General features: G+C 46.7%; 5 protein-coding genes and 6 pseudogenes across 7 annotated transcripts; 7 read left to right on the top strand and 4 right to left on the bottom strand.

Moving 5' to 3' along the window:
• Positions 1 to 74,337: 74,337 nt before the first annotated feature.
• Positions 74,338 to 137,596, top strand: FDX1 (ferredoxin 1). Its single transcript, XM_063951589.1, has 4 exons — positions 74,338 to 74,520; positions 110,475 to 110,599; positions 133,869 to 133,998; positions 136,621 to 137,596. Exons 1-4 carry the CDS (start codon positions 74,390 to 74,392, stop codon positions 136,733 to 136,735), a joined length of 501 nt encoding a protein of 166 aa, XP_063807659.1. The 5' UTR covers positions 74,338 to 74,389; the 3' UTR covers positions 136,736 to 137,596.
• A 252,122-nt stretch (positions 137,597 to 389,718) lies between these two features.
• On the top strand, positions 389,719 to 399,480 carry LOC135001512 (sarcolipin-like). Its single transcript, XM_063951587.1, has 2 exons — positions 389,719 to 389,829; positions 398,872 to 399,480. Exon 2 carries the CDS (start codon positions 398,966 to 398,968, stop codon positions 399,059 to 399,061), a length of 96 nt encoding a protein of 31 aa, XP_063807657.1. The 5' UTR covers positions 389,719 to 389,829; positions 398,872 to 398,965; the 3' UTR covers positions 399,062 to 399,480.
• Positions 399,481 to 419,141: 19,661 nt separating this feature from the next.
• Positions 419,142 to 498,957, top strand: LOC135001496 (sarcolipin). The gene is made up of 2 exons (XM_063951586.1): positions 419,142 to 419,495; positions 498,326 to 498,957. Exon 2 carries the CDS (start codon positions 498,438 to 498,440, stop codon positions 498,531 to 498,533), a length of 96 nt encoding a protein of 31 aa, XP_063807656.1. The 5' UTR covers positions 419,142 to 419,495; positions 498,326 to 498,437; the 3' UTR covers positions 498,534 to 498,957.
• Positions 498,958 to 525,440: 26,483 nt separating this feature from the next.
• LOC135054329 (5S ribosomal RNA) lies at positions 525,441 to 525,560 on the bottom strand (annotated as a pseudogene).
• A 160-nt stretch (positions 525,561 to 525,720) lies between these two features.
• LOC135051925 (5S ribosomal RNA) lies at positions 525,721 to 525,840 on the bottom strand (annotated as a pseudogene).
• A 1,222-nt stretch (positions 525,841 to 527,062) lies between these two features.
• LOC135051924 (5S ribosomal RNA) lies at positions 527,063 to 527,182 on the top strand (annotated as a pseudogene).
• A 160-nt stretch (positions 527,183 to 527,342) lies between these two features.
• Positions 527,343 to 527,462, top strand: LOC135054328 (5S ribosomal RNA; annotated as a pseudogene).
• Positions 527,463 to 543,120: 15,658 nt separating this feature from the next.
• LOC135051412 (5S ribosomal RNA) lies at positions 543,121 to 543,239 on the top strand (annotated as a pseudogene).
• A 54,603-nt stretch (positions 543,240 to 597,842) lies between these two features.
• Positions 597,843 to 894,129, bottom strand: ELMOD1 (ELMO domain containing 1). 3 transcript variants are annotated; one of them, XM_063951582.1, is made up of 12 exons: positions 893,951 to 894,128; positions 818,073 to 818,161; positions 692,077 to 692,222; positions 684,208 to 684,236; positions 680,623 to 680,720; positions 673,843 to 673,972; positions 671,487 to 671,620; positions 669,775 to 669,843; positions 660,690 to 660,713; positions 635,484 to 635,534; positions 613,850 to 613,983; positions 597,843 to 601,825 (listed from the first exon to the last, which is right to left on the bottom strand). In XM_063951582.1, exons 2-12 carry the CDS (start codon positions 818,087 to 818,089, stop codon positions 601,653 to 601,655), a joined length of 1,005 nt encoding a protein of 334 aa, XP_063807652.1. In that variant the 5' UTR covers positions 818,090 to 818,161; positions 893,951 to 894,128; the 3' UTR covers positions 597,843 to 601,652. The 3 variants fall into 3 exon arrangements, with proteins under 3 accessions (XP_063807652.1, XP_063807653.1, XP_063807654.1); XM_063951583.1 differs by lacking the exon at positions 893,951 to 894,128 and adding an exon at positions 740,223 to 740,290 and having other exon boundaries at positions 818,073 to 818,158; XM_063951584.1 differs by lacking the exon at positions 660,690 to 660,713 and having other exon boundaries at positions 893,951 to 894,129.
• On the top strand, positions 893,741 to 1,118,946 carry LOC135001480 (hydroperoxide isomerase ALOXE3-like). Its single transcript, XM_063951585.1, has 15 exons — positions 893,741 to 893,894; positions 904,081 to 904,257; positions 919,637 to 919,841; positions 954,869 to 954,950; positions 957,516 to 957,638; positions 1,027,627 to 1,027,730; positions 1,029,828 to 1,030,000; positions 1,030,694 to 1,030,840; positions 1,062,409 to 1,062,612; positions 1,064,460 to 1,064,546; positions 1,064,691 to 1,064,860; positions 1,065,180 to 1,065,301; positions 1,085,868 to 1,085,968; positions 1,112,000 to 1,112,164; positions 1,117,051 to 1,118,946. Exons 2-15 carry the CDS (start codon positions 904,111 to 904,113, stop codon positions 1,117,228 to 1,117,230), a joined length of 2,010 nt encoding a protein of 669 aa, XP_063807655.1. The 5' UTR covers positions 893,741 to 893,894; positions 904,081 to 904,110; the 3' UTR covers positions 1,117,231 to 1,118,946.
• LOC135051651 (5S ribosomal RNA) lies at positions 927,350 to 927,467 on the bottom strand (annotated as a pseudogene).
• Positions 1,118,947 to 1,153,433: the final 34,487 nt, after the last annotated feature.

Genomic DNA, 1,153,433 nt, shown 5'->3' with positions numbered 1-1,153,433 from the left:
TAATACTTTGGGATCAAAATTACCCCCAAATTCTATGATTTAAGCTGTTTTTTAGGGTTTTTTGAAAAAAACACCCGAATCCAAAACACACCCGAATCCGACAAAAATAATTCGGTGAGGTTTTGCCAAAACGCGTTCGAACCCAAAACACGGCCGCGGAACCGAACCCAAAACCAAAACACAAAACCCGAAAAATTTCAGGCGCTCATCTCTACTAAAAACTGCTATCGATCGAACAACTCAGAATGACCACCTATGCCAGGCTGGTATCCATCAACAGAATATCTGTAATTTGGTACTACTACTACTACTACTACTACTACTACTACTACTACTATACTACTACTACTACTGCTACTACTACTACTACTACTACTACTAATAAATTATATCTCACAAACTGACTCACATTTAAACACTTTTGCACACTGTACAATTCTATAGTTAGACATCCAATTATTGCCTTGTACACCAAGCCCACTCCAAGATTATAAATCTTAGAAAGCACTAGTCTTTGCGTGTACTAATCTACAATAATATGCTAAATGAGATTAAATAATGAAAAGTGTATTTCTCTAGAGAATAAAACCTTTGTGCAGGCAAATTCGATCATTTACTGCTGTTGGAAACAGACTGCTACTTAGAATATGTATGTATAGTAATCCTCAGTTACAGAGATGAGCGCTGCATACATAGTTATAGCATTCAGGTAATATATTTACAAATGGACATAAAGTGATCTTTATTAGCTGAATGTTACACTGTGTATGTGTATTTCTAATAGAATTTGACAGCAGATAAAAACCACTTGACCCGTTTAGTCTGCCCCTTTTTTAAGTATATGGATTCCTCAAAACCTATTTGATCTTTAGTTCTTTGCAAGATTATCCTTATGTCTATTTCATGCATGTTTAAATACTTTATTAGCCTCTACCAACTCTGACAATATTCTAGATGAGGTCATACCAATGACCTATACAGTGTCTTTCTTTCTTTCTTTCTTTCTTTCTTTCTTTCTTTCTTTCTTTCTTTCTTTCTTTCTTTCTTTCTTTCTTTCTTTCTTTCTTTCTTTCTTTCTTTCTTCTTCCTATGCAACCAAGCTGGCTTTAAGGGTGTCATTCCAAGTTGATCGTAGCTGTGTTAAATTTAGCACAGCTACGATCATCTTCCCTGATATGCGGGGGGACGCCCAACACAGGGCTAGTCCGCCCTGCATGTCAGTGCGCCCCCCCCGCACAAATACAAAAGCATCGCACAGCAGCGATGCTTTTGTATTTGTGGAGTAACTCCCGGCCAGTTGATCGTCTCTGCCACTGGCCGCAGCGTCCCACCCCCCCAACGGTCCGGCCACGCCTGTGTTGGCCGGACCGCGCCCCCTAAACAGCGGCTTAACGCCGCCGTCCAGTCCCCTTCCGCCCTGCGACCGCCTCTGCCTGTCAATCAGGCAGAGGCGATCGCTACTGAACGACAGCCTTTGGCCGTCCGGCATGCACCGGCGCACTGTGGCGCCGGTGCATGCGCAATTCCGACCCGACCGCTGCTCTGCGATAAACTGCAGCGAGCGATCGGGTCAGAATGACCCCCCAAGTGCATGATTTTGCAAACTGTAGTTGCCATGCTCTTGACCATTCCTCTGGTGGTCCATAGGTTCTCAAACTCAGTCCTCAGGACCCTAAACAGCTAATTAGCTTCACCTGTGGATTTTTTAAACTATCTCAGTGAGTAATGAATACACCTGAGCACCTGTGAGGTGACCTGGAAAACGTGAATTGTTTGGGGTCCTGAGGACCGAGTTTGACAACCAATGCTCTAGTCTACCTAGATCCTCAATCATTTGTTATACCCCTCCTGGTGTGTCTACCCTGTTGCATAACTTTGTATCATCTGCAAAAAGGCATACCTTCCCTTCAATACCATTTGCAATGTCACCAATAAAGATAATAAAAAGCACTGGTCCAAGTACAGATCCCTGGTAACATTTCCCTTCTGTGAATGCACTCCATTTACTACAACTCTCCATTTCTATCCTGCAGCCAAGATCTTATCCATTCAATAATCTTAGAATACAATCCCAAGTGCAATGTGGCAGTGGTTGAACTTGTGGTGCAAAAATATAGTTCCCCGCCCTTCCCCCTCCATCACAACCAAACCCAAGTTTCCAATATGCCACACAGCTGTGGGTGACAGGGATAGTCAAATGTTGACATAGAGAGCGATCGCACCCCTGCACAGCGAATTCCCCCACCCCCTGTAGGCGGCGACTACCTGATCGCAGAGATGCAAAAATCGCACCCTAGTGATCAGGTCTGAATTACCCCCTTAATTGGACTGGCACCTATGTTAGTGCTGACATTGTGAATATTGACATTCTGTATGTCGATATTCAGACCATTCCGACATTATGCTGAGAACATTCTGAATGTCATCAATATGACTGCATACCATTTACCATGGCCTCTTATTACTCTTTGATATTAAATTGCATACATGCTACTACAGAAGTAATGCAAAATATAATAAGATTTTACTCACCGGTAAATCTATTTCTCGTAGTCCGTAGTGGATGCTGGGAACTCTGTAAGGACCATGGGGAATAGACGGGCTCCGCAGGAGACTGGGCACTCTAAAAGAAAGATTAGGTACTATCTGGTGTGCACTGGCTCCTCCCTCTATGCCCCTCCTCCAGACCTCAGTTAGGACACTGTGCCCGGAAGAGCTGACACGATAAGGAAGGATTTTGAATCCCGGGTAAGACTCATACCAGCCACACCAATCACACCGTATAACTCGTGATACTATACCCAGTTAACAGTATGAAATATAACTGAGCCTCTCAACAGATGGCTCAACAATAACCCTTTAGTTAGGCAATAACTATATACAAGTATTGCAGACAATCCGCACTTGGGATGGGCGCCCAGCATCCACTACGGACTACGAGAAATAGATTTACCGGTGAGTAAAATCTTATTTTCTCTGACGTCCTAGTGGATGCTGGGAACTCCGTAAGGACCATGGGGATTATACCAAAGCTCCCAAAGGGGCGGGAGAGTGCGGATGACTCTGCAGCACCGAATGAGAGAACTCAAGGTCCTCCTCAGCCAGGGTATCAAATTTGTAAAATTTAGCAAACGTGTTTGCCCCTGACCAAGTTGCAGCTCGGCAATTTTGTAAAGCCGAGACCCCTCGGGCAGCCGCCCAAGATGAGCCCACTTTCCTTGTGGAATGGGCTTTTACTGATTTAGGATGCGGCAATCCAGCCGCAGAATGCGCCAGCTGAATTGTGCTACAAATCCAGCGAGCAATAGTCTGCTTAGAAGCAGGAGCACCTAGTTTGTTGGGTGCATACAGGATAAAAAGCGAGTCAGTTTTCCTGACTCCAGCCGTCCTGGAAACATAAATTTTCAAGGCCCTGACTACGTCCAGTAACTTGGAATCTTCCAAGTCCCTAGTAGCCGCAGGCACTACAATAGGTTGGTTCAAGTGAAAAGCTGATACCACCTTAGGGAGAAACTGGGGACGAGACCTCAATTCTGCCCTATCCATATGGAAAATCAGATAAGGGCTTTTACATGACAAAGCCGCCAATTCTGACACACGCCTGGCCGAAGCCAAGGCCAATAACATTACCACTTTTCCACGTGAGATATTTCAAATCCACAGTTTTAAGTGGCTCAAACCAATGTGATTTCAGGAAACTCAACACCACGTTGAAATCCCAAGGTGCCATAGGAGGCACAAAAGGGGGCTGAACATGTAGCACTCCCTTTACAAATGTCTGAACTTCAGGCAGTGAAGCAAGTTCTTTCTGGAAGAAAATTGACAGAGCCGAAATCTGGACCTTAATGGAACCCAATTTTAGGCCCATAGTCACTCCCGACTGTAGGAAGTGTAGAAAACGACCCAGCTGAAATTCCTCAGTAGGGGCCTTCCTGGCCTCACATCACGCAACATATTTTCGCCAAATACGGTGATAATGGTTTGCGGTTACTTCTTTCCTAGCTTTTATCAGCGTAGGAATTACTTCCTCCGGAATGCCCTTTTCCTTTAGGATCCGGAATTCAACCGCCATGCCGTCAACGCAGCCGCGGTAAGTCTTGGAACAGACAGGGCCCCTGCTGTAGCAGATCCTGTCTGAGCGGTAGAGGCCATGGGTCCTCTGATATCATTTCTTGAAGTTCTGGGTACCAAGCTCTTCTTGGCCAATCCGGAACCACGAGTATCGTTCTTACTCCTCGCCTTCTTATTATTCTCAGTACCTTTGGTATGAGAGGCAGAGGAGGGAACACATAAACCGACTGGTACACCCACGGTGTCACTAGAGCGTCCACAGCTATCGCCTGAGGGTCCCTTGACCTGGCGCAATATCTCTTTAGCTTTTTGTTGAGGCGGGACGCCATCATGTCCACCTGTGGCCTTTCCCAACGGTTTACCAACAGTTGGAAGACTTCTGGATGAAGTCCCCACTCTCCCGGGTGTAGGTCGCGTCTACTGAGGAAGTCTGCTTCCCAGTTGTCCACTCCCGGAATGAACACTGCTGACAGTGCTAAGACGTGATTTTCCGCCCATCGGAGAATCCTTGTGGCTTCTGCCATCGCCATCCTGCTTCTTGTGCCGCCCTGTCGGTTTACATGGGCGACTGCCGTGATGTTGTCTGATTGGATCAGTACCGGCTGGTTTTGAAGCAGGGGCCTTGCCTGACTTAGGGCATTGTAAATGGCCCTCAGTTCCAGAATATTTATGTGTAGGGACGACTCCTGACTTGACCAAAGTCCTTGGAAATTTCTTCCCTGTGTGACTGCCCCTCAGCCTCGAAGGCTGGCATCCGTGGTCACCAGGACCCAGTCCTGTATGCCGAATCTGTGGCCCTCTAGAAGAAGAGCACTCTGCAGCCACCACAGCAGAGACACCCTGGTCCTTGGAGACAGGGTTATCAGCCGATGCATCTGAAGATGCGATCCCGACCACTTGTCCAAGAGGTCCCACTGAAAGGTTCTTGCATGGAACCTGCCGAATGGAATTGCTTCGTATGGAACTACCATTTTTCCGAGGATTCGTGTGCAGTGATGCACCGATACCTGTTTTGGTTTCAGGCGGTCTCTGAATAGAGATGACAGCTCCTTGGCTTTCTCCTGCGGGAGAAACACTTTTTTCTGTTCTGTGTCCAGAACCATCCCCAGGAACAGTAGGCATGTGGAAGGAACCAGCTGTGGAATGTTTAGAATCCATCCGTGCTGTTGTAGCACTTCCCGAGATAGTGCTACTCCGACCAACAACTGCTCCTTGGACCTCGCCCTTATAAGGAGAACGTCCAAGTACGGGATAATTAAAACTCCCTTTTTTCGAAGGAGTATCATCATTTCTGCCATTACCTTGGTAAACACCCTCGGTGCCGTGGACAGTCCAAACGGCAGTGTCTGGAATTGGTAATGGCATTCCTGTACCACAAATCTGAGGTACTCCTGGTGAGGATGGTAAATGGGGACATGCAGGTAAGCATCCTTGATGTCCAGGGATACCATGTAATCCCCCTCATCCAGGCTTGCAATAACCGCCCTGAGCGATTCCATCTTGAACTTGAATTTTTTTTATGTATGTGTTCAAGGATTTCAAATTTAAAATGGGTCTCACCGAACCGTCCGGTTTCGGTACCACAAACAGTGTGGAATAGTAACCCCCTCCTTGTTGAAGTAGGGGCACCTTGACTATCACCTGCTGGGAATACAGCTTGTGAATTGCCTCTAGCACAGCCTCCCTGCCCGAGGGAGTTGTCGGCAAGGCAGATTTGAGGAAAACGGCGGGGGGGGGGGAGACATCTCGAATTCCAGCTTGTACCCCTGAGATACTACTTGAAGGATCCAGGGATCCTGTGAGCGAGCCCACTGATCGCTGAAATTTTTGAGGCGGCCCCCCACCGTACTTGGCTACGCCTGTGGAGCCCCCGCGTCATGCGGTGGGCTCAGAGGAAGCGGGGGAAGAATTTTGATTCTGGGAACTGGCTGACTGGAGCAGCTTTTTCCCTCTTCCCTTGTCTCTGTGCAGAAAGGAAGCGCCTTTGACCCGCTTGCTTTTCAGAAGCCGAAAGGACTGTACCTGATAATACAGTGCTTTCTTAGGCTGTGAGGAAACCTGAGGTAAAAATTTTTCTTCCCAGCTGTTGCTGTGGATACGAGGTCCCAGAGACCATCCCCAAACAATTCCTCACCCTTATAAGGCAGATCTATGTGCCTTTTAAAGTCAGCATCACCTGTCCAGTGTCGGGTCTCTAATACCCTCCTGACATAATGAACATTACATTAATTCTGGATGCCAGCCGGTAAAATATCCCTCTGTGCATCCTTCATATATAAGACGACGTCTTTAATATGCTCTTATGTTAGCAAACTAGTATCCCTGTTTGACAGGGTCAAGACCACGCTGCAGCAGCAATATCTGCAGGTCTCAGTCTAGTACCTGAGTGTGTAAATACAGACTTCAGGATAGCCTCCTGCTTTTTATCAACAGGTACCTTCAAAGTGGCCGTATCCTAAGACGGCAGTGCCACCTTTTTTGACAAACGTGTGAGCGCCTTATCCACCCTAGGGGATATCTCCCAGCGTAACTTATCCTCTGGCGGGAAAGGGTACGCCAACAGTAACTTTTTAGAAATTACCAGTTTCTTATCGGGGGAACCCACGCTTTTTCACACACTTCATTCACTCATCTGATGGGGGAACAAAACACTGCCAGCTTTTTCTCCCCAAACATAAAACCCTTTTTTAGTGGTACTTGGGTTAATGTCAGAAATGTGTAACACATTTTTTATTGCCGGGATCAAGTCACGGATGTTCCTAGTGGATTGTGTATATGTCTCAACCTCGTCGACACTGGAGTCAGACTCCGTGTCGACATCTGTGTCTGCCATCTGAGGGAGCGGGCGTTTTTGAGCCCCTGATGGCCTTTGAGACGCCTGGGCAGGCGCGGGCTGAAAAGCCGGCTGTCCCATAGCTGTTACGTCATCCAGCCTTTTATGTAAGGAGTTGACACTGTCGGTTAATACCTTCCACCTATCCATCCACTCTGGTGTCGGCCCCACAGGGGGCGACATCACATTTATCGGCATCTGCTCCGTCACCACATAAGCCTCCTCATCAAAACATGTCGACACAGCCGTACCGACACACCGCACACACACAGGGAATGCTCTGACTGAGGACAGGACCCCACAAAGCCCTTTGGGGAGACAGAGAGAGAGTATGCCAGCACACACCAGAGCGCTATATAATGTGGGGATTAACACTATAACTGAGTGAATTTTCCCCAATAGCTGCTTGTATATACAATATTGCACCTAAATTTAGTGCCCCCCCTCTCTTTTTAACCCTTTGTGCCTGAAAACTACAGGGGAGAGCCTGGGGAGCTGTCTTCCAGCTGCACTATGAAGAGAAAATGGCGCCAGTGTGCTGAGGGAGATAGCTCCGCCCCTTTTTCGCAGACTTTTCTCCCGCTTTTTTATGGATTCTGGCAGGGGTATTTATCACATATATAGCCTCTGGGGCTATATATTGTGATTATTTTGCCAGCCAAGGTGTTTATATTGCCCTCAGGCCCCCCCCCAGCGCCCTGCACCCATCAGTGACCGGAGTGTGAGGTGTACATGAGGAGCAATGGCGCACAGCTGCAGTGCTGTGCGCTACCTTGGTGAAGACTGAAGTCTTCTGCCGCCGATTTTCCGGACCATCTTCATGCTTCTGGCTCTGTAAGGGGGACGGCGGCGCGGCTCCGGGAACGAACACCAAGGACGGGTCCTGCGGTCGATCCCTCTGGAGCTAATGGTGTCCAGTAGCCTAAGAAGCCCAAGCTAGCTGCAAGCAGGTAGGTTCGCTTCTTCTCCCCTTAGTCCCTCGTTGCAGTGAGCCTGTTGCCAGCAGGTCTCACTGTAAAATAAAAAACCTAAAATATACTTTCTTTCTAGGAGCTCAGGAGAGCCCCTAGTGTGCATCCAGCTCGGCCGGGCACAGAAATCTAACTGGGGTCTGGAGGAGGGGCATAGAGGGAGGAGCCAGTGCACACCAGATAGTACCTAATCTTTCTTTTAGAGTGCCCAGTCTCCTGCGGAGCCCGTCTATTCCCCATGGTCCTTACGGAGTTCCCAGCATCCACTAGGACGTCAGAGAAATATCATTACATTGGATCACTGATGCGGTCTCTGGAATGTAACCAAACTGTTACAAATAAACTGAACAACAAATAACGACTCCATACTAATTTGTTTAAACAAAACTGTTTTGCGTAAACATCATAAATTGCTTCTCTAAATTCACCCCTACAAGTTTAAATAGGTATGGCAGTCCACTGAATAAGTCCTCAGTACATCCTCGAAGCCAGCGGCTGAAAAACCCTGACTTACGAGTAGTGCACAAGTGTTCCGCAACACAATTGGTTCCGGGCACAAGCTGGACCCACCTTCCAGCCACCGCGGCGCATACATATACTGGCAGTGGCATGTGCAGTGTATATACACTGCCTGCATTGGATGCCACGACTGCAATGGCAGCCATGCTTGCACAGCTGGAACACACAGCTGGGCAATAAGGCGCCACACAAGTGAGGAGAACCAGCGCACAGGAGCCTACCAAAGTGGATTAATGTGCCTCAATGTGCAAAGCTTTGGGGAATATGTGTGCCCCATGTGTTGTATGTGAGGATATGTGCAATATGGGTCATTGAGTGCGTTAGTGAATGTTTCTCTGCCCACAGTCCTTGGTAAGGGATGTAGTTAAAATGCCGCCGGACAAGATCCCGGCGGTTGGAATACCGACACCGGAATGACGAACGGCGGCATAATGCCGGCATCGCAATCCCGACGGAGCTCGGGATCCCGGCGTCAAAATACAGACGCCTGGAATCCCGAACATTCTGTTAGCAGGACGCGCTTGTGTCCTGCCATGGGGGGTGGGAGGTTAGGTTTAGGCAGTAGAAGGGGTGTTAGTGTTAGGGTACTGGGACGGGAAGGGGATGGTTACGTATCAGGGAGGGGGGATTAGGGTTAGGCACTTACAAGGGGAGGTTAGGGTTAGGCACCAAGTGGGGAGGGATAGGTTTAGGCAGTGGGGATGGTTAGGGTTAGGCACCCACAAGGAAGAGTTAGGGTAGGGGGCAGGGAAGGGTTAGGGTACTTTCTGGGGGGATTGGCGGGATTTTGATGGTTGGGATGCCACTGTCGGTAATGTGACCGCCGGCATACCGCCCTTCGGTATATCATACCAAATCCCTTGGTAAGGATGGTTCCTAATTAAGATATGAAATGTGTTTTACAAATCAGCTATTTAATTTATAGATTAGGGACCCTTCATATCAGTAACTGGGAACAGTTTATCCAGTGATTGATGATGCTCAACAGCAGCCAAGCCTCCACCCCCAGAGGGTTAACCCTAGCCACTATTCCCGGAGGGTTATTCCTTAGCCTGCACCCCTGGAGGGTTAGGGTAGAGGACAAGGGAGAGTAAAAATGCTTAGCCCCTCCGATGTCAGGATCTGCAATGTCGGAATGATGGTATCGGTCATGTGACAGCCGCCATCCCTACCGCCAGGATGCCATACCGAACCCAATTAAGGTATTACTGGTAATTGGGCAGATTTTTTTTTTTGGATCCTTCAGGGTTCTCTCTTTCACCATGGACAGAAGGAACCCCTGTAACTGCAGACAGATGTGGTGAGACAGTAAATGATTACGTCTGCAATTACTTGTAATTACTAACCTGTTACATCACTTTTTTATGATAAAACATCTCCTTAAAAAACACCTATGCTGTGCCTTGGCCATTGCAGCCTCTTGTTCAGTGTGCCATGAGGGGAAAAAAGGTTGAAAGCACTGCTCTAAGCTCAGTCATTTCAAATATAAAAAGGCCAGTACATATTTAAATGGTGGAACTTCAGTTTAATCTATAGAATGTTAATTCGCAGACCTAAAGGAGCTTTATATGGCATTATCTTCCTCACAAGACTGTAATGCATGGATATTTATGTTGCTTAGATTATTGGATGTATGTTATTACCCTATTTTCTTGGCAACCACCAATGTGGGTCTTATTTAGCGTTTGATACATTTGGCTCCTAGAATGTATAATAGGCCTAATTCAGAGTTGATTGCAGCAGCAAATTTGTTAGCAGTTGGGCAAAACCACGAGGGTTATTCCGAGTTGATCGTAGCCCTGCAAAATTTTGCAGGGCTACGAACATGACAATAGACATGCGGGGGGACGCCCAGCACAGGGATATCCCGCCCCGCATGTTAGTGCCGCCCCCCTCCCCCCCCCCGCAGAAGTGCAAAAGCATCACACAGAGGCGATGCTTTTGCACTTTAGGAGTAGCTCCCGGCCAGCGCAGCTTTAGCGTGCTGGCCGGGAGCTACTCGTCGCTCCCTGGCCCGCGGGGGCTGCATGTGACGTCACGCAGCCGCTGCGGCCCCCCCCCCCCCACACGGTCCGGCCACGCCTGCTTTGGCCGGACCACGCCTCCATAACGGCGTGGTGCCGCCCCCTCCCGCTCACCGACCGCCTCTGCCTGTCAATTAGGCAGAGGCGATCGCAGGGAAACGATGGCCTTCGGCCGTCCGGCATGCGCCGGCGCACTGTGACGCCGGCGCATGTTCAATTCTGACCCGATTGCTGCGCTGCGATAAACTGCAGCGAGCGATCGGGTCGGAATTACCCCCCACGTGCACTGCAGGTGGGGCATATATAACATGTGCAGAGAGAGATAGATTTGGGTGTGGTGTATTCAAACTGAAATCTAAATTGCAGTGTAAAAATAAAGCAGCCAGTATTTACCCTGCACAGAAACAAAATGCTAACAAGTTTGCTGCTGCGATCAACTCTGAATTACCCCCAATATGTATAAAAATTGTCACAAACACATACGTGTACAGTATGAGTCATGCATATCTCCATATACAGGGTGATTCAAAAGTCGCAGCACACCCTTTTGTTTCAAAAACTGTGCAGGAAATGGGAAAATTGAATACTCCAGTAAGGTATTGGTGAGGTGGGCTATCTTTTGGGGTATGTACCGAACATGGGCATCATCTTGAAATCGGCCATCTTGAATTTAAGTCAGTTTTCCCATTTCCTGCACAGTTTTTGAAACAATAAGGTGTTCTGCGACTTTGACAAGTGTGTACTGCGACTTTTGAATCACCCTGTACAATTCCTCTTTTATCTTTGAAATTACTTTTTAATATGAAGCACTAAATACTCATTTACAAAACTCAGAAAGATGGGAACTTTGACAAATAATAAAAAGACACTCTCACACCAGCTACAAAAGGGGAACAGAGTATAAAAGGACAAGACGGAGAACTGCCACACATCCTTGAGGAAGTTCACACAGAGGGCCTAATTAAGATTTCTATGTAAACCCCATGGTTTACGTACAAATACATTGGTGTGGGGTCTGTACAGGCGTAAGACCTGTACTGTGCAGACTGGGTCTTGCGATAACGTTCACAGCGTTTGGAGGGCAGCACCTGGCACCCTTCTTCAAATTAGAGGGCGTTTCATCTAGAGATGAGCGCCTGAAATTTTTCGGGTTTTGTGTTTTGGTTTTGGGTTCGGTTCCGCGGCCGTGTTTTGGGTTCGAACGCGTTTTGGCAAAACCTCACCGAATTTTTTTTGTCGGATTCGGGTGTGTTTTGGATTCGGGTGTTTTTTTCAAAAAACACTAAAAAACAGCTTAAATCATAGAATTTGGGGGTCATTTTGATCCCAAAGTATTATTAACCTCAAAAACCATAATTTACACTCATTTTCAGTCTATTCTGAATACCTCACACCTCACAATATTATTTTTAGTCCTAAAATTTGCACCGAGGTCGCTGTGTGAGTAAGATAAGCGACCCTAGTGGCCGACACAAACACCGGGCCCATCTAGGAGTGGCACTGCAGTGTCACGCAGGATGTCCCTTCCAAAAAACCCTCCCCAAACAGCACATGACGCAAAGAAAAAAAGAGGCGCAATGAGGTAGCTGTGTGAGTAAGATTAGCGACCCTAGTGGCCGACACAAACACCGGGCCCATCTAGGAGTGGCACTGCAGTGTCACGCAGGATGGCCCTTCCAAAAAACCCTCCCCAAACAGCACATGACGCAAAGAAAAAAAGAGGCGCAATGAGGTAGCTGTGTGAGTAAGATTAGCGACCCTAGTGGCCGACACAAACACCGGGCCCATCTAGGAGTGGCACTGCAGTGTCACGCAGGATGTCCCTTCCAAAAAACCCTCCCCAAACAGCACATGACGCAAAGAAAAAAAGAGGCGCAATGAGGTAGCTGTGTGAGTAAGATTAGCGACCCTAGTGGCCGACACAAACACCGGGCCCATCTAGGAGTGGCACTGCAGTGTCACGCAGGATGTCCCTTCCAAAAAACCCTCCCCAAACAGCACATGAGGCAAAGAAAAAAAGAGGCGCAATGAGGTAGCTGACTGTGTGAGTAAGATTAGCGACCCTAGTGGCCGACACAAACACCGGGCCCATTTAGGAGTGGCACTGCAGTGTCACGCAGGATGTCCCTTCCAAAAAACCCTCCCCAATCAGCACATGATGCAAAGAAAAAGAAAAGAAAAAAGAGGTGCAAGATGGAATTGTCCTTGGGCCCTCCCACCCACCCTTATGTTGTATAAACAAAACAGGACATGCACACTTTAACCAACCCATCATTTCAGTGACAGGGTCTGCCACACGACTGTGACTGATATGACGGGTTGGTTTGGACCCCCCCCAAAAAAGAAGCAATTAATCTCTCCTTGCACAAACTGGCTCTACAGAGGCAAGATGTCCACCTCATCATCACCCTCCGATATATCACCGTGTACATCCCCCTCCTCACAGATTATCAATTCGTCCCCACTGGAATCCACCATCTCAGCTCCCTGTGTACTTTGTGGAGGCAATTGCTGCTGGTCAATGTCTCCGCGGAGGAATTGATTATAATTCATTTTAATGAACATCATCTTCTCCACATTTTCTGGATGTAACCTCGTACGCCGATTGCTGACAAGGTGAGCGGCGGCACTAAACACTCTTTCGGAGTACACACTTGTGGGAGGGCAACTTAGGTAGAATAAAGCCAGTTTGTGCAAGGGCCTCCAAATTGCCTCTTTTTCCTGCCAGTATAAGTACGGACTGTGTGACGTGCCTACTTGGATGCGGTCACTCATATAATCCTCCACCATTCTATCAATGTTGAGAGAATCATATGCAGTGACAGTAGACGACATGTCCGTAATCGTTGTCAGGTCCTTCAGTCCGGACCAGATGTCAGCATCAGCAGTCGCTCCAGACTGCCCTGCATCACCGCCAGCGGGTGGGCTCGGAATTCTGAGCCTTTTCCTCGCACCCCCAGTTGCGGGAGAATGTGAAGGAGGAGATGTTGACAGGTCGCGTTCCGCTTGACTTGACAATTTTGTCACCAGCAGGTCTTTCAACCCCAGCAGACTTGTGTCTGCCGGAAAGAGAGATCCAAGGTAGGCTTTAAATCTAGGATCGAGCACGGTGGCCAAAATGTAGTGCTCTGATTTCAACAGATTGACCACCCGTGAATCCTTGTTAAGCGAATTAAGGGCTCCATCCACAAGTCCCACATGCCTAGCGGAATCGCTCCGTGTTAGCTCCTCCTTCAATGTCTCCAGCTTCTTCTGCAAAAGCCTGATGAGGGGAATGACCTGACTCAGGCTGGCAGTGTCTGAACTGACTTCACGTGTGGCAAGTTCAAAGGGCATCAGAACCTTGCACAACGTTGAAATCATTCTCCACTGCGCCTGAGACAGGTGCATTCCACCTACTATATCGTGCTCAATTGTATAGGCTTGAATGGCCTTTTGCTGCTCCTCCAACCTCTGAAGCATATAGAGGGTTGAATTCCACCTCGTTACCACTTCTTGCTTCAGATGATGGCAGGGCAGGTTCAGTAGTTTTTGGTGGTGCTCCAGTCTTCTGTACGTGGTGCCTGTACGCCGAAAGTGTCCCGCAATTCTTCTGGCCACCGACAGCATCTCTTGCACGCCCCTGTCGTTTTTTAAAAAATTCTGCACCACCAAATTCAAGGTATGTGCAAAACATGGGACGTGCTGGAATTTGCCCATATTTAATGCACACACAATATTGCTGGCGTTGTCCGATGCCACAAATCCACAGGAGAGTCCAATTGGGGTAAGCCATTCCGCGATGATCTTCCTCAGTTGCCGTAAGAGGTTTTCAGCTGTGTGCGTATTCTGGAAAGCGGTGATACAAAGCGTAGCCTGCCTAGGAAAGAGTTGGCGTTTGCGAGATGCTGCTACTGGTGCCGCCGCTGCTGCTCTTGCGGCGGGAGTCCATACATCTACCCAGTGGGCTGTCACAGTCATATAGTCCTGACCCTGCCCTGCTCCACTTGTCCACATGTCCGTGGTTAAGTGGACATTGGGTACAACTGCATTTTTTAGGACACTGGTGAGTCTTTTTCTGACGTCCGTGTACATTTTCGGTATCGCCTGCCTAGAGAAGTGGAACCTAGATGGTATTTGGTAACGGGGGCACACTGCCTCAATAAATTGTCTAGTTCCCTGTGAACTAACGGCGGATACCGGACGCACGTCTAACACCAACATAGTTGTCAAGGCCTCAGTTATCCGCTTTGCAGCAGGATGACTGCTGTGATATTTCATCTTCCTCGCAAAGGACTGTTGAACAGTCAATTGCTTACTGGAAGTAGTACAAGTGGGCTTACGACTTCCCCTCTGGGATGACCATCGACTCCCAGCAGCAACAACAGCAGCGCCAGCAGCAGTAGGCGTTACACGCAAGGATGCATCGGAGGAATCCCAGGCAGGAGAGGAATCGTCAGAATTGCCAGTGACATGGCCTGCAGGACTATTGGCATTCCTGGGGAAGGAGGAAATTGACACTGAGGGAGTTGGTGGGGTGGTTTGCGTGAGCTTGGTTACAAGAGGAAGGGATTTACTGGTCAGTGGACTGCTTCCGCTGTCACCCAAAGTTTTTGAACTTGTCACTGACTTATTATGAATGCGCTGCAGGTGACGTATAAGGGAGGATGTTCCGAGGTGGTTAACGTCCTTACCCCTACTTATTACAGCTTGACAAAGGGAACACACGGCTTGACACCTGTTGTCCGCATTTCTGGTGAAATACCTCCACACCGAAGAGCTGATTTTTTTGGTATTTTCACCTGGCATGTCAACGGCCATATTCCTCCCACGGACAACAGGTGTCTCCCCGGGTGCCTGACTTAAACAAACCACCTCACCATCAGAATCCTCCTGGTCAATTTCCTCCCCAGCGCCAGCAACACCCATATCCTCCTCATCCTGGTGTACTTCAACACTGACATCTTCAATCTGACTATCAGGAACTGGACTGCGGGTGCTCCTTCCAGCACTTGCAGGGGGCGTGCAAATGGTGGAAGGCGCATGCTCTTCACGTCCAGTGTTGGGAAGGTCAGGCATCGCAACCGACACAATTGGACTCTCCTTGTGGATTTGGGATTTCGAAGAATGCACAGTTCTTTGCTGTGCTGCTTTTGCCAGCTTGAGTCTTTTCATTTTTCTAGCGAGAGGCTGAGTGCTTCCATCCTCATGTGAAGCTGAACCACTAGCCATGAACATAGGCCAGGGCCTCAGCCGTTCCTTGCCACTCCGTGTCGTAAATGGCATATTGGCAAGTTTACGCTTCTCCTCCGACAATTTTATTTTAGGTTTTGGAGTCCTTTTTTTTCTGATATTTGGTGTTTTGGATTTGACATGCTCTGTACTATGACATTGGGCATCGGCCTTGGCAGACGACGTTGCTGGCATTTCATCGTCTCGGCCATGACTAGTGGCAGCAGCTTCAGCACGAGGTGGAAGTGGATCTTGATCTTTCCCTAATTTTGGAACCTCAACATTTTTGTTCTCCATATTTTAATAGGCACAACTAAAAGGCACCTCAGGTAAACAATGGAGATGGATACTAGTATACAATTATGGACTGCCTGACGAGTGCAGACACAGAGGTAGCCACAGCCGTGAACTACCGTACTGTACTGTGTCTGCTGCTAATATAGACTGGTTGATAAAGAGATGTCTATGTAACTATGTATGTATAAAGAAGAAAGAAAAAAAAACCACGGTTAGGTGGTATACAATTATGGACGGACTGCCTGCCGAGTGCAGACACAGAGGTAGCCACAGCCGTGAACTACCGTACTGTACTGTGTCTGCTGCTAATATAGACTGGTTGATAAAGAGATGTCTATGTAACTATGTATGTATAAAGAAGAAAGAAAAAAAAACCACGGTTAGGTGGTAAACAATTATGGACGGACTGCCTGCCGAGTGCCGACACAGAGGTAGCCACAGCCGTGAACTACCGTACTGTACTGTGTCTGCTGCTAATATAGACTGGTTGATAAAGAGATGTCGTAGTAGTATGTATGTATAAAGAAGAAAAAAAAACCACGGTTAGGTGGTATATACAATTATGGACGGGCTGCCGAGTGCCGACACAGAGGTAGCCACAGCCGTGAACTACCGCACTGTACTGTGTCTGCTGCTAATATATAGACTGGTTGATAAAGAGATAGTATACTCGTAACTAGTATGTATGTATAAAGAAAGAAAAAAAAACCACGGTTAGGTGGTATATACAATTATGGACGGGCTGCCGAGTGCCGACACAGAGGTAGCCACAGCCGTGAACTACCGCACTGTACTGTGTCTGCTGCTAATATAGACTGGTTGATAAAGAGATAGTATACTCGTAACTAGTATGTATGTATAAAGAAAGAAAAAAAAACCACGGTTAGGTGGTATATACAATTATGGACGGGCTGCCGAGTGCCGACACAGAGGTAGCCACAGCCGTGAACTACCGCAATGTACTGTGTCTGCTGCTAATATATAGACTGGTTGATAAAGAGATAGTATACTCGTAACTAGTATGTATGTATAAAGAAAGAAAAAAAAACCACGGTTAGGTGGTATATACAATTATGGACGGGCTGCCGAGTGCCGACACAGAGGTAGCCACAGCCGTGAACTACCGCACTGTACTGTGTCTGCTGCTAATATATAGACTGGTTGATAAAGAGATAGTATACTCGTAACTAGTATGTATGTATAAAGAAAGAAAAAAACCCACGGTTAGGTGGTATATACAATTATGGACGGGCTGCCGAGTGCCGACACAGAGGTAGCCACAGCCGTGAACTACCGCACTGTACTGTGTCTGCTGCTAATATAGACTGGTTGATAAAGAGATAGTATACTCGTAACTAGTATGTATGTATAAAGAAAGAAAAAAAAACCACGGTTAGGTGGTATATACAATTATGGACGGGCTGCCGAGTGCCGACACAGAGGTAGCCACAGCCGTGAACTACCGCACTGTACTGTGTCTGCTGCTAATATATAGACTGGTTGATAAAGAGATAGTATACTCGTAACTAGTATGTATGTATAAAGAAAGAAAAAAAAACCACGGTTAGGTGGTATATACAATTATGGACGGGCTGCCGAGTGCCGACACAGAGGTAGCCACAGCCGTGAACTACCGCACTGTACTGTGTCTGCTGCTAATATATAGACTGGTTGATAAAGAGATAGTATACTCGTAACTAGTATGTATGTATAAAGAAAGAAAAAAAAACCACGGTTAGGTGGTATATACAATTATGGACGGGCTGCCGAGTGCCGACACAGAGGTAGCCACAGCCGTGAACTACCGCACTGTACTGTGTCTGCTGCTAATATAGACTGGTTGATAAAGAGATAGTATACTCGTAACTAGTATGTATGTATAAAGAAAGAAAAAAAAACCACGGTTAGGTGGTATATACAATTATGGACGGGCTGCCGAGTGCCGACACAGAGGTAGCCACAGCCGTGAACTACCGCACTGTACTGTGTCTGCTGCTAATATAGACTGGTTGATAAAGAGATAGTATACTCGTAACTAGTATGACTATAAAGAAAGAAAAAAAAACCACGGTTAGGTGGTATATACAATTATGGACGGGCTGCCGAGTGCCGACACAGAGGTAGCCACAGCCGTGAACTACCGCACTGTACTGTGTCTGCTGCTAATATAGACTGGTTGATAAAGAGATAGTATACTACTAATATTATATATACTGGTGGTCAGGTCACTGGTCACTAGTCACACTGGCAGTGGCACTCCTGCAGCAAAAGTGTGCACTGTTTAATTTTAATATAATATTATGTACTCCTGGCTCCTGCTATAACCTATAACTGGCACTGCAGTGCTCCCCAGTCTCCCCCACAATTATAAGCTGTGTGAGCTGAGCACAGTCAGATATATATATACATTGATGCAGCACACTGGGCTGAGCAGTGCACACAGATATGGTATGTGACTGAGTCACTGTGTGTATCGTTTTTTTCAGGCAGAGAACGGATATATTAAATAAAACAAACAACTGCACTGTCTGGTGGTCACTGTGGTCGTCAGTCACTAAACTCTGCACTCTCTTCTACAGTATCACAGCCTCAGGTCAATCTCTCTCTCTCTCTCTCAACCCTAATCTAAATGGAGAGGACGCCAGCCACGTCCTCTCCCTATCAATCTCAATGCACGTGTGAAAATGGCGGCGACGCGCGGCTCCTTATATAGAATCCGAGTCTCGCGAGAATCCGACAGCGTCATGATGACGTTCGGGCGCGCTCGGGTTAACCGAGCAAGGCGGGAGGATCCGAGTCTGCTCGGACCCGTGAAAAAAACATGAAGTTCGTGCGGGTTCGGATTCAGAGAAACCGAACCCGCTCATCTCTAGTTTCATCTCCTTTTTGTAGGCATGACAAGTCCAGGACATGGGTGTCCGGATCTGCCGGTCAGCCTGAGTAAGCTTCAGTTTGCACAGGCTGACTGCTGCCTGTTAACATCGCAAATCATGACCGATGGTCGCGATGATGATTCATCGGTCTGCCCTCAGACAGAACACTTGGATCCTGCAAATGCAAGGAGGAGGCATCTTTGTCCTACAGACACCTCCTGCTGAATTTCAATTTTAACAGCATGGAATTGCCTTGCAGCTGTGCAGTTTTTACGAAACATGAATTACTGTAGGCCCAGAAGGCCGTGTAATTAAAATTAAAATGCAGCAGGATGCATCTGTAGGAGAACGGGTCTTGCGCCCTCAGTCTCATGACCACAGGATTTGTACGTAAACCGTCGGGTTTACGTACAAATCTGAATTAGGCCCAGAAGACCACCAATAGCAAGGAGTGTGAAGTACCCAGAGAGCCCGCCTTAGGCAACATACCCAAGACCATTTTTCTCAGCTGTAAGTATGCGCACAATGGGAGCTGGTGACCGCAGGTGACATCTCAGAGCGCGAACCCCTTTCCAGATTTAGGACATCGTGGCTGCAACTCCAGATTTGGAGTCCCTCCCTTCCCAGCACTGCATCTCTCCAAAAGAGAAGAAATCAAGGAACAGTAGGAGGTGCATGCGACGTCCATTCTAGGCTATAATCTCACAAAATAAGACTCTCACCATCCAATGGAGAAGTATAATAGGTACTGTAGTAAAATCCACATTCCACCATCTACTATATACAGCATGTTCAGCATGAGGAAAACTTGTGGATATTTATAGCATCCAAGAACTTCCATACAATGTTATGTATTTTATTTTTAACTACAGTATCAGGGGTATTTAATTAGTGTTGATAACGGACTTTTCGCTCGAAAAACCGGACTTTTCCCGCAAAATGCAATCATAGCTTATTCAATTTTCCGGGACAATTTATCGGTGATCATTTTTTCACAAATTTCACTTCACCTACTCAAAAGTTCAAAGGTCAAAAGTTGGGAAAACTCGCTATTTTAAGGAAAAATGTTTGGATATGGGGGGTAATTCTGAGTTGATCGCAGCAGGAATTTTGTTAGCAGTTGGGCAAAACCATGTGCACTGCAGGGGAGGCAGATATAACATCAGCAGAAAGAGTTAGATTTGGGTGGGTTATTTTGTTTCTGTGCAGGGTAAATACTGGCTGCTTTATTTTTACACTGCAATTTAGATTGCAGATTGAACACACCACACCCAAATCTAACTCTCTCTGCACATGTTAAATCTGCCTCCCCTGCAGCGCACATGGGCCCTCATTCCGAGTTGTTCGCTCGTTAGTGGTTTTCGCAACGGAGCGATTTGTCGCAAACTGCGCATGCACAATGTTCGCAGTGCGTCTGCGCCAAGTAAATTTGCCAAAAAGTTAGGTATTTTACTCACGGCTTAACAAAGAAATTTCTTCGTTCTGGTGATCGGAGTGTGATTGACAGGAAGTGGGTGTTTCTGGGCGGAAACTGGCCGTTTTATGGGTGTGTGCGGAAAAACGCTGCTGTTTCTGGGAAAAACGCGGGAGTGGCAGAAGAAACGGGGGAGTGTCTGGGCGAACGCTGGGTGTGTTTGTGACGTCAAACCAGGAACGAAACTGACTGAACTGATCGCAGTGGCAGAGTAAGTCCCGAGCTACTCAGAAACTGCAAAGAAATTTCTATTCGCAATTATGCAAATCTTTCGTTCGCAATTCTGCAAAGCTAAGATTCACTCCTAGTAGGCGGCGGCTTAGCGTGTGCAAAGCTGCTAAAAGCAGCTAGCGAGCGAACAACTCGGAATGAGGGCCGTGGGGCCTAATTCCGAGTTGATCGCAGCACAAATTTGTTAGCAGTTGGGCAAAACCATGTGCACTGCAGGGGCAAGTGGGGCAGGGATGTGCAGTCAGGGGAGGCAGTGCCTCCCCTGTCATTACTGATTAAGATAATACAAAGAAGATGCATATGACACATATTCTGTGTCAGAGGCGGATTGGCCATAGGGTTTACAGGGAAGATTCCTGGTGGGCCGACGCACCCGTGGGGCCTGTTTTGTTTGAGGACATGTGATCCTATTTATAGACATAATGAATAAGATGCAAAATAATTTGCATATATAAAAATTTCTTTGCCACTTAGCCTGTGATTGCAGATGATCTAGTGTATGCTCTCTCTGCCTGCTTGGCTGACATATAAGATTGAGTGAATAGTGATTGGGATATGCGGTTGGTGTAATAAGCAAGAAAATATCTTTCTAAAGAATTATATAGTTTCCAAAGGCGTATCATATAATGTGCTCATAATAAGTCTTAGGGGGAGGGTGCTGCTGCCATGGCACATGGCTAGACCTTACACCTCTGGTGCTGCCCATGTGGGGCCACTAGTACAAATTTTTCCAGGGCCACTTTTTGTTCCCAATCCGCCCCTGTTCTGTGTCATATGTATCCTCTTAATATTATTCTTATCATTGCTCCCCTCCTTATGTGTTTGGGAGGCACCGATCATGGTGCCTCCCGTTGTCTCTGGGGAAATGTATGGGAGCAGGGGGGCGGGCACGGGCGGGGACTAGCCATGGGCAGTAAAAGCCCATTGAAAATATATGGGAAAGCGGCACCATTAGAGGTGCCGCTTTCATACAGGGACGTGCTTTCAACCTATGAAAGCACGTCCCTGTCAGTGAGGCCACAGTGATTGGCCAGCGGATCCGTCACTGGATCCGCTGTCAATCACTGTGTGGGCGACGCTGGCGGAGGAGGTGCGGGCGGCTGGATGCGGCGGTGGTGCAGGCGGCGGGATGCGGCGGTGGTGCGGGGGGCGGGATGCGGCGGTGGTGCGGGCGGCGGTGGAGCGGGCGGCGGGTCGCGGCGGCGGTGCGGGCGGCGGAGGTTTACCTTTAGCCTGCAGAGTTTGGCAGCGGAGCGGTACCAGTTTCAAAAATGGCGCCTCAGCGGCATTTTTGAAATTCAAGATGGCCGCCGCGAGCCAATCACGGCTCGCCGCATCATCGCCCCGCCCCCTCCGGCTGACTTATATAAGTCAGCGCGAGGCAGAGGAGCGTCAGTCCGACGGCAGAGGAGGAGCTGTGAAGAGCTCCTGAAGAAAGAAGACGCCGGAAGTCCTGGATGGGCGGCGGCTATGCAAAAGAGCTTAGCAGCCGCCGCCCACCAGGTGAAGACGCTGGAAGCCCTGGGGAGGTGGCGCCCCCCCAGGTGAAGACGCAGGAAGCCCTGGGAAGGCGGCGGCCACGCAAAAGAGCTTAAAGGCCGCCGCCACCAGGTGAAGATCCAGTTTAATAAAACTTATTTTTAAGACCGTGTGGTGTTTTATTTTAATATTTTCTTTGCAGGTGGACTACAGGTGCCAGCGGGCCCTTTATGTCCGGGCATGCTGGCACTTGTGGTTCTCCAAGTGCCAGCATGCTGGGGCAGGCTTGCTGGGACCTGTAGGCCAGCTGTAAAGAACAATATTACTATTCTTTGCAGGTGGACTACAGGTGCCAGCGGGCCCTTTATGTCCGGGCATGCTGGCACTTGTGGTTCTCCAAGTGCCAGCATGCTGGGGCAGGCTTGCTGGGACCTGTAGGCCACCTGTAAAGAACAATATTAACACACAATGAACCCCGCACCCACCGCCACCAGGGGTGCGGGGCATAGCACTGGGCTATCAGCCCAGTGCTGGTTATTGCTCGGGAGGGGGGACCCCATTTTTATTTTTTGGGGTTCCGACTTTCTGAGGAATTCCAACCCTGGGCTGACTGGCTGGGGGGATGATTAATGTTATGGCAGGGGGACCCCACACTGAGTGTCTCCCCTGCTATGGCATTATTCCCCCTGGCTGGTTCTGCCTAGTGCTGGTTTTATTGATGTATCGGGGGACCACACTTTTTTTTTTCTCGGGGGGACTTGTTAGCTGCCAGTGCCTCCCCAACCAGTGACCTCACCGCACGTCACTGGAGTGGGTGGGGGGGCAGATATAACATGTACAGAGATAGTTAGATTTGGGTGGGGTGTGTTCAATCTGCAATCTAATTTGCAGTGTAAAAATAAAGCAGCCAGTATTTACCCTGCACAGAAACAAAATAACCCACCCAAATCTAACTCTCTCTGCACATGTTATATCTGCCTCCCCTGCAGTGCACATGGTTTTGCCCAATTGCTAAAAAAATTCCTGCTGCGATCAACTTGGAATTACCCCCATGGTTTTGCCCAACTGCTAACAAACTTGCTGCTGCGATCAACTTGGAATTACCCCCATGGTTTTGTCCAACTGCTAACAAAGTTCCTGCTGCGATCAACTTGGAATTACCCCCCAGGTACAGAACCCCTGGGACACCCCTCTTAATGACTAATTAGGTACGTTGAAATTTTTAATTATTTTTAATTGGACATGTCATTTTTGGAGTGAAAAAGTACAAAGTGATGGAAATTGGGGTTCAAGGTATGAGTGGGACAGGTGTTTTTAGGCTTGCAGGTGGGAGTAATCGGTCTGTTTCCACTTTTTTTTAAAAAGTACCCTAAAATGACCCAAATATATACTTATACCAATTTTCATGTACTCCAAATTTAATGAGAGCATTTATTTTGCACAAAAAAACTTGCTTTCGAATTTGCGGATAATTGAATACCCCACTTAGTATGATATCTAACGGTTGATACTGAAGCAGTTTCTGAACCCTTAAGGTGTATACACATGGTGCGATTTTGGCTATCTTCGATTTTGACTACTGTATGTGTTATGGACTATGCGATAATGACTATGGGGTCATTCAGATCTGATCGCTGCTGTGCGTTTTCGCATAGTGGGTGATCAGATCTGAATTGTGCATGCGTCTGAGCCGCAATGCGCGCGCACGTCGGACGGCTACAACGGGCAACGGCGGTCAGCGATGGGATGGTGCGAAGGATCCATTCGCACGGGTGTTCCCAAGGTGATTGACAGGAAGAGGCTGTTTGTGGGTGGCAACTGACCGTTTTCAGGGAGTGTCCGGAAAAACGCAGGCGGGCTCCAGCGTTTTCAGGGAGGGTTTCTGACGTCAGCTCTGACCCCGATCAGCAGGATTTAATCGCAGCACTGGAAGAGTAAGTCCTGGGCTGCGCAGAGACCGCACAAACTGATTTTGAGCAGCTCTGCTACACATTAGAACGCACACTTGCACAGCAAATTTACACTCCCCCTGTAGGCGGTGACTATTTGATCGCAGGACTGCAATAAACGCAGCCCAGCGATCAGATCTGAATTAGGCCCTATGTGTGCTTGTGATATTGGCTATGTGCGATTTTGACTAAGTGCCAATTTTGACTATAGTACTAGATAGTCAAATTTGACTTGCCTGCACAGTCTATCTAACCTTGTGATACCGACCCCGCGGGAGTGCGCATTGGGATCGAATCGGTGTCACACGCTGGCTAACACCTTGCGATTTGCACTAACTTTCCTTGCGATTTTGACTATATATATAGTCAAATCACAAGGTAATATCTCACCGTCTGAGATATTTAGTCTCACAGTGTGAGAGTTAACTCTTTGGTGGTTTTTATTGTTTAGTGTATTATTCATTTACTGTTGTTTGATAAAAGTAGTTTAATATGGACTCATACAAGGGGCACTAAAAGCATTTCTAAATCTGTTTATACAACAGTTGTTGTTTTTATTCATGTAAAAATAAACACATTAAAAATATATAAAAATACCGATCCATCTCATTACTGAGTCGATATCTGAGCCCAGGTGCACCCATTCCAGTCTACAAACCCTAGTGATTAAAGAAGAATCGCTAGCACCACAAAGCAGAACTATCCCTTCTTACACAAATAGTAAGGAGTGCACATGTGCTCACATTTCTCAAATACCCCAACTCAAAACACAGGGGGCCTGATTTTGGTTTGTTATCAAAGCAAAAAAAACATACAACTGGCCTGGACAAAACCATGCTGCATTGCAGAAGGGGTAGATGTAACATGTGCAGAGAGAGTTAGATTTGGGTGGGGGTGTGCTCAAACTGAAATCTAAATTGCAGTGTAAAAATAAAGCAGTCTAACATTTGTGGGCTACATGCAAAAGCAGACAGTATTTACCTTGCACAGAAACAACATAATCCACCCAAATGTAACTCTCTCTGCACATGTTACATCTGCCCCACCTGCAGTGCATCAAGGTTTTGCCCAGTTGTGTGATTTTTTTGTTTTACTTACAATCCTGTATCAGGCCCAGTATTCCTATATCAAATGGATAAGGGCATATACTTGCTCTCAGAGCCGGCCCTAACCAATATAATGCCCTAGGCAAGATTTTGGCTGGTGCCCCCTAGCACCAATGCTGGTTCTGCCTCTGACCTTGCACCTCTTTCCCAGCACCATCACCCCTCACCCATAGTAGTACTTGTACCCCCTATATTTTAAATAGGAACAGTTCGCACATTTGACGCACAGCCCAAAAAGGGGCATCTTCTTGCTGGGAAGGGGCATGGCCACACAATAGTAACCCCAATTCCAATTACGCCACACAGTACTGCAACTTTATTCACATTTTATCTTGCGATAGTGTCCATAATTCATATTACATCCCACAGTAGTATCACTTTACCTTATAAACGCTACTCCTCACAGTAGAGCCCCTTATTCACATTACATCACACTGAATTGCTCCTTATTCACATTACACCACACCTTATTGCTCTTTATTCACATTAGATGACACAGTAGTGCCCTTTCTATATGCAACACCACATAGTAGAGCACCTTATACACATAATGCCACATATTAGTAATGCATTTATACACAGGGCCGGCGCCACCATTAGGCAGCTTTAGGTAGCTGCCTATGGGCGGCAGCACTTGAAAGGCGGCGCTGGGTGCAGCCAAAAAAAAATAAAAAATTTGGGATGTCAGGCAACCGCTACGGCGCTACCCGTTAACACGGTGTCAGATAAGCTATTACAGCCTCCCCCTCTTGCGCCGGAGAAAACAAAGCTGCTCGAGCCGGGGGGGGGGGGAGAGGAGGAGGAAGAGGAGGGGTTCGGCGGTACCTTCACCCGACGTGGAGAGGGCTTCCCCACCCCCGCCCTCCGTACGCCTCCCTCCGCCTGTCCTCACCTCGGAACTCAGTAGCAGTGCAGGGAGGGACAGCCAATCGCTGCGCCATACATTGCCTCCTGGCAGCGTCCGGCGTCTGCTCTCCCTGGCCTGCACCTGTGTCCTCCGTGCAGCCGGGATTGAGCCATACCCTCTTACACCGTGACCGCCGTGGTGTGGGACGTTTAGGTTAGGTGTAGGCTGTGGGGGGAGGGTTAGGCAATAGGCACACCTGCGGAGGTTTTGGCTGCAGGAAGGGGGTGGTTAGGGTTAGGAGTAAGCTATATATATATATTTTTTTTACAATCAGCCCGGCACTCCGTTTTAGATGTTGATTGGCCCCGGTGCCCTCAGTGTGGAAGATAGTATATTGAATTGACACTGCGGCACTCAGAGTCGTTTTAAAACGAGCAAAGTATAGTCAAAAAAATGTACATCACATAGTCCAACATTTCGGGATGCCTAACCCCTTTGTCAAGGTGTGAAAAAGGAGTTAGACACCCCAAAACGTTGGACTATGTGATGTAAATTTTTTTGACTACACTTTGCTCGTTTTAAACGACTCTGACTGCCACAGTATCAATTCTGTTCTATATATATATATATATATATATATATATTACAGTGCCTGAAGTGGGCCGGTATACTATGGTTTGGTATACCGGTACTCCTTTGAACACTGTCCCCCGCCGCAGCAAGCTGACCGCGGCACTACTATTTAAAATCTGCCGCAGACCGGCAGCCAATCAGTAGCAGCAGCTCCTGATTGGCTGCTGGTCCGCGGCAGATTTGAAATAGTACAGTGCTCGGCACCCGGCCCTGAGCCCTGACAAGTGCGGCTGCAAGGTTCAGCTCCTCCCGCATGCAGCATGATTAGGCGAAGGCTCCGGCTCCTGCCCTCCTGACAGCTCCGCTGCCCGGCTTTCTCTTTCTTTGATAACAACTCCGGTGGCTGGCTCCCGCTCCACAGCACAGCTGCCTGGCTTCCGTATGCTGACACCCCCGGCAACTGGTGAGCAGAGGGTAACTGATGGAGGAGAGTGTCAGGGTAGGGACAGTGTATGTGTGTTAATGTGGCTGTGTGTGTAAATATATATATGCATGTGTGTATACTGTATGTGGCTGTGAGTATGTAGATATGTGGCTATGTGTGTGGCATAAAGTGAATTTCGTCTCATACTGTGTGCTATAATGTGATTTTCGGCTCATACCGTGTGCTATAATGAGATTTTTGGCTCATACTGTGTGCTATAAAGTGAATTTCGGCTCGTACTGTGTGCTATAAAGTGAATTTCGGCTCATACTGTGTGCTATATTGTGAATTTCGGCTCATACTGTGTGCTATAATGTGATTTTCGGCTCATACCGTGTGCTATAATGTGATTTTCGGCTCATACAGTGTGCTATAATGTGATTTTCGGCTCATACCGTGTACTATAATGTGATTTTCGGCTCATACCGTGTACTATAATGTGATTTTCGGCTCATACCGTGTACTATAATGTGATTTTCGGCTCATACCGTGTGCTGTAAAGTGAATTTCGGCTCATACCGTGTGCTATAATGTGAATTTCGGCTCATACTGTGTGCTATAAAGTGAATTTCGGCTCATACTGTGTGCTATATTGTGAATTTCGGCTCGTACTGTGTGCTATATTGTGAATTTCGGCTCATACTGTGTGCTATATTGTGAATTTCGGCTCATACTGGGTGCTATAATGTGATTTTTGGCTCAAAGTGTGTGGTATAATGTGAAAGGGGCACCAGTACTAGAAAGTATAAGGGGGGGGGGGGGGCTGCTGACTACTTGCCTAGGGTGCTGAGAAACCTTGCACCGGCCCTGTTTATACACAATTCCACACAGTAATGCCCCCTTACACATATGAGACACATTAATGTCCTTATAAACATAATGCACCTTACACATTATGACAACCTTTATTAATGCCGTTTTACACATAATGTCCCTTACACATAAGCCGCACATTATTAATGCCCTTTTACACATAATGACACACATAGTGCCCTCTACACATTTGCTGCACATTATTAGTGCCCCTATACACATAATGACACACATACAGTAGTACCCTGTTACACATATGCCGCACATTATTAATGCCCTTATACACATAATGACACAATAGTGGCCCTTTACACATATGTTGCACATTATTAATGCATTTTTACATGACACACATAATGCTCCTTACACATATTCTGAACACTACTGCACAACCAACCCACTCACATGCACACAGCACTCACACTTCCACTAACACTGTGACCTCTGCCTCTGCTTGGATACAAATTGTGTCCTCACAAATCTTGCATCAATGCTAACGTCGGGCACCTTTTTTTTTAATGAAAATGCATCTTATTTGCATTGCTATGTGGTTAGGATGCACAAGCAGCTTCTGCTGATTAAACTGATATGCAGCATGTCTATATACTGTGTGAGACTGTGGCTGTATCTTCATATGAAATGCTACATACAGAATATAGGCATGCAGCATATCATTTTAATCAGCAGAAGCTGATGATGCCCCTAGGCATATCAAATGGTTTGCCTATGCCTATGGCCGGCTCTGCTTGCTCTCAATGTTCACATATAAATTCACCTTGATAATGTAATTTTACTCTATTCATGCACGATATAATGTATTTAAGTGTCAGAGAGAAACATACTTACCTACCCTCCTGGAACTGCCGGGAGGCTCCCAAAAATCGGGTGGTGTTCCCTCGGTCACCAACACCAGAGCGCAAGTGGGTGGTCTGAGATGGACCCAATGACGCGATTTGCACAGTATTGCATCATCGTAGCTCCACCCCCAGCTATGCAATACCTGTTTTCTAGGCACTGTATAGTGGGGGCATGGCTACGATGATGCGTTTGTGCCACCACACCCCCTTGAATAGCCCACCTTCCCTCTGACCACACCCCCTATGCACCGACCAGGCTGCCCCCTCCCGGAGTAGAGAGAATAGTGACAAATGTGAAACGTGAAAGTCACATTTTAGTGCAAAAGAGACTTGGGTTCATAATTTTATGGATTCTCACCACTAATTCTGAATAGAGCAATAAACAAAATGAGATTTGTTAAGATCGTTTAACTTACAGGGAAAAAGCAGTACCTTATTACACTAGGGTTCGGGCCGCTGCGGCCGCTAAGCATACGCTAATGACCTTTACGATGTATATGCACGTTGTGTAAACACTCCGACACGCTGAATCGCACAATGCAGCGACACGTGTGGCTGGATACACCTTATAACCCAAACAAGAATGTAATGTGACACCAGTAGTTAAATGTTATGTTGTGGTCCAACGCATCAACAGTATTTACTAAAAGGATACACACAGAGATACAACAATATTACAGAGAAAGAGCTACAACCAATAGTACATATGTTTGTTTGCCAGTGCTTCCCAGATCCGGTCCTCAGTCAGACTTAGCAAGATGACCTTCAGAGAATAGACTGAGGCCGGCCAGGAGGCCTTTCTTTTATACAATGGGTCCAAAACACAATACAAAAGGAACTGTAAGCTCTTCTTTCATAGGTCAAGGGGCAGGTCATTTACAGTACATGAGGGGTCATAGGTTGGTTTGAATAGGTGGGCGATGCTTGGTCCAGGTGTACTTGCAGAGGTCCGCCACTGGGTTCCCACAGAATATCACGAATACAGTAATTACAGTAGGTTATGAATATTGTATTCCTGCGCATATCTATGCACAGGAGCATGCTATAATCTGCAAACTGCGATCGGAATGTAGCCCTTGAAATACTGTACATCTGGATACCAAACACTAAGTCCTAACCTAGTTCTGTCCCCTCACATCCTGTAAAGCTGGATATCTCTGTTGTTCTATTTCCTAAGTAAATGTAACTTGCTGGTGTGGTGTGTGTAGACTATGTGTAAATTATGCACTATGTGGATGAAATATTGAGTATGTCTTTGTGGCTCTTCTATGCGATTGCGTATGCTACCGTATATTTACTCATACCACACGCTAAAACACAAAGCCCGTGAGCCTACGTACGCAGCGTGCGTGTATGCGCGCGCACGGCAGAACACGTGCACGCACAGAGATCACTCTGTGTGGGGTTTGTACGTGTGTATGCGGTTTTTAATATTTTTTACTTCGACAGATTATTCAGTGCTGTAACAGGGCGGCACTGCACCCTGTATCGGCCACGCCCCCTGATTTAGTGATGTCATGATGTCACCTGTGCCGGAACTTAGTACAGCATTTCTCAGGGCATCCTCAGGCTGTACAGGCTGCACTGTGTATGCCTGTAGTGTCCTTAGCAGGGACGTGCGATGAGTTAATGGCTCGGAGGCACTGGCTAGCACCAGAGCCAGATTTACACACAATATATGAGCCAAAGGGTACATCTGGGCATTATACACAGGTGCAGCAGTATAAACTCCTGGAAATTTGGTGAGTTTTGATCAGAGATGTGCAGAAAAGAGGCACTGCAGTGCATAGACTTTTTACTCCAGAGTTTTGGCTATAAAAATTAGAATAATGCAATGAAGATATTTTAATACTTTATACAGTCAAAACTCTGGCGCAAACATTAGTATGAGAAGAATGGCTCTGCCTCACCTGCCTCACCCCGCTGCACGTCACTACAGCAGTGATACTTGCCGTTATAGCAGCAATACAAGCCAGAAGTGACGGTGCTGCTCCCAGAGTCCTGTGCTTTGTGGGAGAGCACCACTCACACACCCTTAGTTACAGCCCTGAGATTATCAAATATAAACTCTATAATCTGAATTGTAAGAACGCTGTTAATATTGCATTGAATTGTCAATTACTATTGAAAAATCATGACTAGACACTTTCTAAGAACTTAGAGGTTGTATCAGTGTGCAAATTTTTGTTTGGGCCCCTCCTTCCGAAAACATGGTAGTAAGTTAGTAACATCTGTGCATGAGGTGGAGGCAGGGTCTAAGTGTGAGGTATTGACACTGTTGCATTTTGTTTCCAGCGCGGTGAGACCTAGTCGCACTAGTATACTGCTTACAAAACTAGCTGGCATATTTATCAATATGCCAGGTGTTTTCACACCCTTTTCACTCTATGGCCCCCATTTATCAACGAGTTTTCCTGCTGGAAACTCGTTTTCTGTGATAATTAGGGTCATTTTCTATTTATTATGCAATGATAGCACTGTTTTTAAACAGGGCTATCTGTTCAGCGTCCACCCATTACAGTTGCATGTGTATGTGTATTTAACAATGAGTGCTATTTGTAAAATAGCGCTCGTTTACCTTATTGGAACTCGTCTGCCTCCACCTGCTGCTTAAATAGCGCTGCGGCGGGGTTTGCCCAGCGCTGCTTCCCTGTCTCCGAAAGTAAGCCCAGAATGCCTTGCGGGTGCCGTGTTTCTATGGAAACGTCCTCCCAATGCAGTTCCCAAATGGCCGCAGCATACGGAAGTCTCGACTGCGCATGTTCCAGGAAAGAAGACACAATGCACATGCGCAGGCTTCTGAAGAATAAAGAAAATCTTCATTCATCAGCGCTGTTTGGGCTTGAAAAATAGCGCTGCCGGGTGTTTTAACGTTACCGCTCGCCAGCGACAGCTTCAGTGCTGAATACAAGTAAAAAGCGCGGCGAGCGGTAACGTTAATTAATTTCCCTGATAAATGGGGGCCTATTTTACTATCACCTAAATGTACTAATGGGCAATTGGAGGTGAATTCACAAAATTCTCCTCAAAGCCCTTAAATGCACATTTTTGTAGTAACCAGCTTTCATTTCCCATCACCTGGGTGAAAATCGGACATCTGAGTAACCCTCGGGTTACTCAGGATGTCTGGTGAAATCACACTGCCAGGGCCCGGAGGTACTGCAAGTGGGGGAGGGTCGGGTAATGCTTCTCCTCCTGGAAGCAGCTAAGCTGCTGTCCTCCCTTTGGCAGTGGCTCTCCTGGAAACTCGCACAGCAGCTGAGCAGCCCGTCACTATTGTTAGCACCGGTGTCCCAATGCGTCGCATTACAGGGAAGAAGATGCACTCAATAAACTACAGCTCCCAGCAGGCCTTAGCGCCGGTATGCTTTGGTGCTAACAATAGTGACTGGCTGACAGAACTGACTGACTCGCTGAATCAATGTAAAAGGTGAGAGTGCTGTGCAGTGTCAGTGACACTGTACACCCACTGCACTGCACAGCACTGTGACCTTTTACATTGATTCAGCGTCCAGACATTACCCTCCGCGATATCACCCACTCTCTCCGTTACATTAGCCATCTCGGGGCTTCAAGGCCGGCAGCCCAGGTGCTGTGTTGCGGAGTCAGGGCCTCTGGGCATCTGAGCGCGGCTGTGGCGGGGAGGCACTTCTGTGACATCACGTGCAGAAGGCTCCGGGGCTCAGAGAGTATGCGGCGCAGGGAGGCTTATGGAAGCCTTCCGCTTTCATACACGTCTATGCTGATGGCTGCAGCAGCTTTTGTTCCACCTGCGCCGCGGCTGGGGAGTGGGGATTGTTGATGGCGGAGGGGGCAGGCGGACTGGCAGCAGGACATAGGACACTGCAGTGAAAGGATTTCCCCCTCCCCATCTACAGCGCAGAGACTTGCTGCAGATGCAGTGGCGTACCCTCCAACTGTACCTTTTTGGCAGGTACAGGGCCTTTTTTTTATGGCATGTACCAATTTTTGGCTCTCCAAACTTCCATTGAAAGTAACGGAGAAGGGGCATGGCCACGCCACTGTACCCATGGTCATGCCCCCTTTTTCGAATTTGGTCTGATTTTTATGTGTAAATTACTGGAGGGTATGTTGCTGCAGATGCAGTGGGCCTATTTTGTAGTGTGGACCTGGAGCTGTAGCTCCATCAGCCCCATGTCACAATCCTGACTGTAGGTTTTATATTTGGTGACTTACCCCTGCCATCTGTCCTGGATCCTGTGTCTTTTTCACTCACGGAGTTAAACAGCTTGTCAGCACTGAGTTTTCCTGAGTTCTCTGCCTGAGAGGTAATAGTTAATTAGCTCCACCTGTGGTGATCTCCTGTGTGAGGCTGAATTCAGTAATCTGAAGTTCAGGCTTCAGTGTTCTCTCGGCCTGCTAGGCCTCGCTGCACTTCACAGCCTCCTCTAGAGTAGTCACATGACAGTGACTTCACCTGACCCAGAGTTGTCCAATCCTCTGCCAGCCTGAGACTCTCTACATCACCTAATCCTGCCCACCAATCATCAAGGACCAGGAAGTATAAATCAGGAGGCTGAGTTGGAATCTGGGCCAGTTCCTTGTGTCACATACAGCCTTGTGTGGGTCTTAAGCTGAGCTCCCTAAAGGTAACCTTTGTACCTAAGTTCCTGTGGAAACTCTGTTCCCTTGTTACCGTTTGGTTTATTTGTGTGTTGCCATTTGATTTCACCATTTCCCTGAGTCTCAATGTAAAGGTACAGCTGCAATGTTTCGTCTTAAAGGCACAGTACTGAATTCCGTGTTCTCCACTGAAAACCACAGCTGTCGTGTTTCAGTTTTACTACTGTTGTAGTTGGGTTCTCCAGGGCTCAGCACCTCAGTGCCTCAGCATCTCCGTGCCTCAGTGCCTCAGCACCTCCGTGCTTCCAGCACCTCCGTGCATCAGTACCTCCGTGCCTCAGTACCTCCGTGCTTCCAGCATCTCTGTGCCTCAGTACCTCCGTGCCTCAGCACCTCCGTGCTTCCAGCACCTCAGTATCTCCGTGACTCAGCATCTCAGTGCCTCAGCATCTCCGTGCCTCAGTGCCTCAGCACCTCCGTGCTTCCAGCACCTCCGTGCCTCAGTACCTCCGTGCCTCAGTACCTCCGTGCCTCAGCACCTCCGTGCTTTTAGCACCTCAGCATCTCCGTGACTCAGCATCTCCGTGCCTCAGCACCTCAGTGCCTCAGCATCTCCGTGCCTCAGTGCCTCAGCACCTCCGTGCTTCCAGCACCTCCGTGCATCAGTACCTCCGTGCCTCCGTACCTCCGTGCCACAGCACCTCCGTGCCACAGCACCTCCGTGCCTCAGTACCTCCGTGCCTCAGCATCTCCGTGCTTCCAGCACCGCCGTGCCTCAGCACCCCTACGCACCCCAGTGTCTCTATGCACCCCAGTGCCTCCACGCACCTCAGTGCCTCCACGTACCTCAGTGCCTCCACGCACCTCAGTGTCTCCAAGCACCTCAGTGTCTCCAAGCACCTCAGTGTCTCCAAGCACCTCAGTGTCTCCAAGCACCTCAGTGTCCGCAAGCACCTCAGTGTCCGCAAGCACCTCAGTGTCCGCAAGCACCTCAGTGTCTCCAAGCACCCCGTGCCCTTTAGCACAATTATACCTGGTATTCTTCACTGATTCATCAGTGCCTTTCCAGTTCTGTCTTTCAGGAGACCTTCAGCATGCCTCCTGTCTGCCGACCTAATCCTGCATGAGGAGAACCTAGATTCGGCCATCTCTGCTGCGGTTCCTCTTCCCAGTCACCGGAGGAAGCCCAGAGTCCACAACAGTCCCAAACCAGGTCAGTGGTAGTATTCATATAATCCTCCAGTCGCCCGCACAGACTTCACTAACACCGGGTTCACAAAACCTTAGTCATGACAGTAGGAACTGGCCACATGGACCCGGCCGAAAGTGTTTGTCTGACGCATGACCTCCTAAGCAATATTGCAGGACGCTTGGAAGGTCTGGAGTCGACTCAGCATCGATTGGCACAGTGTCTGCAGCGGAATTCGTCCTCCAGAGATTCTATGACCTTCTGCTCTAAGACTCCTGACCAACTGCAGATTTTCTACCAGATGTTACTACAGTTACAAGAACTTTTGCCTAGTATTCTCTCTGTGATGCCTGATCTCCTCAGGAATACTACCAACGTTGTTGATCCTGTTTTGTCCCATCCAGTTAATAGAGTCTCTTCCTCTGCGCAAGGGAAAGTTTTTCATCAGAGCTATCCACGGCCCAAGCTCTCTGAAGCTGAACGTCAGCGGCGTAAGGAGCTACATCTCTGTCTTTACTGTGGAAATTCTGGTCATTTTGTTAAAGACTGCATTCTTCGCAAGCCAGGTAATAGTGACAAATCTCAGTATCATAGTGCTCATGACTATAAGTCATCCACAGTATCCGATCCTTCTGCTGCTGACGGGGGTATCAAGAAGGCTACTCTTCTGAGAGAGACTCAAATTTATGACTGGGGTCCGGTGGTTAAAAGACCTTATCCCAAGTTGGGTGTCCAGAGAAGAATGTTCAAGCCATTTACAGTCACAGAGGAGTCCGTGTCCACAGCCCCAGGAGGGGCGTCTTCAGAGCGTCCAGCCCCAGGAGGGGCGTCTTCAGAGCGTCCAGCCCCAGTGAGGGGTTCAGAGCGCCCAGCCCCAGAGAGTCTTCAGAGTGCTGCCCAGCCAGTGAGTCTTCAGAGTGCTGCCCAGCCAGTGAGTCTTCAGAGTGCTGCCCAGCCAGTGAGTCTTCAGAGTGCTGCCCAGCCAGTGAGTCTTCAGAGTGCTGCCCAGCCAGAGAGTCTACAGAGTGCTGCCCAGCCAGAGAGTCTACAGAGTGCTGCCCAGCCAGAGATTCTACAGAGTGCTGCCCAGCCAGAGATTCTACAGAGTGCTGCCCAGCCAGAGATTCTACAGAGTGCTGCCCAGCCAGAGATTCTACAGAGTGCTGCCCAGCCAGAGATTCTACAGAGTGCTGCCCAGCCAGAGATTCTACAGAGTGCTGCCCAGCCAGAGATTCTACAGAGTGCTGCCCAGCCAGAGATTCTACAGAGTGCTGCCCAGCCAGAGATTCTACAGAGTGCTGCCCAGCCAGAGATTCTACAGAGTGCTGCCCAGCCCCGTGAAGAGGGGGCTCTTGCCTCAGCCCAGCCCCGTGAAGAGGGGGCTCTTGCCTCAGCCCAGCCCCGTGAAGAGGGGGCTCTTGCCTCAGCCCAGCCCCGTGAAGTGGGGGCTCTTGCCTCAGCCCAGCCCTGTGAAGAAAGGGCTCAGCCCGTCCCGGTTCCAGCCGGTCCAGCAATACTCCAGGCCCTGCCTGGTCAGTCCGTCCTGGTTCCAGACGGTCCAGCAATACTCCAGGCTCCGCCTGGTCAGTCCGTCCCGGTTCCAGCCGGTCCAGCAATACTCCAGGTTCCGCCTGGTCAGTCCGTCCCGGTTCCAGACGGTCCAGCAATACTCCAGGCTCCGCCTGGTCAGTCCGTCCCGGTTCCAGCCGGTCCAGCAATACTCCAGGTTCCGCCTGGTCAGTCCGTCCCGGTTACAGCCGGTCCAGCAATACTCCAGGACCAGCCTGGTCCGTCTCCTTTGGCTCCAGCCAATTCAAGTATCCTCGGATCCAATCCAGTCCTACTCGTCCAGCCAAAGCTTTCTTCAGTTTCATCCTCTAAGCTTTCGTCTGATGGTTTTCCACCTATTTACTTTGATGGAGATTTATTGCAATATGCCGCTCTGGTTGAACAATTTCTCTCTCGGATGGAGTCTGATCCTTCAGGTGCAGTAACTCCTTCCAACGTTACTCGATATCTGTTCCTGGCATTCAGAGGAAGAGCTTTGGAGTGGGCCAACATGCTCTTTGAGAGTAATGATCCTGTGTTCCATGACTTACAGACTTTCAGTAACGCTGTAGTTAAAGAATTTAGTCCTAAACCTTTGGAATCTGCATCAACGAAGGTCCTAAATTCTTCTGTATGAATTTCTCAAGTTCCTCTAAGATTCAAGATGGGTGTCCGGAGTCCACCCTTGAAGAGGGGGATACTGTCACAATCCTGACTGTAGGTTTTATATTTGGTGACTTACCCCTGCCATCTGTCCTGGATCCTGTGTCTTTTTCACTCACGGAGTTAAACAGCTTGTCAGCACTGAGTTTTCCTGAGTTCTCTGCCTGAGAGGTAATAGTTAATTAGCTCCACCTGTGGTGATCTCCTGTGTGAGGCTGAATTCAGTAATCTGAAGTTCAGGCTTCAGTGTTCTCTCGGCCTGCTAGGCCTCGCTGCACTTCACAGCCTCCTCTAGAGTAGTCACATGACAGTGACTTCACCTGACCCAGAGTTGTCCAATCCTCTGCCAGCCTGAGACTCTCTACATCACCTAATCCTGCCCACCAATCATCAAGGACCAGGAAGTATAAATCAGGAGGCTGAGTTGGAATCTGGGCCAGTTCCTTGTGTCACATACAGCCTTGTGTGGGTCTTAAGCTGAGCTCCCTAAAGGTAACCTTTGTACCTAAGTTCCTGTGGAAACTCTGTTCCCTTGTTACCGTTTGGTTTATTTGTGTGTTGCCATTTGATTTCACCATTTCCCTGAGTCTCAATGTAAAGGTACAGCTGCAATGTTTCGTCTTAAAGGCACAGTACTGAATTCCGTGTTCTCCACTGAAAACCACAGCTGTCGTGTTTCAGTTTTACTACTGTTGTAGTTGGGTTCTCCAGGGCTCAGCACCTCAGTGCCTCAGCATCTCCGTGCCTCAGTGCCTCAGCACCTCCGTGCTTCCAGCACCTCCGTGCATCAGTACCTCCGTGCCTCAGTACCTCCGTGCTTCCAGCATCTCTGTGCCTCAGTACCTCCGTGCCTCAGCACCTCTGTGCTTCCAGCACCTCAGTATCTCCGTGACTCAGCATCTCCGTGCCTCAGCACCTCAGTGCCTCAGCATCTCCGTGCCTCAGTGCCTCAGCACCTCCGTGCTTCCAGCACCTCCGTGCATCAGTACCTCCGTGCCTCAGTACCTCCGTGCCTCAGCACCTCCGTGCTTCCAGCACCTCAGCATCTCCGTGACTCAGCATCTCCGTGCCTCAGCACCTCAGTGCCTCAGCATCTCCGTGCCTCAGTGCCTCAGCACCTCCGTGCTTCCAGCACCTCCGTGCATCAGTACCTCCGTGCCTCCGTGCCACAGCACCTCCGTGCCTCAGTACCTCCGTGCCTCAGCATCTCCGTGCTTCCAGCACCTCCGTGCCTCAGCACCCCTACGCACCCCAGTGTCTCTACGCACCCCAGTGCCTCCACGCACCTCAGTGCCTCCACGTACCTCAGTGCCTCCACGCACCTCAGTGTCTCCACGCACCTCAGTGTCTCCAAGCACCTCAGTGTCTCCAAGCACCTCAGTGTCTCCAAGCACCTCAGTGTCCGCAAGCACCTCAGTGTCCGCAAGCACCTCAGTGTCCGCAAGCACCTCAGTGTCTCCAAGCACCCCGTGCCCTTTAGCACAATTATACCTGGTATTCTTCACTGATTCATCAGTGCCTTTCCAGTTCTGTCTTTCAGGAGACCTTCAGCATGCCTCCTGTCTGCCGACCTAATCCTGCATGAGGAGAACCTAGATTCGGCCATCTCTGCTGCGGTTCCTCTTCCCAGTCACCGGAGGAAGCCCAGAGTCCACAACAGTCCCAAACCAGGTCAGTGGTAGTATTCATATAATCCTCCAGTCGCCCGCACAGACTTCACTAACACCGGGTTCACAAAACCTTAGTCATGACACCCCATTGTTAATCCTGCTCTGGGAACACACAGCAGCCAAAGGGCAGAGCCTCCCATTTGATGTAACCTGTGTGGGAGGGCGTTTCTAACCCAATCAGCTGTGGACTGGCTGTGATAGACCTGCTGCTTACCCAATGAGAGCACCTAGCCAAGGCCCATCGTTATCCACACAGTCACAGAGTGACAGTTCTTGGCTATTATATAGGAGATAACAACAAAATGAAAAACGGTACTTGTCGTTCTACTTGTAAAAATATTTAATGTAAGTATCTATTGATTCAAAAGGAACACTGCTACAATTACGTATTTCCTTATTATTTGTACCAATGTGTCATCATACACCTGTTGTACAATGGGAGAAAGCATAGTTGCCCACCTTCCTGGATCCTGCAGGAGAGTCCCATTTGAAGCTCTTATCTCCCACTGCCCTGCTTTATAAATCAAATCTCACAATTATCTGGGTTCATCACTGCAGCCAGGGTCCCACAAAGGAATTTCTGGGCAAGTGCGGTGATTTGCTGCAGTCTCTAACATGACTTCTGTCCAGGCTCATCAGCCTCCGCTGTTGACTCTAAAGGCCCCCATCCACTAGGCTGACTTGTCTGAGCTGCATGTAGCATCTGATTTCTCTTGAACTCTACCGGCTGCTTCCTGGTTATCGGATCAGACCTTGGCTTTAAATTTTCACTAGCTTAAGTAAAACCTTGTAGGACCCCCGTCAGTAGAGAATATAGCATGCCTGACCCATGTGATCTGTGTCTTATATCTCAGCATGCTGAGGATGCTGCTAGTGTGTGTGAGCTGTGGAATTTTTATTAGTAATCTTTAGTTAAACATACAAAAAGGCAATACAATAAAGTTGTATTATTAAAGTAATAATTCCCACAAGGTCAAATTGCATTTGTAATTTGTTGCATAGGCATCACATTTATCATGTGTATTGTGCTGAGTGAGAAGAAAATAAACATCACAGTGAATAGATGCAAATAAGAAATCCAGTACTGCAGACAGCAATGTTAGTACCAATAGTTAAAAAATTTGATACAGAAATTGTCGTAGTCAAAAATATTACATAAAAAGAACATACAAACTCTACACACATATAAGTCGCTATACTTGCAAATACGCGCAGCGAGCACAGCAAAATATGGTAACACACGCATTTACACGGACATGCCACAGAGATGGATTCGACACTTATTTCATGCAGTACATAATTATAATAATATCAAGCGCCAGACATCATGATGATTTAAAATTATATAATGAAGTAATGTCATGTATGTGTAGTATTTGAACGAAACCAGATACACCTGTCATATTAGGTATTTAAGCAACCAGATTAATGTGTAGATTCATTTGATACTTGTTATTAAGTTGTAGGACATTGCAACAAATAGTTATGATTAAATGTATGAAAGGTAAAATCACTTTTATTAGAACAATAGATATTCCAAACAGGTAGTGGACAGGAAGCTCAGGCCAGCCCCTTTGGATGTCTTCAAGGCTGAACCTGTGGAGCATATACAAATAGACTAATGACTCATCATGAATGAGAAAGTCCCCTCCCCCAAAAACTAGATGACACATTGCTGATCACACAGGAGGCAGTTGCTGTTTTGTATCAGACGATGGAGTGCCTGCATGATTTTACAGAGAGAGAGAGTGATATGGAGAGACAAATTTATATGAGAAAGGAATGGTATTGTATGCTGTAGCTGTAACTGTAACTATGTATTAACTGCTTACTGTATACTGTACATTGTAATATATTGAATCCATATCCTTTTAATAACAAATATATACATCAATGAGCTTTGGAACTCAGATAATGAGTGGGTGTATTGTTTTCTCTTATGGGATGCAGTGTTTTGCTATGTATAGCGCACATTCATGGCACATGGTAATAAGAGGTGCAGGCGTTTACAATATATATTAGTGCGGGCATTTTAAATATTTTTAAGGAAACAATTTGGCATTTACAGATGAGGGCTCTTACGGGATATTATGGTCTTAATGATGCACTGTACATTACAAATGCGGCTGTGATCGACCGGCTCCGATGGAAGCATCGCGACGCTGATGAAAATAACATCCACGTGTATTGTTGTGATATCAGTAAGCCAATGATATGAAATTTCAAGGGACAATGCGTTTCTCATAATATTTAAAATGCTAAAATTTATTTTTATTGTTGCAAAACAAAGTTCAAATAAGTCATATTGTGTTTGATTCAGATTGGATTGTTTATCTGTTAAGTAGGTTTAAAAGTACATTTAAAAGTTGCTGCATAGCCTTGATATAGTTTTTTTTTTAAACTCAGGCCTAAAACAACTTCTGGTGCTTGTATAATGTGTGATTTCTTTGTGACAAAGGAAGCCGCATGGTCTGTCCTCCATTTTGGACTAACCACATGGCCTGTCCACCATTTTGTGTAAACCTCATGGATGTGGAAGGGGGAGGAGCAGTGGCCATTTTAGGAAGGTCATTTTCTAAGTAGCTGATTTTCAGTCTGCTCAGAACAATCAGTTTCCTTGGTCACATCAAGCACCATTTATGAGTTACCAATGCATTTATTTAACCCAAGCCATAGTCAATTCCAAATAGTTTCAATTGGGCCTAGTGAGAGTAAATGGTGAGATAAATGCTTGGCTTGGTGTAAGAAATTGCACACAAAAAAAAGAAAAGAAAAAAATACTTTTTTTTCCTTCTTCTTTCCCAGGATTTAGTTAACTCTCTGTTTGCTATAGGATAGCCATTGAAATGCAAATTAACCCGTGTAAATGCTTTTTCTTAGCAGTGAAAAGCAAATAGCTTTGATATGCAAATTAGAAGCACTGAATGGGTAAATGAGTCACATAGAAGGCTAGTGAATGATATATATATATATATATATATATATAATATTATTATAATTATGTGTATATTTATATCAGTGTATGTTCTGCAAGATAGCTATCCAATCTGAATCATATCATTTAAATTATAGATTATTGCAGTCGTTATAGATCTGTGTGAAATCGGATACATTTGTTGCTATATAGGTAAATTTGAAATAACAGTATTTTAAGGAAGTGTAAAGACACAAACGCAGGTCTGCATAAAAGTTTATACAGAACAAGTTGTGTCTAGTGGGCAATAGTAATTAGTATTGTTCACATTTATAGAGCTGTGTAATTTGTTTTATCGCGGACGCAGGGTTTTGTACACGTGTCTCGGACAAAGTACAGGACTGCGCACGCAGCGTAAGAGACACGCACGGTTGCGTGTTTATGCAAAGTGCGTAAGAGTGCAGGCGCTAAGTACAAATTACACAATAGTGTCGTCTATTTCAAAGGTGGGACAGTAGCCAGGCTACAATAGCACAAAACTACCCGGTTTCTAAAGCAGATTAGTATAAAACTTTAGTTTAAACTGTATTGCCTCTGGGGGGTAAAGCTGCCAATCTTAATGAATTAAAATTTTCTGTACAGAAAAACAAAGTGTATTTGAGTGAGCAAACGTAGTAGTGAGTGGCTTTGAACCCCGGAATTCGGGATCCCATTGTTCGGTACACCAAGTGAGTGGAGGCTTGGTGGCGTGAGGTGGCTGACTCACGTTAGTATAGGATTTGGAATACGTAAGTCGTGAAGAGACTTACACAGGAGCATGGTAGGGAATTGTGAATTGTGAACTGTGTGACCCATGTAGTTTTTTTTAATACGCTCCGGCTGAGGTTTTTCGCAGCTTGTGATTCAATTCCAGTGGTCGTACGGCGGATAGGTAACAAGTACCTATACGCTGTGCGATTGGACCGCACGTTTGTGAGTGCGATATATAGATACCCCTTTTATGAGCTTTTGCGTAAAATAGCGGTATCATTAGCGCTGTATACCGCATACGCAAGCGTGATTTGTGTATAAAAAGTGCATAGGGAGTTTTCGCTGGTCTTTTTCAGGAAAATCTCCAATGACAGATACTTTACTGGAAAGGGTAAGTTAGTCCTAAAAACTTCCAGTAAATATAGGTCAATAGGGGCCCTAAGTTGGGTACATTGCCTTCGCTATCAACAGTGTATGGTAGTACTGGCCAACGTGGGCGAGAGTGGGTGAAAGCGCTCGGAGAACTTTCACCGTCACCTTATATTGAGTATTTTGGTGTTTGTGGGAAAAGGCCCACAATTATGGGAGCCAGTTGCTCAACTAAGGGACGTTTAGCCAGGGTTCAGGCCCAAGAGCCGCGGCCCAAGGGGTTAGCGAGTTTTATTATGTGTGGGAAATATGGTCCACATGCTGAAGTTTATTGTGACAAATGGGTACGTATGACTGACAAAGATAGGGTACCATTCCCTAAGGTGAGCAGCTTTGAACCAGAGGTATTGCAGAACTTAAGGATAAGAATATGTCTGATAAAATCCCAAAAATCATAGGGTCAGACATACAAAGTGTTTAAACCTGTGGCAGTAAGAGGGGTTGGTGAGTTTGATCCTAAGGTACTGCAGGTGGTATGTCTAACAAAAGTCATATAAGACAAGAATGGAAATATAAGAACTGTTTGAACTTGTAGCAACAATAAACAAGTAGGAAGAAAAAAAGAAAATGCAAGTACACCGCCTTTTGTAGATGTGGAAGCAGTTACGGCCAGCATACAAACTATAGAAATTAATAAAAATATCAAAAATATGACTGTAACCTATATATGTACTAATGAATGTTGAAGTTTTATTTAGGAGGAGTAGGTGACCTGATTGTTTTTAGCCATTTCTTATTCACCCAGAGGAGTATCCAACCGGTAAAAGAAGAGCAGTAGCCTGTGGGGGAAGTGGCTGAGACCAGTGGAACAGGTAAGTATGGTATAATTCGTGTACATATATAGTAAACCCCCCCCCAAAAAAATTAAAAAATCAAGAAAGTAACGTCAGAAATGGAGAAAAAAACCTGTCCGCACATTAGTATTTGTCAGTAGGAAAGTGGACAGAGACAAGGTAACCCCCGGGTATTTCTTTCAGTTACCATATAAGAAGTATTCATTCCTAGTAATGCCCCTAGTCAAGATGAGCTCGGAAATGTTTGTTGGACCATGTACATACCCTTAATATGGGATGAGAAGGATTGAATGAATACTTCGCATGACCTAGAAGCTTGTTAAACTTTTTTTTTTGTCTTTTGCAGTAATAGAAAACTCTCCATCTGGATAAGACCACTGGTAAACACTAATTCGGCAAATGGGAGGTGGCTGTCTCTGTGCAAATGGACGGGCTCAATAAGGCATTGAGTGTCAGGGTGCAGACTTCTTTGCAAAATTGGAAAGGGGTCACAGTAGTTAATCTTAGAAAGTGTGCTATTGAACATCACAAGAATAGTGCTAGGCGCAGAGAACAACAGGTGGAGAGGTTGAGGACGGTAAGTATACTGGCACATACAGGAAAGACTTATCAGTCCAAACCCCAGATCCCTAATGGTCAATAAATATGTTACACTTGTAGGAAGGAAGGGCATTTTGCCAGAGATTGTAGGAGTAGTAGGACACATAGTCAATATAGACCCCCTAGACAGAAAACACAAGCCACATTATTAAACACATAGACGGGACCAAGGGCCATATAGTAAAGAATCATAAGCCATATAGAAAACACAGATTCGGCGAATGGAAAGAACAAAATAAATGCAACATTACCCTTTGACAAAACTTACTGGGGTTAAGATGGGGCCTCTAAACTTTTGCTTCTTTTTCCTAGCAGAAATGGCCCCTGATTAACTTAATTTTGTTAGATATGATATACATATACTGTGCTCCCGCTCAGGAAGTACAAAGTATGTTAGACACCCACGAAGACTAATGTCGCATTCTACTGTTCTAGATGCATGTCCATCACAGGTAGAGGAAATTATCTCACAGATACCGGGTTCCCTATGAACTTAGGATGGACAGGACACTGGATTGATGGCTGGGATAGTCCCAATAGCGATACGACAAGCACAGAAATTTTTTTAAGGGGAGTAGACCAAGTAGAGAATCACTTCCCCGTAGTGCCCTATCCAGTTGTCAATTTTTTATAAAATCTTCTTCACCTCTACAAACACATCTGTCACCAACCTCTATTCTGTTTCTCTACAGTTTCCTCTTCATCTTTTGCATTCACACAGGGTGGTACAATACATGGACCCAATTACAGTTCAAACTCCACATGCCTAGGTCCTTCAGAGTTCTGCCCAAACCCAGTATATCTCAACAGCACGATAACACCAGTATTACTGCAGTGTGCCTTGTCATGCACAAAGGGTGGAGAATGGGAATACTGGTGAAGGGAAATTTTGTATAGACACTGATATGCCTGTTGGTGAATGGCAAACCTGACATTTTCTATTTCATTTTCTTCTTCTTTCTCTCCTCTAGAGATGTTTTTTTTTTTAGTTATGCTCATGGTACTCTACATTGCAAACACACGATAGTAAATTAAAATGAAAAATGTGTGTTCCCTACAGGAAAAGGCAGTCTGGAGGACAAAGGGGTATGGCCAGGAGTCCTCAGGACTGTGGACAGGTGGACACGGTAAGCCAGTAGCCCCCAGAGCATACCTTCCAAGTCTAGCTGAGGTGGCACAAGGTCTGACTCATCTAGGCAAAGAGGGTATGTGCAGGCTGATGAGAGCCTACTGGTGTGCGCCAGGATTCTATTCTCATGCAGGTAAGAGAGCAATGACCTGTCTTGCTTGCTTGAGGAAGAATATTCCTTTAGGAATTCTTGTTATGTATTGGTGTGCACTGATGTTTTCTCAAACTGGGTAGAGGCATTTCCTGCTGCCACGGATGCTGCTGTGTTTACCGCAAAGAAAAATTGCGCAGAAATGTGTGTGTAGATAATGGTACCCCTAGAAGTAGGAGCAAAGCTTGAAATTGTACTATTGTGATCATAGATACTGCCACTAGTATTATGTAGCATCGGAACCACTACCAGATCTTCACTCAACGAATCACCCTCTTCGAAATTTGTTTTTGTTTTTGTTTTGGTATTTGTGTTTTTTTTGGGTTGTTTTTGGAAGACAACCTCATGTCATGATTGATCCGCACAATGATCAGAAATACACCAATGAGGTGACAGTAGAGTACCTTATTGAGATGAGCCAGCATTTGAGAACTTGACAAAAGAACTTGAAACTGTTGATTGCTGGTATGCCAAATACTAACTGTCTTGATTGTGAACCAAGAGACTGTGTGATTGTTCTTACATTCAGGTTGCCTAATAGACAGGTGGGAAGGACCATACCAAGTTTTGTTTACAGCACTATCCCAGTTAAAGTAGCCGAGAGAGATACTTGGGTCCACGATTCCCATTGCAGGGAAGCCGGTAGTCCGGAAGGAACTCGTAAATGGAGTGAGATCGCAAAAGTATCACCAGAGACTCTGTTCCGTGAAGACTGAGAGACGGCACTGTTGAACACTACCTGAGCGTACTAAAGGATTGCAGAAAGACCAGTCATTGTAATTGATTTGTTATGAACAACAGTTGTTTTGTTCTATTTCTCTTTTCTCTCTTTCCCGCTGACAAACATTTTTTTTCAGGATATTCTATTTTTGCAAGGTTTTTGTATGAGGAGTCGAGTGTGGGACTGGAACTGGTTCTGGAGGAAGGAGTGATTTCCTTATAGGATCCCAGGATTAGCCGATCAGTTGTTGGTTTTTTTTAAACATTAAATTTTTATTGAAGAGTTTACACACAGAAATGGAGTACAGAAAAAAGAGGTAAGGGAAACACAGGGGAAGTCCGGAATGGTTATCATATGCAAAATACAAACAGCGCACAGTCGGATGAATATACAATTGGCTACATTAGGCGTTCAGATACAAGAGAAGTAGAAAGCACTGAGAAAAGACATGGAAGAAGAAAAAACAATAAGGACTAAAATACAATAAACTTAGAGAATACCTGATAGCACAACATTCTTGAAAAGGTCAATCTAGGTGGGGTAAAGCACAGACACATCAATTGGAGAGCTATAAACGGTTAGCCTACCATCTCTACTCCTATAGTCGGACCATCCTAACCATTTCAGGTGGATAGAGTTAGCCGAGGAAGAGTATTTAGCCTCCGCTGTTTCGAAAATGAAATGTTTGTGGATCTTATTTTGAATAGACGCTAAGGTAGGAATATTCTCAGACTTCCACAATTGTGCTATAGCAGCTTTAGTGGCTATCAAGATATGTCCCAAGACGTAGCGATCACCTGCGGAGAGGCGATCAACGTATAAATGGAATAGCGCTAGAGCTGGGTCCAGAGGGATGTTGAGCCCTAACACTATGCTAGCCATATTTAAAACTTCTCTCCAAAGTGGTTGTATATGAGGGCATGCCCAGAAGATATGAAAGATATCCCCCGTAGAGCCGCATTTCCTCCAACATGATTTAGATTGTGAAGGCCAGATCCTGTGTTGTCTTTCAGGGGTGAAGTAGGCCCTCTGTATAAGCTTGTAGAACATTTCGGAGTGGTTAACACATTTGGAGACTTTAAAACAAGAACTAAATATACTGTCCCAATCTGCATCAACAAAGGACCTATTCAAATCTCTTTCCCATAAAGTCTGAGCTTTTAATTTTATCTGGGGGCCGTTAGTCAATTGAAATTGGTACCACCACGTAATCCTATATTTATGCGAGGACGACGCCAATCGGTTTATAATATAAGCCGGAAGAGAAGGTTTGTGGAGATGTGAGGGAGTAAATGAGTGTAACCAACTTCTCACCTGCAGGTTTTTAAAAAAATCTTGAGTCCAAATCCCAAATCTCTCTTGCAATTGAGAAAAGGACATCAAGACGTCTCCTACAAATAAATCGCCCACAGTGGAAAGCCCCTTCTGAATCCACTCCTCTAAGGAGACATTAGGAATCGATGACATAAAAGCAGATAACGACAGGCAGGGGGCCGGTAAATTAATCTCTTCCGAAGAGAGCACTAGTTTATGCAATGAATCTAGGGTCGTTTTAATAGACTTGCAGGATCCGGCCCTACTCCGAGCAGCAGACAGTAGTAGCCAAAACAAGTCAGGGAGAGAAACAGCGTCTAAGCATGAAGCTTCCAGGATAACCCAAGGTTTCAGACTCGAGGTGTCGAACCAGTCTCTAGACTGACTCATCAGACATGCAACATGGTATTTTTCTATATCTGGGAAAGCTACCCCACCAGACAGTTTGGGCAGAATAAGAGTTTTTTTTGCAATTTTCGGTCTAGAGCCTCCCCACACATATCTGATCAGGACCTGATTAAATTTATTATAGAAGAGTTTGGGAAGGGGCCTTGGTATGGCGCGAAACAGGTACATTAATTTCGGCAACAGGACCATCTTGGCAGCAGCAATCCTACCCAACCAAGACACTTCCTGTAGCATCCACTCCCCAGTCAGCTCCGTAAATGCTTTTAATAACGGGGCATAATCACACTCAATCAAATTATCTTCTCTGGTTAAATTAATCCCTAGATATCTCAAAGAGTAGGACTTCCAGGCATATTTGTACGAATCCTTCAATCCAGAGACCACAGTCGGAGATATATTGAGCGGGAGGGCTTCAGTTTTGTTTGTATTTAATTTATAAAAGGAAACATCTGAATAACTTTGAAGGACGTCATGAAGAACTGACAAGGAAGCCTCAGGGTCAGAAAGACATAGCAGAATATCGTCCGCAAATAAGCTAATTTTATGGGAAATGCCCCCTATAACCGGGACTCTAATCGAGTCCCGGGATCTAATGCAAGCAGCCAAGGGTTTTATCGCCAATGCAAAAATAAGAGGAGATAGCGGACAGCCCTGTCGCGTGCCATTAGAAATATTGAAGGGTGAAGAAAGGCATCCGTTAACAAAGACCCGCGCACTGGGTGTGGAATATAGAGCCAGGATAGAGTCTAAGATCCTTCCAGAGAAGCCAAATTTGTCCAGAGTTAATCTCATAAATTCCCAGTTCAATCTATCGAATGCCTTTTCGGCGTCTAGAGACAAAACTAGGAGGGGTTCTCTTCTACTGGCAGAGTGTTCAATAACATTAATCACCCTACACGTATTATCCGGGGCCTGTCAGTTTAAGATGAAGCCCACTTGATCAGGGTTGATAAGGGAAGGGAGAAGGGGACTGATACGGTTAGCAATTAATTTGGCATAAATTTTTAGATCCGTATTTAATAAAGCAATTGGTCTAAAATTTTGGACTGAGGTAGGGCTTTTTCCCGGTTTGGGAATGGTGATGATTTGAGCTTCCAGCATCTCTTTGGGGAAGTGGCCAGCTTCTGAGGCTTCATTAAACACTGACAAGAGCACCGGGGCCAAGTTCTCCTTAAAGGATTTATAGAAACCAGAAGGGTAACCATCAGGTCCCGGGGCCCTATCTGCTTGAAGGGAGTCAATAGCCTTTTCGACTTTGGTTAAAGTCCAAGGCGCACTGAGTGAGCTACAAGACTCCGACGACAGCGAGGGGAGAGGAAAGTTACTCAGAAAATTTTGAACATCTGTGCCTGTAGGTTGAAAAGTAGCAGAATCCCCCTTCAAGTTGTATAATTTAGAGTAATAGGATGCAAAGACATTTGCATTTTCGTCAGGATCGTAGACTCTCTTGCCCCTATCTGAGTGGACAATATGTATTTTTTCTTTCGCCTTCTTACCCCTCAGCTTCCTCGCCAGTAGTCTACCAGCTCTGTTGCCATAAACATAAAATTTTTGGTTCAGTCTATGTAGGTTGCGTTGGACCTCCGCTAGTTAGAAAACATTTACCGCCTCCCTTGCTTCTTTCAATGACTTAAGGAGGGCTTTATCGTGTGGATGTGCCTTGTGAGAACTCTCCAGGGAAGCGACTGTGAGCTCAGCTTGTTCAAATTTCTTACGATAAGCCCTTTTAAGCTTAGCCGCAGTTTGAATCGCCGTACCTCGTGTTACTGCTTTGAGGGCGCACCAGAATGTGAAGATAGATGTCTCCTGAGGAGAGTTCTCAGAAAGATAATAATCCAAGGTGGTTTGAATCGCCTGCGTGGTCTCTGGCTGAAGGAGACTGAGTTTACCCAAGCGCCAGGGGGCCGGGGTAACCTTTCTACTTTTTATGTCCCATTCGATGTATAGTGGGGAGTGATCCGACCAGGACATGGGGAGAATGGAGATTTTACGGATGGACTGTAGAGTCCACTTGTCTGCTAATGCTAGATCTATTCTAGAATATGATTTATGCACCGGGGAGAAAAACGTGTAATCTCTGTCTATTGGGTGTTTAATGCGCCAGAGGTCTAAAAGATCATATTCCGCCAGTAACTGGCTAAAGCCCTTTGCATTCCTATGGAGCTGACTGGAGAGCGAGGGCCGCTTGCTAGAGTTATCAACTAAAGGGTCCAGGGTCAAGTTAAAGTCCCCCATTAGGAGTAAAGCGCCCTTAGCCAATTGTTGCACCTTAGCGCAAAGTTTCCTGCAAAATGCTAGTTGCTTGGTGTTAGGAGCGTAGCAAGAAACTAATGTCACCTCTTTATTTTCAAGAGTGCCAACCAGAATTAGAATTCTCCCCTCAGGGTCGCAGTATTGCGAAGTGAGGGAAAACTCGCAGTGTTGAGATATTAAGATTGCTACCCCCGCCTTCTTTGCTGGCCCGTTGGCCAGATAGCAGTGGGGGAATCTCCCATTAGTAAACCTTGGAGGGGCTGATTTAATAAAGTGAGTCTCTTGGACGGCTATGATTTGAGCTTTAAGTTTATGGAAATAGTTAAGTGCTAATCTCCTCTTGTGTGGGGAATTAAGACCCTTTGCATTTATAGAAACAATGTTAACCATATTGTAAAACTGTCGGGATTGCATAACTATCGATAACCAACTGGCAAGTAGAAAGTGTGTGTAACGTTTCCGGACAAAAAGAGAGGAAAAGGGAAAGAAAGGACAAAAAAGATGAAGGATAACAGAAAAAAGAAACAGAACAATAACCCCTCGCGGGGGCACATTTGGATGGCTAACCATGGCGACTCAGAGTTCAACTGTGGGGGGTAGTGGTCAATCTGCCCGCACCCGCACCAAAATTAAACAAAATGTAGTTCCTTAGCCCTCCATCTCTGGTCCCCCGACAGCCACCGGGATTAAAGGAAACACGGGTAGAGTTCCCAGCCGACAAAGAAATGTGGGTGGCAGTCGGGGCAGCAGAGACAGGCAGCAAACAGTAAATCGGCAGAGAGAAGGCATCACTGAAAAACATTCTAATAACACGCAGATATCACATAGACACCCTCATCGAACAGTTGCTAAGGAACTGGTGCAACTTAAGAAGTACGACACTACAAACCGATCAGAAGACATGAAATCAATGCAAGTGTAGTAAATCAAACAATACTCAAAGTTCTGCAGCCGAAGAGGCCCAGTCCCGCTGAAGGCCCCGCTCGGGAGAGGTGTGTGTAGAAGAGCTTGCAGAGTTCCATGATGCTAGGATCTTTTTACCCTCCTCGACATTCGTTATGACAACAGTAGAACCCTCTTGAGAAATAAGCAACTTAGTGGGATAGCCCCATCTGTATAGAATGTTCTCTTTACGTAGCACTGATGTGATGGGGTAAAGAGAGCGCCGTTTTGCTAAATTAGCAGGGGACAGGTCTCCGAAGATCTGAAGTGAGCCCAAAGCCTCCGATGCAGTATCCGAGGGTCTAGCAGCTTTCAAGATCGCCTCCTTCACGTGGAAATAGTGTAACCTCATCAGGACATCCCGGGGGACACCATCAGGAGCGTTCCTGGCTTTAGGGAGCCTATGGATACGGTCAAGTAGAAAGTCAACTGAGCGGAACGAAGGAAGGAGTTTGCTGAAGAGGTCAACTGCAAAATCTTTTAAAGCGCCATTAGCGACAGCTTCCGGGACACCACGTAGCTTTATATTGTTATGTCTCGATCTGTCCTCAATATCCAAGAGTTTGTCCCTGAGCGCCGTGACCTAATTTTGGAGCAGATCATGAGAAGAGATCAGGTCGTTGTGCGACGACACCACTTCACCCATTTTTGTTTCTAGGTGATCGGTGCGGCCACCTATCTCGTCAATAGATCTCTGACATTCCTTCATAGTCGCTCTGAATTCTGCCGCGACTTCATCCTTAAATTGTGTTAAGAGATATTTCATAGCACCCACCGTAAGCGAGTCACCGTCATCGATGGAGCTGGGGTGTGTAGTGGCAGGGGCGGACATGACTCTAGATGGCGAGGGCACCGGGACAGCAGGTTTAGAGGCACCACCCCGTGCATCTTTTGCTTTAACGGCCTGAGGAGAAGGTTTGAAGAACGCCACCTGGGAGACAGTTTTAGCGGCCTTATATTTCTTGGGAGGCATGGCAGCGCTGAATGACAAAGGTAAAGGAACGGGAGGCACAAGGCTTCTGAGATATCAATCGAGGAGGGATCCACGCAAAGTCGACTTGTCATATCATGTCATAGGAGCATTCGGGTGTAGGCAGAGTAATCTCAGAGCGGTCACTTCATAATATCTTGGTTATTCAACCATGAGGACATCGCGGCCGATCGTCTCGGCAGGTGCCGGGATATCTGCGGTCCTACAAATTCTGCAGAGCAATATGTATTGTATATCCAGCACACTATGTGAGAAATGTATGTTATTACATCCAGAGGCCACTAGATGGGGCAGTTGCAATAGAAAATAATAGTGCCAAGTAAAAGGCTGTTTCTCCCCACTCAAAAATGCACCAATCCCACTGCAGGGGCCCCAGGGTCAGGAGCAGGGAAGGGACAATGCAAGAGGGCCACCAGACTTGAATACTCCCCAACCCAGAGACCCCCACAGCCGCAAATGCACCCTGCTACCTCAGAGCCAGCACACCAGGGGAGTTAAATATGGCCGCCGAGTCACACTGGCCGTCTGTACAGCCTCCGTCTCCCGCTGTCCTGCGTCCCTCCGATCTTCCACCACAGGAGGGTGTCCGCTCCGGAGGTCCGGGGGGGCCTCCCGGGTGGTCCGGAGGTTATTTGCGGGGTCTGCGCCGCTCCCCGGCGCCGCGCTCCCGCCATGGAGCTCAAGACGCGGGCGCCGGGAGTACGCGAGTCCCCGGCTTCGGCCTGTGTGGAGGCCGCAACCTGCAAGAGCGGTGAAAACCGCTCCCCGGCTCTGCAGCACACACCACAGGGTACAGGGGACACACAGGGAGGGACAGGGAGCCCCCAGAAAAAAAATCCAGGGGGTGAGTACCCTGATTTATTGAAGTTTATAGCACTGGAGAGAGGAGAGCAGCAGAGACACGTCTGCTCTCTTCTCCAGCCAAGCCACGCCCCCAGCCGATCAGTTTTTCCCCCCCCAATATATATTTTATTGAGGTTTACAAAATACAAGAAATGATAGCAGGAGAACACATAAGACCCCGCCATTATACAAAACAAATTGAGTCATATAGTAACTAATCACAAGGGTGGTGGGGCCTAGAGGAGGACCTCACATTTTCCATTTTCTAACATAAAACATCAAAATTATTATAAACAACAGATTTACATTGGTTAAAAAAGAGCTCTTCTTACAAAAGTATCAAACGTAGATCCGGTATAAAAGCGGAACAAGAACATAAACAGTGTAACATACTAATGTGTTCATCCCGTCGGGGAACACAGAAACCAAAAACAATAAACTAATATATAAAAAATAAAGATAAAAATTAAAATAAATAAAAAACAAAAACAAAATAGTATAGTACCTGCCTAGACCAGGGGACCACCGACCCATCCATGGAGACATCATCAGAGCTGAAGGAAGTATATAGGAGAAGGAGAGCCATAGAAAAGAAATAGAAATAGAGGAGGGAGGCACAGAAAGCTAAGACGGGCTTCAGAGATTAATGCAATAAGGAGAAGAGGGAAGGAGGAGAAGAAAAGAAATGAGGAGGGGAGAAGGATCAGGCGGTAGTAGGAGAGAGAGGAATTGGAGGATTGTCAGCTAGTAGCTGCTGGACATACCATGTGGTGCAATAAAAACTCTGTTGAATGGCAAGTTTTGTTACATTGGGCAATCAGTATTTCCTTATTGAGAGATGTTTCCAGCCAATCCATTGTAAACAGAAAGAGTAGACTGGAGGTCACCAGTGGCAATGTGGGGGGGGGGGGGTATCAGAGATCCACTACTGGAGTATGGCTTTCCTGCCTACCGCTGACAGAATCATCACTACTTTCGTGTCCTGAGAGGGAATATCGGGTTGATCAAGGACATGGCCGAAGAGAGCCCAAGAGGCAGTACATTGAAAGTACAAACCCAACTCGGAGATACCATAGTCCCTCACCTCGGCCCAGAAAGCTTGAACGGAGGGGCAATGCCAAAAGCAATGCATAAGATCAGCTAATGGTGCAGAGCACTTTTTGCAATCAGCCGAGTCAGATAAGCCCATCAAAGAGCTCCTCTTTGGAGAGATATAGGCTCTATGTAGAATTTTATAAGACATTTCCTGATATAGGCTAGCCGGGATAAGTTTCAATGAAGCATGGAAACTGTCCATTATGGCATCAGGGGACATTGAAGGAATTTGAGAGGACCATGTCTGAACTTGAGCGAGATCAGTAGTGGGTATATGTTCTGTGCGTATGCGGGCATAAATGGTCGAAATGGAATACATCCCAGAACACAGGAGCGTATCTAGAGAATTAATAAAATCTGATGGATGAAGATGAGAGAGGACCGATTGCACATAGTGTGAGGCCTGAAAGAATTGAAATGTGTGGTGGGGATTGATATTATATTTGGTTAGCACTTCAGCAAAGGAGAGTATCTTTTTCCTAGCATCAATAAGATCACCAACCTGTGTAATCCCAGCCGTATGCCAATCAGTGAAAGGAAAGGAGGCCTGACCTCTCTGGAATTGTAGGTTACCAACCAGAGGGAGAAATAAAGAGTAGGTGCGTTGTAGCTTTAGAGACTTTCTAGATAGTCGCCATGCCGCAATGGTAGGGGTTAAGAGTAGATTATCAAGATGAGGGGGCAACAATTCGGATCTATTTGCGTGGAGAAGAAAGCCAAGAGATAGGGGGGCACAAAGTTGGGAATCAATCAACGAGTCGGTAAAGATTGACGTACCTCTAAGCCAGTCCATAGCAAAGCGAAGAAGGCATGCTCTATTATATTGCTCTATGTCAGGCAGATTCATTCCCCCATTCTGTACCGTCTGGGATAACTTAAAGAAGCTTATTCTGGGTCGTTTATCGGCCCAGATAAATTTAGAAATAGATGAATTAAGGGAGGATAAATCAGATTTTAAGAGCAGAACTGGAACCATCTGGAGGACATAGAGCAATCTAGGGTAACTAGCCATGTTAACAAGGTTGCAGCGTCCCATTAGATTAAGGGGTAGTTTTTGCCAAAGCGCTAGTTCAGTCTGAATTTTAGCGAGAATAGGGCGAATGTTATCAGAGTAAATACGAGTTGGATCGGAGGGGAGAAGGACCCCAAGATAAGTGATATGAGTGGGAGCCCTGCGAAACGGGAAAGGAGTATCCCAACCTGTGGTGACCTGAGCAGATAAGGCCAAGGCTTCCGATTTGTCATAATTAATGCCAAAACCGGCAAAGGAGGAGAAATTTTCAATAATGTTTTGTAGTGCCGAAATAGATTGTCTCGGGTTAGAGGTAAAAAGGAGAATATCATCAGCAAATGCCATCAGTTTCACCTACCTATTGCCTATCCTAATACCCCGGAAGGTGGAGGCACTGAGGATATATCGTAAGAAGGGTTCCAGAGCCAAATTAAAGAGAAGGGGGGAGAGAGGGCAGCCCTGCCTAGTGCCTCTTTCGAGAATAAAAGGGGACGAGGGAACATTATTGACTACCACCTGTGCAGAGGGGTCGTTATAAAGGGAATTGACAAAGCAGCGGAAGTTCTCACCAAATTGCTGATGAATCAAAACCCTTGTTAAGTGAGGCCAAGCGATCTTGTCAAAAGCCTTTTCCGCATCAAGGTTTATCAGGACGTTATCCGTGACGTTGTGAGAGCGTGAGTGAATAATGGCCGCTAAGGCGGTTCTAATACCCTGTACAGATTGTCGGATTTTAATAAAGCCCATCTGCGCGGGCAATATAATGCGGGAGAGGCAGGGCTGTAATCTGTTGGCCATCAATTTTGTGAGAATTTTGAAATCCTGATTGAGCAAGGAAATCGGCCTGTAAAAGCTGGGCAGGGAAGGGTCTTTGCCAGGTTTTGCCAGAACTATTATAGTTGCTTCATTGAATCTAAGTGGCGTGGTCTTGGAGGTGAGAATGTGGTTATAAAGAGATGTGAGCGTGGGAGCTAGTTCGTCTCGGAGCATCTTATAAAATTCCGCGCCAAAGCCATCAGGACCCGGGCTTTTATTATTAGGTAAAGTTTTGATGATTTCAACAACCTTCTCAACCGTGACCGGACATTCTAGAGAGTCTCTCTCCTCTTGGGTTAGGACTGGGAGGGCAGCCAGTTCCAGAAAGGAGCAATTGGCTTCCGGGTCATAAGGGCCTCTGGTGTATAGAGATTGATAAAAGCTCCTGAATTCGGTACATATAGTTTCGGGGTCAGTGGTTAATGTGCCCGAGCTATTGATGGCGTTAACCCATGTGCGGGATTTAGGGCCCTTGATGAGATTGGCCAGCAGTTTACCTGACTTATTACCCCACCTGTGAAATCTGTTACGTTGGTAGTCGTAGGACAATTGGGCTGGTTCCGTGAGGAATGTGTCATATATAAGTTTAGCAGAGAGATAAGCCTCTTTATGTGCAGGGGTGTCGTGTTGGGTGTATTGCCTGTATGCGGAAGTGAGAGTAGTGCTTAAGGTTTGCAATTGGAAAGAAAACTTCTTCCGTTTAGAATGAGTGTAGGATATAATGTGGCCTCGTAGGACGGCCTTGGCCGTGCCCCAAAATATTGGCGAATCTAGGGTCTGATCACTATTATCCAGAACGTAATTGAGCCAGGACTGTATAAGGTGGAGAAGAAAGTCAGCAGATTGGCGTAAATATGCAGGGAAGCGCCACCTAGGGACACTACGGGAGGGTAGAGTTAGACGGATGTGGAGAGAAACCGGGACATGATCGGATATAATAATATTCTCAATGGAGGTGTGAGAAACCTTGGGGAGGAGGTCAGTGACAGTAAAAATGTAGTCTATTCGAGAGTAAGAGGAGTGAGGGTGGGAAAAGAAAGAGAAATCTTTCTGGGTGGGATGAAGGATACGCCAGGGATCCAAAAGGTCTAATTGAGTGCAGAAGGAGGAAAGCAGCTGAGCAGATGATGTTTGAGTGGCGGAACTTACCCCAGATCTGTCCATTGATGGGTCGATTACCAAATTGAAATCCCCACGACAATCAGGTTTTGACAATCCCAGTTAAAGAGAGTCGTTAAAAGATCTGCAAAAAAGGAGTCAGGTGAAACATTAGGTGCATAAACATTGAGAAGGGTATAGACACTATTGTTAATATTTACGTCCAGGAGCAGGAATCTACCCTCGGGGTCACAAAGTTTCCTGATTACAGAATATTGGAGATTGGCGTGAAATAGTACCGCTACCTCCCTAGATTTAGAATGATATGGAGATGAGATACATTCTCCAATCCAAGGGGCACGCAAGGTGTGTTTAGGGTCATCTAGCCAATGCGTCTCTTGGAGAAAGACAATATGTGGAGACATGCGTTTCAGGTGAGATATCACCTTTTTCCTTTTGACCGGGTGATTAAGACCCTCCACATTCCAGGAGACAATGTGGAGTGACGTAATATTTGGGTCACCGTCTACATGAGATAAAGGGTGGGTGTCAGAGGACATATCAACCCACCCCTACTGGGAAAAACATAAGCGACAAAATGTAGAGAATAAGATAGGGTCCCATCCCGTCCCAGCGAGCGGGGGGGGGGGAGGGGACTCCCCCAATGGAGTGAAGGGGTCCCAGCCCAGGCAAACACAACTAACAAAATACAAAAACTGCAACACGACCATTAAGGAAACACAAAGAAAAAGGGAAAAAAAAGAGAAGGGAGACACAAATCGAGAGTGTGCGATAGACACACTCAGGGCAATTTGCATGTGAGACCCAAGTGTAGGCTTGGGTGGCAGAGAGTCACCAGCAGGCAAAGTCAAATCTCGCTCAAGTGTTGGTTAAAGAGAAATGCCGTCGGGCCTCCTCGGGATCATCAAAGAACCGCGGTCTGCCATCTTCAAAGACTCTAAGACGAGCTGGGTAGAGTAAGGAGAATCTAATCTTTGCCTCAAAGAGATGTGTGCAGACAGGGGCAAACTCCCTGTGCTTCGCGGCCACCAAAGCAGAGAAGTCCTGAAAAATGAGGAGACGGTCACCGTTGACTGAGAGATTAACAGACTTGCGGTAATGATCAAGGAGTCTTGACTTGTCAGTATAGTTCAGGATTCTCATTATAACTGGGCGAGGGCGCCCAGAGGAGGTTTTGCGTTCAGGCCCTAGCCTATGGGCTCTTTCAATGACAAGAGGGACTCTTTTCAGATCCATGGCTAGTTGTTCCGGAATGCCTGTCGACAGGAGATCTAGGAGCTTGGGGCCTTTTATCGACTCTGGGATGCCTATGACCCTCAGATTATTACACTTACTGCGATTTTCGAGGTCATCTAGCTTCTCCGAGAGGTCAGAGATCTCTTGTTGCTTGGCTTGTAAGGAACGTTGCGCTTCCTCTAAGTTGTCTTACAGAGTCGAGATCCTTTGCTCCGCTTCATCAAGGCAGGTGGAATGTTGGTTGAGCAGGGTTGAGGAGGACTCTATGGCTTCTTTGATGCCCGCCAGCTTCTCATCAAGGAGTGGTCCCAAGACCGCTAGCTAGTCCTTATGTTTCATTTTAGGTTGCTTCACAAGTGGTCGTGATTTGCGGGAACGCTGAGATAGTGAGCGTGTAGTCGAGTGGTCAGAATCAGAGGAGTCGCCACAGGGAGTGTCCTCACAAGATTGCTGAGTAGTGCCTGTGGACATTACGGGCAGGGGTATCAGGAACTTTTCCATGCAGGGGTATCTTACGGAAAGGGGCGGCCCCAAAGCGCAGAGAACCCGAGTAGTAAAGGGTGTAGCGGGTCTCACATACGTAGATTCAGAATAACCACATTTCAGTTACGACACTCAGAGAGTGGGAGAGGTATGGAAGTCCCTTAGCCAGGGCCAGAGATGGTATCTGAAATAGAGACGCAATCCAAGGCAGTGACGCGTGCTGAGCCACCGTAGTACCTGGCAGAAATCTCCAAGGCAGATAGCCGTACAGAAGAGGGCGGAGAGGACGACAATCAGAATGTGTAGTAGAGGGCCAACAGGAGCCGGGGCCCGCCCCCAGGCCAGACTGGCGCGGAGGAGATGGAACACTATCCGGAGGCCAGTAATATAGGTGCGATGGTATTCCACCGTTTAACAAGTAGGCCCAGTCATATAATACAGCGGCTTCTCCCCTTTCCCCTATATCACAGTGGAGAACAGTGATGGAGTGGCTGCCAGACTGGGCAGCATGTGAGGCAAAGAGGCTTTATTAGGCTGCATCAGCAAGGCCCCTACATCAAACGGGGCTTAAACAGGCTGGACGGAGCAGTCCCTCTGTGAGGGTAAGAGGAGCACTGTCCCCTTCGTCCAGATCCGCCCAGCGGCTTTGCGTCCCGGCCCCGGCAGCAGGGCACGTGATCCGGCCGTCTCCGTGCCGCTCCCCGGCCAGGCCGCGGCACGGCTCCAGGAGGCGATAGGCGGCTCAGTAAGAGGAGGCTGTGTGGGGTCACTCAGGGACATCTGGAGGGGGGAAGATGATCTTCTTTGCGAAGTCGCGGCACGTCCGGAAGTCTGGCGGGGCCGCGTCCAAATCGAGGCCCCGGCTTCAGAGGGAGGTCCAGGCCGCAATCCGCTGGAGCCTCCACGGCGCTCCCCGATTCCGCGGACCTGGTCAGGCAGCAGCAAGGGTGTGTAGAGGGGACTTGGGGGGACTATATGTGGCGGAGGAGCGGGCCGAAGCAGGCCAGGAGGGCAGGAATGGTGTTGATCAAGCAGGAGCTCAGGATGACTGCAACTGCTCTCCTCCGGTGCCAGGCCCCGCCCCGCCGATCAGTTTGTTAAAGTCAGAGAAAAATCAAAGGTCTAGTAGTTATGGAGTTAAGAGGTAATCAGGAACATTCAGACAATGGCTATTCACACATTGCAGATAAAGAGCTCATTAATATATGTGGAAGAAAGGTTTATGAGTGGCTCTCCCTGAACTCCAAAGGTTTATGTTATTTAGGAAGGACACTACTTATAACCCTTGTTCAATTATTAAACAGACCTAGCATACGTTCCAGAAATGGAAACAATGTTCAGAAAATGATAGGAATATGTAGATCATGAAAATTTTATATGTCACTTTTACGATTTGTTTGTGTCTTCTTCATCTACCCAGCAGAACCTCAATCGAATCCAAACATCAGTGTACAAAGATGTAGGTACATGTATGTGTGAAATGTTCGTCGCAAATCAGACATTATAGGCCAAAGCACTGTCCCAGCATACTCTATAGGTTGAATGTTGTCCCACACCCAACCAGTGGTCCCTTGACCGCCGAGTGCATATAGAGGATGTCTCGTCCTCCCCCCTCTCTTCCCCAAATGTAGTCAAGTGTCTGATTTGCGAAATGAATACATACTTGTGTCTAGGTCACCGATTATTGTATGAAATATTTTTTTTCCTTATGTTAACTGATGCACAATGCGCATTGCTTTTTAGCCTAGAGGGACAGAGGGGCTAGGATAGAGGTAACAGGACCAGAACACAGGGGCTAGGACAGAGGTGACAGGACCAGAACAGAGAGGCTAGGACAGAGGTGACAGGGACATGCCCGAGGTGACAGGACCAGGACTGAGGGGAGAGGGACAGGACAGAGGGGCCAAAATGGTAGGGACCGGGGCAGGACAGAGGGGACAGAACAGAGGGGTAACAATGGCAGGACAGAGGCATGTCCGTGTAAATGCGTGTGTTACCATATTTTGCTGCGCTCGCTGCGCGTATTTGCAAGTATAGCGACTTATATATGTGTAGAGTTTGTATGTTCTTTTTATGTAATATTTTTTACTTCGACAGTCCACCCTTTGGCAGTTATTGTCAAAAATATTACATAAAAAGAACATACAAACTCTACACATATATAAGTCGCTATACTTGCAAATACGCGCAGCGAGCACAGCAAAATATGGTAACACACGCATTTACACGGACATGCCACAGAGATGGATTTGACACTTATTTCATGCAGTACATAATTATAATAATATCAAGTGTCAGACATCATGATGATTTAAAATTATATAATGAAGTAATGTCATGTATGTGTATTATTTGAACGAAGCCAGATACACCTGTCATATTTGGTATTTAAGCAACCAGATTAATGTGTAGATTCATTTGATACTTGTTATTAAGTTGTAGGACATTGCAACAAATAGTTATGATTAAATGTATGAAAGGTAAAATCACTTTTATTAGAACAATAGATATTCCAAACAGGTAATGAACAGGAAGCTCAGGCCAGCCCCTTTGGATGTCTTCAAGGCTGAACCTGTGGAGCATATACAAATAGACTAGTGACTCATCATGAATGAGAAAGTCCCCTCCCCCAAAAACTAGGTAACACATTGCTGATCACACAGGAGGCAGTTGCTGTTTTGTATCAGACGATGATGGAGTGCCTGCATGATTTTACAGAGAGAGAGAGAGAGTGATATGGAGAAACGAATTTATATGAGAAAGGAATGGTATTGTATGCTGTAGCTGTAACTGTAACTGTATGTATTAACTGCTTACTGTATGAGTTGTAACCATGAAACTATATGTATACTGTACATTGTAATATATTGAATCCATATCCTTTTAATAACAAATATATACATCAATGAGCTTTGGAACTCAGATAATGAGTGGGTGTATTGTTTTCTCTTATGGGATGCAGTATTTTGCTATGTATAGCGCACATTCATGGCACATGGTAATAAGAGGTGCAGGCGTTTACAATATATATTAGAGCGGGCATTTTAAATATTTTTAAGGAAACAATTTGGCATTTACAAAATATTTTGCAACAAGCAATAAAGTGTAAATATGCCCATAAGTGGAACTAGACACGCCCTTTGGGTGGGGCATGACATGCCTCCTCAATAGCCAGAACTTTGTGGGCCCCAGTGCCAGATTAAGGTCCGCATGGGCCTGGAGCTGAAATTTATGAAGGGCCTATTTTGTGCCACCGCAGGGTGTGTAACCAGTTTTGTGGGTTTGTGTGGTCTACACATAGGGGCCCTCATTCCGAATTCATCGCTCGCTAGCTACTTTTAGCAGCCGTGCAAACACATTGTCGCTGCCCACGGTGGAGTGTATTTTCGCTTTGCAAGTGTGTGAACGCCTGTGCAGCCGAGCTCTGCAAAAACATTTTCTGCAGTTTCAGAGTAGATCTGAACTTACTCAGCCCTTGCAATCACTTCAGTCTTTTTGGTGCCGGAATTGACGTCACACACCCGCCCTCCAAACATTCGGACCTGCCTGCGTTTTCCCTACCACTCCCAGAAAATGGTCAGTTGACACCCATAAACACCTTCTTTCTGTCAATCTCCTTGCGATCGGCTGTGCGAATGAATTCTTTGTTAAATCCATAGCTCAGCAATGATCCGCATTGTACACGTACAACGCGAGTGCACATTGCAGTGCATACGCATGCGCAGTAGAGACCTGATTGCAGCGCAGCGAAAATCGGCAGCGTGCAATCAACTCGTCATGACCCCCAGGGTGTGGCTTGCATCATTTATTTAGCAAACAGCAGTAAGCTTAGCTTACTGCTCTTTGTAACTGTATCGCTTACGCCATCTATAGATGACAAAACCCTTTCTAGCTTCAGTTAAGCCTTCCAGACTTTGCTGAGTCCCTTCCAGTCAAAGCACAATGCGCATTGCTTTTTAGCCTAGAGGGACAGGACAGGACAGGACAGAGGTGACTCACCAGGACTGTGACAGGGGCAGGAAAGAAGGGAGAGGGACAGAACAGAGGTGACATGGACGAGACTAGGACAGAGGTGACAGGACCAGAACAGAGGGGCTAGGATAGAGGTGACAGGACCAGAACACAGGGGCTAGGACAGAGGTGACAGGACCAGAACACAGGGGCTAGGACAGAGGTGACAGGACCAGAACAGAGAGGCTAGGACAGAGGTGACAGGGACATGCCCGAGGTGACAGGACCAGGACTGAGGGGAGAAGGACAGGACAGAGGGGCCAAAATGGTAGGGACCGGGGCAGGACAGAGGGGACAGAACAGAGGGGTAACAATGGCAGGACAGAGGTGGCAGGGGTAGGCCAGAGGGGACAGAAAAGAGAGGTGATAATGACAGGATAGAGGTCCTCGCTATCTCCTTCCTTTTCCCACTCCTGCACCTCACTCCCTGCTTTTCCCACTCCTGCACCTCACTCGCTCCTTCCTTCTCTCACCCCTGCACCTCACACCCTCCTTCCGTCTCTCACCCCTGCACCTCACACACTCCTTCCTTCTTTCACCCCTGCACCACACACCCTCCTTCTTTCTCTCACCCCTGCGCCTCACTATCTCCTTCCATCTCTTGTCCCTGTACCTCACTCCCTCCTTTCTATCTCTCTCCACTGAATCTCACTCCCTCCTTCTCTGGTCCCTGTACCTCATTCCCTCTTCTATCTCTCACCTCTGCAGTGCACCACACTCCCTCCCTCCTTTTCTCACCCCTGTACGTGCTACTTCCTTACACCTCTCACCCCTGCACCTCACTCTCTTCCTCCTTCTCTGGCCCCTGTACCTCATTCCCTCTTTCCATCTCTTATCCCTGCACTGCACCTCACTCCCTCCTTCCTCCTCATACCCTAGCACCTCGCTCACTCTTTCATCTCATACCCCGCCACCTCACTTTCCCTCTCTTGCCCATGTACCTCACTCCCTCCTTCCATCTCTCACCCCTGCACTGCACCTCACTCCCTCCTTGCTTCCTTCTCTTGCTCATGCACCTCCCTTCTCATACCCCTGCACCTCACTCCAGAGGCGTAACTGTGGGAGGCAACGGAGTTGGCTGCCGCCAGGCTCCTGCTCCGTAGGGGGGCACCTATCCTCCCGTTCTGTGTTCATTGACACCATCCACTAGTCCCTGCGTCTTACAAGTCACACCCTCTTTATTATAGATGCACATTTAAAAGTGTCATACCCAGGATTAGAACCCGTGACCTATTACACTGTAAACAGGCACCTACAGTAACTGATGGAGCTATTTGCTCCTCTATAGGAAGCATGAGAATTCTAACTATATGAAGTTACTTCTCTGACAATTATACGTAACTTCATATAGGGGGCCATTCCGAGTTGTTCGTTCGCTAGCAGTTTTTAGCAGCCGTGCAAATGTTGCCGCCCACCGGGGAGTGTATTTTTGCTTTGCAGAAGTGCGAATGCTTGTGCAGCAGAGCGCCTGCAAAAACATTTTGTGCAAAACAAGACCAACCCTGGACTTACTCTTCGTGTGCGTTGATTCTAACGTTGGAGGGTTGGCTTTTGAAGTCACACACCCGCCCAACATTCGCCCAGCCACGCCTGCGTTTTCCCTGGCATGCCTGCATTTTCCCTGGCATGCCTGCGTTTTTCTAAGCACTCCATGAAAACGGTCAGTTGACACCCAGAAACGCCCCCGAACAGCAGGACAGCAGGGTGTATGGAGGAGGTGTTGGAGGGGGTGCAGGACCTCGGATGGCTTTCGGTGCAGGCAGTAACAGGATTTTTTTTTCCTGTACATGCTGCCAGCCTCCAGTGGATCCATGGGCCTATTTTCACTGTGGGGGCTGGATCTGCAGCTCCATCTGCCTCATTGTTAATCCGGCTCTGGTGGGCCCCAAAGCAACATTTTGAAGGGGCCCCCGTCCCAATGCTTCTAGAGAGACAGTTCTCTGCAGAAGCTGTTATTGTTGTGTCCTATAATAGTGCCTTAGTTCATTTTCTGAACCATAGTAGAGCCTTATTTAATGTTATGCCCCATAGTAGTGCCCTAGTTTCTTTTATGAATCTCCCTAGTGCTTAAGTTCACCCTATGTCACATTTCAGAGCCACCAGTACACATTATGATATATAGTGCTCCCCGTTCATATTGTGCCTCATTACAGTGCCCCAGTTCATATTATATAACATTAAAATGCCCTCCAGTTCATTTTATACCACACTACAATGAGCAAATCCAGGGGCATACCTAGATATAATGCATGCCCCAAGAAAAAAGTTTTAGACACATGTAACCTTGACAGGGAAGGTGGCCCCTCACAGCTCTGGGTACCATAGCAGCTGCACTGCCTGCACCTATGGTAGCTACGCCCTTGTATCTGCATCCTATCGCATTTTGAGATTAAGATGCATTGTCGCAGGAAATTTTTTTTAAAAGGCACTCAGTGCTACTGTATCAAGCTTATTTTGATAAAAGTGCTGGCTAGCACTGAAATGTTTATGTAAAGAAAATGTGGTATTAATGTTTTTTCTATTAGTCCGGAGTGCCGCCGATCCATGCAAGTGTGTATGTATATATATATATATATATATATATATATATATATTGTGACAAGAACACTGGGATAGTGTTTGAGGGCAGGTATGTTTGTCCCAGGTTCTTGTCTTACCTGTATTAGAAAAATGAAAACGGCTAGGAATATGTTTTGTTTTGTTAGAACCTTTTCAGTTTGTTGGAAAAGCTGGGTAAGGGCCCTGAAAGAGAGATGGGGCAAGTTCCAGACATTGGGCCCAGTTCGGGTCTTTGGCCTCACAGAAGGCTAATCAGGCTTTCAGCTGTGTAAGGGTGTTATAGAGCTGCTGGCCTGATTAGGGTGTGCAGACTGCCTGGGAAGACTGCAGGATCTCTGTGAGAGAAACATGCTTCCTGATACAAGTGAGCTATACAGTGTACTGGAGAACTCTGTGTTTTTTTGTTTAGTGATAGTTAGGAACATCTTGTGTTTAGTTAGTGCCGGACAGGCAAGGTATTTTCTTTTGCTGTTTGTTTTATTTTCTGTATAATAAAACTGGCTGGGGCCAGTTGTACCGGAAACTGGACTTGTGTGGTTCCTCAGCTGCTGCAGGCTGCCATTTATCCCAGGAAACGGCACCTTGTACCCTTACAGTGTTACAACTTGGTGGAGAATGCGAGCACTCCGTTCTGCGCATAAGTGAAAGCAGCAGCTTTGTGAGGCCTGCAGAAAACGGTGGTTTATGCAGATACAGCCCAGTGTGAAGTTACTGAGACTCGCCCTGAGGATTTGATATATGTCCTGGGTGAAAGCAGCTACAAAGCCGCCTGAAAAGTCTGTCGACATGGAGGAACTGCTCAAAGCCTTGCTGCAAGCTACAGCGGCTCAGCAGGAGGCCAACAGACAGCAGCAGGTGGCAATGGAGGAAAATTGGAGACTACAGCGAGAGGCCTTAACAGAAGTGATGCAGAGCCTTGCAGCCCGGATTGGAGATATGGCCGTCAGTGCTCCGACCAGCTCTAGTTCTATACGGGCCAGTCACTTCCTGCAGAAAATGACAGAGGCTGATGATGTGGAGGCCTACTTGACCACGTTTGAAAGGACTGCCGAGTGTGAGAACTGGCCGAAAGCACAGTGGGCCAGTCTGCTGGCACCTTTTCTGTCAGGTGAGCCCCAAAAAGCGTACTTTGATTTAAGCCCTGCTGAGGCTCGGGACTATGATAAACTAAAGACTGAGATCCTGACCCGCCTGGGAGTCACGCTGTCAGTACGAGCACAACGGGTGCACCGTTGGGTGTACGCCATGGAGAAGCCTCCTCGCTCTCAGATGCACGACCTTATTCAGCTAACAAAAAAATGGTTACAACCAGAGACATTAACTGGTCCCCAGATGGTTGAAAGAGTCGTCATGGACCGCTACTTGAGATCTTTGCCCATGGTCCTGCGCAAGTGGGTGAGCCATGGGAACCCGGGTACTGCTGACCAATTAGTGGACGTGGTAGAGAGGTATTTGGCAGCAGAGGAACTACTGATGACCACCCAGCAACCCATAGATCCTCGACAGCGCCCTTCAGTAAAGACTGGTAAGACTGTTCCGTGGGAAAACGTTGCTGGGCGGTTAAGAGAACGCAAGGCTGGAGAGACTGTAAATACTGGCCCTGGAGACAGGCCAATGGGGCTAGAACGGTCTATGCTGCCCAAACGGGTTGATAATCGTGTGATTAAATGTTTTTGGTGTGGTATGCCAGGTCATGTTGTTGCCAATTGCCCAGTCACGCAAGAACCCATGCAATGTGATGCTGCCTTTGAATGTCGCAGAATGTCTTTCTTTGCTAGGTTAGCCTGTACTGTGGTACCTTCACCTGAGCTGGAAAAACAAATGTGTGATGTGTTCTTAGAAGGTAACCGGGTAGAGGCCTTGCTAGATTCAGGAAGTTTAGTTACCCTCGTGAAAGCTGGGTTAGTGAACCCCTTAAATGTCCAGCAAATACCTATTGGGGTAACTTGCATACATGGGGATACCCAACATTATGTCACTGCTGAAGTGAATATAGAAACTTGTTGTGGGTCAGCAATTGTTAAAGTAGGACTGGTCCCCACCTTGGTGCATGAGGCCATAATAGGGAGGGATTTTCCTCATTTTTGGAAACTGTGGGAATCACGGTTATCAACAGATGTGAGAAGTAAAGAGCCAGTTGATAATACCGGTGATTTTATGGATGTACGTGTGTCTTCGGAACTTTCTGACCCTTTGCCTTTTGCTAGTTTGGCTGGGGAAGTGACAGATGGGGAGTCCAGTGAGGACCCTCTTGCTGGGAACAGAGACATAGTAGTTAGAACTGAAAGCGTGCCTGACCTGGAGGTAAAGAAGGATCTGTTTGCGTCTGAACAGTTAAAGGATCCTACCTTAATAAAGGCTAGAGAGAATGTTAAGGTTGTTAATGGGGAACCTGTGGTACCAGGTGACAGGGTTACGTATCCCCACATGGCCATCTGTAATGAGCTCTTGTACCACATTGTCAAAAGGGGTGAGGATGTGGTGGAACAGCTGGTAGTTCCCCAGCCTTATCGGAGAACGGTACTAGATTTAGCTCATAGTCACGTTACCGCAGGACATTTAGGGGCAGAAAAAAACACTGAAAGAGTTTTACAAAGGTTCTTTTGGCCAGGGGTTTATAAAGAAGTGTCTGAATATTGTTCTTCCTGTCCTGAATGCCAGTATCATGCCCCTAGACCCCATTTCAGGAGCCCACTTGTTCCCATGCCTATTATAGAGGTCCCGTTTGACAGAATAGCCATGGATTTCGTGGGGCCCTTGTTAAAGTCTGCTCGGGGCCACCAGTATATCCTGGTAATTATGGACTATGCCACTCGATATCCTGAGGCTGTCCCTTTACGCACTATTACAACCAAGGCGATAGCTAGGGAGCTGGTGCAGGTTTTTAGTAGAGTGGGAATACCAAAAGAAATTTTGACTGACCAAGGTACTCCATTTATGTCAAGGATCATGAAAGAATTGTGCAAATTATTTAAGGTCACTCACCTCAGGACGTCCATCTACCATCCCCAAACTGACGGGTTGGTGGAAAGGTTTAATAAAACATTAAAAAGTATGTTAAAAAAGGTTGTTGAGAGAGATGGGAAAAACTAGGATTGTTTGTTGCCCTACTTGTTAATGGCCATCAGAGAAGTTCCTCAGTCCTCTACTGGGTTTTCTCCATTTGATTTGTTGTATGGTAGACACCCCAGAGGGCTGTTGGACATTGCCGAAGAGACGTGGGAAGGACAGCCCACTCCTTATAGAAGCGTTATTGAACATGTAACACAAATGCAGGATAGGATTGCAGCCGTGGTACCTGTTGTCAGAGAGCACATGGAACAGGCCCAAAGTGCTCAACAGAGGGTCTATAACCGGAGTGCCAAGATACGGGAATTTGCTCCTGGAGATAGAGTTCTTGTTTTGGTACCCACTGTGGAAAGCAAATTCCTAGCTAAATGGCAGAGTCCATTTGAGATTAGGGAAAAAGTGAATGAGGTTAATTACAAAGTATACCAGCCGGGAAAGAGAAAACCCGAACAAATCTACCATGTTAACTTAATCAAACCCTGAAAAGATAGGTTGTCTCTGTCAGCGGAGCCTTGCCCTTCGGTGTCTTCACCTCGGTTGCTTCCCGCAGTGAAGGTGTCAGAGACATTATCAGCTGATCAGAACAATCAGGTTAAAGAATTTCTCATCCAAAATAGGGAGATATTTTCAGAGCTGCCTGGCCGAACGACCATAATAAAACATGACATTGTCACAGAACCAGGGGTCAGGGTTCATTTAAAGCCATATAGGATTCCTGAAGCTCAGCGAGAAGCTGTTTCTAAAGAAGTTAAAACCATGTTAGAACTTGGAGTCATAGAGGAATCTAACAGTGAGTGGTCCAGTCCCATAGTGCTCATCCCGAAGCCCGACGGTAGCATACGCTTCTGTAATGACTTTCGTAAGTTAAATGAGGTGTCCAAGTTTGACGCATACCCCATGCCCCGTGTGGATGAGCTTATAGAAAGGCTGGGAACAGCCAGGTTTCTCATCACGTTGGACCTGACCAAAGGTTACTGGCAAATACCTTTATCTGATTGCGCAAAAGAAAAACAGCCTTTTCGGTTCCGGAGGGGCTGTACCAGTATAAGATGTTACCCTTTGGGTTGCATGGGGCTCCAGCAACCTTTCAACGGGCGATGGATAAAATTTTGAGGCCCCATAGAAAATATGCAGCTGCCTATTTGGATGATGTGGTAATTCACAGTACAGACTGGGGGTCCCATTTGGTTAAAGTACAAGCAGTACTGGACTCAATCAGAGAGGCAGGGTTAACTGCTAACCCAAAAAAGTGCTGCCACGCAATGGAGGAGGTCAAATACTTGGGCTTCACCATAGGCAGAGGTCTGATTAGGCCCCAATTGAATAAAATTGATGCTATTCAAAACTGGCCTCGTCCAGTGAATAAAAAACAGGTAAGGGCTTTTTTGGGATTAACTGGGTACTATAGATGGTTTATTCCCAATTTTGCGACCACAGCGGTGCCGTTGTCAGACCTTACCAAAGGGAAGCAGTCAAATATAGTGAAATGGAACCCTGATGCAGAAAAAGAGTTCCAAGCGGTAAAAGTGGCTTTGTGTTCACAACCGGTGTTGATAACACCAGATTTTTCAAAAGAATTTGTGGTACAGACATTGCCCCTCAGAGGTAGGGATAGGCGCTGTGCTGTCCCAAACCAGAGATGGGGACGAACACCCTATCATTTATTTGAGTATGAAACTCAATGAGCATGAAAAAAGGTATGCCATTGTGGAAAAGGAGGCTTTGGCCATTAAGTGGGCACTAGATACCTTGAGATATTACCTCTTGGGTAGACAATTCAGACTAGTGATGGATCATGCCCCTTTAAAATGGATGTATGTAAATAGAGGCAAGAATGCTCGTGTAACTAGATGGTTTCTAGCGTTGCAGGATTTTAAGTTTACTGTCGAACATAGACCGGGTACACAATTGGCCAACGCAGATGCATTGTCCTGCATCTTCTGTTTGGGGGCTACAAGTGTTCCGGCCCCTAGGTCGAAACAGGGGAGGGGGATATGGGACAAGAACACTGGGATAGTGTTTGAGGGCAGGTATGTTTGTCCCAGGTTCTTGTCTTACATGTATTAGAAAAATGAAAACTGCTAGGAATATGTTTTGTTTTGTTAGAACCTTTTCAGTTTGTTGGAAAAGCTGGGCAAGGGCCCTGAAAGAGAGATGGGGCAAGTTCCAGACATTGGGCCCAGTTCGGGTCTTTGGCTTCACAGAAGGCTAATCAGGCTTTCAGCTGTGTAAGAGTGTTATAGAGCTGCTGGCCTGATTAGGGTGTGCAGACTGCCTGGGAAGACTGCAGGATCTCTGTGAGAGAAACACGCTTCCTGATACAAGTGAGCTATACAGTGTACTGGAGAACTCTGTGTTTTTTTGTTTAGTGATAGTTAGGAACATCTTGTGTTTAGTTAGTGACGGACAGGCAAGGTATTTTCTTTTGCTGTTTGTTTTATTTTCTGTATAATAAAACTGGCTGGGGCCAGTTGTACCGGAAACTGTACTTGTGTGGTTCCTCAGCTGCTGCAGGCTGCCATTTATCCCAGGAAACGGCACCTTGTACCCTTACAGTGTTACAATATATATATATATATATATATATATATATAGAATCACTACTAGAGAGAGTATATAATAGGAACAGGGAGTCTCCAAGGGACCCCAACACATTGTGTCACATGCCAGTAGCACCAACTTATTAGGGCTATTATTAGTTAAGGACAGGGCATATGGTGACACCGGTGGCTTCCCCACACAGTGGGCGGTGGTTGGAACACATCCAAAGAGGAGCTCCAGCCCGCAGCCACTCCCTCTGGTGTCCTGCGATACCACCCGTCCATGATAACTAGCGTTCACCCATGGGACCTGTAAAGGCGAAAAGTCCAGGGTGAGTGAAGGCAGAGGGATGTCGTCCGTGGCGGCAGCTCCAGCGCCACGATGGCAACGCAAGAACCGGACGGACCGAGTGACAGGGATGGGGGGTGTTGGGGGTGTGCCTGTAAATTGTTTTTTTGACCTTCATTTGTGGGTGGCAGGAGTGTATGATTTAAAGGCAGTAGGTACGGCAGCACTGTTTTTTATGCTCCTGAGCCTCGGGGCCCCCCTGAACGTCGGGGCCTGGTACGGGTGTTCCCTTTGACCCCCCCTGTCGCCGGGCCTGCATACAGTAATTAAAAAAAAAAAAAATGCCATAGTGGCTTTTTTAATATTATATTAAAATGGCTGTCATCAAATGAGAGCTTATAACCAATAAAAGAAAATAATAAAATTAGGCAAGGAAATGGGGGGCCATTACTGTTGTGCCTAGGGGCGCCCTCACCCCTAAATCCACCCCTGGCCAGAACACCACCTCAGGATGGCTATATAACAAGCTTCTTTAACTTTGACTGCTGCTAGTGAGACATTACATCTTCATTTTATTCTCCAACTGCAACCTACGTGTTGCCACACTAAGTCTTGATGCCCTAGGCTGCTGCCTAATGGCTGACCAGGCACTGAGTGTCCAAAGTTCAGTTAGGGCAGCAAATGTAGTTCATGTAGGGTAGCAATTATGCTCATATGTGCCCAGTGGTGCAAGTAGAAAAAATGTCTTACGGGTACTGTGTGTGCGCGCGCGCACAAAAAATGTGTGTGACCAAATGTCACATGGGGCGTGGCCAATGAAAATGGGGGCGTGATACACATATGGGGGAGGGGCAGATACACGTATGACCCCAATAGTGCCAGATACACGTTGCCCCACAGTGCCAGATATACATTGCCCCACAGTGCCAGATATACATTGCCCCACAGTGCCAGATACACATTGCCCCACAGTGGCAGATAAACATTGCCCCACAGTGACAGATATACATTGCCCCCCAGTGCCAGATACAGAAATGCCCCCACAGTGCCAGATATGCCCCCAATGCCAGATACAGAAATGCCCCAGTGCCAGATACACAAGTATGCCCCCATTGCCAGATATGCCCTCAGTGTCAGATATGCCCCAGTGCCAGATACACATGTCTCCGCAGTGCCAGATATGCCCCCAGTGCCAGATACACATGACCTTCCAGTGCCAGATATCCCCCCAGGGCCAGATATCCCTCAGTGCCAGGTATACATGCCCCCCCAGTGCCAGATATCCCCCAGTGCCAGGTACACAAGTCCCCCAGTGCCAGATATGCTCCCAGTGCCAGGTATACATGCCCCCCAGTGCCAGATATCCCCCAGTGCCAGGTATACATGCCCCCCCCAGTGCCAGATATCCCCCAGTGCCAGGTACACAAGTCCCCCAGTGCCAGATATGCTCCCAGTGCCAGGTATACATGCCCCCCCAGTGCCAGATATCCCCCAGTGCCAGGTATACATGCCCCCCCAGTGCCAGATATGCTCCCTGTGCCAGGTATGCATGCCCCCCCAGTGCCAGATATGCTCCCAGTGCCAGGTATACATGCCCCCCCCAGTGCCAGATATCCCCCAGTGCCAGGTATACATGCCCCCCCCCCCCAGTGCCAGATATCCCCCGGTGTCAGGTATACATGCCCCCCCGCTCACCGCTGCCGTCCTGTCTGTGTGAGGGGAGGAGAGCGCAGCCTGCCAGATATCCCCCGGTGTCAGGTATACATGCCCCCCCCCCCCCCCCCGCTCACCGCTGCTGCTGCCGTCCTGTCTGTGTGAGGGGAGGAGAGCGCAGCCTGCCAGATATCCCCCAGTGTCAGGTATACATGCCCCCCCGCTCACTGCTGCCGCTGCCGTCCTGTCTGTGTGAGGGGAGGAGAGCGCAGCCTGCCAGATATCCCCCAGTGTCAGGTATACATGCCCCCCCGCTCACTGCTGCCGCTGCCGTCCTGTCTGTGTGAGGGGAGGAGAGCGCAGCCTGCCAGATATCCCCGGTGTCAGGTATACATGCCCCCCCCTGCTCACTGCTGCCGCTGCCGTCCTGTCTGTGTGACGGGAGGAGAGCGCAGCCTGCGCCTCTCCTTCCCCTCAGTCTCCGGCGGGTGTCTCAGTTTAATTCAGCGCCGATCCGTGAGCCAATCAGAGCGCACCCACAGCTAAATTCTTAAGGCTAAGCCGTACCCACCCGTTCCTGCCCACTTGCACCACTGTATGTGCCTGTTAAGCTGGCCATACACTAGGGGGGTAATTCAGACCTAATCGTAGAAGCAAATTTGTTAGCAGTTGGGCAAAAACATGTGCACTGCAGGGGAGACAATTATAACATGTGCAGAAAAAATTAGATTTCGGTGGGTTATTTTGTTTCTGTGCAGGGTAAATACTGGCTGCTTTATTGTTACACTGCCATTTAGATTTCAGTTTGAACACACCACACCCAAATCTAACTCTCTCTGCACATGTTATATCTGTCCCCCCTGCAGTGCACATGGTTTTGTCTATCTGCTAACAAATTTGCTGGTACGATCAGGTCTGAATTAGGCTCTAGGACAATATGGTGTACGATTGTATGATTTCAACGTGTCGTTGGATACATCGTGCATGTTTTGGGTACGATTACAATGTAATGCACAGTCCCGCTGGTCGAATGTTGCATCCTCTGATCATACGTGCAGCCCATATTATCCGTTGTAATCGTATGCACATCGTACCATGTTTAATGCACATAGGATGCATCGTTCGATGGATTGTTCGATCAGCATAATTTTGAGTGGCATTTTTTTTCAAGGTGATCGTGTGCTTTTTGTGAGGCATACGATTGCTTGATAGTTGTATGCTTCATCGTATGCACAACGTGGTTCCAAAAAAAAAACCCCAAATCATGTGTCCAGAGCTCCCAGGGGAATTGAAGGGAAATTGTGACAGGAATCGGATGCTGGTCATCCTAGTGTATGGCCAACATTAGGAGATGTGTCTTTAGCACTCGCCATAAGGACAGTGCAATTGGACACTGAGGATGATGACGACTTGTAGGAAACTAGGCGTATATTGTATAGTGTGTACTTTTACTATCTCCATTTCATAAAAACTCTGCATAGTCCCAATAGTATCTATAATTTTCTGTGTTGCTCATTATTTTATATGTCCTATATAGTGTATGTATATACTGTGTGTATGAATATTTAATTCTGCGCCCACTCCAGACCTTAGCCGATCAATACATAGACGTAGAACATATAAGAAGGCTTTAAAACTTTAAGTGACAATATGCAGAGCGTTGGTGGAAGAAAATACACTGTGTCACAGACAGAATCAGACCCAAGAGTGTGACAGCAATCTAGTATAATATAATACATTGTACTGTGTGTGTAGTATATTACATGCACTCAGGCAGGTGAGCTGGGCGACCCCTAGCGGCGGCAGCGGGATACAGCTGAAGAGGACACTTACACAAGCAGCTCCTACTGTAATACGTGCAGGCAGGTGAGAACCTGAGCGACCCCTAGCGGCGGCCGCGGGATACGGTGTAGCAGCAGCAGCAGCAGCAGAGGAGGAGCCCCTGTGTGTGTATATGTAGAACGCTGTCACGGAAGACTGGTTCCGGGTGCACTGTGCGGATATGGCAGCGGCAGCCAGGCTCCTAGCGGCTTCTCGTTGCCTTCTAACGAGGACCGGGATTACGGGCGTGCGCCGTCCGCTACTCTGCCCTCCGAGGGGCCGCCTAGAACCCGGTGCGGCGCGTCTCTACAGGTACAGTAGACACTGCATGTAGGGCTGCATAGTACACCTCTGTCCTCCACTGTGTGACCCTGACAGTGTGTGCTCCTCAAACCTGCTCTCCAGCCAGGCTAGGGGACTACAGGTCCCAGCAAGCACTTCCCGTCCTTTCACTGCAGCTGGTGCTTAACAGGCAGACGTTCTGGGACTTGTAGTACCACAACAGCTGGAGAGCTACGTAAAGTGTGTATGTGCGTAGAGAGATATATATATATATATATATATATATATATATATATATATATATATGAGAGAGAGAGAGAGATCCTATCTATCTATCTATCTATCTATCTATCTATCTATCTATCTATCTCCTTGCCTCAGACTAAAAGTGACAGGAGGGTTAAAGCTCCTGTCACTCATGCACGGGTGAGCTGTCAGATGGCATGTTTTCCAGTTTATCCAGTTTTGTTTTCTTGCATGCAGCCATGCTGCGGGTTCTCTCCCCAAATCCGGGCCGGACTGCCCACCTGGGTCAATGGCCTGATGGGCCCTGTGTTGTTGGCCTGATGGGACGGTCTGGCCACTCAGCGACAAAGGGGCTGGCCGAGCAGCTCCGCCTCCTGGCACTCTGCTTGGCTAACATAGACAGGGGTTTGTCATGCAGCTCCGCCTCCTGGTGCTCTGCTTGGCCCCCTGGCATGGAGAGATCGGGGCATGCTGTGAGGCCAGGCCCCCTTGACTCGTGGCACACCCACGTGAGCTGTGACTATGCCCCTTCTTTTGTGCACATCGTTCAGCCCCAGTCCGTCACTGCCCCAAATTCAATATTGCTCAAATGGATAATGTGATAGTTTTGTCCCTTTAAGTGTTAACATGACTGTACTGTATGTTGGCTGTAAGGGCCTGATTCAGAGATGTACGCAAACCTGAGTTTTATGCGGGTTGAGAGATTGGAGATCTGCGCAGTCGTCCGATGGTTTTGTTACCGCGATCGCAGAGAGGATTTATTCTCCAAGTGATTGATAGTCGGGGCCTGTGTGGAGGAGGGAACTGGAAGTAGCGCTATACAGACAGGCGTGCCGCGACCACTTTGGGGGCGTGTTTGAGATTGTGATCCCATGTGCAGCTGCAATGTCTCCAGCATCTTGCTTCCTACACCTATACTGCGCGGTCGTAGAGCTACCCAGAACTTCAGTAATCACGTGATCTGCGGCCAACTCACATCTTTGTATCCGAGTGGCTGGTGGCTGTCTCGGTACAAATCCGAGCGGCTGCGACACTAGCATATTTTGGCACAGTTGCTGCATTTGCGTACTGTACGAATCTGAATCGGGCTCTGAGCCATACTTGCCTACCTGACCCTCTCCATGAGGGAGAAAATGCTCTGTTCCTGGACTTTCCTGGTAATGTATGATTGCCATCACCTGTGGTGAGCTAGTTAATTGATAAGAAAGGTGTTTCACCACAGGTGATGGCAATCATACATTACCAGGAAAGTCCAGGAACAGAGCATTTTCTCCCTCATGGAGAGGGTCAGGTAGGCAAGTATGCTCTAAGCCAGGCATGTCCAAACTGCGGCCCTCCAGCTCATGAGAAACTACATATCCCAGCATGCCCTGACACAGTTTTGCTGTCAGAGAATGCTAAAGCTGTGTCAGGGCATGCTGGGATGTGTAGTTTCTCAACAGCTGGAGGGCCGCAGTTTGGACGTGCCTGCTCTAAGCACGTGTGGTGTGTATGTATGTGTGTGTGTATGTATGTATGTATATGTGTGTGTGTGTGTGTGTGTGTATGTGTATATATATATATGTAAATATTATGCATGTACTCAGATTTGCTGATGTCGCAGCAGTACCACTGACCACAGTACACAGATCTTGGTGCTATACACAGGTTACATGGGCACTTTTTGCTACCTGCCCACTTTTATTGTAGGTAATTCTCCCGATATTGCATAAGAAATGTGTCTGCTTATTTCATGAGATGGCCGCCGTGAAGCGCACTGTATTACAGTAGTGTAACGGGGGATGTTTCTATGTCCTAGGACTTCCTGGATTTCTTTCTGCAGCTGCTCATTGTGATGAGTAAAGGATGGTGCTCTGCGCTTTCCCTGCACTGGTCATTGTTCTCCCAGGTCTCCCCTTCCCTGGGGATGTAGTCAGCATACCGACGCCGGGATCCTGACCGCCGGAATGCCGGCAGGGGGCCCAGGGCTATTCTCACTCGTGGTTGTCCACAGAACCTGTGGCGAGTGCAGTGAGCCCGCAAGGGGCTTTGTTGCGCTCGCTCCCAAGCCGGTATTCTGGCGGTCGGGATCCTGGATCGCATACCCAACGCGTTCTCTGTACACCCCACTGCTCAGTCACTCCGGAAATCTGTATGTCACTCATGAAACTTGTTGATACACATAATAAGCCTGAGCACCATACTGTGGTTAAGGTTCTAAGTAATCCGCAATATGTGCTAGGGGCGATATGTGTGCACCAAACTGCGAGTGCCGTATGGTCGGCTTCTCCTGAATAGTGGTTGCTGCAAGGATGCTTCAGCGTTTTCATGGAGTTTCCATTACAGATTTGAAAGACTTACTATATTAGAACAGCATAATTAAACAGATGGCAATGAGGTTATTAACAATTCAACTTTAGGTTACTAATGAATGTCTGACAGCGCAACTATTTGACGTAACTGGTTACTGGGTATTTATATAGCGCACACATATTCCGCAGCGCTTTTACAGAGAATACTTCAGTCCCTGCCCCAGTGTATCTTATCATCTATGATCCCTATCGCATGTACACACTAGGGGTGATTTTGTCAGAAGCCAATTCACCTACCAGTAACCTTTTTTTTGTTTGTTTCTGTGAGGAAAGGAAACTGGAGAACATTAAGGAAATACAAACATATAGGGAACATACAAACTCCACACAGATGAACCATGACAGGAATAGAACTCATGATGTCAGTGCTGTGAGTAATGCTAGCCACTATGCTACTGGGCTGCCCATCTCTCGACATCTTTAAACAATATACCTTAAATATTGTTTTTATAATTAACTAAATATGTCCGTCATGCTGTCTTTCATCTCTTTTACATTTACAGCACTGAGTTAAAAGGGACGTGCTACTCTATCTAAAGCCGGGTACACACTGGGCGATTTCAGCCTAAAAAACAATATATTTGTTCATCGCCGGCATTTAATTATCGCCCAGTGTGTACCTGGCTTAAGACTTACCATACACCTAAAGATTTATTTCTCTATCGTCCTAGTGGATGCTGGGGTTCCTGAAAGGACCATGGGGGAATAGCGGCTCCGCAGGAGACAGGGCACAAAAAGTAAAGCTTTACGATCAGGTGGTGTGTACTGGCTCCTCCCCCTATGACCCTCCTCCAAGCCTCAGTTAGATTTTTGTGCCCGGCCGAGAAGGGTGCAATCTAGGTGGCTCTCCTAAAGAGCTGCTTAGAAAAGTTTAGCTTAGGTTTTTTATTTTACAGTGAGTCCTGCTGGCAACAGGATCACTGCAACGAGGGACTTAGGGGAGAAGAAGTGAACTCACCTGCGTGCAGGATGGATTGGCTTCTTGGCTACTGGACATCAGCTCCAGAGGGACGATCACAGGTACAGCCTGGATGGATCACAGGTACAGCCGCCGGCCCCCTTGCAGATGCTGAAGTAAGAAGAGGTCCAGAATCGGCGGCAGAAGACTCCTCAGTCTTCTAAAGGTAGCGCACAGCACTGCAGCTGTGCGCCATTTTCCTCTCAGCACACTTCACACGGCAGTCACTGAGGGTGCAGGGCGCTGGGAGGGGGGCGCCCTGGGAGGCAAATGAAAACCTATTTTGGCTAAAAATACCTCACATATAGCCTCCGGAGGCTATATGGAGATATTTAACCCCTGACCGAATCCGTTAAGAGCGGGAGACGAGGCCGCCGAAAAAGGGGCGGGGCCTATCTCCTCAGCACACAGCGCCATTTTCCCTCACAGAAAGGCTGGAGGGAAGGCTCCCAGGCTCTCCCCTGCACTGCACTACAGAAACAGGGTTAAAACAGAGAGGGGGGGCACTAATTTGGCGTTAGAAATATATAATAAAGATGCTATAAGGGAAAACACTTATATAAGGTTGTCCCTATATAATTATAGCGTTTTTGGTGTGTGCTGGCAAACTCTCCCTCTGTCTCTCCAAAGGGCTAGTGGGTCCTGTCCTCTATCAGAGCATTCCCTGTGTGTGTGCTGTGTGTCGGTACGTGTGTGTCGACATGTATGAGGACGATGTTGGTGAGGAGGCGGAGCAATTGCCTGTAATGGTGATGTCACTCTCTAGGGAGTCGACACCGGAATGGATGGCTTATTTAGGGAATTACGTGATAATGTCAACACGCTGCAAGGTCGGTTGACGACATGAGACGGCCGACAAACAATTAGTACCGGTCCAGACGTCTCCAAAACACCGTCAGGGGTTTTAAAACGCCCGTTTACTTTAGTCGGTCGACACAGACACAGACAGGGACACTGAATCCAGTGTCGACGGTGAATAAACAAACGTATTCCTTATTAGGGCCACACGTTAAAGGCAATGAAGGAGGTGTTACATATTTCTGATACTACAAGTACCACAAAAGAGGGTATTATGTGGGATGTGAAAAAACTACCGTAGTTTTTCCTGAATCAGATAAATTAAATAAAGTGTGTGATGATGCGTGGGTTCCCCCCGATAGAAAATTAGGGGCGGTATACCCTTTCCCGCCAGAAGTTAGGGCGCGTTGGGAAACACCCCTTAGGGTGGCTAAGGCGCTCACACGCTTATCAAAACAAGTGGCGGTACCGTCTATAGATAGGGCCGTCCTCAAGGACCAGCTGACAGGAGGCTGGAAAATATCATAAAAAGTATATACACACATACTGGTGTTATACTGCGACCAGCGATCGCCTCAGCCTGGATGTGCAGAGCTGGGGTGGCTTGGTCGGATTCCCTGACTAAAAATATTGATACCCTTGACAGGGACAGTATTTTATTGACTATAGAGCATTTAAAGGATGCATTTCTATATATGCGAGATGCACAGAGGGATATTTGCACTCTGGCATCAAGAGTAAATGCGATGTCCATATCTGCCAGAAGATGTTATGGACACGACAGTGGTCAGGTGATGCAGATTCCAAACGGCACAAAGGTGTATTGCCGTATAAAGGAAGAGGAGTTATTTGGGGTCGGTCCATCGGACCTGGTGGCCACGGCAACTGCTGGAAAATCCACCGTTTTTACCCTAAGTCACATCTCTGCAGAAAAAGACACCGTCTTTTCAGCCTCAGTCCTTTCGTCCCTATAAGATCATATCTGCCCAGGGATAGAGGAAAGGGAAGAAGACTGCAGCAGGCAGCCCATTCCCAGGAACAGAAGCGTTCCACCGCTTCTGACAAGTTCTCAGCATGGCGCTGAGACCGTACAGGACCCCTGGATCCTACAAGTAGTATCCCAGGGGTACAGATTGGAATGTCGAGACGTTTCCCCTTCGCAGGCTCCTGAAGTCTGCTTTACCAAGGTCTCCCTCCGACAAGGAGGCAGTATGGGAAAAAATTCACAAGCTGTATTCCCAGCAGGTGATAATTAAATTACCTCTCCTACTACAAGAAAAGGGGTATTATTCCACACTATATTGTGGTACTGAAGCCAGAAGGCTAGGTGAGACTTATTCTAAAATTTTTTTGAACACTTACAAAGGTTCAAATCAAGATGGAGTCACTCAGAGCAGTGATAACGAACCAGGAAGAAGGGGACTATATAGTGTCCCGGGACATCAGGGATGCTTACCTCTATGTCCCAAATTTGCCCTTCTCACTAAGGGTACCTCAGGTTCGTGGTGCAGAACTGTCACTATCAGTTTCAGACGCTGCCGTTTGGATTGTCCACGGCACCCCGGGTCTTTACCAAGGTAATGGCCGAAATGATGATTCTTCTTCGAAGAAAAGGCGTCTTAATTATCCCTTACTTGGACGATCTCCTGATAAGGGCATAGTCCAGGGAACAGTTGGAAGTCGGAGTAGCACTATCTCGGATACTGCTACAACAGCACGGGTGGATTCTAAATATTCCAAAATCGCAGCTGATCCCGACGACACGTCTGCTGTGCCTAGGGATGATTCTGGACACAGTCCAGAAAAAGGTGTTTCTCCCGGAAGAGAAAGCCAGGGAGTTATCCGAGCTAGTCAGGAACCTCCTAAAAACAGTGCATCATTGCACAAGGGTCCTGGTAAAAATGGTGGCTTCCTACGAAGCAATTCCATTCGGCAGATTTCACGCAAGAACTTTTCAGTGGGATCTGCTGGACAAATGGTCCGGATCGCATCTTCAGATGCATCAGCGGATAACCCTATATCCAAGGACAAGGGTGTCTCTCCTGTGGTGGTTATAGAGTGCTCATCTTCTAGAGGGCCGCAGATTCGGCATTCAGGATTGGATGCTGGTGACCACGGAGCCCAGCCCGAGAGGCTGGGGAGCAGTCACACAAGGAAAAAATTTCCAGGGAGTGTGATCAAGTCTGGAGACTTTTCTCCACATAAATATACTGGAGCTAAGGGTAAATTTATAATGCTCTAAGCTTAGCAAGACCTCTGCTTCAAGGTCAGCCGGTATTGATCCAGTGGGAAAAACATCACGGCAGTCGCCCACGTAAACAGACAGGGCGACACAAGAAGCAGGAGGGCAATGGCAAAAACTGCAAGGACTTTTCGCTGGGCGGAGAATCATGTGATAGCACTGTCAGCAGTGTTTCATCCCGGGAATGGAAACTGGGAAGCAGACTTCCTCAGCAGGCACGACCTCCACCCGGGAGAGTGGAAACTTCATCGGGAAGTTTTTTCCACATGATTGTAAACCGTTGGGAAATACCAAAGGTGGACATGATGGCGTCCCGTCTGAACAAAAAACGGGACAGGTATTGCGCCAGGTCAAGAGACCCTCAGGCAATAGCTGTGGACGTTCTGGTAACACCGTGGGTGTACCAGTCGGTGTATGTGTTCCCTCCTCTGCTTCTCATACCTAAGGTGCTGAGAATTATAAGACGTAGAGGAGTAAGAACTATACTCATGGCTCCGGATTGGCCAAGAAGGACTTGGTACCCGGAACTTCAAGAGATGCTTACAGAGGTCTTATGGCCTCTGCTGCTAAGAAGGGATTTGCTTCAGCAAGTACCATGTCTGTTCCAAGACTTACCGCAGCTGCGTTTGTCGGCATGGCGGTGGAACGCCGGATCCTAAGGGAAAAAGGCATTCCGGAAGAGGTCATTCCTACCCTGGTCAAAGCCAGAAAGGAGGTGACCGCACAACATTATCACCACATGTGGCGAAAATATGTTGCGTGGTGTGAGGCCAGGATGGCCCCACAAAGAAATTTCAACTCGGTCGTTTCCTGCATTTCCTGCAAACAGGAGTGTCTATGGGCCGCAAATTGGGGTCCATTAAGGTTCAAATTTCGGCCCTGTCGATTTTCTTCCAGAAAGAATTGGCTTCAGTTCCTGAAGTCCAGAAGTTTGTCAAGGGAGTATTGCATATACAACCCCCTTTTGTGCCTCCAGTGGCACTGTGGGATCTCAACGTAGTTCTGGGATTCCTCAAATCACATTGGTTTAAAACCAGTCAAATCTGTGGATTTGAAGCATCTCACATGAAAAGTGACTATGCTCTTGGCCCTGGCCTGGACCAGGCGAGTGTCAAATTGGTGGTTTTTTCTCAAAAAAGCCCATATCTGTTTGTCCATTCGGACAGGGCAGAGCTGCGGACTCGTCCCCAGTTCTCTCCCTAAGGTGGTGTCAGTGTTTCACCTGAACCAGCTTATTGTGGTGCCTTGCACCTACTAGGGACTTGGAGGACTCCAAGTTGCTAGATGTTGTCAGGGCCCTGAAAATATGTTCCAGGACGGCTGGAGTCAGGAAAACTGACTTGCTGTTATCCTGTATGCACCCAACAAACTGGGTGCTCTTGCTTCTAAGCAGACTATTGCTAGTTGGATGTGTAATACAATTCAGCTTGCACATTCTGTGGCAGGCCTGCCACAGCCAAAATATGTAAATGCCCATTCCACAAGGAAGGTGGGCTCATCTTGGGCGGCTGCCCGAGGGGTCTCGGCTTTACAACTTTGCCGAGCGGTTATTTAGTCAGGGGCAAACACGTTTGTAAAATCCTACAAATTTGATACCCTGGCTAAGGAGGACCTGGAGTTCTCTCATTCGGTGCTGCAGAGTCATCCGCACTCTCCCGCCCGTTTGGGAGCTTTGGTATTATCCCCATGGTCCTTTCAGGAACCCCAGCATCCACTAGGACGATAGAGAAAATAAGAATTTACTTACCGATAATTCTATTTCTCGGAGTCCGTAGTGGATGCTGGGCGCCCATCCCAAGTGCGGATTGTCTGCAATACTTGTACATAGTTACAAAAATCGGGTTATTATTGTTGTGAGCCATCTTTTCAGAGGCTCCGCTGTTATCATACTGTTAACTGGGTTCAGATCACAGGTTGTACAGTGTGATTGGTGTGGCTGGTATGAGTCTTACCCGGGATTCAAAATCCTTCCTTATTGTGTACGCTCGTCCGGGCACAGTACCTAACTGAGGCTTGGAGGAGGGTCATAGGGGGAGGAGCCAGTACACACCACCTGATCGTAAAGCTTTACTTTTTGTGCCCTGTCTCCTGCGGAGCCGCTATTCCCCCATGGTCCTTTCAGGAACCCCAGCATCCACTACGGACTCCGAGAAATAGAATTATCGGTAAGTAAATTCTTATTTTTCCAATCTGGCTGGTTGAAGCTAATATCTGGTAATGTATGATGCAGTTGATAATTGACAATATGCTCCAAAATGCCGGATAACTTACAAAAATGGTCGTTCTGACAAAACTGATTAAATCAAACGGGTTTAACCAATTTATCTGATTGACCATTTTTGTCAGTTTTCTGGCATTTCGGAGCAATTAGTCAATTGCTCCCATACATTACCAGATTTTCATTTCAGCAAGCCAGATAACTTTAGGTGTATGGAGCTTTAGAGCGACTCTGCAGAAAAGTAAAAATATGTGCAATACCTCTTATATATCAAATGATGCTGGTCGCACCCAGGAGCTTCCCGGGTGTGACCCGCCTCAGGCCTCTCTCTGCGCTGTTTTCCAACCTGGCATATTGCCGTGTTGGTGACGTTGCCGTGACGCAGCGGGGGCAGCGCCTGGCGATCACATGATTGCCAAGTGCCGGCTGTCCATACACTGTGAACGGAGGTTGGGTCGTATCGGCCCAGCTTCCCATTTACACAGCACAGCTTGCCAGGTTGAACCCGCTTTTGACCCTGCAAGCTACCCGAGTTGGAATACCGGGTCACTAGACCTGGATTATTCCAACTGGGCCCTTTTACACCGCACAGCAACACTGGTTATGCGCGTTCATGTGCAATAACCCGTGTTATATGCTGGTTGGTGTAAAAGGGGTATAAGTGATGGGGCAGGCTAACTGACTGAATCTTTATTTTTATTTTTTTACCCTATATTGGTTGATGGATTTTCCTTGTACCTCAGAGGGTTGCGAGCAGATATCTGCGATAAGTGCAGCTGGTTGTGCAAACAGTTACATGGCTCCTGTGCAGTTTAGCTGCATTGAATTGAATCGCTCCCACTGAGATCTGTGTTTGTATATAGTCTTAATTTTAGCACCCTGCACATGTCACAAACCTGTGTAGTTCCTCTTACCTGCCTGGAGTGTGGCTCTCTGCTCTGGTGCTTCTAGCTCACTCTGGTCTGTATTGCAGCACTGAGATAAAGACCAGGGTGTGCTAGAAGCACCACAGCCGAGAGGGATACCCCAGGCAGGAAAGAGTAACTGCTCAGGTTGTGAGAAGTGCAGGGTGGTAGAAAGAACACTGTGTAGCATATTGATTGTGTTTGGTTGTAGTATGCATGCTGAAAAGGAACTTTGGGACCCAGTTATCAACGAGTTTTTGCTATTTAAAACTTATTGTTTATGATAAATGGTGCTCCAGCCAATCAGCTCCCAACTGGCATATGTTTCCAAAATGACAGTTGTGAGCTGATTGGCTGGAGCACCATTTATCACACACAACAGGGTATATTTACTAAAGTGCTGAATTTTTTTTAGAAGTGGAGTTGCACAAAGCAACCAATCCTTTATCTAGCACCTTCTAGAAATAATAGCTAAAATCTGATTGGTTGCAATGGGCAACATCTTCACTTCTAAAAACCAGCACTTTAGTAAAGATACCCCAACGAGTTTTAAATAGCTTTGATAAATGGGCCCCATAAATTGCTATTTAAAGGAAATTGGCACTTCTAACTTTTTCTGAAACTGATTTCTCTATGATTTTAGGATGGCGAAGGACCGCATAGGGGGTTAAACAGCTGGTAATGTCATATCCATTGGTATCAATGTTTGGTTGGGGTTCCTGGCGTGTGAACAGAGTCCTCAGTGACTTTTTTTTTTTTTTTTTCCACATTCTTTGCATCTCATTTGTGTGTAACTTTTTTTCCCAGTGTTACACAATACGGGGTAATCTTGCTATGTGATAGGTGTTTTATTGAGGGATTAGCAGTCATGCAAGGTGTTAGCTGGCACAAACTTTTCAATGTGGATATAACTGAAACGTGCAATCAGGTCATTCCGACCTGATTGCACGCCGTTTTGTGCAGCGATCGGGTCACTATTGCGCATGCCTATGCACCGCAATGCGCAGGCACGTCGTACTGGTACAAAGCGTATTGTTGCTGTGCGATGGATTAAACAAAGAATCTATTCGCACAGCCGATCGCAAGGAGATTGACAGGAAGAGGGTGTTTATGGGTGTAAACTGACCGTTTTATGGGAGTGTTCGGAAAAACGCAGGCGTGTCCATGCGTTTGCAGGGCGGGTGTCTGACGTCCATTCCGGGCCTGGACAAGCTGAAGTGATCGCAGCGGCTGAGTAAGTTCAGACCTACTCAGAAACTGCACAAATTGTTTTTGTACCGTTCGCACACTTGCACAGCTAATATACACTCCCCTGTGGGCGGCGACTATGCGTTCGCATGGCTGCTAAAAAGAGCGAGCGATCGACTCTGAATAACCCCCAAGGTATTTCTAACTTCAGAATGAAGACTGCTTTGCTCGGTTAATTTCTGTTCTATGTTGTCTGGGAACTGTCAGATTTTCATTTTAAAATGTACAACTGGTTTCTAGCTGCTCCCCTTTATTGTTGCTGAGTAAATGTACAGTAGGAGCCTGTGGTATACTGTTAACTTGTGACTGCTAGGAGACTTGCCAGGAACGCAGTGTGACTGGGACTGCAGGCAATGGGGCAGATGTATTAAGCCTGGAGAAGTGATAAAGCAGTGATAAGTGCAAGGTGATAACGCACCAGCCAATCAGCTCCAATATGTAAATTTACAGTTAGGAACTGATTGGCTGGTGCGTTATCAACTTGCACTTATCACTGCTTTATCACTTCTCCAGGCTTAATACATCTGCCCCATGCATAGGTTACGTATTGTCCTCACCAGCACAAGGTTGAAGACGTTCAGACCACAAATCACTGACCGCATTATATTCTCCTTGGGGGTGATTCAATTAGCATCGTGGGGAAGTACTTCCCAGGTTAAAGCTATTCAATTGACTGCATCGCACCCGCACTTTAGAAATGCACTCTACTGCGAGTAATGCCTGGGGCTTAGTCGTAGCAAACTGCATCTCTTGGGTTTAATGGCAGGCGTGATGTGGATGCCAAATGTGGTAAGCCTGTAACTAGCCCCTAGTCAACATGAATTTCTACTCTCACACTTGGTAGGGTGCGAGCAGAAAGCAGCTGGTCGCAGGCTTACCGTGAAAGCTATCGACTAGCTGTGGGCGCTTAACATCCCCCCCCCCCTCCTCCTCCTCCTTCCAATGCTAATTGAATCACCCCCCATGGTGAGCATATTTCAGTTGTGGCTGCACTGGAATGGTGTACAGGGCTCTGGAGTAACACTGTTTCTGAAGTGACAAATTGCGCCTCACCGTCCTGCAGTCTGATGAAGGATGATCTGGGTTTGGTGGATGTTAGGAGGGGTGTAGTACTGCTGACCGGTGGTCAGGAGACCGCCGGTCAGCTTACCGACGCCGGGATCCTGGCAGCATACTGACGCCGGGATCCCGGCGGGGAGGGGCGAGTGCAGCAAGCCCCTTGCGGGCTCGCTGCGCTCGCCACGCTGCGGGCTCGGTGGCGACCTGCGGTCGCCACGGGTTCTATTCCCACTCTATGGTTGTCGTGGACACCCACGAGTGGAAATAGTCCCTGTTGGTCGGCATGCCGACCATCGGGATAGATACCCGTCGGGCTGGTGGAGGAGGTCATGTGACTGTCGGTCAGCTGACCGGCGGTCACATGAATACCACCCATTAGGAAAATGAGTTCTGCCTGACTGTGTGCTGCCAGCTATAAAGTTCAGTGGATAAGGAATAATGATTTGGGGATGTTTTTTATGGTTCTGGGTTGGGCCCCTTTGCTTCTTTAAGAAGGGGTGTAGATTAAAAGGTCGACCAGTGTCCATATAGACAGTTAATAGGTCAATACCAGATGGGCAACATGGTAAAAAAATGGTTGATGTCAAAAGGTTGACTTTTTTTTTTTTGGTAACCCTAACCCTCCTGCTGGTGCCTAACTCTAACCGCCCCCTTCTGCAGACTAACTCTAATCCTCTGCCGAATGTCCCTACGGCAGCCTAATCCTAACCCTTACCCAAGTGTCTAAACCTAATCCTAAAAATCATAAAAAAACATGTGTCAACCTTTTTGGTGTTGGCCTTTTGACCCTGTCGACGTATTAACTGTCTATTTACTGTCTTTCTTCCATCGGGATCCGTACTATGCATAGACACTAGACAGTCAGTCGGTCGACACCATATGGACGACAGGTTGAATAGTTGACATGGTAATGGTCGACACCACATAGTCATCAAAAGTTTTTGTTTTTGTTTTTAGTTTTTTTTTTTTTTACATGTGTTTCAACTTTTTCAACTTGTTTGGTTTACCATCCAAGTGGACTACGATTGGGAAAAGTAACCTTGCCCGAAGCGTGGCGAGTCTGCAAAGGTCTTCTTTGCTACTAATTGGGGTCACAGGTGATGGGAAAAAAATAAATTACACACCAAAAAACCATACAAAACTTGAGGCGACCTTGTCGATCTATTGACTGTCTAATAACTGTAGATGTTCTATACCGGGATGCCAGGTGTCATGATCCCAACAGTGGGATCCCGTCTGCCAGAATGCCGGCAGCGTGGTGAGCGCTAGAAAGCCCCTTGCGGGCACCCACAGGTGGGGAATAGCCTGGGTTGCCGGTATTGCGGTGGTATTTCACCCCCTGACGGGATTCTGACGGGGGTATTGTGACCACCAGTGTCCCGACTGGTGGTATTTAAACTGCTTCCCTCTATACCACAGCCCTTCCACCCAGGTACCATTGAAAAGAAACCTTAATCCTACAGCGTAGAATGATATTTTGGAGAATTGTGTGCTTCTAACGTTCTGGCAACAGTTTGGGGAAATTTCTTTCCTGTTTCAACATAACAATGGCCCATGCACAAAGGCCCTCATTCCGAGATGATCGTAGCTGTGCTAAATTTAGCACAGCTACGATCATTCACACTGATGTGCGGGGGGACGCCCAGCACAGGGCTAGTCTGCCCCGCATGTCAGTGCCGCCCCCCCCACCCGCAGAAGTGCAAAGGCATTACACAGCGGTGATGCCTTTGCACTTCAAGAGTAGCTCCCGACCAGTGCAGCTTTAGCGTGCTGGCCAGGAGCTACTCATCGCTCCCCGGCCCGCGGCGGCTGCTGCGTATGACGGCACGCAGCCGCTGCGGGCCGCTCCCCGCATGGTCCGGCCACGCCTGCGTTGGCCGGACCGCGCACATGAAACGGCGGCCAAACACCGCCGTTCGCCCCCTCCCGCCCAGCGACCGCCTCTGCCTGTCAATCGGGCAGAGGCGATCGCAGCCCAGCTACGGCCTTCGGCCATTTGGCATGCCCCGGCGCACTATGGCGCTGGCGCATGCGCAGTGGGTACCCGGCTGCGATTGAAAAGCAGCGAGCGAACGGGTCAGAATGACCCCCAAAGTGAGGTCCATCAAAAAATGTCCGTGTTCATTATGGAAGAACATGGCCTGCACAGAGCCCAGTCCTCTGTCCCATCTAAAACCTTTGGGATGAATCGCCATGCTGATTATAAGCCAGGCCGTACCACGCAACATCAGTACTCTACCTCTCGCTAATTCCCTGCAGCCATGTTCTAGTGCAGTGGTGGCCAACCCGCGGCTCTCAAGCCGCATGCAGCTCTTTCATCTGCCGCATGCGGCTCAGCCGGCTCCTGGCCACCGCTGCCTGGCACACACACTTGTCTTGTCTCCGGCGGCAGTGTCTCCAATTCAGCACCGGTCCGTGAGTCAATCAGAGCTCGCGGACAGGCAGCTGAGGCTCCTGATTGGCTGCCGGACCGCGAGCTTTGATTGGCTCACGGACTAGCGCCTAATTGAAGAGATACCGCCACCGGAGAATGAGGGGCAGGAGAAGCGCGTGCTGCGCTCTCCTCCCCTCACAAAACAGCAGCAGCGCGGTGAGCAGCATGGGGGGACATGTATATCTGGCAGTGGGGACATATATGGCACTGGGGGCATAGCTGGCTCTGGGGACATATCTGGCACTGTGGGGACATGCATAGCTGGCACTGGGGGGGGGGGCATAACTGGCACTGAGGGCATAGCTGGCACTGTGGGGACATGTGTATCTGGCATTGGAGGCATAGCTGGCACGGGGGGGACATGCATATCTGGCACTGTGGGGCATATGTGTACTTGGCACTGTGGGGCAAATGTGTACTTGGCACTGTGTGTTATATGTGTATCTGGCACTGGGGGCATATATGTATCTGGCACTGGGGGCATATATGTATCTGGCACTGTGGGGACATATGTTTCTGGCAGTGTGGAGGCACCCATATATTGGCATTTTTAATATGTATGTGGCACTGTACTGGGGCATTATATGTATGTGGCACTGTACAACATGACTAAAAATAGGGTTATGACACGAGGTCATACTCCTACAAACGTCATACCGAAAGGTGTGCGCACAAAAATGGGGTGTGGCTTTGTGACAACTAGGCCACCCCCCATTTTTGCACGCGCACCTTCGGTGCACACATGGTAGTTGCTCTTGCCCTTGACTACAGATCTTTTCTGGCTCTTTGCCTCTGACTGGTTGGCCACCCCTGTTCTAGTGGAAATCCTTCTCAGAAGAGTGGAATCTCTTACAGCAGCAAAGAGGGGGGGCCAGCGCTCTATAGTAATTCTCATGGTTTTGGAGAGAGTTGCTCAGTAATAAAAGTAAAGTTTCCTTTTCATTTTCTGATGAGTCTGCAATTTTTCTTCTAAAGTTACTATTTTGCTAGTATGAAGAGTGTTAGAGCATGCTTCTGCTGCACTGTAGGTACTATTGAGTGTGCATAATCTTATGAGTAATCACCGTACGTACATCAGTGTCACTGGTTCTCCAGTAAAGGGGTTATGATTCCTGTGACATCTAGGTGTCTGGTTATAACTCCACCACTCTGCAGCTTTATATCCATATTTTATCTGTCTCTGGATGATGTAAGATAGAGAAGGTCTAGTTCTAACTAGTTAACAATGCCACGGTGTAACAATGACATATATTTATTCTCTTGTAAACAATTATTTATGATTCAAACATATATAAAAAATAAAAAAAATACTGTGCACAGTAAAAAAGTTACAATACAGGTTGAGTATCACATATCCAAATATTCCGAAATACGGAATATTCCAAAATACAGACTTTTTTGAGTAAGAGTGAGATAGTGAAACCTTTGTTTTCTGATGGCTCAATATACACAAACTTTGTTTAATACACAAAGTTATTAAAAATATTGTATTAAATGACCTTCAGGGTGTGTATATAAGGTGTATATGAAACCTAAATGAATTGTGTGAATGTAGACACACTTTGTTTAATGCACAAAGTTATAAAAAATATTGTCTAAAATTACCTTCAGGCTGTGTTTATAAGGTGTATATGTAACTTAAATGCATTCTGTGCTTAGACTTGGGTCTCATCGCCATGATATCTCCTTATGGTATGCAATTATTCCAAAATACGGAAAAATCCCATATCCAAAATACCTCTGGTCCCAAGCATTTTGGATAAGGGAGACTCAACCTGTAGTAGGAATCTTGCTGGGATACTATGTATACACTTCAGTAAAACAATGTAACGTTTTGGCTGTGGATTCTTCAAACAACCGTCATATGTGAGTTAATTGCTACTGCGGACTAGCTGCCTACACATCTGAAGACAGTGCTAACGCTTGCTTTCGGTTAATCAATCCATCCCGCTCTGTTAAACACATTCCAGAGGAAAGCGGCGACTGCATCAGGAGGGAGTGTAGTATACACAGCGGTCTTACCTTCACTGCGGCCCGGCCATGAACACCGTACAACGCTGACGGCTAACCGCACTAAGTTCATCCTAGCAATTGTCCTCTGGAGAGTACGGTGACGACATTGGAGGTACACTCAGCTGGTAGCGGCTTCTCACCTACTACGCGGCCCGGCTACCATTATCGTGGGATGCCACAGGTATTTCAGTCCGCCATCTCTCCTGCTGTTTATCCCCAATTGGGTGAGATTTGAAATTGCCCTCACTGCCAAGGCAGCATCAACGTTTATATTGTATCATTCTCATAGACTAAGCAAGTGGTGCCATTTACCAATATTTATTTGGTTTTTGACTTGCAAGTTCTTTTTTACAACAGCAGTAACAATACCATAGCTCTTTGGGGATGCTGAGTTTTTGAGCACATATGGGGTAAAATTTACTATTCTGGACTTCCATATGATGGTTGTTTGAAGAATCCACGGCCAAAACGTTACATTGTTTTATTGAAGTGCATACATAGTATCACAGCAAGATTCCTACTATTGTAACTTTTTTACTGTGCACAGTATTTTATGTATTTTTTTTTTGTTATATATATATATATATGTTTGAATCCTTAATTGTTTACAAGAGAATAAATATATGGAATTGTTACTCCGTGGCATTGTTAATTATTATGCACAGGTGACCGCCAAACGCAGTTGGTATAATCTGGTATAATATAAGGATTGTTTCTTCTTTTCTCTAACGTCCTAGTGGATGCTGGGGACTCCGTAAGGACCATGGGGAATAGACGGGCTCCGCAGGAGATATGGCACCTCAAGAAAGCTTTGGATTCTGGGTGTGCACTGGCTCCTCCTCTATGTCCCTCCTCCAGACCTCAGTTGGATCCTGTGCCCAGAGGATGAAGGGTGCACTGCAGGGAGCTCTCTTGAGTTCTTTGCTACAGAAAGCATTTTTGTTTTGGATTTTTACTTTTTTACAGGGAGCACTGCTGGCAACAGGCTCCCTGCATCGAGGGACTGAGGAGAGAGGGGCAGACCTACTTAACCGATAGGATCTGCTGCCTCGGCTACTGAACACCATTGGCTTCAGAGGGGGTGAACACAGGTTCGTCCTGGGCGTCCACCCCCGGAGCCGCGCCGCCGTTCTCCTCACAGAGCCAGAAGAGCAGAAGCAAGAAGACGTCTCAGGCGGCAGAAGCCTTCAGCTTCACAGAGGTAACGCACAGCACTGCAGCTGTGCGTCATTGCTCCACATCACCTCACACACTCCGGTCACTGTATGGGTGCAGGGCGCAGGGGGGGGGGGGGGGGGCACCTGAGCAGCAATAGTAACACCTCTTGGATGGCAAATAGGTATATACATGTACAGCTGGGCACTGTACATGTATATAATTGAGCCCCCGCCATTTTTTCACGATTTTGAGCGGGATAGAAGCCCGCCGCTGAGGGGGCGGGGCTTCTCCCTCAGCACTCACCAGCGCCATTTCTCTCTCCACAGAACGCTGAGAGGAAGCTCCCCGGACTCTCCCCTGCTTACACACGGTGAAGGGGGTTTAAAAAAAGAGGGGGGGGTCACATAATTGGCGGATACAATATAATACAGCGCTGCTGGGGAAAAACATTCTGTGTTGGTCTCCAGGTTGTTGCGCTGGGGTGTGTGCTGGCATACTCTCTCTCTGTCTCTCCAAAGGGCCTTTCAGGGGATACTGTCTTCAGGAAAAGTTTCCCTGGGTGTGTGCAGTGTGTCGGTACGGGTGTGTCGACATGTTTGAGGAAGGCTTGCTAAATGTGGAGGGGGAGTGCTTGAATGTCAGGTTGCCGTCTGCAACGCCGACACCGGACTGGGTGGATATGCTAAATGTCTTGAATGCAAATGTAAATCTTCTGCATAAAAGATTAGACAAGGCTGAAGCTAGGGATCAGTCAGGTAGCCAGCCCGTGCCTGTCCCTGGGGAGCCAGGACCTTCAGGGTCTCAAAAGCGCCCCATATCCCAGGTCGCTGACACAGATACTGACTCTAGTGCCGACTATGAGGATGCAAAATTACAGCCGAAGGTGGCAAAAGGTATTAGGTACATGATTATTGCCATAAAGGAGGTTTTGCATATCACGGAGGAACCCCCTGTCCCTGACACGAGGGTTCACATGTATAAAGGGAAAAGGCCTGAGGTCACGTTTCCGTCCTCATTTGAGCTAAGCGAATTATGCGAAAAGGCTTGGGAATCTCCAGATCGGAGACTACAGGTTCCCAAAAGGATTCTCATGGCGTATCCCTTTCCACAGAAGGATCGGATACGATGGGAATCTGCGCCTAAAGTAGACAAGGCGCTGACACGCTTATCCAAGAAGGTGGCACTGCCCTCTCCGGATACAGCTTCCCTCAAGGATCCTGCTGATCGCAAGCAGGAAATCACCCTGAAGCACATTTACACACATTCAGGAACTATAGTTAGGCCGGCCATGGCGTCAGCCTGGCTTTGTAGTGCTGTCGTGGCATGGGCAGACTCCTTATCTACGGAGATTGACACCCTAGATGGGGATACCATCCAAATGACCATGGAGCATATCAGAGATGCTGCCTTGTATATGAGGGATGCTCAGAGAGACATTTGTTTACTAAGCTAAGGAATAAACGCTATGTCTATTTCTGCTAGGCGGCTCTTGTGGACCCGACAGTGGACGGGAGACGCTGACTCGAAGCGGCATATGGAGTCATTGCCGTACAAGGGGGAGGAATTGTTTGGAGAAGGCCTCTTGGACCTAGTCTCTACTGCTACAGCCAGTAAATCAAATTTTTTACCTTATGTTCCCCCGCAGCAGTCTAAGAAGGTACCGCATTATCAAATGCAGTCCTTTTCGTTCCGATAAAAACAAGAAGGTACGAGGATCGTCCTTCGATGCCAGGGGTAAAGGCAAGGGAAAACTGCTGCACTCAGCTAGTTCCCAGGAGCAGAGGTCCTCCCCTGCTTCCGCAAAGTCCACAGCATGACGCTGGGGCTTTCCGGGGGGGGGTCAGATCAAGTGGGGGCACGTCTTCATCTTTCAGCCTCGTCTGGGTTCAATCACAGGTGGATTCCTGGGCAATAGAGATTGTTTCCCAGGGATACAGACTGGAATTCGAAGACATGCCCCATTGGCGGTTTTTCAAATCGGCTCTGCCAGCTTTCCCGTCAGAGAGGGAGCTAGTGTTAGCGGCAATTCACAAGTTGTATATTCAACAGGTTATAATCAAGGTTCCTCATCTCCAGCAAGGAGAGGGTTATTATTCATCCCTGTTTGTGGTACCGAAACCGGACGGTTCGGTCAGACCCATCCTAAATCTAAAATCCCTGAACCTGTACTTGAAGAGGTTCAAGATGGAATCGCTCAGAATGGTCATCGCCAGCCTGGAGGGAGGGGATTGGATGGTGTCCCTGGACATAGAGGATGCGTACCTTCATGTTCCGATTTTCCCCCCTCACCAGGCGTGTCTGAGATTTGCAGTACAGGATTGTCACTACCAATTTCAGACGTTGCCGTTTGGTCTTTCCACGGCCCCGAGAATTTTCACCAAGGTAATGGCGGAAATGATGGTGCTCCTGTGCAAGCAGGGAGTCACAATTATCCCGTACTTGGACGATCTCCTTATAGAGGCGAGATCTCGGGAGAAGTTGCTGGACAGCGTGTCTGTCCATGAAGAAGTTGCGGAGGCACGGTTGGATTCTCAATTTACCGAAATCCCAGCTAGTACCTGCAACGCGTCTGACCTTTTTGGGCCTGATTCTAGACACAAACCAAAAAAGAGTTTTTCTTCCGGTGGAGAAGGCTCAGGAGCTCATAGCCCTGGTCAGGAACCTTTTAAAGCCAAAAAAGGTTTCTGTGCATCATTGCACAAAAGTTCTGGGGAAGATGGTGGCTTCATACGAGGCCATCCCCTTCGGCAGGTTCCATGCGAGGATCTTCCAATGGGACCTATTGGACAAATGGTCCGGGTCCCATCTACATTTGCAGAAACGGATCACCCTGTCTCCCAGGGCCAGGGTATCTCTCCTGTGGTGGCTGCAGAGTGCTCACCTCCTAGAGGGTCGCAGGTTCGGCATTCAGGACTGGATCCTGGTGACCACGGACGCGAGCCTCCGAGGTTGGGGAGCTGTCGCACTGGGAAGAAATTTCCAAGGTCTCTGGTCAAGCCTAGAGACTTGTCTCCACATCAGTGTCCTGGAGTTAAGGGCCATTTACAATGCCCTACGCCAGGCGGAGGAATGGCTTCAGAACAAACCGGTTCTGATTCAGTCGGACAATGTCACCGCAGTGGCTCATGTAAACCGCCAGGGCGGCACAAGGAGCAGAGTGGCCATGGCAGAGGCGTCCAGGATTCTGCGCTGGGCGGAAGGTCATGTAAGCGCGCTATCAGCAGTGTTCATCCCGGGGGTGGACAACTGGGAGGCGGACTTCCTCAGCAGGCACGACCTGCATCCGGGAGAGTGGGGACTTCATCAAGAAGTCTTCACACAGATCGTGGATCAGTGGGAACTGCCTCAAATAGACATGATGGCATCCCATCTCAACAAAAAGCTAAAGAGGTATTGCGCCAGGTCAAGAGACCCTCAGGCGGTAGCGGTAGACGCTCTGGTGACACCATGGGTGTTCAGATTGGGTCTATGTGTTTCCTCCTCTGCCTCTCATACCCAAGGTGTTGAGATTGATAAGACTAAGAAGGGTCAGAGCAATTCTCATTGTTCCAGTTTGGCCAAGGAGGACTTGGTATCCGGATCTGCAAGAGTTGCTCACAGAAGATCCGTGGCCTCTTCCTCTAAGGCAGGACCTGCTGCAGCAGGGGCCCTGTCTGTTCTGAGACTTACCGCGGCTGCGTTTCACGGCATGGCGGTTGAACGCCGGATCCTAGCGGAAAAAGGGATTCCGGAGGAGATCATTCCTACCCTGATCAAGGCTAGGAAGGATGTGACATCGAAACATTATCACCGTATTTGGCGGAAATATGTTTCTTGGTGTGAGGCCAGATCTGCTCCTACGGAGGAGTTCCATTTGGGCCGTTTGCTTCACTTCCTTCAAACGGGAGTGAATTTGGGCCTAAAATTAGGGTCCATAAAGGTCCAAATTTCGGCCTTATCCATTTTCTTTCAAAGAGAATTGGCTTCTCTTCCTGAAGTACAGACTTTTGTGAAGGGCGTGCTGCATATTCAGCCTCCCTTTGTGCCTCCGGTGGCGCCTTGGGATCTTAACGTGGTATTCAGTTTCCTCAAGTCACCTTGGTTTGAACCACTCAAAACAGTGGAGTTGAAATACCTCACTTGGAAAGTGGTCATTTTGTTGGCCTTAGCTTCTGCAAGGCGTGTTTCGGAATTAGCGGCTTTATCATATAAAAGCCCATACCTGATTTTTCACGTGGATAGGGCAGAGTTGAGGACTCGGCCTCAATTTCTGCCCAAGGTGGTCTCATCTTTTCATATGAACCAACCTATTGTCGCGCCTGTGGCTACACGGGACTTGGAGGATTCTGAGTCCCTGGATGTGGTCAGGGCTTTGAAGATTTATGTGACCGGAACAGCTAGGATCAGGAAGACGGAAGCTCTGTTTGTTCTGTATGCGGCCAACAAGGTTGGCGCTCCTGCTTCAATGCAGACTATTGCTCGCTGGATCTGTAACACGATTCAGCAGGCGCATTTTACGGCAGGATTGCCATTACTTAAATCGGTAAAGGCCCATTCCACTAGGAAGGTGGGCTCTTCTTGGGCGGCTGCCCGAGGGGTCTCTGCATTACAGCTTTGCCGAGCGGCTACTTGGTCAGGTTCCAACACTTTTGCGAAGTTCTTTAAGTTTGATACCCTGGCTGAGGAGGACATTGTGTTTGCACAATCGGTGCTGCAAAGTCATCTGCACTCTCCCGCCCGTTTGGGAGCTTTGGTATAATCACCATGGTCCTTACGGAGTCCCCAGCAGCCACTAGGACGTTAGAGAAAATAAGATTTTACTTACCGGTAAATCTATTTCTCGTAGTCCGTAGTGGATGCTGGGCGCCCGTCCCAAGTGCGGACTTCTTCTGCAAGACTTGTATATAGTTATTGCTTCAATAAGGGTTCTATTATAGTTGGTCGGTCTTGAACCGAGGCTATGTTAATTGTTCATACTGTTAACTGGGTAGTTTATCACAATTTATACGGTGTGGCTGGTATGAATCTCGCCCTTAGATTACAAAAATCCTTTCCTCGTACTGTTCATATCCTCTGGGCACAGTTTCTCTAACTGAGGTCTGGAGGAGGGACATAGAGGGAGGAGCCAGTGCACACCCAGAATCCAAAGCTTTCTTAAGGTGCCCTATCTCCTGCGGAGCCCGTCTATTCCCCATGGTCCTTACGGAGTCCCCAGCATCCACTACGGACTACGAGAAATAGATTTACCGGTAAGTAAAATCTTATATTTTTTTTTTTTTTTTTAAAAACCTGCAGGCTTTTTTTTCCAATGGGGATCACAGTTGTATGATATGAATTAGTAATTATTTTTCTCTGACGTCCTAGTGGATGCTGGGGACTCCGTCAGGACCATGGGGAATAGCGGCTCCGCAGGAGACAGGGCACAAAATTTAAAAGTTTGACCACTAGGTGGTGTGTACTGGCTCCTCCCCCCATGACCCTCCTCCAAGCCTCAGTTAGGTTTTTGTGCCCGTCCGAGCAGGGTGCAATCTAGGTGGCTCTCATAAAGAGCTGCTTAGAGTAAAAGTTTTGATAGTTTTATTATTTTCAGTGAGTCCTGCTGGCAACAGGCTCACTGCAACGAGGGACCTAGGGGAGAAGAAGTGAACTCACCTGCGTGCAGGATGGATTTGCTTCTTAGGCTACTGGACACTAGCTCCAGAGGGACGATCACAGGTACAGCCTGGATGGGTCACCGGAGCCGCGCCGCCGACCCCCTTGCAGATGCCGAAGTAAGAAGAGGTCCAGAAACCGGCGGCTGAAGGCTTTTCAGTCTTCATGAGGTAGCGCACAGCACTGCAGCTGTGCGCCATTGCGCTCAGGCACACTTCACACCGGCGGTCACTGAGGGTGCAGGGCGCTGGGGGGGGCGCCCTGGGCAGCAATGTTAATACCTTTCTGGCTAAAAAGAATACATCACATATAGTCCATGAGGCTATATGGATGTATTTCACCCCTGCCAGGTCTCAGAAAAACCGGGAGAAGAGCCCGCCGGAATAGGGGGCGGGGCCTATCTCCTCAGCACACAGCGCCATTTTCCTACACAGCTCCGCTGCTAGGAAGGCTCCCAGGCTCTCCCCTGCACTGCACTACAGAAACGGGGTAAAAAACAGAGAGGGGGGGCATTTTTTGGCGATATTATATATATATTTAAGCAGCTATAAGGAAACAACACTTATATAAGGTTGTTCCTATATAATTATAGCGCTTTGGTGTGTGCTGGCAAACTCTCCCTCTGTCTCCCCAAAGGGCTAGTGGGGTCCTGTCTTCTATCAGAGCATTCCCTGTGTGTCTGCTGTGTGTCGGTACGTGTGTGTCGACATGTATGAGGACGATGTTGGAGTGGAGGCGGAGCAATTGCCGGTAATGGTGAGGTCACCCCCTAGGGAGTCGACACCGGAATGGATGGCTTTGTTTATGGAATTACGTGATAATGTCAGCACGCTGCAAAAGTCGGTTGACGACATGAGACGACCGGCAAACCAGTTAGTACCTGTACAGGCGTCTCAAACACCGTCAGGGGCTGTAAAACGCCCTTTGCCTCAGTCGGTCGACACAGACCCAGACACGGACACCGAATCTAGTGTCGACGGTGAAGAAACGAACGTATTTTCCAGTAGGGCCACACGTTATATGATCACGGCAATGAAGGAGGCTTTGCATATCTCTGATACTGCAAGTACCACAAACAGGGGTATTATGTGGGGTCTGAAAAAACTACCTGTAGTTTTTCCTGAATCAGAGGAATTGAATGACGTGTGTGATGAAGCGTGGGTTACCCCTGATAAAAAACTGCTAATTTCAAAGAAGTTATTGGCGTTATACCCTTTCCCGCCAGAGGTTAGGGCGCGCTGGGAAACACCCCCTAGGGTGGACAAGGCGCTCACACGTTTATCCAAACAAGTGGCGTTACCGTCTCCTGATACGGCCGCCCTCAAGGATCCAGCTGATAGGAGGCTGGAAAATACTCTAAAAAGTATATACACACATACTGGTATTATACTGCGACCAGCAATCGCCTCAGCCTGGATGTGCAGTGCTGGGGTGGCTTGGTCGGATTCCCTGACTGAAAATATTGATACCCTGGATAGGGACAGTATTTTATTGACTATAGAGCAATTAAAGGATGCATTCCTTTATATGCGAGATGCACAGAGGGATATCTGCACTCTGGCATCAAGAGTAAGTGCGATGTCCATATCTGCCAGAAGAAGTCTATGGACACGACAGTGGTCAGGCGATGCGGATTCCAATATTTGCCCCGAGGCAAAGGAAAGGGTAAGAGACTGCAGCAAGCAGCCCCTTCCCAGGAGCAGAAGTCCTCCCCGGCTTCTGCAAAGGCCTCAGCCTTTGGGACCTTACAAGCGGACTCAGGGGCGGTGGGGGGTCGCCTCAAGAATTTCAGCGCACAGTGGGCTCACTCGCAGGTGGACCCCTGGATCCTGCAGGTAGTATCTCAGGGTTACAGGTTGGAATTCGAGAAGTCTCCCCCTCGCCGGTTCCTAAAATCTGCTTTGCCAACGTCTCCCTCAGACAGGGCGACGGTATTGGAAGCCATTCACAAGCTGTATTCTCAGCAGGTGATCATCAAGGTACCCCTTCTACAACAGGGAAAGGGGTATTACTCCACGCTATTTGTGGTACCGAAGCCGGACGGCTCGGTAAGACCTATTCTAAATCTGAAATCTCTGAACCTGTACATACAAAAATTCAAGTTCAAGATGGAGTCACTCAGAGCAGTGATAGCGAATCTGGAAGAAGGGGATTTTATGGTGTCCTTGGACATCAAGGATGCTTACCTGCATGTCCCAATTTGCCCTTCACACCAAGGGTACCTCAGGTTCGTGGTACAAAACTGTCATTATCAGTTTCAGACGCTGCCGTTTGGATTGTCCACGGCACCCAGGGTCTTTACCAAGGTAATGGCCGAAATGATGATCCTTCTTCGAAGAGAAGGCGTATTAATTATCCCTTACTTGGACGATCTCCTGATAAGGGCAAGATCCAGAGAACAGCTGGAGGTCGGAGTAGCACTAACTCAAGTAGTGCTCCAACAGCACGGGTGGATTCTGAATTTTCCAAAATCCCAACTGATCCCGACGACACGTCTGCTGTTCCTAGGGATGATTCTGGACACTGTTCAGAAAAAGGTATTTCTTCCGGAGGAGAAAGCCAGGGAGTTATCCGAACTCGTCAGGAACCTCCTAAAACCAGGGACAGTGTCTGTGCATCAATGCACAAGAGTCCTGGGAAAAATGGTGGCTTCTTACGAAGCGATTCCATTCGGCAGATTCCATGCACGAATTTTTCAGTGGGATCTGCTAGACAAATGGTCCGGATCGCATCTGCAGATGCATCAGCGGATAAAATTGTCGACAAGGACAAGGGTCTCTCTGCTATGGTGGTTGCAGAGTGCTCATCTGTTAGAGGGCCGCAGATTCGGCATACAGAACTGGGTCCTAGTGACCACGGATGCCAGCCTGGGAGGCTGGGGAGCGGTCACACAAGGAAGAAACTTCCAGGGCGTGTGGTCAAGCCTGGAAACGTCTCTCACATAAATATACTGGAACTAAGAGCAATCTACAATGCTCTAAGCCTGGCAAAACCTCTGCTTCAGGGTCAGCCGGTGTTGATCCAGTCGGACAACATCACGGCAGTCGCCCACGTAAACAGACAGGGCGGCACAAGAAGCAGGAGGGCAATGGCAGAAGCTGCAAGGATTCTTCGCTGGGCGGAAAATCATGTGATAGCACTGTCAGCAGTGTTCATCCCGGGAGTGGACAACTGGGAAGCAGACTTCCTCAGCAGACACGATCTTCACCCGGGAGAGTGGGGACTTCATCCAGAAGTCTTCCACATGATTGTAGTCCATTGGGAAAGACCAATGGTGGACATGATGGCGTCCCGCCTCAACAAAAAACTGGACAGGTATTGCGCCAGGTCAAGAGACCCTCAGGCAATAGCTGTGGACGCTCTGGTAACACCATGGGTGTACCAGTCAGTGTATGTGTTCCCTCCTCTGCCTCTCATACCCAAGGTACTGAGAATTATACGGCAAAGGGGAGTAAGAACGATACTAGTGGCTCCGGACTGGCCAAGAAGGACTTGGTACCCGGAACTTCAGGAGATGCTCACGGAAGATCCGTGGCCTCTACCTCTAAGAAGGGATCTGCTTCAGCAGGGACCGTGTCTGTTCCAAGACTTACCGCAGCTGCGTTTGACGGCATGGCGGTTGAACGCCGGATCCTAAGGGTAAAAGGCATTCCGGAAGAGGTCATCCCTACCCTGGTCAAAGCCAGGAAGGAGGTGACTGCACAACATTATCACCGCATTTGGAGAAAATATGTTGCATGGTGTGAGGCCAGGAAGGCCCCGACAGGAATTTCAACTGGGTCGATTCCTACATTTCCTGCAAACAGGATTATCTATGGGCCTCAAATTAGGGTCCATTAAGGTTCAAATTTCGGCCCTGTCGATTTTCTTCCAGAAAGAATTGGCTTCAGTTCCTGAAGTCCAGACTTTTGTAAAAGGAGTACTACATATACAGCCCCCGGTTGTGCCCCCAGTGGCACCGTGGGATCTCAATGTAGTTTTGGATTTTCTCAAATCCCATTGGTTTGAGCCACTCAAATCGGTAGATTTGAAATCTTACATGGAAAGTAACCATGCTACTGGCCCTGGCTTCAGCCAGGAGAGTGTCGGAATTGGCGGCTTTATCGTATAAAAGCCCATATCTGATTTTCCATTCGGACAGGGCAGAATTGAGGACGCGTCCTCATTTTCTGCCTAAGGTGGTATCAGCGTTTCACCTGAACCAGCCTATTGTGGTGCCTGCGGCTACTAGCGATTTGGAGGATTCCAAGTTGCTGGACGTTGTCAGAGCATTGAAAATATATATTTCAAGGACGGCTGGAGTCAGAAAATCTGACTCGCTGTTTATACTGTATGCACCCAACAAGCTAGGTGCTCCTGCTTCTAAGCAGACGATTGCTCGTTGGATTTGTAGCACAATTCAACTGGCACATTCTGTGGCAGGCCTGCCACAGCCTAAATCTGTCAATGCCCACTCCACAAGGAAGGTGGGCTCATCTTGGGCGGCTGCCCGAGGGGTCTCGGCATTACAACTCTGCCGAGCAGCTACGTGGTCAGGGGAGAACACGTTTGTAAAATTCTACAAATTTGATACCCTGGCTAAGGAGGACCTGGAGTTCTCTCATTCGGTGCTGCAGAGTCATCCGCACTCTCCCGCCCGTTTGGGAGCTTTGGTATAATCCCCATGGTCCTGACGGAGTCCCAGCATCCACTAGGACGTCAGAGAAAATAAGAATTTACTCACCGGTAATTCTATTTCTCGTAGTCCGTAGTGGATGCTGGGCGCCCATCCCAAGTGCGGATTGTCTGCAATACTTGTACATAGTTATTGTTACAAAAAAATCGGGTTGTTTATTGTTGTGAGCCATCTTTTCAGAGGCTCCTACGTTATCATACTGTTAACTGGGTTCAGATCACAAGTTGTACGGTGTGATTGGTGTGGCTGGAATGAGTCTTAAGCCCAGTACTCACGGGCCGATCAAGGAGAGATGCGTGCTGAGCGAACCGCTCAGCACACATCTCTCCTGCCGCTCAGCACAGCGCGATCTGTGCTGAGCGTGCGGGGGGAGACGGGGGGGCCGCTCACTTCACCCAGCGGGTGAAGTGAGCGACCCGCTAGATTGGCCTGCATGCAGGCCAATCTAGCAGCGGCGATAGCGATGTGCGGGGCCGCGCATCGCTATCGCCGAGGGGGCTACACACGGAGCGATCCTGCCGATATTCTAAGCAATCTAGTCAGATTGCTTAGAATATCGCTCCGTGAGTACCCCCCTTTACCCGGGATTCAAAATCCTTCCTTATTGTGTACGCTCGTCCGGGCACAGTATCCTAACTGAGGCTTGGAGGAGGGTCATGGGGGGAGGAGCCAATACACACCACCTAGTGGTCAAACTTTTACATTTTGTGCCCTGTCTCCTGCGGAGCCGCTATTCCCCATGGTCCTGACGGAGTCCCCAGCATCCACTACGGACTACGAGAAATAGAATTACCGGTGAGTAAATTCTTATTATTACACATGAATGGTTGTTTGGACATCAGCGCCTAGGTATATATACATACTAGGTCTTAGTAGGTCTGAATTAATTTTTGTCGGGGACAGCAGCAAATCCATTGTGTTTTTTCACGTTTGTTTTTAAGCAGATCTGGTAGGTCACATAGTAACCTACTGCATGACCTGCAGAGATAAGATAGCTTTGCTGCTTGTACTTTGTGACACGTGTCACTATCTCCCACAGAGGAGGTTATCCTCTGCCTACACAATAAGCACTGTACAAGATATTATTATTCCGCTACATTTATATTGTGTGAGTGTCTGGGATAGGCTAATAAGTCCACACTTGTCTTATAAGGGTATAGTCCCTGTCCTTTACTCTTATTGGGAATATGTTCATCGGGGGCAGATTCAGTTGTTTCAACCACATTGTCAAGGTCAACAGACAGAATGCCAACCGCAGTGTTATGGTTCGGCTGCGAATAGGGTTAGTTAAGATGTGTATATACAACCGCATGGTCTACATGCCGGCTGTCAACATTCTGACAGTTGAAACAATTATCTTGCCGACTTTGACCATGATGACATTCTGATGTTAACTTTTTGTACCACACCCTCTTATTGTTAGCTTGTTACATACTTTTAGAGAGAAACCTGTAATGCAAACGCTCCACCGCCAGGCATATATAGTCTTCTGTCTATGCCCGGCCCCTGCTGGCACCAGGTAGCTGATTAATCAGATTACAGCTATTGCTATTTGTGTAATTCATTCGGATGAGGAAAGTAAAGGCTACAAAATAAGAAACCCTCACGTGGATATGCCTATGAATAGACTTACCATACTACCCCTTTAAATGAATTACTGCTGACTTCAAGCCTGTATTTCACCTGCTTTTAAGCAGCCACATAACCTGTGTACTTCATGAGTGTCCTGGTTTAAAGGCATAGTATGGTAAGCCTAACTATGTAACAGACATCAGGAGAGTCTTACGTAAAAAAAAAAAAAAAAAAGTAAAACAGAATCTTGGGGAACAAAGATAAATAAAATATATTTTATTTACTTACCAAAATCAAATAAAATATTTGCCTTGTTAAAAGTGCCTTATTAAACATTGTTATGTTATTGCGTGCTATTAATTTGAATTAATATGTAAAGGTCTGTAAGATGCAAATTGACCACTATAAAACATTTTTTCTCTAGCGTCCTAGAGGATGCTGGGGACTCTGTAAGGACCATGGGGGATAGACGGGCTCCGCAGGAGACATGGGCACTTTAAGAAAGACTTTAACTCTGGGTGTGCACTGGCTCCTACCTCTATGCCCCTCCTCCAGACCTCAGTTTGATACTGTGCCCAGAAGAGATGGGTGCACTGCAGGGAGCTCTCCTGAGTTTCCTGCTAAGAAAGTATTTTAATTAGGTTTTTTATTTTCAGGGAGCACTGCTGGCAACAGACTCCCTGCATCGTGGGACTGAGAGGAGAGAAACAGCCCTACTTCTCTGAGTTTCACGGTCCTGTTTCTTAGGCTACTGGACACCATTAGCTCCAGAGGGAATCGGAACACAGGTCTCACCCTGGAGTTCGTCCCAGAGCCGCGCCGCCGTCCTCCTTGCAGAGCCAGAAGATAGAAGCTGGGTGAGTATGAGAAGAAAGAAGGCTTCAAAGGCGGCAGAAGACTTTGTGATCTTCACTGAGGTAATGCACAGCACTGCAGCTGTGCGCCATTGCTACCATACACCTCACACACTCCGGTCACTGTAAGGGTGCAGGGCGCAGGGGGTGCGCCCTGGGCAGCAATATAAACCTCTATTATGGCATAAACACATATATACATGTACAGCTGGGCACTGTACATGTATAAAAAGAGCCCCCGCCATGTTTTTGAATAAATTGAGCGGGACAGAATCCCGCCGCCGAGGGGGCGGGCTTCTCCCTCAGCACTCGCCAGCGCCATTTTTCTCCACCGCACAGCGCTGAGAGGAAGCTCCCTGGACTCTCCCCTGCTTACTGAGGTGACAGTGGGTTTTTCAAGAGGGGGCGGCACATAATTGGCGAAAAACAAGTTATTTCAGCGCTACTGGGGAAACATTCTGTGTTTTGCCTGGGTTATATAGCGCTGGGGTGTGTGCTGGCATTCTCTCTCTCTCTCTCTCTCTCTCTCTCTCTCTCTCTCTCTCTCTCTCTCTCTCTCTCTCTCTCTCTCTCTCTCTCTCTCTCTCTCTCTCTCTCTCTCTCTCTCTCTCTCCAAAGGGCCTGGTGGGGAACTGTCTTCAGATAAGAGCTTCCCTGTGTGTGTGGGGTGTGTCGGTATGCGTGTGTCGACATGTATGAAGTGGAAGGCTCACTTAAGGAGGAGGGGGAGTCGATGAATGTCAGATCTCCGTTGGCAGCGCCGACACCGGACTGGATGGAGATGTGGAATGTCTTGAGTGCTATTGTTAATTTATTACACAAGAGATTAGACAAGGCTGAGGCTAGGGAACAGTCGGGTAGTTAGACCATGCCTGTCCCTGTGTCCCCGGGACCTTCCGGGTCTCAGAAACGCACATTGTCCCAAATAATGGACACAGATACCGACACGGATTCAGACTCCAGTGTCGACTATGAGGAGGCAAAATTACAGCCAAAAGTGGCTAAGGGCATTCGATATATGATTATAGCAATAAAAGAGGTTTTGCATATCACGGAGGAACCCCCTGTCCCTGACAAGAGGGTGCACATGTATAAAGAGAAAAAGCCTGAGGTCACTTTTCCATCCTTGTATGAGCTGAGCGAGCTGTGCGAAAAGGCTTGGGAATCTCCAGACAAGAAGCTGCAGATTCCCAAAAGGATTTTTATGGCGTATCCTTTCCCGCAGACGGATAGGATACGATGGGAGTCTTCTCCTAAAGTGGACAAGGCTTTAACACGTTTATCAAAAAAGATAGCGCTGCCATCACAAGATACGGCTACCCTCAAGGATGCTGCTGATCGCAGACAGGAGGTTACCATGAAGTCCATTTACACACATTCAGGTACAATTCTTAGACCGGCAATGGCGTCGGCCTGGGTTTGTAGTGCTGTCGCAGCATGGACAGACTCCTTATCTACGGAAATTGAGACCCTAGATAAGGATACCATTTTAATGACCCTAGGACATATAAAAGATGCTGCGTTATATATGAGGGATGCTCAGAGACATTTGTTTGCGAAGTTCCAGAATAAACACTGTCTGTTTCTGCTAGGCGAGTCTTATGGACCCGGCAGTGGACGGGTGATGCCGACTCAAAGAGGCATATGGAGTCTTTGCCTTACAAAGGTGAGGAGTTATTTGGAGAAGGCCTCTCGGACCTCGTCTCCACAGCTACGGCAGGTAAATCGAATTTTTTGCCTTATGTTCCCTCACAGCCTAAGAAAGCGCCTCATTATCAAATGCAGTCCTTTCGTTTGAATAAAAGCAAAAGAGTACGAGGATCGTCCTTTCTTGCCAGAGGTAAGAGCAGAGGAAAAAAGCTGCACACAGCTAGTTCCCAGGAACAGAAGTCCTCCCCTGCCTCTGCAAAATCCACCGCATGATGCTGGGGCTTCCCTGGGGGAGTCTGCTCAAGTGGGGGCACGTCTTCGACTTTTCAGCCACATCTGGGTTCATTCACAGGTGGATCCCTGGGCAATAGAAATTGTTTCTCAGGGATACAAGCTGGAATTCGAAGAGGTGCCTCCTCGCCGGTTTTTCAAATCTGCTCTACCTGCGGCTCCCTCAGAGAGGGAGTTAGTGTTGAATGCAATACAAAAATTGTATCTTCAACAAGTAGTGGTCAAGGTTCCTCTACTGCAGCAAGGAAAGGGGTATTACTCAACCCTGTTTGTGGTTTCCGAAACCGGACGGTTCGGTCAGACCCATTTTGAATTTAAAATCCCTGAACTTATACTTGAAAAAGTTCAAGTTCAAGATGGAATCGCTCAGGGCGGTCATCGCCAGCCTGGAAGGGGGGGATTTTATGGTCTCCCTGGACATAAAGGATGCATACCTTCATGTTCCAATATTTCCTCCTCATCAGGTGTTCCTGAGATTTGCTGTACAGGATTGTCATTACCAATTTCAGACGTTGCCGTTTGGGCTTTCAACGGCCCTGAGGATTTTCACCAAGGTAATGGCGGAAATGATGGTGCTCCTGCGCAAGCGAGGGGTCACAATTATCCCGTACTTGGATGATCTCCTCATAAAAGCGAGATCTCGGGAGAAGTTACTGGACAGCGTGTCTCTGTCTTTGAAGGTGTTACAGCAATACGGCTGGATTCTCAATATTCCGAAGTCACAGTTGGTTCCTTCGACGCGTCTGACCTTCTTGGGCTTGATTTTGGACAAAGACCAGAAGAAGGTTTTTCTTCCAGTGAAAAAAGCTCAGGAGCTCATGACTCTGGTCAGGAATCTATTGAAGCCAAAACAGGTGTCAGTGCATTACTGCACTCGAGTCCTGGGGAAAATGGTGGCATCGTACAAAGCCATTCCCTTCGGCAGGTTCCATGCAAGGACCTTCCAATGGGACCTACTGGACAAGTGGTCCGGGTCACATCTGCAAATGCATCAGAGGATCACTCTGTCCCCCAGAGCCAGGGTGTGTCTCCTGTGGTGGCTGCAGAGTGGTCACCTCCTAGAGGGTCGCAGGTTCGGCATTCAGGACTGGATCCTGGTGACCACAGATGCAAGTCTCTGAGGTTGGGGAGCAGACACACAGGGAAGAAATTTCTAAGGTCTTTGGTCGAGTCTAGAGACTTGTCTCTACATCAACATCCTGGAGTTGAGGGCCATATACAACGCCCTACGTCAATCGGAGGCATTACTTCGCGACAAACCAGTTCTGATTCAGTCTGACAATGTCACCGCAGTAGCTCATATAAACCGCCAAGGCGGCACAAGGAGCAGGCAATGGCGGAAGCCACTAGGATCCTTCGCTGGGCGGAACATCATGTAAGCGCACTGTCAGCGGTGATCATTCCGGGAGTGGACAACTGGGAAGCTGACTTCCTCAGCAGACACGACCTGCATCCGGGAGAGTGGGGACTTCATCAGGAAGTCTTCGCGCAGATCGCAAATCGGTGGGGACTTCCCCAAATAGACATGATGGCGTCCCGTCTCAACACAAAGTTAAAAAGTTATTGCACCAGGTCAAGAGATCCTCAGGCGATAGCTGTGGACGCCCTGGTGACACCGTGGGTGTTTCGGTCGGTTTATGTGTTTCCTCCTCTTCCTCTCATACCCAAGGTGTTGAGAATAATAAGACAGAGAAGAGTGAGAACAATCCTCATTGTTCCAGATTGGCCACGAAGGACTTGGTATCCAGATCTACAGGAATTGCTCACAGAAGATCCGTGGCCTCTTCCTCTAAGACAGGACCTGCTGCAGCAGGGGCCCTGTCTGTTGCAAGACTTACCGCGGCTGCGTTTGACGGCATGGCGGTTGAACGCCGGATCCTAGCAACAACAAAAAAAGGTATTCCGGATGAGGTCATTCCTACGCTAATCAAGGCTAGGAAGGACGTGACATCGAAACATTATCACCGAATATGGACAAAATATGTTTCTTGGTGTGAGGTCAGGAATGCTCCTATGGAGGAATTCCATCTGGGTAGTCTCCTTCACTTCCTGCAAACTGGAGTGAATTTGGGCCTAAAATTAGGCTCCATAAAAGTTCAGATTTCGGCCTTATCCATTTTCTTTCAAAAGGAATTGGCCTCTCTACCTGAAGTACAGACTTTTTGTAAAGGGAGTACTGCATATTCAGCCTCCTTTTGTACCTCCGGTGGCGCCTTGGGACCTTAACGTGGTGTTAAGTTTCCTTAAGTCACATTGGTTTGAACCACTCAAAACGGTGGAGTTAAAATATCTCACTTTGAAGGTGGTCATGTTGCTAGCCTTGGCTTCGGCTAGGCGAGTCTCGGAATTGCCGGCTTTATCACATAAAAGCCCCTATCTGGTTTTTCATGTGGATAGGGCGGAATTGCGGACTCGTCCTCAATTCCTACCTAAAGTGGTTTCATCCTTTCATATGAATCAACCTATTGTTGTGCCTGTGGCTACGCGTGACTTGAAGGATTCCGAGTCCCTGGATGTGGTCAGGGCTTTGAAAATTTACGTGGCCAGAACGGCTAGAGTCAGAAAAACAGAAGCACTATTTGTCCTGTATGCAGCCAACAAGGTTGGCGCTCCTGCTTCAAAGCAGACTATTGCTCGCTGGATCTGTAACACGATTCAGCAGGCGCATTCTGCGGCAGGATTGCCGTTACCAAGATCGGTTAGGGCCCATTCCACTAGGAAGATGGGCTCTTCTTGGGCGGCTGCCCGAGGGGTCTCTGCACTACAGCTGTGCCGAGCTGCTACTTGGTCGGGGTCAAACACCTTTGCAAAGTTCTATAAGTTTGATACCCTGGATGAGGAGGACATCCTGTTTGCTCAATCGGTGCTGCAGAGTCATCTGCACTCTCCCGCCCGTTTGGGAGCTTTGGTATAATCCCCATGGTCCTTACGGAGTCCCCAGCATCCTCTAGGACGTTAGAGAAAATAAGATTTTAAACCTACCGGTAAACCTTTTTCTCGTAGTCCGTAGAGTATGCTGGGCGCCCGTCCCAAGTGTGGACTACTTCTGCATGACTTGTATATAGTTATTGCTTACAAAAGGGTTGTGTTATAGTTTCGTCGATTTTGGACCGATGATATGTTGGTTTTCATACTGTTAACTAGATAGTATATCACAAGTTATACGGTGTGATTGGTGTGGCTGGTATGAATCTTGCCCTTGGATTAACAAAAATCCTTTCCTCGTGCTGTCCATCTCCTCTGGGCACAGTTTCTCTAACTGAGGTCTGGAGGAGGGGCATAGAGGGAGGAGCCAGTGCACCCCAGAGTCAGTCTTTCTTAAAGTGCCCATGTCTCCTGCGGAGCCCGTCTATCCCCCATGGTCCTTACGGAGTCCCCAGCATCCTCTACGGACTACGAGAAAAAGATTTACCGGTAGGTTTAAAATCTTATTATATATCATATTTTCATGGTGATAACATTATTTAAAACCCGGTGGTGAGTATCACTTTACAATGATTTTAAGAAGGATATTTTACACTTCTTTAGGAAGAGATGTTTGTGAACTCTACTTTCTGCAATAGACAAAACACTGTATGTAATACAGGCCATCCTGTGTTTTCTAATATGGTTCCCCCATCTGGGCAAATAAGGAATGTGAAACCTTACTGTACTTTTATGTTCTTGTTTCATCTATTGCAGCTCAGAAGACAGAGTTACAGTAAAGTTTATAAATCGGGATGGAGACACCATTGTAGCAGAGGGGAAAGTTGGAGAGTCTCTTCTGGATCTGGTTGTAGAAAAGAATTTGGACATTGATGGCTTTGGTGAGTATGTTGGTCTTGTCAGTACATTTAAAGTCTCAAAAAAATCTACGATGGACCGGGGCAATTCCTCGGTCCCTGGGTCTAGGGAGGTCAATCCCGTGCCGTTTTTTCAATACCAGGACTCGGGATTGAAAAACGGTCAATCCCTGGATTCCTGGGATACTCGAGATTGGCTAAAGTTAAAAATAATAATAATAAAATGTACCTTCCTCATGTCTGGCTGTCGGCGGGCGCGGCAGGCAGGGAGCATGGGCGGCAGGAGGCGAGTGCGGTCATTCCAGACCGGTGGTGAGGCTTGCACTGCACTGTGTTGCGTGGCGTAACCTCTAACACCATGTCACGCTGCGCAGGCGCACAGCCGAGGGCAGGGGGAGCCGGGCTGCGTCTGAGCCGTATCCTGAACCGGCTCAGACACTGCCCAGCATTCGAAAAAAGCATTGGCCCGAATCCTAGGATTCCATCCTAGTCAGTTTTAGGCCAAAGTCCCAGGATCCCGCCAATCCCGATTCCGGAATTGCCCACCATTCCTGGGTCCAACGAAAAATTCAACATGTTGATTTTCCGATCCCGACTGAAAAACTGTCTGGAATGGCAAATCGGGAAACTTTAACATGCAGAATTTCCCCATTTCCCAGATGACTCTGATCATCAATGATCAGCAGATCAAATTGGGGAATGTTGGCGCAGAAGTATGGGGCCCTTTACTGTTCTTATATGTTGAAACATTAACAAATGCTTTGTGTAAGTAACTTTTTTCATACCTTTAGAAGTGAAGGGATGATATATCTGTACTTTCTGTCTTAACTTTACCGATGGAAATGTAAGGAAGAATAATGGCAGATAACTTCTCAAATAACCTTAGTGCTGACGTGTTCCTTATATCCTTCTTATACACTTGGCAGTGTTGCCAGGTGTTACTCTCTGCTTTATGGGCCACTGAAGCATCTGACAACAGAGTTTCCATATTGGATTAGACTGATTTTTGTCAAATATTTAGCAGCTTTCCTGGAGGTAAAACTTACAACTGTCTCCAGTGTGACTATAGAGGTTCTGTAAATACCAAGAAGCTCCGGGCTCTACAAGCTTGTTTATTTAAGATAAAATGGGGTTTCTGAAGAGCAGACTGAATGTTATTCTCATATAATGTCCTGTTTGGAATTACGTGAGACGGATCATATGGAACATATTTCATTCTCCATGTTTACATATTTCATTCTCCATTTTTAGTACCAGGATGTGAAGCTGTACTATTCGACTTCCCACCTAGTGCACGTTTCGGCTACCTTAGTTCTTCCTAGAGCTGCAGTCTGGGTAGATGTAGAAATCAAATTCTTTGCCTTTGTCTCTCTCTTCCATATGGGTCTTTCCTAGACCAAAACATCAACCTTGCTGTTACGGATTCTCTGATACTAATAGGTATATTTACTAAAGGTAGATTGTCAATAAAAAAAATAAAAAAATCAGAGGCTGAGACACATTTACAACAGATATTTTTTTTATTTTTATACACGTACTAGGTGAGGAGAGGTAAATGGCTGGGGAGGCACTGGCTAGTACCAGGGCCAGATTTACTCACCATATATAAGCCCGAGGGTTCATGTGGGTATATACAGGTGCAGCAGTATATACAGCTAGAAATTTGAGTATTGATCAACGATGTGCTGACAAGGTAGGCAGGGGGAGGGGAGGGGGGCACTGCCCCACCTGTCATTGACTTTTTACTCCAGAGTTTTGACTATACAGTGAGTACAATAATACTAATACTAAACTTCTAATATATTCTTTGTATTTTTTTATGTAATTTATATAATCAAAATTCTGGGGTATGACGGGAAAGGATCTGCCTCGCCTCACCGCACGTCACTGACATACATTCCAGCACCTTGTGGTCTGGCACCTCTTGTAATCCCGATATACAGTATTTCCCAGTTTAGTTCACTGGGAGGTGCTGTGTAAATTAAACACTTAACTGAGTAATATTTATGAAAGTATGTCCAATGAAGTTTTCTTAAAAAAAAAAAAAAAAAGCATTGGTACAAATATCAGTGGTCTGAACGTTGCGACCATCGTGACTTCAGTTTCCTGGCACATGATCCTCCGGCAGCATGATAGGCATTGGGGGGGGGGGGGGGGGGGGGAGGGGGGGGGGGAAATCGCTCTGAAGCACCAGTTGCAGAAAGCTTCTCTTCCTGCAGCCGCACTCTGGGCTTTCTTTTTCGGGGTCCATAGTCTCTACATGGTTAACCGTGGGGTATGCTTGATTGAGTCCAGGATTCAGGCACCGAACAGCAAAGATTTGAGGCTCCCAGGATGCACTGGGTCCCCCTCCACTCATACCCCGCTCAGGCTCTTCAGTTTTTGCTTGGTGGCAGCAGGAGTTGGTCACTGTTTAACAATGGGGCTGCATGCTGCAGTCCATGCTTTTCCATTTTTAACTTTTATTTTTACTTTTACAATGAGCAAGCAGCGCATGGTAGTCCTTTGGACGCCAGTGCTGCTGCTCCATCACCCCCACCAGTGCCACAACGCCAGCCATGGCTTGGGGATTTCGGCGGGACCCGACAGCCTTCTACTAGCAGGGGCACACAGGGCACCCCGGACTGCAAACTGGACTCATTGGGGACCGATAAGGCAGATTACCTCTTGCGGGTCCCACGATTACAGGAGTCCTATACCGGCAGTCCCTGGAGACGAAACGGCGGTGCTGACGTGGACCCAGACCATGGCACGCCTTGGCACTCCATTAGACCATCAGGGCTTACATAACTGGTGCTGTGAGAGCTTTAATATAGGCCAGGGAACCTGTGGTGGATGTCGACGAGGGAAGGCAGCACTGCTTCAGCGACCCCTCCCCCAGCCCAGGTCGCCATTCCGCTGAGGTCTTCCTGCCCTGGGCTGCTCCTCCTTTGCCCTACTTCCTCAGAGATGCTGGGCAGCCATTACAGAAGCTCTGCAGGTCTCCGGGAACGCTGGTTTTGGTCTCCCTGTGTACCTCTCCTTGGAGTCGGGTTATACACAGCGCTGCTTCCTACCAGCTTTAATCTAATAGCTGCATAGTTGATATTAATGCCCACTGCAGTTAAATTGTATTTTCTGCATTGTATGTAACTTATGCTAATTCTGCTTTTTGTGCTTTTCTCTCTGTGCATTATATTACTTTCCTTGTACCTTTCTTTCTACAGTAACCCTTAGATGCTGGTGTTGACAGGGTTTACTTTGCCCACATTACAAGTTATTTTATTTGTGCAGGCTTATTGTCATATACTGATTTCAGTTACACACTGCACATTACCATATTGTGAGTGTGTGTGTGTACTCTAGATGCCTTGCTAGACATAACTGCAAGGAAACAGGCTGGGGCTCCTACTCTAGTGTCATGTAAGACCTATTACACTGAGGTTTTACCTCAGGATCTATTACAAGACGGTCAGTGCATCTCTTGCTTTGTATACTTCGGCTAATCAGCACCCTCAGTACCAGCACAGGAGCCTCCATTGGCCTCATTTTCTAACATGCTGGCTAAAATGGCTGACCATATTGCAGCCCTGGCTGTGGGTCTCCCACAGCAATTGCAGCCTGTTTATCAGCCTATTACAGTCCCACCTGTCCCTCCTTCCTGGTTGGACATGTTTTCTAACTCTGTACAGAGTCTGGCAGCTTCATTTGCTGAAGTTCGTAACCTATTACATGGTCAGGTAAAACTACCTACACCTACTGCCACCAAGCATACTATGCCATCTTCACAGACTACACCGCGCTCAGATTCTGAGGAATCTTTTGCTGCGACAGATCATGCTGATTTCTCTGATGCAGACTCCCCCTCTGGGGAGGCAGAGGTACAGTCCAAATTTAGGGCTTAATTCAGATCTGATCGCTGTTATGCGAAATCGCAAGGTGGCCGATTATCGAACAAATGCGCATGCATATGGATCGTAATATGCAGGCGCCAGGCTAATCTGCGAAAAAATCCTGCGTCTTTTTTTCATCTGTAACTGCCCGTTTTCTGAGAGTGTCTGGAGAAATACAGGCATGCCCAAGTGTTTTCAGGGAGGGTGTGTGACGTCGGCTCCGTCCCCGATCAGCCTATTTGTATCGCACTGTAGGATTAAGTCCTGGGCTACGCACAGTCTGCACAGACTGGAAAAATCATTAGATGGTGAGTAAGTTGCGAATGGATTTGCAGCTGACCGGGGTTTGCAAATCTCTTTGCACGGTGTACGCAGACATTCACAGGGCGGTTTTTCACTCTGTAAGGGCGGTGACTATATGGTTGCAGACCTCTGCAAATTCGCAGGGTGCGATCTGGTCTGAATTAGGCCCTTAATGTGGCAGCGATGAAATTCTCACTCCAGCTTGAGGATACAGAACCAGCCCCCAAATCTAAAGATCCTCTGTGAAGACGCCAGAAAGTGGCTGAATTTCAATCTGACCATTTCTCTGATGCTGTGAATGAGGCATGGAAAACTCTTAGCAAGAATTGTTTACTGTACCTAAAAGGCTAAACTCCTTTTATCCATTACCCATGGCTGATTGTGCTAAATGGGAAAATCCACCTACTGTGGACTCTCATGTGACACGTTGAATCAAGGACATAAGGACATACCTGATAGGCAATTGGACACGTGTCTCAAATCTTTATATTCATTTACAGGCGCCGCAGCCAGATCTGCTACGGCCTGGGTGGCTAAAGCCATTGAAAACTGGGCTGATGCCCTTGAACAGTTTCCAAGCAGAGGCAACCAAAGAACTGTAATTAATTGCCAAAATCAGAGTTGCCGCCTATTACATTGGAGAGGCGGCTCTGGATACAGCTCTACTGTCCTCTAAAGCTTTCGCTGCTTCTGTAGTAGCATGCTGCATTGTTTGGCTTCGTTCCTGGATGGCAGACTCTGACGCTAAGAAAAGCCTGGAAGCACTTCCATACACAGGCTAATTTTCTTTTTGGACCAGAATTGTACAAGATTGTAAATAACCTGGCAACTTCTAAAACAACTTGCCTACCCTCAGCCTCCTCTACGTGGCCTCGGACTCCATCCTTTCCCCATAAGGGCAAGGCTAGAGGCCAGACCTTCCCTAGACAATCTCACCCCATAAAGGCTTCTAAGCCCAAACCCAAACAGGCCTGGGCAGCTGGATGCCCAACTACGAAATCAGTAGACAAACTCTCTGCCTGACGGGGCGGGCCTCCCCCTGGGGAACCCCAGGGTGGGAGGCAGACTTCTTCAGTTCACCCATGTGTGGTATTGGATCACAACGAACGCCTGGGTTCAAGAAATGGCCTCTCACAGGTACGCTCTCTCCTTCCTGAAGTGTCCTCCCAGACTATATTTTCCTACCAGTCCACCAGCAGACCTCATCAAGACCAAGGCGCTGAAGACAGTTATTCACTCCTTACTACTATCAGGCATGATTATTCCTGTCCCTGTGTCTCAACAGGGCCAAGGGTTCTATTCTACACTTTTTTTGGTTCATAAACCCAATGGGTCTCATCGTCCCATCCCCAATCTAAAATGACTGAACAAATAACTCAAAGTGCCCAGGTTTGGAATGGAAACTCTTCATTCCATTGTCCTGGCCATATTGCCTGTGGATTTTATGGTATCCCTGGATATACAGGATGCTTACCTCCATGTACCTATAGCTGCCGGTCATCAACAATACCTCCGATTTGCTGTCCTCCGTCAGCAAATTCCAGTTCCAGGCCCTACCCTTTGGCCTTTTTACAGCTCTTAGGGTGTTCACCAAACTCATGGAGGTGATGGCTGCTCATCTTCGCAGAGAGGGAATCTGGATACTCCCTTACCTGGAGGACTTCCTCCTTCTTGCACATTCTCCAGAGGTCGATGTGACAATGTCATTCTTTCAGAGTCGCTGATGGCTGATCAACTGGGCCATGTCCTCTCTCATCCCGTCTCAGCGGATGCTCCATCTCTGAGCTCTGCTGGATGCTCACATGCAACACATCTTTCTTCCTCTGGACAAGATTGCAGCACTACAGTTGCGCATTCATAACCTACTCCACACTTGTAGAGTCTGTTTTCACTCAGCCTGGACAAGGGTCACCCGTTCTGGATTCCACACTGGGTGGTTCTGACCATGGATGCCAGCCTCTGTGAGTGGGGAGTGGTCATGGGCAGTCACTTCTTTCAGGGCCGCTGGTCCCCAACAGAAAGGTATCTTCCGATCCACGTCCTGGAACTTTGGGCAGTTTACCGAGCCCTTCAGATGGCTCAGGACCTTCTTCACGGTTCTCCCATGTAAGTACGGTCAGATAACACCTTGGCAGTGCCTTACAGATGGAGCCTAGCTCATCTAGCCTTCTCTGCTGCGCCTAGGTGCACCAAGGTTGTGGAGGTGCGGGATGTGGTGCCCCTTGATTGGCAGAGCTGGATGGCTTTAGAGTGGCATACCCTTACATTAACACTTATCACCTACTAATTTCTTCATCACTATTTCTTATTTCTCTGACGTCCTAGTGGATGCTGGGAACTCCGTAAGGACCATGGGGAATAGCGGCTCCGCAGGAGACTGGGCACAACTAAAGAAAGCTTTAGGTCACCTGGTGTGCACTGGCTCCTCCCACTATGACCCTCCTCCAAGCCTCAGTTAGTTAGATTTTGTGCCCGGCCGAGGTTGGATGCACACTAGGGGCTCTCCTGAGCCCTTAGAAAGAAAGTATAGATTTAGGTTTTTTATTTTCAGTGAGACCTGCTGGCAACAGGCTCACTGCAGCGAGGGACTAAGGGGAGAAGAAGCGAACTCGCCTGCTTGCAGCCGGATTGGGCTTCTTAGGCTACTGGACACCATTAGCTCCAGAGGGATCGACCGCAGGCCCAGTCCTTGGTGTTCGGTCCCGGAGCCGCGCCGCCATCCCCCTTACAGAGCCAGAAGCAAGAAGAGGTCCAGAAAATCGGCGGCAGAAGACATCAGTCTTCACCAAGGTAGCGCACAGCACTGCAGCTGTGCGCCATTGCTCCTCATGTACACCTCACACTCCGGTCACTGAGGGTGCAGGGCGCTGGGGGGGGGGGCGCCCTGAGTAGCAATATTAACACCTTGGCTGGCAAAAATACCACAATATATAGCCCCAGAGGCTATATATGTGGTAAATACCCCTGCCAGAATCCAGAAAAAAGCGGGAGAAAAGTCCGCGAAAAAGGGGCGGAGCTATCTCCCTCAGACACACTGGCGCCATTTTCTCTTCACAGTGCAGCTGGAAGAAAGCTCCCCAGGCTCTCCCCTGTAGTTTTCAGGCTCAAAGGGTTAAAAAGAGGGGGAGCACTAAATTTAGGCGCAATATTATATATACAAGCAGCTATTGGGGAAATTTCACTCAGTTATAGTGTTAATCCCCACATTATATAGCGCTCTGGTGTGTGCTGGCATACTCTCTCTCTGTCTCCCCAAAGGGCTTTGTGGGGTCCTGTCCTCAGTCAGAGCATTCCCTGTGTGTGTGCGGTGTGTCTGTACAGCTGTGTCGACATGTTTAATGAGGAGGCTTATATGGTGACGGAGCAGATGCCGATAAATGTGATGTCGCCCCCTGTGGGGCCGACACCAGAGTGGATGGTTAGGTGAAAGGATAAAAGGGTGGATGACGTAACAGCTGTGGGACAGCCGGCTTCTCAGTCCGCGCCTGCCCAGGCGTCTCAAAGGCCATCAGGGGCTCAAAAAAACACAAAAAACGCCCGCTCACTCAGATGGCAGACACAGACGTCAACACGGAGTCTGACTCCAGTGTCGACAAGGTTGAGACATATACACAATCCACTAGGAACATCCGTGACTTAATCCCGGCAATAAAAAATGTGTTACACATTTCTGACATTAACCCAAGTACCACTAAAAAAGGGTTTTATGTTTGGGGAGAAAAAGCAGGCAGTGTTTTGTTCCCCCATCAGATGAATGAATGAAGTGTGTGAAAAGCGTGGTTTCCCCCCCGATAAGAAACTGGTAATTTCTAAAAAGTTACTGATGGCGTACCCTTTCCCGCCAGAGGATAAGTTACGCTGGGAGATATCCCCTAGGGTGGATAAGGCGCTCACACGGTTGTCAAAAAAGGTGGCACTGCTGTGTTAGGAACGGCCACTTTGAAGGTACCTGTTGATAAAAAGCAGGAGGCTATCCTGAAGTCTGTATTTACACACTCAGGTACTAGACTGAGACCTGCAGATCGTGCTGCTGCAGCGTGGTCGGTGACCCTGTCACACATGAGAACATATTAAAGACGTCGTCTTATATATGAGGGATGCACAGAGGGATATTTTGCCGGCTGGCATCCAAAATGAATGTAATGACCATTCTGTCAGGAGGGTATTAGAGACCTGTCACTGGACAGGTGATGCTGACTTTAAAAGGCGCATAGAGACTCTGCCTTATAAGGGTGAGGAATTATTTGGGGATGGTCTCTGGGACCTCGTATCCATTACCTCAGGTTTCCTCACAGACTAAGAAAGCACTGTATTATCAGGTACAGTCCTTTCGGCTTCAGAAAAGCAAGCGGGTCAAAGGCGCTTCCTTTCTGTACAGAGACATGGGGAGAGGGAAAAAGCTGCACCAGTCAGCCTGTTCCCAGAATCAAAATTCTTCTCTCGCTTCCTCTGAGTCCACAGCATGACGCGGGGGCTCCACAGGTGTAGCCAGGTACGGTGGGGGGCCGTCTCAAAAAAATTTCAGCGATCAGTGGGCTCGCTCACAGGTGGATCCCTGTTTCATTCAAGTAGTATTTCAGGGGTACAAGCTGGAATTAGAGATGTCTCCCCCCCGCCGTTTCCTCAAATATGCCTTGCCGACAACTCCCTCAGGCAGGGAGGCTGCGCTAGAGGCAATTAATAAGCTGTATTCCCAGCAGGTAATACTCAAGGTGCCCCTACTTCAACAAGGACGGGGTTACTATTCCACACGGTTTGGAGTACCGAAACCGCATGGTTCGGTGTGACCCATTTTATATTTAAAATCCTTGAACACATACATAAAAAATTCAAGTTCAAGATGGAATCGCTCAGGGCGGTTATTGCAAGCCTGGACGAGGGGGATTACATGGGATCCCGGGACATCAAGGATGCTTACCTGCATGTCCCCATTTACCATCCTCGCCAGGAGTACCTCAGATTTGTGGTACAGGATTACCATTACCAAGTCCAGACACTGCCGTTTGGACTGTACATGGCACCGAGGGTGTTTACCAAGGTAATGGCCAAAATGATGATACTCCTTCGAAAAAAGGGAGTTTTAATTATCCCGTACTTGGACAATATCCTTATAAGGGCAAGGTCCGAGGAGCAGTTGCTAGTCGGGGTAGCACTATTTTGGAAAGTGCTAAAACAGCACGGTTGGATTCTAAACAGTCCAAAGTCACAGCTGGTTCCTACGACACGTCTACTGTTCCTGGGGATGGTTCTGGACACAGAACAGAAATAAGTGTTTCTCCCGGAGGAGAAAGCCAAGGAACTGTCATCTCTAGTCGGAGACCTCCTGAAGCAAAAACAGGTATCTGTGCATCATTGCACGCGAGTCCTGGGAAAAAAAATGGTAGCTTCCTACGAAGCAATCCCATTCGGCAGGTTCCATGCAAGAGGGCCGCAGGTTCGGCATACAGGACTAGGTCCTAGTGACCATGGATGCCAGCCTTTGAGGCTGGGGGGCAGTCACACAGGGAAAAAACTTCCAGGGACTTTGGTCAAGTCAAGTGACTTCCCTACACATAAATATTCTGGAACTGAGGGCCATTTACAATGCCCTGAGTCAGGCAAGGCCTCTGCTTCAAAACCAGCCGGTACTGATCCAATCAGACAACATCACGGCAGTCGCCCATGTAAACCAACGGGGCGGCACAAGAAGCAGGATGGCGATGGCAGAAGCCACAAGGATTCTCCGATGGGCGGAAAATCATGTGTTAACACTGTCAGCAGTGTTCATTCCCGGAGTGGACGACTGGGAAGCAGATCTTCTCAGCGGACACGACCTCCACCCGGGAGAGTGGGGATTTCATCCAGAAGTCTTCCAAAGGATTGTACACCATTGGGAAAGGCCACAGGTGGACATGATGGCGTCCCGCCTCAACAAAAAGCTATAAAAGATATTGCGCCAGGTCAAAGGACCCTCAGGCGATAGCTGTGGACGCTCTGGTAACACCGTGGGTGTACCAGTCGGTTTGTGTTCCTCCCTCTGCCTCTCATACAAAAGGTACTGAGAATAATAGGAAGGCGAGGAGTAAGAACGATACTCGTGGTTCCGGATTGGCCAAGAAGAGCTTGGTACCCAGAACTTCAAGAAATTATATCAGAGGACCCATGGCCTCTGCCGCTCAGACAGGACCTGCGGCAGCAGGGGCCCTGTCTGTTCCAAGACTTACCGCGGCTACGTTTTGACGGCATGGCGGTTGAACGCCGGATCCTAAAGGAAAAGGGCATTCCGGAGGAAGTCATTCCTACGCTGATTCAAGCCAGGAAAGATGTAACTGCAAAACATTATCACCGCATATGGCGAAAATATGTTGCTTGGTGTGAGGCCAAAAAGGCCCCAACAGAGGAATTTCAACTAGGTCGATTTCTGCATTTCCTACAAGCAGGAGTGTCTATGGGCCTAAAATTAGGCTCCATTAAGGTACAGATCTCGGCTCTGTCGATTTTCTTCCAAAAAGAACTAGCTTCAGTACCTGAAGTTCAGACATTGTAAAAGGAGTGCTGCATATTCAGCCCCCGGTTGTGCCTCCAGTGGCACCTTGGGTTCTCAACGTGGTGTTGAGTTTTCTTAAAATCACATTGGTGTGAGCCACTAAAAACCGTGGATCTAAAATATCTCACGCGGAAAGTGGTCATGTTATTGGCCTTGGCTTCGGCCAGGCGTGTATCAGAATTGGCGGCTTTGTCATATAAAAGTCCTTATCTAATTTTCCATATGGATAGGGCAGAATTGAGGACTCGTCCCCAGTTTCTCCCTAAGGTGATATCAGCTTTTCACTTGAACCAACTATTGTAGTGCCTGCGGCTACTAGGGACTTGGAGGATTCCAAGTTACTGGACGTAGTCAGGGCCTTGAAAAATTATGTTTCCAGGACGGCTAGAGTCAGGAGAACTGACTCGCTGTTTATCCTGTATGCACCCAGCAAACTGGGTGCTCCTGCTTCTAAGCAGACTATTGCTCGCTGGATTTGTAGCACAATTCAGCTGGCGCATTCTGCGGCTGGACTACCGCAGCCAAAATCTGTAAAAGCCCATTCCACAAGGAAGGTGGGATCATCTTGGGCAGCTGCCCGAGGGGTCTCGGCTTTCCAACTTTGCCGAGCTGCAACTTTGGTCAGGGGCAAACACGTTTGCTAAATTCTACAAAATTGATACCCTGGCTGAGGAGGACCTGGAGTTCTCTCATTCGGTGCTGCAGAGTCATCCGCACTCTCCCGCCCGTTTGGGAGCTTTGGTATAATCCCCATGGTCCTTACGGAGTTCCCAGCATCCACTAGGACGTCAGAGAAAATAAGATTTTACTCACCGGTAATTCTCGTAGTCCGTAGTGGATGCTGGGCGCCCATCCCAAGTGCGGATTGTCTGCAATACTTGTATATAGTTATTGCCTAACTAAAGGGTTATTGTTGAGCCATCTGAGAGGCTCAGTTATATTCATACTGTTAACTGGGTATAGTATCACGAGTTATACGGTGTGATTGGTGTGGCTGGTATGAGTCTTACCCGGGATTCAAAATCCTTTCTTATTATGTCAGCTCGTCCGGGCACAGTGTCCTAACTGAGGCTTGGAGGAGGGTCATAGTGGGAGGAGCCAGTGCACACCAGGTGACCTAAAGCTTTCTTTAGTTGTGCCCAGTCTCCTGCGGAGCCGCTATTCCCCATGGTCCTTACGGAGTTCCCAGCATCCACTACGGACTACGAGAAATAGATTTACCGGTGAGTAAAATCTTATTTTTAATTGCATCTGATTTTTGTATCACTTTTTCTATAGCTTCGGCTTCTTAAACACTAATCTATTAATATTCTAGTTTTTTCATTGGTATGCTGCCCTGGGCTGTCTGGCTTATGCTGATTTTTTTTTTTTTTTTTTTTTGGGGGGGTGCCATGCCCTGCACCTAGATATAGCGCTAGAGACCCCCAATATATATATGCAGAGAGGCCTTGACGCGGCTTGGGGGCTTACACATACATTTGCGCAGATATATGTAACCGAGATCTCTGAATTCTAAGATATTGTATGGGATTTAAATCTGGTTACTGCTATCATTCAGGGTGCTGGGGGAAACAAAACACCTTGGCAGTGCCTTACAGATGGAGCCTAGCTCATCTAGCCTTCTCTGCTGCGCCTAGGTGCACCAAGGTTTATTAGCATAAGCCTTTCATCTATTGTTCTCAGCTGCAATATAATACAGAGAGAATAATACAACCAGGGATTAAGTCCGACCGTACTGGCTCAGTTAATCCTATTAAAGGGATAGATCAGCAGGGCTCCATCTGTATGTTAATTGGCAGGGGGCCATGCACAGTTCCGCCACAATGCAGGAAGTAGCACAGATTCTTGCCTGGGTGGAACGGCACCTTCTTGCCATCTCCGCGATCTTCATCCCGGGGGTCCTCAACTGGGAAGCACACTTCCTCAGTCGCCAGGTTGTTCACGCCAGAGAGTGGTCTCTACACTCAGACATCGTTCAGCTTCTGGTGACCAAATGTAATCTTCCGGACGTGGACCTCATGGCCTCCAGACACAACCGCAAAGTACTCGTGTACAGGTCCAGGACAAGGGATCCGGACGCTCTAACAATCCCGTGGCCCTTTCATCTGGCTTATCTCTTCCCTCCAGTATCTCTCCTTCCCAGAATGCTACGCAAATCTAAAGAGGAGGGTGGCACAACCATCCTAGTGGCTCATGCCTGGCCCAGGCGCCACTGGTTCAGAGATCTTCAGTGTCTCTCCATAGACACGCCCTTCCCGCTTCCACTTCGACCAGACCTTTTGTCACAAGGTCCCTGTCTACATCCAGACCTAGCTTGCTACTCTTTGACTGCGTGGCTCTTGAGTCATCCATGCTAAGGAATAAAGGATTTTCCAGTGCAGTTATTCAAACCATGCTAGATGCTCTGAAACTGGCATCGGCTTGCATATATTACCGTATATGGCACTCTTACTCTGTGGTGTGCTCATCACCACTATGATCCTCTAGTGTTTCGGATATCTAGATTCCTAGCATTTCTACAGGCGTGCCTTGACATGGGTCTCCACCTTGCATCTCTTAAAGTTCAAGTTTCTGCTCTGTCCGTCTGGTTTCAGAAAAGACTTGCTCCCTTGCCAGATGTCTGTTCCTTCTTTCAGGGCTTACTCCGGATTCAACATCCCTTTGTCCCTCCAGTGGCTCCTTTTGGATTTGTCCTTGGTTCTTTGGACCTTGTAACAGCCTCCCTTTGAACCATTTGATACTGCTGACTTCAAAAGGTTGACCACAAAGACACTCTCCCTCTTGGCCATCGCCTCAGCCCACAGAGTATCTGACTTGGGGGCACTCTCCTGCAGTCCCCCCTTTTTTAATTTTCAGAATGATGGGGCTGTCTTTAGGACTAAGCAGGGATACCTCCACAAGGTAGTATCCAAGTTCCATATCAACAAGGAAATTGTAGTACAGGCCTTCCATGGCCTTTCACCTGAGGAAGCTTTGTTGGATGTGATCCATGCTCTGAGAGTCTATGTGGACTGTACCAGTTCCATTAGGAAAAAAGATTAGTGGTTGTGGATTCCACAAGCGTGGCTGGCCAGCTAATAAACAAACTTTGGCTCATTGGCTCCGCTTCACCATCTCACAGGCTTACACGCAAGCTGATCTTCCAGTTCCAAATACAGTACTCACTCTTTGGGACCTTCATGGGCAGCTCACCATGGCTTGCCTGCTGAACAACTATGCAAGGCTGCTACTTGTTCCTCTGCCCACACGTTTCTTAGGTTCTATGCCTTTGATACGTTTGCCTCTCAGGATGCATCCTTTGGCTGCAATGTCCTCATTTCAGCTTAGTAGTGTTCACTTCCATATTAGGGCGATTCTCCATGATGCACGGGACAGCTACGCAAATTCAAACAACATACTTCTACAAAATATCAAGATTTCAGTGGGTCTTAAGTTCTAGGGTTAGACATTGCTACTAAGCAATTAAGTTTTCATTTAACCATTTCTTAGACCATTTTAAAAGGAAAAAAAAATTAAAAGGGAGTGATGCACAGGACTTTATATTCACTTTCTGGAGAATCACCCATTACACCCATGGAACATCCCCAAGGTTAACCCTGTGGAGACTATGGACCCTGAAGAAGAAAATAAGAGTTATGGTAAAACTTACCCTAATTAACTCTTATTCTTTGAGGTCCATAGGATCCACAGATCGCCCACCCTGATGCACCTAGCTTCAATGGGTTACTCTTCTGGGTCACCAGTTCCCTTCTCCTACAAGTGAGCGTGTATTTCCTATATGTACCATTCTTCATTCTCTCCTCTCCAGCTCCTGCTTTGGACTTGTTAACTAAAACTGAAGAGCTTGAGCTGTGGGCAGGGTATGAGGAGAGAGGGACCCAGTGCATCCTGGGAGGCTCAAAGCTTTGCTGTTCAGTGCCTGAATCCTGGTCTCCACCAAGCATACCCCAAGGTTAACCCTGTGGATCCTATGGACCTCGAAGAAAAAGTTAACAAAGGTACATTTTACCATAACTCTTATTTTCTGACAGGACGCATCAGATGAAAAGAAAAAGTGGACAGCGATAAAGTAACAGCCAACCAGCTCTTGACAGGCTGTGTGTTAGAGAAATGACAGTTAGGAGCTGGTTGGCTGATACTTTCGCTCTCATTTCATGACTCTCCAAGGCTTAGTACATTTCCCCCTTTGTGCTTTGTGACATGATGCATTTTCCTGCTTCATAGCCATTAGACTAGGATGGGGAGACTGTGGCTATAAAGGGGGGAACACGGTGAGCAACTCTGTCTGGTAGGATGTGGCATTTAAATTTTGCTCCATTGGTATTAAGGGGCCAAATGTATGCTAAGAAAACACTACCCACTCCATTGCCACATTGAACCATTGAGGCAACATCGATTCACGTCTTCCTGTTACAGATATTTTCACATACACCTCTTAAAGAGGTGTACTATATCTTTACATTTAGGGAGGTGTATTCATGGTGTAAAGGACACAGTGTGATTACTGATTAGTAAAAAAAATAAAAATAAAATAATAATAGAGAGAGAGAGAGATATATATATATATATATATATATATATATATATATATATATATATATATATATATAATATATATATATAATTTTTTTTTTTTTTTTTTATTATCTCAAACACTGAGCAACATCCCCAAACAGGTCATTTCAACTTTAAACTTGTCATTTATTTTGTACAGTCTGGACATGGCTACTAATAACAAATGCACAGACAAAATTCTTAAAGCTATGTGTGCAAATGCTAGGGGCTTAGGAGACAAAATTCCAGAGCTAATTGCGATAATGACAAGGGATAACCTGGATTTTGTGGCAATTAGAGTCATGGTGCAATGATAATCATGACTGTGACATAGCTATACCAGGATACAATTTATTTAGGAAGGATAGAATAGGAAGAATAGGAGGAGGGGTAGCAATATATGTGAAAAAAAGCATAAATGCTACTTTAATACAAAATATTGAAGACAAAACTGAGGCCCTTTGGGTCACCATAGAAACCGGGGAGAAGGATGTTATTCGCATTGGGGTGATCTATAGACCACCAGGCCAGGGGCATGATTTGGACAGGAACCTATTGTTGGACATCACTAATATGGCTTTAAAGGGAGAAGTCATAATCATGGGAGACTTTAATTTACCTGATGAAAATTGGGAGGGGTCTTTTGCAAGTTCAGCTACAAGTGGCAAATTTCTACATTCCTTACAGGGAGCATCTCTCAAGCAATTGGTGATGGAGCCCACTCGCAAAGATTCAATATTTAGATTTAATTCTTACAAATGGTGATAGGATATCCGACATATATGTGGGTGAGCACCTGGGATCCAGTGATCATCAAGCAGTATGGTTTAGTATAAAGACAGGATCCAACTCCTGTCACACAAAAACAAAGGTGTTGGATTTTAGAAATGCTGATTTTGCAAAAATGGGGAGATGTTTAAGTGATTCATTGGCGGACTGGTGGAACTTGGAAGGAGTGCAGGAGAGGTGGGAAAAACTGAAAAGTGCAATACGAAGTGCAACTGATCTTTGTATCAAAAGGGTTAGGAAAAGCACCAGGAAAAGGAAGCCAGTGTGGTTCACAAAAGAAGTATCAACTAGTGTGAAAGCAAAAAAGATGGCTTTTAGGAAATACAAACAGACTCAAAATAATAATAACAAAGAGGTGTATCTTGACAGACGGAAGGATGCTAAGAAAGTGATCAGACGTGCAAAGGCAGAAGCTGAGGAAAAAATGGCCCAGTCAGTAGATAAAGGGGGCAAAACTTTTTTTAAGTATGTAAGTGAAAGGAGAAAATCAAATGGAGGAATAATAAGACTTAAGACAGAGTGAGCGTTTGGTGGAGGGTGACAAGGCAATAGCAGATCACCTAAATAATTATTTTTGCTCAGTATTTACTACAGAAGAAGGGATTGGGGCCACAGTTAAGTTGCAAGGACATTCATAAAAATAAGGTAGTTGAAAGGACATTTACAGAGGAGAAGGTCCTAACAGAACTTTCACAACTAAAAGTGGATAAATCAATGGGACCAGATGGGATACACCCAAGGATACTCAAAGAGCTAAAAGATGTGCTGGTTACACCGTTAACAGAATTATTTAACCAGTCACTAAATACAGGTGCTATTCCAGAGGACTGGAAAAGAGCAAATGTAGTTCCACTGCACAAAAGTGGAAGCAAGGAAGAAGCAAGTAACTACAGACCAGTAAGCCTTACATCAGTAGTGGGGAAAGTAATGGAAAAACTATTAAAAGAAAGAGTTGTGGAATATCTTAAAACAGGATCCAAAACAGCATGGATTTACTGGTGGTAGATCATGCCAAACAAATCTTATTGACTTTTTTGACTCTGTGACAAAAATAATAGATCAAGGGGGAGCTGTAGATGTAGCATATCTAGACTTTAGTAAGACATTTGACACTGTCCCACATCGCAGACTGCTAAATAAACTTGAAAGCGTGGGGGTGGATTATAAAACGGTTAAATGGATAAGAACCTGGTTGCAGGATAGGAAACAGACAGTTGTAGTTAATGGAGTGCAATCTATGGAGGGAAATGTTACCAGTGAAGTACCCCAGGGATCTGTACTTGGTCCAGTTCTCTTTAATATCTTTGTTGGTGACATTGCAGATGGTATTCAAGGGAAGGTATGCCTTTTTGCAGATGATTCAAAGATATGCAACAGGGTAGACACACCGGGAGGGGTAAAACAAATGATTGATGACCTAGGTAGGCTTGAGAATGGTCAAGAACGTGGCAACTACAGTTTAATGCTAAAAAATGCAAAATCATGCACTTGGGTCTCAAAAACCCAAAGGCTAAATATAGTATCAAGGGTACTATAATGGAAACTACTGAGGAGGAAAGGGATTTAGGAGTCACTATTTCAAGTGACTTGAAGGCAGGAAAGCAATGCAACAAAGCAATGAGAAAGGCAAGTCAGATGCTTGGTTGCATAGGGAGAGGAATCAGTAGTAAGAAAAAAGTGATAATGCCACTGTATAGGTCATTGGTGCGGCCCCATCTGGAATACTGTGTCCAGTTCTGGAGACCATATCTCCAGAAGGATATAAATACATTAGAGAGTGTACAAAGAAGGGCAACTAAAATGGTGCATGGCCTACATCACAAAACGTACCCGGAAAGGCTAAAAGATCTTAACATGTATAGTTTGGAGGAGAGAAGGGAAAGGGGGGACATGATAGAAACTTTCAAATATATCAAGGGTCTTAACAAAGTTCAGGAGGGAAACATTCTTCAAAGGAAGAGAAATATTAGAACTCGAGGACATACACTGAAACTGGAGGGGGGGGGGGGGGAGGTTCAGGGGAAATTTAAGGAAAAATGACTTCACAGAAAGGGTAGTGGTTAAGTGGAATAGTCTCCCATCAGAGGTGGTAGAGGCTAAGACTGTAGAGCAATTTAAACATGCTTGGGATAGGCATATGAATATCCTTACAAAGAATTAAGGTTCAAAAAGGGTTGAGATTACCTAAAGGATAAAAAAAAATGGGCAGACTAGATGGGCCAAGTGGTTCTTATCTGCCGTCAAATTCTGTGTTTAAAGAGTTACGATGCAAAATTCAGGAAAAAGCACACTTGTGCTTCCCTTTTGCCCACTGCGAAAATAGTAATAGTAATGGGAAATAGTAGGCAGTAATTGGGAGCTGGCACTTTAAAATTCTAACACTGTGGCTAGCTCCTCCCCTACTATCTCCCCTCCAAGCCAGTCTACGTAAAACTGTGCCCGAGGAGAGCTGGAATAAACCAACCTTAAGGTAGAGGAGGTTAATGACGCCCTGTAAACCAGGATAACACAAACTAAACCTGGAACAGAACTTAACAAAAAGCGGGTTAACCTGAACTCAACAAGCAGGCACCTAGTGATCTGCAAACCTTAAAGCAAAAAACATGGAGGAAACAGCGCTGGGCGGGCATCCAGTGGCCCCTGTGGAATCGGAGAAAGGGATTTATCGGTAAGTACCAAAATCCTGATTTCTCCTTCATCCACTAGGGGCCACTGGAGCGTAGTTACAATGGGGACGTCCCAGAGCTCCCAAAACGGGTGGGAGAGCGCTGAGAGTCCTGCAAAACCGCTAGGCCAAACTGTGATGCAGAGGCCGCAAAAGTGTCAAACTTATAGAATTTGACAAACGTATGTCGGCCCGACCAAGTAGCCGCCCGACATAAAGTAGTCATGGAGACCCCAAGGGCAGACACCCACGAAGGTCCCACAACGCGCATAGAGTGCGCTGAATTGGAAAACAGAGGCTCCCGAGCAACCGCAAATAAGACTGTCTGATGGTCAGATGTATCCAACGGCCCAGCTTATGCTGGGACCCCGGCTATTTAGTACGGGAGCATCGTACAGAACAAAGAAGAAAACACTTCGTCGAATAGCCGAAGACCTCTGTAGAGAGAGTCGGCGAGCCCTGACAACATTCAAAGAGGGCCGAAAACACCATTGTCAGATTTATATGAAAAACTGACATCCCCCCTGGAAGAAACGACCGCTGAGTCTGAAGCTCAGCCGTAACCCCAGTCGAAAAGTGGGAGTTGCCAATAGAGTACTCCCTGAAAGAGTGCCCGACCTTACGGCCGCCAGGCTAATTTCTTTTGGAAGAAAACCGAAAGAGCAGAGACCTAAAATTCAGGTCAACGTAGTTTGAAGCGCAGCCGAGTAAACCACCCAGAGAGAACCAAAGATGACAGCTGAATGGTAAATCAAAAGGGGAAAACCCCTGTTATCCACACTATGCCCCTTAAAGTTTCCCAAAGTGGCAAAAGCGAGAAGAGGTAACAGACTTCCGAAATCGGGGCCCAGTAGGCATAACCGAACTAGGGAACTTCTCCCTTCTGAGGTCTCGTGAACAGCCACGCAGTTAAACGAAACCAGTGTAAGATTGAACAAAGAAAAAAGGACCCTGTTGAAGTAGGCAGAAAAAGGGAAAAAAGGCAAAAAACAGAGGTCTGCTATAAGTGGCCAGCGCCAAGCATCATTATGCTTAATCTGCTACTTTATACTAAATCTATTGCAGTAACCGTACTAATCCTAAACACCTAGTAATGTATAAGCAAATTTGTATGCGAAGATGCAAAATTCAAGAGAAAGTACACAAGCACGGGAATTGCTACCTGTAGCAGAGCTGCATTGTTGCATTAGGTTCCTCGCTCCGTATGGTGTCTTAGTTACGCTTGTTAAGACAGGCATACCGTACGTACATTATGCAATTTTTTGGCATGATGAGCAGATTATTGGTGGATCGGGCCAGTTAATTGCAGTTGTGTATGGCTGCGACCGGTCAGCTGTGAATGGGTGGTTAGGCATGAAAAACCTTCTATCATGCCCCGACTGATCAATGATTGTTTGGATGCATTTGGCAGCGTATGCACTGCAGCAGCCAACCACGTGACATTTGACCCCTTCCTTCCTCATGGAGGTACAGGGAAAGGTTTCCTCCCCACAGGAGGAACGCAGATATCATGTGCTGTACACTGTGACGTATCTCTGTGTATGGCTGTGATATCTGTTAGGTTTTGGGGCTGTCAGATAAAATGTGTGTCAGCCTGACAGACCTTTTATCTGACAGTGTATACCCAGCATCGCTGGTTCTTCTGATCTTTCTTAATGTAACCGTGTATTGATAACAGTATAAAGAGAAGATAGAAAAGTAACGGTGGCAGGAACGAGGGCTGGCAAGTCAGCACCAGTCTATCTGGCTCTGTAACCCTACACTCCAGCAGAATACGACCGCATTCTCATTATTCTGAGTAGCCCTGGGACAACCGCAGTTGCCAGTGGTACTCTGATTCTGCGTATGCATTGCAATTTTGCGATTGCATCGTGGGCGTCTCTTACCTTTCTGGGCGTCTTTTCACATGCGATTTTTAGCAGAAGCAGGATTGAGAATTTCAATTTCTGTCTCAATAGCGATCCGAGCTGAATGAGGTCCTATATGTGTGATTATTATATAATCCCAGCTCTTCAGAATAAGACTTTCCCTTCCTGAGCTAGCCACTAATTATATTGAACTATTGGACGTGACCCCTGTTTGTAGACTGTTACTCTTCTCATTAAATTTCAAATGACTTATGGAGGAATAAGATTTGGGTCAATTGGTATTAATGGAAAATCCTAAACCTGAAACAACTGGAGTATTATTGTTGGCTAAAGCTATCCGACATAATCTGTGTAATAATACCTTGCTGAGAGTTGTAATCTTGTAAAAACAGAAGTAGTGCTTAAATCTTATTACATTATATTATGTCTTGTATGAAGCCAAGCTTTCACTTGCTATGAACAACTTCTCTACTTGCCCACTTCACTGTGTAGAAGGTTTGATACATGTCCCCCGGCCCCAATGTCTCTTCAAGTCCGAGGGGTAAATTTCTGCTGTGATTTTGGATTTACCTGTTGGCAGAGAAAGGGGAGGAAATAATCGTTCCTCTTTAATTAAGCTGTATTGCAGTGGTTCTCGGCCCTCCTGTTTTCCCAGCAGGTCGTATTGTGAGGATTTGTCTGTGGAAGCAGGCAGGGTAATTACTGACCCAACAACAAAGATTCTCACCTGTGCATAAATAAAGACATCTACACACCATGACCCGTTCATGATACTTGAAGCCTGGAGTTGAGATTTACTGCTGTAGCGGCCAGACTCCGTAAGACCCAGTAAAGGCTTTTACCCTCCTGCTTTGTGCACAGCATTTCAGTTTAGGGTTCAGTTGACCTATACAGTAGGTAAAACACGGGGACATGCAGTCAGGGGAGGCAGTGCCTCCCCTGTCATAATCATTCAAATAATACAAAGAAAATACTTGACACACATTCTGTGTCATAAGTATATGCGTTAGGCTTTATATTATTTTAATAATTCTTAGTGTCTAAAATATTAGTTTTAAACCCGCTGTCAGTGCAAAGGGCATGAAGCGGGGAGGCGGGACCAAGAATTGGGCAGTAAAAGCCCATTAAAAAATGCAGCTGAAGCAGCACTTTGTAGAAGTGCCTCTTTGGCAGGGGCGTGCTTTCAACCCATATCACGCACCTGTCGCTAAGACTGACCAGCAGCGGCGGAGCGGAAAGCTGCCGGCTGCCCCTGTCGGCCCGGAATCAGCAGAGCGGGAGGGGAGCTGCGAGTCCCAGAGTCCTCCTCTCTGTCCCGCCTCTGCAAGGGAGTGTGAGCGCTGTCTTAGCCACACACCTTCCCCTTGTCCCTCCGTCCCAGAGTCCTGCCGCCGCCGTTCCTAAGTCATCCCCCCTACTCAGCCCCTGAGACCAGCTTCCTGCTGCCGCCGGCTGTCTCCCGCTGCCACTCTAAGGGGCTTCGGAGCATCGCCGCCGATGCCAGCACCAGGAACCGAGAGTGTCTGCTTCCTGTGGATGGTGGATCGTGGCACCCCCCTACCCTAAGGCGAGTACCAACAACACGCGCGCGCACACACACACGACTGTGCTGATGTAATGTGTAAAAAAAAAAAAAGGTTGCTCTGTTACTGTAATGTGTAACAAGGGGGACGCTGTCTGCCATAATGTGTAACAAGGGGGACGCTGTCTGCCATAATGTGTAACAAGGGGGACGCTGTTTGCCATAATGTGCAAAAAGGGGACGCTGTCTGCTGTAATGTGTAACAAGGGGGACGCTGTTTGCCGTAATGTGTAAAAAGGAAACCTCTGCCGTAATGTGTAAAAAGGAAACCTCTGCCGTAATGTGTAAAAAGGGGACTCTGCTGTAATGTGTAAAAAGGGGACTCTGCTGTAATGTGTAAAAAGGGGGACGCTGTCTGCCGTAATGTGTAAAAAGGGGATGCGGTCTGCCGTAATGTGTAAAAAGGGCACGCTGTCTGCTGTAATATGTAAAAAGGGCACGCTGTCTGCCGTTATGTGTAAAAAGGGCACGCTGTCTGCCGTTATGTGTAAAAAGGGGTACCTAACTCTGATCTCAATGCCCCAACTATTTCAACTCAAGGGCTAAAACACATATTTGCAAAAAATAAATGAATGTTTAAATAAAAAAAAATAGAAGTAGGCACTGCCGGCCTACTTCCATGACATCACAAGTGGCGGTAAGGTTCATCGCCGGACTTTGCGGATCATTATGGCTGCAGTGCCTCACCAGCCAATGACCTCACCGCACGCCACTGGTAAAACGTGACCAGCTGCTGTGTCTGCTATGTTGGACTTTTTGTTGCTTGGGGTTCTTTGTTTCTCTATGTCCAAGGACAAGTACCCAACAGTGTATTGTCACAACGGAAGAATTAAGTTGTGTGGACTTGTTTTGGTCCCTGTGGTTTTGCAGTGTGTGCCCTCACCACTGAGTTCCTCTCCTTTGTAAAACGCATGTCTCTTGGAAATCTTCCGGACTTTCATGTTTGTATTCCTCTAGGGAAGATCATACAGAGGAAGGAAGATGCTCACTGTCGGTGCCACAACTACTGTATAGGTGTCAGGTTGCTGACCTGAAGGGACATTGCATTTTGGCTTCCGTTGTTGTTGTTGTTGTTTTTGTTTTTCCCCTTGGCATTATGAAAATATTTCACAGCTCTGTATTTTCCCTCACTAGGTGCGTGTGAAGGGACACTGGCCTGCTCTACCTGTCACCTCATTTTCGAGGATCATATATTTCAACAGCTGGAACAAGTCACTGACGAGGAGATGGACATGCTGGATCTGGCTTACGGCCTCACTGAAACGTAACGTCTCTCCCCTGCATTGGGGCATTTACAATGGTTGTTCGCTAACCTGTCAGATTAGCGTTGTAAATTGCATGGCTGCCTACACGCAGAAGAATATTGGTCACCGTGTGCAGTCACTGGGTACAAACGTACCTCCGGCCCTTATAATATCACATTGGTTTACTGCCCGAACTGGTGGTTGAATAAATGTTTGATAGATGGGAGTATGAATGTTCCCTGCTGTTTAAAGGCTAGTTCTAGGATCACAAATATCTCAGATTAAGGGGCCAATCAACTCTCAACTGTCATAGTTCAAAGACCTGACCGTTAGGAGCTGATTGGCTGTAGCACCATTTATCTTACGCAACAAGTTTTTTTTACTCATTGATTTATTTTACCTCAGTGATACTTAATTCAGTGATATTTATTTTACCTCGGTGATCTTTACAGTACTTGCAGTCCCCAGCGTTTAAAATTAGGTGGTTAATACATATCTGAGCTGCTGATACTCTATCTTCTTAGCAGGTACTGGGTAACGAGCAGCGCCATATTTGCATGCCCTTCATGCCTTCTCAGGCACTGAAATTATTGTGTCAGTTGGCAAGGATCAGCAGCGCTGACTTAGGGGCCTGTTAATCAATCTGTATTAGCTAATAAAACTTGTTGCGGATGATAAATAGCGCTCCAGCCAATCCGCTCCTAACTGTCATTTGTCATGGCAGTTCGGAGCTGATTGGCTGGAGTGCCATTTATCATATGCAATGACTTTTAAATGGCTAGAACTCATTGATAAATAGGCCCCTTAATACCTCAGTCAATTTGACTTAACCACCTGTACTCAAGCATGGATATCCTTAAAAACCTTGACTGTAATGGCGGAGTTTGGGTAAACTCTGGCATGAACTAATGAAATGTATAGGTCACAGGTCACATATGTTACCAGTCTAGCACTTCAAATATTGTTACGATAAAGACAGACGAACCATGGCATGACTAACGTGCTAAGGCCTGCTTTGCCAAACTAGGGTAGTTGGGATCCGGTCTTGAGGTCGACATTAAGTAGGTTGACACTGTCTAGGTCACGCCTGGCCAACCAGTGGCTCTCCAGATGTTGTGAAACTACACATCCCAGCATGCCCTGCCACAGTTTTAGCATTCCCTAATGGCAAAACTGTGGCAAAGCATGATGGGATTTGTAGTTTTACAACAGCTGGAGAGCCACAGGTTGGCCAGGCCTGGTCTAGGTCGACCACTATTGGTTGACAGTAAGTAGGTCGACATGGACTCTAGGTCAACATGACACACGGTCGACATGAGTTTTTCACTTTTTTTCTTTTTCATTTTTCGAACTATTTCATATTTTACTATCCACGTGGACTACAATTGGGAACGGTAACTTGTCCGAACCATGGCGAGTGAACACTGTGCACTAATCGGGGTTCCCAGTCACTGTACGGAGAAAACTACACCAAAAACAGTAAAAAAAAACAAAAAACCCAAAACCTCATGTCGACCTAGAAACCATGTCGACCTACTTACTGTTGACAGATAGTGGTCGACCTAAGTCTAATCTACCTCACCCGTATAGTTAAAGGGTTCTCAGGTGAAGGACATCAACCATACACTTGCGGTAGGATCTTAATGAAAGGTTAAATGTCATTTTTTAGGAGGCTACTGTCCGTAAAGATTCTGTATTATGTCCTTGTGTTCCTCTGTCAGGAGATACTAGCGGGCTGTAATATTTCAGGTCTTTAATTTGGAAAAATTATTAGGCGTGTGTCAGTGATGTTGTATCAGTTTGAGAACTATAGCTGCCTGCACGGAGCCTTTCTTACTGCGTGTGTCCTGTCTAGGACAAAACGCTACCAGTGCCATATACATTCTCTCTGGGAGGTGAGCAATAGCATAAATAAGAGTAAAACAAACATTACATATTCCTCTAACACACTGTTCTACAGAACAAAAGACCCGCATGCGTGATTGATGTGGGTGCCTATTTGGTGGTGGGGGGTTGGGCCTGGACTGTATACCTTAACAAAATATAAGTAGAGGTGCTACCATGCTGAGACTTGTAGTGCCAGTCACAGGGGAAAAAAATCCAGGTGCACTCTCCAAACATTGCTAATCAGAATAATTGTAATACATTTTGCAATTTAACATTGAATAAAAATTAGGTTCTTTGCGTAATTTTGGGCAAAAGTATGGGCCTACCCACCGCATTCAAGTGACCTCATCAGTTAGGTCCCTAACATTCTAAGGCGGTATTCAATTCTTTTCACCCCCTTCCACACACGTTCTGTTTCTGCTGATGGGTGTGGTATAATTATTACAGCTCGCTACCCCCGCGCTAGTGAGGACACCCAACCCGTTACGCAGCTAACCTGATTACTATGGGCGCGATATGCGCAATAACAGGGACAACTTTAGAAAGGAGAGAGGGCGGTATTTTAAAAGGTATATCACGCCCAAAAGGTTCAAGTCCAGGGTGTGGGACACCCCCAGGCCGGCCCAATCAAACCGTCCCAAGGCAACACATTAGTGAGAGATAGAAAGTAAGGTGTTCGATAAGTAAAAAGCAGCTGCTATGTGTAAATGTGGGTGTCTAAGCAGCATACTTTCGTTTTTTTTTTCCCATCGTAGGTCGAGATTGGGCTGCCAGATTTGCCTGCGGCCGTTTATGAACGGAATGATCGTGAAAGTCCCGGAGGCTGTTGCAGATGTCCGACAAGCGATGGATATGGGGAAAAACTCTTGAAAAAAGCCAAATATCTAGCTGCCTATTAACATTTTTTAATTTTCTTTTATATAGTAATTAATTCTATGTAGCCAATTATTTTTATGCTATAGGGCACCAGCTGATGAAGTGTATTTTTAAATTTACCTTGAAGTATATTTTTGTTATCTGGTCAATTATGGCTTTGTTTTTTTTTTCTTTTCTTTTTTTTTACGAAACCAAAATCTTTTAGACAAACCTATTTTTACATTGTGTACATAAGCTCCACCAGTCATACGTTAACTGTTGGTTCCTTGGCTAAATTGCATGATCTCCTCAGTTACTTACTGTTGAGGGTGACGTTCTTCTATAGCAAATGTTGCTGGAGATACAGTATGCGTCTCAAATCCGGAGACGCTTGTGATAGATTTCCATGGGAAAAATGTCAAGGCAAAGTACGGTGGATGAGATTTATCAAACCTTCTAAAGTGGACAAGATGAGGTGTTCCCGATAGCAACCAGTCAGATCACAAAACAATGTAGCTACCACAGCTGTAAGCTGTACGGCCGAGCACAAGAGAAGTGTACGTTATAGGTTGCTTGTCACTTGGCACAATATTTATAAGTAATTTCACATTTCGGGGATATTGTATTAAACCTTGGAGAAAGATAAAGCACCGACCAATCAGCTCCAAACTGTCATTTGAAAGGCTGTGTTTGAAAAATGTCAGAAGCTGATTGGTTAGTAGTTTCTTTGTCTCTTTCCAAGCTCTGATACATCTCCCCTTGTGACTTTAAATGTATTTAATAACTATAAACACTACACCAGTGCAGAGTATTGGAATATGATACTGGACTGCCTTTAGAATTGTCAATCCATAAAATAAATTGTTTTCAATAGAACCATGAGTGGGTTTTTGGTCTTCATTTTGAAGAAATGTTTCTGTGTTTGGGAGGGGAGTCCTGGGATAAAGTTGAAGCTTTTATCGGAATTATTAGCACTGGACAACATAAACTACCCTGTAATGTGAAATATAAACTGCTCCAGTGTTTCCTTAATTGAACAGTCACAGGTGCTATATAATAGCACTTTTGTATATAGATTCAAAGTCTCATTCGTAGACAGATATACACGTGTTGCATATAAAATTACTCTGCACAGTCTCCTGGTGCATCTTAGTGCATCACATTGCAACAAAGATGCTTTTTTGAAAAATACCCCCAACACCAGCAGAGTCTAATGGGACATGGCGTGCCAAGAGTCTGTCTGATGTGTCTTCATACATCATTGATGCAGTCGCGTCTGTACTATACACCACTTGTATGTGAATGTGGGTGGCCCACCTCGCACAGTGGACAGCAAGTGTCCTATACATGCAGCTGACCATAGTGCAACAAATGACAAATTCTTGAATTAGATGCATAATTATATATACAAATACATTGTGTCTATCCTAGCGTTGGAGGATAAAATGTTCAATCTTCGTCTTATTACACCATAGATTTTACACTTTGCCAGAAAACTTATGGGAAACCAACATAGCAAGCAATCATTGCAACCCTCCCGTAAAGGGTCCGGTATATAATACCGGCAGTCAGGAGACCGACACTCGAATCCCGCCAGATGGAATCCTGGCGGTGGGTACAGCAAATCCGCTCGCCACACTATTATATTCCCCTTTGGGTGGGAACTAGGGACTTTGGTCGGCATTCCGACCGGTAGCATTTTGCCGGCAGTCTGGATTGTGGCGTCTGTCTCCTAACTGCCGGGATCCCCACAGCCGGTAAATTAACTGCATCCCCCTGTAAAGTGCAGATCTCGGAATTGTGCTGGTTGTTGTGTTCCCAAGGTCCCTTTCTTTTCTTTTTCTCATACATCCTAAAGAATGCTGGGGATGCTCCAAGAACCATGGGGTATAGACGGGATCCGCAGGAGACATGGGCACACTAGAAGACTTTGAATGGGTGTGAACTGGCTCCTCCCTCTATGCCCCTCCTCCAGACTCCAGTTAGATTCTGTGCCCAGCGAGACTGGATGCACACTGAGGAGCTCTCCTGAGTTTCTCAGAATAAGACTTTAGGTTTTTTATTTTCAGGGAGACCTGCTGGCTACAGGCTCCCTGCATCATGGGAGTGAGGGGAGAGAAGCAGACCTACTTCTTAAGAGTTCAAGGGCTCTGCTTCTTAGGCTACTGGACACCATTAGCTCCAGAGGGTTCGATCACTACGGTACGCCTAGCTGCTTGTTCCCGGAGCCGCGCCGTCACCCCCCTCACAAAGCCAGAAGATAAAAGCCTGGTGAGTATGAGAAGATCAGAAGACTTCAGTGACGGCAGAAGACTGCTTGAGGTACCGCGCAGTGCGCCATGCTCCCACACTGATCACGGCACTGCAGGGCGCAGGGGGGGCGCCCTGGGCAGCATGGGGGGCCGCAAATACCACTGGCATGCAATATAACAGTACCCAGGCACTTGTTAAGGGACCCCCGCCAGTATAAAGAATTTTGAGCGGTACTGAAGCGCGCCATGTCGGGGGCGGGGCTTAGTCGCATTGCTCTCACCAGCGCCATTTCTCTCTTCACAGAAGGCTGCAGAGATGCTGGCCCTGATCCTCCACACTGCTGTGCAAGTAACAGGGTGCAAAACGGGGGGGGGGGGGGACTAGTTATTGGTGAATTATATTGTTTGATTAAAGCGCTAGCTAGTATTGTCACTGACTTCAGAACCGGGATAGGTGCTGGGTGTGAGCTGGCTGAACTCTGTCTTTCGAACAGGCTCTGCTATGGGTCTGTCCCCTATAGCCCAGTGTGTTTGTGGCTGTCGGTACGTGTGTGTCGACATGTCGGAGGCTGCATGCTCTTCCCAGAAGGAGGCTGGCGTGGGGACTGACAGTTGTGTGAGAGTGACAGTGTCTGCACTGCCGACGGATGATTGGGTCAAATGTGACTAAGTTGGCTAAGAGGTTTGATAAATCTGAGTCTAAGAACCAGACATGGAGGAAATCCATGGAAGATGCTTTGTCACAGGTCCAGACCCCTTTGGGGTCGCAGAAACGTGCATTTGCCCAAATAGCAGATACGGATACCGACACGGACTCTAATTCCAGTGTCGACTGTAGTGATGCCAGATTACATCCAAAACTGGCTAAGAGTATTCAGTACATGATTGTGGCGATAAAATATGTTTTACATATCACTGAGGACCCTGCTGTTCCTGATACAAGGGTCTGTATGTTTAAAGGCAAGAAACCTGAGGTAACGTTTCCTCCCTCTCATGAACTGAATGCACTTTTTGAAAAAGCTTGGGAAAATCCCGACAAAAAGATACATGTTCCCAAAAGAATTCCAATGGCATATCCGTTTCCCTCTGGGGACAGGGACAGCTGGGAGTCAATCCCCACGGTAGACAAAGCTTTGTCGCGTCTGTCCAAAAAGGTAGTGCTTCCGTCCCCTGACACGGCAGCCCTGAAGGATCCTGTGGATCGTAAGCAGGAAAATACCCTGAAATCCATTTATGTCACTACAGGGTCGCTACTCAGGCCCGCTGTTGCTGCGGCATGGGTGAGTAGCGCTATTGAAAAGTGGGCAGATAACTTGTCATCTGAGGTAGATCCCCTAGACAGGGATAGTGTGCTTTTGACCTTGGGTCATATCAAGGACGCGGCAGCGTATTTAAAAGATGCGGTAAGGCATATTGGCCTTTTGGGATCAAGGGCCAATGCCATGGCAGTCTGCTAGGAGAGCATTGTGGATTCATCAATGGAATGCTGATGCTGATTCTAAGAAGGCGATGGAGTCTTTACCGTTTAATGGTAAGGTCCTGTTTGGTGACTGCCTCACTAACCTGTCTCTACAGCTACCGCGGGTAAGTCATCTTTTTTACCTTATGTTCCTGCACAGCAGAAGAAATCGCCTCACTATCAGATGCAGTCCTTTCTGCCCAACAAATTCAAAAAGGGACGTGGGTCCTCCTTCCTTGCTGCGAGGGGGAGAGGAAGGGGAAAAAGGTCACAGGCTGTGGCTAGTTCCCAGGAGCAGAAGTCCTCTCCGACTTCTATCAAGTCCACCGCATGACGCTGGGGCTCCTCTGCGGGAGTCCGCTCCGGTGGGGGCACGTCTCAAACTCTTCAGTCAGGTCTGGATGCACTCGGACCTGGATCCTTGGATAGTAGAAATAGTAACCCAAGGGTCCAAGCTAGAGTTTCAAGACGTGCCCCCTCACCGATTTTTCAAATCTGCCTTGCCAGCTTCTCTTCCAGAAAGGGAGATAGTAAGCGCTGCGATACTAAAGTTGTGTCAAAATCAAGTGATTGTCACGGTACCCCCGTCTCAATGGGGGGGAAGGTTTTTATTCAAGCCTGTTCGTGGTCCCGAAGCCGGATGGCTCAGTCAGACCGATTCTAAATCTGAAATGCCTCAATTTCTTTCTAAAAAGATTCAAGTTCAAGATGGAGTCTCTATGAGCAGTGATCTCCAGTGTGGAGAAGGGGGATTTTATGGTGTCGGTCGACAGAAAAGATGCCTACTTACATGTCCCCATATATCCTCCACATCAGGCTTACCTGAGATTTGCTGTGCAGGATTGTCATTACCAATTTCAGACATTGCCGTTTGGTCTGTCCACGGCCCCGAGGATTTTCACCAAAGTAATGGCGGAAATGATGGTTCTTCTGCGCAGGCAGGGAATCACAATTATCCCGTACTTGGACGATCTCCTCATAAAGGCGAGGTCCAAGGAGAAATTGTTGAAGAATGTTGCTCTTTCGATGACTATTCTGCAACAACACGGTTGGCTCCTAAATTTGCCAAGATCACAGTTGGATCCAACGACACGGCTGTCGTTCCTGGGTATGAGTCTGGATACAGAATTACTGAGAGTTTTACTTCCAGTGGAAAAAGCTTCGGAAATAGCGAACATGGTAAAACGGATTCTAAAACTGGCAAAGGTGTCCGTTCTTCACTGCACTCGGTTGCTGGGGAAGTTGGTGGCGGCCTACGAGGCCATTCCGTATGGCAGGTTCCATGCCAGGGTGTTTCAGTGGAACCTGCTGGACCAGTGGTCCGGGTCTCACCTGGACATGCACCAGAAAATTATTCTATCTCCCAGGACAAGAATTTCCCTTCTGTGGTGGCTGCACAGTTCTCGCCTTCTGGAGGGACGCAGGTTCGGGATTCAGGATTGGATCCTGGTGACCACGGATGCAAGCCTCCGAGGCTGGGGAGCAGTCACACAGGGAAGAAACTTTCAGGGAAAGTGGTTCCCTCCACTTCCACTCATTCCAAGGGTGATAAAAATTATAAGAAGAACAAGGGTTCCGGCGATCCTCATTGTTCCGGATTGGCCAAAAAGGGCCTGGTATCCAGATCTTTAGGAGTTGCTCATAGAAGATCCCTGGCCTCTTCCTCTTCGGGAGGACCTGTTGCAACAGGGGCCGTGCGTGTATCGGGACTTTCAGTGGCAGCGTTTGACGGCGTGGCGGTTGAACGTCAAATCCTAGCCCGAAAGGGTATTCCCAGTGAAGTCATTCCTACACTTCTTCTGGCTAGAATAGAAGTAACGGCAAAGCATTACCACAGTCTTTGGAGAAAATATGTGTCTTGGTGTGAATCCAAGAAGTCTCCTACGGAAGAATTTCACCTGGGGCGGTTGCTCCATTTCCTACAAGCAGGTGTGGATGCGGGCTTAAAGTTAGGCTCTATTAAGGTACAGATTTCGGCCTTATCGATATTTTTTCAAAAAGAATTGGCCTCCCTTCCGGAAGTTCAGACCTTCGTGAAGGGCGTGCTACACATCCAACCTCCCTTTGTGCCCCCAGTGGCACCATGGGATCTTGATGTGGTGTTGCAATTTTTGCAATCACATTGGTTTGAACCTTTGCGCAAGGTTGAGTTAAAATTCCTTACTTGGAAAGTGGTCATGTTGTTGGCCTTGGCGTCTGCAAGGCGAGTATCTGAGTTGGCGGCTTTATCTCACAAAAGCCCCTATTTGATTTTCCATGCTGATAGAGCGGAGTTGAGAACTCCTCAGCAATTTCTGCCAAAAGTGGTTTCATCATTTCATGTTAACCAGCCAATTGTGGTGCCAGTGGCTACTGACGCCTTGGCAGAGTCAAAGTCTCTCGATGTGGTCAGAGCTTTGAAGATTTATGTTGCCAGAACGGCGCAGATTAGGAAAACAGAGGCTCTGTTTGTCCTGTGGGCTCCCAACAAGATTGGGGCTCCTGCTTCTAAGCAGACTATTGCGCGCTGGATTTGTAATACGATTCAGCAGGCTCATTCTACGGCAGGATTGCCGTTACCGAAATCTGTGAAAGCCCATTCTACCAGAAAGGTGGGCTCATCCTGGGCGGCTGCCCGGGGAGTCTCTGCGTTACAACTTTGCCGAGCTGCTACTTGGTCGGGTTCAAACACCTTTGCAAAGTTTGACAAAACAAGAGGTCCTCCTCAGCCAGGGTATCAAACTTGTAAATCGGTGCTGCAGAGTCATCCGCACTCTCCCGCCCGTTCTAGAGCTTTGGTATAAACCGCATGGTTCTTGAAGTATCCCCAGCATCCTCTAGGACGTATGAGAAAATAGGATTTTAATACCTACCGGTAAATCCTTTTCTCTTAGTCCGTAGAGGATGCTGGGCGCCCGTCCCAGTGCGGGCTGTATCTGCAGTTTGTTGTAGTTAAGCTCATGTTGCGTTGAGAGTAGTCACTCTGTGAGTGTTGGTCATGCCGTTGCATGCGGTTTTTGTTGAATGCCATGTTGTACGGCGTGTTAGTGGTGTGAGCTGGTATGTATCCCACCTTAGTTTAAAGTAATTAAATAAATCCTTCCCTTTTGAAATGTCAGTGTCATATCACTGCCGCGGCCGCCGGGCTTGTCCCTCCGAGGCTGCTGGCTGCCCGGACGGTCGTCTCCCCGCTGGCAGCCTCTGCCTTCCGGCGCCCGTAGCGAGGACGTCGCGGGTGCGCCCGACGCTCACTGGGGACGGGTAATGTCATCAGCGCCTCCAATCGGGTGCTGGCGGGAAGTACAAATTCAGCATTTCCGTGCCTCCAGCACCTCCGTGCCTCAGCACTTCCGTGCCTCCAAGCACCTCAGCGCCTTCAAAACACCTCAGTACCTCTTGCATTTCAGTGCCTCTAGCACCACAACACCGCTCACAGCGAGCTTTTGGTACTCTCCATCAATTTATCAGCACCTTTACAAGTCTTGTCTTTCAGGAGTCCTTTAAGCGCCCACCCGTACCTTCTGCCTACCGTCCGAATCCTGCATGAGGAAGACCTACATCCGGCCTTCTCTTCTGCGACCCAGTAGTGGTTCCTTTTCCCGGTCACCGGAAGAAACCCCGAGTCCACAACACTTCCAAACCAGGTCAGTGATAGTCAGTCTCCCTGGGCACAGTTCCTATAACGAGTCTGGAGGAGGGACATAGAGGGAGGAGCCAGTTCACACCCATTCAAAGTCTTATAGTGTGCCCATGTCTCCTGTGGATCCCGTCTATATCCCATGGTTCTTGAAGCATCCCCAGCATCCTCTACGGACTAAGAGAAAATGATTTACTGGTAGATATTAAAATCCTATTTTTTTTCCCCTCTGCCTTTGAAGACTGATGGGGAGATGAACTAAGCCTTGGAGAGTGATATATACGTTATGGTAAGAACTTACCGTTGATAACGGTATTTCTCCTATGTCCACAGGTTTCCACAGGATAACATTGCGATATGCTGGAGCGACAGTGGATTGGCACCAAACGATCATGAGCTTTCTGGCCTCCCAGGATGCACCGGGCTCGTCCATATAATCCCGCCCACCGACTCGGTCAAATCAGTTGTTTACAAAGCATTTAGGCAGGAGCATTATGTAGAACCCTATTCAGGTGAGAAGAACACACATGTACACCCTTCCACACAAGAGGGAAGAGGTTAGTGAGTATAAAGATTCTCAAATCCGGTGCGTCAGGGTGGGATCCCTGTAGAAACCTGTGGACATAGGTGAAATACCGTTATCAACAGTAAGTTCTTACCATAACGTATATTTCTCCAGCAGGGTCCACAGGATAACAATGGGACTTCCCAAAGCAAATGTTTAGTGGTGGGGACGCTCCTGATTAGACAGGAGAACCTTTCGCCTGAATTCAGCGTCATGAGAGGCAAAAGTATCCAAGGCATCATGTCTAAGGAACGTGTTAACGGAAGACCATGTGGCTGCCTTACATATCTGTTCTGCTGAAGCACCATGTTGTGCTGCCCATGAAGGACCTACCTTACGTGTAGAGTGAGCAGAGACATTAGCCAGAACAGGGAAATCAGCTTGAGAGTATGCTTCTGAAATCATCATTCGAAGCCATCTTGCTAGCGTCTGTTTAGTAGCAGGCCATCCCCTCTTGTGAAATCCGTAGAGAATGAAGAGAGAATCTGTCTTTCTGATGGCACTGGTACGATCCACGTAGATTCTTAATGCACGGACTACGTCCAGCGACGCTTCTCCCACAGAAAGTCCCGATACCTGAAAAGCCGGGACTACAATTTCTTAGTTAAGGTGAAACTTTGAGACCACCTTTGGAAGATAACCAGACTTAGTTCTGAGAACTGCTTTATCTGGATAGAAAATCAGAAAACGAGACTTACACAACAGTGCTCCTATATCTGATACTCTTCTAGCTGATGCCATAGTCAGTAGAAAGAGTACTTTAGCTGTTAACCATTTAAGATCCACTTTCTTAAGTGGCTCAATCGGAGCCTCTTGAAGGGCTTTGAGGACCAGTCTTAAATCCCAAGGTACTGCAGGAGGAACAAAAGGTGGTTGAATGCGCAGCATTCCCTGGAAAAAAGTACGCACATCTTGTAAAGTAGCCATTTTCTTTTGAAACCATACAGTCAATGCTGAAACTTGAACTCTCAAGGAAGCCACCTTCAAACCCTTATCCATTCCTGCCTGAAGGAAATCTAAGATTCTGGATACTCTGAAAGATCTTGGATCCATATTTCTCTTATGTCCTAGAGGATGCTGGGGACTCCGTAAGGACCACGGGGTATAGACGGGCTCCGCAGGAGACATGGGCACTCTAAAGACTTTAGAATGGGTGTGCACTGGCTCCTCCCTCTATGCCCCTCCTCCAGACCTCAGTTAGATCCTGTGCCCAGAGGAGACTGGGTGCACTGCAGGGGAGCTCTCCTGAGTTTCTCTGAAAAATACTTTTTGTTAGGTTTTTTATTTTCAGGGAGCACTACTGGCAACAGGCTCCCTGCATCGTGGGACTGAGGGGAGAGAAGCAGACCTACTTGAATGACAGGCTCTGGTTCTTAGGCTACTGGACACCATTAGCGCCGCTGTCCTCCTCACAGAGCCGGAAGATAGAAGCAGGGTGAGTATTAAGAAGAAAAGATGACTTCACAGGCGGCAGAAGACTTCAGATCTTCACTGAGGTAATGCTGTACACCATTGCTCTTACACAGACACACACAGCGGGCACTGTAAGGGTGCAGGGCGCAGGGGGGGGCTCCCTGGGCAGCAATAAAGACCTCTAGGGACACAGGCATATAAAGTAGATACTGCGGAGGCAGTATATTAATAAACCCCCACCAGTTTAAATAATTTGAGCGGGACCGAATCCTGCCGGTGAGGGGGTGGGGCTTGGTCCTCCAGCACTAACCAGCGCCATTTTCTCCACAGCACACTGCAGAGAAGCTAGCTCCCCGGACTCTCCCCTGCTGAACAAGGTTACAGAGGGCAAAAAAGAGGGGGGGGCACATTTCATTGGCGCAGTGAGTGTATTTATATTTTTATATAAAAGCGCTGTACTAACTGGGATTTTATTCCAGTGTCAGGCAGCGCTGGGTGTGTGCTGGCATACTCTGTCTCTCCAAAGGGCCTTATTGGGGGACTGTCTCCATATAGATATATCCCTGAGTGTGTGGGAGTGTCGGTACGTGTGTGTCGACATGTCTGAAGCGGAAGGCTCATCTAAGGAGGAGGTGGAGCAGATGATTGTGGTGTCTCCGTCGGCAACACCGACACCTGATTGGTTAGATATGTGGAATGTTTTACATGCAAATGTGGCTTTATTACATAAGAGATTGGACAAAGCAGAGTCCAGAGATGAAACAGGGAGTCAATCAATGGCTTTGACTGTGTCACAAGGCCCTTCAGGGTCTCAGAAACGTCCCCTGTCCCAAGTTGCAGACACTGATACCGACACGCATTCTGACTCCAGTGTCGACTATGATGATGCGAGGTTACACCCAAGGGTGGCCAAAAGTATTCATTATATGATTATTGCAATAAAATATGTTTTACATATCGCAGATGACCCCTCTGTCCCTGACACGTGGGTGTGCATGTTTAAGGAAAAGAAACCTGAGGTAACCTTTCCCCCATCTCATGAGCTGAACGCGTTATTTGAAAAAGCTTGGGAAACTCCAGACAAAAAACTGCAGATTCCTAAGAGGATTCTTATGGCGTATCCTTTCCCTGCACAGGACAGGGTACGATGGGAATCCTCGCCCACGGTGGACAAGGCTTTAACGCGCTTGTCCAAGAAGGTGGCGTTACCGTCTCCAGACACGGCGGCCCTCAAGGATCCTGCTGATCGCAGACAGGAAACTACCTTAAAATCAATTTATTCACATACGGGTGCCTTGCTCAGACCGGCAATAGCATCGGCTTGGGTTTGTAGTGCGGTAGCAGCTTGGACAGATACCTTGTCAGCTGACATTGATACCCTAATTAGGGATACCATTTTATTGACCTTAGGTCACATTAAAGATGCAGTCTTATATATGAGAGACGCTCAGAGAGACGTTGGGCTACTAGGTTCAAGAGCCAACGCCATGGTGATTTCTGCTAGGCGAGCCCTGTGGACCTGCCAATGGATGGGTGATGACGACTCAAAGAGGCATATGGAAGTTTTGCCTTACAAGGGTGAGGTGTTATTTGGGGAAGGTCTCACGGACCTGGTTTCCACAGCTACCGTGACACCACAATATCAGATGCAGTCCTGTCGGTCTCATAAATACAGAAGAGGTTGGGGCTCTTCCTTCCTCGCCAGAGGTAAGGGTAAAGGGAAAAGAATGCCTGCCATGGCTAGTTCCCAGGAGCAGAAGTCCTCCCCGGCTTCTACTAAATCCTCCTCATGACGCTGGGGCGCCACTGGGGGAGTCCGTGCCGATGGGGGCACGTCTTTGACTCTTCATGCCCTGACGAAGCAGCCTTCTGTGAAATGTGCGTAGGCGTTTACAGAGGCTGTTACGAGATTAGAACCGCTGTAGATTAATGTGCATGATTGTACCAAGTATAGTGTTACACCAATTCTATGTGGACCACCTTAGTGTCACTGTGTGGTAGTGAGCGGGCTACGGCGGTACGAACGCCGGAGGGAGAACGAGCCGCACACTGCTCACAGCAGCAGGGTGGCCACACGTGGTCAGCTACTTACAATCACCAACAAGCGGCGGATAGCACACAGACGGCTGCGGTTCACATGCAGCAGGATCTAATCAATAGCCGCTTCTAAGCTTGTTACACAGTGTACAATATCATTTGTCTAGATACATTTGTGTCAAAGGGGAGTTGTATGTGATTCATAATAGAGACAGGAGGCAAGTAGGCACAGTAGGAGGTATAGAGGCAACATATTTAAAACAATAAGAGTGTGCCCATGATTAAAACCTAGTAAAGGCCAATAGGCACAAGTGAAATTCAGGGATCTGTAAATCTTTCCTTACTGGTGCCATTAACCTACTAAAACGCAGGCTATTAGGAAACAATGAATTGTACCTATAAAGGACTCTCCTATTTTTGGGACACAATAGTAACAGACAAACACTGAAAATGAATACAGGCAATCAGTCAGCACCAGACTAATCAGCACTAAGAGTCAGAGACGGGGTGCTGGAAAGCATACGGATTAGTTAGAACATAAAGAACATGGGTGCGATTTCTGGTTAAATTCTGTTTAAATAAAGTAGCATGTAGAATGATAATACAGAATGTTGATAACACATTACCTGACCTCTGTAATATGTAACGAATTGAAGAACAGAAGCAACTAATAGGATACTTTATTACAGACTGTCACTAGGATACATTATGAAATGAGTATAATTTAAATGTTACAACCTTTTTCTTCTATTTGTATCAATACAATCTAAAAAGCAAGATAGTTGAATATATCTAGTTCTTCAACTTATGTGAATCAATTTAACTACAGAAAGTAACACTTAGAGGACAGAAAGGATAATACATAATACTACAGCGGTGGGCTATATAGCCTTTATATAGGGAATTCCCTAGATTCGTAACAGTCTCTGTTTTTAAATAATAAAAGATTTGTTTTAAACACTTTTTCTTTTCTATCATCACACTATCTTTTTTAATATTTCATATTGGCTCATCAATAATTTTTGCATGAGTATATACTAATAAAAGTTAAGTTTTAAATTTAATTGTGAGGTTCTCAGTGCACCCAGAATAGAGCTTTTGCTTTTTCTGTGTGTTTGTGACTCTTCAGCCACGTCTGGGTTCAGTCAGCCGTGGATCCTTGGGCGATGGAAATTGTATCCCAGGGCTACAAGCTATAATTCGAAGAGGTGCCTCCGCGCCGATTTTTCAAATCGGCTTTACCAGCTTCTCCCCCAGAAAGGGAGATAGTTTTAGCTGCAATTCAAAAGCTGTGTCAACAGCAAGTTTGTCAAGGTTCCCCTAGTTCAACAGGGGAAGGGTTACTATTCAACCCTGTTTGTGGTTCCGAAACCGGATGGCTCGATCAGACCCATTCTAAATCTAAAATCTCTAAACCTGTTGTTATGCACACCAGTGCCTGCAGGAAAGTACTGGTGTCAGAACTGTTATGCACTCCAGTGCCTGCAGGAATGTACTGGTGTTTGAACTGTTATGCAAAACAAATGGACTCACAGACAGACTGGGGAATATGACATAACGTACACAGAAGGTGATAGGGTAACAAAATACACACAAGGTGAACAGAGAAGCCCAGAGGCTAAGGAACTGGGTATCTCCCTTGTATTAGAACTGCTCAGATGGGAAAAGCAAGATGTTGTGTTTTAATACGTAGAGAACCCGAAATGCTGTTGCTAAGGGCAACAGCAAAACCCTAAAGGGTTACCAACGGGTGTGGCAGTAAACTCCTTGGTCAGAGATGGAATGATAGACACAAGGAGAGTCTCCACAATCCTAATTCTCACTTGCAGTGCACAGGTTCAACTTACTGCCACTAAACTGACCCCTGACACCTAGCACAGTGAGACAGGATTAGACAGGCAAGTCTTAGAATACAGCCGCAAACTTGCTAAGTTCACAGAGTAGTAACAGAACCCCAGCAAGCTAAACGACTGACTCCAGTCTTACTGCTAGGTCTGGATTGGCAGAGTGTAATACCAAATCCCCAGGCCTATTTGCAGTAAGCAACAAACAAATACAAAGCTACACAATACTGGTTAACTTTCAGGAACTGACTAACCAACAAAGATTCAGCAGCATCTGCTTACCCTGAGAAGAGGCCTTATAAAGCAGGTGCTGTCCACGCCCCACTCAGACCTCACAGACTGTGAGCACAAAAACCAGCACCGGATCCCCTGCCGTGCACAGAGCCTATAACCACTGCACAGCAAAAGACCCGAACTGGAGTATCAGCTGCGCTCAGGTTACTCCGCTAGCACTTGTCTCCCGGTTGCCATGACGACGTGGCAGCACAGGGCAGGAGACCCTAACAGTACCCCCCCTCTGACGAGGGGTCAAAGAACCCCTACCACCGGGTTTATCGGGGAACTGCGAGAAGAAAGAGCGTATCAGTCTGGGGGCATGAAGATCACAACTGCGCACCCACGACTGCTCCTCCGGGCCATACCCCTTCCAGTGCACCAAAAATGACAGCCGACCCGAACCACCTTGGAGTCAAGAATCCTTTCAACAACAAACTCCCTCTGGCCACGTATCCGAAGAGGGGAAGGTCTTCCACTGGAAGAAGATTTACTAATCGCCCGTTTTAAAAGGGAACAATGAAATGTTTTATTGATACCCAAAGAACGGGGCAGATCTAACTGAAATGCCACCGGATTGATAACCCTGGTGATCTTATAAGGGCCGATGAACCGGGGCCCTAACTTATGAGATGGCTGTCTCAACTTCAAATTCTTGGTAGACAACCAGACGAAGTCTCCTAATTTGAAGCTGCAGGGTCTTTTCCGCTTATCAAAAACCCTTTTGGTCACTAATGACACAGACACAAGGGCTTTCTTCACTTTCCGCCAAATACCTCTAAGGACCGAAACCACAGAGGAACCACCAGGCGTGGAGTCCAGGGGGTCAAAAGAATTGGCCTTAGGATGATGCCCATACACACAAAGGAAGGGAGAGATCCCTGTAGCAGAGTGAGCCGCGTTGTTATAGGCAAACTCCGCCATGGACAGATGAGCAACTCAGTCAGTCTGACACTTGGAGACAACACCTGAGGAACTGCTCCAAGGACTGGTTCACCCTTTCAGTCTGCCCATTAGACTGCGGATGGTAGCCTGACGACAAGCTGACAGAAATCTGGAGATCGGAACAAAATGCCCTCCAGAATTTGGCCACAAACTGGGATCCGCGGTCAGAGACCACATCAAGTGGCAACCCGTGGAGACGCACAACATGCAGCATAAATAATTCAGACAGGCGTCTGGCCGATGGCAGCCCAACCAGTGGAACGAAGTGCGCCATCTTCGAAAACCTGTCAACGACAACCCAGATGGCTGTCATCCCCGAGGATTTGGGCAAGTCCACCACAAAATCCATTGAAATGTGGGTCCATGGCTTAGATGGGATAGAGAGTGGATGTAATGGGCCAACAGGAACCCCTCTAGGAGTCTTATTTCGGGCACAGATGTCACATGCCCGAACCCACTGATCCACATCCTTAGCCACCGAGGGCCACCACACCGCCCTAGATAGCAACTCCCGAGTTCTGGCAATACCCGGGTGACCTGCCGACTTCTTGGCATGGAATTCCAGGAACACTCGCTGTCTTAACCTAGGAGGCACAAACAAAAGACCTACCGGAAGGTCTGGAGGAGCCTGCTCCTGTGCTCTAAGGACTAATGATAAGAGGTCCTGGGTAATGCCCACTTTAATACATGATGGGGAAACAATGGGCAACGGCTCCTCGGTGGTCTCCTGGATTGGAGCAAAACTCCGCGAGAGCGCATCAGCCTTGATGTTTTTTGACCCAGGGCGATATGTTATCAAAAAATTAAAGCGAGCAAAAAACAAAGCCCATCGTGCCTGCCCGGCATTGAGACGCTTTGCTGACTCTAAATATGCCAGATTCTTATGGTCAGTGATAATTGAGACCACAAACTTAGCCCCCTCAAGCCAGTGTCTCCACTCCTCGAGTGCATCCTTAATAGCCAACAATTCCCGGTTACCCACGTCATAATTCATCTCGGCAGGCGAAAATTTACGGGAAAAGTAAGCACAGGGATGAAGGCGATTATCAGACACTCCCATCTGAGAAAGCACTGCCCCAATACCCATCTCAGAGGCATCCACCTCCACCACAAAAGGACGCTCTGGATCTGGGTGTCGCAGCACCTTGGCCAAAACAAATGCCCTTTTGAGACGGGCAAAAGCCGCTTTAGCCTCACAAGACCAGTGAGCAACATCCGCCCCTTTCTTAGTGAGTGCCACCAAGGGCGCCACTATAGACGAAAATCCAGCGATAAATCGTCTATAAAAATTCGCAAAGCCCAGGAAACGCTGAAGCGCCTTCAAACTAGTGGGCTGCACCCAATCCAGGACTGCCTGTACCTTGGAACCCTCCATTTGGAAACCTTCTGGGGAGATAATATATCCTAGAAATGCGATTTGCTGAACTTCAAATTCGCACTTCTCCAGCTTCGCCCCAAGCCGGTGGTCTCTGAGTTTCTGGAGGACTAAGCGTACATGCTTCCGATGTTCCTCCAGGGAATGGGAGAAGATTAGGATGTCATCTAAGTATACAACTAAGAATCTATCCAAATATTCCCTGAGCACATCATTCATGAAATCCTGGAAGACTGCCGGGGCATTACAGAGCCCAAAAGGCATCACCAAATATTCATAATGCCCTGAGTGGGTATTAAAGGCAGTCTTCCATTCATCCCCCTCTCTTATTCAGATTAGATTGTACGCACCGCGTAGGTCAATCTTAGAAAAAATGGTGGCAGTACGAAGCTGGTCAAACAAGACCGAAATGAGAGGCAGTGGGTATGAGTTTTTAATCGTGATACGGTTCAATTCCCTGAAGTCGATGCAGGGTCGCAACGAACCGTCCTTTTTACCCACGAAGAAGAACCCCGACCCAACTGGAGACTGTGAAGGTCTGATAAATCCCTTAGCCAAGTTCTCCTGAATGTACTCTGCCATAGCCTGAGTCTCAGGACGTGACAGGGAGTACAACCTGCTCTTGGGAAGCTTAGCATTTGGCAACAAATCAATGGCACAGTCATAGGGGCGATGGGGAGGTAGTACCTCTGCAACTTTTTTGGAGAACACGTCCGCAAAATCTGCATAACACCCTGGCAATCCTGGCAAACTTAGCTGCGAGAGCCTGACTGGAAGGCTCAAGCAACTCCTGAAACAATCAGTACCCCAACTAAGAATCTCCCCAGAGACCCAGTCAAATTGAGGATTGTGGGCCCTTAACCAGGGTAACCCCAACACCAATGGGGCAAAAGTACAGACAGTCACATAAAAGGACAATTTTTCAGAGTGTGTGGCTCCAATAAACAAAGAAATCTGGCTAGTGCAAGAGGTAATTTTACCTTGGGATAATGGTTCCCCGTTTAACCCACAAATCTCAATTTCCGATGCCAAGGGTACTAAGGGAACAGAGTGTTTCAGGGCGAATTGGTGGTCCATAAAAACCCCGTCGGCCCCACTGTCCACAAAGGCCTCAGTCTTGACAGTTTGACCGAGGATCTTCAAGGTCACCGGAATGATAAAAGTCTTCTTGGGAAATTCTGACTTCTGGCCTGACAGGATATTTCCCATCACCCTCAGGCCCTGAAGTTTTCCGGCTTTTCTGGGCATGATACTACCACATGACCTTTATTCCCACAGTACAAACACAACCCCTGCTGTCTCCTCCGCGTCTTCTCACGCGAGGAGAGGCGGGTAGCCCCAATCTGCATAGGCTCCTCGGAAAATTCCTCAGAGTCTGAGGTTCCCTTGGGAAGGAAGGAAATCTCAGTCTCCCTTTCAAGCCTACGCTCTCTCAGCCGTCTATCCACCCGGATGGATAACTGCATGAGCTGATCCAAGCTATCAGGCAAGGGATATTGTACCAGTTGGTCCTTTATCTGGTTAGAAAGACCTCTTCGGTACTGGTGTCTCAGGGCTGGGTCATTCCACTGGGTATCATGGGCCAACCTCCGAAACTCCGTACAGTAAACCTCAACTGGCCTTCGCCCTTGCTTAAGGATCGAAATCTGAGCCTCGGCTGAGGCCGTCTTGTCAGGGTCATCATACAACATGCCCAGTGCCGTAAAAAAAGCATCAACACTTTTAAGCGACGGACAGTCAGGCTGCAGCCCATATGCCCAGACCTGTGGATCTCCTTGTAGCAAGGAAATCACTATGCCCACCCGCTGAATCTCCGACCCAGAAGACTGAGGCCTAAGCCGGAAGTATAGCTTGCAGCTCTCCTTGAAACAAAAGAACTGCGAGCGATCTCCAGAAAATGATCCGGGAGATTTACTTTCGGCTCCTTAACCCCTGCAGGTGCTGCTGCTGCGGGAGCTCCGCCAGCAGCCTGGGAGGTGTGCATTTTAATGGACAAATCATTAAATTGTCGAGTCAGGACCTGCACCTGATCGACCACCTGTTGCAACGTATTTTGAGGGGTATGCTCCATATTCCCACAAAATTTCAACAGGAGTATTAGGCTGCTGAATATGTTATGCACACCAGTGCCTGCAGGAAAGTACTGGTGTCAGAACTGTTATGCACTCCAGTGCCTGCAGGAATGTACTGGTGTTTGAACTGTTATGCAAAACAAATGGACTCACAGACAGACTGGGGAATATGACATAACGTACACAGAAGGTGATAGGGTAACAAAATACACACAAGGTGAACAGAGAAGCCCAGAGGCTAAGGAACTGGGTATCTCCCTTGTATTAGAACTGCTCAGATGGGAAAAGCAAGATGTTGTGTTTTAATACGTAGAGAACCCGAAATGCTGTTGCTAAGGGCAACAGCAAAACCCTAAAGGGTTACCAACGGGTGTGGCAGTAAACTCCTTGGTCAGAGATGGAATGATAGACACAAGGAGAGTCTCCACAATTCTAATTCTCACTTGCAGTGCACAGGTTCAGCTTACTGCCACTAAACTGACCCCTGACACCTAGCACAGTGAGACAGGATTAGACAGGCAAGTCTTAGAATACAGCCGCAAACTTGCTAAGTTCACAGAGTAGTAACAGAACCCCAGCAAGCTAAACGACTGACTCCAGTCTTACTGCTAGGTCTGGATTGGCAGAGTGTAATACCAAATCCCCAGGCCTATTTGCAGTAAGCAACAAACAAATACAAAGCTACACAATACTGGTTAACTTTCAGGAACTGACTAACCAACAAAGATTCAGCAGCATCTGCTTACCCTGAGAAGAGGCCTTATAAAGCAGGTGCTGTCCACGCCCCACTCAGACCTCACAGACTGTGAGCACAAAAACCAGCACCGGATCCCCTGCCGTGCACAGAGCCTATAACCACTGCACAGCAAAAGACCCGAACCGGAGTATCAGCTGCGCTCAGGTTACTCCGCTAGCACTTGTCTCCCGGTTGCCATGACGACGTGGCAGCACAGGGCAGGAGACCCTAACACCTGTACTTGCAAATGTTCAAATTCAAGATGGAATCACTCCGGGCAGTTATCTCCAGCCTGGAATGGGGGGGGGGGGGGGGCATTTTATGGTGTCTCTGGACATAAAGGATGCATACCTTCATGTTCCCATATATCCCCCTCATCAGGCGTACCTGAGATTCGCTGTACAGGGCTGTCATTACCAGTTTCAGACGTTGCCGTTTGGGCTTTCCACGGCCCCGAGGATTTTCACCAAGGTAATGGCTGAGATGATGGTGCTCCTGCGCAGGCAGGGAGTCACAATTATCCCATACTTGGACGATCTCCTGATAAAAGCGAGATCGAGAGAACTGTTGCTGAAAAGCGTGTTGCTCTCCCGGAGAGTGCTCCAGCAGCATGGCTGGTTTCTCAATCTACCAAAGTCACAGTTGGTTCCAACGACTCGGCTATCGTTCTTAGGCATGATTCTGGACACAGAACATAAGAGGGTTTTTCTCCCGATGGAAAAAGCCCAGGAACTCCAGAACATGGTCAGAGACCTGTTAAAACCGAACAGAGTGTCAGTTCATCAATGCACTCGAGTAACGGGAAAAATTGTGGCGACCTACGAGGCGATCCCTTTCGGCAGGTTTCATGCGAGGACTTTTCAATGGGACCTTCTGGACAAGTGGTCCGGGTCCCATCTTCAAATTCATCAGAAGATAAGCCTGTCTCCCAGGGCCAGGGTGTCTCTCCTGTGGTGGCTGCAGAGTGCTCGCCTTCTAGAGGGTCGCAGGTTTGGCATTCAGGACTGGGTTCTGGTGACCACGGACGCGAGCCTCCGAGGATGGGGAGCAGTCACACAAGGAAGAAATTTTCAGGGACTATGGTCGAGCCAGGAGGCTTGTCTACACATCAACATTCTAGAATTAAGGGCCATATACAATGGCCTACGACAAGCGGAGAATCTTCTTCGCGACCTACCGGTTCTGATTCAATCAGACAATGTCACAGCCGTGGCTCATGTAAACCGCCAAGGCGGGACAAGGAGCAGAGTGGCAATGGCGGAAGCCACCAGGATTCGTCACTGGGCGGAAAATCACGTAAGCACTCTGTCAGCAGTCTTCATTCCGGGAGTGGACAACTGGGAAGCAGACACGATCTCCATCCAGGAGAGTGGGGACTTCATCAAGAAGTTTTTGCAGAGATAACAAGTCGTTGGGGACTTCCTCAAATCGACATGATGGTGTCACGCCTCAACAAGAAGCTTCGGAGATATTGTGCCAGGTCAAGGGACCCTCAGGCAGTAGCGGTAGACACCCTAGTGACACCTCGGGTGTTTCAGTAGGTCTATGTGTTCCCTCCTCTTCCTCTTATCTCAAAAATATTGAGAATCATAAGACGAAAAAGAGTTCGGACAATACTCATTGTTCCAGATTGGCCTCGAAGGGCCTGGTATTCAGATCTTCAGGGGATGCTCACAGAAGATCCATGGCCTCTTCCTCTCAGGGAGGACCTGTTGCAGCAGGGGCCCTGCGTATTCCAAGACTTACCGCGTTTACGTTTGACGGCATGGCGGTTGAACACCAAATTCTAGCTGGGAAAGGTATTCCGGAGGAAGTCATCCCTACTCTGATAAAGGCTAGGAAGGAGGTGACGGCGAAACATTATCACCGTATCTGGAGGAAGTATGTATCTTGGTGTGAAGCCAAGAATGCTCCTACGGAAGATTTCCACTTGGGCCGTTTTCTCCACTTTCTACAGACAGGAGTGGGCCTGAAGTTAGGGCCGAAATCTGTACCTTAATGGAGCCTATCTATATTCTTTCAGAAGGAATTGGCTTCTCTCCCAGAAGTCCAGACTTTTGTAAAGGGAGTGCTGCACATCCAGCCTCCTTTTGTGCCCCCAGTGGCACCTTGGGACCTTATCGTGGTGTTACAGTTCCTAAAATCTCACTGGTTTGAACCTCTTCAAACAGTTGAATTAAAATTTCTCACTTGGAAGATGGTCATGTTGTTGGCCTTGGCATCTGCAAGGCGGGTGTCCGAATTGGCGGCTTTGTCTCACAAAAGCCCCTATCTGATTTTCCATGTGGATAGAGCAGAGTTGAGGACGCGTCCTCAATTTTTGCCTAAGGTGGTTTCATCGTTTCATATGAACCAACCTATTGTGGTGCCGGTGGCTACGGGGGACTTGGAGGATTCCAAGTTCCCCGATTGTGGTCAGAGCCTTGCAAATTTACGTAGCCAGGACGGCTCGGATTAGGAAAACAGAGGCATTGTTTGTCCTGTATGCGGCCAACAAGGTTGGCGCTCCTGCTTCTAAGCAGACTATTGCTCGCTGGATCTGTAACATGATTCAGCAGGCTCATTCTACGGCTGGATTGCCGTTACCAAATTCGGTAAAAGCCCCTTCCACTAGGAAGGTGGGCTCTTCTTGGGCGGCTGCCCGAGGCGTCTCGGCGTTACAGCTTTGCCGAGCAGCTACTTGGTCGGGTTCAAACACCTTTGCAAAATTCTACAAGTTTGATACCCTGGCTGATGAGGACCTCATGTTTGCTCAATCGGTGTTGCAGAGTCATCCGCACTCTCCCGCCCGGTTTGGAGCTTTGGTATAATCCCCATGGTCCTTACGGTGTCCCCCAGCATCCTCTAGGACGTAAGAGAAAATAAGATTTTAAACCTACCGGTAAATCTTTTTCTCCTAGTCCGTAGAGGATTCTGGGAGCCCGTCCCAGTGCGGACATATTTCTACAAGGCTTGTATATATACTGCTCAAAAAAATAAAGGGAACACTAAAATAACACATCCTAGATCTGAATGAATGAAATATTCTTATGAAATACTTTGTTCTTTACATAGTTGAATGTGCTGACAACAAAATCACACAAAAATTATCAATGGAAATCAAATTTATTAACCCATGGAGGTCTGGATTTGGAGTCACCCTCAAAATTAAAGTGGAAAAACACACTACAGGCTGATCCAACATGGGGTATAGACGGGCTCCGCAGGAGACATGGGCACTATAAAGACTTTAGAATGGGTGTGCACTGGCTCCTCCCTCTATGCCCCTCCTCCAGACCTCAGTTAGAGAAACTGTGCCCAGAGGAGACGGACAATATGAGGAAAGGATTTTTGTCAATCTAAGGGCAAGATTCATACCAGCCCACACCATTCACACCGTATAACCTGGAATATACGCAACCAGTTAACAGTATGAACAAAACAGCATCAGCCAAAGACTGATCTTAACTGTAACATAATCCTTATGTAAGCAACAACTACACTGCTCAAAAAAATAAAGGGAACACTAAAATAACACATCCTAGATCTGAATGAATGAAATATTCTTATGAAATACTTTGTTCTTTACATAGTTGAATGTGCTGACAACAAAATCACACAAAAATGATCAATGGAAATCAAATTTATTAACCCATGGAGGTCTGGATTTGGAATCACCCTCAAAATTAAAGTGGAAAAACACACTACAGGCTGATCCAACTTTAATGTAATGTCCTTAAAACAAGTCAAAATGAGGCTCAGTAGTGTGTGTGTGGACTCCACGTGCCTGTATGACCTCCCTACAACCCACACAAGTGGCTCAGGTAGTGCAGCTCATCCAGGATGGCACATCAATGCGAGCTGTGGCAGGAAGGTTTGCTGTGTCTGTCAGCGTAGTGTCCAGAGCATGGAGGCGCTACCAGGAGACAGGCCAGTACATCAGGAGACGTGGAGGATGCCGTAGGAGGGCAACAACCCAGCAGCAGGCCCGCTACCTCTGCCTTTGTGCAAGGAGGAACAGGAGGAGCACTGCCAGAGCCCTGCACAATGACCTCCAGCAAGCCACAAATGTGCATGTGTATACTCAAATGATCAGAAACAGACTCCATGAGGGTGGTATAAGGGCCCGACGCCCACAGGTGGGGGTTGTGCTTACAGCCCAACACCGTGCAGGACGTTTGGCATTTGCCAGAGAACACCAAGATTGGCAAATTTGCCACTGGCGCCCTGTGCTCTTCACAGATGAAAGCAGGTTCTCACTGAGCACATATGACAGACGTGACTGAGTCTGGAGACGCCAAGGAGAACATTCTGCTGCCTGCAACATCCTCCAGCATGACCGGTTTGGCAGTGGGTAAGTAATGGTGTGGGGTGGCATTTCTTTGGGGGGCTGCACAGCCCTCCATGTGCTCGCCAGTGGTAGCCTGACTGCCATTAGGTACCGAGATGAGATCCTCAGACCCCTTGTGAGACCATATGCTGGTGCGGTTGGCCCTGGGTTCCTCCTAATGCAAGACAATGCTAGACCTCATGTGGCTGGAGTGTCAGCAGTTCCTGCAAGACGAAGGCATTGATGCTATGGACTGGCCCGCCCGTTCCCCAGACCTGAATCCAATTGAGCACATCTGGGACATCATGTCTCGCTCCATCCACCAACCCATATGTTGCACCACAGACTGTCCAGGAGTTGGCGGATGCTTTAGTCCAGGTCTGGGAGAGATCCCTCAGGAGACCATCCGCCACCTCATCAGGAGCATGCCCAGGCGATGTAGGGAGGTCATACAGGCACGTGGAGACCACACACACTACTGAGCCTCATTTTGACTTGTTTTAAGGACATTACATCAAAGTTGGATCAGCCTGTAGTGTGTTTTTCCACTTTAATTTTGAGGGTGACTCCAAATCCAGACCTCCATGGGTTAATAAATTTGATTTCCATTGATAATTTTTGTGTGATTTTGTTGTCAGCACATTCAACTATGTAAAGAACAAAGTATTTCATAAGAATATTTCATTCATTCAGATCTAGGATGTGTTATTTTAGTGTTCCCATTTTTTTGAGCAGTGTAGTTGTTGCTTACATAAGGATTATGTTACAGTTAAGATCAGTCTTTGGCTGATGCTGTTTTGTTCATACTGTTAACTGGTTGCGTATATTCCAGGTTATACGGTGTGAATGGGGTGGGCTGGTATGAATCTTGCCCTTAGATTGACAAAAATCCTTTCCTCATATTGTCCGTCTCCTCTGGGCACAGTTTCTCTAACTGAGGTCTGGAGGAGGGGCATAGAGGGAGGAGCCAGTGCACACCCATTCTAAAGTCTTTATAGTGCCCATGTCTCCTGCGGAGCCCGTCTATACCCCATGGTCCTTACGGAGTCCAAAGCATCCTCTACGGACTAGGAGAAAAAGATTTACCGGTAGGTTTAAAATCTTATTTTCTTTCACTGCACCAATGAATGTAGGCTTGCCATATTCGGTGATAAATGCGAGCAGAGGAGGGTTTCCTTGCTCTAAGCATTGTTTGAATTACCTGTTGTGAAAAACCTCTTGACTTCAGGATCGAGGTTTCAACAGCCACGCCGCCAAAGACAACCGATTCAGATGCCTGTGATAACAGGGACCCTTCATTAGTAGATCAGGACGTTGAGGGAGCAGAATTGGAGAATCCATCGACATCCTCTGCAGATCTATGTACCAATGCCTTCTTGGTAAAGCTGGAGCTATTAGAATCACGGTCCCCTTTGCTTGTTTTATTTTCCTCACCACCCTGGGATGGTTGGAGGAAACGTATAAGCCAGATGAACTTCCCATTTCACTGACAGAGCGTCCACAAAGATCGCTTCGGGGTCTTTTGTTCTTGACCCGTATACCAGAACTTTGTTGTTCAGATGGGATGCCATGAGATCTATCTCTGGCAACCCCCATTTATCTACTAGAGTCTGAAATACTTCCGGGTGTAGAACCCATTCGGTTGCCTGAATGGTGTGTCGACTGAGAAAGTCTGCTTCCCAGTTTAGGACTCCTGGGACGTACACTGCGGACAATGCTGGAAGATGGAGTTCTGCCCACTTTAGTATGTGACTTACCTGCTTCATTGCTCTTTGGCTGCGAGTTCCTCCCTGATGGTTGAGGTACGCTACTGCTGTTGCATTGTCCGAGCGGATCTGGACTGGTTTTCCTTGAAGAGTGTCCTTTGCCTGAATCCGTGCCATTTATATGGCCCGGAGTTCCAACAGGTTTATTGGCAGGCTACTTTCTTCTGTGGTCCATTGTCCCTGGAATCATGATTTCTCGGACACTGCTCCCCAGCCCTGAAGACTGGCATCCGTTGTCAGGATCCTCCCAATCTATATCCAAAAGGGTCTCCCCTTGTCTAGATGGGATGTCTGTAGCCACCAGGCTAACAATCTTCTTACCTTTACTGGAAGTACCATCATTTGTTTCTTTATTGTCTGATGTACTCCATTCCATTTGCTCAGAATCCAATGTTGTAAAGGTCTTGAGTGGAATTGTGCATATTCCACCATGTCGAATGTTGACACCATCAATCCCATCACTCGCATTGCCGTGTGAACTGATATTGTTTGACTGTGCAACAATTCCTGAATCATTAACTGCACCTTGGATATCTTTTCCACAGGTAAAAATATTTTCTGCAGACTTGAATCCAATACAGCCGCTAAGTGAATCATCCGTTGTGACGGAATCAGAGACGACTTTGCCCAATTTATGAGCCATCTGTGCAACTGTAGACAAGTTATTGTCTGTTGGAGATGGCCCAAGAGCAATTCCTGGGATTGTGCCAGGATTAAAAGATCGTCAAGGTATGGAAAGATTCTTATCCTCTGCTCGTGGAGATAAGCTGCCATAACCACCATGATCTTGGTAAATACTCAGGGGGCTGTGGCTAACCCAAAGGGTAATGCCTGGAATTGAAAATGTTGCTGGAGGATAGCGAACCTGAGGTAACACTGATGGGACAATGCTATTGGCACATGCAGGTAAGCATCTTGTATATCCAGAGATACCATGTAATCCCCTGGTTCCATGGCCAAAACTATGGAAGTTAATGTCTCCATGTGGCACCGTGGGACCCAAATGTATTTGTTTAACATTTTGAGTTGGGAACGGGCTGAAACAACCCATTCGGCTTCTGGACCAAAAAAAGGTTGGAGTAAAAACCCTGCCCCTGTTGTGCCGGGGGTACTGGAATAATTACCTCGGACTGAAGCAATTTCTGAACTGCTTCTTGCAGGGCCCTGGTCTTTGTCTTTGTGAGACGGGCTGGTACAAAAAAACCTTTTGAGGCGGCTGCTTCTTGAAAGGGAAAACATAACCCAGAGCTACCACTTCTTGCAACCAAGTGTCTGTTGTCGACTGCTGCCATATGTGTGCAAACTGAAGAAGACGGCCCTCTACCTTGGAGTCCCCCAAGTGGAGGCCCGCACCATCAGGCTGATGGTTTCTGTTCTGGTTTGGAAGCTGGCCCTCTAGTGGCCCACTGCTTCCTTGCTTTACCAGACTTATTGTACTGGGTTTGTTTTGATTCATTTTTACCTGTTGTTTTACCCTGCCACTGAAATGGACGAAATAACGAGCCCTTCGGTTTAGGATTATAGCTGGCAGGAAACCTGACTTTCTTGGATTCAGCTTCTGACTCAAGAATATCTGTCAATTCCTTGCCAAAAAGGATGTTCCCAACAAAAGGTAAAGCTTCCAGAACCTTTTTGGATTCTGAATCAGCTTTCCATGTACGTAGCCAAATTTCTCTGCGAGCAGCTACCGTTAAGACTGATGCTTTAGAAGCAATCGTACCCATATCCATTGCTACTTCTTCTAGGAATAGCGCAGCCTGTTTCATATGGGCTATATGGGACTTCTGCTCCCTAGTAGGTGCTGAGAGCCCATTTTCCAATTCTTCAGCACATTCAACAACCGCTTTTGCCATCCAGGCTGAGGCCATAGTAGGCCTTATGACTGCCCCTAACAGAGAAAATATGTTTTTCAAAAAACCATCCACTTTTCTGTCTGTGACATCATTTAATGACGTAGATGGCAAGGGTAAAATACATTTTCGCACTAGTCGAATGACGTGCGTATCTACCTTAGGAGGCACTTCTCTTTTTAAATAGTCCCCAGTTGGAAAAGGGTAGTAAGAATCCCATTTTTTAAATTTATTCTATATCTCCTATTGGGTGTAGCTTAAGGTTCCTCCATGATTTCCGTCAGTTTCTCTGACCCTGGAAACTCAACCCTGTTTTGGGACGTTTAAACACAGGTGCTTTAGTTTTAACTGTTGGCTCAGCTGAATCTTCTAGAGACAGAATAGCCTTCATTGCTCCAATTAATTCAGCTATATCTTCTGAGCTGAAACCCTCCATTTGTTCTTCATATGCTGAAGTAGAGTATATGGAGTCATCATCTGTTACATCATCCTGTGTAGCCTGTGCATTTGATGATATATTTACCCTTGGTTTATCAGCTTGTTGACTTGTAGAAGCTCTTGGGGCTATACCATAAGATGGGAGCTGCATGTATGGGTTAATAGTGTACCCTATTCCTGCGGTTGGAGCTGCAGGGACCAACCTGTCAGCTATACTAGATAGAGTTTGTGCAAATATGGCCCAAAGTGGATCTATTTGTTGTTGAACAGGGATCTGCCTTGTAATCTGCTGGAACGAAAAACAATTTGTACATAATCCCTCATTTGCCAAAGATTGAGTTATTAACCCCACCTTGCAAGATAAACCTGTTTTGAGTGTTGGTGTTACTGTTAATGTAACCTCGTCACTTTTGCCGCTCTTAGACATGATAAACAATCAGCTTTTCCACAGTACTATACAATCTGTGACTGAAAACACTTTATATGCATAAAAGTGACATCAATCTGACCCCAACCCAAGCACCAGCATTGAGGTTCAGAAAAAACACTGACAAACATATATAAAGTCAGTAATCACACTAGCAGTCAGCCACATGTTATATATTAGTCATACTGTATGAGCATGTTATCAACTACAAACACATTTCAAGTATGTAGGCGTAATTTACTGTTTTCTGTATTATACAGTTATTTCAATGTATTCAGACGCAATTGCGGAGAAAATCTCAGTATTGTACAAAACTCATGCAATAGGCACTAAACGTAACTATTCATACTACAACAGTAGATAGAAATTTAGTGCTGTATAACCCTTACTCGGTAGAGTGGGATACAGGGAGACTCGCCCCACCTCCAGGATCGATCAATATGTTTAGCAACCGCTGAGTGGATCCAGACGCTACTAGTGTACACTGCCGCTGCAGTAACTTTTAGTGGACACAGACGCTCAGTGAACATTAGTGCATGCAGACGTCATGTCTGCGACCCAGTCTCTTAGCGGTAAACCTTAGTGTATACAGACGCAGCGGCCTATGCTGCGACCGAGTACCCTCGTGGTAGCGTCTGAGACGGAAGTGAGGCAATCAGTTCATGGCGGGAGATGCACGTAAACTGGTCATGAACTGGGGGGAGGGGCGACCAGGAGAGCGTCTGACTCCCCACTGCTGACATCAACCCTAGGGATCGCAGCCTCAAACTAATCCTGGCGCCTTATCCCTAAAGCCTAGCGCTAGAGCACCCGTGGTGGTGGCACGCCAGCTACTGTTTGGTAGTCTACTCCCAAAACAGTGCGGCTGTGTCCATATTCCCCTTCTAAGTGGAACCGGTGCCTTACCTTCTCCCCGTGCTCCGGCCACAGCCTGGTAACGTCTGCTGGACCTGCTAGCATCATCCGACACAGACGCCCGTCGAGACAGCACTTGTACCGTGGGTAAGCTTTGTTGCGACCCGGCGGAGAGTTGTTGGAGCGACTCTTTCCAATATGCGTGTAAGACGCTGTTAGGAAAGATCACTCAAAACATAGTAAGACTATAAAAATAAATGAAATAAAGCTCAGAGCTGCCAAAACACAGCAGCCCTGTGACCATGGTCCGGCTCCTGCCGCACCAAACAATAAACTGATTTGACTGAGTCGGTGGGCGGGATTATATGGACGAGCCCGGTGCATCCCGGGAGGCCCGAAAGCTCGTGATCGTTTGGTGCCAATCCGCTGTCGCTCCTGCATATCCCAATGTTATCCTGTGGATAACCTGTGGACCCTGCCGGAGAAAAAGTACCAGCCAATCAGTGTGTTTAAAAATAAATAACAGGAGCTGATTGGTTGCCAGTTTCTCTCTACATAGCCTCCTTAAACTTGCAGTTGGCTTCTCGTGACTGACCTCCTTAACTAGCTCCATTTATGACGGAAGATCTGATCTTGACAGATGCATAGTTGTAATGTAGTCTCTCCGTTTCATGAGTAATATGACTGCGCACTGAGGAATGTTGCTTCTAGTCTTACCTCTCATTTGGTGCTTTTACAATATTTTTTTTTTTTTTCAGAATTGCCTTGAATTCTGTTTTGAGCCTTCTTTTACGGAAATAACTAATCGCACGTGGGACCTTCTTTAGCAGGTGTGTTAATTGTAATTGTACGCAGATGGTCTCAAATCATTTAACGGAAGACAAACTAATGCACAAGGAATTATTTAGTTATATATATTTAACTCTTTATTTTGCCAAGTCTGGATTACAAACAATACAAAAGACTGTAGCGCACAGTAGACCATAGATTTTACAGTAGTAATTGCAGTCTGAACAAATATAAAACAAAGAAAAGAAAGTGTCCTAGCAAAAAAATTTAATCTGAAACTTACAGCAGCCTTAGTGGTGGGGAGGTTATGGGTAGTAAGGGGTGGGGGGTAGAACCACATAATAACTATAATGAGTAACATTGGAGAAGAGACAAGTGTAGTTTAAGTAAAATTTCGATCTGAGAAAGGTACGGCTTGGGTGATAACCTTGTGCAATCCCCAGAAAGGACGGAGCTGAGAGTGAGCAAATCCTTCTCTGAGAAACCATGGAGCCCAAACCTGGTTGAAGAGGTGGAACTTGTCATGAAGATATGAAGATAGCAGGTGATTTGTTTCATAGCTGCAATGTGCCAAATATAGGGCCTGATTCAGATCTGATGGCTGCTGTGCGTTTTCACGCAGCGGGCAATCAGATCTGAACTGCGTATGCACCGCAATGCGCCGGCACATTGCACAACAGCAACAGGCATTGGAGCCTAGCGACGGGATGGTGCGAAAATTCCATTCGCATGTGCGTTGGCAAGGTGATTGACAGGAGGAAGCCGTTTGTGGGTGTCAACTGACCGTTTTCCGGGAGTGTCCGGAAAAACGCAGGCGGGCTCAGGCATTTGTCTGACGTCCGCCTCCGGCCCGATCAGCAGGAAACAATCGCACGGGAAGAGTAAGTTCTGGGCTGCGCAGAGACTGTACAAAATCAGTTTGTGCATCTCTGCTACACATGCGATCGCACACTCGCACAGAGATTTAACCCTCCCCCTGTAGGCGGCGACTATCTGATCAAAGGACAGCAAAAAACGCAGCGCATCGATCAGATCTGAATGACCCCCATAGTTTGAGGTCTAAGGAACTGGGTTTTTCAAATCCCTGATCACAACATTTTTTGCTATAGCCAGTATCTGAGATCCCAGTGTCTTGGAAGGCTTACTTAAGTCTTGACGAGGGTAGAATAGCAGGAAGGTCCAGGGGTCACTAGAAATTGGAGACCCCATCATACCATTTAAAACATTAAGGGCAATTTCCCAGTAAGGTACAATTACAGGACAGGACAACCAGGTGTGGAGGAATGTACCTCTATCGCCACAATCTCTCTAGCAACATGTGGAGGCACCAGGGAACATCTAACCCCAATTTGTCAAGGGTGTAATATCAATGCTAATATATTTTGTAGTATATTTCCTTGATTCTTATAGAGATGGAACTTTTCACCATCTCTGACCTCCCCTCATTCCATGCCTCCTCATCTGGTGGGGATTCAATCTTTCCCACACTGATTCATGAAGTGAGGATATGATCCCCTTCTGCATTGGGCGATGGCAGCACAGGAGCTCAAAGGGCCCCAGGGGAGGGAAGAGAGGACAGGACTGTCATATTTGGAGAAACTCAAAAGGTTCCAAGGTGTTAGACAAGAGTTTGTACTGCAGGTGGTGGAGAGAGAGCCATCTACCCCTCCAAGGAAATTTGATTGGCTATTGAAGGCCTGTACATATCCATTCAGAAAACCATATGCATGACAGTCCGGGATGGAAGTTGTGGTTGCCCCAAATAGAAGTCAGTGGGGAGTTTGGCCTTATGTGAATACAGGTTCTATATCTTTACATTAAACTATAGTGATGGAGGTTAGGAGGAGACTAGCGGTCTTTCTTTTTCATCCACTAGGGGTCACTGGAGTACTCTTGGGATATGGACGGTTCCACAGGAACTAGGCACTGAATAGTTAAAATTTGACTATACCTCCCCTCCATATCCCAGAGTACCTCTGTGTTTTTTCGGTGCTCACCGAGCAACTAGGCTTGTGGAAGTTGGTCCACAATTATTGATTTTTTTATACTTTTTGTTTGAAGCCACATCCCTTTCCCCCTTCCAGGAAGGCGTGGGTCTGGGATAGTGAAAGCTGCTGAAGCAGCTGTGGGTGTCGGACCTCTCTAGAAGAGCTCCCTCACTACCACGTGCAGGACTCCTGCAGTAAAAGGCTGACAGTGCTTACAGAGAAGCCCCGTCATTGCCCTCACCACAGGGTCCAGGTGTGTTGATAGGGGCGGTCAGCTCATGCTGCCGCCCCGCTGTGTGAGATTACTGTGTGTGTATGTGCCCCCCACCGCTGCCCTCAGCCGCCCGCCGCCTCTTCCAGCACCGCTGTGTAAGTGCCTCTCTTGCTGCTCTGAGCCACGCCGGTCTTTTGATTTTGCATAGGCTGCTCCACGGCTCTATGCGGCACGTTCACCTGCTCCAATGCGCTTCCGGAAGGCGCAGTGTCATAGCCCGGTCTCCGTGTACAGAGAGCGGTACACGGAGCACGGGGGAGAGGGGGGAGACACACTTAATATCGAGTGTGTATGGTATTAGCCTAGCACAGGGCCAGCAGCGCTGCATGAATAGGTTTTTAAACCTTTGTAACAGGAATGTGCATATAAGCATATAAAGAATTATAAATCTGCTACATAAGTTATAAGTCTGCACTTTTGTGATATACTGTGAGCATGGGGACATATTAACCATGCTTCCTGTTTTTCCTGTTTTCTTTTCCAGAATTCCTGTATTACATCTCTCCACCATTGGGCGCAGGGGTGTTAGGGGGAATTTGGGATCAGGCATATTGCTGGCACACTTGGCCAGAGATATAGAGACACCTTAGTGCTATTTACTGAGTCGCGCAAGTTGTTTGTCTTTGTATTTTGTATTGTCTGTTTGCATAATGAGTAAAACACCAGCAAAGTCCAAAAAGCAGTTTTTCTGCCATGTCTGTAAGGGTGTATTACCTGATGGATTTACCACATGTTAAGTATGTTTTGTAAATTCAGAAACAAATACAATTTCTGCTCCGGTTTCAAATCCAATTTCAACCTTGGACCCGCCATGGGCTATATTAGCAGATGTCTTAGCTGGATTGCAATCCGAGTTAGCCGCCTCTCGGCAGGAGCGAGAGGCGGCAAGATCTGAATCTATGGTGAGTCCGCTAGAACTACCAGAGGGGTCTCAGCCTTACCAAAGGTCCAGATCCTCTTTGACTAAGGGGGATAAGTTTCATTTTTCTTATAAACTACCGGTTTCTACTATGTTACTGTCTGATGATTCTTCGCCAGACCTCACTGTACAAGATGTGGTTGAGGAGGGCGAAGTAGACCAGCAGTCAGATGGTGACGATTTCGACAGCCCGGGCATTGATAATCTCATCAGAGCGGTGCGTCAGTCTCTGAATTTTACAGAGACTGAGGAGCCTCTGACAAATGATGAGGTCGTTTTTACTAAATGACAGAGAACTCCAATATGTTTCCCTGTTTCAGAATCTCTTAATAAAATGTTACTAGAAACAAGGAAGAATCCGGATAAACGGTTTTCTGTACCTCACAGATTTAGGTCTAGTTATCAGTTTCCAGAGTCTATGACAGCTACATGGGAGAGTCTGCCGTTGGTGGATTCATCTGTGTCTAAACTTACAAAGAAATTGACCATACCAGTACCAGCTGCAACTACACTCAAGGACCCTTCAGACCGTAAAATAGAAGTTATGCTAAAGTCCATGTATACAGGAGTGCTGCTTAGACCTGGGTTGAGTGGCATTTGGGTAACTAAGGCTCTAATGGTATGGATAACAGAACTCAGATCTGCCTTAACTGATGATCATCTTATACTTCTCGCTGATCAAATCTGGGAAGCGGCTGACTATTTATGTACAGCTTCTACTGACGTCTGTCAGCTCACTTCTCACCTTTCATCATCGCTAGTCACAGCACGACGTGCGCTCTGGCTACGTTCCTGGCGAGCGGAGACAGAGGTCAAAAAAGGAATAGAAGCGTTACCTTACGAGGGCGAGAAGTTATTCGGTCCTGAATTGGACAAATGGATTTATGAGGCCACGGGAGGAAAGTCGGTTTTCTTACCATTTCCTCCAACAGTTCCTAGAAAAAGGTATTCTGGACCGGCGTTCAAATCCTTTTACACCTCAGTCCTTTCACGGGCGTGGCAGGGGAACGGCCACACCAGGTAGACGAGGTCGGGGACGTCGTTTCCAACGAACCAATACCACTCGTCAGGATACTAAAGTCACCGGTAAGCCAGTGGCATGACGGGCTCCCAGCCCATCTCAGATCTCCTATTGTGGGAGCACGTCTTCAGTCATTCCAGTTGGCGTGGCTTCAGACGTCCACAGATGGGTGGATCCGTAATTTAGTTTTAACAGGTTACAAAATAGAGTTCGACTGTCTCCCGCCAATGCGGTTTTTCAGGACTGGACTGCCTCTGTCGGATGGCAAGAGGGCGATTCTGCAGACTGCCATTCAGTCTCTGCTGGACGCAGCAGTTTTGATTCCGGTTCCTGTGCACCAACAGGGTCAGGGTTATTAATCCAGTCTGTTTGTGGTACCGAAGCCGGATGGCTCGGTCAGGCCAATATTGAACTTAAGGGGCCTCAATCAGTACGTCACTTACTACAGATTCAAGATGGAATCTCTACGGTCAGTAATTGCAGGTCTAGAGCCACAGGAATTTATGATTGCGCTGGATCTCAAGGATGCGTACTTACACATTCCGATTTGGCCTCCTCATCAAAGGTTTTTGCGGTTTGCAATACGACAGAACCATTACCAGTTTCAGGCTCTACCATTTGGCCTCTCGTCAGCGCCTCGTGATGTCTGTGATGATAGCTCATCTCAGATCCCTAGGAGTGATAATAGTTCCGTACTTGGACGACTTACTCATCAAAGCTCCGTCTCAACAAATCCTCCTTCAACAGGCATTGCTGACATACAATGTACTGGTTCACCACGGTTGGATTGTCAACTTCAAGAAATCACATCTAGTTCCGTCTCAACGACTTCAATTCCTAGGTATGGTTCTCGATACGGTAGATCAAAGAATTTACCTACCCGAACAGAAAGTACAGGTCATTCGTCATCTGGTACAATTAGTGCTCAAGCCACGCACGGTTTCGGTTCATTTGTGCATTCGCCTCTTAGGCACAATGGTGGCGGCTTTCGAAGCGCTTCAGTTCGGAAGACTTCACTCACGTCCTTTTCAACTGGATGTGCTCGCACAGTGGTTGGGCTCGCATTTACAGATTCACCACAGGGTGAGGTTGTCTCCAAGGACCAGAGTGTCTCTACTCTGGTGGCTCAAAGTACAGAATCTAACCGCAGGGAAATGGTTCGGCGCCTGGAATTGGATAATTCTCACGGCAGACGCAAGTCTCAGAGGTTGGGGAGCTGTAGTTCAAAATTTTCAGCTCCAGGGTCTCTGGGCGGATCACGAAAGATTGCTGTCTATAAATGTCCTGGAACTCCGGGCAATTTACAATGCATTGCGATAAGCAGTGCACATGCTGCAGGCTCAGGCTGTTCAGGTGCAGTCCGACAATGCGACGGCGTTCGCATACATCAACAAACAAGGCGGAACGAGAAGCCGCATGGCAATGCGGGAAGTAGCTCGAATCCTCAATTGGGCCGAATATCACCAAGTGATATTGTCGGCAGTGTTCATTCCGGAAGTGGACAACTGGGAGGCGGATTATCTCAGTCGTCGGGATTTTCATCCAGGAGAATGGGCATTAAATCCAGAAGTGTTTCACATGCTGGTCCAGAAGTGGGGTTACCCGCAGGTGGACCTGATGGCATCTCGCCACAATCATCAAACGCCCCAGTATGTGTCCAGAACGAGAGATCCAAAGGTGGTGGCGGTGGATGCTCTCACAGTCGCGTGGCCGTACAGCCTCATGTATCTGTTTCCACCGTTTCCGCTGCTCCCTCTGTTGCTAAAACGGATCAAGAGAGAGTCCGTCACAGTTATACTAGTGGCGCCTCATTGGCCTCAGAGAGCTTGGTTCTCGGATCTGCGCGGATTACTCGCAGACGATCCTTGGCCGCTCCCACTATGTCCGGATCTGTTACAACAGGGTCCGTTCCTTTACCCCGATTTAGCGCGGCTGCGTTTGACGGGCTGGCTGTTGAGACCGCCCTCTTAAGAAGAGAGGGCATTCCAGAATCAGTCATTCCAACCATGTTACGAGCTAGGAAGCCGGTTACGGCAGCTCATTATTACAGAATTTGGCGTGCCTATATAGGTTGGTGTGAAGCTCGGAAGTTTCCGACATCTTCTTTCAAGTTATCCCGTCTTTTGTTATTTCTACAGATGGGGTTAGATGGAGGTCTACGTTTATCCACACTAAAAGTGCAGATATCTGCGTTGTCACTTTATTTCCAAAGAAGATTGGCTCTATTGCCGTCGGTACACACCTTTTATGCAGGTTGTCCTCAGAGTACAGCCTCCATTCACTCCACCTACTGCGCCATGGGACTTGAATCTGGTTTTACATTTCTTACAGTCTTTTCATTTTGAACCCTTACAACAAGTGGATATTAAGTTTCTCACTTGGAAAACAATTTTTCTCCTAGCCTTGGCTTCGGCAAGGCGCGTTTCAGATTTGGGTGCCTTGTCTTGCAAGCCACCATATTTGGTGTTTCATGATGACAGGGCGGAACTTCGGACGAATCCCGCTTTCCTACCAAAAGTAGTGTCATCTTTTCACATCAACCAACCAGTAGTAGTTCCTGTGTTAACAGGACATTCTGAAACTCTGGATGTGGTACGCGCATTACGCGTGTTTGTATCCCGAACGTCTACAGTTCGTAAGACTCCGCAGGAGACAGGGCACAAAATAAAAGCTTAAGGATCAGGTGGTGTGCACTGGCTCCTCCCCCTATGACCCTCCTCCAAGCCTCAGTTAGGATACTGTGCCCGGACGAGCGTACATAATAAGGAAGGATATTGAATCCCGGGTAAGACTCATACCAGCCACACCAATCACACCGTACAACTTGTGATCTGAACCCAGTTAACAGTATGATAAACGCAAAGGAGCCTCTGAAAAGATGGCTCACAACAAGAGGGGTTGGCCAGCCTCTAAGCAGACCTTATCCAGATGGATAAAACTGACCATACGTCAGGCTTATGTTCAGGCTAGGTTACAGCCGCCTACATCGGTAACAGCTCATTCCACACGTTCTGTGGGAACTTCATGGGCAGCTGGTCGTGGAGCTTCTACGACACAGCTTTGCCATGCGGCTACATGGTCGTCAGTGCACACGTTTGTGCGCTTTTATAAGTTTGATACTTTTGCGGCATCAGCATCTAGCTTTGGCCGTTTAGTGTTACAGGTGCCAAATAGCTCTCCCGCCCACGGGGGAAACTTTGGTACGTCCCAAGAGTACTCCAGTGACCCCTAGTGGATGAAAAAGAAAATAGGATTTTGGTACTTACCAGGTAAATCCTTTTCTTTGAATCCATAGGGGGCACTGGACGCCCACCCAGAGCAGTTGTTTACCTGGTTGTGGTAAGTGCAGGGAATATTATGGTAACACACTCTTACCGACTGTTTCAAATTAGAAATTCTATCGGGTTGGTGTCAACTGTTAGTTGTCAGTTTCGTTTTGTGTCAACTTTATTGTTGTCCGTTTTTGGTTATATGTATTTCTCCATTGTCAACCTCTATCGCTCCAGTTCGGCTCAGTAAAAAAACACTGAGGCACTCTGGGATATGGAGGGGAGGTATAGTCAAATTTTAACTATTCAGTGCCTAGTTCCTGTGGAACCGTCCATATCCCAAGAGTACTCCAGTGCCCCCTATGGATTCAAAGAAAAGGATTTACCTGGTAAGTACCAAAATCCTATTATTTCTCCAGCGTAGGAAAGACAGACAGAAAATAGATGGTCTATGTAGGAAGGCGTCAATGTTGAGCCTGGATTTTGCCACTGGTGAGACAACTGAAGCCACAATTTGTGTGAAGTGAGCCGCTATGTATACAATCACACAATGTAGTAGGTAAAGTGCTACTTCTGCTGGGGTTGTATTAAAGCCAACGGTTGTCAACTCAAGGTTGGTCAAGCTCTATCAAACCTTAAGAGATTTAAAAAAAAAAAAAAAAAAAAAAGGACACACATTCTGTATAGTATCTGCTGAACCCAATTAGAATGTATCCGAGGTCCTACTCACAAAAGTATCTTTCTACACTGCATATCAGAGGCCTTCATCGATAAATGAAGATAAAATATATGGTAAACAATTTATTAACATACAAGTAATAAAAAAGACATGTTCCACCATGGGCTGGTAGTACTTGCCAGATATCAGATGACATTGGAGACCTGGTCCCTGATGTATTATATTGGACCCCCTCCCCGGGCATAAATAAGTAGATCCAAGAAGGGTTTTTAGGCCCACTAAGTCCTGGCTGTAGTCACCAACCCTGTCCAGCAATGCGTTTCTACTGCTTGCAGTCTTTTTAAGTTGTATATGTAATACCCAGGGTATTAAAGCTTTATAACGGTTAAAACTGTTTACAGTATATGCCATGGTTGACTTAGTGGACGTAGACATAGACACTGGGCCTGATTCAAGTTTGTTAGCAAAGCAAAAAAGTACACAACTGGGCAAAACCACGCTGCACTGCAGGTGGGGCAGATGTAATGAGCGAAGAGTTTTAGATTTGGGAGGGTTATATTGCTTTTGTGCAGGGTAAATACTGTCTGCTTCTGCATGTAGACCACAAATGTTAGACAGCTTTATTTTTACACTGCAATTTAGATTTCAGTTTGAACACGCCTCACCCAAATCTAACTCGCTCTTCATATGTTACATCTGCCCCGCCTGCAGTGCAGCATGGTTTTGCCCAGTTGTGTGCTTTTTTGCTTTGCTAACAAACCTGAAACAGACCCACAAACCATATTTATAAGCTATTAAACCATACATACTGTATAAACATATAAAACACATGGTAAAAAAAAAAAAAAGACCACGGCGATTCCATGACGTGTTCCACCTAGTAGAATGCATGAATTCTGGATTCCAGACTTTCATTATCTCGCTTGTTTCACTGAGATAATGTGCCATAAAATCTATGACTGATAGGGGGTGGTTGTGTTGTGTATAAACAATAAAACCAGAAGCTTGTGCCTAGGGGGATTCTGGCTCGCGGGCCGCTAGTCCATGTACCTACCCCCTTGCTGATGTCACTTCTAGATATAGCCATTTCCGGTTCTTGTAGGTATTCCTGAAAGTGTTCTGAACAAATTCATATTCACCAGGGACGTATTCAAAAAATTTGACATAATACATTGAAAAATAGAAATATAATGAATAAAAATATAGTAACTTAAAGGTGCATTAGGAGGAAGATACAGGTGAGAAATCTGTCTAAAAAAAAAGGCATACAAATACAGAATGGCATCCAGAAAAAAGAAAAATCTATATATTAAAATTATTACAGAAGATACTCGATTATAACCATACAGGAGAATCCAATAAATAAGAGACGAAATTATAAAATAATAACCTTTTTGTGATCACAGATTTCTCATGTACCTCTGTGTGAGCTCATTTACGTTAAACCTGTCAGCTGTTTCCTTAGTGGTAATTCAGGAGCTGTGTTGGTGACGGTCTCACCTTTAAAAGCCATGAGTTAATTGGCAGTAAACCTGGAAGCATATTTTCCGTCTGACTCTGATGTGATAGCAGTTGCCAGGTTCTCGTAAATGTGGGTGGTATAGTAGGACTTGCAGTGAAATGGGGTCCCTTGATGTTGCGCTGCAAGCTTAAATGCATTGATCAATCCATGAACCAAAACCCCATTGTTTATGTATTCAGGTGAGTGCATACTAGCAGAAAGCTGTGACCTGAATGTGTGGGGGGGCAACCCTGATAACATTTCACTGTTTTATTCGGGTGGAGGTGATAAGGAATATACTTTAAAGACAAAGAGCGGGATGCAGCAAGCTGAAAAATGCGAAAGTGCCCTTTCCGGAGGTTTGGCCGGGTACCGCATATGTACCAAGCCCCGGATGGCATTGTCCTATAGAGCCCTGTGGGCCTCTAATGCACTGCCCCTTCTGAGAGGGATCCAACCAGATCCCTTAAAGCACCCCCCGCGGCGTGTGCATCACTAGATGCATGCTCAGATGGACTCCAGGGTCATAAGCCTGGAAGTCAACACATCGCAGAGGACAGCTCTTGTGCGAGAGCCTTCCTTCGTGATTTTATTCATGCACACGGCATTCGTAAACACCGCTATACATGCAGAGAGTGGCGGGATGTAATGCGGTGATTGCTGCATCCCGCCCAAAGACTGAACACTTTCACATTTGAACATTATTTATTATGTAACAGATTACACGATTGGTTGTGTTTATTTCTCTCTGTCATGTTACCAATGTACTCTTCATGAAAGAGGGGAGTAGTTGTTTGCTGTCTATTAATTCAAAGCACCATTATACCTGCCACTTCTATTTGGTATATAGGGAAACGTCTTGAAAGATTTGAAGTGTGGAACCAGAAAAAAACACCAGACTGGGCTTTGCGGGTCTCATGCCTCCTTGGCAGTGTAATAATGCATCCTTAAGATAACGTCCTGAGGGTGAGACACCGTCCTGTGATTGCGGTTTGAGGGTGCGACAGGGAAATGGGATACAGCTCGGCGTAGTGACAATCTCTTCCACATGCCCGTCCACTTGATCGGGTCTCTCAACTAAGATGTTAACCAAGATTTGAGTAAAAGGACAATAATTTTAACTTCAGTGTGAGTGGCTGATTGCGCCTCTTGAAGAAATTAACAAAAGTATTTTCTAGTAATGGGGCTATGATCGTCATCAGACTCAGAATGTGTAGGCAATTCAGAAGGTTTTTCTGTAATAGGCTTCATACGGTAGCTGCAAGAGATTGTATAATGCAGTATCTGGGCATTTTCCCTTTAGGCATAGCAGTAGGTGAAAGGAGGATGTGAGTTTAGAGAAAGGCCGGTAAGAATCTGGGGTTTCCCTGACTCAGGTGCAATGGGGAAATGTAGGGAAAAGATTAAGACATATTGTAGGATTGACTCCATGCGATGTGCAGAATAAAATGGGAAACACTCACTGCCAGTAGCGCACGCAGGGGGGGTTTCTGAGTACCCAGAAAACTCCCCTGACGCACTAAATAATTTTTTCAGAGACGGAGACAACCTTGTCTCCGTCTCTGCACCAGCCGCGCACCCTCACCCCAGTGCTGCTGCCCGGCCACCGCAGTGCTGGGCGGTGCAGAAACTCTCCCTGTCAGTTTTGTACACGTGGCGTGCTGCCCGGCCACCGCCGGTTCAGCTGTCGGCGCTTTCGCGTCAGGTGGCTTTCATTTCCATTCCACCTGACGCGGAAGTGCTGACAGCTGAACCGGCGGTGGCCGGGCAGCACGTCGCGGGTACTGCGCTGACAGTGAGGAAGAGTTTCTGCACCACCCAGCACTGCGAGCAGTCAACTACGTCTGAAGTATGGGGGAAAGGGGGGCTGCGTGTATGCCCTGTGCGTTTTAAAACTGCTTTGTTTTTTTTCTTGGACAAACTTGTTTATATATATATATATATATATATATATATATGCACTGCTCAAAAAAATAAAAGGAACACTAACATAACACATCCTAGTTCTCAATGAATGAAATATTTTTATTAAATACTTTGTTCTTTACATAGTTGAATGTGCTGACAACAAAATCACAAAAACTATCAATGGAAATCAAATTTATTAACCCATGGAGGTCTGGATTTGGAGTCACACTCAAAATTAAAGTGGAAAAACACACTACAGGCTGATCCAACTTTGATGTAATGTCCTTAAAACAAGTCAAAATGAGGCTCAGTAGTGTGTGTGTGTGGCCTCCATGTGCCTGTGTGACCTCCCTACAACGCCTGGGCATGCTCCTGATGAGGTGGCGGATGGTCTCCTGAGGGATCTCCTCCCAGACCTGGACTAAAGCATCCGCCAACTCCTGGACAGTCTGTGATGGAGCGAGACATGATGTCCCAGATGTGCTCAATTGGATTCAGGCCTGGGGAACGGGCGGGCCAGTCCATAGCATCAATGCCTTCGTCTTGCAGGAACTGCTGACACACTCCAGCCACATGAGGTCTAGCATTGTCTTGCATTAGGAGGACCCAGGGCCAACCGCACCAGCATATGGTCTCACAAGGGGTCTGAGGATCTCATCTCGGTACCTAATGGCAGTCAGGCTACCTCTGGCAAGCACATGGAGGGCTGTGCGGCCCACCCAAAGAAATGCCACCCCACACCATTACTGACCCACTGCCAAACCGGTCATGCTGGAGGATGTTGCAGGCAGCAGAACGTTCTCCTTGGCGTCTCCAGACTCTGTCACGTCTGTCACATGTGCTTAGTGAGAACCTGCTTTCATCTGTGAAGAGCATAGGGCGCCAGTGGCGAATTTGCCAATCTTGGTGTTCTCTGGCAAATGCCAAACGTCCTGCACGGTGTTGGGCGGTAAGCACAACCCCCACCTGTGGACGTTCGGCCCTCATACCACCCTCATGGAGTCTGTTTCTGATCGTTTGAGTAGACACATGCACATTTGTGGCTTGCTGGAGGTCATTTTGCAGGGCTCTGGCAGTGCTCCTCCTGTTCCTCCTTGCACAAAGGTGGAGGTAGCGGTCCTGCTGCTGGGTTGTTGCCCTCCTACGGCCTCCTCCACGTCTCCTGATGTACTGGCCTGTCTCCTTGTAGCGCCTCCATGCTCTGGACACTATGCTGACAGACACAGCAAACCTTCATGCCACAGCTCGCATTGATGTGCCATCCTGGATGAGCTGCACTGTCTGAGCCACTTGTGTGGGTTGTAGACTCCGTCTCATGCAACCACTAGAGTGAAAGCACCGGCAGCTTTCAAAAGTGACCAAAACATCAGCCAGAAAGCATAGGAGCTGAGAAGTGGTCTGTGGTCACCACCTGCAGAACAACTCCTTTATTGGGGGTGTTTTGCTAATTGCCTATAATTTCCACCTGTTGTCTATTCCATTTGCACAACAGCATCTGAAATTGATTGTCAATCAGTGTTGCTTCCTAAGTGGACAGTTTGATTTCACAGAAGTGTGATTGACTTGGAGTTACATTGTGTTGTTTAAGTGCTCCCTTTATTTTTTTGAGCAGTGTGTATGTGTATATATAATATATATATATATATAGTCTTATAATCACAAAGGCAGCACTCGCGAGACTTCAAATCAGGTGAACAAACGGTGCAAATTTTATCCATATAGTCATTATATGGATTCAATTTGCACCGTTTTTTTCACTAGATTTGAAGTCTCGTGAGTGCCGTCTGTGATTATAAGACTACATAGACAGACTGCACAATCTGCCAGGAGGGCACCAGAGTGGCTTACGGCATAGCCGTATTCATATGGAGTGCTGGGCCCAGCTTTATATATATATATATATATATATATATATATATATACTATGTGTAACTAGATCGATATATAGATATTTATACGGAAACATCCCCTCTGACTGCAGGCTATATGAAAATTGGGTACAATGAAAACTGAGCACAGTTCCAAAATTGGCCACAGCAGGGCAGCAGAGTATAAGTAATCATCTGTGAGTCAGGCATAGACTGGTAACTCATGTCTAGACAGGCATAGAGAAGGCCACAGGGGGGCAGCAGGCCCCAGACCTTAATTATACAATATGAAGGTGATGGCTGGCACTTCTAACAACACCACTACCCTGCAGCTCAGGAAACAGTTACTGAGAGATGCTAAAATAAACTGGGGCTACCTTTATAGCCAAAGGGTGATGAAAATATCAAATATTGAAAATGGTTTTGAACGCTTCCCTTTCTTTTTGTGTGGATGAACAATCATAATGTATAAAATAGTGGAATACATAATGTCATATACAAAAAAACATGAGACTTATGAATAAAATAAATCACATATCACATATATACTGTAGTAGCTGGTATGATAATTAACCATAAAAATATTTCACACAGCAGATGTAAACACCTAAGAAGGATGGTGTAATGGTTAGCATTACTGCCTCACAGCATTGAGGTCATGGGTTTGATTTCCACCATGGCCCTAACTGTGTGGAGTTTGTATATTCTCCCCGTACTTGTGTGGGTTTCCTCCAAGTGCTCTGGTTTCCTCCCACATTCCAAAAATATGAAAAAAAACCCTGATAGGTTAATTGGCTCCCAACAAAATTAACCCTAGTGTGAATGTGTGTGCGTGTACATGTCATAGGGAATATAGATTGTAAGCTCCATTGATGTGAATGGTCAAATATTCTCTGTAAAGCACTGCGGAATATGTGTGCGCTATATAAATAACTGGTAATAAATAGTAATAAATAATAAAATAAGAAGGCACAACTGATAAATTGACAATGGGTCAGGTAAGACTGAACATTAAATCCCTCAACGCCATTCAAAAGGTAACAGCTCAATTTACCCCAGAAGGCATGTGAACTAAAAGCTGTAGCATATAGACACAAACAGCTATGGGTCTGTGAAAGATAATGGGGCTAATTCAGACCTGATCGCTAGGCTGCGTTTTCGTACAGCCTGCATATGCACCGCAATGTGCAGGCGCATCGCACGGGTACAAAGCGGATCAACGCTCAGCGATGGGTTTGTGCGAATGATCCATTTACACGGGCCTTCGCAAGGAGATTGACAGGATGAGGGAGTTTGTGGGTGGCTACTGACCGTTTTCTGGGAGTGGTTGGAAAAATGCAGGCGTGCTCAAGCGTTTGCAGGGAGGGTTCCTGACGTCAATTGCGGTCCCGGACAGGCTGAAGTGTTCGCAGTGGCTGAGTAAGTCCTGGGCTACTCAGAGACTGCACAATATCTGTTACACAAGCTAAAATACACTCCCCTATGGGCGGCGACTATGCGAATGCAGGACTGCAAAAAAACCCTAGCAAGCGAACAGGTCTGAATTAGGCCTTATGTCCATGAATAGAATGCCAGTTTTCAATGGAAAATGGCCCCGCCAGGGTTTTTACATCATTAGAACCCACCCCTGTTGCAAATGCTGTAAATCATCCGTCTGTGGTCAGCAGACGCTGCTAAAATGACACAATTTACTGAAGGACAAACAGTGTGTTCACGAACTTCACAGATTGAGAGATTCTACTGGGTATATTTACTAAAGTGCGGTTTTATAGAAGCAGAATTGCCTACCTTGTTGCCCCCTCCTCCGGTAGGCGCATGGGGGGCATGGCCGGTAGCAAGGTGGGCTGTCCAGGGGTGTGGCTGACAGAAGATGGGCAGTCTGGGGTCGTGGTGTCATGATCGCGTCATCATGGCTCCGCCACCCGCTATACAGTGCTGATAAAACAGGCAATTTATAGTGGGGAGGCGGAGCTACAATGACATGACCGCCCACTTGTTCTCTGATGTGGGCAGGCTGAGGGGGGCTGCTAGGAAAAGCAGGAGACTTACGCACTTTTCCGTTGGGGCCAGGAGGGCCACCCGATTTTCGTGAACCTCCCGGCCATTCTGGGAGGGTAGGCAAGTATGGTAGAAGTGGAGATGTTGCCCATACCAACCAATGAGACTCTATGTATAATAATTTATCTAGCATCTTCTAGAACAGTGGTTCTCAAAGTCGGTCCTCAGGACCCCACACAGTGCATGTTTTGCAGGTAACCCAGCAGGTGCACAGGTGTATTAATTAATCACTGACACATTTTAAAAGGTCCACAGGTGGAGCTAATTATGTCACTTGTGATTCTGTGAGGAGACCTGCAAAACATGCACCGTGTGGGGTCCCGAGGACCGAGTTTGAGAACCTGTGTTCTAGAAGATAATAGCTAAAAACTGATTGGTTACTATGATCAACATCTCCACTTCTAAAAACCAGCACTTTAGTAAATATACACCTAAGGGCGTTCATGAGTGCTATGTCCGAGTCTGACATTTCTGATTCTGACATTGTAATCCTAGAGAAGCCTCCTTACACCCTTTCTGAAAAAATAAAAATAATGATAGATTAGACATAGAAAGTGAAGATGCTACTTTGGAAGTGCAACAGGATGAGGGGGATAATAATGTATCTGACACTAATGAGGGTGTTGATGATGAATGTGTTGGACGAGAAGCATTTGATAAAATTCAGGAGCCACGAGTTACAGCAGCTCTTTCCACTGATAAGAAGCGCTTTGTCATGCCTAGGCAAAAGACCACAAAAGCCATCTTTTCCATGTGGATTTTGTTTACCCAAATCCTGACATTTGTCAAGGCATCTGTGCCATTTGAAGTGCCAAAGTGAGTAGAGGTAGGGATGTTCACCATCTAAGTACAGATATAACCACGCTCATTGTGGCTACATCTGTGGTGTACAGGTAATCTTGGCTCGGCTAGGCGCGCCAGCACCAAGCCATGCTGAGCTGCATTTTTAGCTGGTCCATTCATTCTGATGTGCATCCGGTCGTGCCTAATAAGGCGTGACTTCGCTGAGATGTAGCTACGATGAGTGTCGCTACATCTGTGCCTCCTCCATGTTATGCAATTTGCATTTGCAGTGAGTTCTTTCAAATTACTTATCTAAATCTGGAAAATCATATATAATAACCAGCAGCATGGCTAGGCACTAGCACTTGCAATCTTCACCACCAACACCTTCATAATCTATCTCCTCATCAGCAATCAGAGGTAGTCCTGCATCCAATTATTAAAGGCAAACTGACTCCTCTCCTATCCAGGATTCCCAAGTAGAATCCTTGCGCAATAGGGCAGCTGTTGCTGGGGGTAAATCTTCAACACAGAAGAGGACCAAAAAGACTAGTAGTTTCAAACAACAGTTGACTGAAACAATCATTTGCAAGATGAACCAAGTATGACATCAACCATCCTGGCGCACAGCGGATCACTGAAGCCATAACGGCTATGTTAGCATTAGATCTGTATCCAATATCCGCCATCAATGCATCTGGTTTTAGCTGATTAGTTGAAGACATGTGGCCACACTACCAACTTCCATCTCAATTCTGTTTTATCAGAACAGCAATTCCTCACCTGTACCAGGACATTAAACAAAAAGATATTCTTTTAGTTTGCTAGGTAGGGGCCTTAAGACTGCACACCTATAGCTGCCAGTAATGTGAGGTGCTACCTACTGAGACTTGTAGTTCTACAGAGAAAAGGGGGGATGTTGTAGGTGCACTGTCTCTAGCATTACTGATATCTCACAGCTTGGCATATAATAAATAGTGGAGTTTGGTTATGTATTGATCAATGCATGTAGCTTATTTATTGAAGTTATTCTTTGCCTAGAGAATGCCAGTGTACCCACTATCCACTTAACTACAGATATGTGGACAAGTGGAACTGGTCAAACTAAAGATTACATGACTGTGACAGCCCACCGGGTGGGTGAATCGCCTTCAGCAGCACCAGCAGTATGTAACAGAAAACACCAGCTCATTCACAGGCAGGCTACTCTCTGTGTTACTGGTCATCCCCATAATGAAGCTACTGGAAAAACAGCTAAGAAAACAAACTGAAGGTGGAGCTAATCTAATCCATTCTGCTATGTATGTTTGAATTGTAGATCAAGTTCTTTGTTCGCTTTGCCAGAACACAATAGTTTGTAACATCTTTCAAATGGATCACTACATTTTGGCAACAAAGCTAGATCCTAGGCTTAAGTCCTACAAGATGTGTTTCTTACCAACTAACTCCAAATCTAAGAGATGCAAAGAGCTCCTTGCGAACAAGTTGCTAGCTCAAGTGGCAAATGACAAAGACGTCTCCTTCTTCAGCTTCTCCAGAAAAATATTGACACTGAAAATCTAGACTCTCATACGGTCAACACCAAAATGTTGACTAACATAGATGTTGACATGGTGAAAATGTAGACAACCAAAAGTTTGATATGGACATGAGGTCGGCAGTGAAATGTAAATGTAATCATCACGGCCCCTTCATCCACAACATAATCCGTGAAATACTGCATCCTGTCACTGAGGCGTGACATGATATGCAGAGCCACCCCACCCCTGCCCCCGCCCACCTAATCCTTCCTCTCCCTGGAATTCCCGGAGCTCAGCCTTCCAAAGTATGTCAGTATGTATTGATCACCCCTGGGCTCAGGGGACAAAGATATATATTAACAAGGAAATATAAATAAACAATAAGGAAATACTTTACACATGAGCATTTACAGTAACCCATTAATGTAGCAAGTGTCCGACTTACTTTACGCAAGACCTACCATAAATAGGAGGCCAGTCGCACAGGGAACAGAGGACACTAGATAAAAGCTTTTCATTTGGCATAAGATGCAATAGTAATTGAATGAACAATTTAATATAACAGGGATTTAAGAAAAGAGAAAGAAACCATTAGCTTTTAGTTATTTTCGGAAACATGACCTTTTCTCATTACTGGAGCAGTGTGTGGTGTGAGCAGACGACAAGGCGGCTGATAACAATTCTGCTGCAGGGAACCCAGAGATTACAGATTAGAGCACTGTTTTATGATTTATACCATATGAGAAAGCATTCCTTGTTAACCCAAACATTCCTGTAGTTATTCACTTTACTATATTTAATACCCCTTTCAGACATAATTCTCTGGGTCAGACCCAGGACACAGAGCACGGGTTGAAGCGGGTATACCCACTTTCACACATGGATCGTGACCTGGGTTCTTCACGGGTGTTCCACCTTCACACCAGATCTGGGTCTTCCAGGTACCTGGGTCTTTCAGTATTCAATGGGCGCTTGGAGATGATCTCCAAGTGCTACTGTCCCTGGCCAAACAATTTCTTTGAGGTGTGACCCGGGTCGTTAAGACCTTGGTGGCACATTTCAGAACTAAGACAGGTTGTCTACCTGGATTGCAAGTCTCGGAAAGAGCAAGATCGTGCATCTGGGACTGTCAGCCCGAGTAGACCCTTTCAGACATAAACCGGACTCGTGTCCATGGATGTTCACATGCAAAACCCCAGGTTTTAGGCTTATGTCTGAAAGGGTCAACTCAGGTTGACAGTCCCAGGTCCACAACTTTGCTCTTCCTGAAATTATTACTGATTCTGAAAATGATCACATCTGAAATTATCCTATAACTATTTATATGGGAAATCAAAAAGTGATTGTGTACCAGCAAACTTGTATTCCCTCTTTTGAAAAGGACATACAGTACTGGGCCTTAGGGGGGAATTCAGATCAGATCTGATTGAAGATTAACTAAATTTAGCACAGGGCTAGTAAGCCCCACATGTCAGGCCCTAACCCCCCCCCCCCCCTCCCCCTGCACAGGTGCAAAAGCACAAAAGCATCACACGGCGGCAGTGCTTTTGTACCTGGCGAGTAGCTCCCTGCCAGCACAGCTCCTGTGCGCTGGCAGGTCACTACTCGCCGTGTCCCGGGTCTCAGCCGCTGCGTGTGAGGTCACACAACCACCACGGCCCTCCCCCCCAACGGTCCGGACACGCTTCTGTAGTCCGGACCGTGCCCTGCCACCAGCATTCTAACGCCGTTGGCACGCCCCCTCCCGCCCCGCGACCGCCTTTGCCTGTCAATCAGGCAGAGGCGATCGCAGCCTTGAGATGCTTTTAGCATCTCACTGGGCTCCCGGGGTGCGCACACGCAGTGTGGCCGCTGCGCGTGCACACTCCACAAAAGGATTCAGACTGCGACCGCTGCCGCTGCAGTGATCCAGTCTGAATTAGCCCCTTAGTCTCATGCTTCTGTGGCCAGTGCTTCCTAAAGCTGCAGCATTGTACTTACCTTTCTTATGCTAATGCCAAAATCGGCTGAACTGTGTCGCAAACCTCTGTGTCTGATAGTGCAAGCTTACCCACCCCTCCCACTGTTCTAGTGTCATCATTAGTATAGGCACATCCACCAATCCCATGCTAGCTGCAAGCTACACGTCAGGAACAGCATCCCTTTCCCAAACGCATGACTCAGTTGTACATACACACCGTTGACACTCCCATCAGAAATAGCAGTGCTGTGTGACTTGATACTCGCTGCCCAGTTGCCGCCCAGTAATTCCTATTTCACAGAACACTCCACACAATGATGGTCATTCCGAGTTGTTCGCTCGCTAGCAGTTTTTAGCAGTCGTGCAAACGCTATGCCGCCTCCCACTGGGAGTGTATTTTAGCTTAGCAGAAGTGCAAACGAAAGGATCGCAGAGCGGCTACAAAAAAATGTTGTGCAGTTTCAGAGTAGCTTTAGACCTACTCAGCGCTTGTGATCACTTCAGACTGTGCAGTTCCTGTTTTTACATCACGAACACGCCCTGCGTTCGCCCAGCCACGCCTGCGTTTTTCCGAACACTCCCTGAAAATGGTCAGTTGACACCCAGAAATGCCCTCTTCCTGTCAATCACTTTGCGGCCAGCAGTGCGAGTGAAAAGCTTCGCTAGACTTTGTGTGAAACGACATCGTTCGTTGTAATAGTATGACGCGCGTGCGCATTGTGCCGCATACGCATGCGCAGAAGTGCCATTTTTTTTTTAATTGTTTATTTAATTTTCAAGTTATATAGGGTTACATTAGCCCCCCACAACACGTGGGGAGAGCACATCCGTAAAACAACATTATACCTAAAGCAGAGATATAATCGAAAAACAAAGATCATGGGGTTCCCATAATAAAAAAAACATCACGATGATAATAAAAGAAATAGAGATAAAATATACACAGAGAGCGACCAAAGCACTCCGATTAAATAGGAACCAAAAAAAAAACAATCTCGTGGCTGTAACAGTAGAGAGAAGAAGGATAAAGAGCAAGCAAGAAAAGAGAAAAGAAGAGAGGGGAAAGGCGAGGAAAGTATAGAGTAGGAAGAGAAGAGACATAGTCGGAGGGACCGCCGGTGCGCCTCTTTATACAGCAAATACCGCTCGGAGCGCTAGTGTAAAATAGAAGGTAATACTTAAGGTACACGAAAAGGTAATATTAAGGATGGTCACATACCTACTCGATAGGTTACGAGACTACCAAATCACAGTAGGAGTGCCGCGGAACCCACAGGGGAGCGTATTCTATGTGCTGGAGCTTGAGAGTTGAACCATAATTCCCAAATCAAGAGAAACTGGAAAGATCTATTATGAAGGTATGCAGTGATTTTTTCCATGCTTGCGAAGTACCATATTTTCTCAATGACCCGCTTAATAGGGGGGGGCTCACTCTGTTTCCAATGGACGGCAATTGAGTAGCGAGCAGCATTTAAAATCTGTGTCAGTAATTTACCGGTATTTGGAGGTGTGTTAATAATGGGAAGGCCCAGCAGAAAAGACCATGGGTCTTTAGATATCTGGGTCTGGAGCACTGTACTTATCAGGTGTGCGACTGAGTGCCAAAATAACATGATCTTGGGACACGTCCACTAGATGTGGAGGAAAGAGCCATGACCGCCGCAGCCTCTCCAGCACGCGGGCGAAGAGGAAGGGAACATCTTGTGGAGTCTAGAGGGGACAAAGTACCACCTATATAATTTTTTGCCTCATCGCTGCACAGCGAACGAAAGCAGCTAGCGATCAACTCGGAATGACCACCAAGATGTAGCACGTATGCACTTACTTGAGACTTCAAACATTTTGTGATTCAGACCCATGTGCAGTTAACTTGAAAACAGGAGATGTGCTCATTTTCACAGATGCTTCCCACTCAGTGGGCAGGGTGCAGTATCCTGAAAAATGCAGTCAAAACTCAGAAAACTGCCATTTTCAGAGTTTTGCCACATTCACAATATGCATAAAAGTGGCCCGCAGCAGATAATCAGAGACATCCGCTGCAGCCCGTCGGCACTGCAGTCCACATAGAATGCTATGGAGGCATGCATCAAGATCCGGAAATTGACATTTTCCAGAGCTTATTCCCGATAAGCAATGCCATCTGTATATAGCATTGCCTATATTGCAGGGGCGGATTTAGGGGTAAGGGCACCCCTAGGCACAACAGTAATGCCCCCCTTCCTTAATTGTATTATTTTCATTGATTGGTTATAAGCTCTCATTTGATGATAGCCAATTTATTGGAATATGCCCTACCCGTTTACACTCCATTCAAGATGGCATATGTGCCTCACATGCCTCATGGGAAATTCGCCGCTGCTATAGAAGCCTGTGGTCTTCTTTCTGCAGTTGTCCCCTCAGAGGGATCTAAGGATAGTATGGAAAGGATAATCACAGTTGGACACATTTATTGGAGGTGTAGGTCAAGTATGCTGAAATGTTTCCAGTGGTGTGCAGGGTGCCATAACTTACTGTGCACTTGTTAGAGAGTGGGAGAGTCCATCTTTATCCTTTATGAGCACCAAGGCACCGGACAGTGTTTTCATTAGTTAGTTATCTTTTTCAATATTGAACTATTGCGTAGTGATTTGGTAAATGTGATATGTCGGCATGGTACATAAAGGTCCCACCGGGGTGATGTAGCAGTAAGGACCCGTACTTAGGGGGTAATTCCAAGTTGATCGCAGCAGGAAATTTTTTAGCAGTTGGGCAAAACCATGTGCACTGCAGGTGTGGCAGATATAACATTTGCAGAGAGAGTTAGATTTGGGTGGGTTATTTTATTTCTGTGCAGGGTGAATACTGGCTGCTTTATTTTTACACTGCAAATTAGATTGCAGATTGACACACCACACCCAAATCTAACTCTCTCTGCACATGTTATAGCTGCCCCCCCTGCAGTGCACATGGTTTTGCCCAATTGCTAACAGAATTCCTGCTGTGATCAACTTGGAATTACCCCCTTAGAGACTTGACTAACCATTAGTATAAAGGTCTGTTTATTTTCCTTTTATTTTATGGTGCCAAATTGGCAAAATATCTAATTCTATTAGCAGCCCTGCCTCCGCTGTGATGTACTGTATCCAGTGCTATTCACGCGCCAATTGGAGCTCTTGAACTGTCAGCCAATCAGGAACGATTAGCTGCCGGTCCGCGGAAGATTTGACAATACTGGCGGTCATAGGAGCCGCACCAAAGACCGCCGATCACAGCCTACTCACTCGCGCCGCCACCCACAGCCTTCTTCGCGTCGCAGATGCCCACAGCCGCCTCCTCTGAACCACTGCGGCCCAGGGACTCCTCATCCTCCGCACCGCCGACCACAGCCTCCTCTGCACCGCTGCTGCTCATTAGGTAATATCTTACCTTGCTGCCTTTCTATCTCCCTAGTCCCTACTGTATGTCCTTGCTGTCCTTCTCTTTGTCACTCTCCCTGTCCCTGCTGTCCCTCTCCCTGTTTCTGTGTCCCTGCTGTCACTTTCCCTGTCCCTCTGTCACTCTCCCTGTCCCTATGTCCCTGCTGTCATTGTCCCTGTCCTATGTCACTGTCCCTATGTGCCTGCTGTCACTCTCCCTGTCCCTGAATTTTGTCTCATTCAGTGGGGTATATTTACTAAAATTCGTATTTTCCCGACTGAGGTTAAAGATCTAACACGAATGACATCGAAAGTGTAAATTTGCAACTTTTTGAATTTATTACGACTAATTTACTAAGCTGTCGTATTTTTCTATTTCGTGTTTTGCCATGTCGATGTCATTCGTAGTTTTGTAAGGTAGAATGCGGCCGATTTAGTGGTTTTGCGGCCGTGTTATGAGTTTTTTTTACGACTGCATCGTATTTTAGTCACGGCAGTGTTTGTCCGTTCACGGCCGCGTTTTTTTCCTAAGTTTCGTTTTTGTCACTCGTCCGTGATTGGTTTGATTCGTGATGGAGGAGTGTCTGTGCACATTACTATAAAAACGCCCCAAACCGTCCGCACCTCGTGGGTTTAGCTAGTGGAGAGAAGAGAGGAAGGTGTGTTAGGAGTTGGTGAGTTTTGTGGAGTTTGTGGAGGATTTGTAGCGGATTTTTGCAATTGTTGAGTGCTGTACTGTGTGTGTAAGTAGTCTTGTCATACTTGTTGTGTAGTTTTTTCAAAGTTTGTCTACTTTTTTGTCCTTGTTTTTTTTTCCAAGTCTATTGTCATTGTTTGTGTGTGTGTGTGTGTGTGTGTGTGTGTGTGTGTGTGTGTGTGTGTGTGTGTGTGTGTGTGTGTGTGTGTTGGGTGTGTAGTGGTAGTGGAGGAGTGTGTTTTCTGTTTTTCTTTCTCTGTTATTTGTAGTTTGTCCTGATTATGTCCCAGTCAGAGGTCAGTGTGTTGGAGGAGGTGAGTGAGGTGGAGGAGGTGAGTGAGGTGGAGGAGGTGAGTGAGGTGGAGGAGGTGAGTGACGTGGAGGAGGTTAGTGAGGTGGAGGGGGTTAGTGAGGAGGAGGGGGTGACTGCTGCTGCGTTCTCCAGTGATAGTGATGGTGTTGTGGCTCCGCAGCCACGCACCACTACAAAGACTGGGCGCAATGTGAAATTCAGCTATTCAGAAAATATGGCTTTGGTGCGGAAGCTGATGAGGCATCATCGGCAGTTGTTTGGCCATGATGCTGCCAAGGTGTCCACACGTAGGAAGTCTGTTCTGTGGGGGAAGGTCATTGCGGCTGTGAATAGTGAGGGTGTGGTGAGGCGGACCGAGGACACGTGTCGCAAGCGCTTTTATGACCTAAAGCGCCGTGTCAAGGCAAAGATGGCCAAGGAGGCGAAATCAGCCCGCCAAACCGGGGGTGGACACCCCTTCTGTGCATCTTATCGGGATTGGGAGGAGCCTGTGCGTTCACTTATTCCACCCGAAGTGGTTGGTGCGACTCATGTCCGGGATTCTGACCGGCCAAGGCAGGATGGTGAGTTATTTTTATTAATTTAAAAGTGTAAACATCTGTGTGTTATCCTTTTGTTGTTTGTAATTTCATCAAGCTAATTGTGATTGTCAGTTTGTTAATTGTTACAATGTGTTGGTGATGTCGTGCAGGCCTGGGCAACCTGTGGCTCTACAGGTGTTGGCAAACTACAAGTCCCATCATGCATTGCCTCAGTTTTGTTATTAGTGAATGCTACATCTGTTGCAGTGCATGCTGGTATGTGTAGTTTTACTACATCTTGAGAGGCCCAGGTTGTTGTGTTAATATTAATTTTTTTAAATTGTTTTTTTTTTGTTTGTTGTTTTAATCTGGTTGCCTTGGCCCTTTCCTTCCATTTGATATCAGTACTAAATCTTTCCAGGTGTCCTTAAAAGAAGTGTGTTGAATATGTTGTTTGCATGCTTTTAAAAAAAATAGATTTCTTTGGATTTATGTTTATTGTGTGTTGTTGTGTGTTGTCCTTTGTTTTTGTGTGTTTTTTTTATTGCATATTTTTAAATTTTAAAACATTTTTCTGCAGATATTTGAGCCTAGTGTTGTATTTGTTGAATGAAAATTGGTACCTTAGCGTGCAAAATTGTGGTTGTGTCAAGCTATGTTTTAAAAAAACAAAAACATTATAATATTGTGCATTATTTGGCTTTGTGTATGGATTAATTAGTGAAATTGTGTCTTATTTAAAGTATACACACACAATGAAGTCACCCATAAAAGCTTAAGCATCGATTAGTTTACGTATCATCAGGTTCCAGATGTTTACATCACAATAAGGAATTTCAGAAATCAATGATAAATAAAAGTATGTTCATAAGGTAATTCTTCATATTTCTACAGTACGCAAGAGAAGCAGCACAGCCAGGCCACAGCCAACACTGCCAAGTGATGCAGATGGTGGGAATGCAGGTAAGAATTCACTGTAATCACATATTCAGCAAACACATAGAAGCACAAAATGTTAATGTTTCTCTTATCACATAGGTTCTTCTTCTGCAAACCCCCCTCCACTAAGGCGCCCATCACAGGGCTCGGTGAGTGTGCCTAGGAGGCCAACCAAGAGACGTCGTCTTGAGGCTGAGTCTGCTGCTCCATCATCACCACCCCAACGGCGCATCTCCGCAGTGTTGTCCCTGCCACCGCAAGCAATTTTGGCGAGTCCACAAAGCGAGGATCCACAATCACCTCAGCTGTCTGGTGAGTAAACATAAAAGATAATTGTCACAAAAAAATAAAACAGTGTGGTCTATGAATTAACCTGGATAAGGCATAATGATTTTCAAAAACACTAATATGTGCAAGGTGATCAAGGCAGAATTAAAAAAAAACCTAACAGTAAATATTCTGAACGTCCCTGTTTGGCTTGTGCCTTTATCACCTTGCACATATCACTGGTTTTTCAAATCCTTAGGTCTTCTCCAGGTTAATTCATCTGCACCACTGTTTGTGTACTGGCAAAATTATTATATTTGTGTTAATTCTTATTCCAGGCAATAATCACAAACAACAAGCACATGGTATTTTTGACATTTTTGTGGTTACATTTTCAGATGTGACGTTGCCCATAGCAACCATTTAATTGTCCAGAAATTTAAACAAGAAACAGCAACATAAATGTAATCTATAAGCCAATTGTTTGCCATGGCCAACATCACCATTTCTAAACATAGGCCACCTTAAGACATTTACATGGTTATTTATTTAAAAAATGTGTGCTTTATTTATTTGGAGTAATTTTCACACACAACACTGACTGCCTTGATCAATTTATGAGTGTGTACCAAAACACATTTAATGTATTGTGTGTGTTTAACAAAAGGAAGGGTCATACACAATCTGTAAATGCATTAATTTAAAATGGCGAAAGTTCTTCGTGTTTGCAAATTCATTATGGCTTAGAGTCCGACAATTCCCTAATTCATTTTTCAATTGAGTATGGAAAGTTAGAAGGCACATATGTGTTTCAAAAGGTAAGATTCCTAGGTAATTTTAGGCCACAATCTCTGTTACATTTTCAACATGAATATTATTAAGTAAGCCATGTTTTGGTCAAGCAAAGAAATATTATAAAAACTAAATAGTGGCTGTTATCAACCCCATACAGAACCACCCATCATGGTCGAGGACGCACAGCAGGAAAGTGACCAGCAGCCTACCTACACACTACACCTGCAGCCCATCGATCCTACCCAGCCAACCACGCAGCAGGACATAACACAAACACCCCAAACATCCCATAGCCCACAATTGAGGCCAACACCACCCCAGCAACAAATGGCCCCTGAGTTTTGGAGCAGTTAGGCCACACAACAGGCACAACATTATGCCTGCCTGAACACCCACGCCCAATACCTTGCCAGTCTGCACCATCATCTTCCTCGCCTCAGTCGGAACTCAGGCAGACTGATAGTTCAGGTTGGCAGAATTGCCAATTCAATGGAGCAGATGAGGGCAGACAACAGTCAAATGCAAGCCAATTTACTCAGAATCATCGATGAACAACAGCGGCAGCAACAAGCCCTCATAAAAATAATACAACACAACCAACTGGTCAACGAAAACCTATCCAGAATTATTGCCAGCAACACTGCCACAAATACCCAACTGACTGCAAGCATACACAACCTCAGCCAAAGCATTAATGTGTTGGCATCCCAACAAATCAGCTCAAGCTCCGGAACTACTACACCAAGCCAGACCCCAGTTACCTCCCCTGTTAGACGCTCCAGCAGAACACGGGCCAACGAACCAGGTCAATCCTCTGCACCCAGCACACACAAAAAAAAATAATGAAGGATGCAGCAAATGGTTGTAACAAAATAAAGTTTTTGGAATTGTTACCCAAAAAATGCCGGTGTCCAAGCAAATCAATTAAAAACACGCAATATGTGTATGGTTTAATGTGCTAATGAGTGACACTGTAAGTTATTCAAATTACAGTATAACTGTAAAGAACAGTATAAATAACAAACACTAACGCAACACAAAAAACATTCACACCTACAATACATTTAATAAAAGTGGTTAGGCAAGGTTATTTAGAACTAAATAATACTTACCGTTAAAATAACGCTGAATCACTTCTTGCCTTACCTGCCTCCCTACATCTGTACTCACACTGTCACCAGATGTTTCTAACTCACCTACTTGCTGGCTGTTTTCTTCATCACCAACATGTGGCAGATGTTGGCTCAAACACATGTTATGAAGAAAACAGCAGCAGAACACAATCCTAGTCACCTTTGAGGGACTATACAACAAAAGCCCAGCAGATTTATCCAGACACCGAAACCTAGATTTCAGCACCCCAAAACATCTTTCTATCACATTCCACGTAGACTTATGTGCATGATTGTAATTGTGTTCAGCAGGAGAATCAGGTTGGGACAATGGAGTAAGGAGCCAAGAGTAGCAGCCATAACCACCATCACCTGAAATACAGATATAGCCAACATTAGGACATGTGTTTTATGAAAAAACACATACAAAAAACAGGAGTTTGAAGTTACCACACATACACACAACACACTTGGAACATATCCAGCAGCCAGCCATCAGGCATTTGTCCGTCCTCAAACTTATCGAAGAGTGATGACTGACTGAGGATGAAGGAGTCATGGCAGCCGCCAGGGTAACCTGCAACCACACTCATAATTTTGAGATTTGCATCACAAACCACATGGACATTAGTGGATTGGCGAAAATGTCTATTGGTGAAAACATATTGCCTGCCCTTAGGTGGTCTCAGCTCAACGTGTGTGCAATCTATGGCACCCAGCACATTGGGCATGCCAGCAAGCTCATAGAAAGCTACCCTGACTGCATGCCACTGCGACTCCTGGGTAGGGAAGCAGATAGAGGCATCTATATGGGGTTCCAAGACATCCAAAACCTGAGTGGACATTACAAAATATAAGGTGAGTGTCATGATCTGTAATCAATACAATACTGTGTTATAAGACATAACAGAAGCAACACTTAGACATAGACGTGTATGTATGTTTCAACTCACCTGATTTAAATATTTGGAAAAGGTGGGCTGGGAGATACCAATTACGTCGCCTGTCACAGCCTGGAAGCTCCCAGTAGCCATAAAGTGCAACACAGCCAGGAGTTTGTGCAGGCCTGAGACAGAGCGAGAGCGTGCTGTCTCAGGGTCTAGGTCCAGTTTGACAAGGTCATACAGACGGAAAATGTTGTTTCTATTTAGCCGAAACATCTGTTTGACCCTATCATCAGACAATGCGTTTAAGTTTAAACGACCCCTAAAAAAACGATGCCTGCGCAGCCTCCGCGGCACCTGTACAACCTGCTGACCATGTTCACTTACCTGGCCCTGATTTCTTGTAGACTCATGGAGCAGTCTCAGGTATCCCCCAGCAAACAGAAAATCTGTAGTACACACAGCAGCAGCCATTTCAGAGTGAGAGTTGCTCAAAATGTGCCTGGGACCCTTTTATAGGGCCAAACATTCAGGTGTGACTAATGGATAATTGAATACACATGTAAACACGCTTATCAAAAGCAGGTCTACTTTTTTTTAGGACTTTTTTACGATTTGTATTTTTTCACGACCGCAAATGCATTTTCACGGTACACATTACAAATACGAATGGTTAGTAAATGACCGTGAACCATACCTAAACAGCCGCGTTTGACCGAAGGTGTATTCATTCGTAATTTTTTACTAGAACTTCCAAAAAAATACGAATGCTCTCATCACTGCCGTAATTTGAGTTTAGTAAATTCCCGAGATGACACTTTGAAGAAAAAACACCTTCTCGGTCAAAATCGGGATCTTAGTAAATATACCGCAGTGTGTCAAAATGTGAATTTTGTCTCATTCTGTGTGATTTGTGACTCATACTGTGTGGCATACTGTGACTTGTGGCCGGAGGTGTAGCTAGGGTTTTAGGAGCCCAGGGCAAGATGGAAAATGGCGCACTTGGTGAAAAATGGGCATGGCCACACACCAGAAGGGGTGTGTCCACGCACCAGAAGGGGTGTGGCCACTGAAAATTGCCCACAGTGCCAGTTACATGCCCCACAGTGCCAGATACATTGCCCCACAGTGCCAGATACATGCCCCACAGTGCCAGTTATAAAGCCCCACAGTGCCGGATACATGCCCCACAGTGCCGGATACATGCCCCACAGTGCCAGTTACGTTGCCCCACAGTGCCAGTTACGTTGCCCCACAGTGCCAGTTACATGCCAAACTGTGCCAGATACGTGCCCCACTGTGCCAGATACGTGCCCCACTGTGCCAGATACATGCCCCACTGTGCCAGTTACATGCCCCACTGTGCTCCCCCCCCCCCCGGTCACTCACCGCTTGTGGCTCGCCTCTCATATGCGAGGGGAGGAGTGCGCAGCGCCTCTCCTTCCCCTCACCGCTCCAGGTAACCTGGGGCCGTGTGGCGCCGGTTTGCTAGCCAATCAGAGCTCGCGGACCGGCAGCCGATCAGGAGCCGGTCCGCAAGCTCTGATTGGCTAACGCCGCCAGAGACCAGACACACGTAGCGCTGCTGGCAGCGCTGCTAGTGCTGGCAGCGACAGTGAGGGGAGGGAGAGACGCTGCGCTCTCCTTCCCTCACATTTCGGCGTGATGGGGGCGAGTGGGGCATGATGCCCTGGCCGCCGCCGGCGCCCCCCTCTCCTGGGCCTGCCAAGGCGCCCAGGGCACGTGCCCCACTCACCCTACCCTAGTTCCGCCTCTGCTTGTGGCTCATACTGTGTGGTATAATGTGACTTGTGGCTCATACTGTGTGGCATAATGTGACTTGTGGCTCATACTGTGTGGCTTAATGTGACTTGTGGCTCATACTGTGTGGCATAATGTGAATTTCAGCTCATTCCGTGCGGTGTTATGTGAATTTTGTCTCATTCATTGTGAATTTCGGCTTATGCTATGTGGGTTAATGTGAATTTCGGCTCAGACCATGTGGCATATGTGAATTTCGGCTCATACTGTGCGGCATATGTGAATTTCGGCTCATACTGTGCGGCATATGTCAATTTCGTCTCATACTGTGCGGCATATGTGATTTTCGGCACATACTGTGGCATATGTGAATTTCGGCTCATACTGTGTGGCATATGTGAATTTCGGCACATACTGTGGTATATGTGAATTTCGGCACATACTGTGGCATATGTTAATTTTGTCTCATACTGTGGCATATGTTAATTTTGTCTCATACTGTGTGGCATATGTGAATTTCGGCTCATACTGTGTGGCATATGTGAATTTCGGCTCATACTGTGTGGCATATGTGAATTTTGTCTCATACTGTGTGGCATATGTGAATTTCGGCTCATACTGTGTGGCATATGTGAATTTTGGCTCATACTGTGTGGCATATGTGAATTTCGGCTCATACTGTGTGGCATATGTGAATTTCGGCTCATACTGTGTGGCATATGTGAATTTCGGCTCATACTGTGTGGCATATGTGAATTTCGGCTCATACTGTGTGGCATATGTGAACTTCGGCTCATACTATGTCACGTAATGTGAATTTTGGCTCATTCCATGTGGCATTATGTGAAAGTTGCACCAGTACTAGATAGTATAAGGGGTCCTACTATTGTGGTGAATAAAGTGTATAAGGGACACGCGGCCTTTTGAGTGGCCACGGCCCCTTTTCTGGAGCGCGCGTGCCTTCGGCGCACGTATAGTTACAGCCTTTAATTTTCCATACCCCCACTTCAAAATTTCCACTTTAGCTTTAGTTATGCCAGTGATTGTACAGTAGGAGGCAGTCTCTCATCATGGTATGCCAGTGTTCAGCCACCAAGTGGAGGGTGGTCGGCACTGGGCAGGATGGACTAAGTAAGCAGTGCCCACCTAGCTATTATACATTCAAAAGTTCATTGGATAAAGAGATTTAAAGTGTACATCGAATTGCGTTGTGGATGGCAAGATGTGCTTGTATCTGAACACACAGATAGTGCTAATTCATCAGTGTTTTTTGCTGCAAGCCCAGAACGGAACACAGGGTTTCATGGGCTGGTTATGGCTGTTGTGTATGTGAAGTCTGAGCATGGGACATCACAGAGATTGCTCAGTCCATCTCCAGCCTATAAAATGCACTAAATCAGTACTGGCTTATTTAGTTGCATCAAGTGTCCGAGTCCAGGATACAAGGGAGACCTGTTGGATCACCAGCAGCTGCAATCAATCTGAAATGTAACCCATACCCTTTAGTACGTGGGGCACATTCCTGTTCTACCTGATTGATGCAAGACAGAAATGGCAGATTAAACGACACATCAGTCACCAATACCCATATGGTGTGTGGGGGAGACAGGTGTCTCTGATGTATAGGTCAATCCATAAATACCTCCCCAACTATTTATAAAAAGGTGGTATAAAATGGACTTTGTACCCGCCCAAGCCTCTCTCTGTTACCCTGGGCAGTGTGACTGCAGAATAGTGACTGGTACATACACTGCTGGCCAGAAAGCACTTTGCAATAGAAATAATGAACTGGGAAAAGTTTACACTGGAAATGGGTAATTCATTCCTCACGATTTTGAGTTGCAGCTGAAGAGAGCAAATGAGTCTAGAAATCCTCCTGATACGCAGCAAATGTGCTGAATTAATGCCACCCAATGCAGAAATGGGCAACTCTGTCCCTGATTACAAAGCAACAGTGAACACTTCTGTGATGACATTATTTCCTGCGGGGGCTGGTTCTGCAGCATGATAACTCTTTTTATTATTTACTGCCAGTAAAGGGATTATTTAGCAGCAGACAGCATTAATTAGTGTGGAAGGGAAGGGATGCCCATTGAAATGATGGGAAACAACTAGCATGGGTGGTATTCATGTGACCGCCGGTCAGCTGACCGACAGTCACATGACCTCCTCCACCATCCCAACGGCTCGCTATCCCTATGGTCGGCATGCCGACCAACAGGGACTATTTCCACTCGTGGGTGTCCACGACACCCATAGAGTGGGAATAGAACCCGTGGCGACCGCAGGTCGCCACCGAGCCCGAAGTGTGGCGAGCGCAGCGATCCCGACGTCGGTATGCTGCCGGGATCCCGGCGTCGCTAAGCCGACCGGCGGTCTCCTGCCCGCCGGTCAGCCGTACTACACCCACTAGCATACCTCCCAAACCAGAGGCGGAACTAGCGCCAGTGCAGGCAGTGCCTTGCACTGGGGCCCGCCTCTGTCAAGGGGCCCAAAGCCAGAGCGGCATGTAATGAGTCAAACTGACTCATTACATGCCGCCTGGCTGCCGCTGTGTGCCGCCGCCGAGGAGAGGATGCGCACCGGCTATGGGGGGGGGGGGGGGAGGGGAGGAGGAGGAGGGGGGGTGGAGGAGGGAGCCGCAGCAGCGCTATGTCATTGGTAGAAGCGCTGCTGCCCCTCTCCTTTACCATAGGCTGCCCTCCGCTGCTGTGAATGCTGGGATGCGCATCCCAGCATTCACAGCGGCGGAGGGCAGCCTATGGTAAAGGAGAGGGCCAGAAGCAGCAGCACTTCTACCAATGACATAGCGCTGCTGCGGCTCCCTCCTCCACCCCACCTCCTCCTTCTTCTCCCCTGCCATAAGCTGCAAGACGAGCCTGAGCCAGCGGAAACGGTAAGTATACCTATTCTATCTATCTATCTATCTACCTATCTATCTATCTATCTATCTATCTATCTATCTATCTATCTATCTATCTATCTATGTATCTATGTATCTGTCTATCTATCTGTCTATCTATCTATCCTGTTTGCCATAATGTGTAAAAAATGGGACGCTGTCTGCCGTAATGTGTAATAAATGGGACGCTGTCTGCCGTAATATGCAAAAAATTGGGACGCTGTCTGCCGTAATATGCAAAAAATGGTACGCTGTCTGCCGTAATGTGCAAAAAATGGGACGCTGTCTGCCGTAATGTGCAAAAAATGGGACGCTCTCTGCCGTAATGTGCAAAAAATGGAACGCTGTCTGCCGTAATGTGTAAAAATGGGACGCTGTCTGCTGTAATGTGTAAAAAAGGAACGCTGTCTGCCGTAATGTGTAAAAAGGGGACGCTGTCTGCCGTAATGTGCAAAAAATGGGACGCTGTTGCCGTAATGTGCAAAAAATGGGAGGCTGTCTGCCGTAATGTGTAATAAATGGAACGTTGTCTGCCGTAATGTGCAAAAAATGGGACGCTGTCTGCCGTAATGTGTAATAAATGGGACGCTGTCTGCCGTAATGTGTTAAAAGGGGACGCTGTCTGCCGTAATGTGTAAAAAAGGGGACGCTGTCTGTCGTAATGTGTAAAAAGGGCACGCTGTCTGCCGTAATGTGTTAAAAGGGGACGCTGTCTGCCGTAATGTGTAAAAAAGGGGACGCTGTCTGTCGTAATGTGTAAAAAGGGCACGCTGTCTGCCGTAATGTGTAAAAAGGGGACACTGTCTGCCGTAATGTGTAAAAAGGGGGACGCTGTCTGCCGTAATGTGTAAAAAAGGGGAAGCTGTCCGCCGTAATGTGTAAAAGGGTCTCTACATGGTGTAGTGGTATTACCGTCCGGTGTAATTTGAATAATGGAGACTACTGTGCACCGTTATATGAATTGGTATTATTTTGTGGCCACACCCCTTCCCCACGAAGCCACGACCCTATTTTTTTTGCGCGCCTGAGGCGCACACTGCCCCTGTTTTACATAGAGGAGCGGGGCTCCGATGCCGTTTCTTGCACACAGCACTAAAATGACTATATACGGCACTGTTGCTAGGTATCCATTTCCCTGGCCCTGAGCAGGTCCCCCTCACCAGATCCTCTCCAGGGTTGAGGCGGTGGACTTAGATGAGGGGGGGGGCCCCAAAGCATTTTGTCGCACATGGGCCCACCGCTCGCTAGTTCCGCCACTTTCCCAAACATCCCAATTTTCGCGGAACAGTCCCAAAAAAACAGGACTGTCCCGCTGTCCCACACGCGGGCCACAGTTTCCTGCGGTGGGGGGGGCAGTTGTGAGGCTCCTGCATTCGCTGCTCAGTGGTGAATAGAAGCATCTATTCAGTGGAGACAGGCATGCCCCCTCAGTGACGTAAATGGGGAGTGGCTTGCAATCGTGGGCCCTCCCACGAAGCCACACACACACACTTCTCCATAGGCCACACCCCCTTTTCGACCGGCGCACGCAGATGTTCCTCATTGCGCCAAGCAGAAGTTGGGAGGTATGCAGCTAGTGATGGTTTATCACGGATGGTCAGTAGGTTTCCCATGGATGGTGGAGATCAGATGGTTCTCAGCCATCGATGGCACAGGGTCCCGCAATGTTGTTGTTTTTTTGCTTACCCTTGGTACCGGGACATGGAGCTTTCGGGCCTGATTCAGAGATGTGCGCAAACCCGATGGTTCAGTATCCCGACATCAGCATCCCAAGCGGTAGAATACCGGCAGGGGGACGAGTGCAATGAAGTCCCTTGTGGGCTCGGTGGCGAGCTATGCTCACCACAGGTTCTATTCTCCCACTATGGGTGTCGTGGACACCCATAGAGGGCGAATCACCGACCTCGCGGGTATTTCGGTGGCGGTGTGGTGGCTCTTCCGGGATCCCAGCATTGGTATTGTGACAGCCGGGATCCCGCCGAGCGGTATGCTAACCGCATGCCGTGTCTAGCGCCACCCACCCTTGCAGGTCACTTATACAATATAGTCTGGTGGTACCGTATCATTCCATCTCAGAGACTGTACTCTGAAGCCCCTGCAAAGTGTCCTTTCTGTGGCTCCCCACGCAAGTCTCCTTCTTACTCTGACGCTGAGTCTTCGCTGGGGGAACATGGGAGCTGGCTAGAATGTGTTCTTATTTACCTGTTGTATCACTATTTGCAGACTTTTAAATAGAGATGAGCGGGTTCGGTTTCTCTGAATCCGAACCCGCCAGAACTTCATGGTTTTTTTCACGGGTCCGAGCAGACTCGGATCTTCCCGCCTTGCTCGGTTAACCCGAGCGCGCCCGAACGTCATCATGACGCTGTCGGATTCTCGCGAGGCTCGGATTCTATCGCGAGACTCGGATTCTATATAAGGAGCCGCGCGTCGCCGCCATTTTCACACGTGCATTGAGATTGATAGGGAGAGGACGTGGCTGGCGTCCTCTCCATTTAGATTATAAGAGACTGAGAGAGATTTACTGGAGCTGACTAGGAGGAGTACTGTTACTGTAGAAGTGTAGAGACTGAGTGGAGAGAGTTTACTAGTGAGGACAGTGCAGTTTACTTTATAATCCGTTCTCTGCCTGAAAAAAGCGATACACAGCACACAGTGACTCAGTCACATACCATATCTGTGTGCACTGCTCAGGCTCAGGCCAGTGTGCTGCATCATCTATTATCTATATATAATATTATATATATCTGTCTGACTGCTCAGCTCACACAGCTTATAATTGTGGGGGAGACTGGGGAGCACTACTGCAGTGCCAGTTATAGGTTATAGCAGGAGCCAGGAGTACATATTATATTAAAATTAAACAGTGCACACTTTTGCTGCAGGAGTGCCACTGCCAGTGTGACTGACCAGTGACCTGACCACACTGACCACCAGTATAGTTAGTAGTATACTTATATTGTGATTGCCTGAAAAAGTTAAACACTCGTCGTGTGACTTCACTTGTGTGTTTTTTTTTTTTTTATTCTATAAAAATAAAACTCATTCTGCTGACAGACAGTGTCCAGCAGGTCCGTCATTATATAATATATAATATATACCTGTCCGGCTGCAGTAGTGATATATATATATTTTTTATATCATTTATCATCCAGTCGCAGCAGACACAGTACGGTAGTTCACGGCTGTGGCTACCTCTGTGTCTCTGCACTCGGCAGGCAGTCCGTCCATAATTGTAATACCACCTAACCGTGGATTTTTTTCATTCTTCTTTATACATACATAGTTACATAGACATCTTCTCTTTATCAACCAGTCTATATTAGCTGCAGACACAGTACAGTACGGTAGTTCACGGCTGTGGCTACCTCTGTGTCTGCACTCGGCAGGCAGTCCGTCCATAATTGTATACCACCTAACCGTGTTTTTTTTTCATTCTTCTTTATACATACATAGTTACATAGACATCTTCTCTTTATCAACCAGTCTATATTAGCTGCAGACACAGTACAGTACGGTAGTTCACGGCTGTGGCTACCTCTGTGTCTGCACTCGGCAGGCAGTCCGTCCATAATTGTATACCACCTAACCGTGGATTTTTTTCAGTCTTCTTTATACATACATAGTTACATAGACATCTTCTCTTTATCAACCAGTCTATATTAGCTGCAGACACAGTACAGTACGGTAGTTCACGGCTGTGGCTACCTCTGTGTCTGCAGTCGGCAGGCAGTCCATAATTGTATACTAGTATCCATCTCCATTGTTTACCTGAGGTGCCTTTTAGTTGTGCCTATTAAAATATGGAGAACAAAAATGTTGAGGTTCCAAAATTAGGGAAAGATCAAGATCCACTTCCACCTCGTGCTGAAGCTGCTGCCACTAGTCATGGCCGAGACGATGAAATGCCAGCAACGTCGTCTGCCAAGGCCGATGCCCAATGTCATAGTACAGAGCATGTCAAATCCAAAACACCAAATATCAGAAAAATAAGGACTCCAAAACCTAAAATAAAATTGTCGGAGGAGAAGCGTAAACTTGCCAATATGCCATTTACCACACGGAGTGGCAAGGAACGGCTGAGGCCCTGGCCTATGTTCATGGCTAGTGGTTCAGCTTCACATGAGGATGGAAGCACTCAGCCTCTCGCTAGAAAAATGAAAAGACTCAAGCTGGCAAAAGCAGCACAGCAAAGAACTGTGCATTCTTCGAAATCCCAAATCCACAAGGAGAGTCCAATTGTGTCGGTTGCGATGCCTGACCTTCCCAACACTGGACGTGAAGAGCATGCGCCTTCCACCATTTGCACGCCCCCTGCAAGTGCTGGAAGGAGCACCCGCAGTCCAGTTCCTGATAGTCAGATTGAAGATGTCAGTGTTGAAGTACACCAGGATGAGGAGGATATGGGTGTTGCTGGCGCTGGGGAGGAAATTGACCAGGAGGATTCTGATGGTGAGGTGGTTTGTTTAAGTCAGGCACCCGGGGAGACACCTGTTGTCCGTGGGAGGAATATGGCCGTTGACATGCCAGGTGAAAATACCAAAAAAATCAGCTCTTCGGTGTGGAGGTATTTCACCAGAAATGCGGACAACAGGTGTCAAGCCGTGTGTTCCCTTTGTCAAGCTGTAATAAGTAGGGGTAAGGACGTTAACCACCTCGGAACATCCTCCCTTATACGTCACCTGCAGCGCATTCATAATAAGTCAGTGACAAGTTCAAAAACTTTGGGTGACAGCGGAAGCAGTCCACTGACCAGTAAATCCCTTCCTCTTGTAACCAAGCTCACGCAAACCACCCCACCAACTCCCTCAGTGTCAATTTCCTCCTTCCCCAGGAATGCCAATAGTCCTGCAGGCCATGTCACTGGCAATTCTGACGAGTCCTCTCCTGCCTGGGATTCCTCCGATGCATCCTTGCGTGTAACGCCTACTGCTGCTGGCGCTGCTGTTGTTGCCGCTGGGAGTCGATGGTCATCCCAGAGGGGAAGTCGTAAGCCCACTTGTACTACTTCCAGTAAGCAATTGACTGTTCAACAGTCCTTTGCGAGGAAGATGAAATATCACAGCAGTCATCCTACTGCAAAGCGGATAACTGAGGCCTTGACAACTATGTTGGTGTTAGACGTGCGTCCGGTATCCGCCGTTAGTTCACAGGGAACTAGACAATTTATTGAGGCAGTGTGCCCCCGTTACCAAATACCATCTAGGTTCCACTTCTCTAGGCAGGCGATACCGAGAATGTACACGGACGTCAGAAAAAGACTCACCAGTGTCCTAAAAAATGCAGTTGTACCCAATGTCCACTTAACCACGGACATGTGGACAAGTGGAGCAGGGCAGGGTCAGGACTATATGACTGTGACAGCCCACTGGGTAGATGTATGGACTCCCGCCGCAAGAACAGCAGCGGCGGCACCAGTAGCAGCATCTCGCAAACGCCAACTCTTTCCTAGGCAGGCTACGCTTTGTATCACCGCTTTCCAGAATACGCACACAGCTGAAAACCTCTTACGGCAACTGAGGAAGATCATCGCGGAATGGCTTACCCCAATTGGACTCTCCTGTGGATTTGTGGCATCGGACAACGCCAGCAATATTGTGTGTGCATTAAATATGGGCAAATTCCAGCACGTCCCATGTTTTGCACATACCTTGAATTTGGTGGTGCAGAATTTTTAAAAAAACGACAGGGGCGTGCAAGAGATGCTGTCGGTGGCCAGAAGAATTGCGGGACACTTTCGGCGTACAGGCACCACGTACAGAAGACTGGAGCACCACCAAAAACTACTGAACCTGCCCTGCCATCATCTGAAGCAAGAAGTGGTAACGAGGTGGAATTCAACCCTCTATATGCTTCAGAGGTTGGAGGAGCAGCAAAAGGCCATTCAAGCCTATACAATTGAGCACGATATAGGAGGTGGAATGCACCTGTCTCAAGTGCAGTGGAGAATAATTTCAACGTTGTGCAAGGTTCTGATGCCCTTTGAACTTGCCACACGTGAAGTCAGTTCAGACACTGCCAGCCTGAGTCAGGTCATTCCCCTCATCAGGCTTTTGCAGAAGAAGCTGGAGGCATTGAAGAAGGAGCTAAAAGGGAGCGATTCCGCTAGGCATGTGGGACTTGTGGATGCAGCCCTTAATTCGCTTAACAAGGATTCACGGTTGGTCAATCTGTTGAAATCAGAGCACTACATTTTGGCCACCGTGCTCGATCCTAGATTTAAAGCCTACCTTGGATCTCTCTTTCCGGCAGACACAAGTCTGCTGGGGTTGAAAGACCTGCTGGTGACAAAATTGTCAAGTCAAGCGGAACGCGACCTGTCAACATCTCCTCCTTCACATTCTCCCGCAACTGGGGGTGCGAGGAAAAGGCTCAGAATTCCGAGCCCACCCGCTGGCGGTGATGCAGGGCAGTCTGGAGCGACTGCTGATGCTGACATCTGGTCCGGACTGAAGGACCTGACAACGATTACGGACATGTCGTCTACTGTCACTGCATATGATTCTCTCAACATTGATAGAATGGTGGAGGATTATATGAGTGACTGCATCCAAGTAGGCACGTCACACAGTCCGTACTTATACTGGCAGGAAAAAGAGGCAATTTGGAGGCCCTTGCACAAACTGGCTTTATTCTACCTAAGTTGCCCTCCCACAAGTGTGTACTCCGAAAGAGTGTTTAGTGCCGCCGCTCACCTTGTCAGCAATCGGCGTACGAGGTTACATCCAGAAAATGTGGAGAAGATGATGTTCATTAAAATGAATTATAATCAATTCCTCCGCGGAGACATTGACCAGCAGCAATTGCCTCCACAAAGTACACAGGGAGCTGAGATGGTGGATTCCAGTGGGGACGAATTGATAATCTGTGAGGAGGGGGATGTACACGGTGATATATCGGAGGGTGAAGATGAGGTGGACATCTTGCCTCTGTAGAGCCAGTTTGTGCAAGGAGAGATTAATTGCTTCTTTTTTGGGGGGGGTCCAAACCAACCCGTCATATCAGTCACAGTCGTGTGGCAGACCCTGTCACTGAAATGATGGGTTGGTTAAAGTGTGCATGTCCTGTTTTGTTTATACAACATAAGGGTGGGTGGGAGGGCCCAAGGACAATTCCATCTTGCACCTCTTTTTTCTTTTCTTTTTCTTTGCATCATGTGCTGATTGGGGAGGGTTTTTTGGAAGGGACATCCTGCGTGACACTGCAGTGCCACTCCTAGATGGGCCCGGTGTTTGTGTCGGCCACTAGGGTCGCTAATCTTACTCACACAGTCAGCTACCTCATTGCGCCTCTTTTTTTCTTTGCGTCATGTGCTGTTTGGGGAGGGTTTTTTGGAAGGGACATCCTGCGTGACACTGCAGTGCCACTCCTAGATGGGCCCGGTGTTTGTGTCGGCCACTAGGGTCGCTAATCTTACTCACACAGCTACCTCATTGCGCCTCTTTTTTTCTTTGCGTCATGTGCTGTTTGGGGAGGGTTTTTTGGAAGGGACATCCTGCGTGACACTGCAGTGCCACTCCTAGATGGGCCCGGTGTTTGTGTCGGCCACTAGGGTCGCTAATCTTACTCACACAGCTACCTCATTGCGCCTCTTTTTTTCTTTGCGTCATGTGCTGTTTGGGGAGGGTTTTTTGGAAGGGCCATCCTGCGTGACACTGCAGTGCCACTCCTAGATGGGCCCGGTGTTTGTGTCGGCCACTAGGGTCGCTAATCTTACTCACACAGCTACCTCATTGCGCCTCTTTTTTTCTTTGCGTCATGTGCTGTTTGGGGAGGGTTTTTTGGAAGGGACATCCTGCGTGACACTGCAGTGCCACTCCTAGATGGGCCCGGTGTTTGTGTCGGCCACTAGGGTCGCTTATCTTACTCACACAGCGACCTCGGTGCAAATTTTAGGACTAAAAATAATATTGTGAGGTGTGAGGTATTCAGAATAGACTGAAAATGAGTGTAAATTATGGTTTTTGAGGTTAATAATACTCTGGGATCAAAATTACCCCCAAATTCTATGATTTAAGCTGTTTTTTAGTGTTTTTTGAAAAAAACACCCGAATCCAAAACACACCCGAATCCGACAAAAAAAATTCGGTGAGGTTTTGCCAAAACGCGTTCGAACCCAAAACACGGCCGCGGAACCGAACCCAAAACCAAAACACAAAACCCGAAAAATTTCAGGCGCTCATCTCTACTTTTAAAATGACGTAGCTCATTTGAAAGAAACATATTTGTTTACATAATTGTGTCTTGCAGAGCAAGCGGAGAGAGCAATCCTTCACTATATGGGTGCTGTAATATCTCACACAAACTCTTCTGAAAGTAATTTAGGGGCAGATGTATTAACCTGGAGAAGGCATAATGAAGTGATAAACCAGTGATATGTACAAGGTGATAAAGGCACCAGCCAATCAGCTCCAATATGTAAATTAACAGTTAGGATCTGATTGGCTGGTGCCTTTATCACCTTACACATATCACTGGTTTATCACTTCCTTATGCCTTCTCCAGGTTAATACATCTGCCCCTTAATTTCTTACCTGTATGTTTCAATGTGTAACAAGTCCACCTACAGAATACAGAGTAATAGAGAGGATGAGGCCCATGTGCAGGATCCATCTGGGCCCCCTCCTCTCTAGCCGGGAGTGCTGTAGCTCTAGGCACTAGTGTTCCCTAGCGCTGTCCCAGAGTCTAGAGAGCATGTGCCTATCTCGGGTAAATGGCACGGCGGCCATCTTCCCAGTGACTTTCCTACTGCGCATGCGTGAAACACTGGGAAAATGGTGCAGCGCCATTTTCCCAATGATTTCTGCAGCACTGCTGCTGCGCCGCAGGACTTTGGAGGGTAAGTATTAATAATAATGGGTGCAACGGGGGCCCGTGTGCACCGCACACACTGAACCTATTATAAATACGACACGACAGAATTGAGTGACCTATCCACAAATATAAATTCAGTTAGTAAGCAGCACATGACAAGGACATCTGCAGCTATTCTAATTAATTATTTGAACTGAAAACTAGGTTCAAAATAACACACTGATTCCAGTTACACACCATGTTGTCCTGAGGAAGTGTGGAGGTTTCATGTGAAACGCGTTGAAAAACCTGATGTTTCTAACCAGCCACAAGTGGTCTTTATCTTTGTTCATCTTGACAGGACTAAAAATAAATACATAAATATACACAAGAATAATGAAAAATTACTTATTTGTAATACAAGTCTTGTTCTTACTTAAGTCATGAAGTCCCTGATATATGCTCATACTGGGTAGAGAGAGAGGCAAAGTGGGGATTTGAGATGTTAGCCATTCACCAAAATGACCCTGTCCAATTATAGTGTAGCCAAGTGTACACAGGCAGATAGTGTAGATGTAGAAACACACAAACACAGATATTCACAGACACATGGACTCAGGATCAGATTAGCTTTGGGGTGGATGGGACTACAGGCTCAGGCTTCCACATAAATGTAGGCCCACCATCATGACAGCATGATGATGAACAGAAGCCCAGCTGGCCACAAATCATAGGTATCATACATATTGTATTTATATTTTCTTCATAAAATGCAGCATCTTTTACTTTTATGGATTCAGATAAATATTTTTTTTGGGGGGTGAGGGGGGTATTTACCAAATTTTGGGGAGAGATAAAGTTGAGAGATATAAAGTACCAGTACATCAACTCCTGTCATTTTTCAAACAAAGGGGTTAATGTACTAAGGCAGTGGTTTTTAAAATCGGTCCTCAGGACCCCAAACAGCTGACGTTTTCCAGGTCACGCAGCAGGTGCTCAGCTGTAGTCATTAGTTACTCACCGACATGTTTTTAAAAGATCCACAGATGGAGCTAATTATTTCACTTGTGACTCTGTGGGCAGACTTGTCCTGAGGACTGAGTTTGAGAACCCATGTACTAAGGTAATGATTTTCAACCTTTTTCAACTCGCGACACACCGAACAAGACTTTAATATTGCCAAGGCATACCATAAGTCCCCCACAGGGAAAAAACACACACACATTGGCCCCCGCGGGGAAAAAACACACACTTTGCCCATTACTGTAATTAAACACACTGGCCCCCACAGTAATACAAGCACATTAGTCCCCATCGTAATAAAAATTGGCCACAACAGTAATTAAATAAATTGGCATGCTTGACCTATGAGTCACGCCGTGTCGCCATAGGTCACAGGCTTGGCCGCGCAAGAGCACAGGCGTTGCCTGAGCCCTAGACTCTGATGCTTGTAGCCAGGCAGCGCATCTCAGGTTGAACATCAGACAACGCTGTCAGCACACTAGTGTGCAATGGCACAGTGGTTGGGAACTACTGTACTAAGTGAAGAAAAGGTGAGGAAATGCTATAGGCAGAGAATATCCCTGTATATACCGCTTCCCAGTATGTAATAAATGTATTTTCTCTTCAGCCTACTAGCACTTCAATACTGTGCTGCACCTGGGTCACTAGCGCTGCCATAGGTAGCTATGACAGTGCTAAGTGTCCCAGGTGTTACCAAGAGGAGAGGCCATCATTGGGTGTCTTCTCCAGCGCTGGTATCGCCTCCTTCAGCTACAGTTACTTGCTTCTCCTAACTGGAGAAGCATGAAGTGAGCTCTGTCACTTTGGTCGTCTGTCAAAAAGTTTGCTGAATAAAGAAAACCTATGAAGACAGGGTGCGTCCAGTCTCTGCTCTGCTGCCTACACCGGGCGAGGGGGTGGCTTAACGTTCACTCTCCTCAGCAGGTCTATTATTGTTAACAATCGCAGCAGCCGACTCCTGCTTTGCAGCAGTAGCAGGTGAAGCAGGAGCGGCTTGTACATCGCAGTAAGTGCCCAGTTAGTACATGGATCCCAAAGCCAGTAAAATGCTAGTAAGATGCTGATTGGTTGATACTTTACCTCCCTGCACATTATCTCTCTCCAAAGTTTGATACATCTTCCTCTGTGGGTATACATGCCCACATGGCACCACTGGCCACACCCACACAGCACTGGTAACATGCAGTGGCGCTGAGAGGTGGGGCGGGTACTCTTAACCAAGACCTGTTGGGGGGCCGCGTCCCGCTGCCTCCAGGGCCGTCTTTTCGTATGGGCTCAATGGGCTCTTGCCCAAGGGCCCCAGGAGTCTAAGGGCCCAAGGCTGGTAGCTGAGGGTCCCCTCTTTCCAGGGGTACCAGATATTTGAAAATCAGCCCTGGGGAACCAGAGATATCTGACTTCGAAGCAGTGGTCCCCATCCAAGACTGTTAATTGCTCTTCCCAGCCAGATATCTGTCTGACTTATAGCTTTTCTGCGGGGACTCTCCAAAATATGGGACTCCTTACCTTTCAGTGGACACTGGCAGCTTGACTCTACTATGCCCAGAACCGGAGATATAAGCCTTCAAGCAGCTGGTCCCTGCTCCAGCTCCACACATCTGGTTTTCAATTTTATATTTTCACCGGTAGATTGCTCTGGATACTGAACTCTGATCCCCAAGTCCCCAGTACCTCCTGAAAGGTAGGACTCTCTAGTTTTTTATCACATTCAAATCTAAGAAATCTTTTTCCAGGAACTGGAGATATCTGCAGTCAAGCAAGCTGACCCCCCACCGGAAAAATGTGAATATTAAGCCCACTCCACTATCCACCCCTCCCCGGCGTATTACACCTCCCCCCCCTTCCTCCTCTACCACCCTGGAAGTGATGTACCAGGGCCCATTCATTCAGCCCAATGCCTCTTCTACAGTTTAGTGTTCTCTCTCCCACCCCATCTTCCACCATATGTGCAATAAAGGAGTAATTAGCAGAAACTACTGCTCCAGGTCCTACTTGCTGAGCGGAAGATAGAACACCCACTACCGCTCTATGATAGCACCCCACACACCTGCCGCTGGAGTATGGGTAGGGGGCCCAGTGCATTGCTGTGCCCAGGGGCCTACACTGCTGATAAGGCGGCCCTGGCTGCCTCCCCTTCCCCATTGCATGCAGAAGAAAGAGAGAGGACTGAATGCTGCTGCACCAACCTCTCTACCCAGCCCAGCACACGGCATGTGCATTTTTGGTGCGTGCTTCGGGGCTGCACATGAGGCATCTCTTAGATTTTCTAAGGAGGGGGTCTGGTCACATCTCCCCATGTTGGTCACGCCCGCCCCCTCCAAGTACCAGGGCCTGACAGCTGTCAGAGCCCCTGGTTACACCTCCTTAATTTCTCACAATTGGTCCTTGATCATTTTCAGTAACAGGCCCTTTTGGCCCTTAATCCAGCCATGCATAGACAGAGAGTCAGACAGATGCAGACTTATGTCATGTGTGCAGTACAAATTGGATAGAAGACTATGCAATGACTTCATAAATGGCTGGACAGTGCAAGAAATTTTCTTGTAGTTCCAATCTATTTTTAATTCTGTACATTATTCTCATTGACAACCCTAGAGAATAAATATAATATTATAACGATATAACAAAACCTGTCCCCATTTATAGGGAGCAGCAGCTATTTTTCTTTGTAGTATAGAAGTCACTGCAGATATGCGGGAGATCAATCTACTTGTTGGGGAGTCCGGGATACCTCCCAATATTCCTGGAGCCTCCCGGATATGCATTTATGGTTTTTAATAGTTACTACACTATGATTGACTATTGTTTTCACACACAAGAAAAGGTATTCATTAAATCTATATTCTTACTGCATCATTAAATGCTAGGGAGTAACTGGCCTAAAAAGAGCTTTGATTGGTCCCTAGTGCCACGTCCTTAATTTCCAGATATGGGGAGAGCTATGAGAAGCACTGGCTCAGACATTCTCATTTAGCATCAATAAATGCCAAAGTATGACTGTGAGGAAGTATGATCCATGTCTGCATCTGGCAGGCATTCAGAGAAGATATATGAGCTGGCAGGAGGCATGTAACATGCAGGAAAGTAGATGGTGTGCATACTGTGCCTCCCACAATCTCTGACATGCCCATATCTCCTATACACTCACATCTCTCACATGCCCATATTTCTTGTGCCGCGTTCTTCCATAATAAATTTAACTGCATTTTACAATCCTGTTAAATTGAGTATGCTGGAGAGTGTGATCACCATGAGGACTCACATGGAATGTTTCCTATGCGTGTTACAAGGAAATTCAGCCCACTTCTATGAAATGGTCAGTCTGGGCTGGTTATTGTAGTACAATTGAATAATAATATATGACTTTATTTAATAATCACAATATTGCAATGGTTGAATGAATATAAGATAAAGATATAAACATAGATACAGCACATCTTCAGGGGTTGGGATTGAAATGACGGAGGTTGGGATGCCGACAGAATACCGACGGCAGCATCCCGATGATCATATGCCGCGGTCTTCCCCCACTGGTCCTCTAACCCTCCCTTCTAGCAGCCTAAACCTAACCTCCCCCCCAGCCTAACCCTAACCCTACCAGGTGGTGCCTAAACCTGACTCTCTCCTCCCAGCAGACTAAACCTACCCCCCTTGCAGCCCAACCCTCTCCCCGCAGCCCTAGCTAACCTCCCCTCCCCACAGCCTAAACCTAACCTCAACCCGCAGCCTAACCTTAATCCTCCAACCTGCACCCTAAACCTAACCCCCTTCCCCGCAGTCTAACCCTCCCACTGCAGCATAAACCTAACACCCCCCCGCACATTTTACATCTCCGGCGGCACGGCGGATGCGCGTTTGGAATCCCGGCGGTTGGGATTTTGGTGCCGGGCTGGTAATCCTATGCGGGATGCCGGTGTCTGGATTGTGACATCGGAATTCTGACTGTTGGGATCCTGAGCACCTGGAAAACACACGTAATGGTTCCAAAACCTTCCCTAAAACCACATTACATAAAATGATTCATTATTTTAGAAGACTTCAATTTAAATCATATACACTAACGTATGTTTAAGCACTGCCACTCATTTATTGAACTTTTTTTGGGGACCATTAGAACACTAGATTTCTCACAAAAACAAAAATCTCAACTGTTGGAGCAAATGGGAATACATCAGAGTTTCTATATCAATGGATTAGCATCACCTCAGGATTCTGATAACAGTAAAAACGTTTATGTGTGAATTATTCTTTGAAAGTATAAAGGTTTTACTTTTTTTTAAAGAAATGTTATGTTTACAAACAAAAAAGATAAATGTAATAAAGTCAAATTGAAAGCTCCAAAATCATTCACGTACATATCAGTTAACTATTTGTGCTCCAGGCCGCAGTGAAATTGCAGAAATAACTGTTAAAATCAGCCTTACAGGGAACATTGGGAGATTAATGATATATATTGTGCTTTGTGGGCCCAAATTCACACCTGATCACTGCTGTGCGTTATCGCAATGCACACGCACATTGCCAAACAGCGACAGGATGGTGCGAAAATTTCGAACGCATGGGCGTTCGCAAGATGTTTGACAGAAAGCAGACTTTTAAGGGGTGGTAACTGGCCATTTTCTGGGAGTGTCAGGAAAAAACAGGCGTTCCCAAGCGTTTTCAAGGCGGGTGTGTGACGTCAGCTCCGGACCGATCAGCCTGGAGGAGTAAGTATTGAGCTACGCACAGACTCCGCACACTGCACAGAATGGGGAAAACATTAGATGGGGAGTGTGATGCGAACGGTTTTGCAGCTGCCCGCCGACTGAGGGAAATTTCCGCACAATGTACACATGCAATCGCACACTTGCACGGGCGAATATACACTCCTCCTGGGCGGCGACTATCTGATCGCGGGACAGTGTAATTTGCAGCCCAGCAATCCGTTCTGAATTAGTCTCCTGATACTGCATTGGAACTTTTACATTTTATATACATTTGTTTTATATTTACATACATAGGTCTTACAAGATGTGTCTTCATATTGGATCACAGTTTCATTTAGGGTTATTCTGTCGTACAGAAACTGCCAAGTTCATATGGAAACTGTCCTTGATCGTGCTGTCATTTTACCTATTCATTTTCTAAATGAATCAGTGAAGCTAAAGGTAATTGTTGAAGCCAAAGAACACTTTTATCATTCATGTCTTCCTTCATGCCAGATTATTGCAAATTGCAAAACATTAGAGCGGACAACACCAGCAGAACATTGGGGGTCATTCCGAGTTGTTCGCTCGTTATTTTTTTCTCGCAACGGAGCGATTAGTCGCTAATGCGCATGCGCAATGTCCGCAGTGCGACTGCGCCAAGTAAATTTGCTATGCAGTTAGGTATTTTACTCACGGCATTACGAGGTTTTTTCTTCGTTCTGGTGATCGTATTGTGATTGACAGGAAGTGGGTGTTTCTGGGCGGAAACTGGCCGTTTTATGGGTGTGTGCGAAAAAACGCTACAGTTTCTGGGAAAAACGCGGGAGTGGCTGGAGAAATGGGGGAGTGTCTGGGCGAACGCTGGGTGTGTTTGTGACGTCAAACCAGGAACGAAACTGACTGAACTGATCGCAGTTGCCGAGTAAGTGTGGAGCTACTCAGAAACTGCTAAGAAATTTCTATTCGCAATTCTGCTAATCTTTCGTTCGCAATTTTGATAAGCTAAGATTCACTCCCAGTAGGCGGCGGCTTAGCGTGTGCAAAGCTGCTAAAAGCAGCTTGCGAGCGAACAACTCGGAATGACCCCCATTGTGTCCTGTGTAAATGTGACCTGTTGATTATACAAATGAATGAGCCTGGACTAAATGTAATAATCCTAAACATTCATTACCTAGTTCAGCTTAGGTTACTGTAAATAGCAAATAAGTGGGAAGAATATGAGCAGTACACTGTATTCCAGGTGAATGGACCACGTTGGGCTATGTTAAATCACTCAGTGTTACTAGTTGGTACAGTTTTCAATCAATAATTTCTTATCTAGTGTCTCCATATTTTCTTTCCATAGTGTCTTGCTGCCTTCCCTTACTTTCACATTTCTCTTAAGCAACTATTCTCCTTGGGGCCAAAGTTGACCAAGCTGACCATGTGGCTTAAGTTTTGGTTAAATATTCTATTACGGGTCTGATAAACATTTACTTATCCTTTCAGTTTGCAGGGCTCTCTCATACAATGGTTCCATCTACAGAATTACTTAAAATCATTTATTCTTGGAATCAGGACTGGCTCCAGGCCTACTAGCACCCTGAGCAAGAAATTTTGAAGCGCCCCCCCCTCAATGGCCTTGGAACTTTATATTATGATATAAAACTAAGACAGGGGTCCCTGCACTCTCACAAACCACAGCCAGCTACTAGGGTGCCAATCAAAGTCAGAACCCCCTAAGGGGTGTGACCCAAAGTACAATACAGTATTTTCCACAGCCGTGGAAAGAATAGCACTCTCTAGATTTAATCAACCAAGTGAATGATATTTAATGTAAAGGTCAATCTCACAGTTCCATAAGGCGATTTCCTCCTCCAACGTTTCGGTCCACACCAGGACCTTTGTCAAGGAGTTAACAGCTCAGTCAGATGGTCAGCATAACATCACAGATCAGCAGTGCAAAATAACTGGAACCAGGTGAGATTGACCTTTACATTAAATATCGTTCACTTGGTTGATTAAATCTAGAGAGTGCTATTCTTTCCACGGCTGTGGAAAATACTGTATGATATTAAACTATATATATATATATATATATATATATATATATTCAATGCCCCCTACACACAATTAGCAGCCTTACACCTACACAGTAGTGCTCCTTACACATAATGTCCCCAGTAGTGTCAGATATACATAATGTTCCAGTATAGTGCCAGATACACATAATGACCCCAGTAGAGAGCCAGATACATATAATGACCCCAGTAGAGTGCCAGATATACATAATGACCCCAGTACAGTGCCAGATACACATAATGACCCCCAGTAGAGTGCCAGATACACACAATGACCCCAGTAGAGTGCCAGATACACATAATGACCCCCAGTAGAGTGCCAGATACACACAATGACCCCAGTAGAGTGCCAGATACGCATAATGACCCCAGTAGAGTGTCAGATACACATAATGACCCCAGTAGAGTGACAGATACACATGATGACCCCAGTACAGTGCCAGATATGCATAATGACCCCAGTAGAGTGCCAGATACACATATGTCCCAATAGTGCCAGATAAACATAATGATCCCAGTAGTGTATTCCTAGATACACATACGCCTCCAGTTATGCCAGATAAAAATATGTCCCCAACAGTGCCAGATACACAAACAGTATGCCCCCAATAGTGCCAGATATACATATGCCCCCAGCAGTGCCAGATACACATACAGTATGCCCCCAGTAGTGCCAGATACACATATGCCGCCAGCAGTGCCAGATACACATGCAGTATGCCCCCAATAGTGCCAGATACACATATGCCCGCAGCAGTGCTAGATACACATATGCCCCCAGCAGTGCCAGATACACATACTGTATGCCCACAATAGTGCAGTGTCAGATACACATATGCCCCCAATAGTGCAGTGCAAGATACACATATGCCCCCAATAGTGCAGTGCAAGATACACATATGCCCCCACAGTGCCAGGTACACACATGCCCCCATATTGCCAGGTACACACATGCCCCCACAGTGCCAGGTACACACATGCCCCCATAGTTCTGCTCACCACTGCTGCTGCTTGCTGTCTTGCTTGGCTGGCTGCTCCAGCTGCTCCCACTGCTGCAGTGTCTGAGGGGAGGAGAGCGCAGCGCGCGCCTCACCTGCCCTTCAGTCCGGTCTCAGGCGGCCCCAGATAAGTCAATTCAGATGCCGGTCCAATCAAAGCTCACAGTCCGCAGCCATTCAGGAGCCTTCACTGCCGGTTTGCGAGTTCTTATTGGCACACGAACCAGTGCCTGATTTGAAAGGGCAGAGGGCTAATGGCCGCCCTTAGGAGTCTGGCACCCAGCCCGGCCGCTCCTAAGGAACGTGCCTCGAGCCAGCCCTGCTTGGAATGAGTGTGGTACAACAAAAACTAGGATGTTGATTTACTGCTGACTTAGAGCTAAGATCATCATGTTAAACTCATTAAGGTTGGTAGTTTTAGCACATAAGGAGTAAATAAGGAGTAAATTGCATTAATCATGGCAAGAAGTTAAATTAAAAACTTAGGGGCCTATTTATCACCATCCGCATCTTGGATGCTGATGTCATGTGATAAAATTGTCCAAACTCGCACTGCGATAATTGATTACATCGCAGGCATATATCAATTATCGCATGCGGTCAAGCTCTGTCCCTGCCATGCCTCTTCGCAGCATCATCGGGGTATTTTTCACAAAAAATATCCCGATGTCCTGCTGTGCATGCATCGCCCCCGCCGACATCGCTGCTACCACCGCCGCCCAGTCGACCCCACCCCCCTTCGCGACTACCCCCGCGCGCCTCGGATTCCCCCCCAGCAGGATAATATACTTGCCTGTCCAGGTGGCCGGTCCGCACTGCTTCTGCTGGGAGCTTTGCAGCATCACCGGGTTCACATTGCAGCATATGGGTGACCTGGCGCCCAGCAGCACTCAGCAGAGCAGCGGACACCAGCTCCCTGGACAGGTGAGTATATTTTGTTTTGTTTTTGTACTTTTTTATTTTCTTTACACTTTGATCAGCTTGTGTGTCCACTGTAACCGGGTCCCGCTCAGCTTTCTCTGCCAGGGGCAGAGAAAGCAGGGCAAATGCCTCCCTATTGCAGTGATGCCCTGTGATCTCACCAGCCTGAGCTGGCAAGATTATCACAGGGCACACTTCGGCATTTTTTCACATTTTTTTTTTGTAAATCTGGTCAGATCGCATTTCCCAACCTGGACCTTTCACATTGTACCTCCACCCAGGTCGACCTGGCAATATACCAGGTTATTTTGGCGATGTGAAAGAGGTATTAATCTTCAAAAGAATGGTAACTTCTAAATTGTGAAACTATTCCTGTGTTCCTTACAATCTAGCGGAAAGCTGCATTGAGCATTCAGCTTACAATCATTAGGTATCTGAGCACTCTGGTTGGCGTTCTACCGTGACAACACCGCAGCTTGAGGATAACCAGCTACTATTATTTAGAGATGTGCAGCTGTCACTTTTCGTGTTTTGGTTTTGGTTCTAATTCCACTTTCGTGTTTTGGTTTTGGCTTGGTTTTGCCAAAACCACCCTTTCGTGTTTTGGTTTTGGTTTTGGATCTGGATGATTTAAAAAAAACAACATAAAAACAGCTAAAATCACCGAAATTTTGGGGTAATTTTGCTCCTACGGTATTATTAACCTCAATAACATTCATTTCCACTAATTTCCAGTCTATTGTGAACACCTCACACCTCACAATATTGTTTTTAGGCCTAAAAGTTGCATCGAGGTGGCTGTATGACTAAGCTAAGCGACACAAGTGTGCGGCACAAACACCTGGCCCATCTAGGAGTTGCACTGCAGTTGAAGACAAGATGGCACTATTCAAAAACTAGGCCCCAAACAACACCTCATGCAAAGATGTAGAAGAGGTGCAATGAGGTAGCTGTATGACTAAGCCAAGCGACACAAACAATTGGTCCATCTAGGAGTGGCACTGCAGTGGCAGACAGGAGGGCAGATATAAAAAAAGGCCCCAAACAGCACATGATGCAAAGAAGAAAAAGAGGTGCACCGAGGCTGCTGTATGACTAAGCCAAGCAACACAAGTGTGCAGCACAAACACCTTGCCCATCTAGGAGTGGCACTGCAGTGTCAGACAGGATGGCACTTTTCAAAAACTAGGCCCCAAACAGCACCTCATGCAAAGATGTAGAAGAGGTGCAATGAGGTAGCTGTATGACTAAGCCAAGTGACACAAACAATTGGCCCATCTAGTAGTGGCACTGCAGTGGCAGACAGGAGGGTAGATATAAAAAAAAGGCCCCAAACAGCACATGATGCAAAGAAGAAAAAAAGGTGCACCGAGGTTGCTGTATGACTAAGCTAAGCGACACAACCACCTGGCCCAGTGGCGTAACTAGAAATTTTCCTCCCCCAAGCCAAAAAATTCTTCGGCCCCCCCCCCCCCCATAATTGGCACTAGGAAAGGGACAAACATGTGCGCGCCGAAGGCGTGCGGCGCCAAAAGGGGCGTGGTTTTGTTTAAATGGGCGCGGCTTCGCATAAAGAGGCGTGGCATTGCAGGAATGGACTACCTTATACCCCAGTTTTGCAACCTGCACGCCCAGACGTTAGCCACCACAGGAAAGAAAAATAATCCTGATTCATGCCCCTTCCATTATTTGTCATTTTTCCTCCTTATAGTAATGCCCAGTATACATTATGCCACATACTGCAAAGGCCCTCAGACATTATGCCACACACAATAATGCACATGACACAATATGCACACACCGTAATGCCCCCGACACATTATGCCACACACCGTAATGTCTATGACACATTATGACAGGAATCGCAATGCCCGTTATACATTATGCTAGACACTGCAATGCCCCTGATACATTATAGCACATACCACAATGCCCATGATATAGTATACCACACACCGCAATGTCCGTGATACATTATGACACACACCGCAATGTCCGTGATACATTATGACACACACTGCAATGAACCTGAGACATTATACCACATACCACAATGCCCATGATATAGTATACCACACACCGCAATGTCCGTGATACATTATGACACACACCGCAATGCCCGTTATACATTATGCCACACTGCAATGACCCTGAGACATTATACCACATACCACAATGCCCGTGATATAGTATACAGACACCGTAATGCCTGACACATTATGCCACACACCGCAATGCCCATTATACATTATGCCACACACTGCAATGACCCTGAGACATTATACCACATACCACAATGCCCGTGATCTAGTATACCATACACCGTAATGCCTGTGACACATACCGCAATGCCCGTTATACCCTATGCCACACTGCAATGCCCCTGAGACATTATACCACATACCACAATGCCCGTGATATAGTTTGCCACACACCGTAATGCCTGTGACACATTCTGACACACACCGCAATGTCCGTGATACATTATGCCACACACCGTAATGCCCATTACACATTAAGTCCTACATTAAGGCTTCTAATTACTTTTAAATTACCTGCTCGTTGCCAGGGGTTTCATGCTCTTGGATCCATACACGGTGCCAGGGGTTTTCATGCTCAGGGTGTCATGCTCGTTGCCAGGTGTTTCATGCACTCGGTGTTCATGTACTGGGTGTCATGCTCATTGCTAGGGGGTAGTGCTTGTTGCTAGGGCTGTGCTCCCAGTGCCACATATGTCCTCAGTGCCAGATATTCCCCCACGGTGCCAGGTACTCACATGCCCCCAGTGCCAAATACAGCCTCTCCCCCCAGTGCCACATATGCCCCCAGTGCCAGATATTCCCCCACAATGCCAGGTGCTCACGTGCCCCCAGTGCCAAATATAGCCCCCCATGTGCCAGGTACACATACAGTGCCATATATGCCCCCTCAGTGCCCCCCAGTGCCATATATGCCCCCTCAGTGCCTCCCCAGTGCCATATATGCCCCCTCAGTGCCCCCCAGTGCCATATATGCCCCCTCAGTACCCCCCAGTGCCATATATGCCCCCTCAGTGCCCCCCCAGTGCCATATATGCCCCCTCAGTGCCCCACCAGTGCCATATATGCCCCCTCAGTGCCATATATGCCCCCTCAGTGCCATATATGCCCCCTCAGTGCCCCCCAGTGCCATCTATGCCCCCTCAGTGCCCCCCAGTGCCATATATGCCCTCAGTGCTCCCCAGTGCCATATATGCCCCCTCAGTGCCCCCCGCAGTGCCATATATGCCCCCTCAGTGCCATATATGACCCCTCTGTGCCCCCCCAGTGCCATATATGCCCCCTCAGTGCCCCCAGTGCCATATATGCCCCCTCAGTGCCATATATGCCCCTCAGTGCCACCCCAGTGCCATATATGCCCCCTCAGTGCCCCCCCCCCTGTTCCATATATGCCCCCTCAGTGCCCCCCCAGTGCCATATATGCATACCTCCCGCAGTGTCCCGTGATGGGGGGGGCAGTTGGGAGTCTCCTACAGTCACTGCTCTGCATAGCAGAGCAGTAGTGAATAGACGCTGTGCGCATGCGCACAGCGTCTATTCAGCGCAGACAGTGGGAGAGAGGGCATGCCAGCAGCTCACAGAGCGCTGGGCATTCTCCCTCAGTGACGAAACGGGTCCTCCGCGAAGCCACGCCCCCATTTCATAGGACACGCCCCCGACACGCCGGAGACTCAGAGGGACACAGGAGAGGCGCACGCTGTGCCCTCCGTGTCCCTACTTCACAGCGGGGGGCTAGTGACAACAGATTGACATGCGGACGTTCGTCCGCATGTCAATCTGCTCTAAATCAGTGGCGGCGCCCCCGCAGCCCCTCGCCCCCAAGCCACCGCGAGGGCTGCGGGGGCAGTAGTTACGCCACTGACCTGGCCCATCTAGTAGTGTCACGCAGTGGCTGAATGTTGAGAGTGGGCCGCAATTGTTCGGCAATTCTGCAATTAGTGGATTTATACAGCAGTACCCCAGGACTAATACAGCAGTACCCCTGGACTCATACGGCAGTGTCAGACAGGATGGCACTTCTCAAAAACTAGGCTCCAAACAGCACCTCATGCAAAGATGTCGAAGAGGTGCAATGAGGTAGCTGTTTGACTAAGCCAAGCGACACAAACAATTCCCACTGGAATTATACGTTAAAATCACTGGAATTATACAGCCTGAGCTGGCAAGATTATCACAGGGCACACTTCGGCATTTTTTCACATTTTTTTTTAGTAAATCTGGTCAGATCGCATTTCCCATTATAAGTATGGGGAATGTGATGTGGCTTACTAAAAAAGGTGAATTAAAGGGTTTGGAGCAGTTTTTCATGAAAACTACTCCAAATGCCCTTTAATACATTTAGGTGATACTAAAATAATGTGAAAAGGGTTTGAAAACACCCTTTTTCACATTATTTTAGTAAAAATAATGTTAATAAATAGACCTCTTAGATTTACATAGTAACATAGTTTCTGAGATTGCAAAAAGACAATACAGTATGTCCATCGAGGTCAACCTATTTGTGGTCTCCTACACTGTATTATTTTTAGGACTAATATTATCTGTTGTGTATATCGGCCGTTCTGTTTATTCCTCTCTTTTTTCAACTATAGTGCATGATCTACCCACCATAACCCTGTACATCCTTATCCAATAGGAATTTATCTAGTTCATTCTTAAAAGTAATGACCGAGTCCGCCATTACTACTCTCTCAGGCAGGGAATTCCAAATACGTATTGTCAATACTGTGAAGAAACCTTTTCGTCTCTGTGTGCGAAATCTCCTCTCCTCTAACCTAAGCGGATGTCCACGTGCCCTTTGTGTTGATCTTAACAAAAACAAATCCTCCGCAAGCTCTGTGTATTGTCCCCTTATATATTTGTAAATGTTAATCATGTCCCCTCTTAATCTCCTCTTTTTCAGTGTGAACATGCCTAGACTATCAAGCCTTTTCTCTTATTCTAGCGTCTCCATCCCCTTAATCAATTTGGTCGCCGGTCTCTGAACCTTTTCTAGATATCCTTTTTGTAGTATGGTGCACAAAACTGAGCACAGTATTCGAGATGTGGCCCCACTATGGATTTATATAATGGGAGTATAACACACTCATCACTTGCATCAATTCCATGCTCTATGCATGCTAATAGCTTGTTTGCCTTCTTTGCTGCAATTCTACTTTGGGCATACCTCCTAACTTTTTCAAAGTCTAAAGAGGGACCTTGGCACACGCAAAAAGGGGGCATGGCCTATACAAAAGGGGGCATGACCTCGTGGCAGATCCGCAATCATGAGTCACACCCCCTTTTACCGTCACTGAGATGAGATCATCTCCATGTCACCTCCTCCATAGTGTGAATGGGTCCCTGTTCGGATCGACCCAGGAAACCTGTTCACACCGCACCTGACACGTGAATAACCTGTGTAAAACCCTCTATTATTGGGGGTAATTCCAAGTTGATCGCAGCAGGAAATTTTTTAGCAGTTGGGCAAAACCATGTGCACTGCAGGGGAGGCAGATATAACATTTGCAGAGAGAGTTAGATTTGGGTGTGGTGAGTTCAATCTGCAATCTAATTTGCAGTGTAATAATAAAGCAGCCAGTATTTACCCTGCACAGAAATAAAATAACCCACCCAAATCTAACTCTCTCTGCAAATGTTATATCTGCCCCCCTGCAGTGCACATGGTTTTGCCAAACTGCTAAAAAATTTCCTGCTGCGATCAACTTGGAATTACCCCCATTATCGGGTTGAAATGCCGGGTTGCTTGACCCGGGATATTCCAACCTGGACCTTTCACATTGTACCTCCACCCAGGTCGACCTGGCAATATACCAGGTTATTTTGGCGATGTGAAAGAGGTATTAATCTTCAAAAGAATGGTGACTTCTAAATTGTGAAAATATTCCTGTGTTCCTTACAATCTAGCGGAAAGCTGCATTGAGCATTCAGCTTACAATCATTAGGTATCTGAGCACTCTGGTTGGCGTTCTACCGTGACAACACCGCAGCTTGAGGATAACCAGCTACTATTATTTAGAGATGTGCAGCTGGCACTTTTCGTGTTTGGTTTTGGTTCTAATTCCACTTTCGTGTTTTGGTTTTGGCTTGGTTTTGCCAAAACCACCCTTTTGTGTTTTGGTTTTGGTTTTGGATCTGGATGATTTTTAAAAAACAACAACATAAAAACAGCTAAAATCACTGAAATGTTGGGGTAATTTTGCTCCTACGGTATTATTAACCTCAATAACATTCATTTCCACTAATTTCCAGTCTATTGTGAACACCTCACACCTCACAATATTGTTTTTAGGCCTAAAAGTTGCATCGAGGTGGCTGTATGACTAAGCTAAGCGACACAAGTGTGCGGCACAAATACCTGGCCCATCTAAGAGTTGCACTGCAGTTGAAGACAAGATGGCACTATTCAAAAACTAGGCCCCAAACAACACCTCATGCAAAGATGTAGAAGAGGTGCAATGAGGTAGCTGTATGACTAAGCCAAGTGACACAAACAATTGGCCCATCTAGGAGTGGCACTGCAGTGGCAGACAGGAGGGCAGATATAAAAAAAAGGCTCCAAACAGCACATGATGCAAAGAAGAAAAAGAGGTGCACTGAGGCTGCTGTATGACTAAGCCAAGCAACACAAGTGTGCAGCACAAACACCTTGCCCATCTAGGAGTGGCACTGCAGTGTCAGACAGGATGGCACTTTTCAAAAACTAGGCCCCAAACAGCACCTCATGCAAAGATGTAGAAGAGGTGCACCGAGGTTGCTGTATGACTAAGCTAAGCGACACAACCACCTGGACCATCTAGTAGTGTCACGCAGTGGCTGAATGTCGAGAGTGGGCCGCAATTGTTCGGCAATTCTGCAATTGGTGGATTTATACGGCAGTACCCCAGGACTAATACAGCAGTACCCCTGGACTCATACGGCAGTGTCAGACAGGATGGCACTTCTCAAAAACTAGGCTCCAAACAGCACCTCATGCAAAGATGTCGAAGAGGTGCAATGAGGTAGCTGTTTGACTAAGCCAAGCGACACAAACAATTCCCACTGGAATTATACGTTAAAATCACTGGAATTATACATCAAAATCACTGGAATTAAATGGCAAAATCACTGGAATTATACGTCCAAATCATTGGAATTAAATGGCAGTACCACTGGACATATACGGAAGTGTCAGACAGGATGGCACTTTAAAAAATAGTCCCCAAACAGCACACGATGATAAGAAGAAAAAAGGTGCAAGATGGAATTGTCCTTGGGCCCTCCCACCCACCCTTATGTTGTATAAACAGGACATGCACACTTTAACGAACCCATTATTTCAGCGACAGGGTCTGCCACACGACTGTGACTGAAATGACTGGTTCGTTTGGGCCCCCACCAAAAAAAGAAGCAATCAATCTCTCCTTGCACAAACTGGCTCTACAGAGGCAAGATGTCCACCTCATCCTCTGATTCCTCACCCCTTTCACTGTGTACATCCTCCTCCTCACATAGTATTAATTCGTCCCCACTGGAATCCACCATCACAGGTCCCTGTGTACTTTCTGTAGGCAATTGCTGGTAAAGGTCTTCCCGGAGGAATTTATAATTCATTTTGATGAACATCATCTTCTCCACATTTTGTGGAAGTAACCTCCTATGCCGATCGCTGACAAGATGACCGGCTGCACTAAACACTCTTTCGGAGTACACACTGGAGGAGGGGCAACTTAGGTAAAATAAATCCAGTTTGTGAAAGGGCCTCCAAATTGCCTCTTTTTCCTGCCAGTATACATACGGACTGTCTGACATGCCTACTTGGATGCTGTCACTCATATTATCCTCCATCATTCTTTCAATGGTGACAGAATCATATGCAGCTCCAGTAAACATGTCAGTAATCGTTGGCAGGTCCTTCAGTCTGGACCAGATGTCAGCACTCGTCCCTGACTGCCCTGCATCACCACCAGCGGGTGGGCTAGGAAATCTTATCCTTTTCCTTGCAGCCCCAGTGGCGGGAGAAATTGAAGGAGGAGCTGTTGACGGGTCACGTTCCGCTTGAGTTGACAATTTACTCACCAGCAGGTCTTTGCACCTCTGCAGACTTGTGTCTGCTGGAAAGAGAGATACAAAGTAGGCTTTAAACCTAGGATCGAGCATGGTGGTGTTACGTTCCTGATGCTCAGAACTGGAGAGATGTTTGTGTAGAGTCCAGAGCACCAGGACGTGACGCTGAAATTAGGGATGGTACGGGAATAGCCCCTAGCACCCTACCTCCGTTGTTTTACCCATGTGGTCAGTTCACGCCTGAGTGACTATGGTTTCTTGGGCCCATGGCAGCCGCGTTTGAAGGGCGGATTAGGTCTGCCCAACTCCGATGCCCCCAGGTCTTAGAGTGAGACAAGGCGTGAACCGAGACAGGATAATAACAAGGGGACCTCTAACTAAAGCAAATAGAAGCTAGAGGCTACTAACTACCCTAAAACTAAATATATGTGCGGCACGCCGCCAAAGGAAAAGAACAACAAAAGATACCACTGTCCACTCCCCCACACGGCACCGCCGAGTTCCGGGGAGGACAGTGAAAAGCGGAAACCTCCGCAAAAACCACCAATACAAAAGTAAAACAAGGACTAAGCGGCCTAGGCCGCAACATGCGGCAGAAGCCGCTACTCACAAAACCGGGAGAGAACCCCAACAAGCGAGAACCCCCAGATGACCGCAACAGGTTCACTTGGACAGGAAGGATTCCCAGGACCGGCTTCAGAACTCCAGAACTCAGGAGCACAGGGAGCAGGATCGACCAGATACAGCTGACCAGGAACAGATGTTGCAAGGCAGGAACAGCATACAGGAAGCTATCACCGGCGAGGCTGCAGTGTGCTGGCTCCCATAAAAAGACCCTGCTGGCCAATGACAGGAGGGCCAGCAAGACCAGCCCCCAGACCCTAATTACTAGTTGCCGTGCAGCTGCCCTGCTGCACGAGCAACTAATCAATCCTATCTGGCAACGGGGAACGCGGTCCGCCAATGGCGTCCCCGTTGCTATGGACCCAGCGGCTGAGGACGCCCGGCGTCCTAGCGTTGCCAGGGACCCGGCGGCTACAGTACGCACGGTGTCCTGGCGTTGCTAGGCGCCGGGCGGGCAGGGAGGGAGGTGCGGTGGCCGTTAGCGTCGCTCGGAAGCAGACCGAGCGGTGCCGCGGACCGCGGCACCTAACAGTACCCCCCCCCCCTTGAGGAGGGGTTAAAGAACCCCTAAAGCCGGGTTTCTGAGGAAATTCCTGAAAGAATAATCTCTTAAGTTTAGGGGCATGTAAATCGTTATCCAGGATCCAAGACCTTTCTTCCGGGCCATAGCCTTTCCAGTGAACCAAAAAATAAAGCCGGCCCCGAGAAACTTAAAACCTTCTCCACCAAGAACTCTTGTTGCCCCTGAACATCCACCGTAGGTCTACCCTGGGAAGTCTTCCGAGGGAATCTCCTGGAAGAAAAATACTGCTTCAGAAGGGAACAGTGAAAAGTATTGCCAATTTTGAGTGATTTAGGCAAGCGTAGCCGAAAAGCAACTGGGTTGACCTTCTTAACCATAAGGAACGGTCCAATAAATTTGGGTCCCAATCTAGCCGAGGGTTGTCGGAGCTTGATGTTGCGGGTTGACAACCACACCTTATCACCTTAAAAGTGCATGGGCGTCGGAACCTATCAGAAATTTTTTTTTCTCGGAAGGCAGCATTCTTAAAGGCAAAGTGCACCTTTTTCCAAATCATTCTGAGATGGGAAGTTAAGGTCAACGAGGAGACTGGAAAATGAGGGTAAAAAGAATTGGCTCTAGGATGAAAGCCCAAGACCGAAAAGAATGGAGACTCCTTGGTGGAAGAATGACAAGAGTTATTATATGCAAACTCGGCCAAAGGAAGAAATTCAGACCAATCATTCTGAAGTTTGGCCAAATATAGCTGTAAATACTGTTTTAACGACTGATTAACACGTTCAGTCTGTCCGTTAGACTGTGGATGGTACCCAGATGTTAAAGAGAGTTTCATATTTAATGAGGCACAAAAACGTTTCCAGAAACGGGCGATGAATTGCGGTCCCCGATCATAGACAATATCCCTGGGTAAACCATGGAGCCTGAACACATGGCGGAGAAATAAAACTGCCAACCCTTGAGCAGAGGGTAATCGGGGGAGAGCAATGAAGTGGGCCATCTTACTAAAACGGTCTACTACCACCCAAATGACTCGAAATCCAGTTGAAAGAGGAAGGTCCACCACGAAATCCATGGATATATGTGACCATGGCCTGAGAGGAACGGTTAAAGGTATGAGTTGCCCGACCGGCAACGATCGAGATACCTTGTACTGAGCACAAACCTGACAGGAACGGACAAATTCCCTTACATCTTTAGAAAGATTAGGCCACCACACTAAGCGAGAGATTAACTCCAAGGTCTTAGTGATACCCGGATGACCAGAAACCTTATTATCATGAAACTCAGCTAGAACAGTGCCTCTCAGAAATTCAGGGACGAAGAGACGATCTGCAGGAGTGACTTTGGGAGCCTGCTGCTGAAGCTGGACTAGCTGTGTAAATAAATCCTGTGTGAGGCCAGCCCGGATGACAGACGATGGGACTATGGGGGTAGTAGCCGGGTGGTTATTGTGAACCGGAAGAAAACAACGTGACAGGGCATCGGCTTTTGTATTCTTGGAACCGGGCCTGAAGGTGATAATAAACCTGAAACGAGTAAAAAACAGTGCCCAACGTGCCTGTCGAGCATTAAGCCGTTTAGCTGACTCAATATACTGCTGGTTCTTGTGGTCAGTAAACACCGTAATGGTATGCCTTGCTCCTTCCAGCCAGTGCCTCCACTCCTCAAAACCCCATTTAACTGCCAACAATTCTCGATTACCAACATCATAGTTGGATTCTGCGGAGGAGAATTTTCTGGACATGAAGGCACATGGGTGTAATTCCTGAGACTCCGGGACTTCCTGAGAAAGGATAGCCCCCACTCCAACCTCTGAGGCATCTACCTCGACAATAAAGGGGAGATCCGGGTTAGGGTGTCTGAGTACTGGAGCTGAGACAAAGGCCTGCTTTAAGGCCAGAAAGGCAGACTTGGCTTCAGGCGACCAATTGGAAGGATCCGCTCCTTTTTTAGTCAATGCCACAATAGGAGCAACCAAATCTGAGAAGGTATGAATAAAACGCCTATAGTAATTTGCAAACCCTAAAAAGCGCTGAATTGCTTTTAAGTTCGTGGGTTGTGCCCAATTTAGGATGGCCTGGAGTTTTTTTGGTTCCATGAAAAACCCCTTAGAAGAAATAATATACCCCAGGAAGGACACTTCTGTGATGTGGAAATCACATTTCTCCAGTTTGGCGTATAAATGATTTTCCCGTAACTTCTGAAGGACCAGTCGCACATGGGTAATATGTTGTTCAAAAGACTCAGAGTAAATCAAAATGTCGTCTAAATAAATGACTACGAACTTTCCTAGAAAGTCGCGAAGGACGTCGTTAATGAGATCTTGAAATACAGCAGGAGCATTAGACAGCCCAAACGGCATCACCAGGTATTCATAATGTCCCGACTGTGTGCTGAAAGCCGTCTTCCACTCATCCCCAGATTTTATTCGGATGAGATTGTAAGCCCCTCTAAGATCGATCTTGGAAAAGATAACGGTAGTCCGGAGCTGATCAAACAGTACTGAAATCAGTGGCAAGGGGTAGGTGTTTTTAACAGAAATTTTATTCAGAGCCCGATAATCAATACATGGTCTGAGCGACCCATCTTTTATCTCAACAAAAAAGAACCCTGCACTCAATGGAGATTTCGAGGGCCTAATGAAGCCTTTTTTTTAGGCTCTCCTGTACATAATCATTCATTGCCGTAGTTTCCGGCCCAGACAGGGCATATAGTCTCCCCTTAGGCAAAGAGGCACCGGGAACTAAGTCGATAGCGCAGTCATAGGACCGATGAGGAGGCAGAATATCCGCATTACCCTTGGAGAAAACGTCGGCAAAGTCCTGATATTCCAAAGGAATAAGTTCTGGGGTGACTGCCGCAACCCGGACTGGACGGGAAATACATTCCTTAACACAAAAGGAACCCCATCGGGAAATCTCCCCAGACCGCCAATCTATGGTGGGATTATGAAAGGCAAGCCAGGGGTGACCCAAAACTACGGGGACAGCCGGACAATGGGTAAGGTAAAATTCGATTTTCTCCGAATGTAGGGCCCCCACTGTCAGTTGTACTGGAGGTGTGCGGTGAGTGATTACCCCATTAGAAAGCGGACCACCATCCAAGCCGTGCATGGTGATACGTTTATCCAAAGGTATCTGTGGAATGCCCAAAGCCTGAGCCCAACCAAGATCCATGAAATTTCCCACAGCTCCACTGTCGACGAAGGCCGACACCAACGAACTGAGGCTACCAAAGGAAATTTGTACAGGAACTAATAAGGAATCATTAGAGGAGATCAACTGCAGACCCAAGTGAACCCCCTCACAATTCACTGGGTCAGAGCGTTTCCCTGCTTATTCGGGCAATTACGTGCGATATGTCCCTTGCCACCACAATACAAGCAAAGACCAGAATTTAGCCTTCTGGTTCTTTCCTCTGGGGACAGCCGGGAGAGACCCATTTGCATGGGCTCCTCGACGTCCTCAGGGAAAGTATACACACATGGACTAAGCCTGAAACTAGCTCCTCTTTCAGCCCTCCGCTCCCGGAGACGACGATCAATTTTAATAGCAAGCTCCATGAGTTTGTCTAAAGTCTCTGGAGCGGGGTACTGCAGGAGACTGTCTTTAATAACTTCAGACAAACCGAGGCGAAACTGACTGCGCAGGGCCGGGTCATTCCAGCCACAGTCGTTCGACCAACGGCGAAACTCGGTACAATATGCCTTTGCTGGATTTTTCCCTTGCTTAAGTGCACGCAAGTGGCTCTCAGCCGACGCTTCTCTATCAGGGTCATCGTACAAAAGGCCTAGAGACTTAAAAAAGGCATCTACAGATAGCAAGGCAACATCATCGGCTTTTAGCCCAAAAGCCCAGGTTTGCGGATCGCCTTGTAGTAAAGACAGCACAATCCCGACCCGTTGAGACTCGGTACCAGAGGATCGGGGCCTTAAATGAAAATAAAGCTTACAAGCTTCCTTGAAATTAAAAAAATCCTTTCGGTTACCTGAAAAACGGTCAGGAAGGTGCATCTTTGGTTCTGGAATCATACTCGGGGAGGCTCGCAAAAGATCTTCCTGCGATCTCACCCGAAGAGTAAGATCCTGAACCATCTGAGTTAGTTCCTGAATCTGGTTGGCCAAAAGCTTGCTGGGATTCGGTCCTAATACTGCCGGATTCATGAGGCCGAATTTCAAGGCCCACCAAAAACAAATAACTCTTAATATTATTCTTTTTTTTTTTTTCTGGCCGGTGATAATGTTACGTTCCTGATGCTCAGAACTGGAGAGATGTTTGTGTAGAGAGTCCAGAGCACCAGGACGTGACGCTGAAATAAGGGATGGTACGGGAATAGCCCCTAGCACCCTACCTCCGTTGTTTTACCCGTGTGGTCAGTTCACGCCTGAGTGACTATGGTTTCTTGGGCCCACGGCAGCCACGTTTGAAGGGCGGATTAGGTCTACCCAACTCCGATGCCCCCAGGTCTTAGAGTGAGACAAGGCGTGAACCGAGACAGGATAATAACAAGGGGACCTCTAACTAAAGCAAACAGAAGCAAGGGGCTACTAACTACCCTAAATCTAAATATATATGCGGCACGCCGCCAAAGGAAGAGAACAACAAAAGATACCACTGTCCACTCCCCCACACGGCACCGCCGAGTTCCGGGGAGGACAGTGAAAAGCGGAAACCTCCGCAAAAACCACCAATACAAAAGTAAAACAAGGACTAAGCGGCCTAGGCCGCAACATGCGGCAGAAGCCGCTACTCGCAAAACCGGGAGAGAACCCCAACAAGCGAGAACCCCCAGATGACCGCAACAGGTTCACTTGGACAGGAAGGATTCCCAGGACCGGCTTCAGAACTCCAGAACTCAGGAGCACAGGGAGCAGGATCGACCAGATACAGCTGACCAGGAACAGACGTTGCAAGGCAGGAACAGCATACAGGAAGCTATCACCGGCGAGGCTGCAGTGTGCTGGCTCCCATAAAAAGACCCTGCTGGCCAATGACAGGAGGGCCAGCAAGACCAGCCCCCAGACCCTAATTACTAGTTGCCGTGCAGCTGCCCTGCTGCACGAGCAACTAATCAATCCTATCTGGCAACGGGGAACGCGGTCCGCCAATGGCGTTCCCGTTGCTATGGACCCAGCGGCTGAGGACGCCCGGCGTCCTAGCGTTTCCAGGGACCCGGCGGCTACAGTATGCACGGCATCCTGGCATTGCTAGGCGCCGGGCGGGCAGGGAGGGAGGTGCGGCGGCCGTGAGCGTCGTTCGGAAGCAGACCGAGCGGCGCCGCGGACCGCGGCACCTAACAGGTGGCCAAAATGTAGTGCTCTGGTTTCAACAGATTGACCACCCTTGAATCCTGGCAAAGCGAATGAAGGGCTCCATCCACAAGTCCTACATACTTTGCGGAATCGCTCCGTCTTAGCTCTTCCTTCAATTTCTCCAGCTGCTTCTGCAAAAACCTGATGAGGCGAATCACCTGACTCAAGCTGGCAGTGTCTGAACTGACTTCACGTGTGGCAAGTTCGAAGGGTTGGAGAACCTTGCACAAGACAGAAATTATTCTCCACTGTGCTTGGGTCAGGTGCATTCCCCCTCCTTTGCCTATATCGTAGGTGGATGTATAGGTTTTAATGGCCTATTGCTGCTCCTCCATCCTCTGAAGCATATAGAGTGTTGAATTCCACCTTGTTACCACCTCTTGCTTCAGTTGATGGCAGGGCAGGTTCAGGAGTGTTTGCTGTCGCTTCAGTCTTCGGCATGCAGTAGCAGAATGTCGAAAGTGGCCCGCAATTTTTCGGGCCACCGACCGCATCTCCTGTACAGCCCTGTCATTTTTAAAAAAATTCTGCACCACCAAATTAATTGTATGTGCAAAACATGGGACGTGCTGGAATTTGCCCAGATGTAATGCACGCACAATATTGGTGGCGTTGTCCGATATCACAAATCCCCAGGAGAGTCTAATTGGGGTAAGCTATTCTGCGATGATATCCCTCCGTTTCCGTAAGAGGTTGTCAGCTGTGTGCCTCTTACGGAAAGCTGTGATACATAGCGTAGCCTGCCTAGGAATGAGTTGGCGTTTGCGAGATGCTGCTACTGTTGGCGCTGCTGTTGTTGCTGCGGGAGGCCATACATCTACCCAGTGGGCTGTCACAGTCATATAGTCCTTAGTCTGCCCTGTTCCACTTGTCCACATGTCTGTGGTTAAGTGGACATTGGATACAACCGCATTTTGTAGGACACTGGTGACTCTTTTTCTGACGTCTTTGTACATTCTCGGTATAGCCTGCCTAGTGAAGTGGAAACTAGATGGGATTTGGTACCGGGACATAATACCTCCATTAATTGTTTAAATCCCACTGCACTAATGGCGGATACCGGACGTACGTCTAACACCAACATAAGTGTCAAGGCCTCAGTTATCCGCTTTGCAACAGGATGACTGCTGTGATATTTCATCTTCCTCACAAAGGACTGTTGGACAGTCATTTGCTTACTGGAAGTAGTACAAGTGGTCTTCCGACTTCCCCTCTGGGATGATGATCGACTCCCAGCAGCAACAACAGCAGTGTCGGCAGCAACAGCAGCAGTAAGCGTACCACTGAAGGTTCCTCCCGAGGAATCCTGGTTAGAAGAGGACTCCTCAGTCCTGGCAGTGACATGGTCTGCAGGACTACTGACGTTCATGGCTGAGAAGGAAGTTGACGTTGAGGGAGTTGGTGGTGTGGCTTGCAGGAGCTTGGGTACAGGAGGAAGAAGGGATTTAGGTGTCAGTGGACTGCTTACGCTCTTACCCAAAGTTTCACAACTTGACACTGACTTCTGATGAATGCGCTGCAGGTGATGTATGAGGGAGGATGTTTCTAGGTGGTTAACATCCTTAATCCTATTTATTACAGATTGACAGAGGCAACACACGGCTTGACACCTGTTGTCCGGATTTGTGGAGAAATAATTCCACACCGAAGAGGTGGCTTTTTTGGTAGTTTGCCCAGGCATCACTATGTGCTTCTTCATCCCATGGAAAACAGGTGTCTCCCTCGGTGACTGACTTAAACAAACCACATCACCATCAGAATCCTCATTTTCAACTTCCTCCTCAGCGCCAGCAACACCCATATTCTCATCCTGGTGTACTTCAACAGTGACATCTTCAATTTCAATATCAGGAACTGGACTGTGGGTGCTCCTTCCAGCACTTTCAGGGGGCATGCAAGTGGTAGAAGGAGCCACCTCTTTCCATCCAGTGTTGGGAAGGTCAGGCATCGCAACCGCCGACACACTTGGACTCTCCTTGGGGATTTGTGATACCATCTCAGAACGCACAGTTCTTTGCTGTGCTTTTTCCAGCTTAACTCTTTTAATTTTTCTAGCGGGAGGATGAGGGCTTCCATCGTCATGTGAAGCTGAACCACTAGTCATGAACATAGGCCAGGGCCTTAGCCGTTCCTTGCCACTCCGTGTCGTAAATGGCATATTGGCAAGTTTACGTTTCTCCTCAGACCATTTACATCTCTTTTTTTGTGTCTTTTTACTGAACTTTGGCTTTTTGGATTTTACATGCCCTCTACTATCACATTGGGCATTGGCCTTGGCAGGCGACGTTGATGGCATTTCATCGTTTATGTCATGGCTAGTGGCAACAGCTTCAGCATTAGGAGGAAGTGGTTCTTGATCTTTCCCAATTTTATCCTCCAAATTTTTGTTCTCCATTATTTTTCTGGAGTTATATAACACAATATGCGGCACAGGAATGACTGATGGCTGATGCACAGGACACTACCACTGGTCTCATGCAGGACAACACAGCAACACTGTAAGGGACTTCTTGTTGTTATTATTATTATTATAATACTGTAGCAGTTGACATATAGCAGCAGCGTATACCACTGTGACTGCCTGGTCACTGGAATGACTGATGGCTGATGCACAGGACACTACCACTGGTCTGACGCAGGACAACACAGATATTTATACAGCAGCACTGGGCATATGGCAGCAGATGACACCACCACTGTGAATGGTCACTGGACTGACTGATGCACAGGACACTAGCACTGGTCTGATGCAGGACAACACAGATAATTATATAGCAGCACTGGGCATATGGCAGCAGATGATGCCACCAGTGTGAATGATCACTGGACTGACTGATGCCCAGGACACTACCTCTGGACTGATGCAGGACAACACAGCAACACTGTAAGGGACTTATTATACAGCAGCACTGGACATATGGCAGCAGAGGACACCACCACTGTTACTGGACTGATGCAGCACAATACACCACCACTGAACTGATGCAGCACAACACAGCACCCTATACAGCAGCACTGGACATATGGCAGCAGAGGACACAAGCACTGTGACTGGACAGATTCAGCACAAGACATGGACACTTAGGACACTGAGAGAACGTAGACACGTCCTCTCTCTACATTCTCCAATGCCGGAGTGAAAATGGCGGGGATGCGCGGCTCCTTTTACTGAATTCAAACCCTGCGAGAATCCGACAGCGTGATGATGACGTTTTACCTCGTTCTGGTTTCCGAGTCAGGCAGGAAAACCCGAGCCTGACTCGGATCCGGGCTCGAATGGTAAAGTTCTCAGAGAACCGAACCCGCTCATCCCTACTATTATTCAGTGTATCTCTTTCAAACTTCCAACAGGCAATTTTATTATAGGGGAATATTTTTCTTCCTGTAGGATGAGACTCGGTTAACTAAATTCAGTAGATGGAACAGTGTTTAAGGAACCAAACATTGGGAGGGAGGGTGGCATGTCTGAGCGAAATGGTGAGGCAGCAGGACAGAGCAACAGGAGGTCAGAACAGTAGAGAAGGGCTGGGACCTGACATAATGGATGGTGAGACAGGGCAGATCATGGGTTGGAGACTGAGGTGACCCGGCATATGTTGGGTCAATGTACTAGTTTTCCATGGCTATAAAAGGCCTAGTTGGGTGTGGCTCACACGCCAGCCCATGTGTAGGTGCTACTCTCTATCTGACGACAGGCTGCTAGCTGAAATGTTTTCACCAACATATGAACAGCTGCGGATGCGCAATACATGGCTGCCTGAGTGTGCATCCGCAAACCCCCAGCTTCTATGGAGTGCATTGTGAAAAAGTCCATAGAAACTGGGTAGGGCTGACGATCAGGTAGGGAGTTGCTTCCTACAGGAAGCCAGCTCTCTGCTAATCACAGCCCAGTCCGGTGGTTCCAAAGGGAGGAAACACCTCCCAATGGGACTGCCTGTCCTGTGGATGATTGGCAGGTAGGACTTCCAATAGGAAGTCTCTGCCGGTCACAGTGAAGCCACTGAGCCAGTGCAGACACACAGACTGCAACTACTGAAGTGGTGGATTTTACTGGGGGGCTGCAGTCCTGTTAATGAATTTAAATGCAATACAATGGTATGTTGACCATATATGCCAGTGTAGGGTCTTGCAGAGAATTGGGAAACCTTGGCAATGGGCTGTAAGCTGAAATGTTTTGATGAAAATATGAACAAAATCCCCATGTTTTTATTTGCTAGATGCACACGGATTTACAGTATATTATTGTTAGTGCCAATAGGAAAAATCTTTCTGTCTTATTATCAAACTAGCTGTCCTACCCGTTCTTCGCACAGGAGTTTCTGATTTTCACGGTTGTACATATAAATGAGTGTTAATAACTTGGTAAATCTATAGAGATGTAAATATGAGATGTCTTTATGTAAGTAAATATTAATCCATGGTTCTTGGCGTTACCCTAGGAGCAACCGTAGCAGATACGGTAAAAAGTGACATGACCATTTTTGTAGTTTATTAAATTCTACACACTGGAGGTGCAATCCAAATTTTGATCTGATTGCCCGTTTGGGTGTTATCGTTCACGCAATGCAAGCCACGTATTGGTATTGACATCATTATGTCAACCCCCTTTTCATCTCCTTAGGGGAGGTTTATTAAAATTCTTATTACGTAGTTTTCATTAGAGATGAGCGGGTTCAGTTTGTCTAGATACGAACCCCCCCGAACTTCACCTATTTTACACGGTTACGATGCAGCCTCGGATCTTCCCGCCTTGCTCGGTTAACCCGAGCGCGGCCGAATGTCATCATCCCGCTGTCGTATTCTCGCGAGATTCGTATTGCATATAAAGAGCCGCGCGTCGCTGCCATTTTCACTCGTGCATTGGAGATGATAGCGATAGTTTCTGTGTTCAGTGTGCTGCAAATATCTGTGCTCAGTGTGCTGCAAATATCTGTGCTCAGTGAGCTGCAAATATCTGTGCTCAGTGTGCTGCAAATATCTATGTTCTCTGCCTGAAAACGCTCCATATCTGTGCTGCATTGTAGTATATAGTAGGAGGACAGTGCAGAATTTTGCTGACCACCAGTATATATACAGCAGTACGGTACAGTAGTCCATTGCTCTACCTCTGTGTCATCAAGTATACTATCCATCCATATCTGTGCTGCATTGTAGTATATAGTAGGAGGACAGTGCAGAATTTTGCTGACCACCAGTATATATATAGCAGTACGGTACAGTAGTCCATTGCTCTACCTCTGTGTTGTCAAGTATACTATCAATCCATATCTGTGCTGCATTGTAGTTGTGCGCAGTATATAGTAGGAGGACAGTGCAGAATTTTGCTGACCACCAGTATATATATAGCGGTACGGTACAGTAGTCCATTGCTCTACCTCTGTGTCGTCAAGTATACTATCCATCCATATCTGTGCTGCATTGTAGTTGTGCGCAGTATATAGTAGGAGGACAGTGCAGAATTTTGCTGACCACCAGTATATATATATAGCGGTACGGTACAGTAGTCCCTTGCTCTACCTCTGTGTCGTCAAGTATACTATCCATCCATATCTGTGCTGCATTGTAGTATATAGTAGGAGGACAGTGCAGAATTTTGCTGACCACCAGTATATATATAGCAGTACGGTACAGTAGTCCATTGCTCTACCTCTGTGTCGTCAAGTATACTATCCATCCATATCTGTGCTGCATTGTAGTATATAGTAGGAGGACAGTGCAGAATTTTGCTGTCCACCAGTATATATATAGCAGTACGGTACAGTAGTCCATTGCTCTACCTCTGTGTCGTCAAGTATACTATCCATCCATATCTGTGCTGCATTGTAGTATATAGTAGGAGGACAGTGCAGAATTTTGCTGACCACCAGTATATATATACAGCAGTACGGTACAGTAGTCCATTGCTCTACCTCTCTGTCGTCAAGTATACTATCCATCCATATCTGTGCTGCATTGTAGTTGTGCGCAGTATATAGTAGGAGGACAGTGCAGAATTTTGCTGACCACCAGTATATATATATATATAGCAGTACGGTACAGAAGGCCATTGCTATTGATATATTACTGGCATATAATTCCACACATTAAAAGATGGAGAACAAAAATGTGGAGGGTAAAATAGGGAAAGATCAAGATCCACTTCCACCTCGTGCTGAAGCTGCTGCCACTAGTCATGGCCGAGACGATGAAATGCCATCAACGTCGTCTGCCAAGGCCAATGCCCAATGTGATAGTAGAGGGCATGTAAAATCCAAAAAGCCAAAGTTCAGTAAAAAGACCCAAAAAAAGAAATGTAAATGGTCTGAGGAGAAACGTAAACTTGCCAATATGCCATTTACGACACGGAGTGGCAAGGAACGGCCCTGGCCGCGCTTCTGCATATTTGAGAGCGAAGAGTGCAACTTTTGCCATCTGTAGCCCACAGGATGCAATGGCTAACGGAAGATGGCATTAGCAATAGCTACCAGAGTAAATATGGGTTTCAGCAGCCACAATAGAAAGTTATGGAGGCTATTTTTGCAATTGAAAATGAGGGATTACAGCAGATATGCGGTACCCAGTAGATACATTCATTGGATCCTTATTATTTGTGTGTACCCCCCGAAAATATATGTGATATATTTATATATTGCAAATATTCTTTGAGAAATATTCCCCAAGGTGAGATCATTCTCTGTAAAAGTAATATGTGGCCTCTTTGTAAGACCAAAGGCTAATTGTTAGGCCCCATAAAATGTCATTTGCTCAGTCAATTATTAGTAGGTTCTGGCAAGTCCAGTGCATGGAATTCATGACCAGTATTCTTAAACAAACAGCTAAGTCCTTTGACAAGGTCTGGGAACACTGGCTACCCTTCTTTAATGCCCATTCACTTACTTACCATAGCTGTCAAATTGTTGGCCTGTATGTTCCTATACTATTGTTTTACAGTCCAGCCATGTACTGTGTTGATCTTTAATAAACATATATTACTATATATATATACAGTGGGGCAAAAAAGTATTTTGACAGACACCGATTGTCCAAGTTTATTCTTGCGGAAAATAAATATTTGGACAGTCAAAAAGTTTAACTCAATACTTTGTAATATAACCTCGGTTGGCAATTACAGAGGTCAAACATTTCCTGTAGTTCTTGACCAGGTTTGCACACACTGTAGCAGGTATTTTGGCCCACTCTTCCATGAAGATATTCTCTAGATCTGTCATGCTTTGGGGCTGTCGCCGGGTAACACGGACTTTCAACTCCCTCCACAGATTTTCTATTGGGTTGAGGTCTGGACACTGGCTAGGCCACTCCAGGACCTTGAAATGCTTTCTACAGAGCCACTCCTTAGTTTCCTGGGAGGTGTGTTTGGGGTCATTGTCATGCTGGAAGACCCAGCCACATTCCATCTTCGATGCTCTTACTGAGGGAAGGAGGTTTTTGCCCAAAATCTCATGATACATGGCCCCATTCATCCTCTCCTTAATACGGATCAGTCGTCCTGTCCCCTTCTCAGAAAATCAGCCCCAAAGCATGATGTTTCCACCCCCATGCTTCATAGTGGGTATGGTGTTCTTTGGATGCTATTCATCATTCTTCTCCCTCCAAACACGGCGAGTGGAGTTTATACCGAAAAGTTCGATTTTGCTCTCATCTGACCACATTACATTCTCCCAATCCTCCTCTGGATCATCCAGATGGTCACTGGCAAACTTTAGATGGGCCTGGACATGTGCTGGCTTAAGCAGGGGGACCTATCGGGCGCTGCAGGATTTCAATACATGATGACGTAGTGTGTTGCTAATGGTAACCTTTGTGACTGTGGTCCCAGCTCTCTTGAGGTCATTGACCAGTTCCCCCCGTTTAGTTCTGGGCTGATTTCTCACCGTTCTCAAGATCATTGATACCCCACGAGGTGTTGCATGGAGCTCCAGGTCGAGGGAGATTGTCAGTGATCTTGTATTTCTTCCATTTTTTTATAATTGCGCCAACAGTTTATCTCTTCTCACCAAGTTGCTTGCCTATTGTCAAGTACTGTAGCTTATCCCAGCCTTGTGCAGCTCTACAATTTTGTCCTTGGTGTCCTTAGACAGCTCTCTGGTCTTGGCCATGGTGTAGAGGTAGCAGTCTGACTGTTTGAGGGTGTGGACAGGTGTCTTTTATACAGATAACCAGTTCAAACAGGTGCCATTAATACAGGTAACGAGTGGAGGATAGAAGAGCTTCTTAAAGAAGAAGTAACAGGTCTGTGAGGGCCAGAAATCTTGCTGCTTGGTAGGTGTCCAAATATTTATTTTCCACAAGAATATACAAGTTAATTGTTTTAAAAAATGATACAATGTGATTTCCTTTTTTTTATTTTATCAGATTCCGTCTCTCACAGTTGAAGTGTACCTATGATGGAAATTACAGACCTCTCTCAACTTTTTAAGTGAGTCAACTTGCACAATCGGTGGCTGTCCAAATGCTTTTTTGCCCCACCGTGTGTGTGTGTGTGTGTATATATATATATATATATATATATATATATATACAAATATAAAATAATTAAATATATATATGCGTATATATATATATATATATATATATATACACACTGCTCAAAAAAATAAAGGGAACACTAAAATAACACATCCTAGATCTGAATGAATGAAATATTCTTATTACATACTTTGTTCTTTACATAGTTGAATGTGCTGACAACAAAATCACACAAAAAATTATCAATGGAAATCAAATTTATTAACCCATGGATTTGGAGTCACACTCAAAATAAAAGTGGAAAAACACTCTACAGGCTGATCCAACTTTGATGTAATGTCCTTAAAACAAGTCAAAATGAGGCTCAGTAGTGTGTGTGGCCTCCACGTGCCTGTATGACCTCCCTACAATGCCTGGGCATGCTCCTGATGAGGTGGCAGATGGTCTCCTGAGGGATCTCCTCCCAGACCTGGACTAAAGCATCCGCCAACTCCTGGACAGTCTGTGGTGCAACGTGGCGTTGGTGGATGGAGCGAGACATGATGTCCCAGATGTGCTCAATTGAATTCAGGTCTGGGGAACGGGCGGGCCAGTCCATAGCATCAATGCCTTCGTCTTGCAGGAACTGCTGACACACTCCAGCCACATGAGGTCTAGCATTGTCTTGCATTAGGAGGAACCCAGGGCCAACTGCACCAGCATATGGTCTCACAAGGGGTCTGAGGATCTCATCTTGGTACCTAATGGCAGTCAGGCTACCTCTGGCGAGCACATGGAGGGCTGTGCGGCCCCCCAAAGAAATGCCACCCAACACCATTACTGACCCACTGCCAAACCGATCATGCTGGAGGATGTTGCAGGAAGCAGAACGTTCTCCTTGCCGTCTCCAGACTCTGTCACGTCTGTCACATGTGCTCAGTGAGTACCTGCTTTCATCTGTGAAGAGCACAGGACGCCAGTGGCGAATTTAGCAATCTTGGTGTTCTCTGGCAAATGCCAAACATCCTGCATGGTGTTGGGCTGTAAGCACAACCCCCACCTGTGGACGTCGGGCCCTCATACCACCCTCATGGATTCTGTTTGTGATCGTTTGAGTAGACACATGCACATTTGTGGCTTGCTGGAGGTCATTTTGCAGGGCTCTGGCAGTGCTCCTCCTGTTCCTCCTTGCACAAAGGCGGAGGTAGCGGTTCTGCTGCTGGGTTGTTGCCCTCCTACGGCCTCCTCCACATCTCCTGATGTACTGGCCTGTCTCCTGGTAGTGCCTCCATGCTCTGGACACTATGCTGACAGACACAGCAAACCTTCTTGCCACAGGTCGCATTGATGTGTCATCCTTGATGAGCTGTACTACATGGAGCCACATGTGTGGGTTGTAGACTCCGTCTCATGCAACCACTAGAGTGAAAGCACCGCCAGCTTTCAAAAGTGACCAAAACATTAGCCAGAAAGCATAGGAGCTGAGAAGTGGGCTGTGGTCACCACCTGCAGAACAACTCCTTTATTGGGGGTGTCTTGCTAATTGCCTATAATTTCCACCTGTTGTCTATTCTATTTGCACAACAGCATGTGAAATTGATTGTCAATCAGTGTTGCTTCCTAAGTGGTGTCAAAGTCAGAAAAATATCATGCTACACGTTGCCATATATTCACCTCATGCGCGTGCCTGCTGCACGTGCACATTCTCTCCCGTGCGTGCGGATACTCGCAGCCGCGTGATGGCGCCTCGGCCATGCGCTCGAGCGCGTGGTATGTGCATTTACGGTAGAGTTTGTGTGCGTCTAGCGGGCGACTCAATCGTTAAATAATAACACCAAATAGTATGTTTTATAGATAATGTTCCCCTTAATAATGACTGTAAGTTGGTTTAATGTAAATGGTCGCTGGACAGAGGAATTCCTCTTTGTATGGTACGAAGGGTCAGACAGGGTTTGAACAGCTGTGTCTGGTACCTAACTAAAGAACATTTTATTAGAAACAATCCGGTGCTGGTTAGGTAAAGATTAATTCGCTCCTGCGTATAGATATGGCCATTAGTATTTTCTGGACATTTACTATATTTGCGATTCATTACCCATGCGGCGGGAATCTTCAGATTCCCTCCCACCTGAGCAGTTTGATATAGTCACAGCCCACCTGTTCAAACTAACCTATGACCTTTTGTTATGATGCAAGGAGACATTCCTGTGTCCAATGAACAATGAGATTACAGGTCCCTTTGTAGTATACTGTACTCAGTGTATATAAGATCAGCCAGCCTGGGCAGCTCTCTCACTCTCCACAAACGGTTTTCATCTTGACTAACTCGGAGCTGGTACCAGAAAGCTGCGCAGCGATCATTCCCAGTGTGTGTAAGTAATTCTCTGCAAACCAACTTATTCTCTGTTTGTATTGGCCATTCCCTCTCTCTGTTATAGTATAGGATTGTGACGCTATTGTATATTTCTGTCTAGATATTCTGTTAGAATTATATGTTAGCTTGTAGTGTATGACTTGTAACTGTTTCCCATTTTCAATATAACTAAAAGCTTGTTAGTAAAGGTGTTGGAACCTTAGCACGGTATCATGTGTTCATTACATTGCAGTGGGTAATAGGAGCGTCTCGATCGCTCAAACAGCTTTAGTATAAACAAGGTTAAGCAACCCGGACTGGACGGGAAATACATTCCTTAACACAAAAGGAACCCCATCGGGAAATCTCCCCAGACCGCCAATCTATGGTGGGATTATGAAAGGCAAGCCAGGGGTGACCCAAAACTACGGGGACAGCCGGACAATGGGTAAGGTAAAATTCGATTTTCTCCGAATGTAGGGCCCCCACTGTCAGTTGTACTGGAGGTGTGCTGTGAGTGATTACCCCATTAGAAAGCGGACCACCATCCAAGCCGTGCATGGTGATACGTTTATCCAAAGGTATCTGTGGAATGCCCAAAGCCTGAGCCCAACCAAGATCCATGAAATTTCCCGCAGCTCCACTGTCGACGAAGGCCGACACCAACGAACTGAGGCTACCAAAGGAAATTTGTACAGGAACTAATAAGGAATCATTAGAGGAGATCAACTGCAGACCCAAGTGAACCCCCTCACAATTCACTGGGTCAGAGCGTTTCCCTGCTTATTCGGGCAATTACGTGCGATATGTCCCTTGCCACCACAATACAAGCAAAGACCAGAATTTAGCCTTCTGGTTCTTTCCTCTGGGGACAGCCGGGAGAGACCCATTTGCATGGGCTCCTCGACGTCCTCAGGGAAAGTATACACACATGGACTAAGCCTGAAACTAGCTCCTCTTTCAGCCCTCCGCTCCCGGAGACGACGATCAATTTTAATAGCAAGCTCCATGAGTTTGTCTAAAGTCTCTGGAGCGGGGTACTGCAGGAGACTGTCTTTAATAACTTCAGACAAACCGAGGCGAAACTGACTGCGCAGGGCCGGGTCATTCCAGCCACAGTCGTTCGACCAACGGCGAAACTCGGTACAATATGCCTTTGCTGGATTTTTCCCTTGCTTAAGTGCACGCAAGTGGCTCTCAGCCGACGCTTCTCTATCAGGGTCATCGTACAAAAGGCCTAGAGACTTAAAAAAGGCATCTACAGATAGCAAGGCAACATCATCGGCTTTTAGCCCAAAAGACCAGGTTTGCGGATCGCCTTGCAGTAAAGACATCACAATCCCGACCCGTTGAGACTCGGTACCAGAGGATCGGGGCCTTAAATGAAAATAAAGCTTACAAGCTTCCTTGAAATTAAAAAAATCCTTTCGGTTACCTGAAAAACGGTCAGGAAGGTGCATCTTTGGTTCTGGAATCATACTCGGGGAGGCTCGCAAAAGATCTTCCTGCGATCTCACCCGAAGAGTAAGATCCTGAACCATCTGAGTTAGTTCCTGAATCTGGTTGGCCAAAAGCTGGCTGGGATTCGGTCCTAATACTGCCGGATTCATGAGGCCGAATTTCAAGGCCCACCAAAAACAAATAACTCTTAATATTATTTTTTTTTTTTTGTTTGTTTTTCTGGCCGGTGATAAGAATGTTACGTTCCTGATGCTCAGAACTGGAGAGATGTTTGTGTAGAGAGTCCAGAGCACCAGGACGTGACGCTGAAATAAGGGATGGTACGGGAATAGCCCCTAGCACCCTACCTCCGTTGTTTTACCCGTGTGGTCAGTTCATGCCTGAGTGACTATGGTTTCTTGGGCCCACGGCAGCCACGTTTGAAGGGCGGATTAGGTCTGCCCAACTCCGATGCCCCCAGGTCTTAGAGTGAGACAAGGCGTGAACCGAGACAGGATAATAACAAGGGGACCTCTAACTAAAGCAAACAGAAGCAAGGGGCTACTAACTACCCTAAATCTAAATATATGTGCGGCACGCCGCCAAAGGAAGAGAACAACAAAAGATACCACTGTCCACTCCCCCACACGGCACCGCCGAGTTCCGGGGAGGACAGTGAAAAGCGGAAACCTCCGCAAAAACCACCAATACAAAAGTAAAACAAGGACTAAGCGGCCTAGGCCGCAACATGCGGCAGAAGCCGCTACTCGCAAAACCGGGAGAGAACCCCAACAAGCGAGAACCCCCAGATGACCGCAACAGGTTCACTTGGACAGGAAGGATTCCCAGGACCGGCTTCAGAACTCCAGAACTCAGGAGCACAGGGAGCAGGATCGACCAGATACAGCTGACCAGGAACAGACGTTGCAAGGCAGGAACAGCATACAGGAAGCTATCACCGGCGAGGCTGCAGTGTGCTGGCTCCCATAAAAAGACCCTGCTGGCCAATGACAGGAGGGCCAGCAAGACCAGCCCCCAGACCCTAATTACTAGTTGCCGTGCAGCTGCCCTGCTGCACGAGCAACTAATCAATCCTATCTGGCAACGGGGAACGCGGTCCGCCAATGGCGTCCCCGTTGCTATGGACCCAGCGGCTGAGGACGCCCGGCGTCCTAGCGTTTCCAGGGACCCGGCGGCTACAGTACGTACGGCATCCTGGCATTGCTAGGTGCCGGGCGGGCAGGGAGGGAGGTGCGGCGGCCGTGAGCGTCGTTCGGAAGCAGACCGAGCGGCGCCGCGGACCGCGGCACCTAACAGGTGGCCAAAATGTAGTGCTCTGGTTTCAACAGATTGACCACCCTTGAATCCTGGCAAAGCGAATGAAGGGCTCCATCCACAAGTCCTACATACTTTGCGGAATCGCTCCGTCTTAGCTCTTCCTTCAATTTCTCCAGCTGCTTCTGCAAAAACCTGATGAGGCGAATCACCTGACTCAAGCTGGCAGTGTCTGAACTGACTTCACGTGTGGCAAGTTCGAAGGGTTGGAGAACCTTGCACAAGACAGAAATTATTCTCCACTGTGCTTGGGTCAGGTGCATTCCCCCTCCTTTGCCTATATCGTAGGTGGATGTATAGGTTTTAATGGCCTATTGCTGCTCCTCCATCCTCTGAAGCATATAGAGTGTTGAATACCACCTTGTTACCACCTCTTGCTTCAGTTGATGGCAGGGCAGGTTCAGGAGTGTTTGCTGTCGCTTCAGTCTTCGGCATGCAGTAGCAGAATGTCGAAAGTGGCCCGCAATTTTTCGGGCCACCGACAGCATCTCCTGTACAGCCCTGTCATTTTTAAAAAAATTCTGCACCACCAAATTAATTGTATGTGCAAAACATGGGACGTGCTGGAATTTGCCCAGATGTAATGCACGCACAATATTGGTGGCGTTGTCCGATATCACAAATCCCCAGGAGAGTCTAATTGGGGTAAGCTATTCTGCGATGATATCCCTCCGTTTCCGTAAGAGGTTGTCAGCTGTGTGCCTCTTACGGAAAGCTGTGATACATAGCGTAGCCTGCCTAGGAATGAGTTGGCGTTTGCGAGATGCTGCTACTGTTGGCGCTGCTGTTGTTGCTGCGGGAGGCCATACATCTACCCAGTGGGCTGTCACAGTCATATAGTCCTTAGTCTGCCCTGTTCCACTTGTCCACATGTCTGTGGTTAAGTGGACATTGGATACAACCGCATTTTGTAGGACACTGGTGACTCTTTTTCTGACGTCTTTGTACATTCTCGGTATAGCCTGCCTAGTGAAGTGGAAACTAGATGGGATTTGGTACCGGGACATAATACCTCCATTAATTGTTTAAATCCCACTGCACTAATGGCGGATACCGGACGTACGTCTAACACCAACATAAGTGTCAAGGCCTCAGTTATCCGCTTTGCAACAGGATGACTGCTGTGATATTTCATCTTCCTCACAAAGGACTGTTGGACAGTCATTTGCTTACTGGAAGTAGTACAAGTGGTCTTCCGACTTCCCCTCTGGGATGATGATCGACTCCCAGCAGCAACAACAGCAGTGTCGGCAGCAACAGCAGCAGTAAGCGTACCACTGAAGGTTCCTCCCGAGGAATCCTGGTTAGAAGAGGACTCCTCAGTCCTGGCAGTGACATGGTCTGCAGGACTACTGACGTTCATGGCTGAGAAGGAAGTTGACGTTGAGGGAGTTGGTGGTGTGGCTTGCAGGAGCTTGGGTACAGGAGGAAGAAGGGATTTAGGTGTCAGTGGACTGCTTACGCTCTTACCCAAAGTTTCACAACTTGACACTGACTTCTGATGAATGCGCTGCAGGTGATGTATGAGGGAGGATGTTTCTAGGTGGTTAACATCCTTAATCCTATTTATTACAGATTGACAGAGGCAACACACGGCTTGACACCTGTTGTCCGGATTTGTGGAGAAATAATTCCACACCGAAGAGGTGGCTTTTTTGGTAGTTTGCCCAGGCATCACTATGTGCTTCTTCATCCCATGGAAAACAGGTGTCTCCCTCGGTGACTGACTTAAACAAACCACATCACCATCAGAATCCTCATTTTCAACTTCCTCCTCAGCGCCAGCAACACCCATATTCTCATCCTGGTGTACTTCAACAGTGACATCTTCAATTTCAATATCAGGAACTGGACTGTGGGTGCTCCTTCCAGCACTTTCAGGGGGCATGCAAGTGGTAGAAGGAGCCACCTCTTTCCATCCAGTGTTGGGAAGGTCAGGCATCGCAACCGCCGACACACTTGGACTCTCCTTGGGGATTTGTGATACCATCTCAGAACGCACAGTTCTTTGCTGTGCTTTTTCCAGCTTAACTCTTTTAATTTTTCTAGCGGGAGGATGAGGGCTTCCATCGTCATGTGAAGCTGAACCACTAGTCATGAACATAGGCCAGGGCCTTAGCCGTTCCTTGCCACTCCGTGTCGTAAATGGCATATTGGCAAGTTACGTTTCTCCTCAGACCATTTACATTTCTTTTTTTGGGTCTTTTTACTGAACTTTGGCTTTTTGGATTTTACATGCCCTCTACTATCACATTGGGCATTGGCCTTGGCAGGCGACGTTGATGGCATTTCATCGTTTATGTCATGGCTAGTGGCAACAGCTTCAGCATTAGGAGGAAGTGGTTCTTGATCTTTCCCAATTTTATCCTCCAAATTTTTGTTCTCCATTATTTTTCTGGAGTTATATAACACAATATGCGGCACAGGAATGACTGATGGCTGATGCACAGGACACTACCACTGGTCTCATGCAGGACAACACAGCAACACTGTAAGGGACTTCTTGTTGTTATTATTATTATTATAATACTGTAGCAGTTGACATATAGCAGCAGCGTATACCACTGTGACTGCCTGGTCACTGGAATGACTGATGGCTGATGCACAGGACACTACCACTGGTCTGACGCAGGACAACACAGATATTTATACAGCAGCACTGGGCATATGGCAGCAGATGACACCACCACTGTGAATGGTCACTGGACTGACTGATGCACAGGACACTAGCACTGGTCTGATGCAGGACAACACAGATAATTATATAGCAGCACTGGGCATATGGCAGCAGATGATGCCACCAGTGTGAATGATCACTGGACTGACTGATGCCCAGGACACTACCTCTGGACTGATGCAGGACAACACAGCAACACTGTAAGGGACTTATTATACAGCAGCACTGGACATATGGCAGCAGAGGACACCACCACTGTTACTGGACTGATGCAGCACAATACACCACCACTGAACTGATGCAGCACAACACAGCACCCTATACAGCAGCACTGGACATATGGCAGCAGAGGACACAAGCACTGTGACTGGACAGATTCAGCACAAGACATGGACACTTAGGACACTGAGAGAACGTAGACACGTCCTCTCTCTACATTCTCCAATGCCGGAGTGAAAATGGCGGGGATGCGCGGCTCCTTTTACTGAATTCAAACCCTGCGAGAATCCGACAGCGTGATGATGACGTTTTACCTCGTTCTGGTTTCCGAGTCAGGCAGGAAAACCCGAGCCTGACTCGGATCCGGGCTCGAATGGTAAAGTTCTCAGAGAACCGAACCCGCTCATCCCTACTATTATTCAGTGTATCTCTTTCAAACTTCCAACAGGCAATTTTATTATAGGGGAATATTTTTCTTCCTGTAGGATGAGACTCAGTTAACTAAATTCAGTAGATGGAACAGTGTTTAAGGAACCAAACATTGGGAGGGAGGGTGGCATGTCTGAGCGAAATGGTGAGGCAGCAGGACAGAGCAACAGGAGGTCAGAACAGTAGAGAAGGGCTGGGACCTGACATAATGGATGGTGAGACAGGGCAGATCATGGGTTGGAGACTGAGGTGACCCGGCATATGTTGGGTCAATGTACTAGTTTTCCATGGCTATAAAAGGCCTAGTTGGGTGTGGCTCACACGCCAGCCCTTGTGTAGGTGCTACTCTCTATCTGACGACAGGCTGCTAGCTGAAATGTTTTCACCAACATATGAACAGCTGCGGATGCGCAATACATGGCTGCCTGAGTGTGCATCCGCAAACCCCCAGCTTCTATGGAGTGCATTGTGAAAAAGTCCATAGAAACTGGGTAGGGCTGACGATCAGGTAGGGAGTTGCTTCCTACAGGAAGCCAGCTCTCTGCTAATCACAGCCCAGTCCGGTGGTTCCAAAGGGAGGAAACACCTCCCAATGGGACTGCCTGTCCTGTGGATGATTGGCAGGTAGGACTTCCAATAGGAAGTCTCTGCCGGTCACAGTGAAGCCACTGAGCCAGTGCAGACACACAGACTGCAACTACTGAAGTGGTGGATTTTACTGGGGGGCTGCAGTCCTGTTAATGAATTTAAATGCAATACAATGGTATGTTGACCATATATGCCAGTGTAGGGTCTTGCAGAGAATTGGGAAACCTTGGCAACGGGCTGTAAGCTGAAATGTTTTGATGAAAATATGAACAAAATCCCCATGTTTTTATTTGCTAGATGCACACGGATTTACAGTATATTATTGTTAGTGCCAATAGGAAAAATCTTTCTGTCTTATTATCAAACTAGCTGTCCTACCCGTTCTTCGCACAGGAGTTTCTGATTTTCACGGTTGTACATATAAATGAGTGTTAATAACTTGGTAAATCTATAGAGATGTAAATATGAGATGTCTTTATGTAAGTAAATAATAATCCATGGTTCTTGGCGTTACCCTAGGAGCAACCGTAGCAGATACGGTAAAAAGTGACATGACCATTTTTGTAGTTTATTAAATTCTACACACTGGAGGTGCAATCCAAATTTTGATCTGATTGCCCGTTTGGGTGTTATCGTTCACGCAATGCAAGCCACGTATTGGTATTGACATCATTATGTCAACCCCCTTTTCATCTCCTTAGGGGAGGTTTATTAAAATTCTTATTACGTAGTTTTCATTAGAGATGAGCGGGTTCGGTTTGTCTAGATACGAACCCCCCCGAACTTCACCTATTTTACACGGTTACGATGCAGCCTCGGATCTTCCCGCCTTGCTCGGTTAACCCGAGCGCGGCCGAATGTCATCATCCCACTGTCGTATTCTCGCGAGATTCGTATTGCATATAAAGAGCCGCGCGTCGCCGCCATTTTCACTCGTGCATTGGAGATGATAGCGATAGTTTCTGTGTTCAGTGTGCTGCAAATATCTGTGCTCAGTGTGCTGCAAATATCTGTGCTCAGTGAGCTGCAAATATCTGTGCTCAGTGTGCTGCAAATATCTATGTTCTCTGCCTGAAAACGCTCCATATCTGTGCTGCATTGTAGTATATAGTAGGAGGACAGTGCAGAATTTTGCAGACCACCAGTATATATACAGCAGTACGGTACAGTAGTCCATTGCTCTACCTCTGTGTCATCAAGTATACTATCCATCCATATCTGTGCTGCATTGTAGTATATAGTAGGAGGACAATGCAGAATTTTGCTGACCACCAGTATATATATAGCAGTACGGTACAGTAGTCCATTGCTCTACCTCTGTGTTGTCAAGTATACTATCAATCCATATCTGTGCTGCATTGTAGTTGTGCGCAGTATATAGTAGGAGGACAGTGCAGAATTTTGCTGACCACCAGTATATATATATAGCAGTACGGTACAGTAGTCCATTGCTCTACCTCTGTGTTGTCAAGTATACTATCAATCCATATCTGTGCTGCATTGTAGTTGTGCGCAGTATATAGTAGGAGGACAGTGCAGAATTTTGCTGACCACCAGTATATATATAGCGGTACGGTACAGTAGTCCATTGCTCTACCTCTGTGTCGTCAAGTATACTATCCATCCATATCTGTGCTGCATTGTAGTTGTGCGCAGTATATAGTAGGAGGACAGTGCAGAATTTTGCTGACCACCAGTATATATATATAGCGGTACGGTACAGTAGTCCCTTGCTCTACCTCTGTGTCGTCAAGTATACTATCCATCCATATCTGTGCTGCATTGTAGTATATAGTAGGAGGACAGTGCAGAATTTTGCTGACCACCAGTATATATATAGCAGTACGGTACAGTAGTCCATTGCTCTACCTCTGTGTCGTCAAGTATACTATCCATCCATATCTGTGCTGCATTGTAGTATATAGTAGGAGGACAGTGCAGAATTTTGCTGTCCACCAGTATATATATAGCAGTACGGTACAGTAGTCCATTGCTCTACCTCTGTGTCGTCAAGTATACTATCCATCCATATCTGTGCTGCATTGTAGTATATAGTAGGAGGACAGTGCAGAATTTTGCTGACCACCAGTATATATATACAGCAGTACGGTACAGTAGTCCATTGCTCTACCTCTCTGTCGTCAAGTATACTATCCATCCATATCTGTGCTGCATTGTAGTTGTGCGCAGTATATAGTAGGAGGACAGTGCAGAATTTTGCTGACCACCAGTATATATATATATATATAGCAGTACGGTACAGAAGGCCATTGCTATTGATATATTACTGGCATATAATTCCACACATTAAAAGATGGAGAACAAAAATGTGGAGGGTAAAATAGGGAAAGATCAAGATCCACTTCCACCTCGTGCTGAAGCTGCTGCCACTAGTCATGGCCGAGACGATGAAATGCCATCAACGTCGTCTGCCAAGGCCAATGCCCAATGTGATAGTAGAGGGCATGTAAAATCCAAAAAGCCAAAGTTCAGTAAAAAGACCCAAAAAAAGAAATGTAAATGGTCTGAGGAGAAACGTAAACTTGCCAATATGCCATTTACGACACGGAGTGGCAAGGAACGGCCCTGGCCGCGCTTCTGCATATTTGAGAGCGAAGAGTGCAACTTTTGCCATCTGTAGCCCACAGGATGCAATGGCTAACGGAAGATGGCATTAGCAATAGCTACCAGAGTAAATATGGGTTTCAGCAGCCACAATAGAAAGTTATGGAGGCTATTTTTGCAATTGAAAATGAGGGATTACAGCAGATATGCGGTACCCAGTAGATACATTCATTGGATCCTTATTATTTGTGTGTACCCCCCGAAAATATATGTGATATATTTATATATTGCAAATATTCTTTGAGAAATATTCCCCAAGGTGAGATCATTCTCTGTAAAAGTAATATGTGGCCTCTTTGTAAGACCAAAGGCTAATTGTTAGGCCCCATAAAATGTCATTTGCTCAGTCAATTATTAGTAGGTTCTGGCAAGTCCAGTGCATGGAATTCATGACCAGTATTCTTAAACAAACAGCTAAGTCCTTTGACAAGGTCTGGGAACACTGGCTACCCTTCTTTAATGCCCATTCACTTACTTACCATAGCTGTCAAATTGTTGGCCTGTATGTTCCTATACTATTGTTTTACAGTCCAGCCATGTACTGTGTTGATCTTTAATAAACATATATTACTATATATATATACAGTGGGGCAAAAAAGTATTTTGACAGACACCGATTGTGCAAGTTTATTCTTGCGGAAAATAAATATTTGGACAGTCAAAAAGTTTAACTCAATACTTTGTAATATAACCTCGGTTGGCAATTACAGAGGTCAAACATTTCCTGTAGTTCTTGACCAGGTTTGCACACACTGTAGCAGGTATTTTGGCCCACTCTTCCATGAAGATATTCTCTAGATCTGTCATGCTTTGGGGCTGTCGCCGGGTAACACGGACTTTCAACTCCCTCCACAGATTTTCTATTGGGTTGAGGTCTGGACACTGGCTAGGCCACTCCAGGACCTTGAAATGCTTTCTACGGAGCCACTCCTTAGTTTCCTGGGAGGTGTGTTTGGGGTCATTGTCATGCTGGAAGACCCAGCCACATTCCATCTTCAATGCTCTTACTGAGGGAAGGAGGTTTTTGCCCAAAATCTCATGATACATGGCCCCATTCATCCTCTCCTTAATACGGATCAGTCGTCCTGTCCCCTTCTCAGAAAATCAGCCCCAAAGCATGATGTTTCCACCCCCATGCTTCATAGTGGGTATGGTGTTCTTTGGATGCTATTCATCATTCTTCTCCCTCCAAACACGGCGAGTGGAGTTTATACCGAAAAGTTCGATTTTGCTCTCATCTGACCACATTACATTCTCCCAATCCTCCTCTGGATCATCCAGATGGTCACTGGCAAACTTTAGATGGGCCTGGACATGTGCTGGCTTAAGCAGGGGGACCTATCGGGCGCTGCAGGATTTCAATACATGATGACGTAGTGTGTTGCTAATGGTAACCTTTGTGACTGTGGTCCCAGCTCTCTTGAGGTCATTGACCAGTTCCCCCCGTTTAGTTCTGGGCTGATTTCTCACCGTTCTCAAGATCATTGATACCCCACGAGGTGTTGCATGGAGCTCCAGGTCGAGGGAGATTGTCAGTGATCTTGTATTTCTTCCATTTTTTAATAATTGCGCCAACAGTTGATCTCTTCTCACCAAGTTGCTTGCCTATTGTCAAGTACTGTAGCTTATCCCAGCCTTGTGCAGCTCTACAATTTTGTCCTTGGTGTCCTTAGACAGCTCTCTGGTCTTGGCCATGGTGTAGAGGTAGCAGTCTGACTGTTTGAGGGTGTGGACAGGTGTCTTTTATACAGATAACCAGTTCAAACAGGTGCCATTAATACAGGTAACGAGTGGAGGATAGAAGAGCTTCTTAAAGAAGAAGTAACAGGTCTGTGAGGGCCAGAAATCTTGCTGCTTGGTAGGTGTCCAAATATTTATTTTCCACAAGAATATACAAGTTAATTGTTTAAAAAAATGATACAATGTGATTTCCTTTTTTTTATTTTATCAGATTCCGTCTCTCACAGTTGAAGTGTACCTATGATGGAAATTACAGACCTCTCTCAACTTTTTAAGTGAGTCAACTTGCACAATCGGTGGCTGTCCAAATGCTTTTTTGCCCCACCGTGTGTGTGTGTGTGTGTGTGTGTGTGTGTGTGTGTGTGTGTGTGTGTGTGTATATATATATATATATATATATATATATATAAAAATATAAAATAATTAAATATATATATGCGTATATATATATATATATATATATATATATATATATATATATATATATATATATATATATATACACACTGCTCAAAAAAATAAAGGGAACACTAAAATAACACATCCTAGATCTGAATGAATGAAATATTCTTATTACATACTTTGTTCTTTACATAGTTGAATGTGCTGACAACAAAATCACACAAAAAATTATCAATGGAAATCAAATTTATTAACCCATGGATTTGGAGTCACACTCAAAATAAAAGTGGAAAAACACTCTACAGGCTGATCCAACTTTGATGTAATGTCCTTAAAACAAGTCAAAATGAGGCTCAGTAGTGTGTGTGGCCTCCACGTGCCTGTATGACCTCCCTACAATGCCTGGGCATGCTCCTGATGAGGTGGCAGATGGTCTCCTGAGGGATCTCCTCCCAGACCTGGACTAAAGCATCCGCCAACTCCTGGACAGTCTGTGGTGCAACGTGGCGTTGGTGGATGGAGCGAGACATGATGTCCCAGATGTGCTCAATTGAATTCAGGTCTGGGGAACGGGCGGGCCAGTCCATAGCATCAATGCCTTCGTCTTGCAGGAACTGCTGACACACTCCAGCCACATGAGGTCTAGCATTGTCTTGCATTAGGAGGAACCCAGGGCCAACTGCACCAGCATATGGTCTCACAAGGGGTCTGAGGATCTCATCTTGGTACCTAATGGCAGTCAGGCTACCTCTGGCGAGCACATGGAGGGCTGTGCGGCCCCCCAAAGAAATGCCACCCCACACCATTACTGACCCACTGCCAAACCGATCATGCTGGAGGATGTTGCAGGAAGCAGAACGTTCTCCTTGCCGTCTCCAGACTCTGTCACGTCTGTCACATGTGCTCAGTGAGAACCTGCTTTCATCTGTGAAGAGCACAGGACGCCAGTGGCGAATTTAGCAATCTTGGTGTTCTCTGGCAAATGCCAAACATCCTGCATGGTGTTGGGCTGTAAGCACAACCCCCACCTGTGGACGTCGGGCCCTCATACCACCCTCATGGAGTCTGTTTGTGATCGTTTGAGTAGACACATGCACATTTGTGGCTTGCTGGAGGTCATTTTGCAGGGCTCTGGCAGTGCTCCTCCTGTTCCTCCTTGCACAAAGGCGGAGGTAGCGGTTCTGCTGCTGGGTTGTTGCCCTCCTACGGCCTCCTCCACATCTCCTGATGTACTGGCCTGTCTCCTGGTAGCGCCTCCATGCTCTGGACACTATGCTGACAGACACAGCAAACCTTCTTGCCACAGGTCGCATTGATGTGCCATCCTTGATGAGCTGTACTACATGGAGCCACATGTGTGGGTTGTAGACTCCGTCTCATGCAACCACTAGAGTGAAAGCACCGCCAGCTTTCAAAAGTGACCAAAACATTAGCCAGAAAGCATAGGAGCTGAGAAGTGGGCTGTGGTCACCACCTGCAGAACAACTCCTTTATTGGGGGTGTCTTGCTAATTGCCTATAATTTCCACCTGTTGTCTATTCTATTTGCACAACAGCATGTGAAATTGATTGTCAATCAGTGTTGCTTCCTAAGTGGTGTCAAAGTCAGAAAAATATCATGCTACACGTTGCCATATATTCACCTCATGCGCGTGCCTGCTGCACGTGCACATTCTCTCCCGTGCGTGCGGATACTCGCAGCCGCGTGATGGCGCCTCGGCCATGCGCTCGAGCGCGTGGTATGTGCATTTACGGTAGAGTTTGTGTGCGTCTAGCGGGCGACTCAATCGTTAAATAATAACACCAAATAGTATGTTTTATAGATAATGTTCCCCTTAATAATGACTGTAAGTTGGTTTAATGTAAATGGTCGCTGGACAGAGGAATTCCTCTTTGTATGGTACGAAGGGTCAGACAGGGTTTGAACAGCTGTGTCTGGTACCTAACTAAAGAACATTTTATTAGAAACAATCCGGTGCTGGTTAGGTAAAGATTAATCGCTCCTGCGTATAGATATGGCCATTAGTATTTTCTGGACATTTACTATATTTGCGATTCATTACCCATGCGGCGGGAATCTTCAGATTCCCTCCCACCTGAGCAGTTTGATATAGTCACAGCCCACCTGTTCAAACTAACCTATGACCTTTTGTTATGATGCAAGGAGACATTCCTGTGTCCAATGAACAATGAGATTACAGGTCCCTTTGTAGTATACTGTACTCAGTGTATATAAGATCAGCCAGCCTGGGCAGCTCTCTCACTCTCCACAAACGGTTTTCATCTTGACTAACTCGGAGCTGGTACCAGAAAGCTGCGCAGCGATCATTCCCAGTGTGTGTAAGTAATTCTCTGCAAACCAACTTATTCTCTGTTTGTATTGGCCATTCCCTCTCTCTGTTATAGTATAGGATTGTGACGCTATTGTATATTTCTGTCTAGATATTCTGTTAGAATTATATGTTAGCTTGTAGTGTATGACTTGTAACTGTTTCCCCTTTTCAATATAACTAAAAGCTTGTTAGTAAAGGTGTTGGAACCTTAGCACGGTATCGTGTGTTCATTACATTGCAGTGGGTAATAGGAGCGTCTCGATCGCTCAAACAGCTTTAGTATTAACAAGGTTAAGCAGCGTTATATCGCTACAGTGTTTCAGTACAAGGTTTACAGTATAAGAGTATCCTTTCTGTGTGTTACATTCAAGGTTTACTGATTGTCATCTTGTGAGCGTCTGCGCCGCTCGTGATCTCCTCGTGGTCTCGAGCATCCGCTACGCTGGTTGCGTAGCATTACGGTAGTCGCCCGCCTATAGCGTGCTCGACACCATGCATTAAGCTGTGAGCGAATGTGCCGCATGTGCGTCTCGATCACGGCCGAGCGTATGCTACGCTAAGTGCGTACCCTTACGGTACCCCATACGCCGATTGCGTACTGAGTCTCTTACCCATTATTGTGAATATTATATGATAAATAGTTAGCTTTATCAATTGAGGGCTCGTCCGTCCTCCACATATCCGCACTAACGAAAACAAACGTTATCTGTCAGCAAGGGCGGGAAGGCAGTATCCCTTCGTATTGGGATACAGTAGTGCTGGCTAGATAAGCGTCTGTTTCGCTACGTTGAAGGAGTGCTGGTGGAATCCGGAACCGGAGGTAACAACAATACGCTAGTGTCTTTTAAAACTGTTTATTTCTGTTTCTTTTCATTTGTGTATTTTCACATATCACTTTCCTGGTTGCCATTTCACAATTGATAACGTGCTGAGAAAGATTTGTTGCTATTGGTAGTTAAAGAGTAAATATAATACGTTAAGGAGTAATTTGTAATACACGCGCACGGCTTGCCTAAGATACAAGGAAGTTTGGTGTGGTGTTCAGTAGATGATTACAGTTAAAGATCATCTACATTGATATAAACGTGTTAAATTGTATTTCTGTGGATATACCTGGCTGGCGTACACGTGTCTCTAACAAAGGGCGGGACTAGTGTACGCGACGCAAGGGCCGACGCACGGAGCGTATATTACGAACGGAGCGTCTGGGTATGCCCACATAAAACAAATCACACAATAGTATTGTTTTAATTAGGCAATAAGGAGGCAACGCGATAATAGCGCAAATCGATCTCAAGTGTCCAAAATTTTAAGCTAATAGATCCTTCTCTAGTTGTAACTCCTCGGGATTAGCCTGCGATACTGAATGAAAGGGATTTCTGCGCAGAAACGAAAGTAAAGAGTACATGAGGTGAAAGAGTGTGTATACATATATATAAGTTTCTAATTTTTGGGGTTGAACCAAAGGAAATCATCGAGTTCTCGTGAAGGTACATACGTGTAAGTGACTGCATGGTGGCTTGGGAGGCATCCCTTGTTAAACATTAAAAAAAGAGCATTAGAGTATAGCGGACCAGGAGGTCTACTGTAGCACAGACCAGGAGGTCCAGACAGACCAGGAGGTCCAGGTACAGCAGACTAAGAAGTCCGCTATAGATAAAGAGTAAAAGAGCACAACACCAGAAAGGGTTGGTGCGGTACCCATATAGGCCATTAAGCTCAGGCTGAAGGAATTCGCAGCCACAATTTTCGATTCCACTGGTCGCTCCGCACATAAGATTAGTTGCTTATGTGCAGAACGATTGTACCGCACGTAATTGTGTGCATTAGTCAGTAACTTGACCCAGTACCATTTGCGTACGCTAGAGGGGTCATAAACGCTATTTGTACATTCTAACGTGATTTGTGTAATTTTTTTATTTTAAGGGAAGTTCGCTGGTCACTTGGGAACTATCCAACAACCAATAGTTACTGGAAAGGGTTAAGTGCTCTTCGGATCACACCCACATGTTCCAGTAAATAGAGGTTCAGGCAGGGGCCCTAGGTCGAGTACGCCAGCGCTAGAGCAGTGTGTGGGCGTATTGGTCGACGTGGGCAAGTGAGTGGAGTACTCGGTAAACTTCCACCGCCGGCCTACCCCGGACATCTTGGTTTTTGTAAGGGTTCGCTGAAGACCCTGATTTGAAGGTCAGAGGTAGTGAAAGCAACACCTGCAAAGGGGGCCAGTTGTTCAGGTAGGGGGAGATCAACCTCGGTTCGGGTTGATTTAGTAAACCGACCAATCGGGTCGGCAAGGTATGTAATGTGTGAGAAATACGGTTCACACACAGAAGTTTTGTGCGATGAATGGGAAAGAATGACTGTGCACGATGGGGAAAAGTTCCCACGGGTAGGCAGTTTTAGTCCCGAGGTGTTACAGAATCTAAGGAGAAGGATATGTCTCATTAAATCTGCAAAGAGACGGATCAAACATTATGATTATTTACAGTTATGGCAACAGGAAGGTGAAATACAAAGAGGATTGGCTCAAGCGGGTGGATCTAACCCTATCAGAAAACTGATAGCCACCGCGCCACCACCACCATACATAACGGGAGAGAAGGTGGTTGCAGAGAATGGCACACTGGTGAATGATAAACATGCACTTAGTAACTGTATAAATGTTAAGCCTAATGTAACCAAGATTGTTGATGCTAATGTACAACTATTAACCCATGCAAGTTGCACCCCATGTTAAACTTCCCTCAGGATCACCAGCAAGAAAGTGAGCCCAGCACGATGTCGGCACCTTTTCCAGCAGCCATCACACAAGACATCCAGGTGGACGCGACCAATTCGGTAAAGGCAATAATCAAACCCCCTAACGGAGGGTCAGGTGAGGTCGTGTCCACAGGTACGTACGGTGTTATATATCACGCACAAACAAATGTACCTCATATTGAAGAACCAACACAAGATGATGTAATTGAATTTAGTCCTGTCAGGGTGATCACAGTCCCCAATGGGCAGACTGACGCTCAGGGAATCATTCCCGTCAAGGACAGTGCAATGCGCCGTCCCTGGTCCCGGACAGAATTGAGGTCAATTATGTCTGAATTCCCTGATCCTAGGAAAGATCTAGTTGCATGTCAGAGATTTATTAAAGAACTAGGAAACTCCACAGAACCCACCAACAAAGATTGGCGGACAGTGCTGAGGGCATGTTTGCCCTCCAGTGTTGACCCTGCGAAATTTATTGCTGATTGTAAATTAGACACAGAGGTACCTTGTACGGAGGAACACAATCAAGAATGTATTAAGCAGATCAACCGACAGTTAGGAGTATATTTCCCAGCCATTGTCGAGTGGAACAAAATCTTCTCCATAAGACAAAACGAAGGGGAAAGTACTTCTAATTATTTCCAACGGGCATTGCAGGACATGACTAGGTATACAGGTATAGAAAACATCGAAACAAGTGCACCGCACAGAGAAGTAGCAGTATTTGTGTTAATGGATGGTTTAAAGGAAGTGTTGAGAGCAAGGATACAGACCACCAATCCATACTGGAAAAATAACTCGGTGACTGCATTAAGGAACTCCGCTGTTGGGCATGAGCAAAACATCATCAAGCACAGGGAAACAAAGAAGCCCCAGATCCCTGTGGGTAAGTCAAAGGTGAAAAGGTGTTATAATTGCCAGAAAGAAGGTCATTTTGCAAGAGATTGTAGATCAAAAAGTAGACAAAAGTCATATCAACCCCCTAGACAAAGATATGAGCAAAGTTATGGCACACCAAATTGTAATCAGGGATCGCATAAGAAGAAGTTTGGGCCGCACCCATAAGATGCAGTCAGGAGAGGTGATCATTAGGACTGATAGTAAGCCTGAGGTTACAGTTAATGATATTGGGAGGTCAGTTCCTTGAAGGCACAGGAACGGCCGGGAGAACGTTGTAAATTTATCTGTAAATGTTTTTTTTTGTCCCCATCTCTGATGTTCATCGGCAGAACTCAAACATCACATAGCTATTTGGTCCTTGCAGAAGTCTACCAAACCCCAGTGTGACCTACCGACATCGGTGTGTCCTGGCCAGGCACAAAAGGGTGAAGTGTGGGAATACTGGTGGGGAGAGGACTGCGCAAGGATATCGGTGGATGTGTTGGTGTGACAGCCTGATGGTGAACGGAAGATCTGACAATGTTTTTTTTTTGTTTGTTGTTTAATGTAAAATGTGATGAATTGTTCTCTCTCTCATTTGTTTTTTTTTCCTTTTCTCTCTTCTCTTCTTTCTCATGTTTTAAAGATGGTATGTCACACATCAGTTAGACAAATGGTAATGCAAGATTTTTGCTCCTTACAGGGAGATCGCTGATTTGGAAGGAATATTGTATCACCGGAGTGTCCGTTTGGAAGACTGAGAGACAGCACCTTTGAGATGACAGCAGAGCAAGAAGAACAACAAGACTAGAGGACATAAGACATCATAACATTTTTCTTTCCCCTCAAAGTATTTTTTTGTACCCCCATTACAAATTTCTCTTTCTCCTCCTGTAAGATGGACTCGCCCCAAGAGACTGCAGTCCGTGTTTTCCTGTTGACCATGATGTTGACCAGAGCAGTCTGTTTCGGTGAGAGTACCAGTGAGGTCGAGAAAGGATCCAGAATGGGTTTCTGATGACTGAGACGGAGGTGTAAATTTCCAATAGCAACACAATCACCAAGCAAAGGCGAGTACCAGAAAACGATCTAGCAGCCATGTTATTTGTAGACATTGTGAAGGATTGTTAGCTGAAGAGAACTGCATCTGTAGGCATTTTGACAATATAGTTGAGGATGGGTGTATCAAGAAATGTCAATCCAGTTTTAATATCCATATGGACCGGCATCCATTGAGTGACTATCACTCCTTGGTGGGTAAAGTGTTAAATCAGACAGACTGTTTGGTATGCTCTCAAGTACCTCAAGGCCATAGCAAATCAGGACTAGTACCATGCCCTTTAACTGTAGGAGAGGTGCTTGAGCTAAGTGGTGGGAGGCCGGTGGACAAGAGGTTTAATATCGCTAGTCCTCCTAGTTTGAAGCTCCACCAATACCATGTGGATAGGTCCTTAGTGTGCTTTAACATTTCCAATCCCCGAAAGCCGGGAAATTGGGAAGTGTCATGGAGTAACCAAACCATGACATTTTCACACAGAGCCGACAGAATGCCCATAGACACAGAACTTATACGCCAGATAGCCGACCATAGGAAATTCTTTCGGTATAGGTACACCTTAGGAAGTAGGATCATGCGAGTTGGAGAAGTATCACCAGGATACTGTGCACAGATCGTACAAACTGATACGTGTACTAAACAGATGGGAGAATTAGGGTTAGGAGATTTCACATGGAAAATTTGTAACATGGTAATGTCATACTCCGTCCCATATGTTCTCCCCGATGATGCATATTTCATATGCGGGAGGAAGGCGTATAAGTGGCTTGCCCCAAACTCAGAGGGATTGTGCTATATTGGAAAAGTACTGCCTGAAGTAATGACTGTAACCCATAATAAAATGAAGGATATTCACCGCAGTGCCCAAGCTCCTTATACTCACACTCATTACGAGCACATCGTTAAACGGCACCTGATAGAGAGAACAGAGCATCCGGCCTCTGACCTGATCCATGAATCCACCGGGATTCAATTCCTAATCGCGTTAGATATCACTCGCACCGCCAGAGGAGTGATAAATTACAAATATATATCTGCGCTTGCAAATTTATTAGACAATATCACCGAAATGTATGACGACACATTCAGGTACACTGGGAAAGCGTTACAAGCCTACAAAACAGAACTGGTTCAGCATAGGATGATTCTCAATTACCTCACAGCTGTGACAGGCGGGTATTGTGTTACCCTGGCAACTCAATATGGAATCAAGTGCTGCACGTACATTACAAACAGCACGGAGGACCCAGCCGAGGTCATAGACCAAAAGATGGATGACATTTTACAATTAAAGTGGGAGTTTCGAAGGAAACACAATCTCACACTCGCTGCTGTGGGTAATGAGCTGACCAGTTGGGTGTCATGGTTGAACCCACGAAATTGGTTCTCGGGCTTAGGAGAATGGGCCCAAGGTATTATTATGGATGTAGGGAAATTTCTTTTGTGTATTCTGGGAGTCGCCATATTGGTTGGCCTGATATTTAGATGCGTTCGGGTTTTAGCGAAGCGTAAAAGTAATACCAGGGTGATGAGTCTAAGGAGCGAGGACACTGTACTAACAACAACTAATTTGATGTATGACCCAACGATAGAGACAATGTTGTGATGAAAATGTGATTCCACGGTCCGTTTCTTTCACCCGTTTCTCCTTTGTTTTCCTCCAAGGTACAAAGACATCCGCTTGGAAGAAGAATTTGACAACCTCTTTTATACAGACCATTGATGGACAATGCCATAGACCCCCATTTTCCCTAGTGACTTTAACTTTCACGATAGCCCAAAACTTTAAAGATTGTAAGTCTATGGACATTGAGAAAGCTTTTTTGCTCACCGTTTATCGCAAAAGCATCAAGAGACTACAGTCAACATGTACATCGAGACAAGACATCAGACAAGACCTCAATCGGCAAATGTATATTAAACTCACATAGTTTATGACTGCATTTACCATAACTGCTTCTTATCTTCATTTCTACAATCTTCAGGTAATGACACACATAGTCAATAGGGAATATAGGCACAGATATCTGCACTCACATATCCCCCCCAATCATGTATCATCAACTAAAATGTGCTCCCCCATTTTGTTACAACAAAAAGCCGAAAAGAGCTCGGTAAAGTTTGACAGCCCATCCACAGACCCGTAATACGGGATAAGAAGGAATTCAAATGTATACTTTGCAATACCTCGAAGCTTAATTTAAAACACGTACGGCACGATGATACATGACCCCTCAAACATGGATTCATACACACATGCTTCTACTACCTCACTAGGTCATACCTTTTTCCCACCTTCCTCTCTTCTCCCTTACCCAATCATAGAAATGTATTTATACATGACATATATTTTTCTTTTTTTAGACTGTTTTAGGAAGTGGCAGTTATTGATGACTGCCAAAGGGTGGACTGTCAAAGTCAGAAAAATATCATGCTACACGTTGCCATATATTCACCTCATGCGCGTGCCTGCTGCACGTGCACATTTTCTCCCATGCGTGCGGATACTCGCAGCCGCGTGATGGCGCCTCGGCCATGCGCTCGAGCGCGTTGTATGTGCATTTACGGTAGAGTTTGTGTGCGTCTAGCGGGCGACTCAATCGTTAAATAATAACACCAAATAGTATGTTTTATAGATAATGTTCCCCTTAATAATGACTGTAAGTTGGTTTAATGTAAATGGTCGCTGGACAGAGGAATTCCTCTTTGTATGGTACGAAGGGTCAGACAGGGTTTGAACAGCTGTGTCTGGTACCTAACTAAAGAACATTTTATTAGAAACAATCCGGTGCTGGTTAGGTAAAGATTAATCGCTCCTGCGTATAGATATGGCCATTAGTATTTTCTGGACATTTACTATATTTGCGATTCATTACCCATGCGGCGGGAATCTTCAGATTCCCTCCCACCTGAGCAGTTTGATATAGTCACAGCCCACCTGTTCAAACTAACCTATGACCTTTTGTTATGATGCGAGGAGACATTCCTGTGTCCAATGAACAATGAGATTATAGGTCCCTTTGTAGTATACTGTACTCAGTGTATATAAGATCAGCCAGCCTGGGCAGCTCTCTCACTCTCCACAAACGGTTTTCATCTTGACTAACTCGGAGCTGGTACCAGAAAGCTGCGCAGCGATCATTCCCAGTGTGTGTAAGTAATTCTCTGCAAAACAACTTATTCTCTGTTTGTATTGGCCATTCCCTCTCTCTGTTATAGTATAGGATTGTGACGCTATTGTATATTTCTGTCTAGATATTCTGTTAGAATTATATGTTAGCTTGTAGTGTATGACTTGTAACTGTTTCCCCTTTTCAATATAACTAAAAGCTTGTTAGTAAAGGTGTTGGAACCTTAGCACGGTATCGTGTGTTCATTACATTGCAGTGGGTAATAGGAGCGTCTCGATCGCTCAAACAGCTTTAGTATTAACAAGGTTAAGCAGCGTTATATCGCTACAGTGTTTCAGTACAAGGTTTACAGTATAAGAGTATCCTTTCTGTGTGTTACATTCAAGGTTTACTGATTGTCGTCTTGTGAGCGTCTGCGCCGCTCGTGATCTCCTCGTGGTCTCGAGCGTCCGCTACGCTGGTAGCGTAGCATTACGGTAGTCGCCCGCCTATAGCGTGCTCGACACCACGCATTAAGCTGTGAGCGAGCGTGCCGCATGTGCGTCTCGATCACGGCCGAGCGTATGCTACGCTAAGTGCGTACCCTTACGGTACCCCATACGCCGATTGCGTACTGAGTCTCTTACCCATTATTGTGAATATTATATGATAAATAGTTAGCTTTATCAGTGGACAGTTTGATTTCACAGAAGTGTGATTAACTTGGAGTTACATTGTGTTGTTTAAGTGTTCCCTTTATTTTTTTGAGCAGTGTGTATATTGTAACACTGTAGGGGTGCAAGGTACCTTTTCCTGGGGAATATGGCAGCACGCAGCAGCTGAGGAACAACACAAGTCCAGTTTCTGGTACAACTGACCCCGGCCAGTTTTATTGAAACAGAAAATAAAACAAACCCCAAAATAAAAATACCTTGCCTGTCCGGCACTAACTAAACATAAGATGTTCCTAACTGTCACTAAACAAAACACAGAGTTCTTCAGTACATACTGTATAGCTTACTTGCATCAGAAAGCGTGTCTCTCACACACAGATCCTGCAGCCTTCCCAGGCAGTCTGCCCATACTAATCAGGTTAGAAGCACTATATCACTCTTACACAGCTGAAACCCTGATTAGCCCTCTGTGAGGCCAAAGACCCGAACTGGGCCCAATGTCTAGAACTCGCCTTATCTCTCTCTCAGAGCCTTTACCCAGCTTTTACAGCAAACTGAAAAGGTTCAGACAAAACAAAAAGCATTTTTCCTAGAAGTTAACATTTTCTAAAACATGTAAGACAAGAACCTGGGACAAATATACCTGCCCTCAAACACTATCCCAGTGTTCTTGTCACATATCCCCCTCCCCTGTTTCGACCTAGGGGCCGGAACACTTGTAGCCCCCAAACAGAAGATGCGAGACAATGCATCTGCGTTGGCCAATTGTGTTCCCGGTCTATGTTCGACAGTAAACTTAAAGTCCTGCAACGCTAGAAACCATCTAGTTACACGAGCATTCTTGCCTCTATTTACATACATCCATTTTAAAGGGGCATGGTCTGTCACTAGTCTGAATTGTCTACCCAAGAGGTAATATCTCAAGGTATCTAGTGCCCACTTAATGGCCAAAGCCTCCTTTTCCACAATGGCATACCTTTTTTCATGCTCATTGAGTTTCCTACTCAAATAAATGATAGGGTGTTCGTCCCCATCTCTGGTTTGGGACAGCACAGCACCTATCCCTACCTCTGAGGCATCTGTCTGTACCACAAATTCTTTTGAAAAATCTGGTGTTATCAACACCGGTTGTGAACACAAAGCCACTTTTAACGCTTGGAACGCCTTTTCTGCATCAGGGTTCCATTTCACCACATTTGACTGCTTCCCTTTGGTAAGGTCTGACAACGGCACCGCTGTGGTCGCAAAATTAGGAATAAACCGTCTATAGTACCCAGTAATTCCCAAAAAAGCCCTTACCTGTTTTTTATTCACTGGACGAGGCCAGTTTTGAATAGCATCAACTTTATTCAATTGGGGCCTAATCAGACCTCTGCCTATGGTGAAGCCCAAGTATTTGACCTCCTCCATTGCGAGGCAGCACTTCTTTGGGTTAGCAGTTAACCCTGCCTCTCTGATTGAGTCCAGTACTGCTTGTACTTTAACCAAATGTGACCCCCAGTCTGTACTGTGAATTACCACATCATCCAAATAGGCAGCTGCATATTTTCTATGGGGCCTCAAAATTTTATCCATCGCCCGTTGAAAGGTTGCTGGAGCCCCATGCAACCCAAAGGGTAACATCTTATACTGGTACAGCCCCTCCGGAACCGAAAAGGCTGTTTTTTCTTTGGCGCTATCAGATAAAGGTATTTGCCAGTAACCTTTGGTCAGGTCCAATGTGGTGAGAAACCTGGCTGTTCCCAGCCTTTCTACAAGCTCATCCACACGGGGCATGGGGTATGCGTCAAACTTGGACACCTCATTTAACTTACGAAAGTCATTACAGAAGCGTATGCTGCCGTCGGGCTTCGGGATGAGCACTATGGGACTGGACCACTCACTGTTAGACTCCTCTATGACTCCAAGTTCTAACATGGTTTTAACTTCCTTAGAAATAGCTTCTCGCTGAGCTTCAGGAATCCTATATGGCTTTAAATGAACCCTGACCCCTGGTTCTGTGACAATGTCATGTTTTATTATGGTCGTTCGGCCAGGCAGCTCTGAAAATACCTCCCTATTTTGGATGAGAAATTCTTTAACCTGATTGTTCTGATCAGCTGATAATGTCTCTGACACCTTCACTGCGGGAAGCAACCGGGGTGAAGACACCGAAGGGCAAGGCTCCGCTGACAGAGACAACCTATCTTTCCAGGGTTTGATTAAGTTAACATGGTAGATCTGTTCGGGTTTTCTCTTTCCCGGCTGGTATACTTTGTAATTAACCTCATTCACTTTTTCCCTAATCTCAAATGGACCCTGCCATTTAGCTAGGAATTTGCTTTCCACAGTGGGTACCAAAACAAGAACTCTATCTCCAGGAGCAAATTCCTGTATCTTGGCACTTCGGTTATAGACCCTCTGTTGAGCACTTTGGGCCTGTTCCATGTGCTCTCTGACAACAGGTACCACGGCTGCAATCCTATCCTGCATTTGTGTTACATGCTCAATAACGCTTCTATAAGGAGTGGGCTGTCCTTCCCACGTCTCTTTGGCAACATCCAACAGCCCTCTGGGGTGTCTACCATACAACAAATCAAATGGAGAAAACCCCGTAGAGGACTGAGGAACTTCTCTGATGGCCATTAACAAGTAGGGCAACAAACAATCCCAGTTTTTCCCATCTCTCTCAACAACCTTTTTTAACATACTTTTTAATGTTTTATTAAACCTTTCCACCAACCCGTCAGTTTGGGGATGGTAGATGGACGTCCTGAGGTGAGTGACCTTAAATAACTTGCACAATTCTTTCATGATCCTTGACATAAATGGAGTACCTTGGTCAGTCAAAATTTCTTTTGGTATTCCCACTCTACTAAATACCTGCACCAGCTCCCTAGCTATCGCCTTGGTTGTGATAGTGCGTAAAGGGACAGCCTCAGGATATCGAGTGGCATAGTCCATAATTACCAGGATATACTGATGGCCCCGAGCAGACTTTAACAAGGGCCCCACGAGATCCATGGCTATTCTGTCAAACGGGACCTCTATAATAGGCATGGGAACTAGTGGGCTCCTGAAATGGGGTCTAGGGGCATGATACTGGCATTCAGGACAGGAAGAACAATATTCAGACACTTCTTTATAAACCCCTGGCCAAAAGAACCTTTGTAAAACTCTTTCAGTGGTTTTTTCTGCCCCTAAATGTCCTGCGGTAACGTGACTATGAGCTAAATCTAGTACCGTTCTCCGATAAGGCTGGGGAACTACCAGCTGTTCCACCACATCCTCACCCCTTTTGACAATGTGGTACAAGAGCTCATTACAGATGGCCATGTGGGGATACGTAACCCTGTCACCTGGTACCACAGGTTCCCCATTAACAATCTTAACATTCTCTCTAGCCTTTATTAAGGTAGGATCCTTTAACTGTTCAGACGCAAACAGATCCTTCTTTACCTCCAGGTCAGGCACGCTTTCAGTTCTAACTACTATGTCTCTGTTCCCGGCAAGAGGGTCCTCACTGGACTCCCCATCTGTCACTTCCCCAGCCAAACTAGCAAAAGGCAAAGGGCCAGAAAGTTCCGAAGACCCACGTACATCCAAAAAATCACCGGTATTATCAACTGGCTTTTTACTTCTCACATCTGTTGATAACCGTGATTCCCACAGTTTCCAAAAATGAGGAAAATCCCTCCCTATTATGGCCTCATGCACCAAGGTAGGGACCAGTCCCACTTTAACCATTGCTGACCCACAACAAGTTTCTATATTCACCTCAGCAGTGGCATAATATTGGGTATCCCCATGTATGCAAGTTACCCCAATAGGTATTTGCTGGACCTTTAAGGGGTTCACTAACCCAGCTTTCACGAGGGTAACTAAACTTCCTGAATCTAGCAAGGCCTCTACCCGGTTACCTTCTAAGAACACATCACACATTTGTTTTTCCAGCTCAGGTGAAGGTACCACAGTACAGGCTAACCTAGCAAAGAAAGACATTCTGCGACATTCAAAGGCAGCATCACATTGCATGGGTTCTTGCGTGACTGGGCAATTGGCAATAACATGACCTGGCATACCACACCTAAAACATTTAACCACACGATTATCAACCCATTTGGGCAGCATAGACCGTTCTAGCCCCATTGGCCTGTTTCCAGGGCCAGTGTTTACAGTCTCTCCAGCCTTGCGTTCTCTTAACCGCCCAGCAACGTTTTCCCACGGAACAGTCTTACCAGTCTTTACTGAAGGGCGCTGTCGAGGATCTATGGGTTGCTGGGTGGTCATCAGTAGTTCCTCTGCTGCCAAATACCTCTCTACCATGTCCACTAATTGGTCAGCAGTACCCGGGTTTCCATGGCTCACCCACTTGCGCAGGACCATGGGCAAAGATCTCAAGTAGCGGTCCATGACGACTCTTTCCACCATCTGGGGACCAGTTAATGTCTCTGGCTGCAGCCATTTTTTTGTTAGCTGAATAAGGTCGTGCATCTGGGAGCGCGGAGGCTTCTCCATGGCGTACAGCCAACGGTGCACCCGTTGCGCTCGTACTGACAGCGTGACTCCCAGGCGGGTCAGGATCTCAGTCTTTAGTTTATCATAGTCCCGAGCCTCAGCAGGGCTTAAATCAAAGTAAGCTTTTTGGGGCTCACCTGACAGGAAAGGTGCCAGCAGACTGGCCCACTGTGCTTTCGGCCAGTTCTCACGCTCGGCAGTCCTTTCAAACGTGGTCAGATAGGCCTCCACATCATCAGCCTCTGTCATTTTCTGCAGGAAGTGACTGGCTCGTATAGAACTAGAGCTGGTTGGAGCACTGACGGCCACATCTCCAACCCGAGCTGCAAGTCTCTGCACCACTTCTGCTAAGGCCTCTCTATCCTGACGCTGTAGTCTCCAATTTTCCTCCATTGCCACCTGCTGCTGTCGGTTGGCCTCCTGCTGAGCCGCTGTAGCTTGCAGCAAGGCTTTAAGCAGATCCTCCATGTCAACAGATTTTTCAGGCGGCTTTGCAGCTGCTTTCACCCAGGACATATATCAAACCCTCAGGGGTGAGTCTCAGTAACTTCACACTGGGCTGTATCTGCATAAACCACCGTTTTCTGCAGGCCTCACAAAGCTGCTGCTTTCACTTATGCGCAGAACGGCCTGCTCGCATTCTCCACCAAGTTGTAACACTGTAGGGGTGCAAGGTACCTTTTCCTGGGGAATATGGCAGCACGCAGCAGCTGAGGAACAACACAAGTCCAGTTTCTGGTACAACTGACCCCGGCCAGTTTTATTGAAACAGAAAATAAAACAAACCCCAAAATAAAAATACCTTGCCTGTCCGGCACTAACTAAACATAAGATGTTCCTAACTGTCACTAAACAAAACACAGAGTTCTTCAGTACATACTGTATAGCTTACTTGCATCAGAAAGCGTGTCTCTCACACACAGATCCTGCAGCCTTCCCAGGCAGTCTGCCCATACTAATCAGGTTAGAAGCACTATATCACTCTTACACAGCTGAAACCCTGATTAGCCCTCTGTGAGGCCAAAGACCCGAACTGGGCCCAATGTCTAGAACTCGCCTTATCTCTCTCTCAGAGCCTTTACCCAGCTTTTACAGCAAACTGAAAAGGTTCTGACAAAACAAAAAGCATTTTTCCTAGAAGTTAACATTTTCTAAAACATGTAAGACAAGAACCTGGGACAAATATACCTGCCCTCAAACACTATCCCAGTGTTCTTGTCACAATATATATATATATATATATATATATATATGAATAATAATAAAATTATTATTAATTGCTTATTATTGATGAAGAACATAGATTGAAAGGGTGTGGTATTGAAAGTCGACAGTAACTAGGTCGACAGTCTAGGTCGACCACTATTGGTCGACAGTAACTAGGTCGACAGGGTGTCTAGGTTGACAGGGTCTTTAGGTCGACATGTTCTAGGTCGACAGGTCAAAAGGTCGACATGAGTTTTTAATGTTATTTTGGTGTCGTTTTCTTCGTAGAGTGACCGGGAACCCCAATTAGTGCACCGCGTCCCCTCGCATGGCTCGCTTCGCTCGCCATGCTTCGGGCATGGTGCCTTCGCTCCGCTACCGCTTCGCTCGGCACAGATTACCGTTCCAATCGTAGTCCACGTGGATCGTTAAGTATGAAAAGGTTAAAAAGAAGAAAAAAATTGTGAAAAACTCATGTCGACCTTTTGACCTGTCGACCTAGAACATGTCGACCTAAAGACCCTGTCGACCTAGACACCCTGTCGACCTAGTTACTGTCGACCAATAGTGGTCGACCTAGACATTGTCGACCTAGTTACTGTCGACTTTCAATCCGGATCCCGATTGGAAACCTTTCCAGACACTAAACTCAATCCATGCCTGGGGACTGTAACTGCTAACCATAATGATAGGGAAAAGTGAAAGAACATTTTTGGAGATAGCCGAGATAGGATATCAGTAGCTATAGAAAATCAAGGATCATAACAACAGGTCAAGTGCCATAGCTAGCATAAACATCTCAATTTCAGGGACCGGGTCAAAAGTTGGAGTCAACATAGAAGTCAAAAGTCAAAATGCAAAACAAGTATTGAGTTTCACAGCTACTACATAAACAACAAACCCAGGCGGTATGTAAAGTAAGATCTGTGTATGTCAACATTTATCATCTTACGCGGTTTCTTTTACTGTTCCTTAAAATCAGTATGAACAGATTTAAAGGTGGAAGGGGAGTCACCTCCTAGATGAACTCTAAATAGCTATGTTAAAATAAAGTTGCACTATATTTGAGTGCAGTATGCAAATATAAGCAATATTGTTGCTGCATATAGTATATACTTACACAAAAAATGTCACTGACCCCTAAAAATTTAATTTGCACCCTTTAAATTGCAAGGTTTTTCCAGGTACCAATATGAGATCCCGTGCAGAATCTTTAATTTGCACGTAGTTATTATGTAGAAAGTTAATATGTATACATATAAGTCCCCTAATATAATTAGGTGTAACATATCTGGTTGGTGATTCTCCCTAGAGTCAGAATACAGTACCACAAACAGGGGCGGTACTAGGGTGTTCGGCGCCCCCCCCTGCAAACTATAAATTTGCGCCCTCCCATACTTTACAGAGGGACGGCACACAAAGAAGAAGGGTGTGTGCTCTCACAAGGATGTGGCGTGGCCACACAATAGTATCCCCATTTCAAATTATTCCACACAGTAGCATAATCTTATTCACATTACACCGCATGCAGTAGTGCCGCTTATACGCATAGTGCCCCCAGTAGTAGCGCAACTGACACGCATAGTGCCCCCAGTAATAACGCAGATAACACGCATAGTGCTCCGAGGAGTAGCACTGCTTATATGCATAGTGCCCCAGTAGGAGTGCCACCGACATGCATAGTGTCCCCAGTAGTAACGCTGCTTATACACAGTGCCCCCAGTAGTTGTGCTGCTTATACACAGTGTCCCCAGTAGTTGTGCTGCTTATACACAGTGCCCCCAGTAATTGTGCCCGTGGCGGAACTAGTGAGTGGTGGGCCCAGGTGCATCAAAATGCTTTGGGCCCTCCTCATCCCGTCCAAGTCCACCCCCTCGCCCCTGGAGAGGATATGGTGAGGGAGACCTGCTCAGGGCCAGGGAAATGGATACCTAGCAACAGTGCCGTAACTAGACATCTTAGCACTGTGTGCAAGAAACGGCACTGGAGCCCCCTCCCTCTATATAAAACAGGGGCATTGCGCGCCGTAGGCGCGCGCAAAAAATATAGGGACATGGTTTCATGGGGAAGGGGTGTGGCCACAAAATAATACAATTCATATAACGGTGCACAGTAGACTACATTATTCAAATTACGCTGCACAGTAGCGCCACTACACCAGGTAGAGCCCCTTTTACACCTTACGGCGGACAGATTCCCCTTTTTGAAAATACAATGAGAGGATAGATCAAAGGCGATAACAAATTGAATTTAAGATAATACGTCACATATTAGGGTGTCCTTTCAGATGTTCACTCTTTCGATTGTCTCATGATATCCAATTGTCAAACATGAAAAAAAGAAAGATGGTACACATGCATGGGTGGTATTGCTTAAAGCACTGATTTGAACACCCTCTAAGTGTCCAGAAAAGAAAAGCCTATGGTGCCGGGCCCAATTTGCTAGTAGATGAGGATAGTATCTCGCCACCACTCTTCCGATTTTTAAGGACGTACCGAAACTCACATCAGACTAAATGAGAATAAGTGTGTAAAGGTATCTTTAGAACTCTATATCCCACGTGATCAAAAACAGGAAGAAAGCTGCTCTAGAAAGCGTACCCCACTCACTTGGGAGGGGGATTAATTCCACATATAAAGGTATCTTTCAAGCCGGGTTCAGGAATAGCAACCGCAGTAGTTCAAAAAAGATTTTATTAAAAGTCCATAAAACAACAATAAATTGCTTTTCTATGTGGTTTCCACTCTCTGGTCTGTACAAAACATGCAGGTCAGGAATCACAGACAAAAACTGATGCAATCCGGATTTACACCAGTACAGTCATGTTGGACATACTCCAAAAGTGGTGTCCCATAAAAAACAAAATAATTGAATAAAAATGATGAAAAACTCACTACCTGGTTTCACCAACGACGTTTCGACCTCCTGGGTCTTTTTCAAGGTGCATATCCAGGTAGTGATTGAATCAATATTTATGCTCCCAAACAGGAAATGATGATTGTCGCAATGCATGATGGGTACAACGTTTTTGCAAGCTTTCAATTAATTAAAAGAAAAGAATGTAATAACCTAATACATCTATTTGGTATAAAACATGCTTATGAGGTCCTTCAAACTGTTTAAGTACAAATGGTGATGGTGAGAGTAGAGATTGCAAAACGGAACCGCCATGGCAAACGCCATGCGTTCCATTTTGCGTTTCACCTAACCGGAAGTGGAGAGCCGTGCGTGTCACGCTGCGTTCCACTGAAACGGAAGTTGTTCCGCGGTTCTTCCGCGATCGTTTGCGGAGAAACAAACTAAAAGGCTGTTCTTAAAATGTAAAGAAGTCTTTGTTTTCATATGGCACCGCCTTATTATTAACCTTAAAGAGGGGAAATCTAGACAACAAAGGGCTGGGAACCGCAATAACAGACTTACAGCATTCAATCATATACTTCACCTCACCGGAAGTGCGGCGCCATGCGTTTCAAAATGCGTTCCACATCTAGGAAGTGGATTAGCAAAGTTGTCTTCTGCCAAGAAATTATTACTTTTAAATAAAGGTCTATATTCATGTTAAAATAAATGGGAGAGAAGGGAATTACCTTGCACAATACATTAAATAACCCTAGACATGGATTATGAAAAACTTGTATTTATATTTATAGGGAGGATTTCTTCTTAATCCAGTAAATGTAATGTAGATTCTAGAAAATTAGTTTAACCATTGTTGGTAACTCTATTTTAGAGAAACCATTTGAGTTCGAAATCTGAGTTCAAACCTAAGGGAATCAGGGTGTTCAATTTAAACATCCAGTGCATTTCTGCTTTAGCTAAATTCCCTTCAATATCCCTATCTCTCCAGTTCGACCTCACTTGCTGAATTCCAAGGAAAAAGGATATTTTTGACGTGGAGCATTTATGTATTTTTAAAAAATGCTCTGATAGGGTGTGTGTAGTTACGCCTTTTTTAATGTTACGTAGATGTTCGGCTACACGGGTTTTTAATGCTCTACCTGTGCGTCCTACATACAGTAGACCGCATTCACATTTGATCAGATACACTACATTCGTTGTGTGACACGTTATAAAGTCATGAATTTCATACTTCTTATCATTTACTGTGAAAGAGGTGATTTTAGATGTTTCAGATGGTATAGTTCTACAGGGTAGGCAGGTTCCACACCTGTGAAATCCTTTTGTACGTATGGGATTAAATGATTCAAAAGGAAGAGCACTTCTAACTAAATGATTTTTTAAGTTATTGCTCTTTCTGTAGATGAACCTAGGTTTCTCTGGGATTATCTCCTTCAAAATTGGATCTCTTAACAGGAGATGCCAATGGTTCTTGATGATGTTTTCTTGTTTTTTATAATCAGCCCCAAAACCTGATATAAAGGCCCATTCGGAAGTGCTGTTTGCAGTTTTCGATTTATCCTGGTTTTTCTGAAAGAGTTGTTTCCGGTCTATTATGGATACCTCAGCTTCAGCTCTCTCTACCGTTTCCTTCTTATATCCTTTAGATAGGAATTTTCTTTTCATAATTTCTTTTTGTTCTTCATAGTTTTGATGTTCACTACAGTTTCTTTTCAGTCTGAGGAACTGTCCCTTTGGAATCCCTTTTAACCAAAGGGGGTGGTGTTGGCTTGAGAAGGGAATTAGACCATTACAATCAGTGGGTTTATTATAACCTTTGGTATGTATTGAATTCTCCTTGATGTAAATGGTGAGGTCCAAAAAATTAATCTGTTCTTGACTAATGGTGAATGTGAGTTTGATATTTAACTCATTGGAATTCAAGTTGGTGCAGAATGTGTCTAGATCGTGACGATCTCCCCTCCATACGAAGACGATGTCATCGATGTAGCGGTGCCATGTCACCAAGTTCGCGCCAGCCAGTGTGTTTTTCCATACTGCATCGGCCTCCCACCAGGACATAAAGAGGTTTGCGTAGCTTGGCGCGAACTTGGTCCCCATGGCTGTGCCCACCTTCTGAAGGAAGTAGTCCCCATTGAAAAAGAAATAATTATTCTCCAAAATGAATTGGATGCTCTCCAAAATAAATTCAATTTTATCTGGAGCCATATTCGATCTCTCTAGGTGCCACTTTATAGCCCTTAGACCGTCTTGATGGTTGATGATTGTATAGAGAGAGGTAACATCAGCCGTTATCATGAAGAAACCATTTTCCCATTTTATCATATCCAATCTTTGGATAGTGTCTGTGGTGTCTTTCAGATGTGATTTTCCTTGTATTACCAACGGTTGGAGAAAATGGTCAATCATTTCTGACAGATTGGTAGTCAGACTTCCTGATCCTGAGATTATAGGGCGTCCCGGAGGATTTTCAGGGTTTTTGTGGATTTTCGGAAGGGTGTAAATAGTGGGCGTTTTAGGATGTTCGATGTTAAGAAAACCATACTCCTTTTTGGTTAAAATACCTTTCTCTAGGTACTTAGTGATGAGTTTGACATAGTTGTTTTTGATCCTGATAGACGGATCTGATTTTAATTTCTGATAAGTACCATTATGGTTGAGCTGTGAAGTTATTTCCCTGATGTAATCTTCCTTATCCTGTATAGTAATTCCCCCACCCTTATCGCAGGGTTTAATTACGATATTGGTGTCATCTTTCAATGATCTAATCGCCATTCTTTCTTTCCTCGTTATATTTTGGGAATGGTTGTATTTTTTGTTGTTATTCCGGGTAGATTTAATTTTACGTACATCTTCTATGACCGATTTCGTGAAACTTTCCACCATACAACCCTTTACATGTGAAGGGAAGAAGGTGGATTTTTTCTTAAAAGGGGTTGATTCTTCAACCTCCTCTATATTTACCTCAGGTTTGTTGATGGAGAAAAACTTTTTGAGGGTTAGCTTTCTCGAGAACTTGTGTATATCTATGTGCGTGTTGAAAGAATTTGTTTCCGATGTAGGGGCAAATTTAAGACCCTTCTGTAGAACTTTCTCTTCATCTTCTGTGAGGACCCTCGAACTTAAATTGAATATTTTTACTGGATCAATATTATTTGTCCGGACGATGGAATTGGGTGTTTTATCATTATTGATGTTATTCTTTTTCCTCCTTTTCTTTTTTCCACCCCTCTTGCCTCTTTTTCTTTGGTTTAATATCTTGTGTTCCTTGGGTAGTCTCGATGTCCTAAAAAAGATCCTCTGCCTTCTCTATAGTTGTTAAAGGGTTCAAATCTGTTATAAGTATTCACTGTAGCTCTGCTGTCCCAGTCATGATTTCTGTAGTCCCTTCTAAAGGTTCTCTTTGGATAAATCCAATCATTACGGGTGAAATGTTCCCTGCTCCTTTGGTCTGATGAAAAACGTCCTATTGGTTGCCTTCATGACTTTATAACGTGTCACACAACGAATGTAGTGTATCTGATCAAATGTGAATGCGGTCTACTGTATGTAGGACGCACAGGTAGAGCATTAAAAACCCGTGTAGCCGAACATCTACGTAACATTAAAAAAGGCGTAACTACACACACCCTATCAGAGCATTTTTTAAAAATACATAAATGCTCCACGTCAAAAATATCCTTTTTCCTTGGAATTCAGCAAGTGAGGTCGAACTGGAGAGATAGGGATATTGAAGGGAATTTAGCTAAAGCAGAAATGCACTGGATGTTTAAATTGAACACCCTGATTCCCTTAGGTTTGAACTCAGATTTCGAACTCAAATGGTTTCTCTAAAATAGAGTTACCAACAATGGTTAAACTAATTTTCTAGAATCTACATTACATTTACTGGATTAAGAAGAAATCCTCCCTATAAATATAAATACAAGTTTTTCATAATCCATGTCTAGGGTTATTTAATGTATTGTGCAAGGTAATTCCCTTCTCTCCCATTTATTTTAACATGAATATAGACCTTTATTTAAAAGTAATAATTTCTTGGCAGAAGACAACTTTGCTAATCCACTTACTAGATGTGGAACGCATTTTGAAACGCATGGCGCCGCACTTCCGGTGAGGTGAAGTATATGATTGAATGCTGGAAGTCTGTTATTGCGGTTCCCAGCCCTTTGTTGTCTAGATTTCTCCCCTTTAAGGTTAATAATAAGGCGGTGCCATATGAAAACAAAGACTTCTTTACATTTTAAGAACAGCCTTTTAGTTTGTTTCTCCGCAAACGATCGCGGAAGAACCGCGGAACAACTTCCGGTTCAGTGGAACGCAGCGTGACACGCACGGCTCTCCACTTCCGGTTAGGAGAAACGCAAAATGGAACGCATGGCGTTTGCCATGGCGGTTCCGTTTTGCAATCTCTACTCTCACCATCACCATTTGTACTTAAACAGTTTGAAGGACCTCATAAGCATGTTTTATACCAAATAGATGTATTAGGTTATTACATTCTTTTCTTTTAATTAATTGAAAGCTTGCAAAAACGTTGTACCCATCATGCATTGCGACAATCATCATTTCCTGTTTGGGAGCATAAATATTGATTCAATCACTACCTGGATATGCACCTTGAAAAAGACCCAGGAGGTCGAAACGTCGTTGGTGAAACCAGGTAGTGAGTTTTTCATCATTTTTATTCAATTATTTTGTTTTTTATGGGACACCACTTTTGGAGTATGTCCAACATGACTGTACTGGTGTAAATCCGGATTGCATCAGTTTTTGTCTGTGATTCCTGACCTGCATGTTTTGTACAGACCAGAGAGTGGAAACCACATAGAAAAGCAATTTATTGTTGTTTTATGGACTTTTAATAAAATCTTTTTTGAACTACTGCGGTTGCTATTCCTGAACCCGGCTTGAAAGATACCTTTTATATGTGGAATTAATCCCCCTCCCAAGTGAGTGGGGTACGCTTTCTAGAGCAGCTTTCTTCCTGTTTTTGATCACGTGGGATATAGAGTTCTAAAGATACCTTTACACACTTATTCTCATTTAGTCTGATGTGAGTTTCGGTACGTCCTTAAAAATCGGGAGAGTGATGGCGAGATACTATCCTCATCTACTAGCAAATTGGGCCCGGCACCATAGGCTTTTCTTTTCTGGACACTTAGAGGGTGTTCAAATCAGTGCTTTAAGCAATACCACCCATGCATGTGTACCATCTTTCTTTTTTCATGTTTGACAACTGGATATCATGAGACAATCGAAAGAGTGAACATCTGAAAGGACACCCTAATATGTGACGTATTATCTTAAATTCAATTTGTTATCGCCTTTGATCTATCCTCTCATTGTATTTTAATTTATTGTTGTTTGACCTGTTATTTGGACAGATCGGTTGAGGATTTAGATTGGGTTGACAACTCTTTGCGCCAGGAATTCACACTGCTGTATTTTTATTGTATTGTAGATTCCCCTTTTTACACATTACGGCAGACAGCGTCCCCTTTTTACACATTACGACAGACAGCGTCCCCTTTTTACACATTACGTCAGACAGCGTCCCATTTTTACACATTATGGCAGACAGCGTCCCCTGTTTACACATTACGGCAGAGAGCGTCCCCTTTTTACACATTACGTCAGAGTCCCCTTTTTTACACATTATGGCAGACAGTCCACCTTTTTACACATTACGGCAGACAGCGTCCCCTTTTTTTTTTACACATTACGGCAGACAGTATCCCCTTTTTTACACATTACAGCAGCCAGTGTCCCCTTTTTTATACATTACAGCAGACAGTATCCCCTTTTTTACACATTACAGCAACCAGCGTCCCCTTTTTTACACATTACAGCAGCCAGTCCCCCTTTTTCCACATTACGGCAGACAGCGTCACCTTTTTTACACATTACGGCAGACAGCGTCCCCTTTTTACACATTACGGCAGACAGCGTCCCCTTTTTACACATTAAGGCAGACAGCGTCCTTTTTTTACACATTACAGCAGACAGCGTCCCCTTTTTACACATTACGGCAGACAGCGTCCCCTTTTTTACACATTACGGCAGACAATGTCCCCTTTTATACACATTACAGCAGACAGCGTCCCCTTTTTACACATTACGGCAGACAGCGTCCTCTTTTTACACATTATGGCAGACAGCGTCCCCTTGTTTACACATTACGGCAGACAGCGTCCCCTTTTTTACACATTACGGCAGACAGTATCCCCTGTTTAAACATTACGGCAGACAGCGTCCCCTGTTTACACATTACGGCAGACAGCATAGTGACCCCAGCAGTTGTGCTGCTTATACACAGTACTCCCAGAAGTAGCTCCACTTAGACATACAGTATAGTGCCCCTAGTAATACTTACACACACACACACACACTTTCTCGCACTCTCTCTTTCCCTCCACTTACCTAAATCTGGCTGGCCGGATCAGGAGCAGCTTCCTCTCCCTCTTCAACACAGCAGCCTGGTCCCTGTAGCTCCGCCCCTCGAACCCATGTAACTCAGCCCCCTCCATTCATATTAGCCACGCCCCTTTTGTCATCCACAAAAAAAACACTGTGACTGCTCTGCTGCTGCTTTGACAGGGAGTGGGGGGACAGACTCTTTAGGCTGCCGGCGCCGCTGCCTGTATCTGTAGTAGTGTGACAAGAGCAGCGGCAGCTGGCAGCAGCAGGGGAACTCAGCACAGGGATGCAGAGCAGGAAGAGCGCCTCTACACCCTGGCGCCTACCTGCACTGCATCCCTTTGCTGAGCGGGCAGCGCCGGGCCTGACCACAAACAATAGGAGAGAAATGAAGACTGGGTCTTCTTTTCTCTCCTTAGTAGCTATGTACAATAGCGCTTAACAAAATATGTATAATATAATTAGAATACCAGATGGAATGATTAAAAAATATATTTTAATATAAATAAATATATCAGTTCAAAAATTAGTTAGCAATTTCAAATTAATCCATGAATTGATACATTACTTTATATTAAAATATGTTTTTAACCATTCAATCTGGTTTTATAATTATACTATCGTTTCTCCGTGGCTTCGTTTGTGTGGATTTCTGTTATTGCTCAGCAGAACTAATTTTACAAAGAGAATAGTGCCATCTAATATTGTGATGTCCATTTTATATTGTGCACATTGGGGCTAATTCAGGTTGGATCGCAAAGAGCGATCCAACCAGAATTTTTACGATTGCCCCGCTGGCGCATGTGCAAGGCCCGCATGTGGAGTTGCGGCTTCAAAATTGAGGGGGAGGCAGTCAAACCGTCACGGAGGCGTGATTAGGGCAGCTGCGTGATGTCACACGCAACTGATGCGATCACAAAAATGCCCACGGGCCTCCTGCGCCGGCAGGAGGCATCCTTACATTTAGCGATCACACTGCGATGGGTGGCCCCCCAGCATGCAATTAAAAGGTGACAATGCTGATTTTTATACAGGAATGAAAAGCTATACCTTAAACACACTTTAAATACACTTCAACATGAAGCCGCTACGGCCGCTATACTTAATGCACAACCTGCGTACTTTTTACACCATTAGCGTACTGAGTCCCGTACCGTGTACGGACTTTGCGTACAAACGCTGCGCAGACGGTACAAAGTACACTCAGCGCGTACACACCCAGAGATACACCGCGAACCCTTAACAGCTATGTATGCGATAGTAATACACTTTAAACCTTAGCAGGGAAAGGAAAACACGACACCAGATTGTAGTTAAACTACTGGGTTCTGACACCACAGCGTATTATTACTGAAAGGGGGTTACAATGACAAAGCAATACAATACAAAAGAATAATGGCTACAGTCAATGTTACATACTTGTTTGGATTTCGCCGCGCTACCCAGTCTAGTCCTCCGTCATCTAGATAGATAACTTTGTGAGTCTTGTCTGACCAGGCCTGCAGCAGGCATCTTTTATACAATCTTCCAAAACTTAACACAATGGACACTGTAATCTCTTTGTCCATTGGACACAGGGATGGTCATTTACAGTACAGGAGAGGTCATAGGTCGGTTTGAATAGGTGGGCGATGTCTGTTCAAGATGCACTTGTGGGTGGTTTCCTCTGGGTTCCCGCCGCATACTTAATGTACAGTAAATACAGTTTATATCTATATTCTGCTCCTGCACATAACTATTCGCAGGAACATGCAATCTTCTTCAAACCAACACCGGAATATTACCCTTACAATACCCTACAGCTGGATACCAAACACCACCTTATAACCTTGTTCTGTCCCCTCCTATCCTGTAAAGGTGAATCCCTTTGTTCTGTTACCATTTAAACTGTAGTAACTTACTGATGTGGTGCAGGGAAACTATGTGTACATTGTGCACTATTTGGATTAAATATGTAATGTGTTTTGATAGCTTTCCATGCGTTCACAAACTCTACCGTAAATACCCATACCACGCGGTAATGCGCAGGACCGCGGGAGCGACCATACGCAAATTGCGGATATGTGCACGCACGGCAGAACAAGTACATGCGCGGAGACCATCTGTGTGTAGTTTGTACGTGATGTGTGTACTGCAATATTTTTCGACTTTGACAGTCCACCCTTTGGCAGTCACCAATAACTGCCACTATCTAATCACTAAACAGAAAAATATCTACACAATATCTACAGAAGTTTAAACGGTCGGGGGAGAGTAATAGGTGAGAAATATATAACCTAGTGGGATAGTAAGAAGCATGTATGTATGAATCCATGTCTGAGGGGCATGTATCATCGTGCCGTATATGTAATAAGCTTCGAGGTATTGCGAAGTATACATTAAATCCTTCTCATCCCGTATCAAGGGTCTGTAAATGGGCCAACAAACACTACCGAGCTCTTTTCAGCTTCTTGTTCCAACAAATGGGGTGCACATTTAGTTGATGATACATGGAAGGGGAAATATATGTGAGTGCTGGTATATGTGGATATCACCTGTCGACTATGTGTGCCATTAACTGGAGGTTGCAGAGATGAAGATAAGACACATATATAAAATACATTCATATAAATATTTTGGGTAGGGCTGAAGTTTTTTTCGGATGGATGTATCTGGACAGAGGGGGAAACAAAAGAAAAACGGGTGAAAGAAACAGGCCATGAAATTCATTTGCAATCCTTATCATAACACTGTCTCTATGGATGGGTCATAAATTAAATCTGCTGCTATAACAGCACCCTCACTCCTTAGACTTATCAGGGTTGTGCCGTGCTTGCGCCGCATTAGAATTCGAACACACCTAAATATCGAACCAATAATTATGACGAATCCCAGGATACAAAGGAGAAACTTCCCCACACTCATAATGACATTCTGAGCCCACTCTCCTAAACCTGAGAACCATGTGCGTGGGTTCAACCATGAGACCCAGCCGCTCGGTTCATTACTCACAGTCGCTAAGGTAAGGTTGTGCTTCCTCCTGAACTCCCACTTCAACTGCAAGATATCGTCCATCTTTTGATCGATGATCTCCGTGGGGTCGTCAGTGCTGTTTGTAATATACGTACAGCACTTCACACCATATTGAGTTGCCAGAGTAACACAGTACCCACCAGTCACGGCTGTGACATAATTAAGGACCATTCTGTGCTAAATCAGTTCCTTTTTGTAAGATTGTAACTCCCTTCCCGTATACCTGAAGGTGTCGTCATACATCTCAGTGATATTATCTATCAAGTTCGCTAGCGCATGGATATATCTATAATTTATAGTTCCTCTGGCAGTACGGGTGATGTCTAATGCGAGAAGGAACTGAATCCCGGTGGATTCGTGGATCAAATCAGAGGCTGCGTGCTCTGCCCTATCTATAAGGTGTCTCTTGATGATGTGTTCATAGTGAGTATGAGTATAAGGAGCCTGAGCACTGCGGTGAACGTCTTTCATCTTATCATGGGTTATGGTCATGACCTCTGGCAGTACTCTCCCAATATAACACAATCCCTCTGAGCTCGGGGCAAGCCACTTGTACGCCTTCCTCCCACATATGAAATAGGCATCATCTGGGAGAACATAGGGGACAAAATATAACATTACCATATTACATATTTTCCAAGTAAAGAAACCAATCCCTAGTTCTCCCATCTGCTCAGTACAAGTATCGGGCTGGATGATATGAGCACAATACCCTGGCGATACTTTTTCAACCCACATGATCTTGCTTCCACGAGTATACCTATACCGGAAATACCTCCCACTTTTGGCTATTTGGCGTACAAGTTTAGAGTCTATGGGTATGCTATCAGCTCTGTGTGAAAAGGTCATTGTCTGGTTATTCCACGTCACTTCCCAATTTCCCGGTTTTTGGTAATTGGAAATATTAAAACACAATAAGGACCTGTCGACATGATACTGGTGGAGCTTCAAACTAGGGGGCCTAGAGATGTTGAATTTCTTGTCCACCGGTCTCCCACCCCGTAATTCGAGTACCTCATCTATTGCTAAAGGGTATGGTACTAATCCTGACTTGCTCTGACCTTGAGGTACCTGTGAGCACACCCAGCATTCTGTGGTTTAAGACCTTACCCACTAGTGAGTGGTAATCACTCAACGGACGACGGTCCATGTCGATATTAAGGTTGGACTGACATCTCTGGATGCACCCATCCTCGACTATATTCTCACAATTCCTACAAATACAATATTCATCAGACAATAACCCCTCACAGTGCCTCCGAGTTCCCTGACTACCAGAGCGCTTACTGATGCCAGCCTTTACTAAAGTGATGTGCTGATCCTGAGATCCTACAAATTCATACTTGCCATCAGTACCCATTCCAGATCCCTGCTCGACCTCTCTGGGACCCTCACCAAAACAAACTGTCCTTATCAAAACCAGAATTACTAACAGAACCCGAAACGCAGTCTCTTGTGATCGATCCATTTCGTTAGGGGAAAGGAGGAAAATAAGAAGTAGAAAAGAAAGGAAAAAAATGCAGGGGGAGGTGAAAAAAGAAAGTGGTACGACAACCGTTCTAGGTCTTGTTACTCTCTGTGCTCAGATGCCTTTCAACAGTCCTGCCTCTCAACTTTCCCGGAACAGACACTCCAGTGATACGAGATTCTCTATACTCTGCTCTTTGTCACGAGTTCTCTCCGGGTCAGCGACCTTCTTGCAGTGGGATGAGTGGACCCAAGTCTCTCTTTCGGCGACCTTCAATGCTCTCATGCTGGTTAACAAGACTTGGTATGGTCCTTCCCACCTGTCTATGAGGCAACCTGAGCGTAAGAAATTTCGAATCATCACATAATCCCCAGGCTCAATGTCATGACAATTACTGTTCGGTAGGTCAGGAATCACCAGCTTTAAATTTCTTTGTTGATTTCTCAGCTGCTGGCTCATCCCAACCAAATATTTCACAGTCACTTTATTATTACATTTCAAATCATCCTGGGGTCTATCATTACATGAGGTTGTCGACCAAAAAGAATTTCGAAGGGTGATAGGTTAAGGGGAGACCTGGGAGTGGTTCTGATGCTGTACAAAACTAGTGGCAAAGCTTCTGGCCACGGCAATCCAGTTTCAGCCATTAATTTGCTCAGCTTGTTCTTAATAGTGCTGTTCACTCTCTCCACCTTTGCACTCGCCTGTGGATGGTACGGAGTATGCAGCTTGCTATTAATTCCCATCAGTTTGCACATGACCTGAAAGACTTCACCTGTAAATTGGGTACCCCTGTCACTTTCAATTATTCTAGGGATACCATATCTACACACAAATTCCTGCCCAATTTTCTTTGCAGTGAACGTAGCAGTATTTGTGGCAGCAGGGAACGCTTCTACCCAGTTGGAAAATACATCAATACAAACTAACACATTTTAAATTCCTACAGGGTGGTAACTGTATGAAATCGATTTGTATTACCTGAAAAGGTCCGTCTGTCAGAGGGATATGGGATGGCTCTGTTGGTATTGACTTTTTAATATTCTTCCTCAAGCAAGTAAAGCATGTCATTGCTCTCTTACCTGCATGAGAAGAGAATCCTGGCGCACACCAGTAGGCTCTTACCAGCTTTCACATACCCTCTTTGCCCAGATGAGTCAGACCGTGTGCTGCCTCAGCTAAGCTTGGAAGATATGTTCTGGGGGCCACCGGCTTACCTTGTCCACCTGTCCACAGTCCTGAGGATTCCTGGCCATACCCCTTTGACCTCCAGACCGCCTTTTCCTGTAAAGAACACAAATCTTGAATTTTAATTAATTGTTGTGTGTTGATCGTGTTAAATGTCATCAGTGATGTGATGTTCGTTTGTATGGGGGTGCTGGCTGCTGACTTAGCAGCTTCGTCTGCCCGGCTGTTATCAAGTGAAATTGGGTCTTGGTTGTAAGTATGTGCTTTGCACTTGATAACAGCCACTCTGTCTGTTTCCTGTATTGCTGTTAGAAGCCTTTTTATGTGGGACGCATGCAGTACAGGTGTGCCAGCTGCCGTCATGAAATTTCTGAGGCGCCATAGGGCCCCGAAATCATGCGCTACTCCAAAGGCGTACCAGGAATCTGTGTATATATTAGCTGACTTACCCTTGGCCTATTCACACGCTCTGGTTAGGGCGACCAACTCAGCAACTTGTGCTGAGTGCGGTGGGCCCAGGGGTTCAGTTTCTATGATACCTCTGTCGTCTACAACTGCATATCCAGTACACAAGTCTCCCGATTCTGTCTGTCTGTGGCAACTACCGTCAGTGTAGAAGGTAAAGTCCACTCCTTCCAGTGGGTTGTCACTAATGTCAGGTCTCGCAGTGAAAGTTTGGTTCAGGTAATCCATACAATCATGCGTATCGGTGTCTGCACTAAATCCTCCTTCACCATTATTCTCATCCTCCACCCTTTGTGCCTGTCCAGGCACACTTGGCAAGTAAGTTGCAGGATTTAGTGAGCTGCATCTCTTAATGGTGATGTTTACCGGGGCCATCAGTGATAATTCCCACTTTGTAAACCAAGCAGATGAGACATGTCTGGTTTGGGCTGAGTTCAGTAAGGCTGATACTGCATGAGGTGTATGAATGGTCAGGTCATGTCCTAACACTACATCCTCGCTTTTACTTACCAGCAAAGCTATCGCTGCAACACTTCGCAAGCAAGTGGGGATAGACCGCGCTACAGTGTCCAACTGTGCACTGTAGTATGCTACCGGTCTGTTGGCATCACCATGTCTCTGAGTTAAAACGCCTGCCGCGCACCCTGCACTTTCTGTACCGTACAATTCAAAGGGCTTCTCATAATCTGGCATACCTAATGCAGGTGCCTGTGATAGGCACTGTTTGAGTCTCTCAAATGCCAATTCGGACTCATCTGTGTGCGAGACCCATTCTGGTTTGTTTGAAGAGACCATTTCTTGCAAAGGTAAAGCCAGTATAGAGAACCCTGGAATCCAGTTTCGACAGTACCCACACATTCCAAGGAAAGTGCGGATCTGTTGCTGCGTTTGTGGCAGAGTCATGTCGCGAATCGCCTGTATTCTATCAGCAGTGAGGTGTCTAAGTCCTTGAGTCAAGCAATGCCCCAAATATTTTACCCTGGTCTTGCACAACTGCAACTTATCCTTTGAAACCTTGTGTCCCGTTTGGGAAAGATGAAACAGAAGCTGTTTCGTGTCTTTCAAGGACGATTCGAGTGAGTCAGAACACAACAATAAGTCATCGACATACTGTATTAGCACTGATCCACTCTCAGGTTGAAAGGATTGTAAACAGTCATGCAAGGCCTGATAGAAAATACTCGGGCTGTCAATGAAACCTTGGGGGAGACGAGTCCAGGTGTACTGTACTCCCCTGTATGTAAAGGCAAAAAGGTACTGGCTGTCAGGGTGAAGAGGGACAGAAAAGAAAGCAGAACAGAGGTCAACGACAGGGAAAAATTTTGCAGTAGAGGGAATTTGCATGAGGATGACAGCTGGATTGGGCACTACGGGGAATTGGCTCTCAACTATCTTGTTTATCCCCCTAAGATCCTGCACTAGCCTGTAACCCCTCCCCCCACTCTTTTTCACAGGGAAGATGGGACTATTGGCGGTGCTGGACGTCCTGACTAGGATGCCCTGCTGTAGCAGCCACTCTATGAGAGGGTACACTCCTAATTCTACCTCTGGCTTCAGAGGATACTGAGGGATTTTTGGAGCTATCCTACCATCTTTTACTTGTACTACTACTGGAGCTACATTTGCCATCAATCCAGTGTCTTGTCCATCTTTGGTCCAAAGGGAACCCGGTATTTGTGAGATAATTTCCTCTACCTTTGATGGACACTTGTCTATAACAGCAGAATGCGACATTAGCCTCTAGGGGGTGTCATATATCTTGCACTTCTTGAGCGTGGTTCTCAGGTATATCCAAGAAGACACCCTGAGGAGTACAATATATGACACACCGCATTTTACACAATAGGTCTCTGCCGAGTAGATTAGTCGGAGCCAATGCAGCCAGCAGGAAAGAATGTTTGGTTTGCAAGGGCCCTATCGTAATCTCTGCAGGTCTACTCAAAGGGTATTGTTGCACAGTTCCTGTTACTCCCATTGCCGAAATTGTTTTACCCGTGGTCTTTATACCTGATGTGGAATTCAACACTGACCTGGCCGCCCCTGTATCTACAAGGAAAGGTAATGGTACACCAGCTACATCAACCGTTACCTCAGGTTCACTACCAAGGCTAGCAATCAACTTCACTGGCTGCAGACTACAGGTGTGGCCCAACCCCTATTGTGTGTTGAGACCCTCCCGCAGCGCATTGGCAGCTACAATATGTGAGGGGGGTAGCTGAGACTTTAGTACCTCTTTGTTTCCCCTGCATGTGGCTCTTAATTTCTCCTAAGTGGTCCCTGATCCCAATTATGTGCATTGTAGTGTGGTTCATATCCTGGTCTAGGGGGTCGGTATACATTATGTGTACCTTTATTCCTACATTCCCTTGAGTAATGTCCTACCTTTTGACAAGTATAGCATGTTATTACACGTGACTTACCATCAGGGGTCTGGGGTTTCGGCTGATATGGCTTTGTTGTAAGTGCGTCTATACTTACTGTCATCAGCTTTCCCCCCTGTGACTCCCTGTGCTTACTGATATTCCTATCGTGCGCGATAGCGGACTCTCTCAATGCAGCCACCGAGATACCTCTCCAGTTTGGTAGAGAGGTCTGCACTCTTGTTCTCAGTGCCTCCTTCAACCCATCCATTAATACAGTAACAGCTACTTCCCTGTGATGTGCATTGTCTTTAATGTCCTCGATCCCAGTGTATCTAGCCATTTCTTGCAGTGCTTGATGGAAATATTTGGATGCCATTTCACCTTCTTTTTTTCTTATGGAGAAAATTTTATTCCATTTGACAACAGTAGGGAAATACACTCCTAGTTGCAGATTGATTTGCCGTACATTCTCCTGATTGTATTCATCAGTGAGAGGTACTTCTGCATCTAACTTACTGTCTGCTATAAATTTCGTGATGTCAATATTTGAGGGTAAACACACTCGTAGCACTGTTCGCCAATCTTTATTTGTAGGCTCATGGGCGTTACCTAACTCTTTAATGAATCTCTGGCATCCGTCTAGATCTTTCCTGGGATCGGGAAATTCAGACATAATTGACCTTAACTCTGCCCGGGACCAGGGACAATGCATGGCAGTGTTCCTGATGGGAGTTACTCCCTGATTGTCAGTTTTCCCGTTGGGGACTGCAATTACCCTGACAGGATTTAATTCAATTACATCCTTCTGGTTTGATTCTACAATGTGGGGAGCTATTGTCTTTGCATAATGTATGGTACCATACTTACCTGTGGACACAACCTCACTTATCCCTCCACTAGTGGGCCTTGCTACAACTCTTCATGGTTGGGCCGTGCCCACCTGAGTGTCCTGTATGGTGGCTGCTAGAGTGCCGATATCGTGCTGGGCTCATCTTCCTGCTCGCAGTCCTGGGGAAAATTGAAAACGGGATACAACTGGCAAGGGTTAGCGTTAGTACATTTATCAATTACTTTCCTATCCTGTACCAATGTACCATTGTCTGTAGCCACTTTCTCCCCCACAATATATGGTGGTGGTGGTGCGGTCGCCATTGTTTTCCCGCTAGGTTTGGAACCTGCTGCGCAAGCTAATTTCCTTTGCACATCCCCCTCCTGTTGCAATAAATTTAAACAATCTGTATGTCTAATATTTTGTTTTCTGGATTTTATCAGATATATCCTTATCCTTAAGTTCTGCAATACCTCTGGTTCAAAGCTGCCCACTTTAGGGAATGGTACCCTATCTTTGTCAGTCATACGTACCCATTCGGACAAAAAGTCTTCAGTGTGTGAACCACATTTTCCACACATAACAAACCTCGCTGACCCCTTGGGCCGCGGCTCTTCAACCTGACCCTGGCTACAAAAGGTCCACCGCTTGTGCAATTGGATCCCATTGCGGACTTTTTCCCTTTTTACGCAATCCCCAATGCACAATATGAATAGACGGTGAAAGTTCTTAGAGCGCTTTCACCCACTCCTCCACTGAGTACCACGACTCACTCCAATAGTGACCACCGCGTACCCAGCGAGGTCCCTATCTGGTTTCCATTTACTGGAAGTGTTAGGAGTGACTTACCTATTCCAGTGAATATACACCGCTGGAGATTTTCCTGAGAGAGACCAGCGAAAACTCCCTATACACTTATACACAAATCACGCTGCGTATGCTCTACACAGCACTACTGATACTGCAGTTCTACGCAAAAACTCGTAAAAGGGGTATCAAGTTGTGCTGTATATATCGCACCCACAAACGCGCAGTCCAATCGCACAGCGTATAGGTACTTGTTACCTATCTGCCGTACGACCACGGGTCGATGTACAAACTGCTACCTTCAGCTCGGAGCGTAATACAAAAACCTTTTTACTTCAATACTTCTCAATACTATGCACTATCACGCTCCTCTGCAAATCACCTCACGATTTGCATATTAAACCTTATACTAACGTGAGTCAGCCGCCTCACGCCACCAAGCCTCCACTTACTTGATGTACCACACGACGGGATCCCGAATTCCCTGGGTTCAAATATCCACTCACTCCTACGTTTGCTCACTCAAATACACTTTGTTTTTCTGTACAGAAAATTTTAATTCATTCAGATAGGCAGCTTTACCCCCAGAGGCAATAGAGTTTTAAACAAAAGTTTTATACTAATCTGCTTTAGAAACCGGTCAGTTTTGTGCTATTGCAGCGTGGCTACTGTCCCACCTTTTAGCTAAACGACACTATTGTGTAATTTGTACTTAGCGCCCATACTCTTACGCACTTTGCGTAAACACGCGACCGTGCGTGTCTTTTACGCTGCGTGCGCAGTCCTGTACTTTGTCCGAGACACGTGTACGAAACCGTACATCAGCAATAAAACAAATCCCACACCTTCTATGAATGTGAGCAATACTAACTATAATCGCTCACTTAACACAACACACAGTTTCTTTCTGTATAAACCTTTACAACCAGGCCAGACTGCATTTGTGCTTTACACTTACTTCCTTAAACATTTATTTTAGTTTTAACTATATAGCAACAAATGTATCCCGATTCACACAGATCTAAATGAATCTAGCAATCTGAGTTTTATGTCAACAATGTGAGAGGGTATACAAAGAGTATGGGTGCCTTTTGTTGTGTACGCTTTTGGCGCCAAAAAACAAATTCACAGATTTTTAAATAGCTTTTTTTCCTGTTTACTTTACGGGTTCTACCAGCATCTCTACAAACCATACAGAGCAGACGTAATCTAATCAGCACACAAGTAGGGTTTTTTGTGTATCCACCGACCAAGAAAAGGTTACGTAGGATACTTTCTGTCCGCCCTTTTGCTGATAGATTAAATCTGCTGTGACCTGTTAGGCAGTGAGTATGTGGAAAACCGGACAGAGCCCCCAATTGACAATGCTGATTTTTATACAGGAATGAAAAGCTATACCTAAAAACACACTTTAAATACACTTCAACATGGAGCCGCTGCGGGCGCTATATTTAATGCACAACCTGCGTACTTTTTACACCATTAGCGTACTGAGTCCCGTACCGTGTACGAACTTTGCGTACAAACGCAGCGCAGATGGTACAAAGTACACTCAGCGCGTACACACCCAGAGATACACCGCGAACCCTTAACAACTATGCATGCGATAGTAATACACTTTAAACCTTAGCAGGGAAAGGAAAACACGACACCAGATTGTAGTTAAACTACTGGGTTCCGACACCACAGCGTGTTATTACTGAAAGGGGGTTACAATGACAAAGCAATACAATACAAAAGAATAATGGCTACAGTCAATGTTACATACTTGTTTGGATTTCGCCGCGCTACCCAGTCTAGTCCTCCGTCATCTAGATAGATAACTTTGTGAGTCTTGTCTGACCAGGCCTGCAGCAGGCATATTTTATACAATCTTCCAAAACTTAACACAATGGACACTGTAATCTCTTTGTCCATTGGACACAGGGATGGTCATTTACAGTACAGGAGAGGTCATAGGTCGGTTTGAATAGGTGGGCGATGTCTGTTCAAGATGCACTTGTGGGTGGTCTCCTCTGGGTTCCCGCCGCATACTTAATGTACAGTAAATACAGTTTATATCTATATTCTGCTCCTGCACATAACTATTCGCATGAACATGCGATCTTCTTCAAACCAACACCGGAATATTACCCTTACAATACCCTACAGCTGGATACCAAACACCACCTTATAACCTTGTTCTGTCCCCTCCTATCCTGTAAAGGTGAATCCCTTTGTTCTGTTACCATTTAAACTGTTGTAACTTACTGATGTGGTGCAGGGAGACTATGTGTACATTGTGCACTATTTGGATTAAATATGTAATGTGTTTTGATAGCTTTCCATGCGTTCACAAACTCTACCGTAAATACCCATACCACGCGCCAATGCGCAGGACCGCGGGAGCGACCATACGCAAATTGCGGATATGTGCACGCACGGCAGAACAAGTACACGCGCGGAGACCATCTGTGTGTAGTTTGTACGTGATGTGTTTACTGCAATATTTTTTTACTTTGACAAAGGTTTGCAAATTCTGCTACTTAGCAGAATTTGCAATCCTTGCTGAATCAGGTCCATTGATCACAAAATTTCTTTGTACACAGTATTTGCTGTTTTTTTCTTTAGGGATTAACAGCAAAAGATGGTTGGGGATACTAACTAGTGAGCAAGCCACGCAAAGCTGCCATGGGAGAATCAGCTGGTCCTGAGATCTACACCTGCAGCATTGAGCGTTTGCCTCAGGTGTCAAGCGTCTGGTTTTTCTTTTATTGCTCGTCCTCTCCCTGATGTCACATTGAGATCATACATACCTTGGTTTCTTACTAGGGGGGTCATTCTGAGTTGATCGCTAGCTACATTTGTTCGCAGCGCAGCGGTCAGGCTAAAAAACGGCAGTTCTGCGCATGTGTGGCGCAATGCGCACACGTGATGTACGGGCACAACGAACGATGCAGTTTTGCACAGGGTCTAGCAATGCATTTCAGTCGCACTAGTTGCCGCAGAGTGATTGACATGAAGTGGGCGTTTCTGGGTGGCAACTGACCGTTTTCAGGGAGTGTTCGGAAAAATGCAGGCATGCCAGGGAAAACGCAGGCGTGGCTGGGCGGGTGTGTGACATCAAATCCGGAACTGAATAGTCTGAAGTGATCGCAAGCGCTGAGAAGGTTTTGAGCTACTCTGAAACGACACACATTTTTTTTGCAGGCGCTCTGCGATAAAAACGTTTGCACTTCTGCTAAGCTAAAATACACTCCCAGTGGACGGCGGCATAGTGTTTGCACGGCTGCTAAAAACTGCTAGTGAGCGATCAACTCGGAATGACCCCCTTGGTCACTAAGCTATACAATAGTGAAAACGGGATCCAAATTCATCCTGCTGTTTTTGTGTGATGCTGGAACGAACAGACAGATAGGCAAAAATTTTGAATGTTTTTCTCATCTTCATTAATTATAAACAGTCCCTAGAAGTATGTTTTTCTCACAGACGCAACCCTTACAGTTTTATTATATGTACAGATTATACATTGTTTGTTAAGCGCTGTTTAATATATCTACTCTATTTTCTCTTTTCTTGACAGTTGCTAAGGAAATACAGCCTTGTGTAGCACCCGAACAGACGCCTTCATTCAGCAAACATCGGATATGCTAAGCTGCTTGCAGTAGTTTTGCATATGCGAGCCTTAGTAATGCAAATGCTGGAGGAGGTGCGTAGAACACTGTATGGCACTGTATGGAGGGGTGAGGCTAAATGATGTGCATTTGCATCATTTAGCCCCGCCCCTCCAATGGACCATCAAATCGCAACACTTTGGGGGCATGGTTTAATGCTGTGACAGTCTGCACCCCAAACTGGTAAACTGTGTCTCCTAACCGTGACTTAAAAGTCTACAACTCTCTGAAATTCTAGAGTCTCCCGGACAGTCAGGGAGGGTGGGCAAGTGTACTATCATTTAGGAATTTAGCGCATAATTGGCAAGTTTATTTATCACAATTGTGAAGTGCAACGGAATATGCTGACGCTATGTAAATAAATGTTAATAATAATAACAATAATAATAATAATAATAATAATAATAATCTTTACTTCGGGAGTTCTAAGAGGGGAGATGCAGGTTACAAGTGCTGGGGACCGGATGACTCAACATCATCATGACCCCAACCCCCACATCGGAGAGAGGGGGCGTGCCCACAATATATAATGTAATTAGCAAGAAACACGTCATTGTTAAAAAAATAAAAATAAAAAATCCTCAACTTTGATCGATTCCAGGGCTGAAGATTTGCACGTCATACTGTACTGTATCTGGTCAGTAAAATGCTGCAGGGAAGTAATCCTGGAAACAGCTGCTACCTCTGATAGGTGGCACACAGCCTAGAATGTGCTATTCTTAGAGTAAGAAAATAGAAGTGGGTCAGGTTACACCCAACTTGTCATCATAATCTCCTTTAAAATCAAAATGAACTGGCTGAAGGTTAGACAGGACCCTGGTAATATATACATCTAGGTGGTTTTACAGTGCATAGCTCTTAGCATCTACTCATGTAATCTACTAAACTAACATGCCAATTACTTTCCCAGAATGTACCAGGAATGGTATCCATACAGCTATGAGCAATTATATTGGGGGTCATTCCGAGTTGTTAGCTCGCTAGCTGTTTTTAGCAGCCGTGCAAACGCTATGCCGCCGCCCACTGGGAGTGTATTTTAGCTTAGCAGAAGTGCGAACGAAAGGATCGCAGAGCGGCTGCAAAATAATTTTGTGCAGTTTCAGAGTAGCTTCAGACATACTCAGCGCTTGCGATCACTTCAGACTGTTCAGTTCCGGTTTTGATGTCGCACACCCGCCCTGCGTTTTTCCAGCTACACCTGCGTTTTTTCGAACACTCCTTGAAAACGGTCAGTTGACACCCAGAAACGCCCTCTTCATGTCAATCACTCTGCGGCAGCCAGTGCGACTGAAAAGCGTTGCTAGACCTTGTGTGAAAGTAGTTCGGCTGTTGTGAAAGTACGTCGCGCATGCGCAGAAGTGCCGCTTTTTTGCCTGAACGCTGCGCTGCGACCGAAAACAGCTAGCGGTCAACTCGGAATGACCCCCATAGTCACCTATTTTCTACAAATAAGGGTCATATTCTTCTACATACTTTGGTATTCTGAACAAAGGTTTTCTCTGTAATATAAAGCTTCATATATAATAAAATCTGCAAAAACACAAAATGATCTCAGTATTTCTACATACAGTAACTGACATTAAGTAGATTAGTGGGATACGGTCGTTGGGTCGACACAGCTTAGGTCGACAGTTATTAGGTGGACCACTGAAGGTCGACATGCATTAGGTCGACATGGGCATTAGGTCGACATGTACTAGGCCAACAGGTCAAAAGGTCGACATGAGTTTTTTTCACTTTTTTAAATTTTTTGGGGATTTTTCCATACTTGACGATCCATGTGGACTACGATTGGAACAATACGTACTAAAACATATTTTGCACTTATCACAATTTGCACATTAAAGCAGCAAAGAATGGAAGGGTGTCCCAAGAAAGGGGTGTTCCCTCACCCTCAAATGAATTTAGGAAAACGTTTTGGTATGGGGCACCTCTATTAAAGCTTCTATCATCTGGTGTCGGACCGCATGACATTATTACACAATAACCTTACAATTGACTGTGAACTAACTTAACTTATCTAGAAGTAAATGACACAGAGAAATAACGACACAGACCACTGAAATGCCATTAAAATCGGTCAACCGTTATTTATTATGATATATTTAAACTAAGTATGGTGGCAATAAGAAAGAACGGCCAGACCAACAGTGACCTTACGACTTATTGCTGCTACGCATGTCTACGACATGACTTCTTTATCTCATTGGCTTACGCCAATAAGTGCTGAGTTTCCAACTCTCTCCCCAATACACCATAATAGGGCCGGCCAGACAGCCGAGCCCCAATGACCCCCGGTAAGGAGGGCCAGAGTATACGATGTATTGGGCAAAGAGCGCACCCACAAACAGCTGCGCAATAGCCACTGTAACTGCCGTTCTTTCCCGCCACACACCGGCCTGTAAGGAGCCGGTGCCGCCACCATGCCCTGACTAACAATAACTAACTAAAACTGACCTATAAAGAACTAGGGAACTACCTTCCAACCTAAACAAATGCCCTCATCGACAAAAAGAGACGCCATCAGGTCCACTGAAATGGGCGTCCTAATAACGGGTAAGGGGCGGGGCGGGGAGGGGAACGACCTGTCCCGAAGTGAAAACCTGCAAAACCTGCCGCAGAGGGCGCAGGCCAATAGCACCCTCTGGGATCTCAGGAGAAAAGCAGGGCAAAATCCAACGGGACCCCACCGTACAAACGGTGACGAGTGGCTAAAAAAGGCTACAGGTCAAGTCCAGTCGAGGAGAGACGAAAAGACGGGCCAACGAGTCAGAGCCAAGGTACTCCCGCAGCCCGCCAAAAATGTAGCGGATGGCGAGGGCCCCCCAACACCGACCCGCCGGCACGCCATCCCGTAGGCCCACGAGTGAACTGAAAAGAAACCAAGGAGAACAAGAAAAATTTGAGGCAAACCAGAAGAAGGCCTGCCGTAAACTGGACAATTGAATCACCTGACATAGCACTTGTAGGCATTGGATTTCCATCGACCAAACGCTTTAATCTCAGTCTCAGAAAAACCCAATGAGGCGGCTGTTGTCGCAGCACTAATACGAAAGGAATGTGTACCATAAAGTGATGGCGACAATCCCAACGCAAGGATGCATTGCTTAAATACCCACCGGAATTGGTATAACGTCAAAGGTGACCCATCAAGGTGGACAAGCCACGCTCCGCCACCACGTGGCCGGGAGTCACCATACACGCGTGCCAAGGTTACGGAGCAGATGCTAGTGTTGGGGCAGGCGGGCAAGGTAATCCAATGACCACGCCCCAACTGATCCGTTTTAGAATGGCTTAATTTGCAAATTAACGCATCCGACAGCCACACATGGGACTCAAGCAAAGGAGGGGCCGCGGACTTGGAGGGGGCCACCAATTCGCCTATCCGAAAGGCTCCGTAAAAAGCCATAGCAAAGGCAAGCCGGAAAAGCAACACCTCATACTGAGAATCGCAAACGGATGGTAAGACCTCCATCAGGCGACACAGCAGCGCAACCGATATAGGACGCCTGTTGTCCACAGACACCGGGGTGCCACGAGCCCAGCCCTGCAAACAGCGTCTCACCAAAAAGCTTTTAGTTAAATCATGGCTACCCTGTAAGCGCAGAAAAAAGGAGATACCTGCCAGCATCTGGCTGACAACAGCGCGCGACCTCCCCGCTTTGTACAGACGCCAAACAAAAGCCAACAGTAGTCGAAAGGAAGGCTTACCTTCGTTTCACCTGTACGCAATGAATGCCTCTCATCGATGGAACGCCGCCCGATATTTCACCAGCGTGGCTGGAGCCACCGACTGACTGGCCAAAGCAGTTATCCCAGCCATATAACCTGCCAGCAATGAGAAGCGCATATGTCACCCGTAAGCGCTGCAGCAGGGGCCAACGCGCGAAACCGAGCCCACTGTTGTCTGGAGAGAGCATCGGCAATGCTGTTGTCAACCCCTGGGACGTGCCGCGCAACTAAGTGAACATTCAGACGCAAACAGAGCAAGACCAGGCGGGCCAACAAGCGAAGAACTGGAAGCGAGAAAGATCGCTGCCCATTGATCGCCTGAACCACGCCCAGATTGTCACACCAGAAGACTACGTGCTGGTCTTTGATCCGCTCCCCCCACAGCTCCAATGCAACGACAATGGGAAACAGTTCCAGCAACAAAAGGTTGCGGGTTAAGCCCTGCCGGAACCAGGAGACCGGCCACGGGGCAGCGGACCAAGCACCATCGAGGTACGCACCGTATCCCCAGGAACCCGACGCGTCGGTGAACAACTGGATACCTGGGCTGTGGACCGCATCAGACAGCCAAATGGCTACGCCATTAAACTCATGCAGAAAGACATCCCAAACTCACAGGTCCCTGCACTTCTCGGATGACAATCTAATGAAGTGATGCGGCTTACGAGCGGCAGACGTCGCCCGCTCCAATTTGCGACAAAAAATTCTACCCATGGGAATGACCCTGCATGCAAAATTGAAAAGACCGAGAAGGGATTGGCACTGGCGCAAGGTAACCTTGCCCCCTGCCAATGCCCGCTCAATACACACACGCAGCTTGGCAACTTTGTCTAAGGGCAATCACCAGCATCCCGCCTCAGTATCCAGTTCGATGCCTAGATACGAGAGGCGGGTGCAAGGACCCTCACATTTATCCGGAGCGATTGGTACCCCGAACTCGGAAAAAAGTGCTTTCAAGGAGAAGAGCAGCCGAGCACACCTGTCCGAGCCACAAGGCCCGATGCACAGGAAATCGTCCAGATAATGTGCGACTTCCGGTTCCCCCGTCCCAGCGCAAACGCACCAATGGAGAAATGAACTAAATGCCTCGAAAAAAGCACAGGAGACTGAGCAACCCATGGGTAGGCATTTGTCGATGTAAAAAACGTCATCCAGCCTAAAGCCCATGAAACGAAACGAATCAGGTTGCAATGGCAAAAGTCGAAATGCAGATTCCACATCAACTTTACCCAATAACACATGGGGGCCCGCTGCCCGGAGTAATTTCAAAGCGTCATCAAACGATTGATACGTAACCGAGGATAGCGCCTCGGGGATCGCATCGTTAACAGACGCGCCATGGGGGTAAGACAGGTGCTGGATTAGCAGAAATTTGCCAGGAGTTTTCTTAGGGACCACTCCAACTGGGGATAAAACCAAATTCGGCAAAGGGGGTGCCGCAAAGGGGCCGGCCATGCGTCCCAGCTGCACTTCCTTGGCCACTTTACCTTGCAGAACGAGGGGAAGCTCTCTGGCCGAGCGCAATTTCCGAGGAGCTGGATAAGGGACCTCGCCGCTAATGGGGAGGCAAAATCCCTCGGTAAAACCTTGCAGCAAAAATTGGGTCTGAGGGCGAAGTGGGTACCAAGTAAGCCATTTGCGCATGGTGTCCAGCCGGACAGGGGAGGGGGCTTTATTTAGCACTAGTAACGCCGATGGATCTGCCACCTGGACCCGCACCGGCAGGCTTGGGACATTCCTTAGCGGGGTGGGAGGCTCCGCAGCGCAGGCAGCTGTGCCGGAAGCGACATTTGGACCCAGATCCGCAATTGGCGTTGTTAAAGGCAAAAAAACGACCTTTGGACCCTCGTCCGGCGGTGGCCCGAAAGGAGCCCCTAGTGGACGTGTTAACGGGCTGGGCCATAGAGGCTTCCGGAAGCTCGAGGGAGCCCTCCGTAACCTCAAGCCATACTTCCACATCTTTGACACCGAAAGCCAGGAAATGGAGACCGTGCTGTTTACGCCTGAACTCGGTGTTGTACCGAAGCCAGGCAAGAGGCCTGTTAGAGAGGAATAGACCATGAATCATGTGCAGGTAGAGCACGATGTTCATGGCCTCTTCCGGGCAAGTCTCCAGGTAAAAGGCTGCAAATGTATAGAACCCCTTGAGCCAGTTAACATAGGACCGATATGCGTCCTCACCTATCCCGCTCTTTTTCTTGACCGCCACCAAAGCCTTGCGGGACTTGGATGTTAATGCGAAGACATCCACGTAAGACCCGCTATTGATACGATCCCGTATGCGTGGGCGGAGACCCCGCATAACCTTGGTATACGGGCAACGCACGACGTCGCTGGGGCTGCCCTCTTCCGGACTGCTGCTACTGCTACCATGCCTCCGGCGGCGCGATCGCTTACTGCGCTTGTGGGAACACCCGTGCCTATGGCGTTTACCCTTGGCAACCTTCGCCTGATCTTTGCCCCTGGCAGTCCCGGCCCCGGCACCCTGCTGACCCAAAACGCCATTACCATTAGCCTCACCGGACGGGGATGCCTGGGAGGCCCGTCTCGTGGCAGCCGATGCAGAAGACTGGTCGCTGTCGCTGGAATCACTCTCCGGCATATCCACCGGATCTGCAACAGGAGAGGGAACAGAAAGTGCCAGCGAAGAGCTTGGCAAGTGGTTAAGTGCAGGCGCCTGCGCACCGGGCCCAGTGGAAATAAGCGGCTGCTGACCTGCCGCAGAAGGGGGAGAGGCGCATAACGACGTCAGCTGAGCGACCAGTGGGTGAGTGCAGACCGCAAGTCACCGAACTGGCCCGCCGAGCCACTTGAAGATGACCGAGCCGTCAACAGGGGAGTAAGAATCCCTATAACCGATACCAGCAGTGCAGAAACAGACGCCGTGTCCCCGTCTGCAGGAGCGGCCACTGTAGCAGGAGCAATAGGGAGGACCCCGCTGCTGTTCGCAGGTGTGGCGGCGGCCAAAGGCCCCGCAGCACCAGCCGGATGCGCAGTACCTGAAGCTGTGCTTCTAGTCCTGCACCCAGTGCCCACCCGGGACCGGGCAACAACCGTGAGGGGGCTGCCGACCGGACGAGGGGCACCTAATGCAGGGCGAGCATACAACAATGCGGTCTCCCCCAGGCTGGGCGCAGCAGCACCGCGCCTATCGGCACGCTGTGCCCAGGGGCCGCGTGGCAAGAAGAGCGCACGTGCCGCTGCCGGATGCCCCCCGCGATCCCGTATGGGCCTATCAGCGGGAATGGGTTGAACAGTAGTGGGGGGGGACGAGCCCCTGGAGGCTCACAAATTATTCCCCCCAGTGGACCCGCTTTGCCCCCCACCTGTGGCCAGTGTCCGGGTGGTGCTGCGTGTGCCTCTGCACCTGGAGGCTGTCGCAGCACCCCCAGGGGTAGTATCACCCTGTGTCCGGCCGCACGCCCCCCTCCACCGTACCGTCCCGCGTGCCCTGCGCGGCTGAGGGGGCTGGGGAGGAAGAAGCGCCGCGTGTAGCAGCGATCCGCCGGAGCCCACGTGAGCGCGTCGCGGGACCTCCGGCGGAAGTAGCCGCCAGGGGAAGCATCCGCGGGAGCGGCCGTGGCAGCAGTTAGCAGTGCAGGGCTGAGGGACTGGCGGTGGCCCAGCGCGGAAGATACCACTGACGCCGCACCAGACCCTGGGACTAGGAAGCGAGCAGGGGGGTGCGCCCGTCTGCGTGGGCTAGCGGCCATGAGGAGAAGAATGAAGAAAGGGGGATAGTGAGGGAATAAAAGAAAGAAGAGATAATAAAGAGGCTAAAGAATAGATAGGAATAAGTGAAAGAATGAAGATGAGTGGAGAAAAAGGATTTTGGAGATAAGTAATTAATTAAAAGAGCAACTCACAGGAGCAGAGGTCCTTCTGCTGGAAAATCCTGAGAGAAAGAGGCCGAAAGCATATCCTGTCTCACACAAAATGTCTGCTAGCTCCTCCCTACACTCCCACTATTCTAATTAAGACCAACCCCCCCAAGCCTATTAACTGTTAAGTAACCTAAACATTGTGTAAAGCCCATGCAATCCTAACAGCCTAGAATTTTACGCTCGCTTGCGCTATTCGCATGCGCTCTTCATTCTGTGTGTGTATCTTCACAATGGAATACCTTGCAGGTATTATACATGGAAAACGTCCAGAGTAAATATATAAAAAAAAGGAAGAAAAACAATCTAATGCAGTATGTTCATCACATATATCTTATATGCATAAAAATTGTTCATCACCAAAATAAAATCCAATATGTATATTTAAAAACAAATTGCATTTAATAACAAAGATTAAAAATAGGAAAGCTCCATTAATTTCATAAATGGATATTTGACATTCAATGATGAACAATCCAGGTTTTTATGAAGGTGGCTTCCTACCAGAAATCGGACAAGAGAAGTGCTCTTAAAAAAGCTGTATAGATGTTAAAGTCCCCGGGGAAGAGTCAGCCCCTATAATGGGCCCCCGTCTTTGTCCACGTCTGGTCAGTCTGCCGTTGTTATCTCCTTCCTTTAGTCAACGCGTTTCAATCAGTATGCTGATCTTTTTCAAGGCATGTCCTGTTCCATTCCCTTCTGGGATCTTTATACCCCCACAAATTGACCCTCCTAATTTCTGGGAGGAGCCACTTCCATTTACAAAATAAGTAATTTACATGTACAGATATTCATAAATGTATCCCTATTTTCACATTGTGTTGTATAATACTATGTACCCTAACATATATCAGAGAAAATCGCCATCATTTACTATGTAAAACTTGAAATTATTAAAAAAAATATTAACTTCCCAAACAGGAAGTGATAGGTGTCCCATGTTAATAGTACCCATGTCCCCATATGTTAGTTCCGTTTCTCCGGATATGTGCTATTTTACTCTAGCACATCCGGTCACATGACATCACAGCGTCCGATCACATGATCACATCCTCCGGACCGCTCTATTTGCAGTCACTTCCTGGATTGACCACGTGATCGGCGCTGGCCAGCGTCCTCTCTCCGTCATTTCCCCTCCAGATAGATTCATACGGAGACACGCTCGGTAACCATGGAAACCCTGACCCTCCGCATCAGGGATTCCGAAACAGCCATATTAGATCTGGGCACAATAAACTTTTTCCAATACATAGTATAAGCTCTAATACAGACATGGGAAACATATTTTACTTCTCTATTCCTCTATTGTAGATTTCTTATCTTCTTCATCAGTTTAATGTCCATAAATAAAAATGCAAATCACTCCATTCTTCTATTCACCATAGTTCTTTGCTCGGTATTCCACTGGATCTTCTCCAATAAACTATAGTAATAAAAAGGAATTTATATATATATTTAATTTATCATTAATCATACATGATGGAATCAAGTCTCATTAGCACGCTCCCATATATTATACAGACATCTTTTTATTCAACCTAAAAACCATTTAACCTCGAAGTCTTTATTCAAACCCCAAGGAATTAAGGTTTTTAATGAATATATGTATTGCATCTCGGTTTTCGCTAGTCTCGTAGCTATGTTATTACACCACCAGTTACCCTTAATTTGTTTCAAAGCTCCAAATGTTACTAGTTCCTTAATATTTTGACTATGTACTTCTTTAAAATGAGATAAAAGAGCATGTGTTTCTACTCCATTTTTCTTTCTTCCTTTTTTTAAAATATATTTACTCTGGACATGTTCCATGTATAATACCTACGATTGGAACAGTAACCTGTGCTGAGCAAAGCGGTAGCGGAGTGAGGAACCTTGCCCGAAGCATGGCGAGCGAAGTGAGCCATGTGAGGGGACGCGGTGCAATAATTGGGGTTCCCCGTCACTACGAAGAAAACGACACCAAAAACAGTCCAAAACCTCATGTCGACCTTTTGACCTGTCGACCTAGTACATGGTGACCTAATTTCCATGTCGACCTAGTGCATGTCGACCTAATGCCTATGTCGACCTTCAGTGTCGACCTAATGACTGTCGAACTAAGTTGGGTCGACCCAACGACCCATACCCAGATTAGCAGTGCTCCTCATAATGAAACATCTTCTGATTATGTCTATGGGGCGCACGGGTGTGGTTCGTTGGGTCGACAGTAACTAGGTCGACAGTTATTAGGTCGACACCTGATATAGGTCAACAAAGCCATTAGGTCGACATGGAAAAGGTCGACATGAGGTTGTTGTTATTTTGGGGGGGGTGTCATTTTCTTCATAAAGTGCACCGTCTCCCCTCGCAAGTTCGGGCAAGGTGCCTCGCTCCACTACCGTTGCGCTCGGCACAGGTTACTATTCCCAATCGAAGTCCACGTGGATCGTAAATTATGAAAAAGTAAATAAAATGAAAAAAAAAAATGTTAAAAACTAATGTCGCCCTTTTTATGTCGACCTTTGCCATGTCGACCTAGTGACCATGTCGACCTAAAGACCATGTTGACCTAATGCATGTCGACTAATAGTGGCCGACCTAAGTGTTGTTGACCTAAAGACAGGATACCGGGGCGCATGTGCAGCAATCTCCCCACCAAATACTGTACCTGCAGCTGAAGAACATATTTTGGATTATATATTTGGAAAGATGGCGCATACGCAGAAGATTGCAAAGGCACCCGCACAGTGAGCCCGATTCATGCTGCAAGGAAGCGTCTGTGCAATTCAGTCTAATTAAAATTGGAATGCAGCAGGAGGAGTCTGTAGGAGATAGATTTCTCCGGTTAGCATTAGCGACAATACAAGTGCCCAGAATCACCATCACGATCATCGGTCGCGATTCGTGATAGGTACAGGCACCAGCCAGCCTGCGTTATCTGAAGCTTACTCAGGCTGCCCAAGGGATCTGGACCATACTTACCTACATTTACTTTCTCCTCTCCGGGAGATACTCGGAGAGGAGAAGCAGGTGGGCGGTGACAGAGACGGGGATGAGCCAATAATGCCATTAGGCCCGCCCACTACACACGCAAATATCGCGATTGGACGGTATTTGCATATGGGTGGAGCTTCGATGACGCGATTACCATATATTCGCGTCATCAATCCCCGCCCCGTCCGCGATTTGTCACTATTTAGCTACCCATTCTGCCCACTTACATAGGAAGTGGGCAGAATGCGGGAGGGGTGCCTACTCTTCCGGGGCTGCGGGGGACTACCTGAGAAACCGGGTGTATCCCGCAGAATCCGGGAGAGTAGGCAAGTATGATCTGGACACCAGGGTCCAGGAAGTTTTCATCCGACAACACAGACCCTGGTACATAATACCTAATACCCTGGTACAGACCTATGGTACATAATACAGTTCCATAGTATTATGATGATCAGAAGTTTAGGCAAAAAATAGTATTCCTTCTTTTCATACTGTACTGTAGATGTTCACCTTTATTATTGTTTTAAAACAATAGCATGGATGACCATAATTTTCCGAGTCACGTTTAGCATAATACAAATCAAGGAGAGCATGTGGTGAATTATATACTATGAGTGACTACCTTAAGCACTGTAACTGGGAGGTAAGCAGGATAGGGAAGAAAAGAAGGAAAATGGGATGGAAGTAATAACTACAGGAAACGTATAATGAGATGCGTTGGTATAAGAAGTTTCGGGTATGGAAGTGGGTGTGAGCACCGCATGTTACAAGGTCAGCTCTAGGTACTATTCAACATAACAGGCCATGCCCTAAGTGATTAGCATCAAACAGGGTTGTGCCTTTCTTTAAAAATCAAGGAACATTTAAAATTCAATGGGCTGGATTCAATTCACTGACAGTTGAATAGTGCTGGGAATTAGCTCCCGGTGCTATTCAATACAGCGACAAGTGACCTTCAATTGTCGGGAATTCTTCTCTCACTCACGGGGGATGAGAGAAGAAATCCGTCAAAAGTGCTGGGGCGCAGCTGGTGCGAGGCTGATTCTGTCAGGAATCAGCATTGCGGCAGGGAATTAACAATTCAACCTGTTAAATCCGGGAGAAGGGGCCTTCGCCGAGTTAACTTGAGCTGAATTGAATAGCGACGGGAGCTAACTCCCGGCGCTATTCAACTGTCAGTGAATTGAATCGACCCCATTGAAGCTACTTGATGGGTATGTTTATAACTGAGGTCATCTGATGGATGTCACTGTAAAACAGGATCAGAGGGAATTGCCCATAAATAGAAAATATCGCTTTGTAAGCAGAATCTATAGTATATGAAGGGAGCCTTTCCTGCATTCAATTGGGATTCTGCTAAAACAAAGTGACACGCACATTTGTGCTTAGTATGGTATTTCTGCGATGACTGACCACCGATTCTTAGCGCCGTTTGTAACAATGGATCCTACTCAGATGTTTAAAGATATGAAGGACATATTTAACAACTTTCTCATATTAAGCTGGGCATACACTATACAATAATCTGCCAGATCTGGCTGGTTGGAATGAAAATCTGGTAATGGATGAGAGCAAATGACAATCGACCATTTGATCCCAAACACAGGAAAATGAACAAAACTTGCATACCTCCCAACATAACCCTCTCCAGGAGGGACACAATGCTCTTCTTCTGGACTTTTCCCTTTCTCTATGATTGCCATCACCTGTGTTGAACAGGTAAATGGATAAGAAAGGTGTTTCAGCACAGGTGTTGGCAATCATAATTTAAGAGGGAAGTCCAGGAGCAGAGCATTGTGTCCCTCCTGGAGAGGGTCATGTTGGGAGGTATGAACCTGTAGTTGAGACAAATCCACATACAGCATACTGTACATATCCATTTTTCCTAACAGTAAAGAAATGTCCCAGCGCTGGGCAATGAGTATCAATTTACCAGATGGGTAAAATCAAAATAAGGCAATAGAAAATATCAAGATTTTGTCATTGAAACACCAAAAAATCATAGAGCAGTGAGTGACAGGAGCCTCCCAACTGCCCCCCCCTCACAGCGGGACACTGCGGCCTGCGGCTGGGACAGCCCCCAAAAAACGTGACTGTCCTGCGATGATCGGTACGGTTGGGAAGTATGGGTCCTGTGCGTGCACAAGTATCCCCCCTCCCCCCATCGGAGATGTACACAGACCATGTAATTTGCATACATCTCTGAATGTGGCCCTATGGTATTACAAGGATGTGCAATGCTGGGCAATTTCCTGCAGTATGCAAATCACCACCTGACTGAAGAGACCCAGGAGGCAGAATCAGAGAAACCACAGCAGCTTCTTGCATGTGGTATGTTTTGTAGAAACATTAGAAAATCATTAGTAGTAGTAGTAGTAGTAGTAGTAGTAGTAGTAGTAGTAGTAGTAGTAGCAGTAGTAGTAGTAGTAGTAGTAGTAGTATAGTAGTAGTATAGTAGTAGTAGTAGTAGTAGTAGTAGTAGTAGTAGTAGTAGTAGTAGTAGTAGTAGTAGTATAGTAGTAGTATAGTAGTAGTAGTAGTAGTAGTAGTAGTAGTAGTAGTAGTAGTATAGTAGTAGTAGTAGTAGTAGTAGTAGTAGTATAGTAGTAGTATAGTAGTAGTAGTAGTAGTAGTAGTAGTAGTAGTAGTAGTAGTAGTAGTATAGTAGTAGTATAGTAGTAGTAGTAGTAGTAGTAGTAGTAGTAGTAGTATAGTAGTAGTAGTAGTAGTAGTAGTAGTAGTAGTAGTAGTAGTAGCAGTAGTAGTAGTAGTAGTAGTAGTAGTATAGTAGTAGTATAGTAGTAGTAGTAGTAGTAGTAGTAGTAGTAGTAGTAGTAGTAGTAGTAGTAGTATAGTAGTAGTATAGTAGTAGTAGTAGTAGTAGTAGTAGTAGTAGTAGTGGTAGTGGTAGTGGTAGTAGTAGTCGCTTTGGAATGGAACTGACAAATATTACAGACTCCACACTACTAAAAATCACCCAACAAGGTTTTAAAGTCAATTTTTAAAATAAACTGTTATAGGCCCTACACACTGGCCGATCCGCCGCCGAGCTGCCCGACGGCGGATACGGCCGACGGGCGACCCGGCGGCGGGGGTGCAGTGATGGGGGGAGTGAAGTTTCTTCACTCCCCCCGTCACCCGGCTGCATTGAAGTGCAGGCAAATATGGACGAGATCGTCCATATTGGCCTGCATTTACAGCCGACGGGGGACCAGCGATGAACAAGCGTTCATATCGTGCAGTCATGTCGGTCATTGTGTAGGGCCCTTTAGTAATATGCCATTTAGACCCTGAAACATGATGTTGATGTCGACCTATTTAGATTGATTTTTAAAAACAATCCTACATTTTTTTGTAGTAAATGCCCCTTTATGTTTAATGTCTAAGGCAGTGATTTTTCAACCTTTTTTTACTCGCGGCACACCGAACAATATTTTAAAATTGCCAAGGCACACCATCAGTTCACCCACAGAAAAAAACAAAAAACACACATTGGACCTCACATTAAAAAAAGAATCCACACATACATTTGCCTACACCGTCAAAACAATCACATTTCTCCCCACATAAATCCTATTGCTCCCCACATGAATTATTCACATTGTTCCCCCCATAAATCCATAAATCCTTTTGCTCCCCACAGGAGAAATAACATAACAAATATTAGCCCCTTCTTGTCAGCTGTCCTCCTCCCTGTCCCTCAGTGGCGGGGGTTGTTCATAGTGGAGTGCTGCAAATACTGAGCAGCGGGTGGTCAGGCATGTGTGGATGTGGGTGGGCAAGGAAAGCTGTGGATGCAAGCGGAAACTGGAAGATATGTATACAGGCAGGTGGGCTGGCTGGGTGGTGAGACGCGGCGGCCGTGACCTATGATATCACACTGCCGCGTCATCAAGGCATAGGTCACAGCTGGAGTATGACTGATCCTCTAAAAAGATCCCGGGCCAACCGTTCATTATGAAGGTACAGGAAGCTGATCTGTCTCCGCGGCACACCTTGCAACTGGTCGTGGCACACTAGTTTGCCACGGCACACTGGTTGAAAAAGCCTGGTCTAAGGTTTGCACTTACAGTACTTAGGGGCCCACTTATTGTTTATCTCTGATTTCTGCTGCATTACCCTGCAGATGCATCCAGGGGATACTTAATATTTGCTGTTATGGGTGTTTTCAGGGAAAAATCTGGTGTAACCCACAGAGGCAATGGAAGCACTGAGCAGATACACATATGCCCCCATAGTGCCAGATATGCCATTGTGGTGCCAGATATGCCCCCCACAGTGCCAGATATACCCGCACAGTGCCAGATACACATATGCCCTCACAGTGCCAGATACACATATGCCCCCACGGTGCCAGATCTGTCCGCACAGTGCCAGATACACATACGCCAGATATGCCCACACAGTGCCAGATACACATATGCCCCCATAGTGCCAGATATGCCCCCACGTTTGTAGATATGCCCCCACAGTGCCAGATACACATATGCCCCCACAGTGCCAGATATGCCCCCACCTATAGTGGTCGACCTAAACATTGTCGACCAAGACACTGTCGATCTAATGATCCACACCCCAATGCTATAGAGATTTAATGCACCTGTGTATATGAACCAAGGAGATTCCAACTGGGAATGTGGGGATATAAGGATTTGTTGAAGCAAAAGGAAAACTACTCTGAGGAAGCACCCAAGTGTGCGAAACGCATTAGAGTTTTACCCTTATTCCCAGGAAGGATTTTCCAAGCTGCAGCAATCACCTGTGCCCTGTGCTGACACCTGCTCCCAGCCAGGGGTGTATCTAGGGGTCTGTGCGCCTCTGGCAAATTAAGGAACTGGCGCCCCCTACCTCCCCCACCCAGGGACACAGAGGGGGGAGTTACAGATAGGCTGAGGTCAGGGACACTGAGGGAGAATTACAGGGAGGATACGGGTAGGGACACTGAGAGGGAATTACAGGAGTGTGCAGGCAGGGACACTCAGGGGGAGTTACGGGGAGGGTACGGGCAGGGACACGGAGGTGGAATTACAGGAGGGTGTGGGCAGGGACACTGAGGGGGGAGTCACAGGAAGGCTGAGGTCAGGGACACTAAGGGGGAATTACAGGGAGCGTTCGGGTAGGGAAAATGAGAGGGAGGGGCTACAGGGAGGCTTAGGTCAAGGACGCTGAGGAGCAATTACAGGGAGGGAAGGGGCACAGAGAGGGAATTACAGGAGTGTGCGGGCAGGGACACTGAGGGGGGAGTCACAGGGAGGCTGAGGTCAGGAACACTGAGGGAGAATTACAGGGAGGGTGCAGACAGGGACACTGAGGAGGAATTACGGGGAGGGTGCGGGCAGGGACACTGAGATGGAATTACTAGGTGGGTGCGGGCAGGGAGACTGAGGGGGAATTATGAGGAGTGTGCAGGCAGGGACACTGAGGGGGAATTACAGGGAGGGTGCGGGCAGGGATACTGAGGGGGAATTACGGGAAGGGTGTGGGCAGGGACAATGAGAGGGAATTACAGGAGTGTATGGCCAGGGTGATTGAGAGGGCAGCTACAGGGGTGGTGCGAGTAGGGACACTGAGGGGGAATTACAAGGAGGGTGCGGACAGGGACACCGAGGGGATATATGCACACATACATACAGTTAAGAACCCCTCTCTAGGTGTGATGGTACTACATGTCCCAGCAAATCTAGTTGACAAGGTGTGCTGGGAATTGTAGTCTCAACACAGCTGGACAGTCACTGGTCTAGATACCTCTCCATACAGAGCTCTTTGTAACCTGTAATCCATACTGCCAGGAAAGACCGCAGAAAATGTACAGGTATGCTCATGCTGCACTGCTGACTGGTGCTGATAGTAGTGGTTGGTGTTTGGTGACAGACCCCGTAGGACCAATGAGAAGGGGAGCGGATGAGGAAGAGGAGGTGCCTCGCCCCTCCCCATACCTGAAAGTGTGCCGCTCCCCGGCTATATTCGCCATCAATGTGACTGTAGTCACAGAGGTTGTCAGAGTGCAATACGCGTCTGAGAGTCCAGCAGTGGATGAGCACTGCTAAGGGATGTACTCAGTGAGTACTATGTCATTCTACACCCTGGCGCGGGTGGCACTGCTGGGCGGCGCCCCCCCTTGGCTGGTGCCCCTGGCAAGTGCCATCCTGGCCAATAGGAAGATACACCCCTGCTCCCAGCTTCAACTACCACGGCAACACTTGCAACGCTGCACGCTAGAGGCGCCCACCATGGACAGGTCATTCAAGTGGGAGCAGTCAGCGAGCCAGGGACGTGGGGAGGCGCATGCGGTTCTAATACAGGAGAGATCTCCGGAGGCTGGTGCACACAGCCGGAAGACACGTCCATCCTACCAACGGCGTTACAGCACCATTCTATGAGTACTCACCTGGTTACATCATCTCCTGCTGGAAGGTAACTAATCCCTGTAAGGGAACATCGCTGCATGAATTGTTTACCTCCAGCCGTAATCAACTGAGAACGGTGAGCTCAGTGAGTCAGTGAGCAAAGAAGGTGATCCCGTAATGAACTGAGGCAACTGCTATTCTGACATTTAAAACTGCATTTATGTTGGATTTCAGCAGATACAATGGCCCTCATTCCGAGTTGTTCGCTCGCAAGCTGCTTTTAGCAGCATTGCACATGCTAAGCCACCGCCTACTGGGAGTGAATCTTAGCTTAGCAAAATTGCGAACGAAAGATTCTCTAAATTGCGAATAGAAATTTCTTTGCAGTTTCTGAGTAGCTCGACACTTACTCTGCCACTGCGATCAGTTCGGTCAGTTTCGTTCCTGGTTTGACGTCACAAACACACCCAGCGTTCACCCAGACACTCCCCCGTTTCTCCAGATACTCCCGCGTTTTTCCCAGAAACGGCAGCGTTTTTTCACACACTCCCATAAAACGGTCAGTTTCTGCCCAGAAACACCCACTTCCTGTCAATCACACTATGATCACCAGAACGAAGAAAAATCCTCGTAATGCCGTGAGTAAAATACCAAACTTCTTAGCAAATTTACTTGGCGCAGCCGCAGTGCGAACATTGCGCTTGCGCAGTTTGCGGAAAATCGCTGCGATGTGATGAAAAAGAACGAGCGAACAACTCGGAATGAGGGCCAATGTTGCTTTTTTTAAAATGCCACAGTGATACAATTAAGGACACTCAGTTTTTCATTGTGTCATATTTATACGACAAATGTCACGTGACTACTTTTATATATATATATATATATATATATATATATATATATATATATATATACATTTAGCATTGGATGCCGTCAATTAATCCATTTTAAATTAGAGATGAGCGGGTTCGGTTCTCCGAGAACCGAATCCCCCCGACCTCCACTTTTTTTACATGGGTCTGAGGCAGGCTCGGTTGTTCCCGCCTGACTCGGAAAACCCGAACGAGGCAAAACGTAATTATCCCGCTGTTGGATTCTCGCGATATTCGGATTTCGGATTCCATATAAAGAGCCGTGCGTCACCGCCATTTTCACTCGTGCATTGTAGAGGGTACAGAGAGGACGTGGCTACATTCTCTCAGTGGCAAATCTCAATATCAGTGCTCAGTATCAGTGCTTATTGCTGCTCAGTAATACTAGTACAGTGTCTCTCTTGTGCTGCATCTTGCTGCTGTAGGGTGCTGTGGTAGTAGTGTCCTGTGACTGTGTATCGTTCATCATCATTCCAGTCACAGTGGTATCTGGGGGGTGACAATTCCAGAGTGCATTGTGCTGCTCAGTAATACTAGTACAGTGTCTTGTGCTGCATCGGGCTGCTCAGTGTCAGTTCTCTGTAGTATCATCAGTGCTCAGTATCATCAGTGCTCAGTATGATCAGTGCTCAGTATCACTGCTCATTGTCTTCTGGTGCTCAGTAATACTACATTATTAATACTATTACAGTGTCTTGTGCTAATCGTGCTGCTCAGTGTCAGTTCTCCGTAGTATCGTCAGTGCTCAGTATCATCAGTGCTCAGTATCAGCAGTGCTCAGTATCACTGCTCATTGTCTTGTGGTGCTCAGTAATACTAGTACAGTGTCTCTCTTGTGCTGCATCTTGCTGCTGTAGGGTGCTGTGGTAGTAGTGTCCTGTGACTGTGTATCGTTCATCATCATTCCAGTCACAGTGGTATCTGGGGGGTGACAATTCCAGAGTGCTTTTGTGCTGCTCAGTAATACTAGTACACAGGGCCGGCAACAGAAATCTTGGGGCCCGGTACACCAATATCTCTCGGGCCCCTGCAACCCCCTTTGACACCCCCCACCCCTTTTTAAAGCAGAGGGTGGCTTTAATATATATATATATATATATATATATATATATATATATATATATATATATATATAAAGGCAGCTTATCAGGTCACTAGATATGACATCAAGGAGGTATGATAAGAGATATAATATATATATATATATATATATATATATATATATATATTTATTACCGAACAGCGTGCACTCTCCTTCCTGTGTGTCAACTTGCCGCGGTTGACACACTCACTGTATAGAATACATATAGGCGATGTGCGCCACTCTGCGGTCTATTCAATACTTCATCACGGAGCCAGCATAGCAATGTTTCAGGCTTTATTAGCCCATCTTGAGGTATGTACTGCCTGAAGACGGGCTAATAATGCCTGAAACGTTGCTATGCTGGGGTCGGGATGAATTATTGAATAGACTGCAGAGTGCCGCACATCGCATATAATATATATATATATATATATATATACACACACACACACACAGATCCCCAGATTGGTGGCACATTAGACTCATACAAGAAGCTCAATACAGCATCTTGATTCGCGTTCCTGAACACAGCGGGGGCAATCATATATGGGACTGCTTTGAATGCCGGAATTTTGACTGTGTGGGGTATATTTACTAAGATTCGTAATTTCCGAAAATAGGTCAAAGTTCAATCACGAATGACATCGACAGTGTAAAACTGCAACTTTTTGAATTGATTACGATGGATTTACTAAGCTGTCGTATTCGTATTTTTCTTTGCTTCCGATGTCGATGTCATTCGTTTTTTTTTACCTATTTTTACGGCAGTGATTAGCAAAACACTGCCGTTTTTTTTTACAATCAATCTCGGCCGGATCTGTGTGATCCGTGCTGGGGTTCTTATTTTTTTTTTTTTTTAATTAAACAATGTAAAATCCCCAAAAAAAATGCGTGGGGTCCCCCCTCCTAAGCATAACCAGCCTCGGGCTCTTTGAGCCGATCCTGGTTGCAGAAATATGGGGAAAAAATTGACAGGGGTTCCCCCATATTTAAGCAACCAGCATCGGGCTCTGCGCCTGGTCCTGGTTTCAAAAATACGGGGGACAAAAAGAGTAGGGGTCCCCCGTATTTTTAAAACCAGCACCGGGCTCCACTAGCTGGACAGATAATGCCACAGCCGGGGGTCACTTTTATACAGTGCCCTGCGGCCGTGGCATCAAAAATCCAACTAGTCACCCCTGGCCGGGGTACCCTGGGGGAGTGGGGACCCCTTCAATCAAGGGGTCCCCCCCCCCCAGCCACCCAAGGGCCAGGGGTGAAGCCCGAGGCTGCCCCCCCCCATCCAATGGGCTGCGGATGGGGAGGCTGATAGCCATTTGTGATAATGAAAAGATATTGTTTTTAGTAGCAGTACTACAAGTCCCAGCAAGCCTCCCCCGCATGCTGGTACTTGGAGAACCACAAGTACCAGCATGCGGCGGAAAAACGGGCCCGCTGGTACCTGTAGTACTACCACTAAAAAAATACCCAAAAAAACACAAGACACACACACCGTGAAAGTATAATTTTATTACATACATACACACATACATACATACTTACCTTATGTTCTCACGCAGATCGGTCCTCTTCTCCAGTAGAATCCAAGGGCTACCTGTTGAAGAAATTCTACTCACCAGATCCATGGGTCCAGGCTCCTCGGCAAATCCAGGGTTAATCCACGTACTTGAATAAATAAAAAAAAACGGTGTCCCGACCACGAACTGAAAGGGGATCCATGTTTGCACATGGGTCACCTTCCCACGAATGCCAGAAACCCACTTTGACTTCTGTCTAAGTGGGTTTCTTCAGCCAATCAGGGAGTGCCACGTTGTAGCACTCTCCTGATCAGCTGTGTGCTGCTGTCCTCACTGACAGGCAGCACGCGGCAGTGTTACAATGTAGCGCCTATGCGCTACATTGTAACCAATGATGGGAACTTTCTGCCCTGCGGTTGACCTAAAGTGACGTCACCGCTGAGCAGAAAGTTCCCAGCATTGGTTACAATGGAGCGCATAGGCGCTACATTGTAACACTGCCGTGTGCCGCCTGTCAGTGAGGACAGCAGCACACAGCTGATCAGGAGAGTGCTACAACGTGGCACTCCCTGATTGGCTGAAGAAACCCACTTAGACAGAAGTCAAAGTGGGTTTCTGGCATTCGTGGGAAGGTGACCCATGTGCAAACATGGGTCCCCTTTCAGTTCGTGGTCGGGACACCGTTTTTTTTTTTTATTCAAGTACGTGGATTAACCCTGGATTTGCCGAGGAGCCTGGACCCATGGATCTGGTGAGTAGAATTTCTTCAACAGGTAGCCCTTGGATTCTACTGGAGAAGAGGACCGACCTGCGTGAGAACATAAGGTAAGTATGTATGTATGTGTGTATGTATGTAATAAAATTATACTTTCACGGTGTGTGTGTCTTGTGTTTTTTTGGGTATTTTTTTAGTGGTAGTACTACAGGTACAAGCGGGCCCGTTTTTCCGCCGCATGCTGGTACTTGTGGTTCTCCAAGTACCAGCATGCGGGGGAGGCTTGCTGGGACTTGTAGTACTGCTACTAAAAACAATATCTTTTATTTTACAACAAAGGCTATCAGCCCTCCCATCCGCAGCCCATTGGATGGGGGGGGACAGCCTCGGGCTTCACCCCTGGCCCTTGGGTGGCTGGGGGGGGGACCCCTTGATTGAAGGGGTTCCCACTCCCCCAGGGTACCCCGGCCAGGGGTGACTAGTTGGATTTTTGATGCCACGGCCGCAGGGCGCTGTATAAAAGTGACCCCCGGCTGTGGCATTATCTGTCCAGCTAGTGGAGCCCGGTGCTGGTTTTAAAAATACGGGGGACCCCTACTCTTTTTGTCCCCCGTATTTTTGGGACCAGGACCAGGCGCAGAGCCCGATGCTGGTTGCTTAAATATGGGGGAACCCCTGTCATTTTTTTCCCCATATTTCTGCAACCAGGATCGGCTCAAAGAGCCCGAGGCTGTTTATGCTTAGGAGGGGGGACCCCACGCAATTTTTTTGGCAAAAATAAGCACTTTCCCACCCCTTCCCACTGATATACATGCACGGATCTCATGGATCCCTGCATGCATCTCAAATCACGGAAAAAAAAAGCAGGTCTGTTTTTTTTTAGGACTTTTTTACGAGTTGTAATTTTTCACGGCAGTGTTTTGTGTTTTTTTGCTTTGCACTTCTTAGTAAATGACCGAGATTCATATCTAAACAGGCGTAATTTGACCGATGGTGTATTCATTCGTAATTTTTTACCTGAACTAGCAAAAAATTACGAATGCCCTCATCACTGCCGTGATTAGTGTTTAGTAAATGACCGAGATTAACCGAGATGACACTTTGAAGAAAAAACGGCATCTCGGTCAAAATCGGGAGCTTAGTAAATATACCCCTGTGTGTGTGTGTGTATATATATATATATATATATATATATATATATATATATGTGTGTGTATATATATATATATATATATATATACACACACGTGATTGAAAGTTCAGAGTAATTATTTCTGAGTTTTATTTTACTACAATATCGATAATGATCACACTGATTGTGTGATCATCTGTGTAAACATCCAGGCAAACCTACCACAGTGAGGGACTTGGACAGCGGCTGTGGGCTGCGGGCTGCTGTTGTGTGGAGCCTCTGACACAGCATGCCCAGCGAGCAGCAATTTTCCTGCTTGGCTGTGGCTATCTGGCTCTTCGGAAGGGACCACAGGGAAAGGCTGGCGTCGGCAACCCGGCAGATCGTTATGCGCTTCACACCCGGCTAAGCGCATACTTGCCTACTTTTGAAAAAGCATTTCAGGGAGATTGTGAAATTAACACCTATAAGCGCGGACATGTACTGCTGCATCTGAGAGGCGTGTTATGAAAATGACTTACTTCAATACGTAAATGAGCCCCAAAGTTAGTATACTGTATACACATATACTGTAAGTGGCCATGAGAAACCTTATTTAAAATGAATGTAGCCATAGTGATCATTGTGCCTTATAACCAATACAGGGAAATGGCGCTGATAATCCCATTTGCATGTATATATCTCTAATTTATCGTTTTCCCAAGAATGTAACAGCTATATAATGGGGGTAAGGTAAAATCAGGGAGATTGCTGGTCTATTCAGGGAGTGAGGGAGATTGCTGCTTTTTCAGGGAGTCTCCTGCAGAATGAGGGAGGGTAGGCAACTCTGGCTAAGCGTCATGCGCAATACACAGCGTGAACTGGTCTAGACCAAGTGACAGGGTAACTGGGGGGGGACGTGGCGGGGTTTGGCGTGGCCTGGTAATTGTTTTTTTTGTCATTTGTTGGTAGCTAGAGTTTAGTATTTAAAAAGCATTATTAGGTGCTGCTGTCCATTTTTTCTGCCCCATATCTTTGGGGCCCCCTAGACCTCGGGGCCCGGTACTGGTGTCCCCTTTGACCCCCCCTGTCGCCGGGCCTGCTAGTACAGTGTCTTGTGCTGCATCGTGCTGCTCAGTGTCAGTTCTCTGTAGTATCCTCAGTGCTCAGTATAATCAGTGCTCAGTATCATCAGTGCTCAGTATCAGTGCTCAGTATCAGTGCTCAGTATCATCAGTGCTCAGTATCAGTGCTCAGTATCATCAGTGCTCAGTATCAGTGCTCAGTATAATCAGTGCTCAGTATCAGTGCTCAGTATCATCAGTGCTTAGTATCAGTGCTCAGTATCATCAGTGCTCAGTATCATCAGTGCTCAGTATAAGTGCTCAGTATCATCAGTGCTCAGTATCTTCAGTGCTCAGTATCAGTGCTCAGTAACATCAGTGCTCAGTATCATCAGTGCTCAGTATAATCAGTGCTCAGTATCAGTGCTCAGTATCAGTGCTCAGTATCATCAGTGCTCAGTATCAGTGCTCAGTATCATCACTGCTCAGTATCATCAGTGCTCAGTATTATCAGTGCTCAGTATAATCAGTGCCCAGTATCAGTGCTCAGTATCATCAGTGCTCAGTATCATCAGTGCTCAGTATCAGTGCTCAGTATCATCAGTGCTCAGTAATACTACATTACTAATACTAGTACAGTGTCTTGTGCTGCATCTTGCTGCTGTAGGGTGCTGTGGTAGTGTCCTGTCACTGTGCATAGGTCATCATCATTCCAGTCACAGTGGTATCTGGTATCTATCTAGTGGTATCTAATTCCAGACATTACTGCCGTCTAATTCCAGATGTATTACTGGCATATAATTCCACACATTCAAAAATGGAGAGCAAAAATTTGGAGGGTAAAATAGGGAAAGATCAAGATCCACTTCCACCTAGTGCTGAAGCTGCTGCCTCTAGTCATGGCAGAGATGATGAAATGCCATCAACGTCGTCTGCCAAGGTCGATGCCCAATGTCATAGTAGAGAGCATGTAAAATCCAAAAAGCAAAAGTTCAGTAAAATGACCCAAAAATCTAAATTAAAATCATGTGAGGAGAAGCGTAAATTTGCCAATATGCCGTTTACGACACGGAGTGGCAAGGAACGGCTAAGGCCCTCTCCTATGTCCCTCATGACTAGTGGTTCAGCTTCACATGACGATGGAAGCACTCATCCTCCCGCTAGAAAAATTAAAAGAGTTAAGCTGGCAAAAGCACAGCAAAGAACTGTGCGTTCTTCTAAATCTCAAATCCCCAAGGAGAGTCCAATTGTGTCGGAACGATGCCTGACCTTCCCAACACTGGACGGGAAGAGGTGGCTCCTTCCACCATTTGCACGTCCCCTGCAAGTGCTGGAAGGAGCACCCACAGTCCAGTTCCTGAAATTCAAATTGAAGATGTCACTGTTGAAGTACACCAGGATGAGGATATTGGTGTTGCTGGCACTGAGGAGGAAATTGACGAGGAGGATTCTGATAGTGAGGTGGTTTGTTTAAGTCAGGCACCCGGGGAGACACCTGTTGTCCGTGGGATGAATAAGGCCATTGACATGCCTGGTCAAAATACAAAAAAAAAATCACCTCTTCGGTGTGGAATTATTTCAACAGAAATGCGGACAACAGGTGTCAAGCCGTGTGTTGCCTTTGTCAAGCTGTAATAAGTAGGGGTAAGGACGTTTACAAACTAGGAACATCCTCCCTTATACATCACCTGGAGCGCATTCATCAGAAGTAATTGACAAGTTCAAAAACTTTGGGTGACAGCGGAAGCAGTCCACTGACAACTAAATCCCTTCTTCCTCTTGTACCCAAGCTCCTGCAAACCACACCACCAACTCCCTCAGTGTCAATTTCCTCCTTAGACAGGAACGCCAATAGTCCTGCAGGCCATGTCACTGGCAAGTCTGATGAGTCCTCTCCTAACTGGGATTCCTCCGATGGATCCTTGAGTGGAACGCCTACTACTGCTGTTGCTGCTGTTGTTGCTGCTGGGAGTCAATCATCATTCCAGAGGGGAAGTCGGAAGACCACTTGTACTACTTCCAGTAAGCAACTGACTGTCCAACAGTCCTTTGCGATGAAGATGAAATATCACAGCAGTCATCCTGTTGCAAAGCAGATAACTCAGGCCTTGACAACTATGTTGGTGTTAGACGTGCATCCGGTATCCACCGTTAGTTCACAGGGACTTAGAGAATTGCTTGAGGTAATGTGCCCCCTGTACCAAATACCATCTAGGTTCCACTTCTCTAGGCAGGCGATACCGAGAATGTACACAGACAAAGTTTCCTCAGTGTCCTAAAAAATGCAGTTCTACCCACTGTCCACTTAACCACGGACATGTGGACAAGTGGAGCAGGGCAGACTAAGGACTATATGACTGTGACAGCCCACTGGGTAGATGTATTGCCTCCCGCAGCAAGAACAGCGGCGGCACCAGTAGTAGCATCTCGCAAACGCCAACTCGTTCCTAGGCAGGCTACGCTTTGTATCACCGCTTTCCATAAGAGGCACACAGCTGACAACCTCTTACGGAAACTGAGGAACATCATCGCAGAATGGCTTACCCCAATTGGACTCTCCTGGGGATTTGTGATATCGGACAATGCCACCAATATTGTGCGTGCAATACATGTGGGCAAATTCCAGCACGTCCCATGTTTTGCACATACAATTAATTTGGTGGTGCAGAATTTTTTGAAAAACGACAGGGGCATGCAGGAGATGCTGTCGGTGGCCCGAAAAATTGCGGGCCACTTTCGACATTCAGCCACCATATGCCGAAGACTGGAGCGCCAGCAAACACTCATGAACATGCCCTGCCATCAGCTGAAACAAGAGGTGGTAATGAGGTGGAATTCAACACTCTATATGCTTCAGAGGATGGAGGCGCAGCAAAAGGCCATTCAAGCCTATACAGCTACCTAAGTTACAGGCAAAGGAGGGGGATTGTGCCTGACTCAAGCGCAGTGGAGAATGATTTCCATGTTGTGCAAGGTTCTCCAACCCTTTGAACTTGCCACACGTGAAGTCAGTTCAGACACTGCCAGCCTAAGTCAGGTCATTCCCCTCATCAGGCTTTTGCAGAAGCAGCTGGAGAGATTGAAGGAGGAGCTAAAACAGAGCGATTCTGCTAGGCACGTGGTACTTGTGGGTGGGGCCCTTCATTCACTTAACCAGGATTCACGGGTGGTCAATCTGTTGAAATCAGAGCACGACATTTTGGCCACCGTGCTCGATCCTAGGTTTAAAGCCTATGTTGTATCTCTCTTTCCGGCAGACACAAGTCTGCAGATGTTCAAAAACCTGCTGGTGAGACAATTGTCAAGTCAAGCGGAACGTGACCCGCCAACAGCTCCTCCTTCATTTTATACCGCCACTGGAGCTGCCAGGAAAAGGATAACATTTCCAAAACCACCCACTGGCAGTGATGCAGGGCAGTCAGGAGCAAGTGCTGACATCTGGTCCGGACTGCAGGACCTGCCAACTATTACTGACATGTCGTCTACTGTCACTGCATATGATTCTGTCGCCATTGAAAGAATGGTGGAGGATTATATGAGTGACAGCATCACTGTAGGCATGTCAGACAGTCCGTACGTATACTGGCAGGAAAAAGAGGAAATTTGGAGGCCCTTGCACAAACTGGCTTTATTTTATCTAAGTTGCCCCCCCCTCCAGTGTGTACTCCAAAAGAGTGTTTAGTGCAGCCGGTCACCTTGTCAGCGATCGGCGTAGGAGGTTACTTCCACAAAATGTGGAGAAGATGATGTTCATCAAAATGAATGATAAATTCCTCCATGGAGACATTTACCAGCAATTGCCTCCAGAAAGTACACAGGGACCTGTGATGGTGGATTCCAGTGGGGACGAATTAATACTCTGTGAGAAGGAGGATGTACACAGTGAAAGGGGTGAGGAATCGGAGGCTGAGGATGAGGTCGACATCTTGCCTCTGTAGAGCCAGTTTGTGCAAGGAGAGATTGATTGCTTCTTTTTTGGTGGGGGCCCATACCAACCAGTCATTTCAGCCACAGTCGTGTGGCAGACCCTGTTGCTGAAATGGAAGACAGAAAGAAATACTGGCGCCGGCTGGACCCTGTTGCTGAAATGATTGGTTTGTTAAAGTGTGCATGTCCTGTTTTTACAACATAAGGGTGGGTGGGAGGGCCCAAGGACAATTCCATCTTGCACCTCTTTTTTTATTTATCTTTGCATCATGTGCTGTTTGGAGACTATTTTTTTAAGTGCCATCCTGTCTGACACTGCAGTGCCACTCCTAGATGGGCCAGGTGTTTGTGCCGCCCATTGGGTCGCTTAGCTTAGTTATCTAGCGACCTCGGTGCAAATTTTAGGACATAAAAGAATATTGTGAGGTGTGAGGTATTCAGAATAGACTGGAAATGAGTGGAAATTATGGTTATTGAGGTTAATAATACTATAGGATCAAAATTACCCCCAAATTCTATGATTTAAGCTGTTTTTGAGGGTTTTTTTGAAAAAAACACCCAAATCCAAAACGCATCCGAATCCGACAAAAATCCGAAAGGGTGGTTTTGCCAAAACGCGTCCGAATCCAAAACACGACCGCGGAACCGAATCCAAAACCAAAACACAAAACACGAAAAATGCCCGCTGCACATCTCCATTTTAAATGATATTAAATGTTTGTTAATTCATTTATGTGCAAGTTTTCCTGATAGAGCGATATAAAGATATTTAAACTAACTAGTAAAGTGTGTGTACAGGTCGAGTATCCCTTATCCAAAATTCTAAATCCCACATTTTTGCTTCCCCTACTGACAAAATGAGATATATATTATATATTATGTGTATATATTGATATATTATGTAGATAATATATAATATAATATATATAGATATGTGTCATTATCTCAGTAGGGGACCCAAAATTGTGGGATATTGAATTTTGGATAAGGGATAATCAACCTGTATTCGTTCATTCATGCACCTGAATTTTCATTAGCACATTAGGTCATTAGTAAAATTATAAATCCTTTATCGCACTTGCCGCCATGACTCCTTTTCACAATACTGCTTTCCCTAATTATTTTAACTTGCAGTAACATTGGCTGATATTAATTTTCTATTTATTTATTGAACACTAATGAAATGCTTCAACACTGCTGCAAATGGAAAATAATACCGCTTTCACATCTCAAGCGCGGGTTGCACACGGGAACTGTACACGGGTGCTTCCCAGGTGCGACCCGCATGTGACCCCTTTCAGACTGGCAATGTGACCTGGCAATATGCCCGGTCGGGTTGCCATCGGGAACGGGGATGGAGGCGCCATTGGCATCATTGGGGGCGGGGGCGGAGCTTGGAGATGAGATCATCTCCATGCCACTTCCTCCATACTGTGAATGGGTCCCGGGTCGCATCGGCCTGGGTAACCGTTCACAGCGTACCTGACCTGACAATAACCCTGCAATAACCCTGCTTTACTCCCGGGTTGAAATCAGTAGCGGCTCTTGCAACGGGCAAGCAGGACTTTTTCCCGGGGCGCCGTTGTCCCCGGGGTGCCACCACGGTGGCAATAGCCGCTACTAACTAGGATGTCGGCGACGGTGGTTAGGGAAAGGTTCTCTCCGCGTAGGGAAATAAGACACGCAGTGAGGTAGCGTCTAGTTTCCCTTCGCGGAGAGGACCCTTCTGTGCGGCACTATGGGAGAGACGTCATAACGTCTCTCCCATAGATCAGAGGAGTGGCGGTGGAGACGGAGTGCAGTGGTCGGGAAGAAGGAACGGGGCTGGTAAGTATTTTTTATTTTTTTACTAGGGGCACAGCTACTGGTGGGCACACTAAGGGGAGCACAACTACTGGGGCCACAACTAATGGGGGCACAGATGCAGGGGCACAACTACTGGGGGCACAGCTGCGGGGGGCACAACAGCTGCAGGGGCACAACTACTGCAGGGGGCACAACTAGTGCAGGGGGCACAACTAATGCAGGGGGCAAAGTTCTACAGGGGCAAAACAACAGGGAACAAAACTGACCACGCCCCTTTCCTATGAAGCCACGCCCCCATTTTTTGTGCCCCTGCGACGTGCACTACACCTGTTTCACCGTCGGGGGCGCCGAAGGAAACTTTCGCCCTGGGCGCCACAAGGTCTAGAACCGGCCCTGGTTGAAATACCGGGTCAGGCAACCTGGGAATTCAGGACTTGCCCCTTTCACACCGCACATCGACTTGCGTCGACCCGGCAATATACCGGGTTATTTGTGTGGTGTGAAAGGGTTATAAGTGGGAAAAGTAAAAAACAGTTTGTTTTTTAAGCACTGTGGGAGATACAGGTTTGCATGTATGCTACATATAGTAGTTGGAAGTCTTCCTTTGGATACAAGTAACTGAAGTGTTTACATGCTGAAGTGTTTACCGGTTACTTGATTCAAAGGCTACATTCAGCCTCTTGATCTGAATCCCAGGAGGAATTTTTTGACAATCAGCAATGTTATATATATAGACCAAAGTCTGTGGATATGTAAGGGATGGGCAGGAAATGCTGGAACGGCTGTAGTGAAATGTTAGAACATCTATCTGATGCCAGACATTTCAGTATCAACATGAGAAATACCCCCTACATTATCCAATAGTTACAATATGGTGTCATCCTCATAGGGAGTACGGTAACTGGCAATTAAAAAATAATTCAGTAAAATAAAAATAAAATATTCTACACGCTCTTAAGCTGGTCATACAATAGGACAATATCGGGTACGAATACACGATTTTGATACCTTGATCGCTGCATCGTGTGCACATCGTGTATTGTTTGGGTACAATTACGATGTGATGCGGGTCCAATGTTGCATCCTCTCATCATACGTGCAGTCCAAATTATTCGTCGTAATCGTGTGCACATTGTACCATGTTTTATGCACATACAATGCAACGTTCGATGGATCGATCAGCGTAATTTGAGAGTATGCTTTTTGTGAGGAATACGATGGATCGAGAGGTGATCCATCATATGGGGCGCACGATGGGTCGTAAGATCGTATGCATATCGTGTGTCAAAAAGAGACCAAATCATGTGTCCAGGACTGCCAGGGAGCTCCCGGGGAGTTCAAGGGAAATCGTGTGACGACTTGCATTGAATGCTGGTGGTCCTAATGTATGGCCAGCATTACTTACATTTGGGCTAACGGCAGTTTACCCCAAAGGCCTTGATGATCATCCAGCTCTGCAGTACTCACTATTAAACTTCTTAAACACTTGCCTGGCATGGTTGCATTATTTGTGACCATGCCAGGCAATGTGTTATCTGATCTGGTCATCAACGATGGGGTCTGAGGAGCCACTGTCGCTTGTTGGCTGCTGCCTGGTACTATGAAGCATTTTTTTTCTTAATTGAGTAACGCCGTGCCACACCTCTAATGGAAGGGCCATGGCATGAAAAGGAGCAGCCACCCAAAAGACACCAAAGAAGGTAGGTGTCTATGGGCTGCAGCCAGAGGGATGTGAGGTTACTGGAAAGACAGAAAGGGGCTGGCTGGAGAGACATAGTAGCATAGTAATTGAGGTTGAATAGAGGCAATATGCCCATTGTGTTCAACCTGTATTCTGTATTAAGTTGAGTTGGTTATAATATACCCGCTGAAGTAATGTTTTATGACTAGTTAACAACTATAAATCATGTTACACCCGGATTATTAACGTCAATATTCTAAATGTTATAACCTTGCATATCCTTTTCTATCCTTTTTTAAATGCATTTACAGAGTCCGCCATTACCACCTTCCCTGGCAAGGAATTCCAAATCCTTATTGCCCTAAATGCATTTACAGAGTCCGCCATTACCACCTTCCCTGGCAAGGAATTCCAAATCCTTATTGCCCTAACAGTGAAGAACCCTTTCCTCCGTTGCATACGGAACTTTCTCTCCTCCAGTCTCAGCGAGTGACCTCGTGTCTTATACAGAGTTCTTTTAATAAATAATTCCTCTGATAATTCTTTATAATGCCCCTTTACATATTTGAAGACATTAATAATGTCTCCTCTTAGACGCCTCTTTTCCAGTGTATACATATACAACCTAGTAAGCCTTTCCTCGTAATCCAGTCCCTCTAGCCCTTTAATCAATTTAGTAGCTCACCTTTGAACCCTTTTCGAGTTCACCGATATCTTTTTTTATACAGTGGTGCCCAAAACTGAAGACAATATTCTATGTGCGGACGTACCAATGATTTGTACAGCGGCAGGATTACATCCTCGTCCCTTGTCTCAATTCCCCGTTTTATGCACGCTAGCACCTTACTTGCCTTCTTTACTGCGCTTTGACATTGTGTACAGTTATTAGCACACATTTACGTCCCTGATCTCCCTCTGCCTTCTTGGGCTAGCGTGTGGCACTGGTAATATTTCGGAGAATATTACCTTAGATGTCCTTTCTTTTAGTTTCTGGCCTAAGTCCCTATAATCTTTCTTAAGGACATCCCACCTACCGCTAACTTTGTCGTTGGTGCCAATGTGCACAAAGACTGCCGGGTCATTCCCAGCCCCTCCCAACAATCTATCTACCCGGTCCGCGATGTGCCGTACCCAAGCACCCGGGAGACAACAGACCATACGGCGATCACGATCCCGGTAGCAGATTGCCCTATCTGCCTTCCTGATGATTGAATCCCCTACCAACCACCATCTGCCTTGGTGCCTCGCTAACTTTCATCCAATCTGAGCCAGAGGGACAACTCCTCCGGTAGCTAGAGGGAACAGTCTCCTCCGGCTCCGACATTTCCTCGCTATCATCCACCGAATCTTCATCCAATCGGGCAAATTTGTTTGGGTTTGATAGTTCAGAGATGTCGTGCCTCCCCCCCTTATTCTTCCTTCTAACAGTGACCCAGCTGGCTACCTGATTATCCTCGTTCCATCTAAACTTTGCTCGAGATTATAAACATCCCTCAGTCGTGTAACGGTCTGTTCTAGATCAGTTACCTGGGCTTCCAGGGCAACCATTCGCACACATCTCGTGCATATGTATTCGCACTGGGTCGGATGCTCCAGGTGTGCATATATCTTGCACGACACAACTCTCAATCACGGCCCCTCCCATTGTTTGAAAACTCAACTCCCTATCACCTTCCGAAGAACAATGCAAAACAATACAAAACTATGCAATACGATATTGACTATGACTTAGCTGTGAAGAGAATCAATATTCACAACACAGCAGAAATAGCCAATTCAATCACATACACAATAAAGTAGATAATCAATACTTATCTGAGAGGACCCTCTCATGCATCACCGATACTATACCACTGTCTCTCCCCTCTCTTCTGTCACACGCCAGTCACTAGGAGGCCGCCATCTTGCTGATGCTGACCTTCAAGCGGTGCAGGACGGGAGCGTGTAGTAAGCGCATGGGAGCTGGCTGGAGAGACAGAAGGAGGATGGAAAGACAGAAGGAAGCTGGAATAACAGAAGTGGGATGGCTGTAGGAGGCAGAACGAGGCTGGAGAGACAGAAGAAAGCAAGAGAGACAGAAGAGGGCTTGTGCACGCTGTGTATACGCCAGCTGTACAGTTGCAGGAAAACAATTTTACATTTTTTTGAGGGGGTGTGGCTATGCCTCCCCAGATTTGGCCACGCTCCCCTAAGTACTCAGGCCTGTGGCTCCTGTCAACATCTGTTATACACCTACAGAATAAAATTTATGCTGGTGGTTGAAATATTAAACACTAAAGGCACATTGTACCGCAGTACCAGAATAAAGCTGCAGAGCAAATACGGCCACAGAACCACCAGGTTATTGAATGGTAACATAGTGGTAATAATGAATTCAATAATGAATCAATATATGGCCAGATGGTTCCAAACATTTCTGAAGCTTTAGCTAATGTAGCTCTAGTTGTTCTGGCATCACTAAGATCTTCCTCGATCAGATTTAGACAGACAGCATAACCATCTCTACTTCCCAATAATCAGATGTGATGATCTGAAAAATGGTAGTGGAAATTGGTAAAACTGTAACACAAACAACAGTAGAATACAATTACAATGTGAAACTAACATAATGCAATGCAAACACAACACATAACAAGACTGGCTGAAATAATAAGATAGGTGTAAACTCTTACCATAGATGCTATGTTGAGGGGAGGATATATATGTTCATCTCTGGTTGTGGGAAGTGAAAATGGGTGCCTCAAGTTTCTTATACCCAGAATGCCCTGAAAAGCGTACGAAGGAAGCTTTTGGGTTTCAAAATGAAGCTGCTCCTGATATAACCACTGGATTAGTCTGATAACATGAATGACTGTGAACCCAGAAATGAGATTGCTATAACTAATATATATACTGAAAGGCATGACATTAGCATTGCATCTGCTATGTACCAGTGTTACTAGTTAATGCCAAAGGTGCAATAAAGGCTGTTACATGTGACTGCCTCAGCCAATAAGAATCAACCTGACTCTAATTGGCTATTGTTGCCACACATGACAGCCAAAGAGAACAGCCGCCATTTCAGCACAGCAAGCCAGAATCAGTCTGCTTATAATTTGCTGCTGCACATCAACTGCTGCAGCAGAGAGCAGCTGTTGAGTGTCCACATCGCAATTGGCACTGTGGACACCCCTGGTGTATGGGGATGATGCAGAATTGGTATTAAAATTGGTGTAAATGTCACCTTAAAAGGCATGCACGCAATAAAGTATTATTTTTGCCTACATGCAGAGTTTGAGTTGTGATCAAAATATGTTCTAGTTGGTAATAGCAGCACATGTGCCCACTTCACCCTAAGTATATGCTGCAGACCCACATGCACCCGTGTTACAAATAATTTCCTTTGCATGCAACATATTATATGCTAGGTACAGTATCCTTGTCTTGCGTACATTAAAAAAGTAATAATAATGCTTAAAAATGTTCTGTGCTGAACAACGAAGAAAGGACCACTCAATGTAAGGAGAGTATTTGCAAACAGCCAATAGCAAATACCTGCCTGTTGTATGATGACTCCTCATCATACATCTGCACCTGCCCTTATCCATCAGCAAGTTATGCGGCTTCCCAGGTAAATCTCCATCTCTTTTCAGGCCTACAGATGATTGCATTTGTGTGAACACCCCCCTTACCTGTACTTGCTCCACATCTACCTTCCCCCTGTCGTGTCCATCCATGAGCAAGCCAATGGAGACAGGTACAAGTGGCTGAATGTCGGATATTCACTCGCACACCGGTGGTCATTCCGAGTTGATCGCTCGCTGCCGTTTTTCGCAGCGATCAAGTGAAAAAACGGCAATTCTGCGCATGCGCATGGTACGCAGCGCGCATGCGCTAAGTACTTTCACACAAAACTTTGCAGTTTTACCCAAGCTCGAACAACGTTTTTCAGTCACTCGAATTATCGTAGTGTGATTGACAGGAAGTGGGTATTTCTGGGCGGCAACTCTGCGTTTTCAGGGAGTGTGCTAAAAAAGGCAGGCATGCCAGGCAAAAACGCAGGAGTGGCTGGAGAAACGGGGGAGTGGCTGGCCGAACGCAGGGCGTGTTTGTGACGTCAAACCAGGAACTAAACAGACTGCAGTCATCGCAAGATAGGAGTAGGTCTGGAGCTACTCAGAAACGGCATGACATTTTTTTTCACGCGCAATTCTGCTAATCTTTCGTTCGCACTTCTGGTAAGCTAAGATACACTCCCAGAGGGCGGTGGCCTAGCGTGTGCACTGCTGCTAAAAGCAGCTAGCGAGCGAACAACTCGGAATGAGGGCCACTGTTCTGGGCGTACACCTATATGTGTGATACATGCTTGTGTGTCTCTTAGGGCAGTTGTATCAAACCTTCTAAAGAAGATAAGGTGGAGGCCTGCGCATGCGTCTCTAGTGTTCAGACCGGCTACGGGACTCGGGAGAGGAGGGGACCTACGCCCGGACACCAGAAAGGTAAGTATATAGAAGAAATAAGTGCAGTGTGTGCGGTGTGGGCCCCCTCTGGACCAAGGGGCCGTGTGCACCGCTCACACTGCACCCATTATAGATACGCCAGTGGGCATATTCCTGAATCCCATCCGTTTCCTAGGGAAGTGGGCAGGATGAAGAGACAATGGGGGTCATTCCAAGTTGACCGCTCGCTAGCAACTTTTTGCAGCGCTGCGATCAGATAGTCGCCACCTATGGGGGAGTGTACTTTAGCTTTGCAAGTGTGCGAACGCTTTTGCAGCCGACGGCACATAAAAGTTTTTTGCATTTTCTGAGTAGCTCTGGACTCACTCAGCCGCTGCGATCACTTCAGTCTTTTTGGTCCTGGAATTGACATCAGACACCCGCCCTGCAAACTCTTGGACACGCCTGCGTTTTTCCAAACACTCCCAGAAAACGGCCAACAAACGCCCTCTTTCTGTCAATCACCTTGCGATCGGCTGTGCGAATGGATTCTTTGTTAAATCCATCACCCAGCACCGATCCTCTTTGTACCCGTACGACGCGCCTGCGCAATGCGGTGCATACGCATGCGCAGTGTTGCCGAGATTTAACCTGATCGCAGTGCTGCAAAACGTTGCTAGCGAGTGATCAACTTGGAATGACCCCCCACTATGGGGATTGGTGGGGGTCCTACATGATGCAAATTGTGTAATTTTAACCCTACCCCTTCCTTGCAGACCTCACAGCATTTTGTTGTGTTGGGGGGTGGGGCCTAAAGACATGGAGAGCCCGATCCTGTCCTCAAAGCTGTCAGCTGCATCTTCTTTCAGGGCTTCTCCCGGAGAGGAAATTAATAAGTGGGAAAGTACGCACTATCCATGAAGATAGTTGCTGCGGTAAGTGTTTTATTATGTCAGGAGAAGAAATAAACTATAATTTTTAGTGCTGTTGACTGACTACAGAGATCAGAGAGATTAGCAATTCAACACTGTCTAAAATAAGAGCACATCTGACAACACAGAATTACTTTTGCTTTCTCTCTTTCCACAGATTTCAGCATGTCATCTGCAGGGCTCTGATGTGTTTCTGTTTTCCTGTGACAGTGGAACTCTACCCCAGAACATTTCCTACCATAACATTTAAGATCGGGTTTAGCAGAATCCGAAATGAAGTTATTATTGGATATAATGTGCGTAGGCATGGATAGACGGGGGATGGGAAATGCCCCCGGCAAAATGGGGGCGTAGTCATGGATAAAGGGGTGTGCCACTCAGAATGCTGTCACAAGGAAGCTACTAACTGCATACAAAGTGGCAGTTGCAGGCTCCGACACGCCCCAGAAATGGTCGTAACATGCCTTATTTTTTATGAAACCCCCACTTACCTCCCAAACACACTCACTAGGGGGGCAATTCAGACCTGATCGCTGGGCAGCAATTTTTGCAGCCCTCCGATCAGATAGTCACTGCCCACTGGGGGATTGTATTTTAGCTGTGCAAGTGTGCGAAAGCATATGTAGCAGAGCTGCACAAACTGATTTTGTGAAGTCTCTGCGCAGCCCAGGACTTACTCAGCCGCTGCGATCACTTCAGGCTGTCCGGGACCGGAGTTGACGTCAGACACCCTCCCTTCCAACGCTTGGACATGCCTGCGTTTTTCCAAACTCCCTGAAAACGGTCAGTTGCCACCCACAAACGCCCTCTTCCTGTCAGTCACCTTGCGATCACCCGTGCAATTGATTTTCTTTGTACCATCCCGTTGCTGTGGTCCGTCGCTCCTGCGCATTGCGGTGCATACGCCTGCGCAGTTCGGACCTGATCATAGGCTGCAAGAAAACGCAGCCTAGCGATCAGGTCTGAATTACGCCCTAGGTGTGATCCCTCTGATACAGGCTTCCCTTCACCATGTGCACGACTTGCACAGAACTTTTGATATACACCCACCACAATCCCATGACACGCCCACAAGTCTGGGTGATCTCATTGTCACCGCCCAGTATATACCTCAAAACGCCCTATGTCACAGCAAGACAGATACGGGCAAGTTGCCTCCGAATCAGAGTAGGATGACATACCTAAAGATACATCTGCAAATGCGCTCTTTGCAAATCGTCCCATTTGCGTGTTAGAATCAGTCCTCATTGCGACTTGTGAATGTCAACAGTTGACATGTTGGCCCATGTTGACATTATAAATGTCGACATCCTGAACATTGATATTTTATTCCATGACCCACAGAAAAGATCTGGGATATATTGGAATAAATATAGCAATATTTGACGTTGCTGCGCACTAGAAAAGTGACCCTAGATACTGCTAAGAGTTTCATGGTTAAGGGGCCTATATAACAGGGTGTTACATGGTTATTGGGGGGATAACTACAAATATTAATTATCACCTGAATGGAACAAGGAGAGACCACAGCAGATATCGCCACAAAATATACCCGGAAAGGGCTCTTCCGGATGCCATCCAGGCAATGGTTCTGCACAAGCCTTGTCACTGCTGACCGCGTATACACACTAGGGATGAGCGGGTTCGGTTCCTCGGAATCCGAACCCGCCCGAACTTCATGTTTTTTTACACGGGGCCGAGCGACTCGGATCTTCTCGCCTTGCTCGGTTAACCCGAGCGCACCCGAACGTCATCATCCCGCTGTCGGATTCTCGCGAGGCTCGGATTCTATCGCGAGACTCGGATTCTATATAAGGAGCCGCGCGTCGCCGCCATTTTCACACGTGCATTGAGATTCATAGGGAGAGGACGTGGCTGGCGTCCTCTCCGTTTATAGAGAAGAGAGTGAGACAGTAGAGAGAGACACAGTAGTAATTTTGGGGAGCATTAGGAGGAGTACTAGTTACTTGCTGAAGTGATAGATAGTGTGACTGTATATTATCTGACTTGTGGGGGAGACACTGACAGGGGGGAGCAGTTAGAGTCTGAGAGCAGGACTCAGGAGTACATATAACGTACAGTGCACACTTTTGCTGCCAGAGTGCCACACTGCCATTGTGACCACACTGACCACCAGTATAATATATATTGTGATTGTCTGCTTAGGAGTACTACTTGCAAGTTGCTGATAGTGTGACCAGTGACCTGACCACCAGTCACCACCAGTTTAATATATATATATATATATATATATATATATATATATATAATTGTATATAATATATATATAATATTGTATACCACCTACCCGTGGTTTTTTTTTTTCTTTCTTCTTTATACATACTACTATAGTAGCTTACTGTAGCAGTCTGCGGTGCTGCTGAGCTGACTGTGTCCAGCAGGTCCGTCATCAGTCATTACATAATGAATATATATACCTGTCCGGCTGTAGTACTAGTGATATTATATATATATATATTGATTTAATCTCATTATCATCCAGTCTATATTAGCAGCAGACACAGTACGGTAGTCCACGGCTGTAGCTACCTCTGTGTCGGCAGTCGCTTGTCCATCCATAATTGTATACCACCTACCCGTGTTTTTTTTTTCTTTCTTCTTTATACATACTACTATAGTAGCTTACTGTAGCAGTCTGCGGTGCTGCTGAGCTGACAGTGTCCAGCAGGTCCGTCATCAGTCATTACATAATAAATATATATACCTGTCCGGCTGCAGTACTAGTGATATTATATATATATATATATATATATTGATTTCATCTCCTTATCATCCAGTCTATATTAGCAGCAGACACAGTACGGTAGACCACGGCTGTAGCTACCTCTGTGTCGGCAGTCGCTCGTCCATCCATAATTGTATACCACCTACCCGTGGTTTTTTTTTTTTCTTTCTTCTTTATACATACTACTATAGTAGCTTACTGTAGCAGTCTGCGGTGCTGCTGAGCTGACAGTGTCCAGCAGGTCCGTCATCAGTCATTACATAATAAATATATCTACCTGTCCGGCTGCAGTACTAGTGTGATATAATATATATTGATTTCATCTCATTATCATCCAGTCTATATTAGCAGCAGACACAGTACGGTAGTCCACGGCTGTAGCTACCTCTGTGTCGGCAGTCGCTCGTCCATCCATAATTGTATACCACCTACCCGTGTTTTTTTTTTCTTTCTTTCTTCTTTATACATACTACTATAGTAGCTTACTGTAGCAGTCTGCGGTGCTGCTGAGCTGACAGTGTCCAGCAGGTCCGTCATCAGTCATTACATAATAAATATATATACCTGTCCGGCTGCAGTACTAGTGATATTATATATATATATATATTGATTTCATCTCATTATCATCCAGTCTATGGCCCTCATTCCGAGTTGTTCGCTCGTTCTTTTTCATCGCATCGCAGTGAAAATCCGCTTAGTACGCATGTGCAATGTTCGCACTGCGACTGCGCCAAGTAACTTTACTATGAAGAAAGTATTTTTACTCACGGCTTTTTCTTCGCTCCGGCGATCGTAATGTGATTGACAGGAAATGGGTGTTACTGGGCGGAAACACGGCGTTTCAGGGGCGTGTGGCTGAAAACGCTACCGTTTCCGGAAAAAACGCAGGAGTGGCCGGGGAAACGGTGGGAGTGCCTGGGCGAACGCTGGGTGTGTTTGTGACGTCAACCAGGAACGACAAGCACTGAACTGATCGCACAGGCAGAGTAAGTCTGGAGCTACTCTGAAACTGCTAAGTAGTTAGTAATCGCAATATTGCGAATACATCGGTCGCAATTTTAAGAAGCTAAGATTCACTCCCAGTAGGCGGCGGCTTAGCGTGTGTAACTCTGCTAAATTCGCCTTGCGACCGATCAACTCGGAATGAGGGCCTATATTAGCAGCAGACACAGTACGGTAGTTCACGGCTGTAGCTACCTCTGTGTCGGCAGTCGCTCGTCCATCCATAATTGTATACCACCTACCCGTGGTTTTTTTTTTCTTTCTTCTTTATACATACTACTATAGTAGCTTACTGTAGCAGTCTGCGGTTCTGCTGAGCTGACAGTGTCCAGCAGGTCCGTCATCAGTCATTACATAATAAATATATCTACCTGTCCGGCTGCAGTACTAGTGTGATATAATATATATTGATTTCATCTCATTATCATCCAGTCTATATTAGAAGCAGACACAGTACGGTAGTCCACGGCTGTAGCTACCTCTGTGTCGGCAGTCGCTCGTCCATCCATAATTGTATACCACCTACCCGTGGTTTTTTTTTTCTTTCTTCTTTATACATACTACTATAGTAGCTTACTGTAGCAGTCTGCGGTGCTGCTGAGCTGACAGTGTCCAGCAGGTCCGTCATCAGTCATTACATAATAAATATATATACCTGTCCGGCTGCAGTACTAGTGATATTATATATATATATATATATATATATATATTGATTTCATCTCATTATCATCCAGTCTATATTAGCAGCAGACACAGTACGGTAGTCCACGGCTGTAGCTACCTCTGTGTCGGCAGTCGCTCGTCCATCCATAAGTATACTAGTATCCATCCATCTCCATTGTTTACCTGAGGTGCCTTTTAGTTGTGCCTATTAAAATATGGAGAACAAAAATGTTGAGGTTCCAAAATTAGGGAAAGATCAAGATCCACTTCCACCTCGTGCTGAAGCTGCTGCCACTAGTCATGGCCGAGACGATGAAATGCCAGCAACGTCGTCTGCCAAGGCCGATGCCCAATGTCATAGTACAGAGCATGTAAAATCCAAAACACCAAATATCAGTAAAAAAAGGACTCCAAAATCTAAAATAAAATTGTCGGAGGAGAAGCGTAAACTTGCCAATATGCCATTTACCACACGGAGTGGCAAGGAACGGCTGAGGCCCTGGCCTATGTTCATGGCTAGTGGTTCAGCTTCACATGAGGATGGAAGCACTCAGCCTCTCGCTAGAAAACTGAAAAGACTCAAGCTGGCAAAAGCACCGCAAAGAACTGTGCGTTCTTCGAAATCCCAAATCCACAAGGAGAGTCCAATTGTGTCGGTTGCGATGCCTGACCTTCCCAACACTGGACGTGAAGAGCATGCGCCTTCCACCATTTGCACGCCCCCTGCAAGTGCTGGAAGGAGCACCCGCAGTCCAGTTCCTGATAGTCAGATTGAAGATGTCAGTGTTGAAGTACACCAGGATGAGGAGGATATGGGTGTTGCTGGCGCTGGGGAGGAAATTGACAAGGAGGATTCTGATGGTGAGGTGGTTTGTTTAAGTCAGGCACCCGGGGAGACACCTGTTGTCCGTGGGAGGAATAGGGCCGTTGACATGCCTGGTGAAAATACCAAAAAAATCAGCTCTTCGGTGTGGAAGTATTTCACCAGAAATGCGGACAACATTTGTCAAGCCGTGTGTTGCCTTTGTCAAGCTGTAATAAGTAGGGGTAAGGACGTTAACCACCTCGGAACATCCTCCCTTATACGTCACCTGCAGCGCATTCATAATAAGTCAGTGACAAGTTCAAAAACTTTGGGCGACAGCGGAAGCAGTCCACTGACCAGTAAATCCCTTCCTCTTGTAACCAAGCTCACGCAAACCACCCCACCAACTCCCTCAGTGTCAATTTCCTCCTTCCCCAGGAATGCCAATAGTCCTGCATGCCATGTCACTGGCAATTCTGACGAGTCCTCTCCTGCCTGGGATTCCTCCGATGCATCCTTGCGTGTAACGCCTACTGCTGCTGGCGCTGCTGTTGTTGCTGCTGGGAGTCGATGGTCATCCCAGAGGGGAAGTCGTAAGCCCACTTTTACTACTTCCACCAAGCAATTGACTGTCCAACAGTCCTTTGCGAGGAAGATGAAATATCACAGCAGTCATCCTGTTGCAAAGCGGATAACTGAGGCCTTGACAACTATGTTGGTGTTAGACGTGCGTCCGGTATCCGCCGTTAGTTCACAGGGAACTAGACAATTTCTTGAGGCAGTGTGCCCCCGTTACCAAATACCATCTAGGTTCCACTTCTCTAGGCAGGCGATACCGAGAATGTACACGGACGTCAGAAAAAGACTCACCAGTGTCCTAAAAAATGCAGTTGTACCCAATGTCCACTTAACCACGGACATGTGGACAAGTGGAGCAGGGCAGGGTCAGGACTATATGACTGTGACAGCCCACTGGGTAGATGTATGGACTCCCGCCGCAAGAACAGCAGCGGCGGCACCAGTAGCAGCATCTCGCAAACGCCAACTCTTTCCTAGGCAGGCTACGCTTTGTATCACCGGTTTCCAGAATACGCACACAGCTGAAAACCTCTTACGGCAACTGAGGAAGATCATCGCGGAATGGCTTACCCCAATTGGACTCTCCTGTGGATTTGTGGCATCGGACAACGCCAGCAATATTGTGTGTGCATTAAATATGGGCAAATTCCAGCACGTCCCATGTTTTGCACATACCTTGAATTTGGTGGTGCAGAATTTTTTAAAAAACGACAGGGGCGTGCAAGAGATGCTGTCGGTGGCCAGAAGAATTGCGGGACACTTTCGGCGTACAGGCACCACGTACAGAAGACTGGAGCACCACCAAAAACGCCTGAACCTGCCCTGCCATCATCTGAAGCAAGAAGTGGTAACGAGGTGGAATTCAACCCTCTATATGCTTCAGAGGTTGGAGGAGCAGCAAAAGGCCATTCAAGCCTATACAATTGAGCACGATATAGGAGGTGGAATGTACCTGTCTCAAGCGCAGTGGAGAATGATTTCAACGTTGTGCAAGGTTCTGCAACCTTTTGAACTTGCCACACGTGAAGTCAGTTCAGACACTGCCAGCCTGAGTCAGGTCATTCCCCTCATCAGGCTTTTGCAGAAGAAGCTGGAGGCATTGAAGGAGGGGCTAAAAGGGAGCGATTCCGCTAGGCATGTGGGACTTGTGGATGGAGCCCTTAATTCGCTTAACAAGGATTCACGGGTGGTCAATCTGTTGAAATCAGAGCACTACATTTTGGCCACCGTGCTCGATCCTAGATTTAAAACCTACCTTGGATCTCTCTTTCCGGCAGACACAAGTCTGCTGGGGTTCAAAGACCTGCTGGTGACAAAATTGTCAAGTCAAGCGGAACGCGACCTGTCAACATCTCCTCCTTCACATTCTCCCGCAACTGGGGGTGCGAGGAAAAGGCTCAGAATTCCGAGCCCACCCGCTGGCGGTGATGCAGGGCAGTCTGGAGCGACTGCTGATGCTGACATCTGGTCCGGACTGAAGGACCTGACAACGATTACGGACATGTCGTCTACTGTCACTGCATATGATTTTCTCACCATTGAAAGAATGGTGGAGGATTATATGAGTGACCGCATCCAAGTAGGCACGTCAGACAGTCCGTACTTATACTGGCAGGAAAAAGAGGCAATTTGGAGGCTCTTGCACAAACTGGCTTTATTCTACCTAAGTTGCCCTCCCACAAGTGTGTACTCCGAAAGAGTGTTTAGTGCCGCCGCTCACCTTGTCAGCAATCTGCGTACGAGGTTACTTCCAGAAAATGTGGAGAAGATGATGTTCATTAAAATGAATTATAATCAATTCCTCCGTGGAGACATTGACCAGCAGCAATTGCCTCCACAAAGTACACAGGGAGCTGAGATGGTGGATTCCAGTGGGGACGAATTGATAATCTGTGAGGAGCGGGATGTACACGGTGATATATCGGAGGATGATGATGAGGTGGACATCTTGCCTCTGTAGAGCCAGTTTGTGCAAGGAGAGATTAATTGCTTCTTTTTCGGTGGGGGTCCAAACCAACCCGTCATTTCAGTCACAGTCGTGTGGCAGACCATGTCACTGAAATGATGGGTTGGTTAAAGTGTGCATGTCCTGTTTATACAACATAAGGGTGGGTGGGAGGGCCCAAGGACAATTCCATCTTGCACCTCTTTTTTCTTTCATTTTTATTTGCGTCATGTGCTGTTTGGGGAGTGTTTTTTGGAAGGGCCATCCTGCGTGACACTGCAGTGCCACTCCTAGATGGGCCAGGTGTTTGTGTCGGCCACTAGGGTCGCTTAGCTTACTCACACAGCTACCTCATTGCGCCTCTTTTTTTCTTCTTTGCATCATGTGCTGTTTGGGGAGTGTTTTTTGGAAGGGCCATCCTGCGTGACACTGCAGTGCCACTCCTAGATGGGCCAGGTGTTTGTGTCGGCCACTAGGGTCGCTTAGCTTACTCACACAGCTACCTCATTGCGCCTCTTTTTTTCTTCTTTGCGTCATGTGCTGTTTGGGGAGTGTTTTTTGGAAGGGCCATCCTGCGTGACACTGCAGTGCCACTCCTAGATGGGCCAGGTGTTTGTGTCGGCCACTAGGGTCGCTTAGCTTAGTCATCCAGCGACCTCGGTGCAAATTTTAGGACTAAAAATAATATTGTGAGGTGTGAGGTATTCAGAATAGACTGAAAATGAGTGGAAATTATGGTTTTTGAGGTTAATAATACTTTGGGATCAAAATGACACCCAAATTCTATGATTTAAGCTGTTTTTTAGGGTTTTTTGAAAAAAACACCCGAATCCAAAACACACCCGAATCCGACAAAAAAAATTCGGTGAGGTTTTGCCAAAACGCGGTCGAACCCAAAACACGGCCGCGGAACCGAACCCAAAACCAAAACACAAAACCCGAAAAATTTCAAGTGCACATCCCTAATACACACTTGTGGATGCGGGTTACTAGTACAGAAGTGAAGTGACCGCTAATGCAATCTCTTCACTTCTAACATCTCACAGGGATGGGCTCCTGTCAGAACCCCTGCCACTGGATGTGATTGATGATACATTCGGCCAGCACATTATTCCTTATTGCTGCAAATAGCGGCAATAAATGACAATTATCAGGTCTGAAGCCCGATTATTGCTACATATGTCCCTAAATGTGACAGATTTACCTCCTCTAGGGAGCTGGTGATACCACTTCTGAACAGAGAGGGAGAGATAACCGTTCCAGGCTCCAAGTCCCTTATAATAAAAATACAGTCAACTTTTAAGCTTTCTAAATGTTATCTCTAGAGTTACATAGAGGGACACTGGAGAAGTTGCTGGGTCTATATTAAGAATTGATGACAGCAACAGGTGTCTGTATACTAATGGGTTCTATGACTGGTCTGTTTTCAGGTGGGAAGAAAAGAAAACAGACTTCTCACAGATGCTGCTTGAGCTACACGTACTAAAGACCCTTTCATGCAGGAACTATTTCATTTATAGATTCCTTACAGGTCTGATATAGATCCAAAGTACCAGGTACCTTCCAGGGGGACTTCTTGGGCCTGATTCTATGTTGCACGCAATGCCGATATCCATGCAAATGGTCTTTCAACTGCACATGCGTCTAATTAGTTAAAAAGTCGTATAGTACATGCATCCCATGGTGTACAGTATATGCACAGACGGATTCAGTATGATATCCTGGCTGGCGGGATGCCAGCAGTCAGAATACCGACGCCGGCATCCCGATAGTGTAAATCCCGACTGAGAGGAGGCAATACTGTTCCCCCCTCTCCCCTAATCCTAATCACCCCTTTCCACAGCCTCACCCAAACCTCCCCATCGGTGGTGCCTAGCCTTCATCCCCCCACCCCTCAGCCTATCTCTAACCCCTCCCAACCTAACCCCCCCATTCCTGGTGGCGCCTAAACCAAACCCCCCATCCCTAACCCGCCCGCTATACTTCTGGTTGGGATTCCGCTGTCGGTCTCCTGACTCTGCCTGGATTCCAGAGTCAACATTCTGACTGTTGTCGGGATTCCGGCATCGAACCCTGACAGCCTGTATCTTAACTGCGTCTCAAGCAGAAGAGTGGTTGAGACAAGCTGGCTCAGAAATGTATTGTGTGTTCCTGGGCGCTGACTGGGAGACGGCTATTCAGACGCACAAAGATGATCCATCTTATGGGTGAGTTATGGGAGTGTCGCAGGGCTGTGGCAGAACTGGTTGCAGACACAGATGCTTAACCTTTTACATTGGAGTAATTGTGGACAGAGAAGGAGACTCTTTGGGTTGGGGCACGCTTAGTTCAGTTAAATAATTAAAACATTTTATAATATACGTTGAAATAGTTCACAGAACGTCACTTTCTCAAAACATATGACAGAGACATGCAATTAGTACTGTGTACAACAACTATACGTTCAGCAAAAAAACAAACAACAAAGAGACTTATGTATACATATACTTTGTAATTACACTTGGTAAATTCACAGAATTATCGATACAACTTGTACCAGTAATACAATAACAGTTAGTAAAGCTCAAAATTTAATTTAGGGAAAATAATAGTAATAAATAAATACATTATATATATATATATATATATATATATACACACACAGTTGTGCTCATAAGTTTACATACCCTAGCAGAATTTGTGATTTTCTGGCCATTTGTCAAAGAATATGAATGATAACTCACAAACTTTTCTTTCACTCATGGTGGTTAGTGGTTGGGTGAAGCCATTTATTGTCAAACAACTGTGTTTACTCTTTTTAAATAATAATGAACACAGAAACTACCCAAATGACCCTGATCAAAAGTTTACATACCCTGGAGATTTTGACCTGATAACATGCACACAAGTTGACACAAACGGGTTTGAATGGCTACTAAAGGTAACCATCCTCACCTGTGATCTGTTTGCTTGTAATCAGTGTGTGTGTATAAAAGGTCAGTGAGTTTCTGGACTCCTGAAAGACCCTTGCATCTTTCATCCAGTGCTTCACTGATGTGTTTGGATTCTGAGTCATGGGGAAAGCAAAAGAATTGTCAAAGGATCTGCGGGAAAAGGTAATTGAACTGTATAAAACAGGAAAGGGATATAAAAACATGTCCAAGCAATTGAGAATGCCAATCAGCAGTGTTCAAACTCTAATTATGAAGTGGAAAATGAGGGATTCTGTGGAAACCAAATCACGGTCAGGTAGACCAACAAAAATGTCAGCAACAACTGCCAGAAAAATTGTTTGGGATGCAAAGAAAAATCCACAAATAACTTCAGCTGAAATACAGGACTCTCTGAAAAAAAAGTGGTGTGGTTGTTTCAAGATGCACAATAAGGAGGCATTTGAAGAAAAATGGGCTGCATGGTCGAGTCGCCAGAAGAAAGCCATTACTATGCAAATGCCACAAAGCATCCCGCTTACAATACTCCAAACAGCACAGAGACCAGCCTCAAAACTTCTGGAACAAAGTCATATGGAGTGATGAGACCAAAATTGAACTTTTTGGCCACAACCATAAACTTACATTTGGAGAGGAGTCAACAAGACCTATGATGAAAGGTACACCATTCCTACTGTGAAACATGGAGGTGGATCGCTGATGTTTTGGGGATGTGTGAGCTACAAAGGCACTGGAAACTTGGTCAAAATTCATGGCAAGATAAATGCAGCATGTTATCAGAAAATACTGGAGGAAAATTTGCACTCATCAGCCCGGAAGCTGCGCATGGGACGTACTTGGACGTTCCAACATGACAATGATCCAAAACACAAGGCCAAGTCAACCTGTCATTGGCTATAGCAGAATAAAGTGAAGGTTCTGGAGTGGCCATCTCAGTCTCCTGACCTCAATATCATTGAGCCACTCTGGGGAGATCTCAAACGTGCAGTTCATGCAAGACAGCCCAAGAATTTACAGGAACTGGAGGCTTTTTGCCAAGAAGAATGGGCAGCTTTACCATCTGAGAAAATAAAAAGCCTCATCCACAACTACCACAAAAGACTTCAAGCTGTCATTGATGTTAAAGGGGGCAATACACGGTATTAAGAACTGGGGTATGTAAACTTTTGATCAGGGTCATTTGGGTAGTTTCTGTTGTCATTATGATTTAAAAAGAGTAAACACAGTTGTTTGACAATAAATGGCTTCACCCAACCACTAACCATGAGTGAAAGAACAGTCTGTGAGTTCTCATTCATATCCTCTGACAAATGGCCAGAAAATCACTAATTCTGCTAGGGTATGTAAACTTATGAGCACAACTGTATATATATATAGTGTATGTATCAGCCAGTGATGTTAGTGATGAGCAAGAGTGGGCGATAAATATGTCCTGTCAATCACTTATTGTCCAAGGCTGTTTTTTATTGTGAAAGGTTACCAAAAGAGATTGATATTGCAAAACCTATTAGCTTTTCTAATATGCACAAGACATTATTGGTGCTTACGTGTTTAGGCAAAATATCTAATTTGGGCCTATTTCTTATAGACACTGCATGTATTTTACCTTCCAAAAGTAATTCATATATTAAGATACACAATAATCATGAGTCAATGTTCAACATGCTGTCATGAGTCAATCGCAAATGTTCAAGTATGGAAATATCATGCATACGTATATACAATTCTTATATTCATTTGCGGGGTTAGCAGAAATGGACAAAGACGTCCGACTGGCTCATGTGATTTACCCCCACTTCTACTATCCTTGTGTGTGTCCAGATGGACAGTGACCAGGAGGATGAGAGCGTGGATGGATAGCGCAGGTATGAAAGAAGGTACAGTAAAAATAGAGGGATCTGCTGTTATGCAGTAGCTGAAATCCACCCCCCTAACCAGCGCAGGGGAGCGGACAGAAGCACCACACAATGAGTGTCCCTGATGAGTGTTAAGTGGCTTGTAGAAAGCCCAAAGTATTAGGAGAAAGATGTGTACCGGTCAGCCTACTCCAAATGATCTCATTAGCATAAAATGTAATAGGCAAATGGTAAATACAATTAAAGTTTAATACTTATCAAACTGCTGATGTTTCCAGAAATGGGTCCTGTGCACTAGGATCTTAAGTGTCCATAGGAGGCGTGTTTCGCCTTGTGCGGCTTGTTCACCATTTTAAAGTATATTAATAAAAATTACAATTATTTAACTGAACTAAGCGTGCCTCAACCTAAAGAGTCTTCTTCTCTGTCCACAATTACTTATGTAAACACTTTGACTCTTGGGAGCACCACCAACAAAGTTATTCGTGAAATTTATATGACTAAAGGTAACACTGTAATGTTGGTTAACCATATCATTAATAAACAATTGGATTTACTCTGAGAATATATCTGTGCGGCATCAACTCCAAAATCCATTTTACATTGGAGGCCTTACTTTGATATAGCGTCAGCACCTTACATGTGCAAATTTTGATGGTGGGCGACCACTGGTAGTGTCGAAGAACGTACACAGTGGGCATCTCAGTCCTTGCACAGTCAGCCGCACATTAGTAGACCAGAGGAAGGCTTGCACATTCAGACGCACTCTAGTACAGCAGAGGAAGGGCTTATACTATACAGTGCATCCGGTAAGTATTCACAGCGCTTCACTTTTTTCCACATTTTGTTATGTTACAGCCTTATTCCAAAATGGAATAAATTCATTTTTCCCCTCAAAATTCTACACACAATACCCCATAATGACAACATAAAAAAAGTTTTTTTTTGAGATTTTTGCAAATTTATTAAAAATAAAAAACTAAGAAATCACATGTACGTAAGTATTCACAGCCTTTGCTTAATACTTTGTTGATGCACTTTTGGAAACAATTACAACCTCAAGTCATTTTGAATATGATGCCACAAGCTTGGCACACCTATCTTTGGGCAGTTTCGCCCATTCCTCTTTGCAGCACCTCTCAAGCTCCATCAGCTTGGATGGGAAGCATCGGTGCACAACCATTTTCAGATCTCTCCAGAGATGTTAAATTGGATTCAAGTCTGGGCTCTGGCTGGGCCACTCAAGGACATTCACAGAGTTGTCCTGAAGCCACTCCTTTGATATCCTGGCTGTGTGCTTAGGAACGTTGTTCTGCTGAAAGATGAACCGTTGCCCCAGTCTGAGGTCAAGAGCGCTCTGGACAAGGTTTTCATCCACGTCGTCATTATGAGGTATTGTGTGTAGAATTTTGAGGGGAAAAATGAATTTATTCCATTTTGGAATAAGGCTGTAACATAACAAAATGTGGAAAAAGTGAAGTGCTGTGAATACTTTCCGGATGCACTGTAATTAGCATACATTCACAAATATGGCTACGGCAAAAACCGCTAACATAGTCGCAGGAGCATACATCTCAAAATCAGCCCCCAGTATTTATGTCCATAATAATTTACAACAAACGTAACACCCCGGGGGTGGCAGGTGTCTATGTGGTTGGAAAAGGTAACACAGGTGTTAGGTAGCTATGTGATGGACCCTTTCCTAAAATGTTGTTCCCCGTACCTTGGGGGTAATTCCAAGTTGATCGCAGCAGGAGATTTTTTAGCAGTTGGGCAAAACCATGTGCACTGCAGGTGTGGCAGATATAACATTTGCAGAGAGAGTTAGATTTGGGTGGGTTATTTTATTTCTGTGCAGGGTATATACTGGCTGCTTTATTTTTACACTGCAAATTAGATTGCAGATTGAACACACCACACCCAAATCTAACTCTCTCTGCACCTGTTATATCTGCCTCCCCTGCAGTGCACATGGTTTTGCCCAGTTGCTAACAGAATTCCTGCTGCGATCAACTTGGAATTACCCCCCTTGTTCCTTGTATGTGGTTCAGAGAGGTAGGACAGATTGATATGCACACAGGGCCTAATTCAGACCTGATCGCGAGGCTGCGTTTTCGTACAGCGGGCAATCAGGTCTGAACTGTGCATGTGTATGCACCGCAATGCGCAGGCGCGTTACACGGGTACAAAGCGGTTCGCCACTCAGTGATGGGTTTGTGCGAAGGATCCATTCACACGGGTGATCGCAAGGAGATTGACAGGAAGAAGGCGTTTGTGGGTGTCAACTGGCCGTTTTCTGGGAGTGTTTAGAAAAACGCAGGCGTGTCCAAGCGTTTGCAGGGCGGGTGTCTGACGTCATTTCTGGTCCTGAACAGGCTGAAGCGATCGCAGCGGCTTAGTAAGTCCTGGGCTACTCAGAGACTGCACAAAATCTGTGTGTACAGCTCTGCTACACATGCGTTCGCACACTTGCACAGCTAAAATACACTCCCCTGTAGGCAGTGACTGTCTGATCGCAGTAGTGCAAAAATCGCCTGCTAGCAATCATGTCTGAATTAGGCCCATAGCGAGTTCGATGACAGCAATCTCCGTCAGGAAGTTTCTTTTATTGTGCTGAAAAGAATTCTGGATGAAAGGTGATTAATGGATACACGGCAACAATTAAACAATCACAATATAACAATTAAAGAGGACAGCTGTAATGAAGAATAAAATCCCTTTAGATGTCATCCACAACCCAAGACTGGACCGCAAGGGTGGCGGAGTGGCAATCTGCTTCAAAAAAGAACTTAAACTTAGGGTCCACCCTATTGAAATTACTCACTCACTCGAGTGCATTACTCCCCGGAGTTTGACAGGATTAGGTTTCAGAGTACTACTCATTTACCGGCCCCCTGGAGATGGAAAGATGGGGCTCATTCCGAGTTGATCGCTAGCTGAAAATGTTCGCTGCGCAGCGATGATGCAAAAAAAAAGGCACTTCTGCGCATGCGTATGCGGCACAATGCGCACGCGCGATGTACTTTCACAACAGCCGAAGTAGTTTCACACAAGGTCTAGCGAAGATTTTCAGTCGCACTGCTGGCCACAGAGTGATTGACAGGAAGTGGGCGTTTCTGGGTGTCAACTGACCATTTTCAGGGAGGATTATTATTATTATTATTATTATTATTATGGAAATCAGGTTTTTACCTACAGCTCACAATACACTGGGACAGTCAATAATTCAAGAATTCAAGCAGAATAATCACAGATGTATGCATATTCCGAACAATAATATGACAAGAAAAAGACAATGAAGAAGATGATTGAGAATTGAATTGGAATGAAGAACAATCAATATTTCCCTAAATTTCCCTAAATAAATTGTCAAAATCTTCATTGGCAATATATGTTGGAGCTCAGGGATCCTACAGTGTTGCAATGAGGCTGTGGTACAACTGTACTTGTCGCACAAGGGATGGAGATCCTACAGTGCCACAGTGTTGCAATGGGGCTGTGGTGTAATAGCACTTTTAAAAAGAAATATTGATCCTGAGTATAAGTTAGGGAATGTGACTGTACTCCAATGTTGCACAAGGATGTACTGTAGGTAGCGAAGGTGTCTTGGAATTTCTAACAAGCGACTGTCTCTGTGGTAGTTATCTCTTTAGACAAATGGCTCAGTCTTTACTCTCCAAAATGACTCGATGTCCCTTTAATAATCATCAAAACGAATGAGCGTCTGTATAACAATTGTCCCAACTGTCACACGCCATAGGTGGCGTTCACCGCGCTTACCCCTGCGTACCTGCTGGTCTGTGTTGCGGCCTCCACCTTCGGTGGTCCACGGGCTCCGGCGCCTGGCTGGCGCGGCCCCCGGCGGTTCCCTGGGGCAGGGGCGCCGCCATGACACCCAGCATCACGTGGGCGGGGAGCAGGTGACGTCATCAGACTGTTCCGCCAATCCAGCGGAGGCGGGAGATTCAAAGGCAGATGCCGGGCAGCGCCTCGGCGCCTGAGTATCGTCTTTTCCCCTGAAGTGGATGCCAGTGCTTCTGTCCTTGGCGGATCTCTCTGCAGCATACCCCAGTGTCTCCGGCATTTCCTGGTGTCAGTTGTTGCACAGCTTCCAGCGTTCCCAGCCGCTGCTGGGTTCCACTGCGCTCTAGTCACCAGTGCTTCTTTGAGTCAGCGTGAGCTGCAGGTTAAACGTTGCTCTCAAGTTATACAAGTCCTCAGTGTCCTTAACCCTCGCTCTCAAGTTATACAAGTCCTCAGTGTCTTTAACCCTCGCTCTCCAGTTATACAAATCCTCAGTGTCTTTAACCACCGCTCTCAAGTTCTTCAAATCATCAGTGTCTTTAACCACCGCTCTCAAGTTCTTCAAATCATCAGTGTCTTTAACCACCGCTCTCAAGTTCTTCAAATCATCAGTGTCTTTAACCACCACTCTCAAGTTCTTCAAATCATCAGTGTCTTTAACCACCGCTCTCAAGTTCTTCAAATTATCAGAGTCTTAACCACCGCTCTCAAGTTCTTCAAATCATCAGTGTCTTTTAACCACCACTCTCAAGTTCTTCAGTCACCAGTGTCTTTTGCCATCACTCACAAGTACTTCCTGCACATTTCTCCATACGCTCCTTCTCTGTTATGTGACATTGTGTTGCTCTCTTCCTGCCACAAAGTCCTTTAATATTTTCACCAAGCTTTACTGTCAGAGTCCTGTATGAGGAAGACCTATATTAAGCCATCCCTGTTCCGACCCAACTGTGGTTCCTCTCCCCTACCATCGGGAGAACCCCCGAGTTCACAACACCCCCAACCTAGGTCAGTGACAGTATAGTCAGGCCTCATGGGCCCGGGGGATCGGAGCCCAGAGGCAAGTACCATCCAGGACTTGATTTCTCGAGTACAAAGTCAGGAAGCAGCACAGGGCCAGGTGATGCATTATCTCCAGGAATTATCTGGCCGGCTGGATCAAATTCAGACTTCTCTGGCTTCAGTAGTACCGGCCCCAGCTCCAGTACCCGCTCCAGTGGTTGTCTCTAGTAATATTCCATCCTCCTCTGGAACCAGGTCACGCCTTCAGCTCCCTACTCCTTCTCGCTATAATGGGAATCCAAAGAATTGCCGTGGTTTTCTCAATCAGTGCGAGGTACATTTTGAACTGCTTTCACATAACTTCCCTACTGATCGGTCCAAGGTGGCATACATTATTTCTTTGCTCGAGGGTTCAGCGTTGGATTGGGTGTCTCCGTTATGGGAGCGATCTGATCCATTGGTTTCTAGTTACACCAATTTCATTACATCATTCCGGAGGATCTTTGATGAGCTCGGCAGGACAACTGCTGCCTCTGCAGACTTGCTTCGTGTCCGACAAGGCTCTCGTTCAGTGGGACAGTATGTGATTAATTTTCAGACCATAGCCTCAGAACTGCGCTGGAATAATGGTGCCCTTCGGGCTGCCTTTTGGAACGGGCTCTCCGATCGTCTAAAGGACAAGTTGGTCACTAGAGATTTGCCGGATTCTTTAGAACAGTTGATCTCGCTCTGTGTAAAGCTGGATCTTCGCATGCAGGAACGAGGTGGCGAACGTAGTCGGTCAGATCGATCAAGGGTCCAATCTCTTCCGTCTAAGCAAACGTTTATTCCAAGTCCTGATGAACCCATGCAGATTAATCGATCCCGGCTGTCCCCAGAAGAACGTCAGCGTCATCGTGAGGGTAGACTCTGCCTCTACTGTGGAGCCGCGGATCACTTTCTCAAGTTTTGCAAGTCTCGCCTGGGAAACGGGCAGTCCTAGCTTGTTCCGGAGGAGTCGAGCTAGGAGTTTCTTCTAAACCTTCTCCGCCAGTGGACTATTTACTCTCCGTGTCTCTGTTCTCCGAGTCAATAGCCAAACCCGTTAAGGCTCTGCTGGACTCAGGGGCTGCAGGGAATTTTATTTCCCTTTCCTGTGCCCAGGATCTGGGTTGTCAGCTACGGTCGGTCGAACGACCTATTACGTTGTCTGCTATCAATGGTACCCAAATTTCTAACGGTCTGATTTCAAGTTGTACAGTACCAATCAAACTGCAAGTGGGAGCTTTGCATCAAGAACACCTAGAGTTCCTAGTGATTCAGGAAATGCCCCACGATCTGGTTCTTGGCCTTCCTTGGCTTAAACTTCACAACCCTCACGTTGACTGGAGTTCGACACAAATAATATCTTGGAGTTCTTTTTGTCATTCAAATTGTCTCACCCCAGTCTATCCGCTCCGTGTATCTTCCAGGTCAGATGAAGGGCTCATTCCGGAGGCCTATCGGGAGTTTTCTGACGTGTTCTCGGAGCAAGCGGCCGATCAGCTACCACCGCATAGACCCTGGGACTGCCCCATTGAGCTCATTCCAGGGAAAATGCCACCTCGGGGTCGCACTTATCCCTTATCATTGCCTGAGACCCAAGCTATGTCGGACAATATCAAGTCTAATCTACAGAAAGGATTCATCCGCCCCTCTACTTCTCCGGCGGGGGCGGGTTTCTTTTTTGTGAAGAAGAAGGACGGAGGGCTGAGACCATGTATTGACTATCGTGGTCTAAATTATGTCACCATTAAGAATAAGTATCCTTTGCCGCTCATTACGGAGCTTTTTGATAGAGTTCGCGGAGCCCGCGTTTTCACTAGAGATGAGCGGGTTCGGTTTCTCTGAATCCGAACCCGCCGAACTTCAGCTTTTTTTTACACGGGGCCGAGCAGGCTCGGATCCTCCCGCCTTGCTCGGTTAACCCGAGCGCGCCCGAACGTCATCATCCCGCTGTCGGATTCTCGCGAGGCTCGGATTCTATCGCGAGACTCGGATTCTATATAAGGAGCCGCGCGTCGCCGCCATTTTTCACACGTGCATTGAGATTGATAGGGAGAGGACGTGGCTGGCGTCCTCTCCGTTTAGAGTGACTAATAGTACTAGAGAGAGAGAGACACAAATTTTGGGGAGCATAATATAGGAGGAGTACTATTTGCTGCTGATAGTGTGACCAGTGGCAGTGACCAGTGCCACCAGTTTAATGAATCCGTTCTCTGCCTGAAAAAAAACGATACACAGTGTGACACAGTCACACATACCATATCTGTGCTCAGCCCAGTGTGCTGCATCATATACTGTATATCATTATCTGACTGCAGAGTGCTCACTGCTCACACAGCTTAATTGTGGGGGAGACTGGGGAGCAGTTATAGCAGGAGTACATATTTTAAGTACAGTGCACACTTTTGCTGCCAGAGTGCCACTGCCAGTGTGACTGACCAGTGACCACTGACCACCAGTATTGTGATTGTCTGCTGACCACCAGTATATTGTGATTGTCTGCCTGAAAAAGTTAAACACTCGTCGTGTGGTGTTTTTATAAACGCATTCTGCAGACAGTGTCCAGCAGGTCCGTCATTACATAATATATACCTGTCCGGCTGCAGTACTAGTGTGATATATATATATATATATATATTTTAATTTTATCTCATTATCATCCAGTCTATATTAGCAGCAGACACAGTACGGTAGTCCACGGCTGTAGCTACCTCTGTGTCGGCAGTCGCTCGTCCATCCATAATTGTATACCACCTACCCGTGGTTTATTTTTTTTTCTATCTTCTTGATACTAGTAGCTTACTTTAGGAGTCTGCAGTGCTGACAGACAGTGTCCAGCAGGTCCGTCATTACATAATATATACCTGTCCGGCTGCAGTACTAGTGTGATATATATATATATATATAAATTTTATCTCATTATCATCCAGTCTATATTAGCAGCAGACACAGTACGGTAGTCCACGGCTGTAGCTACCTCTGTGTCGGCAGTCGCTCGTCCATCCATAATTGTATACCACCTACCCGTGGTTTATTTTTTTTTCTATCTTCTTGATACTAGTAGCTTACTTTAGGAGTCTGCAGTGCTGACAGACAGTGTCCAGCAGGTCCGTCATTACATAATATATACCTGTCCGGCTGCAGTACTAGTGTGATATATATATATATATATTTTAATTTTATCTCATTATCATCCAGTCTATATTAGCAGCAGACACAGTACGGTAGTCCACGGCTGTAGCTACCTCTGTGTCGGCAGTCGCTCGTCCATCCATAATTGTATACCACCTACCCGTGGTTTATTTTTTTTTTCTATCCTCTTGATACTAGTAGCTTACTTTAGGAGTCTGCAGTGCTGACAGACAGTGTCCAGCAGGTCCGTCATTACATAATATATACCTGTCCGGCTGCAGTACTAGTGTGATATATATATATATATATATATATTTTTTAATTTTATCTCATTATCATCCAGTCTATATTAGCAGCAGACACAGTACGGTAGTCCACGGCTGTAGCTACCTCTGTGTCGGCAGTCGCTCGTCCATCCATAATTGTATACCACCTACCCGTGGTTTATTTTTTTTTCTATCTTCTTGATACTAGTAGCTTACTTTAGGAGTCTGCAGTGCTGAGTCTGACAGACAGTGTCCATCAGGTCCGTCATTACATAATATATACCTGTCCGGCTGCAGTACTAGTGTGATATATATATATATTTTAATTTTATCTCATTATCATCCAGTCTATATTAGCAGCAGACACAGTACGGTAGTCCACGGCTGTAGCTACCTCTGTGTCGGCAGTCGCTCGTCCATCCATAATTGTATACCACCTACCCGTGGTTTATTTTTTTTTTCTATCTTCTTGATACTAGTAGCTTACTTTAGGAGTCTGCAGTGCTGACAGACAGTGTCCAGCAGGTCCGTCATTACATAATATATACCTGTCCGGCTGCAGTACTAGTGTGATATATATATATATATTTTAATTTTATCTCATTATCATCCAGTCTATATTAGCAGCAGACACAGTACGGTAGTCCACGGCTGTAGCTACCTCTGTCTCGGCAGTCGCTCGTCCATCCATAAGTATACTAGTATCCATCCATCTCCATTGTTTACCTGAGGTGCCTTTTAGTTGTGCCTATTAAAATATGGAGAACAAAAATGTTGAGGTTCCAAAATTAGGGAAAGATCAAGATCGACTTCCACCTCGTGCTGAAGCTGCTGCCACTAGTCATGGCCGAGACGATGAAATGCCAACAACGTCGTCTGCCAAGGCCGATGCCCAATGTCATAGTACAGAGCATGTAAAATCCAAAACACCAAATATCAGTAAAAAAAGGACTCAAAAATCTAAAATAAAATTGTCGGAGGAGAAGCGTAAACTTGCCAATATGCCATTTACCACACGGAGTGGCAAGGAACGGCTGAGGCCCTGGCCTATGTTCATGGCTAGTGGTTCAGCTTCACATTAAGATGGAAGCACTCAGCCTCTCGCTAGAAAAATGAAAAGACTCAAGCTGGCAAAAGCACCGCAAAGAACTGTGCGTTCTTCGAAATCCCAAATCCACAAGGAGAGTCCAATTGTGTCGGTTGCGATGCCTGACCTTCCCAACACTGGACGTGAAGAGCATGCGCCTTCCACCATTTGCACGCCCCCTGCAAGTGCTGGAAGGAGCACCCGCAGTCCAGTTCCTGATAGTCAGATTGAAGATGTCAGTGTTGAAGTACACCAGGATGAGGAGGATATGGGTGTTGCTGGCGCTGGGGAGGAAATTGACCAGGAGGATTCTGATGGTGAGGTGGTTTGTTTAAGTCAGGCACCCGGGGAGACACCTGTTGTCCGTGGGAGGAATATGGCCGTTGACATGCCTGGTGAAAATACCAAAAAAATCAGCTCTTCGGTGTGGAAGTATTTCAACAGAAATGCGGACAACATTTGTCAAGCCGTGTGTTGCCTTTGTCAAGCTGTAATAAGTAGGGGTAAGGACGTTAACCACCTCGGAACATCCTCCCTTATACGTCACCTGCAGCGCATTCATAATAAGTCAGTGACAAGTTCAAAAACTTTGGGCGACAGCGGAAGCAGTCCACTGACCAGTAAATCCCTTCCTCTTGTAACCAAGCTCACGCAAACCACCCCACCAACTCCCTCAGTGTCAATTTCCTCCTTCCCCAGGAATGCCAATAGTCCTGCAGGCCATGTCACTGGCAATTCTGACGAGTCCTCTCCTGCCTGGGATTCCTCCGATTCATCCTTGCGTGTAACGCCTACTGCTGCTGGCGCTGCTGTTGTTGCTGCTGGGAGTCGATGGTCATCCCAGAGGGGAAGTCGTAAGCCCACTTTTACTACTTCCACCAAGCAATTGACTGTCCAACAGTCCTTTGCGAGGAAGATGAAATATCACAGCAGTCATCCTGTTGCAAAGCGGATAACTGAGGCCTTGACAACTATGTTGGTGTTAGACGTGCGTCCGGTATCCGACGTTAGTTCACAGGGAACTAGACAATTTCTTGAGGTAGTGTGCCCCCGTTACCAAATACCATCTAGGTTCCACTTCTCTAGGCAGGCGATACCGAGAATGTACACGGACGTCAGAAAAAGACTCACCAGTGTCCTAAAAAATGCAGTTGTACCCAATGTCCACTTAACCACGGACATGTGGACAAGTGGAGCAGGGCAGGGTCAGGACTATATGACTGTGACAGCCCACTGGGTAGATGTATGGACTCCCGCCGCAAGAACAGCAGCGGCGGCACCAGTAGCAGCATCTCGCAAACGCCAACTCTTTCCTAGGCAGGCTACGCTTTGTATCACCGGTTTCCAGAATACGCACACAGCTAAAAACCTCTTACGGCAACTGAGGAAGATCATCGCGGAATGGCTTACCCCAATTGGACTCTCCTGTGGATTTGTGGCATCGGACAACGCCAGCAATATTGTGTGTGCATTAAATATGGGCAAATTCCAGCACGTCCCATGTTTTGCACATACCTTGAATTTGGTGGTGCAGAATTTTTTTAAAAACGACAGGGGCGTGCAAGAGATGCTGTCGGTGGCCAGAAGAATTGCGGGACACTTTCGGCGTACAGGCACCATGTACAGAAGACTGGAGCAACACCAAAAACGCCTGAACCTGCCCTGCCATCATCTGAAGCAAGAAGTGGTAACGAGGTGGAATTCAACCCTATATATGCTTCAGAGGTTGGAGGAGCAGCAAAAGGCCATTCAAGCCTATACAATTCAGCACGATATAGGAGGTGGAATGCACCTGTCTCAAGCGCAGTGGAGAATGATTTCAATGTTGTGCAAGGTTCTGCTGCCCTTTGAACTTGCCACACGTGAAGTCAGTTCAGACACTGCCAGCCTGAGTCAGGTCATTCCCCTCATCAGGCTTTTGCAGAAGAAGCTGGAGACATTGAAGGAGGAGCTAACACGGAGCGATTCCGCTAGGCATGTGGGACTTGTGGATGGAGCCCTTAATTCGCTTAACAAGGATTCACAGGTGGTCAATCTGTTGAAATCAGATCACTACATTTTGGCCACCGTGCTCGATCCTAGATTTAAAACCTACCTTGGATCTCTCTTTCCGGCAGACACAAGTCTGCTGGGGTTCAAAGACCTGCTGGTGACAAAATTGTCAAGTCAAGCGGAACGCGACCTGTCAACATCTCCTCCTTCACATTCTCCCGCAACTGGGGGTGCGAGGAAAAGGCTCAGAATTCCGAGCCCACCCGCTGGCGGTGATGCAGGGCAGTCTGGAGCGACTGCTGATGCTGACATCTGGTCCGGACTGAAGGACCTGACAACGATTACGGACATGTCGTCTACTGTCACTGCATATGATTCTCTCCCCATTGAAAGAATGGTGGAGGATTATATGAGTGACCGCATCCAAGTAGGCACGTCAGACAGTCCGTACTTATACTGGCAGGAAAAAGAGGCAATTTGGAGGCCCTTGCACAAACTGGCTTTATTCTACCTAAGTTGCCCTCCCACAAGTGTGTACTCCGAAAGAGTGTTTAGTGCCGCCGCTCACCTTGTCAGCAATCGGCGTACGAGGTTACTTCCAGAAAATGTGGAGAAGATGATGTTCATTAAAATGAATTATAATCAATTCCTCCGTGGAGACATTGACCAGCAGCAATTGCCTCCACAAAGTACACAGGGAGCTGAGATGGTGGATTCCAGTGGGGACGAATTGATAATCTGTGAGGAGGGGGATGTACACGGTGATATATCGGAGGATGATGATGAGGTGGACATCTTGCCTCTGTAGAGCCAGTTTGTGCAAGGAGAGATTAATTGCTTCTTTTTTGGTGGGGGTCCAAACCAACCCGTCATTTCAGTCACAGTCGTGTGGCAGACCCTGTCACTGAAATGATGGGTTGGTTAAAGTGTGCATGTCCTGTTTATACAACATAAGGTTGGGTGGGAGGGCCCAAGGACAATTCCATCTTGCACCTCTTTTTTCTTTAATTTTTCTTTGCGTCATGTGCTGTTTGAGGAGTATTTTTTGGAAGGGCCATCCTGCGTGACACTGCAGTGCCACTCCTAGATGGGCCAGGTGTTTGTGTCGGCCACTAGGGTCGCTTATCTTACTCACACAGCTACCTCATTGCGCCTCTTTTTTTCTTTGCGTCATGTGCTGTTTGGGGAGTGTTTTTTGGAAGGGCCATCCTGCGTGACACTGCAGTGCCACTCCTAGATGGGCCAGGTGTTTGTGTCGGCCACTAGGGTCGCTTATCTTACTCACACAGCTACCTTATTGCGCCTCTTTTTTTCTTTGCGTCATGTGCTGTTTGGGGAGTGTTTTTTGGAAGGGCCATCCTGCGTGACACTGCAGTGCCACTCCTAGATGGGCCAGGTGTTTGTGTCGGCCACTAGGGTCGCTTAGCTTAGTCATCCAGCGACCTCGGTGCAAATTTTAGGACTAAAAATAATATTGTGAGGTGTGAGGTATTCAGAATAGACTGAAAATGAGTGGAAATTATGGTTTTTGAGGTTAATAATACTTTGGGATCAAAATGACCCCCAAATTCTATGATTTAAGCTGTTTTTTTAGTGTTTTTTGAAAAAAACACCCGAATCCAAAACACACCCGAATCCGACAAAAAAAATTTGGTGAGGTTTTGCCAAAACGCGGTCGAACCCAAAACACGGCCACGGAACCGAACCCAAAACCAAAACACAAAACCCGAAAAATTTCAAGTGCACATCTCTAGTTTTCACCAAGCTTGATTTAAGGGGAGCTTATAATCCGACAGGGGGACAAATGGAAGACGGCCTTCAATACCAGGGACGGGCATTACGAGTATCTGGTAATGCCGTTTGGCCTCAGCAACGCCCCTGCCGTCTTCCAGGGATTCATTAACGAAGTCTTTCGGGATATGCTATACCTAAGTGTAGTGGTATATTCGGATGACATTCTGATATTTTCTAAAAATCTCACAGAGCACAGAATACAGGTCAAAGAGGTACTTCTTCGATTGCGAGATAATCATCTTTATGGCAAGATTTCCAAATGTACTTTTGAGGTTCCTTCTATTCCATTTCTTGGTTACATCATTTCGGGCACGGAGCTTCGTATGGATCCAGAGAAACTCACTGTCATTTGGGACTGGACTCAGCCTCTTTCCTTGAAAGCGGTACAACGATTTCTGGGCTTTGCAAATACCTACCGGAAATTCATAAAGGGATTCTCTACCATCGTGGCACCTATTACTACCCTAACCAAGAAGGGTTCTGACCCAAGTCATTGGTCCTCCGAAGCTGTGGCAGCATTCGCTCAGTTAAAGGCAGCCTTTATGTCCACTCCAGTCCTTCAACAACCAAATTTTTCAAAACCATTCTTCTTGGAGGTTGATGCTTCTTCGGTAGGCGTAGGTGCCGTGCTTTCGCAGTACGCTCCAGATGGGAAGTTACATCCATGTGGTTTCCATTCTCGCAAATTCTCTCCTGCGGAACAGAATTACACCATTGGAGACAAAGAGCTTTTGGCAATAGAATCTGCCTTGGAGGAATGGAGATACAGATATGTCCTGCTATAACGTTGCTGCGTACCGCATAGCGGGCGCCATGCAACTCGCGCCAGCTCCTTGCGCTATAACTCCCGTTATAAGATGCGTTGTAAATGTGACGTCACGTTATAATTGTAACATGCATTCTACTTTCTGTCCACCAGATGTCGTTTTTCCTAAACTCTATGGCGAATGCCTCAAATAGCCAACGGACCCTTCGTAGCGCTACCTGCTGATTGGCTGACGGGTTCGAATCCTAGCGGGACCAGAATTATTTATTTTTTTGGGAAAAGTCAGAAAAAAAAATGCGTGGGGTCCCCCCTCCAAAGCATAACCAGTTTCGGGCTCTTCGAGCCGGTCCTGGTTCTAAAAATCCGGGGGAAAAATGGACAGGGGATCCCCCCTATTTTTAAAACCAGAACCGGGCTCTGCGCCTGGTGCTGGTGCAAAAAATACGGGGGACAAAAAGAGTAGGGGTCCCCCGTATTTTTTACACCAGCATCGGGCTCCACTAGCTGGACAGATAATGCCACAGCCGGGGTCACTTTTATACAGTGCCCTGCGGCCGTGGCATTAAATATCCAACTAGTCACCCCTGGCCGGGGTACCCTGGGGGAGTGGGGACCCCTTCAATCAAAGGGTCCCCCCCAGCCACCCAAGGGCCAGGGGTGAAGCCCGAGGCTGTCCCCCCCATCCAAGGGCTGCGGATGGGAGGCTGATAGCCTTGAGAAAAATGACAGAATATTGTTTTTTTCCAGTAGTAAAGAAAAACGGGCCCGCTGGTACCTGTAGTTCTACTGGAAAAAAAATATCCAAATAAAAACAGGAGACACACACCGTGACAGTAAAACTTTATTTCACACATGTCGACACACATACATACTTACCTATGTTGACCCGCCGACCGGCACGTCTCGTCTCCGACGATCCGGGGTACCTGTGAAAAAAATTAGGCTCACCTGATCCAGGGTCCGGGAGATAATCCACGTACTTGGCAAAAAAATAAAACGACAAACCCGTGCCAGCGGACTGAAAGGGGTCCCATGTTGACACATGGGACCCCTTTCTCCGAATGCCGGGACCCCACGTGACTCCTGTCACTGAGGTCCCTTCAGCCAATCAGGAAGCGCTACTTCGTGGCGCTCACCTGATTGGCTGTCTCGCGTCTGAGGTCAGACAGCGCATCGCAAAGCCTCTCCATTACTTTCAATGGTAGGAACTTTCCGGGCAGCGGTGAGGTCACCCGCGGTCAGCGGCTGACCGCGGGTAACCCCACCGCTGACCGGAAAGTTCCCACCATTGAAACTAATGGAGGGAGTTGTGCGATGCGCTTCTGTCACTTCAGAGGCGCATACAGCCAATCAGTAGAGTGCAAGGACGTTGCGCTCGCTGATTGGCTGAAGAGACACTTCTGTGACAGCAGTCATGGGGGTGTCTTTGCATTCGAGGAAAGGGGTCCCATGTGTAAACATGGGACCCCTTTCAGTCCGCTGGCACGGGTAATTGCGTTTTTTTTTTTTTACAAGTCCGTGGATTATACTCTGGACCCTGGATCAGGTGAGTATAATTTTATTCACAGGTACCCCGGATTCTACAGTGACGAGGGAGACGTGGCAGTCGGCGGGTCAACATAGGTAAGTATGTATGTGTCGGCAGGTGTGAAATAAAGTTTTACTGTCACGGTGTGTGTCTCCTGTTTTTATTTGGGTATTTTGTTTTCAGTAGAACTACAGGTACCAGCGGGCCCGTTTTTCTCCCGCATGCTGGTACTTGTGGTTCTCCAAGTACCAGCTTGCGGGGGAGGCTTGCTGGGACTTGTAGTACTACTGGAAAAAACAATATTCTGTCATTTTTCTCAAGGCTATCAGCCTCCCATCCGCAGCCCTTGGATGGGGGGGACAGCCTCGGGCTTCACCCCTGGCCCTTGGGTGGCTGGGGGGGGGACCCCTTGATTGAAGGGGTCCCCACTCCCCCAGGGTACCCCGGCCAGAGGTGACTAGTTGGATATTTAATGCCACGACCGCAAGGCACGTATAAAAGTGACCCCCGGCTGTGGCATTATCTGTCCAGCTAGTGGAGCCCGATGCTGGTGTAAAAAATACGGGGGACCCCTACTCTTTTTGTCCCCCATATTTTTTGCACCAGCACCAGGCGCAGAGCCAGGTGCTGGTTTTAAAAATACGGGGGATCCCCTGTCCGTTTTCCCCCCGGATTTTTAGAACCAGGACCGGCTCGAAGAGCCCGAGGCTGGTTATGCTTTGGAGGGGGGACCCCACGCCATTTTTTTTCGGGTTTTTCCCATTCCATTTAAAAAAAAAAAAAATCTTTTTAAAAATATATAAATAATATTTGTGCCTCCAAAAAAGACAAACCAAGTACCTAATCCCTTCTAATATAAATATGGTTTGTACACAGACACCGGACAAAATCCGTTAATAGTACACTACATCAAAACACATCATATATTTACCTGGAGTACCAACTCATAACATGGTCAGCAGTGGCATAATGGTTACAGTGTCTGCTTGCAATGCGTGTATCCTGTGTTCGAATCCTGTTGAGACCGGAATTTTTTTTTTTCTGGTGAATTTATTTTTATATATTTTTTTTAAATAAATACACTTGTTTGGTCTGTTTTTTTCTTTCCCGCTGGGCTCCATTATGTTTTGTACACAGACACCGGATAAAATCCGTTATGGGTATACCACATTGCAGGCAGTGGGGAAGCAAATTCAGTTTGCACGCATTGTGGGCTACAGATTCAATCCACGGTTTGTGGACTGCATCCGGCGTCTTACTGTACATCAGGCAAAAATGGCAGGGAGACGCTACGTTAGAGGGGAGCTTCTGATCCTGCTTAGGTGGCGGGACCGGCCATTTACTACGAACTCGGAGAAGCGGCGGGCTTACAATAAAGCCCGCCTTGAGATCCGAGCAAAATATGGCCAGTCCTGCAGCCTCAGGTCACTCCAGAGGAAGTGGAGTGATCTGGTCACCAGGGAGCCCAGGAAACTGGAATTACTGCGGCTGTCCCTGAGGAGTAAGTACAGTCCAGTACTGCACATTATTACTACTGTATTTAAGTAATGTCCTAGAGGATGCTGGGGTCCATTTAGTACCATGGGGTATAGACAGGTCTGTAGGAGCCATCGGCACTAAATGACTTTAAACGTGTGGGCTGGCCCCTCCCTCTATGCCCCTCCTCCAGACGTCAGTTTAGAAATTGTGCCCGGAGGAATCTGTTTGGATGGGCGACCATGTTAAGGTCGACAGTCATTAGGTCATTAGGTCGACCACTATTGGTCGACAGTGACATGGTCGACATGGACTCATGGTTGACACATGAAAATGGTCGACATGACAGGTCAGCATATGAAAGGTCTCCAGTGATGAATACTCACCACTCTTCTGACTTCTGGCTCTGTTAGGGGGTGGCGGCAGTGCTGCGGGAGTGAGCACTGGCCAGGCTTGGGCTATGTTCAGTACCCTCAGGAGCTAATGGTGTCCTGTCAGCGGAAGCAGAGCCATGGAACTTAATGAGAAGTTGGTTCCTACTTCATACCTCCCAACTTTCTTATGTTCTAAGGAGGGACACATGCGTGGCGAACCCGCGTGCTCCTGAAAAGGGGATAGGGCCTATGAAAATGGGCGTGGCTTCGCGGATGCCCCGCAATTGCTAGCCACGCTAAGCAGGGCAGCGAGATCTTGCATGCAGGCCAATCTAGCACCAGCGATAGCGATGCGCAGAGCTGCGCATCGCTATCGCAGTGGGAGGTACACACGGAGCGATCATGCGTAAAATCTAAGCAATCTAGTCAAATCTAAGTGATCGCTCCGTGAGTACCCCCCTTAAGTCCCACAAAGCAGGGAGACTTGCCAGCAGCATCCTCTAGTATGTTAGAGAAATACAGGCGTTCCGAAACATACAGTATCTGAGTGAGCCTAATAATGAGTATACTGTGAGATACTGTATGACATACTGTACAGTATGCTGTATCCGAAGTGGTGCATTCATGAACAAACTCCATATGCAGTAACCTTTTTGGTTGCTTTAAGAAATATCCTTCACAATATGGCTATCCCTGCCCCCCAGTCAAAACCTGTTTCTGTAGACACTAGTGTTCAATTAGCAGCAATTGAATGTATATTCAGATTAAAGTGGATTAACTAGTGTCTGCAGAAATGGTGTTTGACTGGGGGGAGGGACAGCCATACAATACTGTATAGCAGTGATTTTCAACCTTTTTTTAGTCACGGCACACCGAATAATATTTTAAAATTCACAGGGCACACCATCAGTTCCCCACAGAAAAAAAAACAAAAAACACACATTGGCCCTCACAGTAAAGAAAAATCCACACATACATTGGCCTACACAGTTGCTCCCCACATAAATCATGTTGCTCACACATAAATCAATCACATTTCTCCCCACATAAATCGTATTGCTCCCCACATTAATTATTCACATTGTTCCCCCCATAAATCCATATAAATCCTTATTCTCCCCACATAAATCTTATTGTTCCCCACAGGAGAAATAAAATAACAAATATTAGCCCCTACCGGTCAGCTGTCCTCCTCCCTGTCCCTCGGTTGCGGGCGTTCATAGTGGAGTGCTGCAAATACTGAGCAGGGGGCGGTTGGGCAGGTGTGGATGTGGGTTGGCAAGGAAAGCTGTGTATGCAGGCGGGAACTGGAAGATGTGTAAGCAGGCAAGTGGGCTGGCTGGGTGGTAGACGCGGCAGCAGTGACCTATGATATCACACCACCGCGTCTTCAAGTCATAGGTCACGGCCGGAGCATGACTGATCCTCTAAAAAGAGCCCGGGCCAACAGTTCACTCTGAAGGTGCAGGACACTGCTCTGGCTCCGCGGCACACCTTGCAACTGGTCGCAGCACACTAGTGTGCCACGGCACACTGGTTGAAAAAGCCTGCTGTATAGTATACTGTAAATGACATTTCTTAGCAAACAGAAAGCCCTCCTTGTGATACATTTCTCTGTGAGTGAAAAATTGCACCAGCAAATCAGCTCATACAGTAACTGTCAATTTTCAAAAACAGTCTGTACCATGACAGTTAGGAGCTGATTGGCAATGGCTGAAACATTACTTACCGAGTAACAATGCAGTGGTACTGATCATCAGGGCAGCGGGCGGCAGTGGAGCATAAACCGAGAGGAGCAGCTGCAGCAGTTTATCACTGCTGCTGGGCTGCCCCTGTCACCCCAGGATCAGAGTTGGCAGCAGGTGTTGTGGCAGCCTGGAAGGTGTGCATGGCTTATTACACCTGCATTAAAATAAATGTTGCCAGCATGAGGGGTATCAAATGCAAAAAGGATATACAGCATATTCTCTTGCATACTGTATATCAGTGTGCCTAAGTTCACGGCTCCCTTATATTATAAATTATCATATGTCACTTCAAATGCTGCCATAATATCTAAAATGGGGAGCTCTGCCTGCCGTAATATCTAAAAGGGGACTCCACCTGCCGTAATGTCTAAAAGGGGGCTCCGCCTGCCATACTGTGTAAAAGGGGGCTCCACCTACATACTGTACTGTAGGGGTGTCCCTTATTCATGTTATGACACACATTAGTGCCCCTCATACACAAAGCCCACAGCAGTAGCACCCCTAATACACATAATGCCCACAGCAGTACCGCCCCTTATACAATGCCCACAGTAGTATTGCCCCTTATGCTATGGCCACTGTACTGTTAGTGCCCCTTATGTACAGTAGAGCCCATAAAAGAAATGCCCCCAGCAGTAGTGCCCTTTATGTCCCCAGGAGTGCCCCTTATGTCCCGCTTATAAAGTGACTCCTATGCAATGCCCGTAAATCTCAAAAATAAAAATAGACGCTTGCAGGGGTGATCAAATATTTATTGTCACTGTAATAGGCACTGGAACTTGGCCGGTACCTGTTTTATGGGAAAAAAAATAAATGACTGTAAATACTGTACTGTACCAGGCCCCCAAGGAACCCTATAAAGCACAGGAGCAGGGAAAGGCTAAAGGGGAAGCTGAGGCACAGTGGGAGGTGTAGGATAAGAGGCACAGGGTGGGGAATAAGGTTTAGAAACAGTGGTGAAATGAGCCTTAACTTAACAAAAATGTCTTACCAGGACGAGGCGGGTCCGCAAATGCCGGCGGCGGAGGAATTGGTCCAGGGGTGCCTGTATTAAACACATTGGCCACAGCATTACCATTGTCCCCAGCAGTAATCAAACAAAAGCATTCATACCCTCATGGTTTACTGTACATTTCACAAGGTGCAAATCGCACCTGGGGCCTAATTCAGATCAGATCGTAGATGTGCTAAATTTAGCACATCTATGATCAGTTTCACAGACACTGGTAAATCTCAAAAATAAAAAAAAAGACGCTTGCAGGGGTGATCAAGAACCAATTCAAATATTTATTGTCACTGTAATAGGCAAAATCAGTGCTGGGGTCTTCCAATCATAAATTACAGTACAGTATTTACTGTTACAGCATTCAGTATGTGCAGTAATGTACTGTACCCAGGGCGTCAGCAGCGGATAAGATGGCGAAGGGCCCAGCAGCAGATAAGGTGGCGAAGGGCTCGGCACCACTCTTTCACTGCCATAGCAGTACAGTATTTGGGCCAGGCCCGGCGCTAGCCGCTCAGCAAGAGATGCAGTGCAGGTAGGCGCCGGGTAGGAGAGGCGCCTTCACTGCTCTGCATATCTGAAGCGCCGTCCTGTCCCCCCTGCTGCTGCTGCGCCTGCCCTGTCACACTGACAGGCAGCCGCAGCAGCGCCGGCAGCATGACTCCCTCTCCTCTGTCCCCTGTGACAGGGAGAGGAGTGTTTTCGGTCTGACGAAAGGGGGCGGAGCTACACGGATTAAGAGGCGGAGCTACACGGACCAAGGGGGCGGAGCTACACGGACCAGGCTAGCAGACTGTAGAAGATCTGGCCAGCAAGATTGTGGTTGTAAGGGTATGTAAAGAGTGTGAGAGAGAAAGTGTGTGTGTGTGTGTGTGTGTGTGTGTTTGTTTGTATTTAAAAAGTGGACGCTGTCTGCCGTAATGTGTAAAAAGGGGGGCGCTGTCCGCCGTAATGTGTAAAAAGGGCAGCGCTGTCCGCCGTAATGTGTAAAAAGGGGACTCTGTCCGCCGTAATGTGTAAAAAGGGGAGCGCTGTCCGCCGTAATGTGTAAAAAGAGGAGCGCTGTCCGCCGTAATGTGTAAAAAGGGGGACGCTGTCTGCCGTAATGTGTAAAAAGCGGAATCTGTCGGCCGTAATGTGTAAAAGGGGCTCTACCTGGTGTAGTGGCGCTACTGTGCGGCATAGTTTGAATAATGGAGACTACTATAATATGTAATATGAATTGGTATTATTTTGTGGCCACACCCCTTCCCCGCAAAGCCATGCCCCTATATTTTTTGTGCGCGCCTGCGGCGCGCACTGCCCCTACTTTACATACAGGTGTGGGGGGGGGGGGGTGCCGATTCCCTCTCTTGCACACAGCGGTAAAATGTCTAGTTACGGCACTGTCTGTGTGCAGGGCCGTAACTAGCGCTGCACAGAGTGAGTGTGGGCAGAGAGTTCACATCCATAGGCTTACACGGATCTCCTGCAGCTCAGGGGCCAGGAGGCCATGGTAACCCCCCCCCCCCCCCCCGGCCCTACATGTAAAGTATGGGAGGGCACAAATTTATATTTTGCAGGAGGGCGCCGAACACCCTAGCACCGGCCCTGATTTGGGCAATCAGAAGTGAATCCTGTCCCTCACCACATACAGTAATTGAACCTTAAGGATGACATACAGTACTGTACAAGCACATTTTACTTTTGTTTATTTATTTGTTTCTAAATTTCTCAATAAGAAACTTTTGGCCTAGGGGTGCCGTGACTCAAAAACGTTTGGGAACCACTGGTATAAAGAGTACCCAATAAAGAGAGTACAAGACTTACTGCTTGTGGCGCTGGTCCCCGCTATGGCAGTGAAAGAGTGGTGCCGAGCCCTTCGCCACCTTATCTGCTGCTGGGCCCTTCGCCATCTTATCCGCTGCTGACGCCCTGGGTACAGTACATTACTGCACATACTGAATGCTGTAACAGTAAATACTGTACTGTAATTTATGATTGGAAGACCCCAGCACTGATTTTGCCTATTACAGTGACAATAAATATTTGAATTGGTTCTTGATCACCCCTGCAAGCGTCTATTTTTATTTTTGAGATTTACCAGTGTCTGTGAAACTGATCATAGATGTGCTAAATTTAGCACATCTACGATCTGATCTGAATTAGGCCCCAGGTGCGATTTGCACCTTGTGAAATGTACAGTAAACCATGAGGGTATGAATGCTTTTTTTGATTACTGCTGGGGACAAAATGTAATGCTGTGGCCAATGTGTTTAATACAGGCACCCCTGGACCAATTCCTCCGCCGCCGGCATTTGCGGACCCGCCTCGTCCTGGTAAGACATTTTTGTTAAGTTAAGGCTCATTTCACCACTGTTTCTAAACCTTATTCCCCACCCTGTGCCTCTTATCCTACACCTCCCACTGTGCCTCAGCTTCCCCTTTAGCCTTTCCCTGCTCCTGTGGCTGAGCCTCCCCATGTCTCTGCTGTGGACCATCATGATGTCACGTAAACTGTGCTTTATAGGGTTCCTTGGGGGCCTGGTACAGTACAGTATTTACAGTCATTTATTTTTTTCCCCATAAAACAGGTACCGGCCAAGTTCCAGTGCCTATTACAGTGACAATAAATATTTGATCACCCCTGCAAGCGTCTATTTTTATTTTTGAGATTTACGGGCATTGCATAGGAGTCACTTTATAAGCGGGACATAAGGGGCACTCCTGGGGACATAAAGGGCACTACTACTGGGGGCATTTCTTTTATGGGCTCTACTGTACATAAGGGGCACTAACAGTACAGTGGCCATAGCATAAGGGGCAATACTACTGTGGGCATTGTATAAGGGGCGGTACTGCTGTGGGCATTATGTGTATTAGGGGTGCTACTGCTGTGGGCTTTGTGTATGAGGGGCACTAATGTGTGTCATAACATGAATAAGGGACACCCCTACAGTACAGTATGTAGGTGGAGCCCCCTTTTACACAGTATGGCAGGCGGAGCCCCCTTTTAGACATTACGGCAGGTGGAGTCCCCTTTTAGATATTACGGCAGGCAGAGCTCCCCCTTTTAGATATTATGGCAGCATTTGAAGTGACATATGATAATTTATAATATAAGGGAGCCGTGAACTTAGGCACACTGATATACAGTATGCAAGAGAATATGCTGTATATCCTTTTTGCATTTGATACCCCTCATGCTGGCAACATTTATTTTAATGCAGGTGTAATAAGCCATGCACACCTTCCAGGCTGCCACAACACCTGCTGCCAACTCTGATCCTGGGGTGACAGGGGCAGCCCAGCAGCAGTGATAAACTGCTGCAGCTGCTCCTCTCGGTTTATGCTCCACTGCCGCCCGCTGCCCTGATGATCAGTACCACTGCATTGTTACTCGGTAAGTAATGTTTCAGCCATTGCCAATCAGCTCCTAACTGTCATGGTACAGACTGTTTTTGAAAATTGACAGTTACTGTATGAGCTGATTTGCTGGTGCAATTTTTCACTCACAGAGAAATGTATCACAAGGAGGGCTTTCTGTTTGCTAAGAAATGTCATTTACAGTATACTATACAGCAGGCTTTTTCAACCAGTGTGCCGTGGCACACTAGTGTGCCGCGACCAGTTGCAAGGTGTGCCGCGGAGCCAGAGCAGTGTCCTGCACCTTCAGAGTGAACTGTTGGCCCGGGCTCTTTTTAGAGGATCAGTCATGCTCCGGCCGTGACCTATGACTTGAAGACGCGGCGGTGTGATATCATAGGTCACTGCTGCCGCGTCTACCACCCAGCCAGCCCACTTGCCTGCTTACACATCTTCCAGTTCCCGCCTGCATACACAGCTTTCCTTGCCAACCCACATCCACACCTGCCCAACCGCCCCCTGCTCAGTATTTGCAGCACTCCACTATGAACGCCCGCAACCGAGGGACAGGGAGGAGGACAGCTGACCGGTAGGGGCTAATATTTGTTATTTTATTTCTCCTGTGGGGAACAATAAGATTTATGTGGGGAGAATAAGGATTTATATGGATTTATGGGGGGAACAATGTGAATAATTAATGTGGGGAGCAATACGATTTATGTGGGGAGAAATGTGATTGATTTATGTGTGAGCAACATGATTTATGTGGGGAGCAACTGTGTAGGCCAATGTATGTGTGGATTTTTCTTTACTGTGAGGGCCAATGTGTGTTTTTTGTTTTTTTTTCTGTGGGGAACTGATGGTGTGCCCTGTGAATTTTAAAATATTATTCGGTGTGCCGTGACTAAAAAAAGGTTGAAAATCACTGCTATACAGTATTGTATGGCTGTCCCTCCCCCCAGTCAAACACCATTTCTGCAGACACTAGTTAATCCACTTTAATCTGAATACACATTCAATTGCTGCTAATTGAACACTAGTGTCTACAGAAACAGGTTTTGACTGGGGGGCAGGGATAGCCATATTGTGAAGGATATTTCTTAAAGCAACCAAAAAGGTTACTGCATATGGAGTTTGTTCATGAATGCACCACTTCGGATACAGCATACTGTACAGTATGTCATACAGTATCTCACAGTATATTCATTATTAGGCTCACTCAGATACTGTATGTTTCGGAACGCCTGTATTTCTCTAACATCCTAGAGGATGCTGCTGGCAAGTCTCCCTGCTTTGTGGGACTTAAGGGGGGTACTCACGGAGCGATCACTTAGATTTGACTAGATTGCTTAGATTTTACGCATGATCGCTCCGTGTGTACCTCCCACTGCGATAGCGATGCGCAGCTCTGCGCATCGCTATCGCTGGTGGTAGATTGGCCTGCATGCTAGATCTCGCTGCCCTGCTTAGCGTGGCTAGCAATTGTGGGGCATCCGCGAAGCCACGCCCCTTTTCATAGGCCCTATCCCCTTTTCGGGAGCACGCGGGTTCGCCACGCATGTGTCCCTCCTTAGAACATAAGAAAGTTGGGAGGTATGAAGTAGGAACCAACTTCTCATTAAGTTCCATGGCTCTGCTTCTGCTGACAGGACACCATTAGCTCCTGAGGGTACTGAACATAGCCCAAGCCTGGCCAGTGCTCACTCCCGCAGCACTGCCGCCACCCCCTAACAGAGCCAGAAGTCAGAAGAGTGGTGAGTATTCATCACTGGAGACCTTTCATATGCTGACCTGTCATGTCGACCATTTTCATGTGTCAACCATGAGTCCATGTCGACCATGTCACTGTCGACCAATAGTGGTCGACCTATTGACCTAATGACTGTCGACCTTAACATGGTCGCCCATCCAAACAGATTCCTCCGGGCACAATTTCTAAACTGACGTCTGGAGGAGGGGCATAGAGGGAGGGGCCAGCCCACACGTTTAAAGTCATTTAGTGCCGATGGCTCCTACAGACCTGTCTATACCCCATGGTACTAAATGGACCCCAGCATCCTCTAGGACATTACTTAAATACAGTAGTAATAATGTGCAGTACTGGACTGTACTTACTCCTCAGGGACAGCCGCAGTAATTCCAGTTTCCTGGGCTCCCTGGTGACCAGATCACTCCACTTCCTCTGGAGTGACCTGAGGCTGCAGGACTGGCCATATTTTGCTCGGATCTCAAGGCAGGCTTTATTGTAAGCCCGCCGCTTCTCCGAGTTCGTAGTAAATGGCCGGTCCCGCCACCTAAGCAGGATCAGAAGCTCCCCTCTAACGTAGCGTCTCCCTGCCATTTTTGCCTGATGTACAGTAAGACGCCGGATGCAGTCCACAAACCGTGGATTGAATCTGTAGCCCACAATGCGTGCAAACTGAATTTGCTTCCCCACTGCCTGCAATGTGGTATACCCATAACGGATTTTATCCGGTGTCTGTGTACAAAACATAATGGAGCCCAGCGGGAAAGAAAAAAACAGACCAAACAAGTGTATTTATTTAAAAAAAATATATAAAAATAAATTCACCAGAAAAAAAAAAAATTCCGGTCTCAACAGGATTTGAACACGGGATACACGCATTGCAAGCAGACACTGTAACCATTATGCCACTGCTGACCATGTTATGAGTTGGTACTCCAGGTAAATATATGATGTATTTTGATGTGGTGTACTATTAACGGATTTTGTCCGGTGTCTGTGTACAAACCATATTTATATTAGAAGGGATTAGGTACTTGGTTTGTCTTTTTTGGAGGCATAAGTATTATTTATATATTTTTAAAAAGATTTTTATTTTTTATTTTTTTAAATGGAATGGGAAAAACCCGAAAAAAAATGGCGTGGGGTCCCCCCTCCAAAGCATAACCAGCCTCGGGCTCTTCGAGCCGGTCCTGGTTCTAAAAATCCGGGGGGAAAACGGACAGGGGATCCCCCGTATTTTTAAAACCAGCACCGGGCTCTGCGCCTGGTGCTGGTGCAAAAAATACGGGGGACAAAAAGAGTAGGGGTCCCCCGTATTTTTTACACCAGCATCGGGCTTCACTAGCTGGACAGATAATGCCACAGCCGGGGGTCACTTTTATACAGTGCCCTGCGGCCGTGGCATTAAATATCTAACTAGTCACCTCTGGCCGGGGTACCCTGGGGGAGTGGGGACCCCTTCAATCAAGGGGCCCCCCCCAGCCACCCAAGGGCCAGGGGTGAAGCCCGAGGCTGTCCCCCCCATCCAAGGGCTGCGGATGGGAGGCTGATAGCCTTGAGAAAAATGACAGAATATTGTTTTTTCCAGTAGTACTACAAGTCCCAGCAAGCCTCCCCCGCAAGCTGGTACTTGGAGAACCACAAGTACCAGCATGCGGGAGAAAAATGGGCCCGCTTGTACCTGTAGTTCTACTGGAAAAAAAATACCCAAATAAAAACAGGAGACACACACCGTGACAGTAAAACTTTATTTCACACCTGCCGACACATACATACTTACCTATGTTGACCCGCCGACTGCCACGTCTCCCTCGTCACTGTAGAATCCGGGGTACCTGTGAATAAAATTATACTCACCTGATCCAGGGTCCAGAGTATAATCCACGGACTTGTAAAAAAAAAAAAAAACGCAATTACCCGTGCCAGCGGACTGAAAGGGGTCCCATGTTTACACATGGGACCCCTTTCCTCGAATGCAAAGACACCCCCATGACTGCTGTCACAGAAGTGTCTCTTCAGCCAATCAGCGAGCGCAACGTCCTTGCACTCTGCTGATTGGCTGTATGCGCCTCTGAAGTGACAGAAGCGCATCGCACAACTCCCTCCATTAGTTTCAATGGTGGGAACTTTCCGGTCAGCGGTGGGGTTACCCGCGGTCAGCCGCTGACCGCGGGTGACCTCACCGCTGCCCGGAAAGTTCCCACCATTGAAAGTAATGGAGAGGCTTTGCGATGTGCTGTCTGACCTCAGACGCGAGACAGCCAATCAGGTGAGCGCCACGAAGTAGCGCTTCCTGATTGGCTGAAGGGACCTCAGTGACAGGAGTCACGTGGGGTCCCGGCATTCGGAGAAAGGGGTCCCATGTGTCAACATGGGACCCCTTTCAGTCCGCTGGCACGGGTTTGTCGTTTTATTTTTTTGCCAAGTACGTGGATTATCTCCCGGACCCTGGATCAGGTGAGCCTAATTTTTTTCACAGGTACCCCGGATCGTCGGAGACGAGACGTGCCGGTCGGCGGGTCAACATAGGTAAGTATGTATGTGTGTCGACATGTGTGAAATAAAGTTTTACTGTCACGGTGTGTGTCTCCTGTTTTTATTTGGATATTTTTTTTCCAGTAGAACTACAGGTACCAGCGGGCCCGTTTTTCTCCCGCATGCTGGTACTTGTGGTTCTCCAAGTACCAGCTTGCGGGGGAGGCTTGCTGGGACTTGTAGTACTACTGGAAAAAACAATATTCTGTCATTTTTCTCAAGGCTATCAGCCTCCCATCCGCAGCCCTTGGATGGGGGGGACAGCCTCGGGCTTCACCCCTGGCCCTTGGGTGGCTGGGGGGGGGACCCCTTGATTGAAGGGGTCCCCACTCCCCCAGGGTACCCCGGCCAGGGGTGACTAGTTGGATATTTAATGCCACGGCCGCAGGGCACTGTATAAAAGTGACCCCCGGCTGTGGCATTATCTGTCCAGCTAGTGGAGCCCGATGCTGGTGTAAAAAATACGGGGGACCCCTACTCTTTTTGTCCCCCGTATTTTTTGCACCAGCACCAGGCGCAGAGCCCGGTGCTGGTTTTAAAAATACGGGGAATCCCCTGTCCGTTTTTCCCCCGGATTTTTAGAACCAGGACCGGCTCGAAGAGCCCGAGGCTGGTTATGCTTTGAAGGGGGGACCCCACGCCATTTTTTTTTTCAATAAAAAATGACATTAAATAAATTCTCAAAAAAAAATAAATTCTAGTCTCAACAGGATTCAAACACGGGATGCACGCATTGCAAGCAGACACTGTAACCATTATGCCACTGCTGACGACGATATGAGCCGGCTCACCAGGTAAATATATGATGTGTTCTACTCTTAGTGAACGCGCGGCACCGTGCTTAACATGGAGCATTCGCCACCTAGCGGTGAAAATGTGTATTACATGGCGTGGGACACAACGCACGCCATAACATTATTACAACTCGCGATTCAGGACCTTAATAGCGCGCTATGAGCAACGGTGTATGAGGATACATCTGTATCTTTTGGAAGGTGCTAAACACCTAATTCCAATTTTCACTGATCATAAGAATTTGCTGTACCTCAAGACGGCCCAGTGCTTGAATCCCCGTCAAGCTAGATGGGCGCTCTTCTTTACCCGGTTCTCGTTTGTCATTAAGCACCGGGCTGGGACTTTTAACACCAAGGCTGATGCTTTATCCCGTTCCTTAACAGCTTCGGATGAGGAGAATTCCATTGAGAAGGCTTTGATTCTCAGTCCAGTTTCTATGTCAGCGGCTCCCACCGATTTGGGTCCTCCTCCTGGGAGAATGTCTGTGCCAGCTAAATTTCGACCAAGGTTGTTGCAGTGGGCTCATGTTTCCAAGTTTTCCGGTCATCCTGGAGTTCAAAAGATGTGGGAGTTTCTACGAAGGTCTTACTGGTGGGACACTATCAAGAAGGATATTCAAGATTATGTCAACTCATGTCCTCAGTGTGCTCAGCACAAAATTCCTTGTTTGCCTCCTGCAGGGTTATTGCATCCACTGGCCATTCCTCAGAGGCCTTGGACCCATATCTCTATGGACTTTGTCACCGAATTGCCCCTCTCCAAAGGTCACAATACTGTCTGGGTAATTATAGACCGTTTCTCTAAGATGGCACATTTTGTACTTTTGACTGGGTTACCATCAGCTCCCAAGTTGGCTTTGTTATTTATCCGAGAACATTTCCGCCTGCACGGCTTACCTCAGGAAATCGTCTCTGACCGGGGGGTACAATTCACTGCAAGATTCTGGAGAGCTCTCTGTACGGCCTTACAAATAAAACTCAAGTTTTCATCCGCTTACCATCCACAAACAAATGGGCAAACTGAACGCGTCAATCAAGATTTAGAGACTTTTCTCTGTGTTTATCTTTCTCCTTCGCAAGATGATTGGGTGGAACTGTTGCCATGGGCCGAGTTTGCCCATAATCATCTGTACCACTCTTCGACTGGTGAGTCCCCATTTTTCATTAATTATGGGTTCCATCCTCAAGTTCCTGAATTACCCATTTGTACTCCGGAGGATGTTCCTGCTGCAGCCTCTACTCTTCGGCACTTCAGCCAAATTTGGAGTCAAGTTCATGCTAATCTCAAGAGAGTTTCCGGCCGCTATAAGTTCTTTGCGGATAGGAAGCGACGAGCAGCTCCCCAATACAAGGTTGGTGACAGGGTATGGCTTTCCACCCGCAACCTCAGGTTAAGGGTGCCCACTATGAAGTTCGCCCCAAAGTTTATTGGTCCTTACCCCGTGTTACAAGTCCTGAACCCGGTCGTCTGCAAATTAGGATTGCCTTCCCACCTCCGGATACCAAACTCCTTTCATGTCTCTCTCCTTCGCCCCCTTGTTTTAAACCGGGTCCATTCAAAGTCCCCGAGGCCAACCTCTGCAGAGTCTGAAGCTGGAACGGACTTTGAAATCAAAGCTATTCTTGACTCTCGTTATCGTCACAAGAATCTACAGTATTTGGTGAAGTAGAAAGGTTTTGGCTCCGAGGAGAGGAGCTGGGATAAGGCTACTGAAGCTATGGCTCCCCGACTGGTGCGGATTTTCCATTCCAGACATCCATCAAAACCTGGAAAGTGTCCGGGGGCCACTCCTGGAGGAGGGGGTACTGTCACACGCCATAGGCGGCGTTCACCGCGCTTACCCCTGTGTACCTGCTGGTCTGTGTTGCGGCCTCCACCTTCGGTGGTCCACGGGCTCCGGCGCCTGGCTGGCGCGGCCCCCGGCGGTTCCCCGGGGCAGGGGCCCTGCCATGACACCCGGCAACACGTGGGCGGGGAGCAGGTGACGTCATCAGACTGTTCCGCCAATCCAGCGGAGGTGGGAGATTCAAAGGCAGACGCCGGGCAGCGCCTCGGCGCCTGAGTATCGTCTTTTCCCCTGAAGTGGATGCCAGTGCTTCTGTCCTCGGCGGATCTCTCTGCAGCATACCCCAGTGTCTCCGGCATTTCCAGGTGTCAGTTGTTGCACAGCTTCCAGCGTTCCCAGCCGCTGCTGGGTTCCACTGCGCTCTAGTCACCAGTGCTTCTTGGAGTCAGCGTGAGCTGCAGGTTAAACGTCGCTCTCAAGTTATACAAGTCCTCAGTGTCCTTAACCCTCGCTCTCAAGTTATACAAGTCCTCAGTGTCTTTAACCCTCGCTCTCCAGTTATACAAATCCTCAGTGTCTTTAACCACCGCTCTCAAGTTCTTCAAATCATCAGTGTCTTTAACCACCGCTCTCAAGTTCTTCAAATCATCAGTGTCTTTAACCACCGCTCTCAAGTTCTTCAAATCATCAGTGTCTTTAACCACCGCTCTCTTGTTCTTCAAATTATCAGAGTCTTAACCACCGCTCTCAAGTTCTTCAAATCATCAGTGTCTTTTAACCACCGCTCTCAAGTTCTTCAGTCACCAGTGTCTTTTGCCATCACTCACAAGTACTTCCTGCACATTTCTCCATACGCTCCTTCTCTGTTATGTGACATTGTGTTGCTCTCTTCCTGCAATAAAGTCCTTTAATATTTTCACCAAGCTTTACTGTCAGAGTCCTGTATGAGGAAGACCTATATTAAGCCATCCCTGTTCTGACCCAACTGTGGTTCCTCTCCCCTACCATCGGGAGAACCCCCGAGTTCACAACACCCCCAACCTAGGTCAGTGACACCAACAAATAATGTCTTGTACTTTCTGCACTATGTTTGAACAGGGAATACGCTGCGTGGTTCTTACTCATGGGCCTGTCAGCACTACTTTTTCATGCGGTCATGAGCTGTGTGTGTGTGATAACAGACAATAGGCTTTAGCACTCTCCCTCCCTATGTCTGCTCCAACGACAGTCTCTGTTACTCACTCAAAACCTTTCAGGTTATTCCGCACCTTCACTGGTCTCTGTCAGCCGTTCAGCTCTCTTCAAGATGGCCACGGCGTCCGCACCTTTGCACAGGCCAGGCGGTATCTGGTTACAGGCTGCAACGTCTAATGCCCGCTCTCCCTGTTTTATTCACCAACTGTAAGCACCCCGCTGCCTTAGCTCTGCAGTGCTGCTCTCCACCAGCCTGCATTACCATCCAGCTCTCACCATACAGCTGTCCTGCACCTCTCCTCGATACGCGCCTGCTCCTCACAATGGCTTCTCTCCAACTCTCCTGTTCACGCCTTCTTTTTATCATAGGCTCTGCTTGCTCTCTGCTCACCATCCAATCCGATGCTACCACCTCACATGACATGTGACTGGCTCTGGTTAACTCCTGCTGTGCCAGCAATCATGCTCCCAGGTTTGCAGCCACTGTCTACACAATTTAAAGAGGCACACACAATTTTTGCGGGGTACCACACAAATAGTGTATTATTCCATATAATATCTGAATTTTCCTAATGAGGCCTGAGGAAATGCCATCAGAACACCCCCAACACCACATCGCAACCCCCTGGATGCCCGTCGCCTGGTTATCACTATGCGATCACATCCTTCTGGTATGCGATCACATGGTAAAGGGTCGTGCACGAGTACTGTATCCAATGCACTTGGGCAGACTTATGGATGTGGCCTCTGTGTGCGCTCTAAGTACTGTTAGTATTCCTCATTATAATAATCAGGAGTTCATTCCCAGCCTCAGGGGTAGGTCTGTAGTTATTGTGTTTACGGCAGTAACTTGACCATTATAAAATAGTCACATGTTGCTGGTTATAGCGTTCGGCTTGCCTGTTTTTACTCTTTTAAACTTGCCTGTGTCTCATTATACTGCGCCTGGCGCAAAATGAAGAGTGCGCCCAGTGTTGGAAGAAGCAGCAAAATAAGACTGCTGGTTGTATACAAGTAGAAGTAATGTGTATTAGTTATATCTTTGCTCTATAAGGTGCTGTGCAAACTTGTTATGCCCTATAAAGAAATGCTAATAATATAATTAGTAAACATAGCTTAGAATATCAGTTTTTGCAGCTTGTTGCAGAACTTCTTGAAGCATTTACATGCATCCTCCCTGCCGCTGGCACTGTATGCAGAGGATAGAAACAGATACACAATCCATTCTGCAAGTTGAAAAAGTCAAATGTATACTTGCCAACATTTATTTCAGTCAATGGGCGGAATTCAAATGATTCCTCCCCCTCCCTCCGGTGATCGAGCCCGCCAGCAGCTATGAAGATGTAACTGCCGGCAGGCGCGACATCAGCATTTCAACTCGCTTCCCCCGGGGGTGGCGTGCTGAAGTGCGCAAAGTGACACGTTTACCGCGTCGCGTACAATAGTTTAGTTGGGTTTAGCCATTTTACGCTGCTAAACCCGACTGCTATGGGCGCGATCCGCATGAAAATAGGGGACATTTGTACATTGTCCCCTGCGATCTCCCGTCACTGTAGACTGAAGATCGGGGGCGATAACATTTGAATTCCCCCCCCAATGAGTTAATTATATCCAGGGACATTTTACTGCTGACCAGATGCTTCTCAGCATGTCACTTATGGTCCTGTCTGGAGGTATCTTGGTGCATTACAAATAGAGATGTGTGCAGAGTCAGACCCCAGTGTTTTGATTGTTGTTCTAACTCATCATTGTGTTTTGGCTTTGGTTTTGGTTAAACGCCCTCAAGTCTTTTTGTTCGTATGCGCTTCTTTGTTCTGTAAAAAAAAGAATCAATAATCATTGAAAAAAATTATAAAAATCTGTAAAAACAGCTAAAATCATGTAATTTTTGCACTTCAAAACCTTGAAATTTCGGTAGATACAAAACGGGAGTTGGGGGCTAATTCAGACCTGTTCGCTGGGCTATGTTTTTTGCTGCCCTGCCATCAGATAGTCGCCGCCTACAGGGGTAGGGTATATGGTGTGTATAGGTGTGCGTCCACTTTTGTAGGAGACCTGCACTGCCCAGGACTTACTCAGCCACCGCGATTATTTCATGCTGATCGGGACCAGAGCTGACGTCAGACATCCTCCCCTTAAATTCCTGTTCCCGCCTGCGTTTTTCTGGACACTCCTGTAAAACGGTCAGTTGCCACCCATAAACGGCCTCTTCCTGTCAAAGTTCTTGCGAACGCCCGTGCAACTGGATCCTTCACACCATCCCTTCGCAGGGCGCCGATACCCATAGCAGCGGCCCATCGCTCCGGCGCAGTGCAGCTCACACGCATGCGCAGTTCTGATCTGATCGTAAGCTGTGTGAAAACGCACAGCAGCGATCAGGTCTGAATTACTCCCTTGGTACGGATTGGATCTCTTTGGGAGATCCGAACAGGGTTTTGGTTTGGTTCAAATCCACAAAATTTGGGTGAATTCGGATTTCTTGGGAACTGAACTGGACATTACAATGCCCAAAATATAATTTTTACTCCTTGCGGTGATTGTTGTGTGTTTTTGAGTGTTTTGTGTGTGTCAAATACTCCACCCCAAATCAATACAAATATAAGTGTAACCTATTTTTTTTTTTTTTGGTGTGGAGTTCTGTGAGTTAATATATAACAAAAATGATACTTACTGTGGATGTGCTGTGTGCTGGATCCAGGTGTTGCGTGCAGTTGAAGCAGTTCCACGCCGCCCTCCACTTACTAGTCCAAGAGACATAAGGGTAAATTTACTAAGGTGGGAGAGTTTTAGATCTGGTTATGTTGCCCATAGCAACCAATCATATGGTATGCGGTTAAAATTAGAGATGAGCGCCTGAAATTTTTCGGGTTTTGTGTTTTGGTTTTGGGTTCGGTTCCGCGGCCGTGTTTTGGGTTCGACCGCGTTTTGGCAAAACCTCACCAAATTTTTTTTGTCGGATTCGGGTGTGTTTTGGATTCGGGTGTTTTTTTAAAAAAACACTAAAAAACAGCTTAAATCATAGAATTTGGGGGTCATTTTGATCCCATATTATTATTAACCTCAAAAACCATAATTTCCACTCATTTTCAGTCTATTCTGAATACCTCACACCTCACAATATTATTTTTAGTCCTAAAATTTGCACCAAGGTCGCTGGATGACTAAGCTAAGCGACACTAGTGGCCGACACAAACACCGGGCCCATCTAGGAGTGGCACTGCAGTGTCACGCAGGATGTCCCTTCCAAAAAACCCTCCCCAATCAGCACATGACGCAAAGAAAAAAAGAGGCGCAATGAGGTAGCTGACTGTGTGAGTAAGATAAGCGACCCTAGTGGCCGACACAAACACCGGGCCCATTTAGGAGTGGCACTGCAGTGTCACGCAGGATGTCCCTTCCAAAAAACCCTCCCCAATCAGCACATGACGCAAAGAAAAAAAGAGGCGCAATGAGGTAGCTGACTGTGTGAGTAAGATTAGCGACCCTAGTGGCCGACACAAACACCGGGCCCATTTAGGAGTGGCACTGCAGTGTCACGCAGGATGTCCCTTCCAAAAAACCCTCCCCAATCAGCACATAACGCAAAGAAAAAAAGAGGCGCAATGAGGTAGCTGACTGTGTGAGTAAGATTAGCGACCCTAGTGGCCGACACAAACACCGGGCCCATTTAGGAGTGGCACTGCAGTGTCACGCAGGATGTCCCTTCCAAAAAACCCTCCCCAATCAGCACATGACGCAAAGAAAAAAAGAGGCGCAATGAGGTAGCTGACTGTGTGAGTAAGATTAGCGACCCTAGTGGCCGACACAAACACCGGGCCCATTTAGGAGTGGCACTGCAGTGTCACGCAGGATGTCCCTTCCAAAAAACCCTCCCCAATCAGCACATGACGCAAAGAAAAAAAGAGGCGCAATGAGGTAGCTGACTGTGTGAGTAAGATTAGCGACCCTAGTGGCCGACACAAACACCGGGCCCATTTAGGAGTGGCACTGCAGTGTCACGCAGGATGTCCCTTCCAAAAAACCCTCCCCAATCAGCACATGACGCAAAGAAAAAAGAGGCGCAATGAGGTAGCTGACTGTGTGAGTAAGATTAGCGACCCTAGTGGCCGACACAAACACCGGGCCCATTTAGGAGTGGCACTGCAGTGTCACGCAGGATGTCCCTTCCAAAAAACCCTCCCCAATCAGCACATGACGCAAAGAAAAAAAGAGGCGCAATGAGGTAGCTGACTGTGTGAGTAAGATTAGCGACCCTAGTGGCCGACACAAACACCGGGCCCATTTAGGAGTGGCACTGCAGTGTCACGCAGGATGTCCCTTCCAAAAAACCCTCCCCAAACAGCACATGACGCAAAGAAAAATAAAAGAAAAAAGAGGTGCAAGATGGAATTGTCCTTGGGCCCTCCCACCCACCCTTATGTTGTATAAACAAAACAGGACATGCACACTTTAACCAACCCATCATTTCAGTGACAGGGTCTGCCACACGACTGTGACTGATATGACGGGTTGGTTTGGACCCCCCCCAAAAAAGAAGCAATTAATCTCTCCTTGCACAAACTGGCTCTACAGAGGCAAGATGTCCACCTCATCATCACCCTCCGATATATCACCGTGTACATCCCCCTCCTCACAGATTATCAATTCGTCCCCACTGGAATCCACCATCTCAGCTCCCTGTGTACTTTGTGGAGGCAATTGCTGCTGGTCAATGTCTCCGCGGAGGAATTGATTATAATTCATTTTAATGAACATCATCTTCTCCACATTTTCTGGATGTAACCTCGTACACCGATTGCTGACAAGGTGAGCGGCGGCACTAAACACTCTTTCGGAGTACACACTTGTGGGAGAGCAACTTAGGTAGAATAAAGCCAGTTTGTGCAAGGGCCTCCAAATTGCCTCTTTTTCCTGCCAGTATAAGTATGGACTGTGTGACGTGCCTACTTGGATGCGGTCACTCATATAATCCTCCACCATTCTTTCAATGGTGAGAGAATCATATGCAGTGACAGTAGACGACATGTCCGTAATCGTTGTCAGGTCCTTCAGTCCGGACCAGATGTCAGCATCAGCAGTCGCTCCAGACTGCCCTGCATCACCGCCAGCGGGTGGGCTCGGAATTCTGAGCCTTTTCCTCGCACCCCCAGTTGCGGGAGAATGTGAAGGAGGAGATGTTGACAGGTCGCGTTCCGCTTGACTTGACAATTTTCTCACCAGCAGGTCTTTCAACCCCAGCAGACTTGTGTCTGCCGGAAAGAGAGATCCAAGGTAGGCTTTAAATCTAGGATCGAGCACGGTGGCCAAAATGTAGTGCTCTGATTTCAACAGATTGACCACCCGTGAATCCTTGTTAAGCGAATTAAGGGCTCCATCCACAAGTCCCACATGCCTAGCGGAATCGCTCCGTGTTAGCTCCTCCTTCAATGTCTCCAGCTTCTTCTGCAAAAGCCTGATGAGGGGAATGACCTGACTCAGGCTGGCAGTGTCTGAACTGACTTCACGTGTGGCAAGTTCAAAGGGCATCAGAACCTTGCACAACGTTGAAATCATTCTCCACTGCGCTTGAGACAGGTGCATTCCACCTCCTATATCGTGCTCAATTGTATAGGCTTGAATGGCCTTTTGCTGCTCCTCCAACCTCTGAAGCATATAGAGGGTTGAATTCCACCTCGTTACCACTTCTTGCTTCAGATGATGGCAGGGCAGGTTCAGTAGTTTTTGGTGGTGCTCCAGTCTTCTGTACGTGGTGCCTGTACGCCGAAAGTGTCCCGCAATTTTTCTGGCCACCGACAGCATCTCTTGCACGCCCCTGTCGTTTTTTAAATAATTCTGCACCACCAAATTCAAGGTATGTGCAAAACATGGGACGTGCTGGAATTTGCCCATATTTAATGCACACACAATATTGCTGGCGTTGTCCGATGCCACAAATTCACAGGAGAGTCCAATTGGGGTAAGCCATTCCGCGATGATCTTCCTCAGTTGCCGTAAGAGGTTTTCAGCTGTGTGCGTATTCTGGAAACCGGTGATACAAAGCGTAGCCTGCCTAGGAAAGAGTTGGCGTTTGCGAGATGCTGCTACTGGTGCCGCCGCTGCTGTTCTTGCGGCGGGAGTCCATACATCTACCCAGTGGGCTGTCACAGTCATATAGTCCTGACCCTGCCCTGCTCCACTTGTCCACATGTCCGTGGTTAAGTGGACATTGGGTACAACTGCATTTTTTAGGACACTGGTGAGTCTTTTTCTGAGGTCCGTCTACATTCTCGGTATCGCCTGCCTAGAGAAGTGGAACCTAGATGGTATTTGGTAACGGGGGCACACTGCCTCAATAAATTGTCTAGTTCCCTGTGAACTAACGGCGGATACCGGACGCACGTCTAACACCAACATAGTTGTCAAGGCCTCAGTTATCCGCTTTGCAGCAGGATGACTGCTGTGATATTTCATCTTCCTCGCAAAGGACTGTTGAACAGTCAATTGCTTACTGGAAGTAGTACAAGTGGGCTTACGACTTCCCCTCTGGGATGACCATCGACTCCCAGCAGCAACAACAGCAGCGCCAGCAGCAGAAGGCGTTACACGCAAGGATGCATCGGAGGAATCCCAGGCAGGAGAGGACTCGTCAGAATTGCCAGTGACATTGCCTGCAGGACTATTGGCATTCCTGGGGAAGGAGGAAATTGACACTGAGGGAGTTGGTGGGGTGGTTTGCGTGAGCTTGGTTACAAGAGGAAGGGATTTACTGGTCAGTGGACTGCTTCCGCTGTCACCCAAAGTTTTTGAACTTGTCACTGACTTATTATGAATGCGCTGCAGGTGACGTATAAGGGAGGATGTTCCGAGGTGGTTAACGTCCTTACCCCTACTTATTACAGCTTGACAAAGGGAACACACGGCTTGACACCTGTTGTCCGCATTTCTGTTGAAATAGTTCCACACCGAAGAGCTGATTTTTTTGGTATTTTCACCAGGCATGTCAACGGCCATATTCCTCCCACGGACAACAGGTGTCTCCCCGGGTGCCTGACTTAAACAAACCACCTCACCATCAGAATCCTCCTGGTCAATTTCCTCCCCAGCGCCAGCAACACCCATATCCTCCTCATCCTGGTGTACTTCAACACTGACATCTTCAATCTGACTATCAGGAACTGGACTGCGGGTGCTCCTTCCAGCACTTGCAGGGGGCGTGCAAATGGTGGAAGGCGCATGCTCTTCACGTCCAGTGTTGGGAAGGTCAGGCATCGCAACCGACACAATTGGACTCTCCTTGTGGATTTGGGATTTCGAAGAACGCACAGTTCTTTGCGGTGCTACTGCTTTTGCCAGCTTGAGTCTTTTCATTTTTCTAGCGAGAGGCTGAGTGCCTCCATCCTCATGTGAAGCTGAACCACTAGCCATGAACATAGGCCAGGGCCTCAGCCGTTCCTTGCCACTCCGTGTGGTAAATGGCATATTGGCAAGTTTACGCTTCTCCTCCGACAATTTTATTTTAGGTTTTGGAGTCCTTTTTTTACTGATATTTGGTGTTTTGGATTTGACATGCTCTGTACTATGACATTGGGCATCGGCCTTGGCAGACGACGTTGCTGGCATTTCATCGTCTCGGCCATGACTAGTGGCAGCAGCTTCAGCACGAGGTGGAAGTGGATCTTGATCTTTCCCTAATTTTGGAACCTCAACATTTTTGTTCTCCATATTTTAATAGGCACAACTAAAAGGCACCTCAGGTAAACAATGGAGATGGATGGATACTAGTATACAATTATGGACGGACTGCCGAGTGCCGACACAGAGGTAGCTACAGCCGTGAACTACCGTACTGTGTCTGCTGCTAATATAGACTGGTTGATAAAGAGATGTCGTAGTATGTATGTATGAAGAAGAAAGAAAAAAAAACCACGGGTAGGTGATATACAATTATGGACGGACTGCCGAGTGCCGACACAGAGGTAGCCACAGCCGTGAACTACCGTACTGTACTGTGTCTGCTGCTAATATAGACTGGTTGATAAAGAGATGTCGTAGTATGTATGTATAAAGAAGAAAGAAAAAAAAACCACGGTTAGGTGGTATACAATTATGGACGGACTGCAGAGTGCCGACACAGAGGTAGCCACAGCCGTGAACTACCGTACTGTACTGTGTCTGCTGCTAATATAGACTGGTTGATAAAGAGATGTAGTAGTATGTATGTATAAAGAAGAAAGAAAAAAAAACCACGGGTAGGTGGTATACAATTATGGATGGACTGCCGAGTGCCGACACAGAGGTAGCTACAGCCGTGAACTACCGTACTGTGTCTGCTGCGACTGGATGATAAATAATGATATAAAAAATATATATATATCACTACTGCAGCCGGACAGGTATATATATTATATAATGACGGACCTGCTGGACACTGTCTGTCAGCAGAATGAGTTTTTTATAGAATAAAAAAAAAAACATCACACAAGTGAAGTCACACGACGAGTGTTTAACTTTTTCAGGCAATCACAATATAGTATACTACTAACTATACTGGTGGTCAGTGTGGTCAGGTCACTGGTCAGTCACACTGGCAGTGGCACTCCTGCAGCAAAAGTGTGCACTGTTTAATTTTAATATAATATGTACTCCTGGCTCCTGCTATAACCTATAACTGGCACTGCAGTGCTCCCCAGTCTCCCCCACAATTATAAGCTGTGTGAGCTGAGCACAGTCAGATATATAATATATACATAGATGATGCAGCACACTGGGCTGAGCAGTGCACACAGATATGGTATGTGACTGTCTTGTACTCCTGGCTCCTGCTATAACCTATAACTGGCACTGCAGTGCTCCCCAGTCTCCCCCACAATTATAAGCTGTGTGAGCTGAGCACAGTCAGATATATAATATATACATAGATGATGCAGGCATGCAGCACACTGGGCTGAGCAGTGCACACAGATATGGTATGTGACTGAGTCACTGTGTGTACCGTTTTTTTCAGGCAGAGAACGGATATATTAAATAAAACAACTGCACTGCTGGTGGTCACTGTGGTCAGTCACTAAACTCTGCACTCTCTTCTACAGTATCAGCCTCAGGTCAATCTCTCTCTCTCTCTCCTAATCTAAATGGAGAGGACGCCAGCCACGTCCTCTCCCTATCAATCTCAATGCACGTGTGAAAATGGCGGCGACGCGCGGCTCCTTATATAGAATCCGAGTCTCGCGAGAATCCGACAGCGTCATGATGACGTTCGGGCGCGCTCGGGTTAACCGAGCAAGGCGGGAAGATCCGAGTCGCTCGGACCCGTGAAAAAAAACATGAAGTTCGTGCGGGTTCGGATTCAGAGAAACCGAACCCGCTCATCTCTAGTTAAAATACCACCTGTCGGGATCCCAGCGGTTGCAATACCGACGCCGTAATCCTGACAGGGATACTATCCCGCCGGCGAAATACCACTGAGGTATGTGATTCTCCCTCTGTGTGTGTCCATTACACCCATAGAGGGAGAATAGAACCTGTGGCGAGCAAAGTGAGACAGCTCGCTCGCCCCCGCTGCCGGCATTCTGGCGCCCGGGTTTCCGATGTCGGTATAGTGACATTCGGCACCCTGTACACCGGGATCCCATACCTATCCAAATCATATTCTACTTAACATTTAGCTAGCTTCTAGAAGATAATAGATAGAATCTGATTGGTTGCTATGGGCAACATCACCAGTTGTAAATACTCCCACCTTAGTAAATTTACGCAATTGTGTACAGCAGAAATCGATTTCCCTGTGAAGATTCTGTTTGCGAGAGAGGAACAAAGCTGGATCGGGTGTGGATTAACAGATAAACAGTGAAAAGGTCTATAGAAAATAGGTCGACACTATACGGTCGAAAGTCAATAGATCGACAGGGTAAAAAGGTTGACAAGCGCGCGTTTGCAGCGCTTTGGGCGCAGTGGCTCGCTCCATAAGATTACTAAAAGTAATAGTTTGAGACATGGATAGTAAATTCAGCACAAGTTGTAAAAGCATGAAAAAAAATGTGTCGATAATTGTCATTTTGACCTTATGAACCTGTAACCTAATGTACCTCTCGACCTATGGTACTGTCTACCTTTTACATGTTGACCTTATGACCCTGTTGACTTTTTGTACCTGTTGACCATAAGGTGTCGACCTATTGACTGTAGACCTTTTGACTATCTATCATCCACCACCCAGCTGGATCATCAATTAGACAACCTCAGTTCATGCCTTGGGCACAGCGGGCAATGACGGTCCCAGATTGCTCTAACCAGTTTTTTATGTTATTTTTGTCCATGACCAATATCCTACCTAGGGCTCCATGGGGTTTTCTCATCCTCTGAAGAGGAGCATGGTGGTCAACTGTTACAGCAACCCACAGGTTCCAGTTATCCCCACATATACAATGAGCACAATTTGCCCTGAAAATTAACAATAACATTTCAGGTTGAGTCATTCTTTGATGTAGAAACTAGAGATGTGCGGCGGGCACTTTTCGTGTTTTGGTTTAGGTTCTAATTCCCCGCTCGTGTTTTGGTTTTGGATTGGTTTGAGATCTGGATGATTTTTGTAAAAAACATAAAAATGGCTAAAATCACAGAATTTGGGGGTATTGTTGACCTCAACAACATTCATTTCCACTAATTTCCAGTCTATTCTGAACACCTCACACTACACAATATTGTTTTTAGGCCAAAAGGTTGCTCCGAGGTGGCTGTATTACTAAGCTAAGCAACACAAGTGTGCGGTACAAACACCTGGCCCATCTAGGAGTGGCATTGCAGTGGCAGACAGGATGGCACTTAAAAAACTAGGCCCCAAACAGCACCTCATGCAAAGAAGAAAAAGAGGTACAATGAGGTTGCTGTATGACTAAGTTAAGTGACACAAGTGTGCGGCACAACACCTGGCCCATCTAGGAGTGGCACTGCAGTGGCAGACAGGAGGGCAGATATAAAAAAGGCCCCAAACAGCACATCATGCAAAGATGAAAAAGAGGTGCAATGAGGTAGCTGTATGACTAAGCTAAGCGACACAAACAATTGGCCCATCTAGTAGTGGCACTGCAGTGTCAGACAGGAGGGCAGATATTAAAAAAAAGGCACCAAACAGCTCATCATGCAAAAATGAAAAAGACGTGCAATGAGGTAGCTGTATGACTAAGCTAAGCGACACAAACAATTGGCCCATCTAGGAGTGGCATTGCAATGTCAGACAGGATGGCACTTAAAAAAAAAATGGTACCCAAACAGCACATCATGCCAAGAAGTAAAAGAGGTGCTATGAAGTTGCTGTATGACTAAGCTAAGCGACACAAGTGTGCGGCACAAACACCTGGCCCATCTAGGAGTGGCACTGCAGTTGCAGACAAGGATGGCAGATATAAAAAAGGCCCCAAACAGCACATCATGCAAAGATGTAAAAGAGGTGCAATGAGGTAGCTGTATGACTAAGCTAAGCGACACAAACAATTGGCCCATCTAGAAGTGGCATTGCAGTGTCAGACAGGATGGCACTTAAAAAAAATGGTACCCAAACAGCACATCATGCCAAGAAGTAAAAGAGGGCAATGAGGTAGCTGTATAACTAAATTAAGCGACACAAGTGTGCGGCACAAACACCTGTCCCATCTAGGGTTGGCACTGCAGTCCCACTGCACTAATGGCGGATATCAGACGCACGTCTAACACCAGCATAGTTGTTATGGCCTCAATAATCCGCTTTGCAACAGAATATATATATATATATATATATATACATACATACGGCAGTATCACTGGAATTATATGGCAGTACCACTGGACATATTTGGCAGGATCTCTGGAATTATACGACAGGATCACTGGAATTATACGGCAGGATCACTGGATTTATACGGCAGTACTGCTGGACATATACGGCAGTATCAATGGACATATATACGGCAGTATCACTGGACATATATGGCAGTATCACTGGACTGGATTTATACGCCAGTACCACTGGAATTATACGGCAGGATCACTGGAATAATAAAGCAGGATCACTGGATTTATACGGCAGTACCGCTTGACATATAAGGCAGTATCAATGGACATATACAGCAGTATCACTGGACTGGATTTATATGCCAGTACAGTGGCGGATCTTGCCACGGGCAAGCAGGACTTTTGCCCGGGGCGCCGCCTTCCGGAGGGCGCCGGCGCCATCCGGAGGGCGCCGCACCATGGCAAGATCCTCCACTGTCAGTGTGCGCCCCAGCAGTGTCCCCCCGCTGTGCCCCCCCTCCCGCTGTGAGAAGGGAACCAGACGCTATGCGTCTGGTTTCCCTTCGTGGCGCTGGTCCTCCCCCGCTCTGAAGGGAATCAGACGCTAAGCGTCTAGTTTCCCTTCATGGAGAGGACCTTTGGTGTGCGGTGCGCGATGACGTCATCGCGCACCGCACAGCATTGTGGCATAGACGCTAGGGGTCATAATTGACCTCTAGCGCTTATGCTGTGCTATGGGAGAGACGTCATGACTGACGTCTCTCCCATAGATCCGAGGAGAAGAGCGGCGCCGGTCTGCAGGGTCTGGAAACAGGAGCGGGGTACAGTAAGTATAATTTTTTTTTTCTTTCTTTTTCCAGCAGCGCTACAAATAGGGGGCGTGACTGGCCACGCCCCCATGTTAAGCCACGCCCCTAAATTTTGCCCGGGGCGCCGAAAGGGCAAGAACCGGCCCTGTGCCAGTACCACTGGAATTATACGGCAGGATCACTGGATTTATACTGCAGTACTGCTGGACATATACGGCAGTATCAATGGACATATACAGCAGTATCACTGGACATATATAGGGCAGTACCACTGGACATATATGGCAGCACCGGGACACCACTACTGGACTGATGCAGAGCACCACTGCAATGGACTGGACTTATAAAGCAGCACTGGACATATGGCAGCAGAGGACACCACCACTGTGACTGGACTGATGCAGCACAATACACCACCATTGAACTGATGCAGCACAACACAGCACCACTGGACTGGACTTATACAGCAGCACTGGACATATGGCAGCAGAGGACACCACCACTGTAACTGGACTGATGCAGCACAATACAACACCATTGAACTGATGCAGCACAACACAGCAGCACTGGACTGGACTTATAAAGCAGCACTGGACATATAGCAGCAGAGGACACCACCACTGTGACTGGACTGATGCAGCACAAGACACCACCATTGAACTGATGCAGCACAACACAGCACCACTGGACTGGACTTATACAGCAGCACTGGACATATGGCAGCAGAGGACACCACCACTGTGACTGGGCTGATGCAGCACAAGACACCACCACTGGACTGATGCAGCACAACACAGCACCACTGGACTGGACTTATACAGCAGCACTGGACATATGGCAGCAGAGGACACAACCAATATGACTGGACTGATGCAGCACAAGACACTAAACACTGAACTGATGCAGCACAACACAGCACCACTGGACTCATGCAGCACAACACAGCACCACTGGACTGGACTTTACAGCGGCACTGGACATATGGCAGCAGAGGACACAACCAATGTGACTGGACTGATGCAGCACAAGACACTAAACACTGAACTGATGCAGCACAACACAGCACCACTGGACTGGATTTATACAGCAGCACTGGACATATGGCAGCAGAGGACACCACCACTGTGACTGGGCTGATGCAGCACAAGACACCACCACTGGACTGATGCAGTACAACACAGCACCACTGGACTGATGCAGCACAACACAGCACCACTGGACTGGACTTATACAGCAGCATTGGACATATGGCAGCAGAGGACACAACCACTGTGACTGGGCTGATGCAGCACAAGACACTAACACTGAACTGATGCAGGACACTGAGCACTGAGGACGGAGACATGGCCTCTCTCTACACTCCCCAATGCCAGAGTGAAAATGGCGGCGACGCGCGGCTCCTTATATGGAATCCAAACCCAGCGAGAACCCGACAGCGGGATGATGACGTTTTGCCTCGGAAAACCTGAGCCTGGCTCGGATCCGAGCTCGGGTTGAACCGAACTCGCTCATCTCTAGTAGAAACTCAGAAAATAAGAAAAGGAATTGAGAATTGCTTTCAGTATACAGAATACTGGCATTTGGTGAGAGTGGCAAATTAGGGATGTGTACAGATATAGGGGGTAAATGTATTAAAAATCTAAGTATCGTGTATAGTCGAATTAGAATTCTTGTGTGAGTTTAGAAATTCTGAGATTTACTAAAGCCAAACACAGGTGTAAAAACTCGATCTAAATAGAAATAAATGTGCAAACACGCTGATAGACGTCAAAAGACCATCAAACAGACTCCCAGGTACTTTCCACAGACCAGAATAGAAGAATCAAATAGATCTGCCTATGAGCAGCCTAAGCTGAAGTCTGGGGCTATCCCCTGCACCCCTGGGCGGTGGGTCAGAGGATGATTGTGTAAAAATATAATAAAATATTGTCTATTATAGTGGAACTACAGGTACCGGCAATCCTACCCCGCATGCTGGCACTTGGAGAACCACTGAAGCAGCGCTACTGGCAGCAGAGTGCCGTTCCAGACTTGCACACCCCTCCCTATGGCTCTGACCTGTGTAGACAGTGTGCTGCAACATGTGTAATCGCTGCCCCCTGGACGCAATCTCTTCCTCTCCTGTCACACCTTGGTCTGCAGCTGTGTTTGGCATACAGTATGTACAAGAATATTTTCTGCATCTCTTAATAATGTGTAGGCCCCCTGGACCTCCTTCCTCAACCAGCCTTGACAGTTGGTCCACACCTGGGCTTGTGGGCTTCTGTTTATTAGTTGCTCTTTAATGTTGCTCATCTTAGTCCTAATGTTGCTCATCTTAGTCCTCAGCCACGTTGTCTCCCCACCATCAGTGCATTGTGAGACTTGCAGCCATTTCTGATTTACGTTACAGCGGTGCATTGTAATTTTCTTTTACTCTGTGGTTATTACTGCTTTACTGTAACCTTTACTTATGCTCCTGATGCTCTCAATAAACTGTATTTGCAAATGTACTGTAGTAACCCATATATACCATTCAGATATTTTTTTTTATTGTCTAACTTTCAATATATTGATCCAAAGCCATGTGCTGAGGTTGCTATGGGTTACTGCATACTAGCACCTCTTTGCAGTTTGTTAGTAAATATATTGCACCAATGTGGATTCATGTTGGGATCACAGGTACACATCTCCAAGGCGCAGTTCTAAATATAACCGGAAAGGCTGTGAGTGCTTTCTGGATTATTCCATGCACAATATTTAGAAGCTGTGTTATCGTGGGTTAGTATCAGTTTCCTAATGGAACCTGGCCACAGTCCCTAACATGCTCGGAAAGGGCAGAACCCTTGTGCACAACACAGGGGAGAATTTTAAAAGGCCACATGACCTAATTATTGGATATCTGAAGGACAGCTTACTAATTGTGTGACAAAAGAATAGGGGGATCTACAGTAACATTAGTAGGCGGAGTGGGCACGTCTGCGCATTTATAAGGATTACGGCTAGGACAAGCCATTACAGTTCCTCTCCAGACAGATATACTACAAGAATACTCTGTACTCTGCCTACCAATAGCTTCCAAGTCGTACAGTATAGAACTGCAGTGATCAATTTTTTATTCCACTACAATATAGAAGTCATTAAGTAAAACACAATATATTTTTGTACAGCCATCTATCCAGACACAGTTCAAGCCATATATATACAGAAAGCATGACCTCATCAGAATTTATGTCACTTCATTTGATGCTCCCCACCCTCCTGCTACTTTAGTTTCAACACCGACGGTTGGGAATCACTCTGCTCTGGGAGGTGTAAAGAGCCGGGAAGGGATTGGTAGCATACATTACCCTAGGTTGCAGCATTCTGTGCCATTAGTCCAGGTAATCTAGTGGTTTCCCTTTTTTTTTTTAACAAATGAACTGAATGCAACATTTCTGTAGTTTTAACATGCATCCTATGTTATATGTTATAGTGTTCTCTATACTAAGTACGGTATGTAAAGCATGACTGGTGTTGTCTGATTCCATTATAATGAGCCACTGCGAATGTTTGTTTCTTTTTTCTCAGCTGTTAAGTATTTTGAAGTAGAAGCACGGATATATAGTACTGTATCTACTATTATACCAGCATTAATATTACAATATATAAAATAAAATATAATATACTAGTATTATTGTTATTATTTATTTATTTGTTTATTTTATTTGTTTATTTATTCTTAGCAATTTCTTCTGCCAAGACACTTTGAACATACTGTACATCATGTACTAATGCACAAAGTATATCTGTCCATTGGTGTAAACTTACCTGGGTAGCATTAAATAGAATTAGCCAAAATAAATGGATTTTGTTGTTGTTGTAATTATTAGATCTCTGAAATTGACTCATTTATATTTGCTTGTAGAGCACCAACGCTTTCAATTCTCTTTGTGTAGCTAATATAACGCATATCATATAAGTTAGCATCACTGAAAGGGGGGGCAGGGAACAATAATGTTTAATTCTGTACAGCCAGGTGTAGGCACACAGGACTGTACTGGTATCCGGACTCCAGGTCGACAGCACAAATGTCGACACACCTTAGGTCGCCGCCAATTGGTCGACACACCTTAGGTCGACATGGACAAAAGGTCGACAGGAACAAGGTCGACATGGAAAAAGGTCGACATGAGGTTTTCACGATTTTTTTCTTTTTTTGAACCTTTTCATACTTAACGATCCACGTGGACTACGATTGGAACGGTAAAGTGTGCCGAGCGAAGCGGTAGCGGAGTGAAGGCACCATGCCCGAAGCATGGCGAGCGAAGCGAGCCATGCGAGGGGACGCGGTGCACTAATTGGGGTTCCCGGTCACTCTACGAAGAAAACGACACCAAAAAAACATAAATAACTCATGTCGACCTTTTTCAATGTCGACCTTGTTCCTGTCGACCTTTTGTCCATGTCGACCTTTTGTCCATGTCGACCCAAGGCGTGTCGACCAATTGGCGTCGACCTAAGGTGTGTCGACCTTTGTGCTGTCGACCCTCAGTCCCAGACCCGACTGTACTACAGGGGATGTGATGTGAAATACTCCTGCCATTTGGATCTGTGCTGTATCCTTGGCTTGTGGCACATCAGCTGTAAGCTATGTATCTTTATCAGGAGCCATGTAAGGCGCACACCTGTCTCTTATATGTGTTACATTTTAAAAGGATGTTCCAGGTTCTATTTCACTGGCCTAACAATAGACCACATGCCATACAAACTATGCAAAGGCAAAATAAGCCGGGAAAACTATACATACAGTAGTCCAGTAATACTATCATTTATCACTACAGGGGATAAAGGAGATCACGGACAAAGCGAGAGCACTGTGGTTCTAGAAGGAACACTTTCATTTATTGTCTACAAGGATAACATACAGTATAGGGGGATATTTATCAAAGACTGGAGAGAGATAAAATGGAAAATACTAACCAAATAGGTCCACAATGTCATTTTTCAAACACTGTAAGATGTCAGTGAGACGCTGAGTGGTGCCTGGGTTAGTACTTTATCTTTCTCCAAGGTTTGTTACACCTACCCCATTATATTCTGCCACATCAGATGTACAACAAACACTACAAGTGCAACATAAAACGTTTCACCTGTTGCTTCTTTAACAACATACTGTATATCTTTACAAAGTCCACAATGTTTCTCTGCCACAGGACAGTGGGTGTGGTATGGAAGGTCGACCACACTTAGGTCAACAGTGTCTAGGTTGACCAGTATTGGTCGACAGTAACTAGGTTGACAAGGATTCTAGGTCGACTGGGTTTCTAGGTCGACATGTTCTAAGTCAACAGGTCAAAAGGTCGACATGAGTTTTTGAATTTTTCTTGTGTTGTTTTCTCTGTACAGTGACCGGGAACCCCAATTAGTGCACCGCGTCCCCTCGCATGCTTCAGACAAGGTTACTATTCCCAGTCGTAGTCCACATGGATCGTTAAGTATGAAAAAGTTCAAAAAAAGTTGAAAAACTCATATCAACCTTTTGACCTGTCAACCTAGAAACCCTGTCGACCAATAGTGGTCGACCTAGACATTATCGACCTAAGTGTGGTCGACCTAGAGACCGGATACACAGGACAGTAGGGCAGATAAGAAAACACTGGATACATGTGTTGATATCACAGACAAGACAATACTATATGATACAGTAGGTAAACAGTACTTCCTATTGTATGTCATGTCACTGAAAATGTACTTGCCTACTCTTGAAAAAGCATTTCAAGGAGATTGTGAAAGTAAAGGTTTGTACATACAGTGAGATTTATAGTCAAGATTGCAAGGAAAGTTAGTGCAAATTGCACTGTGTTAAGCAGATAGACTGTGCAGGCAAGTCAATCTTGACTATCTAGTGTACTATCTAGTACAAAGTATAGTCAAAATTGGCACTTAGTCAAAATCGCACCTAGTCAAAATTGAAGGTACAGATAGTCAAAATCGGTGGTTCTGGGCTCTAGGGGAGTTAAAAGGAAATCACATATAGAAGATAGCCAACCTTAACACCTATCAGCGCAAACGTGTACTGCTACATCTGAGAGGTATGTCATAAAAATTACTTACATCCAAATGTACAGTAAATGAGCAACAAAGCAGTTAGTAAGATCTACGTGTTGATGAAAAGACATTGGTACTTTTCAGGGCTTGCTCGTGTATTGTGTTTTACAGTACAAGTGGTACCATATATGTGGCCATGAGAATCCTTATTTAATAAAAATGTGTGTAGCCATAGGGATCATTGTGCCTTATAACCACTGCAGGGAAATAGCACTGGTGATCTCATTTGAATGTATATATCTCTGATTTGTTTTAACCCCCCAAGAATGTAATGGTTACATAATGTGGGTAAGGTGCAATCAGGGAGATTTCTAGAATCTTCGGGGAGTCAGGGAGATTGTTACTATTTCAGGGAGTTTCCTTAACAATCAGGGGAGTTGGCAAGTACTGTACAGTATGTTGAAAAAGCGTCTATATGCCACACATTTGTAGTTAATTCCAAATGTTATGTATGTATTTTTTTTTTATAACATGGGTGTTGATCTGATACTTTTAATATATGTTTTTTGCACTCTAGTTAAAATCTTGTAATGCTAATAATCCTAGTAATGTAAGAAATGGGACCTGCAGTATATATAGGCACCTTATGACTTACGTTGCATCAATTTCAACATTACCTGCAGAGTGACAAGTGTCATTGTACTGTGTACTGTATTAGAGTTCTGTGTGGCTGCTCTGTAAGTACATATGTACATTATTATCAGGGGTATATCTTCCTATTAGCCAGGATGGCACTTGCCAGGGGCTCTGGCCAAGGAGGGGGGGGGGGGGGGGGCGCCCGGCAGTGCCGCCAGAGCCAGGGGGTTGAATGACATAGTAGTTCTCACTGAGTACATCCGTTAGCAGTGCTCATCCGCTGCCGGACTCTCAGAAGCGTATTGCACTCTCACACTCTCTGTGACTACAGTCACAATTATGGTGAATATAGCCGGGGAGAGGGGCACTACCAGGTATGGGGAGGGGCGAGGCACCTCCTCTTCCTCATCCGCTCCCCTTCTCATTGGTCCCACGCGGTCTGTCACCAAACACCAGCCACTACAATCAGCACCAGTCAGTGGTACCGTAGCTGCACTGCATGGTCTATCCTGGTAGTCTGGATCACAGGTTACAAAGAGCTCTGTATGGAGAGGTATCTAGACCAGTGACTGCCTATCCAGCTATGTTGAGACTACAAGTCCCAGCACACCTTGTCAACTAAAGTTGCTGGGACATGTAGTGCCATCACACCTAGAGATGGGTTTTTAACTGTATGTATGTGTGCATATATCCCCTTGGTGTCCCTGCCTGCACCCTACTTGTAATTCCCCCCAGTGTCCCTGACTGCACTATCCCTGTAACTGCCCCCTCAGTGACCCTGCCCATACACTCCTGTAATTCCCTCTCATTGTCCCTGCCCGCACCCTTCCCATAATTACTCCTCAGTATCTCTGCCCGCACCTTCTCCGTAATTCCCTCTCAGTGTCCCTACCCGCACACTTCTCGTAATTCCCCCTCAGTCTCCCTGCCTGCACCCTCCCCGTAATTCCATCTCAGTGTCCCTGCCCGCACCCTCCTCATAATTCCTCCTCAGTGTCCCTGCCCGCACCCTCCTCGTAATTCCTACTCAGTGTCCCTGCCTGCACCCTCCCTGTAATTTTCCCTCAGTGTTCCTGACCTCAGCCTCCCTGTGACTCCCCCCTCAGTGTCCCTGCCCGCACACTCAGTGTTGGTCTGGGGCATGAAGGGCCCACCGGGGGAATGCTGCTGTAGGGGCCCATGCTTAAAGGTGTAGCCAGGTTCCACTGGGGGCATGGCCAGCCACCACAGAGGTTTGGCTAACCATTACATGTTCTGTGCACCTTGGTAAATATATCATAAACCAAATTATTGTGAAGTATAATGTATAATGCATAAATCCAGTGCACTAGGATAGTCTGGAACTTGATCCCTAGAGGAGGAGGAGGGCCCACAGGCAATAGGGCCCACCGGTGGTTTCCCCTGTTCCCTGGTGGGCCAGTTCGACCCTGCGCACACTCCTCTAATTCCCTCTTAGTGTCCCTTCCCGCACCCTCCCTGTAATTGTCCCTTAGTGTCCTTGACCTCAGCCTCCCTGTAGCCCCTCCCTCTCGCTTTCCATACCTGACCCCTCCCTGTAATTCCCCCTTAGTGTCCCTGACCCTCAGCCTCCCTGTGACTCCCCCCTCAGTGTCCCTGCCCACACCCTCCCGTAATTCCACCTCAGTGTCCCTGCCCGTACCCTCCCCGTAATTCCCCCTCAGTGTCCCTGCCTGCACACTCCTGTAGATCCCCCTCAGTGTCCCTGACCTCAGCCTCCCTCTAAGCCCTCCACCTCATTGTCCCTACCCGCACCATCCCTGTAATTCTCCCTCAGTGTCCCTGACCTCAGCCTATCTGTCACTAACCCCTCCGTGTCCCTGGGTGGGGGAGGTGGGAGGGCGCCAGTTCCTTACTTTGCCAGGGGCGCTCAGACCCTTAGATACACCCCTTATTATTATACTATACTATAAGGAAGCTTTTAGAACATGTTTTAAACATTTGTTTTAAAATGAGAGATGAACGTATAAGATTTTATTGTTGCTTTTACTTGGAATTTGTTACGTAAATTCCCCTTATGGCACTGATTCCTAGTTGGGCGAATGTACTAGCATACTACACCATGGAAAGAAATCAGTGACTGCACATATCAGTACAGGTGGAGATGATAAGCGTGGACAGATTGATATGTCTGTTGACGGATCGCTCTTTATGTGATATGGGCATTTCTGGGGTATTACCGGGCAGTGACCATGCGTATGCACAAAACTGTTCCGTCTAGTGGAGACAGAGATGGGAAGGCTGTTTGAGATGGGTCTGAAGCAGAGGATGGAAAAGCAGAGGGCGGGATGGCATTTCACATGCAGACGCAGGGATGTTCAGCATACACGGATGGATTCTCATATTAAAGGTTGGGTATGGCTTACCGGCGTCTGGGATCCTGACGTCAGCATCCCGACGCCAGGATCCTGGCCCAGAATGGCGCGGGGTGTGTGTGAGCGCAATGAAGCCCCTTGCGGGCTTGCTGCGCTCGCCATGCTGCAGGCTCGGTAGTGAGCGCTCTACAGGTGTCGTGGCCATGTCGTGGAATAGTCCCTGTTAGCTGGCATGCCGACTGTCGGGATCTTTGGCGTGCGGGATGAAGGGATCGGTAATGCGACCGCCGGTCACATAGCTACATCCCTTTTGAACTTAAGCTATAGGACATATATTTGGGTAATTCGTGGATGATTCACCTTTATAAGAAAGTTCTGTAGCTGCGTGTTCATCTCATGTACCGTACAGTAGTAACACGCTCCTCAGCACTGTGTTCATGGTGTCTGCTGTAAATAGTTATCAGACACTGTAAGACATTGCATGATAGATTCCTCCAGGTCTATGGTAGCTGGAGGCTTATAAGGAAACTCTGTCTGTCTCCTGCTAACCCCACAGCGATGCCAGCTAATGCTGGAGATGTCTGGGATTTCCACCAGATACTGTAGCAAGTGTGAGTCAACGCAGCAGAGAAGCAACTGGAGCTGATCTTTATACAGTGTGTACTAACACAGGACACTTCCTCAGGGTTACACTGTCAGGTTTCCGCCAGTCCTGTATAATCACAGTTTTCTATTTTTTTTCCCAATGGCTAAATATTTGCAGATAAATTCCGGGCTCTTGATGTATTACAGATCAATCATCACTTCTATCAACAGTCAGGGGTCACTGTCTTAGTTTACACATAAGATTTGTCTTGGTTATGTAGCTTTGGCTTTAAGGACGATGTGCTAATCTGTTACACTGCTGAAAAGTGACTATGCACACATTCTATACATCTGGGATCATTCATGTCTGGAGAGGAACGAGAAGCGGAATACATGTAGTGTTTATGGAACATGGATTCAACTTGTTTAAAACTTTAAAAATATATATATTCTCATTAAGGACAATATGTTACAGAGTTATGACCATTAGACAAACTGTTCTGTAATCCCATATGTACAGTATATCTGTATCAGGGCAGTAATTAGGGATGGCCATCGACCATCGATGATTCAAAATCATTGATGGTCTATGACCGATGTTGCATACTTTTACCATCGATGGGGGAGAATCAGATGGTTTCCCTCCATCGATGGCTAGTCCTAAACGAATATTTTTTTGACATTTTTTTACACGATGCCGGGACACGGAGCATAGCTCCGCCCTGACACCCGCGAAGCCACGCCCTCGGGCTTTGATTGGCCTGCAGGCCTTTCACAGAAATAACAGGAATGGCCATCGATGAGAGAAACCATCGTTGGTCTACTATAGCATAGTTAGTGACCATCGATGGCCACTCTCAGTTTTGCCATCGATGGTGAACACACCAATGCCCATTCCTAGCGGTTAGTACTGGCTGGACAGGATGGCACTTGGCAGAGGTGCCAGTCGAGGGGGTGTTGCCGCTTGGCTAAGCCACCCACAAATTTTAACCCTTAGGGGCCCGCATCTGCTAAATGCTAGGACAGGCTTTCTGCAAATTACTTCCAGCATGTTGTTGTGCAAGACGCCGCATGATGTTGTGCAAGACGCCGCAACACAACTGGGGAAGTCCTTTACTTAACGAGGGGCTACTAGTGTTATATCACTACTCATGCGACAAAGCCGCACCGCACTCTCACAGCAAATGATTAGCATTTGTGGGTGCATGGAGCATTTATTTGCAAAGTGAGTGACAGGTAGTCGGCATTTGGAGGAGATGATGAAGAGGTGGCTAGAAAAGCGCAGATGTATCGGGACTATTTTCTGGGCATTCCCTAGTCAGCCTAGTCATCTGCATCTGGAGATGCCCCGGCGCCTTAAGAGAGCCGCTCTGTCTGAGAGAGCCCAGCTCATCGGTTTGATGCTCTGACTAGTGTGTGCCCAATGATCCCAATGCTGGCAGTGGGCACCTATGTGCACAAGACGGCGGCTGAGTCATTAGCATATTTACCCATGTCCGCTACGAGCAAAGGCCCTCATTCCGAGTTGATTGCAGCAAGCAACTTTTTGCTGCTGGTGCGATCAACTAATCTCCGCCTATGGGGGGAGTGTATTATAGCATAGCAGGGCTGCGTTCGCTTGTGCAGCCCTGCTATACTAAAAAAGTTTCACTCAAAACAAGAACAGCCCTAGACCTACTTACCCTGTGCGACGGATCCAGCGATGCTGGGGCTGGCTTTGACGTCAGACATCCGCCCTCCGTTCACCTGGACATGCCTGTGTTTTACTTACCACTCCCCGAAAACAGCAGCAAACGGTAAGTTGACGCCCCGGAACGCCTTCTTGCTGTCCATCTTCTTGCAGTCGCCACTGTGACCGCTTTCTTTTCTGTCAGCGTTGTTGCCCGGCGACAGCAACAATGCGTGTGCGCAATGCGCACGCCGCGCATGCGCATTCCAGACGCATTTGCACCGCAGCAAAGAACCGCTGCGTGTGAACGGGTCGGAATGACCCCCAATATCTCAGCTACACATGCACCTCTGCATCAAGCCCATGGTGTCACGAGGATGATGAAATTGATAGAGAAGTTACATTTTGGTACTGTAGCTAAAGCTTTTTCACCACCAAATAAAGAGCATTTCCAAGTGTGTTCACAGTGCAATCACAAAAGGGCATTTAATAGTGAAAATTTCACAAATGGCCTTCATGCTAAGTTTGCAAATGGGCCTGATAAAAATGTAAATTGCCCATATTATCAGGAGCTTAATTAAAGTCCAAGAGGTTCTCAAATCATGGGCCTGCACGTAGCTTCAGGTCTCCATTCATAATCACTCAGTAAAACTTTCAGAATCCTTTCGTATTCACTGCAGATCCCTTATTAATATCCCCAGCAAACCTTATACTCCAAGAATTGCCATAAATGGCAGGAACATATGCCCAACGTCTATTAGAAATACAAGACAGCAGGGAGGTCTTGGTTCACAAGAAGCACTGTCTGGCCAAAAGCTTCCCATAATGGGGTATGCATTTCTAAAAATATTGTGAGGTACAAAAGAGACTGTTGTGACTGGCTGGAATGGATAGAGCAAAAATAAAGAAAATAAGTAACTGTGGAATAAAAGACAAACATGATTAATAGTGTGTGGCCTTCTCAGCATCCAGAACTTGCCAGTTGATAAGGTAGCTCTCAACATCAGACAGTGGTGGCAGCTGTCCCGAGGGCTGAATGACTACTTGCGAGAATGCAGCCTTTTAAATTATTAAAAACTTTTGCTATCACCGAAGTGTGAACCAATATACAGTAGTAATGATGAATAAATCACCATATAGTCACAAAGGTCCTCTTGTTCCTCTCTCTCCAGGGTACTGAACTGTGGTGAAGACCTTGTGTGGCTTTCCTCTGTGACCTCTGGCTTCCTCTTGGTCTGCTCCTCAGCCCTCTGACCGTACTTGAAGATGGAACGATCTACACAAGAGCTCTTCCTCAACTTCATGATCGTGTTGATCACTGTGCTGTTGATGTGGCTTCTTGTCAAGTCCTACGTGGAATAAAAAGACTGGACGATGTTTCTTGGATGCACCTCTGATGAATGTTTTAAGCCCCTTCAGTGCTAAAGGGAGGTCGGCTAGAGCCTTTCTCAGCACTGAAGGGGCCGAGCAATCAAGCCAATGGCACTTGTACAGTTCCTATAACATCCATGCTCCCATACATTGCTTAACCGCTGCCTAATTATTTGTAACTGAAGTTTACGTCTTAATTCAGCAAATTTTTGTCTCTTCAAAACACAATATGATATCCATACCTCTGTTAACGACTGACAGCGGTAATTGTGTAATACCTGTGAAGTTCTTTATGTACAGTGCTTTCTCCACTTGAATCTACAACACAAAGCTAGTCTTAACTACCAGGCTACCAGCTCAGTCTGGGATGCAATAAGTTTTCCGCAAAAATAAAAGAGAATTTTAAACAATTTATGTGCGTTTTTTCAGTAGCAGATGAAGATCTGGTGGGTTGGAAAGTTACCATATATTACCATATTCTATATATTCATGAGAATGTAACCTCTCTATTTACTAGTAAATAGTGAATAGACAGGTTACATTGAGCTAGGAGTCCCAAAATAAGCATTATATTATTATTATCATCATCAATATATTATTAGCAAAAGGATGACTTTTATGAGTGTATATATTTCTATGATGCCGTTGTCTGAGCAGGGCACATCATATACCAAATTACAGGTCTTGGTCCATAGAATTGCATAAATATTGACGTTGTAATTGGTTGCTTCATTTTAGAGTTATAATATGTGGCAAAACAACAGTCCGCGTGCAATTTATAATGCATCACCATTGTTCTCTGGTACAGTTGGTGAACTGTCCCTGTGCACCTGCTGGGTAACCTGGAACATTTGACCTTCTGGGTGGTTTGGAAACTGTGACAGTTATTTGCAGTCACCCACTTAGCAGTTTTTATTTTTAATTTGACACCTAAGGGGGTGAAAAGGGGTAAAATGTTCCCCCCAGCAAACCTTCACCCAATTGAAACCGGGCACATCGGCTAGTTATTATTATTATTATTATTATTATTTTTAATATTAATTAACTCAAGGAGGATAGTGTTGAAATCTATGGATTATTATGATTAATATCTTTAAATTAGGACAAATAATTAGGAAAAATAATTTCATTACTCTTGCTTTTTATAGGAGGGGAGATGTATCAAACCTTGGTGAGAGATAAAGTGGAGAAGTTGCCAATCAGCTTCTGTCATTTAACTAACACAGTCTTTGAAATGGCAGTTGGTTATGGGCAACCGCTCCATTTTATCTCTCTCAAAGGTTTGATACATCTCTCCCAAGATGTGGTGCATTAAGTGACTTGAAAGCCATGAACATTTAGTGGTGAGGATGGAGTTTGCTCATCTTTGATTTTTTTTACGATACCCTATTTTGGTAAAACTATTCTTCCGGGGAGATGTTTCAAACTTTCTAAAGAGGACAAGTGGAGAAGTTTTCCATAGCTTCCAATCATCTTCTAGATATCATTGATCTAGTTCATTCTAGAATCTGATAGGTTGCTATGTCCAACTTCTCCATCTATCCTCTTTAGAAGGTTTGATAGATCTCCTCATTGGAACTCTAATTAAGAATCATCTCTAAGGGATAGGCTGAACTTGCACATAGCGTACTTGCCCTACCTGCAATCTGCTTGCAAATTTGGCTCTACTGGCACATAAGGCCAAATATAGATAATATATCTAACTCTTAGTATAGGTGCAAAGTTTGCACTTACAGCTAAGTCTATTATGAGGAGAGGGATCAGGTCAAGATACAGGCGTTGGAGATGCCTGACAGTTGGAATGCCGAAGCCAGAATGCCGTCACTGGGTGGAATGCTGACGCCGGAATCCCAACATCGATCAAAATGCCGGTGTCGGAATGTACGTAGGTATGCCAGGGCTCCTTAGTTCACCGGGTTGGGGGATTGTATAGGTTTAGGCCGCAGGGGGGGAGGTTAGGTTTAGGCTGTAAGCAGGGGAGGTTACGGCTAGGCACCACCAGGAAGGGCCAGCGACAGGGGGGTCAAAGGGGACAACCGTACCAGGCTCCAAGGGTCAGAGGGGCCCCAAGGATACGCCACTTAGTGTCTGGCAGGGATGTGAGCCGTCTTGTCCAAATAGGAGAGCGAGCTGTAAGCAGTGTGGATGCAGCCTCAGAGTGACAGGAGCCTCTCATACACAGTGACTGTGCGGCCGCTCTTCTGGGTCCAGCTCTGTTGCAGGCAGTTACAGGACATGCAGCAGCTCCGCTGACCAGGATTCCCATGCCTTGGGCCTGTCTCTTCTGGTAAGGTGTGAGGGCAACATGGTACCTGCTGTACGGTGTTCGGGTCTGGATACTGGGGAGTGCAGCGCAGGTGAGTCACTCCCCGGGGTAAGAGTGGCTTAGTGAGGGGATACATGGCTTTGGGATGGGGTGAGGGAGCTAGGAATGCATCATGGAGTCACTGGGGAGAGACAGTCTATGGGGTGTGTGGGGGAGGAAGGAGAGATATGCATATTTATATTTTATACTAGGTGCTTCATCGCGCCCTACGGGCGCTCTTTACGCCGTCGCAAGGGGCTATGCCCCCTTAACCCTTGCATACCTTTCTGGGGTTCAATATTTGTATTATATGGAGTATTACCTGCATTTCTTTGTTAGTGGTTAAATATTGCACAATGAAAGGGCGTGCGATGGTGAAGGAGGCGCAGCCCCTTGCAACGGCGTGAACAGCACCTGCAGGGCACGATGTACAGAATGTAGCGGGTGCGGGGGGGACTGCGGATGGGGGAGCGTGTCTGTAGATGCTGCGGATGGAGGGGGGGCGGAAGCGGGGGGAAGGGGGGCCCGGATGGGGAAGGGTCAGGAGGTGCTGCGGGTGCGGGAGGGGCAGAGGAGTGGGGGCTGCAGATGGGGGAGGGGTCCGGAGGCACTGTAGGTGGGGGAGTGGCAGGGGTGCCACAGGTGGGAGAGGGGCAGGTGCGGGGATGTTGCGGATGGATGAAGGGTTCCGTAGGTGCTGTGGGATGGGAAGGGGTGGGGGTGCCAGGGGTGGGGTAGGGGGTCTGGAGGCACCGTGGGTAGGGGAGGGGCAGGTACGGGTGGTGTGGCGGATTGGACAGGGTGTCCGGAGGCGCGTCAGGTGCGGGGGTGCCATGGGTGGGGGAGGGGTGGGGGAGGGGGAGACTGCAGATGCTGTGGGTGGAGGGTGGCAGGTGTGGGGGGAGACATATATGGAGGGTGGATGGTGGAGTGGGTCTGGAGGTGCTATGGGTGGTGGAGGGGCATAGGAGTGGGAGCCACGGGTGGTGTAGGGGGTCTGGAGGCACAGCGTGTGGGGGAGGGGTGGAGTGCTGCATGTGGTGGAGGGGAAGGTGCGGAGGTGTGGTGCATTGAGGGGGGTCTGGAGGCGCTGCGGGTACTGTACCTGCCAAAAAGGTAGTTGGAGGGCATGCAGTAACATGGCCAGGACAGGAGTGACAGGGTCAGAACAGGAGTGACGGGGCCAGGACAGGGGTGACAGTGTCAGAACAGGGGTGACGGGGCCAGGACAGGGGTGACGGGGCCAGGACAGAGGTGACGGGGCCAGGACAGGGGTGAAGGGGCAAGGACAGGGGTGACGGGGCCAGGACAGGGGCGACGGGGCTAGGACAGAAATGACAGGGACAGGATAGGGGTGACAGGGCCAGAGTAGGGGCGGCAGGACCAGGACAGGGGTGACAGGGCCAGCATAAGGGTGAAAGGGCCAGGATAAGGGTGACAGGGCAAGGCCAGGGGTGACAGACAGATGTGTCTTACCGGAGTCACTGCTGCTGGCTGCTGCTGTTCCACTCCAACCTGTTGGGATCTGCTGCTGATGGAGACTTGGCATGGCTGACTCTCTCAGGCTGGAGTCCTGCTTCCTCTGCCCGTCAGCATCCCTCCCCCCTCTCAGTCACACACCGCAGACCTCGCGCAGCTGGCAGGCACTGTGGTAAGGGGAGACTGGGAGTGACTGGTTAGCCCCCAGGAGATGCTACGACTGGAGGGAGGAGGTGGTCATAGCATGCACGCGGCGCGGACCTCGCGGCTGCCGGGCACTGTGGTAAGGGGAGACTGGGAGTGACTGGTTAGCTCCCAGGAGATGCTGCGGCTGGAGGGAGGAGGGGGTCGGAGCCTGCAAGCAGCTCGGACTTCTGCAGCGCTACCCACTGGCTAAAGTGTGTGAAGGAGCTGGGCGCACCTCACTGCGTGCGGCAGCGCTGCAGCTAGCGGTGGGGTTTCCGGGGCTGGAGATAACAGAGGCAGTACGGAAACTGCACAGCGGCAGGTGCCCTACAAAACTGCAGCTAAGAAGCGTGGAGTGTGCTAGAAAGTGACGCTCCTCCGCGCCAGACAGACCCTGCTGAGTATGCTGATGTGGGGGGTCAAGCACACAGTGAGCCGGTACCCGTCTGTCTGTACGGCATACCCCCTCACACACACCCATACCTCCCAACTGTCCCGGGGTTCCGGCAGCAGAGCCTGATTAAGGGGGGGGGGGGGGGCCAGGGGGTACGTACCATGGGCCCCACAGTTTTAGGGGCCCCCCCAGCTGGAGTAGCTCTGTCCCAGCTCAGAAGCTCCCCCGTCCTGCCAGCAACAGCGGCAGCATTGAGCTACAGTCAGCACATGCTGCTGCGTGTTGGTTGGTCTGTGGTCTTGCAGGGAGGCAGCAGTCTCCCTGCTTTCTTCTGCCTGTGCGGGTGTGTAGGGGGGAGCGACCGACCACCTCCTCTGGATTTAGCCCTAGCTGAGGGGCGAAAATTCCATTTAAAAAAAAAAAAAATCCCGGAATTTGCATAAGGGGCGTGGCCCCGCGGGCCCGATTAGGCCACGCCCCCAACCCCACAGCAGGCACAGCAATGAGATAGGGCTCCCCTGTCTCAAGTGCCCTGGGCCCCCCGGACTCATAATCCGCCCCTGGAGGCATGCCAGCAGCTCACAGAGCGCTGGGCATGCCCCCTCACTGACGAAAACGGGGGCCCTCCCGTGAAGCCACACCCCCTTTTGTTTGTCACGCCCCCTTTTCGCCATGTGTGTGTCCCTCCTTCTGCCTGAAGAAAGCTGGGAGGTATGCACCCCTGTCTGCCTGAAGAAAGCTGGGAGATATGCACCCCTGCCTGTGCCATGCCCATACTATCTGCTTCTGCTCCTAGTCTCCTATAGATTTGCCCAGATTTGTGACTCATTTGACTAACTCCGCCCAGTGTTGTGACTCCGCCCAGCGTTAGCAAATGAGTCACAAAGTCACAGATCTGGGCTATTATATAGGAGATGTGTATAGATAGATAAATAAATATATTTATTTAAGTTTTTTATATAGTGCAGCAAATTCCATTGCACTTTAATATATACAGTATATATAATGTGAGGGGGCCCCAGAGATATCACTGTACCGGGCCCCAAGATTTCTGTTGCCGGCCCTGTCACCAGGTAAGGTTAGGGTCAGGCTGCCGGAGGTGGGAGGGTTAGGTTTAGGCTGCAGGAAGGGGGAGTTAGGTTTAGGCACCAATGAATGGTTAGGATCAGGCTGCGGGAAGGGAGGGTGAGGGGGAAGAACAGGAGGGTTATCATACTTACGTTCCAGGTGTCAAGATTCTGCTCGTTGGGATGCCTCTCTGTATTCAATTTCTGACCGCTGGCTTCCCAAGCAACGGGATCCCGATACCATCCCATAGGGAACATCGAGACTTGGAAAGAGATACAGTGAGGATGTTGCTCAAAGCAAGACATCAGCTATGTCATACTGAGCTAGATAAATGTTAATTATAAGCTGATTGATTCATTTGGGCTTGTCTCCACTTTATCTTTCTCCAGGGCTTGATAAATCTCCCCTTTTTGTGAGTTTGTCTTTGTTAATTAACAAGACCAAAATCCCGGTGAACAGGAACAGCCGGTGGGAAACATAAAACCAGATTCCAGACATGACTTAGGCAGCAGAAGAGAATCAGTGGTATATTAGTGGTGACCTTTCCATCTGAAATATGTCTTGCTATTCACCCTAAGTACACGGAAAGGATGTGTGCACTTATGTGGGGTATTCACAGAGGTAGGAATGCTCCAAAATATAAAAGCTAATTATATATAGATCACAGAGCACCAGATAACAACCAGGACAAATGCTCAAATACCACTTCCCTTTATGCTACTGTATAACAAGCGTCCCTTACTGCAAAGGAAGTGAAATTGTTTTACTTGTAGTTGTAATGATAAACAAGCTGCACATCCAATATAACTCTGATCCAAGACCCTGCTTATATTGGCAGTATGGTATCTCATTGCTAAATATACTGCCAATGCCAAAGTATCAAAGGCAAAGCCGCTTCCATCGCTCTTGCTAAAAAGCCGTATCAGCTGTCATTGAACATGGCATTGCATGGCAGGGTGGTCACACAATAATATGATATATTTACAACTCTCCACTTACTGGGGGTCATTCAGGTGCGGTTGGATTTGCTATCACTGCTGCTTCCATGTACATACAGCAAGAGACGTCTATTACATGCAGACGCCTCCTGCTGCACTAGAGATCCGAGCTGGTCCTAGAACGCAGCATCAGATCGAAGCACTCACCATCTTGCATTTTACAGCACCCATGGTGCTGTGCAAGCCGCCCGTTGCAGAGGCCAGACAGTCTTTGTCCTACAACGGAGATTCCTGGCCTCTTACCACCCCCTAAACCGCAGCAACATCGCCGGCCCCTCCCTGTCCCCGGTATGGCATCAGGCTATCAATCAATGACAGTCTGATGCCAGGCTGCGCACGTGCAGAACGGGTCCTGCACATGCGCAAAGTATGGAAAATCGGTATTTAGTGCTGATGGTCTCAGGTGTAACCGCACCTGAATAACTCCCACAATCAGAATAAAATACAATGTATATTATTTTCATTATTATTGTGGAAGTGAGAAATCTTTGAGAGAGATAAAGTTGAGAGGTTACTCACAGCAAACAACCAGATTCCAAGGGCTAGATGTACTAAAATCATAGCTGATGGTTACTGACGGACATCGACAGTGTTTAAATATGTACAGTACCACTTATTGTCCGGCAGGGTTCAGCTGCAATTGAAACTTGACAGCAATGCCAGTCAGTTTTTGCAGCTCCAAATGGCATTGGTTTTGATATTTATGATCATAACTGATGGCAAGCCCCCCCAAACAGAAGCACTGACAGACCACTATGATCTGTACAGGCTTCATTAAGTTAAAAAGCAAAGAAAGAGTAGAAAAAAAAATGCATGGGGTCCCACCCAAATTAGTAAACAGCCCGGCTATGGAAAAAGGGGGGAAATTGTGTGGGGGTTCTAATTTCCTATAACCAGCACAGGATTGAGCCAACCAGGGCACAGGGTTGAATGGGATTACAGGGGAAATCGCCGGTGGGTCCCACTGCGTGAGGGCCCACCCCTTTTTAGTGGTCAGGTTCCAGGCTGTGGACTTGAATTATGTATGGTTAATCTAATGGAAGTTATAGTACTTGGTAGTGCAGGACCATGGATGACCATGGGTGCTTGGTTCTCTTTTATAGAAACTACATCAAGAGTCACCATCCTGCCAATCAAAGTAGGTCATCGTGACACACCCCTCCTACCCCCTCCTCATGTTGGCTGTGGGCTTTAACATATTGAACACAGTTCCTGCCAGTGATTGGAATGGCATGATAGCTCTGCATTCATTCACTAACCTACAATTAAGTTATCCCAATGGTAAGTGCTTTTATACAATGGTATGTATTTCGCATTTACTAGACATAATTTCTCATTGATTTTTAGACACTGATCAGTCAGTACCGGGGCCCCCTATCACATGCACATATATAGACAGGATCACCATCATAATAGTGACACTAATTATAATAATAATTATCCAAGACTCTGTGGTGGTTAGCCACACACCCCTCTGATGGCTGGTCACACCCCTTAAGAATGGGCTGTCACTACATTCCCCTGGTGGGCCGACACTATAGCAGGGGCATCCACAGCACGGAGTCTTCCTGCCATAATGTCATCAACCCCAAACTGGTCAGCGCAGGCCTGGAAGCTCCTCGGGAAGTTGGGTATCCCCAGGCCTAGGCTGAAAGCCTGGGACTATTTCCTGCACCCCTGGGCAGTGGGTGTAGGGATAATGGTTAAAGTTTAGAGACTAATGTTGTTTTTTTTACAGGCAGACTACAATCCCCAGCAAGCCAGCCCAGGTATGCCGTCACTTGTGAAACAAGCACCAGCACGGCCAGATATTAAGCGCCCTCTGGCACCGGTACTCCACCTGTAAATAAAATATTAAAAGATGTTTCAATAGCAGCAGCTATTATCATCAGGGACAATACAGGAAAATAGAAATGAACAATAAATACCGCCACCGACAATTAACAATAAACTGCTGCTATTGAAATGTCGGATTAAGGAAGGCGTTTACACTGAACACTGAGTCTCTGAGAGCAACCCTCAATTTGTATCTACAAAGGCAAAGGAGCAATTTACGTTTTTTTCCTGAGTAACCGTCTGGGATTTGCTATATATAGAGAATAATATGGCACATATATTGACCATCCCTCCTACTTACTAATCCTGCATTTGCCCCCTGGCAGGGGGGAAACAGAGGTATTAATAGCACCAGCAAACCAAGGTGACAAGAGAAGACTTAACCTATTGCTTACCACCTGGCTTCCTAAATTCATTGGGGCTTTCGCATAAATCTCATGGACAGAACAACATGTGGCTTTCATCAGAGATTACTATGAGGACACATGAGTGCTGCATGTCCTGTACACTGGTTACTAAGATGGCACAGACTAATATTTCCATTTTGGTCATGATTGCATCTGTGGCATATGGTCGCCCCTGTCGCCCGGAGGCATGATAAACGTTGGTGCCCCCCAATATATATATATATATATATATATATATATATATATACACTGCTCAAAAAAATAAAGGGAACACTAAATTAACACATCCTAGATCTGAATGAATGAAATATTCTTATTAAATACTTTGTTCTGTGCATAGTTGAATGTGCTAACAACAAAATCACACAAAAATTATCAATGGAAATCAAATTTATTAACCCATGGAGGTCTGGATATGGAGTCACCCTCAAAATTAAAGTGGAAAAACACACTACAGGCTGATCCAACTTTGATGTAATGTCCTTAAAACAAGTCAAAATGAGGCTCAGTAAGGGGCTCATTTGCGCTCGCCACACTGACGGTAAGCCGGCGGTCGGGCTCCCGGCGCCGGTATGCTGGTTGCCGGAAGTCCGACCGCCGGCATATCGTAGTGAACCCCTCCGCAGCAGTTGGTCATTTTATACTGTTCCTCTCCCAGAGTGCAACTACACTTATCCACTCACGGCTCAACTATTGCAATTTTCTCCTCACTGGCCTCCCACCTCGCTCCCCTCTCATCTGATCTTAACGCTGCAGCTAGACTTACCTTCCTCTCCCGCCACTCCCCATCTGCCACTCCCCTTTGACAAAATCTGAACTGGCTTCCATTCCCCTACAGAATCCTTTTCAAACTCCTCACCTGCACATACAAGTCCATCTTTAACTCCACTGCTCCCTACATTTCGACTGGCATCCCGCAGCTGCGGCGATCTCGGATGCCATTACATCCCGCCGATTGGGTGTACACACCCACCGATCGACTCACGATATATCAGCCATTCACTCGAACAGCCGATATATATCGCCCAGTGTACCCAGTCTAAGTCAACCGCAATACACAATACAAATGTTACCTAAAGTATATTATGAATGATAATCCTCAATTATGTCCTCAATTATTTTAGCCACAGTATCTCGTCTTATATTTGTTTAATTGCACCACTTAGGTCATACAGGAAAGGTACATGTTCCATATGCATCCCATCCATCTGTATTATGCTTAGACATGTGCAGGGGATACCAACGTTGGTCCAAGTGACAAGCCCTACTAATGGACCCATGAGTTGATGATCTGGCTCCCATGGTAGGGAATGTGGAGGAAGCTAGCTGTGATGATTTGGAAGCTTTGTCATATAACTGTTTCCTCTACTGAACCTTGTAGTAGACTCTGCTACATAACAAGTCATAAGGACCAGTGATGGCGATGATACAGTGGTACTTGAGAGGGGATTGGGTAAAAACTAGAATGATCTGTACCCGAAACACCAGACGCCCAAAACACTAGGGATGTGCACTTGAAATTTTTCGGGTTTTGTGTTTTGGTTTTGGGTTCGGTTCCGCGGCCGTGTTTTGGGTTCGAACGCGTTTTGGCAAAACCTCACCGAATTTTTTTTGTCGGATTCAGGTGTGTTTTGGATTTGGGTGTTTTTTTCAAAAAACCCTAAAAAACAGCTTAAATCATAGAATTTGGGGGTCATTTTGATCCCAAAGTATTATTAACCTCAAAAACCATAATTTCCACTCATTTTCAGTCTATTCTTAACACCTCACACCTCACAATAATATTTTTAGTCCTAAAATTTGCACCGAGGTCGCTGGATGACTAAGCTAAGCGACCCAAGTGGCCGACACAAACACCTGGCCCATCTAGGAGTGGCACTGCAGTGTCACGCAGGATGTCCCTTCCAAAAAACCCTCCCCAAACAGCACATGACGCAAAGAAAAAAAGAGGCGCAATGAGGTAGCTGTGTGACTAAGCTCAACGACCCAAGTGGCCGACACAAACACCTGGCCCATCTAGGAGTGGCACTGCAGTGTCACGCAGGATGGCCCTTCCAAAAAACACTCCCCAAACAGCACATGACGCAAAGAAAAAAAGAGGCGCAATGAGGTAGCTGTGTGACTAAGCTCAACGACCCAAGTGGCCGACACAAACACCTGGCCCATCTAGGAGTGGCACTGCAGTGTCATGCAGGATGGCCCTTCAAAAAACACTCCCCAAACAGCACATGACGCAAAGAAAAAAACAGGCGCAATGAGGTAGCTGTGTGACTAAGCTCAGCGACCCAAGTGGCCGACACAAACACCTGGCCCATCTAGGAGTGGCACTGCAGTGTCACGCAGGATGGCCCTTCCAAAAAACACTCCCCAAACAGCACATGATGCAAAGAAAAAAAGAGGCGCAATGAGGTAGCTGTGTGACTAAGCTCAACGACCCAAGTGGCCGACACAAACACCTGGCCCATCTAGGAGTGGCACTGCAGTGTCACGCAGGATGGCCCTTCCAAAAAACACCCCCCAAACAGCACATGACGCAAAGAAAAAAAGAGGCGCAATGAGGTAGCTGTGTGAGTAAGCTAAGCGACCCTAGTGGCCGACACAAACACCTGGCCCATCTAGGAGTGGCACTGCAGTGTCACGCAGGCTGGCCCTTCAAAAAACTACTCCCCAAACAGCACATGACGCAAAGAAAAAAAGAGGCGCAATGAGGTAGCTGTGTGAGTAAGCTAAGCGACCCTAGTGGCCGACACAAACACCTGGCCCATCTAGGAGTGTCACTGCAGTGTCACGCAGGATGGCCCTTCAAAAAACACTCCCCAAACAGCACATGACGCAAAGAAGAAAAAAAAGAGGCGCAATGAGGTAGCTGTGTGAGTAAGCTAAGCGACCCTAGTGGCCGACACAAACACCGGGCCCATCTAGGAGTGGCACTGCAGTGTCACGCAGGATGGCCCTTCAAAAAAAATACTCCCCAAACAGCACATGACGCAAAGAAAAATTAAAGAAAAAAGAGGTGCAAGATGGAATTGTCCTTGGGCCCTCCCACCCACCCTTATGTTGTATAAACAGGACATGCACACTTTAACCAACCCATCATTTCAGTGACAGGGTCTGCCACACGTCTGTGACTGAAATGACGGGTTGGTTTGGACCCCCACCAAAAAAGAAGAAATTAATCTCTCCTTGCACAAACTGGCTCTACAGAGGCAAGATGTCCACCTCATCATCATCCTCCGATATATCACCGTGTACATCCCCCTCCTCACAGATTATCAATTCGTCCCCACTGGAATCCACCATCTCAGCTCCCTGTGTACTTTGTGGAGGCAATTGCTGCTGGTCAATGTCTCCACGGAGGAATTGATTATAATTCATTTTAATGAACATCATCTTCTCCACATTTTCTGGAAGTAACCTCGTACGCCGATTGCTGACAAGGTGAGCGGCGGCACTAAACACTCTTTCGGAGTACACACTTGTGGGAGGGCAACTTAGGTAGAATAAAGCCAGTTTGTGCAAGGGCCTCCAAATTGCCTCTTTTTCCTGCCAGTATAAGTACGGACTGTCTGACGTGCCTACTTGGATGCGGTCACTCATATAATCCTCCACCATTCTTTCAATGGGGAGAGAATCATATGCAGTGCCAGTAGACGACATGTCCGTAATCGTTGGCAGGTCCTTCAGTCCGGACCAGATGTCAGCATCAGCAGTCGCTCCAGACTGCCCTGCATCACCGCCAGCGGGTGGGCTCGGAATTCTGAGCCTTTTCCTCGCACCCCCAGTTGCGGGAGAATGTGAAGGAGGAGATGTTGACAGGTCGCGTTCCGCTTGACTTGACAATTTTCTCACCAGCAGGTCTTTGAACCCCAGCAGACTTGTGTCTGCCGGAAAGAGAGATCCAAGGTAGGTTTTAAATCTAGGATCGAGCACGGTGGCCAAAATGTAGTGCTCTGATTTCAACAGATTGACCACCCGTGAATCCTTGTTAAGCGAATTAAGGGCTCCATCCACAAGTCCCACATGCCTAGCGGAATCGCTCTGTGTTAGCTCCTCCTTCAATGTCTCCAGCTTCTTCTGCAAAAGCCTGATGAGGGGAATGACCTGACTCAGGCTGGCAGTGTCTGAACTGACTTCACGTGTGGCAAGTTCACAAGGTTGCAGAACCTTGCACAACGTTGAAATCATTCTCCACTGCGCTTGAGACAGGTGCATTCCACCTCCTATATCGTGCTCAGTTGTATAGGCTTGAATGGCCTTTTGCTGCTCCTCCAACCTCTGAAGCATATAGAGGGTTAAATTCCACCTCGTTACCACTTCTTGCTTCAGATGATGGCAGGGCAGGTTCAGGCGTTTTTGGTGTTGCTCCAGTCTTCTGTACGTGGTGCCTGTACGCCGAAAGTGTCCCGCAATTCTTCTGGCCACCGACAGCATCTCTTGCACGCCCCTCTCGTTTTTTAAATAATTCTGCACCACCAAATTCAAGGTATGTGCAAAACATGGGACGTGCTGGAATTTGCCCAGATTTAATGCACACACAATATTGCTGGCGTTGTCCGATGCCACAAATCCACAGGAGAGTCCAATTGGGGTAAGCCATTCCGCGATGATCTTCCTCAGTTGCCATAAGAGGTTTTCAGCTGTGTGCGTATTCTGGAAACCGGTGATACAAAGCGTAGCCTGCCTAGGAAAGAGTTGACGTTTGCGAGATGCTGCTACTGGTGCCGCCGCTGCTGTTCTTGCGGCGGGAGTCCATACATCTACCCAGTGGGCTGTCACAGTCATATAGTCCTGACCCTGCCCTGCTCCACTTGTCCACACGTCCGTGGTTAAGTGGACATTGGGTACAACTGCATTTTTTGGGACACTGGTGAGTCTTTTTCTGAGGTCTGTGTACATTTTCGGTATCGCCTGCCTAGAGAAATGGAACCTAGATGGTATTTGGTATCGGGGACACAGTACCTCCAACAAGTCTCTAGTTGCCTCTGCAGTAATGATGGATACCGGAACCACGTTTCTCACCACCCAGGATGCCAAGGCCTCAGTTATCCGCTTTGCAGCAGGATGACTGCTGTGATATTTCATCTTCCTCGCAAAGGACTGTTGGACAGTCAATTGCTTGGTGGAAGTAGTAAAAGTGGTCTTACGAGTACGACTTCCCCTCTGGGATGACCATCGACTCCCAGCAGCAACAACAGCAGCGCCAGCAGCAGTAGGCGTTACACGCAAGGATGCATCGGAGGAATCCCAGGCAGGAGAGGACTCGTCATAATTGCCAGTGACATGGCCTGCAGGACTATTGGCATTCCTGGGGAAGGAGGAAATGGACACTGAGGGAGTTGGTGGGGTGGTTTGCGTGAGCTTGGTTACAAGAGGAAGGGATTTACTGGTCAGTGGACTGCTTCCGCTGTCGCCCAAAGTTTTTGAACTTGTCACTGACTTATTATGAATGCGCTGCAGGTGACGTATAAGGGAGGATGTTCCGAGGTGGTTAACGTCCTTACCCCTACTTATTACAGCTTGACAAAGGCAACACACGGCTTGACAAATGTTGTCCGCATTTCTGTTGAAATACTTCCACACCGAAGAGCTGATTTTTTTGGTATTTTCACCAGGCATGTCAATGGCCATATTCCTCCCACGGACAACAGGTGTCTCCCCGGGTACCTGACTTAAACAAACCACCTCACCATCAGAATCCTCCTGGTCAATTTCCTCCCCAGCGCCAGCAACACCCATATCCTCCTCATCCTGGTGTACTTCAACACTGACATCTTCAATCTGACTATCAGGAACTGGACTGCGGGTGCTCCTTCCAGCACTTGCAGGGGGCGTGCAAATGGTGGAAGGCGCATGCTCTTCACGTCCAGTGTTGGGAAGGTCAGGCATCGCAACCGACACAATTGGACTCTCCTTGTGGATTTGGGATTTCGAAGAACGCACAGTTCTTTGCTGTGCTTTTGCCAGCTTGAGTCTTTTCATTTTTCTAGCGAGAGGCTGAGTGCTTCCATCCTCATGTGAAGCTGAACCACTAGCCATGAACATAGGCCAGGGCCTCAGCCGTTCCTTGCCACTCCGTGTGGTAAATGGCATATTGGCAAGTTTACGCTTTTCCTCCGACAATTTTATTTTAGATTTTTGAGTCCTTTTTTTACTGATATTTGGTGTTTTGGATTTTACATGCTCTGTACTATGACATTGGGCATCGGCCTTGGCAGACGACGTTGATGGAATTTCATCGTCTCGGCCATGACTAGTGGCAGCAGCTTCAGCACGAGGTGGAAGTGGATCTTGATCTTTCCCTATTTTTGGAACCTCAACATTTTTGTTCTCCATATTTTAATAGGCACAACTAAAAGGCACCTCAGGTAAACAATGGAGATGGATGGATACTAGTATACTTATGGATGACGAGCGACTGCCGACACAGAGGTAGCTACAGCCGTGGACTACCGTACTGTGTCTGCTGCTAATATAGACTGGATGATAATGAGATAAAATTAAAATATATATATATCACACTAGTACTGCAGCCGGACAGGTATATATTATGTAATGACGGACCTGCTGGACACTGTCTGTCAGCACTGCAGACTCCTAAAGTAAGCTACTAGTATCAAGAAGATAGAAAAAAAAAAAAACACGGGTAGGTGGTATACAATTATGGATGGACGAGCGACTGCCGACACAGAGGTAGCTACAGCCGTGGACTACCGTACTGTGTCTGCTGCTAATATAGACTGGATGATAATGAGATAAAATTAAAATATATATATATATCACACTAGTACTGCAGCCGGACAGGTATATATTATGTAATGACGGACCTGCTGGACACTGTCTGTCAGCACTGCAGACTCCTAAAGTAAGCTACTAGTATCAAGAAGATAGAAAAAAAAAAAAAAAACCACGGGTAGGTGGTATACAATTATGGATGGACGAGCGACTGCCGACACAGAGGTAGCTACAGCCGTGGACTACCGTACTGTGTCTGCTGCTAATATAGACTGGATGATAATGAGATAAAATTAAAATATATATATATATCACACTAGTACTGCAGCCGGACAGGTATATATTATGTAATGACGGACCTGCTGGACACTGTCTGTCAGCACTGCAGACTCCTAAAGTAAGCTACTAGTATCAAGAAGATAGAAAAAAAAAAAAAAACACGGGTAGGTGGTATACAATTATGGATGGACGAGCGACTGCCGACACAGAGGTAGCTACAGCCGTGGACTACCGTACTGTGTCTGCTGCTAATATAGACTGGATGATAATGAGATAAAATTAAAATATATATATATATATCACACTAGTACTGCAGCCGGACAGGTATATATTATGTAATGACGGACCTGCTGGACACTGTCTGTCAGCACTGCAGACTCCTAAAGTAAGCTACTAGTATCAAGAAGATAGGGAAAAAAAAACCACGGGTAGGTGGTATACAATTATGGATGGACGAGCGACTGCCGACACAGAGGTAGCTACAGCCGTGGACTACCGTACTGTGTCTGCTGCTAATATAGACTGGATGATAATGAGATAAAATTAAAATATATATATATATCACACTAGTACTGCAGCCGGACAGGTATATATTATGTAATGACGGACCTGCTGGACACTGTCTGTCAGCACTGCAGACTCCTAAAGTAAGCTACTAGTATCAAGAAGATAGAAAAAAAAAACCCCATGGGTAGGTGGTATACAATTATGGATGGACGAGCGACTGCCGACACAGAGGTAGCTACAGCCGTGGTCTACCGTACTGTGTCTGCTGCTAATATAGACTGGATGATAATGAGATAAAATTAAAATATATATATATATATCACACTAGTACTGCAGCCGGACAGGTATATATTATGTAATGACGGACCTGCTGGACACTGTCTGTCAGCACTGCAGACTCCTAAAGTAAGCTACTAGTATCAAGAAGATAGAAAAAAAAAAAAACCACGGGTAGGTGGTATACAATTATGGATGGACGAGCGACTGCCGACACAGAGGTAGCTACAGCCGTGGACTACCGTACTGTGTCTGCTGCTAATATAGACTGGATGATAATGAGATAAAATTAAAATATATATATATATCACACTAGTACTGCAGCCGGACAGGTATATATTATGTAATGACGGACCTGCTGGACACTGTCTGTCAGCACTGCAGACTCCTAAAGTAAGCTACTAGTATCAAGAAGATAGAAAAAAAAAAACCACGGGTAGGTGGTATACAATTATGGATGGACGAGCGACTGCCGACACAGAGGTAGCTACAGCCGTGGACTACCGTACTGTGTCTGCTGCTAATATAGACTGGATGATAATGAGATAAAATTAAAATATATATATATATATCACACTAGTACTGCAGCCGGACAGGTATATATTATGTAATGACGGACCTGCTGGACACTGTCTGTCAGCACTGCAGACTCCTAAAGTAAGCTACTAGTATCAAGAAGATAGGAAAAAAAAACCACGGGTAGGTGGTATACAATTATGGATGGACGAGCGACTGCCGACACAGAGGTAGCTACAGCCGTGGACTACCGTACTGTGTCTGCTGCTAATATAGACTGGATGATAATGAGATAAAATTAAAATATATATATATATCACACTAGTACTGCAGCCGGACAGGTATATATTATGTAATGACGGACCTGCTGGACACTGTCTGTCAGCACTGCAGACTCCTAAAGTAAGCTACTAGTATCAAGAAGATAGAAAAAAAAAAAAACCCCACGGGTAGGTGGTATACAATTATGGATGGACGAGCGACTGCCGACACAGAGGTAGCTACAGCCGTGGTCTACCGTACTGTGTCTGCTGCTAATATAGACTGGATGATAATGAGATAAAATTAAAATATATATATATATCACACTAGTACTGCAGCCGGACAGGTATATATTATGTAATGACGGACCTGCTGGACACTGTCTGTCAGCACTGCAGACTCCTAAAGTAAGCTACTAGTATCAAGAAGATAGAAAAAAAAAAAAACCACGGGTAGGTGGTATACAATTATGGATGGACGAGCGACTGCCGACACAGAGGTAGCTACAGCCGTGGACTACCGTACTGTGTCTGCTGCTAATATAGACTGGATGATAATGAGATAAAATTAAAATATATATATATATCACACTAGTACTGCAGCCGGACAGGTATATATTATGTAATGACGGACCTGCTGGACACTGTCTGTCAGCACTGCAGACTCCTAAAGTAAGCTACTAGTATCAAGAAGATAGAAAAAAAAAATAAACCACGGGTAGGTGGTATACAATTATGGATGGACGAGCGACTGCCGACACAGAGGTAGCTACAGCCGTGGACTACCGTACTGTGTCTGCTGCTAATATAGACTGGATGATAATGAGATAAAATTAAAATATATATATATATATCACACTAGTACTGCAGCCGGACAGGTATATATTATGTAATGACGGACCTGCTGGACACTGTCTGCAGAATGCGTTTATAAAAACACCACACGACGAGTGTTTAACTTTTTCAGGCAGACAATCACAATATACTGGTGGTCAGCAGACAATCACAATATACTGGTGGTCAGTGGTCACTGGTCAGTCACACTGGCAGTGGCACTCTGGCAGTAAAAGTGTGCACTGTACTTAAAATATGTACTCCTGCTATAACTGCTCCCCAGTCTCCCCCACAATTAAGCTGTGTGAGCAGTGAGCACTCAGCACAGTCAGATAATGATATACAGTATTACATATGATGCAGCACACTGGGCTGAGCACAGATATGGTATGTGACTGTGTCACACTGTGTATCGTTTTTTTTCAGGCAGAGAACGGATTAATTAAACTGGTGGTGGTCACTGGTCACTGGTCACACTATCAGCAAGTAGTACTCCGTCCTAAGCAGACAATCACAATATACTGGTGGTCAGTGTGGTCACTGGTCAGTCACACTGGCAGTGTGGCACTCTGGCAGCAAAAGTGTGCACTGTACTTAAAATATATTATTTATGTACTCCTGCTCTAACTGCTCCCCAGTCTCCCCCACAATTAAGCTGTGTGAGCAGTGAGCACTCAGCACAGTCAGATATACAGTATTACATATGATGATGCAGCACACTGAGGCTGAGCACAGATATGGTATGTGACTGTGTCACACTGTGTATAATTTTTTTTCAGGCAGAGAACGGATTAATTAAACTGGTGGTCAATGGTCACTGGTCACACTATCAGCAAGTAGTAGTACTCCAGTCCTAATATGCTCCCCAAAATTAGTAAATAGTGTCTCTAACTCTCTACTCTCTTCTCTATAAACGGAGAGGACGCCAGCCACGTCCTCTCCCTATCAATCTCAATGCACGTGTGAAAATGGCGGCGACGCGCGGCTCCTTATATAGAATCCGAGTCTCGCGATAGAATCCGAGCCTCGCGAGAATCCGACAGCGGGATGATGACGTTCGGGCGCGCTCGGGTTAACCGAGCAAGGCGGGAAGATCCGAGTCTGCCTCGGACCCGTGTAAAAAGGCTGAAGTTCGGGGGGGTTCGGATTCCGAGGAACCGAACCCGCTCATCACTACAAAACACCAGACCAGATCCTTGCAGAAAACTTCTGCCATTCTGGAGCTTGTAGTTCTCATCCCCATCCAGGTGGTGTCTGTGACAGCTAGGAGGGGGAGATTACAGCCTCCCTGTATGGTCCGGACCATTTCGGTTTTACCCCATCCCCGAACCATACAAGAAGGCTGTTTTCACTCCCTCCGCACCTCCCTGGCTACAGCTGTTACAGACACCCCCTGGAACGGACACCGCCTGGACAGGGATGAGCACTACAAGCTCCAGAATGGCACAGTTTGCTGCAGGAAGCCGGTCTGGTGCAGCATTTCCGGGGTCTGGACAGTTGCATTTTTTACCTAATCCCTTTGAAAGTGCTTCTACAATCCAGTCCTCAGGGCAGACTAACAGTGCATGTTTTCCAGATCTCCTTTCTGGAGCACAGGTGTATTCTTTACTGACTGCCAGCTTTTAAAAGATTCACAGATTATACTAATTATTTCACTTGTGATTCTATGAGGAGCCCTGGAAAACATGCACTGCTAATGCTAATGTGTGCCGAGGACTGGATTTCAGAAGCACTGCTCTACACAGTCACTATGCACTGCTGGGCTGATTATCTTAATGAAAGCCCATCCATGATCCATCACTGAGGGCAACTGCCCTCCTGCCCCCCTGATGTGCCTGCTATGACAGTACGGATTATCAAGTATAAGAAGTTCACAGAGGGAAAGCCTCAATTACTACATGACACGTGGTCAGGTGACATTGGTAACATGAAGCCCTGATCCACTATAAATATGAACTGGACAGCATGCCTTCCATTCAGATCTATAAAACTTGATCATATATTTTATTTGACAATAGCAGAGACGAATGGCTTGACGACACATACGCAGGGGTACAGGAGTAACGCACTGACAGCTGCTGCTTTACTGCCAATTAAAAATAGTGTTTGAAGTACAGGTCCACTAAATAACATGGTATGAGCTGTGGATTACTTCTTGTGCAGCTGCGTGCCCAAATGCTCTGCAATATTAATATTCTCTATGTGACATCACTCCCAATGAACTCCTCCCTCCAACTATTTCAGTCCGAACACAAGGGTTAAAATTCCAGAGGACAGAGATTATTTTTCCCCAAGAGGAACAATACAGATAACAGGTCTCCAGCACTCTTCCCAAAGCTGGACATCAGGTAATACATGCATCTTGCTCTATCCTCTCAGCTGTTTGTACAGTAAGCGTCCAGATTTATTTTTACAGTCTTGTATTAGTTCAGTTCAGGCTCCAAGAGCTCATCCACCTTTTCATAGAAGAACATTACCAGGTGATGCATGCAACATGAGTCCAGGGCAAGTGTGGATATGCAGAAAAGGATTCTGGGTAGTACCTCTGATGAAACTTTTGTATGAAGTTGGATTTAGGATAATTATACAAATGTAACCACATACATCTTTGCTATATCCCGCCATGTATGGCACGGTTTTGCATGCCATAGACTCAGAGATTTAGCCATGCCTTGTGATTTTTCTTAATTTGCTTCTTTAATATGTTACTTTATACATATTCTATTATGGAAAACAAGAGCATGCACACAGCCATTCAAGTTTTTTTCTTCTTTTTAATTGATATAGTTGTATACATAGTATTCAATAGATAGGAGCTGAAATTACAATTTGTCTCTTTCTCAGACCTTCCCAAAAAGTGGATTGCTTTAAATCAGTGTGAATGTTCTCTTTTTTTTTTTTATTGTGGCGCCATTTTATTATAATATTACAGACTTATCTCTTTGTGGTGGATATGGATCAAAACTTGGAGAGGGACAAAGTGGAGAGAGATAAAATACCACCCAATCTGCTCCTGTCATTTTTGCAAACAAAGACTGTAAAATGGCAGTTAGGAGCTGATTGGCTGATACTTTTTCTTTCTCCACTTTATCTCTCTACAGCTGTGATAATGATACATCTCCACCTGCATATTTAATAGGCTTCATAGACTATGGACAGAAATTGAGAATAATTTCTTTTAAATATACCAGCACACAATGATGGTTAAAGTCAGACACAAAAGTATAATCCTTTAATAAGACGTTGGGCACTTCAAGTAGAATTAAAATATATGGTTATGTGCCTTATACTAACATTGTCCTTGGCTGTAGAACCAACCAGCTGCTGAAGTAAAAGTCTCAGCATCACAGAATATAGTGGAAGTAGTAGTACGTCAATCACTGCAGCATTTTCTGTCTACCATCAAAGGGAGGCGCGTTTTGGTATTTTATCATAGGATGGTGGATGCCTCAGGATTCATTTGCAACCAACAGACAGAGATCTGATCCTTCTCTTAGTCTTGCTTTGATGTTGGCACTATGTTCATGTCTTTCAATACTGCCAGTGACTTAAAGTTTGAGGCACGCCACTTGAACTCATCCATCCGTTGTCGGATCTCTACAACTGAGGCTCTAAACTACAAGTGTCTCATGCAGAGCCAGAGGGCACAGTTACAGATGATTTACTCCGCTGCTTGAAAAAAGAAAGTTAAAAACTAATGATGCCTGTTTGTGGGTTTTGCTTCCCATGGCAAATGAACTTACTTGGGCTGTGCGGAACATCTTACCATCTCATTTGTATACTTTACTAATGCACTTATTTATCAATGAGTGTAAATTGCACCAGCCAATCCTCTCCTAACTGTCATTTTTCTAACACAGCCTGTGACATGGCAGTTAGGAGCGGATAGGCTGGTGCAATTTATCACTCACGGTGAAATGTATCACTCATTGATAAATAAGGGCATTAGGTGGACATGTACTAAGCAGTGATAAAAGTGGAGAAGTGAGCCAGTGGAGAAGTTGCCCATGGCAACCAATCAGCATTGACGTAACATTTATAATTTGCATACTATAAACATATACAGAGCAGCTGATTGGTTGCCATGGGCAACTTCTCCTCTGGCTCACTTCTCCACTTTTATCACTGCTTAGTACATGTCCCCCTTAGACTGTTATAGTTATAATTGTATAACATTTCCATATTAGGGGTTTATTCATGAAGCAGTGAAAAGAGTGGAGAAGTGAGCCACTGGAGAAGTTGCCCATGGCAACCAATCAGCTTCTCTGTATAATTTTATAGTATGCAAATTATAAATGTTACTTCAGTGCTGATTGGCTCTTCTCCACTGGCTCACTTCTCCACAGTTTTCATTGCTTCATGAATAGACCCCTAAATGTTAATAGTGTTCACTAACTGCTGTATAGAGGTAAAGGGGATATGTTTAATTTATGGGCTGTAGGTATCCCGGCAGTCAGGATATTACCGACGCGGGAATCCCGACAGCCGACAATGCCGCCAGCCGGAATCCCGACGCACCAGGGCAATTTCTACTTATGGGTGTCCACAACACCCATAGAGTGGGAATAGATCCTGTGGTGCGTCATCGAGCCACCAAGTCTGCAGCGTGGCAAGTGCAACGATTCCGCCAGGGGACTCATAGCCTTTTCACCCCGCTGCTGGCATTCTGACGGGCGTGATTGCCGCTGTCGGGATATTGACAGTCGGCATCCCGCCTGCCGGTAAAACTTACTGAATCCAGGTAAAGCACACTTCTTATTTCAGCCACGCTCTGTTAAATACTTTTATAGTTTTCAGAAACTCAGTCTTACAATTTAGGAAAAGTGGTAACAATTAATATTTTGCCCTCTTACTTACATGACCTGTTCTTAACACAGCTCAGTTCCTGCATATAATTTCTTCCTGGACTACATTGCTGTCTTTCCTTCATTCCTGCAGTGTTAATTGTAGCTCTGTGACGGTACCAGAGATCATTTTTACATTTCACTGCACGAGTACTATTAGGGGAAAAAGTGTTTGGTACTTTCTGCTGTATTGTTCCTTCGTAAATACTAAATATGTTGTTCAGTGATTACAGTTTTTTTTTTTTTTTTTACTATATTACATCAACATGGTTATCCTGTGGGCATGCCCTGTTACTGTATATGCATATATCCTATTTATACATTGTGCATTGTACATGTCATTTAAAAGTTGCATGTAACAGATAAGTATAAAGTTACTGTACATGCTTATTCCATAACTGGCTCTGCAATATTGATGTATGTAATAAAATCAGTGGCACTGGCACTTTGGAGTCAAATCCAACCAAAGTGTGGCTTGTGTGATGTACTGTTAGCGCGTTTTGTTCCTCTTACTTAAATGTACTAAATTTGTTCCCACAGTTCAGAACGTACTGGTACTATATACTGTATCAAATTACGGGCCCCAGTGAGTATACATGTGGCAGGGAAATTACATTGGTGGGCTAAGGTTGCGTACATAAGATTTGTAAAAATAATGTGATCACTAAGTGTGACCTTTCCATTATTCCTAAAGGATTACCACATAGACAAGTGTTGACTGTGACTGTTTACAAAGGCTTGCCACCTAACAGGGCTAGAATTCCATCCCTTCTTGTAGCTGGTGTCTCCTCACAGCTGTCTAACTCTGTCCAACAATTATTATGATACACTAATTAATGAGATAAATAGATTAATGAGATACACAGATAACTGAGATATACATTAATGAGATACACAGATTAATGAGATACACAGATTACTGAGATACACAGATTACTGAGATACACAGATTACTGAGATACACAGATTACTGAGATACACAGATTACTGAGATGCACAAATTAATGCGATGCATATATTAATGAGATACACAGATAACTGAGATACACATATTACTGAGATACACAGATTACTGAGATACACCGATTACTGAGATACACAGATTACTGAGATACACAGATTACTGAGATGCACAAATTAATGCGATGCATATATTAATGAGATACACAGATAACTGAGATACACATATTACTGAGATACACAGATTACTGAGATACACAGATTACTGAGATACACAGATTACTGGGATGCACAAATTAATGCGATGCATATATTAATGAGATACAGAGATAACTGAGATACACATTACTGAGATACACAGATTACTGAGATATACACATTACTGAGATACACATATTACTGAGATATACACATTACTGAGATACACATATTACTGAGATATACATATTACTGAGATACACATATTACTGAGATACACAGATTACTGATATATACAGATTACGGAGATATACATTAATGAGATACACAGATAACTGAGATATACATTAATGAGATACACAGGTTACTGAGATATACATATTACTGATATACACAGATTACTGAGATGCACATATTACTGATATATACAGATTACTGAGATATACATTAATGAGATACACATATTACTGAGATACACAGATTACTGAGATACACAGATTACTGATATACACATATTACTGAGATACACAGATTACTGAGATACACAGATTACTGATATACACATATTACTGAGATACACATATTACTGATATACACAGATTACTGAGATACACAGATTACTGATATATACAGATTACGGAGATATACATTAATGAGATACACAGATAACTGAGATATACATTAATGAGATACACAGATTAATGAGATACACAGATTACTGAGATACACATATTACTGAGATACACAGATTACTGAGATACACAGGTTACTGAGATACACATATTACTGAGATACACAGATTACTGATATACACATATTACTGAGATACACATTAATTAGATACACAGATAACTGAGATATACATTAATGAGATACACAGATTACTGATATATACAGATTACTGAGATGCACAGATTACTGAGATATACATTAATGAGATACCTAGATTACTGAGATACACATATTACCGAGATACACAGATTGAGATACACAGATTACTGAGATACACATATTAATGATATACACAGATTACTGAGATACACAGATTACTGAGATGCACATATTACTGAGATGCACAGATTACTGAGATACACATATTACTGAGATGCACATATTAATGAAATACACATATTACTGAGATACACAGATTACTGAGATACAGAAATTACTGAGATACGCATATTAATGATATACACAGATTACTGAGATACACATATTACTGAGATACGCATATTAATGATATACACAGATTACTGAGATACACATTAATGAGATACACAGATTATTGAGATACACATATGAATAAAATACACAGATTACTGAGATACACATTAATGAGATACACAGATTATTGAGATACACATATTAATAAAATACACAGATTACTGAGATACACATATTACTGATACACAGATTACTGAGATATACACGAAATAATGAAATACTGTGCACAGATGCCACAAGGCTCTCATTAATAGACTCTGAGGAACAGATGTACTAAACCTTGGCGAGAGATAAAGTGGACAGAGATAAAGGGGTAAATCTACTATATTATCTATCGTTATAATGGAGAAGTGGTATCAGCGCACGTTATGTGCACTGAGGCCGCTTCTTCCCAATGTGTTACTGCGGAGGTGTGAACGCTATGCGCCCCAGTCTATATCGACGCTACTATCTAAGGGTGTGTACACACGGTGAGATCCTTGCTATGCCCGATTTTCACTTGCGATTTCCCTTGAACTCCCTGGAGCCCAGATAGCACAGATTATGACTAAGTTTTCTTGAGATATGGACTATGTGTGCTTACGATTTTGGCTTATGTGAGATGTCATTGACATGTGAGATGAACTAGATAGTACACCGATCTAGCAAGGATTGACTTGCCTGCACAGTCTATCTTTTCTTGCGATGCCGACCTGGCGGGACTGCGCATCGGGATCGCAAGGTGACTTTCACCTTGCGATCTGCACTAACTTTTCTTGCGATTTTGACTATATAGTCAAAATCGAAAGAAAATATCTCACTGTGTGTACACACCCTAAGAGATATCACACCGATGTGCAGGGTAATGTATGAACGGTCAGTTGCACTGACTGTTCTGGCTGCAGCTATCGATTTCGGCAGCTGCAGATATTCTTGGCTGTGGCAGCTGCCGGCTCTGGCCTGCATGTGAGATCTCGCGATAGCAGCGAGATCTCGCACATGTACACTGGAGCCGGCCGGGACAGGGAGACACAGCGTGTCAGCCATGAGCTGAGGCGCTGTGTGCTCGGTGGACTTCACTGGAGGAGAGAGTTTTCACTCCCCCCGCTTCAGCAGACAAGATGTTAATGTTCTAGTTCGGAGAATAGGGGTGTGGCTTCATACAGGGGGTGTGGTCAGTTACGCCCCTTGTCGAGTTGTGCCCCCAATTGTGCCCCCTGTAGCGTAGCGCCGCTTGCACACACACACACACACACACAAAAAAAATACTTACAATCCCCGCTCCTGACCGCTGCAGACCTCCGCCGGCGCAGGTCCTCTCCTCGGATCTATGGGAGAGACGTCATGACATCTCTCCCATAGCACAGCATACACAGACACTAAAGGTCATACACAGACCCCTAGCGTCTGTCAGTCCCACAATGCTGTGCGGTGCGCGATGACGTCATTGCGTACCGCACAGCAAAGGTCCTCTCCACGAAGGGAAACTAGACGCGTAGCGTCTAGTTCCCTTCACAGCGGGGGACCAGCGGGACAAACAGCGGGACACAGCGGGGGGCACAGCAGCGGATCTTGCCATGGTGCGGCGCCCTCCGGATGGCGCCGGCGGCCTCCGGAAGGCGGCGCCCCGGGCAAAAGTCCTGCCTGCCCGTGGCAAGATCCGCTACTGTTGGCGATGTTCCTTCCTGCTTCACTTCGGTAATTAGGCGAAGCAGGAAGTGCTATAGCAGCATGATCCATACTGCTATAATACACCTCCCCCAATGTACCAGGCCAGCCAACCAGCTCCTAACTGCCACGTTACAGACTGTGGGGCAGATGTATTAACCTGGAGAAGGCATAAAGAAGTGATAAACCAGTGGTAAGTGCAAGGCATACCTCCCAACGCTCCCGATTTTCGCGGGACAGTCCCGTTTTTTTGGGACTATCCTGCTGTCCTACCCGTGGGCAGCAATGTCCCACAGTGGGGGGGCAGTTGGGAGGATCCTGTCACTCGCTGCTCTGCTTAATATTGGGACTGGGGGTATCCCAGCAGCTCACAGAGCGCCATGCTGGAGTCCCGCTGCCTTCAACCACAAAGATGGGAGGTATGCGTGAGGTGATAACTCACCAGCTAATCATTATGGACTTGAGAAATTACAGTTCAGAGTTGACTGGCTTTTGCGTTATCACCTTGCACTTATCACTGCTTTATAACCTCTTTATCCCTTTCCAGGCTTAATACATCTGCCTTAATGTTTGAAAAATAACAGTTCGGAGCTGGTTGGTTGGTACTTTATCTCAGTCCACTTTATCTCTCTCCAAGGCTTAGTACATAGACCCCCTAAAGGGGGTAAATATAGCAATATAGCATCCCCCATACATTCATCCTGGGGTTTCTTACATTTTGCGGGTATTCCCAGAAAATTTATGTTTTGGGGTGATTTCTGTCAAATATGCCCTTATATAATGGATGGACATAATTTCAACACAATTATTATAATACATAAACAGTATTAATAATTAACATACTTTGCTTATGGCCACTAACAGCCCAATATACTCTGCTTATGGCCAGTACTGGATTTTACCTATGGGCTGCAGGACTACAGCCCGTGACTGCACTGGCTTCACAGTGACTTCCTATTGGAACTCCTACCTGTCAGTCACAGAAACTACAGCCAGTCCCATTGGGAGGTGTTTCCTCCCTCTGGGACTGCCAGATTGGGCTGCGATAAGCATAGAGCTGGCTTCCTGTAGGAAGCCACTCCCTGTATTTTGTCCAGCCCCAACCTGGCTTATATGGGCTGCAGCCGATGCAGTCCATAGAAGCTAGGGGGTTTGCGCATGCTCATTCTCACCGTAGCATCTGCGCATGCACTGGTAACAACACCTGCCAGATCCAATGCATATGTGCCAGGACCCGGGGCTAGCTGTCTTCTCTCTTCTCTGGGCACAGGGGTAGCAGCAACCACCCTACTAAAAGTAAGTAGGAGTCGCAGATGCTTATGGACACTAACAACCCAATATACTTTGTTTATGGCTACTAACAGCCTCCAGTACTTTGCTTGTGGCCACTAACAGCCTCCAATACTTTGCTTATGGCCACTAACAGCCTCCAGTACATTGCTTATGGCCACTAACAGCCTCCAGTACATTGCTTATGTCAACTAACAGCCCTCTATACTTTGCTTATGGCCACTAACAGCCAGAGGCATAACTACTGCCCCCGCAGCCACAGCGGTCGATTGGAGGCACTGCCCGCCGCCACTATTGATTGCTGCTGTTTTGGGAAGGAGCGGGAGGGCACAGGGCGCGCCTCTCCTGTGTGTCCCTCCTGGTTCTCCTGCGGTAGCGGTGTGTCTGTTAAATGAAGTGCCGGTTCGTGAGCTCTGATTGGCTCACGAACCAGCACTTCATTTGACAGACACGCCGCTGGAGACACAGGAGGGATACACAGGAGAGGCGCACGCTGTGACCTCCCGCTCCTTCCCAAAACAGCAGCGGGGGAGCCCAGGGACTCTGGAGGGTGTTACCTGGCACAGCAGAGGCATATTTGGCACTGGGGGGGTATATGTGTACCTGGCACTGGGGAGGCATATTTGGCACTGGGAGTATATGTGTAGCTGGCACTGGGAGGGGGGGGCATATTTGGCACTGGGGGTATATGTGTACATGGCACTGGGGGCATATTTGGCACTGGGGGTATACAGTATGTGTACCTGGCACTGGGGGGGGGGGCATATTTGGCACTGGAGGTATATGTGTACCTGGCACTGGGGGGGCATATTTGGCACTGAGGATATATGTGTACCTGGCACTGGGGGAGCATATTTGGCACTGGGGGTATGTGTGTAGCTGGCACTGGGGAGCATATGGGTCACTGGGGGCATATGTGTATCTGGCACTGTGGGGTTATATCTGGTACTGGGGCATATGTGGCACTGGGAGCACAGCCCTAGCAACAATCATTACCTCCTGGTTACAAGCACAACACCCAGCTCATGAAATCCCTGGCAACATGCATTACCCCCTAGCAACGAGCATGACACCCAGTGAATGAAACCCCTGGCAACGAATATTACGCCCTGGCAACAAGCTTGAAACCCAGCACATGATACCTCTGGCAACAAGCATAACAACTACCGCATGTAACCCCTGGCAATGAGCATGACATTCTGAGCATGAAAACACCTGGCACCGTGCATGGAACCAAGAGCATAAAACCCCTGGCAACGAACAGGTAATTTAAAAGAAATTAGAAGCCTTACTGTAGGACTTAATGTGTAATGGGCATTGCGGTATGTGTCACAGGCATTACGGTGTGTGGTATACTATATCACGGGCATTGTGGTATGTGGTATAATGTCTCAGGGGCATTGTAGTGTATGGCATAATGTATAACGGGCATTGCGGTGTGTGGCATAGGGTATAACGGGCATTGCGGTGTGTGGCATAGGGTATAATGGGCATTGCGGTATGTGTCACAGGCATTACGGTGTGTGGTATACTATATCACGGGCATTGTGGTGGTATGTGGTATAATGTATCACGGACATTACAGCGTGTGGCATAATGTATCACGGACATTGCGGTGTGTGTCATGATGTGTCACAGGCATTGTATGTGCTATAAAGTATCAGGGGCATTGCAGTGTGTAGCATAATGTATTACGGACATTGCGATGCATGTCATAATGTGTCACAGGCATTACGGTGTGTGGCATAATGTGTCGGGGGCATTACGGTGTGTGGCATATTGTGTCATGGGCATTATTGTGTGTGGCATAATGTCTAAGGGCCATTGCAGTATGTGGCATAATGTATGCTGGGCATTACTATACGGATGAAAAATGACACATAATGTAAGGGGCATGAATCAGGATTATTTTTTTTCCTGTGGTGGCCAACGTCTGGGCGTGCAGGTATATACTGGGGTATAAGGTAGAGATGAGCGGGTTCGGTTTCTTTGAATCCGAACCCGCACGAACTTCACTTTTTTTTTCACGGGTCCGAGCGACTCGGATCTTCCCGCCTTGCTCGGTTAACCCGAGCGCGCCCGAACGTCATCATGACGCTGTCGGATTCTCGCGAGACTCGGATTCTATATAAGGAGCCGCGCGTCGCCGCCATTTTCACACGTGCATTGAGATTGATAGGGAGAGGACGTGGCTGGCGTCCTCTCCATTTAGATTAGATTTAGAAGAGAGAGAGAGAGATTGCTGTGATACTGTAGATTAGAAGAGAGTGCAGACAGAGTTTAGTGACTGACGACCACAGTGACCAGTGACCACCAGAGACAGTGCAGTTGTTTGTTTTATTTAATATATCCGTTCTCTGCCTGAAAAAAACGATACACAGTCACACAGTGACTCAGTCTGTGTGCACTGCTCAGCCCAGTGTGCTGCACATCAATGTATTGTATATAAAGCTTATAATTGTGGGGGAGACTGGGGAGCACTGCAGGTTGTTATAGCAGGAGCCAGGAGTACATGATAAATAATATTATATTAAAATTAAACAGTGCACACTTTTGCTGCAGGAGTGCCACTGCCAGTGTGACTAGTGGTGACCAGTGCCTGACCACCAGTATATTAGTAGTATTGTATACTATCTCTTTATCAACCAGTCTATATTAGCAGCAGACACAGTACAGTGCGGTAGTTCACGGCTGTGGCTACCTCTGTGTCGGCACTCGGCAGGCAGTCCGTCCATCCATAATTGTATTATAATATATACCACCTAACCGTGGTTTTTTTTTCATTCTTTATACCGTCGTCATACTAGTTGTTACGAGTATACTACTATCTCTTTATCAACCAGTGTACAGTGCGGTAGTTCACGGCTGTGGCTACCTCTGTGTCGGCACTCGGCAGGCAGTCCGTCCAACCATAATTGTATTATATACCACCTAACCGTGGTTTTTTTTTCATTCTTTATACCGTCGTCATACTAGTTGTTACGAGTATACTACTATCTCTTTATCAACCAGTGTACAGTGCGGTAGTTCACGGCTGTGGCTACCTCTGTGTCGGCACTCGGCAGGCAGTCCGTCCATCCATAATTGTATTATAATATATACCACCTAACCGTGGTTTTTTTTTCATTCTTTATACCGTCGTCATACTAGTTGTTACGAGTATACTACTATCTCTTTATCAACCAGTGTACAGTGCGGTAGTTCACGGCTGTGGCTACCTCTGTGTCGGCACTCGGCAGGCAGTCCGTCCAACCATAATTGTATTATAATATATACCACCTAACCGTGGTTTTTTTTTCATTCTTTATACCGTCGTCATACTAGTTGTTACGAGTATACTACTATCTCTTTATCAACCAGTGTACAGTGCGGTAGTTCACGGCTGTGGCTACCTCTGTGTCGGCACTCGGCAGGCAGTCCGTCCAACCATAATTGTATTATATACCACCTAACCGTGGTTTTTTTTTCATTCTTTATACCGTCGTCATACTAGTTGTTACGAGTATACTACTATCTCTTTATCAACCAGTGTACAGTGCGGTAGTTCACGGCTGTGGCTACCTCTGTGTCGGCACTCGGCAGGCAGTCCGTCCAACCATAATTGTATTATATACCACCTAACCGTGGTTTTTTTTCATTCTTTATACCGTCGTCATACTAGTTGTTACGAGTATACTACTATCTCTTTATCAACCAGTGTACAGTGCGGTAGTTCACGGCTGTGGCTACCTCTGTGTCGGCACTCGGCAGGCAGTCCGTCCATCCATAATTGTATTATAATATATACCACCTAACCGTGGTTTTTTTTTCATTCTTTATACCGTCGTCATACTAGTTGTTACGAGTATACTACTATCTCTTTATCAACCAGTGTACAGTGCGGTAGTTCACGGCTGTGGCTACCTCTGTGTCGGCACTCGGCAGGCAGTCCGTCCAACCATAATTGTATTATAATATATACCACCTAACCGTGGTTTTTTTTTCATTCTTTATACCGTCGTCATACTAGTTGTTACGAGTATACTACTATCTCTTTATCAACCAGTGTACAGTGCGGTAGTTCACGGCTGTGGCTACCTCTGTGTCGGCACTCGGCAGGCAGTCCGTCCATCCATAATTGTATTATATACCACCTAACCGTGGTTTTTTTATACCACCTAACCGTGGCAGTCCGTCCATAATTGTATACTAGTATCCAATCCATCCATCTCCATTGTTTACCTGAGGTGCCTTTTAGTTCTGCCTATAAAATATGGAGAACAAAAAAGTTGAGGTTCCAAAATTAGGGAAAGATCAAGATCCACTTCCACCTCGTGCTGAAGCTGCTGCCACTAGTCATGGCCGAGACGATGAAATGCCAGCAACGTCGTCTGCCAAGGCCGATGCCCAATGTCATAGTACAGAGCATGTCAAATCCAAAACACCAAATATCAGAAAAAAAAGGACTCCAAAACCTAAAATAAAATTGTCGGAGGAGAAGCGTAAACTTGCCAATATGCCATTTACCACACGGAGTGGCAAGGAACGGCTCAGGCCCTGGCCTATGTTCATGGCTAGTGGTTCAGCTTCACATGAGGATGGAAGCACTCAGCCTCTCGCTAGAAAACTGAAAAGACTCAAGCTGGCAAAAGCACCGCAAAGAACTGTGCGTTCTTTGAAATCCCAAATCCACAAGGAGAGTCCAATTGTGTCGGTTGCGATGCCTGACCTTCCCAACACTGGACGTGAAGAGCATGCGCCTTCCACCATTTGCACGCCCCCTGCAAGTGCTGGAAGGAGCACCCGCAGTCCAGTTCCTGATAGTCAGATTGAAGATGTCAGTGTTGAAGTACACCAGGATGAGGAGGATATGGGTGTTGCTGGCGCTGGGGAGGAAATTGACCAGGAGGATTCTGATGGTGAGGTGGTTTGTTTAAGTCAGGCACCCGGGGAGACACCTGTTGTCCGTGGGAGGAATATGGCCGTTGACATGCCAGGTGAAAATACCAAAAAAATCAGCTCTTCGGTGTGGAGGTATTTCACCAGAAATGCGGACAACAGGTGTCAAGCCGTGTGTTCCCTTTGTCAAGCTGTAATAAGTAGGGGTAAGGACGTTAACCACCTCGGAACATCCTCCCTTATACGTCACCTGCAGCGCATTCATAATAAGTCAGTGACAAGTTCAAAAACTTTGGGTGACAGCGGAAGCAGTCCACTGACCAGTAAATCCCTTCCTCTTGTAACCAAGCTCACGCAAACCACCCCACCAACTCCCTCAGTGTCAATTTCCTCCTTCCCCAGGAATGCCAATAGTCCTGCAGGCCATGTCACTGGCAAGTCTGACGAGTCCTCTCCTGCCTGGGATTCCTCCGATGCATCCTTGCGTGTAACGCCTACTGCTGCTGGCGCTGCTGTTGTTGCCGCTGGGAGTCGATGGTCATCCCAGAGGGGAAGTCGTAAGCCCACTTGTACTACTTCCAGTAAGCAATTGACTGTTCAACAGTCCTTTGCGAGGAAGATGAAATATCACAGCAGTCATCCTACTGCAAAGCGGATAACTGAGTCCTTGACAACTATGTTGGTGTTAGACGTGCGTCCGGTATCCGCCGTTAGTTCACAGGGAACTAGACAATTTATTGAGGCAGTGTGCCCCCGTTACCAAATACCATCTAGGTTCCACTTCTCTAGGCAGGCGATACCGAGAATGTACACGGACGTCAGAAAAAGACTCACCAGTCTCCTAAAAAATGCAGTTGTACCCAATGTCCACTTAACCACGGACATGTGGACAAGTGGAGCAGGGCAGGGTCAGGACTATATGACTGTGACAGCCCACTGGGTAGATGTATGGACTCCCGCCGCAAGAACAGCAGCGGCGGCACCAGTAGCAGCATCTCGCAAACGCCAACTCTTTCCTAGGCAGGCTACGCTTTGTATCACCGCTTTCCAGAATACGCACACAGCTGAAAACCTCTTACGGCAACTGAGGAAGATCATCGCGGAATGGCTTACCCCAATTGGACTCTCCTGTGGATTTGTGGCATCGGACAACGCCAGCAATATTGTGTGTGCATTAAATATGGGCAAATTCCAGCACGTCCCATGTTTTGCACATACCTTGAATTTGGTGGTGCAGAATTTTTTTAAAAACGACAGGGGCGTGCAAGAGATGCTGTCGGTGGCCAGAAAAATTGCGGGACACTTTCGGCGTACAGGCACCACGTACAGAAGACTGGAGCACCACCAAAAACTACTGAACCTGCCCTGCCATCATCTGAAGCAAGAAGTGGTAACGAGGTGGAATTCAACCCTCTATATGCTTCAGAGGTTGGAGGAGCAGCAAAAGGCCATTCAAGCCTATACAATTGAGCACGATATAGGAGATGGAATGCACCTGTCTCAAGTGCAGTGGAGAATGATTTCAACGTTGTGCAAGGTTCTGATGCCCTTTGAACTTGCCACACGTGAAGTCAGTTCAGACACTGCCAGCCTGAGTCAGGTCATTCCCCTCATCAGGCTTTTGCAGAAGAAGCTGGAGGCATTGAAGAAGGAGCTAAAAGGGAGCGATTCCGCTAGGCATGTGGGACTTGTGGATGCAGCCCTTAATTCGCTTAACAAGGATTCACGGGTGGTCAATCTGTTGAAATCAGAGCACTACATTTTGGCCACCGTGCTCGATCCTAGATTTAAAGCCTACCTTGGATCTCTCTTTCCGGCAGACACAGGTCTGCTGGGGTTGAAAGACCTGCTGGTGACAAAATTGTCAAGTCAAGCGGAACGCGACCTGTCAACATCTCCTCCTTCACATTCTCCCGCAACTGGGGGTGCGAGGAAAAGGCTCAGAATTCCGAGCCCACCCGCTGGCGGTGATGCAGGGCAGTCTGGAGCGACTGCTGATGCTGACATCTGGTCCGGACTGAAGGACCTGACAACGATTACGGACATGTCGTCTACTGTCACTGCATATGATTCTCTCAACATTGATAGAATGGTGGAGGATTATATGAGTGACCGCATCCAAGTAGGCACGTCACACAGTCCGTACTTATACTGGCAGGAAAAAGAGGCAATTTGGAGGCCCTTGCACAAACTGGCTTTATTCTACCTAAGTTGCCCTCCCACAAGTGTGTACTCCGAAAGAGTGTTTAGTGCCGCCGCTCACCTTGTCAGCAATCGGCGTACGAGGTTACATCCAGAAAATGTGGAGAAGATGATGTTCATTAAAATGAATTATAATCAATTCCTCCGCGGAGACATTGACCAGCAGCAATTGCCTCCACAAAGTACACAGGGAGCTGAGATGGTGGATTCCAGTGGGGACGAATTGATAATCTGTGAGGAGGGGGATGTACACGGTGATATATCGGAGGGTGAAGATGAGGTGGACATCTTGCCTCTGTAGAGCCAGTTTGTGCAAGGAAAGATTAATTGCTTCTTTTTTTGGGGGGGTCCAAACCAACCCGTCATATCAGTCACAGTCGTGTGGCAGACCCTGTCACTGAAATGATGGGTTGGTTAAAGTGTGCATGTCCTGTTTTGTTTATACAACATAAGGGTGGGTGGGAGGGCCCAAGGATAATTCCATCTTGCACCTCTTTTTTCTTTTCTTTTTCTTTGCATCATGTGCTGATTGGGGAGGGTTTTTTGGAAGGGACATCCTGCGTGACACTGCAGTGCCACTCCTAGATGGGCCCGGTGTTTGTGTCGGCCACTAGGGTCGCTAATCTTACTCACACAGCTACCTCATTGCGCCTCTTTTTTTCTTTGCGTCATGTGCTGTTTGGGGAGGGTTTTTTGGAAGGGACATCCTGCGTGACACTGCAGTGCCACTCCTAGATGTGCCCGGTGTTTGTGTCGGCCACTAGGGTCGCTAATCTTACTCACACAGCTACCTCATTGCGCCTCTTTTTTTCTTTGCGTCATGTGCTGTTTGGGGAGGGTTTTTTGGAAGGGACATCCTGCGTGACACTGCAGTGCCACTCCTAGATGTGCCCGGTGTTTGTGTCGGCCACTAGGGTCGCTAATCTTACTCACACAGTCAGCTACCTCATTGCGCCTCTTTTTTTCTTTGCGTCATGTGCTGTTTGGGGAGGGTTTTTTGGAAGGGCCATCCTGCGTGACACTGCAGTGCCACTCCTAGATGGGCCCGGTGTTTGTGTCGGCCACTAGGGTCGCTAATCTTACTCACACAGCTACCTCATTGCGCCTCTTTTTTTCTTTGCGTCATGTGCTGTTTGGGGAGGGTTTTTTGGAAGGGCCATCCTGCGTGACACTGCAGTGCCACTCCTAGATGGGCCAGGTGTTTGTGTCGGCCACTAGGGTCGCTAATCTTACTCACACAGCTACCTCATTGCGCCTCTTTTTTTCTTTGCGTCATGTGCTGTTTGGGGAGGGTTTTTTGGAAGGGACATCCTGCGTGACACTGCAGTGCCACTCCTAGATGGGCCCGGTGTTTGTGTCGGCCACTAGGGTCGCTTATCTTACTCACACAGCGACCTCGGTGCAAATTTTAGGACTAAAAATAATATTGTGAGGTGTGAGGTATTCAGAATAGACTGAAAATGAGTGTAAATTATGGTTTTTGAGGTTAATAATACTTTGGGATCAAAATGACCCCCAAATTCTATGATTTAAGCTGTTTTTTAGTGTTTTTGGAAAAAAACACCCGAATCCAAAACACACCCGAATCCGACAAAAATAATTCGGTGAGGTTTTGCCAAAACGCGTTCGAACCCAAAACACGGCCGCGGAACCGAACCCAAAACCAAAACACAAAACCCGAAAAATTTCAGGCGCTCATCTCTAGTATAAGGTAGTCTTTTCCTGCAATACCATGCCCCTTTATGCAAAGCCACGCCCATTTCAGCAAGGCCATGCCCCTTTTGCATTGCGAGTCTTAGGCACGCACAGATTCATCACTTTACTAGTGGCAAATATGGGGGGCGCAGAGAATGTTTTGGCTTGGGGTAGAAAAAATTCTAGTTACACCACTGCTATCAGCCCTCTATATTTTACTTATGGCCATTAACAACATACTATACTTTGCTTTTGGACACTAACAGCATACTTGCCTACTCTCCCGGAATGGCCGGGAGGCTCCCGAAAATCGGGTGACCCTCCCGGCCCCCCGGAAGAGCAGGCAAGTCTCCCGGAATCAGGGGTCCCCCTGCCCATCCGCCCACTTAGTGTGTAAAGTGGGCGGTCCGGGCAGTTGATGACGCAATTCTTGCTGAATCGCGTCATCATAGCCACGCCCCCTGCAGTGTAATGCCGGGGATCGCGGCATTACAGAGCGGGGGCGTGGCTTAAAGGATGTGCCACCGAAACTCCGCCCCCATCCCACCCCTGCTCCACCCCCGTCCCGCCTCCGGTCCACCTCCTCCCCACGTCACAGCCCTCCCCTGCCCCCTTGCTGAGCCGACCTGGCTGCCCTCTCCCGCAGAGAGCAGCCAGAATGTCGGCAAGTATGACTAACAGCCCTCTCTGTATTTTGCTTAAGGCCTCTTATACTTGGTTTATGGCCACTAATAGTCCTCTATACTTTGTTTATTGCAACTAACAGCCTCCTATACTTTGCTTATGACCACTAACAGCCTCTTATACTTTGATTATAGCCACGTAAAACCTCCTATGCTTTGCCTATGGCCACTACCAACCTTCTACACTGCCCTGCTACCTTCTTTGGCACTTTCTAGAGTTCAGAATAATTTCACCACTCTTGCACTTCACATTGGGCCTTATTCAGATTTGCTAGTAAGGCAATAACAAAAACAAAAAACAAGTAACTTTTGGCCTAATTCATACCTAATCGCAGCAGCAAATTGGTTAGCAAATGGGCAAAACCATGTGCACTGCAGGGGGAGGGGGGGGGGGCAGATATAACATGTGCAGAGAGAGAGTTAGATTTGGGTGGGGTGTGTTCAAACTGAAATCTAAATAACAGTATAAAAATAAGGCAGCCAATATTTACCCTGCACAGAAACAAAATAACCCACCCAAATCTAACTCTCTCTGCACATGTTATATCTGCCTCCCCTGCAGTGCACATAGTTTTGCCAATTAGCTAACAAATTTGCCGCTGCGATCAGGTTTCTGAATTATGCACTTTGTGTCTGGAACAAACTATGGGGGTCATTCCAACCCGATCGCTCGCTGCAGTTTATCGCAGCGCAGCGATCAGGTCGGAACTGTGCATGCGCCGGTGCCGCAGTGCACCGATGCATGCCGGACGGCCGAATGCCGACATTCCCTAGCGATCGCCTCTGCCTGATTGACAGGCAGAGGCAGTCGCTGGGAGAGAGGGGGCGGCACGGCAGTGTTTGGGGGGCGTGGTCCGGGAAACGCAGGGGCGGCTGGACCGCGCAGGGGGGAGGGCCACGGCGGCTGCGTGATGTCACACGCAGCTGCTGCGACCAGGGGCAGCGACGAGCGACTCCCGGCCAGGCGCAGGAGCAGCGCTGGCCGGGAGTTACTCAACAAGTACAAAAGTATCGCCACTGTTCAGTGCTTTTGTACTTGTGCGGAGGGGGGGGGGGGGGGCGGACAGACATGCGGGGCGGGCTAGCCCTGTGCTGGGCTTCCCCCCGCATGTCTGGGAACATGTTCTTAGCTGTGCTAAATTTAGCACAGCTACGATCACCTCGGAATGACCCCCTATATTGCTATGTAACGGGAGCAAATACATTTATATTTTTTCTGTGTATGGTAAATACTGGCTGCATGTAGCTCACAAATGTTAGACAGCTTCATTTTTACACTGCAATTTACATTTCAGTTTGAACACACCCCACTCAAATCTTAATCTCTCTGCACATGTTACACCTGCCTCACCTGCAGTGCACAAGGTTTTGCACAGTTGATTTCTTTTTTGCTTTGCTTGCACATCAGAATCAGGCTAGAGATGACCATCAGTATGTTTTCCATCGATGGTTTCCATCAATGGATAACATGACAAGACTCATCAAGGGTATACAACTATACAGCCACCGGAGCACCTAGGATATGCGAGCTCCGGTGGCTGCCACTGCACTAGCCTTGCTGCTCCATGTGATTCAAGAGGAGTCAGGACATAGGACTCCACAGCTGCTCCTGCTCTTTCTGCACTGCTGACCTCGTAGGAGACCAGTAGCTGCCCGGCCCTGCCCACCTCCTGGAATGCACCATCACACACTCTCCTCTATAGTGGTGGCTTATGGGAAATGTAATTCAACAAGCACCGGAGAGCCGCAGGTTGTTACTGCCCTATCTGCTGGCTTGAGCTCACTGTCTGCAGATCCATGGATTCTATCGATTACTCAGTAAGCATAAAAAAAAAAAAAAACATCCTGTTGGGGAATCATTTGGGTCTCCACGATAGATGATAAAACTAATTACCATTGACCATAGGCAATCGATGGTTTCTACTCATCGATGGTTGATGGCCAACCCTAAATCAGGCGATATCTGTGGATTATTTACACTGGACTTCACAGTGCAAAACTCGAGGCTAACTGCATATATAAACTACATGGTATGTGGAATAAGAATTATATAATGTCTGTTATCAGTTGTAGGCACAATAGAGGTATACTAGAACATCACAATTACTCTCAGTGGGGTATATTTACTAACATTCGTAATTCTCCCGATTTGGTGGGAGAATAATCACGAATGACATCGAAAGTGTAAAACTGCAACTTTTTGAATTTATTACGACGAATTTACTAAGCTGCCGTATTCTGCATTTTCGGGTTTTCCGATGTCGATGTCATTCGTGTTTTTTTTTTTGTTTTTTTACGGCAGTGATTAGCAAAACACTGCCGACTTTTTCTAAATGAATCTCGGCCGGATTTGTGTGATCCGTGCTGGGGTTCTTTTTTTTTTTTTTTTAAATAAGCACTGTAAAACTGTTAAAAAAAAATGGCGTGGGGTCCCCCCTCCTAAGCATAACCAGCCTCGGGCTCTTTGAGCCGATCCTGGTTGCAGAAATATGGGAAAAAAAATGACAGGGGTTCCCCCATATTTAAGCAACCAGCATCGGGCTCTGCGCCTGGTCCTGGTTCCAAAAATACGGGGGACAAAAAGCGTAGGGGTCCCCCGTATTTTTAAAACCAGCACCGGGCTCCACTAGCTGGACAGATAATGCCACAGCCGGGGGTCACTTTTATACAGTGCCCTGCGGCCGTGGCATCAAATATCCAACTAGTCACCCCTGGCCGGGGTACCCTGGGGGAGTGGGGACCCCTTCAATCAAGGGGTCGTCCCCCCCAGCCACCCAAGGGCCAGGGGTGAAGCCCGAGGCTGTCCCCCCCCATCCAATGGGCTGCGGATGGGGGGCTGATAGCCTTTTTGTAAAAGTGATTGATATTGTTTTTAGTAGCAGTACTACAAGGCCCAGCAAGCCTCCCCCGCATGCTGGTACTTGGAGAACCACAAGTACCAGCATGCGGCGGAAAAACGGGCCCGCTGGTACCTGTAGTACTACTACTAAAAAAATACCCAAAAAAAGACAATACACACACACCTTGAAAGTAAAGTTTTATTACATGCATCCACACAAACATACATACATACTTACCTTATGTTCACACGAGGGTCGGTCCTCTTCTCCAGTAGAATCCATGGGGTACCTGTTGAATAAATTATACTCACCAGATCCAGGGTACCAGGCTCCTCGGATAATCCTTTTGTAATCCACGTACTTGATTAAAAAAAAAAACGGAGACCCGAGCCACGCACTGAAAGGGGACCCATGTTTTCACATGGGTCCCCTTTCCCCGAATGCCAGAAACCCACTCTGACTGATGTCTAAGTGGGTTTCTTCAGCCAATCAGGGAGCGCCACGTTGTAGCACCCTCCTGATCGGCTGTGTGCTCCTGTACTGTCTGACAGGCGGCACGCGGCAGTGTTACAATGTAGCGCCTATGCGCTCCATTGTAACCAATGGTGGGAACTTTGTGGTCAGCGGTGAGGTCACATTCGGTCAACCGCTGTGCAGAAAGTTCCCACCATTGGTTACAATGGAGCGCATAGGCGCTACATTGTAACACTGCCGTGTGCCGCCTGTCAGACAGTACAGGAGCACACAGCCGATCAGGAGGGTGCTACAACGTGGCGCTCCCTGATTGGCTGAAGAAACCCACTTAGACATCAGTCAGAGTGGGTTTCTGGCATTCGGGGAAAGGGGACCCATGTGAAAACATGGGTCCCCTTTCAGTGTGTGGCTCGGGTCTCCGTTTTTTTTTTTAATCAAGTACGTGGATTACAAAAGGATTATCCGAGGAGCCTGGTACCCTGGATCTGGTGAGTAGAATTTATTCAACAGGTACCCCATGGATTCTACTGGAGAAGAGGACCGACCCTCGTGTGAACATAAGGTAAGTATGTATGTATGTTTGTGTGGATGCATGTAATAAAACTTTACTTTCAAGGTGTGTCTGTATTGTTTTTTTTTGGGTATTTTTTTAGTAGTAGTACTACAGGTACCAGCGGGCCCGTTTTTCCGCCGCATGCTGGTACTTGTGGTTCTCCAAGTACCAGCATGCGGGGGAGGCTTGCTGGGCCTTGTAGTACTGCTACTAAAAACAATATCAATCACTTTTACAAAAAGGCTATCAGCCCCCCATCCGCAGCCCATTGGATGGCGGGGACAGCCTCGGGCTTCACCCCTGGCCCTTGGGTGGCTGGGGGGGGGACCCCTTGATTGAAGGGGTCCCCACTCCCCCAGGGTACCCCGGCCACGGGTGACTAGTTGGATATTTGATGCCACGGCCGCAGGGCACGGTATAAAAGTGACCCCCGGCTGTGGCATTATCTGTCCAGCTAGTGGAGCCCGGTGCTGGTTTTAAAAATACGGGGGACCCCTACGCTTTTTGTCCCCCGTATTTTTGGAACCAGGACCAGGTGCAGAGCCCGATGCTGGTTGCTTAAATATGGGGGAACCCCTGTCCATTTTTTTCCCATATTTCTGCAACCAGGATCGGCTCAAAGAGCCCGAGGCTGGTTATGCTTAGGAGGGGGGACCCCACGCAATTTTTTTACACAAAATTAACACTTTCCCACCCCTTCCCACTGATATACATGCACGGATCTCATGGATCCGTGCATGCCTATCCAAACACGGCTCAAAAAAGCAGGTCTGTTTTTTTTTTAGCACTTTTTAACGATTTGTATTTTTTCACGGCAGTGTTTGTTTTTTTTTTGCTTTGCACTTCTTAGTAAATTACCGAGATTCATACTTAAACAGCCGCGTTTTGACCGATGGTGTATTCATTCGTATTTTTTTTGTTGGACTTCAAAAAAAATACGAATGCCCTCATCACTGCCGAGATTTGAGTTTAGTAAATTCCCGAGATGACACTTTGAAGAAAAAACGGCATCTCGGTCAAAATCGGGACCTTAGTAAATATACCCCAGTGTTCTGTTTTTGTTAGTTGTAGGCAGAGCTAGGTTTCATGGTGTCTAGTGATGTGCACCGGAAATTTTTCAGGTTTTGTGTTTTGGTTTTGGGTTCGGTTCCGCGGCCGTGTTTTGGGTTTGAACGCGTTTTGGCAAAACCTCACCGAATTTTTTTTGTCGGATTCGGGTGTTTTTTTCAAAAAACCCTAAAAAACAGCTTAAATCATAGAATTTGGGGGTCATTTTGATCCCATAGTATTATTAACCTCAATAACCATAATTTCCACTCATTTCCAGTCTATTCTGAACACCTCACACCTCACAATATTATTTTTAGTCCTAAAATTTGCACCGAGGTCGCTGGATGGCTAAGCTAAGCGACACAAGTGGCCGACACAAACACCTGGCCCATCTAGGAGTGGCACTGCAGTGTCAGGCAGGATGGCCCTTCAAAAAAATACTCCCCAAACAGCACATGACGCAAAGAAAAAAAGAGGCGCAATGAGGTAGCTGTGTGACTAAGCTCAGCGACCCTAGTGGCCGACACAAACACCTGGCCCATCTAAGAGTGGCACTGCAGTGTCACGCAGGATGGCCCTTCAAAAAAATAGTCCCCAAACAGCACATGACGCAAAGAAAAAAAGAGGCGCAATGAGGTAGCTGTGTGACTAAGCTAAGCGACCCTAGTGGCCGACACAAACACCTGGCCCATCTAGGAGTGGCACTGCAGTGTCAGGCAGGATGGCCCTTCAAAAAAATACTCCCCAAACAGCACATGACGCAAAGAAAAAAAGAGGCGCAATGAGGTAGCTGTGTGACTAAGCTCAGCGACCCAAGTGGCCGACACAAACACCTGGCCCATCTAGGAGTGGCACTGCAGTGTCAGACAGGATGGCCCTTCAAAAAAATACTCCCCAAACAGCACATGACGCAAAGAAAAAAAGAGGCGCAATGAGGTAGCTGTGTGACTAAGCTAAGCGACCCTAGTGGCCGACACAAACACCTGGCCCATCTAGGAGTGGCACTGCAGTGTCACGCAGGATGGCCCTTCAAAAAAATACTCCCCAAACAGCACATGACGCAAAGAAAAAAAGAGGCGCAATGAGGTAGCTGTGTGACTAAGCTAAGCGACCCTAGTGGCCGACACAAACACCTGGCCCATCAAGGAGTGGCACTGCAGTGTCACGCAGGATGGCCCTTCAAAAAAATACTCCCCAAACAGCACATGACGCAAAGAAAAAAAGAGGCGCAATGAGGTAGCTGTGTGACTAAGATAAGCGACCCTAGTGGCCGACACAAACACCTGGCCCATCTAGGAGTGTCACTGCAGTGTCACGCAGGATTGCCCTTCAAAAAAATACTCCCCAAACAGCACATGACGCAAAGAAAAAAAGAGGCGCAATGAGGTAGCTGTGTGACTAAGCTAAGCGACCCTAGTGGCCGACACAAACACCTGGCCCATCTAGGAGTGGCACTGCAGTGACACTCCAGCGCCAGCAACACCCATATCCTCATCCTGGTGTACTTCAACACTGACATCTTCAATTTGACTATCAGGAACTGGACTGCGGGTGCTCCTTCCAGCACTTGCAGGGGGCGTGCAAATGGTGGAAGGCGCAAGCTCTTCCCGTCCAGTGTTGGGAAGGTCAGGCATCGCAACCGACACAATTGGACTCTCCTTGGGGATTTGTGATTTCGAAGAACGCACAGTTCTTTGCTGTGCTTTTGCCAGCTTAAGTCTTTTCTTTTTTATAGCGAGAGGATGAGTGCTTCCATCCTCATGTGAAGCTGAACCACTAGCCATGAACATAGGCCAGGGCCTCAGCCGTTCCTTGCCACTCCGTGTCGTAAATGGCATATTGGCAAGTTTACGCTTCTCCTCAGACGCTTTTAATTTTGATTTTTGGGTCATTTTTTTACTGATCTTTTGTGTTTTGGATTTTACATGCTCTGTACTATGACATTGGGCATCGGCCTTGGCAGACGACGTTGATGGCATTTCATCGTCTCGGCCATGACTAGTGGCAGCAGCTTCAGCACGAGGTGGAAGTGGATCTTGATCTTTCCCTATTTTTTTAACCTCCACATTTTTGTTCTCCATATTTTAATGCGCACAACTAAAAGCCACCACAGCTATACAATGTAGATGGATGGATAGTATAGTATTATATTACTTATGGATGACGAGTGCACTGACGACACAGAGGTAGGTACAGCCGTGGCCTACCGTACTGCTATATATATATATATATAATATACTGTATAATAATAATAACGGACCTGGTGGACACTGTCAGCAGAATGCTAAACTAGTATGAAGAAAAAAAACCCCACCACAGGTTATATACAATGTAGATGGATGGATAGTATAGTATTATATTACTTATGGACGACGAGTGCACTAACGACACAGAGGTAGGTACAGCCGTGGCCTACCGTACTGCTATATATATATATATATATAATATACTGTATAATAATAATAACGGACCTGGTGGACACTGTCAGCAGACTGCTAAACTAGTATGAAGAAAAAAAAAGCCACCACAGGTATACAATGTAGATGGATGGATACTATAGTATAGTATTATATTACTTATGGACGACGAGTGCACTGACGACACAGAGGTAGGTACAGCCGTGGCCTACTGTACTGCTATATATATATATATATATATATATATATATATAATATACTGTATAATAATAATAACGGACCTGGTGGACACTGTCAGCAGACTGCTAAACTAGTATGAAGAAGAAAAAAAACCACCACAGGTTATATACAATGTAGATAGATGGATAGTATAGTATTATATTACTTATGGACGACGAGTGCACTGACGACACAGAGGTAGGTACAGCCGTGGCCTACCGTACTGCTATATATATATATATATATATATAAAGTCCATGGCAGCCGGCACTCCGCAGTAAATGGAACAACTTCTCTCCGTGCCAGATAAACAGCAGTTACACAATGTCCAAAAGTAACGGCACTGGAGACTGTCAGCGAATATAAATGCTGTATTTAGCAGGTAAACGAACGTTTCGGAGTATAGACTCCGTCCTCAGTACCACATACAATCAAATTACAAAACAAATACAAACATTTAAATACCTGTACATTGCCACGTTGTCCTCGCCGCCGCACGCCAGGTCCTCTCTTCCGGTCCTCACCTCACACTTCCCTGTTTCCGCTGACGTCACCGTTGCCATAGTCACGCACAGCGTGCGTGTCATCAGCCCCGCCGCCCGGAACAACAGGGGGATGGATATGGTTCGGCTATAGGAAATCCTGTGTGACGCGTAACCAAGGGCAACAGTGGCTGAAAAGATAAACAGAATAAACAGAAAAAACAAAGTAAAATAAACAGACAAATATTACAGTATACATAAACAAGATACACAAATATTAAAAAACTCAGAAAGCAGCATCCGAAAACATACTGGCCAGAGGTGCCTATATGGGGGGAATTTCATCAACATGCTCCGATGTACACACCCTAACTGGCACACTTTAAATGTATAAACTAGCTGAATATACATAATATCTACTATAGTGTAGAGGCTATAGCGCATTCCAATTAATTTTATCATTAAGCCCACCTGGGGCAAACGTATTAAGGCGCATAATCCATCTGGACTCCCTTTCCAAAAGAGCCCCAGCTCTGTCCCCTCCTCTAAGTGACAGAGGGATATGGTCTATTCCAAAGTATCTCAAATCGTCAAGAGTATGCCCTGCCAACTTAAAGTGGCGGGCCACTGGTTGGTCAATGGACTTGCCTTCCAGGGTTAGCTTGATGGCAGATCTATGTGCCGCCATTCTCTCACTCAATTTACGTGTGGTTTGACCGACGTAAAAAAGGCCGCACGGGCAAACCACAACGTAAACAACAAAGGAAGTGCTACATGTAATCACATGTCTAATGGAATACATTTTGTCTATATGTGGGTGTTTAAACTCCTTACATACTACCATGTATCGACATGTTGCACATTTAGGGCATCTATAACACCCTGGCGCCTTATAGTGCACATTAGGAATGGCGCTGCCACCCATCCCTGTAATATCCGATTTCACTAAACGGTCTCTGAGATTACCACCACGCCTAAACGCTATTATAGGCCTGGTATCCTTCAACACTGGTAGATCTGGATCCGAGGCTACAATAGGCCACAGGGCCTTAGATGCTCTGCGGACTATGGGACTTGCCGCAGAATAATCACAAGCCCAAGGCAAGATGTTCCTATTGCTCTTGGATCCAGATTGCAGTAAATCTGCTCTATTCATATGTAAGATCCGCTGTTTTTGTTCTTCTAATAGAGTCCTATTGTAGCCTCGGCACACGAATTTAGCAATCATCTCATCAAGTAGCCTAGGTACTTCTGCACTCTCACTAGTAATGCGCACTGCCCGCATCATTTGAGATGCAGGTAGCCCCCTCTTCAAGGGCTCTGGATGGTGACTGGAGGCTAAAAGGAGTGTGTTAGGGGACGCCAAGCCATTAATCTCTGACGCCAAGTGGGTTGGAGGACAGGAAGCCTTTGAGTCTCTTATGTCAGAGATTAATGGCTTGGCGTCCCCTATCAAGTTCACTTACACTTGTAGTAGTTGTGAAATTAACTATCTTGACCTCAAAATTAGAGTCCAGAATGGTAGGATTCAGACAGAGATTTACTCCAAACCGACAGACAGGAACACACTCCTTTTAGCCTCCAGTCACCATCCAGAGCCCTTGAAGAGGGGGCTACCTGCATCTCAAATGATGCGGGCAGTGCGCATTACTAGTGAGAGTGCAGAAGTACCTAGGCTACTTGATGAGATGATTGCTAAATTCGTGTGCCGAGGCTACAATAGGACTCTATTAGAAGAACAAAAACAGCGGATCTTACATATGAATAGAGCAGATTTACTGCAATCTGGATCCAAGAGCAATAGGAACATCTTGCCTTGGGCTTGTGATTATTCTGCGGCAAGTCCCATAGTCCGCAGAGCATCTAAGGCCCTGTGGCCTATTGTAGCCTCGGATCCAGATCTACCAGTGTTGAAGGATACCAGGCCTATAATAGCGTTTAGGCGTGGTGGTAATCTCAGAGACCGTTTAGTGAAATCGGATATTACAGGGATGGGTGGCAGCGCCATTCCTAATGTGCACTATAAGGCGCCAGGGTGTTATAGATGCCCTAAATGTGCAACATGTCGATACATGGTAGTATGTAAGGAGTTTAAACACCCACATATAGACAAAATGTATTCCATTAGACATGTGATTACATGTAGCACTTCCTTTGTTGTTTACGTTGTGGTTTGCCCGTGCGGCCTTTTTTACGTCGGTCAAACCACACGTAAATTGAGTGAGAGAATGGCGGCACATAGATCTGCCATCAAGCTAACCCTGGAAGGCAAGTCCATTGACCAACCAGTGGCCCGCCACTTTAAGTTGGCAGGGCATACTCTTGACGATTTGAGATACTTTGGAATAGACCATATCCCTCTGTCACTTAGAGGAGGGGACAGAGCTGGGGCTCTTTTGGAAAGGGAGTCCAGATGGATTATGCGCCTTAATACGTTTGCCCCAGGTGGGCTTAATGATAAAATTAATTGGAATGCGCTATAGCCTCTACACTATAGTAGATATTATGTATATTCAGCTAGTTTATACATTTAAAGTGTGCCAGTTAGGGTGTGTACATCGGAGCATGTTGATGAAATTCCCCCCATATAGGCACCTCTGGCCAGTATGTTTTCGGATGCTGCTTTCTGAGTTTTTTAATATTTGTGTATCTTGTTTATGTATACTGTAATATTTGTCTGTTTATTTTACTTTGTTTTTTCTGTTTATTCTGTTTATCTTTTCAGCCACTGTTGCCCTTGGTTACGCGTCACACAGGATTTCCTATAGCCGAACCATATCCATCCCCCTGTTGTTCCGGGCGGCGGGGCTGATGACACGCACGCTGTGCGTGACTATGGCAACGGTGACGTCAGCGGAAACAGGGAAGTGTGAGGTGAGGACCGGAAGAGAGGACCTGGCGTGCGGCGGCGAGGACAACGTGGCAATGTACAGGTATTTAAATGTTTGTATTTGTTTTGTAATTTGATTGTATGTGGTACTGAGGACGGAGTCTATACTCCGAAACGTTCGTTTACCTGCTAAATACAGCATTTATATTCGCTGACAGTCTCCAGTGCCGTTACTTTTGGACATTATATATATATATACATATATATAATATACTGTATAATAATAATAACGGACCTGGTGGACACTGTCAGCAGACTGCTAAACTAGTATGAAGAAAAAAAAAGCCACCACAGGTATACAATGTAGATGGATGGATACTATAGTATAGTATTATATTACTTATGGACGACGAGTGCACTGATGACACAGAGGTAGGTACAGCCGTGGCCTACCGTACTGCTATATATATATATATATATATATAATATACTGTATAATAATAATAACGGACCTGGTGGACACTGTCAGCAGACTGCTAAACTAGTATGAAGAAAAAAAAACCCACCACAGGTTATATACAATGTAGATGGATGGATTAGTATAGTATTATATTACTTATGGACGACGAGTGCACTGACGACACAGAGGTAGGTACAGCCGTGGCCTACCGTACTGCTATATATATATATATATATATATATATACATATACTGCTTCGGATCGGCACTCACCCTTCCTTAGGTATTAATGCCTCGGTGCCTTCTGGTAACAATAATGTATCCAACGGTTCCTAGCAAGCAGCGGCACTCAAGGACTGACTCAAGCGTAATTCAAAGGTGAACAGTGTTTTAATCCATATCACAAAACAAATAAATCCATCCAACGTTTCGGGGCGCAAGCACCCCTTCTTCAAGGAAAGCAAGTGAGAAGTGAGGGAGTGAGAAAAATGATTACCTTTATATGAGGTGAAATCCCGTCTGCGGGAGGTGCGGCAATCAATCAGGGGAAGACGCTACCACGCTTCCCTGTGTGCACTGAGGTGACGTCATCAATCTGTGCCGATCACATGGTCCGGCGTCGCAGCGTGGAACCTCCGTATTCCCCTGGCAACCACTTACGCCAACGCTGACCTCACTGGCAGCTGTTCTTGTAACCAAGGCAACCCAGAGTACTACGGGTAATCCAGTCACGGCGGTTCCAGTGTCGGCACTGTAAACATATAAAATAGTGAAGTGACTTAGTGATTTGAGATCAATGTGCAAAACAGCATAATTTAATAGTAACTTATGTCATCAAATAGTAAAATGCTCCGGGTATATACTAAAATGCTCCGGGTATATATTGACATCGCAAAGCATGCAGCCCCGAAACGTTGGATGGATTTATTTGTTTTGTGATATGGATTAAAACACTGTTCACCTTTGAATTACGCTTGAGTCAGTCCTTGAGTGCCGCTGCTTGCTAGGAACCGTTGGATATATATATATATATATATATAATATACTGTATAATAATAATAACGGACCTGGTGGACACTGTCAGCAGACTGCTAAACTAGTATGAAGAAAAAAAAAGCCACCACAGGTATACAATGTAGATGGATGGATACTATAGTATAGTATTATATTACTTATGGACGACGAGTGCACTGACGACACAGAGGTAGGTACAGCCGTGGCCTACCGTACTGCTATATATATATATATATATATATATATATACTATACTGTATAATAATAATAACGGACCTGGTGGACACTGTCAGCAGACTGCTAAACTAGTATGAAGGAAAAAAAAGCCACCACAGGTATACAATGTAGATGGATGGATACTATAGTATAGTATTATATTACTTATGGACGACGAGTGCACTGACGACACAGAGGTAGGTACAGCCGTGGCCTACCGTACTGCTATATATATATATATATATATATATATAATATACTGTATAATAATAATAACGGACCTGGTGGACACTGTCAGCAGACTGCTAAACTAGTATGAAGAAAAAAAAAACCACCACAGGTTATATACAATGTAGATGGATGGATTAGTATAGTATTATATTACTTATGGACGACGAGTGCACTGACGACACAGAGGTAGGTACAGCCATGGCCTACCGTACTGCTATATATATATATATATATATATATATAATATACTGTATAATAATAATAACGGACCTGGTGGACACTGTCAGCAGACTGCTAAACTAGTATGAAGAAAAAAAAAGCCACCACAGGTATACAATGTAGATGGATGGATACTATAGTATAGTATTATATTACTTATGGACGACGAGTGCACTGACGACACAGAGGTAGGTACAGCCGTGGCCTACCGTACTGCTATATATATATATATATATATATATAATATACTGTATAATAATAATAACGGACCTGGTGGACACTGTCAGCAGACTGCTAAACTAGTATGAAGAAAAAAAAAGCCACCACAGGTATACAATGTAGATGGATGGATACTATAGTATAGTATTATATTACTTATGGACGACGAGTGCACTGACGACACAGAGGTAGGTACAGCCGTGGCCTACCGTACTGCTATATATATATATATAATATACTGTATAATAATAATAACGGACCTGGTGGACACTGTCAGCAGACTGCTAAACTAGTATGAAGAAAAAAAACCACCACAGGTTATATACAATGTAGATGGATGGATAGTATAGTATTATATTACTTATGGACGACGAGTGCACTGACGACACAGAGGTAGGTACAGCCGTGGCCTACCGTACTGCTATATATATATATATATATATAATATACTGTATAATAATAATAACGGACCTGGTGGACACTGTCAGCAGACTGCTAAACTAGTATGAAGAAAAAAAAAACCACCACAGGTTATATACAATGTAGATGGATGGATAGTATAGTATTATATTACTTATGGACGACGAGTGCACTGACGACACAGAGGTAGGTACAGCCGTGGCCTACCGTACTGCTATATATATATATATATAAAATATACTGTATAATAATAATAACGGACCTGGTGGACACTGTCAGCAGACTGCTAAACTAGTATGAAGAAAAAAAAAGCAACCACAGGAGTATTTTTCAGGCAGACAAACGTATACTGGTGGTCACTGTCAGCAAAACTGTGCACTGTACTCCTGCTATAACTGCTCCCCAGTTCCCACAATTAGGCAGTGTGAGCAGTGCACTCAGCACAGATATATGCAGCAGTGCAGCACACTGAGTGAGCACAGATATTGTGGAGCTTTTTTTTCAGGCAGAGAAACAACGGATTAAACTCACTGGTGGTATAATCAAAACCCTGCACTGTACTCCAACAGCTGCTCCCCGTCCCCAATCCTCCCCACAATTATAACTAAGTCACTCAGTCTTTTCTACTATAACGGAGAGGACGCCAGCCACTTCCTCTCCCTATCAATCTCAATGCACGTGTGAAAATGGCGGCGACGCGCGGCTCCTTATATAGAATCCGAATCTCGCGAGAATCCGACAGCGGGATGATGACGTTCGGCCGCGCTCGGGTTAACCGAGCAAGGCGGGAGGATCCGAGTCGCTCGGACCCGTGAAAAAAAAGGTGAAGTTCGGGCGGGTTCGGATCCCAAGGATCCGAACCCGCTCATCACTAATGGTGTCTGGAGCAAAAGTATATTTTGGTGCCACCCTGTACTGAATCGGGCCTGGCCAACATGTGGTGGCAGGTTACATTTGAAAAAAAATAAAAAAATAAAATCCCAAATTGGTTACAGGGCCGGTTCTAGACCTTTTGGAGTTCAGGGCGAAAGTTTCCTTTGGGCGCACACCAAAAATGTAGGGGCATGGCTTCATAGGGAAGGGACGTGGCCACAGAATAGTACCAATTCACATTTCACTGCACAGTAGTGTCCATTATTCACATTACACCACAAAGTAGTGTCTGTTATTCACATTACATTAGTACCCCTTATACACGTCACGATACACAGTAGAGCCCCTTATACACATTACACCACAAGTAGAGCCCCTTATACATGTTACGCCAGAGTAGAGCCACTTATACACATTCAGCCGCAGTAGAGCTGCTTAAGGGCCCGATCCAGACCTAAACGCTGCGGTGTGTTTTCGCACGGCGGGCTGATTATCAAACTACTGCACATGCATATACACTGCAATGTGCATGTGCGACGGACAGCAGCGACAGGATGGTGCGAAAATTTAGATCGCTCTGGCGTTTGCAAGGTGATTGACAGGAAGCGGACGTTTGTGGGTAGTAACTGGCCGTTTTCTTGGGAGTGTCTAGAAAAACGCAGGCATTCCCAAGCGTTTTCAGGGCAGGTGTGGGACGTCATCTCCGGCCCCGATCAGCCTGATTTCTTCGCACAGAAGTAGTAAGTATTGAGCTACGCACAGACTGCATATACTGCACAGAATGGGAAAAACATTCGATGGTGAGTGTGATGCGAACGATTTTGCAGCTGTCTACTGGATGAGGAGAATTTTCACACAGTGTACACATGCATTCGCACACTTGCACGGGGCGAATGTTCAATCCCACTGGGAGGTGACTATCTGATCGCAGGACAGTGTAATTTTCAGCACAGCGATCAGGTCTGAATTAGGCCCATTATACATTATGCCACAGTAGAGCCGCTTATATACGTTATGCCACAGTAGAGCTGCATTTATACGTTACACCATAGTAGAGCCGCTTATACATGGTACACCACAGTAAAGTCGTTTATACATGTTATGCCACAGTAGAGCCGCTTTTACACGTTACACCATGGTTAAGCCCCTAATACATGTTACGCCACAGTAGAGCCACTTATACACATTCAGTCACAGTAGAGCTGCTTATATACATTATGCCACAGTAGAGCCGCTTAAACACATTACACCAGGGAAGAGCCACTTATACAAGTTACACCAGAGTAGAGCTGCTTATACAAGTTACACCAGAGTAGAGCCACTTATACACATTACACAAAAGTAGAGCAGTTTATACACATTATGCCAAAGTAGAGTCGCTTATACATGTTATACCATGGTAAAGCACCTTATAACATATTATGCAATGGTAGAGCCCCTTATACACATTACACTATGGTAAAGCCGCTATGTAAGTAGCTGTATTTAATTCTTCACTTGTTTATTTCAAATAAATTAAAAACAATATATATGCCCTGACTGACCATACCTCACGATCCAATCCCTCAATAAAAATAATGCCCCAAATGTGAACCCCCACAGATCTGATAACCCCCCAATCTCTCAATGAAAACAATGCCCCAAAACTGAACACCCCAGACCTGATAATCTCCCAAAGCCTCAAAGAAAATAAGGTAACACATGTGACACCCCCCACAGAGTGTGGATTATAAGATCTACACTGAAATGGTCTACAGTCAATAGGGTCAAAAGGTAGACAGGGTCAAAGGGTCGACATAGAATAGGAAGACAGTAGAAAGGTCGACAGGGTCAAAAAGTCAACATGGAAATGGTTGACACAAAAAAGGTAGACACTTTTTTTTTTTTTGGGGGGGGGGGGGGGGTTGCCACAAACAAGCCCCATGAGTGTACCGCGTCCCCTCGCACTATGTAGTCCATGTGGGTGGCATGAAAAAGTTGAAGAAAAAGATTTTTTTTTAAACTTGCATCGACCATGTGTGTTGACCATTGTCATGTCGACCTTTTGACTATGCCAACCTTTTCACCCTGTCTACCTTTTACATGTTGACCTTTTGACCTTGTCGGAATAATGCATGTTCACATTTGTGGTCGACCTATTGACTGTAGACCTTTTTAGTGTAGATCTATAGACTGGAGACCCATCACAATTATTCTCAGTGTTCTGTTGGCAGTTGTATGCACAATAGAGGTATATTACTAGCACAGCACAGTTACTCTCAGTGTTACTGTCAGCAGTATGCACAATAGAGTTATACTAGCAGCACGGCACAATTACTCTCAGTGTTCTATTACTGTCAGCTGTATGCAGGGGTTAAAGTGAGCCGGACGGGGCGGAACTGCATTCGTCAGTTCCACTTGGAGACGGAACGCCGTTCCGCCTCCTCCGGCTCACCTAACCCGATGTGTGCTGGCGCCGCAGGGAGATGCGTGGCGCTCGCTGTGATTGTGTTATCAGCGGCGCCAGGCTCTCCCTGCACAGCTGACGGCCGGAGCCCACTACTGAGCTCCTGCTTCCGGCTCCTGGCTCAGTGCACGCTATGAAGAGAGACGTCATGACGTTTCATAGTGCTTGGGAGCGGAGTGAAGCAGACGCCAGGAGGATAACAGCAGGAGCGGTGATTGGTAAGTATGTTTTTTTTTTTTTTTTTTAAACGTGTGACTACTAATGGGGGCATAAATACAGGGGGGTTAAACTACAGGGGCTAACTACAAGGGTGCAAGCTACTGGGGGCATTACTACTTGGGGCAAATTACTGGGGGCAAATTACATGGGGCAAATCTACAGGGGCGCATTACTACTGAGGGTATAACTACAGGGGCATTACTACTGGGAGCATAACTACGGGGGCTAAACTACTGGGGGCATTACTACTTGGGGCAAGCTACTGGGGGCATTACTACTGGGGGCAAACTACATGAGGCAAACCTACAGGGGTGCATTACTACTGAGGGCATAACTACAGGGGCACATTACTAGTGGGGGCATAACTACAGGGGCGCATTACTACTGGGGGTATAACTACAGGGGCATTACTACTAAGGGCATAACTACAGGGACTAAACTACTGGGGGCATTACTACTTGGGGCATTACTACTGGGGGCATTACTACTTGGCGCAAACTATGGGGGCAAACTACATGGGGCTAAACTACAGGGGCGTATTACTACTGGGGGCATTACTACTTGGGGAAAACTACATGGGGCTAAACTACATGGGCTAAACGACTGGGGGCATTACTACAGGCAACATTACTACTGGGGGCAATACTACACAGGGGCATTACCATTAAGGGCATTACTAATGGGGGCACTACTAATGAGGGCATTATAAAGGGGGGAACTTCATAAGGGGCATCACTCCTGGGGACATAAGGGGCACTACTACTGGGGGCACTGCATAAGGGGCACCACTACTATGGGCTCTATATAAGAGCACTACCACTGTGGGCACTACCAGTACAGTGGACATTGCATAAGGAGCACTACTACTGCCTGGACCCCGGCACTCGGACCTCCCCTCTTCTTTTATCTACTTCCCCTTTTGCCCACGATCTTGTTTCTTCCTTTTCCTGTCTCTATTCTTCCTGTTCTCTCACTCCCCTGTGCTGGTTGGCCACACCATAGACCTAGAGGACTCTTTCTTTTCTTGCACTATCTCTGTCGTCTCACCTAAAAAAAAGGATTTACTCACTTGATTATTGTTATTTCTTTGTTGTGTACATTTTAGTATTATATTGTTTTTCTATGCCTATGAAACACACCGTTTATGTGTATTACTGTAAATCAACCAATAGAACTTAAAAAAAAAAAAAAGGAGCACTACTACTGTGGGCATTGTAAAAGGGGCGCTACTGCTGTGGGCATTGTGTATTACGGGGTGCTACTTCTGTCGGCATTATGTGTATTGGGGGTGCTACTACTGTGGGCTATTACTATTCTGTGACCACGCCCCTTTCTTTTGTAGACCACGCCCCCTTTTGGGGCGCTCGCCTACGGCGCTCGCAATACCTTTATTGCATGGGTGCCGGGGTGGGGGTGAGTTCCACCACCTCTCTACAACCACTTTAAGCACTGGCTGTATGCACAATAGAGTTATACTAGCACGGCACAATTAGTCTCAGTGTTCTGTTACTGAGTGTCAGCTGTATGCACAATCATGGGCGTATCCAGAACTTTGTGGGCCCCATAGCAACATTTTGAAGTGGCCCCCATCCCAATGCTTCTAGAGAGACACTTCTCTGCAGCAGTTGTTAATTTTATGCCCTATAATAGTTCCCTACTTCATTTTCTGAACCATAGTAGAGCCTTATTTAATGTTATGCCCCATAGTAGTGCCCCAGTTTCTTTTATGAATCTCACTAGTGCTTATGTTCACCCTATGTCACATTTCAGAGCCACCAGTACACATTATGCAGCACAGTACCCCCAGTTCACATTATGATACAGTATATAGTGCTCCCCGTTCATATTGTGCCTCATTACAGTGCCCCGCTTCATATTATATAACATTAAAATGCCCTCCAGTTCATTTTATACCACACTACAATGATCAGGTCCAGGGACATACCTAGATATATTGCAGGCCCCAAAGAAAAGTTTGAAAGAACCCCTACATACCACCCAATGGCATAAAATGTATATAACACATGTAACAGTGACAGGGAAGGTGGGCCCCTCTCAGCTCTGGTCCCCATAGCAGCTGCCAGTGCCGTAACTAGACATTTTAGTGCTGTGTGCAAGAAACAGCATCGGCTCCCCCCCAAATATAGAACAGGGCCAATGTGCGCGTGACTTCATGGAGAAGGGGGGTGGCAACATGGCTCCCTTTTACACAGTACGGCAGGCAGGGCTCCCTTTTACACAGTACGGCAGGTAGAGTCCCCTTTTACACATTAGGCAGGTGGAGTCTCCCTTTTACATAGTACAGCAGTCAGAGTCCCCTTTTACACTCTAGGCAGGTAGAGACTCCTTTTACACAGTATGGCACATAGAGTCCCCTTTTACACAGTACAGCACGTAGAGTCTCCCTTTTACACAGTACGGCAGGTAGAGTCCCATTCAGAGGCGTAAGTAAGGCAGGGCGAGTGGGGCACGTGCCCTGGGCGCCTTGGCAGGCCCAGCAAAGGGGGGCGGCGGCCAGGGCATCATGCCCACCCGCCCCCGTCCCGCTGCAACGTGAGGGGAGGAGAGCACAGCGCCTCTCCTGCCCCTCAATGTGCTCAGTGTGTGTCTGTCTGGTCTCCGGCAGCATTAGCCAATCAGAGCTTGCGGACCGGCTCCTGATTGGCTGCTGGTCCACGAGCTCTGATTGGCTAATGAACCGGCGCCACATTTAAGATAGCCGCCACCGGAGACCGGACTTCATGAAGCGTTGAGGGGCAGAAGAGGTGCTGCGCTGCGCTCTCCTCCCCTCACATAGCAGAGGGCAGCGGTGACGGGAATCGGGATCCTGACTGAAGTAAGCGGCGGCGGTCTTGTATCTGGCACTGTATCTGGCACTGTGGATTTGACACTGTGGGGCAATATGTATCTGGCACTGTGGGGCAATGTATATCTGGCACTGTGGGGCACTGTGTATCTGGCACTGTGGGGCACTGTATCTGGCACTGTGGGGCACTGTATCTGGCACTTTGGGGCACTGTATCTGGCACTGTGGGGCATTGTGTATCTGACACTGTGGTTACTGTATCTGGCACTGTGGGGCACTGTATCTGGCACTGTGGGGCATTGTATCTGGCACTGTGGGGCATTGTATCTGGCACTGTGGGGCAATATGTATCTGGCACTGTGTATCTGGCACTGTGGGGCACTGTGTATCTGGCACTGTGGGGCACTGTGTATCTGGCACTGTGGGGCACTGTCACTGTGGGGCAATATGTATCTGTCACTGTGGGGCACTGTGTATCTGGCACTGTGGGGCATTTGTGTATCTGGCACTGTGTAAAAAGGGGACTCTGCATGCGTACTGGGCAAAAATTGAATGAAGGTGTGCTGAGAGATGACACAAGGGGTAGGTGATAGTATACTGAGAGGCGAAACAGAGGGTAGGTGATAGTCATGTTGGCACACCTCATTTTCAGTGGCCACACCCCTTCTTGTGCATTTTTTTTTTTGGGGGGGGGCGCCACTCTTCATCTTGCCCTGGGCTCCAAAAACCCTAGTTACGCCTCTGGTCCCATTTTACACATTACAGCAGGCAGAGTCCCCCTGTTACACAGTACAGCAGATAGAGTCCCTTTTTACACATAAGGCAGGCAGAGCCCCCTCTTTTTTTACACATTAGGCAGCAGAGTCCCCCTTTTTTTTACACATTAGGAGTGTGTGTGTCATCTGTTGGGGCAATGCAGTATACAACCAGACGCGGACACTCAGTTTCAGGCGCTCCCTCTTCAGTGCTGAGGCAGGTCTCACTGGTGGCATCATTACAGGCAGCAGCGGCTCATTCACGGCTGCAGGCGGCTGAAGGAGCGCTCCCTCTTCAGTGCTGAGGAGGGTCTCACTGGCGGCATCATTACAGGCAGCAGCGGCTCATTCACGGCTGCAGGCGGCTGAAGGAGCGCTCCCTCTCCAGTGCTGAGGAGGGTCTCACTGGCGGGTTCATTACAGGCAGCGGTGGCTCATTCACGGCTGCAGGCGGCTGAAAGAGCGCTCCCTCTCCAGTGCTGAGGAGGGTCTCACTGGCGGGATCATTACAGGCAGCGGTGGCTCATTCACGGCTGCGTGCGGCTGAAGGAGCGCTCCCTCTCCAGTGCTGAGGCAGGTCTCACTGGCGGCATCTTTACAGGCAGCAGCGGCTCATTCACGGCTGCAGGCGGCTGAAGGAGCGCTCCCTCTCCAGTGCTGAGGAGGGTCTCACTGGCGGGTTCATTACAGGCAGCGGCGGCTCATTCACGGCTGCAGGCGGCTGAAGGAGCGCTCCCTCTCCAGTGCTGAGGAGGGTCTCACTGGTGGCATCATTACAGGCAGCAGCGGCTCATTCACGGCTGCAGGCGGCTGAAGGAGCGCTCCCTCTCCAGTGCTGAGGAGGGTCTCACTGGCGGGTTCATTACAGGCAGCGGCGGCTCATTCACGGCTGCAGGCGGCTGAAGGAGCGCTCCATCTCCAGTGCTGAGGGTCTCACTGGCGGGATCATTACAGGCAGCGGCGGCTCTTTCATGGCTGCAGGCGGCTGAATGAGCGCTCCCTCTCCAGTGCTGAGGAGGGTCTCACTGGCGGGATCATCACAGGCAGCGGTGGCTCATTCACGGCTGCAGGCGGCTGAAGGAGCGCTCCCTCTTCAGAGCTGAGGAGGGTCTCACTGGCGGCATCATTACAGGCAGCAGCGGCTCATTCACGGCTGCAGGCGGCTGAAGGAGCGCTCCCTCTTCAGTGCTGAGGAGGGTCTCACTGGCGGCATCATTACAGGCAGCAGCGGCTCATTCACGGCTGCAGGCGGCTGAAGGAGCGCTCCCTCTCCAGTGCTGAGGAGGGTCTCACTGGCGGGTTCATTACAGGCAGCGGCGGCTCATTCACGGCTGCAGGTGGCTGAAGGAGCGCTCCCTCTCCAGTGCTGAGGAGGGTCTCACTGGCGGGATCATTACAGGCAGCGGCGGCTCATTCATGGCTGCAGGCGGCTGAATAAGCGCTCCCTCTCCAGTGCTGAGGAGGGTCTCACTGGCGGGATCATTACAGGCAGCGGCGGCTCATTCACGGCTGCAGGCGGCTGAAGGAGCGCTCCCTCTCCAGTGCTTAGGAGGGTCTCACTGGCGGGTTCATTACAGGCAGCGGCGGCTCATTCACGGCTGCAGGCGGCTGAAGGAGCGCTCCCTCTCCAGTGCTGAGGAGGGTCTCACTGGCGGGATCATTACAGGCAGCGGTGGCTCATTCATGGCTGCAGGCAGCTGAAGGAGCGCTCCCTCTCCATTTCTGAGGCGGCAGCTTGGCTCACCTCACAGGCGGTTTACTACACGGCAGGCAGTGTATTGTCATATGACGCCTGCGGCACTGCTCCCCATCCCTGACAGAGGAACTGGCAGTGGCTGGAAACAGGCGCCTGCAGACAGAGGAAATCTCACTCCTTCCTCAGTGAATAAAACGTCCCACCGTGAGGGTGTGCTGCCAGATGGTGCGCCTTTAGTGCAGTTGTGCTGTGGGCAAGGCACCATCGGCACACAACTAGTTACAGCCCTGGCAGCTGCACTTCCTGCACCTATGGTAGCTACGCCCTTATGTAGACTGTGCAATTAGCAAAACATGGCAGTAAAGCATACAAGGGTAAAATCAAAAGCAACTAAGAGGAGCCCCAGTTCCCCAGCTTACACAGTAAGGAATATGGTCTTACTCTGTAATTTGCTTTTTTCCACTTTTTTCCTTTATAACAATGTTACAGTGATCTGAGGAGAAAATAACGAGAGGGTCGTGTTACAGTATGAAATAATTTATAAAATATTATCTGACAGTAAAAAAATAAAGTTATATTAATTGTCTGACACTCAGAAGATGATAAACTCATATTATGAGTTGCATAAAATATTTATATGAAGCCTACATGGATCACTGACACCTCAGGAGTGATGTGATAACTTTGGGCTGTGGTAAGGGTTCCAATCACACAGACTTTGTTTCAGTGCAAAATAGACAAATGCAAGTGCTATGAGACCACCTAAACACGTTACTAAAATTCTAAATAACTAGAGTGGAGATAATATACAGGTTTAATCTAATTTTCACTTAAAAACCAATATCGTAAATAAAAAAAAAATGCTGAACGAGTGCTGGATGTGATCTGCAGTACAGAACCACTGACCTGCTTCATAGGACTGGACCAATGACTGACCTGCAGCAGAGTCCTGAGAGCAGCGGCACATGACTGGACCAATGACTGACCTGCAGCAGAGTCCTGAGAGCAGCGGCACATGACTGGACCAATGACTGACCTGCAGCAGAGTCCTGAGAGCAGCGGCACATGACTGGACCAATGACTGACCTGCAGCAGAGTCCTGAGAGCAGCGGCACATGACTGGACCAAGTGTGAGAGGTGCGGTTGGACTGCGGTGCGTGTGGTGGTGCCTGCTGCCGTGCAGGTGTAGACTCGGTACTCACCAGGCGCCGCTCTCTCTCACCTTCAGGTACCGGAACCTTCAACGGACCTGGAATTCTTCAGTCGGATCCGGACACGGCGATTCCCTCTCGGAGCTGACCGACGACCTAGCTGAGGAGAGAAGGGTTTACATTAAAGGGGGTATCGACCCTTCTTCCACTGGAACAGGGGATACCCCAGGGGTGGCCGTGACCTTCACCGGCTGGGTGAATGGTCATCACCGGCACAAAGCCTCAGCTACCCAGCTTTCACACACTCGCGCTTTCGCACGTAGTGTGATGAAAGGGATTCTCACGTCCGTGAGCAATCCTAACTCCGGCGCTCGGGGACAAACAAGGGACAGACGTACACGGATGCTACTCACCGTCACAAGTCTTGCACTCCGATCTTCTCCACTTACAGGTCCCTGTAAGGAGGCAAAGAGAAACAGCCGTGCAGGGCCTAACTCTGACCTAGTGTCACACCCTATACTATCTACAACAGCAGAGCCCTCAAACTAGCTCTGTGGGTGTGGTGCAACACAACTATGCACAACTTACACAACACATACACTTTGCCCTGCACGGTAACAACATATATCACACTATCGGAGTTACAACATAAAACGGTGCTGTCCCTTTATCTACCCGACTCAGCACACCCAGTAGTGGGGACCGCACAGCTCACCCACCTACCGTACTCTCAGGGTGGCCTGAGCCTAACGCCCAGTGTCACCTTTACTCACCTCGGGGAAAACACTGCTTCGATGGGCCTAGCGCCCCCTAACTGTCCACAGGCCGGAGGCCTGACTTTGCCCACGGGCCTAGCGTCCGCCTACCTTGCTGCCCGTTGGGTGACCTGGGCCTTGTGCCCAAGGTCACCTTATCGTACCTATTTGGCCAAAATCCACTAGGGCCTAATGCCCTCTAATGCCCCCACAGGCCTAGTGCCTGACCGTGCCCCTCGGGCCTAATGCCCGCCTAACTGCGCCCACAGGCCGGTGGCCTGACTATACTTATGGGCCTAGTGCCCAACCTGCGCCCAGGCCTAGTGCCTGCCTATGTGCCCCCACGGGCCGAGAGGCCCGACCAAATGCCCACGGGCCGGGAGGGCCCGACTACATGCCCACAGGCCGGGAGGGCCTGACTGTGCCCACGGGCCTATTGCCCGAACACCCGGTGGTCTAGGGAGGGGCGGGTACAGGGGCGCCTGATAAGGGCCTACCTGACCCGCTGGGAGAGGCACCCCTCCGGCGCTGCTCTTCTTCAATCTTCGGCCGCTGGCCCGTCCTGGCCAGCGGCGCCGCCGTCGTCGTCGCGCCGCGTCCAGCCGCCGCTGGACATCTTCTTTCTTCGCGCTCTTCTGCGCGCCCGCTCTCGTCCACTCCCGCCCGTGTCTTCTGCCGCTCTTCGGCGCGGCCTCCCCTTCAGGCTCCCGCCCGGCGTCTGACGTCAGACGCCGGGGGCGGGGCCTATGACGCGGCGAGCGCCGATTGGCTCGCCGCGCCTGTTCCTGATTGGCCGGCGCCCCGCGAGCCGTGATTGGCTCGCGGACGGCGCCGGATTCAAAAAGCCGCGGGCGGCGCTTCTCATTGGCGGCCCCAGCGGCGCCAAGTTTAAAGCGCCACCGCGCCGCTCTCCGCCGCCGACAGCCTGGTGCAGGGAAACATCCGATCCCTGCACCAGGCACCCGCCGCCGCACACTCCGCGCTGGGGACAGACAAGCTGCCCCAGCGCTGTCCCCAGCTAGGGACCACAACATGGATGTGCCCACAGGGCACATCCTTACATTTCCCCCCCCTTTTTCCTTTGTAGTCCCTACAAAGTTCCTCACGACTTCCATTGTCCGCGGGTCAGGGAATTCAGAGGTCCCTCCGGCGAAGGTACATTCGGGGGCCCAGCCTGGACCAGCTGTGACCCCACATCCTTCCTCCTCCAGCTCCGGGTTCCTCTTACGTCCTGACCTCCATCGGCGGATCCTCTGGGGGAGTGGCATCTCCTCACGGTCGCTTGACGTTGGCCACCAAGGGGAATCTTCCTCCACGGGGACAACAGTCACCCACTCTTGGCCTCCGATACCGTCTGTGGCTTCGTCCCTGTCGTCCGGGTGTGGTATCGACCACCACCCAACAGCGGAATCCTCCGGGGCATCCGTTTCCTCCCGGGCAACAGCCACCACATGTCGCATTTCCTCGTGGGGCATCTCCAAAGGTCCTATCTCTTCCTCTGGAACGGGTCCTCCCACGGCATCGCAGTCCTGTCCCCGTACGTCGGTCCATTTCGGCACTCCTGGCAGGTATTCTTGCTCCAGGACTATCTCCTCCTCTTTCCGGAGGGCATTCAACTGGGAGCATGACTCCACCCGATCCTGCCAGTCACTCTCGTCGGCGCTTCCGATGCCAGAGTCGTCCTCCATCTGTTCTGGGAGGGATTCGTCGGCGGACAGCTCACCGTAGTCCGAGTCCTCCTCCGATATCTGGACTGGGGTATTACTTTCCTCCTCAGCGTACTTCTTCGCTTCCGCTGGCACCTCTGCTTCCTCAGCGTACTCTTGCGCTTCCGCTGGCATCGTTACTTCCTCAGCGTACTCCTTCGCTTCCGCTGGCATCGTTACTTCCTCAGCGTACTCCTTTGCTTCCGCTGGCATTTCTTGGTACCCAGGACACTCCTGTTCCGCACGTCCTGGTCGTGGACGGTTCCATCGCGGGGAGATTCCGGACGTCTCAGTCACTGGGTCTTCACGCTTTTCTTCGCAGCGTGGCCTCTTCACCTCCCAGTCGTCCACCTCCGCCTCATGCGGGAAAGGATTCTGCCTTACTGGGGTCACTTTCTTGGGACAGAGTAGGTCCTCGGCATCTTCCCAAGGGCACTCACTGGCCGCATGTCCTGGTCGCCGACACTTCCAACAAGGGAGGGCCACTGCCACCTTCTCCAAGACGGGTTCCTGGTCCACCTCCTTCACTGGGGAATCTTCACCCGTTGGTTCCGGCTCAGAGGAAATGGGCACCTGCGAATTAACTTCAAGCAAGGCCTTCCGCTCCATTTCCCTGGTTTCCTCCTCCCATCTCTGGGCGCGACCATCTGCAATCATCCGGTCTTCATTCCACGGACAATCGGGAAGCGCATGCCCTCTCGCCTCGCAGAGCGCACACACAGGCTCTGCAGCCACCCGGTCCCAAAGCTGCTGACGAGATTCCGTCAGCTGCTTCACCGTGGCCTCGTAGTCCATCCTGTCTTCCGTCCATGGACATTCCAGGAGCCGATGTCGGGGATCTCCACAGCTTTCACACCGGGAATCAACCTCGTCTTCGCTCAACTCTTCGTCCCAGGGACAACTGTTGTGCTCATGCCCGTAGTTTCCGCAGAGCAAATACCAGGACTCCTTCGCTTGGCCCTTCTGACGTCTTCGGTCCGCTTCCTGGACCACCTTCTTTGGGGACGTCTCTCGCCAAGTACACTCGTCGGCAAAGTGACCTGTTTGCCGACATTTCTTGCAGGGCGTCACAGCGGCCTTCTTGCGCCCCTTCTCCCGGCGCTCTTCTTTTCCACGCTGGACCGACCGCTGCACCATCTTCAGGATGTCTGTCCCAGACACCGTCACCCAGTCGCTCTGGTCCGCACACATCCGAGGGTGAGTCTTCTCCGGAGCCGTCCGCAGGGAGGTCTTCTTGGTGGCGTTCCACATCGTGTCCGTGATCCGGTCTCTTTGATCCTGCCGACTACGCCAAGTGTGAGAGGTGCGGTTGGACTGCGGTGCGTGTGGTGGTGCCTGCTGCCGTGCAGGTGTAGACTCGGTACTCACCAGGCGCCGCTCTCTCTCACCTTCAGGTACCGGAACCTTCAACGGACCTGGAATTCTTCAGTCGGATCCGGACACGGCGATTCCCTCTCGGAGCTGACCGACGACCTAGCTGAGGAGAGAAGGGTTTACATTAAAGGGGGTATCGACCCTTCTTCCACTGGAACAGGGGATACCCCAGGGGTGGCCGTGACCTTCACCGGCTGGGTGAATGGTCATCACCGGCACAAAGCCTCAGCTACCCAGCTTTCACACACTCGCGCTTTCGCACGTAGTGTGATGAAAGGGATTCTCACGTCCGTGAGCAATCCTAACTCCGGCGCTCGGGGACAAACAAGGGACAGACGTACACGGATGCTACTCACCGTCACAAGTCTTGCACTCCGATCTTCTCCACTTACAGGTCCCTGTAAGGAGGCAAAGAGAAACAGCCGTGCAGGGCCTAACTCTGACCTAGTGTCACACCCTATACTATCTACAACAGCAGAGCCCTCAAACTAGCTCTGTGGGTGTGGTGCAACACAACTATGCACAACTTACACAACACATACACTTTGCCCTGCACGGTAACAACATATATCACACTATCGGAGTTACAACATAAAACGGTGCTGTCCCTTTATCTACCCGACTCAGCACACCCAGTAGTGGGGACCGCACAGCTCACCCACCTACCGTACTCTCAGGGTGGCCTGAGCCTAACGCCCAGTGTCACCTTTACTCACCTCGGGGAAAACACTGCTTCGATGGGCCTAGCGCCCCCTAACTGTCCACAGGCCGGAGGCCTGACTTTGCCCACGGGCCTAGCGCCCGCCTACCTTGCTGCCCGTTGGGTGACCTGGGCCTTGTGCCCAAGGTCACCTTATCGTACCTATTTGGCCAAAATCCACTAGGGCCTAATGCCCTCTAATGCCCCCACAGGCCTAGTGCCTGACCGTGCCCCTCGGGCCTAATGCCCGCCTAACTGCGCCCACAGGCCGGTGGCCTGACTATACTTATGGGCCTAGTGCCCAACCTGCGCCCAGGCCTAGTGCCTGCCTATGTGCCCCCACGGGCCGAGAGGCCCGACCAAATGCCCACGGGCCGGGAGGGCCCGACTACATGCCCACAGGCCGGGAGGGCCTGACTGTGCCCACGGGCCTATTGCCCGAACACCCGGTGGTCTAGGGAGGGGCGGGTACAGGGGCGCCTGATAAGGGCCTACCTGACCCGCTGGGAGAGGCACCAGGGGGGAGCTTCGGCAGCCCTTTGCTTCCCACCCCTGGTGACCCCTCCGGCGCTGCTCTTCTTCAATCTTCGGCCGCTGGCCCGTCCTGGCCAGCGGCGCCGCCGTCGTCGTCGCGCCGCGTCCAGCCGCCGCTGGACATCTTCTTTCTTCGCGCTCTTCTGCGCGCCCGCTCTCGTCCACTCCCGCCCGTGTCTTCTGCCGCTCTTCGGCGCGGCCTCCCCTTCAGGCTCCCGCCCGGCGTCTGACGTCAGACGCCGGGGGCGGGGCCTATGACGCGGCGAGCGCCGATTGGCTCGCCGCGCCTGTTCCTGATTGGCCAGCGCCCCGCGAGCCGTGATTGGCTCGCGGACGGCGCCGGATTCAAAAAGCCGTGGGCGGCGCTTCTCATTGGCGGCCCCAGCGGCGCCAAGTTTAAAGCGCCGCCGCGCCGCTCTCCGCCGCCGACAGCCTGGTGCAGGGAAACATCCGATCCCTGCACCAGGCACCCGCCGCCGCACACTCCGCGCTGGGGACAGACAAGCTGCCCCAGCGCTGTCCCCAGCTAGGGACCACAACATGGATGTGCCCACAGGGCACATCCTTACACAATGACTGACCTGCAGCAGAGTCCTGAGAGCAGCGGCACATGACTGGACCAATGACTGACCTGCAGCAGAGTCCTGAGAGCAGCGGCACATGACTGGACCAAGAAAGAAGATGGCGCTAAAGTCCTGGAAGAGCAGAGGGCTTATTGCAAAATGAGCTTCGTACAAACATCTATTCCCTAAGTTAGCGATTCCCAAAGTGAGCTGCAGGGGCGCCTGGGTTGGTTGCCCAGGACGTATTCAAATTATTTATGGCAAATGTAATAGGTAAAACCAGTGCTGGTGGATTCCATCATAACATATGTGGACAAACAAGCAAATTCTGTCCCTCGCCACATAACTGATCCTAAGGATGATCTTTAATCACAATTTAATTAAATTAATGTTTTTCTGATATTCACGTTAATAAAATTTTGATGTAGAGGTGCCGTGAAGAAAACTCTGTTAATCTATGGTGCTGTGACTCAAAATTATTTGGGAACCACATGTAGTGGGAAACATGTTTCTGTTTGTGAATTCGGTTGCCAGTATTACACTATGGGCCCGATTCAGTAAGGATTGCAAATTCTGATAATTAGCAGAGTTTGCAATCCTTGTGAACGCATGCCGAGGGCCGCCCATTGCAGGGCAAGACCGCGCAGCATGCTGACTGCCGCCCCCCCCCCCCCCGCCCTCAATCAAACACAAATTTCGATCGCATCGCAATTTCTGCTTGATAGCAGAAATTAAGCTGCACCGGCAGGAGGCCCGCCGCCATCTTTCTGATGACGTCACACGCAGCCGCGCGATCACACCCACGCCCCCTGTTTCCATGAGGCCCCCCCCCCATTTGGCCCCCTCCGCTCCCGCAACTCTCCGTCTCCGCCTAGGAAACGGACCGTTGACAGGTAGAGGCAATCGCATTTTCTGCGGCCCCTTTCTGAAAATGCGGGCACATGCGGAGGAAGGGCGCTGCACATTTGCCCCTCATCTTTTTTGTAATTTTTGCGGTTGGATCGCGTTCTGTGATCCAACCTGAGTCAGTCCCTATGTTTGTGTATTTGTTTTGTTTCCTCTGAGGCACTGAATAACAACTGATACAGAGTGAACTCCAATGAGGAATATTCTATGATATTTAAAGGAATCTGTATTCTACGCATTTGTGTGTGTGCGCTTTTTGTGTGGTGGATCTCTCTTTAAAAACAGTTTCTTGCGTCTGGGTGTCACTCTTTCCACTGTGACGATTAGCAGCCTCTTTGCGAACCTGCGGTATTCACCCTTTGTGGTTGCAATATCAAACATTAGTAAGTATACCCCTGGTAGGACAATTCTGTTGTGCTTGGCACTTCCTGTTGGCCGTCGGCAGTGCCGTTTCTTGCGGCGGGCGAGCCGTGCAACCGCACGGGGCGCCCGCCGCGGCACTTCTTCAGTACTTTGAAACCCCCTTCTCCCTCCTCCCGAGTGCCCAGCTCGGGGGGCGGGGTTTCGCGGAATGACGCGTTTGCGTCGTGATGTCACGACGCAATCGCGTCATTCCGCGAAACCCCGGCCCCCGAGCTGGGCACTCAGGAGGAGGGAGAAGGGGGAGCCGCGCAGACGAGGAGGGAGAGGAGGCTGAAGAGCGGCGAGAACCGCTTCAAATGTAAGTCAGCCCCTCTCCCTCTCTCTCCCTCCCTCCCCACCACCTGCCGTAATATGTAAAATGGGGACTCTTGCCTGCCATAATGTGTAAAATGGGAACCTGTCTGCCGGAATGTGTAAAATGGGGACACCTGTCTGCCGCAATGTGTAAAATGGGGACACTTGCCTGTCGTACTGTGTAAAATGGGGGCACGTGCCTGCCGCAATGTGTAAAATGGGGACCCTTTTACTGCCGCAATGTGTAAAATGGGGGCACGTGCCTGCCGCAATGTGTAAAATGGGGACACTTTTTCCTGCCGCAATGTGTAAAATGGGGGCACGTGCCTGCCTTACTGTGTAAAATGGGGTAGCGTGCCTGCTGTAATGTGTAAAATGAGGACATTTTTTTTTTTTTATATCCTGTGGTGGCCGTGTTGATGAGATCAGATGAGGCCACGCCCATCTTAACAAAGCCATGCCCATTTTAACGAGGCCACGCCCCCTTACCGGGAGCATGCTTTTCCTCTTTATATCTATGGGGGGGGGGGGGCGCATTTTTAAATCTCGCACTGGGAGCCAAATTGGCTAGAAACGGCCCTGGCCGTCGGGAGTCTGACGTATTTTTTTTTTCTTGCTCCTCCCGAAGCTGCAAGAAAAAATGCTTCTGCCGTGGCTAGTGGGCGTCTGAGCAGAGCAACAATTGAATTGCTCCGTCACAATGGATGTCCGTAAAAAAAGCAATCACATTTGTTATCTTTTTTCCTCCCAGTCTGTATATGTAAAGCTTTTCTTTTTTATTCCCCCTAAAGAAAAAAATATTTATATGCAAAGATCTGTGCATCTGTTTTTTGTTTTCTTTTTGTATGCGCATCAGGACAGAGCAATCTGAAACGTGTGGGAGGAGCCGGTTTATTGAGAATATAATATCAGGTGGTCACATCCAGGAGCTTTAGGCGTTGCCTGCCTGTGTCTGATTATGCTGAGAATGAATCTGTTTAGTCACATAAGTATCTTGAAATTGCTTCATTCTGTTCTTCGGATCTGTCTTGTGCATTCCCCGAGAACGGTTACTGCACAGGGGACCGCGCTGACTGACAGAAGGTGAAGGCTCAGTTGTAAAACCTGTAGAATATAAACTGACCTTTATCCAGATGTGCACAGCCAAGATAGCCAAGCGCTGCTCATTAGTAGGGATGGCAAGTAAAATACTCCAGGATGCATGTTCTAGTCCTAGTCACAGCATTTGCTATAGGGGATCATAGGAAATGTAGTTCATCCCCGATAGTGGAAATATTATAAATTAAAGTTGCACATTTTTTTTTCTTTTTTCTAGTTGTGTAATTTATATAATAATAATTATGGGTGTAAGGAAAATGCTACAGTATTCATAGAATGTCCATTTTTGTCTTTGTCCTCTATTTCTTCACCTCCTCCCAAACCCTCTCAGTCCATGTGATTGTCTCCTCATTATACAATGGCTGCTGGATGTGTCCTAGTGACAGGAGTGGGTGTAATATTATTAGGAGCTCCTCACACCTAATAATGTAAAACCCACTCCTGCCACAAGGGCACAGCCAGCAGCTGGTGGATAAATAATGAATGAAGACAAAGGGTATAAATCCATGTGCACATATATCCTGTATCATCAACAACCAATCCTCTTACAGATAGATATATAGGAATACTATTTATATAGTAACCTGTATAGATAATTGCCATAGGCATACAAATAATAGCACCTTCATGGATAGGCGCCAGTGGCGTGCGGTGAGGTCAGTGGCTGGTGAGGCACTGCAGCCATAATGTCCGCCGAATCCTGCCGATGACCCCTACCACCGCCGAGCCAATGCCCGCTACTGCCTCTGAGCCGGTACCCGCTGCCACCGCCAAAGGCTTACAAACTCGCCCACAATCAACTGACTCAGCCCTCTGCCACTAATTTCTATCTCAGTCCGATGCCGCCAATGCCCGCTGCCTGCTCATCATACTTGTAGTGTAGTGTACTTGTAGTGTAGTGTACATTTTTATAGTGTACATTTTTATAGAAAAAATAAATAAAATTAGTGTTTGGGACTGGGAAGGGAGTGGGAGGAGGACATGAATGCAATTTTGTTGTCCAGGGCTTCCATTAACTTAATGGAGAAGGGTCTGAATGGGTTAAAAAAAAATGCGTGGGGTCCCCCCTCCTAATTATAACCAGCCTCGGGCTCTTTGAGCCAGTCCTGGTTGTTTAAATACTGGGGAAAAAATTGGACAGGGGTTCCCCGTATTTAGACAACCAGCACCGGGCTCTTAGTCCGGTCCTGGTTCCAAAAATACGGGGGACAAAAGATGTAGGGGTCCCCCGTATTTTTAAAACCAGCACCGGGCTCCACTAGCCAGGGACATAATGCCACAGCCGGGGGACACATTTATGTAGGTCCCTGCGGCCGTGGCATTACCCCCCCAACTAGTCACCTCTGGCCGGGGTTCCCTGGAGGAGTGGGGACCCCTTAAATCAAGGGGTCCCCCCCTCCAGGCACCCAAGGGCCAGGGGTGAAGCCCGAGGCTGTCCCCAGCACCCCTGGGCGGTGGGTGCCAGGCTGATAGCCATGTGTGTAAAAAAAGAATATTGTTTTTTGTTGTGGAACTACAAGGCCCAGCAAGCCTCCCCCGCTTGCTGGTACTTGGAGAATCTCAAGTACCAGCAGGCGGGGAAATAACGGGCTCGCTGGTACCTGTAGTTCTACAACAACAAAAAAATACCCAAATAAAAACACAAACACACACACCGTGACAGTAAAATTTTATTAATACACACTTACACACTCACACATACTTACCTACATCCCACGCCGGTCACGTCCACTTGTCCAGTAGAATCCAATAGGGCCGATACCTGTAAAAATGAGAGAGATTACTTACCTACATCCCACGCCGGTCACGTCCACTTGTCCAGTAGAATCCAAAGGGGTACCTGTAAAAATGAACATTATGCTTACATATATATCCACAGGAGGGGGAAAGGAGAGAGAGAGAGAGAGAGAGAGAGAGAGAGAGAGAGAGAGAGAGAAAACGAACACACACAACACACAGAACTAACCTGCTGCTGCTGGAGCCGGCGGAGGAGGACAGCCGCACAAGCCGCTGCTGGCTGTCAGGTGATCGGGAGCCGGGAGGACGGAGCCAGACGGGGGAGGACGGGGGGGAGAGCTGCACACTCCTCAGGACCGCCGCCGCCGCTGGCAAGGTGAGCGGGAGCCGGAGCAGGAGGACGGGAAGGGGGGAAACCGCAGACACACTGGCCACCGCTACTCCCGCCTATCATTCACGCCGGGACCCGCCGCCTGCAGCGCCGCATGTGGGTGATTGGACAAGCGGATCCAGCCCTGGATCCGCTGTCCAATCACAGGTGCCTCGCTGACATGTGGGTGGTGTCCCTGTCAGCGAGGCACTTGGAACAGTGCCGCTTTCCCCATGTTTTTTCATGGGCTTTTACAGCCCAGTGATAGGCTCCGCCCCCCGCACTGTCCCGTTCCCATTATCCACGGGAGGCACCTGCTGTCAGTGCCTCCCAAACTGCTTTAAAGCAGTAAAATGAGTAGGATTCAATAAAGAAGATACTTATGACACAGAATATGTGTCATAAGTATCTTCTTTTTATTATTTTAATAATCACAGGGGAGGCACTGCCTCCCCTGCCTCCCCTGACTGCACGTCCCTGATAGGCGCAGGCTAGTAATTACAGTATGGATCCACGCATGTGAGTGAGCAGATAGCAGAGCAGTCAGCCTGACCACAGGGTTATGTGAGGGTCACAAGCATGGGACACAAGATGAAGAGGACGCTGTCCGTGAGAGCTTACAGCAGTAGCCCGAGGTTTTTCCTCCGATTCTGTTTAATTGGTCGCATCCTGTGTGACCAGGTCAGATAAAGCACTTGCTGGTGTGGTTGCATCTGATGCGCCCATGCCAGGCAAGTGGTTAATTAGAGGTATCTGAGGTAGTGCCATAAACAGTGTTTTGTCCTTATATGAGGTTATCTCTGAAATATACTACAGGAGTAAAAAACAACGTAACAGCAGTGGAAGTTGGGTTCATAGAAAGCCTTACATAGCTAAAGATAAATAGGGGAACCCCGCAGTAAAAATCTATACATATATAACTGTAAGGGTTGTGTCTACATAGAATATTGTTTTGGGAATTATAATTCTAGGGACTGTTTCTGTACTATCGAGATGACTGGGTTATGCAAAGATAATGGGTGCGTGGTCTGGGAAAACTCTGCAGAGTCTCTTAATGCCTAGAGGGACGGGTAATCCTTCAGCCATTGGTCCCAAGAGGTTTCCTTCCTCTGAGGGGGTGTTTCCTCTCCTCAGTGCTGAAAGATGACTAATTCTTAATGAGTCATGAGGCTTCCGCCATCTTGTTCCTTTTATATGACAAGTTTTTAAGAATTCGGGACCAGTCTTGGTCCAGTATTCCCTATTTTTCAATGCAGAGTAAATAATAATAATAATAATAATAATAATTTACAAAATAAGACAAAAAAGAAGACAGAAGGGATGACTGGCTTATGCAAAGTTAGTGGGTGGGTGGTCTGGGAAAACTCAGGCAGTCCTTCAGCCATGGGTCCCCAGAGGTTTCCTCCACAAGGCGGTTTTTCCTCTCCTTAGTGCTGAAGGATGACTCTTCGTGAGTTATGAGTCTTCCACCATCTTGTTCCTCTTATAGGACACATTTGTAAGATTTCCCTATTTTTTTAATGCAGACTTAATAATAATAATAATAATAATAATAATAATAATAATAAAAATAAGAACACAAAGAAGAAGTAAAAGAAGAAGAAAAAAAAGGCTACATTGAACTTGAAATAAAAATGGACATTATTAAATATATTTTGCTTGAAGTTTTCTTTGTTTATCAATAAATCCTCTGAAAAGGTGAAGAGATGATACATATTTGGGGAGACAAAAATATTAGGAGAGTTCAGAACCATGCATCGATTATTCTGCACAAGGGAGTACCAGACGAGGCAGCCATGTTGGGCACACTACATAGTATACACTCAGGGGCGTAGCTAGAACTTTGTGGTCCCTATAGCAACATTTTGAGGTGGCCCCCATCCCAATGCTTCTAGAGAGACACTTCTCTGCAGCAGTTGTTAATTTTATGCCCTATAATAGTTAGAGTGCCCTAGTTCATTTTCTGAACCATAGTAGAGCCTTATTTAATGTTATGCCCCATAGTAGTGCACTAGTTTCTTTTATGAATCTCACTAGTGCTTAAGTTCACCCTGTGTCACATTTCAGAGCCACCAGTACACATTACGCAGCACAGTACCCCCAGTTCACATTATGATACAGTATATAGTGCTCCCCATTCATATTGTGCCTCATTACAGGGCCCCGGTTCATATTATATAACATTAGAATGCCCTCCAGTTCATTTTATACTCCACTACAATGAGCAAGTCCAGGGACATACCTAGATATATTTCAGTCCCCAAGGAAAAGTTTGAAAGGACCCCTACGGACCCCCAATGGCATAAAATGTATATAACACATGTAACTGTGACAGGGAAGGTGGGCCCCTCTCAGCTCTGGTCCCCATAGCAACTGCACTGCCTGCACCTATGGTAGCTACGCCCTTGTGCACAATAGAGTTATACTAGCAGCACATCACAATTACTCTCAGTGTTCTGTCACTGCATCTGTATGCAGAATAGAGTTATACTAGCACAGCACAATTACTCTCAGTGTTCTGTCACTGCATCAGTATGCAGAATAGAGTTATACTAGCACGGCACAATTACTCTCAGTGTTCTGTCACTGCATCTGTATGCACAATAGAGTTATACTAGTACGGCACAATTACTCTCAGTGTTCTGTCACTGCATCTGTGTATGCACAATAGAGTTATACTAGCACAGCACAATTACTCTCAGTGTTCTGTCACTGCATCTGTATGCAGAATAGAGTTATACTAGCACGGCACAATTACTCTCAGTGTTCTGTCACTGCATCTGTATGCACAATAGAGTTATACTAGCACGGCACAATTACTCTCAGTGTTCTGTCACTGCATCTGTGTATGCACAATAGAGTTATACTAGCACAGCACAATTACTCTCAGTGTTCTGTCACTGTCATCTGAATGCACAATAGAGTTATACTAGCATGGCACAATTACTCTCAGTGTTCTGTTACTGTCAGCAGTATGCATAATAGAGTTATACTAGCACGGCACAATTACTCTCAGTGTTCTGTCACTGCATCTGTGTGCAGAATAGAGTTATACTAGCACGGCACAATTACTTTCAGTGTTCTGTTACTGTCATCTGTATGCACAATAGAGTTATACTAGCACGGCACAATTACTCTCAGTGTTCTGTCACTGCATCTGTATGCACAATAGAGTTATACTAGCACAGCACAATTACTCTCAGTGTTCTGTCACTGCATCTGTATGCAGAATAGAGTTATACTAGCACAGCACAATTACTGTCAGTGTTCTGTCACTGCATCTGTATGCAGAATAGAGTTATACTAGCACAGCACAATTACTCTCAGTGTTCTGTCACTGCATCTGTATGCAGAATAGAGTTATACTAGCACAGCACAATTACTCTCAGTGTTCTGTCACTGGATCTGTATGCAGAATAGAGTTATACTAGCACAGCACAATTACTCTCAGTGTTCTGTCACTGCATCTGTATGCACAATAGAGTTATACTAGCACAGCACAATTACTCTCAGTGGCCCTCATTCCGAGTTGTTCGCTCGCAAGCTGCTTTTAGCAGCTTTGCACACGCTATGCCGCCGCCTACTGGGAGTGAATCTTAGCTCATCAAAATTGCGAACGAAAGATTCGCAATATTGCGAAAAGACTTCTCTGTGCAGTTTCTGAGTAGCTCGAGACTTACTCTTCCAGTGCGATCAGTTCAGTGCTTGTCGTTCCTGGTTTGACGTCACAAACACACCCAGCGTTCGCCCAGACACTCCTCCGTTTCTCCAGCCACTCCCGCGTTTTTCCCAGAAACGGTAGCATTTTTTCACACACTCCCATAAAACGGCCAGTTTCTGCCCAGAAACACCCACTTCCTGTCAATCACATTACGATCACCAGAACGAAGAAAATACCTCGTAATGCCGTGAGTAAAATTCCTAACTGCATAGCAAATTTACTTGGCGCAGTCGCACTGCGGACATTGCGCATGCGCAAAAGCGACTAATCGCTCCGTTGCGAGAAAAAAATAACGAGCGAACAACTCGGAATGACCCCCAGTGTTCTGTCACTGCATCTGTATGCACAATAGAGTTATACTAGCACAGCACAATTACTCTCAGTGTTCTGTCACTGCATCTGTATGCAGAATAGAGTTATACTAGCACGGCACAATTACTCTCAGTGTTCTGTCACTGCATCTGTATGCACAATAGAGTTATACTAGTACGGCACAATTACTCTCAGTGTTCTGTCACTGCATCTGTGTATGCACAATAGAGTTATACTAGCACAGCACAATTACTCTCAGTGTTCTGTCACTGCATCTGTATGCAGAATAGAGTTATACTAGCACGGCACAATTACTCTCAGTGTTCTGTCACTGCATCTGTATGCACAATAGAGTTATACTAGCACGGCACAATTACTCTCAGTGTTCTGTCACTGCATCTGTGTATGCACAATAGAGTTATACTAGCACAGCACAATTACTCTCAGTGTTCTGTCACTGTCATCTGTATGCACAATAGAGTTATACTAGCATGGCACAATTACTCTCAGTGTTCTGTTACTGTCAGCAGTATGCAGAATAGAGTTATACTAGCACGGCACAATTACTCTCAGTGTTCTGTCACTGCATCTGTATGCACAATAGAGTTATACTAGCACAGCACAATTGCTCTCAGTGTTCTGTCACTGCATCTGTATGCACAATAGAGTTATACTAGCACAGCACAATTACTCTCAGTGTTCTGTTACTGTTAGATTTAGGCCCAATAGAGTTATACTAGCATGGCACAATTACTCTCAGTGTTCTGTTACTGTCAGCAGTCTGCATAATAGAGTTATACTAGCACAGCACAATTACTCTCAGTGTTCTGTCACTGTCATCTGTGTGCACAATACAGTTATACTAGCATAGCACAATTACTCTCAGTGTTCTGTCACTGCATCTGTATGCACAATAAAGTTATACTAGCACGGCACAATTACTCTCAGTGTTCTGTCACTGCATCTGTATGCACAATAGAGTTATACTAGCACAGCACAATTACTCTCAGTGTTCTGTTACTGTTAGATTTAGGAACAATAGAGTTATACTAGCACGGCACAATTACTCTCAGTGTTCTGTTACTGTCAGCAGTATGCATAATAGAGTTATACTAGCACGGCACAATTACTCTCAGTGTTCTGTCACTGCATCTGTATGCACAATACAGTTATACTAGCATGCAGGGGTGTATCTAGGGGTCCGAGTGCCCCTGGCAAAGTAAGGGGCTGGCGCCCCCCCTACACACATTTGGAATAAGGTGCGAGTATTAGAAATGGGGCATGGTCTTGTGGGGGAAGGGTGTGGACACAATAGTACTTCCAATTCAAATTATGCCACACAGTAGTGTCCCTCATTCACATTACACCGCACAGTAGTGTCTCGTATTCACGTTACACCGTCCCTCCCCCTAACCCTTACCCACCTTTCCCTCAGCCTAACCTTAACCTGCCCCCCCCCCCCCAAGAGCCTCTTCAGTGGTGCCTAACCCTAACCCACCCTTCCTAATCTCCCTCCCTGAAGCCTAACCCTAACCCTCCCAGCTAACCCTAACCCTCCCACGTGGCTTGCCAGTGGAGACTTTGGCACCAACTCGATCCGGATTTTGGCATTCTGCATCGCTATCTATGTTGGGATGCCAGCAACAGAATTCCGAGCAGTTTCGGGATGCTGGCGTTCGCTTTCCGACCGCTGGGATGCCAAACACCGACATCTTGACTGCATCCCGAATGAAATGCTAATGAGCTGCAGTGAGATGAGCCTCAAATGGACCCAGCCATTAACCAAACACCATTATTTGGATGGTAGAAGTGCTTCCTGTTAGAAAAAACATCAGGGTGCCATTACTTCCAAGATAAAATGATCAATTATACAATTAACTGATATACATTTCCTTGAACTTGGCCTTGAAATAGGTAAGATATGTATTTTCTTTATTACACTCAACAAGTTAAAGTTTTCGCTTACTTACTACTGACTTACATCTAACATGCATGAAAATCGTGTAGTTTTCCAGGTACTACAGTCCCTTCTCCCAAACACTGACACTATTTTATTATCTTCAGCAACAAATAGATCTATAGCACTGTGCTATATAACAATTGCTGTGTACCTGGTGAGAGTCTGTTACTGCCGGTGCGGCGCCGGTGTCCTTCAGCACCGTACTGCACTAGTGATCAGACTAGTGTCGAGCAGCACTGCACTTGTAATCAGACTCAAAATAAACTACAGTTCCCAGCAGCCCTTGCTACTGGGAGCTCCCAGAAACAAGGGCTGCTGGGAGGTGTAGTTTATTTTGAGTCTAATTACAAGTGCAGTGCTGCCAGATACTGGCACCACTCCAGCAGTAACACTCTCACCAGGTGCAGTCTGACAGTACTGCTTTTCTACCCTTTGGCCGCAGGTGGCACAGCCAGGCGGCGCCCCCTCCTTGCCTAGCGCCCCTGGCGAGTGCCATCCTGGCCAATAGGTAGATACAACCCTGCTAGCATGGCACAATTACTCTCAGTGTTCTGTTACTGTCAGCAGTATGCATAATAGAGTTATACTGGCACGGCACAATTACTCTCAGTGTTCTGTCACTGCATCTGTGTATGCACAATACAGTTATACTAGCACAGCACAATTACTCTCAGTGTTCTGTCACTGCATCTGTATGCAGAATAGAGTTATACTAGCACGGCACAATTACTCTCAGTGTTCTGTCACTGCATCTGTATGCAGAATAGAGTTATACTAGCACGGAACAATTACTCTCAGTGTTCTGTCACTGCATCTGTATGCACAATAGAGTTATACGAGCACAGCACAATTACTCTCAGTGTTCTGTCACTGCATCTGTATGCACAATAGAGTTATACTAGCACGGCACAATTACTCTCAGTGTTCTGTCACTGCATCTGTATGCACAATAGAGTTATACTAGCACGGCACAATTACTCTCAGTGTTCTGTCACTGCATCTGTATGCACAATAGAGTTATACTAGCACAGCACAATTACTCTCAGTGTTCTGTTACTGTTAGATTTAGGCACAATAGAGTTATACTAGCATGGCACAATTACTCTCAGTGTTCTGTCACTGTCATCTGTGTGCACAATACAGTTATACTAGCACAGCACAATTACTCTCAGTGTTCTGTCACTGCATCTGTATGCACAATAGAGTTATACTAGCACGGCACAATTACTCTCAGTGTTCTGTCACTGCATCTGTATGCACAATAGAGTTATACTAGCACAGCACAATTACTCTCAGTGTTCTGTTACTGTTAGATTTAGGCACAATAGAGTTATACTAGCATGGCACAATTACTCTCAGTGTTCTGTTACTGTCAGCAGTATGCATAATAGAGTTATACTAGCACGGCACAATTACTCTCAGTGTTCTGTCACTGCATCTGTATGCACAATACAGTTATACTAGCATGGCACAATTACTCTCAGTGTTCTGTTACTGTCAGCAGTATGCACAATAGAGTTATACTGGCACGGCACAATTACTCTCAGTGTTCTGTCACTGCATCTGTGTATGCACAATAGAGTTATACTAGCACAGCACAATTACTCTCAGTGTTCTGTCACTGCATCTGTATGCAGAATAGAATTATACTAGCACGGCACAATTACTCTCAGTGTTCTGTCACTGCATCTGTATGCAGAATAGAGTTATACTAGCACGGCACAATTACTCTCAGTGTTCTGTCACTGCATCTGTATGCACAATAGAGTTATACTAGCACAGCACAATTACTCTCAGTGTTCTGTCACTGCATCTGTATGCACAATAGAGTTATACTAGCACAGCACAATTACTCTCAGTGTTCTGTCACTGCATCTGTATGCAGAATAGAGTTATACTAGCACGGCACAATTACTCTCAGTGTTCTGTCACTGCATCTGTATGCACAATAGAGTTATACTAGCACGGCACAATTACTCTCAGTGTTCTGTCACTGCATCTGTATGCACAATAGAGTTATACTAGCACAGCACAATTACTCTCAGTGTTCTGTCACTGCATCTGTATGCAGAATAGAGTTATACTAGCACGGCACAATTACTCTCAGTGTTCTGTCACTGCATTTGTATGCAGAATAGAGTTATACTAGCACGGCACAATTACTCTCAGTGTTCTGTCACTGCATCTGTATGCACAATAGAGTTATACTAGCACAGCACAATTACTCTCAGTGTTCTGTCACTGCATCTGTATGCACAATAGAGTTATACTAGCACAGCACAATTACTCTCAGTGTTCTGTCACTGCATCTGTATGCAGAATAGAGTTATACTAGCACGGCACAATTACTCTCAGTGTTCTGTCACTGCATCTGTATGCACAATAGAGTTATACTAGCACGGCACAATTACTCTCAGTGTTCTGTCACTGCATCTGTGTATGCACAATAGAGTTATACTAGCACAGCACAATTACTCTCAGTGTTCTGTTACGGTTAGATTTAGGCACAATAGAGTTATACTAGCACAGCACAATTACTCTCAGTGTTCTGTCACTGTCATCTGTGTGCACAATACAGTTATACTAGCATGGCACAATTACTCTCAGTGTTCTGTTACTGTCAGCAGTATGCATAATAGAGTTATACTAGCATGGCACAATTACTCTCAGTGTTCTGTCACTGTCATCTGTGTGCACAATACAGTTATACTAGCACAGCACAATTACTCTCAGTGTTCTGTCACTGCATCTGTATGCACAATACAGTTATACTAGCATGGCACAATTACTCTCAGTGTTCTGTTACTGTCAGCAGTATGCACAATAGAGTTATACTGGCACGGCACAATTACTCTCAGTGTTCTGTCACTGCATCTGTGTATGCACAATAGAGTTATACTAGCACAGCACAATTACTCTCAGTGTTCTGTCACTGCATCTGTATGCAGAATAGAGTTATACTAGCACGGCACAATTACTCTCAGTGTTCTGTCACTGCATCTGTATGCAGAATAGAGTTATACTAGCACGGCACAATTACTCTCAGTGTTCTGTCACTGCATCTGTATGCACAATAGAGTTATACTAGCACAGCACAATTACTCTCAGTGTTCTGTCACTGCATCTGTATGCACAATAGAGTTATACTAGCACAGCACAATTACTCTCAGTGTTCTGTCACTGCATCTGTATGCAGAATAGAGTTATACTAGCACGGCACAATTACTCTCAGTGTTCTGTCACTGCATCTGTATGCACAATAGAGTTATACTAGCACGGCACAATTACTCTCAGTGTTCTGTCACTGCATCTGTATGCACAATAGAGTTATACTAGCACAGCACAATTACTCTCAGTGTTCTGTCACTGCATCTGTATGCAGAATAGAGTTATACTAGCACGGCACAATTACTCTCAGTGTTCTGTCACTGCATCTGTATGCACAATAGAGTTATACTAGCACAGCACAATTACTCTCAGTGTTCTGTCACTGCATCTGTATGCACAATAGAGTTATACTAGCACAGCACAATTACTCTCAGTGTTCTGTCACTGCATCTGTATGCAGAATAGAGTTATACTAGCACGGCACAATTACTCTCAGTGTTCTGTCACTGCATCTGTATGCACAATAGAGTTATACTAGCACGGCACAATTACTCTCAGTGTTCTGTCACTGCATCTGTGTATGCACAATAGAGTTATACTAGCACAGCACAATTACTCTCAGTGTTCTGTTACGGTTAGATTTAGGCACAATAGAGTTATACTAGCACAGCACAATTACTCTCAGTGTTCTGTCACTGTCATCTGTGTGCACAATACAGTTATACTAGCATGGCACAATTACTCTCAGTGTTCTGTTACTGTCAGCAGTATGCATAATAGAGTTATACTAGCACGGCACAATTACTCTGTGTTCTGTTACTGCATCTGTATGCATAATAGAGTTATACTAGCACGGCACAATTACGCTCAGTGTTCTGTTACTGTCATCTGTGTGCACAATACAGTTATACTAGCACAGCACAATTACTCTCAGTGTTCTGTCACTGCATCTGTATGCACAATACAGTTATACTAGCATGGCACAATTACTCTCAGTGTTCTGTTACTGTCAGCAGTATGCACAATAGAGTTATACTGGCACGGCACAATTACTCTCAGTGTTCTGTCACTGCATCTGTGTATGCACAATAGAGTTATACTAGCACAGCACAATTACTCTCAGTGTTCTGTCACTGCATCTGTATGCAGAATAGAGTTATACTAGCACGGCACAATTACTCTCAGTGTTCTGTCACTGCATCTGTATGCAGAATAGAGTTATACTAGCACGGCACAATTACTCTCAGTGTTCTGTCACTGCATCTGTATGCACAATAGAGTTATACTAGCACAGCACAATTACTCTCAGTGTTCTGTCACTGCATCTGTATGCACAATAGAGTTATACTAGCACGGCACAATTACTCTCAGTGTTCTGTCACTGCATCTGTATGCAGAATAGAGTTATACTAGCACGGCACAATTACTCTCAGTGTTCTGTCACTGCATCTGTATGCACAATAGAGTTATACTAGCACGGCACAATTACTCTCAGTGTTCTGTCACTGCATCTGTATGCACAATAGAGTTATACTAGCACAGCACAATTACTCTCAGTGTTCTGTCACTGCATCTGTATGCAGAATAGAGTTATACTAGCACGGCACAATTACTCTCAGTGTTCTGTCACTGCATCTGTATGCAGAATAGAGTTATACTAGCACGGCACAATTACTCTCAGTGTTCTGTCACTGCATCTGTATGCAGAATAGAGTTATACTAGCACGGCACAATTACTCTCAGTGTTCTGTCACTGCATCTGTATGCACAATAGAGTTATACTAGCACAGCACAATTACTCTCAGTGTTCTGTCACTGCATCTGTATGCAGAATAGAGTTATACTAGCACGGCACAATTACTCTCAGTGTTCTGTCACTGCATCTGTATGCACAATAGAGTTATACTAGCACGGCACAATTACTCTCAGTGTTCTGTCACTGCATCTGTGTATGCACAATAGAGTTATACTAGCACAGCACAATTACTCTCAGTGTTCTGTTACGGTTAGATTTAGGCACAATAGAGTTATACTAGCACAGCACAATTACTCTCAGTGTTCTGTCACTGTCATCTGTGTGCACAATACAGTTATACTAGCACAGCACAATTACTCTCAGTGTTCTGTCACTGCATCTGTATGCACAATAGAGTTATACTAGCACGGCACAATTACTCTCAGTGTTCTGTCACTGCATCTGTATGCAGAATAGAGTTATACTAGCACAGCACAATTACTCTCAGTGTTCTGTCACTGCATCTGTATGCAGAATAGAGTTATACTAGCATGGCACAATTACTCTCAGTGTTCTGTTACTGTCAGCAGTATGCATAATAGAGTTATACTAGCACGGCACAATTACTCTGTGTTCTGTTACTGTTAGATGTATGCATAATAGAGTTATACTAGCACGGCACAATTACGCTCAGTGTTCTGTTACTGTCAGCAGTATGCATAATAGAGTTATACTAGCATGGCACAATTACTCTCAGTGTTCTGTCACTGTTATCTGTGTGCACAATAGAGTTATACTAGCACAGCACAATTACTCTCAGTGTTCTGTCACTGTCATCTGTGTGCACAATACAGTTATACTAGCATGGCACAATTACTCTCAGTGTTCTGTTACTGTCAGCAGTATGCATAATAGAGTTATACTAGCACGGCACAATTACTCTGTGTTCTGTTACTGTTAGATGTATGCATAATAGAGTTATACTAGCACGGCACAATTACTCTCAGTGTTCTGTTACTGTCAGCAGTGTGCACAATAGAGTTATACTAGCATGGCACAATTACTCTCAGTGTTCTGTCACTGTCATCTGTGTGCACAATAGAGTTATACTAGCATGGCACAATTACTCTCAGTGTTCTGTTACTGTCAGCAGTATGCATAATAGAGTTATACTGGCACGGCACAATTACTCTCAGTGTTCTGTTACTGTCAGCAGTATGCATAATAGAGTTATACTGGCACGGCACAATTACTCTCAGTGTTCTGTTACTGTTAGATGTATGCACAATAGAGTTATTCTATGCACAATTACTCTCAGTGTTCTGTTGGCAGTTGTATGCACAATAGAGGTATACTGCTAGCAGTGCACGGCACAGTTACTCTCAGTGTTCTGTTACTGTCAGCTGTATGCACAATAGAGTTCCCAACACACCTGGAAGAGTGGGCTCCCCTCCCACATTCCGCTCACTTCCTAGTGAAGTGGGCAGAATAGGGAGATAGATACCGTTAATATGCAGTCCGACGGAGGGGGCAGGGCCTAGTGACAAAATTCTATTGTAATCATGGCATTTTAGCCCCACCCCCTATTCAAATTTTTAACGATCGCTGCATTTTACTGTGAGGGTGGGGCCTGAAGATGCGACTAGTCCAGCCCCGCCCCATCACCGACCACCTGTTCCTCCTCTCCGGCTTCTCATGGAGAGGAAATTAATAGAGGGGGTAATTCAGAGTTGATCTCAGCAGCAAATTTGTTAGCAGTTGGGCAAAACCATGTGCACTGCAGGGGGGCAGCTATACTGTAACATTTACAAAGAGAGTTAGATTTGGGTGGGTTATATTGTTTCTGTGCAGGGTAAATACTGTCTGCTTTATTGTTACACTGCAATTTAGATTTCAGTTTGAACATACACCACCCAAATCTAACTCTCTCACGTTATATCTGCCCCCCCCCTGCAGTGCACATGGACCCTCATTCCGAGTTGATTGCACCAAGCAACTGTTTGCTGCTGGTGCAATCAACTAATCTCTGCCTATGGGGGAGTGTATTTTAACATAGCAGGGCTGCGATCGCTTGTGCAGTCCTGCTATGCTAAAAAAGTTTCACACAAAACAAGACCAGCCCTAGAGCTGCTTACCCTGTGCGACGGATCCAGCGATGCAGGACCCGGCTTTGACGTCAGACATCCGCCCTCCGTTCGCCTGGACATGCCTGCGTTTTTCTTACCACTCCCCAAAAACGACTTGAAACGGTGAGTATCCGCCCCGGAACACCTCCCGCCTGTCCATCTTCTTGCAATCGCCGCTGCGATCACATTTGTCTGACACGCGTGCGCAATGCGTCCGCTGCGCATGCGCATTTCTGACCCGTTCGCACCACAGCGAAGAACCGCTGCATGCGAACGAGTCGGAATGACCCCCATGGTTTTGCCCAACTGCTAACAAATTTGCTGCTGCGATCAACTCTGAATTAGGCCCAGTGTCAGTAGGTATGCACAATGGCTCTGAGCTGGCCCTGTACTAAGGGGTCTATGTACTAAGCCTTAGGGAGAGATAAAGTGGATGGAGATAAAGGGCCTAATTCAGACCTGATCGTAGCAGCAAATTTGTTAGCAGATGGGCAAAACCATGGGGGTCATTCCGAGTTGTTCGCTCGCTAACAGGTTTTAGCAGCATTGCACACGCTAGGCCGCCGCCCTCTGGGAGTATATCTTAGCATAGCAGAATAGCGAATAGAAAATTCTTAGCAGTTTCTGAGTAGCTCGAGACCTACTCCTAGACTGCGATCAGCTCAGCCCGTTTCGTTCCTGGTTTGACGTCACAAACACGCCCTGCGTTTGGCCAGCCACTCCCCCGTTTCTCCAGACACTCCCGCGTTTTATCCTGGCACGCCTGCGTTTTTCCACACACTCCCAGAAAGCGGTCAGTTTCCGCCCAGAAACACCCACTTCCTGTCAATCACACTCCGATCACTTCAACGATGAAAAATCTTCGTTCCGACGTGAGTAAATCTACTAAGTTTTGAGCTAAAATACTTAGCGCATGCGCGCTGCGTACCATGCGCATGCGCATTTTCGCCTTAATCGCTCCGTTGCGAAAATCGGCAATGAGCGAACAACTCGGAATGACCCCCCATGTGCACTGCAGGTGGGGCAGATGTAACATGTGCAGAGAGTTAGATTTAGGTGGGTTATATTGTTTCTGTGCAGGGTAAATACTGGCTGCTTTATTTTTACACTGCAATTTAGATTTCAGTTTTAACACATCCTACCCAAATCCAAAGGGGGTTACTGACGGGAGAGATGTGTGCTGAGCGATCTTAACACAGACCGCTCAGCATACATCTCTCCCGACACTCAGCACTGCGCGATTTGCTGAGCGAGGGGGGCGGGCGGGCTCAATCTAGCACCGGCGAAAGCGATCTATCGCTGGGGGGCATACACACGGCAGATCCGTGCTTAAAATCTAAGCAATCTAGTCAGAATTCTTCGATTTTAAACACGGATCTCTCAGTGTGTACCCCCCTTAACACTCTCTGCATATGTTACATCTGCCCCCTCCCCCCTGCAGTGCACATGGTTTTGCCCATCAGCTAACAAATTTGCTGCTGTGATTAGGTCTGAATTAGGCCCATAGTACAATTCTGTAATTTTTCAAGCACAGCCTGTGACATGGCAGCTAGTAGCTGGTTGGCTGGCACTTTATCTTCATCTACTTTATCTCTATCCAAGGGTTAGTAAATAGGGTATCCGTTCAGAAGGTCGACAATGTTAAGGTCGACACTCATTAGGTCGACCACTAATGGTCGACATTGACATAGTCAACATGGACAAATGGGCAGCACATGAAAATGGTCGACATATGAAAAGGTCAACATAAGCTTTTCACATTTTTTTTCTTTTTTGGAACTTTTTCATACTTTATGATCCACACGGACTACGATTGGGAACGGTAACCTGTGCCGAGTGCAGCGCTAGCAGAGAGAGGCTCCTTGCCCGAAGCATGGCGAGCGAAGCGAGCCATGCGAGGACGCGGTACACTAATTGGGGTTCCCCATCACTTTACGCAGAGAACGACACCAAAAAGAGTAAAAAAACTCATGTCGACCTTTTCATGTGTCAACCTTATATGTGTCGACCATTTGTCCATGTCAACCATGTCATTGTCGACCAATAGTGGTCGACCTAATGAGTGTCGACCTTAACATTGTCGACCATTCATACCGGAACCAGTAAATAGACCCCAAAGTCACTATAGTTAGCAGTGCTGCCTCTCAGCTCTGGCATGGTGGCACAGTGACTTGTACTATTGGAAACGTGGGTCTGCAATCCAGCAAAGTGCTGCCTGATTGGTGTAAGTATATTCTCTTGTTTGTGTTGGTTTCCTCCCACAGCCTGATAACATACAAATTAGTCATGCTTACCTACTTCCTGGCAACTCTCTCCGGGAGAGAGCAGCCAGGTCGACTCAGTGGAGCGGCGGGGCAGGACAATGATGAGAAGAGGGGGCAGGCGGAACAGGGTGGGGCGGAGGCGGTATGAGGGTGGGGTTACATCGGCACAGCATTTAAGCCACACCCCCACTATGCATTGCCGATATAACCGGCATTACACAGCAGGGGGCGTGACTATGATAAAGCGATTCAACAAGAATCGCGTCATCGACTATCTGGATCGCCCACTTTACTCTCAAAGTGGGTGGCCGGGCAGGGGGGAACATTAAAACCGGGAGACTTGTCTGCTCTTCCGGGGGGCCGGGAGGGTCACCCGATTTTCAGGAGCCTCTCGGCCATGCCGGGAGAGTAGGCAAGTATGAACTTAGTTAATTAGCATCCAATTGAATTATTCCTAATGTTTATGTGTACGTTTGTGCGGCTGTGGTGGGGATATTAGACTGCAGGCTTCACTGGGGCAGGGGCTGATGCAAATAAATAAACTAGAGATGTGCACTTGAAATTTTTCGGGTTTTGTGTTTTGGTTTTGGGTTCGGTTCCGCGGCCGTGTTTTGGGTTCGACCGCGTTTTGGCAAAACCTCACCGAATTTTTTTTGTCGGATTCGGGTGTGTTTTGGATTCGGGTGTTTTTTTCAAAAAACACTAAAAAACAGCTTAAATCATAGAATTTGGGGGTCATTTTGATCCCAAAGTATTATTAACCTCAAACACCATAATTTCCACTCATTTTCAGTCTATTCTGAATACCTCACACCTCACAATATTATTTTTAGTCCTAAAATTTGCACCGAGGTCGCTGGATGACTAAGCTAAGCGACCCTAGTGGCCGACACAAACACCGGGCCCATCTAGGAGTGGCACTGCAGTGTCACGCAGGATGGCCCTTCCAAAAACACTCCCCAAACAGCACATGACGCAAAGAAAAAAAGAGGCGCAATGAGGTAGCTGTGTGAGTAAGATAAGCAACCCTAGTGGCCGACACAAACACCGGGCCCATCTAGGAGTGGCACTGCAGTGTCACGCAGGATGGCCCTTCCAAAAAACACTCCCCAAACAGCACATGACGCAAAGAAAAAAAGAGGCGCAATGAGGTAGCTGTGTGAGTAAGATAAGCGACCCTAGTGGCCGACACAAACACCGGGCCCATCTAGGAGTGGCACTGCAGTGTCACGCAGGATGGCCCTTCCAAAAAACACTCCCCAAACATCACATGACGCAAAGAAAAAAAGAGGCGCAATGAGGTAGCTGTGTGAGTAAGATAAGCGACCCTAGTTGCCGACACAAACACCTGGCCCATCTAGGAGTGGCACTGCAGTGTCACGCAGGATGGCCCTTCCAAAAAACACTCCCCAAACAGCACATGACGCAAAGAAAAAAAGAGGCGCAATGAGGTAGCTGTGTGAGTAAGATAAGCGACCCTAGTCGCTGACACAAACACCGGGCCCATCTAGGAGTGGCACTGCAGTGTCACGCAGGATGGCCCTTCCAAAAAACACTCCCCAAACAGCACATGACGCAAAGAAAAAAAGAGGCGCAATGAGGTAGCTGTGTGAGTAAGATAAGCGACCCTAGTGGCCGACACAAACACCGGGCCCATCTAGGAGTGGCACTGCAGTGTCACGCAGGATGGCCCTTCCAAAAAACACCCCCCAAACAGCACATGACGCAAAGAAAAAAAGAGGCGCAATGAGGTAGCTGTGTGAGTAAGATAAGCGACCCTAGTGGCCGACACAAACACCGGGCCCATCTAGGAGTGGCAGTGCAGTGTCACGCAGGATGGCCCTTCCAAAAAACACTCCCCAAACAGCACATGACGCAAAGAAAAAAAGAGGCGCAATGAGGTAGCTGTGTGAGTAAGATAAGCGACCCTAGTGGCCGACACAAACACCGGGCCCATCTAGGAGTGGCAGTGCAGTGTCACGCAGGATGGCCCTTCCAAAAAACACTCCCCAAACAGCACATGACGCAAAGAAAAAAAGAGGCGCAATGAGGTAGCTGTGTGAGTAAGATAAGCGACCCTAGTGGCCGACACAAACACCGGGCCCATCTAGGAGTGGCACTGCAGTGTCACGCAGGATGGCCCTTCCAAAAAACACTCTCCAAACAGCACATGACGCAAAGAAAAAAAGAGGCGCAATGAGGTAGCTGTGTGAGTAAGATAAGCGACCCTAGTGGCCGACACAAACACCGGGCCCATCTAGGAGTGGCACTGCAGTGTCACGCAGGATGGCCCTTCCAAAAAACACTCCCCAAACAGCACATGACGCAAAGAAAAAAAGAGGCGCAATGAGGTAGCTGTGTGAGTAAGATAAGCGACCCTAGTGGCCGACACAAACACCGGGCCCATCTAGGAGTGGCACTGCAGTGTCACGCAGGATGGCCCTTCCAAAAAACACTCCCCAAACAGCACATGACGCAAAGAAAAAAAGAGGCGCAATGAGGTAGCTGTGTGAGTAAGATAAGCGACCCTAGTGGCCGACACAAACACCGGGCCCATCTAGGAGTGGCACTGCAGTGTCACGCAGGATGGCCCTTCCAAAAAACACTCCCCAAACAGCACATGACGCAAAGAAAAATTAAAGAAAAAAGAGGTGCAAGATGGAATTGTCCTTGGGCCCTCCCACCCACCCTTATGTTGTATAAACAGGACATGCACACTTTAACCAACCCATCATTTCAGTGACAGGGTCTGCCACACGACTGTGACTGAAATGACGGGTTGGTTTGGACCCCCACCAAAAAAGAAGCAATTAATCTCTCCTTGCACAAACTGGCTCTACAGAGGCAAGATGTCCACCTCATCATCATCCTCCGATATATCACCGTGTACATCCCCCTCCTCACAGATTATCAATTCGTCCCCACTGGAATCCACCATCTCAGCTCCCTGTGTACTTTGTGGAGGCAATTGCTGCTGGTCAATGTCTCCACGGAGGAATTGATTATAATTCATTTTAATGAACATCATCTTCTCCACATTTTCTGGAAGTAACCTCGTACGCCGATTGCTGACAAGGTGAGCGGCGGCACTAAACACTCTTTCGGAGTACACACTTGTGGGAGGGCAACTTAGGTAGAATAAAGCCAGTTTGTGCAAGGGCCTCCAAATTGCCTCTTTTTCCTGCCAGTATAAGTACGGACTGTGTGACGTGCCTACTTGGATGCGGTCACTCATATAATCCTCCACCATTCTTTCAATGGGGAGAGAATCATATGCAGTGACAGTAGACGACATGTCCGTAATCGTTGACAGGTCCTTCAGTCCGGACCAGATGTCAGCATCAGCAGTCGCTCCAGACTGCCCTGCATCACCGCCAGCGGGTGGGCTCGGAATTCTGAGCCTTTTCCTCGCACCCCCAGTTGCGGGAGAATGTGAAGGAGGAGATGTTGACAGGTCGCGTTCCGCTTGACTTGACAATTTTCTCACCAGCAGGTCTTTGAACCCCAGCAGACTTGTGTCTGCCGGAAAGAGAGATCCAAGGTAGGTTTTAAATCTAGGATCGAGCACGGTGGCCAAAATGTAGTGCTCTGATTTCAACAGATTGACCACCCGTGAATCCTTGTTAAGCAAATTAAGGGCTCCATCCACAAGTCCCACATGCCTAGCGGAATCGCTCCGTGTTAGCTCCTCCTTCAATGTCTCCAGCTTCTTCTGCAAAAGCCTGATGAGGGGAATGACCTGACTCAGGCTGGCAGTGTCTGAACTGACTTCACGTGTGGCAAGTTCAAAGGGCAGCAGAACCTTGCACAACGTTGAAATCATTCTCCACTGCGCTTGAGACAGGTGCATTCCACCTCCTATATCGTGCTCAATTGTATAGGCTTGAATGGCCTTTTGCTGCTCCTCCAACCTCTGAAGCATATATAGGGTTGAATTCCACCTCGTTACCACTTCTTGCTTCAGATGATGGCAGGGCAGGTTCAGGCGTTTTTGGTGTTGCTCCAGTCTTCTGTACGTGGTGCCTGTACTCCGAAAGTGTCCCGCAATTCTTCTGGCCACCGACAGCATCTCTTGCACGCCCCTCTCGTTTTTTTAAAAATTCTGCACCACCAAATTCAAGGTATGTGCAAAACATGGGACGTGCTGGAATTTGCCCATATTTAATGCACACACAATATTGCTGGCGTTGTCCGATGCCACAAATCCACAGGAGAGTCCAATTGGGGTAAGCCATTCCGCGATGATCTTCCTCAGTTGCCGTAAGAGGTTTTCAGCTGTGTGCGTATTCTGGAAACCGGTGATACAAAGCGTAGCCTGCCTAGGAAAGAGTTGGCGTTTGCGAGATGCTGCTACTGGTGCCGCCGCTGCAGTTCTTGCGGCGGGAGTCCATACATCTACCCAGTGGGCTGTCACAGTCATATAGTCCTGACCCTGCCCTGCTCCACTTGTCCACATGTCCGTGGTTAAGAGGACATTGGGTACAGCTGCATTTTTTAGGACACTGGTGACTCTTTTTCTGAGGTCTGTGTACATTTTCGGTATCGCCTGCCTAGAGAAATGGAACCTAGATGGTATTTGGTACCGGGGACACAGTACCTCCAACAAGTCTCTAGTTGGCTCTGCAGTAATGATGGATACCGGAACCACGTTTCTCACCACCCAGGATGCCAAGGCCTCAGTTATCCGCTTTGCAGCAGGATGACTGCTGTGATATTTCATCTTCCTCGCAAAGGACTGTTGGACAGTCAATTGCTTGGTGGAAGTAGTAAAAGTGGTCTTACGATTTCCCCTCTGGGATGACCATCGACTCCCAGCAGCAACAACAGCAGTGCCAGCAGCAGTAGGCGTTACACGCAAGGATGCATCGGAGGAATCCCAGGCAGGAGAGGAATCGTCAGAATTGCCAGTGACATGGCCTGCAGGACTATTGGCATTCCTGGGGAAGGAGGAAATTGACACTGAGGGAGTTGGTGGGGTGGTTTGCGTGAGCTTGGTTACAAGAGGAAGGGATTTTTACTGGTCAGTGGACTGCTTCCGCTGTCGCCCAAAGTTTTTGAACTTGTCACTGACTTATTATGAATGCGCTGCAGGTGACGTATAAGGGAGGATGTTCCGAGGTGGTTAACGTCCTTACCCCTACTTATTACAGCTTGACAAAGGCAACACACGGCTTGACAAATGTTGTCCGCATTTCTGTTGAAATACTTCCACACCGAAGAGCTGATTTTTTTGGTATTTTCACCAGGCATGTCAACAGCCATATTCCTCCCACGGACAACAGGTGTCTCCCTGGGTGCCTGACTTAAACAAACCACCTCACCATCAGAATCCTCCTTTTCAATTTCCTCCCCAGCGCCAGCAACACCCATATCCTCCTCATCCTGGTGTACTTCAACACTGACATCTTCAATCTGACTATCAGGAACTGGACTGCGGGTGCTCCTTCCAGCACTTGCAGGGGGCGTGCAAATGGTGGAAGGCGCATGCTGTTCACGTCCAGTGTTGGGAAGGTCAGGCATCGCAACCGACACAATTGGACTCTCCTTGTGGATTTGGGATTTCGAAGAACACACAGTTCTTTGCGGTGCTTTTGCCAGCTTGAGTCTTTTAATTTTTCTAGCGAGAGGCTGAGTGCTTCCATCCTCATGTGAAGCTGAACCACTAGCCATGAACATAGGCCAGGGCCTCAGCCGTTCCTTGCCACTCCGTGTGGTAAATGGCATATTGGCAAGTTTACGCTTCTCCTCCGACAATTTTATTTTAGATTTTGGAGTCCTTTTTTTACTGATATTTGGTGTTTTGGATTTTACATGCTCTGTACTATGACATTGGGCATCGGCCTTGGCAGACGACGTTGCTGGCATTTCATCGTCTCTGCCATGACTAGTGGCAGCAGCTTCAGCACGAGGTGGAAGTGGATCTTGATCTTTCCCTAATTTTGGAACCTCAACATTTTTGTTCTCCATATTTTAATAGGCACAACTAAAAGGCACCTCAGGTAAACAATGGAGATGGATGGATACTAGTATACTTATGGATGGACGAGCGACTGCCGACACAGAGGTAGCTACAGCCGTGGACTACCATACTGTGTCTGCTGCTAATATAGACTGGATGATAATGAGATGAAATCAATATATATATATATAATATCACACTAGTACTGCAGCCGGACAGGTAGATATATTTATTATGTAATGACTGATGACGGACCTGCTGGACACTGTCAGCTCAGCAGCACCGCAGACTGCTACAGTAAGCTACTATAGTAGTATGTATAAAGAAGAAAGAAAAAAAAAAAACCACGGGTAGGTGGTATACAATTATGGATGGACGAGCGACTGCCGACACAGAGGTAGCTACAGCCGTGGACTACCGTACTGTGTCTGCTGCTAATATAGACTGGATGATAATGAGATGAATCAATATATATATATATATAATATCACACTAGTACTGCAGCCGGACAGGTAGATATATTTATTATGTAATGACTGATGACGGACCTGCTGGACACTGTCAGCTCAGCAGCACCGCAGACTGCTACAGTAAGCTACTATAGTAGTATGTATAAAGAAGAAAGAAAAAAAAAAACCACGGGTAGGTGGTATACAATTATGGATGGACGAGCGACTGCCGACACAGAGGTAGCTACAGCCGTGGACTACCGTACTGTGTCTGCTGCTAATATAGACTGGATGATAATGAGATGAAATCAATATATATATATACATATAATATCACACTAGTACTGCAGCCGGACAGGTATATATATTTATTATGTAATGACTGATGACGGACCTGCTGGACACTGTCAGCTCAGCAGCACCACAGACTGCTACAGTAAGCTACTATAGTAGTATGTATAAAGAAGAAAGAAAAAAAAAAAAACACGGGTAGGTGGTATACAATTATGGATGGACGAGCGACTGCCGACACAGAGGTAGCTACAGCCGTGGACTACCGTACTGTGTCTGCTGCTAATATAGACTGGATGATAATGAGATGAAATCAATATATATATATATATATAATATCACACTAGTACTGCAGCCGGACAGGTAGATATATTTATTATGTAATGACTGATGACGGACCTGCTGGACACTGTCAGCTCAGCAGCACCGCAGACTGCTACAGTAAGCTACTATAGTAGTATGTATAAAGAAGAAAGAAAAAAAACCACGGGTAGGTGGTATACAATTATGGATGGACGAGCGACTGCCGACACAGAGGTAGCTACAGCCGTGGACTACCGTACTGTGTCTGCTGCTAATATAGACTGGATGATAATGAGATGAAATCAATATATATATATAATATCACACTAGTACTGCAGCCGGACAGGTAGATATATTTATTATGTAATGACTGATGACGGACCTGCTGGACACTGTCAGCTCAGCAGCACCGCAGACTGCTACAGTAAGCTACTATAGTAGTATGTATAAAGAAGAAAGAAAAAAAAAAACCACAGGTAGGTGGTATACAATTATGGATGGACGAGCGACTGCCGACACAGAGGTAGCTACAGCCGTGGACTACCGTACTGTGTCTGCTGCTAATATAGACTGGATGATAATGAGATGAAATCAATATATATATATATATATATATATATATATATAATATCACTAGTACTGCAGCCGGACAGGTATATATATTTATTATGTAATGACTGATGACGGACCTGCTGGACACTGTCAGCTCAGCAGCACCACAGACTGCTACAGTAAGCTACTATAGTAGTATGTATAAAGAAGAAAGAAAAAGAAAAAAACCACGGGTAGGTGGAATACAATATTATATATATATTATATACAATTATATATATATATATATATATATATTAAACTGGTGGTGATTATTAAACTGGTGGTCAGGTCACTGGTCACACTATCAGCAACTTGCAAGTAGTACTCCTAAGCAGACAATCACAATATATATTATACTGGTGGTCAGTGTGGTCACAATGGCAGTGTGGCACTCTGGCAGCAAAAGTGTGCACTGTACGTTATATGTACTCCTGAGTCCTGCTCTCAGACTCTAACTGCTCCCCACTGTCAGTGTCTCCCCCACAAGTCAGATATACATTATACAGTCACACTATCTATCTATCACTTCAGCAAGTAGTAGTACTCCTCCTAATGCTCCCCAAAATTACTACTGTGTCTCTCTCTACTCTAGTCTCACTCTCTTCTCTAAAACGGAGAGGACGCCAGCCACGTCCTCTCCCTATGAATCTCAATGCACGTGTGAAAATGGCGGCGACGCGCGGCTCCCTATATAGAATCCGAGTCTCGCGATAGAATCCGAGCCTCGCGAGAATCCGACAGCGGGATGATGACGTTCGGGCGAGCTCGGGTTAACCGAGCAAGGCGGGAAGATCCGAGTCGCTCGGCCCCGTGTAAAAAAAAATGAAGTTCGGGCGGGTTCGGATTCCGAGGAACCGAACCCGCTCATCTCTAAAATAAACCTCCCGATTCTACAGCAGGCATTCCCAACCATGGTACTCGAGGCCCACTTACAGTCCAGGCTTTAGCGATATCCAGGCGATGGTTAAATCAAAATAACTGTGGTATTAATTGTCACCTATGCTCAAGCATGGACATCACAAAAACCTTAACTGTGTGCCTTGAGGACCACGTTTGGGAATACCCATTCCACAGTGTTGTACAGTACGTCTTTTATGAAGAATAACAGGGCCTGGTTTTGAGGTGCATGCAATGGTCATAGAGTTGAGTGATTTGATGCTACTGCATGCTTGCAAAAAGACCTAAAAACCCGTACAATACATTCTTTACACTGTGCGTACGCACAGAGGCGCAGTTACGATGGAGAGACAAGGTATAAGAAATGTATTGGAAATGTGCTGAATGTTCCTGCATGGTGACTGGGAGGTGGCTATTTAGGGGTGCGGAGATAATCCACCTTATGGGCATGTTATGGGAGTGTTGCAAGCATGACGTTTGCACAGTGTTGGACTGGGTCATGTAGGGCCCACCGGGGGGATGCAGTGGTAGGGGCTCATGTTTAGGGGTGTGGCCAGTCCACAGAGGGGGTGTGGCCTGCCACCTCACTGGTTTGACTAACCATTAGAGAGTCCAATGTCTGGGCCCCTTCATAAATATATATAGTAAATTCAGCTACTGCATGCATAATAATGTACCAGATTAATAACACATTAATAACATCGATGCACTGTAGAAAATACACCATAGTCCAGTATAAGGTAACAAATGTATAATGTATAACTTAAATGCACAGTCTGGAACCTGATCCTTAGAGCAGAAGGTGGGGCCCCAGGTAGCGGGGCCCACCGGTGGTTTCCCCTGCACCCCTGTGGGCCAGTCCAAGCATGACGTTTGCATACACAGGCGCTTAATCACTCACATTGGAGGCCATACTCAGATGTACAATCTGCAACTACCATAGGGCTGGTGCAAGTTTAGATGCTGCGACCATGGTTGCATCTATAGACGCACCAAGCGGTATGACAGCATCCATAGATGCCCAAAGTGGTCATCTCAGTCCTTGCATATTGGGAAGCGCACTGGTACACCAAGGGAAGGGCTGATACTAGCATTAGCACACAGTGGTACACATGACTACTGCAAAAGACACTAAAGTGGTCACAGCAGCGCACAACTCAGAATCAGCCCTATAATGTCTGTGTATCAGTACGCTGTCCTGCAAGGACCCCATTGATAGATGATCTTGTGTTATCGCTGTTCTCTTGCTAATCCCTAACAGTAAAACACTTGTGCGAGCACACATAAAGCTCATCTAGATGTATACCGTATGTATGTAACTCCTTCACAAACTTTCGCCGGCAGCCATAGTATTCTACTTAGCTACAGTACCCTGCAGAAAACCCCACACACCAGAAATAGCTTATACCTGCTGCTACAGCTGTGCAAGGATGTTCTAAAGTTGGAGCATAAAGTGTTGGCAAGAGTGTATACTGTTGCCAAAGGTTATGTAAATGTTCCACCTCATGCTCTTATGCTTAAATACTGAGTAACTTGATTTGATGTGGTGACGGTTCTGACCAGGTAATCAGATCTCCTTGGAATTTTCTCATGAATGTCAGGTTGTGTTGTGCAGCTGCTGTGTATCAGGAGAAGCACTGTCCACACTGAGTCTGGATATAAATTCTCCTGGCTTAGTGGTGAGTGAAGGACTCATCATCCCATCATTTTCTTCTTACTCACTGTCCTAGAAGCAGATTGACTAAACTACACTAAAATTATACAGGTTGAGTATCCCATATCCAAAATGCTTGGGACCAGATGTATTTTGGATATCGGATTTTTCCGTATTTTGGAATAATTGTATACCATAATGAGATATCATGGCGATGGGACCTAAAGGGCGCCATACACTAGAATGATTATGCCCGATTTCAGACCAATTCAGGCATTCGGGCCGATATATTGGGTGAAATCGGGCATTTTGGCTGTGTATCCGATCCAATCTGATGTGCGGCCCCGTGAAGGTTGGATCGCCCCCCCTAGATCGTTAGTGCTGCACTCGTGATATGTCGGTTTCTGTAGGCATGGCTGGGATCGCATACGATATATCGCATGCAAAATGTACCAATCGTATGGAATTGTATTGAACCACTCCCGGGAGAGTTCAAGGGAAATCGGCTCAGCCTCAGACATAACGTTGTAGTGTATGGGGCCCTTTAAACTAAGCACAGAATGCATTTATGATTCATATACACCTTATACACACAGCCTGAATATAATTTTAGACAATATTTTTAATAACTGTTCATTAGATTAGCTGAAGGCTGCATAAGCCTGAGGCCATATAAGAGCCTAATTTTTTGTGACTGGTTGTCTATGACTAAGCAGTTGCTAGGTAGTTTTTTGGTTTCATTGGGTTTTTTCCTATAGGATTGTTGGGCTGTCCATCAAGGTTTTAGGGGGTGTGGGTTTAGGACAGTATATAATCCCTGTCATGTGCCTCAGACTTCCTCTTGCCATTTTGGAATGCCTTCCCGCCTGCCCTGACAATTTTTTCCTGCGTTCTTGTCCTTCTTCGGTTGGCTCTTGACAGCCAGATTGGCGGGAAGTCGCTACCAACCAGCGGTCAGATAGGCATAAGTGGTCATTGTGGGGCACGCTTCTTAGAAAGGCGGCAAATGTGTCCTTACCTTGCGCGTTGACATTTAGACATTCCCCTGCGGGAACAGGCATTTTCCAGAGATAAGAGTGGTTAGTCCTGCACAATGCGGGTTATGCAGGTAGGAGGCGGTGTTGTGGTTTAGTCCCCTCCTCAGTTTTTGTGTTTCAATCTAAATGACTGGAGCTGGTGTCTGGTAGCGACTTTTCCTTTGCCATCCTCCAATATAAAATCAATTCAATTACAATTATAGTTTAACGAACAGGTCAGCGATTAATAAATATCGTCTGACCTTTAACTACAGCTAACCGTGTCCGTGTCGTTATTTTAGTGCGTCGTTATTTTAGTGGTAAGCTAGCTTAAAGAAGTGTTTATGTTAATCGCAAAAAAAATTATGGGCGCCTTAAACAAAGTTTGTGTACACACACACATCATTTATGTTTCATATACACCTTGTGCACACAACCTGAAGGTCGTTTAATACAATATTTTGAATAACTTTGTGAATGAAGTACATATATTTTTTCTGCTTTTATACTGCACCAGCAGCCTACATTTAGGGGGGAATTAAAATGTTTGAAAAGTCGGTTGGGTGTCTGTTTTTACTGTCTTTTAGATAGGAAAAAACAGACACCAAACTGACTTTTCAAACAATTGAATATCCCCTTAGTTACAGGGCAACTGGACTTTATGATTATGGACTATGAATATTGTATAAAACTATGGGGTTAATGTATCAAGCATTGAAAAGAGTGGAGAAGTGGATCAGCGCGTACCTATCATTTTATAGGGTGTACTTGAGAAATGCTTCCTCAAAGCTGATTGATTGCTATGGGCAACTTCTCCACGGGTCCACTACTTGATACATTAACCCCTATATGAGTAATGGAATTAGGGGCCCACTTATCAATGAGTGATAAAACTTGTTGTGAATGATAACACTTGCATTTGATAAATTATGCTTTAAGCAATCAGTTCCCAACTGTCATTTTTTAAACATATGACAGTTAGGAGCTGATTGGCTGGAGCACCGTTTATCATACGCAACAAGTTTTATCATACACAATGAGTTTTATCACTAATTGATAAATGAGCCCCTTAGTCTACTTACTTAGTGTATATGTTTAACTTCTTTGATTCTGTTATAGTTACAGGACAAGCTGAGTTACCAGTGAGCCCATCTGTGACCATCACAAGAGTCAACTTCGGTTATTTTCTCTTCCCGGTGAAACACCCACCAAGCCTCAAATCTTCTTCAGAATGGAGCGTTCAACCCAGGAGCTGTTCCTCAACTTTATGATTGTCCTGATCACCGTCCTGCTCATGTGGGTTCTTGTGAAGTCGTACCAAAGCTAACACTAGCCCAAAAAGTCATGGAAAACAAGTGCAATTGCCTCTCCAGAAATATGTGAGAACCATCTGGAACTTTGTGTGTACGATTGTTCCACATCAATGTGCGTTCTGTGTTCTGCCACCAAGCTCCTAGTGTCCACCACCACCACCACCATCAAATTAGGTCAATGTCAGATGTCCGTTCACCTGCCCGTTGGCTTGAAGCCAGAATGTACTGCCCTAGCCCAGCACTGAGATTGATCAGCTGGCTATGATGAGCACATATGAGGGAGAATTAAACACAGAGGAAATGTTTAGTCTACTGGAGGAAGAGGATAGAAAAGTGTCAAATTCTGTCTTTATGTTTTGATTAAAAAGAGAAATGGAAAATTTGAAATCTGCGTTTTCCATCCCAATAAATGTTCCCACCACATGTTAATACAATAAACCTAGTCATATTTTCTATTAATACACGATACATGCAATGGCAAAGAGAAGTAACCTGTGTAATTATAGGTTCCCTGTTTTCTGGTGTAGGTGATGCTTGGGTGTTAGGCTTGTCGCCTTAGGATCCTGTGGGTGAAGATTAAAGAACTGGTGTCCCCGCCTGCGCAGTTTTAGTATTAGTGAATAAGGGCCTGATTCAGAGATTCAGAGATGGAAGCATTAGCACAGCCCTGCGTCTAAGTAAGCTAGTGACCAAGGATGCAGTCGCTGGCTTCAGCACACCCAGGAAACGGGGCTGACATGCCCCCATTATCTACAATGCTGCCTGTCGCTGCCCGTAAATGTTGCCAGCATATTAATCATGCTGCAGCATTCGGGGTACTGTGTGCGACATCGAAGCCCCGGATCTACACATGCTGAGTGCGTCTTCTGCATATGAACATGAACACATCGGAAAACATCGGCGATTGGTTTAACTGCTATGTGTATCGCTCTCTCTCTCTCCTAACATTGATAAATCTCCCCCTTTATCTCTATCCCAGGTTGTATATCTAAGAACATTTCAGCATGTTTGCCTGCCCTGCACAAGAACATTTATGGACTAGAATCAGATCCATTCCCCTGGATGTGAAAAAAATATCTTCTACAGTACCTAAATGATAGTCTAGGGGGGGAGATGTATCAAACCTTGGAGAGAGAGATATTGGAAAGAGATAAAGCACCATCCAATCAGATCCTAATTTCCATGATACAGGCGGAGTTTGAAAAATGATAGAAGCTGATTGGTTGGTAATTTATCTCTCGACAAGCTTGTCCTCCTATGTATGAGATTCCTTGCACACTCCTCAGGTCTTCACTCCACACTTATGCTTCTGGGGGCCTCATCCGAAACACTGGCCACATCAGGGTGCACGCCTGTCCTAATTTCTGGAAAGTCGAAGTGTTCCTAGTTGTGCAGAACAACCTCAACAGGTGCAAAAGTGTAACTTCACATCAAAGTCCACCCTCCGACCACTTTAGAACCACTCCGTTAATTGAAGTTAACTTGTATGCTTTTCTCATAATATTGCTCACTTTAGCCCTATCACTTTTTTTCTGTTTGAACCTTTTTATTACATTCCACGGAGTCAGGGGCGCAGGGAGAGGAGGGCAGAGTGTACAGATAACACATGCCTGGGGAACCAAAGCCAGTTAGGGAGGCAAAGTAAGAACCCTCACGTATTCTGTGTAGGTCGTGTTCATGCAGCCCCTCTTGGCCATGTCCCTCTCTCGCACTAGGGTCCAGAAGATGTCTCGGCAACCCGGTATCTGGACTCTTGGTCAATACCAATTAGGTCGACAACAATTAGGTCGACACCCATTGGTCAACAGTGGATAGGTCGACACTAGTAATAGGTCGACACAGCCATTAGGTCAACATGAACAAGGTCGACGTGCAAAATGGTCGACATGAGTTTTTCAAATTTTTGGGGCGGACTTTTCCATACTTTACTATCCACGTGGACTACTATTGGGAACAGTAACCTGCCAGCAGTTCGCTCGCCATGCAAGGGGACGCGGTGCGCGTCCCCTTGCATGGCGAGCGAACTGCTGGCAGGTTACTAATTGGGGTTCCCGGTCACTTGACAGAGAAGACAACACAAAAAAGCACATTAAAAACTCATGTCGACCTTTTTTTCACGTCGACCTTGTTCATGTCGACCTAATGGCTGTGTCGACATATTTCTAGTGTCAACCTAGCCACTGTCGACAAATGGGTGTCGACCTAATGGGTGTCAACCCTGCGCTCCTGCCCTGACTGAGCATAAAAATATGCTTCTCCACTATGTAGCAACATTGAAGGTGCAAAATGTTTTTCCTTTAAAAGTATAGAGTGAGACCCAAAGACCACAAGCTCTGAGCTGGTGCAAAATTTAAAGTCTTTCCTCAAAGGACAGAATGCTCATAAAGATGGAGTTCCTCAGAGTCTGAGGCTCTGCTACTTCTAGCATCAGCTCTGCCCTGTAGCTCTGCATTCATAAATCGCTTATAAGAGTTATCTGTCTGTTGTTATCTGGCCTTAGATAACTATTATCAGAGATATGCTGCAAAGATTCAGCAGGGCCATGTATCAGATTCAACCTGCCCTAACATTACCCGTTGCAGAATTTAAACAAAAAAGTTAAAAACTATGGCTAAAAGGGTTCCGTTATGAATGGTCGACAATGTTAAGGTCGACAGTTATTAGGTCGGCCACTATTGGTCGACATTGACATGGTCGACATGGACAAATAGTCGACATGTGCAAATGGCCGGCACGTGAAAGGCCGGCACATGAAAAGGTCGACAGGGAGCAAAGGTCAACAGATAAAAGGTAGGCAGTGCTTAAGGTCAAAAGGAACAATAAGGTTGACAAAAAAACAAAAATAAGGGCAACACCATAAGACTTAGATATGATTTGTCCCAGGCTCGACCAAACAATGCTAGACCAGCCTTTATGAATGGTAAGGTCCTGAAGATGGCAATTGTCTTCCTCCCAGACCTCCTGTTTATGCGTTTTGATACCCAAGTTTAGTCCTTCTTCCTTTCATATCTGACCAACAAGCTTAGACCTTTTTATGCCCATGGATACTACTATATCTGAAAGGAAGATCTATCTCAGGGGTAGATAACCTGTGGCACTCCAGCCTCAGTGGAACTATACATCCCAGCCTGCTTTGCCACAGTTTTGCTGTTAGAGCATGAAAATACTGTTGCAGGGCATGCTGGGAGGTGTATAGGGAAAAATATAGAAAAAAATGGAATAAAGAAATAGTTAATTGTAACAATAAGCTTTATTGTTTAATGTACAGAAATTATTCGATATAAACATCAACGGTGGGTCATACAAGGAAGAGTAGGGAGCAAATAGCACTCAGTAAGCCTTTACTGATTAAATAGGTGGAAAGACAGGATCAGAGTCACCTGAGGGAAAAATTGAGAAGGGGTAAAACTGTGCACTGATGACAGGAATAGTGCCAGAAGGAGAACAAAGGGAGAAAGACCTGTCCGTGAGGGCTTACAGTGTATGTGGGAGGGGAGTTACCAGAAGAATGAGCTGTGGGAAATGGATGGAGGGCAGTTAGAGATGCTGATTAGGGAGATATAAGGGTTGTATGAAGAGGTGAGTATTGAGGGCTCATTTAAAGGGGAACAGTATGATTTGCCGGTGCTTGGGATCCTGGCGCTCATAATACCGACGCCTGTATCCCGACTGTTAATAAGCTGTCAAGGGGTGAGTAAAGGGTATTCCCCCCTCTCCCCAATCCCTAACCCTCCCTCCCTGCAGTGCAACCCAAAGCCCTCCCCACGCAGCCTAACCCTAACCCACTCCCATAGGTTCCTAAACCTAACCCTCCCATCTCCGCTGCCTAAACATAACCCCCTCCTTCTGCAGCCTAGCAATAACCCTCAGAGGGGGGTGCCTAACCCTAACCCCCCCTCCCTGCAGCCTAAACTTAACCTCTCCCCCCTCTTACCTGACACGTGGCCCCCGGGGGCTCCTCGTTCGGGATCCCAGCTGTCGGTATTCCGGCACCGGGATGTTGTACTCTTCTGGATGCAGGTGTCGGCATTTAGAAGGGGGTCGGTATTCCGGCATCAGTATTCTGACTGCCGGGATACCGACAGCCGGGATCCTGACTGCTTCCCGTTTGAAGTAGTGAAGGCTTGCAGAGTCTGATAGAGAAAGGGAGTGAGTTCCAGAGCAAAGGGGCAGCACAGAAGAAATCTTGGATGCAGGAGTGAGTGGAGGTTATGAGAACGGGAGTGAGGCAGCGGAGGAGCGGGGAGGAACGGGAGGGACGTGTGGATAGAAATGAGGTTCGACATGTAGGAGGGAGTGGAGGAGGGCTTTATAAGTAAGGGGGGAAGGCGGAAACAGAGAAGTGACAGAGATAAATGACTAACCCTTTGACGTTTAGGGCAAAACTGTAAAAAAATGATAAATCTTCCCCTGTGCGCAGCATTTGTAGAGTTCAAATATGCATTTCAGTCAAACTGTGAATGACGTCATCCTCCTTTCTCAGCTATGTAAATTCATCTTGCTGCAGGGATATCATATTACACATTCCTTAGTTTGCAACACGACGATTCGGAATTACTATGCTGTATCAATAATGGCTTATCATCTGCAAAGCAAATAATTGCTATAATGAGCAGCTAAAGGTTCCATCTCAAAGTAAGTCGGGCATGTCTGCTCATGTAATTAAGAGCTTTCTCTGACGTCCTAGTGGATGCTGGGACTCCGTCAGGACCATGGGGAATAGCGGCTCCGCAGGAGACAGGGCACAAAATTTAAAAGTTTGACCACTAGGTGGTGTGTACTGGCTCCTCCCCCTTTGAGCCTCCTCCAAGCCTCAGTTAGGTTTTTGTGCCCATCCGAGCAGGGTGCAATCTAGGTGGCTCTCATAAAGAGCTGCTTAGAGTAAAAGTTTTGATAGGTTTCTTATTTTCAGTGAGTCCTGCTGGCAACAGGCTCACTGCAACGAGGGACCTAGGGGAGAAGGAGTGAACTCACCTGCGTGCAGGATGGATTTGCTTCTTAGGCTACTGGACACTAGCTCCAGAGGGACGATCACAGGTACAGCCTGGATGGGTCACCGGAGCCGCGCCGCCGACCCCCTTGCAGATGCCGAAGTAAGAAGAGGTCCAGAAACCGGCGGCTGAAGGCTTTTCAGTCTTCATGAGGTAGCGCACAGCACTGCAGCTGTGCGCCATTGCGCTCAGGCACACTTCACACCAGCGGTCACGGAGGGTGCAGGGCGCTGGGGGGGGGCGCCCTGGGCAGCAATGAGATTACCTTTCTGGCTAAAAAGAATACATCACATATAGTCCCTGAGGCTATATGGATGTATTTCACCCCTGCCAGGTCTCAGAAAAACCGGGAGAAGAGCCCGCCGGAATAGGGGGCGGGGCCTATCTCCTCAGCACACAGCGCCATTTTCCTACACAGCTCCGCTGCTAGGAAGGCTCCCAGGCTCTCCCCTGCACTGCACTACAGAAACAGGGTAAAAAACAGAGAGGGGGGGCATTTTTTGGCGATATTAAATTTATTTAAGCAGCTATAAGGAAACAACACTTATATAAGGTTGTTCCTATATAATTATAGCGCTTTGGTGTGTGCTGGCAAACTCTCCCTCTGTCTCCCCAAAGGGCTAGTGGGGTCCTGTCTTCTATCAGAGCATTCCCTGTGTGTCTGCTGTGTGTCGGTACGTGTGTGTCGACATGTATGAGGACGATGTTGGTGTGGAGGCGGAGCAATTGCCGGTAATGGTGATGTCACCCCCTAGGGAGTCGACACCGGAATGGATGGCTTTATTTATGGAATTACGTGATAATGTCAGCACGCTGCAAAAGTCGGTTGACGACATGAGACGGCCGACAAACCAATTAGCACTAGTGATGAGCGCCGGAAATTTTTCGGGTTTTGTGTTTTGGTTTTGGGTTCGGTTCCGCGGCCGTGTTTTGGGTTCGACCGCGTTTTGGCAAAACCTCACCGGGTTTTTTTTGTCGGATTCGGGTGTGTTTTGGATTCGGGTGTTTTTTTCAAAAAACACTAAAAAACAGCTTAAATCATAGAATTTGGGGGTAATTTTAATCCCAAAGTATTATTAACCTCAAAAAACATAATTTCCACTCATTTTCAGCCTATTCTGAACACCTCACACCTCACAATATTATTTTTAGTCCTAAAATTTGCACCGAGGTCGCTGTGTGAGTAAGATAAGCGACCCTAGTGGCCGACACAAACACCGTGCCCATCTAGGAGTGGCACTGCAGTGTCACGCAGGATGTCCCTTCCAAAAAACCCTCCCCAAACAGCACATGACGCAAAGAAAAAAAGAGGCACAATGAGGTAGCTGACTGTGTGTGTGAGAAAGATAAGCGACCCTAGTGGCCGACACAAACACCGTGCCCATCTAGGAGTGGCACTGCAGTGTCACGCAGGATGTCCCTTCCAAAAAACCCTCCCCAAACAGCACATGACGCAAAGAAAAAAAGAGGCACAATGAGGTAGCTGACTGTGTGTGTGAGAAAGATAAGCGACCCTAGTGGCCGACACAAACACCGGGCCCATCTAGGAGTGGCACTGCAGTGTCACGCAGGATGTCCCTTCCAAAAAACCCTCCCCAAACAGCACATGACGCAAAGAAAAAAAGAGGCGCAATGAGGTAGCTGACTGTGTGAGAAAGATAAGCGACCCTAGTGGCCGACACAAACACCGGGCCCATCTAGGAGTGGCACTGCAGTGTCACGCAGGATGTCCCTTCCAAAAAACCCTCCCCAAACAGCACATGACGCAAAGAAAAAAAGAGGCACAATGAGGTAGCTGACTGTGTGTGTGAGAAAGATAAGCGACCCTAGTGGCCGACACAAACACCGGGCCCATCTAGGAGTGGCACTGCAGTGTCACGCAGGATGTCCCTTCCAAAAAACCCTCCCCAAACAGCACATGACGCAAAGAAAAAAAGAGGCACAATGAGGTAGCTGACTGTGTGTGTGAGAAAGATAAGCGACCCTAGTGGCCGACACAAACACCGTGCCCATCTAGGAGTGGCACTGCAGTGTCACGCAGGATGTCCCTTCCAAAAAACCCTCCCCAAACAGCACATGACGCAAAGAAAAAAAGAGGCACAATGAGGTAGCTGACTGTGTGTGTGAGAAAGATAAGCGACCCTAGTGGCCGACACAAACACCGGGCCCATCTAGGAGTGGCACTGCAGTGTCACGCAGGATGTCCCTTCCAAAAAACCCTCCCCAAACAGCACATGACGCAAAGAAAAAAAGAGGCGCAATGAGGTAGCTGACTGTGTGAGAAAGATAAGCGACCCTAGTGGCCGACACAAACACCGGGCCCATCTAGGAGTGGCACTGCAGTGTCACGCAGGATGTCCCTTCCAAAAAACCCTCCCCAAACAGCACATGACGCAAAGAAAAATAAAAGAAAAAAGAGGTGCAAGATGGAATTGTCCTTGGGCCCTTCCCACCCACCCTTATGTTGTAACTATAAACAAAACAGGACATGCACACTTTAACCAACCCATCATTTCAGTGACAGGGTCTGCCACACGACTGTGACTGAAATGACGGGTTGGTTTGGACCCCCACCCAAAAAGAAGCAATTAATCTCTCCTTGCACAAACTGGCTCTACAGAGGCAAGATGTCCACCTCATCATCATCCTCCGATATATCACCGTGTACATCCCCCTCCTCACAGATTATCAATTCGTCCCCACTGGAATCCACCATGTCAGCTCCCTGTGTACTTTGTGGAGGCAATTGCTGCTGGTCAATGTCTCCGCGGAGGAATTGATTATAATTCATTTTAATGAACATCATCTTCTCCACATTTTCTGGATGTAACCTCGTACGCCGATTGCTGACAAGGTGAGCGGCGGCACTAAACACTCTTTCGGAGTACACACTTGTGGGAGGGCAACTTAGGTAGAATAAAGCCAGTTTGTGCAAGGGCCTCCAAATTGCCTCTTTTTCCTGCCAGTATAAGTACGGACTGTGTGACGTGCCTACTTGGATGCGGTCACTCATATAATCCTCCACCATTCTATCAATGGTGATAGAATCATATGCAGTGACAGTAGACGACATGTCCGTAATGGTTGTCAGGTCCTTCAGTCCGGACCAGATGTCAGCATCAGCAGTCGCTCCAGACTGCCCTGCATCACCGCCAGCGGGTGGGCTCGGAATTCTGAGCCTTTTCCTCGCACCCCCAGTTGCGGGAGAATGTGAAGGAGGAGATGTTGACAGGTCGCGTTCCGCTTGACTTGACAATTTTCTCACCAGCAGGTCTTTTAAACCCAGCAGACTTGTGTGCGCCGGAAAGAGAGATCCAAGGTAGGTTTTAAATCTAGGATCGAGCACGGTGGCCAAAATGTAGTGCTCTGATTTCAACAGATTGACCACCCGTGAATCCTTGTTAAGCGAATTAAGGGCTCCATCCACAAGTCCCACATGCCTAGCGGAATCGCTCTGTCTTAGCTCCTCCTTCAATGTCTCCAGCTTCTTCTGCAAAAGCCTGATGAGGGGAATGACCTGACTCAGGCTGGCAGTGTCTGAACTGACTTCACGTGTGGCAAGTTCAAAGGGCATCAGAACTTTGCACAACGTTGAAATCATTCTCCACTGCGCTTGAGACAGGTGCATTCCACCTCCTATATCGTGGTCAGTTGTATAGGCTTGAATGGCCTTTTGCTGCTCCTCCAACCTCTGAAGCATATAGAGGGTTGAATTCCACCTCGTTACCACCTCCTGCTTCAGATGATGGCAGGGCAGGTTCAGGCGTTTTTGGTGGTGCTCCAGTCTTCTGTACGTGCTGCCTGTACGCCGAAAGTGTCCCGCAATTTTTCTGGCCACCGCCAGCATCTCTTGCACGCCCCTGTCGTTTTTTAAAAAATTCTGCACCACCAAATTCAAGGTATGTGCAAAACATGGGACGTGCTGGAATTTGCCCAGATGTAATGCACGCACAATATTGCTGGCGTTGTCCGATGCCACAAATCCACAGGAGAGTCCAATTGGGGTAAGCCATTCCGCGATGATCTTCCTCAGTTGCCGTAAGAGGTTTTCAGCTGTGTGCGTATTCTGGAAACCGGTGATACAAAGCGTAGCCTGCCTAGGAACGAGTTGGCGTTTGCGAGATGCTGCTACTGGTGCCGCCGCTGCTGTTCTTGCGGCGGGAGTCCATACATCTACCCAGTGGGCTGTCACAGTCATATAGTCCTGACCCTGCCCTGCTCCACTTGTCCACATGTCCGTGGTTAAGTGGACATTGGGTACAGCTGCATTTTTTAGGACACTGGTGACTCTTTTTCTGAGGTCTGTGTACATTTTCGGTATCGCAACCCTAGAGAAATGGAACCTAGATGGTATTTGGTACCGGGGACACAGTACCTCCAACAAGTCTCTAGTTGGCTCTGCAGTAATGATGGATACCGGAACCACGTTTCTCACCACCCAGGATGTCAAGGCCTCAGTTATCCGCTTTGCAGTAGGATGACTGCTGTGATATTTAATCTTCCTCGCAAATGACTGTTGGACAGTCAATTGCTTGGTGGAAGTAGTAAAAGTGGTCTTACGACTTCCCCTCTGGGATGACCATCGACTCCCAGCAGCAACAACAGCAGCGCCAGCAGCAGTAGGCGTTACACGCAAGGATGCATCGGAGGAATCCCAGGCAGGAGAGGACTCGTCAGAATTGCCAGTGACATGGCCTGCAGGACTATTGGCATTCCTGGGGAAGGAGGAAATTGACACTGAGGGAGTTGGTGGGGTGGTTTGCGTGAGCTTGGTTACAAGAGGAAGGGATTTACTGGTCAGTGGAGTGCTTCCGCTGTCACCCAAAGTTTTTGAACTTGTCACTGACTTATTATGAATGCGCTGCAGGTGACGTATAAGGGAGGATGTTCCGAGGTGGTTAACGTCCTTACCCCTACTTATTACAGCTTGACAAAGGGAGCACACGGCTTGACACCTGTTGTCCGCATTTCTGGTGAAATACCTCCACACCGAAGAGCTGATTTTTTTGGTATTTTCTCCTGGCATGTCAACGGCCATATTCCTCCCACGGACAACAGGTGTCTCCCCGGGTGCCTGACTTAAACAAACCACCTCACCATCAGAATCCTCCTGGTCAATTTCCTCCCCAGCGCCAGCAACACCCATATCCTCCGCATCCTGGTGGACTTCAACACTGACATCTTCAATCTCACTATCAGGAACTGGACTGCGGGTGCTCCTTCCAGCACTTGCAGGGGGCGTGCAAATGGTGGAAGGCGCATGCTCTTCACATCCAGTGTTGGGAAGGTCAGGCATCGCAACCGACACAATTGGACTCTCCTTGTGGATTTGGGATTTCGAAGAACGCACAGTTCTTTGCTGTGCTTTTGCCAGCTTGAGTCGTTTCATTTTTCTAGCGAGAGGCTGAGTGCTTCCATCCTCATGTGAAGCTGAACCACTAGCCATGAACATAGGCCAGGGCCTCAGCCGTTCCTTGCCACTCCGTGTGGTAAATGGCATATTGGCAAGTTTACGCTTCTCCTCCGACAATTTTATTTTAGGTTTTGGAGTCTTTTTTTTTCTGATATTTGGTGTTTTGGATTTGACATGCTCTGTACTATGACATTGGGCATCGGCCTTGGCAGACGACGTTGCTGGCATTTCATCGTCTCGGCCATGACTAGTGGCAGCAGCTTCAGCACGAGGTGGAAGTGGATCTTGATCTTTCCCTAATTTTGGAACCTCAACTTTTTTGTTCTCCATATTTTATAGGCAGAACTAAAAGGCACCTCAGGTAAACAATGGAGATGGATGGATTGGATACTAGTATACTATATATACAATTATGGACGGACTGCCACGGTTAGGTGGTATAAAAAAACCACGGTATAAAAAAACCACGGCATAAAAAAACCACGGTATAAAAAAACCACGGTATAAAAACCACGGTATAAAAAAACCACGGTATAAAAAAACCACGGTATAAAAAAACCACGGTATAAAAAAACCGCACTGTACACTGGTTGATAAAGAGATAGTAGTATACTCGTAACAATTAGGATGACACTATGACGGTATAAAGAATGAAAAAAAAACCACGGTTAGGTGGTAGGTATATAATAATAAATAATACAATTCTGGTCGGACGGACTGCCTGCCGTGTGCCGACACAGAGGTAGCCACAGCCGTGAACTACCGCACTGTACACTGGTTGATAAAGAGATAGTAGTATACTCGTAACAATTAGGATGACACTATGACGGTATAAAGAATGAAAAAAAAACCACGGTTAGGTGGTAGGTATATAATAATAAATAATACAATTCTGGTCGGACGGACTGCCTGCCGTGTGCCGACACAGAGGTAGCCACAGCCGTGAACTACCGCACTGTACACTGGTTGATAAAGAGATAGTAGTATACTCGTAACAATTAGGATGACACTATGACGGTATAAAGAATGAAAAAAAAACCACGGTTAGGTGGTAGGTATATAATAATAAATAATACAATTCTGGTCGGACGGACTGCCTGCCGTGTGCCGACACAGAGGTAGCCACAGCCGTGAACTACCGCACTGTACACTGGTTGATAAAGAGATAGTAGTATACTCGTAACAATTAGGATGACACTATGACGGTATAAAGAATGAAAAAAAAACCACGGTTAGGTGGTAGGTATATAATAATAAATAATACAATTCTGGTCGGACGGACTGCCTGCCGTGTGCCGACACAGAGGTAGCCACAGCCGTGAACTACCGCACTGTACACTGGTTGATAAAGAGATAGTAGTATACTCGTAACAATTAGGATGACACTATGACGGTATAAAGAATGAAAAAAAAACCACGGTTAGGTGGTAGGTATATAATAATAAATAATACAATTCTGGTCGGACGGACTGCCTGCCGTGTGCCGACACAGAGGTAGCCACAGCCGTGAACTACCGCACTGTACACTGGTTGATAAAGAGATAGTAGTATACTCGTAACAATTAGGATGACACTATGACGGTATAAAGAATGAAAAAAAAACCACGGTTAGGTGGTAGGTATATAATAATAAATAATACAATTCTGGTCGGACGGACTGCCTGCCGTGTGCCGACACAGAGGTAGCCACAGCCGTGAACTACCGCACTGTACACTGGTTGATAAAGAGATAGTAGTATACTCGTAACAATTAGGATGACACTATGACGGTATAAAGAATGAAAAAAAAACCACGGTTAGGTGGTAGGTATATAATAATAAATAATACAATTCTGGTCGGACGGACTGCCTGCCGTGTGCCGACACAGAGGTAGCCACAGCCGTGAACTACCGCACTGTACACTGGTTGATAAAGAGATAGTAGTATACTCGTAACAATTAGGATGACACTGACGGTATAAAGAATGAAAAAAAAACCACGGTTAGGTGGTAGGTATATAATAATAAATAATACAATTCTGGTCGGACGGACTGCCTGCCGTGTGCCGACACAGAGGTAGCCACAGCCGTGAACTACCGCACTGTACACTGGTTGATAAAGAGATAGTAGTATACTCGTAACAATTAGGATGACACTATGACGGTATAAAGAATGAAAAAAAAACCACGGTTAGGTGGTAGGTATATAATAATAAATAATACAATTCTGGTCGGACGGACTGCCTGCCGTGTGCCGACACAGAGGTAGCCACAGCCGTGAACTACCGCACTGTACACTGGTTGATAAAGAGATAGTAGTATACTCGTAACAATTAGGATGACACTATGACGGTATAAAGAATGAAAAAAAAACCACGGTTAGGTGGTAGGTATATAATAATAAATAATACAATTCTGGTCGGACGGACTGCCTGCCGTGTGCCGACACAGAGGTAGCCACAGCCGTGAACTACCGCACTGTACACTGGTTGATAAAGAGATAGTAGTATACTCGTAACAATTAGGATGACACTATGACGGTATAAAGAATGAAAAAAAAACCACGGTTAGGTGGTAGGTATATAATAATAAATAATACAATTCTGGTCGGACGGACTGCCTGCCGTGTGCCGACACAGAGGTAGCCACAGCCGTGAACTACCGCACTGTACTGTGTCTGCTGCTAATATAGACTGGTTGATATTTAAAGAGATATTAGTAGTATACAACAATACTATACTGGTGGTCAGGCACTGGTCACCACTCCTGCAGCAAAAGTGTGCACTGTTAATTAATATAATTGTACTCCTGGCTCCTGCTAACAACCTGCAGTGCTCCCCAGTCTCCCCCACAATTAATTATAAGCTTTTAATTTATACATTGATGACTGTGCAGCACACTGGGCTGAGCTGAGTGCACACAGACTGAGTCACACTGTGTGACTGACTGTGCTGTGTATCGTTTTTTTTTTCAGGCAGAGAACGGATATAGCAGAGAGAAGTGAACGGATATATTATATTAAATAAAAGTTAACTAGCAACTGCACTGGTCACTGACTGTGGTAAACTAACTCTGTCTGCGACTCTGCACAATCTCTCTCTATCTAATCTATCTATCTCTATTCTAATGGAGAGGACGCCAGACACGTCCTCTCCCTATCAATCTCAATGCACGAGTGAAAATGGCGGCGACGCGCGGCTCCTTATATAGAATCCGAGTCTCGCGAGAATCCGACAGCGTCATGATGACGTTCGGGCGCGCTCGGGTTAACCGAGCAAGGCGGGAAGATCCGAGTCGCTCGGACCCGTGGAAAAAAAAGTGAAGTTCGTGCGGGTTCGGATTCAAAGAAACCGAACCCGCTCATCTCTAATTAGCACCTGTACAGGCGTCTCAAACACCGTCAGGGGCTGTAAAACGCCCTTTGCCTCAGTCGGTCGACACAGACCCAGACACGGACACCGAATCTAGTGTCGACGGTGAAGAAACGAACGTATTTTCCAGTAGGGCCACACGTTATATGATCACGGCAATGAAGGAGGCTTTGCATATCTCTGATACTGCAAGTACCACAAAAAGGGGTATTATGTGGGGTCTGAAAAAACTACCTGTAGTTTTTCCTGAATCAGAGGAATTGAATGACGTGTGTGATGAAGCGTGGGTTACCCCTGATAAAAAACTGCTAATTTCAAAGAAGTTATTGGCATTATACCCTTTCCCGCCAGAGGTTAGGGCGCGCTGGAAAACACCCCCTAGGGTGGACAAGGCGCTCACACGTTTATCCAAACAAGTGGCGTTACCGTCTCCTGATACGGCCGCCCTCAAGGATCCAGCTGATAGGAGGCTGGAAAATACTCTAAAAAGTATATACACACATACTGGTGTTATACTGCGACCAGCAATCGCCTCAGCCTGGATGTGCAGTGCTGGGGTGGCTTGGTCGGAGTCCCTGACTGAAAATATTGATACCCTGGATAGGGACAGTATTTTATTGACTATAGAGCAATTAAAGGATGCATTCCTTTATATGCGAGATGCACAGAGAGATATCTGCACTCTGGCATCAAGAGTAAGTGCGATGTCCATATCTGCCAGAAGAAGTCTATGGACACGACAGTGGTCAGGCGATGCGGATTCCAAACGGCATATGGAAGTATTACCGTATAAAGGGGAGGAATTATTTGGGGTCGGTCTATCGAAATTGGTAGCCACGGCAACAGCCGGGAAGTCCACCTTTTTACCTCAAGTCCCCTCCCAACAGAAAAAGACGCAGTCTTTTCAGCCGCAGTGCTTTCGTTCCTATAAGAACAAGCGAGCAAAAGGACATTCATATTTGCCCCGAGGCAAAGGAAAGGGTAAGAGACTGCACCAAGCAGCCCCTTCCCAGGAGCAGAAGTCCTCCCCGGCTTCTGCAAAGGCCTCAGCATGACGCTGGGACCTTACAAGCGGACTCAGGGGCGGTGGGGGGTCGCCTCAAGAATTTCAGCGCACAGTGGGCTCACTCGCAGGTGGACCCCTGGATCCTGCAGGTAGTATCTCAGGGTTACAGGTTGGAATTCGAGAAGTCTCCCCCTTGCCGGTTCCTAAAGTCTGCTTTGCCAACGTCTCCCTCCGACAGGGCGACGGTATTGGAAGCCATTCACAAGCTGTATTCTCAGCAGGTGATAGTCAAGGTACCCCTTCTACAACAGGGAAAGGGGTATTACTCCACGCTATTTGTGGTACCGAAGCCGGACGGCTCGGTAAGACCTATTTTAAATCTGAAATCTCTGAACCTGTACATACAAAAATTCAAGTTCAAGATGGAGTCACTCAGAGCAGTGATAGCGAATCTGGAAGAAGGGGATTTTATGGTGTCCTTGGACATCAAGGATGCTTACCTTCATGTCCAAATTTGCCCTTCACACCAAGGGTTCCTCAGGTTCGTGGTACAAAACTGTCATTATCAGTTTCAGACGCTGCCGTTTGGATTGTCCACGGCACCCAGGGTCTTTACCAAGGTGATGGCCGAAATGATGATCCTTCTTCGAAGAGAAGGCGTATTAATTATCCCTTACTTGGACGATCTCCTGATAAGGGCAAGATCCAGAGAACAGCTGGAGGTCGGAGTAGCACTAACTCAAGTAGTGCTCCAACAGCACGGGTGGATTCTGAATGCACAAGAGTCCTGGGAAAAATGGTGGCTTCTTACGAAGCGATTCCATTCGGCAGATTCCATGCACGAATTTTTCAGTGGGATCTGCTAGACAAATGGTCCGGATCGCATCTGCAGATGCATCAGCGGATAAAATTGTCGACAAGGACAAGGGTCTCTCTGCTATGGTGGTTGCAGAGTGCTCATCTGTTGGAGGGCCGCAGATTCGGCATACAGAACTGGGTCCTAGTGACCACGGATGCCAGCCTGAGAGGCTGGGGAGCGGTCACACAAGGAAGAAACTTCCAGGGCGTGTGGTCAAGCCTGGAAACGTCTCTTCACATAAATATACTGGAACTAAGAGCAATCTACAATGCTCTAAGCCTGGCAAAACCTCTGCTTCAGGGTCAGCCGGTGTTGATCCAGTCGGACAACATCACGGCAGTCGCCCACGTAAACAGACAGGGCGGCACAAGAAGCAGGAGGGCAATGGCAGAAGCTGCAAGGATTCTTCGCTGGGCGGAAAATCATGTGATAGCACTGTCGGCAGTGTTCATTCCGGGAGTGGACAACTGGGAAGCAGACTTCCTCAGCAGACACGATCTTCACCCGGGAGAGTGGGGACTTCATCCAGAAGTCTTCCACATGATTGTGGTCCATTGGGAAAGACCAATGGTGGACATGATGGCGTCCCACCGCAACAAAAAACTGGACAGGTATTGTGCCAGGTCAAGAGATCCTCAGGCAATAGCTGTGGACGCTCTGGTAACACCATGGGTGTACCAGTCAGTGTATGTGTTCCCTCCTCTGCCTCTCATACCCAAGGTACTGAGAATTATACGGCAAAGGGGAGTAAGAACGATACTAGTGGCTCCGGACTGGCCAAGAAGGACTTGGTACCCGGAACTTCAGGAGATGCTCACGGAAGATCCGTGACCTCTACCTCTAAGAAGGGATCTGCTTCAGCAGGGACCGTGTCTATTCCAAGACTTACCGCGGCTGTGTTTGACGGCATGGCGGTTGAACGCCGGATCCTAAAGGAAAAAGGCATTCCGGAAGAGGTCATCCCTACCCTGGTCAAAGCCAGGAAGGAGGTGACTGCACAACATTATCACCGCATTTGGAGAAAATATGTTGCATGGTGTGAGGCCAGGAAGGCCCCGACAGAGGAATTTCAACTGGGTCGATTCCTACATTTCCTGCAAACAGGATTATCTATGGGCCTCAAATTAGGGTCCATTAAGGTTCAAATTTCGGCCCTGTCGATTTTCTTCCAGAAAGAATTGGCTTCAGTTCCTGAAGTCCAGACTTTTGTAAAAGGAGTACTACATATACAGCCCCCGGTTGTGCCCCCAGTGGCACCGTGGGATCTCAATGTAGTTTTGGATTTTCTCAAATCCCATTGGTTTGAGCCACTCAAATCGGTAGATTTGAAATATCTTACATGGAAAGTAACCATGCTACTGGCTCTGGCTTCAGCCAGGAGAGTGTCAGAATTGGCGGCTTTGTCGTATAAAAGCCCATATCTGATTTTCCATTCGGACAGGGCAGAATTGAGGATGCGTCCTCATTTTCTGCCTAAGGTGGTATCAGCGTTTCACCTGAACCAGCCTATTGTGGTGCCTGCGGCTACTAGCGATTTGGAGGATTCCAAGTTGCTGGACGTTGTCAGAGCATTGAAAATATATATTTCAAGGACGGCTGGAGTCAGAAAATCTGACTCGCTGTTTATACTATATGCACCCAACAAGATGGGTGCTCCTGCTTCTAAGCAGACAATTGCTCGTTGGATTTGTAGCACAATTCAACTGGCACATTCTGTGGCAGGCCTGCCACAGCCTAAATCTGTCAATGCCCACTCCACAAGGAAGGTGGGCTCATCTTGGGCGGCTGCCCGAGGGGTCTCGGCATTACAACTCTGCCGAGCAGCTACGTGGTCAGGGGAGAACACGTTTGTAAAATTCTACAAATTTGATACCCTGGCTAAGGAGGACCTGGAGTTCTCTCATTCGGTGCTGCAGAGTCATCCGCACTCTCCCGCCCGTTTGGGAGCTTTGGTATAATCCCCATGGTCCTGACGGAGTCCCAGCATCCACTAGGACGTCAGAGAAAATAAGATTTTACTTACCGATAAATCTATTTCTCATAGTCCGTAGTGGATGCTGGGCGCCCATCCCAAGTGCGGATTGTCTGCAATACTTGTACATAGTTATTGTTACAAAAAAATCGGGTTGTTTATTGTTGTGAGCCATCTTTTCAGAGGCTCCTACGTTATCATACTGTTAACTGGGTTCAGATCACAAGTTGTACGGTGTGATTGGTGTGGCTGGTATGAGTCTTACCCGGGATTCAAAATCCTTCCTTATTGTGTACGCTCGTCCGGGCACAGTATCCTAACTGAGGCTTGGAGGAGGGTCATAGGGGGAGGAGCCAGTACACACCACCTAGTGGTCAAACTTTTAAATTTTGTGCCCTGTCTGCTGCGGAGCCGCTATTCCCCATGGTCCTGACGGAGTCCCAGCATCCACTACGGACTATGAGAAATAGATTTATCGGTAAGTAAAATCTTATTTTTACAAACATGCTATTTCCTTTTCTCATATTACCAAAGACAAATAAATGAAATAATTGCATTATATTTCATAGAACTGCTTTAAAATGGAGAATCTACATGAAGGCCACAGACAGGCCACAATGAGAAATGCAGGGCTGTGGTAAGAAGGGGTGTGGTATGAAGGAGATGTGGCCAAAATGGGCCTAATTCAGCATGGATCGCAACTGAGATTTTTCACAGTTTGGTCGATTATTTAAAGACTGCGCATGTGCTGTATATGGAATGCGCATGTCCCAGAGCCGCATTGCGATTGCCGTGTTCCCAAAAATTAAAGTGAAGCGATCGCACAGTGATTGACAGAAAGTGGGCATTTAGGGGTGGTAACATGGCGTTTTGTGGAAGTGGTGGCAAAAATGCAGGAGTGTCATGGCCGCAGGTGGGTCTCTGACGCCATTTGCGATCACTTGTGTGCAACAGCATGTGTAGAGTTGTGGATGCTCTGGCTTGGCGCAGATAGAATTTACCCATTCCATGTTCCCAAATTCACAGATTAATATAGTGTTATCATTCTGAACAGTTTCGGACTAGGGCATGAAGGATCCACCGGCGCAATACAGTGGTAGGGGACAATGCGTAAGGGGTGTGGTTATCTACCAGAGGGTGTGGCCAGCCATCACAGATGCTTGGCTAACCATTGGGCAAATCTTGCTGTAGCTTCAATATAAATTAAATGAACCAAGCACACGTTTATCAATGGTTCTGCTCTACTAGGTAACTGACCCTCTAATGAAGTAACAATGTATAATTCAAGAGCACAGCGTGAAGCCTGATACCTAGAGGAGGAAGTGGGGGGCCTCAGGCAGTATGTCTCACCAGAGATTACCCCTGTGCCCCTGTGAGACAGTCAGTGGTGCTGGGGGGGCAGGTATTAATTACCTGGGCCGGGCTTTTGGAAGGTGCGGCAGGGACTCGGCTCTGCACCTAGGGTTGCCACCTCATGCATCCCCTCCCCCCTTCTTACCTGTCAGTCAAATAGCAGCCTTTCCCTTGTCTTACAGATGCTGCTGTGTGTTTGGCTGCGGTGAGTCCAGGGAGGCTGCTGCCACTGTCAGCAGTCTCCTCTGCCTGCAGGCAGGTGTAATGATTGCATTGATTGCACCCCCCCATCCTGGATCTGACCTTGGCTGAGGGGTACATGGCGTTGCCTGTTGCCAGTCGGTGCCACGTCATGCTGCGTTAAAAGTAGTTTACACGGTTATTTTTTATTAAGGTGGCGTGGCCACACCTTGTGATTAGGCTGAAGTTTTGCCAAGGGTGCAGAGAAACCTTGTACCGGCTCTGTTATCACCACTCAGTTCCCACCCCGAAACTCCAATCCAGCCAAATACTGTCCAACTCAGAAAATAATAGACATATGCATATACTGGGCGGCATCTGCATATGTGCTATATGCAAAACCTCGCCGTGTGCATCCATTAATAGAGATCTCTGCGACTATATATGGGGGTCCACCAGGGTCAGACTGGGGCTGCTCTTCGGCCCTGGCATTTGTGTGCGCGTACGTGAAAGGGGGTGCACAGAAACTGTTCACGGGTGTGCAGCGAGCCAGGGGGCGTGGGATTGTGGGACGCCCCCATATTTCTTTGAAGGGGGCAGTTCAGGAGGGGGGAAGACAGTGCTCATGGGGCATGCTGCGAGTCAGGGGGGCAAGGACTAGTTGCACGCCCCCATATTTCTTAAAAACAGACAGGGCAGGCGGGGGGAAGCCAAATTGAGAGACAGAAACTGCATTGCGTGTGGCTTTCACGGTGCTCTTTGTGCCGTCCCAGCCCACCAGACCATCGGCACTTCTGACATATGTCAGAAGTGCCAGATGGGCAGTCAGTCCGGCCCTGGGATCCACTGTAACACATACTTGCCGACTTTTGGGCTGCTCTCTCCGGGAGAGAGCAGCCGGTTGGCTCAGCAGGGCAGGCGGGCAGTGTGGTGACGTGCTGAGGGGGCGGGCCAGAGGCGGAACGGGGGCAGACCAGAGGCGGAATGGAGGCGGAACGGGGGCGTGGCTGCTGGACATGTCATGTAAGCCACGCCCCCGCTGTGTAATGCCGCTATAACCGGCATTATACAGCAGGGGGCGTGGCTATGATGACGCGATTCAACAAGAATCGCGTCATCGCCTTCCCGGACCGCCCACTTTACTCGCTAAGTGGGCGGCCGGGCAGGGGGTGACCCCTGAAATCGGGAGACTTGCCTGCTCTTCCGGGGGGCCGGGAGGGTCACCTGAATTTCGGGAGCCTTCCGCCCATTCCGGGAGGGTAGGCAAGTATGCTGTAACAGTATAACACACAATGGCCCTCATTCCGAGTTGTTCGCTCGCAAGCTGCTTTTAGCAGCATTGCACACGCTAAGCCGCCGCCTACTGGGAGTGAATCTTAGCTTATCAAAATTGCGAACGAAAGGTTCTCAAAATTTCGAAAAGACTTCTCTGTGCAGTTTCTGAGTAGCTCGAGACTTACTCTTCCAGTGCGATCAGTTCAGTGCTTGTCGTTCCTGGTTTGACGTCACAAACACACCCAGCGTTCGCCCAGACACTCCTCCGTTTCTCCAGCCACTCCCGCGTTTTTCCCAGAAACGGTAGCGTTTTTTCACACACTCCCATAAAACGGCCAGTTTCCGCCCAGAAACACCCACTTCCTGTCAATCACACTCCGATATCCAGAACGAAGAAAAAACCTTGTAATGCCATGAGTAAAATACCTAACTGCATAGCAAATTTACTTGGCGCAGTCGCAGTGCGAACATTGCGCATGCGCAGTTAGCGGAAAATCGCTGCGATGCAAAGAAAATTACCGAGCGAACAACTCGGAATGACCACCAATGTGCTTAATTGCACCAACTTTAGAAAACTGAGCCGCTTCATTTATTTTTTAATATTAGCAACTAGGCAGCAGTTAAAGCCTAAAACAGCCTAATTATAAATTACAGATATTATTGTACATGGATCGTTTTTCCCCTTCATAACACTGTTTCATTTATATAAATGTGAGTCTTTTCCAACAATAAATCTTGCTGAGAACAAAGGACTGCATAAGAGAGCAGACACTACTGACAGAGGGCCTAGGCCCTCATTCCGAGTTGTTCGCTCGCAAGGCGAATGTAGCAGAGTTACACACGCTAAGCCGCCGCCTACTGGGAGTGAATCTTAGCTTCTTAAAATTGCGACCGACGTACGCGCAATATTGCGATTACAAACGAGTTAGCAGTTTCTGAGTAGCTCCAGACTTACTCTGCCTGTGCGATCATTTCAGTGCTTGTCGTTCCTGGTTGACGTCACAAACACACCCAGCGTTCGCCCAGGCACTCCCACCGTTTCACCGGCCACTCCTGCGTTTTTTCCGGAAACGGTAGCGTTTTCAGCCACACGCCCCTGAAACGCCGTGTTTCCGCCCAGTAACACCCATTTCCTGTCAATCACATTACGATCGCCAGAGCGAAGAAAAAGCCGTGAGTAAAAATACTTTCATCATAGTAAAGTTACTTGGCGCAGTCGCAGTGCGAACATTGCGCATGCGTACTAAGCGGATTTTCACTGCGATGCGATGAAAAATACCGAGCGAACAACTCGGAATGAGGGCCCTAATTCAGTAAGGATTGCTAAACATACAATACATGCATTGGGCCCATACTGGTACCCCTGGGCTGTGAGTGCTAGAGTAATTCTAATACACATTGTGCTCCCTTATAAAAGGATTAATGTTGTTATGTGCCCTTAAAATAGATTTAAAAATAAAAATAAAATAGTTTTCCTTACAAAACAAAAAAATAATAAAATATAATAATAAAATAATAAAATATTACCCCCTTATGATCAAAATCATAAATCAGTGTTGGTGTATTCATAAATGAAAAAAAATAAGATTTTACTTACCGGTAAATCTATTTCTCGTAGTCCGTAGTGGATGCTGGGGACTCCGTAAGGACCATGGGGAATAGACGGGCTCCGCAGGAGACATGGGCACTTTAAGAAAGAATTTCGATTCTGGTGTGCTCTGGCTCCTCCCTCTATGTCCCTCCTCCAGACCTCAGTTAGAGAAACTGTGCCCGGAAGAGCTGACAGTACAAGGAAAGGATTTTGTGAATCCAGGGTAAGACTCATACCAGCCACACCAATCACACCGTATAACTTGTGATAACTTTACCCAGTTAACAGTATGAACAATCACAGAGCATCAGATAAACTCTGATGCAACTATAACATAACCCTTATTTAAGCAATAACTATATACAAGCATTGCAGAAGAAGTCCGCACTTGGGACGGGCGCCCAGCATCCACTACGGACTACGAGAAATAGATTTACCGGTAAGTAAAATCTTATTTTCTCTAACGTCCTAGTGGATGCTGGGGACTCCGTAAGGACCATGGGGATTATACCAAAGCTCCCAAACGGGCGGGAGAGTGCGGATGACTCTGCAGCACCGAATGAGCAAACACAAGGTCCTCCTCAGCCAGGGTATCAAACTTGTAGAACTTTGCAAAGGTGTTTGAACCTGACCAAGTAGCCGCTCGGCAAAGCTGTAATGCCGAGACCCCTCGGGCAGCCGCCCAAGAAGAGCCCACCTTCCTTGTGGAATGAGCCTTAACTGATTTAGGCAGCGGCAACCCAGCCGCAGAATGAGCCTGCTGAATCGTGTTACAGATCCAGCGAGCAATAGTTTGCTTTGAAGCAGGGGCACCAATCTTGTTGGAAGCATACAGGAAAAACAAAGATTCTGTTTTCCTGACCTTAGCCGTTCTGGCTACATACTGTAAACCTTCAAAGCCCCGACTACATCCAGTGACTCGGAATCCTCCAAGTCAGTAGTAGCCACAGGCACCACAATAGGTTGGTTTATATGAAAGGATGAAACCACTTTCGGCAGAAATTGTGGGCGGGTCCGCAATTCTGTTCTATCCGCATGGAAAACCAGATAAGGGCTTTTATGTGACAAAGCCGCCAATTCTGACACACGCCTAGCCGAAGCCAAGGCTAATAGCATGACCACCTTCCACGTAAGATATTTTACTTCCACCGTTTTGAGTGGTTCAAACCAGTGTGATTTCAGGAAACTCAACACCACGTTAAGATCCCAAGGTGCCACTGGAGGCACAAAAGGGGGCTGAATATGCAGCACTCCCTTTACAAACGTCTGAACTTCAGGCAGAGTAGCCAGTTCTTTTTGAAAGAAAATGGATAAGGCCGAAATCTGAACCTTAATGGAACCCAATTTAAGGCCCAAAGTCACTCCCGACTGTAGGAAGTGAAGGAAAAGGCCCAGCTGGAATTCCTCCGTAGGGGCATTCCTGGCCTCACACCAAGCCACATATTTTCGCCATATACGGTGATAATGTTGAGCCGTCACATCCTTCCTAGCCTCTATCAGCGTAGGAATGACCTCATCCGGAATGCCTTTTTCTGCTAGGATCCGGCGTTCAACCGCCATGCCGTCAAATGCAGTCGCGGTAAGTCTTGGAACAGACAGGGCCCCTGTTGCACAAGTCCTGTCCTAGAGGCAGAGGCCACGGGTCCTCTGTGAGCATTTCTTGCAGATCTGGATACCAAGTCCTTCTTGGCCAATCCGGAACAAAGAGTATTGTTCTCACTCCTCTTTTGCTTATGATTCTCAGCACCTTGGGTATGAGAGGAAGAGGAGGAAATACATAGACCGACGGGAACACCCACGGTGTCACCAGTGCGTCCACAGCTATCGCCTGAGGGTCTCTTGACCTGGCGCAATATCTCTTTCCAAGTGGGAGTGCTCCCAACAAAGGTCACTTTTTTCCTGCTTCCTTTCCTCTTACCACATACGTATTGGACCTATGGGAGCACCATCGACAATCACCGCTAATTTCTACTTATAGAAATTTTCTTATTGGTAGATGGTGATAAATTCCAGAACCACTTTCTGGTTGGTCGGTTATCTTGGAAACCTCTTGAAAAATTTAGAACATTAAAAATTACACATCACTTAGTCCTGTGCGGCATCCTTAATCCAATTCCTTACTGCCTGGCGCAATATCTCTGCAGCTTTTTGTTGAGGCGGGATGCCATCATGTCCACCTGTGGCAGTTCCCACCGACTTGCAATCTGCATAAAGACTTCTTGATGAAGTCCCCACTCTCCCGGGTGGAGGTCGTGCCTGCTGAGGAAGTCTGCTTCCCAGTTGTCCACTCCCGGAATGAACACTGCTGACAGTGCGCTTACGTGATTCTCCGCCCAGCGAAGAATTCTGGTGGCTTCCACCATCGCCACGCTGCTCCTTGTGCCGCCTTGGCGGTTTACATGAGCCACTGCGGTGATATTGTCTGACTGAATCAGAACCGGTTGGTCGCGAAGCAGGGACTCCGCTTGACGTAGGGCGTTGTATATGGCCCTTAGTTCCAGGATGTTGATGTGAAGGCAAGTCTCCTGACTTGACCACAGCCCTTGGAAATTTCTTCCCTTTGTGACTGCCCCCCACCCTCGGAGGCTTGCATCCGTGGTCACCAGGACCCAGTCCTGAATGCCGAATCTGCGACCTTCGAGAAGGTGAGCACTCTGCAGCCACCACAAGAGAGACACCCTGGCCCTGGGGGATAGGGTGATTAACCGATGCATCTGAAGATGTGATCCGGACCACTTGTCCAGTAAGTCCCATTGGAAGGTCCTCGCATGGAACCTGCCGAAGGGAATGGCCTCGTATGATGCCACCATCCTTCCCAGGACTCGAGTGCAGTGATGCACTGACACCAGTTATGGTTTTAATAGATTCCTGACCAGTGTCACGAGCTCCTGAGCTCTCTCTATCGGGAGATAAACCCTTTTCTGGTCTGTGTCTAGGATCATGCCTAGGAGAGGCAGATGAGCTGTAGGAACCAACTCCGACTTTGGAATATATAGAATCCAGCCGTGTTGCCGTTACACTTCCAGAGAAAGTGATACGCTGTTCAGCAACTGCTCTCTTGATCTCGCTTTTATGAGGAGATCGTCCAAGTACGTGATAATAGTGACACCTTGCTTCCGCAGGAGCACCATCATTTCCGTCATTACCTTGGTGAATATTCTCGGGGCCGTGGAGAGACCAAACGGCAACGTCTGAAATTGGTAATGACAATCCCGTACCGCAATTCTGAGGTACGCCTGATGAGGTGGATAAATGGGGACATGAAGGTATGCATCCTTTATGTCCAGAGTCACCATAAAATCTCCCCCTTTCAGGCTTGCAATGACCGCTCTTAGCGATTCCATCTTGAACTTGAACCTTTTCAGGTATATGTTCAGGGATTTTAAATTCAATATGGGTCTGACCGAACCGTCTGGTTTCGGGACTACAACATGGTCGAATAATAACCCCCTCCTTGTTGAAGGAGGGGAACCTTGACCACCACCTGTTGAAGATACAATTTGTGAATTGCAGTTAACACTGTTGCCCTCTCGTGGGGGGAAGCCGGCAGGGCCGTCGGTGAGGGGGCATCTTCTCAAAGTCCAGCTTGTATCCCTGAGACACAATATCTATTGCCCAGGGATCTAACAGGGAGTGAACCCACTTGTGGCTGAACTTACGAAGGCGTGCCCCCACCGGGGGTAGCTCCGCCTGTGGAGCCCCAGCGACATGCGGTGGATTTTGTAGAGGCCGGGGAGGACTTCTGTTCCTGGGAACTAGCTGTGTTGTGCAGCTTCTTTCCTCTGCCCCCGCCTCTGGCAAGAAAGGACGCACCTCGGACTTTCTTGTTTCTTTGTTCGAAAGGCTGCATTTGATAATGTCGTGCTTTCCTAGGCTGTGCAGGAATATAAGGCAAAATATCAGAATTACCAGCTATAGCTGTGGAGACCAGGTCCGAGAACCCTTCTCCACACAATCCTCAGCCTTCCATATGCCTCTTAAGTCGGCATCATCTGTCCATTGCATATTCTACAGGACACGTCAAGCAGAAATCGACATAGCTTTGACTCTAGGACCCAGTATACTCATGTCTCTTTGGGCATGTTTTATATATATATATATATATATATATATATATATCTCTTAAGACAGCATCTTTAATATATATATCTCTCTCTCTATATATATATATACAAACACTCACTTCCTCCAAAATAGAAAAAAGAATTTAGACCAGCACTCACGTTTGATGGATGAAAAAAAGGGTTTTTTTTATTCCTGACAAGCCATCTGGAAATACCCACTGCTACAATCCGCCCAACAGCTGTTTCAACGCTTTCTGGTTTTCATCAGGGGCAATAGTCACTCTGTCCGGAGTCCTTTTAAAGGGCAGAGAGAGCGCCGAGGGTTTTGAAACTGGAAGTCCGTCATCGGGAGGCAGCGCGTCATAGCCGCTGTCCGATTGGCCAATTCCGCACACGTGGGTTGCGTTGCCATAATACACAAACCCGGCTTTCTCCTTAGTAACCCGCTCCGGCAGCGTGACGTAGGTGTAGTTCAGGCAGATCGATATTCAGCGTACAGTGGCAGACAGGTGTAGTTGCTGCTGTCTATGTCTCCAGCCATAGGTTAGTCCGTGGAGTAATTAACCCCACAGTGCGCCAACAGTATGGAGATATGACAGTCCAGAAAAGAGAACAATAGTAAATGTCAATAAATTAAGGTGAACAAACTGTGTTAGCTTGCACAGCAAGGGTGTACCCAGGGGATATAATGTCTCAATCACTATATGCAGTACAATGCCAAGGACTAATGAAACACAACAGTAAATGGTCACAATTATTGAGATAATGTGGATGCGGGCAGCCAACGTGAGAGACAATAATAATTATAATTGCCGTGCAGTATCAAGAGCATAAACAGAGCGTCACCTGTGGGTCAAGAATTGTCCCTTAGTACAATACCCAATATTCCCATGTTGTCTCCATACATGGTACTAATTGGGCCCAACACTGCTTAATTACCAAGTTCGGATGGGATCGGATGGTTTCCAGTGTGGTATGGTTGTATCAGACAGAAGTGTCCCTATGCAATAATACACAGTGTGACAGTGCCATCCCTCGCCTCTCAATCATAACATATCTTGTGTGGTGATATGTAAGGATGGACACCACCAATAATGCCAGTGTCTGGGAGACAGTGGGGAGGGGTGGGGAAGGTACACCAAGTTCCTTGATACAACACCCAGTATTCCCACCTTGTCTCCAAGTGTGGTACTGACTAGGCCCATCACTGCTTAATTGCCAAGATCAGACGGGATCGGATGGGATCCAGTGTGGTATGGTAGTATCAATCTCCATGGTATGTAGGATAGGAGTGCAAGGAAGTGCAGGACAATCAGGGATTAGCAGGTGACAATTGATGAGGACATGTCATTGATGATATAACATGACACACGGCGGTGTCTCAGAAAAATAAACCAAAAAGATTAGACTCTATACAGTGATGTACAGAGTCAGAGGAAGCATCCTAGGCGGAATTCTTCATTGAGCCCATTGGGGGCCAATGTTTGTAATCTATCAATCCATTGATGTTCTCTCTGTAGTAGAATTTTGTTGCGATCACCACCCCTTTGGAGCGGTGGGATTTGGTCCAAAATGCAACACTTGAGTTGGTTGATAGTGTGTTTTGCTTCCCTAAAGTGTCTGGCCACAGGTAAATTTGCAAAGTCACCTGAGACCCCCCCTAGGGTGATGCTCTTTTTGATTGTGGAACGATGTTGGCTTAAGCGCTCTTTTAGCATTCTGCTAGTCTTTCCAACATAAAGCAGGTTGCACGGACATTTCAACACATAGACCACAAATTTACTGTTGCAGTCAAGCCTTTGTTTAATGGTGTAAGAGAAAAAAGAATACTCCTTCTCACTGGTTGACTACCAAAACAGGGGTTTACAAATGTACAGGCTGTCCAAACTGTCCTTTCTTGCTACTTGGCAATCGGTTTATTAACCCTCAGGATAACAAGACTTACACCATTAAACAAAGGCTTGACTGCAACAGTAAATTTGTGGTCTATGTGTTGAAATGTCCGTGCAACCTGCTTTATGTTGGAAAGACTAGCAGAATGCTAAAAGAGCGCTTAAGCCAACATCGTTCCACAATCAAAAAGAGCATCACCCTAGGGGGGGTCTCAGGTGACTTTGCAAATTTACCTGTGGCCAGACACTTTAGGGAAACAAAACACACTATCAACCAACTCAAGTGTTGCATTTTGGACCAAATCCCACCGCTCCAAAGGGGTGGTGATCGCAACAAAATTCTACTACAGAGAGAACATCAATGGATTGATAGATTACAAACATTGGCCCCCAATGGGCTCAATGAAGAATTCCGCCTAGGATGCTTCCTCTGACTCTGTACATCACTGTATAGAGTCTAATCTTTTTGGTTTATTTTTCTGAGACACCGCCGTGTGTCATGTTATATCATCAATGACATGTCCTCATCAATTGTCACCTGCTAATCCCTGATTGTCCTGCACTTCCTTGCACTCCTATCCTACATACCATGGAGATTGATACTACCATACCACACTGGATCCCATCCGATCCCGTCTGATCTTGGCAATTAAGCAGTGATGGGCCTAGTCAGTACCACACTTGGAGACAAGGTGGGAATACTGGGTGTTGTATCAAGGAACTTGGTGTACCTTCCCCACCCCTCCCCACTGTCTCCCAGACACTGGCATTATTGGTGGTGTCCATCCTTACATATCACCACACAGGATATGTTATGATTGAGAGGCGAGGGATGGCACTGTCACACTGTGTATTATTGCATAGGGACACTTCTGTCTGATACAACCATACCACACTGGAAACCATCCGATCCCATCCGAACTTGGTAATTAAGCAGTGTTGGGCCCAATTAGTACCATGTATGGAGACAACATGGGAATATTGGGTATTGTACTAAGGGACAATTCTTGACCCACAGGTGACGCTCTGTTTATGCTCTTGATACTGCACGGCAATTATAATTATTATTGTCTCTCACGTTGGCTGCCCGCATCCACATTATCTCAATAATTGTGACCATTTACTGTTGTGTTTCATTAGTCCTTGGCATTGTACTGCATATAGTGATTGAGACATTATATCCCCTGGGTACACCCTTGCTGTGCAAGCTAACACAGTTTGTTCACCTTAATTTATTGACATTTACTATTGTTCTCTTTTCTGGACTGTCATATCTCCATACTGTTGGCGCACTGTGGGGTTAATTACTCCACGGACTAACCTATGGCTGGAGACATAGACAGCAGCAACTACACCTGTCTGCCACTGTACGCTGAATATCGATCTGCCTGAACTACACCTACGTCACGCTGCCGGAGCGGGTTACTAAGGAGAAAGCCGGGTTTGTGTATTATGGCAACGCAACCCACGTGTGCGGAATTGGCCAATCGGATAGCGGCTATGACGCGCTGCCTCCCGATGACGGACTTCCGGTTTCAAAACCCTCGGCGCTCTCTCTGCCCTTTAAAAGGACTCCGGACAGAGTGACTATTGCCCCTGATAAAAACCAGAAAGCGTTGAAACAGCTGTTGGGCGGATTGTAGCAGTGGGTATTTCCAGATGGCTTGTCAGGAATAAAAAAAAACCTTTTTTTCATCCATCAAACGTGAGTGCTGGTCTAAATTCTTTTTTCTATTTTGGAGGAAGTGAGTGTTTGTATCAATTACCAGGACCCTGCACCTGAACTTATCGTTACTGACATAGAGTGCTGTCATTTTTGTTATATTCTATATATATATATATATATATATATATATATACATACTAGGGTCTCAATCTCTGCTGATAAGGTACCTGTCCACGCTGCCACAGCGCTATAAACCCATGCCGACGCAATCGCCGGTCTGAGTAGTGTACCAGAATGTGCACGCTATCTGCAGGATCCCTGAGAATAGTTGTTACGTCAGGGCTACCTTTTGGGCAAACGTGACACCCTAGGGGAAGATTCACATCATATCCTGGCCCTAGTGGGGAAAGGATACTGGCTGAGAATTCTTTGTGGGAAGCTGCAGTCTCTTGTCTGGAGATTCCCGCTCTTTTTCATCCTGAGAGGAGGGAAATTTACCTCAGCTTTCTTCCCCTTAAACATGTGTACCCCTGTGTCAGGGACAGATGAGTCATCAGTGATTTGCAAATCATCTTTTATTACAATAATCATATATTGAATACTTTTCTGCCATTTTGGCTGTAACTTTGCATTATCGTAGTCGACACTGGAGTCAAACTCTGTGTCGATATCAGTGTCTATTACTTTGTATAGTGAGCATTGAGAGACTCTGAAGGTCTCTGCGACATAGGGACAGACATGGGTAGATTTCCTGTCTGTTCTCTAATCTTTTGTGCAATAAATTCACCTTAGCACTTAATTATACATATCCAAACAGGTGTCGGCGTTGTCGACGGAGACACCCTCTCACACACATATTTGCTCCATCTCCTCCTTAGGGGAGCCTTTTACCTCAGACATGTCGACACACACGTACCGAGACACCACACACTCAGGGAATGCTCATCTGAAGACAATTCCCCCATAAGGCCCTTTGGAGAGACAGAGAGAGAGTATGCCAGCACACCCCAGCGCTATTAACCCAGGAATAACACAGTAACTTAATGTTAACCCAGTAGCTGCTGTTTATATTGATTTTTGCGCCTAATTATGTGCCCCCCCTCTCTTTTTACCCTCTTCTACCGTGTAACTGCAGGGGAGAGACTGGGGAGCTTCCTCTCAGTGGTGCTGTGGAGAAAAAACATGGCGCTGGTGAGTGCTGAGGAAGAAGCCCCGCCCCCCTCCCGCTTTCATGTACAATTTTGGCGGGGGCTCATACATATATACAGTGCCCAACTGTATATTATGCAAACTTTTGCCAAAGAGGTCCCCCCCCCTGCGCCCTGCACCCTTACAGTGACCGGAGTATGTGGGTGTAGTGTGGGAGCAATGGCGCACAGCTGCAGTGCTGTGCGCTACCTCATATGAAGACTGGAGTCTTCTGCCGCCGATTTCGAAGTCTTCTTGCTTCTTTCACCCGGCTTCTGTCTTCCGGATCTGCGAGGGGGACGGCGGCACGGCTCCGGGATCGGACGACAAAGGGTGAGATCCTGTGTACGATCCCTCTGGAGCTAATGGTGTCCAGTAGCCTAAGGGGTCTATTTACTAAGCCTTGGATGGAGATAAAGTGGACCGTGATAAAGTCCCAGCCAATCAGCTCATAACTGCCATGTAACAGGCTGGGTTTGAAAAATGACAGGAGCTGATTGGCTGGTACTTTATCTCCGTCCACTTTATCTCCATCCAAGGCATAGTAAATAGACCCCAAAGAAGCAGGACCTATCTTCAGAGAGTAGGGCTGCTTCTCTCCCCTCAGTCCCACGATGCAGGGAGTCTGTTGCCAGCAGAGCTCCCTGAAAATAAAAAACCTAACAAGATACTTTCTTATAGCAAGCTCAGGAGAGCTCACTAAGTAGCACCCAGCTCGTCCGGGAAGATTCAAAACTGAGGTCTGGAGGAGGGACATAGAGGGAGGAGCCAGAGCACACCAGAATCTAAATTCTTTCTTAAAGTGCCCATGTCTCCTGCGGAGCCCGTATATTCCCCATGGTCCTTACGGAGTCCCCAGCATCCACTAGGACGTTAGAGAAAAGTAGTGACATTTTTTTTTTCAAAATAAGAGAAAGAAAAAGAACCATATAAAAACAAATGAAAACAATTTTCCCAAACTAGCGCCATCTTCTTCACACCCTCTCAGGGGCGCTTTAAGAGAGGAGGAGGCCCGTGTTCAGACTCCTCCGTTCGGGCCCCCTCCTCTCTGCCAGCAGTGCTAAGAGTCTGACCACTAGAGCGCTAAGACCCTACTGCGGATGCGCAGATCTCTGGAAAAATGGTGCGGCGGCCATTTTCCCAGTGATTTTTGTACTGTGCATGCGCAGAACTCCGTGAAAATGGCCACTGCACCATTTTCACTGTGTTTTATCACCACCGCGAACGTCAGCGCGGGACTCCGTAGGGCTCAGTATTTAGAAAATGGGTGCAGCGTGTGCAGTGAGGGCCCCCTCTGGACTCAGGGGCCCGTGTGCACCGCACTCACTGCACCCATTATAGATACGTCAGTGCACCCTCTATACCTTACCATTTGCATTTTCTGAACTAAACTGGGATAGGTCCAAGAGTGAATTGAAGAGGCAGCAATCAGAGTTAGTGAAGCACCATAATATCTCCTAAACTCTTCTATGCAATTTTCCCAAACTGACAGTTTGCCAAAGCCATTCGTTTTCTCAAATCTGATGTTACTGTACACTTGTTATTTGACATAAACAATGTGCAGTAATTGTCATTATATTATTTTTCGACTGTGACCACTAGATGGCACAATGCTCAGTAAGTCTACTGTGACATATATTGAGCAGCTGATGGTAAAATGATGGAAGATGTAAGAGTTTATTCACAGTTTCCCAAGCAATCATACCATGGATTATTTATTTTCTTCTGCTTGTATGATTCCTGCCAGAACACAATGCTTTATGGAGAAAGATGGCAGCACTGCAGTCAGGTAAAGGCAAGCTAATGGGAAAAGGAAAAAACCTCAGACATTTCACATGCAGCTTGCTCCACAGAGGCCAGACAAAGGGGGTCATTCAGATCTGGTTGCTGCTGTGCGTTTTTGCACAGCGGACAATCAGGTACTAACTGCGCATGCGTATGCACCACAATGCGCACACGCGTCGGACGGCAACATTATTGGTCAGCAATGGGATGGTGTGAAAATTCAATTCGCACGGGCATTCGCAAGGTCATTGATAGGAGGTAGCTGTTCGTGGGTGGCAACTGACCGTTTACTGGGAGTGTTCGGAAAAACGTAGGCGTGCCCAAGTGTTTTTCAGGGAGGGTTCTGACGTCAGCTCCGGCCCCGCGATAAGCCTGTTGTGATCGCCAGGGCTGCCATCAGAAATGATAGGGCCCGGGACTGACCCTCACAAGGCAGGGCCCCCCCCACCATCCGATCCCCCCCACCGTCCGATCCCCCCCCCTTCCCTGCATTCCCCAAACTACCTTTTGAGGGGATCTTGGTGGTTGTAGTGTGGATCAGGGGACCAGGTCAGCTGCCTGCCTGCGCATCAGCAGGCAGCCACGGAGAGAGAGCCGCAGTCATATTCTTCATACAGAGCCGGCCGTGAGCCAATCGGAGCTCACGGTCCGGCAGACAATCAGGAGCTGCCATTCACTCACCCCGGGCCCGGGATTGGAGTACCCGCCGTCCCGCCTTGATGGCGGCCCTGGTCAGGGCCGGATTAACAATGGGGCGGATGGAGCTGCAGCTCCAGGCCGCCCCATCAAAATAGGCCCTGAGTGTCTGCTAGGCTGCTGTACACAGGAATAGTTTTCTTTCCTATTACAGCAGCAGTCTACTAAAACAGCAAATCCCCCTCCCCCGCTTTTCTCGCCCGGGGTTGAAAAGCCGGGCTTAAATCATTTTGCTAACGGTGGCGCAGCGGAAGGCTTCACCAGCCCTCCCTGCGCCGCACAGTACCTGCCTCTCCAGCGCGGCAGCGTCATGACGGGACATCAAATCCTGCCGTTGTACATGACAACTAGCGCCGCGCCGCCGCTCCACCGCGTAACTGCTGAGCAAGTGACACTGTGCAGCAACCAGCTCTGGTCCGTGAAGGCAGCTCTGACATTGGCTGTGACTGAGCTACCCGGATTCATCGGTGAGAGGCTGCAACTACTGCTGATCAGAGAAGAGATGTCAGTGTTCTGCAGTGCCTCAGTAAAAGGTATTAACTGCCACTGACCAGTGCCAGATTAAGGTCCACATGGGCCTGGAGCTGAAATTTGTGAAGGGCCTATTGTGTGCCACCATAGTGGGTGTGATCAGCGCTGCGGGGGTGTTGTGACAATGAGGTATGGTCGGCATAGAGGGTGTGGTGTGTGCCATGGGGTGTGACTATCACCTACCTTCAAAAGCCTCAATCCCCCCCCTCCTTGCCCATTCTGAATTAAACATATAACACTAACAATAGCAGTTTCAGCATATTTTAAGATAAGTTTACATATATTTTTATCTCTTGTATGTTTGCTATTTGCATTTTATATTTATATTGTAGATATTATTAAATAAAACTGTATTTATAAAAATCTAAAAAAATGATTGGAGTTGTATATGTATTTGTGGAACTCGCCGTAGCTCCTAATTCCAACTAGCATAGTATTTTATTAGATATGCAGTGTTTAAAACGGGTTGGGGTGGGGTGTCCGGCGGTTGGGATCCAGCCGATTAGCATACCGACTCCGGGATCCCAGCTGCCAGAATGCCAGCAGGGGGGCAAGCACAATGAAGCCCCTTGCGGGCTCGCTGCAGGCCCAGTGGCTCACTACGCTCGCTACAGAGGCGTGGAATCCTGAACGTTCTTTTAGCGGGATGCGCTCACGTCCTGCTGTGGGGGATGGAAGGTTAGGTTTAGACATTAGAATGGGGTTAGCGTGTAGAGACAGGAAGGAGATGGTTAGGTACCGGGGAGGGAGGGTTTAGGCATTTACAAGGGGAGTTTAGGGCTAATCACCAAGCGGGGAGGGTTAGGTTTAGGCAGCGGGGAAGGGAGGGTTAGGCACCACCGGGGGGAGGGTTAGCATAGGGGGCAGGAGAGAGGGTTAGGGTACTTTCTGGAGCCCTGTCTGGATTCTGATGGTCCGGATACCGCTGTTGGTATTATGACCACTAGCATCATGTCTATCGGTATATCATACTGAATCCCTTGGGAACTTTCACTTATCAAATCTCTTTTGTGTATGTGGCTGATAACCACATATAAACACTTGTTCCTTGCGGCCACTCAAGTAACAGATGTGAGGAGTGGAAACTATTTTTTTATATACTTTAGTTATTTATATATATTTTCTATCGCTTTTGACTAGATTATTATTGATACCTGTACACTTACTTCTCCACTTGTGTGTGTGTATGTATATATATATATATATATATATATATATATATATATACATATATATAGAAAGCAGCGGTCAGGCTCGGCACTCCTTGCAGGGAGAGATTACTTGCTGTGGTGCCATCTCAGGATGTATGACCGTAATAAAGGCTGTACTTTTACTTTATCAGTCTGCTGAGTGCCTCTTGCTTCCAAGGCCATATATATATATATAATATATATATACTATATATACATACACACATTATTGCATTATTAGGAGCGGAAGACAAGCCGCCAGTTTTAGTATGGGAGCAAGGGGTTCTGGACGGAACTGTGACGAGGAATGGGTCGGGAAGATTTGCGAAGGTGCTGTGCAGGACTACGATGTTGGGAGGGAGTCGAAAAAAGAGCTGCTGCGGGAGAGGGCTCATAGCCGAACCTGAAGGTGTGTGTGTGTGTGTGGGGGGGGGGGGGGGGGGGGGGGGGGGGCTATGGAGGAGAGGGAGTGGTGCCAGACAGCAGAGGTGGAGATTGTTAAACGTGTGTGTGTGTGTGTGTGTGTGTGTGTGTGGGTGGGTGTATATATTTATATATTTACAAGGTGGCACTCTGGAGACTCATAAATAGGTGCAAACAACTGTGCAATTTAATTCATTCAGTCAATGTTTCAGGGTTCAGGGACCCTGTCATCAGGATAACGACAGGGTCCCTGAACCCCGAAACGTTGACCGAATGAATTAAATTGCACTGTTTGCACCTATTTACGAGTCTCGAGTGCCACCTTGTAAACACATTACATAGACAGTCAGACTAGACTATATATATAAATATATATATATATATATATATATATTATATACACATATATATAGCAAAGCAAACAGTGGCACTCAGAGGCTTTTGAAGTCTGATCTTCAGACAGTGGCAGTTAATACCTTTTACTGAGGCACTGCAGAACACTGACATCTCTTCTCTGATCAGCAGTAGTTGCAGCCTCTCACCGAAGAATCCGGGTAGCTCAGTCACAGCCAATGTCAGAGCTGCCTTCACGGACCAGAGCTGGTTGCTGCACAGTGTCACTTGCTCAGCAGTTACGCGGTGGAGCGGCGGCACGGCGCTAGTTGTCATGTACAACGGCAGGATTTGATGTCCCGTCATGACGCTGCCGCGCTAGAGAGGCAGGTACTGTGCGGGGTGAAGTCTTCCGCTGCGCCGCCGTTAGCAAAATGATTTAAGCCCGGCTTTTCAACTCCGGGCGAGAAAAGCGGGGGAGGGGGATTTGCTGTTTTAGTAGACTGCTGCTGTAACAGGAAAGAAAACTATTCCTGTGTACAGCAGCCTAGCAGACACTCAGGGCCTATTTTGATGGGGCGGCCTGGAGCTGCAGCTCCATCCGCCCCATTGTTAATCCGGCCCTGCCACTGACTGAAGATCAGACTTCAAAAGCCTCTGAGTGCCACTGTTTGCTTTGCTATATATTGTTTTGTCCAGCATTTGGTGTTGTTGCTGCTTGAAGAAAGGGCTATTGCCCTGAAACAGCTGTCGCTTTTCAATACACATCGTTTCTGAATTCATTGCCTCCAGTGCCGTTATTCTTGGAGTAGTGCATTGACATTTTGAACGTCGCACGGAGGCTGGTTGGGATATTTAACCCTGTGAGTGCCGACTGCATTGTATGTATATATATATATATATATATATATAGTCTAGGCTGAGTAATGTGTTTACAAGGTGGCACTCTGGAGACTCGTAAATAGGTGCAAACAGTGCAATTTAATTCATTCGGTCAACGTTTCGGGGTTCAGGGACCCTGTCGTTATCCAGATGACAGGGTCCCTGAACCCCGAAACATTGACTGAATGAATTAAATTGCACAGTTGTTTGCACCTATTTATGAGTCTCCAGAGTGCCACCTTGAAAATATATAAATATATATACACACATACACACACACACACACACACACACACGTTTAACAATCTCCACCCCTGCTGTCTGGCACCACTCCCTCTCCACCATAGCCCCCCCCCCCCCCCCACACACACCTTCAGGTGCGGCTATGAGCCCTCTCCCGCAGCAGCTCTTCTTTCGACTCCCCCAACATCGTAGTCCTGCACAGCCTTCGCAAATCTTCCCGACCCATTCCTCGTCACAGATCCGTCCAGGACCCCTTGCTCCCATACTAAAACTGGCAGCTTGTCTTCCTCTCCTAATAATGCAATAATGTGTGTGTATAATATATATATATATATATATATATATATATATACATACATACACACACACAAGTTGAGAAGTAAGTGTACAGGTATCAATAATAATCTAGTCAAAATCGATAGAAAATATATATAAATAACTAAAGTATATAAAAAAAATAGTTTCACACTCCTCACATCTGTTACTTGAGTGGCCGCAAGGAACAAGTGTTTATATGTGGTTATTAGCCACATACAATAAAGATTTGATAAGTGAAAGTTCCCAAGGGATTCAGTATGATATACCGATAGACATGATGCTAGTGGTCATAATACCAACAGCGGTATCCGGACCATCAGAATCCCGACAGGGCTCCAGAAAGTACCCTAACCCTCTCCTGCCCCCTATGCTAACCCTCCCCCGGTGGTGCCTAACCCTCCCTTCCCCGCTGCCTAAACCTAACCCTCCCCGCTTGGTGATTAGCCCTAAACTCCCCTTGTAAATGCCTAACCCTCCCTCCCCGGTACCTAACCATCTCCTTCCTGTCTCTACACGCTAACCCCATTCTAATGTCTAAACCTAACCTTCCATCCCCCACAGCAGGACGTGAGCGCATCCCGCTAAAAGAACGTTCAGGATTCCATGCGTCTGTAGCGAGCGTAGTGAGCCACTGGGCCTGCAGCGAGCCCGCAAGGGGCTTCAATGTGCTTGCCCCCCTGCTGGCATTCTGGCAGCTGGGATCCCGGAGTCGGTAAGCTAATCGGCTGGATCCCAACCGCCGTAAACACCCCACCCCAACCCGTTTTAACACTGCATATCTAATAAAATACTATGCTAGTTGGAATTAGGAGCTACGGCGAGTTCCACAAATACATATACAACTCCAATCATTTTTTAGATTTTTATAAATACAGTTTTATTTAATAATATCTACAATATAAAATATAAAATGCAAATAGCAAACATACAAGAGATAAAATATATGTAAACTTATCTTAAAATATGCTGAAACTGCTATTGTTAGTGTTACATGTTTAATTCAGAATGGGCAAGGAGGGGGGGATTGAGGCTTTTGAAGGTAGGTGATAGTCACACCCCATGGCACACACCACACCCTCTATGCCGACCATACCTCATTGTCACAACACCCCCGCAGCGCTGATCACACCCACTATGGTGGCACACAATAGGCCCTTCACAAATTTCAGCTCCAGGCCCATGTGGACCTTAATCTGGCACTGGCCCTGGTGATCGCACTGAAGGAGTAAGTCCTGGGCTGCGCAGAGACTGCACAAAGTGTATTTTAGCAGCTCGGCATACACATAGCATCGCACACTTGCACGGCGAATATACACTCCCCCTGGAGGCGGCGACTATCTGAATGCAGGACTGCAAAATTAGCAGCCCAGCGATCAGGTCTGAATCACCCCCAATGATTTAAAATCAGGCACCAGATTAGCTGCTCTGCTATAAACTAGCTGACAGCCTGATCTCAAACACTTGCTGGGCTGGGTCTCTGCGGAGCAAGTTTCGTGATCTCTTTTAGAAGATTGCATTGATATGACCTGCTTTATGAAAATGTTCATATAAAGAATTATCAATGGAAATATAGGACTTTTTATTGTATGTATTGTACACTCTATGTATTGCTATTGTCAATTGGAATACAAATAGTTTGAAAGAGGGAGAGAAGCTGAAGGAAAACTTGCAGGCAGTTACATTTCCCCACTATGGGGCTGATTCAGACCTGATTGGTGCTGTGCGTTTGTCTGCAATTTACCATTAGTACATCCCGCCATAAATCTTGTTTTTACACTGATAGGTGAATCTACTACGGTATGCATTAAAATGACCTCACTCTGTCCAAATACTCCTTGTGGTTTGTCCAAACTTCTGCAACACTGCAGTGCTGCCATCTCTCTCCATAAAGCAGAGTGCTTTGGCAGGAATCAGGCAGGAAGAGGAAAATGATAATCCATGGGAAACTGTAAATACACTCTCACACCATCATTTCACCATCAGCTGCTCCATAAATGTCAGAGAAGACTTACAGAGCATTGTGCCATCTAGTGGTCACAGTCCAAAAGCAGTTAAAATTATTGCACTTCTCTCAAATATGAAATGTATCTAGATATTATATATTATATATTATGTTTAAATATTTACATTTGTATATATGAAACCCCCTATAAAACACAGTTCTGTATAAAGAATATTTTAATACTTCGCAACACTCCCTGCACCGTTGGAACTTACAATCAAAGAGGTCTATTTACTAAGCCTTGGAGAGAAATAAAGTGGGGAGAAATATAGTACCAGCCAATAAGCTCCTAACTGCCATTTTTCAAACACAGCCTGTAACATGGCAGTTTGAAGCTGATTGGTTGGTACTTTATCTTTCCCCAAGGCTAGTAAATTGAACCCAAAATGATCTACCACACAAGCACTCACTAGGATAGGTGCTGGAATGGGCTGGGGGTGGGGTGGGGGGGGGAGTAGCAAGGGGACAGTTCGTCCCCATGAAATATTTGAGAGGTGCCAATCAATGTACTGGTTTACGGGGCGCAGCATGGCCGCCATCTAGAGATACCATTGGTAGTATCAGGATGAAGATAATTCCCTATCTGGCTGCTTCTCCTCCTCCCTCGCCACAGCCGTCCTCTGCCCTGCACCTAGCTCCAGTCTCTACAGTGTGTGGCTATTTACTGTGGGCTGTCCCCTCCTCTGGGACCAGGCCTGCACCCTTATCACCTCCCACTTCACATGTTCCCAGGGGCGTAGCGAGGCGAGGGCGGTGCCAGTGGAGCTTGAGCCCCAGGCGCCTGCTCCGATAAAGGCGCCGCAGCCAGAGTCCCGCTGACTGGTCATCAGCGCTGGATGCGGCGCTGCCAGTAATAAACGAGCCCCATTGCTGCTGGAGTCCGGGGGAGGAGCAATGCTTCCTGTTCCGCCGGCCTGCCAGATACAAATATGGCCACGCTGGTCCTGGTCCCGAGGCCGACGGAGGGCTGCTGTGCATGCTTAGCAGCAGCAGCTCCTCATCACATGGCCCTTTGCGGAGTCTGATTAGACTCCGAGCAGTCAGCTCTGCCAGCAACCACACTCCTTCCTACCGCCCCCCCCTCCCCCCATCCTCCACACACACACACACACACACACACACACACACACGCGGTAAAGCAGCAGCAAGTGCAGGGGAGGACCGACGAGCCACAGAGGTATATTTATATTTTAAAGATTAAGTATATTAAAATGAAAAACAAATGTTTTTAAATAATAAAAAAGTGTGTCTGTATATATATATATGGTGCAGGGGGATGAGGTATTTGCAAGCGACCAAAGGTGTCTAATCAATAATGTAAGTACCAGGTGCTATAAAAACATAAAATTTAATTTCCCCCTTTTTTATCTTTTATCCTGTATATTTTATAATTTATACCTTATTTTTCGTGTTTTTATGTACTTTTTTATGAATTTTGGCATATGTGTTTTTGACTTTTTTAGCTTTTGCCTTTGTTTTTTCTTTTTTCTTTTTATACAATGTTTCTTGACTAGGCTGTTTTTGAATACTATTATTATCTCACATATTACCCCTTTATAGTGCTGTGTCTTTTGAAATTAAATTTTATGTTTTTATAGCACCTGGTTCTTACATTAATGATTAGACACCTTTGGTCGCTTGCAAATACCTCATCCCCCTGCACCATTTTTTAACCTATAGGCATATATACCAGTGCCTTTATACGTTTTTGAGGTTTTTAAGCTGACGCCCTAAATGTTTTGAAGGGAGTGTCCACCAGGCTATGTTCTGTTAATTATTCCAGAACATCTTTTTCCCATACTGTCGTATATACCTTAGATACTACATCTGTGGCGCTGCTAGCTTCTTTTATACACATCTTTGTCTTTGGTATCATTGCTTCCAGCTGCCTGGAGTGAACCAGTATTGAACGCAGTATGTTTGGAATAAACGAACGCACTAATAAAAGGAGTAATCTTTGCCAAAAGATTTTCAATGAGACTATTATCCCCGAAATTGAACCCACCACTAACGATCTGGATAACATGTTTTGGAATATTGAGAGATTGTTAACCAAGGAAGTCAAAGCATGGTGGGACATCAGGGGTTTAGAACATTATGTCAGTGTTAACAGGGTCCCGAGGGGCTTAAGGATTACGAAACAGCCCACTTTTGGAAAGGATAACCAAGAATTTATACAAGAATGGGACAAGACCTTACATAACTGTTCAATAAATCTCATGAAATTATTAATCACGGAGAAAAAACGCATTATCTCGGACCTAGAAGTTGAGATCAAAGAGGCTGAGAATAAAATGGAAGTACATAAAGACAAAGAGGATTTCAGGATAAACGAAAAGGTTTTGAATAAAAAGCTGGATCGTATAGAAGATGAGGTCATCAGAAACAAAGAAAGGAAATTCGCTAGAGACAGACACGACTATGAAAACAGCATGGTAAAGAATTTGAGCCGTTTCTCTGGAGGAGGACAGCCGGCTCCCAAAGAAAGAAGGGAGTATTGGAAAACTGTCCCTAGAAAACCCAGAGGCCCTAGAACCACCACTAAGGAGGCCCAGGAATTTCACAATATCAAAACCAACAATAGATTTTCAGCATTACAGAGACTTGACTCCAATATTGAGGAGCCTTTTTTATCACCAGGTACGAACCACCACCCCCGAGACACAACGAAGACACCTGCAAGAACGAAAAATACATCACCTCGCAAAAGAAGATTCGAAGACGAAGAGGATGCCGTGGGGTAGGAGGGAAAAGACTATACAAAAGACGAAATCTCGTCTAGAACCACCTACACCAAAGGGCATCTTCAATCTTTCCAGGCACACCTTGACGAATCATGAGACTACACTTCTCAACAAAGGCCTCTCATTCGCACCTACGAAGGGCATGAATAAGTTCGATGTCTTCATCGATTTGAACAAATTCATAAGGAAAATCACTCTCAAACGCCATTTCCTAAAAAAAGAGGATGCGGTGATACAAAATTACGAACAATCAAAATCTGGCTTGAAACCCACCTCTAAATTTTACCCTTTGGAATCAAAGGGTCACAATGTGGGTCTTTTTTACGAGCTAGTTAAGAAGGATTTGTGTGATGCTAATATTCCATCTATAAAGGAGAAGAACCTCTCCAACAGGGAGACGGAAGCTATTAAACATCTACAAGAAAATAAAAACATTGTTGTAAAACCTGCTGATAAAGGGGGGGTTTGTTATTATGGACAGAGAAGCCTATGTCACAGAAGCACTCAGACTGCTAGGCGATCGGTGCTCATATGTCCCATTGCCTAGTGACCCCAAGGAACCATTTGTGGAAGATTTGAGACAAATGCTCTTAAAGGCCTTCAGAAAGGAGGTACTCACGAAGGATAAATACCAGTATCTCTTAAATTCCAACCCCACTACCCCCATTTTTTACTTTCTCCCAAAAGTACATAAGTCTTTGGATAACCCCCCTGGTAGGCCCATAGTGGCAGGCATTGATTCTTTGACCTCACACCTGTCAGAATATGTGGACATATTCCTGAGGAAATATGTGATGGAACTGCCGGCTTTTCTTAAGGATACCACATCGGTCCTGAACCTTTTGGAACCATTACAATGGAAGGACACCTACAAGTGGGCCACAATTGATGTGCAATCTTTATATACCTGCATAGAGCATGAGAAGGGTATTGAGGCATGTAACAACTTTTTATCTTCAGACCCTCAAATTACAGAAGATCACAGATGTTTTTATGTGAGCTCATGAATTTTATACTTAAACACAATTATTTTACATTTTTAGATGGGTTTTATCTCCAAATATGTGGAACAGCCATGGGCACAATTTTTGCACCCAGCTTTGCCAATTTATTTATGGGACAATGGGAAAATGAATACATTTTTACCAACCACCCATACCAACAAAACATAATTTTTTACAAACGCTATATAGATGATATTATATTAATATGGGAGGGAGACCAGCTGAGCTTTAGAGAATTTTTAACCTATATTTCGGACAACACCATGAACCTCAAGTTTACGGCCAATGAGAATACTGAACGGATTGAATTCCTGGACCTTGTTTTAACACACTCAGGGGAGGAAATCATCACAAGCAATTACATAAAGAAGATGGACATGAACAGCTATGTTCACTACAGCAGTAACCACCATCAACAATGGAAGGACAACATCCCCCTCTCCCAATTCAATAGAATAGCACGGAATTGTAAGAAGACAGAGGAAAGAGATCAACAACTTGAAGTGTACAAAGGAAGATTCAAGGAAAAGGGGTACCCGACCCGACTCCTAGAAGAAGCTACTATCAAGACTAGAGCCATAGAAAGAAGGGATCTTCTAAAGTACAAACCCAAGGACACCAAGGAGGAAACAGTCAAGTTCATTACTACGTACAGCAGACATGAGAACCTCATTAAGGATGTCCTCAAGAAACATTGGAGCATATTGCTTATGGACCCAATACTGAAAAACTACCTCACTAAGGAGCCAAAAATGGTTTTTCGTAAATCTCGGAGTCTAAAAGACCTAATAGCCCCAAGTATGTTGAGGAATCCAGAAGTCGGAAGCATTATGCCTAAATGTGTAGGGAGCTTCAAATGTGGTCGGTGCAATATCTGTAGATACCTCCATCCGAATAGGAAATCATTCCACAATACTAAAACTCAAAAGGAATATCGGATTAAACAATTCATCAATTGCAATACCACATCGGTGATATACCTTCTGGAGTGTCCGTGTAAAACAAAATACATTGGGAAAACCAAGAGACCCCTTAAAATACGCATCCAGGAACACGTCAGGAATATCAAGAACAAAGTCCTCACCCATGCAGTATCCAAACACTTCCACCTTTGCCACAACTCGGATCCAGAGACGCTAACATACAAAGGCATTGAACTGGTAGCGCTAGGAGACAGAGGAGGAGACCTTTCGAATCTTCTTTCCAGGAGGGAGATGTATTGGATATACGAACTTAATACGCTTCATCCGGATGGCTTCAACGAAGGATATGAGATAGCACCTTTCCTGTGATGTAAGCTATTCCTACCCTCAAGGTTTACTCCTGCCTCCCTTAACCTTTTATCCGAATGAACACCATACTAACCACTTTCTATTTTGGCCGACCTTAGAAGTTGATCAGCATCTCGACCTGGTCAGTACCTGGATGGGAGACCCCCAGGGAATACCAGTTGCGCAGTGAACATGTTGAGAACTGCCTTAATTGTTAGGGCACTAATACGCTTAAACTCATTTTCTCTCTCACTAGTAGTTTGTATACTTCTCAGTCTACTCTGCTATATTTCCCTTATTACAACCCTCTTGGGTTTCCTTGGTAAGTCCTAGTGACATCCATTGTATTGAGAGACCCCGTCTCTAACCCAGCCCTAAACATTACAACCATACCTCCTTGGGGACGGCCAATACCGTCCGATCTTGGAAGCTAAGCAAGGCTGGGCCCGGTCAGTACTAGGATGGGAGACCACCTTGGGAGACCGGGTGTTGTAAACCCGGAGGCGCCTGGGGAACAGATCGGGATATCCCAGAAAATAATGGATGATGTCTTGTCCATAGCACACATGGACCTACTTCACCACGCTTACTTAAGCACTACTCACTGTTCTCACGTTCTCTCAAAATATATTTTTTCTATCTGTTCTATTTCTATTTTTTCTATGTAGTCCCATACGGTTCATTATTTATATAAATTCCATATCTATGTCCCTAGTGGTACTATCCATCTAATTATTATCAGTCTGCATCTTTTTTGCCGTTTTTATTTTAGTCTACTTTGTTATGTAACTTATACAACTGGTTTACCATCCCTATTTTGTTTATTTCGTTCTTCTTTTCATATACCCCCCGGGGAGCCGTATCACCAACATGCAAATCACCCCAAAGGCTCACGGACGCATCCATAACCTTTGCAGTGTGCACTAGAACAAAGTATCACACAGACCGCAGCTTTTGTATCTACCCGCGGCAGGACTGTGACTCTATGTCCGTTTAGATAACCAAAAAGATGGCCGCCACTCTCGAAAATGACAGCAAATGGACATCTCCACCGCATTGTGCCCAACCGGCGCATGCGCAGAATGGATTCAATGCCGTCGGAAGCGGGGCGGACGTGGGTCGGACGTGGGGCAGAAGTGACGATCCACACAGTCCGGACCGGAAGTTGACGGACTTAGCCGTTTTTTATGTTTTTCTAGTACTAGCATGTCCAGTTTCGACTAAGGAACACATTAGCAGTTTTCTCTATTGCACTATTTTCATGTGTACTTGTTTATACATGCGCTTTGAATATACGTTAACATTACACCAATTAACAAACAGGAAGTGATGTCAACAGTACATCCCCCAGTTATGAGGTATAAATATGTTCTGTCTCTAGCCTTTCACTACCCCTTGATGAAGTCCATGAGGGACGAAACGCGTTGGGTGCTACTCTGATTTTACCTCAACCTCTGAAGTTAAGCTACCTCTCCCCCTTTTTTATCTTTTATCCTGTATATTTTATAATTTATACCTTATTTTTCGTGTTTTTATGTACTTTTTTATGAATTTTGGCATATGTGTTTTTGACTTTTTTAGCTTTTGCCTTTGTTTTTTCTTTTTTCTTTTTATACAATGTTTCTTGACTAAGCTGTTTTTGAATACTATTATTATCTCACATATTACCCCTTTATAGTGCTGTGTCTTTTGAAATTAAATTTTATGTTTTTATAGCACCTGGTTCTTACATTATTGATTAGACACCTTTGGTCGCTTGCAAATACCTCATCCCCCTGCACCATTTTTTAACTTATAGGCATATATACCAGTGCCTTTATACGTTTTTGAGGTTTTTAAGCTGACACCCTAAATGTTTTGAAGGGAGTGTCCACCAGGCTATGTTCTGTTAATTATTCCAGAACATCTTTTTCCCATACTGTCGTATATACCTTAGATACTACATCTGTGGCGCTGCTAGCTTCTTTTATACATATATATATTTATATATATATATATATATATATATATATATACATACACATGTGCGTTTATATGTGTGTTTGTAAACAAACATATATATATATATATATACTGCTCAAAAAAATAAGGGGAACACTAAAATAACACATCCTAGATCTGAATGAATGAAATATTCTTATTAAATACTTTGTTCTTTACATAGTTGAATGTGCTGACAACAAAATCACACAAAAATTATCAATGGAAATCAAATTTATTAACCCATGGAGGTCTGGATTTGGAGTCATACTCAAAATTAAAGTGGAAAAACACACTACAGGCTGATCCAACTTTGATGTAATGTCCTTAAAACAAGTAAAAATGAGGCTCAGTAGTGTGTGTGGCCTCCACGTGCCTGTATGACCTCTCTACAACGCATGGGCATGCTCCTGATGAGGTGGCGGATGGTCTCCTGAGGGATCTCCTCCCAGACCTGGAATAAAGCATCCGCCAACTCCTGGACAGTCTGTGGTGCAACATGATGTCCCAGATGTGCTCAATTGGATTCAGGTCTGGGAAACGGGCGGGCCAGTCCATAGCATCAATGCCTTCGTCTTGCAGGAACTGCTGACACACTCCAGCCACATGAGGTCTAGCATTGTCTTGCATTAGGAGGAACCCAGGGCCAACCGCACCAGCATATGGTTTCACAAGGGTTCTGAGGATGTCATCTCGTACCTAATGGCAGTCAGGCTACCTCCGGTGAGCACATGAGGGCCGTGCGGCCCCCCAAAGAAATGCCACCCCACACCATTACTGACCCACTGCCAAACCGGTCATGCTGGAGGATGTTGCAGGCAGCAGAACGTTCTCCTTGGCATCTCCAGACTCTGTCACGTCTGTCACATGTGCTCAGTGAGAACCTGCTTTCATCTGTGAAGAGCACAGGGGGCCAGTGGCGAATTTGCCAATCTTGGTGTTCTTTGGCAAATGCCAAACGTCCTGCACGGTGTTGGGCTGTAAGCACAACCCCCACCTGTGTACATCAGGCCCTCATACCACCCTCATGGAGTCTGTTTCTGATCATTTGAGTAGACACATGCACATTTGTGGCTTGCTGGAAGTCATTTTGCAGGGCTCTGGCAGTGCTCCTGCTGTTCCTCCTTCAACAAAGGCGGAGGTAGCAGTCCTGCTGCTGGGTTGTTGCCCTCCTACGACCTCCTCCACGTCTCCTGATGTACTGGCCTGTCTCTTGGTAGCGCCTCCATGCTCTGGACACTACGCTGACAGACACAGCAAACCTTCTTGCCACAGCTCGCATTGATGTGCCATCCTGGATGAGCTGCACTACCTGAGCCACTTGTGTGGGTTGTAGACTCTGTCTCATGCTACCACTAAAGTGAAAGCACCGCCAGCTTTCAAAAGTGACCAAAACATCAGCCAGAAAGCATAGGAGCTGAGAAGTGGTCTGTGGTCACCACCTGAAGAACAACTCCTTTATTGGGGGTGTCTTGCTAATTGCCTATAATTCCCGCCTGTTGTCTATTCCATTTGAACAACAGCATGTGAAATTGATTGTCAATCAGTGTTGCTTCCTAAGTGGACAGTTTGATTTCACAGAAGTGTGATTGACTTAGAGTTGCAGTGTGTTGTTTAAGTGTTCCCTTTATTTTTTTGAGCAGTATATATATATATATATATATATATATATACATACATACATACAGGGGCGGATTGGCCATAGGGCTCACCAGGAAGATTCCTGGTAGGCCAACGTGTCTGTGGGGCCTGTTTTGCTATGACAGGCATCCCACCGCACTCCGTACACTGCATTGTCCCCATTTATTCTGTTATTCCATCTCTGCAGTACAGCAACTCTGCCATCTAGTGCTGCTGCCATGGTTAGACGGTATGTTATACCACTTTTGCTGCTCATATTACAGGGCCCCTTGTCTGCAGCAAAAGACACAAGGAAGGCAATTGCATACAATCAGGCCCTATGAGGAGGGACCCCAACCCCCTCACCAGACCTCACCCCTTCATCTGGGCTGCTTCCATACATTTCCCAGGCTGGTTTTCCATCCCAATCCACCCCTGTGTGTGTGTGTGTATATATATATATATATATATATATATGTATAGATGTGTCCACATACATCTTTGCTATATCCCGCCATGTATGGCACGTTTTTGCATGCCGTAGACTCAGAGATTTAGCCATGCCTTGTGATTTTTCTTAATTTGCTTCTTTAATATGTTACTTTATACATATTCTATTATGGCAAACAAAAAATTTAAAATTCATCCACTCGCTACACGTGAAAAACAGCTTAGCCGTGTTTTGAATGTTGTGCCAAATTGGTAAAAAAGCAAAGATGTAAGTGAACACATCTATATATAATTACTAGAAACTCTACTTACATTAGGCAATTAGCTCCGGTGCCCTCTGAAGTAATCTAATATCCAATAATGGCAGCGGCACTCGGGGACTTATTGCAAAAAAATCCTTTGTATTGGGACATGTCGAAGTTAAAAATATTACATATAGAGAACATACAGACTCCACACATTATGAGTCGCTATACTTGCGAATACGCACAGCGCGCACAGCAATATATGGTAACATACGCATTTACACAGACATGCCACAAAGATAGATTCAACACATAATGCATACAGCACATAAATTTAAACATATCAAGCACCAGACATCATAAGGTTTCAAATTATATAATGGAGTAACTTCATGTATGTGTATTATCGGAGCGGAGTAAGATGGACATGTCGTGCTAGGTTTCAAAGTAACCAGATTAATGTGTAGATTCATTTGATCCCTGTGATTAGGTTGTAGCACATTGCCATGAGTAGATATGATTAAATGTATGAAAGCTAAAGTCACTCTTATTAGAACAATGAACTTCCTGGAAGACAGCATGTTTGTAGCTTGGTACCGGTGGCTATCTCCTGTAATTACACCATCAAGGCTGGACGTTGCTTGCATATGAACTGACCAATGACTCATCATGAATGAGAAAGTTCCCTTCCCTATACCAATAACAAGAGATCTGTGCACGCCCCCAACAGACTCAGTGTATAGCTGATCACACACAAAGAGCCGGCTGCCCTGTTTGTCCCAGACGCTGATCGAGATGGGTTTCTGCCGATACTCTGCTGTGAGCATGGAGGGGGAGCGTAGGGAGCATTGAGGGAGATGGTAATTGTATTGTTGGCTGTGTCTGTAATGAATTAGTTTGTAATAACTGCTTAGTGTGTAAATTGTAACCATGTAACTATATATATACTGTACATTGTGATATATTGAATACATATCCTTTTAATAACAAATATATACATCAATGAGCTTTGGAACTCAGATAATGTGTGGGTGTATTGTTTTCTCTTATGGGATGTAGTGTTTTGCGATGTATAGCGCACATTCATAGCACATGGTAATAAGATGTGCAGGCGTCCACAGTATATATTAGAGCTGGCATTTTAAATATTTGTTAGAAAGTAATTTGAGATGAACAGATGGGGGCTGCGTCCACGATATTACGTTCTTAATGATTGCACTGTTCAAACGCCGCTGTGGTCTACCAGCTAACGATGGACGCATCGCAACATGCTGCCAAATCACTTCCGTTTGTTTTGTTGTGTTATCAGTAAGGCGCTGATATTAAATTCAAGGGAGAGTGTGTTTCTCACAATATTTAAAATGCTACAGCGTATTTTTATTAGAAACACAGAATTAAAAGGACTGCGCTTGTCGCTGCCTGATACATTTTGGTTTTCTAGCATATTTTTATTGTTGAAAAAACAAAGTTCAAATAAGTCATATTGTGTTTGATTCAGATTGGATTGTTTATCTGTTAAGTAAATTTAAAGAACATTTAAAAGTTGCTGCATAGCCATAATATAGCTTTGTTAGCATGCTGAGAAAATTCGTATACTTTTAATACCCAGGCCTAAAGTAACTTTTGGTGCCTGTATAGATTGTGATTTCTTTGTGACAAAAGAGCAGCATGGTCTGTCCTCCATTTTGGGCTAGCCACATGGCCTGTCCACCATCTTGTTCAATCCACATGGATGTGAAATGGGGAGGAGGTGTGGCCATTTTAAGAAGGTCACTTTCTAAATAGCTGACTTTCAGTCTAGTTAAAACAATCAGTTTCCTTTGTCACAAAGAAACAATACATATCTACAAATCCAGCACCATTTATAAGTTACCAATGAATTTATTTAACCCATGCCATAGTCAATTACAAATAGTTTCAATTGGGCCTAGTGAGAGTAAATGGTGAGATAGGTGAATGCTTTTTTTTTTTTTTTTTTTTCCTATCTGTGTGTAATTCCCTTACATCAAGTGGGGGAGTTGCACACAGATAGAAAGGGAAAAGAGAGGGTTTTTTTCCTTTCTTTTTCTTCCAAGACTTGTTGACTCTGTTTGCTAAGGTAGGATAGCCATTGAAATGTTGATTAACTTGTGTAACTACTTTCTTGTACAAGCAAGGCAAATATCTTTGATATGCAAATCATAGAGGCTCTGATAGAATACAGTCATTCAGCGTGCCCACGAATACATATGAAGGTGTTTCATAGAAGTGCAGTATATAGTGTATATATATATATATATATATATATATATATATATGTGTGTGTGTATATATATATATATATAATATTATTATAATTATGTGTATATTTATATCAGTGTATGTTCTGCAAGATAATAAAAGATAACCAGCGCTACTAAAAAAATGGTTGCTAGACGGTGTACATAAAAATTCAACAGCTTTTAATTAATAATGGAGAGAGAATAATGTCCATTTGGGTGTCCTTCAGGTGCTGATATGGAGTCCACAATAAAGATGAACAGGATACTTCTTAGCTCAACGCGATTCCCTGGGTTGTTATACCCCAGCTTCCTCGGGAAGCTACTGAGGAAGCTGGGGTACAACAACCAAGGGAAACGCGTTGAGCTAAGAAGTATCCTGTTCATCTTTATTGCGGACTCCATATCAGCACCTGAAGGACACCCAAATGGACATTATTCTCTCTCCAACAGAAAGCTCCCATTAATTTCTGCACAGACTGTGGACACCCTAGGGCATTTTTCCATCTGGACATTGCTATATGCTCACATATTGGGGACTGCATTACATTGGGCAACGCCAGCCACCTTTGTGCCTATAGGAGGAATCTGGAGAAGGTCCTAAGTCCGTATGGTGAATATACTTTGGAGTCAGATATGCAATGAAAAGTTATTAATAACTGATACCTGCATACCTATTTTATTCTAATTCATATTATTAATTAAAAGCTGTTTAATTTTTATGTACACCGTCTAGCAACAATTTTTTTAGTAGTGCTAGTTATCTTTTATTGTACTGTTCTACGTACTTATTGTACTAAACAGGGGTCTCACAAACCCCTGACTTTTTCCAGCTGCTTTAAACAGACAGTAAGCACACACACACAATTTTTCTTCTTTTTTATGTTCTGCAAGATAGCTATCCAATCTGAATCATAGCATTTAAATTATAGATTGCAGTCATTATAGATCTGTGTGAAATCGGATACATTTATTTGATATATATATTTGAATTAGTGTGTTAAGGGAGTAATTATAAAAACATGAAACGCAATTCTGGCCTACTCGTTTAGGTTTATACGGAACAATTGTGTGCCGCGTTAGTGAGTAATAGTAGTTTTTATTGCTCACATTTATCGAGATAGTGTGGTTTATTAAATTGTGAACGCACGTTTGTAAACGTGGTACAGTATGTGAGGACAGCGTACAGAGGCGCACACGTGGCGTAAGGTTGCACACGTGGCGTAGAGGCATGCACGGTCGCGTGTTTACGCAAGGTTGCGTAGAGTTGCAGGCGCAAGATATAACTACACGATAGCTGTTCAATTTAAGGTGGGATTATATTAAATACTGTAGCACATAACTATCTGATTTCAAAAGCAGGTTACCTTGATATTTTGTTTAAACTATACTAGCTCTGGGGTAAAGTAGCCAATCAAAGGGAGTGATATTTTTCTGTACAGAAAAAGAATAAAAACTGTGTAATTGAGTGAGTGAAAGTAGGAGTGAACAGTTGTCGAACCCCGGAAGTCGGGCTCCAGTGGTGACACTGAGAAAACAGAGGCTCGGTGGCGTGAGGCGGCTGACTTACGTTAATACATAAACAGAGAAATACGCAAGTCGTGTGGAGATTTGCAGAGGATCGTGACTTAGAATTGTGAATATAGAATTGTGAATTGAAGTAAAGGTTTTGTGTTACGCTCCGGCTGAGGAGCGCAGCTTGTGGATTCGACTCCAGTGGTCGTAGGGCGGATAGGTAACAAGTACCTGTATGCTGTGCGATTGGACCGCGCGTTTGTGTGTGTGATACATGGCGCAATTTGATACCCTATTCCGAGCTTTTGCGTAAACCGCGGTATCATTAGCGCCGTGTAGAGCATACGCAAGCATGATTTGTGTATAGCAAAAAGGGCAGTTTTCGCTGGTCTCTCTCAGGAAAATTTTCAATGGTAGATATTCACTGGAAAAGGTAAGTTAATCCTAAAACTTCCAGTGAATAGGAAACCACTGGGTACGCGGTGGTCACTATTGGAGTGAGTAGTGGTACATCAGCGGAGTAGGAGTAAGTGGAAAGCGCTCGGAAGACTTTCACCGTCACCTTGATTGTGCAGTTGGGGATTGCGTTAGCAAGCAAAAAGTCCGCGATGGGATCCAATTGCACAAGAGAGGGGCGTCTGGTAGCCAGGGTCCAGGCTGGAGAATTGCGGCCCAGGGGGTCAGCTCGGTTTATTATGTGTGAGAAATATGGTCCACACATGGAGGCTTTTTGCAATGAATGGGTGCGTATGACTGCTGATGATAGGGCATCATTCTCTAGGGTTGGTGAGTTTGATCCTGCGGTATTGCAGGTAGTATGTCTAACCAAAGTCATATAAGACAAGAAAGGAAATATAAGAACTGTTTGAACTTGTAGCAACAATAAACAAGTAGAAAAAAAAGTGAAAGCAAGTACACCGCCATATGTAGATGTGGAAGCAGTTATGGCCATACAAACTATAGAAAATAATAAAAATATGAAAAATATGTATGTAATCTATATATGTACTAATGAATGTTGAAGTTTTATTTAGGAGGAAAAAACCTGACTAGTTTCAGCCATTTCTCATGCACTCAGAGGAGTATCCAACTGGTAAAAGAAGAGCAGTAGCCTGCAGGGGAAGTGGCTGAGACCAGTGGAACTGGTAAGTATGGAGTCATTCGTGTACATATATAGTAAAACCCAAAAATAAAAATCAAGAAAGTAACGTCAGAAATGGAGAAAAACCTGTCCACACATTAGTATTTGCCAGTAGGAAAGCGGACAGAGATAGGGTAACCCCAGGGTATTTATTTTAGTTACCATAAAAGAAGTATTCATTCCTAGTAATGCCCCTAGTCAAGATAAGCTCGGAAGTGTTTGTTGGACCATGTACAGACCCTTAATACGGGATGAGAAGGATTGAATGAATACTTCGCATGACCTAGAAGCCTGTTGATTTTTTTTTTGTCTGTTGCAGTACTAGAAAATTCTACGTCTGGATAAGATCACTGGTAAACACTAATTCGGCAAATGGGAGGAACGAAAGAAGTGCAACATTAACCTTTGACAAAAACCTGCTGAAGTTACGAATGGGCCTCTACGATGCTAAACCCTTTCCTTTCCTTCTTTTTCCTAACAGCAGTGGCCCCTGACTAACTTAATCGACAAAGATTTTGTTAAATGTGAAATACATATATTGTACTCCCGCTCAGGAAGTACAAGGTATGTTAGATACCCTCAAAGACTAATGTTGCATTCCACTGTTCTAGATTCATGTCCATCACAGGTAGAGGAAATTATCTCACAGATACCGGGTTCCCTATGAACTTAGGATGGACAGGACACTGGATTGATGGCAAATGTAGCCCCAGTAGTAGTACAAATAAAAGGTGGTAGGATAGCTCCAAAAATCCCTCAGTACCCTCTGAAGCCAGAGGTGGAATTAGGAGTATACCCCGTCATAGAACGGCTGCTACAGCAGGGCATCCTAGCCAGGACATCCAGCACAGCCAATAGTCCCATCTTCCTTGTGAAAAAGAGTGGGGGGAGGGGCTACAGGCTAGTGCAGGATCTAACGGGGATAAACAAGATAGTTGAGAATCAATTCCCCATAGTGCCCAATCCTGTTGTCATTTTAATAAAATCCCCTCCACCTCTACATCTGTCACCAACCTCTATTCTGTTTCTTCACAGTTTCCTCTTCATCTTTTGCGTTCACACAGGGTGGTACAATACATGGACCAGATTACAGTTCAAACACTACATGCCTAATTGGTCCTTCAGAGTTCTGCCCGAACCCAGTATATCTCACCAGCACAATGACACCAGTATTACTGCAGTGTGCCTTGTCATGCACAAAGGGTGGAGGAAGGATGAGAATACTGGTGAAGGGAAATTTTGTATAGACACTGATATGCCCATTGGTGAACGCAGACCTGATATTTTCTTCTTCTTTCTCTCCTCCAAAGATGCTTTTTTTCCCCGTTTTTTTTTTGAGTTATGCTCATGGTACTCTACATTGCAAACACACAACAGTTAAATTAAGATACAAATTTGTGTTCCCTACTAGAAAATGAGGTCTGGAAGTCGAAGGGGTTTGGTTAGGAGCCCCCAGGACTCTGGAGAGATGGACAAGGTAAGCCAGTGGCCCCCAGGACGTATCTCCCAAGCCTAGCTGAGGCGGCATATGGTCTGACTCACCTAGGGTAAGGAAGATATGTGCAAATTGGTAAGAGCTTACTGGCGTGTACCAGGGTTCTCTTCTCAGGCAAGCAGGAAAGCAATGACCTGTCTTACTTGCATGAGGAAGAACATTTGGTAAGGTAGTACTAACAGAGCCATCCCATATCCCTCCTGCAGATGGACCTTTTCAGGTAATACAAATTGACTTCGTACAGTAAACACCCTTTAGGAGTTATTGTTATGTATTGGTGTGCACTGATGTTTTCTCAAACTGGGTAGAGGCATTTCCTGCCGCCACGGATGCTGCTGTGTTTACCGCAAAGAAAATTGTGCAGTAATTTGTGTGTAGATATGGTACACCTAGGAGTAGGAGCAAAGCTTGAAATTGCACTATTGTGGTCATAGACACTGCCACTAGTATTATGTAGCATCAGAACCAGTCCCAGATCTTCACTTAACGAATCACCCTCTTCGAAATTTTTGTTTTTGTTTAGTTTTTTTTTTTTTTTGGAAGACAACCTCATGTCATGATTGATCCACAAAATGATCAGAAATACACCAATGAGGTGACAGTACAGTACCTTATCGAGATGAGCCAGCATTTGAGAACTTGACAAAAAAACTTGAAACTGTTGATTCCTGGTATGCCAAATACTAACTGTCTTGATTGTGAACCAAGAGACTGTTCTTACGCTCAGGTTGCCTAAAAGACAGGTGGGAAGGACCATACCAAGTTTTGTTGACAGCACTATCCCAGTGAAAGTAGCCGAGAGAGAGACTTGGGTCCACGATTCCCATTGCAGAAAAGTCGGTAGTCCGGAAGGAACTCGTAAATGGAGTGAGATCGCAAAAGTATCACCAGAGAGTCTGTTCTGTGAAGACTGAGAGGTGGCACTGTTGAACACTACCTGAGCTTGCTAAAGGATTACAGAAAGACCAGTCATTGTAATTGATTTGCTATGGACAAGATTTGTTTTGTTCTATTTTTTTTTTTCCCGCTGACAAACATTTTTTTTCAGGACATTACATTTTTGTGAGGTTTTTCATGAGGAGTCGAGTGTGGGACTGGAACTGGTTCTGGAGGAAGGAGTGATTTCCTTATAGGATCCCAGGATTAGCCTATCAGTTTGTTAAAGCCAGAGACAAATCAAAGGTCTAGTAATTACGGAGTTCGGAGGTAACGTGATAGGCTATTGTCTGAGGAATACTGTATTTTGTAGTTATTGTGACCCCATATTTGAAGATGAGTGCATCCAGAGATGTCAGTCTAGCAATAAGGCTGCATTTGACAGACACCCATTGAGTGATTACCACTCACTAGTGGGTAAGGTCTTAAACCAAACGGAATGTTGGATGTGCTCACAGGTACCTCTAAGACGAAATGATGCAGGATTAGTGCCATATTTTTTTTTGAGTTAGCTAAGGTACTTGAATTACATGGAAGGGGGAGGGGACCGGTGGACAAAGAATATGATATAACTAGACCCCCTAGTCTTAAGATCCACCAGTACCATAGATAAATCCTTGGTATGTTTAAATCTCACCAATTTCAGGAAATCAGGAAATTGGGAGGTAATCAGGAACAATCAGACAATGGCTATTCACACATTGCAGATAAAGAGCTCATTAATATATGTGGAAGAAAGGTTTATGAGTGGTGCTCCCCGAACTCCGAAGGTTTATGTTATCTAGGAAGGACACTACTTATAACCCTTGTTCAATGATGAAACAGACCTAGCATACGTTCCAGAAATGGAAACAATGTTCAGGGAATGATAGGAATGTATATCATGAAAATTTTATATGTCACTTTCACGATTTGTTTGTGTTTTCTCCCTCTACCCAGCAGAACCTCAATCGAATCTGAACATCAGTGTACAAAGACGTAGGTACATGTATGTGTGAAATGTTCATTCATATCAGACATCATAGGCCATAGCACTGTCCCAGCTTACTGTATAGGTTGAATGTTGTCCCACACCCAACCAGTGATCCCATGACCGCCGAGTGCATATAGAGGATGTCTCGTCCTCCTCCCTGTCTTCCCCAAATATAGTCAAGTGTCTGATTTGTGAAATTAATACATACGTGTGACTAGGTCACCGATTATTGTTTGAAATATTTTTTTCTTATGTTAATAATTTATGGCAGTTATTGTTTACTGCCAAAGGGTGGACTGTCGAAGTCAAAAATATTACATAGAGAGAACATACAGACTCCACACATTATGAGTCGCTATGCTTGCAAATATGCACAGCGCACACAGCAATATATGATAACATACGCATTTACACAGAAATGCCACAAAGATAGATTCAACACATAATGCATATAGCACATAAATTTAAACATATCAAGCACCAGACATCATAAGGTTTCAAATTATATAATGGAGTAACATCATGTATGTGTATTATTGGAGCAGAGCAAGATGGACATATCGTGCTTGGTATCAAAGTAACCAGATTAATGTGTAGATTCATTTGGTGCCTGTGATTAGGTTGTAGCACATTGCCATGAGTAGACATGATTAAATGTATGAAAGCTAAAGTCACTCTTATTAGAACAATGAACTTGTTTGTGTTAGGGTCTCCTGCTCTGTGCTTCCACGTCGTCATGGCAACCGGGAGACAAGTGCTAGCGGAGTAACCTGAGCATAGCTGATACTCCGGTTCGGGTCTTTTGCTGTGCAGTGGTTACAGGCTCTGTGCACTGCAGGGGATCCGGTGCTGGTTTTTGTGCTCACAGTCTGTGAGGTCTGAGTGGGGCGTGGACAGCACCTGCTATATAAACCCTCTTCTCAGGTTAGACAGATGCTGCTGAATCTTTGTTGGTTAGTCAGTTCCTGAAAGCTAGCTAGTACTGTGTAAACTTTGTATTTGTTTGTTGCTTACTGCAAATAGGCCTTGGGATTTGGTATTACACTCTTCCAATCCAGACCTAGCAGTAAGACTGGAGTCAGTCGTTTAACCTGCTGGGGTTCTTTTGCTACTCTGTGAACCTAGCAAGTTTGCGGCTGTATTCTCAGACTTGCCTGCCAAAATCCTTTCTCACTGTGCAAGGTGTTCAGGTGTCAGTTTAGTGGCAGTAAGCTGAACCAGTGCACTGCAAGTGAGGACTAGGATTGTGGAGACTCTCCTTGTGTCTATTATTCCATCTCTGACCAAGGAGTTTACTGCCACACCCGTTGGTAACCCTTTAGGGTTTTGCTGTTGCCCTTAGCAACAGCATTTCGGGTTCTCTACGTATTAAATCACTACATCTCGCTTCTTTCCATCTGAGCATTCCTAATACTAGGGAGACACCCAATTTCTTAGCCTTTGGGCTTCTCTGTTCACTTTGTGTTTATTTTGTTACCCTATCACCTTCTGTGTATGTAATGTCATATTCCCCAGTCTGTCTGTGAGTTCATTTGTTTTGCATCCCTCACCATTCAGACACCAGTACATTCCTGCTGGCACTGGTGTGCATAACATATTCAGCAGCCAAATACTCCTGTTGAAATTTTGTGGGAATATGGAGCATACCCCTCAAAATACTTTGCAACAGGTGGTCGATCAGGTGCAGGTCCTGACTCGACAATTTAATGATTTGTCCATTAAAATGCACACCTCGCAGGCCGCTGGCGGAGCTCCCGCAGCAGCAGTACCTTCGGGGGTTAAGGAGCCGAAAGTAAATCTCCCGGATCGTTTTTCTGGAGATCGCTCGCAGTTCTTTTGTTTCAAGGAGAGCTGCAAGCTATATTTCCAGCTTAGGCCTCAGTCTTCTGGGTCGGAAATTCAGCGGGTGGGCATAGTGATTTCCTTGCTACAAGGAGACCCACAGGTCTGGGCATATGGGTTGCAGCCTGACTGTCCGTCGCTTAAAAGTGTTGATGCTTTTTTTATGGCACTGGGCATGTTGTATGATGACCCTGACAAAACGGCCTCAGCCGAGGCTCAGATTTCGATCCTTAAGCAAGGGCGAAGGCCAGTTGAGGTTTATTGTACGGAGTTTCGGAGGTTGGCCCATGATACCCAGTGAAATGACCCAGCCCTGAGACACCAGTACCGAAGAGGTCTTTCTAACCAGTTAAAAGACCAACTGGTACAATATCCCTTGCCTGATAGCTTGGATCAGCTCATGCAGTTATCCATTCGGGTGGATAAACGGCTGAGAGAGCGCAGGCTTGAAAGGGAGACCGAGGTTTCCTTCTTTCCCAAGGGAACCTCAGACTCTGAGGAATTTTCCGAGGAGCCTATGCAGATTGGGGCTACCCGCCTCTCCTCGCGTGAGAAGACGCGGAGGAGACAGCAGGGGTTATGTTTGTACTGTGGGAATAAAGGTCATGTGGTAGTATCATGCCCAGAAAAGCCGGAAAACTTCAGGGCCTGAGGGTGATGGGAAATATCCTGTCAGGTCAGAAGTCGGAATTTCCCAAGAAGACTTTTATCATTCCGGTGACCTTGAAGATCCTCGGTCAAACTGTCAAGACTGAGGCCTTTGTGGACAGTGGGGCCGACGGGATTTTTATGGACCGCCAATTCGCCCTGAAACACTCTGTTCCCTTAGTACCCTTGGCATCGGAAATTGAGATTTGTGGGTTAAACGGGGAACCATTATCCCAGGGTAAAATTACCTCTTGCACTAGCCAGATTTCTTTGTTTATTGGAGCCACACACTCTGAAAAATTGTCCTTTTATGTGACTGTCTGTACTTTTGCCCCATTGGTGTTGGGGTTACCCTGGTTAAGGGCCCACAATCCTCAATTTGACTGGGTCTCTGGGGAGATTCTTAGTTGGGGTACTGATTGTTTCAGGAGTTGCTTGAGCCTTCCAGTCAGGCTTTCGCAGCTAAGTTTGCCAGGATTGCCAGGATGTTATGCAGATTTTGCGGACGTGTTCTCCAAAAGAGTTGCAGAGGTACTACCTCCCCATCGCCCCTATGACTGTGCCATTGATTTGTTGCCGAATGCTAAGCTTCCCAAGAGCAGGTTGTACTCCCTGTCACGTCCTGAGACTCAGGCTATGGCAGAGTACATTCAGGAGAACTTGGCTAAGGGCTTTATCAGACCTTCACAGTCTCCAGTTGGGTCGGGGTTCTTCTTCGTGGGTAAAAAGGACGGTTCGTTGCGACCCTGCATCGACTTCAGGGAATTGAACCGTATCACGATTAAAAACTCATACCCACTGCCTCTCATTTCGGTCTTGTTTGACCAGCTTCGTACTGCCACCATTTTTTCTAAGATCGACCTACGCGGTGCATACAATCTAATCCGAATAAGAGAGGGGGATGAATGGAAGACTGCCTTTAATACCCACTCAGGGCATTATGAATATTTGGTGATGCCTTTTGGGCTCTGTAATGCCCCGGCAGTCTTCCAGGACTTCATGAACGATGTGCTCAGGGAATATTTGGATAGATTCTTAGTTGTATACTTAGATGACATCCTAATCTTCTCCCATTCCCTGGAGGAACATCGGAAGCATGTACGCTTAGTCCTCCAGAAACTCAGAGACCACCGGCTTGGGGCGAAGCTGGAGAAGTGCGAATTTGAAGTTCAGCAAATCGCATTTCTAGGATATATTATCTCCCCAGAAGGTTTCCAAATGGAGGGTTCCAAGGTACAGGCAGTCCTGGATTGGGTGCAGCCCACTAGTTTGAAGGCGCTTCAGCGTTTTCTGGGCTTTGCGAATTTTTATAGACGATTTATCGCTGGATTTTTGTCTATAGTGGCGCCCTTGGTGGCACTCACTAAGAAAGGGGTGGATGTTGCTCACTGGTCTTGTGAGGCCAAAGCGGCTTTTGCCCGTCTCAAAAGGGCATTTGTCTCGGCCAAGGTGCTGCGACACCCAGATCCAGAGCGTCCTTTTGTGGTGGAGGTGGATGCCTCTGAGATGGGTATTGGGGCAGTGCTCTCTCAGATGGGGGTGTCTGATAATCGCCTTCATCCCTGTGCTTACTTTTCCCGTAAATTTTCGCCTGCCGAGATGAATTATGACGTGGGTAACCGGGAATTGTTGGCTATTAAGGATGCACTCGAGGAGTGGAGACACTGGCTTGAGGGGGCTAAGTTTGTGGTCTCAATTCTCACCGACCATAAGAATTTGGCATATTTAGAGTCAGCGAAGCGCCTCAATGCCAGGCAGGCACGATGGGCTTTGTTTTTTGCTCGCTTTAATTTTTTGATAACATATCGCCCTGGGTCAAAAAACATCAAGGCTGATGCGCCCTCGCGGAGTTTTGCTCCAATCCAGGAGACTACCGAGGAGCCATTGCCCATTGTGTCCCCATCATGTATTAAAGTGGGCATTACCCAGGACCTCTTGTCATTAGTCCTTAGAGCACAGGAGCAGGTTCCTCCAGACCTTCCGGTAGGTCTTTTGTTTGTGCCTCCTAGGTTAAGACAGCGAGTGTTCCTGGAATTCCATGCCAAGAAGTCGGCAGGTCACCCGGGTATTGCCAGAACTCGGGAGTTGCTATCTAGGGCGGTGTGGTGGCCCTCGGTGGCTAGGGATGTGGATCAGTGGGTTCGGGCATGTGACATCTGTGCCCGAAATAAGACTCCTAGAGGGGTTCCTGTTGGCCCATTACATCCACTCTCTATTCCATCTAAGCCATGGACCCACATTTCAATGGATTTTGTGGTGGACTTGCCCAAATCCTCGGGGATGACAGCCATCTGGGTTGTCGTTGACAGGTTTTCGAAGATGGTGCACTTCGTTCCATTGGTTGGGCTGCCATCGGCCAGACGCCTGTCTGAATTATTTATGCTGCATGTTGTGCGCCTCCACGGGTTGTCACTTGATGTGGTCTCTGACCGCGGATCTCAGTTTGTGGCCAAATTCTGGAGGGCATTTTGTTCCGATCTCCAGATTTCTGTCAGCTTGTCGTCAGGCTACCATCCGCAGTCTAATGGGCAGACTGAAAGGGTGAACCAGTCCTTGGAGCAGTTCCTCAGGTCTTATGTCTCCAAGTGTCAGACTGACTGGGTGGCTCATCTGTCCATGGCGGAGTTTGCCTATAACAACGCGGCTCACTCTGCTACAGGGATCTCTCCCTTCCTTTGTGTGTATGGGCATCATCCTAAGGCCAATTCTTTTGACCCCCTGGACTCCACGCCTGGTGGTTCCTCTGTGGTTTCGGTCCTTAGAGGTATGTGGAGGAAAGTGAAGAAAGCCCTTGTGTCTGTGTCATCAGTGACCAAAAGGGTTTTTGATAAGCGGAAAAGACCCTGCAGCTTCAAATTAGGAGACTTCGTCTAGTTGTCTACCAAGAATTTGAAGTTGAGACAGCCATCTCATAAGTTAGGCCCCTGGTTCATCTGTCCTTATAAGATCACTAGGGTTATCAATCCGGTGGCATTTCAGTTAGATCTACCCCGTTCTTTGGGTATCAATAAAACATTTCATTGTTCCCTTTTAAAACGGGCGATTAGTAATCCTTCTTCCAGTGGAAGACCTTCCCCTCTTCTGATACGTGGCCAGAGGGAGTTTGTTGTTGAAAGGATTCTTGACTCCAAGATGGTTCGGGGTCGGCTGTCATTTTTGGTGCACTGGAAGGGGTATGGCCCGGAGGAGCGGTCGTGGGTGCGCAGTTGTGATCTTCATGCCCCCAGACTGTTACGCTCTTTCTTCTCGCAGTTCCCCGATAAACCCGGTGGTAGGGGTTCTTTGACCCCTCGTCAGAGGGGGGGTACTGTTAGGGTCTCCTGCTCTGTGCTTCCACGTCATCATGGCAACCGGGAGACAAGTGCTAGCGGAGTAACCTGAGCATAGCTCATACTCCGGTTCGGGTCTTTTGCTGTGCAGTGGTTACAGGCTCTGTGCACGGCAGGGGATCCGGTGCTGGTTTTTGTGCTCACAGTCTGTGAGGTCTGAGTGGGGCGTGGACAGCACCTGCTATATAAACCCTCTTCTCAGGTTAGGCAGATGCTGCTGAATCTTTGTTGGTTAGTCAGTTCCTGAAAGCTAGCTAGTACTGTGTAAACTTTGTATTTGTTTGTTGCTTACTGCAAATAGGCCTTGGGATTTGGTATTACACTTTGCCAATCCAGACTTAGCAGTAAGACTGGAGTCAGTCGTTTAACCTGCTGGGGTTCTTTTGCTACTCTGTGAACCTAGCAAGTTTGCGGCTGTATTCTCAGACTTGCCTGCCAAAATCCTTTCTCACTGTGCAAGGTGTTCAGGTGTCAGTTTAGTGGCAGTAAGCTGAACCAGTGCACTGCAAGTGAGGACTAGGATTGTGGAGACTCTCCTTGTGTCTATTATTCCATCTCTGACCAAGGAGTTTACTGCCACACCCGTTGGTAACCCTTTAGGGTTTTGCTGTTGCCCTTAGCAACAGCATTTCGGGTTCTCTACGTATTAAATCACTACATCTCGCTTCTTTCCATCTGAGCATTCCTAATACTAGGGAGACACCCAGTTTCTTAGCCTTTGGGCTTCTCTGTTCACTTTGTGTTTATTTTGTTACCCTATCACCTTCTGTGTATGTAATGTCATATTCCCCAGTCTGTCTGTGAGTTCATTTGTTTTGCATCCCTCACCATTCAGACACCAGTACATTCCTGCTGGCACTGGTGTGCATAACAGTTTGCAGCTTGGTACCAGTGGCTATCTCCTGTAATTACACCATCAAGGCTGGACGTTGCTTGCATATAAACTGACCAATGACTCATCATGAATGAGAAAGTTCCCTCCCCTAGACCAATAACAAGAGATCTGTGCACGCCCCCAACAGACTCAGTGTATAGCTGATCACACACACAGAGCTGGCTGCCCTGTTTGTCCCAGACGCTGATCGAGATGGGTTGCTGCCGATACTCTGCTGTGAGCATGGAGGGGGAGCGTAGTGAGCATTGAGGGAGATGGTAATTGTATTGCTGGTCATGTCTGTAATGAATTAGTTTGTAATAACTGCTTACTGTGTAAATTGTAACCATGTAACTATATATATACTGTACATTATGATATATTGAATACATATCCTTTTAATAACAAATATATACATCAATGAGCTTTGGAACTCAGATAATGTGTGGGTGTATTGCTTTCTCTTATGGGATGTAGTGTTTTGCGATGTATAGTGCACATTCAAGACCCACTTCTTCACCAAACCCAGCCAAATCTTATCCTAACCCACTGTTCCACGCTCTCTATGTACCCCATCTGTGTCACCCCTGTCTGTCTACCCCTCCCCTTTAGAATGAAAGCTCTCACGAACAGGGCCCTCTTCCCTCATGTGCTTATCCTTTTTCTTACTTTAATAATCTTCAACTGCACCAAATCCAGCAGTATTCTGCCACCTGATACTTATTCCAGTGTCATCTGCTGATGTAACTATGTTTATTCACCCTGTACTTGTCCTATACTGTCATCAACTGTAAGTTGCTGTTTTCCTGTTTGATTATTTGTTTATGTACCCTGAAATTGGGCGCTGCGGAACCCTTGTGGCACCATATAAATAAAGGATAATAATAATAATAACATTCATAGCACATGGTAATAAGATGCGCAGGCGTCCACAGTATATATTAGAGCTGGCATTTTAAATATTTGTTAGAAAGTAATTTGACTTGAACAGACACATAAAACAAATGTTTTGGAGGCCACAGCCCATTTGTTCACACCTTGACAAAGGGGCTGTGGGCCCCAAAATGTTGGTTTTATGTGACCCAATACAAAGGATTTTTTCACAATAAGTCTCAGAGTGCCAATGCCATTTTGGGTATTATATATAATCACCACAGTCTGGCACTCATTTGCTTATGATAAAGCACATACAGTATGTGTACATACTAACACCTACCCAAGTAGAAATGCCCGGGTAGCGATCGCGGCTAAACACAGGTTCAACCGGTGTCACAGCGCAGTGGGCTCTACGTGGGAAAATGTGAATGGGCTCTACTGTCTGGTGTAATGTGAATAAGGGACACAGCAGTGTAGCATAATTTAACCCCACATGGACACTTGGGGGGGTAGCACGCATGTGCTCCAGGCACCATGGCTACACGCTGCACCTCTGCATGTTCCTCCACTCTACTCCATCAGCTCCCCCTTCATTATTTCTCTGTTTGCCTCGCAGCATCCCCTAGATAGATAGATAGATAGATAGAGAGAGATTATGTATAGAAATGTAGGTAGATACAGTATGCAGATAGATAGATATATATATATATATATATATACAGTGGTGTAGAAAGCACTTCTACCTTAAATATGAAATAATTCCAATAAAAGTAAAACACAAAATATACTGTATAAGTAAAGTGTATAAGTGTATAAGTAAAGTTCATATAACACTCCCAATTATGGAGGTGACCAATAAAGTCCTCAAGTATGCTAATATTTCACAAGCCAAAGTAGAATGTCCAAAACATAGTTGAACCCGGCGCCTTCAGTGTACTGTAGAACAATCAATCCTTAACACTTAACTATCCTTAACTTCTCATAGCAGTGTCTTTCATCCCGTTCCTCCACTCACCGGTACTCGTGGGTACGTTGGATCATGAGTATGGAGAAAGGAATAAAAGTTGTTTCTTGTTAATTATAAATAAATAAACAACATGACTTGTTCTCTCATGAAAAAACAAAAGGATGCAGAAAAGTGATGGCTCCTAAACATTTAGAGCTCACCAAGAGACACCCAATGTGAGACAGAATGTGCCAACAAACCCAATAAGCCCAAAAGTATGAGGGGCCGTTCAAGTCAATATTACAGCTCCCTGTATATGACGTATGGCGAGCTGGAGCTCGCCATACGTCGTATCCAGCTCACCATACGTTGTATCCAGTTTCGCCATACGCCATATCCAGCTTGCCATATACCGTATCCAGCTCGCCATATCTCGTATCCAGCTCGCCATACGTCATATACAGGGAGCCGTAAAATTGATTTGAACGGCCCCTCTTACAAAAGCACAGGAATAAAAACAACACAGTTGGTAACAGTAAATAAAAATTAATATATGTACCCTTTTGGAGATGCAACAAATTGCTCGATGGGTATTATTATTGTTCTGTATGTGCTTCTGAGGCCTTTTGAACCTACACCTTAAATTAAAAAGAACTCCCAAGAGAGAAAAAATACTGATAGTGTAATAAGTTTAAAACATGTACTGTATTACAGACAAACAAATGAATAAGTAATGGACTCATACAACTTAAAAATAAAACATATGCTTATCTGATTGCTTAATCGCACGGAGGAGTACAGTGCTCTCAACGTGTTTTGGTCCTTTGTGACAACAGTCTGGACGTCATCAGGAGATATCCTGTATTTTTTCCCTCTGGGGAGTTCTTTCTAATTTAAGGTGGAGTAATAGTCCTCAGAAGCACAAACAGGACAATAACAATACAGAACAACAAGGGTATAGCTGCAATAGGTACAGGAAGTGCAGCTGCTATGGGGCCCAGAGCTTATAGGGATCCATCTTCCCTGTACCAGTTACATGTGTTATATACATTTTATGCCATTGGGTGGTATGTAGGGGTCCTTTCAAACTTTTCCTTGGGGACTGCAATATATGTAGGTATGTCCCTGCACTTGCTCATTGTAGTGGGGTATAAAATAAACTGCAGGGCATTTTAATGTTATATAATATAAACCGAGGGCACTATAATGAGGCACAATATAAACAGGGAGCACTATATACTGTATCATTATGTGAACTGGGGGTACTGTGCGGCATAATGTGTACTGGTGGCTCTGAAATGTGACATAGGGTGAACTTCAGCACTAGTGAGATTCATAAAAAAAACTAGGGCACTACTATGGGGCATAACATTAAATAAGGCTCTACTATGGTTCAGAAAATGAACCTGGGAACTATTATAGGGCATAAAATTAACAACTGCTGCAGAGAAGTGTTTCTCTAGAAGCACTGGGATGGGGGCCACCTCAAAATGTTGCTATGAGGCCCCCAAAGTTCTGGCTATGCCCCTGAGTGTACACTATGTAGTGTGCCCAACATGGCTGCCTCATCTGGTACTCTCTTGTGCAGAATAATCGATGCATGGTTCTGAACTCTCCTAATATTTTTGTCTCCCCAAATATGTATCATCTCTTCACCTTTTCAGAGGATTTATTGATAAACAAAGAAAACTTCAATCAAAACATATTTAAAAATGTCCATTTTTATTTCAAGTTAAATGTAGCCTGTTTTGTTATTAGTAGTAGAGTTTTCCCAGACCACCCACCCACTAACTTTGCATTACCCAGTCATCCCTTCTGTCTTCTTTTTTGTCTTCTTTTTATTATTATTATTATTATTTACTCTGCATTGAAGGATTACCTGTCCCTCTAGGCATTAAGAGACTGCAGAGTTTTACCAGACCACCCACCCACTATTTTTGCATAACCCAGTCATCCCTTTTGTCTTATTTTTTTGAATTATTATTATTTACTCTGCATTGAAAAATAGGGAATTCCGGACCAAGATTGGCCCAGAATTCTTAAAAACTTGTCCTATAAGAGGAACAAGATGGCAGAAGCCTCATGACTCATGAAGAGTTAGTCATCATTCAGCACGGAGGAGAGGAAACACCCCCTCAGAGGGAGGAAACCTCTGGGGACCCATGGCTGAAGGATTACCCATCCCTCTAGGCATTAAGAGACTCTGTAGAGTTTTCCCAGACCACCCACCCACTATTTTTGCATAACCCAGTCATCCCTTCTGTCTTGTTTTTTTCAATTATTATTATTTACTCTGCATTAAAAATAGGGAATTCCGGACCAAGATTGGTCCAGAATTCTTAAAAACTTGTTCTATAAGAGGAACAAGATGGCGGAAGCCTCATGACTCCCTTCTGACTTATTTGTTTAAATTATTATTATTTACTCTGCATTGAAAAATAGGGAATTCCAGACCAAGATTGGTCCAGAATTCTTAAAAATGTGTCCTATTAAGGGGAGCAAGATGGCGGAAGCCTCATGACTCACGAAGAGTCATCCTTCAACACTAAGAGAGGAAAAAAAACCCTTGTGGAGGAAACCTCTGGTAAACCCACGGCTGAAGGACTGCCTGTCCCTCTAGGCATTAAGAGACTCTGCAGATTTTGCCCAGATAATCCACCCACTTACATACCCAGTCATCACTTCTGTCTTCTTCTTCTTCGTGTTCTTCTTCTATTTTAAATAATGAATTTATTATTATTATTACGGACCCAGGGGGCCGTGTGCACCGCACACACTGCACCCATTATAGAAACGCCAATGCCAAGGAGATGTCATAGGTGCAGCCGCACAAAAAGGATTAATTAGGTACATTATAGGCCCATCTAGACAGCACTCTTCAAATATCTCCAACGACCCAGTTGCAGCCGCTTGTGGTTGTTAAGTAACGGCACTGTCCCAGCAGGTGTGAGATTTTGTTTTATTCCAATACTATGCTGTCCCAGAGGTTATAAGTCATATATTAGTAGTCATGCTAAAAGTCTGTGGAAGCTTCGAACTAAGCTGCCTTTAACTTTGTCCAGTCACTAACCTTATGCAGGTATCTTCTTCTGCCGGCAAGCTGTCCTGTGTCAGGCCTCTGCAGGTAATGGCAAGAGACAGCAATAGCAAAGCCTTGGTATATGCAGTTGCCATTATGACATCACAGCATGACTCACACAGCCCACCAGGCCGGCCAAGACTGGTTATTTCTGGTTTGAGGCCCCTGTTGTCTTTGTTATGAGCCACGGCTGTGGCTCATTCCTGTTTTGCAGTTTTGTTCTGTATTTCATGTTATACTTCTGTTTATGTTCCCCGTGGGTGTCATGGGGTGCTCGGAGCTCACCCTTAAGGAGGGGATACTGTTATGAACCACAGGTAGTGGTTCATTCCTATTTTATGTTTATTTAGTTGTCTTGCATGCCAGGATTTCCCATTGCTCTGTTTTGGATTACTCTTGTCTGCTGCCGCTGGTGAGTCTGTGCAATTGCAGCTTGTTCCCATGTGTTCAGCCTCATCTGGCTGCTGATTGCATCTTGTCAGCTTAGTCGTGCAGCAGGCCAGCTGCAAGAGATAATTAATTAGGCCTCTCTGATATATGCTGGCTCACTGCAGTTAGCAGATGCTGATGATATTCCTTGGTTTGCAGTCTGCTTTAAGTTTGAGCTGGTTCCTGTCAGTCCCTGTGTGGATTCCTGTGTCAGTCCCTGTGTGGATTCCTGTGTCAGTCCCTGTGTTGATTCCTGTGTCAGTCCCTGTGTCTGATCCCGTGTCCTACCCTGAGTTCCAGTGGATTCTGCCTGTCCTCCAGTTCTGAAAGTCGGTGTCGGCAGCTTCCTGTTTGCCTATGTCAGTTGCAGAAAGTATCCAGTCCTGCTCAAGCCGGTTGTTCCTGTCCTCAGTGGTCCTGTACTCAGAGATTTGTCATCTTTTCCTGGAGTCTGACTGAGCACCTTTAACATCCTGTGGTGTTCGTGAGTCACGGCGCAGCCGTGTGTTGCGGCTTGTCCGCTTACTGTTTATTATTTAGTATATTTGTGTCCTGGAGCTTTTGCGGAGGATTCCGCTCTCCCTGATCCACTCTGGTATCCAGCGGTGCTGGATAGGAGTAACGGATCAGTGGATCTTTGGTTGTCCTTTTCCCTGGCGGCTAGTCCGCACATACCTTTTGATTTAGTTAGTTAGCTTGTAACCCCTGGCCTGGTTGCTTAGTCAGAGGGCCCCTTGTTATCACCCTGTCTCGGATTTCCCTTTGTCTCCCATTAAGACCTGAGGGGGCATCGGGGTTGGGCAGACATAATCCGCCCTTCGAACGCGGCTGCCATGGGCTCAAGCAACCATAGTCTCGCAGGGGATTTCTGATAACACGGGCGAGACAACGGAGTTAGGGCGCCAGGGGTTACTAGGCTTTCCTGCTCCCACAACCAGCATATCTTCCCAGTACTCTGACCTCAGCCATACGATCTCCTCTGGTCTGGAGTACGGGAATCATAACAGTCTTTTGCATGACTGACCTTAGGGAAGTGTGATTTCACTTATTGTTTAAAACTATTACACTCACATCAGACTATAATTACCAGCATTTGCCCGCAACTTCGAACGCGTGAATGTCTGTTATTGCTCAGTGTAAATAATTTTACAAAGACAGTAGTGCAACTTAATATTGTGGAGAATATTTTACAATGTACACATTGATCACAACATTTCATTGTATACAATGTTTGCAGTTTTCCTTCAGGGACTAACACAAAAAGATTCTTGGGGCTACTAATACATGAGCAAGCCAATATAAAGCTGCCCATGGGGGTAGCAGCTGGTCCTAAGATCTACGCCTGCAGGCCTGAGTGGTTGCCCCTGTGACTTGTTGGTTGTCATAGCGAATCAAATGCTTACAGGAAACTGCAGGCTTGGATAGAAAATAAAAGTTGCTGGGGATTAGGGGTATACGTGGTATAAACACAGTCTCGTCTGCACCACATCCCGTTAGAATCTCTGACTCAATTAGTTCCTCTGCAGAGCAGTCACTTTACATCGGGTTCTGTTGCATAACTTGGGCAGAGTCAAGTTCCGCAGAAGCATGGCCGGAACCCCAACTTTCAGTGCAGCGCTGTACGCTGGAAGTCCGGCTGCACTAAGCGAGTTAAAAAATTTCACACATACTGTATAGTCATTTTTTGGAGGAGCCTGCACACTTCACGCGACGAATGTATAGCGTCTGGCTTTTCCTTTATTTCTCCTCTCCCTGATGTCACATCGAGATCATACAGTACATACCTCAGATTCTTTCTAGGTCACTGAGCTATACAGTAATGAAAACGTCATCTAAATTCATACAGTAATGTTTTTTTCATCTCGATAGTCCAGAAACAGTCCCTAGAAGTATAATTCCCAACAAATATTCTATGTACAGACACATCCCTTACAGTTATTATATGTATAGATTTTTACTGCGGGGTTCCCCTATTTATCTTTGGCTATGTAAGGCTTTCTATGAACCCAACTTCCACTGTTGTTACGTTGTTTTTTACTCCTGTAGTATATATCAGAGATAACCTCATATAAGGACAAAACACTGTTTATGGCACTACCTCAGATACCTCTAATTAACCACTTGCCTGGCATGGGCGCATCAGATGCAACCACACCAGCAAGTGCTTTATCTGACCTGCTCACAGGATGCAACCAGTCAATTATACAGCGTCGGAGGAAAAACCTTGGGCTGCTGCTGTAAGCTCTCACGGACAGCGTCCTCTTCATCCTGTGTCCCATGCTTGTGACCCTCACATAACCCTGTGGTCAGGCTGACTGCTCTGCTATCTGCTCACTCACATGCGTGGATCCATACTGTAATTACTAGCCTGCGCCTATCCATGAAGGTGCTATTATTTGTATGCCTATGGCAGTTATCTATACAGGTTACTATATAAATAGTATTCCTATATATCTATCTGTAAGAGGATTGGTTGTTGATGATACAGGATATATGTGCACATGGATTTATACTAGAGATGAGCGGGTTCGGTTCCTCGGAATCCGAACCCGCCCGAACTTCAGGTTTTTTTACACGGGTCCGAGCGACTCGGATCTTCCCGCCTTGCTCGGTTAACCCGAGCGCGCCCGAACGTCATCATCCCGCTGTCGGATTCTCGCGAGGCTCGGATTCTATCGCGAGACTCGGATTCTATATAAGGAGCCGCGCGTCGCCGCCATTTTCACACGTGCATTGAGATTGATAGGGAGAGGACGTGGCTGGCGTCCTCTCCGTTTATAGAGAAGAGAGTGAGACTAGAGTAGAGAGAGACACAGTATTTACTTTAGTAATTTTGGGGAGCATTAGGAGGAGTACTACTACTTGCTGAAGTGATAGTGTGACTGTATATCTGACTTGTGGGGGAGACAGTGGGGAGCAGTTAGAGTCTGAGAGCAGGAGTACATATTTTAACGTACAGTGCACACTTTTGCTGCCAGAGTGCCACACTGCCATTGTGACCACACTGACCACCAGTATATATTGTGATTGTCTGCTTAGGAGTACTACTTGCAAGTTGCTGATAGTGTGACCAGTGACCTGACCACCAGTTTAATTAATCACCACCAGTTTAATATATATATATATATATATATATATATATATATATATATAATTGTATATAATATATATATAATTGTATACCACCTACCCGTGTTTTTTTTTTTTTTTTCTTCTTGATACATACTACTATAGTAGCTTACTGTAGCAGTCTGCGGTGCTGCTGAGCTGACAGTGTCCAGCAGGTCCGTCATCAGTCATTACATAATAAATATATATACCTGTCCGGCTGCAGTACTAGTGATATTATATATATATATATATATATATATATTAATTTCATCTCATTATCATCCAGTCTATATTAGCAGCAGACACAGTACGGTAGTCCACGGCTGTAGCTACCTCTGTGTCGGCAGTCGCTCGTCCATCCATAATTGTATACCACCTACCCGTGTTTTTTTTTTTTTCTTTCTTCTTGATACATACTACTATAGTAGCTTACTGTAGCAGTCTGCGGTGCTGCTGAGCTGACAGTGTCCAGCAGGTCCGTCATCAGTCATTACATAATAAATATATATACCTGTCCGGCTGCAGTACTAGTGATATTATATATATATATATATATATATATATAATTTCATCTCATTATCATCCAGTCTATATTAGCAGCAGACACAGTATGGTAGTCTACGGCTGTAGCTACCTCTGTGTCGGCAGTCGCTCGTCCATCCATAATTGTATACCACCTACCCGTGTTTTTTTTTTTTCTTTCTTCTTGATACATACTACTATAGTAGCTTACTGTAGCAGTCTGCGGTGCTGCTGAGCTGACAGTGTCCAGCAGGTCCGTCATCAGTCATTACATAATAAATATATATACCTGTCCGGCTGCAGTACTAGTGATATTATATATATATATATATATATATTAATTTCATCTCATTATCATCCAGTCTATATTAGCAGCAGACACAGTACGGTAGTCCATGGCTGTAGCTACCTCTGTGTCGGCAGTCGCTCGTCCATCCATAATTGTATACCACCTACCCGTGTTTTTTTTTTTTCTTTCTTCTTGATACATACTACTATAGTAGCTTACTGTAGCAGTCTGCGGTGCTGCTGAGCTGACAGTGTCCAGCAGGTCCGTCATCAGTCATTACATAATAAATATATATACCTGTCCGGCTGCAGTACTAGTGATATTATATATATATATATTAATTTCATCTCATTATCATCCAGTCTATATTAGCAGCAGACACAGTACGGTAGTCCACGGCTGTAGCTACCTCTGTGTCGGCAGTCGCTCGTCCATCCATAATTGTATACCACCTACCCGTGTTTTTTTTTTTTCTTTCTTCTTGATACAAACTACTATAGTAGCTTACTGTAGCAGTCTGTGGTGCTGCTGAGCTGACAGTGTCCAGCAGGTCCGTCATCAGTCATTACATAATAAATATATATACCTGTCCGGCTGCAGTACTAGTGATATTACATATATATATATTAATTTCATCTCATTATCATCCAGTCTATATTAGCAGCAGACACAGTACGGTAGTCCACGGCTGTAGCTACCTCAGTGTCGGCAGTCGCTCGTCCATCCATAATTGTATACCACCTACCCGTGTTTTTTTTCTTTTCTTTCTTTCTTCTTGATACATACTACTATAGTAGCTTACTGTAGCAGTCTGCGGTGCTGCTGAGCTGACAGTGTCCAGCAGGTCCGTCATCAGTCATTACATAATAAATATATATACCTGTCCGGCTGCAGTACTAGTGATATTATATATATATATATATATATATTAATTTCATCTCATTATCATCCAGTCTATATTAGCAGCAGACACAGTACGGTAGTCCACGGCTGTAGCTACCTCTGTGTCGGCAGTCGCTCGTCCATCCATAAGTATACTAGTATCCATCCATCTCCATTGTTTACCTGAGGTGCCTTTTAGTTGTGCCTATTAAAATATGGAGAACAAAAATGTTGAGGTTCCAAAATTAGGGAAAGATCAAGATCCACTTCCACCTCGTGCTGAAGCTGCTGCCACTAGTCATGGCCGAGACGATGAAATGCCAGCAACGTCGTCTGCCAAGGCCGATGCCCAATGTCATAGTACAGAGCATGTAAAATCCAAAACACCAAATATCAGTAAAAAAAGGACTCCAAAATCTAAAATAAAATTGTCGGAGGAGAAGCGTAAACTTGCCAATATGCCATTTACCACACGGAGTGGCAAGGAACGGCTGAGGCCCTGGCCTATGTTCATGGCTAGTGGTTCAGCTTCACATGAGGATGGAAGCACTCAGCCTCTCGCTAGAAAAATGAAAAGACTCAAGCTGGCAAAAGCACCGCAAAGAACTGTGCGTTCTTCGAAATCCCAAATCCACAAGGAGAGTCCAATTGTGTCGGTTGCGATGCCTGACCTTCCCAACACTGGACGTGAAGAGCATGCGCCTTCCACCATTTGCACGCCCCCTGCAAGTGCTGGAAGGAGCACCCGCAGTCCAGTTCCTGATAGTCAGATTGAAGTGGTCAGTGTTGAAGTACACCAGGATGAGGAGGATATGGGTGTTGCTGGCGCTGGGGAGGAAATTGACAAGGAGGATTCTGATGGTGAGGTGGTTTGTTTAAGTCAGGCACCAGGGGAGAAACCTGTTGTCCGTGGGAGGAATATGGCCGTTGACATGCCTGGTGAAAATACCAAAAAAATCAGCTCTTCGGTGTGGAAGTATTTCAACAGAAATGCGGACAACATTTGTCAAGCCGTGTGTTGCCTTTGTCAAGCTGTAATAAGTAGGGGTAAGGACGTTAACCACCTCGGAACATCCTCCCTTATACGTCACCTGCAGCGCATTCATAATAAGTCAGTGACAAGTTCAAAAACTTTGGGCGACAGCGGAAGCAGTCCACTGACCAGTAAATCCCTTCCTCTTGTAACCAAGCTCACGCAAACCACCCCACCAACTCCCTCAGTGTCAATTTCCTCCTTCCCCAGGAATGCCAATAGTCCTGCAGGCCATGTCACTGGCAATTCTGACGAGTCCTCTCCTGCCTGGGATTCCTCCGATGCATCCTTGCGTGTAACGCCTACTGCTGCTGGCGCTGCTGTTGTTGCTGCTGGGAGTCGATGGTCATCCCAGAGGGGAAGTCGTAAGCCCACTTTTACTACTTCCACCAAGCAATTGACTGTCCAACAGTCCTTTGCGAGGAAGATGAAATATCACAGCAGTCATCCTGTTGCAAAGCGGATAACTGAGGCCTTGACAACTATGTTGGTGTTAGACGTGCGTCCGGTATCCGCCTTTAGTTCACAGGGAACTAGACAATTTCTTGAGGTAGTGTGCCCCCGTTACCAAATACCATCTAGGTTCCACTTCTCTAGGCAGGCGATACCGAGAATGTACACGGACGTCAGAAAAAGACTCACCAGTGTCCTAAAAAATGCAGTTGTACCCAATGTCCACTTAACCACGGACATGTGGACAAGTGGAGCAGGGCAGGGTCAGGACTATATGACTGTGACAGCCCACTGGGTAGATGTATGGACTCCCGCCGCAAGAACAGCAGCGGCGGCACCAGTAGCAGCATCTCGCAAACGCCAACTCTTTCCAAGGCAGGCTACGTTTTGTATCACCGGTTTCCAGAATACGCACACAGCTGAAAACCTCTTACGGCAACTGAGGAAGATCATCGCGGAATGGCTTACCCCAATTGGACTCTCCTGTGGATTTGTGGCATCGGACAACGCCAGCGATATTGTGTGTGCATTAAATATGGGCAAATTCCAGCACGTCCCATGTTTTGCACATACCTTGAATTTGGTGGTGCAGAATTTTTTAAAAAACGACAGGGGCGTGCAAGAGATGCTGTCGGTGGCCAGAAGAATTGCGGGACACTTTCGGCGTACAGGCACCACGTACAGAAGACTGGAGCACCACCAAAAACGCCTGAACCTGCCCTGCCATCATCTGAAGCAAGAAGTGGTAACGAGGTGGAATTCAACCCTATATATGCTTCAGAGGTTGGAGGAGCAGCAAAAGGCCATTCAAGCCTATACAATTGAGCACGATATAGGAGGTGGAATGTACCTGTCTCAAGCGCAGTGGAGAATGATTTCAACGTTGTGCAAGGTGCTGCAACCTTTTGAACTTGCCACACGTGAAGTCAGTTCAGACACTGCCAGCCTGAGTCAGGTCATTCCCCTCATCAGGCTTTTGCAGAATAAGCTGGAGGCATTGAAGGAGGAGCTAAAAGGGAGCGATTCCGCTAGGCATGTGGGACTTGTGGATGGAGCCCTTAATTCGCTTAACAAGGATTCACGGGTGGTCAATCTGTTGAAATCAGAGCACTACATTTTGGCCACCGTGCTCGATCCTAGATTTAAAACCTACCTTGGATCTCTCTTTCCGGCAGACACAAGTCTGCTGGGGTTCAAAGACCTGCTGGTGACAAAATTGTCAAGTCAAGCGGAACGCGACCTGTCAACATCTCCTCCTTCACATTCTCCCGCAACTGGGGGTGCGAGGAAAAGGCTCAGAATTCCGAGCCCACCCGCTGGCGGTGATGCAGGGCAGTCTGGAGCGACTGCTGATGCTGACATCTGGTCCGGACTGAAGGACCTGACAACGATTACGGACATGTCGTCTACTGTCACTGCATATGATTCTCTCACCATTGAAAGAATGGTGGAGGATTATATGAGTGACCGCATCCAAGTAGGCACGTCAGACAGTCCGTACTTATACTGGCAGGAAAAAGAGGCAATTTGGAGGCCCTTGCACAAACTGGCTTTATTCTACCTAAGTTGCCCTCCCACAAGTGTGTACTCCGAAAGAGTGTTTAGTGCCGCCGCTCACCTTGTCAGCAATCGGCGTACGAGGTTACTTCCAGAAAATGTGGAGAAGATGATGTTCATTAAAATGAATTATAATCAATTCCTCCGTGGAGACATTGACCAGCAGCAATTGCCTCCACAAAGTACACAGGGAGCTGAGATGGTGGATTCCAGTGGGGACGAATTGATAATCTGTGAGGAGCGGGATGTACACGGTGATATATCGGAGGATGATGATGAGGTGGACATCTTGCCTCTGTAGAGCCAGTTTGTGCAAGGAGAGATTAATTGCTTCTTTTTCGGTGGGGGTCCAAACCAACCCGTCATTTCAGTCACAGTCGTGTGGCAGACCCTGTCACTGAAATGATGGGTTGGTTAAAGTGTGCATGTCCTGTTTATACAACATAAGGGTGGGTGGGAGGGCCCAAGGACAATTCCATCTTGCACCTCTTTTTTCTTTCATTTTTATTTGCGTCATGTGCTGTTTGGGGAGTGTTTTTTGGAAGGTGGGCCAGGTGTTTGTGTCGGCCACTAGGGTCGCTTATCTTACTCACACAGCTACCTCATTGCGCCTCTTTTTTTATTTGCGTCATGTGCTGTTTGGGGAGTGTTTTTTGGAAGGGCCATCCTGCGTGACACTGCAGTGCCACTCCTAGATGGGCCAGGTGTTTGTGTCGGCCACTAGGGTCGCTTAGCTTACTCACACAGCTACCTCATTGCGCCTCTTTTTTTCTTCTTTGCGTCATGTGCTGTTTGGGGAGTGTTTTTTGGAAGGGCCATCCTGTGTGACACTGCAGTGCCACTCCTAGATGGGCCAGGTGTTTGTGTCGGCCACTAGGGTCGCTTATCTTACTCACACAGCTACCTCATTGCGCCTCTTTTTTTCTTTGCGTCATGTGCTGTTTGGGGAGTGTTTTTTGGAAGGGCCATCCTGCGTGACACTGCAGTGCCACTCCTAGATGGGCCAGGTGTTTGTGTCGGCCACTAGGGTCGCTTATCTTACTCACACAGCTACCTCATTGCGCCTCTTTTTTTATTTGCGTCATGTGCTGTTTGGGGAGTGTTTTTTGGAAGGGCCATCCTGCGTGACACTGCAGTGCCACTCCTAGATGGGCCAGGTGTTTGTGTCGGCCACTAGGGTCGCTTAGCTTACTCACACAGCTACCTCATTGCGCCTCTTTTTTTCTTCTTTGCGTCATGTGCTGTTTGGGGAGTGTTTTTTGGAAGGGCCATCCTGCGTGACACTGCAGTGCCACTCCTAGATGGGCCAGGTGTTTGTGTCGGCCACTAGGGTCGCTTATCTTACTCACACAGCTACCTCATTGCGCCTCTTTTTTTCTTTGCGTCATGTGCTGTTTGGGGAGTGTTTTTTGGAAGGGCCATCCTGCGTGACACTGCAGTGCCACTCCTAGATGGGCCAGGTGTTTGTGTCGGCCACTAGGGTCGCTTATCTTACTCACACAGCTACCTCATTGCGCCTCTTTTTTTCTTTGCGTCATGTGCTGTTTGGGGAGTGTTTTTTGGAAGGGCCATCCTGCATGACACTGCAGTGCCACTCCTAGATGGGCCAGGTGTTTGTGTCGGCCACTAGGGTCGCTTATCTTACTCACACAGCTACCTCATTGCGCCTCTTTTTTTATTTGCGTCATGTGCTGTTTGGGGAGTGTTTTTTGGAAGGGCCATCCTGCGTGACACTGCAGTGCCACTCCTAGATGGGCCAGGTGTTTGTGTCGGCCACTAGGGTCGCTTAGCTTACTCACACAGCTACCTCATTGCGCCTCTTTTTTTCTTCTTTGCGTCATGTGCTGTTTGGGGAGTGTTTTTTGGAAGGGCCATCCTGCGTGACACTGCAGTGCCACTCCTAGATGGGCCAGGTGTTTGTGTCGGCCACTAGGGTCGCTTATCTTACTCACACAGCTACCTCATTGCGCCTCTTTTTTTCTTTGCGTCATGTGCTGTTTGGGGAGTGTTTTTTGGAAGGGCCATCCTGCGTGACACTGCAGTGCCACTCCTAGATGGACCAGGTGTTTGTGACGGCCACTAGGGTCGCTTATCTTACTCACACAGCTACCTCATTGCGCCTCTTTTTTTATTTGCGTCATGTGCTGTTTGGGGAATGTTTTTTGGAAGGGCCATCCTGCGTGACACTGCAGTGCCACTCCTAGATGGGCCAGGTGTTTGTGTCGGCCACTAGGGTCGCTTAGCTTACTCACACAGCTACCTCATTGCGCCTCTTTTTTTCTTTGCGTCATGTGCTGTTTGGGGAGTGTTTTTTGGAAGGGCCATCCTGCGTGACACTGCAGTGCCACTCCTAGATGGGCCAGGTGTTTGTGTCGGCCACTAGGGTCGCTTATCTTACTCACACAGCTACCTCATTGCGCCTCTTTTTTTCTTTGCGTCATGTGCTGTTTGGGGAGTGTTTTTTGGAAGGGCCATCCTGCGTGACACTGCAGTGCCACTCCTAGATGGGCCAGGTGTTTGTGTCGGCCACTAGGGTCGCTTAGCTTACTCACACAGCTACCTCATTGCGCCTCTTTTTTTCTTTGCGTCATGTGCTGTTTGGGGAGTGTTTTTTGGAAGGGCCATCCTGCGTGACACTGCAGTGCCACTCCTAGATGGGCCAGGTGTTTGTGTCGGCCACTAGGGTCGCTTAGCTTACTCACACAGCTACCTCATTGCGCCTCTTTTTTTCTTTGCGTCATGTGCTGTTTGGGGAGTGTTTTTTGGAAGGGCCATCCTGCGTGACACTGCAGTGCCACTCCTAGATGGGCCAGGTGTTTGTGTCGGCCACTAGGGTCGCTTATCTTACTCACACAGCTACCTCATTGCGCCTCTTTTTTTCTTTGCGTCATGTGCTGTTTGGGGAGTGTTTTTTGGAAGGGCCATCCTGCGTGACACTGCAGTGCCACTCCTAGATGGGCCAGGTGTTTGTGTCGGCCACTAGGGTCGCTTATCTTACTCACACAGCTACCTCATTGCGCCTCTTTTTTTCTTTGCGTCATGTGCTGTTTGGGGAGTGTTTTTTGGAAGGGCCATCCTGCGTGACACTGCAGTGCCACTCCTAGATGGGCCAGGTGTTTGTGTCGGCCACTAGGGTCGCTTAGCTTAGTCATCCAGCGACCTCGGTGCAAATTTTAGGACTAAAAATAATATTGTGAGGTGTGAGGTATTCAGAATAGACTGAAAATGAGTGGAAATTATGGTTTTTGAGGTTAATAATACTTTGGGGTCAAAATGACCCCCAAATTCTATGATTTAAGCTGTTTTTTAGTGTTTTTTGAAAAAAACAGTGACACCCGAATCCAAAACACACCTGAATCCGACAAAAAAAATTCGGTGAGGTTTTGCCAAAACGCGGTCGAACCCAAAACACGGCCGCGGAACCGAACCCAAAACCAAAACACAAAACCCGAAAAATTTCAAGTGCACATCTCTAATTTATACCCTTTGAAGTATATTCAATTGAAGTCGAAACCTGCCGTCTGTCGAAAAGATGGCAGTTTTCGACTTTTTAAGGTCGAATCCTGATTCGACCTATTCAATATATCCCTAAATTTTTTGACAAGTCGATGAATTTGACTTGGCGAAAAGCACGTGGATCGGTGGAATAGCTGCCGATCAGGGGCGGATCCAGAACAAAATGACAGGGGGGGCACCACAGACAGCCGGCTAGTACAGAAAGGGGCGACGCATCATGTTTGTGGGGGGGGGGGTCAAGCTGCCCCCCCCCCCCCCGTTCCTACGCCTATGCCCTCTGTCCCCCGTCCTGTTTTCAGCATCTACCTGTCCCCTGACGTTCACCCACCTCACAGCAGCAAAGCCTGCTTTCTTCTCCCGGCTCCCCTGTCAGGCTGTGGCAGTGTCGCATCCTAATTACAGCAGATGTGCGACGTTGCCGGGACTGGTGCTGCTGTAAGGGACACGGAGGCAATGCACGCTAACACAGCTGACTACGCACCCTGTTACTGTATGGTATCAGTGGCAAACGCAGGATTTTCATGGGGGGGGGGGGGGTCCGTACGTGTGTGTGTTTGTAATTGAGCAGCCAGCACACTGCACAAGCTGTGTGTGTGCGTGTGTATATATATATATATATATATATAAACAAACAAAATTGAATCGGCACTCTCTCCTATCATGGATTATTGCCCTGGTGCCATCCGGAACAATCCAATACTTAACACATCCAGCAGCGGCGGCACTCACGGGTCTTACTCACAGTCAATAAAGTGCAAAAAGTGCTTTTATTTCATCACTTTGTGTCCGACGTTTCGGGGCCACAACGCCCCTTTTTCGAGGTGATATATCACCTCGAAAAAGGGGCGTTGTGGCCCCGAAACGTTGGACACAAAGTGATGAAATAAAAGCACTTTTTGTACTTTATTGACTGTGAGTCAGACCCGTGAGTGCCGCCGCTGCTGATTGTGTTAAGTATATATATACACACAGAACATCTGTACATAGACATACACACACATACTGTACACAGCATACATGCGTACACAGTTTACATGCACACATCATACACACACACACACACACACACACACACACACACACAGTATACATGCACACAGTATACATACATACATACTAACACGGTATACATGCAAACATACATACATAGTATGCATGCACATACATAGTATACGTGCACACAGCATACTATACATACACACGCTGCACATACATATACACAGTATATATGCACACAGCATACATACACACTATACATGCACACAGCATACTGTACATACCTACACACACACACAGCATATATGCACACACAGTACACATGCATACAGCATATATACATAGTTACACACACACACACTATACATTTACATAGCAATACACACACTCATTAACAGTAAACAGAACCCCTCCTCACCTTACACTACAGTGGGAGCCGAAAACAGCAGCCACTGCCTCACGTAGCTCTGTCTCATGGCCCCTTGAACTGCCTGAGAGGAGCTGCGCTTCCGCTGCAGCTCCCCCTACAGGCAGCCACCAGCAGCAGCAGCAGCCAGGTTCTCACTGTCATTCGGACAGTGTAAGCAGCTTAACAAGCTTCTCCTCGTTAAAAAAAAAATGACAGGGGGGGCACGTGCCTGGGTGACCCCCCCCCCCCCCCCTGGATCCGCCACTGCTGTCGATCCACGTGCTTGTGTCGAAAACGGGGCCAAAACCGACCATCTCAGTCCGACATCAAAAGATACCCCTTCTGCCCCCTCAGTCCAACGCAGCAGGGAGACTGTTGCCAGCAGTTCTCCCTGAAAATAAAAAACCTAACATAAGTATTTTCAGAGAAACTCAGTAGTGCTCCCCTGGAGTGCATCCAGTCTGCCTGGGCACAGTTCCTATAACTGAGGTCTGGAGGAGGGGCATAGGGGGAAGAGCCAATTAACACTCCAGTGGTAGCACTGCTTATACATTACGCCCCCAGTAGTAGTGCCTCTTACACATAACGCTCCCAGAAGTGCAGCTTACACATAACGCTCCAGTAGTTGCGCTGCTTATACATAACACCACAGTAGTAGCGCAACTTATACATAATGCTCCAGTAGTAGTGGTGCTTATACATAATACCCCCAGTACTAGCACCGCTTACACATAATGACCCCAATAGTAGTACCGCTTACACATAACATCTTAGTAGTAGCACAGCTTACACATAATGCTCCAGTAGTAGCGCTGCTTACACATAACGCCCCCAGTAGTAGCACCGCTTACATATAACGACCCCAATAGTAATACCGCTTACACATAACGCCCCAATAGTAGCAGTTTATGCATGACACCCCAGTAGTAGCACCGCATACGAATAACATCTTCAGTAGTAGTGCTGCTTACTCATAACGCTCACAGTAGTAGCACAGCTTACGCATAACGCCCACAGTAGTACAGCTTACGCATATGGCCCCAGTAGTAGCGCAACTTGCACATAATGCTCTGTAGTAGTGCTGCTTACACATAACGCCCCAGTAGTAGCGCTGCTTACACATAACGCCCCAGTAACATAGACTTTGACGGCAGATAAGAACCATTTGGTCATCTAGTCTGCCTTTTTTTTTTACCTTTTTTTTTTAATCTCAAACCTTATTTCATCCTTATTTCTTTGTAAGGATATCCTTATGTCTATCCCATGCATGTTTAAATTGCTCTCCTATCTTAGCCTCTACCACCTTTGATGGGAGGCTATTCCACTTGTCCACTACCCTTTCTGTGAAGTAATTTTTCCTCAAATTTCCCCTGAACCTCCCCCCTCCAGTCTCAGTGCATATCCTCGTATCCTATTGCTTCTCTTCATTTGAAGAATGCTTCCCTCCTGGACTTTGTTAAAACCCTTGATATATTTGAAAGTTTCTATCACGTCCCCCCTTTCCTTTCTCTGCCCCAAACTATACATAGAGATTTTTTTTAGTCTTTCTGGGTATGTTTTGTGATGTAGGCCATGCACTATTTTAGTTGCCCCTCTTTGTACAGTCTCTAATGTATTAATGTCCTTTTGAAGATATGGCCTCGAGAATTGAACACAGTATTCTAGATGAGGCCGTACCAATGACCTATACAGTGGCATTATTACTTCTTTCTTATTGCTGTTGATTCCTCTCCCAATGCAGCCAATCATCAGACTAGCCTTCCTCATTGCTTTGTTACATTGCTTACCTGTCTTTAAGTCATCTGAAATAGTGACTCCTAGATCCCTTTTCTCCTCAGTAGTTTCCAGTATAGTGCCATTAATACTATATTTAGCCTTAGGATTTTTGAGACCCACGTGCTTGATTTCGCATTTTTTGGCATTAAACTGTAATTGCCCCAGTAGTAGCGCAGCTTACAAATAACGCCCCAGTAGTAGCGCAGATTACACATAACACCCCAGTAGTAGCACAGCTTACACATAACACCCCAGTAGTAGCGCAGCTTACAAATAACGCCCCAGTAGTAGCGCAGATTACACATAACACCCCAGTAGTAGCGCAGCTTCCACATAACGCCCCAGTAGTAGCGCAGCTTACACATAATGCCCCAGTAGTAGCGCAGCTTACACATAATGCCCCAGTAGTAGCGCAGCTTACACATAACGCCCCAGTAGTAGCGCAGCTTACACATAATGCCCCAGTAGTAGCGCAGCTTACACGTAACTCCCCAGTAGTAGTGCAGCTTACATATAACGCCCCAGTAGTAGCGCAGCTTACACATAACGCCCCAGTAGTAGCGCAGCTTACACATAACGCCCCAGTAGTAGCGCAGCTTACACATAACTCCCCCAGTAGTAGCGCAGCTTACACATAACGCCCCAGTAGTAGCGCAGCTTACACATAACGCCCCAGTAGTAGCGCAGCTTACACGTAACTCCCCCAGTAGTAGCGCAGCTTACACATAACGCCCCAGTAGTAGCGCAGCTTACACATAACGCCCCAGTAGTAGCGCAGCTTACACGTAACTCCCCCAGTAGTAGCGCAGCTTACACATAACGCCCCAGTAGTAGCGCAGCTTACACATCTCCCACAAAAGTGGAACTTATTCACATTTTGCCCCCCCACCCCGGCCCCGACACACACACATACATACGTATACACACACACACACACACACACACACACACACACACATATACACTTTCTCTCCACTTACCTATTACTGGCCGAATCTGAAGCAGCACTTCCTCCTCTCTCTGTAGCAGTCTGCTGGTCCAGAGTAGCCCTGGCCCTCCATCCATGTAGCTCCGCCCCTATGTCCATGTAGCTCCGCCGCCTTTTCATTGCCCAACATGGCCGCTGTCACCAGGGGGAGGAGAGTAGCCTTCATGCTGCCGGCACCACTGTCTGTCATACAGCGTAACAGGCACAGCAGCCGGCAGCAGGGGGACAGGGCCGTGCAGCAGCAGGGAGGAGAGCACCCCTCCTGCTCAGCGTCTACCTGCTGTGCTGAGCGGGTGGTGCCGGACCTGCCCCCAGCTACCTTCTTTATTCACTTTTTCAGCAGCTGAACACAGATGACATCTGCATGTATAGGAACACAGCTGAGTACAGTGGTTGCAATATCAAAATGACATGTCTAACTAAATGACAAATAGATCATGCACTATAAGGATGTCATGTGATTGAGTCAGCTTAGCACCAACTTAACGGCAAGTCAAATTCTACATATCAGAAATCTGTTTTGTATTATGGCGCTTTTTTAATTGTGAATATCGATTTAGCTCTTATAAAATACAATAGATAGGTACTAGGTACAGGTACATATAAGCTGCCAAGCTATCCTGTCTGGATATTAACATCTAGGAAAAATACGTTATGAATAAAACATGCAGGGTATGAGAGGGTGAGAAAAGTATATTGAGTAAGTAACTATACTTCTAGGCGATATAACAAAGAGCAGGGCTGGGTGGCATGTATAAATGCTATGTCTACTGCTTTTAGCCATGTCGGCTAGGATAGTGTTGTCCAGAGACAGATTACTTGTGGGAACAGAAATGGGTTTTCATTGCTCACAGCTGATGTTATTGGATAAAATGCGCGCAGGTTCAGCAGCCCATGAAATGTGTTGTGTACACAATCACCAGGCACCCAGAATAACAAGCTCCCAGTATCATGCACTTACATTACAGGCAGAGATGAGAGAGTGCTGGAATACAAATGCCCAAAGTGAAATAAACACTTATGGATAAAACAATGCTGATAAACAGAACGCTTGAAGCTGGATCCTTGAAATGCATTGTGAATTAGCTAACATGGTAAGAAAACTAGGACATACTATTGAAGACATTTCTGAAAACCTGTGCATTAATAACTGTACAAGGATGGACTGCATCCATAAAAACTAGTGCTGGTTATTTCATAAAATACAAGTGAATGCAATGTCATTAGTTGCTATGGGTTACAGTTACTCTAAACCAGTATTAATATATCATATGTATTGCCAAGAATGTAAGACAAATTACTGCATGTATAATTGAGATAGTGTACATATAGTATACAATGGGGGAGATTCAATTATTTTCACCCCTTTTCACACCCATTCTGTTTCTGCCCTCAGGGGCGTGGTATCATTATTTCAGCTTGCTACCTCCGGAGTATGGAGGCACCCAACCCTTTACACAGCTAAACCTGATCACTATGGGCGCAATATGCGCAATAACGGAGATCATTTTAGAAGGAAATTGGGCGTGATATGTCATTTGAATCTCACCCAGTATGTCCTATACAGTATATGGGGTTTTGCAGGGGAAAGTAATAGCATAAGCCAAAGTGAACACCATAGAATAAAAAGGTGTTGTCCTATTTGTACTCCTCATCTCAGTGATGGGGACCTGTGTACATAGTCAATGCATTTATCGTATTCGCAGTTGCCCAGTTTATAAGCCTGTCCATGAACCATTAATCCCATCAACAGGCTCGGACTGGCCCACAGGGGTACAGGGGAAACCACCGGTAGGTCACACTGCCTAGGGGGCCCTCCTCCTCCTCCTCTAGGGATCAGGTTCTAGACTGTGCACTTGAATTATATATTATACATAATATGTTACCTTATACTGCACAGAATTATGATGTATTCTCTACAGTACATTGCTGTCATTAATCTGGCGCATTATCATGCATGCACTAGCATTAATTACTATATAAATTATCAAGGAGTCCAGACCAGGTACTCTATAATGGTTAGCCAAACCTCTGTGGTGGCTGGCCACACCCCCTTTGGAGGTTGGCCACACCTCTAATCATGGGCCCCTAACACTGCATACCCCCGGTGGCTCCAGTCCGACACTGCCCATCAATAATACTATATAAAAGCAATGACATTTGCACTGCTGTCCCTACAGAATGTCACTTAATAAAAGAGTCAGTGCTGACATATGCATTCTAAGGGCCCATTTATCAATTACTATTCCACAGTCTGAGGCCCTCTGCAATGAAGGAGCCTACAGCCAGTGGCATTATAATGAATCCCAATGACTCACTATAGTTGGTTCATAGTAACAATGTTATTTTAAATGTTGATAGTCTATTTACTGATATATTTTGTGTCCAATTGAAAAAGTTCTAATAATTTATCTTTCATTATCTCAGTTTCTTCTAAACATAGCATGACACCTTCATCCACTCGTCTCTTCAATTAATAAATACGACGTTAAGTGTGCTATTTTCTGATCTAATTATAAATGCATTTTGTATAAATCTATACATATAATAAAACTGTAAGGGTTGTGTCTGTACATAGCAATTGTTTTTGAGAAAGATACTTCTAGGGACTGTTTATGAACTATGGAGACAAAAACAAAATCAGAATTTTTGTCTGTCTGTTCATTCCGGCATCACACAAAAACTACTGTATGTATTTGGAACGCGTTTTCACTTTTGTATAGCTTAGTAACCTAGAAATAAACTGAGGTATGTATCATCTCGATGTGACATCAGGGAAAGGAGCAATAAAGGAAAAAACAGACACTTTACATTCGAAGCGTGAAGTGTGCAGGCTCCTCAAGTCCAAAATTACTATATATATATATATATATATATATATAAAAGTATATAAATACGTACAATATATACATATATTGCACATCCTGAATAATGCTCAGGGCTGCAGGCATAAATATTAGCACCAGCTGCTTCTCCAATGGGCAGCTCTACCTGGCTTGCTCACGAGTTAGTAGCCCCAAGCATCTGTGTGTGGTAATCCTTGAAGGAAAAACTGCAAATATTGTTTGCAAAAAAATGTTGTGTTCAATGTGCACAATAGAAAATCTACATCACAATATTAGATGGCACTACTGTCTTTGTAAAATTAGTTCCGCTAAGCAATAACAGACATCCACACAAGCGAAGCCGCGGTCACATGCTAGTTACTACATAAAATACATAGCTCACCAACCCAGGACACCCCTGCAAGTGCCCGAAGCACCCCAGGGAGCCACGCCACCCAGTTTCTGGAACCACTGCACTAGCCACTATGTGTGGTGCCCATTCCGCACACACCTAGTTACGGGACCTGCCCTAAGTTGTTGAACATAGTTGCACAGTCACATCCAAGAGTGGGCAGACCGCAACATTTGAAACAGCCACCATTTTATGTTTAGGGATCTTTCACACATTTACACCTGATGCCCTTTCACAGGAACATTTTACTTCCGAGTACATAAAGCTAATTAGATCCTATGAAATGGAGTTAGCGGAATGAATCATTCAGTAAAAGGAGGTGGAGGAGATGTAGCACACCCTGGAAAGAGATAAAGCGGAGAGAGATAAAGTATGTGACAATTTTACTCTGTGTAAACTGTGATCCGTTCATCTGACAAAGCACATTGCACAAAAATCTATGCTCTCAAATTCTTCCATTTCATACAAAGCACAATGGAACACACGCAGGAAAATAGGTTTGTGCGAATGAGCCTTTAACACTTGTCCAGATAAGAATTCAAGGACAGCACCAAAGTGCTAGAACGCCAACTTTCCTCCCCAAAAACACTGCTTCCTCCCAAAAACACTGCTTCAATTCTGCAGCATTGAAAAAAATAAGATTTTACTCACCGGTAAATCTATTTCTCGTAGTCCGTAGTGGATGCTGGGACTCCGTAAGGACCATGGGGATTAGCGGTTCCGCAGGAGACTGGGCACAACTAAAGAAAGCTTTAGGACTACCTGGTGTGCACTGGCTCCTCCCTCTAAGACCCTCCTCCAGACCTCAGGTAGGATACTGTGCCCGGAAGAGCTGACACAATAAGGAAGGATTTTGAATCCCGGGTAAGACTCATACCAGCCACACCAATCACACCGTATAACTCATGATACTATACCCAGTTAACAGTATGAAATGTAACTGAGCCTCTCAACAGATGGCTCAACAATAACCCTTTAGTTAGGCAATAACTATAAACAAGTATTGCAGACAATCCGCACTTGGGATGGGCGCCCAGCATCCACTACGGACTACGAGAAATAGATTTACCGGTGAGTAAAATCTTATTTTCTCTGACGTCCTAAGTGGATGCTGGGACTCCGTAAGGACCATGGGGATTATACCAAAGCTCCCAAACGGGCGGGAGAGTGCGGATGACTCTGCAGCACCAAATGAGCAAACTCTAGGTCCTCCTCAGCCAGGGTATCAAACTTGTAGACTCTTACAAAAATGTTTTAACCCGACCAAGTAACAGCTCGGCAAAGTTGTAAAGCCGAGACCCCTCGGGCAGCCGCCCAAGAAGAGCCCACTTTCCTCGTGGAATGGGCTTTTACAGATTTAGGGTGCGGCAGTCCAGCCGCAGAACGTGCAAGTTGAATCGTGCTACAGATCCAGCGAGCAATCGTCTGCTTAGAAGCAGGAGCACCCAGCTTGTTGGGTGCATACAGGAGAAATAGCGAGTCAGTTTTCCTGACTCCAGCTGTCCTGGAAACATATACTTTTTAGGGCCCTGACTACGTCCAGTAACTTGGAATCCTCCAAGTCCCAAGTAGCCGCAGGCACCACAATAGGTTGGTTCACATGAAAAACTGATACCACCTTAGGAAGGAATTGGGAACGAGTCCTCAATTCCGCCTTATCCATATAAAATACAGATAAGGGCTTTTGTATGACAAAGCCGCCATTTCTGATACACGCCTTGCCGACGCCAAGGCCCACAGAATGACCACTTTCCACGTGAGGTATTATAGCTCCACGGATTTAAGTGGCTCAACCCAATGCGACTTCAGGAAATCCAACACCACGTTGAGATCCCACGGTGCCACTGGAGGCACAAACGGGGGCTGACTATGCAGCACTCCCTTAACAAAAGTCTGAACTTCAGGCAGTGAAGCCAGTTCAATTTTGGAAGAAAATTGATAGAGCTGAAATCTGGACCTTAATGGAACCCAATTTTAGGCCCATAGTCACCTCTGACTGTAGGAAGTGCAGAAATCGACCTAGCTGAAATTCCTCCTTTGGGGCCTTCCTGGCCTCACAGTACGCAACATATTTCCGCCATATGCGGTGATAATGGTTTGCGTTCACTTCTTTCCTAGCTTTAAATAGCGTAGGGATAACTTCCTCCGGAATGCCCTTTTCCTTCAGGATCCGGCGTTCAACCGCCATGCCGTCAACGCAGCCGCGGTACGTCTTGGTACAGACAGGCCCCCTGCTGCAGCATGTCCTGTCTGAGCGGCAGAGGCCATGGGTCCTCTGAGATCATTTCTTGGAGTTCTGGTTACCAAGCTCTTCTTGGCCAACCCGGAACAATGAGTATAGTTCTTACTCCTCTCCTTCTTATTATTCTCATTACCCTGGGTAAGAGAGGCAGAGAAGGGAACACATACACCGACTGGTACACCCATGGTGTTACCAGAGCGTCCACAGCTATCGCCTGAGGGCAATATCTTTGTAGCTTTTTGTTGAGGCGGGACGCCATCATGTCCACCTGTGGCCTTTCCCAACGGTGTACAATCATTTGGAAAACTTCTGGATGAAGTCCCCACTCTCCCGGGTGGAGGTCGTGTCTTCTGAGAAAGTCTGCTTCCCAGTTGTCCACTCCGGGAATGAACACTGCTGACAGTGCTAACACGTGATTTTCCGCCCATCGGAGAATCCTTGTGGCTTCTGCCATCGCCATCCTGCTTCTTGTGCCGCCCTGTCGGTTTACATGAGCGACCGCCGTGATGTTGTCTGACTGGATCAGCACCGGCCGGTGTTGAAGCAGGGGTCTAGCCTGACTTAAGGCATTGTAAATGGCCCTCAGTTCCAGAATATTTATGTGTAGGGAAGTCTCCTGACTTTTCCATAGCCTTGGAAGTTCCTTCCCTGTGTGACTGCCCCCCAGCCTCGAAGGCTGGCATCCGTGGTCACCAGGACCCAGTCCTGTATGCCGAATCTGCGGCCCCCTAGAAGATGAGCACTCTGCAGCCACCACAACAGCGACACCCTGACCCTTGGAGACAGGGTTATCCGCCGATGCATCTGAAGATGCGACCCGGACCACTTGTCCAACAGATCCCACTGGAAAATCCTTGCATGGGACCTGGCGAATGGAATTTCTTCGTAAGAAGCTACCATCTTTCCCAGGGCTCGCGTGCATTGATGCACCGACACCTGTATACGTATTAGGAGGTCTCTGTCTAGAGACAACAACTCCTTGGACTTCTCCTCCGGGAGAAACCCTTTTTTTCCTGTTCTGTGTCAAGAACCATACCCAGGAACAGTAGACGCGTCGTAGGAACCAGCTGCGACTTTGGAATATTCAGAATCCAGCCGTGCTGTTGTAGCACTTCCCGAGATAGTGCTACTCCGACGAACAACTGCTCCCTGGACCTCGCCTTTATAAGGAGATCGTCCAAGTACAGGATAATTATTTCGGCCATTACCTTGGTAAATACCTCGGTGCCGGGGACAGACCAACGGCAACGTCTGGAATTGGGAATGACAATCCTGTACCACAATATTGAGGTACTCCTGGTGAAGAGGGTAAATAGGGACATGCAGGTAATCATCCTTGATGTCCAGCGATACCATGAAATTCTCCAGGCTTGCAATAATCGCCCTGAGCGATTCCATTTTGAACTTGAACCTTCGTATATAAGTGTTCAAGGCTTTCAATTTTAGAATGGGTCTCACCGAACCGTCTGGTTTCGGTACCACAACATTTTGGGATAGTAACCCCGGCCTTGTTGAAGGAGGGGTACCTTGATTTCACCTGCTGGAAGTACAGCTTGTGAATTGCCGCCAGTACTACCTTTCTCCGAGGGCAGCAGGCAAGGCTGATGTGAGGTAACGGCGAGGGGGAGTCGCCTCGAACTCCAGCCTGTATCCCTGTGATACTATTTGCAGAACCTAGAGATCCACCTGTGGGCAAGCCCACTGGTCCCTGAAGTTCCCGAGACGCGCCCCTACCGCACCTGTCTACACCTGTGGAGCCCCAGCGTCATGCGGTGGACTCAGAGAAAGCAGGGGAAGATTTTTGATACTGGGAACTGGCTGCTGGTGCAGCTTTTTTCCTTCTTCCCTTGTCTCTGTGCAGAAAGGAAGCGCCTTTGACCCGCTTGCTTTTCTGAAGCCGAAAGGACTGTACCTGAAAATACGGTGCTTTCTTAGGCTGTGAGGAAACTTGAGGTAAAAATTTTTTTTTTCTTCCCAGCTGTTGCTGTGGATACGAGGTCCCAGAGACCATCCCCAAACAATTCCTCACCCTTATAAGGCAGAATCTCCATGTGCCTTTTACAGGCAGCATCACCTGTCCACTGCCGGGTTTCTAATACCCTCCTGGCAGAATGGACATTGCATTAATTCTGGATGCCAGCCGGCAAATATCCCTCTGTGCATCCTATATATAACATCCTATATATAAGACAACGTCTTAAATATGCTCAATGTTAGCAAAATATTATCCCTGTCTTAGCGTATTATATTATCTGACAGGATATCAGACCACGCTGCAGCAGCACTATTTATGCTGAGGCAAATGCAGGTTTCAGTATATAACCTGAGTGTGTAAATACAGACTTCGATCCTGCCTCCTGCTTTTTATCAGCAGGTTCCTTCAAGGTGGCCGTATCCTAAGACGGCAGTGCCACCTTTTGACTAACGTGTGAGCGCCTTATCCACCCTAAGGGATATCTCCCAACGTGACCTATCCTCTGGCGGGAAAGGGTACGCCATCAGTAACTTTTTAGAAATTACCAGTTTCTTATCGGGGGAAACCACACTTCTTTACACACTTCATTCATTCATCTGATGGGGGAACAAAACACTGGCTGCTTTTTCTCCCCAAACATAAAACCCCTTTTATGTGGTACTTGGGTTCATGTCAGAAAATGCGTAACACATTTTTCATTGCCGAGATCATGTAACGGATGTTCCTAGTGGATTGTGTATATGTCTCAACCTCGTCGACACTGGAGTCAGACTCTGTGTCGACATCTGTGTCTGCCATCTGAGGTAACGGGCGTTTTTTGAGCCCCTGATGGCCTTTGAGACGCCTGGGCAGGCGCGGGCTGAGAAGCCGGCTGTCCCACAGCTGTTACGTCATCCAGCCTTTTATGTAAGGAGTTGACACTGTCGGTTAATACCTTCCACCTATCCATCCACTCTGGTGTCGGCCCCACAGGGGGCGACATCCCATTTATCGGCCTCTGCTCCGCCTCCACGTAACCTTCCTCATCCAACATGTCGACACAGCCGTACCGACACACCGCACACATACAGAGAATGCTCTGACTGAGGACAGGACCCCACAAAGTCCTTTGGGGAGACCGAGAGAGAGTATGCCAGCACACACCAGAGCGCTATATAATGCAGGGATTAACACTATAACTGAGTGATTTTTCCCCAAATAGCTGCTTGTATACATATATTGCGCCTAAATTTAGTGCCCCCCCTCTCTTTTTAACCCTTTGAGCCTGAAAACTACAGGGGAGAGCCTGGGGAGCTGTCTTCCAGCTGCACTGTGAAGAGAAAATGGCGCCAGTGTGCTAAGGGAGAAGCCCCGCCCCTTTTTCGGCAGACTTTCTCCCGCTTTTTCTGGAATACTGGCAGGGGTAATTTTACATCTATATAGCCTCTAGGACTATATATGATGTAGATTTGCCAGCCAAGGTGTCATATATTGCCCTCAGGGCGCCCCCCCAGCGCCCTGCACCCATCAGTGACCGGAGTGTGAGGTGTACATGAGGAGCAATGGCGCACAGCTGCAGTGCTGTGCGCTACCTTGGTGAAGACCGAAGTCTTCTGCCGCCGATTTTCCGGACTCTTCATGCTTCTGGCTCTGTAAGGGGGACGGCGGCGCGCAGAGCCGGCCTTAGCTATAGGCAGGCTAGGCATTTGCCTAGGGCATTCAAGCATGTCTAGGGGCATCCAAGCATGTCCCTGCAGCATCTCATGCTGAGAGGGACAGTCCGCAAACTAACTGTTACTTTCCAAATATATTCAATCAGTACTTGTATACACTGCTGTTTACATTTGTCAAAAAAAATGCACACTGTGCCTTAAACTTCCTCTGACATGCTTGAATGCCCCTGACTTGTGAGACCTTAGACAGACAGCAGAAGCCCAGTAAATGCAATTCCTGGACCTGTGACATTTTTACTGACTATATAAGGTTATTACTGGATGGCTTCTTATGATAACACGTGTATTTTGGAAGACTGCTTCACAGAAACCTGACATCACCTATACTGCTTGTGCACATGGGGGAGGGGGACCCTGCCATCCTGTGTGTGTCCCTTATCCCTGTGCAAACCCCAGGTGTCTGCAGGGACATAACATGGGCAGTGTTCTCCCCACACTTTATTTCCTAGTCAGTCCATACCGTAAAATTCCCCTGCCATCTAGCACTGTAACGTGGTCAGTAAGTTGCGTTGTGCTATTTCCAGTGCTTAAAGTGGTCCTGGAGAGGTGGTGGAACTCACCCATCATCGCCAGCTTACACCCCCCCCCCCCCCCATGTCCTCCAAACCCCCTTCCCCATGTGCTAGGTGGGGAGCTACCCTGAAATGGTGTCTTGCCACTGCCGGATTTGCAACCAACTAGGGTTGGTGTGTAGAACACATATAAGAAATGTTGCACTTAATATCTTGAAAAAAATGTAGTTATATAGGTACTAAAATACACACTAGCAACACAAATAATTTCAGCATAAGAACATGGGGGGTAATTCCAAGTTGATCGCAGCAGGAAATTTTTTAGCAGTTGGGCAAAACCATGTGCACTGCAGGGGGGAGCAGATATAACATTTGCAGAGAGAGTTAGATTTGGGTGGGTTATTTTGTTTCTGTGCAGGGTAAATACTGGCTGCTTTATTTTCACACTGCAATTTAGATTTCAGTTTGAACACACCACACCCAAATCTATCTCTCTCTGCACATGTTATATCTGCCTCCCCTGCAGTGCACATGGTTTTGCCCAATTGCTATCAAAAATCCTGCTGCGATCAACTTGGAATTACCCCCATGGTGTTAAACATCAATACACATGGAATGAATACCATGTGCACATGTAAACACACTGTTGTGTATAGGAAATTGAAAGTGAATAGCCGGGGGCCTGGGGGCCGCTTAGGCCCCCAGAAGCTGTAGGGGCTATGATAGTGTGTTATACATTCTAGATGCTTTTTAACACCCCTTTCACCAGCTGCGATTACAATATTAGGTCTCTTAAAAAGAAAAAGAAAAATTCTATGCCACGCAATTATTTTTCTGCCACCCGTTTCTGTTTTTTTAATTGGGTATCCAAGTCTTCGTCACTTAATGTTTTTTTTTTTTGGCAACCCCTACTGTATGTATACCCTGTGTTTGGGTCTTTTCTTACCTGTTTGGTGGTTTCTTTGCATCGGGGGAGTCTCCCTGTGCAGACAATGTCTTGAGATGGTATTCAGTAAAGTATACATATAGGAGATGTGTCCCGGAAGCCACCTGTTTGCATAGGAATAGTATTGTCATCTTAATATAATAAAGGTTTAACTAAATATTGTTTGGGGCAGGGTAAAGGTGAACTTCCCTGAACAAACATGCTGGAGACACCATCCTCCTACAGCTTTCCCCTGCGTTTCCCCAGAGCCATCCCTGCGTCTCTCCAGCACTATCCCTCCGTGTATCTACCCCAGCGCCATCCCTGCCTCCCTGCGTTTCTCCAGCACTATCCCTCCCTGTATCTACCCCAGCGCCATCCCTGCGTCTCTCCAGCACCATCCCTCCCTACCCCAGAGCCATCCCTGCCTCCCTGCGTTTCTCCAGCACTATCCCTCCCTGTATCTACCCCAGCACCATCCCTGCCTCCCTGTGTCTCTTCAGCACCATCCCTCCCTGTATCTACCCAGCACCATCCCTGCCTCTCTCCAGCACCATCTCTCCCTGTATCTACCCAGCGCCATCCCTGCCTCCCTGCCTCTCTCCAGCACCATCTCTCCCTGTATCTACCCCAGCGCCATCCCTGCCTCCCTGCCTCTCTCCAGCACCATCTCTCCCTGTATCTACCCAGCGCCATCCCTGCCTCCCTGCCTCTCTCCAGCACCATCTCTCCCTGTATCTACCCAGCGCCATCCCTGCCTCCCTGCCTCTCTCCAGCACCATCTCTCCCTGTATCTACCCAGCGCCATCCCTGCCTCCCTGCCTCTCTCCAGCACCATCTCTCCCTGTATCTACCCAGCGCCATCCCTGCCTCCCTGTGTCTCTTCAGCACCATCCCTCCCTGTATCTACCCAGCGCCATCCCTGCCTCTCTCCAGCACCATCTCTCCCTGTATCTACCCAGCGCCATCCCTGCCTCCCTGCGTCTCTCCAGCACCATCTCTCCCTGTATCTACCCAGCGCCATCCCTGCCTCCCTGCCTCTCTCCAGCACCATCTCTCCCTGTATCTACCCAGCGCCATCCCTGCCTCCCTGTGTCTCTTCAGCACCATCCCTCCCTGTATCTACCCAGCGCCATCCCTGCCTCCCTGCCTCTCTCCAGCACCATCTCTCCCTGTATCTACCCAGCGCCATCCCTGCCTCCCTGCGTCTCTCCAGCACCATCTCTCCCTGTATCTACCCAGCGCCATCCCTGCCTCCCTGCGTCTCTCCAGCACCATCTCTCCTGTATCTACCCAGCGCCATCCCTGCCTCCCTGCGTCTCTCCAGCACCATCTCTCCCTGTATCTACCCAGCGCCATCCCTGCCTCCCTGCGTCTCTCCAGCACCATCTCTCCCTGTATCTACCCAGCGCCATCCCTGCCTCCCTGCGTCTCTCCAGCACCATCTCTCCCTTTGTCTCTTCAACGCCATCCCTCCCTGTATCTACCCAGCACCATCCCTGCTTCACTCCAGCACTTTCCCTCCCTCTGCCTATTCATCACCATCCCTCCCTGTATCTACCCAGCACCATCCCCGCCTCCCTGCGTCTCTCCAGCATCTTCCCTCCCTCTGTCTCTTCACCGCCATCCCTCCCTGTATCTACCGAGCGCCATCCCCGCGTCTCTCCAGCACCTTCCCTCCCTGTCTCTACAATACCATCCCTCCCTTTATCTACCTAGCGCCATCCCTGAGTCTCTCCAGCACCATCCCTCCCTCTGTCTCTTCACCGCCATCCCTCCCTGTATCTACCAAGCGCCATCCCCGCCTCCCTGCGTCTCTCCAGCACCTTCCCTCCCCCTGTCTCATTAATGCCATCCATTCCTGTATCTACCCAGCGCCATCCCTGCCTTCATCTCTCCAGCGCCATCCCATTAATTACACCCCAAAGCACCCACACCCTCATTTATTAATTACACCCCAAAGCACCCACATTCCACATTCATTAATAACACCCCAGAGCACCCACACCATCATTCATTAATAAAAAACCCAGAGCACCCACACCCACATTCACTAATTACACCCCTAGCAATTCTCAATGACTAGTAACAACAACCCCCCCCCAAAAAAAAAAAAACAACAACAACCCAAACCTCAATACTTTTTAGACATATGTGATATAAATAGCCCCCCCCCTCCACACACACACACCTCCTCCAGCATTCACCCACTGTTGCTAACCTGTGGGCTGCTGTGTGCACCTCCCACAGCCAACAACAGAGTGGGCTCAGCTGCATGTAAGGTAGGGCTGGCCGAGTACTCCTATCTGTGTGCCCGCTCCTAATCTGTGCAGCGACAGCATGCTTACCGCCTTGTAAGTCCAGCAACATGGATCCAGCTTCGACCCCAGCAGCAGCTCCTCTGCTGCTCTCTGTGCGGCGTGTGTGGCGCAGCGCAGGGAACGAGGCAGACGTCCCTCCATGATGTCACCGCGTCTCATTCCCAGCCTGCCATCGGATGGGGGAGGCGGGCCATGTCACTGTAGTGCCGCCCGCCTCCCTCGTCTATTTAAATATGCAGCGCGGCGCATCACCAGCAGTAGCTGTTCGGGTATAAGCAGGGGAAGGTGGGCTGGCGGAGGCGGAACGGTTCCGCCTCCAGAAGGAGGTGACGGAACGCAGTTCCGCCCCGTTCCGGCCCACTTTAACCCCTGGCTATTTCTATATGAAACATCAGTGCAGCGTGACTTTTGGACACATCAGACTGGAGGGCAGAGCATTTAGCTCCCACAGTATAAAGTAAAGTGCATGCAGTTAACGGGAGTAACAGACACCAGCAAACACACTGAATAGTGAAGAGAATGGACAGTTTCTACATGTTTGATACTGATCTTTTTGTATAACCAGCAAGTGTGGCAGTATCTGTGGCAGTATATGTGTATTATGGGCATTACTAATGTGGGGCATATGTGTAAGGTGCATTACTGTGTGGCATTATGTGTATTATGGGCATTACTAATGTGGGGCATATGTGTAAGGTTCCTTTACTGTGTGGAATTATATGTATTATGGTCATTACTGTGTGGCATTGTGCAGAGTTGAACTGGCCCACAGGGTAACCCCCCGGTGGGCCCCACTACCTGAGCGTTGCAGGTACAGATGCAGAACTAGCGGCGGAGCTAGGGGGCACCAGACAAAATTTTGCCTAGGGCATCAAATTGGCTAGGGCCGGCTCTGGCGGCGCGGCTCCGGGAACGAACACCAAGGTCGGGTCCTGCGGTCGATCCCTCTGGAGCTAATGGTGTCCAGTAGCCTAAGAAGCCCAAACTACCACCTGTTAGGTAGGTTCGCTTCTTCTCCCCTTAGTCCCTCGCTGCAGTGAGTCTGTTGCCAGCAGATCTCACTGTAAAATAAAAAACCTAAATATACTTTCTTTCTAGGAGCTCAGGAGAGCCCCTAGTGTGCATCCAGCTCAGCCGGGCACAAGAATCTAACTGAGGTCTGGAGGAGGGTCTTAGTGGGAGGAGCCAGTGCACACCAGGTAGTCCTAAAGCTTTCTTTAGTTGTGCCCAGTCTCCTGCGGATCCGCTAATCCCCATGGTCCTTACGGAGTCCCAGCATCCACTTAGGACGTCAGAGAAAAAGGACGGAAGAGATGTTCTGACTCCTGCCTAATTCGGGACACTTGGGAAATACCCCTAGAACTGCCTGACCAATATACTCAAGGCAAAACATGTTCCTGAGATATTTCTCTTTTTATTAACATTAGCCCAACTGGATGACTTCACAGTGTTCACAGTGTGTAGGTAAGGGTGTGGTTCATAGCATCGACAGGTTCTAGGTCGACAATGTTTCAGTCGACGACTATAGGTTGACAGGCACTAGGTCGACAGGGGTTCTAGGTCAACATGGACTAGGTCGACAGTTCAAAAGGTCGACAGGAGTTTTTCATATTTTTTTGGTGTCGTTTTCTCCGTACAGTGACCGGGAAGTCGAATTAGTGCACCGTGTCCCCTTGCATGGCGGCTTCGGGCAAGGTGCCTCGCTCCGCTACCGCTTCGCTCGGCACAGATTACCGTTCCAATCGTAGTCCACGTGGATCGTGAAGTATGAAAAAGTTAAAAAAAGGAAAAAAAATGCAAAAGTCATGTCGACATTTTGCCCTGTCGACCTAGAACATGTCGACCTAGGAACCATGTCGACCTAGTGACTGTCGACCAATAGTGGTCGACCTAAACATTGTCGACCTAGACAGTGTCGACCTTCAGACTGGATCCCATAGGTAACAGGTCACTTGATATAATTGTGGTGTAAATATGCAATTTATGCATGAACAAAAATCGCCTGAGACTTTTTTTTTCCTGGAATGTCATGAAATTTTATTCAAGTGATTTCACAATCAGAAGCCTGAAATTCAAAAAATGAATTCTAGTAAATGAGATTACACACTGCAGAATGACGGCATATTCAAAAGTGACGCAACATTCAGTAAAAAAGCATGACTATGAGTAAAACCCAACCAGTTCTCTAAGTCAAGGAGACCTCAGCATTGTCAGTCCCTGTCTGTTTAGGTCATAGTTTAATATTTCTAGTTCCATACAGTGTGGTATCATGATTATTAAAACAGTTCAATATTATCTGGTTAATACATACCTCCTAACATGGGGGGTAATTCCAAGTTGATCGCAGCAGGAAATTTTTTAGCAGTTGGGCAAAACCATGTGCACTGCAGGGGAGGCAGATATAACATTTGCAGAGAGAGTTAGATTTGGGTGGGTTATTTTGTTTCTGTGCAGGGTAAATACTGGCTGCTTTACGTTTACACTGCAATTTAGATTGCAGATTGAACTCACCACACCCAAATCTATCTCTCTCTGCACATGTTATATCTGCCACCCCTGCAGTGCTCATGGTTTTGCCCAACTGCTAAAAAATTTCCTGCTGCGATCAACTTGGAATTACCCCCATGATTCCATACCAGGAGGGACAAAATGCTCTGTTCCTGAACTTCCCTATTCATTTATGATTGGCGCCACCTTTGGTGAAACATCTTTCTTATTAATGCACTAGTTCAACACAGGTGTGGGCAATAATAAAGAGGGAAGTGCAGGAACAGAACATTGTGTCCCTCTTGGAATGGGTCATGTTGGGAGATATGTTAATATTATAGAAAGAATGATCTTCGCATACGTGATGCCTCTGACCTTCTGACTTTTATACTAACGAACGGTAAAGTCACGTTGTCCCATTCATGTACAGTAGTGTGGCCTTTTTGTGACAACGATATAGCATTAGAAAAGAGCGTACGGGGTTTCATAAAATGGTGCTACGGGCACCAATATGGTGTTACCCATAGCAACTAATACCATACATCCTTCCAACAGTCCCACTTTTGAAGGATAGCCTCTAAATTGTCGGAACCCAAAATGGGCATAGCCTTTCTAGATGTGGATGTGGCTTAAGTAAAATGGGGTCATGGTCGGTTAGGTTGGAGATATATAAATCATGTTTTCCTATTTATAAAATATTGCAAAGTATGCAACTGTTTGCTTTAGTTTTCAAAAACAGCACTAAAAAATAAAAAAATGGGTTACAGCAAATTTGAATATTTTGTTAATTTTATTTTTTATTAATCAGATCATTTAACCCAGACAGAAATACAGTTTTGGTTATTCCAGCTATAACCAATCTGTAAAGTGGAGATTGCCTTCTTTCTACTCAACAGTTTCTCCCCATTTATTTTGCATGCATTGGGGCAAAGCCCCGATCCCCCTGACGGCCAGTGCTGGGATCAGGAATATTAAACATGTTTAAAAATCTTTTTTAACATGTTTAGTTTTCCAGATGGCTGTCAATCGGCAGTGCTAGTGGGTTGGGGAATCAGGGCATCACAGGCGGTAATGTATGGGGGCCATAAGTTGTTTCCAAAAATGTTGTCCATCCTGAACCATCAAAATGACAGATGTTCTGTGAAGATGGCAAGCAATGAGGCCCAAAATAGTGTTGACAATTCTCACAGACATGAATGAGCCTCCGTGACTTTACTCTTCCGCCAGCAGAAAATCGGCCAGCAGTAAATATCTTTCTACAATATTTAATAGACTGTTATTTCCACTGCAGTATTGATTTTAGACAGGTTCTGAAAGGACTTTGGAGGAGATTTGCTAAAGTTTGGAGAAAGATAAATTGGCAGTTTCTGTCATTTTACAAGCTGGGTTTGAAAAATGACAGATCGGAGCTGATTGGTTGGTATTTTATCTCTATCCAGTTTGTCTTTCTACAAGCTTTTATAAGTCTCCCTTTTTATTCTGCACAGCACAGATATATATCTCAATCAGCGTACCTTGCAACATAACTCCCAAATAAATGAGTTCTAAATACTGACTTTAATTACAATATTCTTGCAGAGGGAATATTCTGCAGCGTTCAAAAATAGGATAAATATTTGTCTGAAATATGCAAATATCCAGTAGTAGTCAATTATCCGTACAAATGTTTGTTTGTAAAATATATATCTTGCTTTGCATCAAAGTTTACGAACGAAGAATTTGTTCTCTGATAAAATAGATTATTCATTCAGAAAAGGGTCAGGTACATATTACACGAGTAACATATTGTGATATGGCATTACATATTGCTACAGTCTTTAGCTCTGATTGGTCACATTTTTTATTTGCTATTTGCAGTATTAATAAATAATTTTTTATAATTCTGTTTTTAGAAATCTAAAAATCTGTAATTTTTAAAAACTATACCAAATAAATGATAGCTAGAAGCTGGTTTGCGGTGGGCAACGTCTTTATTTAATTCAAAGGGCTGGTACACCTCCCCTAATTGGTGCCAGCTTCAGACACAGACGAGCAGCAGCTGGCAGTTGGGCCTCCATGTTAGTGAAGGGTGGTAGTGTGGCGCTGGGCTTTGCTGTCACAGCCCTATGCCAAACTCCCAGTGTGTTGAGGGTGGGGAAGAGGGCGTGTAATAGAACGCCCACAGGGATTCTACCTGCCTTGTATAAAGCCACCATTTCCATTGGTTAAACATGACTTGGTTACCTTAACTGGTGGCTAAATTTAAACGATAGTGTGGGGACATTTTGGATTTTAGTACATTCCAGTTCTCTGTGTGTAAAGCTTTTTTTGTTATATTAGCCAATGTGTGACACAAATGGGTCTCGTTTGTACTATAAAATTACTCTGAGCACGAGTTCCATTGCCTCATTAAGTTTACAGGAGTACCAGCCTGCAGACTATGTCTTTGCCTTCAGTATCCTATTTCCCACTCTTCCTTTCAATGCGAAATGTGATTCCTCACAGAGAACAAAAGGCATTATTTGCTATCTTGGTTTACGGCAGGATTATTTCTAGAAAGGGGGATTATATAGAAACAGTCAAAAGTAGCCTCCAACAACTATTGGAAGTACTGTAGGTGCAGTGCGCTATAATCATTTTTGACCATCAGCTTGTCCAATTTAGGGTTACGGGTAGGTACGGCTATCATCATCATCCAAGGATGAGCTTAACGGTTCCCCAATTTATAAATCACACGCAAGTTCCTTTATAATCTCTAAAAAAAATGATGAGTTTAGTGCTTTAATACTTAGGACCTCTATGTATTTGTGTGTGTGTGTGTATGTATATATATATATATATATATATATATATACATACATACATACATACATAGAGTATATGACACACCAAAAAGCTATATCCAGACTGGTTCATTGCACTGAAGCAATGTATATACAGTATACTGGTTTAAGACCTTTCAATCATGTAAACGTAGCATCTGGCCAGTAGAAATATTAGGGATCATAAAATGCTTATAGTACAAGGCTTGGCTTGCTCGGACACCAACCAGAACTTGACAAATACAGTACAACTCTGCAATGCTTAACTATGAGAAAAAAAATAATATCTAAAAAAATAGAAAACTCTTATGTCAGATGAAAATATAACACTGCGTATTCGCAATATGCGCAACCATCGAATGAGGAAATCCCAGTGGCGCGTGAAAGCCAGGGGATTTGTTTTATAATAAAAACAGAGATGAGTACTTTACCAAAAAAGCATGCATACAATCGCTGTGGTCATACAGCACGGCCATCATGAGCATGAACACAATAGTGAGGCAGTGATGTGGAATGGTAGAATGCAGGTGACTACACGTTGACCAGGCTTTCCGAGGCTGCAAAGTGGGGACACAGCGCCATGTCCGTCTTCTGGAGCTGCTTCAAGATACGCTTGTGAAACTTGTTGCGCACGCGATTAAACTCCATTATGTCCACGGGATCTTCTTCAATCCAAAATTTATGAAACTCGTGCATGAGGAAGCCTGAGAAGAAACAATTTCAATTAATACATTTTCTCACGATTGATATTCCAGTACATTATGCATCATGTGTTCTCTACAAGATTGTAAGATCATCTGTATCTTCTGTTTCATGTCATTGTAAATTACGTATTTATATAATGATCACCTTAATGTACCGCAATGCAAAAAATGTTGGCATATTATAAATATGGAGTGGTCAAAGCAATATGGATCCCCAGGAAACTAATATAGAATGGCCAACCCATTGAGATTCCTAGGAAAGCTAATGTGGAGTAACCATCCCATTGAAAGTCACTGGGGAGCTGATGTGGAGTGACCAGTCCATTCTGGATCACCAGGAATGCAAATGTGGAGTGACCAGCCCAATTAGGATAACTAAGGAGCTAATGTGGAGTGACCAGTCCATTCTGGATCACCAGGAATGCAAATGTGGAGTGACCAGCCCAATTAGGATAACTAAGGAGCTAATGTGGAGTGAAGAGCCCATTGAGAATCAGTAGAGGTCTAATATGAAGCGACCAACCCATTATGGATCCCCATAGAGCTAATATGGAGAGACTAGCCCATAGAACAAACAGCTTATCAAAATATTAAGGAAAATTTACTATTTTAGGCAAATGAAAAAGCATTTCTTCATTCAAAAAGCATCATTGAGGTTGCTTTTGCAATGGCATGCAGTTTCCACTATAACAAGGAGACCATGAGCATAGGTTGTCCCAATCTAAAGCTGGTCAAATGCAGGGCTGGAACGTCTATGGGGGATGTGCTTTACTAAAACCAAAAGATTTTGTCACCCCAGTGATCACAATATAGTTGACAGGGACCTTAAGAACCCAACCCATTATATTATAACCATGCACACAAAAATCCAACATATGATCATTTAAATATCATATGAATAAAATACTCCCCAAAATCACTGCCCACCACATTAAAAAATAAATTATATTTTCTCCTTTCAATTATTTACAGTCCCAATGGAACCCTTCCCCAAAACCCCCCAAAAATACATATTAAATAACTGACCCTTACTAAATACTGTAATCAAAGTAGGGGAACCACTGTGACGGTAGGTGTGCAATTAACTCAAGAGAGAATGAAATTTGATAATAATGAGCCACATTGGTGATTTTTGATCAATATACATTTGAATATACAGCATCAAAATTTGCTTTTGACTCGACCACCGTGCAGTATATTTTGTAATAGCTAAGTTGTTCATTCAAAATCAAAGTTGAAACTGTCAGCTCGCGTTCACAGCTCACAATTAAAAATATTTAAATAAACTGTAATACAGGGTATATGGATTTTTCTGACTGTTCAAGCTTTATACTATTTTTAACATTTCTTTCATTCAAATAGCAAACATTACTCTGCTAGATATCCAATTATCCTGGGAAAAAATATCAAAAATATTACACATTTAGAGGTCTATTTATGAATTTAAAATAAAAAACCTATCCTCGGCGAAAACATCTGTTTAAGATCTTTTAAGTAATGTTTAAGTAATCTTTTAAATATGACATTTTACTTTTTAATTTTGCATATTTTGTTTTATTTATTATTTTTTTCCTAGTTTTTTTTTCAGTGTACTGTGCCTGTGTGAGTCATCAAATTCCATTTCCCCTATGAGCATGCTTCTTTTTTTCAATAGTTAGCCTCATTTATGTCTTCAATTAATCATTACAATGAGGGGAGCTTATTATGTGTTTCATTTTAGTTTTTTTTGTAAAACTGGGAAAGTGTAGAAACGTGCTTCTCTGGTTGGCCCTTTTGAGCTCTGTAAATCAGAACCTGACATTTTTAGAGACCTGTGCAATTAACTGATCACTGCCCTACCAGTTTTTTCATTCTGATCCTGCCTTAGAGGTGAGAAAGTACTTTTTATACTATATTAAAAAGAAAATCCCACTGCTGCAACTTCACATAGGGGCAGATTTATCAAATCTTGGAGTATCAACCAATCAGGTTCCGTTATTTTACAGGCTGTGCTAGAAAAAAGATATAAGCAACTTCTCCCCCCATATTCATACAACTTAAAACCCATTTTAACTAAATATCTGTGATAAAAAAATATTACAACACAAACCAGACTCTGGGGCCGAAACGCGTCCGCAGCTCCAATATCACTCTTTCCTTGCATTTATACAGCACCTTGTATAGTCCACGTTTAAATGGCCACAGGGTAACATAGGGCCTAATTCAGACCTGATCGCTCCTCTGCGAATTTGCAGAGGTTTGCGCCGGATAGTCGCCACCCAGAGTGAAAAACCGCCCCGTGCAAGTCTGCGTACGCCGTGCAAAAAGCTTTACATATGTCAGTCAGCTGCAAATCCGTTTGCAACTCACTCACCATCTAATGTTTTTTCCTGTCTGTGCAGTCTGTATGTAGCCCTGGACTTACTCCTACAGTGCGATAGAAACAGGCTGATCGGGCTGGAGCTGACGTCACACACCCTCCCTGAAAACGCTTGGACACATCTGCGTATTTCCTGACACTCCCGGAAAACGGCCAGTTACCGTCCACAAACACCCACTTCCTGTCAATCAACTTGCATTTGCCTAGCAATCAAAATCGATGCAAGATTTTTTCGCAGCTTGGCTCGCGACTGCGCATTACAATCCGTACACTTGTGCAGTTGTTCGATAATCGACTGCTGTGCATTTTTGCACAATAGCGATCAGGTCTGAATTAGGCCTATAATTTGATAGATGTTGCTGCTCAGATGGAGCACAAGTATCTTTCTGCTGCGGGGTACACTGGGCTCCACAAGGAATGGACAATGGGGTGTAGAGTAGGATCTTGATCCGAGGCAGCAACAGGCTAAAAGTTTTGACCTTCTTCCCAGAATGCATAGCGCCGCCTCCTATATCACCCCGCCTCCCTGCACAGGATCTCAGTTTTGTAGTTGGTGCTGCAGTAACAGAGGGGCTGCTCCAGGCAGCCCTAAGAAGAGCTTTTTTTCTGAGGAAAAAAGTGAAGACTTCAATGGCAGCAGCAGTGTTACATGTCAGTGGACATTCACGGATGCAGCTCCGGCTCTCCCCAGCGGTGCTGTACACTCCCGAGCCCTGGTTGCCGGGTAACTAAAGCAGGAGGCTCTGGTTTTCTTCTTGTCAGGCACACAAGACGGAGGCTCTCCGGGATCGCGTGGCCGCGCTTCGGGAGGTGGTAAGTGGGTCCCGCTTGCGGGACCCAGTCTTTATCGCGATCCGGCGCGGTCAGTGGGAGGCGGGCCACACGCGCTGGCGGTGGACACTGTGGCAGTACAGGCGATCCCACTAGATCACCAGGGCGTGGGACAGGTCAGGTTTTCTCTATAAACCGTTTTATTAGAGCCCGCAGTACCCAGTGGTTTTGCCAGCAGGGGGATAGAGCTTGGACCTGAAGCCCCAGCCCCAGGGCGCCATTTTCTGCAAATGCTCCCGCCCTGGAGCTGCATATCTGTCTCTCCCTCACTCCCTGGCAGTGTCTGCGGCACCATTATCCCTCAGCTAACTGTTCCTGGGACTGCTTGGGCAAATCCTCCTATGTAAAGCCGCCTGGTTGTCAGTGCTGTGACTTTACATGACACTTAAGTATTCTACCTGCCTTTTTTAGTCAGTGTTAGTTAAGAAAGAGTGCACTTAGTCAGGGTTTCCTGTGATATGGGTTTTCCCTGTGATATACATCCAGTTCTTACTGTGTACTGTTCTATCTATTGTTATATAGCTGTGTAAGCTAGTCCAGTGCAGTATTATTGTTAGTAATAACCTCTGCATTGTACAGACTGTGACTATTTGTGTGTGCATTTGATAGATGAGTGGTGTCCATTTCGTGTCTTTCACTCAACCTGCTATCCCTATATTCTATAACCTGAGGGGGCTTGGTGCGTCAGGTTTTATCTAATATAGGATTTTCACAAAGATATACTGTATTACGTATTTTTCTCTGTAATTTAGTCACCATATCTCTCCTTTATCTCTGCTGGTGCTGACTACACTGTGCAGGGGTTTGGGCTAGAGGTATTGTGCTGCTGACAAATTGTACTGTGTTACCTGATACTGCAAGTTACTGTATATCATGTCTGCTTCTGAGGGTAACGGTTCTGGGGCTGAACACACTGCCGGTGTTGCTGAAGCCGCAGATACCTATGAGGAGAATATAGCAGCTTTGGGCTCTGGTTCTGGGGGCTCCTTGCCCCCCAGTGGGACGGTGGCAAAGGGGGCAAATAATGACCCGCCGTGGGCCGCTTTTTCCACGCTTCTGCATACGCTAGTTCATAAACTAACACCCCCTATGGGACCCCCAATGCCGGTGCAACCGTTTGTGGTCTCTGCAGCTAACCCGCCGTGGGCGGACGATTTATCTGCTCAAATAAAGAAGTTGAACCAGTCCCTGACTACTAAAAAGTCTGACCGTCGCCTGCCTACGTCCAAGGGGTCTCCTCACAATCCACTGCTGTCACTGACACCTCGTCGGACGACCACAGGTTCTGACTCAGACACGGCTGATGGGGAGAGTGGTTCACATGTGGATGTTCCTGATCTTTTGGAGGCTATTAAGTTAATTTTACAGATTACGGATGATCCCGGGCCATCCGTTCCTCCTAAGAAACCAGATAGGTTCAAGCGTCAGAAGGTGATTAAACAAGTTCTACCTCACTCTGACCACCTAATTGATATACGTCAGGAACCCTGGGAAAACCCGGGTACAAAGTTTGTGCCTCAAAAGAAGATGCTGGCTCACTATCCCCTTGCGCCGGAGCTGTCTAAGAATTGTGAAACGCCTCCTCCAGTGGACTCACATGTGGCTATGATGGTGGTTTCCTCAGCTCTACCGGTCACCACCGTCGCGTCTAAAAGAGCCTATGGATAAAAGTGTGGAGGGTTGTCTGAAAGCGATTTACACCCTCACGGGTGCTGCACAAAGGCCCACTATTGCAGCTACTTGGGCTGCAGAGGCCATTGAAGCATGGGTCTTGGAGTTAGAAGCTGAAATCTTCTCTGACCATGCTAGACAATGCTTGTCTTATATTGTCACAGCTTCTCGTTATATTAAAGAGGCGGCTTCTGATGCCGGTATCCTGGCAGCCAAGGCCTCTACTACGTCAGTCCTGGCTCGCCGGATATTGTGGCTGAGATCCTGGTCTGTGGATCTGGACTCTAGAAAAACCCTGGAGGTACTCCCTTTTAAAGGGAGATATTCTGTTTGGGGAGGATTTAAATAAGATTGTGGCTGACTTGGCTACTGCCAAAACTGTCTGTCTGCCAAGTACCGCTCCTTCTGTGTCGAAGGCTAAAGGTACTTCCTTTCGCCCCTTTCGTCCTTCAGGTAAAGCAAAAGGTCAGGCGTACAACAAGCAGGCCCGCACTTCCAAACCTGGTAAGCCTAAGCCCAAAAGAGCCTGGGCGGCCCGTCAGCCAGCTTCCAAGACAGATAAGCCTGCCGCATGATGGGGCGGGCCTCCCTCTGGGGGTTCCCAGGGTGGGGGGCCGGCTTCTAGGGTATACCCAGGAATGGTTGAAAACCACTTCAGATGCCTGGGTACGGGAAGTCGTCACTCGAGGTTACGCCATAGCCTTCAAAAACCGACCCCCTCATCGATTTTGCCAGACAGATGTCCCGTTGGACAAGACAAAGGCAAACACTCTACATTCGGTGGTACAGACCCTCCTGGATACAGGAGTCGTAGTACAGGTGCCTCTTGCGCAGAGGGGCCGGGGGAACTATTCTCCGCTGTTTCTAGTCCCGAAACCGAATGGGTCTTCCCGGCCCATTCTCAACCTCAAGGCATTGAACAGGTTTGTGAAGGTTTCCAAGTTCCGGATGGAAACCCTTCGCTCTATGGTTCTGGCCTTGGAACCTGGGGACTTCATGGTCTCCCTGGATATACAGGATGCTTACCTGCATATTCCTATAGCAGTCTCTCATCAGCAATACCTGAGATTTGCGATTGGCAACTGCCATTACCAGTTTCGGGCGTTACCTTTTGGTTTAACAACGGCTTTACAAAAGTCATGGCGGTGATGACGGTGGTACTCCGCCGTCAAGGGGTCAGGATACTGCCGTATTTGGACGACTTGGTAATCCTGGCAAATTCCCCAGAACTTCTCCTGCGTCATGTAGATGTGACAGTCCGGTTTCTGCAAGCCCACGGGTGGCTCATCAACTGGAAGAAGTCATCTCTGATCCCTGCTCAGAGCATGGTGCATCTGGAAGCACTATTGGACACTCACAACCAGCGGTTGTTCCTGTCTCAGGAGAAAGTCCTGAAACTTCAGGACAGGATTCGTTGCTTCCTATCTCGTCCGCAAGTGTCGATACATTCGGCGATGCAGGTGCTGGGCCTCATGGTGTCAGCATTCGACATGGTGGAGTACGCTCAATTTCCCTCTCGCCCTCTCCAGAGGCTGATTCTAGCCAAATGGGACGGCCTGCCTCACCGGATCAGGTCTCAAATGATCTCATTGACTCCGGAGGTCCGTCTGTCGCTGCTCTGGTGGCTCCGGGACTAACAACTGTGCAGGGGCCGTCCATTCTGGATATCCGACTGGGTCCTGTTGACGACAGATGCCAGTCTAAGAGGTTGGGGCACGGTGCTGGAGCAACACTCCCTTCAGGGGCGGTGGACCAAGGAGGAGTCCCTCCTCTCGATCAATATTCTGGAGTTGCTGGCGGTCTTCAATGCCTTGAACCTAGCCCAGCATTTAATTCAGAACCGTCCTGTTCAAGTACAGTCGGACAACGCCACCACAGTGGCTTACATAAATCATCAAGGCGGCACTCTAAGCCACCTAGCAATGAAGGAAGTCTCACGGATTCTACAGTGGGCAGAACGCCATCTACCAGCCATATCGGCAATATTCATTCCGGGAGTCCTGAATTGGGAAGCGGACTTTCTCAGTCGGTAGGACGTGCATGCCGGCGAGTGGGACCTCCATGCAGAAGTGTTTCAACTCCTAGTGGAAAGGTGGGGCCTTCCAGACGTAGATCTGATGGCGTCTCGACACAATCACAAGGTTCCGGTCTTCGGAGCAAGGACGAGGGATCCTCAAGCAGCATTCATGGATGCGCTGGCGGTACCGTGGAGGTTTCGGATGCCGTACGTGTTCCCTCCGGGGTCACTCCTGCCCAGGGTAATTCGGAAGTTCAAGCAAGAAAAAGGAATTCTGCTTCTCATAGCTCCAGCGTGGCCCAGATGGCACTGGTTCTCAGACCTGCAAGGCCTATCGTCAGCGCGTCCAATTCTACTTCCACAACGCCCAGACCTCCTCGTTCAGGGCCCCTGTGTCTACCTGGACCTAGCCCGGCTGTCTTTGACGGTGTGACTCTTGAAGCTTCCATCTTCAGGGCTACAGGGTTTTCTGAGGCGGTCATTCAAACTATGTTGCGGTCCCGGAAACCGGCTTCGGCTCGGATTTACTATAGGGTCTGGCATTCTTACTTTGTTTGGTGCACATCTAACGATTATGACGCTTCCAAGTTTAGTATAGCCAAGTTGCTGGCTTTTCTTCAGCAGGGCCTGGACTTAGGCCTGCGTCTGGCCTCCCTCAAGGTTCAACTATCTGCCTTGTCGGTGTGGTTTCAGAGAAAAATTGCAACCTTACCTGATGTGCATACCTTTACTCGGGGCGTGTTGCGTATCCAACCTCCCTATGTCCCGCCTGTGGCTCCTTGGGACTTGTCGGTGGTTTTGGAGGCGTTACAAGAGTCTCAGTTTGAACCTCTTGGTTCAGCTGACCTTAAGTGGCTTTCCCTTAAGGTGGTGTTTCTGCTGGCTATTGCTTCAGCTAGAAGAGTGTCGGATTTGGGTGCCTTGTCCTGTAGTTCCCCATATCTGATATTTCACCATGACCGGGCGGTTCTTAGGACTCGTCCCGGCTATCTACCAAGGGTGGTTTCTTCGTTCCACCTTAATCAGGAGATTGTAGTCCCGGCACTTGTTTCTCCTGATCTGTCTCCCAAAGAGCGGTCTTTGGATGTGGTACGGGCTCTCCGTGTCTATGTGAAGAGAACTGCTCCTATTAGGAAATCTGATTTTCTTTTTGTTGTGTTTGGGTTTCACAAACGGGGCTGGCCTGCTCACAAGCAAACTCTGGCCAGATGGATTAGAATGGTGATTGCACATGCTTATGTGAAGGCTGGTCTCTCTGCTCCTGATCACATTAAGGCCCATTCTACTCGGTCTGTTGGACCATCTTGGGCGGCCCAACGTGGTGCGACCCTTGAACAATTGTGCAAGGCGGCTACGTGGTCCTCTGTGAACACGTTCCTAAGGTTCTATGCCTTCGATACTGCCGCTTCCCAGGATGCTTCCTTTGGACGCCGGGTTCTTGTGCCCACTACAGTGCGTCCCCTCCCATAAGGAACTGCTTTAGGACATCCCCATTGTCCATTCCTTGTGGAGCCCAGTGTACCCCGCAGCAGAAAATGAGTTTTATGGTAAGAACTTACCTTTGTTAAAACTCTTTCTGCGAGGTACACTGGGCTCCACAAGGCGCCCACCCTGACGCACTTAGCTTCTTTGGGTTGGTATGGCATTAGCCGCTGACACGTCTCCTGTCGTGAGAATGCGTTGTTGTGGCTACTAACCGTTGTCGTCTCTTTTCCTGCTACTGCATTGGACTGGTTAACTAAAAACTGAGATCCCGTGCAGGGAGGCGGGGTGATGTAGGAGGCTGCGCTATGCATTCTGGGAAGAAGGTCAAAGCTTTTAGCCTGTTGGTGCCTCGGATCAAGATCCTACTCTACACCCCATTGTCCATTCCTTGTGGAGCCCAGTGTACCTCGCAGAAAGAGTTTTAACAAAGGTAAGTTCTACCATAAAACTCGTTTTATAGTGCAGAACATAAGCTGCCGGTTAGAGATACTTCAGATGAACACTAACAATCTCGATAAGACTGTTTTACTGCTGCTTTCTCAATCAAACTTACTGTGCTTGACGTGTGGATTGCTGTAGCTGCTTATCCTGAATGGCTATGGGGAATCTCAAAATCCATAATAAAGATTGGACTAGGGATATTATTATCCTAAATATGGCTATCTGGAGTATAATCCCAGATACAGCCTGGTACAAACATATAAGTGATTAGGAAACAGTGATTAGTTAACTGAAGTTTTATTTATGATATCTGAATAATTGAATGTTTTTATTTTTTAAGCCTTTTCATCAGATAGCGATTTATGTAATGGTACTGGGGAGATGCATCACGCCACGAAGAGAGAAAGTGGATAAGGCTTGATATAAATACAGCTTGATATAGGCTGTATTTATTTATGAGGTGCAGCTAATCTGAAGTAACAGCTGTGGGGTATACACGGTGCCGGCCAGTGAACCCTTGTGCTCTGTGCGGCTGCATATGTCGCATGCCCCTAGTTACAGCCCTGGACATATTTATTGGGTGACCAACATACACATTGCAATTTAAAGGTGCCTGCCCTTGCGTATTTATTGTGATGTGACCCAAAAATATACCTCTGCTGGCACTTTCTAGTGATTTCAGTAACAGTTTTGGGTGAGTGTGGTTGTTCAGCTATCGAGAAGGTGGTTGGGTAGGTACTAAGGAGGACATTTACTAAGCAGTGATAAGAGCAGAGAAGTGAGCCAGTGGAGAAGTTGCCCCAACCACCAATCAGCAGCTCTGTATCATTTTATAGTATGCAAATTATTATATGTTACGTCAGTGCTGATTGGTTGCCATGGGCAACTTCTCCACTGGCTCACTTCTCCGCTCTTATCACTGCGTAGTAAATGTCCCCTTAATTACCCAGACTTGTCTGGGGGTCCTGGCTCATACAGATGTGTCCGGACTCAAATATCTTCAAATTGCGCCACATAGCCCCCTTTGGTGTGCAACAAAGAAACATCTAAGCTGTGTCATGCGTCCCGTCATTCTTCAGAATGTGTGTCTGTTTGGCACTGCTAATGTGATACAGCAGACAGTATGCACACCACTAGTGGATTTTCCCGCTGTAGCAGTGCGGATATGGACAACAATATGGCTAAACAGGCAAGAAACCGGGGGCCGATAAGACTGAGCCTGGCTCGCAAGACTGTGCAAAGTTACACTGCCACGATAGTGAGAAGCGCACCTATTCCATGCCCTCAGTATACTACAATTTGCTTGTGCGCGCTGCCAGGCTGCCAAGTCCAAAACTAGCTATCCGTAGCGTGATGTCTAATTTGCACCATACGGCTTACGCCATGCGTCTCATGAATAAGGACACGTCTGTAGTATTTTCAACACAAGTTTTTATGCTCCTGTGTTTGGCCATACCCTATCCAGCACCTGGGCTTGTCAGTAGTCTCGGCAGCCTTGGATTCAGCCAAGAATATCAGTACTCTGTTCCATTATTTTTGCAAAAGACTACAGGTACTATCAGGCCGTAACTAATGGTGTGCGAGCGCTGCCGCCATACAGAGTGCAGAGCCCAGTCGGCAGCACTGCTGATGCCCGACAGTCACTGCGGCTGGCTAACAGAGATGCCTGGAATTTCAGCTGCAGCGCCGCCCAGTGGCTCTGTAGGATGCTACTGACGTGTACACTACAGCCCTTAAAGCATTCTGTGGATGCTCCGGGCATTATTATTACATTTTATTTATAAGGCGCCACTAGTGTTTTGCAGCGCTGTACAAAGGACAGTACAGGGAGACAAAACTTAACATTACAGTAAATAAATAACAAAAATAGAGTACAGGTAACAAAGAGCACCACAATTCTCAAAACCTAATACAGCTTATATGTAAGTAGTGAGCGAGTGATCAATGCACCACTAGGAGTTGGTGGCCAAAGATAGAGATGAGTCTTTACCAGCAGGAGAAAAAGCGGGTAAAGATGGTTGCTGAGTGGGAGAGGGCTGCGAGTGAAATGTGTCGAGAAGAGGGTTTTGACAACAAGAGGAAAGAGGGCCCTGCTCTGAGGAGCTAACAAGCTAGTAGGAAGGGGCAACAGACAGATAACATGAGGTGCAAGCAAATGGGAGGTAGCCTAATGGCAGGGCGTAAGCAAAGCAGAGTTGATCAAGGCATGAGGCAGGGGGATGGAGGAGCAGTCTCAGGACTACGTTATGCATCGGGAGGGTATGCTTTGATGAATAGAATAGGTGGGTTTTCAGTGCCCGTTTGAAGCTTTGCAAGGTCGGGGAGAGTCTAATGGAGCGGGGGAGCGCATTCCACTGAAGGGGTGCAGCACCGGCAAAATCTTGAACTCGAGCATGGGAAGCAGTGACCAGGGCAGAGGAGAGGCGACGGTCATTAGCCGACAGTAGGGGCGTAAGGGAGATGAGGTTGGAGATGTAGGGAGCAGTGGAATTAGAGATGGCCTTGTATGTGAGGGTGAGGAGTTTGTAGTGGATTCTGTAGTGGAATGGGAGCCAGTGCAGATTTTGGCGAAGGGGTGTGTCAGATGTGGAGAGGCGGGAAAGGAAGATAAGCTTAGCTGCGGAGTTGGGGACAGATTGGAAGGGAGCAAGATGGGAGCAAGTAATGCCAGTGAGGAGAATATTGCAGTAGCCGAGCCTTGAGATGGGCATTGCTGTAATTCCCAGTAATGGGGGCCCCACTCCCTCTATATGACATCATGAAGCCATGTACTGTACTCAGGGGGGCGTGGCTGGCACAAGGCGCCGAGACACCCAGTTACGGTGCAGAAGTTTACTTTATAATCTTTACAGTATCACTAAACACTGTCCGTCTTTCTATCTATTCCCTATGACTTCCTCATAAAGCCATAATATCATCATAAAGCAGCCTGCAGAAGGCAGAAGTAACACAATGGAGTTCATAGCCATTTGGGACAGATCAGACAAGTTTACAGGTTACATTGCAATGTGTTACTTTGAGCAACCTCACTAAGGATTATTACACCACAGGAGACCAGACACTGCTGTACTGGAAAGTCTGGTAGACTGAAACATAAATAATGAATGATAACAATCAACATGTTTGAAAATAGAAGCAATGAGATATTTGCCAATATGTTCCTACATAATAAAGCTATATGGTCATTAAAGGCATATGACAGTGTGCAGTGAAAACTTACAGAATGTTTGCTGGAAATGATGCAAGGATGGAGCTTCCGGGGCTACGTTGTACAGATGGGTCTTCAGGGCTCCACTTATCAACAGGTTGTAGGCCAGATCGGTGATGTTAATCCCAACAATGGCAAAAGAGTAACTGTAAGACAAGAAAGACAAGAAAGGATTAAGGGGCCTATTTATCACCAAGGATGCGGATCTGAGGAGATAAAAATCGCCCCAAAATCCGCACTGTGATAACTGATTACATCGCATGGATGTATCAATTATCGCTAGTGATGAGCGGGTTCAGTTTCTCGGAAACCGAACCCCCCCGGACTTCACCCTTTTTACACGGGTCCGAGCCATACTCGGATTCTCCCGTATGGCTCGGGTAACCCGAGCGCGCCCGAACGTCATCATCCCGCTGTCGGATTCTCGCGAGATTCGGATTCTATATAAGCAGCCGCGCGTCGCCGCCATTTTCACTCGTGCATTGCAAATGTTAGGGAGAGGACGTGGCTGGCGTCCTCTCCGTTATTGTTGAATTTGATTGTGCATTATTGCTTAATTCATTGTGGGGAGGACTAGGGAGCAGCTGTATAATATAGGAGGAGTACAGTGCAGAGTTTTGCTGATCAGTGACCACCAGTATACGTTGTCTGCCTGAAAAAAACGATCCATATCTGTGCTCAGTGTGCTGCATATATCCGTGCTCACAGTGCTTAATTGTGGGGACTGGGGAGCAGCTGTATTATATAGCAGGAGTACAGTGCAGAGTTTTGCTGACAGTGACCACCAGTATACATTGTCTGCCTGAAAAACACTCCATATCTGTGCTCAGTGTGCTGCTTTATTTTAATGTGGGGACTGGGGACCACCAGTATAATTAATATTATATAGGAGGAGTACAGTGCAGAGTTTTGCTGACAGTGACCACCATTATACGTTGTCTGCCTGAAAAACACTCCATATCTGTGCTCAGTGTGCTGCTTTATTGTGGGGACTGGGGAGTCGGGACCACCAGTATAATATTATATAGGAGGAGTACAGTGCAGAGTTTTGCTGACACAGTGACCACCAGTATACTATATATAGCAGTACGGTACGGAAGGCCACTGCTGTACCTACCTCTGTGTCGTCATTAAGTATACTATCCATCTACATTCTATACCTGTGGTGCATTTTAGTTTTGCAGTTTGCTGACACAGTGACCACCAGTATACTATATATAGCAGTACGGTACGGAAGGCCACTGCTGTACCTACCTCTGTGTCGTCATTAAGTATACTATCCATCTACATTCTATACCTGTGGTGCATTTTAGTTTTGCTGTTTGCTGACACAGTGACCACCAGTATACTATATATAGCAGTACGGTACGGAAGGCCACTGCTGTACCTACCTCTGTGTCATCATTAAGTATACTATCCATCTACATTCTATACCTGTGGTGCATTTTATTTTTTTAGTTTGCTGACACAGTGACCACCAGTATACTATATATAGCAGTACGGTACGGAAGGCCACTGCTGTACCTACCTCTGTGTCGTCATTAAGTATACTATCCATCTACATTCTATACCTGTGGTGCATTTTAGTTTTGCAGTTTGCTGACACAGTGACCACCAGTATACTATATATAGCAGTACAGTACGGAAGGCCACTGCTGTACCTACGTCTGTGTCGTCATTAAGTATACTATCCATCTACATTCTATACCTGTGGTGCATTTTAGTTGTGCGCAGTATATATAGTAGTAGGCCATTGCTATTGATACTGGCATATAATTCCACACATTAAAATATGGAGAACAAAAATGTGGAGGTTAAAATAGGGAAAGATCAAGATCCACTTCTACCTCGTGCTGAAGCTGCTGCCACTAGTCATGGCCGAGACGATGAAATGCCATCAACGTCGTCTGCCAAGGCCGATGCCCAATGTCATAGTAGAGAGCATGTAAAATCCAAAAAACAAAAGTTCAGTAAAATGACCCAAAAATCAAAATTAAAAGCGTCTGAGGAGAAGCGTAAACTTGCCAATGTCACGATCCGGGTATCTGGACGCCATTACTTGCCTTTTAGATGCCTTCTGAAGCTGGCTCAGCGTTCCAGGGCCGGATCTCATCTGTGTTACTGATGTCCACACTCTGCATATCCCTCCTGTCACTCTGAGACGCTGTCACAGCGGCGCCATGTTTGAATCTAGTGTGGCGTCTCCCGTCCTCCGCGGCCTCCGCTCCTGTGTTCCAATATGCAGGTTGTCAGAGTGGTGCCCCATGCCTGCCGCGGTCTCCGCTGTCATCCATGTGTCTCAGTGTGCAGTTGTCAGTTTGGCGTCTCCTGTCCTCCGCGGCCATTACTGCTATGTTTCCACATGGTTTCCCAAACCAACTTTCCCTCCAGTACTAACATGGGCGCAGCCATGTTTGTTCCAGTCACATGCTCAATCTCCACCAATCTGCTGCACTGTGAATCTGCATGATTGGCCAGCCAATGCCTGCCCTGCAGCAGGTATAAGTATCCTGTGCCTGAACCAGGAAATGGTCAGTGCTTTGAATGTCAAACCTTGTTCCAGTCTCTCTCTCCTGTGGTTGTTTCTCCAGGTTCCAGCTCCTGTCTCCAGCATCCACTACGAGACCCGCACCTGCCTTCCATCCTACGGTGCAGCCTGACTCTGCAGCCCTCCGTGGCTATTCCAGCTTCCAGCTATTAACCCATCTGCTTCCAGCGGTCAGCTTCCAGCAGTATCCAGTTTCTTTAAAGTGCCGGTGTTATTCCAGCGGATCCCTACTTACCAGCAGTATCCACTACCACCGGTAATCTCTTTTCAACTCTTCTGTTTCCACGCTCCCTAGCATCTTACAGTATCCTCTCCGTGTCTTCATCACCTGGCTGGTTCCATCCAGCATCCACTCTGTATCTTCATCACCTGGCTGATTGCATTCAGCATCCACTCCGTGTCTCTACCACCTGGCTGGTTCCATCTAGTGTCTACAACAGTCTGTTCAAGTTACCAACTACATCTATACTTCTACTGGCATGTTCCTCGGCTATCTTCACTACTACAGCCAGGCCTGGTAAGGTTATTCCATCAAAGGACTTTAACATCTGTTCCTCAACCTACCAGTGCTCTGTGATACCTCCCATGGTTATAGTGATCCAGGAACTGTATTATTTGCCACTGCTTTTATCAACTGTGAATATTGTTGTTCAACACGGAGTCTGTTAATAAAGCTTTTATTGACTTTTAACCTGGTTGTCATGGTCACACCTTCGGGTAATCCTTCTACACTTACATGTCCAGGGGTCTGATTAAACCTCCCAAGTTTAATTTCATTTCAGCCCCTACAACTGAGGCTTCCTCCTGTCAGCCTAAACCCTCAGTTGTGACAGCCAATATGCCATTTACGACACGGAGTGGCAAGGAATGGCTGAGGCCCTGGCCTATGTTCATGGCTAGTGGTTCAGCTTCACATGAGGATGGAAGCACTCATCCTCTCGCTAGAAAAATGAAAAGACTTAAGCTGGCAAAAGCACAGCAAAGAACTGTGCGTTCTTCTAAATCACAAATACCCAAGGAGAGTCCAATTGTGTCGGTTGCGATGCCTGACCTTCCCAACACTGGACGGGAAGAGCTTGCGCCTTCCACCATTTGCACGCCCCCTGCAAGTGCTGGAAGGAGCACCCGCAGTCCAGTTCCTGATAGTCAAATTGAAGTACACCAGGATGGTGTACACACTGTTGAAGTACACCAGGATGAAGATATGGGTGGAGGAGGAAATTGACAAGGAGGATTCTGATGGTGAGGTGGTTTGTTTAAGTCAGGCACCCGGGGAGACACCTGTTGTCCGTGAGATGAATAAGGCCATTGACATGCCTGGTCAATAAACAAAAAAAAATCACCTCTTCGGTGTGGAATTATTTTAACAGAAATGCGGACAACAGGTGTCAAGCCGTGTGTTGCCTTTGTCAAGCTGTAATAAGTAGGGGTAAGGACGTTAACCACCTAGGAACATCCTCCCTTATACGTCACCTGGAGCGCATTCATCAGAAGTCATTGACAAGTTCAAAATCTTTGGGTGACAGCGGAAGCAGTCCACTGACCACTAAATCCCTTCCTCTTGTAACCAAGCTCCTGCAAACCACACCACCAACTCCCTCAGTGTCACTTTCCTCCTTACCCAGGAAAGCCAATAGTTCTGCAGGCCATGTCACAGGCAAGTCTGACAAGTCCTCTCCTGCCTGGGATTCCTCCGATGCATCCTTGAGTGTAACGCCTACTACTGCTGGCGCTGCTGTTGTAGCTGCTGGGAGTCGATCGTCATCACAGAAGGGAAGTCGGAAGACCACTTGTACTACTTCCACCAAGCAATTGACTGTCCAACAGTCCTTTGTGAGGAAGATGAAATATCACAGCAGTCATCCTGCTGCAAAGCAGATAACTCAGGCCTTGGCAGCATGGGCGGTGAGAAACGTGGTTCCGGTATCCACTGTTAATTCAGAGGCAACTAGAGACTTGATTGAGGTACTGTGTCCCCGGTACCAAATACCATCTAGGTTCCATTTCTCTAGGCAGGCGATACCGAAAATGTTCAACAGTCCTTTGCGAGGAAGATGAAATATCACAGCAGTCATCCTGCTGCAAAGCGGATAACTGAGGCCTTGACAACTATGTTGGTGTTAGACGTGCGTCCGGTATCCGCCGTTAGTTCACAGGGAACTAGACAATTTATTGAGGCAGTGTGCCCCCGTTACCAAATACCATCTAGGTTCCACTTCTCTAGGCAGGCGATACCGAGAATGTACACGGACGTCAGAAAAAGACTCACCAGTGTCCTAAAAAATGCAGTTGTACCCAATGTCCACTTAACCACGGACATGTGGACAAGTGGACAAGTGGAGCAGGGCAGACTCAGGACTATATGACTGTGACAGCCCACTGGGTAGATGTATTGCCTCCCGCAGCAAGAACAGCAGCGGCGGGACCAGTAGCAGCATCTCGCAAACGCCAACTCGTTCCTAGGCAGGCTACGCTTTGTATCACCGCTTTCCAGAAGAGGCACACAGCTGACAACCTCTTACGGAAACTGAGGAAGATCATCACAGAATGGCTTACCCCAATTGGACTCTCCTGGGGATTTGTGACATCGGACAACGCCAGCAATATTGTGCGTGCATTACATCTGGGCAAATTCCAGCACGTCCCATGTTTTGCACATATATTGAAATTTGGTGGTGCAGAATTATTTAAAAAACGACAGGGGCGTGCAAGAGATGCCGTCGGTGGCCCGAAGAATTGCGGGCCACTTTCGGCATTCATCCACCGCGTACAGAAGACTGGAGCACCACCAAACAATCCTGAACCTGCCCTGCCATCATCTGAAGCAAGAGGTGGTAACGAGGTGGAATTCAACCCTCTATATGCTTCAGAGGATGGAGGAGCAGCAAAAGGCCATTCAAGCCTATACATCTGGCCACGATATAGGCAAAGGAGGGGGAATGCACCTGACTCAAGCGCAGTGGAGAATGATTTCAACGTTGTGCAAGGTTCTGCAACCCTTTGAACTTGCCACACGTGAAGTCAGTTCAGACACTGCCAGCCTGAGTCAGGTCATTCCCCTCATCAGGCTTTTGCAGAAGAAGCTGGAGACATTGCGATTCCGCTAGGCATGTGGGACTTGTGGATGGAGCCCTTAATTCGCTTAACCAGGATTCACGGGTGGTCAATCTGTTGAAATCAGAGCACTACATTTTGGCCACCGTGCTCGATCCTAGATTTAAAACCTACGTTGTATCTCTCTTTCCGGCAGACACAAGTCTGCAGAGGTTCAAGGACCTGCTGGTGAGAAAATTGTCAAGTCAAGCGGAACGTGACCCGTCAACATCTCCTCCTTCACATTCTCCCGCAACTGGGGGTGCGAGGAAAAGGCTAAGAATTCCGAGCCCACCCGTTGGCGGTGATGCAGGGCAGTCTGGAGCGAGTGCTGACATCTGGTCCGGACTGAAGGACCTGCCAACGATTACTGACATGTCGTCTACTGTCACTTCATATGATTCTCTCACCATTGAAAGAATGGTGGAGGATTATATGAGTGACCGCATCCAAGTAGGCACGTCAGACAGTCCGTACGTATACTGGCAGGAAAAAGAGGCAATTCGGAGGACCTTGCACAAACTGGCTTTATTCTACCTAAGTTGCCCTCCCTCCAGTATGTACTCCGAAAGAGTGTTTAGTGCAGCCGCTCACCTTGTCAGCAATCGGCGTACGAGGTTACTTCCAGAAAATGTGGAGAAGATGATGTTCATCAAAATGAATTATAATCAATTCCTCCGTGGAGACATTCACCAGCAGCAATTGCCTCCACAAAGTACACAGGGACCTGAGATGGTGGATTCCAGTGGGGACGAATTAATAATCTGTGAGGAGGGGGATGTACACAGTGAAAGGGGTGAGGAATCAGAGGATGATGATGAGGTGGACATCTTGCCTCTGTAGAGCCAGTTTGTGCAAGGAGAGATTGATTGCTTCTTTTTTTGGTGGGGGCCCAAACCAACCAGTCATTTCAGTCACAGTCGTGTGGCAGACCCTGTCGCTGAAATGATGGGTTGGTTAAAGTGTGCATGTCCTGTTTATACAACATAAGGGTGGGTGGGAGGGCCCAAGGACAATTCCATCTTGCACCTCTTTTTTCTTTCATTTTTCTTTGCATCATGTGCTGTTTGGGGACAATTTTTTTGAAGTGCCATCCTGCCTGACACTGCAGTGCCACTCCTAGATGGGCCAGGTCTTTGTGTCGCTTAGCTTAGTCACACAGCGACCTTGGTGCGCCTCTTTTTTTCTTTGCATCATGTGCTGTTTGGGGACAATTTTTTTGAAGTGCCATCATGCCTGACACTGCAGTGCCACTCCTAGATGGGCCAGGTGTTTGTGTCGGCCACTTGTGTCGCTTAGCTTAGCCATCCAGCGACCTCGGTGCAAATTTTAGGACTAAAAATAATATTGTGAGGTGTGAGGTGTTCAGAATAGACTGGAAATGAGTGGAAATTATGGTTATTGAGGTTAATAATACTATGGGATCAAAATGACCACCAAATTCTATGATTTAAGCTGTTTTTTAGGGTTTTTTGGAAAAAAAACACCCGAATCCAAAACACACCCGAATCCGACAAAAATTTTTCGGTGAGGTTTTGCCAAAACGCGTCCGAATCCAAAACACGGCCGCGGAACCGAATCCAAAACCAAAACACAAAACCCGAAAAATGTCCGGTGTACATCACTAATTACCGCATACAGGGACAGAGCTTGCCGGGTCACACTGCCAGATCCCTGCACAGCTTTCTCTGCCAGGGAACAGAGAAAGTTGGTCAAAAGGCAGCTTATCGCTGTGCTGCCCTCAGCTGTAGCTGGCAAAATTACCACAGGGCTCACTGCGATTTTTTTTCACATTATGTTTTTAGTAAATTCGGCACAGATTGCATTTCCCATTACAGGTTGAGTATCCCTTATCCGAAATGCTTGGGACCAGAAGTATTTTGGATATTGGATTTTTCCGTATTTTGGAATAATTGCATACCATAATGAGATATCATGGTGATGGGACCTAAATCTAAGCACAGAATGCATTTATGTTTCATATACACCTTATACACACAGCCTGAAGGTCATTTTAGCCAATATTTTTAATAACTTTGTGCATTAAACAAAGTGTGTGTACATTCACACAATTCATTTATGTTTCATATACACCTTATACACACAGCCTGAAGGTCATTTAATACAATATTTTTAATAACTGTGTGTATTAAACAAAGTTTGTGTACATTGAGCCATCAGAAAACAAAGGTTTCACTATCTCACTCAAAAAATTCCATATTTCGGAATATTTGGAAATGGGATACTCAACCTGTATAAGTATGGGAAATGTGATGTGAGTTAATAAAAAAAAAAAGTGAATTAAAGGGTTTAGAGCCGTTTTTCATGAAAACAGCTCCAAAAGCCCTTTAATACATTGAAGTGATACTAAAATAAAGTGAAAAAGGTGTGAAAGCACCCTTTTTCACATATTTTTAGTAAAAATAATGTTACTAATAGGCCCCTAAGTCCGTGAATAATGTGGCAGGCATTACAGAAAGTGTTCCACCTCACTGATACACAATATTGTAAAACTATATAATAAATAAGCCAAATGCAAATTGCAAAGAGCTTTAAGAATAAGCAAAACGAGCTTCCAAATGCTCTGTAAAAAAAACAAAAAGGAACCTGTAAACTTAAAAGTAAAAAAAATATTTAGCACTGCTAATGCGATAAAAGCACAAAGTATGCATACCCTGCTTCCAAGAAATCTGCTATAAAAATATATCTTATTTTCTGTAAAAAATAGCAATTGTTTTTTTCTAACGATATTCCCGGTTAATATTGGAGAGAAAGAGAATACTCTCTTTACTGGGGCTTTCTTCTTAAATTGTAATTTTAAAACATTATATTATTTTATTGGTTTGCATTAAAAAGCAATCATCCTCAGTGCTTAATGAAAAACAACACTACTCATAAACAGCATAACATCAAGGTATATACATATATAGCGAGAAAGTGCAAAACACCGTATAACAGGTCTGGCCAAACCAGTCCTCGAGATCTACCAACAGTTCACATTTTCCAGACCACCTAGCTGGTGCACAGGTGTAGTCATTACTAATTAAGATGTGCTGCATTCATTCCTAACTGACAATTCTACAGATCTCCAGGAGGCCTGGAAAACATGAACTGTTGGTAGATCTCGAGGACCGGTTTGGCCAGCCCTGCCGTATAAGATGCAGGTTATAATACAAATGTGTCAAAATGCTAAATACAAAATTGCAAAAATATAAAAACTCAAGTGTGTGTCAGCCGATGTTGTGGGTGATTTTCCATGACGGATAGGGGAAAATCCTGTAAATCACAGTATATCATGACTACTACTGAAAACATGAATCAAATAATAATACACAGTTATGCTAGTTATAAATAGTGTTGCGTTTCGGTTAGTGGGGAGGATGATTGCTTTTTAATGCATACCAATAACATAATACAGGTTGAGTATCCTATATCCAAATATTCTGAAATACAGAATATTCCGAAATACGGAATTTTTTGAGTGAGAGTGAGATAATGAAACCTTTGTTTTCTGATGGCTCAATGTACACAAACTTTGTTTAATACACAAAATTATTCAAAATATTGTATTAAATGACCTTCAGGCTCTTTGTATAAGGTGTATATGAAACATAAATGAATTGTGTGTATGTACACAAATGTTGTATAATGCAAAAATAAGAATTTACTCACCGGTAATTCTATTTCTCGTAGTCCGTAGTGGATGCTGGGAACTCCGTAAGGACCATGGGGAATAGCGGGCTCCGCAGGAGACTGGGCACTCTAAAAGAAAGATTAGGTACTCTCTGGTGTGCACTGGCTCCTCCCTCTATGCCCCTCCTCCAGACCTCAGTTAGGGAAACTGTGCCCGGAAGAGCTGACACAATAAGGAAAGGATTTGGAATCCCGGGTAAGACTCATACCAGCCACACCAATCACACCGTACAACTCGTGATACTATACCCAGTTAACAGTATGAATAACAACTGAGCCTCACGAAAAGATGGCTCAAAACAATAACCCTTTAGTTAGGCAATAACTATATACAAGTATTGCAGACAATCCGCACTTGGGATGGGCGCCCAGCATCCACTACGGACTACGAGAAATAGAATTACCGGTGAGTAAATTCTTATTTTCTCTGACGTCCTAGTGGATGCTGGGAACTCCGTAAGGACCATGGGGATTATACCAAAGCTCCCAAACGGGCGGGAGAGTGCGGATGACTCTGCAGCACCGAATGAGCAAACTCAAGGTCCTCCTCAGCCAGGGTATCAAACTTGTAGAATTTTGCAAATGTGTTTGAACCCGACCAAGTAGCAGCTCGGCAAAGCTGTAAAGCCGAGACCCCTCGGGCAGCCGCCCAAGAAGAGCCCACCTTCCTCGTGGAATGGGCTTTTACTGATTTAGGATGCGGCAGTCCAGCCGCAGAATGTGCAAGTTGAATCGTGCTATAGATCCAGCGAGCAATAGTCTGCTTTGAAGCAGGAGCACCCAGCTTGTTGGGTGCATACAGGATAAATAGCGAGTCAGTTTTCCTGACTCTTGCCATCCTGGAAACATAGATTTTCAGGGCCCTGACTACGTCCAGCAACTTGGAATCCTCCAAGTCCCGAGTAGCCGCAGGCACCACAATAGGGTGGTTCAAATGAAACGCTGATACCACCGTAGGAAGAAATTGGGAACGAGTCCTCAATTCCGCCCTATCCATATGAAAAATCAGATAAGGGCTTTTACATGAGAAAGCCGCCAATTCTGATACACGCCTGGCCGAAGCTAAGGCCAACAGCATGACCACTTTCCGCGTGAGATATTTTTGCTCCACGGTTTTAAGTGGCTCAACCAATGCGACTTTAGGAAATCCAACACCACGTTGAGATCCCAAGGTGCCACTGGCACAAAAGGGGGCTGAATATGCAGCACTCCTTTTAACAAAAGTCAGAATTTCAGGCAGTGAAGCCAGTTCTTTTTGTTAGAAAATCGACAGAGCCAAAATCTGGACCTTAATGGAACCCAATTTTAGGCCCATAGTCACCCCTGACTGTAGGAAGTGCAGAAATCGACCCAGCTGAAATTCCTCCGTTGGGGCCTTCCAGGCCTCACACCAAGCAACATATTTCCGCCATATGCGGTGATAATGTTTTGCGGTCACATCCTTCCTAGCTTTAATCAGCGTAGGAATGACTTCCTCCGGAATGCCCTTTTCCTTTAGGATCCGGTGTTCAACCGCCATGCCGTCAAACGCAGCCGCGGTAAGTCTTCTAACAGACAGGGCCCCTGCAGTATCAGGTCCTGTCTAAGCGGCAGAGGCCAAGGGTCCTCTGAGATCATTTCTTGAAGTTCTGGGTACCAAGCTCTTCTTGGCCAATCCGGAACAATGAGTATAGTTCTTACTCCTCTCCTTCTTATTATTCTCAGTACCTTGGGTACGAGAGGAAGAGGAGGGAAAACATAAACCGACTGGTACACCCACGGTGTCACTAGAGCGTTCACAGCTATCGCCTGAGGGTCCCTTGACCTGGCGCAATATCTTTTTAGCTTTTTTGGTGAGGCGGGACACCATCATGTCCACCTGTGGCCGTTCCCAACGGTTCACAATCTGCGTGAAGACTTCTGGATGAAGTCCCCACTCTCCCGGGTGGAGGTCGTGCCTGCTGAGGAAGTCTGCTTCCCAGCCGTCCACTCCCGGAATGAACACTGCTGACAGTGCTATCACGTGATTCTCCGCCATCAAAGAATCCCTGTGGCTTCTGCCATTGCTACCCTGCTTCTTGTGCCGCCCTGGCGGTTTACATGGGCGACCGCTGTGATGTTGTCTGACTGAATCAGAACCGGTTGTTTTTGAAGCAGGGGTTCTGCTTGACTCAGGGCGTTGTAAATGTCCCTTAGTTCCAGAATATTTATGTGTAGTGAAGTTTCCTGACTTGACCATTGTCCTTGGAAGTTTCTTCCCTGGGTGATTGCCCCCCAACCTCGGAGGCTTGCATCCGTGGTCACCAGGACCCAGTCCTGTATGCCGAATCTGCGGCCTTCGAGCAGATGAGCACTCTGCAGCCACCACAGCAGAGACACCCTGGCCCTCGGGGACAGGGTAATTAAACGATGCATCTGGAGATGCGATCCGGACCACTTGTCCAACAGATCCCACTGGAAGATCCTTGCATGGAATCTGCCGAAGGGACTTGCTTTGTAAGAAGCTACCATCTTTCCCAGGACTCGCGTGCAGTGATGCACCAACACCTGCTTTGGTTTCAGGAGGTCCCTGACCAGAGATGATAATTCCTGGGCCTTCTCCTCCGGGAGAAATTCTTCTGTTCTGTGTCCAGAATCATGCCCAAGAACAGCAGACGCGTCGCAGGAATCAGCTGCGACTTTGGGATATTCAGAATCCAGCCGTGCTGATGCAGCACTTCCTAAGATAGTGCCACGCCGACTAGCAACTGCTCCTTGGACCTCGCCTTTATAAGGAGATCGTCCAAGTACGGAATAATCATGACTCCCTTCTTTCGGAGGAGCATCATCATTTCGGCCATTATCTTGGTAAATACCCACGGTGCCGTGGACAGACCAGACGGCAACGTCTGGAATTGGTAATGACAGTCCTGTACCACAACCTTGAGGTACTTTGAACTTGAACTTTTTTATATAAATGTTCAAGGATTTTAAATTTAGAATGGGTCTCACCGAACCGTCTGGTTTCGGTACCACAACATTGTGGAATAGTAACCCTGTCCCTGTTGAAGGAGGGGTACCTTGATTATCACCTGCTGAAGATACAGCTTGTGAATTGCCGCCAGTACTACCTCCCTTTCTCTGAGGTCAGCAGGCAAGGCTGATTTGAGGTAACGGCGAGGGGGAGTCGCCTCGAACTCCAGCTTGTATCCCTGTGATACTACTTGCAGAACCCAGGGATCCATCTGTGAGCGAGCCCACTGGTCGCTGAAGTTCCGGAGACGCGCCCCCACTGCACCTGGCTCAGCCTGTGGAGCCCCAGCGTCATGCGGTGGACTTAGAGGAAGCGGGGGAAGATTTTTGATCCTGGGAACTGGCTGTCTGGTGCAGCCTTTTTCCTTCTTCCCTTGCCTCTGGCAGAAAGGAAGCGCCTTTGACCCGCTTGCTTTTCTGAGGCCGAAAGGACTGTACCTGATAATACGGTGCTTTCTTAGGCTGTGAGGGAACCTGAGGTAAAAATTTTGACTTCCCAGCTGTTGCTGTGGATACGAGGTCCGAGAGACCATCCCCAAACAATTCCTCACCCTTATAAGGCAGAATCTCCATGTGCCTTTTAGAATCAGCATCACCTGTCCACTGCCGGGTCCATAATACTCTCCTGGCAGAAACGGACATTGCATTAATTCTGGATGCCAGCCGGCAAATATCCCTCTGTGCATCCCTCATATATAAGACGACGTCTTTAATATGCTTTATGGTTAGCAAAATAGTATCCCTGTCGAGGGTAACACTATTATCTGACAGGGTATCAGACCACGCTGCAGCAGCACTACACCTCCATGTTGAGGCAATTGCAGGTCACAGTATAGTACCTGAGTGTGTATATACAGACTTCAGGATTTCCTCCTGCTTTCTATCAGCAGGCTCCTTCAAGGTGGCCGTATCCTGAGACGGCAGTGCCACCTTTTTTGACAAACGTGTGAGCGCCTTATCCACCCTAGGGGATATCTCCCAACGTGACCTATCCGCTGGCGGGAAAGGGTACGCCATCAGTAACTTTTTAGAAATTACCAGTTTCTTATCGGGGGAAACCCACGCTTCTTCACACACTTCATTCAATTCATCTGATGGGGGAACAAAACACTGGCTGCTTTTTCTCCCCAAACATAAAACCCCTTTTTAGTGGTACTTGGGTTAATGTCAGAAATGTGGAACACATTTTTTATTGCCGAAATCATGCAACGGATGCCCCTAGTGGATTTTGTATATGTCTCAACCTCGTCGACACTGGAGTCAGACTCCGTGTCGACATCTGTGTCTGCCATCTGAGGTAGCGGGCGTTTTCGAGCCCCTGATGGCCTTTGAGACGCCTGGGCAGGCGCGGGCTGAGAAGCCGGCTGTCCCATGGCTGTTACGTCATCCAGCCTTTTATGTAAGGAGTTGACACTGTCGGTTAATACCTTCCACATATCCACCCACTCTGGTGTCGGCCCCGCAGGGGGTGACATCACATTTATCGGCACCTGCTCCGCCTCCACATAAGCCTCCTCATCAAACAAGTCGACACAGCCGTATCGACACACCGCACACACACAGGGAATGCTCTGACTGAGGACAGGACCCCACAAAGTCCTTTGGGGAGACAGAGAGATATGCCAGCACACACCACAGCGCTATTTAATCAGGGATTTACACTAATAGAAAGTGATTTATCCCTATAGCTGCTTTTTTTATATACAGTTTGCGCCTAAATTTAGTGCCCCCGCTCTCTTTTTAACCCTTTGAGCCTGGAAACTGCAGGGGAGAGCCTGGGGAGCTGTCTTCCAGCTGCACTGTGAAGAGAAAATGGCGCCAGTGTGCTGAGGGAGATAGCCCCGCCCCTTTTTCGGCGGACTTCTCCCGCTCTTATAATTGTATTATGGCAGGGGATTTTTACACATATATAGCTTATTAGGCTATATTATGTGTTGTTTGCCAAAGTTAAGGTACTCTAATTGCAGCCCAGGGCGCCCCCCCCCAGCGCCATGCACCCATCAGTGACCGGAGTATGTGGTGTGCTGTGGGAGCAATGGCGCACAGCTGCAGTGCTGTGCGCTACCTTAATGAAGACCGAAGTCTTCAGCCGCCGATTTCCAGGACGTTCTTCTTGCTTCTGGCTCTGTAAGGGGGACGGTGGCGCGGCTCCGGGACCAGACGATCGAGGCTGGGCCTGTGTTCGATCCCTCTGGAGCTAATGGTGTCCAGTAGCCTAAGAAGCCCAAGCTAGCTGCAAGCAGGTAGGTTCGCTTCTTCTCCCCTTAGTCCCTCGTAGCAGTGAGTCTGTTGCCAGCAGATCTCACTGAAAATAAAACACCTAACAAATACTTTCTTTACTAGGAGCTACAGAGAGCCCCTAGTGTGCAACCAGCTCGGGCCGGGCACAGATTCTAACTGAGGTCTGGAGGAGGGGCATAGAGGGAGGAGCCAGTGCACACCAGATAGTACCTAATCTTTCTTTTAGAGTGCCCAGTCTCCTGCGGAGCCCGCTATTCCCCATGGTCCTTACGGAGTTCCCAGCATCCACTAGGACGTCAGAGAAAAGTTATTAAACATATTGGCTAAAATGACCTTCAGGTTGTGTGTATAAGGTGTATATGAAACATAAATGCATTATGTGCTTAGACTTGGGTCCCATCACCATGATATCTCATTATGGTATGCAGTTATTCCAAAATACGGAAAAATCCCATATCCAAAATACTTCTGGTCCCAAGCATTTTGGATATGGGATACTCAACCTGTATGTTTTAAAATGACGATATAAGAACAGTGCTCCAGAAAAAAACGTCTTCTCTTTCTCTCCATTACTTGCAATTCTGTCTGACTCTTGGGAGCACCACCAACTCAGTGACGCCATGAAATAAATTCTGTATTATAATGTGCTCTACGTTGGTTTGATATATTGTAATATATATTAAGGTCTCTGAGACCAGGTCTGTGCGGGGGATGCAGTTCATTTGCCGACTGTCAGGATCCAGACAACCAACAATGCCGACAGCCAGAATCCCATCCCACAGGGACTATTTCCACTCGTAGGTGTCCACAACTGAGTCAACAGTGTGGCAAGTGCAGTGAGCGTGCAAGGGGACACTTTGCGCTCGCCCCGCTGCCGGCATACTGGCGGCCGGGATGCTGTTGTTGGTATACTGGCCCTCATTCCGAGTTGTTCGCTCGCTAGCTGCTTTTAGCAGCAGTGCAAATGCTAAGCCGCCGCCCTCTGGGAGTGTATCTTAGCTTAGCAGAAGTGCGAACGAAAGGATCGCAGATCTGCTACAAAAAAAGATTGTGCAGTTTCAGAGCAGCTGGAGACTTACTCCTAGCTAGCGATCACTTCAGACTATTTAGTTCCTGTTTTGACGTCACAAACACGCCCTGCGTTCAGCCAACCACGCCTACGTTTCCCCAGCCACTCCTGCGTTTTTATCCGACACGCCTGCGTTTTTTCACACACTCCCCGAAAACGGTCAGTTTCCTCCCAGAAACACCCACTTCCTGTCAATCACTCTGTGGCCAGCAGTGCGACTGAAAAGCGTCGCTAGACCTTGTGTAAAACTACATCGGCTTTTGTGAAAGTACGACGTGCGTGCGCAGTGCGCCCCATACGCATGCACAGAATTGCCAATTTTTGGATTGATCGCTGCGCTGCGAACAACGGCAGCTAGCGATCAACTCGGAATGAGGGCCACTGACGGCCGCCATCTCGCTCACCGGTAAATCATACTGATCCCCTGTGCGGAATCTCCCCTTCCCCACTATAAATATTCCCTGTTAATCCACGGACCACAATAATTGGAACTATTTTTGCACTTCAATGTCCCTTTACAATTATTATTAATTTTAAACTTTAAAAGAGAAATCCCACATGGACTTGTATGCATGCATTTGTACGTTAGCAGGGAAAGGGAAAGGGATACTACTGCACTAGCATATTATAGAAAAGTTCCAAATTAGAACAAAGGAAACCCCTAGTTATATTCTATATCAGATATTTGAATTGTATAGGGAGTGCTGCCACTGAATATATTGTTGCCAATATATAGTTATACACAAAAAGAAACAGAGAAGGATTGGACTTGAAGTGGCGCACTTAAACATTAAATTGATACATAAATTATAACTTTTATTAGAGTATATTTGTTAAAAAGACCTGTAGCTGTGAAATATTAAAACCAAAAACATATAAATTGACAAAACAAAGTGTGATATGTGTAAATAAAAACACACACTGTGCTAACTGTGTAGTGCTACACATATATAATATATTATAGGTACTATGACCCTTGAATCAAATTATATGTGTTGTTAGGCTGAGTGCCCAATGGCGCTTTGAAGTCACTGATCAGTTGTACTAGATAGGCTTACTGAGGGTACTGTAAAGTGCAATATTCCAATAGAAAGCTCCCCCTCAGTTTGGGCGCTGTGACCCCTCACTTATGTGCAATCATACGCTTGTACAGCTATAAGTCAGTGTTTATCCTCACTAGTGATCTCAATGTAATTGGCTGTTCTCAATCAATTTACAGCAGGTAATATCTGAAGTCAGTATCACTTTAAGTGAATAATCTGTTTGGGCACTATGACCCCTCACTTATATGCATATTGTATTCATATGCTTATACAGCTATGAATCAGTGTTTCTCCTCACTAGTGATCTCAATGTAATTGGCTGTTCTTAATCAATTTACAGCAGGTAATATCTGGAGTCAGTATCACTTTAAGTCAGGGGTTCTCAAACTCAGTCCTCAGGACCCCACACAGTGCATGTTTTGCAGGTAACCCAAAAAGTGCACAGGTGTATTAATTACTCACAGACACATTTTAAAAGGTCCGCAGGTGGAGCTAATTATTTCACTTGTGATTCTGTGAGGAGACCTGCAAAACATGCACTGTGTGGGGTCCTGAGGACCGAGTTTGAGAACCTGTGCTTTAAGTGAATAATCTGTTTGGGCGCTATGACCCCTCACTTATATGCATTCATATGCTTATACAGCTATGAATCCATGTTTCTCCTCACTAGTGATCTCAATGTAATTGGCTGTTCATTAATCAATTTACAGCAGGTAATACCTGAAGTCAGTGTCACTTTAAGTGAATGATAATTGATGTTCGCTTATATGCTTATACAGCTATAGATCAGTGCTTCTCCCCACTAGTGATCTCAATATAATTAGATGCTCTCAGTCGATTTACAGCAGGTAATTAATAAAGTCAATATCACTTTAAGTGAGTAATCACAATGTTCATTAGTTATATTGTTAATGAGAGACACTGTAATGTCCAAGAATGCATATAAACTGACAGTTTTCCAAACTATTCACTACTATTATAGTGGAATATAGATCATAGCTGTGAGGCACAGGGTTTAGTGAGCTGTTTGAGTATTGCACTAATGCCGTACACTGGAACACTCCATCAGCTGTTAATAGCAGTATATCCTAACTAGCTGTTTTGTAATTATCAGCTGTGTGATGGAAACCTATATATCAAATAAACAGCATTTAACCTGAGTAGCACATAAACATTGCTAGATAATTGTTCTATATTTGTAAAGTAACAAGCAGTGCTGTAGAGATGTCTCAGCTGCTACATTAAGCAGTGTATCTTAGTCTTGCTACAATGTTGCTAGTACATGCAGCTTGCTGAGTCATATGTGGTTAAATAATCCTCTCAGTGCAGGAAAGCTTGTGAGCTCCATCAGTGTCATGAGGCTTCACAATAGCCAGCTCAGCTTTAGTATAGATCTCGCTCTATTCCTAACAACACAATACATTTAGCACATTGTTATTATACACAGCAGCACAGTGTGACTCGCCGACACGTGTTTCACAGTTAAGTTTTTTCAGGGCTAACCAGAATGCCTCCAATAGCCCTAATTTAACAGTACAGATACACCAATCGCGGGGCAGATTCCCGGTCACATGACTGGGCCATCCAATCACGTCGCGTCTCCTGTTAATGGGATTTGGACTGTGCTCAGTCTAATCATGTGACACCTATTAACCCATCAGAGAGCCCAAATTACGTGCACCAGAGATAGACATAATGTTAAATCTGTGTCTCTGATTCTGGGCTACGGTTCAAGCATATTCAAGTTTATCTCTCATACTGGAAACACAGAGTATCTCTTTAATATTACTCTCAGGAACCTATTATTATGATTCCGTTGGATCTAACTAGTCAGATGACTTGAACCGTAGCCCAGAATCAGACACACAGATTTAACATTATGTCTATCTCTGGTGCACGTAATTTGGGCTCTCTGATGGGTTAATAGGTGTCACATGATTAGACTGAGCACAGTCCAAATCCCATTAACAGGAGACGCAACGTGATTGGATGGCCCAGTCATGTGACCGGGAATCTGCCCCGCGATTGGTGTATCTGTACTGTTAAATTAGGGCTATTGGAGGCATTTTGGTTAGCCCTGAAAAAACTTAACTGTGAAACACGTGTCGGCGAGTCACACTGTGCTGCTGTGTATAATAACAATGTGCTAAATGTATTGTGTTGTTAGGAATAGAGCGAGATCTATACTAAAGCTGAGCTGGCTATTGTGAAGCCTCATGACACTGATGGAGCTCACAAGCTTTCCTGCACTGAGAGGATTATTTACCACATATGACTCAGCAAGCTGCATGTACTAGCAACATTGTAGCAAGACTAAGATACACTGCTTAATGTAGCAGCTGAGACATCTCTACAGCACTGCTTGTTACTTTACAAGTATAGAACAATTATCTAGCAATGTTTATGTGCTACTCAGGTTAAATGCTGTTTATTTGATATATAGGTTTCCATCACACAGCTGATAATTACAAAACAGCTAGTTAGGATATACTGCTATTAACAGCTGATGGAGTGTTCCAGTGTACGGCATTAGTGCAATACTCAAACAGCTCACTAAACCCTGTGCCTCACAGCTATGATCTCTATTCCACTATAATAGTAGTGAATATTGTGGAAAACTGTCAGTTTATATGCATTCTTGGACATTACAGTGTCTCTCATTAACAATATCACTAATGAACATTGTGATTACTCACTTAAAGTGATATTGACTTTATTAATTACCTGCTGTAAATCGACTGAGAACAGCTAATTATATTGAGATCACTAGTGGGGAGAAGCACTGATCTATAGCTGTATAAGCATATAAGCGAACATCAATTATCATTCACTTAAAGTGACACTGACTTCAGGTATTACCTGCTGTAAATTGATTAAGAACAGCCAATTACATTGAGATCACTAGTGAGGAGAAACATGGATTCATAGCTGTATAAGCATATGAATGCATATAAGTGAGGGGTCATAGCGCCCAAACAGATTATTCACTTAAAGTGATACTGACTCCAGATATTACCTGCTGTAAATTGATTGAGAACAGCTAATTACATTGAGATCACTAGTGAGGATAAACACTGACTCATAGCTGTACAAGCATATGATTGCACATAAGTGAGGGGTCACAGCGCCCAAACTGAGGGGGAGCTTTCTATTGGAATATTGCACTTTATAGTACCCTCAGTAAGCCTATCTAGTACAACTGATCAGTGACTTCAAAGCGCCATTGGGCACTCAGCCTAACAACACATATAATTTGATTCAAGGGTCATAGTACCTATAATATATTATATATGTGTAGCACTACACAGTTAGCACAGTGTGTGTTTTTATTCACACATATCACACTTGGTTTTGTCAATTTATATGTTTTTGGTTTTAATATTTCACAGCTACAGGTCTTTTTAACAAATATACTCTAATAAAAGTTATAATTTATGTATCAATTTAATGTTTAAGTGCGCCACTTCAAGTCCAATCCTTCTCTTTTTCTTTTTGTGCATATGCATGCATTTGGTCTGTCATTATCTGTTTTAACTTTGTAAGCTTTACAGTATCAGTCCCCTATGGCTTCATGTACGACAATCCATGTGGCTTTGCAGTTTCATCATTTTTAATTAATAATGACTGAGATGCAAGAAAAGCTTTTTCTAAACTATGCTCCAAAAAAATCATGATCTCCTTTACAAAATTCTTCTGGAGGGCAGAAGAGTATGGGGGCCAGTCATATGTACAAATCACAGCTGTTAAAATGTTATGTGATAGTAGAGAGGGTGGATGTTACAGTGTACAGAACAGACTGAGCTCAGAGGGGTGTTCCAAAGCCTCTCTGTTCAATACATTAAGTCACTGTGGTTTCAATGGTATTCATATGACACTGCAAACCATCGAAAATGATAATTATTAGCAGCCTGTAGAAAGAAACAAAGGACAAATACAATACCAATTTTCTTCTTATATCCTGCCACAATTATTTATTTTTAAAACAACACATCTAGGGGTATATTTAAAAGTCGATTTGGGGCAATGCTGATCGATTTTTTTTTTTGTCGCTGTTGGGCCAATTTTTGATCGATTTTGTGCTTCAGGGACTAAATCACACATTTACTAACAGATGGTTTTTGACATCCTTTTAGAAAAAATAGGTAAAAAATCATCTGTTAGTAAATGTGGGATTTAGGGTTATATTTACTAAAAATTGTTCTGGTTCGATGTTTGGTCAATTTTGTATTTCAGGGTCTAAATTCAACATTTACTAACAGATGATTTAAAAAATTTTTTTTGAAACAGTCAAAAATCATCTGTTAGTAAATATGTGATTTAGGGGGGACATTTACTAAGCAGTGATAAGAGCGGAGAAGTGAGCCAATGGAGAGGTTGCCCCATCAACCAATCAGCAGCTCTGTGTCATTTTATAGTATGCAAATTATAGATGTTACTTCAGTGCTGATTGGTTGCCATGGGCAACTTCTCCACTGGCTCACTTCTCCGCTCTTATCACTGCTTAGTAAATGTTCCCCTTAGACCCTTGAACACAAAATCGATCAAAAATTAACCAAAATAGACTTTTACTAAATATATCCCCTAATGTTTTCTTGGGATTGCCACTTTAATGAGGCTAGACTAAGCAGTGTTTAAGTAGTGGTTTAAAGAGATAGTTGAAAGGAAAATTAAGTTTTCTCTTTTACCATCATGAGCTTTTCCACTAGGAATTGCAATTCTGCAAAAATAAACCATTTTCTGGGAGCAATTCCAAACATGGGAATATGGGTGTGAGTGCAAATCTATAAATGTTCTACTCTAGGGCCGGAAGACATTTATACACATTTGTGCAAATAGAAAAATGTTTGCTAACAATCTTTACAATCTACATTTAAATCTATAACAAATTTGACAGTACAGTTAATGAGTCTCCTAAACTTTGCAAAGGAAACTGATAAACAATAGCCGAGCATTCTGTTATAAACATACCCGATCGCCTTGTCAAACTTTTTCATCTCCCATTCCATTTTACTGATTTTACTGGAAAGAGACAAATTGAACAAATAGTAAACACACAAGCCAACAAAGAATTAAAAAATAAATAAAAAATCCTCAGTGGCATAAATGTTATTATACATATACAGTAACTAGCACCTAGGGGGTTTTATCTTCCCATCTGCCCTGCCTTTTCTGTGAGTGAATTACCCCAGCCGTGGACTGTCAGGCATCTCAGAATCTCTAGTAACCTTCTACCATCCATTGTACCCATCTGTCGCAGTGGGCGGAGCCTATCCGGCTCCCACTGCACATGGCGGATGCGGGACAGCCATTCACAACTATATTATAGATACTCTTCGCAGTAAATTGATGCAAACACCGAAAACAAATGTTTTTGTTTATTTTTAAGACTAATTACATTCTTTGCAGTGAAAAACAATTAAAATTTAGTAGTCGCGAGTGTGTACCCAAAGGGCAAATACTGCATCTAGAATTAGGTGCTAACAAGCCGGGGCATAACTAGCCATTTGCAGCCTCCATAGTAAAAATAAGGAGCCAACACACATGAAGCAAATAATTTCTCATCTCAACTGTCAGACGGGAGCTCCTTTTACTGATCTGTCCGCTCATATGGGGGAGATGGAAAGACTAAAAGTGGAAAAGTTGCTCAAAACAACCAATGAGCTTCTGTCATTTATCTAGCACAGTTAGAAGCTGACTGACATAAGCTGATCATCTCACTCCAGGGCTTCATACATCCCCCTTATCAACCAACAGGAAGCAGCTAACATTATTAATCAATCACACACCTCCCTTTGATCACAATGACATCAGCTAGGCCCCAATGACAAGAGAGAGCAGCAGTAATCCAGATAAGGTGAGAAAGTCTCCTCAGCCCCATGCTACTGTATGGGGCTTTGACAGCAGGTATGTTGCCATAGCATCAACCTCCTACCATGGTACCTTTGCCACTAATTTCAAACTGGGACAATGTTGTATGTTGCATCCTAAACCTGTAGTATTACAATATTTTCTCGATTACAAATATTACCAACCCCTCTTCCCCCTCCTCCCCATGAATTTAGAGATAAAGGTACACCAGAGCAGTAGTGGTGAGTGGGGGGTTTCATTTGTAATGAATTATGTGACATTTGGTTTATGGGTTTTACAGCATTCTTTCCAAGTTGCACTACAGGTACCAGCAGGCTCTCAATTTCAGGGAATGCTTACAAGTGTGACTTGTGTAACAAGAGCCAGCACACCCTGGTAGCCATGTAGCCATAAGTATGCTGGCACACTTAGGGTTCTATTCATTAAGCAGTGAAAAGAGTAGAGAAGTGATCCAGTGGGGAAGTTGCCCATGGCAACCAATCAGCATTGAAGTAACATTTATAATTTGCATACTCTACGGAGCAGATGATTGGTTGCCATGGGGAACTTCTCCACAGGCTCACTTCTCCACTCTTTGCACTGCTTCATGAATAGACCCCTTAAGTACTACAAGTGCCAGCATACCCAAACACTTTATGGTGGCTAGGACATGGGATAGTAGAGCAACATTTAAAAATACTACAGTATGTATTTAAATGTACAATTGAACCTACACAATCCCCACCAGGAGTGTGAGACTAGCCCAATGGCTTTCAGCACAGGATTAGTTTTTGCTAGGGTTGACCCACCCCTTTCCTCCCCAAGGAATACAGCTTGCTGCAGGTTTCCCTGCTATAGTGGCATCAGCCCTTGGCTGTGAATAAGAAGCAGCTTGTGTTCTGCACCTTGGACGCAGACGGGCATCCTTCTAAGTCTGGTCCTCATACTGTTGTACCCCATCAAGACAGAAGTGGAGCAGTCTCCATTGTCCACTAAGGCAGTATCACCACATTTGGACCAGATTGGGGGATTGATATTGGAAAAAAAGCCTCTGTGGCTCTTCAGAAGTATTTCTGATAAGTAGAAACATTGGGAACTTACTTGCTTTTTTTAAGATTTAAAATTATTTCCCATGTTTATATTTTTTATATTTTTTGTGGTATCAACTTCCATTAATTCTCAGGATAAATTTAGTGTTGTGATGTACTTAGCTATATGATAAAAAAATAAGAATTTACTCACCGGTAATTCTATTTCTCGTAGTCCGTAGTGGATGCTGGGTACTCCGTAAGGACCATGGGGTATAGACGGGCTCCGCAGGAGACTGGGCACTCTTAAAAGAAAGATTAGGTACTATATCTGGTGTGCACTGGCTCCTCCCTCTATGCCCCTCCTCCAGACCTCAGTTAGGGAAACTGTGCCCGGAAGAGCTGACATTACTAGGAAAGGATTTGGAATCCAGGGTAAGACTCATACCAGCCACACCAATCACACCGTACAACTCGTGATAACTATACCCAGTTAACAGTATGAACAATAACTGAGCCTCTCTCAACAGATGGCTCATACAATAACCCTTTAGTTAAGCAATAACTATATACATGTATTGCAGAGAGTCCGCACTTGGGACGGGCTCCCAGCATCCACTACGGACTACGAGAAATAGAATTACCGGTGAGTAAATTCTTATTTTCTCTGACGTCCTAGTGGATGCTGGGTACTCCGTAAGGACCATGGGGATTATACCAAAGCTCCCAAACGGGCGGGAGAGTGCGGATGACTCTGCAGCACCGCATGAGCAAACTCAAGGTCCTCCTCAGCCAGGGTATCAAACTTGTAGAATTTTGCAAAAGTGTTTGAACCCGACCAAGTAGCAGCTCGGCAAAGTTGTAAAGCCGAGACCCCTCGGGCAGCCGCCCAAGAAGAGCCCACCTTCCTCGTGGAATGGGCTTTTACTAATTTAGGATGCGGCAGTCCAGCCGCAGAATGTGCAAGCTGAATCGTGCTACAGATCCAGCGAGCAATAGTCTGCTTTGAAGCAGGAGCACCCAGCTTGTTGGGTGCATGCAGGATAAATAGCGAGTAAGATTTTCTGAATCTAGCCGTCCTGGAAACATAAAGTTTCAGGGCCCGGACTACGTCCAGCAACTTGGAATCCTCCAAGTCCCTAGTAGCCGTAGGCACCACAATAGGTTGGTTCAAATGAAACGATGATAGCACCTTAGGGAGAAATTGGGGACGAGTCCTCCATTCTGCCCTTTCCATATGGAAGATCAGATATGGGCTTTTACATGACAAAGCCGCCAATTCTGACACACGCCTAGTCCAAGCTAAGGCCAAAAGCATGACCACTTTCCACGTGAGATATTTTAGCTCCATGGTCTTAAGTGGCTCAAACCAGTGGGATTTTAGGAATCCAACACACGTTAAGATCCCAAGGTGCCACTGGAGGCACAAAAGGGGCTGAATATGCAGCACCCCTGTAACAACGTCCGAACTTCAGGCAGTGAAGCCAGTTCTTTTTGAGAGAAAAGGGGATAGGGCCGAAATCTTGGCCTTTATGGATCCTAATTTTAGGCCCATAGTCACTCCTGACTGTAGGAAGTGCAGGAATCGACCCCCCTGGAATTCCTCTGTAGGGCCTTCCCAGCCACCCACAAAGCAACCTATTTTCGCCATATACAGTGAAAAAGTCTTGCTGTCACGTCTTTCCTAGCCTTTATCAGCGTAGGAATAACTGCAACCGGAATGCCCTTTTCCGCTAGGATCCGGCGTTCAACCGCCATGCCGTCCAACGCAGCCGCGGTAAGTCTTGGATCAGACAGGGTCCCTGTTGCAACATGTCCTGACTGAGAGGCAGAGGCCATGGGTCCTCTGAGAGCATTTCTTGCAGTTCCGGGTACCGAGTCCTTCTTGGCCAATCCGGAGCAAAGAATATTGTTCACACTCCTCCGTTTATTACAATTCTCAGCCCTTGGGTCTGAGAGGAAGAGGAGGGAATATATAGACCGACTGGAACACCCACGGTGTTACTAGTGCGACCACAGCTATCGCCTGAGAGTCCCTTGACCAAGCGTAAAACCTTTTTTATCTTTTTATTGAGGTGGGACGCCATGTAGTCCACCTGAGGCAGTTTCCATCAATTTGCAAAACTGCGTGAAGACTTCCTGATGAAGTCACCACTTTCCCGGGTGGAGGTCGTGTCCACTCCCGGAATGAACACTGCTGACAGTGCGCTTACTTGATTCTCCGCCCAGCGAAGAATTCTGGTGGCTTCTACCCTCGCCACCCTGCTCCTTGTGCCGCCCTGGCAGTTTACATGAGCCCCTGCGGTCTGACTGGATCAGAACCGGTTGGTCGCGAAGCAGGAACTCCGCTTGACTTAGGGCGTTGTATATGGCCCTTAGTTCCAGGATATTGATGTGAAGGCAAGTCTGTTGGCTTGACCACAACCTTGGAATTTTCTTCCCTGTGTAACTGCCCCCCACCCTCGGAGGCTTGCATCCGTGGTCACCAGGACCCAGTCCTGAATGCCGAATCTGTGGCCCTCGAGAAGGTGAGCACTCCGCAGCCACCACAGGAGAGACACCCTGGCCCTGGGGGATAGGGTGATTAACCGATGCATCTGAAGATGTGATCCGGACCACTTGTCCAGTAAGTTCCATTGTCCTTGCATGGAACCAGCCGAAGGGGATGGCCTCGTATGATGCCATCATCCTTCCCAGGACTCGAGTGCAGTGATGCACCGACACCTGTTTTGGTTTTCAATGGATTCCTGACCAGTGTTATGAGCTCCTGAGCTCTCTCTATCGGGAGATAAACCCTCTTCTGGTCTGTGTCTAGGATCATGCCTAGGCGAGGCAGATGAGCTGTAGGAACCAACTGCGACTTCGGAATATATAGAATCCAGTCGTGTTGCCGTTTCACTTCCAGAGAAGGTGATACGCTGTCCAGCAACTGCTCTCTTGATCTCGCTTTTATGAGGAGATCATCCAAGTATGTGATAATAGTGACACCTTGCTTCCGCAGGAGCACCATCATATCCGCCATTACCTTGGTGAAATTGGTAATGACAATCCCGTACCGCAATTCTGAGGTACGCCTGATGAGGTGGATAAATGGGGACACGAAGGTATGCATCCCTTATGTCCCGATTCATTTCAGGCTTGCAATGACCGCTCTTCGCGATTCCATCTTAAACCTGAACCTTTTCAGGTATATGTTCAGGGATTTTAATACAATATGGGTCTAACCGAACCATCTGGTTTCGGGATTATAACATGGTCGAATAATAACACCCTCTTGTTGAAGGAGGGGACCCTTGACCACCACCTGTTGAAGATACAATTTACGAATTGCAGTTAACACTGGCTCCCTCTCTTGGGGGGAAGCCCGCTGGGTCCTCGGTGAGGGGGCATCTTCTCACAGTCCAGCCTGTATCCCTGCGATACAATTTCTATTGCCCAGGGATCTAACAGGGAGTGAACCCACTTGTGGCTGAACTTACGAAGGCGTGTCCCCACCGGGCCTAGCTCCGCCTGTGGAGCCCCAGCGACATGCAGTGGATTTTTGTAGAGGCCGGGGAGGACTTCTGTTCCTGGGGACTAGCTGTGTTGTACAGCTTCTTTCCTCTGCCCCCGGCTCTGACAAGAAAGGACGCACCTCAGACTTTCTTGTTTCTTTATTCGAAAAGCTGCATTTAATAATGTTGTGCTTTCCTAGGCTGTGCAGGAATATAAGGCAAAATATCAGAATTACCAGCTATAGCTGTGGAGACCAGGCCCAAGAACCTTTCTCCACACAATCCTCAGCCTTCCATATGCCTCTTAAGTCGGCATCATCTGTCCAATGTATATTCTACAGGACACATCAAGCAGAAATCGACATAGCTTTTGTCTCTAGGACCCAGTATACTCATGTCCCTTTGGGCATGCTTTATAATTATATATCTATCACTTAAGACAGCATCTTAAAATATTTATATGCATACTAGGGTCTCAATCTCTGCTGATAAGGTACCTGTCCACGCTGCCACAGCGCTATAAACCCATGCCGACACAATCGCCGGTCTGGGTAGTATACTAGAATGTGCACACTATCTGCAGGATCCCTGAGAATAGCTAGTGCAAACAGGACACCCAAAGGGAAGATTCTCAACACATCCTGGCCCTAGTGGGGAAAGGATACAGCCTTAGAATTCTCTTGTGGGAAGCTGCCGTCTCTTGTCTGGAGATTCCCGCTCTTTTTCCTCATGAGAGGAGGGAAATTTACCTCAGCATTCTTCCCCTTAACATGTGTACTCTCGTGTCAGGGACAGATGAGTCATCAGTGATATGCAAATCATCTTTTATTCCAATAATCATATATTGAATATCTTTTAGCCCTCTTGGCTGTAACTTTGCATTATCGCAGTCGACAGTGGAGTTAAACTCTGTGTCGATACTTTGTTATTTTGGATAGTGAACATAGAGAGACTCTGAAGGACTCTGTGACATAGGGACAGACCAGGGTAGATTTCCTTTCTGTTCCCTAACCTTTTGTGCAATGATTTTACCTCAGCACTTACACATATCCAAACAGGTGTCGGCGTTGTCGACGGAGACACCCTCCCACACACATATCCGCTCTATCACCTCCTTAGAGGAGCCTTTTACCTCAGACATGTCGACACACGCGTACCGACACACCACACACACAGGGGATGCTCTATTTGAAGACAGTTCCCCCACCAGGCCCTTTGGAGAGACAGAGAGAGAGTATGCCAGCACACCACAGCGCTATATAATACAGGGATGTACACTATACTGAGTTATTTTTCCCCTATAGCAGCTTATATACACAGTTTTGCGCCTAAATTTATGTGCCCCCCCTCTCTTTTTTACCCTTTGTGTACCAGGATACTGCAGGGGAGAGCCTGGGGAGCTTCCTTCCAGCTGAGCTGTGAAGAGAAAATGGCGCCGGTGTGCTGAGGAAGAAGGCCCGGCCCCCTCAGCGGCGGGCTTCTGTCCTTTTATGTACTTTAATGGCGGGGGTTAATGCACATATACAGTTTATCAGACTGTATTATGTGCTTTTCGCCAAGTAAGGTAATCTAATTGCTGCCCAGGGCGCCCCCCCAGCGCCCTGCACCCATCAGTGACCGGAGTGTGTGGTGTGCTAAGGGAGCAATGGCGCACAGCTGCAGTGCTGTGCGCTACCTTAATGAAGACCGGAGTCTTCAGCCGCCGATTTTCAACTTCTCTTCGTTCTTCTGGCTCTGCAAGGGGGACGACGGCGCGGCTCCGGGACCGGACGACCGAGGACTGGGCCTGTGTTCGATCCCTCTGGAGCTAATGGTGTCCAGTAGCCTTAGAAGCCCAAGCTAGCTGCAAGCAGGTAGGTTCGCTTCTCTCCCCTCAGTCCCACGTAGCAGTGAGTCTGTTGCCAGCAGATCTCACTGAAAATAAAAAACCTAACAAATACTTTCTTTTCTAGGAAGCTCAGGAGATCCCCTAGGGTGCATCCAGCTCTGGCCGGGCACAGATACTAACTGAGGTCTGGAGGAGGGGCATAGAGGGAGGAGCCAGTGCACACCAGATATAGTACCTAATCTTTCTTTTAAGAGTGCCCAGTCTCCTGCGGAGCCCGTCTATACCCCATGGTCCTTACGGAGTACCCAGCATCCACTAGGACGTCAGAGAAAGACTATTAAATAAAAATACCATAGTACAGTAAATGACCAAATTACTTTAGCATTTTATGATCATTTAATTGTTGACATGATAGATCTGTGCAGTCATACGTAACACACAGATTTAATTTCCTACTTTCCGGAAAAGACTTTGAGACAAGTGCTCCTGCAGTGACCCACTTCTCTTATTTGCTGGTTGCTAACAAAAGCAGCGTCTTAGACAGACTAATGGCTTATAATTATTACTACTTTTATGCAATGTACCGAACATGATCTGTGGGTGGATGGCCTGACATTTTCTATCATTATAAAAAGCACTTCTATGTCAAGTAATGCTTAATATAGACCCATCTTTTCTAAGATATTGTTGACTGCAGTGATGTAAACGAGGGTGGAGAAGATTAGCTTACAGGGAAACGCCAACTAAAACATAAACTTTAATTCCACTTTCATATTAGCGGTTTCTATTAATTATATTCGGCACATGTACACACATTAGTCAATACAATAAGGTACCAGAGATCTATTCATTCATAAGATCAAGTGATGCCTGCCTCGTGGTGGAGCAATGCTCCAACTCTGTCCTGTGTTACCATCTCTGCAGCAAGGACGTGCAGTCATTAATGAGCAAAATAATACAAAGAAGATTCTTATGACACGTAAGTATCTTCTTTATTATTTTACTCATCATTACAGTGTGAATAATTAGTTTGGGAGGCACCGATCGTGTTGCCTCCCGTAGTGATTGAGAAAAGATATGGGAGCAGGGGGCGGGCGCGGGCGGGGCCTAGCAATGGGCAGGAAAAGCCCATTGAAATTGCATGGGAAAGCGGCACCATTAGAGGTGCCGCTTTCCTACAGGGACGTGCTTTCAACCTATGAAAGCACGCCCCTGTGAGTGAGGCCACAGTGATTGGCCAGCGGATCCGTCACTGGATCCGCTGTCAATCACTGTGTGGGCGTCGGTGGCGGCGGAGGTGCGGGCGGCGGAGGTGCGGGATGCGGCGGACCGGGCGGCGGAGGTGCTGGCGGTGTGAGATGCGGGCGGCGGGACGCGGCAGTACGGACAGTTCAGCAGAGTTTGACAGCGGAAGCTGTACCCATTTCAAAAATGGCGCCTCAGTGTCATTTTTGAAATTCAAGATGGCCGCCGCGAGCCAATCATGGCTCGCCGCGTCATCGCCCCGCCCCCTCCGCTGACTTATATAAGTCAGCGCGAGGCAGCGGCTGTCAGTCCGACGGCGGAGGAGGAGCTGAGAAGAGCTCCTGAAGACCGAAGACACCGTGGAAGTCCTGGATGGGCGGCGGCTATGCAATAGAGCTTAGCAGCCGCCGCCCACCAGGTGAAGACGCTGGAAGTCCTGGGAAGGCGGCGGCCATGCAAAAGATGTTAAAGGCCGCCACCTCCCAGGTGAAGACGCCGGAGGAAGACGCAGGAAGCCCTGGGGAGGTGGCATCCCCCCCAGGTGAAGATGCCAGAAGCCCTGGGAAGGCGGCGGCCACGCAAAAGAGCTTAAAGGCCGCCGCCCCCAGGTGAAGACCCTGTTTAATAAAGGTTTTATTAAAGTACGTGTAGTGTGTTTTTTTAAATATTTTCTTTACAGGTGGACTACAGGTGCCAGCGGGCCCTTTATGTTCAGGCATGCTGGCACTTGTGGTTCTCCAAGTGCCAGCATGCTGGGGCAGGCTTGCTGGGACCTGTAGGCCACCTGTAAAGAACAATATTACTATTTTTTACAGGTGGACTACAGGTGCCAGTGGGCCATTTATGTCCGGGCATGCTGGTACTTGTGGTTCTCCAAGTGCCAGCATGCTGGGGCTGGCTTGCTGGGACCTGTAGGCCACCTGTAAAGAACAGTATTAGCATACAATGAACCCCGCACCCACCGCCACCAGGGGTGCGGGGCATAGCACTGGGCTATCAGCCCAGTGCTGGTTATTGCTCGGGAGGGGGGACCCCATTTTCATTTTTTGGGGGCCCCACTTTCCGAGGAATACCAGCCCTGGGCTGACTGGTTTGGGGGGTGTTTAATGGCATGGCAGGGGGACCCCACACTGAGTGTCTCCCCTGCTATGGCATTACCCCCCCTAGCTGGTTCTGCCTGGTGCTGGTTTTAGCGGTGTGGGGGGACTGCACTTTTTTTTTTCCCGAGGGGGGGGGGGGGGTTGGTTTAGCTGCAGTGCCTCCCCAGCCCCTGACCTCACCGCACGTCACAGCTCTGCAGGTGTTCAGTCCGGAGTCCAAGAGTCTATCACCAGTACTGCAGATGTTTCTACGCTACAGACTGTTCGGGGATATAGGGGTCTATTCATGAAGCAGTGAAAGGAGTGGAGAAACAGATCAGTGGAGAAGTTGCCCATGGCAACCAATCAACATATTCCTTACATTTTATAGAATGTACTTGATAAAGGCTTCCTTTAAAGCTGATTGGTTGCCACTCTTCTGGTCCTTTTCTCCACTCTTTTCATTGTTTCATGAATAGACCCCATTATGGACAAAATGTATCAAACTTTCTAGAAAGGAGTATATGGACAAGTGTTTAAGTTATCCATAGAAATTAATCAGCTTCTATCTATCATTTATCACATACAGTCTATAAAATGATAAGTAGAATCAGATTGGTTGCTATGGGCAACTTCACTTCTCTCACCCAATATCACAAGGGAGAGACAGCCTTTACTGCTGCAGTTGGATGCATGGTTGAAATGGACTACGTGAGTTGTAGGTTACAGCCATAACATTACAGAAATACACTGGGATTTACAAAAGCGCCTGCTACAGGGGTCACATTAATAACACAATATATAGGTACCGGTACATTTACAGTATCTGGCAAAATAATAACTTAATTAGAGGTATTCAGTAATGAGAGAATCATCCATTTAAATGTAGTTTTTGGTGAATGTTCCCCCCAAAATCCAACTTTACAGTGCTATTTTCCCTTCCGCTTAGCACCTGCATGTTTTAAACAAGAAATGGTTTTAAGAACTCTGCCCCTTAAACTTTCTATTTATACAAATGAAAACTTCACAGGAAGTAGAGAGAGGGGCATCAGTGGCAGAGCTAGGGCCATGAGCTTGAACCTGTACAGGGCACAATATGCAACGCCAGGCCACCAGCCAACGCGGGACTCCAGAGACAGCAGAGAGGTAAGTATAACTATATATGGGTGTGGCCCTCCTGGACCCAGAAGCCCATTGTACACCCATACCCATTATAGATACGCTATTCACCCTAGTATGTGTGAAAGCTTTAATGGGAAAGGTACATATGAGATATATATATATATATATATATATATATATATATGTGTATTTTTATATATATATATATATATATATATATATATATAGAGAGAGAGAGAGAGAGAGAGAGAGAGAGAGAGAGAGAGAGAGAGAGAGATTTATGGTAGACTAACCATAGTTAAATCTCTCTCTGCGAGGTACACTGGATTCCACAGGAAATATATTGGGGGTGTAGAGTTGGATCCAAGGCACCAACAGGCTAAAGCTAGAGGAGGCACTGCACCGCCTCCTCTATAACCCCGCCTTCGGGCACTGGAGCTCAGTTTCGTTAACCAGTCCAATGTAGTAGCAGGTAAAAGAGATGGCAGATGTTAGTCACATAGAACCACATTCTCACGACAGGAGAAGGGACCAGCGGCTAATGCCATACAAACCCAAAGAAGCTAAGTGCATCAGGGTGGGTGCCCTGTGGAATCCAGTGTACCTCGCAGAAAGATTTGACTATGGTAAGTCTACCATAAATCTCCTTTTCTGCAGTGGAGTACACTGGGATTCCACAGGGAATACATCAGGGATGTCCTAAAGCAGTTCCTCATGGGAGGGGACGCACTGTAGCGGGCACAAGAACCCGGCGTCCAAAGGAAGCATCCTGGGAGGCGTAAGTATCAAAGGAATAGAACCTAATGAACGTGTTCACTGAGGACCACATAGCTGCCTTGCACAATTAGTCAGCGGACGCGCCTCGGCGGGCCGCCCAAGAAGGTACAACAGACCGAACAGAATGAGCTTTGATAGCAGTAGGAGCTAGGAGTCCAGCCTGCGCATAGGCTTGTGCAATCACCATTCTAATCCATGCTTATTCGCAGGCCAGCCACGTTTGTGAAAACCAAAAAGTACAAAAAGGGTATCTGACCTCCTGATAGAGGCAGTCCTCTCCACATAAATACGGAGAGCCCGTACCACATCCGAAGACCGCTCTTTGGAGGACAAACCAGAAGAGAAAAAAGCCGGAACCACAATCTCTTGGTTGAGATGGAAAGATCACACCACCTTAGGGAGATAACCGGGGCGAGGTCTTAGAACCGCCCGGTCACGGTGAAAAATTAGAAAGGGTGGACGACAGACCAAAGCGCCTAAGTCCGACACCCTCCTAGTAGAGGCAATAGCTAACAGAAAAAAAACCTTAAGCGTAAGGCATTAAAGGTCCACAGACTCAAGAGGTTCAAATGGAGACTCTTGTAGGGCATTCAAAACAACAGACAGATCCCATATGGCCACAGGAGGGACATAGGGAGGCTGAATCCGTAAAACACCCTGAGTGAAAGTATGAACATCTGGAATAGATGCAATTTTCCTCTGAAACCGCACCGACAAGGCAGATATATGAAACTTGAGGGAGGCCAGACGAAGGCCTAAGTCTAGGCCTTGTTGCAGAAAAGTCAAAAGTCTGGAAGCTCTGAAAGTATATGCATCATAATTCTTAGCAGCACACCAGGTGAAGTAAGAATTCCAGACCCTGTGATAAATCCGAGCTGAAGCCGGATTACGGGCTTTTAACATAGTTCGGATGACCGCCTCAGAGAATCCTTTAGCTCTCAGGAGTGATGCTTCAAGAGCCACGCCATCAAAGCAGCCTGGCCAGGTCCGGGTAGACACAAGGTCCCTGAACGAGGAGGTCTGGGCGTTGAGGAAGTAGAAAGGACGCTCAATCGATAGACTCTGCAGGTCTGAGAACCAATGCCATCTGGGCCACGCTGGAGTGACTAGAAGTAGTATTCCTCCTTCTTGCTTGAACTTTCATAGTACTCTGGGCAGGAGTGACACCGGAGGGAACACGTATGGCAATCGAAAGTTCCATGAAATTGCCAGTGCGTCCATGAACACTGCTTGCGGATCCCTTGTACTTGACCTGAAGACCAGAACCTTGTGATTGTGTCGAGACGCCATCAGATCTACATCTGATAGGCCCCATTTGTCAACTAGGAGTTGAAAGACTTCCGGATGAAGACTTTACTCTCCGGCGTGAACGTCCTGATGACTGAAGAAATCCGCTTCCCAGTTCAGGACACCTGGGATGAATACTGCCGATATTGCTGGCAGACGGCGTTCCGCCCAACGGATGATTTTTGATACTTCCATCATTGCCATGCGGCTTCGGGTGCCATCTTGATGATTTATGTACGCCACTGTGGTGGTGTCTGATTGTACTTGAATAGGCCTGTTCTCTACCAGAGGCAAGGCAAGCATCAGTGCACTGAACACTGCCCGCAATTCCAGAATGTTTATTGGGAGGAGAGATTCCTCCCTTGTCCACCGACCCTGGAGAGAGTGTTGCTCCAACATCGCGCACCAACCTCGCAGACTGGCGTTCATTGTCAGGAGGACCCAGTTGGAGATCCAGAAGGGACGGCCCCTGCTCAACTGTTGGTCCTGTAGCCACCAGCTCAGTGACAGACGAACCTGCAGAGTCGAGGAGATCATTTGAGACCTGATCTGATGAGGCAGGCCGTCCCACTTGGAAAGGATTAACCTCTGCAGAGGGCGGGAATGAAATTGAGCATACTCCACCATGTCGAAAGATGACACCATGAGGCTTATTACTTGCATCGCCGAGTGAATCGACACTCTTGGGCGAGAGAGGAAGTATCTGATCCTGTCCTGAAATTTCAGGACTTTCTCTGGAGACAGAAACAATCTCTGGCTGTGTGTGTCCAGCATTGCCACCAGGCGCACCATGCTTCGAGCAGGGACCAGCGAGGACTTTTTCCAGTTTATGAGCCACCCGTGGGCTTGTAGGAATTGGACTGTCAGTTCCAGGTGACTGAGGAGAACCTCTTGGGAGTTTGCCAGGATCAGCAAGTCGTCCAGATACAGCAGGATCCTGATTCCCTGATGGCGCAGAAAGGGCTGTCATCATGGCCATGACCTTGGTGAAGATCCGAAGGGCCATGGCCAGTCCAAATGGCAGAGCCTGGAATTGATAATGTAGTTTGCCAATAGCAAGCCGCAGATATTGCTGATGCGATATGGCAATAGGTATATGCAGGTAAGCATCCTGTATGTCCAGGGATACCATATAGTCTTCGGGTTCCATGGCCAGTACAATAGAGTGCAGAGTCTCCATACGGAATTTGGACACTCTCACAAATTTGTTCAATGATTTAAGGTTGAGTATAGGCCGGAAGGACCCATTTAACTTTGGAACTAGAAACAGGGTCGAATAGTATCCCCTGCTTCTCTGGGACAGAGGTACTGGCACTACCACTCCTGTGTCTAGGAGGGATTACACAACCAAGTGTAGAGCTTGCGCTTTCAATGGATCCAAAGGGATAACCGTTGAGCAGAACTGGGGAGGGGGACGTTTCTAGAAAGAGATTACGTACCCGTGAAAGACAGCTTCCCGCACCCAGGCAGCCGAAGTGGTCTTTAACCAGGGCTGGGCGAACTGCAGATAGTCGGACTCCCACCCTGGGGTCCCCAAGGGGGAGGCCGCCCCGTCATGCAGCAGGCTTGTCTTGTTTGGAAGCAGGCTGACGGGCGGCCCAAGATTGTTTAGGTTTGGGCTTAGTGGATTTGGAAATACGAGCCTGTCTCGGGTACGCCTGACCCTTTGCCTTCCCTGGAGGTCGAAAGGAACGAAAAGTGGTACTCTTTGCCTTCGGTGCAGAAGGATTAGTATTTGGGAGAAACGCAGTCTTAGCAGTTGCCAAGTCAGTAACAATCTTATTCAGATCCTCCTCGAAAAGAATGTCTCCCTTAAAAGGGAGCACCTCCAAGGTCTTTTTGGAGTCTAGGTCGACCTTCCAGGACCTCAAACACAGATTTCGGCGAGCCAGTATAGACATAGTGGACGCCTTGGCTGCCATTACACCTGCCTCGGAGGCCGTCTCCTGAATATAGTGAGAGGCTGTGGTAATATGACACAGATACTGTCTGGCAGTGTCAGAAATATCCTGAGGCAGTTCATCCTCAATTGCCTGAACCCATGCTTCAATTCCTTTTGCGGCCCAGGAGGCTGCTACTGTGGGTCTATGTACAGCACTGGTAAGAGAGTGAATAGACTTCAGGCATCCCTCCACACGCTTATCTGTTGGTTCCTTCAGTGAAGTGACAGTGGTGACAGGCAGAGAAGATGACACCACAAGACGGGCGACATGAGAGTCCACCGGCGGTGGAGTTTCCCACTTGCTACTCAACTCCGCAGGGATAGGATAACGAGCTAGCATCCTTTTAGACAGGGAAAATTTATTTCTTGGAGACGACCAGGATTCCTGACGTATGTCAATTAAATGGTTAGAATGTGGTAAGACTACTTTAGTAACCTTCTGACGTTTGAACTTAATCAGGTTTCTTAGACGCAGGAGTGGGATCGATCTCATCATCAATTTGGAGAATCAGCTTAATAGCCTCCATTAGGTCAGGAACATCAACCTGGGTTGTTGAGTCCTCATCAGAAGCATCTATATCAGTGTCTGACGGATCAGTATATTCCCAATCCTCATCAGAAGAATTATCCGAAATATTAGTAGATTGTGAGGCAGAAATGGCCCGCTTAGATGACCCCTTGACCCCAGAGGGGCGTGGGGTAGACTTTTGTCTAACCAAAGATTGATTTAATTGTTGTAACTGGGTAGACAGAGTGTCCGCCCAGGGCGGATTAACTACAGGGACAATATGTGGCTGCAATGGCACAGGAGGTTCCACAGGGCCGTAAGACGTGTCACAAGCATATTCAGCATACTTGAGAACACTGCCCAAGGTGGATCCTGATTGGCCACAGGTGCTGTGGGCTGACTGGGAGATGTATGGCACCCAGTGCCTGAACCATCAGCTAAAACTTGCCCCTCAGGTAAATCCTTGGCGCCAGCACTGCATGATGCAGAAGTGTCCACGGATTTCCTGCCCTGTGTGGCAGACATTATAGGGAATGTAGCCTTAAAGCGTGACAGTACAATATAGCCAGACAAACACAATAACTGCAAATAACCCACTGATTTATGTGAAAGTAAATACAGGGCACAAACAGAGGATAAAAGCAGTATGCTGTAACTGAAATACACAGTAAAAAAACAAAACAGTATAGACTGTGCAGCACTAAATATATATGAGACCCTGACGCACGAGCCCGCCAGGGTACAGAATATACTGATAGCAGGAAGTGTGATACACGAGAATGAAATATACACAGCAGCTACAGGCACACTTAGTCACAGGTACAATGCAGAAGTTATTACAGATAAACAATAAAACTGCACTGGACTAGTAAAACTACATATAGATATGTATGTATATAGATATAACAATGCACAGTAGATACTGGATGTATATCACAGAATACATGTACTAAATATTCAGGTAGCAGAACACTTGTTCTTAACTAACACTGTCTAAAATGACATGTAGAATACTTAAGCGCCTGTAAATGCACAGCGCTGATGAGACAGGCGGCTTTACAGAGGAGACAGTGCCCTGCAGTTCCTGGAGATCAGCTCAGCTACTTGTGTAAAGATGGCGCCAAAATCTCTGTCAGGGAGTGAGGGAGAGTGGAATGTAGCTGCAGGGCGGGAACACCAGCAGTAGATGGCGCCCGGAGCTGGGGGAGGGGCTACAGGTCAGCGCCTTATCCCCTATCCCGTCCCCTGGGAACGCGATGGACCGCGATTCACTGGCGGGTCCCACCTGGGGGACCCTCTTACCTCCTCCCTGATGTGCAGCCACGCGATCCAGGAGAGAGTCAGCGGTGGTGTGCCTGAAGACCGGTGCGCCATCGCTGCAAGTACTCGGGAACCCGGTCGCGGGAGTATGCAGCGCTGCTGGGGAGGTGGTAGAGCTGCAGCACAGAATGTCAGAATTACATAAACAGTGCTGCGGCCCATGAAGTCTTCTTAAAAAAGCTCTTTTCAGGGCTGCCTAGCACAGCCCCACCTGTTTGTGACCTGATTTGCAGGCACCAACTAGCAAACTCAGCTCCAGCGCCCGGAGGCGGAGTTATAGAGGAGATAGTGCAGTGCATCCTGGGAACAGTCAAAGCTTTAGCCTGTTGGTACCTTGGATCAAGATCCAACTCTACACCCCTGATGTATTCCCTGTGGAATCCCAGTGTACCCCACTGCAGAAATATATCCTATCAATCTCCTTGCAATCGCCCGTGCAAATGGATTCTTGGCACAAACCCATCGCTGAGTGGTGATCCGCTTTGTACCCGTATGACGCGCCTGCTCATTGCGGGGCATACGCATGCGCAGTTTAGACCTGATCGCAGGCTGTACGAAAACGCAGCCTAGCGATCAGGTCTGAATTAGGCCCTATGGCTGGTGGTAAGTTTCACTGGGATTATTTAACAAGCATCGCAGCAGTAAGAAAGGCAATAGATGTTCTGTCATCGGGGTATAGTATATGTAGCCGGCGGTCGGGCTCCCGGCGACCAGCATACCGGCACCGGAATCCCGACCGCCGGCATACCGACAGCTGGGCGAGCGCAAATGAGCCCCTTGCGGGCTATCTATTCTCCCTCCAGGGGGGTCGTGGACCCCCAAGAGGGAGAAAAGCTGCCGGTATGCCGGCGGTCGGGATTCCGGCGCCGGTATGCTGGTTGTCGGGAGCCCGGCCGCCGGCAACCTGAAGACCACCCCTGTCATTGGCATGACAGGGATGGCAGTAACAGAGGATCTTAATAATTAATAGACCCCGCAATCACAAATAACATAGATATTTAATTTAACCAAATGATAAATCATTTTATTTTTTTTACATTTTCGGATGGACTCTGATGACTTAGTTTAAAATAATACTTTAGTTAAAAAAAAATAAGAATTTACTCACCGGTAATTCTATTTCTCGTAGTCCGTAGTGGATGCTGGGAACTCCGTAAGGACCATGGGGAATAGACGGGCTCCGCAGGAGACTGGGCACTCTAAAAGAAGGATTAGGTACTATCTGGTGTGCACTGGCTCCTCCCTCTATGCCCCTCCTCCAGACCACAGTTAGGGAAACTGTGCCCGGAAGAGCTGACACTACAAGTAAAGGATTTGGAATCCAGGGTAAGACTCATACCAGCCACACCAATTACACTGTACAACTTGTGATAAACTTACCCAGTTAACAGTATGAACAACAACTGAGCCTCCGTTCACAGATGGCTCCAACAATAACCCTTTAGTGAAGCAATAACTATATACACGTATTGCAGAGAGTCCGCACTTGGGATGGGCGCCAAGCATCCACTACGGACTACGAGAAATAGAATTACTGGTGAGTAAATTCTTATTTTCTCTGACGTCCTAGTGGATGCTGGGACTCCGTAAGGACCATGGGGATTATACCAAAGCTCCCAAACGGGCAGGAGAGTGCGGATGACTCTGCAGCACCGAATGGGCAAACTCAAGGTCCTCCTCAGCCAGGGTATCAAACTTGTAGAATTTTGCAAATGTGTTTGAACCCGACCAAGTAGCAGCTCGGCAAAGCTGTAATGCCGAGACCCCTCGGGCAGCCGCCCAAGAAGAGCCCACCTTCCTTGTGGAATGGGCCTTCACCGATTTTGGATGCGGCAATCCAGCCGCAGAATGAGCCTGCTGAATCGTGCTACAGATCCAGCGAGCAATAGTTTGCTTTGAAGCAGGAGCACCCAGCTTGTTGGGTGCATGCAGGATAAATAGCGAGTCAGTTTTTCTGACTCCAGCCGTCCTGGAAACATTAATTTTCAAAGCCCGGACTACGTCCAGCAACTTGGAATCCTCCAAGTCCCGAGTAGCCGCAGGCACCACAATAGGTTGGTTCAAATGAAACGCTGATACCACCTTTGGGAGAAATTGGGGACGAGTCCTCAATTCTGCCCTGTCCATATGGAAGATCAGATATGGGCTTTTACATGACAAAGCCGCCAATTCTGACACACGCCTAGCCGAAGCTAAGGCCAACAGCATGACCACCTTCCACGTGAGATACTTTAGCTCCACGGTCTTAAGTGGCTCAAACCAGTGTGATTTCAGGAAATCCAACACAACGTTAAGATCCCAAGGTGCCACTGGAGGCACAAAAGGGGGCTGAATATGCAGCACTCCCTTAACAAACGTCTGAACTTCAGGCAGTGAAGCCAGTTCTTTTTGAAAGAAAATAGATAGGGCCGAAATCTGGACCTTTATGGATCCTAATTTTAGGCCCATAGACACTCCTGACTGTAGGAAATGCAGGAATCGACCCAGCTGGAATTCCTCTGTAGGGGCCTTCCTGGCCTCACACCAAGCAACATATTTTCGCCATATTCGGTGATAATGTTTTGCTGTCACGTCTTTCCTAGCCTTTATCAGCGTAGGAATAACTTCATCTGGAATGCCCTTTTCCGCTAGGATCCGGCGTTCAACCGCCATGCCGTCAAACGCAGCCGCGGTAAGTCTTGGCACAGACAGGGCCCCTGTTGTAACAGGTCCTGTCTGAGAGGCAGAGGTCATGGGTCCTCTGAGATCATTTCTTGTAGTTCTGGGTACCAAGTTCTTCTTGGCCAATCCGGAGCGATGAGTATAGTTCTTACTCCTCTCTTTCTTACTATCCTCAGTACCTTGGGTATGAGAGGAAGAGGAGGGAACACATAAACCGACTGGTACACCCACGGTGTCACTAGTGCGTCCACAGCTATCGCCTGAGGGTCCCTTGACCTGGCGCAATATTTTTTTAGCTTTTTGTTGAGGCGGGACGCCATCATGTCCACCTGTGGCAGTTCCCAGTGATTTACAATCTGTGTGAAGACTTCTTGATGAAGTCCCCACTCTCCCGGGTGGAGGTCGTGCCTGCTGAGGAAGTCTGCTTCCCAGTTGTCCACTCCCGGAATGAACACTGCTGACAGTGCTAGCACGTGATTCTCCGCCCATCGAAGAATCCTTGTGGCTTCTGCCATTGCCATCCTGCTTCTTGTGCCGCCCTGGCGGTTTACATGGGCGACCGCCGTGATGTTGTCTGACTGAATCAGTACAGGTTGGTTTTGAAGCAGGGGCTCTGCTTGACTCAGGGCGTTGTAAATGGCCCTTAGTTCCAGTATATTTATGTGTAGTGAAGTCTCCAGACTTGACCACTGTCCTTGGAAGTTTCTTCCCTGAGTGACTGCCCCCCATCCTCGGAGGCTTGCATCGTGGTCACCAGGACCCAGTCCTGTATGCCGAACCTGCGGCCCTCGAGAAGATGAGCACTCTGCAGCCACCACAGCAGAGACACCCTGGCCCTTGGGGACAGGATGATCAACCGATGCATCTGAAGATGCGATCCGGACTATTTGTCCAACAGATCCCACTGAAAGATCCTTGCATGGAACCTGCCGAAGGGAAATGCTTCGTAAGAAGCCACCATCTTTCCCAGTACTCGCGTGCAGTGATGCACCGATACCTGTTTTGGTTTCAGGAGGTCCCTGACCAGAGATGACAATTCCTGGGCCTTCTCCACCGGGAGAAACACCTTCTTCTGTTCTGTGTCCAGAATCATGCCCAGGAAAAGCAGACGCGTCGCAGGAATCAGCTGCGACTTTGGGATATTCAGAATCCAGCCGTGCTGTTGTAACACTTCCTGAGAGAGTGCTACGCTGACCAACAACTGCTCTCTGGACCTCGCCTTTATGAGGAGATCGTCCAAGTACGGGATAATTACAACTCCCTTCTTCCGAATGAGTATCATCATTTCGGCCATTACCTTGGTAAATATTCTCGGTGCCGTGGAGAGACCAAACGGCAACGTCTGGAATTGGTAATGACAGTCTTGTACCACAAACCTGAGGTATTCCTGGTGAGGTGGGTAAATGGGGACATGCAAGTAAGTATACTTGATGTCCAGCGACACCATAAAATCCCCCTCTTCCAGGCTTGCAATAACCGCCCTGAGCGATTCCATTTTGAACTTGAACTTCTTTATATAAGTGTTCAAGGATTTTAAATTCAGGATGGGTCTCACCGAACCGTCCGGTTTCGGTACCACAAACATTGTGGAATAGTAACCCCTGCCCTGTTGAAGGAGGGGGACCTTGATTATCACATGCTGGAGGTACAGCTTGTGAATTGCCGCCAGTACTACCTCCCTTTCCCTGGGAGCAGCTGGCAAGGCTGATTTGAGGTAACGGCGAGGGGGAGTCGCCTCGAACTCCAGCTTGTATCCCTGAGATACAATTTGTACAGCCCAGAGATCCACTTGTGAGCGAACCCACTGGTTGCTGAAGTTTCGGAGACGTGCCCCCACCGCACCTGGCTCCGCCTGTGGAGCCCCAACGTCATGCGGTGGACTTAGTGGAAGCAGGGGAGGATTTTTGTTCCTGGGAACTGGCTGCCTGGTGCAGTTTCTTTCCTCTACCCTTGCCTCTGGCCAGAAAGGATGCTCCTCTGACCCGCTTGCCTTTCTGAGGCCGAAAGGACTGCATTTGATAATACGGTGCTTTCTTAGGCTGTGAGGGAACCTGAGGTAAAAAAGTCGACTTCCCAGCAGTTGCTGTGGATACGAGGTCCGAGAGACCGTCCCCAAACAATTCCTCACCCTTATAAGGCAAAACCTCCATGTGTTTTTTAGAATCAGCATCACCTGTCCACTGCCGAGTCCATAATACTCTCCTGGCAGAAATGGACATTGCATTAATTCTAGATGCCAGCAGGCAAATGTCCCTCTGTGCATCCCGCATATATAAGACGACGTCTTTTATATGTTCGATGGTTAGCAAAATAGTATCCCTGTCGAGGGAATCAATGTTGTCTGACAGGGTATCAGTCCATGCTGCTGCTGCAGCACTACACATCCAGGCTGAAGCAATAGCAGGTCTCAGTAGAGTACCAGAGTGTGTATACACAGACTTCAGGATAGCTTCCTGCTTTCTATCCGCAGGATCCTTTAGGGCGGCCGTATCCTGAGACGGCAGTGCCACCCTTTTAGATAAGCGTGTTAGCGCCTTGTCCACCCTAGGGGATGTTTCCCAACGTAACCTATCCGTTGGCGGGAAAGGGTACGCCATCAGTAACCTCTTAGAAATTACTAGTTTCTTATCAGGGGAACTCCACGCTTCTTCACACAACTCATTTAATTCATCAGATGGGGGAAAAGTCACTGGCTGCTTTTTCTCCCCAAACATAATACCCCTCTTGGTGGTAACCGGGTTAATATCAGAAATGTGCAATACATCTTTCATTGCAGTAATCATGCATCGGATGGCTTTTGTAGACTGTACATTTGTCTCATCCTCATCTACACTGGAGTCAGACTCCGTGTCGACATCTGTGTCTACCATCAGAGCTAGCGGGCGTTTATGAGCCCCTGACGGCTTCTGAGTCGCCTGGGCAGGCGCGGGCTGAGACCCCGGCTGTCCCAAGGCTGCTGCGTCATCGAACCTTTTATGTAAGGAGTTGACACTGTCGGTTAAGACCTTCCACATATCCATCCAATCAGGTGTCGGCCCCGTCGGGGGCGACACCACACTTATCTGCCTCTGCTCCGCCTCCACGTAACCCTCCTCATCAAACATGTCGACACAGCCGTACCGACACACCGCACACACACAGGGAATGCTCAGACTGAGGACAGGACCCCACAAAGTCCTTTGGGGAGACAGAGAGAGAGTATGCCAGCACACACCACAGCGCTATATAACACAGGGATGTACACTATAATAAGTGATTTTTCCCAATAGCTGCTTACTTATCTTATTTGCGCCTAAATTTAAGTGCCCCCCTCTCTTTTTTACCCTTATTGCATCCAGATACTGCAGGGGAGAGCCTGGGGAGCTGCTTCCAGCGGAACTGTGAAGGGAAAATGGCGCTGGTGTGCTGAGGAAGAGGGCCCCGCCCCCTCAGCGGCGGTCTTCTGTCCCCCGTTTTGTGAGACTTAATGGCGGGGGTTTGCACACATATACAGTGACAGACTGTATTATGTGTATAATTTGTGCCAAAAGGTATTATAATTGCTGCCCAGGGCGCCCCTCCCCAGCGCCCTGCACCCTACAGTGACCGGAGTGTGTGGTGTGCTGTGGGAGCAATGGCGCACAGCTGCAGTGCTGTGCGCTACCTTAATGAAGACAGGAGTCTTCAGCCGCCGTTTTCGTCGTTTCTTCTGTCTTCTGGCTCTGCAAGGGGGACGGCGGCGCGGCTCCGGGAACGGACGATCGAGGACAGGCCCTGTTTTCGAACCCTCTGGAGCTAATGGTGTCCAGTAGCCTAAGAAGCACAAGCTAGCTGCAAGCAGGTAGGTTTGCTTCTCTCCCCTCAGTCCCACGTAGCAGTGAGTCTGTTGCCAGCAGATCTCACTGAAAATAAAAAACGTAACAAATACTTTCTTTTCTACAAGCTCAGGAGAGCCCACTAGGTGCATCCAGCTCTGGCCGGGCATAGATTCTAACTGAGGTCTGGAGGAGGGGCATAGAGGGAGGAGCCAGTGCACACCAGATAGTACCTAATCTTTCTTTTAGAGTGCCCAGTCTCCTGCGGAGCCCGTCTATTCCCCATGGTCCTTACGGAGTTCCCAGCATCCACTAGGACGTCAGAGAAATAATAATTATTATTCAATGAGTGCATGTTACATTTCCATTTATGTTTTAATAACAAATCATGTACAGAAACAACACTGCATAATTACAACACCACAATACTGTACGTAACACAAACACAGAACATATGATTGTAAAGCGCACAAGAAAAGATGCAATCCTGCCCAGAAATAATATTCTTCATGCAATAAGTCCACTTTCACAGTCTCACAGATAAATTTGCAAATAATATGAGCAGAAATATATTACTGCATTAATTTCTACTTTAAAACATATGTATTTGGGTAAAGTGGAGTCTTTATGGGGTATATGCAATTGCGGTCGAATTCCCGAAAATGTCGAAAAACTGGACTTTTTCACCAAAAAAAAAATTCGACAATGCAATACAGTACTTTTCGTCAAAAAAACAGACTTTTCAAATTCGACTTTTTGAAATTCGAGATTTGACAAATTCGACATTTCTGCAATGGTACAAATGCGGGTTTTCGACAAAAGTATATTCAATTGAAGAATGTAAATTCGACAACAGTGCTCTTTGACAGTAAATTCGTCATTTTCAATCCGCCTCACTTTGCTGGCGGAATGTAATAAAACATTTTAAAAACATGTTTTTTTTGTGGTTTTTTTTATTGCTAATAGCATATCTATTTATATTAGAAGGAATTAGGTACTTGGTTTGTCTATTTAGGAGGCACAAGTATTATTTATATATTTTTTAAAATATATATATATTTTTTTTATGGAATGGGTTAAAAACCCGAAAAAAAATAGCGTGGGGTCCCCCCTCCTAAGCATAACCAGCCTCGGGCTCTTTGAGCCGGTCCTGGTTGCCAAAATATGGGGAAAAAAATGACAGGGGATCCCCCGTATTTTAACAACCAGCACCGGGCTCTGCGCCTGGTCCTGGTGCAAAAAATACAGGGGACAAAAAGAGTAGGGGTCCCCCGTATTTTTTGTACCAGCACCGGGCTCCACTAGCTGGACAGATAATGCCACAGCCGGGGGACACTTTTATACCGCTCCCTGCGGCCGTGGCATTAAATACCCAACTAGTCACCCCTGGCCGGGGTACCCTGGAGGAGTGGGGACCCCTTCAATCAAGGGGTCCCCCCCCAGCCACCTAAGGGCCAGGGGTGAAGCCCGAGGCTGTCCCCCCCATCCAAGGGCTGCGGATGGGGGGCTGATAGCCTTGAGTAAAATGAAAGAATATTGGTTTTTTGCAGAACTACATGTCCCAGCAAGCCTCCCCCGCAAGCTGGTACTTGGAGAACCACAAGTACCAGCATGCGGGGGGGGGGGGGACGGGCCCGCTGGTACCTGTAGTTCTACTGCAAAAAAAATACCCAAATAAAAACAGGAGCGGTATAAAAGTGTCCCCCGGCTGTGGCATTATCTGTCCAGCTAGTGGAGCCCGGTGCTGGTACAAAAAATACGGGGGACCCCTACTCTTTTTGTCCCCCGTATTTTTTGCACCAGGACCAGGCGCAGAGCCCGGTGCTGGTTGTTAAAATACGGGGGATCCCCTGTCATTTCCCCCCCCGTATTTTGGCAACCAGGACCGGCTCAAAGAGCCCGAGGCTGGTTATGCTTAGGAGGGGGGACCCCACACAATTTTTTTTCGGGTTTTTTACCGTTTTTTGTACCATCTAAAAAGTCGATTCAAAATCTGTCAATTGGTCCGTTTTTTGACAGCGGGACTGTCTAATCTGTTTTTTATTGAATATGTCGAATTCCGGCACCCGCCGGCCGGAATTCGACGGTCGAATTGTGTCGAATTTAAAAATGGGCGAAAAATTGCCGCAATTCGCCCGGAATTGCATATACCCCTAAATGTCTTACATCGATTACTGGCTGAATCGGAATGCATCTTTATATACAAAATTAAAAAATAAATGCGAATGGGGAAAAGAAATACCTGAAGTCCTCTTTACTGACATCCCTTTAATTGCGGAACATTTAAGAAAAACAAAAGAAAAACCAAAATAATTTGTAAAGCAAATATGTACTACATAAAGATATACTATGTAAGCACAGCTACTTAGGGTCTAGGGGGTCATTCCGAATTGATTGGTCGCTAGCAGTTTTTAGCAGCCGTGCAAACGTTATGCCGCCGCCCACTGGGGAGTGTATTTTAGCTTAGCAGAAGTGCGAACGCTTGTACAGCGGAGCTATGCAAAAAATTTTATGGCAGTTTCGGAGTAGCTCTGAACCTACTCAGCGCTTGCGATCACTTCAGCCTATTCGTGTCCACATTTGACGTCATACACCCGCCCAGCCACACCTGCGTTTTTTCAGAAACGCCTGCGTTTTTGCAAACACTCCCTGAAAACGGTCAGTTCACACCCAGAAACGCCCCCTTCCTGTCAATCTTCTTGCGGCAGTCAGTGCGATTGAAAACTTCGCTAGAACCTGTTCACAACCACAATGGGCTTTGTACCCGTACGACGCGCGTGCGCATTGCGGCCCATACGCATGCGCAGAAATGCTGATTTTTAGCTTGATCGCTGCGCTGCGAACGGCAGCTAGTGATCAACTCGGAATGACCCCCCTAATTCAGATCTGATTGCAGCAGCAAATGTGTTAGTTAATGGGCAAAACCATGGGGGTAATTCCGAGTTGTTCGCTCGCTAGCTGCTTTTAGCAGCATTGCACACGCTAGGCCGCCGCCCTCTGGGAGTGTATCTTAGCTTAGCAGAATAGCGAACAAAAAATTAGCAAAACTGCTACTAAATAATTCTTAGCAGTTTCTGAGTAGATCCAGACCTACTCACAGATTGCGATCAGCTCAGTCCGTTTACTTCCTGGTTTGACGTCACAAACACGCCCTGCGTTCGGCCAGCTACTCCCCCGTTTCTCCAGACACTCCCGCATTTTTCCCTGACACGCCTGCGTTTTTTTGCAAACGCCAGGAAAACGCTGAGTTTCCGCCCAGAAACGCCCCTTTCCTGTCAATCATTTACCGAACAGCAGTGCGACTGAAAAGCGCCGCAGAAGCGACAGCAAAACTGCTACGTTTTATGTTAAATAACTAAGCGCATGCGCATTTTGCAACAAATCGCAGCATTGCGAAAATCGGCAACGAGCGAACAACTCGGAATGACCCCCCATGTGCACTGCAGGTGGGGCAGATTATAACATGTGCAGATAGAGTTAGATTTGGGTGTGGTGTGTTCAAACTGAAATCTAAATTGCAGTGTAAAAATAAAGCAGTCAGTATTTACCCTGCACAGAAACAAAATAACCCACCCAAATCTAACTCTCTCTGCACATGTTATATCTGCCTCACCGGCAGTGCACATGGTATTGCCCATTTGCTAACAAATTTGCTGCTACAATCAGATCTGATTTACCCCCTTAATGTCAGCATAAAAGAATAGCTTGGAGTAGGATATAAAAAAATAAGAATTTACTTACCGATAATTCTATTTCTCGGAGTCCGTAGTGGATGCTGGGGTTCCTGAAAGGACCATGGGGAATAGCGGCTCCGCAGGAGACAGGGCACAAAAAGTAAAGCTTTAGGATCAGGTGGTGTGCACTGGCTCCTCCCCCTATGACCCTCCTCCAAGCCTCAGTTAGGATACTGTGCCCGGACGAGCGTACACAATAAGGAAGGATTTTGAATCCCGGGTAAGACTCATACCAGCCACACCAATCACACTGTACAACCTGTGATCTGAACCCAGTTAACAGTATGATAACAGCGGAGCCTCTGAAAAGATGGCTCACAACAATTATAACCCGATTTTTGTAACTATGTACAAGTATTGCAGATAATCCGCACTTGGGATGGGCGCCCAGCATCCACTACGGACTCCGAGAAATAGAATTATCGGTAAGTAAATTCTTATTTTCTCTATCGTCCTAGTGGATGCTGGGGTTCCTGAAAGGACCATGGGGATAATACCAAAGCTCCCAAACGGGCGGGAGAGTGCGGATGACTCTGCAGCACCGAATGAGAGAACTCCAGGTCCTCCTTAGCCAGGGTATCAAATTTGTAGGATTTTACCAACGTGTTTGCCCCTGACTAAATAGCCGCTCGGCAAAGTTGTAAAGCCGAGACCCCTCGGGCAGCCGCCCAAGATAAGCCCACCTTCCTTGTGGAATGGGCATTTACATATTTTGGCTGTGGCAGGCCTGCCACAGAATGTGCAAGCTGAATTGTATTACACATCCAACTAGCAATAGTCTGCTTAGAAGCAAGAGCACCCAGTTTGTTGGGTGCATACAGGATAACAGCAAGTCAGTTTTCCTGACTCCAGCCGTCCTGGAACCTATATTTACAGGGCCCTGACAACATCTAGCAACCTGGAGTCCTCCAAGTCCCTAGTAGGCGCAAGGCACCAAAATAAGCTGGTTCAGGTGAAACACTGACACCACCTTAGGGAGAGAACTGGGGACGAGTCCGCAGCTCTGCCCTGTCCAAATGGACAACCAGATATGGGCTTTTTTGAGAAAAAAAACCACCAATTTGACACTCGCCTGGTCCAGGCCAGGGCCAAGAGCATGGTCACTTTTCATGTGAGATGCTTCAAATCCACAGATTTGACTGGTTTTAAACCAATGTGATTTGAGGAATCCCAGAACTACGTTGAGATCCCACAGTGCCACTGGAGGCACAAAAGGGGGTTGTATATGCAATACTCCCTTGACAAACTTCTGGACTTCAGGAACTGAAGCCACTTCTTTCTGGAAGAAAATCGACAGGGCCGAAATTTGAACCTTAATGGACCCCAATTTGAGGCCCATAGACACTCCTGTTTGCAGGAAATGCAGGAATCGACCGAGTTGAAATTTCTTCGTGGGGCCTTTCTGGCCTCACACCACGCAACATATTTTTGCCACATGTGGTGATAATGTTGTGCGGTCACCTCCTTTCTGGCTTTGACCAGGGTAGGAATGACCTCTTCCGGAATGCCTTTTTCCCTTAGGATCCGGCGTTCCACCGCCATGCCGTCAAACGCAGCTGCGGTAAGTCTTGGAACAGACATGGTACTTGCTGAAACAAGTCCCTTCTTAGCGGCAGAGGCCATAAGTCCTCTGTGAGCATCTCTTGAAGTTCCGGGTACCAAGTCCTTCTTGGCCAATCCGGAGCCATGAGTATAGTTCTTACTCCTCTACGTCTTATAAGTCTCAGTACCTTAGGTATGAGAAGCAGAGGATGGAACACATACACCGACTGGTACATCCATAGTGTTACCAGAACGTCCACAGCTATTGCCTGAGGGTCTCTTAACCTGGCGCAATACCTGTCCCGTTTTTTGTTCAGACGGGACGCCATCATGTCCACCTTTGGTATTTCCCAACGGTTTACAATCATGTGGAAAACTTCCCGATGAAGTTTCCACTCTGCCGGGTGGAGGTCGTGCCTGCTGAGGAAGTCTGCTTCCCAGTTTCCATTCCCGGAATGAAACACTGCTGACAGTGCTATCACATGATTTTCCGCCCAGCGAAAAGTCCTTGCAGTTTTTGCCATTGCCCTCCTGCTTCTTGTGCCGCACCGTCTATTTACGTGGGCGACTGCCGTGATGTTTTTCCCACTGGATCAATACCGGCTGACCTTGAAGCAGAGGTCTTGCTAAGCTTAGAGTATTATAAATTTACCCTTAGCTCCAGTATATTTATGTGGAGAAAAGTCTCCAGACTTGATCACACTCCCTGGAAATTTTTTCCTTGTGTGACTGCTCCCCAGCCTCTCGGGCTGGCCTCCGTGGTCACCAGCATCCAATCCTGAATGCCGAATCTGCGGCCCTCTAGAAGATGAGCACTCTGTAACCACCACAGGAGAGACACCCTTGTCCTTGGATATAGGGTTATCCGCTGATGCATCTGAAGATGCGATCCGGACCATTTGTCCAGCAGATCCCACTGAAAAATTCTTGCGTGAAATCTGCCGAATGGAATTGCTTCGTAGGAAGTCACCATCTTTACCAGGACCCTTGTGCAATGATGCACTGATTTTAGGAGGTTCCTGACTAGCTCGGATAACTCCCTGGCTTTCTCTTCCGGGAGAAACACCTTTTTCTGGACTGTGTCCAGAATCATCCCTAGGCACAGCAGACTTGTCGTCGGGATCAGCTGCGATTTTGGAATATTTAGAATCCACCCGTGCTGTTGTAGCAGTATCCGAGATAGTGCTACTCCGACCTCCAACTGTTCCCTGGACTTTGCCCTTATCAGGAGATCGTCCAAGTAAGGGATAATTAAGACGCCTTTTCTTCGAAGAAGAATCATCATTTCGGCCATTACCTTGGTAAAGACCCGGGGTGCCGTGGACAATCCAAACGGCAGCGTCTGAAACTGATAGTGACAGTTCTGTACCACGAACCTGAGGTACCCTTAGTGAGAAGGGCAAATTTTGGACATGGAGGTAAGCATCCCTGATGTCTCGGGACACTATATAGTCCCCTTCTTCCTGGTTCGTTATCACTGCTCTGAGTGACTCCATCTTGATTTGAACCTTTGTAAGTGTTCAAATTTTTTTAGATTTAGAATAGGTCTCACCTAGCCTTCTGGCTTCAGTACCACAATATAATGTGGAATAATACCCCTTTTCTTGTTGTAGGAGGGGTAATTTGATTATCACCTGCTGGGAATACAGCTTGTGAATTGTTTCCCATACTGCCTCCTTGTCGGAGGGAGACTTTGGTAAACCAGACTTCAGGAGCCTGCGAAGGGGAAACGTCTCGACATTCCAATCTGTACCCCTGGGATACTACATGTAGGATCCAGGGGTCCTGTACGGTCCCAGCGTCATGCTGAGAGCTTGGCAGAAGCGGTGGAACGCTTCTGTTCCTGGGAATGGGCTGCCTGCTGCAGTCTTCTTCCCTTTCCTCTATCCCTGGGCAGATATGACTCTTATAGGGACGAAAGGACTGAGGCTGAAAAGACGGTGTCTTTTTCTGCAGAGATGTGACTTAGGGTAAAAACGGTGGATTTTCCAGCAGTTGCCGTGGCCACCAGGTCCGATGGACCGACCCCAAATAACTCCTCTTCCTTTATACGGCAATACACCTTTGTGCCGTTTGGAATCTGCATCACCTGACCACTGTCGTGTCCATAAACATCTTCTGGCAGATATGGACATCACACTTACTCTTGATGCCAGAGTGCAAATATCCCTCTGTGCATCTCGCATATATAGAAAATGCATCCTTAAAATGCTCTATAGTCAATAAAATACTGTCCCTGTCAAGGGTATCAATATTTTTAGTCAGGGAATCCGACCAAGCCACCCCAGCTCTGCACATCCAGGCTGAGGCGATCGCTGGTCGCAGTATAACACCAGTATGTGTGTATATACTTTTTATGATATTTTCCAGCCTCCTGTCAGCTGGCTCCTTGAGGACGGCCCTATCTATAGACGGTACCGCCACTTGTTTTGATAAGCGTGTGAGCGCCTTATCCACCCTAAGGGGTGTTTCCCAACGCGCCCTAACTTCTGGCGGGAAAGGGTATACCGCCCATAATTTTCTATCGGGGGGAACCCACGCATCATCACACACTTCATTTAATTTATCTGATTCAGGAAAAACTACGGTAGTTTTTTCACATCCCACATAATACCCTCTTTTGTGGTACTTGTAGTATCAGAAATATGTAACACCTCCTTCATTGCCCTTAACGTGTGGCCCTAATAAGGAATACGTTTGTTTATTCACCGTCGACACTGGATTCAGTGTCCGTGTCTGTGTCTGTGTCGACCGACTAAAGTAAACGGGCGTTTTAAAACCCCTGACGGTGTTTCTGAGACGTCTGGACCGGTACTAATTGTTTGTCGGCCGTCTCATGTCGTCAACCGACCTTGCAGCGTGTTGACATTATCACGTAATTCCCTAAATAAGCCATCCATTCCGGTGTCGACTCCCTAGAGAGTGACATCACCATTACAGGCAATTGCTCCGCCTCCTCCCAACATCGTCCTCATACATGTCGACACACACGTACCGACACACAGCACACACACAGGGAATGCTCTGATAGAGGACAGGACCCACTAGCCCTTTGGAGAGACAGAGGGAGAGTTTGTCAGCACACACCAAAAACGCTATAATTATATAGGGACAACCTTATATAAGTGTTTTCCCTTATAGCATCTTTTATATATTTCTAACGCCAAATTAGTGCCCCCCCTCTCTGTTTTAACCCTGTTTCTGTAGTGCAGTGCAGGGGAGAGCCTGGGAGCCTTCCCTCCAGCCTTTCTGTGAGGGAAAATGGCGCTGTGTGCTGAGGAGATAGGCCCCGCCCCTTTTTCGGCGGGCTCGTCTCCCGCTCTTTAATGGATTCTGGCAGGGGTTAAATATCTCCATATAGCCCCCGGAGGCTATATGTGAGGTATTTTTAGCCAAAAAAGGTTTTCATTTGCCTCCCAGGGCGCCCCCCTCCCAGCGCCCTGCACCCTCAGTGACTGCCGTGTGAAGTGTGCTGAGAGGAAATGGCGCACAGCTGCAGTGCTGTGCGCTACCTTAAGAAGACTGAGGAGTCTTCTGCCGCCGATTCTGGACCTCTTCTCGTTTCAGCATCTGCAAGGGGGCCGGCGGCGAGGCTCCGGTGACCATCCAGGCTGTACCTGTGATCGTCCCTCTGGAGCTAATGTCCAGTAGCCAAAGAAGCCAATCCATCCTGCACGCAGGTGAGTTCACTTCTTCTCCCCTAAGTCCCTCGTTGCAGTGATCCTGTTGCCAGCAGGACTCACTGTAAAATAAAAAACCTAAGCTAAACTTTTCTAAGCAGCTCTTTAGGAGAGCCACCTAGATTGCACCCTTCTCGGCCGGGCACAAAAATCTAACTGAGGCTTGGAGGAGGGTCATAGGGGGAGGAGCCAGTGCACACCACCTGATCCTAAAGCTTTACTTTTTGTGCCCTGTCTCCTGCGGAGCCGCTATTCCCCATGGTCCTTTCAGGAACCCCAGCATCCACTAGGACGATAGAGAAATATACTGTAGGGAAGCACCGCTACAGTATATAATGTATTCAGTTCAACAGACCGCATAATGTTGGGAGTGTATATCTTGATGGCATTCATAATGTCGACACTGCCAATACATTAATCATGTCGACACTGATGAAATGTTGACATGTTGTCAATGTCGAAAGGGAGTTTTCAGGCAAACCCTAACTCCAACCCCAATGCTAACCCTAATATTGACATTTTCACTATGTCGACATGTCATGTGTCAGCATTTTGAAGACGTTGATATTTAAACCATGCTGAAAGAATATTCCACATTATGGGGCCTATTTATCAGAGTGTTAAAACTCATTGTGAATAATAAAACTCATTGCGTATGATAGATGGTGCTCCAGCCAATCAGCTCCTAATGGTCATGTGTTCAGCTCATGTCATGTGTTGGAAAAATGACAGTTGGGAGCTGATTGGCTGGAACACCATTTATCATACGCAATGAGTTTTCTCATTCACAATGAGTTTTATCACTCACTGATAAATGGGCCCCTAATGTGCATACAAATAAAATCATTAAACCAAACTGTACTAATTTAGACATTAATTAAAAAAAAAAAAATAGTCCACCTTTTGAAAATGCTGCCAAACTCGCTTACCACATTCTGTCATGTTGCATTTAGGGTGGTACCTCTTCCCCCCATCCATTACCCAAATTCTGGTACTACACGGAGTTGACAATGGGGCATTAAAATAAGTGTTTCAATAAGATCCCACCTCCCAGTTGCTCACTGGATAAGTCGAGCGTAACATGTGCTTAAATATTAATATGCAAAGTACCTTAACTAAGACCCCAGAAGACATTTTAACTGTGGCTGTATATAGTGTTTTAGAGATGTATTTATCAACCTCTGAAATAATATTTGCTATTTTTAATAGAGTGTAAAAATAATTTACACGTCCCATGGAAAAACGAAACGGATCCCTTGAAATAATTCAAACCTCAATGCAGTTGTTTGTTAATGCCTGGTCTCAGGAGGTGTCATTTATCAGTTTAGTTTTAAGTGGAATTGTAAGTTGACACTATGGTAAAGGTGTAGCCTATCACTGGGAGTAAGCACAGCCAGTTATAATGAGTAGTGTCATGAAAACTTATTCAGTGGGCGGAATTGAAATCCTATGCAGCCACTAGATGGCGCCCAATCAGAGCTATTCAATTCTAGCTCCGTTCTTACGCGATGGCTGGTGGCGTCTGCATTCCAGCTCACCAGAATGATGATGTGCAAAGGTTTGCAATGCCGTCATAAAGCCAAACATGTCAGTATGTCAAGAAAGCCCCAAACTTTTTGGAGGTCCCTTCCAAATATCCATGCGATATTAATAAGTATTGTTATACATCAACTTTTATGTATAATTTCAGATGAACACTCAAGCAGCTGCCTTGTGCTCATTTTAGTTTAACTTATTCTATGGTGGAATATGCTCCTTAATACTGATTATAAAATAAGTTGCGAAACCTCATGGAGGTCAAACCAATATTAGGCTGAAGCCCATTAATTCACTGCACACTGGTTGCATCATTTGGGTAAACTAAAATATACATGTTTAGGCTAAAACAATACTCTAACACAGCATATCAATGACATGAATCTAGTAACATATGCCACAGTGATTCATGAAAATGCCTCCACTGTTCCTCAGTAATGACCGTGCTTCCTAGTCAGTTGAACAGATAGCTACCTTGGGAACCGCTGAGGTCACTTTGGGCCCTTTGTATGCACTGCATTGGCAAAGCCTGCCTAGAGCGGTGTGAATGTGCAGATCCCACCCCTAGGCTGTGCCAAGGAAGCTACTGTTCCACGCTTTAGCCCAAAACAATACAGCTCATATGGGGCCATGAACGGTAGATGGGGCCCTAAGATTGTCACTCCTTAGCTCCCCTGTTCCTAGTAAATAGACAGGCTGCATTTTCATAATGTTTGGTCCAGGCTACAACATGGCCGCCGCCACATATTAATATTAGCTATAGAGATAAGATTGCAGAGTCAACTGTAGAGCAATGATTCCGTGACATACAGTAACACACATTCTTCATTGTTACCTGCACTTCGGCTGAAGGGAATCGGACAATATCTGAAGAGCAGAAGTAGTGTCTTTCTCTGCAAAGTATCTACACAGAATAGCAGACAAATAAAATCACTGCGGCTTGGTTTTGATTAAGTGCATAGCGTAATGGATCATAGAGTTAAAAGTAACATTTGTCGTCACATTTAATTTTATTAACAAAAAGGAACACACACTGTTAAAGTAAAATATTCAATATTTAATGTGGACTTTATTGCAAATACACAGTTATAACAATGGAAATAAGGTAAACCCTACTGTAAAGTAATAACGGGATGCAGTCAAAATGCTGTCTGTCGGGATCCCCACTCACTCACCCCTCAGTCACCAGTCTGTCTTTTCCTCATTCAGATCACGGCGTCAGTATTACCACCGCCGGGATCCCGTAAACTGGCATATCATACTGATTCCGTAATAACAATGGGAATTATTTACAACCCTACTGTAACGTTATAACAATGGGAACATTGGTGCAGATGTATTAACCTGGAGAAGGCATAAGGAAGTGATAAACCAGTGATAAAGCAGTGTTAAGTGCAAGGTGATAATGCACCAGCCAATCAATTAACATATGGGAGCTGATTGGCTGCTGTGTTTATCACCTTGAATTTATGACTGGTTTATCACTTCCTTATGCCTTCTCTAGGTTAATACATCTGCCCCAATGTACTGTACGGTAAATTTGAGCCATATTAGCAAAAAATCAAGATAATATGGAGTCAGAAAGCCAATGGTTGAGTGAAAAGTGATGGGGGTGGGCGTTATGTGTAGGCTTATATACTTTATATATATTATTTTTTTATAATATACATACAGAAAAGTCTAGTCAATATAGAAGCTAGGGATGTCCACATTGCTCGTTCATAAATATCTACAAAAATCCAGGCAAGTATAGAATTTTAAATAAATCTACCTTCCCCATGACTATCAATGGGAGACCTTCACCCGAACATTACAGGAGGCACTTCGCGGCCATTGCCGAAAATTCAGTCTATCCTTAAATGTTTGAATTGTACACCCATCAGAGTGAGAAACTATGGGGGTCATTCCGAGTTGATCGCTAGTGAAAAATGTTTGCAGCGCAGCAATTAAGTGGAATAGCGGCACTTCTGCGCATGCGGCGCAGTGCGCACGCGCGACATACTTTCACAACGGGCGATGTACTGTATTTTTACACAAGGTCTAGCGACACTTTTCAGTCGCAATGGCAGCCGCAGAGTGATTGACAAGAAAGGGGCGTTTCTGGGTGTCAACTGACCGTTTTCAGGGAGTGATCCAAAAAACGTAGGAGTGCCAGGAAAAATGCAGGCGTGGCTGGCCGAACGCAGTTTGTGACGTCAAATCCGGAACTGAATGGTCTGCAGTGATTGCAAGCGCTGAGTAGGTCTAGAGCTACTCTGAAACTGCACAATTTTTTTTTGTAGCCGCTCTGCGATCCTTTCGTTCGCACTTCTGCTAAGCTAAGATACACTCCCAGAGGGCGGTGGCTTAGCGTTTGCACGGCTGCTAAAAACAGCTAGCGAGCGATCAACTCGGAATGACCCCCTATATTTTGTGATATAAGGTATGTTACGTGTGCAACTAAAGAAATGACAGCAGGAGGTCTCTTTGAACTTGTTCTCAACATATATATATATATATATATATATATATGATACAATGCAATTTCATAGCATTATATATACTTACGCCAAATTGTATAGTCCCAGGAGACCCATTCCTCTAAAATCTGTTTTTGGGTCATCGCCTTGGAAACCAATTTCACACCACTGCTTAGAGACCCGTGCTTCCAACGGAACACTAGGTTTCAGCATTTTCCACAGCTGTAAATTAGAAACGAATCTAATCACAGGATGTTTATGCTTTAACATCAATTGCAATAAAATCTTCCATCCAAAGAATGGCAAGCAACGAATAACTAATACATGGCTAAATAAATATCGATAAAAATAATAAACAAACAAAAAATAAACAAAAGACTTTAAAAGAAAAAGTGAAATATATATATAGTTGTATTGGGTAACTGCCCGGGCAAATTACAACAAATAATGTATAATATCCACAATAAAGAACCTATACATTGGAGCAATAGTTTTCACGTAATGTCATTTAGCTACACACAATCAGGTGAAGCAGCGGAACACGGCGTGCTGTTCAAGGTGACGCTGCGCGTTTGTAAGATTTATTTGACTACTTTTGTGCTCATTAAAACACTTATGCAGACCAAGATGGAGGATCTTTTGTTGTGTGCAGAATATTGATGTACAATGGTAGACGGGGCAGTCTATAGATGTTGTTAGCTAGGAACACAGTATGAACAATGATATGGTAGAAATACTACGAAAATAGTAAAATAATCTGGTGACCAAGCAGGATTTTATTATAGGCAGACCCGCAGCCTGTTAATAATTAAAAAAAAAAAAAAAAAAAAGAAGTTGATATTGCGCCAAAACAGTGAAAGCAGTGAGACTTATTTGTGCTGTTCTAGATCATCATTGGGCACATCTATCCACCAGTGCACCCTAACAAATTATAGTGTCTGGCCAGCAGAGGTGCTGTTGAAACTTTAAGCAGCTGCTGCCTACTGAACCAGTGGGGCGAGGGATGGAGATCCCCACCAAAACACTGATTGGCAAGGAGAAGGTCTTTAACGTAACTTCACTTAATTGGAAAACTGCAAGTAAGTCATCTTATAGATAGATCTTTTCCACTTAAATCCTGGGTCTGACCTGAGATTAGGAACACAGTTCCAAACCGGGTCAGACCTGGGACTGATCCCTTTCCAGGTACACTGCACACAGGTGCAGTAGCGCCGGGAGTCTCTCAGCAGTTGTAGAAACTCTGACTCCACCCCCTTAAGTCACTGTCCCTGCCCCGTATATATGTGTCAGAACTGCAGAAAGCATCGTCTTTGCCGTGGATCTCCCCATGCCGTAAACGGGAGCTGCGTCAGGAGATCCGGCTTACCTGCTTACACTGCCCTTAATCCGGATCCTTCCCCGGACCAACCCTGCAAGCTTGCTGGGTTGGATTCCCAGGTTACTGGACCTGGATTAACCCTTTTCCACTAAATTGTGACCTGTGTTATCACGGCAATAACCGGGGTGTTAGCGGCAGTGGCAAAGGGTTATTACAGAACAACTATAACCAAGATTTTTTTTTTGTGTTTTATATATGATTAAATATAACAGTACCACATTTACATCACTTGGAACAAAGTGACACATCTGACATCATGTATAGACATGTGATACCTGCTCTTTAGTACTTTGGTAAGTCTAAATTTAACAATGTACATATGAAAGGTTATAGCAGGATAGAAATGCAACATTTGGTTGTGTTCCTCCCTTCTGGACAACTAAGGTTCCCGGAAATGTCCCTCCCATGTAACAAATATGGACATATCCCTCTACCTGAAGCTGGCAGATGATACCCAGAGCTATGCCATGTGTACCCAATCAGCATGGTCAGATAATGACTCTCACAGTCAGGCCACATTCTTCACCGGATTCTCAGAATAGGAATGACTTTGATGTTGCCCAAGACACCAACTGGTCCATTGGTATCAGTGCCCTTCCCCATTGTGCATTTACGTCTCTTACTGAACCTATCTTCTTTCCAATACTCCCTTTGATGGCACCAAATGCTTCGGTTTTCTGCCACCCTGATTCTTATTTCAGTGCTGTTTCCCGACCCAGCTATGTTTATATACCCTCAACTTGTCCTATATTGTATTGAATTGTAAGTCTCTGCCTTCACGTTTTGCTTATTTGATTACTCTGTAATTGGGCGCTGCGGTACCCATGTGGCTCCATATAAATAAATATTATTAATAATAATAATAATAATAATAATTGCCATTAGATGCTCTCTACATAGAGCCACATTCCATGGCAGATCATCAAAACAAACCACTATAATTAAAACTAATTAAGATCGTTTAATTAAATAGACAACAATTATAATAAAATTTTACACATTATTTAAAAAATACATTATAACAATTTTCTTTAAATCGAGCCACACCCCCTCCCCGCCCCCTCACCTTGATCAGCATCTCTTCGTGTTGAGGGTTATCGGAATCATACGCCTCCCGGCGCAGTTTCTCCACCTCCAGGGTCAGGTTCCTGTACCCAATAATCTGCAGAAGGCAAGCTTGAAGGGACACTGCCAACCTATGGAAACAAAAACATTACTTCCAGCGCTGATGGATACAGCGTACCTCCTGGGACTACAAAACTGTGAGGTTATAATGGAAGCTAGCCCAGGAGCTTGCACTCAGTGTGGTGGACAGAAACACCGCCACCCCCACCCCTCGGGTGCTTAAAAGAATTAGACAACTTGTCAGTCACTGGGGCTCAAATGTATTAAGCATCAGCTCCTAACTGTCATATAACACAATGCGTTTGAAAAATTACAGTTAGGAGCTGATTGTTGGTACTTTATCACTCGTTCTAACTATTCACTTTATTACTTTTTAAGGCTTAGTGGGGTAATGCAATTAGCTCTGATCATTTTGGAGCTAATGAACTCTCCCCACTGAGTATTCAATTAGGGCCATTTTCAACCGTTTTGAAGGCATTTTCGCCAATGCCTTTTCACCTTGTTCTTTAAGTGAGAGGCATTGGAAAAAAATGCCTCAAAATCAGTGAAAATGGCCTGTGTTTTCGATGGAACACCTGTGGATTTGCCAATCCACATGTTTTCCGCCCCTGCCGCATTTTTTTTGCCTAGGTGAAAATCCAGCCCCGCTATTGCATAGAGCGAATCCCCATTTGCCCTAAAAATAGCAAAAAGCTCAGTTTTTTCACCTAGGCAAAAAATAATGGGGCTAATTGCATACCCTCCATAATATACATCTGGGCCTGGGTTCTGAAAATAAGCATACACTGGCTGTATGTGCACTGCAAAGGGCTGCTAGCAGAGTGAAGGGTTGGGAATAAGTATCGGCATAGATATTTGATATTTTTAAGTTATCAATATCTCAGTGCAAAACAAACTTTAGTTGATGCGATTCACATAATATAGTGTGCAAATTCACACTGACATTAGGATATATCTTTCTCAGCTGCTTCTGCCATGCCAGATCACTACTGCATCTCTTTAGGGCTGTCCTGAGATTCTTTGGGGTATATGCAATTGCGGTCGAATTGCTGCAAATGTCGAAAAACGGGGCATTTTCGACACAAAAAATATATTCGACATTGCAATACAGTACTTTTCGACAAAAAAAATGACTTTTCAGATTCGACTTTTTGAAATTCGACAGTTGACAAATTCAACATGTCTGCAATGGTAAAAATGCGGCTTTTCGACAAAAGTATATTCAATTGAAAAATGTCGATTCGACAACAGTGCTTTTCGACAGTAAATTCGTCAATTTCATTCCGCCTCACTTTGCTGGCGGAATCTAATAAAAAAAATTTAAAACATGTTTTTTTTGGTGTTTTTTTTTTATTGCTAATAGCATATCTATTTATATTAGAAGGGATTAGGTACTTGGTTTGTCTATTAGGATTTACAAATATTATTTATATATTTTTTTAAATAATATTTTTTTTTTAACTGATTAAAATTGAGAGAGCATGGTTTTCAGTGGGAAGGGGTGGGAATGGGATAAAATTCTGGAAAAAAAATGCGTGGGGTCCCCCCTCCTAAGCATAACCAGCCTCGGGCTCTTTGAGCCGGTCCTGGTTGTAAAAATACGGGGGGAAAATTGACTGGGGATCCCCCGTATTTTTACAACCAGCACCAGGCTCTGCGTCCGGTCCTGGTGCAAAAAATACGGGGGACAAAAAGCGTAGGGATCCCCCGTATTTTTTGAACCAGCACCGGGCTCCGATAGAGATAATGCCACAGCCGGGGGACACTTTTATACCGGTCCCTGCGGCCGTGGCATTAAATCTCCAACTAGTCACCCCTGGCCGGGGTACCCTGGAGGAGTAGGGACCCCTTAAATCAAGGGGTCCCCCCCTCCAGCCACCCAAGGGCCAGGGGTGAAGGCCGAGGCTGTCCCCCCCATCCATGGGCTGCGGATGGGGGGCTGATAGCCTTGTGTAAAATCAAAGAATATTGTTTTTTGCAGAAGACCTACAAGTCACAGCAAGCCTTCCCGCAAGCTGGTACTTGGAGAACCACAAGTACCAGCATGCGGGGGTAAAACAGGCCCGCTGGTACCTGTAATTCTTCTGCAAAAAAAATACCCAAATAAAAACAGGACACGCACACCTTGAAAGTAAAACTGTATTACATACATGCCGACACACACATACTTACCTATGTTGATACGCCGACTCTGGCCACGTCTCCAAGTAGAATCCGGGGTACCTGAAAATAAAATGATGCTCACCTAAATCCAGTGTGTCCTGCTGACCGTGAGTAACCTCACCGCTGACCGCAAAGTTCCCACCATTGAAGATAATGGAGGGGCTGTGCGATGCGCTGTCTGACGGCTCAGACGCGCATAGGCAATCAGGAGAGTGCCACGACGTGGCGCTCCCCGATTGCCTGAAGGGACCCTCTGTGACAGGAGTCACGGGGGGTCTCAGCATTCGGGGAAAGGGGTCCCATGTGTAAACATGGGACCCCTTTCAGTTCGAGGATCGGGTATGCGGTTTGTTTTTTTGCCAAGTACGTGGATTATAAAAAAAAAAAGAACAGGACACACTGGATTTAGGAGAGTATAATTTTATTTTCAGGTACCCCGGATTCTTTGGCAAAAAACAATATTCTTTGATTTTACACAAGGCTATCAGCCCCCCATCCGCAGCCCTTGGATGTGGGGGACAGCCTCGGACTTCACCCCTGGCCCTTGGGTGGCTGGAGGGGGGGGACCCCTTGATTTAAGGGGTCCCCACTCCTCCAGGGTACCCCGGCCAGGGGTGACTAGTTGGGTATTTAATGCCACGGCCGCAGGGACCGGTATAAAAGTGTCCCCCGGCTGTGGCATTATCTCCACAGCTAGTGGAGCCCGGTGCTGGTTCAAAAAATACGTGGGACCCCTACGCTTTTTGTCCCCCGTATTTTTTGCACTAGGACCGGACGAAGAGCCCGGTGCTGGTTCTAAAAATACGGGGGATCCCCTGTCCAAGCCCGAGGCTGGTTATGCTTAGGAGGGGGGACCCCATGCAATTTTTTTCTGTGTTTTTTAACCATTTTTGCGCAGTCGAAAAAGTCAAATCCAGGACGCACATATCCGTCAATTGGTCCGTTTTTCAACAGCGGGACTTTTTTTATTGAATATGTCGAATTCCGGCACCCGCCGGCCGGAATTCGACGGTCGAGTTGTGTTGAATTAAAAAAACGGGCGAAAAAAAGCCGTAATTTGCCCGGAATTGCATATACCCCTTTGTGTGGCTGAGAGCATCTTCAAAGCAGCAGAATAGACAAATCATATTCTGAGTGTCTCTTCTCTGTCATCAGGAGAAGCCCAGCACACAGCCCAGGGAGGAGAATACTCTGTAGCTGCCTTGTCCGTCTGGGAATAAGGGTGTGCACTGTCAGTGTGTCTGGCTGTCAGTCTGACTTCCAGTAGTGTCAGTATGTCTGTTATCTGAGCCTGTCATCCAGCACTATCAGTGTGTCTCTCTGTCCTGTGAATCTGTCTCTCAGCACTGTCACTGTGTCTGTCCCTCACTCTGGTCTGTGTGCCCTGCAGTCTGGAGGGCAGTGTTGAGGTTGAGGGGACACCAGCTCCAAACACTGACATGTGTCTTCACATAACTTCACATCTCAATCCCCCACCACACCTCATCCGTGTCTTTCTCATCGCTGTCCCTCTTCCCTCCCATATCCTACCCGTTTGTCTCTTTCATTCATCTCTGCACACCACTTTCTCTTTCTTCCCTGTCCTACCCCCGGTCTTTCAGCTCTGTTCCCCCTCAACCATCGTGCTGTTTCACCTCTTTCCTCCTCCTCATCTTTCATCTATATGTACCTCCAGGGCTGCCAAGAGAAATTCTGGGCCCTGGTACAACAACTTTCTGGGTCCCCGTGATTCCACCCCCCCCCCCCCCATAGGGGGTGTGATCACAGCATGCTTGGGACATGACCACACCTCTTTGGGGGCGTGTCTAGCACAAGAGAAGCACCCACTCACAGGAGCATGGCATGCCTCCCAGCCAGGGCAGTAGAGAGCCTGGCTGGTCCCAGGTACTTTTCAGGGGACATGGGCCCAGGGCCGTCTTTCCGTATGGGCTCAATGGGCTCTTGCCCAAGGGCCCCAGGAGTATAAGGGCCCTAGGCTGATAGCTGAGGGTCCCCTCTTTCCAGGGGTACCAGATTTTTGAAAATCGGGCCTGGGGAACCAGAGATATCCGACTTCAAAGCAGTGGTCTCCATCCAAGCCTGTTAATTGCTCTACCCAGCCAGATATCTCAGATTCTGTTTGACTTACAGTTTTTCTGATGATATACTCCAAAAGCTGGGACTCTCCCCTTTCGGTGAACACTGGTAGTGTGTCTCTACTATGCCCAGAACCAGAGATATTAGCCTTCCAGCAGCTGGTCCTGCTCCAGCTCCACACGCCTGGTATGCAATTTTATATTTTCGTTGGTGGAATGCTCTGGTTCCTGAACTCTGATCCCCAAGTCCCCAGTATCTCCTGAAAGGTGTCCCCAGTACCTCCTGAAAGGTGTCCACAGTACCTCCTGAAAGGTGTCCACAGTACACACACACACACACACACACACACACACACACACACACTCTCACACACTTCCGGAGGTTCTCAATGATAGAAAACGTGCACTGCATATTTTACTTCATGAAAATTATGATGTTTCGGAATTGCACACCCCATCTTCGGGAAGCATACCCCATCTTCGGGAAGCATACTTTTTTTTGTATGCTTCCTGAAGACAGGGTGTACAATCCCAGAAGCGTTGTAATTAGAGATGAGCGGGTTCGGTTCCTCTGAATCCGAACCCGCCCGAACTTCAGGTTTTTTTACACGGGTCCGAGCAGGCTCGGATCTTCCCGCCTTGCTCGGCTAACCCGAGCGCGCCCGAACGTCATCATCACGCTGTCGGATTCTCGCGAGGCTCGGATTCTATCGCGAGACTCGGATTCTATATAAGGAGCCGCGCGTCGCCGCCATTTTCACACGTGCATTGAGAGTCATAGGGAGAGGACGTGGCTGGCGTCCTCTCCGTTTAGAGAAGAGAGAGACACAGTATTTTGGGGAGCATTAATAGGAGGAGTACTACTATACTGTATACTACTATACTACTTGCTGAAGTGATATTTATAGATTAGATAGTGTGACTGTAAGTGTATTATCTGACTTGTGGGGGAGACACTGACAGTGGGGAGCAGTTAGAGTCTGAGAGCAGGACTCAGGAGTACATATAACGTACAGTGCACACTTTTGCTGCCAGAGTCAGTGCCACACTGCCATTGTTGTGACCACACTGACCACCAGTATAATAATATATTTTGTGATTGTCTGCTTAGGCCTCGGAGTACTAGTTGCAAGTTGCAACGTGACCTGAAGTGACCACCAGTTTAATAATCAATCACCACCAGTTTAATATATATATATATATATATATATATATATAATTGTATATAATATATATATATATATAATATTGTATACCACCTACCCGTGGTTTTTTTTTTTTTTCATTCTTCTTTATACATACTACTATAGTAGCTTACTGTAGCAGTCTGCGGTGCTGTGCTGACCTGACAGTGTCCAGCAGGTCCGTCATCAGTCATTACATAATAAATATATATAGTACCTGTCCGGCTGCAGTACTAGTGATATTATATTGATTTCATCTCATTATCTTATTTATCTATTCTATATGTAGATAGACAGATAGATAGATAGATAGATAGATAGATAGATAGATAGATAGATAGATAGACTCAAACCTTCATCTCACCTCAAGGTAGTATTGAGCTCTAGAGAGAACCGGTTCTCTCCTTTAGGGCCATAGTTACACCATAAATACTATTTAATTATTACATATTAACCTAACTTTAGGTTGAATGTTGCCATTGATACTACCTTGTATGAAGACAGTGTAAAATAGAAATAAAAGTATGGAAAGGATATTGTTTGGTTCTTTGGCTATTATAAATACTGTAAGTGCCTTAGGGATCTATTTACTAAGCCTTGAATGGAGATAAAGGGGACGAAGATAAAGTACCAGCCAATCAGCTCCTAACTAACATGTCATAGGCTGGGTTTGAAAGATAGTTAGGAGCTGGTTGGCTGGTACTTTATCTCCGTGCACTTTATCTCCATCTAAGTCTTAGTAAATAGACCCCTTAATTCATAATGCGGTGATTCAGGTGTGGTTGGAGGGAGCATTGCTGCTGCTTACTTGGGAACAGCAGCGATGCACAGATAGGGTAATGTGGCAGGAGGTGTCTGGTATAAGTAGAGGCCTCTTGCATGCATGTGTGATCCAGTGCTGCGACACCATCTGAGTAACCATGAGGTTATGCAAAGTAGCCACCGCAGATCCGTTACTGAGGCCAGTAAATCTGGCACCACTGCCTCCACCACCTCTGCCTCTTTCATCTCTGCCCACTCTGACCCCCCATCCCGAAGGTAAGGGTGGTTGTGGAAAGGCAATCATTGGGGACCCTTGAGTTGTATAACAGGCAGCCAGTGAGAGCTGTGGGAGAAGAGAGGGGGTAGAGACTCCTTGCAGCTCTTTCAGTCTGCTTTATGCAGACAATAGAAGCATTATATAATAGATATAATATTACAAAGTGTGTGTTACTTATGAGTAGAATAATTGAACTACATGTTTTTCCCATAGCACTGCATATATAACAGATCAATGCAGTATACAGAAAGGCTGCTTACTGTGGATTGGTGTCTAGATTGACTTTTTTCAGCGTAAGGATGTCTTCTACGGTTTTTTCAATTGCATCAGGATGTACACCCACTGCACTCTGCAAGAGCTGAAACAGAAAACAATGACATGGAGACATTTGTAAATATTAAGCTTTTTTTTTTTTTGCACCTAGAAAAACACTTCTCCACCAAAGAAGGCACAAGGACGAGCTGGAGCAAAATTGAAGTTCTTTTGCAGAGTCCATCAGTGCAAGAAACACCCCAGAAAATGTGCCCAATTTATCTCTTTATCTGATTTCAACAGTCCAGGTCTCCTAAATGAAGTCTCTTCTGCACTTCTCCTCAAAAATAGGTGCACCAGTGCACATGATCAAAGCATGAATAAGACTAAATGGGGAAACATACAGGTGTGAGTCCAAATAAAAAACAAACAAGCACATAAAACAGGTTAGGGTAATCCAGGATAGAACTACGTTGCCTAATGGATGATCCATCTCCATACCTACTTCTTAATGTTTGCTAGTTCACAGCATTGAGGCGGGTCTGAGTTTTGTTTCTATACTCACAGTATGTGACAGACTGCGAGTTGGAGGGTGGAAGTTTATCTGAAGTGTAAGTGTGCTGTGCAATGCTTTTGTACTTATGCAAGGGGCAGGGCCTGACATGCGGGGTGGACTAGCCCTGTGCTGGTTGTCCCCCCCCCCCCGCATGTCAGGGAAGCTGATCGTAGATGTGCTAAATTTAGTACATCTACGATCAGGTTTGAATCACCCCCATAGAGTACACAGAGCTCAGAGGGGCATTCCAAAGACTCTCTGCTAACTACATCATGTTCCATGACACTGGATGTGCTACAGCAGTCCTCACACTATACAGAATTGTAATTCAATACTTGTAGCCTGAATAACCAAACAAGGAAAATGGTAAATAGCTACATTCTTCTTATAGCCATTAATTTTCTGAAATAAACTTTTTTTTTTATAACACGGCATTGTTGCTGTAATACCGGTTCAGCCCCCAATCAGCTGTATTTATAATGTCATAATAAAACAAAACAACAAATACAAAGACAAGTAAGAAAATGAACTTAATAAATCCAAATGCACTGATACATAATAACCAAGAAAAAAAAAAAAAACAGTCTCAATTCATTTTGTATACTGTTACTGATGAATGAAAGCTGTTGCTGAGAGAACCCCAGGATCTATTCCAGAAACATTGCTCCAGTTTCTCTAAGCCACTTCACAATGTCACCAGAGGATAAGCTGCTTTCCCGGGCTGTAAGGGTGTTAGAAAACTAATCTTAAAGGCTAACCACAGTCTCTACACAAGCAGCTTGCATGTAACCATGTGGTCTATTGTTAGAAAGAAACAAAAAGGTTTTTTGTTCTTTAATACATTCATAGCTCTAATACAGATGCAATACACTGCTGCAGAATAGGGATTTGGGGAATGATTAAATTGCAGGTAGAGCCATACGAGTCACACAGATAAGATTTTACTTTTAAACTAAATAAATAGATTTTATGATACACATGCAAATCGGGAAATGATAGAAAATATTTTTGGAAAAGAAAACATGGTAAAGATGAACCAAGGTGGATCGAACGGCAAGGTGAAAAAGATGGCAATTCATGCTGTCCACAGCAACAACAACAACAGTACAATAAATGTACAATAATACCCCTTTCAGGCATAGGGGGTATTCAATTAGTGCAGTTTTTTTGACTAGTTGAAAAAATTGCACTTTTCGCCCGTTTCTAGGTTGAATGTACATTCGTCCTATCCAATACCCATACCGTTTTTATCGACTGGTCGAATAATCAGGCACGGGCAAAAACCACGTAGATCGGCAAGTTTGCCGCCGATACACGCGTTTGTCAAATTTGCAGGCGTTTTTGCCCGTTTTTAGGTCTGTTTTCGCCCATGCCGATTCAACAACAAAAAAAGGCATGGGCGAAAATGGATCCAAAAACAGGTGAAAATGCCCGCTTCTGAATACTCATAGGTCGAATTAGTGCCGAATTTCCAACTGTCGGAAAATTCGGCACTAATTGAATATCCCCCAGTAGCGAAAACCTGGGAATTTGCCAGGACATGGTGAGTAGACCCTGGTCCTGCTAATGTCTGAAAGGATCAGACCTGGGTTGACAGTCCCAGGTCCGTGAATCAGGTTTTTAGACCCAGGTTGTGCCGAGTAGGAGGTGACTGGTTGTATGGGGCTTCTACTGATGACCTTTATCAGCGAGAAGTGATATGGACTCATCTGTGGACAGCGTAGACCCAGGCAACACCACATTAGATGCGACAGCGGAGACCACAGTCCCAGGCAGAGTCCCAGCCAGAAAAGCTGGGGTTACATAGCAACAGTTAGTTTACCTGTATTTAATGACACAAAATAAGTTGGGGGACCCTGTATAACATTTTTATTACAAGGATACTTTCCCCTAACTTACCTTTATTCCCAAAACTCTTCTTACATTGAGTAGTCATGTAGTTTGTATCTCTAACATATCACATTTAGCAAACACAAATCTGCGAGGGATAATAAATATGTGTCTGTAGATTACATCGCCCAAAATGTAGGGGCTGCCAGATTCCTTAATTAAAAATCCAAGACAGGCAATGTTACCCACAAAAACATTTCATCTTCAAAGAGAAGCATTAAATAGGTATTGTCAGAGGTGGATTTTAGGGGTGAGGGCATGATATGTAAAAGGGATAATGTATCAAGCCTCAGAGAGAGAGAGAGAGAGAGAGATAAAGTAGAGCAGTTGCTCAAAGCAACCAAAGACTGTGCTAGATAAATGACAATTAGAAGCTTGGGAAACTTCCCACCTTAATCTCTCTCCAAGGCTTGATACAGCTCACCCAAAATGTCATATGGCAATTGTAGAAGTTTGTGTTATTGCGCCAGGGGAACCTGACTGCACAAGGTACCAAAATAACATTCAGTTACATCCGACTTAGGAGAAGGGCTGGTGGGATGCTTTCAGCGGTTATGTGACTGATGCCAGAATCCCAGACACCACTGAGGAGACGGGCGTCGGACAGCCATCATCCCAAAGGTGAGTATTGGGGTTCAGAGTTATGTTTAGGCATTAGAGTGGGTGGTTAGCCCTAGATGCCACCACCGAGGTTAAGGGTAGCGGACAGGGAGGAAATAGAAATACTTACCCCCATCTTCAGTGTCAGGATGCAGCGGTCGGTCATGTGACCTCGGCATCCTGTTCGTCGGCATTTAGTATGTATTCCCGGCTGGTGACCTTCAGTCAGCCCCCAATTCCCCAGTCCAGAATCCTGTCTGTTCTCAGAGGTGGAGGCTCTCATTTGAAATCATGGACAATTGTCATCTAACATCTGTGTTTTGGATACTGGGGTAAAAACTCCTTACAATGGCCTATTGAAACTGCTGTTATTTCATGTGACACCTCATTCCCATTACTGTTTGGGATAAATAACAAATTACAGTTACCTAAGCCTGAAGCTAAAACCTTTTAAAAATACCACCTGCTTTATGGAGATACAGATTGTAGGCTTTGCCAGGGGGTCAGTGGGTAAACGTATACGAAGGACCCCAAAAGGAAATATTACCTTGCTTTTGGATGACTTCAAAGATGACTCTACAATACACAAGGAAAAAAACAAATCAGTCAAGGGTATATATTAAAATCCTACAACAAACACCCGCATAAGACAACTGGAAATATAATATGAAGCATAAGATTAGTGGATTGTTTAGAACAGGACAGCACTTTTTGTAGTAAATCATTTCCCAAAGCTGCAGGGAAAGGTTATTTCTCATTTGTACTATATACAAATCTCTCCTGCTCATTTGCATAGAATTCCAGTGCGGAAAAAAAAATATTTAGTCTAATGCAAAAATATCAGACAGCATAGATTGGAATAGATATTCTGAATTCCTTTAATTGTGGCTAATGCCTTTAAATTGTCATTGGGTGGTAAATGACAGCGAATGGTCCTTTATCCTCAGACTCAAATGCTACAATAGACTAATGCTTGCTCCCCGTCCTCATGGTGCCTTATTGCCGAGCATTAGAACCGGTTAAGAAGATTTCTGAACTCTCTCTGCAACATTAGCCACGATGTATTGAAAAGAAGTATAACAACTGAAATATATATACATATATATATATATTTTACAGGGGCTCTTCACTCGCTATATTAACTAACAATGATAAACAGTGGAGTTTTAGTTTATGTATTGATCAATACATTTAAGCCTGCAGCCCCCGGCAAGGGGCCCCTCGTGCTGCAGTTCCTACTCTATTGCCAAAAATAATTATTACCTATCTCATCTATTTAAGCAAAGTTGCTGTGACTTTAGACCAGATAGCATACCCACAGTCTAACACTAATGTGATAGCTATTTTCATAATAATTATTTTGAGCAATAGAGTAGGTCCATTTTTAGTAGAGATGAGCGGGTTCGGTTTCTCTGAATCCGAACCCGCCCGAACTTCATGTTTTTTTACACGGGTCCGAGCGACTCGGATCTTCCCGCCTTGCTCGGTTAACCCGAGCGCGCCCGAACGTCATCATCACGCTGTCGGATTCTCGCGAGGCTCGGATTCTATCGCGAGACTCGGATTCTATATAAGGAGCCGCGCGTCGCGGCCATTTTCACACGTGCATTGAGATTGATAGGGAGAGGACGTGGCTGGCGTCCTCTCCGTTTAGAAATTAAAATAGATAGGAGAGTGAGAGTGAGACACTTCATTTACTTACTGGAGCTTAGGAGGAGTTATACTAGTGACTGATGACCACTGACCAGTGACCTGACCACCAGTGCAGTTTTATAATTTATTATTATTTAATAATCCGTTCTGTTCTTGTTCTCTGCCTGAAAAAAACGATACACAGTGACTCAGTCACACTCACATACCATATCTGTGCTCAGCCCAGTGTGCTGCATCATCTATGTATAATATCTGACTGTGCTCACACAGCTTAATTGTGGGGGAGACTGGGGAGCAGTTATAGGTTATAGCAGGAGCCAGGAGTACATATTAAACAGTGCACACTTTTGCTGCCAGAGTGCCACTGCCAGTGTGACTGACCACTGACCACTGTGACCAGTGACCTGACCACACTGACCACCAGTATAGTATATTGTGATTGAATGTCTGCCTGAAAAAGTACACTCGTCGTGTGACTTGTGTGGTGTTTTTTTATTCTATAAAAATTAAAAAACTCATTCTGCTGACAGACAGTGTCCAGCAGGTCCGTCATTATATAATATATACCTGTCCGGCTGCAGTAGTGATATATATATATTTTTTATATCATTATTTATCATCCAGTCTATACTAGCAGCAGACACAGTACGGTAGTTCACGGCTGTAGCTACCTCTGTTTCGGCACTCGGCAGTCCATCCATAATTGTATACCACCTACCCGTGGTTTTTTTTTTCTTTCTTCTTTATACATACTACATCTCATTATCATCCAGTCTATATTAGCAGCAGACACAGTACAGTACGGTAGTCCACGGCTGTAGCTATCTCTGTGTCGGCACTCGGCAGTCCATCCATAATTGTATACCACCTACCCGTGGTTTTTTTTTTCTTCTTTATACATACTACATCTCATTATCATCCAGTCTATATTAGCAGCAGACACAGTACAGTACGGTAGTCCACGGCTGTAGCTACCTCTGTGTCGGCACTCGGCAGTCCATCCATAATTGTATACCACCTACCCGTGGTTTTTTTTTTCTTTCTTCTTTATACATACTACATCTCATTATCATCCAGTCTATATTAGCAGCAGACACAGTACAGTACGGTAGTCCACGGCTGTAGCTACCTCTGTGTCGGCACTCGGCAGTCCATCCATAATTGTATACCACCTACCCGTGGTTTTTTTTTTCTTTCTTCTTTATACATACTACATCTCATTATCATCCAGTCTATATTAGCAGCAGACACAGTACAGTACGGTAGTCCACGGCTGTAGCTACCTCTGTGTCGGCACTCGGCAGTCCATCCATAATTGTATACCACCTACCCGTGTTTTTTTTTTCTTTCTTCTTTATACATACTACATCTCATTATCATCCAGTGTATATTAGCAGCAGACACAGTACAGTACGGTAGTCCACGGCTGTAGCTATCTCTGTGTCGGCACTCGGCAGTCCATCCATAATTGTATACCACCTACCCGTGGTTTTTTTTTCCTTTCTTCTTTATACATACTACATCTCATTATCATCCAGTCTATATTAGCAGCAGACACAGTACAGTACGGTAGTCCACGGCTGTAGCTACCTCTGTGTCGGCACTCGGCAGTCCATCCATAATTGTATACCACCTACCCGTGGTTTTTTTTTTCTTTCTTCTTTATACATACTACATCTCATTATCATCCAGTCTATATTAGCAGCAGACACAGTACAGTACGGTAGTCCACGGCTGTAGCTACCTCTGTGTCGGCACTCGGCAGTCCATCCATAATTGTATACTAGTATCCATCCATCTCCATTGTTTACCTGAGGTGCCTTTTAGTTGTGCCTATTAAAATATGGAGAACAAAAATGTTGAGGTTCCAAAATTAGGGAAAGATCAAGATCCACTTCCACCTCGTGCTGAAGCTGCTGCCACTAGTCATGGCCGAGACGATGAAATGCCAGCAACGTCGTCTGCCAAGGCCGATGCCCAATGTCATAGTACAGAGCATGTCAAATCCAAAACACCAAATATCAGTAAAAAAAGGACTCCAAAACCTAAAATAAAATTGTCGGAGGAGAAGCGTAAACTTGCCAATATGCCATTTACCACACGGAGTGGCAAGGAACGGCTGAGGCCCTGGCCTATGTTCATGGCTAGTGGTTCAGCTTCACATGAGGATGGAAGCACTCAGCCTCTCGCTAGAAAACTGAAAAGACTCAAGCTGGCAAAAGCACCGCAAAGAACTGTGCGTTCTTCGAAATCCCAAATCCACAAGGAGAGTCCAATTGTGTCGGTTGCGATGCCTGACCTTCCCAACACTGGACGTGAAGAGCATGCGCCTTCCACCATTTGCACGCCCCCTGCAAGTGCTGGAAGGAGCACCCGCAGTCCAGTTCCTGATAGTCAGATTGAAGATGTCAGTGTTGAAGTACACCAGGATGAGGAGGATATGGGTGTTGCTGGCGCTGGGGAGGAAATTGACCAGGAGGATTCTGATGGTGAGGTGGTTTGTTTAAGTCAGGCACCCGGGGAGACACCTGTTGTCCGTGGGAGGAATATGGCCGTTGACATGCCTGGTGAAAATACCAAAAAAATCAGCTCTTCAGTGTGGAGGTATTTCAACAGAAAAGCGGACAACAGGTGTCAAGCCGTGTGTTGCCTTTGTCAAGCTGTAATAAGTAGGGGTAAGGACGTTAACCACCTCGGAACATCCTCCCTTATACGTCACCTGCAGCGCATTCATAATAAGTCAGTGACAAGTTCAAAAACTTTGGGCGACAGCGGAAGCAGTCCACTGACCAGTAAATCCCTTCCTCTTGTAACCAAGCTCACGCAAACCACCCCACCAGCTCCCTCAGTGTCAACTTCCTCCTTCCCCAGGAATGCCAATAGTCCTGCAGGCCATGTCACTGGCAATTCTGACGAGTCCTCTCCTGCCTGGGATTCCTCCGATGCATCCTTGCGTGTAACGCCTACTGCTGCTGGCGCTGCTGTTGTTGCTGCTGGGAGACGATGGTCATCCCAGAGGGGAAGTCGTAAGCCCACTTGTACTACTTCCAGTAAGCAATTGACTGTTCAACAGTCCTTTGCGAGGAAGATGAAATATCACAGCAGTCATCCTGCTGCAAAGCGGATAACTGAGGCCTTGACAACTATGTTGGTGTTAGACGTGCGTCCGGTATCCGCCGTTAGTTCACAGGGAACTAGACAATTTATTGAGGCAGTGTGCCCCCGTTACCAAATACCATCTAGGTTCCACTTCTCTAGGCAGGCGATACCGAGAATGTACACGGACGTCAGAAAAAGACTCACCAGTGTCCTAAAAAATGCAGTTGTACCCAATGTCCACTTAACCACGGACATGTGGACAAGTGGAGCAGGGCAGGGTCAGGACTATATGACTGTGACAGCCCACTGGGTAGATGTATGGACTCCCGCCGCAAGAACAGCAGCGGCGGCACCAGTAGCAGCATCTCGCAAACGCCAACTCTTTCCTAGGCAGGCTACGCTTTGTATCACCGGTTTCCAGAATACGCACACAGCTGAAAACCTCTTACGGCAACTGAGGAAGATCATCGCGGAATGGCTTACCCCAATTGGACTCTCCTGTGGATTTGTGGCATCGGACAACGCCAGCAATATTGTGTGTGCATTAAATATGGGCAAATTCCAGCACGTCCCATGTTTTGCACATACCTTGAATTTGGTGGTGCAGAATTTTTTAAAAAACGACAGGGGCGTGCAAGAGATGCTGTCGGTGGCCAGAAGAATTGCGGGACACTTTCGGCGTACAGGCACCACGTACAGAAGACTGGAGCACCACCAAAAACTACTGAACCTGCCCTGCCATCATCTGAAGCAAGAAGTGGTAACGAGGTGGAATTCAACCCTCTATATGCTTCAGAGGTTGGAGGAGCAGCAAAAGGCCATTCAAGCCTATACAATTGAGCACGATATAGGAGGTGGAATGCACCTGTCTCAAGCGCAGTGGAGAATGATTTCAACGTTGTGCAAGGTTCTGATGCCCTTTGAACTTGCCACACGTGAAGTCAGTTCAGACACTGCCAGCCTGAGTCAGGTCATTCCCCTCATCAGGCTTTTGCAGAAGAAGCTGGAGACATTGAAGGAGGAGCTAACACGGAGCGATTCCGCTAGGCATGTGGGACTTGTGGATGGAGCCCTTAATTCGCTTAACAAGGATTCACGGGTGGTCAATCTGTTGAAATCAGAGCACTACATTTTGGCCACCGTGCTCGATCCTAGATTTAAAGCCTACCTTGGATCTCTCTTTCCGGCAGACACAAGTCTGCTGGGGTTGAAAGACCTGCTGGTGAGAAAATTGTCAAGTCAAGCGGAACGCGACCTGTCAACATCTCCTCCTTCACATTCTCCCGCAACTGGGGGTGCGAGGAAAAGGCTCAGAATTCCGAGCCCACCCGCTGGCGGTGATGCAGGGCAGTCTGGAGCGACTGCTGATGCTGACATCTGGTCCGGACTGAAGGACCTGACAACGATTACGGATACGGACATGTCGTCTACTGGCACTGCATATGATTCTCTCCCCATTGAAAGAATGGTGGAGGATTATATGAGTGACCGCATCCAAGTAGGCACGTCAGACAGTCCATACTTATACTGGCAGGAAAAAGAGGCAATTTGGAGGCCCTTGCACAAACTGGCTTTATTCTACCTAAGTTGCCCTCCCACAAGTGTGTACTCCGAAAGAGTGTTTAGTGCCGCCGCTCACCTTGTCAGCAATCGGCGTACGAGGTTACATCCAGAAAATGTGGAGAAGATGATGTTCATTAAAATGAATTATAATCAATTCCTCCGCGGAGACATTGACCAGCAGCAATTGCCTCCACAAAGTACACAGGGAGCTGAGATGGTGGATTCCAGTGGGGACGAATTGATAATCTGTGAGGAGGGGGATGTACACGGTGATATATCGGAGGATGATGATGAGGTGGACATCTTGCCTCTGTAGAGCCAGTTTGTGCAAGGAGAGATTAATTGCTTCTTTTTTGGTGGGGGTCCAAACCAACCCGTCATATCAGTCACAGTCGTGTGGTAGACCCTGTCACTGAAATGATGGGTTGGTTAAAGTGTGCATGTCCTGTTTATACAACATAAGGGTGGGTGGGAGGGCCCAAGGACAATTCCATCTTGCACCTCTTTTTTCTTTAATTTTTCTTTGCGTCATGTGCTGTTTGGGGAGGGTTTTTTGGAAGGGACATCCTGCGTGACACTGCAGTGACACTCCTAGATGGGCCCGGTGTTTGTGTCGGCCACTAGGGTCGCTTATCTTACTCACACAGCTACCTCATTGCGCCTCTTTTTTTCTTTGCGTCATGTGCTGTTTGGGGAGGGTTTTTTGGAAGGGACATCCTGCGTGACACTGCAGTGACACTCCTAGATGGGCCCGGTGTTTGTGTCGGCCACTAGGGTCGCTTATCTTACTCACACAGCTACCTCATTGCGCCTCATTTTTTCTTTGCGTCATGTGCTGTTTGGGGAGGGTTTTTTGGAAGGGACATCCTGCGTGACACTGCAGTGACACTCCTAGATGGGCCCGGTGTTTGTGTCGGCCACTAGGGTCGCTTATCTTACTCACACAGCTACCTCATTGCGCCTCTTTTTTTCTTTGCGTCATGTGCTGTTTGGGGAGGGTTTTTTGGAAGGGACATCCTGCGTGACACTGCAGTGACACTCCTAGATGGGCCCGGTGTTTGTGTCGGCCACTAGGGTCGCTTATCTTACTCACACAGCTACCTCATTGCGCCTCTTTTTTTCTTTGCGTCATGTGCTGTTTGGGGAGGGTTTTTTGGAAGGGACATCCTGCGTGACACTGCAGTGCCACTCCTAGATGGGCCAGGTGTTTGTGTCGGCCACTAGGGTCGCTTAGCTTAGTCATCCAGCGACCTCGGTGCAAATTTTAGGACTAAAAATAATATTGTGAGGTGTGAGGTATTCAGAATAGACTGAAAATGAGTGGAAATGATGGTTTTTGAGGTTAATAATACTTTGGGATCAAAATGACCCCCAAATTCTATGATTTAAGCTGTTTTTTAGTTTTTTTGGAAAAAAACACCCGAATCCAAAACACACCCGAATCCGACAAAAAATATTCGGTTAGGTTTTGCCAAAACGCGGTCGAACCCAAAACACGGCCGCGGAACCGAACCCAAAACCAAAACACAAAACCCGAAAAATTTCCGGCGCTCATCTCTAATTTTTAGTTCCAAATCCGCCCCTGGTCTCAGACACAACTACGGCAAAAGACACAAGGAAGGCAGCAACTACATAAAATCAGTCCCTATGAGGAGGGATCCCCCCTCCATCAACAGACCTCACCCCCTCATTGGACTACACCCACATTAGGGCTGCTTTCATAAATTTCCCGGGCTGGTTTTTTATCCCAATCCACCCCTAGCCGGTACTTCAACTCTGTTGACTTTATCTCCTTCCAATACTTAGTAAATAGACCCATAAGAACCTAGTTTACACCGCACCATTCACTGGGTCCTTCCTGGGTTCGACCCTGGTAGCTACTAGGGTCAAATTCCTGAGTAACCCGACCCAGGTTATTTTTCTCAAACCCTTTCCCACCAAACTTGGACCCGGTTTGCCCCGGGATTATGGGAAAGAGGAACAATGGCATCTTCCTGTATAGTTAGTCCTACAGACTTATTAAAGGAAAAAAAAAAAACATTATAGCAAATGATAAACATAAAACCAGGGTACTGAAATGAATGCGGGGGCTATTAGGTACCTATTTTTAATGTCCGCCCGGCGCCAGGCTTGTTCTTGCAGCAGATTCTCTGCAACTCGCAGCGTCCAGTCAGCTTCCTCAAAATAAACTTTAGGCAACGCCACAGACAAATGCAGTAGAAGTACAGCCACACCTGAACCACCATTCTGTAGATAACAAAGAAATGCAAACAGGGAAATGCAATTAAGATTAGATAAACTGAGATAAAAAACAATCTCTGTAAAGGGGGGTACACACAGGGAGATGTGTGCTGAGCGATCTATCACAGACCGCTCAGCACACATTCCTCCCCCAACTCAGCACAGCGCGATGTGTGCTGAGCGAGGAGGGGGCCACTCATTTCAACCAGCGGTGAAATGAGCGATCTACTGGATTTGGCATGCATGCATGCCAAATCTAGAGCCGGCGACGTAACACTAGTGTTACGTCGCCGGCACCCCTACACATCGCTGTCGCCGGCACCCCTACATACGGTGCGATGTGTTATTAATTTATTAATTTCTAAGCAATCTAGTCAGATTGCTTAGAAAGTAAGTGAACATCGCTCCGTGTGTACCCCCCCCCCCTTAAGAGTGATCCGATAACTTCACTGTATTTATTGGTGGTTAGTATATTCAAAAAGGCATCTTAAGCAGTATTGATTAGAGAGGGTTCAGCTATACATTACCAAGAATCATTAGTACAGTCAATTCCAGAGAGTTGTCAATAAGTGTATATATATACACATATACATATATATACACTGCTCAAAAAAATAAAGGGAACACTAAAATAACACGTCCTAGATCTGAATGAATGAAATATTCTTATTAAATACTTTGTTCTTTACATAGTTGAATGTGCTGACAACAAAATTACACAAAAATGATCAATGGAAATCAAATTTATTAACCCATGGAGGTCTGGATTTGGAGTCACCCTCAAAATTAAAGTGGAAAAACACACTACAGGCTGATCCAACTTTGATGTAATGTCCTTAAAACAAGTCAAAATGAGGCTCAGTAGTGTGTGTGGCCTCCTCGTGCCTGTATGACCTCCCTACAACGCCTGGGCATGCTCCTGATGAGGTGGCAGATGGTCTCCTGAGGGATCTCCTCCCAGACCTGTACTAAAGCATCCGCCAACTCCTGGACAGTCTGTGGTGCATGGTGGATGGAGCGAGACATGATGTCCCAGATGTGCTCAATTGGATTCAGGTCTGGGGAATGGGCGGGCCAGTCCATAGCATCAATGCCTTCGTCTTGCAGGAACTGCTGACACACTCCAGCCACATGAGGTCTAGCATTGTCTTGCATTAGGAGGAACCCAGGGCCAACTGCACCAGCATATGGTCTCACAAGGGGTCTGAGGATCTCATCTCGGTACCTAATGGCAGTCAGGCTACCTCTGGCGAGCACATGGAGGGCTGTGCTGAATATCCTTACAAAGAATTAAGGTTAAAAAAGGGTTGAGATTGCCTAAAGGATAAAATAAAAAAGGGGCAGACTAGATGGGCCAAGTGATAAAATAAAAAAGGGGCAGACTAGATGGGCCAAGTGGTTCTTATCTGCCGTCAAATTCTATGTTTCTATGTGCGGCCCCCCAGAGAAATGCCACCCCACACCATTACTGACCCACTGCCAAACCGGTCATGCTGGAGGATGTTGCAGGCAGCAGAACGTTCTCCTTGGCGTCTCCAGACTCTGTCACATCTGTCACATGTGCTCAGTGAGAACATGCTTTCATCTGTGAAGAGCACAGAGCGCCAGTGGGGAATTTGCCAATCTTGGTGTTTTCTGGCAAATGCCAAACGTCCTGCACGGTGTTGGGATGTAAGCACAACCCCCACCTGTGTAAGTCGGGCCCTCATACCACCCTCATGGAGTCTGTTTCTGATCGTTTGAGTAGACACATGCACATTTGTGGCTTGCTGGAGGTCATTTTGCAGGGCTCTGGCAGTGCTCCTCCTGTTCCTCCTTGCACAAAGGCGGCGGTAGCGGTCCTGCTGCTGGGTTGTTGCCCTCCTACGGCCTCCTCCACATCTCCAGATGTACTGGCCTGTCTCCTGGTATCGCCTCCATGCTCTGGACACTACGCTGACAGACACAGCAAACCTTCTTGCCACAGCTCGCATTGATGTGCCATCCTGGATGAGCTGCACTTCCTGAGCCACTTGTGTGGGTTGTAGGGAGGTTATACAGGCACGTGGAGGCCGCACACACTACTGAGCCTCATTTTGACTTGTTTTAAGGACATTACATCAAAGTTGGATCAGCCTGTAGTGTGTTTTTCCACTTTAATTTTGAGGGTGACTCCAAATCCAGACCTCCATGGGTTAATAAATTTGTTTTCCATTGATAATTTTTGTGTGATTTTGTTCTCCGCACATTCAACTATGTAAAGAACAAAGTATTTAATAAGAATATTTCATTCATTCAGATCTAGGATGTGTTATTTTAGTGTTCCCTTTATTTTTTTGAGCAGTGTATATATATATACACACATAAATATTTGTATGTAGGTGAACTCAGCACTATAGCGTTCATCTTGCGACCATGTTAATTGGCTTCACACACATGACGAACACACATTCATACACCACACACATACACAGTGCCGTAACTAGACATTTTAGCGCTGTGTGCAAGAAACAGCACTGGCACTCCCCCACCTTATGTAAAATAGGGTCAGTGCGCGCTGTAGGCGCGCGCAAAAAATATAGGGGCGTGGCTTCATGGGGAAGCGGTGTGGCCACAAAATAATACCAATTCATATTACGGTGCACAGTAGTCTCCATTATTCAAATTACGTGCACAGTAGCGCCACTACACCAGGTAGAGCCCCTTTTACAGATTACGGCAGACAGCATCCCCTTTTTACACTTTACGGCAGACAGCGTCCCCTTTTTACATATTATGGCAGCCAGTCCCTATTTTTACACATTACGGCAGCCAGTCCCCCTTTTTACACATTATGGCAGACAGCGTCCCTTTTTTACACAGTACGGCAGACAGCGTCCCCCTTTTTACACGTTTCGGCAGAGCGTCCCCCTTTTTACACATTACGGCAGACAGCGTCCCCATTTACATAGTACGGCAGACAGTGTCTCCCTTTTTACACGTTTCGGCAGACAGCGTCCCCATTTTACATAGTACGGCAGACAGCGTCCCCCTTTTTACACGTTTCGGCAGACAGCGTCCCCTTTTTACACAGTATGGCAGACAGCGTCCCCCTTTTTACACATTACGACAGATCGCGTCCCCCTTTTTACACATTATGGCAGACAGCATCCCCTTTTACACAGTACGTCAGACAGCGTCCCCTTTTTACACATAACGGCAGACAGAGTCCCCTTTTTACACAGTACGGCAGACAGCGTCCCCTTTTTACACATAACGGCAGACAGCGTTCCCCTTTTTACACATTACGGCAGACAGCGTCCCCTTTTTACACATTACGGCAGATAGCGTCCCCCTTTTTACACAGTACGGCAGACAGCGTCCCCTTTTTACACAGTACGGCAGACAATGTCCCCCTTTTTACACGTTTCGGCAGAGCGTCCCCGTTTTTAAACATTACGGCAGACAGCGTACCCATTTTACATAGTACGGCAGACAGCGTCCCCCTTTTTACACGTTTCGGCAGACAGCGTCCCCTTTTTACACAGTATGGCAGACAGCGTCCCCTTTTTACACATTATGACAGACAGCGTCCCCCTTTTTACATATTACGGCAGACAGTGTCCCCTTTTTACACATTACGGCAGACAGAGTCCCCTTTTTACACAGTACGGCAGATAGCGTGCCCCTTTTCACATGTTTCGGCAGACAGCGTCCTCTTTTTACACATTATGGCAGACAGCGTCCCCCTTTTTACACATTATGGCAGACAGCGTCCTCTTTTTACACAGTACGGCAGACAGCGTCCCCTTTTTACACAGTACGGCAGACAGCGTCCCCTTTTTACACATTACGGCAGACAGTGTCCCCTTTTTACACATTACGGCAGACAGTGTCCCCTTTTTACACATTACGGCAGACAGTGTCCCCTTTTTACACATTACGGCAGACAGAGTCCCCTTTTTACACATTAGAGCAGACAGAGTCCCCTTTTTACACAGTACGGCAGACAGAGACCCCCTTTTTACACGTTTCGGCAGAGCGTCCCCCTTTTCACACATTACGGCAGATAGCGTCCCCCTTTTTACACAGTATGGCAGACAGCGTCCCCTTTCTACACATAACGGCAGACAGCGTCCCCCTTTTAACACAATACAGCAGACAGCGTCCCCTTTTTACACATTACGGCAGACAGCGTCCCCCTTTTTACACATTACGGCAGACAGCGTCCTCTTTTTACACAGTACGGCAGATAGCGTGCCCCTTTTTACACAGTACGGCAGACAGCGTCCCCTTTTTGCACATTACGGCAGTGTCCCCTTTTTACACATTACGGCAGACAGCGTTCCCTTTTTACACAGTACGGCAGACAGCGTCCCCTTTTACACATTACGGCAGACAGCAGACACCTTTTTACATATTACAGCAGCCAGCGTCCCCCTTTTTACACATTACGGCAGGATAGATAGATAGACAGACTGACAGACAGACAGACAGAATAGTTCATACTTACCATCTCTCCGCTGGCTCAGGCAGTCAGGCTCCTCGGTGCTTGCAGCTCCAGAGGCAGGGGAGAAGGAGGAGGGAGGGGGACTCGGGAGCCGCAGCAGCGCAGTATAATTGCTGGCAGCGCCGCATGCAGCTGTCCCTCTCCTTCCGCATTGGCTGTCCACCGCCACTGTGAATGTTGGGATGAGGGAAGCGCATCCCAGCATTCACAGCAGCGCTGGCCAGCCAATGTGGAAGGAGAGGGACAGCTGCAGCAGCGCCGCTACCAATTACATAGCACTGCTGTGGCTCCGGAGTCCCCCTCCCTCCTCCTCCTCCTCCCCTGCACCCAGAGCTGCTCCTCTCCTCCTCTGGCGCACACAGCACAGGCGGCTTGTAATGAGTAAATTTGACTCATTACAAGCCGCTGACTTGGAATTCTGGCAGTTGCGCCCTCAGGGCGACTGCGCTGTGTGCCAGGCACACCTGGCACACACGTAGTTATGGCTCTGCACATACACATCTATCTACAGTACATCTATCATGTTAATTGGCCATGCAACACATACAGTACACACACACACACACACACACATACTGTACTGTATATAATATAGAGTCCAATTTCATGGAGATGCCTTGTCAGTAGATAATTCTTTGCAGCAATTATTGTTTAATCATAAACATAATATTGTACAATTAATCAGCTTTCAATACATCAACGTTTCGATTTATCCACTGAATTGTTATCAAGACAAGCATCCAGACAAACCCATAAAAGTTAACCATAAGTTAGGACACATTAATAAACACCTCCAACCGTCATCACATAAGCCAAGGATCCATAGATCCTGTTTGCGGAACATCCAGTGAAAACCAATAATAGGTAGTATGTATCCATGGTGGTGGTGTTGTGTATGTATGTATGTATGTATGTGTATGTATATACATACATACATACATATATACATACATACATACACACACACACACATATATATATATACACACACACACACACACACACACACACACACACACACATATACACACCACACACGTCACACACACATCTATATACTGTATATATTATCTATCTATAAAATCATTGGTTTGTATGTATGTTTGCAATAAAGTTGAGAACTACTGAACAGACTTTGAATGGGTTTTCACCGATTTGATCCTTTAGATCCATTGAGTAACAAAGGCAATGAATCATCTTGCTGTCATGTTAAATGGCTAATTAGCAAATAATATAATGCATGCAACGAATTGTCTCTGTCGCCGTGCCACAGAGCTGGTATTGCAGGGTTCAGAGTCACACGGGTAGTGGAGAAGGGGGGGGGGGGGGGGGGAAAGCAGAGGCACACATGGGTAATGGAGCACAAAAAAGTGGGGCATCCCCTTTCATTTAGGAAAATGTAAATTTTATTTTATTCAATGTAAAACAATGTGCAAAGGTACGTGTCGGTACGGGTGGGCTACTGTCAGGTTAAAGATTGCGTGAGGTGCAACAGAGAAAACTAATACCTTATGCCTGTCACCCGCATGCCCCCCACCCCCACCCATTCCCCTTAGTACCAGCTTGCATCTTTGCACACTGTTGCTTCACTTGGCTGCATCAATAGCACTCACGGTCGCACAGGCACTGTGTGCGCAGGCTCCTTATGCGTCAGACATGTCCATTAAGAATTTTCATATTATGACATCTTCACACTTTTGTCAAGGTATCTGTTAAAATAAATATTCCTTAAATACATAACTAGAACAACTCGAATAAAATGTATACTCACTCGGCACTGACATGTAGGCACTTCTAGTAGTAAGTAAAAGGCAAAACAATGGCATGGGGCTTTTAAAACAGATTCGGATTAAGGAGGGGGGTACACAGCGGCCTCCATCACTTAAATACGGCTACAGTGCAGAACAGTACTGCACTCACAGCTGAAGAAAAGGGATTGAGTGGCCTGTCACTGCACTAGCTGAGCAGCTTGTCTCTCCCTGCTTGCCCTACCAGTGACTGAGAGCTGATGTGACGAAAGGTGGCACCGGGAGGTTGGGCTTACTGTCGGCGGTGCCAGGAGGAGGGGCTTAATGTCAGGAGCACCGGTAGGCGAGGCTTAAATCCGGACAGGGCTTAAACCCAGCGCAGCCACGTCCTATACAGTCCATATGATTTTTTTTTTTTTTACTCATGTTATGTATTTACAGTATTTGCTCATTCACCCTTGAACATTAGTTTCTTATCTCTCCCTTTATCTTAATCTGTTTCGCCTCTCTATCGCCTATTCACCCTAATATTTATCCCTATGTCCTCTAACTCTACCTCACAGTAGGTATTTGGGGGCAGGAACAGGGCTCATCTCAGAAAATGGAGGCGTATCGTCTCCATATCTGGGACATGCTGAAGCCAGCAACTGCATCCTCACTGTCTGTTGAGTAGTCCTCACAATAGAGTCATTCCTCAAGAAGTGGAACAAAAGAAAATCTGAGAAGACCAGTAAACTTCATTTCAAGTTAAATGATCACATTTAGTAAGTACTGTACTCAGGGCCATCTTAACAGCAGTGTAGGCCCCTGGGCACAGCAGTGTACTGGGCCCCCTACCCATCCTCCAGCGGTAGGGGTGGGGGGTGCTATCAGCAGCAGCTTTGATGTCCCGTGGGCTGTAGGGGATGTTCTATATTCCGCTCAGCATGTAGGACCTGGAGCAGTAATTTCTGATAATTACTCCTTTACTGCACAGATGGTGGAAGATGGGGTGGGAGGGAGAACACTAAACTGTAGAAGAGGCATTGGGATGAATGAAGGGGCCCCGGTACATAACTTCCAGGGTGGTAGGGGGGGTGTAATACACAGGGATGGGGTGGATAGTGGAGTGGGCTTAATATTCATAATTTTCCAGTGACTACAGATATCTCCAGTTCCTGGATATAGATTTCTTAGTTTTGAATGCGATAAAAAAAGACTAGAGAGTCCCACCTTTCAGGAGGTTCTGGAGACTTAGGATCAGAGTCCGGGACCCAGAGCAATCCACCAGTAAAAATATAAAACTGCAAACCAGATGTGTGGAGCTGGAGCAGGGACCAGCTGCTTGAAGACTTGTATCTCCGGTTCTGTAGGCATAGTAGAGACAAGCTGCCAGTGTCCACTAACAGAGAGGAGTCCCATCTTTTGGAGAATATCCTCAGAAAAACTCTAAGTCAGACAGAACCCGAGATATCTGGCTGGGAAGAGCAATTAACAGTCTTGGATTGGGACCACTGCTTCGAAGTCAGATATCTCCGGTTCCCCAGGGCCGATTTTCAAAAATCTGGTACCCCTGGAAAGAGGGGACCCTCAGCTATCAGCTTAGGGCCCTTAGACTCCTGGGGCCCTTGGGCAAGAGCCCATTGAGCCCATACGAAAAGACGGCCCTGACTGTACTTACTAACTTGCATTGGCAACCATACCAAGCCTGCAGTATAAAAGTCCTTATCTTAGAGGATATCCAGCTTTCATAAGGTATAAACACAAAGCTATTATATTTTTTAAAATGGAAAATATAAAGTAACATCGAAAAACAGAGTGAGACAGCAGAAAATGACTGTCAGGACCATCTAATTTAAACCTTCCAGTGCCTATTGTTTTAGTTTTTATATTTGAGCTGTGTGGCATCATTTTTATGTGATTTCCTTAGTTACTGTATACTCCTTTCACAAAGAGCCGTGAACCCAAGTTGTGCCAAAGCAAGCAAGCGCCGCCAGTGTATAGGCTCGTGTGAAAGGGTCAACCTAGGTGGTGCATCCTGGGTGCATCTCAGGTCGCAACCAAGGTTATTCCTGGTCTGGGTCAGCTAAAAATAAAAGGAAGACCTGGGTCATACTTAAAAGGCAGCTGATTTGTTGGCTCAAGAGCGCTTGGAGACGGCGTAATCGGCAAGCATCCTGTAAGAGTGGTGATGACCTGGGTCCTTGCGATAATGTGAAAGGGTAAGTACTGTATATCTGAAGCCCTGGTTCCGACTTGTATTCAGTATCCCAGGTCGGCATAGGGGGTCTCCGGTCTCTAGGTCGACAACACTTAGGTCGACAGCTTCTAGGTCAATCACTATTGGTCGACAATAACTAGGTCGACAGGGTTTCTAGGTTGTCAGGGTCTCTATGTCGACAGGTCAAAAGGTCGACATGAGTTTTTTTTTTAAAAACAATCTTTTTTTAAACTTTTTCATACTATACGATCCACATCAACTACGATTGGGAATGGTAACCTGTGCTGAGCGCAGCGGGAGCAGAGCGAGGCACCTTGCCCGAAGCTGCGAGGGGCACGGTGCAGTAATTGGGGTTCCCGGTCACTGTACGGTGAAAAAGACACCCCAAAAAATCTTACGTCAACCTTTTGACCTGTCGACCTAGACCATGTCGACCTAGAGACCCTGTCAACCTAGAATCCCTGTCGACCTAGTTACTGTCAACCTAGACACCTTCAATACCACACCCGGAAAATGGTCAGTGTGGAAGGGCTATAATAAGTCCATACAGTAGCCTGTTTTACCCGATAAATAGCAAATGATTATTTAAGATGTTGACAACTTATTTGTTTGTTTTAACCACTTGCCTGGCATGGTCGCATCAGATGCAATTACACCAGCAAGTGCCTTAACTGTCTGGTTACACAGGATGCGACCAGTCAGATAAACAGCGGCTGCAGGGAAGAGTTACTTCCCGCAGCTCCAGCTCTCAGGCGGAACGTTAGGTCCCTCTGCCTCCCTGCACCCTCTCCCAGTGTGTGCCGTGCTGCCTATCACTGCTAATCGGTCAGCATGGCAGGACCAACCACCCGGCAGCTGCAGACAATAGCAACTGCTGGGGAAGTGTAAATGAACCCTCCCAGCCACGCCAGATCACCAGTTCTGTGGTTAAAGATCCTAAAGAGATATTCTCGTTATTTGTGGCATTTGAGGAGGGGTTATTAGTAATAGTTAAATGAAGATATTAGATCATACTTGCCTACTCTCCTAAAGTTGCAGGAGAATCACGATTTTTTGGCCAGTCACCCGCACCCACGAAAGAGTTTCCAGATCTCACAAATCCCGCCCGCTTCCTAGTGAAGTGAGCAGGATGAGGACATCATATAAGAAATTCCTAAGCCGTACAGAGGGGATGGGGCTAAAGGATGCAAATTCACATCTTTTAGTCCCTCCTCTCCCAGTGGACCTGCAAATCACTGCATTTTTTTTTTTTTGGGGGGGGGGGGGCTACAGATTGTGCAGCTGGCCCTGCCCCCTGCAATGGCGAGCACAAAGTCTCCTCTACGTGTCTTTCCCGGAGTGGAGATTTTAAATGTAGGCAAGTATACTGTACAATAGATTATAAAGGAATAACACAAAGCGTATGTTCATGTGGCACCGATGACTTAACATTACCCATGGTCAACAGTAGTGTAGTTGTGAAGTTTCATCATTGCCATCCATTTGTTATACAGGAAGTGTTTGTTGCCCAGGAAGTGACTCTGCAGTCATTGTTCATTGTGACTGCAGCTAGTAAAGACACACTTCTGAAGCTCCCCAAAGTCCTGCTGTGATTTGCACACAGACCACTTTATAAGTATTCATTTGTCAGTGGTCAAGATTTTACATATAACTGTATTACATACATACAGTTGTGCTCATAAGTTTACATACCCTAGCAGAATTTGTGATTTTCTGGCCATTTGTCAGAGAATATGAATGATAACTCACAACTTTTCTTTCACTCATGGTTAGTGGTTGGGTGAAGCCATTTATTGTCAAACAACTATGTTTACTCTTTTTAAATCATAATGACATCAAAAACTACCCAAATTACCCTGATCAAAAGTTTACATACCCTGGAGATTTTGGCCTGATAACATGCACACAAGTTGACATAAACGGGTTTGAATGGCTACTAAAGGTAACCATCCTCACCTGTGATCTGTTTGCTTGTAATCAGTGTGTGTGTATAAAAGGTCAGTGAGTTTCTGGACTCCTGAAAGACCCTTGCATCTTTCATCCAGTGCTGCACTGATGTGTCTGGATTCTGAGTCATGGGGAAAGCAAAATAATTGTCAAAGGATCTGCGGGAAAAGATAATTGAACTGTATAATACAGGAAAGGGATATAAAAAGATATCCAAGCAATTAGGAATGCCAATCAGCAGTGTTCAAACTCTAATTAAGAAGTGGAAAATGAGGGATTCTGTGGAAACCAAATCACGGTCAGGTAGACCAACAAAAATTTCAGCCACAACTGCCAGGAAAATTGTTCGGGATGCAAAGAAAAATCCACAAATAACTTCAGCTGAAATACAGGACTCTCTGAAAAAAAAGTGGTGTGGTTGTTTCAAGATGCACAATAAGGAGGCATTTGAAGAAAAATGGGCTGCATGGTTGAGTCGCCAGAAGAAAGCCATTACTACGCAAATGCCACAAAGCATCTTGCTAACAATATTCCAAACAGCACAGAGACAAGCTTCAAAACTTCTGGAACAGTCATTTGGAGTGATGAGACCAAAATTTAACTTTTTTGCCACAACCATAAACGTTACATTTGGAGAGGAGTCAACAAGGCCTATGATGAAAGGTACACCATTCCTTCTGTGAAACACGGAGGTGGATCGATGATGTTTTGGGGATGTGTGCGCTACAAAGGCACTGGAAACTTGGTCAAAACTGATGGCAAGATGAATGCAGCATGTTATCAGAAAATACTGGAGGAAAATTTGCACTCATCAGCCCGGAAGCTGCGCATGGGACGTACTTGGACGTTCCAACATGACAATGATCCAAAACACAAGGCCAAGTCGACCTGTCATTGGCTACAGCAGAATAAAGTGAAGGTTCTGGAGTGGCCATCTCAGTCTCCTGACCTCAATATCATTGAGCCACTCTGGGGAGATTTCAAATGTGCAGTTCATGCAAGACAGCCCAAGAATTTACAGGAACTGGAGGCTTTTTGCCAAGAAGAATGGGCAGCTTTACCATCTGAGAAAATAAAGAGCCTCATCCAAAACTACCACAAAAGACTTCAAGCTGTCATTGATGTTAAAGGGGGCAATACACGGTATTAAGAACTGGGGTATGTAAACTTTTGATCAGGGTCATTTGGGTAGTTTCTGTTGTCATTATGATTTAAACAGAGTAAACACAGTTGTTTGACAATAAATGGCTTCACCCAACCACTTACCATGAGTGAAAGAACAGTCTGTGAGTTATCACTCATATTCTCTGACAAATGGCCAGAAAATCACAAATTCTGCTAGGGTATGTAAACTTATGAGCACAACTGTATGTATATATATATATATATATATATATATCTTAGCTTTAGCTTGTGTTGGAGTCTACAGAGTTCTTCATCGGTCACCATGCAGGAAAACTTGTGTAACGAGAAACTAATGGATCTTTTATATAATAGGCTTAACATACAGTATTTACTATGGTAACCTAAATCTGTTTCTAAACTTGGAACTCTGCAATTGTAATATCTGGAAGTAAAGCATGTACACTGACCTGTTTCATACACTGCACTTTCAGGCATCCTCTCTTAAGCTGCCTCCAGCATGTTCTCATTCTCAAACATTTCATCAGCAGATTAAGATGTAAACCTTAAAACAATCTGAATCTGATGTTCAGAGGTCACTGCTGATCTCAGCCAAGAGTCATTAAAAAATGTATCATCTTTTTCTGTGCACTCAACAGCAAAGCAGCGAGCTTCGGTATTAATAAATAATGCTGGTACAAGAGGTAGCTAAAAACATAAGTATGAAAAAAAAAACTCATACAAGGGGGCAATCTGTGGTCAATGGAAATGTACAGAGATCTGTGGAGAGGGCCAGCAAGAAAATAAAAGCTCATAATCTCAAACTCAAGTGAAATACACAAAATGTCATTATAAATCATTGCAGCAAACTAGTCGCCAAGGGTAAGGCTTAGGTGTTTGTTTATTTATGACACAGCGCCTGTTTTTTTTATTTACGATATAGTGTCTTTTGCTCAAACCGAGCCAGCTTTATTTATACATCACAGGTTTATAAGCAATGCAATCTCCAATCTTTATCTCAATAGATCTGTTTAGGAGCCAAGAAAACAGAGGACTGTGCCACCCCAATCCAGCGGTCTATCGCTGTGCTTCACTATCCTACTGAGCATCCGCTTGCTTGCGTATTCAAAGAAACTCTTTCAAGTAACTAGGGGTGCCCAATGCATGGGCATGGCACTGGGTGAAACTGCCACTGCCCAATGGACCTGCATGTGGATTGCAGGGTGCTTACAGCCAGTAGTATTTCTACAGAGATGCCTTAGACCTCTACTTCCAAGAGCCACAGCCCTGCCCTGTAATAGCAAATGCTGCACCTAAGGGAAGTATAACGTTATCTATATAATAAAATAAACTGCTGACAGAAATGATGTCATAATTGTGGAAAATAAGAATTTACTTACCGATAATTCTATTTCTCGTAGTCCGTAGTGGATGCTTGGAACTCCGTAAGGACCATGGGGAATAGCGGCTCCGCAGGAGACTGGGCACAAAAAGAAAGCTTTAGGACTACCTGGTGTGCACTGGCTCCTCCCCCTATGACCCTCCTCCAAGCCTCAGTTAGGATACTGTGCCCGGACGAGCGTACACAATAAGGAAGGATTTTGAATCCCGGGTAAGACTCATACCAGCCACACCAATCACACCGTACAACTTGTGATATGAAACCCAGTTAACAGCATGATAACAGAGGAGCCTCTGAATAGATGGCTCACAACAAGAACCCGATTAGTTAACAATAACTATGTACAAGTATTGCAGACAATCCGCACTTGGGATGGGCGCCCAGCATCCACTACGGACACGAGAAATAGAATTATCGGTAAGTAAATTCTTATTTTCTCTGACGTCCTAGTGGATGCTGGGAACTCCGTAAGGACCATGGGGATTATACCAAAGCTCCCAAACGGGCGGGAGAGTGCGGATGACTCTGCAGCACCGAATGAGAGAACTCCAGGTCCTCCTCAGCCAGGGTATCAAATTCATAGAATTTTGCAAACGTGTTTGCCCCTGACCAAGTAGCTGCTCGGCAAAGTTGTAAAGCCGAGACTCCTCGGGCAGCCGCCCAAGATGAGCCCACCGTCCTTGTGGAATGGGCTTTTATTGATTTAGGCTGCGGTAATCCTACCGCAGAATGCGCCAGCTGAATAGTGCTACAAATCCAGCGCGCAATAGACTGCTTAGAAGCAGGAGCACCCAGCTTGTTGGGTGCCATCAGGATAAACAGCGAGTCAGTTTTCCTGACTCCAGCCGTCCAGGAAAAATAAAATTTTCAGGGCCCTGACTACGTCCAGCAACTTGGAATCCTCCAAGTCCCCAGTAGCCGCAGGCACCACAATAGGTTGGTTCAAGTGAAAACCTGAGACCACCTTCGGGAGAAACTGAGGACGAGTCCTCAACTCTGCCCAATCCATATAGAAAATCAGATAAAGCCTTTTACATGACAAAGCCGCCAATTCTGACACACGCCTGGCCAAGGCCAAGGCCAAGGCCAACAGCATGACCACTTTCCACGCGAGATACTTTAGCTCCATGGTTTTAAGTGGCTCAACCCATGCGACTTTAGGAAATCCAACACCGCGTTGAGATCCAAAAAGTGTCACAGGAGGCACAAAAGGAGGATGAATATGTAGTACTCCTTTAACCAAAGTCTGAACTTCAGCCAGTGAAGCCAGTTCTTTCTGGAAGAAAATCGACAGAGCCAAAATCTGGACCTTGATGGACCCCAATTTGAGGCCAAAACGTCACCCCTGCTTGCAGGAAGTGCAGGAATCGACATAGTTGAAATTCCTCCGTCGGGGCCTTCATGGCCTCCCACCAAGCAACAACTTTTCGCCAAACGCGGCGATAATGTCTTGCGGTGACATCCTTCCTGGCTATGATCAGGGTAGGGATGACTTCCTTCGGAATACCCTTTTCCTTTAGGATCCGGTGTTCTACCGCCATGCCGTCAAACGCAGCCGCGGTAAGTCTTGGAACAGACAGGGTCCCTGCTGCAGCAGGTCTTGTCTGAGCGGCAGAGGCCAAGGGTCCTCTGCCAGCATCTCTTGAAGTTCCGGGTACCAAGCTCTTCATGGCCAATCCGGAACCCCGAGTATGGTTTTCACTCCTCGCCTTCTTATTATTCTCAGTACCTTGGGTATGAGAGGTAGAGGAGGAGACACATAAACCGACTGGTACACCCACGGTGTCACTAGAGCATCCCCAGCGATCGCCTGAGGGTCCCTTGACCTGGCGCAATATCTTTTCAACTTCTTGTTGAGGCGGGACGCCATCATGTCCACCCGTGGTCATTCCCAACGGTTTACCCACATTTGGAAAACTTCTGGATGAAGTCCCCATTCTCCTGTGTGTAGGTCGCCCATCGGAGAATCCTTGTGGCTTCTGCCATCGCCATCCTGCTTCTTGTGCCGCCCTGTCTGTTTACATGGGCGACCGCCGTGATGTCGTCTGATTGGATCAGTACCGGCTGGTTCTAAAGCAGGGGCCTTGCTTGGCTTAGGGCATTGTAAATGGCCCTTAGCTGCAGAATATTTATGTGAAGCGAAATCTCCTTGGAAATTTCTTCCCTGTGTGACTGCACCCCAGCCCCGAAGGCTGGCATCCGTGGTCACCAGGACCCAGTCCTGTATTCCGAATCTGCGGCCCTCTAGTAGATGAGCCCTCTGCAGCCACCACAGCAGCGACACCCCGTTTCTTGCTGACAGGGTTATCCGCTGTTGTATCTGTAGATGGGACCCGGACCATTAGTCCCACAGGTCCCACTGGAACGTCCTTGCGTGGAGTCTTCCGAATGGAATTATGCTTCGTACGAAGCTACCAGTTTTCCCAGGACTCGTGTGCATTTCTGCGTTCAGAAACATTCCCAGGAACAGAAGACGTGTCGTCGGGACCAGCTGTGACTTTGGAATATTGAGAATCCAGTCGTGCTGTTGTAGCACTTCCCGAGAGAGTGCTACCCCCACTACCAACTGTTCTTTGGACCTCGCCTTTATCAGGAGATCGTCCAAGTACGGGATAATAAAAACTTCCTTCTTGCGAAGGAGTATCGTCACTTCGGCCATTACCTAGGTAAAGACCTTCGGTGCCGTGGACAACTCCAACGGCCGCGTCTGGAACTGATAGTGACAGTCCTGTACCACATATCTGAGGTACTCCTGGTGAGGGGGGTAAATGGGGACATGCAGGTACGCATCCTTGATGTCCAGGGAGACCCTGTAATCCCCCTCGTCCAGGCTCGTAATAACCGCCCTGAGCGATTCCATCTTGAACTTGAATCTTCTGATATAAAAGTTCAAGTATTTTAATTTCAAGATGGGTCTCACCGAACCGTTTCGGTACCACAACCACTGTGGAATAGTAACCCCTTCCTTGCTGAAGGAGGGGCACCTTGACAATCACTTGTTGTGATTATAGTGTTGAATATCCACCAACACCGTCTTCCTGGCAGAGGGAGGTGCCGGTAAGGCAGATTTTAGGAAACGGCGGGGGGAAGAACGTCTCGAACTCCAGCCTGTACCCCTGAGATACTACTTGAAGGACCCAGGGATCCATGTGAGAGAGCCCACTGTCCGCTGAAATATCTGAGACGGGCCCCCACCGTACCCGGGTCCGCCTGAGCAGCCCCAGCACCATGCTGTGGACCTACCGGACGCAGGGAGGACTTCTACTCTTGGGAACTAGCTGTGTGTTGCAGCTTTTTCCTCTACATTTGCCTCTCGGCAGAAAGGATGAGCCTCTAGCCCTCTTGCTTTTCTGGGGCCGAAAGGACTGTACTTGATGATACGGTGCTTTCTTTTTTTTTTTTTTTTTTTTTGTGGGGTAGCCTGTGGCAAAAAAAAATCGATTTCCCAGCAGTAGCTGTGGAAACGAGGTCTGAAAAACTATCCCCAAACAGTTTTACCCCCTTATAGGGCAACTTCCATGTGCCGATTCGAGTCGGCATCGCCTGACCATTGCCAAGTCCATAACCCCCGTCTGGCGGCAATGGACCTAGCGCTTATTTTTGATGCCAGCCGGCAAATATCCCTCTGTGCATCACGCATGTATAAGACCACGTCTTTTATATGCTCTATTTTCAGCAAAATATTGTCCCTATCCATAGTTATTTTCCGACAGGGAATCTGACCACGCAGCGGGAGCACTGCACATCCATGCCGAAGCAACGGCTGGTCGCAATATAATGCCCTAGTGTGTGACCATATCTTATAGGGTAACCTCCTGCTTTCTATCAGCAGGTTCCTTCAGGGCGGCCGTATCCGGAGACGGTAGTGCCACCTTTTCTGATAAGCGTGTAAGCGCTGTATCTACCCTATGGGGTGTTTCCCCGCGTGACCTATCCTCTGGCGGGAAAGGGTACGCTGCCAATAACCGTTGTAGAAATTATCAATTTCTTACCGGGGGAAGACCACTCTTCCTCACACACCTCATTTAATTTCTCAGAAGCAGGAAAAACTACTAATAGTTTTCTCTCACCAAACACAATACCCTTTTATGTGGTACCTGGGGTATAATCATAAATGTGTAATACATTTTTCATTGCCTCAATCCTGTAACGGGTGGACCTATTTGGAGGGTATACCAGTCTCATCGATGTCGACACTGGAGTCAGTATCCGTGTCGACATCTGTGTCTGTTATCTGAGGTAGCGGGCGATTTTAGAGCCCCCCATGACATTTGAGACGCTGGAACAGGCACAAGCTGAGTAGCCGGCTGTTCCGTGTCGTCGACCTTTTATGTAAGGAGTTGACACTTTCACGTAATCCTTCCATAAGTTCAACCACACCGGTGTCGACCCCGCAGGGGGTGACAACATATTTACAGGCATTCGCTCCGCCTCCACCTCATTATCCTCCACATACCTGTCGACACAGCCGTACCGACACACAGCACACACACAGGGAATGCTCTGATAGAGGACAGGACCCCACAAAGCCCTTTGGGGAGACAGAGGGAGAGTATGCCAGCACACACCAGGGCGCTATATATCACAGGGATAGCACCTATAAAAAAGTGTTTTCCCTTATAGCTGCATATATATTGTATACTGCGCCTAAATTGTGCCCCCCCTCTCTTTTTAACCCTTTCTGTAGTGTATTAACTGCAGGGGAGAGCCAGGGAGCTTCCCTCCAACGGAGCTGTGATGGAAAAATGGCGCCAGTGTGCTGAAGGAGATAGCTCCGCCCCTTTTTCGCGGACTTTTCTCCCGCATTTTTATGGATTCTGGCAGGGGTTAATGTAAATCCATATAGCCCTGGGGGTTATATGTGATGTATTTTTGCCAGCCAAGGTGTTAATATTGCTGCTCAGGGCGCCCCCCCCCCCAGCGCCCTGCACCCATCAGTGACCGCAGTGTGAGGTGTGCATGAGGAGCAATGGCGCACAGCTGCAGTGCTGTGCGCTACCTTGATGAAGACTGATGTCTTCTGCCGCCGATTTTCCGGACCTCTTCTTGCTTCTGGCTCTGTAAGGGGGCCGGCGGCGCGGCTCTGGGACCGGACTCCGAGGCTGGGCCTGTGTTCGATCCCTCTGGAGCTAATGGTGTCCAGTAGCCTAAGAAGCCCAAGCTGGCTGCAAGCAGGCAGGTTCGCTTCTTCTCCCCTTAGTCCCTCGATGCAGTGAGCCTGTTGCCAGCAGGTCTCACTGAAAATAAAAAACCTAAAACTAACTTTTATCTAAGAAGCTCAGGAGAGCCCCCTAGATTGCACCCTGCTCGGTCGGGCACAAAAATCTAACTGAGGCTTGGAGGAGGGTCATAGGGGAAGGAGCCAGTGCACACCAGGTAGTCCTAAAGCTTTACTTTTGTGCCCAGTCTCCTGCGGAGCCGCTATTCCCCATGGTCCTTACGGAGTTCCCAGCATCCACTAGGACGTCAGAGAAATATCGGAATGCAGTGACAGTTGGTAAGTTAAGGCTGTAAGTACATGGCTCTGACTGTACTTTACTTTCATGCTAAACTATCCTGATAGGCAGATACTGTAGATGTCCCACGGTCTGCCAATCACCGATACCCATCAGCTCACACAAGCCGCCGCTTCATCTGGATATACTATTCACAGTTTGACATTGCAGACAGCCTTATATAGGTATGCAGTTATATTCCCGACTGTCGGGATACCGATGGTCGAAATCCCAATGCCAAAATCCCGACAGCCATTGGAATCCCGACCACCGGCCACAAACACTACTTGGGTGGTGGTCCACGCCACCACCTGATGGGGAATAGAACCTTGTAGCCCGCGAGGGGACACGCTGCGTGCAAGGTAAGGATTCCGGCTGTCGGTATTCCGGTGTCCATATATTCCCGTCAGTCAGGAAATCATACTGACCCCCCAGATATACATCATTAGCCGGCACTCCTACTCCGGAGACTGCAGAGTACATATCTATGCTCCAGGAGATAGAGCTCCCTTCAGCCATAATGCCAGCCCCTGCAGCACAAGCCCGGTCTGCAGTCAACATCTCTGTCTAGCTGACATCACACTCTGGAGGTTTGAGCACAGACTACTCCATCTATTGAAGTCACTTTATTGTTCTGTGGAATCTATACTATCGAGTATTGACACATACTCCTGGGTACATAGCCAGAATAAGGTTGGGGCGCAGGGCACACTGTATCCCGGGCCCCCCTCTGTCAGGGGAGCCCCTGGCCAAAACACACTGACATCACTAGCTCTTCCTCTTGTGCAGCAGCAGAACCAGGCAGCCAGAATGTGAGCAGGACAGTATGCAGTGCAGGCAGAGACACAGGAGTACAGGTTGAGTATCCCTTATCCAAAATGCTTGGGACCAGAGGTATTTTGGATATGGGATTTTTCCGTATTTTGGAATAATTGCATATCATAGTGAGATATCATGGTGATGGGACCTAAGTCTAAGCACAGAATGCATTTATATTTCATATACACCTTATACACACAGCCTGAAGGTAATTTTAGCCACTATTTTTGGTAACTTTGTGCACTGAACAAAGTGTATCTACATTCACACAATTCATTTATGTTTCATATACACCTTATACACACAGCCTGAAGGTAATTTTAGCCACTATTTTTGGTAACTTTGTGCACTGAACAAAGTGTATCTACATTCACACAATTCATTTATGTTTCATATACACCTTATACACACAGCCTGAAGGTCATTTAATACAATATTCTTAATAACTTTGTGTATTAAACAAAGTTTGTGTACATTGACCATCAAAAAACAAAGGTTTCACTATCTCACTCTCACGCAAAAAAGTCCGTATTTCGGAATATTCCGTATTTCGGAATATTTGGATATGGGATACTCAACCTGTATCAGGTTTCATAAGCTACCAACCGAGCTTCCCGACCAGAGGAGAGAGCTATGGGGGTAATTCCAAGTTGATCGCAGCAGGAAATTTTTTAGCAGTTGGGCAAAACCATGGGGGGTAATTCCAAGTTGATCGCAGCAGGAAATTTTTTTAGCAGTTGGGCAAAACCATGTGCACTGCAGGGGGAGCAGATATAACATGTGCAGAGAGAGTTAGATTTGGGTAGGTTATTTTATTTTTGTGCAGGGTAAATACTGGCTGCTTTATTTTTACACTGCAACACCCAAATCTAAGTCTCTCTGCACATGTTATATCTGCTCCCCCTGCAGTGCACATGGTTTTGCCCAACTGCTAAAAAATTTCCTGCTGCGATCAACTTGGAATTACCCCCCATGAGCACTGCAGGGGGGGCAGATATAACATGTGCAGAGAGAGATAGATTTGGGTGTGGTGAGTTCAATCTGCAATCTAAATTGCAGTGTAAAGATAAAGCAGCCAGTATTTACCCTGCACAGAAACAAAATAACCCACCCAAATCTAACTCTCTCTGCAAATGTTATATCTGCCCACCCTGCAGTGCACATGGTTTTGCCAAACTGCTAAAAAATTTCCTGCTGCGATCAACTTGGAATTACCCCCTATATTTGTCTATGTGTATTATAAGGTTGTTTTTGTTCCACTACAAGAAAACTTTATGAAATAGTTGTCTCTAAATTAGGTGGAGCTATAAACACTACCCAGGCATTATTAAACTATTTTAAATCTAAAAATATTACATTTAAATTTAATATACACGATCCATACCTCTCAACAGGACCCAAAAGGCTCTCTACCTGGACTTCCCTTTTAATTTATGATTGCAATCACCTCTGTTGCAATACCTTTCTTATCAATTAACCACTTAACTGACGATTTATTTCGCCGAAAACCGCTACGAAATTGTCAGGGTTTTTTATGAGTGAATTAAGTGAAGAACATGACTTTAACCCTATCCCAGATGATTTTAGTTAAAAAACAAACGAGTTTTATGATAAGAACTTACCTTTGTTAAAACTCTTTCTGCGAGGTACACTGGGCTCCACAAGGATTGGACAATGGGGTGTAGAGTAGGATCTTGATCTGAGGAACCAACAGGCTCAAAGCTTTGACTGATCCCAGAATGCACAGCGCCACCTCCTATATCACCCCGCCTCCCAGCACAGGAGCTCAGTTTTTAGTTAACCAGCCCAATGCTGTAGCAGGAAAAGAGACGATAACAGTTAGTAGCCACATACACCACACTCTCACGACAAGAGAGTGTCAGCGGCTAATGCCATACCAACCCAAAGAAGCTAAGTGCATCAGGGTGGGCGCCTTGTGGAGCCCAGTGTACCTTGCAGAAAGAGTTTTAACAAAGGTAAGTTCTTACCATAAAACTCGTTTTCTGCTATGGGGTACACTGGGCTCCACAAGGATTGGACAATGGGGATGTCCTAAAGCAGTTCCTTATGGGAGGGGACGCACTGTAGCGGGCACAAGAACCCGGCGTCCAAAGGAAGCATCCTGGGAAGCGGCAGGCATAGAACCTTATGAACGTGTTCCCGGAAGACCACGTAGCCGCCTTGCACAATTGTTCAAGGGTCGCACCACGTTGGGCCGCCCAAGAAGGTCCAACAGACCGAGTAGAATGGGCCTTAATGTGAACAGGAGAAGAGAGACCAGCCTTCACATAGGCATGTGCAATCACCATTCTAATCCATCTGTTCAGGGTCTGCTTGTGAGCAGGCCAGCCACGTTTGTGAAATCCAAACAAAACAAAGAGAGAATCAGATTTTCGGATAGAAGCAGTTCTCTTCACATAGATACGGAGAGCCCGTACCACATCCAAAGACCGCTCTTTGGGAGACAAATCAGGAGAGACAAAGGCCGGAACCACAATCTCCTGATTAAGGTGAAACGAAGAAACCACCTTAGGTAAATATCCGGGACGAGTCCTAAGAACCGCCCGATCACGGTGAAAAATCAGATATGGGGAACTACAAGACTAGGCACCCAGATCCGACACTCTTCTAGCAGAGGCAATAGCCAACAAGAACACCACCTTAAGGGAAAGCCACTTAAGGTCAGCTGAACCAAGGGGTTCAAACGGAGGCTCCTGCAACGCCTCCAAAACCACCGACAAGTCCCAAGGAGCCACAGGCGGGACATAGGGAGGTTGGATACGCAACACACCCTGAGTGAAAGTATGAACATCAGGCAAAGTCGCAATTTTTCTCTGAAACCACACCGACAAGGCAGAAATATGAACCTTTAGGGAGGCCAGACGCAGGCCCAACTCTAGGCCTTGCTGCAGAAAAGCCAAAAGCTTGGCTGTACTAAACTTGGAAGCGTCATAATTGTTAGATGCGCACCAAACAAAGTAGGAATGCCAGACCCTATGGTAAATCCGAGCAGAAGCCGGTTTCCGGGCCCGCAACATAGTTTGAATGACCTCTTCAGAAAAACCCTTAGCACTCAAGACGGAAGCTTCAAGAGCCACGCCGTCAAAGACAGCCGGGCTAGGTCCTGGTAGACACAGGGGCCCTGAACGAGGAGGTCTGGGCGTTGTGGAAGTAGAATTGGACGCTCTGACGATAGGCCCTGCAGGTCTGAGAACCAGTGCCGTCTGGGCCATGCTGGAGCTATGAGAAGCAGATTTCCTTTTTCTTGCTTGAACTTCCGAATTACCCTGGGCAGAAGTGACACCGGACGGAACACGTACGGCAGCCGAAAAACCACGGCACCGCCAGCGCATCCACGAATGCTGCTTGAGGATCCCTTGTCCTTGCTCCGAAGACCGGAACCTTGTGATTGTGTCGAGACGCCATCAGATCCACGTCTGGAAGACCCCACTTTTCCACGAGGAGTTAAAACACTTCTGGATGGAGGCCCCACTCGCCGGCATGCACGTCCTGACGACTGAGAAAGTCCGCTTCCCAATTCAGGACTCCCGGAATGAATATTGACGATATGGCCGGTAGATGGCGTTCCCCAACGTAGAATCCATGAGACTTCCTTCATTGCCAAACGACTTTGAGTGCCGCCTTGATGATTTATGTAAGCCACTGTCGTGGCGTTGTCCGACTGTACTTGAACAGGATGATTCTGAATTAAATGCTGGGCCAGGTTCAACTAATTGAAGACCGCCTGCAATTCCAGAATGTTGATCGAGAGGAGAGATTCCTCCTTGGTTCACCGACCCTGAAGGGAGTGTTGCACCAGCACCGCGCCCCAACCTCTTAGACTGGCATCTGTCGTCAACAGGACCCAGTTGGATATCCAGAAGGGACGACCCCTGCACAATTGTTGGTCCCGGAGCCACCAGTGTAGCAACAGACGGACCTCTGGAGTCAAGAAGATCATTTGAGATCTGATCCGGTGAGGCAGGCCGTCCCACTTGGCTAGAATCAGCCTCTGGAGGGGGTGAGAATGGAATTGAGCATACTCCACCATGTCGAATGCTGATACCATTAGGCTCAGCACCTGCATTGCCAAATGTATCGACACTTGCGGACGAGAAAGGAAGCAACGAATCCTGTCCTGAATCTTCAGGACTTTCTCCTGAGACAAGAACAACCTCTGGTTGTGAGTGTCCAACAACGCTCCCAGGTGCACCATGCTCTGAGCAGGGACCAGGGAGGATTTTTTCCCAGTTGATGAGCCACCCGTGGGCTTGTAGAAACCGGACCGTCATATCCAGATGACGCAGGAGAAGATCTGGGGAATTTGCCAGGATTAACAGGTCGTCCAGATACGGCAGTATCCTGACCCCTTGACGGCGGAGTACCACCGTCATCACCGCCATAACTTTCGTGAAGACTCGCGGAGCCGTTGTTAAACCAAAAGGTAACGCCCGAAACTGGTAATGTAGGTTGCCAATAGCGAACCTCAGGTATTGTTGATGTGACACTGCTATAGGAATATGCAGGTAAGCATCCTGTATGTCCAGGGAGACCATGTAGTCCCCAGGTTCCAAGGCCAGAACTATAGAGCGAAGGGTTTCCATACGGAACTTGGAAACCTTCACAAACCTGTTCAATGCCTTGAGGTTGAGAATGGGCCGGGAGGACCCATTCGGTTTCGGGACTAGAAACAGCAGAGAATAGTACCCCCTGCCCCTCTGAGCAAGAGGCACCTGTATGACGACTCCTGTATCCAGAAGGGTCTGTACCACCGAGTGTAGAGCTTTTGCCTTTATCTGGTCCAAAGGTACATCTGTCTGGCAAAATCGATGAGGGGGTCGGTATTTGAAGGCTATGGCGTAACCTCGAGTGACGACTTCCCGTACCCAGGCATCTGAAGTGGTCTTCAACCATTCCTGGGTATACCCTAGAAGCCGGCCCCCCACCCTGGGATCCCCGAGGGGGAGGCCCGCCCCATCATGCGGCAGGCTTATCGGTCTTGGCAGCTGGCTGACGGGCAGCCCAGGCTCTTTTGGGCTTCGGCTTACCAGGTTTGGAAGTGCGGGCCTGCTTATGATACGCCTGACCTTTTGCTTTACCTGAAGGACGAAAGGGGCGAAAGGACGTACCTTTAGCCTTTGACACAGAAGGATCGATATTAGGCAGACAGGCAGTTTTGGCAGTAGCCAAGTCAGCCACAATCTTATTTAAGTCCTCCCCAAACAGAATATCTCCCTTGAAAGGGAGTACCTCCAGGGTTTTTCTAGAGTCCAGATCCACAGACCAGGATCTCAGCCACAATATCCGGCGAGCCAGGACTGACGTAGTAGAGGCCTTGGCTGCTAGGATACCGGCATCAGAAGCCGCCTCTTTAATATATCGAGAAGCTGTGACAATATATGACAAGAATTGTCTAGCATGGTCAGAAGAGATTTCAGCTTCTAACTCCAAAGGCCCATGCTTCAATAGCCTCTGCAGCCCATGTAGCTGCAATAGTGGGCCTTTGTGCAGCACCCGTGAGGGTGTAAATCGCTTTCAGACAACACTCCACACGTTTATCCGTAGGCTCTTTTAGAGACGTGACGGTAGTGACAGGTAGAGCTGAGGAAACCACCATCCTAGCCACATGTGAGTCCACTGAAGGAGGCGTTTACCAATTTTTAGACAGCTCTGGCGTGAGGGGATAGCGAGCCAGGATCTTCTTTTGAGGCACAAACTTCGTACCCGGGTTTTCCCAGGGTTCCTGACGTATATCCACTAGGTGGTCAGAGCGAGGCAAAACTTGCTTAACCACCTTCTGACGCTTGAACCTATCTGGTTTCTTAGGAGGGACGGATGGCTCGGGATCATACGTAATCTGCAGAATTAACTTAAAAGCCTCCAAATGATCAGGAACATCCACATGTGAACTACCCTCCCCATCAGCCGTATCTGAGTCAGAACCTGAGGGGTCGGTATATGTGCCATCTTCATCAGACGAGGTGTCAGTGACAGCAGTGGATTGTGAGGACCTCTTGGACTTAGGCGAGTGTTGGTCAGACTTTTTAGTAGTCAAGGACTGGTTCAACTTCTTTAATTGAGCAGATAAATCGTCCGCCCACGGCGGGTTAGCTGCAGGGACCACATACGGTTGTACCGGCATTGGGGGTCCCATAGGGGGAGTTCGTTTATGAACTAGCGTATGCAGAAGCGTGGAAAAAGCGGCCCACGGTGGGTCAGTATGTGCCTCCGTTGCCACAGTCCCACTGGGGGGCAAGGAGTCCCCAGAACCAGAGCCCATAGCTGCTATATCCTCCTCATATGGCCCCATGGCGTCAGCAACACCGGCAGTGTGTTCAGCCCCAGAACCGTTATCCTCAGAAGCAGACATGATATAACTTGCAGTATGAGGTTAACACAGTACAATTATCAGCAGCACTATACCTCTAAACCCAAACCCCTGCGCAGTGTAGTCAGCACTAGCAGAGATAAAGGAGAGATATGGTGACTAAATCACAGATAAAAATATGTAATACAGTATATCTTTGTGAAAATAAGAATTTACTTACCGATAATTCTATTTCTCGGAGTCCGTAGTGGATGCTGGGGTTCCTGAAAGGACCATGGGGAATAGCGGCTCCGCAGGAGACAGGGCACAAAAAGTAAATCTTTAGGATCAGGTGGTGTGCACTGGCTCCTCCCCCTATGACCCTCCTCCAAGCCTCAGTTAGGTACTGTGCCCGGACGAGCGTACACAATAAGGAAGGATTTATGAATCCCGGGTAAGACTCATACCAGCCACACCAATCACACTGTACAACCTGTGATCTGAACCCAGTTAACAGTATGATAACAGCGGAGCCTCTGAAAAGATGGCTCACAACAATAATAACCCGATTTTTGTAACTATGTACAAGTAATGCAGATAATCCGCACTTGGGATGGGCGCCCAGCATCCACTACGGACTCCGAGAAATAGAATTATCGGTAAGTAAATTCTTATTTTCTCTATCGTCCTAGTGGATGCTGGGGTTCCTGAAAGGACCATGGGGATTATACCAAAGCTCCCAAACGGGCGGGAGAGTGCGGATGACTCTGCAGCACCGAATGAGAGAACTCCAGGTCCTCCTTAGCCAGGGTATCAAATTTGTAGGATTTTACAAACGTGTTTGCCCCTGACTAAATAGCCGCTCGGCAAAGTTGTAAAGCCGAGACCCCTCGGGCAGCCGCCCAAGATGAGCCCACCTTCCTTGTGGAATGGGCATTTACATATTTTGGCTGTGGCAGGCCTGCCACAGAATGTGCAAGCTGAATTGTATTACACATCCAACTAGCAAAAGTCTGCTTAAAAGCAAGAGCACCCAGTTTGTTGGGTGCATACAGGATAACAGCAAGTCAGTTTTCCTGACTCCAGCCGTCCTGGAACCTATATTTTCAGGGCCCTGACCACATCTAGCAACTTGGAGTCCTCCAAGTCCCTAGTAGGCGCAAGACACCACAATAAGCTGGTTCAGGTGAAACACTGACACCACCTTAGGGAGAGAACTGGGGACGAGTCCGCAGCTCTGCCCTGTCCGAATGGACAAACAGATATGGGCTTTTTTGAGAAAAAAACCACCAATTTGACACTCGCCTGGTCCAGGCCAGGTCCAAGAGCATGTTCACTTTTCATGTGAGATGCTTCAAATCCACAGATTTGACTGGTTTTAAACCAATGTGTTTTGAGGAATCCCAGAACTACGTTGAGATCCCACAGTGCCACTGGAGGCACAAAAGGGGGTTGTATATGCAATACTCCCTTGACAAACTTCTGGACTTCAGGAACTGAAGCCAATTCTTTCTGGAAGAAAAATCGACAGGGCCGAAATTTGAACCTTAATGGACCCCAATTTGAGGCCCATAGACACTCCTGTTTGCAAGAAATGCAGGAATCGACCGAGTTGAAATTTCTTCGTGGGGCCTTCCTGGCCTCACACCACGCAACATATTTTCGCCACATGTGGTGATAATGTTGTGCGGTCACCTCCTTTCTGGCTTTGACCAGGGTAGGAATGACCTCTTCCTGAATGCCTTTTCCCTTAGGATCCGGCGTTCCACCGCCATGCCGTCAAACGCAGCTGCGGTAAGTCTTGGAACAGACATGGTACTTGCTGAAACAAGTCCCTTCTTAGCGGCAGAGGCCATAAGTCCTCTGTGAGCATCTCTTGAAGTTCCGGGTACCAAGTCCTTCTTGGCCAATCCGGAGCCATGAGTATAGTTCTTACTCCTCTACGTCTTATAATTCTCAGTACCTTAGGTATGAAAAGCAGAGGATGGAACACATACACCGACTGGTACACCCACGGTGTTACCAGAACGTCCACAGCTATTGCCTGAGGGTCTCTTAACCTGGCGCAATACCTGTCCCGTTTTTTGTTCAGACGGGACGCCATCATGTCCACCTTTGGTAATTCCCAACGGTTTACAATTATGTGGAAAACTTCCCCATGAAGTTCCCACTCTGCCGGGTGGAGGTCGTGCCTACTGAGGAAGTCTGCTTCCCAGTTTCCATTCCCGGAATGAAACACTGCTGACAGTGCTATCACATGATTTTCCGCCCAGCGAAAAGTCCTTTCAGTTTTTGCCACTGCCCTCCTGCTTCTTGTGCCGCCCTGTCTATTTACGTGGGCGACTGCCGTGATGTTTTATCCCACTGGATCAATACCGGCTGACCTTGAAGCAGAGGTCTTGCTAAGCTTAGAGCATTATAAATTTACCCTTAGCTATATTTATGTGGAGAAAAATCTCCAGACTTGATCACACTCCCTGGAAATTTTTTCCTTGTGTGACTGCTCCCCAGCCTCTCGGGCTGGCCTCCGTGGTCACCAACATCCAAAACTGAATGCCGAATCTGCGGCCCTCTAGAAGATGAGCACTCTGTAACCACCACAGGAGAGACACCCTTGTCCTTGGATATAGGGTTATCCGCTGATGCATCTGAAGATGCGATCCGGACCATTTGTCCAGCAGATCCCACTGAAAAGTTCTTGCATGAAATCTGCCGACTGGAATTACTTCGAAGGAAGTCACCATTTTTTTTTACCATGGCCCTTGTGCAATGATGCACTGATTTTAGGAGGTTCCTGACTAGCTCGGATAACTCCCTGGCTTTCTCTTCCGGGAGAAACACCTTTTTCTGGACTGTGTCCAGAATCATCCCTAAGCACAGGAGACTTGTTGTCGGGATCAGCTGCGATTTTGGAATCTTTAGAATCCACCCCTGCTGTTGTAACAGTATCCGAGATAGTGCTACTCCGACCTCCAACTGTTCCCTGGACTTTGCCCTTATCAGGAGATCGTCCAAGTAAGGGATAATTAAGTAGAGATGAGCGGGTTCGGTTTCTCTGAAACCGAACCCGCACGAACTTCATGTTTTTTTCACGGGTCCGAGCAGACTCGGATTCTCCCGCCTTGCTCGGTTAACCCGAGCGCGCCCGAACGTCATCATGACGCTGTCGGATTCTCGCGAGACTCGGATTCTATATAAGGAGCCGCGCGTCGCCGCCATTTTCACACGTGCATTGAGATTGATAGGGAGAGGACGTGGCTGGCGTCCTCTCCATTAGAAATTAGATTAGAAGAGAGAGAGAGATTGTGCAGAGTCAGACAGAGTTTACCACAGTGACCAGTGCAGTTGTTGTTAGTTAACTTTTATTTATTTTAATATAATATATCCGTTCTCTGCTATATCCGTTCTCTGCCTGAAAAAAAACGATACACAGCAGCAGCCAGTCACACAGTGTGACTCAGTCTGTGTGCACTCAGCTCAGCCCAGTGTGCTGCACATCAATGTATAAAAGGCAAAGCTTATAATAATTGTGGGGGAGACTGGGGAGCACTGCAGGTTGTTATAGCAGGAGCCCCCAGGAGTACATAATATTATATTAATTTAAAATTAAACAGTGCACACTTTTGCTGCAGGAGTGCCACTGCCAGTGTGACTAGTGGTGACCAGTGCCTGACCACCAGTATAGTAGTATATTGTTGTATGTATTGTATACTATCTCTTTATCAACCAGTCTATATTAGCAGCAGACACAGTACAGTGCGGTAGTTCACGGCTGTGGCTACCTCTGTGTCGGCAGTCGGAACTCGGCAGGCAGTCCGTCCATCCATAATTGTATTACAATATATACCACCTAACCGTGGTATTTTTTTTTCTTTCTTTATACCGTCGTCATAGTGTCATACTAGTTGTTACGAGTATACTACTATCTCTTTATCAACCAGTGTACAGTGCGGTAGTTCACGGCTGTGGCTACCTCTGTGTCGGCAGTCGGCAGGCAGTCCGTCCATCCATAATTGTATTATTATTATAATATATACCACCTAACCGTGGTTTTTTTTCCATTCTTTATACCGTCATAGTGTCATACTAGTTGTTACGAGTATACTACTATCTCTTTATCAACCAGTGTACAGTGCGGTAGTTCACGGCTGTGGCTACCTCTGTGTCGGCAGTCGGCAGGCAGTCCGTCCATCCATAATTGTATTATTATTATAATATATACCACCTAACTGTGGTATTTTTTTTTCTTTCTTTATACCGTCGTCATAGTGTCATACTAGTTGTTACGAGTATACTACTATCTCTTTATCAACCAGTGTACAGTGCGGTAGTTCACGGCTGTGGCTACCTCTGTGTCGGCAGTCGGAACTCGGCAGGCAGTCCGTCCATCCATAATTGTATTACAATATATACCACCTAACCGTGGTATTTTTTTTTCTTTCTTTATACCGTCGTCATAGTGTCATACTAGTTGTTACGAGTATACTACTATCTCTTTATCAACCAGTGTACAGTGCGGTAGTTCACGGCTGTGGCTACCTCTGTGTCGGCAGTCGGCAGGCAGTCCGTCCATCCATAATTGTATTATTATTATAATATATACCACCTAACCGTGGTTTTTTTTTCATTCTTTATACCGTCGTCATAGTGTCATACTAGTTGTTACGAGTATACTACTATCTCTTTATCAACCAGTGTACAGTGCGGTAGTTCACGGCTGTGGCTACCTCTGTGTCGGCAGTCGGCAGGCAGTCCGTCCATCCATAATTGTATTATTATTATAATATATACCACCTAACCGTGGTTTTTTTTTCATTCTTTATACCGTCGTCATAGTGTCATACTAGTTGTTACGAGTATACTACTATCTCTTTATCAACCAGTGTACAGTGCGGTAGTTCACGGCTGTGGCTACCTCTGTGTCGGCAGTCGGCAGGCAGTCCGTCCATCCATAATTGTATTATTATTATAATATATACCACCTAACCGTGGTTTTTTTTTCATTCTTTATACCGTCGTCATAGTGTCATACTAGTTGTTACGAGTATACTACTATCTCTTTATCAACCAGTGTACAGTGCGGTAGTTCACGGCTGTGGCTACCTCTGTGTCGGAACTCGGCAGGCAGTCCGTCCATCCATAATTGTATTATATACCACCTAACCGTGGTTTTTTTATACCACCTAACCGTGGCAGTCCGTCCATAATTGTATACTAGTATCCAATCCATCCATCTCCATTGTTTACCTGAGGTGCCTTTTAGTTCTGCCTATAAAATATGGAGAACAAAAAAGTTGAGGTTCCAAAATTAGGGAAAGATCAAGATCCACTTCCACCTCGTGCTGAAGCTGCTGCCACTAGTCATGGCCGAGACGATGAAATGCCAGCAACGTCGTCTGCCAAGGCCGATGCCCAATGTCATAGTACAGAGCATGTCAAATCCAAAACACCAAATATCAGAAAAAAAAGGACTCCAAAACCTAAAATAAAATTGTCGGAGGAGAAGCGTAAACTTGCCAATATGCCATTTACCACACGGAGTGGCAAGGAACGGCTGAGGCCCTGGCCTATGTTCATGGCTAGTGGTTCAGCTTCACATGAGGATGGAAGCACTCAGCCTCTCGCTAGAAAAATGAAAAGACTCAAGCTGGCAAAAGCAGCACAGCAAAGAACTGTGCATTCTTCGAAATCCCAAATCCGAATTCCGAGCCCACCCGCTGGCGGTGATGCAGGGCAGTCTGGAGCGACTGCTGATGCTGACATCTGGTCCGGACTGAAGGACCTGACAACCATTACGGACATGTCGTCTACTGTCACTGCATATGATTCTCTCACCATTGATAGAATGGTGGAGGATTATATGAGTGACCGCATCCAAGTAGGCACGTCACACAGTCCGTACTTATACTGGCAGGAAAAAGAGGCAATTTGGAGGCCCTTGCACAAACTGGCTTTATTCTACCTAAGTTGCCCTCCCACAAGTGTGTACTCCGAAAGAGTGTTTAGTGCCGCCGCTCACCTTGTCAGCAATCGGCGTACGAGGTTACATCCAGAAAATGTGGAGAAGATGATGTTCATTAAAATGAATTATAATCAATTCCTCCGCGGAGACATTGACCAGCAGCAATTGCCTCCACAAAGTACACAGGGAGCTGACATGGTGGATTCCAGTGGGGACGAATTGATAATCTGTGAGGAGGGGGATGTACACGGTGATATATCGGAGGATGATGATGAGGTGGACATCTTGCCTCTGTAGAGCCAGTTTGTGCAAGGAGAGATTAATTGCTTCTTTTTTGGTGGGGGTCCAAACCAACCCGTCATTTCAGTCACAGTCGTGTGGCAGACCCTGTCACTGAAATGATGGGTTGGTTAAAGTGTGCATGTCCTGTTTTGTTTATACAACATAAGGGTGGGTGGGAAGGGCCCAAGGACAATTCCATCTTGCACCTCTTTTTTCTTTTATTTTTCTTTGCGTCATGTGCTGTTTGGGGAGGGTTTTTTGGAAGGGACATCCTGCGTGACACTTCAGTGCCACTCCTAGATGGGCCAGGTGTTTGTGTCGGCCACTAGGGTCGCTAATCTTACTCACACAGCTACCTCATTGCGCCTCTTTTTTTCTTTGCGTCATGTGCTGTTTGGGGAGGGTTTTTTGGAAGGGACATCCTGCGTGACACTGCAGTGCCACTCCTAGATGGGCCCGGTGTTTGTGTCGGCCACTAGGGTCGCTTATCTTTCTCACACAGTCAGCTACCTCATTGCGCCTCTTTTTTTCTTTGCGTCATGTGCTGTTTGGGGAGGGTTTTTTGGAAGGGACATCCTGCGTGACACTGCAGTGCCACTCCTAGATGGGCCAGGTGTTTGTGTCGGCCACTAGGGTCGCTAATCTTACTCACACAGCTACCTCATTGCGCCTCTTTTTTTCTTTGCGTCATGTGCTGTTTGGGGAGGGTTTTTTGGAAGGGACATCCTGCGTGACACTGCAGTGCCACTCCTAGATGGGCCCGGTGTTTGTGTCGGCCACTAGGGTCGCTTATCTTTCTCACACAGTCAGCTACCTCATTGCGCCTCTTTTTTTCTTTGCGTCATGTGCTGTTTGGGGAGGGTTTTTTGGAAGGGACATCCTGCGTGACACTGCAGTGCCACTCCTAGATGGGCCAGGTGTTTGTGTCGGCCACTAGGGTCGCTAATCTTACTCACACAGCTACCTCATTGCGCCTCTTTTTTTCTTTGCGTCATGTGCTGTTTGGGGAGGGTTTTTTGGAAGGGACATCCTGCGTGACACTGCAGTGCCACTCCTAGATGGGCCCGGTGTTTGTGTCGGCCACTAGGGTCGCTTATCTTTCTCACACAGTCAGCTACCTCATTGCGCCTCTTTTTTTCTTTGCGTCATGTGCTGTTTGGGGAGGGTTTTTTGGAAGGGACATCCTGCGTGACACTGCAGTGCCACTCCTAGATGGGCCCGGTGTTTGTGTCGGCCACTAGGGTCGCTAATCTTACTCACACAGCTACCTCATTGCGCCTCTTTTTTTCTTTGCGTCATGTGCTGTTTGGGGAGGGTTTTTTGGAAGGGACATCCTGCGTGACACTGCAGTGCCACTCCTAGATGGGCCCGGTGTTTGTGTCGGCCACTAGGGTCGCTGAGCTTAGTCATCCAGCGACCTCGGTGCAAATTTTAGGACTAAAAATAATATTGTGAGGTGTAAGGTGTTCAGAATAGACTGAAAATGAGTGTTAATTATGGTTATTGAGGTTAATAATACTATGGGATCAAAATGACCCCCAAATTCAATGTTTTAAGATGTTTTTTAGGGTTTTTTGAAAAAACCACCCGAATCCAAAACACACCCGAATCCGACAAAAAAAATTCGGTGAGGTTTTGCCAAAACGCGGTCGAACCCAAAACACGGCCGCGGAACCGAACCCAAAACCAAAACACAAAACCCGAAAAATTTCAGGCGCTCATCTCTATAATTAAGACGCCTTTTCTTCGAAGAAGAACCATCATTTCGGCCATTACCTTGGTAAAGACCCGGGGTGCCGTAGACAATCCAAACGGCAGCGTCTGAAACTGATAGTGACAGTTCTGTACCACGAACCTGAGGTACCCTTAGTGATAAGGGCAAATTTGGGACATGGAGGTAAGCATCCCTGATGTCTCGGGACACCAGATAGTCCCCTTCTTCCCGGTTCGTTATCACTGCTCTGAGTGACTCCATCTTGATTTGAACCTTTGTAAGTGTTCAAATTTTTTTAGATTTAGAATAGGTCTCACCTAGCCTTCTGGCTTCAGTACCACAATATAGTGTGGAATAATACCCCTTTTCTTGTTGTAGGAGGGGTAATTTAATTATCACCTGCTGGGAATACAGCTCGTGATTTTTTTCCCATACTGCCTCCTTGTCGGAGGGAGACCTTGGTAAAGCAGCCTTCAGGAGCCTGCGCAGGGGAAAAGTCTCGACATTCCAAACTGTACCCCTGGGATACTACTTGTAGGATCCAGGGGTCCTGTACGGTCTCAGCGTCATGCTGAGAGCTTGTCAGAAGCGGTGGAACGCTTCTGTTCCTGGGAATGGGCTGCCTGCTGCAGTCTTCTTCCCTTTCCTCTATCCCTGGGCAGATATGACTCTTATAGGGACGAAAGGACTGAAGCTGAAAAGACGGTGTCTTTTTCTGCAGAGATGTGACTTAGGGTAAAAACGGTGGATTTTCCAGCAGTTGCCGTGGCCACCAGGTCCGATGGACCGACCCCAAATAACTCCTCTTCCTTTATACGGCAATACACCTTTGTGCCGTTTGGAATCTGCATCACCTGACCACTGTCGTGTCCATAAACATCTTCTGGCAGATATGGACATCGCACTTACTCTTGATGCCAGAGTGCAAATATCCCTCTGTGCATCTCGCATATATAGAAATACATCCTTTAAATGCTCTATAGTCAATAAAATACTGTCCCTGTCAAGGGTATCAATATTTTTAGTCAGGGAATCCGACCAAGCCACCCCAGCTCTGCACATCCAGGCTGAGGCGATCGCTGGTCGCAGTATAACACCAGTATGTGTGTATATACTTTTTATGATATTTTTCCAGCCTCCTGTCAGCTGGCTCCTTGAGGACGGCCCTATCTATAGACGGTACCGCCACTTGTTCTGATAAGCGTGTGAGCGCCTTATCCACCCTAAGGGGTGTTTCCCAACGCGCCCTAACTTCTGGCGGGAAAGGGTATACCGCCCATATTTTCTATCGGGGGGAACCCACGCATCATCACACACTTCATTTAATTTATCTGATTCAGGAAAAACTACGGTAGTTTTTTCACATCCCACATAATACCCTCTTTTGTGGTACTTGTAGTATCAGAAATATGTAACACCTCCTTCATTGCCTTTAACGTGTGGCCCTAATAAGGAATACGTTTGTTTATTCACCGTCGACACTGGATTCAGTGTCCGTGTCTGTGTCTGTGTCGACCGACTAAAGTAAACGGGCGTTTTAAAACCCCTGACGGTGTTTCTGAGAAACCATTATATGTTTAAAGTTCCCTATACATGTGTAAGTGGGTTACGCTCCATGTCTATTTAAATATTCATTAGAGATACCCTACATACTACATTGAAAATAGTGGAACTTCCTACACATTGGCTGTTTTTTATTTTCCACATGTGATCGACATTTTTGAGACTACATTAGAGACTTCTAATCGAGATCTCCGAGGAGAGACCCAAAGATACCTTTATAGGAGTTATCAAGCCCTTTAAATCGTGAGTTGGGGTACGCGATCAGTGGATTACTTCTATTGCTGAAAGAGTGAAAGATACCTTTATATGTTTGTCATCAGCACACAGAGTGTGAGTGTTGGGGTACGCATCATCCGCCTTCTCCAGAAAACTGTTATAAGGCCTCCCCTAGTTTGATTGAGACTCTATTATACTATTCCGGAGGCTTCATAAATAGAAAAAGAAATTGACCCCAAAAAAAGAAACTTTGAGGTGGTCTATATTCGAATCGTATAACATCAGTGGGGCACAATTTTTGTTATCCATTTCACGACACTGTACGAATGAAAACATATCTTGATTGTATGTACTACACATTGGTTTGTTCTCGCCATTTTTTGTCTTTTATGATATCAACATTCGAGAAACTCCATATTGTATTGAACTAAATTGAAGATTTTACTCAGAAGAATAGAACCTATCTTCTGGCCCAAAAAGGAACGTTATGGTGATATCTTGCTTTAGCGCTTGTGGTGTATGACAGTGTTTCTAATTTCTGGTTTGTGTAGCTTACACAGCTATATAACAATAGATATAACAGTACACAGTAAGAACTGGATGTATATCACAGGGTAATTGTACTATAAAACCCTGACTAAATGCACTCTTTCCTAACTATCACTGTCTAAAAAGGCAGGTAGAATACTTAAGTGTCATGTAAAGTCACAGCGCTGACAACCAGGCGGCTTTACATAGGAGGATTTGCCCAAGCAGTCCCAGGAACAGTGAGCTGAGGGATAATGGCGCCGCAGACACTGACAGAGAGTGAGGAAAAGACAGATATGCAGCTCCAAGGCGGGAACACTTGCTAGAAATGGCGCCCTGGGCTGGGGCAGGGGCTTCAGGTCTAAGCCTTATCCCCTCTGCTGGCAAAACCACCGGGTACTGTGGGCGATATAAGAATTGGTTTATAGAGAAAACCTGACCTGCGCCCATGCCCTGGTGATCTAGTGGGATCGCCTGTACTGCCACAGTGTCCACCGCCAGCGCGCGTGGCCCGCCTCCCACTGACTGCGCCGGATCGCGATAAAGACCGGGTCCCGCAAGCGGGACCCACTTACCACCTCCCGAAGCGTGGCCACACGATCCTGGAGAGCCCCAGCCGTGTGTGTCTAACGTGAAGAAAACCGGAGCCTCCGCTGTAGGTACCCGGCAACCAGGGCTCGGGAGTGTACAGCGCCGCTGTGGAGAGCTGGAGCTGCAGCAGTGAATGTCACAAAACATTTACCACCGCTGCTGCCCTTAAAGTCTTCACTTTTTACCTCATAAAAAGCTTTTCTTAGGGCTGCTTAGAGCAGCCCCTCCGTTCGGTGCCTGCTTACTGCAGCACCAACTAACAAACTGAGCTCCTGTGCTGGGAGGCGGGGTGATATAGGAGGCGGCGCTGTGCATTCTGGGAACAGTCAAAGCTTTGAGCCTGTTGGTGCCTCGGATCAATATCCTACTCTACACCCCATTGTCCAATCCTTGTGGTGCCCAGTGTACCCTGCAGCAGAAAAGGGAAATCCCCCCCACAAACATCGAAACATCGATCGGGAACATTGCGACCATCGGAACATCGGGAACATTGCAGGGGGCGTCTGGGGGTGGCCAAGGAGGGTTCATTTACTCTCCCCAGCGGCTGCCATTGTCTGCAGCCGCTGGAGGGGGGAATCCTGCCGTGCTGACCGATCAGCAGTGATCGGCAGCACGGCAGACACAGGGGGAAAGTGCAAGGAGGCAGAGGGATCTTCCGGTCCCTCTGACAGCAGCAGCGGAGGGAAGTTTATCTTCCCTGGTGCTGCTAACACTATCTGGTCAGATAGAGCACTAGCAGGCATGGCCGCGCCAGGCAAGTGGTTAAATAGTTCAGTACACGTGACACCAATCATATATTAAGAACAGAATTCCAGGTAGAGAGCATTTTGTCCCTCCTGGAATGTGTCATGTAGGGAGATATACACAATACACCCCCATTTCCCCGGGCCGCCTGTTTTAAGTGCCCCGGGCCTCCCAAGGCTTAATCCGGCCCTACCTGGGTAGGACAGCTAGTCCTGGAATCTACCCTGGACTTCAGTTCTGTCTAGTTCCAAAGGTGGGGCGAAAGCATCAGAGGAGAGTGTGAGGTGGAGAGAAAGAGAGGAGGTGGAGTGGAGAATAATAGAACATAAAATAAAAGCCAGGCAACTCCAGGGTTTGCAGGTAGTTTGATATTAGCTCTATGAACTTCCTGAAAACTAATTTTGGTTGATTTATTATTTAAACCAATAATCTGCAAATCATTACTACAAATATGGGAAACATGTAAATATTAGTTCCTGGATCGTACAATGTTTTCAATTTCTGTAACAAAACGAATATTTGCATCTCTGAGAACAATATGAAAACAGCTAAACATCTAGGTTTGTTATCCATATTGTCCAATAACAGAAATCATCTGTCTTTTTTCACTTCATAGTACATTATTCCTTTTAACGTGTGGAAATTACCACGGTTATGAGTCTTAGGAGTTTGTAAAATAACAAATATGACGTTATGAACTTTGGTTCATATTAGGGTGGCCAATCCTGGGATCGGCGGGATCCCAGGGATTTAGACCTAAAATTGGCCGGGATTTAATAGTGGGATTGTAGTTTCCAAACCCGAGGATTTCGGGATTAGTAAAGTTTGCTTGTTTTTTCAATGCCAGACAGTGTTGAGCGTCCTCAGGACGTGCGCACGTGAAGTCAGAGGTCACACTGTGCAGTCTGCCGCCAGCCGCCTGCGCTGCCCAGATCGCACCCTCGACGCCCACCGCCTGCAGCAAGTAAACCCGCCCGCACTCCCAGAGGATGGTGAGTAGTTCTGTGGGCTGGACGGGTCCGGGAAGGGAGTGGAGCGCACTGAAGATTTTAATTTTACAATATTCAACCCAATCCCGGGTATCCCAGGATTAATCATTTTTCAATCCCGATGCCCGGAATTGAAAAAAAAAGCACAGGATTGGCCTCCCTAGTTCATAGAGAGGTTTCTGACATAACCACCTTCCCACATCCAGAGCCATCATCACTTATCTCATGTTGAAGGTTTCTGCTCTTTCCCGATACCCAGGGGCAGATGCAGGATTTCCGGAGGAGGGGGGGGTTTCCAAATGTGATTGTTGCCAGCCCATGAAGAATGCATAATTAGCATGTATTATTAATTATTATTATAAATAGGATTTTAGTACCTACCGGTAAATCCTTTTCTCCTAGTCCGTAGAGGATGCTGGGGACTCCAAAAGGTCCATGGGGTATAGACAGGATCCGCAGGAGCTTGGGCACACTGAAAAGACAAACTGGGTGTATACTGGCTCCTCCCTCTATGCCCCTCCTCCAGACCTCAGTTATAGGAACTGTGCCCAGGAGAGACGGACATTTCGAGGAAAGGATTTTTGTTTAAAGTAAGGGCTACAACATACCAGCCCACACCACAAACATACCGTACAACTGGAGTAACAGTAAACCAGATAACAGTATGAATTAACAACAGCAACAAGCTGAAACCAATAAATACACAACCCGTGTATAAACTAATTTAACCAGTAAGAATACACTGCAAGCAACAGTCCGCACTGGGATGGGCGCCCAGCATCCTCTACGGACTAGGAGAAAAGGATTTACCGGTAGGTACTAAAATCCTATTTTCTCTTATGTCCTAGAGGATGCTGGGGACTCCAAAAGGACCATGGGGTCTATACCAAAGCTCCAACACGGGCGGGAGAGTGCGGACGACTCTGCAGCACCGATTGAGCAAACATGAGGTCCTCCTCAGCTAGGGTATCAAACTTGTAAAACTTAGCAAAAGTGTTTGAACCCGACCAGGTAGCTGCTCGGCAAAGCTGAATTGCCGAGACCCCTCGGGCAGCCGCCCAAGATGAGCCCACTTTCCTGGTAGAGTGGGCCTTTACTGACTTCGGCACCGGTAGGCCAACCGAAGAATGAGGTTGCTGAATCGTACTACAAATCCAGCGTCCAATAGTCTGTTTCAAAGCAGGATGACCAATCTTGTTGGAAGCATACAGGACAAACAGCGCCTCTGTCTTTCTGGCAACAGCCGTTCTGGCGACGTAGATTTTTAAAGCTCTCACAACATCCAGAGACTTTGGAACTGCCACAGCATCCGTAGCCACGGGTACCACAATAGGTTGGTTAATGTGAAACAAAGAAACCACCTTCGGCAGAAACTGTTGACGAGTCCTTAATTCTGCTCTATCCGAATGGAAAATCAAGTATGGACTCTTATGTGATAAGGCCGCCAACTCTGACACTCGCCTGGCAGACACCACAGCCAACAGCATGACTACCTTCCAAGTGAGAAACTTTAACTCAACCTTACGCAAAGGTTCAAACCAGGAAGACATAAGAAACTGCAAGACCACCTCAAGATCCCATGGTGCCACAGGGGGCACAAACGGAGGATGTATATTTATCATTCCTTTCACAAAAGTCTGAACCTCTGGGAGGACAGCCAATTATTTTTGAAAGAAAATAGATAAAGCCGAAATCTGCACTTTGATGGAGCCTAATTTCAAGCCTGCATCGACGCCTGCCTGTAAAAAAATGGAGAAACCGACCTAGGTGGAATTCTTCCGCAGGAGCTGTTTTAGTCTCACACCACGAAACGTACTTTCTCCAAATACGGTGATAATGTTTCGCCGTAACCTCCATCCTAGCCTTAAGGAGAGTGGGAATGACCTCCCCGGGAATACCTTTTCGAGCTAAGATTTGGTGCTCAACTTCCATGCCGTCAAACGCAGCCGCGGTAAGTCTGGAAACACGCATGGTCCCTGCAATAACAGGTCCTCTCTTAGAGGAAGCGGCCAAGGATCTTCCACAGGTAATTCCTGATGATCCGGATACCAGGCCCTTCTTGGCCAATCTGGAACGACGAGAATCACCTGAACCCTTGCTCGTCGAATGATTCCCAGTACCTTTGGAATGAGAGGAAGTGGAGGGAACACATACACCGACTGGAACACCCACGGAGTCACCAGGGCGTCCACTGCACTGGCTTGGGGGTCCCTTGAGCTGGAACAATACCTCGGAAGCTTCTTGTTGAGGCGAGACGCCATCATGTCTATCAGTGGAATTCCCCAACGCTTCGTCACTTCTGCAAATACCTCTTGGTGAAGAGCCCACTCTCCCTGATGGAGATCGTGTCTGCTGAGGAAATCTGCTTCCCAGTTGTCCACTCCCGGAAGGAAGACTGCTGACAGGGCGCTCACGTGTTGTTCCGCCCAGCGAAGGATTCTTGTGGCCTCTGCCATAGCCGCCCTGCTCCTTGTTCCGCCTTGATGGTTTATATGCACCACCGCTGTTATGTTGTCCGACTGTACGAGGACAGGTCGACCCTGAAGTAGGCTTCTTGCTTGTAGCAGGCCGTTGTAAATGGCTCTTAACTCGAGAACATTTATGTTGAGACAAGCTTCCTGGAGCGACCATTTCCCCTGGAAATTTCTTCCTTGGGTGACTGCGCCCCAGCCTCGGAGACTTGCATCTGTTGTCAGTAGTACCCACTCCTGGATACCGAACCGGCGCCCTCCTAGGAGGTGAGAACTTTGTAGCCACCACAGGAGATAAATCCTGGCCTTGGGAGATAAACTTATCTTCCGGTGCATGTGCAGGTGAGACCCGGACAATTTTCTCAGCAGGTCCCACTGAAACACCCGGGCATGAAACCTGCCAAATGGAATGGCTTCGTACGCTGCAACCATTTCCCCCAGAACCCGAGTACAGTGATGAATCGACACACTTGTCGGCCTCAGAAGTTCCCTGACCATCGTCTGCAGTTCCAGATCTTTTTCTTCAGGAAGAAACACTCTCCGTAACTCCGTGGCCAGTATCATGCCCAGAAAAAGCATCTGAGTGGTCGGAATCAACTGAGATTTTGGCAAATTTAGCACCCAACCGTGCTGTCGCAGAACCGACAGTGACAATTCACACTTCTCAGCAACCGTTCCTTGGACCTCGCCTTTATCAGATCATCGTCCAAGTACGGGATAATTGTAACCCCTTGCTTGCGAAGGAGAACCATAATTTCTGCCATGACCTTGGTGAAAATCCTCGGGGCCGTGGAAAGCCCAAACAGCAACATCTGAAATTGGTAATGAGAATCCTATATCGCAAACCTGAGGAAGGCTTGATGCGGAGGATATATCGGGACGTGTAAGTAGGCATCCTTTATGTCGACTGACGCCATAAAATCCCCCCCTTCTAGGCTGGAAATCACAGCTCGAAGAGATTCCATCTTGAACTTGAAAACTTTGGATTGAGGGATTTTAGGTTCAGAATCGGTCTGACCGAACCATCCGGTTTCGGTACAACAAAGAGGCTCGAGTAGAACCCCTCCCCCCGTTGGGACGGGGGAAAAGGAAACAATGACCCTCTGTTGACACAACTTTTGTATTGCTGCCATCACCACCTCCCTGTCCGGAAGAGACACTGGTAAGGCCAAAATGAAAAACCGGTGAGGGGGCACCTCCTGAAACTCCAGCTTGTATCCCTGAGATACTATCTCTAGGACCCAAGGATCCAGGCCTGATTGAACCCAGACCTGACTGAAGATCCGCAGACGGCCCCCCACCGGTCTGGACTCCCCCAGGGAAGCCCCAGCGTCATGCGGTGGACTTGGTAGAGGCAGGGGAGGACTTTTGGTCATGGGCGCCTGACACTGCAGGCGACTTCCTTCCCCTTCCTCTACCCTTTGAAGTGAGGAAGGATGAACCTTTTCCACGCCTGTATTTATTTGGACGAAAGGACTGCATCTGCTGATGTGGTGCCTTTTTCTGTTGTGTGTGAAGAAAAGTCGCGGTAGAGACCAGGTCAGCCAAGCCGTCCCCATACAAGACATTACCTTTGAAGGGTAGAGCTTCCATAGCTCTCTTGGAGTCGGCATCAGCATTCCATTGATGGATCCACAACGCCCTCCTGGCCGAGATCGCCATGGCATTGGCTCTTGATTATTCAAAAGAACATTATCTTTATCAAGGGTATCCATATCAGCAGCTAAATTCTCAGTCCATTTAGCAATAGCACTACTCACCCATACCGACGCCACAGCAGGTCTGAGCAATGCAGCCGTATTAGCGAAAATGGACTTCAGAGACGTCTCCAGCTTGCGATCCGCCGGATCCTTGAGAGCTGCCGTGTCAGGAGACGGAAGCGCCACCTTCTTAGACAAACGAGATAGAGCTTTGTCAACATTTGGAGACGCCTCCCATTTTCCCCTGTCATCAGAGGGGAAAGGATACGCCATGTAAATTCTCTTGGGAATCTGCACCTCTTGTCCGGCGACTCCCAAGCCTTTTCACAAAGAGTATTCATTTCATGAGAGGGGGGAAACTTCACCTCAGGTTTTTTCCCTTTGAACAAACAAATCCTTGTTTCCTGCACCGCAGGTTCATCAGAAATGTGTAAAACATCTTTTATAGCCACAATCATGTACTGAATACTCTTAACTAACCGTGGATGTAAAGCAGCCTCACTGAAATCGACCTCGGAGTCAGAATCCCTGTCGGTATGAGTATATACCACTTGGGTAAACGGCCGCTTTTGCGACCCCGATGGGGTCTGCACCTGAGACAAAGCATCCTCCATGGATTTCCTCCACACCTGTGTCTGCGACTCCGATTTATCTAACCTTTTTGACAAAGAGGCCACATTTGTATTAAGTGTACTTAACAATGTGAGTAAATCAGGTGTCGGCAGCGCCGTCAGAGCCAATTCCAGACCCACATCTGCTCCCCCAGCAGCCTCCTCCGGGGAATAATATTCAGTCTCAGACATGCCGACCCTGAGTATCGACACACCGACACACACACACAATGCCTCAGCTAGGGGACAGGCCCACAAGGAAGCCCGGATAGAGAAACACGGAGGGAGTATGCCAGCTCACACCCCAGCACCCATATATCCCACCAAAGAATATATGTAAATAACGCTGCTTCAAGGACAATAATTATGCACCACAAAACTGTGCTTCCCCCCCCCCCCCCCGATTAGCTCCCCGTAACTTGTAGTGGAGCTTTGGAGGTCCCGCGTCAGCGTCTCATGCCGCGTGTATCAGGGAAAATGGCGCTGGTGAGCCGTGCAGCTAAGCTCCGCCCCTTCCCGGCGCGCTTCAGCCCGCTAAAATTTTAAAATTGAAAATGCCGGCTGGGGTATGAAAAACAGTGCAGAAGCACCGAAAAGCCTTCTGCCGGCTTCCCAGACCTCAGTAACTGCTGCCCAGGGCGCCACCCCCCCAGCGCCCTGCACCCTGTGAGTGCCGTTGGTGAAGTGTGTGGGAGCATGGAGCGCAGCGCTACCGCTGCGCTGTACCTTGTTACTGAAGTCTTCTGCCGTCATTTAAGTCTTCTGCCTTCTGCATACTCACCCGGCTTCTTTCTTCTGGCTTTTGTGAGGGGGGTGACGGCGCGGCTTCGGGAACAAGCAGCTAGGCGCACCAAGTGATCGAACCCTCTGGAGCTAATGGTGTCCAGTAGCCTAAGAAGTAGAGCCCTTAAACTAAGTAGAAATAGGTCTAACTTCTCTCCCCTCAGTCCCACGATGCAGGGAGCCTGTAGCCAGAAGGTCTCCCTGAAAATAAAAAACCTAACAAAAGTATTTTCTAGAGAAACTCAGGAGAGCTCCCCTAGTGAGTGTCCAGTCAGTCCTGGGCACAAAGTCTAACTGAGGTCTGGAGGAGGGGCATAGAGGGAGGAGCCAGTTCACACCCAGTTTAAGTCTTTTCAGTGTGCCCAAGCTCCTGCGGATCCCGTCTATACCCCATGGTCCTTTTGGAGTCCCCAGCATCCTCTAGGACGTAAGAGAAATTAGCATGTAACAAGCTATAGTCTGCCTAAACAAAGTGCAGTGTATGTAATATACAGTAGTATATGAGACATAGGATGTCCCAATGACCATGGTAAGCCACTTACCAGATTCTCTCTCTGGTGCGATGACTGATCCCTCAGATCCACAGATAGACAGCAGACTTGGTAGGCAAATCTGCTGCTACCGGGCACGTGCAGCAGCTTCATTTAGCCTTTTACACTGCATGTAGTGGCCGTGGGCCAGGCTGTAGGAAGGAGGGTTTCCAGGCAACAGGAAATCCGCCCTGTGTTTGCCTATGACACCAGTCATATGCAGCCATTTCTTCATTACCAAAATCACGAGTGGACAGGTCGTTGCCTCCCCACACATCCCCATTACTTTTAAATGATCTGATTGGCTATATTATATACATCCAATGGATCTGATTAGCTAAGCTGTGAACATTCCAATGATCAGACTGGCTATCCTGTGTACGTGCAATTGATCAGGCTGGCTATGCTTTGTGCATTGCATTGATCAGATTGGCTATGATGTGTACATTACAGTGATCAGATTTGCTATGCTGTGTACATTCAATTGATATGATTGGCTATGCTGCGAACACTCCAATGATCAGATTGGCCACACTGTGTAGTTAATTGATGCAATTGGCTATGCTGTGTACAGTCCAGTGATCAGATTGGCTATGTTGTGTACAGTTCAGTGAACAGACTGGCTATGTTGTGTATATTCCATTGACCTGATTGGCTATGTTGTGTACATTCCAACATTTCAGTGATGAGATTGGCTATTCGCAGAACATTCCAGTGATGAGATTGGCTATTCTCAGAACATTCCAGCGATGAGATTGGCTATTCTCAGAACATTCCAGTGATGAGATTGGCTATTCTCAGAACATTCCAGCGATGAGATTGGCTATTCTCAGAACATTCCAGTGATGAGGTGGCTATTCTCAGAACATTCCAGTGATGAGATTGGCTATTCTCTGAACATTCCACTGATCAGATTAGCTATGCGGTGTACATTCCAATGATCAGATTGACTATATTGTGAACATTCCAATTATAAGATTTGCTATGCCCTGAACAATCAGATGATATGGATTGGCTAAACTGTGAAAATACCGATGATTTCATTGTCTGTGCGGTGAATAATCCAATGAGCGAATATACAGTGCAAGGAGACACACCGAAAGATGATGTTTGGTCAGAAGTTTCAACATATTATGTATTTTCTTTATACTATTAATTATATAACTTTTACCTGTAAATATCTACTGTCAAAAATGCAATATTTGTAACACAAATTCTCCACCATCGCCTTAAATGGCTTGAAAATGATCAGAAACTAAAGGATTCAAATACAAATATCATACGTGTATATATATGTGCATACTGTATATAAAGTTTCGAGAAAGAACCGATGATATTTGAAAAAGGGGTTTAGTTTGAATCCTTTTGGTAATCTGGAGAAAATGGAACCTTATTTGTAAGGAATACAGCAGGACGCCACTTATCCGGGATTACAAAAGACAGCAGTGTGCACATAAAGTAGTTAGTTAGGAAGAGAATATGTAATTTGGAATACTTTATATTACTGTTACGCACACTTTAAAATGTCTTTCTAATATGGAATAGAAATTTTACAATTAAATCTTCCTGTAAGAATAATTAAGTAGGAAGATAAAAATTATAAAGTATGAATCAGTTAGGATGGAATTTTCTTTAACTTGTATTACGGAAAAGAAGATTAGCAAAGATCAGGGGGGATTTATTGGTTGCTACTGTATGTGCAAATTGTCCACTTTACAATGGTGGTCATTCCGAGTTGATCGCTCGCTAGCACTTTTTAGCAGCCGTGCAAACGCTATGCCGCCTCCCACTGGGAGTGTATTTTAGCTTAGCAGAAGTGCGAACGAAAGGATCGCAGAGCGGCTACAAAGTTTTTTTGTGCAGTTTTAGAGTAGCTCAAAACCTACTCAGCACTTGCGATCACTTCAGACTGTTCAGTTCCTGTTTTGACGTCACAAACACGCCCAGCCACGCCTGCGTTTTTCCTGGTACGCCTGCGTTTTTTCGAACACTTCCTGAAAACGGTCAGTTGACACCAAAAAACGCCCTCTTCCTGTCAATCACTCTGAGGCATCCAGTGCGACTGAAAAGCATCGCTAGACCTTGTGTAAAATGACATCGTTCGTTGTAATAGTACATTGCGCCGCATGCGCAGAAGTGCCATTTTTTGGCCTAATCGCTGCACAGCGAACGAATGCAGCTAGCGATCAACTCGGAATGACCACCAATATCTATCTCCAAGGGGTATATTTACTAACAGTCGTTTTTGGTTCTATTTAAAATCGACCAGAATAGAACCAACATCCCCACAAATTCAACTACAGTAGCTCATTTACTAAAAGTCGATTTTGAGTTCCTTTTAAAAATTGCTTTGTGATGTGAGCCCTATTTTGAAGTTCTAAAAGTGTTTTCATAAAAAATCAACATAAAAGTGATAACATTGATCAAAAATCGATCTAAAGTCGACCCAAAATAGACAAAAAACATTTCTATTGGTCAAAACAGGTCACATGCACTGTATTACCCACAAACACCTTCATTCCTGGCCTAATTTGCATTTTTACTTTTTTTTTTTTAAATCATTGCTGTGCCTTTCAATGTCATGAGTTATGCAGCCAGAGTGCCCCACATGCTTCTCTACCGTGTTTTTTCCATCATATTAAGGTTTCAGACAATTCTACATGAGAAAAAAAATAAAAAATCAAATAGAACTATTGCTGGTGGCTCTATTGAAAATTATGATTTTGGGTTGATTTTAGGTTGATTTTTAAATTGACTATTATTAAATATGGGTTAGGAATTGAACTCTATGTTAAAGTATAGAAGGTTCTATTATAGTTCAATTTGAGTATAAAGTTCTATATGGGTCGATTTTGACTTTAGTAAATAGTTACATTCAAAATTGACTGAAAATCGACTGAAACACACAATCGACGGTTAGTAGATATACCCCCAAGGCTTGATACATCTCCTCTCAGGTCTGACTGCTTGTAATAATCACTGCTCATAGGGAGGCCAATCCGGACCTTTTTTTCAATACTGGGTATCGCGATTGAAAAATATAAACAGAATGAGACTGCGCTTCTCACTTTCCAAAGTGTGAAGCGCAGTCTCATTCTGTTTATATTGTTCTTTTCGTGGAGGGGATTGGGATCATCCCTTCGAGATCAGCTGCTCTCACTTTGGTGAGTGATAGCGCCAGGTGCAATTTTGTATTTTACTTTTCATTTTTTGGGGATGAAAAATGGTCAATCCCGGGATTCCCGGGATTGGGTTGAAGATTTTAAAATTTAAATCTACAGTGATTTCCCCCCTCCCCCGAACCTACCCGGTCCACCGCTGCCCACACAAATACCATCCTAGACAGGAGGGTTCACTGGCACAGGCTGCGGACGGCGATGTGCGGTCCGTGCGGGGCGGGCGGCTAGCATCAGACTGCGCAACGTGACCTCTGACATCATGTCACGCTGTACAGTACGCACAGCTGGGGGCTGGAGGAACCTGGGAGGAGGGAGCCAGGCAGCGTCTAAGCTTGCTAGAGAGGTTCAACGCTGCCGGGCACAGAAAAACAACAGTGGACTGGCTATTCCCAAAATCGCCGGGATTGGAAATTCCAATACCAGGATTGAACCCCGGCCAATTTTTGCCTTAAATCCCAGGATCCCGCCGATCCTGGGATTGGCCACAATACTGCTCAGATCTATCACTACAAATGCAATAAGTAACACATACTGTACACACTTACAAAACACAGGAACAATCTGTAAGCGGCTTAGCATTGGAATACTAGTTGTTAGTGACAGGAACAGGAGAGGGTCTTACTACCTACAGTTACCTGTAAGTTATTGAACTTTTTCTCTTGGTCTATAGTTGTTTGCATCAAAAATGCATGGATTCAGCACTCTATGGAAAGAAACCATAATGTAATCATGCTTTATTTATTCTATACTATAATGTTTGGTATGCTATGTTAGATGAACACGTTTATCAAGCCTTGGAAAGTGATAAACAGCGAGGTGATAAGTTACCAGCCAATCACCTCTTAACTGCTATGTTGCAGGCTGGGTTTGAAAAATGACAGTTAGGAGCTGATTGGCTGCTACTCTATCACCGTGCTAATTATCACTCTCCAAGGTTTGATACATCTGGGCCTCAGGGTGTTTTGTTTGAAGTCTGTGACCAATGAGAGAACACTCTGCGCATTAATCTAACTTCATGAGCTGCCACTGGTCCCTCCATTCATACCGTAGCTCATGTTTGTTTGTTTTTTTAGTAGTACTGTACCCCAATAATAGTAGCAATAAAGCCAATACACATTATTATTTTAAGTCATTTAAAGGTCTCTCCATATGAAAATACTGCATTATAACTGAGTTTATACCATGTATCAAGGCAACTGTATTACTAAAACAATGCAAGTTTTCTTTCTTGTGTGTTCACTGAACGCTGAACATTGAATGCAGAACACTTCAGAGCCACCTGCTGCAAATGTTCCGAAAATTGTTACTCACAAGGGGAATTCAGAGAGAATATAAAAGTTCAAATCCTGAATGTAATCTAAGCAAATCCGTGTATTTACATGCTGTGCAAACATTGAAGTCTAACAACGTGATTTTTGCAAATAATTGAATATTTAGAAAGGAAACACACACAATCAGACAAGAACAAAAAGCACACAACAAAACCTCAGTGTGCGCAATTCTTACTAGTTCTGACATGAAAATGTATTTATTGTTACGCTTTTGTGAGGAGGTTCTCTGTATTGAATCCTCTAATATGACCTTTGACAGGAAACGACTTCATCATTATTCCACACTTAACAAGTATGCTCCATGTTGTTTAAATGAGAACTGTGTAATCATCGTTATTAATTGCATACCAATCAACTATCCCTAGGGACTGTGGGGATATGTGTCACGCTCACTGCCGCGTGAAGTTCTGCGCGCAGTAAAACGTCCTGGTGGTTTTAAAGTTGACCTTGAACTTCAGTAAGGTTACATACATCTAAGGCACAGTTTCTCAAACTCGGTCCTCAGGACCCCACACGGTTCATGTTTTGCAGGTCACCTGTACATTTTTTAAATACACAGTGCAGCTGCTGGGAGACATGGAAAATGTGAACCGTGTGGGGTCCTGAGGACCGAGTTTGAGAACCACTGATCTAAGGTGATGCGATACATTCAATATTCAGGCCGTCGGGATCGGGAAACAAGGAACATTAGGATTAGGCTGCAGGGGGAGCGAGGTTAGGCTGCAGACAGGGGTGTTAGGGTTACAGTAGGTACCACCGGGTTGTTGGGGTTTAGGTACTAAGGGGGGAGGATTAGGTTTAGGAACTTACCGGGGAGGTAAGGGTTAGGCTGTGGTCACGAAGGGTTAGGGTTAAGGGGTTAGGGGGTGAGTTAGAATGCATAACTCCCCCCTGACGGAATCTTCATCATAGGGTTGACAGCGTCGGAATTCTGAGCGCCGGCATCCTGTGCGCCAGGATATTCTACCCAACCCAATGTGACAAGTCCTTGACTGCAGCATATGTCCACACACTCTTTGCCAAGGTGAGTCTGGTTTGCAAATGTCAAGTGCTGGAAAGGATAGCAATAGTAATGACACTATCACAATATATTTTTATATCTAAATAATGTCCATATACAGAGTCTTCACAGAAATGAAATACTTTTTCAGGCTAAATTGCAGTTTTTTGTGCATTTTGGGAATCTGCATCTTTTTTTCTGACTCAAGAGGCTCTGCAACCAGTGGCAGAGACAGGGACTGTAATGGGTGTGGAATTGCAGGAAGTGGGCATGAATGTGACTGCAATGTGCAGGCGAAACAAAAGTACAGTAAGGGCGTGGCATGGGTGTGTATTTACAAATGGTGACTAACATGACTGTCATAAAAACGCAACCTCACAAAGGCATAGTAAAATTTATAATTGGTGCACAGTGTGCGGTGCAGCAAATGGAGGGTCCAAACCACAGTCCCTGAGCCCAGAGTACTTATCGTGTACCGGCAAGCCGGACCCTCCTCATCCACGGTGCCATCTTCCCAGTGCAAGTGCAGGAAAATGGTGAAAGCGAAGACTCATTGTGCAGATGATGCAACAGCGGAGGAGGGACCCACTTGCCGGCACAGTGTAATATACAGGGCTGGACGGGCTCCGTGGCACATGGGAACCCCTCAAGCTTTAATACAGAGGCCTGAAGTGATCTGATTAGTGTCAGTTCAGACCCTGATGTAGATGTAAATATTGATAATGATGACTGCAAAGCTGCTAATTATGACAGCGTCTGATTGCTCACAAGTGTGACAAACACACTAATTTAATTAAAGTTAGTAAAGCACCAGGAGCAATGTGTAAAGGTAATTCTACACTGCACAAACTCAGAGGATATGGGTCATTAGGTCGACCACACTTAGGTCGACAGTCATTAGGTCGACAACTATTGGTCAACATGCATTATGCCAACATGGTCACTAGGTCGACATGGAAAAAGGTTGAAATGCGTTTATCACATTTTTTTCTCTCTTTCATTTTTTGGACTTTTTCATACTTGACGATCCACATGGACTACAATTGGGAATGGTAACCTTGCCCGAAGCATGGCGAGCGAAGCGTGCCATGTGAGGGGACACGGTGCACTAACTGGGGTTCCCCGTCACTTTCCAAAGAACACGACACCCAAAAAAAAATAAAAAACGCATGTCGACCTCTTTCCATGTCGACCTAGTGAACATGTCGACCTAATGCATGTCAATCAATAGTGGTCAACCTAATGACTGTCGACCTAAGTGTGGTCAGCCTAACGACCCATACCCTTTCAGAGATTGCAGTTGCAATCCAGCCAGATACAAGAGAGATTTGCAGCTCATGTTCTGCAGATGTGGCCGACTCAAGGGCTGCACACACGTACCGATGTGTAAAGAGATGTGTGCTGAGCGATCCAGCACTCAACGCTCAGAACACATCTCTCCCCCGCTCCGCACACAGCGCGCGGGGGCGGGGGGGGGGGGGGGAGGAGAAAGCTCACATCACCCAGTGAAGTGAAGGTTAAGTGAGCAATCTAACTAGATGTGTGCTTAATTTCTAAGCAATCTAGTGAGATTGCTTAGATATTAAGCATACATCTCTTCTTGTGTATGCCCCTTCAGTATAGGCTGCAAAGATGTGATGTTTTGAAGAAAGAAAAAAAACAAACACAAATTGAGATTAAGGGGTGTATTTAATTGCTGTCGGAAGCTGCCGTTTTGTCGGAAAGACGGCAGCTTCCGTCAGATTTCCGGTCAGAAGGGGTTCTGACCTATTCAATATAGGATGTTTTTTCTGACAAGTCGGGAATTCCCGACTTGTTGAAAAACACGTAGATCGGCAGAAAAGCGCTGATCCACGTGCTTCTGTCAGAAATGGGGCCAAATCCGACAGGTTTTGGCCCCATTTCCGACAATTTCAATCCGACTGTTAAAAAAGTCGGACTGAGGTGAGGAGACAGGGGAGCGGGACGAGAGAGGGAGGGAGTGCTTACAGGCGGGGGCAGCTGGAGCCGAGGTCAGTGGAATACACGGCTCCTCTCTGACGTCTCCCCGACCAGGCACCTCTCTCCCAGCAGCGCTCCCCGGCCGGCACTGAGTGGCTCCTTCCAGCAGCTCCATGTGAGCTCACACACGGGGAGGTGCTGACAGCAACAGCACAGATGGGAGGGAACGGCCAAATTCGACAGTCGGATTTGGCCATTCATTGAATAGCCTTTGTCGGATCCTTTCTGACAAATGCATGTCGGAATGCAGAGGCAGAACTCTGGGAGGCAACAGAGTCATCTGCCGCCGGGCTCCTGCTCTGAAGGGGGGCAACCCTCCTCCCATTCTGTGACACCACTGAATTAAGTTAATTGATAGCTGCCGCTGTCTTTTCAGTGGCCGACTTCCACACTGGTCCCTGCACCTTACAAATCACACCCTGTTTTATTATACTGTAGATACATATTTTACAAGTATCACACCCAGGATTAGAAACCACAACCTATTACACTGGTAGCAGACACCTTACTGATGAAACTATTTGCTCCTGTATAGGAAATATGAGAATTTTAACTATATGAAGATACTTCTCTGACAATTACACGTAACTTCATATAGTTAGAATTATCATGCTTCCTCTACAGGAGCAAATAACTCCATCAGTAAAGTGACTGCTGTTAGTGTAACAGGTCATGGGTTCTAATCCTGGGTATGACTGCAGTGGCGGATCCAGGGGGGGGGGGGCACCCAGGCACATGCCCCCCCTGTCATTTAGGATCACTATAGCTGCAAGGAACGCTATGGTGTACACGCCGGCAGGAGGCCCAGCAGGGCTACACTAGCAGCGCGTTACGTCCGTCTCTCCCCGCAGCAGCAAGATCAGGAGGCGGTCACTGTGGAGACAGGACACTGCTGGGCAGCGCTATAGTTACCGGCATCACACCCGTCAGCTCCCTGTGCCGGGCACACCCTGCTGTTACTGCTGCCGGGACGGCCGGATTCAGCTTCCCCGCTCCCGGGGATTGTTCCTGGAGTTATCGCCGCCCCCCCCCCCCCCCCGCTCTTTGCTGCACGGTCACTCCCCGCTCACATCCTCCCAGTCTGTGGCTGCTGCACACGGGGAGCCGGGGTGACTGCTTGCCACATGCCGGCCACTGGAGTCCGGGGCATGACAGGAGGCTGCGGCAATGGCCAATGTCAGGGTAGCTCTGCGGGTGCGACCGCTCTGCAAACGGTGAGTGCCGGGAACAGGAGGACCAGCAGTACATGTACATGCCACTTACCTACATGCTACATGCCACTACTGCCCTACATGCCAAGTGCCACTTACTACTGCCCTACATGCCACTTACCTATATGCTGCATGCCACTTACTACTGCTTTACATGCCGTTTACCACTTACCTACATGCTACATGCCACTTACCACATCCCTACATGCCACTTATCGCTATACCTGCCAACTTTTTGCAACATATCTACATGACACTTACCACTTCCCTAAAGGGTACATGACGACACACTTGCATACTAAATAATATTTATCACATACTTACTGTACATGCTACATGACACTTACCACATCCCTACAGGGTACATGAGCGGGGCCTTATCACATACCCACATCAATGGTAGTGCATATACTAATTTGTATCCGCTGTTCTTCTATCAGGACACCTACAGTGCAGTAGGTTTTGTGGCACTACATTGCATTTACAAAGGAGCAGAAGTGTATACAGGTAGAGGGGAGGAGTTGGGCACATTTGGGTACAGTGAAGGTGTTTATTGATGCACATATTGTGGGTCCCTTTTTATTAGAAATTTGCTCAGACTGGATCTTTGGTAATATGGGGAGAAATGTCACAGGGGAGGGGGGATCTTCTGTGCTTGGGGAAGATGCTCTATCTGGGGGTAGGGGGGGGGGGGTCTTCTGTCCTTTGAGGTATATAATGGTGTTAGAGAAGCTGTGATGTGATGTAGTGCATTGAAGTGGGGGAGTGCTGTGAGGTAGGCATTGATGGGCGGGTAGGGGTGCTCTGCCCAGTCCTGGTTACAGACTCTCTCACCCTGTCACCCACAACATCTGCCCCACAGATACTCACCCCGTCCCCCACCAGACCAGTCCCCGCACACTCAACCCGTCCCCCACCACACCTGTCCCTGTCCCCCACCACACCTTTCCCTGTCCCCCACCAAACCTGTCATTGCACACTCACCCTGTCACCCCCCAGACTTGTACTCCATACCCCCAGCGTGATGAAACAAGGTTGTGGCTTGTGAGTACGGAATTCCCTGTGAGGCCACACCCACCATCCCAGGAGTTCGCACAAAGACCAACCCCCCCCACCCCATGCCCGCCCGCCTGCCTTTCCCTATCGTGGTGCCCCCCCTGTCATTTTGTTCTGGATCCGCCTCTGTATGACTGCTAAGAAATGTGTGATTTAAAATAAAAGACAATTAAATGTATAAATACAGTATATAATTTTTTTTCAGAACACTCCATACACACACACAAACACACACACACACACACACACACACACACACACACACACACACACACACACACTTATCTTAATATAGAAAATAGGGGGGGCACCAATAATTATCTTGCCTCCGGGCGGATGTGACGAACTTACGCCACTGTCGGAATGGTTACGACTTTAATTAAATATACCCCTAAGTTTTAGACTGTCTCTGAATAAGGCTCTTAGGGGGTTATTCAGGTTTGTTAGCAAAGCAAAAAAGCACACAACTAGGCAATACCATGCTGCACTGCAGGTGGGGCAGATATAACATGTACAGGGAGATTTAGATTTGGGTGGGTTATATTGTTTCTGTGCAGGGTAAATAAACCTCCTAATGATACTCTGTGGACCCCTTCATTCAAAGTAAAGCATTCATTACCTCTAATACCAAGAAATAATGACACGGAGACTTGAATTTGGCAGAAAAATTGCTAGCTATTTATTGTACCCTAACCATTATCAAACCTGTAAATTGAAAATTTTGTTAACATGCCGATTCAGCCGGCATATGGTGGCAGAAAAAAGCACGGCTCTATTGAACTGACGCTAACCTTAAAAACATTAAAATTCAAAACTATCCTAATTTAAATACAAACTATAAAATCGGTAATAGGTGCCCAACTCAACCCCCACGGTGACTACCCACCCTGATGGGTGGCTGCCGCTGCCCCCGGACGGGTGGTCGAGCGGCCTTAAAAGTCGATGGAGGTGAGTGCACCTAAACCACACCAAACTGTAAATCACTACAGCTAACAAGACAAACTACAACCTGCCGTTCTTTTCCGCCAATAAAATAGCCAACGATAAAACCAGCCAACAATTCAACGCCAAGGCACTCCGTGCCAGAACCTCTACCAACAGGGCGGAAGGGCGGGAAGGCAATTCAGCAGCAAGAGAGACCAAGCTGGCCTAGCATTCCCTATATATATTAACCCTCCCCCTTTTCCAAAGGCTGTACTTTCCTCGCAGCTAGGTCCACCCCTCACAGGATGTTTAACTCTTTCCATTCCTATGCAGTCATTTCTCTCTCCTAAACCTCCTAATGATACTCTGTGGACCCCTTCTTTCAAAGTAAAGCATTCATTACCTCTAATACCAAGAAATAATGACACGGAGACTTGAATTTGGCAGAAAAATTGCTAGCTATTTATTGTACCCTAACCATTAGCAAACCTGTAAATTGAAAATTTTGTTAACATGCCGATTCAGCCGGCATATGGTGGCAGAAAAAAGAAGGGCTCTATTGAACTGACGCTAACCTTAAAAACGTTAAAATTCAAAACTATCCTAATTTAAATACAAACTATAAAATCGGTAATAGGTGCCCAACTCAACTCACACGGTGACTACCCACCCTGATGGGTGCCTGCCGCTGCCCCCGGACGAGTGGTCGAGCGGCCTTAAAAGTCGATGGAGGTGAGTGCACCTAAACCACACCAAACTGTAAATCACTACAGCTAACAAGACAAACTACAACCTGCCGTTCTTTTCCGCCAACAGCGAAAGACTCCTCCCCAGAGTCTTCGCACCGCCACCATAAACTCAACCTAACTCCTGCAACACTAGAAACAGATCCTCCAGGAAAAGCATCATCCCCTCATTGGACAGATGCACACCATCAGGCCGAAAAAGGTGACTGTCTCGGAACCGAATCCTAGGGTGGCGAACCACTTTGCCTCCGTGGGACAACACCCACTTCGCCACCGCCCCATTCACCTTCTGCCTGGCCTCGTCAATCAGGCGACCGTCCGCCACACCTCGCCAACTCAACCTTGGCACCATCATTGAGAACACCAAGACACAATTGGTCCATGCTGCGGCCATACTGGCCAGATCCTTTATCATGGCCCACCGCAGCTCCAAAGATGTCCTCTTCCCCAGGTCGTTGCCACCTAAATGGACAACCAGCACCCTAGGGACTCCATGCTCGCTGGCCTGACTGACTAGTCTACTCTTCAGATCTTTCCACATCATCCCCCGCCAACCAAGCCAACGAACACCATGAGCCCTAGGAAACATCTGTGCCCCCTCCGAGGCCAAAAACCTGGCTGCCCAATACACAGAAGAGTGGCCAACCACCAAGATAGCCAAGTCATCTTCTACCCAACCTGAAGAGAAGGAAAGGGGTAAAAATTGGTTACTAAGTATCTATAGCAGTGTTATTAAACGCATTAACCTGAAGGATCTGCCAAAAGAAAAAATTGGGTTTTCGTTTATTGCAGAAGTCACGGCCTAGCCGATCTGCACAAGCTTCCAGCCAATTTGAAGCAGAACATGAACACACAATGGGAAGATCAAAATTAAAATAAGAAAATAAACGGTGTAGGGTGGGGGGGTATAAAATGGGAAAAACATGTAAGAACTCAGCTGGAGGTGAAAGCGTAAAAACCTGCTGAGGGACTTTGATTAGAACTGATCAGCCGAATTGTGGATTAGAATTCAGTCCGTCAAGTCAGGCAAAAAATCGCAAAAGAACTCCAGACCCCCGCTGCCAGCAGCGGCGAGTGGCTAATCCCTGAGTAGGATAAAACGGGGAGACAAACAGACGCACAACACAAGAACGTACTGAACTGTAACAACATGACTTATAACAACTACAACTAAGCAAAACCCCATGCAAGCAAACAGCTCATGCAACGGGGCGAATATATCATCTGTAACTTGACGACTTCCATCGCCCCACCGCCTGGATTTCAGCCACGGAAAACCCTGCCGACGCAGCCGACGTCGCAGCCCCGATGCGGAAAGAATGCGTCCCGAAAGCAGCGGGTGGAAGGCCCAAGCTCGCCAGACAGCGACCCAGCATCCAACGAAACTGATATTTTCGTCACTGGCAGACCGTCATAATGAAGCAACCACGACCCCCGACCATCGGGCCGTACTGCCGCATATTGAACTGCCAACCTCACTGGGCAAATGCTCTCCTCGAATGCCGGAACCAAGGTGACCCATCGACCTCTACCTACTTGGTCCGTCTTAGAGCGACGCAATCTGCACAGCAAGGACCTCTCACCCACCACCACGTCCTCGAGAAGCATGCGCGAATCTGCTCGCTTAGAAGGCGCCACCAGCTCTGAAACCCGAAAGGCACCGTGATAAGCCATTGAGAACGCCAAACTGAACAGCAGCGACCCTCCAGTCCGGCCCGATCACCTGCCAGACATAACCGGGACATTGAAAACCTTGCTCATTGGCCTCGGGTGCCAACAAACAAAACCTCTCCCACTGACCTCGTGACAATGCGTCGGCAATTCCGTTCTCCAGCCCAAGCACATGCTGCGCGCGGAACCACACATTCCTATGCAAGCATGTCAACAGCAACTGCCCCAGCACCCTCAGGACAACCAGCGACTTCGCCCTTTGGTTATTTATCGCATGCACCACGCCCAGATTGTCACATCTAAACAAGATGCTGCGATGCGCCAGACGATCGCCCCAAACCTCCAGCGCCACCATAATGGGGAAAAGCTCCAGCAGCAAAAGGTCCTTAGTTAAACCCTCGTGATGCCATTCCGCCGGCCACGAGGCCGCGCACCAAGATCCCTCCAGATAGCAACCGAACCCAGAGGAACCCGCCGCGTCGGTAAACAGCTGCAGCCCAGCGCTGTCGACTGTTGGGGCTTGCCATATACACACCCCATTGAAGTCCTCCAGGAACGAGGCCCATACGGCCAAATCCCTCTGAATCTCGAAGGACAAGCGCACGAAATGATGCGGTCTGGCACACCCCGCAGTCGCCCTTTCCAGCTTCCGGCAAAAAACCCTGCCCATCGGGATTACCCAACAAGCAAAGTTCAAAATGCCCAGCAAGGACTGCGCCTGCCGCAGAGTGACTTTGCGCGACCTTTCCGAACCGGCAGATAGCCTCGCGGAGCTTTGCAACCTTGTCCGGAGGCAGTCGACACGATCCCGCCACCGTGTCGATTTCTATCCCCAAAAATGACAAACAGGAGACCGGCCCCTCTGTTTTATCCTCGGCCACGGGAACGCCGAAGTGAAAAAACAGAGCTCGGATGCTGAACAGCAAGTCGCCGCACCGTGGTGAATTTGCCGGACCCACACACAGGAAGTCATCGAGGTAATGGGCGACCCCGTGACCCCCTGACGAAGACTCCACGCACCAATGCAGGAATGTGCTAAACCGTTCGAAAAACGAGCAGGACACGGAACATCCCATCGGCAAACACTTGTCGTTGAAATACTCCGATCCAATCCGAAAACCCATAAAACGGAATGAGTCCGGATGCAACGGCAGCAATCGAAATGCGGATTCCACATCTATCTTAGCCATAAGGGCCCCAGGCCCGTAACTACGGACCAGCTCTAGCGCCTCGTCAAACGCCTGATACACCACCGAGCAATGAGCCGGCGGTATCGCGACGTTGACCGACGACCCCGACGGGTAAGAAAGATGTTGAATGAGCCTTAAAGCACCTGGAGTCTTCTTGGGAACCACCCCCACTGGGGAGATGACCAAGTCATCCACCGGGGGTGAGTTAAACGGTCCCTCCATCCTACCCAGCCTAACCTCCTTATCCACTTTCTCCAGCAGAACCAACGGCAAGGCACGAGCAGACTGGAGATTCCGTTGGGCCCGGACCGAAACCTTGCTCGCAACAGGCAAGCGAAAACCAAAACGAAAACCGTAAAACAAAAACTGCGCGTCCGCCCTATTAGGATACCACTCCAACCACTTGCCCATTGTATCCAAATTAATTGGCGTTGGAGCTCTGCGGAGCGCTCCCGCTTGCGCCAGGTCTTGGGTAATTTTGCTTACCCCGGGCACCCTGGCGACTGCCTTTAAAGCAGGTAGAGGCTGGGTGGGAGCCGCCACATTGCAAGCACAAATGTCGAAACCGACACTGCTTGCCGAAGGAACAGGACGCATTGTTAAACGCGAAGCACTTCCCTTTTGCGATGGCCTGCCCCCCTCTGCGGACGGCCGACCTACCTGTCTTGCCCGATCCACCGTCCGCACCGGTCCCATGGGCGGACGACCCTGCGCGGTGCCCGTCCGCCCCCGGAATCCGGGGCTCCCTAGCCTGTTGAAAAGCCCGGGTGACTTGGAGCCAGACTTCGACGTCCTTGCAACCGAAGTCTATCACCTGTAGGCAGTCCTGCTTTTCCCGGAATTTCTCGTCGTACATCCGCCATTTGATGCCCAACGATGTGCGCTGCATGTCGTGGATTAAATGCAGGTATCTAATGACGTTCATATGCTCGTCCGGCCTATCTTCCAGGTAACAAGCCGCGAAGACACAAAAACCGGCCAGCCAGTTATCGAAGGTACGGAAAGCCTCGGCCCCGATGCCCTTCTTTGCTGACGCCGACTTATAGTCCTTTTTTGCGTCCTTCGTCAAGACGAACATATCAACGTAATCCCCCCTGCATATCTTCCTACGGCATCTGTCCCTCAGTCCCCGCATCACGGCAGTGTAATCGCAGTGGACTACCCCAGGCAAGTCGCGGCGCTTCTTGGCCCTGCGAGCGTCCTCGCTAAGCCACTTCCGTCTCTTCCGTCTCTCCTGCTGACCCGCCGCCCTCTTGGCGTATTTCTTCGCGCGCTTCTTCGCCCTAGTCGTACTACTGACTTTGGACGCCGGTGACGACAGAGAAGAAGAAGAGGAAGAGCTGCGAGAACTAGAGCGCGTGCTGGAGCCCGACCCCGATTGTTCCACCTCACCTGATGCCGTCGACTGCTCGGACACGGAATCCTCCGGTGTGGCAAATGCGACATCCTCATCCTCGGTCTCCGCCATCTCAACTTCTCCGCGATCACCTGAAGAAGAAGACGGAGCAAAGGACCCAGACAACAATCGCGCCCCTGGGCGTAGGCGTCCCCGCTTCGCTCTCTCGTTCTTCCCGCATGGCACGATAATCCAGCTGCGCCGCGGCCGCCCCCAGCTCCCGGCAGGCGCGAGCAACACGTTGCGCCGCCGACACCGACCGCGGACCGGACCCGCCTGCTACTGCGTGCGAGCCGGTACGCCTTGCCGCCCCCGGGGACGCGGCAGCGGCCAGCGGGCCCAATGCCACCACCACAGTGGACAGGGCCGACGCCAGCTCCCCAGTGGGGTCCTGACCACCCCAAAATTCGTTGCCGTCCTGCGCGGGCTCCCCTGCCGATGCCGGCGTGCGCCTTCCCGCCCGACAGGTGCCGACGGGGGGCCCGACGCCCGGGGCCCAGACAGGCCCGGTGGGGAACCGGCAGCGCCCCTGACCACCAGCGGTCCTGTCCCCCACCAGTCGCTGTTCTCCCCTTGCGCTTGCCTCACGGTGCCAGCGCTGCCCCCTCTACCAAAACCCCCGCGCGCACCCTCCCCCCGCAGGTCGGAGCTCCCCCCGCCCGCTGGGAGGGCGCCGCGGCGTGACTCTCCTCTGCCCTTTGCATTATAACCAACGCTGTCTCCCCCACTGCCTCTCCCCCTCCCCCGCTCCCCGCCGGACTCCGGCTGCAAGGCAGTGAGCCGGGGAGACAGGGAGACGCACGGCGACGCCTGTGGAGAGCGTGGGCGCACCCCGTGCACGTGGCCCGCCTCTTCCCGCCACCAAGCCCCCGGCCGTGCCGTCTTGGGATGCTGACGGACAAGACCCCGCGACGGGCCACGTCCGCCCTGTTACCGCCCCCAGTCCCCACGGCCCCCCTCGCCTGGCACCGCTTCGCGGCCGCGACGAGGGGGAAGAGACCGGGGACGATTCTGGCCCCATCGACGGCCGGCCCTCGTGGCGCGCATGCGCGCGCCCGGCACAGAGGTTTCCACCGCTGTACCCGGAGGGGAGGGCCGATGCCCGTCCACCTCCGGGCATTCTGACTGCACCCCCCGCCCTCCCCGCCCGGCCGGCAAAACCGGCATGGCCCCAAGCGGCCAGGACGAGCGTGTCCGCCTCGCCCCGTCCATACCGGCGCCCTTGAAGGCCCCAGAGGACGGGAAGCCGTCCACAGGGCCAGCCAGCCCGTCCTCGGGCCCAGCCCCACCGCCTGATGAGCGGTAACGGGCTGGGGTCCCGGCGGAACGGCGAGGGCGAGATGAAGCCATTACAAAAGCAGTGGTTGATGTAGAAGTGGCTATTAGAAATCACTAAAGGAACAGTACACAGGCCAATTAGAGGGGAGACTCTGCTATGCAGCACTCACCCAGGCAAAGGCAATTCAGCAGCAAGAGAGGCCAAGCTGGCCTAGCATTCCCTATATATATTAACCCTCCCCCTTTTCCAAAGGCTGTACTTTCCTCACAGCTAGGTCCACCCCTCACAGGATGTTTAACTCTTTCCATTCCTATGCAGTCATTTCTCTCTCCTACTGGCTGCCTAATTTATACACTACAATTTAGATTTCAGTTTACCAGCATATAAAAGAGTGGCCATTTTGAGCATGACATCCCAGTACATAAGTGTTCCACAGTGGTGGAATATTCACTAGAGATGAGCGGGTTCGGTTCCTCGGAATCCGAACCCCCCGAACTTCAGCCTTTTTACACGGGTCCGAGGCAGACTCGGATCTTCCCGCCTTGCTCGGCTAACCCGAGCGCGCCCGAACGTCATCATCCCGCTGTCGGATTCTCGCAAGGCTCGTATTCTATCGCGAGACTCGGATTCTATATAAGGAGCCGCGCGTCGCCGCCATTTTCACACGTGCATTGAGATTGATAGGGAGAGGACGTGGCTGGCGTCCTCTCCGTTTAGATAGAGAGTGAGACACTTGATTTACTAGTAATTTAATTTTAGTAATTTTGGGGAGCATTAGGAGTACTCAGAGAGTGCAGAGTTTTGCTGATAGTTATACTAGTGACCACCAGTTTTATTTATTATTTAAAATCCGTTCTCTGCCTGAAAAAAAATGATACACAGTCACATACCATATCTGCGCTCAGCCTCAGTGTGCTGCATGATAATATCATCTATGTATATCTGACTGTGCTGAGTGCTCACTGCTCACACAGCTTAATTGTGGGGGAGACTGGGGAGCAGTTATAGCAGGAGTACATAACAGTGCACACTTTTGCTGCCAGTGTGACTGACCAGTGACCACCAGTATATTGTCTGCCTGAAAAAGTTAAACACTCGTGTGGTGTTTTTTTTTTTTATTCTATAAACGCATTCTGCTGACAGACAGTGTCCAGCAGGTCCGTCATTCATTATATTATAATATATACCTGCAGTAGTGATATATATATTTTTTATATCATTATCATCCAGTCTATACTAGCAGACGCAGTACGGTAGTCCACGGCTGTAGCTACCTCTGTGTCGGCAGTGCTCGTCCATAATTGTATACCTACCTGTGGTGGGGTTTTTTTTTTCTATCTTCTTCATACTAGTAGTTTAGGAGTCTGCTGCTGACAGTGTCCAGCAGGTCCGTCATTATATAATATATACCTGTCCTGCAGTAGTGATATATATATATTTTTTATATCATTACCATCCAGTCTATACTAGCAGACGCAGTACGGTAGTCCACGGCTGTAGCTACCTCTGTGTCGGCAGTGCTCGTCCATAATTGTATACCTACCTGTGGTGGTTTTTTTTTTTTTCTATCTTCTTCATACTAGTAGTTTAGGAGTCTGCTGCTGACAGTGTCCAGCAGGTCCGTCATTATATAATATATACCTGTCCTGCAGTAGTGATATATATATATTTTTATATCATTATCATCCAGTCTATACTAGCAGACGCAGTACGGTAGTCCACGGCTGTAGCTACCTCTGTGTCGGCAGTGCTCGTCCATAATTGTATACCTACCTGTGGTGGGTTTTTTTTTTCTATCTTCTTCATACTAGTAGTTTAGGAGTCTGCTGCTGACAGTGTCCAGCAGGTCCGTCATTATATAATATATACCTGTCCTGCAGTAGTGATATATATATATTTTTTATATCATTATCATCCAGTCTATACTAGCAGACGCAGTACGGTAGTCCACGGCTGTAGCTACCTCTGTGTCGGCAGTGCTCGTCCATAATTGTATACCTACCTGTGGTGGGTTTTTTTTTTCTATCTTCTTCATACTAGTAGTTTAGGAGTCTGCTGCTGACAGTGTCCAGCTGGTCCGTCATTATATAATATATACCTGTCCTGCAGTAGTGATATATATATATTTTTTATATCATTATCATCCAGTCTATACTAGCAGACGCAGTACGGTAGTCCACGGCTGTAGCTACCTCTGTGTCGGCAGTGCTCGTCCATAATTGTATACCTACCTGTGGTGGTTTTTTTTTCTTCTATCTTCTTCATACTAGTAGTTTAGGAGTCTGCTGCTGACAGTGTCCAGCAGGTCCGTCATTATATAATATATACCTGTCCTGCAGTAGTAATATATATATATTTTTTATATCATTATCATCCAGTCTATACTAGCAGACGCAGTACGGTAGTCCACGGCTGTAGCTACCTCTGTGTCGGCAGTGCTCGTCCATAATTGTATACCTACCTGTGGTGGTTTTTTTTTTCTATCTTCTTCATACTAGTAGTTTAGGAGTCTGCTGCTGACAGTGTCCAGCAGGTCCGTCATTATATAATATATACCTGTCCTGCAGTAGTGATATATATATATTTTTTATATCATTATCATCCAGTCTATACTAGCAGACGCAGTACGGTAGTCCACGGCTGTAGCTACCTCTGTGTCGGCAGTGCTCGTCCATAATTGTATACCTACCTGTGGTGGGTTTTTTTTTTCTATCTTCTTCATACTAGTAGTTTAGGAGTCTGCTGCTGACAGTGTCCAGCAGGTCCGTCATTATATAATATATACCTGTCCTGCAGTAGTGATATATATATATTTTTTATATCATTATCATCCAGTCTATACTAGCAGACGCAATACGGTAGTCCACGGCTGTAGCTACCTCTGTGTCGGCAGTCACTCATCATCCATAAGTATACTAGTATCTATCCATCTCCATTGTTTACCTGAGGTGTCTTTTAGTTGTGCCTATTAAAATATGGAGAACAAAAATGTTGAGGTTCCAAAAATAGGGAAAGATCAAGATCGACTTCCACCTCGTGCTGAAGCTGCTGCCACTAGTCATGGCCGAGACGATGAAATGCCATCAACGTCGTCTGCCAAGGCCGATGCCCAATGTCATAGTACAGAGCATGTAAAATCCAAAACACCAAATATCAGTAAAAAAAGGACTCAAAAATCTAAAATAAAATCGTCGGAGGAGAAGCGTAAACTTGCCAATATGCCATTTACCACACGGAGTGGCAAGGAACGGCTGAGGCCCTGGCCTATGTTCATGGCTAGTGGTTCAGCTTCACATGAGGATGGAAGCACTCAGCCTCTCGCTAGAAAAATGAAAAGACTTAAGCTGGCAAAAGCACAGCAAAGAACTGTGGGTTCTTCGAAATCACAAATCCACAAGGAGAGTCCAATTGTGTCGGTTGCGATGCCTGACCTTCCCAACACTGGACGTGAAGAGCATGCGCCTTCCACCATTTGCATGCCCCCTGCAAGTGCTGGAAGGAGCACCCGCAGTCCAGTTCCTGATAGTCAGATTGAAGATGTCAGTGTTGAAGTACACCAGGATGAGGAGGATATGGGTGTTGCTGGCACTGGGGAGGAAATTGACCAGGAGGATTCTGATGGTGAGGTGGTTTGTTTAAGTCAGGCACCCGGGGAGACACCTGTTGTCCGTGGGAGGAATATGGCCATTGACATGCCTGGTGAAAATACAAAAAAAAATCAGCTCTTCGGTGTGGAAGTATTTCAACAGAAATGCGGACAACATTTGTCAAGCCGTGTGTTGCCTTTGTCAAGCTGTAATAAGCAGGGGTAAGGACGTTAACCACCTCGGAACATCCTCCCTTATACGTCACCTGCAGCGCATTCATCATAAGTCAGTGACAAGTTCAAAAACTTTGGGCGACAGCGGAAGCAGTCCACTGACCAGTAAATCCCTTCCTCTTGTAACCAAGCTCACGCAAACCACCCCACCAACTCCCTCTGTGTCAATTTCCTCCTTCCCCAGGAATGCCAATAGTCCTGCAGGCCATGTCACTGGCAATTCTGACGAGTCCTCTCCTGCCTGGGATTCCTCCGATGCATCCTTGCGTGTAACGCCTACTGCTGCTGGCGCTGCTGTTGTTGCTGCTGGGAGTCGATGGTCATCCCAGAGGGGAAGTCGTAAGACCACTTTTACTACTTCCACCAATCAATTGACTGTCCAACAGTCCTTTGCGAGGAAGATGAAATATCACAGCAGTCATCCTGCTGCAAAGCGGATAACTGAGGCCTTGGCATCCTGGGCGGTGAGAAACGTGGTTCCGGTATCCATCATTACTGCAGAGCCAACTATAGACTTGTTTGAGGTACTGTGTCCCCGGTACCAAATACCATCTAGGTTCCATTTCTCTAGGCAGGCGATACCGAAAATGTACACAGACCTCAGAAAAAGACTCACCAGTGTCCTAAAAAATGCAGTTGTACCCAATGTCCACTTAACCACGGACATGTGGACAAGTGGAGCAGGGCAGACTGAGGACTATATGACTGTGACAGCCCACTGGGTAGATGTATGGACTCCCGCCGCAAGAACAGCAGCGGCGGCACCAGTAGCAGCATCTCGCAAACGCCAACTCTTTCCTAGGCAGGCTACGCTTTGTATCACCGCTTTCCAGAATACGCACACAGCTAAAAACCTCTTACGGCAACTGAGGAAGATCATCGCAGAATGGCTTACCCCAATTGGACTCTCCTGTGGATTTGTGGCATCGGACAACGCCAGCAATATTGTGTGTGCATTAAATATGGGCAAATTCCAGCACGTCCCATGTTTTGCACATACCTTGAATTTGGTGGTGCAGAATTATTTAAAAAACGAGAGGGGCGTGCAAGAGATGCTGTCGGTGGCCAGAAGAATTGCGGGACACTTTCGGCGTACAGGCACCACGTACAGAAGACTGGAGCAACACCAAAAACGCCTGAACCTGCCCTGCCATCATCTGAAGCAAGAAGTGGTAACGAGGTGGAATTCAACCCTCTATATGCTTCAGAGGTTGGAGGAGCAGCAAAAGGCCATTCAAGCCTATACAACTGAGCACGATATAGGAGGTGGAATGCACCCGTCTCAAGCGCAGTGGAGAATGATTTCAACGTTGTGCAAGGTTCTGCAACCTTTTGAACTTGCCACACGTGAAGTCAGTTCAGACACTGCCAGCCTGAGTCAGGTCATTCCCCTCATCAGGCTTTTGCAGAAGAAGCTGGAGACATTGAAGGAGGAGCTAACACAGAGCGATTCCACTAGGCATGTGGGACTTGTGGATGGAGCCCTTAATTCGCTTAACAAGGATTCACGGGTGGTCAATCTGTTGAAATCAGAGCACTACATTTTGGCCACCGTGCTCGATCCTAGATTTAAAACCTACCTTGGATCTCTCTTTCCGGCAGACACAAGTCTGCAGGGGTTCAAAGAACTGCTGGTGAGAAAATTGTCAAGTCAAGCGGAACGCGACCTGTCAACATCTCCTCCTTCACATTCTCCCGCAACTGGGGGTGCGAGGAAAAGGCTCAGAATTCCGAGCCCACCCGCTGGCGGTGATGCAGGGCAGTCTGGAGCGACTGCTGATGCTGACATCTGGTCCGGACTGAAGGACCTGACAACGATTACGGACATGTCGTCTACTGTCACTGCATATGATTCTCTCCCCATTGAAAGAATGGTGGAGGATTATATGAGTGACCGCATCCAAGTAGGCACGTCAGACAGTCCGTACGTATACTGGCAGGAAAAAGAGGCAATTTGGAGGCCCTTGCACAAACTGGCTTTATTCTACCTAAGTTGCCCTCCCACAAGTGTGTACTCCGAAAGAGTGTTTAGTGCCGCCGCTCACCTTGTCAGCAATCGGCGTACGAGGTTACTTCCAGAAAATGTGGAGAAGATGATGTTCATTAAAATGAATTATAATCAATTCCTCCATGGAGACATTCACCAGCAGCAATTACCTCCACAAAGTACACAGGGAGCTGTGATGGTGGATTCCAGTGGGGACGAATTGATAATCTGTGAGGAGGGGGATGTACACGGTGATGAATCGGAGGATGATGATGAGGTGGACATCTTGCCTCTGTAGAGCCAGTTTGTGCAAGGAGAGATTAATTGCTTCTTTTTTGGTGGGGGTCCAAACCAACCCGTCATTTCAGTCACAGTCGTGTGGCAGACCCTGTCACTGAAATGATGGGTTGGTTAAAGTGTGCATGTCCTGTTTATACAACATAAGGGTGGGTGGGAGGGCCCAAGGACAATTCCATCTTGCACCTCTTTTTTCTTTCATTTTTCTTTGCGTTATGTGCTGTTTGGGGAGTGTTTTTTGGAAGGGCCAGCCTGCGTGACACTGCAGTGCCACTCCTAGATGGGCCAGGTGTTTGTGTCGGCCACTAGGGTCGCTTAGCTTACTCACACAGCTACCTCATTGCGCCTCTTTTTTTCTTTGCGTCATATGCTGTTTGGGGAGTATTTTTTGGAAGGGCCATCCTGCCTGACACTGCAGTGCCACTCCTAGATGGGCCAGGTGTTTGTGTCGGCCACTAGGGTCGCTGAGCTTAGTCACACAGCTACCTCATTGCGCCTCTTTTTTTTCTTCTTTGCGTCATGTGCTGTTTGGGGAGTATTTTTTGGAAGGGCCGTCCTGCCTGACACTGCAGTGCCACTCCTAGATGGGCCAGGTGTTTGTGTCGGCCACTTGGGTCGCTGAGCTTAGTTATCCAGCGACCTCGGTGCAAATTTTAGGACTAAAAATAATATTGTGAGGTGTTCAGAATAGACTGAAAATGAGTGGAAATTATGGTTATTGAGGTTAATAATACTTTGGGATCAAAATGACCCCCAAATTCTATGATTTAAGCTGTTTTTTAGGGTTTTTTTGAAAAAAACACCCGAATCCAAAACACACCCGAATCAGACAAAAAAAATTCGGTGAGGTTTTGCCAAAACGCGTTCGAACCCAAAACACGGCCGCGGAACCGAACCCAAAAACCAAAACACAAAACCCGAAAAATTTCCGGTGCACATCTCTAATATTCACCTAATAAAAATAAGCTGCTTGTTTAGGTGACACACATTCGTAATCCTGCAGGATGTTGTGATATTTCCCTTGTTGCACACTAGACACATGGATTCAGTGGGGGAAATATGATAAATTACATCCGAATTTCCAATGTGTATACACTGTAAGTCTTGCACAGCTAAGCAATGTGTAGTACAAACACTACACAGTGGAACGTATAATAAATCACAGGTAATTAGAAATACAAGAATTTTATAAGAACGCTGGGTTTGCTCTCATGTGGCAGTTGGTAGAAGGAATAATTTACTAAAGTATAACAATACAAAATGTTACAAAATTAACAAAGGAAACAATTACTAAAGTAGTATAGGAAAACAATTAATAAGGACACTGCTACTGTATGTATATGACAGTCAAGTTTGAAGTTAATAAAGATAAAGAAAAATCCCAGCATCTACAGTAATTATTACATTTTATTTAGACCATATATATATATATATATATATATATAAATTCTATATGCTGCCATACAGTATACAATATATTTACATAAATAAGTAATTAAAAGGTGAAGAGTATCCTGTCCATAAAGGCATATAAGCTAATGGACGGTATGCAGTTATAATGCCAGCTATCGGGATCCCGGCATTTTGAGCACAACGCTGGAATCCCAACAGTTGATATATCAGAATCAGAATCAGCTTTATTGGCCAGGTATACTTGCGTATACTAGGAATTTGTCTTCGGTTTGCTATACAACAGCCAAGTAGGTAACAGGTAAGCAGGTGTGTGTGTGGGGGGGAGGGGCAAGTGAAGTTACACAGATAGGTATACCGTAGGGACACAAGTTAGTTACATGTACGTCTAGTCAGTCAATGTTCAGGAGTTCAGCAGGCGGACCGCTTGGGCAAAGAAACTTTTGAGGCTTCTGGTGGATCTGGCGGGGACAGCCCTGTAACGCCTGCCTGAAGGAAGCAAGTTAAACATGCTGTGGCCGGGGTGTAGCTGGTCTTTTACTATCTTCATTGCCCGCTTTTTAGCTCTGGACAAGTACAGGTCCTGGACTGAGGGAAGGTAGGCCCCGATGATCTTCTCTGCGGTTCTGACCACCTTTTGGAGCCTGCATCTGTCCCTCGCGCTGGCGGAGCTGTACCATACGAGTATCGAGGAGCACAGTACCGACTCCACAATCGCGGAGTAGAAGAGGAGCAGAAGCTTCTGTGGGATGTTGAACTTCCTTAGTTGCCTGAGGAAGAACAACCTCTGCTGCGCTTTCCCAACAGTGGCGTCAGCGTTGGACCCCCATTTAAGGTCCCTGGAGATTGTGGTCCCTAGAAACTTGAAGGAGTCCACTAGCGATACCACACTGTCAGCAATCGTTAGCGGAGGTGCACTAGATGACTTCTTCCTGAAGTCCACTATCATCTCGACAGTTTTGAGGTGGTTGAGCTCAAGGTTGTTGTGGATGCACCACTGGGCCAGCCAGTCTACTTCCCGTCTATAGGCCGATTCGTCCCCATCCTTGATGAGGCCGATGACGGTGGTGTCATCGGCGAATTTGATGATCCTTACTGATTGCGCCTCTGAGGTACAGTCATTTCTGTACAGGGAGAAGAGCAGGGGTGAGAGGACACAGCCCTGAGGGGCCCCTGTACTAATGGACCGCGCTTGAGAGGTGAATTCCCCCGCTTTCACCACCTGTGTCCTATCTGTCAGGAAGTCTATTATCCAGGAACAGGTAGCTTCTGGGACCCCTAGGCGAAGTAATTTGGGGTGGAGGATGCTGGGGACGATTGTATTGAAGGCCGAGCTGAAATCGACAAACAGGACCCTCGCGTAGGTACCGGGAATGTCTAGGTGCTGTAGAATGTAGTGCAGGCCCAGGTTGACTGCATCCTCGACACACCGATTCGAGCGATAGGCGAACTGCAGGGGGTCCAGTTGGGGGCCAGTCACAGTTTTCAGGTGATTCAAAACCAGACGCTCGAACGTTTTCATGACCACAGACGTCAGTGCTATCGGCCTGTAGTCGTTCAGGTTCGTGATAGTGGGTTTCTTGGGGACCGGGACTATAGTAGACCTTTTGAGGCAGGAAGGGAGTTTCTGTAGCTCCAGCGATTTATTGAAGATCTTGGTGAATATGGGGGCGAGCGGACCCGCACATGCTCTTAGGGCAGATGGTGACACTTCGTCAGGACCCGGAGCTTTCCTGGTTTTGGCCCTTTTGAACAATGCCTCCACCTCTTCTTGGGTGACTTGCAGTGCCTGGGGTTGGCCGTCGGTGTTCGGGGCATCGTAGAGGTGATTGTTTGGGTTGCAGGGGACTTCTTTTGCGAACCTGCAATAAAAGTGGTTCAGTTCATCTGCAAGGTCTTGGTGCATGGCGGTGGACTTTGATGTTTTCCTATAGTTGGTTATGGATTGCATTCCTTTCCATACAGATACGGGGTCATTGGTGGAGAGATCGTTTGTCAGCTTGTCCGAGAACCACTTTTTTGCTAGCCTGATTCCTTTAGTCAGAGAGTTCCTAGTACGGTTGTATAGTGCTATGTCACCGCTGCTATAGGCCTGCTCTTTGGCTCGACGAAGTTGCCTGAGCTGGGCATTGAACCAGGGCTTGTTGTTGTTGTAAATGCGGTAAGTCTTGGTAGGTACACACATGTCCTCACAGTAGCTGATGTAGGATGTGACAGTGTCTGTCAAGTCATTCAGGTCGGTTGCCGAGGCTTCATTCCGTGCAGTCAAAGCAGGCCTGGAGCTTCATCTTGGCCTCATTGGTCCATTTCTTAACAGTCTTAACGACAGGCTTAACTGCTCTCAGCTTCTGTGTATAGGTAGGGAGTAGGTGGACGAGGCAGTGGTCAGATAGGCCGAGTGCAGCATGCGGGATAGACCGGAAGGCAGACTTGAGGGTAGTGTAGCAGTGATCAAGGGTGCGCCCTTCTCTAGTGGGACACGTGACTTGTTGTTTGTACTTAGGTAGCTCCTTGCTCAGGTTAGTTCTGTTGAAGTCACCCAGTACTATAAGCAGAGAGTCTGGGTGTTTTTGTTCTATGTCGGATATACATATTACCTGGACAGATACTAAAATGCAATAATGGCAGTAGTTAATGGACTATGGATACATTGTGCTGGTATAAAGGATCTATCTCATAACCACATTCATAGTAATTACTACTAAACCTTAATTAACAACATTTAAAATAAAAAATATGATCTCATAGAGGGAAGTGCATGCAATATAATGTTACCAGGAATTGTATTGTGCAGTTGTCAATGTTGAAAATTAAACTCCACCAACTCAATGCGCTTGGATTTTGCTCTATTCAAAAATACTTCACCATTACATAAAAATACATGTTGAGTATCCCATATCCAAATATTCCGAAATATGGAATTTTTTGAGTGAGAGTGAGATAGTGAAACCTTTGTTTTCTGATGGTTCAATGTACACAAACTTTCTTAATACACAAAGTTATTAAATAAAAATATTGTATTAAATGACCTTCAGGCTGTGTGTATAAGGTGTTTATGAAACATAAATGAATTGTGTGAATGTAGACACACTTTGTTTAATGCAAAAAGTTATTAAAAATATTGGCTAAAATGGCCTTCAGGCTGTGTGTATAAGGTGTATATGAAACATAAATACATTCTGTGCTTAGACTTAGGTCCCATCACCATGATATCTCATTATGGTATGCAATTACTCCAAAATACGGAAAAATCCGATATCCAAAATACTTCTGGTCCCAAGCATTTTGGATAAGGAATACTCAACCTGTAGTAGAATGCAAAGGCGCAAAAGCGTTGCAGAATAAAAATAACTTTATATTAACAGATCAAGTAAATAAATTTAGACACAGTTAATAAAAAATACACATAATAATACATTCACTTAAAACAATAGATAACTGTGCTGTCTTACAGGGTCACGTCACCAACCTTAAATTAGAGATACAAGACATATACTACAGAAAACATCTGAGATGCAATGGACAAGGGGGTGGAGTTTTCTCACTCTTTGGGCGAGATTAAATTGTTATCACACCGGCATCCACTGGACGGCGGACAAACAAAGCTATTCAATTGTAGCTCCGTGGGTGGCGAGCTGAAATGCGTGAATAGTGTTCCGTTTGGGCTCTCAAATGGCCCTTTTTTCGCAATCGCGCCCAGCACTTAGCTGCTTTACACTGCTAAACCCGTCCTCTATGGGCATGATTGAATATCGCCCCCACGATCTCCGGTCATTTTAGACAGGAGATCGGTTGCGATAATCAATTGAATACCACCCTTGATGTTCAGGCATTTCAGTGACGTGCGGTGAGGTCACAGGTTGGGGAGGCACTGACAGCTAACAAGCCCCCCCCCCCCCCCCCCGAAAAAAAAAAAAAAGTGTGGTCCCCCAACACATCAGGAAAACCAGCACTACGCAGAACCAGCCAGGGGGAGTAATGCCATAGCAGGGGAGACACTCAGTGTGGGGTCCCCCTGCCATAACATTAATCTGCCCCCCAGCCAGTCAGCCCAGGGTTGGAATTCCTCGGAAAGTGGGAACCCCAAAAAATAAAAATGGGGTCCCCCCTCCCGAGCAATAACCAGCACTGGGCTGATAGCCCAGTGCTATGCCCCGCACCCCTGGTGGCGGTGGGTGCGGGGTTCATTGTGTGTTAATATTGTTCTTTACAGGTGGCCTACAGGTCCCAGCAAGCCTGCCCCAGCATGCTGGCATTTGGAGAACCACAAGCGCCAGCATGCCCGGACATAAAGGGCCTGCTGGCACCTGTAGTCCACCTGCAAAGAATAGTAATATTGTTCTTTACAGGTAGCCTACAGGTCCCAGCAAGCCTGCCCCAGCATGCTGGCACTTGGAGAACCATAAGTGCCAGCATGCCCGGACATAAAGGGCCCGCTGGCACCTGTAGTCCACCTGTAAAGAAAATATTAAAATAAAACTCCACACGTCTTGAAAAGAAGCTTTATTAATCTGGGTCTTCACCTGGGGGGCGGCGGCCTTTAAGCTCTTTTGCGTGGCCGCCGCCTTCCCAGGGCTTCCGGCGTCTTCACCTGGGGGGCGCCACCCCCCCAGGGCTTCCAGCGTCTTCACCTGGTGGGCGGCGGCTGCTAAGCTCTTTTGCATAGCCGCCGCCCAGCCAGGACTTCCGGCCGTCTTCTTTCTTCAGGAGCTCTTCACTGCTCCTCCTCCGCCGTCGGACTGACTCTCCTCCGCCTCGCGCTGACTTATATAAGTCAGCCGGGGGGCGGGGCGATGACGCGGCGAGCCGTGATTGGCTCGCGGCGGCCATCTTGAATTTCAAAAATGACGCTGAGGCGCCATTTTTGAAACTGGAACCGCTCCGCTGCCAAACTCTGCAGGATCAAGGTAATTTTCCGCCGCCGCAACCCGCCGCCTGCTCCACCGCCGCCCGAACCACCGCCGCATCCTGCCGCCCGGACCATCGCCGCATCCAGCCGCCCGCACCTCCTCCGCCAGCGTCGCCCACACAGTGATTGACAGCGGATCCAGTGACGGATCCGCTGGCCAATCACTGTGGCCTCACTGACAGGGACGTGCTTTCATAGGTTGAAAGCACGTCCCTGTAGGAAAGCGGCACCACTAATGGTGCCGCTTTCCCATATATTTTCAATGGGCTTTTACAGCCCATGGCTAGTCCCCGCCCGTGCCCGCCCCCCGCTCCCCATACTTTCCCCAGTGACAACGGGAGGCACCACGATCGGTGCCTCCCAAGCACATAAAGAGAGGAGCAATGTAAAGAATAATATTAAGAAGATACATATGACACAGAATATGTGTCATATGCATCTTCTTTGTATTATCTTAATCATTAATGACAGGGGAGGCACTGCCTCCCCTGCCTCCCCTGACTGCACGTCCCTGAGGCATTTTAAGGAAACTGCACTGCTTATTTAAGGGGCTATTTACTAAGACTTAGATGGAGATAAAGTGCATGGAGATAAAGTACCAGCCAACCAACTCCTAACTGGCACTTTTCAAACCAAACCTGTGACATGGTATTTAGGAGCGGATTGGCTGGTACTTTATCTCCATCCAAGGCTTAGTAAATAGACCCCATTCATCTCTAAAATGGGTAGGATGTTAGGTCACTTCAAAAGGAGGGGATACCCAGATAACCTACTTGAAGAGGCACAAACATTTGCAGGATCTACTTTATCTTTGGGTGGGGTGGGGTTAGATTTGGGTGGGGTGTGTACAAACTGAAATCTAAACTGCAGTGTCAAAATAAAGCTGTCTAACATTTGTGGGCTACATGCAAAAGCAGCGAGTATTTACCCTGCAGAGAAACAATATAACCCACCTAAATCTAACTCTCTCTGCACGTTACATCCTCCCCATCTGCAGTGCAGCATGGTATTGCCTAGTTGTGTGCTATTTTTACCTTGCTAACAAACCTGAATCAGGTCCTTAGTTTGTTGGTAGTGTTGGTGTGAGCTTATGAGTAGAAAATTATGCTTTTTAAATATGAGCAAACTAACCTGATAAGATGTACACACAAATGTAACAAGACACTTGTTAGCCCCCTACCAAACATTTATAAGGGCCCCAAGAACATGATGTACCAACACCTGCTAACCACCGACCAGCCCACCCCTGAACTAAAACAACCTCAGTTTGATAAATATGATAAATTGAGGATCCTGTATGAACGTGGGAGGCTAAAAAGCAGAGATCTCATTCAGGGGCAGATTTATTAAGCTCGGTGAAGTGATAAATTGGAAGGTGATAAAGTACCAGCCAGTCAGCTCCTAACTGACATTTCTCTGACGTCCTAGTGGATGCTGGGACTCCGTAAGGACCATGGGGATATAGCGGCTCCGCAGGAGACAGGGCACAATAATAAAAGCTTTAGGATCAGGTGGTGTGCACTGGCTCCTCCCCCTATGACCCTCCTCCAAGCCTCAGTTAGATTTTTGTGCCCGACGAGAAGGGTGCAATCTAGGTGGCTCTCCTGAGCTGCTTAGAATAAAAGTTTAAGTTAGGTTTTTTATTTTCAGTGAGTCCTGCTGGCAACAGGCTCACTGCTACGAGGGACTTAGGGGAGAGAAGTAAACTCACCTGCATGCAGGATGGATTTGCTTCTTAGGCTACTGGACACCATTAGCTCCAGAGGGATCGAACACAGGCCCAGCCATGGAGTCCGGTCCCGGAGCCGTGCCGCCGACCCCCCTTGCAGATGCCGAAGTTGAAGAGGTCCAGAGGTCCAGAAACAGGCGGCAGAAGACTTTCAGTCTTCATAAGGTAGCGCACAGCACTGCAGCTGTGCGCCATTGTTGTCAGCACACTTCACCAACAGTCACCAACTGTCACTGAGGGTGCAGGGCGCTGGGGGGGGCGCCCTGGGCAGCAATGTATAATACCTTTTTATGGCTAAAATACATCACATATAGCCCTTGAGGCTATATGGATGTATTTAACCCCTGCCAGATCTCACAAACTCCGGGAGAAGAGCCCGCCGAAAAGGGGGCGGGGCCTATTCTCCTCAGCACACGGCGCCATTTTCCTGCTCAGCTCTGCTGTGAGGAAGGCTCCCAGGCTCTCCCCTGCACTGCACTACAGAAACAGGGTTAAAACAGAGAGGGGGGGCACTTATTTGGCGATATGATTACATATATAAAAATGCTATAAGGGAAAACACTTGTATAAGGGGTTGTCCCTGTATAATTATAGCGTTTTTGGTGTGTGCTGGCAAACTCTCCCTCTGTCTCCCCAAAGGGCTAGTGGGGTCCTGTCCTCTATCAGAGCATTCCCTGTGTGTGTGATGTGTGTCGGTACGTGTGTGTCGACATGTAGGAGGACGATGTTGGTGAGGAGGCGGAGCAAATTGCCTGTATTGGTGATGTCACTCTCTAGGGAGTCGACACTGGAATGGATGGCTTATTTAGGAATTACGTGATAATGTCAACACGCTGCAAGGTCGGTTGACGACATGAGACGGCCGGCAAACAAATTAGTACCTGTCCAGGCGTCTCAGACACCGTCAGGGGCTTGTAAAAACGCCCATTTACCTCAGTCGGTCGACACAGACACAGACACGGACACTGACTCCAGTGTCGACGGTGAAGAAACAAACGTATTTTCCTTTAGGGCCACACGTTTCATGTTAAGGGCAATGAAGGAGGTGTTACATATTTCTGATACTACAAGTACCACAAATAAGGGTATTATGTAGGGTGTGAATAAACTACTTGTAGTTTTTCCTGAATCAGATAAATTAAATGAAGTGTGTGATGATACGTGGGTTTCCTCCGATAGAAAATTATTGGCGGTATACCCTTTCCCGCCAGAAGTTAGGGCGAGTTGGGAAACACACCTTAGGGTGGATAAGGCGCTCACACGCTTATAAAAACAAGGGGCGTTACCGTCTCCAGATACGGCAGCCCTCAAGGAGCCAGCTGATAGGAAGCTGAAAAATATCCTAAAAGTATATACACACATACTGGTGTTATACTACGACCAGCAATCGCCTCAGCCTGGATGTGCAGCGCTGAGGGGGCTTGGTCGGATTTCCTGACTGAAAATATTGATACCCTTGACAGGGACAAGATTTTATTGACTATAGATGCATTTCTATATATGCGAGATGCGCAGAGGGATATTTGCATTCTGGCATCAAGAGTAAATGTGATGTCCATATCTGCCAGACGAAGACACGACAGTGGTCAGGTGATGCAGATTCCAGACGGCACATGGAAGTATTGCCGTATAAAGGGGCGGTCCATCGGACCTGGTGGCCATGGCAACAGCTGAAAAATCCACCTTTTGTTACCCCAAGTCACATCTCAGCAGAAAAGGACACAGTCTTTTCAGTCTCAGTCCTTTCGTCCCCATAAGGGCAGGCGGGCAAAAGGGCCAGTCATATCTGCCCAGGGGTAGAGGAAAGGGAAGAAGACTGCAGCAGGCAGCCCATTCCCAGGAACAGAAGCCCTCCACAGCTTCTGCCAAGTCCGCAGCATGACGCTGGGGCCGTATAAGCGGACTCAGGTGCGGTAGGGGGTCATCTCAAGAGTTTCAGCACGCAGGGGGCTCACTCACAAGTGGACTCCTGGATCCTACACGTAGTATCCCAGGTGTACATTGGAAATTCGAGACGTCTCCCCCTCACAAGTTCCTGAAGTCTGCTTTACCAACGTCTCCCTCCGACAGGAAGGCAGTATTGGGAACAATTCACAGGCTGTATTCCCAGCAGGTGAAAATCAAAGTACCCCTTCTACAACAAGGGAAGGGGTATTATTCCACACTATATTGTGGTACTGAAGCCAGACGGCTCGGTGAGATCTGAAATATTTGAACACTTACATACAAGCGTTCAAATCAAGATGGAGTCACTCAGAGTAGTGATAGCGAACCAGGAAGAAGGGGACGATATGGTGTCACTGGATATCAGGGACGCTTACCTACATGTCCAAATTTGCCTTCTCACCAAGGGTACCTCAGGTTCGTGGTACAGAACTGTCACTATCAGTTCAGACGCTGCCGTTTGGATTGTCCACGGCACCCCGGGTCTTTACCAAGGTAATGGCCGAAATGATGATTCTTCTTAAAAGAAATATGGACGCTTTCCTGATAAGGGCAAGGTCCAGAGAACAGTTGGAGGTCGGAGTAGCACTATCTTAAGTAGTTCTACGACAGCACGAGTGGATTCTAAATATTCCAAAATCGCAGTTTTTTCCGACGACACGTCTACTGTTCCTAGGGATGATTCTGGACACAGTCCAGAAAAGGATGTTTTCTCCCGGAGAAGAAAGCCAGGGAGTTATCCGAGCTAGTCAGGAACCTCCTAAAACCAGGAAAAGTATCAGTGCATCATTGCACAAGGATCCTGTGAAAAATGGTGGTTTCTTACAAAGCGATCCCATTCGGTAGATTTCACGCAAGAACCTTTCCGTGGGATCTGCTGGAAAAATGGTCCGGATCGCATCTTCAGATGCATCAGCGGATAACCCTGTCTCCAAGGACAAGGGTGTTTCTTCTGCGGTGGCTGCAGAGTGCTCATCTATGAAAGGGCCGCAGATTCGGCATTCAGGACTGGGTCCTGGTGACCACGGATGCCAGCCTGAGTGGCTGGGGAGCAGTCACACAAGGAAAAAATTTCCAGAGAGTGTGATCAAGTCTGGAGACTTCTCTCCACATAAATATACTGGAGCTAAGGGCAATTTACAATGCTCTAAGCTTAGCAAGACCTCTGCTTCAAGGTCAGCCGGTATTGATCCAGTGGGACAACATCACGGCAGTCGCCCACGTAAACAGACAGGGCGGCACAAGAAGCAGGAGGGAAATGGCAGAAACTACAAGGATTCTTCGCTGGGCGAAAAATCATGTGATAACACTCTCAGCAGTGTTCATTCCGGGAGTGGAAAACTGGGAAGCAGACTTCCTCAGCAGGCATGACCTCCACCCGGGAGAGTGGGGACTTCATCGGGAAGTCTTCCACATGATTGTAAACCGTTGGGAAAAACCAAAGGTGGACATGATGGCGTCCCGCCTGAAAAAAAAAAAAAAACTAGACAGATATTGCGCCAGGTCAAGGGACCCTCAGGCAATAGCGGTGGACGCTCTGGTAACACTGTGGGTGTACCAGTCAGAGTATGTGTTCCCTCCTATGCCTCTCATACCAAAAGTACTGAGAATCATAAGAGGGAGATGAGTAAGAACGATACTCGTGGTTCCGGATTGGCCAAGAAGGACTTGGTACCCGAAACTTCAAGAGATGTTCACGGAAGACCCGTGGCCTCTACCTTTAAGAAAGGACCTGCTCCAGCAGAGGCCTTGTCTGTTCCAAGACTTACCGCGGCCGCGTTTGACGGCATGGCGGTTGAACGCCGGATCCTGAAAGGGCATTCCAGATGAAGTCATCCCTACCCTGGTCGAAGACAGGAAGGATGTAACCGCAAAACATTTTCACCGCATTTGGTGAAGATATGTTGCGTGGTGTGAGGCCAAGAAGGCCCCTACAGAGGAATTCCAACTGGGTCGTTTTCCTACATTTCCTGAAAACAGGACTGTCTATGGGCCTAAAATTAGGGTCCATTAAGGTTAAAATTTCGGCCCTGTCGAATTTCTTCCAGAAAGAACTGGCTTTAGTGCCTGACGTTCAGATGTTGGTAAAAGGGGTACTGCATATACAGCCTCCTTTTGTGCCCCAGTGGCACCTTGGGATCTCAATGTTGTTTTGAGTTTCCTAAAGTCACATTGGTTTGAACCACTCACCACTGTGGACTTAAAATATCTCACATGGAAGGTGACGATGCTATTAGCCCTGGCTTCAGCCAGGCGTGTGTCAGAATTGGCGGCTTTATCATATATAAAGCCCTTACTTAATTTTTCATTCTGACAGGGCAGAATTGAGGACTCGTCCTCAATTTCTCCTTAAGGTGTTTTCTGTTTTTCACATGAACCAACCTATTGTGGTACCTGCGGGTACTAGGGACTTGGAGGACTCCAAGTTACTTGACGTTGTCAGGGCCCTGAAAAATATGTTTCCAGGACGGCTGGAGTCAGAAAATCTGACTCGCTGTTTAGCCTGTATGCACCCATCAAGATGGGTGCTCCTGCTTCTAAGCAGACGATTGCTCGCTGGATTTGTAATACAATTCAGTTTACGCATTCTGTGGCAGGCCTGCCACAGCCAAAATCTGTAAAAGCCCATTCCAAAAGGAAGGGGGCTCATCTTGGGCGACTGCCCGAGGGGTCTCGGCTTTACAACTTTGCCGAGCAGTTACTTGGTCAGGGGCAAACACGTTTGCTAAATTCTACAAATTTGATACCCTGGCTGAGGAGGACATGGAGTTCTCTCATTCGGTGCTGCAGGGTCATCCGCACTCTCCCGCCCGTTTGGGAGCTTTGGTATAATCCCCATGGTCCTTACGGAGTCCCAGCATCCACTAGGACGTCAGAGAAAATAAGATTTTACTTACCGATAAATCTATTTCTCGTAGTCCGTAGTGGATGCTGGGCGCCCATCCCAAGTGCGGATTGTCTGCAATACTTGTACATAGTTATTGTTACAAAAATCGGGTTATTCTTGTTGTGAGCCGTCTTTTCAGAGGCTCCTTCGTTGTTATCATACTGTTAACTGGGTTCAGATCACAGGTTGTACGGTGTGATTGGTGTGGCTGGTATGAGTCTTACCCGGGATTCAATATCCTTCCTTATTATGCACGCTCGTCCGGGCACAGTATCCTAACTGAGGCTTGGAGGAGGGTCATAGGGGGAGGAGCCAGTGCACACCACCTGATCCTAAAGCTTTTATTATTGTGCCCTGTCTCCTGCGGAGCCGCTATATCCCCATGGTCCTTACGGAGTCCCAGCATCCACTACGGACTACGAGAAATAGATTTATCGGTAAGTAAAATCTTATTTTTTCAAACCCAGCCAGTGACATGGAAGTTAGGATCTGACTGGCTGGTCCTTTATCACCTTCCACGTTATCACTTCACCGAGCTTAATAAATCTGCCCCTCAATTCTTAATCCATTCGATAACAGTACACCAACATACATGTCCTCCCTGTCTCAAAATATCTCACCCATTGACCTCTATGTTCTAAGATCTGTGTCTCTCATCCACACTCATTACATTCTCTCAGTTCCGTTAACAGGACTTTTTCTCCAGGCTATAATGCCCTCTGTGGAATTGCTTCCTTCGTACAAAACTTTCCCTAGCATCCAAACCTTCACGAGTTTCCTGGAAATTCACTTCCTTTTACAAACTTATCAAATTCCTGAGCCATCTTCATAATCTCCCATTGCTATTGTACACGATTATCACCACACTACATATGTCACTTACATTATATTCTTCTTCTTCCACATTCAATAAATCCTCTGATCGGATCACATAACACAAATAGCTCTTATTTTTTCCATGGCTATCTGGCTGAACCTACAGTATATGAAATAAGGGGCACTTCATAAATTATATGAAACTTTAATTTTCCTGCACATTGTATCATCAGGGCCCACTTATTGTTGCATCTGCTAATACCAGCGGTGATTTCAACTCTCTTGGACAAGGGGTCCTGCCCATGCTGCAGAAGACAGCCCCAGGCCCCAAGCCTGCACAATGAGTCTGGCAGACACATGCCTACTAGCAGCGATGGGATCTGCGCATAGGCACAAATATTGCCTACCAGGGACTGCATCAGCTCTGCTAGTATTAGGCTTCTTCTTGGACAAAAATTCAACTTAAGGTGGGTACACACTGATAGATGTATCTGCCGATCAATTGATCGGCAGATATATCCATGGACGGATCTGGCAGTGTGCTGTGCATACACACTGCCCGATCCGTCGGGGACTGACGTCATGAACTGGGCGGGCATGTACACCCGCCCGCCCAGTTCAGCTGTCAATTACTGCCGGCTGCCGCAGCATGTGTACGACGTACACACACAGCGACGCACCAATATACCGGTAGATATATTGGGCGTCGGCTGTGCTGCGGGGCCGACGCGATATGTCTGTGAACGACGGAGTTCACAGATATATCGCCCGTGCACACTGGCCGACGGAACCACGATATATCGGCCTTTCAAGAGAACGGGCGATATATCGGCCAGTGTGTACCCACCTATAGTCACAATGCAATGTGATAGGACGCACCAGGACACTGTGCTGATACGTATATCTACGTGCAACTGAGCTGCTGAATCTGTATACAAAGTACACATCAGCGCCCTTTGCTTTTATCCATGATAAGTTAGGTTTTGCTTCAAATACATACTCAGTCGCACACAGATATACAAATTAATATAAAAAAAAGTCTTATGCGTCCTAGTCACATCGTGTTGAGACTAAAAGGCATTTTCAGCAAAAGAAGATGCCCAACACTAGCAGAGTTGCATGGGACCTGTCAGCTCAATTGCGCCAGCTAACTCACACTGCATGGCATATTGAGGCTAGATGTACAAGGACACATCTGTAGGAAGTCATATGGCATTTGTCCTGGGGCCAGCAAGAAGGTTTGCTGGTCACTGACCAAGCCATTGTTCAAAGTGATCTATGAAATGCACACTAGGTGGTCTTCTGTTTGTTGGTGGCCAGCAGGTTTGGGGGAAAAAAAAGGTTCCTGTACATTTGCGGAAGTTATATGCTGATCTTATTACTGTTTAAAGTTTAAACTACATCAATACTTTCAGTCTGAATGGTAGATATATCAAAAAAAGGATACAGTTGATCAATTCTTTTCAGAAGTAGGCTATTTTTTATTTTGTGATTATGTGTTCTAGTCCTAGAGGTCTCAAACCACTCCCCACTGTCCATTAGCGACAATGTTAAATGTGCGAATGCACAGTACATGCACCTAGCTGATTGTTTAAGGGACCCAGGACGGACTTACCCCCTGTGGTACTGTGTGTTAGAATGGGATAAAAAGAGGGCCTGGAGGGTTTAGGTACGAAATACAGGCAGTCAGATTCCTAACAGTTATGAGACCGACAAAGGGATCTCGATGGCCAGAATCCCAACATATCCTGGTAAATATTTTTACCCCACCCCTATCCCTAACCTCCCCCTCCTGCAGCTTAACCTTATCTACTCTGCCCTTGCAGCCTAACCCTAATTTCCCCCACTCCAATAGCCTAATCCCAACCACTATACTTACTACGGGATGTGTGAGGATTCTGGCTGCCGGGATCCCACTGCTGGTCTTCTGACTGTCGGGATCCCAACTGCCAGGATTTTGACTGCTTCCCCCTGTGAGCCATGAATACAGATCCTCTGAACATCAAGAACTGGACATCTGTGATTTCCCAAAGCACCTTCAGCAAGGGGAACTGTCTTTTTTTCAAGGCACTGAGCAATAAACATCTCACCTTTAAGAAGCCTGCAACCTGCCTGTTTCCTGTGACCACACTAATAGCGCAAAATGCTATTTAGTTTTCTGGCTTTTCTGGATTGTGGCCAGTGTCTCCAAGCTGAAACAGTCTGCCAGCTACCAGGGCACACTGGTCCATATTTATGGACCTGTGGGAATGATCAGACACTAAACACAAAGTGTTGCTGCAGCGTGTTCACACATACCCAGAAGTAATCGGTTCCAGAGTGCTGGTGGTAGGAGCCTGGGAGAAATAGTTCCAGGTGCAAGTGGGGGAGCCAGGGTGGAACAAGTGGCTGCAGGCGCTGGTGGTTGTAGGATATTGGTCACGCAAGTGAGTTACCCACCCAATACGCAGCAGGTGGAGTCAGTAACAGGCATTTAGTGAAGGCATCCCTAGGTGTGGTGAAGTAAGGCCACTTAGATTACTCAAGGACGAGAAACCACCCTCTATTCTATCAGTGACAAAAATCTCTTGCCTTGCAGAGAGTGGTCATCCGGTCGCCACCCCGCTGGACAGATAATGGTCATAATGAAGCACATAAATAATATTAGAAATAATGAAATACCTGATTAGAAAATGAGACTATAGTCAAATGAAACCTCTATTATCACACAAATGAGTCATTACTAAGGCTGTGAATTTCACCTCCTGGTGTTATATCGTTTTCTTCAGTAAGTTTAGGTACCAGGCAACTGTTCAGAACTGCTATATAACATTGTAACATTGGCTTCACACTGTATTAATTAAATTTGTAATCTAAATATGTCAAATTCTAGAAAATAAAAAAGCTGCTTTGAACTCGTAGCATAAGGTATCGGATATGCTCAGCATTGCTAAAGAACCCAGTCATTTTTAATTATGTTCCTAGAAGTGATGAGTATGTTTGAAATTAGTTTTAGTGCACAGGCAAACACACTTAGGTGTTCCGTCTATGCAACCCACATTTGCTTTTCCTTTTTAAAGTATTCCATTACGCACTTTTGTAATTTTGTATATGGAGGATGATGGTGTAAAAATCATTGGACGGCATAAGACAGCCGGTCGCAAGATGTCATGAGCAAGCTCATGGACCTACTTCTTGCATTATTCATCTTTTCCTCAGTGTTCTTCTTCCTTTTATTTTAACTAGGAAGCAGATGGGACAACCCATATCTAAGAGTCACAAATCCACCCCAAAATACCCAGGACAAAAACACATAGGGGGTCATTCCGAGTTGTTCGCTCGCAAGCTGCTTTTAGCAGCTTTGCACATGCTAAGCCGCCGCCTACTGGGAGTGAATCTTAGCTTATCAAAATTGCGAACGAAAGATTAGCAAAATAGCGAATAGACACTTCTTAGCATTTTCTGAGTAGCTCCACACTTACTCGGCATCTGCGATCAGTTCAGTGCTTGTCGTTCCTGGTTTGACGTCACAAACACACCCAGCGTTCGCCCAGACACTCCTCCGTTTCTCCAGCCACTCCCGCGTTTTTCCCAGAAACTGTAGCGTTTTTTCGCACACACCCATAAAACGGCCTGTTTCCGCCCAGAAACACCCACTTCCTGTCAATCACATTACGATCACCAGAACGAAGAAAAAACCTCGTAATGCCGTGAGTAAAATACCTAACTGCATAGCAAATTTACTTGGCGCAGTCGCACTGCGGACATTGCGCATGCGCATTAGCGACTAATCGCTCCGTTGCGAGAAAAAAATACAGAGCGAACAACTCGGAATGACCCCCGTACTTCAAAAAGATTTTATTATTCTCAATAGTCTTTCTACCCTCAAAAATACAATAAAGATTTAATATGATCCTCCTGGGTATAATCTCTTGACATCTTATATTACACTTATGAAAATACTCTTCTCTACTTTAGCCCTTTATTAAATTGTGAAACTCCTGGATAGGTCTCTATCAGTCCCCGAACTTTTCTGTAACTTTATAATGGCAGACCACAGATAATATTTATATGTATATTATATATTTATATATATATATATATATATATATATATATATATATATATATATATACACACACACACACACACACACACACACATATATATATATATATATATATATATACCAGGATTGCTTCAACTTCTTTATGATGGTGTCCCAGCTATAATACTCTACACTGTCAAGTATGATATTCTTCTATTCCTACAGACTCTTTAAAACTGTACTGTTAGGTATGGCCTTTGTTCACACTCCCTCTGCCGATACAGCCCTAGACTTTGCCACCAATTTTATCTGCAAAACATACATGATCCCTCAAGAAATTGTCTCCATCCAGGCCTCATCCAATCTAAATCATGCATGATCTGCTCGCCAACGAGTTTAAGGGTCAAATCTACTTGCTCAATCTCCATTACCTTTCTGCCGCTTCCAACAGTGGACCTCCTGCACATTCTTTACTCAATTGGCATTCATGACGCCGTTCTCATCTGGTTCACTTCCTGCCTGTTCAACCCCTCCTTTTTTTCTACTTCTGGCTCCTCCTTCCCATCTATTCATAGGGATCCCTAAAAGCTCTATACTTGGCCTGCTGCACTTCTTAAAATAAAGTATACCACTTCCCTTGGTGAACTAATCAACAAATCTGAATTTTGCTCATAGGTTGCATAGGTTATTATAATTGTTCTGCTTGTCAGTTCTTAGTTTTTACAGTGTGCAACAGCAATTTCTTTCTTTTTTATGTGTGGAACTACAAGTCTCACCTACGTAGCACCTCTTATTTTGTTTAGAACTAGGGTGTGCAGTCCCCTCCCCCCATATACCCTATATTGTGCATATGTGTGTACACTTGAGCATGTGTGTACAATTGTTCAGCTCAGACTAGCACGCCTCCCACCTGCCATTGTTTTTAATTAGTATTAGGGTTCTAACATTCACAGTCTGCATACTGGAATGGCACTATGAAGGTAAGTCCTCGATAAATTGATATACTACGTTAGTATTAGGGTTTGGAGCGTGGGGCCCCACGGGTTGGTGTGGCTGGGCTGCTATGGAACATCATTATTATAACACTTATATAACACCTTTTCGTATTTAAACTGTCTTTATTTATGTAAGTTTTTTAACACTTTTATTGCTGCCACTTGCCTATCTATAAATACAAATGCAAAAACATTGCACTGACTGACATCACTAATTCTCTTACTTCCCAATATGTTAGGAAGCTTAAATTTAATATACAGCGTGGCTCCATCTGAATATATTCTTCAGGTGGGAAATAGGAAAACTACGTAATTAGAATTTTAATAAACCACCCCTGAGGGGATGAAAAGGGGGTTGAAATAATACAGATGCGTGGCTTGCGCTGCGTGAACAATAACGCCCAAATGGACAAACTTGCCTGCGAAGTATGGGTAGAACAGCTAGTGTAACAATAAAGGCATCTATGCCGACTATTAATGCAACATTTATTAACATTTGCACTGCTACTTCTCTCTTGTGTGATGCCCTGGGGCGGTTGGACTGAGCTGGCCTGGGGGTCCCCTTGTTCTAAACCTGAACCCTAGGAATGTTAGGAACTAACCTGATGAGATCACCTGGCCATGCTAGGTGGGCCCATATTTTTTGTCCAAAAAAATGATGCTAAAAATCTAAATTTTATTCTATACTAAGGTTACTATCAGTGGCGATGGCTTCTACCTTTTGTGGGCAGCGGGGTTGCTGCTGCCCATGCCAGAGAGGAAGAAGTGAGAGACGGTGCCCAGCCAGCTAGGTCCCTGCACCTGAGCAATGGAGCGGACAGGCGTTGGGACCTGCGCATGCGCATAAGCAAAGTTTGGGTGTGCATGCGCAAACCCTCCAGCTTTAATGGACTGCATCGGCAGCAGCCCATAGAAGCCAGGTAGGGCTGATGCTGAGTCAGAGAGTGGCTTCCTACCGGAAGCCAGCTCTCTGCTAATCACAGCCCGGTCTGGCAGTCCCAGAGGGAGGAAACACCTCCCAATGGGACTGCCTGTCCTGCAGGCGACTGGCAGATCTTTGAATAGGAAGTCAAATGAAGATGAAGTGTCAACACTCTTCTCATCCTGCTTCTCTACTACCTCACATGTGAGGGTATAGATTCACGAGGAAAGTAAATCTCTCTCCTGTGCTCATCCCAACCTTAAATAACATCTGTAATGTCTCTCTCTCTCTCTCTCTCTCTCTCTCTCTCTCTCTCTCTCTCTCTCTACTGGCATCTATCCTTCACTGTTCAAGAATGCACTGATTACTCCCATTCTGAAAAAAAAAATCTGCCCTGTCTCTCAAACTACCATCCCACCTCTCAGCAACCATGTCTCTCCAAGCTACTTGAGAGACTTGCCTACACTCGCCTCACACACTTTCTTAAATCACACAACTTATTTAACCCTCTTCAGTCATGCTTTCGTTCCCAACACTCCACAGAGACAGCACTGACTAAAGTAGTGAATGATCTAGTCACTGCGAAGTCCAAAGGCCATTACTCACTTCTTATTCTTCTAGATCTCTCTGCTGCCTTTGACACTGTTGACCATCCTCTTCTCATACAAACACTACAATCCCTAGGTCTTCAAGACACAGTCCTCTCTTGGTTCCTATCCTTCCTATATAATTGCTCCTTCAGTGTTCGCTTCTCTGAATCCACCTCCTCTTCGCTACCCCTTTCAGTTGGAGTACCGCAGGGCTCAGTCTTAGGTCCTCTGCTTTTTTCAATCTACTGTATACCTCATCTCTTGGTAAAGTAATAAGCTCTTTTGGATTTCAGTATCATCTGTACGCAGATGACACTCAAATTTACCTATCCTGCCCAGATTTGTCACCATATGTATTGGTCAGGGTCACTGAATGCCTTTCTGCTGTTTCATGTTGGATGTCATTTCTAGTGATGAGCGGGTTCGGTTTCCGAGAAACCGAAGCCACCCGAGCTTTACCTTTTTTACACGGGTCCGAGCAGACTCGGATCCTCCCGCCTTGCTCGGCTAACCCGAGTGCGCCCGAACGTCATCATCCCGCTGTCGGATTCTCGCGAGATTCGGATTCTATATAAGCAGCCGCGCGTCGCCGCCATTTTCCACACGTGCATTGAGATTGATAGAGAGAGGACGTGGCTGGCGTCCTTTCCGTTTATATACTAGTTATATACTACACAGTTGATCTGATTGCTCAGCTTATTGTGGGGAGGATCGGGGAGCAGCTGTTAGGAGGAGTACAGTGCAGAGTTTTGCTAATAGTGACCACCAGTTTTTTATCCGTTCTCTGCCTGAAAAAAACGCTCCATACCATATCTGTGCTCAGTGTGCAGTGCTGCATGATATATCTGTGCTGAGTGCTCACACTGCTTAATTGTGGGGACTGGGGAGCAGCTATAGCAGGAGTACAGTGCACAGTTTTGCTGACAGTGACCACCAGTATACGTTTGTCTGCCTGAAAAACACTCCTGTGGTGTCTTTTTTTTTATACTATAAACGCAGTCTGCTGACAGTGTCCACCAGGTCCATTATACTGTATATAGCAGTACGGTAGGCCACTGCTGTACCTACCTCTGTGTCGTCACTCGTCGTCCATAAGTATACTAAGTATCCATCCATCTATATACCTGTGGTGTCTTTTTTTCTTTATACTTTAAACGCAGTCTGCTGACAGTGTCCACCAGGTCCATTATACTGTATATAGCAGTACGGTAGGCCACTGCTGTACCTACCTCTGTGTCGTCACTCGTCGTCCATAAGTATACTAAGTATCCATCCATCTACATTGTATACCTGTGGTGTCTTTTTTTCTTTATACTAAGTATAAACGCAGTCTGCTGACAGTGTCCACCAGGTCCATTATACTGTATATAGCAGTACGGTAGGCCACTGCTGTACCTACCTCTGTGTCGTCACTCGTCGTCCATAAGTATACTAGTATCCATCCATCTACATTGTATACCTGTGGTGCCTTTTAGTTGTGCGCATTAAAATATGGAGAACAAAAATGTGGAGGTTAAAAAAATAGGGAAATATCAAGATCCACTTCCACCTCGTGCTGAACCTGCTGCCACTAGTCATGGCCGAGACGATGAAATGTCATCAACGTCGTCTGCCAAGGCCGATGCCCAATGTCATAGTACAGAGCATGTAAAATCCAAAACACAAAAGATCAGTAAAATGACCCAAAAATCAAAATTAAAAGCATCTGAGGAGAAGCGTAAACTTGCCAATATGCCATTTACGACACGGAGTGGCAATGAACGGCTGAGGACCTGGCCTATGTTCATGGCTAGTGGTTCAGCTTCACATGAGGATGGAAGCACTCATCCTCTCGCTAGAAAAAAGAAAAGACTTAAGCTGGCAAAAGCACAGCAAAGAACTGTGCGTTCTTTGAAATCACAAATCCCCAAGGAGAGTCCAATTGTGTCGGTTGCGATGCCTGACCTTCCCAACACTGGACGGGAAGAGCTTGCGCCTTCCACCATTTGCACGCCCCCTGCAAGTGCTGGAAGGAGCACCCGCAGTCCAGTTACTGATAGTCAAATTGAAGATGTCAGTGTTGAAGAACACCAGGATGAGGATATGGGTGTTGCTGGCGCTGGGGAGGAAATTGACAAGGAGGATTCTGATGGTGAGGTGGTTTGTTTAAGTCAGGCACCCGGGGAGACGCCTGTTGTCCGTGGGAGGAATATAGCCATTGACATGCCTGGTTAAAATACAAAAAAAAAATCAGCTCTTCGGTGTGGAATTATTTCAACACAAATGCGGACAACAGGTGTCAAGCCGTGTGTTGCCTTTGTCAAGCTGTAATAAGTAGGGGTAAGGACGTTAACCACCTCGGAACATCCTCCCTTATATGTCACCTGCAGCGCATTCATCATAAGTCAGTGACAAGTTCAAAAACTTTGGGCGACAGCGGAAGCAGTCCACTGACCACTAAATCCCTTCCTCTGGTAACCAAGCTCCTGCAAACCACACCACCAACTCCCTCAGTGTCAATTTCCTCCTTACCCAGGAAAGCCAATAGTCCTGCAGGCCATGTCACTGGCAAGTCTGACGAGTCCTCTCCTGCCTGGGATTCCTCCGATGCATCCTTGAGTGTAACGCCTACTGCTGCTGGCGCTGCTGTTGTTGCTGCTGGGAGTCGATCGTCATCCCAGAGGGGAAGTCGGAAGACCACTTGTACTACTTCCAGTAAGCAATTGACTGTCCAACAGTCCTTTGCGAGGAAGATGAAATATCACAGCAGTCATCCTGCTGCAAAGCGCATAACTGAGGCCTTGGCAGCCTGGGCGGTGAGAAACGTGGTTCCGGTATCCATCGTTAATTCAGAGCCAACTATAGACTTGATTGAGGTACTGTGTCCCCGGTACCAAATACCATCTAGGTTCCATTTCTCTAGGCAGGCGATACCGAAAATGTACACAGACCTCAGAAAAAGACTCACCAGTGTCCTAAAAAATGCAGTTGTACCCAATGTCCACTTAACCACGGACATGTGGACAAGTGGAGCAGGGCAGACTCAGGACTATATGACTGTGACAGCCCACTGGGTAGATGTATTGCCTCCCGCTGCAAGAACAGCAGCGGCGGCACCAGTAGCAGCTTCTCGCAAACGCCAAATCATTCCTAGGCAGGCATCTACATCTATGACACGAAGTCAGTGACAAGTTCAAAAACTTTGGGCGACAGCGGAAGCAGTCCACTGACCAGTAAATCCCTTCCTCTTGTAACCAAGCTCCTGCAAACCACACCACCAACTCCCTCAGTGTCAATTTCCTCCTTACCCAGGAAAGCCGATAGTCCTGCAGGCCATGTCACTGACAAGTCTGACGAGTCCTCTCCTGCCTGGGATTCCTCCGATGCATCCTTGAGTGTAACGCTTACTGCTGCTGGCGCTGCTGTTGTTGCTGCTGGGAGTCGATCGTCATCCCAGAGGGAAAGTCGGAAGACCACTTGTACTACTTCCAGTAAGCAATTGACTGTCCAACAGTCCTTTGCGAGGAAGATGAAATATCACAGCAGTCATCCTGCTGCAAAGCGCATAACTGAGGCCTTGGCAGCCTGGGCGGTGAGAAACGTGGTTCCGGTATCCATCGTTAATTCAGAGCCAACTATAGACTTGATTGAGGTACTGTGTCCCCGGTACCAAATACCATCTAGGTTCCATTTCTCTAGGCAGGCGATACCGAAAATGTACACAGACCTCAGAAAAAGACTCACCAGTGTCCTAAAAAATGCAGTTGTACCCAATGTCCACTTAACCACGGACATGTGGACAAGTGGAGCAGGGCAGACTCAGGACTATATGACTGTGACAGCCCACTGGGTAGATGTATTGCCTCCCGCTGCTAGAACAGCAGCGGCGGCACCAGTAGCAGCATCTCGCAAACGCCAAATCGTTCCTAGGCAGGCTACGCTTTGTATCACCGCTTTCCAGAATACGCACACAGCTGAAAACCTCTTACGGCACCTGAGGAAGATCATCGCAGAATGGCTTACCCCAATTGGACTCTCCTGGGGATTTGTGACATCGGACAAGGCCAGCAATATTGTGCGTGCATTACATCTGGGCAAATTCCAGCACGTCCCATGTTTTGCACATACCTTGAATTTGGTGGTGCAGAATTATTTAAAAAACGACAGGGGCGTGCAAGAGATGCTGTCGGTGGCCCGAAGAATTGCGGGCCACTTTCGGCGTTCAGGCACCGCGTACAGAAGACTGGAGCACCACCAAACACACCTGAACCTGCCCTGCCATCATCTGAAGCAGGAGGTGGTAACGAGGTGGAATTCAACCCTCTATATGCTTCAGAGGATGGAGGAGCAGCAAAAGGCCATTCAAGCCTATACATCTGGCCACGATATAGGCAAAGGAGGTGGAATGCACCTGTCTCAAGCGCAGTGGAGAATGATTTCAACGTTGTGCAAGGTTCTGCAACCCTTTGAACTTGCCACACGTGAAGTCAGTTCAGACACTGCCAGCCTGAGTCAGGTCATTCCCCTCATCAGGCTTTTGCAGAAGAAGCTGGAGACATTGAAGGAGGAGCTAAAACAGAGGGATTCCGCTAGGCATTTGGGACTTGTGGATGGAGCCCTTCATTCGCTTAACCATGATTCACGGGTGGTCAATCTGTTGAAATCAGAGCACTACATTTTGGCCACCGTGCTCGATCCTAGATTTAAAATCTACGTTGTATCTCTCTTTCCAGCAGACACAAGTCTGCAGGGGTTCAAAGACCTGCTGGTGAGAAAATTGTCAAGTCAAGCGGAACGTGACCCGTCAACAGCTCCTCCTTCACATTCTCCCGCAACTGGGGGTGCGAGGAAAAGGCTAAGAATTCCGAGCCCACCCGCTGGCGGTGATGCAGGGCAGTCTGGAGCGAGTGCTGACATCTGGTCCGGACTGAAGGACCTGACAACGATTACTGACATGTCGTCTACTGTCACTGCATATGATTCTCTCACCATTGAAAGAATGGTGGAGGATTATATGAGTGACCGCATCCAAGTAGGCACGTCAGACAGTCCGTACGTATACTGGCAGGAAAAAGAGGCAATTTGGAGGCCCTTGCAGAAACTGGCTTTATTCTACCTAAGTTGCCCTCCCTCCAGTGTGTACTCCGAAAGAGTGTTTAGTGCAGCCGCTCACATTGTCAGCAATCGGCGTACGAGGTTACTTTCAGAAAATGTGGAGAAGATGATGTTCATTAAATTAATTATAATCAATTCCTCCGTGGAGACATTCACCAGCAGCAATTGCCTCCAGAAAGTACACGGGGACCTGAGATGGTGGATTCCAGTGGGGACGAATTAATAATCTGTGAGGAGGGGGATGTACACAGTGAAAGGGGTGATGAATCGGACGATGAGGAGGAGGTGGACATCTTGCCTCTGTAGAGCCAGTTTGTGCAAGGAGAGATTTATTGCTTCTTTTTTGGTGGGGGCCCAAACCAACCAGTCATTTCAGTCACAGTCGTGTGGCAGACCCCGTCACTGAAATGATGGGTTCGTTAAAGTGTGCATGTCCTGTTTATAAGACATAAGGGTGGGTGGGAGGGCCAAAGGACAATTCCATCTTGCACCTCTTTTTTCTTTCATTTTTCTTTGCATCATGTGCTGTTTGGGGAGTATTTTTTTGAAGTGCCATCCTGTCTGACACTGCAGTGCCACTCCTAGATGGGCCAGATGTTTGTGTCGGCCACTTGGGTCGCTTATCTGAGTCACACAGCTACCTCATTGCGCCTCTTTTTTTCTTTGCATCATGTGCTGTTTGGGGAGTATTTTTTTGAAGGGCCATCCTGCGTGACACTGCAGTGCCACTCCTAGATGGGCCAGATGTTTGTGTCGGCCACTTGGGTCGCTTATCTGAGTCACACAGCTACCTCATTGCGCCTCTTTTTTTCTTTGCATCATGTGCTGTTTGGGGAGTATTTTTTTGAAGGGCCATCCTGCGTGACACTGCAGTGCCACTCCTAGATGGGCGAGGTGTTTGTGTCGGCCACTTGGGTTGCTTAGCTTAGTCACACAGCTACCTCATTGCACCTCTTTTTTTCTTTGCATCATGTGCTGTTTGGGGACAATTTTTTTGAAGGGCCATCCTGTCTGACACTGCAGTGCCACTCCTAGATGGGCCAGGTGTTTGTGTCGGCCACTTGGGTCGCTTAGCTTAGTCACACAGCTACCTCATTGCGCATCTTTTTTTCTTTGCATCATGTGCTGTTTGGGGACAATTTTTTTGAAGGGCCATCCTGTCTGACACTGCAGTGCCACTCCTAGATGGGCCAGGTGTTTGTGTCGGCCACTTGGGTCGCTTAGCTTAGCCATCCAGCGACCTCGGTGCAAATTTTAGGACTAAAAATAATATTGTGAGATGTGAGGTGTTCAGAATAGACTGAAAATGAGTGGAAATTATGGTTATTGAGGTTAATAATACTATGGGATCAAAATGACCCCCAAATTCTATGATTTAAGCTGTTTTTTAGGGTTTTTTGAAAAAAAAACACCCAAATCCAAAAAAAACCCGAATCCGACAAAAAAATTTCGGTGAGGTTTTGCCAAAACGCGTCCGAACCCAAAACACGGCCGCGGAACTGAACCCAAAACCCGAAAAATTTCCGGTGCACATCACTAGTCATTTCGCCACCTCAGACTTAATATTTCCAAAACAGAGTTACTTATATTTCCACCGGCCAATAGTAGTTACCAACCTGATATCTCTATCACTGTTGAGAACTCAACAATCAATCCTAACCCACAAGCTCGCTGCCTAGGTGTCATCCTTGACTCAGAACTGCCCTTTGCTCCCCACATTCAATCTGTCTCAATATCAGGTTACATGCATCTAAAAAACATATCTAAAATACAATCATACCTTACACAAGACACTGCAAAAACTCTAATCCAAGCTCTCATTATCTCCCTCATTGATTATTGCAATAGTCTTCTTACTGAAGAAAACGAAATACAGGAACTGCGCAAACCAATCTGATGTGGATATTTATTTTCACATAAAATTACTTTCTACACACATACATACAATACTTGATACCGGCCAGCATCACATAAAATATTAATACATAAAACCAATTAGTAAATAAATAAGCTTAATAATATCTAATATTAAATAACATTCAACTCCAATTCGGGAAGATAATATATTTTATACCCTTAGCACCTATATTCTGAATGAGCCGTTCGTATTTCTCTTTTATATATATAACATGCAATAGTGGTAATAGCGCTATAATCAATTAGACAAGAGTGGATTGTCCAGCGTTTTTGATTAGTGGCATGCAAACATGCAAAAGTTTCACTCTCCAGACGTTAGTATTTCAACAAAGCATGCATTAATGCAGATCCTTATTACCAGATGAAACTTTCCTTTCTTCTCAGGTTAATAGCAACCACAACTGTTCATCAATTAGAAACACTTTTTTCTATAAAAAGGCTCCTGCCGTTTAGCTAAGCAGATCATGCGTGATTGTAGCCTTTTATATAGCAGTTCATAGCATTCATATGATCAAAGGTATAATACTGTGCCTGTGCAGTGTCCTTCAGCAAACCCCTCCCGGCTGATTTAGCCTTATCTGGAGCCTCCGGGTATTTTCAAAGTGCACTCTCCTCCCCAAAAAACAATGGGGTTTTCACACCTGTGGCCGGCCGGCCGGCTCGCTGATGTCTTTGCTGCTGAATCCTGTATAGGGAATAGTGACAGGAGCGTTTTCCCGCCTTTGATTACGTCGGCGGCTTCCTCAGTAATATTAGATATTATTAAGCTTATTTATTTAATAATTGGTTTTATGTATTAATATTTTATGTGATGCTGGCCGGTATCAAGTATTGTATGTATGTGTGTAGAAAGTAATTTTATGTGAAAATAAATATCCACATCAGATTGATTTGCGCAGTTCCTGTATTTCGTTTTCTTTAGTTACTATATTAAGGGTTAAAACCAAAAACCCTTGGGGATTGCAGCATCCATCTGTAATCAAATCACAGCGCCAGGAGTTTGTGGCTTTGTATAGTCTTCTTACTGGTCTTACTAAGAAGAGACTCTCACCACTACAATCCATTCTGAATGCAGCTGCAAGGCTAATCTTCCTTGCTAGACGGTCATCGTCTGCAGATCTGCTCTGTCAGTCCCTCCATTGGTTACCTGTATTATATTGTATTCAATTTAAAATACTTTTACTCACACATAAGGTCATTAACCTTACTACACCAATGTACATCTCTTTGCTCATCTCCAAATGTCTCCCAACCTGACCTCTCCGCTCTTCACAAGATCTACATCTCTCATCCACACTCAGTTGCTCTCATGCACGATTTCAGGACTTTCTTCGGGCTGCACCCACTCTGTGGAATGCCCTAACACGTACAATAAAACTCTCCCTAGTCTCCAAACATTCCCAGAAAACTCACCTCTTCAGGCTAGCTTATCACATTCCAGAACCGCTCACTCAACCTTCATAAGCTTTCCTTCTGATTATATCCCCACTGTACAGTCCGCACATATCCTCCACATATTTTCTCTTTCTTCACTTTCCTTTCTTTCTGACCAGGGTTCATCATCGCTGTGATGTGATATCATGCAACCCACTTAGAAGCTTTGCAATCCAGTGGACAAATATTCAATAGATAGTGCCTTTCCTTGTGTATCAATGCCTATTTCCCTATAGATTGTAAGGTTGCGAGCAGGGCCTTCCTACCTCTATGACGGTTTGTTTATTACCCAGTTTTGTTTTATTATTGTATCCAATTGTAAAGTGAAACAGAATTTGCTGCGCTATAAAAGAAACTGTTAATAAATAAATAAATAAATAAACAAACAAAGTCACTGCCAGTCACAGTGAAGCCAATGGGTTAGTGCAGTCACACAGACTGCTTCTGGCTCAGCTGAGCTCACTGAAGTGGCGTATTTTGTTGGGGGGCTGCAGTCCTGCAGCCTACAGGTAAAATCCACCATTGGTTACTGTAATTGTTCTGATTTGTGGTTCTTAATTTTGAGTGTGTGCACTGGCATTTTCTTTCTTTTTTTCTGTGGTCAACTAATCAACGCCTCTGGACTTCCGTGCCATCCCTACACTGACGACACCCAAATCTATCTCTCCTCATGAAACCTCTCTCCTTATCATCGCTCTCATGTTCAACTGTCTCTCTGCTGCTTTCTTGTGGAAGTCCCAAAGTAAATTTAAGCTCAACATGCCTAAAATACATCACCTTCACTCCCTGTAGAGGTTCCAAACACCATCTGCTTTCTATGGTCAACATTATGATCACCTCAGTTCCTTATGTCTGTTGGCTGAGTGTAATCTTTGACTGGTTCATCTTCTCACTCACTAGCAAAAATCCCTTTCCCAAAATTATTACTTCCACCTGGAAATATTGGCAGATCAGACCTTTCCTCACGCATGGTGCTACCAAAGCTAAACTACTCAATATCATCCACATTGATTCTAGCAACCTCCTCCAGTCTAGCATCCTTCTCGTCCACCTCTCTTAACTTCCCACATCAATCTATCCTCTACATTGTAGCAGAACTGATATTTCTGTCAGTCTTTCTGAGGTAGGGTCCATAAAATATACTTAAATCCTGTTTGTAAAGGTTTCGTTTTGACAGATATAGCAGCCTCCTCAACCTCTAAATTGACAGCATGTACAGTATGTGAACACATTTTTACTGTGCTTGGCCTAAGCTGAAATGCCTCTTTCATCCTCTTTCCGCTTCTTCACAGGTAAGGAGCAGTATATCAGAGATATAAAATTATTGTAATAATACCATGAGATTACACATTTTCCTGTGCATCAAGAAGGGAGGCATAAAAAGATGGCAATATGCTCTCCCTTCTGCAACAGGTTGCTCTGTTAAGAGGGAGATGGTTCTCTATTACAGCAGAGGATGACAACCTTGGTTTTCAGGAAATCACAATATGGATTAGGTGAATCTTTAGGTGCCAGACTAATTATGTCACAATATCTAAAATTACATCAATCTTGCCTTTTTCACTAGTGTCATACATGCCTACTGTACATTATCCATCTATCCTCCGGTTCAGCCTACCGGGGAGGTCCAGGGGGCAAAAAGTGGGGAAGCAAGACAATGTGGTCGAGTCATCATTTTCCATCCCACACTCGGCAATGTGGCATCAAACAATGTGAAGTCAGGGTCACGACAATACGTTTTGCAATGAATTGCACCATCAAGGCCTTAATATCTTAATAGGGAAGTGAACTGGATTGAAGAGGCCAGCCAACTCTATGCAAATGAGAACTCTCCCAGACATTCCAGTAGCATAGGCAACTATGGGCCTTAATCAAACAAAACCATGTGCAGTGCAGGTGGGACAGAAGTAACGGGATCAGCATGAGTTCCCGGCGCTCGAAATACCGAAGTCGGGATCTAGATTTTGAAGAAGCAGACAGGTGTAAGTGAGGGGTGTTCTCCCCTATCCCCAATCCCCTAACCCTCTCTACCCGCAGCCTAACCCTAACCTCCCCCCCGAGGCGCCTAAACCTAACTCTGTGTCCCCGCTGCCTAAACCTACCCCCCCCCCCCCCCGCAGACTAAGCCTAACCCTCCGAGGGGGGTGCCTAACCCACCCCCGCCTCCCTGCTGCCTAACCCCAATCCTCCCCACCTGCAACCTAAACCTAACCCCCCCCATTCAGAATAGGGTCGGTATTCCAGCGTCTGTATTCTGACTGATGGGATACCGACAGCTGGGATCCTGACTGCTTCCCGATGTAACATGTGCAGAGAGAATTAGATTTGAGTGGGGTGTGTTAAACTGAAATCTAAATTGAGGTGTAAAAATAGCCAGTATTCACCATGCACAGAAACAATATAACCCGTACATACACATGGAGAGATTTTGTCTATGAGAGATTTTGGCTGAGCGTTTTCCCTTGAACTGGCAGTAGGAGATTTTGACTAACTTTACTAGCGATTTTGGCTAACTATGTAAGCGATTTTGGCTATGGGCGATTTTGGCTAACTCTTTTAAGCAAGGGGATGCTTTTTCTTTTCCAGCGACCTAGCCAAGATGACTTGCCTGCACAGTTTATTTTTAGCAGCGATAGCGACCTGGCGGAGACGCGCATCGCTATCGCTGGCTGTGTACACACACAGCGATATACACTAACTTTCTGAGCGATTTTGACTATATAGTCAAAATCGCTCAGCTATATCGCTCCGTGTGTATGGACCTTTACGGGCTGTACTGCCGGGAGATTTTCCCAGAGATGTGTGCTGAGTGGTCTAGGAGAAACGGACACTGGGGGCGTCTCATTTCACCCCAGTGGTGAAATGTGCGACCTGCTAGATTGTGTCTGCATGTGTAGGCCAATCTGTCGCCGGCACCCCTAAACACGGAGCAATGTTCAGCTAATTTCTAAGCAATCTAGTCAGTCTAGTCTCTATGTGTACCCCTCTTTACTCTCTCTGCACGTTATATATGAACCCCCCCCAATCCCCCCCCCCCCCCCCGCCGTGCACATGGTTTTTACCATTAGAGAAAGATTTTGCTTTTGCGATCAGGTCTGAACTGCAGTAGGCCCTATGCTAGCAAGTACCATATCTCATTAGGGTGTGGAGTTAAAACTTAAAGCAAGATTTGGTGCCAGGAGGTAATTTATGAACCTCAGCTGAGGAATCTGATTCCTACGCACCTGCCTCTTTGTTCTCATTCACTGTATTAGAGCCCACTGAATTTATACAGGCTGAGTAGAGAGTGATTCAGCCAGCTAAACTTCTCCACTGTGTTCAGATTACACCTACACTTTCATTATTTAAAACTCTGTAACCGTATTGCTGTAAACATTTATTTTCAGCATCTTGTGTGGATCTGCCCTTGGCAGTTTGGATAAGTTTCATCTTTTTTCCCTCTCTCTCTCTCTCTGTCTCTCTCTTTCTCTCCAGCACGAAGCTCTCACCTCCGGAATCTGCAAGAAAATCTCCATAGCAACATAGAGTTCATGTCCCCTACATCAGATACATCACACCGGCAGGCGCTTTGCAGCGAGGGCTGTGCTGCATGCATGCATATTAACATCATCTTCACACTCCATCACAAACACATTATCATCCCCAAGAAGCAGTCACATATTGCACCAAGACTTATTTTAATCAATACACTGTGTGCAAATCGGTGTTGCATTGTCTGGAAACATTAATTTGCTCATTTGGCTCATTTTGCAATGTTACATGTGATGCCCTTCATAATGTATGCCTGTAGACTGCTGCCTAGTTATACATCTTTGAAATTAAACTGTCATCCAGGTATAACACTGCAACAATTATCATGTATGCTAATGTGCAATTCTTCCAGTTAACCTGCAGAAAATAACAATGGGCCTAGGTCATCGCTGCCCACAGGGGGAGGGGGGATTCACTGTGCAGGGCTGCAAACGCTTGTGCGGAAAGCTGCACAAACAAAAAGTTTGTGCTGTCTCTGCACAGCTCAGGACTTACTCACCCGCTCCGATGATCCTTGCTGGAGCTGACGTCAGGAACCCTCCCTGGAAACGGCCGGGCACGCCTGCGTTTTCCTCAACACTCCCAGAAAACGGTGAGTTGACACCCCGGGATGACCTCTTCCTGTCAATATTCTTGCGTTCGCCGCTTTCTTCATTGTTTTCGTCGCCGGCCAGCGGCGCGCCTGCGCATTGCAGCCCTCATGTATACGCTGTTCAGACCTGATCGCACGGCTGCAAAACACTTCAGCGTGCGATTAGGTCTGAATGTCTTCATTCCTTTCCCAAAGGTTATAACTACAGGCTCATTCACACATACGCCCCTGGAAAATGGGTAAAACAGAATGACCAATTAATGCACTTTAGTCAGTGTTTGGCTGGGGTATGAAGGGCCCACTGGCGGAATGCAGTGCTAGGGGCCCATACTTAGGGGTGTGACCAGTCAACAAAGGGGGTGTGGCCAGCCTCCACATAGGCTTGAAATGCACAATAGTCTTGTGTAGTGTAATGCAACATATCTACCATGTATAATACAAGTGCACAGTCTGGAACCTGATCCCTAGAGGAGGGGGAGGGCCCCTCAGGCAGTGGGGCCCACCTGTGGTTTCCCCTGTACCCCTGTGGGCCAGTCCGACCCTGACTTTAGTGTGTTTGCCCACTGCGCTTCTACCAATACAATCAACTGAAAATAACGTTCTAGAATGTGGAGCTACAGATGAGCCCATAACAGACCGCTCATACTGTACTATTGGAAATGTGCTTTTCTGGCACTGGCAGATGAAAACACCATTAAGGGTGGATAAATGTACAGAGCTAATAAATCTTTAAAATTAGCTTTCATTAATCTCATGAAAAGAAAGGTGATAATGAAATGCAGATATACTGGGTGTAAATATATGCAGCAACACACTGTAGCTGCAGAAGCTTGCACCAGATATTATTCTAGATGGCTTTTAATGGAAGAGAGAGCAATTGTGCTGGTCTTCATCATGTTTAATAATATGCCTGGGAACTCCAACCATCGCAAATGCAATCACCATCATCATCATATGCAGCAGTGGATACTTAAATATTGGATCAATTCAGAAAGCAGCAGTCCCCGCAATCCCTAACATTGCTTTCAAAGTAGCCGTGTTACATAGCGGTGCCGTGCTGCCTGACTACACATGTGTGACCTGAGTTCAAGCATGTGCATGGTCGCTGGGCACTCTTCTTAGCAATCCCGGACCTCCTTCCCCTAGGAAGCAGCGGGGCTCCAGGAATCAATGCTATCTGTAGATGGAGTTGGTTCCTGCAGGCAAAGAGATTGCTGAATACTAGCTCCTATCAATAAATGGGTCTGTTACTTAAAACATGCAGATACTAGCATTTCCGCATTGGTAACGGGCCCATTAAGAATTATAAATAGTTCCCCCATGTGAGATGCCGCTGCCATATACTACCTATGTAAACGAATGCAACTAGACTGTTGTACCCACTGAAACGCATAAGTTGCTCTATTCAGCCCCATACACTAGAACAGAGGTTCTCAAACTCGGTCCTCGTGGGCCCACACAGTGCATGTTTTGCAGGTAACCCAGCAGGTGCACAGGTGTATTAATTACTCACTAATACATTTTAAAAGGTCCACAGGTGGAGCTAATTATTTCACTTGCGATTCTGTGAGGAGTTCTGCAAAACATGCACTGTGTGGGCCCACGAGGACCGAGTTTGAGAACCTCTGCACTAGAACGATATGTCTAGAGGCTGAAGTCGGGCCGATTTCCCTTGAACTCTCCGGGAGGTTCCCGGGAGTGTTTACATACGATTCCAAACGATTTGGTACAATGTGACTTTTTGGAGCATGCTATAATATCACATAGGATATGTCAAGCGCCTACATATCGCATGGGATGTATAGCATGCATTCACAGGTTCCATCAGATACATCTGGGTGCTTCAAACTTCCTACTATAGATCACAAGCGATATATCGCGAGCACAAAAACCACTGTTCGATTCCATACAATTCCACCTGATCACGAGAAATGAAGAGTGCAGCACCAACAACCTGGAGGAGTCGACCAGACACTCACGGGGCCACGCATTGGATTGGATCAGATTGGATACACAGCAAATATGCACGTATTCACCCTATATATAGTCCCGAGTGACCAAATTGAGCTGAAATTGAGCAAAATCGTTCTAGTGTATGGGGCCCTTAAGAGAGAACATCCCTATCACCGCATATTGATAAATCGGCGCCTTATCATTTATTTGCAGTTGCCTTAGAGCAAAGACCATTTTGCCATACAAATGATCCATGGTTTACAGAGTTAAGAAGTCGCTTGGCTCTTCAGTCTCAGACTGGAAGTGTAAAGTATTCCTTCACATCTCAGAAGAATAAAAGTCCAGGATTTAATGTGACGATTCCACTCTCCACTATATTAGCATTACTTTGCAATTCCCCTGCTTTTCGTTTTAACCTTGCATCTCTTTTCTCATAACATAACAGGCACATATCTCTGCTCTAATTTCATATGAGCTGCTCTTTTCACCTCACACAACCTCCTCTCGTGCTGCTCTCACATAAACCATCACCTTTCACTCACGTCACAAAGATGCATGACTGAGCAGTCCTAAAAGATCAGCAGCCCTCTGTAATGCCAAGTCATCAGTATCGAAAAAACAAACTACAAGGTGCATGAATTGCAAACTCACTTTACATTTTAATCTGTACCCATCGCAGGCTGACAGCGAACAAGGCGTTTGTTAAGTGAAACAACTGTTCAACGGAATGAGTGCCAATCCTTACATCCATAACAACAATGAATAATAACATTTATGTGCAAGCATGGTTCCTGTAAAAAGAAACTGAAGAGGTGAGTAATTGAAGTAATCACCTAGCAGTGTGAGCTGCAACGGAAAAAACTGAATGTGATAGGCACCACATGACTAAAGGCGCCTTGTGTCCCAGTATGCAGAAGAAAATCCGCCTCCTGTGGCGCCATCTCCTTGATTTGCTTCATGCTGCCGTTATATCAACTCGCTGCTGCGGATTCTGTAAACAAAATATATGTGGTTCTATTGGATGTACAGTAATCACCCATGATTACACTGGATACAATTGCATTGGCTCTGCATATTAGCAGGGCTTTCTCACCCATGATAAATTAGAGTGAACGTTAACTACCAGCAAAGAAGGGATAATGTAGGGAGATTGGAGAAATTTGGGAAGTGGTGAAGAATTTGGAAAAAATAAGAATTTACTCACCGGTAATTCTATTTCTCGTAGTCCATAGTGGATGCTGGGAACTCCGTATGGACCATGGGGAATAGCGGGCTCCGAAGGAGACTGGGCACTCTAAGAAAGAATTAGGACTTCCTGGTGTGCACTGGCTCCTCCCTCTATGCCCCTCCTCCAGACCTCAGTTAGGGAAACTGTGCCCGGAAGAGCTGACACAATAAGGAAAGGATTTGGAATCCCGGGTAAGACTCATACCAGCCACACCAATCACACCGTACAACTCGTGATACTATACCCAGTGAACAGTATGAACAACAACTGAGCCTCTTGAATAGATGGCTCCAAACAATAACCCTTTAGTTAGGCAATAACTATATACAAGTATTGCAGACAATCCGCACTTGGGATGGGCGCCCAGCATCCACTACGGACTACGAGAAATAGAATTACCGGTGAGTAAATTCTTATTTTCTCTGACGTCCTAGTGGATGCTGGGAACTCCGTAAGGACCATGGGGATTATACCAAAGCTCCCAAACGGGCGGGAGAGTGCGGATGACTCTGCAGCACCGAATGAGCAAACTCAAGGTCCTCCTCAGCCAGGGTATCAAACTTGTAGAATTTTGCAAACGTGTTTGAACCCGACCAAGTAGCAGCTCGGCAAAGTTGTAAAGCCGAGACCCCTCGGGCAGCCGCCCAAGAAGAGCCCACCTTCCTCGTGGAATGGGCTTTTACAGATTTAGGATGCGGCAGTCCAGCCGCCGAATGTGCAAGTTGAATCGTGCTACAGATCCAGCGAGCAATAGTCTGCTTTGAAGCAGGAGCACCCAGCTTGTTGGGTGCATACAGGATAAATAGCGAGTCAGTTTTTCTGACTCTAGCCGTCCTGGAAACATATATTTTCAGGGCCCTGACTACGTTCAGCAACTTGGAATCCTCCAAGTCCCGAGTAGCCGCAGGCACCACAATAGGTTGGTTCACATGAAAAGCTGATACCACCTTAGGAAGGAATTGGGAACGAGTCCTCAATTCCGCCCTATCCATATGAAAAATCAGATAAGGGCTTTTACATGACAAAGCCGCCAATTCTGATACACGCCTGGCCGACGCCAAGGCCAACAGCATGACCACCTTCCACGTGAGGTACTTTATCTCCACGGTTTTAAGTGGCTCAAACCAATGCGACTTTAGGAAATCCAACACCACGTTGAGATCCCAAGGTGCCACTGGGGGCACAAAAGGGGGCTGAATATGCAGCACTCCCTTTACAAAAGTCTGAACTTCAGGCAGTGAAGCCAGTTCTTTTTTGGAAGAAAATCGACAGAGCCGAAATCTGGACCTTAATGGAACCCAATTTTAGGCCCATAGTCACCCCCGACTGTAGGAAGTGCAGAAATCGACCTAGCAGAAATTCCTCCGTTGGGGCCTTCCTGGCCTCACACCAAGCAACATATTTCCGCCATATGCGGTGATAATGTTTTGCGGTCACATCTTTCCTAGCTTTAATCAGTGTAGGAATGACTTCCTCCGGAATGCCCTTTTCTTTTAGGATCCGGTGTTCAACCGCCATGCCCTCAAACGCAGCCGCGGTAAGTCTTGGAACAGACAGGGCCCCTGCTGCAGCAGGTCCTGTCTGAGCGGCAGAGGCCATGGGTCCTCTGAGATCATTTCTTGAAGTTCTGGGTACCAAGCTCTTCTTGGCCAATCCGGAACCACGAGTATAGTTCTTACTCCTCTCCTTCTTATTATTCTCAGTACCTTGGGTATGAGAGGTAGAGGAGGGAACACATAAACCGACTGGTACACCCACGGTGTCACTAGAGCGTCCACAGCTATCGCCTGAGGGTCCCTTGACCTGGCGCAATATCTTTTTAGTTTTTTGTTGAGGCGGGAAGCCATCATGTCCACCTGTGGCCTTTCCCAACGGTTTACAATCATTTTGAAGACTTCTGGATGAAGTCCCCACTCTCCCGGGTGGAGGTCGTGTCTGCTGAGGAAGTCTGCTTCCCAGTTGTCCACTCCCGGAATGAACACTGCTGACAGTGCTATCACGTGATTTTCCGCCCATCGGAGAATCCTTGTGGCTTCTGCCATCGCCAACCTGCTTCTTGTGCCGCCCTGTCGGTTTACATGGGCTACCGCCGTGATGTTGTCTGACTGGATCAGCACCGGCTGGTGTTGAAGCAGGGGTCTTGCCTGACTTAGGGCATTGTAAATGGCCCTTAGTTCCAGAATATTTATGTGTAGGGAAGTCTCCTGGCTTGACCCTAGTCCTTGGAAGTTTCTTCCCTGTGTGACTGCCCCCCAGCATCGAAGGCTGGCATCCGTGGTCACCAGGACCCAGTCCTGTATGCCAAATCTGCGGCCCTCTAGAAGATGAGCCCTCTGCAGCCACCACAGCAGAGACACCCTGGTCCTTGGAGACAGGGTTATCAGCCGATGCATCTGAAGATGCGATCCGGACCACTTGTCCAACAGATCCCACTGAAAGATCCTTGCATGGAACCTGCCAAATGGAATTGCTTCGTAGGAAGCTACCATCTTTCCCAGGACTCGCGTGCAGTGATGCACCGACACCGGTTTTGGTTTCAGGAGGTCTCTGACTAGAGATGACAACTCCTTGGCTTTCTCCTCCGGGAGAAACACTTTTTTCTGGTCTGTGTCTAGAACCATCCCCAGGAACAGTAGACGCGTTGTAGGAACCAGCTGCGACTTTGGAATATTCAGAATCCAGCCGTGCTGTTGTAGCACTTCCCGAGATAGTGCTATGCCGACCAACAACTGCTCCCTGGACCTCGCCTTTATAAGGAGATCGTCCAAGTACGGGATAATTAAAACTCCCTTTTTCCGAAGGAGTATCATCATTTCGGCCATTACCTTGGTAAATACCCTCAGTGCCGTGGACAGACCAAACGGCAACGTCTGGAATTGGTAATGACAGTCCTGTACCACAAATCTGAGGTACTCCTGGTGAGGAGGGTAAATGGGGACATGCAGGTAAGCATCCTTGATGTCCAGTGATACCATGTAATCCCCTTCGTCCAGGCTTGCAATAACCGCCCTGAGCGATTCCATTTTGAACTTGAACCTTCTTATATAAGTGTTCAAGGATTTCAAATTTAAAATGGGTCTCACCGAACCGTCCGGTTTCGGTACCACAAACATTGTGGAATAGTAACCCCGTCCTTGTTGAAGGAGGGGTACCTTGATTATCACCTGCTGAGAATACAGCTTGTGAATCGCCTCCAGCACTGCCTCCCTGTCTGGGGGAGCTGTTGGCAAGGCTGATTTGAGGAAACGGCGAGGGGGAGACGTCTCGAATTCCAGCTTGTACCTCTGAGATACCACTTGTAGAATCCAGGGATCCACCCGTGAGCGAGCCCACTGGTCGCTGAAGTTCCGGAGACGGGCCCCCACCGCACCTGGCTCCGCCTGTGGAGCCCCAGCGTCATGCGGTGGACTTAGAGGAAGCGGGAGAGGACTTTTGTTCTTGGGAAGTGGCTGTATGGTGCAGCTTTTTCCCTCTACCTCTGCCTCTGGGCAGAAAGGACGCGCCTTTAACCCGCTTGCCTTTCTGGGGCCGAAAGGACTGTACCTGATAATACGGTGCTTTCTTTGGCTGTGAGGGAACATGGGGTAAAAATGTCGACTTCCCAGCTGTTGCTGTGGAAACGAGGTCCGAGAGACCGTCCCCAAACAATTCCTCACCTTTGTAAGGCAAAACCTCCATGTGCCTTGTAGAATCTGCATCACCTGTCCACTGCCGAGTCCACAATCCTCTCCTGGCAGAAATGGACATTGCATTAATTCTAGATGCCAGCCGGCAAATATCCCTCTGTGCATCTCTCATGTATAAGACTGCGTCTTTAATATGCTCTATGGTTAGCAATATAGTGTCCCTGTCGAGGGTATCAATGTTATCAGACAGGGAATCTGACCACGCAGCAGCAGCACTGCACATCCATGCTGAAGCAATAGCCGGTCTCAGTATAATACCTGAGTGTGTATATACAGACTTCAGGATAGCCTCCTGCTTTCTATCCGCAGGCTCCTTTAAGGCGGCCGTATCCTGAGACGGTAGTGCCACCTTCTTTGACAAGCGTGTGAGCGCTTTATCCACCCTAGGGGATGTCTCCCAACGTATCCTGTCCTCTGGCGGGAAAGGGTACACCATTAGCAACTTTTTAGAAATCACTAATTTCTTATCGGGGGAAACCCACGCTTCTTCACACACTTCATTCAACTCATCAGATGGGGGAAAAAACCACTGGTTGCTTTTTCTCCCCAAACATAATACCCTTTTTTGTGGTACCTGGGTTAATGTCAGAAATGTGCAACACATTTTTCATTGCCGTAATCATGTAACGGGTGGCTCTGTTGGAATGTACACTAGTCTCATCGTCGTCGACACTGGAGTCAGTATCCGTGTCGACATCTGTGTCAGCCATCTGAGGTAGTGGGCGTTTTTGAGCCCCTGATGGCTTTTTAGACGCCTGGGCAGGCACGGGCTGAGAAGCCGGCTGTCCCACATCTGCTATGTCGTCAAACCTTTTAAGTAAGGAGTTGACACTGTCGCGTAATTCCTTCCACATATCCGTCCACTCAGGTGTCGACCCCGCAGGGGGTGACATCACATTTATCGGCACCTGCTCCGCCTCCACATAAGCCTCCTCATCAAACATGTCGACACAGCCGTACCGACACACCGCACACACACAGGGAATGCTCTGACTGAGGACAGGACCCCACAAAGTCCTTTAGGGAGACAGAGAGAGAGAGTATGCCAGCACACACCACAGCGCTATATAATGCAGGGAGTTACACTACACAAGTGATTTACCCTATAGCCGCTATATATATATATATATATATATATATATATATTATTTGCGCCTAAATTTAGTGCTTCCCTCTCTTTTTTACCCTATTGAGCCTGGAAACTGCAGGGGAGAGCCTGGGGAGCGTCCTTCCAGCGGAGCTGTGAGAAGAAATGGCGCCAGTGTGCTGAGGGAGATAGCCCCGCCCCTTTTTCGGCGGACTTCTCCCGCTTTTATAATAATAATGTGGCAGGGGTATTTTACACATTTATAGCTTATTAGGCTATATTACGTGTGATTAGCCACTTTAAGGTACTCTAATTGCTGCCCAGGGCGCCCCCCCCCCCCAGCGCCCTGCACCCATCAGTGACCGGAGTATGTGGTGTGCACAGGGAGCAATGGCGCACAGCTGCAGTGCTGTGCGCTACCTTAATGAAGACCGGAGTCTTCAGCCGCCGATTTCCGTGAAGATCTTCATGCTTCTGGCTCTGCAAGGGGGACGGCGGCGCGGCTCCGGGACCGGACGACCGAGGCTGGGCCTGTGTTCGATCCCTCTGGAGCTAATGGTGTCCAGTAGCCTAGAAGCCCAAGCTAGCTGCAAGCAGGTAGGTTCGCTTCTCTCCCCTAAGTCCCTCGTTGCAGTGAGTCTGTTGCCAGCAGATCTCACTGAAAATAAAAAACCTAATAAATACTTTCTTTACTAGAAGCTCAGGAGAGCCCCTAGTGTGCAACCAGCTCGAGCCGGGCACAGATTCTAACTGAGGTCTGGAGCAGGGGCATAGAGGGAGGAGCCAGTGCACACCAGGTAGTCCTAATTCTTTCTTAGAGTGCCCAGTCTCCTTCGGAGCCCGCTATTCCCCATGGTCCTTACGGAGTTCCCAGCATCCACTAGGACGTCAGAGAAATAAACTAGTAAATACCAGTTGTGTAAAAGTCCAGTATCTGTGGAATATGGTCTGAATGCTGAGTAAAGTCACTATATAATGTGTAGTGCAGGGGTTCCCAACATTGGCCATCAAGGCACACTAACATGCCAGATTTTAGGGATATCCATGCTTGAGCACAGATGGTTAAATAAATACTGAGGTACTAATTAAGTCACCTGTGCAAGAATATGGCTATCCTTAACACCTGGACTGTTAATGTGCATTGTGGACGGTGGTTGGGAACCCTTGGTGTACAGCAAGTTAAAATGGGCTTATGATGGTTGCAAACTGCAGCTTGCGTATGAAATACCTCACTCTGCGAGGCAGGTTTTCTATTCTTTATGAAACGAAATAGAGGAGATGGCGCCAAGGTAATTATATCAACGCCCTACCTAAAAACGGACCCTTACAGTACTCTCCGGATAAATTACGTCAGATAACAAATACTAACATAAAAATTTATTAAAACAACATATAAACCCGACACAAATGTTCATAAGTATACAGAGTTGATACATTTACATTTGTCGCACAATTTGAACAATCAGTTTGTAGTGATGAGAAAAAAGCGTAGATATATCACTACGATTTCCTCCTTCTCCTTATTGTAGATTCGGAGGTAACATCAGATAATAGATAGATAAATAACCCAACGCGTTTCGTCTTGTTCCAAGACTTCATCAGGGGTAAAATCTCTTCATTTCAGAACATATTGTCAGCACATAAAAGGTCATTCAAAGATGTATGAACAACGTTTCAATATTTCAATGGGACTTGATTGATACAGCGAGGACCATACCTCATATATCATTAGCTTGAGTCTGACATTCAGATATTCGAGGTCGCTGGATGACTAAGCTAAGCGACCCTAGTGGCCGACACAAACACCTGGCCCATCTAGGAGTGGCACTGCAGTGTCACGCAGGATGGCCCTTCCAAAAAACACTCCCCAAACAGCACATGACGCAAAGAATAAAAGAGGCGCAATGAGGTAGCTGTGTGAGTAAGATAAGCGACCCTAGTGGCCGACACAAACACCTGGCCCATCTAGGAGTGGCACTGCAGTGTCACGCAGGATGGCCCTTCCAAAAAACACTCCCCAAACAGCACATGACGCAAAGAAAAAAAGAGGCGCAATGAGGTAGCTGTGTGAGTAAGATAAGCGACCCTAGTGGCCGACACAAACACCTGGCCCATCTAGGAGTGGCACTGCAGTGTCACGCAGGATGGCCCTTCCAAAAAACACTCCCCAAACAGCACATGATGCAAAGAAAAAAAGAGGCGCAATGAGGTAGCTGTGTGAGTAAGATAAGCGACCCTAGTGGCCGACACAAACACCTGGCCCATCTAGGAGTGGCACTGCAGTGTCACGCAGGATGGCCCTTCCAAAAAACACTCCCCAAACAGCACATGACGCAAAGAAAAAAAGAGGCGCAATGAGGTAGCTGTGTGAGTAAGATAAGCGACCCTAGTGGCCGACACAAACACCTGGCCCATCTAGGAGTGGCACTGCAGTGTCACGCAGGATGGCCCTTCCAAAAAACACTCCCCAAACAGCACATGACGCAAAGAAAAAAAGAGGCGCAATGAGGTAGCTGTGTGAGTAAGATAAGCGACCCTAGTGGCCGACACAAACACCTGGCCCATCTAGGAGTGGCACTGCAGTGTCACGCAGGATGGCCCTTCCAAAAAACACTCCCCAAACAGCACATGACGCAAAGAAAAAAAGAGGCGCAATGAGGTAGCTGTGTGAGTAAGATAAGCGACCCTAGTGGCCGACACAAACACCTGGCCCATCTAGGAGTGGCACTGCAGTGTCACGCAGGATGGCCCTTCCAAAAAACACTCCCCAAACAGCACATGACGCAAAGAAAAAAAGAGGCGCAATGAGGTAGCTGTGTGAGTAAGATAAGCGACCCTAGTGGCCGACACAAACACCTGGCCCATCTAGGAGTGGCACTGCAGTGTCACGCAGGATGGCCCTTCCAAAAAACACTCCCCAAACAGCACATGACGCAAAGAAGAAAAAAAGAAAAAGGAGGTGCAAGATGGAATTGTCCTTGGGCCCTCCCACCCACCCTTATGTTGTATAAACAGGACATGCACACTTTAACCAACCCATCATTTCAGTGACAGGGTCTGCCACACGACTGTAATTGCTGCTGGTCAATGTCTCCACGGAGGAATTGATTATAATTCATTTTAATGAGCATCTTCTCCACATTTTCTGGATGTAACCTCGTACGCCGATTGCTGACAAGGTGAGCGGCGGCACTAAACACTCTTTCGGAGTACACACTTGTGGGAGGGCAACTTAGGTAGAATAAAGCCAGTTTGTGCAAGGGCCTCCAAATTGCCTCTTTTTCCTGCCAGTATAAGTACGGACTGTGTGACGTGCCTACTTGGATGCGGTCACTCATATAATCCTCCACCATTCTTTCAATGGGGAGAGAATCATATGCAGTGACAGTAGACGACATGTCCGTAATCGTTGTCAGGTCCTTCAGTCCGGACCAGATGTCAGCATCAGCAGTCGCTCCAGACTGCCCTGCATCACCGCCAGCGGGTGGGCTCGGAATTCTGAGCCTTTTCCTCGCACCCCCAGTTGCGGGAGAATGTGAAGGAGGAGATGTTGACAGGTCGCGTTCCGCTTGACTTGACAATTTTCTCACCAGCAGGTCTTTGAACCCCAGCAGACTTGTGTCTGCCGGAAAGAGAGATCCAAGGTAGGTTTTAAATCTAGGATCGAGCACGGTGGCCAAAATGTAGTGCTCTGATTTCAACAGATTGACCACCCGTGAATCCTTGTTAAGCGAATTAAGGGCTCCATCCACAAGTCCCACATGCCTAGCGGAATCGCTCCGTGTTAGCTCCTCCTTCAATGTCTCCAGCTTCTTCTGCAAAAGCCTGATGAGGGGAATGACCTGACTCAGGCTGGCAGTGTCTGAACTGACTTCACGTGTGGCAAGTTCAAAGGGCAGCAGAACCTTGCACAACGTTGAAATCATTCTCCACTGCGCTTGAGACAGGTGCATTCCACCTCCTATATCGTGCTGAATTGTATAGGCTTGAATGGCCTTTTGCTGCTCCTCCAACCTCTGAAGCATATATAGGGTTGAATTCCACCTCGTTACCACTTCTTGCTTCAGATGATGGCAGGGCAGGTTCAGGCGTTTTTGGTGTTGCTCCAGTCTTCTGTACGTGGTGCCTGTACGCCGAAAGTGTCCCGCAATTCTTCTGGCCACAGACAGCATCTCTTGCACGCCCCTGTCGTTTTTTTAAAAATTCTGCACCACCAAATTCAAGGTATGTGCAAAACATGGGACGTGCTGGAATTTGCCCATATTTAATGCACACACAATATTGCTGGCGTTGTCCGATGCCACAAATCCACAGGAGAGTCCAATTGGGGTAAGCCATTCCGCGATGATCTTCCTCAGTTGCCGTAAGAGGTTTTCAGCTGTGTGCGTATTCTGGAAACCGGTGATACAAAGCGTAGCCTGCCTAGGAAAGAGTTGGCGTTTGCGAGATGCTGCTACTGGTGCCGCCGCTGCTGTTCTTGCAGCGGGAGTCCATACATCTACCCAGTGGGCTGTCACAGTCATATAGTCCTGACCCTGCCCTGTTCCACTTGTCCGTGGTTAAGTGGACATTGGGTACAACTGCATTTTTTAGGACACTGGTGAGTCTTTTTCTGACGTCCGTGTACATTCTCGGTATCGCCTGCCTAGAGAAGTGGAACCTAGATGGTATTTGGTAACGGGGGCACACTACCTCAAGAAATTGTCTAGTTCCCTGTGAACTAACGGCGGATACCGGACGCACGTCTAACACCAACATAGTTGTCAAGGCCTCAGTTATCCGCTTTGCAGCAGGATGACTGCTGTGATATTTCATCTTCCTCGCAAAGGACTGTTGGACAGTCAATTGCTTGGTGGAAGTAGTAAAAGTGGTCTTACGATTTCCCCTCTGGGATGACCATCGACTCCCAGCAGCAACAACAGCAGCGCCAGCAGCAGTAGGCGTTACACGCAAGGATGCATCGGAGGAATCCCAGGCAGGAGAGGAATCGTCAGAATTGCCAGTGACATGGCCTGCAGGACTATTGGCATTCCTGGGGAAGGAGGAAATTGACACTGAGGGAGTTGGTGGGGTGGTTTGCGTGAGCTTGGTTACAAGAGGAAGGGATTTACTGGTCAGTGGACTGCTTCCGCTGTCGCCCAAAGTTTTTGAACTTGTCACTGACTTATTATGAATGCGCTGCAGGTGACGTATAAGGGAGGATGTTCCGAGGTGGTTAACGTCCTTACCCCTACTTATTACAGCTTGACAAAGGCAACACACGGCTTGACAAATGTTGTCCGCATTTCTGTTGAAATACTTCCACACCGAAGAGCTGATTTTTTTGGTATTTTCACCAGGCATGTCAACGGCCATATTCCTCCCACGGACGACAGGTGTCTCCCCGGGTGCCTGACTTAAACAAACCACCTCACCATCAGAATCCTCCTTGTCAATTTCCTCCCCAGCGCCAGCAACACCCATATCCTCCTCATCCTGGTGTACTTCAACACTGACATCTTCAATCTGACTATCAGGAACTGGACTGCAGGTGCTCCTTCCAGCACTTGCAGGGGGCGTGCAAATGGTGGAAGGCGCATGCTCTTCACGTCCAGTGTTGGGAAGGTCAGGCATCGCAACCGACACAATTGGACTCTCCTTGTGGATTTGGGATTTCGAAGAACGCACAGTTCTTTGCGGTGCTTTTGCCAGCTTGAGTCTTTTCATTTTTCTAGCGAGAGGCTGAGTGCTTCCATCCTCATGTGAAGCTGAACCACTAGCCATGAACATAGGCCAGGGCCTCAGCCGTTCCTTGCCACTCCGTGTGGTAAATGGCATATTGGCAAGTTTACGCTTCTCCTCCGACAATTTTATTTTAGATTTTGGAGTCCTTTTTTTACTGATATTTGGTGTTTTGTATTTTACATGCTCTGTACTATGACATTGGGCATCGGCCTTGGCAGACGACGTTGCTGGCATTTCATCGTCTCGGCCATGACTAGTGGCAGCAGCTTCAGCACGAGGTGGAAGTGGATCTTGATCTTTCCCTAATTTTGGAACCTCAACATTTTTGTTCTCCATATTTTAATAGGCACAACTAAAAGGCACCTCAGGTAAACAATGGAGATGGATGGATACTAGTATACTTATGGATGGACGAGCGACTGCCGACACAGAGGTAGCTACAGCCGTGGACTACCGTACTGTTTCTGCTGCTAATATAGACTGGATGATAATGAGATGAAATTAATATATATATATATATATATAATATCACTAGTACTGCAGCCGGACAGGTATATATATTTATTATGTAATGACTGATGACGGACCTGCTGGACACTGTCAGCTCAGCAGCACCGCAGACTGCTACAGTAAGCTACTATAGTAGTATGTATCAAGAAGAAAGAAAAAAAAAAAAAACACAGGTAGGTGGTATACAATTATGGATGGACGAGCGACTGCCGACACAGAGGTAGCTACAGCCGTGGACTACCGTACTGTGTCTGCTGCTAATATAGACTGGATGATAATGAGATGAAATTAATATATATATATAATATCACTAGTACTGCAGCCGGACAGGTATATATATTTATTATGTAATGACTGATGACGGACCTGCTGGACACTGTCAGCTCAGCAGCACCGCAGACTGCTACAGTAAGCTACTATAGTAGTATGTATCAAGAAGAAAGAAAAAAAAAACCACGGGTAGGTGGTATACAATTATGGATGGACGAGCGACTGCCGACACAGAGGTAGCTACAGCCGTGGACTACCGTACTGTGTCTGCTGCTAATATAGACTGGATGATAATGAGATGAAATTAATATATATATATATATATATATATATATATATATATATAATATCACTAGTACTGCAGCCGGACAGGTATATATATTTATTATGTAATGACTGATCACGGACCTGCTGGACACTGTCAGCTCAGCAGGACCGCAGACTGCTACAGTAAGCTACTATAGTAGTATGTATCAAGAAGAAAGAAAAAAAAAAAACCACGGGTAGGTGGTATACAATTATGGATGGACGAGCGACTGCCGACACAGAGGTAGCTACAGCCGTGGACTACCGTACTGTGTCTGCTGCTAATATAGACTGGATGATAATGAGATGAAATTAATATATATATATATATATAATATCACTAGTACTGCAGCCGGACAGGTATATATATTTATTATGTAATGACTGATGACGGACCTGCTGGACACTGTCAGCTCAGCAGCACCGCAGACTGCTACAGTAAGCTACTATAGTAGTATGTATCAAGTAGAAAGAAAAAAAAAAAAACACGGGTAGGTGGTATACAATTATATATATATTATATACAATTTTATATATATATATATATATATTAAACTGGTGGTGATTAATTAAACTGGTGGTCAGGTCACTGGTCACACTATCAGCAACTTGCAAGTAGTACTCCTAAGCAGACAATCACAATATATACTGGTGGTCAGTGTGGTCACAATGGCAGTGTGGCACTCTGGCAGCAAAAGTGTGCACTGTACGTTAAAATATGTACTCCTGCTCTCAGACTCTAACTGCTCCCCACTGTCTCCCCCACAAGTCAGATATACAGTCACACTATCACTTCAGCAAGTAGTAGTACTCCTCCTAATGCTCCCCAAAATTACTAAAGTAAATACTGTGTCTCTCTCTACTCTAGTCTCACTCTCTTCTCTATAAACGGAGAGGACGCCAGCCACGTCCTCTCCCTATCAATCTCAATGCACGTGTGAAAATGGCGGCGACGCGCGGCTCCTTATATAGAATCCGAGTCTCGCGATAGAATCCGAGCCTCGCGAGAATCCGACAGCGGGATGATGACGTTCGGGCGCGCTCGGGTTAACCGAGCAAGGCGGGAAGATCCCAGTCGCTCGGCCCCGTGTAAAAAAACCTGAAGTTCGGGCGGGTTCGGATTCCGAGGAACCGAACCCGCTCATCTCTAATACATAGGCAAATAGGCTATATAGATAGAGTTACTGATGATAAAAGTACCGCAGGATGTAATTATTGAGACCAGTACAGACCGCTGGATTGTGTGCGGAGACATCAGCAGCTGCACCAGGTTAAGGCTCCGTCCACGTCCCGCCCTCCGACGCCAGCCATCGGACAGATGGCGGAATCCCGCGCTGTCATTGGCCGCTGCGGCTAGCTGCTAGCAGTGCTAGGCTTCACTCCTGCTGGCTTTCACGCATGGCGCCGCTGCCGGACACTGGGATGCCACGCCGTCCCCTCATACTGCGCCCCTCCCGCTACCCGGACTCATCCCCCGTCCCCGCTGTATGGAGGGAGCTGGGGATGCTCTGGAGCACGCACACCAAACTGCTCCTCTGCCCCTGCGTGCTCCAGAGCGGTATCAGGCACAACCTCTGCCTACTCGCCCTGACCTACAGCAGCAAATATATACCCAGCCGCTACGTGTGGACACCGGAGCGGGGCCAGCAGCAGTAGCAGGCGGTTGGAGCCTGAGGACAAGGGGGACACCCAGCGCATAGATCCAGAGGCTGGAGTGGCTGCAGAGGTGCATAACCCGTCACATTCTGGGTAACCCACCTCCCCACTATCTCAAACTGTATATGCACTACTGTATTCTGCCTATGTATAACAAATATACTATACCTACCTCCATCCCACCCACAGCACACCCACACCCACCCCTACATCACCCACAGTGCCTCTGAAACCCATCCACCATCCACCGCACCCCCGCCCCTCTCCCACCCACGTAACCCCAGCCCCTCACCGGCCTGCCATCCCACCGGACCCCCAACACCACCCACAGCACACCCGCCCCTACCACACCCGCAACACCTCTCCGTAGCTTCTCCCTAACACACTGCATCGCACGGGTGCAAAGCAGATCTCTGCCATGGGTTTGAGCCAAGAATACATTTGCACGATACTCAGGTTACAGGGGAGCAGCCCCTTCCGACGGTGTGAAGAGCGCCCGTAGGGCGCGATGAATCACCTAGTGTATTAAAATATCTCATTATGTTAAAACAGCGTGTGAGGAGAGATGGACGCAGATCTTGTTGCGTATTCAGCCATCTGCGTCCATCTCTGAATATATATATCCCTATATATTTATCATCAAATAGCAGCTACATTAACTGACTCTGACTATAGCTACAGTACTCCCACTAAAACCACACAAACAGCCTATAATGATATCAGACATTGGGGTCTATTTACTAAACCTTAGATGGAGATAATGTGGACGGAGATAAAGTACCAACCAATCAGCTCCCAACTGTCATTTTTCAAACCCAGGCTGTGACATGGCAGTTAGGAGCTGATTGACTAGTACATTGGTGGTCATTGCGAGTTGTTCGCTCGTTGCCGATTTTCGCTATGCTGCGATTTGTTGCTAACTGCGCATGCGCATGGTACACAGAGCGCATGCGTTAAGTTATTTTACACAAAACTTAGTAGATTTACAGGTGTTCGTGCTTTTCAGTCGCAATGCTGATCGGTGAGTGATTGACAGGAAAGGGGCGTTTCTGGGTGGTAACTGAGCGTTTTCCAGGAGTGTGCTAAAAAACGCAGGCGTGTCATGTAAAAACGCGGGAGTGTCTGGAGAAACGGGGGAGTGGCTGGCCAAACGCAGGGCGTGTTTGTGACGTCAAACCAGAAACTAAACGGACTGAGCTGATCGGAATCTAGGAGTAGGTCTGAAGCTACTCAGAAACTGCAAGAAAATATTTAGTAGCAGTTCTGCTAATCTTTCGTTTGCTATTCTGCTAAGCTAAAGGGGGGTTCACACGGAGAGATCCGTGCTTAAAATCTAAGCAATCTTGCTAGATTGCTTAGATTTTAAGCACGGATCTGCCGTGTGTATGCCCTCCAGCGATAGCGATGCGCGGCCCCGCACATCGCTATCGCCGATGCTAGATTGAGCTGCATGCAGGCTCAATCTAGCGGGTCGCTCACTTCACCGTTGTGTGAAGTGAGCGGCCCCCCCGTCGGCTTTCCCCCTCGCTCAGCACATCGCGCTGTGCTGAGCGGGGAGAGAGATGTGTGCTGAGCGGTCTGTGTTAAGATCGCTCAGCACACATCTCTCCCGTGTGTACCCCCCTTAAGATACACTCCCAGAGGGCGGCGGCCTAGCATGTGCAATGCTGCTAAAAGCAGCTAGCGAGCTAACAACTCTGAATGACCACCATTATCTCCGTCCACATTATCTCCATACAAGGTTTAGTAAATATACCCCATTGAGAGATACATTGTGTGATAATAGAACAGTTCAGATACTTTAATGGTGGGTACACATGGTACAATGTGTCACTGAAAGACACCGTGCCAAGCTGGGGGCGGCATCGGCAGTGGAGAACGGCGACACTTGGGGGGTACCAAGGGCCATGCTGCATTCGGCAGCATGACGTCGCTAATGTCAGCCCCAGATCTTCTTGAAAGTTCAAAAGATCTGAGGCTGTTGCCAGCGACCCGCGGGTGCGCGCCTCGCCATCGGTATCAGTCACACACATGTGCAAAATGTGTCGTTCTGATTGATCGGGAACGCCCACATCGTGGCTCTAATCGTTCTGTGTACCCACCTTAAGAGTTTGTGTATGAATACGTCACACAAGAACCAACTGCAATAACTGTTACCCCTTATGCAAACCGAAGAACACTAATAGGCATATGGCCTTAGTGGAATATACTGTAAGAGCAGCAAGATCATTTGTGAAAGAGAATAGCCATTGTGCTCTCATGAGGGTAAATTTACTAAGATAGGAGTTCTGTTTAAGATGGGATGTTGCCCATAGCAACCAATCAGATTCTACTTCTCAATTATCTAGCACCTTCTAGAAGATAATACCTGGTATCTGATTGGTTGCTATGGGCAACATCCCATCTTAAATAGAACTCCCATCTTAGTAAATTTACCCCATTGAATTAATTTAAAAATGACAAATAGACTACAGTTAATATTGGACAATTTTATTATTCACACTTTTCTCTTCTTTTTCATTGTCCTTTATTTTATATTTCACTGTTTTAACAGTTAAATAATGAGTTAATTTTATACATACCAATAACGCGATAAACTTTTAATAAAAACTGTCTGAGACCCTGTGCACCCTGGTAAACTACTTACTTTCTTCTATTATGTAAGTGCTTGTAGAGGGTTATGCTTTCCTTGGGTGGCGGAGAGCCATTTCCACTCTAATAAGGAACTGGAGCTATATGGTATGTCAGAACTGGTGGAAATCAGGCATCACCCAATAGTTTTATGGCATACGTTTTGCACTGCCTAGTTGTACTTTGCCAGAGAAGTGTATTTTTAGGTTATTTAAAAATGGTCGTAGGTTGCACTTTAGGTATCATGTATACTTCTTCACAGTGTGCCCCAAAGTTATTCCACCTCTCTGCAAACGCAGGTGTCCTAGTGCAAAATAATGTGATAATACATACAAGCGCCCAATGAAGGGACCAACTGTAGTTCAGAGTCCTTCCACAAATGATTTTCAATGTTTATGTAACAAAGAAAAAAGTGCATATAGTGATGTACCGTTAAAACATTTAATATACAATCACATAAAACATACAGCAGTAAAACAATTAGTGCATGGAATCCAAAATGCAGAGAGTGTCCAAAGTGCGTAATTACCAGCAGCAAGTTTTTATCCTGCTGGATGCCTTGATAAAGACCCGCAAAGGGTAGAAACGCGTTGGATTTTTATATCCAAGGGGAGACCAAGTGTGACAGTCTGCAGAACAGCTGAATGAGGAAGTGACAGCCGCAGTTGCCGTGGAACATAAACCCTCATGCTTGTAAAAACTTGCTGCTCGTAATTACGCACTTTGGACACTCTCTGCACTTTGGATTCCATGCACTAATTGTTTTACTGCTGTATGTTTTATGTGATTGTATATTAAATGTTTTAACGGTACATCACTATATGCACTTTTTTCTTTGTTACATAAACATTGAAAATCATTTGTGGAAGGACTCTGAACTACAGTTGGTCCCTTCATTGGGCGCTTGTATGTATTATCACATTATTTTGCAGTTTGCTTGAGAATATTCTCTGGGTGGAGGTACACATGAGAGTTACCTCTGTGTGATTGGTACAATAACTAGCTGCCTATTCCTGAGCGCACTGAAAATTATCTATCCTCTTGTTTTCCATATATCGCAGGTGTCCTAGTATCTCTAGAGTAGGTATACCCCATGAAAAGTCCTACCAAGCAGCAATTATAAGTCATCACACATGGAATGAAGAGCACTAGCTTATTTAATAGAGCAAAGGAAAACATATTCTTTCATATTCACAATGTAGAAAACGTGCACAATTCAGGGATCACCAGTTTCGGAGCTGTGTAAGTTTACTGAATGTCTAGATTATTTATATGCTAGAATACTCGCCTACTCTGCTGGTATTCCCAGGAGTCTCCAAATTTCAAAACGTCTGGCAGATTCAGCTACACTCCTAGGTTCTGCTTCACTGTCTTCTGAAGTGGACAAGGTGGGGTAGTGATGATGAAATTCAATGCAAGTCTTGCCGCCATGATCCCTCCTCCTGCAAATTACTTAACAGCACAGTGGAGGGCAGGGCGACGATTATGTAAAGTGTGTCATCACCTCCCCCTTCCCCGTTCTTGGCCCCTGTTCTTATCATCCACGTCCAAAAAGTAAGCAAGGATGACTTACATTGGCATTTAACAATCACAGTCCTCAAGACACACTAACAGTCCAGATTTTAAGTATGGCCATACTTGAGCACAGCTGACTTAATTAGAGCCTTTTGCTTTAACCATCCGCACACTAGCACAGACTGTTAGTGTGCCTTGAGGACCAAGGTTGGGAATCACTGACTTATGTCCTACTTCAGCTAACCATTTTTAACGGGATGTAGTTACATTGCCGGCAGTCGGGATCCCAGTGGTCAGGATACCGACGGCGGAATCCCGACCACTGACAATGTTGCCAGCCGGAATCTCAGCTAACAGGGGCTATTCCCACTCTTGGGTATCCACATCACCCATAGAGTGGAAATAGAACCTGTGGCGAAGAGCCACCAAGCCCACAGCATGGCGAGCAGAGCGAGCCTGCAAGGGGCTTTGTTACTCTCACCCACCTGCCGGCATTCTAGTGGCTGGGATCCCAGCGTTGGTATGCTGACTGCCGGTATCTCGGCCTCAAACATCCCATACCCAATGCTTTTTAACTATGACATCTTCTATATGTATTTTTAAATGGTCCTTTGGCACTCGAAACTTGTGTTATGGACTAATAAGCTAGTGCCAGACATTCAGTGATTTAAAACATAGAAAGGAGCAGTACATTTTACTTTCCATTAGGCTACACAGGGTTTCAAAACTTAATTAATAACCCACTTCCCTCTCCCCTTATCTGTATACTCTTATTTTATTTCCCCCACAATGAACACGGTATTATTTGGAAGATTCTGATGAAAGAACACCCTTCGTACTAACCTCATCCATTCTCTCCAATGAATTTTGCAAGGTTCTGAGCACGAAGTTCCGACCAAGCATTCAAAGATCAGTATTAGGACCAGTAATGCTGCCCCACCTTCACCTATATACGCATATTTCAGACACTGGAGAAGCATACAGTATCTGATATAGATCAATAGAATCCTATTGGGTAGAACCAGGACTGCATATCAGTCCTGATGTTTTGATTGTCATCAGGAGTGGGTGAAGGTGCAAACAAATGATGGCTTCACCATGCACCACCTCCTGACCTGCACTGAGGAGCTTACGATGACAGTAGGAGACATTGGGAGAGAGGAATTTATATCGGGAGAATTACTCAACACTGTTGTTGATGTCTCCTGTAGTCACTTCTTCTGATGTCGCCCTATGAAGGACCAGCAGCTGTGACACAAGGACACCCCTCTCACATATCTACCTCTCAATTTCTGCAGCCGGAGAGCCGTGGCAGGAACATTCCTGGGAAGAACATGGAAATCAACCTAAGGGAAGCTTAGGTGCAAAAGTACAACTTTACTAACAGGTCATTGAGGGCTAATGCTTTAGGTAAGGTTGTGTGTTTTTGCTTGATGTGCCTGCTAAATGTGTGCTTACAGAGGTCACCAGTGCTTACTGACTACTACTCACAGGACTGAATCATCTCATCTGCTTATTCAGGATACTATATGTGACCAGTCACTCCTCAAGGAGACCACCCATGCTCTGTGAAGGATCTCTTTGCTAAGACGGACTGCCCCTTGACAGGGACAGGTAATATTCCCTCTATCACTGCGGGTGTGATACAGAAAATAGACATTATAAAGGTAGACAGTAAATAGGTCGACATTAGGTCAGCAGGGTCAAAAGGTCGGCATGAAAAAGGTTGACACGAAAAAGTTTTTTGTTTTTTTTGTTTTGTGTTTTTAAACATATTTCACCCAAATTTGCGTCCCCATATAACCGACATATCGATCAGTAAGTTCACCATACAGTGCAGTGTTACATTTTCCACATACTAATGGGCTTTACAAGGCCACTGGGAGGATGTGACACCGCTCCCCACAGTTGCTTGGTAATTATACTTACTGTAAGCGCCTTCTGAGGACTCTTTGTTATCACTGCTACAACTGTACTAGTTAAAATCCTAATGCCATCTATAGATGGCGTTACAGATAAATTCCCCATTGCCGACAGGGTAAACCGAGCGAAGCATCTCAGGCTTTGCTGAATCCTCGTAGGATTGAAGAGATTTGCATTTCCCATGTACCTTTAGCCAGTAGCACAGAAGAGATGTTCACCGAGGAGTGGGACACAGCTGGACCGGTAAATATTGGTAAATCCCATCAAAATCATGTTAAATAGCGCACCAAACAGCAGTAAAAAGGACTGGTATATACTGTCTGTTGGAATATTAAATGGTAAATAAATCCCTTAGTTGTTATATCACTGGTAAAGAAATATTCCAACCTTTATGGTCTCTGATGTGAAGAGGGAACATAGGGGGTCATTCCGACCCGATCGCACGCTGCAGTTGTTCGCAGCGCAGCGATCGGGTCGGAACTGCTCATGTGCTAGCGCCGCAGTGCGCCGGCGCATGCCAGATGGGCGAAGGACATTATTACCTAGTGATCGCCTCTGCTTGACTGACAGGCAGAGGCGTTCGCTGGGCGGGAGGGGACGGCGCGGCGGCGTTTAGCCGCCGTTTTTGGTGCGCGGTCCGGCCAACGCAGGCATGGCCGGACCATGTGGGGGGTGGGCTGCAGCGGCTGCTTGACGTCACACGCAGCCGCTGCGACCCAGGGGCAGCGACGTGTAACTCCCGGCCAGCCGCAGGAGCTGCACTGGCCGGGAGTTACTTTTCAGGTACAAAAGCATCGCCTCTGTGCAATGCTTTTGTACTTGTGCAGGGCAGGGGGGGGCGGACTAGCCCTGTGCTGGGCATCCCCCCGCATGTCTGGGAAGATGATCGTAGCTGTGCTAAATTTAGCACAGCTACGATCAACTCGGGATGACCCCCATAGTACATCTCCTGTGCTTCCTCAGCTCCTCAATGCTCTGACTGGATATAGAGGACAGAATTCTGGTTTCCTCTGTACTGAGCCTGACAGTACATATGTATTAAACAATATTTGCAGGATATCCCCCAAAACACCCAAAAATATTATGGATCCAATGAATGGGACAAAATATATCTGATACCTACTGCAGTCCTTTCATTTCCGACAGCAAAAGCAGTCCCCATAACTTTCTATTTCTATCTGGCAGATTTACAAACCTCCGGAACGCGAATCTACGGAAGATGGCATCAACCCATAGTTGCCCCATACCCACCCTTTGCCATTTCCCCTGCTAGATCTCTGACTCCTCATGTTGTACAGACTTGCTGATCACTCCCCTGGCTCAGCAAGGATCAATCAAACAGGCTTATAAGTCGGACAACCGGCTCCAGCCTCCTCACTGGAACTCCTACCCCTCTAGAATACCCATTTTTGTATGGAAAATCAGCATCATTAACACAACTGGCTGCTAAGAATCATAACATGCTCATATAGGTTGCCGTGTGCCGTCTGTTTGCTGTTATGTTCCCTCATCCACAGTCATTTAAATGTGTCAAAGTCAAATCCAAAACAGAATTTTGTTTTCTACTGATCAATTTGCAGTTAACCTGAGCAGTCAAGCTGGAGAGCGGCCAAGGGATAATAAATAATGAAGAGGAGGCTGCATTGTAATTCCAGTGCTGCTGCACCAGGGCATTGCGCAGAGTGGCTTCTTATTTGGAGAGGAAATCACTACATTTTGGAATAAAAATACATGAAAAGAAGAAACCCGACTTGAGCAATTAGAAAACCAGAATCAAAGAAAGTATTGTAATGACTACAGCAGACTGCCCTTCTGAATATGGACATCAAAATACTTGCCGAAATGAGTTCACAACAGACTAAACCCTCTGATCTCTAAGCTGTTACATCAAGAACAAGCGGCTGATTCCGAGTGGAACGTATTTGTGGCAGATTTTCTGGCCATGGGAGCCTGCTTACTACCTTACGTTAATATGTGTATCCGCCTGTGTATGCAGGGCAGCCCCCAGTCTGCAGTAAGGGATATAAATCTACCCCATGGTGGGTGCAAATGAAATAGGCACCCCATCTCCGTCCGCATTCTATAAATGAGCACGGAAGTCTGTCTACACTCCCATGTAGCTCCCATGACACACGCACAAGTTGGATCACCTCACCTCCCCCCTCCCCCCCCAGCACTCACACACTGTACGCCTGCTGCGTAACTATACACAATACGGCCTAATTCAGACATGATTGCTGGGCTGCTGATTTGCATAGGTCTGCCATCAGATAGTCGCCGTCCAGGGAGAGTGAAAACCCGCCCGTGTAAGTGTGCGAATGTATGTGAACGCCATGCAAAAAATCCGCCAGACAGCGGACAGCTGCAAATCCATTCGCAACTCACTCACCATCAAATTATTTTTCCAGTCTGTGCAGTCTGTGCGTAGCCCAGGACTCACTCCTACAGTGCGATACAAACAGGCTGATCGGGGCCAGAGCTGACATCACACACCCTCCCTGAAAACGCTTGGGAACGCCTGCGTTTTTCCTGACACTCCCTGAACACGGGCAGTTACCACCCACAAACGTCCTCTTCCTGTCAATCACCTGGCGAACGCTTTGCGATCGAAATGTTCACACCATCCTGTTGCTGTTTGGCGACGCGTCTGCGCATTGCAGTCATTCGATAATCATCCGCTGTACAAATTCGCACAACGGCGATCAGGTCTGAATCGGGCCCCCATGACAAGCAGGGCATGGACACATCTTCATGACTGGTCACTCTAGCACTGGGGCCCGTCTGATGTCTCAGCGGGCACCATGTGTGCATGCAACAAGCAAACATGGATCACACAGGAAATGTTGGTGCTACAAAATTGCCTTGATACATGGACCATTGGGGCAGATGTATTAACCTGGAGAAGGCATAAGGAAGTGATAAACCAGTGCTAAATGCAAGGTGAAAAATGCACCAGCCAATCCGCTCCTAACTGTTAATTTACATATTGGAGCGGATTGGCTGGTGCATTTATCACCTTGCATTTATCACCGGTTTATCACTTCCTTATGCCTTCTCCAGGTTAATACATCTGCCCCATTTTTCTGTAAAGTCTGTATATAGATTCTCAGTAACATTTAGATGCACTCATTAAATATTTAGTCTGGAACTGGAGACATCATCAGGCATGAGGCACAAAGTGTCCCATACTGCAGGCTTCACGGATTACTCGCCTCCACTGCAAGCAGGCAACAAGTACCCTTTAAATAACCTCACACCGGTAAAATAAATACACAGTTCCAATTACTCACTTCATGAAGTGCTTCATTGTTGACGCCTCAGCGATCCAAGCGTAAAATCCTCAGCAATTTTACTGATAATAGACTTCTGCCGACAGAACCTGAAAAAAATCAGCAGGGAAGAAAGTTTAGAAAACAGAAATTGGCTCATTCCCATGTTCTGATTTCCTTATTACAAAACAGCTTCGGTTGTGTCATTGTTTTCCTGCAAATGCCACAAAGATGGTCTATCATATTAGTGATAGAGAACAAAACTTCTGCATCCCCAAATGCATGCATATCTTAAACTGCACCTACAGTACATTAAGACTATGGGGGAGCTATATCAAGAATTGGAGAGTGATAAAGTGGAGAAGTTGCCGAAAGCATCCAGTCACCTTTGTTTTTTATCTAGCACGGTATTTGAAATGACAGTTAGAAGCTGATTGCTTTGGTTGCTTTATTATTATTATTATTTATTACCAGTTATTTATATAGCACACACATATTCCGCAGCGCTTTTAACAGAAAATATATTGGCCCATTCACATCAGTCCCTGCCCCAGTGGAGCTTACACTCTATATTCCCTATCACATGTACACACAGACACATTCACACTAGGGTTAATTTTTGTTGGAAGCCAATTAACCTACCAGTATATTTTTGGATTGTGGGTGGAAACCGGAGTACCCGGAGGAAACCCCCGCAAGTACGGGGAGAATATACAAACTCCACACAGTTAGTGCCATGGTAGGAATCGAACCCATGACCTCAGTGCTGTGAGGCAGTAGTGCTAACCATTACACCATCCGTACGGCTTTGAGCAACTATTCAATTTTATCTCTCTCTAAGACTTGATACATCTCCCCCTATATGCAATGTATAAGCACATAGACTATAATACTATTTCTAGAAGGATCATTTAAACCAATGAAAAATTAAAAACAAATAATAAATTCTGTTATTGCTTCGCTAGACCAATATCAGTGGAATCAGTAAACTCATCAGGAACCAATAACATCATAAGGAATAAAGAGAAACTTTAGTAAAAGCAGACCTATAGGGGGGGCAGCCCAGTAACAGGTCGGCAGTGCAACCTGTGCGGCCACAACCCACCCCTGAGCGCATGCTGTCATAAAGCTACGTCCGTCAGGGTAAGTGGGTGGGGCAGCCATCACCGGGACCCTACTGCATCATTCTGAGCATGCTAAGGACCCTCCGAGCGGCTATATGGTATGCAGGGTGTGTGGCCGGCATTCCAGGCACACAGCTAGCCAGACACAGAGGCTGATGGTCAGTGAAGGTGCTGCCCACAGGGTACCGGCTATACCTCCCTCCTTATGGCCCTGTAAGGTAGTTGAGGTAATTATTCCCCTTTCACATCGCAAAAATAACCCGGTAACAACCCGGCATATTGGCGGGTCGACACAGGTCAGTGTGTGCGATGTGAAAGGGCCCCATGAGAATTCCCAGGTCGCCTGACCCGGTAATTCAACCCGGGTAATAAGAAGGGTTATTCCTGGTTTCAATACTGGGTCAATGGCAGCGTAAACGGATTCCCGGATCGACATAGGGAGAGGCAGCGCAGAGATGAGCTCATCTCCCAGCACCGCCTACGCTGCCGGCTCCGCCCACCACCGCTATGGTAACTGACCCGGCATATTGCGCAGAGGTTCCAATGCTGGATCCCACCCGGGAGGGACCCGTTTCCAATTCCCGGGTGGGATTCGGCTTTGGAGATCTGAAAATAGGATTTTGGTACCTACCGGTAAATCCTTTTCTCTTAGTCCGTAGAGGATGCTGGTGACTCCAAAAGGACCATGGGGTATAGACGGATCCGCAGGAGCTTGGGCACACTATAAAGACTTAAACTGGGTGTGAACTGGCTCCTCCCTCTATGCCCCTCCTCCAGACCTCAGTTAGAAAACTGTGCCCAGGAGAGATGGACATTTCGAGGAAAGAATTTATTGTTATAAACACGGTGAGTGTCCTACCAGCTCACACCGCAAACACACCGTAGAACGTGGCATTCAGTAGAACACCAGGCAACGGCATGAACAAAACACAGCCACATGCTGAGAGAATATGTAACACAACCCGTGTGTCCACAGAAGCAAAAATAAGACCCCGCATGCCATGTCATGAACAATGGTAGCAACCGCCAGACAGAGAAGACACACCACCAGGTTGTAAACAAAAGCAATAACTGCAGACACCGTACGCACTGGGACGGGCGCCCAGCATCCTCTACGGACTAAGAGAAAAGGATTTACCGGTAGGTACAAAAATCCTATTTTCTCATACGTCCTAGAGGATGCTGGGGACTCCAAAAGGACCATGGGGTTTATACCAAAGCTCCAAAACGGGCGGGAGAGTGCGGACGACTCTGCAGCACCGAATGAGCAAACATAAGGTCCCCAAAAATCAGGGTATCAAACTTGTAGAGCATAGCAAAAGCGTTTGACCCCGACCAAGAATCCGCTCGGCAAAGTTGAACCGCCGAGACTCCTCGGGCATCCGCCCAAGAAAAGCCCATCTTCCCAAAAGAAGAAACCTCCATCGACTTCGGTGACGGCAAAGCAGCCGTAGAACGAACATGCCAAACCGCATCACAGATTCGGCATGTAACTGACTGCATAACACAGACTCCCAAACCAAGCAGGGAACATACCAGACAAACAGGGCCTCTGTTTCTCCAAACTGAGCCAAATTACCTACATACTCAAATCTCTGGCTAGATCATGGGAATTTGAACCAGGTAATGCCTAAGTAACCCCCAGCATCAAAATAGGCCGATTTCTGCGAAACCCAGAAACCACTCTTGGTAGACCTACCAACCGAGTACTCAATTCCTCTCAATCCACCTGAAAGATCAAACAAGGCTCTTGTGAGACAAAACGACCACTTCCGACACCCGCCTTGCGGACATCAAAGCCTATAGTATGACCACTTTCCAAGAGAGAAATTTTGTAAAGAAACTGATTAGGCTTGCATCCACACCGGCTTGTAAATTATGGATAAGCACGACCTAGCTGAAAGTCTTCCATAGGAGCCTTCCTGGATACACACCGAGACACATAGGTACGCCAACTACGGTGGTAACGCTTTTCCGTTAGTTTGTTCCTAGCCTGAAGAATTGAGGAACCGACTTCACTGGGAACACCCGGACGGCTTAGGATATAGCATTCAACCGCCCCGCCGTCAGACGCAGCCGCGGTAAGGCTTGATACACGCCCTGATCTTGTTGTAACCGTTCCTCACATAGAGGAAGAGGGCAGAAATCCTCTATGAGTAAACATGAAAAAATTGGATAGCCAACCCTCCTTGGCTAGCCCGGATCCAAGAGGATCACCGGAACCATTGTTAATCTTACGCTTAGCACTTTCAGAAACGTGAAAACGGAGAGGCCACATAGACCGACTAAAAACACCCACGGTGTCACGAGGGTGTCCACTGCTATAGCTTGAGTGTCCATTGACCTGGAACCTTATCCCTGAGGCCTCTCGTTGAGGCGACACATCCACTTGACCAATTGCTGCATTCCTCAAAAACTTGTCACTTCTGTGAAAACTTCTTGACGCTGACTGAATTTCTCCCGGATGGAGAACGCTCCAGCAGAGGAAATATATTTTTCAGTCGTTCACCTCCGGAACGAAGACCGCTAATATAGCGATTACCAGACTTTCCAGCGCATCTTCAGCCATTGTCGCTTTTCTCCTTGTTCCGCCATAGCGGCTTACTTACGCCATTGCCGACAAGTCGTCTGGCAGAACGAACACGGGCAGACCACGAAGAACACGTACGTCGGAAGTAACCCTTAATTCAAGAAAGGCTATTGCAGACAAGCTTTCCAACTTGACCTCATCCCCTGGAAATACGTCCCTTACAAGGACTGCTCCCCAGCCTCAGAGATCTGTATGCACGGACACCAGGATCTACACCTGGAACCCTAACCTTCATCCCTCTAGAAGAAGAGAACCGAGCAGACACCATAGGAGCGACGTCCTGGCCATAAGGATTATCTTCTGGTGCATGTGCAGGTGAGACCTGGACCACAATCCCAACTGGTCTCTTGAAAGCCACTCTGACAATAGACCTGCTCACCAAATAAAAAAAGAAAAACAAAACCTCTCAGGTCGCACCCAACTATTCTAGTAACGGAACACAGTGATGAAGTGTCACAGCAAAGCTGATCCAACTCTGGATCTTCAGACCTCTCTTCACCAGAAAACACCGACCTTAATCGGTCATTATCTACTCTGACCCCCACCTCCGACATCTGTGTCGTTGGAAACAACAGCCAATCCCTGTGTCGAAGAATAGTCAGAGAGACACAACGCTTTGCACCTTTATACTGGGACAACCAGACAATGTCCTGATGCTGACGCCCCTCTGTATGGCGTCGCGTACTATCTCCGCTTCCAGAGTGGAACGGCAAGATCCATTAGAAAACAGTAAGGGGAAACAACCGTAACTCAGAATGTCCCCCTTTGGATTCTATAAAAACCCACAGGTCTTAGTCTATTCCTGGACCAAGTGAAAATTAGTAGACGAGTGCTCACCGGAGTGGGGACCAGCCCGATAGACTCAGCGACAACAGCGATAACAGCCTATTAACGTTTCTTTTCCCCTGAGGTTACCGTTGATGCCGACCGGGCATCCACCAACAACTGTGTCTCGCCTAGCGTGTTTACTGTTTTAAGCACACAACGCCAATTTACTAATACTTAATTTCCCGAATCAAGTACCTCCATGCGCCGGCGAAGCCGACAGTTATCCCCACAGCAGCTTATGACAAAGCCCTCACACCTGTCGACATGTCGACTAACCGATAGTGGGTAAACAAACAGGGAAACAGTGCATTTATGTATTGCAACAAGGATTATGGGTCCATTATCAATCCTAATGCTATATGACACCCATATAGCATTAAAACACTGTGCCCCCCTTCCTTCTTACTACACAGCAAGTCCCGGTGGGTGACTTAGGAAAATGGCGCTGACCCCTCTGTGAGGGCTAAGCTTCGCCCCTTCCCGGCGCGCTTAAGCCCGATCAAATATAAATATATACGCTGCTCAAAAAAATAGAGGGAACACTAAAATAACACATCCTAGATCTGAATGAATGAAATATTCTTATTAAATACTTTGTTCTTTACATAGTTGAATGTGCTGACAACAAAATCACACAAAAATTATCAATGGAAATAAACTTTATTAACCCATGGAGGTCTGGATTTGGAGTCACCCTCAAAATTAAAGTGGAAAAACACACTACAGGCTGATCCAACTTTGATGTAATGTCCTTAAAACAAGTCAAAATGAGGCTCAGTAGTGTGTGTGGCCTCCACGTGCCTGTATGACCTCCCTACGACCCACACAAGTGGCTCAGGTGGTGCAGCTCATCCAGGATGGCAGATCAATGCGAGCTGTGGCAAGAAGGTTTGCTGTGTCTGTCAGCGTAGTGTCCAGAGCATGGAGGCGCTACCAGGAGACAGGTCAGTACATCAGGAGACGTGGAGGCGGCCGTAGGAGGGCAACAACCCAGCAGCAGGACCGCTACCTCCGCCTTTGTGCAAGGAGGAACAGGAGGAGCACTGCCAGAGCCCTGCAAAATGACCTCCAGCAAGCCACAAATGTGCACTATGTTCCCCCCTTTGTTTGTGCTTCACAAAGTTCTTGGCGGGGACAGCAGGAAAAATGGCGCTGACACTATGTGTGAGGCTAAGCTCCGCCCCTCTCGGCGCACTATAGCCTCCCTGTATTTTAAAAAAAAAAATAACAATCACGTCTAGCACCTTATATAGCTTCACACACTATATACACATCCTATGCTGCTCAGGGCACCCCCCTGCGTGCCCTGCACCCCAGGCAACCGACTGCATGCGGGATCCCCGGCACGCCGCGCACCCGCAGGTCTAATGGTGGGTTATCGTATGCGGCGCCCGGGAGCCCCAAACACAGAATATCTCTGCTGCCCCCCCCCCCCCCGGCGCCCTGCACCCCTGGCGGCCGACGGGGAAGAATGGCGCGCAGATGCCTGCCGGGGTCTGTATACGGAGCCCCCGGCAGCACGAGCAGTAAAGTTAAAACACACTACTCGCTGCCCAGTCTAACTAAGGTCTGGAGGAGGGGCATAGAGGGAGGAGCCAGTTCACACCCAGTTTAAGTCTTTATAGTGTGCCCAAGCTCCTGCGGATCCGTCTATACCCCATGGTCCTTTTGGAATCCCCAGCATCCTCTAGGACGTATGAGAAAGGGGTATTATTAGTCTGGAATGATTCATATCTTATATTAGTAAGAATTTTTTACTCTGATTTTGCTTAAACAGAACAGAACATATTCTTTAAATAATTTAAATACATAAATACTTTAAATACTTCATTTGTCTTTTATTTGGTGCTAAACTGACCTCTCCGGGGACTACTCGTGTGTCTAAGGGCTGTAAAGAAATGTTACTGATCCTCTCAGCTGTAGCCGAAATGTGCATACTTGCCTACCCTCCCGAAATGGCCGGGAGGCTCCTGAAATTAGGGTGGCCCTCCCACCCCCCAGCCCCTTCACACACACCCTCGGCCACCCACAGCAGGTTTTCTTCAACAATGGATTCACCCCCCCTCCCCCCTTCTTTAGCTATGTTCAAAGACATATTATTTTACTTTCTTAAAATGAACTGGATAGAATCTTCCCTTTATAAAGAAAAAAGTCAGAAAAGTTATTTCAATTTGGGAAAGCTTTATTGACACTCATAATAGCAATATCAAAAGACAAGTACAACATTGTTTTAAATCAGGGGTGGGGAACCTTTTTTCTACCGAGGGCCATTTGGATATTTATAAAATCCTTCGGGGGCCATACAAAAATTCTCAACTTAAAAAATTGCCCTGCCCCCCAGTAGGTCTGCCCCTTAGAGGTACTGTGTGTGCGCGCCGGAGGCTCGCACGCGCCCAAAAAATGGGTGTGGCCAGTTAAAATGGGACGTGATACACATATGCCCCCAATAGTGCGGTGCCAGATCCACAATTGCTCCCACAGTGCCAGGTATACAAATGCCCCCCACAGTGCCAGGTATACAAATGCCCCTCACAGTGCCAGGTATACAGATGTCCCCACAGTGCCAGGTATACAGATGCCCCCACAGTGCCAGGTATACAAATGCCCCTCATAGTGCCAGGTATACAGATGCCCCCACAGTGCCAGGTATACAAATGCCCCTCACAGTGCCAGGTATACAAATGCCCCCACAGTGCCAGGTATACAGATGTCCCCACAGTGCCAGGTATACAAATGCCCCCACAGTGCCAGGTATACAGATGCCCCCACAGTGCCAGGTATACAGATGCCCCCACAGTGCCAGGTATACAAATGCCACTCACAGTGCCAGTTATACAGATGCCCCCACAGTGCCAGGTATACAAATTCCCCCCACAGTGCCAGGTATACAAATGCCCCCCACAGTGCCAGGTATACAAATGCCCATCACAGTGCCAGTTATACAGATGCCCCCACAGTGCCAGGTATACAATTGCCCCCCACAGTGCCAGGTATACAGATGCCCCCCACAGTGCCAGTTATACAGATGCCCCCACAGTGCCAGGTATACAAATGCTCCCCACAGTGCCAGGTATACAAATGCCCCCCACAGTGCCAGGTATACAAATGCTCCCCACAGTGCCAGGTATACAGATGTCCCCACAGTGCCAGGTATACAGATGCCCCCACAGTGCCAGGTATACAGATGCCCTCCCCCCTCCCCTCCGTGCTTCTTACCATGCTCCTTTCGGCGGGACACAGAGGAGAGCGCGGATATGTTGGGCGGCGGCGTGTAGGACTAGAAACCAGCCGCCGGTTCGAGAGCCAATCAGAGCTCGCGGACCGGCAGCCGCGGCTCCTGATTGGCTGCCGGTCTGCGAGCTCTGATTGGCTCACGGACTGGCGGCTGGTTTGAACTACTACACGCCGCCGCTCCCACCCGACAGCCGCACTCTCCTCCCTGTTCTGACAGCTGAGACACGCTGCCGCCGGACTGAGCAGCAGCGTGTCTCACTGACACAAGCTGGTGGGCCGGACCAAACGGCTTCGTGGGCCGTATACGGCTAATATTACAGCTCCTAACTGTCATTTTTCAATCACAGCCTGTAACATGGCAGTTCGGAGATGATTGACTGCTATTTGATCTCTGTCCACTTTCTCTCTCTCTAAGGCTTAGTACATGGGGGGTCATTCTGAGTTGATCGTTCGCTAGCAGTTTTTAGCAGCCGTGTAAACGCTATGCCACCGCCCACTGGGAGTGTATTTTAGCTTAGCAGAAGTGCGAACGTTTTTATCGCAGAGCGGCCGCAAAAAATTTTTGTGCAGTTTCAGAGTAGCTCAAAACCTACTAGCCCTTGCGATCACTTCAGACTATTCAGTTCCGGATTTGACGTCACACACCCGCCAAGCGTTCGCCCAGCCACGCCTGCATTTTCCCTGGCACGCCTGCGTTTTTACAAACACTCCCTGAAAATGGTCAGTTGCCATCCAGAAACGCCCACTTCCTGTCAATCACTCTGCGGCTGCCTGTGCGACTGAAATGCATCGCTAGACCCTGTGCAAAACTACATCGTTCGTTGTGCCTGTACGTCGCCCATGCGCATTGCGCCGCATGCGCAGAAGTGCCTTTTTTTGCCTGATCCCTGTGCAGCGAACGAAAGCAGCCGGCGAACAACTCAGAATGACCCCCATAGACCCCTTATTTCCGTGCGACTGAGGGGGAGAAGTGGAGAAAGCACCCATAGCAACTTTCAGTTTCTACCTACCAGTTTATAGGATCTGTCTCGTTGCTATGGGCAACATCTCCACTCATTAGAAGGTTTGATACATCTCCCCCTTAGTCACTGGCTGTGGTAAGGTTATATACCTCTGGCTTACAGAAGTCCACATCACAATGAATGAAATTCCCAAGACAGAAGCAATGACATGGATAGTAAGTTCCTAACGTGATAGGAGATAACATGAGAACTAATGATGCACAATGTGTATCCAACATCTGTCACAGCAACCGATGAGTGCTGCTTTGAGAAACACATTTAGCTATGCACACACTATAAAAGTAAGTATCTCATAGAAAGGGACACTTGTCTCGTTCATTTACTGCCACAAGTATCACATTGCTTGCCTACATTATGCTCAAATAACAATCTACAGACTCTTCCTCAGCTGGGACGTAATTGTTGTGACAGAGCAAGAAACAGACAAGGATCCGATTTCTTCGCTACAATGAGAATGGTGGCTGACGAGGAACAAGCATGAGTCATCTGTCCGAATAGATAACCTGCACTTTATCATGGAATACTCATACAATGCATTCAGAATAAAGCTAGGTGATCACCATCTTCCTCTGTCACATCATTACCAGAAGCATCCTGGGATAAGGACAGGCAGACCGATCTAGGACTAGGAGACAACGTGACTCCAGGGAAGGAGTGCACCCATTGAGAAAGTTCCATGCCAGCAATATTGATTTATGAAGTGTGGCTGCAAAGCTCATCAGATTCACCGGCACTAATTTAGAATTTCAGTCCTACATGAAAGTTACTGAGGTATTCATATACATGCTTAATCCCAAAAAAAGGGTCTGTCCCATGAAAATCGGGACAGTTGGGAGGTATTTATATAGCTTGTTATGAAAGTGTCATATCTGAGACACTCTTATCAAAAGTTATTAGATGATAAGGACAATAATTCTATTTTCCATAAGAAGAAGACCACTAAATCTATGGATAATATTTAATTTAGCATTATCAAAGTAAGATTTATTTTATAGTTTTAGGGGTATATTCTTTAATTATTGGCTTTTAGATTCAATAAATATACAGTACTTTATTATTTAAAGATGGCGTTTTCTACTGAGACAGCTTGGTAAATTCAGCTTGTTAGCAGGCATCATAAAACCTACAGATTTGTCCTCATACACCTATTCTTTTTGTGCCATATAGTGTGAGATACTGCTCGCGTTTTAGACACTCCGCCACGGGTACAAATTCCTGTGTATGTGTAATGAGTACTTTATCCTGAATTTGGGTTGCTAATAGTGTACCAAGTACTGTAGTTAGGATTAGTAATTGTTTTCTCATTGGTATAAAATAGTACATTAAGCCTATTTTAAGAAAAAGTCATCTGGCGCGACTATTTGCTGCTTGCAATGTTCATGGTGCACCAAACAGGGCTATTTGGCTTGACCTGAGGATAGATGTATGTGGACAGAGCTGTAATGGGGAAAATTCCAATGGCCGCCCATTTGTGATATCAGGACTGAAATATTGAACAGCCGATCGGCAGGTGTGCATACCGTAGCTCGTAGGTGCGATGGCCAGTTGGCCGCTTTGCTGCCGTGTTGTCTATCAGCCTTAAGGAGGGTACACACTGATAGATATATCTGCAGATCAATGGATCTGCAGATACATCTACAAGCGGATTGGGCAGTGTGTTGTGCATACACACTGCCCGATCCGTTATGACTGACGTCACGAACTGGGCGGGCATTTACATGCTGAGTCGTCAATCACTACCAGCTGGTGCAGGAAGTGTACGGGTGGTCAGCTGATCGCTTGTACACACTGAACGATGCACCAATATATCTGTAGAAATATCGTTCTTCGCGTGTGCTGCAGGGCCAACGCGATATGCCTGTGAACTACGACACAGGCATATCGTTGGTACACATCACAGACATATAGTTGGTACACACTGCCCGACTGACTGAAACATATCAGCCGTTCAATTGAACGGCCAATATATCGGCCAGTGTGTACCAGCAAATAAGCTTTTATACAGAAACATTAACAAATGATATATTTTCCTTGGATACAAGTTATAAACTCTGCATAAACACAAAGTTACATTTGATACACAGAAGTACAGAGTAACTGCAACATTAACCTGACTTAAAAGGATCAATTCAATTAGATGTGAATTTGCAAAAGCAAACTCGCATCACGAAACTCACATACTGTACATCATGAACATGCACACACAGCTAATTGCAATACTCAATGAGTAGTGGGAATTCACAGGACTCACAGCGAGGTTGGTCATCTTTTCTACAATTAAGCAACCTGGTAGAAGAGCATCAAAAAGTGGGTAAATCATCTTAAACTCCAAAAAAGTGTCAACTAAGATACGGTAGCAGAATCATTCAATGTTAGTGGCCGTAAGGAAAGTGCTGGAGGTTCTTAAAAGTTGAATGACCTTTGCATTTTGTGTTAATGGTGGAAAAATGATAGGTAACAAGTGTTTTCAAAAAGGTATAAAGTCTGTACAGTTGTATTTCTGTAACCAAAAATACTGTAAAGTTTGTTTGTTTGTTGGGGGGGGGGGGCACTTTTTGCTCCCTTTTGCAAGTTCTAAAACCCCTCTTCCAGCAATTCTACACCTCTACCTACCTGTCCCACATCATTTAACCCATTATTGAGCTTTAGAGAAATTCACCTAAAACTGACATGTCCTTATTGGCTAAATTATGCTATTTGAACATCTACAAGGGCAGAATTATTCACTGAGAGGGGTGTCTTTACATTTTAAATGTAAAATGAAGATTTCCCCTACCACTTCACCTGCTCAGATGGGGAAAGGGAGCGCACAAAAAAACGGGAATTTGATGGGAGAATGCAATGTGAGTTTGGAATTGAATTGCAAAAGAAAATTTGCTGTGTGGATTCGCTGTAAAAATGGCACGAAGGACCCAACTTGCTCTTAACTGAATTGACCCCAGAGAATGAAGAGTGCATCGCTTTCCATAACCAGGATTTAAAAAAAAAAAAATACACAAAAATCAAGAAGCAAGAATTGTTTTCCTAGTCTATTGCAAACTTGGAATTATTTAAAGCAGATGTCATATACAGAACACACTGTACAGCCACATATTCAACAAATATAAACATATTGTCCATTTGTTTTTACCGTGCGGACGTAGAATTGCTTCTAAAGTTAAGTGCATAAAGTCGACTGTTTTGTGTGTTGTTATAGTATCATCAATAATGCTTATAGGAACATGCTCAAAGTTATTTCGAGAAGCATGTGACATCAAACATTAGCTAACTTAGAGAACTTTGCCTTCGGATGATTACATGAGAATAGGGACACTGAATGTTTGCACCGTGTGACATCCTAAACCAACAGCTAATTTAAACAATGTTTAAAAAAAACAAGATTTTTTAGTACTTACCAGTTACATGAGATCATCAGGGGGACATTCTTGCCATGGGGTTAGTGAGGACCGAGGAACCAGAACTTAATGAGTTAACTTTTAAAGGTATATAAGCTCCACCCCTCCAACCTCTTCCTCAGTTTGAACTTAAAAAGCCTCAAGAATAGGTTGAAGAAACAAAGGACAGGATTGTATACTTCTCACATGCACAACAAACAGGGATGGGCCGATCAAAATCAGAATCAGCTTTATTGGCCAGGTATACTTGCGTATACTAGGAATTTGTCTTCGGTTTGCTATACAACAGCCAAGTAGGTAACAGATAAGCAGGTGGGGGGGGGGGCAAGTAAAGTCAGACAGATAAGTACACCGTAGAGACACAAGTGAGTTACTTGTACGTTAGGTCAGTCAATGTTCAGGAGTTCAGCAGGCCGACCGCTTGGGGAAACAGACTTTTGAGGCTTCTGGTGGACCCGGCGGGGATGGCCCTGTAACGCCTGCCTGAAGAAAGCAAGTTAAACATGCTGTGGCCGGGGTGTAGCTGTTCTTTACTATCTTTGTTGTGTCAAAGTCAAAAAATATTGTTATACATATCCATTGTACTAACCCCTCATGCACATGCACGCTGCTCGTGCACCCGGTCCCCCGTGCGTACACATACCCGCAAGTTGCGTAAGAGACGCTCCGGCGACTCGTGCGCATGATATGTGTATTTACGGCGGAGTTTGTGAGCGTGTAGCGTGCGACTCGAACGCAGCATATTTAACCCAAATAGTGCATTTTGTAGATATAGTTCCCTTAGATCATGTCAGCGAGTAATGTTAGTTTAAACAGTTCCTGGACAGAGAGATTCGTCTTTGCATGATAGGAAGGGTCAGACAAAGGTTGGTAGGTGATGTCTGGTATCCAGCTGTAGGGTATTTTTAGGGTAACATTCCGGTGTTAGCTAGGAAAAGATTGCTTGCTCCTGCGCATAGTTATGTACAAAAGTAGATTATGAACATTAACTGTATTTGCTGTAAATTACACATGCGGCGGGAATCCAGAGGATACCTCCCACCAGAGCAGTTGGGGAAGCACATCGCCTACCTATTCAAATCCACCTATGACCTTTGCTGTAATGTAGAGACACATCCCTGTGTCCAATGAACAATGAGATTACAGGGACCATTGTATTGTGAATATATGTTGTGTATAAAAAGACCACTGTTGCCTGGCCAGCACACAGACTCTGAAGGCTTTCTCCCTGATAGCTGAGGACTGGTCCAGGACGCGCTTGCGAACGATTCCCCACGTATGTATATTCTCTGTAGCCATTATTCTCTGTTATTCTGTTAGATTTCCTTGTTAGCCTGTAGTGTATAACTTGTACCCGTTTTCCCCTTTTCTCTGAATAATCCGCTGCGGTGTTAGAGCCCAGTGGTTTACACAAACCGGTGTTGAGTTTTCACTTTTCTGCAAAGGGCTTTCTTAGCGTCTCAATCGCTATAAGGTGTATAGGCATTGTTGAGGTTTTTAAGGTATCACATCATTGCAGTACTAGACTGCTAAGGTTTAAAGTATAAGCACATCCTTACACTGTTTCATTACTTAAAGGTTTACTGTATTACTGTATATCACTCTGTGTGCGTCCGCGCCGCGTGTACGTTGTACCCACGGCACGGCGTCTGATACGCTAATAGCGTATCAGTACGGTACTCAGTACGCTAACAGCGTGCTTAGTACGAAGCATGAATCCGTGTGCCTACGTGCCGCTCATGCGTAGCGCCCATGGCATAGCGTCGGATACGCTAAGTGCGTATCCATACGGTACTCAGTACGCAAATAGCGTACTTAGTCCGTAGTGTGTGTAATAAGTCTAGTGGCCATAGCGGCTCCACGGTAATAGTGTATAGCTTTATGTTTTAAGGTAATATTTGACATTATCAATTGGGGGCATCGTCCGGTCCTCCTCATATCCGCAGCCTAGCAGGACAAGGCAGACTTTATCTATCAGCAAAGGGCGGGAAGGTAGTATCCCCTGTTAGCCTTTTCTTGGTCGGGGATACACTGGTGCTGATTAGATAAGCGTCTGCTCCGCATGGTTTGTAGGGATGCTGGTGGGATCCGAAAGGTAAGAACGTAAAGTTATTGTTTTTTAAATCTGTTAAATTTCTGTTTGGTGCCAACTGCGCACGCAACACACGTAACACACGCACACACCTGTATTTTATTTGTGTATTTTGCATATCTACTCGCTTGTTGCCATTAGCATTGATTACGTGCTGAGAAATTTGTTGCTATTTAGTTAAAAATATAGAGTAATATTTAAGGGAGTACGTGTAAAACACACACGCAGCTTGACCTAGTTATAAAGGTTTATACAGGAGATACTGTGTGCTGTTTGGTAAGCAATTATAGTTAAATATCGTTTACATTTATAGCAGTGTGGTATTTTTATTACTGAGGACGTATACGGCCATTGTACACGTGTCTCGGACAGCGTGCGAGACTGCGTATGCAACGCAAAGGCCTACACATGTCGCGTATTTTACTCAACGTGCGTACAGGTACGCCCACTTAATACAAATAGCGCGATAGCATTGTTTTAGTTTAGGCGATACGGTAGCCACGCGATAATAGCACAAATTGATCAGTGTCCAAAATTTAGTTTAAAAGAACCTTCTCTTATTGCATCACCTCTGGGACTAGGCTGTTTCACCTGAATGAAAGTTAATTTTCTGTACAGAAAAATCAAAGTGTATATGAGTGAACGGGCGTGAGTGTGCAAATAAAGGTTTTGTGAACCCAGAAGTCAGGATCCCGTAGGAGTACACCAGTGGAGTGAACACTTGGTGGCGTGAGATTGGCTTGCTCACGTTTAACATTGTATAAGGTACAAAGGAGCAAGGTAGCAAGTTTAACAGCAGACCAAGAGGTCAGCGAAGTCAGAAATCCGCTAAGTCAAGCGAAGCTCTGAAAACCGTGGCCTGAGAAAGGTCAGCGGTGAGAGCGCAGCCCCGGGGGTTTGCGTAGTACCCATATAGGCCCGTTAAGAGAATACGCTCTGGCTGAGGTTTCGCAGCCTAAACAATCGATTCCGTTGGTCGTCCGGCGGATAAGTAATAGTTACTTATACGCAGTGAGACTGTACCGCGCGTTAGTGTGTGCAATAGTTGGTTCGACTTGATACCCATTACGCCATTTGCGTAAAAATCGTGGGATCATAGACGCTAATTGTACATACAGACGTGATTTGTGTAACAGGTTTTTTTTTTATTTTAAGGGAGTTTCGCTGTTCACTCAGGAAATCTCCAACAACTGATATTTACTGGGAGGGGTAGCACACTCCCACACGCTCTCAGTAAATAGCGGTTACGCAGGGCCCTAGGTTGGGTACGACCAGCACTAGGGACAGTGTGTGGGTCTATTGGCCAACGTGGGCGTGAGTGAGTGAGAGCGCTCGGAGAACTTTCACCGTTGCCTTACCACTGAGTAATTTGGTTTTTGTAGGAATTAGCTGAGAAGGCAATTCCCGCAAAAGAATGGGGGCCAGTTTCTCAAGTAAGGGACGATCAACCAGTGTTCAGGTTGATAATCCGCGGCCCAAAGGGTCGGCGAGGTACGTAATGTGTGAGAAATATGGATCACACACAGAGGTTTTATGCAATGAATGGGAACGTATGACTGTGGAAGATAGGGAACCGTTCCCTAAGGTAGGCAGTTTTAATCCTGAGGTGTTGCAAAATTTAAGGAGAAGGATATGTCTGATAAAATCCGGAAAACAAAGGATTAGACATTATGATTGTTTACAGTTATGGCAACAGGAGGGTGAGATACAACGGGGATTAGCTCAAGCAGCTGGTTCCAACCCTAGCAGGAAACTGATAGCAACTGCACCACCACCACCGTACATTACAGGGGAGAAAATGGCTACAGAGAATGGCATACTGGTATACGATAAGAGTGCACTTAATAAATGTATTAATGACGATAAGAGTAAAGTAGATAAATGTATTAATGCTAACCCGTGCAAGTTGTATCCCATCTTAAACTTCCCTCAGGACTGCGACCAAGAAGATGAGCCCAGCACGATATCGGCACTCTCTTTAGCAGCCACCATACAAGATACTCAAGTGGGCACGGCCCAACCAGTAAGAGCAGTAGCGAAGGCCCCTAGTGGAGGGACAGGTGAGGTCGTGTCCACAGGTAAGTACGGTACTGTACATTATGCAGAAACCATTGCACCTCACATTGTAGAATCAACACAAAGTGATGTAATTGAACTGAATCCTGTCAGGGTGATCGCAGTTCCCAATGGGAAGACTGACGCTCTGGGAATCACTCCCGTCAGGAACATTGCTATGCATTGCCCCTGGTCCCGGACAGAATTGAGGACAATTATGTCTGAATTTCCCGATCCCAGGAAAGATCTAGCCGCATGTCAGAGGTTTATTAGAGAACTAGGTAACGCCACTGAACCCAATAACAAAGATTGGCGGACAGTGCTAAGGGCATGTTTGCCCTCCAATATTGACCCCGTGAAATTCATTGCGGACTGTAAATTAGATGCAGAAGTACCTCTCACTGATGAGTACAATCAGGAGAACGTAAAACAGATCAATCTGCAGTTAGGAGTATATTTCCCAACTGTTGTCAAGTGGAATAACATTTTCTCCATTAGACAAAAGGAAGGTGAAACTGCCTCTGACTATTTCCATCGAGCACTGCAGGAAATGGCTAGATTTACTGGGATCGAAGACATTAAGGATAATGTGCACCATAGGGAGGTAGCGGTGTCCGTATTAATGGACGGGTTAAAGGAAGTGTTGAGAACCAGGGTACAAACCACTCAACCAAGTTGGAGAGGTATCTCGGTGGCTGCCTTAAGAGAGTCCACTATTGAGCATGATCGGAACATCATTAGGCACAGGGAGTCACAGGGGGATAAGCTGATGACAGTAAGTATCAAAGCTCTGACAACGAAGCCACATCAGCCTAAACCCCAGACCCCTGTTGGTAAGTCGTATGTGATAACATGTTTTAAATGTCAGAGAGAAGGACATTACGTACGAAACTGTAATTTTAAAGACCCACATAAGGTATATCGACCCCCTAGACCACAACATGACACACAGTATGACGCACGTAATTGGGATCAGGGACCGCAGAGGAGAAGTTATGAACCGCATGCAGGGGAAACAAAGAGGTACCCACCAAGGAGAGACTGGCAGGTCTCTGAAAATTCTCAGTTACCCCCCTCACATATTGTACCTGCCAGCGCGCTGCGGGGGGGACACCACACACCATAGGGGGGGGGCACACCTGTAGTCTGCAGCCAGTGAAATTAATTGCGAGCCTTGGAAGTGAACCTGAGGTCACAATTGATGTAGCTGGTAGATCACTACCTTTCCTTGTAGATACGGGGGCGGCCAAGTCAGTGTTAAATTCAACGGTGGGTATGAAAACCACGGGTAAAACAATTCCAGCTATGGGAGTAACAGGAGTAGTACAACACTACCCTTTAAGTAAACCAGCAGAGATTACGATAGGGCCTTTGCAGACCAAGCACTCCTTTTTGCTAGCTGCATCGGCTCCGACTAATCTACTTGGGAGAGATTTACTGTGTAAGATGGGGTGCGTCATATATTGTACTCCTGAAGGTGTCTTCTCAGACATACCCGAGAATCACGCTCAGGAAGTGCAGGATATGTTAGACTCCCCACAAAGGTTAATGTCACACACTGCTGTTACAGACAGGTGTCCATCGAAGGTAGAGGAAATGATCTCCCAGATACCGGAGTCCCTCTGGACCAAAGATGGACAAGACACTGGATTGATGGCAAATGTAGCTCCTGTAGTAGTGCAAGTAAAAGATGGTAGGATAGCTCCAAAAATCCCACAGTATCCTCTGAAGCCAGAGGTGGAGTTAGGAGTGTACCCAATCATAGAGCGCTTGCTGCAACAGGGCATCCTAGTTAGGACGTCCAGCACTGCCAATAGTCCCATCTTCCCTGTGAAAAAGAGTGGGGGGAGGGGTTACAGGCTAGTGCAGGATCTAAGGGGGATAAACAAAATAGTTGAGAGCCAATTCCCCATAGTGCCAAATCCAGCTGTCATCCTTATGCAAATCCCTCCTACTGCGAAATTTTTCACTGTTATTGACCTCTGCTCTGCCTTCTTCTCGGTCCCTCTGCACCCTGACAGCCAATACTTGTTTGCATTTACATACAGAGGAATACAGTACACCTGGACTCGCTTACCACAAGGTTTCATTGACAGCCCAAGTATTTTCTCACAGGCTTTGCATTACTGTTTACAATCCTTTTAACCTGAGAGCGGATCAATATTAATACAGTATGTAGATGACTTACTGCTGTGTTCTGATTCACTTGAATCGTCCTTGAGAGACACGAAACAGCTCTTGTTTCATCTTTCTGATACGGGACACAAGGTTTCAAAGGACAAGTTGCAGTTATGCCAGACCAAGGTAAAATATTTGGGACATTGCTTAACACAAGGACTGAGACACCTCACCGCTGATAGAATACAGGCGATTCGCGACATGACTCTGCCACAAACCCAGCAACAGATCCGCACTTTCCTAGGAATGTGTGGGTATTGCCGAAACTGGATCCCAGGGTTTTCCATACTAGCCTTACCTTTGCAAGAAATGGTCTCGTCAAACAAACCAGATCGGATCTCGCACACAGATGAGTCTGAACTGGCATTTGAGAGACTCAAACAGTGCCTATCACAGGCACCAGCATTAGGTATGCCAGATTATGGGAAACCCTTTGAATTGTACGGTACGGAGAGTGCTGGGTGTGCGGCAGGTGTTTTAACCCAGAGACATGGTGATGCCAGCAGGCCGGTAGCTTACTACAGTGCACAATTGGACACCGTAGCACGGTCTCTCCCCACATGCTTGCGAAGTGTTGCAGCGATAGCATTGCTAGTGAGTAGAAGCGAAGATGTGGTGTTAGGACACAACCTGACCATCCATACACCTCATGCAGTGTCAGCCTTACTGAATTCTGCCCAAACCAGACACGTCTCATCAGCACGGTTTACAAGGTGGGAATTAGCACTAATGGCCCCTGTAAACATCACCATAAGGAGATGCAGCGCACTAAATCCTGCAACGTATCTCCCAGGTGTGCCTGGACAGGCACAAAGGGTGGGGGATGAGAGTGATGGTGAAGGAGGATTTAGTACAGACACTGACACACATGATTGTATGGAATATTTGAACCAAACTTTCACTGCAAGGCCCGACATTAGTGACAACCCACTGGAAGGCGTAGATTTTACTTTTTACACTGACGGTAGTTGCCACAGACAGACGGACTCGGGAGACTTGTGTACTGGATACGCAGTCGTAGATGACAAAGATACCATAGAAGCGGAACCCCTGGGCCCACCTCACTCAGCACAAGTTGCTGAGTTGGTCGCCCTAACCAGAGCGTGTGAATTGGCTAAGGGTAAGTCAGCCAATATCTACACTGATTCTAGGTATGCCTTTGGAGTAGTGCATGATTTCGGGGCCCTATGGCGCCTCAGAAATTTCATGACAGCAGCTGGCACACCCGTGGCGCATGCGACCCACATCAAAAGACTTCTAGCAGCGATACAGGAACCTGACAGAGTGGCTGTTATCAAGTGTAAAGCCCACACGTACAGCCAAGACCCAGTGTCACTTGGTAACAGCCGGGCAGACAGAGCTGCTAAATCAGCAGCCAGCACCCCCATACAGACAGACATCACACAACTGATGGTATTCAATACCGTCAACACACAAAAATTGAGTGAAATGCAAAATTTGTGTTCCCCACAGGAAAAGGCAGTCTGGAGGTCAAAAGGATATGGCCAGGAGTCCTCAGGACTCTGGACAGATGGACAGGGTAAGCCAGTGCCTCCCAGAGCATACCTTCCAAGTTTAGCTGAGGCGGCACATGGTCTGACTCATCTGGGCAAAGAGGGTATGTGCAAGTTGGTAAGAGCCTACTGGTGCGCGCCAGGATTCTCTTCTCATGCGGGTAAAAGAGCAATGACATGCCTTACCTGCTTGAGGAAGAATATTGGAAAGTCAATACCAACAGAACCATCCCATATCCCACCAACAGACGGCCCTTTTCAGGTAATACAGATTGATTTCATACAATTGCCACCCTGTAGAAATTTAAAGTATGTGTTGGTCTGTATTGATGTGTTTTCAAATTGGGTAGAAGCGTTCCCCGCTGCCACAAATACTGCTGTGTTTACTGCAAAGAAAATTGTGCAGGAATTTGTGTGCAGGTATGGTATCCCTAGGATAATTGAAAGTGATAGGGGTACCCATTTTACAGGTGAAGTCTTTCAGGTAATGTGCAAATTAATGGGAATTAATAGTAAGCTGCATACTCCGTACAGCCCACAGGCAAGTGCGAAAGTGGAAAGAGTAAACAGCACTATTAAGAACAAGCTGAGCAAAGTGATGGCTGAAACTGGATTGTTGTGGCCAGAAGCTTTGCCACTTGTATTGTACAGCATCAGAACCACTCCCAGGTCCCCTCTTAACGTATCACCCTTTGAGATTCTTTTTGGTCGACAACCCCATGTAATGATTGACCCCCAGGATGATTTGAAATGCAATAATGAAGTGACTGTAAAATATTTGGTTAAGATGAGCAAGCAGTTGAGGAATCAAAACAGCAATCTAAAGCTGGTGATTCCTGATCTGCCAGACAGTAATTGTCATGACATTGAACCTGGGGATTATGTAATGATTCGAAATTTTCTACGCTCAGGTTGCCTGATTGACCAGTGGGAAGGACCGTACCAAGTCTTATTGACCAGCACGACCGCATTGAAGGTTGCAGAAAGAGAGACTTGGGTCCACTCGTCCCACTGTAAGAAGGTCGCTGACCCAGAGAAAGCCTGTGACAAAGAGCAGAGTGTAGAGGAAACCATATCACTGGAGTGCCTGTTCCGGGAAGATTGAGAGGCAGGACTGTTGTCACGGCACCTGAGCACAGAGAACTACAAGATCAGAGGTGGTTGTCGCACCAGTTTTCTTTCCCTTCTATTATTTTCTTTACCTCCCATTACCACTCTTTCTTTCTCCTCCTGCCAGATGGACTTATCCCAAGAGACTGCGTTCCGGGTTTTCCTGTTGACCCTGTTGTTGACCAGAACAGTCTATTTCGGTGAGAGTACCCGAGAGGTCGAGAAAGGATCTGGAATGGGTTCTGATGACAAGGACGGATTAGTAGAATTCTAAGAGCAACACAGTCACCGAGCAAAGGCGAGTATCAGAAAACGATCTAGTAGTCATGACACTAGGAGACATTGTTAAGGATTGTTAGCTGAGGAGAATTGTATCTGTAGGAATTGTGAAAACATAGCTGAGGACGGGTGCATCCAGAGATGTCAGTCCAGCCTTAATATCAACATGGACCGTCATCCATTGAGTGATTATCACTCATTAGTGGGTAAGGTTTTAAACCAAACGGAATGCTGGGTGTGCTCACAAGTACCTCAAGGTCAGAGCAAGTCAGGATTAGTACCGTACCCTTTAACACTAGATGAGGTACTTGAATTAAGGGGTGGGAGAAAGGTGGACAAGAAATTTAATATTTCTAGGCCTCCTAGTTTGAAGCTCCACCAATATCATGTGGATAGGTCCTTAATATGTTTTAACATTTCCAATCCCCGAAAACCGGGAAATTGGGAAGTGACATGGAACAACCAAACCATGGCATTTTCACACAGAGCCGATAGAATGCCTGTAGACCCAGAACTTATACGCCAAATAGCCGACGGTGGGAGATAATTTCGGTACAGGTATACTCTAGGAAGTAGGACCATGCGGGTTGGAGAAGTATCACCAGGATACTGTGCGCATATCATACAGCCTGATACGTTTACTGAACAAATGAGAGAGTTAGGGATAGGATTTTTCACCTGGAAGGTTTGCAATATGGTGATATCATATTCTGTCCCATATGTTCTCCCCGATGATGCATATTTCATATGCGGGAGGAAGGCGTATAAGTGGCTTGCCCCAAACTCAGAGGGATTGTGTTACATTGGAAGAGTGTTGCCAGAAGTAATTACACTCACACTCACTACGAACACATCGTTAAGAGACACCTTATAGATAGGACAGAGCACGCAGCCTCTGATTTGATCCACGAATCCACCGGAATTCAATTCCTACTCGCGCTAGATATCACCCGTACCGCCAGAGGAATTATAAATTATAGGTATATTCATGCGCTAGCGAACCTGATAGACAATATCACCGAGATGTATGATGACACCTTCAGGCATACTGGGAGGGAACTGCAAGCTTACAAAACGGAACTGATCTAGCACAGGATGGTTCTTAATTACATCACAGCGGTGACAGGCGGGTATTGTGTCACCCTAGCAACTCAGTATGGTGTGAAATGCTGTACGTATATTACAAACAGCACTGATGACCCCACCGAGGTCATAGATCAAAAGATGGACGATATCTTGCAGTTGAAGTGGGAGTTCCGAAGGAGACACAACCTTACCCTGACTGCTGTGAGTAATGAACTGACCGGCTGGGTTTCATGGTTGAACCCACGCAATTGGTTCTCAGGTTTAGGAGAATGGGCTCAAAATGTTATCGTGAATGTAGGAAAGTTTCTCCTTTGTATCCTGGGAGTTGTCATAATGATTGGTTTGATATTTAGATGTGTTCGGATTTTAATGCAGCGCAAGCGCAGTACCAAAGTGATGAGTTTAAGGAGCGAGGGCATTGTTACAACAACTGGTTTAATTTATGATCCATCAATTGAGACAATGTTGTGATAAGACGTGATTCCACGGTCCGTTTCTTTCACCCGTTTCTCCTTTGTTTTTCTCCCAAGCAAAAAGACATCCATTCGGAAGAAGACTACAGACTTTGAGGAAGAAGACTACAGACCTTTGATGGACATTTTCTAAAGACTTTGAGAGACACTTTAGAGACTTTAAAAGACTTTATGGACACTTGAAAGACTTTGATTATCACCCACAGCAAGGATACACCTATCCGGACAAGGCTTCAGCAGACACCCAAGGACAATTGCACACATTATCATATGAATGTATTTGTGACATATGTTTCTTACCCTTCAGGTAGTGACACACATAGTCGACAGGTGATATAGGTACATATATTAGCATTCACATGTTTTTCTCCCTCCATGTATCATCAACTAATGTGCACCCCATTTGTTGGAACAAGAAGCCGAAAAGAGCTCGGTAGTGTTTGTTGGCCCACTTACAGACCCTTAATACGGGATAAGAAGGATTTAATGTATACTTCGCAATACCTCGAAGCTTATCTAGAACATGTACGGCACGATGATACATGCCCCCCAGACATGAAGTTCATACATACATGCTTTTACTATCTCACTAGGCCATACATTTCTCGCCTACTCCTCTCCTCCCTCCACCCAATCATATATAAGTATTTCATATGTATTGTATATTTTTCTGCTTAAATGTTTAGATTGTGGCAGTTATTGTTGACTGCCAAAGGGTCGACTGTCAAAGTCGAAAAATTTTGTTATACATATCCATTGTACTAACCCCTCATGCACATGCACGCTGCTCGTGCACCCGGTCCCCTGTGCGTACACATACCCACAAGTTGCGTAAGAGACGCTCCGGCGACTCGTGCGCATGATATGTGTATTTACGGCGGAGTTTGTGAGCGTGTAGCGTGCGACTCGAACGCAGCAAATTTAACCCAAATAGTGCATTTTGTAGATATAGTTCCCTTAGATCATGTCAGCGAGTAATGTTAGTTTAAACAGTTCCTGGACAGAGAGATTCGTCTTTGCATGATAGGAAGGGTCAGACAAAGGTTGGTAGGTGATGTCTGGTATCCAGCTGTAGGGTATTTTTAGGGTAACATTCCGGTGTTAGCTAGGAAAAGATTGCTTGCTCCTGCGCATAGTTATGTACAAAAGTAGATTATGAACATTAACTGTATTTGCTGTAAATTACACATGCGGCGGGAATCCAGAGGATACCTCCCACCAGAGCAGTTGGGGAAGGACATCGCCTACCTGTTCAAATCCACCTATGACCTTTGCTGTAATGTAGAGACACATCCCTGTGTCCAATGAACAATGAGATTACAGGGACCATTGTATTGGGAATATATGTTGTGTATAAAAAGACCACTGTTGCCTGGCCAGCACACAGACTCTGAAGGCTTTCTCCCTGATAGCGGAGGACTGGTCCAGGACGCGCTTGCGAACGATTCCCCACATATGTATATTCTCTGTAGCCATTATTCTCTGTTATTCTGTTAGATTTCCTTGTTAGCCTGTAGTGTATAACTTGTACCCGTTTTCCCCTTTTCTCTGAATAATCCGCTGCGGTGTTAGAGCCCAGTGGTATACACAAACCGTTGTTGAGTTTTCACTTTTCTGCAAAGGGCTTTCTTAGCGTCTCAATCGCTATAAGGTGTATAGGCATTGTTGAGGTTTTTAAGGTATCACATCGTTGCAGTACTAGACTGCTAAGGTTTAAAGTATAAGCACATCCTTACACTGTTTCATTACTTAAAGGTATTACTGTATATCACTCTGTGTGCGTCCGCGCCGCGTGTACGTTGTACCCATGGCACAGCGTCTGATACGCTAATAGCGTATCAGTACGGTACTCAGTACGCTAACAGCGTGCTTAGTACGAAGCGTGAATCCGTGTGCGTACGTGCCGCTCGTGCGTCGCACCCACGGCATAGCGTCGGATACGCTAAGTGCGTATCCATACGGTACTCAGTACGCAAATAGCGTACTTAGTCCGTAGTGTGTGTAATAAGTCTAGCGGCCATAGCGGCTCCACGGTAATAGTGTATAGCTTTATGTTTTAAGGTAATATTTGACATTATCAGTTGCCCACTTTTTGGCTCTGGACAGGTACAGGTCCTGGACTGAGGGAAGGTCGGCCCGATGATCTTCTCTGCAGTTCTGACCACCTTTTGGAGCCTGCATCTGTCCCTCGCACTGGTGGAGCCATACCATACCAGTATCAAGGAGCACAGTACCGACTCCACAATCGCGCAGTAGAAGAGGAGCAGAAGCTTCTGTGGGATGTTGAACTTCCTTAGTTGCCTGAGGAAGAACAACCTCTGCTGCGCTTTCCCGGCAGTGGCATCAGCGTTGGACCCCCATTTAAGGTCTCGGGAGATTGTGGCCCCCAGGAACTTGAAGGAGTCCACTAGCGATACTACACTGTCAGCAATCGTTAGCGGAGGTGCACTAGCCGACTTCTTCCTGAAGTCCACTATCATCTCGACAGTTTTGAGGGGGTTGAGCTCAAGGTTGTTGTGGCTGCATCACTGGGCCAACCGGTCTACTTCTCTTCTACAGGCCGATTCGTGCCCGTCCTTGATGAGGCCGATGACGGTGGTGTCGTTAGCAAATTTGATGATCTTTACTGATTGCATCTTTGAGGTGCAGTCATTTGTGTACAGGGAGAAGCGCAGTGGTGAGAGGACACAGCCCTGAGGGTCCCCTGTATTATTGGGCCGCGCTTGAGAGGTGAATTCCCCCTGCTTTCACCACCTGTGTCCTATCTGTCAGGAAGTCTACTATCCAGGAACAGGTAGCTTCAGGGACCCCTAGCCGAAGTAATTTTGGGGTGGAGGATGTTGGGAACGATTGTATTGAAGGCTGAGCTGAAATCAACAAACAGGACCCTCGCATAGGTACTGGGAATGTCTAGGTGCTGTAGAATGTAGTGCAGGCCCAGGTTGACTGCATCCTCGACACACCGGCTTTCATGGGTTTGGCTCTTGTGAACAGTGCCTCCACCTCTTCTTGGGTGACTTGCAGTGCCTGGAGTTGGCCGTCGGTGTTCGGGGCATCGTAGAGGTGATTGTTTGGGTCGCAGGGGACTTCTTTTGCAAACCTGCAATAAAAGTGGTTAAGCTCGTGTGCTAGGTCTTGGTGCATGGTGGTGGGCTTCAATGTTTTCTTGTAGTTGGTTATGGATTGCATTCCTTTCCATACAGATACGGGGTCATTGGTGGAGGGATCGTTTGTCAGCTTGTCCGAGAACCTCTTTTTTGCTAGCCTGATTTCTTTAGTCAGAGAGTTCCTAGTTCGGTTGTATAGTGCTCTGTCACTGCTGCTATAGGCCCCCTCTTTGGCCCGACGAAGTTGCCTGAACTGGGCGTTGAACCAGGGCTTGTTGTTGTAAATGCAGTAAGTCTTGGTAGGTACACACATGTCCTCACAGTAGCTGATGTAGAATGTGACAGTGTCTGTCAGGTCGTTCATGTCAGTTGCTGAGGCTTCGAAGACCCCCCATTCCATGCAATCGAAGTAGGCCTGGAGCTTCATCTTATCCTCATTGGTCCATTTCCTAACAGTCTTGATGACAGGCTTAACCGCTCTCAGCTTCTGTGTATAGGTAAGGAGTAGGTGGACGAGGCAGTGGTCAGATAGGCCGAGTGCAGCACGCGGGACAAACCGGAAGGCAGACTTGAGAGTAGTGTAGCAGTGGTCAACGATGAGCCCTCCCTAGTGGGACATGTGACTGGTTGTTTGTACTTAGGTAGCTCCTTGCTCAGGTTAGTTCTGCTGAAGTCGCCCAGCACTATAAGCAGAGTCTGGGTGTTTTTGTTCTATGTCGGATATGCATACGGCCAGGTTGTGCATGGCTTCGTTCGCGCAGGCAAGGGTTGGGGGGGGGGGGGAGCTGTACACTCCCACAAGGACAATTGAGGCAAATTCCCGGGGGGAATAGAAGAGGTTGCAGTTTATGCTTAGCATCTCCAGGTGAGGGCTACATGATTTGCCTAGGATTGTGACATTGATGCATCATCTGTCGTTGATGTAGAAGCAGATGCCACTACCCATACATCTCCAAACTCAGAACTCAGAGAAAGAGATTTAACTGGTAAGTACCAAAAACTCTTGTTTTCTCTTTCCTTCATCTAGGGAACATGTCTTACCATAGTTTTACCTTAGGGGAAGGGTGTGTTCAGTCTTATCTGAACACCATACTTTACGTCCAAGAAAACAGCATGTTTGACACAAAATTCTGAATGTATAAAAGCCCGGTAAAACTATGAAGCGAGGTCACTTTATTGTTCTGCATAACTGTTCTGTGGAAATGCTATGCCATGGTGCCCATAAAGCACCAACTCAGTGAGATGGAATGAGCTGAGATCCTAACTGGGGAAAGATTGCCTAGCCATGTCCAATGTCTACTGAATTATGGACCTAATCCAACTGGCAAAGATATAAAGTCTGTACAGTTGTTTTTCTGTAACCAAAAATAAGAAATAAGAAACCCGTTCCTTATGACATCATACAATATAACAATTCCAAATAGTTAACTGCCTGAAAACATTACATTTCTGGAATACTCCTAGTCTGAACTATGGTATCTGAGAACCATTAGTTCCTCTAGGATCCTAGATTCAAGAACCATGCCATAAATTTGACAGATACATGTCTTGACAACAATCGGCCTCTGAAACATACTGGTCCTGTTGAAAATAAAGTCTACTTCATGAACCAACTGCCATGAGTCCAAACTCTCCATGGACAATCTGGTGTCATCATATTTAGTGACTACCATCCTCTATATCTTTCTAAGAACAAGGATGCATGGGAATCAGTGAAAATGTAGCAAAATAAGTCTCTCTCTACTGAAGGTTCTGGGTACAGAGACCATTTTTCCGGAAGAATGGACTGGTGACTGGGCAGTGCTTCTGCCTATTCTCTATTCCTACATTAAAGACTGTAGATCCTGTTGGACCATAACTAGAAATTACCTGCACAGAATCACTCATTACCAGAGACCTCTTCCTTCCCTGATGAATTATACATGTTACTTGTTGTAACATTGGATTAATAGGAGATTGTGCTTTGTTCAATGTTTCTAGAACCTCTCCTGGTTCTAGTACATTGATTGGAAGCCTAATTTACTACCTACAGGGAGGCTACCATCCAAATACTAACTAGGCCCAACTGAGCAGATCTTCTAAAATCAGTGAGATAAGGCATTTTAGTCTACTGTGATTTTAGGACTTTTGGAACGGAGTTCAGGATAATGGTTTACTCTAACAAACTACTACGCCTGGAGACTGACATTGGTCTTCTAAATGAGTTCCATTGCCTCTGTATCATTTCAGATCAGGCCTGCCATGTGCTTTCTTACTGGCTCCACGCCAGCAATCCCCGGCACCGGAGCAGTAAGTGGGCGGGGCTTCGGGCTGTGTGTACAGGTTGTTCGCCCTTATCGCCCCCCCTTAAATTTGCCACTGCCTACAACCCCCATCTGGGCACCTAAGGCAGGGTTGGACTGGCCCACAGGAGTACAGAAGAAACCCCCAGTTGGCCCAGTCACACCTCCTCCTCTAGGGATCAGGTGTCAGTCACACTGTGCACTTGAATTATACATTATATATGTGTTTCTTTATACTGCACAGGACTACAGATGTTTTCCCTTACACTGTTGCCCTTTATGTGAAAAGACGCGGCATAGCGTTCCTTAGCGGGAGCATGCATACGCACATTCCCGCTACCAGCACATACTAACGATCAGGGGAACGTGCAGAAAGCAGCAGGCAGTGGTGCTACCACTGCCTGTTCCTGGCAGCCGGCACAGGGTCATAATCGTGAGTAGAGGGAGCTTCTGCTCCCGCTATTCATTACTTATGCAGCAGGAAGGCAGTGGTGGTAGCGCGCGCTAAGGACAGCAGGCATTGGGGAAAGCATATCTGCGGAAGGCTGCACGCATCGCAGCAACACTACACTATGCAGCCTCCGCAGCAAAAATGTAAAGGGACACATCTATATGGTGAATTTTCTACGGTACATTCCGTTTATTAATCTGGTACGTTATCATGCATGCACTAGCAGTGTTTACTATGTATACTTATCAAGGGGCCTGGACCACGCACACACTCTAGTGGTTAGCCAAACATCTGTTGTGGCTAACCATGCCCCCTCTGGAGACTGGCCACACCCCTAAGCATGGTCCTCACCATTGCATTCCTCTCGTGAGCTTTTCATGCCCCAATCTGACACTGGCCTCTGGCCCCCTCGTCCACCACCTCTACCTCCAACATAAATCTCTCCCTGACCAGACGCCAGTCTTAGGTACAGGAAGCTGCCTCATTGCTGTAGACAGCTCTCTGGCTCCAAGGTCCTTAAGGAGGAAGTCTGAGGTAGCAAAAGGGTCTGAGGCAGTCAGCTCATGGGCGGTGAGAAGGGGTGAAAAATAAAATGTTCAAAATGACCGACAGTAGTGTCAAATCCATACTTTTCGGGGTCGCTAAGCTGATCGCATTTTGAAAATTGATATCTTTCTTAGACTGTCCGTTAACATATAGGCTATGTATCTTCACGTTAATTCTTTTAAGGGTTGGGTAGTGAACTTAAACTTGAAGATGGGCGTAATGAAAATAGTCTTATTGCATTAAGAATTCCACACTGGTGAAGCCGCGGGCAAAAAGCTATATAGTATATAAAACTGCTAAAAAAAGATCTGTATAATAATGTGTACAGTTCAAGATAAAAATAAAACACAAAACAATGAAAAACATTACAAATGTAAACATGAGATTAGTTAGATACAAATCTATATATTAATAGCAGAAGGACAACTTTTATGAGTGACATACAGTATTGCTAGGATGCTGTTGTCTGGGCAGGGTCAGTGGCGTAAGTTCGCCCCAGTCGCCCGGAGGCATGATAAGTGTTGGTGCCCCCCACCCTACATACTGTATACACACACACCCTTCATATGTAGCTATCCGGCACTCATGTTGAACAGTAGTAACGTGCTCAGGTGCCTTTCCCAATAGTAATATAGATACACATACAAAGTGGACGCACTCCAAGTCAGTCATCACCAGTGTCAGACTGGGGCATGTAGGGCCCACCGGGGAAATGCAGTGGTAGGGGCCCATGTTAGGGGTGTGGCCAGTCTGCAGAGGGGGTGTGGCCTGCCACCTCATTGGTTTGACTAACCATTAGAGAGTGCAACTTTTGGGTCCCTTCATAAATATATACAGTAAATACTGCTGCTGCATGCATGATAGTGTATCAGATTAATAACAGTAATGCACTGTAGAAAATACACTATAGTCCAGTATGAGGTAACATGTGTATAATGTATAATTCAAGTGCACTATCTGGAACCAGATCCTTAGAGCAGGAGGTGGGCCCCCAGGCAGTGGCGCCCACCGGTGGTTTCCCCTGTACCCCTGTGGGCCAGTCCGAGCCTGGTCATCACAATAAAATAGACACCAGCATACCTTTATAGCAAACCTACAGTACTCCCTCACCCACCAGCGTGTCACAATGTAGATGCTTTGGCGCAGTGGTGTGCCGATATACAGTATATATATATATATATATATCAAAAACACACAAACGCCACTTTCAAGAACAATACAGCAGGGGATTAAGTCCGACTGTCCTGGCTCAGTTAATCCTATTATAGGGATTGATGAGGAGGGCTCCATCTGTAGGCTACACAACAGCTCTTCTTCCTATTTTAACACCTTAAGTACCTGTGTAGCAGCCTATAAAGTGGGTGACCCCCGCATCAGCAGTGTGTGGATGGGCTCCGCAGCAGAATGACAGAAGACGCAGAAATAACTCTGACATCCCGCTTAGTATAGGGGACACAATGTCCAGTGACTGCTCTCTACACTCTCACATACAGCAGGCAGGGTGTCATGCAGGGTGGCGGACATGGAGAGGTAAGTAGATGTTCATCACAAGGCTTTCTCTCCTAGCGTTAGTCCTGATCACAGTTTAGGAACAAATCATAGGGAAGTGTGGAGGCGGCAGGTCACACTGGAGAAGCAGGAGGTGGAGAGCAGCTCCCAGGACTCTAGTCTGCACTCCTTCTCCCCGGCCGGAGGCGAGAACCAGACAGCTGTACTATTGCGAGACCTGTCACATAGAATATGATGGCAGATAAGAAATACTTGGCCTATGTAGTCTGCCCCTGTACACTCATGCACTAGGGTTAATTTTTGTTGGGAGCCAAATAACCTACCTATCCAGAGTACCTGGTGGAAATCCACGCCAGCAATGGGAGAATATACAAACTCTACACAGTTAGGGCCATGGTGGGAACAGAACCCATGACCTCAGTGCTGTGATGCATAATGATAACCATTACACCATCCACACTAAAGGGAGTATGCAAGTCACTTTATTCCATGGACAGTAACATACTGCGCACTGATACAGTTAATGATAATATATATATATATATATATATATATATAATTATTTCCCCCCCCCCCCTCATCTTGTGGTTCAGTACTCACTATCGTAAATGCAGTTGCCTGGGTGCCCTTGCTGATAATGATGTATACAAGTGTGGCGTCCTTTCCTTAGATGCTCCCAACACCAGGGTGTATATTTACAAAGAATCGTGTTTTGGCCGTTTTGAAGGGTGTTTGAACTCGAATGGTATCGGGTGCATTTTACTGCAACTTTTTGAATCCTGATACGATCATTCACTAAGCTGCCGAGTTTTGCACAATCGTTTTCTCCGATGTCGATGTGATTCGTAATATCAGGCAGTGTTTTACGGGAGTGATGAGTAAAACACTGCCTGACAAAACACAAGGAATCCCGTCCGGATCTGTGAGATCCATGCAGGGCTTAATTGTGTAACTTAAAAAGTTGATTAAAGTCTTAAAAAATCTGGAAAAAATTGCGTGGGGTCCCCCCTCCTAAGCACAACCAGCCTCGGGCTCTTTGAGCCGGTCCTAGTTGCAAAAATATGGGGGGGGGGGGGGGGAAATGGCAGGGGTTCCCCCATATTTAATCAACCAGCACCAGGCTCTGCGCCTGGTCCTGGTTCCAAAAATACGGGGGACAAAAAGCGTAGGGGTCCCCCGTATATTTGAAACCAGCACCGGGCTCCACTAGCCAGATACATAATGCCACTGCCGGGGGACACTTTTATACTGGTCCCTGCGGCCCTGGCATTACATACCCAACTAGTCACCCCTGGCCGGGGTACCCTGGAGGAGTGGGAACCCCTTAAATCAAGGGGTCCCCCCCTCCAGCCACCCAAGGGCCAGGGGTGAAGCCTTTTGAAAAAATCTGAATATTGTTTTTAGTAGCAGTACTACAAGTTCCAGCAAGCCTTCCCCGCAAGCTGGTACTTGGAGAACCACAAGTACCAGCATGCGGTGGAAAACCGGACCCGCTGGTACCTGTAGTAGTACTACTACAAAAAAAATACCCAAAAAAAACAGGACACACACACCGTGAAAGTAGAAGTTTATTACATACATGCACACCTCCATACATACATACTTACCTATGTTCCCACGAGGCTCGGGCCTCTTCTCCATGTAGAATCCTTGGGGTACCTGTGAAAAAAATTATACTCACATAATCCAGGGTAGAATCCGACCTTTGATTAATCCACGTACTTGGCAAAATAATAAAACGGAAACCCGACCACGCACTGAAAGGGGTCCCATGTTTACACATGGGACCCCTTTCCCCGACTGCCAGGACCACCCCTGACTCCTGTCAAAGAGGGTCCCTTCAGCCAATCAGGGAGCGCCACGTCGTGGCACTCTCCTGATTGACTGTGTGCTGCCTGACAGACACTACACGACAGACACTGACAGACACTACACGACGTGGCGCTCCCTGATTGGCTGAAGGGACCCTCTTTGACAGGAGTCAGGGGGGGTCCTGGCAGTCGGAGAAAGGGGTCCCATGTGTAAACATGGGACCCCTTTCAGTGCGTGGTCGGGTTTCCATTTTATTATTTTGCCAAGTACGTGGATTAATCAAAGGTCGGATTCTACCCTGGATTATGTGAGTATAATTTTTTTCACAGGTACCCCAAGGATTCTACATGGAGAAGAGGACCGAGCCTCGTGGGAACATAGGTAAGTATGTATGTATGGAGGTGTGCATGTATGTAATAAACTTCTACTTTCACGGTGTGTGTGTCCTGTTTTTTTGGGGGTATTTTTTTAGTAGTAGTACTACTACAGGTACCAGCGGGCCCAGGTTTCCACCGCATGCTGGTACTTGTGGTTCTCCAAGTACCAGCTTGCGGGGGAGGCTTGCTGGGACTTGTAGTACTGCTACTAAAAACAATATTCAGATTTTTTCAAAAGGCTATCAGCCCCCCATCCGCCGCCCTTGGATGGGGGGGGACAGCCTCGGGCTTCACCCCTGGCCCTTGGGTGGCTGGAGGGGGGGACCCCTTGATTTAAGGGGTTCCCACTCCTCCAGGGTACCCTGGCCAGGGGTGACTAGTTGGGTATGTAATGCCAGGGCCGCAGGGACCAGTATAAAAGTGTCCCCCGGCTCTGGCATTATGTACCTGGCTAGTGGAGCCCGGTGCTGGTTTCAAAAATACGGGGGACCCCTACACTTTTTGTCCCCCGTATTTTTGGAACCAGGACCAGGCGCAGAGCCCGGTGCTGGTTGATAATATGGGGGAACCCCTGTAATTTTTTTCCCCATATTTTTTCAACCAGGACCGTCTCAAAGAGCCCGAGGCTGGATATGCTTAGGAGGGGGGACCCCACACAATTTTTATTTCAGTTTTTACACTAAACAGACCCTTTCCCATAGAAAACCATGCACAGATCTCACTGATCCGTGCACGGTTATCCAAACTCGACTGGCAAAAGCAGGTCTATTTTTTTGTTGCTTTTTTTAACGATTCGGAAAAAAAAAGGAACCCGCACTTGAGCACTCAGAAACTAACACCCAAATACGAATGAATAGTGAATGCCCGTATTGTATGAAATATCAGCCGCGTTTGACCGATGGTCTATTCATTCGTATTTGTGAACGTTGTCATTCAAACCATTACGAATACTCCAAACACTGCCGAGATTGGTGCTTAGTGAATTCCCGGATTGGGACTTAAAAAAAAAAAAAACACAAATCGGACAAACTCGGATTCTTAGTAAATACTGGCCCAGGTGAGAGATACTGCATGGCACTACAGGACTTCTTTAAATCAATAAACTTTTACCGCAATATATCAACGATTCTGGGTTACTAGAGACCCGTTATCAGGATCTGATCAACAGAAACGTTTATATATTGCAGTAAAATGTAATTGATTCAAAGAAGTCCTGGAGTGCTATGCAGTATCTCTTACCTGGTGCTGGGAGCATCTAGGAATGTCACACTTTGCCTATATATATATATATATATATATATATATATATATATATTTATTTATTTATTTTATAGGACTGTGAGCCTGGCACTCCTTTGAGGGTACAATGAATTCTTGCTGTGGTGCCCTCCTTAGGTCAAAGCAATGGTCTCATATAGATGTGGAATTCAGTGGCACTCCACAGACTTGTATATAGTTAATATTCCATACTTTATTTAATTCATGGATTAATTATTATTAATATATTCAAGTCTGTATAGTGCCACTGAATTCCACATCTCTCTCTCTATATATACACATTTACTTATTCTGGTGCCCCCACAAGAAGTTCTAATATATTGCTGGGAGGTGCTGCACTTAGGATCCCTTCAATAATGACACACAGCAGCACCATTATATAATCAATATTTCAATCTGGTACTATAGATTGTCATCAGGTATGGTATCCTGGTGACAATCTATACCAGATTGAAAATAAGATTTTACTTACCGGTAAATCTATTTCTCGTAGTCCGTAGTGGATGCCGGGGACTCCGTATAGACCATGGGGAATAGACGGGCTCCGCAGGAGACATGGGCACTTTAAGAAATAATTGGGATTCTGGTGTGCTCTGGCTCCTCCCTCTATGTCCCTCCTCCAGACCTCAGTTAGAGAAACTGTGCCCGGAAGAGCTGACAGCACAAGGAAAGGATTTTGGAAATCCAGGTTAAGACTCATACCAGCCACACCAATCACACCGTATAACTTGTGATAAACTTACCCAGTTAACAGTATGAACAATAACAGAACATCAGATAAAATAAGAATTTACTTACCGATAATTCTATTTCTCGGAGTCCGTAGTGGATGCTGGGGTTCCTGAAAGGACCATGGGGAATAGCGGCTCCGCAGGAGACAGGGCACAAAAAGTAAAGCTTTAGGATCAGGTGGTGAGCACTGGCTCCTCCCCCTATGACCCTCCTCCAAGCCTCAGTTAGGATACTGTGCCCGGACGAGCGTACACAATAAGGAAGGATTTTGAATCCCGGGTAAGACTCCTACCAGCCACACCAATCACACTGTACAACCTGTGATCTGAACCCAGTTAACAGTATGATAACAGCGGAGCCTCTGAAAAGATGGCTCACAACAATAATAACCCGATTTTTGTAACTATGTACAAGTATTGCAGATAATCCGCACTTGGGATGGGCGCCCAGCATCCACTACGGACTCCGAGAAATAGAATTATCGGTAAGTAAATTCTTATTTTCTCTATCGTCCTAGTGGATGCTGGGGTTCCTGAAAGGACCATGGGGATTATACCAAAGCTCCCAAACGGGCGGGAGAGTGCGGATGACTCTGCAGCACCGAATGAGAGAACTCCAGGTCCTCCTTAGCCAGGGTATCAAATTTTTAGGATTTTACAAACGTGTTTGCCCCTGACTAAATAGCCGCTCGGCAAAGTTGTAAAGCCGAGACCCCTCGGGCAGCCGCCCAAGATGAGCCCACCTTCCTTGTGGAATGGGCATTTACAGATTTTGGCTGTGGCAGGCCTGCCACAGAATGTGCAAGCTGAATTGTATTACCCATTCAACTAGCAATAGTCTGCTTAGAAGCAAGAGCACCCAGATTGTTGGGTGCATACAGGATAACAGCAAGTCAGTTTTCCTGACTCCAGCCGTCCTGGAACCTATATTTTCAGGGCCCTGACAACATCTAGCAACTTGGAGTCCTCCAAGTCCCTAGTAGGTGCAAGGCACCACAATAAGCTGGTTCAGGTGAAACACTGACACCACCTTAGGGAGAGAACTGGGGACGAGTCCGCAGCTCTGCCCTGTCCAAATGGACAAACAGATATGGGCTTTTTTGAGAAAAAAAAAAAAAAACCACCAATTTGACACTCGCCTGGTCCAGGCCAGGGCCAAGAGCATGGTCACTTTTCATGCGAGATGCTTCAAAACCACAGATTTGACTGGTTTTAAACCAATGTGATTTGAGGAATCCCAGAACTACGTTGAGATCCCACAGTGCCACTGGAGGCACAAAAGGGGTTGTATATGCAATACTCCCTTGACAAACTTCTGGACTTCAGGAACTGAAGCCAATTCTTTCTGGAAGAAAATCGACAGGGCCGAAATTTGAACCTTAATGGACCCCAATTTGAGGCCCATAGACACTCCTGTTTGCAGGAAATGTAGGAATCGACCGAGTTGAAATTTCTTCGTGGGGCCTTTCTGGTCTCGCACCACGCAACATATTTTTTCCACATGTGGTGATAATGTTGTGCGGTCACCTCCTTTCTGGCTTTGACCAGGGTAGGAATGACCTCTTCCGGAATGCCTTTTTCCCTTAGGATCCGGCGTTCCACCGCCATGCCGTCAAACGCAGCTGCGGTAAGTCTTGGAACAGACATGGTACTTGCTGAAACAAGTCCCTTCTTAGCGGCAGAGGCCATAAGTCCTCTGTGAGCATCTCTTGAAGTTCCGGGTACCAAGTCCTTCTTGGCCAATCCGGAGCCATGAGTATAGTTCTTACTCCTCTACGTCTTATAATTCTCAGTACCTTAGGTATGATAAGCAGAGGATGGAACACATACAACGACTGGTACACCCACGGTGTTACCAGAACGTCCACAGCTATTGCCTGAGGGTCTCTTAACCTGGCGCAATACCTGTCCCGTTTTTTGTTCAGACGGGACGCCATCATGTCCACCTTTGGTATTTCCCAACGGTTTACAATCATGTGGAAAACTTCCCGATGAAGTTTCCACTCTGCCGGGTGGAGGTCGTGCCTGCTGAGGAAGTCTGCTTCCCAGTTTCCATTCCCGGAATGAAACACTGCTGACAGTGCTCTCACATGATTTTCCGCCCAGCGAAAAGTCCTTGCAGTTTTTGCCATTGCCCTCCTGCTTCTTGTGCCGCCCTGTCTATTTACGTGGGCGACTGCCGTGATGTTTTTCCCACTGGATCAATACCGGCTGACCTTGAAGCAGAGGTCTTGCTAGGCTTAGAGCATTATAAATTTAGCCTTAGCTCCAGTATATTTATGTGGAGAAAAGTCTCCAGACTTGATCACACTCCCTGGAAAAATTTTTCTTTGTGTGACTGCTCCCCAGCCTCTCGGGCTGGCCTCTGTGGTCACCAGCATCCAATCCTGAATGCCGAATCTGCGGCCCTCTAGAAGATGAGCACTCTGTAACCACCACAGGAGAGACACCCTTGTCCTTGGATATAGGGTTATCCGCTGATGCATCTGAAGATGCGATCCGGACCATTTGTCCAGCAGATCCCACTGAAAAGTTCTTGCGTGAAATCTGCCGAATGGAATTGCTTCGTAGGAAGTCACCATTTTTACCATGGCCCTTGTGCAATGATGCACTGATTTTAGGAGGTTCCTGACTAGCTCGGATAACTCCCTGGCTTTCTCTTCCGAGAGAAACACCTTTTTCTGGACTGTGTCCAGAATCATCCCTAAGCACAGGAGACTTGTCGTCGGGATCAGCTGCGATTTTGGAATATTTAGAATCCACCCGTGCTGTTGTAGCAGTATCCGAGATAGTGCTACTCCGACCTCCAACTGTTCCCTGGACTTTGCCCTTATCAGGAGATCGTCCAAGTAAGGGATAATTAAGACGCCTTTTCTTCGAAGAAGAATCATCATTTCGGCCATTACCTTGGTAAAGACCCGGGGTGCCGTGGACAATCCAAACGGCAGCGTCTGAAACTGATAGTGACAGTTCTGTACCACGAACCTGAGGTACCCTTAGTAATAAGGGCAATTTTGGGACATGGAGGTAAGCATCCCTGATGTCTCGGGACACCATATAGTCCCCTTCTTCCTGGTTCGTTATCACTGCTCTGAGTGACTCCATCTTGATTTGAACCTTTGTAAGTGTTCAAATTTTTTTAGATTTAGAATAGGTCTCACCTAGCCTTCTGGCTTCAGTACCACAATATAGTGTGGAATAATACCCCTTTTCTTGTTGTAGGAGGGGTAATTTAATTATCACCTGCTGGGAATACAGCTTGTGAATTGTTTCCCATACTGCCTCCTTGTCGGAGGGAGACCTTGGTAAAGCAGACTTCAGGAGCCTGCGAAGGGGAAACGTCTCGACATTCCAATCTGTACCCCTGGGATACTACTTGTAGGATCCAGGGGTCCTGTACGGTCTCAGCGTCATGCTGAGAGCTTGTCAGAAGCGGTGGAACGCTTCTGTTCCTGGGAATGGGCTGCCTGCTGCAGTCTTCTTCCCTTTCCTCTATCCCTGGGCAGATATGACTCTTATAGGGACGAAAGGACTGAGGCTGAAAAGACGGTGTCTTTTTCTGCAGAGATGTGACTTAGGGTAAAAACGGTGGATTTTCCAGCAGTTGCCTTGGCCACCAGGTCCGATGGACCGACCCCAAATAACTCCTCTTCCTTTATACGGCAATACACCTTTGTGCCGTTTGGAATCTGCATCACCTGACCACTGTCGTGTCCATAAACATCTTCTGGCAGATATGGACATCGCACTTACTCTTGATGCCAGAGTGCAAATATCCTCTGTGCATCTCGCATACTGTATATAGAAATGCATCCTTTAAATGCTCTATAGTCAATAAAATACTGTCCCTGTCAAGGGTATCAATATTTTTAGTCAGGGAATCCGAACAAGCCACCCCAGCTCTGCACATCCAGGCTGAGGCGATCGTTGGTCGCAGTATAACACCAGTATGTGTGTATATACTTTTTATGATATTTTCCAGCCTCCTGTCAGCTGGCTCCTTGAGGACGGCCCTATCTATAGACGGTACCGCCACTTGTTTTGATAAGCGTGTGAGCGCCTTATCCACCCTAAGGGGTGTTTCCCAACGCGCCCTAACATCTGGCGGGAAAGGGTATACCGCCAATAATTTTCTATCGGGGGGAACCCACGCATCATCACACACTTCATTTAATTTATCTGATTCAGGAAAAACTACGGTAGTTTTTTCACATCCCACATAATACCCTCTTTTGTGGTACTTGTAGTATCAGAAATATGTAACACCTCCTTCATTGCCCTTAACGTGTGGCCCTAATAAGGAATACGTTTGTTTATTCACCGTCGACACTGGATTCAGTGTCCGTGTCTGTGTCTGTGTCGACCGACTAAAGTAAACGGGCGTTTTAAAACCCCTGACGGTGTTTTTGAGACGTCTGGACCGGTACTAATTGTTTGTCGGTCGTCTCATGTCGTCAACCGACCTTGCAGCGTGTTGACATTATCACGTAATTCCCTAAATAAGCCATCCATTCCGGTGTCGACTCCCTAGAGAGTGACATCACCATTACAGGCAATTGCTCCGCCTCCTCACCAACATCGTCCTCATACATGTCGACACACACGTACCGACACACAGCACACACACAGGGAATGCTCTGATAGAGGACAGGACCCACTAGCCCTTTGGAGAGACAGAGGGAGAGTTTGCCAGCACACACCAAAAACGCTATAATTATATAGGGACAACCTTATATAAGTGTTTTCCCTTATAGCATCTTTTTTATATATTTCTTACGCCAAATTAGTGCCCCCCCTCTCTGTTTTAACCCTGTTTCTGTAGTGCAGTGCAGGGGAGAGCCTGGGAGCCTTCCCTCCAGCCTTTCTGTGAGGGAAAATGGCGCTGTGTGCTGAGGAGATAGGCCCCGCCCCTTTTTCGGCGGCCTCGTCTCCCGCTCTTTAACGGATTATGGCAGGGGTTAAATATCTCCATATAGCCCCCGGAGGCTATATGTGAGGTATTTTTTGCCAAAAATAGGTTTACATTTGCCTCCCAGGGCGCCCCCCTCCCAGCGCCCTGCACCCTCAGTGACTGCCGTGTGAAGTGTGCTGAGAGGAAATGGCGCACAGCTGCAGTGCTGTGCGCTACCTTAAGAAGACTGAGGAGTCTTCTGCCGCCGATTCTGGACCTTCTTCTCGTTTCAGCATCTGCAAGGGGGCCGGCGGCGAGGCTCCGGTGACCATCCAGGCTGTACCTGTGATCGTCCCTCTGGAGCTAATGTCCAGTAGCCAAAGAAGCCAATCCATCCTGCACGCAGGTGAGTTCACTTCTTCTCCCCTAAGTCCCTCGTTGCAGTGATCCTGTTGCCAGCAGGACTCACTGTAAAATAAAAAACCTAAGCTAAACTTTTCTAAGCAACTCTTTAGGAGAGCCACCTAGATTGCACCCTTCTCGGCCGGGCACAAAAATCTAACTGAGGCTTGGAGGAGGGTCATAGGGGGAGGAGCCAGTGCACACCACCTGATCCTAAAGCTTTACTTTTTGTGCCCTGTCTCCTGCGGAGCCGCTATTCCCCATGGTCCTTTCAGGAACCCCAGCATCCACTAGGACGATAGAGAAACCCTGATGCAACTATAACATAACCCTTATTTAAGCAATAACTATGGCCCTCATTCCGAGTTGTTCGCTCGCTAGCCGCTTTTCGCAGCAGTGCACACGCTAAGCCGCCGCCCTCTGGGAGTGAATCTTAGCTTAGCAGAATTGCGAACAAAGTATTCGCAATATTGCGAAAAAAAAATTTATTTGCAGTTTCTGAGTAGCTCCAGACTTACTCTTCCAGTGCGATCAGTTCAGTGCTTGTCGTTCCTGGTTTGACGTCACAAACACACCCAGCGTTCGCCCAGACACTCCCCCGTTTCTCCAGCCACTCCCGCGTTTTTCCCAGAAACGGTAGCGTTTTTTCACACACTCCCATAAAACGGCCAGTTTCCGACCAGAAACACCCACTTCCTGTCAATCACACTACGATCACCAGAACGAAGAAAAAACCTCGTAATGCCCTGAGTAAAATACCAAACTTCTTAGCAAATTTACTTGGCGCAGCCGCAGTGCGAACATTGCGCATGCGCAGTTAACGGAAAATCGCACCGATGCGAAGGAAAAGAACGAGCGAACAACTCGGAATGAGGGCCTATTTACAAGTATTGCAGAAAGTCCGCACTTGGGACGGGCGCCCAGCATCCACTACGGACTACGAGAAATAGATTTACCGGTAAGTAAAATCTTATTTTCTCTAACGTCCTAGTGGATGCTGGGGACTCCGTAAGGACCATGGGGATTATACCAAAGCTCCCAAACGGGCGGGAGAGTGGGGATGACTCTGCAGCACCGATTGAGCAAACGATAGGTCCTCCTCAGCCAGGGTATCAAACTTGTAGAACCTTGCAAACGTGTTTGAACCTGACCAAGTAGCAGCTCGGCATAGTTGTAATGCCGAGACCCCTCGGGCAGCCGCCCAAGAAGAGCCCACCTTCCTAGTGGAATGGGCTTTCACTGATTTTGGCTGCGGCAATCCAGCCACAGAATGAGCCTGCTGAATCGTGTTACAGATCCAGCGAGCAATAGTCTGCTTTGAAGCAGGAGCACCAAGCTTGTTAGATGCATACAGGATAAACAGTGACTCCGTTTTCCTGACTTTAGCCGTTCTGGCTACATACTAGATGTAGTCAGGGCTTTGAAAATGTAACTCGGAATCCTCCAAGTCACGAGTAGCCACAGGCACCACAATAGGTTGGTTCATATGAAAGGATGAGACCACTTTTGGCAGAAATTGTGGACGTGTCCTCAATTCCGCTCTATCCATATGGAAAACCAGATATGGGCTTTTATGAGACAAAGCCGCTAATTCTGACACGCGCTTAGCCGAAGCCAAGGCTAATAGCATGACCACCTTCCACGTGAGATATTTCAACTCCACTGTTTTAAGCGGTTCAAGCCAGTGTGATTTCAGGAAACTTAACACCACGTTAAGATCCCAAGGTGCCACTGGAGGCACAAAAGGAGGCTGAATATGCAGCACTCCTTTCACAAACGTCTGAACTTCTGGCAGAGAAGCCAACTCCTTTTGAAAGAAAATGGAAAGGGCCGAAATCTGGACCTTAATTGAGCCTAACTTCAGGCCCAAATCCACTCCTGACTGAAGGAAGTGAAGGAAACGGCCCAGCTGAAACTCCTCCGTAGGAGCATTGCTGGCCTCACACCAAGAAACATATTTTCGCCATATCCGGTGATAATGTTTAGCTGTTACGTCCTTCCTAGCCTTTATCAGCGTAGGAATGACCTCCTCCGGAATACCCTTTTCTGCTAGGATCCGGCGTTCAACCGCCATGCTGTCAAACGCAGCCACGGTAAGTCTTGGAAGAGACAGGGTCCCTGTTGCAACAGGTCCTGTCTTAGAGGAAGAGGCCACGGATCCTCTGTGAGCAATTCTTGCAGATCTGGATACCAAGTCCTTCGTAGCCAATCCGGAACAATGAGAATTGTTCTTACTCCTCTTTTTCTTATTATCCTCAGTACCTTGGGTATGAGAGGAAGAGGAGGAAATACACAGACCGATTGGAACACCCACGGTGTCACCAGGGCGTCTACAGCTACCGCCTGAGGGTCCCTTGACCTGGCGCAATAGCTCTGTAGCTTTTTGTTGAGGCGTGACGCCATCATGTCTATCTGTGGTAGTTCCCACCGACTTGTAATCTGTGTGAAGACTTCTTGATGAAGTCCCCACTCTCCCGGGTGTAGGTCGTGTCTGCTGAGGAAGTCTGCTTCCCAGTTGTCCACTCCCGGGATGAACACTGCTGACAGTGCGCTTACGTGATTCTCCGCCCAGCGAAGAATCCTGGTGGCTTCCGCCATCGCCACTCTGCTCCTTGTGCCGCCTTGGCGGTTTACATCAGCCACTGCGGTTATGTTGTCTGACTGAATCAGAACCGGTTGGTCGCGAAGTAGGGACTCCGCTTGACGTAGGGCGTTGTATATGGCCCTTAGTTCCAGGATGTTGATGTGAAGGCAAGTCTCCTGACTTGACCACAGGCCTTGGAAATTTCTTCCCTGTGTGACTGCACCCCACCCCCGGAGGCTTGCATCCGTGGTCACCAGGACCCAGTCCTGAATGCCGAATCTGCGGCCCTCTAGGAGGTGAGCACTCTGCAGCCACCACAGGAGAGACACCCTGGCCCTGGGGGATAGGGTGATTAACCGATGCATCTGAAGATGTGATCCGGACCATTTGTCCAGGAGCCTAAATTAAACAGTTCATAAGCAGTGGTGGTGTCTGGGGGTGCATAAACAATAATAATAGCATATACAACCCTTTCCTCTGAAGCGAAGTGTCCAATCTCCAAAACTCACAACTTCTCCTCGTAGCATAAATTGTTTAGATGCAGCATATGTAAATAGAGGAGAGAGGAGAACACATGTGTCGTACAGTAATTTAATAACACATACATACACATTAAAAAAGGGGACATAAATAGCATAAAACAAACTCAATGTTCAGATAGTGGAAATGATAAAAAAAAAAACATGTGTGGGAGCCACAGGGGAAAATGCGGAAGAATTACCAGAGGGTCTGAGAACCCAGAAAAAGTTCTCAGACAAGTTCTTTAAAGTCCAAAAGCCATCCTGGGCCGCACGCTCGGACCGTCTCTGATCTCTATCACGCAGAATGCCCACTGGATGCTGTCCACGTGTGGGTGCCACCAACGCGTTTCAACTCCTTTCCGGAGTCTTTCTCAAGGCTGGGTATCATTTCCAAAGGTCACTCTCCATATATTTAAAGGCTCCATAAGCCAATCATAGCTGGCGTCTCTGCATAATCCTTAATCGCCAACACCGGCGCACTGTCGGGTTACCATGGTAACCGGAAGTGTATCCATGTCACTTCCGCCCACTCGTACGCGCGGTCATCGTCATGGAAACCAGACGCTCCGGCTCGTACACTCCGGAGATGACGTCCTCGCTGGTATCTCCATAGTAACTGGACGCGCGGACTCCTTCTCATTAGAAGTCTGTCTCCGGCTAACGCTATGTCTCCATGGTAACTAAATGCTTAAAGTCACCGCTGACAAGTGGAGGAATACATCTGTATACATTCTTAATGAAGTGAATCAAGTCCAATGTCCTTAAATAGTTGTCCGTGCAATTAAAGTCTAAAAATACAAGATAAAACATGTATGTAAACAAAATAGAATCACATGAACCATTTCAATTCAAAATCGTTGTTAAGGCCCATAGGGTGCAGAGTATTAAATTCATAAATAAAATGCATTTCGCTTTTAGCTAAAAGTGTATTAATATCCCGCTGTCGTGGCCCACATTTCACCACTTTAATCGCCCCAAATCTGACAATACCCCCTATAGAGCTATTATGATGATTTTTAAAGTGGTTTGAAAGAGCATGGGACTCTAAGCTTTTCTTGATGTTCCTACAGTGTTCGCTTAGACGGATTTTAAGCGGTCTTGTAGTGCGACCAATGTAAAACAAATGGCACCTGCATTCAATAAAATATACAACATTTTTTACATTACAGGTGATAAAATCTCTCATTTTTACACTATTCCCATTAATACTGACTGACTCAATTTTTTTAGTCCCATCACTTGGTACCTCCCGACAGCAGATACACATCCCGCAGCGATGAAAACCCTGCGTTAAAATCCTGCCCTCTCTCTTCTTTGGCGGTATATAACTGTTGACTAAGGAGGTTTTCAAGTTGGGCACCCTTTTATATATAAATAAGGGGCGATCAGGTAATACACCTCCTAATATCGGGTCTTTCTTCAAAATTTTCCAGTTTCGTTTGACTGATTTTTCAAGGGCTTTATGTTGGGAGTTAAACCCTGTTATGAATGCCCATTCAAATCTTCCTTTATTGGGCTCCCTTTTTGGATTATCTACCAAGAGTGCAGTCCTATCAAATCTCTCAACTGTCTCCATGGCTTTCTCAATTTTGGCCGTATCATACCCGCTCGCTTCGAATCTTTCCTTCATCTGGCAAGCTTGATCCTGGTAGGTCTCTATCCTGGAACAGTTTCTTCTCAACCTTTTTAATTGGCCATATGGAATGGAATCTAGCCAATTGTAGTGGTGACAGCTTTCAGCATGAATATAAGTTAAAGAATCAGTTTCTTTCGTATATGTACTAGTGGATAGACAACTGTCTTCCACACTCAAAGTTAAATCCAAGAAGTTCACCGTATCCCTACTTTTGGTGAATGAAAGCTCTATATTCAGAGAGTTGGAGTTTAGATAATCGCAGAAGGTCTCCAACTCCGCATCATCCCCACTCCAAACAAACAGGACATCGTCGATATAGCGTTTCCAGGACACCAGGTTCGCTCCAAATGGGTGACCCGTAAACACAAAGTCGGATTCCCATTTGCCCATGAAGATGTTCGCGTAGCTCGGAGCGAACCTGGTGCCCATCGCTGTACCGACTTTCTGTATGTAATACTCCCCCTCCACAACAAAGTAATTGTTGGTAAGGATGAACTGAATACCCTCCAATATAAACTGTTGCAGATTCTCCTCCAAGGTGCTAGCACTCAAGTATGATGCAACTGCACTTACTCCTGCCTCGTGATCGATAATGGAGTAGAGGGACCTAACATCAGCAGTGACCAATATATAGTCACTCCTCCAAGTAATAGTTGACAAAAAGTTCAGTAGGTCCTTGGTGTCTCTAAGATGTGAGGGGTTGGTGAGCACCAAGGGCTGCAGAAAGAAATCAATATACTCAGAGAGATTCGCAGTAACTGATTGGATGCCCGACACGATTGGGCGTCCAGGGGGCTTTGAGGTATTTTTGTGGACCTTTGGTAGCCAATACAGAGCTGGTACAACTGGACTGACGTTGAAAATGAACTCTTTCTCTGTATCCTTCAAAACTCCCAAAGTACTATACTTATCAAGAAGGGCCATCAGGTTGGAGTTAAACTTGTTAGTTGGGTCCGACCTAAGCTTGGAGTAGGTATCTTGATCCCTAACATGTATCTCCAATTCTTTGATGTACCAGCTCTTATCCATAATGACTACTCCCCCGCCTTTATCAGCGGGTTTCACGATAAGTTCCGAATTAGACTTCAGATCCTTAAGCGCAGCCCTTTCTTTGAATGATAGGTTAGACCTAAAGCCAACCACTGCTTATGAACTGTTTAATTTAGGCGCCTGGTGGTACCCGTGGTCATAATTTTTTTTTTGTGCTAGATATCCTTTTGTGGCGTTTTGGAGAGACACCATCTCTGGTTACGGGAACCATAGGGCAGCCTTTTGGAGGGTTTTTGCGCAATACGCTGAGTGTTTGGGCATATTTATTGTGACCATTTCTTCCTTTGTACTCTCCTTTTGTCCGAATATTCTGTGCAATTGCTGCAACCATGTTTAAGTATCGGGACCAAAGGCGGTCCATGCTAGAGAATTTATTTAAGGACGAGGGCGAACGTATTGAACTCCTAGATGTGAGTCTAGAGAACATCATGAGGAAATTAGAGACCACTCTAATGAAAGAGAACAAAGTATGGTGGGAGACTGTAACTTTAGAAAAGTACATTGCGCATGAGCTCATTCCAAGGGGTCTCAAGATCAACAAAAAGGCATCCTTTGAGACAGCCTCTGAGTCTTTCAGGGAAGAGTGGAGCAAGATTATCAATGAGTGCTCCTTCTCCCTGATGAACTTAATCATAAATGAGAGAAGGAAGGAACTTAGTGACTTGGACAGCGAAATAAAGAAGTATAAGGATCTGATTGCCCCTTTTGGAGATATTCCTGACTACAAGGAGTTTGAAAATAGAATTGAACTTAATATCAAAAAACAAGAGAAGCTCCTTGTAGACAGGAAAATCAGAAAATTTATTAGAGATAAGAAAGAGGCAAATAACGCAGAGGATGAAGTTTCAGAACCTCCTCGTAGACCCAATGATTCTGAGGAGGAGAAAGATTATGGGGTGGCCAGGGAACGAAATACATACAGGGAGAGAGAACGTCACCCTAGGAGGACACCATTTAGACCTAATGCACTTCGATACAATCAGAATCATCAGAACGGACCCCGGCTCAATAGATATAGAGAGAAAGAACAGATGAACCAGAGGAGACACCACGTCTGGCATACAGGACAGATTGAGAACCCTTCACGACCAAGGTATTACCAAACAAGGTATCAGGACAAACATTGGAGAGATGATAGACCAAGAGATAGTCAGGCCCCAAATATTAGACAGAGGAATAGATCTGGAAGGAGATATGAGCAAGAGCTCTTCCACAATACCCCAAGCAGACATGAAAATAGATATGGGCCATTGAGGCAAACTAGGGACCATCCCCGTTTTTTAGAGACGGGAATGAGAACTCCAAGGTGGAGATAATCTATGGTGGCACACATAGAGGAAGGAGGGGTGGTAGGAAGAAAAAGCAACGTTCCAAAAAGAGGAAAAGGAACAAAAGAAGGGGTAGGAAAAGACCTACATCAATTACATCAACTACAGATCCTACCTCCGCCACTAGTTCATCATCCACCACTTCAGATCCAACCACTTCCACTGATGGTGGCCTTACAACTGATGCCCTGACCGATAATGGCAAAGGTGTAAAAATCTTTAACATCAGCTCCCATGTTTTGACCAAATATGAAAAAACTGTTCTGGAGAAGGGCCTCAAGTATGCTCCTGCTATACCAATCAACAAATTTGAGACCTTTGTAGATATACATAAGTTTGTTTGGAAATTATGTCTAAATAAATTCTTTATGTCTAAATCTATAATGGGTGATTTGGGAGAAGCAGAAATTGCGAGTACGACCCCGTTTAGACCTAAATCCCTTTTTTTTCCTGCCCACGTAAAGGGAAGCTTCATTGAAGCCTTTAGCGAAATTGTACAGGGAGACCTAAGAGAAATCAAACCGGTTGGCTTTAGGTCTAACCTATCATTCAAAGAAAGGGCTGCGCTTAAGGATCTGAAGTCTAATTCGGAACTTATCGTGAAACCCGCCGATAAAGGCGGGGGAGTAGTCATTATGGATAAGAGCTGGTTCATCAAAGAATTGGAGATACATGTTAGGGATCAAGATACCTACTCCAAGCTTAGGTCGGACCCAACTAACAAGCTTAACTCCAACCTGATGGCCCTTCTTGATAAGTATAGTACTTTGGGAGTTTTGAAGGATACAGAGAAAGAGTTAATTTTCAACGTCAGTCCAGTTGTACCAGCTCTGTATTTGCTACCAAAGGTCCACAAAAACGCCTCAAAGCCCCCTGGACGCCCAATCGTGTCGGGCATCCAATCAGTTACTGCGAATCTCTCTGAGTATATTGATTTCTTTCTGCAGCCCTTGGTGCTCACCAACCCCTCACATCTTAGAGACACCAAGGACCTACTGAACTTTTTGTCAACTATTACTTGGAGGAGTGACTATATATTGGTCACCGCTGATGTTAGGTCCCTCTACTCCATTATCGATCACGAGGCAGGAGTAAGTGCAGTTGCATCATACTTGAGTGCTAGCACCTTGGAGGAGAATCTGCAACAGTTTATATTGGAGGGTATTCAGTTCATCCTGTTTGGAGTGGGGATGATGCGGAGTTGGAGACCTTCTGCGATTATCTAAACTCCAACTCTCTGAATATAGAGCTTTCATTCACCAAAAGTAGGGATACGGTGAACTTCTTGGATTTAACTTTGAGTGTGGAAGACAGTTGTCTATCCACTAGTACATATACGAAAGAAACTGATTCTTTAACTTATATTCATGCTGAAAGCTGTCACCACTACAATTGGCTAGATTCCATTCCATATGGCCAATTAAAAAGGTTGAGAAGAAACTGTTCCAGGATAGAGACCTACCAGGCTCAAGCTTGCCAGATGAAGGAAAGATTCGAAGCGAGCAGGTATGATACGGCCAAAATTGAGAAAGCCATGGAGACAGTTGAGAGATTTGATAGCACTGCACTCTTGGTAGATAAACCAAAAAGGGAGCCCAATAAAGGAAGATTTGAATGGGCATTCATAACAGGGTTTAACTCCCAACATAAAGCCCTTGAAAAATCAGTCAAACGGAACTGGAAAATTTTGAAGAAAGACCCGATATTAGGAGGTGTATTACCTGATCGCCCCTTATTTATATATAAAAGGGTGCCCAACTTGAAAACCTCCTTAGTCAACAGTTATATACCGCCAAAGAAGAGAGAGGGCAGGATTTTAACGCAGGGTTTTCATCGCTGCGGGATGTGTATCTGCTGTCGGGAGGTACCAAGTGATGGGACTAAAAAAATTGAGTCAGTCAGTATTAATGGGAATAGTGTAAAAATGAGAGATTTTATCACCTGTAATGTAAAAAATGTTGTATATTTTATTGAATGCAGGTGCCATTTGTTTTACATTGGTCGCACTACAAGACCGCTTAAAATCCGTCTAAGCGAACACTGTAGGAACATCAAGAAAAGCTTAGAGTCCCATGCTCTTTCAAACCACTTTAAAAATCATCATAATAGCTCTATAGGGGGTATTGTCAGATTTGGGGCGATTAAAGTGGTGAAATGTGGGCCACGACAGCGGGATAAATACACTTTTAGCTAAAAGCGAAATGCATTTTATTTATGAATTTAATACTCTGCACCCTATGGGCCTTAACAACGATTTTGAATTGAAATGGTTCATGTGATTCTATTTTGTTTACATACATGTTTTATCTTGTATTTTTAGACTTTAATTGCACTGACAACTATTTAAGGACATTGGACTTGATTCACTTCATTAAGAATGTATACAGATGTATTCCTCCACTTGTCAGCGGTGACTTTAAGCATTTAGTTACCATGGAGACATAGCGTTAGCCGGAGACAGACTTCTAATGAGAAGGAGTCCGCGCGTCCAGTTACTATGGAGATACCAGCGAGGACGTCATCTCCGGAGTGTACGAGCCGGAGCGTCTGGTTTCCATGACGACGACCGCGCGTACGAGCGGGCGGAAGTGACATGGATACATTTCCGGTACCATGGTAACCCGACAGTGCGCCGGTGTTGGCGATTAAGGATTATGCAGAGACGCCAGCTATGATTGGCTTATGGAGCCTTTAAATATATGGAGAGTGACCTTTGGAAATGATACCCAGCCTTGAGAAAGACTCCGGAAAGGAGTTGAAACGCGTTGGTGGCACCCACACGTGGACAGCATCCAGTGGGCATTCTGCGTGATAGAGATCAGAGACGGTCCGAGCGTGCGGCCCGGGATGGCTTTTGGACTTTAAAGAACTTGTCTGAGAACTTTTTCTGGGTTCTCAGACCCTCTGGTAATTCTTCCGCATTTTCCCCTGTGGCTCCCACACATGGTTTTTTTTTATCATTTCCACTATCTGAACATTGAGTTTGTTTTATGCTATTTATGTCCCCTTTTTTAATGTGTATGTATGTGTTATTAAATTACTGTACGACACATGTGTTCTCCTCTCTCCTCTATTTACATATGCTGCATCTAAACAATTTATGCTACGAGGAGAAGTTGTGAGTTTTGGAGATTGGACACTTCGCTTCAGAGGAAAGGGTTGTATATGCTATTATTATTGTTTATGCACCCCCAGACACCACCACTGCTTATGAACTGTTTAATTTAGGTGCCTGATGGTACCCGTGGTCATAATTTTTTTGGTGCTAGATATCCTTTTGTGGCGTTTTGGAGAGACACCATCTCTGGTTACGGGAACCATAGGGCAGCCTTTTGGAGGGTTTGCACAATACGCGGAGTGTTTGGGCATATTTATTGTGACCATTTGTCCAGGAGATCCCATTGAAAGGTCCTCGCATGGAACCTGCCGAAGGAAATGGCCTCGTATGATGCCACCATCTTTCTCAGGACTCGTGTGCAGTGATGCACAGACACCTTTTTTGGTTTTAACAGGTCTCTGACCAGTGTCATGAGTTCCTGAGCCTTCTCCATCGGGAGATAAACCTTCCTCTGGTCTGTGTCCAGAATCATGCCCAGGAAAGGCAGACGAGTCGTAGGAATCAACTGCGACTTTGGAATATTTAGAATCCAGCCGTGCTGTCCTAACACTTCCAGAGAGTATGCTACGCTGATCAGTAACTGCTCTCTTGACCTCGCTTTTATGAGGAGATCGTCCAAGTATGGGATAATTGTGACCCCTTGCTTCCGCAGGAGTACCATCATTTCTGCCATCACCTTTGTAAATATTCTCGGTGCCGTGGAGAGACCAAACGGCAACGTCTGAAATTGGTACGCTGATGAGGTGGATAAATGGGGACATGAAGGTATGCATCCTTTATGTCCAGAGACACCATAAAATCCCCCTCTTCCAGGATTGCAATGACCGCTCTGAGCGATTCCATCTTGAACTTGAACCTTTTCAGGTATATGTTCAGGGATTTTAAATTCAATATGGGTCTGACCGAACCGTCCGGTTTTCGGTACTACAAACATGGTCGAATAATAACCCTTTCCTTGTTGAAGGAGGGGAACTTTGACCACCACCTGTTGAAGATACAATTTGTGAATTGCAGCTAACACTATTTCCCTCTCTATGGGGGAAGCTGGCAGGGCCGATTTGAGGTAACGGTGAGGGGGCATCTCTTCGAATTCCAGCTTGTATCCCTGAGACACAATTTCTATTGCCCAGGGATCCAACTGGGAGTGAACCCACTTGTGGCTGAAGTTTCGGAGACGCGCCCCCACCGGGCCTAGATCCGCCTGTGGAGCCCCAGCGTCATGCGGTGGATTTAGTGGAAGCCGGGGAGGACTTCTGTTCTTGGGAACAAGCTGCGTTGTGCAGCTTCCTTCCTCTGCCCCTGCCTCTGGCAAGAAAGGACGCACCTCGGACTTTCTTGCCTCTTTGTGATCGAAAGGACTGCATTTGGTAATACGGTGCTTTCTTAGGTTGTGAGGAAACATATGGCAAAAATTTTTACTTTCCAGCAGTAATTGTGGAGACCAGGTCCGAGAGACCCTCCCCAAACAATTCCGCACCCTTGTAAGGTAAAACCTCCGTGTGCCTTTTTGAGTTGGCATCACCTGTCCATTGCCGAGTCCACAATACCCTTCTGGCAGAAATCGACATTGCATTTATTCTAGAGCCCAGTAGGCTAATGTCTCTTTGAGCATCTCTCATATATAGGACAGCGTCTTTTATATGCCCCAGGGTCATTAATATAGTATCCTTGTCCTCAGATAAGGTGTCAGTCCATGCTGCTACAGCACTACATACCCATGCCGACGCTATCGCTGGCCTGAGTAAGGTACCTGAATGTGTATAAATGGACTTCAGGGTACCCTCCTGCTTTCTATCCGCAGCATCTTTGAGGGTGGCCGTATCCTGTGACGGCAGGGCTACCCTCTTGGATAAGCAAGTTAAAGCTTTGTCCACCCTAGGGACGGATTCCCAGCGTAACCTGATTGTTGGCGGGAAAGGATACGCCATAAGCATCTGTTTGGAAATTTGCAGTTTTTTATCTGGAGATTCCCAAGCTTTTTCACATAACTCATTTAGCTCATGTGAAGGGGGAAAGGTCACCACTTGCCTTTTTTCCCCGTACATATGAACCCTCTTGTCAGGGACTGGAGTTTCCTCTGTGATGTGCAACACATCCTTAATTGCTATAATCATATAACGGATAGCTTTAGCCAATTTAGGCTGTAACTTTGCATCATCGTAATCGACACTGGAGTCAGAATCCATGTCGGTATCTGTGTCAACAATTTGGGATAGTGGGCGCTTCTGAGACCCTGACGGCCTCTGCGACATAGGATCAGGCACGGGTTGAGACCCGGACTGTCCTGAGGCTTCTGCTTTGTCTAACCTTTTATGTAAGGAATTAACATTATCATTTAAAACCTTCCACATATCCATCCAATCAGGTGTCGGCGCCGTCGGCGGAGACACCACATTCATTTGCTCCCGCTCTGTTTCCACATAGCCTTCCTCGTCAAACATGTCGACACAAGCGTACCGACACACCACACACACAGGGGATGCTCTTTTTGAAGACAGTTCCCCCACAAGGCCCTTTGGAGAGACAGAGAGAGAGAGTATGCCAGCACACACACCAGCGCTATATAACCCAGGAATCACATAGTAACTTAGTGTTAACCCAGTAGCCGCTGTAATAATGATTTTTGCGCCTAATTATGTGCCCCCCCCTCTCTTTTTCACCCTCTTCTACCGTGTATCTGCAGGGGAGAGCCTGGGGAGCTTCCACTCAGCGGAGCTGTGGAGAAAAAATGGCGCTGGTGAGTGCTGAGGAAGAAGCCCCGCCCCCTCAGCGGCGGGCTTCTGTCCCGCGTTTTTGTACAATATTATGGCGGGGGCTCATACATATATACAGTGCCCAACTGTATATATGTCCACTTTTTGCCAAGAGGTCCTAATTGCTGCCCAGGGCGCCCCCCCCTGCGCTCTGCACCCTACAGTGACCGGAGTATGTGGGTGTAGTGTGGGAGAAATGGCGCACAACTGCAGTGCTGTGCGCTACCTCAGTGAAGACTGGAGTCTTCTGCCGCCGATTTCGAAGTCTTCTTGCTTCTTTCACCTGGCTTCTGTCTTCCGGCTCTGCGAGGGGGACGGCGGCGCAACTAAGGGTGAGATCCTGTGTACGATCCCTCTGGAGCTAATGGTGTCCAGTAGCCTAAGAAATAGGACCTATCTGCAGAGAGTAGGGCTGCTTCTCTCCGCTCAGTCCCACGATGCAGGGAGTCTGTTGCCAGCAAAACCTAACAAAATACTTTCTTATAGCAAGCTCAGGAGAGCTCACTAAACAGCACCCAGCTCGTCCGGGCACAGATTCAAACTGAGGTATGGAGGAGGGACATAGAGGGAGGAGCCAGAGCACACCAGAATCTAAATTCTTTCTTAAAGTGCCCATGTCTCCTGCGGAGCCCGTCTATTCCCCATGGTCCTTACGGAGTCCCCAGCATCCACTAGGACGTTAGAGAAATATTGATTATATAATGGTGCTGCTGTGTGTCATTATTGAAGGGATCCTAAGTGCAGCACCTCCCAGCAATGTATACAATGAGACCCCCCGCGCGCCCAATCACCGGCATTCGGCACGATAATGTGACCGTCACAAGGATGGGTAAGTGAGGCTGCCCTGGACCTCCACTTACCCGCAGAGCCGGAGCACACAGCGGCTGGCCGGTGGGATTTTCCCTCGGAACGCTGAGCGTGCGCATGCTGCTACGAGCTCCTCCTCCTCCGGTGACAGGCTCCAGGCTGCGAGTAGCTCCTCCAGTCCTCCTCCTGATCTGCGGGCTCCCCCTGACACTGACACGAAAGCTCCTCTTCAGGAGTCAGGTAGCGGGAGACAGTGTGGAGGAGATGTGCCCCCTTGAGGTCAGGAGCCCGGCGGCAGCCGACTTTACTGCCTCCCAGAGTTCCGCCCCTGGGCAGGGTTATACATCATATACCAAATTAAAGGTCTTGGTCCGTAGATTTGCAGAAAAATATTGGCATTGTAATTGGCTGCTTCGTTTCTGAGTTATGTGGCAAAATGTCCGCCTGCCATTTGCAATGCATCACCATTGTGCTCTGAAAAATCTGACAGTTTGTGAACTATCCCTGTGCAACTATTGGGTGACCTGGAACATGTGACCTGCTGGGTTGTCTGGAAACTGTGACAGTTATTTGCAGCCACCCAGTAAGCAGTTATTTTTAAAAATATGACTCCTATGGGGTATATGCAACAATTGTCGGAAGCTGTCATCTTGTCGGAAAGACGGCAGCTTCCGACATGTTTTGGTCGGAAGGGGTTCTGGCCTATTCAATAGGGGGCCGTTTTTCCGACAAGTCAGAATGCACACGGATCGGCGGCTTCAGCCGCCGATCCGTGTGTATTGTCAGAAGCGCGGCCAAACCCGACAGGTTTTAGCCCCATTTCCGACAATGTCAATCCGACTTTAAAAAAAAAGTCGAATTGCCATTGTTGGGACCAGGCCAAACCTGTCGGGTTTGGCCCGGCATTGAATACTGACCTGTCGGATCCATTCCGTCGGAAAGGATCTGACAGGTACTGAATACACCCATAAGGGGGGAAAAAATGGGGTAAAATGTTCCACCCAGCAAACAGGTTGCCCGGGTGAAACCTGGCACATCAGCTCACTAAACCCATGGTAAGAAGTGTCCTCCAGATAAAGGAAAGAGAAATTTGAACTATACCACATCAACCAATAATCATTTAGCTTTGATTTAATGCAAATTAGACATATTAAATTAAGTACCTTATTTTCCGCCATGGTTTAAAGCACATTTTGCACCCGCATTCATTAATATGGGGGGAGCCTATTTCACTGCGATGCCTGGCTGCGCACATATTGCCCATTTATGGCAGTGACGACATCGCAAGTTGTTCCTCACCCCACTATGGGATGCAAAAGAAAGTTTGTGATGCCAACAGGACCCGATGTCTGGAATGACACATTGAGTCATTGCTGGGTACTGAATTCCCCCATTATGAGTCCTATATCAAATTTTAACAGTATATCTGCAAGAAAAGTACAGTAGTAACTAGCCATAGTAACCTTCTGTCAGGCTGTACCGACCAATTCTACCCTCAGTGATAGCTGCTTAGCGCCTTTGGAATGGACAAGGAGTGCACTATGTGACCATCCATCTTCAATAATGTTCCATTGTACCCCAAAAAGGTGCGTAGAAAAATCTGTGAATATTTGCTAGCATATTCCATGGTAATGTATACAGCCGAACATTGTGGTGATGTCTAATTGTACATTACTGACAACAGCTTTGTGAAATGCAAGTAAATCTAAATAAATATCTGAGAAATTGCTTGTGTTAACAACTACACTATTATATAATGTATTGCTGGTTCCTATAAATGGAATCCTAGTTTGTAATACCCCTTTCTCACCGCCAATGCCGGATCCCACCTGGGTATTGGAAACGGGTCCTTCCCGGGTGGGATCCGGCATTGGATGCTGCTGCTGGCTTCCCCGACCCGGCAATATGCCGAGCGGGTTGCCATATCGGCGGGGGGCGGAGCCGCCGCTGGGAGATGAGATCATCTCCGCGCCGTCTCTCCCTGTTGTAGTGAACGGGTGCAGGAGCCCGTTTATGCTGCCACTGACCTGGTATTCAACCTGCTTTATTCCCGGGCTGAATTACCGGGTCAGACGACCCGAGATTTCGACTATGGTGCTTTCACACCGCACGCCGACCCGGCAATATGCATGCCGTATATAGAGAAATGCATGCCTGGAACTAAAATTCCTGCAGTAGGGACATTCTTTGTTTCTCTAGACCTGTAGTTATTAAAATGTCATGGATTATGTGCAAGCCGTTCTAACAGGGTATTAAGAGTGCAGGCTCAATCTAGCATCGGCGATAGTGATGCACGGGGCTGCGCATCACTATCGCTGGGGGCACACGGCAGATCCGTGCTTAAAATCTAAGCAGTCAGATTGCTTAGATTTTAAACACTGATCTCTCCGTGTGTACCCCCCTTTAGAGAGCCAACCATGAAACAACAAAGGGCTGTAGATAACACTGCATCTGTCGTTACATCACACAGCATATGCAGCTCTGGGGTCTGGCTATGGACATATCTGTATCCCTTCCTCCCACCTTTCTGCTATTAGAATGCTTATGGCAGTGTTGTGCACAGAACCTGTGTTACATGTTTAATTGATTCCCTGTTGCTTAGCAACCTGTGCTTTAGCGACATGCAGCATAAACACAAGATACAGAAGCATGTGAGCATCATCACAGGTTCCCGAGGGATATATCACATATTTTTACACCAGGAACTGTGGGACATTACTCCCAGGATGCGGTCTACAGGTCAACAACACTTATGGGGGAGATTTATCAAAGCTTGGAGAGATAAAGTGGAGAGAGATAAATTACCAACCAATCAGCTCCTAACTGTCATGTTACAGGCAGAGCTAAAAAATTGCAGGATCGGATTGGTTGGTACTTTATCTCTCGCCACTTAATCTCTCTCCAAACTTTGCTAAATCATGTCCTATGTCCATTATACACAGGGCAGTGTATGATTAAGAAGATACTTATGATCAGCAGGGAAGGGCCGATTCAATTAGTTGTGGTACTGTAGTGACTGTGCGGCTAGTAGGGTCATTTATCAATGAGTGATACATTTCTTGGCTGCTGCAATTTATCACTCAGTGAAATGTATCACTCATTATAAATGAGCACATTAATAGGTTAACCTACAGTTTATAATATCAACCATTTCCTATCAATTTAGATTACTAAATTCCATTCACTCATTTCAGTTTAAAGGAAAGAACACCAACGGTACCACAAGCTGACTTACATGGTTCTTATATGAGCTCATTAAAACAGAGAGGATCTGTTCCACTGTGAAAGGCAAATTATGTCAGTAGAATACCTCCCAACATGACCCTCTCCAGGAGGGACAGAATGCTCTGCTCCTGGACTTCCCTCTTAATCTAGTATTGCCATCACCTGTGCTGAAACACCTTTCTTATCCATGAACCTGTTCAACACAGATGCAGACAATCATAGAGAGAGAAAAATCAAGAAGCAGAGCATTGTGTCCCTCCTGGAGAGGGTCATGTTGGGAGGTATGCAGTAGTAAGAATATATTTCTGGGGTGTAGTTCTCAGAAACTGGGACATTATCAAAATGTTCCTATACGTCAGGCATTTCCAACCACGGTCCTCAAGGCACACCAACAGTGCAGGTTTTAGTGATATCCAGGCTATAGCACAGGTGACTTAATTAGTAGCTCAGTTATTTTGATTTAACCATCTGTGCTGTAGCCTGGATATCACTAAAACATGCAATTTTGGTGTGCCTTGAGGACCGTGGTTGGGAATGCCTGCTGTACGTTCTCAGACAAATGTATCCTGGAACATTTTACCTGCTTGAAAGTCAATTTGCCACTAATAGCTTTCCACACAAAATAATCCATCGCTTGGTAATATAAAAGACTTTTAATTAATTGGTGCTTCTAACCAAAATGGCTGTGTCTGAGCTCACAGAGGACATAAACTACATTTATCGGGATCGGTATGAAATACCTATAATCAAAATCCCGACTGTCAAAATCCCGACAGCAATTGACCGGCGGTCAAAATCCCGACAAGGTTTGAATCCCGACATTTAAAATACCGACATGGCCAAAATTCCGACATGTAAAATGTTGACAGGTCAAAATGCAGACTCGAGTTTCTCAATTTTTTTGCGTGTATGTCAACATAGGTCGACATGGACACCATATAGGTGTACCGCTGCGCTCGCCATGCTTCGGGCAAGGTGCCTAGCTGCGCTCGGCACACTATTATATCCCCCCTCCAGGTCCACTGGGATAGTAAAGTATGAACAAGTCGGTTTCAAAGTAAAAATCATGAAAAACTCATGTCGACTTTTTGACCTGTCGACATTATAAATGTCGGTATTTTGACCATGTCTGTATTTTAAATGTCGGTATTTTTACCATGTCAGGATTTTTATCCGTCAGTCAATTGCTGTCGATATTTTGACTGTTGGGATTTTGATTGTCGGTAAATTGACTGCATCCCCATTTATCAATACACACAAAAATAAGATTTTAAACCTACCGGTAAATCTTTTTCTCCTAGTCCGTAGAGGATGCTGGGGACTCCGTAAGGACCATGGGGATAGACGGGCTCCGCAGGAGACATGGGCACTAAGAAAGAACTTTAGGTATGGGTGTGCACTGGCTCCTCCCTCTATGCCCCTCCTCCAGACCTCAGTTAGAGAAACTGTGCCCAGAGGAGACGAACAGTACGAGGAAAGGATTTTAGTTAATCTAAGGGCAAGATTCATACCAGCCCACACCATCCACACCGTATAACTTGGGATATACGAACCAGTTAACAGTATGAGAACAACACAGCATCAGTCCGAGACTGAGGAAAACTGTAACATAACCCTTAAGTAAGCAAAAACTATATACAAGTCTTGCAGAAGTAGTCCGCACTTGGGACGGGCGCCCAGCATCCTCTATGGACTAGGAGAAAAAGATTTACCGGTAGGTTTAAAATCTTATTTTCTCTTACGTACTAGAGGATGCTGGGGACTCCGTAAGGACCATGGGGATTATACCAAAGCTCCCAAACAGGCGGGAGAGTGCGGAAGACTCTGCAGCACCGACTGAGCAAACATGAGGTCCTCCTCAGCCAGGGTATCAAACTTGTAGAATCTTGCAAAAGTGTTTGAACCCGACCAAGTAGCAGCTCGGCACAGCTGTGATGCCGAGACCCCTCGGGCAGCCGCCCAAGAAGAGCCCACTTTCCTGGTGGAATGGGCCTTTATTGATTTTGGTAACTGCAATCCAGCCGTAGAATGAGCCTGAAATTGGTAATAACAATCCTGTACCGCAAATCTCAGGTACGCCTGATGAGGTGGATATATGGGAACATGAAGGTATGCATCCTTTATGTCCAGGGATACCATAAAACCCCCCCCTTCTAGGCTGGCGATGACCGCTCTGAGCGATTCCATCTTGAACTTGAACCTTTTCAAGTATAGGTTCAAGGATTTTAAATTTAAAATGGGTCTGACCGAACTGTCTGGTTTCGGGACTACAAACAGGGTTCAGTAATACCCCCCTTGTTGAAGCAGGGGAACTTTGACCACCACCTGTTGAAGACACAATTTGTGAATTGCATTTAAAACTATCTCCCTTTCTGGGGGAGAAGCTGGTAGGGCCGATTTGAAAAACCGACGAGGAGGCACTTCTTCGAATTCCAGCTTGTAACCCTGGGAAACAATTTCTATTGCCCAGGGATCCACCTGTGAGTGAACCCAGATGTGGCTGAAAAGTCGAAGACGTGCCCCCACTGGGGCGGACTCCCTCAGTGGAGCCCCAGCATCATGCGGTGGATTTTGTAGAGGCCGGGGAGGACTTCTGCTCCTGGGAACTAGTTGTGGTTGGCAGCTTTTTTCCACTGCCCTTACCTCTGGCAAGAAAGGACGATCTTCATACTCTCTTGTTTTTATTTGACCGAAAGGACTGCATTTGATAATGTGGCGTTTTCTTAGGCTGTGAGGGAATATAAGGCAAAAAATTTGATTTACCTGCTGTAGCTGTGGAGACCAGGTCCGAGAGACCTTCCCCAAACTATTCCTCACCCTTGTAAGGTAAAACCTCCATATGCCTCTTTGAGTCGGCATCACCTGTCCATTGCCGGGTCCATAGGACTCGTCTACCAGAAATCGACATAGCGTTGACTCTAGAACCCAGTAGGCCAATGTCTCTTTGAGCATCCCTCATATATAAGACAGCATCTTTAATATGACCCAGGGTCAATAAAATGGTATCCTTATCCAGGGTATCAAATTCCGCCGATAAGGTATCTGTCCACGCTGCTACAGCGCTACAAACCCAAGCCGACGCTATCGCCGGTCTGAGTAAGGTACCAGAATGTGTGTAAATGGACTTTAAGGTAGCCTCCTGCTTGCGATCAGCAGGATCCCTGAGGGTAGCCGTATCTTGGGATGGCAGTGCTACCTTTTTGGATAAGCGTGTCAACGCTTGGTCCACCCTTGGGGAGGATTACCACCGTATCCTGTCCTTAGCTGGGAAAGGATACACCATAAGAATCCTTTTGGGAATCTGCAGTTTCTTGTCTGGAGATTCCCACGCCTTTTCAAATAACTCGTTCAGCTCATGAGAAGGGGTAAAGGTTACCTCAGGTTTCTTTTCCTTATACATGTGTACCCTCGTGTCAGGGACAGGGGGTTCCTCTGTGATATGCAAAACATCCTTTATTGCAATAATCATATATTGAATACTTTTAGCTAATTTTGGCTGTAACTTTGCATCATCGTAGTCGGCACTGGAGTCAGAATCCGTGTCGGTATTAGTGTCTACTATTTGGGATAGTGGGCGCTTTTGAGACCCCGAGGGTCCCTGCAACATAGGGGCAGGCAGGGCCTGACTCTCTGCATAATTCCAGGACTCAGCTTTGTCCAACCTTTTGTGCAATAAATTCACATTAGCACTTAAAACATTCCACAAATCCACCGAGTCAGGTGTCTGTGTTGCCGACGGAGACACCACATTCATTTGCTCCACCTCCTCGCTAGGAAAGCCTTCTACCTCAGACATGCCGACACATGCGTACCGACACACCACACTCTCAGGGAAACCTCTTATCTGAAGACAGTTCCCCCACAAGGACCTTTGGAGAGACAGAGAGAGAGTATGCCAGCACACACCCAGCGCTAATGACCCAGGAAAAAAAACACACTGTATGTTTACCCAGGTAGCGATGTAATTATTATCTATTTGCGCCAAATTATGTGCCCCCCCCCCTTTTTAAAAACCCTCTTTCACCGTGGTAAGCAGGGGAGAGTCCGGGGAGCTTCCTCTCAGCGGTGTGCTGTGGAGAAAATGACGCTGGTGAGTGCTGAGGAACAAGCTCCGCCCCCACAGCGGAAGGCTTCGGTCCCGCTGAAAAATTCAAAAACTGGCGGGGGATCTCTTTTATATACAGTGCCCAGTCTGTATATATGCTTATTGCCAGATTTGGAGGTCCCTATTGCTGCCCAGGGCGGCCCCCCTGCGCCCTGCACCCTTACCGTGACTGCTGGGTGTGTGCTGTGTGGGAGCAATGGCGCACAGCGTTACCGCTGTGCATTACCTCTATGAAGATCTGAAGTCTTCTTTCTTCACATACTCACCCGGCTTCTATCTTCCGGCTCTGCGAGGAGGACGGCGGCGCGGCTCTGGAACGAACGGCGAGGGTGAGACCTGCGTTCCATTCCCTCTGGAGCTAATGGTGTCCAGTAGCCTAAGAAACAGAGCCTAACATTAAAGTAGGTCTGTTTCTCTCCCCTCAGTCCCTCGATGCAGGGAGTCTGTTGCCAGCAGGCTCCCTAAAAATAAAAAACCTAACCAAAATACTTTCTTTCCAGGAAGCTCAGGAGAGCTCCCTGTAATGCACCCAGTCTCCTCTGGGCACACTAAAAAACTGAGGTCTGGAGGAGGGACATAGAGGGAGGAGCCAGTGCACACCCATACCTAAAGTTCTTTCTTAGTGCCCATGTCTCCTGCGGAGCCCGTCTATCCCCATGGTCCTTACGGAGTCCCCAGCATCCTCTAGGACGTAAGAGAAACAAGAAGTGTAATAGGCTGAAACCCCGCACACAGAACAAGCGGAATGGTACTGTGCACTTGTCCACATCATACATATACGGGTCTATTAAATGAATGTCGGAATTGCCGTCTAGTCAGAAACACGGCAGTTTCCGACTTTTTTTGATCGAATCAGGATTCGACCTATTCAATGGGGCTGCCGTTTTACCGACTTGTTAACAAATCCGACTTGTCAGAAAACACGTGGAACGGCAGAATAGCCGCGGATCCACATGTTTTGTCGGATTTGCAACCAAATCCGACAGGTTTTAGTCCCGTTTTCAACAATGTCAATCCGACTTTTAAAAAAGTCGGATTCGCATTGTCAAAAAAGGGGCAAAACCAGTCGGATTTGCCCGCAAATTGAATACTGCATTGTCGGATCCTCTAGAGTCCCCATAGAGTGAAACAGCTTTGCAGGCATCAACAAGATTCCAATGCCCGTTTGAGTTAAATGCCCCGTTAACACATCTGGCAGAGTCGCCGGTATCTTGTGGAAGCTTGCAAATCGCAGGCTATTACATTTCCCCATAGAGCAAGAAGCCACACCGAGAACCGCTTTCAGCAGACGAAGCAAAAAAATGGATATGTTGGAACTTTCTATACATCCTGAGACTGTTCACGAACCTTATTCTCATTCTGAGTCAAGCGCAAAGGGTCTGCCAAGTTGTACTGCCTGATGCTAATGGGATAATCCGTTCAACTAATGTGGGCTGCGTGTGCAAGTGGAAACCTGTGCCGCCTGTTGGTTTTATGCTGGCCCCTACAAACATCAATTGTATTGGTACATACGCATTGCGCATGCACGACATTGCCCGGCGACCCGCAACGACGCTTACAGAGAAGAAAGCAGTCGCAACGGCGACCGCAAAGAAGATGGACAGCAAGAGGGTGTTCCGGGGCGTCAACCTACCGTTTGCTGCCGTTTTCAGGGACCAGGTAAGCAAAACGCAGACGTGTCCAGGCAAACGGAGGGCGGAGGAGTGACGTCAAAGCCGGGCCCATCATCGCTGGATCTATCGCACTGGGTAAGTAGGTCTAGGGATACTCTTGTTTTGAGTGAAACTTTTTTAGCATAGCAGGGCTGCACAAGCGATCGCAGCCCTGCTATGCTAAAATACACTCCCCCGTAGGCGGAGATTAGTTGATCGCACCAGCAGCAAAAAGTTGCTTGGTGCGATCAACTCGGAATGAGGGCCTAAAACCGGGTACACACTGGCCAATGTGTGTACCCGGCGATATTGGCTGCAGTGAGGACCTGGTGGGGTGGGGGCATCGGCAAGTGCATACACACTTTCCGATGCCGGCGTGAAGGGAGCGACGGTGGGGGGAGCGGGGGCCATGCTGTAGCTGCAGAATGGCCCTCATGAACGAGGTCCTCTCTCACCTGAACTGTTTAGACGAAAGAGGGGGTCATTAATGAGGCGCGGGAGTGCGAATCGTTAACGATGCGGAGTGTACACAGTAGACGAGATAGTAAAAGATATTGCTCAGAATGACACTTCTGAGCGATAGCTTTAACTTTCTCGTCTAGTGTGTATGGGGCTTTAGAATCAGGCCCCTTTTGAGCATGTAGAACGGAGCAGTTATACCCCAACATACTGTACAATAAGCTGTTTAACTTGGCTGCAGCAATAATAGCATTTTCTTCCACTTACTATCAGGGTTGCCGAGAAATTTGGTGGGCCAGAGGGTCCATTCATTTGGGGAGGTGGGGGTATTCCTAGGAGAGTCCTTGCAGGGCCCGATCTAGACTTTGTGGCACCACGGGCGAAAAAATAGGCGCGTGGCTTCACGGGGTATGGTCAGTTATGCCCCCTAGTTGTGCTGTGCCCCCAACACTGCGCCACTTAAAAATAAATAAAAAATACTTACAATCCATGCTCCTGCTTCCCGACCGCTGCTGCCCTCCGTCTCCGGCCGCCGGCGCCGCTCCTTTGATCTATGGGAGAGACGTCATGACGTCTCTCCCATAGCACCGCATAGACACTAGAGGTCAATCATGACCCCTAGTGTCTATGTGCCGCTCACACAATGCAATGCGGTGCGTGATTACTTCATCGCGCACTGCACAGCACCGCATCTACCGAGCACCAGTAGCGGATCTTGCCAAGGCGGCGGCCTCCGGAAGGCGGCACCCCAGGCAAAAATCCTGTGTGCCTGTAGCAAGATCCGCTACTGCGTCCTTGCCCCAGCAGGGTCCTGGTAGTTAGTAACTTCCCACTGTTATATATACATATATTTATACATACGTCTTAAATAAAGAAAATGACATACAGTATGCTATATATATATAATGCTGTTAATATGTATGATCCTTTCCAGGAGGGACACAATACTCTGTATCTGGACTTCCTGGGTCATGTTGGGAGGTATGATTTTGTTATATATTATTCATTTTAAATAAAGGAACTGAAAGCTGAAGCTGTTTCACATTGCAATCAATGATGTAGAGCAGGCATTCCCAACCACGGTCCTCAAGGCACACCAACAGTGCAGGTTTTAGTGATATCCAGGCTTCAGCACAGATGGTTAAATCAAACATAACTGAGGTACCAATTAAGTCACCTGTGTTCAAGCCTGGATATCACTTAAACCAGGACTGTTAGGCGCCCTACACATTAGGCGATGTGCCGCCGAGGCGCCCGACGGCCGATACGGCCGACCCGGCGGCGGGGGGGGCAGTGATGGGGGGAGTGAAGTTACTTCACTCCCCCCGTCACCCGGCTCCATAGACGTGCAGGCAAATATGGACGATCTCGTCCATATTGGCCTGCATGCACAGCCGACATGTCACCAGCGATGAACGAGCGCGGGGCCGTGCATCGTTCATCGCTGGTGACTCCACACTGCACGATATGAACGTTATCTCGTTCATTAATGAACGAGATCGTTCATATCGTGCAGTGATATCGGCATGTGTGTAGGGCCTATTAGTGTGCCTTGAGGACCGAGGTTGGGAATGCCTGATGTAGACTGTCTCGACATTGCAATGCATTTCATTTATCGCTCCAGACAATTATGTTCAGCTGTCCCGGCAATATTTACTGATAAAAATGGGTGGAAAGAGTATTTTATAATTAAGGAATAAATAATGACACTTATCGCTGCAGTAGGGGATAGTTTGAGTCGGCTCCTAGATTTCAGGATCATTAGAGGAAATGTAACAAGAATAAAGAGTTTAGGGCAGCAGTGTTAATTGGCAGCTGTTTACAGCCTTGCTTGTATTGTGCAATACTGAGTAATGTAAGTAATTAACGCTTCAATTCTTATTATTGCAGCGTAGATGTAGCAGAGCGTAAAATAGGCCCAAGAGGAGCCTTAAAGCAGACACATTTTCTGCATCAACAAAGATGTAACTGGTTGCAACTCTGCTGCCAAAGGGAAGAATCACCTGGCTCTGGCTGTCGTCTTTGTACCCACACAGAGATTCTATTACAGACTTGATATCTAGAAGACAAAGGGCCTAATTCAGACCTGATCCCAGCAGCAACATTTTTCTCCAATGGGCAAAAACATGTGCACTACAGGGGGGGGCACATATAACATGTGCAGAAAGATTTAGATTTGGCTGGGTTATATTGTTTCTGTGCAGGGTAAATACTGGCTGCTTTATTTTTACACTGCAATATATATTTAATTTTGAACACACCCCACCCAAATCTAACTCTCTCTGCACATGTTACATCTGCCCCACCTGCATTGCACATCGTTTTGCCCATTAGAACAATTTTGCTGATGCGATCAGGTCTGAATTAGGCCCAAACTATATTGTATGACCATGCATCTTACAGGGGACAGTTCTGGTAAAGGAATTCACCCTCAGATGTCTTTAGTTATTGGTTTGCACATACCATACTGCAACTTTTACTAAATGCTATGCAGTCTGTGTTTCTGACATACATAAGGAGTCTATATCATCGGGAAAAGTCACTATTCCCATTCCCCCTGGATACAGTACAGCCAGTGACGTAAGGGGAAAGCAGTGCACCCTCTGCTGGCCCTACCCACTAAACACGTGACATTGTGACGCCATGCCTAGGGAGCCAATGTCGTTGGCTCTGACTTGTTTTTGCATTAAATATTGTAACCCTATTAAATCTGGTAGGCAAAATCTACATACAGTATATCAGGGATTTGGAAATCCATTGCTTATTAAATATACCCCATTTGAAATGGTCAACTGACATTTGCTCCAATACATTACCAGATTTTTGTTCTAACCAGCCAGATTGGAAGATAAATCTTTAGGTCTATAGGCACTTACACGCAACACTATGTGACTAGGATGCACCAGGAGACTGTGCTTATTAATTTGATATGTGCCACTTGTATATATGAGTGACGACAGTCTGTATATGAAGCACAAAGAAACTTGGTATGGAAAGTATCTATTGTGCTGCATCGTAGCACTTCGTATGCAGATTCAGAGACTCAGTCACACACAAATATAGAAATGTTGCATCTAAAAGTAATCAGCACAGTGTCCTAACGTGACCTAGTCACATCATGTTGTGCCTAAGATGCATTTTTGGCAAAAAAGATGACCAACGCTAGGAGAGTCTCAAGGTAACTGGTGTTTCAAGAGGGGCTTTTTGGCGTGACTACAGCACATCTGTAATGTGAACTGCCTAATTCAGACCTGATCGCAACAGCAAACTTTTTCTCTAATGGGCAAAATCATGTGCACTGCAGGTGGGGCAGATATAACATGTGCAGAGAGAGTTAGATTTGGGTGTGGTGTGTTCAAACTGAAATCTAAATTGCAGTGTAAAAATAAAGCAGTCAGTATTTACCCTGCACAAAAACAAAAACAACCCACCAAATCTAACTCTCTATGCACATGTTACATTTGCCCCACCTGTAGGGCACATGGTTTAGCCCATTAGAGAAAGATTTTGCTTTAGCGATCAGGTCTGAATTAGGACCACTGTATGTTATAATGTGAACTGGGGATACAGTGTTGCATAATGTGTACTGGCAGCCCTGCAAGGTGACATTATGTGAACTAGGGCCCTATTATGGTTCATAAAGTAAACTAGGGCACTGTTATGGGGCATAACATTAAATAAGGCACTGCTATGGTTCAGAAAATGGACTAGGGCGATAATATGGGGCATAAAAGTAACAGCAGCAGCAGAGATGTGTCCCTTTAGAACAGTCGTGCCAGTAGAATTTTGTTCTTAGTGGTACTGATAGTAAAAATGGGAGTGGTCATGTGTCATGAGGGGGCGTGGTCATATGAAACTAGGGGAGTGGCTACATGACAATAGAGGCATGGCCTCATTATGCCACACACTGTAATGCCCCTTACACATTACGCCAAACACTGTAATGGCCATTACACATTATGCCACATACCGTAATGCTTATTACACATTATGCCACACACTGTAATGCTTATTACACATTATGCCACACACCATAATGCTAGACACAGTAATGCCTTACATATTATACCACACCGTAATGTCTATTACATATTATGCCACACACAGTTATGCCACTGACACCATTTTATGTCCCACACACAAAAATGCCCAAGTAGTGTGCTGGTGGTATGTAATGGTACTCCGTACCAACCCGTACCACCCTACTTTCGGCACTGCTCTAGAAGCACTGGGAAAGGGCCCCTTCAAAATGTTGCTATGGGGCCCACAAAGTTCTGGCTACACCCCGTGCTCTAGTCCCTTCATAAACAAGTAGAAAATGAGAACTTCGATGTCAATGTCCAACTAGACAGAATATACAGACTTCATAACAAGTATTCTGTATATCCCACTTATATCTCTATATATCTATCAATGCCCAGAAATGTACTATTCATTAACATTTATTTATAGAGCACCAGCATAGTCCCTTGCACTTTACATTGGGGGAGGAAAAGGGGGGATACTATAACGAGACTGTGTAATAACATAGTGACAAACAACCAGGTAAGAGTGTCATTTACTAAGATATAATTTATTATGCATTTATTATGAAACAGGCATTCTCTTATATTGTCAAAAATAGTTAGCAATTATTTGATCAGCAACGTTTACAGTGCTTAATGATGTTATGCGACTGTGGTGTGATCTGTCACATTACTGAAAACCCGGAGGCCTAGGTAATAAAAGCTGCACTCTCATCATTGCCAGGCAGTACAACGAGACCAGGTGGGGATTTACTACAACATGTAAGTAGCATACTATATTATTAGTGGGTAAAGGGAACTACATAATAGCACTCATGCTCAAATTACCTGGTTAGATAGTTCACCCTTCCAACCATAAAATATTAAGGACAGTCCATCACCATCTGAAAAACAAATACTGTGCAGCTCCACATTTATACCAAAGTCACATCTCAAAACTGGAACTTAGCGTATACTTGAGGAGACCAATAACCTGAACTGTGCTTATATCTCTTTATATTTATACAATGCTATAACAACTGCAAAGTTAAAAGTACTAAAGCTATAGCAAAGCAACCGTCTACATTAGATATGAAAGCCTGCAAGCAATGCTTGTGTTCTTCTGCAACCACTGACCGCGTCTTGCTCACCAGTGGGGATTGCTCCTGGTACTGTTATACCGATGTGTAAATGAGCAGGGTGGTTCCGGCAGAGCGCAAGCTGCAGACGCTGAAATCATCAAAGGACATCGGTGGGTCCTGTAGCTGCAGGGAGGGTGACTAGCAAAGCAGCGGCAGGTACCGGAGCTGCAGGGAGTGTGAGTAGTGCAGCGGCGGGTGCCGAAGCTGCAAGGAAGGTGAATAGTGGAGTGGCGGTTGATGACTCCCAGAGCTGCTGGGAGTGTGAGACACACACACTCTCATTCTCTCCTGGCTACCTGGCATAATATGTACATAAGGGCTACCTGGCGTAATGTGTATATGGGGCTGCCTGATGTAATGTGTATATGGGGCTGCCTGGCGTAATGTGTATATGGGGCTGCCTGGCGTAATGTGTATATGGGGGTGCCTGGCGTAATGTGTACATGGGGGCTACCTGGCGTAATGTGTACATGGGGGCTACCTGGCGTAATGTGTACATGGGGGCTACCTGGCGTAATGTGTACATGGGGGCTACCTGGCGTAATGTGTACATGGGGGCTACCTGGCGTAATGTGTACATGGGGGCTACCTGGCGTAATGTGTACATGGGGGCTACCTGGCGTAATGTGTACATGGGGGCTACCTGGCGTAATGTGTACATGGGGGCTACCTGGCGTAATGTGTATAAGGGGCAACCTGGCGCAATGTGTATAAGGGGCTACCTGCCGCAATGTGTATATGGGGCTACATGGCGCAATGTGTATAATGGTCTACCTGGCATAATGTATATATGGGGCTACCTTGCGTAGGATGGTGATGAGTCTGGGGGCTGAGGAAGGTGATGGGGATGTGTTTGTATGTATGTATGTGTGTATGTATGTATGCGTGTATATATATATATATATATATATATATATATATATATATATATATAATTCCAAATAAGGGGAGCACTCACCAGTCTTCAAGAAGGTATAAGTTTTATTCAGGTCATCAATGACAAGCAGGTTAGATCGACGTTTCGGTCATGTTTCTGACCTTTGTCAGGATACCAGTACAGTGAACTGGTGCTACCTAAATACCCCCATAAGTCCCACCTCCCAATTAATCATAGCAACTCCCCCACACCCCATAACAAAAGATAATGTCATTAATTTATGTTATCAAATGAATCAACATACATACATGAAATAGAAAACAAGAGATCATATCAAATATCAGGCATAAATAATGTTATACTGACCTCCTCATGTAGTCACAAGCATGCAGTCACACTCTATCAGCTTCGCGTGTGGCGTGCGTTCCACTGCGGCCCGTACTTCCGGTCCGTGGAACGCACATCCAGCACTTCCGGGATATAGATCCCGGGGTGTGCATAGATGTTGCCAGGTAACCATGTGAAGATGCGTCGTCATGTGCCATTAAGGCACTTCCTGTGCGCACGGTAGTAGGGAAGTTATGTATCAACATAATATGGTTGCTTAGCAACCGTTATCGTCAGTGTGGAATCACAGGTCACCATATCAAAGCAAGAGCAATATAGATCTATATAAAACGGGTTGTTATATCATGATCAGTGGTATGGAGTAAAAAAAGGGCATCACATACCCAAATCTGAATTTAGATATAAACAAATAAATAAATAAAGAGCGATGTCCCACTAGTCATATACTAGGGGTAATGATATATTATAAGTGTCCCATTCTAAAGCTATAGGTTGATAATTGCTATTAGGTTCCCGTGGTCATTGCTGAAATGTGTGTGACTACAAATAGTGACCACTTGGGGGGTAAGTAGGTTGGTGGGCGGTAGGTCGTTTGGGGTATCATTTAACATAAGTATAAATAGAAATTCCAAAAAATGAATTCCAAAAAATAAATATCACATACAAAGATAAATAATCAGATACCATCCAGGTATATATTGGATATTTATATCTCATTAGTATTTGGTTTCAAGGATTGTATAGAAAAAATTCAAAAGAACCGACGACAGGAACAAAAATATAAAAATAGAAAAAAGGAAAGAAAAAAGAAAAAATAGAATTATGTTAATTATATATAAAAAAGTTTCAGAACAGTCCCACATGGAGGGTTGATGTGAGGTAAACCAACACGGAGTATCCTTTATAAAAAGATACTATAGTGTATTCCATCATTAAGGCCTCGTGGTCTTATTGTGTCCAGTCTGTATATCCAGGCGGCTTCTCGCTTCAATAGCAATTTTGCTCGGTCACCACCTCTTCTCGGTGCCTCCACTCTGTCTATTACCATACTTCTTAAGGATGCCAAAGAGTGTTTTGCCTCACAGAAGTGTCTACCAACAGGTTTGTCCGAGGTGCCACTTGATATTGCATTCCTGATGGAGAGACGGTGGTTGGCCATCCTCTCACGGAATGGACGAACCGTCTTCCCCACATATACCAGGGAACATGGGCATGTCAGGGTGTATACCACATAGTCAGAGGTACATGTCAATCTATGACGGATGGTTATTTTTTCTCCCGTATGTGGGTGATGGAAAAACTGGCCCGTGGTCATGCTTCTGCATGTGGTGCAGTTGATGCATTTGAAGCACCCTAATTTTTTGGGTATCTGCCACATATTGGATGTTTGCTGTACCATCCTGTCGGGCTGCATCAGTATATCTTTCAGATTGTGTGCACGTCTGAAACTGAGTAGTGGTTTGTCAGGTAATTTTTTCCTGAGTACGGGGTCCGTTTTGACCACTGGCCATAGGTTTCTAACTGCTCTCCGGATAACCGGACCTGCTGTGTTAAAGGTTGTGGAGATGACAAATGGATTATCCTTCTTATGTTTTTTATGTGAGGCTCCCCTATAGATGTTTTTGGCTTTGTATAGGCATCTCATGATGGTCTTTTTGTCATACCCTCTTTTTTCAAATCTTTTTTTCATCTCATCTAGTTGCTTGACAGCTACTTCTTCATCTGAATTGTTTCTGAGGACCCTTAGGAATTGAGATATTGGTAGATTCTGCTTCAATGGTCCAGGGTGGTGACTGTCAAAAGACAGTAGGTTGTTCCTGTCAGTCGGTTTTCTATACAATTTGAAACCATAGCCATCATTGGTGGTGTAAATACTGACATCCAGGAAGTCCACAGTATCAGTACTGGAGTGCATTGTAAATCTAATTGTGGAATCTAGGGCATTGAGATGCTCAACCATGTTCACCAGGGCCTCCTGGGTACCCACCCATATCAGAAAAACATCGTCTATAAATCTTCGATAGAAGGCGATACTATCTCCAAACGGCGGTATGATGTTAGTGGTCTCATATGCATCCATAAAGAGGTTTGCATACGACGGGGCTATGTTACTCCCCATCGCTGTCCCGGCCGTTTGAAGATAGTATCGCCCTCCGTAGGAGAAATAGTTGCAATTCAAAATCAATTCCAACAGATCCATCAGAAAATCTATCGGGGGTTGACCCCTATGTGATGCGGTCAGTGCTCGTTTGGTCATGGCTAGACCTTGGTTATGAGGGATCACCGTGTATAGTGAGGCCACATCCATAGTGACCAGAATCCTCTGGCCAGTATGGGTCTGTTGATTCAATAATCTTAGAAAGTCTTCAGTGTCTTTTAGATAGCTGTTGGTCTTCTTAACACAGACTTGTAAAAAACTGTCTACATATTGTGCTACTTTAGAGAAGAGTGAATTGCGTGCGGAAATTATTGGACGGCCAGGAGGTCTGTCCAAAGTCTTATGTATTTTAGGTATCACGTATAGGATAGGAGTAATAGGGAAGTCTGTTTTAAGAAAAGCAATAGTATCCTCATCTATCCAGTTCTGAGTGAATGCCATGTCTAGGACATTATCTAGCCTTTTCTTAAAGACTACACCAGGATCCCCCGGTAATAGTCTATAAGTTCCTGCATCAGCGAGTTGTCTCCGTACTTCTGCATCATAATCTGTGGTGTTCAGTATTACAACTGCTCCCCCCTTGTCTGCGGGTCTCACAGTAATGCTGGAGTTGTTTCTAATCTCATACAGTGCCTTCCTCTCAATGGCCGAAAGATTGTGTCTAATCATTTTTTGTTTAGTCAGTGATTTTTTGACTTCTGAGTCAAGCATTCTGGTGAACGTTCTAATGCTGGAGTTATATATATATGTGGGGGGCGCCATGACATGAGCTTGCTTCCGGTGTCATGGCTACATGCTAGGCCTCTGCAAATGAGGACAGGTTATCCAGGGAAATGTAGAATAATGAGCTGCTATTTTTTTTACCTTTAGAGAAAATCAATGTTTTAAATCTCGCTGTAAACAAGAAAATCATTTGTCATCTTTATATTCCCCCCATAGATGGGACTTAACAGGCCATAGAGTCACTATGATCCCGAGCACGGGGGCTGGAATCAAATTACTAGGGATAGAAAAATAAATCATTATCATCAAAAGCAAAACAATGTTGCAGGTACAAAATACCTGGATTAAAAAGAGAGAGAGAGAGAGAGAGAGAGAGAGTTGGGTGAGGGGGAAGGGGTGTGAAGGGAAGAAATACCAGAGGGAAGAAAAAAAGTAAGGAAAAGAAGGTAGAAGAGGGGAAGAGAGGGGGAGGGGGAGAGATGAACTTGAACAACTTCTAGGGGGTAGTAGGTTTGAAAACATTTAAAGTGCACTGTGGGAGAGGAGACTCACACCTGTCCCCTGAACAATTACCCCATTATTTTGTTCAAGAAATGTTTTTTAGGAAACCATACTTGATATTTACAGTAAAACTACTTGACTAGAAAATGAGGGTCTATTGCAGGCTTGTTGGAGCAGTTTTAATTCTTGCGGTTTCATTTTGTTGATGCCTTATTCCAAAATAAATCATTGGGACACCTGCCTGTAGCTCCTGGAAGTGTCAGGTGGAGCACTTTTACTGACTCACTACTTGCAGAACTGTAAATGGTATCAAAACCAGATCACAGAAGCACCAGGGATGAACAAAGGGGGTCAGGTCTAAAACCGCTGGCATGGGACATGATATGGGTCTCTTTGTATGTTAGGGGTGGCACATTTTTCTACTGTTCATTACTCTTTTCTGATGGAGCAAAAACAGGCAACCATGATACCATACCCTCCAACATTTTAAACATGAAAATCGGTACATATTAGGAAAGGGGCGTGGCCACTGGTAAAGGGGGCGTGGTCACATCCCTTTTGCTATACTTTAAATGGAAGTTTGGAGAGCCAGAAATCAGTCCAGACCATAAAAAAAGGTACTGTACCTGCCAAAAAGGTGCAGCTGGAGGGTATGTGATACAAGTGCTTCTAAGGTAGTCTATGGTGGTCATTCCGAGTTGATCGCTAGCTGCATTCGTTCGCTGTGCAGCGATGAGGCCAAAAAACGTCACTTCTGCACATGCGTATGCGGCGCAATGCGCACGCGCGTCGTACTATTATAACGAACGATGTAGTTTCACACAGAGTCTAGCGAAGCTCTTCAGTCGCACTGCTGTCCGCAGAGTGATTGACATGAAGTGGGCGTTTCTGGGTGTCAACTGACCGTTTTCAGGGAGTGTTCGGAAAAATGCAGGCGTGCCAGTAAAAACACAGGCGTGGCTGGGCGAACGCAGGGCGTGTTTGTGACATCAAAACAGGAACTGAACAGTCTGAAGTGATCGCAAGCGCTGAGTAGGTATTGAGCTACTTTAAAACTGCACAAAAAAAACTTTGCCGCCGCTCTGCGATCCTTTCGTTCGCACTTCTGCTAAGCTAAAATACATTCCCAATGGGAGGCGGTATAGCTTTTGCACGGCTGCTAAAAACTGCTAGCGAGCGAACAACTCGGGATGACCACCTATGTACAGCATGAACCAGAACTGACATCACAAGTCTAATGTAGGAAAGTAAAGTGTACGTTTCATCCCAAACACTCAGGAAAGACTTGTGTACAAATTAGAAAAGGGGGCGTTGTCACGGGTAAAGGGCCCTTTTCCTATACTTTCAATGGAAGTTTGGAGAGACAAAAATCGGTACAGACCATAAAAAAATGTACTGTACCTATTAAAAAGGTACAGTTGGAGGGTATGCTTGTGTAGCACCAATAGCTCTGATAGAACACACAATTTGTTATTTGCTGGATGGAATTATTTGTTTGCGAGTAGAACAGTGGGGGACACATTAATATGTAGTTATAATGATGTATCAGCTCTTATTAGTAATTAATCATCGGGGGTTAAACCACAAATTTCATTAGGTTTCCGTAGCCAGTGATTTAGACAACATGCCAAACTAATTGCCAATACAGAATAATTAATCTAGTAGGAGTATTAGAAGTGTACATAAAAGGTTCCCTTAGAAAACACACATTGCATAAAATCTCACCGGCTACAGATTACAATTAGTAAAGATAAAAAGCAGAATTCCTTTAACTAGAACTATGATGTGGGGGAAATTGCCAAATAAAGAGCTATGTACAAGATACTGTAAGCACAGAGGTAGGTAGATCGCTGGTGGCATTTTAACATCTGTATGTCACAAAGCCAATCCATGGAATCAATAATACCCTTTAGCCATGCAACAAACGAAAATCACCTATTGTCTAGCAGGCATTTAAAACGGCGCAGCAGCACACAGGAGACATCTATAATAAATGGGTGCCCTAGATGATTTCACAAAAGCAAGTCCGTTCCATTGGTAGGTGCTGCCAATAATACATTGCTGCAATATGGATTCTATTTTATTAGGTCTTCACACAGCCATCCCAGAATATATATATATATATATATATATATATATATATATATATATATATTATATAAATATATAAAACACATCACCACCTAATTAACAAGTCGGCACCATTAGATGCTACAAGGCAGGTGATTGCACAGTTTGCACGAATTAATTGCACTACCAAGAGGGGGATGGGGGGGAGATGGTCTAATATTAACCCCTTTTTAATCCAGAAATGGACAGCATAAGACCACATATCATCAGTCCCTGCGTTGTTCTATTTTATCATGCAGCATGTGTGCTGGTCACATAAATATCCCAGGATTGGGCACAGCAAGCCCTTGTTACTATGCCTACAGACTGGATGCACCACAATAGGAATGCAGCAAAGGTGCTGATCATGGACGGAGGTGATGAGATGCATACTGCTACCTTACAGCCTTCTATGTGGGGGTCTCTCACTCACCTGCAGTGACTTCTACGAGTGGGGGTCCGTTGTTTCAGAATCAGGATCCCATGATCAAGCGGCTGCTGTCAGTGACTGTGTGAGTCCCCTAGCTGCTTCCCTGCACGGGGGCGCGCTTTCCCAGGCTGAGAACAACACATGCGCGCCCCCGCTCCCAATCAGAGGGACAATGTAGCAGTCTCGGGCGCTCTGCCCACTTTCACACCTTTGCGTCTGTATGGGTGCAAACAAATGTATCAATATACACTGTCTCCAAATGCCATCATTTTTTGGATGTGTGTATTATGCTCTGCATGGGAACCGGAGCACGTTGAATTAGAGTGGCAGCATACTGTGGATTTATCTATCTATCTATCTATCTATCTATCTATCTATCTATCTATCTATCTATCTATCTATCTATCTATCAGGGCTGTTTCTAGCCAATTTGGCTCCCAGTGCGAGATTTAAAAATGCGCCCCCCCATGACATAAAAAAATGTGCCCCCCCCCCCCAAAACACACACCTAGATAAAAAAAAACTTGCGCGCACGCCCAGCAAGGGGGCGTGGCCTCATCTAAATGGGTGTGGCCTCATTTAAATGGGCATGGCCTCGTCTGAAAAGACTACCTCACAATCCAGTTTTTGACCCTGCTCCAACAGATCACGACCACCACAGGAAAAAAAAATTCTACCATATTAAGCCCCACACAGTAATGCCCCCTGCACCATATTATGCCACACACCGCAATGCCCTTGATACATTAAATCCCCACACTGCGGCAGGCAAGAGTCCCCATTTCACACATTACGGCAGGTGTCCCCATTTTACACATTGAGAGAGAGAGAGAGAGATAGAGAATACTTATAGAGGCGATTACCGCTCTTCGGCACGCCTCACCAGTGGCTCCTCGTGCCGGCCTTTCCCTCTTCCTAACTTGGATCCCCCTCTGTACTCCGCTCGGGGGGGGGGGAGTTTTGCGGAGTGGCGGGGCTGCGTCGCCTGCCCCAAGAAACGGCCCTGCTATCTATCTATCTATCTATCTATCTATCTATCTATCTATCTATCTATCTATGGATTTCATATACAGTATGTCCCATTTTAATTGGGGGAAGCGCCGACTTTATCTGTTTCCAACCGGTTACGTGTGGCATTAAGAAAGCCAGAGCTTGTACTTGCAGTGCGGAATAATGGAACCGGCTTGCGTTCACTTGCGCTGGACCCGAATTAAGGGCCTAATTCAGAGCCGATCCTGCAGCGACCGCACCCTGAAGCCCTATGTGGTGTGCGCACGTGAAAGCATCTCACTGGTGCGATTGCCTCTGCCTGATTGACAGGCAGAGGCGTTCGCAGGGCTGGAGGGGGCGTGCTAGCATCATTTGAACACAGTTGGGGGGGAGTGGTCCGTACAATGCAGGCATGTCCGAACCATTGCTGGGGCGGGCCACAGCGGCTGCGTGATGTCACACGCAGCTGCTGTGACCCAAAACATGGTGGGTATCAGCCATGCTAGGCAGCATAGGCAGGGAGCTACTTGTCGTGTGCGAAAGCATCGCCGCCATGCCTATGCATCTAGGCTGCATAAGCAGGGAGCTACTTGTCAGTCAGGTGCAAAAGCATTGCCGCCATGCAATGCTATTGCACATGTGCAGGGGGGGGGGGGGGGGCTGGCATTCGGTGCAGACTATCCCTGTGCTGGACGTCCCCATGCAAGTGAGCGTTTTTTCATCATAGATGTGCTTTTTTACGCACATCTACGATCGGCTCTGAATTAAGTCCATGTACTGTATATCAAACCTTGAAGCGGCTGCAGTGCTAATGCTGCCCCCGCCTGCTGGCGCAAACGAGTATGGAGTAAATAGAACTAGCAGGTTCCATACCTATACCTATTTTATGTAACTTACAAAATGCTAGTAAAGCAATATTGTTGTGCCAGTGGGTAAGGGGCATCATTCTGTGTAAAACAAACCTCTTGCGGCATACATATAGTGTGGCATAGCATTTGTGTTCCAGCAAGGAAAAGAAGCACTTTGAGGTTTCCTTGCTGGAAAATAATGGACAATAGGGAACAATGAATGCAGAATCTGTGAAATGACAGTGCTCACTCTATAAAGTACAATATATTATACCTCGTATACAACTTTAATGCTGTGACAGGTGTTCAGCATTCCCCATTGGGTAATAGTTGTCAGTAAATGAGCCTCTGAAGCTATGTTAGTTTTGGCTGGACATATTTGCCTTTTAGGAAAATAATGTATTGTTTTTATGATATTACCGAGACACACACAATTATTATTTATTTATTATCAGTTATTTATTATAGCACACACATATTCTGCAACGCTTTACAGAGAACATTTGCCCATTCACATCAGTCCCTGCCCCAGTGGAGCTTACAATCTATATTCCCTATCTCATATACATGCAGTCACTTTCACGCTAGGGTTTATTTTCTTGGGAGCCAATTAACCTACCAGTATATTTTTGGATTGTGGGAGGAAACCGGAGTACCCGGAGGAAACCCACGCAAGTACGGGGAGAATATACAAACTCCACACAGTTAGAGACATGGGGGTAAATTTACTAAGATAGAAATTCTATTTAAGATGGGATGTTGCCCGTAGCAACCAATCAGATTCCAGGTAATATCTTCTAGAAGGTGCTAGATACATGAGAAGTAAAATCTGATTGGTTGCTATGGGCAACATCCCATCTTAAATAGAACTTCCATCTTAGTAAATTTAACCCATGACCTCAGTACTGTGAGTAATGCAGTAATGCTAACCATCACACACACACACACACACACACACACACACACACACACACACACACACACACACACACACACACACACACACACACACACTAGAATGGAGGTGCGGCACTCACGGTATAAATAACGGATATTCAGCTGTCACGTATCTTTAGTAACGTTTCAGTGCCCCAGCACTGTCGTCAGGCTTTATAAAGATACGTAATGAAACAGAGAAAAATAGGAAAGTGCCTCAAGTGGCGCAATGCAGCTATAGTACCTGATGGTTCAAAATAAATGTCACCACATTTAAAGACAAGAATAGATACAACAAAATATGAACCTTCTTAGTACACACAGCGCAAACAAAAAAGGGAAGGAAAAAAATATTTTTTATACGTTCCTGATTGAATATGCAGGCTCAGATGTCTCTGTCCAACCTTCCAGATGAGTAGAATGCGACTTGTATAATTTCGATATGAAACAGAAAAAAATGAACAACCAATGTGTAGTATTTCACAACAATAAATAAATCAGAAAACAAGTCTTTGGCTGATCAGATATAGATATCCAGGTCCAGCGTACCCCACTCACTCAGTGATAGATGGATATATGCATATAAAGGGTATCTTTATGCCATCCGATATCGTGTCTATTCACCCTATAAAAAGAGATCCAATTATTGGATCCCTGGTACCGGTACAACCAGTACATATATATCGTAGGGCACCCAATTTAAAAAATAAACTTGTTTCCAGTGCTCTCCCTTCTGTACCATCTGGACCAAGGATTACATCCAAAGGTTTTTTTAGATGCGGAAGCTGCATTGGCTGCAAAAACATTAAAAGTGAAGGACAAAGCAAAATCACTAAGATCTCCATTAATAATGTGGATATTGATATTACTGATTTTATAACATGTGATACAAAAAATATTGTGTATGCGGTCAGATGCAAATGTAATTTATTTTACAAAGTACGAATAGGGGAGCATATAAGAAATATAAAGAAGGGGCTAGATACCCATTCTTTATCCTTACATTTTAAAAATATACATAATTGCCTGGTTTCCGATATCACAGGTTTTTATAAAGATACGTGACCATTGAATGTCCGTTATTTATGCTGTGAGTGCCGCACCTCCATTCTACTACAAGTTTTACATGTGAGGGCACCGGCTGATTTATTATCAATTGCTCTGGGAGTGCCATTCTCTCTCATATATATATATATATATATATATATAGAGAGAGAGAGAGAGAGAGTATATCTAATAGGTATATCACTCTTGCGTGTGCAGTCATTCTCTGATATACGTTCAACCACCCAAGGTCCCTGTTGTCACAAAATAGTCCCTGTGTGGAGATAATGTAGGTAACACAGATGTTTGCAGATTCTGAAGTGGCTGCTTAGGGAAGTCTTGTTCAATTTTTTTTAATGGATCATCATTGTACAAGTCATGTGTGATGAGGCTGATGTGAAATTATTTGAGCTATGTGGTAAATTTTATATTCTGGGATTTTTTTTCTGTCAGAAGTGTGCGTCATAGTGAGGCAGGGATGTGCTGCTTTCCTGTAAGCAGTGTCTCTCTGAGAGTTGTTACTGTTTAAACTTGTGAAGTGATACAGCTGTGAGTTCAAAAGTCACCCCTGCCACTGAAGAATTTCCCATTAGGCAATGCCTACGGGTGACACTTGCAGGGGAGTGGAGGAGCAATTGGATGCTTGTGTTGGTACTGTCAGTCTGAAATGTACCTGTAGCTGCAAAATATTTCCACTGCATTGTACCATGGTGGTCATTCCGAGTTGATCGTTAGCTGCATTCGTTCGCTGTGCAGTGATGAGGCAAAAAAACGGCACTTCTGCGCATGCGTATGTGGCGCAATGCAATACAACGAACGATATAATTTCACACAGGGTCAAGCAAAGCTTTTCAGTCGCACTGCTGGCCGCAGAGTGATTGACATGAAGTGGGCGTTTCTGGGTGGCAAGTGATCGTTTTCAGGAAGTGTTCCAAAAAACGCAGGCGTGCCAGGAAAAACGCAGGCGCGGCTGGGCGAACGCAGGGCTTGTTGTGACGTCAAACCAGGAATTGAACAGTCTGAAGTCATCGCAAGCGCTGAGTAGGTATTGAGCTACTCTAAAACTGCACATAAAAACTTTTCCGCCGCTCTGCGATCCTTTTGTTCGCACTTCTGCTAAGCTAAAATACACTCCCAGTGGGAGGCGGCATAGCGTTTGCACGGCTGCTAAAAACTGCTAGCGAGCAGACAACTAGGAATGACCACCATAATGCCATCCTGAATGGAGTGTAAATGGGTAGGACATATACATACGGTATCCGTTTGATAGATAGACAGTGTCTAGTTAGACAGTCAATAGACACCATATGTTAGACAGACATTAGGTCGACATGGTCAAAAGGTCAACATGGTCAAAACGTCGACATGTCAAAAGGTCGACATGGTCAAAAGGTCGACATGAAAATGGTGAACGTAAAAAAGATAGACAAATGTTTTTTTATGTAACATGTTTTTGGACTATTTCATACTTTCTCTATCCATGTCGGCATAGAGTTGGTTATAAACCTTGTGGCGAGCGTATGCCTTTCTACAATTGGGGGTCCCAGATGATAAAACTATCCACACAAACCACAAAAATGCAAAAAACATGGTGTCTACCCTTTTTATGTCGACCTTTTGACCCTGTCGACCTTTTGACCTGTCGACCTTTTGAACTGTCGACCTTTTGTCCTGTCAAACTTTTTCATGTCGACCTTTCGACCCTGTCGACCTAATGTCTGTCTAACATATGGTGTCTATCTATTGACTGTCTAACTAGACACTATCTATCTTTCATACCGGAACCCATACATACTGCCCCTGTAAGCTGTCCTACTTAGTAAATATGTATACCTAAATTAAAGAAATAAAAAAAAATTCATAGTGGCTTTTTAAAAAGTAAATAAATATTACATTAAATTGGTAATCATCAAACAATGTTTATATCCAATCAATGAAAAGCATAAAATTAGGTGGGAAGGGGGGGCATTACTATTGTGCCTAGGGACGTCCTCACCCCTTAATCTGCTACTGCATCCCCCCCCCCGAAGTTGCTTTGTGCTAAGTTAGTTTCCCCACAGAAAAAGTGTGCTAAGTAATATGACAAAGCAGTTGTCTTTAAACATTTATGTGATATAAAAATAATTCATTATATACGTACTTATCTACACTAAATCTTTAAATTGTTGATCCCCTCTCTGGACCCCACGGCTGCAGAGCAGATCTGAAGCCAGAGACACTGCTCACTGCAAAGGGACTTTTTGAACTCCCTGTACTTCCGTTTGGCATATCACAATAAATATATTTGCCATGGTTCTTTTTCTTATTAGGAAAAATAAGAACAATTGTTTAAGACAGTGGTTCCCAAACTGTGTGCCCATGCAGAACAAGTGCTAGTGTCTACCAATTAAAAAAATGTGTGGCCAAACAGAAGCAAAGCTGTCAGGGGCGTTTAACAAAGAGGGCACTCATGCACCTCCGGGTGGGCCCCCTCCTCTGTACGGCGCAGTAGTCTCTGGCATTGTGCTACTTGTACATTGTATTGTGGCATTGTCTACTGTACATGCGCAAGTCTCTGGAACCATGGCGCCCACCATGTTCCAGAGACGGAATATGCTGCGCTATATAAGAAACTGTTAATAAAATAAAATAAATAAATGTTCCAGATACCAACTTGATTACTGTGCAAGCGCGGCAGCCATTTTGTCTGCAATTTTTGCAGCGACTGCAGCACCCGCCGCTGGACTCTGGAATGGTAAAGTAAGTATTAAAATAATGGGTTTCATCCATTATAGAAACGCCAATTGAAACTGTATACCATAACATAACAAAACAAAACATAAAGATGACAGGTAGACACAATTTACTTAATTTAATATTTTTTTCCCCCAAATGTATCAATTAAAAACTTTTATCCTAGTGGTGCCAGGAAAACTTTGCTGATACTCTACGGCAGGGCTGGCCAAACCGGTCCTCGAGATCTACCAACAGTTCACATTTTCCAGACTACCTAGCTGGTGCACAGGTGTAGTCATTACTAATTAAGATGTGCTGCATTCATTCCTAACTGACAGTTCTACAGATCTCCAGGAGGCCTGGAAAACATGCACTGTTGGTAGATCTCGAGGACCGGTTTGGCCAGCCCTGCTCTAGGGTGAAGTGATTCAAGAAAGTTTGGGAACCACAGGTTTAAGGTTTAGATATACAAACTGTGGTCCATTTCTATGAAACAGTGAACAGTGCAGTGAACTTACCAGGTTACCAGTATATAGATAACTCAGGTTCTAGTGTCTGAAGAGTCGCATTTCAAACAGGTGTCTATGCGATGGACATCAGTATCATGTTCTCTAGAAGTAACTTAATTCAAAACCTTCATTATTAATGAATTGCACTTTTCATTTTCAACTTGAGTTAAAATTTGCCTAAGATATAGTTATTTCAGTGACATTTAACTATTGGAATGTGTGCTTGTTTTTCGGGAGTTAAAGCTACTAAACTTAGAAGTACAGTAACAGAGTTATGTGAGGGGAAGTGGTTGAGCACTTGAATAAGGGGGAGAGTTATCAAAGCTTGGAGAAATAAAGTGGAGAGCAATAAAGTACCAAATAATCAGCTCTGACTGTACCTGCCATTTTACACGCTGTGTTTGAAAAAAGACTGTTAGGAGCTGATTGGTTGTTGCTTTATTTCCCTCCACTTTATCGCCACACTTTCATAAATCTCACCAGAGGAGTATTGGAATGGAAAACCAGCCCGGGAAATTTATGGAAACAGCCCTAATGGGGGCCAAGGTCTGTTGTGGGGGTGGAGTCTGTTGAAGGGGCGGGATTCCTTCTCACAGGGTCTTATGCTGTTGTTGCATCTGTGCCTTATGCTAATGATTCTGCAGGGCTCTTTCCTAGTATACATCTGTGCATCCAAATACAGTATACAAGGACAGAGATGCCCACTTTCAGTGCTTACAGATGATGCAATCATGCTTTGTGCATCCTTAAACGCCACCATTGGTCTCACCATTGTAACTTTCACCAGCCCTATGCTAGGTGTCAGGGGCATAACTAGACCTTTGTGGGCCCCATAGCAAATTTTTAAAGGGCCCCCGCTGTGCTCCGTGACAAGTTGGGGAGGGGGAGCAGCACGGGAATGGAGTAGAGGCTGGTGCTTGGTGAGGGGCAAACAGAAGAAAAAGATCTAGGAGCTGCAACCCCTTTTCCCTCCTGTCAATCAAATCTATATATATGTACATTAGGCCCAGGATATTAGTATTCATGTTGTGTCCAGGCTATGTCCTACCTAATAGTTGGCCAAGCCTCTGTGGTGGCTGGTGACATCCCTTAAGCACGCTTGTTAAAGCAACACAGGAGGGGGGTGGGGAGATTCCTCCACTCCCCCCTAATTCTTACCTGTCAGTGGCAGCAGCAGCCACTTCCCAGCCATGTGCTGGGCTGGGAAGCTAATTGGCCGTTTACGTGGCATTAATTCAATGCATAAAAGCATGCAGTCATGGTCAAGAGGTTCAGTTGCTGTGCAGACCAAACACCAAAATAGGGAATATATGTGGTCTAAGTGACTTTTATAGTGAAATTACTGTTTGTGCCAGACAGGGTGGTTGGGTATCTCAGAAATTGCTGGTCTTCTGGGGTTTTCATGCTGAACAGAGATCAGAATTTACCAAGCATTGTACATGAAACAAAACACATCTAGTGAGAGGCAGTTCTGTGGTTGAAAACACCTTGTTAATATAAGAAGTTAATGTGAGTTAGGAAACAGTATGTGTTGCAAAAGCAGTATGCAGAAGGCCATCTCTAAATGCAGAGCACATTGGACCTTAAAGTGGGTGGGCTGCAGCAGCAGAAGTTTCCACTGGATTCCACTCCTGTCCGCTAACAGATGCTGCAGTGAGAACAGGTTTACAGATACTGCACAACTGGAGGCTGGAAAAACTTTGCCTGGTTTGACAAATCTCAATTTTTTTCTGCAACATGCAGATGGTTGAGTCAGAATTTGGCGTAAACAATGTGGATCCATCCTCCTTATGTCAGTGGATCAGTCTGGTGGTGGTGGGAAATGGTGTGGGGAATATTTTCTAAGCACCTTAATTGAGCATTGTGTAAATGCAAAAGCCTACCTAAGTATTGCTGCTGTCCATATACATCCCTTTATAATCACAGTATACGCCAGGCTTTTTCAACCAGCGTGCCGTGGCACTCTAGTGTGCCGTGGCACACTAGTGTGCCGTGACCAGTTGCAAGGTGGGCCGCAGAGCCAGAGCAGCTTCCTGCACCTTCAGAGTGAACTGTTGGCCCGGGCTCTTCTTAGAGGATCAGTCGTGCTCCGGCCGTGACATATGCCTTGAAGACACGGCAGTGTGATATCATAGGTCACGTCCGCCGCTTCTCACCACCCAGCCAGCCCACCTGCCTGCATACACATCTTCCAGTTCCTGCCTGCATACACAGCTTTCCTTGCCGACCCACATCCACACCTGCCCGACCGCCCGCTGCTCAGTATTCACAGCACTCCACTATGAACAACTCCCGCCACTGAGAGACAGGGAGGAGGACAGCTGACCGGTAGGGGCTAATATTTGTTATTTTATGTCTCCTCTGGGGAACAATAGGATTTATGTGAGGAGAATAAGATTTATGGGGGGAACAATGTGAATAGGATTTATGTAGGGAGCAATAGGATTTATGTGGGGAGCAATGTGATTGTTTTTTCTGTGTAGGCCAATGTATGTGTGGAATTTTTTTTTACTATGAGGGCCAATGTGTGTTTTTTGTTAATTTCTGTGGGGAACTGATGGTGTGCCATGGCAATTTTAAAATATTGTTCGGTGTGCCGCGAGTAAAAAAAGGTTGAAAATCACTGGTATACGCAGTTTCGAAAGGCTACTTCAAGCAGGATTCTGCATCATGATGTAAAGCCCATATCATCTGTAACCGGTTCCATAACATGACAATGAGTTCAGTGCAATCCAATGGACTCTAATTAGTGTAGACAACCATAAAATATATAGTGATCGAACACATTGACAATAATGCTGCATTAGCTATAAGTGACAGGTGGGGTTAAGGTACCTGGTACAAGAGTGGTGTTAGGTGGACATTTACTAAGCAGTGATAAGAGCGTAGAAGTGAGCCAGTGGAGAAGTGCCCAAGGCAACCAATCAGTGCTGAAGTAACATCTATAATTTGCATACTATAAAATTATACAGAGCTGCTGATTGGTTGATGGGGCAACTTCTCCACTGGCTCACTTCTCCGCTCTGATCACTACTTAGTAAATGATCCCCTCAGTCTGCGATGTTACTGACTGGTCTTGTTTCTTCCACAGCTGCTTTTGCGAGGATCATTGTCAAAAGACATGGTGACCTACAAGATTAAAATTGCAACAGGGACTGACCTGACTGCTGGGACCTGTGTACAAGTCTCCATTGTTCTTGTGGGAGACGACGGGGAAAGTGCTAAACATCAACTGCCCCATAAGTGGAACAACTTCATACGTGGAGCAGTAAGTGTCTTAGGAGAGTCACAATGATTTATATAAATGTTACTGCTTACTACAGTATAGGTTATATAAGGTTATCTTTCTACAATTATAGAAAGTGGATATTCACTAATAGGATGAAGACCATTAAAGTGCAAACATTCCATTTACATATAAAATACATTACATTCTATCCCACTATAACTATGTTACAGTGTTCCACTCCCACTAAATGTCTTCATATGTTTTTATGACAGTGTTCTAATGGCATATGGGGGGTCATTCCGAGTTGATAGCTAGCTGCATTCGTTCGCTGTGCAGCGATGAGGCAGAAAACCGGCACTTCTGCGCATGTGGCGCAATGCGCACGCGCGTCATACAATTGCAACGAACTATGTAGTTTCACACAGGGTCTAGCGAAGCTGTTCAGTCGCACTGCTGTCTGCAGAGTAATTGACAGGAAGAGGGAGTTTCTGGGTGTCAACTGACCGTTTTCAGGGAGTGTTCGGAAAAACGCAGGCCTGCCAGGCAAAAACGCAGGCGTGGCTGGGCGAACGCAGGGCGTGTTCGTGACGTCAAAACAGGAACTGAACGGTCGGAAGTGATCGCAAGCGCTGAGTAGGTATTGAGCTACTCTAAAACTGCACAAAAAAAGTTTGCCGCCGCTCTGCGATCCTTTCGTTTGCACTTCTGCTAAGCTAAAATACACTCCCGGTGGGAGGCGGCATAGCGTTTGCATGGCTGCTAAAAACTGCTAGCGAGTGAACAACTCTGAATGAGGATATGATACAGATTACAAATCTGAGACAGAATTGTTATGACATCACTGACCCCGCCACCATCGAACCACGTATGTTCAAGTACAGTAGTCTACAGTTGAAGGATCCGAGTGTCCCTCGCCGGCGATAAAGGTAGCCTACTGTATAGACTACAATGGCCAACAGCATCTATAGATGGCATTCGCTATCAGGGAATCATGATTCCTTTTGGAGCTTGATAAATTGTTGAAGAATGCAGTCCCCTATGTAGACAAAAGTGATTGGACAACCTCCCCCTTCCCCTCGCACAAGCGAAATGGTGTCCCCGTTAACACCTCCAAATGGACACTTCCTGTCAATCACTTTTCCATGTAGTCCTCATTACGAGCTGGATTGCAGCGGCACCTTGGCACATGCACATTGCCACCGCTGCACATGCGCAGTCTGCTGATAATAATTCCATTGCGTGATAATCAGCCACTGCGTACACACATGAAGTAGGCCCATAGTGTCCTTCTGCTAACTGTCCTTCACCAGTTACCATAAAGGAGTGTCCTTCTTCTGCCGGTTCTAGAGGAAGCTTTTGCTTCCATGATTGTAGAGCACAGGACTGATCTGAAGTGCGGCCATCTCCAGTCCAGCTGCCATCCACACTATAGAAGGAGAAATCGTTAACTTCCACCACCAAATTAGGTTAATCCATGATGCAGTCAATTAACCTGAGTCCTGCTATGTACCGTTTGTGCAGTGTGTATACTGTGAGCCAGTGGTTCCCAACCTCGGTACCCCCAACAGTTCATGTTTTCCATGTCACCTAGCAGTTGAACAAGTGTATTCATTACTCACTGACACATTTTAAAAGACCCACAGGTGAAGCAAATTATTTCACTTGCAATCCTGTGGGGAGACCTGGAAAACATGAACTGTTGGGGGTACCTGAAGACCGAGATTGGGAAACACTGATGTAAGCCATGGTCGAGGTGCTCTATTTAGATATAACTGAAACCAGTCTTGCCTAAGCCCTAAACCATGACTACATTTTATTTTTCTGGGACACCCATTCAACCGCAGGTTTGTATTTGCTTTTGTGACATGCCCACGACAGATCTCTTGCCCACATCACCCCCGGTGCCTCTGCCCAAATATTTTCATATATTTTATTAGAATTGTGGCCCCAGGGCCTGATTCAGATGTGGTTTTTCTTGCTGCTGCCATTGCTATATTTTGCCTTACGCAAGTGTGATTATATCCTAATATGGGCAGAAGCTAACCTGTGCATAGGGACACCCACTACTGTCGCATCATTTCGGTCTTATGGTGTATAATTGCTGATACATTGGTACCAGCATTGAAAATCGGGTCATGTCGCAGTGCCTCTGTAGACCCATAGGCTGAGCTGCTCTCCAGGGACACAGAGGGCCCACCAGTAGCAAGTAAGATTGCAACTGCTACTTTTTGCATGCCCAGTAAAAGCCAACTGAATGGCCATGGCATGCCTGCGTTTACCCAACCACTCCCCGTTATCACCCCCCAAACGCTGTCTTCCTGTAACTCACTTTGTGACTAATCCCTTGTTGCAACCGCCATAGCAATTCACTTGCTGCACGTGCGCACTGTGGCTCAGGCGCTTGCGCAGTATGAAAACATTGACCAATTTGCATACAATAGCCACTTTGCAACCTCATCTGAATTGGGCCCCCAGTGTATATCTTCTCAGGACGACATGATAGATTATTTTGTGTTTCGGAGTCTGTAAGGCTGATGCATCGAAACACAATGATGATGATGATGACAACATGCAACATGTTTTGGATTAGGGATGGAACATTAAAATTTTTTTAATGTTTGCAATCATCAATGTTATGAGGTTGATGTCCGATGGGATGATGAGAGGTCGAAGGGTTTTTCCCACTATCGATGGTTTTATTCCAATGTTAGTTCATATCATACTTCCTGGTTCCTGCTTCATCCTGACTGACTAGTCTCTCAGAGAAGACAGTGACAGGCAGAGCAAGGCATCAACGTATAGCAAACACTGATGTCTAGCATGCCTTTGTCATCAATAGCAAAAGGCCAATTGCCTCACTCATTGATGGTCTTGTGTTGATGGCGAATATCAATGGTTCCACCAATATTAAGGATTCATCCTTACTTCTGATTGGATGCTTGCGGATTTACCTCTCCATCTCATAGCACTTAGCGGTTGATTTATTAATCAGTACCAGTGGAAAAGTTGCCCATAGTAACCATCCAGTTTCAACCTATCATTTTATGGAAAGTACTTGATAAATGTTACCTCAAAACTATTTGCTATGGATAACTTCGCCACTCTTTGTTCACTGCTTGATACATCAACCCCTGAATTCCTTAGTGTGCTTGCTATGCTATATAAAGTCAAGGCATTCTATTCTCATTACGTAACATTTACATTTGCACTGCCACAGGAAAGGATTTTGTAAGTGAAAGGTAACAAATGTTTATATTATTATTATAACACTCATTCACATAATAGGGCAGATGTACCTAGCCTTGGAGAGTAATAAAGTGGAGAGAGACAAAGTACCAACCAATACGCTCCTGTCATTTTTCAAACCCAGCCTGTAACGTAGCAGTAAGACGCTGACTGACAGGTACTTTATCTCTCTCCACTTTTTCACTCTCTAAAGCTTCGTACATCTCCCACATAACGGGTGGAATAGAGGCAGAGGGAAAGCACGTGTATGTATAATATAGATTTACTGTCCTTTATTATAATAAGATGTATGTTAAATGTACTATGGGGGTCATTCCGACTCGATCGCAGCGTGCTTTCGTTCGCACAGCTGCGACCGGGTCACTACTGCACACGTGCAGGTGCCGTAATGCACACGCACGTTGTTGCTGTTGCCGGGCAACGATGCTGACCGCAGAAAAAGCGGTCGCAGTGGCGATTGCAAGAAGATTGACTGCAGGAAGGCGTTCCGGGGCGTCAACTGACCGTTGGCGGAGATTAGTTGATCGCACCAGCAGCAAAAAGATGCATGGTGCAATCAACTCGGAATGAGACCCTATGTACATTGGAAATGTACATAACTAGTGGCATGAGCAGAGAAAGCACTCTAGACATTTATAGAAACCCCTGTGTGCAGTGAGAAATGACTGCCAATGGGCGACAGAGGAAGAGCGCCCGTTTACAGGAATAAGGGAGACTATAGACTTTATTCAGTGATGATCTCTGCATAGGTAGCAGATCTGCGTTCACCTCCTCACTTGCAGGGAGCCGCCCAGCACAGGGCAAGGCCACCCAGCATGTGTGAGGCTGTCTCCAGATGCGTCCGCAGTCAGATTGCCGGTTTCCCAGCCCCAACCCATATAGAGGTTACTAACTTTACTGTTACATTATTATTTGTATGAACTGTATTACTATTAACTGCTAAAGTAATATATGTGTATAGATTCATATTTGTAACATCATTGTACAGCCTAATTGGTAGGGAGTATTTTGTATTTTCATCTGTGTATTGTTTAATACAACTAGTCAGATGGGAATCCATCAAATTGTGAGGAGACAAGTTCCATTGAAATACATAAATAAATAATCCTGTTAATGTATATTACGGTGTGTGGTTGTGCAGTTACTAAGATATCAAGGTAATATCTTATATGCCCCTAACTGATCCAGAATACTGAAGAGTACTGAGGTTTGGGTGGAAGCACTGCAGAAAACAGATTGTCTTGACTGGCTGAGGCATTTGTCCCGATCGAGCATACGCTGCGTACCGGGGTGTAGGGAGGCGCGCCTAGTCATAGAGAGGCGTACCTAATCGCACGGAGGCAGACAGAGCGTTTGGCGTTACCTTTACGTGTAATACCTGCGATCATCCACTAGATGTCGCTTTTTACAATCACTACTGCGCATGCGTGTGGTCTCCCGTAAAATACAATACTGAAATATATAATAAGGACTACTTTACTAAGGCATCTCATTACGCTGCATACAGTAAATACTCATTACGCTGCATTATTTAATACAGTAAATACTCATTACGCTGCATTATTTAATACAGTATATACGGTACAGACGCAAATAGTACAGCATACAGTATATGATCCATCTACAGTACTTTATGAATATGTGAGCATCCAAGTCCCGCAGACAAAACAACATAAAACCAGTAGTGTACACTGTCGCAAATGGACGTGTTAGAAGTTCACTATTGCCTCTTGAGATTAGGAATTTTGTACAGTAAATTAGCGTCCTAATCCCGTAGCCATTACAGCATAATCAAAACCAATGGATTTATTCATCTGTCTGCGGCGAAGTGGTGAAGTGTTCCGCTTCCCATACTCAGAGTCACGGGTTCGATTCCTAAAATACGAATGCATGTTAGTTTTTTCCAGACTTCTTTATTTTTTTTTATTCACATAAACCAGGGCAAAGCTGCAGGAGCGGTTCTACTGTTAAGGTTCTATGCACCGTACAGTACACATACAATTCTGTAGCAGGGCAAACTCAATAGAAATGGCTACCACCTATGACTCCTTGCCCCATGGAGGCCCTAGGCTACGGAGCAAGTAACAGTCCAGATTTTGCAGGCTATGGGGCAATGCTGAAGGAGCGTCACAATCCCCTAGCTAAAATATACAGGGGTGATCGGAATAAGCGAGGTCTATGCACATTACGGTACACCGGACTTGATTGCATAGCACACTGGCAAAATTGCTGCTGCCCCTGAACCCCCACCATGTGGTAGGCAGCGCTCGGATATGGAGTGAGAGATGGCATAAGTTTTGCAGGCTACGGGGCAATGCTGAAGGAGCGTCACAATCCACTAACCAAAATACACAGGGGCGATAGAAATAAGCGAGGTCTATGCACATTACGTTACACCGGGCTCGATCGCATAGCAAACTGACAAAACACAAGTTTTACATAAAGCAGGGCAAAGCTGCAGGAGAGTTTCTACTGTCAAGGTTCTATGCACCGTACGGTACACATACAATTCTATAGCAGGGCAGACTCAATTGAAATGGCTACCGCCTGTGACTCCTAGCTCCATGGAGGCACTCGGCTATGGAGCAAGTAACAGCACAGATTTTGCAGGCTACGGGGCAATGCTGAAGGAGCATCATAATCCCCTAGCTAAAATACACAGGGGCGATAGGGATAAGCGAGGTCTATGCACATAACGATACACCGGACCCCATTGCATCACAAAGTGACAAAATGTCCGAGTCACGTGAACCCCTGCCTTGTGGCAGCACTCAGCTATGAAGCGAGCAACGGCATAGGTTTTGCAGGCTACGGGGTAATGCTGACGGAGCGTCAGAATCCCCTAGCTAAAATACACAGGGGTGATAGGGATAAGCAAGGTCTATGCACATAACGATACACCGCAAAGTTCCCCATGGTTTTGATTATGCCTTTTCTTTGAACACAGTATTTTCCACTGCCTCTCCCTACCCCCATCCCACTTTCCCTTCCCCCCTGGGAGCCTGCAAAGTACATGCAGTAGACAGGGAAGGAGTTCCGATCAGGTTACAAGACATGTGCAACAGTATACTACTGTATGTAGGAAAATCCCCCGCCCACTCTGATTTATGTGAAACCTGTGTGCACCCTTCCGTTGAATGTATAACAAAGAAAAATATAATAATAAAATGAATGTTACAGGAACACAAAAAAAAAGGTTGGCACTTCCTTCCCATTGGTGTTGGTTTATGCCTTAGGGGACTTGGACGCTAATACTTGTATTTCAAAAGCAAGGTATTTTCCACCGCCTCTCCCTACCCCCATCACCCTTCCCCCGTGGGAGCCTGCACAGGTCATGCAGTGGACAGGGAGGGAGTTCAGGTAAGGTACAATACACAAATGCCGACGATCTACAGTACTGTGTTGCTCAGTTAGATGCGTCAGAATACACTAATTTATACTCATTACTGCTGTGTATTTGTACATAGCGGAATGAATCGCTGCTGCAGATTTACTTTGATTTATGTGAAACCTGTGTGCACCCTTTCATTGAATGTATAACAAAGAAAAAAATAATAAAGTGAATGTCACGGGAACATATAAAAAAAAAAGGTTGGCACTTTGGGACTCAAACATAGGACTCTCAGCGTGGGAGGTGGGAGCCTTCATAGCTAGGTTGTTATGGAAGGGGAGACAATTAGCTACCAGAGGGTACCAACCCCAAGTTTCTGTGACCCGCACAAGGCTCATGGCAAGCGTCGGAACCCATGGTGGGTCTGAATTAACGGGCCCATTATAGTCTATGGAAAAATGGGTCCACTTTGCGTACTGATATATCTGGTTCTCGGTGTCCCAGAGACTCAGGACTGGTACCATACAAAAGAGGAGACTCTTGGCTTTCGGGGCAGACCAACCACTAGTTTATGTGACACTAGAAAGGGAAACGGGAAGCAACCGTGTATCGGGTCCCCTCCAGTTTTCCGCCTAGCTTGCACAGGATGCAGGGTTTCTGGCTAGATAGGAAATACTGTACAGAAATGCTAAGCATGGTAATTTGACATCCAGGAACATAGGGAGGAGTTTTTATCTCTCTCTATTATACTTAGAAAAATTACACTTGCCACTGTACGTTACAAGCTGTTCGTGCTAAAAACAAAACAATTCCTGGTGCTGTGATTACATAGATATGTAAGCTGCTCTCTCAGGGTCAATTGGTTTTTTACCCCTATAATGGAAACTAAAAAAACAGACAAACGAGAGAGCGCTAATCACATCCAAGGTGGATTTTTATTTTTCCAATTCCAATAATTCTGAATTTATTGCCGTCCGGCAGTACATAAACACATATATTAAAAAATAACAATATAACCATAAAATCCTAAAAACCAATTAATCACTGATTATACTCAAAATGATTCAATACATGTGCACATGTAGGTATAACTGCCCCACTTTGTTTAAATTGTTTTCCTTATTTCTCAAGTATCCAGGGCTTAAAATATATTCCCAGTAAACCGGATACTATGTATATAACTTGTGTCCAACAATGTATCAATTATACTCAGATACACTGCTCAGCAGCTTCCCAGCCTCATACTGGAACATATGAATGAGTGTTAACTTTTATAATACTTCTGTCCATAAGTCCGTTAGTCTGATTGATGAACCATGTGTTAGTAATATTAGATAAAGTGCATTCTTGCTCCCAGCTGGTTAATGGTATTAAAGTGATTAATGCAAAGCTGATTTATAAATAATAGTCACTGTGCTGCAGCAATCTGTAAATAAAAATGTAGGTATACCATACATGCGCCTCTGTTTGGTCACGGTGCAGGTGATATTCCTCCTGGCTAATTTCTCACAGATAGCCTTTTATGGAGTGGATTCAACTATATGCTTTAGCCACGGAAAAAAGGCTTTGCCCTACCGGCCGGTGCTCGTTTTCTCGACCTTATCTGGAGTCCGTGGGCAGATGAATGATCCAGCGTTCCCCTCCTGCAAGGGTGTGATACAGCCAACCAGCTGATATCTTTCCGTCCGCTGTAGTCTGTGGTCTGTAACCGGAGGTACTGACAGACGCGTTTCCCCGCCTACTCACACGCATCGGCGGCTTCCTCAGTGTCAGTTTGTGCTAATTAGTGCCCTAATAGAAAATACTATACAGAGATACTAAGGACAGTGATTTGGAAACCAGGAAATTAGGGAGGAGTTTTTATCTCTCTATATTACACATAGAAAGATTAAACTTGCCACTGTACGTTACAAGCTGTTCGTGCTAATTAGTACACTAGTAGAACATACTGTACAGAGATACTAAGTACAGTGATTTGGCATCCACAAACTTAGGGAGGAGCTTTAATCTCTCTCCATTGTAATCTTTCTAAGTATAATGGAGAGAGATAAAAGCTCCTCCCTAAGTTCCTGGATGCCAAATTACCGTCCTTAGTATCTCTGTACTCTATGTTATACTAGTGTACTAATTAGCACAAACAGCTTGTAACGTACAGTGGCAAGTTTAATCTTTCTATGTATAATGGAGAGAGACAAAAGCTCCTCTGTAAGTTACTAGATGCCAAATCACCGTCCTTAGTATCTCTGCAGAGAATGTTCTACTAGTGTACTAATTAGCACGAACAGCTTTTAACTGGATGCCAAATCACCGTACTTAGTATCTCTGTACAGTATGTTCTATTAGGGTACTAATTAGCATGAACAGCTTGTAACGTACAGCGGCAAGTTTAATCTTTCTATGTATAATGGAGAGAGATAAAAGCTCCTCCCTAAGTTCCTGGATGCCAAATCACTGTACTTAGTATCTCTGTACAGTATGTTCTACTAGTGTACGAATTAGCACGAACAGCTTGTATCGTACAGTGGCAAGTTTAATCTTTCTATGTATAATATAGAGAGATAAAACCTCCTCCCTAAGTTCCTGGTTGCCAAATCACCATCCTTGGTATCTCTGTATAGTATTTTCTATTAGGGTACTAATTAGCATGAACAGCTAATTAGTACCCTAATAGAACATACTGTACAGAGATACTAGGCCCTTTAAAAGACAAGTTGGGAGTCTTAAGCAAAAATGATAATGACATAGCGGACACACTAAATGAGTTTTTTTCAACAGTATTTACTAGAGAGGACCCAATTCAGGGACTAACATATAATCTCAATAATGAGAATATCCCACTGATAGACTACTTCCTTGCTTAAATAAGTATCTGTGACCGATTAAAACATTTAAAGATTAATAAGTCACCAGGTCCCGATGGTATTCACCCAAGGGTTCTAATGGAGCTTCATTCTGAACTTGCAAAGCCGCTATTTTTGATTTTTAAGGATTCAGTAATATCAGGTATGGTTCCCAAAGACTGGGGTATAGCGGAAGTAGTGCCTATATTCAAAAAGGGAAGTAAAGCTGAACCAGGTAATTATAGACCAGTTAGTCTTACATCTATAGTGGGGAAAGTACTGGAAGGTATTCTAAGAGATAGTATTCAGAAGTTCCTTGAAGTCAATAAGGTCATTAAAAGGAATCAACATGGGTTTATGAAGGACAGATCCTGTCAAACCAACTTACTTGGCTTTTATGAAACAGTAAGCGCAAACCTAGATCAGGGTAAAGAGGTGGATGTAATCTTTTTTAGATTTTGCCAAAGCGTTCGATACTGTACCACACATGAGACTTATCTACAAGCTACAAGAATCAGGGCTAGGTAGCACAATATGCACTTGGGTCAAAAACTGGTTAGATAATAGGGAGCAGCGCGTTGTGGTTAATGGATCTTTTTCAGCTTGGACTGAAGTGCTAAGTGGTGTGCCGCAAGGCTCAGTATTAGGACCGCTATTGTTCAATATTTTCATTAATGACCTAACAGAAGGTCTAGAGAGCATGGTGTCAATTTTTGCAGATGATACCAAATTGTGTAAAGTTATAAATGCGGAGGGGGATGCTGAGTAGCTTCAGAATTACTTAGTTAAATTAGAAGCTTGGGCAGCGAAATGGAGAATGCGCTTCAATACAGACAAGTGTAAGGTGATGCACTGTGGTAACAAGAACAAAAATAACACCTACCTACTAAATGGGGTAAAATTAGGGGATTCTGTACTGGAAAAGGACTTAGGTGTCCTCATAGATAGCAAACTAAGCAGTAGTACCCAAAGTAGGACTGCAGCAAAGAAGGCTAATAAGATATTAGCATGCATAAAACGGGGAATTGATGCTAGGGACGAGAGTATTATACTCCCGTTATATAAATCACTTGTGAGGCCACACCTTGAATACTGTGTACAATTCTGGGCACTTTACTACAAAAAGGATATCCTGGAGCTAGAAAAGGTTCAAAGGCGGGCGACCAAACTAATTAAGGGTATGGAGACGCTGGAATACGAGGAAAGGCTTGCAAGACTAGGCATGTTTACACTGGAAAAGAGGAGATTAAGAGGGGACATGATCAACATTTACAAATATATAAGGGGACAATATACAGATCTTGCGCAGGACCTGTTTTTGGTTAGATCAACACAGACAACTCGTGGACACTCGCTCAGGTTAGAGGAGAGGAGATTCCACACAATACGGCGTAAAGGCTTTTTTACGGTAAGGACGATACGTGTTTGGAATTCCCTGCCTGAGGGAGTTGTAATGGCCAACTCAGTCAACACCTTTAAGAATGGGATAGATAAATTCCTAGTGGATAAGGATATCCAGGGTTACGGGGCATAGTCACGCACTATGGTTATTATAAAAAAGAGGGGTTAATCGGAACGGCAGTCAGCAACTTCAGTCAAAATTTTAAACAAAATATTCGTGCATAGGAGACCACAAATAGGTTGAACCCGATGGACAATTGTCTTTTTTCAACCTTAGATACTATGTTACTATGAGATACTAAGTACGGTGATTTGGCATCCAGGAACTTACTGAGGAGCTTTTATCTCTCTCCATTATACATAGAAAGATTAAACTTGCCGCTGTACGTTACAAGCTGTTCGTGCTAATTAGTACCCTAATAGAACATACTGTACAGAGATACTAAGTACGGTGATTTGGCATCCAGTTAAAAGCTGTTCATGTTAATCAGTACACTAGTAGAACATACTGTACAGAGATACTAAGGATGGTGATTTGGCATCTAGGAACTTAGGGAGGAGCTTTTATCTCTCCGTTATACATAGAAAGATTAAACTTGCCACTGTATGTTCCAAGCTGTTCATGCTAATTAGTACACTAGAAGAACATACTGGGGACTCGGACTCATACAGTACTTGCATTTCAAAAGCACGGTATTTTCCACCGCTTCCCGCTAGCCCATCACCCCCTTCCCCCCTGGGAGCTTGCACAGGTCATGCAGTAGACAGGGAGGGAGTTATTCACATAAACCAGGGCAAATCTGTAGGAGCGGTTGTACTGTTAAGGTTCTATGCACCACATGGTACATATACAATTCTGTAGCAGGGCACACTCAATTGAAATGGCTACTGCCCTTGACTCCTTGCCCCATGGAGCCCCTCGGCTATGGAGCGAGTGACGGCATAGGTTTTGCAGGCTATGGGGCAGTGCTGAAGGAGCGTCGGAATCCCCTAGCTAAAATACACAGGGGCGATAGGGTTAAGCGAGGTCTATGCACATAATGCTACAAGGCGGGGGTTCATGTGCCTCGGACATTTTGTCACTTTGTGATGCGATGGGGTCTGGTGTATCGTTATGTGCATAGACTTCGCTTATCCCTATCGACCATGTGTATTTTAGCTAAGGGATTCTGACGCTCCTTCAGCATTGGCCTGTTCTTTGTACACGGTATTTTCCACTGCCTCGCCCTACCCCCACCCCACTTTCCCCTTACCCCCTGGGAGCCTGCACAGTTCATGCAGTAGACAGGTAGGGAGTTCCGATCAGGTTACAAGACAAGATTTATGTGAAACCTGTGTGCACCCTTCCATTGAATGTATAACAAAGAAAACAAATTATAATAAAGTGAATGTCACGGGAACTCAGACGCTCATACTGTACATGTATTTCAAAAGCACGGTGTTTATGCATTATACATATTTCCTTTTACACAATTAGTTGCGTCTCCATACACAATCTTGCGTCTGCATACACAAGTGTTTTAACATGTTTGTTTGTGTCTGTATAAACTATTTATTTATATTGAGAACTCTCACAGTCTGACCATTGGTCACCATCTATTAACATTACAGTCGTTACTGACCATTTGCCGGAGCTGTAGATCAATCCGCCGCTATACGATCGAAAGTACTGGATTAGTGGAGCATTAGCCACCAGTGGTGGAGATGTGTAATGCATGCTGAGTATCTAGAATCGCCTCAACGCGCCAGCCTGTGATTAAACTCAGCAAGCTAAGCTATCGCCTTAGCGTGACTAAACGTCTGTCTAGGCGGCGGATCGGTCAAGATAAAGGTGGCTACATCTGTACCTCCACAAGAGAAGACCTGATCCACAAATACAGTAACCCATACAAAACATACTTACCTACTTTGCTGCCCCCTCCTCCGGGAGGAGGCAGCGTTCTAGGTGCATGGGTATGGCCAGCAGCAGGATGGGTGGTCCGGGGGCATGGCCGACAGGGAAGTGGATGGTCCGGGGGCGTGGCATCAGGGTCGCGTCATCATGACTCCGCCCCCCTCTGTGCAGTGCAGTGCAGAGAAAAGAGGCGCTGTATAGCGGCTGGCGGAGCTACGATGACTGGATTCAGTGCAAATTGCATCATCAGACCCCCTCAGACCACCCACTTGTTCTCTGCTGTGGGCGGCCGAGGAGGGTCGTGGAGGGGCTGCAGGGAATGCGGGAAGGCTTGCCCACCTTTCCAGGGGGCCAGGAGGGTCACCCGATTTTCGGGAGCCTCCCGGCCATTCCGGGAGGGTAGGCAAGTATGATACAAAGACCAGGTGACCAGGTGTATTTCTACTTCATTAGTGTGACTAGTAAGTTTTGAACCCTCTGGATCCACCCCCAGACTGCTCTTACCCTGTGTAATCTGCTATGGGCTGTCCTGTCCATTTGTTGCAGCAGTGGGAGCTGTTGGTAGTTTCCCTCCTCAGTCTGATCATGTCAGCCTCAGGCCAGACCATACTGCATTGTTATATACAGTAGATACTGCCCATAGACTTCTGTTACCATTTATAATCCGCTATGGTCTGCATCCATCACAGCAGTGGGAGCCATTGGGAGTTCCCTCATTCCCACTTAGCATGCCAGTCCAGGGCAGACCATCACACATTGGGGGTAATTCTGAGTTGATCGCAGCAGCAACTTTGTTAGCAGTTGGGCAAAATCATGGGGGTAATTCCAAGTTGATCGCAGCAGGAAATTTTTTAGCAGTTGGGCAAAACCATGTGCACTGCAGAGGGGGCAGATATAACATTTGCAGAGAGAGTTAGATTTGGGTATGGTGAGTTCAATCTGCAATCTAAATTGCAGTGTAAAAATAAAGCAGCCAGTATTTACCCTGCACAGAAACAAAATAACCCAACCAAATCCAACGCTCTCTGCAAATGTTATATCTCCCCCCCCCTGCAGTGCACATGGGCCCTCATTCCCAGTTGTTCGCTCGTTATTTTTTTTTCGCACCGGAGCGATTAGTCGCTAATGCGCATGCGCAATGTTCGCAGTGCGTCTGCGCCAAGTAAATTTGCTAAGAAGTTTGGTATTTTACCCACGGCTTAACGGAGAAATTTCTTCGTTCTGGTGATCGGAGTGTGATTGACAGGAAGTGGGTGTTTCTGGGCGGAAACTGGATGTTTTATGGTGTGTGCGAAAAAACGCAGCCATTTCTGGGAAAAACGCGGGAATGTCTGGAGAAACGGGGGAGTGTCTGGGCGAACGCTGGGTGTGTTTGTGACATCAAACCAGGAACGAAACTGACTGAACTGATCGCAGTGGAGGAGTAAGTCTCGAGCTACTCAGAAACTGCTAAGAAATTTCTATTCGCAATTCTGATAATCTTGCGTTCGCAATTCTGCTATGCTAAGATTCACTCCCAGTAGGCGGCGGCTTAGCGTGTGCAAAGCTGCTAAAAGCAGCTAGCGAGCGAACAACTCAGAATGAGGGCCATCATTTTTGCCCATCTGCAAGAAAAATTCCTGCTACGATCAATTTGGAATTACCCCCCATGTGCACTGCAGGGGAGGCAGAAATAACATGTACAGAGAGAGTTAGATTTGGGTGGGGTGTGTTCAATCTGCAATCTAAATTGCAGTGTAAAAATAAGGCAGACAGTATTTAACCTGCACAGAAACAAAATAACCCAACCAAATCTAACGCTCTCTGCAAATGTTATATCTGCCCCACCTGCAGTGCACATGGGCACTCATTCCGAGTCGTTCGCTCGGTAAATTTCTTCGCATCGCAGTGAATGTCCGCTTAGTGCGCATGCGTAATGTCCGCACTGCGACTGCGCCAAGTAATTTTAAAATGAAGATAGTATTTTTACTCACGGCTTTTTCTTCGCTCCGGCGATCGTAGTGTGATTGACAGGAAATGGGTGTTACTGGGCGGAAACAGGCCGTTTTAAGGGCGTGTGGGAAAAAACGCTACCGTTTCTGGGAAAAATGCGGGAGTGGCTGGAGAAACGGAGGAGTGTCTGGGCGAACGCTGGGTGTGTTTGTGACGTCAAACCAGGAACGACAAGCACTGAACTGATCGCAGATGCCGAGTAAGTCTGAAGCTACTCTGAAACTGCTAAGAAGTTTGTAATCGCAATATTGCGAATACATCGTTCGCAATTTTAAGAAGCTAAGATTCACTCCCAGTAGGCGGCGGCTTAGCGTGTGCAATGCTGCTAAAATCGGCTTGCGAGCGAACAACTCGGAATGAGGGCCATGGTTTTGCCCAATTGCTAACAAACTTGCTGCTGCGATCAACTCAGAATTACCCCCATTATTAGATATTGTAGATGCCGCCAGTCACTATTCTTTTCTACAAATATGAGCCATAATTATATTACTATTATATTCTGCAGAAATAGAATGATGCAACTTACATATTTACTAGTAATGATGGCAAGCAATGTATCCAACTAAGCAAAAGTTGTCAGAAAATCTTTTTCCTGTATATGTTCAAGGTGCATACTGTATGTGTCTGACTTCACAATAACCCCTCAGTGTCTGTCTTTCTGGAAGTCCAGGGTTCCATCATGCATGTTTCTCAGACACTGCTCTGCTTTTCCAGGTGACTGATTTTGAAGTTGACACTGAGAAAGATCTTGGAGAGCTCCTGCTGATCCGGCTGTCCACAGAGCAATACAAGACCTTTAATATGGATGATTGGCAATGCCGCTATGTTGATGTGACCAGTCCCAGTGGTCAGCTCTACCAGTTCCCTTTCTATCAGTGGATCTCTGGTGCAACGACTGTGGAGATCCCAGAGGGGAAGGGTATGATGAAGTTTTCATAGCTGCAGTTTATTAATTTTGGCTAATGCTGCCTGGGTTGTTTTGACATGCCAATGGGAGTGGTACTGTACATGATTTTATTTGTATAACATTTTAAATGTATTACAAATGAAATAAAAAAGGAGATTTATGGTAAGAACTTACCTTTGTTAAATCTCTTTCTGCGCGGTACACTGGGTTCCACAGGGATAACATCGGGGTGTAGAGTTGGATCTTGATCCAAGGCACCAACAGGCTAAAAGCTTTGACTGTTCCCAAGATGCGCAGCGCCGCCTCCTCTATAAAACCGCCTCCGTGCACAGGAGCTCAGTTTTGTTAACCAGTCCAATGCAGTAGCAGGTAAAAGAGACGACAACCGTTAGTAGCCACATATACCACATTCTCGCAACAGGAGAATGTACCAGCAGCTAATGCCATACAAACCCAAAGAAGCTAAGTGCATCAGGGTGGGCGCCCTGTGGAACCCAGTGTACCTCGCAGAAAGAGATTTAGCAAAGGTAAGTTTTTACCATAAATCTCCTTTTCTGCAGCAGGGTACAATAGGGTTTCACAGGGATACATAGTTACATAGCTACATAGTTGTTGTGGTTGAAAAAAGACAAATGTCCATCGAGTTCAATCTATTGTACAATACATTATTTTATTTAATTATTTTTTTTTTAAATATTAATTAAATGCTGTATCCCTGGATATTTTTTTTCAGCTAGGAATTTATCTAATCCATTTTTAAACTTATTGATTGTATCCACCATTACTACCTTCTCTGGAAGAGAATTCCAAATCCTTACTGCTCTTACTGTGAAGAATCATTTTCTCCGTTTGGTATGGAATTTTTTCTCCTCTAACCTCAGGGGGTGTCCTCCTGTCCTATGTAGTGTTTTTTGGGTAAACAAATCGTTTGATAGATCCTTGTATTGTCCCTTAATGTATTTATAAATATTAATGATATCCCCTCTCAGTCGCCTCTTTTCCAGTGTGAACATATCAAGTCTTTTAAGTCTTTCCTCAAAGTCCAATGCCTCTAACCCCTTAACCAGTTTGGTGGCTCGCCTCTGAACCCTTTCGAGTACCAAGATATCTTTTTTATAGTATGGGGCCCAAAACTGTACACAATATTCCAGGTGTGGTCGCACCAATGATTTATACAGTGGCAGGATTACACTCTCATCCCTTGTCTCCATACCCCGTTTTATGCATGATAACACCTTATTAGCCTTTGCTGCTGCATTTTGACATTGCAAACTGCTACCAAGTTTATTATCGATGAGGACACCCAGATCCTTTTCAACTACCATTATCCCTATATTTTCCCCATTTAGTTTATAGGCTGCCTGATTGTTCTTAGTCCCAAGGTGCATAACTTTACATTTGTCTATATTGAACCTCATTCCCCATTTGTCTGCCCAGGCCTCCAGTCTAGTTAAGTCATTCTGTAGAGACTCAACATCCTTGTCTGAATTAATTATTCTACATAATTTAGTGTCATCTGCGAAAATTGACACTGTGCTTTCCAGTCCCTCACCTAGGTCATTAATGAATATATTAAACAGTAATGGCCCGAGTAGTGAGCCCTGCAGTATTCCACTGAGTACTTAAGCCCATTCAGAGTACATCCAATTAACCCTCACTCGCTGTTCCATATTAAACAGCCAGTTACTCACCCAAGTACAGATAGTATTTCCCACCCCAAGCTCTCTTAGGTGGTCATTCCGAGTTGTTCGCTCGCTAGCTGCTTTTAGCAGCATTGCAAATGCTAGGCCGCCGCCCTCTGGGAGTGTATCTTAGCATAGCAGAATAGCGAACGAAAGATTAGCAGAACTGCTACTAAATAATTTCCTGCAGTTTCTGAGTAGCTCCAGACCTACTCCTAGATTGCGATCAGCTCAGTCCGTTTAGTTCCTGGTTTGACGTCACAAACACGACCTGCGTTCGGCCAGCCACTCCCCCGTTTCTCCAGCCACTCCTGCGTTTTTACCTGACACGCCTGCGTTTTTTTAGCACACTCCCGGAAAACGCTCAGTTACCACCCAGAAACGCCCCTTTCCTGTCAATCACTCATCGATTAGCAGTGCGACTGAAAAGCACAGCACGAACAACAGCTAAACTGCTAAGTTTTTAGTTAAATAACTAAGCGCATGCGCACTGTGTACCATGCGCATGCACATTTAGCAACAAATCGCAGCATAGCGAAAATCGGCAACGAGCTAACAACTCGGAATGACCACCTTAGTTTGAGGATTAGTCTCCTGTGTGGAACTTTGTCAAAAGCCTTAGAGAAGTCTAAAAAGATCACATCCACTGCTTGACCCTTATCAATACTATCGCTCACTTTCTCGTAGAAGCTTAATAAGTTAGTTTGACATGACCTGTCCTTCACAAATCCATGTTGATTCCTAGTAATAACCTTGGAGGTATCCAAGTACTCTAGAATGCTATCCCTTAATATACCTTCTAGTATTTTCCCCACTATAGATGTCAAGCTAACCGGTCTCTAGTTCCCGGGGAGCGTTTTAATACCCTTTTTAAATATTGGGACTACCTCTGCTATACGCCAATCCTTTGATATCATTCCTGATCTAATTGACTCGATGAAGATCAAATATAGAGGTTTGGCTACCTCTACGTTGAGTTCCATAAGAACCCTGGGGTGGAGTCCATCCGGCCCAGGAGATTTATTTATCTTAATTTTACTCAGTCTCTCCCGGATTACTACCTCGTTTAAGCAAGTACCAAGCAGTGGGTCATTATTATTATTTATGTTATGCTCTATTCTTGTCAACTTGTCCTCTTTCGTGAATACTGATGAAAATAATTTATTAAATAAATCTGCTTTTTCCCTATCATCATTAATCAAGACATCCAGCTTACCCTTTAGGGCCCAATATTCTCCCTTTTCAACCTTTTACCATTTATATACTTAAAGAACTTTTTCGGATTTGTTTTACTCTCCTTTGCGATTTATTTTTCGTTTTCTATTTTAGCTGCTCTAATCGCTTTTTTGCATTTATTGTTAGATTCCTTGGAGAACTGGAATGATTCCACCTTTCCGTCAGACTTAAATGCTTTGAAAGCACGCTTCTTTTTATCCATTTGTTCCTTGACCTTTTTATTAAGCCACATCGGTTTGGATTTCCTACTTCTGTTTTTGTTGACTTTGGGAATAAATAAATTAGTGTACTTATTGAGCGCAGTTGTAAAAATGTCCCACATTTGAGCAGTATTCTTACCATGAAATACAATTTCCCAATTAATCTCTTTCATCGCTTGTTTCAGTAATGTGAAATTTGCTTTCCTAAAGTTAAAAATCTTGGTTAAACCCTTATATTGTTGTTTTTGAAAGCTGATATTGAATGTGATCATATTGTGATCGCTATTTCCTAGGGTCTTCCCTATTTTAGTATTTGTTATAATTTCCTCATTATTTGTTAGTACTAGGTCCAGTATAGCCCCTTGCCTAGTTGCCTTCTCAATTACCTGTGACAAGTAATGATCTTTTAGCATGTTTAAGAACCTGTTACCCCTAGATGTATTTACTGTTTCGGTGTTCCAGTTTATGTCCGGGTAATTGAAGTCCCCAACAATAACGACGTCCCCCATACCTGTAGCTTTTTTGATTTGCTGCAAGAGTAGTAATTCGTCAGCCACACTAATATCTGGCGGTTTATAGCATGTCCCTATTAAAAGTCTTTTTGTATCTTTACCCCCACTCAAAATCTCAACCCATAATGACTCTGTGTTATCTCCAGTCCCCTCGTAACTGACCTCCTTTAAATATGGTTTTAAGAATGGTTTAACATAGAGACAAACACCCCCTCCCTTTTTATTAATCCTATCTCTCCTGAAGAGAGTGTATCCCTCGATGTTTGCCGTCCAGTCGTGAAAATCGTCCCACCATGTCTCAGTAATGCCTATTATGTCATAATGGTCATTATGTGCAATTGCCTCTAATTCCCCCGTTTTATTTGTTAGGCTTCTTGCATTTGCAATCATACACTTAAGTTTATTAATTCCCTGATCCGCAAGTTCTGGTGTACATGACATTTCCTTAGGAACCAAGGTATCCCTTAAATTACCATTGCTGACTCTTTCACTCCTTCCCCCCTCTCCACCCCCATTATACTTTATACATCCCACTATTCTTGTCTCTCTAGTTGTCCCACTAATTCTTTCTAATCCCTCCCCCCAGGCACCTAGTTTCAAATCTCTTCCAACCTTCTAACCATCCTTCCCCCCAGCACCGCTGCCCCCTCCTCATTCAGGTGCAATCCATCGCGTCCAAAAAGATGGCGCCTGACTGAGAAGTCTACCCAGTGTTCTAAGAACACAAACCCCTCCTTCCTACACCAGTCTCTAAGCCACACATTTACCTCCCTGATCTCCCTCTGCCTTCCTGGACTAGCGCGTGGCACAGGTAATATTTCCGAGAATATTACCTTAGATGTCCTTGCCTTTAATTTCTGTCCTAGGTCCCTATAATCTCTCTTAAGGACAGCCCACCTTCCACTAACTTTGTCATTGGTGCCAACGTGCACCAAGACCCCCAGGTCATTCCCGGCCCCTCCCAACAAACTTTCTACCCGGTCCGCAATGTGCCGTACCCGAGCACCCAGAAGACAACAGACTGTACGGCGATTGTGGTCCCGGTAGCAGATTGCCCTATCCGTTCTCCTGATAATAGAATCCCCTACCACCACAATTTGACTAGGTACCTCACTATCTTTTTTTCCCTTTGTCCTGGAGGGCCCACTCCTCTGGTTGCTAGAGGGAGCGGTATCCTCCAGTGCCGTCATTTCCTCACTGCAATCCCCAGAATCTTTGTCCAGTCGGGCAAATTTATTGGGGTTTGGCAGGTCGGAGATGTCCTGTCTCCCCCTCTTCTTCTTCCTTCTAACCGTGACCCAGCTTGCTTCTTGATTGTCCTCGTCCTCCTCTACCGGTGGCCCTCCCTGCAACTCCTCCACCGTTCTATCTAAGCTCAGTTCGAGATTGTGAATATTCCTCAGTCTCGTAACGGTTTGCTCTAGATCAGTTACCAGGGCTTCCAGGGCAACCGTTCGCGTACACCTCACGCAGATGTATTCGCACTGGGCCGGTTGCTCCAGTTGCGCATACATCATACACGACATGCACTGAGTGAGATTCCCAACCACGGACTCCCCCATTATGTCTAAAAAGAAACTCTAACTCCCTGTACCTTTATAAAAACAATACAATGTAATACAGACAATACCGACTATGTATTACAATACAACTTAGTTCGTATGAGTGTATCAATGGAAAACAGTCAAAAGAATAATAATAATAATAATAACACAAAAAAAAGAAGAAATTTAGTGTTTAAGAGGTGTGATACTTGCGTGTCCGGCCCGCGTCTGGCTCGCCTTCAGCGAAGTTCTTCCACTTTGTGATCGTGGGATGTCGGGGATGTCCTAAAGCAGTTCCTCATGGGAGAGGACGCACTGTAGCGGGCACGAGAACCCGGCGTCCAAAGGAGGTATCCTAGGAGGCGGAAGTATCGAAGGCATAGAACCTTATGAACGCGTTCACTGAGGACCACGTAGCCGCCTTGCACAATTGTTCAAGGGTCGCACCACGGCGGGCCGCCCAAGAAGGTCCAACAGACCGAGTAGAATGGGCTTTGATGGTAGCAGGAGCTGGAAGGCCAGCCTGTACATAAGCATGTGCAATCACCATTCTAATCCATCTGGCCAAGGTCTGCTTATTAGCAGGCCAGCCACATTTGTGAAAACCAAAAAGGACAAAGAGGTAATCAGATCTCCTAAGAGAATCTGTTCTCTTCACATAAATACGGGGGGCCCGTACCACATCCAAAGACCGCTCTTTGGAGGATAAACCTGGAGAGGTAAATGCCGGAACCACAATTTCCTGGTTAAGGTGGAAAGACGACACCACCTCAGGCAAATAACCCGGACGAGTTCTAAGAACCACCCGGTCACAGTGAAAAATCAGAAAGGGTGGCCGACAGGACAAGGCATCCAAGTCTGAAACCCGTCTAGCAGAGGATATAGCCAACAAGAACAAGACCTTAAGAGTAAGCCACTTAAGGTCCACAGACTCAAGAGGTTCATACGGAGACTCTTGTAAGGCGTCCAGAATAACCGACAAATCCCAAGGAGCCACAGGTGGAATATAGGGAGGTTGAATCCGTAAAACACCCTGAGTGAATGTATGAACATCAGGGAGAGTCGCAATTTTTCTTTGAAACCATATCGACAAGGCAGAAATATGAACCTTGAGGGAGGCCAGACCTAAGTCCAGGCCATGTTGCAGGAAAGCCAAAAGATTGGCAGTACTGAACTTGAATGCATCATAATTTTTAGCAGCACACCATGAGAAGTAAGAATTCCAGACCATATAATAAATCCAAGCAGAAGCCTGTTTACAGGCCTTTAACATAGTTTGAATGACCGCCTCAGAAAATCCTTTGGCCCTCAGTACGGAAGCTTCAAGAGCCATGCTGTCAAATCCAGCCGGGTCAATCCTGGTAGACACAAGGGTCCTACACGAGGAGGTCTGGGTGTTGCGGAAGAAGAAGAGGACACTCTATCGATCGAGAGAGAGAACAAATGCCATCTGGGCCACGCTGGAGCGATTAGAAGCAGTATTCCTCCTTCTTGCTTGAACTTCCTTATCACCCTGGGCAGAAGTGACACCGGAGGGAACACGTACAGCAGCCAAAAGTTCCATGGAATTGCCAGTGCATCCACGAACGCTGCTTGAGGATCCCTTGTCCTTGCTCCGAAGACCGGAACCTTGTGATTGTGTTGAGACACCATCAGGTCTACATCTGGTAAGCCCCACTTGTCCACGAGGAGTTGAAAGACCTCCGGATGAAGACTCCACTCTCTGTCGTGTACGTCCTGATGACTGAGGAAGTCTGCTTCCCAGTTGAGAACTCCCGGATTAAACACTGCCGATATGGCTGGCAATTGGCGTTCCGCCCAACAAAGGATTTTTGACACTTCCTTCATTGCCATGCAGCTTCGAGTGCCGCCTTGATGATTTATGTACCCCATTTGTAAAAAATTGTTCCCGTATAGTACCGGACCCAAGGAGAAAAAAGAAAGACTATGTGTCTCTTCTGGGGCACACTTTTATTGAAAATTATGTAATGTGTTCTGTTTAAAATGTAACTTTTATTTGCAACCCTCTTAAAATAATGGCTATGAGGCAAAAAGAATAAAAGAAGAAATACAAACAATTAAAGATAACATTATCAATCCAAGTAAACATCACATGATGTAATCTAAGTTTGGCTTAATGGCTCTGTGAACGAAAATATGTATGTGTCTCCAATATTGAAAATTATATATATTATATATGTATGTATAATGTCTTCTTCCTGAGATTGTGACAGTATAACCTATAATAGGGATATACCAGGAAGATGAAAAATCTACAGTATGATGTGTACCGGGCTCCACCCTAATCCCTGACTGGATATAAATTACAAAAAAATGGATATGAAATACCTGCAGTACCCGGTATTCCCTGGTGGTCTCCCAACCAGGTACTGACCTGGCCCACAGTGCTTGGCTTCCAAGATCAGACGAGGTTGGGTATACTCAGTATGGTTTGACCGCAGGTAGATATATCACACTTGATGACACCAGGAGCCTTGTATTGTGGACTCTGAGAGAAATCCCAAAAGTTTCTTGTAGAAATCCAAGGTTTCTTGTAGGATTATTAAATGCTCCCAAATCAAGAAACCAGTAATGCCTGGTATTCTCTGATGGTCTCCCAGACCTGGTACTGAAATGGCCCACTTGATCTTGGCTTCAAAAAAATCTGATGAAGTGAGGCCTCTTTCTTGATTTGGGAGCATTTAATAATCCTACAAGAAACCTTGGATTTCTACAAGAAACTTTTGGACCTAGAACCACACATTATTTCATATCAATTTTTTTGTAATTTATATCCAGTCAGGGATTAGGGTGGAGCCCGGTACACATCATACTGTAGATTTTTCTTCTTCCTGGTATATCCCTATTATAGGTTATACTGTCACAATCTCAGGAAGAAGACATTATGCATACATATATAATATATATAATTTTCAATATTGGAGACACATACAGGTTGAGTATCCCATATCCAAATATTCCGAAATACGGAATATTCAGAAATACGGACTTTTTAAAGTGAGACTGAGATAGTGAAACCTTTGTTTTTTGATGGCTCAATGTACACAAACTTTGTTTAATACTCAAAGTTGTTAAAAATATTGTATTAAATGACCTTTAGGCTGTGTGTATAAGGTGTATATGAAACATAAATGAATTGTGTGAATGTACACACACTTTGTTTAATGCACAAAGTTATAAAAAATATTGGCTAAAATGACCTTCAGGCTGTGTGTATAAGGTGTATATGTAACATAAATACATTCTGTGCTTAGATTTAGGTCCCATCACCATGATATCTCATTATGGTATGCAATTATTCCAAAATACGGAAAAATCCCATATCCAAAATTCCTCTGGTCCCAAGCATTTTGGATAAGGGATACTCAACCTGTACATATTTTCGTTCACAGAGCCATTAAGCCAAACTTAGATTACATCATGTGATGTTTACTTGGATTGATAATGTTATCTTTAATTGTTTGTATTTCTTCTTTTTTTTCTTTTTGCCTCATAGCCATTATTTTAAGAGGGTTGCAAATAAAAGTTACATTTTAAACAGAACACATTACATAATTTTCAATAAAAGTGTGCCCCAGAAGAGACACATAGTCTTTCTTTTTTCTCCTTGGCTCCGGTACTATACGGGAACCATTTTTTACAAATAGTTTACTGAACTATTTCTGAGAGCACCACCAACCCAGCCCCTAATACCAATTATTTGTTTTATATACTTGGCCAGATGTTGGTTTATACTAGAGCTATAGCTTTAATGATATCCTAAACATTAAACATTTAGATAGAGTGATCCTGTGCAGAGTGACTCTACCAACCTTTTTTCGATTTATGTACGCCACCATGGTGGCGTTATCTGACTGTACTTAAACAGGCCTGTTCTGTACTAGAGGCAGGGCAAGTGTCAACGCATTGAACACTGCCCGCAATTCCAGAATAATTATCAGGAGGAGAGATTCCTCCCTGGTCCACCGACCCTGAAGAGAGTGTTGCTCCAACACCACTCCCCAGCCTCGCAGACTGGCATCCGTTGTCAGAAGGACCCAGTTGGAGATCCAGAAGGGACGACCCCTGCTCAGTTGCTGGTCCTGTAGCCACCAGCTCAGTGACAAGTGGACATCAAGGAGATCATGTGAGTTCTGATCCGGTGAGGCAGGCCGTTCCACTTGGAGAGTATCTACCTCTTCAGAGGGCGGGAATGAAATTGAGCGTACTCCACCATGTCGAAAGCAGACACCATGAGGCCTAGTACTTGCATCACCGAGTGTATCGACACACGTGGGCGAGAGAGGAAGCATCTTATCTTGTCCTGAAGTTTCAGGACCTTCTCTGGAGACAAAAACAACCGCTGGTTGTGGGTGTTCAATAGTGCTCCCAGGTGCACCATGCTCTGAGCAGGGACCAGGGAAGATTTCTTCCAGTTGATGAGCCACCCGTGGGCTTGCAGGAATTGAACCGTCAGTTCCAGATGACAGAGGAGAATTTCTGGTGAGTTCACCAGGATCAACGAGTCGTCCAGATATGGCAGGATCCTGACGGCGGCGTAGAGCCGTCATGACCGCCATGACCTTGATGAAAATTCTTGGAGGCGTAGTCAGACCGAAAGGTAAGGCCTGGAATTGAAAATGTAGGTTGCCAATAGCAAACCGCACATATTGCTGATGCAACATTGCAGTAGGTATATGCAGGTAAGCATCCTGTATGTCCAGGGATACCATATAGTCCTTGGGCTCCAAAGCCAGAATAGAGCGAAGCATTTCCATACGGAATTTGGAAACTTTCACATATTTGTTCAAAGACTTGAGGTTGAGAATTGGCCGAGATGACCCATTCTGTTTCGGGACTAGGAACAGCGTGGAATAGTATCCCCTGCCTCGCTGAACCAGAGGCACCGGTACTATTACTCCTGTATCCAGGAGAGATTGTACCCCCAAATGGAGAGTTTTTGCTTTTACCTGATCCAAAGGGAAGTTTGCTGAGCAAAACTGGTGAGGGGGACGTTTCTTGAAAGAGATGGCGTATCCGTGAGTGACGACTTCCCTTACCCAGGCGTCCAAAGTGGTCTGTAACCACGCCTGAGCAAACCGTAGAAGTCGGCCTACCACCCAGGGATCCCCCAGGTGGAGGCCCGCCTCGTCATGCAGCAGGCTTGTCTGTTTTGGAAGCAGGCTGATGGGCAGCCCAGGCACGTTTAGGTTTGGGCTTAGAGGTTTTGGAAGTGCGAGCCTGTTTCGGGTACGCCTGACCCTTTGCTTTACCTGGAGGTTGAAAGGAACGAAAGGAAGTACTCTTAGCCTTCGGAGCCAAAGGAGAAGTACTAGGCAGACATGCAGTCTTAGCTGATGCCAAGTCAGCAACAATCTTGTTGAGATCTTCCCCAAAGAGAATGTTTCCCTTAAAAGCGATCACCTCCAAGGTCTTTTTAGAGTCCAGATCTATGGACCAGGACTGCAACCAGAGGATTCAGCGAGCCAGAATAGACGTAGTAGACGCTTTGGCCGCCAGGATACCTGCATCAGATGCCGCCTCCTGAATATAATGAGAGGCTTTAATAATGTATGAAAGACACTGTCTAACATTATCAGGAAAATCAGACGGTAGTTCCGCTTCAACTTCCTGAACCCAGGCCTCTATAGCTTTAGCAGCCCAAGAGGTCATAATAGTGGGCCTATGTACAGCTCCAGCAAGAGTGTAAATGGACTTCAAGCAACCCTCCACATGCTTATCCATCGGTTTCTTCAGCGAGGTGACGGTAGTGACAGGCATAGCAGAGGACACCACCAGACGCGTGACTTGTGAACCCACCGGCGGAGGTGTTTTTTCTCAATTTTTTATTAACTCTGCAGCGAGTGGATAATGAGCTAGCATCTTTTTAGACAGAGAAAATGTATTTCCTGGATTTTCCCAGGATCCTGACGAATGTCAACCAAGTGGTCAGAATGAGGTAAAACTAATTTAATAACCATCTGACGTTTAAACTTATCTGGTTTCTTAGAGGTAGCTGGAGGCTCTTCGTCATCATCGATTTGAAGAATCAGCCTGATAGCCTCCAAGAGGTCAGGAACATCCACTTGTGTCAGAGATTCCCCATCAGAAGCATCTGCATCAGTGTCTGAAGGGTCAGTGTGAGCGCCATCTTCATCGGATGAGGTATCCGAAACATGTGTGGATTGTGAGGAAGTAATGGCCCATTTAGATGACCCCTTGGTCTTAGGCGGGGCGAGAGTCAGGATTTTGCTTAGCCAGAGACTGATTTAATTGCTGTAACTGAGAGGACAGAGTATCTCACAAGGCGGATTAACTGCAGGGACAATATGTGGCTGTAATGGCACAGGAGGTCCCATAGGGGGCGCAAGTCTAGTTACTAGCGTAGTCAGTAAATTAGCGAAAGCAGCCCAAGGTGGGTCCTGATTTGCCCCCCGTTGCTGCAGACTGACCATGGGGCAGGGTTGCCTACCCTCCCGCATCCTGCGGGAGCCTCCCGTTTCGGCCATAAATCTCCAGGTGCCCTGCTTTATAGGTCAATTCTCCCGGATTCTTCAGATTCTGTCAGGGGTGACACTAAGGAGTTTCTTTGTAAGAACAGTGATTTGCTGTAGCTGCTGAGGAATTGCTGCTGACGGCTCTCTTTACCCCCCTTGTGTAACCCCTGAGAGAGTGACAGCAGTGCCTGATCACACACTCCTCTTATCTGTGCTGGAGTGCACTGACCTGTAAGAGGCACGGGGGTGGGGCCCTGGAGAACAGAATTTGTGCGCTCACTTACCAGGCCTACGTACCTCACGCCTCCCGTCCTCCACCTTCAGTCCGTCGAGGTAGCTCAGACGATACTGGCACACGTTCAGACACGGAGAAGGACTTCCTGGGTCACCTGAAACGAATGGGGGGGATGGGGGGGGGCACACTACACTGGGGTGGCCTACACTGGGCTCAGTGAAGGGTCATCATTGGCACTTGTGGCCTCAGACTGGGTGCCCCCGTAGTGGTGCGGCGCACCAGGGGCGACCCTGAACGAAAACGCCCAAAGGGGAAGTGGGGGAGGGGCAACATACACCACGAACACACACGAAACACCTTTATGCTCACCAGCTATATACTCGGCTTCCGCCAGACGACTGGCCCTTCTTCTTTGCTCCTGTAAGAGAACACACAACACAGCCCACGGAACGTGGCGCTGCTTACGCTTTATGACGGAGAGACACTTATACAAAAGTTATAGCACAACACCGTAATACTGTTTCAACCTTGTGGTACTCACCAACGCGTACTTCCGACAGCCTACCTTTCATGGGGGCCTGGCTGTGGGGAAAACTGAGAACTCATCACACATGCGGCGTAGCGCCAACTTACGCGAACCTGCGGCGTAGCGCCGACTTCAGCAACCTGCGGCGTAATGCCGACTTCAGCAACCTGCGGCGTAATGCCGACTTCAGCAACCTGCGGCGTAATGCCGACTTCAGCAACCTGCGGCGTAATGCCGACTTCAGCAACCTGCGGCGTAACGCCGACTTCAGCAGCCTGCGGCCTATCGCCGACTTCAGCAACCTGCGGCCTAACGCCGACTTCAGCAACCTGCGGCCTAACGCCGACTTCAGATACACACCATTGTGTTGGGCTTCCTTGCCCTGGAGGCCCCCTATCTATGGCTGTCTATCTGGGGGGTAATGGGGCCTTGCGCCCTCTGTTGCTCAGGCCTAGTGCCTGCTTTGCCCCACGGGCCTAGTGCCCGCCTACTGGTGCCCAGGCCGGTGGCCTGACTATCCCCTTGGGCCTAATGCCCGCTCAACGGTGCCACGGGCCAGGAGGGCCCGTCCAGAAATACCCACGGGCCGGGAGGGCCCGACTTCATGCCCACTGGCTGGAAGGGCCTGACTATGCCCACGGGCCTAATGCCCGATCCCTGGTGGTCTAGGGGAGGGGGGGGGGCTTCTGCACTTACGCGTCCAGAGGGCCCCGGCTGGACCAAGCCTGGTCCGGCCACGCCCACCGCGTTGTCTTCGCCGGAGGCGGGATGGCTCCCACCACCTCCGGGCTTCCTGGAGACTTCACCTGGGCAGCGGTGGCCGGTGCAAGCTCTTTTGCGTTGCACACCGCTGGCCCAGGGCTTCCGACGACTTCACCAACGGGTGTCGGCTCTTTGTACTTCACCCGGCGGGCGGCGGCGTGTCTCAGCTCTTTTGCAACTACCGCCGCCCTCCGGGACTTCCGACGCCGTCTTCTTTCTTCTATCTTCAGGAGCTCTTCTCCGCTCCTTCTCCGTCCCCGAACAGACTTCCCGCGCCCGGCGCTGGCTAATACAAGCCAGTGCCGGGGGGCGGGGCTATGACGCGGCGAGCCGGGATTGGCTCGCCGACGCCACTCCTGATTGGCTGCCAGCTCGTGAGCCGTGATTGGCTCGCGACTGGCGCCAAATTCAAAGTGCCGGGCGGCGATGGGCGGGGTCTGCGTCCCGGAGGATGCAGGCCCGCCGCCAACACCCGCGTGGAGCGGAGGTGGATATGCGCTGCCGCCCCCACGCCCGCTGCCGAACTCTGCATTGAGCGGGGCAGGTGGAGACCGGACCAGATCCGGTCCCCAGCACCGCCCGAAGCCCGCGCTACCTCCGGCCACTTGGGACGGCGCCGGGCCGTCCCAGGTGAGGAGGGTCGCGCAGGCTAGTAGCAGGGCCAGTGACCGCACAAGTACAGTGGCCCTTGCTACATTCCTCCAGGCTTTTTCCTTTGTGGTCCCCACAAAGCTGGCCATCACCCTGGTTCTGGCGTCGGGGCCTCCATCACCTGTCTTGGCGGTTGGCCCCTGTTCAGGTGGCCCATCCGGTGTATCTGCGCTTGCATCTGTGGAGGAAAAACTCACCTTCCCTCTTTGGCCTGGGGGTGTTATCCCCTCGGGGACCACCGTGGGTGGTAGACCCTCCTTGGTGATGGTGGTGGCCTCCTGGAGCTGGTTCCGGCTCTCTAGGACACTGGGTTCCCCATCGGATGGCATATCCTCCCATCCGTCGTCGTCATCCGGGTTGTCTGCAGGTTGGTCAGCAACACTGGGTTCCTCATCTGATGACATGGTCTCCCACTCGTCGTTGTTGGATTCTTCAAGGATATCCGTAATTTGGTCGTAGACACTGGACTCCTCATCAAATGACATAGTCTCCCACCCGTCGTCGTCGGGGTTCTCCAGGTCGGTCCAGCTGGAGGACCGGTCATCCCTAGGCCAGGGGCACTCAGGCCGTTCGTGGTCGGGATCGCCGCAGCCCGTACATCTCTCTACCTCCCCTTCGCTCCGGTCGTCGTCCCAGGTGCAGTCCTTGTGGTCGCCGTCGTAGTCGTCACAGGCAGACCAGTTGACCTCCTGCATCCGACGCTCCTCCTGGCGCCTGTCCGACGCTCCCTTCCTCTCGGCTTGCCCTTGTCGCCAATTCCTAATCGCACGGGCTGAGGCGTGTGGGCAATCTGGCGATTCATGGTCCACTTCTCCACAGAGCGCGCACCAGGGCTCGTCCAAGCTCTGCTGGGTCCAGTGTGGCCCCTCCGATTGGACGGCTTGGACGCTGCACTCTCGGGGCCAATCCCTATGTTCCACGGGGATCGTTGATCTTGGGGGCTCGGTTGTGAAGTAATGCCCGCCGCTATGGGTCCCTGCGACCAACGGCTGCGTCTCGACAACCACTCTAGCAGCAGGTGGCCGGGGGTACTCTTCCGTCTGCTGGCCCGTCTGGTAGGGGTCGGTGGTGGCTTGCTGACGCTTCTTCTGGCGGCGCTCCTCTCGGTTACGATTTACGGCTTGCTGCACGGCCCGTAGTAGGTCAGCGGACGTGAGGACGGGCCAGTTGCTTCTATCCTCACATGCCAGGGGGTGGATCCGTTCTGGTGGCGTCCTCCACATCGTGTCTGTCGTCCGCAGATCCTGCCGACTACGCCAAATGTAAGAGGCACGGGGGTGGGGCCCTGGAGAACAGAATTTGTGCGCTCACTTACCAGGCCTACGTACCTCACGCCTCCCGTCCTCCACCTTCAGTCCGTCGAGGTAGCTCAGACGATACTGGCACACGTTCAGACACGGAGAAGGACTTCCTGGGTCACCTGAAACGAATGGGGGGGATGGGGGGGGGCACACTACACTGGGGTGGCCTACACTGGGCTCAGTGAAGGGTCATCATTGGCACTTGTGGCCTCAGACTGGGTGCCCCCGTAGTGGTGCGGCGCACCAGGGGCGACCCTGAACGAAAACGCCCAAAGGGGAAGTGGGGGAGGGGCAACATACACCACGAACACACACGAAACACCTTTATGCTCACCAGCTATATACTCGGCTTCCGCCAGACGACTGGCCCTTCTTCTTTGCTCCTGTAAGAGAACACACAACACAGCCCACGGAACGTGGCGCTGCTTACGCTTTATGACGGAGAGACACTTATACAAAAGTTATAGCACAACACCGTAATACTGTTTCAACCTTGTGGTACTCACCAACGCGTACTTCCGACAGCCTACCTTTCATGGGGGCCTGGCTGTGGGGAAAACTGAGAACTCATCACACATGCGGCGTAGCGCCAACTTACGCGAACCTGCGGCGTAGCGCCGACTTCAGCAACCTGCGGCATAATGCCGACTTCAGCAACCTGCGGCGTAATGCCGACTTCAGCAACCTGCGGCGTAATGCCGACTTCAGCAACCTGCGGCGTAATGCCGACTTCAGCAACCTGCGGCGTAACGCCGACTTCAGCAGCCTGCGGCCTATCGCCGACTTCAGCAACCTGCGGCCTAACGCCGACTTCAGCAACCTGCGGCCTAACGCCGACTTCAGATACACACCATTGTGTTGGGCTTCCTTGCCCTGGAGGCCCCCTACCTATGGCTGTCTATCTGGGGGGTAATGGGGCCTTGCGCCCTCTGTTGCTCAGGCCTAGTGCCTGCTTTGCCCCACGGGCCTAGTGCCCGCCTACTGGTGCCCAGGCCGGTGGCCTGACTATCCCCTTGGGCCTAATGCCCGCTCAACGGTGCCACGGGCCAGGAGGGCCCGTCCAGAAATACCCACGGGCCGGGAGGGCCCGACTTCATGCCCACAGGCCGGAAGGGCCTGACTATGCCCACGGGCCTAATGCCCGATCCCTGGTGGTCTAGGGGAGGGGGGGGGGGGGCTTCTGCACTTACGCGTCCAGAGGGCCCCGGCTGGACCAAGCCTGGTCCGGCCACGCCCACCGCGTTGTCTTCGCCGGAGGCGGGATGGCTCCCACCACCTCCGGGCTTCCTGGAGACTTCACCTGGGCAGCGGTGGCCGGTGCAAGCTCTTTTGCGTTGCACACCGCTGGCCCAGGGCTTCCGACGACTTCACCAACGGGTGTCGGCTCTTTGTACTTCACCCGGCGGGCGGCGGCGTGTCTCAGCTCTTTTGCAACTACCGCCGCCCTCCGGGACTTCCGACGCCGTCTTCTTTCTTCTATCTTCAGGAGCTCTTCTCCGCTCCTTCTCCGTCCCCGAACAGACTTCCCGCGCCCGGCGCTGGCTAATACAAGCCAGTGCCGGGGGGCGGGGCTATGACGCGGCGAGCCGGGATTGGCTCGCCGACGCCACTCCTGATTGGCTGCCAGCTCGTGAGCCGTGATTGGCTCGCGACTGGCGCCAAATTCAAAGTGCCGGGCGGCGATGGGCGGGGTCTGCGTCCCGGAGGATGCAGGCCCGCCGCCAACACCCGCGTGGAGCGGAGGTGGATATGCGCTGCCGCCCCCACGCCCGCTGCCGAACTCTGCATTGAGCGGGGCAGGTGGAGACCGGACCAGATCCGGTCCCCAGCACCGCCCGAAGCCCGCGCTACCTCCGGCCACTTGGGACGGCGCCGGGCCGTCCCAGGTGAGGAGGGTCGCGCAGGCTAGTAGCAGGGCCAGTGACCGCACAAGTACAGTGGCCCTTGCTACATTCCTCCAGGCTTTTTCCTTTGTGGTCCCCACAAAGCTGGCCATCACCCTGGTTCTGGCGTCGGGGCCTCCATCACCTGTCTTGGCGGTTGGCCCCTGTTCAGGTGGCCCATCCGGTGTATCTGCGCTTGCATCTGTGGAGGAAAAACTCACCTTCCCTCTTTGGCCTGGGGGTGTTATCCCCTCGGGGACCACCGTGGGTGGTAGACCCTCCTTGGTGATGGTGGTGGCCTCCTGGAGCTGGTTCCGGCTCTCTAGGACACTGGGTTCCCCATCGGATGGCATATCCTCCCATCCGTCGTCGTCATCCGGGTTGTCTGCAGGTTGGTCAGCAACACTGGGTTCCTCATCTGATGACATGGTCTCCCACTCGTCGTTGTTGGATTCTTCAAGGATATCCGTAATTTGGTCGTAGACACTGGACTCCTCATCAAATGACATAGTCTCCCACCCGTCGTCGTCGGGGTTCTCCAGGTCGGTCCAGCTGGAGGACCGGTCATCCCTAGGCCAGGGGCACTCAGGCCGTTCGTGGTCGGGATCGCCGCAGCCCGTACATCTCTCTACCTCCCCTTCGCTCCGGTCGTCGTCCCAGGTGCAGTCCTTGTGGTCGCCGTCGTAGTCGTCACAGGCAGACCAGTTGACCTCCTGCATCCGACGCTCCTCCTGGCGCCTGTCCGACGCTCCCTTCCTCTCGGCTTGCCCTTGTCGCCAATTCCTAATCGCACGGGCTGAGGCGTGTGGGCAATCTGGCGATTCATGGTCCACTTCTCCACAGAGCGCGCACCAGGGCTCGTCCAAGCTCTGCTGGGTCCAGTGTGGCCCCTCCGATTGGACGGCTTGGACGCTGCACTCTCGGGGCCAATCCCTATGTTCCACGGGGATCGTTGATCTTGGGGGCTCGGTTGTGAAGTAATGCCCGCCGCTATGGGTCCCTGCGACCAACGGCTGCGTCTCGACAACCACTCTAGCAGCAGGTGGCCGGGGGTACTCTTCCGTCTGCTGGCCCGTCTGGTAGGGGTCGGTGGTGGCTTGCTGACGCTTCTTCTGGCGGCGCTCCTCTCGGTTACGATTTACGGCTTGCTGCACGGCCCGTAGTAGGTCAGCGGACGTGAGGACGGGCCAGTTGCTTCTATCCTCACATGCCAGGGGGTGGATCCGTTCTGGTGGCGTCCTCCACATCGTGTCTGTCGTCCGCAGATCCTGCCGACTACGCCAAATGTAAGAGGCACGGGGGTGGGGCCCTGGAGAACAGAATTTGTGCGCTCACTTACCAGGCCTACGTACCTCACGCCTCCCGTCCTCCACCTTCAGTCCGTCGAGGTAGCTCAGACGATACTGGCACACGTTCAGACACGGAGAAGGACTTCCTGGGTCACCTGAAACGAATGGGGGGGATGGGGGGGGGCACACTACACTGGGGTGGCCTACACTGGGCTCAGTGAAGGGTCATCATTGGCACTTGTGGCCTCAGACTGGGTGCCCCCGTAGTGGTGCGGCGCACCAGGGGCGACCCTGAACGAAAACGCCCAAAGGGGAAGTGGGGGAGGGGCAACATACACCACGAACACACACGAAACACCTTTATGCTCACCAGCTATATACTCGGCTTCCGCCAGACGACTGGCCCTTCTTCTTTGCTCCTGTAAGAGAACACACAACACAGCCCACGGAACGTGGCGCTGCTTACGCTTTATGACGGAGAGACACTTATACAAAAGTTATAGCACAACACCGTAATACTGTTTCAACCTTGTGGTACTCACCAACGCGTACTTCCGACAGCCTACCTTTCATGGGGGCCTGGCTGTGGGGAAAACTGAGAACTCATCACACATGCGGCGTAGCGCCAACTTACGCGAACCTGCGGCGTAGCGCCGACTTCAGCAACCTGCGGCATAATGCCGACTTCAGCAACCTGCGGCGTAATGCCGACTTCAGCAACCTGCGGCGTAATGCCGACTTCAGCAACCTGCGGCGTAATGCCGACTTCAGCAACCTGCGGCGTAACGCCGACTTCAGCAGCCTGCGGCCTATCGCCGACTTCAGCAACCTGCGGCCTAACGCCGACTTCAGCAACCTGCGGCCTAACGCCGACTTCAGATACACACCATTGTGTTGGGCTTCCTTGCCCTGGAGGCCCCCTATCTATGGCTGTCTATCTGGGGGGTAATGGGGCCTTGCGCCCTCTGTTGCTCAGGCCTAGTGCCTGCTTTGCCCCACGGGCCTAGTGCCCGCCTACTGGTGCCCAGGCCGGTGGCCTGACTATCCCCTTGGGCCTAATGCCCGCTCAACGGTGCCACGGGCCAGGAGGGCCCGTCCAGAAATACCCACGGGCCGGGAGGGCCCGACTTCATGCCCACTGGCTGGAAGGGCCTGACTATGCCCACGGGCCTAATGCCCGATCCCTGGTGGTCTAGGGGAGGGGGGGGGGGCTTCTGCACTTACGCGTCCAGAGGGCCCCGGCTGGACCAAGCCTGGTCCGGCCACGCCCACCGCTTTGTCTTCGCCGGAGGCGGGATGGCTCCCACCACCTCCGGGCTTCCTGGAGACTTCACCTGGGCAGCGGTGGCCGGTGCAAGCTCTTTTGCGTTGCACACCGCTGGCCCAGGGCTTCCGACGACTTCACCAACGGGTGTCGGCTCTTTGTACTTCACCCGGCGGGCGGCGGCGTGTCTCAGCTCTTTTGCAACTACCGCCGCCCTCCGGGACTTCCGACGCCGTCTTCTTTCTTCTATCTTCAGGAGCTCTTCTCCGCTCCTTCTCCGTCCCCGAACAGACTTCCCGCGCCCGGCGCTGGCTAATACAAGCCAGTGCCGGGGGGCGGGGCTATGACGCGGCGAGCCGGGATTGGCTCGCCGACGCCACTCCTGATTGGCTGCCAGCTCGTGAGCCGTGATTGGCTCGCGACTGGCGCCAAATTCAAAGTGCCGGGCGGCGATGGGCGGGGTCTGCGTCCCGGAGGATGCAGGCCCGCCGCCAACACCCGCGTGGAGCGGAGGTGGATATGCGCTGCCGCCCCCACGCCCGCTTTCCCGAACTCTGCATTGAGCGGGGCAGGTGGAGACCGGACCAGATCCGGTCCCCAGCACCGCCCGAAGCCCGCGCTACCTCCGGCCACTTGGGACGGCGCCGGGCCGTCCCAGGTGAGGAGGGTCGCGCAGGCTAGTAGCAGGGCCAGTGACCGCACAAGTACAGTGGCCCTTGCTACATTCCTCCAGGCTTTTTCCTTTGTGGTCCCCACAAAGCTGGCCATCACCCTGGTTCTGGCGTCGGGGCCTCCATCACCTGTCTTGGCGGTTGGCCCCTGTTCAGGTGGCCCATCCGGTGTATCTGCGCTTGCATCTGTGGAGGAAAAACTCACCTTCCCTCTTTGGCCTGGGGGTGTTATCCCCTCGGGGACCACCGTGGGTGGTAGACCCTCCTTGGTGATGGTGGTGGCCTCCTGGAGCTGGTTCCGGCTCTCTAGGACACTGGGTTCCCCATCGGATGGCATATCCTCCCATCCGTCGTCGTCATCCGGGTTGTCTGCAGGTTGGTCAGCAACACTGGGTTCCTCATCTGATGACATGGTCTCCCACTCGTCGTTGTTGGATTCTTCAAGGATATCCGTAATTTGGTCGTAGACACTGGACTCCTCATCAAATGACATAGTCTCCCACCCGTCGTCGTCGGGGTTCTCCAGGTCGGTCCAGCTGGAGGACCGGTCATCCCTAGGCCAGGGGCACTCAGGCCGTTCGTGGTCGGGATCGCCGCAGCCCGTACATCTCTCTACCTCCCCTTCGCTCCGGTCGTCGTCCCAGGTGCAGTCCTTGTGGTCGCCGTCGTAGTCGTCACAGGCAGACCAGTTGACCTCCTGCATCCGACGCTCCTCCTGGCGCCTGTCCGACGCTCCCTTCCTCTCGGCTTGCCCTTGTCGCCAATTCCTAATCGCACGGGCTGAGGCGTGTGGGCAATCTGGCGATTCATGGTCCACTTCTCCACAGAGCGCGCACCAGGGCTCGTCCAAGCTCTGCTGGGTCCAGTGTGGCCCCTCCGATTGGACGGCTTGGACGCTGCACTCTCGGGGCCAATCCCTATGTTCCACGGGGATCGTTGATCTTGGGGGCTCGGTTGTGAAGTAATGCCCGCCGCTATGGGTCCCTGCGACCAACGGCTGCGTCTCGACAACCACTCTAGCAGCAGGTGGCCGGGGGTACTCTTCCGTCTGCTGGCCCGTCTGGTAGGGGTCGGTGGTGGCTTGCTGACGCTTCTTCTGGCGGCGCTCCTCTCGGTTACGATTTACGGCTTGCTGCACGGCCCGTAGTAGGTCAGCGGACGTGAGGACGGGCCAGTTGCTTCTATCCTCACATGCCAGGGGGTGGATCCGTTCTGGTGGCGTCCTCCACATCGTGTCTGTCGTCCGCAGATCCTGCCGACTACGCCAAATGTAAGAGGCACGGGGGTGGGGCCCTGGAGAACAGAATTTGTGCGCTCACTTACCAGGCCTACGTACCTCACGCCTCCCGTCCTCCACCTTCAGTCCGTCGAGGTAGCTCAGACGATACTGGCACACGTTCAGACACGGAGAAGGACTTCCTGGGTCACCTGAAACGAATGGGGGGGTGGGGGGGGGGCACACTACACTGGGGTGGCCTACACTGGGCTCAGTGAAGGGTCATCATTGGCACTTGTGGCCTCAGACTGGGTGCCCCCGTAGTGGTGCGGCGCACCAGGGGCGACCCTGAACGAAAACGCCCAAAGGGGAAGTGGGGGAGGGGCAACATACACCACGAACACACACGAAACACCTTTATGCTCACCAGCTATATACTCGGCTTCCGCCAGACGACTGGCCCTTCTTCTTTGCTCCTGTAAGAGAACACACAACACAGCCCACGGAACGTGGCGCTGCTTACGCTTTATGACGGAGAGACACTTATACAAAAGTTATAGCACAACACCGTAATACTGTTTCAACCTTGTGGTACTCACCAACGCGTACTTCCGACAGCCTACCTTTCATGGGGGCCTGGCTGTGGGGAAAACTGAGAACTCATCACACATGCGGCGTAGCGCCAACTTACGCGAACCTGCGGCGTAGTGCCGACTTCAGCAACCTGCGGCGTAATGCCGACTTCAGCAACCTGCGGCGTAATGCCGACTTCAGCAACCTGCGGCGTAATGCCGACTTCAGCAACCTGCGGCGTAATGCCGACTTCAGCAACCTGCGGCGTAACGCCGACTTCAGCAGCCTGCGGCCTATCGCCGACTTCAGCAACCTGCGGCCTAACGCCGACTTCAGCAACCTGCGGCCTAACGCCGACTTCAGATACACACCATTGTGTTGGGCTTCCTTGCCCTGGAGGCCCCCTACCTATGGCTGTCTATCTGGGGGGTAATGGGGCCTTGCGCCCTCTGTTGCTCAGGCCTAGTGCCTGCTTTGCCCCACGGGCCTAGTGCCCGCCTACTGGTGCCCAGGCCGGTGGCCTGACTATCCCCTTGGGCCTAATGCCCGCTCAACGGTGCCACGGGCCAGGAGGGCCCGTCCAGAAATACCCACGGGCCGGGAGGGCCCGACTTCATGCCCACAGGCCGGAAGGGCCTGACTATGCCCACGGGCCTAATGCCCGATCCCTGGTGGTCTAGGGGAGGGGGGGGGGCTTCTGCACTTACGCGTCCAGAGGGCCCCGGCTGGACCAAGCCTGGTCCGGCCACGCCCACCGCGTTGTCTTCGCCGGAGGCGGGATGGCTCCCACCACCTCCGGGCTTCCTGGAGACTTCACCTGGGCAGCGGTGGCCGGGGCAAGCTCTTTTGCGTTGCACACCGCTGGCCCAGGGCTTCCGACGACTTCACCAACGGGTGTCGGCTCTTTGTACTTCACCCGGCGGGCGGCGGCGTGTCTCAGCTCTTTTGCAACTACCGCCGCCCTCCGGGACTTCCGACGCCGTCTTCTTTCTTCTATCTTCAGGAGCTCTTCTCCGCTCCTTCTCCGTCCCCGAACAGACTTCCCGCGCCCGGCGCTGGCTAATACAAGCCAGTGCCGGGGGGCGGGGCTATGACGCGGCGAGCCGGGATTGGCTTGCCGCCGCCTCTCCTGATTGGCTGCCAGCTCGTGAGCCGTGATTGGCTCGCGACTGGCGCCAAATTCAAAGTGCCGGGCGGCGATGGGCGGGGTCTGCGTCCCGGAGGATGCAGGCCCACCGCCAACACCCGCGTGGAGCGGAGGTGGATATGCGCCGCCGCCCCCACGCCCGCTGCCGAACTCTGCATTGAGCGGGGCAGGTGGAGACCGGACCAGATCCGGTCCCCAGCACCGCCCGAAGCCCGCGCTACCTCCGGCCACTTGGGACGGCGCCGGGCCGTCCCAGGTGAGGAGGGTCGCGCAGGCTAGTAGCAGGGCCAGTGACCGCACAAGTACACTGGCCCTTGCTACAGACCCATAGGGTGCCTCTGCTGCTGCTGGTGTAAGAATTGTTGTTAGTAATCTTTCTGTAGTTAAACACATTTGTTTAATTAGAGTATCTGGTGTCTGTAATGATTTGGTTAATGCTGTAATGGAATGGAAAATAGCACATCCAATAAATATAGGTAGTGCCTACAAGACGCAGACAATCCAGTGTTCACAATAAAAATAACATCTACTACACCAAAATAATTATTTACGTATATGTTTAGGGATAAATTCACATACAGTCAACTTGCATTTGTAATTGATTGCATACAGTAGGCATCACATTTACCATGCATATTGTGGTGAGTGAGAAGAAAAGAAATATCAAAGCGAAAACATATTGCAAATAAGAAACCCCGTATTTCAGGCAGTAATGTTAGTATCAATACTTGCAAAACTTCCCAAAATATATTGTTACTAATGTTATATAGAAATATCTTGCAACAACAAGCATTTAAGCATAGACACGCCCATTTGTGGAACTAGACACGCCCTTTGGGTAGCTTTTGACACGCCCCCCTTGGCGGCATGCCGCACTTTGCTCGGCACATGCTACTGTAATCTCCCTGATTCTAGTTTTCAAAAGTAGGCAAGTATGCCATGGGGTATAGAATCCCCAGTACCTGAACCCTCAGCTGCTATGTTTTACTCCAAGTAATCCATGGCGTCAGCACTACATGCATCAGCCATAGATTGACCACCCTGTTTAGCAGACATTGGGGTCGATTCTATTCGGCAACTAATGAATAGCGCCGGGAATTAGCTCCCGACGCTATTCAATTCAGCAACTAGTTACGTCGGCGATGGCCCGTTCTCGCCGACAAAACAGGTTGAATTGTCGGGAGAACGGACATTCTCCGACTTAACTCCCCGGCGCGAGGCTGATTCCCGACAGAATCAGCCTCGCGCCGGCCGCGAGGCAGCACTTTTGTCGGGTTTCTCTTCTCATCCCCCGGGGATGAGAGAAGAATTCCCGACAATTGCAGGTAATTAGTTGCTGTATTGAATAGCGTCGGGAGCAAATTCCCGGCGCTATTCATTAGTTGCCGAATAGAATCGACCCCATTGTATGTAAGCGTATCCTTAAGGTGTAACAGTACAATATAAGCAGACAAATGACCTGACAAAAACCCCTTGTATAGTGTGACTGCAAAGCAGAGCACAAACAGAGGATTTAAGAGGTATGTGGTGACTGTAAAACACAGAGAAAAATACCAAAGCAGTATATCCTGTGAAACACTATATTATATGAGGACCCTGATGCACTTAGCCCCCCTCATGGTACAGAATATAGGGATAGCAATATGTGTGAGATACACGAAATAGAGATCACACAGCAGCTATTGGCACACACTCGGTCACATATACAATGCAGAAATTATTACCAACAATAAAACTGCACTGGACTAGCAATACTAAGTACAAACTGTACCACTAAGTAAAGCTTTATAGGTATATATATTAGAGATGAGCGGGTTCGGTTCCTCGGAATCCGAACCCGCCCGAACTTCATGTTTTTTTTCACGGGTCCGAGCGACTCGGATCTTCCCGCCTTGCTCGGTTAACCCGAGCGCGCCCGAACGTCATCATGACGCTGTCGGATTCTCGCGAGACTCGGATTCTATATAAGGAGCCGCGCGTCGCCGCCATTTTCACACGTGCATTGAGATTGATAGGGAGAGGACGTGGCTGGCGTCCTCTCCATTTAGATTAGAAGAGAGAGAGTGAGATTGATTTGAGACAGAGACACTTGATTTACTGGAGCTTAGGAGTACTGTAGAGAGTGCAGAGTTTAGTAGTGACTGACCACAGTGACCACCAGACAGTGCAGTTTTATTTAATATAATCCGTTCTCTGCCTGAAAAAAACGATACACAGTGACTCAGTCACATACCATATCTGTGTGCACTGCTCAGCACAGTGTGCTGCATCATCTATGTATATATCTGACTGTGCTCACACAGCTTATAATTGTGGGGGAGACTGGGGAGCAGTGCCAGTTATAGGTTATAGCAGGAGCCAGGAGTACATATTATTAAAATTAAACAGTGCACACTTTTGCTGCAGGAGTGCCACTGCCAGTGTGACTGACCAGTGACCTGACCACACTGACCACCAGTATAGTTAGTAGTATACTATATTGTGATTGCCTGAAAAAGTTAAACACTCGTCGTGTGACTTGTGTGGTGTTTTTTTTTTTATTCTATAAAAAACTCATTCTGCTGACAGACAGTGTCCAGCAGGTCCGTCATTATATAATATATACCTGTCCGGCTGCAGTAGTGATATATATATATTTTTTATATCATTATTTATCATCCAGTCGCAGCAGACACAGTACGGTAGTTCACGGCTGTAGCTACCTCTGTGTCGGCACTCGGCAGTCCATCCATAATTGTATACCACCTACCCGTGGTTTTTTTTTCTTTCTTCTTTATACATACATACTACATCTCTTTATCAACCAGTCTATATTAGCAGCAGACACAGTACAGTAGTCCACGGCTGTAGCTACCTCTGTGTCGGCACTCGGCAGTCCATCCATAATTGTATACCACCTACCCGTGGTTTTTTTTTCTTTCTTCTTTATACATACATACTACATCTCTTTATCAACCAGTCTATATTAGCAGCAGACACAGTACAGTACGGTAGTCCACGGCTGTAGCTACCTCTGTGTCGGCACTCGGCAGTCCGTCCATAATTGTATACCACCTACCCGTGGTTTTTTTTTCTTTCTTCTTTATACATACATACTACATCTCTTTATCAACCAGTCTATATTAGCAGCAGACACAGTACAGTAGTCCACGGCTGTAGCTACCTCTGTGTCGGCACTCGGCAGTCCATCCATAATTGTATACCACCTACCCGTGTTTTTTTTTTCTTTCTTCTTTATACATACATACTACATCTCTTTATCAACCAGTCTATATTAGCAGCAGACACAGTACAGTACGGTAGTCCACGGCTGTAGCTACCTCTGTGTCGGCACTCGGCAGTCCGTCCATAATTGTATACCACCTACCCGTGGTTTTTTTTTCTTTCTTCTTTATACATACATACTACATCTCTTTATCAACCAGTCTATATTAGCAGCAGACACAGTACAGTAGTCCACGGCTGTAGCTACCTCTGTGTCGGCACTCGGCAGTCCATCCATAATTGTATACCACCTACCCGTGGTTTTTTTTTTCTTTCTTCTTTATACATACTACATCTCATTATCAACCAGTCTATATTAGCAGCAGACACAGTACGGTAGTCCACGGCTGTAGCTACCTCTGTGTCGGCACTCGGCAGTCCGTCCATAATTGTATACCACCTACCCGTGGTTTTTTTTTCTTTCTTCTTTATACATACTACATCTCATTATCAACCAGTCTATATTAGCAGAAGACACAGTACGGTAGTCCACGGCTGTAGCTACCTCTGTGTCGGCACTCGGCAGTCCATCCATAATTGTATACCACCTACCCGTGGTTTTTTTTTCTTTCTTCTTTATACATACATACTACATCTCTTTATCAACCAGTCTATATTAGCAGCAGACACAGTACAGTAGTCCACGGCTGTAGCTACCTCTGTGTCGGCACTCGGCAGTCCATCCATAATTGTATACCACCTACCCGTGGTTTTTTTTTCTTTCTTCTTTATACATACATACTACATCTCTTTATCAACCAGTCTATATTAGCAGCAGACACAGTACAGTAGTCCACGGCTGTAGCTACCTCTGTGTTGGCACTCGGCAGTCCATCCATAATTGTATACCACCTACCCGTGGTTTTTTTTTTCTTTCTTCTTTATACATACTACATCTCATTATCAACCAGTCTATATTAGCAGCAGACACAGTACGGTAGTCCACGGCTGTAGCTACCTCTGTGTCGGCACTCGGCAGTCCGTCCATAATTGTATACCACCTACCCGTGGTTTTTTTTTCTTTCTTCTTTATACATACTACATCTCATTATCAACCAGTCTATATTAGCAGCAGACACAGTACGGTAGTCCACGGCTGTAGCTACCTCTGTGTCGGCACTTGGCAGTCCATCCATAATTGTATACCACCTACCCGTGGTTTTTTTTTCTTTCTTCTTTATACATACATACTACATCTCTTTATCAACCAGTCTATATTAGCAGCAGACACAGTACAGTAGTCCACGGCTGTAGCTACCTCTGTGTCGGCACTCAGCAGTCCATCCATAATTGTATACCACCTACCCGTGGTTTTTTTTTCTTTCTTCTTTATACATACATACTACATCTCAATATCATCCAGTCTATATTAGCAGCAGACACAGTACAGTACAATAGTCCATGGCTGTAGCTACCTCTGTGTCGGCACTCGGCAGTCCATCCATAATTGTATACTAGTATCCATCCATCTCCATTGTTTACCTGAGGTGCCTTTTAGTTGTGCCTATTAAAATATGGAGAACAAAAATGTTGAGGTTCCAAAATTAGGGAAAGATCAAGATCCACTTCCACCTCGTGCTGAAGCTGCTGCCACTAGTCATGGCCGAGACGATGAAATGCCAGCAACGTCGTCTGCCAAGGCCGATGCCCAATGTCATAGTACAGAGCATGTCAAATCCAAAACACCAAATATCAGTAAAAAAAGGACTCCAAAACCTAAAATAAAATTGTCGGAGGAGAAGCGTAAACTTGCCAATATGCCATTTACCACACGGAGTGGCAAGGAACGGCTGAGGCCCTGGCCTATGTTCATGGCTAGTGGTTCAGCTTCACATGAGGATGGAAGCACTCAGCCTCTCGCTAGAAAACTGAAAAGACTCAAGCTGGCAAAAGCACCGCAAAGAACTGTGCGTTCTTCGAAATCCCAAATCCACAAGGAGAGTCCAATTGTGTCGGTTGCGATGCCTGACCTTCCCAACACTGGACGTGAAGAGCATGCGCCTTCCACCATTTGCACGCCCCCTGCAAGTGCTGGAAGGAGCACCCGCAGTCCAGTTCCTGATAGTCAGATTGAAGATGTCAGTGTTGAAGTACACCAGGATGAGGAGGATATGGGTGTTGCTGGCGCTGGGGAGGAAATTGACCAGGAGGATTCTGATGGTGAGGTGGTTTGTTTAAGTCAGGCACCCGGGGAGACACCTGTTGTCCGTGGGAGGAATATGGCCGTTGACATGCCTGGTGAAAATACAAAAAAAATCAGCTCTTCGGTGTGGAAGTATTTCACCAGAAATGCGGACAACATTTGTCAAGCCGTGTGTTCCCTTTGTCAAGCTGTAATAAGTAGGGGTAAGGACGTTAACCACCTCAGAACATCCTCCCTTATACGTCACCTGCAGCGCATTCATAATAAGTCAGTGACAAGTTCAAAAACTTTGGGCGACAGCGGAAGCAGTCCACTGACCAGTAAATCCCTTCCTCTTGTAACCAAGCTCACGCAAACCACCCCACCAACTCCCTCAGTGTCAATTTCCTCCTTCCCCAGGAATGCCAATAGTCCTGCAGGCCATGTCACTGGCAATTCTGACGAGTCCTCTCCTGCCTGGGATTCCTCCGATGCATCCTTGCGTGTAACGCCTACTGCTGCTGGCGCTGCTGTTGTTGCTGCTGGGAGTCGATGGTCATCCCAGAGGGGAAGTCGTAAGCCCACTTGTACTACTTCCAGTAAGCAATTGACTGTCCAACAGTCCTTTGCGAGGAAGATGAAATATCACAGCAGTCATCCTGCTGCAAAGCGGATAACTGAGGCCTTGACAACTATGTTGGTGTTAGACGTGCGTCCGGTATCCGCCGTTAGTTCACAGGGAACTAGACAATTTATTGAGGCAGTGTGCCCCCGTTACCAAATACCATCTAGGTTCCACTTCTCTAGGCAGGCGATACCGAGAATGTACACGGACGTCAGAAAAAGACTCACCAGTGTCCTAAAAAATGCAGTTGTACCCAATGTCCACTTAACCACGGACATGTGGACAAGTGGAGCAGGGCAGGGTCAGGACTATATGACTGTGACAGCCCACTGGGTAGATGTATGGACTCCCGCCGCAAGAACAGCAGCGGCGGCACCAGTAGCAGCATCTCGCAAACGCCAACTCTTTCCTAGGCAGGCTACGCTTTGTATCACCGCTTTCCAGAATACGCACACAGCTAAAAACCTCTTACGGCAACTGAGGAAGATCATCGCAGAATGGCTTACCCCAATTGGACTCTCCTGTGGATTTGTGGCATCGGACAACGCCAGCAATATTGTGTGTGCATTAAATATGGGCAAATTCCAGCACGTCCCATGTTTTGCACATACCTTGAATTTGGTGGTGCAGAATTTTTCAAAAAACGACAGGGGCGTGCAAGAGATGCTGTCGGTGGCCAGAAGAATTGCGGGACACTTTCAGCGTACAGGCACCACGTACAGAAGACTGGAGCACCACCAAAAACTACTGAACCTGCCCTGCCATCATCTGAAGCAAGAAGTGGTAACGAGGTGGAATTCAACCCTCTATATGCTTCAGAGGTTGGAGGAGCAGCAAAAGGCCATTCAAGCCTATACAATTGAGCACGATATAGGAGGTGGAATGCACCTGTCTCAAGTGCAGTGGAGAATGATTTCAACGTTGTGCAAGGTTCTGATGCCCTTTGAACTTGCCACACGTGAAGTCAGTTCAGACACTGCCAGCCTGAGTCAGGTCATTCCCCTCATCAGGCTTTTGCAGAAGAAGCTGGAGACATTGAAGGAGGAGCTAACACGGAGCGATTCCGCTAGGCATGTGGGACTTGTGGATGGAGCCCTTAATTCGCTTAACAAGGATTCACGGGTGGTCAATCTGTTGAAATCAGAGCACTACATTTTGGCCACCGTGCTCGATCCTAGATTTAAAACCTACCTTGGATCTCTCTTTCTGGCAGACACAAGTCTGCTGGGGTTGAAAGACCTGCTGGTGAGAAAATTGTCAAGTCAAGCGGAACGCGACCTGTCAACATCTCCTCCTTCACATTCTCCCGCAACTGGGGGTGCGAGGAAAAGGCTCAGAATTCCGAGCCCACCCGCTGGCGGTGATGCAGGGCAGTCTGGAGCGACTGCTGATGCTGACATCTGGTCCGGACTGAAGGACCTGACAACGATTACGGACATGTCGTCTACTGTCACTGCATATGATTCTCTCAACATTGAAAGAATGGTGGAGGATTATATGAGTGACCGCATCCAAGTAGGCACGTCACACAGTCCGTACTTATACTGGCAGGAAAAAGAGGCAATTTGGAGGCCCTTGCACAAACTGGCTTTATTCTACCTAAGTTGCCCTCCCACAAGTGTGTACTCCGAAAGAGTGTTTAGTGCCGCCGCTCACCTTGTCAGCAATCGGCGTACGAGGTTACATCCAGAAAATGTGGAGAAGATGATGTTCATTAAAATGAATTATAATCAATTCCTCCGCGGAGACATTGACCAGCAGCAATTGCCTCCACAAAGTACACAGGGAGCTGAGATGGTGGATTCCAGTGGGGACGAATTGATAATCTGTGAGGAGGGGGATGTACACGGTGATATATCGGAGGATGATGATGAGGTGGACATCTTGCCTCTGTAGAGCCAGTTTGTGCAAGGAGAGATTAATTGCTTCTTTTTTGGGGGGGGTCCAAACCAACCCGTCATATCAGTCACAGTCGTGTGGCAGACCCTGTCACTGAAATGATGGGTTGGTTAAAGTGTGCATGTCCTGTTTATACAACATAAGGGTGGGTGGGAGGGCCCAAGGACAATTCCATCTTGCACCTCTTTTTTCTTTTATTTTTCTTTGCGTCATGTGCTGTTTGGGGAGGGTTTTTTGGAAGGGCCATCCTGCGTGACACTGCAGTGCCACTCCTAGATGGGCCCGGTGTTTGTGTCGGCCACTAGGGTCGCTTATCTTACTCACACAGTCAGCTACCTCATTGCGCCTCTTTTTTTCTTTGCGTCATGTGCTGTTTGGGGAGGGTTTTTTGGAAGGGCCATCCTGCGTGACACTGCAGTGCCACTCCTAGATGGGCCCGGTGTTTGTGTCGGCCACTAGGGTCGCTTATCTTACTCACACAGTCAGCTACCTCATTGCGCCTCTTTTTTTCTTTGCGTCATGTGCTGTTTGGGGAGGGTTTTTTGGAAGGGCCATCCTGCGTGACACTGCAGTGCCACTCCTAGATGGGCCCGGTGTTTGTGTCGGCCACTAGGGTCGCTTATCTTACTCACACAGTCAGCTACCTCATTGCGCCTCTTTTTTTCTTTGCGTCATGTGCTGTTTGGGGAGGGTTTTTTGGAAGGGCCATCCTGCGTGACACTGCAGTGCCACTCCTAGATGGGCCCGGTGTTTGTGTCGGCCACTAGGGTCGCTTTGTCACAACTGAGGGCCTGAGCTGACGGGAGGCAGCCTCAGTTGTAGGGGCTGAGATGTACCGGAACCTGGGAGGTTGTATCAGACCCCTGGACATGTAAGTAACATGAATAATAACTGCCCGAAGGCGTGACCACGACAACTTAGATAAAAGTCAATGATGTTTATTATGACAACTCCGCAACACAGCAGCAGTAAAAGAAAACGTAAAAGTCAGCAAATAATAAATACAGTTCCTGGGTACTACGGGATGGCAGGAGCCACAGGGCACTGGTAGTGTGAGATAGTTCTTATGATCTTCTAGATGGAAAGTCCTTACCAGGCCCGACTGTAGCAATGGAGATAACCCAGGATTGTGCCAGCTGGTGTTCCAGGAAAAGCTGGGTTGCTGAAGGTAAAACAGCTGCTGTGGATACTGGCTGGAACCAGACTGTTGTTAGCACGGAGTGGATACTGGCTGGAACCAGTTAAATAATAAATGAACTTGGGAGCGATGAAATATGAACTGAAATGTAGAACTTGAGAGCGGAGAAATAATAATACCGGTGGAGAGTGGTAAAGTGTAGAAAGGACACCGGCCCTTTAAGGGAAGCTGTACTCTGCTGGAAGCTGAGCTGGAAGCAGGTAATGTTGTAGCTGGAAACAGATGAATCCACAATGGATTGGAGAGTCAGGCTACACCGCAGGTGGAATGCTGGTGCGGGTCTCTATGGTGGAAGTCTTGAGACAGGAGCTGGAACCTGGAAGACAATCACAGGAGAGAGACAAACAGGAACTAGGTTTGACAACCAAAGCACTGACGCCTTCCTTGCTCAGGCACAGTGTATTTATACCTGCAGCAAGGAAGGGATTGGCTAGGCAATTATGCAGATTAACAATACTGACAACAGATTGGAGGAAATGATCAGCTGACAGAATCCAAGATGGCTGCGCCCATGCAGACACTTGGAGGGAAGTTTGGTTTGTAATCCATGTGGTAATGAAAACAGTAATGGCGGCGCCGGCCACTGGAGACAGGAGACGCCAGGCTGACAAGTGCACATCCAACCACGCGGACACAGCGGAGGCCGCGGCTGACGTAATCGCCACTCTGACACTCTGCATGCAGAAGCTCAGGGACGGCGGCGGAGGCCGCGGAAGACGCCATGCCAGATGTAATAAGGCGTTACTGTGACAGCGTCTCAGAGAGACAGGAGAGGGTGCAGGAATGTGAACATTAGGATAACAGATGGGATCCGGTCCTGGAGCGCTGAGCCAGCCTTAGGAGGCATCTGATGGGTAAGAAATGGCGTCCAGATACCCGGATCGTGACACGCTTATCTTACTCACACAGCTACCTCATTGCGCCTCTTTTTTTCTTTGCGTCATGTGCTGTTTGGGGAGGGTTTTTTGGAAGGGACATCCTGCGTGACACTGCAGTGCCACTCCTAGATGGGCCCGGTGTTTGTGTCGGCCACTAGGGTCGCTTATCTTACTCACACAGCGACCTCGGTGCAAATTTTAGGACTAAAAATAATATTGTGAGGTGTGAGGTATTCAGAATAGACTGAAAATGAGTGTAAATTATGGTTTTTGAGGTTACTAATACTTTGGGATCAAAATGACCCCCAAATTCTATGATTTAAGCTGTTTTTTAGGGTTTTTTGAAAAAAACACCCGAATCCAAAACACACCCGAATCCGACAAAAAAAATTCGGTGAGGTTTTGCCAAAACGCGGTCGAACCCAAAACACGGCCGCGGAACCGAACCCAAAACCAAAACACAAAACCCGAAAAATTTCCGGCGCTCATCTCTATATGTATATAGATATAACAGTGCACAGTAAAGACTGGATGTATATCACAGTATACTTGTACTAAATATCCCTGTAGTAATACACTTGTTCTTAACAAACACTGTCTGAATGACATGTAGAATACTTAAGTGTCCTATAAATGTACAGCGCTGATGATGCAGGCGGCTTTACAGAGGAGTAGTACCAGAATCAGCTCAGCATGTGTGTAATGGCACCCAAACGCTGACAGGGAGTGAGGGAGACAGAGAGATGCAGCTCCAGGGTGGGAACATTTGCAGTAAATGATGCCTGGGACTGGGGGAGGGGCTACAGGCCAGAGCCTTATCCCCTTGACCTCACCACCGGGTACTGCGGGGCCTATTAAAGTGGATTATGAGGTAATCCGACCTGTGCCCCTTGCGCTGGTGGTCTAGTGGGGTCCCTGTATGGCCACAGTGTCAACGCCAGCGTGCGCGGCCCATCTCCTAGAGACCGCGGCGGATCGCGGTTTTCAGCGGGTCCTGTCTGGGGGACCCTCTTACCTCCTCCCTGTAATGCGGCCACGCGATCCTGGAGAGCAGTGGCAAGTGTGTGTGCCTGAAGAGATACCGGAGTCCTCCGCTGTAAGTACCCGGCAACCAGGGCGTGGGAGTATACAGCGCCGCTGTGGGAGGTGAGTGAGCAGCAGCACGATATATCAAACTGACATGTAGCACTTTTAAGTGCCTGTGCTGCGGCCCTTGAAGTCTTCTGTCTTCTAAAAAAGCTCTTTTCAGGGCTGCCTAGCACAGCCCTCCCTGTTAGCTGCCTGCACCAACTTACAAACTGAGATCCTGTGCACGGAGGCGGGGTTATAGAGGAGGCGGCGCTGTGCATCTATGGAACAGTCAAAGCTTTTAGCCTGTTGGTGCCTCGGATCAAGATCCAACTCTACACCCTGATGTTATCCTTGTGGAATCCCAGTGTACCCCAGTGTACCCCGCTGCAGAAAGGTATTTTGCTATTTAAAGTGTCATGTTACTGTATATACAAAAATAGTGAAGGGCAGATAACAGGAAAGATCCGCTGACCTGGGTGCAGCTAGGAGCTCATAGGTCCAGTTATACTCAATGCATCATAAACCCTCTACAAATCACTATATAATGTTTCCAAATGAATATTAGCGAACTGTGCTAGACAATATATAGCTAATTAGAGTGGTTCTATGTAGAATAGTTGGGAGATACTAGAGTACATGTTACTTTATATGTAGGAAGGAACATGGGTGGACTTTCTCCTTTGGAGTCACATGGCTCAACTGTCCGCATGCTTAATATCAACTCCTAATCACCAGGTTCACTACAGTACAAAGTAGAGGATACTGTTGTAGTATGACCTGTTCTCTGTTTCAGGTGTCATATTATCTGGGAATACTCCCCCTGTTCTCCAGCAACAACGGAGAGCGGAACTGGAGAGGCAGAGATCTACACACAAGTGAGTGTTCAATGTTCATCACACTTACCTACTTTGCTGCCCCCTCCTCCGGGAGGAGGCAGCGTTGTAGGTGCATGGGGGCATGGCCTGCAGCAGGATGGGTGGTCCGGGGACGTGACCAACAGGGAAGTGGGCAGTCCGGGGGCGTGACATCAGGATCGCATCATTGTGGATCCGCCCCCCGCTATGCAGTGCCGAATAGGCGCTGTATAGCGGGGGATGGAGCTACGATGGCGCGATTCAGTGCGGGCGGCCTAGGAGGGTCGTGGAGGGGCTGCAGGGAAAGCGGGAGGCTTGCCCACCTCTCCGGGGGGGCCGGGAGGGCCATCCGATTTTCGGGAGCCTCCCGGCCATTCCGGGAGGGTAGGCAAGTATGATGTATATGCAGTGATGTTTTATATACCGGCTGTCCTATCTCTGGGGAACCTTCCCATGGAGAGATGATTCTCTTGAAACTAGAACTCTCTTTGACTGGGGATATTAATGAAATCTGGTTGACTAGAAGAAGGTACTATAGCAAATAATATATGCTATATACTGTATCATAATGTGAACTGGGGGTACTGTGTGGCATAATGTGTACTGGTGGCTCTGAAATGTGACATAGGGTGAACTTAAGCACTAGTGAGATTCATAAAAGAAACTAGGGCACTACTATGGGGCATAACATTAAATAAGGCTCTACTATGGTTCAGAAAATGAACTAGGGAACTATTATAGGGCATAAAATTAACAACTGCTGCAGAGAAGTGTCTCTCTAGAAGCATTGGGATGGGGGCCCCTTAAATATGTTGCTATGTGGCCCACAAAGTTCCTGCTACGCCCCTGTCTACAGCTGTTTAGAGAATGGAAGCAAACAGCTTCAGCAGCTGTAAGCAATAGCACATTTTTGTTGTGCACCAGATTTCATAACAGGTCCCAGCTATGTCGCTCTGGTCTTTCTCTTGCTGTCTCCTACATACTGTAAATTATTCCTTGTGACCAGAACAGAGGTAACGTAATCTGCAATGTGCACTGGAGTCACAGATAGTTCCCAATCTCTAGCAGGAAATGACAATTTGAATATACAGTAGGGCCTAATTCTGAGTTGATCGCAGCAGCAAATTTGTTAGCAGTTGGGCAAAACCACGTGTACTGCAGGAGGGGCAGATGATTTATTTGTAAAAAGGGACCTTAAAACCCCTTTTAATAGCACCAAATAAATGAAAGCAGCGAGGCCAATTCCTGGGTGTAAAACAAGACAAGAATCGAAAAGTGTGTGGAAAAGGCCTTGCACTTTCTCTTTCGAATTAGCAGCTAGTTTGCAAACACATGGAGCTGCCATACCCAATGACTGGAGGCTACATTCAAATAGGACCTCGGAGGACGAAGGTCGGCTTTTATCATCTGCCGTATCCGCCCCGTGTCTGCAGCCAGGACGCATATTCATCGGTTCCCAATGAGACTGTTCGTTCGGTATTTATCATCAGCTCCAGTTGTGGATGTTTTTACTATTGTTTTATTGTGTTAACACGGATTGTTACACTTTGTGGAGTTTTTTTTATTAAACATCATTTGAAAGTTGCACCGGATGGATCTGTGAATGATTGACAGCCCTTTGTGAGAATTGAAAGATACCTTTACATGCATGTGGCACAGAATATACGTGTAAGTGTCCAATTATTACGTTTCTAGTGTGAGAGCAAGCCAGGAGATTTTTCTCTACATAAAGATACTGTTATGTGCATTCGAGAAAGAAATAGAATGTAAGTTCCTATCCATTAGAGAGAGATAAAGTTATCATCGGTTTGGAAGTGATCACAGAGACCACTCATCATTATATGTATTGATACGGAATAGCTTTCTAAGCGCTAGTTGCAAGCCTCTTTTGGGGGGGTTCATATGGTATTCTGGAAGCCGTTGTTTGTGGGTGTGCTCCATGTGTTTGCAAACCAGCTGCTAATTTGAAAGAGAAAGCGCAAGGCCTTTTCCACACTCTTTCCGATTTTTGTTTTGTTCTATTACTGTTGTTCTAATTGTAAAGTGCAACGGAATATGTTGCACTATATAAGAAACTGTTAATAAATAAGTATCAGTGTATAACACATACACAAACATAAATTAATAAAGAAGACACCTAAATAGACCAAGCAATAAGTTAATAAAAATGTATGGTAAAAAATATCACATCATACACCCATAGATTGGGAATAGAACCAGTGGCGAGCTCAGCTACATTGGGATGCTCCCCCCCCTCCCCCCCCCCCCGCCGACAATCTAAAGCTTGTGATCACAGCGTCGGTTTGGCGACTGGCGGGATCCCAAACACCGATCACCCGAACCCAACCCTGGGCCAGTACTGTGTATTTCCAGCCTCCAGGCTAAAAATTGCCAGCCAGCCTAGGAGCGTTTTAACAGAGGAGGAGGCCCGTGTGCAACCTCCTCCATCAGGCAAACAGCACCTGACAGCACAATGCAGTGTGAGCACTAGGGGGCACTTTTTTTAAAACGAGTAAGACATTTTCTTTGCAAGAGGAACATAGCTGAATGCTTTCTTTAGGTATAACTTTAATTTGTCTCCTACAGGTGGAAAGTTTTTGCAGAAGGCGTCCCTCACTGCATTGATACAGACAAGGTTCAGGAACTGCCCCTTAATGACCAGTTCTCTTTCATTAAACGGAGCAGCTTTTCCTCTGCTATTATGACCAAGTATGTATGTGTCTGTCTGTCTGTCTGTCTGTCTGTCTGTCTGTCTGTCTGTCTGTCTGTCTGTCTGTCTGTCCGTCCGTCCGTCCGTCCGTCCATCTATCCTAAATGGACTACAGCATGGTCACAAACCTTGTATTGAATTGGCTTTATCTAAACATGTTTTATAAGCTGACTTCCTTGTGTATGCACCTCTCTGGGGATTTACTGGTGTGTATCAAAGATCAGATCTATCTTAATAAAAAGGTCTGATCCATCTTTACCTATCGAGTGATGAACAATAGATAGACTTTCATATTCTGCTGAACAGTTCAGCGAAGCAGGAACAGTACATGGTGCAATCTAGGGTTTAACCATCACAAATACATACCTCCCAACGTGTTAAGAGTGAGATGCGGGACCTGACGAACCTGAGTTCGAAAAGGAGTCCGGGCATTGGGGGAGAAGGGACGGAGACTCATTACATCACCCCTGTTTTCGTAACTTTGGGGGCGTGCTTAGCGCTCCCTGAGCTCTCCCCCGCACTACTTCCAGGATGCGTTCCATTCCCTGACTCTGTGCATTCTAGCAGTCCTTTTATGATGTAACTTATCCATTGCCTGGAATATTTGCCTTTCCAGTAGAGATGAGCGGGTTCGGTTCCTCTGAATCCGAACCCGCCCGAACTTCATGTTTTTTCTCACGGGTCCGAGCGACTCGGATCTTCCCGCCTTGCTCGGTTAACCCGAGCGCGCCCGAACGTCATCATGACGCTGTCGGATTCTCGCGAGGCTCGGATTCTATCGCGAGACTCGGATTCTATATAAGGAGCCGCGCGTCGCCGCCATTTTCACACGTGCATTGAGATTGATAGGGAGAGGACGTGGCTGGCGTCCTCTCCATTTAGATTAGAAGAGAGAGAGTGAGATTGATTTGAGACAGAGACACTTGATTTACTGGAGCTTAGGAGTACTGTAGAGAGTGCAGAGTTTAGTAGTGACTGACCACAGTGACCACCAGACAGTGCAGTTTTATTTAATATAATCCGTTCTCTGCCTGAAAAAAATGATACACAGTGACTCAGTCACATACCATATCTGTGTGCACTGCTCAGCCCAGTGTGCTGCATCATCTATGTATATATCTGACTGTGCTCACACAGCTTATAATTGTGGGGGAGACTGGGGAGCAGTGCCAGTTATAGGTTATAGCAGGAGCCAGGAGTACATATTATTAAAATTAAACAGTGCACACTTTTGCTGCAGGAGTGCCACTGCCAGTGTGACTGACCAGTGACCTGACCACACTGACCACCAGTATAGTTAGTAGTATACTATATTGTGATTGCCTGAAAAAGTTAAACACTCGTCGTGTGACTTGTGTGGTGTTTTTTTTTTTATTCTATAAAAAACTCATTCTGCTGACAGACAGTGTCCAGCAGGTCCGTCATTATATAATATATACCTGTCCGGCTGCAGTAGTGATATATATATATTTTTTATATCATTATTTATCATCCAGTCGCAGCAGACACAGTACGGTAGTTCACGGCTTTAGCTACCTCTGTGTCGGCACTCGGCAGTCCATCCATAATTGTATACCACCTACCCGTGGTTTTTTTTTCTTTCTTCTTTATACATACTACATCTCATTATCATCCAGTCTATATTAGCAGCAGACACAGTACAGTACGGTAGTCCACGGCTGTAGCTACCTCTGTGTCGGCACTCGGCAGTCCGTCCATAATTGTATACCACCTACCCGTGGTTTTTTTTTCTTTCTTCTTTATACATACATACTACATCTCATTATCAACCAGTCTATATTAGCAGCAGACACAGTACAGTACGGTAGTCCACGGCTGTAGCTACCTCTGTGTCGGCACTCGGCAGTCCGTCCATAATTGTATACCACCTACCCGTGGTTTTTTTTTCTTTCTTCTTTATACATACATACTACATCTCATTATCAACCAGTCTATATTAGCAGCAGACACAGTACAGTACGGTAGTCCACGGCTGTAGCTACCTCTGTGTCGGCACTCGGCAGTCCATCCATAATTGTATACCACCTACCCGTGGTTTTTTTTTCTTTCTTCTTTATACATACTACATCTCATTATCATCCAGTCTATATTAGCAGCAGACACAGTACAGTACGGTAGTCCACGGCTGTAGCTACCTCTGTGTCGGCACTCGGCAGTCCATCCATAATTGTATACCACCTACCCGTGTTTTTTTTTTCTTTCTTCTTTATACATACTACATCTCATTATCATCCAGTCTATATTAGCAGCAGACACAGTACAGTACGGTAGTCCACGGCTGTAGCTACCTCTGTGTCGGCACTCGGCAGTCCGTCCATAATTGTATACCACCTACCCGTGGCTTTTTTTTCTTTCATCTTTATACATACATACTACATCTCTTTATCAACCAGTCTATATAGCAGCAGACACAGTACGGTAGTCCACGGCTGTAGCTACCTCTGTGTCGGCACTCGGCAGTCCGTCCATAATTGTATACTAGTATCCATCCATCTCCATTGTTTACCTGAGGTGCCTTTTAGTTGTGCCTATTAAAATATGGAGAACAAAAATGTTGAGGTTCCAAAATTAGGGAAAGATCAAGATCCACTTCCACCTCGTGCTGAAGCTGCTGCCACTAGTCATGGCCGAGACGATGAAATGCCAGCAACGTCGTCTGCCAAGGCCGATGCCCAATGTCATAGTACAGAGCATGTCAAATCCAAAACAGCAAATATCAGTAAAAAAAGGACTCCAAAACCTAAAATAAAATTGTCGGAGGAGAAGCGTAAACTTGCCAATATGCCATTTACCACACGGAGTGGCAAGGAACGGCTGAGGCCCTGGCCTATGTTCATGGCTAGTGGTTCAGCTTCACATGAGGATGGAGGCACTCAGCCTCTCGCTAGAAAAATGAAAAGACTCAAGCTGGCAAAAGCAGTAGCACCGCAAAGAACTGTGCGTTCTTCGAAATCCCAAATCCACAAGGAGAGTCCAATTGTGTCGGTTGCGATGCCTGACCTTCCCAACACTGGACGTGAAGAGCATGCGCCTTCCACCATTTGCACGCCCCCTGCAAGTGCTGGAAGGAGCACCCGCAGTCCAGTTCCTGATAGTCAGATTGAAGATGTCAGTGTTGAAGTACACCAGGATGAGGAGGATATGGGTGTTGCTGGCGCTGGGGAGGAAATTGACCAGGAGGATTCTGATGGTGAGGTGGTTTGTTTAAGTCAAGCACCCGGGGAGACACCTGTTGTCCGTGGGAGGAATATGGCCGTTGACATGCCTGGTGAAAATACCAAAAAAATCAGCTCTTCGGTGTGGAACTATTTCAACAGAAATGCGGACAACAGGTGTCAAGCCGTGTGTTCCCTTTGTCAAGCTGTAATAAGTAGGGGTAAGGACGTTAGCCACCTCGGAACATCCTCCCTTATACGTCACCTGCAGCGCATTCATAATAAGTCAGTGACAAGTTCAAAAACTTTGGGTGACAGCGGAAGCAGTCCACTGACCAGTAAATCCTTTCCTCTTGTAACCAAGCTCACGCAAACCACCCCACCAACTCCCTCAGTGTCAATTTCCTCCTTCCCCAGGAATGCCAATAGTCCTGCAGGCCATGTCACTGGCAATTCTGACGATTCCTCTCCTGCCTGGGATTCCTCCGATGCATCCTTGCGTGTAACGCCTACTGCTGCTGGCGCTGCTGTTGTTGCTGCTGGGAGTCGATGGTCATCCCAGAGGGGAAGTCGTAAGACCACTTTTACTACTTCCACCAAGCAATTGACTGTCCAACAGTCCTTTGCGAGGAAGATGAAATATCACAGCAGTCATCCTACTGCAAAGCGGATAACTGAGGCCTTGGCATCCTGGGTGGTGAGAAACGTGGTTCCGGTATCCATCATTACTGCAGAGCCAACTAGAGACTTGTTGGAGGTACTGTGTCCCCGGTACCAAATACCATCTAGGTTCCATTTCTCTAGGCAGGCGATACCGAAAATGTACACAGACCTCAGAAAAAGAGTCACCAGTGTCCTAAAAAATGCAGCTGTACCCAATGTCCACTTAACCACGGACATGTGGACAAGTGGAGCAGGGCAGGGTCAGGACTATATGACTGTGACAGCCCACTGGGTAGATGTATGGACTCCCGCCGCAAGAACAGCAGCGGCGGCACCAGTAGCAGCATCTCGCAAACGCCAACTCTTTCCTAGGCAGGCTACGCTTTGTATCACCGGTTTCCAGAATACGCACACAGCTGAAAACCTCTTACGGCAACTGAGGAAGATCATCGCGGAATGGCTTACCCCAATTGGACTCTCCTGTGGATTTGTGGCATCGGACAACGCCAGCAATATTGTGTGTGCATTAAATATGGGCAAATTCCAGCACGTCCCATGTTTTGCACATACCTTGAATTTGGTGGTGCAGAATTATTTAAAAAACGACAGGGGCGTGCAAGAGATGCTGTCGGTGGCCAGAAGAATTGCGGGACACTTTCGGCGTACAGGCACCACGTACAGAAGACTGGAGCACCACCAAAAACTACTGAACCTGCCCTGCCATCATCTGAAGCAAGAAGTGGTAACGAGGTGGAATTCAACCCTCTATATGCTTCAGAGGTTGGAGGAGCAGCAAAAGGCCATTCAAGCCTATACAATTGAGCACGATATAGGAGGTGGAATGCACCTGTCTCAAGCGCAGTGGAGAATGATTTCAACGTTGTGCAAGGTTCTGATGCCCTTTGAACTTGCCACACGTGAAGTCAGTTCAGACACTGCCAGCCTGAGTCAGGTCATTCCCCTCATCAGGCTTTTGCAGAAGAAGCTGGAGACATTGAAGGAGGAGCTAACACGGAGCGATTCCGCTAGGCATGTGGGACTTGTGGATGGAGCCCTTAATTCGCTTAACAAGGATTCACGGGTGGTCAATCTGTTGAAATCAGAGCACTACATTTTGGCCACCATGCTCGATCCTAGATTTAAAGCCTACCTTGGATCTCTCTTTCCGGCAGACACAAGTCTGCTGGGGTTGAAAGACCTGCTGGTGAGAAAATTGTCAAGTCAAGCGGAACGCGACCTGTCAACATCTCCTCCTTTACATTCTCCCGCAACTGGGGGTGCGAGGAAAAGGCTCAGAATTCCGAGCCCACCCGCTGGCGGTGATGCAGGGCAGTCTGGAGCGACTGCTGATGCTGACATCTGGTCCGGACTGAAGGACCTGACAACGATTACGGACATGTCGTCTACTGTCACTGCATATGATTCTCTCCCCATTGAAAGAATGGTGGAGGATTATATGAGTGACCGCATCCAAGTAGGCACGTCACACAGTCCGTACTTATACTGGCAGGAAAAAGAGGCAATTTGGAGGCCCTTGCACAAACTGGCTTTATTCTACCTAAGTTGCCCTCCCACAAGTGTGTACTCCGAAAGAGTGTTTAGTGCCGCCGCTCACCTTGTCAGCAATCGGCGTACGAGGTTACATCCAGAAAATGTGGAGAAGATGATGTTCATTAAAATGAATTATAATCAATTCCTCCGTGGAGACATTGACCAGCAGCAATTGCCTCCACAAAGTACACAGGGAGCTGAGATGGTGGATTCCAGTGGGGACGAATTGATAATCTGTGAGGAGGGGGATGTACACGGTGATATATCGGAGGATGATGATGAGGTGGACATCTTGCCTCTGTAGAGCCAGTTTGTGCAAGGAGAGATTAATTGCTTCTTTTTGGGGGGGGGTCCAAACCAACCCGTCATATCAGTCACAGTCGTGTGGCAGACCCTGTCACTGAAATGATGGGTTGGTTAAAGTGTGCATGTCCTGTTTTGTTTATACAACATAAGGGTGGGTGGGAGGGCCCAAGGACAATTCCATCTTGCACCTCTTTTTTCTTTTATTTTTCTTTGCGTCATGTGCTGTTTGGGGAGGTTTTTTTGGAAGGGCCATCCTACGTGACACTGCAGTGCCACTCCTAGATGGGCCCGGCGTTTGTGTCGGCCACTAGGGTCGCTTATCTTACTCACACAGTCAGCTACCTCATTGCGCCTCTTTTTTTCTTTGCGTCATGTGCTGTTTGGGGAGGGTTTTTTGGAAGGGACATCCTGCGTGACACTGCAGTGCCACTCCTAGATGGGCCCGGTGTTTGTGTCGGCCACTAGGGTCGCTAATCTTACTCACACAGCTACCTCATTGCGCCTCTTTTTTTCTTTGCGTCATGTGCTGTTTGGGGAGGGTTTTTTGGAAGGGACATCCTGCGTGACACTGCAGTGCCACTCCTAGATGGGCCCGGTGTTTGTGTCGGCCACTAGGGTCGCTTATCTTACTCACACAGTCAGCTACCTCATTGCGCCTCTTTTTTTCTTTGCGTCATGTGCTGTTTGGGGAGGGTTTTTTGGAAGGGACATCCTGCGTGACACTGCAGTGCCACTCCTAGATGGGCCCGGTGTTTGTGTCGGCCACTAGGGTCGCTTATCTTACTCACACAGTCAGCTACCTCATTGCGCCTCTTTTTTTCTTTGCGTCATGTGCTGTTTGGGGAGGGTTTTTTGGAAGGGCCATCCTGCGTGACACTGCAGTGCCACTCCTAGATGGGCCCGGTGTTTGTGTCGGCCACTAGGGTCGCTTATCTTACTCACACAGTCAGCTACCTCATTGCGCCTCTTTTTTTCTTTGCGTCATGTGCTGTTTGGGGAGGGTTTTTTGGAAGGGCCATCCTGCGTGACACTGCAGTGCCACTCCTAGATGGGCCCGGTGTTTGTGTCGGCCACTAGGGTCGCTTATCTTACTCACACAGTCAGCTACCTCATTGCGCCTCTTTTTTTCTTTGCGTCATGTGCTGTTTGGGGAGGGTTTTTTGGAAGGGACATCCTGCGTGACACTGCAGTGCCACTCCTAGATGGGCCCGGTGTTTGTGTCGGCCACTAGGGTCGCTAATCTTACTCACACAGCTACCTCATTGCGCCTCTTTTTTTCTTTGCGTCATGTGCTGTTTGGGGAGGGTTTTTTGGAAGGGCCATCCTGCGTGACACTGCAGTGCCACTCCTAGATGGGCCCGGTGTTTGTGTCGGCCACTAGGGTCGCTTATCTTACTCACACAGTCAGCTACCTCATTGCGCCTCTTTTTTTCTTTGCGTCATGTGCTGTTTGGGGAGGGTTTTTTGGAAGGGACATCCTGCGTGACACTGCAGTGCCACTCCTAGATGGGCCCGGTGTTTGTGTCGGCCACTAGGGTCGCTAATCTTACTCACACAGCTACCTCATTGCGCCTCTTTTTTTCTTTGCGTCATGTGCTGTTTGGGGAGGGTTTTTTGGAAGGGACATCCTGCGTGACACTGCAGTGCCACTCCTAGATGGGCCCGGTGTTTGTGTCGGCCACTAGGGTCGCTTATCTTACTCACACAGCGACCTCGGTGCAAATTTTAGGACTAAAAATAATATTGTGAGGTGTGAGGTATTCAGAATAGACTGAAAATGAGTGGAAATTATGGTTTTTGAGGTTAATAATACTTTGGGATCAAAATGACCCCCAAATTCTATGATTTAAGCTGTTTTTTAGGGTTTTTTGAAAAAAACACCCGAATCCAAAACACACCCGAATCCGACAAAAAAAATTCGGTGAGGTTTTGCCAAAACGCGGTCGAACCCAAAACACGGCCGCGGAACCGAACCCAAAACCAAAACACAAAACCCGAAAAATTTCAGGCGCTCATCACTACTTTCCAGTGCCCATTTATGCTCTATATTGCATATATCTCAACAGCCATGGTTTTTGCAGCATTTAGATTAAAATTATATATGTATAACAGCCATAATATGTATTTTAATTAGAGATGAGCGGGTTCGATTCTCAGAGTACCGAACCCTACCGAACTTTGCCTTCCGAGTCCAGATCCGAGCCAGGCTCGGACTTTCCCTCTTGAAAACCTGAACGCGGCAAAACATCATCATCCCGCTGTCGGATTCTCACGGGATTTGGATTCCATATAGGGAGCTGCGCGTCCCCGCCATTTTCACTCCAGTCTCGGAGAGTGTATAGAGAGGACGTGACGTCAGTGTTCAGTGTCTGTGTATTGCGGCAGGATAGTGGGGTGGCAAGTGTTGTGCTGCCCAGTCCAGTCCAGTGTAGTCACTCAGTGTATTGTGCTGCATCAGTCCAGGCAGTCACAGTGTTGGTGTTCTCTGCTGCCATATATCCAGTGTAGCTGTATAAAGTGGTGCTGTGTTGTGCAAACCAGTGGTAGTGTCCTGTGTCATCGGTAATTCCAGTGACGATATACGCTGCTGCAATATATCCACTGATGCAGTATAATAATTATAACAACCTGTTGGGCTGCATCAGACCAGTGGTAGTGTCCTGTGTCATCAGTAATTCTAGTGACGATATACGCTGCTGCTATAAATCCACTGCTGCAGTATAACAATTAGAACAACCTGTTGGGCTGCATCAGACCAGTGGTAGTGTCCTGTGTCATCAGCAATTCCATTGACAATATACGCTGCTGCTATATATCCACTGCTGCAGTATAACAATTATAACAACCTGTTGGGCTGCATCAGACCAGTGGTAGTGTCCTCTGTCATCAGTAATTCCAGTCATTCCTGTGACGCATAATGGCCCTCATTCCGAGTTGTTCGCTCGCTAGCTGCTTTTAGCAGCATTGCAAACGCTAGGCCGCCGCCCTCTGGGAGAGTATCTTAGCTTAGCAGAATAGCGAATGAAAGATTAGCAGAACTGCTACTAAATAATTCCCTGCAGTTTCTCAGTAGCTCCAGACCTACTCCTAGACTGCGATCACCTCAGTCCGTTTAGATCCTGGTTTGACGTCACAAGCACGCCCTGCGATCGGCCAGCCACTCCCCCATTTCTCCAGCCACTCCTGTGTTTTTGCCTGGCACGTCTGCATTTTTTAGCACACTCCATGAAAACGGCCAGTTTCTGCCCAGAAACACCCACTTCCTGTCAATCACACTACGATCACTCGAGCGATGAAAAAATGTTGCTCGAGCTTGTGTAACTCTACAAAGTTTTGTGTGAACGTACTTAGCGCATGCGCGCTGCGTACCATGCGCATGCACATTTTTGCCGTTTTTATACTTAATCGCTGCACTGCGAAAATCGGCAGCGAGCGAACAACTCGGAATGACCACCATTGTCTCATATAACTCCCAAAAAATAATGGAGAACAAAAATTTTGAGGAGAAAATAGGGAAAGATTAAGAAGAACCACTTCCTCCTAGTGCTGACGCTGCTGCCACTAGCCATGACATAGACGATGAAATGCCATCATTTGCCAAGGCCGATTGCCCAATGTGATAGTAGAGGGCGTGTAAAATCCAAAAAGCCAAAGTTCAGTAAAAAGAACCAAAAAAAGAAATTTAAATTGTCTGAGGAGAAAAGTAAACTTGCCAATATGCCATTTACGACACGAAGTGGCAAGGAACGGCTGAGGCCCTGGCCTATGTTCATGGCTAGTGGTTCAGCTTCACATGACGATGGAAGCCCTCATCCTCCCGCTAGAAAAATTAAAAGAGTTAAGCTGGAAAGAGCACAGAAAAGAACTGTGCGCTCTGAGATGGTATGACAAATCCCCAAGGAGAGTCCAAGTGTGTCGGCGGTTTCGATGCCTGACCTTCCCAACACTGGACGGGAATAGGTGGCTCCTTCCACCATTTGCACGCCCCCTGGAAGTACTGGAAAGAGCACCCACAGTCCAGTTCCTGATATTCAAATTGAAGATGTCACTGTTGAAGTACACCAGGATGAGGATATTGGTGTTGCTGGCGCTGAGGAGGAAGTTGATGATGAGGATTCTGATGGTGATGTGGTTTGTTTAAGTCAGGCACCGGGGGAGACACCTGTTGTCCTTGGGACAAAGAAGCCCATTGTGATGCCTGGGCAAACTACCAAAAAAGCCACCTCTTCGGTGTGGAATTATTTCTCCACAAATCCGGACAACAGGTGTCAAGCCATCTGTTGCCTCTGTCAGTCTGTAATAAGTAGGGGTAAGGATGTTAACCACCTAGGAACATCCTCCCTTATACGTCACCTGCTGCGCATTCATCAGAAGTCAGTGTCAAGTTGTGAAACTTTGGGTAAGAGCATAAGCAGTCCACTGACACCTAAATCCCTTCTTCCTCCTGTACCCAAGCTCCTGCAAGCCACACCACCAACTCCCTCAACGTCAACTTCCTCCTCAGTCAGGAACGTCCGTAGTCCTGCAGGCCATGTCACTGTCAAGTTGAGGAGTCCTCTCCTAACCGGGATTCCTCCGTAGGATCCTTGAGTGGTAAGCCTGCTGTTGCTGCCACTGCTGTTGTTGCTGCTGGGAGTCGATCGTCATCCCAGAAGGGAAGTCGGAAGACCACTTGTACTACTTCCAGTAAGCAATTGACTGTCCAACAGTCCTTTGTGAGGAAGATGAAATATGATAGCAGTCATCCTTTTGCAAAGTGGATAACTGAGGCCTTGACAGCTATGTTAGTGTTAGAGGTGCGTCCAGTATCCACCATTAGTTCAGTGTCACTTAGAGATTTGATGGAGATCGTGTGTCCCCGGTATCAAATCCCATCTAAGTTCCACTTCTCTAGGCAGGCGATACCGAGAATGTACACAGACGTCAGAAAAGAGTCACCAGTGTCCTACAAAATGCGGTTGTATCCAGTGTCCACTTAACCACGGACATGTGGACAAGTGGAACAGGGCAGACTAAGGACTATATGACTGTAACAGGCCACTGGGTAGATGTATGGCCTCCCACAGCGGCACCAGTAACAGCATCTTGCAAACGCCAACTTGTTCCTAGGCAGGCTACGCTATGTATCACCGCTTTCCATAAGAGGCACATGTCACGATCCTGACTGTAGTTCTCGTATTTGGTGTCTTACCCCTGCCATCTGTCCTGGATCCTGTGCCTTTTTGCTCACTGAGATAAACAGCTTGTCAGCACCATGAGTTTCCTGAGTTCTCTGCCTGGAAGGTAATAGTTAACGAGCTCCACCTGTGGTGATCTTCTGTGTGAGTCTGAATTCAGCAATCTGAAGTTTAGGCCTAAAAGCCAGCATCCTCTGTTTGCAGAAGTTCAGGCTTCAGTGTTCTCTCGGCCTGCAAGGCCTCACTCCACATCACAGCCTAGTCTAGAGTACTCACATGACAGTTACTGTTCACCTGACCCAGAGCTGTCCAATCCTCTGCCAGCCTGAGACTCTCTGCATCACCTGACACTGCTCACCAATCACCAAGGACCAGGAAGTATAAGTCGGGAGACTGAGTTGGAAACTGGGCCAGTTCCTCGTGTCACAAACAGCTCTGTGTGAGCTTTGAAGCTGAGCTCCCTAAAGGTAACCCTTGTACTTTAGTTCCTGTAAAAACTCTGTTCCTTTGTTACCCAGTTTGGATTACATTTGTGTTGCCATTGATATCCAGTATTTCCACGAGTCTCAACTTAGAGGCACAGTATGGTATTCCACAGTTTCATCTTAAAGGCACAGTACAGTATTCCACAGTCTCAACTTAAAGGCACAGTTGCAGTGTTTTATCTTAAAGGCACAGTACAGTATTCTACAGTCTCAACTTAAAGGCACAGTTGCAGTGTTTTATTTTAAAGGCACAGTACATTATTCCACAGTCTTAACTTAAAGGCACAGTTGCAGTGTTTCATCTTAAAGGCACAGTACAGTATTCCACAGTCTCAACTTAAAGGCACAGTTGCAGTGTTTTATCTTAAAGGCACAGTACAGTATTCCACAGTCTCAACTTAAAGACACAGCTGCAGTGTTTCATCTTAAAGGCACATTACAGTATTCCACAGTCCCAACTTAAAGGCACAGTTGCAGTGTTTCATCTTAAAGGTACAGTCGCAGTATTCCAGTCTCAACTGAAAACCACAGCTGCAGTATTCTACCATCACAGCCGCAGGGTTCTTCAGCCTCGTACTAGAGTTATAGCCACAGTCATCGTTCTACTTTCAGTTGCGTTTCCAGTTATATCCAGTACCAGTTCGCATTACAGTTGCATCCCAGTCTCACCAGTAACCAGTCCGTCTTACTATCTTGCCAGTAACCTTGAGTACATAAGCACCTACTCCTGTGACACTATATCCAGTACAGTCTCACCTATACATTCATCATCCTGCTATCAAAGTCCTTGGTGATCCAGTGGTCAGGATACGGCTTCCTCTGCCGAGGCCCGGGTTCGATCCCCGGTCAGGGATTGCTTCTTCTTCTCACTGATTCCTACAGACCAGCCTAATATTCACATAGTCCTCCAGTTGCCCGCACAGACTTCACTAACACCGGGTTCACAAAACCACAGTCTTGACAGTAGGAACTGGCCCCATGGACCCGGCCGGTAGTGTTTGTCTGATGCAGGACCTCCTAAGCAATGTTGCAGGATGCTTGGAGGGTTTGGAGTCGACTCAGCATCAATTGGCACAGTGTCTGCAGCGGAATTCATTCTCCAGAGATTCTCTGACCTTCTGCACTAAGACTCCTGACCAACTGCAGATTTTCTACCAGATGTTATTACAGTTACAAGAACTTTTGTCTACTATTCTTTCTGTGATGCCTGATCTCTTCAGGAATACTACCAACGTTGTTGATCCTGTTTTGTCCCATCCAGTTAATAGAGTCTCTTCCTCTGCGCAAGGAAAAGTTTTCATCAGAGCTATCCACGGCCCAAGCTCTCTGAAGCTGAACGTCAGCGGCGTAGGGAGCTACACCTCTGTCTTTACTGTGGAAATTCCGGTCATTTTGTTAAAGACTGCATTCTTCGCAAGCCAGGGAATGGTGACAAATCTCAGTATCATAGTGCTCATGTCTACAAGTCATCCACAGTAGCCGATCCTGCTACTGCTGACGGGGGTATCAAGAAGGCTACTCTGAAAGAGACTCAAATTTATGACTGGGGTCCGGTGATTAAAAGACCTTATCCCAAGTTGGGTGTCCAGAGAAGAATGTTCAAGCCATTTAGAGTCACAGAGGAGTCCGTGTCTACAGCCCAAGGAGGGGCGTCCGTGTCTACAGCCCAAGGAGGGGCGTCCATGTCTTCAGCCCAAGGAGGAGCGTCCGTGTCTTCAGCCCAAGGAGGGGCATCCGTGTCTTCAGCCCCAGGAGGGGGTTCAGAGCGTGCAGCCCCAGGAGGGGGTTCAGAGCGTCCAGCCCCAGGAGGGGATTCTTCAGAGCGTCCAGCCCCAGGAGGGGGTTCTTCAGAGCGTCCAGCCCCAGGAGGGGGTTCTTCAGAGCGTCCAGCCCCTGGAGGGGGTTCTTCAGAGCGTCCAGCCCCAGGAGGGGGTTCTTCAGAGGGTCCAGCCCCAGGAGGGGGTTCTTCAGAGTGTCCAGCCCCAGGAGGGGGTTCTTCAAAGTGTCCAGCCCCAGGAGGGGGTTCAGAGCGTCCAGCCCCAGTGAGGGTTTCAGAGCGTGCAGCCCCAGGAGGGGGTTCCGAGTGTGCAACCCTGAGAGAGGTGTCTGATTCGTCAACCCCAGGAGGGGTCACCACAGTTTCAGCCCCAAGGGAAAGAGTCAAGTTTCCAGATGGGAATCTTTGTGCTACAGATGTAGTTATGAACTCCTGTTCGCCATCTTCTGAGAGCACCACCATGTTGGCATCCAGCATGGTTCAGGTCCTGGATGGACCATCTGAACACTTTGATTCTACTCACTCCGGTTCCAGCCGGAACCCGTCTCCCCCGGTTCCAGCTGGTCCAGCAACACTCCAGGCCCTGCCTGGTCAGTCCGTCCCGGTTCCAGCCGGTCCAGCAATACCCCAGGCCCAGCCTGGTCAGTCCGTCCCGGTTCCAGCCGGTCAAGCAATACTCCAGGCCCAGTATGGTCAGTCCGTCCCGGTTTTAGCCGGTCCAGCAATACTCCAGGACCAGCCTGGTCAGTCCATCCCGGTTCCAGCCGGTTCAGCAATATTCCAGGCCCAGCCTGGTCAGTCCGTCCCAGTTCCAGCCGGTCCAGCAATACTCCAGGCTCCACCTGGTCAGCCCATCCCAGCTCCTGCCGGCCCAGCAATACTCCAGGACCAGCCTGGTCAGCCCGTCCCGGTTCCAGCTGGTCAGGCAATACTCCAGGACCAGCCTGGACAGTCTCCTTTGGTTCCAGCCAATTCAAGTATCCTCGGATCCAATCCGGTCCTACTTGTCCAGCCCAAGATTTCTCCAGTTTCAGTCAGTTCAAGCTCATCTGGACTCTAACCAATTACAAGCATTGGTCCGAGTAAAGGACTTTTGTCAGTTAGTCCCAGTAAAGGACTTCCACCATCTAGTTCTGAAATTAGACTTCAGTCTGTCTCTGATTCTGTTTCCTCGTCTTCCAGCATTGAGTCCACAGCTTCTGCAGGGAAATCCAATACCTCTTTTCATCAATGTCAGAATAATTCTGCTGTAGCCGCCAAAGTCAAGAAAAATCCCAAGGCTACTCACTTAAAATCTGAACGTGCTACAGAGCTGGATACCGATCTGAGTACAGTTTTCTCAGCTTTGTCCCTAAGCTTGTCTGAGCAACCTAATGTTCTATCTGCTGATTTGGATATGGGACTTCAGGCTAATTTCGCTGAGAAGGATACCGAAGTTACTTCCTCAATCCAGTCACCAGAGTCGTTTACCTCAGTCGCAGACACAAGTGGTGCAGCTTCGGGGAGAATTACTAGCATCTCCATCCAGAAGGAGATTTCAAGTGATTGCTCAGTCTTATTTGAGGATTTCAGCCAGACTACTTCAGAAGGGATAGTTTCTCATCAGCCTGACGTTCCACAAACTAACTCCAATCTAGCTTCTGAGAGTGCATCATCGGTTTCAGCCTCTAAGCTTTCGTCTGATGCTTTATCACCTATTTACTTTGATGGAGATTTATTGCAATATGCCGCTCTGGTTGATCGATTTCTCTCTCTGATGGAGTCGGATCCTTCGGGTGCAGTAACTCCTTCCAACGTTACTCGATATCTGTTCCTGGCATTCAGAGGAAGAGCTTTGGAGTGGGCCAACACGCTTTATGAGAGTAATGATCCTGTGTTCCATGATTTACAGACTTTTAGTAATGCTGTGGTTAAAGAATTTAGTCCTAAACCTTTGGAATCTGACTCAGTAAATAAACCATGCTCTAAAGGGAATGCAGAAGGAAGTTTGTGCCGTTCTTTCAGGGATGATCTAAGGTTCTCCTTCTGTAAGAATCCAACCATTAAAATTGGTCATGTAGGAGTCTTTCCTAGCCCAAATAATTTAAAACTCCAGTGCACTTCTTTGTCATCTGCAAACTGTGTATCTAAGGGAGATTCTTATCTTCCATTAGACTTGGACTCAGACTCTGAATTTGATCCAGTTTATGATGCTACTCCTTTCATGGGAGGTCCCGTTCTTTCCTGTTATGCTTTAACGCATGAAGAGGTTCCAGAATTACCAAAAAACTCTACAGGTCTCTGTATGAAAAGTACTTGTTATAGAACAAGAATTAATTTAAGCCTCAGTGGAGTGCTAGCTTCAAAAGCACAATCTTCTCGTACTACTAATCTAGGAAAGGAACCTTCTACAGTTTATTCCTCAGTCCTTTCAGATGAAGGAAATTCAATGATGGATGGTCTACCTGTTCAGAAGATGAAGATCAGGAAGACTTTTGAAGAATTCAGCTTAAGTTTTGTTTCTGGACCCTCTGGTTTCCACTTTTCTGAATCTTTGTGTACAAGTTATTCATCAAGTTCCTCTAAGATCAAAGATGGGTGTACGGAGTCCACCCTTGAAGAGGGGAGTACTGTCACGATTCTGACTGTAGTTCTCGTATTTGGTGTCTTACCCCTGCCATCTGTCCTGGATCCTGTGCCTTTTTGCTCACTGAGATAAACAGCTTGTCAGCACCATGAGTTTCCTGAGTTCTCTGCCTGGAAGGTAATAGTTAACGAGCTCCACCTGTGGTGATCTTCTGTGTGAGTCTGAATTCAGCAATCTGAAGTTTAGGCCTAAAAGCCAGCATCCTCTGTTTGCAGAAGTTCAGGCTTCAGTGTTCTCTCGGCCTGCTAGGCCTCACTCCACATCACAGCCTAGTCTAGAGTACTCACATGACAGTGACTGTTCACCTGACCCAGCCTGAGACTCTCTGCATCACCTGACACTGCTCACCAATCACCAAGGACCAGGAAGTATAAGTCGGGAGACAGAGTTGGAAACTGGGCCAGTTCCTCGTGTCACACACAGCTCTGTATTACATTTGTGTTGCCATTGATATCCAGTATTTCCACGAGTCTCAACTTAAAGGCACAGTATGGCATTCCACAGTTTCATCTTAAAGGCACAGTACAGTATTCCACAGTCTCAACTTAAAGGCACAGTTGCAGTGTTTTATCTTAAAGGCACAGTACAGTGTTCCACAGTCTTAACTTAAAGGCACAGTTGCAGTGTTTCATCTTAAAGGTACAGTCGCAGTATTCCAGTCTCAACTGAAAACCACAGCTGCAGTATTCTACCATCACAGCCGCAGGGTTCTTCAGCCCCAAACTAGAGTTATAGCCACAGTCATCGTTCTACTTTCAGTTGCGTTTCCAGTTATATCCGGTACCAGCCCGCATTACAGTTGCATCCCAGTCTCACCAGTAACCAGTCTTTCTTACTATCTTGCCAGTAACCTTGAGTACATAAGCACCTACTCCTGTGACACTATATCCAGTACAGTCTCACCTATATATTCATCATCCTGCTATCAAAGTCCCTGGTGATCCAGTGGTCAGGATACGGCTTCCTCTGCCGAGGCCCGGGTTCGATCCACGGTCAGGGATTGCTTCTTCTTCTCACTGATTCCTACAGACCAGCCTAATATTCACATAGTCCTCCAGTTGCCCGCACAGACTTCACTAACACCGGGTTCACAAAACCACAGTCTTGACAGCACACAGTTGACTACCTCTTACGAAAACTGAGGAACATCATCGCAGAATGGCTTACCCCAATTGGACTCTCCTGGGGATTTGTGATATCGGACAACGCCACCAATATTGTGCGTGCATTACATGTGGGCAAATTCCAGCACGTCCCATGCTTTGCACATACAATTAATTTGGGGGTGCGGAATTTTTGAAAAATTAGAGGGGTGTGCAGGAGATGCTGTCGGTGGCCCGAAAAATTACGGGCCAATTTTGGCATTCTGCCACTGCGTGCCGAAGACTGGAGCGCCAGCAAACACTCCTGAACCTGCCCCACCATCAACTGAAGCAAGAGGTGGTAACGAGGTGGAATTCAACACTCTATATGCTTCAGAGGATGGAGGAGCAGCAAAAGGCCATTCAAGCCTATACATCTACCTACGATATAGGCAAAGGAGGGGTAATGCACCTAACTCAAGCGCAGTGGAGAATGATTTCCGTCTTGTGCAAGGTTCTCCAGTCCTTCAAACTTGCCACACATGGGCCAGTATTTACTAAAAATCTGAGTTTGTCCGATTTGTGTTTTTTTTTCTAAGTCCCAATCCAGGAATTCACTAAGCACCAATCTCGGCAGTGTTTGAACTATTCGTAATGGTTTGATTTGCAAAGTTCCGAAATATGAATGAATAGACCATCGGTCAAACACGGCTGTTATTCCATACAATACGGGCATTCACTATTCATTCGTATTTGTGTGTTAGTTTCTGAGTGCTCAAGTGCGGGACTGTTTTTTTTAGATTCGTTAAAAAAAGCAGCAAAAAAATAGACCTGCTTTTTCCAGTCGAGTTTGGATAACCATGCACGGAGCAGTGAGATCTGTGCATGGTTATCTATGGGAAAGGGTCTGTTTAGTGTAAAAACTGAAAAAAAAAATTGCGTGGGGTCCCCCCTCCTAAGCATAACCAGCCTCGGGCTCTTTGAGCCGGTCCTGGTTTGAAAAATATGGTGAAAAAAATGACAGGGGTTCCCACATATTTAATCAACCAGCACAGGGCTCTGCGCCTGGTCCTGGTTCCAAAAATACGGGGGACAAAAAGCGTAGGGGTCCCCCATATTTTTGAAACCAGCACCGGGCTCTACTAGCCAGGTACATAATGCCACAGCCGGGGGACACTTTTATACTGGTCCCTGCGGACCTGGCATTACATACCCAACTAGTCACCCCTGGCCGGGGTACCATGGAGGAGTGGGAACCCCTTAAATCAAGGGGTCCCCCCCTCCAGCCACCCAAGGGCCAGGGATGAAGCCCGAGGCTGTCCCCCCCATCCAAGGGTGGCGGATGGGGGGCTGATAGCCTTTTGAAAAAATGTGAATATTGTTTTTAGTAGCAGTACTACAAGTCCCAGCAAGCCTCCCCCGCAAGCTGGTACTTGGAGAACCACAAGTACCAGCATGCGGTGGAAAACCGGGCCCACTGGTACCTGTAGTACTACTTCTAAAAAAATACCCCCCAAAAAACAGGACACACACCGTGAAAGTATAAGTTTATTACATACATGCACACCTCCATACATACATACTTACCTATGTTCCCACAAGGCTCGGTCCTCTTCTCCATGTAGAATCCTTGGGGTACCTGTGAAAAAAATTATACTCACATAATCCAGTGTAGAATCAGACCTTTGTATAATCCACGTACTTGGCAAAATAATAAAACGGAAACCCGACCACGCACTGAAAGGGGTCTTATGTTTACACATGGGACCCCTTTCCCCGACTGCCAGGACCCCCCCTGACTCCTGTCAAAGAGGGTCCCTTCAGCCAATCAGGGAGCGCCACGTCGTGGCACTCTCCTGATTGGCTGTGTGCTCCTGTAGTGTCTGTGAGGCAGCACACGGCACAGATACAATGTAGCGCCAATGCGCTCCATTGTAGCCAATGGTGGGAACTTTGCGGTCAGCGGTTGACCGAAAGTAACCTCACCGCTGACCGCAAAGTTCTCACCATTGGCTACAATGGAGTGCATAGGCGCTACATTGTATCTGTGCCGTGTGCTGCCTCACAGACACTACAGGAGCACACAGCCAATCAGGAGAGTGCCACGACGTGGCGCGCCCTGATTGGCTGAAGGGACCCTCTTAGACAGGAGTCAGGGGGTACTGGCAGTCGGGGAAAGGGGTACCATGTGTAAACATGGGACCCCTTTCAGTGCGTGGTCGGGTTTCCGTTTTATTATTTTGCCAAGTACGTGGGTTATACAAAGGTCTGTTCTACACCGGATTATGTGAGTATAATTTTTTTTCACAGGTACCCCAAGAATTCTACATGGAGAAGATGACCGAGCCTTGTGGGAACATAGGTAAGTATGTATGTATGGAGGTGTGCATGTATGTAATAAACTTATACTTTCACGGTGTGTGTGTCCTGTTTTTTTGGGGGTATTTTTTTAGTAGTAGTACTACAGGTACCAGCGGGCCCGGATTTCCACCGCATGCTGGTACTTGTGGTTCTCCAAGTACCAGCTTGCGGGGGAGGCTTGCTGGGACTTGTAGTACTGCTACTAAAAACAATATTCACATTTTTACAAAAGGCTATCAGCCCCCCATCCGCCGCCCTTGGATGGGGGGGACAGCCTCGGGCTTCACCCCTGGCCCTTGGGTGGCTGGATGGGGGGGACCCCTTGATTTAAGGGGTTCCCACTCCTCCAGGGTACCCCGGCCATGGGTGACTATTTGGGTATGTAATGCCAGGGCCGCAGGGACCAGTATAAAAGTGTCCCCCGGCTGTGGCATTATGTACCTGGCTAGTGGAGCCCAGTGCTGGTTTCAAAAATACGGGGGACCCCTACGCTTTTTGTCCCCCGTATTTTTGGAACCAGGACCAGGCGCAGAGCCCGGTGCTGGTTGATTAAATATGGGGGAACCCCTGTCATTTTCCCCCCCATATTTTTTCAACCAGGACCGGCTCAAAGAACGCAATTTTTTTCAGATTTTTTAAGACTTTAATCAACTTTTTAAGGTACACAATGAAGCCCTGCACGGATCTCACAGATCCGGCCGGGATTCCTTGTGTTTTGTCAGGCAGTGTTTTACTCATCACTCCCGTAAAACACTGCCTGATATTACGAATCACATCGACATCGAAAAAAACGATTGTGCAAAACTCGGCAGCTTAGTGAATGATCGTATCAGGATTCAAAAAGTTGCAGTAAAATGCACCCGATACCATTCGTGTTCAAACACCCTTCAAAATGGCCAAAACACAAATCTTTGTAAATATACCCCATGAAGTCAGTTCAGACATTGCTAGCTTGAGTCAGGTCATTCCCCTCATTAGGCTTTTGCAGAAGCAGCTGGATAAATTGAAGGAGGAGCTAAGACAGAGCGATTCCGCAAAGTATGTGGGACTCGTGGATGGAGCCCTTCATTCCCTTTGCCAGGATTCAAGGGTGGTCAATCTGTTGAAATCAGAGCACTACATTATGGCCACTGTGCTCAATCCTAGGTTTAAAGCCTACGTTGTATCTCTCTTTCCAGCAGACACAAGTGTGCTGAAATGAAAAGACCTAATGGTTAGTAAATTGTCAAGTCAAGCGGAACGTGACCCATCAACAGCACCTCTTTCAATTTCTCCCGCCACTGGGGCTGCGAGGAAAAGGATAACATTTCCTAGCCCACCCGCTGGCGGTGATGCAGGGCAGTCAGGAGCGAAAGCTGACATCTGGTCCGGACTGAAGGACCTGCCAACGATTACTGACATGTCTACTGTCACTGCATATGATTCTGTCACCATTGAAAGAATGGTGGAGGATTATATGAGTGAAAGCATCCAAGTAGGCATGTCAGACAGTCCGTACGTATACTGGAAGGAAAAAGAGGCAATTTGGAGGCCCTTGCACAAATTGGCTTTATTTTACCTAAGTTGCCCCCCCCTCCAGTATGTACTCCGAAAGAGTGTTTAGTGCAGCCGGTAACCTTGTCAGCGATCGGCGTAGGAGGTTACTTCCACAAAATGTGGAGATGATGTTCATCAAAATGAATTATAAGGGGGCGTGGCCTGGCGACGGAGGAGAGCAGTCGCAGCTTCCCAGAGCTCCTGCTTATATAACATCTCCCCTGCCCTCCTTGCTGCCCAGACCCGCTCCTTCTCACTATCCTGCTCCCTCAAGCCCTTTCATTACCCCCCCCCCCTGCTAATTGCTGACCTGTGCCGCGGAATCGGGGAGCGCCGTGGATACTCCCGCGGATTGCGGCCTGGACCCCACGCTGAAGCCGGGACCTCGATTTCAGCGTTGACCCACCGGACCTCCGGACAAACTGTGCCCACATCACTCAGCCTGCCTTCACCCCTCGTCGCGCTTCTGGACGGCCTTGCCAGGACGGACACACGGCGCTGCTCATCGCCTCCTGTAGCCGCCTAACTCCGTGGCTGGGAGCCACCGTGGAAGCAACCTGGGCCTCTCCCCATAGCCGGAGCTGTGACGCTGGCGCCCACCCGCTGCACTGCGGGACGGACTGTGTTGGCAAACGAGCGCCCATCACCTCCCTAGCACGGGAAGCAGATCTGCAGCCGCTGGCCCTAAAGTAAGTGCCTCGCTCCTGCTGCCGGAGGAGTTCCTCCCGACCCGCGGCCCTCAGACTAACGCGACCCCGCCGGCCATCCAGATAGACGGCTGCCTCTCTATAACAACACTTAGCTTACCACTCCTCACGGCGCCCCTGGGCGACCTCATACAACACACCACAGTATTCCCTCCCTCGCCTGCATCCACGTGGTGGTATAATGGGAGTTCGCCATGGAGGAGGCCTGAAACATCCTTGCAGCCGGGATTTTTTCTCTGACTCTGATCTGCCGAGCCGCAGGACGGGTCCTGACGGGGTGGAACGTGTTCTCTTTACCCCCCTGGGTAGTCCGCTTTGACTGTTCAGCCTCCAGCACCTATTTGGTAGATGTCCAGCCGCTGTTGTCGAAGGGGGACCCTCTGCCTCGTCCGCTACCCGGGCATCCGGCCGCATCACACTGCCACTATTTGGGTGGGAAAAGCCCAGCTGCTACCCCGCTTGTCCTGACTTGCCTGCACAACAAGGGGCTGCCATTGACACTATTCTACTGACCCTTTGATTCTACCTACTTCTATTGGTCGGCTAGTTTCACTTGTTCTATACCCGCTGGGCCTGGAGACGACCCTCGGTTCCTGCTGGGCGCGGACACTCTTTGCCCCTCCGCTATATTATCCAGAGGCCACTCTCCTCATCCATCCCCCCAATATACCTACCTACCTACCTCAAAAATTCGGGTGAGGACACTCTGCACCTAACATCATCTATGCTCCCAGCTGGGGGAACCCCACACCTCTCTCACTCTCTGAGGCATGTAACCAAAATGTGGTTACTTTGAATGCATATACCTAGTAAGTGAGACCCGCTATACTCTTTACTACTTGAGCTCTCTATGCCTCGAACTTGCTCTCTTAGAATACCCCTGCATGGAAAAGTTCCTGATACATCTGCCCGTAATTTCCACAGGCACTACTCAGCAATCCTGAGAGGACACTCCCTGTGGCGATTCAGCTGATTCCGACCACTCGACCACACGCTCATTATCTCAGTGTTCTCGCAAATCACGACCGCTTGTGAAACAACCTAAGATGAAACATAAGGACCTGCTAGCGGTCTTGGGGCCACTCCTCGATGAAAAGTTGGCAAGCATCAAGGAAGCCATAGAGTCCTCCTCGACCCTGCTCAGTCAACACTCCACTCGCCTCGACGAAGCGGAGCAGAGGATATCAACCCTAGAAGACAACTTGGAGGAGGCGCAACGCTCCTTACAGGCCAAGCAATTGGAGGTCTCTGACCTCTCAGAGAAGCTAGATGACCCCGATAATCGCAGCAGACATAACAATCTAAGGGTCATAGGCATCCCAGAGTCGATAAAAGGTCATGAGCTCCTAGATCTCCTTTCATAAGGCATTCCAGAACAACTTTCTATGGATCTAAAAGGAGTCCCCCTTGTCATCAAAAAAGCCCATAGATTGGGGCCTGAGCGCAGGAATTCTTCTGGGCGCCGTCACCCGGTCATAATGAGGGTCCTGAACTATCCGGACAAATCGAGACTTCTTGACCACTACCGCAAGGCTAATAGTCTTTCAATCAATGGTGACCGTCTACTCATCTTTTAGGACTTTTCTGAGCTGGTGGCTGCGAGACGCAGAGAGTTTGCTCCTACCTGCAAACACCTGTTTGAAGCAAAGATCAGATTCTCCTTACTCTACCCGGCTCGCCTCAGGGTCTTTGAGGATGGCAAGCCGCGGGTCTTCGATGATCCTGAGGAGGCCTGGCGATATTTCTCTCTTGCTAACACATGATTGATGCCTGATCCTGCCTGCCGGTGACTTTCTACCATCCGAGCCTGCACTCGGGTCTCACTTACGAACTGCCTCGAGTATAACCATTACACACTCAAGATTTGTTTTTTATTTTCTTGTTATCCTTTTATGTTTCTGCTTATGTTTATAAGTTTTGTTAGATTTGTCTGCCTAGGCCGGGACCCCTTCCCTCCATTGGGGAAACCCTTCCCCGCTCGCTGGGATGGGGTGGGACCCTACTTTATCTTTCACATATTTTCGCTAATGTTTTACCCGGTAGGGGTGGGTTGATATGTCCTCTGACGCCCACCCACTATCTCATATAGACAGAGTCCCAAGTGCCACATCACTCCGAATCGTCTCTTGGAACTTGGAGGGCCTTAATCACCCGGTCAAAGGGAAAAAGGTGATATCCCACCTGAAACGCATGTCCCCCCATATTGTCTTTCTCCAAGAGACACTCTGGTTAGACGACCATAGACATACCCTACGTGCTCCATGGATCGGAGACTGTATCTCGTCTCCGTATCATTCCAAATCTAGGGGGGTAGCGATATTATTCCATGCTAATCTACAATACTCTGTACTGAGAAAACTTTGTGATCCTGGGGGTAGATTTTTACTATTGGATATCACTGTCAATAACACTATTTACACCCTTCTCAACCTCTATGCACCTAATGTCTCACCTGACTCCTTTTTTGCAGAGCTCTTAATGACCCTCCTCAATTGGGGTAGTAGAAACTTGGTTATAGGTGGGGACTTCAATTTGGTAGCTGACCCATCCATGGATAGATCCGGGGTAAGTACCACCTCTAACACACCCTCTGCTCTGCTACTTTCCTCCTTCTGCACACAATTGGACCTATTGGACCCCTGGCGCATCCTCCATCCCACTCTGAAAGACTTCACTTTCTATTCTCATCCTCATTCCTCTCACTCTCGAATTGATTACATTTTTACTACCATTGGCCTTCTCCCCAAGGTTACCCACACCTCCATTGAGAATATTATTATATCTGACCATGCCCCGATCTCTCTTCACATCCAACTAACTCTGCTTCCACGTAATATTCCTAGGTGGCGCTTCCCTGCATATTTGCGTCACTCCACTGACTTCCTCCTCCATTTAAAGCAATCCTGGCATAACTACAACTTAGATAATAGTGATCAGAGCTCGGACTCGTCATTATTCTGGGGCGCAGCCAAGGCCAACCTTCGAGGACACATAATGTCCTATACTCACTCTAAACGGAAGAAGTTTACTTCCCAATTACAGACCTTAAGTGCCACTCTCACCTCAGCATACAGGAGGTATACCCAACACGACACCCCCGCACACAAGTAGGCCTATCTCTCTACCAAAATCATCTACGATACGTTCCTCATGGAGCGAGCCCAATTATCCTACGATTATCAATGGAACAGATTTCATAGATGGGGCAATAAATCGGGCAAATTGCTGGCCAATCTAATCAAGGGCCCTAAATCCCGCACATGGGTGAACGCAGTCAATAGCTCTGGCACGTTGACTACTGATCCCGAAACTATATGCACCGAATTTAGAAGCTTCTGCCAATCTCTATATGCCAGGGGTCCTGATGATTTAGAAGCGAACCGCTCCTTTCTGGAGGAATCTTCCCTTCTGGTATTGACCCAAGAGGAGAGGGATTCTCTAGAATCCCCGGTCACGGTTGAGGAGGTGATTGAAGTTATTAAAACTTTACCAAACAACAAAAGCCCTGGCCCAGATGGTTTTGGCGCAGAGTTTTATAAAATGCTCCATGACGAGCTGGCTCCCACCCTAATGTCCCTTTACAACCACATCCTTACCTCTAAGCACACTCCAATTAGATTCAACGAGGCCACTATCATAGTTCTGGCAAAACCTGGCAAGGATCCTTCCTTACCCAGCTCCTTCAGACCGATCTCCCTGCTCAACCAGGATTTCAAAATTCTCACAAAGCTTATGGCCAACAGATTACAGCCTTGCCTTTCTTGTGTTGTGTCGCCTACGCAGATGGGCTTCATTAAAAATAGACAATCTGTTCAGGGTATTAGAACTGCCCTGGCAGCCATCACCTACTCGTGCACTCACAATATCACAGATAACATACTGATAAAACTGGATGCGGAAAAGGCTTTTGACAAGATTGCTTGGCCCCACTTGGCTAGAGTCTTGATTCATCAACGATTTGGTGAGAATTTTTGTGGCCTTGTAGATTCCCTTTATAACCGCCCTACTGCGCAGGTGGTAGTCAGTAATATCCCCTCACCTCCCTTCGTCCTCGAAAGGGGAACTAGACAGGGATGCCTTCTCTCCCCCCTTCTTTTCAATCTGGCTCTAGAACCCTTTTTACGATACATCCTGAACTTATCTACCTTCAGGGGTATTAGGATAGGCAATAGAGAGGTTAAACTGATGGCATTTGCAGATGATATCCTCCTTCTTACTTCTAATCCGAGACACTCTGTTCCGGCATTACAGGATGCTATTGGACGTTTCTCCTCCTTTGCTGGCTTCTCCATCAATTATGACAAATCAGAGGCTCTAGCCATATTTCCTCAAGTCACCATGGGTTGGGACACTCCCTTTCCATTTCGCTGGGCCCCCACACATATTACATACCTTGGGATTCTTCTCCCTTCTGACCCTACCCGTCTTTACTCTGACAATGTACGCCCTGTCCTCATCAAAATCCAGACTGAACTAGCGCTCTGGCAAACACTGCCCCTAGTTAAGATGGCTAGCTTTCCCAAACTGCTCTATGTCCTCCAGATGGTTCCAGTTATGCTTTCAAAATCTGACCTATCCTCCCTTAATTCATCTATCTCTAAATTTATTTGGGCCAATAAACGTCCCAGAATAAGCTTTTTGAAATTGTCCCAGACGGTACAGAAAGGGGGTATGAATCTGCCGGACATAGAGCAGTACAATAGAGCATGCCTTTTACGTTTCGCCATGGACTGGCTTAGAGGTACTTCAGTCTTTACCGACTTGATGATTGACTCCCAACTTTGTGCCCCTCTATCCCTAAACTTTCTTCTCCACGCGACTAGATCCGAAATGTTATCCCTACACATTGACAACCCACTCTTAACTTCCACCATTATGGCATGGCGGCTGTCTAGAAAATCTCTGCACCTGCAATATACCTACTCATTTTTTTTTACCTTTGGTCGGTAACCTGCAATTTCAGAAGGGTAAGGCCTCTCTTCCCTTCACTGCTTGGCAAGCGGCTGGAATTGTGCAAATTGCCGACCTTCTTGACTCCGGGATGAGGATACTCTCCTTTGCTGAAGTACTGACTAAATTCAATATTTTTCTTTTTTTAGGCCTCGCATTATATACAATCAGTCCTCTCACACTTACATCCGTCAGACTTTACTAACTCCCTAGACACGCTCCTGCGCTCTGGGACATATTCCATTTAAACTATTTACACCCGCATACATACAGAACACGTACCCACTTCTGATTTAACTCAGGTTCAGAAATGGTCCTCCCAAATACCTGCAATGTCTCCCGACGACGTAATGGATAGTTTCACAGCCTCTCTAAAAATTATCCCGGCCAGCTTATACCAGGAAATGTCCTATAAGATCTTACATAGAGCCTATATCTCTCCAAAGAGGAGTCACTTGATGGGTTTATCTGACTCGGCAAAATGCATAAAATGCTCTGCACCGATAGCTGATTTAATGCACTGCTTTTGGCACTGCCCTTACATCCAGGCTTTCTGGGCTGAGCTGAGGGCCTATGCTACCTCCGAGTTGGGTTTACGTTTTCAATGTACTGCCTCTTGGGCTCTCTTTGGACATATTCATGACCAAACTGATCTCCCCTCTCAGGACGCGAAACTGGTAGTGATTCTCTCAGCGGTAGGTAGAAAAGCTATACTTCAGCAGTGGATACATGACACCCCTCCCACATTACCACTGGTGACCTCTAGGCTCCTTTTCCTATTCACAATGGACTGGTTAGAAACATCTCTCAATAAAGAAATACTAACTCTTGCGCTATTCCAATGCTGGGGTCGATTTATACATAAGCTACCCACTTTAACAAAATTAGCCATTCAGCAGAGTTTTTGCTGCACCACATGGTACGGCCATCAGCTCCTGACTGACAACCCTCCGGTTTCTCTCCCATAGCCGCCTAACTCCTTTCACTTTCCCACCTCTCCCCCTTTTCCTTTTCTTCTTCATGCACTAATCTCTGTAACCCACCGTAGCTTTCTACGCTTTCTAGCTTTCTCCACTCCTGCTTTCTGGTTCTCCGTCAACCATATATTTTCTCTAGCTCTGATGATGTCTCCATGGATGGGTCGGCGGTCCCTTAGTCTGGCCAGGTACTATTTTATTTTTTCTGTTGGTTTATTGTTTTTGGTTTCTGCGTTCCGCGACGGGGAGGACGCATTAGAATGTTATACTGTTTGTATTTTTGTTTTGTTTCTATATCAGATTTGCGACTGTTTGTATTGCAGAACAGCACTTACATGACTTCTATAACCCTATTGTCTATAATCTTGGTATGTTATATTAGAAAATGGAAAATGTGAGGTTTTGCCCCGGACTCCACCATCCCTATGTCTGGTTAATTTGTGATTCAACTGGGATTTGTATATTGGTTGGACCCCATGCTATTTCCTGCTGCTCTTTATTGTATTTTGCAAACCTCAATAAAATATATATTGGAAAAAAAAATCAATTATAAAGTCCTCCAGGAAGACCTTTACCAGCAATTGCCTCCAGAAAGTACACAGGAACCTGTGATGGTGGATTCCAGTGGGGACGAATTAATACTCTGTGAGGAGGAGGATGTACACAGTGAAAGGGGTGAGGAATCGGAGAATGATGATGAGGTGGACATCTTGCCTCTGTAGAGTCAGTTTGTACAAGGAGAGATTGATTGCTTCTTTTTTGGTGGGGTCCCAAACAAACCAATCATTTCAGCCACAGTCGTGTGGCAGACCCTGTCGCTGAAATGATTGGTTTGTTAAAGTGTACATGTCCTGTTTATACAACATAAGGGTGGATGGGAGGGCCCAAGGACAATTCCATCTTGCACCTCTTTTTCTTCAAGGCATCATGTGCTGTTTGGGGACTAGTTTTTTTGTGCCATCCTGTCTGCAACTGCAGTGCTACTCCTAGATGGGCCAGGTGTTTGTGTCGCACACTTGTGTCACTTAGCTTGGCCATCCAGCTACCCCATTGCACCTCTTTTTCTTCTTTGCATCATGTGCAGTTTGGGGCCTATTTTTTAAATCTTCCATCCTGTTTGCCACTGCAGTGCCACTCCTAGATGGGCCAGGTGTTTGTGCCGCTTAGCTTAGTCATACAGCCACCTCGGTGCAAATTTTAGGCCTAAAAACAATATTGTGAGATGTTTAGAATAGACTGGAAATGAGTGGAAATTATTGTTATTGAGGTTAATAATACTGTAGAACCCAAATTACCTGCAAATTCTGTGATTTTTAGCTGTTTTTATGTTTTTCCCCAAAAAAATCATCCAGATCCAAAACCAAAACCAAAACACGAAAGGGTGGTTTTGGCAAAACCAAAACAAAAAAAGGAATTAGAACCAAAACCAAAACACAAAACACGAAAAGTGCCAGCCGCAAATCTCTAATTAGAACCAAAACCAAAACACAAAACACGAAAAGTGCCAGCCGCTGTTAGGTGCCGCGGTCCACGGCGCCGCTCGGTCTGTTTCCGAGCGACGCTCATGGCCGCCGCACCTCCTTCCGTGCCCGCCCGGCGCCTAGCAACGCTGGGATGCCGTGCGCGCTGAGCCGCCGGGTCCCTAGCAACGCTAGGACGCCATGCGCGCTGAGCCACCGGGTCCCTAGCAACGCTAAGACGCTGTGCGCGCTTAACCGCTGGACCCTTAGCAACGGGGACGCCACTGACTACTGCGTTCCCCGTTGCTTCCTGCCAATCATTACACTTGTTAGCTCTGGTCGTGCAGCAGGGCAGCTGCACGACATTACTAATCAGGCTTCAATGCAGCTATTGGAGGGTTCCCTGTTAAATTCTCCCTCACTACCTGGCACAGACGCCGGTGATAGCTTCCTGTATGCTGTTCCTGCCTGGTAACGTCTGTTCCTGGTTTAGCTGTATCTGGTCGATCCTGCTCCCTGTGCTCCCGTGTCCTGGAGTTCTGAAGCCGGTCCTGGGAATCCTTCCTGTCCAAAACAAACCTGTTGCAGTCATCCGTGGGTTCTCGTTACTTGGGGTTCTCTCCCGGTTTGTGAGTAGCGGCTTCTGCCGCGAGTTGCGGCCTAGGCCGTTTAATCCTTGTATTACTTTTGTGTTGGTGGTTTTTGCGGAGGTTTCCGCTTTTCACTGTCCTCCCCAGAACTCGGCTGTGCCGTGTGGGGGAACGGACAGTGGTATCTTTTGTTGTTCTTTTCCTTTGGCGGCGTGCCGCACATATATTTAGTTTCAGGGTAGTTAGTAGCCCCTAGCTTTTGTTTGTTTTAGTTAGAGGTCCCCTTGTTATTATCCTGTCTCGGTTCACGCTTTGTCTCACGCTAAGACCTGGGGGCATCGGAGTTGGGCAGACCTAATCCGCCCTTCAAACGCGGCTGCCGTGGGCCCAAGAAACCATAGTCACTCAGGCGTGAATTGACCACACGGGTAAGACAACGGAGGTAGGGTGCTAGGGGCTATTCTCGTACCACTCCTTAGTTCAGCGTCGCGTCCTGGTGCTCTGAACTCACCTTGCAACATCTCTCCAGTTCTGAGCATCAGAAACGTAACATTATCACCAGCCAAAAAAATAAATAAATAAACAACACACACAAAAAAAAAAGTTGTTTTGTATTTGGTGGGCTTAGAAATTCGGCCTCATGAATCCGGCAGTTTTAGGTCCAAATCCCAGCCAGCTTTTGGCCAACCAGATTCAGGAATTAACTCAGATGGTTCAGGATCTTACTCTTCGGGTGAGATCGCAGGAAGATCTTTTGCGAGCCTCCCCGAGTATGATTCCAGAACCAAAAATGCATTTACCCGACTGTTTTTCGGGTAAACGAAAGGATTTTTTTAATTTTAAGGAAGCTTGTAAGCTTTATTTTCGTTTAAGGCCCCGTTCCTCTGGTACTGAGTCTCAACGGGTCGGGATTGTGATGTCATTATTACAAGGTGATCCACAGACCTGGACTTTTGGGCTAAAAGCGGATGATGTTGCCTTGCTATCGGTGGATGCCTTTTTTAAGTCCTTAGGCCTTTTGTATGATAACCCTGATAGAGAAGCATCAGCTGAGAGCCACCTGCGTGCTCTTAAGCAAGGGAAAAACCCAGCTGAGGCGATTTGTACCGAGTTTCGCCGTTGGTCGAACGACTGTGGTTAGAATGACCCGGCCCTGCGCAGTCAGTTTCGCCTCGGTTTGTCTGAAGTTATTAAAGACAGTCTCCTTCAGTACCCCGCTCCTGAGACTCTAGACAAAGTCATGGAGCTCGCTATTAAAATTGATCGTCGTCTCCGTGAGCGGAGGGCTGAAAGAGGAGCTAGTTTCAGGCCTAGTCCATGTGTATATACTTTCCCTGAGGACGTCGAGGAGCCCATGCAAATGGGTCTCTCCCGGCTGTCCCCAGAGGAAAGAACCAGAAGGCTAAATTCTGGTCTTTGCTTGTATTGTGGTGGCAAGGGACATATCGTACGTAATTGCCCGAATAAGCAGGGAAACGCTCTGACCAAGTGAGTAGTAAGGGGGTTCACTTGGGTCTGCAGTTAATCTCCTCTAACGATTCCTTATCAGTTCCTGTAAAAATTTCCTTTGGTAGCCTCAGTTCGTTGGTGTCGGCCTTCGTCGACAGTGGAGCTGCGGGAAATTTCATGGATCTTGGTTGGGCTCAGGCTTTAGGCGTTCCACAGATACCTTTGGATAAATGTATCACCATGCACGGCTTGGATGGTGGTCCGCTTTCTAATGGGGTTATCACTCACCGCACACCTCCAGTACAACTGACAGTAGGGGCCCTACATTCAGAGAAAATCAAATTTTACCTTACTCATTGTCCAGCTGTCCCCGTAGTTTTGGGTCACCCCTGGCTTACCTTTCATAATCCCACCATAGATTGGCGGGCTGGGGAGATTTCCCGATGGGGTCCCTTTTGTGTTAAGGAGTGTATTTTCCGTCCAGTCCGGGTTGCGGCCGTCACCCCAGAACTTATTCCTTTGGAATATCAGGACTTTGCCGACGTTTTCTCCAAGGGTAATGCGGATATACTGCCTCCTCATCGGTCCTATGACTGTGCTATTGGTTTAGTTCCCGGTGCCTCTTTACCTAAGGGGAGACTATATGCCCTGTCTGGGCCGGAAACCACGGCAATGAATGATTATGTACATGAGAGCCTAAAAAAAAGGCTTCATTAGACCCTCGAAATCTCCATTGAGTGCAGGGTTCTTTTTTGTTGAGAAAAAAGATTGGTCGCTCAGACCATGTATTGATTTTCGGGCTCTGAATAAAATTTCTGTTAAAAACACCTACCCCTTGCCATTGATTTCAGTACTCTTTGATCCGCTCCGGTCTGCCGTTATCTTCTCCAAGATCGATCTTAGAGGGGCTTACAATCTCATCCGAATAAGATCTGGGGATGAGTGGAAGACGGCTTTCAGCACGCAGTCAGGACATTATGAATACCTGGTGATGCCGTTTGGGCTGTCAAATGCTCCTGCGGTATTTCAAGATCTCATTAACGACGTCCTTCGTGACTTTCTTGGAAAGTTTGTAGTCGTTTATTTAGACGACATTTTGATTTACTCTGAGTCTTTTGAACAACATATTACCCATGTGCGACTGGTCCTTCAGAAATTACGGGAAAATCATTTATACGCCAAACTGGAGAAATGTGATTTCCACATCACAGAAGTGTCCTTCCTGGGGTATATTATTTCTCCTAAGGGGTTTTTCATGGAACCTAAGAAACTCCAGGCCATCCTAAATTGGGCACAACCCACGAACTTAAAAGCAATTCAGCGCTTTTTAGGGTTTGCAAATTACTATAGGCGTTTTATTCATACCTTCTCTGATTTGGTTGCTCCTATAGTAGCATTGACTAAAAAAGGAGCGGACCCTTCCAATTGGTCGCCTGAAGCCAAGTCTGCCTTTCAGTCCTTAAAGCAGGCCTTTGTTTCAGCTCCAGTACTCAGACACCCTAACCCGGTGCTCCCCTTTATTGTCGAGGTAGATGCCTCAGAGGTTGGAGTGGGGGCTATCCTTTCTCAGGAAGAACCGGAGTATCAGGAATTACACACATGTGCCTTCATGTCCAGGAAATTCTCCTCCGCAGAATCCAACTATGATGTTGGTAATCGAGAATTGTTGGCAGTTAAATGGGCTTTCGAGGAGTGGAGGCATTGGCTGGAAGGAGCTAGGCATACCATTACGGTGTTTACTGACCACAAGAACCTGCAGTATATTGAGTCTGCTAAACGGCTTAATGCCCGACAGGCACGTTGGGCGCTATTTTTTACTCGTTTCAGGTTTATTATCACCTTCAGGCCCGGTTCCAAGAATACGAAAGCTGATGCCCTGTCACGTTGCTTTCTTCCGGTTCACAATAACCATCCGGCTACTACCACCATAGTTCCATCGTCTGTCATCCGGGCAGGCCTCACACAGGATTTATTTACACAGCTTGTCCAGCTTCAGCAGCAGGCTCCCAAAGTTACTCCTGCAGATCGTCTCTTCGTCCCTGAATTTCTGAGAGGCACTGTTCTAGCTGAGTTTCATGATAACAAAGTTTCTGGTCATTCGGGTATCACTAAGACCTTCGAGTTAGTCTCTCGCTCAGTGTGGTGGCCTAATCTTTCTAAAGATGTAAGGGAATTTGTCCGTTCCTGTCAGGTTTGTGCTCAGCACAAGGTATCTCGATCTTTGCCGGTCGGGCAACTCATACCTTTGACCGTTCCTCTCAGGCCAGGGTCACATATATCCTTGGATTTCGTGGTGGACCTTCCTCTTTCAGCCGGATTTCGAGTCATTTGGGTGGTAGTAGACCATTTTAGTAAGATGGCCCACTTCATTGCTCTTCCCCGATTACCCTCTGCTCAAGGGTTGGCAGTTTTGTTTCTCCGCCATGTGTTCAGGCTCCATGGTTTACCCAGGGATATTGTCTCTGATCGGGGACCGCAATTCATCGCCCGTTTCTGGAAACGTTTTTGTGCCTCATTAAATATGAAACTCTCTTTAACATCTGGGTACCATCCACAGTCTAACGGACAGACTGAACGTGTTTATCAGTCGTTAAAACAGTATTTACGGTTATATGCGGCCAAACTTCAGAATAATTTGTCTGAATTTCTTCCTTTGGCCGATTTTGCCTATAATAACTCTTGTCATTCTTTCACCAAGGAGTCCCCATTCTTTTCGGTCTTGGGCTTTCATCCTAGAGCCAATTCTTTTTACCCTCATTTTCCAGTCTCCTCGTTGACCTTAACTTCCCGTCTCAGAATGATTTGGAAAAAGGTGCATCTTGCCCTTCAGAAGGCTGCCTTCCGAGAAAAAAGTTTTCTGATAGGTTCCGACGCCCCTGCACTTTTAAGGTGGGAGATAAGATGTGGTTGTCAACCCGCAACATCAAGCTCCGACAACCCTCGGCTAGATTGGGACCCAAATTTATTGGACCGTTCCTTATCGTTAAGAAGGTCAACCCAGTTGCTTTTCGGCTACGCTTGCCTAAATCACCTAAAATTGGCAATACTTTTCACTGTTCCCTTCTGAAGCAGTATATTTCTTCCAGGAGATTCCCTCATAAGACTTCCCAGGGTAGACCTCCGGTGGATGTTCAGGGGCAACAAGAGTTCTTGGTGGAGAAGGTTTTAGATTCCAAGGTTTCTCGGGGCCGGCTTTATTTTTTGGTTCACTGGAAAGGCTATGGTCCGGAGGAAAGGTCTTGGGTCCTGGATAAGGATCTACATGCCCCTAACCTTAAGAGATTATTCTTTCAGGAATTTCCTCAGAAACCCGGCTTTAGGGGTTCTTTAAACCCTCCTCAAGGGGGGGGGGTACTGTTAGGTGCCGCGGTCCACGGCGCCGCTCGGTCTGTTTCCGAGCGACGCTCACGGCCGCCGCACCTCCTTCCCTGCCCGCCCGGCGCCTAGCAACGCTGGGACGCCATGCGCGCTGAGCCGCCGGGTCCCTAGCAACGCTAGGACGCCGTGCGCGCTGAGCCGCCGGGTCCCTAGCAACGCTAAGACGCTGTGCGCGCTTAACCGCCGGACCCTTAGCAACGGGGACGCCACTGACTACCGCGTTCCCCGTTGCTTCCTGCCAATCATTACACTTGTTAGCTCTGGTCGTGCAGCAGGGCAGCTGCACGACATTACTAATCAGGCTTCACTGCAGCTATTGGAGGGTTCCCTGTTAAATTCTCCCTCACTACCTGGCACAGACGCCGGTGATAGCTTCCTGTATGCTGTTCCTGCCTGGTAACGTATGTTCCTGGTTTAGCTTTATCTGGTCGATCCTGCTCCCTGTGCTCCCGTGTCCTGGAGTTCTGAAGCCGGTCCTGGGAATCCTTCCTGTCCAAAACGAACCTGTTGCAGTCATCCGTGGGTTCTCGTTACTTGGGGTTCTCTCCCGGTTTGTGAGTAGCGGCTTCTGCCGCGAGTTGCGGCCTAGGCCGCTTAATCCTTGTATTACTTTTGTGTTGGTGGTTTTTGCGGAGGTTTCCGCTTTTCACTGTCCTCCCCAGAACTCGGCGGTACCGTGTGGGGGAACGGACAGTGGTATCTTTTGTTGCTATTTTCCTTTGGCGGCGTGCCGCACATATATTTAGTTTCAGGGTAGTTAGTAGCCCCTAGCTTTTGTTTGTTTTAGTTAGAGGTCCCCTTGTTATTATCCTGTCTTGGTTCACGCTTTGTCTCACGCTAAGACCTGGGGGCATCGGAGTTGGGCAGACCTAATCCGCCCTTCAAACACGGCTGCCGTGGGCCCAAGAAACCATAGTCACTCAGGCGTGAATTGACCACACGGGTAAGACAACGGAGGTAGGGTGCTAGGGGCTACTCTCGTACCACTCCTTAGTTCAGCATCGCGTCCTTGTGCTCTGAACTCACCTTGCAACATCTCTCCAGTTCTGAGCATCAGGAACTAGTGATGAGCGGGTTCGGTTTCTCGGAAACCGAACCCCCCCGAACTTCACGCTTTTTACACGGGTCCGAGGCAGACTCGGATCTTCCCGCCTTGCTCGGTTAACCCGAGCGCGCCCGAACGTCATCATCCCGCTGTCGGATTCTCGCGAGGCTCGGATTCTATCGCGAGACTCGGATTCTATATAAGGAGCCGCGCGTCGCCGCCATTTTCACACGTGCATTGAGATTGATAGGGAGAGGACGTGGCTGGCGTCCTCTCCGTTTAGAGTAGACTAGAGAGTAGTAGAGACACTTGATTTACTAATTTTGGGGAGCATATTAGGAGTACTACTTGCTGATAGTGTGACCAGTGACCACCAGTTTAATTAATCCGTTCTCTGCCTGAAAAAAAATGATACACAGTGTGACACAGTCACATACCATATCTGTGCTCAGCCTCAGTGTGCTGCATCATCTATGTAATACTGTGTATCTGACTGTGCTGAGTGCTCACTGCTCACACAGCTTAATTGTGGGGGAGACTGGGGAGCAGTTATAGCAGGAGTACATATTTTAACAGTGCACACTTTTGCTGCCAGAGTGCCACTGCCAGTGTGACTGACCAGTGACCACTGACCACCAGTATATTGTGATTGTCTGCCTGAAAAAGTTAAACACTCGTCGTGTGGTGTTTTTATTCTATAAACGCATTCTGCTGACAGTGTCCAGCAGGTCCGTCATTATATAATATATACCTGTCCGGCTGCAGTAGTGATATATATATATTTTTTATATCATTATCATCCAGTCTATATTAGCACTGCAGCAGACGCAGTACGGTAGTCCACGGCTGTAGCTACCTCTGTGTCGGCAGTCGCTCGTCCATCCATAATTGTATACCACCTACCCGTGGTGTTTTTTTTTTTCTATCTTCTTGATACTAGTAGCTTACTTTAGGAGTCTGCAGTGCTGAGCTGACAGTGTCCAGCAGGTCCGTCATTATATAATATATACCTGTCCGGCTGCAGTAGTGATATATATATATTTTTTATATCATTATCATCCAGTCTATATTAGCAGCAGACGCAGTACGGTAGTCCACGGCTGTAGCTACCTCTGTGTCGGCAGTCGCTCGTCCATCCATAATTGTATACCACCTACCCGTGGTGTTTTTTTTTTTTATATCTTCTTGATACTAGTAGCTTACTTTAGGAGTCTGCAGTGCTGAGCTGACAGTGTCCAGCAGGTCCGTCATTATATAATATATACCTGTCCGGCTGCAGTAGTGATATATATATATATATTTTATATCTCATTATCATCCAGTCTATATTAGCAGCAGACGCAGTACGGTAGTCCACGGCTGTAGCTACCTCTGTGTCGGCAGTCGCTCGTCCATCCATAATTGTATACCACCTACCCGTGGTGTTTTTTTTCTCTCTAACATCCTAAGTGGATGCTGGGGACTCCGTAAGGACCATGGGGAATAGCGGCTCCGCAGGAGACTGGGCACAAAAGTAAAGCTTTAGAACTACCTGGTGTGCACTGGCTCCTCCCCCTATGACCCTCCTCCAAGCCTCAGTTAGATTTTTGTGCCCGAACGAGAAGGGTGCACACTAGGTGGCTCTCCTGAGCTGCTTAGTGAAAAGTTTAGTTTTAGGTTTTTTATTTTCAGTGAGACCTGCTGGCAACAGGCTCACTGCATCGAGGGACTAAGGGGAGAAGAAGCGAACTCACCTGCGTGCAGAGTGGATTGGGCTTCTTAGGCTACTGGACATTAGCTCCAGAGGGACGATCATAGGCCCAGCCATGGATGGGTCCCAGAGCCGCGCCGCCGGCCCCCTTACAGAGCCAGAAGACAGAAGAGGTCCGGAAAATCGGCGGCAGAAGACGTCCTGTCTTCAACAAGGTAGCGCACAGCACTGCAGCTGTGCGCCATTGCTCTCAGCACACTTCACACTCCGGTCACTGAGGGTGCAGGGCGCTGGTGGGGGGCGCCCTGAGACGCAATAAAAACACCTTGGATGGCAAAAAATGCATCACATATAGCTCCTGGGCTATATGGATGCATTTAACCCCTGCCAGAATACATAGAAAAACGGGAGATAAGGCTCCGCCCCCTTATCGGCGGCCTATCTCCTCAGCGCACTGGCGCCATTTTCCCTCACAGCTCCGTTGGAGGGAAGCTCCCTGGCTCTCCCCTGCAGTCACTACACTACAGAAAGGGTTAAAAAAAGAGAGGGGGGGCACTATTTACGCGCAGTATTAAAGATACAGCAGCTATAAGGGGAAAAACACTTATATAAGGTTATCCCTGTATATATATAGCGCTCTGGTGTGTGCTGGCAAACTCTCCCTCTGTCTCCCCAAAGGGCTAGTGGGGTCCTGTCCTCTATCCGAGCATTCCCTGTGTGTGTGCTGTATGTCGGTACGTTTGTGTCGACATGTATGAGGAGAAAAATGATGTGGAGACGGAGCAGATTGCCTGTAATAGTGATGTCACCCCCTAGGGGGTCGACACCTGAGTGGATGAACTGTTGGAAGGAATTACGTGACAGTGTCAGCTCTGTATAAAAGACAGTGGTTGACATGAGACAGCCGGCTACTCAGCTTGTGCCTGTCCAGACGTCTCATAGGCCGTCAGGGGCTCTAAAGCGCCCGTTACCTCAGATGGCAGATATAGACGCCGACACGGATACTGACTCCAGTGTCGACGGTGAAGAGACAAATGTGACTTCCAGTAGGGCCACACGTTACATGATGGAGGCAATGAAAAATGTTTTACACATTTCTGATAATACGAGTACCACCAAAAAGGGGTATTATGTTCGGTGAGGAAAAACTACCTGTAGTTTTCCTGAATCTGAGAAATTAAATGAGGTGTGGATAAAGCGCTCACACGCTTGTAAGGGCTCTACCCTCTCCTGAGATGGCCGCCCTTAAGGATCCTGCTGATAGAAAGCAGGAGGGTATCCTAAAATGTATTTACACACATACTGGTGTTATACTGCGACCAGCAATCGCCTCAGCCTGGATGTGCAGTGCTGGGTTGGCGTGGTCGGATTCCCTGACTGAAAATATTGATACCCTAGATAGGGACAGTATATTTTTGCCTATAGAGCATTTAAAAGATGCATTTCTATATATGCGTGATGCACAGCGGAATATTTGCCGACTGGCATCAAGTCTAAGTGCGTTGTCCATTTCTACCAGTAGAGGGTTATGGACACGACAGTGGTCAGGTGATGCGGATTTCAAACGGCATTTGGAAGTATTGCCTTATTAAGGGGAGGAGTTATTTGGGGTCGGTCTTTCAGACCTGGTAGCCACGGCAACAGCTGGGAAATCCACGTTTGTAACCCAGGTCGCCTCTCAATATGAGAAGACGCCGTATTATCAGGCGCAGTCTTTTCGTGGACAAGCGGGCAAAAGGTTCCTCATTTCTGCCCCGTGACAGAGGGAGAGGAAAAAGGCTGCAGAAATCAGCCAGTTCCCAGGAACAGAAACCCTCTCCCGCCTCTGCCAAGCCCTCAGTATGACGCTGGGGCTTTACAAGCAGAATCAGGCACGGTGGGGGGCCCGTCTCAATGAATTTCAGCGCGCAGTGGGCTCACTCGCAAGTAGACCCCTGGATCCTTCAGGTGATATCTCAGGGGTACAAATTGGAATTCGAGAAGTCTCCCCCTCGCCGTTTCCTAAAGTCGGCTTTACCGATGTCTCCTTCTGACAGGGAGACAGTTTTGGAAGCCATTCACAAGCTATATTCCCAGCAGGTGATAATCAAGGTACCCCTCCTGCAACAGGGAACGGGGTATTATTCCACACTGTTGTGGTACCGAAGCCGGACGGCTCGGTGAGACCGATTCTAAATCTAAAATCTTTGAACACTTACATACAGAGGTTCAAATTCAAGATTGAGTCACTCAGAGCAGTGATTGCGAACCTGGAAGAAGGGGACTACATGATGTCTCGGGACATCAAGGATGCTTACCTTCATGTCCAAAATTACCCTTCTCACCAAGGGTACCTCAGGTTTATGGTACAGAACTGTCACTATCAGTTCAGACGCTGCCGTATGGATGGTCCACGGCACCCCGGGTCTTTACCAAGGTAATGGCCGAAATGATGATATTCCTTCGAAGGAAGGGAATTTTAGTTATCCCTTACTTGGACGATTCCCTGATAAGGGTAAGATCCAGGGAACAGTTGGAGGTCGGTGTAGCACTATCTCAGGTAGTGTTGCGGCAGCACGATTGGATTCTCAATATTCCAAAATCGCAGCTGGTTCCGACGACTCGTCTTCTGTTCCTAGGGATGATCCTGGACACAGTCCAGAAAAAGGTGTTTCTCCCGGAGGAGAAAGACAGGGAGTTATCCGAGCTAGTCAGGAACCTCCTAAAACCGAGCCAAGTCTCAGTGCATCAATGCACAAGGGTTCTGGGTAAAATGGTGGCTTCCTACGAAGCAATCCCATTCGGCAGATTCCACGCAAGAACTTTCCAGTGGGACCTGCTGGACAAATGGTCCGGGTCGCATCTTCAGATGCATCAGCGGATAACCCTGTCACCAAGAACAAGGGTGTCCCTCCTGTGTTGGTTGCAGAGTGCTCATCTTCTAGAGGGCCACAGATTCGGCATTCAGGACTGGGTCCTGGTGACCACGGATGCCAGCCTGCGAGGCTGGGGAGCAGTCACACAGGGAAGGAATTTCCAGGGCTTATGGTCAAGCCTGGAGACATCACTTCACATAAATAACCTGAAGCTAAGGGCCATTTACAATGCTCTAAGCTTAGCAAGACCTCTGCTTCAAGGTCAGCCGGTGTTGATCCAGTCGGACAACATCACGGCAGTCACCCACGTAAACAGACAGGGTGGCACAAGAAGCAGGAGGGCAATGGCAGAAGCTGCAAGGATTCTTCGCTGGGCGGAAAATCATGTGATAGCACTGTCAGCAATTCCGGGAGTGGACAACTGGGAAGCAGACTTCCTCAGCAGACACGACCTCCACCCGGGAGAGTGGGGACTTCACCCAGAAGTCTTCCACATGATTATAAACCGTTGGGAAAAACTCGACAGGTATTGCGCCAGGTCAAGGGACCCTCAGGCAATAGCTGTAGACGCTCTGGTAACACCGTGGGTGTACCAGTCAGTGTATGTGTTCCTTCATCTGCCTCTCATACCCAAGGTACTGAGATTGATAAGATGGAGAGGAGTAAGCACTATATTCGTGGCTCCGGATTGGCCAAGAAGGACTTGGTAACCGGAACTTCAAGAGATGCTCACGGAGGATCCGTGGCCTCTACCTCTAAGAAGGGACCTGCTCCAGCAAGGACCCTATCTGTTCCAAGACTTACCGCGGCTGCGTTTGACGGCATGGCGGTTGAACGCCGGATCCTGAAGGAAAAAAGGCATTCCGGATGAAGTCATCCCTATCCTGATCAAAGCCAGGAAGGATGTAACCGCAAAACATTATCACCGCATTTGGTGAAAATATGTTGCGTGGTGCGAGGCCAGTAAGGCCCGACGGAGGAAATTCAACTGGGTCGATTCCTACATTTCCTGCAAACAGGAGTGTCTATGGGCCTGAAATTGGGGTCCATTAAGGTTCAAATTTCGGCCCTGTCAATTTTCTTCCAAAAAGAACTAGCTTCAGTCCCTGAAGTTCAGACGTTGTAAAAGGGGTACTGCATATACAGCCTCCTTTTGTGCCTCCAGTGGCACCTTGGGATCTCAATGTAGTTTTTGGGTTCCAAAAGTCACATTGGTTTGAACCACTTAAATCTGTGGAGTTAAAATATCTCACATGGAAAGTGGTCATGCTGTTGGCCCTGGCCTGGGCCAGGCGCGTGTCAGAATTGGCGGCTTTATCCTGTAAAAGCCCTTATCTGATTTTCCATTCGGACAGGGCGGAATTGAGGACTCGTCCTCAGTTTCTCCCTAAGGTGGTTTCAGCGTTTCACCTGAACCAACCTATTGTGGTGCCTGCGGCTACTAGGGACTTGGAGGACTCCAAGTTGCTAGACGTTGTCATGGCCCTGAAAATATATGTTTCCAGGACTTCTGGAGTCAGAAAATCTGACTCGCTGTTTATCCTGTATGCACCCAACAAGCTGGGTGCTCCTGCTTCTAAGCAGACTATTGCTCGCTGGATTTGTAGTACAATTCAGCTTGCACATTCTGTGGCAGGCCTGCCACAGCCAAAAATCTGTAAATGCCCACTCCACAAGGAAGATGGGCTCATCTTGGGCGGCTGCCCGAGGGGTCTCGGCTTTACAACTTTGCCGAGCAGCTACTTGGTCAGGAGCAAATACGTTTGTAAAATTCTACAAAATTGATACCCTGGTATACGGTTATATGCGGCCAAACTTCAGAATAATTTGTCTGAATTTCTTCCTTTGGCCGAGTTTGCCTATAATAACTCTTGTCATTCTTTCACCAAGGAGTCCCCATTCTTTTCGGTCTTGGGCTTTCATCCTAGAGCCAATTCTTTTTACCCTCATTTTCCAGTCTCCTCGTTGACCTTAACTTCCCGTCTCAGAATGATTTGGAAAAAGGTGCACCTTGCCCTTCAGAAGGCTGCCTTCCGAGAAAAAAAATTTTCTGATAGGTTCCGACGCCCCTGCACTTTTAAGGTGGGAGATAAGATGTGGTTGTCAACCCGCAACATCAAGCTCCGACAACCCTCGGCTAGATTGGGACCCAAATTTATTGGACCGTTCCTTATCGTTAAGAAGGTCAACCCAGTTGCTTTTCGGCTACGCTTGCCTAAATCACCTAAAATTGGCAATACTTTTCACTGTTCCCTTCTGAAGCAGTATATTTCTTCCAGGAGATTCCCTCGTAAGACTTCCCAGGGTAGACCTCCGGTGGATGTTCAGGGGCAACAAGAGTTCTTGGTGGAGAAGGTTTTAGATTCCAAGATTTCTCGGGGCCGGCTTTATTTTTTGGTTCACTGGAAAGGCTATGGTCCGGAGGAAAGGTCTTGGGTCCTGGATAAGGATCTACATGCCCCTAACCTTAAGAGATTATTCTTTCAGGAATTTCCTCAGAAACCCGGCTTTAGAGGTTCTTTAAACCCTCCTCAAGGGGGGGGTACTGTTAGGTGCCGCGGTCCACGGCGCCGCTCGGTCTGTTTCCGAGCGACGCTCACGGCCGCCGCACCTCCTTCCCTGCCCGCCCGGCGCCTAGCAACGCTGGGACGCCATGCGCGCTGAGCCGCCGGGTCCCTAGCAACGCTAGGACGCCGTGCGCGCTGAGCCGCCGGGTCCCTAGCAACGCTAAGACGCTGTGCGCGCTTAACCGCCGGACCCTTAGCAACGGGGACGCCACTGACTACCGCGTTCCCCGTTGCTTCCTGCCAATCATTACACTTGTTAGCTCTGGTCGTGCAGCAGGGCAGCTGCACGACATTACTAATCAGGCTTCACTGCAGCTATTGGAGGGTTCCCTGTTAAATTCTCCCTCACTACCTGGCACAGACGCCGGTGATAGCTTCCTGTATGCTGTTCCTGCCTGGTAACGTATGTTCCTGGTTTAGCTTTATCTGGTCGATCCTGCTCCCTGTGCTCCCGTGTCCTGGAGTTCTGAAGCCGGTCCTGGGAATCCTTCCTGTCCAAAACGAACCTGTTGCAGTCATCCGTGGGTTCTCGTTACTTGGGGTTCTCTCCCGGTTTGTGAGTAGCGGCTTCTGCCGCGAGTTGCGGCCTAGGCCGCTTAATCCTTGTATTACTTTTGTGTTGGTGGTTTTTGCGGAGGTTTCCGCTTTTCACTGTCCTCCCCAGAACTCGGCGGTACCGTGTGGGGGAACGGACAGTGGTATCTTTTGTTGTTATTTTCCTTTGGCGGCGTGCCGCACATATATTTAGTTTCAGGGTAGTTAGTAGCCCCTAGCTTTTGTTTGTTTTAGTTAGAGGTCCCCTTGTTATTATCCTGTCTTGGTTCACGCTTTGTCTCACGCTAAGACCTGGGGGCATCGGAGTTGGGCAGACCTAATCCGCCCTTCAAACACGGCTGCCGTGGGCCCAAGAAACCATAGTCACTCAGGCGTGAATTGACCACACGGGTAAGACAACGGAGGTAGGGTGCTAGGGGCTACTCTCGTACCACTCCTTAGTTCAGCATCGCGTCCTTGTGCTCTGAACTCACCTTGCAACATCTCTCCAGTTCTGAGCATCAGGAACTAGTGATGAGCGGGTTCAGTTTCTCGGAAACCGAACCCCCCCGAACTTCACGCTTTTTACACGGGTCCGAGGCAGACTCGGATCTTCCCGCCTTGCTCGGTTAACCCGAGCGCGCCCGAACGTCATCATCCCGCTGTCGGATTCTCGCGAGGCTCGGATTCTATCGCGAGACTCGGATTCTATATAAGGAGCCGCGCGTCGCCGCCATTTTCACACGTGCATTGAGATTGATAGGGAGAGGACGTGGCTGGCGTCCTCTCCGTTTAGAGTAGACTAGAGAGTAGTAGAGACACTTGATTTACTAATTTTGGGGAGCATATTAGGAGTACTACTTGCTGATAGTGTGACCAGTGACCACCAGTTTAATTAATCCGTTCTCTGCCTGAAAAAAAATGATACACAGTGTGACACAGTCACATACCATATCTGTGCTCAGCCTCAGTGTGCTGCATCATCTATGTAATACTGTATATCTGACTGCTGAGTGCTCACTGCTCACACAGCTTAATTGTGGGGGAGACTGGGGAGCAGTTATAGCAGGAGTACATATTTTAACAGTGCACACTTTTGCTGCCAGAGTGCCACTGCCAGTGTGACTGACCAGTGACCACTGACCACCAGTATATTGTGATTGTCTGCCTGAAAAAGTTAAACACTCGTCGTGTGGTGTTTTTATTCTATAAACGCATTCTGCTGACAGTGTCCAGCAGGTCCGTCATTATATAATATATACCTGTCCGGCTGCAGTAGTGATATATATATATTTTTTATATCATTATCATCCAGTCTATATTAGCACTGCAGCAGACGCAGTACGGTAGTCCACGGCTGTAGCTACCTCTGTGTCGGCAGTCGCTCGTCCATCCATAATTGTATACCACCTACCCGTGGTGTTTTTTTCTTTCTATCTTCTTGATACTAGTAGCTTACTTTAGGAGTCTGCAGTGCTGAGCTGACAGTGTCCAGCAGGTCCGTCATTATATAATATATACCTGTCCGGCTGCAGTAGTGATATATATATATTTTTTATATCATTATCATCCAGTCTATATTAGCAGCAGACGCAGTACGGTAGTCCACGGCTGTAGCTACCTCTGTGTCGGCAGTCGCTCGTCCATTCATAATTGTATACCACCTACCCGTGGTGTTTTTTTTTTTTCTATCTTCTTGATACTAGTAGCTTACTTTAGGAGTCTGCAGTGCTGAGCTGACAGTGTCCAGCAGGTCCGTCATTATATAATATATACCTGTCCGGCTGCAGTAGTGATATATATATATTTTATACCTCATTATCATCCAGTCTATATTAGCAGCAGACGCAGTACGGTAGTCCACGGCTGTAGCTACCTCTGTGTCGGCAGTCGCTCGTCCATCCATAATTGTATACCACCTACCCGTGGTGTTTTTTTCCCCTCTAACATCCTAAGTGGATGCTGGGGACTCCGTAAGGACCATGGGGAATAGCGGCTCCGCAGGAGACTGGGCACAAAAGTAAAGCTTTAGAACTACCTGGTGTGCACTGGCTCCTCCCCCTATGACCCTCCTCCAAGCCTCAGTTAGATTTTTGTGCCCGAACGAGAAGGGTGCACACTAGGTGGCTCTCCTGAGCTGCTTAGTGAAAAGTTTAGTTTTAGGTTTTTTATTTTCAGTGAGACCTGCTGGCAACAGGCTCACTGCATCGAGGGACTAAGGGGAGAAGAAGCGAACTCACCTGCGTGCAGAGTGGATTGGGCTTCTTAGGCTACTGGACATTAGCTCCAGAGGGACGATCATAGGCCCAGCCATGGATGGGTCCCAGAGCCGCGCCGCCGGCCCCCTTACAGAGCCAGAAGACAGAAGAGGTCCGGAAAATCGGCGGCAGAAGACGTCCTGTCTTCAACAAGGTAGCGCACAGCACAGCAGCTGTGCGCCATTGCTCTCAGCACACTTCACACTCCGGTCACTGAGGGTGCAGGGCGCTGGTGGGGGGCGCCCTGAGACGCAATAAAAACACCTTGGATGGCAAAAAATGCATCACATATAGCTCCTGGGCTATATGGATGCATTTAACCCCTGCCAGAATACATAGAAAAACGGGAGATAAGGCTCCGCCCCCTTATCGGCGGCCTATCTCCTCAGCGCACTGGCGCCATTTTCCCTCACAGCTCCGTTGGAGGGAAGCTCCCTGGCTCTCCCCTGCAGTCACTACACTACAGAAAGGGTTAAAAAAAGAGAGGGGGGGGGACTATTTACGTGCAGTATTAAAGATACAGCAGCTATAAGGGGAAAAACACTTATATAAGGTTATCCCTGTATATATATAGCGCTCTGGTGTGTGAGGCAAACTCTCCCTCTGTCTCCCCAAAGGGCTAGTGGGGTCCTGTCCTCTATCCGAGCATTCCCTGTGTGTGTGCTGTATGTCGGTACGTTTGTGTCGACATGTATGAGGAGAAAAATGATGTGGAGACGGAGCAGATTGCCTGTAATAGTGATGTCACCCCCTAGGGGGTCGACACCTGAGTGGATGAACTGTTGGAAGGAATTACGTGACAGTGTCAGCTCTGTATAAAAGACAGTGGTTGACATGAGACAGCCGGCTACTCAGCTTGTGCCTGTCCAGACGTCTCATAGGCCGTCAGGGGCTCTAAAGCGCCCGTTACCTCAGATGGCAGATATAGACGCCGACACGGATACTGACTCCAGTGTCGACGGTGAAGAGACAAATGTGACTTCCAGTAGGGCCACACGTTACATGATGGAGGCAATGAAAAATGTTTTACACATTTCTGATAATACGAGTACCACCAAAAAGGGGTATTATGTTCGGTGAGGAAAAACTACCTGTAGTTTTCCTGAATCTGAGAAATTAAATGAGGTGTGGATAAAGCGCTCACACGCTTGTAAGGGCTCTACCCTCTCCTGAGATGGCCGCCCTTAAGGATCCTGCTGATAGAAAGCAGGAGGGTATCCTAAAATGTATTTACACACATATTGGTGTTATACTGCGACCAGCAATCGCCTCAGCCTGGATGTGCAGTGCTGGGTTGGCGTGGTCGGATTCCCTGACTGAAAATATTGATACCCTAGATAGGGACAGTATATTTTTGCCTATAGAGCATTTAAAAGATGCATTTCTATATATGCGTGATGCACAGCGGAATATTTGCCGACTGGCATCAAGTCTAAGTGCGTTGTCCATTTCTACCAGTAGAGGGTTATGGACACGACAGTGGTCAGGTGATGCGGATTTCAAACGGCATTTGGAAGTATTGCCTTATTAAGGGGAGGAGTTATTTGGGGTCGGTCTTTCAGACCTGGTGGCCACGGCAACAGCTGGGAAATCCACGTTTGTACCCCAGGTCGCCTCTCAATATGAGAAGACGCCGTATTATCAGGCGCAGTCTTTTCGTGGACAAGCGGGCAAAAGGTTCCTCATTTCTGCCCCGTGACAGAGGGAGAGGAAAAAGGCTGCAGAAATCAGCCAGTTCCCAGGAACAGAAACCCTCTCCCGCCTCTGCCAAGCCCTCAGTATGACGCTGGGGCTTTACAAGCAGAATCAGGCACGGTGGGGGGCCCGTCTCAATGAATTTCAGCGCGCAGTGGGCTCACTCGCAAGTAGACCCCTGGATCCTTCAGGTGATATCTCAGGGGTACAAATTGGAATTCGAGAAGTCTCCCCCTCGCCGTTTCCTAAAGTCGGCTTTACCGATGTCTCCTTCTGACAGGGAGACAGTTTTGGAAGCCATTCACAAGCTGTATTCCCAGCAGGTGATAATCAAGGTACCCCTCCTGCAACAGGGAACGGGGTATTATTCCACACTGTTGTGGTACCGAAGCCGGACGGCTCGGTGAGACCGATTCTAAATCTAAAATCTTTGAACACTTACATACAGAGGTTCAAATTCAAGATTGAGTCACTCAGAGCAGTGATTGCGAACCTGGAAGAAGGGGACTACATGATGTCTCGGGACATCAAGGATGCTTACCTTCATGTCCAAAATTACCCTTCTCACCAAGGGTACCTCAGGTTTATGGTACAGAACTGTCACTATCAGTTCAGACGCTGCCGTATGGATGGTCCACGGCACCCCGGGTCTTTACCAAGGTAATGGCCGAAATGATGATATTCCTTCGAAGGAAGGGAATTTTAGTTATCCCTTACTTGGACGATTCCCTGATAAGGGTAAGATCCAGGGAACAGTTGGAGGTCGGTGTAGCACTATCTCAGGTAGTGTTGCGGCAGCACGATTGGATTCTCAATATTCCAAAATCGCAGCTGGTTCCGACGACTCGTCTTCTGTTCCTTGGGATGATCCTGGACACAGTCCAGAAAAAGGTGTTTCTCCCGGAGGAGAAAGCCAGGGAGTTATCCGAGCTAGTCAGGAACCTCCTAAAACCGAGCCAAGTCTCAGTGCATCAATGCACAAGGGTTCTGGGTAAAATGGTGGCTTCCTACGAAGCAATCCCATTCGGCAGATTCCACGCAAGAACTTTCCAGTGGGACCTGCTGGACAAATGGTCCGGGTCGCATCTTCAGATGCATCAGCGGATAATCCTGTCACCAAGAACAAGGGTGTCCCTCCTGTGTTGGTTGCAGAGTGCTCATCTTCTAGAGGGCCACAGATTCGGCATTCAGGACTGGGTCCAGGTGACCACGGATGCCAGCCTGCGAGGCTGGGGAGCAGTCACACAGGGAAGGAATTTCCAGGGCTTATGGTCAAGCCTGGAGACATCACTTCACATAAATAACCTGAAGCTAAGGGCCATTTACAATGCTCTAAGCTTAGCAAGACCTCTGCTTCAAGGTCAGCCGGTGTTGATCCAGTCGGACAACATCACGGCAGTCACCCACGTAAACAGACAGGGTGGCACAAGAAGCAGGAGGGCAATGGCAGAAGCTGCAAGGATTCTTCGCTGGGCGGAAAATCATGTGATAGCACTGTCAGCAATTCCGGGAGTGGACAACTGGGAAGCAGACTTCCTCAGCAGACACGACCTCCACCCGGGAGAGTGGGGACTTCACCCAGAAGTCTTCCACATGATTATAAACCGTTGGGAAAAACTTGACAGGTATTGCGCCAGGTCAAGGGACCCTCAGGCAATAGCTGTAGACGCTCTGGTAACACCGTGGGTGTACCAGTCAGTGTATGTGTTCCTTCATCTGCCTCTCATACCCAAGGTACTGAGATTGATAAGATGGAGAGGAGTAAGCACTATATTCGTGGCTCCGGATTGGCCAAGAAGGACTTGGTAACCGGAACTTCAAGAGATGCTCACGGAGGATCCGTGGCCTCTACCTCTAAGAAGGGACCTGCTCCAGCAAGGACCCTGTCTGTTCCAAGACTTACCGCGGCTGCGTTTGACGGCATGGCGGTTGAACGCCGGATCCTGAAGGAAAAAAGGCATTCCGGATGAAGTCATCCCTATCCTGATCAAAGCCAGGAAGGATGTAACCGCAAAACATTATCACCGCATTTGGCGAAAATATGTTGCGTGGTGCGAGGCCAGTAAGGCCCGACGGAGGAAATTCAACTGGGTCGATTCCTACATTTCCTGCAAACAGGAGTGTCTATGGGCCTGAAATTGGGGTCCATTAAGGTTCGAATTTCGGCCCTGTCAATTTTCTTCCAAAAAGAACTAGCTTCAGTCCCTGAAGTTCAGACGTTGTAAAAGGGGTACTGCATATACAGCCTCCTTTTGTGCCTCCAGTGGCACCTTGGGATCTCAATGTAGTTTTTGGGTTCCAAAAGTCACATTGGTTTGAACCACTTAAATCTGTGGAGTTAAAATATCTCACATGGAAAGTGGTCATGCTGTTGGCCCTGGCCTGGGCCAGGCGCGTGTCAGAATTGGCGGCTTTATCCTGTAAAAGCCCTTATCTGATTTTCCATTCGGACAGGGCGGAATTGAGGACTCGTCCTCAGTTTCTCCCTAAGGTGGTTTCAGCGTTTCACCTGAACCAACCTATTGTGGTGCCTGCGGCTACTAGGGACTTGGAGGACTCCAAGTTGCTAGACGTTGTCATGGCCCTGAAAATATATGTTTCCAGGACTTCTGGAGTCAGAAAATCTGACTCGCTGTTTATCCTGTATGCACCCAACAAGCTGGGTGCTCCTGCTTCTAAGCAGACTATTGCTCGTTGGATTTGTAGTACAATTCAGCTTGCACATTCTGTGGCAGGCCTGCCACAGCCAAAAATCTGTAAATGCCCACTCCACAAGGAAGATGGGCTCATCTTGGGCGGCTGCCCGAGGGGTCTCGGCTTTACAACTTTGCCGAGCAGCTACTTGGTCAGGAGCAAATACGTTTGTAAAATTCTACAAAATTGATACCCTGGCTGAGGAGGACCTGGAGTTCTCTCATTTGGTGCTGCAGAGTCATCCGCACTCTCCCGCCCGTTTGGGAGCTTTGGTATAATCCCCATGGTCCTTACGGAGTCCCCAGCATCCACTTAGGACGTTAGAGAAAATAAGAATTTACTTACCGATAATTCTATTTCTCGTAGTCCGTAGTGGATGCTGGGCGCCCATCCCAAGTGCGGATTGTCTGCAATACTGGTACATAGTTATTGTTACCAAAAAATCGGGTTATTGCTGTAGTGAGCCATCTTTTCTAGAGGCTCCTCTGTTATCATGCTGTTAACTGGGTTTAGATCACGAGTTGTACGGTGTGATTGGTGTGGCTGGTATGAGTCTTACCCGGGATTCAAAATCCTTCCTTATTGTGTACGCTCGTCCGGGCACAGTATCCTAACTGAGGCTTGGAGGAGGGTCATAGGGGGAGGAGCCAGTGCACACCAGGTAGTTCTAAAGCTTTACTTTTGTGCCCAGTCTCCTGCGGAGCCGCTATTCCCCATGGTCCTTACGGAGTCCCCAGCATCCACTACGGACTACGAGAAATAGAATTATCGGTAAGTAAATTCTTATTTTTTTCTATCTTCTTGATACTAGTAGCTTACTTTAGGAGTCTGCAGTGCTGAGCTGACAGTGTCCAGCAGGTCCGTCATTATATAATATATACCTGTCCGGCTGCAGTAGTGATATATATATATTTTTTATATCATTATCATCCAGTCTATATTAGCAGCAGACGCAGTACGGTAGTCCACGGCTGTAGCTACCTCTGTGTCAGCAGTCGCTCGTCCATCCATAATTGTATACCACCTACCTGTGGTGTTTTTTTTTTTTTCTATCTTCTTGATACTACTAGTAGCTTACTTTAGGAGTCTGCAGTGCTGAGCTGACAGTGTCCAGCAGGTCCGTCATTATATAATATATACCTGTCCGGCTGCAGTAGTGATATATATATATTTTATATCTCATTATCATCCAGTCTATATTAGCAGCAGACGCAGTACGGTAGTCCACGGCTGTAGCTACCTCTGTGTCGGCAGTCGCTCGTCCATCCATAATTGTATACCACCTACCCGTGGTGTTTTTTTTTTTATATCTTCTTGATACTAGTAGCTTACTTTAGGAGTCTGCAGTGCTGAGCTGACAGTGTCCAGCAGGTCCGTCATTATATAATATATACCTGTCCGGCTGCAGTAGTGATATATATATATATTTTTTATATCATTATCATCCAGTCTATATTAGCAGCAGACACAGTACGGTAGTCCACGGCTGTAGCTACCTCTGTGTCGGCAGTCGCTCGTCCATCCATAATTGTATACCACCTACCCGTGGTGTTTTTTTTTTTTTCTATCTTCTTGATACTAGTAGCTTACTTTAGGAGTCTGCAGTGCTGACAGTGTCCAGCAGGTCCGTCATTATATAATATATACCTGTCCGGCTGCAGTAGTGATATATATATATATTTTTTATATCATTATCATCCAGTCTATCTTAGCAGCAGACGCAGTACGGTAGTCCACGGCTGTAGCTACCTCTGTGTCGGCAGTCGCTCGTCCATCCATAAGTATACTAGTATCCATCCATCTCCATTGTTTACCTGAGGTGCCTTTTAGTTGTGCCTATTAAAATATGGAGAACAAAAATGTTGAGGTTCCAAAAATAGGGAAAGATCAAGATCGACTTCCACCTCGTGCTGAAGCTGCTGCCACTAGTCATGGCCGAGACGATGAAATGCCAGCAACGTCGTCTGCCAAGGCCGATGCCCAATGTCATAGTACAGAGCATGTAAAATCCAAAACACCAAATATCAGTAAAAAAAGGACTCAAAAATCTAAAATAAAATTGTCAGAGGAGAAGCGTAAACTTGCCAATATGCCATTTACCACACAGAGTGGCAAGGAACGGCTGAGGCCCTGGCCTATGTTCATGGCTAGTGGTTCAGCTTCACATGAGGATGGAAGCACTCAGCCTCTCGCTAGAAAAATGAAAAGACTCAAGCTGGCAAAAGCACAGCAAAGAACTGTGCGTTCTTCGAAATCACAAATCCACAAGGAGAGTCCAATTGTGTCGTTTGCGATGCCTGACCTTCCCAACACTGGACGTGAAGAGCATGCGCCTTCCACCATTTTCACGCCCCCTGCAAGTGCTGGAAGGAGCACCCGCAGTCCAGTTCCTGATAGTCAGATTGAAGATGTCAGTGTTGAAGGACACCAGGATGAGGAGGATATGGGTGTTGCTGGCGCTGGGGAGGAAATTGACCAGGAGGATTCTGATGGTGAGGTGGTTTGTTTAAGTCGGGCACCCGGGGAGACACCTGTTGTCCGTGGGAGGAATAGGGCCATTGACATGCCTGGTGAAAATACCAAAAAAATCAGCTCTTCGGTGTGGAAGTATTTCAACAGAAATGCGGACAACATTTGTCAAGCTGTGTGTTGCCTTTGTCAAGCTGTAATAAGTAGGGGTAAGGACGTTAACCACCTCGGAACATCCTCCCTTATACGTCACCTGCAGCGCATTCATCATAAGTCAGTGACAAGTTCAAAAACTTTGGGCGACAGCGGAAGCAGTCCACTGACCAGTAAATCCCTTCCTCTTGTAACCAAGCTCACGCAAACCACCCCACCAACTCCCTCAGTGTCAATTTCCTCCTTCCCCAGGAATGCCAATAGTCCTGCAGGCCATGTCACTGGCAATTCTGACGAGTCCTCTCCTGCCTGGGATTCCTCCGATGCATCCTTGCGTGTAACGCCTACTGCTGCTGGCGCTGCTGTTGTTGCTGCTGGGAGTCGATGGTCATCCCAGAGGGGAAGTCGTACTCGTAAGACCACTTTTACTACTTCCACCAAGCAATTGACTGTCCAACAGTCCTTTGCGAGGAAGATGAAATATCACAGCAGTCATCCTGCTGCAAAGCGGATAACTGAGGCCTTGGCATCCTGGGCGGTGAGAAACGTGGTTCCGGTATCCATCATTACTGCAGAGCCAACTAGAGACTTGTTGGAGGTACTGTGTCCCCGGTACCAAATACCATCTAGGTTCCATTTCTCTAGGCAGGCGATACCGAAAATGTACACAGACCTCAGAAAAAGACTCACCAGTGTCCTAAAAAATGCAGTTGTACCCAATGTCCACTTAACCACGGACATGTGGACAAGTGGAGCAGGGCAGGCTCAGGACTATATGACTGTGACAGCCCACTGGGTAGATGTATGGACTCCCGCCGCAAGAACAGCAGCGGCGGCACCAGTAGCAGCATCTCGCAAACGCCAACTCTTTCCTAGGCAGGCTACGCTTTGTATCACCGCTTTCCAGAATACGCACACAGCTAAAAACCTCTTACGGCAACTGAGGAAGATCATCGCAGAATGGCTTACCCCAATTGGACTCTCCTGTGGATTTGTGGCATCGGACAACGCCAGCAATATTGTGTGTGCATTAAATCTGGGCAAATTCCAGCACGTCCCATGTTTTGCACATACCTTGAATTTGGTGGTGCAGAATTATTTAAAAAACGAGAGGGGCGTGCAAGAGATGCTGTCGGTGGCCAGAAGAATTGCAGGACACTTTCGGCGTACAGGCACCACGTACAGAAGACTGGAGCACCACCAAAAACGCCTGAACCTGCTCTGCCATCATCTGAAGCAAGAAGTGGTAACGAGGTGGAATTCAACCCTCTATATGCTTCAGAGGTTGGAGGAGCAGCAAAAGGCCATTCAAGCCTATACAACTGAGCACGATATAGGAGGTGGAATGCACCTGTCTCAAGCGCAGTGGAGAATGATTTCAACGTTGTGCAAGGTTCTGCAACCTTTTGAACTTGCCACACGTGAAGTCAGTTCAGACACTGCCAGCCTGAGTCAGGTCATTCCCCTCATCAGGCTTTTGCAGAAGAAGCTGGAGACATTGAAGGAGGAGCTAACACAGAGCGATTCCGCTAGGCATGTGGGACTTGTGGATGGAGCCCTTAATTCGCTTAACAAGGATTCACGGGTGGTCAATCTGTTGAAATCAGAGCACTACATTTTGGCCACCATGCTCGATCCTAGATTTAAAACCTACCTTGGATCTCTCTTTCCGGCAGACACAAGTCTGCTGGGGTTCAAAGAACTGCTGGTGACAAAATTGTCAAGTCAAGCGGAACGCGACCTGTCAACATCTCCTCCTTCACATTCTCCCGCAACTGGGGATGCGAGGAAAAGGCTCAGAATTCCGAGCCCACCCGCTGGCGGTGATGCAGGGCAGTCTGGAGCGACTGCTGATGCTGACATCTGGTCCGGACTGAAGGACCTGACAACGATTACGGACATGTCGAATACTGTCACTGCATATGATTCTCTCCCCATTGAAAGAATGGTGGAGGATTATATGAGTGACCGCATCCAAGTAGGCACGTCAGACAGTCCGTACTTATACTGGCAGGAAAAAGAGGCAATTTGGAGGCCCTTGCACAAACTGGCTTTATTCTACCTAAGTTGCCCTCCCACAAGTGTGTACTCCGAAAGAGTGTTTAGTGCCGCCGCTCACCTTGTCAGCAATCGGCGTACGAGGTTACATCCAGAAAATGTGGAGAAGATGATGTTCATTAAAATGAATTATAATCAATTCCTCCGTGGAGACATTGACCAGCAGCAATTGCCTCCACAAAGTACACAGGGAGCTGAGATGGTGGATTCCAGTGGGGACGAATTGATAATCTGTGAGGAGGGGGATGTACACGGTGATATATCGGAGGATGATGATGAGGTGGACATCTTGCCTCTGTAGAGCCAGTTTGTGCAAGGAGAGATTAATTGCTTCTTTTTTGGTGGGGGTCCAAACCAACCCGTCATTTCAGTCACAGTCGTGTGGCAGACCCTGTCACTGAAATGATGGGTTGGTTAAAGTGTGCATGTCCTGTTTATACAACATAAGGGTGGGTGGGTGGGCCCAAGGACAATTCCATCTTGCACCTCTTTTTTCTTTCATTTTTCTTTGCGTCATGTGCTGTTTGGGGGGTGTTTTTTGGAAGGGCCATCCTGCGTGACACTGCAGTGCCACTCCTAGATGGGCCAGGCGTTTGTGTCGGCCACTAGGGTCGCTTAGCTTACTCACACAGCTACCTCATTGCGCCTCTTTTTTTCTTTGCGTCATGTGCTGTTTGGGGAGTGTTTTTTGGAAGGGCCATCCTGCGTGACACTGCAGTGCCACTCTTAGATGGGCCAGGTGTTTGTGTCGGCCACTAGGGTCGCTTAGCTTACTCACACAGCTACCTCATTGCGCCTCTTTTTTTCTTTGCGTCATGTGCTGTTTGGGGAGTGTTTTTTGGAAGGGCCATCCTGCGTGACACTGCAGTGCCACTCCTAGATGGGCCAGGTGTTTGTGTCGGCCACTTGGGTCGCTTAGCTTAGCCATCCAGCGACCTCGGTGCAAATTTTAGGACTAAAAATAATATTGTGAGGTGTGAGGTGTTCAGAATAGACTGAAAATGAGTGGAAATTATGGTTATTGAGGTTAATAATACTTTGGGATCAAAATGACCCCCAAATTCTATGATATAAGCTGTTTTTTAGGGTTTTTAAAAAAAAACACCCGAATCCAAAACACACCCGAATCCGACAAAAAAAATTCGGTGAGGTTTTGCCAAAACGCGTTCGAACCCAAAACACGGCCGCGGAACCGAACCCAAAACCAAAACACAAAACCCGAAAAATTTCCGGTGCTCATCACTATCAGGAACGTAACAGCCGCAAATCTCTAATTAGAACCAAAACCAAAACACAAAACATGAAAAGTGCCCGCCGCACATCTCTAATTTTAATGCAGTTATCAGTGACAATGTAACATTTAAAAATGGCATATATCATTTTATAGTAACATCAATATACTATAATAACTATCGCCAATATAATAATAATGATAATAATAATCATCATGTTGCCAGAACATTAACTATAAAATACACCTATAAAAATAATATTCCTATAGAGATCAGTTCCTAGAAACTATTTAATTCAATGGTGTAATCGAGCCTCTGGACTCAATGGGGTAAATTTACTAAGATTCGTATTTTCCCGTTTCAGGTCAAAGTTCAATCACGAATGACATCGAAAGTGTAAAACTGCAACTTTTTGAATTTGTTACGATGGATTTACTAAGCTGTCGTATTCGGGTTTTTCTTTTCTTCCGATGTCGATGTCATTCGTGTTTTTTTTTTTTTTTTTACGGCAGTGATTAGCAAAACACTGCCGACTTTTTTACAATTAATCTCGGCCGGATCTGTGTGATCCGTGCTGGGGTTCATTTTTTTTGTTTTTTTTAAATTAAACACTGCAAAATATTAAAATAAAAATTGCGTGGGGTCCCCCCTCCTAAGCATAACCAGCCTCGGGCTCTTTGAGCCGATCCTGGTTGCAGAAATATGGGAAAAAAAATGACAGGGGTTCCCCCATATTTAAGCAACCAGCATCGGGCTCTGCGCCTGGTCCTGGTCCCAAAAATACGGGGGACAAAAAGAGTAGGGGTCCCCCGTATTTTTAAAACCAGCACCGGGCTCCACTAGCTGGACAGATAATGCCACAGCCGGGGGTCACTTTTATATAGTGCCCTGCGGCCGTGGCATCAAAAATCCAACTAGTCACCCCTGGCCGGGGTACCCTGGGGGAGTGGGGACCCCTTCAATCAAGGGGTCCCCCCCCCCAGCCACCCAAGGGCCAGGGGTGAAGCCCGAGGCTGTCCCCCCCCATCCAATGGGCTGCGGATGGGGGGGCTGATAGCCTTTGTTGTCAAAGAAAAGATATTGTTTTTAGTAGCAGTACTACAAGTCCCAGCAAGCCTCCCCCGCATGCTGGTACTTGGAGAACCACAAGTACCAGCATGCGGTGGAAAAACGGGCCCGCTGGTACCTGTAGTACTACTACTAAAAAAATACCCAAAAAAACACAAGACACACACACCGTGAAAGTATAATTTTATTACATACATACACACATACATACATACTTACCTTATGTTCCCACGCAGGTCGGTCCTCTTCTCCAGTAGAATCCAAGGGGTACCTGTTGAAGAAATTATACTCACGAGATCCAGGGGTCCAGGGTCCTCGGGGAATCCAGGTGTAATCCACGTACTTGAAAAAAATAACAAAACGGACACTCGAGCCACGCACTAAAAGTGGACCCATGTTTGCACATGGATCCCCTTTTTCCGACTGCCAGAAACCCACTCTGACTGATGTCTAAGTGGGTTTCTTCAGCCAATCAGGGAGTGCCACGTTGTAGCACTCTCCTGATCGGCTGTGTGCTCCTGTCCTAACTGACAGGCAGCACACGGCAGTGTTACAATGTAGCGCCTATGCGCTCCATTGTAACCAATGCTGGGAACTTTCTTGCTCAGCGGTGACGTCACTTTAGGTCAACCGCAGGGCAGAAAGTTCCCATCATTGGTTACAATGTAGCGCATAGGCGCTACATTGTAACACTGCCGTGTGCTGCCTGTCAGTGAGGACAGGAGCACACAGCTGATCAGGAGAGTGCTACAACGTGGCGCTCCCTGATTGGCTGAAGAAACCCACTTAGACAGAAGTCAAAGTGGGTTTCTGGCATTCGTGGAAAGGTGACCCATGTGCAAACATGGGTCCCCTTTCAGTTCGTGGTCGGGACACCGTTTTGTTATTTTTTTCAAGTACGTGGATTACCCCTGGATTTCCCGAGGAGCCTGGACCCCTGGATCTCGTGAGTATAATTTCTTCAACAGGTACCCCTTGGATTCTACTGGAGAAGAGGACCGACCTGCGTGGGAACTTAAGGTAAGTATGTATGTATGTGTGTATGTATGTAATAAAATTATACTTTCACGGTGTGTGTGTCTTGTCTTTTTTTGGGTATTTTTTTAGTAGTAGTACTACAGGTACCAGCGGGCCCGTTTTTCCGTCGCATGCTGGTACTTGTGGTTCTCCAAGTACCAGCATGCGGGGGAGGCTTGCTGGGCCTTGTAGTACTGCTACTAAAAACAATATCTTTTCTTTTACAACAAAGGCTATCAGCCTCCCCATCCGCAGCCCATTGGATGGGGGGGGACAGCCTCGGGCTTCACCCCTGGCCCTTGGGTGGCTGGGGGGGGGGACCCCTTGATTGAAGGGGTCCCCACTCCCCCAGGGTACCCCGGCCAGGAGTGACTAGTTGGATTTTTGATGCCACGGCCGCAGGGCACTATATAAAAGTGACCCCTGGCTGTGGCATTATCTGTCCAGCTAGTGGAGCCCGGTGCTGGTTTTAAAAATACGGGGGACCCCTACTCTTTTTGTCCCCCGTATTTTTGGGACCAGGACCAGGCGCAGAGCCCGATGCTGGTTGCTTAAATATGGGGGAACCCCTGTCATTTTTTTTCCCATATTTCTGCAACCAGGATCGGCTCAAAGAGCCCGAGGCTGGTTATGCTTAGGAGGGGGGACCCCACGCAATTTTTTTTGAAAAAATAAGCACTTTCCCACCCCTTCCCACTGATATACATGCACGGATCTCATGGATCCGTGCATGCCTATCCAATCACGAATAAAAAAAAAAGGTCTGTTTTTTTTTAGCACTTTTTTACGAGTTGTAATTTTTCACGGCAGTGTTTGTTTGTTTTTTGCTTTGCACTTCTTAGTAAATGACCGAGATTCATACTTAAACAGCCGCGTTTTGACCGATGGTGTATTCATTCGTAATTTTTTACTTGGACTTGCAAAAAATTACGAATGCCCTCATCTCTGCCGTGATTAGTGTTTAGTAAATTACCGAGATGACACTTTGATGAAAAAACGGCATCTCGGTCAAAATCGGGAGCTTAGTAAATTTCCCCCAATGTTTTTAGGCTATAAAAAGCCTCTTGCCTACTTAGCAAATATCTATCCCCCCCCCCCCGCAGTATTTTTTTTCTATATATTCTCTTGCTACTCTCTTAATCCTATCTATAAGGCCCTTTGGACAGTCAGTAGCATGTTTATAAAATGAGTTAGTCCTAGAGTTCATCAGAATATTTATTTTATGCTCCATGAACCGCACATGTAGAGGTCTAGTGGTGTGGCCTACATATTGGAGCCCACAACCACGATCCATTAAATAGACTGCAAAGTCGGATCTACAGTTAATAAAACTTTTTATATTAAATTGTGTCCTTAGACGCAAAATGAGGGATTTACTAAAGGAAAAATGCGGTAAAATACCCATTTTTGGGTTTTTTACCGCATTTTCAAATGTACTAAGGGGTTAATTCAGAGTTGATCACAGCAGCAAATTTGTTAGCAGTTGGGCAAAACCATGTGCACTGCAGGGGTGGCTGATGTAACATGTGCAGAGAGAGTTAGAGTTGGTGGGTTATTTTGTTTCTGTGCAGGGTAAATACTGGCTGCTTTATTTTTACACTGCAGTTTAGATTTCAGCTTGATCACACCCCACCCAAATCTAACTCTCTCTACACATGTTATATCTGCCCCCCTTCCCCCCCGCAGTGCACATGGTTTTGCCCAACTGCTAACAAACTTGCTGCTTCGATCAACTCTGAATTACCCCCTAAGACCTATCCGGCTACTTATCGCTGCAGAGGGTATCGCCACCTTTTTATGGCGATACACTATAGAAGCCTATTGGTTTCTTACTGCATCCCGCCACATCCTGCCACCTCCGCCGCTCAGTGCCGTTCACGCCAACCCCGCATACCTGACTGCAGGCTTGCCTCCCCATCACAGTCCCGGATCCCAGCCTCCTCCTGCCCCAGAAAGAAAGCTAGCTACAGGGAGGAGGGACCTGGGACTGACTACAGACGTCACCTCCCAGGGCTAGGAGGTGACAGAGCCCCCTACAGGAGGCAGCTCTTAACGCATTGCGATACTTATCACATATTTTAGTACATATCAGTGACGTGTGGTGAGGTCTATATCTGGGGAGGCACTGGATAATTCACTAGCCCCCACAATATTGGGTTCTCCATATTTAACAAAAACCAGCACCAGGCTGAACCAGCCAGGGGGAGTAATGCCATAGCAGGGGAGACACTCGGTATGGGGTCTCCCTGCCATCACATTAAACTCCCCCCAAACCAGTCAGCCCAGGGCTGAAATTCCATGGAAAGTGGGGACCCCAGAAAAATTGATTGGGGTCCCCCCTCCCGATCAACAACCAGCACTGGGCTGAAAGCCCAGTGCTATGCCCTGTATTCTTGGTGGCGGTGGGTGTCAGGTTCATGCCATGCTAATATTGTTCTTTACAGGTGGCCTACAGGTCCCAGCAAGCCTGCCCCAGCATGCCGGCACTTGGAGAACCACAAGTGTCCTCATGCCCGGACATAAAGTGCCTACTGTAAAGAAAATATTATAATAAATACACAACACTTTAAAAAAAAAAAAGTTTATTGTACAGGTTCTTCACCTGGGGAGCGGCGGCCTTTGGCCAGCTCTTTTGCATGACCACCTTCCCAGGACTTCTGAAGTCTTCTGTCTTCACCTGGGGGGGCGCCGCCTCCCCTGGGCTTCCCAGCATCTTCTGTCTTCACCTGGGTGGGCATCGGCCTTTGGGCAGCTCTTTTGCATGGCTGCCGCCTCCCTAGGGCTTCCAAGCATCTTTACCTGGTGGGCGGCAGCTGTTAAGCTCTTTTGCGTGGCTGCCGCCCATCCAGGACTTCCACAGCGTCTTCTGGCTTTAGGAGCTCTTCTCTGCTCCTCCTCCGCCGTCGGACTGGCAGCCGCTCCCTCGCTCTGACTTATAAGTCAGCCAGAAGGGGCGGGCCGATGATGCGATGATGAGGCGAGACGTGATAGGCTCGCAGCGGCCATCTTAAATTTCTCAGCCTCAGCGCCATTTTTTAAATTTGGCACCAATGCCAAACTCAAAATTGTGAATTGCAGACAGGGACTGGATCCTCTCAGATCCAGAACTGGCGCTAACGCCTGCACCTCCACCACCGTTAACGTCCGCACCGCCGCCAACGTCTGCACCGCTGCCGCCGCCGCATTTGCCCGCACCCACCCAGTGATGATTGACAGAGGATCCAGTGATGGATCCGCTGGCCAATCACATCCCTTCTCACTGACAGAGGCATTTATTTGCAACGGGCTTTTATAGCCCACAGCATGGCCTTGCCCCCCCACTTAGTCCCCTGTCCCACTGACTATGGGAGGCACCACTATCAGTGCCTCCCAAAGTCAATTTAGAAGTCAAAATGCTTAAAATAATATGAAGCAGATACTTATGACAAAGAATGTGTCATACTGTAAGTATCTTCTTTGTATTATTTTAATCATTAATGGCAGGGGAAGCCTCCCCCACTGCACGTCCCTGGTACATATGCGATAGGTATCAATGCTTAATGTGGCAGAATGTTACCGCCATCTTAGTAAATTCCGTCCAAAAGAACAAAAAACAGTCTTTCTTTCTTGTACACTTACACGTAAAACATCCTGTTTTCCCACATTGATAGAAGCCATTAGGTCCCTGTGGGATCCATGTATCTACCTGATCCCCTCCATTACTTTGTTTCTATTTTCTAAAGAAACTTGGGATCAATTTTAACTTCAAATTCTCCTTTCTTAAATATTACTCTATCATCTGACACTCCTGTCTTTACTAAACCATCTTCTAACCTAAGAAGATGGAAATTATTTATAATAATAGTTCAAATAGCATAAGCTTTAGTGTTAAATTGGGTCACAAATAACAGTTTTATACTGTTTTAATCTAGTTTTTCTATTCTTTTCCCTGTCAACAGGTCATCCTATCAATCTTGATCACATCTTCTGATGCTTGATCTAATACATTGATTGGGTAACCCTGATCTCTAAAAGAGTCATATAAAGACTTTGCCTGTTTCTGAAATGTTTCAAATAATGAACGGTTCCGCCTTACTCTTAGGATTTGTCTCTTCGGGGCATTATTTTTCCACTGTCTGTGGTGATTACTAGCATAATTCAAATGCCTATTTTGATGAACTTTTTTGATATACAGATGCAGCCAAGCTTACCGTGACTACATCTAGGCGCATTCATGCCTCATTTGCCATGAACACATTTGTGTCTAAGGTGCACATGCACCATAGATGCGCACACACCCCTTTCATTTTGAGTGGGGCAGCAGAACATGCAGCTCAGCGTGGCTAAGCGCGGGCACACCTAACCATGCAGGGAGTGCACGTAGCACCCAGATGTAGCAATGATGAATGTGGCTACATCTGTATGTCTGTGTTATTATCTTATTATCGGCTGCCATAAGTGTGATATCCAAGAAAGTAATCTGTGATTAGTGTACTATACTGGTGAACCACAACCAATAATTATTGTGGTTGAAACTACCAATAAGATTTTGTATAGAATCAGTCTCACCTTGCCAAACAATAAATAAATCATCTATAAACCATCCACAGAGGATCAGACTTGCCCCCAAGTTCCCCCCAGATGTATTCCTCCTCAAACCTACCCATGAAGAAGTTAGCAAAACTCAGTGAGAACCTGGTCCCCATAGCGGTCCCCTGTGTTTGTAAATAATATTGTGAGTTAAATAAAAAATAGGATTTTGGTACATACCGGTAAATCCTTTTCTCGTAGTCCGTAGAGGATGCTGGGGTCCACATTAGTACCATGGGGTATAGACGGGTCCACCAGGAGCCATTGGCACTTGAAGAGTTTGAGAGTGTGGGCTGGCTCCTCCCTCTATGCCCCTCCTACCAGACTCAGTCTAGAAACTGTGCCCGAGGAGACGACTTACTTCGAGAGAAGGATATTACACAGACAGTGGTGAGATTCACACCAGCTCACACATACAAGGCACGTCAAGTCAACTAGCTTGAACTACTCAGCAACAGCTGAAACATTACTTACCAAGTAACAAAGCAGTACTCAACTAAAGCGAAGTTGTACTGAACCAAATAACAACTGCAGGAAAACGAAGCGCTGGGCGGGCGCCCAGCATCCTCTATGGACTACGAGAAAAGGATTTACTGGTAGGTACCAAAATCCTATTTTCTCTTACGTCCTAGAGGATGCTGGGGTGCACATTAGTATCATGGGGATGTACCAAAGCTCCCAGAACGTGAGGGAGAGCACGGAGGCTCCTGCAGAACTGATTGACTGAACTTCAGATCATCAGCAGCCAAAGTATCGAACTTATAAAACTTTGCAAACGTGTTCGACCCAGACCAAGTTGCAGCTCGGCAAAGTTCCAATGCCGAGACACCCCGGGCAGCCGCCCAGGAAGACCCCACTTTATGAGTAAAGTGGGCCGTAACAGATTTTGGACACGGCAGTCCTGCCGTAGAATAAGCGTGCTGGATAGTGAACCTAATCCAGCGAGAAATAGTCTGCTTAGAAGCAGGACACCCAATTTTCTTGGGATCATAGAGGACAAACAGAGAGTCCGACTTTCTGTGACGAGAAGTTCTCTACACATATATCTTCAGAGCCCTTACAACATCCAAGGACTTTGAAGTAATTGAGGAGTCAGTAGCCACTGGCACCACAATAGGTTGGTTGATATGGAATGCCGACACAACCTTCGGAAGAAACTGCTGATGAGTCCGGAGCTCAGCTCTATCTTCATGGAAGAATAAGTGAGGGCTTTTACATGATAAAGCTCCCAGTTCGGACACACGTCTAGCAGAAGCCAAGGCCAACAAAGTGACCGCCTTCCATGTAAGAAATTTGACTTTTACCTCCTGTAGAGGTTCAAACCAATCCGACTGGAGGAAATGCAACACCATGTTAAGGTCCCAAGGCGTTGTAGGCGGTACAAAGGGAGGTTGGAAATGCAGAACTCCCTTCAAAAAAGTCTGAACCTCAGGAAGGGCAGCCAATTGTTTCTGAAAGAAAATGGATAGGGCTGAAATATGGACCTTTACAGATCCCAAAATCAGAGGAGGAAATGTCCCAGTTGAAACTCCACAGTAGGAAACTTCTTGGACTCGCACCAAGAGACATATTTCTTCCAAATATGATGGTAATGTTTAGAAGTTACCCCTTTCCTAGCCTGTATGAGGGTAGGAATAACCTTCTTCGGAATGCCCTTCCGAGCAAGAATCAGGCACTCAACTTCCATGCCGTCAAACCTAGTCCCGGTAAGACTTGATAGGTGAACGGCCCCTGCTACAGCAGGTCCTCCCGAAGAGGAAGAGGCCTCGACTCTTCTTGCAGTAGATTTAGAAGGTCCGCGTACCAAGCCCTTCTTGGCCAGTCTGGGGCCATGAGGATCGCTTGAACCTTTGTTCTCCTTATGAGCTTTAGGATTCTTGGGATGAGTGGGAGTGGTGGAAACACGTACACTGACTGGAACACCCACGGACACACCAGGGCGTCCACTGCCACTGCCTATGGGTCCCTCAACCTGAAACAATAACGTTGAAGCTTCTTGTTGAGACGAGAGGTCATCATGTCTATTTGGGGAAGACCCCAAAGATCTGTTACAGTACTTCCTTGAACACCTCCGGATGGAGTCCTCACTCTCCTGGATGGAGATCATCTCTGCTGAGGAAGTCTGCTTCCCAGTTGTCTACTCCCGGAATGAAGATGGCTGACAGGGCCAATGCGTGCTTTTCTGTCCAGAGGAGTATTCTTGTCACCACTGACATCGCCGCTCTGCTCTTCGTTCCGCCCTGTCGGTTTATGTAAGCCACTGTTGTTACGTTGTCCAACTGAACTTGAATGGCCCGGTTTCTTAGAAGAGGGGCCGCCTGAAGAAGACCGTTGCTCTTAGTTCCAGAATGTTGATGGGCAGGCCGGTTTCCAGGCTTGACCACCGTCCTTGGAAGGTCACCTCTTGAGTGACTGCTCCCCAGCCCCGGAGGCTCGCATCCTTTGTTAGCAGGACCCAAACCTGAATTCCGAACCTGCGGCCTTCCAGGAGGTGAGGCAATTGAGATCCTTGCCCTTGGTGACAAATTCTCTGATGCATGTGGAGGTGAGAACCCGATCTCTTGTCCAGGAGATCCAGTTGGAAGGTTTGAACATGGAACCTCCCATACTGGAGAGCCTCGTAAGAGGCCACCATCTTTCCCAATAGGCGAATGCATTGATGAACTGACACCCGGGGTGGCTTCAGGACATCCCGGACCATGGATTGGATCACCAACGCCTTGTCCCGCAGAAGAAACACCCTCTGCACTTCCGTATCCAGGATCATTCCCAGAAATGCCAATCTCTGGGTTGGTTCCAAATGTGACTTTGGAAAATTCTGAATCTAACCGTGACTCTGGAGCAGTCGCGTCATTAGAACAATGGACTGCAGCAGCTTCTCCTTGGACGATGCCTTTATCAGGAGATCGTCCAGATAAGGAATGATGTTCACACCCTGCTTGCGGAGTAGTATCATCATTTCCCCCATCACCTTGGTAAACACCCTTGGTGCTGTGGAGAGGCCGAATGGCAGGGCCTGGAACTGAAAATGACAGTCCAGCAATGCGAAGCGGAGATAAGCCTGATGCAGCAGCCAGATCGGAATGTGATGGTATGCATCCTTGATATCTAGTGATACCAGAAATTCCCCCTCTTTCAGACCTAATATCACCGCCCTGAGAGACTCCATCTTGAACTCCTTTAGAAAGCGGTTCAATGATGTTAGGTTCAGAATGGGCCTGACCGAACAATCCGGTTTCGTTACCACGAAAAGGTTTGAATAGTAACCCTTGGTCAGCATGTGAGGTGGCACTGGCACAATGACCTGTGCCTCCACCAGCTTTTGGATAGCGTCTTGAAGCACTGCGCTGTCATCCAACAGAGTTGGTAAGCCCGACTTGAAAAAATGATGAGGAGGGAGACTTTGAAATTCCAGCCTGTATCCATGAGACACAATATCTACTTCCCAGGGATCCAGGCCGGACGATACCCAGACATGACTGAACTGACTGAGTCTCGCTCCCACAGGTCCCGCCACCGGGCCGTATAGTCCACCGTCATGCGGAGGACTTTGGGGTACCTGAAGCAGGCTTTTGTTCTTGGGAACCTGCAGCAGCACATTTCTTGGACTTAACCCTACCTCCCCTAAAGAAGGTATTGGATGATCTGGCCTTTCTAGGCTTGTTAGGCCGAAAGGACTGCTGTGCAGCCGAGGAGAAGGATTTCTTCAGAGCAGGTGCTGCTGAGGGAAGAAACGGAGACTTACCCGCTGTAGCGGTGGATATCCACGCGTCAAGAGCTTCCCCAAAGAGAGCCTGACCTGTATAGGGTAGTGACTCCACGCTCCTTCTGGATTCCGCGTCGGCCGACCACTAGCGCAGCCACAGTCCCCAACGAGCTGAAACAGACATGGAAGAAATTCCCGCAGCCATGGAACCCAGGTCTTTCATGGATTCTACCATAAAACCTGCAGAATCATGTATGTTGCGTAAATATAATGCAACGTCATCCCTATCCATCGTATCCCAATCCTCAAGCAAGGTAGCCGACCACTTCACTATTGCCTTTGCAATCCATGCATCCGGCTCCTTTAAGGCGGTAGATCCCGGAACAGGTAAAACCACCTTTTTTGAGAGTCTGGATACAGATGCGTCAACAATCGGCAAGTTTTCCCACTTTTTCCTATCCTCAGGGAAAGGAAAGGCCACCAGAACCCTCTTAGGGATCTGAAACTTCTTTTCAGGGTTAACCCATGCTTTTTCAAATATAGTATTCAGCTCCTTTGACGCAGGGAAGGTTAGCGAGGCTTTCTTGTTTTCAGTGAAAAAAGCCTCCTCATCCTGCTCAGGTGCGGTATCATTAACATTTAACACATCCCTGATAGCCTCTATCAACAATTGCACCACCCTTGCAAGAGGTGCGGACCCCCGCAACACATCCCCATCACCATCTGTAGTGTCAGAATCGGTATCCGTGTCGTCTTGTGTGACATGCACCAGCGCACGTTTGTGGGGGTATATAGCGGGGTGTCCTGAGGTAGCAGACATGGGCCATACAGCCATAGAGCTCTGTAATACCTGGGTTGCAGATTCATTACTAGCAACCCTGTCAGAAATCTGAGAAATCCAAGTTTTGATATAGGAAAACCACTCTGGTTCCCTTGCTGGTATATGTGCTAAACCAGTGCTATCCTGATTACATGGAATGGGATCATCCTGGGAGGATAAATTCTCTGCAGCATATGACACAGTATCCTTGTACATAGCTAAAGGAGACCACCAAACACTCCACACACACACACACACACACACACACACACACACACACACACACACACACACACACACACACGGGGGCAGGCAGAGTTTCCCCTCCAAGAACGGCAAGAGAGAGACAGAGATTGGAGCCAACCCAACACGCAGCGCTTTCTAGCAAAGTAAGACCCCTTGTTAGCGGTGACTGTGCTCCTTAATAGGACACACAGTCTAATTGCAGCCTCCCCTCCCTTCTACAACCCCCTGGTACCTTCCTGGAGTGCAGTTAATACTGCGCTCCCTCCCGTTTGCCGCCATCTTCAAACCGGCCCCCCGCTTCCTAGTGGGGTCGGTGACTCACTCACCACTTCTTCAGCTCTGTAAGGGGTTGGCGGCATGCTGCTGTGGCGAGCGGTTCCCCTGTGGTGGAGACCGATCAGACCCCTCTGGAGCTCAGTGTCCAGTCAGCGGAGACAGTGGCTCAGACCCCGCAGGGCGCACACTGCTCCCCCCCCCTTAGTCCCTCGCTGCAGGCAGGCTGTTGCCAACAGCCTCCTGTAAAAAAACAAACTCTAAATATAACTTTTACTAGAAAAGCTCAGGAGAGCTCCCCTAGCTGTGACCGGCTCCTCCAGGCACATTTTCTAAACTGAGTCTGGTAGAGCGAGGAGCCAGCCCACACTCTCAAACTCTTAAAGTGCCAATGGCTCCTGGTGGACCCGTCTATACCCCATGGTACTAATGTGGACCCCAGCATCCTCTAAGACATAAGAGAAAATAATTAAGATTTAAAATAAACTCAATGGATGATAAAATAAATGTTCTTGTTGTTTCAGTAATAGTGCTATCATGTGACAAATAATAATCTACTGCCTGTATACCCAATATGTGATTGATGTTTGAATATAGTGATTCTACATCACAAGTAATAAAGTCAGAGCCGGCCCTAACCAATATGATGCCCTAGGAAAGATTTTGTCTGGTGCCCCCTAGCACCACCTCTAGTTCCGCCTCTGACCCTGCACCCCTTTCCCAGCACCATCACCCCCCACCCATAGCAGTCGTTTCCCCCCCCCTGTAATTTAAATAAGAAACGTGTGCACATTCGGCGCACAGCCCAAAAAGGTATGTGTTTTTGCTGGCAAGGGGCATGGCCACACAATAGTACCCCCAATTCAACTTATGCCTCACAGTAGTGCAACTTTATTCACAATTTATAATGCGACAGAGTCCCTTATTCACATTACATAGCACAGTAGTACAACTTTACCTTATATACGTTACTCCTCACAGTAGTGCCCCTTATTCACATAACATCACACTGAATTGCTCCTTATTCACATTACACCACACCATATTGTTCTTTATTCTCATTACACCACAGAGTAGTGCCCTTTCTATACGTTACGCCACACAGTAGAGCACCTTATACACATAATGCCACACATTGGTAATGCATTAATACACATAATGCCACACAGTAATGCCCCTTACACATATGACACACATTATTAATGTCCTTATAAACATAATGCACCTTACACATTATGCCAACCCTTATTAATGCCCTTATACACATAACTTCCCTTACACATATGCCACACATTGTTAATGCCCTTATACACATAATGACACACATAATGTCCCTTACACATATGCCGCACATTATTAGTGCCCTTATACACATAATGACACACATAGTGCCCCTTACACATATGTTACACATTATTAATTCCCTTATACACATAATGACACATATAGTTAATGGCGTGAGTCATCTGGCAGCTCTGCTAACGTTGGGTGCCTATTTTTATGAAAATGCATCTTATTTGCATTGCTATGTGGCATGCCTATATACTGTGTGTGACTGTGACTGTATCTGCATACAAAATGCTACACACAGAATATAGGCATGCTGCATATCATTTTAATTAGCAGAAGCTGCTTGTGCCCCTAGGCACACCAGATGCCCTAGGCAATTGCCTAGTTTGCCAATGCCTTGGGCTGGCTCTGAATAAAGTTATACATAGATTTTCATTCTATACCCTGAACTAGATTTAGGAAATGTGTTGTATCTTTAATAAAAGATTTCAAAGTCCAAAAACTATCAACATAAGCTGACAAATTGTTAGTCATAGACCCCACCCCCGATATTATGGCTCTCCCTGGGGGTTTGACTAAAGATTTATGAATCTTTGGGAGGTAATAAAATATGGGTACTACAGGATATAGAGAGTTTAGAAATGTTCTTTAAATTCACACCATCTGTAGCAGCCTAATATACCATATTTTTCAAATAATTTTTTAATAGCCCTATCGGATTGGTTTGTAATTTAGTATCAAACTCATTATCTTCCAACTGGCAATTGTCCTCTTTTATATAATCTGTTGTATTCAAAAGAATTAGGGTTCGACCTTTTTCTGCCTGCTTTATTATAGTATCAGGGTCAAAGTAAACATTTTTTAAAGCCACTCTATCTTTTTTACTTAGATTATCCTTAATTTGATCTTTCTCTGCCTTCTTTGTTCATTTACATCGTCCCTCCTCCATGATGGAAGTGGTACGACTTCCTTAAATTGTTATGCTCTCTTTTCTCATTACTCATTTTGAAGAGTTTCCGTTGCACCGGACATCTTTCTATATGGCGCCCAGACGCTAGGTGTATGAGGACACGTGTATTATATCCCTTTGTTTTTTTGACAATCACCTATACTCATCAAACTCTTCAATCTGTCTGTTATATTCAACATAATGGCAAAGATTGACACTATTAGTTTAGTGGAACTAGATTTGTATAGTAAGCTTTATGTAACATACTGTAACTTCCTGGAGGCATACTGATGCAGCAGTCTATAATTGCAGTCATACAACAGATTTGCACTAATTTGTAAGTGTCAAACTTAGTTGGCCATAGCTTGCTGTAATTTTATTTTCCGGAATGGATAGGATGAAGTAAATTATGATGGGCCTCTTGGTCCAAAAAGTAAAAGTGATCTATGACAATCTCCCTTCCAGTTCTTCCCACTTGGTATAGATCAGGCATCTATCCACACATTAGTGTTTGTGGATCATTGATGTCATTGTGCTTTCTCTCACAGAAATTATGAAATGAAGATGGAAGGCTTCACAACCTGTAAGGAATCTTGGAATGATATAGACGACATCAGATATATGTTGTCCCTTCAAAACTCAAAAATTTCTGGTATGTCTAGATTTCTTGACTTTGCAAGACTAGTGTGTACCCCCTGTGGAACTAAAAGCCCAGTGATCTTCTGCAAAATATGCTTATTTATTTACTTAAATGCTAAACTACTTTCCCATAATGGGTATCACAAGAATAATATGTGTAATATGTAATGTTGGCAAATGAAATGTTAAGGATGAGCTGGACCTGGTAATCACCACTGATACCCCTTTTCCATTAGCTCAAAAAACACGGGTAAATGCACGGGGGCGCGCATTTACCCGTGTTTTCTGCTAGTGGAAAAGGGTCCCTCTGCAAAAACCCGGATCACTTGATCCATGAATCCTACCCGACTAGCTTACCCGGTTGAACACAAGTTCAGTCCGGTAAGCTGTGCAGTGTAAACGGAAGCCGTGTCGATGCGACACGGCTCCCGTTCACAGTGTATGGAAGGGCGGCACTGGGAGTTCATGTGATCTCCCAGTGCCGCCCCTGCCGCGTCGCCAGCAGCGTCACCAACCCGGCAATATGCCGGGTTGGTGAGTGTAGTGGGAAAGGGGGCTGAGCACGGGCCGCAGCTGGGTAGCTCCCGTGTCAGGCTCCCGGCTGCGACCCGTGCTTCTAGGTGGAAAAGGGGTATAAGACATGGAGCAAATGGCCTAATGAAGGTTTGTCAGGTTCATCTTGATTCATGATTAATTGTCTCTTATCTTTTGAGATAATCTGCATTTTCAACATACAAGAACCAATTTAGGGGGTCATTCCGAGTTGTTCGCTCGTTGCCGATTTTCGCAACGGAGCGATTAAGGCGAAAATGCGCATGCTATGCAGTGCGCATGCGCTAAGTATTTTAGCTCAAAACTTAGTAGATTTACTCACGTCCGAATAAAGAATTTTCATTGTTGAAGTGATCGGAGTGTGATTGACAGGAAGTGGGTGTTTCTGGGTGGAAACTGACCGTTTTCTGGGAGTGTGAGGAAAAACGCAGGCGTGCCAGGATAAAATGCGGGAGTGTCTGGAGAAACGGGGGAGTCGCTGGCCGAACGCAGGGCGTGTTTGTGACGTCAAACCAGGAACGAAACGGGCTGAGCTGATCGCAGTGTAGGAGTGAGTCTCAAGCTACTCAGAAACTGCTAAGAATTTTCTATTCGCAATTCTGCTAATCTTTCGTTCGCAATTCTGCTAAGCTAAGATACACTCCCAGAGGGCGGCGGCCTAGCGTGTGCAATGCTGCTAAAATCTGCTAGCGAGCGAACAACTCGGAATGACCCCCTTAGGGCTTAATTCAGATCTGATTGCAGCAGCACATTTGTTAGCAAATGGGCAAAACCATGTGCACTGTAGGGGGGAGCAGATATAACATGTGCAGAGAGAGTTAGATTTTGGTGGGTTATATTGTTTCTGTGCAGGGTAAATACTGGCTGCTTTATTTTTACACTGCAATTAAGATTTCAGTTTGAACACACCACACTCAAATCTAACTTACACTGCACATGTTATATCTACCCCCCTCTGCAGTGCACATGGGGCCTAATTCAGACCTGATCGTAGCTGTGCAAAATTTAGCATGGCTACGATCAACCACCCTAACATGCAAGGGGACGCCCCGCATGTCTGGCCTTATCACAGGTACAAAAGCAATGCTCGGTGGTGATGCTTTTGTACCTGAAGAGTAGCTCCCTACCAGCGCAGCCACCCCGGCCGCCCCCCCCCCCCCCCCCCCCCCCCCCGTGTGCGCGCAGTCAGGGAACGCCCCCCACATGGTTCGGGCGTGCCTGCGTTGCCCGGACCGCGGCCCCCAAAACGGCGTCCCAACGCCGCCGGCCCGCCCCCTCCCGCTCAGCGTACGCCTCTGCCTGTCAATCAGGCAGAGTCGATCGCTGGGCTGAGATGCTGATAGAATCTCTGGCATGCGCCGGTGGACTGCGGTGCCTGCGCAGTTCACACCTGATCGCCTGCTGTGCGAAAACGCACAGCAGCGGTCAGGTCTGAATTAAGCCCATGGTTTTGCCCATTTGCTAACAAATTTGCTGAATTAGGCCCTAAGTCCCTCCACTCACACTGTGCATGGTAACTGCATAAAATGTTCCTGGATCTCAAGTCTTTTATCCCCAGATGTTGTGGCTGAGCTATGGAAAGAGGATTATTTCTTCGGAAGCCAATATCTGAATGGAACTAACCCTATGATAATCAAGAAATGCTCCAAAATCCCCGAGAACTTCCCAGTTGGTGAAAACATGGTGGCTTCATCTCTAGGGACCATGACCAGTCTTCAGAAAGAAGTAGAGGTAGGGCAATAGAGTATATGGGTTAACCCGTGTTTGTCTGTCATTTATAATTAATGACCATGAAACATTCTACCTATCCCATTTATTCTTTTAGTTACTGTAGCGCATCAACCTATCCATTAAAACCCACATACAATTCTGTCCTCATACATTTTGCCTCAGTCCTCCACTCAGCGGGAGATGTGTGGCGTGAGTGAGCTGACAGACCCCGTGTAACTTCAGGCATCTTTTTTTTTTTTTTACAAAAAATGCATCTTATTTGCATGACTGTGTGAAATAAGACGCAAAAGCAAACTCTACTGATTAAAATATGATGTGGCATGCCTATAATTTGTGTGCGTCAGCACCTGTATCTGCATACTAAATGCTACATTACAGTGTTTTCTAGGAACACTGTTTACTTTCTAGGCAAACATTGTAGCGTAGCATATGCAGATACAGCCGTGGTCGCACACACAGAATATAGGCATGCTGCTTATAATTTTAATCAGCATAAGTAGCTTGTGCATCTTATCCTCATAAGCGATGCTAATTAGATATATTTTAATGGAAAAAGTTGCACCAAAAGACGCTCGGCTCTACTGAGTCACAGCACAGCATGCTGGGACTAGAAGGGCTGTTTAATGTGCCAGGAGGCTAGATGTAAGTTGACACATCTGTACATTACAATAAACTGGTCCTTATGTCTTGCAGGACGGTAACATCTTCCTGGCTGATTATAAGATTATGATTGGGGTCCCTGCCAATAATTCTGTTAATGGAAAGCAACAATACATTGCTGCCCCTATGTGTCTACTGTGGAAGAATCCTCAAGATCAACTTGTGCCAATAGCCATCCAGGCAAGTCTCCAAGAATACATAAATTGAGCACTTTACTGTACCTTATCAGAAGTCTATACTCAAGAACCTGAGCCAAAATGTAATGTGGTGTGCTTTGGTTACTGTTTATACTAGGCACTGTAGGAGAGGGTTATCAAGCCTTGCAGAGAGATAAAGGGGGTCATTCCGACCCGTTCGCACGCAGCGGTTTATCGCTGCAGTGCGAACGGGTACGGAATGCGCATGCACGGCGGCCGCCGTGTGCATGCGCGGCGTTGCCTGGCCACAGGGGTCGCTGGGCTACGTTGCGGCTAACGAAGGAAGCGGTCACAGACCCGACCGCAAAGAAGATTGACAGGAAGAAGGCATTCCAGGGCAGATCCGGACCGTTGGCTGCCGTTTTCGGGGAGTGGTAAGGAGAACGCAGGCGTGTCCAGGAGAACGGAGGGCGGATGTCTGATGTCAAAGCCGTTTCCAGCATCGCAGGGATCGTCACACCAGTAGGTATAGGGCTGGTCTTCTTTTGCTTGAATTTTTTTTAGCTTAGCAGGGCTGCACAAGCGATTGCAACCCTGCTAAGCTAAAATACACTCCCCCATAGGTGTGTACTAGTTGATAGCAGCAGCAAAAAGTTGCTGGCTGTGATCAACTCGGAATGACCACCAAAGTGTAGTAGTTGCCTAAAGCAACCAAGCAGATTTTAAGGGCTAGATTAAAATGCCCCCCCCCCCCCCCCCTCTTGCGATCGCACCCACCAGCAGCTATTCTAATGTTGCTACTGACAGGCGCGACAAGTTCATTTCAGCTCACTAACCCCGGGGGTAGCGAGCTAAAATGCATGTAAAGGGACCCGTTTAGGCGTCCAAACGAGTGTTTTCATGTCCACGCCCATTACATTAGTTGGGTTTAGGTGCTTTGCGAGAAAACGTAAGTGTAATGGCCGCGATCAGCGCGATACGTGGAGGCATTTGAATATTGCCCCGCGATCTCCCGTCACTTTAGACTTGAGATTGGGAGTGCGATAACAATTGAATTCTTCCCTTAATGTCATTTCAAATACTGACTATCTCTATTAGAGAAATTGGTAACTGGGATATGGGTACTGATAAGGATAAAGCTATCGGAGAACTAATACTAAAGGCATAGAACATCAACATTCTGATAGTATTAGACAGAGCTGGATTAAGGCTATGGGGGGGGGGGGGGGCTGGGGCACTTCAGACATTGGGGCTTCCAATAAAGAGGCAGGCAGACGAAATAAATATATATATATATATATATATATATGCAAAGTCCGGCACTCCTCCAGTGGTGTAGATGCCCTGGTGCCCACAGTAAGAATGGTGGCTATAGGACGAAAATGACTGTGGCACTCGGGGTCTTGAAGAGGACAAAATTTATTGAAAATCACAACAACAAACACCAACGTTTCGGGGTGTCTAACCCCTTTGTCAAGATGTGAGAGTGTGTGTGTGCGTGTGTGTGTATATATATATATATATATATATATATATATGTATATATAATATATACACACACACACACACACACACACACACACACACACACACACACACACACACACACACACACACACACAGTATATATACACTGCTCAAAAAAATAAAGGGAACACTTAAACAACACAATGTTACTCCTAGTCAATCACACTTCTGTGAAATCAAACTGTCCACTTAGGAAGCAACACTGATTGACAATCAATTTCACATGCTGTTGTGCAAATGGAATAGACAACAGGTGGGAATTATAGGCAATTAGCAAGACACCCCCAATAAAGGAGTTGTTTTGCAGGTGGTGACCACAGACCACTTCTCAGCTCCTATGCTTTCTGGCTGATGTTTTGGTCACTTTTGAAAGCTGGCGGTGCTTTCACTCTAGTGGTAGCATGAGACGGAGTCTACAACCCACACAAGTGGCTCAGGTAGTGCAGCTCATCCAGGATGGCACATCAATGCGAGCTGTGGCAAGAAGGTTTGCTGTGTCTATCAGCGTAGTGTCCAGAGCATGGAGGCGCTACCAGGGGACGGGCCAGTACATCAGGAGACGTGGAGGAGGCTGTAGGAGGGCAACAACCCAGCAGCAGGACTGCCACCTCCGCCTTTGTGCAAGGAGGAACAGAAGGAGCACTGCCAGAGCCTTGCAAAATGACCTCCAGCAAGCCACAAATGTGCATGTGTCTACTCAAACGATCAGAAACTGACTCCATGAAGGTGGTATGAGGGCCCGACGTCCACAGGTGGGGGTTGTGCTTACAGCCCAACACCGTGCAGGACGTTTGGCATTTGTCAGAGAACACCAAGGTTGGCAAATTCGCCACTGGCGCCCTGTGCTCTTCACAGATGAAAGCAGGTTCTCACTGAGCACATGTGACCGACGTGACAGAGTCTGGAGACGCCAAGGAGAACGTTCTGCTGCCTGCAACATCCTCCAGCATGACCGGTTTGGCAGTGGGCCAGTAATGGTGTGGCGTGGCATTTCTTTGGGGGGCCGCACAGCCCTCCATGTGCTCGCCAGAGGTAGCCTGACTGCCATTAGGTACCGAGATGAGATCTTCAGACCCCTTGTGAGACCATATGCTGGTGCGGTTGGCCCTGGGTTCCTCCTAATGCAAGACAATGCTAGACCTCATGGTGCTGGAGTGTGTCAGCAGTTCCTGCAAGACGAAGGCATTAATGCTATGGACTGGCAAGCCCGTTCCCCAGACCTGAATCCAATTGAGCACATCTGGGACATCATGTCTCACTCCATCCACCAACGCCACGTTGCACACAGACTGTCCAGGAGTTGGCGGATGCTTTAGTCCAGGTCTGGGAGGAGGTCCTTCAGGAGACCATCCGCCACCTCATCAGGAGCATGCCCAGGCATTGTAGGGAGGTCATACAGGCACGTGGAGGCCATACACACTACTGAGCCTCATTTTGACTTGTTTTAAGGACATTACATCAAAGTTGGATCAGCCTGTAGTGTGTTTTTTCACTTTAATTTTGAGTGTGACTCCAAATCCAGACCTCCATGGGTTAATAAATTTGATTTCCATTGATAATTTTTGTGTGATTTTGTTGTCAGCACATTCAACTATGTAAAGAACAAAGTATTTAATAAGAATATTTCATTCATTCAGATCTAGGATGTGTTATGTTAGTGTTCCCTTTATTTTTTGAGCAGTGTATATACATCCTGTAGAAAGGAAGAGGCTGCAGTCAGTGGATTTTTATATTAGTGAAAATCTGTATTAATAGTTATTAATAGTAACTTTCGTGGGTTTTTCCTTAAGGGTACAGATTTACATTAATCTAAAGACCTGTGGAGTGCCGCATACTGCTTATTTTAAGCTAGGAGGACACCCTGAAAGTGTGTATGTATATATATATATATATATATATATATATATACAGGGGCGGATTGGGAACAAAAAGCGGCCCTGGAAAAATTTGTACTAGTGGCCCCACTTGGGCAGCACCAGAGGTGTAAGGTCTAGCCATGGGCCATGGCAGCAGCACCCTCCCCCCCAAGACTTTCCAGATAGTGGGCATGTCCAGCATCAAGGGGGAAGTTAAAAAGAAATACAATTAAATGTTATGAGCACATTATATATGATACACCTTCAGAATTTAGGAAACTATATAATTCTTTAGAAAGATATATTTTCTTCCTTATTATACCAACCGTATCCCAATCACTATTCACTCAATCTTATATGTCAGCCAAGCAGGCAGACAGAGCATACACTTGATCATCTGCAATCACAGGCTAAGTGGCAAAGTCATTTTCATATATGCAAATTGTTTGGCATCTTATTCATTATGTCTTTAAATAAGACCACATGTCCTCAAACAAAACAGGCCCCACAGGTGCGCCGGCCCACCGGGAACCTTCCCTGTAAATCCTATGGCCAATCCACCTCTGTATATATATATATATATGTATATATAATATTAGAGATGAGCGGGTTCGGTTCCTCGGAATCCGAACCCCCCCGAACTTCAGCCTTTTTACACGGGTCCGAGGCAGACTCGGATCTTCCCGCCTTGCTCGGTTAACCCGAGCGCGCCCGAACGTCATCATCCCGCTGTCGGATTCTCGCGAGGCTCGTATTCTATCACGAGACTCGGATTCTATATAAGGAGCCGCGCGTCGCCGCCATTTTCACACGTGCATTGAGATTGATAGGGAGAGGACGTGGCTGGCGTCCTCTCCGTTAGAATAGATAGAGACACTTGAGTTGATTTACTACTAACTTAGTAATTTTGGGGAGCATTAGGAGTACTCAGAGTGCAGAGTTTTGCTGATAGTTACTAGTGACCACCACCAGTTTTATTTATTATTTAATATAATCCGTTCTCTGCCTGAAAAATAACGATACACAGTCACATACCATATCTGTGCTCAGCCTCAGTGTGCTGCATGATAATATCATCTATGTATACCTGACTGTGCTGAGTGCTCACTGCTCACACAGCTGAATTGTGGGGGAGACTGGGGTGCAGTTATAGCAGGAGTACAGTGCACACTTTTGCTGCCAGTGTGACTGACCAGTGACCACCAGTATATTGTCTGCCTGAAAAAGTTAAACACTCCTGTGGTGTTTTTTTTTTTTATTCTATAAACGCATTCTGCTGACAGTGTCCAGCAGGTCCGTCATTCATTATATTATATAAATATTTACCTGCAGTAGTGTTATATTTTTTTTGTTCATCTCTATCATCTTTATCATCTCTATATTAGCAGACGCAGTACGGTAGTCCACGGCTGTGGCTACCTCTGTGTCGTCAGTGCTCGTCCATAATTGTATACCTACCTGTGGTGGGGTTTATTTTTCTATCTTCTTCATACTAGTAGTTTAGGAGTCTGCTGACAGTGTCCAGCAGGTCCGTCATTATATTATATATACCTGCAGTAGTGATATATATATATATTTTATATCATTATCATCTCTATACTAGCAGACGCAGTACGGTAGTCCATGGCTGTAGCTACCTCTGTGTCGTCAGTGCTCGTCCATAATTGTATACCTACCTGTGGTGGGGTTTTTTTTTTCTATCTTCTTCATACTAGTAGTTTAGGAGTCTGCTGACAGTGTCCAGCAGGTCCGTCATTATATTATATATACCTGCAGTAGTGATATATATATATATATATATTTTATATCATTATCATCTCTATACTAGCAGACGCAGTACGGTAGTCCACGGCTGTAGCTACCTCTGTGTCGTCAGTGCTCGTCCATAATTGTATACCTACCTGTGGTGGGGTTTATTTTTCTATCTTCTTCATACTAGTAGTTTAGGAGTCTGCTGACAGTGTCCAGCAGGTCCGTCATTATATTATATATACCTGCAGTAGTGATATATATATATTTTTTATATCATTATCATCTCTATACTAGCAGACGCAGTACGGTAGTCCACGGCTGTAGCTACCTCTGTGTCGTCAGTGCTCGTCCATAATTGTATACCTACCTGTGGTGGGGGTTTTTTTTCTATCTTCTTCATACTAGTAGTTTAGGAGTCTGCTGACAGTGTCCAGCAGGTCCGTCATTATATTATATATACCTGCAGTAGTGATATATATATATATTTTTTATATCATTATCATCTCTATACTAGCAGATGCAGTACGGTAGTCCACGGCTGTAGCTACCTCTGTGTCGTCAGTGCTCGTCCATAATTGTATACCTACCTGTGGTGGGGTTTTTTTTTCTATCTTCTTCATACTAGTAGTTTAGGAGTCTGCTGACAGTGTCCAGCAGGTCCGTCATTATATTATATATACCTGCAGTAGTGATATATATATATTTTTTATATCATTATCATCTCTATACTAGCAGACGCAGTACGGTAGTCCACGGCTGTAGCTACCTCTGTGTCGTCAGTCACTCGTCATCCATAAGTATACTAGTATCCATCCATCTCCATTGTTTACCTGAGGTGCCTTTTAGTTGTGCCTATTAAAATATGGAGAACAAAAATGTTGAGGTTCCAAAAATAGGGAAAGATCAAGATCCACTTCCACCTCGTGCTGAAGCTGCTGCCACTAGTCATGGCCGAGACGATGAAATTCCATCAACGTCGTCTGCCAAGGCCGATGCCCAATGTCATAGTACAGAGCATGTAAAATCCAAAACACAAAATATCAGTAAAAAAAGGACTCAAAAATCTAAAATAAAATCGTCGGAGGAGAAGCGTAAACTTGCCAATATGCCATTTACCACACGGAGTGGCAAGGAACGGCTGAGGCCCTGGCCTATGTTCATGGCTAGTGGTTCAGCTTCACATGAGGATGGAAGCACTCAGCCTCTCGCTAGAAAAATGAAAAGACTTAAGCTGGCAAAAGCACAGCAAAGAACTGTGCGTTCTTCGAAATCACAAATCCACAAGGAGAGTCCAATTGTGTCGGTTGCGATGCCTGACCTTCCCAACACTGGACGTGAAGAGCATGCGCCTTCCACCATTTGCACGCCCCCTGCAAGTGCTGGAAGGAGCACCCGCAGTCCAGTTCCTGATAGTCAGATTGAAGATGTCAGTGTTGAAGTACACCAGGATGAGGAGGATATGGGTGTTGCTGGCGCTGGGGAGGAAATTGACAAGGAGGATTCTGATGGTGAGGTGGTTTGTTTAAGTCAGGCACCCGGGGAGACACCTGTTGTCCGTGGGAGGAATATGGCCATTGACATGCCTGGTGAAAATACCAAAAAAATCAGCTCTTCGGTGTGGAAGTATTTCAACAGAAATGCGGACAACAGGTGTCAAGCCGTGTGTTGCCTTTGTCAAGCTGTAATAAGTAGGGGTAAGGACGTTAACCACCTCGGAACATCCTCCCTTATACGTCACCTGCAGCGCATTCATCATAAGTCAGTGACAAGTTCAAAAACTTTGGGCGACAGCGGAAGCAGTCCACTGACCAGTAAATCCCTTCCTCTTGTAACCAAGCTCACGCAAACCACCCCACCAACTCCCTCAGTGTCAATTTCCTCCTTCCCCAGGAATGCCAATAGTCCTGCAGGCCATGTCACTGGCAATTCTGACGAGTCCTCTCCTGCCTGGGATTCCTCCGATGCATCCTTGCGTGTAACGCCTACTGCTGCTGGCGCTGCTGTTGTTGCTGCTGGGAGTCGATGGTCATCCCAGAGGGGAAGTCGTAAGACGACTTTTACTACTTCCACCAAGCAATTGACTGTCCAACAGTCCTTTGCGAGGAAGATGAAATATCACAGCAGTCATCCTGCTGCAAAGCAGATAACTGAGGCCTTGGCATCCTGGGCGGTGAGAAACGTGGTTCCGGTATCCATCATTACTGCAGAGCCAACTATAGACTTGTTTGAGGTACTGTGTCCCCGGTACCAAATACCATCTAGGTTCCATTTCTCTAGGCAGGCGATACCGAAAATGTACACAGACCTCAGAAAAAGACTCACCAGTGTCCTAAAAAATGCAGTTGTACCCAATGTCCACTTAACCACGGACATGTGGACAAGTGGAGCAGGGCAGACTCAGGACTATATGACTGTGACAGCCCACTGGGTAGATGTATTGACTCCCGCCGCAAGAACAGCAGCGGCGGCACCAGTAGCAGCATCTCGCAAACGCCAACTCTTTCCTAGGCAGGCTACGCTTTGTATCACCGCTTTCCAGAATACGCACACAGCTGAAAACCTCTTACGGCAACTGAGGAAGATCATCGCAGAATGGCTTACCCCAATTGGACTCTCCTGTGGATTTGTGGCATCGGACAACGCCAGCAATATTGTGTGTGCATTAAATCTGGGCAAATTCCAGCACGTCCCATGTTTTGCACATACCTTGAATTTGGTGGTGCAGAATTATTTAAAAAACGACAGGGGCGTGCAAGAGATGCTGTCGGTGGCCAGAAGAATTGCGGGACACTTTCGGCGTACAGGCACCACGTACAGAAGACTGGAGCAACACCAAAAACGCCTGAACCTGCCCTGCCATCATCTGAAGCAAGAAGTGGTAACGAGGTGGTATTCAACCCTCTATATGCTTCAGAGGTTGGAGGAGCAGCAAAAGGCCATTCAAGCCTATACAACTGACCACGATATAGGAGGTGGAATGCACCTGTCTCAAGCGCAGTGGAGAATGATTTCAACGTTGTGCAAGGTTCTGCAACCTTTTAAACTTGCCACACGTGAAGTCAGTTCAGACACTGCCAGCCTGAGTCAGGTCATTCCCCTTATCAGGCTTTTGCAGAAGAAGCTGGAGACATTGAATGAGGAGCTAACACTGAGCGATTCCGTTAGGCATGTGGGACTTGTGGATGGAGCCCTTAATTCGCTTAACAAGGATTCACGGGTGGTCAATCTGTTGAAATCAGAGCACTACATTTTGGCCACCGTGCTCGATCCTAGATTTAAAACCCACCTTGGATCTCTCTTTCCGGCAGACACAAGTCTGCAGGGGTTCAAAGAACTGCTGGTGACAAAATTGTCAAGTCAAGCGGAACGCGACCTGTCAACATCTCCTCCTTCACATTCTCCCGCAACTGGGGGTGCGAGGAAAAGGCTCAGAATTCCGAGCCCACCCGCTGGCGGTGATGCAGGGCAGTCTGGAGCGACTGCTGATGCTGACATCTGGTCCGGACTGAAGGACCTCACAACGATTACGGACATGTCGTCTACTGGCACTGCATATGATTCTCTCTCCATTGAAAAAATGGTGGAGGATTATATGAGTGACCGCATCCAAGTAGGCAAGTCAGACAGTCCGTACGTATACTGTCAGGAAAAAGAGGCAATTTGGAGGCCCTTGCACAAACTGGCTTTATTCTACCTAAGTTGCCCTCCCACAAGTGTGTACTCCGAAAGAGTGTTTAGTGCCGCCGCTCACCTTGTCAGCAATCGGCGTACGAGGTTACTTCCAGAAAATATGGAGAAGATGATGTTCATTAAAATGAATTATAATCAATTCCTCCATGGAGACATTCACCAGCAGCAATTGCCTCCACAAAGTACACAGGGAGCTGTGATGGTGGATTCCAGTGGGGACGGATTGATAATCTGTGAGGAGGGGGATGTACACGGTGATGAATCGGAGGATGATGATGAGGTGGACATCTTGCCTCTGTAGAGCCAGTTTGTGCAAGGAGAGATTAATTGCTTCTTTTTTGGTGGGGGTCCAAACCAACCCGTCATTTCAGTCACAGTCGTGTGGCAGACCCTGTCACTGAAATGATGGGTTGGTTAAAGTGTGCATGTCCTGTTTATACAACATAAGGGTGGGTGGGAGGGCCCAAGGACAATTCCATCTTGCACCTCTTTTTTCTTTCATTTTTCTTTGCGTCATGTGCTATTTGGGGAGTGTTTTTTGAAAGGGCCATCCTGCGTGACACTGCAGTGCCACTCCTAGATGGGCCAGGTGTTTGTGTCGGCCACTTGGGTCGCTGAGCTTAGTCATCCAGCGACCTCGGTGCAAATTTTAGGACTAAAAATAATATTGTGAGGTGTGAGGTGTTCAGAATAGACTGAAAATGAGTGGAAATTATGGTTATTGAGGTTAATAATACTTTGGGATCAAAATGACCCCCAAATTCTATGATTTAAGCTGTTTTTTAGGGGTTTTTTTAAAAAAAAAAACACCCGAATCCAAAACACACCCAAATCCGACAAAAAAAATTCGGTGAGGTTTTGCCAAAACGCGTTCGAACCCAAAACACGGCCACGGAACCAAACCCAAAACCAAAACACAAAACCTGAAAAATTTCCGGTGCACATCTCTATATAATATACAGTGCATCCAGAAAGTATTCACAGCGTGCCACTTTTTCCACATTTTGTTATGTTACAGCCTTATTCCAAAGTGGAATAAATTAATTTTTTCCTCAAAATTCTACACACAATACCTCATAATGACAATGTGAAAAAAGTGTTTGAGATTTTTGCTAATTTATTAAAAATAAAAAACTAAGAAACACATGTACATAAGTATTCACAGCCTTTGCTCAATACTTTGTTGATGCACCTTTGGCAGCAATTACAGCCTCAAGTCTTTTTGAATATGATGCCACAAGCTTGGCACACTTATCTTTGGGCAGTTTCGCCCATTCCTCTTTGCAGCACCTCTCAAGCTCCATCAGGTTGGATGGGAAGTGTCGGTGCACAGCCATTTTCAGATCTCTCCAGAGATGTTCAATCGGATTCAAGTCTGGGCTCTGGCTTGACCATTCAAAGACATTCACAGAGCTGTCCTGAAGCCACTCCTTTGATATCTTGGCTGTGTGTTTAGAATCATTGTCCTGCTGAATGATGAACCGTCGCCCCAGTCTGAGGTCAAGAGTGCTCTGGAGCAGGTTTTCATCCAGGATGTCTCTGTACATTGCTGCTTTCATCTTTCCCACTATTCTGACTAGTCTCTCAGTTCCTGCCGCTGAAAAACATCCCCACAGCATGATGCTGCCACCGCCATGCTTCACTGTAGGGATGGTATTAGCCTGATGAGCGGTGCTTGGTTTCCTCCAAATATAACACCTGGCATTCACGCCAAAGAGATTAATCTTTGTCTCATCAGACCAGAGAATTTTATTTCAGGTACATCTTGGCAAACTCCTGACGGGCTGCCATGTGCTTTTTACTAAGGAATTTCTTCCATCTGGCCACTCTACCATACACGCCTGATTGGTGGATTGCTGCAGAGACGGTTGTCCTTCTGGAATGTTCTCCTCTCTCCACAGAGGAATGCTATAGCTCTGACAGAGTGACCATCGGGTTCTTGGTCACCTCCCTGACTACTGCCCTTCTTCCCCGATCGCTCAGTTTAAATGGCCAGCCAGCTTTAGGAAGAGTCCTGGTGGTTTTGAACTTCTTCCATTTACGGATGATGGAGACCACTGTGCTCATTGGGACCTTCAAAGCAGATATTTTTCTGTACCCTTCCCCAGATTTGTGCCTCAAGACAATCCTGTCTCAAAGGTCTACAGACATTTCTTTTGGCTTCATGCTTGGTTTGTGCTCAGGCATGCACTGTCAAGTGTTAGACAGGTGTGTGCCTTTCCAAATCATGTCGAATCAACTGAATTTACCACAGGTGGACTCCAATTATGCTGTAGGAACATCTCAAGGATGGTCATTGGAAACAGGATGCACCTGAGCTCAATTTTGAGCTTCATGGCAAAGGCTGTGAATACTTATGTACATGTGATTTCTTAGTTTTTTATTTTTAATAATGTCATTATGGGGTATTGTGTGAAGAATTTGGAGGGAAAAAAATAATTTATTCCATTTTGGAATAAGGCTGTAACAGAACAAAATGTGGAAAAAGTGAAGCGCTGTGAATACTTTCTGGATGCACTGTATATATATATATATATATATATATATATATATATATATAAATCTATATCAACAGCAAGGATGCTGCACTCGTGGCTTGTAATAAAGACTATTTGGGATATTCAATTTGCCCAGAACAGACACCAGGAGTAAAAACCCCCGATGTTTCTTCAGATGCTGCAGTCGGGCTATTCAATTAGCTCGGCTGGTAAAAAGTGCATTTACACCCGTAAACACACAGGTTCAGTGAAACCTGTGTGTTTTTGGGTGAAGTAGACCTGTTTTCAGATGAAAACTGAGGTGCTTCCGGGGATCTTGCTTCGCCTGTCGGGGGTAATTGAATATCCTGACAGACTGCTATATCAACATTTCAATTATAGATTTATATACACAGTATATATATATATATATATACTGTGTGTGTGTGTGTGTGTGTGTATATATATATATAAACATATAGCTCCCAAGTCCGGCACTCGAACTATCAAAGAATATACTTCACCGGGTGCCCTCCAAAGACGCCTCCCACGCCGGCAGGAATCCAAATGTATAGACCACGGGCGGCACTCCCAGTATAACATGAAAGAAGACACGGAGACCGTGGCTTACAGCAGCAACGTTTCAGCTCTTTAATGAGCTTTTTTCAAGCACAACACAGATGAGCACAAGTAACACATATATAGCACTTCCCACCACCACACGTCACTGTTTTGTTCATACGTTTGTAAATCCAGTCATCAGGACACAGAGACATGTGAGTTCACTACTGTGCTGTTTATTCCATCACCAACTCCAGGCACACACACACTGGACCACCCACTTCCCAGCATCCCCCTGGTCCCAGGGACCATCACTGAAGATTCAGGCTTACACAGATTAGTAAGGGAGTGTCTACAAATATTAAGCATTCTAATACACTAACATCACATCCTCTTTTCTTTAAAGATAAGCCCTGTACGCTTTAATGCAACAATTAACAACTTCATATTAAGAACATCATCTAACACGTTTCAATGAGTCTCTCAGGTCTGCGTATTTCCCTTTTGGGTCTTTCATACACAGTCTGTGTTTCATCTACCATGTTGGACCTTTCTAGAATCGTGGTTTGTTCACCATTATGAGGATCATCATACATGTCAGATGAAGGGTATTCTTCAGTCATGTTGTCTTCATTATGGTTAGGTTGAGATCTTAAATCCATCCGATTTCTTCTTACTTCCGTTCCACGCTCTGTACGTATAGTATAAGATCTTGGTGCTACTTGTGCTTGCACAATACCTTTCTGCACCCAAATACCTTTCTCATGATCTCTGTAACGGACTTGGTCACCCGATTTTAGATCAGATAAGCTTTTTACTCGCCTGTCATGGAACAGTTTCTGTTTCGCCTGTTGACGTTCCTTACTCAGTCTGACCAACGCTGAGTTATGTGTATTAAGCAGTTCATCATGTATCGGGAGATTTGCTCTAATCCTCCTTCCCATCAGCATTTGTGCAGGAGAAAGTCCATTCTGTAAAGGTGTACTGCGGTAGATTAAAAGACTTTTGTAGAAATCTTCTTTACCTTCTTGAGCTTTTTTCATGAGACTCTTTACAGTTTTTACTGAACTTTCCACCAACCCATTTGAGCGTGGATAGTGGGGACTTGACATAGTATGGACAAATTCCCACTCATCAGCAAATTGTCTAAATTCAGCACTGGAAAACTGAGGACCATTGTCAGTGAACACTTCTATAGGAACACCATGCCTTGCAAAGATTGACTACATGCAATTGATTACGGCTTTACTAGTAGTTGTATGTAGTGTCTTCACCTCAGGGTAGTTAGAGTAATAATCAGTCACGACAATGTACGTTTTCCCATTACAATCAAACAAATCTGCGCCAATTTTCTGGTACGGTGTCTCTGGCACTGCGTGAGGACTCAGTGGCTCGACTTGTTGTTTCGATCTATACGTAAGACATTATTCACATGTAGCTGTAGTCTGTGCTATGTCTTGGTTCATTCTTGGCCAATACATAACTTCACGCGCTCTCCACTTACATTTTTCTTCTCCAAAGTGGCCTCCATGTATCTTGCACAGCATAGTTTTTCTTAGTCGTGAAGGTATGACAAACCTATTGCCTTTGTAAATAATACCATCGACAACTGTAAGGTCACTGCGGTACATCCAATAATCATGGATAGACAGCGGGCACGCATGTTTTTCTGCTGGCCAAGCTTTCAGAATGATATCTTTCAACACTTTCATTGTGTCATCCGTCTCAGTTTCTTTCCTAATCTGTTCTTGTCTTGCAAAAGACACTGGTAGAGAAGCTACGATCAAATTAACATAGGCTTCTATCTCTTCATGCATCCGACTTTTAGAACCTTTACTTTTGTCCACAGCACGAGAAAGTGTATCAGCAATGTACATGTATTTGCCGGGACAGTACAGCAAGTGTACATCATATATCTGTAGTCTGATAAGCATTCGTTGAATTCTCATGGGACAGTCATCTGATGATTTAGTCATGATAGCTACCAATGGCTTGTGGTCAGTTTCCACTGTAAATGTTTGACCATACACAAACTGATGAAATCGCTCACATGCATATGTGATCGCTAGAAGTTCTTTTTCTATCTGAACATACCTTGTTTCAGCACTTGTCAGTGCTCTTGATGCATAGATTACTGGTTGCCATGTATCCTCATGTTCTTGTAAGAGCACTGAGCCTAGGCCAAATTGCAAAGCATATGCTGAAATTCTTATTCTTTTCGCAGGATCAAAGAATTTTAGCACTGGTTGCTCTGTAATTATCTGTTTCAAGTTTTGCCAACTTTCTTCTTGTTCATGTGACCACATCCACTCGTTATCTTTGTCCAACAACCATCTAAGAGAGGCTGTTCATTCAGAGAGTTGAGAAATAAACTTTCCTAAGTAAGTAATCATCCCTAGGAATCTTCTGACATCCTCTTTGTTGTTAGGACGTTCCATGTTCACTATGGCTGATATTTTCCTTGGGTCTGGTTTTACACCTTGATCCGAGACCACGTTGCCCATAAAGGTAAGTGTATTCACACCAAATTCACATTTGTCCTTGTTTAGCTTTAGATTCACATTCTTGACAAGTTCCATTACTTGTCTCAATCTAGAATCATGTTCTTCCTTTGTAGATCCCCAGACAATGTCATCCATCATTGTTTCAACACCTGGAATATGTTCAAAAATCATGTGTATCTTTTTGTGATATACTTCTGGAGCAGACAATATTCCATATGGTAGTCGAAGAAGTCTGTATCTACCTTCTGGTGTATTAAATGTACAAAGCTTTGAGCTGGCCTCATCCAGCTTCTTTTGCCAGAATCCTAAAGATGCGTCCAATTTACTGAACCATTTTGCTCCAGCAAATTGCGACATGATTTAATCTCTTGTTGGCAGTTTGAAATGTTCTCGTTTAATAGCTTTGTTTAAATCTCTGGGGTCTAGACATATTCTGAGTTGTCCATTTTTCTTTTCAACAATTACTAAGGAGCTTACCCATTCAGTAGGCTAATCAACTTTCTGTATCACACCCAAGGCTTCCATGCGATTTAACTCTTGTTTCAGTTTTTCATTCAGCGCAAACGGCACTTTTCTACAGGGGTGTATCACTGAAGAAACTTGCGTGTCTATATTTATTTTATGCTCTCCAGGCAAACAACCTAGACCTTCAAACAAGTCTCTGTATTCTGTAAACATCGATTTGCAGTCAACTTCTACTTGTGATGTCACCATAAAAACTTTCTTTAGCAAGCTTAGTTTCTCACAGGAACTTAATCCTAGAATCGGTTGCACATTTTTATCCACAATCAGTAGAGATGTTTTAAACTGTTGTCCCTTATATTTCAGTGTCACTAAGCATGTACCTTTTACAGGAATTTCCTCCCCAGTGTACCCTGTAACTTTCACTTTGGCCGGATGAATTTTAGGTTTTACTCTAAAAGTCTTATAGTCTTGAAATTATATTAAATTCACCTGCGCGCCAGTATCAAGCATAAAGGGAATGACAATCTCGTTCACAGTTAAAGGGACAATCCATTCTTTCTTATCTGCACTGCAAAGTTCAATGCAATCCACAAAGAATTCATCTGTTTGTTTAACAGCATGCACTTTGGTTGTTTTACTTTTAATTTTACAGCATCTGGCAAAGTGATTAAGTCTACCACATTTCATGCAGGTTTTACCATAAGCAGGGCACATTTTAGGATTGTGAGCATTTCCACATCTACTACATATCTCCTTATTAGACTGTGGCTTAGATTGCTTCATTCTTGAGAATATAGATTTGCTTTGCTCTGTTTTCTGCACTACATATACAGCAGCATCATCATCCTTGTGTAACATTTTGGCTTGAAATCTAGTTATTTCTGCAGATCTACACATAGTCACTGCCTTTTCTAGTGTTAGGTCTTGCTCTCTCAGCAATCTCTCTCTGAGTCCATTATCAGGTATTCCACAGACAATACGATCTCTAATCAGTGAATCCTTTAAATCACCAAACTCACAGGTTTTACTGAGTGATTGCAGCTCTGTAACATACTGATCAAATCCATCTACAGACTTCTGATCACATGTGAAAAACTTATATCTTTCATATGTCACATTTTTCCTTGGCACAAAGTAATCTTCAAACTTTTGCATTATAGAAGATAGCACCATATTCTGCCCCTCAGCAAACTGAAAACTATTATAAATGTCCAGCACATCCTCTCCTATCACATGGAGGAAAATGGATGCCTTCGTTTTGTCAGCCTCTGAATCAGCTCCACATGCAGCAAGATATATATTAAACCCTTGCTTAAATCTTTTCCAGTTTTCAGACAAGTTACCAGACATCAGCATGCCGGTTGGAGGAGCTAGTTTATCCATGGTTACTCACTGTTTGAAGATAGGAGCACATGGCAGGCTTTGCAGACACAGAGTATCACAGCCTTACAGACTTCTGCAGGATTCTTTCACACTCTGAGAGCACTAGCAGTCCAAGTTAAACTTCTTCTGACACCATGTTTTGTTCATACGTTTGTAAATCCAGTCATCAGGACACAGAGACATATGAGTTCACTGCTGTGCTGTTTATTCCATCACCAATTCCAGGCGCACACACACTGGACCACCCACTTCCCAGCATCCCCCTGGTCCCAGGGACCATCACTGAAGATTCAGGCTTACACAGATTAGTAAGGGAGTGTCTACAAATATTAAGCATTCTAATACACTAACATCACAGTCACTAATGACCAGGACCAGGTTTCCGGTCAATCAAGTCAGGATCACCTGGAGGTGGTCATTTCACAAATACAAAAAACACCATGTTAAAAATGGGACCATTACATAAAGAAAATATATTATATCAAATAAATAAGACTACACAAGTACATAAAATGTAACACAGTGTATATTTCATTGTTCCACATGTATCAATGATATCCAAAGATTGCTCTACGAGATACAAAAATACGTAGCAAGCTGAATCCTGATCAATCTACACAAATACATAAGGTATAGCAAATAGCAACTTACATTATTCCATATGCATCAAAAAATTGCCAAAACTTACTTTACTAGATATAAACATATAAAACAGATAATCCAGTTGCTGAAATATAGGCCCTCATTCCGAGTTGTTCGCTCGCTGCTAATTTTAGCAGAATTGCTAATAGGCTAAAATCCGGCAGTTCTGCGCATGCGTATGCACAGCAGGGCGCACACGCTAAGCAATTTTACACAAAACTATGCTATTTTACTCACAGGCGAACAAAGCTTTTTAATCGCTCTGCTGATCGTAGTGTGATTGACAGGAAGTGGGTGTTTCTGGGCGGAAACTGTCCATTTTCAGGAAGTGTGCTAAAAAACGCAGGCGTGCCAGGTAAAAACGCAGGAGTGGCTGGAGAAACGGAGGAGTGGCTGGAGAAACAGAGGAGTGGCTGGCCGAATGTAGGGCATGTTTGTGACGTCAAACCAGGAACTAAACGGACTGAGGTGATCGCAATCTAGGAGTAGGTCTGAAACTACTCAGAAACTGCAAGGAAATTGCTTTCGTTAGCAATTCTGCTAATAATAGCAGACTTGCTAATCTTTCGTTAGCAATTCTGCTATGCTAAGATACACTCCCAGAGGGCGGCGGCTTTGTGTTTGCATTTCTGCTAAAAGTAGCTAGCGAGCGAACAACTCGGAATGAGGGCCATAGTTACAAGAATACTTACTACAGGTGACAAAATGTAACATAGAATGGTTTATAAAAAGCAGTGCAAACCAAGTGTCTCATTTAGCCCACGAGGCACCAATTCATCTAATTTTTCAATCCACCTCGCTTCAAGCATCAATAATTGTTTGGATCGATCACCGCCCCGTATATGTGCTGGTACATGGTCAATAATCCGATAACACAAACTTGATAGATTATGTTTGGCCGGAGCAAAGTGACGCGCCACAGGCTGGTCACTTGTCCCTTCAGAGATAGCAGCACGTATTGCAGAGCGGTGTTGGGTCATTTTTACTTTAAAAGTTCAGTCAGTTTTACCGACATAAATCATAGAGCAAGGACAGGTGATGGTATACACAACAAATTTGCTTGAACAGGTTAAATAATGGTTGATAGTAAATTTAGCACCCGTATAGGGATGAAAGAATATTGATCCCGTTTGTAAATAACTGCAGGTGGTACAATTTGGACACCTGAAGCAGCCTTTTTTTGCCTGACCAAGAAAAGTACCTTTTTTCTTTATACCCAAATTAGTGATGTCATTACGTACAAGGGCATTCTTCAAGTTCTTGCCCCTGCGATAACATGGCATGATTCTAGAGTCATGTAAAGGCACTAAATCATTGCTCATAAGATTCTAGCGTTTCACCCACATGTGCCGTTGTTTTTTTCTCCTCCTTTTTAATGGGAAATAATAATTGATGCAGGGGTAAAGATAATGCTTTTTGTTTAGCTTTATCCAAGCAGTCAATTGAATACCCTGGTACATAATATTAAGTTGTTTAATGCCCTCCTCCCTTACACTAGATATTCTAAGGGCACGCAAGAACTGTGAATAGGGCAAGGCATCTTTTAAAGGGCCAGGATGGGCACTGGAGGCTAATAAAAGGTTATTCCTATCCTATCCGTTGGTTTAGGATATGAGGAAGTCAAAAGTCTTCCACCACTTTTTGTAATGGACACATCAAGGAAGTTGACTGTAGAACCCCAAGTTCACTTCAGCTATATCCTGACTAATGAATTATCTAATCCCAATAAAGAAGATCACTGAAAGCAGGACACAAGTTCCTGAAAGGCTCTATTAGTCAGAGTTAGAGATGAGCGGGTCCAGTTCTCTGAGAACCGGACCCACCTGAACATTGAGATCCGAGCCGGGATCCGAGACCGGCTCAGGTTTTCCCTCCAGACTCGATCCCAAAGAGAGGGTGAATGTCATCTTCCCACTGTCGGATTCTCATGGGTTTTCAATTCTATAAAGGTCCCCATGATTGCTGCTATCTTCACTCCGGCTGTGTAGAGTGTACTGGATGGAGGTGTCCGTCAGTACTATGTATATTTGCCGTGGGGTGTATCAGTCCAGGGGTGCTCTGCCAGCTCCTCTGTATCAGTCCAGGGGTGCTCTGCCAGCTCCTCTGTATCAGTCCAGGGGTGCTCTGCCAGCTCCTCTGTATCAGTCAAGGGATGCTCTGTGAGCTCTGCTGTATCAGTCCAGGGATGCTCTGTGAGCTCTGCTGTATCAGTCCAGGGGTGCTCTTTCAGCTCTGCTGTATCAGTCCAGGGGTGCTCTTTCAGCTCTGCTGTATCAGTCCAGGGGTGCTCTGTCAGCTCTGCTGTATCAGTCCAGGGGTGCTCTGTGAGCTCTGCTGTATCAGTCCAGGGATGCTCTGTCAGCTCTGCTGTATCAGTCCAGGGGTGCTCTGTCAGCTCTGCTGTATCAGTCCAGGGGTGCTCTGTGAGCTCTGCTGTATCAGTCCAGGGGTGCTCTTTCAGCTCTGCTGTATCAGTCCAGGGGTGCTCTGTGAGCTCTGCTGTATCAGTCCAGGGGTGCTCTTTCAGCTCTGCTGTATCAGTCCAGGGGTGCTCTGTGAGCTCTGCTGTATCAGTCCAGGGGTGCTCTGTCAGCTCTGCTGTATCAGTCCTGGGATGCTCTGTGAGCTCTGCTGTATCAGTCCAGGGATGCTCTGTGAGCTCTGCTGTATCAGTCCAGGGATGCTCTGTGAGCTCTGCTGTATCAGTCCAGGGATGCTCTGTGAGCTCTGCTGTATCAGTCCAGGGGTGCTCTTTCAGCTCTGCTGTATCAGTCCAGGGGTGCTCTGTGAGCTCTGCTGTATCAGTCCAGGGGTGCTCTTTCAGCTCTGCTGTATCAGTCCAGGGGTGCTCTGTCAGCTCTGCCGTATCAGTCCAGGGATGCTCTGTGAGCTCTGCTGTATCAGTCCAGGGATGCTCTGTGAGCTCTGCTGTATCAGTCCAGGGGTGCTCTGTCAGCTCTGCTGTATCAGTCCAGGGGTACTCTGTCAGCTCTGCTGTATCAGTCCAGGGATGCTCTGTAAGCTCTGCTGTATCAGTCCAGGGATGCTCTGTGAGCTCTGCTGTATCAGTCCGGGGGTGCTCAGTGAGCTCTGCTGTATCAGTCCAGGGATGCTCTGTGAGCTCTGCTGTATCAGTCCAGGGGTGCTCTTTCAGCTCTGCTGTATCAGTCCAGGGGTGCTCTTTCAGCGTGGATTATTCCACGCAGTGGCTTAAGAAACAAAATGAGATCTTGAAAGGAATTAAGTTGCAGAAGTTGTATGCCTGGGAGTTAACTTCTTTAAGGGCCAATAGGCGGTGATAGACACACCCAATTGGCGGTCATAGACACGACCTATAGGCGGTGGTAGAAATAACCCGCCAATGGTGCACACCCTAATAAAATGGGATGTGCACTGTCGAAGTCAAAATGATTACATAGAGAGAACATCCAAACTCCAAACAGATGAGTCGCTATGCTTGCGAATACGCACAGCGTGCACAGCAATATATGGTAACATACGCATTTACACAGACATGCTACAAAGATATATTCAACACATATTTCATACAACACATGAATTAAACATATCAAGCACCAGACATCATAAGGTTTCAAATTATATAATGGAATATAACGTCATGTATGCGTATTGTTGGAGCGGAGCAAGATGGCCATGTCATGCATGGTGTCAGGATGACCGGAAGAATGTGTGTGTCAATTTGGTGCCTGTGGTTAGGTTGTAGCACATTGCCATGAGTAGATATGATTAAATGTAGGAATATGAAGTCACTTTTACTGGAACTAAAGAATATATTCAAAGGAGCATGTGTGGACAGAAAACCAGAGGCCAGCAACCTTGAACAAAAGCCCTCACACTGACCAATGACTCATCATGAATGAGAAAGTTCCCTCTTCTAGACCAATAACAAGAGATCTGTACACCCCCAACAGACTCAGTGTATAGCTGATCCCACACAGAAGAGTTTCCTGTTTCTCACCTGGGTCCTGAGCGAGTTGGTGTTTTGGTAATACTCTGCTGATGTTAGCTGGTGTTGAGGCAGAGCTAAAGATGGAGGAACTGGAGCAATTAGTGCATAAAATGCATTGAGGGAGATGGTAATTGTATGCTGGCCGTGTCTGTAATGAATTAGTTTGTAATAACTGCTTACTGTGTAAATTGTAACCATGTAAATATATATATACTGTACATGTGATATATTGTATACATATCCTTTTAATAACAAATATATACATCAATGAGCTTTGGAACTCAGACAATGTGTGGGTGTATTGTTTTCTCTTATGGGATGTAGTGTTTTGCGACATACAGCGCACATTTATAGCACATGGTAATTGGTAATAAGATGCGCCTGGCATCCGTAGTATATATTAGAGCTGGCATTTTAAATATTTATTAGAAAGTAATTTGACTTAAACAGCACACATAGGGGCATATTTATAACAGGTGTACTGAGTGTGATGCACATGGGCCCCTGAGTCCATATGGGCTCACACCGCACCCATTTCTTGTATACTTGACCCTCTAGAGTCCCGAATGGACGGCAGCAGTGCTACAGTAAATCATTGGGAAAAAGATATGGTGGCCATTTTCCCATTTTTTTGCGCATGTACAGTAGAGAAATCACTGGGAAAATGGCCGATGCACCATTTTTCCGGAGATCTGCGCGTGCAAATTAGAGTCTGAGCCCTCTTGTGCTCTGAATCTACAACTCTGCCAGCAGAGAGGAGGAGGCCCGGACAGGGAAGGCTGCACATGGACCGCCTCTTCTCTTGAAATGCCCCTGGGCTCAGTGATGATGATGGCTATGAAACTTATACCCTTTTCAGACTACTAACAATATTCCAGGTTATTGCACATACATGCGCAGCAACCCAGGATATTGCTCAATGTGAAAGGGGCCAGTTGAAATAACCCGGGACCAGGGACCCAGCATTTCAACCCGGGTAATGCTCAGGGTTGACAACTGATTCAATTTGGCTTGCAGAGCAGAGTGAATGGGTAACCCAGGTCGATGCGACCTGGGACCCTATTACAGCATAAAAAGAGCCAACGCTTGGGTCAGGCCACCAGTCTGAAAGGGGTCTTTGCCAGGTTGCACACATGTACAAAATCCCGGGTGTGACCCGACTCTGCAGTGTGAAAGGGGTATTAGTGTACGTGAAGGTATGGGCTGCTCACAGAGGTGCATACAGCTATGCATATGGTCACCTATACTATGTTTTTTTGTGTGTGCAAGCAATGGGGAGCAATTACATTTGAGTTTTCATGCAACTCTGCATCATCCAGTGACAAATGGTAGCGGACCCCAAAAAAAGATTCTGGAATCCCAATTGTGACCCTGATATGCAGATTGCCCACCACCTAATTATATCACTTTCATCATTCCTCAAGTGAATTACAGTTGGTTCTGTCATTAAATCCTAAGAAGATCATTCTCTCAAGCTGTAAAGCTGTTTACTTAAGCATAACTAATGCAATGTTTTACATAGTGGTACTATTCTCTCCTAGAGGCTAAAAGGTTGTGGGATCTTTAGAGTTCCCTAAGCCAGTGGTTCCCAAACTTTTTTGAATCAGGGTGCCCACGCTGCCAGAATTTTTTTCACGGCACCCCTAGGCCAAAAGTTTCTTATTGAGAAATTTAGAAAAAAATATTACATGAAGTATATTATGTTTATATGTCATCCTTAGGTTCAATTATGTGGCGAGTAATAAGATTTGCTTCTGTCTGTCCACATATGTTATGAATGGCAGCCACCAGCACTGGTTTTTCCTATTACATTGACAATGAAAAGTTTGAATTGGTCCTGGACCACCAACCTGAGGCACCCCTGCATGTGTCCCGCGGCACCTCATGGTGCCACGGCATAGCCAGATTAAGGGGGGGGGGGGCGTGGGGCGTACTGTACCCCGGGCCCCCCTTTGTTAGGGGGCCCCCCGGCCTGAGAACACTGACATCACTAGATGTCCCTCTTATGCAGCAGCAGAACCATGCAGCCAGAATGCGATCAGGATAGTATGCAGTTTTGGCAGAGACACAGGAGTATCGGACTTCATGAGATACTGTTGGAGCTTTCCAACCATCGGAGAGATAGGTGGGTGGAGAGAGCTGGGGATTCCAGCTTCTCCTCCTCCCGGCCTTGGTGTCTAGGTCCTGTGTTATAAAATAGTTGTCTTTCAATTAGGTGGAGCTATAAACAGTACCCAGGCATTATTACACTGCTAGTTAAAATCTAATATACATCATTGGTCTACATTTAATATACACAATCCTTACTACCCAACAAAATGCTCTCCACCTGGACTTCCCTCTTAAGTTATGATTGTAATCACCTGGGTTGAAACACTTTTCTTATCAATGAAATACACAGGTGACACCCATCATATATTAAGAGGGAAGTCCAGGTAGAGAACATTTTGTCCCCCCTGGAATGAGCCATGTTGGTAGTTATTAGTGATGAGCACCGGAAATTTTTCGGGTTTTGTGTTTTGGTTTTGGGTTCGGTTCCGCGGCCGTGTTTTGGGTTCGAACGCGTTTTGGCAAAACCTCACCGAATTTTTTTTGTCGGATTCGGGTGTGTTTTGGATTCGGGTGTTTTTTTCAAAAAACCCTAAAAAACAGCTTAAATCATAGAATTTGGGGGTCATTTTGATCCCAAAGTATTATTAACCTCAAAAACCATAATTTCCACTAATTTTCAGTCTATTCTGAATACCTCACACCTCACAATATTATTTTTAGTCCTAAAATTTGCACCGAGGTCGCTGGATGACTAAGCTAAGCGACCCTAGTGGCCGACACAAACACCTGGCCCATCTAGGAGTGGCACTGCAGTGTCACGCAGGATGTCCCTTCCAAAAAACCCTCCCCAAAAAGCACATGACGCAAAGAAAAAAAGAGGCGCAATGAGGTAGCTGTGTGAGTAAGCTAAGCGACCCTAGTGGCCGACACAAACACCTGGCCCATCTAGGAGTGGCACTGCAGTGTCACGCAGGATGTCCCTTCCAAAAAACCCTCCCCAAACAGCACATGACGCAAAGAAAAAAAGAGGCGCAATGAGGTAGCTGTGTGAGTAAGATAAGCGACCCTAGTGGCCGACACAAACACCGGGCCCATCTAGGAGTGGCACTGCAGTGGCACGCAGGATGGCCCTTCCAAAAAACCCTCCCCAAACAGCACATGACGCAAAGAAAAAAAGAGGCGCAATGAGGTAGCTGTGTGAGTAAGATAAGCGACCCTAGTGGCCGACACAAACACCGGGCCCATCTAGGAGTGGCACTACAGTGGCATGCAGGATGGCCCTTCCAAAAAACCCTCCCCAAACAGCACATGACGCAAAGAAAAAAAGAGGCGCAATGAGGTAGCTGTGTGAGTAAGCTAAGCGACCATAGTGGCCGACACAAACACCGGGCCCATCTAGGAGTGGCACTGCAGTGTCACGCAGGATGTCCCTTCCAAAAAACCCTCCCCAAACAGCACATGACGCAAAGAAAAAAAGAGGCGCAATGAGGTAGCTGTGTGAGTAAGCTAAGCGACCCTAGTGGCCGACACAAACACCGGGCCCATCTAGGAGTGGCACTGCAGTGTCACGCAGGATGTCCCTTCCAAAAAACCCTCCCCAAACAGCACATGACGCAAAAAATTAAATTAAGAAAAATTAATTAATTAATTAAATTAAGAAAAAATAAAGAAAAAAGAGGTGCAAGATGGAATTGTCCTTGGGCCCTCCTACCCACCCTTATGTTGTATAAACAGGACATGCACACTTTAACCAACCCATCATTTCAGTGACAGGGTCTGCCACACGACTGTGACTGAAATGACGGGTTGGTTTGGACCCCCCCCAAAAAATAAGCAATTAATCGCTCCTTGCACAAACTGGCTCTACAGAGGCACGATCTCCACCTCATCATCATCCTCCGATATATCACCGTGTACATCCCCCTCCTCACAGATTATCAATTCGTCCCCACTGGAATCCACCATCTCAGCTCCCTGTGTACTTTGTGGAGGCAATTGCTGCTGGTGAATGTCTCCACGGAGGAATTGATTATAATTAATTTTAATGAACATCATCTTCTCCACATTTTCTGGATCTAACCTCGTACGCCGATTGCTGATAAGGTGAGCGGCGGCACTAAACACTCTTTCGGAGTACACACTTGTGGGAGGGCAACTTAGGTAGAATAAAGCCAGTTTGTGCAAGGGCCTCCAAATTGCCTCTTTTTCCTGCCAGTATAAGTACGGACTGTGTGACGTGCCTACTTGGATGCGGTCACTCATATAATCCTCCACCATTCTTTCAATGGTGAGAGAATCATATGCAGTGACAGTAGACGACATGTCCGTAATCGTTGTCAGGTCCTTCAGTCCGGACCAGATGTCAGCATCAGCAGTCGCTCCAGACTGCCCTGCATCACCGCCAGCGGGTGGGCTCGGAATTCTGAGCCTTTTCCTCGCACCCCCAGTTGCGGGAGAATGTGAAGGAGGAGATGTTGACAGGTCGCGTTCCGCTTGACTTGACAATTTTGTCACCAGCAGGTCTTTGAACCCCAGCAGACTTGTGTCTGCCGGAAAGAGAGATCCAAGGTAGGCTTTAAATCTAGGATCGAGCACGGTGGCCAAAATGTAGTGCTCTGATTTCAACAGATTGACCACCCGTGAATCCTTGTTAAGCGAATTAAGGGCTCCATCCACAAGTCCCACATACCTAGCGGAATCGCTCCATGTTAGCTCCTCCTTCAATGTCTCCAGCTTCTTCTGCAAAAGCCTGATGAGGGGAATGACCTGACTCAGGCTGGCAGTGTCTGAACTGACTTCACGTGTGGCAAGTTCAAAGGGCATCAGAACCTTGCACAATGTTGAAATCATTCTCCACTGCGCTTGAGACAGGTGCATTCCACCTCCTATATCGTGCTCAATTGCATAGGCTTGAATGGCCTTTTGCTGCTCCTCCAACCTCTGAAGCATATAGAGGGTTGAATTCCACCTCGTTACCACTTCTTGCTTCAGATGATGGCAGGGCAGGTTCAGTTGTTTTTGGTGGTGCTCCAGTCTTCTGTACGTGGTGCCTGTACGCCGAAAGTGTCCCGCAATTCTTCTGGCCACCGACAGCATCTCTTGCACGCCCCTGTCGTTTTTTAAAAAATTCTGCACCACCAAATTCAAGGTATGTGCAAAACATGGGACGTGCTGGAATTTGCCCATATTTAATGCACACACAATATTGCTGGCGTTGTCCGATGCCACAAATCCACAGGAGAGTCCAATTGGGGTAAGCCATTCCGCGATGATCTTCCTCAGTTGCCGTAAGAGGTTTTTAGCTGTGTGCGTATTCTGGAAAGCGGTGATACAAAGCGTAGCCTGCCTAGGAAAGAGTTGGCGTTTGCGAGATGCTGCTACTGGTGCCGCCGCTGCTGTTCTTGCGGCGGGAGTCCATACATCTACCCTGTGGGCTGTCACAGTCATATAGTCCTGACCCTGCCCTGCTCCACTTGTCCACATGTCCGTGGTTAAGTGGACATTGGGTACAACTGCATTTTTTAGGACACTGGTGAGTCTCTTTCTGACGTCCGTGTACATTATCGGTATCGCCTGCCTAGAGAAGTGGAACCTAGATGGTATTTGGTAACGGGGGCACACTACCTCAAGAAATTGTCTAGTTCCCTGTGAACTAACGGAGGATACCGGACGCACGTCTAACACCAACATAGTTGTCAAGGCCTCAGTTATCCGCTTTGCAGCAGGATGACTGCTGTGATATTTCATCTTCCTCGCAAAGGACTGTTGGACAGTCAATTGCTTACTGGAAGTAGTACAAGTGGGCTTACGACTTCCCCTCTGGGATGACCATCGACTCCCAGCAGCAACAACAGCAGCGCCAGCAGCAGTAGGCGTTACACGCAAGGATGCATCAGAGGAATCCCAGGCAGGAGAGGTATCCTCAGAATTGCCAGTGACATGGCCTGCAGGACTATTGGCATTCCTGGGGAAGGAGGAAATTGACACTGAGGGAGTTGGTGGGGTGGTTTGCGTGAGCTTGGTTACAAGAGGAAGGGATTTACTGGTCAGTGGACTGCTTCCGCTGTCACCCAAAGTTTTTGAACTTGTCACTGACTTATTATGAATGCGCTGCAGGTGACGTATAAGGGAGGATGTCCGAGGTGGTTTACGTCCTTACCCCTACTTATTACAGCTTGACAAAGGCAACACACGGCTTGACAAATGTTGTCCGCATTTCTGGTGAAATACTTCCACACCGAAGAGCTGATTTTTTTGGTATTTTGACCAGGCATGTCAATGGCCCTATTCCTCCCACGGACAACAGGTGTCTCCCCGGGTGCCTGACTTAAACAAACCACCTCACCATCAGTATCCTCCTGGTCAATTTCCTCCCCAGCGCCAGCAACACCCATATCCTCCTCATCCTGGTGTACTTCAACACTGACATCTTCAATCTGACTATCAGGAACTGGACTGCGGGTGCTCCTTCCAGCACTTGCAGGGGGCGTGCAAATGGTGGAAGGCGCATGCTCTTCACGTCCAGTGTTGGGAAGGTCAGGCATCGCAACCGACACAATTGGAGTCGGACTCTCCTTGTGGATTTGGGATTTCGAAGAACGCACAGTTCTTTGCGGTGCTTTTGCCAGCTTGAGTCTTTTCATTTTTCTAGCGAGAGGCTGAGTGCTTCCATCCTCATGTGAAGCTGAACCACTAGCCATGAACATAGGCCAGGGCCTCAGCCGTTCCTTGCCACTCCGTGTGGTAAATGGCATATTGGCAAGTTTACGCTTCTCCTCCGACAATTTTATTTTAGATTTTGGAGTCCTTTTTTTACTGATATTTGGTGTTTTGGATTTGACATGCTCTGTACTATGACATTGGGCATCGGCCTTGGCAGACGACGTTGCTGGCATTTCATCGTCTCGGCCATGACTAGTGGCAGCAGCTTCAGCACGAGGTGGAAGTGGATCTTGATCTTTCCCTAATTTTGGAACCTCAACATTTTTGTTCTCCATATTTTAATAGGCACAACTAAAAGGCACCTCAGGTAAACAATGGAGATGGATGGATACTAGTATACTTATGGATGGACTGCCGAGTGCCGACACAGAGGTAGCTACAGCCGTGGACTACCGTACTGTGTCTGCTGCTAATATAGACTGGATGATAATGAGATGAAATCAATATAATATCACTAGTACTGCAGCCGGACAGGTATGTATATTTATTATGTAATGACTGATGACGGACCTGCTGGACACTGTCAACTCAGCAGCACCGCAGACTGCTACAGTAAGCTACTATACTATAGTAGTATGTACAAAGAAGAAAGAAAAAAAACCACGGGGAGGTGGTATACAATTATGGATGGACTGCCGAGTGCCGACACAGAGGTAGCTACAGCCGTGGACTAACGTACTGTGTCTGCTGCTAATATAGACTGGATAATAATGAGATGAAATCAATATATATGTATATATAGTATCACTAGTACTGCAGCCGGACAGGTATATATATTTATTATGTAATGACTGATGACGGACCTGCTGGACACTGTCAGCTCAGCAGCACCGCAGACTGCTACAGTAAGCTACTATACTATAGTAGTATGTACAAAGAAGAAAGAAAGAAAAAAAACCACGGGGAGGTGGTATACAATTATGGATGGACTGCCGAGTGCCGACACAGAGGTAGCTACAGCCGTGGACTAACGTACTGTGTCTGCTGCTAATATAGACTGGATGATAATGAGATGAAATCAATATATATGTATATATAGTATCACTAGTACTGCAGCCGGACAGGTATATATATTTATTATGTAATGACTGATGATGGACCTGCTGGACACTGTCAGCTCAGCAGCACCGCAGACTGCTACAGTAAGCTACTATACTATAGTAGTATGTACAAAGAAGAAAGAAAAAAAAAAACCACGGGGAGGTGGTATACAATTATGGATGGACTGCCGAGTGCCGACACAGAGGTAGCTACAGCCGTGGACTAACGTACTGTGTCTGCTGCTAATATAGACTGGATGATAATGAGATGAAATCAATATATATGTATATATAGTATCACTAGTACTGCAGCCGGACAGGTATATATATTTATTATGTAATGACTGATGACGGACCTGCTGTACACTGTCAGCTCAGCAGCACCGCAGACTGCTACAGTAAGCTACTATACTATAGTAGTATGTACAAAGAAGAAAGAAAGAAAAAAAACCACGGGGAGGTGGTATACAATTATGGATGGACTGCCGAGTGCCGACACAGAGGTAGCTACAGCCGTGGACTAACGTACTGTGTCTGCTGCTAATATAGACTGGATGATAATGAGATGAAATCAATATATATGTATATATAGTATCACTAGTACTGCAGCCGGACAGGTATATATATTTATTATGTAATGACTGATGACGGACCTGCTGTACACTGTCAGCTCAGCAGCACCGCAGACTGCTACAGTAAGCTACTATACTATAGTAGTATGTACAAAGAAGAAAGAAAAAAAAAAACCACGGGGAGGTGGTATACAATTATGGATGGACTGCCGAGTGCCGACACAGAGGTAGCTACAGCCGTGGACTAACGTACTGTGTCTGCTGCTAATATAGACTGGATGATAATGGGATGAAATCAATATATATGTATATATAGTATCACTAGTACTGCAGCCGGACAGGTATATATATTTATTATGTAATGACTGATGACGGACCTGCTGGACACTGTCAGCTCAGCAGCACCGCAGACTGCTACAGTAAGCTACTATACTATAGTAGTATGTACAAAGAAGAAAGAAAAAAAAACCACGGGGAGGTGGTATACAATTATGGATGGACTGCCGAGTGCCGACACAGAGGTAGCTACAGCCGTGGACTAACATACTGTGTCTGCTGCTAATATAGACTGGATGATAATGAGATGAAATCAATATATATGTATATATAGTATCACTAGTACTGCAGCCGGACAGGTATATATATTTATTATGTAATGACTGATGACGGACCTGCTGGACACTGTCAGCTCAGCAGCACCGCAGACTGCTACAGTAAGCTACTATACTATAGTAGTATGTACAAAGAAGAAAGAAAAAAAAAAAAACCACGGGGAGGTGGTATACAATTATGGATGGACTGCCGAGTGCCGACACAGAGGTAGCTACAGCCATGGACTAACGTACTGTGTCTGCTGCTAATATAGACTGGATGATAATGAGATGACATCAATATATATGTATATATAATATCACTAGTACTGCAGCCGGACAGGTATATATATTTATTATGTAATGACTGATGACGGACCTGCTGGACACTGTCAGCTCAGCAGCACCGCAGACTGCTACAGTAAGCTACTATAGTAGTATGTATAAAGAAGAATGAAAAAAAAAAAAAAAAAACACGGGTAGGTGGTATACAATATTATATATATATATATATATATATATATATTATATACAATTATATATATATATATATATATATATATTTATTAAACTGGTGGTGGTGATTGATTATTAAACTGGTGGTCAGGTCACTGGTCACACTATCAGCAACTTGCAAGTAGTACTCCTAAGCAGACAATCACAAAATATATTATACTGGTCTGGTGGTCAGTGTGGTCACAATGGCAGTGTGGCACTGACTCTGGCAGCAAAAGTGTGCACTGTACGTTATATGTACTCCTGAGTCCTGCTCTCAGACTCTAACTGCTCCCCACTGTCAGTGTCTCCCCCTCTAGTCAGATAATTAATACAGTCACACTATCTAATCTATATCACTTCAGCAAGTAGTAGTAGTATAGTAGTACTCCTCCTAATAATGCTCCCCAAAATTACTACTACTGTGTCTCTCTCTACTGTCTCACTCTCTTCTCTAAACGGAGAGGACGCCAGCCATGTCCTCTCCCTATGAATCTCAATGCACGTGTGAAAATGGCGGCGACGCGCGGCTCCTTATATAGAATCCGAGTCTCGCGAGAATCCGACAGCTGGATGATGACGTTCGGGCGCGCTCGGGTTAACCGAGCAAGGCGGGAAGATCCGAGTCGCTCGGACCCGTGTAAAAAAACATGAAGTTCGGGCGGGTTCGGTTTCCGAGGAACCGAACCCGCTCATCTCTAGTAGTTATGCACAATCTAATATACACCTTCCCCCCTCCGCCACTGGGGCCCCCCGTCTTAAGTGCCCCGGGCACCCACATGGCTTTATCTGGTCCTGAGCCATGGCACACAGTTTGAGAAACACTGCCCTAAGCAACAAGCAGTTAGCCAGTTGAAGCATTACTTGGATAAACTATTTTACTAACTTCTACAGTATGAAACCTTTTATTCTGCTGCTTTACAGATGAAAAGCATGTACTGTTATTTAATTGAACCCACTATACCTTCTTCTCTGCTACGTAAATTATAGTATTGTAACATCAGCTGAACGTGGGTTGAAGATGCTCTGATAGTTTGTTATCCGCATAGTAGGGGATAAATGCATACCTCCCAACATGACCCTCTCCAGGAGGGACACAATACTCTGCTTCTGGATTTTTCTGTTCATGTATGATTGACGGCACCTGTTTTGAACAGGTTAGTGGATAAGAAAGGTGTTTCAGCACAGGTGATGGCAATCATAAATTAAGAGGGAAGTCCAGAAGCAGAGCATTCTGTCCCTCCTGGAGAGGGTCATGTTGGGAGGTATGTAAATGTGTTGCTGAAGAATGCCATCATCTGTCTCTGTTACAGCTGGCTCAAACCCCAGGAGAGAATGCTCCAATCTTCCTGCCCAGTGACTCCGAGGCTGACTGGCTACTGGCCAAGATGTGGGTGCGCAATTCTGACTACCAGGTGCATAAAGTGGTCACTCACTATCTCTGCACTCATTTCTTTGCTGAGGCCTTTAACATTGCAACCACCAGACAACTTCCAATGAGCCACCCAGTATACAAGGTGAGATTATATACGTTAAACCATTGTCATGGACAGAGTTTGGCTCTCATTGCAGTCTCTCCATACAGGACCATCCACATTAAGATCCTCATTGTCACCCGGGTTTGGGAGCCACAATGAGAGCCTTATGAATGTGGATGCAACTATATAGTTCTCCTCTTCAAGGGGTATGCACGGACATGTAGCATCCTGAAAAAAAAAAATGTTAACTTCTCATCAACGTCACCATTTTTGTATTATCTGATGTTAAATTATTTGTAACATTGTGGCTAATTCAGACCTGATCGTAGATGTGCTAAATTTAGCACATCTACGATCAGTCCCTGCCCTGTCGCACAAGTACAAAAGCATCACACAGCGGCGATGCTTTTGTACTTCAGGAGTAGCTCCCAGCCAGCGCAGCTCCTGCGCGCTGGCAGGGAGCTACTCATCGCTGCCCAGGAGCTGCTCGTCGCTGCGTGTGACGTCATTCAGCCCCCGCGGCCCGCCCCCCCCCCCCCAACGGTCCGGGCACGCCTGTGTTGCCCGGACTGCGCCCCATATACGGCGGCTAAACGCCACCGGCCCGCCCCCTCCCACTCAGCGACCGCCTCTACCCGTCAATCAGGCAGAGGCGATCGCAGGGCTACGACAGCCGTTAGCTGTCTGCTATGCGCCGGCACATGTGCACTTCAGACCTGATCACTGCTGTGTGAAAACGCACAGCACCGATCAGGTCTGAATCAGCTCCATTGTCCATTGTAAGTGACACGTAGTCATTCTGCCTCCTGATGGGGTAAAATAAAAGGTACATAAAATTTACTAAATTATGAGGAATAATGTGACTTCTTTCAGCCCTATATTGTATGTACTAGCCAGGCCGAATCCATCAGTCCAAATGAAAGAAGGGCCAAAAGCCATATAGGCCGGTCTGGCCGTGTGAATTTTTGGCTGAGCAGCTGTTGCTCTGCTCGGCCGACATGCTTAGATTAGGGTGTGCCACAAATCCACTCCCCTGTGATCCATGCACACTTCCTGTTACCCATGGCTACGCCATATTTTCTGACAGGGATGCCCATGATGAATTATAGCCCCAGTCCATCCCTGTGTACTAGTGAGGTATAAAGCACGTGTACAACTTTGACTGTGACTTATATTCACTATACTTAATTTAGCCATGAAGGGGTTTATTGACCAGCGTGTTTAAGCCAGACATTCAAGAGATTTTAATTACAAAGCACCCCATGTTTTGCTATTAGAAGCATTGACCTTTTGCTAGCCGCTACTTCGTAAATAAAACCCTTAAGTTAGAACTGAAATCAGTACTTTAAGCAGATTTTAGGATTTATAAGACCTGATCGCTGTGGTGCGTTTTCGCGCAGCGGGCGATCAGGTCATAACTGCGCATGCGTATGTACCGCAATGCGCACGCGTGTCGGACAACAACAACGGGCATCGCCGTCAACGACAGGATGGTGCGAAAATTCCAATGGCATGGGCGTTCGCAAGGTGATTGACAGGAAGAGGCCATTGGTGGGTGGTAACTGACCGTTTTCTGGGAGTGTCAGGGTAAACGCAGGCGTGCCCAAGAGTTTTCAGGGAGGGTGTCTGACGTCAGCTTTGGCCCCAATCAGCCTGTTCGCATCGCACTGTAGGAGTAAGTCCTGGGCTGTGTAGAGAAGGCACACAGTGGATTTTTGCACCTCAGTGTACACGTGATCGCACGCTTGCACGGTGAATTTACACTCCCCCTTGGGTCCCCTCTGAACGCAGGACAGCAAAGTTAGCAGCCGGCGATCAGGTCTGAATCACCGCCTTAGTAAAGTCTACAGGAAACATAATACTAAAACTAATATTTCTTTTCCCAGCTCATTTCTCCACATCTTCGCTATACCCTTGAGATCAATATCCTTGCCAGAATAAGTGGCTTTGGTCCTCAGGGCTTCTTTCATCAGGTAAGATCAGTTGTTGCAGACTCCAGCACCAGCTCACAGGTTTTGAAACTGTTTAGTGTTGAGTTGCCCCAGCAGTAAGCATGAACATAATCATTAGCTGCATCATTGTGCCAGACACACATCCAAAATATTGTATTTATCCAGGGTGCGGTAACCGGAAATGGAGGGATTCCGATACTGATGAAAAATGCAATGGATGGGGTCACTTACAGCAGCCTCTGTCTCCCTGATGACATCCAGACAAGAGGAGTAGAATCCATTCCCAATTACTTGTTCAGGGATGATGGGATGAAGATCTGGTTGGCTGTGGAGAGGTAGAGATCTGTTCTACAGGCGAAAGTGCAAGTAGATCTGCAGAACATTGCACTTTTGCAGTTGATCATCCGGAGGAAGGTGACTTCTTGGTCAACCTAAAAACTTCCTTCAACATGTTACATTATAACTTGATGTATGTACAGTCAGGGCCTCAAAGAGGACAGTTCAGGCCCAAACTCCAATAGAGGTCCAATAGAGGCCTGTGTGCTTTGCACTCCCCACCTCTCGGTGCCCTGATTCTACATGACAGTACATTCAATTGTAACAGACATCCCTTACTATTTCATATGTATCTTAATATCTCCTTTCTCATATCAGCTTTGTGTCCAACATTGTTCATTACTACTATAAGAGTGATGAAGCAGTCAGTGCGGATCCTGAACTTCAGGCATGGGTGGCAGAGATCTTCAAAGAAGGTTTCTTGGAGAACAAATCTTCAGGTAACAGTTAATTCTATCTTTTTCTGCATATGGATGATAAAGTGAAGTACAAGCAGACTGAACATATTGATTATGATAGCCAATCTCTGCAGGATCTGTTGCTGGCCACACTCTGATATTGGCAGAGAACTTGCAATATTTTTAATTTCTCATACGTCCTAGAGGATGCTGGGGACTCCGTAATGACCATGTGGTATAGACGGGATCCGCAGGAGCCATGGGCACACTATAAGACTTTGAATGGGTGTGAACTGGCTCCTCCCTCTATGCCCCTCCTCCAGACCTCAGTTAGACTTTGTGCCCAGGAGTGACTGGACACACACTGGGGGAGCTCTACTGAGTTTCTCTAAAAGACTTTATGTTAGGTTTTTTATTTTCAGGAAGACCTGCTGGCTACAGGCTCCCTGCATCGTGGGACTGAGGGGAGAGAAGTCAGACCTACTTCTTCTTAGTTCAAGGGCGCTGCTTCTTAGGCTACTGGACACCATTAGCTCCAGAGGGTTCGATCACTTGGTTCGCCTAGCTGCTTGTTCCCGGAGCCGCGCCGTCAACCCCCTCACAGAAGCCAGAAGAAAGAAGCCGGTGAGTATTGGAAGAAAAGAAGACTTCAGTGACGGCAGAAGACTTCAGTAATGGAGGTACAGCGCAGCGGTCACGCTGCGCTCCATGCTCCCACACACCAACGGCACTCACAGGGTGCAGTGCGCTGGGTGGGGAGCGCCCTGGGCAGCAAGTTACTGTAAGTTTCTATCGCTGGCATAAGTTCCTATTCAGTGCCTGGGCACCGTTTAAGATACCCCCGCCAGATAACGCAGCGGTCACGCTGCGCACCATTGCTCCCACACGCCAACGAGTTTTTCAAGGGTGCAGGGCGCTAGGGGGGCAGCAATATATATTACTTTTTGAGGGTGTCAGCAAGCCGATACAGTATGTAGTCGCTGTATAGGGACCCCCGATAGCAGACATAAGGCTATTTTATTAGTGGGCTGCAGCGCGCCGAGTAGGGGCGGGGCTTAGCCCTCACTTCAGGTTACAGCACCATTTTTTACATGTCCCCGCCAATGGCTGTGGAAACAGTGCAGACAGGAGGGGACACGTTGTTTAGTGCTATATAGCAGACAATATAGCACTATTTTTTGACAAATGGGCATGTAATCTGTGGGTTATGAATAGATACATATATCTGTGTGTTCCCTGCCGGATACCAACTATAGCTCTAGTCGACATGTGTCGAAAGGAGTGAGTGCTCTGTCACTTATGGGGATCACAGTCGGCATCGCGCGACTGCTGTTGGTACTGGTTTCTATAGATGCAGTGTCGGCAGGTCAGTAAATTGTATACTTGTCAAAAAGTAAACACTGTATGGGAGACACAGTAGTATGTGGGTGACTCTGTCGGCACCAATTGTGATTACTGGGTGTAAATTAACATGCGGTAACTACCTTAAACCTGTATATATGTTTATATGTATATGTATGGTACGGTTTCATGGGCCTGTAGCTCGACCACAGTCATTGTAGTATAGGTGGGGGAGTGTTGTTGTACTTATTTATGTATACTTCCCTCGGCCCCCTGGAATTGCAAGACGATTATTTTTCCCGGTTACTACCCCTTCCTGTCGACGAATACTAGTTTCTGTCGACCATAATGTTTCCTGGTAGATCCACAACTGGGGCGTTCAGTACATGGTCATACACATTCTGAACACATTAATGTCACTAGGGACCCGTTGGTTCCGGATAATCCGCTTGTATGTATATATCTGTGTGTATATATATATATATATATATATATATATATACACGTTTAGGATATGTAGGTAATTGTGTATTACTTTATGTATATTCATATGATGATTTTTAATGAATGCTAAAATAATAGTATTCTTTCTCATGTGCTGGTCGCTCTGTTGGTAAAGCTCTAGGTCGGCGAGTTGGTCGGCGAGTTGGTCTCAGATCCTCCCAAGGAGTCCGAATGTTTATTCTTTTTCCGCTGCGAATAGAATACTGTGAAAGTCAACTCCTCATCGACACGGGGTCCTGTCGCAAAGGATCCTACACAGGAAGCTAAGTGATATTTTATTCTTTACTTTGCAGTTATGTACATTACATGCACATGGGGGAGTATTTATATTCGGTAAGGCATCCGATAGAATTACCCTACAGAGACAGGGGATGTGTCTTCTGTTGATTCTTCTCTATAACATGGCGGCAGGTTGTCGTGCGACTGCAGAAGAAATGCTGAGGCTGAATCCGGGTTACTGGAGTGTTTCCCTGGGACGGTGTCCCGCTGTTGGGAAGGCCTCAGTTTAGTCAATCTCGGCAGATACCGCGGGTAAGTCTAGCTTCGTGAGTTAGATTCCCTCACAACGGTCGGTGATGCATCCGGTTGTGGGATGCAGTCATTTTAACCGGTTTGATACCTTTTTTTTTTCCTTTTCGGTGTAAGGTGACAAGGTAAGAGTTCTGCAGCCTTCTTAGATTTGCAGAAGCGAATGTTGTTTTCTGTCTACAACATCCACCGCGTGTTGCTGGGTCTATCTGGCTGGAGCCCACTCAGGGGGGAACTCGTCTACTATTTCGGTCAGTCCGATGGACTTGGACCTGTGAGTTTATAATAAAATCCATAGGGGACTCACTAGAGTTTACAGAAGAGTCCCCTCACTGCGTGTTAAATAGATCTTGGCGATTCCCCTCTGGAAGGGGAGGTAGTACGCAACGCCATACTAGGGTTGTGTCAGGTTCAGGACATTGTCCTACTGTCCAAAAAGAAGAAAAAAAAAGGAAAAGAAAAACTTCAAAGTTTCTACTTGCGGAGGGAGCTTCAGCACGTAAGGGTAGAAAAGGGGTTAAATGCATTTTTTCTCCCCATTCGGCTTACCTGGGTGGATATCCAGGATTGTCTTTGCAATTTCACCGGTGTAATGGCAGTATGATGGGTTTCTTTCAATAGTAAGAGCAATTGTTATTCTGTACTGAGACGCTCTCCTGTTTAAGGCAAGGTCAAGTGACAAGTGGTGCAAATTGTTGATTCCATCGGTCTGTTCTTCGACACAGGGAATGGCTCTGGTTCCCACCGATGCAAATGTCGGAGGTGGGGATCGGAGTAGATAATGAACGGTTGAGGTTCTTGGTTTTCTTGTGGAAAGTGATCTGAGGATCGAGAGTCGGATCAGATTTGCAGGGACATTCCATCAATAGGTTTCGTTGATGAGGAAGATCGGTGCGACCTAAGAGGCCTGTTCGGTGAGCTGGTCAAATGCCAGAGTGATTTTCACGGGACCAGTTGGAAATGTGGTCCGGGTTTCACCTACACATGCGCCGGAATATAATCCTAATTGCAAGGATATCGCTCCTGTGGTGTCTGCACAGTTCTCACCTCCTAGAGGGACGAAGGTTCGTGATCCAGGATTGGTTCCTCGTGTACATGCATGCGGATCTCCGAGGCTGGGGAGCAGTCTTTGCATGGGGAAGTATTTCCAGAGGAAAAGGTCAAGCTGGGAAGCTTATCTACAATAAGCTTTCTTGACTTAAGAGCTATTTTCAAATGAACATATGCTTCGTGATCTGCCCGTGTTAGTTCTGTCGGACGACTTGACAGCTGTGGTGTACGTAAGTCGATAGGGTGGAACAAGGAGCAAAGGGAAAGACTGGTAAACGCTATATTAGCAGTCTTCGTTCCGGAACTGAACGACGGAGAGATAGTTTCCTCTGCACGGGAGAAATACAGTCGTCCTCGAGAAGTTTTTCACGGTTGTGACAAGTCTTTGAGGAGTGTCTCAAGTGGACAGGTTGGCATCTCGCCTCAAGAGAGATCTCAGAGATATTGTTCCGGGTCAGGGGACGCTCAGGCTATAGCAGTGGACGTCCTCGGGACACCTTGGGTGTTTTCCGTTGGTCTATGTGTCCTCTCCGTTTTCAATCTTCGGAAGGTGATAACCGTAAGAAGACCAAAGGTTCAGGTGATCCTCATTGTTCTGGTCTATCCAAGGAGCGCTTGGTATCCGTTTCTTAATTACTTACTCATAGAAGATCCATGGCCTCTTCCTCTATGTGAGGAACTGTTACAGCAAGATCTGGGCGTGTATCAAGACTTACCGTGGCTGCGTTTGACAGTGTGGCGGTTGAACGCCATATCCTAGCCAGAAAGGGTATTTCCAGTGAAGTAATTTCCATACTTCTTCAGGCTAAAAAAAAAAAGGATGTAACGGCTAAGCCTTACAGCCGTGTTTGGAGAAAATGTGTTTCTTGGTGTGAATCCAAGAAGGCTACTACGGAAGTCTTTCAGCTGTGTCGTTCTTCTCCATTCTTTGCAAGCAGGTGTGGGTGCAGGCCTAAAGTTAGGCTCCATTTAAGTGCGATGTTGGCCTTATACATTTTCTCTCAAGAGGCAACCTTTCCGGAAGTTCGGATCTTCGTGAATGGAGTACTGCGCATCCAACCTCCATTTGTGCCCCCGTTGGCACTGTGGGACCTTGACGTGGTGTTGCGTTTTCTTGTGTCACACTGTTTGGAACCTTTGTGAAAGCTTGCGTTAAAATTTCTTTTTTGGAAAGTGGTCATGCTATTGGCTTTGATGTCCGCAAGGCGGGTGTCCGAAGTAGCGGCTTTGTCTCACAAGAGCCCTGTTTGATCTTCCATGTGGATAGAGAGGAATTGAGAACTCGGTTAATAGTTCTGCCGAACGTGGTTTCAGGATTTCGCAGAAATCAGCCTATTTTGATGCCGGTGGTTCTTCGGCATTAGCTGATTCAAAGCCTCTTGATATAGGCAGGGTTTTGAATATTTAGGTCGCCAATTTGGCTCAGATTGGGGAAACAGAGGTTCTGTTTGTCTGGCATGCTCCCAGCATGATTAGGGCAACTGCGTCTATGCAGTCCGTTACATGCTGGATCTGTAATATGATTCGGAGTGCTCGTTCTACGGCTGGATTTTCGTTGCCGAAGTCTGTGGAGTCCCATTCTACTAGGAAGATGGGCTCTTTTTGGGCGGTTGCCCGAGGAGTCTCGGCGGTTCAACTTTGCCGAGCGGCTACTTGGTCGGGTTCAAACACTTTTGCTATGCTCTACAAGTTTGATACCCTGGCTGACGGGGACCTTTTGTTTGCTCAATCAGTGCTACAGAGTCGTCCGCACTCTCCCGCCCGGTCTGGAGCTTTGGTATAAACCCCATGATCCTTACAGGGTCCCCAGCATCCTCTAGGACGTATGAGAAAATAGGATTTTAGTACCCACCGGTAAATCCTTTTCTCTTAGTCCGTAGAGGATGCTGGGCGCCCGTCCCAGTGCGTACTGTGTCTGCAGTTATTGGTTATGGTTACACTCTTGTGGTGTTTCTTTTCTGTCAGGCTGTTGCTGACGTTGTTCATGCCATGGCATGCGGTGTCTTATTATTGGTTGTGTTGACACACAGGTTGTGTCACAGATTCTCAGCATGTAGCTGTGTATTGTTCATGCCGTTGGCTGGTATTCTATTGAATGCCACGTTCTGCGGTATGTTCGTGGTGTGAGCTGGTACGACACTCACCGTGTTTAAACAATAAAATTCTTTCCTCGAAATGTCCGTCTCTCCTGGGCACAGTTTTCTAGCTGAGGTCTGGAGGAGGGGCACAGAGGGAGGAGCCAGTCCACACCCATTCAAAGTCTTATAGTGTGCCCATGTCTCCTGCGGATCCTGTCTATACCCCATGGTCCTTACGGAGTCCCCAGCATCCTCTACGGACTAAGAGAAAAGGATTTACCGGTAGGTACTATCACAGGGTGTTTTTATTAACTTTCTGGTAAATCTGGTTTAAAGATCACTATTAGCATTTGATTGAACACAGGGCCTAATTCAGGCCTGATCGCAAAAGCAAAATCTTTCTCTAATGGGCAAAACCATGTGCAGTGCAGGGAGGGCAGATGTAACATGTGCAGAGAGAGTTAGATTTGGGTGGGTTATATTGTTTCAGTGCAGAGTAAATACTGGCTGCTTTATGTTTACACTGCAATTAAGATTTCAGTTTGAACACACCCCTCCCAAATCTAAAGGGGGGTACACACGTAGCGATGTTCAGCTAATTTCTAAGCAATCTGACTAGATTGCTTAGAAATTAGCTGAACATCGCTCCTTGGGGGGTCATTCCGAGTTGTTCGCTCGTTAGCTGCTTTTAGCAGCATTGCACACGCTAAGCCTATGCCTACTGGGAGTGTATCTTAGCTTAGCAGATTTGCTAACGAAAGCTTCGCTAATTTTCTCGTAACGATTACCCCGCAGTTTCTGAGTAGCTCCAGACTTACTCAGCCACTGCGACCAGCTCAGTCCTTTTCGTTCCTGGTTTGACGTCACAAACACACCCAGCGTTTGCCCAACCACTCCCCCGTTTCTCCAGCCACTCCTGCGTTTTGCAGCTCGAACGCCTGCGTTTTTCCGCGCACTCCCATAAAACGGCCCAGAAACACCCACTTCCTGTCAATCACACTACGTTCAGCAGAGCGATGAAAAAACTTTGTTACGCCGTGAGTAAATTACCAAACTTTTGTGCTAATTTACTTGGCGCAGGCGCACTGCGTACATTGCGCATGCGCAGTTTGCAACTAATCGCTCCGTAGCGAAAAAAAATAACGAGCGAACCACTCAGGATCACCCCCCTTGTGTAGGGGTGACGGCGACAGAGATGCGCTGACCCGCGCGTCGCTATCGCCAGTGCTAGATTGGCCTGCATGCAGGCACAATCTAACAGGTCGCTCATTTGACCGCTAGGTGAAATGAGCGGCCCCCTATGTCCGTCCCAGTGACGTGCGGTGGGGTGAGGCAGGTGAGGCAGAGCCTTTCCTATCATACTTACATTTGTACCAGAGTTTTGACTGTATAAAGTATATGAAAAATACAAAGAATATGTGTGAAATATCTTCTTTGCATTATTCTAATCATTTTTATAGCCAAAACTCTGGAGTAAAAAGTCTATGGCAGGTGAGGCAGTGCCTCCTCTGACTATCTTTTCCACACATCTCTGATCAAAACTCGCCAAATTTCCAGGAGTTGATACTGCTGCACCTGTGTATAATGCCCAGATGTACCCTTTGGCTCATATTTTATGTGTAAATCTGGCTCTGGTGCTAACTAGTGCCTCCTTAGCTTTTTAGCTCACCGCACGTCCCTGGTCCGTCCCCCCCCTCGCTCAGCACATCGCGCTCTGCTGAGTGGGGGAAGAGATGTGTGATGAGCGCTCAGCACACATCTCTGGTGAAATCTCCCCGTCAGTACGGCCCCTAACTCTCTCTGCACATGTTATATCTGCCCCACCTGCACTGCACAAGTTTTGCCCATTAGAGAAAAATGGTGCTGTTGCTATTAGGTCTGAATTAGGCCCACAGTTTGGTTGCACTAAATGGCCCGAGTTGTACAAGATCCCTACATTTTTGGCCACATTGGGCATCACGTGTCGGATCCATTTGGTCAGTGCTTACTGTCAGGCAAGGTTTGATTTGTGTATCTGGTCTAGTAGGGGTGGCTGCAGAGGGGCAGCATTCAGAGTTTGGGCAGCAAGCTTGGTGGCCTAATATAGTACTTCATCATGCAGTATAACTAGATGCAGATGATTAGTATGCAGCGATGAGGGCTAAGGTTGAGTTGCAGGATTCTCTTGATTCTCTGAGGCAGCAGGAATAATGGACTATAGCTCAACGTAGGCAACACTAAGAATACATCATGATGATTAATTCTGTGGATGGATGACTATTTGATATACCTTAAAATGTTTTCAAGATACCTTTTGGTGTATTTAAATATATAATAGGATTTTAATACCTACTGGTAAATCCTTTTCTCTTAGTCCGTAGAGGATGCTGGGGTCACATTAGAACCATGGGGTATAGACGGGATCCACAGGAGACATGGGCACTTTAAGACTTTGAAAGGGTGTGAACTGGCTCCTCCCTCTATGCCCCTCCTCCAGACTACAGTTATAGGAACTGTGCCCAGGGAGACGGACATTTCGAGGAAAGGATAGAAAATGGAAACTCCTATCACAACGGCGCCTATAAGCTGCCCTGAGCTGCGTCCCCTCTTGGAGTGTCACCACACTCCCACATAAATGGTAAGTACAAAAAGGTAGAAAGGATACAACCCTTGTCGCTATACTGTAATATTTAACATTCTAAGTGTACATGTATCAACAATTACACAATACGTACCTTTCAGTAGATCCTCAGGATTTTTCCTGTCTTATCTTCTTCTTATATTCATCCAGAGTTATATTCCAATGGTGTGAGTGATATGTAAAAAATAAAAATAATACATGTGTAGAACAGTCTATGGGGTAAATTTACTAAGGTCCCGATTTTGACCGAGATGCCGGTTTTTCATCAAAGTGTCATCTCGGTAATTTACTAAGCAATAATCACGGCAGTGATGAGGGCATTCGTAATTTTTTGGAAGTCCAACCAAAAAAATACAAATGAATACACCATCGGTCAAAACGCGGCTGTTTAAGTATGAATCTCGGTAATTTACTAAGAAGTGCAAAGTATAAAAAAAAAAAAACACTGCCGTGAAAAATTACAACTCGTAAAAAAGTGCTAAAAAAAACAGACCTGCTTTTTTTCCCCGTGATTGGATAGGCGTGCACGGATCCATGAGATCCGTGCATGTATATCAGTGGGAAGTGGTGGGAAAGTGATTATTTTCTCAATAAAAATTGCGTGGGGTCCCCCCTCCTAAGCATAACCAGCCTCGGGCTCTTTGAGCCGATCCTGGTTGCAGAAATATGGGGGAAAAAATGACAGGGGTTCCCCCATATTTAAGCAACCAGCATCGGGCTCTGCGCCTGGTCCTGGTTCCAAAAATGCGGGGGACAAAAAGAGTAGGGGTCCCCCGTATTTTTAAAACCAGCACCGGGCTCCACTAGCTGGACAGATAATGCCACAGCCGGGGGTCAATTTTATATAGTGCCCTGCGGCCGTGGCATCAAAAATCCAACTAGTCACCCCTGGCCAGGGTACCCTGGGGGAGTGGGGACCCCTTCAATCAAGGGGTGTGTCCCCCCCAGCCACCCAAGGGCCAGGGGTGAAGCCCGAGGCTGTCCCCCCCCATCCAATGGGCTGCGGATGGGGGGGCCGATAGCCTTTTGTGATAATGAAAAGATATTGTTTTTAGTAGCAGTACTACAAGGCCCAGCAAGCCTCCCCCGCATGCTGGTACTTGGAGAACCACAAGTACCAGCATGCGGCGGAAAAACAAGCCCGCTGGTACCTGTAGTACTATTACTAAAAAAATACCCAAAAAAACACAAGACACACACACCGTGAAAGTAAAGATTTATTACATACATGCACACAAACATACATACATACTTACCTTATGTTCACACGAGGGTCTGTCCTCTTCTCCAGTAGAATCCAAGGGGTACCTGTTGAATAAATTCTACTCACCAGATCCCGGGTCCCAGGGTCCTCGGGGCAACCATTTGTAATCCAGGTACTTGCATAAAATAAGAAAACGGAAAGCCGAGCCACGAACTGAAAGGGGCCCCATGTTTTCACATGGGACTCCTTTCCCCGAATGCCAGAAACCCACTCTGACTGATGTCTAAGTGGGTTTCTTCAGCCAATCAGGGAGCGCTACGTTGTAGCACCCACCTGATCGGCTGTGTGCTCCTGTACTGTCTGACAGGCGGCACACGGCAGTGTTACAATGTAGCGCCTATGCGCTCCATTGTAACCAATGGTGGGAACTTTCTGCCCTGCGGTTGACCTAAAGTGACGTCACCGCTGAGCAGAAAGTTCCCACCATTGGTTACAATGGAGCGCATAGGCGCTACATTGTAACACTGCCGTGTGCCGCCTGTCACTCAGTACAGGAGCACACAGCCGATCAGGAGAGTGCTACAACGTAGCGCTCCCTGATTGGCTGAAGAAACCCACTTAGACAGAAGTCAGAGTGGGTTTCTGGCATTCGGGGAAAGGAGTCCCATGTGAAAACATGGGGCCCCTTTCAGTTCGTGGCTCGGCTTTCTGTTTTCTTATTTTATGCAAGTACCTGGATTACAAATGGTTGCCCCGAGGACCCTGGGACCCGGGATCTGGTGAGTAGAATTTATTCAACAGGTACCCCTTGGATTCTACTGGAGAAGAGGACAGACCCTCGTGTGAACATAAGGTAAGTATGTATGTATGTTTGTGTGCATGTATGTAATAAATCTTTACTTTCACGGTGTGTGTGTCTTGTGTTTTTTTGGGTATTTTTTTAGTAATAGTACTACAGGTACCAGCGGGCCCGTTTTTCCGCCGCATGCTGGTACTTGTGGTTCTCCAAGTACCAGCATGCGGGGGAGGCTTGCTGGGCCTTGTAGTACTGCTACTAAAAACAATATCTTTTCATTATCACAAAAGGCTATCAGCCCCCCCATCCGCAGCCCATTGGATGGGGGGGGGGACAGCCTCGGGCTTCACCCCTCGCCCTTGGGTGGCTGGGGGGGGGACCCCTTGATTGAAGGGGTCCCCACTCCCCCAGGGTACCGCGGCCAGGGGTGACTAGTTGGATTTTTGATGCCACGGCCGCAGGGCACTATATAAAAGTGACCCCCGGCTGTGGCATTATCTGTCCAGCTAGTGGAGCCCGGTGCTGGTTTTAAAAATACGGGGGACCCCTACTCTTTTTGTCCCCCGTATTTTTGGAACCAGGACCAGGCGCAGAGCCCGATGCTGGTTGCTTAAATATGGGGGAACCCCTGTCATTTTCCCCCCCATATTTCTGCAACCAGGATCGGCTCAAAGAGCCCGAGGCTGGTTATGCTTAGGAGAGGGGACCCCACGCAATTTTTTTTTTGGATTTTACAGTGTTTAATTAAAAAAAAAAAAAAAAAATGAACCCCAGCACGGATCACACAGATCCGGCCGAGATTCATTGTAAAAAAGTCGGCAGTGTTTTGCTAATCACTGCCGTAAAAATAAAAAAAAAACACGAATGACATCGACATCGGAACAAAAGAAAAACCCGAATACGACAGCTTAGTAAATCCGTCGTAACAAATTCAAAAAGTTGCAGTTTTACACTTTCGATGTCATTCGTGATAGAACTTTGACCTGAAACGGGAAAACACGAATCTTAGTAAATTTACCCCTATGTCTCTATATAACACACTGTGCAACAAGTCCTTTAGATAAATGATCAGAAGCGTGGTCTAGGCGTACCCCAACTCACACTATTCAACGTGAAACTGTACGTATAAAGGTATCTTTTCTTTCCTTCTTTCCACCACCAGATCACCAGTTTTACTGTGTTTTTTTAGATTGGCGTACCCCACTCACTAGGTTTGTAAGGTGAAGGAAACACATAAAGGTATCTTTGTCTTCAGATGCGTACCCTACTTACAGGGTTTAAAGATGACCACAAGCGTATCAAGGTTTCTTTTTCCCTTGGTTTTCAACTGGCAGCAACTTTATATTTCTCCACAGTCTCTCTCGGTGTCAAGTATGTGGAAAGAAATTTAAAAGACAAATGTGTAGACTGAACCAGTGAATTAGTGCAAAAAAGAGGAATGTGTACCGTAAAAAAATATACCTGTATATAAAGGTATATATATATATATATATATATATATATATATATAAATATATATATATGTGTGTGTATCTAAGGATATAGTGATCCTCACAAATAAAATATTCTATTTCTTTGTGGTGTATGTAACTTTATGAAATACACCCCATTAATGTGGATTGATATAAATTTAAAGTGAACGTACCCCACTTACACAAAGTGGGGGAAGTGATATACACATAACGGTTTCTTTATATAGAGGAAGAGAAGAGGTTCCAGCAAGCGTACCCCACTCACAGTCTAGCTGGTTCTTGCCATGCACATCAGGGTTTCTTTATATCCTCTCTCATACAGTTCTTCTGGAAAACTTCCAGCCAAACGCATGCAATTCCATAACTTTGAAAATCCACGTGAAGATAAAAAAAATCTTGTATTTTATTCCACACCACTCGCCATATGAGAGTGGATCAAACAACAATGTCCAGAACAATACAGTACATAAAAAAATATGAAGGCAGAAAAAAGTTGGAATTTTCTTCTACATAAAAAAACATTAAAAATTAAAAACACGGTTTTTACCTTACACAGAGTCTTTTTAGAAGGTAAAACTGGAAAAAAATGGCTGTCCACACTCCTCCTGTCGACGAGTTTCTGTCTATATTCGGACCTTTATCAAGACATGTCTTGATAAAGGTCCAAATATAGACCGAAACGCGTCGACAGGAGGAGTGTGGACAGCCATTTTTTCCAGTCTTCTAAATAGTCTTCTAAAAAGACTCTGTGTAAGGTAAAAACCGTGTTTTAAATTTTTCATGTTTTTTATGTAGAAGAAAATTCCAACTTTTTTCTGCCATCATATTTTTGTATGTACTGTATTGTTCTGGACATTGTTGTTTGATCCACTCTCATATGGCGAGTGGTGTGGAATAAAATACAAGAATTTTTTTTATCTTCACGTGGATTTTCAAATTTATGGAATTGCATGCGTTTGGCTGGAAGTTTTCCAGAAGAACTGTATGAGAGAGGATATTAAGAAACCCTGATGTGCATGGCAAGAACCAGCTAGACTATGAGTGGGGTACGCTTGCTGGAACCTCTTCTCTTCCTCTATATAAAGAAACCGTTATGTGTATATCACTTCCCCCACTTTGTGTAAGTGGGGTACGTTCACTTTAAATTTATATCAATCCACATTAATGGGGTGTATTTCATAAAGTTACATACACCATAAAGAAATAGAATATTTTATTTGTGAGGAACACTATATCCTTAGATACACATATATATATATATATATATATATATATATATACCTTTATATACAGGTATATTTTTTTACGGTACACATTCTTCTTTTTTTGCACTAATTCACTGGTTCAGTCTACACATTTGTCTTTTAAATTTCTTTCCACATACTTGACATCGAGAGAGACTGTGGAGAAATATAAAGTTGCTGCCAGTTGAAAACCAAGGGAAAAAGAAACCTTGATACGCTTGTGGTCATCTTTAAACCCTGTAAGTAGGGTACGCATCTGAAGACAAAGATACCTTTATGTGTTTCCTTCACCTTACAAACCTAGTGAGTGGGGTACGCCAATCTAAAAAAACACAGTAAAACTGGTGATCTGGTGGTGGAAAGAAGGAAAGAAAAGATACCTTTATACGTACAGTTTCACGTTGAATAGTGTGAGTTGGGGTACGCCTAGACCACGCTTCTGATCATTTATCTAAAGGACTTGTTGCACAGTGTGTTATATAGAGACATAGACTGTTCTACACATGTATTATTTTTATTTTTTACATATCACTCACACCATTGGAATATAACACTGGATGAATATTAGAAGAAGATAAGAGAGGAAAAATCCTGAGGATCTACTGAAAGGGACGTATTGTGTAATTGTTGATACATGTACACTTAGAATGTAAAATATTACAGTATAGCGGCAAGGGTTGTATCCCTTCTACCTTTTTGTACTTACCATTTCGAGGAAAGGATTTATTGTTAAACTAAGGTGAGATTCATACCAGCTCACACCTCAAGCATGCCGCACAACGTGGCATTCAACAGAACACAAGCCAACGGCATGAACAATTGCAGCAACATGCTGAATATAAACGTTTCACAACATGTGTGTAACCACAACTAATAACTGCAGATAGAGTACGCACCGGGACGGGCGCCCAGCATCCTCTACGGACTAAGAGAAAAAGATTTACCGGTAGGTATTAAAATCCTATTTTCTCATACGTCCTAGAGGATGCTGGGGTCACATTAGAACCATGGGGTTATACCAAAGCTCTAGAACAGGCGGGAGAGTGCGGATGACTCTGCAGCACCGATTGACCAAACTTGAGGTCATCATCAGCCAAGGTATCAAACTGGTAAAACTTAGCAAAAGTGTTTGATCCCGACCAAGTAGCTGCTCGGCAAAGCTGTAACGCCGTGACCCCCCGGGCAGCCGCCCAGGACGAGTCCACCTTTCTAGTAGAATGGGCCTTCACCGATTTCGGTAATGGCAATCCTGCCGTGGAATGAGCATGCTGAATCGTACCACAGATCCAGCGCGCAATGGTCTGCTTGGAAGCAGGACACCCAATCTTGTTGGGAGCATACAGGACAAACAGAGCCTCTGTTTTCCTAATCTGAGCTGTTCTGGCGACATAAATCTTCAAAGCTCTGACCACATCCAGAGACTTTGACTCAGCGAAAGTGTCAGTAGCCACAGGCACCACAATAGGTTGGTTCATGTGGAAAGAGGAAACCACCTTCGGTAGAAATTGCTGACGTGTCCTCAATTCAGCTCTATCTTCATGGAAGATTAAATAAGGGCTCTTTTGAGACAAGGCCGCTATCTCAGACACCCGCCTTGCAGATGCCAAGGCCAACAGGATGACCACTTTCCAAGTGAGGAACTTCAACTCCACCTTCTGTAAAGGTTCAAACCAATGTGATTGAAGAAACTGCAACACCACATTAAGATCCCATGGTGCCACTGGAGGCACAAATGGAGGTTGGATGTGCAACACGCCTTTCACGAAAGTCTGAACTTCTGGAAGGGAGGCCAATTGTTACTGAAAGAAAACCGATAAGGCTGAAATCTGTACCTTAATTGAGCCCAATTTTAGGCCCGCATCCACACCTGCTTGTAGAAATGGAGAAAACGTCCTAGCTGAAACTCTTCCGTAGGAGCCTTCTTGGATTCACACCAAGAAACATATTTTCTCTAAATACGGTGGTAATGTTTAGACGTTACCCCTTTTCTGGCCTGAATAAGTGTGGGAATGACTTCACTGGGAATACCCTTACGGGCTAGGATTTTGCGCTCAATCGCCATGCTGTCAAACGTAGCCGCGGTAAGTCCTGATACACGCACAGCCCCTGTTGTAACAGGTCCTCACGCAGAGGAAGAGGCCAGGGATCTTCTATGACTAATTCCTGAAGATCTGGATACCAAGCCCTCCTTGGCCAGTCTGGGACAATGAGGATCACCCGAATCTTTGTTCTTCTTATGATCTTTAGAACTTTTGGAATGAGAGGAAATGGAGGGAATACATACACCGACTGAAACACCCACGGTGTCACCAGTGCATCCACTGCTATTGCTTGAGGGTCTTTCGACCTGGACAGAGGCGGAACTACCGGCAGGGCAAGCAGTGCGTTGCACTGGGGCCCGCCTCTGTCCAGGGGCCCAAGCATGTAATGAGTCAAACTGACTCATTACATGCCGCTGTGCGCTGCGGGCAACCGCTGCCCGCAGCGCACAGCCGCCCACAGAGGAGAAGAGCAGCGGCACGGACGGGGGAAGGAGGAGGACGGAGGTGAAGGAGGGAGCCGCAGCAGCGCTTTGTTACTGGTGGAGGCGCTGCTGCCCCTCTGCTTCACTATAGGCTGTCTTCCGAGAACAGCCTATAGTGAAGCAGGGGGGCAGCAGCGCCTCCACCAATAACACAGCGCTGCTGCGGCTCCCTCCTCCACCTCGTCTACTGCCCGGGAGTAGTCAAGCTGCACGAGGAGCCTGAGCCAGCGGAGAGGGTAAGTATGATTCTACTTTCTTTCTTTCTCTTTCTTTCTTTCTTTCTTTCTTTCTTTCTTTCTTTCTTTCTTTCTTTCTTTCTTTCTTTCTTTCTTTCTTTCTTTCTTTCTGTCTCTTTATTTCTTTCTGTCTCTTTCTTTCTTTATTTGTTGGGACTGCCTGCCGCTATGTGTAAAAATGGGGGACTGCCTACCGCAATGTGTAAAAAGGGTGGACTGCCTGCCGCTATGTGTAAAAATGGGGGACTGCCTGCCGCAATGTGTAAAAAGGGGGGACTGCCTGCCGCAATGTGTAAAAATGGGGAATCTGCCTGCCGCTATGTGTAAAAAGGGAGAATCTGCCTGCCGTAATGTGTAAAAATGGGGAATCTGCCTGCCGCAATGTGTAAAAACGGGGGGGACTGCCTGCCGCAACGTGTAAAAAGGGGGAATCTGCCTGCCGTAATGTGTAACAAGGGCACGCTGTCTGCCGTAATGTGTAACAAGGGCACGCTGTCTGCCGTAATGTGTAACAAGGGCACGCTGTCTGCCGCTATGTGTAAAAAGTGTACGTTGTCTGCCGTTATGTGTAAAAAGTGTACGCTTTCTGCCGTAATGTGTAAAAAGGGGACGCTGCCTGCCGTAATGTGTAAAAAGAGGAATCTGTTCGCTGTAAGGTGTAAAAGGGTCTCTACCTGGTGTAGTGGTGCTACTGTGCGGCGTAATTTGAAGATTGGAGACTACTGTGCACCGTTTTAGGAATTGGTATTATTGTGTGGCCACACCCCTTCCCCGCGAAGCCACGCCACTATGTATTTTTGCGCGCGCCTACGGCGCGCACTGCCCCTGTTTTGCATGCAGGGGTGGGGCTCCAATGCCATTTCTTGCACATAGTGCTAAAATGTCTAGTTACGGCACTGTTGCTAGGTATCCATTTATCTGGCCCTGAGCAGGTCCCCCTCACCAGATCCTCTCAAGGGGTGAGAGGGTGGACTTGGATGGGATGGGGGGGGGGGGGGCAAAGCATTTTGTCGCACCTGGGCCCACTGCTTGCTAGTTCCGCCACTGGACCTGGAACAATATCTCTGAAGCTTCATGTTGAGACGAGATGCCATCATGTCTACTTGAGGAACTCCCCAACGATTTGTCACCTCTGCGAAGACTTCTTGGTGGAGGCCCCACTCTCCTGGATGGAGATCGTGTCTGCTGAGGAAGTCTGCTTCCCAGTTGTCCACTCCTGGAATGAAGATCGCTGACAGAGCGCTTGCATGCTTTTCCGCCCAGTGGAAAATCCTTGTGGCTTCTGCCATCGCTGCTCTGCTTTTAGTTCCGCCCTGACGGTTTATGTACGCTACTGCTGTTACATTGTCCGACTGGATCAATACGGGTAGATCTTGAAGAAGATGTTCCGCTTGCAGAAGGCCATTGTAAATGGCCCTTAACTCCAGAACGTTTATGTGGAGACAAGTTTCCTGACTTGACCATCTTCCTTGGAAGTTTTCTCCCAGCGTGACTGCCCCCTAGCCTCGGAGGCTTGCATCGTGGTTACTAGGATCCAGTCCTGGATCCCGAACCTGCACCCCTCTAGGAGGTGAGAGCTGTGCAGCCACCACAGGAGTGAGACCCTGGTCTTGGAAGACAGGATTATCCTCCGGTGCATGTGTAGGTGGGACCCGGACCACTTGTCCAACAGGTCCCACTGGAACACTTTGGCATGGAACCTGCCAAACTGAATGGCCTTGTAGGCCGCAACCATCTTCCCCAGCAACCGAATGCATTGATGGATTGACACTCTTGCTGGTTTCAGAACTTGTTTGACCAGACTCTGGATCTCTAGAGCCTTTTCCACTGGAAACTCTCTGAAGTTCTGTGTCCAGTATCATTCCCAAAAATGACAATCGCGTTGTTGGAAGCAACTGCGACTTTGGCAAGTTTAGGAGCCAACCATGTTGTTGAAGAACTGTCAGGGAGAGTGCAATGTTTCGCACCAACTGGTCCCTGGATCTCGCCTTTTTCAGGAGATCGTCCAAGTACGGGATAATAATGACTCCTTGTTTGCAAAGGAGAACCATCATTTCCGCCATCACCTTGGTGAAAATCCTCGGAGCCGTGGATAGACCAAACGTCAACATCTGAAATTGATAATGACAATCCTGAATCGCAGATCTCAGGTAAGCCTGATGCGGGGAATAAATGGGAACATGTAAGTAGGCATCCTTTATGTCCACCGAAACCATGAAATCTCCTTCCTCCAGACTGGAGATCACTGCCCTGAGAGATTCCATTCTGAATTTGAACTTCTTCAGGTAGAAATTTAGGGATTTCAGGTTTAGGATTGGCTTGACCGAGCCGTCCGGCTTCGGGACCACGAAAAGGCTTGAATAAAAGCTTTCTCCCTGTTGTGACGGGGGAACCAGGATAATGACTTGATTCTGACACAACTTTTGTATAGCCTCGCTTACTACCTCCCTGTCCGGAGGAGAAAATGGTAAGGCCGATTTGAAAAATCGGCGAGGGGGAACGTCTTGAAACTCCAGTTTGTACCCTTGGGACACTATTTGTAAAACCCACGGGTCTAGGCCCGAACTAATCCAGAACTGACTGAAGAGTCTTAGACGTGCCCCCACCGGTGCGGACTCCCGCAAGAGAGCCCCAGCGTCATGCGGTGGATTTGGCAGAAGCAGGGGAAGACTTCTGCTCCTGCGAACTCGACATGGTTGTCGATCCTTTACCTCTTCCCCTCCCTCTACTAGCAAGGAAGGAAGAGCCTCGCCCTCTTCTGTATTTATTAGGCCGAAAGGACTGCATTTGATAGTGGTGCGTTTTCTTTTGTTGCTGAGGAACATAAGGCAAAAAAGATGACTTACCCGCGGTAGCCATAGATACCAAATCATCGAGGCCATCCCCAAACAAGACACCACCTCTATATGGGAGAGACTCCATATTTTTCTTGGAGTCTGCATCAGCATTCCATTGGTGAATCCACAATGCTCACCTAGCCAAGACCGCCATGGCATTGGCTTTTGATCCCAAAAGACCAATATCTCTCGCAGTTTCCTTTAGGTATGCTGCAGCGTCCTAGATATAACCCAGAGTCAAGATAATGCTATCCCTATCCAGTGTATCTACGTCGGATGACAAGTTATCTGCCCACTTTTCAATAGCACTACTCACCCACGCAGATGCAATGGCACGTCTGAGCAGCGTACCTGTTGTCGCATAAATGTATTTTAACATAGTTTCTTGCTTACGATCTGCTGGGTCCTTAAGGGCCGCCGTGCCCGGTGCTGGGAGAGCCACCTTTATAGACAAACATGACAGGGCCTTGTCCAAAATGGGGGGTGACTCCCACTTTTTCCTGCCCTCAGTGGGAAAAGGTTAAGCATCCGGAATCCTTTTAGGGATTTGAATCTTTCTGTCAGGGTTTTCCCAGACTTTTTCAAATAGAGCGTTCAGTTCATGAGAGGGAGGAAATGTCACCTCCGGTTTCTTTTCTTTATACATACAGACCCGTTTATCAGGAACAGCAGGATCCTCAGTGATATGTAATACATCTTTAATAGCCACAATCATGTACTGAATGCTCTTTGGCAATTTTGGATCTAATCTGGAATCACTATAGTCGACACTGGAATCAGTGTCCGTGTCGGTATCAGTGTGCATCAACTGAGCAAAAGAACGTTTTTGCGACCCCGAGGGGTCCTGGACTTGCAACAACATATCCTCCACAGATTTTTTCCACGCCTGGGTCTGAGACTCAGACTTATCTAATCTCTTACGGATAAGAGCCATATTCGCATTTAAGACATTCACCCAGTCAGGAGTTGGCGGTGCCGACAGGGTCACCCCCACAGTCGTCTGTGTCCCTAATACAGCCTCCTCCTGGGAAGAGCACTCAGCCTCAGACATGTCGACACACGTGTACCAAACACCCACAGACACACCGGGCTTATAGGGGACAGACCCACAGTAAAGTCTGTCAGATGGACACAGAGAAGATTTGCCAGCTCACAACCCAGCGCCAAACTAACAACTCTGAAAACACCAAAAAATGCCTCAGACCTGTAGCGCTTTTAAATGGCAATATACTGCACCAATATGTACTGCGCCCCCCCCCCCATTTTGCACCCTGATACTTGTCAGCAGTGTAAGGAAGGACCAGCGTCTCTGCAGCCTTGTGCAGAGGAAATGGCGCCGAGCAGTGAGCTGTGAGAGTAAGGAAGAAGCTCCGCCCCCATAATGGCGCGCTTCTGTCCCGCTCAAATTAAACAAATAATTATACTGGCGGGGGTTAGGACAGTGCCCAGGCACTAATGTCCCCTCTTGCCAGTTAACTTTTAATGAGGATTTATGTTGCCCAGGGCTCCCCCCCCCGCTACCTGCACCCTGCAGTGCCTGTGTATGTGTGGGAGCATGGCGCGCAGCGTTCCGCTCGCTGCGCGGTACCTCAGAATGCCGTCACTGGAGAAGTCTTCTGATCTTCTGCTACTCACCTGTCTTCTGACTTCTGGCTCTGTAAGGGGGTGACGGCAGGCTGCGGGAGTGAGCATCCGGGAGCGCCCAGCGATTATCACCCTCAGGAGCTAATGGTGTCCTGTCAGCCAGAAGCAGAGCCATTGAACTCACCAGAAGTTGGTCATACTTCTCTCCCCTAAGTCCCACGGAGCAGGGAGACTGTTGCCAGCAGTCCTCCCTGAAAATAAAAAACCTAACATAAGTCTTTTCAGAGAAACTCAGTAGAGCTCCCCTAGAGTGCATCCAGTCTGCCTGGGCACAATGCTAAAACTGGAGTCTGGAGGAGGGGCATAGAGGGAGGAGCCAGTTTACACCCTTTCAAAGTCTTAAAGTGCCCATGTCTCCTGCGGACCCCGTCTATACTCAATGGTTCTAATGTGACCCCAGCATCCTCTAGGACGTATGAGAAATAAAACTTGAATTTTACTAGTAGTAGTAGAAATTTTTACTGTATATACTGTTTGACTGCACTAGAGGTCTAGACTTTAAATGGAGATTATCCAACTCCCTGTGATAGGGATCCCATCATCGTTGGAGACCACAGCCTCTCTGATCAAGTACCTGACCATGGTGATCTTCACATGTTCTGCTCATCATGCAGCTCTCAACAATGGTGAGGTGAGTGACACATCATCTCAGCTTTACGCCATCCTATACTAATTACCTGATACCATATTGAAAGTCTTGTGTGTTTAGTCTTTCCTACACACATCATTTGGTTAGGGATGGCCATCAACCAGTGATGGTTAACTAATGGATAGATTACCTCCGATGGTTGATGGTTGTCATTAATGGTTTACAGGCAGCAATGGTTTTTCTATCCCTTGTCGCAGGGGCGGTGGAGATTAGCCCCGGCCCTTCCCAGGATGGACCAAAGCGTGCACAGTCACACCTCTTCCCTGCTCTGCCCGACATTCCCCACTGCAGGGATGTCTATGGATGGGTACAAACCATTGATGGTTTCATGTCCTCCATATTAGCATCAGTTAACCCGCCGCTAGCAATTTCTAAAAATAAGCAGTGGAGAAGTCGCCCATAGCAACCAATCAGATTCTACCTTTCATTTTATAGAATCTATTTCATAAATGCTAGCTAGAAGTTGATTGGTTGCTATAGAAAAACTCTCCACTTGTCCACTTTTTCACGCTGTAGAAGGTTTGATACTTTTCCCTATTACTCTTTGCCATTCCCTCTGTTAGAGTGCTGCCTCCTCTGTTTTGCTGATGCTGGAAAGACTTTTGAGGGTCTCCATTGTCTGCAACGGGGACCATAAAGCTAACGCTATATATAGTGCAGTCGCAAACACTGTTAGGTTAAGCTTTGCATACTAACTGGAGGTTATAACCGCTATGTGAGTACTAATGGTGTTATGCCGCATTGTTATATGGAGCAGAGCCAGATTAAGGGGAAGGTACAGGGGTTGAGTACCCCCAGGCCCTACTCTCTCAGGGGGCCCCTGGAGGTGCTCTTTTATTTTAAAAATGGCCGCAAACTCCTGCCTATTGGTCCACGAGTCTGTCACTCATGTCACTGATGATGAGTCAGTGTGTGTGTGTGTGTGTGTGTGTGTGGTTACGGCCTGGGTCAGTAAGTCCACGTGAGTCTGCTGTGCATCCATGCAGAGGAAACAGGAAAGAAGAGACATGTTGCTGCTGTGAGCAGGCACAGATGTGGCAGCCCCTCCCCAGTTTTACTGACTTACATGGGACAATTGGAATCTGCAAAATATAGTTTTAGTTTCTGCAAGTTTGGTCTGTTTGCTGCTCCCTCTGTGGTGCTGTTGCTGAGCCTGCCCCTTCTGCATGAGTGTTTGCTACTACTACAGGTTGAGTATCCCTTATCCAAAATGCTTGGGACCAGAGGAATTTTGGATATCGGATTTTTCCGTATTTTGGAATAATTGCATACCATAATGAGTTATCAAGGTGATAGGACCCAAGTCTAAGCACAGAATGCATTTATGTCTCATATACACCTTATACACACAGCCTGAAGGTCATTTTAGCCAATATTTTTTATAACTTTGTGTATTAAACAAAGTTTGTGTACATTGAGCCATCAAAAAACAAAGGTTTCACTATCTCAGTCTCACTCAAAAAAGTCCGTATTTCGGAATATTCCGTATTTCGGAATATTTGGATATAGGATACTCAACCTGTACTGTATTTCATTGAGGAGGATGACTGTGCAGAGCTGCAGCTACTGTACCTGTGCGGCACAGGCTGGGGACCCTATGCAGGATGTTTCTAGACAATTTGGCTCCCAATGCGAACAGTAAAAAAAAAATGCCCCCCCCCATACCAACTCTAAAATGCGTCCCTCTCAGACATTAAAAAAAAGTATTTTGCACGCACGCCACTGGCAGTGGCATGGCCTCGCTAAAATGGGTGTGGCCTTGCAGGAAAATACTACCTTATACCCCAGTTTTTGACCCTGCACCAACAAACCTCAGCCACCACAGGAAAGAAAAAAATTCCCTTTCATATTAAGCCCCACGAGGTAATGCCCCTTGCACCATATTATGCCCCCTGCACCATATTATGCCCCCTGCACCATATTATGCCACACACCACAATGCCCATGATACATTATGCCCCGCAGTAAGTCTCAGTCCATTAAATTACCTGCTCATTGCCAGGGGTTTCATGCTCATTGCCAGGGGTTTAATGCTCTGGTTGTCATGCTCATTACCAGGGCTGTGTCATGCTCATTGCCAGTGGTGTGTAATGCTCATTGCCAGGGGTGTGTAATGCTCGTTGGTGGTGGGAGCCAGCAACTCCCAGTCCCTGCTTACCCCTACCTCTTCTCCCACCCATAGTGCTCTGCTCGCTGGTCAGAGTTTCACTAAATGATGTGGTTGCGTTGTGATGTCACAATGCAACATCAATTCGCAAAACTCCGCCCAGTGAGTGGAGTACAGTACTATGGGTGGGAGGATGGGGAGTGGGTTATAGCAGCCAGCAGGTGCCAGAGCGCACGCCCTTTGTGATCACCCACCGGCACTGACTCTATGGGGGTCATTCCGACCCGTTCGCTCGCTGCATTTTAATGCAGCAGAGCGAACGGGTCCCTGCTGCGCATGCGCCAGCGCCGTAGTGCGTCTGTGCATGCGGGATGGCCGAAGGCTGTAGCAGGACAGCGATCACCTCTGCCTGATTGACAGGCAGAGGCGATCGATGGGCGGGAGGGGGCGAAACGGCGGTGTTTCGTACGCGCGGTCCGGCCAACGCAGGCGTGGCCCGACCGAACAGGGGCGGGCCGCAGTGGCTGCGTGACATCATACGCAGCCGCTGCGGGACAGGGAGCGAGGAGTGCAAAAGCATTGCCGCTGTGCGATGCCTTTGCACTTCTGTGAGGGGGGCCGGACTGACATGCGGGGCGGACTAGCCCTGTGCTGGGCGTCCCCCCCGCATGTCAGGAAAGATGTTCGTAGCTGTGCTAAATTTAGCACAGCTACGATCAGCTCTGAATGACCCCTATGAGAGAGTAGCCAGCTCCTTCAAGTAGTACCCCTAATAACATCTCACATCTGCCCCACTTGAATGCCCTGTTGGAAATTTTTGCACTCACACGGGGTAAATACTGTGCAGTTTTATTTACATGTTTAATATTTATTTTTAACTGAATCTGCACCAGCTGCATTCATAACAAGGTTCATTTATAGGCCCTTTCACACCAGAAATGGAGGGGTCTTACCCGGGAATACGGTCCCTGGATCATGCAGGGACATTCCCGGGTAAGACCCCTCGCATACCGCAGTCAGTAGCCCGGCATATTGCCGGGTTGCTGACGTCAGCGGTGACGGCGCAAGAGATCACATGATCTTCAAGCGCCGCCTGCTACATAGAAAGTGAACGGGAGCCGGGGCACATTGACTCGGCTCCCGTTCACACAGACCAGGTTCCCAGGAGGATCACGGGACCAACCCTGGTCGATTGCAGGGTTGAAATGCCGGGGCAGGAATCCTGGGATTTTTACCCTGTACCCTTTCACACCGAGAAATTTCCCGGGTTGGTGCGCGTTCATGTGCAATAACCCGGGAAATTTTGGGCTGTGTGTATACGTGATCCAAAAACTTTGCAGCCAGTGTTGTGACTGCATTCTGCACTGGGCGTGTCTGCATTGTGCAGAGCATCAGCAGCCATGTGCGCTTAACCATTAATGACTAAAGCCAGGTAAACACAGATCGCCCTCCCCTAGTTAGTAATAAGTGCTATATTGCTGATTGCTAATTAGGGGATATTGCAAGTGCATACACACTGAACAATATCGTTGTATGTCATCCCCCTCACTCCCCAAACATGCAGCTCAAAGATATACTTAACATTGATCTGCATGTCCGGTAGATCATGGATGAACAAGAACGACCCACAGATGCGTGCATTGTTCATCGTTCACCCATACACACTGGACGATATATTTAAAAAAAAAGATGTACTTTAAAAAAAAGATGTAGCCCAGTGTGTATGGGGTTTAGGAACTTGGTAATGCAATGTTCTGCAGACCTTTATAGATGAATCCCTAACACACTAGGGCCCTCATTCCGAGTTGTTCGCTCGGTAAAAATCTTCGCATCGCAGCGATTTTCCGCTTAGTGCGCATGCGCAATGTCCGCACTGCGACTGCGCCAAGTAAATTTGCTATGAAGTTTGGATTTTTACTCACGGCTTTTTCTTCGCTCAGGCGATCGTAGTGTGATTGACAGGAAATGGGTGTTACTGGGCGGAAACAGGCCGTTTTATGGGCGTGTGGGAAAAAACGCTACCGTTTCCGGAAAAAATGCAGGAGTGGCCGGAGAAACGGAGGAGTGTCTGGGCGAACGCTGGGTGTGTTTGTGACGTCAAACCAGGGACGACAAGCACTGAACTGATCGCAGATGCCGAGTAAGTCTGGAGCTACTCAGAAACTGCTACGACGTGTGTAATCGCAATATTGCGAATACATCGTTCGCAATTTTAAGATGCTAAGATTCACTCCCAGTAGGCGGCGGCTTAGCGTGAGCAACTCTGCTAAAATCGCCTTGCGAGCGAACAACTCGGAATGACCTCCTATATTACATCAAAATAATAACAAGACACTGAGATAGCTGTCATGACACCAGTATAGTCACATACACAGAAAATGAAAGGCTGTTTTTCAATATGAGGTTGCTACACCTAGAAAGTCTATTTTTATAGGATAAAAATAATTCTGCTATTACTTTTTGCCTTCTTAGTTTTCTTATGTCACTCATATTCTTGACAGCGATGGCTGCTGCCCTTGGGCTGCAGTGCCAACCAAAGACTGCAGCAGGGAGCCAGCCAGCACATATAAACAAACATACATGTCAAGTTGTATGTAACATGTGCTGGCTTCCTTACCTGGGGATCAGCAGCAGCCACAGCACGGGACACAGGCCCACTGTCTATCCTCAATAAGCCCGCCCCAGACTCTTGTGAAACAAGCCAATTGGAGTCTGGGGGTAGGCTTATTGACTATATATAGGCTGAGCACTGTGCCTGTGTACCGTGCGTGCTTCGGCGGCTACTGATCCCTGGGTAAGGAAGCCAGCTTATGTATTACATACAACTTGACATGTATGTTTAATTGTTTATATGTGCTGGCCAGCTTTCCCCTACAGCCTTTGGTTGATGGTGCAGCAGCTGCTGCTTGCTCTTCAAAACATACTTGCCTACCCTCCCGGAATGGCCGTGAGTCTCCCGAAAATCGGGTGGCCCTCGTGGCCCCCGGAAAGGTGGGCAAGCCTCCCGCTTTCCCTGCAGCCCCTCCACACCCTCCTTGGCCGCCCGCTGCAGAGAACAAGTGGGCGGTCCGAGGGGGTCCGATGATGCGATTCGCGCTGAATTGCGTCATCGTAGTTCCGCCCCCCACTGTACAGTGCCTATTTTCTCGGCACTGCATAGCGAGGGGCGGAGCTACGGTGATGTCATCCTTATGCCATGCCCCCATACAGCCTGAGGAGGGGGCTGCTTCAAAATAAATTCAAAAATGTAAAGGTGGGTTCAGAGGTTGTAGTTCGTAGTTAGTTCCGCTCTACAATTGTCTCTGCAAAACTTAAGTATATTATCTGCAGATATATCCCCTTAATTAACACTTTACGAGAGGTAGCAGGATCCAGCATGTACCTCCCACCCCACCTCCAAATCTTGCCACAATTTACCTTAATAGAGAAGAAAAAAGGCTGCGCTATTTTGATGAACTGACAATATAGTCCTCTGTATATAATTAATACAATTTATTAAAAGATATATAATATCACTGTGCTTTTTGTGATGATTAGATCATAAAATGCATGCAACATAAACAAAATAGATAAAACCATACAATATGGATGAATTTTTTTCTTCTCTATTGTATATCCATTTGTGGGGGTGACTCCCCGTATCTAGGCAGCAGCTTGGTGAAACACCTTGTCCCCTGAGCGCCCGAATACCCTTGGGTAACCACTCTTCACATTTACACAATTTACCTTAACTCTGAATAATTACTGTCAATTCACAATGTAAATGAGTCGGAAAAAGTCCCAGGGTAATTTTTTTTTCTTTTACATTTTTAAGAAAGCTCCCCCAGCAGCAGCGTGGCAACAATTGCTGCACTGCTGCTGGGAGAACTGTTGGCGACCGCAGCTGGAGACTAGCAGAATCGGTCCTCGCACTGAGAGGAGGCTCCAGTGTGGGGCGTTTTAAGAGTGGAGGGGACCCACGGGCCCCCTCCTCACCGGCAGCTAGTAGAATCTGTCATAATGCCAGAGTCTACTGCGCATGCATGCGCAGGTCTCCGGGAACATGGCGTCTGCGCCGTGTTCCCAGGGACATCTCCAGTGCGCAAATCACTCGGAAATGGGCGCGGTGGTCATTTTCCAAGTGATTGATGCCTACACTGGAGGGCTGCCGCTGTGGGACTCCGGAGTGGTAAGTATGATATACGGGTGCAGTGTGTCCGGTCTGGGCCCCCCTGGACCAAGAAGCCCATATGCACTGCACACACTGCATCCATTATAGAAACGCCTATGCTCCAGTGTCTGCCCCCAATGCAGTGGGAGGAGGCACACAGCAGTCAAAGCCAGGTGTTGTGTTGACCAGAGGGGGGAGGGTCCCCCTAATCTTAATTTCCTCGGCGGCTAAATCCCGCCCTTAATACCATGCATCTTTCATAAGAATCTTCATTGAGAAACTGAAGGTTACTGGTCTTACAGACATGTCCACTTACATCTAGCCTCTCTGCACATTATACAGCCCTTCTAGTCACGCTATGCCGTTGTGTCCCTTGGTAGCACTTAGGGGGTAATTCAGACTAGAGATGTGCGGCGGGCACCTTTTGTGTCTTGTGTTTTGGTTTTGGTTCCATGCTCGCAGGGCTGCCACCAGACATTCTGGGGCCCGGGACTCGCAAAATAGGCAGCCCCCCCCCCCAAAAAAAAAAAAAATTATAACAAAAAAATGATATATATATATATATATATATATATATATATATATATGTGTATATAAGAAAAAACATACAAAATAAATATACTAAATACACACACACACACACACACACACACACACACACACACACACACACACACACTCACTCTAACACACACTCACTTTCTCTCTCGCACTCACTCTCCCTCAACTTACCTATCACACGCTGGCCTGAGCTGTAGCAGCCTGGTCTCGTGTGGGCTCCGCCTCCTCCGTTTCATTTAGCTCCTCCCCCTTTTCATGACAGAGATCTGGTACTGTCACCGGAGAGGGGAGAGTACACTGCAAGCTTCTATTGAAAAGTCTTTGCCAAAATGGCCGCCGCCTCAGGGGAGACAGTTATTAAAAATACTGGAGGAGCCTCCTCTAGTATCTTTAATAACTGTCTCCTCTGAGGCGGCAACCATTTTTGGAGGGACGTTTACAATAGAAGCTTGCAGCGTCCTCTCCCACTCCTTTGACAGTGCCAGAACGCGGTAATAAAAAGTGGGCGGAGCATTGCGGCGGGCGGATGGTGGCATGAGCGGCCCGGGCCCTCTCCTCTCTGTTAGAGAGTCGGGGCCCAGGACATCTGTGCCCGCAGCACCTCCCTGATGGCGGGCCTGTATGCTCGTGTTTTGGATCTGGATTGGTTTTGCCAAAACCACCCTTTCGTGTTTTGATTTTGCTTTTGGATCTGGATTTATTTTTGAAAAAAACATAAAAACAGCTAAAATTACAGAATTTTGTGGTAATTTTGATCCTACGGTATTAACCTCAATAACATTAATTTCCACTCATTTCCAGTCTATTCTGAATACCTCACACCTCACAATATTGTTTTAGGCCAAAAGGTTGCATCAAGGTGGCTGTATGACTAAGCTAAGCGACACAAGTGTGCGGCACAAACACCTGGCCCATCTAGGATTGGCACTGCAGTGGCAGACAGGATGCCACTTAAAAAAAAAATAGTCCTCAAACAGGACAACATGCAAAGAAGTAAAAGAGGTGGAATGAGGTAGCTGTATGGTTAAGCTAAGCGACACAAGTGTGCGGCAAAAACACCTGGCCCATTTAGGGTTGGCACTGCAGTCCCACTGCACTAATGGTGGATACCGAATGCACGTCTAACACCAACATAGCTGTCAAGGCCTCAGTTATCCGCTTTGCAACAGGATGACTTGTGTCATCTTCCTCACAAAGGACTGTTGGACAGTCATTTGCTAAGTTGAAGTAGTACAAGTGGTCTTCTGACTTCCCCTCTGGGATGAAGATTGACTCCCAGCAGCAACAACAGCAGTGGCAGCAGCAGCAGTGGGAGGAAGTGGTTCTTGATCTTTCCCTATTTTATCCTCCAAATTTTTGTTCTCCATTATTTCTCATACGTCCTAGAGGATGCTGGGGATGCTTCAAGAACCATGGGGTATAGACGGGATCCACAGGAGAAATGGGCACACTATAAGACTTTGAATGGGTGTGAACTGGCTCCTCCCTCTATGCCCCTCCTCCAGACTCCAGTTAGATTCTGTGCCCAGTGAGACTGGATGCACACTGAGGAGCTCTCCAGAGTTTCTCAGAAAAATACTTTTATTAGGTTTGTTATTTTCAGGGAGACCTGCTGGCAACAGGCTCCCTGCATCGTGGGACTGAGGGGAGAGAAGCAGACCTACTTTTTCTAAGTTCAAGGGCTCTGCTTCTTAGGCTACTGGACACCATTAGCTCCAGAGGGTTCGATCACTTGGTACGCCTAGCTGCTTGTTCCCGGAGCTGCGCTGTCACCCCCCTCACAGAGCCAGAAGACAGAAGCCGGGTGAGTATGAGAAGATCAGAAGACTTCAGTGACGGCAGAAGCCGGCGTTTGAGGCACCGCGCAGCGGCCGTGCTATGCGCCATGCTCCCACACAGATCACGGCACTGCAGGGTGCAGGGCGCAGGGGGGGCGCCCTGGGCAGCATGGGGGACCTCAAACAGCACTGGCATAGTACATAACAGTGCCCAGGCACTAGTTAAGGGACCCCCGCCAGTATAAAGATTTTTTGAGCGGGACTGAAGCGCGCCATGTAGTGGGCGGGGCTTAGCCCGCACAGCTCTGACCAGCGCCGCCATTTTTCTCTTCACAGAAGGCTGCAGAGACGCTGGCCCTGACCTCCACACTGCTGTGCAAGTGACAGGGTGCAAAACTGCTGTTCCTGATACTAGGGTCTGTATGTATAAAGGAAAGAAACCTGAGGTAACGTTTCCTCCCTCTCATGAGCTGAACGCACTTTTTGAAAAAGCGTGGGAAAATCCTGACAAAAGGATACATGTTCCCAAAAGAATTCCAGTGGCATATCCGTTCCCTGCTGGGGACAGCGAAAGGTGGGAGTCAATCCCCACGGTAGACAAAGCTTTAGCACGTCTTTCCAAAAAGGTGGCGCTCCCGTCCCCTGACACGGCAGCCCTAAAAGATCCTGCGGATCGTAAGCAGGAAAATACACTAAATCCATATATGTCACTACGGGGGCGCTACTCAGGCCTGCCGTTGCTGCGGCATGGGTGAGTAGCGCTATTGAAAGGTGGGCGGATAACTTATCATCTGAGGTAGATACCCTAGACAGGGATAGTGTGCTTTTGACTCTGGGTCACATCAGAGATGCTGCAGCATATTTAAAAGAATCTGTGAGGGATATTGGCCTTTTGGGATCAAGGGCCAATGCCATGGCAGTCTCAGCAAGGAGAGCGTTGTGGATTCATCAATGGAATGCTGACGCTGACTCTAAGAAAGCGATGGAGTCTCTACCGTTTAACGGTAGGGTCTTGTTTGGCGACGGCCTCACTGACCTGGTGTCTACAGCTACCGCGGGTAAGTCGTCATTTTTACCTTATGTTCCGGCGCAACAGAAGAAAACGCCCCACTATCAGATGCAGTCCTTTCGGCCCAATAAATTCAAAAAAGGACGAGGGTCATCCTTCCTTGCTACGAGAGGAAGAGGAAGGGGAAAAAGGTCACAGGCTGTGGCAAGTTCCCAAGAGCAGAAGTCCTCTCCGGCTTCTACCAAATCCACCGCATGACGCTGGGGCTCCTCTGCGGGAGTCCGCACCGGTGGGGGCACGTCTCCGACTCTTCAGTCAGGTCTGGGTGCACTCGGACACGGATCCTTGGATATTGGAAATAGTAACCCAATGGTACAAGTTAGAGTTTCAAGACGTGCCCCCTCACCGATTTTTCAAATCGGCCTTGCCAGCTTCTCTTCCAGAAAGGGAGATAGTAAGCGCTGCGATACTAAAGTTGTGTCAAAATCAAGTGATTGTCACGGTACCCCCGACTCAACAGGGGTAAGGCTTTTATTCGAGCCTGTTTGTGGTCCCGAAGCCGGATGGCTCAGTCAGACCGATTCTAAACCTAAAATCCCTCAATTTCTTTCTCAAAAAATTCAAGTTCAAGATGGAATCTCTACGAGCAGTGATCTCCAGTCTGGAGGAGGGGGATTTTATGGTGTCGGTCGACATAAAAGATGCCTACTTACATGTCCCCATATATCCTCCACATCAGGCTTACCTGAGATTTGCTGTGCAGGATTGTCATTACCAGTTTCAGACGTTGCCGTTTGGGCTGTCCACGGCTCAGAGGATTTTCACCAAAGTAATGGCGGAAATGATGGTTCTCCTGCACAAGCAGGGAATCACAATTATCCCATACTTGGACGATCTCCTCATAAAGGCGAGGTCCAAGGAACAATTGTTGAAGAATGTTGCCCTTTCACTGACGATTCTGCAACAACACGGCTGGCTCCTAAATTTGCCAAAATCACAGTTGGATCCAACGACACGGCTGTCGTTCCTGGGTATGATTCTGGTTACAGAATTGCAGAGAGTTTTTCTTCCAGTGGAAAAAGCTCTGGAAATACAGAACATGGTAAAACAGATTCTGAAACCGGCAAAGGTATCAGTTCTTCACTGCACTCGGTTGCTGGGGAAGATGGTGGCGGAATACGAGGCCATTCCGTATGGCAGGTTCCATGCCAGGATGTTTCAATGGAACCTGTTGGACCAGTGGTCCGGGTCTCACCTGGACATGCGCCAGAAAATAACTCTATCTCCCAGGACCAGGATTTCCCTTCTGTGGTGGCTGCACAGTTCTCACCTTCTGGAGGGACGCAGGTTCGGGATTCAGGATTGGATCCTGGTGACCACAGATGCAAGCCTCCGAGGCTGGGGAGCAGTCACACAGGGAAGAAACTTTCAGGGAAAGTGGTCGAGCCAGGAAGCTTGTCTACACATAAACATTCAGGAATTAAGAGCCGTCTACAACGGCATACTGCAAGCAGAACATCTTCTTCGAGGTCTGCCGGTCTTGATTCAGTCAGACAACGTGACAGCAGTGGCGTACATAAACCGCCAGGGCAGAACAAAGAGCAGAGCAGCAATGGCCGAGACCACGAAGATTCTTCGCTGGGTGGAAAAACATGCCAGCGCCCTGTCAGCGGTCTTTATTCCAGGAGTGGACAACTGGGAAGCAGACTTCCTCAGCAGACACGATCTCCACCCAGGGGAGTGGGGTCTTCATCGAGAGATCTTTGCAGAAGTGATAAGTCGTTGGGGAGTTCCTTAAGTGGACATGATGGCATCCCGCCTCAACAAGAAACTTCAGAGATATTGTTCCAGGTCAAGGGACCCTCAAGCGATAGCGGTGGACGCCCTAGTGACACCATGGGTGTTTCAGTCGGTCTATGTGTTCCCTCCACTTCCACTCATTCCAAAGGTGATAAAAATTATAAGGATTTACAAGGGTTCAGGCGATCCTCATTGTTCCGGATTGGCCAAAAAGGGCCTGGTATCCAGATCTTCAGGAGTTTCTCGTGGAAGATCCCTGGCCTCTTCCTCTTCGGGAGGACCTGTTACAACAGGGGCCGTGCGTGTATCAGGACTTACCGCGGCTGCGTTTGACGGCGTGGCGGTTGAACGCAAAATCCTAGCCCGAAAGGGCATTCCCAGTGAAGTCATTCCTACACTTCTTCAGGCTAGAAAAGAAGTAACAGCTAAGCATTACCACCGTATTTGGAGAAAATATGTATCTTGGTGTGAATCCAAGAAGGCTCCTACGAAAGAATTTCACCTGGGGCGTTTGCTCCATTTCCTACAAGCAGGTGTGGATGCGGGCCTAAAGTTAGGCTCTATTAAAGTACAGATTTCGGCCTTGTCTATATTTTTTCAAAAAGAATTGGCCTCCCTTCCAGAAGTTCAGACCTTCGTAAAAGGCGTGCTGCACATCCAACCTCCCTTTGTGCCCCCAGTGGCACCATGGGACCTTAATGTGGTGTTGCAATTCTTGCAATCACATTGGTTTGAACCTTTGCGCAAGGTTGAGTTAAAATTCCTTACTTGGAAAGTGGTCATGTTGTTGGCCTTAGCGTCTGCAAGGCGAGTGTCTGAGTTGGCGGCTTTGTCTCACAAAAGCCCCTATTTGGTTTTCCATGCTGATAGAGCGGACTTGAGAACTCGTCAACAATTTCTGCCAAAGGTGGCTTCATCATTTCATGTTAACCAGCCAATTGTGGTGCCAGTGGCCACTGACGCCTTGGTGGAATCAAAGTCTCTCGATGTGGTCAGAGCTTTGAAGATCTATGTCGCCAGAACGGCGCAGATTAGGAAAACAGAGGCTCTGTTTGTCCTGTGGGCTCCCAACAAGATTGGGGCTCCTGCTTCTAAGCAGACTATTGCGCGCTGGATTTGTAATATGATTCAGCAGGCTCATTCTACGGCTGGATTGCCGTTGCCAAAATCGGTAAAAGCCCATTCTACAAGAAAGGGGGGTTCCTCCTGGGCGGCTGCCCGGGGAGTCTCGGTATTACAACTTTGCCGCGCTGCTACTTGGTCGGGTTCGAACACCTTTGCGAAGTTTTACAAGTTTGATACCCTGGCTGAGGAGGACCTCTTGTTTGGTCAGTCGGTGCTGCAGAGTCATCCACACTCTCCCGCCTGTTCTAGAGCTTTGGTATAAACCCCATGGTTCTTGAAGCATCCCCAGCATCCTCTAGGACGTATGAGAAAATAGGGTTTTAATACCTATCGGTAAATCCTTTTCTCTTAGTCCGTAGAGGATGCTGGGCGCCCGTCCCAGTGAGGACTGTGTCTGCAGTTTGGTTATGGTTACGCTCATGTGTGTTGAGTTCAGTCAGTCTGTGACTGTTGTTGGTCATGCCGTTGCATGCGTTGTTGTTGAATGCCATGTTGTACGGCGTGTTTGTGGTGTGAGCTGGTATGTATCTCACCCTAATTTAGAATAATTAAATAAATCCTTTTCCTCTAAATGTCCATCTCCCTGGGCACAGTTCCTATAACTGGAGTCTGGAGGAGTGGCATAGAGGGAGGAGCCAGTTCACACCCATTCAAAGTCTTATAGTGTGCCCATGTCTCCTGCGGATCCTGTCTATACCCCATGGTTCTTGTAGCATCCCCAACATCCTCTACGGACTAAGAGAAAAAGATTTACCGGTAGGTATTAAAATCCTATTTTTTCTGGAGTTATATAACAAAATGCAGCAAAGGAGAGCATACCTCTACACCACACAGGGCAAACCATATAAAAATAATTTGGATTAAATATCAATAACCACTTTATTTGGAGTAAATAATATACAGCACTGGACAGCACCACTGAAGTTATATGGCAGTACCACTGGACTGGATTTAAAGGGCAGTACCATTGGACATATACTGCAGTATCACTGGGATTATATGGCAGTACCACTGGATTTATATGGCAGTATCACTGGATTGGATTAATACGCCAGTACCACTGGATTTATATGGTAGTACCACTGGACATATACGGCAGTATCACTGGAATTATATGGCAGTACCATTGGACATATATGGCAGTATCACTGGATTTATACGGCAGTATCACTGGAATTATATGACTGTACCACTGGACATATACGGCAGTATCACTGGAATTATATGGCAGTACCACTGGACTTATAGGACACTATCACTGGACTGAATTTATACGCCAGTACCACTGGATTTATATGGTAGTACCACTGGACATATACGGCAGTATCACTGGAATTTTATGGCAGTACCACTGAACATATATACGGCAGTATCACTGTATTTATACGGCAGTACCGCTGGACATATACGGCAGTATCACTGTATTTATATGCCAGTACCACTGGAATTATACGGCAGTATCACTGGAATTATATGGCAGTACCACTGGGGACATATACGGCAGTGTCACTTGAATTATATGGCAGTACCACTGAAGTGGATTTGTAACAGCAGTACCACTGGATTTATATGGCAGTACCACTGGACATATACGGCAGTATCACTGGAATTATATGGCAGTACCACTGGAATTATACGGCAGTATCACTGGAATTATATGGCAGTACCACTAGAGTTAAATGGCAGTATCACCAGTGATCGCAAATACTCGCTATAGCGCGTATTTTACGCGCTATAAGCAGTAAGGGACCCAGTTTTAAAAAATCAGCGGGTCCCACAGGACGCGCTGTGATTACCGCTGCACACCGCGACAAGCCAAGTGTAGTAATCCTCCTGCAGCTTCCCCTTCCAATTGGTGCTGCGCTGCCGTGAGCTCCCCGCCCCCCGTCATTGATAGACGGGGTGGGTGTAGCATGGTTGGTGCCGCCTCCTCGTCCCCTTACAATTGGTGCTGCGCTGCCGGGAGCTTCCCCCCCCCCTCTCAGCTGCATCTTCCCGCTGATGACACCTCACAGTTGGGGACATGGAGAGAGCGCACTGCCGCCGATTGATAGGCAGGATGCCCCCCCCTCGGGCCCGTACACGGGCCACTGACAGGCCAGTTTAAAGCATTATTGCAGGCCCTGGCAGACCGTCAGTGCAGCGAATGTACTGTGACAACTGCTGGGTGCCTGCTCCGCCTCCTCAGTCTCCAAATATCACCGCTGTAGTTTCCTGCCTGTAGGCTGCAGGGGAGGGACATGATGCGGGCCGCCGCCCAATCAGCTCGTGATCGGTGCTGAGTGCCTGTATGTGCGGGAGTGGTATGGGTGGTGCGGAAGCTGCAAGGGCAAATGGGGAATGGAGGTGGGCTCCTGCAGTGATGGATTGCCCATGCCCCGCCCTCCCTCCCCTTTTACCTAAAGGCAGCTGTGAAACAACAGGAAAATATGGGGGAAGGGGCAATAGAAGCAACGGCACTATGGTCCTCCTGGTCATTTCCATAGGGAACGCAGCTCCTCCTCTACACATGCTGCGCTCCCTATTATGAGCTCCTTCAGCAGTGAGTTACAGGCTCTGCAATGCAGCTCTGCCCCAGCTTTGTAAATCACTGTATAGCCGACTTCCCTAATCCCAGCTAAGTATGTGTTATCCCCCCTGCCCAAGTGTGTGTGCCACAGGCCCTAGTAACCCAGTATGTGTCCCTCCAAAGTCCCCAGTATGTGTCACCATGTCCTCCCCACCAAGACCCAGTGTGTGTGTGTGTGTGTGTCTGTGCGTTTGTCACCCAGGACCCTGTATGTGTGTGTGAACTCCTCCCCCCAATGTGTGTCACCATGTCCCCATCAAGACTCTGTATACGTGTGCGACACCATGCCCCCCCCCCCCCTTAATGCCAGTGTATTTGTGAAATCATGTCATCCCCAGGCCCCAGTGTGTGTGTCACCATGGCCTCCTCCCCTAAGCCCCAGTGTTTTTTTATATGCCCCCCCCCATTATTATGCATATCACCATGCCCATCCAGTCCTCAATATATGTGTTCATGTTGCCCCATGCCCATGTTTGTATCTTATAAAATCTTGTATCGTGCTCTGCCTGGCGCAATGTGTATAATGACGTGCTCTGCCTGGCGCAATGTGTATAATGACGTGCTCTGCCTGGCGCAATGTGTATAATGACGTGCTCTGCCTGGCGCAATGTGTATAATGACGTGCTCTGCCTGGCGCAATGTGTATAATGACGTGCTCTGCCTGGCGCAATGTGTATAATGACGTGCTCTGCCTGGCGCAATGTGTATAATGATGTGTTCTGCCTGGCGCAATGTGTATAATGACGTGTTCTGCCTGGCGCAATGTGTATAATGACGTGTTCTGCCTGGCGCAATGTGTATAATAATGTGCTGTGCCTGGAGCAAAGTGTATAATGTGCTGTATCTGGCGCATTGTGCATAGGAGGTTCTACCTGGTGCAAAGTGTATAAGCGGCATTACTATGTGGTCACGCCCCGTCCCCATAAAGCCACACCCCTAAAATTTTGCAGCGCGCCTTCGGCGCGCACCGCCTATACTTTCCGTTCTGGAAGGTGGCACACCAATTCACTTTCTGCCTAAGGGCATCAAAATGTCTAATTGCACCTCTGGTGCAGGGGGTCCTGCATGCTACGCAGCATTGTCACCCCATCCCCCCCATCTTGCAACACTTTTGTAGTGTCCAAACAAGATTAAGATTAATACGAACCTTCATTCCAATGGGACCCAGAAAAAGACCGGTAGGACCCCAATTTTTAAAAGCGAGGGGTCCCTGGGACCCACTTTTTTTTTGGCTCAGCGCGATCACTGATCACCAGACTGGATTTAAACGGCAGTACCACTGGACATATATGGCAGTACCACTGGACACATATGGCAGTATCACTGTACTGAATTTATATGCCAGTACCACTTGATTAATACGGCAGTACCACTGGACATATACGGCAGTATCACTGGAATTATACGGCAGTTCCACTGGACATATATGGCAGTATCTCTGGATTTATATGGCAGTACCGCTGGACATATACGGCAGTATCACTGGACATATACAGCAGTATCACTGGACTGGATTTATACGCCAGTACCACTAGATTTATACGGCAGTACCACTGGACATATATGGCAGTATCACTGGAATTATATGGCAGTACCACTGGACATATACGGCAGTATCACTGGAATTATATGGCACTACCACTGAATTTATGCAGCAGTATCACTGGACTGGATTTATACGGCAGTACCACTGGACATATACGGCAGAACCACTGGACATATACGGCAGGATAACTGGACATATACGGCAGTATCACTGGACTGGATTTATACGCCAGTACCACTGGATTTATATGGCAGTACCACTGGACATATACGGTAGTATCACTTGATTTATATGGCAGTACTGCTGCACATATACGGCAGTACCACTGGACATATACGGCAGTACCACTGGACATATACGGCAGCACAGGGACACAACCACTGGACTGATGCAGGACAACACAGCACCACTGCAACAGGGGCGGATCTAGACTTTTCCTATAGGGGGGGCGGTTTTAAAGTTATTCCGGACTCCTCCCCCTTCCAGTTCACTAGGCCCTAGTGATACACCATACATGCACTACTAACACACACACACACACACACACACACACACACACACACACACACACACACACTAGTGATACACACTACATACATAGATACATACATACAGCTCACTGCACGTCCCTGATACACACACACTACTAACAGACACTAGTGATACACAGCACACACTACTAACAGACACTAGTGATACACAGCACACACTACTAACAGACACTAGTGATACACAGCACACACAAGAGTCCCGTCCACCCAGCCCTCCTCCTCCATCTGTGCCCTGGCTGTCCCCAGCACAGCACACCGGCCGCGCTCTCATCACCAGCCACTCGCCTCCTGTCATCTCCACGCCCCTCACCTGTCGGGCCCTTGGTAAGGAGTCGGCATCCATCCATGCGATTCCTGGTCTGGGGCTTGGCTGCGGGGTAGTCAGACATGGTGACGGTAACTCCTCCGCGGCGCACAGGGAGGTGTGCTGCTGCCGCCGCCACAGTGGGTGGTTCCACACGGCGCGGTCGCAGCTGTTCTGCATGAATGTGGCCAGCATGGCCAGGTCCCGGATGTCGCGCACAGCTCCCCTAACCTCTGGCTCTGCTGGCCACAGGAATAACAAGTGTGCGGGGATAGGTCGGTGTGTTACGGGGTGCAATGGACTGGACATATACAGCAGCACTGGACATATGGCAGCAGAGGACACCACCACTGTGACTGGACTGATGCAGCACAAGACATCACCACTGGACTGATGCAGCACAACACAGCACCACTGGACTGGACTTATACAGCTACACTGGACATATGGCAGCAGAGGACACCACCACTGTGACTGGACTGATGCAGCATAAGACACTAGACTGGACTGAGCAGCACAAGACAGCACTGGAATCGCCACCCCACTTTCCCTCCCGCACAGACACTGAGGACGGAGACACGTCCTCTCGCTACACTCTCCAATGCCGGAGTGAAAATGGCGGCGATGCACAGCTCCTTATATGGAATCCAGAACCCGCAAGAACCCGACAGCAGGATGATGACGTTTAGCCTCGTTCTGGTTTCCGAGTCAGGTGTGAAAAACCAGAGCCGAGCTCGGGTAGTGAAGTCCGGTAGGGTTCGGTTCTCAGGGAACTGAACCTGCTCATCTCTAATTCAGACCCAGCAAATTTGTTAGCAGTTGGGCAAAACCATGTGCACTGCCGGTGGGGCAGATATAACATGTGCAGAGATAGTTAGATTTGGGTGGGGTGTGTTCAAACTGAAATCTGAATTGCAGTGTAAAAATAAAGCAGCTAGTATTCACCCTGCACAGAAACAAAATAACCCACCCAAATGTAACTCTCTCTGCACATGTTATATCCCCCCTCCCCCCGGAGTGCACATGGTTTTGCCCAGCTGATAACAAATTTGCTGCTGCGATCATCTCTGAATTACCCCCTGAGTGTCTTTTTGTGTGACTTTTTCCATTTAAATGCATGATATTTGCAACATGGTGCAAATAGGACGTGCAAGCTGCTTTTGCTGATTAAAATGATATGTGGCATGTCTATATTCTGTGTTTTACGAAATGGTACATTACAGTGTTCTCCTAATAAACCCTGTAACATAGCATTTCAAATGCAGATACAGCTGCAGTCGCACACAAAGTATAGGCATTCCGCAGAGTCCTTTTCGCATAGTGATGTGAATAAGATGCATTTCGGCAATAAGAGACGCCCAACGCTAACAGAGTTTCTCGGGACCTGTCAGGTCATTCACACCAGGCATCTCCCACTGCGTGCAGGATGGCGGCAAGATGTATGAGGACACACCTGTATGTACTGAACAACCACGTCTTTTTTTCCCCGCACTCCTGGGAATCTTTTGGCAAACTTTATGCACTATAAATATAGAAATAGGATTATACATTAATCTGACGCATGTTGCGTCAGATTAATGTATTAAAATACATTCTGTAAACTGAGCTGTATGCCGAGGAAGACCCATTGAGGTCCCAAGCATTTATTATTTATTTAACATTTATTTTAGCATATTCTATTGCGCTTTACGAATGGGTATAATAATTAGAGATGAGCGCCTGAAATTTTTCGGGTTTTGTGTTTTGGTTTTGGGTTCGGTTCCGCGGCCGTGTTTTGGGTTCGAACGCGTTTTGGCAAAACCTCACCGAATTTTTTTTGTCTGATTCGGGTGTGTTTTGGATTCGGGTGTTTTTTTCAAAAAACACTAAAAAACAGCTTAAATCATAGAATTTGGGGGTCATTTTGATCCCAAAGTATTATTAACCTCAAAAACCATAATTTACACTCATTTTCAGTCTATTCTGAATACCTCACACCTCACAATATTATTTTTAGTCCTAAAATTTGCACCGAGGTCGCTGTGTGAGTAAGATAAGCGACCCTAGTGGCCGACACAAACACCGGGCCCATCTAGGAGTGGCACTGCAGTGTCACGCAGGATGTCCCTTCCAAAAAACCCTCCCCAAACAGCACATGACGCAAAGAAAAAAAGAGGCGCAATGAGGTAGCTGTGTGAGTAAGATTAGCGACCCTAGTGGCCGACACAAACACCGGGCCCATCTAGGAGTGGCACTGCAGTGTCACGCAGGATGTCCCTTCCAAAAAACCCTCCCCAAACAGCACATGACGCAAAGAAAAAAAGAGGCGCAATGAGGTAGCTGACTGTGTGAGTAAGATTAGCGACCCTAGTGGCCGACACAAACACCGGGCCCATCTAGGAGTGGCACTGCAGTGTCACGCAGGATGTCCCTTCCAAAAAACCCTCCCCAATCAGCACATGATGCAAAGAAAAAGAAAAGAAAAAAGAGGTGCAAGATGGAATTGTCCTTGGGCCCTCCCACCCACCCTTATGTTGTATAAACAAAACAGGACATGCACACTTTAACCAACCCATCATTTCAGTGACAGGGTCTGCCACACGACTGTGACTGATATGACGGGTTGGTTTGGACCCCCCCCAAAAAAGAAGCAATTAATCTCTCCTTGCACAAACTGGCTCTACAGAGGCAAGATGTCCACCTCATCTTCACCCTCCGATATATCACCGTGTACATCCCCCTCCTCACAGATTATCAATTCGTCCCCACTGGAATCCACCATCTCAGCTCCCTGTGTACTTTGTGGAGGCAATTGCTGCTGGTCAATGTCTCCGCGGAGGAATTGATTATAATTCATTTTAATGAACATCATCTTCTCCACATTTTCTGGATGTAACCTCGTACGCCGATTGCTGACAAGGTGAGCGGCGGCACTAAACACTCTTTCGGAGTACACACTTGTGGGAGGGCAACTTAGGTAGAATAAAGCCAGTTTGTGCAAGGGCCTCCAAATTGCCTCTTTTTCCTGCCAGTATAAGTACGGACTGTGTGACGTGCCTACTTGGATGCGGTCACTCATATAATCCTCCACCATTCTATCAATGTTGAGAGAATCATATGCAGTGACAGTAGACGACATGTCCGTAATCGTTGTCAGGTCCTTCAGTCCGGACCAGATGTCAGCATCAGCAGTCGCTCCAGACTGCCCTGCATCACCGCCAGCGGGTGGGCTCGGAATTCTGAGCCTTTTCCTCGCACCCCCAGTTGCGGGAGAATGTGAAGGAGGAGATGTTGACAGGTCGCGTTCCGCTTGACTTGACAATTTTGTCACCAGCAGGTCTTTCAACCCCAGCAGACCTGTGTCTGCCGGAAAGAGAGATCCAAGGTAGGCTTTAAATCTAGGATCGAGCACGGTGGCCAAAATGTAGTGCTCTGATTTCAACAGATTGACCACCCGTGAATCCTTGTTAAGCGAATTAAGGGCTGCATCCACAAGTCCCACATGCCTAGCGGAATCGCTCCCTTTTAGCTCCTTCTTCAATGCCTCCAGCTTCTTCTGCAAAAGCCTGATGAGGGGAATGACCTGACTCAGGCTGGCAGTGTCTGAACTGACTTCACGTGTGGCAAGTTCAAAGGGCATCAGAACCTTGCACAACGTTGAAATCATTCTCCACTGCACTTGAGACAGGTGCATTCCACCTACTATATCGTGCTCAATTGTATAGGCTTGAATGGCCTTTTGCTGCTCCTCCAACCTCTGAAGCATATAGAGGGTTGAATTCCACCTCGTTACCACTTCTTGCTTCAGATGATGGCAGGGCAGGTTCAGTAGTTTTTGGTGGTGCTCCAGTCTTCTGTACGTGGTGCCTGTACGCCGAAAGTGTCCCGCAATTTTTCTGGCCACCGACAGCATCTCTTGCACGCCCCTGTCGTTTTTTAAAAAATTCTGCACCACCAAATTCAAGGTATGTGCAAAACATGGGACGTGCTGGAATTTGCCCATATTTAATGCACACACAATATTGCTGGCGTTGTCCGATGCCACAAATCCACAGGAGAGTCCAATTGGGGTAAGCCATTCCGCGATGATCTTCCTCAGTTGCCGTAAGAGGTTTTCAGCTGTGTGCGTATTCTGGAAAGCGGTGATACAAAGCGTAGCCTGCCTAGGAAAGAGTTGGCGTTTGCGAGATGCTGCTACTGGTGCCGCCGCTGCTGTTCTTGCGGCGGGAGTCCATACATCTACCCAGTGGGCTGTCACAGTCATATAGTCCTGACCCTGCCCTGCTCCACTTGTCCACATGTCCGTGGTTAAGTGGACATTGGGTACAACTGCATTTTTTAGGACACTGGTGAGTCTTTTTCTGACGTCCGTGTACATTCTCGGTATCGCCTGCCTAGAGAAGTGGAACCTAGATGGTATTTGGTAACGGGGGCACACTGCCTCAATAAATTGTCTAGTTCCCTGTGAACTAACGGCGGATACCGGACGCACGTCTAACACCAACATAGTTGTCAAGGACTCAGTTATCCGCTTTGCAGTAGGATGACTGCTGTGATATTTCATCTTCCTCGCAAAGGACTGTTGAACAGTCAATTGCTTACTGGAAGTAGTACAAGTGGGCTTACGACTTCCCCTCTGGGATGACCATCGACTCCCAGCGGCAACAACAGCAGCGCCAGCAGCAGTAGGCGTTACACGCAAGGATGCATCGGAGGAATCCCAGGCAGGAGAGGACTCGTCAGAATTGCCAGTGACATGGCCTGCAGGACTATTGGCATTCCTGGGGAAGGAGGAAATTGACACTGAGGGAGTTGGTGGGGTGGTTTGCGTGAGCTTGGTTACAAGAGGAAGGGATTTACTGGTCAGTGGACTGCTTCCGCTGTCACCCAAAGTTTTTGAACTTGTCACTGACTTATTATGAATGCGCTGCAGGTGACGTATAAGGGAGGATGTTCCGAGGTGGTTAACGACCTTACCCCTACTTATTACAGCTTGACAAAGGGAACACACGGCTTGACACCTGTTGTCCGCATTTCTGGTGAAATACCTCCACACCGAAGAGCTGATTTTTTTGGTATTTTCACCTGGCATGTCAACGGCCATATTCCTCCCACGGACAACAGGTGTCTCCCCGGGTGCCTGACTTAAACAAACCACCTCACCATCAGAATCCTCCTGGTCAATTTCCTCCCCAGCGCCAGCAACACCCATATCCTCCTCATCCTGGTGTACTTCAACACTGACATCTTCAATCTGACTATCAGGAACTGGACTGCGGGTGCTCCTTCCAGCACTTGCAGGGGGCGTGCAAATGGTGGAAGGCGCATGCTCTTCACGTCCAGTGTTGGGAAGGTCAGGCATCGCAACCGACACAATTGGACTCTCCTTGTGGATTTGGGATTTCGAAGAATGCACAGTTCTTTGCTGTGCTGCTTTTGCCAGCTTGAGTCTTTTCATTTTTCTAGCGAGAGGCTGAGTGCTTCCATCCTCATGTGAAGCTGAACCACTAGCCATGAACATAGGCCAGGGCCTCAGCCGTTCCTTGCCACTCCGTGTGGTAAATGGCATATTGGCAAGTTTACGCTTCTCCTCCGACAATTTTATTTTAGGTTTTGGAGTCCTTTTTTTACTGATATTTGGTGTTTTGGATTTGACATGCTCTGTACTATGACATTGGGCATCGGCCTTGGCAGACGACGTTGCTGGCATTTCATCGTCTCGGCCATGACTAGTGGCAGCAGCTTCAGCACGAGGTGGAAGTGGATCTTGATCTTTCCCTAATTTTGGAACCTCAACATTTTTGTTCTCCATATTTTAATAGGCACAACTAAAAGGCACCTCAGGTAAACAATGGAGATGGATGGATTGGATACTAGTATACAATTATGGACGGGCTGCCGAGTGCCGACACAGAGGTAGCCACAGCCGTGAACTACCGCACTGTACTGTGTCTGCTGCTAATATATAGACTGGTTGATAAAGAGATAGTATACTCGTAACTAGTATGTATGTATAAAGAAAGAAAAAAAAAACACGGTTAGGTGGTATATACAATTATGGACGGGCTGCCGAGTGCCGACACAGAGGTAGCCACAGCCGTGAACTACCGCACTGTACTGTGTCTGCTGCTAATATATAGACTGGTTGATAAAGAGATAGTATACTCGTAACTAGTATGTATGTATAAAGAAAGAAAAAAAAACCACGGTTAGGTGGTATATACAATTATGGACGGGCTGCCGAGTGCCGACACAGAGGTAGCCACAGCCGTGAACTACCGCACTGTACTGTGTCTGCTGCTAATATAGACTGGTTGATAAAGAGATAGTATACTCGTAACTAGTATGTATGTATAAAGAAAGAAAAAAAAACCACGGTTAGGTGGTATATACAATTATGGACGGGCTGCCGAGTGCCGACACAGAGGTAGCCACAGCCGTGAACTACCGCACTGTACTGTGTCTGCTGCTAATATATAGACTGGTTGATAAAGAGATAGTATACTCGTAACTAGTATGTATGTATAAAGAAAGAAAAAAAAACCACGGTTAGGTGGTATATACAATTATGGACGGGCTGCCGAGTGCCGACACAGAGGTAGCCACAGCCGTGAACTACCGCACTGTACTGTGTCTGCTGCTAATATATAGACTGGTTGATAAAGAGATAGTATACTCGTAACTAGTATGTATGTATAAAGAAAGAAAAAAAAACCACGGTTAGGTGGTATATACAATTATGGACGGGCTGCCGAGTGCCGACACAGAGGTAGCCACAGCCGTGAACTACCGCACTGTACTGTGTCTGCTGCTAATATATAGACTGGTTGATAAAGAGATAGTATACTCGTAACTAGTATGTATGTATAAAGAAAGAAAAAAAAACCACGGTTAGGTGGTATATACAATTATGGACGGGCTGCCGAGTGCCGACACAGAGGTAGCCACAGCCGTGAACTACCGCACTGTACTGTGTCTGCTGCTAATATATAGACTGGTTGATAAAGAGATAGTATACTCGTAACTAGTATGTATGTATAAAGAAAGAAAAAAAAACCACGGTTAGGTGGTATATACAATTATGGACGGGCTGCCGAGTGCCGACACAGAGGTAGCCACAGCCGTGAACTACCGCACTGTACTGTGTCTGCTGCTAATATAGACTGGTTGATAAAGAGATAGTATACTCGTAACTAGTATGTATGTATAAAGAAAGAAAAAAAAACCACGGTTAGGTGGTATATACAATTATGGACGGGCTGCCGAGTGCCGACACAGAGGTAGCCACAGCCGTGAACTACCGCACTGTACTGTGTCTGCTGCTAATATAGACTGGTTGATAAAGAGATAGTATACTACTAATATTATATATACTGGTGGTCAGGTCACTGGTCACTAGTCACACTGGCAGTGGCACTCCTGCAGCAAAAGTGTGCACTGTTTAATTTTAATATAATATTATGTACTCCTGGCTCCTGCTATAACCTATAACTGGCACTGCAGTAGTGCTCCCCAGTCTCCCCCACAATTATAAGCTGTGTGAGCTGAGCAGTCAGACAGATATATAATATATATAGATGATGCAGCACACTGGCCTGAGCCTGAGCAGTGCACACAGATATGGTATGTGACTGACTGAGTCACTGTGTGTATCGCTTTTTTCAGGCAGAGAACGGATATATTAAATAAACTGCACTGTGTGTCTGGTGGTCACTCACTATATAATATATTATGTACTCCTGGCTCCTGCTATAACCTATAACTGGCACTGCAGTAGTGCTCCCCAGTCTCCCCCACAATTATAAGCTGTGTGAGCTGAGCAGTCAGACAGATATATATAATATTATATATAGATAATAGATGATGCAGCACACTGGCCTGAGCCTGAGCAGTGCACACAGATATGGTATGTGACTGAGTCACTGTGTGCTGTGTATCGCTTTTTTCAGGCAGAGAACGGATTATAAATAAAACTGGTGGTCACTATCAGCAAAACTCTGCACTGTACTGAGTACTCCTAATGCTCCCCAAAATTAGTAAATCAAGTGTCTCTCTAATCTATTCTAAACGGAGAGGACACCAGCCACGTCCTCTCCCTATCAATCTCAATGCACGTGTGAAAATGGCGGCGACGCGCGGCTCCTTATATAGAATCCGAGTCTCGCGATAGAATCCGAGCCTCGCGAGAATCCGACAGCGTCATGATGACGTTCGGGCGCGCTCGGGTTAACCGAGCAAGGCGGGAAGATCCGAGTCGCTCGGACCCGTGAAAAAAAACATGAAGTTCTGGCGGGTTCGGATTCAGAGAAACCGAACCCGCTCATCTCTAATAATAATAAGAGAGTAAGAGGCAGGTGCACAATTGCCAGATGTAAGAGCACAATGTTTTATATGTACACACTACAGCTGGCCTTTGGTTACTAATGCATATGTCCTATGTATCAGGAATAAATTATGGGGATGAGAATTAAGCAGCCTGGGTAAACTACTTCCGCATATGAACGTGTTTTATATCTTCCATGCTTCCATTGCAGTCTGACTTCTACCCCTGGATGCCCAATAATCCCACATCCTTGAAATGCCCCCCTCCCACAGCTAAGGGCATCAGCACAATGCAGAGTATCCTGGATGCATTGCCAGATGTAAACATTACTGCCGCGTTCCTAGCTTCGCTGGTCACTGCTGAATCGACACATGTGGTGAGTTACTGGGATCAGCATAGAAAATAGCAAGTGAGGGGAGGATTCCGCACAGACCTGATCCACTTGGTTCATGAATAACAGGAAAATGGTTGAGACCAACGATTATAGGACAGGTACTGTTATTTAGTACAGATAGCTATTTGTTGGTGGTGCACCTAAGAGTCATGTATTATAACATGTGGAGAGAGAGAGAGAGATAGAGAGAGAGAGAGAGAGAGAGAGAGAGAGAGAGAGAGAGAGAGAGAGAAGACTTTTGCTGGGGCACTCTTTTTTAAATCATAGTTTTATTAAAATGTAGTTTTATTGGTATACATTAAAACTGGATGTTTCACATCCACCAAACAGAGCAACTGTACTTCTTAAGCAGGCATCACATATATCACAATAATATACATGTACAAAGGCAAACAATAAAAAACAAATGTGCACACATTAAGACAATTAATCAAAAGGCAGATTCTTGTAAAACATACAGTATGAAGAATTTCCAAAGAATACAGAAAAAATATATAGAAATGCAGAAAAAAAATAATATATATATATATATATATATATATATATACATACTGTATACAAAGATTGCAAACAATTCTAATGATGTAACAGCTAGTGTTGTGGGTGATTTTCAATAGTGGATGTTAATCACTTCGTACAGTACTGTATATGACTGTGTTTATTGGTCATAAAGAATTTTTTGTACATTAAACATATAGTTAGACAGACAATTAGACAATGTGCTGTTTAAAAGGCAAGAATATTGGATTATTTGGGAATATCTTATCATATAAGCTAAATAGCAATGATGGGTTTATCAATTAAGGTTCCCAATTAGGCACAGATTAATATGATATAGTAGTTTACAGTATGTATCCTTAAGGTAATACCACTAGATCGGTAAGCATAATCAAGAAAGTTTGAGTATAAAATGGACTGAGTGGGTCCCTAATCCACTTCTACTGCCCACTCGTGTGTTGCTGTGAACAGTGAATGAGTGGGTGAGAGTCTATAGAGAATAATATTATACTGAGTGAAAGAAAGATCTAGTATCTGCTTTTGCATGTATGACCCGGATGTACCCCCTTAAGAGAACCAGTGCAGGGAGCACGTCCAAATCCCCACACAATGAGATGTACCCCCTTAAGAGAACCAGTGCAGGGAGCACGTCCAAATCCCCACACAATGAGATGTACCCCCTTAAGAGAACCAGTGCATGGAGCACGTCTAAATCCCCACACAATGAGAGTCCCCTTGACAAGGATAAAATATTTAAGTTATATAACAGTTAGACAGCTGACTTAAAGCAGAGATTTCTGCAAGGGGATGGTGTGGAGATAGGCTTGAAAGTAGTATCTACACAAATAAGTATTCACAATGTTAGATTTCTGATACATAAAGAATTATAATGATTAATACATAAGTTTACTAAAAAAAATTATATACTTATCAGAAATTCTGTGCCTAGTGTCCTAGGTCCTGTGCACAGGACCTGCCCCTCCTGCTTAGACACTCGTTTCGTCAAGGGTTGGCTTGTTCTCGAATATGCTCCTTGATCTAGAGGTATTACTTTAAGGATTCTGTACATACAATACATCTGTTGTAAACTATTATATCATATTAATCTGTGTCTAATTGGGAACCTCAATTGATGAACCCATCATTGCTAATTAGCTTATATGATAAGGTATTCCCAAATGATCTAATATTTTCGCCTTTTAAACAACACATTGTCTAATTGTCTGTCTAATTTTATGTTTAATGTACAAAACATTCTTCATGACCAATAAACACAGCCACTATTGAAAATCACCCACAACACTGGCTGTTACATAATTCACGTTTTTTTGCAATCTTTGTGTATACAGTGGGGCAAAAAAGTATTTGGACAGCTACCAATCGTGCAAGTTGATCCACTTGAAAAGATGAGAGAGGTCTGTAATTTCCATCATAGGTACACTTCAACTGTGAGAGACAGAATCTGAACACCCTCCCCCCCCCCCCCAGGAAATCACATTGTATGATTTTTTAAACAATTTACTTGTATATTCTTGTGGAAAATAATAAATATTTGGACACCTACCAAGCAGCAAGATTTCTGGCTCTCACAGACCTGTTACTTCTTCTTTAAGAAGCTCTTCTATCCTCCACTTGTTACCTGTATTAATGACACCTGTTTGAACTGGTTATCTGTATAAAAGACACCTGTCCACACCCTCAAACAGTCAGACTGCTACCTCTCCACCATGGCCAAGACCAGAGAGCTGTCTAAGGACACCAGGGACAAAATTGTAGAGCTGCACAAGGCTGGGATGAGCTACTCGACAATAGGCAAGCAGCTTGGTGAGAAGAGATCAACTGTTGACACAAGTATTAAAAAATGGAAGAAATACAAGATCACTGACAATCTCCCTCGACCTGGGGCTCCATGCAAGATCTCAGCTCGTTGGGTATCAATGATCTTGAGAACGGTGAGGAATCAGCCCAGAACTATATGGGGGGACCTGGTCAATGACCTCAAGAGAGCTGGGACCACAGTCACAAAGGTTACCATTAGTAACACACTACGTCGTCATGGATTGAAATCCTGCAGCGCCCGAAAGGTCCCCCTGCTTAAGCCAGCACATATCCAGGCCCGTCTAAAGTTTGCCAGTGACCATCTGGATGATCCAGAGGAAGATTGGGAGAATGTAATGTGGTCAAGTGAGAGCAAAATCAAACTTTTTGGTATAAACTCCACTCGCCGTGTTTGGAGGGAGAGGAATGATGAATGGCATCCCAAGAACACCATACCCACTGTGAAGAATGGGGGTGGAAACATCATGCTTTGGGGCTGCTTTTCTGCAAAGGGGACAGGACAACTGATCCATATTAAGGAGAGGATGAATGGGGCCATGTATCGTGAGATTTTGGGTAAAAACCTCCTTCCCTCAGTAAGAGCATTGAAGATGGAACGTGGCTGAGTCTTCCAGCATGACAATGACCCAAAACAAACCGCCCAGGCAACTAAGGAATAAGAAGCATTTCAAGGTCCTGGAGTGGACCAGCCAGTCTTCAGACCACAACCCAATAGAAAATCTGTGGAGGGAGTTGAAAGTCCGTGTTGCCCAGCGACAGCCCCAAAACATGACAGATCTAGAGAAGATCTGCATGGACGAGTGGGCCAAAATACCTGCTACAGTGTGTACAAACCTGGTCAAGAACTACAGGAAACGTTTGACCTCTGTAATTGCCAACCGAGGTAATATTACAAAGTATTGAGTTAAACTTTTTGATTGTCCAAATATTTATTTTCCGCAAGAATATACAAATAAATTGTTTCAAAATCATACAATGTGATTTCCTAGTTTTTTTTTTCCAGATTCTGTCTCTCACAGTTGAAGTGTACCTATGATGGAAATTACAGACCTCTCTCATCTTTTTAAGTAAGTCAACTTGCACAATCGGTGGCTGTCCAGATATTTTTTTGCCCCACTGTATGCATGTATGTATGTATGTATGTATGTATGTATGTATGTATATATATATATATATATATATATATATGAAGAATAGCGCCTAGTATGTATACCTAATAAGGCACTCTAGTAGCAGTTTACAAGGAATACATTTCTAGAACTCCTTTTGGTTAGGCACGACACACCTCATACGTGAGTGAGTGGCAGCTTTTAAACAGTATAAAGATAAAGATAGAGCAAATAGAATAAAACAGCGCCTACTAGCATCGGCTAATAAATTGTTACCGTTTTTAATTTACCCTCAGATCAAATATTGGAACCAGCATAGTTCCTAAACGTTTTAGCCTCTGTAAAAAATTCACAAACTCCACACACTATGTTGCTTTTATCTCTTTTTTACATGTCCTGCCTCTAAGAGTCATCAGCCTGAAAGCTTTTCAAGCTAAGTTGCTACTTTATTGGTTTATTTTATCACTTTACCTGAGCTCACAGGTTCTTTCACCGACACTAGTAGGCGCTGTTTTACTCTTTTTGCTCTCTCTCTCTCTCTCTCTCTCTCTCTCTCTCTATATATATATATATATATATATATATAAGCATGTAGAAATCCGCACAAATCCGTATATCAGTAGCACAACCAGGTGGTGCTCAACTCCAAAGAAAAATTCCAATAGACAGTCAATATATACAGTATATTAGATATATTGTGCATTTCTACATTTTTTTTCTGTATTCTTTCTACTGTGTGCACATTTGTTTGTTTATTGTTTGCCTTTGTACATGTATATTATTGTGATATCTGTAATGTTCACTTAAGAAGTACAGTTGCCCTGTTTTTTCGGTGATGTGAAACATACAGTTTTAATGTATACCAATAAAACTACATTTTAATAAAACTATGATTTAAAAAAGAATGCCCCAGCAAAAGAGTCCTCTCTCTCTCTCTCTCTCTCTCTCTCTCTCTCTCTCTCTCTCTCTCCACATGTTATAACACATGACTCTTGGGTGCACCACCAACTAATAGCTATCTGTACTAAATAACAGTACCTGTCCTATAGTAATCGTTGGCCAAGGTGCATGGGGAGCTAGTTGTGGGAGCTACGGCAGAGTGTGAGGATCGGGGTGGTGGTGTGAGGAGGTGCTGATTCCAAAGGGGAGGTCATTTAGCTGGGGGAGAGGAGAGGTGTCTGGGCAGCCAGTTAGAGCTGTGACGATAGAGATGGGGCATTCCTACAGATTTCACCCGCCTAGCAGCAATATATAACACATTCCCCAGGAAAGGAATCCAAATCTGCTGTATATATAGATCTATATAAATGCTCCATCCATTCATGTACATACAGATCTGTGTAATGTGGTGACTGATGAATGGAATTAGTGCATGATAACATCTATAAATCTTCCATTTATACAATTTCCCATCATCTTTAGATACTATTTGGAGATTACCCAGATGTGCGTTTTACAGAAAAGATCCCGCAGAAGTTCATTAAGGATTTCCAAAACAAGCTGGCGGAAATTTCCAAGTCCATTAATGAGCGGAACAAAAGCATGGATTTGCCGTATCCCTACTTGGACCCAAAAAAGATTGAGAACAGTGTCACTGCCTAACATTAATAGAAGCTGTTTATCTACTGGTTGTGTCTGAATTTCCAATCCATTTTTCATGTCTCCTTATTCAGAGTCTGTCGCCTCAGCCCCCTTCCCTTCACGTACCTGAGTCAGATGTGGCTGGAATACGAGTGCAGGCGTGGCTTCATTGTGCATAGTGTAAATGTTAAAATCCACAGTACATAGGCTTACCATATCATACCTCTGCAAAAGAGGGACAGCTTCACGCACTTCTAGTGTACGGCCTGAATTAGAGAGCATGGCCTTATGAATAGGGGGCGTGACCTTGTGACAAGAGCTGTGATCTCAAGCCACTCCCCTGTTTTCATCACTATGGATGCATGAACAGAGCTCAGTGACCTGCTGGCCATGCCCCCTGTACCTCTCTGCCGGGGAATAGACACTGTGCGCATGCACACAGCATCTATTCACCGCTGCTCTGCCCAGAGCAGTGAGTGACAGAGGGGATCTCCCATCTGCCCCCCCCCCCCCCTCCCCATCGCAGTGTCCCGTGGGTGGGACAACAAGACAGACAGTGAAAAACGGGACTGTCCCACCAAAACCAGGACAGTTGGGAGGCATGCCATATTATCCCTTTAAACGGGACACCAATGAATTACACAGGTTCTGGGGTTCAGTATGACATCTTGGCATCCGAAAATGGCGACACGTTTGGGGGATAAGTGTGCTAACCCACCTCTAGTGGGGTGGCGGCTATGGCTCACCACCCCACTAGTGCCTTACCTAATCCCCCTGTGATGTCTAAACCGGATCTGTAGCTGCTTAAAACCAGGTGAAATGCAGCTTTGTAGTCAGCCAGCCATATAACCTGTGTACTGTAATTCATGACTGTCCTGGTTTAAAGGGATAGTATGGTAAGCCTAGCAGTAGCAGTAGACAATTTAAGCACATTACAGTTAATGGTCAGATAGTGCAAAACAGTTCCCAAGTGGATTATATCATCTGAAATGTAAACCTAACCAGATGTAAAATGGAATTTGTTATCATTATTTTTTGTTATGAGAACAGTTAAAATATTTGAGCAGTGTTCCCCAGCTGTGTGAAGCATTCTCTATATTTGTATAACGAGTGTGCACTGCAGTGTAACGTGTCTTTTAAAACACTATTCGAGCTGTGTCAGTGCATATGCATATATCTGTGTGCTTTCACCTTGTGCAACCAATCAGACGCAATCATCATCATCATCAGTCTGCAAATTACACCGGCGTTATAGCTTCCGCATGTCAGACCGCTACAGGCAACTACATTTGTCGCTTTTCACTTCCCATTTTAGTTGTAATTTATGACTACACGCTCTACCCACAACCTTACTGCACTTTGGACATGTCTACACGCCCACTTCCTTCATCTGCACGCCAGTTCCACCCCCCTGTCTCAGCCCCCTATTTGCACACTCTTTTTGTACTCCGGATGAATGGCTGTAAAAAGACACCCATTGTAAAAAGACACGCACACACACACACACACACACACACACACACACACACACACACACACACACACACACACACACACACACACACACACACAACACACACACACACACACACACACGTGCAACCTGCAGCAGGAAAAAGACGCTAAATGCATATAGTGTTCGTTTGACTCTGAATAAGGCCCTGTATGATTTGGTAATTCCTATATAGTAAATTACCTCAACAAATTTGTGACACAATTAAAAAATGAAAAAATGAATTAGGATGAAGTATTTTTGTTAAATCCATTCTTTCTTAATTGTTAACTGTCCCAGAAGGTCTGGGAGAGTACTGAATTTTGGGGTCCTTTCTTGCCTCCCGATAGAGCTGACCAGTCTCCCGGTGCCGCCCACTTCCCAACTGAAGTGGACGGCCGGGATGACGCCTTTAGATGTGAACTGCCTCATCCTAGCCCCTTCCCTACTGTAAAATACTGAGAATCACATTTTTGAACAGCGGTGAGCAAGGTGAGCCCCACCACCTGCTGCAAAGCAGTGCCCATATGATAGGGTTGCCACCTCCAGGACTTTCTTTTTTGGGACGTCTGCAAGATGCTTTGTTGATAGGAGAAGGAAGGGTGAGGACACCTGCTCTTTATCATGTGGGGCATGAAGAGGAAAACTTCAGTACAACTCTGCTACGCGATGTGTCCACTTACATCTTTGCTTTTTTACATATTTGGCACAACATGCAAAACACGGCTAAGCTGTTTTTTACGAGTAGCGAGTGGATGAATTTGAAATTTTTTGTTTGCCATAATAGAATATGTATAAAGTAACATATTAAAGAAGCAAATTAAGAAAAATCACAAGGCATGGCTAAATCTCTGAGTCTATGGCATGCAAAACCGTCCCATACATGGCGGGATATAGCAAAGATGTATGTAGACACATCTGGTACAGTATATCAAAACCACTGGCTATATACAGATGTGTCCACTTACATCTTTGCTATTTTACTCAATTTGGCACAATGGCTAAACCGTTTTTCACGAGTAGCGAGTGGATGGATTTTAACATTTTTGTTTGCCGTAATACAATATGTATAAAGTAACATATTGAAGAAGCAAATGAAGAATGTAACTTTGTCACTTCTCCTATGGGGCTACATTTAGCCAATTACAGAATGTATACAGTAAGATTATAGGGGGTCATTCCGAGTTGATCGCTCGCTAGCTGTTTTTAGCAGCCGGGCAAATGCATAGTCGCCGCCCACAGGGGAGTGTATTTTCGCTTTGCAAGTGTGCGAACACCTGTGCAGCCGAGCACTACAAAAACATTTTGTGCAGTTTCTGAGTAGGTCTGAACTTAATTGTGATCACTTCAGCCTGTCTGGTCCCGGAAATTGACGTCAGGCACCCACCCTGCAAACGATTGGACACGCCTGCATTTTTCCAAACACTCCAAGAAAATGGTCAGTTGACACCCATAAACGCCTTCTTCCTGTCAATCTTCTTGCGATCGGCTGTGCAAATGGATTCTTCGTTGAATCCATCATCCAGCAACGATCCACTTTGTACCTGTATGATGCACCTGTGCATTGCGGTGCATACGCATGCGCAGTAGTGACCTGATCACTGCGCGTGCGATTAGGTCGGAATGACCACCATAATCGAGTATTCTACATACTGCAGCGATCTCTAGTTTCATTGGTTGTGAACGAGATAATAGGACTGGGAAATTATACAGAACTGGTGATGTGTCATGTACAGTAATTCTCCTATGAGATAAATCATCCTATTTAACAAGGGAGAAATCGGATTTCATATGTCCGGGGATAAGTTGCTCACAGACATAGTGAATTGGTGTATGCGAGTGGTTGCCCTGGAAGCCCAGGTAACTGATCTAGAGCAAACCGTTATGCGACTGAGGGAGATTCACAATCTCGAGCAGAGCTTAGATAGAATGGTGGAGGAGTTGCACGGGGGCCACCGGTAGACGAGGATGAGGATAATCAGGTAGCTAGCTGGGTCACGGTTAGATGGAAGAAGAAGAGGGAGAGACAGGACATCTCCGATCTGCCAAACCCCAATAAATTCACCCAATTGGATGAAGATTCTGGCGAGAGCAGTGAGGAAATGACGGCAATGGAGGAGACCGTTCCCTCTAGCAACCGTAGGAGCGGTCCCTCCAGGACAAAGGGAACAAAAGAAAGCGAGGTACCTAGCCAGATTGTGGTGGTAGGGGATTCTATTTTCAAGAGAACAGACAGGGCAATCTGCTACCCGGACTGTGATCGCCGTACAGTCTGTTGTCTCCCAGGTGCTCGGGTACGGCACATTGTGGACTGGGCAGAAAGATTGTTGGGAAGGGCCGGGAATGACCTGGTGGTCTTGATGCACGTTGGCACCAACGACAAAGTTAATGGTAGGTGGGGACCTAGGCCAAAAATTAAAGGCAAGGACATCTAAGGTAATATTCTCTGAAATATTACCTGTGTCACGCGCTAGTCCAGGGAGTCCGAGGGAGATTAGGGATGTAAATGTGTGGCTCAGGGACTGGTGCAGTAAAGAGGGGTTTGTGTTCTTAGAACACTGGGCAGACTTCTCAGTCAGGCGCCATCTTTTTTCCACAATGGATTGCACCTGAATGAGGAGGGGGCAGCGGTGTTGGGGGGGGGGGAGGATGGTTAGAAGGTTGGAGGAGATTTTAAACTAGGTGCCTGGGGGGAGGGATTAGAAAGAATTGGTGGGACAACTAGAGAGCGAAGAAAAATGGGATGTATAAAGTATAATGAGGGTGGAGAGGGGGAAGGAGAAAAATAGTCAGCGATGGTAATTTAAGGGAAACTCAGATTCCTAAGGAAACGTTATCCACAACAAAACTCACGGATCATGGAATTACCAAATTTAAGTGTATGATTACAAATGCAAGAAGCCTAACAAGTAAAATGGGGGAATTAGAAACAATTGCACTTAATGACCAATTTGATATAATAGGCATTACAGAGACATGGTGGGACGATTCACACGACTGGGCGGCAAACATGGAGGGGTTCACCCTCTTCAGGAGAGATAGGACTAATAAAAAGGGAGGGGGTGTTTGTCTATATGTTAAACCTTTCTTAAAACCATATTTAAAGGAAGTCATTTACGAGGGGACTGGAGATAACGTGGAGTCATTGTTGGTTGAGATTTCGAGTGGGGGTAAAGATACAAAAACATTTCTAATAGGGACATGCTATAAACCGCCAGATATTAGTGTGTCTGACGAATTACTACTCTGGCAGCAAATCGAAAAAGCTGCAGGTATGGGGGACGTCATTATTGTTGGGGACTTTAATTACCCAGACATAAACTGGAACACCGAAGCAGTAAATTAGGGGCAATAGGTTCTTAAACATGCTAAAAGATCACTACTTGACCCAGGTAATCGGGGAACCAACTAGGCATAGGGCTATACTGGACCGAGTACTAACTAATAATGAGGAAATAATATCAAATACTAAAGTAGGGGAGACCCTAGGAAATAGCAATCACAATATGATCACATTCGATATCAGCTTCCAAAAACAACAATTTAAGGGTCTAACTAAAACTTTTAACTTTAAGAAAGCTAATTTAATATTGCTGAAACAAGCAATGAGGTCCATCAATTGGGAAATTGTATTGCATGGTAAGAATACTGCTGAAATGTGGGATGTTTTTACAACTATGCTAAATAAGTACACTCATTTGTATATTCCCAAAGTCAATTCTCAAATTAAGGGAGCTTGGGGTAGGGGACACTATTTGTACTTGGGTGAATAATTGGCTGTTCAATAGGGAACAGCGAGTGGGGATTAATGGGATGTACTCTGAATGGGCTACAGTGCTCAGTGGAATATACTACAGGGTTCAGTACTCGGACCATTGTTGTTTAACATATTCATTAATGACCTAGGAGAGGGACTGGAAAGCACAGTATCAATTTTCGCAGATGATACTAAGCTACAGTATGTAGAGTAAATAATTCAGACAAGGATGTTGAATCTCTACAGAATGACTTATCTAGACTTGAGGTCTGGGCGGCTAAAAGGAGAATGAGGTTCAATACAGACAAATGTAAAGTTATGCACTTTGGGACTAAGAACAATCAGGCAGCCTATAAACTTAATGGGGAAAATGTAGGGATAACAGTAGTTGAAAAAGATTTGGGAGTGCTCATCGACAATAAACTTGGTAGCAGTACGCAATGTCAAAATGCAGCAACAAAAGCAAATAAGGTGTTAGCATGCATAAAATGGGGAATGGAGACAAGGGATGAGAGTGTAATCCTGCCACTGTATAAATCATTGGTGCGGCCACACCTGGAATATTATGTACAGTTCTGGGCATCCCACTATAAAAAAGATATCTTGGAACTCGAAAAGGTTCAGAGGCGAGCCACCAAACTGGTTAAGGGGTTAGAGGCACTGGATTATGAGGAAAGACTTAAAAGGTTAGATTTGTTTACACTGGAAAAGAGGCGACTGAGAGGAGACATTATTAATATTTTTAAATACATTAGGGGACAATACAAGGATTTAGCAAATGATTTGTTTATAAAAAAAAAACACTACATAGGACAGGAGGACACCCCCTGAGGTTAGAAGAAAAAAAATTCCATACACAATGGAGAAAAGGATACTTCACAGTAAGAACAGTAAAGATTTGGAATTCTTTGCCAGAGAAGGTAGTAATGGTGGACTCAATCAATAAGTTTAAAAATGGATTAGATAAATTCCTAGCGGAAAAAAATATCCAAGGATACAGCATTTAATTAAGATTAAAAAAAAACAAAAAAAAAAACACATTTATTATACAGGTTGAACTCGCCCCCAAAGATTCATAAACTAATCTATGCGCACGCGACATAGGCATGCGCCCAAAAATGGGTGTGGTCACGTACCAGAGTGGCCGTGGTCACGCACCAGAGGGGCATGGCCACTGAAAATGGGGCATGCTGACATGACACGCCACATGTTTCACGTCACAATGGAAACATTCTTTTCAATTGCACACGCACCTTACCTGTATGATGGTTTCTCACAATGTGGAACCTCTGGAGAAATGTATTCTCTAAGGCAGACGGTGTCTTCAGTCAGTATTCACTATTCGTGTAGGAGATCACATCGTCCAGAAGATGCCTGGTTTTGTAGGAATATTAAGAAGGTCAGCATTGTACAACAGCGGTTCAAACAGACTCACATCCTGCCCCCTGCATCTCTCAGCCACACCATCTCCGGCCTCCGTCTCTCATGCCCACTATCTCCCACCTTTGTCTCTCAGTCACACATCTTCTCCCCCTATGTCGTCACTCTGCACACCATCACCTCCCCCTGCATCGTCACTCTGCACATCATCACCCCCTGCGACGTCTTTCAGTATACCATCACCTACTCCGAGTCATCTCTCTGCACACCATCACCTCTCCCTGCGTCGTCACTCAGCACACCATCATCTCCCACTGCATCGTCACTCAGCACACCATCAGCTAACCCCTGTGTCATCTCTCAGCACACCATCACCTACCCACTGTGTCATCAGTCAGCACACCATCACCTACCCCCTGTGTCGTCAATCAGCACACAATCACCAACCCCCTGTGTCATCTCTCAGCACACCATCACCAACCCCCTGTTTTGTCACTCAGCACACCATCAACTATCCCGTGTCGTCACTCAGCACACTATCACCTACCCCCTGTGTCGTCACTCAGCACACCATCACCTACCCCCTCTGTCATCACTCAGCACACCATCACCTACCCCCTCTGTCATCACTCAGCACACCATCACCTACCCCCTGTGTCATCACTCAGCACACCATCACCTGCCCCCTGTGTCATCACTCAGCAAACCATCACCTACCCTCTGTGTCGTCAATCAGCACACAACCACATTTTAAGTCTCCCAGTGTCTCCCTTCCATGTCTTAGTGTATCTCTATTCCCCCTTTTCTATGTCTCCCAGAGTCTCTACCCCTTAAGTGTCTCTCTCCCTCCTCTAGTCTTATCAGTGTGTTAACTCTCACCCCCTCCCAGGGCCAGTGCAAGGTTTCTCAGCACCCTAGGCAAACAGTCTGCCAACTTCTCCCCCTCCACAACCACATTCCACCACATCATACTTGCCTACCTGACCCTCTCCATGAGGGAGAAAATTCTCTGTTCCTGGACTTTCCTGGTAATTTATGATTGCCATCACCTGTGGTGAGCTAGTTAATTGATAAGAAAGGTGTTTCACCACAGGTGATGGCAATCATACATTACCAGGAAAGTCCAGGAACAGAGCATTTTCTCCCTCATGGAGAGGGTCAGGTAGGCAAGTATGCACCACATACATGCACCAATACCCACTTTCCAGCTCCCCCTGGTATAAAGACGGCTTCTTAAACAGCCGCAGTTGTCAGATACTGAAACAACCCCTCCAAACGTTTTGACAACAACCTACTATGTGCAATATTTTGTGAGGACCCTCATTTATGCTGGATAGTGAGGACACCCTTGCATGTAGGGAAGGCGGCACGGACAAAGGCAGGCCACATATATATATATATATATATATATATATGTATATATACATACATACATTGCATCTGGAAAGTATTCACAGCGCTTCACTCATTTTTGCAAATTAATAAAAAAAGAAAAAAAAAAAGAAATCACGTGCATAAATATTCACAGCCTTTGCCACGAAGCTCAAAACTGAGCTCAGGTGCATCCTGTTTCCACTGATCATCCTTGAGATGTTGCTACAGCTTAATTGGAGTCCACCTGTGATAAATTCAGTTGATTGGACATGATTTGGAAAGGCACACACCTGTCTATATAAGATCCCACACCTGACAGTGCATGTCTGAGCACAAACCAAGCATGCAGTCAAAGGAATTGTCTGTAGACCTCCGAGACAGGTTTGTCTCGAGGCACAATTCTGGGGAAGGGTACAGAAAAATATCTGTAAATGGAAAAAGTTCAGAACCACCAGGACTCTTCCTAGATCTGGCCTGCCATCTAAACTGAGCGATCGGGGAGGAAGAGCCCTAGTCCGGGAGGTGGCCAAGAACCCGATGGTCACTCATTAGCATTCCTCTGTAGAGAGAGGAGAACCTTCCAGAAGGACAACCATCTCTGTAGCAATCCACCAAACAGACCTGTATGGTAGAGTGGCTAGACGGAAGCCACTCCTTAGTAAAAAGTACATAGCAGCCCACCTGGAGTTTGCCAATATGCACCTGAAGGACTCCCAGACCATGAGAAACAAAATTCTCTGGTCTGATGAGGCAAAGATTGAACTCTTTGGCGGGAATGCCAGGAGTCATGTTTGGAGGAAACCAGGCACCGCTCATCACCAGGCAAGTGTCATCCCTACAGTGAAGCATGGGAATGTTTTTCAGCGGCAGGAACTGGGAGACTAGTCAGGATAGAGAGAACGATGAATGCAGCAATGTACAGAGATATCCTGGATAAAAACCTGCTCCAGAGTGCTCTTGACCTCAGACTGGGGCGACTGTCCATCTTTCAGCAGGACAACGACTCTAAGCACACAGCCAAGATATCAAAGAAGTGGCTTCAGGACAACTCTGTGAATGTCCCTGAGTGGTCCAGCCAGAGCCCAGACTTGAATCCAATTGAACATCTCTGAAGATATCTGAAAATGGCTGTGTACCTACGCTTCCCATCCAACATGATGGAGCATGAGAGGTGCTGCAAAGAGGAATGGGCTAAACTGCCCAAAAATAGGTGTTCCAAGCTTGTCGCATCATATTCAAAAAGACTTGAGGCTGTAATGGCTGCCAAAGGTGCATCAACAAAGTATTGAGCAAAGGCTGTGAATACTTATGTACATGTGATTTCTTCGTTTTTTATTTTTAATACATTTGCAAAAATCTCAAAAAAACTTTTTTCATGTCATTATGGGGTATTGTGTGTAGAATTTTGAGGGAAACAAGTTAATTTTTTCCTTTTTGGACTAAGGCTGTAACATAACAAAATGTGGAAAAAGTGAAGCGCTGTGAATACTTTCCGGATGCACCGTATACATGTAGAACTGATTGGTACAAAATCAAATAGATATATATATATATATGAAGCTGAGAGGTCTGAGGCAGAACTCCCCCCGGAGAAAGCAGATGCAGGGACCCCAGGCAGGCTGTAGTGTAGGGAAGAAATATAAATATACAGTACAGTATTTGGAGATAGGGATAGATAGAGAGATAGATACTGTACTATAGATTGATAGGGATATAAGGCAGCACTGGAGGAAGCAGAACCGATGACCCTCCAGGCAGGCTGGTCAGTTTGTTGACCATCTTAACAGCATTGGAGGCCCTGGGCAAAGCAATGCACTGGGACCCCTACACACAAAAAAAAACCCCTTACCCTGCTATGGTCCCATGCAGTCACTCCACATGCTGTTCCCCACTACCGTGTCACACTACTGTCCCCTCTATTCACTGACACAATGTAACCGTTATTCCCTTTATTCCCTGCTACCATGTCACACTGCTGTTCTCTCTATTCCCTATTCTCTGTCACACCACTATTTCATCTATTTTCTGCTACTACTGTTCCCTCTACTTCCCATTAATATGTCACACTACTATTCCCTTTTACTATGTAGCAATACTGATATCTCTATTACATAGAATTTGACGGCAGATAAGAACCAAATGGCCCATCCAGTCTGCTCCTTATCAATTAGTGGTCATTTATCTACAGCGAATACTATGGGCGGGATGTAATGAAGTCAGAGTTCAGCAGCCATGCGGGATACCGGCCAAACTTGTACGTTTCTTTTAAAAGGACACTCATTTACAAGAGCTGAACTCGGACTTCATTACATACCGCCCTTTTTATGTATACACCATCAAATACTCCATGTGCACCAGTCTACTAATGAGGACACTATTGTAGGAGACCCTGCCACAGCGAAAGGTAACAGTAAGAGGGGGTCTCCTCCAGTGGAGAAGACAATATTAGGGGGTCTCCTCAAGAGAAAATAGCAATATTAAGGTGGATCTCCTCTACAAGAGATTGCAGTAGAGGAGTCTTTTGCAGCGGGGAGGGCAACAGTCAGGGGATCTCCTCCATATGTGAGGGCAGCGGTGTGCGTGTGTGTGGGTCTCCTTCAGAGGGGAGGGCAGCAGTGAGGGGTTTATTCTATAGAAGGGAGGGCAGAGTGAGGGGAAAATCCTCCATATGGGAGGGCAGTGGTGGGTGAGGGTGGGGGGGTTATCCTCCACAGGGGAGGGCATCAGTCAGGGGATCTCCTCCATATGGGAGGGAAGCAGTGATGGGGTTCTTCTACAGAGGGAAGGGCAGCAGTGATGGGTTTTTTCTACAGAGTGAAGGACAGCAGTGAAGGGAGTATCCTCCATATGGAAGGGCAGTGGGGGATGGGGGGTGGGGTTATCCTCCATAGGGGAGAGCATCAGTCAGGGGATCTCCTCCATATGGGAGGGCAGAAGTGATGGGGTTCTTCTATAGAGGGAAGGGCAGCAGTGATGGGTTTATTCTACAGAGTGAAGGACAGCAGTGAAGGGAGTATCCTCCATATGGGAGGGCAGTGGGGGTTGGGGGGGGGGGGGGTTATCCTCCATAGGGGAGAGCATCAGTCAGGGGATCTCCTCCATATGGGAGGGTAGAAGTGATGGGGTTCTTCTATAGAGGGAAGGGCAGCAGTGATGGGTTTATTCTACAGAGGGAAGGACAGCAGTGAAGGGGGCTCTCCTCCATATGGGAGGGCTGTAGTGGGAAGGGGGGATCTCCTCCAGAAGGAAGGGCAGCAGTCAGGAGATCTCCTCCATATGGGAGGGCAGCAGTGATGGGGTTCTTGTACAAAGGGGAGGGCAGCAGTGAGGGGGGTCACCTCCAGAGGAAAGGGCAGCAATAAAGTTAGGGGGGGAAATCTCCTCCAAATGCAGTAGGAAATGTTAGGTTTATTTGTGGGGTGGGAGTGGGGGTTCAGATATGTGAGAAAATTCAACACCAACACACACACACACACACACACACACACACACACACACACACGCACACACACACACACAAATATTAATACATTTACATACATACACACTCATAGACATTCATTTGAGCATCTGCACCTGAGCTGGAAGAAACTTCTTCTGAGTGCCTGCTGCTCCTGCAGGGTACTCATAGCTCCCCTCCACCATCTCCGCATTGGAATAAAAACAAAAAACCCAACATCTGCCAGTCAGGGTAAAACAGCAATGAGGGGAAAGCTCCTCTCATTATGTGGCCCCCTGTATGGGGCCCAGAACTTAGCAGGGACAGCCCTGGCTGTGCAGCGATCCCCAGCAGAGCAGGGGGACCCTCTGCTCTGTGAGGGGAAGGCTGTGCTGGGCTGAGCGGTTATTGGAGGCTCCATCTCCAGAGAGGAGAAGCCTCTCCGGCTGAATGAATCCTTTGCTTCTTCTCACTGGGGGAACCGTTTTCCTGGGGGGAGCGATCCGGTCTGCTTGCACACAGTCTGAGTGACTCCCAGCTACTATGGGAAACACCAGCAGCGGCTTCAGTGTAAGCTACGGTGTCCCAGAAGTGGCGGCTGTTACCAAGTGTAGTAGCTAGGAGGGGGGGGGGGGTGGAGGGCGGAGCTCCAGTGGCGGTGGGCACATGGGGCGAGCGGGTCGCGCAGGTGCCGGTTGCGCCCCCCCTCTGCATGGAAGTAACTTGCAGTGGGCAGTGATGCAGCAGTGAGGAAAGAATGGTAAGTGGCAGCACTGCCATATGTAAAATGGGTGCAGGCCCCTGGGTCCAGGGGGGCCCACACCGCACACACTGAACCTATGTTAATTACTTACATTTCCATAGTCCTGCATTGTCGATGCTGCCTCCACGGCAAAAATCACCAGCAAAATGACCGCCGAGCATGCGCACTAGTGATTTTGTCACTCGGGTGCTCGGGTACGGCACATCGCGGACCGGGTAGATAGATTGTTGGGAGGGGCTGGGAAAGACCCGGCGGTCTTGGTGCACGTTGGCACCAATGACAAAGTTAGCGGAAGGTGGGATGTCCTTAAGAAAGACTATAGGGACTTAGGAAAGAAACTTAAGGCAAGGACATCTAAGGTAATATTCTCTGAAATATTACCCGTGCCATGCGCTAGTCCAGGGAGGCAGAGGGAGCTTAGGGAGGTAAATGTGTGGCTTAGGGATTGGTGCAGGAAAGAGGGGTTTGTGTTCCTGGAACACTGGGCGGACTTCTCAGTCAGGCGCCATCTCTTTTGTCGTGACGGATTGTACCTGACTGAGGAGGGGGCAGCGGAGCTGGGGGGAAGGATGGTTAGAAGGTTGGAGGAGATTTTAAACTAGGAGCCTGGGGGGAGGGTTTAGCTAGAAACTTCGGGTCATGCAGTGAGAATAGTGGGGATGGCGGTAGTAAATGAAATGGAGGAGATGTTGGGGGGAGGGTAAGAGCAGGCGGTAAGGTTACTAACATGAGAGATTTTACCAAAGCACTAACCAATGACGATTACAGGTCATCATTGCTACATAAGGTGAAAGATGTCCCTAACGCGAGGGAAAATACTTATTTTAGTTGTATGTATGTAAACGCTAGAAGCATTACTGGTAAAAAGGGCGAACTAGAAATACTTGCAGCAAGCAAACAGTATGATATTATAGGCATTATTGAAACTTGGTGGGACGAATCTCATGATTGGACAGTCAATCTAGAGGGCTATACACTGTTTAGGAGAGACAGACTAAATAAAAAGGGTGGAGGGGTGTGTCTTTACATAAAGCCGTTTTTAAAACCTGATATACGGGAAAATATTCAGGAGGGGACTGTAGACACTTTCGAGACATTATGGGAGACATTGCATGCGGCGAAAAAGGAATAAAAAAGTTAGTTTTGGGTGTATGCTATAGGCCGCCTGGTATCAACGCATCTGATGAGGAATTGTTACTAAAGCAAATTGAAAGAGCAGCAGGAGTAGAAGACATAGTAGTGATGGGAGATTTTAACTATCCAGAGATAAACTGGAAAAACGATTCATGTGATACTGCTAGGGGCAATATGTTTTTAAACACACTTAATGATAACTACTTAGTTCAACTAATTGAGGAACCAACTAGGTACAATGCAATCTTAGACCTGGTATTAACAAACAATGGGGATTTGGTATCAGGTATTATAGTAGGGGAACCCATAGGAAACAGCAACCACACATTCAATATCAGTTTTCATAAACAGCCCTATACTGGCTCAACTAGGACTCTAAACTTTAGCAAAGCGAATTTTGAAAAGATGAGGGTATTTTTCAGGGATATTGAATGGGAAGGTTTGTTTTTAGGAAAAAATACTACGGAGAAATGGGAGGTACTAAAATTCCTGCTAGCTAAAAATACTCTCAAATTTATTCCCACGAGCAGCAAAAAAAGGAATAAAAATCATAAACCGATGTGGCTTAACAAAAAGATAAAGGAACTTATGGGCAAGAAAAGGCGAGCATTTAAAAAATACAAATCTGACGGGGAAGCAGAGTCATTTCTGCACTATAAGGAATGCAACTAAATATGCAAAAAGGAAATAAGAGCGGCTAAAGTAGAAACTAAAAAACTAGTAGCAAAGGAAAGCAAAGCGAATCCCAAAAAAATCTTTGAATACATTAATAGCAACAGATTAAAGAAGGAGAGTATAGGCCCTGTAAAAGACAAGTTGGGAGTCTTAATAAAAAATGATAATGACATAGTGGACATACTTAATGAATTTTTTTCAACAGTATTTACTAGAGAGGACCCAATTCAGGGACTGACACACAATCTCAATAATGAGAATATCCCACTGATAGGGACTTATTTAAGTGAGGAGGTAGTCTGTGACCAATTAAAACATTTAAAGATTAATAAGTCACCGGGGCCCGATGGAATTCACCCAAGGGTTCTAATGTAGCTTCACTCTGAACTTGCAAAACCGCTATTTTTGATCTTTAAGGATTCAGTTATATCAGGTATGGTTCCCAAAGACTGGCGTATAGCGGAAGTAGTGCCTATATTCAAAAAGGAAAGTAAAGCTGAACCAGGTAATTATAGACCAGTTAGTCTTACATCTATAGTGGGGAAAGTATTGGAAGGTATTTTAGGAGATAGTATTCAGAAGTTCCTTGAAGTCAATAAGGTCATTAAAAGGAATCAACATGGGTTTATGAAGGACAGATCCTGTCAAACCAACTTACTTGGCTTTTATGAAACAGTAAGCGCAAACCTAGATCAGGGTAAAGAGGTGGATGTAATCTTTTTAGATTTTGCCAAAGCATTCGACACTGTACCACACATGAGACTTATTTACAAGCTACAAGAAACAGGGCTAGGAAGCACAATATGCACTTGGGTCAAAAACTGGTTAGATAATAGGGAGCAGCGCGTTGTGGTTAATGGATCTTTTTCAAATTGGACTGAAGTGCTAAGTGGTGTGCCGCAAGGCTCAGTATTAGGACCGCTATTGTTCAATATTTTCATTAACGACCTAACAGAAGGTCTAGAGAGCATGGTGTCAATTTTTGCAGATGATACCAAATTGTGTAAAGTTATAAATGCGGAGGGGGATGCTGAGTCTCTTCAGAACGACTTAGTTAATTTAGAAGCTTGGGCAGCGAAATGGAGAATGCGCTTCAATACAGACAAGTGTAAGGTAATGCACTGTATTAACAAGAACAAAAGTAACACCTAACTACTAAATGGGTAAAATTAGGGGATTCTGTATTGGAAAAGGACTTAGGTGTCCTCAAAGATAGCAAACTAAGCAGTAGTACCCAAAGTAGGACTGCAGCAAAGAAGGCTAATAAGATATTAGCATGCATAAAACGGGGAATTGATGCTAGGGACGAGAGTATTATACTCCCGTTATATAAATCACTTGTGAGGCCACACCTTGAATACTGTGTACAATTCTGGGCACCTTACTACAAAAAGGATATCCTGGAGCTAGAAAAGGTTCAGAGGCGGGCGACCAAACTAATTAAGGGTATGGAGACGCTGGAATACGAGGAAAGGCTTGCAAGACTAGACATGTTTACACTGGAAAAGAGGAGATTAAGAGGGGACATGATCAACATTTACAAATATATAAGGGGACAATATACAGATCTTGCGCAGGACCTGTTTTTGGTTAGATCAACACAGAGAACTCGTGGACACTCGCTCAGGTTAGAGGAGAGGAGATTTCGCACAATATGGCATAAAGGCTTTTTTACGGTAAGGACGATACGTGTTTGGAATTCCCTGCCTGAGGGAGTTGTAATGGCCGACTCAGTCAACACCTTTAAGAATGGGTTAGATAAATTCCTAATGGATAATGATATCCAGGGTTACGGGGCATAGTCACGCACTATGGTTACTATAAAAAAGAGGGGTAAAATGTAACGGCAGTCATCAACTTCAGTCAAAATTTTATACAAAATAACCGTGCATAGGAGACCACAAATAGGTTGAACTCGATGGACAATTGTCTTTTTTTCAACCTTAGATACTATGTTACTATGTTACATGGTGGGCACATAGGTGTGCGCAGGGGGGGTGCCTGGTGCGCAGAGGCACCCCCTAATGTCTGGCACCCGATCTCACATGCCTGATGCAGCGATAGCCGAGCAGGCTGATTACTGGCCCCTCTGCGCTGCACCCGGTCAGGACTGCATTACTAGAAAAGCTGCTGAAAGGACTGCTGCGCCCCAGAGAGCAGCAGTAGTGATATCTACGGGGGGTCACTCAGCCCCCTAAAACATAAATACACAAAGAAAATGAGAGATCACGTCTGCGCTCATCAAAGGTTACAATACTTAAGAGGTAAAGATAAATAATATATGGTATCTGGTAAATAGTTCTCAAAGTTGACTGAGGTAATATGTCACGTAATGTCAATAAACCGTTATGGAACCTGTCCTTGTGTATCTTTAATTCTCCAAGCTTGAATGTGTCTATTCACTTGATCGTGCTTCGGACTAGGGTGTGTTTCCTCCTTAGCGGTGTCTCTAATATTGATTCTCTGGGTTTTCTCCTGTGTTTCCTTCCAAGGTATTGGGGTAGTTCTTATCCTCAATGGTTGGAGACAGAAAGACAAAAAAATGGCCGCTGATAGTGTGGTAGGCGTATTACAAGTAGTGGAAGGTTATTATAGAAAAAATCTTTAAAAAGGTGGTGGCTGTTAAATGCGTACTGTAATTTCTCCTTTTCCTGCAGACAGAATCTTTTGTAGTTCTTATCCTCGGAAGTAAAAAGAGGAGATGGAGCAGATGATAGTGTAGTAGGTTATATAATTGAATGAATGAAAGGTATTGTACCCTTCTAAATTTATGGTTTATATTAGGGGAGTGCGTACCGTACTCACATCCATAAGGGGGGGTGAAAAACACATAAAGGTATCTTTTAGATCGATGTACTGTCGTACACGGTCACACTCATGCAGATAAACCGAATAAAAGAAGAATGGGCGTACCCAACTCACACTTTGCAATGTGGAAACTTGTGTATAAAGGTATCTTTATAGAAATTCCGCTGATTCTGGAAGCTCCTTATTCCAAAATCCGTCCCTCTCGTTTTATGCATAAAGAGAAACGAAGCATAGTGTCATGGAGTGACACACAAGAATTTTATTGTCTAAAATAACATTTAAAACTGCAGAAGGGCTCCAGGTAAGAGCGGGGGGTATACACGGGTGAAAAAGATGTTAATGTCCGGATTGTTCTCACCTTAGTGGATACCGTCCCAATCAGTCCCTGGTAGTCCTGGCCCTCACACCAACGCGTTTCGACTGAAGAAGTCTTTTTCAAGGTGTGTTATGAGGGTACTGGTACCACTATTTATGTCCCCTAACAGGAAGTCATGTGATGGGGGTGTGGTTGCAGAGTATCAATTATAACAACAGATATTGATACATATTAATACACTATGCACTTAACAAGGTGCTGAGGAAACAATTTAGATGATAAAAATACATAAAATATGGTTAAAACAGTGAAAATACCATTTATGCAGGAAAAATATGTTTAAAAGGTGCCCGTTACGTCACTTCCGGTGTTTGGAACGCATTGTACTTCCGGAAGTGGCGCAGGTAAACGGGACCCAAATAGTGATAAATTTATCAAATGAAAGTAAAGGGAGGGAGGTAGCGGTGACCATGAGCAACTGAAAGTTGCTGACATGGTGTGGAGATATCCAAATGTAATGCGCCGCTGTGCAGAGCGGTGGAACGCATGTACCGGAAGTGACGGTCATGCGTTCCACCTGATGGGGAAAGGTGCACTTCCGGTAAACGGAGTGCTGAAGATGACAGATATGTCTCAGATGTTTGTAGTGGAACGCACGCGATCCCGGAAGTGACGGGAGGGTGTGTTCCACCTGGGGGAAGGAGCACAGTCATATGAATTGAAGTGTCATGGAACGTCCAAAAGCTCATAATAATCATTATAGCTATTGGATCAAAACGGATGATAATAGTAATTAATTATGAAAAGTGCACAGTTTTAAAACTCTAATAAAAGTAATTACAGTAATCAACATTAGAAAATAAAAAATAAAAAATATGATATAAAAAAATATATGAAAAAGTCACCTGGTACAGTTATATTCTATTTGATGAGAAAAGTGCCAGGTGATAAATAGTGAAATGACTATCTCCATTTAAAACTGACTAACAAGATGTTTTAATGCCGGTTAAAGAGCTGGATAATGAATGTGGTATCGCGACTGGATTAAGAAGTACAATTAGGAGGAAGAGTTCTCTGGTAATATAGCTAGCATAAAGTGGGACTTTAAATTGGGCCGGGGCAGAGTTTTAATACTTTATGAGGATGGTCCGTGGATTCTAAAGAAACCATTTGGTTTCAAATTCCAAATTGAGGCCCTTAGGTTTCAAAGTACCTAAATTGAAGATGCTACGCATTTCGGTTTGAGCAAGTCTTTCCTCGATATTTCCTTTTCTCCAATTTCCTGCCACAGCCTGGATGCCGCAAAAAAATGTTATCTCAGAGGGTTTGCAGTCGTGTTCCTCTTTGAAATGGGCTGAAATTCCATGAGTGAGGAGACCTTTCTTTATGTTTCTAAGGTGCTCGCTCATCCTTTCCTTTAACTTCCTGGTTGTTCTTCCTACGTATTGTTTATTGCATTTGCATTGTACTAAGTATACAACGTTTTTGCTGTCGCACGTTATGCATTACTGACCGGACGACTGGGTTAATCAAGGGTGCCACTGCCACCGGCTTTCAAACTCCCGGCTCCACCTCCATGTACAAAAACAGCGTGATGTGATTATGTCATGTTGCTCACACGCCCACCCGCCACATGCCCAACTCTCTTCTTCTATGCTATGCCAACGCCAGCCATTGATGAGGATCAGCATGCAGCCAGCATTCCTCATAGGAAGACAAATTCAATACTGGCGGCCGGCAGCAGCACTGACACGTCACTCGTTTTTCCATCAGCAGCAGTACTAGTCTGCAACTGTCAGTGTCAGTGAGTGACTGACTTGTAAGTAAGCTGCTGCAGCTTGCAGGGGAAAGAGAGGGGGAGCCAGACCAGGCTGAGGAGGAGCAGTGTAATTGTAGTGAGTGCCATCAGGGGTGTTTGTTTGGTGCACCCCATAACATCTGACAATGTATCTGCTTTATTAGGATTGGTACAAGGGTGGATATTTTATATTGCGTTGACCGCCAATAGATGGTGCTAGACACGCCCAAAAGGCGGTGGTAGACACACCCTTCCGACGGTGCACCCCCTAATAAAATGTGCTGCGCATGCTACATTGCCTATGGGTGGGCACCATTGTTCCATAGACCTGCGCATGCACAATGGACTTTGGCACAATGCCAGAGTCTACTGTGGTAACAACAGTAATGCCAAGAACCCGGCATCATTCAGTTTGTGTCCCAATTGTATGGCTTCAACACAGGTGACTTAATTAGTACTTCAGTTATTTTGATTTAACCATCTGTGCTGAAGCCTGGATATCACTAAAACCTGCAGTGTTGGTGTGCCTTGAGGACCGTGGTTGGAAATGCCTGACTTAGAGGCACGATACAGTGTGCGCTCTCTGCCGTTAAGGGGAAAACCCAAATCATCACGCTGTTACTCCTACTGGGGTGGTAATAAAACAGAGGCCATACCGTAAACCGGAGGCAAAGCAGACATAGGTCAAATGAGAAGTGGAGTAGATGCTGCGCCTAGGGCTCATAGAGGAATCAAATAGCGAAAAGGAATAATCCCATTGTTTTTGTACCTAAGCCTTCGGGTGCTTTAAGATTCTGCATGGATTTTTGTAGGTTAAATAAAGTTTTGCAGTTTGATTCCTACCCTATGCCCCGGGTGGATGAGCTGGTGGAGAACCTAGCAAACAGCCAATATCTCACCACTTTGAATTTGACAAAACGGTATTGGCAGATTCCTTTGACTGATGCTGCTAAGGCCAAAATAGCCTTCTCTACCCCAGAGGGCTTAAATACGTTTGACCAGCAGACGGGATGCTGGCTGTCACTATACCGACAGCGGCATCCCTTCTGTCGAAATCCCGGCAGTGAGGCAGCAAGTCCCCTCGCCATTCTTCAGGCCCAGTGGCTGGCTTCGCTCTTCACAGGTTAGATTCCAACTCAGTTGGTGGCGTGGACCCACCAACCGACTGGGTTTACCCCGCGTTTGTCAGGATTCCGTCCGGCTGCATTTCACTGGCTGTCAAGATTCCAGCATTGGTCTCCTAAACACCGGGATCCCGACAGCCGGTATATATACTGCATCCCGCTTATTTCAGTACAAAGTGCTGCTGTTTGGTTTGCATGGAGCTCCAGCAACTTTCCAGAGAGCTATGAAAAAGTTGCTGCAACCTCGCAGAGAATTTGCAGCTGCATATCTAGACGACATAGTCTTCTTTAGTTCTGACTGGGAGTCACACTTTCCAAGGGTTGAGGCAGTGGTTCAGTCTTTACGGGCACACAGGTTTACTGCTAATCCCGAGAAGTGTGCCATTGGAATGGCAGAGGCAAAGTACTTGGGGTATATTGTAGGCAGAGGGCAGGTAAAACCTCAGCCCAGTAAGGTGGAGGGGTCCTCACTTGGCCTAAACCCAAGTGTAAATCCCAGTTTAGAACATTCCTTCGTCTGGTGGGTTACTACCGCAGATTAATTTGTGATTTTGCCACTAGGGCAGTACCACTTAGTGCCTAAAAAAACAATCCCCAGACAAAATAATATCATCTAGACCACAGGTTTTCAAACTCAGTCCTCAGGACCCCACACAGTGCATGTTTGTTCTCACAGAATCACAAGTGAAATAATTAGCTCCACCTGTGGACCTTTTTAAATTGTGTCAGTGAGCAATTAATACACCTGTGCAAATGCTGGGTTACCTGCAAAACATGCACTATGTGCACGGTCCTGAGGACCAAGTTTGAGATCCTATGGTCTCTAGACCAGTGGTTCTCAAACTCAGTCCTCAGGACCCCACACAGTGCATCTTTTGCAGGTAACCCAGCAAGTGCACAGGTGTATTAATTACTCACTGACACATTTTAAAAGGTCCATAGGTGGAGCTAATTATTTCACTTGTGATTCTGTGAGGTGACCTGCAAAACATGCACTGTGTGGGGTCCTGAGGACCAAGTTTGAGAACCTGTGGTCTAGACCAGCAGAGACTGCATAGCATGATTTAAGGCATACCTTGTGTGCAGAGCCTATTTTGCAGGCTTCTGATTTCAAGAAGCAATTTACAGTATATTGCAGACAGATTCAGGTATAGGATTGGGGGCAGTCCTTTCCCAAGTGGTGGAAGAGGAAGAGAAAAACATCCTCTACCTGAGTCAGAAATTGCTGCCCAGGGATCTTCAGTACGCAACTGTAAAGCAAGAGTGCTTGGCAATAAAAGTGGGCAGTAGACTCATTAAAATATTATTTGTTGGGGCGGGAGTTCTTATTGGCACCAGATAATGTCCCTTTACAGTAGATGCACATGAACAAAGAAGTGAATGCTGTGTGACCCGCTGGTTTTTGTCCTTGCAACCATTTAAATTTGAGGTGCAGCATCGTCCGGGGAAATAGGACCTCAATGCTGATAACCTTTACGGAAAGTTTGTGGGTCCTGCCTCCAAGCAACCCTATGGTGAAGCTAGAGGAGTAGGAGGAGGAAGAGGGGGAAGATGGTGAACTGTAGACAATTGTAGAGGGTTTGTACCTGAATGGATGGCACAAATATATGTAGGCGAGACAGGTAGCTCGCCTGAAAAGTTATTAGCTTCACCAGGGTGGTTGAAGCTAAGGGAGGAGGAGTGTGACAGGGACAGCATAGTTCCACATGGAGTTAATGTGGGATATCAGGATTTCCCAGAGTTAGCATAGCAGCAGCAGCAGGACTGAAGGGTCCAGTTCAGCTGTTGCTTCAATCAGTTGTCAGCCAGAAAGTAGGCTAATTAATTAAAATGCACCTCTAATCTGCCATTAAGTATGTGTTCAGGGCACAGACACTTGGCTTCTGATAGTGACTAGCATCCAGAAAGGGGGGGGGGTGATTGTCAGGGCCATAGAACTATACTGAGGTAATCCTGTGCTGCTATGAAGTATGCTGATGTGATCCTGTACTGCTGTAACCATATGCTGTTTAGAGAACTGCCTGATAACTGCAAGCCTGGTGTATGAAGCATAGTTGCCGACTTCTGGGCTGCTCTCTCCGGGAGAGAGCAGCCCATCGGCTCAGCAGGGGGGGGGCGGGCAGTGAGGTGACGTGACAGGGGGGCGGGCCAGAGGCGGAACAGGGCATGGCTTCTGGACCGCGTCATTTAAGCCACGCCCCCTGTGTAATGCCGCGATTACCGGCATTATACAGCAGGGGGCGTGGTTACGATGACGCGATTCAACAAGAATCGCGTCATCGCCTGCCCGGACCGCCCACTTTACTCGTTAAGTGGGCGGCGGGCAGGGGGTGACCCGAGGATATCGGAAGACTTGCCTGCTCTTCCGGGGGGCCAGGAGGGTCACCCGTTTTTCGGGAGCCTCCCGGCCATTCCAGGAGGGTAGGCAAGTATGGTATGAAGCTACAACCTGCCTGTGCTGATAATAAAGTGTGTTTGACTTTTTGCCGGTACATATGATTTCTTGTCACAATATGTTCCACAACGATGAGCTAGCACTCCCATGCATTCTACAATAATAATAATTGCAATCCAAGTCCCTCCGTATTAATTTTTCATATATATATATATATATATATATATGTATATATATATACATATATATATATATATATATATACATACTGTATATATATATACTGTATATATATATATATATATATATATATTTATATATATATTAGTGATGTGCACCGGACATTTTTCGGGTTTTGTGTTTTGGTTTTGGATTCGGTTCCACGGCCGTGTTTTGGATTCGGACGTGTTTTGGCAAAAACTCCCTGAAAATTTTTTGTCGGATTCGGGTGTTTTTTTTTACAAAAAACCCTCAAAAATAGCTTAAATCATAGAATTTGGGGGTCATTTTGATCCCATAGTATTATTAACCTCAATAACCATAATTTCCACTCATTTCCAGTCTATTCTGAACACCTCACACCTCACAATATTATTTTTAGTCCTAAAATTTGCACCGAGGTCGCTGGATGACTAAGCTAAGCGACCCAAGTGGCCGACACAAACACCTGGCCCATCTAGGAGTGGCACTGCAGTGTCAGACAGGATGGCAGATTTAAAAAATAGTCCCCAAACAGCACATGATGCAAAGAAAAATGAAAGAAAAAAGAGATGCAAGATGGAATTGTCCTTGGGCCCTCCCACCCACCCTTATGTTGTATAAACAGGACATGCACACTTTAACAAACCCATCATTTCAGCGACAGGGTCTGCCACACGACTGTGGCTGAAATGACTGGTTGGTTTGGGCCCCCACCAAAAAAGAAGCAATCAATCTCTCCTTGCACAAACTGGCTCTACAGAGGCAAGATGTCCACCTCCTCCTCATCATCCGATTCCTCACCCCTTTCACTGTGTACATCCCCCTCCTCACAGATTATTAATTCGTCCCCACTGGAATCCACCATCTCAGGTCCCTGTATACTTTCTGGAGGCAATTGCTGGTGAATGTCTCCACGGAGGAATTGATTATAATTCATTTTGATGAACATCATCTTCTCCACATTTTCTGGAAGTAACCTCGTACGCCGATTGCTGACAAGGTGAGTGGCTGCACTAAACACTCCTTTGGAGTACACACAGGAGGGGGGGCAACTTAGGTAGAATAAAGCCAGTTTCTGCAAGGGCCTCCAAATTGCCTCTTTTTCCTGCCAGTACACGTACGGACTGTCTGACGTGCCTACTTGGATGCTGTCACTCATATAATCCTCCACCATTCCTTCAATGGTGACAGAATCATATGCAGTGACAGTAGACGACATGTCAGTAATCATTGGCAGGTCCTTCAGTCAGGACCAGATGTCAGCACTCGCTCCAGACTGCCCTGCATCACCGCCAGCGGATGGGCTCGGAATTCTTAGCCTTTTCCTCGCAGCCCCATTTGCGGGTGAATGTGAAGGAGGAGCTGTTGACGGGTCACGTTCCGCTTGACTTGACAAGTGTCTCACCAGCAGGTCTCTGAACCTCTGCAGACTTGTGTCTGCCGGAAAGAGAGATCCAACGTAGGCTTTAAACCTAGGATCGAACACGGTGGCCAAAATGTAGTGCTCTGATTTCAACAGATTGACCACCCGTGAATCCTGGTTAAGCGAATTAAGGGCTCCATCCACAAGTCCCACATGCCTAGCGGAATCGCTCCATTTAAGCTTCTCCTTCAATCCCTCCAGCTTCTTCTGCAAAAGCCTGATGAGGAGAATGACCTGACTCAGGCTGGCAGTGTCTGAACTGACTTCACGTGTGGCAAGTTCAAAGGGTTGCAGAACCTTGCACAACGTTGAAATCATTCTCCACTGCGCTTGAGTCAGGTGCATTCCCACTCCTTTGCCTATATCGTAGGTAGCTATATAGGCTTGAATGGCCTTTTGCTGCTCCTCCATCCTCTGAAGCATATAGAGGGTTGAATTCCACCTCGTTACCACCTCTTGCTTCAGATGATGGCAGGGCAGGTTCAGGAGTGTTTGCTGGTGCTCCAGTCTTCGGCACGCGGTGACTGAATGCCGAAAGTGGCCCGCAATTCTTCGGGCCACCGACAGCATCTCTTGCATGCCCATGTCGTTTTTTTAAATAATTCTGCACCACCAAATTCAATGTATGTGCAAAACATGGGATGTGCTGGAATTTGCCCACATGTAATGCACGCACAATATTGGTGGCGTTGTCCGATGTCACAAATCCCCAGGAGAGTCCAATTGGGGTAAGCCATTCTGCGATGATGTTCCTCAGTTTCTGTAAGAGGTTGTCAGCTGTGTGCCTCTTATGGAAAGCGGTGATACAAAGCGTAGCCTGCCTAGGAACGAGTTGGCGTTTGCGAGATGCTGCTACTGGTGCCGCCGCTGCTGTTCTTGCTGCGGGAGGCAATACATTTACCCAGTGGGCTGTCACAGTCATATAGTCCTGAGTCTGCCCTGCTCCACTTGTCCACATGTCCGTGGTTAAGTGGACATTGGGTACAACTGCATTTTTTAGGACACTGGTGACTCTTTTTCTGAGGTCTGTGTACATTCTCGGTATCGCCTGCCTAGAGAAGTAGATCCTAGATGGTATTTGGTACCGGGGACACAGTACCTCAAGCAATACTCTAGTTCCCTGTGAATTAACGGTGGATACCGGAAACACGTTTAACACCGCCAAGGCTGCCAAGGCCTGAGTTATCCGCTTTGCAGCAGGATGACTGCTGTGATATTTCATCTTCCTCGCAAAGGACTGTTGGACAGTCAATTGCTTACTGGAAGTAGTACCAGTGGTCTTCCGACTTCCCCTCTGGGATGACGATCGACTTCCGTTACACTCAAGGATGCATCGGAGGAATCCCAGGCAGGAGAGGACTCGTCAGACTTGCCAGTGACATGGCCTGCAGGACTATTGGCTTTCCTGGGTAAGGAGGAAATTGACACTGAGGGAGTTGGTGGTGTGGTTTGCAGGAGCTTGGTTACAAGAGGAAGGGATTTAGTTGTCAGTGGACTGCTTCCGCTGTCACCCAAAGTTTTTGAACTTGTCAATGACTTCTGATGAATGCGCTCCAGGTTATGTATAAGGGAGGATGTTCCTAGGTGGTTAACGTCCTTACCCCTACTTATTACATCTTGACAAAGGCAACACACGGCTTGACAAATGTTGTCCGCATTTCTGTTAAAATAATTCCACACCATCGAGGTGATTTTTTTTGTAATTTGACCAGGCATGTCAATGGCCATATTCGTCCCACGGACAACAGGTGTCTCCCCGGGGGCCTGACTTAAACAAACTGTTAGGTTCCAGGTGCTCAGAACAAGGGAGATGTTGCGTAGTGAGTCCAGAGCACCAGAACGTGACGCTGAAATAAGGGGTGGTACGGGAATAGCCCCTAGCACCCTACCTCCATTGTTTTACCCGTGTGGTCAGTTCATGCCTTAGTGACTATGGTTTCTTGGGCCCACGGCAGCTGCGTTTGAAGGGCGGATTAGGTCTGCCCAACTCTGATGCCCCCAGGTCTTAGAGTGAGACAAGGCTAGAACCGAGACAGGATAATAACAAGGGGACCTCTAACTAAAGCAAACAGAAAGCTAGGGGCTACTAACTACCCTAAAACTAAATATATGTGCGGCACGCCGCCAAAGGAAAAGAACAACAAAAGATACCACTGTCCACTCCCCCACACTGCACCGCCGAGTTCCGGGGAGGACAGTGAAAAGCGGAAACCTCCGCATAAACCACCAATATAAAATTAACACAAGGACTAAGCGGCCTAGACCGCAACACGCGGCAGAAGCCGCTACTCACGAAACTGGGAGAGAACCCGAACAAGCGAGAACCCCCAGATGACTGCAACAGGTTCACTTGGACAGGAAGGATTCCCAGGACCGACTTCAGAACTCCAGAACTCAGGAGCACAGGGAGCAGGATCGACCAGATACAGCTGACCAGGAACAGACGTTGCAAGGCAGGAACAGCATACAGGAAGCTATCACCGGCGAGGCTGCAGTGTGCTGGCTCCCATAAAAAGACCCTGCTGGCCAATGACAGGAGGGCCAGCAAGACCAGCCCCCAGACCCTAATTACTAGTTGCCGTGCAGCTGCCCTGCTGCATGAGCAACTAATCAATCCTATCTGGCAACGGGGAACGCGGTCCGCCAATGGCGTCCCCGTTGCTATGGACCCAGCGGCTGAGGACGCCCGGCGTCCTGGCGTTGCCAGGGACCCGGCAGCTACAGTACGCACGGCGTCCTGGCGTTGCTAGGCGCCGGGCGGGCAGGGAGGGAGGTGCGGCGGCCGTGAGCGTCGCTCGGAAGCAGACCGAGCGGCGCTGCGGACCGTGGCACCTAACACAAACCACCTCACCATCAGAATCCTCCTTGTCAATTTCCTCCTCAGCGCCAGCAACTCCTCATCCTGGTGTACTTCAACAGTGGCATCTTCAATTTGACTATCAGGAACTGTACTGCGGGTGCTCCTTCCAGCACTTGCAGGGGGCGTGCAAATGGTGGAAGGCGCCACCTCTTCCCGTCCAGTGTTGGGAAGGTCAGGCATCACAACCGACACAATTGGACTCTCCTTGGGGATTTGTGATTTAGAAGAACGCACAATTCTTTGCTGTGCTTTTGCCAGCTTAAGTCTTTTCATTTTTCTAGTGGGAGGATGAGTGCTTTCATCTTCATGTGAAGCTGACCCACTAGTCATGAAGAACATAGGAGAGGGCCTCAGCCGTTCCTTGCCACTCCGTGTTGTAAAAGGCATATTGGCAAGTTTACGCTTCTCCTCAGATGCTTTTAATTTAGATTTTTGGGTCATTTTACTGAACTTTTGTTTTTTGGATTTTACATGCTCTCTACTATGACATTGGGCATCGACCTTGGCAGACGATGTTGATGGTATTTTATCGTCTCGGCCATGACTAGTGGCAGCAGCTTCAGCACGAGGTGGAAGTGGATCTTGATCTTTCCCTATTTTACCCTCCACATTTTTGTTCTCCATTTTTTAATGTGTGGATTTATATGCCAGTAATATATCAATAGCAATGGCCTACTGTACCGTACTGCTATATATTATATACTGGTGGTCAGCAAAATTATGCACTGTCCTCCTACTATGTACACTGCGCACAACAACTAAAATGCACCACAGGTATGGATGGATAGTATACTTGACGACACAGAGGTAGGTAGAGCAGTGGCCTACTGTACCGTACTGCTATATATTATATACTGGTGGTCAGCAAAATTATTCACTGTCCTCCTACTATATATACTGCGCACAACAACTAAAATGCACCACAGGTATGGATGGATAGTATACTTGATGACACAGAGGTAGGTAGAGCAGTGGCCTACTGTACTGTACTGCTATATATTATATACTGGTAGTCAGCAAAATTATGCACTGTCCTCCTATTATATATACTGCGCACAACAACTAAAATGCACCACAGGTATGGATGGATAGTATACTTGACGACACAGAGGTAGGTAGAGCAGTGGCCTACTGTACCGTACTGCTATATATTATATACTGGTGGTCAGCAAAATTATGCACTGTCCTACTATATATAGTGCGCACAACAACTAAAATGCACCACAGGTATGGATGGATAGTATACTTGATGACACAGAGGTAGGTAGAGCAGTGGCCTACTGTACCGTACTGCTATATATTATACACTGGTGGTCAGCAAAATTATGCACTGTCCTCCTACTATATATACTGCGCACAACAACTAAAATGCACCACAGGTATGGATGGATAGTATACTTGACGACACAGAGGTAGGTAGAGCAGTGGCCTACTGTACCGTACTGCTGTATATTATATACTGGTGGTCAGCAAAATTATGCACTGTCCTCCTACTATATATACTGCGCACAACAACTAAAATGCACCACAGGTATGGATGGATAGTATACTTGATGACACAGAGGTAGGTAGAGCAGTGGCCTACTGTACCGTACTGCTATATATTATACACTGGTGGTCAGCAAAATTATGCACTGTCCTCCTACTATATATACTGCGCACAACAACTAAAATGCACCACAGGTATGGATGGATAGTATACTTGACGACACAGAGGTAGGTAGAGCAGTGGCCTACTGTACCGTACTGCTATATATTATATACTGGTGGTCAGCAAAACTATGCACTGTCCTCCTACTATATATACTGCGCACAACAACTAAAATGCACCACAGGTATGGATGGATAGTATACTTGACGACACAGAGGTAGGTAGAGCAGTGGCCTACTGTACCGTACTGCTGTATATTATATACTGGTGGTCAGCAAAATTATGCACTGTCCTCATACTATATATACTGTGCACAAAAACTAAAATGCACCACAGGTATGGATAGATAGTATACTTGACGACACAGATGTAGGTAGAGCAGTGGCCTACTGTACCGTACTGCTATATATTATATACTGGTGGTCAGCAAAATTATGCACTGTCCTCCTACTATATATACTGCGCACAACAACTAAAATGCACCACAGGTATGGATGGAAAGTATACTTGACGACACAGAGGTAGGTAGAGCAGTGGACTACTGTACCGTACTGATATAATACTGGTGGTCACTGGTCAGCAAAATTCTGCACTGTCCTCCTACTATATACTACAATGCAGCACAGATATGGAGCGTTTTTCAGGCAGAGAACGTATAATACTGGTGGTCACTGGTCACTGGTCAGCAAAACTTTGCACTGTCCTCCTACTATAATACTGGTGGTCCCCAGTCCCCACAATAAAGCACACTGAGCACAGATATTTGCAGCACACTGAACACAGATATGGAGCATTTTTCAGGCAGAGAACGTAGATATTTTCAGCACACTGAGCACAGATATTTGCAAGCACACTGAGCACAGATATTTGCAGCACAAAGAGCACAGATATTTGCAGCACACTGAACACAACTGAGAGAACGTTGCACACGTTCTCTCCCTATAATCTCCAATGCACGAGTGAAAATGGCGGCGACGCGCGGCTCCTTATATAGAATACGAATCTCGTGAGAATCCGACAGCTGTTAGGCGCCGGGGTCCGCTTGTCTGCACGGCCCGGCGCCTAGCAACTAGAGACGCTGTGCGCGTACAGCCGCCGGCTCCCTAGCAACGCTAGACGCCGGGCGCGCTGAGCCGCACGGACCCTAGCAACGGGGACGCCACTGGCGGTCCGCGTTCCCCGTTGCTAGGCTTTAGGAAATTAAGATATTCACCTGCTCTCTGGCCGTGCAGCAAGGCAGCTGCACGGCATTTATTCTAATCAGCCTTTAGCAGCTGATTGGAGGACTCCTTGTTAAATACACTCCCAGGGCTTCTCACAGACGCCGGTAATAGCTTCCTGCATGCTGCCTTTGTTTGCTGAGAGTCTGTTTCCAGTCCTGCTGTATCCGGTCATTCCAGTCCTCAGAAGTCCGGTATTCGGGAGTTGTCATCTCATCCCAAGAGGTCGTTTGGTTCCCTGGAGTCCTGACTGATCACCATTTTATATCCAGTGGTGTTCGTGAGTTGCGGCTCTGCCGTGTCTTGCGGCTCAGCTGCTTTACCTTTTATATTTTGTGTTTGGAGCATTTGCGGAGGGTTCCGCTTCCACAAGTCCTCTCTGGTACTCGGCGGTGCCGGGTAGGAGAATTGGACACGTGGATATTTTGGTTGTCCTTTTCCCTGGCGATTTCTCCGCACATATTATAGTTTTGAGTTTGCTTAGCCCCTGGCCTGGTTGTTTAGTTAGAGGGCCTCTTGTTATCACCCTGTCTTGGGTTTCCCTTTGTCTCTCATTAAGACCGGGGGGCATCGAAGTTGGGCAGACATAATCCGCCCTTCAAACGCGGCTGCCAAGGGCTCAAGAAACCATAGTCTCGCAGGGGATTTCTGACAACACGGGTGAGACAACAGAGTTAGGGCGCCAGGGGCTATTTTCCTGTCCTGCTCCCTTCCCCAGCATTCCGTTCCAGTGCTCCGGTCCTTGCCATAAGATCTCCTCTGACCAGAGTGCTGGAATCATAACATTATTACCGGCCATACCAAAACTTAAAATTAAACGGGGTTTAATTTTTTCTCATTCAGTTTTGTGAGAGTTTATCGGCATCATGAATCCAACAGGTTTAGGGCCAAATCCTGGTCAGCTCTTAGTCAGCCAGATTCAAGAACTTACTCAGATGGTTCAGGATCTTTCTCTTCGGGTGAAGTCGCAGGAAGATCTTTTGCGAGCTTCCCCAAGGGTAGTCCCTGAACCAAAGATGCATTTGCCTGACCGTTTTTCTGGTGATAGAAAAGAGTTTTTTAATTTTAAAGAATCCTGTAAACTTTATTTTCGTTTAAGACCGACTTCCTCGGGTACTGAATCTCAGCGGGTCGGGATTATTATTTCTTTGCTCCAGGGGGATCCTCAGACCTGGGCATTTGGTTTAAGAGCAGAGGATCCGGCATTGTTGTCAGTTGACGCTTTTTTTGAGTCTTTAGGGCTCTTGTATGATGACCCTGATAGAGAGGCGTCTGCTGAAAGTCAGTTGCGCGCTCTCAGACAGGGTAGAAATCCTGCGGAGGTTTATTGTACGGAGTTCCGCCGTTGGTCGAACGACTGTGGCTGGAATGACCCAGCCCTGCGCTTTCGCCTCGGCTTATCAGAGTCTATAAAAGACAGTCTCCTTCAGTACCCCGCTCCTGAGACTCTCGATAAACTCATGGAGCTTTCTATTAAGATTGATCGTCGTCTCAGAGAGCGGAGGGCTGAAAAAGGAGCACCTGTAAGGTCAAGTCCGTGTGTATATTCATTCCTGAAGATGTAGAGGAGGGTCTCTCCCGGCTGTCTCCTGAAGAAAGAGCCAGAAGGCAAAATTCTGGTCTTTGTCTGTCCTGTGGGGGTAAGGGACATTTCGCTCGTAATTGTCCGAACAAGTCGGGAAACGCTTTGACCAGGTGAATTGTGAGGGGGTTCACCTAGGTCTGCAGCTTATCTCCTCGAATAACTCCCTTTTAGTCCCAGTTAAAGTTTCCTTTGGCAGCCTCAGTTCTTCGGTGTCGGCTTTTGTTGACAGTGGAGCTGCAGGAAACTTTATGGATTTAACTTGGGCTAAGGCCTTAGGCATTCCTCAGTTACCTTTGGGTAGGTGTGTCACCATGCATGGCTTAGATGGGAGTCTGCTGTCTAATGGGATTATTTCTCTCCATACACCCCCTGTACTACTTACAGTAGGAGCTCTACATTCCGAGAAAATCGAGTTCTTTCTTACACATTGCCCAGCAGTTCCAGTTGTTCTGGGTCACCCTTGGCTGGCCTTTCATAATCCCACCATTGATTGGCGGTCGGGGGAGATTTCACAATGGGGTACTTTTTGTGATAAGGAATGTATCACGTTTCCAGTCAGAGTAGCAGCTATCATTCCTGAACTCATTCCGGTGGAATACCAGGAGTTTGCTGATGTTTTCTCCAAAGGCAATGCGGACATTCTGCCTCCCCATCGGCCTTATGATTGTGCTATTGAGTTAATTCCTGGTGCCGCATTGCCAAAGGGAAGATTATATGCATTATCCGGGCCAGAAACTGCGGCTATGAATGATTATGTAAAGGAGAGCCTTGAGAAAGGATTTATTAGACCATCAAAATCTCCTTTAAGTGCAGGCTTCTTCTTTGTGGAGAAAAAGGATGGCTCGCTTAGACCTTGCATTGATTTTAGAGCCCTGAATAAGATCTCAGTTAAAAACACCTATCCTTTGCCGTTGATTTCTGTACTCTTTGATCAGTTACGTTCTGCTGTGATTTTTTCTAAAATTGACCTTAGAGGAGCGTACAACCTCATCCGAATTAAATCTGGAGATGAGTGGAAAACGGCCTTCAGTACTCAGTCGGGTCACTACGAATACCTGGTGATGCCGTTCGGCCTGTCCAATGCTCCGGCAGTTTTTCAAGACCTCATTAACGATGTGCTCCGTGACTTCCTAGGGAAATTCGTGGTCGTTTACTTAGACGACATCCTGATTTTTTCTGAATCAATGGAACAACATGTTACCCAGGTGCGTCTGGTTCTTCAAAAGTTACGTGAGAATCATTTATATGCCAAGCTGGAGAAGTGTGAGTTTCATGTCACGGAAGTATCTTTTTTAGGGTACATAATTTCCCCTCAGGGATTTTCCATGGAACCAAAGAAACTCCAGGCCATCCTTAGTTGGGCGCAACCCACCAATTTAAAAGCAATTCAGCGCTTTTTAGGGCTTGCAAATTATTATAGGAGGTTCATTCATTCTTTTTCTGACCTGGTTGCTCCCATTGTAGCTCTGACAAAGAAAGGAGCGGATCCTACCAACTGGTCGCGTGAAGCTGAGTTGTCCTTCCGGGCCTTGAAACAAGCCTTTGTCTCGGCTCCAGTCCTCAGACATCCTAATCCGGAATTGCCCTTTGTGGTGGAGGTTGATGCCTCGGAGGTTGGAGTGGGGGCTATCCTTTCTCAAAAGGATCCGGAGTCTCTGGAGTTACATCCTTGTGCCTTTATGTCCAGGAAATTCTCCTCCGCTGAATCCAACTATGACGTTGGTAATCGGGAGTTACTGGCTGTAAAGTGGGCTTTCGAGGAGTGGAGGCATTGGCTGGAGGGAGCAAAACATACTATTTCGGTATTGACTGAACCTGCAATACATTGAATCGGCTAAGCGGCTTAATGCCCGGCAGGCACGTTGGGCATTATTTTTTACGCGTTTCAAATTTATAATCACTTTCAGGCCTGGTTCCAAGAATACTAAGGCTGATGCCCTGTCACGTAGCTTTCTTCCGGTTCACAATAACAATCCTGTTACCCCCATACTTCCATCTTCGGTCATCTGGGCGGGCCTCACACAAGATTTATTTACCCAGTTAAAACAGCTTCAACACCAAGCTCCTAGAATTACTCCTGCTGGTCGTCTTTACGTCCCTGAGTTTTTGAGAGCTACTGTTTTAACGGAATTCCATGATAACAAAGTTTCAGGGCATCCAGGAGTCTCTAAGACATTGGAGTTAGTATCTCGCTCAGTATGGTGGCCTGGTCTTTCTAAAGACGTCAAGGAATTTGTTTATTCATGTCAGGTTTGTGCACAGCATAAGGTTCCCCGTTCTTTGCCCATCGGGCAACTTATGCCCTTAAATGTTCCTCTCAGGCCGTGGTCTCATATTTCCATGGATTTTGTGGTTGACCTTCCCCTTTCAGCCGGATTCCGAGTCATATGGGTGGTAGTGGACCGTTTTAGTAAAATGTCTCATTTTATTGCTCTTCCCCGATTGCCTTCTGCCCAAGGGTTGGCAGTTTTGTTTCTCCGCCATGTATTCAGGCTTCATGGGTTGCCTACTGATATTGTTTCTGATCGGGGTCCACAATTCATCGCACAATTCTGGAAATGTTTTTGTGCCTCATTGAAGATGAAATTGTCGTTAACATCCGGTTACCACCCACAATCCAACGGGCAAACCGAACGAGTTAACCAATCATTGAAACAATATTTGCGCTTGTATTCAGCCAAACTCCAGAATGATTGGTCCGAGTTTCTTCCGTTGGCTGAATTTGCTTACAATAATTCTTGTCATTCCTCCACTAAAGAGTCTCCATTCTTTTCAGTTTTTGGTTTTCACCCCAGAGCTAATTCTTTTTTTCATCATTCCTCAGTCTCCTCGCTAACCTTAACCTCCCATCTCAGAGCCATTTGGAAAAAGGTGCACCTTGCTCTCAGAAAAGCGGCCTTTCGAGAGAAGACATTTTCTGACAGGCTCCGACGTCCTTGCACTTTTAAGGTGGGAGATAGGGTGTGGTTGTCGACTCGCAACATCAGGCTTCGACAATCCTCGGCTAGACTGGGACCCAAATTTATTGGGCCATTTCTTATTATTAAAAGAGTCAACCCAGTTGCCTTTCGGTTACGTTTACCAAGATCTCTCAGGATTGGAAATACGTTTCATTGTTCCCTGTTGAAACAATACGTTTCTTCCAGTAGATTTCCTCGGAAGATCTCTCAGGGTAGATCTCCAGTGGATGTACAGGGACAACAGGAGTTCTTGGTAGAGAAGGTTCTCGATTCCAAATTGTCCCGGGGTCGGCTGTATTTTCTAGTTCACTGGAAAGGCTATGGTCCAGAGGAAAGGTCTTGGGTCCTGGATAAGGATCTTCATGCCCCGAGGCTCAAGAGGGCATTTTTTCGGGAATTTCCTCAGAAAGCTGGCTTTAGGGGTTCCTTGACCCCTCCTCAAGGGGGGGGGGGTACTGTTAGGCGCCGGGGTCCGCTTGTCTGCGCGGCCCGGCGCCTAGCAACTAGAGACGCCGTGCGCGTACAGCCGCCGGCTCCCTAGCAACGCTAGACGCCGGGCGCGCTGAGCCGCACGGACCCTAGCAACGGGGACGCCACTGGCGGACCGCGTTCCCCGTTGCTAGGCTTTAGGAAATTAAGATATTCACCTGCTCTCTGGCCGTGCAGCAAGGCAGCTGCACGGCATTTATTCTAATCAGCCTTTAGCAGCTGATTGGAGGACTCCTTGTTAAATACACTCCCAGGGCTTCTCACAGACGCCGGTAATAGCTTCCTGCATGCTGCCTTTGTTTGCTGAGAGTCTGTTTCCAGTCCTGCTGTATCCGGTCATTCCAGTCCTCAGAAGTCCGGTATTCGGGAGTTGTCATCTCATCCCAAGAGGTCGTTTGGTTCCCTGGAGTCCTGACTGATCACCGTTTTATATCCAGTGGTGTTCGTGAGTTGCGGCTCTGCCGTGTCTTGCGGCTCAGCTGCTTTACCTTTTATATTTTGTGTTTGGAGCATTTGCGGAGGGTTCCGCTTCCACAAGTCCTCTCTGGTACTCGACGGTGCCGGGTAGGAGAATTGGACAAGTGGATATTTTGGTTGTCCTTTTCCCTGGCGGTTTCTCCACACATATTATAGTTTTGAGTTTGCTTAGCCCCTGGCCTGGTTGTTTAGTTAGAGGGCCTCTTGTTATCACCCTGTCTTGGGTTTCCCTTTGTCTCTCATTAAGACCGGGGGGCATCGAAGTTGGGCAGACATAATCCGCCCTTCAAACGCGGCTGCCAAGGGCTCAAGAAACCATAGTCTCGCAGGGGATTTCTGACAACACGGGTGAGACAACAGAGTTAGGGCATCAGGGGCTATTTTCCTGTCCTGCTCCCTTCCCCAGCATTCCGTTCCAGTGCTCCGGTCCTTGCCATAAGATCTCCTCTGACCAGAGTGCTGGAATCATAACAACAGCAGGATGATGACGTTCGGGCGCGCTCGGGTTAACCGAGCAAGGCGGGAGGATCCGAGTCTGCCTCGGACTCGTGTAAAATGGGTGAAGTTCGGGGGGGTTCGGATTCCGAGGAACCGAACCCGCTCCTCACTAATATATATATATATATATATATATATATATATATAATATTAAGCAATTTTGGCACAAAGGCAGTGGCATTCTCAATCAAATATTATGATAAATATAGTGAATGTACAATTTCTGTGTATCCCATATGGGAAATAAATATAAAGATAGTGTCCTTATTAATAATCCAAAAGAATCTGTGCTTGGTGCCTAAGAAAATCCATGCATTGTTGTTAAGCACACCAACTACTATTATCTGAAAAATAACAAAGAACAAGGGCGCCTCCTAGTGCAGCAATGAAGAAAACAATACCACA

The sequence above is a fragment of the Pseudophryne corroboree genome, chromosome 2 (assembly GCF_028390025.1).
Source record: "Pseudophryne corroboree isolate aPseCor3 chromosome 2, aPseCor3.hap2, whole genome shotgun sequence".
Lineage (NCBI taxonomy): Eukaryota > Metazoa > Chordata > Amphibia > Anura > Myobatrachidae > Pseudophryne > Pseudophryne corroboree.
Note: the sequence above shows the minus strand (reverse complement) of the source record. Positions and strands in the feature narration are given on the sequence as shown.

Excerpts from the sequence above, each read along its gene's own strand:
- FDX1 (XM_063951589.1), top strand. The coding sequence starts at position 74,390 with ATGGCAGCGGCAGCCAGGCTCCTAGCGGCTTCTCGTTGCCTTCTAACG. Across the intron at positions 110,600-133,868 it reads TTTGGACATTGATGGCTTTG|GTGCGTGTGAAGGGACACTG; the intron begins GTGAGTATGTTG and ends TTCCCTCACTAG. Across the intron at positions 133,999-136,620 it reads GCTTACGGCCTCACTGAAAC|GTCGAGATTGGGCTGCCAGA; the intron begins GTAACGTCTCTC and ends TTCCCATCGTAG.
- ELMOD1 (XM_063951582.1), bottom strand. Across the intron at positions 680,721-684,207 it reads TGAAGTCATCCAAAAGCAAG|CTCTTGCAGAGTGCAGTGGG; the intron begins GTAATATTTCCT and ends TTTCTGTTTCAG. Across the intron at positions 673,973-680,622 it reads AATCTAGACACCAATCCACA|GTTGGCAGTGTCCCTTCAAG; the intron begins GTAAGCAGCCTT and ends TTGTTTCCATAG.
- LOC135001480 (XM_063951585.1), top strand. The coding sequence starts at position 904,111 with ATGGTGACCTACAAGATTAAAATTGCAACAGGGACTGACCTGACTGCT. Across the intron at positions 919,842-954,868 it reads GGAGATCCCAGAGGGGAAGG|GTGTCATATTATCTGGGAAT; the intron begins GTATGATGAAGT and ends TCTCTGTTTCAG. Across the intron at positions 1,112,165-1,117,050 it reads CTGCTGAATCGACACATGTG|ATACTATTTGGAGATTACCC; the intron begins GTGAGTTACTGG and ends CATCATCTTTAG.
- LOC135001496 (XM_063951586.1), top strand. The coding sequence starts at position 498,438 with ATGGAGCGTTCAACCCAGGAGCTGTTCCTCAACTTTATGATTGTCCTG.
- LOC135001512 (XM_063951587.1), top strand. The coding sequence starts at position 398,966 with ATGGAACGATCTACACAAGAGCTCTTCCTCAACTTCATGATCGTGTTG.